The sequence below is a fragment of the Panthera onca genome, chromosome B2 (assembly GCF_046562875.1).
Source record: "Panthera onca isolate mPanOnc1 chromosome B2, mPanOnc1 haplotype 2, whole genome shotgun sequence".
Classification (NCBI taxonomy): Eukaryota; Metazoa; Chordata; class Mammalia; order Carnivora; family Felidae; genus Panthera; species Panthera onca.
The window spans coordinates 8,045,370-9,129,191 of record NC_138343.1 but is presented as its reverse complement, the minus strand read 5'-3'; the positions used below and the strand labels follow the sequence as shown (position 1 = coordinate 9,129,191).

At 42.0% G+C, this 1,083,822-nt stretch overlaps 2 protein-coding genes, 2 long non-coding RNA genes, 1 other non-coding gene and 2 pseudogenes across 12 annotated transcripts; 3 read left to right on the top strand and 4 right to left on the bottom strand.

The window, feature by feature from the left end:
* Positions 1–162,842: 162,842 nt before the first annotated feature.
* On the bottom strand, positions 162,843–177,020 carry LOC132666679 (uncharacterized). The gene is made up of 3 exons (XR_009604782.3): positions 176,668–177,020; positions 174,987–175,110; positions 162,843–164,830 (listed from the first exon to the last, which is right to left on the bottom strand). It is a non-coding gene; the product is annotated as an uncharacterized LOC132666679 (long non-coding RNA).
* Positions 177,021–177,486: 466 nt separating this feature from the next.
* Positions 177,487–254,420, top strand: E2F3 (E2F transcription factor 3). 2 transcript variants are annotated; one of them, XM_060614691.3, is made up of 7 exons: positions 177,487–177,987; positions 241,341–241,452; positions 243,014–243,215; positions 244,763–244,921; positions 247,917–248,031; positions 249,958–250,093; positions 251,373–254,420. In XM_060614691.3, the coding sequence occupies exons 1-7, from the start codon at positions 177,601–177,603 to the stop codon at positions 251,633–251,635; spliced, it is 1,374 nt and encodes a 457-aa protein (XP_060470674.1). In that variant the 5' UTR covers positions 177,487–177,600; the 3' UTR covers positions 251,636–254,420. The 2 variants fall into 2 exon arrangements, with proteins under 2 accessions (XP_060470674.1, XP_060470673.1); XM_060614690.3 differs by having other exon boundaries at positions 242,996–243,215.
* A 40,355-nt stretch (positions 254,421–294,775) lies between these two features.
* CDKAL1 (CDKAL1 threonylcarbamoyladenosine tRNA methylthiotransferase) lies at positions 294,776–1,000,592 on the top strand. 6 transcript variants are annotated; one of them, XM_078446595.2, is made up of 16 exons: positions 294,776–294,875; positions 295,684–295,727; positions 313,998–314,172; positions 315,551–315,663; positions 405,052–405,136; positions 468,940–469,036; positions 485,127–485,175; positions 518,689–518,809; positions 596,961–597,064; positions 692,235–692,401; positions 725,729–725,874; positions 786,518–786,698; positions 828,339–828,401; positions 914,172–914,255; positions 917,171–917,335; positions 1,000,216–1,000,592. In XM_078446595.2, exons 3-16 carry the CDS (start codon positions 314,003–314,005, stop codon positions 1,000,291–1,000,293), a joined length of 1,623 nt encoding a protein of 540 aa, XP_078302721.2. In that variant the 5' UTR covers positions 294,776–294,875; positions 295,684–295,727; positions 313,998–314,002; the 3' UTR covers positions 1,000,294–1,000,592. The 6 variants fall into 6 exon arrangements, with proteins under 6 accessions (XP_078302721.2, XP_078302722.2, XP_078302716.2 ...); XM_078446596.2 differs by having other exon boundaries at positions 1,000,212–1,000,592; XM_078446590.2 differs by lacking the exon at positions 1,000,216–1,000,592 and adding an exon at positions 949,270–949,830.
* LOC132666675 (uncharacterized) lies at positions 405,592–412,112 on the bottom strand. 2 transcript variants are annotated; one of them, XR_013555486.2, is made up of 3 exons: positions 411,982–412,112; positions 407,691–409,461; positions 405,592–406,435 (listed from the first exon to the last, which is right to left on the bottom strand). It is a non-coding gene; the product is annotated as an uncharacterized LOC132666675 (long non-coding RNA). The 2 variants fall into 2 exon arrangements; XR_009604780.3 differs by having other exon boundaries at positions 408,948–409,461; positions 411,982–412,073.
* On the bottom strand, positions 489,351–490,524 carry LOC132666272 (small ribosomal subunit protein eS1 pseudogene; annotated as a pseudogene).
* On the bottom strand, positions 567,819–567,925 carry LOC132668065 (U6 spliceosomal RNA). Its single transcript, XR_009605437.1, has one exon. It is a non-coding gene; the product is annotated as a U6 spliceosomal RNA (small nuclear RNA).
* A 79,454-nt stretch (positions 1,000,593–1,080,046) lies between the features above and the next one.
* On the top strand, positions 1,080,047–1,080,592 carry LOC144616346 (large ribosomal subunit protein eL21 pseudogene; annotated as a pseudogene).
* Positions 1,080,593–1,083,822: the final 3,230 nt, after the last annotated feature.

The window sequence follows — 1,083,822 nt, the reverse complement described above, 5'->3', positions numbered from 1 at the left end:
TTCTGTCTGCAGAAGAATGAGTCTTGATGTCGAGATCACTTGTTTAATCTCCCATACAGAGCCATGCTCAAATTGTGAAGGCCAGACAAAAAGACCTGGAAATTTTTCTGGCATGTTTCAGGAAGGCAGCATGATACTATGGACTGATAGAAACTCAAGACCAGTCACATGAGCGGCCAGAACCAACCAATGCTTCTCAAACAACAAAACTGAATTCAAACAGTCCTCATGGGGCACCTGGGTGGCTCAGTCGGTTAAGCATCCACTCTTGATTTCAGCTAGGGTCATGATCTCATGGTTCATGAGTTCAAGCTCCACATCAGGCTCTGCACTGACAGCACAGAGCCTGCTTGGGATTCTCTCTCTCCCTCTCTCTCTCTCTGCCCCTCCCCCTGCTCTCTCTCTCTCTCTCTCCCTCAAAATAAATAAATAAAACTTAAAAAAAAAGAAATTAGTCACTGATAACTGAATGCAGAAATAAAGCCTGCTGACAAAACTCCATCAGCTAAAAATACTCAGAACGATATTTATAAACATGATTTTGTACAACTTCTAAATGTCAGGACTGGAGCCTAAAACCTAGAGGAGGCACAGATTAATTAACAAACTAATTAACTCTTCTTAGCTGAAGCTTCTCTTTTACGAGCTGACATTTTATTTTTAACTTTAGTCTTTTGGGAATGAGAGCTTCCTCAAATGCATCCCTGCATACTTAAGTGGACTTAGTGATCACAACTGAATTTTTATTGGTGAGTCAGGCATTACGGTGAATAAGAACCCATTCCACAATGCAGCAATGTCTCTGAGTCCACTGATACATCAAGAGTTTGTCCTTGTCCTACATTATACCCAAAGAAGTAAACTTTCTCAATTATTGTGTCTACTTTCTAGTTTTTCAGTCTTCTCTTCTGCTCTCACATTCCGGTTGTCGCTGCCTCACCTGCCATTTTGATTCTCCTGTGATCTTGTGAACTCCATAGATTGCCTTCACGAGGCTTTGGCTGAGTGCCAAAGGAGTTCTTGAAGAAGTGAAGTATTTCAATTTTAAGTAAACCCATACTGTCTATTTTGGATATTCAAAGTCTTTCCCCCCACCCCTTATTTCCTGCTTCTTTGGCTATATTCCAAATACTCCTGCCAAAGAAGTGTTCTAAGAATAATAAAGTGTGATTGAAGACAATACTTGAGGCTATCTGGTTATGGTAATGCTGTCAGGATTCTCTGGTCGGCTGCAGTAATAAATAAATACATACATACATACATACATAAATACATAAATGAATAAATAAATAAATAAATAAATGCCAGGTAGGACCTAGCCCAATGGCTGGAGCCCTTGGGTGTGCTGAGATGCTTGGCTCCCACTCTCTCCATCCCCCACCTCAGCCTCACTGTGGGTGTCACTGCTAAGGCTACTGCCATCTCAGGCCTCAGCGAACTCCACAGCATTAACCCATGTGTTAACCATGAACCCTTGTGTTCATCTTGGAGACCATTTGGAATCTCTCTCAACTCTTGAATTTTTCACCTTCCTCTTCCCCTTTCTGTTCTGTGCCTGACCCAATGATAGTGCCAAGCGTAACCATATTTTGGAATGAGTGGATAGATGGTTCCCTGGCAGTCAATGCAGCCAGCGGGACTCATGACTATCTCTTTTCTTCCAGTTGAAGTCCTCATGACCCAGCTTGTTGTTTGGAGCCTCTGAAGCCTTCGGTCAGCACATTAGGCTGGCCAGCCCTAAATGCTGACAGTACAGTGAAGTCTGTTATTTATAGAACCGAGTAGGTATTTGCCCCTGTCCCCCTAGTTCTATTCCTGTACTCCTAATGTGCCATTTCTGCAACTTTAATTTATTTCTAAACATTTTCCCATCATTATTGGTCACTTCTCACAGAATAGCCTGTAAAACAAGCTTAGATTTTCGCAAAAATATACTAGTAGGCCATCAAGTCAATTGTCAGTCTCCAAGAAAGGGACACCAAGCTTAGTTGACCACAGGATATCTTTTGTGTACAAGATGCAACCTTCCATATTAGCACTCCCCAGATTCACGTGGGAAACAGTGCTTTCTCTTGTGAAGACTGATTCAACATTCAGCAACTATTTATTAAGGAGCCATTATTTATAAAGCACTATTCTAGGTGCTTGGAATACACATCAACTACACACAGACAAAAATCACTCTCCCCAATAGAGCTTACATTCTAGCAGGGGAAGACATAAAATGTATTTAAAAAATAATATGAATATGCCAGAAGATGATGAGTACACAGAATAAGAGTACAGCAGGGTAAACAGAGTCTATACATTGACGTATTTAATGGGGTGGTCAAGGTAGGCCACGTTGAGAAAGTCACATTTGAACAAAGATTTGAAGGAATCTAAGGATTTCTGGGCACAGAACATTCCAGAAAGAGGAACTGTCTAGAGCAAAGACACTAAGATATGAATAGGCCTTGCAGGGTGGAGAAACATCAGGCTGGCCAGGAACTCTGGAGCAGAGTGAGTGAAAGGAGAGAGAGAAAGGAGATGGGCCAGCACAGTGTGGGGAACAGGCTATGGGGACCTTGGAGGCCATTATCACAACTTCTGCTGTTTCTTTGTTGCAATGGGGAGCCATTGCAGGGATTTGAGCAGAGGAGTATCTATACTCGTTAAATAACCATTCCTGGGGTGCCTGGGTGGCTCAGTCAATTGAGCATCCAACTTTGTCTCAGGTCATGATCTCACGATTCGTGAGTTGGAGCCCCGCGTCGGGCCCTGTGCTGACAGCTCAGAGCCTGGAGCCTGTTTTGGATTCTGTGTCTCCCTCCCTCTCTCTCTCTGCTGCTCCCCGGTTCGCTCTCTGTCTCTCAAAAAATGAGTGAACCCTACTCATTTAAAAAAAAAAATTTAAATAACCATTCCCTTTTCCCCCTCCCTCTAGCCCTTGGTAACCACCCTACTTTCTATTTCTGTGAATTTGACTGCTTTAGGTATCTCATACGAGTGCAATCACACCATGTTTGTCTTTTGGTTACTGGCTTATTTCACACTCATGCATGTAATAGCATGTGACAAGATTTCCTTCCTTCTTAAGGCTGAACAATATTCTATTGTATGTAAAGACCACATTTTTCTTTTCATCCATCAGTGGACATTTGTTTCCTTTGCTATCGTGAATAGCGCTGCCGTGGAAGTGGGCATGCAAATACTCTTTGAGATCCTACTTTCAATTCTTTAGTGTATATACCCAGAAGTAGAGTTTCTGGATCATGTAATAATTCTATGCTTAATTTTTTGAGGAACCATCATACTGTATTCCATAGTAGTTGGGCCATCTTACATTCCCACCAACAATGCACAAGGCTTCCAGTTTCTACACGTCCTCGCCAACACTTGTTACTTTCTGTAGGGTTTTTTTTTAATGTTTTTATTTAGTTTTGAGAGAATGCAAGTTCGGGAAGGGCACGGGGGGGGGGGGGGGATGTGGACAGAGGATCTGAACCAGGCTCTGTGCCAACAACGGTGAGCCTGATGTGGGGCTTGAATTCATGAACCACGAGATCATAACCTAAGGCCGAAGTCAGATGCTTAACCGACTGAGCCACCCAGGTGCCCCTGTAGTTGTTTTTTTTTTTTTTTTAACGTTTATTTATTTTTGAGACAGAGAGAGACAGAGCATGAATGGGGGAGGGTCAGAGAGAGGGAGACACAGAATCCGAAGCAGGCTCCAGGCTCCGAGCCGTCAGCACAGAGCCTGATGCGGGGCCCGAACCCACGGACCGCGAGATCATGACCTGAGCCGAGGTCGGCCGCCCAACCGACTGAGCCACCCAGGCACCCCTGTAGTTGTTTTTTTTTTAATAGTAGTCATCCTAATGGGTATAAGATGATAGCTCGTTGTGGCCTTGATTTGCATTTCTCTGATGATGAGTGATGTTGAGCATCTTTTCATGTGGTTGTTGGCCATCTGTGTATCATCTTTACAGAAATGGCTGTTCAAGTCCTCTGCCCATTTTTAAGTCAGGTTATTTGCTTTTCTCATTGTTGAATTATAGGTGTTCTTTATCAACTCTGGATATTAACCCCTTCCTTTTCAGATATATGATTTGCAGTTATTTTCTCCCATTCCATAGGTTGCTTTTTCACTCTGTCGATTGTGTCCTTTGATGCACATAAGTGTTTAAGTTTGATGTGGTTCCACTCATCTCTTTTCACTTTGTTGCATGTGCTTTGGGTGTTATATCCAAGAAATCATTGCCAAGTTCAATGTCATAAGTTTTTACCTTATGTCTCCTTCTAGGAGTTTTTCCGTTTTATGTTTCGGTCTGTAATTCATTTTGAATTAATTTTTGGTTATGGTGTCGGATAAGGGTCCAGTTTCATTCTTTTGCATGTGACTATCTAGTTTTCCCAACACCATTTGTTGAAGAGACTGCCATTTCCCCACTGAGTGGTCTTGACACCCATGTGGAAGATCATTTGATCATATATGCAAGGGTTTATCCAAATCCCTTTATTTTGAATGTAAAATACTGAATTTTCTCTTTGCTTACCAAGTTCTTTAAAATCTAGACCATAAAGGGGCTTAATTATTTTCCTACATAAAGATAGTTCTCTCTCTGAGATGAATTCTCCTGCCAGCTATGAAAATTTTATGTTCTTTCCCACTGTCACACTGTGTGAACCACACTACCATCATCTTGGACAAATCTACCATGATGGCCTTTCTGTGACCTGAGAACTTCTTGAGCACAGCCCCCCTCACCCCACATTCTTCCCTTTTGTTTAACCACATCCTTAAGCGCTCCCTAGGGGCAAAATGTTCTTCATCCACCTAGGAGATACACTATGGCATGCACCTGTTCTCAAACATTCTCCTCCTGGATGCTCCCCGCATGTATTTCCAGCCTCTAGGGCTATAAAAGTAGGTCTAGCAGGGGGTGGTCTTGCGAAGATCTACTCCTGTTGCACAGCCCAAGACATACTTCTGTCCATAAGTCCCCTTAAAAAACCATTTCTCATAAAGCTGGACTTATTGGCTTTGTCCTTCAGTCTTCTAGCTCCTTTGGAGGTCGTTTTGCACATATCTCCTTTTCAGGGAACACACGCCTATTGATGGCAGGCAGGCCAGGTCTGAGGACCCGGGGGCAGGGGGGGGGGGGGTCCCATAGGACCAACCAAGAGGGTCCTTGGCTTCGCACAGGATGGAAATCAAGCATGAGCCAGAAGGAGGCAAAAGAGTTTGTTGAAGGAATAGAGAGAATACAGGTACAAACAGAGTGGGAGACTCATAAAAGAAAGAAGGGAGTCTCATCTTTGGGGTCTAGGTGTTTTTCCTGAGGACAGTGATCTGGTGTCTGTATCACCTCAGGCATCCAGGAACCAGAGGCCCAGGGGGCCTTTGTCCTTGGAGCCAGGGTACCTTGGAGTGAAGATGTCCAGTGTCAGTGGTCTAGAATATGCATATGATGGCTTCATCCAGTCATTCTCACCTGATCCTTCTTTAGATGTTATCTGTTTTGAAGAAATCATTAACTCCTTGCCCCTTATAAGGAGGACATACGCTATTTGCATTATGAGGCATATTTAAAGTGGGGTAGGGGTGCAGGTCCTAGCAAAAATGGAAGCAGAAAAAGGAGCCAAAAGCAGATTTTTATGGAGTCCTTCAGCTTCCTTGTGTCACTACGAACCCAATCTTCCTGGGCTGCAGTTTCCCTGTGTTTGCGGGGGCGGGGGGAGGAGGGGGGAGGAGAGAAATAAAACTGCCTGCAAACATGGTAGATTTCCAAAACTACATTTATAGAAACATATATCAAATGTGTAAATGTAATTTTATATATATATATATATATATAATTTAAATGTAATTTTATATATATATATATATATATATATATATATAATTTAAATAAAAATAGTCAAGTAAAGCAGGTATGCACGTTCCCTCAACCCATTTTAAGAAACAGAACATCAGGAATACCAACAACACTGCTCTTCAAATGGAGACACAACCCCCCCCTTTGCCTTACCCCTCCACCCCCACTCAGGTACATAAGGAGTTTCTGGGAGTACTTAAGCACCTACCAGTTTCAGGAAGTCTATTTCTCGATACCCAAATCCCGTATATACTCCTCCTAAAGCCAATTTGCCTGAGAACTCTTGAGTTCATAACAATCCTTCCACGTGACCAGAGCAGCCGTGGCAAATCTCACAGTGGACCACCGTCCAGGGGTGTGAACCCTCTCATTCCAGATAGCCAGGTCTCCTGAAGGATTAAGCAAGGTACTGTAAACCCACAGAGCTTGTGTTGTTTCCCATTTTGTACGTATTTCTGTTAAGAGTAAAGCATACATTTTAGAAATGAGTATTTTAGCTCCTGTGGAGATGTGCTGAAACCAGATCTATGACGGTAATAAGGAAGGGGAAGAAGCAATGGTGATTTTTACCTCTTTCTTCCCTGACCCATTTTCAAAGAATGGGGAAAGGTCCTAGGAGGCCAAAACAAAGAGAACGTGGACGAGAAACATTCAACACTAAAACCTTGGGCTTTTTTTTTCATATTTAAAAAATAAGCATTTATTTTCAGCTATTCTCAATATTCTCTCCTAGGCTGTGTCATTTGTTGGAAATAAAAACATGTTGATCAGCTGAAGAAGTAGAATGATTCTGATTCTTTTCAATGTAACTGGAATGTTTTCTAGGACTGCCAAAATTTTCAGGATAACTCTGGGAAAGATCCAAAGATAAAACTTTTATATAATGTTGTTCCATTTTGGTATGTGTTACTGAATGTAGTAATTAAAATCTATTTTCATGATTATATTATGAATTTCTTCCTCTTATTTCATCCCATAAAATGCCTATAATTGTTTATCTCCTGTTTTTTTTTTGTAGCAACCTTTACAGCCAACATAGGGCTCAAATCACATAATCCACTGACTGAGCCCGGCAGGTGTTCCTCTATCTTCTATTCATAAAAAATTTTTAAATTTTTTTAAATATTTATTTATTTTTGAGAGAGAGACAGAGTGTGACCAGGGGAGGAGCAGAGAGAGAGGGAGACCCAGAATCCGAAGCAGGCTCCAGGCTCTGAGCTGTCAGCACAGAGCCTGACGCGGGATTCGAACTCACGAACCGTGAGATCATGACCTGAGCTGAAGTCGGACGCTCAACCGACTGAGCCACCCAGGCGCCCCAATTAATAAAAATTTTTAAATAAATGAACTGGTAGTCCTACCAGCTCTTACCAGTATAAACCCTTGTCTTCACTAAAAGCATAGAAATAAGATCATGATTCTTATAGACAGATGTATTTCTAGTAAATTTTGCTTTTTATATTAAATGATTATCAATATTTATAACACACTTGAGTTTGATCAAGTGTATAGTAACAATTGTAAAACATAACTCCATCTAGAAGAATTTTTTATCTTAGAGCCTTATAATGTCAGGAAATTAGATGAATGTCAAGAATTACCTTTATATGCGTTTTGTTTGGGAAAATCTGAAAGGTAATCGATCAGTAGAGGACTTTCAAGCATACAAATGTATCAGGACAAATGTTTGTGAAAGAAATAGAGGAGAAATAGGATTCAAAGAGACAAAAAGGAAGATTTACACCTTTTTTTTAATGTTAAGAGCTTGTTCACTTGTGTTTGAAACCGTTGGTTGGTGACAAAATCCAATTATTACCATTTTATGTTCCACTGAGTACTTTTAAAAGCAAGATATAGCAGTTTTATTTTAAAATGTCAATGTTTACCACATGCTCTTTGCAACTCTCTCAACTTATAATGGAAAACTTTTGATGTTCACTTTAAAATGTAGGAGTAAATGCATGGTTTTTCAAAATTCTTTTAGGAAAAAAGTGAACAAAATATTTGAAAGCCAATGCCTTAAGAAGCCCCATGTGCCCCCTTCTCAGTGCATCACCACCTCACAAAGGTAACAATTATTTGAATTTTATTTTAGTTTTATAGCTTTATCTTTTTAAAAAAAAATTTTTTAAGTTTATTTTTGAGAGAGAGAGAGACAGAGCACAAGCAGGGAAGGGGCAGAGAGAGAGGGGGACACAGAATCCGAAGCAGGTTCCAGGCTCTGAGCTGTCAGCCCAGAGCCTGATGCAGGGCCTGAACTCACAGACTGCGAGATCATGACCTGAGCAGAAGTTGGACGCTCAACCGACTGAGCCATCCAGGCGCCCCTATAGCTTTATGATTATTATTTTTTAATTTGAGTATAGTTGACACACACTTAGTTCCAGGGGTAAAACAGGTGATTCCACAACTCTATATGTTTTCTGCTGCACTTGTAAATCTTCCTTCCTTCCTTCCTTCTCTCTTTTAAGTAGGCTCCTCACTCAGCACAGAGCCCAATGCAGGGCTTGCACTCACGACCCTGGGATCAAGACCTGAGCTGAGATCAAGAGTCGGATGCTTAACCCACTGAGCCACCCAGGTGCCCTGCAAATTTTCCTTTTTTACATTACCTGCCCTGTTTGCTGCAATTTACTCTTGGAATTGATTCATCATCTGACAAATGGCAACCTTTTAAATTTTTATTATTAATTTGATTTATTTGTATGAAGATTCTTTTGAGTTTTCTATATAGATAATCACATCATCTTCCTAAAAAAGTTACAGTGTATTTCCTCCTTTCTTAGTGTGCTATTTCTATTTTTTATTATCCTATTGAGCAGGCTAGAACATCCCGGTACCTGCATATGGGGTTTGATAAGACAAAGTCCTCCATGAAGTGCCTTTGGGGGGTAGTTAACACATCAAGATGACACAGTAGGACAGGACATATGACATATGATGGGATAGTTCGTATAAAGTATACGGAAACTACACGAGGCCACATTTAATTCCTTCTTAGTAGACAGAGTCTAGGTCCTGCTAAGCGCATACCATTGCAGAAGAAAAGTGTAAATTATATTCTGCTGACTTAAGTCAATTATATAAATTCACAAAGTCTTAAGGCAGGTAGAACATTGTTTTTGATGTGAGAGCTTTGAAAAACCAACAACCATTTTACTCATACATTTATTCAATGTATATCATAACACTCTTACCCAACATTGTCTCAGATCATGCAGATATAATGAAGCACAGATCAACACAGTCTACTCTCAGTCATCAACTGGAGGAGGGAGAGGAACTGTGCTTAAACAGTGAAAACATGGGGCACGCCTGGGTGGCTCAGTCGGTTGAGCATCCCATTCTTGGTTTCGGCTCAGGTCATGATCGCAAGGTTCCAAGGATCAAGCCCTGTGTTGGGCTCTGTGCTGACAGCAAGGAACCTGCTTGGGCTTCTCTTTCTCCCTCTCTCTATCTCTGCCCCACCCCCACTCACATGTGCACGTGCTCTCTCTCTCAAAATAAATAAATGAACTTAAGAAAAAAAAACCAGCAAAACCACTGTGTCAACTGATTCTTCTAAGAAAATAACCAACATATGGGGTTCACATGTAGCCCACAATAGACAAAGTGGAAAAAACACATTGTCTAAAAATGTTGCTCATGTTGAGTTAAAACCTGCCTTTCTGAAACTCTTAACCACTCTTCCTAGCTCTGCCAAAGGAAAGAAAATGATAAAATATATTTTCTTCCAACTGACCTCAGTTAAGGTCTGTGTAAAGTTCCCCTCTGCCCCCTCCCCCTCTCCTCTAAGCCTTTACTTCCTTGACTAAACTTCCATTCCTTCAATAATGTTGTGATTTTAAGATCTCAACCTATCCTAGCCCCCTTCCTCCTGAGAGACCGTGTTCTTTGTCCCTATGTTATTTAAAACCCATTTCACAAAACTGAAAATAATCTTCCAAGTGAGACATGGCCAGTGCAGTGTAGATGGGACCTATCATCAGCTTTTTCTAGGGGTTAATAATATCCCTGCCGTATAGAAGTAAATTTACATGATTTCATTTGGTTCCTCAGTATAGAACTAAGACTTAATATTATGTATTTCGGGAAACCAGATCTCAACTAAATATGAGTAAGAATGTCCACTAAGATCCTTTTCCATGCAAATAGCTGTAGGCCCTGTGTCCCAATCTTATACCGATCAACTGGCTTTTTTAAATCATATTGTCATTTGTTTCTTTTAGTTGCAAGGGCCAGAAATCTCATTTCAAGTATCCTTTCTCAATGAAAACACACAAACAAAAAACAGGTCAGAGATTTATTGTCTCACATAACTAATTAGTCAGATAACTGAGAAAAATCTAACAGTAGTCGCCCCGCAGACACATCTAGATCTAGGGTCTCCGTGTTTTCAGGACTGGTCTTCTGCATTGTCTAAGCTTTGCTTTTCTCTAGGACGGCTCCAATTCTTGGGCAAAGTTCCCTTAAGATGGCAAGATGGACATCCTCTCGGTAACCCGAGTGATTCTGTCCTCTTAACAGTAATCCCAGGACTGAGTCTCACCGGCTCCGGAAGAGTCACTTGGTCTCCCCTGCGCCCAGCAAGGAATGCACCACTCTGATTGGCCAGGCCTGTACCACGTGCACATCCGTGGAGTTGAGACCGCATTCACTCCACTCAACACAGACTGAAAGTGGAGGTTAGGGGGTGGGGTGGGGTGGAGAAAAAAAAAGTGGGGAGAGTAATTTTCCGAGAAAAAAAATTAGGGTTCTCTTACCAAAAGAAGGGACAATGGATATCAGACTCTTAATAAAAACAAATGCCCACTTTAGCTCTAAATTTCAGATGTATTTATCCCTGTTAAGTTGAAGTCATTTTTTTCATTCTCATATTCATGTCTCTTCACCAACTAGCTGCCCAGGTTTGGTTTAATTACTCAACCCCTTTGAGTTAATTTGTTAATTGTAAAATGAGGGAGAGGAGGAAGTGACAAAAATCACTAAAGCTAATTCCCTCATTTCCTGAGACCTATGTTAAGGGACTGGAGGAAAATAACACTTTAAAATGTATTGTGGGGAGAGGGGGCACTTGCGTGACTTAGCCGGTTGAGCGTCCAACTTTGACTCGGGTCGTGATCTTGCAGTTCATGAGTTTGAGCCCCACATCGGGCTCTGTGCTGACAGCTCGGAGCCTGGAGCCTGCTTCGGATTCTGTGTCTCCCTCTCTCTCTACCCCTCCCCGCTCGTGCTCTGTCTCTCTCTGTCTCTGTCTTTCTCTCTCTCAAAAATAAATAAACATTAAAGACATTTTAAAAAATAAATAAATAAAATAAAATGTACTGTCAGGGTGTCTGGGTGGCTCAGTGGATTAAGTGTCCAGGATCAGCTCAGGTCATGATCTCGTGGTTTGTGAGTTCGAGCCCGGCGTCGGGCTCTGTGCTGACAGCTCAGAGCCTGGAGCCTGCTTTGGATTCTGTGTCTCCCTCTCTCTCTGCCCCTTCCCCCCCAAAAGTAAATAAACATTAGAAAAAAAATTTTTAATAAATAAAATATATTGTCAAATGAAAGCAACGATAAAATTAAAATTCCTGTGGCTATACGGTTTGTCAAATATGCTGGCTCCCTAGGAATCTCTAAATTAAATTCCAAAAATCTTCATCAAATGTCTACTATCAATTAATCAGCAAGTACTCCTCTGAATGCAAAAAGGCTCTTGGGATACATTCAAGAGAGGAATTCTGATTTCATAATTGCAAATGATTGCCAAAATAGGTAGAGATGGGAGGTGGCGGGTGCGGTGGGGGGGGGGGGGGGGGTTGGTCTAAAGAAATGGTTTCAATTGCAGGCTCTATTTAACTCGAATTTTTAAAACGATATTCAGGAAAGGTGAATGAAGGAAGCAACCAAACACAAACAATATCTGACATTGACCTATAAGAGGTAACAGGAAGTCCAAAATCCAGAATCATTTGAGGCCTGCCCTGTGAGACATGGCGTGGGGCAGAGAAGGAAAACATGGGCCCTTGGATTCAGACAGAACTGGAGGCAAAGACCAGCTTTGTACTTACTATTTGCTGGTTTCAGGCATTTGAGCAACTTGCTGACCTATCTATTTCCTTATCTGTAAAATGGATATAATGATCTTTTTCTCAAGAGAATGGGATTATATCAAATAAAGCTGCTGGCACCAAGAATCCCTCAGTAGATTTCCCTTCTTTGTCCAACAGGCCTGACCTTAAGAACAGTTTTACCAATCGCTTGTCTGAATTCACGGAGACGTTCACTTGATATCACAAAGGACGTGAAATGAAAAGAATAGGAACTGGATGAAAGTCGGAGGCCAGAAAGGTTTCTCACTACCTTGCTATGTGATCTTTGGCATTTGTTAAGCATTTGAATCTGTTTCCCCACTTGTAAAACGTTGTATAAACCAGTGGTCACTCAAGGGTGCCATGATTAGGTGTGCAAGTGGTGAACTCCACCTACGGCTGCATTGAAGGGGGCGCCCTTCACTTGGGAGACATCCCGGATCCTTCAGACATGGTGAACAATTTTGTGAACCGTGGCAACAAAGTGCCTAGTGCTACCAAACTGGCACATTGTCGTGACGATTTTCCAACCGAGGAAAGTCAAGTACAAACCTTGAAAAGAGGTAGTCTTTTTTCCCATTTGCACAAAAGCACTTTATAGGCTAGCAGGGTTCGTGTGGCTATTTACTCCAATTAACTCCAAAGACAGACTAAAACTAGTACATAGAAACCGGGGAAGACAACTGTAACGACAATCATTTGGAAAACGACATGAGTGGAGTGAGCTCTCTGTCACTCAGGGTATTCAGGAAAAGGCTGACTCACCATGAATGATCTACCAGAAATCCTTAGATCAAGTACAAGCTAGGAACGAGCATTTCTATAGGAAAGAGAATTAACGTTCACTAAGCATCAGCTCTGTGTGGCTACTGTGCCCCAAGTACACATACTGTTGTCTCGCTAAATCCTGATGAGAGTCCTTCAAAGTTTGTGTCATTATGCCTGTTTTGAAGATGAGGAGGTCATGTAGCTTGCCGAAATTCCCATAAAACTCCTAAGTGGCGATAAAGAAACTGTCAGATTCTATTAGTTTTCTATCGCGGCTGTAACAAATTACCCTAAGCTTTGTGGCTTTGAGCAACAGATATTTTTATCTTACAATTCTGGAGTTCAGAAGTCCAAAGTGAGTTTCACCCAGCTAAAATGAGAATGTCAGCAGGGCGGCCCTCCTTTCTGGAGACCCTAGAACATCTACCTGCTTGCCTTTTCCATCTTCTAGAAGCTTCTCACATTGGCCATGATCCGTGGGTCCCCTCTGTCTTCAAAGTAAGCAATGGCCGGTCAGGTCTTTTTGACATCTGGTCGCTCTGACACTGACGCTTTTGCCTCTGTGTGTCGAGGGATCCTTGTGAGTATATCAAGCCCACCCGGATAACATACCTACGTTTCAGCACACCCGATTGATAACCTTAATTCCAGCTGCAATCTTAATTCACAGGTTCTGGGAGTTAGGATGTGCACCTCTTTGGGGAGGCCATTATTCTATCTGTACAGACTCCCAAGCCCATGCTCTTCTCTTTACATTATACCTCTTCTTGCTGTATCTGTAACATCCTTCTCCATTCTCTCTTTTTTAAATAAACTCTACCCCCAACGTGGGGCTCAAACTCACCATCCCGAGATCAAGAGTCGTGTGCTCCACCGACTCAGCCAGCCAGGCGCCCCCATCCTTCTCAAATCTTAACGAAGCTTATGGAAAATAGGGTGAAAAAAAAAATAGAAGATGCAGTCCCTGCTCTTCAGGAGCTTCCAGTGAAGTTGGGACAAGACCAACTTGCATAAAGTGCAACAGTCAGTTTGGGCCTGTGAGTGACAAAGCCCACAGCTGTAACTCAGTTTCCCAAATCTCCGGCCGTGGAAGTCCCTGTGCTGCTGTTTAGTCCTGTCACGGCTGTGCTCATAAAAACAACTCTCTAAACGTCTCGAAGGCAAATGGCGAGGGCATGGAACTGATCCTGGGGCTGGGCAGCACAGAGAAAGGGATGCCCCATCACTGCTGAGGAAGTGGCAGGGGGGAGCCACAGAGGCAGGTGGAGGGGGCGGCAGAAGAGGAGGAGCAGAAGAGGCAGAACAACACATGTGTCGGGGGAAGAACCATCTCTTAGTGGGGACGCCTCCTGGGCCGGCCAGAACCTGGAGCCCCTCTCGTGACCTTTCAGACGAGAAGCCGGCTTCCGTCTCATTCGTTCTGAGGGTGGCAAGTCCAGAAGAGGGGGCACATCCATGGGCACCGAAGCGGTCCATCACACTCTCAGTGAAGTCGGGAGAAGTGAGAAAGGAGGATTGTTAGGGCAGCTGAGAGAACAGAGAAGTTTCCATAGGACAAGCAGCTGGAGAGAGAATGGGCAGCCAGGAGAGACTCTCACCACTGTCTTCCGTAAAGGAGGACATGTGGTGACATATGGTAGAGGTCTCAAAGCCACAGGACGTGCAGGACACGTGATCAGACCGGGGCTACTTCAGTGGAAGATTCGGGAGAAAGGTGCTGTGAACTGAACCAATACGAATATGTTGTGGCTTAAGATGATGTAAACTGCAGAAGCACTTTTAAATAAAACTTCAAAGAAGTTTTGTTTTCCAGGTAAACATTTGGGCCTACACTACCAGCTACCTGATAAATTATTATGTTTCTTTAAAAAAAAAAAAAAAAGAGCAACAACGCGGACTTGAGGTCTTTGTGTCAGAAAGGCTGGAATTGGGGACCAGGCATCTTGGTCTTGAACAAGGTTCTCTGCGGGCGTGAAAGTGAGGCCTGTGCTGGCAGGTGGCCTCGTTTCCTTCGCCGTGAGAGAGATTCACCAGCAGGGGAAGGTAATGAACTGGGGCAAGAGGAAGGAACCATGAAGAAAAAGACTTCTGTTTCCCCTCCTGGGGCCACTGCAGAAAGCAGCCTTGAGAAATGGATGTGTTGTCACAAACATCAACTTTCCCCAACTGTTTTCAGACCCAAACTCTGGTGGTGCCAGCTACACGGTAAGCTGTTGGAGGTAGACAAAGGACTGTAATGTGCTCTGAAATGGTATTATTTTAATATTTCTGTCATTTCTATCGGTACGAATATGTATTCATTGTAGGGGTGCTCTCATTAAAGACAGCAGCTATCCCCTCAAGCATATATTCACTAGTCACCAGTGGCTGCTCTAAATTATAATAGGGAGATTGTAAGAAATGTAATAACGGTGATGCTCACTGGACACAGCTAAAACGTTTTTCGGTTAAAATAACAAAAACATGGTGGCTCAGTCGGTTAAGCCTCCCACTCTTGATTTCAGCTCAGGTCATGATCTCACGGATCGTGAGTTTGGGCCCCACGTCGGGCTCTATGCTGACAGCACAGAGCCTGCTTGGGATTTTCTCTCTCCTTCTCTCTCTCCCTCTGCCCCTCCCCTGTTCCCTCTCTCTCTTTCTCTCTCTCTCAAAATAAGTAAAACTTAAAAAAAAATGAAGAAAAGAAAACAACAACAAATCTTTTACCACATCTGCCATTATTGATTTTATTTCAGATAAGCTTCTGAATGCAGCTCAGGATTCAAACTGTCTCATTGAGTTGACCCACCTTTTAAGATCCTTTATACTTTCAGGGCGCCTGGGTGGCTCAGTTGGTTAAGTGGCCAACTTTGGCTCAGGTCATGATCTCACGGTTTGTGGGTTCAGGCCCCACATCGGGCTCTGTGCTGACAGCTCAGAGCCTGAAGCCTGCTCAGATTCTCTGTCTCCCTCTCTCTGCCCTTCCCCCACTCATGCTCTGTCTCTCAAAAACTGAATAAACGTTAAAATAAATAAATAAAAACCTTTAAACCTTCAACACGTCTTCTCATCACCACCCGCATGGAAGGAATACTTTCACATTCTTACACTGCACCACGCCTGTCTCGAGTATTTGCCTCAAGCAGGTATAGCCACAGCAGCACTGAAGTCTTGTGTGTGTGTGTGTGTGTGTGTGTGTGTGTGTGTGTGTTGAAACCAAGTGAGAATGCTGTGGCCGGAGAGCAATTCTTTCCATTCTTTGGAGCTTCATCAAGATTAGTTGAGATACTTTTTCAAACCGAGGCTTCCACCTCCTTGGATGAGTGTTTATTCATATAATTTATTTATTTATTTTGAGACAGAGAGAGAGAAAGAGAGCCTGAGTGGAGGAGGGGCAGAGGGGGAGAGAGAGAGAGAGAGAGAGAGAGAGAGAGAGAGAGAATCTTGAGCAGGCTCCACGTTCAAGGCAGAGGCTGACGCTAGTCTGACACGGGGCTCCATCCCACGACCACGAGATCATGACCTGAGCCAAAAATCAGAGTCAGATGCTTAACCGACTGAGCCACCCAGGCGCCCCAAGGATGGGCATTTAATAGAGACTACTGTACCAGGCCACTAAGTGATTCCTATTTCTCATTTCACTGCTGTACATTTCATTTCATGATCCATTTCCTTCGAAGATCCCACCTATTCTTCAAACTTTTAAGCCAATGCTTGCTTGAGTTACACACTGTCCAAGAATAATTTTTGTTTAGATGTGTCTAGCTTTAAACCAAAGTTCACAATCTTGGCTATGCTTCAGAATCACCTGGCCAGTGCCGGGGGGGGGGGGGGGGTGGCGTGGGTGTTGCTTTTATAAATTACTGAGGCCAGGGCTCTATTAAAGACGAAGTGAATCAAAATTTCCTAAGGTGATCTCTAGGAAGACATAAACAAGCTTATTCTAAAATTTATATGGAGGGGTGCCTGGGTGGCTCAGCAGCTTTATCATCCAACTCGTGATGTCAGCTCATGGTTGGTTTGTGAGTTCGAGCTCCACATCCGGCTCTGCCCTGACAGTGCAGAGCCTGCTTGGGACTCTGTCTCCCTCTCTCTCTCTCTCTCTCTCTGTACCTCCCCTGCTCACTCTCTATCTCTCTCTCAAAAAATAAATAAAAATGAACCTTAAAAATAAAATTTACACGGGAAAGGCAAAGGCCCTAGAATAAGACAATTTTGTAAAAGAAGAATAAAATGGTAGGACTCACTCTACCTGATATTAACGCTTCCATAGCTACAGTAATCGATCAGTGTGGTCCTGATGCAGGGATGGGGAACAGAAAAGAAAACCTAGAAAATAGGCCCCCATAAACATGCCCAACTGGTTTTTGACAAAGATGTTAGAACCATTCAGTTGAGAAAGGACAGCCTTTTCAAGAAACGGTGTTGTAGCAGCTGGACGTGCATAGGCAGAAAACAAATCTCAGGCTACATCTCATACCTAATACACAAACTAACTTGAGATTCATCACAGATGTATATATAAAATACAAAACTATAAAACTTTTAGCAAAAAAAAAAAAAGAAAAAAAAAGACCAGAATCTCTTTAGGACCTAGGTCTCAGTGAAGAATTCTTAGAGTTGATGCCAAAAGCATGAACCATAAAGGAAAAATTGGGTCTCATTGAAATCTAAAACTTTTACTCTGTGAAAGACACACATAGGAGAATAAAAAGACAAGCTACAGAGTGAGGGAAAATACTTGCAAACCATAGATCTGACAAAGGAGTTGTTTCTAGAAGGTACAAAGAACTCTCAAAAATTCATGATAAAATTTAAATTTGAATTTAACAATCCACATTAAAAAGTGGGCAAAAGCCATGAAGGGACATTTCACCCAGGAAGATATAAAGGTAGTGAATAAGCACATGAAAGGATGTTCAGTATCATTAGCGATTAGGGAACTGCAACTTAAAACCATAAAATTGTGCTACACACCTATCAGAATGGCTAAAAAAAAAAAAAAAAAATAGCAACACCACCAAATGCTGGCAAGGATGGGGAGAATCTGGATTACTCACACATTGCTGGTGGAAATGTACAGCCACTCTGGAAGAGCGTTGGCAGCTTCTTATAAAACTAAACACACACTTGTCAAATGACCCAGCAATGCCACATTTGGTCATTTGTGCCAGAGAAATGAAAATCAAGCTCCACACAAAAACCTGTTACATGAATGTTTACAGCAGCTTTATTCGTAACAGGCCCAAACTGGAAACTACCCCAATACACCCTCCATGGGTGAGCGGTTAAATAAACTGGGGTACATCCATTCCATGGACCGCTAGGGAACAAATGTTGATACGTGCAACAGTTTATATGATTCTCAAGGGAATTATGCTAATCTCAAGATGTTACGTACTGTATGATCCCATTTACATAACATTCTTGAAATACCAAATTATAGGAATAGAGAACAGATCAGTGGTTGCCAGATGTTGTGGGGGGGGGGGGCGGGGAGTGAGGCTTGCACACTAATAAAATACTGATGCCTGGGCCCTGTCCCAGACCAATTAGATAAAAAATCTCCTGGGGTGGGACAGTACATCAAAATTTTTAAACCCACTCCAGATGATTCTAATGGGTGTTCAGGGCTGAACCATCACTTAAAGCAAGCACAGATTTCAAAAAATATGTAAATTAGAAGGTGATAACTTGCTTTATTAAGAATATTTGCTCTAAAATACAAAACTGGGGACACCTGGGTGGCTCAGTCAGTTGAGCGTCCAACTCATGATTTCAGCTCAGGTCATGGGATCGAGCCCCATGTCTCAGCTCTGTGCTGAGTGTGGAGGCTGCTTAAGACTCCGTCTCCCTCTCCTTCTCTTTATGACCCTCCCTTTCTCGTGCTCTCTCTCTCCCATCTCTCTCTCTAAAATAAAAATTTTTTAATCAATTAAAAAAATAAAAGATACAGATAAAGTAAAAAACAAAACTGACTAACCGTGAGTCCTGTAAATCACTCAGGAAGTCCAATTTGCACATTACCTTTTAGGAACACATCTATCTATTGTTCATGCTGAACGTGTGACCGGCGATAAGGAAATACTGCCATAAAGACAAATGAGTAGTTTTAAATAGATATGTCTCTGCAAGTGAGTGTTGTCCTTAGTGGTCATCTTTGGAAGCATCACCATTATGATGGCAGTACTCCAAACAGGATTAGAATCCGTTTGCTCTAAAACCCCAGACCATGCCTACCATTTGCAGAGCCTGGGGCAAGAGTTTAAGTTGAGACGCACATATCGTATGGCTAAATAATTAAAACTTATAAATCAAACTTACGGTTGAATAAAGTATGTCCCATCCTTCTCACTTGACAAATATACCTTCATAATAAAAGGCGGGGGGGGGGGGGAACACTATGTGAAAGTTTTGGATTTTGTATGGCTGGAAGTCAGCAAAATATCAAAGGCAACTGAGTTTAATTATTATTTCATAAGCTTGGATATTTTGCTGATGGGTTGGCAAACTTGGATGGGTAAAAACATTAAAACATATAATTTATAAATTATTTATTTCAGAACATTTCTTTGTCTTCCTATCAGTAAAAATCACTGGTTATGTTGTACTAATCAAGATTTGCACATCATTCGTGTTGTATTGATGGTAACAACTTAAAAGATTAAAAAACGAAGTGAATTTGTAATCGAGGTATATGTAATTTAAATGCATTTTCATAAAAATGTAAAGTAACAAATTTAAAAACTAAAGTTATTTATATATATACTTTCCAAAGAAGTCATTTTTTCCCCAAACTTTTAAAATCATCTTTTGATATAAACGGCAGATTATAAATTATAATTAGCGAATACTAAAATTTAAAGCAAATATTTGAAGTTGCAATTTTTTTTGAGATTTTCATTAAACGTTATTAAATATTTCTAAAAATACAGCTACTCACAGTGTGAGTCTTCAATGTCCATTTGTAGCTACTATAAAACATTAGAATCATACTTCACACACGTTACATCGAGACCTACACATATATTTAAAAGTAACACGGGGCACCTGGGTAGCACAGTCGGTCAAGCATCCGACTCTCGATTTTGGCTCAAGTCATAATCTCAGGGTTGCGGGATCAAGCCCCACACTGGGCTCTGCACCAGGTGTGGAGCCTGCTTAAGATTCTCTCTCTCCCTCTACCCCTGCCCTGCTTGCGTGCATGCGCTCTCTCTATAAAAACAAAGAAAGAAAAATAAAAAAATAAAAGTAACATGAATCTCTTAATACTTAATATTGCAAAATCATTCTCAGGCACCATGAACTGCCTCCTCGATCACAAGTAGTAACATGAAGACATGGGTGAAATAGACAGACGCTAACTGGGAGATGATACTTCCTGGAGTAAGAAACCATTGCATTCAGCTCTCCAAGACAAAGCATTGGACTCGCTTATTGATCTGTTTTCTTGTATTGAGCACATCCACTGCTCCAAACCCGCTGTCTCCAGAGCAGTGCAGGCAGCAGTATAAACCCACAGCATTGGCGTTTGCCTTTGGTTTCAAAGACATCAAGGGTATTGCACAGAAATTGTCCAGAAGTACTTCCCTGGGGCCAGAACAGAATAACTCGTGAGGGCAGATGCTTTAAGGATGTGAGTTGTACTGCACTGTGCTTGCTCTAGACCCCGAGTGATCGACGGTCCACCTGCTCTTTTCTTTTTTAATGCGTGTGTCATCTATGCAGGGCCCTCTAAGTCATGGGCCCATATCGGGACACTCCCTTACCCGGGACTAAGGGCAGTATGGCACCCATCGCATAATATAAATCTCACTTTATTGTTTTTAACCCAATTGTGCGCGTGACCCATATGATTACCAACCTTAGTTACCGTTCTGGGCTCAAAGTAATTTTTACTCTAAAAATTACGCCTGCCCACAAACAGTGGTCTTTTACCATGGAAAGATTTCCAAAGAATATGCCGGAGACTCAAAAGGAGAATCCCAAACAGTTTGAACAAGGGGAAGCGTCCCTGGAATATCGGTGTAAATCCTCAAGGTAAAGTGTCACAAAATTAAAATAGGGATGCATTTATTATTACACACCGCACACGCGTAGTCTGAAAACCCTATCTTGAAAGCTCACAAGTGCCCAGCCACCGCCTTGCAAAAACCGGATGAGGCTCAGAAAGCTTTGGAGGAGACAGGGAGGTCTGAAGGTTATTACAAACTGGGGCCTGAGAATAAAGAGAAGGAAACAGAGCTCTGAGAGATCTAACCACAGACACGAAGCCCATCAGAGAGGCATTCAGAAGCCGGGGAGGGGATTTGTATGGTGGTGGCTTGGGGTGACGAAGTACCCTCACTGAGAGACGGACAAGCAGGTCAGACGAATGGACCACAGCCTGAGGTGTCCACGCGTGCTAGAAAACAGCCCTCTCAGGAGAAGGCAAACACGAGGACAAGACAGATTAAATCCAAATTGGCAGAGACTAGGGCTGAGCTCACCGAGAGGCTGACAATCACGCTGGAAAAGACAACTGATTCAGAAGCCGAGCTGAAATGCACCACAGAGTGGTGTCTAAATGCAGAATGCCGGGCCAGACTTAACCCGACCTCCTTCCAGCACTCAGCTGCCCTCTGCAGACTTCCCCTGAGCCTACACGCCCAACACTGCTCTTTCAAGCGAGGGCTGACCTTTACCTGGAAGGCTGCTTTCTTCTCCTCTGCCTCTGGTCCCAAATTGTCTGTGCCGCCCTCCTCAGAGATCCCAGCTGGGGTCTGGGCCGAACACGCCTGGGAATAACATGTAAGGGAATGTGAGCAGCAGAGAAGTGTCTTTAAAAACACATGATGTGCACATTTTGCAGTTACCTTTATTGACGTTCTGTGTAAAACGTTCCAGATCATTCTACAGCTCTTAAGCTGTATCTAAGCACTTCTTCAATTTAAGAAGGTAACTTTCCAGCCCTAATGCATGCTGGCACCTCTCTCCTTATCAGAGCCGAACATAGAAATTCCATTGTTTCATACCAAGCACCACCCAAACCAGGAAGATGATTCCAGAAGGAGTTTGCACACCTCAAAAAGAAAATCCCCAGGCTTACAGCATCTGAGGGCACGTTTTTAAATTGTTGGTTATCCTCCAGAATCACTGTCACCTCCAAGTGACTCAGCCAAAAGCAACCCACATAGTCTCAACTTCCTGGAGCCTTATTTGTTTAGTTTGAATTGTATTCATTCTTCGGTTCACATCACATCAAAGGCCAGACAATCTGCCTGCATTATTTAGAAGGGGGCAAGCCCAGTTTCTGCCAGTGCACCAGCCAAGAACCCCTGGCCCAGAGCTTTACTGCATGAGAATAAGAGTCACCAAACTTGGCTGCAATAACAGTATCGTTCTTCAGCAGGTGATCTGAATAGATAAAACAAAATAGAACATAATTTTAAATGGTAATGTAGGTTCAGGAGACACTGGGTTAAATCAAGTTAAAAAAAAATTTTTTTTCAGGGAGCCTGGATGGCTCAGTCAGTTAGACCTCTGAATTTGGCTGAGGTCATGATCTCATAGCTCTGGGTTCAAGCCCTGCATCAGGCCCTGTGCTGATGGCTCAGAGCCTGGAGCCTGCTTTGGATTCTGTGACTCCCTCTCTCTCTGCCCCTCCCCAACTTGCACTCTGTCTCTCTCTCTCTCAAAATAAATAAAAATTAAAAAAAAAAATTTTTTTTCTTACCACATATTGCAATGCTTTTATTTTTTTAATTTTTTAAAGTTTATTTATTTTGAGAGAGGGAGTGAGCACATGCAAGCAGGGGAGGGGCAGAGAGAGAACCCCAAGGAGGCTCCACGCTGTCAGCACAGAGCCTGACATGGGGCTCGAACTCATGGACCATGAGATGATGACCCAGGCAGAAATCAAGAATCAGATGCTTAACCAACTGAGCCACCTGGGTGCCCCTGCAATGCTTTCAATATGCTAAGTTACATTGTGAATCTCCAATAAAGAGATAAAATACTCATCACCTCCAAAACTTACTGGACCACAAAGGCTTTTTTTTTCTTTTACAAACACCTGATTCATATTCTCTGGAACTCATTTTTGGAAGTACTTCTCAATAGTCATACGATGGAGACAACACACGTGCATTTTGTTTCACGTAACTGCTTTTTCATTTTTCTCTGCCTCAGCAAACTGCAATGACCGTTCGCTGTGAAATTTGTGATCTACCTCTTTGCAATATGCTTTTCAGCCCTGTTCCAGTTTTAACACTAGCTCCTATGGCTCTACTCCACTTTGCATCAGTAGTATGTCTTCATTTTATTTCATTTTATTTTTTTAAGTTTATTCATTTATTTGGGGGGGGAGAGGTGGGGGAGAGGGAGAGAATCTTAAGCATATTCTCTTCTCTAGCAACATGGAGCCCCAGGCCAGGTTCGATCCCACAACCCTGAGATCATGACCTGAGCCAAAAATCAGAGTCAGACGCTTAACTGACTGAGCCACCCAGGTGCCCCAATGCCTTCATTTTACACTTAAAAGTTCTCCATACTTAAAGATCTGCTTCTTAAGATTCTCAATGTTTAATAGAGGGTATAAGATTTATACACAAGTAACTATAACATAGACTGCGAGAAAAAATGATTTAAAGATATTGTAATTAAAATAATAATATTTGAAGGTACTGACCAATTATGATTCACTTAAGCATCACTGTAACTTGGGCTTTCTGCATAAAATATTCAAATAAACACATTGCAGTGTTACACTGTACAGGTAAAAAGGAATTCAGCTTGGGGCGCCTGGGTGGCGCAGTCGGTTAAGCGTCCGACTTCAGCCAGGTCACGATCTCGCGGTCCGTGGGTTCGAGCCCCGCATCAGGCTCTGGGCTGATGGCTCAGAGCCTGGAGCCTGTTTCCGATTCTGTTTCTCCCTCTCTCTCTGCCCCTCCCCCGTTCATGCTCTATCTCTCTCTGTCCCAAAAATAAAAAAAATAAAAAAACGTTGAAAAAAAAAAAAAAAAAAAAGGAATTCAGCTTGAATCCATCCACTGACCAATTAGATAGGTGATGTATTTATGTTAATATTAGATGATACATACTCACACAATGCATGCACAACAACACAACGGTAACCTACGTAATGCAATGTTTAAAGTGAAATATAGATCTGCCAAAAATGCTAGGCTTGCATTTAATAGGAAAATAGTTTATACTGCTTCAGTTTTTTTACGTTAAAACGAAACTTAATTAAAATTCATTCTGGCTTAGGTCGCCTGAGTGGCTTAGTCAGTTAAGCATCCGACTTTGGCTCAGGTCATGATCTCACCGTTTGTGGGTTTGAGTCCCACATTGGGCTTTGTGCTGACAGCTCAGAGCCTGGAGCCTGCTTCGGATTCTCTCTCTCTCTCTCTCTCTCTCTCTCTCTCTCTCTCATTCTCTCTCTCTTTCTCAAAAATAAATAAGATTTAAAAATTTAAAAAAATTCATTCTGGCTGGCTCAGAAGAACATGAGATTCTTGATCTCAGGGTCATGAGTTCGAGCCCCATGTCAGACTCTGTGCTGACAGCTCAGAGCCTAGAGCCTGCTTCAGATTTTGTGTCTCCCTCTCTCCCTGTCCCTCCCCTGCTTGTACTCTATTCTCTCTCTCTCTCTCTCTCTCTCTCTCTCTCAAAAATAAATAAACATTAAAAAAAATTTTAAGAAAGTACATAAAGTAAGATTAAAGTCTCCAAGGATGAGCATGAAAAAAGGGGAGGCAGTCTGGGCTATTTTAAGAGATCATAACCTGTGACAGCAGACAGATCGGGGTTCAAATCCTGTCTCTATTGTGGACCAAGTGACTGTTGTCAGGTTACTTGAATTTCCTCGCCTGTTTCCTCATAATCAAAACACGGAAGAAACTTGGTATCCTAAAGAATTGTGTGAGTTAAATAAAATAATGCACACAAGGAAGGAAATGCTTAGCATAGTAACTATCTCATTAGAAGCACCCAGTGTTCGGATATCAAGAACACTCCTCACCTAGATTACAAATTTCCCTGAAACTATACCTGACAGCTATGAGGACACCCAAGCCTGGCCCACAATAAATCGTATTCAGCAGAATCAACTCACAGAATACTAGTGTTGGGCTGAGAACACCCTGGAAGATTTGGACACTTTCTGAAGTGCTTTCCCTCCACCACCATGTTTTTAGGTAAGGCCGTCTTCAGCTCAGTCTCCTGCCCTCACACCTAAACCACACTATGAGACAGAAGAAGGCAGTTATAAGCGAAAGAGGGTCAGGGATCCTAGTTTAGGATCCTACAGGGCATCCTTCCCTGTATCTCTGAAAATCTAAACTCGACGTGAAATTTCACACAGTAATTGCGAGGTCTGGCGGGTGGGACACCTTTCCGAGACCCTTGGAAAGGCATTCTTTGGTTCCCTCAGAAGGGGCCCAGCAACTCCCAGCAGTGAGGAAACCCACTCTGAGGGCCGGGGAGCACCCCCATCTTTCTCTGCCCCGCCCCCGCCACGTGCCTGCCCACAGCACTGCCACCAGCAGCAGAGGCCTTCCTGCCTCTCCAAATTTGCCACTCGCCCTGGCCGCTTTCCCTACCTCCACTAAGTGGTGGGAAGTTCTAGTCACTCTCCAGTGTCACTTCTGTGGTGTGGTATCCCCAGCGGTGAATCAAAACGCCCCTATCAGAGTGGGTGTGCGGAACGATCTGATGACTTATAAAAATGATCACGTCTTCCTAAAGCCCGTGGGCAGGGGTTTTATCCGGAGACGTTCCCAACAGACAATAAAAGAGGGAGAGCAAAATACCGGGCTCTTAGTCACCACGATCCTGATTGTTCTCACCTCCCCCACGTTTACTTCGGATGTTTTGGAAGCAATATAATATCGCAGATGCAGTTGAAGTCCTCTGTATCCCTTTTCTTGAAGCTGTGGTTATTATGATTATTCTTTTAACTTAGACACTAGGCTGTGAGCACAGTGGTAATACATCTGAAGACGGCATTCAAAAGTAACAATTTTCTTCTCATGTTGCTACCGGCTTTAACCTAGTTGGTCTTAGAGCCTATTTCCCTTCTCACTCGTGGTGCATTTCTTTTTCATTTTTCCAAGAAACTCAAAACCAGAATTAGAATTCTCCAGGGTATTAGGTTGTGAACAACAACAACAAAAAAAGATCTAAAATTGCTTTGAAATTCTGACCTGCCTTCAGTCTAAGTAATTTACGTTTAAAACGCACAAAGACGTCATGAAGATCTTGTATAATTTCACCAGATATTTGATTCTATATTTTATGTTCCCATAGGACAGCCATTTAGAGCTGTAAATATCCCGGCAAAAACAGTGTGGCCCTGGGGCACCTGGGTGGCCCAGTCAGTTAGTTGAGCGTGCGACTTCGGCTCAGGTCACAATCTCATGGTTGGTGAGTTCGAGCCCTGCATCGGGCTCTGTGCTGACAGTTCAGAGCCTGGACCCTGCTTCAGATTTTGTGTCTCCCTCTCTCACTCTGCCCCTCCCCTGCTCGCGCGCTCTCTCTCTCTCTCAAAAATAAATAAACATTAAAAATTTTTTTTTAAAAAACAGGGTGGCCCTTGCTCAATTGAATGTCTTCCTATTCAACTAACTTTTTATTCATTTCCATAAAAATTTGAATGTTTACTTATGTACCAATTCATTCAGATTTACATAACTCAGGGTGCAAGCTCAGCAAATGTAATAACTATATATTTTTAGTTATTAATTGCATTTTAGTTAGCTTATAAAAATTTGTACAGGTGAGAAGCCTGGACCAGAAATTCAAAAGTTTTTTTGTTATTTTCCAAGGGCCCATTTGGAAAATCCAATTTTCCTCATCTTTCCTGCTCATTAATTCAAATTAGTCTTTGATAAAGCATTACCCCCATTCTCAAAGAAGAAAACCTCCAGGAGCATGTGCTCTTTCCCCCCACCTACAGGCCAAAAAGTGAAACAACTCATGATCTTTGCAAGATATTTTTTCTCCCCAGAACTCTTAGACCTACCTCTCGAACTGTACTAAATTCTCTTATTTTCTTCCAATACAGGAATGCCTGTAACACTTTGTACTCCTGGTCATTTCTTATTACATTCTACCTTCTACTACAGTTACTTGTGAGGAAGTCCTATACTCCCTTTTAGGCTCTGGCTATCTTACGGGGCAGGTCTGATTGTCACCCATTTATCTTTCATAGCACTCACTTCATGTTTTTACACAGAGAAGAATGAATGAAGAAACAAATGACCACGGAGGCAAACATATCACCTTGGGGCCAGATTGTCATTCATCCCCCTCGGGTCTTGGTTATACAAGCAAAGACGGCAACCGTAAGAAAATGCTCCCTGGCAGCACGGGGTACAGAGGGGTGGTGGAAAGTATGGCGGGAGTATGGGACAAATGTGACCTTCGGGATCAGAGTCTGGCTTTTCCAAACCCTAGTCAGGAAATCATTGGCTAAGTGGCATTTTCTCTTAGCCTTGTTCTCTCTTTCTCTAAAGATAACAATACCTACCTCACAAAGATGTGTGAGTATCAAGCGGCATAGCAGAAGGGAAAGTGCCTTGCTCTCGTAATCAATCAGTAATAACCACCATGATTGTTCCTGGGGAGGGCGCTTGCCCGTGGAAAGACGGGAGATTGAGACTCCAGGTCTGATTCCTTCACGGGCTGAGTACGTCATTCACCCTCTCTGAGATTCCCTTTTCTCATTAGTCAAATCGAAAAGTTGTATGTATAATCTATGAGGTCTCTCCCGGCTCTGAGACTTAGAAAATACATATTTGACATATGAACTCATTATCATGCTATATCTGAGTTAAGGAACTCCATAATTCCCTTTTTTAAGAAAAATAGCAGCATCGTTGACAAGTTTATAGTAACTACAACTTCTAAGTTTTGTTTCCCCATGAGAAAAATAAGGATCTGACTTAAAAACAAACTTACGCATTCAGAAAACAGTACTTAATTGTCTTTATATACGACACCACCATCCATTAAGCATATTTTTGCTTCAAAATGAATGGATGAGTAATGCCTTAGTGGGTGTTTGCCAAAAGTTCCATGAATAATAATACATATTCACTACTAGGTTTGATGCGCTATAGACAGCCAGCTTAGCCTTTTTTTTTCTCCCCAAATTGGATTTGAGTCACTTACATGATTTATACCTTGAAAAAACAGGTTGAACCTGAAATTGCCCCAGCAGGAAATGATCTAAGTAAGGAGCACAGTACAAATGGAAGGGAGATGTCCCCCTCCAGAAAAAAAAGAAAAGAAGATAGTTCTTCTTATCACTTGCTAGTTCCCAAGATGAAATGAGAAAATGCCAGCAAGTAGCTTTATTCTCATCTCTCTGATTACATTAGTAGAAACAGTAAAATCGGATGCGAAGTCCAGAGTAACTAAATCCCCAGGATCCACGGGGCACATTTTTTTAGGCATGGCTGGCCTCCCCACTCCACCCTCAGATGAGTCATTCAACAGGAGATAAGCCCAAGGGGATGAGTTGACATTCTGTGGGCAAAAAGGCACATACCAGGATTCGGGGAGATCCAGACCACGTCTTGACCCACAAAGAAACACTGATGTCAGACAGGGTGATACCAAGGGCAACAGCTAAGAGAACCATTGGATGAAGGTCAAGGTGATACGGGGCGAGCAGGCCTGCTGGCATCCTTCACAAGGAGGAGCACAATGTATGGGCGATATCGAGGAGGGAGGCCTGACATAAGGAGTCGATGGGTTTGCTTGTTGCAGAAAGTTTGCCAAGTTGAAGAAATATCCTGAAAGGTAAGAGGATAGTTTCAGTTCCCTGCTTCCAATATCCTCTCTGCAGCCCAAACTTCCAGTAACATCTGGCAGCTACTTTGGCTATTTTCCTGTGGATGATGGCATAGCCCCTGTTTGTCCAGAAGCCTATAAATACAATTATTCTAGGGAGGTAGACAAGACACTCTGGGAGAGAACACTGTTAAATAGGAGTGGGGTGGTCTCAGCCTTCGTCAAGTGCAAAGAAGTAGCCTAGTACTCACCCTATGATGTGGGCCAGATAGGCTCCTATCCTGGATCCCATACTTTAGAGCATCCACTCTTGCTCTTCTCTAGACATGCCCTCCCTTCACAGCCAAAGGGATATACCAAACGGGCACCCATGACCTCTCATCTAGATAACACTCCAGGTACCCAAGATCCTGGAATTCCCTTAGGACCTTGAGCCCCCTTCCAGGGCCTGTACTGGCCTCTTCTCTGGGTCTGGCCCAAGGGTGGATAGCAGAGCTGGAAACCCCACTCCTAGCCCTGCAGGTGGCCATGGCAGCTACTGGGGAGGTGGCGGAGGGTGGACAGAGCTTGTAAGTGCAAGGCGAGGGTGTCCACATGTACCATGTTCCACAAAGCCCTGCTGTCCGGGATGGAGCTGCTGGTGGGAAGAGAAGAGGGGTGGCCTGGGAGATGGCCTGGCCCAGGAGTTGTGGGCATACAATACTAAGTGGTCCAAGAATTCTACATTTGACCTTGCCTTCTGATCATGAAAGTACACTTGTCGATATAGAAGGATAGAACATACTTTGTTTAGCAAGTTGTTAGCCTGGCTTATCACTTCCAGCCCTATGGCATGTGGGCCTCTATTTGTATTCTTTTCTGGGCCCTGCAAATGTTGGAAGTGGGGTGAGTACAACATGTATTTCAATCCAAGGTAGATTACTTATTGCCTTTATGATAACAAGAGCAGTATGACTTTGGTCACTGGTGGAGGGTTGTTTTTTTGGTGTGTGTGTGGTTTTTTTTTGATACATATCAATTTTTCAGTCTGTCAAAGAGATTGCTGTGTTCTATATCCTAGAGTAATTTTTAGCCTCATGTCAATAAATCTTGACAACACCAGAATTTGGGGCTATAGTTTTTAGTGCAAAGGAACATTCAGGTGTCAGGTTGGATTATGGTTTCAAGAAGTTACTCCAGTGACGGCTGCTCATTTTATTTAAATCTCTAAACATTTTTTTCCTAAGAGTCTTTATAAAAGGAACTCATGAAATCTGAGTGTCTAGCAAATTAATTAAGTTTCTGTATTTTGATTTATTTTAGAGAGAGCCCTATCAAAATATTTAAACATCTTTAATTTAAAAAAATGTTTAGTAGATCTACGTTGGGCTGTCAGGCTCACTTGCCTTGCTGCCTTGAGAATCATAAAAATACCAAATAGACGCTGAAGTCTTGTCAAATGCATCCTGACACAGTACAGAATTCTGGTTTATAGTCTGTTTCTAACACTGTTTAAGGTGCTTAGTTGCCAGGAAACCTTGTTATCACAGGATCCTGCCTGTGCTCCCATCCTAACAGCAATCTTGGGCAAAGGCATCCTTGTCAAACGCCAGCAACCATGAATACAGATGTTTCAAAAGTCTTTGTAAAAAGGGGGTAGAATATATTTGACTTTTCTTAGCTGCATCATCATATTATTTGGGCTTTGTGCATTCCATTAATGATTTGAAACACATATTAAATTCCATCATCTTATTGGTTTGATCATACCAAGTATGATGGTAAAAGAACATCCTAAAAAGAACACAAGTTCACTCACTACCCAGAGGAGATCCTTGAAGGACAATTCCTTTCCAGTAACAAACATCCACAGCCCAATCCAAAGTCTTCAGACGGAGGGGACAGATCCCCGCTCGCTTGTCCCCTTCCAGAGGAGTGCATGTACCCTCGGTAAATCGTTCCATTCAGGCTGTTCTTCCTTGACCTCAGGTGCCACGTTGCTTTTATTCTCTCTGCAGTCTCCCTTGGCTGCTAATTGCCTTGCCTCACCAGTGTCATGGCGAGCTGGCGCTTACTTCCTGACTGATGGAACACAGTCACAACTGTCACAGCTGGCACAATAGACGCTCCCCTGACAACGACATTTCTCACACTGACCCTGCCGGCCATCACTGATTCCACCACCACTGCCTCTGTTTGTTCTCTCACCATATTAGTTATGTGGAGAAGCTGGGAAAAGCAGGAATATCTGGGCTGTAGATTCCCTGTTGCCCAGTGCAGATCCTTGACATGACTCTTCCTCTGGAGCAGAAGGAGTCAAGGCAGCTATCTATCTACCCTTCTACACAGATGGGCTGGACGCGTCCATTCACTTTCTCTGATCGGCAAGCTACATATTATCCTCTCCTTCAATATGGGTTGGTATTTTTTTTAGCATCTTCAAGTCCCTTACCATGAGACTTGTCTGTATCTCCTTATTTCTTGTCCACAAGGGCAAGGGACTTGCCCACCCATGAGGGTGGGGATCATCTCTTTCTTGCCAACTATTATGTTTCTAGCACCTGTTCCTGCCACATCATAAATACCCTATAAATGTTCCTTAAACCAAACTGAACCTGAAAGGCTTAAAGCAAAAACTGTGCAGGTACCTTTCAACACTATGGTGTCTGCCTACTGACCGTCTTCCCCAGGCTTCCGCCATCTTCCCAGCCCAACCGCCCCAAGTTATGATCAAAGAAAACCTCTTATCACCCGGGTCTTCAGGCTCAGCCTGCCAGGGCATATGCAGCTTGTTCTGGGAGGCTGGGTTGTATTTTAGTCTTCGTGCCTGAGATTTTAAAACAGCTACTCTCAGGGTGTGACTAGGAGAGGAAAGGAAAGCATGTTCTGTTTGGATTCCCAAGGGACAGGCACACCCTCCCTGCTGGGGAAGCCAGCCTTCCCATTGTAAGGGTTTCAGCCTTTAAACTACGGCCCCACTGCATCTACTCATCTGATTTGGTTGGCCGGTAAAAACAGAACCAGGAGAGACAGGGTTACTACAGAAATGGTATAGAAGAACAAGACACAGGAGAAGTATGCTTCCATGCTCGTTCTTAACTCTTATTCCAATGAAGACATAATTAACTATGCTATAACTTTATTATCCTCTAACAGAGGATAATTCTAACTTTCCTTCTGACATTTGGCGCTAATAGGTAATACTACTCAGAAAAATTCTTATCTGGGCATAAGATACGACTCTACCCACCAAGGCAAGCCCAGCCATCCCGCCACTCTAAGGAGATATAGACAGGTCCTTGTTTGGGGCCACAACTGCCATTGGCCAAATCATCATGACTGTTTATAAATTAGCCTCTTTGACAAAGAGCCTTTGTGGGTCAGGCTGCCCCCTCCTAACAACCTCAGGCTCAGCCTTGCCTACGGGGCTTAGAAGCCAACAAGTTGCACCATTTAAAAGATTTCGTAAGAGGGTACTTCAAGTTTTTCTTTTGCGATTCAACTTGATGTACTATAGTTCACAAGAAGGAAACTAATGATATTTCCTCACTGACAATTCATTTCGATATAATTCAGCATTGTGATGAAGCCAGAGAAAATGGATGAGATTCTACTGAGATAGATGGAAAGACAGGGACCCTCAGGTTGTAGTTCAACCAATACTTCCAGAGTATATGGCTGGCCTGATGCTAGGTGGTAAGAATATAAAATCACACAGATCGTAAGAAGACATGCACCCTGGTCTCCAGTGGCTAATAGTTCAATGTGGGGGAAAGGCTCAAGGAAGCCGGCAAGTACAGCAAGTTTATCGGGCAAATGTTCTGACAGAGCTACATTTGGGTAGAGAGGAATAGTCGCAGCACAAAAAAAGACATCCAATCAGATGGGGAGGTGGTGTCAGGAAATACTTCCAACATAAAAAACAAATTTTTTTAAAGGGGGGGCACCTGGGTGGCTCAGTCGGTTAAGCATCCGACTTCAGCTCGGGTCATGATCTCGCGGTCCGTGGGTTCGAGCCCCGCATCGGGCTCTGTGCTGACAGCTCAGAGCCTGGAGCCTGCTTCGGATTCTGTGTCTCCCTCTCTCCCTCTGCCCCTCCCCTGTTCGTGCTCGCTCAGTCTCTCTCTCTCTCTCTCTCTCTCTCAAAAATGAATAAACATTAAAACAATATTAAAAAAGGGAATACTTCCAAGATTCATGCTTAAACTGAATCTTGAAGGCCAAGTATGATATGGAGAAAGTGAGGGAGGAAGGAGAGAGCAAGGGCATTCTGGGGAGAGGCCCCTGTACATGCAAAGGCACGGAGGTACAGATGCTTGGATGTGTCTTCAGAACTGCAAATATGTCTAGAGAAATGGGCAGGTTGGGGGATGGTGGAAGGTGGGGCTAAGGACATGTCTGAAACTGGACCATGAAGGACAAGTAGATTAAGCTCAGTTTAGAGGATCACAGATTGGATTAAGCTGCCCATTGTACTATAGACACCAAAGAGGACAGAGAACATATCCTCCTTGTATACTTCTGTTTCCTCAGTGCCTGGTACATGGTAGACTCAACACATGTGTGTTGAATAATTAGATTAATTAATTAAATAAATCCTATCACTGGGAAGGGAATATATTTTTATCAATGACAAGAATAACTTGTTTATAGTAGCATATAGTTACTGATGAATGAAGACAAATGATTTAAAATAGAAAAGAGGGGAGCCTGGGTGGCTCAGTCAGTTAAGTGTTCGACTTCGGCTCAGGTCATGATCTCACGGTTCATGGGTTCGAGCCCCACGTCGGGCTCTGTGCTGACAGCTCGGAACCTGGAGCCTGCTTCAGATTCTGTGTCTCCCTCTCTTTCTGCTCCTCCCCTGCTCACGCTCTGTCTCTGTCTCTCAATAATAAATAAGCATTAAAAAAATATTTTTAAGTAAATAAAATACACAAGAGACATTAAAGATAAACAATTTTTTTCTTTTTTAAAAGATGAACAAAATTGACCAACCTTTAGCCAGACACACCAAGAAAAAAAAGAGAGAGAATGAAAATAAATAAAATGAGAAATGAACGAGGGGACATTACAACTGATACCACAGAAACACAAAGGATAAGAGACTACCATAAAACAATTATATGCCAAAAAATTGCATGACCTAAAAGAAATGGATAAATTCTTAGAAATATACAATCTTTCAAGACTGAATGATGAAAAAATAGAAAATCTGAAGAGGCAATAACTAGTAAGGACATTGAATCAGTAATCCAAAAGACGCCCAGCAAACAAAAGTCTAGGACCACTGGTAAATTCTACCAAACATTTAAGGAGGATGAAAACCAACTCTTCTCAAACTCTTTCCAAAAACTGAGGAAGACAGAACACTTCAGAATTCATTTTACAAGGCCAGCATTATGACCTCAGCCGGCCGGTCAGGAAATGTTTCTTGCCACCAGCTCCAATGAGTCTGTCACCTGGGTCCTCTCCATCCCCCAAAGAAAGATGAGGTCATCTGTATGATAAGACACCTTGCTTCTGGCCTAGCAAACAGCCTTCTCTGGAACAATCCTTTTCTTGTACTGATAACCTTCTTGCGCCTGTGGCCTGTCTGTAAGAACCTTCCATTGTGTACAACTCCTTGGGGTCCCTCTCTACTTGCTAGATGGGGTGCTGCCCGATTCAGGAATCATTTAATAAAGCCCGTTAGATCATCAAACTTACTTGTTTGAATTTTGTTATTTAACTGATTTAGTGGCAGTGACGGCATTGGAGGCAAACTTCCAAGCAGCACTGGGGACAATGAGAAACACGAAAATGGTACCTGCACACTCTCTGAGTGCCCTGTCTTTCTCACACTTTCTGGGGACTAGGCTTAAGCTCCTCTCGGTCTGAATTCTCCTTTTTGGCATTTGAGCTCCCAATCTCATTGGCTTTCCTTTACAGAGTGGGTCAGCTTAAGCCTCAGTAAAGTCCCATGGGAATTGGTGGTGGTGCATGTAGGGCCTACTTGGGTCAGGATGCAGTGCTGCTAATATATTAAGGTGCATAACTGTTTGTCTTGTTTTTGTTTCTTTGTTTTTTAAAATTTTTGTAGCATTTATTTTCGAGAGAGAGAGAGACCGAGCATGAGCGGGGGAGAGACAGAGAGAGAGAGGGAGACACAGAATCCGAAGCAGGCTCCAGGCTCTGTGCTGTCAGCACAGGACTGGATTGGGGCTCAAACCCATGAGCCATGAAATCATGACCTGAGCTGAAGTCGGACGCTTAACCGACAGAGCCACCCAGGCGCCCCATCGTTTCTTTGTGTTTTTAAGGTAGGCTTCACGCCCAGTGCAGAGCCCAATGCGGGGCTTGAACTCACGACCCTGAGATCAAGACCTGAGCTGAGATCAAGAGTTGGACATCCAACCGACTGAGCCACCCAGGCGACCCTGTGTGTCTTGTTGTGTGTAAATAACAGGCTATTGCTAGCAGGATCTCGGAAGCCAAAAAGCACAAAATCCGTAGGCACAGATCAAGCATTTAAAGGCTGTTATGGTGCTCCCCACCTCAAGAAGATTCCTGTGATAGGGTAAATTGGTCACATACCAGGTTAGATTGATACTCCTTCACCTGCCAAACTCAAGAAAACGTCTTTACAGGGTACACTGTAATATGTGCACATCCCCAAGCACGAGGCATAGCCCTTTTAGGTTATTCGTTGAGCTTGGAGAAACCCAAAGCCTTAGCTAATGGGATCTTTAAGTTCTAAACAGTCAGCACACGGCTTTCCAGCACACCTACTTATTTTATGTCTAAGAACCAAAATCCTTGAAGTTAAATATCTTTAGCGATAGAAAAGAAATTATTAAAAACAACCTAGAATTACAGTGGCCATTATAGGGAATGTTCCAATTAGACAAGATTGTTCATTTAAGAAGTGCATTTGAAAGCGAAGGCTCTTAAATAAACAGAATGAGATGCCTACTTTCATTGGTATGCAGAAACTCCCCAAAAGCTTCCAGATTCCAAAATAGTCTCATCGAAAGATTCATAACAAAAGGCTAATGAAAGAATTAAAACATAAGAGGTACCTAGGACAAAAGGCTCTAAGACTGCTGGGTCCCAACTCCCCTCCATCCTTCTTGCCTGAGTACTCGGCGTACTTTCTGTCTGAAATGCCTTTCCACTTGGAAGAGACAACTGACCTTTTAAAATAAAATCACCTGAGGTTACAGGTGACCCTCCTCAGATAGCTTTCCCTCCCTAGTCAAAAACTAACTAAGGGCCATAGTTAATTCCTTTAACCTAAGGAGAATCCTCAAAAGTTTCTTTAAAGATAGATTATTGCCTGAGCCCAAATGAGAAAGATAAATAAAAATTCACGTTATTGCTGGGGCATCTGGGTGGCTCAGTTGGTTAAGCGTCTGGCTCTTGATTCAGCTCAAGTCATGATCTCAGAGTTCATGGGATCAAGCCCAGTATAAGGCTCTGCACTGTCAGCCTGGAGCCTGCTTGGGATTCTCTCTCTCCCTTGCTCTCTGCCCCTCCCCCACTCACTCACTCTCTCAGAATAAACTTTAAAAAAATTCACATTATTCCTTCCTTTCCAAATCAAGACCCATTGGTTATTGATCTTTTTCTCTTGGGAATAGCTGTTTCTTCATTGCTCATCTTGTTTTACATTCTGAGAACATGGCTTGGCTTTGTGCCTGCCTCGGTTCTTTCTTTGGCTCTCTTTGGGAGTGGTTCTAGATCTTATAAAAATAGTATATTTTACACCCTCTTTGAGGATGCCTCTTGGGTCCATGAGGTTGTTATATACTGCCAGAAATCTTTACTGTTTGTCCCAGCTAAAACCTAACAAGATATTTTTAAAAGATTTCAAAACTCCGTAATCAAAAATCTGGCCAAATTAAAAGCTGACATTCAGAGCCTGATAAAAAAAATTTTAGGCCTCTTCCCCCAAACTAAGTGTACCCAGAAAAAAAGAAGACTTTCTCATTGGAAGATGGATATATGAGTCATTTGATATGTTTCAGGCAACGGCCCAATTTTTTGAGAAACTAAAAACAGCCATCCATGTTTTACAAATCTAGTCTTTACAGGACCAGAGGTGTAGTTACAAACATAAGTCAAAGACCAATCCTCTTTACCAATTCCAAAACCTCCCTTACTTATCTCAAAAAGCTTATAAACATTGTAAAAATTCTGTCCTTAAGAGAACAAAAGTCCTTCTAGAAAGTGCTTGCTTGGGGTGCCTGGGTGGCTCAGTCGGTTGAGTGTCTGACTTCGGCTCGGGTCATGATCTCACGGTCCGTGAGTTCGAGCCCCGCGTCGGGCTCCGTGCTGACAGCTCAGAGCCTGGAGCCTGTTTCAGATTCTGTGTCTCCCTCTCTCTGACCCTCCCCTGTTCATGCTCTGTCTCTCTCTGTCTCAAAAATAAATAAACGTTAAAAAAAAATTTTTTTTAGAAAGTGCTTGCTTTTCCTCCCCCCTCCCCCCCCATGCCTTTATAATGTAAATATACATACAGTGTTTTGCCAGCGTTTGGTCATCTACAGGAATTCTTTATCTAGCCCATCTTTTTAAAATTCAAATTCCCGGGAGATAAATCTTATCAAGTAAAAAAAGGGGGGAAAGGCTTTTTAAAACTTGACCTGCCAAGAAAAAATACAAATCTTAAGTGTTTTCTGCACATTTTTTTAAAAGCATTAGCCATCTAGATCAATAACCTTAACTTATTCCATCTACCAGAAAAACAAACTCAGATTTGGCATTCATAACTAGTAAATTCTGTACCTATTTCATGGCAGTAATTTTAAAATAGAAGCACAGAAGTAAAATAGAAGTATTTTTAAAATAAGGGACACCTGGCTGGCGCAGTTGGTAAAGCACGCAACTCTTGATCTCGTTGTTGTAAGTTCAAGTCCCGCGTTGGGCACAGAGACTACTTTAAAAATAAAATCTTTTAGTAGACAAACATAAAATAGAAGCTATAAATTCTGCACCTATCTGTATGTGTGTCTATGTGTGTAAATGTGTTTTCACCTCTGGATGGTATTGCTAAAATTAATTTATAAAAGCATTCTATTTAGTTGGTTTCATGGCAAATGCTTGTAAGGATTGGGCATTCTAAAACTCAAAAAGATACAAACTAACCCAAATGCTTGTCAAATTCATGTGATCTGGAAAAATATTTGATACAAAAGCTAGCTTGAGATTGACGGTTTAATCAAAATGTTGGTGGGGGGAGAATCTCATCTGTTCTTCAAGACTCTTCTAGCTGAACTTAAAATCACATTGACATGAGACAGATCTACAGGAGAAAATAAAAATTAATAGTGTATGTCCAGGAAATCCACACAGACATGGATATTCTGAAAACAGGCAACAAGGCTTATATGAGATAAAGAGAGGATTAGGGGGTCCGAGGATACAAAGGGGAGAAAGACCACTAGCAAGAAGGTGAAAGGAGGTGTTTGGAAAACAAAGGTGCCATATTATACAGATAAGTTTCTTAGGTAAAGAAGAATCTTTGTTAATAGCTCTCTACCTAGGAAAGCAGGTAGTTGAAGAAGAGGTAAGAACTCCTTCTGAACTTACAGGTTTTGACTGCTTCTAACTCAAAGTGTTCTTTATGCCAAAGTGGTCCATCTTGGGGCTGCCTGCCCTTGGCCCCTACACAAATAAATATGCCTTTAGAGTTATTGACACTAAATATAAAGCTTTCATTCTATGTGAGTTTACTAGCCAAATAAGTTTCTGTTATCTCTTACAAGATTTATCAACAAAAAATAATAGCTTAGAATGATGACTCTGTTTCATGTTTAATAAAGTTTTCCTAAGTAACCTACCAATAGTTGTCAAAAACAAGTACATTAAAAAACAAAGTTTTAGGTAAATTTTCCAAATTGTGTAGAGGCCAAGGGTAGACCACTTCAAGATGGGCCACTTTGGCATGAACAATACTTTGAGTTAAAAGCAGTCAAAACCCAGCAGATTCAGGAAGAGTTCTTTATCTCCACCATCAACTGCCTGCCTGTACCAGAAAAAGAGCTATTAACAGAGACTCTTCTTTAAGAAACTTACCTGCATAGCAGCGCAACGTTTGTTTTCCAAATTCTTTTCACCTTCCTCCTCATGGTCCTTCCCTGTATATCCTCAGACCCCTACTCCTCTCTCTGGCCCAAGATGTCCTATTAGCCTCATGTTGCCTGACTTTAATGTTTCATATCTATGTAGAGTCTCCACATGCAGGAAACTAAATTTGATTGTCTCCTGTAAATCTGTCTCGTGTCAATTTGATTCTGAGTACAGCTAGAAGGACCTTAAACGGAAGGTACAATTTCTTCCTCCCCAACACTAGTTTTCCCAAATCTTTTTGGTAACTTAAAATCTTATTAGTTTTGCTAAGTTAAATAATGAGTTGAGTTAAATTCATTAAATATCGAAATCATTTCCAAATAAGACAGAATACTAGAAGACTAATTACTAAATATAGGTTGATCTACTTTTGGCTTCTTATTACAGAGAAACTAAAACTATTGGGATATGCTAATGTTACATTAAAATAAATTAAAAAGACATATGCTTCTAAATATTTTTAAATGCATTCTTAAATTTGCAATTTTAAAACATGTTGATATAACAGACTGTTCCTAATTGCTTAGTTTTCCCTAGAAATCAAGATTACTAAGGGTTAAAAATTCCAATTAATATGTAATCAAAACTACTAAAAGTAGTAAGAGAAATATCTCCATATGCCAGGAAAATGAGAAATGATAGATGTAGAATAATAGTAATAACAATTTTGCCTTCAAATAAAGCTGGCTTAAAGTGAAAACAGGGCACCTGGGTGGTTCAGCCAGTTGAGCATCCAACTCTTGATTTCAGTGTGGGTTATGAGCCCAAGGTCATGAGCCCGAGGTCACCTGGTTTCTCACCATTAAGTATGATGCTAGCTAGGGGAACCTGGATGGCTCAGTCAGTTAAGCGTCCGACTTTGGCTCAGGTCATGATCTCACAGTTCATGGGATGAAGCCCCGCATCGGGCTTTGTGCTGACAGCATGGAGTCTGCTTGAGAATCTATCTCTCTCTCTCTCTCTCTCTCTCTCTCTATCTCTATCTCTCCCTCTGCCCTTCTCACTTGTTCATGCCCTCTCTTAAAAAAAAAAAAAAAAAGTGAAAACAGAGGACAAAATCAGAATATAGAAAAAAAATTTGAGATTTATAAAAAATGTTTTAAATTTTAATGTTTGGTCGAGCTGGCTAAAATTACAGTAAGTTTTAATATCCAAATGAAGCTGGTGCAAATGTTAGCTAGGGTGTACTCAAATCAGAGGGCTGAAAATTATGAGCAGAAGGGAGGAGGAGGAAGAGACAGAGGCAGGGAAAGAATGTGCTTTCTTTGGCAAAACCAGCATTTCCCATCAAGGAGATGCCCAGTGAGGCTGGTTCATCGGATAGTGCCTCGCTAGGTGTGTCTTGCCTGGCAGCCCCTTAGGTGAGCCCGTGTGACTCAGTTTGGAGCTGAGGACCCGTGCAGAAACCCCCCTGAGTCGTCCTGAAGTTACTTTAGCTCGGTATAATACTAAGTTCTGCTCCTTTGGGCTGGGCTTTCTGCGTTTGAACAGGTGATGTACGCACTGGCATGTTGACACATAGGCACGTCCAATTGAGCTGAAGTGCCCAAGTAATAGAATACGTGTCACTTCCTAAATATAGATGCGAGCCCCCACCCCTGATACACCGAATAAAAGCTGCGAGGGCTAACTTTGTGGGACGACAGTGCTTTGAGAGCCATCTCCCGTCTTCTTACTTGTAATAAGTAACAAAAAGTTCTTTGCTTCCAACAGTTCCTTGGGTTGTGTTCAATTTAAAGCACCCTAAGCAGCCAATTCCTTGAGTTCAGTCGACAAAATTCAAATTTGGTCTTCTCTTTGTTAAAAGGACAAAGTTTTCTTGGACGTTTGGTCTGCTTTTAATAAGGTTATATAAGTTTCTTTACCTTTTAAATATTAATTTTTATAATGATCTATGATCCTATTTAGATAAGTGACTTAAAACCTTTTCTGATATTTTCGACAAACTTCCCAAAATCAAATCCTAACAACAACAACAACAACAACAACAAAATGTCTTTTGAATCTGGAATATTCCAAAAGATTTGTTAAACTAGTTAGGCTTATTTGATGTGTAAATTACATGGAAAATATTATCAAAGAAATAATATTAAGCCTTTTAAATGTTTTTTTTTAATTTTTAAAAATGTTTATTTATTTTGAGAAAGAGAGAGAGAGAGCATACACATGAGCAGGGGAGGAGCAGAGAGAGAGGGAGAGAGAGAATCCCAAGCAGACTCTAGACTATCAGTGGGGGAGCCTGCTGTGAGATCGTGACCTGAGCCGAAATCAAGAGTCAGACACTTAACCGACTGAGCCACCTAGGGCGCTCTTCTATTAAACCTTTTTCAGATTATATTTGTAAAATCGTGGTACATATACATAAAGTCTATTCCACTTCTACAAAAAACTGGCTTCTCATTAGCAGACTTTTGTTATCCTAAAACCACTGTGACATGGCAACAGTCCGTTTCGGGGAAAAAAATAATATAGACAAATATTGGTTGTAAATTCAATAAACAGAGCCGTGAGAAGCCTGAGATCATCACTTGGTTCTTCTTGGCTCCCTGACAAACCTCATTTATTGGTTTTTGCATTCCTTCCCTCACCAGAGTACACTTAAGACGACTCCAATTACGAATAGACATTGGTGTAGAGACGTCTATGAAATTTTAACACCTGCATCTGAACTTAATTAAACTGCCATTTAGTATGAGTTGTTAATATGTTCCTGTTATTGTACATGCATTTTCTGGATGGGTTAAAGCCTTTCCTTGTCATTAGGTAGGTTGATGTCCTCATAGAAAAAAAAAAAGAAAAAGAAAGAAAGACAGAAAGAAAGAGAGAAAGAAAAGAAAAAAGAAAAGAAAAGAAAGTTAGAAAATATTGTTTCCCAGTTGGGGTGTACTTTCTACCATCTCCAGTGATCAAGGCAGCACACCCACTCCACTGGATAAATCATGTGAGTCTTAACAAAAACCTTGCAAAACTCTTGTAATTCTACCGGTATACAACCTTCTGCTGATCCGTTATTGTCCCCTGCTAGCATGATGAGCTACTATAGGTCTCTAAGGTTTTATGCTCAAGGTTGTCACCAACAGGTTAAGAAGCCTTCCCGGATCCTAATTCAAAGGAATCTGTTGGTCACAGTCTAGAGCCTGGTGACTGGTATTCTAAAATATCATCAGAGATGGCATTAAAAGGGAGCTTACCATGTGCTCCTGACCACTGACACTGGCTGCAGAACTAAAAGATGCTGGAAGCTTCCAAATTCAACTGACAAGGGAGAGAAGTGACTGACATGGAGGTAGCCTGCTTCTGTCAAGATGCCAGATCAAGACTTTATCCTTTAACTCACCATAAAATCCTTTCTCCTTCTTTTCCTTTTCTTTACTCTGACATTTGCCTAGAAGGATGGCTTCCTCATCTCCTAGGCCACTGCTAAGCAGAGGTAACCTCTTTTATTTCAGGCTAGGAAAAATCCTAATTGTGTCTCTTAACTTTTCACAAGCAAAATAATACATCTCATTGGTCCCTCCCCTAAATTCCCATTGTGGAGTTAAAAGGGACACTTCTTTGGGCTGGTCCCTGTTTCCCTGGCTAGGGATAAATATAAATGAAGCTCTGATCAGTTAATTCTTAAAATCATTACAAACTAAAGCAATGGCAGCCCAATGAAAGTCCTTAGACTCTCTGGCCAAAGTTGTTCTTGGTAATAGAATATCTCTTGATTATCTGGGTTTTTTTTAATTTTTTAATGCTTATTTATTTTTGAGAGAGAGACAGAGTGCAAGTAGGAGAGGGGCAGGGAGAGAGGGAGAGACAGAATCCAAAGCAGGGTCCAGGCTCTGAGCCATCAGCACAGAGCCCAATGCAAGGCTCACACCCACAAACCACGAGATCATGACCTGAGCCGAAGTCAGACACTTAACCAACTGAGCCACCCGCGTGCCCCATGATTATCTTTTAACTGAGCAAGGAGGTGTCTGTTCTGTGCCTGACACCACGTGCTATGCCTAGATTAATGCTTCTGGGGAAGTTAAAATTCAATTACATAAGAACAAGCCACTTGGTTTTAAAAAGTGACTCCTTCCAGGGGGCATTTCTTTGACTTATTTGATTTTGAAAGGTTTAAGTCTTGGGGACCATGGCTCGAAAGTGCACTCCAAAATAAATAAATAAATAAATAAAAAATAAAGTACATTCCAAATATTTGAAGTTATCCTGCTTAAAGTAATCATAATAATCTCCCTGGTGCATTGTATTCTCTCAAAAGCTTTAAATGCAGTTTTGCAGTCACTAACCCCCAAGCAAGTGATCTCTCTAAGACTGGAACATCAAAAGAATGAAAAAATAATAATGATAATAATAATAATAACCAACTTAAGGAATGTGAGCCAGGGGCGCCTGGGTGGCTCAGTCGGTTAAGCGTCCGACTTCAGCCCAGGTCACGATCTTGTGGTCTGTGAGTTCGAGCCCCGCGTCGGGCTCTGGGCTGATGGCTCAGAGCCTGGAGCTTGCTTCCGATTCTGTGTCTCTCTCTCTCTCTGCCCCTCCCCTGTTCATGCTGTGTCTCTCTCTGTCTCAAAAATAAATACACGTTAAAAAAAAAAAAAATTAAAAAAAAAAAAAAAGAATGTGAGCCAGAAGCCATGACTTATGAATATCACAGAAGCTAAGTAAAAACCTATAGATACCACAGAAAGGAGCAACAAACCTGAACTAGAGTGGTATCTGAGAGTGGTCTTAATGCTTTAAAATTTGATCACATCTCTCAGTTAAGCTGAGAGTCTGATCAAAAGGAGGGAATCGTTAAGAAAGAAAGAAAGAAAGAAAGAAAGAAAGAAAGCAAGCAAGCTGTGGGCCAAATTGGTGTCACTTAGACTGAGTCCCAAACGTGGACTTAACACCCAATATAACTACAGTATCAACCGCCCCCACCCCCCCAAGAAATGTGTCCTTAACTGGTCAGGCAGGAAACTTGTCTTTCCATCAGCACCGATGAGTCTGTTACCTGGGTCCTCTCCATCCCCCAAAGAAAGATGAAGTCATCTGCATGATAAGACACCTTGCTTTTCCCCTAGCAAATAGCTTTCTCTGGAACAATCCTTTTCTTGTCCCCACCCCCTGTCTATAAGAACCTTCCATTGCGTACAACACCTTGGGGTCCTTCTCTACTTGCTAGATGGGGTGCCACTTGATTCATGAATCGTTTAATAAAGCCAATTAGATCTTCAAATTTACTTGTTTGAATTTTGTTCTTTAGCAGCAGTTAGTCAAGAAAAGAAATAAAAGGCGTCAGAATTGGAAAGAAGGAAGTAAAACTGTCTCTATTTGTAGATGACAAAATATTTTATATAGAAAACCCTGAAGACTCTGTCAAAAAACTATTAGGACTAATAAATGAATTCAGTAAAGTCGCAGGAAACAAAATCAACATACAAAAATCAGTTGCATTTCTATACGCTAACAATGAACTATGAGAAAGAGAAGTTAAGAAAAAAAACCCATTTACAATTGCATCAAAAAGAATAAAATACTTAGGAATATATTTAGTCAAAGACGTGAAAGATCTGTACACTGAAAACTCTAAGACATTGATGAAAGAAATTAAAGAAGAGGCAAATAAACGGAAAGATATTCCATGCTAATGGACTAGAAGGACGAATAGTGTTAAAATGTGCATACTACTCAAAGCGATGGACAGACTTGATGCAATCCCTATCAAAATTCCAATGGCATTTTTCACAGAAATAGAGCAAACACTGTTAAAGTTTGCATGGAGCCACAAAAGGCCCTGAATAGCCAAAGCAACCTTGAGGAAGACAAGCAAAGCTGGAGACATCATCCTTCCTGACTTCAAACTATATTACAAAACTATAATAATCACAGTAGTATGGCATTATATGACTTCACTCATATGTAGAATCTAAAAAATGAATGAACAAACAAAAAGCAGAATCAGACCTGTGAATATAAAGAAAATTGATGGTAGCCAGAAGGAAAGGGAGCAGGGGTATGGGCAAAATGGGTGAAGGGGAGGGGGAGATACAGGCTTCCGGAAATGGAATGAATAATCACTAGAATGAAAAGGCACAGCAGAGGGAATCTAGTCAGTGATGTTGTAATAGCCGTATGTCGATACATGGTAGCTACACGTGTGGGGAGCACAGCATGATGTATCAACTTGCTGCATGTTTATATGCTGTACATGGGAAACTGATAACATTGTGAGCCAAAAAAAATTAGAAAATAAAACAGAAATAAAAGGATTAACAGAGACACCTGGGTGGCTCAGCTGATTGAGCATCTGACTTCGGCTCATGGTTGGTGGGTTCGAGCCCCACGTTGGGATGACAGTGCAGAGCCTGCTTAGGGTTCTCTGTCTCCCTTTCTCTCTCCCCCCTCCCCTGCTCACGCTTGCCTTCCCCCCTCAAAAATAAATATACATTTTTAAAAATTTTTTAGAGAAAAAAGGAGTAACAATACATTTCTATGAGATTTCAAAAAAAAAAAACCAGTATGGTATTGGCATAAAATAGACACATAAATCAATAGAATAGAATCAGGAGCCCAGGAAAAAAAATCTACATACATATGGTCAATTAATCTATGACAAAGGAGACAGGAATATTCAATGGTGAAAGGACAGTCTCTCCCACAAATGGTGTTGGGAAAACTGGGCAGCTACATGCGAAACAATGAAGCTGGACCACTTAAACCATACACAAAAATTAACTCAGAATAAAGATTTAACCACAAGAGGTGAAATCAAAACTCTTAGAAAAAAGCATAGGCAATAAGCTCCCTGACATAGGTTTTGGTGATGATTGTTTTGGATTTGAGACCAAAAGCAAAGTCGACAAAAGCAAAAACAAAACAAACAAACAAACAAAAAAAAACAAGTGGGACTACAGCAAACTAAAAAAAGTCTTCCTTCATAGCACCACATAACAATAGGCCCTCTTTAGGGATTACTCTGTTCTTGACTGATTTAACTGCCTTCAGCAACTAATTACAGACCCTAAATGCTGAGAGGTTTATCTGATTCATATATCTCTCATTTAAAAGTATATGAAGAATTACTTCAAAACTCGTGACTATAAATGCAACAAAAAGATTAGTTGAGAATAATGAAGCCATACCATGGAATTTGTTAACTATAGACATATAGATAGATAGATAAATAGATAGATAGATAGATAGATAGATAGATAGATAGAGTCAAATACATATAATCCCTTCCCAATTGTAATTTGCTCCCACACAAAGTTTTAATGCATGGAGATTTATTTATTTATGAACACATTTCCAACAACTAAGATAATTTTATTTCCAGTGTTAAAATGTGTATTAAAAGTTGTGATTCCTAGGGCGCCCAGCTGGCTCAATCAGTGGAGCATGTGACTCTTGATCTCGGGGTTGTGAGTTTGAGCACCACACTAGGTGTAGAGATTACTTAAAAAAAAAATCTTAAAAAAAAATGATTCCCTCTATCAAGGAAGCTTACAAAGAGAGAATTAAAGGCAGAGAAAAGAAAAAGGAAATAAAATGAGTGACACCGAGCATAATACCTGGTATAGAGAAGAACAACAAACAGTGTTTGCTGAGTTGGACCAAGATTTGTTGGACATAAAGATTTGTGTGATGAAATGAAGAAAAACATTTATTAAGAAAGAAGAAAGAGAGAAAAAGAAAGAGAAAGAAAGAAAAGAAAGAAAGAAAGAAAGAAAGAAAGAAAGAAAGAAAGAAAAGGTTAAGGAAAAGTGAACACACTATTAGGCTTTAGAAATGTATTGTTAGGAATGAGAACTCTGTGATGGGTAAAAGAGTGATGACAAATTGATTAACATGAAGCCAAGCCACCAAGGGCAAGAAGAGCCATTGTTTCAACATGGAGGGAGGCTGTTCAGAATTATGGACCCAACCAGGTCAAGTAAGCTAAGCAAAGGTCATACAGCTTTGCCCACTGTGGGCTTTCAAGTGAGGCTTTATCTCTGATAAAGGACTCTAAAGTAAGTTTATTTATTTGAGATAAGAGGTATTGGATCATAAAAGAAGGAAGTGAGGAAAACACTCAGATTTGGAAGCCTGGAAAGACCCAGGGAAGCCTCAGAGCCCCACTGAGCATCTTCTAGTGAGCAAGATAATGAACAGAAAACGACTTCACAGACCTTGTGGTCTATAAAGGGCATGGAAGATATTATGAAAGGTGCCCTTGTTTAGTGAGTTGTCTTTACGGTTTTATTATGTTAGTAATAGTGACAACTAAGCATTCACATTCCAGGCTTATGTTAAGGGTTTTACATATCAGTCATGTAATCCTGTCAACAAACCTATGGAGTTGGTCCTATTATTTTTTTCATGTTATAAACAAGGAACCTCATGCATAGAAAGATGGCTTGGCCAGTAAATGGTGGAGTAGCCATTTGAACCTAGTCGTCTGACTACACATGCACACTCGCACACTCCAGGGTGGGGTTCTCATGGTAAATGACCATCCCTCCTGAAAGGTTGTGTGACTGTCAGAGACTCGACGTAAGGGCTGTCTAATGGAAACAGATCAGTGGTCACGTCTGTGCTAAGCCACTATCTGGTACAGAAACTATTCACTCTCACCCAAACAAGAGAACATGATCCAAGCTGGGTCAACAGAGAGCCCACCTCCCAACTACAGTGACAGTCTAGGAGGTGGGAGTCAGAATCCAATCTGGACAGTCTGAGCTCTTTCCTAGGATCTTTCCAACTGAAATCCAGTGATGAAAGACATCTCTGGTTACCAATCTTTCAGGATGTGACTCTGGCACCTGCTGAAGGCCACTGTTCCTACTAAATAGAGAATGTCCATTGTCATCAGCAGAGAAGGAAGCTTAAGTGGAGAAGATCAGAGAGAGACAGAGAAAGAGAGAGGAAGAATGCACTGGGTTATTCAGATAGGTCACTCTGTTCAACCTTATTTGGGTTTGTTTTCTGTCACTTGTTGCTGAAGGTGTCCTACCTGAACACTCATTCCTCATTATCCAACTCCATCCACCTCCGTCTGGGTTCTTGGTCAACCGCTGAGGTGCTTCTGAACCCCACACAGACCACAGGCTATGCCAATCCACATCCTGTGCTGATTCTCATCTGTCTACACCACACTATCTGCATTCTGATCCCTGTATCGGAGAGGAGATTCCACTCACTTGTACTTGCTGTTCTCAAAGTTTGGCCTTTCCAGCACACATGTTTTGTATTCATACGGCCCTATCTCTAGATATCCCCATTTGAATTGCCACCGCACAAGGCCAAGGAAATGGGGAAGGGCAGGACATGCTCCAAAACTTGGGTGCTTTTTCTTTCCAATGATGAAAAGCTTTAGTCCTTGTCTTTAAGCAGGAAATGAGTACCTTACAAGTAAAAGGTAGCACGGAAAATGTTTCCCTGGCAGTGTGTCCCTCTCTGATTGATAGTCTCTGATTGTCATAGCTGGGGTTAAAAACTGGCTACCTTCTTCAGAGTTTTGTTTTTTAACTCTTCTGTCTCCACCACTTAGGAGCCACAGTGTGAATAAATATTTCACCTACAACACACAGTTGATTAGCATATAAGCAGGTCTTCTTACCCTCAGTTTATGTGCTAGTAGACAACACTATCTCTCAATATATACCCAAAAATCAAGGTCTCGAAAGTATAAGTTAGTGAGTCACAGACAACAACCAAGAAAAGTTGAGGCTTAACTTACCAGTATTATTTCTCACTGTAGTTTTGAACTAAGAGCTAAATCTTAGATGTCAGCCAAGTTCCATCTCATTCGGTTTTGACTCTTTCTTGTATGGCTTTGAACACAGTGGCCTTCTCATAATGGAGACCATGTCTTTAGCTCAAGGTCCAGGGTTCTCCACAGGAACACAGCAAGCTCCCAGTCCTTCCCTCTCCTGGGGGCTCTGAGGACAAGCCTGCCCATCAGTCTGGAAAGTGATTCCATTTTCTGGGTGATCCAGGAGAAAACCTCTTCTAATAACTTAGTTAAGCTCTAAGTCAAGAAGTCTTTAGTGAGAGCCACCTTCAGGACCTTCAGGAAGGAAACTAATGCCAATGGCAACAGAGGAGGCCAATGTCATGAGGGTTAGCTGCATGAAAACCTTTAAGTAAAATTGCACAATGGGAGAGATTTATCTACCCTCTTCTTTTCCTTATGGTCTCTTCTCCACTCCACCTATTTTATTCTAATATCACCAGTTATGGCACCCCAAGACCTGCCATTCATTCATTCCTACATGTTCATATTTATTCACTCAATAAGCACATATCTTGGGTACCCACTACGTACTAGGTGCTGTTCTAGGCAGTGACGATATAGCAGTGAATAAACAAAGTTCCTGACCCTTACGGAGCTTAGATCCTGGCCTTCAGGGAGCTTATATCCTAGTGGTGGTAGATGGGAAGACAAATACATAACAGATCAAATGTTGACTAGTGCCGTGGAGAAATATAACTAGGTTAAGAGCGACAGCGGGTAAGTCTGTGTGTGCTATTTTTAACTTTATTTTGACTTATTTATTATTTATATTCTTAAATTTCATTTTTGGTTAAAGGAGGTCCTGCTGAAAATGGGATATTTGGGCAGAGATACAACAGAAGTGAGAGGGCAAGTCATGTGGATACGGGCAGGAGAGTGCTTGGAATATTGTGGAAACAGCAGGGAATCAGTGTGGCTGCGGTCCCACGGGTCGGGGGGAGAGATGGGAGAGGAGGAGCAGGTCAGATCCTGATGGCAGGGTGGGAGAGTTTCAGCTCTCTTTGTTTGAGATGGTAGTTGCCCGAGGATTCTGAGCAGAAGAGTGACAGGAGGTGACATCCACTTTAGCAGAATCACCTGGTCTGTGGTGTTGAGGAGAGACAGAAGCGCCCAAAGACAGGAGCCAGGAGATCAGGGGGAGGTCACTACCTAATCCAGGCACAAGATGGAGATCATGTTGAAGATCTTGAGAAGTAGTCAGATTTTGGTTACATTTTGAAGGTAGAGCCCATGGGATGGGCTAATGGAGGAGAGAACCATGCATGCATTATTCTGGTGAGATAATAATTACTATGGAGGAGGTTTACAGCACACAGAAGAACCATGAGAGAATTTGTGCCTAGATCTTGCTAACGTATTAAGTTCTACACTGGAATAGAAACTCTACTTAACACTGTGACCTAAACTTCTAGGGAATGGCCTGGTATGTAAAAGGTGCTCAATAAATGTATATTGAATTGAATTCAGTTGAGGAAGTCAGGAAAGCTTCGGAAGAGAACGTTTTTGAACCGAGACTCAAAGAATAAAGGAGGTTTGTAGGTGACGCATGTGCCATGGGCTAAATTTATTAACAATCCTGACACCTCTCCCCTCTCCCAAATTAAAATCATCTCTCTCTACGTAGTATAAATTTGGGGAAGGGGCAGAGGATTTAAATCACAGATCTCAAAAAAATTAAGCCCTTTTACATCAGTATGTATCCAAGAAAGCGTTAAGAGAAAATGGCAGAATGTATTTTTTACCTCGGGTTTAGGAAGAAGTCCATAGAAAAAACCCAAAGTCATAACCATAAAGAAGAAAGTAATCTCTTGGGTATATGGAACAAAATGGCCAAAGGGAAAAGATATTTAGACTCTAACTGAAAAGGGATATACAGAGATGTCTAATAAATCAATGAGAAAAAAATAACTACATATAAAACGAGCAAAGGATATACCGTGTCACTACCCAAGAAGGAATTCCAAATGGTAAATAAATAGGGACAGATGCTCAGTTATTGGTCCTCAGGCAGATGCAAATTTATACAGCGCCATTTCCCACCCATCAGATAGGCAAACATTAGTTTGGTCGTACCAAGTTTTGGCAACAACACCCAACAGCAGAGACTCATTATTCGTTACTGATAGTATGCCACGGGAATTCTGGAACCCAGTTTGGCAAAATCTCTCATAAAGCTGAATAAGGCACCCCTGTGCTCCAGCACTCATATAACCTTAGAGAAATTCTACAAAGATTTGCACAAGGAGACATGACCCATAATGCTGGTAACAGTATTAAGAAAAAAATGAATCTGAAATGCCCGGAATATCCAATAGTTAAATGTGTAAATAAACTGTAGAGTTTCTATTTACAGGAGGGTAGCCATCTAGATATTCTAAAAAGTCATCGCACTGAAAAACACTCAGTTACTGGGTCGATTACCAAAAATACTTTTTAAATGCACTGCTAAGTAGTGAAACCTAAAAGTAATCTCCAGCCCCGCCCCCATCCCAGAAAATAAAATGCACAAGTTTCTGAAACTGGAGAAGTATGAGAATACAAAAGTTGGGACTTCCTTGGGGACAAACGCTAATTCCAGAAATGTAAAGGTTTGAGGATCAACAGCCAGCAGCCTCGGGCCCAGGATGCTAGGCCACGGTCTCTCAAAGGTAGCTTGAAGGGTTCTGAACCTGGGACCCTCCACACAAATAAATCTGGGACCTTGAGCAGTCCCTGCACTCTGTGAAAATGCAGACCAGAAGAAACACTACTTATAGCAAGGAGAGTCGACAAGAAAATCTATCTCCTAAGGAAAAGGGGGAAAAAAAACAAAAACAAACAAACAAAAAACCCTCCCATAAGTTTATCTACATGCAGATCTGGGCTTTTAATTTAAATATTTGTACAGATGCTAAATCACAAGTTGAAGAATGAAAGGAAATGGTCCCAGGTTATACTAGCACCCAAAATCAAACTAAACAAATGCAGATCCTCTTGGAAGGAAAACATCCTCCTACCAAGCCTCCCCAAATTCCCACAGATTAATTTCTGTCAAATATGAGTTCACAGTCAAAATGCATGAGGGAGGGAACCCCACAAACAAGAGTCAGTGGAAACAACAAACGAGGGGCGCCTGGGTGGCTCAGTCAGTTAAGCGTCCGAGTTCGGCTCAGGTCACGATCTTGTGGTTCTTGAGTTGGAACCCCGCATCTGGCTCTGTGCTGACAGCTCGGAGCCTGGAGCCTGCTTCGGATTCTGTGTCTCCCTCTCTCTCTGCCCCTTCCCCGCTCATGCTCTGTCTCTCAAAAATGAATAAACATTAAAAAAAAATTTTAATAAAAAAAACAACAAACAAAAAGCGTAGAGTTCCCAACAGCTTCAGAGGTTAGAATTATGAGATATTGAATTTTCTGAGTAGAAAGTAACTAACTATACACAATGTTTAAAGATGTAAAAGTTGAATTTTAAAATGTGGAAAGGGGGGTGCCCGGGTGGGTCAGTCAGTTGAGCGTCCAACTCTTTATCTCAGTGCAGGTGTTGATCTCAGTGTTGTGGGTTCAAGCCCTGTATTGAGCTCTGTGCTGGCCACAGAGCCTACGTAAAAAAAAAAAAAAAAAAATGTGGAAGGAGCAAATAGAATTAAACATGCCCAGGAAGATTTTAAAAAGAACCTAACAGAGATTCTAGAAAAGATTAATCACTGAAAAGGGAAACTCAGTGGATACTTAAATAGCAGATAAAGTATAGTCAAAAGAGACGATTAACTGGTAAATAGAGCCGAAGCAACTGCCCATGATTTAGTACAGAGTAAAAAGAGTAAAAAGCAGTTGAGAAATGGGAAAGAAAGGTTAAGAGACATGTCTTTTAGAGTAAGAGAGCCTACGATATGTGCAACAAGAGTTCTGCAGAAAAGAGTAGAAATGATAGTCTTGTCTTGAAGACATAATTGCTAAGAATTTCCTTTAATGATAACAGGTATACATTCTTAAATTTGGGGGTGGGGGGGAATGACCCTTGGACACAGTGTAATAAGACTTTAGAAAATCAAAGATAGGAAACATCAAAAAAGCACTCATTGCCGGAGGGAATGCAAACTGGTACAACCACTTTAGCAAACAGTTTGGCATCCTCTTACAGAGTTAAACACACACTCGCCATAAGACCAGCGACCCCATTCCCAGCTATTTATTCAAGAAATTAAGATACATATCTATAAAGGCCCTATATATAAATATGTAGAGCCGCTTTGTAAAAACCACCCAATCTGGAAATGGTCCAAAATGTCTTTCAACAAGTGAAGAGATAAACAATTTGTGGTACATCCACCAGAAATAGTACTTAACAATAAAAAGGAACAATTTAAAAATACAACAACAGCAAGGCGCCTGGGTGGCTCAGTCGGTTAAACGTCCAACTTCGGCTCAGGTCATGATCTCACGGTTCATGGGTTCAAGCCCCAAGTAGGGCTTTGTGCTGACGGCTCAGAGCCTGGAACCTGCTTCGGATTCTGTGTCTCCCTCTCTCTCTGCCCCTCCCCTGCTCACATTCTGTCTCTCTCTCAAAAGTAAATAAACATTAAAAAAAATATAAACAACAACATGGATATATCGTAAAACAATGTGCTAAATGAAATAAACCAGACTGAAGGACTACATACAGTTTGATTCCGTTTATATAATATCCGGGAAAGAGCGAAAGCAGAAGGACACATCAGTGTTTGCAGGGAATGTGAATGAAGGGAAGAAATTTAATTACAAACAGGACTAAGGAATTCTTGGGGATGATGAAAACATTCTATATACCTAGATTGTGGATGGCTGATGAATTATGCATATTTGCCAAAACCCATAGAACTTCGTTTTTTAAAATTCTTTTTAATGTTTATTTATTTTTGAGAAACAGAGAGAGACAGAGTGCGAGCGGGGGAGGAGCAGAGAGAGAGGGAGACACAGAATCCGAAGCAGGTTCCAGGCTCTGAGCTGTCAGCACAGAGCCCGACACGGGGCTCGAACCCATGGACTGTGAGATCATGATCTGAGCTGAAATCAAGAGTCAGACACTTAACTGAGCCACCCAGGCACCCCACCTAAATTCATAGAACTTTAAATATAAAAAGGGTTTTATTGCATTTATATATTATATTATATTATATTATATTATATTATATTATATTATATCTGACTTTATTGTTTTTAATGTTTATAGAAGGTGGAGAAAACATCCAGAGATAAAAGACAGATCATTGTAAAGGAATTAAAATTATACTGATGGCAGACTTCTTAACAACAGGAAAATCCAGAAGACCGTGGGGAAAAAAATGCTGAGAGAAAATAACTGTCAGCTAGAATTATGTATTACCCCCTAAAAAAATGTTTCACAACTGAAGGTAAAATAATTTTCAGATTTAAAAAGTACCACATGATGTGTTTTATATGTATATATATACAATAGGATATTACTCAGTGATCAAAAAGAATGAAATGTTGCCATTTGCAACAATGTGGATGGAACTAGAGAGCATTATACTAAACGAAAGAAGTCAGAGAAAGATAAATATCATATGATTTCATTCATATGTGGAATTTAAGAAGCAAAACAGATGAACATGAAGGAGGGAAGGAAAAATAAGATAAAAATGACATATTCCCTGCACAAAAGACAGAGGGAGATTCTTAAATATAGAGAACAAAGCGAGGGTTGCTGGAGGAGAGGTGGGTGGGGGATGGGGTAGATGCGTGATGGGCATTTAGGAGGGCACTTGTGGGGATGCGCACTGGGTGTTATATGTAAGTTTTGAATTACTAAATTCTACTCCTGAAGTCATTATTACGTTCTGTGTTAACTAATTTGGGTTTAAATAAAGTTTAAAAATTAAAAATAATATAATAAAATGTTAAAATAAAATAAAAATAAATAAATAAAAATAAAAAGTACTAGAAGGAATTGAGAGATACATGTGAGCAACTCCGCAGACTGACTCCCCCCCCCCACAGCCAGCAAAATTCGTTGTTTTTTTTTTAAACTAACCATTTAAAATCTCTAGAAATGGACCCAAAGAGGTACAGCAACAAACAAACAAACAAATAAAAACAAAAAAAAACCCCATATACTCAAGAAAAGCTACTAGAATTCAGAAAGAACCATGAGATTCTATGGTATTTGAACACAGCCTCCTTAACCTATCCCAGCTGAGCAAGATGGGAACTCCCCTCCAGACCTGTGCCACCAAGCACATGGAGCTCACTCTTGCCCCAGCCCCCAGCCAGAGGGCTCCCCTTCCAGGGGAACAGGATGTCAGCGTGTCACATGCTGTCCCCAGCTATGTGTAACTGAAGCAAAGTTCCAGACAAAAATGACTGAGAAGTGAGGCTCTCTTCTTCTACCCAAACCCTGTTTGCGGGGTGGAGGTCCCACGCTGGGCGTAGCGCTGCTGAGAATACTGGGACCCCGGTTGCCTCTGACTCAGCTCTTACGGCAGCAATTCCATGCCGGGACAAGCTAACGACACTTGGGGCTACCGTCCCCCCAAGAAGTCAGTTCTCAAAATGGGAGTGTCACTCCGAGAGAGGCAAGCCATTGCCGCCAACCCTTTTATCCAGAGCCAGCCTCAGAGATTTGCAGAGAAGCAGGCCATAAAACAGATAGCTCTTAATCTCTTCCTAAAGGTACTGCGGGGGGTGACAGTGGGGGTGGTCTGGAGCCAACAACCAAGAAAGAATTCTTGAAGACACCTTTTTGCAAAAAGATGGTTTTATTAAAGCACAGGGACAGGACCCGTGGGCAGAAAGGGCTGCACTAGGGTTGTGCAGAGTGACTGTTTATATACTATGGAGGTGGGGGAGGTAAAGTCAAATGGGAGGCCTCCAGAAGGACTTTGATCTGCTAAAGAGGACTCCAAAGATACCTGAGGCCTTGCTGTTGTCACCCTAAGGTTGTCTCTCCCTCTAGCAAGGCATTAACATTAAGACAGTAGGGACTTCCTAGAGAAACATTTTGCTCTGCCTGCCTCAGGTACCCGTCCAGGGGCTGCAGGTTATAAGGAAATTTAATTTTACCCGCCATTTCCTTTTTGCTTTTGTTCCCCATATCACTCTGGAGGGGTGATGTTGGGGTTCCAGGAAACTGAGTCTACAGGTTTCTGGAGATTAGGCTATCGATAAGATTACCTTTTTCTTGTAATTTACTAAGATATTTGCAAACTGATAGAGACTCCTGTCCTGTATGACTGTGATCTCTCTCAGTTAACCATTTGTTTCCTTTCCTTTCCTTTGTTTCTGGGCAGCCAGCAGTGCCTGAGGAATATCACACATGTCCCATGGGGTAGGGGCTGTGCTAGCTTGTACTTTGTCCTCAGCCTGCCTTATGCTCCTTCACCAAAACTATTAGAACTAATAAATGAATTAAGTAAAGTTACAGGACACAAAATTAATATACAGAAATTGACTGTGTTTCTATACACCAATAATGAGCTATCAGAAAGACATTAAGTGGGGCACCAGGTGGCTCAGTCGGTTGAGCGTCTGACTCTTGATTTCGGCTTGGGTCATGATCTCTCAGTTTGTGGGTTCAAGCCCCACACTGGGCTTCATGCTGACAGTGTGGAGCCTGCTTAGGCTTCTCTCTCTCTTCTCTCTCTCTGCCCCTCTTCTGCTTACTCTTACTCTTTCTCAAAATAAATAAATAAACTTAAAAAAAATGATCAATAGGTAAAAAGATACACACACACACACACACACACACATACATACATACATACTGTGGAATACTACTCAGCCTTAAAATAGAATGAAATCTTGCCATTTGCAATAACATGGATAGGCCTAGAAGGTATTATGCTAAGTGAAATAAGTCAGGCAGAGAAAGACAGATAGTATATATGGAATCTAAACAACAAAATCAAAAAACTAAACAAAACAGAAATAGACTCATAGATACAGGAAACAAACCTTTGGTTACCAGACTGGGAAGGTGTTGAGGGATGGGCAAAATAGGTTAACGGGGTTAAGAGGTATACACTTTCAGTTATAAAATAAGTAAGTCATAGGGATGAAAAGTATAACATAGCAAATATAGTCAATAATATCATAATAACTTTGTATGGTCAAGGATGGTAACAAGACTTATTGTGGGGATCATTTCATAACGTATAAAATATTGAATCAAAACACTACCAACATACACAAAAAAACCCATGTCCAACTGGTTTCACCAATGAAATCTATCAAATATTTAAATAATTAATATCAATTCTTCACTGTTTTCCAAAAAAAAAAAAAAAATAGAAAAGAAGGGAAGATTTCCCAACTCATTGTATGAATCCATTATTAACCTGATAACAAAACGAGGCAAAATATCAAAAGGAAAGAAAACTAAAGACCACTGTGATGCCATGATTTTGAATGTAAAAATCCTCAACAAAATACTAGCAAACCAGATCCAACAATGTACAGAATGAGTGATTCACCATGGTCAAGTAGGATTTATCCTAAGAATGTAAAGTTGGTTTAACATCTAAAAATCAGTTGATGTGATACATCATATCAATTGAAAAAAAAAAAAAGAAACACAAAATCATCTTAATAGATGCAAAAAAAGCATATGACAAAATTCAACACAATATCAGAATTAGGGGAAAAAACTCAATAAATTAGGAAAATAAGAGAACTTCCTATACCTAATAAAGGGCATCTATGAAAAACTCAGCTAAAATTACACTTAATAATGAAAAACTAGGCTTTCCTTCTAAGATCAAGAACAGGACCAGGATGTCTGTCCTCACCACTCTACTCAATATAGTACTGGGAGTTCTGTATTATTATCTATTTTGAAGCAGGGGAGAGGGGCAGAGAGGGAAGGAGAGAGAGAATCCCAAGCAGGCTCCACACAGTCAGCACGAGAGCCCAAAGCAGGGCTTGATCTCACAAATCATGAGATCATAACCTGAGCCGAAATCAAGAGTCAGACGCTTAACCAACTGAGCCACCCAAGCGCTCCAAATTCATCATTTAAAAAAATTCTTTTATTTACTTTTTTATTTTTTGAAAGAGAGAGAGAGTTGGGGACAGGCAAAGAGAGAGGGAGGGAGAGAATCCCATGACCCTGAAATCCCATGACACAGGGCTCAATCCCATGACCCTGAAATCATGACTTGAGCCAAAATCAAGAGTCAGACACTTAGCCAAATGAGCCACCCAGGTATCCTGTACTGGAAATTTTAGCTAGAAGGTCTACCTAGTTCCAGGTAAGAAAAAGAAAAGGCATCCAGATTTGAAAAGAAGACGTAAAATGATCTCTTTTGGAAGATGATATGATATTGTATATAAAATTCTAATGACTGCACTGAAACCATATTGGAACTAATAAATGAGTTCAGCAACGTGCATAATACATGATTAATATAAAAAGTCAACTGTATTTGTATGTCATTGCAATAAATAATTGGAAAACTTAATTAAGGAAACAATTCCACTTACAATGGCATCAAAAAGAATAAAATACTTAGGAATAAATTTAATAGAAGAAGTGTAATACTATATTCTGAAAAGTACAAAACATTGTTGAAAAAAATTTTTAAGGATCTAAATAAACGGAAGAACACCTGATGTTCATGGATCCGAAGACATAATATTGCTAAGACAGCAACCCTCCCCAAGTTGATCTATAGAGTCAATGCAATTTCTAATAGAATTCCACCAAATTTGAATTCATAAGTTGATTCTAAAATTTGTATGGGACTATACATCACCCAGAATGGCCAAAACAATCTTGAAAACGAACCATAAAGTTCAAAGCCTCACACTTACTGATTTCATAACTTAATCAAAGCAATGATAATTGATACCATTTTTACAGCATAAGAATAGACATAGAAATTGATAGAATAGAACTGAGAATTCAGAAATGAAACCATGCAACTATTGCCAAATGATTTTCAACAAGGGCACCAAGACCATTCAATGGGGAAAGAATATTCTTGTTAGCAAATGATGCTGGGACTACTGGATAGCCACATGCAAAGGAATGAAGTTGGACCTTTATCTCACAATATACATAAAGATTAACTCAGAATGAATCAAAGACCTAAATGTAAGAGCTATGACTGTAAAATTCTTAGAAGAAAATATAGGAGTAAGTCTTCATAACCTTGGATTTGGCAAAGGATTCTTATATAGGACACAAAAAACGTGAGCAACAAAGAAAATAATAGGGTAAATTGGAGTTCAAAAAAAGTAAAAAACATTTGTGTTTTGAAGGACACTATCAAGGAACTGACAAAACAATCCACAGATGAGAAAAAATATTTGAAAATCATATATCTGACAAGGATTGTTTACCTATAATATATCAAGAATAGTTAACAAGCCAATTTAAAAATTGGGTGAAGGACCTAAATAGACATTTCTCCAACAAAGATATACACGTGGCCAGTAAGTTCATGATGAGACACTCAACATCATTACTCATCAAGGAAATGCAAATCAAAATGACAATGAGATACCACTCACAACCACTAGGAGGACTAGAATCAAAAAGTCAGTAACACATGTTGGTGAGGTTGTAAAGAAATTAGAACCCTCTTTCACTACTAGTAGTGTGTAGTTATTTTGGGAAACAGTCTGCCAATTTCTCAAGTATTTAAATGTAGAGGTATCATGTGACCCAGCGATTCCACTCCAAAGTATATACCCAAGAGAAATGAGAACATGCCACATGAAAACTTGTACACAAATGTTCATAGCAGCATTATTCATAATAGCCCAAAATTAGAGAGAACCCAAATGTCAATCAACTGATGAGTGGATAAGCAGAATACAGTATACCTTTAGAATGGAATATCGTTTGGTCATAAAGTGGAATGATGTGCCGATATATGCTATAATATGGATGACCCTTGAAAACGTTAAGTTAAAGAAGCCAAATACAAGATGCCACATATTGTGTGATTCTATTTAGATGAAGTGTCCAGAATAGGCAAATCCACAGAGATGGAAAATAGATTAGTGGTTGCCAAGGGCTGAGAGAAAAGAAAAATGGGAATTGTATCCATTTCATAACAAATTACCACCAACTGGCTGGCTGAAAAGCCACATAAATGTATTCTCTCACAGTTCTAGAGGCTAGAAGTCAGAAATCTAAGGAGCCATACTCCCTCTAAAGACTCTAGGGAAGGATCCCTCCTTGCCTGTTTCTAGCTTCTGGTGGCTGCAGGCAATCAGGGGCATTCCTTGGCTTGTAGCTGCATCCTGTAAGGTGCCACCACCTCCACATGGCTTTCTTCTCTGTGTTCATCCCTATGTGCCTTCTCCTCTTCTTAGAAGGTCACTAGTATTGGATCTAGGATCCATGCTAACTCAGTATGACCTCATCTGAACGAATTATATGTGCAAAGATTTTATCTCCAAATACGGTTGCATGCTCAGGTTCCAGGTAGACATGAATTTTAAGGAACACCATTCAACCCATGATAGGGAGTGACTGCTAACAGGTACAAGTTTGCTTTTTGAAAATGCCCTAAAATTGACCGTAGTGTTGGCTGCACATATTTGTAAGTATATCAAAAACTACTTAATTACATACTTTAAATGGGAGAACTATATGGCCCATGAATTATATCTCAAAAAAATGTATATCTAAAAAGCAAAAAGAATTGATTCACCAAACTTTCAGTAAAGGAACTTCTTTTTTTTTAATGTTAATGTTTATTTATTTTTGAGAGAAAGAGACAGAGCGTGAGAGGGAGAGGGGCAGAGAGAGAGGGAGACACAGAATCTGAAGTAGGCTCCAGGCTCTGAGCTGTCAGCACAGAGCCCAACGTAGGACTTGAACCCACGAGCTGTGAGATCATGACCTGAGCCAAAGTTGGATGCCCAACCAACTGATCTACCCAGGCACCCCTCAGTAAAGAAACTTCTAAAAGATGTGCAGAAAGAAGGAAAGTGATCCCAGAAGGAAGATCTGAGATGTAAGAAGGGACAGTTAACTTGAGCTGGAAGTTAAGTCCCTGAAGATCAAGGACTTTATTTTCTTCACTGCCTTAGTCCCTAGACTTATGGTAGACCCTATATTCCCTAGAGCTAAAAATATGTGTTAGATAAATGGTTGTCGAACAAATTAGTAAATAGGGGCATAAATTAAAATAAACATTTTCATTAAATAATAACATCAAATTTTTATAATTAAAACAAATAACCAGTTCTGGGAAGATGGCAGAGTAGGAGGATCCTGAGCTCATCTCCTCTCGTGGACACAATGAGATAACAGCCACATCAGGGCAACTAACTTTGGAAATACCTAAAGACTGGTGGAAGAGACTTTCTACAGTTAATCGGAGAGGCCACATTGAAAAGGGGGCAGAGATGTGGTTAGGAACCAAATCCCTGGCAAGACTAACCACAAATGGGAGGAACACCACAAGCACAGAGAAGTAAGAGTATCACACCCCATATCAGGAACCCCAGGAACAGAGGACCTGTAGTGGGAAGATGAGTCCCCACGTTTCAGCTTTGAAAACCTTCAGGGCTTCACTCCTTAACTTCACAAATTTTTATAATCAGTGGGGCTTAACTCCAGCTACTTTAAAAATCAGTGGGCTTACATTCAGGAGAGCTGAAGGCAGTAGGAAACTAAATCCCTGCCCTTAAAAATACAGCATAGAGGGGCATCTGGGTGGCTCAGTCAGTTAAGCATCTAACTTCAGCTCAGGTCATGATCTCATGGATCATGAACTCGAGCCCCATGTCGGGCTCTATGCTAACAGCTCAGAGCCTGGAGCCTGCTTCAGATTCTGTGTCTCCCTTTCCCTCCGCCCCTCCCCCGCTCACATTCTGTCTCTCTCTCTCTCAAAAATAAATAAACATTAAAAAAAATTTTAATACAGCATAGAAGCAGCAGTTTGCAGAACACCTGGGGTATACAAGATGGGGATTTATTTACTAATCTCAGAACATGTGCTGGAGGAACAGGGATCTTTAGGAGACTTCTCCCATAACAAAAGAGCTCATAGGTACCATTTCTCCCCCAACCCCACCCCCAGCCTCGATAGCCAGACACTTGCAGGAACCAGAACAAACACTCTCCACCTATCTTGCTAACATCACATGCCCCACTGCTGTGTTCGCCCGTGGATCCACCCCATCCAAGCCACCCCGCTCTGCAGGTATCCCTCCAAAGCGACTCCTGCGCAGCATACGCTTTAAGCAATGTCACTAGGGACCAGTGCCACCGCAATGTGACTCCTGCCCCGGCAAGAGGGGAAGATAGCCACACATCCCACTGTGCCCACAGTCCCAGCAGCTAACCTTATAGATGCCAGTACAGAGAAGGTGCCTTACCGATCAGTGTGACTGCAGCCCTAGTAGACAGACTGGGGGCAGGCATCTGATCTGATTGCCAGGCATGCTCACCAGTGAAAGCCTCTGGGTGGACAAGGCAGGCCCGTGTGACTGCAGTCCTGGCAGATGGGCTGAGAGCAGGCATCTGGTCTGGCTGTTAACACCACCTAACTACAAGCCCATGGCCCCAGATAGGTCCCTAAACAGCACAGGGACCAAACCCTACCCAGTGCTCCTACAACAGGCAAAGTGAGCCATTACAGCTGAGTGAACTAAAGGCAAACACAGTCTCAACAGTAGGGCGCATACAACACACATAGGAGATACCCCTGAAGCACCGGGTTCTGGTGAACAGGGAACATTGTGCTATAAGGCAACACAAGACCTCTTCTTCATAAGGCCACTACTTGAGATGTAGCTGACTTTCCTAATAAATAGGAGATGTAGCTCACTTTCCTAGTACACAGAAACAAACACAGAGAATTTGACAAAATGAGGATACAGAGGACTATGTCCCAAAAGAAAGGACAGGGCAAAACCACAGCAAAAGAGCTAACTGAAATGGAGATAAGCAATATGCTTGGTAAAGAATTCAAAGTAATTATCATAAAGATGCTCACTGGACTTGAAAAGAGAAGAGGTCCTCAGTGAGATGTTCAACAAAGATATAAAATATAAAAAAAGGACCAGTCAGAGATGAAGAACTCAAAAACTGAAATAAACAACACAATAGAGGGAGTCACAGCAAATTAGAGGATACAAAAGAACAGGTCTGCAATCTGGAAGATGGGACAATGGAAAGCAATCAAGCTGAAGAACAAAAAGAAAAAAAGACCAACAAAAATGAAGAACAGGTTAAGAGAACTCAGGGACACAATCAAGCATAATAACATTTGCATTATAAGGATCCCAAAAGGAGAAGAGAGAGGAAGAGAGCAGAAAATGTATCTGAAGAAATAATAGCTGAAAAGTTCCCTAATCTGGGGAAGGAAACAGACATCCTGATCTAGCAGGCACATAGATTCCCCCAACAAAATTAACCCAAGGAGACCCACACGAAGACATATAATTACTAAAATGGCAAAAAGTTATGAGAATTTTTTAAGTAGCAAGAGAAAAGAAAACAGTTATATGCAAGGGAAATCCCATAAGGCTGCTGCTTTTTCAGCAGTCATTTTGCAGGCCAGAAGGAAGTGATATGATATATTCAAAGTGCTGAAAGGGAAAAACCTGCAACCAAGGTTATCATTCAGACTAGGAGAGATAAAGAGTTTCTCAAACAAAAATCAAAGGAGTTTATCACCACTAATTCAGCCTTTCAAGAAATGTTAAAGGGAATTCTTAGAGTGGAAAGAAAAGGCCATAATCAGGAATAAGAAAATTATGAAGGAAAAAAATTCATAGGCAAATGCAAACATATAATAAAAGTAGTTGATTAAGCACCTATAAAACCAGTATGGAGGTTTTAAACAAGCAAGAAAATCAATTACATTCACACACACACACACACACACACACACACAAATCTCCCTTAGTCAAGAGATTTCCAAGATAAAAGGATATAAAGTACAACATCCTGTACATAAAATGTGAGGAAGGAAGTAAAAATTCAGTGCTTTTACAATGGGTTCAAACTTAACCATCAACTTCATATAGACTGCTATGCACATAAGACATTATATATGAACCTAATGGTAACCACAAATCAAAAACCTATAATGGATTAAAAAAATAAAGAGAAAGAGAGAAAGGAATCTAGTCACAACACTAAAGAAAGCCATCAAACCACAAGGGAAATGAGCAAGAGGAGAAAGAAATAGAGAAAAATTACAAAAACAATAGTTTTTACTATTGTAACAAAATGGCAATAAGTATATACCTATCAATAATTGCTTTAGATGCAAATGAACTAAATGCTCCAATCAAAAGACACAGGGTGGCCAAATGGATAAAAAAAAAAGCAAGACCCATCTATATACTTCCTACAAGAGACTCAATCCAGACCTAAAGTCACATGCAGATTGAAAGTGAAGGAATGGAAAAGCATTTACCATGCAAATGGAAGCAAAAATAAAGCTGGGGTAGCAATACTTATATTGGAGAAAATAGACTTTAAAACAAAGACTATAACAAGAAACAAAGTAGAACACTACATAATGATAAAGGGAACAATCCAACAAGAGAATATAACAAATGTTAAGTATTTATGCACCCAGCATGGAAGCACCTAAATATATAAAGCAACTATTAACAGATGAAAAGAAAGAAATTGATTGTAATACAATAATAGTAGGGGACTTGGCATCCCACTTACATCAATGGATGGATCATCCAGACAGAAAATTGAAAGGGAACAGGTTTGAATGACACATTAGACCAGATGGACCTAACAGATATATACAGAACACTGCATCCAAAAACAGCAGAATACACATTCTTTTCAAGTGCACATGGAACACTCTGCAGAATAGATCACATGTTAGGCTAAAAAACAAGCCTCTGTGAATTCAAAAAGACTGAAATCAGGTCACGCATCTTTTCTGACCACAATGGTATGAAACTAGACATCAATCACAGGAAAAATTCTGGAAAGATCACAAATACATGGAGGCCAAATAACATTCTGATAAATAATGAATGAGTCAACCAAGAAATCAAAGAGGAAATAAAAAAAGATACATGGAGACAAATGAAAATGAAAACACAATGGACCTGGGGCACCTGGGTGGCTCAGTCGGCTAGGCATCCAACTCTTGAGTTAGGCTCAGGTCATGATCTCATGGTTGTGAGATTGAGCCCCGGGTTGGGCACGATGCTGGGTGTGGAACCTGCTTGAGATTCTCTCTCTCCCTCTCCCTTTGTCCCACCCAACTTGTACACACATGCACTCTCTCTCTCTCTCTCTCAAAAAAAAAAAAAAAGGTAAATAAATAAAGAAAAGAAAACACAATGGTTCAAAATCTTCAGGATGCAGCAAAAGCAGTTCTAAGAGGGAAGTTTATAGCAATATAGGCCTACCTCAAAAAGCAAGAAAATCTCAAATAAACAACCTAACCATACACCTAACGGAGTCAGAAAAAGCAGAAAAAACAAAACCCAAAGATAGTAGAAGGAAGAAAATGATAAACATTAGAGCAGAAATACATGAAATAGAAACTGAAAAAACAGTAAGACAGATCAATGAAACCGGGAGCTTGTTCTTTGAAAAGATCAACAAAATTGATAAACCTTTAGCCAGACTCACTAAGAAAAAAAAAGAGAGAGGACTCAAATAAAATCAGAAATGAAAAAGGAGAAATAACTACCAACATCACAGAAATACAAAAAATTTTAAGAGAATATATTTTTAAATGTTTATTCATTTATTTAGAGAGACAGCATGAGCAGAAGAGGGGCAAAGAGATAGAGACAGAGACAATCCCAAGTAGAATCCACACTGTCAGTGCAGAGCCTGATGTGGAGCTCAATCCCACGAACCAGGACATCATGACCTGAGCCAAAAACAAGAGTCAGACACTTAACCGACTGAGACACCCAGGTGCCCCTTAAGAGAATATTATGAAAAATTACAAGCCAAAAAATTGGACAGCCTAGAAAAAAATGAATAAATTCCTAGAAATATATAATCTTCTAAAAATGAACCAAGAAAAATCGAAATTTTGAACAAACCGATTACCAGCAATGAAATTGAATCAGTAACAAAAAAAAAAAAAACCTCCCAACCAACAAAAGCCTAGGACCAGATGGCTTCACAAGTGAATTCTACCAAATGAATCCTACCAAACATTTAAAGAAGAGTTAATACCTATTCTTCTCAAACTATTCCAAAAAATAGAAGAGGAAGGAAAGCTTCCAAATTCATTGAAGCCAGCATTACTGTCACACTAACACCAGATAAAGACACTACAGAGCAATATCTCTGATGAATACAGATGCAAAAATCCTCAACAAAATATGAGCAAACTGAATTCAACAATACATTAAAAAAATCATCCACCACAATCAAGTGGGATTTATTTCCAGGATGCAAGCATGGCTTAATAGTCTCAAATCAATCAACATGATACATCACATTAACAAGAGAAAGGATAAAAACCATACTGTCATATCAATAGATACAGAAAAAGTACTTGACAAAGTACAACATCCATTCATGATAAAGACTCTCAACAAACTAGGTGTAGAGGGAATGAACCTCAACGATAGAGGCCACACGTGAAAAAAACCACAGCTAATATCATGCTCAACGGTGAAAAACAGAGCTTTTCCTTGAAGATCATCAGCAAGGACGTCCACTCTCACCACCTGTATTTAACAGGGTACTGAAAGTCCTATCACAGCAATCAGACAACAAAAAAGCAATAAAAGGCATCCAAATCCATGAGGAAGAAGTAAAACTTGCAGATGACATGATGTTTTATATAGAAAACCCTAAAGATTCCACCAAAAAAAATGCTAGAACTGATAAACGAATTCAGTAAAGTTGCAGGATACAAAGTCAATGTACAGAAATCTGCTGCATTTCTATACATCAATAATGAAGGAGCAGAAAGAGAAATCAAGAAAACAATCTCATTTATAATTGCACCAAAAAGAAAAGAAAATACCTAGGAAGAAACTTAACCAAGGAGGTGAAAGATCTGTTCTCCAAACACTATTAAATATTGATGAAAGAAATTGAAAATGACACAAACAAATGGAAATATAGTCCATGCACATGGATTGAAAGAACAAATATAGTTAAAATGTCCATACTACCCAAAGCAATCTATAGATTTAATGCAACCCCTATCAAAATACCACCAACATTTTACACAGAGCTAGAACAAACAGTCCTGAAGATTTGCGTGGAACCACAAAAGACCCTGAATAGCCAAGGCAATCTTGAGAAAAAACAAAGCTGGAGGTATCATAACCGCAGATTTCAAGATACACTACAAACTGTAGTAATCAAAACAGTATGGTACCAGCACAAATACAGACACACAGGTCAACAGAACAGAATAGAGAGCCCCAAAATAAACCCATGCATATATGGTCAATTAACCTATAGCAAAGGAGCCAAAAACATACAAGGGAAAGACAGTTTCTTCAATAAATGACTCTGGGAAAACAGGGCAGCAACATGCGAAAGAATGAAACTGGACAACTTTCTTACACCACGCATAAAAATAAACTCAAAATGAATTAAAGACCTACATGTGAGGCCTGAAACCGTAAAACTCCTAGAAGGAAGCACAGGTAGTAATGTCTTTTACATCAGCTATAGAAACATTTTTCTAGATCTGTCTTCTCAGGTAAGGGAAACAAAAGCAAAATTAAACTATTGGGAATACACAAAAATGAAAAGCTTCTGTGCAGTGAAGGAAATCACCAACAGAACAAAAAGGCAACCTACTGAATGAGAAAAGATATTTGCAAATGACATCTCTGATAAAGGGTTAATATTCAAAAAATATAAGGAACAGATACAACTCGACACCCAAAAACCAAACAATCCAATTTAAAAATGGGGCAGAAGACATGAAGAGACATTTCTCCAAAGAAGACATACACATGGCCAACAGACACATGGAAAGATGCTCAACATCACTCATCATCCGGGAGATGCAAGTCAAAACCACAACAACATATCACCTCATACCCGTCAGAATGGCTAAAATCAAAAACGCAAGACACAACAAGTGTTGGCAAGGATACAGAGAAAAAGGAACCTCATGTACTATCGGTGGGAACACAAACTGGTACAGCTGCTGAGGAGAACAGGAGATGCCTTAAAAAATTTAAAATAGAATTGTCATATGATTCAGTAATTCCACTATCAGGTGTTTACTCAAAGAATACAAAAACCCTAATGCAAAAAGATCTATGCACTCCTACATTTATTGCAGCATTACTTAAAATAGCCAAGTTATGTAACAAATTAAGTGACCCGCGTGTCCATCGATAGACGGCTGGATAAAGAAAATGTGGGGTATAAATACAATGGAATATCATTACTCGGCCAAAAAAAAAAAAAAAAAAAGAATGGGCTCTTGCCATTTGCAACAACATGGATGGAGCTGGAAGGTATAATGCTAAGTGAAATAAGGCAGAGAAAGACAAATACCATACGATTTCACTCACACGTGGAACTTAAGAAACAAAACAAATGGAAGAACAAAGAAGAAAAGAGACAAACAAAACATCAGACTCTTAACGATTGGAATAGACTGTTAGTCGCCAGAGGGCATGGGGCAGTGGGTGAAATCGGGAAGGGGATTAAGAGTACACTTATTGTGGTGAGCCCAGAGTAAGGCACAGAATTGCTGACTCATTATATCGTACCCTTGAAACTAACATAACACATACGTTAACTACACTTCTATAAAAAACAAATAAACAAGATAAAACATAGAGTAAAAAAAGCATGTAAGCTGACAGTGTGTTCAGAGAGCAATGAAACGTTCTGGAATTTTTCAGGCATAGGCTGAAGACATTAATTTTGGACTTTGTAAATTAAATATGCATGAAACTATTTCATTTTTTTTTTATTTTTTAATATATGAAATTTACTGTCAAATTGGTTTCCATACAACACCCAGTGCTCATCCCAAAAGGTGCCCTCCTCAATACCCATCACCCACCCTGCCCTCCCTCCCACCCTGCCCTCCCTCCCACCCCCCATCAACCCTCAGTGCATGAAACTATTTCAAAAGGAACAATTAAGAGATAAAGAGGGTATAACTCCTAGCTAATTGAGCAAAAACTTGGGAAAAAAGAGAAAGGGATGGTCAATTAATCCAGTAGAATTCTGGAAAGGAGGCGAGTACATAGAATGCGTGACAATTAGAAAGCAAAATAAATGAGCCGACAGGAAAAAAAAAAAATCCAAATACATCAGAAATAGATGTAAATAGATTAAATCTTCCATTTAGCTATTTTTTAATGTTTATTTACTTTTGAGACAAAGAGAGACAGAGCATGAGCAGGGGAGGGGCAGAGAGAGAGGGAGACACAGAATCGGAAGGAGGCTCCAGGCTCTGAGCTGTCAGCACAGAGCCTGACGCGGGGCACGAACTCAAGAGCCACGAGATCATGACCTGAGCTGAAGTCGGACACAACCGACTGAGCCACCCAGGCACCCTGACAAAATCTTCCATTTAAAAGACATTATTACAGTAGCTTGGAAACAAACCCAGCTAAACTCTACTTAAAGATACACATCTTAAAGATGTATATATAGAAAAAGAAAATGTATATAAATGCACACACCTTTAACCCAAACCCTAAAAATCCTAAAACCAAATGTGTTTCCAAATTCAGGTTAGTTTTAATTTCAGAAATCCATATAGGTCATAGCTTATATTTTACATTACACTCTCATTGGGGTTTGAGGTATCGCCTCTTAATCACACACAGTAGTATTCCGAAGGAAATATAAATGCTCACACTAAGAGAATAAGACGATAAATAGCTTCACATCAGCATAGAACAGATTTTGCTGTCAAAGGAATCACAAGAAAAACTTGTTTTCGGAGCTCTTTGGTTTTCAGAACGGCAGATACGTAATTACAGATTTAAACCAAGCAAATTTTAGCCCGAAGAACTATCATACCTGTGGCAATGTTGAACAAAACAGGTTCCAGGGGCAAACAACATTATTAGGGTAACCAAACAAGCATCTTTTTTAAAGCTTCAGTGTACCAGGAAGATATAACAATCCTATATATATATACACTTGTTGAGACAGCCTCCAAACATAAAGACAAATGGGCGGTACAATAAGGGCGATTTGTTGTACGCCTCAAATAATTCTCAACTTATTATACCCTGTCTATCCAGTATTTTAGTGTGTATCTTGTCCCAACAGGATTACAATAAATCAGGACTGAGTGGGTGTTTTCATGGAGGAATGACTTCTGAGTTGAAAGGCGCTAAGTGAGGCCCTGTATGCTCATGACCTCCTTTGACCCTACAACATGGGGCTTGATGTCTCCCTGTGGCAACAAGGGAGATGGAAGAAGTTGCCCAAAGCCATATTGCTAAGTACCAGAGTTTGGAGTCAAACTTAGTTCTGCTGGACTCCAAAGACCCAGGACCTTTTCAGTGTATCATGAAATAAGCACGAGGCATTGTCCCTTCATTTATTGGCGTTAAAACGGCAGCCATGACATAGGAGAATTAAAATCGGGACAAGGGACTCTACATACTATCTGTTACCATTCTCCAGGAGGCATATTCTCAAGCATCCATGCGTGAGAGACACAAGGATTTGCACAATCTTCATCCTCCTGCTTCTCCCCAAATCTTGCCCTTTTCTCCCTGACCTTAGGACATCTTTGAAACCAGAACTCGCAATCCCAAGACATCCTGAAATTTCTCAGCATGACACTCATATCATGCTTTTAACACAAAAATGCGAATTGTTTGGGTAAAGGACGAACTAATAATTTAAAATGTAGAGACTTTTTAAACCGATTTCACATGTTTTTCTACTCTCATTCACCAATTCCCCTCCATAAAATGGAGAAACTAATTATAACTAAAGTCGGTCACAGTAGCAGCAGTTGGCATACAAATACACAGTGAAAAATAAAGGCTAGAAATAAAAACGGCGTGTTTGCCCTTATGTTTAAAGAACACCAGAGACCAACCGACAATTACCAGGGATGGAGATCACAGAATGATCACGACAAAACTCTGTTCATGGCTCACATGAACGGACGGAGACGTGCAAACTCACCGTCCACCGCAAGAGGGCGCGCGTCCAAAGGGAGTGAAAGGTCATCCTGCCCTAAATCCGCACCGGAAGACTAAATCCCTGTCCAAAGGGGTTAGGAATATTTTTATAACCGGGGCCTGCTGCCAGAGTTGATAAAGCAAGGATCCAAATTAGGAGTTTCCTCCAATACTACCATTGTGTTGTCAATTGCATTTCCATAATGAATTCTATATAAAGAATGGTAAATGCGCCTGTCTGTATGGTAAAACAGAAACCAAATGAATTGTTCCCATAGAACAGTTCCAGTAAGTGTCAGCATTAAGTGAATCTCATTTTTGGCGGACTTGGCCAAAAACTGGCGGGTAAAGAGGATTCAGCCTGCACTTCCCCTTTATAAAGGAAGGAAGGAAGGAAGGAAGGAAGGAAGGAAGGAGGGAATGTATAGGATTTAAACCTTGTATCGCTTATAAACCACGGAAGAGTGAAAACCTTGAGTTCAAATTCCAGCTTTATTATCTTTCGAAAGTATGCACGGCAGCTGTCTCAGCCTGTCTCTCCGTATCACTGGTAAAGGGTGTCGCTCAGATATCTCATTCCTTCAAACGGCTTCAACTGTCAACTCCGCCCCGCAGATCTGATCTGTCTACCAAGAACCTGCAACACGGCCAGGTACTCACCAGTGAGGAGGCGGTGTGAGTGTTCATGGGCCAGATGCAGGCTTTGGGGGCAGGCAGTTGGGTGTTTGGACACTGGCTCCACCTCTTACTGGCTGTATGGAACCTTGGGCTAGTCTTGGAATCTGCCTGAGCCTCTGTTTCCTTATCTGTAAAACGGGAATGATAATAGGACCTACCCCAGAGGGTTAAGTCTTCAGTGAAATAAATAACGTAAACCAGGTGGTAAAGCGCTTAGTCCCAGCATGTGCTCTGTACATGTTCATTATTATACTTTATTTATTCACAGATATTTACTGAACACCTACGGTGTACCAGGTACCATTCTAGATGCTCGGGATGCATCCGTGAGCAAAACGGGGAATAATCCCTTCCGCTGTGGGCTTGCATTCTAGCAAGGAAAGGCAGACAGCAAACAACAGACATCCCAAGTAAACAACGGATGCTAGAAGGCAAGAGCTAATACGTGCTAAGAAAAAGAAAAGAAGTAAGCAGAAAACCAGTTACCGTTTTAAACAGGGTGGTCACGGTAGGCCTCATTTAGAGGTGCGGCTTAAGTAAAGAATTGGAGGGGGTGTGGCAGATACCCTGGAACTATGGGGGCGGGATGGGGAGGGGCGGCAGGGCGGAGGAGTTCAGGCAAATGAAACAGCCAGTTCAAAGGTTCTGCCGCAGAAATACGCCTGGCGTATTCCAGGACAGCAAAGGAGCCCGGGGCTAGCTGGAGCAGGAGGAACATCCGCACCCCAAATGGCCTTTTCTCGCATCAAACTACACGAGGTCCAAAGCAAAACTCAGACTCTTCCATTCGTCCAAGATCATAACTTGGAAGTCATTTTTTTATTCCTTCTCCCCTACATTCCTTACGTGCTATTATTTTTTTTTAAATTTATTTCTTTTGGTGTCTTTAGATTTACCCTTTTCTTTCCATCTCTTGCTGTCCTAACACAGAGAAAGGTTACAGCTTGGCCCTAAGACTAAAAAATGTATGGTGCCCTTCTTTGTAAGTTGCAAAGGTCTGTGAAATGTTACGAAGCTGGGGGGTGGGGTTCTCGATTTTAGGGGTCCCTGCTCTGTCCCTCAGCACGTGTTTAAGCTGCCTGGCCATATCCACAACTGCCTTGCACCTGTCTGAATGCTTACCACCCACCTTACTTCTAGGTTAGTTCAGCTTCTTAACTAGTCTCCCCCTTCAGTATCTGCCAGCTATAATCTATACAGCAAAACTTTCTGATTGACCTAAGATGTTACATTCATTAGTCATCTCTATACTTAAGGACTCATAATGACCATTTATTACTTACCAGATAAAGTCTAAATTGCAATGCCTGTCCTCCTAATTATAAACAACTTGACATCAGAAACTTAGTTTTAAACTTCTATTGTAGTCCAAGAAATGCTTAGCATGGCGAGTGACACATTACTGAATTTATTGGAAAAGAAAGGGAAAATTGAAAGAAAAGATAAAAAAGCGAAGTTTAGGGGCGCCTGGGTGGCTCAGTCGGTTGAGCGTCCGACTTCGGCTCAGGTCACGATCTTGTGGTCCGTGAGTTCGAGCCCCGCGTCCGGCTCTGGGCTGATGGCTCAGAGCCTGGAGCCTGCTTCCGACTCTGTGCCTCCATCTCTCTCTGCCCCTCCCCCGTTCATGCTCTGTCTCTCTCTGTCTCAAAAATAAATAAAATGTTAAAAAAAATTTTTTTTAATTAAAAAAAAAAGCGAAGTTTACATAGTGCCAAATTCTTTCAGTTCTGAGGGCCATATCGTGTGTGTGCGAGTATGTGTGTGTGTGTGTGTGTGTGTCTGTGTGTGTCTGTGTGTGTGTGTGTGTGTTTTAATCAGGTTCCTTGAGGTATAATCTACATACAGAAAGACTTACTCCTTAACGCGTATAATTCTCTGAGTTTTGACAGATGCATGTGGTTGTGTAACTACCATTGCAGTCAAGATCTAGAATGGTTAGAGAGCACTCTAAAACATTCCCTTGCACCTTTGTGTTCAACCCTTCCCTCTGCCCCCGGAAATTATTGATCTGTTTCTCTCTTGTTCCTATACTTCTCTCCTTTTCTGTATGTCACATAAATGGATTCATCCAGCTTCTTTCACTTAGAATAATGTAATTTGAAATTCACCATGTAATTTGAAATTCACCATGTTGTTATGTCATATGTTGTTATGTCGTTGCATGTATCAATAATTTGTTCCTTTTTCCATGGTATGGATGGACCACAGGTTGTTTATCCATTTACCAGCTGAAGAACATTTAGATCGTTTCCAGCTTGGGGCAATTATGAATAAAGTTGATGTAATTGTACAGGTTTTTGTGTGAACATTTGTGTTCATTTTTTTCTTGGATAAATACACAGAAGCGAAACCGTCGGCGTGGGGTACACTTACTTTTTAAAGAAACACCAAACCGTTTTCCAAAGTGGCTGTAACCATTTTTCATTCCCACTAGCACTCCAGGATGGTTCTAGGTGTTCCAGACTCTCATCAGCACTTGGTATTGTCAGTTTTATTATTTATCATTATTTTATCAAGTCTAACAGGTATATTTCACAGTGGTTTTAATTTGCATTTCCCCAATGACAATGTGCTTGCTTGCCATCTGTATATTTGGTGAAATGTCTATTCAAATCTTTTGTTCTGTTTTTAATTGCTTTGTTTTCTTGTTACTGACTTTCGAGAAATCATTGTCATTCTGGATACAAGTCTTCTAACAAATATATGTTTTGCAAATATTTTCTCCTAGTCTGTAGTTTGTCTTTTTTTTTTTTTTTAATGTTTTAATGTTATTTATTTTTGAGAGGGAGAGAAAGAGAGAGAGGGTCAGGGGCAGAGAGAAGGAGACAGAATCTGAAGAAGGCATCGAGCTATCAGCACAGAGCCGGATGCAGGGCTCCAACTCACAAGCCGTGAGATCAGGACCTGAGGTGAAGTCAGATGCTTAACTGACTGAACCGCCCAGGCGCCCGTGTGGTTTGTCTTTTTAAAAACTGCGTACAATGGAACTCACATTGGTGTACAATTCTGAGTTTTAACACATGCACAGATTCTTGTAACCACCTCCACAAACAGGATACAGAACATTCCAATACCTAAAAAAATCCCTCATGTTCTCCCTTTGGGCAGACCCTCTCCCCAACCCAATCTCTGGCAACCTGTTTCTGTTCTATAGCTTTGTTTTTTTCAGTATCTCGAATAAATGAAATCTTATAGCATATAATCTTCTGGGACTGGTTCTTTCACATAGTATAATGCCGAACAGTAGTCTGTTACACGGATGTACCATAGTTTATCTACCCATATGCCCACTCAAGGACATTTAAGTTGTTTCCAGTTTTTGGTAATAAGGATTTTTGGAAAATAAATTCAATGCTTATGATGAATAAACACAAAATATCAGACACTGTTGAAGACAACAGATTTAAGCAACATTGTTAAGTTTGAGAAAAGCAGCCGAAGAAGGGTTATCAGCAAAGTGGACACAGAGACCATCATGGGACCAACTCAGATAATGTACCCTCGGGGAACAAGGGGAACCCAAAGTCTGCCCGAGGACCACAGTGAACCAGAAGAACAGTCCAGGTTGGGGCGCCTGGGTGGCTCAGTTGGTTAAGCGTCCAACTTGGGCTCAGGTCATGATCTCAAAGTTCGTAGGTTCGAACCCCGCGTCGGGCTCTGTGCTGACAGCTCAGAACCTGGAGCCTGCTTCAGATTCTGTGTCTCCCTCTCTCTCTCTCTCCCCCTCTCTCACTCATGCTCTGTCTCTGTCTCAAGAATAAATAAATGTGGGGGGGTGGGTGATGGGTATTGAGGAGGGTACCTTTTGGGATGAGCACTGGGTGTTGTATGGAAACCAACTTGACAATAAATTTCATTAAAAAAAAAGTTTTTACTATAGACAGAAAATAAATAAATAAATAAATGTAAAAAAAAATTTTTTTTTATTTTTTTTTTCAACGTTTTTTATTTATTTTTGGGACAGAGAGAGACAGAGCATGAACGGGGGAGGGGCAGAGAGAGAGGGAGACACAGAATCGGAAACAGGCTCCAGGCTCCGAGCCATCAGCCCAGAGCCTGACGCGGGGCTCGAACTCACAGACCGCGAGATCGTGACCTGGCTGAAGTCGGACGCTTAACCGACTGCGCCACCCAGGCGCCCCAAAAAAAAAATTTTTTTTAAATCCAGAAAAATAGTCCAGGTCAACACGGGACCCTGGCTTGCAGTTAAATGATGCAAGAGAACTATTGGTAACATTATGAAGCTACAATTATATTAAACATTTTCTTAGAGTTTTATAATTTCTCTTCCCTACTTCTCAGAAAGCATTATAACAATAATGAGAGGTCTGTGCCAGAACAGCTAAAACCTAAATAGGAAAGAAAGTTCAGGGGGCGCCCAGGTGGCCTAGTCTATTAAGCTCAGGCTCAGTTCATCTCACGGCTGTGAGTTCGAGCCCGGCGTCAGGCTCTGTGCTGACAGCTCAGAGCCTGGAGCTGGCTTCAGATTCGGTCTCCAGTCTCTCTGTGCCCCTACCCCACCCACAGTCTGTCTCTCTCCGTCTCAAAAGTAAATAAACATTTTTTTAAAACGATGTTTAAAAAAAAGAAAGTTCAGAAGCCTGTTGAGGAAGAGAACAAGGAAAAAGTCCAGCTGAGAACCTAAAAAAAGATGCTTTTTTTGTTCTCTGAGCTTCCCCTATATATTCCAGGGGTGGGGAGAGAGGAAATAATTTTTATTCTTTTGGTTGTTAGTTGGAGGAAATTCAGTTTTTTTTTTGAGAGGAAAACTTTTTCCTGCCACTCAGGAAATTCTCAGATAAATTGGTCACATAATTTTTTTTATTTTTATTTTTTTTACATTTATTTGTTTTTGAGAAACAGTGAGACAAAGTGTGAGCAGGGGAGGGGCATAGAGAGAAGGAGACACAGAATCTGAAACAGGCCCCAGGCTCTGAGCTGTCAGCACAGAGCCTGAGGTGGGGCTCAAACCCACGAACTGTGAGATCATGACCTGAGCTGAAGTTGGAGGCCCAACCAACTGAGCCACCCAGGTGCCCCTTGCATAATTTCTGATATACAAGACCCATAAGAAACACTGAATAACATCATCAAAACAACAGTTTTGCGAGAGATGTGAAATTTTCTTCAGAGGAAATTGCCTCCCATCTACCTTCAGCATAATCTGTCGGACCACAGCAGGTAGGAAATTTTGATGCACTCACACCTGGTTTCTCAAACGTGGTCGGTGCTTTCACCTGGATCAAAATCTGTTAGGGCTAGGGCGCCTGGGTGGCTCAGTTGGTTAAGCGTCCAACTTCCGCTCAGGTCATGATCTTGTGGTTCGCGAGTTCAAGCCCCGTGTCGGGCTCTATGCTGACAGCTCAGAACCTGGAGCCTGGAGCCTGCTTCGGGTCCTGTGTCTCCCTCTCTTTGCCCCTCCCCGACTCATACTCTGTCTCTCTCTGTCTCTCTCTCTCAAAAATAAATAAGCATTAAAAAAACAAAATCGCCTGGTGCTATTTGACACGTGCAGATCCCTAAGCCCTATCTCAGACCAACTAAATCAAAACTGGGAGGACAGGGCCCAGGAACCTGGGACGTGAAAGTCTGAGAAACATTTGTAGAGAAAAGTATGGCTGCTTTTAGGCCAGGCAAGACTGCAGAAACAGCAACGGAGAGATTTAAGAAAATGAATAATTAACATGTCCTTCAAACTGCTTCTCCGGATATTAATTGCTTCCGCTGTGCTTTTTGGCAACCAATTAAGAGCGGAGATCTTTGGTAAGTGCCCGGGGTGCACACCTTCTCTTTATTGACTAGACCTTTCTAATTGAAATACTTTGAAGTGTGTTTGCCTGCAAAAGAAGCTGCACGGCGACTCCTCTCTGTAAAAACTCTTGATAAGCATATTAATAAAGAAAAGATGTTGATCACATTGTCGTTTCCATTGGTCCAATCTGCTTGAAGCGTGTTAGCGCTCTGTTAGTGTCTGCACCGTCCATCACAAATGAGACATAAACACAGACCAGGAGGTCCTTGGCTTGGAAACACCTTGCCTGCCGCTCTAGTTTACATGTGCCTGAAAGTCATAAACTGCCGTTCCTAAAAATACTCTCAGGTCTAGATTGTGCTCCCACAGTCAGGGGAGGTGACCGACGTGTTAGACTATGTTTCATGAATCTCCTTATTGTTATTTCAGGAAACCACTAGAGGATTTGACCATTTTCTCTTTAAAAGCAGCCTAAATAGAAGAGGCTAACCGGCAAGACGTAAGTGGAAGTTTCAAGTCAAAAAAACATATTGCATTTATTTTATAATCCCACTTATGCTTAAATCTAACATGTCCCCAGAGATCCGGATATACATATACTTCCTAGGAGAAGATGCCAGCCCGTGTAACAATACCCACAGTCGCTATCTGTGCCTGGCAGCAAATAGCATGTGTTAGGGCCTCGTGGGCATGTGTGAAACCCTGGATGTGTTTACAAAGCCTCTACAAGAGTTTACATTTTAGGGGGAAAAAAAATAACACCAGATTAACATTGAAAGATATGTTCAAATAACTTGGATTTCTAAAACCCAACAGAACAGTAGGATGAATACTTCCATCGAAAACACGAAATGGAACCTCCAATCCATAAAATTTAAAAACACCGTTTTGCCTATCGGAATGCACAAAGAAAATCAATAACCACCACCGTTGTTTGCTTTGGAAAGATGGGAGAAACAGAACAGATGAACGTTATAGTTGATTTACTGATTAGATTTAACTTTCACTTCTGTTTAACCCAATCCTTTTTGTTTCGTGGGCTGAAAATTTCTGATTGTAAGTTTCTCATTCAAGACCACCCGTCCCTCCTGTCGCCCATCCCCACCTTCAACTCTCAAGGAATGTATTTCCTAGAGGAACTTTATGATCTACGCTCTCATTTCTGCACTGTACATGGTATTATGTATACATTCAAATACATACTTTGTAATGATTGCCCTTAAAGAGCTTTGGTTTGGCCGGTTACCCTAACACTTTGCATGATTCCTTTTCAATCGTGCAGTTGATAATAGTTTGCAAGTCCCCTCAGCGTTCCCCAATTTTTAAACATTAAATCTTTTAGACTCATTCTGGGCCATTTCCTTTTCTAGTCCTTGACTCTTTCTCGAAATGACCCCTTTTAGTTCAGCCAAATGTAAACAAAACGGAATTTTAGCTCTGCTCTTACAAGAGCTGTGTTTAGACTATGATTTGCTTCAGGCCAATGCTTTTCAAAGGGAAGATTTTGATCTCCGGGAATCCTTGAAGGTGAAAGATGCCAGGGATCGGGAAGGCGGATTTTAAAATGTATATATTTATCATTCATAACTTATGTTAGGGAAGAGAAAAGGATTTAGATGCAAGTAAAAAGCATCTAAGCATGGTGGGCCAGTTGCATAATTCAAAAATGCAAAATTGCCTTATAACTCATTAAAGTGTTTATTTATATGCCCATCTTTTTTCAAAATGGATGTGATTAAATGATTCCATTTATATGAAAGGTCTAAAATAAGCAAATCCATTGAGACAGAATGTAGATTGGTGGTTGGCTGGGGCCAGGAGGTGGGGGTGGGGAGAAGTAGGGAATGGCTGCTAATGCTACCGGGTTTCTTTTTGGGGCAATGAAAATGTTCTAAAATTAGATGATGGTGATGGTTACACAATTCTGGGCATATACTAAAAAGCCACTGAATTGTATACTTCAGAAGGCTTAGTTTTATGGTTATGTGCATAATATCCCAAGAAAGCTGTTATTTTTAAAAACAGATTTACATAGTTCCCTTCCATCAGTTAGAAGATGATAAACAATCCAGTAGAAAATGGGCAAAGGATGTCCTGGAAGGTCACCTAAGAGGAAACACAATTAGACAAGCAAGTATGAAAACAGAGTATCACCAGTGCTTGGGGAAAATGCAAAACAAAACAACAATGGGATATTTCAGCCCATTATGTTCACAGAAATGGAAACCATTCCCGATGAGAGCAGGAGGTAAGAGTGAGAATCTCATACAGAGCTGGCAGGGACATAAATTGTTACAAAACTTTGGAAGGCAATTTGACAACCTCTCAAAGCTAAGAATAAGCATAGCCCCCCATGGTTCCATTTCTCAGTGCCCTCTCATGCACCAGGGCAAAGATATATATGCACAGGGACATCCATGTGTAATGGATGTAATAGGGAAGGATGGAAACAATTCAAATTCCTATCAATAAAGGGGTTGAGAATTAACCTATAGTGCATATATATGGGATACTGTATAGCACCAAATAAGTAGATTGGATTCACCGGCGGGGTGGGGGAATGCATTTACAAAACACATGCCACAGGATTTGTCTGAAGGGAGGAGGAATAGGAAAAATAAGACTAAGCTAAGGGTTTTATGCACAGAATGAGGTTTGGCTCACCTGCGAGCACTGGGTCACATTTGACTCGTTTAGACACCAATGCAAAAAGGGAAATCTGATCAATTACAGAATTAGACTGTGATGGAAAAATATACATATAACTATTCCTGACGCTAAAATCAGAGAGAAATTTCCTCCAGCGTTTTCAGGAAAAGGCCACCACATAAAGTGGGTAATAAGCAATGTCCTCACTGTCATTGTCTTGTCAATGGAACTGTCATTTCTGCAAAGACAAATCCCAGTGCTGCAATCTCCCAGTGTCTGGCTTTATCGGAAGACTCATCTTTGAGAGCGGGGAATCGAAACTGGGGTGCCGAAGTATTCTGCTCAGCCAGCACGGTGGTCAAAATTTTAAACCTGAATGACTTTGGTGGGACATACACTCCTTAGAACAGCACCATTGAATAGAACTTTCTACAATGATGAAAATGTTCTCTATCTGCCTTGTGCAGTGTGGTAGCCAATAGTCACATGTGGCTACCTACTGCGTTCATGAAATGTGGCTAGTTTGATGAAGGATCTGACTTTAAATTTTATTTCATTTAACAAGTTTTGATTTAAATAGTCATGCAGTGATCCTACTGCCCAGAACTGTACAAGAGGAGCTCTGGAAAGCCACGCCCCCCACTCTGTCTATTAAGCCCCCACACTCAGCATCACGAAGTTGTGTTATGTGGCCCCTGGGGGTGTTTTCGTTTGTAACTCATGTTTTAAAGCACTGTGTCTCGAGGAAAGGACAGATTATAATTTTATTGTATGTCCACCTTTGTTCGTTTATTCAATAAGTACTCTTTCCCCTGGGAGGTAGGTAGTAGGTCTGTGTCAGACACAGCATCTACCGTGTCAAGGGCATCGCGGAGTGAGGTAGGACAGCGCTTAAGGATGGCCACGCGTACGGTAGGCAAGACAAGGTCCTGGGGGAGCACACAGGATGGAGGCATTAGAAACCTAACCTGAACTTGGTGGGCTGAGAAGTGTAAGTCCTCAGGGGGAACTAACAATAAGTACAAGTCAGCTGGGGTCAGGGGTCAATTCTCGGAAGAGGAAACCACGTGGCCTGTTGCGGGGATTCAAAGAAGTTCGCTAGAAGTCAGAAGGTGGATGTGGGGACTTTGAGAGTTGGGCGAGGACTACACCGTGTGGGATGTTTGAGCCACGTTCACCTGACTTCGGACTTGGTCCTGGTGGCGGCAGAAAACCGCTGAGAAACGTTAAGGAGAGGTGGAGGTTCCCGTCCTCCGCCATTGAAAGAGACCCACAGAAATTACCCCATGGTCCTGCAACTCCACCTCTGGGCGTCGACCCAAAAGAATCAAAAGCAGCGGCTTGGAGAGATCTTCATCCACCCACGTTCACAGCAGCACCATTCACACGTGTCCACCAACGGACGAATGGATGAACAAACGGTATACACGTGCAGTGGAATAGTATTCAGCCTTAAAAAGCAGGGCAGGTGTGACACGTGCCACTGCATGGAGGAGACTTGAAGACATTACTGCTAAGCGACCGCATCAGAGACAAGAAGACAGATGTTACCCAATTCTCCTTATATTAGGGACCCAGCATGGTCAGATTCACAAAGACAGAAAGTTGAATGCTGGGGAGGAGGGAATGGAGGGTCAGTGTTCAACGGGGACTCATGAGTATTTAATGAGTTTCAGCTTGAGAAGATGCAAATGTGCCAGAGACGGATGGCGGTGATGGTGGCACAGCAGTGTGACAGTGTATAAGGCCACTGACCTGGACACTTAGAAGTGGTTAAAATAGTAAATTTTAGATTATGTGTATTCTACCACAATAAGAAAAATGAAACAACTCCTCCAAAGCTATGCAAAAGCTTACTAACTGATCTCGCTGTGACCATTCTTGATCCTTTACAGTTAATTTTCTACACAGCAAAGGGAATTTTGAAACCTCAGTGTGGGCACCGTGTTCCCTCCCTTCCCCCCCGTCCCCCTCCCCCCCCCCAGAAATTTTTCAGTGGCCGGTCAGGTCTCTAGTAATTTGGTCCCTTGTCACCTCTGCGGCCTCATGTCCACTCTGCCCCTGTTTCTCTCCACTGACACTCCACTGGCTTCCTTACTGCTCTTTGAATTCACCAAGCAAGCCCCTCCCCCCTCCTCCCAGGGCTTTCTCACTCTGGAACATTCTTTCCCCTGACAATCACCTAGTTTGCTTTTTCACTTCATTCCCACCCATTATCACCCTGCAAGTATCTTCCTTGACCACCCTATCTAAAAACATTCCTATCATGATTTTCTTTACAGCACTCACCCCATCCATCACTTTAGTAATATATCCATTTGTTCATTTACTTACAGACTGCCTCTTCTGTAATGTAAGTTCCACAAAGGTGAAGACTTTATTTTGTACACTACCGAATCCCCAGGGACTGGAACAGGGACAGTCCTATAGGACACATTCAATAAATATTTGCCGAGTGAAAGAATAATTACATTCGCGTTGTAGGAAGATCACGTGAATGGCTCGCAAGGCTAGGACAAACCAGCTGGGTGACTGCTGTGGCAATCACGTGAGAGGTCAAGTTGGCCAGGATGGTGGCAGTGGGGGCAGAGAGAGGTTTAGGGACACAGATACGCAGAAGAAAGAATCAAGAGGCTGAATGGAGAGTTCGTTCACTGAGCTAGAAAACTCAGGAGGAGCAGGTCTGCAAGAGAAGTAGGTACCATTCTCAACCACGGTGGCAGTGCCTGGGTGGCTCAGCCAGCTAAGCATCCTATTCTTGGATTCTGTTCAGGTCATGATCTCACAGTTTTGTGAGTTCAAGCCCTCTGTCAGGTTCAGAACTGAGAGTGTGGAGCCTGCCTGGAATTCTCTCTCTCTCTCTCTCTCTCTCTCTCTCTGTTCTTCCCCAATTCATGCGGTCTCTGTCTCTCTCTAAATAAATAAACAAAATTTTTAAATAAAAGCAAATAAAATAAAGAAATTCCTGCAGCGGGTTATCCCCTAAGAGATGCTCGGGGGTCAGCTACGTACGTTCAGCAGAGAGATCTAAGCTAGAAATGTCATTTCAGCACTTCTTAAGTAAAATTTTGTGCAAACTGGCTCAATTTTAATTGATGATATCCAAACCATAAACCGTATATTCTGTACTCCATCTGATTAGTCAATTAACGTTCAGCCTTCAGGGGAACATCATTTTCCTTCATATTTAAAACAAAGATCGCCGAATCCAGCGTCATCGTTTCCCGTATGTGGAAATAAAACCCCACAGACACTACTGACTTGCCTAAGGTCACACAGTTGGACAGTGGCAGAGTCAGAAGCAGACTGGATCTCCGCCGCTCCTGTGTCAGTAGTTCGTAATTATGCACAACTGTTTTGATTTCTGTTTTGGTCTATCCTTGGAAAGACTCCTTCAGAATCTCTCATCACGGGAAGACAAATGCCATAGGATTTCACGCATATGTGGAATGTAAGAAACAAAACAAACGAAGAAAGAGAAAAAGAGACAAAAAACCAAACCCTTCACAGCAGAGAACGTACGGGGAGGTGGGGGGGGGGGGGGGGGATGGTGACACAGGTGAAGGGGATTAAGAGAACACTTATCAGGATGAGCACTGGGTAATGTCTAGAAGTGTTCAATCGCTGTATTGGACACCTGAAGCTAATACAACATTGTATGTCAATTACACTGGCACAAAAATATAAACAAATAAAATGCGCAAAAAAACCCTGCTCATCACGTCTGCACTGAAAAGGACAAAGCTATCTGGATATCCCCCAGGCACACTCTACTCCACCCAGCGAAGCTACTGACAGACACTGAGTTTTCTCTTTTTCACAGTTCAGCACAGTTTACCTCCCGGTTAAACATGTGGTAGAACTGCTTGAGAATAAAGATTTGATCTCAAGGATTCACGTCCCGAAAAAGTATAGGCATTTGTGCCTCTAGATATAAGGTCCAGGCTTTGATGCCACCCACAGACTCCCCTTGAATGAGTTTCTTATTTCATGGAAAAGCATTATTAGATGGTGTCCCCAAGGACCAAAATTTAGCAGCCAATCTGTACAATGCAAATCTTACATTAGAGGCAGAAGAAGGTATCACATCAATGGTGACAGTCAACCAGCCAAAGCTCGTTGTTTTTCTCGTCATTCTAGCAACTGACTGTGGCAGATTCGTGGAATGGGTAGCCCAACCCTTCCCAACGTCTTCTCCTTGTCCCCTCTGGCTATACATCCTTCCTTGCACCTGGAGGCATCTGACTGACCCAGTTCAGACCCAAGAGGCAGAAGCAGAAGCCTTCCCAGGCAGCTGCCGGAAAGCTGGCATGCCCCAGTTCCCCGTCTCCTTTCCCGCCGAGGGGCAAGATGGCACACTATAGCCATTGCCTTGCATTTATGAAGGAAGAGGCCAAGGGCACCACCCTGGGTAGATAGACCCTGTCGTGTCTAACTGCTGAACCAGACCCACCAGCTCCACATTACTTATTGGGTGTGAAAATCATTCTTTTTCTGTTTAAGCCACTGTAGATGTATTTTCTGTTTCCCACATCTAAGTGCAATCGTAGCCAAAATACCAATGAAATAACTCAAGTTAAAAGGATTGGGGGACGGGATGGGACAGATCAGAATATTTGTGGGTGGGGCCCAGTTATATTATAATTTATATGTTGTGTAAAGATATAATATTTGTGAAGGCTCCAGTTTTATATGTTTTTATATACATATTTTATATATATAACATTTATGGCTGGGGCTGTGTTTTTTTATATATATAAAATAGTCCTCAGCACCTCCTCTCCCAACTGGGAACTACTTGTATAAGTTTTTTCTTAATCAGTTCAGTTTTATAGCCACAATCTATGAGAAAAAAAAAAAAGACTAATACACTCATGATAAATACCTTCAACAAAGTACGTTTAGAGGAAACATACCTCAACACAATAAAGCCCACAATGAAAAGCCCACAGCTGACATCATACTCAATGGGGAAAAACTGAGAGTTTCACCCCTAAGGTCAGGAGTAAGACAAGGATGTCCACTTTCACCACTTTTGTTCAACATAGTTTTGGAAGTCCTAGCCACAGAAATCAGACAAGAAAGAGAAACAAAAAGCATCCAAATTGGTAAGGAAGAAGTAACATTTTCAGTATTTGCAGATGACACGATACTATACATAGAAAACCCTAATTCCTCCACCAAAAAACTACTAGAACTGATAAATGAATTTAGTAAAGTCACAGGATACAAAATTAATGTACAGAAATCTGTTGCATTTCTACACTCTAATAATGAATTAGCAGGAAGGGAAATTAAGAAAACAATCTCACTTAAAATTGAACCAAAAACAATAAAATACTTAGAAAGAAACTTAACCAAGGAAGTGAAAGACCTGTACTCTGAAAGCTGTAAAACACTGATTAAAGAAATTGAAGATGAGGGGCACCTGGGTGGCTCAGTCGGTTAAGTGTCCGACTTCAGCTCAGGTGATAATCCCACGGTTCGTGAGTTCGAGCCCCGTGTCGGGCTCTGTGCTGACAGCTCGGAGCCTGGAGCCTGTTTCGGATTCTGTGTCTGCCTCTCTCTCTGCCCCTCCCTTGCTCGCACTCTGTGTGTGTGTGTGTTTCTCTCTCTCAAAAACAAATAAACATTAAAAAAAATTTTAAAAAGAAATGAAGATGACACAAACAAATGGAAAGATATTCGATGCTCATAGATTGGAAGAGTAAATATTGTTAAAATGTCCATACCACCCAAAGCCATCTATACATTTTATGCAATCTCTATCAAAATACCAATAGAATTCTTCACAGAGCTAGAAAAAATAACCTTAAAATTTGTATGGAACCACTAAAGACCCCAAATAGCCAAAGCGATCTTGAAAAAGGAGAGCAAAGCTGGAGGTATCACAATCCCAGATATCAAGATATAGCTGTAGTAATCAAAACGCCATGGTACTGGTACAAAAATAGACACAAAGATCAATGGAATAGAATAGAGAGCCAGAAATAAACCCACAATTATATGGTCAATTAATCTTTGACAAAGCAAGAAAGAATATGCAATGAGAAAAATCTCTTCAACAAATCGGGTTGGGAAAACTGGACAGCTCCATGTAAAAGAATGAAACTGGACCACTTTCTTACAATATATACAAAAATAAACTCAAAATTGATTAAAGACCTAAATGTGAGACCTGAAACCATAAAAATCCTAGAAGAGGGCATAGGCAGTAAGTTTTTTGACACTGGCTATAGCATCTTCTTTCTAGATGTCTCCTGAGGCAAGGGAAACGAAAGCAAAAAGAAACTTTTGGAACTACATCAAAATAAAAACTTGTGCACAGGGAAGAAAATAGTCAACAAAACTGAAAGGCAACCTAGAGAATGGGAGAAGATATTTACAAATGGCATATCCAATAAAGGGTTAGTATCCAAAACATATCTAAAGAACTGAAAAACTCAACACTCAGAAATGAAATAATCCAATTTAAAAATGGGCGGAAGACATGAATAGACACTTTTCCAAAGAAGACATCCAGATGGCCAACAGACACATGAAAAGATGCTCAACATCACTCGTCATCAGGGAGATACAAATCAAAACTACAGTGAGATCTCTCCCTACGCCAGTTGGAACGGCTAAAATCAAAAACACAAGAAACAACAGGTGGTGGTGAGAACTCGGAGAAAAAGGAACCCTCGTGCACTGTTGGTAGGAATGCAAACTGACGCAGCCACTGTGGAAAACAGTAGGGGAGTTCCTCAAAAAGTTCAAAATAGAACTACCCTATGAGCCACTAATCGCCCTACTAGATATTTATCCAAAAAATATGAAAATATTAATCCAAAGGGATACATGTACCCCCCTATTATCACAGCACTATGTATAACAGCCAAATTATGGAAGCATCCCAAGTGTCCATCAACAGATGAATGGATAAAGAAGATGGCGGGGGGGGGGGGGGGGGCGGTGGAATATTACTCAGCCGTAAAAAAGAAAGGGATCTTGCCATTTGCAACAGCATAGATCAATCTAAAGGGCATAGTGCTAAATGAAATAAGCCAGTCAGAGAAAGATAAATACCACACGATTTCACTCACATATGGAATTTAAGAAACAAAACAAAAGAACAAAGAGACAAACAAAAAAGCCGACTCATAACCATGGAAAACAAACCAATGGTTCCCAGAAGGGAGGCGGGTAGGGGGATGGGTGAAATAGAAGAAGGGGTTTGAATCACTATATTGTACCCCTGAAACTAATGTAACACTGCATGTTAACGATACTGGAATTAAAAAAAAAAAAAAAAAAAGAATGACATCAAAAATAAAAGGAAAAAAAATCCTAGAACGTTGGTATACAAAGACAACTTCCATACACATGAAAACTTTTCTAATTTGGTGAGCTCCGAATATCACCAAAAGATGGCAGAAAACATCCTAGGAGCATGAAATCATACAAAGCATTAGAGACTCTCGTAGAGAATTTTGTGAAGCTCCATAGGGCTGCACCCCCCGTGACTAAGTGCCGAGGAGATTAGAGGAAATCTGCTTAGTCCAACCAGGACTCAGGCTCCACTCCTGTCCTCACACGACCCTGTAACAGCCCATTTCCTCGTCTGTGCGGTATGTGAAGGCCTCAGCTGACTAAGCAATTGCAAGCACCGGGCTCTGTTGCTATTAGTGCCTTGGCCACATCCCTGTAAACCATCTGCTGGCTTCCCCTGCATCCATCACTCCGCACAGATCACGGTTCAGTCTGTGCTGCCACGCCGAGGCCAAAGCTCCCTGATGGACAACGTTAGTCAATTCAGAAGTCGAGATCTTGCCAACAACGGGTTGCCTCTCAGATCATCTGTGGTTTTCCTCCCAGTCTTACAAGTAACGTTGATAGAAGGCCTTTGAAATCCGGGGGCATTTCCTCAGTTCTCCAACTTTGCAGGAAACCGGGGCAGATGTCTGAACAATATTTTGTCATCCTTCTCAAATTTACCACGAGCCCAGGAAACACTGTGACATGGGTGAGGCTGGCTTTCTTTCTCTGACTCTCTGTCCCTGTGAGAACATCCCTTACCACCCCCAGAGCTTCCTCTTCTCCCAGCTGCCACCCGGTGACGCTCCGCCTTGCCCAGAACCACCCTCTGGAAGGTCTATAGGCATGCGTTCCCCAGTCATCTCCCACATTGGGGAACAGGACACCTCAGGAATAAGCTAGGCTAGACTTAAGGTTTTAGAAAGTCCACGCACTGGTCCCTTAATAACCAAGCCGAACCCAAAGGAACAAACCCGGTGATATTATTTGGGGCACCAGTGATGGGCTGCTGGAAGAGGCAGTATGTGGCAACCCCAGCCCCAAGCAAGCTTAGACCCAGCTCGCCTCCGTTAGGGAACCCCTGCGTTCTCGCTCTTCTGAGACGTTTTGATTATTCCAACACTTGAAAATAACAAGAATATAATCTGTACATGTTTTGTTTGTCCTCTTTCTACTATCCGCTATTTCTTAAATCAAATCATCTCTGTTTGTTGATCACACAAGTCAGAAAGTGGTGTCTGGGGCGCCTGGGTGGCTCAGTCGGTTAAGCGTCCGACTTCGGCTCAGGTCATGATCTCATGATTTGTGAGTTCGAGCCCCGCGTCGGGCTCTGGGCTGACAGCTCGGAGCCTGGAGTCTGCTTCGGATTCTGTCTCCCTCTGTCTGCCCCTCCCCTGCTTGCACTCTGTCTCTTGCATTGTCTCAAAAATATATAAACATTTAAGAAAGAAAGGAAGGGAGGGAGGGAGAGAGAGAGAAAGAAAGAAAGAAAGAGAGAAAGAAAGAAAGGAAGAAAGGAAGGAAGGAAAAGAAAACGGTGTCCATGTGCTCTTGGTAGAAATCAGAGAAGCTAGTTAAACCGGTTGACCTGTGCCATACCACCATAACCACACGTGGGAATACTTTTTGTCAAAACAAGCCAGAAAAGCAGCCTGTTGGGTCACTTTCCTTCAGATCAATGGTTCTCTCCAGTGGTCGTTCAAGGTCATCCAGCTGGTCCCTCAGAGCATGGATTTTCTCTACTCTGACCTAGTCTGTATTTTTGTTTCATGAATGAATTTCTTTGTCTCTTTGGCCTAATACAAATGAAGTAAGGAACACCTGGTTCTTTTCTCACTGCACGCCTCACTAGACTCCCCCACCAATTCTGCAAATTACTTTTTTTTTTCAGTGGTTCTTGGAGGCTGGCAGAGTAAGCAATCTGTTGTGCCTCTGCCCTGTTGCAGTGGCTTCTGAAGGAAAAAAAAAAAAAAAGCATGACAATGACAACAGCAATGTTCTGAGTACTTCAGACCGGGGTCATAACTAATTTCAAAAAGCCCTTATAATCACAATCACCTCCCATACCTTCTGCTAGATCTTTTGGGTCCTTTAAAGGAGCCTCTAAAATCATGGGAAGTGTATTCCAAGTAATTTAAGAAAATAAACTTTACACCTTTGCAAAAATAGCCCGTTGGGAATTAGTGGTGTCAATTTCCAACCCCCCACAGACTGCCTGGTGTGAATTTCACCTGTGGCTTGTTAGTGCCCTGGGGCTTGATTAAGGGCAGCCTGGGAAGTAAACAGAAGGCTTGCAGAAATATAATTAGAAGGGAACCCCTTGTCCCAGGAGTGTTTTTCTATTCCTTCCTTGCTCTCTGTACAACGGACTCCAAGCCTAAAACTGCTGCTTCTTAGAAGAAACCCAACAAAGAATTGGCAAATGCACTCTTGTCTGTGATGCAAATCGGGTCCATGCTGTTTGATCCTATGGGATAAAAACAAACCAGTGGGGGAACAAAATGCATTACCCGGCCTGCTATGTCATGGATGGAAGGCTGCATTTTAGAGGCCCTTCTATCAGGTGGTGGCCCTTCAGTCTTGCTGTGTCCCCTTCTCTCCCCCTGTGTTTTCCTGGTGAGACTTCAGAGGAGGTCTCTGCTCTTCCAGGTGTGGAACAAGCAGAGTGATAACCTCACACATCAGGGGTGCCGGGGAGGACTGGCCCCACAGCCATGTCACTATGTCTGTGTCACATCCCTTGCTTGTGCCTGTAAGACTCACTTGGAAATCTGCAAGGGGGATCTCTGTTTCTTTCTCTGTCTTTATCACAGCCTCTTTTCCTATTCTGTTGCTGATGCTGTCTCTCTAGTTCTACTAACTTCCATCAGGCTGCCAATTCCTTCCCACAAAGCCATATGGAATTACAACCCAATGCCGCACAGTTAGGATGTGGGGACCTACTTGTCTCATGCATCCTGTCTGTACTTTGATAAAATGCGAATCTTTGAACATCATAAAATGATGATTACCTTTTAGTGTTACATGTTCGAAGGTCAAAAGAAATACGGAGGGAGAATCTGATCCAGTTTCTTTTTTTAAACTGTAGGCTTCCAATCAAACTAATGGGATCGCATAGTGACTTCGTATAAGGAGTAATTTTGCATTTATTGCCTGCTAATCCAGAGGGAAAAAAATTGGGGGAAGGCAGTGCTAGAACACAGCAAATTCTCTCAAGCTTACCACGTTCCTGCAGTGACTACTTTGTTAGGTAAATGATGTCCCCAAATGCTTTAGGGATCAGAAAGGACAAAAATGGATCAGTCAAAAAATATCACTCCCCTGCCAACAGTTTTCCTTTCACTTCTGGAGGGAACTGGACCCGGTATTGATTTCGTGACACATTTTTTTAAAGCTAGGATCAAATCATTGCTGCTCACAGAATGTTAGAGAAGTAATACAAAATATCTAACAATATAACATTTAGAGGCAGTGTTGTCTGGTAGAAAGAGCAGACCAGTGGGGCTGTCGACTGATGTGGGTTCAAATCCTGCCTTGGTTGTCCACCAGCTCTGCGAATGTTTTCTCATGTGGAAAAAGAAGAACAAGAGAATGTTTGTGAAATGAAAATGGCTCTGTGTACGTAAAAGAGGCTAGCCTAAATAGTAGGGTCCCTGACTTGGGACCAGAGCCTGGCACTGTTATTTACCAGCTACGTGACTTTGAGCAGATTGCATAACCTCTCTTAGCTTAAGTGATGCTATGCTACATACCTTATATGGCTGCTGTAGGATTAAATTAGACTCTGTACAGGGGTCAGCAAACCTTTTTTAAAAAAGCAAGATAGTAAATATTTTCGACTCTGAGGACCGTATGGTCTTTGTCACAAATATTTAACTCTGCCTTTGTGGCACAAAATGTTTAAATGAATGGGTATAGCCCTGGTCCCCTAAAATTTAGCTCACAAACACAAATAATGAGCAAGATTTGTCCATAAGCCCTAATTTGTCAGTTCCTGATGATAAATGATAACATTCTAATAAGGAACACAAACTTTGTAAAAGAAAAAAAAAATCTTTTTTTGAGTAACCTCAGAGCACCCCGGTGGCTCAGTCGGTTGAGTGTTCGACTTGGGCTCAGGTCACGATCCTATGGTTCATGGGTTCGAGCCCCACATCGGGCTCTGCGCTGACAGTGCAGAGCTTTCTTGAGATTCACTCTCGCTCCCTCTCTCTCTATGCCCCTCCCCTGTTCACGCTCCCTCTCTCTCCTTCAAAATAAATAAACACACTTTAAAAATTTTTTTCAAAAATAAAAGTAATCTCTACACCCAACGTGGGACGCTTGAACTCACAACTTTGAGATCAAGAGTCGCATGCTTTACTGAGTGAGCTAGCCAGGTGCCTCAGAAACATAATCTTTTTAAATGAAGGTAATTGATACTAGATGAGAGCTGAAGGAAAATATTGAAGATTCCAATCTTTCCCACAACAACAGTGTATTTTTATACAATTACTCCACATTAGATATCCCTATAAATTCAATAAGCAATAGTCCAGGTCATTTCTTCTGACAAAATCCTTAAAACACATACACACAGGGTTGCCTGGGTGGCTCAGTCGGTTCAGCAGTTGACTTCAGGTCAGGTCATGATCTCGCAGTCTGTGAGTTCGAGCCCCATGTCCGGCTCTGTGCTGGCAGCTCAGAGCCTGGAGCCTGCTGCCTGCTGCCTGCTTCGGATTCTGTGTCTCCCCTCTGTCTATTCCCCTCCCCACTCATGCTCTGTCTCTGTTTCTCAAAAATGAATAAAACGTTAAAAAATTAAAAACACACATGCACAGTTACAATTTCTGGGGTAAAAAGAAAAATATGGCAATAACAAAAACAAAAAAGACAAACTTCCAAAACCACAAGCAAATCTAAATTTAAAAAAAAAATTTTTTAATGTTTATTTATTTTTGAGAGAGACAGAGACAGAATGTGAGTGGGTTAGGGACAGAGAGAGAGGGGAACACAGAATCCGAAGCAGTTCACCTGTTCTGAAGGATTTTCCAGGCTTTTCTGCTATGCATTCCATTATAAAAGGGATGATAAGCAATCCTTTTACACATAACTCAGTGACTAACCCAAGGCTACTTGTGGGTATCTTCTTTTCTTATGTCCCACAAAGCACTTGGTTGATGCTTTTCAAGGCCACTGTGTATGGTTGTGTGGTCTTTGCTTTGCACAAAAATACCTGACCAAGTGGGGTAAAGGAAGGCCGAATCTAGCCCAAGCTCTAATATTCTGGCACGTGGCTCCCACTAAAACAAGAGAGAAAAACCTATTGCCTGGAGAGGGGCCTTTTTCTGATTGGCACAAAAGTTCAGTGTGTATTCACTGCAGCCCTTGAACTGGGGATATGGTAGAAAAAAGGAGAGACATGGTTCCTGACTTCCCAGCTGAAGTCTTGTGAGGAAGAAGGACAGCAAACAATGATGTGTGAAGATGGGGTGAAGGAGAATATCCAGGCTCTGGGAGCACAGGACAGGGCCTAGAATGGGTTCAGATTTAAACAACCACCAACTTAACACAGACTGCCATATACAGAAGAGGTTATACACACAGCTGATAATAACCACAAACCAAAAACCACTAATAAACATGCAAAGAACAAAGAGAAAGAATCCAAATATACCACTAAAGAAAATCAACAAAGCATGAAAGAAAGACAAGAAAGGATTGGAGAATATCTCTAGAAACAACCAAAATACAAGTAATAAAATGGTAATAAATACGTATCTATCAATAATTACTGTGAATGTAAATGGAGTAAACACTCCAATCAAAAGACATAGGGTGTCAGAATGGGTAGAAAACCAAGGTCCTTCTATATGTTGCCTATAAGAGACTCAGTTTACCCCTAAAGACACCTGCAGATTCAAAGTAAGGAGATGGAGAAGCATTTATCCTGCAAATGGATGTCAAAAGAAAGTCAGAGTAGCTGTACTTTAAAACAAAGACCATAAAAAGAAAAAAAGAAGGGAACTATATAATAAAATATATATTATATAAAAAAATAAAATACAACACAACAAGAAGATATGACAGTTGTAAATATTATGCCACCAACATGGGAGCATCCAAATCTATAAAACAATTAAGAACAAACATAAAGAAACTAATAGATAATTATACAACAATAATAGGGCACTTTACTACCCTACTTACATCAATGGACAGATGTTATAAATAGAAAATCAGAAAGGAAATCTTGGCCTTGAATGGTACACTGGATCAGATGTACTTAACAGATATATTCAGAAAATTTTATCCTAAAAGAGCAGAATACACATTCTTTTCAAGTGCACGTGGAACATTCTCCAGAATGTTCTCCATTCTCCAGAAGAGATCACGTAATAGGCCACAAAACAGGCCTCAACAAATACAAGAAGATTGAAGTTATACCATGCACCTTTTCTGACCACAATACTATGAAACTAGGAATCAACCACAAGAAAAAGTCTGGAAAGACTACAAATACATGGAGGTTACATAACACAATGAATGGGTCAACCAGGAAATAAAAAAAGAAATTAAAAAGGTGCACCTGGCTGGCTCAGTCATTAGAGCATGTTGCTTTTGATCTTGGAGTTGAGAGTTCAGACCCCACATTGGGCCTGGAGCCTACTTCAAAAAGGGAGGGGGGATAAAAATACACGGAAACAAATGAAAAAGAAAACACAACAGTCTAAAACCTTTAGGATATAGCAAAAGCAGTCCTAAGAGGGGGGTACATAGATACAGGCTCACCTCAAGAAGCAAGAGAAATCTCAAATAGACAACCTAATGTACACCTAAAGGAGTCAGAAAAAGAACACCAAACAAGGCCTAAAGCCAGCAGAGGAAGGAAATAATAAAGATTAGAGCAGAAATAAATGATATAGATGTTAAAACAAAACAAAACAAAACAAAACAAAAAACACAACCAATAGAACAGATCAATGAAACCAGGAGCTGGTCCTTTGAAAAAATTAATAATATTGATAAACCTCTAACCAGACTTATCAAAAAGAAAAGAGAAAGGACCCAAATAAATAAAATCACAACTGAGAGAGAAGAAATAACAAACACCACAGGAATACCAGCAATTATAAGAGAATATTATGGAAAACTATATGCCAACAAGTTGTACAATCTAGAAGAAGTAGGTAAATTCCTAGAAACACGTAAACTTCCAAAACTGAAACAGGAAGAAATACAAAACTTGAACCAGCAATGAAATTGAATCAGTAATCAAAAAACTCTAAAAAGGCGGGGCGGGGAGGGGGCAACCTGGGTGGCTCAGCCAGTTAAGTGTCTGACTTCCACTCAGGTCATGATCTCGTGGTTCATGAGCTCAAGCTCTGTACTGACAGCATGAAGCCTGGAGCCTGCTTCAGTTTCTGTGTCTCCCTTTCTCTCTGCCCCTCTTCTCTCTCTCTCTCTCTCTCTCTCTCTCTCTCTCAAAAATAGACATTAAAAAAAAAAGAAAAAAGAAAAAAGTCCAGGACCAGATGGCTTCATAGGTGAATTCTACCAAACATTTAAAGGAGTTAATAACTCTTCTTCTCAAACTATTCCAAAATAATAGAAGGAGAAGGAAAACTTCCAAATTCATTCTATGAGGCCAGCATCACCCTGATACCAAAACCAGATAAAGACACCATAAAAAAAAGGGAACTACAGACCAATATCCCTGATGAACATAGAAGCAAAAATCCTCAACAAAATACTAGCAAACTGAATCCAACAATACCTTGAAAAAAAAAAATCATTCACCCCAATCAACTGGGATTTATTCCTGGTTTGCAAGGGTGGTTCAATATTTACAAATCAATCAACATGGTGTGTTGCATTAATAAAAGAAAGGATAAGAACCATAGATCATTTCAATAGATACAGAAAAAGCATTTGACAGAGTGCAACATGCATTCATGATAAAAACCCTCAGTAATGTAGATTTAGAAGGAACATACCTTAACATAACAAAGCCCATATATGGAAAAGCCACAGCTAGTATCATCCTCAATGGGGAAAAACTGAGCTTTTCCTCTACAATCAGGAACAAGTTAGGGTTGTCCACTTTCACCACTGTTATTTAACATGGTACTAAAAGTCCTAGCCACAGCAATCAGACAAGAAAAGAAATAAAAGAAAAGAAATAAAAGGCATCCATATTAGAAAGGAAGAAGTCAAACTTCCGCTATTTGCTGATGACATGATACTCTCTGTAGAAACCTGAAACACTACCAAAAAGTGCAAGAACTGATACACAAGTTCAGTACGGTTGCAGGATACAAAAGCAATGTACGGAAATCTGTTGCATTTCTATACCAATAATGAAGCAGCAATAATGTAAATGAAACCATTTGCAATTGCACCAAAAATAATAAGATAACTAGGAATAAGCCTAACCAAAGAGGTAAAGACCTCTGTACTCTGAAAACTAGAAAACACGGATGAAAGAAATTGAAAATTACACAAACGGAAATACATTCCATGCTCATGGATTGTAAGAAAAATATAGACATTATAGACATTATTAAAATGTCTATAGTACCCAAAGCAATCTACACATTTAATGCAATCCCTATCAACATACCGATAGCATTTTTCACAGAGCTAGAACAATCCTAAAATTTGTATGAAACCACAAAAGACCCCGAATAGCCAAAGCAATCTTGAAAAAGCAAAGCAAAGCTGGAGGCATCGCAATTCCAGCCTCCAAGTTGTATTACAAAGGTGTAGTAACCAACACAGTATGGTACTGACACAGAAATAGACTCACAGATCAATGGAACAGAATAGAAAACCCAGAAATGAACCCACATTTATATGGTCAATTAATCTTTGACAAAGCAGGGAAGAATGTCCAATGGGAAAAAGACAGTCTCTTCAACAAACGGTGTCGGGAAAACTGGACAGCAACATGCAAAAGAATGAAACTTACAACATACACAAAAATAATCTCAAAATGGATTAAAGACCTAAATGTGGGACATGAAACCATAAAAATCTTAGAAGAGAACACAGGCAGTAACTCCTTTGATGTCAACTGTAGCAATGTCTTACTAGATGTGTCTCCTGAAACATGGGAAACAAAAACAAAAATAAACTATTGGACTACATCCAAATAAAAAGCTTGTACACAGCAGAGGAAACAGTCAACGAAACTGAAAGGCAACCTAGAAAATAGGAGAAGATATTTGCAAATGGCATATCCAATAAAGGACTAGTAGCCTAAATATATAAAGAACTGATACAACTCAACACCCCAAAAATGAATAATCCGATTTAAACATGGGCAGAAGACATGAATAGACATTGTCCCAAAGAAGACATCCAGATGGCCAACAGACACATAAAAGATGCTCAACGTCACTCATCAAGAGAGAAATACAAATCAAACCACAATGAGGTATCACCTCATACCTGTCAAAATGGCTAAAATGAAAAACACAAGAAACAGCAGGTGGTGGCGAGGATGCAGGAAAAAGAAACCCTCTTGCACTGTTGGTGGCAATGCAAGCTGGTGCAGCCACTCTGGAAAACAGTATGGACTTTCCTTAAAAAGTCAAAAATAGAACTACCCTACGATTCAGCAATTGCACTAGTAGGTATTTCCCACAGAATACAGAAATCCTGATTCAAAGGGAGACGTGCATCCTGATGTTTAAAAAAATTTTTTTAATGTTTATTATTTATTCTTGAGAGAGTTAGAGAGACAGAGCACGAGCAGAGGAGGGGCAGAGAGAGAGGGAGACACAGAGTCTGAAGCAGGCTCCAGGCTCTGAGCTGTCAGCACAGAGCTCAATGCGAGGCTTGAACTCGTGAACCACAAGACATGACCTGAGCCAAAAATTGGACACTCAACTGACTGAGCTACCCAGGCGCCCCACACCCTGATGTTTATAGAAGCATTATTTACAATAGCCAAACCATGGATGTGGCCCAAGTGTCCACTGATAGATGAATGGATTTAAGTAGGAGAATGGCACAAACAGATTTGTGTTTCAGAAGGCACTGTGGCTACACTGTGGGTAATGGATAGTCCATGTTAGTTAGGAACCTGTCGCACAGCCCAAGTATGACATGACAGTGGTGTGGACAGGATTAGTAGGAGAGGGGGTGGAGAAAAGTGAATACACCTGAGAAATACTTAGAAGGTACAGATGGCAAAGTAATGTTAGGTTGGCTTCTGGAGACAAAGAGGCAGAGTACCAGCTGACAAGAGAAGTGGGTAGATGGTCACATCATCTACCAAAGTAGGGAAGAGGAGTAGGCATGATTCAGGGACACAATATTTCCATTTCGTACATGTTGAGTTTGAGGGACCCACGATGCCCAAGGAGACCCATGAGAGCTTCCCACTTCTCAGCTGCCCACCTCCCACCATACTCCGCTCACCCATTCGTCTCCCTTCCTTGTTGCCTTTACTCCTGAGCTTGACGCCTGCCTGCTTGGTCTCCAATTCCCATCAGAGGAAGCATATAAAGTTTTTTAAAAAGAAGCATAAGAAACAAGAAGGATTAATATTGTAATCCTCCCTAGCAAAGACATTTAGCAATTTAACATCAGAGTCTTAAGTCATCCGCTTAAGTTGGATTATGTCCCCTGGACCAGAGGTTCTCCAAAATGATGGTTGGTATTCCTCTTGTAGCAGCTGATCAAAGTCCATCTCCAGGGGGATCTTTCTCAGAAGATGGCAAGAGAGAGAAGCACTGAAAGATGAATTCTAACTTCTTTCCTTAGAGCCACCAGGGGTCCCACTTACCCGGGTAGATGTACCACCACATAACGGAATTAGATCCATGATTGTTACATGGTGTTTAGTTGTGGAACCCTTGTCTAAGGAATCCTTTGGTCTAGAAATGGAACCTGAGATGGAGATTCTTGTGCGAATGGTTTGTGGAGGAAGTGGTCCTGGGGCAGAGGAGTGGGGGAAGCAAGATAAGGCAGGGTGCAAACACTGAATAAGACATGGTCGCAGCTGGACTCTGGCTTCAGCCTCATCCCCAGGGAGCCCAGGAGCCAATCTACACTTCAGAGTCCAGCACCGGCTAGGCAAGGGGCCAGCCTTTTGTATCCTATCAGTTGGCCATTGGCTGAGGGCTGCTGAGTGGCTCCAGGCAGCCCCATGCTGAGGGCAATTCTGCGGACAAGAGGGCAGCTGTGGGTCAGAAGCAGCCTAGGTTCACAGGCGCTGGGGGATGGGTGCACCAGGCCTGGAAAAGAGAATGTAGACAGAGAACCGATGGCTTTCTTCAAATAAAATCTTACCCAGAAGCCTGATAGATGTAAGGGAAAACACACACACACACACACACACACACACACACAGCTGAAAGATGGCACCTTCACAGAAAACTTTCTGACTTCTTATCACCCCCAGGAAAGAAAGCTCACCCGTTTGTGCGAGAAACTTACAGAAGTAAACACCATGTTAAATAATTAATGTCTAAAAATGTTAGAAAAGTAACCAAATTAGATAAGATCATCATCACCTCAAGAAGATACAGAGTTCAAAGCACACTTTTTAAAACCCTACGAATGGGGGCGCCTGGGTGGCTCAGTTGGTTAGGCGTCTGATTTCGGCTCAGGTCATGATCTCGCGGTCCGTGAGTTCAAGCCCCGCGTCGGGCTCTGTGCTGACAGCTCGGAGCTTGGAGCCTGCTTCAGATTCTGTGCCTCCCTCTCTCTGACCCTCCCCTGTTCATGCTCTGTCTCTCTCTGTCTCAAAAATAAACATTAAAAAAATAAAACCCTATGAATGAAAGCAAAAAAGAATAGCAAAAACAAAAATACATTTTACAAGGAGATACCAAAAAAAAAGGAGTAAAACTACCTGAGTTATTCGACTCAATGAATATGGAGTTAAAGATTTGTTGAATTGAACACACAGAACTGAATATCCTCCCCAAAACATCATAAACTGAATGTTTAACTTGTTAAATTCATATGTTGTAGTGTCAACACCCAGGACCTCAGAATGGCACCTTATTCGGAGACAGGATCTTTACAGAGGCAACAAGTTAAAATGAAGGTTAGGATGAGTCCTAATCCAATCTGATTGGTGTCCTTATAAAGAGGAGAAAGTTGAACCCAGATGCACACACAGAAGGAAGACAATCTGAAGAGACACGGGGAGAAGACAGACATCTACAAGCCAGGGAGAGAGGCATGGAACAGATTCTCCCTACAGTCCTCAGAAGAAATCAACCCCGCCGACACTCTGATCCTGGACTTAAGCTTCCAAAACTGTGAGATAATACATTTCTCTTGTTCAAGGCGAGCAGCCTTTGGGACTTTGTAATGGCGGCCCCAGGAAACCAATACTTATGCCAAGGAACATGCTTGGGGCAGTACCACAGAAGGGGTTGACATGGTTTGCCTGTTTGATTGTAAGTAAGAGTGGCTATCTCACTGTCCGATTTCAAGATGAAACGAATAAAGTCATTATATAATAATAAAAGGTGTCATTAGCAACAAAAGCCTTAGAGCACCAGAACACCACGCAAGGAAAAAACAGGCAGAAATTAGAATTGTACTTTGAAATGTCAATGTTCCGCATGACAAATTAGTAGGAACTGGATTTAATGAAGAAAGTACGGAGTTGATGAGTATAATAAATTAGGTGGAATTAACACACATGTGGAACCATAGAAGTTAATACATTTTTTTCCAGTGTAAGGGGTCATCAGAATATCAAAAAATTTCATTACATGAAGAAAAAAAGAGGGGTGCCTGGCTGGCCCAGTTGGAAGAATGTGCAGCTCTTGATTTCAGGATCATGAGTTCAAGACGAAGCTGGGTGTAGAGATTACTTTAAAAAAAGGAAGATATTTTTACATAATACATTCCCAAAATAAAAAGGAGTGCAATTTGAAATAAAGGCAACAGAAGAATTGATTCATATTTTATTTTTTTTATTTAAAAAATTTTTAATGTTCATTTACTTTTAAGAGAGAGACAGAGAAGGACAGAGTACAAGCAGGGGAAGTGCAGATAGAGAGGGAGACACAGAATCCGAAACAGGCTCCAGGCTCTGAGCTGTCAGCACAGAGCCCGACGCGGGGCTCGAACTCACTGACCGCGAGATCATGACCTGGGCCAAAGTCGGATACTCAACTGACTGAGCCACCCAGGCATCCCGAATTGATTCAAGTTTTAAACTAATCTCTTAAATAATAACCTACGTCAGATGAAATCTACTACATAATTCCAATATACATATTTTATTTTTTAATGTTTACTTGTTTATTCTTGAGGGAGAGCATGGGCATGAGCAGGAAAGGGACAGAGAGACAGACAGAGAATCCCAAGCAGGCTCCACACTGTCAGCACAGAGCCTGATGCAGGGCTGAACCCAAGAACCGCAAGATCATGACCTGAGCCGAAATCAAGAGTCGGATGCTTAACCAACTGAGCCACCCAGGTGTCCCTCCAATATATTTTAAACAATATATTCTCACTGTATAATACACACACATGATCAACAATATATAAAGTTGTACATACAGCTGACAATTATGTAAAAAAATACACAAGTAACTGCATCAAAATAATCATAGTTGTCTTTGGTTTCTGGGACTGAGCCGTAATTTTTCTTATTTTATTAATTTTCTAAATTATCTGCTTTTTAAAAAGAAAATATCATGAAGAGAAACTAAAGAAATGGAGAACTAATAAACCAAGCATAAATAAGGCAGAAAAGGAGATGTAAAATCAATAATAGGAGGTTTGCTGACAATTTTTGAGAAGTATTAATCATCGAAATAAGAGGAAAACCCACACTAGCAATATTCAGCGTGAGAAAAAAGCAATTACGATATGAGCCAAAGTTTTTTTTATTTCACTGAAATGGAAGAATATTATTTTCAGCTATATGTTAAAATACTTGATAGCCAAAATGAAATGGACGAGTTTTCTAAAAATATAAACTACATAAGCAAAGAGAACTAGCAAGAATGTAGGCTTTCAATCCCATTGGCACAGGCTCCTGGAGAACATCTCAAAAGGTTTCCCCAGAACCTCTTTAAGAAGAGGTCTATGGGGGACACCTGGGTGTCTCAGTCGGTTGAGCGTCCGACTTCGGCTCAGGTCACGAACCAGTTTGTGAGTTCGAGCCCCACCTCGGGCCCTGTGCTGACAGCTCAGAGCCTGGAGCCTGCTTCAGATTCTGTGTGTGTGTGTGTGTGTGTGTGTGTGTGTGTGTGTGACCCTCCCCCACTCTCACACTCTGTCTCTCTCTCCTTCAAAAATAAATAAACATTAAAAAAATTTTTTTTTAATAAAAAATTTTTTTTAAAAAAGAAGAGGTCTACAGGCACCAATTTTCTGTTAGTCCACCTTTGGGTGAAAAATTAGTGAGAGGAGATGATGTATTATACTAGACTTATTATGGTTGAGGGGAAAAAGGCCACCAGAACTATCTAGAAAAAAAATAGGAAAAGCTGTTACAACATAATGAAAACAAAGGAGGAGAAAAGTCACCTGGCTTTGCCAGTCTTTCAACCAATAATTAATTCTATCACGTGTTGTTTCAAAAAACCAGAAAAGACAATACATCTCTGAACTGATTTCATAAGTTCAACATGGATTTGTTTCCCTAGCCGAAGGCCAATATCAAAGAAGAAAATTATAATTATCAGCATAGGTGCAAAGGAAGAAAGGGAGAAAAGAGGAAAGAAAGGGAGGGGAAGAGTGGAAGGGAGGCGACAAGGGAGGAAGTGAAGGTAGGAAGGAAGAAAGAAATGAGGTCATTCCAAGCATCTAAAGACACATTGTCACCAATGAATAAGGTTTATTGACACGGAGTGCAAGGTTAACATGACCCATAGAACACTATCGAGGTGATTCATTGTATTAACAGCAAAAAATAAGGATCACATAACAGTATAAATAGATACAAATCTGATTAAATATAAAATATTTTCTTGGGGCGCCTGGGTGGCTCAGTCGGTTAAGCGTCTGACTCCCAGTTTCAGCTCAGGTCATGATCTAGTGGTTTCATGAGTTGGAGCCCTGAGGCGGGCTCTGTGCTGACAGTGCGGAGCCTGCTTGGGATTCCCTCTCTCCCTCTTCCTCTACCCTCCCCCGGCTCATGCTGCCTCTGTCTCTCTCAAAATAAATACATACAACTTAAAAGATACCATAAAATAAAATAAAATATTTTCTCAGTTAAAGGGAATTTTTCTTAATTTGATAGATTGCATATTTAAAGTTGATGGTAACTATCACACCTAATGCAGAACATTAGAAACGTTCAGCTTAAAAATAGGAATATGTCAAATTTCCCTTTGTCATGAATCTTACTTTATACTGTACTAGACAAGCTGTCCATCACTGTTTTATTTTGTTTTATTTTAAGTTTATTTACTTACTTTGAGAGAGAGAGGGAGCACAGGAGGGGCAGAGAGAGAGGGAGAGAGAGAGTCCTAAGCAGGCTCTGCACTGCCAGGACAGAGCCCGATGCAGGGCTCAAACTCACTGACGGTGAGACCATGACCTGAGCTGAAATCAAGGGTCGGACGCTTAACCGACTGAGCCACCCAGGCGCCCCAATTGTTATTTTAAATAAAATCAAAGAGATGCAAACATAGAAAAAGGAAAAAATAATATATTACTTTTTACGAAATAAGTATGAGCCTCATGAAGAAGCAGGTTATGGTGAAGATCCGTACATATTAATCAAATTGTCATGAATTAGTGACATACCTTAAACAAACAAGGAATGGAGTAGATGTAGCAGAAGTTTGCTCTAAAAACCAGAAAATAATGATGACCGAAAAGAACACAAAACAGGAAAGGAGTCATTATTTAATGAATATTATTGGCACAACTAGATATCAATACAAAAATTATGTGAATGACGACCTCTGGTGTACAATGTAATAAAGCCTATTTTAAAAAATTAACCTGGGGTGCCTGGGCAGCTCAGTTGGTTGAACATCCAACTCTTGATTTGAGCTCAGGTCATGGTCCCAGAGTTGTGGATTGAGCCCCACATTGGGCTCCATTCGAAGCATGGAACCTGCTTAAGATTCTCTCTTTCTCTCTGCCCCTCCCCACCACGTGCACTCTCATGCTATCTCTTTCTCTCGCTCTCGCTCGCTCTCAAAAACAAAAACACACAAAAAAAACAAAAAACTTAACCCATGAGAGTTTATAGCTATGGAGGGTTGGTACTCACTATTTGCAATCAAAGATAAGGTATCCAAAGAGATGAACAAGTGGCCTGAAAAAATCTAGCAAAACAATACATACAAAATTCACAGGCTTACCATTCATTATGGAAATCAAAATTCAAATAACTCTAGGATCCACCTTTTAAATTAGCTAAAATTGATCTTTAAATAAAAATCCGATACATCAGAACGATATGCAGAAAGGTATACTAACAACGGCTGGTAAGCTATACAGTGGCATATCTTTCCAGAAAGCAATCTGACAACATTTAAAAGCATTATGAAATTGTTTTGCATGTTGACAAAAAAGTCATGACTTGGAAATATGGCCTCATTTCCCTCAACCCCCCAAATTTTAAAAATAATAATTTATTTACGAATGTTCGTGACAGCACTTTAAATTTTTTTCATGTTTATTTATTTTTGAGAGACAGAGAGAGACAGAGCGCGAGCAGGGGAGGGGCAGAGAGAGAGGGAGACACAGAATCCCAGGCAGGCTCCATGCTGTCAGCACAGAGCCCGAAACAGGGCTCGAACTCACAAACCGTGAGATCATGGAAGCCAGACACTTAACCGACTGAGCCACCCAGGCGCCCCCGTAGCAGCACTGTAATAACGAGATATTCCCAACAGCCTGAATGCTCCACAGTAGGGAGATGGTCAAGCAGAGGCTGGTCAATGCTATGGGGGTCACCTCCTTTCTCTTGCAAGCCCCTCTCTCCAGGAATGACCACACCACCCCACAGTAACCGAACGGAGAAAACTAAGACTTCTTTCTTTACTTTATTCCAGCTCTTCCCCCACGTAGAAGCCTCCTAACTGGTCTCTGCCTCCAATGCCCTCCTCCTCCAACTCATTTTCCTCAGTGGTGCCAGGGTACTGACTCTGAAACTTGAATCTACTCCTCCCTCTCCACAATTGCCCATAAAAATAAAATCCATGGGCACCTGGGTGGCTCAGTCGGTTAAGCATCTGACTTCAGCTCAGGTCATGATCTCACAGTTCGTGGGTTCGAGCCCCGTGTCGGGCTCTGTGCTGACAGCTCAGACAGAGCCCAGAGCCTGCTTCGGATTCTGTGTCCCCCTCTCTCTCTGTTCCTCCCCCGCTCATGCTCTGTCTCTCTCTCTCCTTCAAAAATAAATAAAAACATTAAAAAATTTTTTTGAAATAAAAATAAAAAAAATAAAATCCAAACAGCATAGCATCCAAAGACCAAGATCTCACCCTACCTACCAGTGTCTTTCTTCCCTTGCACACCCTGCATTCTCTAACCATCGGGATGAGTTTCGGTTCGAGCCCATCACGCTGTGGACAACCCTACGCCCCTTTGCCTAGAACGCCCTCCCCGACCCTCCTGGGAGACACTTCTCATCCGTTAACTTTAATTTAAATTTCCCTACAAGACTTTCCTGATATAGCAGGAAACGCATGCGCTTCAGCTCAGATATGTAAAAATCCTATGTTTACCTTCTCTGTATTCCATTATCTCTGCTAATGACAGGAGCAGTAGAGTGGAAGCACCCAACTTGCCAATGAAAGGTAATGCAGTCTCTTTAGGTTTCAAACCAATGCCTTCATGGGGCGCCTGGGTGGCTCAGTCGGTTAAGCATCCTGCTTCAGCTCAGGTCATGATCGCAAGTTTAAGTTCGAGCCCGGCATCGAGCCTGCATCGGATTCTGTGTCTCCCTCTCTCTCTGCCCCGCCCCCCCCCCCCCCATGCTGCACTCTTTCTCTCTCTCAAATATAAATAAACATTAAAAAAAAAATAAAAAATAAAGTCAATGCTTTCAGGAAGATATGGAAGTTTCCAACTCCTCATCAGATGATTTCTTTCCTTTCAGAGGAGTTCATACAACCCCCAGCACTTGCCAAGATGGCACCTGCATGCAAGGAAATATGGGAGGTGACATACCTCCGTCTCCTCCCTACATGTGCTGAGACGCCACTCGCCTCAGTAGGCTTCTGAATGTACTGAACTGGTAGCTGCTGAGGTATGGCTTGTCCCATTTGGTTTTTTGGATGCTACGATGATACCAGCTGCAGAAATCCTTGACCTCTGGCATTGTCCCCATGTTCTGAAGCCGCCTCATTCTCAGCCCGGGGGACCTTATCAGTTCCTTGGATTTGGGGCCCTTTTAACAGCCTTTCTCTGAGGCATGTGAAGCGTCTGGGTGTCCTCGGTGCCATGTGCAGTTTGCGGGTCCCTGGTCACTGTCTCACCCTCATAAATTTAGACCCATCCTCTGCCAATGCTCTTCTATTGTTCTTGCGCCATATTGGACGTGACGGTGTGACGAACTGCCCCCGAAGAAACAAGGAATCTGCCCCAATATTCGCGGTTGCCACAATACTGCCTGGCTATTCCGACACCCTTTGCCAGCTCTGAAGACAGACTCCAACACTCACCGCTAAACTTTTGTCCTCCTCCTCTCCTCAGTCCCTTCTCTTAGTGCCGGAATGCGTTTCTAATTCCCCTTCCTGACTTACAGGAGTTGTCTACACCAGTGCTTCTCAAAAGTTGGTGTGACTATAAATCACCTGGGGATGTTATTAAAATGCAGATTCCAATTCAATGGTTCTGGAACAGGGCCCGAGAGTCAGCATTTCTAACAAACTCCCGAGTAACGCCAGCCAGGCTAGCCGATGGACAACCAGGCTTGGAGAAGAAAGTCTGATCAATCATCAATCACTGGATTGGATGTGCTTCCCCCACGCACATTGTCCCCTGGGACAACAATAGCAGACAAGGTACAGGCAGAGAAAATAGGTGAGCAACGGGGAAAGAAGTCGGGGGGTATCTCACAGGTTCTCTCTCAGTCACGCTGACGGCCACGGCTGTTTCCTCTCCCACCTGAACCCACTGCTTCTCCGAGACTCATATGCTATCCACACTTCAGCCATGACTTCTGTATTTGATTATATGTGTTTCTCCCTAACTGCACTATAATTTTCTTGAAAGTGTACAGCAGAATTCCCAAACTGGTGGTGACAGGCTGCATATGGCCCCACAGATGTTTTGTTTTACCATTACAGTGTTTTTAAAATATAGGAGTCGGTTGCCAAATGCAAGGCGCCGATTCTCAACCCCAACTGCACGTCACAGTCTCCTGGGAACACTTTCCAAAAAACGTCACTGCCTGAGTCCTACCCTCTTAGGGATTCTGCTTTAATTGGCCTGGGAAAGGTCTGAGACATCAGAATCTATGTTTAAAATGCCTTTAATTCTAGAACCGTTTGAGAGTCACAGAATTATTGCAGATAGTGCTAAGTATCCTCTTACACCACACGGCCCGTTTTCCCTCTTATCGTCTTACATTACTGGGGTACGATTGTTACAATTAATGAACCGTATTAATCCAGTATTACTGTCGAATGCCATGCGTTATTCAGACTTCCCTCGTTTTTTTTTTTCTAGTGATTGTTTTCTGTCCCAGGACCTCATCCAGGTTACCATGTCACATTTAGTTGTCATGTCTCCTTAAGCTCCCCTTGGTCATCGTGGTTGCTCAGACTTACCTTGGTCTTGGTAATCTTGCCAGTCCTGAGGAGTACTGGTCAGGTATTTGTAGAATGCTCCTCACTTGGGATTTGTTTGATGTTTTTCTAATGATTAGGCTAGAGTGCTTTATGTTAAGATTTCTGGGTTATTCTAATGTCTAGTTAGTGTTTAAAAAAATCATTGATTTTGGGGCTCCTGGGTGGCTGAGTCGGTTGAGGCCGGCTCAGGTCATGATCTCACAGCTCATGAGTTCGAGCCCCACGTCGGGCTCTGTGCTGACAGCTTGGAGCCTGGAGCCTGCTTCAGATTCTTTCTCCCTCCCTCCCCCTTTGCCCCTCCCCCACTTATACTCTGTCTCTCTCTCTCTCCCCCCCCCTCAAATATAAGCAAACATTAACAAAAATTTTTTTAAATAATAGATTTTAAGAATGTGAAGAGTCCTGGGGCCCCTGAGTGTCTCAGTCAGTCAAGCGGTGGACTCCTGATTTCAGCTTAGATCATGATCTTGTGGGTCGTGAGATCAAGCCCCACATCGGGCTGCATGCTGACAGTGCATGAAGCCTGCTTGGGATTCTCTCTTTCCCTCTCTCTCTTCCCCTCCCCCCACTCGCACTTGCTGTCTCTCCAAATAAACAAACTTTAAAAAATTAAAAAAAAAAAAAAATAAGAACGTGAAGAATTCACATGAAAGCTTAAATTCTGGCTTTTGACATGTGGGAAGGTGTGAAAACTGCAGTCCTTCCCAGAAACAAACAACTGGCAATGAGAAGGCATTGCCAGCACCCACCAGCTCGCCACAACCCGCTTCCCTATTGGCCCTCTTGTCACCCCCAGCGTAAAGCTTAACTTCGTGTTTTCTGCAGGGCACCTAGTGCAAGGCTGACACAAAGCATGCCCTGAATAATGCTGATCAAGTAAATAAAGGAGCAAGTTCCTAAAGGAGAAGACACACACACAGTCACTGAACATGGCAAATTTGTGTATTATACGACCAGCTTAAACTATCAGGGCAAATATTGCCCACTGATTTACTCAACATTTGTTCCACCTCCTTATAGGAAGGATTTTTATAGGAAGTGAGACTCCCTCACGGGACAGTAATCCGGGCATTCTCACTTTGCCAAACTCGCAAGGAGGAAAGAGGTCACAGAAGGAGCCTACCCAGGGAGAGGGTTTTTTTTTTTTTCTGGCAAGCACAGCGGTGGAGACATTTGGTTATGTTGAGACCCGGAGCATCCTGATTGGTGCAGAGACAGAGCGGTTTGGGGGTCTTGAAGCAGCAGCCAGCTAAGCAGGCCAGTCCTGCAGTGTGGCTCTGGGACTTGTTCCCTAAGCACGGCCTCCTCAAGCCCGATTTTTCATCCTCCCAAGAATGTCTCCACAAATCTACAGGATGAAGTCCGTGATCTTCTTTTACTTGGTTTGATACAATAATTGGTCAGAGACTGCTAATTGCCTAGCCAGTATTCATTGTCTTCGTCACCAACTCCTATATTTGGGAAGTGTAAATACGTCATGCTTTAAAAACATATGTTCTGGGGTGCCTGGGTGGCTCAGTCGGTTAAGCGGCCGACTTCGGCTCAGGTCATGATCTCGCGGTCTGTGAGTTCGAGCCCCGCGTCGGGCTCTGTGCTGACAGCTCAGAGCCTGGAGCCTGTTTCAGATTCTGTGCCTCCCTCTCTCTGACCCTCCCCTGTTCATGCTCTGTCTCTCCCTGTCTCAAAAATCAATAAAACGTTAAAAAAAAAATATGTTCTATTATCTCCACGTTCCCTTGCAGAATGAATGGCCAAGGACATGAAATGGAAAGCTTGGCCCAGGGTTTTTGGGAAAGCTCTTTCAAGGCGTCTCCTCAGCTGGCAAGCACTCCTTCGTCCTCTGTCCATCCTCCGACTTACATGTGATCTTTTTAGCACCCGCAGGCTCTTGTGAAGGTGGAAGCCTCATGCTAAGAACGGCAGAGAAGAAAGCGAGAAGGATGCCAGATATTGATGCTGCTGTGGAGCTATCTCAGCCCTTGACCACCCGCCTCCAGCCTTCTTATTCTGTGAAAGACAAACAAAATTGTCTCACTTAAAATATTGTTTGGGGGGGGGGGGTCCCAGCTCTTACGAGTTTAAAGCAGTTCCTTAATAATATAAATATAATGGAATGGAATATCCAGCCAGAAATTAAATGTTTTGAGGGCTGTAGCTCTAGGGAAAAGGGTACTGAAAAGTCAACTTGGCCTTTTCATGTGCCCAGTCTAATCCCTTTTGAGCCACCAAAGTATCTCTCTCCACCTTCAGAGCCAGTTTAAGATCTCCAGATGCATAGGTGGGTTGCCAAGCTAAGAAAGTGAAGGATAGCCCTAGAATCTGGCAAAGGGATTCCAATCAGCCCTTACACATTTTCCCAAATCCAGACAGAGCCCCGGGGGAGACCCTGAGAAAGGGAAGCCAGTGAGGGTTCCGGATTCATTTGCTTACACAGTGCTTCCTAAAGATTCATGGTGCATCTACCTTACGCCATGGAACCGTCTAGGCATTGAGAGCAAACAATGAATGAAAGATCATGTCTCTGTCCTCAAGGAGTATGCACTCTAGTCGGGCCCCTGTGAAGAAGCTGAGCTGTGCCACAGAATCAGCTGAGAGCAGGTGCAGGTGAAAGCAGAGAAGCAGAGAAGAAATCTGCTACCTGACTTCAGCCAGGGAAAGTGGGAAAGTGGGTCTCTCCCAAGCCAGCCATCATGCTATAGTCTACCCTCCCTGCTGGGATCCCAGCTGGACACATGGCCCATCAGTTTCCCTGTTACCATAGAGGTCATGGAGAAGAATTTACTCTGGGGAAAATAGCCCTCGTACTTGGGGAATGGAAAAGGGTAAGTTGGGGCACACTGAACTTGAAGGAAAAGTAGAGGTCTGGTTAGAAATTTACAAAATCTGGGTTTTTAGGGGCGCCTTGGTGGCTCAGTTGGTTGAGCATCTGACTCTTGGTTTTGGCACAGGTCATGACCTCACAGTTTGTGGGATCGAGCCCTGCGTTGGGCTCTGCGCAATCAGCCCAGAGCTTGCTTGGGATCCTCTCTCTCTCTCCCTCTCTCTCTGCACCCCCCCCCAACTCACGCTGTCTTTCTCAAAATAAATACATAAACTTTTCTTAACAAAATTTAAAAAGTTAAATTAAAAAAAAAAACTTTAAAAATCTTGGCTTTTAGAGACAGGATTTAAACCTGTCTCAACAATGATTCTAACCATTTATTTCGTCATGAATGTGGAATGGGGCAAGCAGTGTGCAAGGTCCCATCCACTCTTTACAGGAACCACACAGAGTGAGCTACTATTGTCTTCAAGACTGTGATGAACGTTCACAGAAGTTAATGATCTTGATTGGGTGCCGTAAGAAATCAAAATAGATCCATCTGACTCCAAGGTCACATTCTCTCCACTTCACCGTTCTGCCTCCTCCACGCCAGCCTCGCAAAGACAGACGTTGTGTCCTAGAAAACACTGCCAGTCCTTATCAAGCAAATCTTGCAAATCCAAAACACAGCTACAGAAGTCATTCCGCAGGAACTGTTGCTGAAGGCTGCAGTAGGCTATCCAGCTTGCAGGAGGGCACAACGGCTGGATGGATCCAGGAATTCACTGGTTTTCAGTAGTATGTCCAAGATTATATCCAGCCATAAGAAATGTTTGACAGCTCAGTAAGTCATGCTTTATTGTTAGCGGTTGTCATTCACATGACCTATTCTTGCCATGGAGGGGGGTGGTTAATGCCAATTACCGCTTCCCTAAAGAAAGAAAAATATTTTCTCTTGTCATTTTCAACAGCCCAGCCTTTGACTTGACCATAGGGTCTTCGGCAATCTCCACCATTTCCCTTAAGGGAAATGCACAGACTAGGGGAAAGTGGAGAAAAAAGGAGTTGCCAGAAATTCTTTCCAGACCACTGGACCCTCCTAGAACTAATTAGCTTGAGGCATGTAGGAAGAGAGAATGAATGTCTTATGGTCAGTAGGAGTGTAGGCTAGTCACCAACTGTTCCCCTCCCCAGGGCGCGGGAACATCCTCCCCAGGCAGAATCAGCTGCTCCCTCTGCTGTACCCCCCACGCTGGGAATGTGTCTCTAAATTTGCACTAACCATAGGTGTGCAGCCTCAGTATCAGGCGTGATGTCTTTTCATTTATGGCCCCGTGTCAAAATTCTTTCAGTGTTGGTGGCAAAGGACATAAAAACTAATCCAAACTGGCTTAAGCCAAGGAGGAGTTAAAGAAAAAGGAAACCATTGCCTCATAAAATGGGAAACTTCAGGGTTAGTGCCAAACTGATTTGGCCCGGATCCAGAGGCTCTAATGATATCTTCAGAATTCCATTTTTCTCCATCTTAGCGCTGCCTCCCACGATGTAGGTTGGGTGCTATGCGGTGGGTCCTGGCAATTCCAGCTGACTTCATTCTTACTGCTAGAAATCCCAGGAGAAAAATGTCTTCCCAGCGCTTCCCTCTTAGGTTCTGGGTTTTTTTCTGATTGGAGGAACCTGAGTGACTCAGCCATCTCTGAACCAATCACTAGCCATGGGGACTCAGTGTGGTGATTGGCCAGCCCTGAGGCACCTGCTCTGTGCCCAGAGCTGGGGATAGAGACTCTCTAAACCATGTGGCCTGAGCAGGGAATGGCTCCCTGAAAGAAATTCATAAGGTTATTACCAGAAGAAAAAGTGGATTGGATAGTAAGTGGCCAGAATAACACAGGATCCTCACTGCCTAACACGGCACTTGGCACATAGAGGAGCTCAGAAGTCTTTACTCAATTTATTGTTGAAGGAGCGGGTGCTGCCTGGGGCAGACTTGGGCTTGGAGCAGTGCCCCGCCTCCGGCACCCGGTGGTATTGGTGAGTGATGCCCGTCTTGGATTTCTTTTCCCTTGGCTCCTCCCCTCTGAGGTCTGACTCAAGCCCAGTAAGATGCACATGATCCCTGATAATTTCCCCTATCTCCACAACACACCTTCTATTTTCCAATCCTGACCAGTCTACCCTCTTTCCACCGAGGCAGAGCTCTTTACAAGGCAAAGCCCATTGCCTCCATGCTTGGTCCACACAACTCAACTGGACCTGAGCTGTCCTGAGTGAGTCACTAATGGGGATGGGTGCACTGCCCAGGATGGAGGACAGGAAGTAAAAAAAAAAAAAAAAAAAAAATGCCAGACCTGGAATTTTATCTTCTAGATGCCCCACTCCATCCTTTATCCAAGCAGTTCATGGCCTCTTTTCCATAGTTTCTCTGGCTGATATCCCGAGAGTAGGACAAGTGATTTTTCAAGATGGCAGCAGTTTGTGTTTCAATAGTTACAGCCACACTGAGAAAGTTTCATCTTAGAGTACTTTACTAATTGACCAGAAAATATCATCCCCTGGAAACAGGAAGTCAGTAGCTGAGCCCTGTAGAGTGTCTGTGAGAAGACACTTATTTCTAGGCTGCTGTGGTTTTGCAGGCAGGGTTCCACTACTCCCCCCAAAACTTGCAGCTGAATGAATCTCCTTATATTATAAAACTCATATGCCAAGTTAGCGTAACAGGATGCTAGATATCCTCTGTGTTTTCCTACAATAATTAATGTTTCCTACCTTCCTAATCAATGCACTCATTGAAATTTTTACATCATGGGGCACCTGGGTGGCTCAGTCTCAAGAGCGTCCAACTGTTGATTTCAGTTCAGGTCATGATCTCACAGTTCGTAAGATCAAGCCCCCATTGGGCTCTGTATTCACAGCACAGAGCCCACTTGGGATTCTCTCCCTCTCTCTCTCTCTGCCCCTCCCCACTCACTATCTCCCTCTCTCTCTCTCAAAATAAACAAGTAAACCTTAAAAAACCCTTTATATTGTATATGGGGTGCCTGGGTGGCTCAGTCGGTTAAGCGTCCGACTTCGGCTCAGGTCATGATCCCGCGGTCCGTGAGTTCGAGCCCCACGTCGGGCTCTGTGCTGACAGCTCGGAGCCTGGAGCCTGCTTCGGATTCTGTGTCTCCCTCTCTCTCTCTGACCCTCCCCCGTTCATGCTCTGTCTCTCTCTGTCTCAAAAATAAATAAACATTAAAAAAATAAATAAAAAATAAAAAACCCTTTACATTGTATATAACGATGATTGATCTTCATCATAAAAAGTGTGCTCTGCAAGATAAAATATCCAATTTCCTATTTTCACCACCCGTACCCTTTTAAATAAACTTGAAATTGAAGACACTAAAGGTAGACATGTATTCCAGTTCAGGCAACATGCACGAACCTTGGAATAACTAATAAACTTTTGATTTCGTATGCATTACAAATAAGAACCTGAAGAAGACAGTGGGGGAAGTAATTACCTAAGATAGGGAAATTTGAAGAGTGCCTGATGATCTGTCTTAGAATGTGACTTCGGCACACTTTAGTCAGAGGCCACTGGAGGTGAAATATGGCGTAGCTTCTAATAACAGATGTATTTCATGTCTGTACAGTGAGTTTCATCAGAGCATTTTGTAACCCTTATCTCTGTCATCTTTATAACCACAAGGGGAGTTGAGTAGGCGGTCAATGACTCCATTTTACAGATAAAGAAATTGAGGTACAGAATAATCGGGTTTCTCAAAGTCACATACATCAGAGAAAATGCTGGAAACGAAGTCCACTTTTAATTCTCAGTCAGTCCAGAATTTCGCCTACTCATACTTTCAGAAGCTAAGACTCACCCAGCTTGGTTATTAACCTTTATTCTACACACTGTCATTCTTTGTGTCTTCCTTGAACTCCTGTTGTTTCCTTCCCGGATGTCAATTCTCTTCCTGACACCAGAATTCTGTTTTCCTGATCCTTCGTTGTCTCTCAGTATAAATCGGTTTCCTGTGTTTCTGAAGCTCATGAGTGCATTTATATTACTAGCTAAAAGACATGAGCCAAAATTCTTGTGACATACATTGAAATGCAGTTAAGTGGGTAAGTGTAGCACAAAATGTTGCGAAATCAAAACACAAAGGTTTATGGGTGCCCGGAGCACAGGTTTGATGCGATTCAGCAGTGTACCTACCCTACCTCGATGTAAGCCTAACTTTGAGAAATTTTGTTTTCAGCCAGTGTTAAATAGCTATTAATTTCCCAGGAGTGTAACTTCCCTTAGGGGTTATAGTGAAACGTCTTTACAGTACTCTGTCACGGTGAGGCAAGACAAGAGTTGAATCTTGGGGTTTTAGATATGCTTTTGACAGGCAATGAGTAAAACGTTCACAATGATGCCTACGGCTTGCACTAAATGCCACAAATTCTTTCTTGATCATACCATTTGTTCTTAAACATATCACAACTTCCAAGAGGGGAAGCATTTCTCTCTTTTTTTTTTTTAAATTTATGTATTTATTTTTGAGGGACAGAGCGAGCGAGCAGAGGGGATGGGCTGAGGGAGAGGGAGAGAGAGAATCCCAAGGATCCTGCACTGTCAGTGCAGGGGCACAAACTCACGAACAGTGAGATCATGACCCAAGCCAAAATCAAGAGTTGGAAGCTTCACCAACGGAGCCGTCCAGGTGCCCCTGGCAGATTTCTCTAGCATTAATCACCTTCTAGGATGTAGAGTCTTGGTGCTGTCTCCCTAGTCAAAAATGTATCATGAAAATCAAGTTCTGAGAATAAAGAATCAATATTTGATTAAACCTTTGATAAGAAAGTACAGCATGTTGCTTAGGAGAAAGAGAGGGTGCTTCTTAAACACGTGGATTCAGAGCTTAGCTCTGCTCCCTTAAGAAAGTCACTTGGTTTCCTGCGCCCGTCTCCTCACCTAGGAAGCGGTGCTGATGATAACCACTTCCTGGCATCCAAGCTGAAACAAGATGAGGTATGGCAAGTGCTTATATTCAACGAATAGCAACTATTTGAAGGTATGTTTAAAAACAAATAAGGCTGGGGCGCCTGGCTGGCTCAGTCAGCAGACCATGCAACTCTTGATCTGTGGGCTGTGAGTTCAAACCCCACGTTGGCTGTAAAGAATACTTAAAAATAAAAAAAAAGGGGCACCTGGTGGCTCAGTTGGTTGAGTGTCTCTTGATTTTGTTTCAGCCTGCATCGGGCTCTGTGCTGACAAATGAGGACCCTGCTTGGGAACCTCTCTCTCTCTCTCTCTCCCCTTCCTTCCCACTTTCTCTGCTCCTCCCTACCTCAAAATAAATAAATAAACTTTATAAATAAATAAATACATAAATACATAAATACATAAATACATAAGGTTATTAATGGCCCGTGTGTGAGTATTCAAGGCGATTTGTCGCTGATGATTGGTGACAATGGGACCTCTGCAAAGTGGTCTGTTCATGTACATTGGTATATATCAGGCACTAAGTAGCAAGTGTCCGTTTCTAATTTGAATGAGTACAGACAGTCTGGTTCTCTAGTCTGCATGTGGTAGATCTTTATGCTTCTGTAAGAAATGAGAGAATTGATTTCCTATCTTCGCAAAGAGGAGGGAGACAGAGTGCCTTCTACACCCTCCGGGGTCACAGAAAGGTGGTGGTGTATTTTTGAAGATTAGAGAACTGCACTGGTCACCTTTTTTTAAATGGAAACTCTTTGTAGGTGGGATGGAATTCAACTTAACTATTTTTGCAAGTGATCTAATCTGAAGCTCCAGGGTTAAACTGCACACGTGCACACAAACACACACACACACACACACACACACACACACACACACACCCCTCTAAAAACTGAACTAGCATTGAAGCTTATTTTTTTTAAGTTCATTTATTTATTTTGAGAGAGAACGAGCAGAGGAGGAGCAGAGAGAGAGAGAGAGAGAGAGAGAGAGAATCCCAAGCAGGCTCCTCACTGTCCGTGTGGAGGCAGATGTGGGGCTCAAACTCACAAACCCATGAAATCATGACCTGAGCTGAAATTGAGTTGGGCACTTAACCGACTGAGCCACCCAGGTGCCCTAGCGCTGACGCTTGTTATGTATCATTTGATAGCACTGTGGCCTCAGACAGCTGAGCCACAGGGGTATGGACACAAATGTATCCAAAATGTATTTGGGTGTACATGAGGGCAAAACAAGTCAACTAGTATATACTAAACAACAACTTTGATCACGGTATTGAGTTGGATGTGGTTGGAAATGCATTAGAAGGATCTAAATTACACCCATCTTTTAAGGCCTGACTCAATTACCGTGGCCTCTAAAAGCCAACCAACAGAAGATCTTTCCCTCCTCTGACTGTCCATTCTATGTATTGTTTACCAAAAGATTTCGTGCTTTTCGTGGCCATAACTCTACCAAGGACAAAAACCCAGCAGAAGCCAAGGTGGAAACCAGATCTAAGCGGAGGGACTCTGGTAAAGTGCTTGTCTGTCTCACGTACTTGGTAGTTCACTGACATACATTCATTGTCTTTTTTTTTTTTTTTTCCTGACTCTTGAACATTAGTTACTAGATTACAAATTCCTACAGGGCAGAGATTCAGATGAAAGACAAGAGAAACAATGAGGGCTGGGAGTCAGGAGATGGAGGTTCTGGAGCCAGCACGGCCACCAGCCAGAACTTGCATACGAGCCCGCTCAGCGCGCTGAGCCTGCAAAGGCCAAGCTAGGCCATATCTGAGAAGTGTGACGTAATTCCCAGGTTCTCCCGAGCCTCCTGCTTTACACCGGCTGTAGACCAGTTAAATTATTTTTAGGACCCTCACACTCTCAAAGTCTCCCAATTTGGATGATCAGTCATATGACCTCTTTACATATAAGGCACTTTCCTTCCTTCCGTCCTTCCTTCCTTCCTTGCTTCCTTGCTTCCTTTCTTTTTTCTGTTTTGTTTTTACAGAAGCACTTTATGTTCCTTACCCAGCAACGCTTTGCTGAGGCCTAATGTTCTCACATGACAGTAGAAAACCAAAATTTGTTGTCACCTCTTAAAGAATTGAGAACTATGTACAAAAAAAACCCACAAAAACCCATGCATCGATTAAAAGGATGAATAAACTTGCCGTTGTGAATGCAAACCGTGTTCCAACTCAAGGCAACTAACAACCCACGGTGTTCTAGAAGGAAAACATTGAGTAAGAAAGGAAAGTGGGTCCTAAGGCTCGGAACTTCCCAGCCCCGTCAGACCAGCAAGACAACTGGTTTAGGACTCTTGGCCAGTCTCTAGAGAAATCCTGAAATAGCTCTTATACATTAATACCCCGCATGGATCAGAACCTGATGGTCTTGCAGATTCTCAAACCAGTGGATTTCTCTTCTATACACATGTTCTCAGCCTCACCCATGAAGCGACTGAGACACATGTACCAAGGGTTTAAATCCCAGATATGCACAAGGTACCGAACATACATCAGGGAAGCAGTGAACTTGGATACAAGGTCAAGATCAGCAACAAGCTCTACCATCCCGAGCCGATATCAGACACAAACTTCAAGGACAAGTGTCTTTTCAAAGGCTTATTCCAGGTATAAGGCCACTTGTTGATTCATGATTCTGTTCTGTGCTTACCCCGCCCACTCATCCCCACCCTAGGACCCAGCACAGGGCTAAGGACACAATAAGAACTCAATAGACATTAAAGTAGGTCGGCATAAAACACACTTATTAACCTAAAGGAACTCCAAACCTAATTCAGGAGATGATGTACACATATGAAGCCTCTGGAAGTCTCTAGAAGCCAGTGTGTGGAGCTGTGCCCCGTGCTGCAGGCAGTCGGTCCCTTCATAGCAACTGGATTTTAAATATCAGAGCCGGGGAGAGAGGCCAGGTGAGGAACGGCCAGGACCAGACAGCAGACAGACTGGTGAGTGGAACACACGATCGGGGCAACAGGGGTGACAAGGCAGGGAGTGTCAGGGAGGCAGGGGCTGGGCCTGGCTGGGTGTCTGGCCAGCTGGCGGTGCTCCGAGGGGGTGGGGGGCATTCGGCAGCAATCCAAGCAGGCAGTTGGTGTCAGCGAGGTCCATATGTGGACGGACTGACAGCAGTGAGGGCAGCGTGGTAGGGAAAGCCAGGCATTGGGTCCTGGCAAGCCCATGCAGTCTGTAGCTCTAGAGAAAGGGGGTCTTGGGGCAAGAACAGGGCACAGCAGTGTAGGCAGGGACTCTCTGAACGTCGGGGGAAAGTGGGCGCTATAATCTGGGCTGATTTGGCTACTGGGCATGCTAGAATCTCAATGGTGGGTGAGCACTGGAAGAATGAGCTGAAAACTGGCAATAACCAAGCAAGAGGGATTCATGTGGTTTTGGGCATGGCCCCAAGGAGAAGAACCGGCTGTCCGAACCACAAACTAGGGTCTGACATGGGTTGGTTACAGTGTTCAAATCTGCCAGCAGGAGGCTGATCCCCACCTCCTCTGATAGGCAGAAGCCAGGGAAAAACACGGGGGCAAATCCCACAAATTATGGTAGATCACCGGGGCATGGACGTCGTCCCCAGCCGTGGTTACGGTAGGTGAAGTTGAAGGCAGAGACTGGGAATCGTGTGACATCTTAGAGAGTGAATCCAAAACAGGGTCACAAAACAGGAGTTTGACCGAGAATAGGTTTCGAGTTAAAGAGCCCGATGGGAGTGATTTCACTCATATGTGGAATTGAAGCCACAAAACACATGAACAGAAGGAAAGGGAAGCAAAAATAATATAAAACAGGGAGGCGGACAAAACCTAAGAGACTCTTAAGTATAGAGAATGAACTGAGGGTTGCTAGGGGGGTTGTGGGTGGAGGGATGGGCTAAATGGGCAAGGGGCATTACGGAGGACACTTGATGGGATGAGCCCTGGGTGTTATATGCAGGGGATGAATCCCTGGGTTCTACTCCTGAAATCATTACTGCACTCTATGCTAACTAACTTGGGTGTAAATTTAAAAAATAAATACGTTAAATAAATAAATAAATAAATAAATAAATAAATAAATAAATAGCTAGCAAGCCCCATGGGAGATCACGAAATTATGGGGAAAAGACGTGAAAAGTGGAAAGTTGGGCACACAGCACCTCTCTCGTAGCAATTTCATGCCACCGTGCAAGTCCCTATGGTAGCATTACATGGAGCAGTCCCAAGTGCGCTGACATACATGTGCTGAAGCCATTTAAAAAGGAGCTGATGGTTCAGGCAGCAACCATCTCCAGGTAGAGATCACGAATGCCGTCAAGCCGGAGGCTTCATGGGTCACAAGACTGCGTCTAGCAGCTGGAAGGAACAGGTGCAGCCTTGGGGGACAGGAGGTAGGCAAGCTCTCGGGGCAGGATGTAAGGGTCTCAGTGAAGTAGACTGGGGTCACGGTGAACTTCAGTCCCAGGGGTAAAAGTCAGGGTCGAGGCCAGAAGCAGACAAGGCACACGCACGCGAGGCAAGAAGGGAAGCTTGAGCGTGTTGGACCTACCCAAGCCCTACCAAATATCGGCCAGCACGGCAAGAATGCGTGGTGGTGGCATCTGATGTATACTCTGGACTCAGACGCATGGGGGTTTTAATCTTGATCCCACCACTTGCTGGCCATGAGATCGTCAGCTAGTTAATTAAGATCTCTGAGTTGTGGTTGCCTCATCGTTAAGATGGGGATGACAACATGCACTTAGCACAGTCGTGAAGATTAATGACGTAATGTGTATGAAGCACCACGCTCTCCCGGTGCCTACCACCATTACAGATGCTCCATAAACAGAACTGTTACTACCATTAAGACTCAGTCCAAACCACACCTATAGGGAACAAGGCAAATAGAAATTTAATACGCTGCCAGGCTGGCCCGGATTACCAAAGGGAATGGGTGGTGCTCAGCCTGCAGGTTTAAGAGCTGGATGGTGTTGAGAAAGGCAGGAAAGAGGAATGGGCTTGGTCCTGTGGAAAAAGTGAGGACTCCATTTCTAAAAACAGGAGTTCAGGGGCACCTGGATGTCTGACAGTTGGGGGAGGGTCCGACTCGATTTCAGCTCAGGTCATGATCTCACAGTTCTTGACTTGGAGCCCTGCATCAGGCTCTGCAAAGACTGTGCAGAGCCTGGTTGGCATGTTCTCTCTCCCTCTCTTTCTGTCCCTCCCCTGCTCGTTCTTGTGCTCTCTCTCTCTCAAAATAATAAATAAACTTTAAAAAAAAAGAGTTCAGGTTCAGAGAAGGACCAACTATGAGGTGTTGACTTACTGGCCTCAATTTCCAGCTCAAGAAACACTGAGCCTACAAGCAGGGTCCAAACAATCCTTGCAGAAAGAAGGAAGGGACGTGGGATTAGGCAACCAAGCAGCTCACTACGCTGAGAACCCCTGGATGCTGTCATCCAAAAAATATCCCCTCTCCTGAATGCAGGATCAATGGTAACTAAAATTCCACCATTACATGTTTATTTCTTTGAATTGAATATCCTTCTCCCCAGGCATAACTGTTGAAAATGTAAGCATTTCAGGGGGCGCCTGTGTGGCTCAGTCAGTTGGGCGTCCGACTTTGGCTCAGGTCATGATCCTGCAGTTTGTGAGTTTGAGCTCCACATCGGGCTCTGTGCTGACAGCTCAGAGCCTGGAGCCTGCTTTGGATTCTGTCTCTCTCTCTCTCTCTCTCTCTCTCTCTCTCTCTCTGTATCTCTCTCTCAAAAATAAAAAAGAAATAAAAATAAACTGTAAGCATTGCAGGACATGGAGCCCATTGGGTCACTCATAATTCATATATGCAGGCCTCCACCTGCTGAGAGCCTGCAACTCCCCCAGGGACTCACGTGGGCACGGGCCTTCCCCAGACATGGGGCATCTGTGGCAGCCGGCATGAGGGAAGGAGAGGGAGCATTTTTAGGACTATGAAGCCTTGGGAATGAACCAGGAAAAGGTGGGAGCTTACACAGTGTTTGTTTTCTTTTTTCTGCTGACATCGGGGTTTCACGGGAGCTAGTTTATACGTCCAGTTCTTTCCGTGGAACCGAGGATTCTAAGCAGGAAGCATGGGGACTACAGGCATCTAGGGAAGATAGTCTAGAAGGGTAGAAGAAGGACACTGCATGCACAATTTCCTCTTCCTGGGGCCCAAAGCCCTGGGACCTTCTTCCTTCGGTCTCCAGACGTCCCCAGAAGAAGCTAGTAACTGCACGCGTTGGACATAAGGCTGGCTAATGCAGCTTTGAACTTTGAACTTAGGCACCAATAGTACATTGGAAAGGTATGTGTGTGACTGGCTTGCAAAGTGTTTGACCAGCGCTGTGGGATGTATGGCGGCCCCTAGCTGACTGGGGCTCCCGAGCCCTTAAAATGTGGCTGGTCTGAACTGAGACGTGCCATTGGTTTGATTTGAAGGGCTCATGACAAAAGGGAAAAAGAACGTAAAATGTCTCTTTGATATTTTGAGCATTGGTTACATGCCAGAATGATAAGACTTGGGATATGTTGGGTTAAATAAAACATTATTAAAAGTAATTCCCACTGGGGCACCTGGGTGGCTTAGTCGGTTAAGCATCTGACTCTTGATTTCAGCTCAGATCATGGCCTCACGGGTCGTGAGTTCGAGCCCCGCCTCGGGCTCTGTGCTGGTAGTGCAGAGCCTGCTTGGGATTCTCTCTCTCCCTTTCTCTCTGTTCCTCCCAGCTTGTGCTCTCTTTCTCTCTCTCTCTCTTTCTCAAAATGAATAAATAAAAACATTAAATAAATTTTTAAAAGTGTCCTTCAAAGAGAATGCTTCTTCTCCCTTGCCGGACTTTAAAACATAATAATAAATTAAAAAAAATAAAAATAAAAATAAAATTCATTCCATTTAATCTTTTTCACTTCGTAATATGACTACTAAGCATTTTTGATTCCATATGTGGCTCACAGTATATTCCTATTGGACGGCGCTGTTTTAAGCAAATTGATGGGTCCATTTGTTCAAAGAGTCCCAGCTCGTGAAGGTCCGGCCACCCCCACTGTGGTTTGTCAACTGGCTGGGGACCTGACCTCTGGCTGATCACAGAGGAGTCAGCTTCTGTGCTGAGAGGGAAGGTGATGGCTTTAGGCGAAGATAATTGAACATTCCCTTCATCCCTCGTGGGATCTGTTAGGGAACTCTCGTCTCTCTTCTTCCCAGACACGTATCCTCACTTCGGCAGTAGAGAAGCTCTCCTCGTCCTTCCCCACCCCCATCGCCACCTTATGGTTCCTCCCTGTGTCGAGAGCCAGAAACTCTTAACTCCCTGTGTTCTTCCCCAGCCGGCACCATGGAGGGATGGGGTCTCCGTGAAAGCTTCTTGAGCTTTTCTGTCTTAGTGAGCTCTGAACTCCGTGTTGAGATCCTCTCCTCTAGATCAAAACACCTGTTAGGGCTCTACCTCTGACGGTAGAAAGTTCGTCCCTTATTAGCTTAGTAAGGACACAGCTGAACCTCTCTCTGTAGTCACTCAGTGCATATTTGTATGACATCTACACGCCCAGCACTGAAGAGAAGAGCTAACAGAACCGACATCTGGCTCTGTCTGCTGCATTCGATGAGCCCCTGGCTCCTTCCTTCTGGGAAAAACTTGCTTCACGTGGCCCCTACACATGACTTTATCTTATTTCTTCCCCTTTTTACTGTCCAGTCCTTCATCCTCTTAACTAGCTCCTAGCGGCCCTGATCTCTGAATATTGGCATCCCCTCAGTCTGCAGGCCTTGTCTTTTTAATTGTCGCAAAGTCCCCACGTTCTCGCTCTGTTCCAATGGCTATAAATATAATCTGTGCACTGACAACAGCCCCTCTTCGTGACTTGGCCTGGTCCTAACCTCTCACTTGGACCCCAGACTGCCATATCTGTCTCTCTCTTCAACATTTCCACTTGGATGTCTCATGGGCATCCCCAGTATCACAGACCCAAAGCTAAATTCTGGTTTCTCCTCCAAAATCTGCTCCAACTCGGAATAGGGAGAGAATGCATCCTTCCAGTTGTTCAGGTTACAAGAACATTGGAATCGTCCTCGACTCCACTTCCTCTCACATCCCACTCCTAGTGTGGCATCGACTCCTATCAGCTGTACCTCAAAATATGCCCACGTTCTGACCATCCTCCTCATCTCAGCCCTACCCCTTGGGCCGAGCCACTGTCTTCATATATGCGGGATTCTTGCACCAGTTTCCTCATGGGCCCCCCCCCCCCCCTTCTGTTCTCCTTGCCTTTCCAGGCTGTCTATTCTCAAGTCAGAAGCCAGGGCAACCCTTGAAACATGTAAGCTGTAGCAGATGATTCCGGTGCTCAGAGCCCTTCAACAACTTCCATCTCTCTCCAAGAATTTATTGCATCTGCCAGGCCAACCACGTCCTGCCCTGCTGTCTCTGGTGCGGCCATGGCTTTCCTTAAGCACCTGGGCCAAACGGCTCCCATTTCTGAGGCTTTGAATTTGCTCTTGTCAGAAAACTCTTCTCCCAGACATCTGCCTGGCTCACTCCCTTACTCTCCTCAGGTCTCCGCTCAGATGTCACCTTCTCCAGGAAGCCTTCCCTGACCACCTCGTTAAAAGCAACACTCTATTGGGATGAGCACTGGATAAATTAGGGGCGCCTGGGCGGCTCAGTCGGTTCAGCATCCGACTTTGGCTCAGGTCAAGACCTTGCGGTTTATGAGTTCGAGCCCTGCGACAGCTCGGAGCCTGGAGCCTGCTTCAGATTCTGTGTCTCCCTCTGTCTCTCTGCCCCTCCCCTGCTCATGGCTCTGTCTCTCTTTGTCTCAAAAATAAATAAAACATTTAAAATAAATAAATAAATAAATAAATAAATAAATAAATAAATAAAAGAAAAAGCAGTGCTCTGCACCAGACTGTTATATACCCTCACCCTGCTCACTTTTTTCTCTGTAGTGCTCATCACCTCCTGGTATGTTGTATATTCACTTGCCCATTTATTACATGCCTCCCCCAGGAACGGGAGCTCTCTGACGATAGCGATGGCACCTTTTCATTCATCGCTGTCTCCCAGCACCCGGTACGGCCCCCGACACATTGCGAGTGCTCAACAAATACTTGTTGAGTATGTGAAATCAGAGAAACGGTTTTCCTTCAAGAAGATTAGAAGATTACGAGACAGCCACTAAGTAAGTGCGAGAGTAAATACGTGTCATTGCAAACAGTAACGAGTGCTTCGAGGAAGCTAGCTGGTCCAATGATGGAGGACCTACTTTAAATAGGGTGGCCAGAGAGGATCTTCTGGCAAACAATGACGTTGAGGGCAGGATTAGAAGGATGAGGTAGGATCAGCCCTGCCCATGTTGGGAAGACCATTTGGAAAAACAAACAACAAACAACAAAAAACAAAACAAAAAACAAAAAACAAAAACACCCCAGCACATGCAAAGATCCTGAAGCAGCACTGAGCTTGACATCTTCAAGGAAAGGGGGCCGGTGGGTGGGTAGTGAGAAAAATGATAAGAAGTGATCTTGAAGAGGCATCCAGAGGCCAAATCCTACACGACCTGGTGGGCTGTGGTGGGGATTAGATCTTACTCACGGTTTTTTCTGAGGCCCAACGTGTTAGTAACACGTGGAGAGCAATGTCTGAGGTGGCATTTAGGCACCTAGACCATTAAGTGAAGCTTCTGCGTGAGGCTTCTCAGTTAGGAATGGAGTGGCCTTTACGAGAGAGCAGACCAGTCCTCCGACAGGAGGCTTCTCCCCCTATCAGAAGCAGCCCCCAGCTGCTCCAGCTCTTGTTATCTCATCCCTCTTTGATTACGTAGCCAGTCTGAGTGCCCACTATGACAAAATATGGGGGACATTTCCAGTCCAATTGGCCTTGTCTCCATTCTCTTCCCTACATCCTCACACCTGCCCCCGGGCCTTTGCTCATGCTGTTTCCCTGGAAAGAAATACCCCGTGCCTCATCCACGTAGCCAAAACCCAGCTCTACTCCTAAGACAACCACGAGGTCAGATTTATAATCCAGAGTCATGATTTTAAAATTACTTTGTTGATTACTGCAGTAGGCTGAATAAAGCCTGCACCCCCCCCACCCCACCCCCCAAAAAGATACCCGCACCCTAATCTCCAGAACCTGTGGCTGTTACTGTAGGTGGCAAAAAAGAAGATCTCTGCACGCGTATGAAATTAAGGATCTTGACATGGGGACATTATCCTGGACAATTGGGATGGGTCCTAAATGCAACCACACGTATCCTTATGAGACAGAAGCAGAGGGTGAAAACACACACAGAAAAGGGGAAGGCGGTGTGACCGTGGAGCCGGAGACGGGAGCGATACAGCAGCAGCCTCCAGAAGCCAGAAGAGGCAAGATTCACCCCTCCAGCCTCTGGAGAGACAGGGGCCCAGCTGACACCTGACCCGGTGATGCTGATTTCCGACTTCCAGGTCTCCGGAACTGTGACAAAATAAACTTTAGTTGCTTTATTTATTTTTTTTTTTTCAACATTTTTTATTTATTTTTGGGACAGAGAGAGACAGAGCATGAACGGGGGAGGGGCAGAGAGAGAGGGAGACACAGAATCGGAAACAGGCTCCAGGCTCCGAGCCATCAGCCCAGAGCCTGACACGGGGCTCGAACTCACGGACCACGAGATCGTGACCTGGCTGAAGTCGGACGCTTAACCGACTGCGCCACCCAGGCGCCCCAAACTTTAGTTGCTTTAAACTCTCACGTGTATGGCAATTTGCTACAACAGCCACGGGAAATTAGTACGTTTGCCTTGCTCTCTTTACCTGGGCCTCTTGTCCCTCAGGCCATCACTGCTTCCGGGTTGGTTATTTCTGGTGAATTGCTACGGACCCCTGTCCGCCTACGCCCCTTGCTGTTATACCCACGCATATTGATGGCAGACGATTTCACAGGTCTGTGGAGCTGTTTTCTTCTTCCTGCCCCCTTCATCCTAAAGCCACATGATCAAGCCAGCCAGTCGCCAGGAACATCTCCAGGGCGACCGTCTCGGCAGGCCCGGGCTAGCTGGGAGGCTAGCTCAGTAACCCGCAAGTGAGGTGATGGGGTGTGGACGAGTGGGTGGCTGGGGCCAGTGAGCTTGTTTTGTTTTTTGTTTAACTTTGACAATGCCAGGTGCCGGTGAAGAGGTAACAGCCAAAGTCTCTGGGCATGATTGTCTTGTCCCCAAGGCTCTGGGGACCTCAAATGAGAGGTGGGAGCCAACAAGACCCAATGGCAAGTGGCTCCAGGGGGTTGAAGAAAACGGAAACACCAGGTTTTACACTTGAATCGCTGGGGAACTGAATAGTAGTGCTATACAGCAGGATGGGGGAAATTAGGAAGCAACGTACGTTTTGGAGAGAAAATTATTAATTATTTATTCAAAACGTTGGGCCTTCGGCAGGTGCAAATGACCATAGGAAGGTCGTCTCCTGTGGAAAGTCCCTTCCCCAACTCCGGTGTTACTTTTCCACCCCCCTCACAGTCTGTGAGCTCCTGAAGGGAGGAGATCATGCCTTCCTGTATCTCCAGCACCAAACACACACCAGTAGATGCTAAATAAATCCATTTTAAAGGAATTAATGAATGGAATTGGACTCAGAGAAGAGGTGCAGGCTGGGGAGGACAAGCTTGGAGGATGCAGGCCACTTTCCGAGGTGACAGTTGGAGCTTTGAGAAATAGTACAACTGAAGCGGGTGGCCGTCCGATCTGCCATCGGTTGGATGCCACAATAATAGGAGGCAGTGCTAGAGAAGGACAGTGAAGACAATGTTTTTAAGATTTTATCTTGAAGTGATCTCTGCACCCAGCGTGGGGCTCAAACTCACAACCCCAAGATCAAGAGTCACGTGCTCTACGGACCGAGCCAGCCAGGCGCCCCTGGTAAAGCACAACTTTAATCTTTGGCCTAACATTCAGGTGTCAGAGATCATGATGATCAAATAAGGAAGAAGACAGGAGTCTGAGACATTGCCATCCATCCAGGGCTTTCACAAAATGAAAAGTAATTTTTCATTTGCCACTCAGTTCAAGGTTCACTCACCCTTATCACGGTTGTCACGCAGCATTATAATAGGCATCAGTCAGGGACATAAAGGTATTCTGCGTGTGACGTGTCTGACTTCTGGGTACTGGTAATTATATTTTATGCCATATCAAAGATCTGGTCTACCAGGAATATACTTGTTTGTTGGATATCGCTACTCTTAAAAAGCTGCTAAAAGCATGGAGCATGCTTCAGAATGCATTTCGGGGCACCTGGGTGGCTCAGTCCGTTCAATGTCCACCTCTTGATTTCGGCTCAGGTCATGATCTCATGGTTCATGAGTTCAAGCCCTGCATCGGGCTCTGAGCTGACAGCACTGAGCATGCTTGGGATCCTCTCTCCTCCTCTCTCTATGCCCCTCCCCTGCTCTCTTTCTCTCTCTCTCAAAAATAAATAAACTTTTTAAAAAAATGCATCTCAAGTATGATTGTAGAAGGCTGCCCCTTAAATTGCCAGCAAGATCTTTGTTTCACTTCCTGCCAGCATCAGGATACGGGGGTCAAGTTCTTCTGAATGCCAAGAGATAGATAATGATCCTGGCTGTTTTTTAGACACTGCTCTTACCTTCATAGCCTGGACCTGTAATTGAATTACCCTGGGAATTTTATGACATATTGATTGAACCTAATTAAGTCAAGGACCTGCTCTCTATTATCTGCCTTTGCAGCCTCTACACAGAACTATTCGATTCAAACAACATTTACTAAGCTACTAAGTACAAAGCCATGTGCTGAGTCTCTGCTAGACACAGAGATAAATAAGACAGAATCCCTGTCGTCCACAGTCCTGGAGCAGTTAGCGTTTATATACAGATACTCTTGCACAGGAAAACTAAGATAAATACTGTAGAAGAAATGTGGAGAGCCATCACGACATTTACCATTAATTATTGGGTTGAGATGGTAAAGATCCAAACTATTTGTTTGAAATAGTATTGACTCTATCTACAGATTGGCAAACACTTGTTCTTAAAACAGGCCATAAGGAATACTGACTCACCTGGTCTTCTGTACTTTAGTTACTTCCTTCATAATTAACCCTGACACGTCCTTCTGGAAAGCGTCATTCCTCCGCTTCTGGATCCCTCGTCTGAACGTACACATTCATCACCCCAGCGGGGGTTATCTCCTAGGGAAATGCAGGAACGTCTTTAGGAGGACCCTGGGTAGCCTTCCTTCCTTTACTTACAGAATCCCTGTTGCACATCCTGATTCCTTGATGTCCGGTCTGACTGCTATGGTTCAGCATTCCCGTGTGTGGCTCTCCCAGCACCTTAGCAAAGACTGTGTGGTGCTGAGCTAACACCTTTTACAGATCTGCCCAGCTCCTTCTTCAGGAGACAGAATACTGTTCTTACATACATGCACCACAGCCGCGGCTATAAGCCAGGCATTCAAGAACTGGATGAAATCACCTTTTCAAACAGACATCAATCTACCCTCACTTTAGAGAGAAAATTATGTTTAAGGAAAATCATAGCCATGTTTCTAGAATACCGTTTTACATAATCCTGTCAAATAGCTTCCAGGTAAATGGCACCTGGTTTGATATATATTTCTACGTGTGTATCTGTGTGTGCATATCTTAATGCCTATATATATATAATATTATATATATTCGATGGGTGTATGTAAACTTGTAATTTTAAACTTCATGGTTATTTTCAGAAGCTGCACCAGCAATTAGAGCCAAATCCAATCCAAGTAGGCAGTAAGTGCTTTGATTGCATCACACAGACTTCCAGACTTCAACTGTATGTGTGGTTAATTTAAAACGAAATTACCATGCTTTCCTCCACATATTAGCCTGAACAAGTCACTTACCCTAAATCTGAGATACTTTTGCAAAATGGCAAATCTGCCCTTCTGAATCTTCAAAGTGGTTATGAGTAACAAATAGAATGATGTTGGGAAAACCACTTTACACGAAACAAGGCAGTCAGGATGATTATTAGTCAAAAGTATCTTCTGGACCTCTGGGTCCTTCCTTTGCTGTCTGGAAGCCACCAGGCAATTTAGCTATTGTTGATACTGAGGGTGGACTTCTTTGTGTCTTTCCGTTAAAACAACTCATGGTCTTGGACCCCAAACATCTCAGTCCGTAAGTTATTCTACTCAGGAAATTCTAGAACCTAACCTGTCATTTCTTCAAGAAGGGTTTTATTAAATGTTCCCCTGTGCCCGGCATAGCAATAGACCTTGGAGATGCTAAGACAGATAATTCACAGTCCCTGCATATAAAGGGCTTGGAACATAGCCGAAAGAAACAAATGAATGAATGCAGTAAAAATTTTATAGGTGCCACATAGAAGCCTGTACAGAGAACAAAGAGCAGAGAGGAGGGAGTAGTTGAATCTGGCGTGGGCGGGAGTGTGACAGACCTTGCCGATTGCCTACCTAACAGTCGTGCCTTCCCCTCCCCACACCAGCTTCCACTAAATAGACTTGAAAGTCAAATGCTCTCTTTCTCACCCTCCCTACCAACTAAGCGCACATGTGACCTAGATGGGTTCAAAGAGATAAAACTGCACCTTTGCCGGGTGGTTTCTGCGAAAGTGTTGCTTTCTTAATAAAAGGGTTCGTGGTAGATTGTATTTTTCAAAGACGGCCACAATATCTCCCACCCAGTGTGCTCTTCTTAATAACACGACTGTAAAACGCCTCCCATTAAGAGATAGAATCAATGTCCTCCACCCTTGACCCTGGAATGAGTTTATTTTTAGTCTTAGCCAACCGGGTGCAGTGGAAATGGCACTGTGACATATGAGGGTAGATCATGAAAATGCTATGCGTTTCCACCTGTTCTTTTGGTATACGTGCTTCTGGAAGCCAGCAGCCATGCCGTGTGGAAGCCCAAGCTAGCCTCTGCCAAGAGACCTCATGGAGAGACTGTGTCTACATGTTCTGGATGACAGCACCATGGAGGTCCCAGCCAACAGCACCAACCACGAGACACAGGAGGCAGGACATCTCTCAGTGACAGTCCATGAATGAATCGAGACTTCAAGTGTTCCCAGCTGAGACTTCAGACATTGTGGAGTAGGACAATCTTTCCCCATCTAGCATTCCTCTTTCTCCCTTGTTCCAGCCTTGATTCTAGGAGCTGAGCAGGGTGGGAGTAGGGGAAATCTTACAACCATGTGATAAAAGCATGATGTTGGGCGTGACGTTGTTGATCTGTTAAACCAACACCTGCAACTGTCTATCTCCAGACCTCCTAGAACGTGAGAAAAGTTAACACACTCTTGTGGGTCTAGGACACTGAATGCCAGATTCTCTGTTACTTGTAGTTAGAAGCACCCCTAACTTATACATGTGGTCCCTGCTGGTAAGATCTGGTGGGTTCGTGGGGGATTAAAATTTGATTTTAAAAATGTGGATGTCTGTCTAATCAGAATAAAAGTAGACATAGCAATTGTAGCCTGGTCTTCTGAGAAGTTTGGCTGTTAAGGAAACGAGGGAAATGAATTGGTGGCTAGGGGGAGCCTATGGGCAAATTTTATAGCCCGTAAGGAAATACCTAGTAAAGCCATAGAGATTAAAAGCAGGAAACAGGGTCACCTGGGTGGCTCAGTCAGGTAAGTGTCTGACTTCGGCTCAGGTCATGATCTCACGGCCTGTGAGTTTGAGCCCCACGTCAGGTTCTGTGCTGACAGCTCAGAGCCTGGAGCCTGCATCGGATTCTGTGTCTCCCTCTCTCTCTGCCCCTCCCCCGCTCATGCGCTCGCTCGCTCTCTCTCAAAAATAAACATTAAAAAATTGTTTTAAAAAGAAGTTAAGAGAATAATGTCAGCAATGATTGTTACAGTTCAACCCTGCTCTCGTCCTCTCTGTCTTCAGCTAATCTCAAAGACTCTCTTGGGAATTTTTAAAACAGAGCTGGCTTCACGGGTGTGCAACCTAGATACATTCACAAGGGCCTCATGCTTAGAAGGACTCCATGTTTGACTTAATGCTCTACAGTTTCTGTGTTGAAAGTCTTAATACATTTTGAACAAGGGGACTTGTTTTCATTTTGCACTGATTCCTGCAAATACATAGACGATCCTGCCTAAGAAAGTTTTCTGTTCCCGGGGCGCCTGGGTGGCTCAGTCGGTTGAGCGTCCGACTTCGGCTCAGGTCACGGTCTCGCGGTTTGTGGGTTCGAGCTCCGCTTCGGGCTCCGTGCTGACAGCTCGGACCCTGGAGCTTACTCCCGATTCTGTGTCTCCCCCTCTCTCTGCCCCTCTCATGCTCATGCTCTATCTCTCACTGTCTCTCAATAATAAATAAACGTCTAAAAAATATTTTCTTGTAAATAAAAAAAAAGTTTTCTGTTCCCATTACCCACTCATATGCAGTGCTAAGAAACAACTCGGACTTTTACTACCCATGGATCTTTAAGGGGCAGTATATTCTGTTTTTATGCAACATGGACACATCCTCAGAGGGCTATCAAGTCAGTGGTCTTTTCCAGGTGGGGAATTTTCCAGCCCCGTGGAATCCTCAGAGACACCTACAGATCCTTATTAAAACCCTGCCGTTCAGGTCCAGGGGCCCTCCGCCCAGCACCTGCACCAACACGGTTACATGTGCTAGCAGACCTGGGAAGCAATTCCTCAAGAACTATACCACCTGTCACCCAGATGACCGGGCGGTTTAGTGGCCCACAGCGGACTAATACCCGCCAGATGACCCGCTGAAGTATTCCTTCCGCAGCAATTACGAATCCTCTCGTTCATTCTCCCATCTACCCCGGAACTACAACTGTACCTGTGGAATAAGCTCCGGGTCAATCCTGGGGACACACTTCATGGAGCAAAGGCTTGGTATGAAGTCTCTAAACACTGCAGCCAGTTAAAGGGGATCCTCTATAGATGGCATGACCTTCGTTGCCACACTCTCTCTTCAACCTGAGTGTAGTTGACATGTAATGTTATATTAATTGCAGGTGTATAATACAGTGATTCAACAATTCTAGACATCATGCCATGCCTGCCACGAGGGTAGCTCCCATCGGGCACCTTACAGTGCTGTTACAACGTCATTGACTATACTCCCTACGCTGTATCTTTTATTCCCATCACTTATTCATTCCACAGCTGGAAGCCTGTATCTCCCACTCCCCTTCACCCATTTTGCCCATCCCCCCACCTACCCCCAGTAGGTAGGCAACCTCCAGTAGGTAGCCCCCAGATGGCTCTGGCAACCATCAGTTTGTTCTCTGTATTTAATGGCCTGATTCTGTCGTCTGTTTATTCGTTTGTTTTGTTTTTTAGATTACACATGTAAGTGCACCTGTAAGGTACTTGTCTTTCTCTGCCTGACTTCTATTTCACTTAGTGTAGTACCCTCTAGGTCCATCCATGTTGTCATAAATGGCCAGGTCTCATTCATTTTTATGGCTGAGTGATATTCTATCGACGGACACTTGGGCCGCTTTCATACCCTAGCTAATGCAAATAACGCTGCTGCAAACACAGGAGTGCAGGTATTCTTTTGAATTAGTGCTTCTATTTTCTTTGGGTAAATACCCAGTAGTGCCTATGATGTTCCTATTTTGAATTTTTTGAGGAACTTCCATACTGTTTCCCACAGTGGCTGTAGCAATTTGCATTCCCACCAATAGCGCACAGGGGTTCCCACCATACTCTTTATATTTTCTCTCTCTAGCCGCCCAGAGCACTTCAGGATGTCTCCCTGGGGTCATGGATAGCTAAAAAGAGTCAAGCAAGTGATTCGATCAACTCTCACTGTTGTGGATTACCAAAACCCCATTCTCTCTTTCCTGTCTACACCGAGTCTGTCAGAACCTGGGACTTCAGCCACTGCTCCTCACAAATATTCCATGAAGTGGGGCCAAAGGGACAACAGAATGTTCTGTGAAGCTGTCATTTTCAAGCCATCAGGTATGTGCCACATCTATAGGTCAAGAATTCCGGAGGCAGAGTTCACTCCCTTTATAGATACAGTCATGGCGACCGGGTTTCCAATCAGCTGAGTGGCAGGCCTATCACAAAACCCAGGCAATTTCTTAAAAACCAGGAATGGGAGCAGGGGTTCTGTTGGTTACAGTCAGGGTTCGGGGACATAGCGAGAGGGCCTGCAATGGGTGCCCGTGAAGGTGTCCATGGCCCCGTCACCCCAGAAATAAAGCAGCAGACTACTCCCAAGTGCCCTCATCCTCCACCACTGGGTGGTTGGGGAGCTGGGGACACACACCGCCTGGCCAGACCCTAACTGGCTCAGGGACTGGTTGGGGGAGGCACACAGTCCCTTCTGGCAGGCAGAGGTGGGTGCTGCTGACAGACGGGGCCGGTGAAGGCGGAAGCTTACCTCCTCTCCCCTTACCTCTCCTGTGCTGACAGAAAAGGCCAGGACGAATTTATGTTTCCACTTTTGTTAGCAGGGCTCAGTAACCATTAAAAAAAAAAAAAAAAAAAAACAAATCTAAGCATTTGTTTTTAATTACAAATGGGGAAGTACTTAGCAGGAAAGCAAAAAACAGAAAATGGAATTTTACCCACCCAGAGGAAAAGCTGGTAAAACACACACACACACACACACCTGGATATCTGATACATATCTGTGTATCTTCAGGACCTATTTCTGTGTCCACGACTGAGAGGCCCCATGGTTCAGTGCCTGCATATCACAGCAGCCTGACATAATTTCAGCCCAAATACCTTGAAGAGGCATATGGCCCCAGGCAGACTTTTCCAAATCCCATTGTCCTTTCCACCCACCATCCCACAGGCAACGGCTCACCTCTCCTTTCTCAAAACCCTGCACAAAATATCCTCCCAGCCCCAACCACCATGCCTCCCGACTTTCTCCCCCTTTTCTTTCCCTCTCAGCTCTCATCGCAGAAGCCCAAGAAACTTTGTCTGGCAAGGCAGGTCTTTCCACAGAGAATGAGGGAGAAGGGAAAGAGACCTAGAGGACACAGTTCGAATTCTTTGCAGGTGACGAGAGGGAAAGGCTGAGATTGTAGACACCGGTAATTATTTTCTTGTCTAACATGTGCAGTCCCAAAAAATGCATGTTTTTCTACATCAGCAATATTCTGAAATGTAATAATTTTGAACAGCTTCCTGGTATTCCACGGTATAAATAAGCTATAATTTCTTTAACTGAGCCACGAGTAGTTTATATGCAACTTTCACATAAGGTCTGTGATAAATTTCACTGTTGCTTAAATCTTTACATATATCCTCAATTACTGACTGAGGATAAGTCTCTAAAAGTAGGGATTCTGATGCATTAGTTAGGATATTTCGGGCCACATGTGTCACATGCTGTGACTTAATTAACATACATGTATTTTTATCTGGGATAAAGTCAGAGCTGGTATGGTGATTTTGCTCTATGATGTCAAGGACCCAAGTTCTTTCTATCTTGTGGCTTTGTCTTCCCTAGATAGTGCTCTTGTCCATATGATCTGTATTCCGGACATAAGGACAAAGAAAGGGGGTGGACGGGGAAGGAAGAGACCTTACATCTGTCCTTTTGAAGCTCAATCTGGAGGTCACCACATCACCTCTGCTCTCAACCCACTAGCCAGAACTTAATCACATGCTCATTCTTAGCTGTGGGGGAAGCTGGGAATATAATCTTTATTCTGAGTAGCCCAGCTAAAAATTTTATTACCATGGAAGAAGGCATTAATGAGCATACATATTTTTAAGGGTTTTGATATATGCTACCTTATCGGTCTGCAGAAAGACCATAGCAATTTATATCACCCTTGCCAACACAGGGCATTTTAAAATACCTCACCAAATTAATAACTGAAGAAAATGATCGTTGTGCTGTTTTATTTTGCATTTTCTTAATTCCTGGTGATGTCTGTGCCATTTTTTCCTGTTGAAATACATCTCAAAAGTGGCTTCAGCAACTTATCCTAAATGCAGAGCGAAGAGGGAAGCCCAGATTTCAAGATTATAGACTCTCAGTAGGGCACGCCAGCCTGCCCCCATCTTCCAGGTCTGTTTTGTTGCAGACAATTCCAATCCTGGTTCTCAGGGGTGGTCCTTTTTTTTCTTTTTTTTTCCACCAGGTATGGACCTACTGTTGCCAAGTAGGTCTGCCCTTGGGTTTTATTATTTCAAAGACTTTCATGGCGCAGGGAGGCGGCCCCTTTGAAGCTAAGGGGGAATTGGGGGGGAATTACTCAACTTGAAAGGATTGTTCCTTCTGGGAATTCTAGTTAAACTGAGTTCACTGTTACCTTTGTTCATTTGGTGTTACAGCTCACCCAGGAACCCCAGTCCTAACTCAGTCTAGATAACCACAGAGTTTCGGGGCCACAGAAACTCTTGCTGGGTCTGGGAGAGGTTCGCTGTATCTGTCAGATTATGCTAAGGTAATAAACAGTCCCAAATTTCACTGGCTTAAAACAATAAAGTTTTTTTCATGTTTACATTACTGTCTATCTTGGGTCAGTGTGGGGAACTGTGTTCCAAATCACCCTTATCATGGGACCCAGGCTACCAGAATGTAGCCTGTGTACAATGTATACAATCTGGAACACGGCCGGTCACTAACGTAGAAATTCATGCACTTGTTCATAAAGACTTTCTCAGGAGTGACATACGTTACTTCTGCTCATATCTTATGGGCCAAAGGAAGTCACATGGCTGCTTTTGACTGCAAGGGGGAGGGAAGTACAATCCTACCATGTGCTCTGAAGGCAGAGAACCAGAAATATTGGGGAGTGGCACTAATGACCGCTGGGGTCCTGCTCCCATGGAAGTGGGGGGTGGGAGTGTACTTCCAGAGTTACCTTGGGTGGCTCCCTAAAGAGGTCTGTTTCCCATGGTCCTTCTGAACCTGTAGTCTTCTTAAAGACAAATCTTGTCCTACTTGCTTTGGATCCCCAGCAACTGGCACATCTCTTGACACGTGGCAACTTCTCAACAAATATTTATTGAACGGGGAATGAGAGGGAACACTATGCCTGGAATAGCTTTTATATTAAAAGTACTGGAGAGCGTCAGACCAAAATGCTAGGGAGGGAGGCCCATTGCTTGGGGACATGAAAGGAGCCAGAAATAACATGTTCATGTATAACTAGGAGGTGTGGATGCAATGGTGGGCGGCTAGCCAGAATGCAAGGATATTGACCCGCCTCTCTCACCATCACACACCCAAGCCTGTATCACCTTGACTCACCCACTCCCAGTGTGTCTGAGTCCGTGTGTATATCAGCTTAAGTTCCAATTATCACACAACACCAAGTGTGTCCACACAAACATGCACACACCTCCACCCAGCACTAGCTGATTATACATGTCCTGTTCATTCTTAAAAGAAGCTTGGTAATAATCACAACCAGCTTGAAAGAAGCAAGAATAAAAAGCCAAAAAAGTTTCCATGACTTAACTCTTCGTGGGCAAGAGGACAAAAACAAATTTGTTATGTTTTCTCTCATTAATCTTGTAAACTAAACAAGTAATACGTGTTGCGTTAGTAAAAAATAATTTTGTTGCAAACCCCCGAATCAATTCAGGCTAACTTAAACCAAAGACAAAATGAACAGAAGAAACTGCATACCCGTAAAAGCAAAGTAACTCCTAAAGCCTCAAGAAAGACAGAAGCTGAGAAGCCTGGGTGGCTTGGTCAGTTGAGCGTCCGACTTTGGCTCAGATCGTGATCTTACGGTTCATGAGTTGGAGCCCCCGCCCGGCTCGCTGCTGGCAGTATGGAGCCCACTTCAGATCCTCTGTGCCTTCCCCCACTCACACTCTGTCTCTCAAAAATAAACAAACATCAAAAGGGAAAAAAAAAAAAAGAAAGAAATGCAGAAACCAAAGTTCCAAAGACTCTTTTCTTAAACCTTGCCAACAGATGATACAACTCCACAAACCATCCCGTGTACCTGTATGGAGATTCAGATGCCAGGAGAGTATCTGACTGGCCAAGTTCAGATGATATATATCCACTTTTACCCTGGGTGGGCTGGGGAAGGGCCAGTAGGAAGGGAGCAGGTCTTAGTTCCCAGGACATCCAAAATCACATGGACCGAAGGCAGGGAAGTTACCCAAAGGGATGGACACTGATTAGTACAAAAATAATACATGTTTATGGCATGTACTTATATTTTTTATGTAGAAAAATTTTTAAGTAGAAATGTATTCCCATTACAATTCATATTCTGGTATATAGCCTTCCAGACATTTAGCTAATCATATAGAACTTTTTCCTTGCAAAAACTAAGCCATACTGTGTACCCTACCCTGCAATTTGCCTTTTTATCCTACTTAAAATACCTTGTGGGAGCACCTGCGTGGCTCAGTCAATTGAGCGTCTGACTTTAGCTCAGGTCATGATCTCACAGTTCATTAGTTCGAGCTCTGTGTTGGGCTTTGCGCTGACAGTGTGGAGCCTGGAGCCTGCTTCAGATTCTCTCTCTCCCTCTCTCTCCGTGCTCCTCCCCTGCTCATGCTCTCTCTCTCTCTTTCACTCTCAAAAGTAAATAAACATTAAAAAAAAAATACCTGGTGAAAACTCTATATAAATAGTGACAAGATTGAAATATAACTTTTAATTCAGAGAAAGGAGATTCAAATGAATTGTAACCAAAGATAGTGACCAGTAAACTAGTTAATCAATGTTAGAGTAGGAATTTTGAAGTCATGATTCCTAGACTTCGTGTCCTACCCATGAACAACTACTACCAGGATATCTGATTTTTTATCTCACCATCGGTATATCTGTCTATCTACATACATACCTATCCATTAGCTAGTTACCTACCTATTTAACTTACAGATTAAGTTATGCTCCAGTAACAAACAACGCTGAAATCTCAGTGGCTTCTTAAGTGCATTTCTCTATCCTGCTACATGTCCGGTGCAGGTTGGGGACACTCTGCTTATCCACGCACTTGGGACCCAGGGTGACAAAAGCCCCATTTCAACCCAGCAGTGGAACAGAATACCACAAAGCACACCCCATTTCCCAACGCTTCGCCCAGAAGCGATACATCTTCTCACTTCTGCTCACAACTCATTGGCCAATGCAAGTCTCACGGCCAAGCTATCACCAAAGCAGCGATCCTACTATGCGCCCTTACCATGTCTCCAGAAGAGCTAGAATATTTGTGAGTGGCAAGTAGCAAAAATGACCTTTGGCCTCTTTGAGTTTATAAACAATCTAGTAGTCAAAATTGGGCTGGAATGGAGAATAAAATCTTTCCCGATTTGCAAATCCTTTAAGAGGATCAAATGCTTTAACCATATTAGTCTGAGTTTGCATCATAAACCATTTCCCTTTCTATCCTAAACTATATTTCGTCTCTCCCTCTAATCCTCTGTTCATAGAACATCAAACAAAACAGAAAGTAAAGACGTCGACAGCTGGTGCTGGTAACTCCCACGGAAGACGATTTTGTGCTATGTTAAAAAGCCCAATGGTATTAATTCTAGGTAATCTAAAACAAAATAGGAGTAGTTTTGATTGCTTAAACTGTTTTTAAAACTATCCTAAGGAATTTAATATTAATATGAGAGCACTATTATCAGTGAGTCAGACCAGGAGACTATTTACGAAAATAATACTGGTAATAATATATAGCTTTGAGCCAGTTTATTTCAAGTGTTGCCTAGTGAATGTAGTAACTGATTAAATGTTTGAGATCTTTTTATTTTTTTTAAATGTTTATTTGTTTATTCTTGAAAAAGAGAAAGAACCAGCACGGGGGAAGGGCAGAGAGAGAGAATCCTGAGTCAGGGCCCCATCTCACGAACGGGGAGATCATGACCTGAGTGGAAATCAAGAGTCAGACACTCAACCCACTAAGCCACCCAGGTGCCCCATGAGATCTTTTTAAACAAGTAATAGATTATATAGATTATGGGAAACTGTAGGGGCACCTGGGTGGCTCAGTTGGTTGGGCATCTGACGTCGGCTCAGGTCATGACCTCATGGTTCATGGGTTTGAGCCCCGCATCGGGCTCTGTGCTGACAGCTCAGAGCCTGGAGCCTGCTTTGGATTCTGTGTCCCTCTCTCTCGGACCCTCCCCGACTTGTGCGCACACTTGCCCGCTCTCTCTCTCTCTTTCTCTAAAAAACAAATAAATATTAAAAAAAATTTTTTTAGGTTTATAGGAAACTGTATCTGGAGACACATTGCGTGGTGGGACTCAGGTATATCATTCGGTTACTTTTATTGATGGGTCCCAAGGGGCTGTAGCCTGGGGGGAAGAAAGATGGCATAGGGTATCATCGGAGGCTCACTTGAGCCAAGGACAAGTTGGGGGCAGCTGGAACCAAGTGTACAGTCATCTGACTCAGGTGGAGGCCGAGATGGGAGCAAAGATAGCCAACTCGGTGCTACTGGGAGCTACAGATTTCAGGCAGACAGCCTCCAGGAAGGCCCTCTGATAAGGCCAGAGACAAACGCTCACTTATAACCAATCTCATCATCTCACTGGTAAAGGTACAGCAGATGTGGAGGGAGTGACAAGGGAGAGATGACAGGACTCCAGGGGCAACAGTCGGCAGCCCTTGGAAAGGTGAGCTGAGCCAGTGGTCGGCAGAGCAGAGGACTCCCTGAAGCCCAGGGAAAAGTGTATGAGGATCAGGGCATGGAAGGATCTCTGCCCATGGAGTAGCGGAGGAGGATGTGTTCTAGGAAAAAAGCTAGAAAGGCCTACCGAAGAACCGAAGTTCATTGCAGAGGAAACTCTTAGCTGGGGTTTGGGGGCTGGGGTTTAGCTTCCTGGTGCTGTCTTCTGCTCACTGAACAGACAGGGAAGGTGCAAATGTCCTGTGTCACACACACTCTCTTCCACAGACAAGTTCTCTCAGTCCTAAAAATGGAGGGAACAGGGTGAGGGAAGAGGCATGGACGGGGCTAAACTGGATTCAGAAAAACGCTGCCAGTCCCGCTACTGTTTAGTCCATCCCCCTGTTGGAGCCCAGAGGGTGTACGTTTGGTCATATAAATGCAAGTTTTCATCAAGTCAGCAAGTATTTTCTCAGTTTAATATAACAAGCAAATTGGTTAAGAGTCACAATTTTTTTTATTGCATCCAATAAATCAGATTTTTTTTTGTAATTACAAAAGCAATACATGCAAATTGCAGAAATTTTTGGAAAAGCAGAAAATGACAAAGAAAAAATTTTAAGTGCTCATAATCTCACTGCTGGGAGATAGTTACCGTTAATATTTAATATGTTTCCCTCTTGTCTTTGTCTATGCAATTTTTAGCAACTTAGACTTTTTTAAACATTTTCGATTAAATGTTATATACAAAATGAATCCTACGTTTATCACTTTAAATTTAAATATGGACACTTACCCTGTACTAAAAAAACTGGCACTATCACATGATCTTTGTGGTTCACCAACATTTGTTTATTCTTATTCCTATTGTGAGTCATTAAGTTTATTTCTAGGGGCGCCTGGGTGGCTCAGTCAGTTAAGCATCCAACTTCGACTCAGGTCATGATCTCATGGCTCGTGGGTTTCAAGCCCTGCGTCGGGCTCTGTGCTGACAGCTCAGCTCGGAGCCTGGAGCCTGCTTTGGATCGTCTCTCCCTCTCTCTCTGCCCCTCCCCTGCTCGCACTCTGTCTCTGTCTCTCTCAAAAATAAACATTTAGGGGCGCCTGGGTGGCTCAGTTGGTTAAGCATCTGACTTTAGCTCAGGTCATGATCTCAAGGTTCACGGGTTTGAGCCCCACGTTGGGCTCTGTGCTGACAGCTCAGAGCCTGGAGCCTGCTTCGGATTCTGTGTCTCCCTCTCTCTCTCTCCCCCTCTCTCACTCATGCTCTGTTTCTCTCTTTCAAAAATGAATAAACATTTAAAAATTTTTTTAAAATAATAAACATTTCTTAAAAAGTTTATTTCTAATATTTCATTATTGTAAATTATACTGAAATATATATGTATATGTATATATATATGTATGTATATGTATATATATGTATATGTATATATATGTATGTATATGTATATATATATGTATGTATATGTGTGTATATATGTATATATATATATATATATATATATATATTTGCACACAAAACTTTGTTCACATTTCAAGTGATTTCATTAAGATAAATTCCTCAGAGGTAAAATCAGGGTCATAGACATAAACACTGAGGCAGTTCTGACTCATGATCCCCAGACTCTCTGGCACTCTTCCCATGGAGCGCTGGGGTCTATTTCCCTTCTCCTTGGATCTGAACAGACTTGTGACAACATGAACCAACAGACTGAGCAGAACTGATGCTGCGTGACCTCTGAACTTCGATGGCCAGAGCACTCGCATTTGGAGCCCTGAGCCACCACAGAGACAACCAGACGACCACAAGGCCGCCAAGCTGAGAGGAGGCCAACCCACATGGAGGCCCAGAAAGGCACCCCCGGAGACAGTCCTAAGACCAGCCCAGGCACCAGACTTGGGACTGAACACACCTTCAGAAGATTCCAGCTGCCCAGCTTTCAAGCATTACCTGCTGAGGCCGCACAAGTCACAAAACAGACTACCCATCACTACCGTTTGATTCCTTTTTTTTTTTTTTTTTTTTTTTTTTTTTTTTTTTTTTTTTTTTTTCCTAGGATGCAGCTAAAATTGTGCTGTATGGCAATTCATGTCTTTATTTTTTTTTTTTTTTTTTTTATTTTTTAATATATGAAATTTACTGTCAAATTGGTTTCCATACAACACCCAGTGCTCATCCCAAAAGGTGCTCTCCTCAATACCCATCACCCACCCTGCCCTCCCTCCCACCCTGCCCTCCCTCCCACCCCCCATCAACCCTCAGTTTGTTCTCAGTTTTTAACAGTCTCTAATGCTTTGGCTCTCTCCCACTCTAACCTCTTTTTTTTTTTTTTTTTTTTTTTTTTCTTTTCCTTCCCCTCCCCCATGGGTTTCTGTTATGTTTCTCAGGATCCACATAAGAGTGAAACCATATGGTATCTGTCTTTCTCTGTATGGCTTATTTCACTTAGCATCACACTCTCCAGTTCCATCCATGTTGCTACAAAAGGCCATATTTCATTTTTTCTCATTGCCACGTAGTATTCCATTGTGTATATAAACCACAATTTCTTTATCCATTCATCAGTTGATGGACATTTAGGCTCTTTCCATAATTTGGCTATTGTTGAGAGTGCCGCTATAAACATTGGGGTACAGGTGCCCCTATGCATCAGTACTCCTGTATCCCTTGGATAAATTCCTAGCAGTGCTATTGCTGGGTCATAGGGTAGGTCTATTTTTAATTTTCTGAGGAACCTCCACACTGCTTTCCAGAGCGGCTGCACCAATTTGCATTCCCACCAACAGTGCAAGAGGGTTCCTGTTTCTCCACATCCTCTCCAGCATCTAGAGTCTCCTGATTTCTTCATTTTGGCCACTCTGACTGGCGTGAGGTGGTATCTGAGTGTGGTTTTGATTTGTATTTCCCTGATAAGGAGCGACGTTGAACATCTTTTCATGTGCCTGTTGGCCATCCGGATGTCTTCTTTAGAGAAGTGTCTATTCATGTTTTCTGCCCATTTCTTCACTGGGTTATTTGTTTTTCGGGTGTGGAGTTTGATGAGCTCTTTATAGATTTTGGATACTAGCCCTTTGTCCGATGTGTCATTTGCAAATATCTTTTCCCATTCCGTTGGTTGCCTTTTAGTTTTGTTGGTTGTTTCCTTTGCTGTGCAGAAGCTTTTTATCTTCATAAGGTCCCAGTAATTCACTTTTGCTTTTAATTCCCTTGCCTTTGGGGATGTGCCGAGTAAGAGATTGCTACGGCTGAGGTCAGAGAGGTCTTTTCCTGCTTTCTCCTCTAGAGTTTTGATGGTTTCCTGTCTCACATTCAGGTCCTTTATCCATTTTGAGTTTATTTTTGTGAATGGTGTGAGAAAGTGGTCTAGTTTCAACCTTCTGCATGTTGCTGTCCAGTTCTCCCAGCACCATTTGTTAAATAGACTGTCTTTTTTCCATTGGATGTTCTTTCCTGCTTTGTCAAAGATGAGTTGGCCATACGTTTGTGGGTCTAGTTCTGGGGTTTCTATTCTATTCCATTGGTCTATGTGTCTGTTTTTATGCCAATACCATGCTGTCTTGATGATGACAGCTTTGTAGTAGAGGCTAAAGTCTGGGATTGTGATGCCTCCTGCTTTGGTCTTCTTCTTCAAAATTACTTTGGCTATTCGGGGCCTTTTGTGGTTCCATATGAATTTTAGGATTGCTTGTTCTAGTTTCGAGAAGAATGCTGGTGCAATTTTGATTGGGATTGCATTGAATGTGTAGATAGCTTTGGGTAGTATTGACATTTTGACAATATTTATTCTTCCAATCCATGAGCAGGGAATGTCTTTCCATTTCTTTATATCTTCTTCAATTACCTGCATAAGCTTTCTATAGTTTTCAGCATACAGATCTTTTACATCTTTGGTTAGATTTATTCCTAGGTATTTTATGCTTCTTGGTGCAATTGTGAATGGGATCAGTTTCTTCATTTGTCTTTCTGTTGCTTCATTGTTAGTGTATAAGAATGCAACTGATTTCTGCACATTGATTTTGTATCCTGCAACTTTGCTGAATTCATGTATCAGTTCTAGCAGACTTTTGGTGGAGTCTATCGGATTTTCCATGTATAATATCATGTCATCTGCAAAAAGCGAAAGCTTGACTTCATCTTTGCCAATTTTGATGCCTTTGATTTCCTTTTGTTGTCTGATTGCTGATGCTAGAACTTCCAGCACTATATTAAACAGCAGCGGTGACAGTGGGCATCCCTGTCGTGTTCCTGATCTCAGGGAAAAAGCTCTCAGTTTTTCCCCGTTGAGGATGATGTTAGCTGTGGGCTTTTCATAAATGGCCTTTATGATCTTTAAGTATGTTCCTTCTATCCCGACTTTCTCAAGGGTTTTTATTAAGAAAGGGTGCTGGATTTTGTCAAAGGCCTTTTCTGCATCGATTGACAGGATCATATGGTTCTTCTCTTTTTTTTTGTTAATGTGATGTATCACGTTGATCGATTTGCGAATGTTGAACCAGCCCTGCATCCCAGGAATGAATCCCACTTGATCATGGTGAATAATTCTTTTTATATGCTGTTGAATTCGATTTGCTAGTATCTTATTAAGAATTTTTGCATCCATATTCATCAGGGATATTGGCCTGTAGTTCTCTTTTTTTGCTGGGTCTCTGTCTGGTTTAGGAATCAAAGTAATACTGGCTTCATAGAATGAGTCTGGAAGTTTTCCTTCCCTTTCTATTTCTTGGAATAGCTTGAGAAGGATAGGTATTATCTCTGCTTTAAATGTCTGGTAGAACTCCCCTGGGAAGCCATCTGGTCCTGGACTCTTATTTGTTGGGAGATTTTTGATAACCGATTCAATTTCTTCGCTGGTTATGGGTCTGTTCAAGCTTTCTATTTCCTCCTGATTGAGTTTTGGAAGAGTGTGGGTGTTTAGAAATTTGTCCATTTCTTCCAGGTTGTCCAATTTGCTGGCATATAATTTTTCATAGTATTCCCTGATAATTGTTTGTATCTCTGAGGGATTGGTTGTAATCATTCCATTTTCATTCATGATTTTATCTATTTGGGTCATCTCCCTTTTCTTTTTGAGAAGCCTGGCTAGAGGTTTGTCAATTTTGTTTATTTTTTCAAAAAACCAACTCTTGGTTTCGTTGATCTGCTCTACAGTTTTTTTAGATTCTATATTGTTTATTTCTGCTCTGATCTTTATTATTTCTCTTCTTCTGCTGGGTTTAGGCTGCCTTTGCTGTTCTGCTTCTATTTCCTTTAGGTGTGCTGTTAGATTTTGTATTTGGGATTTTTCTTGTTTCTTGAGATAGGCCTGGATTGCAATGTATTTTCCTCTCAGGACTGCCTTCGCTGCATCCCAGAGCGTTTGGATTGTTGTATTTTCATTTTCATTTGTTTCCATATATGTTTTAATTTCTTCTCTAATTGCCTGGTTGACCCACTCATTCGTTAGTAGGGTGTTCTTTAACCTCCATGCTTTTGGAGGTTTTCCAGACTTTTTCCTGTGGTTGATTTCAAGCTTCATAGCATTGTGGTCTGAAAGTATGCATGGTATAATTTCAATTCTTGTAAACTTATGAAGGGCTGTTTTGTGACCCAGTATATGATCTATCTTGGAGAATGTTCCATGTGCACTCGAGAAGAAAGTATATTCTGTTGCTTTGGGATGCAGAGTTCTAAATATATCTGTCAAGTCCATCTGATTCAATGTATCATTCAGGGCCCTTGTTTCTTTATTGACTGTGTGTCTAGATGATCTATCCATTTCTGTAAGTGGGGTGTTAAAGTCCCCTGCAATGACCACATTCTTATCAATAAGGTTGCTTATGTTTATGAGTAATTGTTTTATATATCTGGGGGCTCGGGTATTTGGCGCATAGACATTTATAATAGTTAGCTCTTCCTGGTGGATAGACCCTGTGATTATTATATAATGCCCTTCTTCATCTCTTGTTACAGCCTTTAATTTAAAGTCTAGTTTGTCTGATATAAGTATGGCTACTCCAGCTTTCTTTTGGCTTCCAGGAGCATGATAAATAGTTCTCCATCCCCTCACTCTCAATCTAAAGGTGTCCTCAGATCTAAAATGAGTCTCTTGTAGACAGCAAATAGATGGGTCTTGTTTTTTTATCCATTCTGATACCCTATGTCTTTTAGTTGGCGCATTTAATCCATTTACATTCAGTGTTATTATAGAAAGATATGGGTTTAGAGTCATTGTGATGTCTGTATGTTTTATGCTTGTAGTGATGTCTCTGGTACTTTGTCTCACAGGATCCCCCTTAGGATCTCTTGTAGGGCTGGTTTCGTGGTGGCAAATTCCTTCAGTTTTTGTTTGTTTGGGAAGACCTTTATCTCTCCTTCTATTCTAAATGACAGACTTGCCGGATAAAGGATTCTCGGCTGCATATTTTTTCTGTTTAGCACACTGTAGATATCGTGCCAAGCCTTTCTGGCCTGCCAAGTTTCAAAGGAGAGATCAGTCACGAGTCTTATAGGTCTCCCTTTATATGTGAGGGCACGTTTATCCCTTGCTGCTTTCAGAATTTTCTCTTTATCCTTGTATTTTGCCAGTTTCACTATGATATGTCGTGCAGAAGATCGATTCAAGTTACGTCTGAAGGGAGTTCTCTGTGCCTCTTGGATTTCAATGCCTTTTTCCTTCCCCAGTTCAGGGAAGTTCTCAGCTATAATTTGTTCAAGTACCCCTTCAGCACCCTTCCCTCTCTCTTCCTCCTCTGGGATACCAATTATGCGTATATTATTTTTTTTTAGTGTATCACTTAGTTCTCTAATTTTCCCCTCATACTCCTGGATTTTTTTATCTCTCTTTCTTTCAGCTTCCTCTTTCTCCATAACTTTATCTTCTAGTTCACCTATTCTCTCCTCTGCCTCTTCAAGCCGAGCTATCGCGGTTTCCATTTTATTTTGCATTTCGTTTAAAGCGTTTTTCAGCTCCTCGTGACTGGTCCTTAGTCCCTCGATCTTTGTGGCAAGAGATTCTCTGCTGTCCTGTATACTGTTTTCAAGCCCAGCGATTAATTTTATGACTATTATTCTAAATTCACTTTCTGTTATATTATTTAAATCCTTTTTGATCAGTTCATTAGCTGTTGTTATTTCCTGGAGATTCTTCTGAGGGGAATTCTTCCGTTTGGTCATTTTGGAGAGTCCCTGGCGTGGTGAGGACCTGCAGTGCACTTCCCCTGTGCTGTGGTGTATAACTGGAGTTAGTGGGCGGGGCCGCAGTCCGACCCGATGTCTGCCCCCAGCCCACTGCTGGGGCCACAGTCAGACTGGTGTGTGCCTTCTCTTCCCCTCTCCTAGGGGCGGGATTCACTGTGGGGTGGCGTGTCCCGTCTGGGCTACTTGCACACTGCCAGGCTTGTGTTGCTGGGGATCTGGCGTATTAGCTGGGGTGGGTAGGCAAGGTGCACAGGGGCTGGAGGGGCAGGCTTAGCTCGCTTCTCCTTAGGTGATCCACTTCAGGAGGAGCCCTGTGGCAGCGGGAGGGAGTCAGATCCGCTGCCGGAGGTTTGGCTCCGCAGAAGCACAGAGTTGGGTGTTTGCGCGGAGCGAGCAAGTTCCCTGGCAGGAACTGGTTCCCTTTGGGATTTTGGCTGGGGGATGGGCGGGGTAGATGGCGCTGGCGTGCGCCTTTGTTCCCCGCCAAGCTGAGCTCTGCCGTCCGGGGGCTCAGCAGCTCTCCCTCCCTTTGTCCTCCAGCCTTCCCGCTTTCCGAGCAGAGCTGTTAACTTATGACCTCCCAGACGCTAAGTCGCGCTTGCTGTCGGAACACAGTCTGTCCGGCCCCTCCGCTTTTGCCAGCCAGACTCGGGGGCTCTGCTTGGCCGGCGAGCCGCCCCTCCGCCCCGGCTCCCTCCCGCCAGTCCGTGGAGCGCGCACCGCCTCGCCGCCCTTCCTACCCTCTTCCGTGGGCCTCTAGTCTGCGCTTGACTCCGGAGACTCCGTTCTGCTAATCCTCTGGCGGTTTTCTGGGTTCTTTAGGCAGGTGTAGGTGGAATCTAAGTGATATGCAGGACGCGCTGTGAGCCCCGCGTCCTCCTACGCCGCCATCTTCTGGCCCCCCACTACCGTTTGATTCCTGATGCACAGAATCTGTGAGCTTAATAAAACGGTGTGGGCTTTTTTTTTTTTTTTAAATGTTTATTTTTGAGAGAGAGAGACAGACAGAGAGACAGAGTGTGAGCCAGGGAGGGCAGAGAGAGGGAGTCACAGAATCTGAAGAGGCTCCAGGCTCTGAGTTGTCAGCACAGAGCCCGACGCGGGGCTTGAACTCACGAACGACGAGATCATGACCTGAGCCGAAGTCGGCTGCTTCACCGACTGAGCCACCCAGGAGACCCGTTTTGTTTTAATAATAAAATGGTGTTTTAAGCCAAGTTTCTGGGTAAGTTTTCATGCAGCAATAGTAACTAGAACAAACATTTTCAGGGTTCTTGATCTATCCTGTCAGACTGTTTTCCGGGCCTCTTGGCACACCGTGGCCTCCCACCCAGATCTTACGAGAGCTCCCAGCTCACCGCACATTATCCACACTGACCGTTCACCTCTTGTTTTGTCTTTTAATTTTTGAAATGCTTATTCATTTTTGAGAGAGAGAGACACAGAGTGTGAGTGGGCGAGAGGCAGAGAGAGAGGGAGACACAGAATCTGAAGCAGACTCCGGGCCCCGAGCTGTCAGCACAGAGCCCGACGCGGGGCTTGAACCCACAAACCGTGAGATCATGACCTGAGCCAAAGTTTTTGCTATGGAAAATGAATATGCACAATAGTGAGAAAACGGTATACAAACCAAACGCCCATGTGCCCATCACACAGCTTCAGTGCTTCCCACTTTTATTTCAACTCTTACCCTTCCCACTCCTATCTCTACCAGCAGAGAAGTTATATTTCTACTTACTCTTCCTCAATTAAAGTATATTTGCTCCCTTGGTCACTGAAGACCATTGCTGGAAATAGCTCGGTGAGACAATCAACGACAGAGTAGAAAAGATCAGAGCTACTGCATATACCGAAGAGTTACCATGAGCAAGGCACCATTTCGTTGAATTCCCTTTTTTTTAAAGTTTATTTATTTCTTTAAATAATCTCCATGCCGAACACGGGGCTCAAACTCAACGACCCTGACATCAAGAGCCACATGCTCTACCCACTGAGCCAGCCAGGCGCCAGAGTTGGGCACTGTTTTAAAACCCACCACCTATAATCACTCATTTAAGCTTCACAGAAACTCTAACAGGTAAGAGGAATTATCATCATCCTATCTTACAGATGAGGAAACAGAGGCACAGGAAATTCAATGACTTGCTCCAGTCTGCACAGCTAGCTACAAAGGGGGAGAGACAGAAGTGGAACCCGGGCAGCGCTTCTCCAAAGCAGGCTCTCATCACTCTACGGCGTCACTGCTCTTGAGAGAGACTAACTTCTGTGACTGATTAGAGGCAGTCAGGTCATATGGCATAAAAATGATTCTCTGCTCCACCATTACTCTGGTTACCGGGGAGAGATTTGAAAGCTGGAGATAATACGTGCTGCCATTTGACCAGATGGCTCAGACCAGACGGGTTGCTGGTTTACCTGTAGAGCCCCAGAAAGAAAAAGCCAGGCCAAAGAAGAGACAAATGTGGCATAGCCTAACAAGTCAAGGTTCCTACTGCATATGGAGCAGGTCTTGTTCATATTAAAAGGGAGAAATACAACTTCTGGATTACCCTGAGCGTGAAGCTGCCTCAGAGATCATTCCTCAGGAAATCATCGAAAAAAAATAACAGAAATTCACGAGCAGCAGTCAAGTGAGGAAAGAAGCACGTTCCAATACTATAAGCCTCAAAAAGGTGGTCCAGGAAGGACACAAGACATGGGAGCCAAGCAGGCCGGCATCTTGGGAGGCTTGCTGACCGCACCCCCCCAGCTCCTTCTCGCAGGGGTCACGAAATGCTAAGCACTGGCATCAACACTGAAATCTGCAAAGAGCCGGTCTGTGTGGTTATCTTTATCTTTTCTGATTGCAGGGAAAGAAACTCGCTGCTGGGGAGAAATTGGGTGAGACATTCCACTGGAAAGCCACGGATGGGAAAGCTTCAAGGGCCGCCTTCTGAATTGCAGAAGGGATCCCAGGCCTGTGGAAATGGAGTCCAGCAGGTGGAATGAACTCTGAAATAGCAACACGCACAGAGCTCGGGGTTTCTGATGAAGAGGGCCCAAAGCCGCAGCTGAGCCCCCCTACCATGCCCACAGGGCGCAGAAAAACAGGAAACACCCAGCCTGCCAATTATAGCACTTTGGGGAAAACAAACTGGTCTCAGATAAGGTGGGAAGGCAGTCACGAAGTCACCCACACTCCGTCAGAGCAAATAGGGGGTTTGACGGAGCTGCCCGAACTTGAGCAAGATGAAAAGAATCAGCCCTGGCAAGGAGGCACCAGTGCCTGCGGGGCTGGGGGTGGAAAACAACAGAATCTGATAAAAGACACACACCACAGCCTGCATGAACACTTAACTCCAGGAAAAGAAAGAATCTCCCTTACCAAAGTCTCAAGGACAAGACAGAACTGCCCAGCGATCCACAAGAGAAGACCACAGACAACAGGGATAGAAAGAAAAGAGCAAGTGATAGGATACCCATGTGAGACATCCTCTTAAGGCTCAGCTCAGGAAGGCTGAGACCACATTCCTTTGTGTGGTTCGAGCTCCAGCCTTAGGAACCTGGCTGAACCCTTCCAAGAGAAGGCAGCTATTTGAGTGCCACTGTAAATAGGTACCAGGTTCTTTTAATGTATTAAATCATTTAATCCTTAGAGCAACCCTATGAGATAGACACTATTATCACCCCATTTTACAGATAGGGAAACTTCGCCCAAAGGCACACAGCTAGCAAGATGGTCGGGATCCAGATTCTGTCCTCTTATCTATCGTACTACTCACCATCGTTTACTCAAAGAAAGAAAAAAAAAGTTTTACTCTTCCTCTAGAGCTGGAGAAGCCCATTTTGTTTACCAGGTAGACCGGAGAACTAACCACAGGCTGCCCTGCCTGGAAGAAGAATTCTTTGATTTTCCTCTCCATTCCCAGAGTAGCTGGGAAGGAACAAGGGGCCTGCCGTGTGGTTACATTTTTTTTTTTTTTTTTTTGGGCTAACCTTACTTGACATGTAAATAACCAGTTGAAATTAACCTGATTTCTATTAAATGTTCAGATCCGTGTCTTAGGTAAGTGAAAATCCCTTCACCAACAGGTTTGGCTTCCTAGGCTGTAGACTACACCCATACATAAAACACCCACACGGGCACACACAGCTTGCAGCAGTGTTTTAACACAGATACAATTATGACTCACAAATAAGCATGGCTGGAGCATAAAGCACTCAACCAGAAGTTACATAAGCATGGATGTCATTAGATGTCATTCTATTAGAGCACAGTAACATGATGCATCATGGACTGGAGATTCAATTAACAGAAGGCAGAATAGGCCATTTATTGTAATGAATTCCTGAAGGGGGGATCCGTCTTGTAATCACTAGTTTACTGTGGGGAGTGTAATATTCCACCAATTAACAATAAGCTCAAAAATAAGCCCAAATATTGCTTCCAGAGAGCCACCTGGTCTACAAACCAGTGATTTAGAAGCTTTCTATCTGGACTCAGTGTCTTGTGTTCTAGAGCTGGCTACCCTTAAATAATTCACACATGTGAAGGATGATGGATTTTTTTTTTTTTTTTTTGATAGTTCCAAGAAAGTGCCTAAGTTGTATCCAACTCCGGAAAGAAAGGCAAAGACAGGACGTTCAGCTCAGGAACTGGAAGGAAACATGAACCATCTACAGCATGCAGGGCAGCAAAAGCATTTGGCCCAAATGTGACATTCTTCTTCCTATTTAGGCCCTCTATCTTATTTGCTTCTTGATCCTTTTCTAAATTTTTAATGGAAGCATGTACAGAAAACTTGTAAGAAGAGGAAGGGTAGAAGTTGATTATGGTCCTACCACCAATGACTTACGACGTATAAATATGTATTGATTATTATTATGTATTATTAACATTATTGCCTTATCCATGGCACACCCACCTGCTGGTTCATGTAAAGGTGTTAAGTATGAAGATAAAAAGGTGGGGAGTCCAAGTGCCCTCATAGGGAAGGTAGTGGCTGCAAGCTATATGGGTACAGGTAGAACTCCCTCCCCAAAGCATGTAGGCTTGGTGCAAGAAACGATCTCCCGTCCTGGGAGCCTCTGGGGCCATCCCTGAGGCAGTCTTGAGTGTTTAGATTTAATTTAGAGCAAGTCAGTAAGAACTACTACTATTTAGAAACATGATGGGTCTATAAACACGTTAGGTGTGCACGTGTTTAGGGGACAGAAGATGGAGGTACACCCGATTGCCAAACTCACCATTTCACTATCTTGTTTAAAACTGTACAACTGCTGCCCATCATCCAGGGACACTATGGGACCCTAAGTGCCCAGCGATGGAGAAATGGGTAAAGAAGATGTGATACGTACACACGATGGAGTATTACTTAGCCATGAAAGAGAAGGAAATCTTGCCATTTGTGACAACATGGATGGATCTAGAGGGCGTTATGTTAAGTGCAGTGTCAGAGACAGATAAAGACCATTGATCTCACTTACATGTGGAATCCAAAAAAACAAGAACAAAACCAAAACACAAGCACGGTGATACAGAGAACAGAAAGCAGGGGCGGGGGTGGGGGGTGGAGACAAAATGGTGAAACAGGTGAAAAGGTAGAAACTTCCAATTATAACGTAAATAAGTCATGAGGATGTAGTACAGTGTGGTGACCATAGTTACCGCATTGCACTTTTGAAAGGTGCTGAGAGTGTAGATCATAAAAGTTACATCACAAGAAAAAAAGTGTAACTATGTACGGTGACCGATGTTAACGAGGCTTACGTGGCAATCACTTCTGTTTTACACCTGAAACTAATATGTTATAGGTCAATTACATCTCGGTGAAAAAAATGGCCTATTTGCTGCCCATCATCCATTAGATACAATTTATATGGGCCCTCCATCATCCAACCTCTGCCTTCCTCTTCAATACGGCCTTAGCGCCGACTTCCCCAAACTCAACAATGAACTTCATGAGGTTCCGATCACACTATTTTATTTCTCTGTATCTCTGCTCTTGCCCCGTCCCTAAGCCCAGCCTCGCCCAACTATCTCAAACCCAAACTTTAGGACTCATCTCCACCTTGCTTTCCCCCCCAAAAACTTATCTGATCCTTCCAGACTAGTTTTCCCCCACCCCAGTACCTTGTACACTGTAGGGATTTTTAAAGCACGCAGGTAAAATGCTCAGAATAGGGCCTGGCATATAGTAATCACACCAGTGTATGCTATGCAGCTACCCCATCACATCCCATACTGTATCAGAAGCACCTGTTTTTATTTCTGTTAGCTACTGATCTCCTTGAAGACTCACAGGATACCTTTTATTTGCCCATCTGGGTCCACTCTACCTTTCTCCTTCCCGCTCGGCTCAAGGAGGCTGGCATATACACTTCACCAAGTGGCTTCCTCCCCGACTGGCTTCCGAGTGATTGGAAAAGGGTGCCGTAGGGTAAGGAGAGTGAGGTCAAGGTATTGATTCCCCAGCTCCCTCCTTGCTAGATTGCCATCAGCTGACTAATGGCTTCAGGACTGACTTCAGCCCTTGACTGAAGACCACAACGTCAGGAAGCATCTCTACATAGCTTGCTAGTCCTTCTTGTTCTCCCATGTTCCAGCAGCCATACCTCCCAGCCTCACCCATGTCAGGGCTAAGGATAGTCATTCCCACTATCACCAGCCTCAGGGGTCTACGCTATCCCATGTGGTTTCCCTAAACTCTGACTACGTTCTCCTCAAATGACTCAATTTGAAGCTCCGTCTATCTTCTGCTGGGGTCCTAACTGCTACGAGGACAGATTCTTACGTGTCTCTGGAGCCTCACATCCAGCACAATGCTTGGCATACAGAAGGTGCCCAATAATGGTTAAATGCATGAATGTGTCATCTTGGCAGTGTGCCAGGTCAGGCCCAGCTACGTCTGAGATAACAGAATGTGGTGGTAATTAGCTGAACCTAGGCTCACGGGGAGAGAGAAGGAGGTGCTTCCAAAAGCACAGGTAGGGAAGAGTCTCATCAGACTGACTCATACATAATTGATTAGGACTAGAGAAAAGAGAATAGGGTCTGAATCTTCCTGGTGAATCTAGAACGGAAGTTTGCCTTTGGAATGTGAAGAAGAAACAATTGATGTGAAAGATAAGATATGGAAGATACAAAAAGAATTGTCAGGGGGGCGCCTGGGTGGCTCCGTCAGTTAACCATCAGACTCTTGATCTCTGCTCAGGTCATGATCTCAAGAGGCCGTGAGATTGAGCCCTGCAGGCTCTGTGCAGACAGCACGGAGCCTGCTTGGGATTCTCTCTCTCTCCCCCCCTCTCTCTCTGCCCCTTCCCTGTTCATGCTCTCGCTCTCTGTCTCTCAAAATAAATAAATAAACTTTTAAAAAGAAAAAACTGTCAATTAACAAGGAAACCGGAGTTGATGTTAGGGTTTTTTTTGTTTGTTTTTTGGGTGTCAGTTTTTTTTTTTTTTTTTGCATCTTCACATATTTATGTCAGGGCAATAATTCTCTGACTTGGATGCACGAATGGAATTCAAATAAGCATTGTACTGAGACTTCCCACCTGTCAGGCATTGTGGTAGGATCTGGAGTCCTAGGAATGATTGAGACACGATGTCTATCCTTGCAGAGAGAGGAAGATGAACACACAACCAGGTCTTTAAGGCCACCTGGGAAGCATTATAGTCTGTGGAGAGTGCAGACAGACACAGGAAGGGTTACCCAACCCAGTCTGGAGGAGACAATGTGAAAGAAATCCAGAAAGACTTCCTGAGGAGGTGAGCTCTGAGAGGCGTCCTGAAAGACAGCCAGGTGAAGAAGGGCAGCCTAGATTAGGGTGTAATTACAGTCAGCAGATGACAATGTCAAAGGGGTGAGAAGCTCAGGACACACACACCGACACCAAGCCTGAGATTCAAACACTACGGCCTCTTTGGAAACTGTTGTGTTTCACCATAGTTTTCATTACAAAAGATAGCATTAAAACACTTTATAAATAATCCGAAGAAACCAAAAGAAGCTTCCAGAGTGAAAATAGTCTGCTTTTGTCTTGCTATCAACCCCCCTGTTCTTCAGAGGTAAATCCCACTAGCGTGTAGAATAACATTTTGGTATATTAATCAGTGTGGTTCTGTCCTCAGTACTCGTTGTTGATATTTCTGATGTTTTTTTTTTTCAATTTTGTTTTCACTCTTTTAGTCATACTCCCGACATACACACACCATTAAAGCAAGACCATGAGGCAGGGGCATTACAGGAATCAAGATGGCACATGGCCCAAGCTGTGAATCCAAAGACCTGTACTAAAAGTATGCTTGGGAATCCCAATTCTTGATGCTATGTATCAAAATCGAAGCCCTGGCATATTTGCAGCATAAACAGCAGCCTGGAAATCGAACGCATGAGGAAGCCAACTTCTTCACCACCAGAGATAGCTAGGAAGTGGAGTAACGGAAGGGACGTGACATGACAGAGGGTCTGTGTGAGTCAACATGAGGGCAGAACAAGAAGCAACGCCTCATACAAGAGGAGAGTCCACCCTCCTCCCTAGTGAGCAGCAGAGCCACCGGGGACCAAGGCAAAGTCTGCAGAGGGCCATTTGAGTAAGCAGAGCCAAGGAACACTTTAGTTGCTCTTCGGGTTGTCCTCCGGCAGGGACTGTCTATAAACAGCAGCCAGTTGGACAGCCATCAACTGTCCAGCGGATATGGGGGCTGTTCACGCCTTAGAGCCTTGCTCTTTCCAAAGGTTCAGGTCATTTATAGACCCCCAAGATGGAGCCAGGATACGTAAGAAGTGTTGATGTGGTAAAGCAATCCTCTGCATCCACACTGGGTGGCCTGAAGACAGCCAGCTCGAGACCTCTTTACCGCCTGGCAGAGGTGACCACAGCCCAGTAGACATTTGTACACAGGTGCAGATTATTGTTCAACACCCATTGGTCATACTATGTAGACTATTCCATGACTTAACAGTTTTAACTTTCAGCACCTGGACCAGTTTGGGCAAAGTAAGTCCCCAATAAATATTTGTTGAATAAATGGGCAATCTAGGAGTGATCTTTCCATGTAGAAGGTACAGACTTCCATTACGCTTTTTAAATGGCTGCACAGTACTCTACGATATGAGGCAATCTATTTAACTATTTCCCCACTGAAAAACATTCTGGAAAGTATTTCTGTAGGTTAGACACAAAGTACAACTGCTGAGCCAAGTACATAGATTTTTTGATAGATATTGCCAAACTGTCCTCCAGTAAGGATATACCAATTTATACTCAGCAAAGTTAAAAGATATGATAGCAAATGTTGACTGAGAGTTTACATTACCCAAGGCAATTTCCCAAATATTCTGCATGGGTTGCTTAGGTTATTCTTTAAAACAGCCCTTTAAGATAGGTATTTTTTGTCATCATTTCACATTTTAGTTAGAAATGGAAGCATAGAGAAGCCAAGCAACTTGACCGAAGCCATGGATTAGTGGACTGGACTCCAGAGCATATGTCCTTAACCATGTGCCTCTCTCGGGAAGGGTATCTGTTTTCCCACATCCTCAGTGATAATAGGGGATTATGCACTCTGTCCATCTCTTATGAGATAATGTGGGTGAACATACGGGATGAGCTCAAACGTGGATGTAAAGGATAAAAGATTAGAGAGTTGATTCCATGTAGTAGTAGACCCAATTTTTACTATTTTTGTGGCTAAACAAAAAGTTCTAATGTCCTTGCTGACAGCGTGAGAGTATCAGAGAGGGATCTGAGCAGCAGACAGCAGAATCCACGCTAGCTTATTTCTACAGAAATGGGTTTATCATTTGCTATCTGGGCTTACAGAATTTCCAAGAAGGCCAGAACCAAGTTTGGTGGCCACACGGCCAGGAACAACGCCACTGCGAGAGATACCCAACCACACTAGGCGCCTGTCTGATGCCAGGAAACCTCTTTTCTGCTGCCTGGAGCAAGGGGCAGGACGCAGGTGTGTTGGCAAGTCCTGAAAAATCAATCTCCACCGTGGGACCCTAGCTCCCCGTGGGCTGCCGGCTCATCTTGTTCACCCCACCTTCCGAGTCTCTCGTGGAAGCTACTTGCAGAGGAGCCTGGGAATGGATTGTTAGCTTGCTAGCTTCTGAGGTATAATCCAGAAGGGTTTGGAGTCCTACACAAATGGCAGATCCTGCTATGAGCACACGTACTTTTTCTCCCTGAGCATTCAATGAAGTTTTGCCCTCTGTGGATAAGGGCTGGGGGAGGTGATCTATAAATATCTTTATTTTTCCTGTATTTTCCCTCTTGCAATTTGTCCTGAACATGAGGGCAAGGCCATGAGTGAGAACTAGTGGCTCCAGATGGGAAGAGAACAAAGAGCGGAAATGGACCAGTGAAGACTTAACATCCTCAAAGGAAGATCATCGATCACCTATTAATATAGATGTAACAATGGTGGCTGTTAGTGGCATTCATCCCCCCCTCCCCCAGAACTGACTTCTGTGCACTCTCCACCATCCCTCCTGTCTGCACGGCTACCACAGGACCTTTCTGATTCATGCATTCTCCGTAGGAGTCTTTCACAACTACATTTCCCCCACCAAATGGGACTGATCTAGGGATGGGCACCTGACCCAAACTAAGACAATGAGTGCCTTGACTGGTAGCTTTGAATTTGTGACTCAGTTTGTGGAACCCAGAAGATATGTAACTGAAGTGCCGTTGGCAGACCTGTCTCTTGCATGTAGAGGAGGAAGCCAGTCTGCACTGAAAGAAATGAAGCCAACCCAAATGAGGAAAGATGGTCAGACAGAGAGTTCCAGGAGGGTTTGAGCTTCTGGTTCAAGTGCTTCCTGAGACTCAACTGCATTACGGCCTTCTGGTGACTTCCCATATCTGACCAAGTTTAAGACACCATCGGTTAAGAGATGCACCACCTTGTTCGCATGTATTTTATGTAAATACACTTGCAATCAAACCATAATGTGCTATCAAGTGTTAGACTCATCTTATTTCAGAGATATTTTTAAAAGTTGTAATGCAAATTTTAGAATCAATGAAATAGTTATTCAACTCTTCCTTGGAGTCTAAGCAAATTCAAGTTGGCTTGCTTGAGTTACAATCACAACTAATATATTATGGACTTACATTAAGTGAGTGTAAGGCAAAGATAAGTTCTGACCCGGGAACATGAAAAGGATATGGAAGTAAGTATTTCTTAAGGGAAAACTTATTTCATGCAAGAGTTATAAAGAGCATAAATTACCCTGGAAGTAATTGCGATCGCCAGTGTCTTCGATGTCCTCATTTGCTCCTCCCGTGTTACTTAGAAGCACCGTAGTGACCCATCTTGAGGTGAAGAATGACTGACAGTAACAACACTTTCAAGCAAGTCAATGAAGGTGTTTTCCTATAATTATTATTCATAGATACAATTTTGAATATTGGTTAGTATACGTGAGCATCTTCTCAAGGTAAAACTTAGAAAGTCCTCAGAACCCATCCTTCTAATAGAATCAAATTGTTTCGTAACAACTAGTGATGAATGAGTGATTCAAACTGAAGAAAGCTTTGAAACTCCACAAATAAGCAAACTCTTCTTTGGTAACAAAACAGTTTGGAAACTCAGATTTACCTTCGTCAGTGCAGGTAAAAAAGGTCCTCTCTGAAGGCTACGGAAATTTACAAACTATTAAAGACGGTTGCCCCGCCAAAAGGAATTTCTGGAGCTAAAAGAGAATTCATTCTTACAGATCCAACTGTCCCGTAGCCCACTTTTACTTTAAATTTGGCTTGTGGTGTTGCTGCAGCCGTAGTGTGAGCTGTGAACTTGCACAGTGTGCCAGATGGCAGTGGGGAGCCCATTAGGTATGCATCACACATCCCGATCAAAACTGAAAGAAATTATGCTCAGATTGAGGAGAGACACTCGAGAGTAAGGCAATGATTAGAATTTTCTGTATTTTTACAGAAGATTTCACATAATCATTGTCCATAAATAAACTCATTCTTATGATCCTGCAGACCCAAATCTGGGATAACTTCCAGAGGAGCTCCTCTCGTGGTTTGGGTCAGAACGTGCACGTCCTCATGATAGTCATTAGAGAACGCCATAGAACTGATGCCCTTTCAAGGTTATCTCGAAAAGTCTGAGACTCAGAGTGAAGGCTAATGCATTAAATGTTGTGCCTTTCAGAGGAGGGCTGTTCTTTGATAGGTACTGGAGAGGAAATAGAGGAATTCAGTTACAAAGGAAGCTTATTAGAATCTTTGAGAGAACAGGCTTGATGAAAATAAATGGGAAATGCAGTGCACAAATACTGCTGATAGGAAAAGTCTAAGTAGTATTTTGAAAGGGGCTGAGGGACCCAAAGTGTATAAAATAACATTATCTGATTGTAAAGTTTATCATCTCTGAAATAAGATCTAAGATTGTGTTTGTCGCTGAACAAAATCATGAGATTGTACCATAATCATACATTCCCAGTTATCTGCGGAGTAGAAGACATTTATATTGGGGCTTGTTCTGATGTACTCTCAGGAGAAAAGATCTTCCTTTTTGTTGCTTAAGGAGAGACCATCACTGTCAATATGTCCATGGAAGCCAGTCCCAGCTCTGCCTTGAGTTGCCTTTTTGGCAAGGAGTAAACAAATACGTTTTTCTAGTTCTCGGTTTCCCCATCTACAAAATAAGGCGGGGGGGGGTGGGGTGGGAAATGCTCGTCTGTCCCCACCCACTGGGATGCTGTGAAAACAAATGTCAGAAAGAGACATTTCAAAGGGGGAAATCTCTGTCTCAGATGAAGGGAAGAAAAGCAATTCTTTTCTGCCCTATCCCCAAATTTTCTGAGAATGCTAGACTAAATAGTGTGAGTCTAACGGTCTTTGCAATCCAAAATCATCTCTGAGGGGAACCTGGAGGGCTGCAGACAAGCGGCTGCAATAGCAGAAGCACGGAAAATAGTGTTGGTGCCTAAGGTGAAGGTGGCCCTCCAGTTGTGAGGGATAGGGGGTGTGTAGACTCCCTGTTCTTGTGAAGCATGCAGTCTAGTGCCCAAGGGAGCCCTGGAACTGCGCTTTCCAAACCTGCCTCTGCATCAGGATCACCTAGGGAGCTTCCCCCAAAACACCCAGATCTGCCTCTCCCCAGTCTAGTGAATTAAAGCCTCTGGAGATGGCAGACTGGTAGAGGTGATTGGAAGACATCGCTGGGCTTCCCATTTGAACTTGATTCAAGGGTGGCTCTTCCATTATTTATGTTCAGCAAGATGTTGCTTGAACGGAGAATTCAACTTCTAAAGCAAAGCAAAGCAAAACAAAACAAAAAAACCCTTTGATTTAAAAAACCATAGGTCTGATGTGTTTCCTCAGAAGCAGGAAATTATTTCCAGAGTTTCTTTCGTCCATTCAACAAATATTTATTGCACGCCCGTTGTGGCCCTAGGGTCTCATAACAGTCTACACCCATTTCCAACGTGCGGGGAAAGGAGTTCAGCCCCCACCCCGTCCCTACTTCAGATGCCCATCGCGAGCCCAGCTTGTTACCTGTGCTTCTGACCAACCGGCTTATATATACATTGGAAGTTCCAATGACACCCTCCTCGGGTCTCATTAATTTGTTAGAGTACCTGACAAACTCAAGGAAACATTTTACTTCTAGAATACTGGTTTAGTATAAAAGGGTGTAACTCAGAAACAGCCAAACAGAAGAGATACTTAGGGGAAGGTGTGGGGAAAGGGCACAGAGCGTCCATGCCATCTCCAGACCCAGCATTTCCCCACATCACATCTCCATGGGCTCACCAACCCAGAAGCTCTTTGGTTTTCTATGAATGCTTCACTACTTAGTCATAACTGATGAAATCATTGGCCATCGGTGACTGATTCAACCTCCAACCCTTCTCCCCACCCCAAGGTCAGGGGGTGAGACTGAATAGGAGCTCTGCACCAGAAATGGGGACGAAGACCAAATAGATATTTCTCATTATAAAGAAAAGGGCAAAGTCCCAGTTCTTCTGAAGCTATCATCAACATAAACTGAATATCCAGGCCCGCAGGTTGTTTTTCTAGGTTTTATTCTTTAGCTGAACCAGATGTTCTTCTCATAATTCTACACATTCTTTCTTACTCCACCCCCTTTCCACCACCCTTTCTTCCCTCCAGAAAGTCATTTCTATTTATTTGCAAACACAGATTTTAACGTCTGCTCATCTGAAGTATATTAGTCCCTGCATATCTCTGCCATTGGTTCTGAACCAGGCAGTGCATAAAGCAAGTACGTCTGCATAACATGTGCTTGTTCCCTGGCTTTATTTCCTTCTGTTTTATATTCAATATGACAGGTCAGAAATATGTCTCAGAGCAGGATGTTTATATGTACATACCTTAAGTAGATATGATTTGATGGGCGATGTGGACGTAATCAATCAATCGACAAATATTTACGGAGACATTCCTGAATGTATAAAACAATGTCCTCATTCCCAAGAAGCCTATCGAGCTTCCTGTGAGGGGCAACTCTGAAATTATAACAGAGACCTACCCTCTCCCTGCAGTCATCTGAAAAAAGAAGGAAGGATTTTAAAGGTGAAGGGCAAATTATCTCCTCTTGTAGCCCAAAGCCAAAATGATGACTGCAGCATAGTGAATAGTTCGACATTAGTGTGTGTGTGTGTGTGTGTGTGTGTGTGTGTGTGTGTGTTGCAAGAACAGAACTAGTGGGTTCCTAGAGGGATAAACTTTTCACTGTTCCTGGTGGATATCTCACCAGCTTTGGGCAGGATGAAAGTGGTTAGCTCTAGATAAAATCAATGAAAGAGAAGGCGGTCCTCTGTCCTTTTCACCTTTGTTTTTCCTGCTCCCTCTCAGCTGGGCTTTCTCATTAGCACTGACTCCCATCTTCCTGCTCCCAGAACACTGTTACTCAAGGCCCCACTGTGCATCCTCCCTCCTTACCAGGATATGAAGGTAGTATTTGTATCCACCACCCCCCCTCCACTCATCTATAGGGTGGTTCTACTTACTCCTTGGTGGATGGACCTTTATTCCTACTTGTTCCAGAGCATCACTCCTAAAGCTGGCTAGCCCAAGGGAGAAGATGACCTTCCTATAGAGAGGAGGACCACTGTCCAAGTAAGAATGTGGTCCAGGTAAGAATGCTGTCCATCTAAGGACATTATCCACAGAAGGACATTGTCCACATAACAAGTCTACTGGTTTCCCCAACAACATTCCAAGCTCTTATTATTGTACTTTCTTTACCACCAAATTTAGCCTCTCCAGTCCAGATTCTTTGACATTGCTGGTAAATTTTAGCAGATCAAGTAAATTATTCCATGCAAACCAGCCAATGGGACAAGAGTCACACCGAATTTAAACACTCATCTTTTGTCTTTCTCAGGTGTCTGAAGTATTACAGTCTCTAAAGACAATCTCCCCTCCTTTGTTCTGTAGCCCTAAGAAATGACTCTAAGGGGAGGAGTTTTAGGTTAGGGTAGTAAGGATAGGAGATATATTAAAATTAGAAGGATCTTCACCTCATACTATTACATATAGGTCATCCCCAGCACAAAACTAGCTCAATGAAAAAAATTCAGCCACCTTCTTGCAGGTTTCTTCTGCAAGGAGAGAAAAAAAATGCTTCGAGCAGCATTCATGTTTTATAAATTTTCTACCAGAGTTTCAGTTGGAAAGGTTCTCATACAACAATAATGTGTAACTATTTCTCTGTATGTTTCCAACAAAATAACTTCAGAGTTAAAAAAAATTTATAATAAAATCTTGAGGGATATAACTTCAGGGATTAAATATTGACTATTTGCTCTTAAACCAAGGACATATTGTTTTTCTTTGACCTCTTAAATCCTCATTGAGTAACCAAAAGATAAAAATCGTAGTATTTCTGGCATTTCAGAAAAGCTTCTGTTTTGTTTTGAGCAACTTAAGATATAAACAGAAAATGTCATCCTGACCAAAAGCCTATGATCATTTTTTTATGAAGCAGTTGTTAGCAAAGGCATATACCTCTGGTATGTAGAATTTACCTGGTATATTGGTGTCCTGGGACTGCTGTATCTTCGTGGCTTAAAAACAACAGAAATTTATTGTCTCACAGATGCTAAAGGTCTGGGATCAAGGTATTGTTGGGACCGTGATCTTTCTTAAAACAGTAGGGAAATCCTTCCTTATCTCTTCTAGCTTCTGGTAGTTTCTTGGCAATCTTTGGCATTTCTTCGCTTGTAGCTACATAGTCCAATCTCTGCGTTCATCGTCAGATGACATTTTCCCTGTGTCTCTGTGTTTTCATATGACCATCTACTTACATGACCACCAGTCATATTGAATCAAGGACCCACTCTACTCCTGTATGACCTCATTTAACTTAATTAATTGTATCTGCAATGACCCTATTTTCAAATGGAGTCACATTCTGATGTGGTAGGGGTTAGAATTTTGATGTTTCTTTTTTAGGGGGACACAATTTAACCCACAACACTTGGAATCTGTAATTTTGTTTGAGAATGACTTGGAAACCTGGTCATTCTGGGGGTTTCATTGTTTTCTGGGGAAACTGGCTACTTTGAAAGTGGCCCACTTTCAGAGCTGTGTGGATAGGCCACTGGGCTCCCCTTTAGAGTGGCATGGGTTGCAGAAGGATCCTTGAATCAAGAGTGTGAATATCTGAGTCAGAAACTCAGCTTTGCCATCTAGCATGTATGAGACTATGCTTGAAATTATGTCTCTGTAATCCTCTGTGTTAGAGAGGGTAAAAATACCTAGGTTTTTCAGAAGATTAAAGACGCCAATGTATTACAGAGGGCAAAAGCACCTAGTCTAGCTGTGTACTGTAAATACATATATTTTAAAATTTCTTAAACAAAGTATGTACCCATATATTACTTGTAAAGTTAAAATAATGTAAAAGCATAAGGCTTCATAATCTATGAAGTACTCACAAATTCAGATGTTTTTACATTTGATAAATTATATCCAATGTCTTAAAATCTTTAATATTCCATCCAAAGTGCCTACCACTCATCTTAGATTCCGTTTGTGCAAATTAGTGGCATTTCAGGCAACTGTCCATCACACTGCTGTGGTTCCACATTCTACCTCTTTCTTTTCTTCCTCTTGCCTTCCACCTTTTACATTTGCTGTTCTTTTACTTCTCCTGTTTGTTTCTCTGAGGGCTTCTTCTCCACCCAAGGGCATTCCCAAAAGCACCAGGATGCTCTAATCCACCTGCCCACATACAAGAACATGTACCGTACAAGAACAGGACTAGTGAGCACCTAGGGGGATAAACTTTCACTTTCCATCATGGATATCCCTCCAGTTTGGGGCAGGATGAAAGCAAGGTCAACTTTAGGCAATACTAAATGAAGGGAAAGATGACCCTATGAGTTTCCAAGTATTAAAAGCAAAGACTTAATTAAAAAAGGCTTGCTGGACAGGCCTGAGTCACAGTGCCACCCCTCGAGTGGGGGTAAAGGGGCTCAGCTGCAACTAAATCACAAGGTTCCTGGCAGCAGGCAAACAGCAGATGCTTTCTGTATATCTATACGTGAGTGTCACACACATATAAACCCACATACATCATTTATCCAGCAGACATTTACTGAGCAAGTACAGCGTGCTAAGTACCGAGAGACAAGGTTAACTAAAGAAAAAATATCTGCTCTGAAGACGTCCACAGTTTCATGGAAGAGAAAAAAAAAAAACAATAAGAAAGCAATAGATTACCATCATAATTCACATACTGTGGAAAAGAGGAGACATCTACATCTGCCTGGGTAGCCTGGTCTAATTCACTATGATATCTTACTCAGATCAGAGGTTGGCCAACTTATCCTGTGAAGGGCCAGATACACATGTTCAGCTTCATGGGTTCAACTGTGTTGCAATGACTCAACTCTGCCCTTGTAGCCCGAAAGCAGCCATAGACGATATGTAAACCAATGGGCTTGACTATGCTCTAATAAAACTTTATTAACAAAAACCAAGCTTTGAATTTGATTTACTTTTTCATGTGTCGTGGGATACACTCTTCTTTGGATGTTTCTTCAACCATTCAAAAGTGTAACAAGGATAAAGATCATTCTTAGATCACAGGGTGTATAAAAACAGACCATGCGCCAGATTTGACCTGGAACATGGTGCGCTGACCTAGATTATTGCCATAGTCCCGGCCCCTCCAACACATTCCTCATTCTGTGGCCAGAGGAGTCCTTCTTAGACCAGATCTTATCACGTCATACATTGCCTCAATGACTTCTCGTTGCCTTTAGGATAAATTCCAAATGTCTCCATACTGGTTTATAAGATACTCCACAATCCCCTGCTGAACCACTTTGATTTTTTTCAAGAGGCCATGCATTCATGTTCCCTGCTCCCATGCTATATTACCTGAGCAATTCCTATTCATTCCTCTATTTCCTCCTCCAGGAAGCCTTCCCTAAATTCTCGCTAAGCCCAGGTGAGGTGTCCTTCTGCAGTGCTTTAAGAGCCTCAGATATTGCCTCACGTCACGGCACTTATTATGTATGATTATTAAATATAGCTATCACTATGTCATTATTATTATTCCCTACTTGTGAGTCTCTGTCTTAAGCTTGATGAAGACAACCTCTAAGTTTATCTGCTTCTCACTTACAGCCACAGTTTCTAAATTGGAGTCTGACACAAAGTACATGCTCAGTAAACACTCTCCGGATGAATGAAAAATATTGCAGGGGGCGGGGGATGTGATCTGAGGAATCTACACGGAGGAGGTGTTCCCTGAGCTGAGCCTTAAAAGATGAGTAACAGTGTAGCATTTTGACAGACAGTGATGGGCATTTTCAAGCAGAGTAACAGCTGTAGCAGTAACGGAAGTGGGAGAGACCATCTGAGGAACTTCAGGCAGTTTGGTATGGCTGGAGCCTTGTCGCCTGTTGGAAAATGATGGGAAGTGAGACGGGACAGAGAACCTGAGAAACTGTAGGCTAAGATCAGGAATTCAGTCTTAATTCCTCAGGTCATGAGGGGTCTCAAAAAGACAAAGTTTGTCAGATTGACATTTTAGCAACTTCACTTAGATCTCATTGCCCAGTAGATAGTCTAGATCCAATTAAAGTGTCTGAGAGAAAGTAGACAAGATCATTTTGGCAGCAGACCTGGCTGGAGTTTGATGCCAATTTCACATTACGAAATAAATTCAGATTCTGCAGCAACAGTTCACAAAAGAAATAAAGACACGCAAATCAAGGATATGTTCATGAAAACACAGGGGAAGTTTCATACTTGAAACTCAGGAAAAATGGCCCAAGTCGGAAATACAGAATTAGAAAAAGTCACAGCCTCTAAGTATATGTCATCTGGTTCACTAGCCCACATGTGCCTTTTTTTTTTTTTTAATTTTTTAACATTTATTTATTTTTAAGAAACAGAGAGAGACAGAGTGCAAGCAGGGGCGGGCAGAGAGACAGGGAGACCCAGAATCTGAAGCAGGCTCCAGGCTCTGAGCAAGCTGTCAGCCCAGAGCCTGACACGGGGCTTGAACTCACGAACCATGAGATCATGACTAGAGCCCAAGTCGGACACTTAACTGACTGAGCCACCCTGGCATCCCCACATGTGCCTATTTAAATTTGAATTTAAATTTACTAAATGGATGAAGGGGGTCAGAAGGTAAACATTTCCAGGTATAAAATAAATAAGCCATGGGGATGTAATCTACGGCATGGTGGCTATGGTTAATAGCATTGTGTTGCAAAAAATAGATCAATCTTAAAAATTCAACTTAATTAATATATTTTCTAAATTTACATGCTAGTTACCATATAGTGCAACAATGATTTCAGGAGTAGATTCCTTAATGCCCCTTTCCTGTTTAGCCCATCCCCCCCCCCCACTCCCTCCAGTAACCCTCTGTTTGTTCTCCATACTTAAGAGTCTCTTATGTTTTGTCCTCCTCCGTTTTTATATTATTTTTGCTTCCCTTCCCTTATGTTCATCTGTTCTGTGTCTTAAAGTCCTCATATGAGTGAAGTCATATGATGTTTGTCTTTCTCTGGCTAATTTCACTTAGCATAATACCCTCCAGTTCCATCCATGTAGTTGCAAATGGCAAGATTTCATTCTTTTTGATTGCCGAGTGATACTCCATTGTATATATACACCACATCTTCTTTATCCATTCATCCATCAATGGACATTTGGGCTCTTTCCATACTTTGGCTATTGTTGATAGTGCTGCTACAAACATGGGGATGCATGTGTCCCTTCGAAACAACACACCTATATCCCTTGGATAAATTCCTAGTAGTGCAATTTTGGGGTCGTAGGGTAGTTCTATTTTTAATTTTTTGAGGAACCTCCATACTATTTTCCAGAGTGGCTGCACCAGTTTGCATTCCCACCAACAATGCAAAAGAGATCCTCTTTCTCTGAATCCTCAACATCTGCTGTTGCCTGAGTTGTTAATGTTAGTCATTCTGACAGGTGTCAGGTGGTATCTCATTGTGGTTTTGATTTGGATTTATGTGATGCTGAGTAATGCTGAGCATTTTTTCATGTGCCGGTTGGCTATCTGGATGTCTTCCTTGGAGAAGTGTCTATTCATGTCTTTTGCCCATTTCTTCACTGGATTATTTGTTTTTTGGGTGTTGAGTTTGATAAGCTCTTTGTAGATTTTGGATACTAACCCTTTATCTGATATGTCATTTGCAAATATCTTCTCCCATTACATTGGTTGCCTTTTAGTTTTGCTGACCGTTTCCTTCACTGTGCAGAAGCTTTTTATTTTGATGAGGTCCCAGTAGTTCATTTTTGCTTTTGTTTCCCTTGCCTCTGGAGACGTGTTGAGTAAGAAGTTGCTGCAGCCAAGGTCAAAGAGATTTTTGCCTGCTTTCTCCTCCAGTATTTTGATGGCTTCCTGTCTTACATTTAGGTCTTTCATCCATTTTGAGTTTATTTTTGTGTCTGGTGTAAGAAAGTGGTCCAGGTTCATTCTTCTGCATATTGCTGTCCAGTTTTCCCAGCACCACTTGCTGAAGAGACTGTCTTTATTCCATTGGATATTCTTTCCTGCTTTGTCAAAGATTAGTTGGTCAAATGTTTGTGGGTCCATTTCTGGGATCTCTATTCTGTTCCATTGATCTGAGTGTCTGTTTTTATGCCAGTACCATACTGTCTTGATGATTACAGCTTTGTAATACAGCTTGAAGTCTAGGATTGTGATGCCTCCTGCTTTGGTTTTCTTTTTCAAGATTGCTTGGCTATTCGGCGTCTTTTATGGTTCCATACAAATTTTAGGATTGTTTGCTCTAGCTCTGTGAGGAATGCTGGTGTTATTTTGATAGGGATTGCATTGAATATGTATATTGCTTTGGGTAGTATTCACATTTTAACAATATTTGTTCTTCCTATCCAGGAGCATGGAATATTTTTCCTTTTTTTGTGTGTCTTCTTCAATTCCTTTCATAAGCTTTCTATAGTTTTCAGTATACAGACTTTTCACCTCTTTGGTTAAAAATTCAATTTATTAATCATACTAAGCTACATTTCCTACAATCATTAGCCACATGTAGCTAATGGCTACTGTATCTGACAGTACAGAATTATAGAACATTCCCTTTATTGCAGAAGGTTCTATTGAACAACACCATCTAGACTGTGTTGAAATTACAGTTAAAGTCAAGACTGTCCAGGAAGTTCCACAAAAAGTTAACCATAGAACAACCCTAGTACCTAGAAATTCCACTACTGGTTATGTACCCCAAAGAACTGAAAGCATGGACTTGAACAGATATGTGTAGGCTAACATCAAAGCAACATTATTTACCATATCTAAGAGGTAGAAGTGACCCCGGAGTCCATCAATAGATGAATGGATGAACAAAATGTGGTATATACATTCAATGGAATATCATTCATCCATGAAAAGGAACAAAACTTTGATATCTCTTACAACACAGATGGACTTCGAAACATGTGAAGGGAAATAAACAAGACACAGGACAAACATTGTATATATTACTTGTACGTGGTACCTAGATTAGTCAAATTCGCAAAGACCGAAAGTAGCATGGTGATTACCAGGGACTGAGGGAAGGGTGGGGGATGGGGATGATTATTTAATGGGTACAGAGTTTCTGTTGGGGATAATTAAAAACTTTCGGGTATATATAGTCACAATGGTGACACAACATCGTATGTATTTGATGCCACTGAATTGTCCACTTACAAGTGGTTAAAATAATAAATACTGTGTTATATCTATTTTACTATAATAATTATTTTAAAAGTATCATCCAGGGAGAATGTATAGAACAGGAGGAGGAGAAAGCTGAAAAGAGATTTTTAAGAGAATAAATAAGAAAATGAAACCATCAAAGAGTCCCACAAAGTCAGGAGGGTTGAATGGGAAACCAGAGGGAATGCTGTCCAGGAAACCAAGGCGGAAAAGAAAAAGCAATTTTCTACCCACGTACCCATTTGTGATGTGCTACAAACAACATTCCCTATCTAAACCCCCACAAGAAAGAGGTACAACCAGACTACCACGTATGGAGAGGCAGCTTGTGTTCCTCTGCTTCCTCCTGTTCTAGATCTCACAGGAGTCAATGCCTAAGTAAAATTAAGTATCTTGACTCCACTTCTCCCTCTCAGCTCACGTTTTCAAGTTCTAGCTGATAACCTGGAAAGAAAACAGCTCATAACTTTCCTTACCCTTAACGCTTACGGAAATGTGTGCTTGCATGGCATTGTTTTCGTGACAATCCAATGTGGTGGACTGAAAATAAATTTGATTAAAAGGAAAGGTAAGAGGGGGGCACAGGGCACCTGGGTGGCTCAGTCGGTTGAACATCCAACTCTTGTTTTTGGCTCAGGTCATGATCCCAGGGTCGTGGGATCAATCCCTGTGTCGGGCTCTACGCTGAGCATGGAGCGTAAGATTCTCTCTCTCCCTCTGCCCCCTCCCCTGCTTGCTCTCTCTCTCTGTTTTTCCTCAAGTAACAATAATAAAAAAAAGGGGGGGGGAGTAAGGGTGTTTACCCAAAGAATACAAAAAAAAAAAACAAACCTAATTCAAAGGGACACATACAGGGGCAACTGGGTGGCTCAGTCGGTTAAGCGTCCGACTTCGGCTCAGGTCATGATCTCACAGTTCGTGAGTTCGAACCCCACGTCGGGCTCTGTGCTGACAGCTCAGAGCCTGGAGCCTGCTTCCAATTCTGTGTCTCCCTCTCTCTCTGCCCCTTCCCTGCTCATGCTGTGTCTCTCTCTGTCTCAAAAATAAATAAACATTAAAAAAAATTAAAAAAAAAAAGGGACACATACACTTTTATGTTTATCGCAGTATTATTTACAACAGCCAAACTATAGAAGCAGTCCAAGTGTCCATCAGTAAATGAACGGATAAAGAAGGGGTGTTATTACACACAATGGAATATTAGTCAGCCATAAAAAATGAAATCTTGCCTTTTGCAACAACACGGATGGAACTAGACAGTATTATGCTAAGCAAAATAAATCAGTGAAAGAAAGACAAATACCACGTGATTTCACTCATACGTGGACTTGAAGAAACAAAGGAGCCAAAGTGCAAAAAAGTGAAAGCGAGAGACAAACAAGAAACAGACTGTTAACGATACAGAACAAACTGACTGCTTACCAGAAGGGAGGGGATGGGGGGGGGGGGGATGGGCGAGGTAGGTGATGGGGATGGTTGCGTTACCGTATTGTACGCCTGAAACTCCTATGACGCTACGTGTTAACCCAGCAAAATTAAAATTAAACCCTAGAAAAAAAGGAAAGGTAAACCTGAAGTTGGTGATGCAGCAGCATTACTCTTCAATCTCTCTTTACCCTCGCATGAAAACAGAAAGGACACCTAGATGGGAAAACTAGAAACCCACGAGCGATGCCGATGACAAAATTTGGTGACGGAGCAACCCCATGAGTCTCAAAATACAAACGAGTGGGAACAAACCCCCAACAGCCGTTAGGAGCTGCGTGGTACCAGCACCTGCGTCTGAGAGAGAAGGAGAGAACAGAGTAGTGCCTGAGGCCCCAAACCAGGAGAAGCCCCCAAAGAGCCACGAGACCTTCACGGGGCTGCGGGCGGGGTGACATGGGAATGGCAGCTACCCCCCCCCCCCCACCCCAGGAGCAGCTGAGAGCAAGAACGCTGGTAGGAAGGTCCGGAGGGACCGGAGCCGGCTGGCCTCCCCGTCTCAGGGCTGACCCTCAGGGCTCCCCTCTGAAGATAGGAGACCCCGAGCCGGGGGTGCTGGGATCAGATCAAAACCGACCAGGACAGGGACAAGGCAGAAGAAGGAAAGGGAAGCTCTAGGCTAGGGATGGAGGAAATCTCGGGAAGTGAGCTGCCATCCTCACGACAACCATCGAAGACGAGCACTGTGAAGAGGGACAAGCGTATCTGAGCCCTTCTCATTCTTCAAGACAGAGAAAGTGATTTTCACATACAGAAAAGCATTGAAGACAAATATCGCGGGAGTGAAAGAAAATAAGGAGCACGGATGATCGCCAAGATCACAGAGCAAGGGACAAAATGACATCGTGTGCCTCGGGTTTGCCCGAGGAATCAAACCTGAGTCTGGCCCGTACTGCGGATCCAGCCGCAAATCTGCAGGAAATGCAGGAAACAGAGGAACACGGTTAACGGCACCAGGAGTGTGCATTCTGCCAAATTCAGGTCCTGACGTCTAACGGCCCAAACTCTTTGAAAGAGTTCCTGAAGCTGCTGTACAACAAATGACCACACGCTAGGTGGCTTAAAACAACAGGAATCTATTCTCTGCTAGTTCTGGAGCCCAGAAAGCTAAAATCAAGATGCCAGCAGGGCTGTTTCCTTCTAAAAGTTCCTGAGGCAGAATCTGCTTCATGTCCCTCTCCTAGCTTCTGGTGACTGCAGGCAACCCTTGGTGTGCCTTGTTTGTGGGCCCGTCACTTCATTCTCTGCCTCCTGCTTCCATTTCTCCTCTCCTCTTGTAAAATAACGGACATTGGATTTAGGGCTCATCCTAACCCAAGGTCATCTCATCTTGAGATCTTTACCTTAATTATTCTGTGAAGGCCGTTTTTCTAAACAAGGTCAGAGGTCTAACTCGAAGGTTCCAGTGGACATAGGGAGGGGCCCCCATTCAACTCACTACATGCTTCAAGATAAACTGTAAGGAAAATAAAAGGATAGAAGACGAACCATAGATTAAAAGAAACTTAGGGTGCCTGGATGGCTCAGTTAGCTAAGCGTCTGACTCTTGGTTTCAGCTCAGGTCATGATCTCACAGTTTCGTGAGTGCAAGCCCCGTGTCAGGCTCTGTGCTGACAGTGTGGGGCCTGCTTGGGCTTCTCTCTCTCTCTCTCTCTCTCTCTCTCTCTGCCTCTCCCCCACTCGCACTGTCTCTCTCAAAAATAAATAAATAACCTTTAAACAATAATAACAAGAGAGACTTTAAATACATATCAACATTTTTTTAAATGGACAAGATGAAACTACAGTTCCTAAAGATGCATATTTGGGTGACAAAACTTTGAAAAAAAAAAACCAGGGAAGTGAAGACTAAAAACATCAAGCTAATGGTTACTTTTGGTGGGAGGCAAGGGGCTGTGATATGAATGGGACTTCAGATCAAGTTCCAGTTCGTGACCTGGGTGGTGGTTACAAGGGTGTTCACCTGATAGTAATTCATTAATCCACACATTTGTGTTGTCTGGTTTCTGTGTCTGTACTTTTTATTTCAATAAAAATCTGTATTGAAAAGGCAAGGAAACACACACCTTTGAGATCATACCTTTCTTTTCCGCTCATCTAATTTGTCTCCATAGCATTACTTGTTAAGTGACCAGGAAGAGCTTTTGTAAGAGGCAACTTGCAATCACAGTACAGTCTAAATAAATGCTTATGCTAACAATGGTAACATTAGCTACTCAAAAGATACTACCTACAAGGGAATTTTCTATGCCACAGTTGCCTAGAAGCCAGTTTATAGGGCAGAGATTGCTAGGTCATGGATGGATGCCCGTGTGGCTTTCTCCAAGTGTGTTCAGTGGACCACCTGCATCACAATGGTCCTGTTTATAAGGCACATCCCTGGACTCCAATCAGAGATACAGATTCAGTAGATGGGATTGACAACCATGGTCTGTGCCTGAAGTTCATCCTAGATTTATTTAAAAATGCAAAAATTCTATCCAAACAGTACCTTCCTGCACAAAGAGCTGAAGACAAGAAACTACACAGGTATCTAAGCCACAATCTATAATAACTATAATGGTCAATTTTCTAGGATAAGCACCTAGAAATTTTGTTATTAGTGTTTGATGTGGTAATGGCTTAAGGACATGTTCCTCTTCCTAACCAGGAAGATAAAAACAGAGAAGCTTATTTCTCTATGGGCAACTACCTGAATTGCACTACGAGAACCTTAAATTCTTAAACTAATCTTCTCCAGACCCTAAAATTTAAAGCCATACACTCTAAATCCAATGTGGTAACCAGACTTGTTTGAACTGGAATTAGAGGCACAATTTCATTTATTTTTTTCTTTTTAATTTTTTTTAATGTTTATTTCTGAGAGAGTGTGTGAGGGGGAGAGGAGCAGAGAGAGAGAGGGAGACAGAATCCAAAACAGGCTGCAGGCTCTGAGCCATCAGCATAGAGCCCAACGTGGGGCTCAAACCCACCAGCCACAAGATCATGACCTGAGCTGAAGTTGGACGCTTAACCAAATGAGCCACCCAGGCACCCCAAGGAGGCACAATTTTAAATGTTAGATGTTCCAAAGATTTTCTGGGCTTACGATCAGTTTCTTTAATTTCCTGAACCTACAATTTTTTATCTGAAGACTTAATAGTGAATTGCCACAAAACTGTTTAATAGTACTGTTTCCTGGATATTATATATATCGATCTTATGGATGTTGGCAAAATTGTATTTTGAAATTGAAAATGAAGACTTTTGGGACGCCCGGGTGGCTCAGTCAGTTAAGCGTCTAACCGGCTCAGGTCATGATCTCACGGTTCATGGGTTCGAGCCCTGCGGCAGGCTCTGTGCTGATGGCTTGGAGCCTGGAGCCTGCTTCAGATTCTCTGTCTCCCCCTCTCTCTGCCCCTCCCCCACTTGTGCTTTCTCTCTCTCTCAAAAATAAACATTAAAATTTTTAAAAAATTTTTTTCAATGTTTATTTACTTTTGAGACAGAGACAGAGCATGAACAGGGGAAGGTCAGAGAGAGGGAGACACAGAATCTGAAACAGGCTCCAGGCTCAGAGCTGTCAGCACAGAGCCCAACATGGGCATCGAACTCATGGACTGTGAGATCATGACCTGAGCTGAAGTCAGATGCTTAACCGACTGAGCCACCCAGGCACCCCCAAAAATTTTTAAATAAAAAAGAAAACGAAGACTTTTAGAAAAGATTGTAACATCAAACTTTATATATAAAGTACGAGCATGTGTGTGTGTGTGTGTGTGTGTGTGTGTGCGCGCGCGCGCACACGTACGCGTGAATGAATAGGAATTCAGCGCTCGTTATGTTAACTGGCAGGATGAGAAGGGCCACCAAAATACCAAACACCCAACAAGGCGTTTAGACACAAGAATGGCAACTCCAGCTGTAGCTAGAAAAGGAAATAATGGAAAGAAGTCCAAAGTCATACAGCTGACTCTGGTTCTCCATGTCTAGGGCTTGAAGAAATTACCTGGAGGGTCTTGTTAAATAAGATTCTTGGGCTCTGCCTCAAAGGACTCTGACTCCTTAGGTCTGGGTAGAGCTCAGGAATCTGCATTTTTATAAACTCCTTAGGTTAAGTCTGGAACAAGTCATACTTTGAAAGATCTTCAACGGGGGTTACAGCCCAGGCTGACACTTAGTGTCACTGGTGTCCAGCAAGGAACGGTATCTTAGTGGCGCCACGAAACAAGGTGAGTAGCAGCTAAGAGGTTTGAGACTCAGGTAGGCAGGCTAACAGCCTGCATTAGTTCCCCAGGGCTGCCATAATAAATTCCCAAGCTGGGTAGCTCAAAACAATAGAAACGTATTCTATCCCAGGTCTAGAGGCCAGCAGTCCACAATCTACATGTTGGGCGTGGGGGGCTGCTCCCTCCAGGGGCTCTGTGGGAGATGCTACCCCTTGCCTCTTCCAGCTGCTGGTGGCGGGTGGCATTTCTTGACTTTCATTCCAACCCCTGCTTCCATCTTCACAAAGCCTCTCCTCCTCTCTGCACCTTTCCTCTGGGCGTCTCTTGTAAGGATACAGGTCATTGGATTTAGGGCTCACCCACATCACTCGGAATGCTCTTACCTTGAGATTCTTGACTCAATTACATCTGTAAAGATCCCTTTTTCCAAATAAGCTCACAATACAGGTTCCAGAGATTAGGATAAAGACGTGTTTTTGGTTTTGGTTTTGTTTTGAGGGGTCACCATTCAACCAGCTACCCAGGCCAACTCTGCAACAACCAGCTGTTTGGGGCGACCGTCAGAGCAAGAGGAAGGCAAGAGCTGTCTGGCTCTCGTGCTGGATGAGCCTAACCTTCAAGGGAAGGTCAGGAAGGCTCAGACTTCAGAACCAGCCAGAAGTTAGCCACTAACAGATGAAGTGGGTAGTGGGATGAGCGGCGGAGCTCACTTTATTTTATTACCCGGAACTTCTGAGTCAGGATGCTGTAATCCCTACTAATCAGGACACGACTGTGCTGCCACTCTGGGACAAAGCCACGCTGCCGCAGCATGTGGACGTCCAGGGACAACAGGAAGATTGGAGGCCGGGAGTCAGACTGGACGACACAGAACTGCAAACCGCACCATTAAGTAGAAGCATAAATAGCTACCACTTACTGAGCACCTAGTATATGCCTGGCACTTCACATTTATTATCGCCTCTTTTCATCGCGACTTGTAATATGGGCCCTGCAATAGGGGTCCCCACTCACCATAGGAGAAAACAGGCTTTTAAAGATTAAAGTTATAGAACCAGTAAGTGGCAGAGCTATAATTTAACCCCACATCACTCTGGCTCCAAAGCCCATTATCTTTCTATGAAAACATGCTGCCTCTCCACCAATCAATAGACCTACCTCAAATTTTCGCATCTCGTTTTCCAACACCTTCTCTTCTCTCTTCGGACCCTTCTCTCTACCACTTCATCCTGGGGTTCACCACATGTTACCATGTCAAAATGTTTGTTTTCTACCAAATGCCCTGCATTAAAAAATATAACTTGGCTAAAGTAGAATAAGTATTTCAAAGCTTTCTAAATGAGAATCGCAGGTGTGGCTCTGGATTGGGAACGCTTGCTCCTTTGTGATCGTGCCGTATTCCTCTTGACGTGACCACCCGTGGGGAGCTCTGGCAGGGATTTTGGCACTCAGTTCCAAACCCGGGGCTTGTCTCTAATCTTAGAACTGCGGGCCCCCTCTTTCCCACCACTGAATGCGTGCCACCAGTGACGTTTTACAGGTGGTATTATCTGAGTAGTTACAGCACTGGGTTCCTCAGCAGGGACCCACAGTGAAAAGCTACAATGATGGAACAAGGTCGAGGAAGCTGCTGATAACACTACGCCTCTCGTCCAACCAGGAACTGATGCCCTTCGAGTACCACCTAATCTGCCCTAAAGGTTTTATGAAGTTTTATTGAAAGAGCATCCATGAATGTTTGAGTACTAGGCCGTGTCCTCCACTAGCTTGCCTCCTTGCGCACCTGAGCCGGGGGGCAAGCTTTAACAGTACTTTTAGCTCATTCTGTTTCAACCTAGGTAACAGGACTGAAAGTTTTGAGAAAGTCCTAGCCTGGACTGACAGATCTAGTCAGGCCTTTCCTAAGACTGAGTATGTGAGTTTCTGTAAATTCTTATTATTAATAACAATAATAAAGTTTTGCATATGGGCTTTAAGAATCTCGGCCCTCATCACCCCCTGAACGCCAGCTTAGCAGCTATTTTGTACAATTCTCAGCGACTGGAATCGTAAACGATGACTAACTGACGGGTACACCTTTCCCCACAACCCTGCAGGCGTTCCTTTTCCTGTCCTGTCTCACAGAAGCAGTCTTCAATTTTAAGACCCACGAATAGTTGGCATCAGTACAAAAGTCCGTTTGACAGTAACTTAATAGACTTCTGGTGACAAATTCTAGTTTACTAAAAAAAAAGAAAAAAAGAAAAGAAAAAGAAAAAAAAGAAAGAGAAAGAGAAGAAAAAGAAAAATCGTTTAAAATGTTTCCGAATAGGTCTGTGTCGTTGCGTTTGCTTTTAGTCAGAGAACTTGGTAGGAAACCGAGATTGTAAAGCGCTTGGTGGTGCCTGGGCGTGCAGCGTTTGCTGGGAGCAAGATGTCATCGTGGGAAGCGTGTACTTCTTCGGATTACTGCTTGGCGGATTAGAAACCCGCAGATCAGTCCCAGGTTAGCCTTGATTAACTGCCCTGGGTGCTTCTGGGCCAGTGGGGGGCGGGGAAGGGAAGGGGGGTGTCTGCCGGACTCAAAACCCATACTCATGGTAAGCTTTCGCTTAAAACATTTCAGAGTTTAATTTTTACTTAAACCCAGTCCCGGCTAATAATGAGGCTACCAGGAATCATCTGGAATGCTAACTAAACTGGTGCCCGCAGTCACGTCAGTCGAACCTTCTGCCCCCACGATCCCTGTCTGCCCACATGCTTCTGTCTATCAGCCTGGGCCTCGGGATCAGCTCTCGCCGCGGCATTGGTTGGATTTCAGGAAAAGAGAAACCCACGATTTAAAGGGCTCAGTTCCCACCTGCCAGGCATCGTCCGCATGGTCCAACTTGCCTTTGGAACATTATTTGGGAGAATCTCCAGCTTTTGTTCATCTATTACACTGACTGGCCAAAGGAAAGAGAATTCCCGCAAGTGTCCCCTTGGTCACCTTGACAATTTCTAAAAGCGAAACTTGCGCTCCAGGCCGGATTGACACTGAGTCTGCGGGGCGCTGAGCGCCTGCCCAGGTCAGCAGCCCCCGCCCGGCGTGCGGGCGGGGACCGGGCGGAGCTTGGACAAGGCGTGGCTTTCCGTGGGAGAGAAGGAAGGGCTTTTGCCCCACCTCCTAAAGACCCTGCTCTCCCTTAGCCAATCAAGGAGGTCTATGCAAATGAAGCCCCTGTCGCCCCGGTAACCGTGATGCAAGACAGCCAATGGAAACCAGCCAGCCGCGGCCCTGCGCCACGATTGGGACTTAAGTAAGGAGCTAGAGGCCCAATGGGCTGTGGGAACGGTCCTCGGCGGGTTGAAGGGCGGGGATATGCAAATATGGTTTGAAAAGCCGGCGGGAAATCTGAGTTTCGCGGGAGGACCTTGGCGCGTAAACCGTATCCCTTCATTCATTGTCAGCAGCAGCTTCCTGGAGCCATTTTTCAGCTGCCGGCCGCAGCACCCGGGCTGCCGCCGCCGCCTCGCAATCCGTTGCATCGGCCGCCCCCGACGCCTCCATCCCCCCTCGGGGCCCGATATCCGTGCGGCCGGGACCCTCCTCTCTCCAGAGCCCCGATTATTTTTGGCCCCCGGTGCCCGTGCGGTGCGGAAAAATAAAAAGAAACGAGACAGAAGGGGCTCGGAAGCGCCGGGCGGGGAGGAGAGAAGGAGGAGAGACTTGGAAACTCCGACTGCAAATAATAAAAGAAATTGAAAACAATACATTAATATACCATAGCAATAAAAAGAGCAGGAGCGAGAGATGAGAAAGGGGATCCAGCCCGCCCTGGAGCAGTACCTGGTGACCGCCGGGGGTGGGGAGGGGGCGGCTGTCGTCGCCGCCGCCGCAGCAGCCTCCATGGACAAAAGGGCACTGCTAGCCAGCCCCGGCTTCCCCGCCGCCGCCGCCGCTGCCGCCCCGGGCGCGTACATCCAGATCCTCACCACGAACACTTCCACCACCTCCTGTTCCTCTTCCCTCCAAAGCGGCGCCGTCGCCGCCGGCCCCCTCCTCCCCAGTGCCCCCGGCGCGGAGCAGACGGCCGGCAGCCTCCTCTACACCACGCCGCACGGACCCTCCAGCAGAGCCGGGCTGCTGCAGCAGCCACCAGCGCTGGGACGCGGCGGCGGCGGCGGCGGCGGCCCTCCGGTAATGCCCTCCGGTTCCCACCGTCCCCAGCCCGGGCGGGAGGTGGGCTCGCACCGCGCGGGGTGGTGGGCGCGCTGCGGGCCGCCCCGGGACGGCGCAAGGCCGAGCGTCGCGGGCCTCGGCGGCCGCCCCTCCAACGGGGCTTTATTGTTAGCCTCGTGCACTGCCCCCCTGCGCCCGGAGGTCGGGGGGCTCCGCCAGGCGCGCGGGGCAGCGGGGATCGCCTTGGCGCGGACCACGTCAAACACTCCGAAACTTTTCGCGGTCCCCCCTTCTTTTCCTGCACTTTTCCCTACCCCCACCCTCCCCTCCCCTCCAACTCGAAGCTTCCTCTTTCTCGGGCGTAGGAAGGGGTCACGCCCCGGATGGAGAAGGGGGTGGGGGGGGGAGGGAGTAGTGAACTGGGGAGTGGGGGACTCTGGGGGCTGGAAACCGGGGGGACAGTTGGGGTGATCGCCCCACCCCCTCCGCCGGCCTCAGAGGCCCGCTGGCGGCCGGGGGTCCCTGAGGCGTGCTCCGGGCGCAGGGGCTCTGCCAGGCTGCGCTTGACACATTTTGGGATCTGGAACTCCCGGCAACAAAGGGGTGGGGGAGGCGGAGAGGGGCGGCGGGGGAGGTGGGGCTGGAAGCCGGGTGCGAGCTGGGGCGTGGGCTGTCTGGGGGCGAGGGACCCGCGGGCAGGCGACCCGGCCTGGGCGCATCCTGGCGGTGGCAGCGGCGGCGCCCGCGTGGCCCGAGCGCCCGGGCCTTCCTCGCCGGGCCCCGGGCCTGCCCTTGACCCGCCTCTCCCCTTGCCCCTTCCTTCCCCGCCCTGTCCCCCTCCCCGCCCCCCGGCGACGGAGGGCGGGGGCAGCCGTGTTCCCGTCCCGCCGGCTGGGTCTGTCCCTCTCCCCGGGACCCGCCGGTGACGTTTCGCACACGTGCGCGGAGGACGCGCCTGTGACTGGGGAGGAGGCGGCGGCGGGAGGGGGCGCTGGAGGGGGAGAGGGGGGCACCCACTTCCTCCTGCTCGCCGGCTCCCTGGCCTGGGACGGTCCCGGCGCCCTCGCACCCGCCCCCGGCGCGGCCACCCTCCCTCTGCTCTCCCTAACCCCCCCCCCCCCCCCACCACGGGCGCCCGCCCTCGCCCGGCGCCGCCGGTCTGCTCGGCCCTCCGGGCCCCCTCTCCAGCCGGCCCCCCCACCTCCCCCGGAGCCAGGCTGGTTTCGGAAATGCCCTTACAGCAGCAGGTTAGTGACCGGGACGGCTCGGGGGCTGCCGCCGCCAAGGGGGGCACCGGATTCTGTTAGGGGCTGGAGCCGTGGGGGTAGGCGGTTGAGCGGGGTTTTGGAGTGGGAACGGGGGGTTGGGTGCTTGAGGGAAATGAGTAAGCAAGAAAAATCTAAGTAAGTAAATGCCCCGGCCTCCGGTTCTAGGAACCTCGGGCCGGGAGTGTCCGCCCCGGGGGGTGGTGGGTATGGTGTTTACATGTATCTTTTTCTAGGGGGCCGATGGATGGGCGATTGAAAACCGGAGGGGGGGGGGGGGGCTTCTCGCCAATGGCCGAGTTGAGCTCTGTTTTCTGTCTTCTTCCCTTGTGCTGGAGGGGGAGGGGGGCGGGTCAGAGGGTAGGGTGTCTGTAGGATTCCCAGGCCACCCGCCACCCCCTCCCTTTGTCCCTGTAATTTATAAAGCGCCTTTGAGAGATGATTTAGGTCAGTATGCGGCTTCTCTTTTTGTTGATACTCGAAAGAAGTGTGGCCCGGAGGTCTCTCCCCTTTCTCCTTTTTCTCCTTCATTCCCTTCCTCCATGGCTCCTGTCTTCACCCTCGTGGTGAGGCTTGGCCCCCACGAGGCTGGCAACCAACGAGAGTCAGATAAATGGTTGATGAATACCAGTCGTTGACCTCACCTTGTGTCAGTTGCAAATAGGTTTGTTTTTTGGAGAATCAAGATTTTGCAGGGGTCTTTAAGAAAGTCAGCACATAGGCAGCACTTGGGGAAATGAGACGGGTCTTGGAATAACGAAAATTTCTTATTCCCATACTCTTTCCAGTTTCTCCCATGGCTGGGTCTTAACTGCTTTCCAGCCCCAGAGATACTTGCTGAGGATGTGTGATAGTCTCAAAGAAGCTCCTGGTTTTTAGTGACAAGGGTCTGCCAGCAGGGGGGAGATAGAGTACAGTACCTACTTAGACACACTGTCTCCAGTATGCTGGATCTCAGTCACAAGAATATTCCATGCTTTTGGCGTTAAATACTGTTACTTGACCTGACCTAAACATGTTTGGATATATTTTAAGCATTTTGGCCCCTTACACAGTTGTGTTACTATATCATAAACTTAACCCGAAGCAGCCAGCTATTGACGTAATTCTTGCATTGGATTCAGACTTATGGGAGAGTACTTTTGACGATGGGAAGTTATGAGACCACCACCAGATTGCTGGTGTTTTTTGTTTGTTTGTTTTTTTTGACTGTTAGCCTGCTCGTGGAGCCTCCAAAACTTGTCTAGCCAAACTTCCCTGGACTTCATTGTATTTAAAGTGTAAAAATTATCCTCACTGGCTTCCAAGTTCTTTCAAAACTTTATCTTTTTTGCCATGAGATTATTATTCCAAAGTCATGAGCATTGAATGTGAAGTGTGATTTTCTTCTTATCAAAATTGTATTAGACTTTGATTCAAGTCTTGAAATTTTGTTGATCTTCTTTCCCTAACTGGGAATGACAGCATGGGGATGGCTAAGTGATTGGCTGAGCAAAGAGATCATTTAAACACTTTGTGTCCAAGAAGAGGTTGAGAATTCTGTTCGGGAGGCCAGAGTTGCAGACCCAGCTGGTTCCAGGTCTCAAGAACATCTAAGAACTTAACGGGAGCAGATCCTCACCTTTTGGGGAAGAAAATAGGAGTACTACCTTACTGGCCAAGTCGCCTCTTATCATTTACAGGTTTCGTGCTTAGGCAAATAACTTAATTTCTCGAAACAGTTTTCCTCTTTTGTAAAATAGGAACAACAGCAATATTGCCGTTAAGGTTTTTTTGAAGGGTTAAATATGAGAATCCGTGTGAAACACTTAGCACAGTGCCTGGCGAATAGTATAGATGCCCAATAAAACTAGGATCCAGAAATGTTACTTCTTTTATAACTTAGAGCAATTGTATGGGACCTCGTGGACAGCCCTCCTTTGTTTACATGTAGGAGTAAAATGTTACGAGTTTTCTAAAGGGATATGTCATTCCTTATACCCAATTAGTCTGGGTTTTTAAATCCACAAAACATGGCTGTCCCAGCAATGGGTAAAACGGGGGCATGTCAGTAGGACAGGAATATATAGAGATGGTGTTGAACTGCCTGAGCATGATCTTGTGCCTTGGGTTGTGATAAATTTAGATCAACTCATCCCCACTTTTTTTTGCCTGGGCTCCGCGCCTCCCATGACGCCACGGACCTGCTAACTTTTGGGTGCAGTCTGTGTTTGGTGGTGTTTGTAGAACTGAGCTGTCCGTTGTCACCAGGTCAGAGGCACGCTCTAGGTAAATTCATGTTCAGATGGTGAACTGTTGGAAATGGAAGAACTGTAGAGAACCATAGAGGAGCTATTTTCTGGAGCAGAAAAGACTTCATCATTTTCTCCCTCGTGGATGAAATGATTTCATCCAAGAACTAGAAAATTTGGGATATATTAATGCAAGAGACAGTGGCCTTTCACATCTGATTTAATTTAATCCAGTCACAGCAGCCTGCTGATTACACTTTGGGAAAGAACCCACATGCTTGAAATTTCTGTGTAAGAATGGAGGCACCATAGACCATGTATATAGCTGGGACTGGTTTTTTTCCTGTGCAAGTATAAAAGAAAAATGCTGGGTTCCTGTGGTTCTATACTCAATAATCTTGCTTCTGCTGAGATACATGATTGATGCCAAGTTTAAACTAGGAGAGAATTTTTAGTCGCTACATACCCCAAAATGGAAGTTTTAATATAATGCGGTGCCCAGACGCGGGCAGTGCAAATAGCTCCACTATAATCAGTACCAAGGGCACCACTCTAATCATCCTCTGAGACAAAGCACCCTCAACTGTGGCCCTGTGAGCTAAGGAACCCAAGCTTGCAAACAGGGAAGGATTTTTTGTCGTTGTTGTTGTTTTTCTATAAGTCGTCACCTTGGAAGAGTAGATTCGGAGATTAATGCTGCTCTGTGTAAAGCTGCCTTGAAAACAGAAAATAATACTCAAAGCTTAGACCTGAATAAAAAGCAGCACCTGCAGATTTAGAGGCTGTGAGGGGAAAGTTGCTTTTATTCTTGTTTTTCAGAGGTCTAATGCAGTAGTTTCCTTTTAACTCTTCTGTCTTTATTGCCTCCCTAGAGATCTACCACCCACCCCTTTAACCCCTTTCCGCAGGACTGGGATCCATTTGGCAAAGCTTCAGATAGTCTGCGTTCATTTTCTGGCTGGTTTTCTGATTTCATGGGATTTCCTTGTCTTCCACTTGGCCGGGCCAACCAGCTCCCATTCCTTTTTGAACCACCTATTTTCCCACCAACGTTTTGAAACCAGGATGAGTGAAAACCAACACTGGCTCGTGCTCATGATATCCAGTCCCATGTCGGTGCCCACGAAATCACCCCCAAAGTGTGTGCACAGCACAGAAGTAGATTTCGGTTCTTAATCAGATTCTCTGTTTCCATTCAGTTTTTAAAAAGGAACTTTTCCTGAATTCTTTGAGGTAGGAAGTATGCGGTTTAATGCATATTTTCATGCTTGTTCTCAGCTTAAAAATTGTGTTGTAGGGACCATAGTTACAACTGCTAAGAAGCCTTTTTTTCTACTAATCATTTTTCATGGGACCAGGAAGGGACAATAACTGGGAAAGCAGTAAATATAGGAAACCACTAACGGTATCTCCTTCCTCCTACTCTGATCCTCTCGTGGGCTTCAAAGAGTGACTTGGAAAATGTATCTTAACACCAAGAAAAGTTATACAACAGAAGGGCTTGGAAAAGCAACAGCAGAGATGGGGACGGGAAGCTCGTGTGTGTGGGGGGGGGGGGGGAATATAGAGGGATACTGCACAAAGCTTTGCTCCAATAAGAAGGAAATTGGTTTATTTTCTGTTGTCACTTTTGCTTCAAACACTTCCCTTCCTCCCCCCTCCCCCCACAAAGCAGTGTGTTTTTAGAACTAGAAGAATGTACAGGTTACAAGATTGCATTCTCAGTCTTCCCTGAGCCCTAACGGGGGGCAGTCTTGGGGCCATGGCGGCCACAGTCATCTACAAGACCGCTTTGAACAACAAGAGATAACGCCCATTGGTTGCCAGATTTTATCATGAGGCCCGTGCGCTGTTCTTGGCTGGGGAACCTGAGCAAAGCAAGAAGCTACTACTTAGATTTGTAAACTAAGGCAGGGGTTTATGTCAGCTGGAGGGTGATGGGAGAATTGACAGCTGATGGAACAAGGAGAGGATAAAAAGAAAAGAAAAGTTGACCCTTGAACAGCTTACACACACACACACACAGAGTAAAAAATCTGAGTAGAGCTCTTGACTCCCCAAAAACTTAACTACCAGTGGCCTACTGTTGACCAGAAATAACACAGTTAACACATCTTTTGCATACATATTGTTCACAGTGTTACAATAAAGTAAGCCAGAGAACAGAAAATGTTATTAAGAAAATCACAAGGAAGAGAAAATACACTTAAGAGTACTGTAAAAAAAAAAAAAAAAAAAAAAAAAAAGAAAAGAAAAGAAAAACAAAAAAAAAATCCCTCATACAAGTGGACCCGTGTAGTTCAAACCTGCGTTCAAGGGTCAACTATACTCTACTTCAGTCTGCTTTCTGTTGCTGTGGCCCAGCTGTCTGGGGCTATCTGTAGGGTCTAGGCAATATTCTTATAACTTGACAGTCTCTAAGAATAATGCTTTAGGTTAGCATAGGCAACAACTGACAACTCCTGAGGTCTTGGTGTGAGTCATAACACTGAGAGCTGTCTGACCCAATCTGCTTCATTTTGCAGGTGAAGAAATTAAGCCCCAGCGGAGTTCAGTTACTGTCCCAAGGTCACAAGCTAGCTAATGGCAAAGCCAGGACTGAAACTGGAGACTTTGAATTCTTAGAGGAAGCCTCATTCACCAAGAGAAAGTTAACCGCGTCTCATGTGCTCTAGATGGGGAAATTGGGATGTGTAGAAAACTCCCTTTTAGGAGTGGTGACATTTTTTTTTTAATGGGCACCCATGGAAGTGTCTTGAACAGTGGGTCTTGGAGTAACAACCCATTCTCAAAGATTCAGGATAAGCAAAGCTATTTTAGATGTTAAAGGGAGTTTTTTATTTTTTATTATTTTTTTTTTTAATGGAAGGGATGACTGGCTCACATAAAACATAATATTTTTAACGTTTTGTTATTTACAAGTTTGTTCTCTGTGTACGTGACATTTTCTGGCACTTAAAAGGTGAAAGATGGACTTTACAGAGAATAGAACCTAAAAGGATTTCTGAAACTTTGTTCAGGACAGGGGCACACCGTGGAGCTCTGGTACTGGAAGTTTTATCCTGGGCCATCCACACCCTCAGTGGCTTGGAGTGGCTTTCACAGGTCCCCAGGTACTTGGCCGGTGACGCTGGATTAGATGCTCTTCCTGCAGCAAGACTTCTGGTTTAACAAAGTGACTGGCCCGTTAATTCTTGGCAGAGGAAGCCACCGTCCCCTAAAACCCAGAACTAATTTCATTAAAATGTCTTCTTTTACGCGTGGAACCGAGAAAGCTTAAAAATAGAATCTCTTCAAGCCCTGAAGCCTAAAAGTGAAACATAATCTGAGGTGGCTGTGGTTCCTCCACTCATTAGGGGCTCGGATCTGTGGCCCGTCTGTAATCCCCAAAACAGAGAGGGGCCGTGGATAGAGATGGTCTCCCAGCCAGCGAGCAGGAGGCAGCACGATGCTGGCAGTTGTCATCAGTGAGACTCCTTTTCCCAGAAGAATGTTTTGGTAAATGGAGCCCGTCTTTCAGGGAGCAAGAAGCTGAATGCCCTTGGTCCTCCGGGCCAGCTCCTCCTGCCTGGCTCCCCTGGAGATCCTTTTGGCTCCTCCGGCATGCTCCTGCCCGAACTTGCTGAGAAGGGCTTCTCCACGCTCTGGTTTTCATGACCCCAAATGCTGTGGCTCCCGACACCGGAGGGAACTCCTAGCCTTTTGGGCTCACCCCTCCTTTGCCCTCTGCCATTTCTACTCCAAGGCTCTAGAGATAGAAAACCAGAGCTGTAGCTCCATGGCCCCAAACACCGTCCCTTTTGAGCCCTTCTGGGTCTGGCAGGCCTTGGGAGAGAGGGGGGCCCATGCGTACAAGACCTCACCCTCACCTAAAAGATGAAAAGTGAAGGGTCGGACGATGGAGTCTGGAGCCAGAGTGCCTGGGTTCTAACTGTGGTTCCGCCTGCCGGCTGTGTGGCCTGGAGCTTAACCACCTGCTCTGTGTCTTAATGTCCTCACCTGTAAAATGGGAAGATCGTAGCATCTACCTCCTGGGGTTGGAAGGTGGAGCACCAGCCTGTGTTCGTTTAAACCCAATTCCACCTCCACAGTTGGCGGCGATGGGCAGGAGGGGTGAGGCACGGGGCTGCTTTCTCCTGACGTAGCTGTTCGGATCTGTGGCTCTTTATAAGCTGTGCACTGACTTGGGAGAAGGAACAGAAAAATAAGCTCCTTATTACAATAGAACTAGCAGTAGTAACAGCATCGTGACTAAAATCTTTATTTCTGTGATTAAATGTGTTAATAAAGTTGTACTGTGAACATGATTTCACTTTTGCACAGTAAACCACGGCTTAAGATTGAACCGCAGAAATTGGGGTGCCTGGGCGGCACGAGGCCCCAGTGTAGGGGGTAGGAGGGGAGGGCTGTGTTGCTCTCCAGAGTCAGGGAACGGGCCTCTGGGCCTCCGTTTCCCCTTCTCAGTTTCCTCTCGACCCTCGATTTTTGTGTTAGGTCTCTTCTTCCCCCTCGTCCCTCACCTCTCCCTCTGCCTGGCTTCTAGAAGGATGCCAGAATTGCAGCCTTCGCTGGCTGATCCCGTGACGTACTAAATTAATTACCACCTCGTTCGAGGTACGGTGAAACCTCGCCTTTCCCGTTCTGCCTTCCCTTCCTCCCAGCTCGGGTCTGACCTGGCACGTGAGAAGCTGCAGGTGTCCCTCTGGTGCATTCACTTGCTCGTGGGCTCTTTCTCCTCCCACTCCGCCTGGCCTCTCTTGCCGCCCTCCTCACCGGCCCATCAAGTGCACCTCCCTGTAGCCCCATCATCGGTGCCCTTGACTCCCTCCTCCAAACCTGCGAGCTCCAAGAAGTCGGTCTCGGTCGGTCAGTGGTGTTTTCATCATGTACGTCCCCGCAGTGCCTTCGACCCCGGAGACTCAGATACTTGCGAGGCGCGCGTTCGTTAGACACCCGCAGTGTGCCGGCCACCCGGGTCGGTTGGGGATGCAAAGGAAGTGTGAGGTGTGACCCGCCCACTCGCGAGTTTACAACCTGTGTGGGGAGACAGGCTTTAAACACAAGGTGATTCGCAAGCAAGACTAAACAGGAGTCAGGAGTGAAACAAGACTCTTCTAGTCCTCGGTTGTGCGGTGTGGGAGAGGATGAGCCCACCGGCCGTGAGAGCGGGGAGGCCTGGCTCCCGTGGTCAGCAGGCTCGGGGCACACGAGGGTGCACACCTGAATCATCTGGGCATTTCCCCAGAAAAACCCAAACTCGGGCTCCGCCCAGATTAGTTAGAACCTGTGGGGGTGGGATCCCCACATGGGTATGTGTCCCAGATCGTTCTCCTGTGCATTCTCAGGCAGAGCCCCGGTGCTAGGTGCAGACAGAAGATTGAGGAGATTGTTCAGGGCTAGGGAAGCATCCCAAGGAGTAGAAGACAGGTCACAGACAGACCATTTGGACTGACGGAGAATAGAACCTAACATTGGATATGTTGGTAGAATTGGTCGAGAATAGAGATTGGCCTTGGTACGAGGGTCAGGCAGGGAGTTCCCTGCGGGGTAGTGGGGTGGGGATCGTGATGTGCGGGCTTTGCTTGGACAAAGAAGAAATGCCCTATCAAGAGGGGGCCGTGGGACCCAGCCCTAGGCGAGGTCTGCCAGAGGGTAAGGCAGGCCCTGCCTGCTGCCCGTCCTTCAACCTTAAAATGCCAGAAATCTACCAGTTTTAAAATGTTGGCTCGATTAAAAAGGAAAATGTGCAAGCCAAACAAAATAGGTCTCTAGGACAGATTTGGCTTAAGGGCTACCACTCAGCAGTCTCTGGTCTATGGGATAATAATAGCTAATGTTTATCGAGTGCCCGCGTGTATGGAGGGCACCAAATTGAGTGCTTCACGCACATTAGCCCACTATCCGCATAACAACCTATGAAGTGGGCATTATCATCATGCTTGTTGCCGTGGGAAGGACTCGACAGCCAGGGGTTAGGGGGCTGGCTCAGGGCCCCCCTGATGAGTGGGGCCACCTAAACCTGGCTACAAAGTCTCCGCTCATTCCTGGATGTTCTCCTCCGTGGTCTCTGACGCTGTATCCATTCTACAGTAGGGACTCAAGACACCCGGCAGAAAGAAAGAAAACCCAGTGTTTCCCCGAGCTTCCCTGATAATAAGAATGGCCCGTGGCACTTATCCCACGCGCTACCTCTACCCTCTTCAGTGAGAGAAATAACCGAGATCTGATCTCCCGGGACGTTGGGCAAACACCGCTGTAGGTCGGGAAGCACGGTCCTCCGAGCTGGAGCCGGCCGCAGAATCCGCGCGCTGGCGTGAGGCTGGCCTCCACTCGTGCCTCGGTCGGAGGGACTAGCCCGGCGGCCCCGGGGAAGTGGGGCAGGTGCACTGGTACCCGACGCCCGCCCCCTTCCGGCGTCCCTATGTCCCTGAAGATGGGCCACCCACGGCGGCGCAAAGCGGGCGAAGCGTGAGGGGGCTCCGGAGGCCGGAGGACCTCGATCGGGAGCGCCGAGTGGGGGCGAATGCCAAACGCCAGGCCCCCGCACAGGCTGGGAAGGGCGCGATTTGATACGCGGGGCGCCCCGCCCTCCAGGGAGTTTCTCTGCCCGGCGAGGAAGGCTTTTCGCTCTGTGGGGCCGAGGCCTGCCGGGAGCAGGTTACCGAGAGGACAGAAAGCCAAGGAATCTCCCCGGGAAGGGAACCGGCTCACACCCTCTAGGCTCTGGGCGCCGTAGGTTGAACGAGCCGGGAAGCGGGACAGCAGCGGTGAGCGTGTGGAAAGGCAGCACGGAAGTGAGGGACGGGCTGCGAAAAGAAGGAAGACTTCAGACTGTCCGGGGGTTTCAGTCCTGGGGCTGCCGGGAGGGCTGCGGCGGAGCGCGGCCTCGGTGAGACGGTTATTTGGTAGGAGTTGGTTGTCAGTGACGCCGGAGGCCGTGCAGCCTTCCAAGAGGCTAGGGCCGCGCACTGGAAACGTGGCTTTGGCAGAGAGGTCGTAGTGCAAGGCTTGGTGAACGATGGCGAACCAAGAACTGGTCTCCCTAACTTCAAAAAAAAAAAATTAATGTGGTGCCACAAAAACCTTTGTGTTGTTTTCACTTCTCACTGTGCAATATGAAAACGAGACAGATCCATCAGGTTGATTTGGGGGATCGATACTGCCAGGGCTCGCAGAGACGAGCCATCAGATGTTATTTATTACATGCTTTACCAGGTCCGGGCCTGGCTTCTGGCTGCTTCGAGAAAGCCAACGGTTTGCAACCTGTCAGAGCCCAGAGCCAGCTAGAGAGTGAGAGTACTGTGCATAAAGAAAGGTCACATAATTCCGTCTTGAACTAAGATGGCTCTTTGGACCGTGATTTCCTAGGCTCTCTGATTTTGCTGGTTACAAAAACCAAAGCAACAACAACAAAACTTGAATTCTCTTAGGCTCTCGCACATTAGCCTTTAAAAATCAGTCTTTGAGTACTCCTCTGGAGGAAAGACTCCCTCTCTTATTCTGTTCCTCCCTGGCTCATACTCTGTCTCTCTCTCAAAAATAAATAGAGATTAAGAAAAAAAAAAAAGACTATCAAGGTTGCCTCTGGACATTGCCACATGTCTCCTGGGGGCAGAATTGACCCCCACCCCCGTTGTGGACTAGTGTACCAGACCTTGAAGAAAGAGCAGAAACGGGGAATCACGGAGATGTGTCTTCTATATAAAGTGTACATTAACATTTTGAAATAGCAGTAGAGACTTTCAAAGCACATGGTTTCTCGTAGCTGGACTTTAATTTTGGCATGCCTAACCCCCGGTGGAACCCCGGAGCTGTGCTCACCCTCTTGGTCGATGATACAGAGAAAACGTGCTGTGCACAGCCTGGTGAAGCTCTGTCTGGTTTATGGTCGGGCATGCTGTGAATCGGCCACTCGAAGCTTCCCTGTCACTTGGAGAAGAAAGGATCAAAGTCTGCAGTTCAGGGAAGGCCTAGGAAGTGTTGGCATTTATCATTTACTTACCTGGGTGATTAAGACAGACCTGCTCAGGACCTACTTCTCGGCATGGTTGTTGATCCCAGCGGGACCACGTCGTACTTTGATGATTTGGGCACACCACTGCCCTCCCCCCCCGACCCCCGTTTCCCTCACCGGAATTGGGGTTCCTACCTCAGTCCCTGGGAAGGTTGGTTGAATGCCATAATGTGTGTGAAGTGCTAAACGCGCTAAACCCTGAAGTGTTTGCTGTCGTTGCCTATCTGACTGTCGCGAGTGGTACCTTCATTGTTAAGTAGAGCTTGCCTTCCAGCGCACATCAGCTCTTAGCAAATAAGGTGAAGTGGGTTCAGAGGTACAAGTTTGCAGTTATAAGACAAGTCAGTCACCGGGAATGTAGTCAATAATACTGTAGTCACTTCATATGGTGACAGATGGTCACCCCACTTACTGTGGTGAGCATTTCATAAGGTGTATAATTGTTGAATCACTATGTTGTACACCTGAAACTAACATCGTACGTGTCAACGACACTTCCGTTAAAAAGAAAAATAACAACAAATGTGCAGGAGAAAATAATTGTAAATGTATATATCAAAAAAACAAATTAAAAAGGTGAAAATTTTTAGAAAAATAATGGCAATCGTCTGTGGAGATTGAAGAAACATCTGTTAGTGTATTATTAAGAAACTAGCAGAAATGAATCAAATTCAACTGAGAAGCATTACTTGGTACGAAATACTCGGTAAGAGAAGAAATGCATAATAAACATTATTCATCATATGTAGTAATTGTGCATTCCAAACATTTTGAAATATACCAGTCAACCGGGAAATTTATATATTGTTGAAGACTAGATTGAATTTATAAATTAGGGGAAAAAAATTTTTTTGCACTATGTTTATTATCGTTTGCAAGTGACGATATTAACTGTGGTACACACAGAAGCAGATAACAGAAATAAATCAGTTCTGCCTCCTTTTGAAGTGCCACAATTTGTTCCTTTCTACTAACCTAAAGAAAACGGATGCAGAATTAATACTGTAGTTCAGACTTCCATTCACACCCGCGTACTAAAACATGGAAAATCTGAGTTTTGAATGTTCAGAATTAGATGCTTCGGAAGGAATATGTGTGTCATTTACCTTGGATTCTAAAGAAGTGTTGACAGGGTGCCTGGGTGACTCAGACGGTTAAGTATCCGACCAGCTCAGGTCGTGATCTCACGGTCTGTGAGTTCGAGCCCCGCGTCGGGCACTGTACTGACAGCTCAGAGCCTGGAGCCTGCTTCAGATTCTGTGTCTCCCTCTCTCTCTGGCCCTCTCTTGCTCACGCTGTCTCTCAAAAATAAACATTTAAAAAAAGTCATTTTTAAAATAAAGAAGTGTTAGGCTGCAGGACCAGAAAGACCTGAATATGCCATGAGGAGGGCAGCTGGGCAGCCCTGGTGTGGACTCCCAACACTTAGCTGCACCCGGGGGTGTGTGGAGACCTTCCACCTGCTCATAAGAACCACCTGTGCTCCTCTCTCCCTAAGTCTGCAATCAGTGACGCCAGGATGATAGCTTGTAATCGACCTTGGTGGAAGAATTTACACCAAGGAAAATGGCACATGCAACAAATTAAGGCTTTTTTCCCCCCCTCCCAAAGATCTGGTTGTGAAATACTTAAAAATGTATTCTGTTGTGACCATGAAAAAGAAAAAAAAAACTGTTAGCAGCCTGGTGCGAATGCAACCACTCTCTCTTGCCCACTCCCACCCACGTGGGCCAGTTTCCACCACGGAGCCTACGGATTCAGTTGACGTACCTAGTAGATACGTACAGCACACCCAGGTACGTGCCAGCCCCCGTTCCAGACGCCGGGCACCCAGCAACAGACAAAATTCCCTGCCTTTGTGTGGCTCAGGTCGCAATTGATAAAGATTTTGCCACATAAAAAAAATGCAGCCTTGTCTTATCTTTGATGGGTTCTGGTCTGGTCTCTTAGAATAGTGGTTCTTCAGTATGTGGTCCCAGACCAGCAGCAGCACTCGGGAGCATGTTAGAAATGCAGAATTTCCAGTCACACCCAAGACCTCAAGAGTCAGAAACTCGGGGGGGGGGGGGGGGGTGGGGAGGGGAGGGGAGCAGCAGTAGTAGGTTAAACAGCCCCTACCCCCAGGTCATTCTGGTGCACCAAGTTTGAGAGGCACTGTTTGAGAAAAGATCCCTCTCAGCGTAAAAGGGCTGGGGGAAAGCTAAGGCCTTAGCTGTGCTGCAATGTTGCTTCTAGAAGTGCAATTCTAGTAACAGAGCTTATAAGCGATAGTCTTGGGTGTATCAAGACAGTTCACAGCTGGCAGAACCCCTTGATCCCTTCCTGGGCCTGGCATCCCTCCCTGAAACCAGAGGACTCCGGGAGGATCCTGCACGCCAAAGCCCAGAACTCGGTAACAGAAATTCTTAGCCTTCTTTGGGCTTTTCATCATCCAGCAAACAGGGAAACTGCTTCCCTCCCTTTTCTCCAGAGACTGTTGACATGTTTGCCTGACAAATATTTTCCTCCTTTTAATTCCTTCTCTCTTATGGTCCTCTTATCTAGCACCATTAAAAATCTTTATAACCAAATTGCCAGCCAGATGTACAAGACTTATCTGGAAGTGAAATGGTCACTCTCCTCACATGTCTGGTAATTTGGGTATTTAAAGATATTGTGAGTAGCAGATGAAATGAGAGACCACGGGAAAGCGTCCAGCCTGGAGCTGGGCACAGAGTGGCCAGCCACTCGGTCACTGTCCATGCGGTTCCTGTCCCCTAGCCCCAATAAAGGCATTAAACAGATACCACACTTCTTTGTGCGAAAAGCTCGTGACTACCCACAGTTTGAATGAGTATGAAGAACCATCGTGTAAATTATAATCAAAATCACGGAATCAGAAATTCTGATTAGTTATGACTTTTATTTACAAGTGTAATTAAACTTAGAAACTAGGAGGGAAAAAAGGTGTTAACCTGATTCTTTTTTTCCGTGAAGAGGAATGAAAAAAAAAAAAAAAAAAGACCCTAATCAGAATGGCAGAAATTTTTCACTTCTGCACCAGCCCAAACCCTGGTCTGCTCCTAAGCAACCTAATTAACTACTACCATGTTAAAAGGAGTGTTTGGGACGGAACGATAGTTTCTTGTGATAGAAGGGCTGTGTCCTGAAACGCATGTGGAAGATTCTGTGGCTTTATTATGGCCCAGGTTCGTCTTGGTGGTTCTTCTAAAAGCGTCTCTCTAGCTATCTGGTGGGCAACTCCACCCCGTTTCCGTCCACCTTCAGCCAAAACAACTTCTGGTGACCGGGACAGTTAAGTTTGCCATTTGCGGTTGATGATATTACAGAGGTCGAGAAAATGAAGCAGGCGGTACTCATTTCTTGCTTCCTGCTTTGCTGAAGAGTGTGAGGATCAGCCTTTCTAAGCCCATGACTTCCGTCTGACGTTTGCTGCTCTGTGTCACAAGTGTGGCCAAGGTGTGGCCCTTAGAACATCCGCCACCTCTGAAGGTCTAGCATGACTCAGCTACTGCCATCCTTCCCCAAACTAGCTCTGGGTGTGGTCCTCCCGTCTTGCCTTATGGAGTAAAAGAAGTTAGAAAAGAGCCATGCCGTCTGTATACCGTAGTTGAATTTTATAAATATTTTTTTAAATGGATCTAGACACACATTGTCACATTTGACCATAACAAGTGGCCACGTGAAGAGCTCTTTTGGGTCTTGCTTCACCTTTTGCTGTTAATACAGGACTAATGGTGTTGAAATGGTCAGCCCGTTGGCTGCCCTTTTTAGGTAAGGTAGGTCTCCTATTTGTGCACCTAAGAGAAGAGATCTCCGTAGGAATACATGTTGGCCCCAACTTGGTGTGATTAGGAACCCGGATCTATTGCTCTGGGGGACTTTTTTGTGTTGTGTAAGGGTTCTGAAGACTGCCAAACCAGCATGCGAACTTCTTAATACACTCCAAGAAGTGTAACTGACGGTTACAGATGCTGCTGTTGCCTTCCATTCCCAATCAGATCGGCGGGTTATGAGTGGAGCCAGGTTCAAGTTGAACGATTCTGTTAGTATCCAGCTGTAATAGCTCCTCTCTGGAGCATACCTGCAGAGGTGGGGCTTCTGCTGGCTGTTGAAGGGGCACCGTGGACGCTGTCATCTACTCAGGTGCCCACTGAGGACTGTTAAGAAACAGTGACTTCGTTGCCTTTTTTTTTATTATTATCCAAAAAAAATTTTCTTTTTGATGTTTGTTTATTTTTGAGAAAGAGTGTGAGCAGGGGAGAGGCCGAGAGAGAGGGAGACACAGAATCCGAAGCAAACACCAGACTCCGAGCTGTCAGCACAGAGCCTGACTCGGGGCTTGAACCCATGAACCGTGAGATCATGAGCTGAGCCAAAATCAAGAATCAGATGCTTAACCACCTGAGCCACCTAGGCGCCCCTACCGTTTTTGTTGTTGTTAAGAAAATACTTGTTTTTAGTACATGCATGCTTATTTAAAGAAATCAAAGACCGTCAGTGGAGTAAAGTTTAAAATACCCGGTCCTCCCACCTAGTCCTGCTTCCCTTCCTAGACGTAACCACAATAACAGCTTGGCCTTTCCCTTTTTTGTTAATTTGCAAATACATGTTTTATATGAAGGTGCAAATTGCGGCTTGCAGTTTGTGCTTAGCAAGGCATTAGACGCATTTCCACCCTGGTCTTCATTCTGTCATGGCTGCACTCTGCCCATTATATGGATTTGTCAGAATATAGTTAGCTCTCCTATAGTTAGCTCTCCCCATGCCGTTGTGGTTTCGGTTATTTCTAATTTTAACTGTCCTTATACATGTTTTTGTACACCTGCGTCTTTCCATAGGTGACATTTCTATACATTGAATGCCTGTCACAGGGCACAGGGAGGAAAATGCAGGTAGATGAGGCCAGATCGCCCTCCAGACAGGCCGAGCCAGTCCTGTCCCCATGTCCCCACTGCCAGGGCGGAGCAGATGCCTGGTTTCCTGTACTCTTTCCAGTATTGGATAACATACGTCCTTTTATGGCTTTGCTAGTGATGCTAGATGATGATCTCTGATTTTTAGTTTGTGTTTTTCTTGATCCTTGTTCCTGCCATCACTGCTGCTACTGTTACCGCTACTGACTAATATTTATTCAGTGTATTTATGTGCCAGGATTGTTTCAAGCACTTCGCATGGAATTTACTGATTTTAAACTTCAACATCCCTCTGAATTTGGTATGATTACTGTCCTCATTTTACACACATAAATGTAAACATCTCTGACCCAATTTGTCTCTCTGTGAATTGCCTCTTTGAATCCTCTACCGTTTTTGTTTACAAGGCTATTTATAACTTTCCTATTGAATTATTGGTACTTTTAATGAGTTTCAGATAGTGGACTTTCTCTGGTGTGTGCATGCATGTGTGTGCATAGTAAATACTTTTTCCCCCTCTGTCATTTTTCTATTAACTTTATCTATGAAATATTTCTCTCTACCAAAGTTTTGCTCTTTTTTTTTTAAGTTTGTTTTGAGAGAGACTGAGACACTGTGAGTGGGGGAGGGGCAAAGAGGGAGAGAGGATCCCAAGCAGGCTCCACCCAGTCAGCAAAGAGCCCCACTTGGGGCTCTGTCTCAGGACCAGGAGATCATGATCTGAGCCAAAACCAAGATGCAGACACTTAACCGACTGAGCCACCCAGGCGCCCCCATTTTTTAATATATAAAACTACAATCTTAATAGTTTATGAAGTTGGTGGCTTGTTTGGGGAGGGTCTTTCCTAATCCCTAAATTATAACAATACTCTGTATTTTGGGGAGCCTAAGCATCTGACTTCAGCTCGGGTCATGATCTCACGGCTCGAGAGTTCAAGCCCCACGTTGGGCTCTGTGCTGACAGCTTGGGGCCTGGAGCCTGCTTCGGATCCTGTGTCTCCCTCTCTGTCTGCGCCTCCCCTGCTCGTGGTCTGTCTCTCTCTCTTAACAATAAATAAACATTAAAAAAAATAACAATATTCTGTATTTTCTTCTCCTGATTTAATAATTTTATTATTTTGATCTTTTTTAGTCTCCTTGGAAAGTGTGTGTGTGTGTGTGTGTGTGTGTGTGTGTGTGTGTGTGTGTTACAGATCTAACTTTATATTTTCCCTAGATGCATAGCCAGTTATACTAGGGCACTTTGTTGAATGGCTCAGCCATTCTCAAGACTCTCATGATTTTGAAATGCCACTCTTGGGGCACCTGGCTGGCTCAGTCGGTATAGCATGAGACTCTTGATCTAGTCGTGAGCTCAAGCCCTACACTGGTAGTAGAGATTACTTATTAAAAAAAAAGAGAGAAAAAGAGAAATGCCACTTTTGTCACATGGCAGTGTGTGTGTGTATGTGTGTGTGTACATGCACGTGGATCTGTGTTGGTTTCATTTTGGACCTTCTACTCCGCTCCACTGATACCTTTGTTTCCTCCTAAGAAAATAGCACACTGCTTTAAATACGGTAGCTTTATAGTACGTTTTGCTGTATGTAGGGAAGATCCTGCCCCCTCTCCTCTTATACTTGTGGTGTGTTTTTTTTTCTTCCGTTAAAATTAATTTTCAACATTGTACTTTCATGCAGTTTTGCAGCCTGGGGCTCTGTCTCCCCATCCACTGTGAATTTAGGGCAATAAACGTACCGTCCGCCTTATTGGATGGTTTTGCACACCAGAAGTGGCAGCGAGCATCTCACATATATTGTGTCATTGGACACAGCAGCCCTCCGTCTGTAGATGAGAAAAGTGAGGTTCAGTGTTCACGCAGTTTGTCCCAGGCTACACTCCCAGACGGTCAGTGAGAGATGCAGGAGTCCAGACCAAGTGATTCCCAGCCTCCTTTTTAACCACGATGGTAGCCAGGCAGGGTGTCCGCTCCCCCCACCCCCCGCCGCAAGGTGTTTCCAGGGCCTTTGTCTGGGATGGGTTATCAGGTGTCTCCATGTCCGACGGGTGGTCAGCGGCATTTATAGAGCGGGCACTGTGTGAAACGGAAGGACTGACGAGCTCTCCTGAGGACTCACATCTTGGGGCAGCAAGGGGTGAACATTTCAGCCTTGCTAAGGGTATCTGTTCCCATTTAGGACGTGGGTCAAGGTGGGACCACAGAGTAGAATACAAAGGAGAAGGGAAAGAAATGGTTCAGCAGATGCTTCTTAGGCCAGAAGTTTAGCCGTCCCTCAGCTCTGGGGGCAGCAGCAGGACCAGTGTGGAGTGCAGCCCTGGACCTTCTGGGGCGTTCTGGCGGGAAAGGCCATAGTTACAACACTGGGAGCTTCTAGCTGTGTAGAACACGTGCGAACACAGCACACGTGTTAGCTCTCTGGCGGAGGAACAAAGGTCCTGGTGGGTCTGGAAGCCCGTGGTTGGAGAGGAGCATTTAAAACCGTGTCTGAATCCGTCTACCTGCCAGGCTAAGCCTTCCCTTTGCAGGGAAGTTGCCCCTTGATTCGATTTCTCTCGGATGCCTCCTGTTCTTGAGGGCGAACATCAGGAAGGTAATTTTCTTTGGAGAACTTCGAAACGGCCTCCCAAACACCCGTCCAGCTGAGCGCCCACCGGGAGCCTCAGAAAAGTAATCCTATTTATTAGTAGGAGTCTATTGATTCCGTGTGTAAAATGGACCCAGAGGCCTGTGACAATGAGTCCATTTGAAATTATAATTTAAGACATCTAACAGACTAGCTGCACTGAAATACTACTCCAGAATATAAATGATGAGATGCTTAGTGAATTTCTCATGTACACGTAATTAAATTGGCAATTGGTAGGTCAAGTTTGTTTTCATATCCCAAATCACTTCATTTACCTTTCCTTCAGCAATCACGGGTGGTAAGGGTGGAAAAATCGCCACTAAATCTTACGGGCCTTTCTAAAAATGTGTCATTGTGCCTCATCGTTCATTTATTTGTTTAATCAGCCCGCAGTGCCTGACCTCATGTTAAAAAACAGAAGGCACCTCATCAGAGAAGTCTCCTCTTGCACTGCATAAACTACAGTCTTAATTTTGTGAAAGCTGGCAAGGTTTCCTTCCAGATTGAGAGGTAAATGTATAATCACTTTATTATTTATATAGCACAGGCCGCCCGGCCTTGTTTCTTATATCTGCAGTTATGGCTGGTGCTCCTTCCCAGACCTCCCTGTGCCAGTGTCTCTCTCTGATCACCACCCAGTGTCACCCTGGGACTGTGGCCACAGGTGGGCCTGCCCGGGCGGTGCTGGTGGTGACCGCCATGCTGGGAACTGTGGTGTCCTGTCCGTGGCTTCACCTCGGCTGACCTGGTTTCTCTGTCCCTCCCAGGGCCAAAGCTTCAACTCTGCCCACTCAGGTAACAGTTTCTGTCCACATTTCCTTTAAAACGTATTTTTACTTCTTCCTTCCCACCCACCCCCCTCAATACAACGTGACCCCGGCATCCTGGGTTTTTCCATTCTTGACAAATGATATGTCCACTGTAACTGTACCTCCGCTGTGCTGATATCTGTTGAAATTAGACCCAGAATCTAAATGTGTCTTCATGAAACGGTGGGTGGGACATTTTTCTCTTGGAATAGTCTGTGGTCTTCTGGCCCCCAGACCACCCGACTGTGCCTTCTCTGCTGTGATGTTGGGGGAGAATGGGGTAACAGATGTCTGGAAGTGATTTAGAATTAAAAGTTCTATATAAGGTGCGGCATTGGCTGTTTCTGCATCAGTGATAAATTAGAGAGATGTTCACCCTCCCCAGGCCGTAGTGACCCACTGCAAACTAATTTCATTTCTTACAGAAAAGGAATCCAGAACCTCCCTAGGTTTGCTCCGACAGCTACTTCTTACCCTGATGAGACTTTGTTACCCAAAGATTAAACGTTTCATTTCGGCTTCATGGACTGAGTTACCGAAACACTTTGTGTTTGCTCCTTTTTCTCTTAGAAGTTTCCAAAGCATAATTTGGTCCAGAAAGTACGGCAAAACAGGCAGGTGACAAACGTGACTCTGTGCTGGAGGTGAGGGCCAGAGTGCGCGGTGAATACTTAACCCGGAACAGGGCGGGGCTGTGCAGGAGGGAGGGTTTAGCCAGGGCCTGGGCCGCGGTAGGTTTGCTGTGTGGTCAGACTCAGGGCGCCTGACATCTGGCAGAGGTCACAGCCTGGCTAGACAAGGTCAGTTCTTTGACCTCTAGGCTCCAGATCCCTATCTGTCAAAATGCAAGTGATCCTCATAGCCTCCTTGTACTCAGACCTTCGGCGATTTTGTCCACTAAGCCACAGGCACCCAGCACCGTGGCCCCTACGTCTTTGGGGGCCTCGGGGAGGCTTCGCTGCTCCAGGTGGGGACGCATCTGCCACCGTGCATTTGGAGCACCCCTGGAGGTGACTCAGAGCTTGTGCAAGGAGGGAGCCCCAGAGTGCCAGTCACCTCCCTCCCACCACTCGCCACACCCCTCCCCTGCCAGACTTGATGTCTCTGACTTCTCCACTTTTCAAAGTCCTAAGGGTTAATTATGATGTTTACTATTTACACTGACGTTCTTGATAGTGCTGTTTCAAAGTGAGTGGCACCAGTTCATTTTCAAGTGTGAGTAGATCTCAGACTCAGGGTGTGGTTCTCCTGGCCTTTGAGTGGGGCCCCCGCTCCAACGCAGTGAGCCTTAGGTGAATGTTACACTCACCCAGAAGTCGCTGAATATCATGGCTCACCGGTGGCCAGGACTTTGGTCCTTTCCCTCCCACAGCCCAGTAAACCGCCTTCAAGTTCTTGCAACAGTTCTGAGAAATACTAAGAAATGTCATTTCCAGGTGAGGAAACAGAATGAAGGTCAGAGGCATTTAGTGACTTTCTTTTTCCCTCCAAGCTGAGAGAGGTGGTTAAGGGGTTGGACTTTGGAGTTACTTAGGTTGAAAATCTCATGAGCTTTGGGAACGTGGGCAAGTTATTTCACTTTTCAGGACCTCTCCGTTCTCTCATCCCCAACGTGGGGCAATGAACGACCTACCTCCCGGGCTTGAGATGGAGGGACTGAATGGGAATGCATGTGTGGATCACAGAAAGTGATCAGAAGGGTTAGCTCTTACTCTGTATGGGGAGCAAGTTGGGGAGACAGGTTAAAGACCGGTCTCGGGTCTAAATCTCCTTCGTATTAGCCTACAACAACTATCTGTATACAGAGATGATAGATAGACCTATTTATTTTTAATTATACTTTACATATATTCAGGACCATTTTGATCAGCATGGCTTCAGTGCAGATTTTGTTGGGAGTTCTCTCTCTCTCTCTCTTCCTGTCTCGCCCTCCCTCTCTCTTTCATTATTCTAAGCCCAGCACTGGTATTTTAAAAAATTGCTGGAACTCAGGACTGTACAGTTGCCAAGGAAAAGAAAAAGCCGAGACACTAAAGGTTCTCTTTGGCCAGGGGATCTCAATGGGGGACAATTCTGCTCCCATTTTTGGTTGTTATAACTGAAGAGAGGGAAGGAGGGAAATGCTCCTGGCCTCTAGCAGGTAGAGGCCAGGGAACGCAGTTAAACAAACAGGAAAGCGCCCCCTTTCCCCCCCCCCCCCAACCAAGAGTTACTGGGCCCAAAATGTCCATCGTGCTGAAGTTCAGAAGCCATGCTCTCAGGTGATCCTGTCCTCCCATTATTGCAAAGTCCTAAAAATTCCAGGACCATTTTCTCAAACCGTAAGGGGAGGAGGAAACTGGAGAGGAAATTGTTTAGTTCTTCCATAAAGCTTGAGGTATAGGAAGCTTCCAGATCCAGTCGGAAACCTTCTCAACGGCTTTTTGCGCGTGTGACCCCCCTCCCCATCCCCAGTGCCGTTGATACATTTAATTTTTGTGAGCACTAAGTAAACAGTGGCAGGCTATACAAATAAAAATGTTCTTACTTTTTTTAATTGCTCTTTTTCATACAAATAATACATGAGTTTTTGTTCTTAAGCCCCTGATTTCTAGGGGAACTTGAATCATTTGTTTTTGAACTTTTATTTCTTCCATATTGAGCTACCCTAGTTGTTAGCATGAGCCATCACTTCTAAAAGAATCCTGTCTGTTAGAATAGCGGCTTGTTCTGACTAGTCATGCTTTGAATGGTCTGCCGTAGTTTATCAGAGTTAAAACAGGAAGTTCATATTTTAAATAGAAATTCTACTTTTAAATTCTAATTTTGCTAATTTTCCATTCTGGAACATTAAGAGGGGCAGGACTGCCACACAAAACATAGGATGCCGAGTTCAATTTCAAATTCAGATAAACGACAGAGGCTTTTAGCGTAAGTATGTCCCGTGCATCATTTGAGATATACTTATGATGAAAATTATTTGTTGTTTGTCTGAAACTACAGTTCAGCTGAGTGTTCTGCATTTTTATTTGCTAAATCTGGCAACCCTAAAGATAGGGCTCAGAGGACTGGAAAATACCAGGAAATACCACTCATGTCTGGCATCTCCCTGCATAACTTTATCTTGGATGTTGGATTTTACAAAAGTGTTCAATAATAAATCTCGGGCGACTGTTTGCCAAAAGGAAAGAGAGAAATTTCTGAGGGTAATTTAGAAACTTTGTTCTGCAGTCACATTCCTTGGTCTCTGAAGGTGGCCCGAATACGAGTTAGAAATCTCTTACCTGATGTACAGAAGTGCCCTGTATTTGACCTAAAAACTCGATTCCGGAGGCGAAAACTGGACGGGAGGGAGAATCCTTTTTATGGTTTGGCTTCCAGGCCTTACCTGAAACTTAAGTGAGAGTGCAGAGTATCTAAACTCACTCTGTTTGCATCGTTGGTAGGTTCATCTTAGAGCCCAGAGGCCAGTTACAATAATGGGAACAGGCTGATTGTAAAAGAATTAGATTAGCTTTGGAAAATAGCAAAACAAACGAACAAAAAAAGCCCAACCCAAGTTCTCATTAAAAATACAGAATTTGGGGCGCCTGGGTGGCTCAGTCGGTTAAGCATCCAACTCTTGGTATCGACTCAGGTCATGATCTTGGGGTTTGTGGGATCGAGCCCCGCATCAGGCTTTGCACTGACACTGTGGAGCCTCCTTGGGATTCTCTCTCTCCCTTTCTCTCTGCTCCTTCCTGTCTCTCTCTCTCTCTCTCTCTCTCTCAAAATAAATAAACTTTTTAAAAATTTTTGCAAGAGTCTGCTGACAGTGAGCATGCCCAAGTGAGTGTCCCTCACCATTCTCTGGTGACGTCCATGTTTACCTTCTGGGAGGAAAGTGGCTGTCACGGATGCCCGTCTTCACACATGTGGCCTCAGAGTGGCTCCATCACAGACTTGCTGCCTCCAGCTGCCTTATCCATGTTCTTGCCTTCTGGAGGAAGAACCAGCCCGTGTCAGCTGAGGTCAAGTAGCTGTACATCCCCTCTGGTCCCACATGACATCGCTGTGGCCTGCCTCTCTTCGCAGTCCCTGTGATGGCATTGGCCAGTGTCAGATTCTCCTCCCCACTCTGATATCTTGCTTCAGGTGAGTGTAGTATCACTTTTTGCTTCCTCCCAAGGAGCCTCTCTCATACCACCGTGCACACACGCTAGCCTACAAGTCGAGGGAGTTACCATCCCTGGAGGCGACCCTGTGCCCTTTGGGAATGGAAGGAAGCCAGTGGATAAATGTCCCTGCCTTCTAGAACAATTCCGGGGGGGGGGGGGGGGGGGCATTCTGCAGGCCACAGCAGAATCGAGCCCCTGTGATCCATAGCCATGACCTGGTTCACACACCCTTAAATCATGCACCTGCCTCCTGCTCTCTGCTCCCTAACTCCTGCTTCCCGGGATCACTTCCAAATAAACTACCTGCACCCAAGTCCGTGTCTGGGTCTCTGCTTTTGGGAAGTATCTAACTTGAGACACCTGTCCTATTAGTTTGCTGGGGCAGCCATAACAGAATGCCGCTGAATGGGTGGCTTAAACAGCACATTTATTTTTCATAGTTTTGGAGGCCAGGAAGTCCACGATCAAGGTTGGGTTTAACCAAGGCCAACAAGGGTTGGTTTCTTCCAAGGCCGCTGTCCTTGGCTTGCAGATGGCCGCCCTCTTGCTGCCTCTTCACACGGTCCCCTGTGCGTGTGCGCCCCTGGTGTCTCCCTGTGTGTCCAGATCTCCTCTTGCAAGGACACCAGTTTCTATGGACTAGAGCCCACACGAACAGCCTCATTTCAACACGGTCTCCTCTCCGAAGAGCCTGTCTCTGAAGAGTCACATTGCGAGGTATTGGGCTTAAGGGCTTCCCCATCCGCATTTTGAGGTGGGAACAAATTCAGCCCCTAACACCCGTGGAAGAAGAAAAACTCAATCTAGGATACAGGCTACCCCGTCATAGGTCTCCAGTTTGTAGCTGTTTTCACAAAACCTGTGTGTCTTGTCTCCCGGAGGGCTTTGGAGAGGTGGATCTGTGAACTTGGAGAGGGATAATGACGTTAGTCGGCTGTCTTTAAATTTACCTAGCAGCCTGTGTCTCCACTTCCGCTCCACACGTTTCTGGAGAAGGCGACGGCGAGGCAAGGGTGTCGCTAGCCTAAAGGAGCTTGCAGGCTGAGTAGGAAGACAAGACTGTTAGACATACATCAGCAGAGGCCAAAAGTCTGTTTTAAGACCAGCTGTAGGATGCAGACCGTGAACTTGGAAGTTCAAAGGGAGTTCAGTGTCCTGTCACTAAAATGGTCAGATTATTAGAGGTATGGTTGAATTCGGTGATTTATGGAACATCCACCCTGAAACCCTGTGATGGAGAGAACGCTCTGGCCTGGGGTACGAGAAAATGCGAGAGATGGAAGGAAGAAGGGAAGGGTCCGTAAGAAAGGAACACAGCCTCTTCCAGGGTCTTGAAAGAGGCCAGAGGGTTTGTATGTGGGAGGCGGAGGGAGTAGTGAACCGGGTGTGGTATGGTCAGGTGTGATGAGAAATAGGGAACTTTTTGTATGTTTGAGCCAGGGGCCCATTGCACAGAAGTGCTTAAGGAGGATGGACTGGGCGGCACTGTGTAGGAGGGGACCCGGGGACCCGGGAGGAGAGGAGCACTTCGGAGTAAAATGAAGTCAGGAGGTAGGAAAGGCCTGTGCCGAGAAGGTTCTTCCTCCTGGAATGGCCCCGTGTCTTCCCCTGCGACCCTGGCTCCTTCCTTGTCCTCACAGACCCCGCTGACACTTCCGAAGGGCCCTTGCCACCATCCAGTCCCCTTCATCCTGTTTTCATGTTTTGTTTTCCTAACACTTATCACCATCTGAAGTTAGCATCTTGTGTCCGCCCAGTGCCTAGAATGGTGCTGCCTGTGCAGAGCTCCAATGGTGCAGAGCTCACTAGGCACTCTGTGAATATTTGCTAAAGGAATGAAGAGGTTGAAGTAGGCCGGCCATCGGTGGACCGGCTGAGATTTGGAGTTTGGAAGGTCACCCAGTAGATAAGTCAGACTTCTCTGTTGAACCGGCTCAAACATTTACTGAGTGCCTGTTTTGTGCTGTGCCTCGAGCTCATCAGATCTCGGGGGTCATGGATGAGTAGGACCTTACGGGGATCTTTGTCCAGTGCATGGTTCTTTTTTCAGTCAATTTTTTTTTAATGTTTATTTATTTTTGAGAGAGAGATGGTACAAGAGGGGGAGACACAGAATCCAAAGCAGGCTTCAGGCTCTGAGCTGTCAGCACAGGGCCCGGCGCGGGGTTCAAACTCACGAGATCATGACCTGAGCCGAAGTCGGACACTTAACTGACTGAGCTACCCAGGCGCCCCTGTCCAGTGTGTGGTTCTTAACCTGGGTCCTGATTGGATTCTAGATCATACTTATTTATTATTACTCCCTTCTAACTGGAAGTTAGCATTTCCTTCCACTATGAATCCACATTCCCTGGAGCCTGCTTCGGATTCTGTGTCTTCCTCTCTCTCTGCCCTCCCCCACTCACTCTCTGTCCCTCTGTCTCTCTCTCTCTCTCTCTCTCTCAAAATTAAATAAACATTAAAAACAATTTTTTTTAATTACAGTGGTTTTTTATACCTGCCACTGAATCTTTTTATTTAATGCATTAAAAAAAAAGTACAAAGATGACTGTATTATAAATTTCTGTTTAATGTTTTGAATAGCCATGTTTCAGTACAAAGTGTTTCCTTTGTAATCCTATGTGTTTTGTTTTAGGTGCATAAAAACATGAGTCTGAGAAGGTATCTATCTGTAGTTTCACCAGAAGGCCTAGTCTGTGGCACAGACACAAAAAAATGTTAAGAGCCCTGGTGGAATTGTGTAAAAATGGAGGTCCTATCACCTTGGCTTATATTATATTAGTGAAGATTCCTATCAACGATGATCCCATCCCTTCTCTGGGCCTATTGATTGCTTTTGAATCTCTTTCTTCTTCTTTTCTCCACCCGCTCCCCCCCACCACCCCCTGTCTTTTGTAAATTTTGGGATGGACTTTCTGTGAAAGATTCTTTCTGGTTGCTAGAGGCACTCGCCTGGTCAGGACTGTAAGAGGCTGTTACAAGCCTTGAAGATTGAGCACAAGATCTCAGGACAGCTGGTCAAAACAAGCCCGCCCTGCCTTGTGGGAGGGACAGAGGTTTCCAAATGATCTTTTGGTTAGGATCTTAATTAAAAACAGCCTAAATTCACTGCAAGAATTTATGAAAGGAAAATACCCGGGAGCACGTCCCTGTTGTGGTATAAAGAAAGGAGTGCTCTTGGGACACCTGGGTGGCTCAGTCAGTTCAGCGTCCGGACTTCGGCCCAGGTCATGATCTCACAGTTTGTGAGTTCGAGCCCTGCATCAGGCTCTGTGCTGACAGCTTGGAGCCTGGAGCCTGCAGCCTGCTTCGGATTCTGTGTCTCCCTCTCTCTGCCCCTCCCGTGTTCATGCTCTGTCTCTCTCTCTCTCTCTCTCTCTCTCTCTCAAAAGTGAATAAACATTAAAAAAAAATTTTTTAAAAGAAAGGAGCACTCTCGTGGGGGCGATCAGGAGGCTTGACTTCTGGTGAGCTTGGCACAAAGGAGCCAGGAAACCTCCGACTGGTTCCCTCTGTTTGTGATTCATCTAACTAGGGCATGGAATGGTCACTAGGATCTAAGAATCTCTGAACTTGAGGACACTGTGATTTGTGGCATAATCAGATGCAGTTTGTACTGTGACATCAAGGTGTCGGAAGAAAATTTACAAGTAATGCATCTGTCTCACTTCTCCTGTGCCACTTACATCGTTAACCCCCTGAAAGCATCTAAATGCCTCAGTGGATTTGTCAGCATCACCCCAAGCACATTGCTTGCTCTTTCTCTACAAAGTCTGTAGAGAAACACTGGTTTCTCCCAGAATGCCTTTATTAAGTTTAGCTCTTGTACCTTGGAGCTTCCCTTCTTTGTTTCGTTTAAGACCAGAAGGGGGTCTGGGAGCTGAATATCCCTTTCCTGCCCACCTGCCCCATTTACTGCCGCAAGCTCTCCAACGCTTGATGTGAACACTGGTGATTACACCACGGGCAGCACTGAGCAGAGCCAGTGGCTTCTTTCTGCCCTTCCAGATCAGCAAAGGTACAGGCACAGAATCAGAGCCGGGCAGATGAAGAGGGGGAGTCTAGACAGTGACCAGTTCCAGGCACAGGCAGTGGAGGGGTGGGTACAAGAAATGGTGCCCAAGAATAAGGCGCCCGAGCCACAACAGTTGGCCACCTGCCGTGGATGCTCTGCACAGCACGGGTGTGCAGAGGGGTGTGGCCTTGGATGAGCGAGGTGGTGATGGACCATTTCAGAGTATTTCATGGTCGTTTTTATTTGTTCTTCCCACTTTGAAGTCGGTCAGTGGTGTATCCATTTTACAGAGGAAGAACTTGAGAGCTGGGTTGGTTATAAGTTGTGTGTAAAATTAACAGTGAGCCCCAACTATGTAGTAAGTTGAGTGTTGCTTGGCCTTTGATTTGATAGTGAGACCAGCCCACTGGAGTGTCATAAAAGTAGAAGTTTACCAAGCCAGTTTGTTTAAAAAAAAAAAAAAAAGGGAGAGAGGGAGCAATGAACATTACTAAAATTCGTTGAGTTGCTGAAGACCAGAATTATAAAGGGATATAAGAAGTAAGAAAAATGGGCTCCTTTTGGTTTTTGAGAGCAATAATAATAATAATAATAATAATAATAATGGCTATTACTATTAGAGGTCTTTCCTTAGTCTCCTTTTCCTCTCCGCCTCCCCAAAGATAACTTTGTCAAACTCAGATTGTATATCAGAGGATTGTCTTCATAAATAAGGAGTGTTTGGGTTTTTCCTATTATGGTAAAATGAAGATTGTAGATCTTCCTCTTTCTCTGTACATGAGATGCTTTCCCGCGGTGGTAGCCCCTTTTCCCCGTCTCTCTTAAACGAGAAAGTACCAGAAGTAAGAAAGCAGGAAAGTGAAGGAAACACGTGGCCCATAATTTAAGCCCTTGAATTCAAGTAAAGTTCAAACACAGATATGTATGAAAGTGTGACAGTTAAGTCCATTTAGGGAGTGGGAAAGCCTTTCATACCATTTAAAACATCAGAGGTCAGTATTCCCGCGTGGGGTGTACTACTGAGAAATAGAAGTCTCTTGGTTGGACCTAGCTTGTGTGGAAAGTAAAACGTGTCGTTGCCAATTACAGGTGATTGGTGATTTTGAATAGGATTTATCAGCATTTGAAATGGCATCCATTTCAAAGGAGTAGTGTTTGTCCCTAGGGAAGATCATTCTTATTCCAGCTTCCACTACCCTTGATCTGTGTGAGGAGTCTAAAAATTGATGCGAATCAAGTTTGGAAACGCAACTGACACAGTCACCTTCAGACAACATTGAATAATTCCAAAACTGTTGTCTATTGCTTACCTCTTCTATTGGGCAAAAGTTGGTAAAGTGCATTTTAGCCTACCCTGTTCCTGTAGTTAGGGAGGGTGGAGAGCCATTGACTTGGAAAAGTTTCTAATATCCAGGAGGAGGAAAGAGAGTTAACACCAAACTCTGAGTAGGTGTGAACAGAAAAAACTGAGGCCACTCAGTTTTCTAATCAGGCTGATGTTGAAGGGATTTAGGGGTTCTCTGCTCAGTCTTTACCGATTAGGAAACTGAGTCTAGAAGCAATCCCTCTCGCCCAGGGTCAGATGGAACTCGTGGAAAGCAGCCTTTGTCACGCTACTTTCCTGCACAATCCATATCCTCAAGCTGTGCCTGGGTATAAGATTTATTTAATGGCATGTGTTGACTCTAAGTCTGTCCGTGATGTTGAATACCACAGATTTGACTGGGTAATCTGATCTTTTTTATTTGCGTTAAGTTAACTTGAGCCTTTAGCACGGCGTGATGCAAAGGGCACTCAACTTGGACCCAGAAGGCTTGGGTTTAAGTTTCAATTTTGACATTAGCTCTGCTTCAGCAAATCCGAGGGCCCTGTTTTCTTAATCCATACAATGGGAATGACACCATTCACCCGACTAACCTTACACAGTTGTGAGGAGTAGTGGCGGAGGGCCTGGTAAAAAAGCACCAAGTGCTACGTAAGCGTGAGAGTGTTAGTCTCACACTTTGGTGATAAGCTAAAAGGCACACTTTCAAATTTTGGCTAACTCGAATCTGCATAATCTTGCAGATTCTTTCCCTATTTTTACTCTGAGTGCTTTTTTCCCTTTAGAATTTCTTCACACGAAGCGTTACAGCGTCTCTCCGCATGCGAGCCTTGTCTCAAGGTGTATGAATTTAAGGCATTACCCCCAGTATCCTTTGTCAGTTTGGGCCTATTGGAAATTTTCGATACTTTTGATAACTGCGTCCTACAAGAACATAAGACACTTCGGGATGTGTTCACATTTAACATTGTGAAAACCCAAGCGTGCTCTTCACTGGGGGAAAATGGAGGGTTGGGTACAGTTCGTGATTCTCCTCACCTGGGCACAGCCTTAGCAGCACAGATTGGAAGGAGATTTGGTAATTACGCTCTTTAGTTCTTCTGCGAATATAGCCAGTCTGGGCAATTTGGGCCCCAGAGTGAATTTTTAGGCATGGATTATCTGGTTAAGTTAGCCAGATAATTGCCAGCTGTCTCCTCTGCCCTCTGCTCTGTAGACCCCGGCCTGAATAATTGTCTTCTACTTAGTCATGCGAGCAAGTTGCTGGTTTCCATTTTCAAACAAAAACGAACGACATATTAGGATGGTATTTTAATTGAGCTATTTTTGCTGCTGATTCAAAAATACTCCACCCCATCTGGAGCTGCCCAGATCAGGACCCGTTAATTTAGTTGATTTGGAGGCGGGGGTGGGGAGCTCCCTTGTTGACTTGGGGAAAGACTTAGCTATAACAAAAGAGATTTGGAAGTTGGTGGTATGGGGTTCTGTGAAACATTCAAAACTTATCTCAAATTCTGACCAAACATTTTTCTTCTACTAATTTTCCTAACTAAATGGAAACTCCAGCTGTATAAATAATGATTTTTGTTTGGAAATATTTCTTCCCTCGTTTTTAGAACCATCGGGGGAATTAAATTATAAATAAGTAGCAGCAAAGAACTGCTCTGTCAGTGTGGAACAGAATGCAAAATTGCTCAGATTTTGATCTGAGTTCTAGAATGTAGAGACCACCCTTTAGCATGGGTTGACAAAGCAAGCTGTCCTTTGGGGAGGAGGAACAAGCTTATTACTCACATGTTCCTTTTTGTTTGTGTCTTTATTTCACGTCTTAGTGTATTTGCTCATTTCTCTGTTGGATCTGATTTTAATAACTGCAGTTCCTTCCATATACTCATAACTGATTACAAATGCAGTGACGTGTCCTTCTACAACCTTTTAAGAAAGGAAAAGGAGGAAAAAGAAACAAGAGAATCCACATTTTGTTGACCTCGCAAACCGTTGTCTTACTTAAGCATACATAATGGGAATGCTTAAGCTTATGACCAGCACTGATGCTTTTCTTTCTGGATGTGTGGGCTTGGATTCTACATTCCAGTGGAAAAGGCACTGGCCCCTCAGCCTAGCCGAGGTGCTGTGCATACCCCATTATCTCCGCATCTCCCGGTCCCTTCCCCGAACTTCCTTGAACCCCCATTACTACATACCACGGATTTACCCCATGTTAATACCCTGTGGACTTCATCGTAGTTTGAACTCCTCTTTTGTTTGAGGGAATTGTTTTTACTGTAGTCTTGATTCCGTGAGTACTTAACCCAATGCATATGTTGTGACAGGCATATTACTGCCAAGGAAATCATAATTATTTAAATCGGTTTTCTAGAAAAGTCACAATAACTTAGGTTAATAGTGTCAACATTATCTGACATTGAACTTTTTTCCAGAATTACTCAATGGAAACAAATGGCCACTGTAAATTTTTACCTTGGCCCCTGCCTACTTCTGATCAAGGCATTTATAACTAGCAAAGCATATCCATCAGTCCAAAGAGGAGAGGAGAAAATGTGGCACCCGAGTTGGGGAGAGTGAATGATTCACTCACAGGCGCTTGGGAGTCTTGGCCCCTTTTCAGTCTCCCTGGCTCATTGGTAGGGAGTCAATGAGACCAGTAGAAAAAGCCCACTTTTCCTACTTAGGATTTGCTCTGCTTTCTGGAACCTACTAGAGAAACTGGAGTTTTCTTTCCACAGTGATCTTGGGGTGCCTGGTGGCTCAGTCAGTTGAGCATCCAACTCTTGATTTAGGCTCAGGTATTGATCCCAGGGTCATGGGATCGAGCCCCACATCAGGTTCTGCACTGAGTGTGGAGCCAACTTAAGATTGTTTCTCTCTCTCTCTCTCTCTCTCTCTCTCTCTCCTCTCTGTCTCTCAGCTCCTCTCCCCCCTTGCATGTTCTCTCTCTGTAAAATTAAAATTAAAAAAAAAATTCAAAATGGTCTTAAGTGTTGGTAGTTATATAGTCTATGTGAAAACTCATAAGCATGATTTCTTTTCCTTTGGAAGGGGAGGTCACATCTGGAGCTACCAGTGGAATGAATACAGGACCAAGGATCATAAACCTCCTGCTTTAAGTCTGGTTTCCAGATTTATTGGAGCCTCCTTCTGCCAGGAGTAATTTCCGTGGCCAAGGAGAAGGAAGGGTGATCAGAGAGGCAGGCGTGGGAAGACCCTGCAATCCAATGTAGACAGGCAAGGAAGGGGACCTGCAGGGGTGAGGGCACCCTTTGAGAATCCTTGCTTTGTTTTATTGTGGTAAAATACATATAAAACTAATCACTTTTAGATGTACACTTTGGTGACATTAAGTACATTTATAATGTGGTGCAACCATTGCCAGTATCCATTTCTAGATTTTATTCCCCGTCCCTAACAGACACTCTACACTCATTAAACAATAACTCTGCACTCCCCTCTCTTCCCAGCCCCTGGCAAGCCCTGTTCTACTCACTGTCTCTATGAATGTGATTACTCTATGTGCTTCCCGTAAAGGGAGTCAGAGTATCTGTCCTTTTCGTGTCTGTCTTATTTCACTTAGAGTATCTTCAAGGTTAATCCCTGTTATAGCAGGTGTCAGAATTTCATTCCTTTGTTTGCTTGTTTAAGTTTATTTACTGAGAGAGAAAGAGAGAGAGAGAGAGAGAGCACTTATGTGTGCAGGGGAGGGGCAGAGAGAGAGAGAATCCCAAGCAGGCTCCACACTGCCAGTGCAGAGCCCAAAACAAGGCTCAAACCCACAAACCGTGAGATCATGACCCAAGCCAAAACCAAGAGTTGGGCGCTTAACCTACTGAGCCACCCACGCACCCCAGAATTTCATTCGCTTTTATCAGCTGAATAATATTCCATCTATCTCTCCATGGGTTGTTTCCACCATTGGGTTACAGTGAAGAAAGCGGCTCTGCACATTGGCATAGAAGTATCTGTTTGAGTCCCTGCTTTCAATTCCTTTGAGCATAGACACAGGAGTGAGATTGTTGGATCGTGTGGTATGTCTGTGTCTCACTTTTTGAGGGACCACCCAACTTTTCCACAGTGGCTGTGCCATTTTACGTTTGCACCGGCAGTATGCAAGAGGGAGATTGAGACCCTCTGAAGGTCCCCCAACCCTGATTCGCTCACCAGGCCTCATTCTCTCCCATGAATGACTGTTTTTGCTCTCTGGCGGGTTGGCTTTGGTCGGGGAGAGGGGCATTTTTGCTTTGCCCTTTACTGGTTGAATATGTCAGCCTGTTTATGAGGTGCAGGAAGGCTTCCTGTGGCTGTGGGGTCCGAGTGGTGCTGTTTGTTCATGCCTGTAAAGGGAGCCAGCATTCTGAAGTGCGTTCACCCCGCCTCCTCCAGAAACAGTCTGCCTGGGAGTCTTTTCATTATTCTGGTAACCGGCTTCTTAATAGCTGCCGGTTCATCTAAATGAAAAATTTATCTTGTGCTGCTTACCAGAGGAAAGGCTCCTCACATGTCAGATATTATTTTACCAATTATCTTGGAAACTTCTGTCCTGTTTTATTTCTTAAAGTTTTGAGTTATTTGAGTTTCTGTAACATTCAGCTTTTTATGCCTTCTTATCATCACGTAGTAACAATCAATGAAGCGGAGTTTAGAATTATTTGAAATGCTGCAGCACCTTCAATTGTGTATGTGTTTGTGTACATGTGTATTTATACCCAGACACGATTCCTTTCATTGACCGCTGTAGATAAAGCTTTTAGTTAACATCTAGGTTTCTCGATTCATCATTTTTATAGAAATTGCAAATCTACTCTTTTACTTAACCTCCGAAACATTTGTGTGAAGCAGGTGGCTCATGAACACCGTTACCTTCTTTTGACAGATAAGGGAACCCGTGTGTCAACAAGGCGAGTCGGACTTGCCCGAGAAGCCCCACTGGGGTGCAGTGTGGGAGGGGCAGTGTAGATGGGACAGCATTGGAGCTGCCCGAAGTGGGAGCTCCCCACGTGCAGAGAAGTCTGCTCTCCTCTCCGGGATGTCTCTCCACAGACACGCTCTTCTCTGGACCTCGTTCTTTTTCTCTTCATAGACTTACCGTGTTGCATATGTACACAGATGCCCGGCACCCTAGCTCAAAGCTTCCCCAGACCATCAGCAATTCCCAGAGTGTCCACTTTGTCCATGTGAAATCCCCAGCTTGGCTGTTGACCCCATTCCCTGACAACTGTAGTGCTTCAGGTACTGCGTCTGCCTGTGGGCATTCCGGTAGCTTTACTGCCAACGGGAATTAGGTGACAGTTAAGTGCATACACCGATATTCCGTGTCTCCCATCAAGTTGAGGGTTAATTCTTTTATTTATTTTACTTCAATTTCCTATCACTATTTTATCATTGCTTAGCTTTCAGAATGATAGAACACTCTTCCCGGCTAGATTTGGTAAGCTTTTTTAGAGGTAGAAATTGCGTATTAGGGTCTCGGTGGCGTCTCCTGCACTCTTAGGTCCACCCCACACGCTTATGATTTGATATGGTGCATTTAAGCAAGGAGATTTTTTTATTAATGTTTATATATTTATTTTGAGAGAGAGAGAGAGAGCACAAGTAGGGGAGGGGTGGGGAGAGGGAGGGAGAGAGAATCCCAAGCAGGCTCCACACTGTCGGCACAGAGCCTGATGGCGGGGCTCAGTCCCACGAACCGTGAGATCATGACCTGAGCCGAGATCAAGAGTCCGATGCTCAACCAACGGAGCCACCCAGGTGCACCTAGGTGCATTCATGATTTGCAACAAGCTCAGTCTTTGTGAAGTACATTCATTCGAACCCTTGAGACACCCCATTTTTTCAGTAGAGCTTCACAGCTGACACCCCGAACAGACGAAAGCCTTGTCCGTTTCTTAGTTCCTTCACGGAAGGAGAGCACGTAGCATCTTGCGGGATCCCCAGTGGGCCGTCCACCTCCACCTGAAGTCACATTGTGGACCTGTTCCTCTGGCTTCTGTTGTATGTCAGTTCCCTGCCACAGGGGTGTCCAGACCCCAGAGCAGGAGGGCAGCGTGCGGGCAGCTGGCCCCACATCCCCACCTGGAAGCAAGGTCCTGGGAGAAGAAAGGTTACGTCAAACAAACAAGAACAACAACAACAAAACAACAGAAAACACAGTTCCTTAGCCATTCAAGACTTTACTATAATTTTTTTTTTTTTTAATTTTTTTTTTTTTCAACGTTTTTTATTTATTTTTGGGACAGAGAGAGACATAGCATGAACGGGGGAGGGGCAGAGAGAGGGAGACACAGAATCGGAAACAGGCTCCAGGCTCCGAGCCATCAGCCCAGAGCCTGATGCGGGGCTCGAACTCACGGACCGCGAGATCGTGACCTGGCTGAAGTCGGACGCTTAACCGACTGCGCCACCCAGGCGCCCCTTTACTATAATTTTTTAATGTGTATTTATTTTGAGAGAGAGCGCAAGCCTGAGTGGTGGCGGGGCGGTGGGGAGGGGCAGAGAGAGAGAGGGAGACACGGAATCTGAAGCAGGCTCCAGGCTCCACACCATCAGCACAGAGCCCGACGCGGGGCTTGAACTCACGAAATGCGAAATCATGACCTGAGCCGAAGTCGGTCACTTAACCAACTGAGCAGCCCAGGCGCCCCAAGACTTTATTGTTAAGTCTTGGGAAATGTTGCAGAGTCCGTCCAAAGTTTGCAGGAAGTCCCCCCCTCCATCCCGGGGGTGGATGGAGGGCATGTGGGACTGGGCTGTGGACCTTTGGCATTAGGACCGCTGGGCTTTTGTTCTGAGGCCAGGTCCCCAAGGGCAGGAGTCACACTGAGCCCCAGTCGGGGTGGGGAGGGGGCCGCAGGTCACAGGGAGGTGTTCCTTTTGTGTAGGAATGAGAGCGTTTCCTCCATTTGCTGAGACCTACATTTCTTTTATGCCCACACGCATCTTACCATTGGTATCTCTGCATTGGTTTATAAAACCGTGGTACAACTTGCAGTCGGTAACTTCTGCAAGAGCCAAGGACGTTATTTTCACATCCCTCTCAGAGACAAATCGGGTATTAGAAAGACAGGCTCGGGTCTCCACTCTGCCGCTCTCTAGCAGACGTTCAGTTTTCTCATCTGTGACTTCGAAGTTTGGGGGGGATGAAATAACACTGCCCGGCAGGGCAAATCTGACTCTGAACAGAGACCCAGCACATACAAACGGCAATCGTTTTGCCAAAAGGGTAAGGGCTTACAGCTGAGGGCTCGAGCAGCACCTGCTTGACAGGCATAGATGGCTCTTGTGTCACAGCCCAGGCAGCACCGAAGGTCGGAAGCATTCTGACAGGGTCTTTGCTGACCCCTGTTTCTGGACCAGGAAATGAAAAATGGGATGGGTCACCCACCCTCTGTATTATTTTTGCCTGGATAGACAACACAGGCAGTTAGAGGGAAACTGAGAAGTTAGAAGTTTTCAAACAGATAAATCTGATTAATAACAAAAAAGCCGTTTCCTATAATGTCACTGTTCTGCTGCACCTTTATAAAGAAATGCGGCCACCTCGGACCCAGAAGATGACAGTCTTTTAAATTGTCTTTCTTGGGCAATATCAGGAGGCAGTGTAATAAGTTAGATTAATGGATTAGCTTGCGTCTTCTTGTCGGGCAAAATAGGTTGGTCCACAGAGCATAGAGGAGAGAGGAACCTCCCCGTGATCCTGTTTAATGTCACTTTGAAGGGGAATACGACCAGGCAGTGCCTGGTGTCCTGCAGCTTTTGACAGACGTGGGGGAAGGGCACCGCCTCTCTTGTTTCTTGCCCAACGGACAAATGAGCTAAGCAGTACTGCATTATTGTGTGTGTATGTCACACACACACACACACACACACACACAGGCAGAGCCAATAAGTCTTGCCATTTTGCTTTGTATCTGACAACCCACCGCCAGCCCTCAGCACAGAAATGTAATCATAACCCCAAGCTACCGCTCTGTGTGTTTGGGCCTCTGAACTCAAACAGGGCCCGGAGGCAGTTCACCAATGCACCGGATTGAGACCCACAGCCATCTTCTGGGATTTTTTTTTTTCCTTCCCCAGAGCGTGAGTGATTTGCACTGATCCGGTCTCCAAGGATAGGGGGGACAGGAGGAAATAGAGAATTTATTTTTTATATTATGTCATCTTGTGCCGAGACTGCTGTATAATCAGGAGCCAGAAATCTGAAGGATTAGGCTGCGAAGTCACTTTGTGCACGCGTTGGGTTACAGCACATCCATTCGTTGTGAGCAGTCACCCACAGAAGAACCCACAGTCATCGACATAATTTATGCTTGCCACTACACTGGGTTTTCAAGTGACAGAGGCTGCTGTCCGAAGCAAGGCCCCTCGAGCTCCGGTCTCTGTTTGCACCGCCGGAAGAGACCTTTGCGAGACCTCGGGCACCACCGCCGCCTCTCGGGGCTGAGCAGATGGAGGCCCGGAGAGGGGACGTGACTTGCCCAGAGTCACACAGTGAGTTAGGTCGAGGACTGGAGGACTGGTGCTTCTGGATGCTCTGTCTCTGGGTCTTTTCCACTCGACTTCCCGGTGATACGCTAGCTAGGATTTTACTCCAGGGTCATTCCTGAGGGTTGATGGGAAAAGTTTTTCACTCGTCCCTCCTCGTTACCTTTTTCCAGGTGGATCCCAGGTGGCAACTCTAGCTAAACGGAGCAGAGGATGGGCAAAGCTAGTTTGCGTGGTGGGCTTTTTTTGGTTGGGTTGTGTCATGAGTGCTGTCCGTGCACGAGAAACACACCATGGCTTGGAAACACGTCCAGAGGAATGATAATCGGCTCTCCAGGGAGCTAGTGCAGACTGGCATGTTCCCGGCCCGCTGACAGATGTCCTTCTGGAAATCCTGGGCATCGAGAGGCATCGGTACAGGGGAGGTCAGCGCACCGGTTTTCTTCTGTTGATCTGTGGCAGACAATCATAGAACTGATAACTCTGGAGCCTTGGCATGTGCCCAGAGTAAGTTAAGTGTGTGTGTCTTTATTTAAAAGCACTTTTTGTGGGGCCTGGGTGGCTCCGTCAGTTGAGCATCGGACATCGGCTCAGGTCATGATCTCGCGGTCCGTGGCTTCAAGCCCCGAGTCAAGCTCTGTGCTGACAGCTCAGAGCCTGGAGCCTGCTCTGGATTCTGCGTCCCGCCTCTCTGTCCCCTCCTCTGCTCACGCTCTGTCTCTCTCTCTCAGAAATAAACATTAAAAAAATAATTAAAAAATTAAAAATAAGTGTAAAAAAACTGTCACATTTACATAAGGTTTATGTTACATTTTTGCAAATTTTCTATAACAGTCTAAACATAGGGAATGACTTTAAAAGTATGATGTTTTAGGAAATATGTAAAAGCTGACATCTCTTCTGGAACACATAGAGGTACCGAAAACCCTCAGTTATTACTATGACTAATTTGTGTGCCCCATGTGGTGTACTTTGTACAGTATCTAAAGGTGTTGCCTCATCTTTGGGTTAGATAAGACACAGGCTTGAGACATGGGGGAAGGGTGGATTGTATTTCTTGTCTGATCTGGGGAATTGTATATTCCTGAAGTCCACAATCAGACGCTGATGTTGATTGCTTATTTATTAAAACAAAGGTGGGGGGAGGAAAGTGCCACAAAGTGAAAAGCATTCTGGGGCTAACATCTGAGCTTCACTTAAAAGCATGGGCTCCAAAGAAATGTAAATTCATTGGCTTAATTGGAAGAGGGTATTTATAGAAATTGAATGATCCAGTAAGACTAAAAGCCTGGCTTCTTTGATCTCCAGAGGCCTGCTGTAGTAAATGCTGTTCTGAAAAGCCCTTGCATGTAGAGTGGACTTTGCCATCCAGTGTCTGGCCTCCTGGAGGTCAATAAGTTTGGCCAAGCCCTATCACTTGACTGGTATTTACTAACTACTGTGTGTGTACGTGTGTGTGTGTGTGTGTGTGTGTGTGCGCGCGGTGGCTTTGAATTGTGCTGCAAACATGCAGAGAAAAAAAAAAGTTCACGTACACCAAAGTTTCTCATTTATGATATAGTTGACAAGTTGATTTCAATACCTATTATAAAGGAACTTTTATAAGAAGGTACGCTTGAAAATCTTGCTCTCAAGCCTGTTCCCACCCCCCACCCCCCAGCACTGTCCTCCGGTACCTTTATAGGTCATCATTTCCCATAGCTTGTTGTGAATTCTTCCACTGTTCATGCAAATTCAAAAAATTATGTATTTTTTATTTTTTGTCTTTTCTTAGAAAAGATAGCTGTAGATTATTCTCCACCTCGTTTTTACATTTAATGATAGACTTTAATGAGTTTCCAGAACATACGGAACTGCCTGTTATTTTTTATATTCTGTTGTATGGATGTGCCATGGTTATTAAATCAATCTCCCATGAACAGACTCTTGGATTCTTTCAGCCTTCACCTGTTACCAACAAAGTGGCACGCGTATCAGTTCGTACAGGGGCAGGTGTTCTGTAGTTAACTGCAGGATGGAGTGGAATTTTGGCCAGAGGATGTGTGCGTGTGAATTTGTAGTGGTGTTGATTGCCTTCCTTAGGGCTGTGTCCTTTTGCACTCCTACCACCGCCGACGAGAGCCTCACCAACGGAGGAGGTCATCACCCATTTGGTTTTCTGCCAATCTGATATGCAAAATAAAATATCGATATGGTTTGAATGTGCCTCCTTTTTTTTTTTTTTTAAAGTGTGAGGTTGGGCATCTCCTATTTAAAGCGCATTTGTTTTGGTTTTTTTTTGCAAACTGTATGTTCTTGTACTTATTCTTCTATTGGTTTGTTGACCTTTTTCTTATTGGTTTGTAGGGCTCTTTATATAATAGGGAGGTTAATTAGTTCTGAGTCCGTGATATGATCTCCAAAGGCTGTTCTCAGTTTGTCATTTTCTTAGTCTTTGAGGTTTTGTGTACCCCATACAGACATTAATTTTCATGTAGCAAGGTTTTTTCCACTTTTTTCTTTTATGGCTTTCAGACTTTGAGTCTCTTAGAAAGCACTCCCCATTCGTGGATTCAAGCCCCACATCGGGCTCTGCGTCAGGCTCCGTGCTGACGGTGCAGAGCCTGTTTGGGATCCTCCCTCTCTGCCCCACCTCACGCCCTCTCTCTCAAAATAAATAAATAAACCTCAAAAAAATAAAAGGAAAGAAGAAAGTATTCTCCACTATTCCCCTCCTGCACACACATAGAGAAGTTGTCCAACTTGCGTGTATGTTTTTTGCAGAACTTCTATGGGTATTTTTTTTTACATTTAAAGATTTGCTCCATTTGAGATTGAGCCTGTGTTTTGTAAAGTAGGCTTCGACATTATTCTTTTTCCAGATATAACTCAGTGGCCCCAACCACTTAGTTATAAAGCCCACCTTTGCCTCCCCTTAAATGCCACATTATAAACATTTTCTAAGTGAAAAACAGCCGGTATTCCCTTGCGAAACAAACCATGGGTGAATTATTTTCTGGAAAGAATGTTTGGGTCCTTCTCTTTTAAGGCAGCCCTTCCACTTTCTCCTCCGAGGGTGACGTTTACTCATGAGTGAATGAATAAAGTTAACCGAACTCCTCCTAGGAGGAACTTGCTCTTTAGGAGAATGATAACATTTTGCCTCCTGGCATCTCGAGATCCTGAGACAGGGCCTCATTTTCTCAAGGTAATTTGTCTCTTGGTCACAAAGCCTGAAGCAGGGCGGAAACATTTCTTAATGCCACTCGAGAATCACGCCATTTGCGAGCCCTTGAAAACGGGGGTTCTCCGTGTGGTTCCCAGGCCAGCAGCCTCTGCGTCGCCTGGGAGCTCATCAGAGAGGCGAATCCCCATCCCCCACCCTCAGATCAGAGACCCTGTGTGGTGGCGTGTAAGGAGCCCTCCAGGGGACTCTGAGCTTGCCCAAATTTGAAAGCCATGGCCTTACAAGTTATATTTAGTCTCTCAATGGAAAATTACAACCCTGTAGTTCTGCCTTCTAGGTGGATAGGGTTTGGGCCTTATCTTCTTGATACAGAAACACGTAAAGACTCGCGCCAAACCACGTCTGTCCTTTGACTGTGGTGTTCTTTGAGTAGAAAGCTCCCCTGGGTTTTTCCAGAAGTCCCAAAGATATCTCAGGAATACTTTGGGCTCGAACATCTGACATCCAAAATTCTGCGATTAGGTCAGTGATTCCCTTTGTCCTATAATAAAAAACCAGCAAAACTGGTTTCTATAATATGCTAAGAAGTCTCGGAGCATTGAAGACTTGTCTTACCTCTACAAAAGCCTCATTGTTCCCTCTTGTCCTTTGCCCCTCTGCCTTTAAAAATAATTTGATATCAGAACAGAATACATATTTACCCCTGATGACTGTCGGCCACACCATAATTGTGCTTATTCATATTTGGCAGGTTAAGGCGGACTTCCCATAAACAGCAGCGTCTTTTGGGCCGAAGGGTTCAGCTTACAGCTGTGATTCTGACACCCGCTGGACTTTAGAATCAGCTGGGTAGCGTTTAAGAACCCTGCCACACAGACCATACCCATCCACCTAAATCAGTATCTCAAGGGTGGGGACCCAGGCATCAGACTGCTGAAAATTTCCCAGTCCGTTCCCAGTTTGAAAAGCAGGACTTGTGACAAGGACTGTAACCAGGAGCAGATACCGCAGGCGAGAAGGTGGTCCCAAAAATGACAAAGGCAATCAGAACGAGAAATCTGTAGTTGAAATTGCAGCTTGCTTGCAACTTAAATCACCTCCTCTTTGGGTGACTTTCTCATCTTCCAAAGAACCCATTTCTCTCTGCATCCTCTGTATTTCATTGTAATACACTTGCTGATTTTGTTAGCAGTTGGCAGTGACAGGGGGTCCGGGTCAGCATCGGGCTTTCCCAGTGGCTCTGCTTTGATGCATTTAGCAGGTTGATTCAAACCCCCTTTGGAAACTTTTGACCCCCAGAAGCATCTGCTATCTAAGCCACCGTCCTTTTTAGGCCTTTTCCCACCTTTCTGCCATCAGATAGTGTTTTGTCCACAGCAGTGGTTAACTCTGCCTCCTAGAAGCCCCATGATTTTATTAACTGACCCCCTGCTGCACAAGTTTCCTTGAAGGGAGTCATAGTCGGCTAAAAAGGGAGATAAGGATGGAGTACAAAACTTTCTAAACATCCTGCTTTCCCTGAAGACAGGGCACAGCTCGTAATAAAGTAAGTGTTCTTTCATGGTGGCCCTGGGGCAAGGGTGTCCCAAACGCTTTTGACCAGGGTGCCATTTGGTCATAAACCATGTGGTAATAGGGTGGGGACAGAAAGAAATTCTCTCATCCCTTTTACAACTCCAGTCAGCTCTAGAACCAAACCCTTAGGAGCCCAAGGGAAGAGCTCACGAAGGATCCGAAGGATCTGGTGGGGAAGCATGTGCCTTAGCCGCACCTCAAGTTGAACAGTTGAAGGAGCTGGGGAGGGAGCTTTGTGTTTGGCTACAAAGTCACAAATCAAGAGACTCTGGATATTAAATTTTTGCTTAGGATCCTACGATGTTTTTTTTTTTTTAATTTTTTTTTTGAATGTTTATTTTTGAGAGAGAGAGAGAGAGAGCACGTGAGTGGGGAAGGGACAGAGAAAGAGAGACAGAGGATCTGAAGTGGGCTCTGTGCTAACGGCAGACAGCCCAGCGCGGGACTTGAACTCACAAACTGCGAGATCATGACCTGAGCCAAGTCAGATGCTTAACTGACTGAGCCACCCAGGCGCCCCCACCATGGTGTTTGGAAGTATATTTCCCTTACCTTGTCTTGGTAACTGTAAATCAAGTCAAATATGTCTGGTGAACTTAACACTTTCCAGGTGCTGGTCACTACACACTGGGGCATCTTGCTCAAAGCTATACACACAAATGAACAAAAGAGGTGAACTTAGTGGTGGGTGAGGCTTCAGAGACTCTCAGGGATTCTTCTGGTCTTCTGTTCACTTTGTACGTGTGAGGAAACAGACCCAGGGAGGCTCTGTGTCTTGACCAAAGTTTCTTGCCATTACTCTACAGCCTGCCAGTTTAAAAAAGTGTTTTTAAGTTCTAGTTTGCAAACTGACTAAAAGAACTATATACTAACAGGGTGGAAATAACACTCATTTTAATGTATCTGTTCCTAGAGTTTATTTTGTTCACTTTTGTAAACCGCTCTGAGAGTATCATCATAAAAAACATTCTCCTAAGTTGGAACTTGATTCTAAGAGTCCTGCCTCTTATGCTCCCTGATTTTTATGAAGTGACTGTCTACACATGCATGCATTTTAGTAAGCCATACAATCAGTGTATGAGTACAAATAGAAATCAGTTTTGTAAAAGTCTGTCAGTCCATTAGTTGAGAAAAGTGCCAACGTAATTACAAGATTCATTAATCATGTTTAATAAAACTATCGGGGCTTTTTCTTTGGATTGCTTAGTTTTAGTTTACAAAGCTAATGTTCTCAGATATGTAAGCTTCAGATGATCTGTAGAGATCTTGAAGTTTTATTTATCCCACAGATAAGTTATTTGTGGGTTTTTTTGTTTTTGTTTTTTTTACTAAGTAGGTACTTGTTTTGCATTGGTGATGATCAACTGCAAAATAGTTAACACTGGCCATGGGAATCTCTAGATGGATTCTCAGGTGAGCCCTCACGTGGCGTCCTTTGAGTTTGCTCAGGGTTATTCATCAAGAAAGCAATGCATTTCAGGTTTATGAATTCACTTTGCCCACAGGTGAGCTTTCCAGGTTGAGAACCAGTGGGAGAATCCTATGTATATAGTGGCTTCAGAGATGAAGACAGTCTCTCCTTCGTAAACCTCCATCCCTTGCCTACATCTGGAAATAAGTACAGATTAGGGAGGAATTGTTCTCCCAATCGTCAGGTTCAAGTGGAGTACTTTTTGAGATCCTTATGTCTCTGTTTAGTCGCCCTATTAACAAGTATCTGTTGAGATAACATCTGATGCCTAGAACCATTCTAAGGTAGATAGGCTAGAGTTGGAAAAGGTAAATGGCTAGGAAAAAACGCGCTTGTGAAAAAAGGACGCAGGCTTTGGAGTGGCCACCTGTCTGTATGCACCACTCATTCGTGTCCCCCGAGAGAGCTCGTGAGCTCCATGTGAGCTTAAGACCTTATTCAGACAAATTGTTGCTTTTCCTGTAATCGTGGAGCTGCTGGATGAAGTCCAGTCCTTGATAAACTTTATAGTTTGTTCTTGGTTTTATTATTAAAGGTTAGCATTATCAACATCCCTTTCCTATATCGCACTAGACCAGCATTTTTTTTCAAAACTCGTTTAAAGAACACTTTCCTTTGTCTACTTGTTCATTGAATTCAATATCCCGAAGTTTGTATATCTTCAGAGCTATTGTATCACCACTACTCCGTCCTACATTTTTCATAGCGTTTACTCCTAGTGTATTCTTAGGATCTTCATACATGCATTTGGAAAATGAACATGGTTTCATACACATTCAGTAACAATCTCTGCTGTAGGCCTTTCTAATCTGATTTTTCTTCTTTGCCTCAAAGGTAGTGGCTCATTATAAAGTAGAAAATAGCCGGGGTGCCTGGGTGGTTCAGTAGGTTGAGCGTCCGACTTCGGCTCAGGTCCTGATCTCACAGTTTGTGGGTTCGAGCCCCATGTTGGGCTCTGTACTGACAGCTCAGAGCCTGGAGCCTGCTTCGGATTCCGTGTCTCCCTCTCTCTCTGCGCCTCCTCCACTCATGCTCTGTCTTTCAAAAATAAACATGAAAAAAAAGAGAAAAGCCAAGACCTTGTCCTGAACCTTCCGTGGGTAAGTCGGAGGCTCCTGACTCATGATCTCTATCAGAATGCTTGCCCAGGTTAGCCCAACAGGGAGTTAACACCCGATTTCTGTATCAGAACCTGGGGGCTCATAAACTCACAGGATGTAAGTGGAGGAATTTGACTCCTTTCAAAGAGTGGTAGCTTCTGTTTTGATGGCGGTCTTGTTTTGCCCTTACGTCAAGAGGATGTCGCAGCACCTGGGTGTCTCAGTCCGTTAAGTAGCCGACTCTTGATTTCGGCTCAGGTTATGATCTCGTTTGTGAGCTCGAGCCCCACATGGGGCTCTGCGCTCAGCACGGAGTCCGCTTCAGATCCTCTGTCTCCCTCTCTCTGCCCTTCCCCCACTCATGTGCACTATCTCTCTCAAAAAGAAATAAATGTTAAAAAAATAAAATTTAAAAAAAATTAAAGAAAGATCAAGAGGGTCCATCTGTGTGTTCTCCACGTTGAGGGGTCTTTAAATCCCAGAACAAGCAGAAACGGTCCCTACTAGAGCGGGACTCACTGAAGCCAACACAGCCCATGAGCCGCCCTGCCTACCTACCTGGCCTGGTCTGGCTCCTCTCCGAACCCTCCTCCTGGACCCATTCTGTTTCCTCCACTTGAGAAAGCTCATGGGTGGTCCCTTTTGGAGGTAAATTTCTACTCCTCAGTTTTACGACAGTTGAAGTCTCATCTTAGGGCCAACACGTATCTTATCAGTGCAACCGTATTCACCTGCCTGGGACTCCATTCTATCCTTCAAACTCTGGGAGATTTCTCAACCTCAGGGTCATAGGCCTGTTGGTAAAACCCTCCATGACAAAGGGGCAAAATTTGCTTCTATGTGTAGCTACTGCTTTTTTAGTATTCTGTTTCCTGGAAACAGGGCTCTAGGATGCTTCTCTGGAAGTTATTGGGAGAAAAACAATGGAGATAATGGAGGGTCCATCATCTGCCCCAGTCTGGGTGTTTGGGGGTGATTCTCCCACCTCCAGAGCTGCTTAATCCTTTATTTACCTTGTTGAGGGTCACATGAATTGGGGTTCTAAGTCAGATTTTCCACAGTTGTTTTGCTCTTCAGTGATCCCACAAGGAAGAGCCCCAGTGAGAGCAGTGAACTCGCCGGGATGATTGGTGGGGACTCGCTGACCCCAGCGACACCAGCTATGAAAACCAAGTATCACTCACACCAGTAGATGAAGAGACTGTTCTCAGTCCTCCACTTACCAAGACGCTATGTGAAATATGCTTCTGAATAGTCTGTATCTGAGGAGTGATGTCACTATGTTTACATTAATTTTTTTTTCATTAAAACTTTTCATCCTCAGGACTTAAATTTATTTTGTAACTGGAAGTTTGTACCTTTTAATATCCTTCACCTATACATTGATTTTTTTTTTTTTTAGTACAAAGACATTATCATCTTAACAAGTTAAAGGTTTGTTAGAGGACCCACTTTTCTGTAATTAAAATAATCTACAGTTGACCCTGTGCAGGTCAACTCTTATATGGGTTTTTTTCAATATAGTATGGCACTGTTAAATGTACTTTCTCTTCTTTATGATTTTCTTAGTAACATTTTCTGTTCTATAGCTTACTTTATTGTCACAGTATAGTACATAATACACATGATATACAAAATACGTGCTGATCAACTGTTTACGCCATCATTAAGGCTTCTGGTCAACAGTAGGCTATTGGTAGGTAAAGTTTTGGGGGAGTCAGAAGTTAATATGCAATTTTTGACTGTATAACAGGTCAGTGCCCCAACCATTTTGTTCAGAGGTCAACTGTATATGAAAGTACACAGTAAGCACTGGATAAATTTTAGTTTTCCTTTCTAAAAATTTGGGAGTTACCAAACTACAGGGAATGTGTAGAGGATTGATACTATAGAAACAGCCAATAATTCTAAAATCTGAAGGCTCCCTTCCTTCCTTCCTTCCTTCCTTCCTTCCTTCCTTCCTTCCTGGCATCCATTCATTCTTTCATTGACCTTTGTCCTTTGCCATTCTCCATGGAGGCCCCCTGCACCCTAGCCCCCAGGAGCCCACCATCTAAGAACTTCTGGCCTAGCTGGCCCCACTCTTCCTACCTTTAACTTCCGGTTCCTCTGATTTCTCATAATTTCTTTGGTGCCTAGGCTCTTATTGTGTTCTTAACATGTGTTTGTTTTGTTTGTATTCTGTTTTCACGAATTTAAAATGAATTACAGAGACACTGTATTCTGACATACCTTCCATCAGTAGAGGGCCCTGCCTTCCTCCACCCTTTATCTTCCTCTTCACCGACAGACTTCCCTCGAGGACTTCTCTATGTATCTGTCAACAGTGGCTGTTTTTGGAGACCATACTGCAAATACAGTTCTGACTTGCTTTTTTTTTTTTTCTTACTAGATAAAGCCAAAGGTGGACCTCACTGTAGAATACTGTGGCCTCATAATGTTCTGCACTGTGGGTGTATATAATATAGAATGGTTTACCTAACCATCCCCCTGTTAATGGACAATAGACATTTAGGGTTGTTGCTGTTGTTGTTGTTTTTTTAAGTCCTCCCCCCCCCCCCCCGTTAAATATAATGCTATAACAAACGTCCTCATGTGTGTCTCTCTCTGCATGTTTTTAGTATTTCTCTAGGATGAATTGATTTCCTGAAGTACGGTTGTGGGTCAAAAGGTGTTTACGTGTTTAAAATGTTAATAGTATTGCCAGATTACCCTCCAGGTGCTTGGTCACATACCCATAATTCTGTCTTGCCAGCTGACTCCTACTTGTTTTTTAAAATCAACTATGTGAAACATTTCAGATACAAAGGATAGAAAGAATAGCATCGTGTGGTAACATCAGTAAATGCAGTTGAAGATTTTTGTTTCCTCCCCAATTGCTTTTTCTCTTTTTTCTCTGTATTTCCTGTTTCTCACATACTTTTCTGTATATGGCTTGTGTGTGTATACTCATATATGTAGTACCCTAATGCTATTTAATAAGGTCTTAACTGTTTTAAAACTTTATGTAAGGACACCATGTTCATTCTGTGGTGTTTTTTTTTTTGTTTTTGTTTGTTTTGTTTTGTTTTGCTCAGAATTTGTGTGATTCATCAATGCCAATAACTATAGCCTGGTACAATTCTTGTTTATGCTTCCTTGTGCATATGTGCAGGAGTTTGTGGTGCATGCTGAGGGGTTGATGGTTTTCACTAAGTACGGATAAAACTTTTTTCCAGGGGGTTTACAGCCCCAGCCCCACTGTGCACTAGCAAGATACAACAGTTTTGCATATTTGCAACACCTGGTATTTTCAGACTTTGCAATTTTTTGCCAATCTGATGAGTGTGAAAAGATTATTTATTTTAAATTTACATTTCCCCGATTATATCTTTTACTATTCTGACCATTTAGTGCCCTCTTTTGGGAATTGCCTCTTCTTATCTTCTATTTTGCTCGGGTTATATTCCTTTTTCCTACCAGTTTCTAATCCTGTATCTTTTTTGGATAATAATTCTTAGGAGGCTGTGTGCATCACACATATCTTCTCATAACCCGTGGCTTGACTTTATTGTGGTCTTCTGATGACCAGAGTCAATTTTAATGCAGTTTTTCACATGTATTATTTGTGTGTCTCTTTCTTGTTTAAGAAAAAATCAAAGCCAAATATTTCCTTTGTTTCTTCTCATCACTGTAAAGTTTGGTCCCTTCATTTAGATCTGAAGTTGAATTTTGTGTGTGGTTTGAGGTAGGGATCCACTTTTATTTATTTTTCTTCTCAGATAAACAATTGTCCTGGCACCATTTGTGAAATAGTCATTCTTTGGTATCTACACTTGTGGTGAGCATAGCAGAATGAATGGGGTTGCTGAATCACTGTGTTGTACACCGGAAACTAATGTTGTGGTGTGTGCCAACTGGACTTCAATAAAAAAACAAAAACATAAAACAAACAAAAAAGTCATCCTTTCCAGCAACCTGCAGTGCTCCATTTGTAATACATGACATTTCCAGGTACATGTGGAATTGTTTCTGGGTTTCCTGTTCTGTTCTCTTGGTCTATTTGCCTATCCCTTTGCCAGTACACATTTCACTCATTACTGTAGTTTTAGCATACAAGTCTGGATATCTGGTAGGGCAAGTCTGTCGACCTTGTTCTTCTCTTCAAAGTTGTTTTGGCTGTTCTTGGCTCTCTGCACTTACCCCTACTCATTCTTTAGGTATGCTTAAGATTATACCACTTACCTTATGATAATACAGTTCCATTTCTTCCCTTCTCGCTAGTATGCTAGTATGCTAGAATATGCTAGTATTCTGCATTTTACTTATACCTATGTTATAAATTCCACAATATAGTTTACTATTTTTGTTTAGTCATTTGTCTTTTACAGAGATTTAAATATAAGGGGGGAAGAAGTCACATATTTGCCATGTAGTTACCATTTTTGATACACTTAATTCATTTGTGTAGATCCATATTTCCAGCTGGCATCATTTCCTTCTGTTTGAAGGTCTTCCTTTAATATTTCTTCTATTGTGAGTCCACGGTTAAAAAAAATTCCTTTAGCTTTTATATTGTGGGAAAAGTCTATTTGCCTTTGGATTTTGAAAGCTATTTTTGCTGGGTATGAAATTCTAGCTTGATAATTTACTTTCTTTCAGTTTTAAAAAGATGCTGCTGTACTGTCTTCTGGTTGTATTATTAAAAATGAGGGATCTCAGTTTTATTTCTCTGCCACATATTCCTCCACCCACCCCCACTAGCTTTGGAGATTTTTCTATCAGTGATTTTGAGCAATTAGATTGTGATGTGCCTTATTACAGTTTTCTCCAGGTTTTCTTGTGTTTGGGATTCATTGAACTTGTTGAATCTATCAGTTTAAATCACTGCTCCCTCCACTTAGCTTTTTTAACATGTGGAATGCAGTCACATTAACTTTTTTTATGTCTTATCAGCTGGTTCTACCATTTGTGTTGGTTTTAGGTCAGTTTTGATTGATTGATTTTTCTCCTAATGTCATTATGGTCATATGTTCATGCTTTCTTGGAAGCCAGGTAATCTTCGGTTGGATGGTAGTCATTATTGGGTGCTGGACACTTTTGTATTTCTGTAAATATTCTTCAGTTTTGTTCTGAGAGGCAGTTAAGTTTCTTAGGAAGAGTTTGATCTTTCAGCTCTTGCTTTGTAGGATGGGACCAGAGCAGCATTTATTCTAGGGCTACTTTTGCCTCACCAATACAGCAACAGCCTTCTGAATACTCTACCTGTGCCTCTGAATTATGAAGGCTGCTTTTTGTTTTGGTTTTTATTTATTTATTTTTTTCTAGTTTGTCTGCTAGAAACAATTGAAAGAACAGTGTGCTTACAATTTTATAGTTCTAGGCCCTATGGGAGCGCTAGGCACTCTTTATTTTTTATTTCTTTCAGGCATTTGTTTTTCCTGGCCTTGGGTAGTTTCCTCACATCCATACACTGTATTCTGCCAAATTCTCAAGAGGGACCTTCTGAAGACTTCCAAGATTCTGTCTCTGACCAGTTCTCTCCTTTCAGTGCTCTGTCCAAGTTTAAGCTACTTCGACCTCCGTGGACTCTCCGCTTCATCTCCTCAACTCAAGGAATTTTTGGCCTCCACCCAGGTTCCTCCTTACTTTGTTACGACCCAAAAACTCCCAACTCTCCTATACAGGAATTTAACTTGCCCACTAAATGAAAGTTGAATGAATGGGAAAGTAGCACCCTTTGATCTTCGAGTCAGTTGTACAAGTATTGGATATTCCTGACATGACACAAGGCTACCAGATGTCTGCTTTCTGTTCTTTGCAATACTTAAAGTAACACTTTACTACGTTAAGAGGAAGTTCTTCATTTAGTTCTTAGGTTCATAAATCTTTCAAAAGTGCTCTTACTTCTTGGGAGTCCATTTATCATGCTCCTGTATGGGGACAGTTTGTGAAACTATGTCCACCCAGGACCAAGTGTCCTGTCCTTTAGAGCCATGGTAGTCATTAAACACATGCTGTTTTCCTGAGATTTAAGATGCTTGCACTGTGCTGCAAGCCATTTTACCAACTACATTCTGAAGTCATTCTCTGTGAACTCACCGGTTGAGATTCAAAATAGTTACTCTGATGTTTCTACAAGAACTCAACGGGAGAAAGTTTGCCGAGAGATTTTTTTGGTACAAGTCGTGAAGAAATTAAATTAATATTATCTAAAACTGTTGTGTCAAACCCATAGTAAGAATTTGTTTACAGCTCTTCATTAAACCTATAAGTTATCTCTTTAGCTATAAATCGTTGAGGACGTAAAAAGGAGTATCTTTGTGTGTTTAATTGTCATTGTTTTCTATGGATGGGATGAGGTTCAGCTATTCAAATGGACAGCTCAAATCTGCTTGTATTTTTAGTACCTCTTTTTAGTCCTTATGTATAACACCAAGCAGGACAGAGACATAATTCCATCATCCAAAAACATGATTGCCTTATTTCATAAAATCTCAGTATTTGGTGTGAGCAATGTAAGTATCCTTTAATAAAAACATAAATTGTAGGAGGATAATGGTTTATTGCATGAGTCCACACACTGTGACCCATGGGCCAGATCTGGCCCCCGGCTTATTCTGTAAATAAGGTTTATTGGAATACAGCAAAACCCATTTATTTACGCATGATGGCTGCTTTCCTGCCACAGAAGTGTTAAAGAACTCAAACAGGGCCGTGTCCGACGAGGTCTAAAATATTTACTACCTGGCCTTTTGCAGAAAACGTCAACTCCTGGTGTATTCCTTTGGTACTGAAGTGAGGTAAAATCCTAAGACCAAAAACGAGGAGTTGAAAGGGAACATTAAGATAAACTGAATAGTACTCCATGTAGAGTGTAGACCTGAAAGGGAATAATTAAGCTTGAGCATTGTGTGGGGGATTCAAAACCTTTTGCCCTCTCCATTTGAGAGACCACAATGGTTATTTTAGAAAAGGGCATCCCAACATTTTTTATCATTAAAAATCTTGCTTATTTCCTCTTATTTCATTTGCATGACATTACATCTGTGTCATTTATTAACCAGGCCCTTCTCTTGGGCTTCTTATTCATTTACTCTTAATTTGGTATAGATACAGAATTAATCTGTAAAAGGTTTTCAGGGTTTTTTGCTTTTTAAGATCAGTATTCAATTATTGGGGTAGAGACTTGGGTACGAAGGGTATTAGGGCTCCTGCTCCTCTATGCAAAAGAAACCAGTGCCTTTGTGATGAAAGTGCCTGGCACCATGCCTTACATATAGTGAGTAGTCGGTATCATGTGCTGATGAATGAGAATTAACCACACAGACACATCTGGTTCAGAAAGGCAGATTGTCGGGGCGCCTGAGTGACTCAGTTGGTTAAGGACCGACTGTGGCTCGGGTCATGATCTCACGGTTCGTGGGCTTGAGTCCCACATCGGGCACTGTGCTGATAGCTGGGAGCCTGGAGCCTGCTTCGGATTCTGTGTCTCCCTCGCTCTCTGCCCCTCCCCTGCTCAAACTCCGTCTCTGTCTCTCAAAAATAAATAAACATTAAAAAAAAAAGTGTGTGTGTATATATATACATAGATATACACACACACTTTTTTATACACACACTTTTATATATATATATATATAGATATAGATATATATATATAGATATAGATATATATATATAAAGAAAGAAAGGCAGGTCGTCAAACATAGTTTTCTCCTTTCCCTTGAAACCCTACGAAAATAATAGTAAACAGTTTGTCATTGTTGTTTTTAATTATTCACAATGAGAGTGGGGCTTTTAGCAGACCAGATCATTGGGCAGATTCCTGGAAAGCAGGGAAAGGATTGAGGAGTAGCGGTCAGTAAAGTAGGACAGGAAGCTATGGCGGAGAGAGCGTGGGTCTGCCTTGGAGAGCCTCAGGAGTCACAAAAGCAGAGGCAAAAAGGATGTTCCCATGAAGGACTTCCTTTAAGTAGGAAAAGAGGACAATGGAGAAAATAAACAGGAAACAAAAGAAAACTTCAAAAGAAGTAATTAGTGGTGAAGGAGAGGCGCTCCTGGTCATAAAGAACAAGATGCTATAAAAAGGGATTGATCAGAGAGCAAAAGCAAAACAAATACTCTTGGAAATGAAAAATCTAGTTGCCCAAACTAAAACAAAACAAAACAAAAAAAACAAAAAACAAAACGTAGTGAATGGAAGTTAGATTTGATGTAAGGATGACAGAAAATAGGAGCTTTAGAGGATCCCTCTAAGAGGAATAGGAATTCCCAGAAAATGAGAGAAAACGAGAGGGGATGATTTACAACATAAATATTTCGTCTAGCTCAAGGCCAAGCCGGTAGCTTCTAGGAGCCCAGGAGTCCCTCACACCGTGAGTGAGAAAAGTTGCGCACCTGAACGCATGTTACGAAATTTTACAATAAATGGAAGACAGGCCAGGCATCTCTCAGAGAGGTTAGAAACCCAGTAGTTCCAAGGGAATGAGGATCAATGGCCACAGGTCTCTCACCATCAACACTGGATATAAAAAGAAAGCACTGGAACAGTGGCTTCTGAGTGCTGAGGGCAACCCATGTTCAGCCTGAAATTCTTTGCTTACCCAGACTATCGAGTGTGAGGATGGAATACACATTTCAGATATACAGGGACTCAAACGTTCCCTTCCATACTTCTCTTCGGATGTGTCCCAGGAAAGCAGTCAACTAGCATTGGGCTCGGGAAACTGACTCTGTCGCAGGCAACAGAAGGCAACCCCAGCTGACTTAAGCAGCGAAGGAATTTATGGAAGGATATTGAGGATTAGAGAACCAGGTTCGGAGGACAGGCAGGAACCAGCAAGGACCAGCAGACAGAGCCACAGCCAAAATGTCAATCCACAGAACGAATCCAGTGGAATCACAAATCTAGTGATTTCTCCCGGGCTCCAGCAGCCATCGCCAGCCGGCCCGCTGCTTTGCCAGAGCCCCTCCGGGTTCTGGGTCTGGAGTGGCTGCGTGTGCCTGTCCTCCCGCTGAGGTAGCAGGACTGGTCCAAGCTCTGGGGAAGCTGGGAAAGAGCACAGGGAGTCCTCTACTTCCGTGATAGAAGGGCAGCTATGCCTCCCACATAGACTGATCAAGTGGGGAGTTTCCTAAGCCTGGGTGGGAAGGTTCAGAGGCTGGGCAGTCAAACAAAGGGACAGATGTCCCCTTCAGGCTTCCACACTCTACAGTGAGTGGAAAATCACAGAATGACAGCTTTGCAACAGGCGCACAGAACTGTCCGTCTAGGGTCTAGACAGCAGGAGGTCCAAGAGTTTCAGGCAGGAGAAATAGTGGGGACTTGATAGAATGCATAATACAATGGAGAAAAAGATGTGACGGATATGAAAAGGTGAGGTAATCTTCGGTTGGATGATAGTCATCACTGGGGGGGCTGGACATTTTCATCCAGAAATAGCTGTGCAAGCTTATTCCTTAGAGATGCAGAGGTGACCACCAGGAGAAAGAATAAAATTGATTCCCCTGGGGAGGTAGCCATTATAAGCTGCCTGAACTAGTGGGTTTTTAAAAATCATGTCCATTAATTTCTTTTTAAATTGCCTTAAAGTATTCTGTTTTGTTTTGTTTTGTTTTGTTTTGTTTTCTAAGTAGGCTCCATGCCCAACTTGGGGCTTGCACTCATGACCCTGAGATCAAAAGTCACGTGCTCTGCCAACTGAGCCAGCCAGGTGCCCTGTCTCAAATTCTTCTTTTTTTTTTTTTCTTTTAATGTTTATTTATTTTGAGAGAGTGACAGTGTGACTGGGAGAAGGGCAGAGAGAGGGAGAGAGAGAATCCCTAGCAGGCCCCACACTGTCAGCACAGACCCTGGTGTGGGGCTCGAACTCATGAAACCATGAGATCATGACCTGATTGGAGATCAAGAGTCAGACGCTTAACTGACTGAACCATCCAGGCGTCCCTCAAATTATTCTTAAAAACAAAACAAATGTCTGTAGAAAGGGAAGCAATCACCAGTTCATCAGTAAATGGCTTCGATTCCAGAAGTTCTACCCTTTAGAAACATTCGTATGTATGTGCTTAGATTCCCAGACCAGTCTGCAAACACAAATTATAGTGAAGATACCCTAGATCTGTAGTTTAAAAATAAAAAATAAAAAAAATGGCCAAGTTTGGGGGCGTTCTAAGTACCCAATGATGGGGAAATTTAGCCGGGGCAGGGAGGCATGGGAAGGAGCATGTCTGAGAGAACAGAGACTACTCTCCACTGGTGGTGGCTGAGATGCGGGATTTAAGGGGAAATCTTCACCAAGATAAAATGCACTCTTCTTGTTTCCACACGCCTCCGTCTGCATTTCTGTTCAGTTCCCCAGTTCCTGGGAGACAATTCGCTTTCTGATTAGGCTTTCTCACCTAATAGCTCATAGAGACGCTGCTCCTGTCAATTCTGAACTTGACCTGGCTGAGGAAAGCCGGGGAGGACCTTAGAGCTCTTCATCCTGGGTAACTTCATCTCAAGGAAAAGGGGACGCTGAGTGTGGTTTATAACCACATGACACAGAAGGGACTGTGATGTGGCCCCTTCTTCACCCTCTGCACCCAAGCCCCTCCCTACTCACCAGCACCTCTGAACCAGAGTTCTGGTTCAGCCCCTCCCAAGTCCCTGTGCTTATGCTTATGCCTGGACAGCCTTCTGGAGATCCTGACACCCAGACCTTTCTCTGCAGGACAGAGCCCCTTGCCTTCCAGGATGTGGCTCAAACACCGCCAGCTCTTTCCACCCTCTCCAGACCTCCACCATCTTCTCCATCCAGCCCCCCTTCCTTCCTTCCTGCCCCCAGCCATGGGCTCATTGTGGCATTCTTCATGCATTTCCCATTATTTGCCTGGAGCCTCTCTTATAGCAGGGACCACCATGTTGCCTTTATAATCACCTGCCTGTGCAGGGCTGGGTACACAGCAGGCACTTAATAAATATTTAATGGATTTTAAAATGGTTAGCCAGATTGTGTTAGTATGTAGTCACAGCTGGAAACTGGGAATTCCTTTCTTGAAATCCTCCTGCCCTAACCTACTGACCTAAGGATGGCCAGAACTCAAGTGAGATTCATCTGTGGTCTGGTCTCAAACTAGAGATTCTCTCCATTGGATCATTCCGCTAAGGAGCTTAACCTGGCCCTCGTATCTTTTTAGCCTCCATATTTACTTCTCTTCGTCCTCTGCCCGAAACGTCCTGCCTCGTCTTTGGCCATGAAACAAAACGTATCATGGATCTGGTTCTTTCCTTTGCCCAGGTCTCTTATTAACGGGGGTAAAGGGAGTTTATTTTAGGGTTCAGTTTGTGAACGACAGCAGGCCGTGCCTTTTTCTTGATTTAATTCTTTTCCTGTGGCTCAGCCAAATGGTAGATAAGAACACCACTTCCCTCCCCGCCGTGAGGGGGGGATGCCCTTCTGGTAGTATAGCCCATTTCTGCTTTGAACTCATACCCATACCTACTGAATGGTACAGAAGATTTTCAACAGTCTAAAAACCAAGCCAGCAGCCTTCTTTTGTTTAACCTCCAATGGAAATTTTTGTCTTGTTATGCAAGGAACCCATGATCACTTTTAAATGATTTAGAAAGAAGAAAATAAAATCACTGTAATCCTACCACCCAAAGATTAATACTCTTAAACGATTTAGTGTATAGCCTTAGATATCGTTTCTTCCTATGCGTATAATTTCCCTACAAAAATAACATTTTACATTCACACCTACTTTTCTTTTAAACTTACATATATAGATGCATATCATTAATTGCACAACCTTCCATTATATAAATGTACAATAACCTACTGAACTTTTCTTCTGATTGGGCATTTATGTTGGACATAGGTAGAAAAATATAAATATTCAAGAAAACAGCTGTGCTGTTTTCAATAGACAAATCCTAGAAACCACATCAATGTTCTCAGAATATACTCCAAAGAGTAGAATTGCTAGGTATAACTTTAGTATGTATAAAGACACATTGCCTTCGGGGCGCCTGGGTGGCTCGGTTGAGCGTCCAACTTCAGCTCAAGTCATGGTCTCAAGGTTTGTGAGTTCGAGCCCCACATCGGGCTCTGTGCTGACAGTTCGGAGCCTGGAGCCTGCTTTGCATTCTGTGTCTCCCTCTCAGTCTGCCCCTCCCCTGCTCACACACACTCTCTCTCTCTCTCTCTCAAACATTAAAAAATTTAAAAAAAAAAAGACACATTGCTTTGTCAAATAAATCTTACAAACTATAAACATGAAGTCATTACCCCATATTTAATTTTACTTCTCAGAGATAACCTCCATTAACATTTGATGTGGGTCTTCCTCTATGGATACATGGAAAATTTTCGAGTGAAGTCTATATTTTATTGTTTTTTTACCCTTATAAAATCTTCAGATGTGTCCTTCTGCAACTTTAATTTTTCCCCCATATGTTTCTTGAAAATCTTCCCAAATATGTAGCGATTAGTCTCCAGCGTAAGTATGCGTATGCATGCACACATATGTGTGTGTATATATATATGTACATTCCACATACATACATACAAACCTTACAGGTTTGTGATGTCAGAGCTTTGTGCCTTACCTGCCAAGAGACTTTGGGAATTTATTCCTTGGTTCATTCAAAATAAATAAGTGAATTTGTCTGAGTGCATGCCGTGTGCAAGGCTACTTGAGAGCTGAGCTCATGGTCCAGGGAGGAAGCCTGGAGCATGCACGTGCGTTGTGATGGCAGTCTGGCCGCGGTAGCCCAGAAGTTGCTATGGCAACAGGAGGGCCATTTCCATCAGTCCAGGGAAGTCGTGGGCTCAAATCCTGGTATCTATGACTCACTAAGGTAAACCCTTACCTTCTCTGCCTCAGTGCAAGGTGGGCATAGTGATACCTACCCCACAGTGCCATCATGAATGCTTACAGTAGAAGAGTGCTGACTATCCATTAGCAGGTATTTGGTTAAGTAAACAAGTTGTGGCATATTAATGAATCCGGCATTATGTAGCTATGAAAAATAAGGTCATCCTGTGTTAATAAATGCATCATTGGTGTACAGTTTTTGTAAAGTGCAATGGTCTCTGTATACATATATTCACATAGATTGTCTAAAAGGAGATCAAAGGAACTTAGTAGTCTTGCCTTTGAGGAAGGGGATGGGATCAGGAGTGGGAGAAAGAGTTGCTTTCCTCATAGACACATTTGTGCTGTTTGAATTTCCATATTCCTTTTATTGTGTAAAGGAAAGTTTTTTTAAAGTCATGAATAAAATAACTTGGGGTGCCTGGTGGCACAATCAATTGTCCAACTCTTGGTTTTTTTTTTTTTAATTTTTTTTAACTATTTATTTTTGAGAGACAAAGTGCGAGCAGGGGAGGGGCAGAGAGAGAGAGGGAGACACAGAACCCGAAGCAGACTCCAGGCTCTGAGCTGTCAGCACAGAGCCTGACGCAGGGCTCGAACCCACAAACAGTGAGATCATGACCTGAGCTGAAGTCGGTCACCTAACCAACTGAGCCACTCAGGCACCCCAACTGTCCAACTCTTGACTTGGGGTTCTCTCTCTCTCTCTTGATTGATAGATAGAAGATAGATAGATAGATCTGTCCAGACCCCACTCATGATGTTGCGTGCTGTCTCTCTCTCTCTCAAATAAATAAATAAATAAAGCTCTAAATTTATCATAAAGTAAAATGGCATCAGTTTAATATAACTTTTCAAATATTTTCATGTGGCAGTTTTTCACAATCCTTAAAGTGGTTATAAGCATGGGTTTGGAGTAGGCATATTTACTGACTGCGGGATCTTGGAAAAGTTATTTGAGCATTCTAAACCTCCGTTTTCTCCCGTAGAGTGAGAAATAATAATAACAACTACCTTGTAGGGACGTTGTGAAAAGGAGATAACATAATCAAGTGAAAAGTAATTACCATGGTGCATGATACATTATGAGCACTCAAATATCCCTTGAGTTCTAGCTAATGCTAGCATGCTCGATCTATCGGGACTCCAGGCTGCAAATAATGGTCACCGAAGTCAGTTTTCTTCTACGAAAAAAGGGAATCGGTTAGTTCATACAAAATGGAAGTCTTGGGTAGACCTGCCTTTGATCATGGCTATTTCTAGCACCTCACTTGAAGGCATTGGGACTCAGTCTCTCCAGCTCTTTACTTCCATGTTGGCTCAGTTCCCAGGTAGCCCCAGGCTGACTTCCTACTAATAACTCCCAGTGAAAAGAACCCAGTACTTTCCCCGTCGTTTCTAACAAAAGTCCCACACTGGCCGATTCTCCTGCTTTGATCATAGGCCCATTAGCCAAGGGATACTGGAATACGCTGATTGGTGGGCCCAGGTTACAACACTCACCTTTGAACCCTCCATGGGAAGGGCCAGCCTAAGATGTTGAGCAGTGTCAGGGTTTTTGCTGATCAGGCTTAGAGACAAAGAAACCACCTGAACTAAGAATTATGGAGAAGTTTCTTCCCCGAAGGCAAAAATAGGGTCCACAGATGCCAGATGGGCAGAAACTATGGATGTTCCCCCCCGCCCCAGCCCACTGCTTGGCTGCCTGACAGTTATTACTAATATATATATAATTTTTTTTTAATTTTTTTTTCAGAAATTTAACATTACAACATCTTAGTTTGGGTTGACGTTCTAAAATCAGCACCTATTTCATTTATAATAAAAGCCACACTTGGTAATACCTCAGAAAGATGCCACGTGGGCGATCTACGTAACCTCTCGCCCATCCAGCCTTTATTCCTACTTGGGACCAGATGGCTGGGCCTTCCGCTGAGCACCAGATAGATGAGTTGCTTTACTGATAGGGGCCATGTGATATGAAGATCTCTTTATAAACAGAAGAACTCAACAGTTCAGGGAGATGGGCACACTCATAAGAAACAAAAATTGAGCTGATGGGAGAGAGAGTTCCATCTGGCCTGGTGTGAGCAGAGACCGCCCGTACTGTTTAAAACCTCCCATGTAGTTGTTTGTTTGTGTGTGTGTTTGTTTTTACCAAGCACGTGCACCTAAATTTGTTAAGGTAATGCTGCTCCATGATGTATCAAATGTTCAGCCAGCTCTTTCCCCAGAGAGATTCCAGTTAGTGTGCCCGTCCTCAGGTCTGCGACCTATAAGTCCTAAGGACTACTGTGTGTTCATCTCAGATCCAGTTCAGCCCCTTCCACTACAGTGCGGAGGAATGCTAACAGGATAGCCTGGCAGAAACGTCCATCTGGAAAAGGAAAATGACGCAGTGATCACCTCTCAAAGCCTGTCACGCCTACTCCGCAGGAATAGCTCGTGTAGCCGATATGACCGCCCCCAATTTCTACCCTCCAGGAGGATTTGCTGGGGCTGCCCTTCTTCCGCAGCTCATTTCTTTTTGGCGTAGATGTATAGGCTTGGTGATCTATCCCCTTAGAAGCTGAGATCTCATAGATCGTGAGGATTCTAGGACTTAAGGATTCTCTGGCAGTAGAAGTGCCCTTAAGATTTAGTAGATTTCCCATCAAGTATTTAGATTGGTTCAACTCTCCAAAGTCACACAACCAGCCTAGTCCTGGTCCTTGAAGTTAGATCTCCGTTTCTTAGCAACAGATCTCTGGGAATTTCCCCAGCCTACAAGCTTACTGCTTTCCATGGGTCTTTGCCTCAAAGCAATTTGGAACAGTAGCCTGGATGGGGGAGGGAAAACTAATATGCCCCCAGGCCCCTGGCCAGTGAGCAATTCTTTATTGCGAGTGTTCAGGAAGAGTTTACAGACTTAGGAGCCCAAGAGTTCTGGGTCTCCCATTTGACTCCCTGCTGGGGACCTTAACATGGAAAGAATACAGCGGTGTACCTCTTGGATGGCTTTCTGTGGAGAGAAAAAGCCTCCATAGCAAAGCTGTTCCCCTCTCTACTTCTAGGTGAGCCTCAAATGAAGCTTGCCTCTATCAGTGGTAACGTCCTGCAGGCCGCAAGAAGTGACCCACTCACCCTGCCGCTCTTCACTGAGGCTTTGATTGGCTAATGCCACTGAGAAGTCTGGGGAAAGACCAGCTGTTGTCCCCAGCATATGACTTGATTCAGAGTTTTGAGTGATGGCCTTAGACCCCATTCTCTCCGTGTCTTCACTCCACCTTCCCCTCTAGAGCCTCTGTTGTCGGGTAGTTTCTGGCCACTGTCAACCTTACTGGGAAGGCACAACCCCTTCTTGCCAGTGGTTCCAGAAAAATTCCTGGGTTGGCCTTTGTTCACCCAGGTTTGGTCATGTGCCATCCGGCCCAGTCACTGTGGGGGAGGGGAGGATGGAACACAAAGATCAGGCAGGCCCAGGTCACCTGTGTGCACAGATGTGCCTGTGCTGGCACAGGGAGGGGGGTGCTCCCCAAAGACAATCAGAGGCTTTTACCTAATGAAGAGAGTGTTTGCTAGGCCAACCAAAACAACAGGCTCACACGAAGATTTGACAGAATATTTGGGAGGGGAAGATGAAGTTAAGAAATTTGCTGAACGTCGTTCCTAGGCCTTGAGAGTGAACTTCAGCCCAGCATTGCCCAACAGAAAGATAACACATGGGGCGCCCAGGTGGCTCAGTCGGTTAAGCGTCCGACTTCCGCTCAGGTCATGATCCCAAGGCTCGTGGGTTCGAGCCCCGCGTCAGGCTCTGAGCTGACAGCTTGGAGCCTAGAAACTGCTTTGGATTCTGTGTCTCCCTCTCTCCCTGCCCCTCCCCTACTTGCGCTCTGTCTCTCTCTCAAAAATAAATAAACATTAAATTTTAAAAAATAGCATTTTAAAATTATTTTTATTTTATTACTTAATTAGTTAAAAACAAACGTTTAATTTAAAAAAGGAAAGCTAATATGTGCCACAAATGCAAGCCACATAGTAAAAATACATATGAAACGAAACAGGTGAAATAATCATTTTAATACTGTCTGATTTAATAATATTTTAGAAAGCCAAAATATCATTTTAGCGTGTAATCTATATAAAAACAGTTGGTGATGGGTTTTGCCCTTTGGGGGGGTGGCACGTTTTCAGAATCCGGTGTGCATTTGACACCTAGAGCACATGTTGATTCAGATGAGCCACACGCGGCTGTGGCCACTGTAGTGACCAGAACGAGATGAACTGATCACTTCCTACAGAGAAGCCGGCGAAGCTCTTACTTCTGTTTCTATGTCCTGAGGAGTTCTATGAACTTGTGTATCTCCTCATTAGGAGGATCTGCCCCAGAAATGAGCCTAGAGACACATGGCCCTGTGGGGTGTCCAACCGGTACCCTTCCTGTCTGAACACCTGTCACACCCAGACGTTGGCACACAGTAATTACTTACTTCAGTGATCTGTCTCCTCTCAGACTCTACGCGCTAGGGAGGCAGGGACTCTTAACCTATCTTGCTTTCACCTGTGTGCCCTAAGCCCAGTGCCCAGTCCGTAGACACTAGGTGGATATTTTTGTAGTGAAATTAGATCAAATTAAAAACTTGAAGACCTCCACGCGTCAGGTGTGATGACAGAATTGGAGACAGTAATACCAGGGACATTTGCAGTATTTGTTATTCTGGTGAATGACCATTTGTAGTCTGTGACTAGTTGTGTTACTGTTCAATCACTCTCGCATTGAATATAAATAGAGAGAGAGAGAGACAGAGTGATTGAACACCTACAGAAACCCAGGCTCTGTGCCAAGCACTAGGTATACAAAGATAAGTGGTCCCTGCCTTAAAGGAAATGAGACACAGAGAAGTAAAATAACCCTTATATGTAATAAGTGGAGGATACAAATAAGCAGAGTGTTTGCGGGAGCACAAGGAAGGGGGTCCTGCCCAGATTAGAGATGAGGTCGGCGGCAAAGTTTTGCAGGGGAAAAGTGAGTTTATGTTCCGCGATGCCTGCTGTCTTAGTGTCTTGCCCCACGCGTGGCAAGTATGTTGGATGAATGAATGGATGAATGAGCGAACGAACGAACGAACGAACAAGGTGGCTCCTGATCCTAATCCTACAGGACCACTGGCTATGTCCTGCATCTGATGGGTAATCCGTTGCAGGTGAAGAGAGTTGACGTGACAGCCCGGCCCCCGGAGCCAGAACCTGGCTGTGGGGCGGGCCAGGGCCCCGAGTGCGGCAGAACAGAAGCCTGAGAGCTGGCAGGTGCCCGCAGCCCTTGGCAGGGACAGGTCACAGACAGCCCCGCTCCTTGTGATTGCCCACGTGCCCAGTGACCAACGCTTGTGCTTTCACATTGCAGGCCAAGCGAAGGCTGGAGCTGGGAGAAAGCGGTCATCAGTACCTCTCCGATGGCTTAAAAACCCCTAAGGGCAAAGGAAGAGCTGCACTTCGAAGTCCAGATAGTCCAAAAAGTAAGGATGCTCTCATCTCATATTCTCCTTGGTGTGGGCTTCCCACCTTTCAAAGCTTGTGGCTGAGAGGATGCCAAGGTGTGAATAATGCTGGCATGTTGTGTCCTTTTTTGTCTCCCTGTTCCTATCCAGAAAATTAAATACAGTGTCTGCAGATGCCCCGCAAAGGGTTTCGAGTCACTTCGGGACCTGAATACTGATTCGGGGGGGGAGGGGGGCCTCTTTGAATGTGTGTGGTTTCACTTTTCCACTCGGAATACAAGTTCTTTGTATTCTATACAAATTTAAATTCTACACCATTCTATAATCAAATTTAGTTTTAACTTTCCTTAACAGACATGACTTTGGAGAGCAGGCTTAACTGGGGGTAGACAAACCGCGCCAGGGTCGGGGATGTCTGCGCCAGCCTGAATCTCTCTAACTCGGCGGAAGGCAGTGTAAGAATTGACCGACACTAATACACTGCAGCTAGTTTTCCTTTCCATCGATTGCTTTTTCTGGGAGAGAGAAAAAAGTAGGTTGAAAACAGCTAAACAGTCCTTTATGTCTTTGGCATTTAACATAGATGCTAAATTAGACTTTGTTCGCTCCTCTGATGGAGTTTATGAATGAGGCAGTCCACAAACGGTGTGTAATGCTCAACGAAAGCCTTGACCTGTGCACCTGTGAGAGAGTAAACACAATATTGAATAAGGACATTGCATTCAAGAGGGATGGGGCGATTCCACTGAAAGGCAGTTTCAGTATTCTTCATCCACTTGAAGCATTATTTGAAAAAGTGGTGAATAAGTCACGCACACACACACACACACACACACACACACACACACACACACACAGAGGAGTCTGCAAAGCCAGTTAAATTGAGTCTGTCTGAGCCCGTCATGAAACGCTAGGGAGACTTTGCAGCCTGGCCCCATCAGGTTAGGCTCCCCATGTGCTGCTCCCCTGAGGCTATCGCGCTTTTTCATTAATTCAACAGATATTGTTGAACACCTACTATGTGTGGGATTCTTCACTAGACCCAGAGAGGAGGGGAAGCCAAAGTAGAAACTCCTGAGAAATTCACACTAAAACGCTTTATAATCAAACAGGAGCTTGTCCTGTCCCTTCCTTTTCTTTTTCTTTTTTTTTTTTTTTATGTTTATTTATTTTTGAGAGAGAGAGAGAGTCAGAGTGTAAAACAGAGAAGGGCAGAGAGAGAGGGAGACACAGAATCCGAAGCAGGCTCCAGGCTCTGAGCTGTCAGCCTGGAGCCCGATGCGGGGCTCAAACTTGTGAACCACGAGATCATGACCTGAGCCCCAGTCGGATGATCAACCGACTGAGCCACCCGGGCGCCCCCTTCCTTTTCTAATAAAGCAATTTCATAGCTTTCTGTAACTTACCAAAACACAACAGCAACAGCTTTGCTTCAACACTAATACTTGGGCTGCAGCGGGAAAGAGGGCCTGCCTACCTGCAAAGAAACCCTTCATTTCTTTACCTCTCCCCCTTCCCTGTCCCCCCACCCCCACCCGCTCGGCTTTTGTTTTTCTTTAAGCTCCAAAATCTCCCTCAGAAAAAACACGGTATGACACCTCCCTTGGTCTGCTCACCAAGAAGTTCATCCAGCTACTGAGCCAGTCCCCTGACGGGGTCTTGGATTTGAACAAGGCAGCGGAGGTACTGAAGGTGCAGAAGAGAAGGATCTATGACATCACCAACGTGCTGGAAGGCATCCACCTCATTAAGAAGAAGTCGAAAAACAACGTGCAGTGGATGTGAGTACGAGCCACGGGCCCCGGTCCCAGGTCTCACGTCCACGCCCACACTCCGTCTCCGCGGTCCCCTTCTCCCTGCCCCTCAAGCAGGTCCTTTGTCAGAAGTTCAGAGCCTCTTTGCACAGAGCCCTTCTCTTTAGATACTTTCAGAGACGAAAAGCCTGGTTAGCCTCAAGCCAGGGGATCCTGGGATTCAGTGGGGGGGGTGGGGGGTGGGGGGGGCCTGCAGATGTCAAGGAAGATGCCGTTCATCTGCTGTGGCGATGCCCACGTGTGTGCTCCCGTGGCAAATCTAAAGGCTGCTCACGCGTGTCATTGGCTCGTCTCTAACAGGCGTTTGGAAGTGAACGACCGCTGTGTGTTAACACATCCGTGTGTATACACCATTGCCACATTATCCTTAGCCGTGGCTCGACCAGCAGGCCACCTCATTTTCTGAGTAAACTGAGGCAAGACTTAGTTGCCTCGGTTCCTTCTGGAAAGCAGGGATGTTAACACTTACCACCCACACGTGTGATTACACGTATGATCATGCCGCTCGTGAATTATTAGACGGGGCGCCTGAAGAGCCTCTATTTTAGAAGAAACTTTGAAAGCGTTGTGGGAAGGAACCAACCTCTTAGAGGGTAGCTTTGGAAAAATACTACCTCAGACACGCTAAGATGAGCGGGTAACTTTTTGTACTTTTTTGGGATTTTGTGACGACTCGGTGACCCATTTTGGCCTGTTGGGTAGTGGCCTTTGTTCTCCCATACAGCACACAGATCCGTTCCCTTAACCTCCTTTTCCTTGTCGGTGGTTGGTATAAGGCCCTCAGAAACTACCTAGGTCTTTTGTACTTTTCGGATGATATTTTGTTGAATTTTGAACCACTGCTCATCTTTTCTTTCAAATTTTTCTCGCTATGTCTCTCCATCCTTCTTCCCCCTCTCTTTCTCTTTCCCCCCAGGAGGCATGTGGCAGGGAGGAGGCCCTCCTTTCGCCCTTTGAATTGGAGGCTTCTGAAGAAACAGGCCTCCTCTGGAGAAAAGAAACCTGAAAATAGCAGTGTTGGATTTTGGGTTGTTGTGTTTTGTTGTTTTTTTTTTTTTTTTCCCCACTTAGTTTCTATGGTGTGAGAGGTGAAGGACGGTGTGGAGAAAAAAAAAATAGGTGTATAAATGCTCTGATTTTAACAATTGGCTAACAAGCAGCGTGACCTGTGTCGAGAGGAGACATTTAGGGCCGCCTCGGTGGCTCAGTCAGTTAAGCGTCCAACTTCAGCTCAGGTCATGATCTCACGGATCATGAGTTTGAACCCTGCGTTGGGCTCTGCACTGACAGCTCAGAGCTGGAGACTGGTTCGGATTCTGTGTCTCCCTGCCTCTGCTCCTCTCTCTCTCTCTCTCTCTCACTCTCTCTTTCTCTCCAAACTAAATAAACATTTTAAAAAATTAAAAAAAAAGAGGAGACATTTACTCAAAAGACCACTTCTCCCTTCCCTCCCTTCCACCCCCACCTCTGGTCCCCCCCCAGCAGCCATGATGAGTCTGTGTTTCGGTTTCCAGGGGCTGCAGTCTGTCTGAGGACGGGGGCATGCTGGCCCAGTGTCAAGGCCTGTCGAAGGAAGTGACCGAGCTCAGCCAGGAGGAGAAGAAATTAGATGAGCTGATCCAAACCTGCACCCTGGACCTCAAACTGCTAACCGAGGATTCAGAGAATCAAAGATATCCTTTGTGTCACCTGTTCCTTGGGGGTTAGCGCCTTCTAGATTACATCGAGAGTTGACAGGCTGACTGTTAGGCACAGGTAGAATTTTACTCTGGTTTCACCCAAGTCCGTGTGTGTGTGTGTGTGTGTGTGTGTGTGTGTGTGTGTAAATCCACTATCTTGGTTTTAGAACTCAGTATTTATGGAAAGATAGTCACTGGACAGTATCTTCTCCTATCTATTTTGATAGCTGGGTGGTGACTGGTTTGGGGGTTTTTTTTTTGTTTTTTTAAGCATGTTATTTATGTGTGGTTGGGACATATGGACACACTCATAGCGTAAGGCAGCACTATTATAAGACACATAAGGTGTCGGTGTTAATATTAATGACAACACCCAGCAGATTCATCTTTGGCTCCCCAGATTTCTGGTGGGCGTTAGCTGTCACTGTTGGGGTTCTCACATTCTATTTTCTTTTCATCAGATATTGGAGTTATCGGAATTTGTTGAATCTGGGCTACAGCTGAAGGAATAAAGAGAGTAGAGAAAAAGCACACTATAACTTCTCCCATGCGTTAATGCTGATTCATAGCACCAAGATTTCAGAAGCACCCCCCCTCCCCCCGCCCCACACCGCCCCCACCCCCACCCCCGGCCCCAAGGCCTGCGACATCTCAATTTATCCATTCATCTACAGACATTAGTCTCTGGAAGTAAAATTTTTTAAAGCCAGTTCTTGTCAACTGGCTGACAATCTGTTGGCCATCATGGGAAAACTTACTGTTCATCATCCCCCCTTCCAGCAAGAAGGGAGCAAGATTACTTCATTATGTTGACAAGAAGATCTTGCAATATTCTCAGTTTCTAGAAGAAGACAAAGCCAATGTTTTAAGACACCCCATCCCTAATCTGCGTTCCCCACTTGTGATCATTCCACATTACCCTTTATGGCTGATAAGCTTCCCCTTGGAGGGTGTGGGGACATACATTTTCCAATTCGGGCAGTATTTTGCTACTGTGATCGTTCGCTTTCTGTTGACCAAAAGATTCCTCTTGTCAGCTGATGATTAGTGACATGGAGAAGAGGTGTGATGATTTGAACCCCCGGTGGTGGCCAGAGTGGGTTTATCAGGAAAGAACGCAGAATAACTCTAGTGGGGCTGCTTCCTTCATTGTTTAGTCGGGACCCCCGTGGAGGAAGAGACGGGGTGGTTGTCCGTGATTGACAGCCCTCTGCAATGTGTAGCTTACGGCATGGTCCCCTACATTAGCTTTCTCTGGGGCCATTGTTCCGGAAACTGAAAGCTTCCTTGCGGGGAGCTGCTAACCCAAAAAAGCAAATTCAGGAGGGAGCCACAGCGGAAGTACTTTTAAATTTGTAAGATTAGAAAATGTGTTTGCACAATTTATTTCAATTCGCCACTCAGTTCCGAATGTGGTACAGCTTGTTCACAAACGTGTTGAAACTTTCCTTCCTGCAGCATGTTGAGTAATTGTAGATGAGTTTTTAATAAGTTCTTGTCGCACAGCTTTTTTTGACAGTGGGCTGTGGAATAGGTACCTGGCTGTCAGTTCCCCCAGCGTTCTCGGTAAAAATTCACAACAGTCAGTTTGCTTCCTTGATGAAATAAATGGGGACCTAAGACCTGGACTCCCACGTGAGCTTGTCCCATCAAGCTCAGCACCGAATTAGCCGTTGTCTGAACCGTTCAGACTTAAAGAAGATAGTCTATGAAGATGCCCCTGAAAGTATATACAGATATGAAGTGAATGTGCTTTACTCTGCACAGCACGTTCCTTAGCTTCCTTCAATTTCTAATAAAAGTCCACTGTTCTAAGAGACATTTCCTCCTGGCTCTCTCAACCCTATTTCTGTATTAAACATGTCAGATCATTGACTCTATGTGCTGTATTACATTACCTGCAGAAAGGCCTTCATTGAGTTGTGATTTGCTGTTTTATCCTAGGCATTTTTTGTGGGCTAACATAAAAAATGCAACAGGCTAGAAGACATTGTACATTAATTATGTCACTCCGTGTGCCTCGTAGAAGAGAGCTACGTGAGTTCTTTTACTGCCGAGTAAGAACGTGTCTCTCTAGGCAAGCTTGCGTGAATACTTTTATCATGTAGTAAGTACCATATTCTTTCATGATATCTTCTCAGGTTTGCCTGCCAGGGCACTCAAAAGAATTGTTCAGTGAGTAGAAGTCATTAGCAAAGGTACTGAAATACTGTTTGCTCTGTCTTCTAACGGCAGTGTTTCTCAAGTTTGTTCAGTGGCAGAGCCTTGGGAAGCTGCTTTTCTCCTCCTTGTGAACACTGAAATATTGACAGTTAATAATATCCTACAAAGGATGATTTTTGTAACAGAGAAATAATGACAGTCTTATCAGTGGGCAGTGTATAATCACCCACAGCCCGGGTGCCCTTAAGAATACAGGCTGTCTGCCTGAGCAGTCTTCTGAATTCTTCCACCAAAAGATCTGTTTGCTACTCACTCATTCATTTGGGTGGCTGCTGACATTTGCTAATAGTCAAGCAGCAGATAGAAGTTACTGGAGTTTCAGAAAATATATGGGTATTAGAACTTACTTTTTTTTTCCCCCCTGTAAATTGGGAACTGCCATCACTCAGTTTGAGTGACAGAACACTTTTCACTGAAGTGTATAGAATGTCTGTGCTCCAGAGGAACCTGGCTAGGAAATCCCTGAACAAATTGGGTTTTGGTTTTCTTTGGATAGTTTAACTATTCCGTTTCTGTGTTTGATATTTTAAGTAGCCATGGGCTTTTTAGAAATGGGCAGGAAAAAGCTGTGTATTTGTCTTGTGTAGAATATCAACCAGAAGATTCACAGGAGATCCCATATATTTAAAGATCTAGACGGAGATGCTGATATATTCTTCCAAGTCATAAAAATACTTTATAAAATTTTTCCTTGCATCTGTTCTTTTGTCTTCTAAATGGTTACATCTGAGGCAATTCACTGGAAGATTTCCTTAACACTCCCTACGTTAGCTTACGTTACATATCAAGATATTCGAAAAATTAGTGGCCTTAAAGACCAAACTGTTATAGTTGTCAAAGCCCCTCCAGAAACAAGACTTGAAGTGCCTGACCCAATAGAGGTAAGGAGATAACATCTTTGTTCATCTGCAGAGATCTTTCTGGAATGCTTGAAGTTAAGGAATCGTGGAGTCATGGACAAAGGGTGTATCCTCTGAAAAACTGGATACTTCTTTCCCATCTATTTTACTTAGCCCGAACTTTAAAAAACATTTCAGGGGCACTTGGGTGGCTAGTCGGTTAAGTGTCTGACTTCGGCTCAGGCCACGATCTCACAGCTCGTGGGTTCAAGCCCCGCGTCGGGCTCTGTGCTGACAGCTCAGAGCCCGGAGACTGCTTTGGATTCTGTGTCTTGTCTGTCTGCCCCTCCTCCACTCATGCTCTGTCTCATTCTGTCTCTCAAAAATAAATAAATGTAAATAAAAAAAAAATAAAAAACATTTCAACAGTTCATTATGCATGGAGTCCCCCAGAAATCAAATTTAACATAGCAGCACTGAACTTGGTGTATGGCTCCCTGTCCCTCTTGTACTTTTTGTTTCTCTATCATCTGGTGGTTCTGACTGATTTGAACCATTGGGGAATTTTATGTTGATTGCCCTGGACCCCCAGGAGTAGAGGCATAAATGCTTTAATGTATCTCCCCAATTAAAAAAAAAAAAAGTAACCCCCCAACATATCTTAGCACATTTTCAGAATTTATCTTTTATAACATGTTTACTTTTAAGAAATCACATAAGGCTGTGGCTGAATTGATAGACTAGAATATTAGAAGAAAGTAGGGAGCATGTTTTTCTGATTGGTTTCAGATAATCTTCACTAACATAGGCCTGGACTGTAACTATAAGATAAAGAAATGTAGCAAAAAGGAAATGCATAGAAAATAAGAGAATGAAATTTGCAAGCTCCCATCTAGGGTACAGTTCTCACCTTAAATGATATTAATAGCTCTGTGACCCAGATGAAGAAGAATTTTAGATATTAGTGTGCCGTATTCTCTTATTAAACTCTGCTCCTATCACGTAAGAATGCTATTCATCCAGTGGTTATTAAAGTTCACATGAAAAAGCCCTGCCAGGGGCGCCTGGGTGGCTCAGTCGGTTAAGAGTCCGACTTCAGCTCAGGTCATGATCTCGCGGTCTGTGAGTTCGAGCCCCGCGTCGGGCTCTGTGCTGACCACTCAGAGCCTGGAGCCTGTTTCAGATTCTGTGTCTCCCTCTCTCTGACCCTGCCCCGTTCATGCTCTGTCTCTCTCTGTCTCAAAAATAAATAAACGTTAAAAAAAAGAAAAAGCCCTGCCATATAGGAAAAACAACATGGAAATACTGTCTATGGAATATTTAAAAGACCTTTTAATAGTTTGCATAGAAGCAATATATTTAAAGAACACAGTTCACCTCCTCTAGGGCAGGGGTCGGCAAACTTTTTCTTTATAAAGGATCAGGCAGTAGGGCGTCCGACTTCAGCTCAGGTCATGATCTCACAGTTCGTGAGTTCGAGCCCCACGTTGGGCTTTGTGCTGACAGCTCAGAGCCTGGAGCCTGTGTACCCCCGCCCCTTCCGCACTCATGCTCTGTCTCTGTTTCTCAAAAGTGAGTAAACGTTAAAAAAAAAAAAAAAAGGTTAAAGGACCAGGCAGTAAATATTTTTGGACTTGTGAGCCATAAGTCTCTGTTGGGACAACTCAACTGCACAACTCTGCCATTATGATAGTATGAGGGAAAAAAAAAAAAAAAGCCAGAGGCAATCCATAAACCGTGGGAATGGGCATGATTCTATGCCAATAAAACTTTATTTACAAAGCCAGTTGATGGGCTGGATTTGGCCTTCGGGCTGCAGTTTGCTGGCCCCTGCTTTTGATCGGAGTGGGCTACCAGTGAAGAAGCAAAATAAAGAATGAAAATTACCCTTACTTTCCATTTTTAGATGATAATTACTGTAGCTTTCATTTTTCATTTTTGGACTTTTCTCACTTCTTCTGTTTATAGAGCCTACAAATACATTTGGCAAGTACCCAAGGGCCCATTGAGGTATATTTGTGTCCAGAAGAGACAGAAACACACAGTCCAATGAAAACAAACAACCAAGACCACAATGGGAATATCCCGAAACCCCCTTCCAAAGGTAAAAATCCAGCTTTTTCATTTGGAAACTATGTTAAAAATGAAGGTCATTGGAAGGATCCTGTGTCAGAACCACACGTCTAGGCAAGAAATGAAAACTTTTGTTATTAAACGTTATTAAGGTAATTTTTTTTTAAGGCATTGGGACTGGTTACAGAATAAAATAATGATCTTGAGCAAATGACTCCTCCACCCTCGGATGGAGTCCCTCAGGCTTTTGCAATCAGCGGAAACCATTTGCTTAGTGTTTTAGAAAACCAACTCAAGTGCGGAGTGAAGCTGTGAGCTGTTGGGGTGAATCATCAGCGACACTGAAAGGCAACAAGTTTGGAGAGAAAAGCCTTTTGTCGACAGAAGTTGTAACTGAATTTCCACCCTCCCTCCCCGACCCCAGTGTGATGGGGACAAGACATGGGAGGAATAACCCCGGGGGGAGTCTAAGTGCTCCCCTCTTTTCAGTTTCAGACTGGGGGACGTGTATTTAATTTTTCTTCCTACCGTTTCCCAGTATAGCAGCAAGAATAGGAGTGATTTACGTGAATAGGTTCTGATCTAATACTGAGCAAAAAACAAAAAACACAGCACCTCAGATGGTAAAACGAAAGACCCCCCCCCCCCCCTTTCAAAGAGGATATGTCTTATTACATGTGTTTTTAGAGGTATCTTTAAAAGGTAGTTGAAAAAAGGCTAAGTTAAAATCAGTGAGCCCTACTAGGAAGCCAGTGTTTCACTATTGATATTTTGTTTTGTTTTTCCTTTAAATAGTGACTAACTGGGGGCACCTGGGTGGCTGAATCCGTTGAGCATCCGATGACTCTTGATTTTGGTTCAGGTCATGGTCCCAGGGTCGTGGGATCAAGCCCTGCATCGGGCTTCAAGCTATGATGCGTGTGGAGTCTGCTTAAGATTCTGTCTCTTTCTGTCTCTCTCCCTCTGCCCCTCTCACCCACTCAAGATCTCTCCCTCTCAATAAATAAATAGTGACTGATAGCAGAACAGAGTGTTGGAACTTGTTAGCCTGTAATCTTTGAAATGGTTTGTAGTCTTGTTTGCTAACAGTGGACGTTTCAAAAGATGAATGAGTTAGACCAGAACAGAGAAAGGCAGCCCGTCGCTGTGAACAGTTAGCACGAGATGGTCTGGACCGCAGTGTCGTTCTGATCAACCTTAGCAGAGGGCGCATGCTCTTATAACAGTGACGTGCATATTCTTCTAAAAAGTCGATTGATTTGCTCCTAATTTATTTTTCTGTTTCCCCCATTTCTTTTTCCCCCTTTCAGACTTGGCTTCAACCAACTCAGGACATAGCGATTGTTCAATTTCTATGGCGAACCTTTCTCCTTTGGCCTCCCCAGCCAACCTCTTACAGCAGACTGAGGACCAAATTCCTTCCAACCTGGAAGGACCATTTGTGAACTTACTGCCCCCCCTGCTCCAAGAAGACTATCTCCTAAGCCTTGGGGAGGAAGAAGGCATCAGCGATCTCTTCGATGCTTACGATTTGGAAAAGCTCCCACTGGTGGAAGATTTTATGTGTAGTTGATTATGCATTGTGTGAACTCCCCTTATAAACCAATATTTTTTTATTATGGAACCAGAACATCTGTCATGCAGTGTTGTCCCTTCCTGCCTTCTTCCTCCGAGATAGTATCATGAAGTAAACTACAAACTTCAGAACAAAGCTGACATTTTAATGAATTTAAAAAAAAAAAATTTTTTTTTTCGTTTATTTGTCTAAACGCACAGTCGCAGGCGCCCTTGGGAAAGCCCTGCTTTGCCCCAGGCTCCAAAATCTCCTGGATGAGTCAGCAAGTGAGAAAATGTGCAATCAGGTGTCTCTCACCCGTATTTTTCTTCCCCCACCCCCTTCCCGGATTGGCTTGCTGTCCCTGATGGATGGGCTGTCGAATGGGGTCTGGCCACCTGGCCCACTCGAAAACAGCTATCTTCCTTAATAGCATTTCAAGCCGTGCCTTCTCCGCAGAATGCATGTCTTTGGGGTCTGCTAATATGGAACGGAACGGCAGGAACTGTAAACTTGAAGTCATGCAAAAAGTATGAAATGGATTTCTTCAGCTCTTCTTAGGAATATTTAAATTACTGTCATAATTCAGTGTAAGCTATGGACCACGTGTCCCGCCAGGAGGTCGAGAGAACCCGCACAGCCTTTCGGATGAAGAACTCTGTTTTCTACTATCTGTTGCAGATACAGAAGAACCATAGCGTTCTGCCACTCGAAGCTGTTGTGGATTTTCCTGACTCCGTTAACCACTCCCAGTCCCCCGCCCCCAACGTATTTGTCAGTTTAGAGTTGATTTGTAGCAAATGCTCACTTAGAAGTCCTTTGTGGATTGTTTTAGGCTTTTAAAAAAAAGTTTTTTTTTAGCCGCCATTGAAGCATTCCTGTGGCACCCATCACCATTTCAATTTAATTGTTTACTTTGAAACGGTTTTTTGCTCATTGGAATGATTTAAGCAGAGGTAGAGAACCTCTACTGATCAGAGCATCTAGACGCGTGGGACTGCAGGTGTAACAGCTTTGGCAAGAAGCACCAACCCCTTCTTGCTTCCCTTCCTGGGAGCGAGGGGGTCCTGGGGCTCGCGGACACCGGTGGCCCATGCGAGAGGAGAACCAGGTCAGATGACAGAGCAAGTCCCAGGGAGCCGCAGGTGTGGATCCCTCCGTCCTCGGGCTTCCCTCCTTCCCCCCACCTCCCCGGGCCCCGAGAGTGGGGCAAGGGCTCTCTTACACTGCACTCAGGGAGACCACTTCTCAGGATGGGGTCAGATGGAGAGGCCTCCGGGGACAAAGACATCCCCGCCGTGTGAGTGGCATTCTGTGGGCATTCACTTAACGCTGGCGAGACCGGGGCACCCCCCCCCCCCACTGCCCAGGGGGGCTGCAGTCGTCCTGGCCAGAGCCCGGTCCCCTTCCTCCACGAAGGAGTAAAGTTGAACCAAGGGAAGCCGGGAGGTGGGAAAAGAAGCGATAGAATGCCGGGGCGCCTCCCACTTTACTCTTCGGGGATGGTGTCCCCCAGTTGCTGGAGGCTTCGTGTCAGCCGCACATCCTCCCAGGTACGTCCAAGAATGGCTTTCCCGTGGGCCCCGGGAGCGAGCCTTCTCCCCCCCCCCTCCCCCCCCCCCCCACCCCGGGGCAGGTGGCCTGGTACCTCAGATCCATTCCTTGGATACTGAAGACTGCAGGAATGAGGGAGTCACATAAGAAACAAACAGAAAACAAAAACCTCAAGATGAAACAAACGGTTAAATTGAAATGCTCTGTGCCTGACGCAGCAGCACTCGATTCCTGTGTTGAACCGAATCGAGAACATCCCTTGGGAAAAACACAAAACAAGACAAAACAAAACAAAACAAAAAACCACGAAAGCCCCCAGCCAGTTTACTCTAGGTAGATTTCCACAATATGCAAAGTGGTGGTGGGGTCAAAACAAATGACACCAGCACTTTAAACTCTTTGTGTGGGTATGCGTGGGTGTATGTTTGGGAAGGCAAACAAAGGTGCAGATTATCCTCGTTTTTTCTTCCTCGGCCTCCGTCCCCAGCCTCCTCCCTCACACACACTGGATTTGGTACAAATAGCGGTGTGGTCCGTGATGAAGCCTTGGGGTGGGGGAGGGAGGGGGAGCTTTGTGTCAAGTGCCTACTGGAAATGCACTGTGGGGTGTTTTCCTGTATGGGAAACCGTTTATGCCAAGCTTTCCCCCATTTCCCATATTTATCTCATCTGGTTAGCTGCCTCTGCTCCCAGCTTTGTCTCATTCTCTTTGCCAGCTGCACAAAGCTGATTTTTTTCCAAAGTCTAAAGACTGAGCTCACCTGGCTAGGTTGCTGTGTGTTCTGTTGACTTTCTCGCGAAGCCTTTGCGTGATGTAATAATGCCGTATTTATTGTTTTTAAAAGAGAAAGGAATACTAATAAGTCTTAAAGAGTTCCTTCACGCGTAAGATTTTTTTTTTTCCCCCAGTTAGTGGGCTTAACTGGTGTACCTTAATTAGATGTCCGTGCTGTGTTCCATTTGCATTAGTCCTTTTCTTTCTGACGTAGTATCTGGCGTACCCAGCGGGTTAGTACTACGGTATTTGTGTTACTTTAAGTACTAAGTCTGCAGGTTTTCTGGTACCATTGAGTTGCTGCTATTAACGCTCACACATGAAATGGCTGAAAGTTACAAGTGTGCAAATTATGACTGCGTGAGCCTTACAAAATAAAGTGTATAAAGGGCAACACATGAGCTGTCAAACAGTGTTAGGTGTGTGTTCATATGTACAGATCTGTGCATAGCGGTCGTTTTATTTAAGTTGATATGTAGTCTACTCACATTTTCATTATCTAGCAATTTTGTACAAAAAAAAATAGCAATTAATTTGTAAACACTGCCAGAGTATTTTCTAGCTGGTTTGTAATTTTTTAAGAGTGTCATATTGCGTTTTCGTTTTTCGTCGTGGTTTCTGTTTCCGTTTTCGTTGTTTTCAGTGTAGATCTGTAAATAAAACTGCAGTATTTAAAGCTTTATCTTTCAGGAAAAAGAGAGTAAGAACTCGAGGAGTGCATGACAGTCTGTGTGTGAGAGGAAGGGTCTGAAGGAAGATGGCTTTGCAGTGGTATGGCAAGTCCGATTGTGGGAATTTCTTTTCCTACGGGGTACGTGATTTTGTCGAAAGGAAGTATCTCTCCCACAATTGGGAGTAGGCAAACTACTAATCGGTTTAGCTTCGTGTTGTATGCTAGTTTAAAAAAGAAAATATGTAATATAATGTAAAAAAAAAAAAAAGCTTTTATGACGGATTTTGTAAATAGATTTGTTACAGGGTAAACCTGTTCTCTAGCTGTGATCTTACCACTTCAAATGGGTGTAATTTGAATAAATTTTGTATGGTAAAGGATCAATAAAATGATTTTTTTTTTAAGAGTTCAGACTTGTAAATGGCTTTTCTTCATACCATCTCATGTTCCTATATTAACTTCATTTTTGGGGATGCACTTTAACAAGGGGAAAGGTTGCCCAGAAGCTGAAGAACGTCACATGCCTTACCCTTTATTTGGGACTTGGGGAACACGGGACATCCTTTTCGAGCACCTGTGGTGTGCTTAGCACTTAGAACATGCTGTCCCTCTGGCCACCTGCAAAAACCACTTCCAGATATTGAAGGATTTTTACACTATGGGACAAGTCCAGTTTTATTCGTCATAACAAGTATGAAGCCAAAAGATTTTAATTCTCGAGATGGATAATTACCTCCCTTGTCCAAGATTCTGTATCTCTTGTAATACTGCCTAGGAGCAGGGTAGGAATTTTGGATGGCCATCTTATTATTATTTTTTTTTAATACTTATTTTTGAGAGAGAGAGGGAGACCCAGAATCCGAAGCAGGCTCCGGGCTCTGAGCTGTCAGCACAGAGCCCGACGTGGGGCTTGGACCCACAAACGGCGAGATCAAGACCCGAGCCGATGTCGGACGCTTAACTGACTGAAACACCCAGACGCCCCATCTCATACTCTTCATGCTCAGCTTATCATCTAAACTCCCAAACTGTTGTGTATGGTACATATACACACGCAATCAGTCCATCAATACACAAGGGTATAAAGCTCAAAAACAAAACCATTCCTGCCCCTTCCCCCAACCTATTCACCCTAGAGGAAACCACAATTCTCAATTTTCTGATGCATATCCCTCCGGTTGCTTCCCAGGCAGATATACATGGGTGTGCACGTGCATGTGTATGTTAACATAAATCCTACCACGTACCCTCATCTGCAGCTCCTGCCGTGTCCTTGCTGTAAATTCAGCCACCTTTCCAAGTTTGTACTTACAGACCACGTTCGCTCTCTTCAAAGCCTGCATAGCATTCCAGTGGTTAAGAGTGTATTTAATAATTTTGTTTACCTAGGTAATTTTTTAAATTTTCATTTGTTTGTTTGTTTGTTTGTGTATTTATTTTTAAATCGACATCCAAGTTAAGTCTGCAGGTTTTCTGGTACCACGGAGTTGCTGCTGTTAATGCTCACACATGAAAAAGCTAAAAGTCACCAGTGTGCATATGATGACTGCAATAATGATTTCAGGGGTAGATTCCGGTGATTCATCCCCTACATAGAACACCCAGGGCTCATCCCAACAAGCGTCCTTAATGCGCCTTACCCATTTAGCCCATCCCCCCACCCCTCTAGCAACCCTCAGCGCATTCTCTGTGTTTAAGAGGCTCTTATGTTTTGTCCCCCTCCCTGGTTTTGTATTATTTTTGCTTTCTTTCCCCGATGTTCACCTGTTTTGTATCTTAAATTCCACATATGAGTGAAGTCATATGATTTGTCTTTCTCTGACTAATTTCACTTAGCATAATCACCTAGGTAATTTTCTATTTGGGAGATTTGTGTTCATTTTGCTATAAAGAATAACATGTAAGTTTTATTGAGTACTTACATTATGCCAGGTACAACTTTTTTTTATGTGGTAAAATACACATAACACAAAATTTAACATTGGTGACATTTGTACATTTACAGTCTTGTGCAGTGAGTTCCAGAACATTTTCAACATCCCAAAAGGAAACCCCATACCCGTTACCAAACCCCATAGCCCTACTCCCAACCCCCGGCAACCTCTCATCTGCTTTCTGTCTGCACGCATTGGCCTGTTCTGGATATTTCCTATAAATGGAATCCTACAATAAATGACCTTTCGGGTCTGCCTTTTTTCACTTAGCACAATGTCCTCAAGGTTCCTCCGTGTTCAAGCCCTTGTCATTACTTTCCTTTTATGCTTGAGTAATGTTCCGTCGTGTGGATATGCCACATTTTGTTTATCCATTCATCAGTTAATGGACATTTGGGTTGTTTCTACCTTTTGGCTATTGGAATGCCAGATACTATTTTAAGTGCTTTCTATGAGTGCTCTATGTTTTCTCAAAGCATACATCACTAGCTAAAGTATGTATCTGTTATTTCTCCACTTCTAGAATGTAAGCTCAGTGAGGAGAGGAACTTCATGTTGTTCTCTGCTGTGCCCCCAGTTCCTAGAAGAGCGACTGACATATAGTAAGCACCTAAACCATATATGAGTGAGTTATTCCTATTTTGCAGATGAGTCTGGGGTTTAAAAATGTCACAGGGGCGCCTGGGGGCTCAAGTCAGTCGAGCATCCAACTTCAGCTCAGGTCATGATCTCACGGTTTGTGAGTTCGAGCCCCCGCATCAGGCTCGCTGCTCTTGGTTCAGACCCCACCCAGGGTCCTCTGACCCACCCCTCACCCCCACCGCACCCCCACCCCTGCTCTCTGCCCTTTCCCTGCTCTCGTGCTCTTTCTCTCTCTCCCTCAAAAATAAATAAACATTTAAAATATCTAAAGAAATAGGGGCGCCTGGGTGGCTCAGTCAGTTGGGCGGCCGACTTCGGCTCAGGTCATGATCTCGAGGTCTGTGAGTTCGAGCCCTGCGTCCGGCTCTGTGCTGACGGCTCAGAGCCTGGAGCCTGCTTCGGATTCTGTGTCTTCCTCTCTCTCTCTGCCCCTCCTCCGCTCATGCTCTCTCTCTCTCTCTCTCTCTCTCTGTCAAAAATAAATAAAACATTAAATTTTTTTTAATCTAAAGAAATAAAAATGATACAAACAAAACAAACACGAAGAGCCCAAAGACAAGGCAGTGTTGTGGTGAGCTTTTCATCTGTGCTGTCTGTCCTCTTTTTCCTCATTTTGTACCTTGTACTGGACTCCTTTTCTCCCCCCACATTTTTGCATTTCATCTTCTTTAGTTCTTGAGTCCCATTTTCCCAGTTTGGTTGTCTGACCTGTCATCCACCATAGCTGCTACCCTACCCAAGCGCCTCCACATTTGCTCAGCAGCTACTCTGTACTCGAGCCAGTGGTAGAAGCTGAACAAAATGATACAGAGATATAGTCCTTCCTCCGGGTGAACTGTTGAAGGCAGGGGTAGAGGATCTAGGGAATAAAAGAAGAATTGCCTGTACATAAAAGCAGTTGAAAAAATGTAGACAAGATACAACTAAATCAATTGCGTAGGGCTACATCCTTTTTTTTTTTAAATTATTTTACTTTAATGTTTATTTATTTTTGACAGAGAGAGAGAGAGAGACAGAGCATGAACAGGGGAAGGGCAGAGAGACAGGGAGACCCAGAATCCAAAACAGGCTCCAGGCTCAGAGCTGTCAGCATAGAACCCGATGCGGGGCTCGAACTCCCAGACCACGAGATCATGACCTGAGCTGAAGTTGGACACTCAACCAACTGAGCCACCCAGGCGCCCAGGGCTATGTCATTTTAAAAGGTGAATATAGGGGCACCTGGGTGGCTCAGTTAGTTGGTTGAGCGTCCAACCCTTGATTTCAGCTCAGGTCATGATCGTGGGGTGGGGCGATCCAGCCCCATGTCAGGCTCTGTGCTGAATGTGGAGCCTGCTTAAGATTCTCTCTCTCCCGGGGCGCCTGGGTGGCTCAGTCGGTTAAGCAGCCGACTTCGGCTCAGGTCATGATCTCGCGGTCCGTGAGTTCGAGCCCCACGTCGGGCTCTGTGCTGACGGCTCAGAGCCTGGAGCCTGTTTCGGATTCTGTGTCTCCCTCTCTCTGACCCTCCCCCGTTCATGTTCTGTCTCTCTGTCTCAAAAACAAATAAACGTTAAAAAAAAAAATTAAAAAAAAAAAAAGATTCTCTCTCTCCCTCTTTCTGCCCCTCTCCCCCACTTGTGCTCTCACTCTCTCTCTCTCTCTCTCTCTCTCTCTCTGAAATAAAATAATAAAAGAATAGAATAGAATAAAATAAAATGGTGAGTATAGGGCTGGGATGTGTAAATATAATTCACAACCTTGTCTGAATATTGTTTTAGAAATGGAGTGTCCTCAAGAGAATTTAGAAGCCAGTCTCAGCAATATTAAGAGATAAAAAAATAACAGAAAAGCTCATTGCATTCCCTCATACAGTGTGTCCATGAAATCATTCATTGATTCATTTAGTCACAAAGGATGCCAGGTGCTGTTGTAGTTTCTGGAGTCCAAATAGAAAAAGGCATAGTTCCTATCCGCAAGAGGAAGCTTAGAGTCTGGTTGGGGAAGAAACATGTTTTAGCCGGAAGTAAACAGTGGGGGCCAGATATTAAATAAGCAATTTTTCTTTCTTCTTTTTCAAAACTTTTTTAATGTTTATTTATTTTTGAGAGAGAGATGGAGCGTGAATGGGGGAGGGGCAGAGAGAGAGGGAGACACAGAATCCGAAGCAGGTTCCAGGCCCCGAGCTGTCAGCACAGAGCCCCATGTGGGGCTCGAACTCACAGACCGTGAGATCATGACCTGAGCCAAAGTCAGACGCTCAACTGACTGAGCCACCCAGGCGCCCCAAGCAACGTTTCTTTCTGAAGCCATATTTGAAAGACTGGGAACAGCAGGTGATGAGAGGCAGAAACAGAAATGGAGGGAGGCCGCAGCCTTCCTACCCACTAGCTTTATCAAACAAGATTCTGACCTGGGTAGTGTGCAGCCAATCCCCAGTCCCGGGCCCGGGCCCGTGCATGTAGGTGCAAGAGGGGTTGTAGAAGATTGCCCAGGTAAGCATGACTCAAACATGAATAAACCAATGGATTCATTTTCTAGGATCTCGGGAACTGGGGAGCCTCCACATAGACCTGGACTGCAACCCCGATATCATGAAGGAAAACGCCAAGTTTAAACGGTAGGTCGGGTACTGAGACCTTTAGTGAGAACTCGTGCACTGGCTATTGAGAATGCGTCCGCCAGGAGTCCGTGAGGAGTTAAAAGAAGTAGCATGTGTAGCTGCCAGTTGGGATGATCTAGAGAATGCACAAAGAAGGCTTTTCATTGTGCCTTTAAGTCCACGATGGGATGGCTGAAAGAGCGATTTATGAAACTATTCTGAAATGTCTGCAACACTAAAAATTACAATTATGCTTTTCGTGTCTGTGAAGAGTACTGTCGAAAAGTTCTGGAGTGCCTTATGTGGCAGTGTCTGCGAAGGGCTGTGGAAAACAGGGGGATCAAAGTCCCGCGTTACCAGGAGTGTGGCTCAGGAACAAACACTAGAAACGCCAACAGTGCTTCCTTTGGGAGGTTTTAGGACTTGGGTATATACCGCGTAACTGGACGGTTGGAACTAGTTCTCGGGGACACCGTGGCGGTGTCTTCTCTTTCCTACACCCCCTTCAGGGATTGCCTGCATACAAGCCGGCAACGCAGAAACATGGGTATTAGAACCCAGGGAGTTAAGAGACACAAAGCAAACCACTAATCGAGCCCGTGTTTTTCAAGTCAGACAAAGCCGTGTCAACTGGTGATGATAAGATCACAGAATTTGAGCTGGAAGGCCACCCCATAGCAAGGAGCTGCTTTCATCATGTGACGGTTTAGCGATCAATTCTTTTTTCATCATCAAAAAAAAAAAAAAAAAAAAAAAAAAGTCTCCAGAATCCTAATCCAACACTCTCTCTGCTATATCCATAAGGTTTCTCAGTTCTCAGACACGCACAACGGAAATCTGCCTCTTCCTAGTTTTAGCCCTGGAACTGGAGCCCACCTGTCATGGTTAATTCATCATTTTGAATTAACATAGCTTCTAGAAGTTCCCCATCCAGACTGTCCACTAGCAGCGTAATCTCTTCTACTCTTCCACACCGCATTTCAGAGGCGGCCGCTTCTACATAGGAGGTTCCATTTCCCCCTGGAAAGACTCAGTCATCTCTTCCTGTGCAGACCGCTTTTCAGCTTCAGAAGGCTTTCAGATGGCTTTTTCCCCATAAGCAAAGTCAGGGACATTTGCCTCAGCTGAAGCCTAAATTATGCTACGTATTCCATCCCTGCATAGTCCTCAGCACTGTACAGGGCTTTGTAGTTTACAAAGCATTTTCATATGCCTTGTCTGTTCGTCTAAAGCCATTTGTAACTGATGCCAACAACTCCAGAAGTCACTTATCAAGCTAAAAATGTCGGAACAGTGTACGGGCAGTGATGGAAAGCGAGGAAGAAAAGCGTTTAGCTGTAAGCCACACTCTGGAGCCCCAAAGAGCAAGAAAGAATACTGTTGTTCCACAGGAGTGACCTGAAATAATGACATTAGTAAATAGAAATTAAACCATGCCAGCAAAGAGATCATGTTTAAGGGGATTAGGACTGAGAATGGAGGTTGTGTGTATTCAGAAATGGAAGGAAGCAGGACACCCAAGATGCTTGGAAAGAGCCAGAGCTGAATTCTGTCCTTGGCAAGAAACCAAAGAATGGGTGTTCCTTTGGTCAAAGAGAAGACCATCTTTGTTGACTTTGCAATTGGGTATCTGTTAAGGGGATAAAATGAGTGCTGAAGACAAGGGCAGGCACAGGGCTGTACCAAAGGAAAGGAGAAAGTAGACAGTGAGGAGATAATTCTATTACCTGGTCCTGGGGAGGAAATAAACCAGCAAGTGGGGGCAAAAATCAGTCATAAGGGCAGAACAAAAAACTGGATAGGACTTTTGCCCTGGCAATATGGCAGACTAGATAGCCAGGAAAGCCTCCTGTTAGAAAACATCAAGATTGCATAGAAAAAAAAAAATTATGTTGTTGTTTTGCTGAGATTACGGGAAATTCCCAATGGCCAGAAGAATAAAAAAGAAAACTGAGCAGAAAAGAAAGATTGAAGAACACGCACAGGGGACGACAGGTGTGCCTGAAGACAGACAGCGCTTTAATTGCCAATATTGGTGCTGCAAATGAGGGCAAGAAGTCTTGGGCCAACAGAGAAAGAATGAAGTATTGAACCTCAGACTGCCAGATTAAGCCAGAGAAATTGGAGGAAGGCTCTAATGCTTCAGGTGATAGTCATCTCCCTGGCTTTCAGCAGAGCAAAATCTCTCTGGACGGGTCTTTCACGGAGGACCACAGACTTGATGCTCCCACCAGGAGCTCACAGTCAAAGATCATTGAATACATAAGGAGACTAACCAGCATCAGTAGCAGAAGCAGCAATGATCAGATTTAGACCTCAAAGGTACCGAATATAAAATGAATATACATGAAATGCTTAAAGAAATAAAAGATATCAAAAACATGAGTAAACAATAAGAGATGATCAAGCTAAGGAGGTCATTACAAACTGGAAAGTAAATCTGACACAATTACCAAGAATGTAGCACAGAGACAAAATGAGCTTTAATATATATATATTAATCTATATATATAGATCTATATTATATATAGATACATATATATGTATCTATATATATCTATATATATATGTGTGTGTGTATATATATTAAAAGATAGGAGGGATTGGATTATTTTTTTCTGTAAAGAGCCAGGTAATACATGTTTTTTGGCCTTGTGGATCTTAAGGTCTCTGTCAAAACTACTCAACTTGTCTGTGCAGCATGAAAACACCCCTAAACAGCATGTAAATAAATGAGCATGTGTATATTCCAACAAAACATAGTGATTGATTCTAAAGCTTGATATTCGTGTAATTTTTACTAGTCACAAATACTATTCTCTTTTGATTTTTTTCAGCCATTTCTTTTTTTCTTTTTCAGCCATTTAAAAAATGCAAAAATTGTGTGTTGAGCCCGACCGCAGATCTAAGAGAATGCTGGCTATTAAGAAATGCAAGCATTTTGGACTAGGAGGCAATAAGAGAAAGGGCCAGGTGATGCGGCTCTAGGCTTCCTATTTTGTTTTACTTTGAAGACACTAAACTCTTGAGGTTATGTTCACTTCAAAAAATAATAATAATATTTAAAATACATAAATAAAGCAAACATTGTTTTTAGCTCACAGTTGTACAAAAAAAAAGTGGTGGATGGTTTCTGGTCCAACATGGATAGCGTTCAAGTTGTCTCTCCTGTCCTCGCAGCAAGAAAAAAGCTGAACAATGTGAAAATCAACAACTCTCCTTGGATTCGTCAGAGAATTGAGATCCAGACAAACCCCTCCCCTGAAAACTGTATATATGGAAAATGAGAGCATGTCTGGAGGAGAACTGGCCCCTGGAACCAGCAAGTAGTATGAAAGTCTAAATTTTTAAAAAATGTTTATTTATTTTTGAGAGACAGAGACAGAGCATGAGCAGGGGAGGGGCATAGAGAGAGGGAGACACAGAATCCGAAGCAGGCTCCAGGCTCTGAGCTGTCAGCACAGAGCCCGATGCGGGGCTCAGACCCACAAACCGTGAGATCATGACTTGAGCAGACATCGGTCGCTTAACCGACTGAGCCACCTAGGTGCCCCATGTTGTGTGAAAGGCAACATGTCTAGAAAGCAATTGACTAACTGTTGGGGTCTGAACGTTGAAGATAAAATCCCCCGAGGACCCTGTCTCAGGAGGAGCCCTCACATGTACACCAGTTTTTCCTTCAGGACCTCCATCAGGTCCTCAGAGGGAAGATCTAAGAGTATTTCCTTCATGCTTCTAGCAGGGGGAGGGGGAAACTAGCTATTTTGAAATATGCCCACAGTGTTTTGTTCTCCTAAACAAAGGCCTGCCCTCGAGGAAAACGATTTTGCCAGATATTAACCCACATGGATTTGGTCAGAGCCTAAATGATGTGGGGAAAAGGACACACCCAATTCCAACGACTTCTAGTCTTCCTGCCCCAACAGTCGCAAGATCATGACATGAGCAGAAACTAAGAGTCTGATGCTTAACTGACTGAGTCACCCAGGCACCCCTAAGATTTTTTTATAGGGAAGTACAATTGATATTCTAATAGAGGAGAAAGACATAGAATCATGCAAAATGTTCAATTAAAATGAGAGAAGAGAAAAAAGTGAAGGACAAAAGAAAAAAATAATAAGGGCAGCAAATAGACAACAGTAAAAAATATGGTAGATATATTTTTTTCACATATAGTAGATATTGTTTCAACTACTATCCATAATCACTTTTAGTGTCAATGGTTTAAATACACCAGTTAAGGGGAGTCTGGTTGGCTCAGTCAGTTAAGCATCCGACTTTGGCTCAGGTCATGATCTCACAGCTTGTGACATCTTGGGTTCGAGTCCCAAGTTGGGCTCTGTGCTGACAGCTCAGAGCCTGGAGCCTGTTTCTGATTCTGTGTCTCCCTCTCCCTCTGCCCCTCTCCCGCTTGTGTGCTCTCGCTCTCTCTCTCTCTCTCTCTCTCTCAAAAATAAACATTAAAAAAAAATTAAATACACCAATTAAAAGAGACTCTCAGAGCAGATTAAAAAAACAAGACCATGTGTTATCTATAAGAGATCCTCTTTAAATATAAAGACAGATAGATTAAAAGTAAAGAGGCAGAGAAAGATATACCAGGCTAACACTGATCAAAACAAAGCAAGAGTAGCTGTATTAATTTCAGACAGAATGGAAAGTTATCAGCAAGGAAAGTTATCAGGGATAAAGAAGGGCGTTACATAATGATAAAGAGGTTAGTACTCCAAGAAGTGTAACAACCCTCACTGTGTATGTGCCTACCAGCAGAGTGTCAAAATATGTGATGTAAAAACTGATAGAAATGCAAGGAGAAGGGGCGCCTGGGAGGCTCAGTCAGTCGAGCATCCATCTTCGGCTCAGGTCATGATCTTATGGCTCGTGAGTTCAAGCCCTGCGTCGGGGTCTGTGCTGACATCTCAGAGCCTGGAGCCTGCTTCAGATTCTGTGTCTGCCCTCCCCTGCTCATGCTCTGTCTCTCTCTCCTTCAAAAATAAATAAACTTTAAAAAAAAAAAAAACTGCAAGGAGAAATAGACAAACCCACTATTGTAGTTGGAGAATCCCCAACTACTAATAATCCCCGTATCACTAACTGACCAGGCAGAAAATCATTCAGACACAGCTGAACTCAAATGAACCATTAGTAAGCTAGATCTAGTGAAAACCTCCAAAAAATCTCATCCAACAGCAAGCTTACATGGAACATTCACCAAGGTAGACTACTTTCTGGACCACAAAACATATCTTAAGAAATTTAAAAGAACAGAAATCAAACAAAGTATGTTCTCAGACAACAGTGAAATTAAAGTAGAAATCAAGAACAGAAAGAGAGGTAGCAAACCCTCAAATACATAGAGATTAAACAACAGACTTCTCAATAACACATGGATCAAAGAAATTTCAAGAGAAATTTTTAAATGCTTTGTGATAATCTCAAGTAAAAATGTAATTTACCAAAAATTGGGGGTTACAGCAAAAGCAGTGCTTAGAGGGTAATTTATAGCATTGTATGCATATATTAGAAAAGAAGAAAGATCTAGAGTAAATAATCTAAACTTCTACCTTCGTAAACTAGAAAAAGAAGAGCAAATTAAATACAAAGTAAGCAGAAGAAAAGAAATCATAAAAATTAGATCTGAAATCAATGAAACCGAAACCAAAAAACTTTATAGAGAAAAGAGAAGAAAAGAGCATAGGCCTGAATGGAAAATACAAATCCATACACAACATGAAGATGACCTAGAAGACAATCTAGGTCATCCTGTGTTTGGTAATGACTTTTGACATGCGACACCGAAAGCACAATCCACGAAAACAATTCTGATAAGCTGAACACAGTTTGATGCAACCGTATTGGTGCCTCATACTTAGGTGGTGAGTTGACGGGTCTTGTTTTACTGTTACTCATCAAAACTTTCATGCTACTATCTATTACCACACAATTTAAACTTTTTCTTTCCTTTTTTAAAATTTTTAAATGTTTACTTATTCATTCATTCATTCATTTGTTTAGAGAGCACGACCCAGGACAGGGAGTGAGGGGGAGAGAGAGAATCCCAAGCAGGCTCTACACTGTCAGCACAGAGCCCAACGTGGGGCTCAAGAACCCTGAGATCATGACCTGTGCCAAAATCAAGAGCCGGATGCTCAAGCGACTGAGCCACCCAGGTAACCCCTAAAATTTTTTTCTTAAGGTTGGGCCCCAAAATGCCCAAGAAGGAGACAGGTAAGGGTTTAACAGGCTCTTTGATGGCAAACTGGTCTTCAGAGTACCAAATGTGATCTTTTCGTCGCCTATCATATTGCTAATTAATTATAGAGGAATAACGCACCGCAGGTTGAGGTCATCTTTTTTTTTTTTTTTTTTTCTTGCTGTGCACTGCAGGAAAGGCCTCGGACTGAGAGGTAAAACTCGAGAATTGGGTAGCATAAAGACAAAGGCAAAGCTTTACAATTCATTAATTTTTTAAGCCAAGAAACAAATCAGAAAACAAAAAATTCCAAAGAGAAGCAAGGAGAGAGAAAAAGGTCATTTTGCCGCACCAAGACCACAGAGTGCTTTGCTTAGCTCTTCTTTGAAGTGCTGATGTGTGCAGACAGAGTGCCAGGAACCGCCCTTGATAAAAACTGCTTTTCCTCCAGGCCCCTCGTCCAGCTGTGTCCAGTCACATCTCAAAGGCCCCGGGCACGACTTGCTCCTAGGTAGGTGCCAACGGGAGACACGCTGATGAGAGCAGGGGTCTCCGCTGCTCCTGCGCTGTGTGCCCTGCAGCTTCCGTAGTTCATTTCATGAAAATACCGGCGGGGAGGGGAGACCTGGAGCGAGGAAGACGGTTCCGAGCCGTGTTGCTGCTTTGCTCCTTCTTGCCTCTGTCTCGCCTCCAAATTCCGTGGCTCATTTCCTATCATCTTTGCTTTTCTCTTAGTCCTTCGCTCTCTGAGGCCCACTGTGTCTCAGGCTATCATAGCCTGTGCGATCTCGGCTTGGATGCACCTGCCCTTCACTGCGCGTCCGCTAAGCCCAAATCCCCTCCGACCACCCAGCGCTAGTATTTGGCATCGCGGACCTTACTCTTCCCGATCTGGCGATCGCAGCACACACCTCATGGAAGAACAGAGACGAAGCAATACTCTATTAAATATTTGTGGGGGCGCCTGGGTGGCTCGGTCAGTTAAGCGTCCGACTCTCGGTTTTAGCTCGGGTCGTGATCTCGCGTGGTTTCGAGCCCCACATGGGGCTCTGCGCTGATAGCTCAGCGCCTGCTAGAGATTCTCTCTTGCCCTCTCTCTCTCTGCCCCTCCCCCTTGCATGTACGTGTACGCTTTCTCTCTCTCTCTCAAAATCAACAAATAAATTTAAAAATATATATATTTGTGGAAACAGGCACCCAACTCAGTTTAAAACCTTCCTTAGGACTCTGCTCCTTTTTACCCTATTTATTGTACTTTGGGGGAAGATGCATATAACCCATATATACTTTTTTTTAATGCCACTTATTGTACTTTGGGGGAAAACACATATACCTCATAGATACTTTTTCATCTTTTGATTACTGAGCCTCTTAAAATTACAAAGATACTCTTCATGGGAAAATTACCAATTTTTTTCTCTCCTATTTCTTTTGGCAATTATTTGGCATCACTGAAATAGTACCAACCTTTTAATGGAATTCTACATCATTTATGAAAGCTTCTCTTAGTTTAGGATGACTATGTTCCTTACCAGGGCAAGGGAGTGACATAAAAGCAAAGGAAATGGAGACCATCCTCTGGCCTCTTCCTGTCACTTAAAGCTGCCACACCCAGGGCCGCTTACTTGCAGGAGGCCCAATGAGCATAATGTGGAAAGCCTCCACTCTCAGGGATAAGTTGTTTTGTTTTGTTGTTGTTGTTTTCGGTTTTTTTTGAGACCGAGATAGAGAACAAGCAGGGGAGGGGCAGAGACAGAGGGAGACAGAATCCTAAGCAGGCTCCACACTGTCAGTGCAGAGCCCCACATGGGGCTCGAACCCACGAACCGGGAGATCATGACCTGAGCCCAAACCAAGAGTCGGACGCCTAACCTATTGAGCCACCCAGGTGCCCCCACAAATATTCGGTCACGAGATCATGACCTGAGCCAAAATTAAGAGTCAGATGCTTAACTGACTGAGCCACCCAGGCACCTCCAGAGTTAAGCATTATAATAAAGTTTCTGTTGCTTCAGCGATCAAAAATAGAGTAGTTTCAGTGTAACCTCCCAAACATAATTATACAGTGGCATAATTAAGGAGACTTTCCAGACTATTTGGGAAAATTCTAATGCTGCCATGTTCATTGCAAAGATTCAGATATCATTACCAAGACCCTTCTCCTGGCTCTGTTTTGGCTCTGAGTGACTCTTTCTTACTTCGGCTCACTTTCCATCTCTACCACCACTAGACAAAGGGCCTCTTCTAGAAGTCAATGTTTTTAAAGATCTGAGGAAAACAGTATACATTTTAAGATGGTAGAAAAAGAGCAGTTTAAGCTGGTTTAAAAACAAATGCCTAGAAGTATTTTAACAATATATTGCAGCATCGAGCACTTGACTCACATTATGCTTTGAATGGTAAGAGATTGATATGTGCTGAGTTTCTCCTAAAACAATAAACAGGAATGCCAGAATGGAAGGGACGTGGGGATCAGATCATATGATGATTCTTAAAAATATATCAACTGCTCCTTTCACAATCCTTCAAACTGAAAGATGTTGATCTTTATTCTGTGAAAAGCAGGTCAAGAATATTTCAAGTGTTTGCTTCCTTTCCTTACTAATTCATAGTCTTTCCATACAGTGCTGTTAAATAAAATACGCTGGAAAACAAATTAGTGAGGGGAACCCTTAGGCACTGCTGGCGGGAATGTAAATTGGTGCAGCTGCTATAGGAAACAGTATGGGGGTTCCTCAAACAATTAAAAATAGAACTACCGGGGCGCCTGGGTGGCGCAGTCGGTTAAGCGTCCGACTTCAGCCAGGTCACGATCTCGCGGTCCGTGAGTTCGAGCCCCGCGTCAGGCTCTGGGCTGATGGCTCGGAGCCTGGAGCCTGTTTCCGATTCTGTGTCTCCCTCTCTCTCTGCCCCTCCCCCGTTCATGCTCTGTCTCTCTCTGTCCCAAAAATAAATAAAAAACGTTGAAAAAAAAAATTTAAAAAAAATAAAAATAAAAATAAAAATAAAAATAAAAATAGAACTACCTTATGATCCAGCAATTCTGCTTCTGGGTATTTATCTGAAGGAAATGAAATAACTATCTGAAAAATATATATGCCTCCCATGCTCACTGTAGCATTATTCATAATAGTCAAGACATGGAAATACCGGAGTCCACTGAGGGATGCATGGATAAAGAAAATGTGATCTGTATTCAGCCGTAAGAAAGAAGGAAATTCTGCCATTTGCAACAACAAGGATGGCTTGAGGGCATTATGCTAAATGAAATAAGTCAAATAGAGAAGGACACACAGAGAGCAGAGTGGTGGTTGCCAGAGTGGTGGTTGCCAGGGGGAGGCAGGCGAAATGGGGGAAGGTGGTCAAAAGGTACAAATTCCAGTTATAAAGTAAATAAGTTCTAGGGATGTAATGTACAGCATGTGGGCTGGAGTTAAGTTACAAAACAAATGAAAAACAATTAATGAGGCAATTAAGAAATGAAAAAAGAGGCACTTGTCTGGCCCAGTGGGTAGAGCATGTGGCTCTCTCTTGATCTCGGGGTCATGAGCTCGAGCCACAGTTGGGCATAGAGATTATTTTAAAAAAAAAGAAAGAAAAAAGAAAGAAAGGAATGAAAGTTGTCTTAAAGATAACATGTAGATAGCAATGAGATTACTGTGCATGATGCACCCAGGGCACTATTTGGTAAAAATGAAACACTAATTCAATTCCAACATTTTTAGATCCAACACGAAGAGAGAGTTATGATCAGTTACATGATTCAGGATTTATTGGATAAAACAAACCAGGACTCATGAGAAGCCCTAGCTATTCCTTGGTTCTAAGATCCTGAATCACCATTTCTCTGAGAATCTTCCTAGAAAGAACTCTGTTTAAATATAGTAAACATCAAAATTTATTCAATTGGCACATTCTTTTTTTTTTTTTTCAAAAAATGATTCAATTTCAAAAACTGATTCAATCAGCAAATTATTATTTGCTTATTAGTTAATAAGCAAATTTTTATTGAGCATCTATAACGTGCCATTAATTTTCTGTGTTAGCTTGGCTGGGCCATGGTGCCCAGATAAGTGGTCGGATCATATTCTGGATGTTTCTGCGAGGATGTTTGTGGATGAGATTAACATCTAAATGTGTGGACGTTGACTAAAAGCAGATTGCCTTCTGCCATGTAGGTGGGCTTCGTCCAATCAGTTCAAGGTTTGAAGAGAGCAAAAGACTGGTCTGTGTATACATGGGTACACACATTCTTTTGGTTCTGTGTTCTGGAGAACTCTGACTAATGCAGCATTGGGTAGTAGAAACTTTTCAGTGTCTGTCCATCCTCCAACTATCAAAGCTCCCTAACAAACTATAGGGTCACAAGTGGGCCCTCTTTTATTACACGATCCTCACTTCCTAGACTGAGCTGATTGAACACAGTCTCTTCCCCAGGAATTGGAATGGAGGTTAAGAGAAATTAGTGTCTGTCTCCTGAATGGAGGAGATGTAACCGTTCTGGAGGGCATCCTCCCCGTGCACCGAGTAGCAGAGAAAGTCACAGCAATTAGGGAAGAGGAAATTCCAGGTTGAGGGAAGCAGGGATAAGAGAGAGATCCATGAGTTCCACATGCTTCCAGAAGCCAGCTGCCCGGGAATTCTCTTTATAATAAATTCTCCATTGCTTAATTGGACTTGAGTTTGCTTGTTCCTACTACTTGCCACCTTAAGAGCCTAACGAATATAACCTAGTGTGTCACACAATGTGTCAGCCACTAAGGATACGGAGACAAAAAAAGGCTTTGAATGCCACATCCCCACCCCACTGACTCCCCACCAAAAAACGACATGGTCCCTTTCTGTAAGAAACCTCTAATACCAAAGAAGAGGTACACATGAAAGCAGATAAATCCCATACAGTGTAACAAGTGAGGAAATATTTAATGTTGTCCGACTTGGAGAAGAAAATCAAAAACAGGATGCCTAGGGGCACCTGGGTGGCTCAGTTGGTTAAGCAGTTGGTCTGACTCTTGATTTAGGCTCAGATCATGATCCCATAGTTTGTGACCTCTGTCAGCATGGAGCCTGCTTGGGATTCTCTCTCTCCCTTCTCTCTCTGCCTCTCCCCCACTCTCTTTCTCCCTCGCTCTCAAAATAAATAAATAAACATTTAAAAAACAAGAAACAACAACAACGAGGAAACAAACCAGGATGACTGGTTTAAATTTGAATTTCCGAGAAACAATGAACCATGTTTTAGGAGAAGTGTTCCTCAAGTATTTTATCTGGCAACCTCAGAGTTAGAGCGCATACAGATGTCAGAGAAAGGGGAAGCTTAACCCAAAGTGAGGTGTCTCAGAAGTACTGTTGCTTTTAGTCAGTTAGTTGGCTTGTTGGAGAAAAGAGTGCTTTGGGTTGAGTTTTGAACGATAAGTAACAATTCAGATAAAGAAAGGCGGTAAGAGTTTTTGAGTGAGAAAGAGAAAACCACAAGGCCAAAGGTGTGGAAGCAAGACGCAGCGTGTAGGAAAGTCCACCATCTTGGTATTGCTAAAGCTGACAAGCTCCAGGCAATGAGACGAAAAAATGTCAGTAAACATATTGGGATTAAGATGCCATGCTAAACACAAACAACGATTTTCCTTCCTGCGCATAGGCCTGTTGGAATGTCAGGAAAGATATGTTAAAAGCAGTAAGTCATGACACTAAAAATCTAGAAGCGCTGTGGGCAGCAGATAAAAGAGTTGAAGAATTCCTGGAAAATAAAACACCAATAGCATCAGATTAGCAAAGAAATCACATGGAGAAACTGTAGCCAACACACATAGACAGGAGAAAGTTATGTCAGTAATATCTCAAGGGTAAGAACAGATTTTCCTAAGGAAACCCCAACTTCATGGTCAATAAATAGGAGAAAAGGGAAGAGCCTGGATGCATCATTATGACAGTGATTGAGAGACCTGACCTGGAATGGGAGGAATGGTTGGATTTCCCTCACTGCCCCCAAGTACTAGCCAATTGTTTGCTTCCAGAATAAAGTCCTGAGGATGTTTTTTGCTAACAATGGCCAGGAAGGGTCAGAATTAGAATTGCCATATGTATTTGGATCAGAAAGCAAAGAAGGAGCCATTGGTGACTCCAGACATTGGCCAAGACTATGGTGGGGCTGGAGGTGGGGGTGGGGATTCCAAATCAAAGTCATGAGCACTACTCTATATAAAGAGAATTGTGTTTCAGGAGATAGTTAGAGGGTCCCAGGTAAGGGGAAGCTGCCTCTATAACCACAAAGCAAGTGCACACTCTCTCTCTCTTTCTGTCTCTGTACTTCTATATGTACACGTGTGTGTGTGTGTGTGTGTGTATAGACGTGTACATATATATATATACACACACATATACACATGTATATATATACACACATATATACGGATATATATACGGACATATATATATATATACACACACACACACACACATATATGTGTGTGTATATATATATATACGTGTATATATATATACGTGTATATATGTGTGTGTGTGTGTGTATAAAATCTTTCTAGCTTGACAAATACTCCTGCATAACAAAATATTTTAAAGTATCCAGGGGCGACTGGGTGGCTCAGTCGGTTGAGCGTCAGACTTTGGCTCAGGTCATGATCTCGCGGTTCATGGGTTTGAGCCCTGTGTTGGGCTCTGTGCTGACATCTCAGAGCCTGAAACCTGCTTCGGCTTCTGTATCTCCCTCTCTCTATGCCCCTCCCCTGCTCGCTCGTTCACTCTCTCTCTCAAAAATAAACTTAAAAAAAATTTTTTTTGAAGTGTCCAGAGCCATAGTTTTGCAAAATATCAACAATGTCTGACTTTAATTAGTATTTCCCTTGTCTGGATATTCTGTTGATGTGTGAGGAAAAAAATTCCGGAATTCGTACATTAATATATATTTATTCCGTAATATTTCTTTTCCTTGACCATTTTAATGAAATCACTAGCCACATCGTTACAATCAAGATTTTTACGTAATTTGTCTTTTATTGAAAGTAATTACCTGAAGAATTAAAAATAAAATGTAATATTTAAAACGTACAAAATTTAGGGGTGGCTGGTGGCTCAGTTGGTTGAGCGTTCAACTCTTGATTTTGGCCCAGGTCATGATCTCACGGTTCCTGAGTTCGAGCCCCTAGTTGGGCTCTACACTGACAGCGTGCACTCTCTCTCTCTCTCTCTCAAAATAAATAAGTAAACTTTTTTTTTAATTAAAAAAATTACACAATTTATATTGCTTTTATCAAAATGTGTAAATTTTAAGTAAATGTGAGAATTATTTTTCATACATGTTTTCAAAATGCTATTTTTGGCATGCCTGGGTGGCTCATACAGTTAAGTTTCTGACTCTTGATTTCAGCTCAGGTCATGACTTCACAGTTAATGAGTTCAAGTCCTGAGTCGAGCTCCACACTGTCAGTGTGGAGCCTGTTTGGGATTCTCTCTCTCTCTCCCTCTCTCTCTGTCCCTGTCTTGCTCTCTCTCTCTGTCTCTCTCAAAATAAGTGTTTAAAATTTTATTTCAATATTGTTAATTTTTAAATGAAAACACTAACAGCTAGTTTTTACTGTCCATCTATTTGCCAAAAGTAAGAATCAGCATTGTGCTACATGTCTATTATCGTCTGTTAGTGTACAAATTTAAAAGTAATATGAATTATTCAATATCGCAAAATTTTATTCAGCTGTCATGTACAATTGTTTCAAATATCGAGCTAAGTCAGGAGAACCTCCAGATCCACAAAGGCAAGCAAGAAAATGGATGCTCAGCCTTCTTGGAGAATAATTCTTCATTATGTAAGAAACTATTGCATTCATCTTGAGAGGAAGGATTTGTCATGATAATTAATTTGTATTTTCTCTTCCTTCAGTGATTCTGCCTCTCAAATCCTCCCTGCTGAAACAATACCTACTTCTCAAATCGGTAGGGCACAACTCACAAACCTTTGTGGCATTTGGACAGGATTGTCTCCTTTTCTTTCAAGGTCACAGATGTGAGCCGAGGAAAGCGTTTCTCAGTTTTGAGTAGTGTTAGCATGAGAGTGTATGTTTAGGGATGCACATCTCACTGTTCCAGAACTGAGTGCCTAGCATGAGTGGAAAAGGCACATATGTGTTCTTTAACCATCTATTTTTGTGCAGAGCCTTTTATGTCCAGCTCTCAGAGTGTGAATGCCCCCACACTTCACCTTGTCACGTTATTCAACCCTCACCTACAATCGCCAGAATCAGTTTTCTATGATCAAAACTTGAATGCACTGATAGGTGTGACCAGAGAGCCTCATTTGGGCATGGAGATAAGCAGTTTCATGTAACAGCAAATATTAACAAGAAAGAAAAAATAAAACAAAACAAGAACCACCAAACGCCTAAGAAAAATCAACACTGCGAAAGAGACACCAAGTGGAACGCATAGAAGGACTGACTCCAGGGGCGCCTGGGTGGCTCAGTTGGTTAAGTGTCGGACTTCCGCTCAGGTCATGATCTTAGGGTTAGTGAGTTCGAGCCCGATGTCTGTGTTGGGCTCTGTGTTGACAACTCAGAGCCTGGAGCCTGCTTTGGATTCTGTGTCTCCTCTCTCTGCCCCTCCCCTACTTGAGCTCTGTCCTTCTCTCTCTATTAAAATGTAAAAATAATAGTCATAACAATAACAGCAAATAATGATGGATGACACTGAATTTCTACTTTATGCTACTTATGATTCCATTTCATTCTTTATTAAAAAAATATTTTTAGCATTCTTTTATTTTTGAAAGAGAGAGAGAGAGGCAGAAAGAGGGAGACAGAGGATCTGAAGCAGGCTCCATGCTGTCAACACAGAGCCCTATGCGGGGCTTGAATGTATGAACCGTGAGATCATGACCTCAGCTGAAATCAAGAGTCGGATGCTTAACCAGCTGAGTCACCCAAGCGCCCCAACCATTTCATTCTTTAAACTAACTACACCTATTGTTCCCATTAATGCTCTGAGCATTTTGAAAAATGCATACTATTAGTCTCTTTTGACAGGAAAAAAAAAAATCTGAGGTGTAGCCAGGTTAACTAAAACTCACAGGCAGTACCCTTGATAAACAGTGTTATTGTCAGCATAGCAAATAACTTACCAGGATTGTTTCTCATAGTGCCTGCTTTGATTTACTGCTGCCTAACAAAATACCAAAATGTATTGGTTGAAAGCAACAATGAACTTTTATCACACCATTTCTGTGGATCAAGAATCTGGGAGTAGCTCAGTTAGGTGGTTCTGGCTTGGGATGTCTCATGTGGTTGTAATCAAGATGTCAGCCAGGGCCTCCCACCATTCGTCCCCACAGGGAAGAGAGAGAGAGAGAGAGAGAGAGAGAGAGAGAGAGAGAAAGACGTCAGCCAGGGCAGAAGTCATCTGAAGGCTTGACCGGGACTAGAGGATCAACGCCAAGATGTTGCACTCTCATGGCTTGGAACACTGGTGCCATGATTGGCAGGAGACCTCAGTTCCTTCCCAGGTGGACCCCTTCGTAGGGCTGCTTGAGTGCCCTAATGACGCGGCTGCTGCCTTCCCCAGAGCGAATGATCCGAGAGAGAAAGAGATGAAAGTTACCACATCTTTGATGTCTTAGCCTCAGGAATCACACACTGTCATTTCCTCCATGTGTGTTGGTTATACCCATCGACCAGATTCCGTGTAGGAGAAGAATGTAGAAAGGTGAGCATCACTGGGTTCATCTTGGATACCAGCTGCCGCGTGTCTCTCAACTTGACCTTGTGGCATTCAATCCCAGCACCTTTCAGCAGTGCAGACTGACTCAGCAACTCCGATTTAAGCCACGGATAGATTTTTAGAGACAAGCATGCGCGCCATACCCTTAAGGCAACCCTTTATTAATATTGTACCTGTCAACCAAGCTTTAGTCAATGTTGAGCATCAGGAAATGTGACACTGTCATCCGCAACAACTTCCCTGAGGATAATAAACCTCCCTTGATGGTTCACGGTATAGAAGGCCCAGCATAGCTGATCTCGGTCTACTTGGAAACCTCTGCCCAGGCCACTGTCTGTCCATCCATTCATCCCAGTCTTGCTTACACATATTCCCACCTCAGAGCGTTTGAAGTTACAGGCGTCTCTGCCTGGAATGCTTTCCCTTGTTTCCTCCCACTCTTTCTCTCCCTTGGCTTCCCATTCTGGACTGCAGCTTGCTTGTCATTACCTCAGAGAGAACGCCCCTGCTTACACGGGACTCCATGGGAGCAATGGCCTCTCATCCTTGGGGTCCCTGAGCTATGTTCTGCCATGAAGCAGGAGAAAAGAAATCTGTTCTACCTGAGGAAGACGGTTACATTAGCACTCTCTTGGGGGAAGACAGGCACCATTTGTTATGGTTGTCACGAATAATCAAGACAATTATTGCCACCATTTGTCAGTTCTTAGATAGCAGTTGTGCCCTAGTCCTTTTGTCCTTCAAGAATCCACTTGCATAAAAACAATAGTGAATAAAGGGGACTTTACTAAAGATGTCAAGGGAAGAACAAGAAGTAGACAGTCTGAAAAACAATCTCCCTTAGATATCCCTGTTCCAAAGGAACGTTCTTTGCTGCTCTGACAGAGATCTTTCCTCCACCGTTGTGCCGTAAGTGCTTACTAACTAGGTCTTTGGAAGGTGGGAAGGGCTCATTTGTAGAGTTGCCAAGTTCTGTGGTATAAATATTCTCACCATGGTTAATTTCACAGCCCAAACACAGAGCTGGAAGAGATACCAACAATCAGCCCTAGGAAGCCAATAGGCACAGCTCAGCACATCCTACCTAACACCCCTTCAGCACAGACCTCTTTAATTCTTTGATTCTTCCTCAGATTTACCCCATCTTTCAGCTCCTAACCGTCAAAAAAAGTAAAAGGCCTTCCATTAGCAGGATTCGCTCTTCCTAGAAGGCAGTATATTTTGATAGTAGAGCGTGACTCTTGGGGTCTTGGGACAAAGAAACCTATCAAAGTATTTCTTCTAAACTCATGTGCTAGAGGGGCACCTAGGTGGCTCAGTCAGTTGAGTGTCCAACTCTTGATTTCAGCTCAGGTCATGATCCTAGGGTCGTGGGATCGAGCCCTGTGTTGGGCTTAAGCCTCTCTCTCTCTCTCTCTCTCTCTCTCTCTCTCTCTCTCTCTCTCCCTCCCTCCCTCCCTCTGCCCCTCTCCCCTGTTTGAATGCTCTCTCTCTCTAAAAAATAATAAAAATAAGCAAAGAACCCTCATATACTAGATCCCAGAGTAATTTAAGAGAATGTTATTTCCTGTTTCTCCTTAGACATACATCATCTCCTTTATCATCTTTGTAACTGTCATCGGGGATATTATTACCTAATTTTCCAATGAGGAACTTGAAGTGGAGGGATTTTAAGTGACTTGTCCAAATTCATTGAACTAGGAAGCAGTATACTAGGATTTGAAGCTAGCGTTGTCTGAGTCCATGTCTGTGCCCTGAATCCTTACCTTATGTTATATGCACCTGTGAACCCAGGCTGTGTCCTAGAGATCTGACTGGGGAGCACTGGATACAGTTGTTTCTCTGTTAACCACACAGCCTTCCCAGGATGTTGCTGGAGAGTTACAGAATTAATGCTATAACTTCAATAAACAACGTGAGGGTTTGTTTTTTTTTTTTAAGATTTTATTTTTTAAGCAATCTCTGTACCCCACGTGGGGCTCAAACTCACAAACCAGAGATCAAGAATTACATGCTCCACCCCTGAGCCGGCCAGGTGCTTCCAAAGTGAGTTTTAAATAAGGAAATTCATAAAACATGTTTTTAGCATGTGTCAACAATGCACAAAACACAGAGCCAGGGAGAGTCGTAGATATACACCTAGGACCTGGGGCTTCTTCAACATTTATAGAAAAGAATTGAGTAATCTGCTTTAGGCCAAGTCTTACGGGGTGCTTCATGTGGGGGACAACCCAGGAGATCAATGTTGAATATACCAAGCTTTACTATGCCAGGTTGGATCCTTTGAAAATAAGTTCACACTACCTAAACTCAGTTTTTGGTGGCTAGAATCCATTTACCCTTATTTTAATAACAATTCTTTTTTTTTTTTTTTCCAGTAGGCTTTTTTTCCAGTAGGCTTTATGGAGCCCAATGTGGGCCTTGAACTCACAACCCTGATATGAAGACCTGAGCTTGGTGCCCCCAGTGTCTATTTTGTTTGGGGATATCTTTCCTCCCCAATTTTCAGTCCAGATGCTCTAGGTGGTATTTATTCTGTGTCTTACTTCCAAAGGGTTCATTTGGGGTGAATTTTATGGTATATGAATTATATTTCAATAAAGCTGTTATTTAAAAAAATAGAATTCTTGAGGCTCAGTCTGGCTAATTAGAATATTACATTCTCCTGGCCAGAGTGAATGTGTTCAGGGACAGTTATGTAACCCAATCAAGATAATAAAAAAGAAATGAGACTTTTGCTGAGATTGTTGAAAGCACACCTTAACAAATTTTTTGACTGAATTGAACTGGGAAGATGATTCTACAGTCATCTTGTTACCTCCTGGAATCAGAGAACAAGCCCAGCTTTCTCAAGACAAGACATTTAGAATGGTATTTCCTGATGGCATTTTTGTTTAACTTTCCTCCCAACCCAGCCTTTTGAAGCGAGATCTTAATTAAGACCTTTCAGTACCATAAGCCAATACCTTATCTTTGTTTAAGCCAATTGGGGTTGTGGTTTTTGTTATTCGCAACTACAAAGAAGTCGTAAATGATGACACAATTCATACCAAAATGGGAGTGTAAAAGACACTCAACTATAGAATTATCTAAGTTAAGATAGTTCCAGTAAGAGTGAAAACCCGCCTTTTCTAGACTGGAAAGGTGGTGACTCTTCTAACCCTTAATATAAAGTAGGGAACAGCTGGTCAGATGACTAGGCTGTTGTTTGTTTGTTTGTTTGTTTAGACAGAGAGAACACACAAGCAGGAAGAGGGGCAGAGAGAGAGAGAATCTTTTTTTTTTTTTTTAATGTTTATTTATTTATTTTAAGAGAGAGAGTGCGTGGGGGAGGGGCAGGCAGAGAGGGAGAGAGAGAATCCCAAGCAGGGATTCTAGGTTCCCTGAGACAGAGGGAATCTTATGCATTGTCCACGTGGGATTTGATCCAACGACCCTAGAATCATGACCTAAGCCAAAATCAAGAGTTGGATGCTCAGGGCACCTGGGTGGCTCAGTCGGTTAAGTGTCCGACCTTGGCTCAGGTGATGATCTCGTGGTTTGTGAGTTCGAGCCCTGTGTTGGGCTCTGTGCTGACAGCTCAGAGCCTGCAGCCTGCTTTGGATTCTGTCTAGCTCTTTCTCTGTCTCTCCCCCTCTTGTGCTCTCAATCTCTCTCAAAAATAAGTAAACATTTGGGGCACCTGGGTGGCTCAGTCGGTTAAGCGGCCGACTTCGGCTCAGGTCATGATCTCGCGGTCAGTGAGTTCAAGCCCCGCATCAGGCTCTGTGCTGACAGCTCAGAGCCTGGAGCCTGTTTCAGATTCTGTGTCTCCCTTTCTCTGACCCTCCCCTGTTCATGCTCTGTCTCTCTCTGTCTCAAAAATAAATAAAAGTTAAAAAATTAAAAAAAAAATAAGTAAACATTTAAGAAAATTAAAAAAACAAAAAGAGTTGGACACTCAATCTACTGAGCCACCCAGGCGCCCCTCATGTATTTTATCTTGGGACTAGGACTATTTATTGCCACAGGATGGAATGTTAAAAGATACAGTGCAACAGTGTAAGAATTTTAGAGTGTGTTGGCTGTTTCTCATGGCCGATCTTCTGGTGCTCCATAAAGGAGGGCTTAGGTTGAAAGCGGCTCATCTGATATCTAAGAGTGAGAATCAGTATTTTTAAAACACCCCTGATCCCACAGGTCTCATCCAACCAGCTGTCTTAATGTACTTCTGCCTGACGATGTGGGCGATTACCAATTACAAAAATGTGGCAGGAACACAGGCCTGGAGCAGATTAGCCTCACCTACCTGCCCAAGAACATTTTGAATTTCTCAGGACAGATGTAGAGATGAAGCCATTAAGCTAAGGGTTGTAGAAGAACAGAGCACTGGAGCCCCTGCTGCTGGGAAACAGAAGCCCAGAGGTCCAGTTCTAGACTGAGCTCGTTGTCTGGCTTTGGTTATTAGCTCCGAGAAGTGCCCGGAAGCAAGCGCTAACTAAACTCCAAGTCTGGCAAAAAGAATAGTGATTATTTCACCTCTAAGTCTCTGGTCACACCATTAGTAACTGAAGAGGTGCAACCTCAGGAAGGGAACCCCTCCCCAGTGTCCACCTCAAATGTGGCCTTGGAGGAGACGGGGCTGTTTTGGCCAATTCCTTCACTTCCAAGATTGGGAACCTTTGCCATTCCTGTCTAGCGGTGTATGATGCACGCTATGGATTGTGAGACAACTATATACTTACGTTGCCACTCTTCTTTCTTCCAGAGAAGGGTTGATGGGGGCTGGGTAACAAAAAAAAAAGAAGATGGACAGAGCACTACTCTGCTTTTATTCTTGATTCTGTTCCCCTGATTCTTTGATACTGGGTACAGGGTTATGTCGACTCTAGTCTATTGGAAAGCAGATGCTGATGAAGGTAGAAATGAAAAAAGTTTGGGGCGCCTGGGCAGCTCGGTCGCTTAAGCATCCGAATTCGGCTCAGATCATGATCTCACGGCTTGTGAGTTCTAGCCCCGCATTGGGCTCTGTGCTGACAGCTCAGATCCTGGAGCCTGCTTTGGATTCTGTGTCTCTTTTTCTCTCTGCTCCTCCCCCACTTATGCTGTCTGTCTCTCTCTCTCTCTCTGTCTCTCAAAAATAAACATTAAAAAAATTTTTTTAAAGAAATGCAAAAATTTATTAGGGGGTGGGGAGAGAATCCACAGGATTGTCAGCATCATGCTACTCTAAAAAAGAGATTTCTCAGGAGTAATGTCCGTGAAGGATAAAGGGGGAGAAAGTTGGAGTGAGTAGCCAAAGCCTTCAGTCGGCAATGCAGATCATACAATCTCAGTGCAAAGGATGGCTGGAGAGCACACTTACGGTGGTCTGCATTGTATGGAAATGGCTAGGTATGAATAAACCCCTCATGCTTAATCGTCGCCCGGGAGGGTTGCCCAGGAAGAACACGGCCTCAGCCGAGAAACAAGGTGGTTCCTAAGGTGCAGCTCATGAGGCTGTTGGCCAGCTGCACTCTTCACAGCTGAGCGGCACGTTCTTTGGTGAGAGCAGACCTTATGGTTGTGCTTCCGTGGCCAACAGAGTCTCGGGTTCTCTCATTACCACTATTGGGTATGTTTCTGCGTGCTTGTGTTATTTTTATCGTTTAAGTCGGTCTTGGCTGGATTTTACGAAGTCACCCAGAGAACTTGGGCAAGTTTTTCCACGGAGCAACCAGACAGAGTTTGAGTTGTCTTATTTTAAGGATGGAGTGCTAGTGTTTTGGTTGCATATGGTATTCCAGTATGGAAGTGTGGGCATGCTTTAAAGCACATGTATGGGAAGAAGGTGTGTGGGAATGTTGAGCTGCTAAAAGAAATGAATTAAATAGTGAAAATCCGTTTTGCTACTCAGAACCCATTCAACATTCTTCTAGAAAAGTATCCCAGTTTTCCTCAATGAAACCATTCTGTGCTACACCAGGAGCCCAGATGCTAGAGAGCAGTTATCCACTCTTGCCTCCAGCGGTGGACATGGCCAGCCTTAGCCAATCAATGCATTGCATTCTTCTGGGCCATAGAGATAATAGAAGGAGCCAATGATAGGCAGTGAGACCTTTTTTTTTTTTTTTTTGGGTGGGGAGAGGGGGTTGTTGGGTGAAAAGTAAATTTATTTATTTTCTTTTGGACTTGAATCTGGAAATCGTCCTTGAAGCTAATGACAGCCATCTTGACACTAGAGTCTGAGAATGAAAAAGAAGTCAAGAAGAATGATAGAGTCAAGAGGTTGAGAGAGATGGGTGCTGGCTGGAATTATTTAAGGTTCTGAATCCATTTTTACCTGAGGCATGATCCCTGCTAAGATTTGAACATGTTTTACTTAAGAAAAGTTGGTATATATACATGCATTGTATATACACATTTGTATTTACTTTTATATACACTATCATATATTAAAAACATGTTTATATACTGAAATCTCCAATTCAAGTCCCATACCACAGGGTTCATTCTTATTTTCCTGTTTAAGTCATCTCTAAACCCAGCGTGGGGCTCAAACTCAAGACCCTGAGATCAAGAGTCACATTCTCTACCAACTGAGCCAGCCAGGCATCCCTTATTTTCCTCTTTGTAATTCTCTTATTTGATAGTAAAACAAAAAAAAAAACCCAAAACAAACAAAAAAAACTTGGCTCCTGTTATGATCCGTATATTAACTTATAGGCTTAATCCTCCTGTTTGTAGCCAATCTTTCATTGCGACCCCCATGTCTCCTCCCCTGTCATACATGCCCTACTCACCCCAGTTGAAATATGACATCATCCCCACCTTAGCAGATGCTATTCTTACCATGCCTGGGCTCTGATGCTTTGAACCAGGCTGGTACTGGTGCTAGAGTCTGTGGATATCCTTTTCACCCAAGTCCGACTCTGACCTCCTACACTGGGTCACCACTGCTGACTAGTATCCATGGTATGGATGTGCCATAGTTTAACCATTCCCTTATGGAAGGTAACGTTGGTTATTTCCAGTGTGGGGTATTACAAATAAAGCTATTGTGAATGGTTGAGTATGTTGTTTTTGTACGAACACAGGTTTCATTTCTCTGGGATGAAGGTCCAGGAATGGGATCGATGGGTCATACGGTAAGGGCATGTTTAATATTTTAAGAAATGGCCAAACTCTTTTCTAGAGTGGCCCTACCACCTTATGCTCTTGGTCTAATGACTTTTTCACCAAGTTGTTCAGGAAGGGCAGGGCAATGAAGGGAAGAGAAAGGAAGAGAAGGGACGGAAAGAGGAAAAGGAAGAGTTAGTAATAAACTATTACCTATATTTATGTCCATGTCTAATTTCTTTATTTTTTTCTTTTTGTTTGTTTGCGTTTTTGTTTTGTTTTTATTTATTTTTGAGAGAGCACAAGCGGGGGAGGGATAGTGAGAGGGGGACAGAGGATCCCAGGCAGGCTCTGTGCTGACAGCAGAGAGCCCGATGCGGGGCTCAAACTCACAAACCCTGAGGTCATGACCCGAGCTGAAGTTGGCCCCTCGACTGACTAAGCCGCACAGGTGCCCCTCTAATGTTTTCTTTTGATCTGGATTTCTGCTTTTACCCCCTTGACACATCATTTACATTTTTATTGCTAGGTGTTATTATCTTAAAAAAGCACTTTTTAACCTGTTTTTTTTTTTAGCATATTCTTTACTATTTTCTCCATTAAAAAATGTAAGAGCCAGGTTATTGACGTAAAATATGCATACAGTAAAATTCACCATTTTTTCACGTACAGTTCTAAGAGATTTGACAAAAGCATGGAACCATGGAACCGCCACCACTATCAAGATACAGAACATTTTCAACACTTTAAAACATTTACCTTTGCCTTTCTTTCTTTTTTTTTAAGATTTTATTTTTCAGTAATCTCTATACCCAATGTGGGGCTGAAACCCACAGCCCCAAGATCAAGAGTCACAGGCTCCACCGACCAAATCAGCCAGGTGCCCCTTCTTGTACATTTATAATCAACCCTTTCCTTCCCCCAGTTCCTGTCAGTCGATGATCTGTTTTCTGTCCCTGTAGTTTTGCCTTTTCCAGAATGTGATACAGATGGAATTATATGGTATGTAGCTGTGGAGGTCTGACTTTTTTCACATAGCATAATGTATTTCAGATTCACCCATATTGTTGTTTGTTTTAGGGATTCATTCATTTTGCTTGCTGAATAATATTCCATTGTATGTATGCATCATGCACTAACTATTTACTGGTTAAGGAACACTGGATTGTTTTTCAGTTTTTTCTGTTTTTTTTAAAACCGAATTTGATGAACATTTTCTGATTTCTATATAAATTCTGTTGCAGTATTAATTATTTTCCCTTATAATTTTATCTTCCTTTTGATTTGTTTGCCATATATGCCTTCTTGTTTCTAGTTATTGTGTTTTTTCTCTTTACTGTGTTTTATCTGTCATCTGTTCATTACAGTAATTTCTTTTAAAAATCAGCTTTTGGTTGTATTTGTCAAGTGCATTTTCAGATTCTAATTTACTTACATGTGTTTTAGTTTTATTTCACTCAGGGTTTACACATTTTCTAAGATCTTAAATTGAATGTTTATTGAGTTGCCTATTAGTAATAAAATACTTTAAAAGCATGAATTTTTCTTCTGAGAAGAGTTTCCCTGCATTTCTAAGCTTTTGAGAAGTACTTTATTATTGTTATGTTCAATGAATTACATAATAACATTGCGAGTAGGTATTGAAGTCCTTTTAATATTATTTTAAAATAGACTTTTCGTGTGTTCTTAATTTTCTCCTTAATAACTCTATTATTTAGGAAAACTTAAATTTTTTCATGTAATTAAATTTTTTGTTTTATATTTGCATTATTAATTTCTGTTTTTATCACAAGTGATGGCCTAGAGAGCATTTTGTATGTACTATAAATAAATAAAGGTCTACTTCATTTAATTGATTCCAAATATCAATTAATTCTATATTTGAAGATGTCAGGGCCTTTGCACAATGCTTCATCCACTCCGTCTCTCATTATTGACACAGGAGAATTAAAATCTCCAATATAATTTTCATCCTGTCAATTGCCTGTATTTCTAACAAACACATATACACCAGGGCTTTGCCACTTGGTTCACGTTCCCCTCTATCTAACTACTGCCAGTCTCCTAGGCAAATTGTACATTCCATTTCTTACTGCCAGAGTTCCTGAACCTCTACTCCAACTCTTCCTTCCTTTCAACAGCCTCATCCTGGACCTTGTTACAATTTGGGACCCTTCTACCTTTGGTAGCTCAGTTTCAGACCACATCGTTTCTCTCAATTCCTGACTCCCACAAAGCAGCAAACTCATTTAACCCTGCCCTCCAGCTCCCCAGTCTCTCCCCTTCTTCTAGTTGGGTCTGGCCACTTTGGATTCTCTTTCTTCTCAGATCCCACTTGACCCTTCTTTTCAGTCACTTCAACTTTACTTTCATTGGTACCTTTAGTTTCCTTTCCCTCTACTCTATCTGTCCCACAAATTCCCAGCCCTGGGTCGACATATTCATCTACCTTCTCTGCTACTTACCTTCAGAGACTTAATACCTTCAGAGACTTACTTCAGAGAATTAATAAAGATTCTTGATTGACAAGGAGAAACCAACTGGGACTAGCTTCAAAGAAAGAAACTAGCATGAAGATTCAAATTTGTACCTTCAGAGAATCAAAGGTCAAGAATATAGCCTGGCTTTGAGAGGACTGAAATCAGGACTTCTATTTTCATATTTCATCTCTGCTTCTCTCTTCCTGATTGCTTCTTTCTTCTAGAAGGTTTTCTGTTCTCCCATAGTCACATGGGAGCCCCCTAATATACAGTTCTTCTGTTGAAGAGATATCAAAACTGATACGGGGCTTTCTTAGTCTCAATTTCAAAATCATGGGGAAAGAGCTCTGATTGGCTCAGTTTGGGACAGAAGTCTAGATCCATCAACGAGGGCCAGAAGTGCATGGTCATATTTTGTAAAAATGGCAGTTGGTGACTCCTAGTGGGTGACCATGTGCTCATCCATGAGCCTATGGCCAGGAAGGATAGGATATGCTGCTGAGCCTGGCCAGAGTTTTATGTATGCATGAAATCCAGTACTATGGTCAGAGGAATATAAGGTTCTGATTGAACTGGTCTTACTTGCCCACTAGTAGAGGCTGAAGTAGTCATGGAATTAGAACCACAGGGAATTAGAGTAGGTTCTTCCGGCTAAGGAAAAACAATGACTATCTGCCATAGTTGCCAAATGATAGATAAGGAAGCTGAGAAACTTCTTGGTGGTTAATTACCATCTACTTATTACAAGTGTAATTTGTGCAGGGCCAGCCTATGAGCTAAATAAGGTTTTACTCAGTATGTTTTCACTGCTTTATTTGAAGTTAAAAAAAAATTAGAATGTTCAAATTTTCCGCGTTCATGGCTAAATATGAATTTTATTGAAATTTTTGAAAAAGAAAGTCAAATATAAAAGACTTGATTATTTTGGATTAACTACTGCATTGTTTCCCCCCATTAGTTAAGGTAATCAACAATCAAATCAACTTATAAAACATCTTTTAAATAAACTTAAAAAAAAAGTAAACATATGTTTCTTTTGTATAATAATACATCATAGTTATATAAAAACAAAACTTCAAGGAGTATAGTTTTGCTTTGAGCAAATTCATTTAGGATATGAATTCTGCCTGTATTTATGCATAAAGTAATTAAATCTGCTTTGAAAATAAATATTGTAATTATTCGCTGAGTGCCTTTTTACTAAACATTTTTTCTGCCTCCTTACAAATCATTTATTGAGAAATCATAGCGGGTAAATATAAGAACACAACAAAAAGTAAGACAGAAAAATATTGTTTCCTTTATTTTGTCCAGGGTTAGGTTTTCTTTTTCTCTCTCACTTATTCTCCTTGAATGAACAACAACCCCAAAGGGGGTCTTTGAGAAATGTAGAATTACCAAATAATCTAAAAACTGAGTAAAACAAAATCGAATACCCCTCTTCTTCCTCCCCTCTTGGGTATTTCAACTTAAACTTGGTTTCTCTTGCAGCCTCAGAGAGTAAAATTCTCATAAAATCAGGCTCTGTTCTGCTCTCTGGCAGAGTTTCTGAATAGCAAAGCACTCTGTGGCCTTTGTTATTTCTACCATTCACTCTCAGAGAGATTTGTTCTCGGGGGAATTGCAAATCTCTGAATTTTCCCGATAGATTTATCATTAGTAAGAAAATATTTGGAAAGAAGCCAGTGAGAGATGTGGCTAAAAGAGAGCATTAATGAATGCATTTTTTTTTTTAACAAAAGTCACAAATGCCCTATGGTTAAAGAAGAAAAAAAGGATTTTCTCTTTCCACATCTTCCTGGAAGTGACCACGTTCTGATACTTGCCAGTGAAATAGATTTTTAGCATAATATTTTAATTGACTTTTTAAAAAGTTTTATTTATTTATTTATTTATTTATTTATTTATTTATTTAATCTCTACACCCAGTGTGGGGCTCAAAGTCACAACCCTGAGACCAAGAGATCATGTTTTTCTGACTGAGCCAGCCAGGCTCCCCTATTTTAGTTGATTCTTTTTTTTTTTTAAGTTTATTTATTTATGTATTTTTAAATAATCTCTACCCCCCAATGTGGGGCTCAAACTCAGGCCTCTGAGATCAAGAGTTGCATGTCTTCCAACTGAGTGTACCCCTTGTTGACTTTTGATGGTCACTGCTAATGAACATCTCATTAGAAAGCTCTAGGTTTTTTTCTTTTAAGTCACATTTTGTTAAGTTTGAGTTTTAAAATAACATTAGCCAGATGCATTTGAAATGTATTTAAAATGTTGGGGGGAGGTGCAGAGGGGTAGAGGGAGAGAGAGAATCCCAAGCAGGTTCCACACCTACCACAGAGCCCGATAGGGGGTTTGATCTCATGACTGTGAGATCATGACCTGAGCTGAAATCACTAGTTGGATGCTTAACTGACTGAGTCACCCAGGTGCCCCTGTATCTGATTTTTTAAACTAGGTGAACAACCTTTATTTATTTTCCAAATATTTATATTTCAGGTCCTATGATATGATGCTTAGAAAATAGTCGCTGTCTTTCCCCAGGAATATCATTTCAATAATTTCTACCTCTTTGTACTATAGCATCAATTTCTCCATCTCCATGGGATTGTTCTTAATTAGCATAGAACAATCTCTTATTTCTCCTATCTTCCAATAACAGTCCCTCTTTATTTTTTAAAAATGTTATCTTTATTCCAGTATACTTAACACACAGTGTTATATAAAGTCATTCTTTATCAACCCACTTTCTCCGCTGCTACAGTCCAATATTTCTGCTGCCCTTTGCAGCAAATCTGCTGAGTTGTCCATACATGCTGTCTACAGTTCTGTTCCCTCCTTCACCCTTAAATCCACGTCATTTACCTTCTACCCACACCATTCCACCAGAATTGTCCTTCCAAGTTGCTCAATCCAATGATTAATTTTCACTCATCTTATTTGACCTATCGGCATCATCTGACACTGTTGATCACTCCCTGTGATGCACCTTCATCATTTGGCTTCTGGGATACCATTTTCTTCCTACTTTGCTGGTTGCTCTTCCTCAGTTCTCTTTGCCGGTTATTCTTCTCCCTTACCTTTTATTTATTTTTATTTTTTAAAATTTTAAATGTTTTATTTTTTTTACATCATCTCTACATCCAACGTGGGGCTCAAACTCACGACCCCAAGATCAAGAGTTGCATGCTCTACCTACTGACTGAACCAGCCAGGCACCCCTTCCCTCATCTTGACATTGGAGTGCACCAGCCCTCAGTCTTTGGTTCTCTTCATTATTTACATTCCTTCTATAGCTAATCTCATCTAGTCTTTTGGCTTTATATGCCAGCTATCTGCCAATGACTCTCAAGTTAACATCTTCAGCCCAAACTTCTCCCTTAAACTTCAGAATCATCCATGAACTGCCGAATTAACAGTCCAGTTGGATGTCTAATAGGCATCTGGAGTTTAAGAAGGTTAAAACTGAGCTCCTAAGGCAATGACACTCATTAGTAATGAGCGTACCTAGTATTCATATTGGGTTGTGAATATTACTTCTTACTAAAAGGAACCATGACTCCTTGAAGAATTGGCTGATTTCAAGGGGCAGAGAAAGAGCAGGATGAGCCTGGAAAATCTTGTGGTTCCAAAAAATAAGAAGGTGCTAACAAACAAACAAACAACCAAACAAAGCAAACTTGTCAAAAGAACACAAGCCATCCCAAAGACCAATGGCCACATCTGGGATACTTGAAGCAACAAAATAATGGTAGTAATGGATTATAAACCATAGAATAAAATAGATATCTATGAGTTCATAGTAATATGAATAAATAATTGGACAGATAAATAAATGATGGGAAGGAACAGCTCATCTAATAATAAAAGTAGAAGGAATGATGGCAATGGAAAATTATCATTTGGCAAACACCATAGTATTAATTTTTGCTTACAGGAATCATTAAGGCATACTAAAATTAGTGGATGAATACATGCTGAGAAACAAGATACTTATACAATCTCAAAGTGTCTTCACACAGGCACTTACTAATAACAAAGGGAAAGATAGTAACTTTCCACTGGAGAGATCAAGTGTTCAAAGTACATCATGGGTAATGAGACATTTCAACATCAGTTGCCTCTTTGATGTGATGGGCGGAGAGGGCCACGACATCACTTCTGTGGTAGTGGTTCCAATACTTCATACCTGAATTTAATCATGAGGGAACAGCAGACGAACACAAATTGGTGGGCATTTTACAAAATAACTGATCAGTATTCTTCAAGAGTGTCAAGGGCACAAAAGACAAAGAAAGAATGAGAAACTGTCCCAGATTGGGACAGTTCATACTACCCAGTGTCAACGTGAATTTCTTGGTGTTGATGATTGTACTTTGGCTATATAAATGTTAACATCTGGGGCAGCTGGGTGAAGGTTATGCATAAATATATTGTACTATTTTTTGCAACTTTAAAAAGTGTTGAAGTTATTTCACGTGATTTCATTCACTCTCCGACCTCCTTTCTTATTATTCATGCATTTACACACTCACTCCATTCAAACCACTCTGATCTGCCTGCCATCTCTTGAACATGTCAGGTGAGGTCCCTTTCCACTGGCAGGACCCCTTTTCCCTGAATGCTCCCCCCACCCATCCACCCCCGCCCCCCCCCCCCCCCCCCACACACACACATTCCTTGGCTAACCTCCTCGTCTTTTTCAAGCCCTTGCTTAAACATCTTTTTCTCAATGGGCCTACTCTGACCACCATCTTTAAAAAAATGCCAGACTTCCCTCTCAGTTATCCTTAATTTGCTACAAATTTGGGGCCATTTTTAATCAACTTTGAACACACATAAAATTTTTACTTATGTCATTTTTATTGTGTATCATCTATCGCTACCAGCTAGCATATAAACTCTTAAGAGGGCAGGTTGCGGTCTTTTTTTTTTTTTTTTCTCTGAGCATTCAGAACAGTCATTGTTAGGGTCGCCTGGGTGGCTCAGTTGGTTAAGCTCAGAGCCTGCAGCCTGCTTCAGATTCTGTGTCTCCCTCTCTCTCTGTCCCTCCCCCACTCATGCTCTGTCTCTCTCTTTCTCTCAAAAATAAATAAACCTTAAAAATAATAACAAAAGAACAATCATTGTTACTCTGTATACAGTATATATATGTATTACTGAAAAACAGAAAAAACATATGCTTCTTTCCGGCAGCTATTTATAAGTAATCAGGGAGTTAGACAAAAGATATAAATTACTATTTTTTAAATCGAGACACTACGGGAGCACCTGGGTGGCTGAGTCAGTTAAGCATCTGACTCTTGGTTTCAGCTCGGGTCATGAACTCATGGTTTGTGAGTTCCATCCTGCATTGGGCTCTGTGTTGACAGTGCAGAGTCTGCTTGGAATTCTCTCCCTCCCTCTCTCTCTACCCCTCCCCTACTCGCTCTCTCTGTCTCTCTCAAAATAAATAAATAAACTTAAAAAACAAAATCAAGACACTAGGTACAGCTAAGAAGTTTAGGAGTACTCTTTCAGTTGCAAGTCAAAGAAACCCACTCAAGTTAGCTTAAGAAATAAAAAGGGGGCATTTACTCATTCACAAAATTCAACAGCCCAGAAGTAAACATAGGTAAGCTGGATTTAGGGAGGCTCATGGCCATCCTCAGAATTCCCTGATTTCTCCCTTCAACCTTCAAATCTACTTTCGCCTGAAACAGCTTGAGCCCCAGGCAGGTGATCCCCACCTGGTAGTTTCCAAAGCTCCAACTGCGGGTTCTGGGGGCTGACCGAGAGCAAGAAATTCGCCCCTGCCTAGCGTGGGTCACCCGCCCTGTGGCTCCACTGCTCTGGCCTGGCCCATAGGCACAGCCCCCACACCACCCATACGAAGGGTGGAAGAATCAAAAGATAAAATTAATTATAGAGTTGAGCCAAACCTATTTGTGTAACCCGACAGAATACACATAGCCACTGTTGGAAGCATAGCACTCTGACCTCTGGTGGTTAGAAGCCATGGAGAAAATTCAGCATTAGTTCAAAGACCACAGCAGTTTAAAAACATTTTTTTTAAACGTTTTTATTTATTTTTGAAGGAGAGAGAGACTGAGGATGAGCTGGGGAGGAGCAGAGAGAGAGGGAGACATAGAATTTGAAGCAGGCTCCGCCAGGCTCTAAGCTGTCAGCACAGAGCCCGATGCAGGGCTCGAACTCTCAAACTGTGAGATCATGACCTGAGCCAAAGTCAGACGCTCAACTGACTGAGCCACCCGGGCGCCCCTCTAAGATTTTATTTTTAAGCAAGCTCTACACCCAAAGTGGGGTTGGAACCCATAGCCCCAAGATCAAGAGTCACAGGCTCTGCCTTTTGTTTTTCCTCTAGACTGTTTTCGTCTATGTGAATTTTTGCATTTTTAATGACAGCATATCGTTTCTTTCTTCTAAAGTGTTCATATAAAGTTGTTAAAAAAAGACCAAAATAGGACTACTTAAGCTTCAGTTTTCTTCTCTGTAAACAGAGCATAATAAAAGAATAGTAATGGTACTATTAATTTATAGGATTACCTATAGAGTTATTGTGATGAATCTGATAATTCAGTGAGGGCTTAATGTGGCTACTGACACACACTTCTAAGTTCTCAAAAATGGTGAGCCTTTACTATTATTTTATAGATTCACTTGCATTTTTAGTGTCTTTGTGCACACAAATTGGCTTCTCTACCACCAAACTTTTTTTTTTTTTTTTTTTTTTTTTAACTAGGCTTCATACCCAGCATGGAGCCCAACGTGGGGTTTGAACTCACAAACCTGAGGTCAAGACCTGAGCTGAGATCAAGAGTCTGATACTTAGCCAACCAAGCCACCCAGGTGCCCCACCACCAAACATTTACAAAACATTTAATATTACATTATGGGCTGAAAAGCCAGTAACAAGTGTCTATTCTTATGAAGTTGATAGTCTAATTTGAGACTCAAAGCAGAGAGATTTAAACTTTATAAACTTTATAAACACATATATATACATATGATGGAATATTATTCAGGCTTAAAAAGGAAGTCAATTCTGACACATGCTACTATACTGACATGTTTGAAGACATTATGCTAAATGAAATAAGCTAGATACAAAAGGACAAATGTATGATTCCACTTATATGAGGTACCTAGAGTAGTCAGATTTATACACTCAGAAAATAGGACTATGGTTGCCAGCGGCCAGCTGGGAGAGGGAAAGGGAAGTTGTTTAATGAGTACAGATTAGTTTGGGAGGATGAAAATGTTCTGGCGATGGATGGGGTATGGTTGCCCAAAACTGTGAATGGACTCGATGCTACCGAACTGCACATTTAAAAATGGATAACATGGTAAATTTTATGTTATGTACATCTCACCAAAATTTTTTTTTAATTTAAGTATTAATATAAAGGAAAATCAAAGTTTAATACTACAAAATAACAGACCAGTAACTTATAAATTATCAAGTGCCATTTTAATTTTATTCATCAAATGTGTCTTTATTTTTTGAATAAGTAGTACATGTCCATGGTACAAAAATAAAAGTTACAAAAGGGAATACAGGAAAAGTAAATCTTCCTATAGTCAACATATAAATTTATATACGTATATATTGCAATAACTATACTCAGACACTGTAAAACACTATATTGAAACTTTCTTTTTCCGCTTAACAATGTCTTGGGTAGTACATTAAAAGCAACCTTGTTCTTTTTTTAAAATTTTTAAAAAAGTTTTATTTATTTATTTTGTGTGTGTGTGAGAGAGAGAGCGAGAGAGCATAAGGCAAACTTGTTCTTTTTAAAGAGCTGTATAGATACCATAAATGTATTTAACAAATCCCCACTGAGAAGCCAGAGAGGGTTTCTGTATTTTGTTATTACAAGCAACATTTCAAAGAATCATCTGGCACATACGTCATTTTGTGTAACTGTGAGCATTTCTGTCAGATAAATTCCTAGAGGTTTGGTCACTGGCTCTTCAAGTGATTGATGTTAAAAGCACCCCCCATTCCCATTTCCCCATTCCTCGCAGCCAACGAGTCCATTCAGGTTTTCAATATTTATTCATGTCTGAAGTGTTGTCCTCAAACCCATCCTCCAGAAAGAATAATCTGCTCAGACACTTTCGTGCTACCTAATACATCCAGGATAAGGTCTAATATCTTTATTTTGGCAAACAAGGCTCAACTTCTGGTCCCTGCATTTTCTCTATCAACCCTTCTGTACCTTCCTCACTCACTTTAACTCTTTTTGCTTATATAAGAGTTTACAGTTTCAGGCCTCCATGCATGTGCTCTTACTATCTCCTTGGCCTGGCCTACCCTCCTCCATTTCTGTCACTTCTGTTGTGGGGAGTCTAGACCCCCTCATGTAAAAAGAAGAACCTCCCCCTTGGGCTCCACTGGTCTGCGTGCATTCATCTTCCTCAGCCATTGCTCTTCTCCACCGAAACTGTACCTGTGGAGGAGCCTGAAATAGTGGTAGGGGCTTGTCTCTTTATTCCTTTCTAGTTCTGCAACCAGCACAGTGCTAGAGATCATGTGGTGTGCACTCAATAAAATCTCTTTACCTGAACTCAACTAGATCTTGGCGGAAAAAGGGTGGAGTCATTCATCCACTCATTCATTCAAGGTATGCTGACGGAGAGGCCATTAAGTGCAAGATTATGTGCTAGGCAGTGGGATTACAGTAAAAGAGATGGGACAACATAAACATGCAATTCTAATTCAGCTGGGTAGGGACTGCAGAGGACTCTAGGTCACAGTTTAGATTTTTTTCATGGAAATGGTGAGCAGAGGGTGGTATTGTAATTAGAAGGAATCACACTAGAAACAAAGCTCATGATTTCTGACTTCTTGCTCATGGTGAATTGTCTTCATTTTTGAAAGAGGAGAAGCTCTTCTGGTAAACAAGGTCAAGCACAGTGTCCTGGGTAAAACATAATAACGTGAGCTAACACTTACAAGGGAACTAGGTCAGAATCAGTATACTCCACGAAAGTTCTCTTTCTCTGCTAAACTGCCTTAATATTTGGCACTACACTGTCTTCTAACGGATAAATAAACCCTTCTTTCTTGGTGTTAAATGATCTATATTGTTTAATCAAATTGTTCTTTGTCCTATTCTACTCTCCTCTCCAGTATGACCTCATTTCACAAAAGGTTGAGGAAGCAAGTAAAATGAAATGAAAATAGCAGGTCCTTTCAGAATTGAATTCAGCACAGAGGACTGCCACTACTAGCAGAGTAACTTTAGGCAAGTACTTACACTCCCTGTTTCCCCTTTTGTAAAATAATAATAATAATTAATGATAGTAATAAATGTTAAGAGCTTAATATGGTGCCTGACACATAGTAAGAGCTCAGTCGAAGATAGCTGTTAAGCGATTCTAAGAACCTGAGATTCTGGCGTCTAATTTCGCTCTTGCAACCAAAAAAATTCTAACTGTAATCTTTACCCAAGCAAGTTAGACCTGAACTCGCGCTTTCAGCGATGAGGCGGTTTGCCCTCTCCCGGCCACCGTCTTGGAGCATGCGCAAATAAACGTGGCGGGACGTAAGTGTCATGGCGAGCTCCATCTAAAGTGTTTCCCGTATCCGCAGAACGGCGTGTGGATCCTCTCACTTTGGACCGGTGTGTTATTCCCTGACCTCTGGGTAAGGGTGGCGGGGGGAATCAGTGTGGGGCGGAGTGTGGCTAGAGCTCCTTTAATGGCGGAGCCTGGTTTCCCCCGTTTCGGCCTTTCTCGGGCCGTTTGCTGGCTTGTTTCGTAGTTGAAACGGGACTTGCCAGCTGGGGTCAGGGAATTGGGAGGCGGGGAGCGCTGCCAGAAGTGAGGACAGAGTGGTTGGCGTTGCGTGCTGCAGGGCTGCGAGGAATATTTAAAGGAACTCGTCCCTTATTGTCAAATCTAATTTCATTCGTTTTCCCACTTGCGCTGAATTTGTGTGATGGATGGGGACGAGGCGTTCGCAGTTCGGTAGCTTGCACAGAGCTGTACCTCAAGAATTGAAACAGAAGTTGGCCGGAAGAGCCGGTGGCTTGATTTTTCACTCTTGTTCCCTTTTATACTCCTAAAACCTCTCTCTGAATCTCGGGACGCCACGTGTTTTTCTGGTGGAAGGTGATCTGGATACGTCCCTCACTGCCTAATTCCTATTTTGTGGTTGGTATTAATTGAATCACGCAGACGTGTTGTAGTGCTGGGCAGTGTTTATTACCGTGGCCAGACGCTGGATCACCATCGTGGCAAATTCGGTGGATGTAAACACACCTGACCCAGTCAGTAAGGAGTTGGAAGTAGTGTGGCACATCATTCACTTTGCTGTAGAAAGCTCTCTTTTATGCAGTCTAATCCCTTTTAAGTAGTTTTAAAGAGCCCTTATGTGGTTTTGTGAACTTGTTGGGAGCTCGCTTTTTCTAATGAGTTTTTATTTTCCAGACTTCTCTTTCCAGAGGATTTGAGACTGATTGCAGATAATCAAGGTACTTATTTATTTCAAACCTTTTATGCTTGAATAAAGTGTTCCACATTGCAATGTTCACAAAGGCAGTGTAGCGTCTCAGTAATGCTGTCACCGTCATTATCTGGAAATGCCATCGTCTCCGTATCATGCCGGATCAGTAAATCTAAGAGACATTTTCATTAATTTCAGCCTTTTTTGTACATTCAGCAGCACTGACCTTGTTGGTCTCTTTGACATGCTGTCTTCCTTTGCCTTCTATCCCCTACTGATTTTCTCCTTTTCTGGTTGCTGCTTCTTAGTCTCTATGATAGGCTGGTCGTCTTCTTTTTGGCAGTTAAATTTGGAGTTCCTCAAGGCTTGGTCCTGTATTCTTTTCTCTTTCTGGATGATCTAATATATATTCATCTTTGTCAGTGCTGTGGTTGTTATTATTTATTTTAGCCATCCTGGTGTGTGTGAAGTGGTATCGCATTGTGGTTTTGATTTGCATTTCCCTTATAGGTAATGATATTGACATCTTCTCATGTGCTTATTGGCCATTTGTATACCTTTGGAGACCTGTGTATTCGTCTCTTTTGTCATATTTTACATTGGGTTGTTTGTCTTTTTATTGTTGACTTGTGTACTCACTGTATTCTGGTACTAGATGTTTATCAGACATGTAATTTCTAAATACTTTCTCCCGTTGTATGAGTTTTCTTTTCACTTTCTTGATGGTGTTCTTTGAAGCATATAAATTTTTAATTTTGCTGAAGTCCAGTTTTTTTTGTTGCTTGTGCTTTTGGTGTCATAACTAAGGAAGGAATAATGCTTAATCTAACATCACCCAGATTTACATCTATATTTTCTTCTAAGAGTTTTATTGTGTTAGCTTTTAAATTTAGGCCTGTGGTCCGTTTTCAGTTAAGTTTTGTATGTAATGTGAGGAAGGGCTTCAGCTTTCATTGCATGTGGATTGTTCTTTCCCCCCATTAAATTTTTTTTTTGGCACCCTGGTTGAAATCAGCTGATGAGGGAGTATATTTTTGATGAACATTCTCGATGATTTTTATGAAAGAGTAATTCTAGGATAAAGATTTTCAAACCTTAGTACACATCAAGATCACCTGGAGGCTTGTTATAGATTGCTGGGCTTTACTCAGAGTATCTGATTCAGTAGGTCTGGCGTGGGGCCCGGGAATTTTCATCTCTCCCGAGTTTCCCAGTGGTGCTAATCATGCTGATATGGGAACCACGAACTATGAAAACTACTGGTTTAGGACTTTGGTTCACAATGTGGTTACACATGTAAGAATTACTAGAAGGTTTAAAAAATAGTATCAATCTCCAGGCTCTGTTCCCCCATTTTTTTTTTTTTTTTTTTAAAGTAATCTCTACTTCTAGCTTGGGGCTTGAATTCAAGACTGAGAGACCAAGAGCTGCATGCTTTACCTACTCAGCTTGCTAGGTGCTCCTGTTCCCCCTTGATTGATTGAGTTGCCCTGGGGCTCAGTTGCCGATAGGTTTCAAAAGCTCCTCAGGTGAATGCAATGAGCACTCAAGCTTCAGAATCTGTGTCTTCCCCTGTCTCTGCTCTTCCCTGTTTGAGCTCTCTTTCTGTGTCTCAATAAATAAACACTAAAAAAAAAAAAAAAAAAAAGGTTGAGAATCTCTGTCTGGGAGAATGATGGTTCTCAATCAGGGATGTGTAGTGGAATCATCTGGGCAAGCTTTAAGTTTATGTCCTTATATTCCACTCCTTGGAGATTATAATTCAGAATGGGACCTGGGTATTTGATACTATAAAAACTCTCCTAATAAATCTCAAATGCAAATAACACTACTATACGATATTGCTTTATATATTTTTCCTAACATTTTCAGTATCTCCCTTTTCACTGACGGTTTATATTCCCTTCATCAAACTTGAATTCCTCAGCCTTTTGAGAAAACAACTGTATGATCTGTTTCCTTTCAATGTTGTCTTGTTTCTTTTTAGTCTCAGACTTTCATTTCCTTCTTACTCATTTACAAATTTCTGAGAGCTAACGGTTCTACCAGTTTGTTGGAAGGAAAAGCTTTACAAATAGTGATGAGATGGTTCCAGTCCTTACGCAGCCAGATTTACGATCCTCTGCTTTATATTTGTTCTCCTTTGTTTCTCTAAATTGAATTTCTAGAAACGGAATTGGTGGATCACAGGATATACTGTATATGTCTTGGGGAGCCTGGGTGGCTCACTCTTGATTTTGGCTCAGGTCATGATCTCATGGTTTGGGAGCTCGAGCCCCATGTTGGGCTCTGCGCTGACAGCATGGAGCCTGCTTGGGATTCTCTTCTTTTTCTCTCCACTCCCTTATTCACGCGCAAGTACGTGTGCGCTCTCTCTCAAACTAAACATTTTGGAAAAGGATATATATGGTTTAAAGTTTGATATGTATTGCTAGGAAGACTTCCGGAAAGAATAAACCAGCTTTACCATGCTTTCGGCCAACAATAGGGTTTTGTCCGCCTTTTTTTTTTTTATCGGTGGGGTAGACAAAAAAATAATTTATTGTTTAAACACTCACTATTAGTGTGCTTGAGCATTATTTCCAGTGCTTATTGGCTATTTGCATTTCTTGAAGGCCTGTTTTTCCTTTGCCCCCCCCCCCCCCCCCCCCCCGCCTTTTTTTCCCCGGAATATGTTTATTTCTTCACATCACATTAGACTCTTGCGTTGTTTGGGCTTTGCCAATGAGGCAGAACTATAGTTGGGGCGGCTTGGCGTTGAGGCCTGGGTTCTAAATGTAACTCTGTTGGTGTGCACATCTTTTTGCTTCTTTGGATTTCAGTTCTAGAAGATGAGAGGCTTAGCAATGTTTCCTACTCCCCGTACTGCATGATGTTGTATGTCTCCTCTCCTCTTTCTTTCTCCATTCCTTTCCCTTCCTTGAATCAATACACAGGGCTATATGGGGTGTAAAAAGTGTAATTAAAAAGTATGGCTTTTAATGTGTCCTTTAATTCACAGTCCTTCACTAGTTCTTTAGTAACATTTGAAGGCAGTACCTGTCTTAGCCTTTCTCATTTAGCCTCTTTATTTCATAGACTAACAGTGGTAGAAGAAACCCTGAGGGTTATTAGGTGTTTGCTTTAGATTCCAATCCAGTATAAGAAAGATGAGCTAAATTTACCTTACGCATCTTACTCATTCATTCATTTGGTCAACAGATACTGTTTGCCTGCTCTGTGCTGGGCATTGTTGTAGGCGTCACAGAGACAGTGGTGAAAACGAGGTAATGCCTTTTTTCCTGATGGAGGTGACACTGCGGTGAGAGATATGGAGTTCTGTTCTGCAGTTACGGTGTCAGGTTAGAGGTCAGTGTGAGTGTGTGTGGATGCTTGGTCTCTGTGTGGTTGTCTTCGATGTGGTGGTTAGGAAAGGCCTCTCCCAGGAGGTGTCATTTGAATAGAGAAGTGGACAGCAAGCCATACAGCTATTTGGGGGATGATATTCCAGGCAGAAAAAAAAGCGAGTGTGGAGCCCTCGGAGTCAGAAACTAGTTTGGCATACTCAGAGAATATGGAAAAGGTTTAGTATAGTCGGGACAGAGTGGGTAGCCACGGGCCGTCTCTTGTTAGACTGGGTCATCTATAGTAAAAAAAAAAAAAAAAAAAAAAAAAAATTATTGAGAACCTGCAATGTGCTAGATGTAGTTTGAGGCACCAGAGGGGATAACACAGTGGACAGAGCACGCAGAAACTTTTACCTTTGTGGAGTACATCTTCTAGTAGAAAGAGGTAGATGTTAACCAAGTAATGAAAACATCGAAGCAGGTCTGAGATGCTGTGGTCGAGGAACAGGGCAGGGAAGGGGAGTAGCAGGTGTGTGTATATGTGGTGAGGTGGGAGTTGCCCGGGAAGATTTCACTGGTGGTCTCTGAGCAAAGCCCTGAGGCATCCAGGCAACACTGAGACCCTGGGATGAGTGTACCTGGTGGCTGTGAGCTAGCAAGGAGCCCATGTGTCATGCACGGAGAAGAGGGGATGGTAGGAGATAGAGTCAGAGAGGTGACAGGAGGCCAATTATGTAGGTCCTTGCAGGTCTTTGCACTGATTTTGTTTTTTTTTACTCTCAGAGGGAAAACCATTGGCAGGTTTTGATCTGAAGCTTGAGATGAAGTTAGGTTTTAAAGGATCCCTGGCTCCTGGACTGAAAATGTCCTTTGCGAATTAAGGATAGTAGCAGGGAGACTAACTATGGCGATAATCCACGCAAGAGTGGATGTTGGTTTGGACCAAGAATGTGGCGATGGGTACAGTTAGAAATAGATTCTGAAAATATATTTTATTAGTTAAAAAAAAATTTTTTTTTTGATGTTTATTAATTTTTGAGAGACAGAGACAGAACATGAGCGGGAAGGGTTAGAGAGAGGGAGACACAGAATCTGAAGCAGGCTCCAGGCTCTGAGCTGTCAGCACAGAGCCCGACGCGGGGCTCAAACTCACGAACTGCGAGTTCATGACCTGAGCCGAAGTAGGATGCCTAACCGACTGAGCCACCCAGGCGCCCCAGAAAATATATTTTAAAATAGAGCCAGCAGGATTTTGTTGGTGCATTGGATGTAGGGTGAAGGAAGGAGTCAGGGATGACACCACGATTTTTGCCTTGAGCAGGTACAAGGTTGGGATTGCCTTTAAACGAGATGGGGAGAGTTGTGAGAGGGTCTGGTGTGATGGGTGGTGGTGATGACGGTGATGTGTGTGAGATGATGGTGGTGGTGGTGTGCGAGGTGGCGGGGTGTGATGTGGTGGTTGGGTGGGGAGAGTCAAGAGTTCTGGTTTTGACTTAGGTTTGAAACAACTATTCGACATTCAGGCAGGGGTGTGGAATTGAGCAGGCAGCTGGACATTTGAGTCTGAAGTTCAGGGGAGATCTGGGGGTGGTTATAGAAGCATCTGCGGTTGGTATTTCAAGGTCATGGAACTAGATGAAATCGGATGGGGTGGTCCCCAGATTCATGGGGGCATTTCGACGTTGGAACGTGGGAGAGAGGAGGAGGAGCCAGCAAAGGAGACTTGGGGTGTGGCTGACGTGGTAGGAGAAGATCCCACAGATCGTGGGGTCCCGGAAGTCAGTGAAGAAAGTACCGTAAGGAGAGAATGGTCAGTATGCCAAGTGCTGCAGAGAGGGTCCTATAAGATGATTGAATATCTATGATTGTATGTATCGTTGGAAGTCACTGACATCACGAAAGGCAATTTTGGTGGAAAGGTGGGGGTGAAAGCCTGGTTCATGAGATAATGGAGCGGGGGGGGGGGTGGGGTGGGGTCAGAGATCAGAAACTATACGTGTTGACAGCTCTTGCAAGGTATTTTTATTTTATTTTATAATTTTTGAGTATAGTTGACCCACAATGTTACATTAGTTTCAGGTATACAACTTAGTGATTTGACAGGTTTATACATTATGCTATGTTCACCACAAGTGTAGCTACCGTCTTTCCCGTTACTTGGCTATTACGGTGTCATTGACTGTATTCCTTACGCTTTTCTCCCATGACTTATTCCATAACCGGAGGCCTGATCTCCCAATTTGCCCTTCTCCCATCTTGCCCAGTCCCCTACCACCTTCCCCGCTGGCAACCATCAGCTTGTTCTCTGTGTTTATAGTTCTGATTCTGCTTTTTGTTTGTTTGTTTATTTATTTTTTAGATGGAATTTATGAGTAGAATCATATGGCGTTTGTCTTTCTCAGGCTGACTTATTTCACTTAGTGTGATACCTGCTAGGTCCATCCATGTTGTCTCAAACGGCACAGTGTCATCCTTTTTATAGCTGTGTAATATTCCATCGTGTGTGTATACCGCATTTTCCTTGCCCGTTAGCCTATTGATGCACGCATAGATGGCTTCCATGTCTTGGCCGTTGTTCATAATGCTGCAGTGAACATGGGGCTGCACATATCTTTTCGAGTTAGTGTTTTCATTTTCCCTGGCTAAATACCCGATAGTGGAATTATTAGATCATATGCTATTTCTATTTTTAATTTTTTGGGGAACCTCCATACTGTTTTCCATGGTGTCTGCACCAATTTACATTCCCACCAACAGCACATGAGGGTTCCTTTTTCTTCACATCCTTGCCCACACTTGTTGATGCTTGTCTTTTTGAGTTTAGCCATTCTAACAGGTGTGAGGTGATATCTCTTTGTGAGTTTGGTTTGCATTTCCCTGATGATTAGTGATATTGAGCATTGTTTCATGTGTCTGTTGGCCGTCTGTATGTCTTTAGAAAAATGCCTGTTCAGGTTTTCTGTCCATTTTTAATTGGATTATTTTTTTTCTTTTTGGTGTTGAATTGTAGTTTTTTATATATTTGTGTTAACCCCATATCGGATATATCATTTGCAGACATCTTTCCCCTTCAGTAGGTTGTCTTTTTGTTTTGTTGACAGTTTCCTTTGTTGTGCAAAAACATTTCATTTGACATAGTTCCAGTAGTTTGGTTTTGCTTTTGTTTCCCTTGCCTTTGGAGATATGTCTAGAAAAATGTTGCTTTGGCTGATGTTAGAGAAATAGCTGCCTGTGTTGGCTTCTAGGATTTTTATGGTTACAGGTCTCACATTGAGTTCTTTAATCCATATTGAATTTATTTTTATGTATGGTGTAAAAAAGTGGTCTAGTTTCATTCTTTTATGTGTAGCTGTCCAGTTTCCCAGCACCATTTATTGAAAAGACTGTCTTTTCCCCATTGTATATTCCTGCCTCCTTTGTCATAGATTAGTTGACCATATAAATGTGGGTTTATTTCTGGCATCTCTATCCTGTTGTGTTGATCTATGTGTCTGTTTTTGGGCCAGTACCATACTGTTTAATTATTACAGCTTTGTAGTACCTCTTAAAATCTGGAATTGTGATAACTCCAGTTTTGTTCTTCTTTCTCAGGATTGCTTTGGCTATTTGGAGTCTTCTTTGGTTCCATACAGATTTCATTGTTATTTGTTATAGTTTTGCAGAAAATGCTTTTGGCATTTTAATAGAGATTGCATTGAATCTTTATTAAATTGCTTTGGGTAATATGGATATTTTGACAATATTAATTCTTCCAGTCCATGAGTATGGAATATCTCTCCATTTGTTTTTGTCATTTTCAGTTTCTCTCATTAGTGTCTCACAGTTTTCAGTGTGAGAACCCTTTGTATACAGGTCTTTCTCTTTTTTCTCTTCTATGATTTTAGTGTAAAGAAATACTACTCATTTCTGGTATTCATTTTGTGTCTTGCCACTATACTGAATTCGTTTAGTACTTCTAGTAGTTTTTTGGTGGAATCTTTAGGATTTTCTGTGTATAGTATCATGTCATCTGTGAGTAGTGACAAGCTTAACTTCTTTACCAATATGGATGCCCCTTGTGTCATTTTCTAGTGTGATTCCTGTGGCTGGGACTTCCAGGACTATGTTGAGAGAAGTGGTGAGAGTGGATGTCCTTGTCTAGTTTCTGACCTTAGAGGGAAAGCTCACAGTTTTTCACCATTGAGGATGATGTTAGCTGTGGGTTTTTCATATATGGTCTTTCTTATGTTTAGGTATGTTCCCTCCAATTCCATTTTGTTGAGAGTTTTTATCATGAATGTATGTTGAATCTCATCAGATACTTTTTCTGTATCTATTGTGGTGATCATATGATTTTTATTCTTTGTTTTGTTGATATGGTTCATGATGTGAATTGGTTTGTGAATATTGAATCATCCTGGCATCCTAGGAATAAGTCCCATCTGATCGAGGTGAATGATCTTTTTAATGTATTGTTGTATGAGGCTTGCTAATATTTTGTTGAGGATTTTTGCATCTCTGTTCATCAGGAATATTGGCCTGTAGTTTTCTCTTTCTGTGGTGTGTTTGGTTTTGGTATCAGGGTAATGCTGGCCTCATAGAATGTATTTGGAAGCTTTCCTTCCTCTTCTATATTTTGGAATAATTGGAGGAGCATCGGTATTAATTGTTCTTTAAATGTCTGATAGAATTCACTGGTCTTGTATTTTTATTTTTTGGTAGTTTTTTGGTTACCAATTCAATTTCATTACTTGTAATCGGTCTATTCCTTTCTTTTTAAAAATTTTTTTTTTTTTATTTGAGAGAGAGAGAGAGAGAGAGAGAGAGAGAGAGAGAGAGAGAGGATGTTAGTGAGGGAGAGGTAGAAGGAGAGAGAGACAGAGAATCTCAGGCAGGCTTCATGCTCTGCGTGGAGCCCAACACAGGGCTTGATCCCATGACTCTGGGATCATGACCTGAACCAAAATCAAGAGTTGGACACGCAACTGACTGAGCCACCCAGGCTCCCTAGTTTATTCAGATTTTCTATTTTTTCTTGGTACAGTTTTGGAAGATGTATGTTTCTAGGAGTTTATTTCTTCTAGGTTGTTCAATTTGGTGCCATATAATTTTCATAGTATTCTCTTATAACCCTTTGTATTGTGATATGAGTTGTCACTTCTCTCGTTTCTCATTTGAATCCTTTCACCTTTTTTTCTTGATAAGTCTGGTTAAAAGTTTTTCAATTTTATCTTTTCAAGAACCAGCTCTTGGTTTCATTGATTTTTTTTCCTATTGTTATTTTAGTCTCTACATCATTTATTTCTGCTCTGATCTTTATTATATCCTTTCTTCTACTCATTTTGGGCTTTGTTCTTTTTTTAGTTCCTTTAGGCATAAAGTTAGATTGAGTTTTTTGTTTCTTGAGGTAGACCTATATGGCTATATATTTCTCTTTAAGGACTACTTTCTGTGTGTCCCATAGATTTTGGACTGTTGTGTTTTCATTTTCATTTGTCTCCATGTATTTTTAAAATTTTTTCTTTGATTTCGTGACCCATTGGTTGTTTAGTGGCATGTTTAGTCTTCATGTGTTTGTGTTTTTTCCAGTTTTTTTCTTGTAATTTGTTTCTAGTTTTATACCATTGTAGTTGGAAAAGATGCATGGTATGATTTCAGTCTTTTTAAATTTACTGAGGCTTGTGTTTATGACCTACTATCCTGGAGAATATTCCATGTGCACTTGAAAAGAATGTGTATTCTGTTATTTTGGATGAAATATTCTGTGTATGTTATATCCATCTGCTCCAGCGTATCATTCAAATACATTCTTTCCTTATTGATTTTCTGTCTGGATGATCTATCCATTGATGTAAGTGAGGTGTTAAAGTCCTCTATTGTTGTATTACTGTTAATTTCTCTCCTGATGTCTGTTAATATTTGTTTTATCTATGTGCTCCAGTGTTGGGTGCATAGATACTTACAATTGTTATATTCTCTTGCTGGATTGATCCTTTTATCTTATGTATGTAATGCCAGTGCCCTTTTTTGTCTCTTTAACAGTGTTTGCTTTAAAGAAGTCTATTTTGTCTGGTAGGAGTATTAGTACCCTGGCTTTTTTTTTTTTTTTTCTTCTTCTTTTGCTTCCATGTGCAAGGTGAATGTTTTAGCACTCCTTTGCTTGTAGTCTGTGTGTGTCTTTAGATCTAAGGTGAGTCTCTTGTAGATGATGTACAGTGGGTCTTGTTTTTTTTGTTTTTGTTTTTATTTTTTATTTTTTATTTTTTAACGTTTATTTATTTTTGAGACAGAGAGAGACAAAGCATGAACGGGGGAGGGTCAGAGAGGGAGACACAGAATCTGAAACAGGCTCCAGGCTCTGAGCTGTCAGCACAGAGCCTGACGCGGGGCTCGAACTCACAGACCGCAAGATCATGACCTGAGCCGAAGTCGGCCGCTTCACTGACTGAGCCACTCAGGCGCCCCTGTTTTTTTTTTTTAAACATTCTCTGTGACTTGATTGGAGCATTTAGGCCATTTACATTTAAAGTAATTATTGATAGGTATGTATTTATTGCTATTTAAAAATTTTGTTTTCTGGCTGTTTTGTAGTTCTTTTGTTCCTTTCTTTTGCTCTGTTTCCTCGAGATTTTGTTTGGCCTTCTGTCTCTTTATTCTTGTGTATCTATCATAGGTTGAGTTTGTGGTTACCATGAAGTTCATTCATATATAGCATGCTGAGTAAAGAGCAGTTCATATTAATTTGATGGTCATTTAAGTTCAAACACATTCTAGAAAAAAACAGAAACGGAAAATCTTTTTCCTTTTTCTTTTACGCCTTCTCTTTTTACTCCCTTCTGCACATTTTCTGTATATGTTGTCATATTTTGCATCTTTTTTTTATGTCTAATTGGCCATCTTTTCCACTTAAAGAAGTCCCTTTTATGTTCTTTGTGAGGCTGGTTTAGTGGTGATAAACTCCTTTAACTTTTGTTTGTCAGGAAAACTCTGTTTCTTTCCTTTAAATCTGAATGATAATCTTGTTAGGTAGAGTATTCTTGGTTGTGGGTTTTTTCCTTTCAGTGCTTTGAATATATCACACCTTGCTCTTCTGGCCTGCAGAATTTCTGCTGAACAATCAGCTGAGATAGCCTTATGGGGTTTCCCTTTTAGGGAACTTTTTGTTTCTCTCTTGCTGCTTTTAGGATTCTCTCTTTTTTAACCTTTGACATTTTAATTATTATGTGCTATGTTGTGGACCTCCTCAGGTTCTTCTTGTTTGGAACTCTGCTTTTTGGACCCGGATGTCTATTTCCCTCTTTAGATTAGGGAAGTTTTCAGTTTTTACTTCTTCAAACAAGTTTTCAGAACCTTTCTCTTTCTTCTGAGACCCCTGTAATGTGAATGTCTGTTTGCTTGATGTTATCCAAAGATCTCTTAAACTTTTCATTTTATAAAAATTGTATTCTCATTGCTGTTCAGCTTGTGTGTCCTCCATTACCCTTTGAGATTGCTGATATGTTCTTCTGCATCCTCTAACGTACTGTTGATTCCCTCTAGTGTGGTTTTTATTAGGGTTGTTGTATTCTTTATGTCGGATTGGTTCTTTTTAATATTTTCTATCTCTTTCTTGAAGGTCTCACTGAGCTCTTCCAGTCTTTTCTCCAGCCCACTGAGGACCTTTACAATTATTGCTTTAAATTCGTTTTCAGGCATACTGCTTAAATCTGTTGCATTTAATTCTTTTACTGAGGCTTTTTCTTTTCTTTTATTCTTTTAGAACATATTCTTCTGTTTCTCCATTTTGCTTAACTTTCTGTGTTTGTTTCTATGGGTTAGGCAAAATGGTTATTTCTCCGAAAGTTGAAAGAGTGGTCTTGTGTATGGAGACCCTATGCAGACTGGGTATGCTTGCTGACTTGTGCTGGCTGGAGCTGTGTCCATATGTGCTTAGTTACTCTTTTAACTGTACTCTTTTAACTTTAGCTGTACTCTTTTACTCCTTTAAACTGTGGCTTTTTAGGGACACCTGGGTGGTGCAGTCAGTTGAGCGTCTGACTCTTGTTCTTGGCTCAGGTCATGGTCTCACGGTTTGTGAGTTCGAGCCCTGCATTGGGCTCTGTGCTAACAGTGTGGAGCCTGCTTGGAATTCTCTCTCCCCCTCTTGCTGTCCTTCCCCGACTCATATGCATGCTTGCTCTCTCTGTCTCTCTCTCTCCCCCAAATAAATTAATAAACTTAAAAATTTTAAACCATGGCTTTTTAAAAAATTTTTTAAATGTTTGTTTATTTTTAAGAGAGAGAGAGAGAGAGAGAGAGAGAGAGGACACAGGCAGAGGAAGGGCAGAGAGAGAGGGGGAGACCCAGAATCCGAAGCAGGCTCCAGGCTCTGAGTTGTCAGCACAGAGCCCGACGTGGGGCTTGAACCCACGAACTGCAGGATCGAGACCTGAGCCGAAGTCAGATGCTTAACCGACTGAGCCACCCAGGTGCCCCAAAACCATGGCTTTTTAAAGAAAGATTAAAGAGAAAAGAATTTAAAGAAGAAAAGATAATAAAAGGAGAAAAGAAAAAAGAGAACAAGGACAAAACCAAAAAGAAAAACATATAAAGAAAACAAGACAAATTTTAAAAAGTTAAAAAAAAAACCCAGTAAAAGTTAAAACACACATAAAACACAGAACTGTAGCTTGTTTTCTTTGCCTCAGTAACCTAGGACGGCTGGTGTGGGCTTGTGGGTCCTGGGCTTGCTGAGGTCACAAAGTCCCTGTGATGACTGCTCCCACCGGTTACGCCATCCAGACCCTTCAGTTTCCGTGTTGGAATCTGCCTCTGAGGGCATCCAGACCCTTCTACGGTCTGGTGTTTTGACGTGGAGAGGGAGAGAGCATTCCCACACTTGGTCCACCCTTTCAAACCGCGGCTTTTCTTCTAGGGCTGGTGTGGGCTCGCAGACCCTGGGCTGGCAGAAGGCACAGGCTGTTGGGAGAATTGGACCTGCCTGTCGTGGTGCCTGAACCTGTTCCAGTCTAGGCTTTTTAGGTGGGGTGGGAGCATTAATGTGTCGTTCTCCGTTCTCCAGTCCCTCTGTCCTGGCGCTTTCCTGAAGCTCTTCTGCTGCTTGGCGGAGGTCTGGCGTTGCCTCTCTTATATGCTAGTTGCTCTGTTAAACTGTGGGGTTTTTTTCCTGGGCCCAAGGACAGAAGGATCTCCTGGTTTCTCAGTACTGTCCTTCCCCACTGCAGTGCACGGTGTCGGGGGTGGGCATTCCCTTTGTCACCGTATCTCCGTCTCTAGCTGTTCTGTCTTTGGTTGTTGTGTAGCTGCTCAGTCAGCCCTCAGTTCTTCAGGAGGAATTGTTCTATTAATAGGCGTAATTTCGTGTGTTCTGTGGAGGAGGTGAGTTTCAGAGTCTTCCTACGTCATCCTCTTGAATTGGAACTTGCAGGACTTTTTCTTTCTTTTTTTTGTTGAGTTTTTAAATTTTTTTAACGTTTTATATTTGAGAGAGAGAGCGAGCGAGCGAGCATGAGCAGGGGAGGGGCAGAGAGACTGAGACGGAATCTGAAGCGCCCTCCAGGCCCCGAGCTGTCAGCACAGAGCCCAACGAGGGGCTCGAACTCCCGAGCAGTAAGGTCATGACCTGAGCCTAAGTCAGACGCTTAACTGACTGAGCCACCTAGGTGCCCCTCTTTTTTTGGTTAAGTTTTTGTTTTAATTCCAGGATAGTTAACATACAGTGTAAGATTAGTTTCAGGTGTACAGTGAGTGAGTCAACACTTGCATACGATACCCTGTGCTCAGCACATGTGCTCTCCTTATTCCCCATCTCCTGTTTACCCGTCCCCCACCCGCCTGCCCTCCGGGAACCATCAGTGTGTTCCCTAGCATTAAGAACCCGTTTCTTGGTTTGCCTCTTCATCTCTTTTCTTTCCTTTTGCTTTGTTTCTTAAATTCCACGGATGAGTGAAATCACACGGTATTTGTCTTTTCTCGGGCTGACTTGCTTCGCTTAGTATAATACTTTCTGGCTCCGTCCACATCATTGCCAAGGGACGAGGAGTGTTTCTTTAAGGGAGAGAAATGTGAGTGAGGTAGTACATGGAGGAGGTGGGTTCAAGATAAGGTTTTTGTTTTTTCGGTGGGAGAAATAGCAGCATGTTTGTATCTAGGCAGTAATGGCTGAGTAGAGAGACGGTGACGATGCCGGAAGAGCGGCCGCTGCTGGGCTTCTGTGCTTGAGGAAGTCAGAGTGGAAGGGCTGTTCATTCATAGTAACAGATTGCTGGGCAGAGTCCATGGACCATCTCCCTGTAAAAGAAGGAAGTTTTCCATGTGTGCAGAGTGGGGGAGAGGATCTGAGGGCCTGCTTCACTCAGGCCTTCTGGTTTTGGTGCCGTCTTCAGCCTCATGAAGAGGAGATCTATGAAAATTAATTTTCAGAAAATTCCTAAGATAAATGAGTTTTAGTTTCTTCACTGCAGTTTTTCAGTCTTTGCCCTAATGCGTACTGGCAATCTGTAAGGAAGCAGAATTTCCTGAATTTTTTTGAGCACAGAACGATTTTTTCATTGGTAGATGATCTTTCAAATAAATAGAACCCATTTCAGAAAGACTAACCTGGTTCATTTTTCCTTATTTAGTTTGCTGAGTCGGGCAGGGCTCTTGTTTGCAAGAGCGGAAAACCCAGTTTAAACTCATTTAAGCCACAAAGGGAAAGTGACCGGCTCACATGACGGGGCAGAGCAGAGCAGGGCTTTGGACCAGGCGCGCAGATGATGTCAGTGTGGCTCTTTCTGTCTCCAGCTCATGTTAGGCTTCATTCCCTAGGTCGTTTCTGCCCTGTGGCAGGCAGCATGGCCCCTGGCATCCGCAGGCTGACGTCCTCCCGGCTTGGCCACTTCAGTGGGAAGGGAAGCCACCTCTTCTGTTGGCTCTGGCACACAAGTCCTCCTGATGATCCTCATGGTCTGGGCTTGTCATGTCCAAACCTGAACCAGTTATGGTGGCCAGGAAGATGGGTTACTCTGCAGGCTTGGGTCACGGGCCCCATTCCTGTGTCTAGGGAAGGAGGAGGCCTGTGATTGACAGCCTCACCTTGACCATGTCCTATCCTTGTTAACTGTAACTCAGCTGGTCTGTATGAGGTTAGATTATTTCTGATCTTTTGTTAAGACTAACGATGTAAAATTGGCTGAGCTTTGAACAGGGGTTGGACTTACTGGGCATAATCCATCCCAGTTGTAAAGACTGCACTTCAGTAAAGGGCACAAAAAGATCCTGCCTGGAAAGCTGGTCTGTTAATTGAAAGCTGTGCATGGAGAGATGGGGATCTGGCAGGTGGGAGAAGGGAGATTCTTTGGAGGGGCCTGAGAGCAGCGGAGAGTATCGGGATCCTGACACTGGTTTGGGCGACCCGGGTGAGGCACCGTGGTTATCGCTACGTGAAGTCCGCAGCAGAGGGCTGCTCAGGCCACGGGCTGGGGCTCGTTGGCCTGGGATTGTTGTTGATCTTGGGGTGAGCGAGCTTCCGTGTGCTTCCTGGCTGTCTAAGGGGAGGGCGGTAACACCACCAGAAGCACGAGTTGTGAGTGGTCAGTGAGGTGACCCGTGAAGCACTTGTTTCATGCCTGGACGTGGTAGAAGTAGCAGCCGCACTGTCAGTAAATGTACTCGAGTGTACATTCCTTTTTCTTTCCAGGTGATTTTCTGCCCCCTTAATCATTGTATTTTAACATAGTTACAGATTTCCTTACAGCAATAAAAGTTGTGTGGCTATGCTGTATGGCTGGTCCAGGTTTCCCCAGTGGTGACGTCTTGCAAAACTGTAAGTGTCACACCTGGGATACGGACATTGATATGGTCAGGACGGAGGACGTTTCCATCTCCCCAAGGACCTCTCCTGTTGACCGTGGCTAGTGGCCTTCCCTTCTCTCCTGCCCCATCCTCTCCGCAATCCCTGGTGACCTCTGTTGTGTTCCCCATTTCTGTAATTTTGTTATTTCAGGCTCAAGGATGTTATAAACATGTAACCATAGAGCCCGTAAGCTTTCGGGAGCGGCTGTATTCACGGCAGCATGATTCCCTGGAGATTCGTCCTGCCTGTTGTATGTATCAGTGGTACTTTTCCTTTTTTTTTTTTTTTTTTTTAATCGCTGAGTAGTATTCCCTGGTGCAGCCGTACTGCGGTTTAGGGCATGTGGGTGTCTTCAGGTTTTGACAAAGCAGTTGCCGTAAGCATTTGGGTTTAGGTTTTTGTGGAAATGTAAGTCTTTATTTCTCTTGGATAAACCCTCAGAAGTAACATGGGAGTTCCATGGTTAGTTTTTTAAGAAGATGCTGAGCTGTTTTCCAGAGTGACTGTGCTATTTTATATTCCCCCTAGGATTGTAGGAGTGGTCCAGTTTCTCTGCATCCTTGTCAGGGTTTAGTGCTGTCACCGTTTTTTTTTTTTTATTTTAACCATTCTGATAGGTGTGTAGTGATACCTTATTGTGGTTGGAGTTTGTTTCTCTGACAGCTAGTAATGCTGTGTGCCACTTGCCTTCTTTATATCCTCTCTGGTGAAATGTCTTTGTCTTTCATCCATTTTCCAATTGGATTTTTTAAAACTGTGTTTTGAATTCTAGATTCCAGTCCTTTGTCAGATAAGTGGTGGTTTGCAAAAATTTTCTCCCACTCTGTAGCTTGACTTTTTCTTTAACATTTTTTTTTTGACGTTTATTTATTTTGACAGAGAGAGAGGGAGAGGGAAGGAGAGAGAGAGAGAGAATGAATGGGTGGGGGAGGGGTTTATAAGCCTGATGTGGGACTCAAACTCATGAACCATAAGATCAGGACCTGAGCCAAAGTCAGACGCTTAACTGACTGAGCCACCCAGGCGCCCTTGTAACTTGACTTTTTATCCTCTCTTAAACGGGTCTTTTGCAGAGCAAAGGTTTGAAATTTTGATGGTGTCTGGATTGATTAAGTTTTCTTTTTATGGATCATGCTTTTGGTATCTGGCCCAAGAATTCCTCACCTAGCTCTAGGTCTAGAAGATTTTCTCTTACAGTTTTTCCTAAAAGTTTATAGTTTTACGTTTTACGTTTAAGTTCATGATACATTTTGCATTAATTTTTGTATACGGTGTGAAACTTAGATTGGGGTTCAGTTTTTGTCTGTAAATGTCCCATTGCTCCAGCACTAATGGAGAGGTTATCTTTCTTTTACTGAATTGCTTTTGTACTTTTGTCAAAAGTCGCTTGAGCATATTTGTGTGGGTCTCTTTCCGGTTCTCTGTTCTGTTCTGTTGATTCATACTTCTGCTCACCCACCAACACTGTACAGTCTTGATTATTCTAGCTGTATAATAAGTCTTCAAATCGGGTGGCTCAATTCCTCCCACTCTTCTTTTTTCACAATTGTTTCAGATATGTTACCTTTTTTTTTTTTTTTAACGATTCCACATAAATTTTACAGCAATCTTATCTATGTCTACAAAACATCTTGCTTGGATTGTGATAGGAATATAACTATAAACTTGTACATCAGTTTGGTCTTGACTGACGTGGTGGGGTGGGGGTTCCTTACTGTTTGGTCAGCTGGTTGGCAAGTCCAGGGTTCCTACATGGCCTCCTCTGGTTCTGCCCGGGTGGGGTGGGGTGGGGTGCCTCGTTACAGCCTCATAAAAGTAGAAGTTAGGAGGTGGGACTGTAGTTTTGTGTTTTGTGGGGTTTTGTTTTGTTTTATGGGGTAGAATGGTTGTCTAAAAGTTTTGTCTTGCTAGACTGTCCCTTTTCTGGTTCTTTGAAAAGAGAACAGGTTTTTTTTGGGGGTGCTTTTGTTGTCTGTATCTGTTGGCAATTCTGGGTTGCTGGCTTCTTCAGCTCCAAGTCTGGGATAGAGGAGGCAAAAGAAACCCCAAGTAACTCACCATTGTGTTGTTCCTTGGGTTCCAGGGTCCCTGGTCAGTCTGCCTTCTCTCTACCTCTCAGAGTCTTCTGATGTTTATTTTATATATAATGCCCATAGTTTTCATTGTACTTAGTAGGATGGATAAGGAAGAGGACATCTGTTCTATCTTTCTGAAAGCTGTGTCCACATTTTCTTGTCTTAATGATAAAAATTTTGAACATTCAGGAAAGTAGAATAGGATAATGAACACCAATATATGTGTCTTAGATTTAAGACATGTAAGGTTTTCCTGTATGTCTTAACCTATTTTTATTGTTTTAAAGTAAATTATAGGTATATTTAACGTCCACATATTCAATATTAATCTCTAAAAAGATTTTTAAAAAACTTTGTTTTGAGAGAGAAAGAGTGAGCATGCACGAGTCGGGAGGGGTGGAGAGAGAGGGGGGGAGAAAATTCCAAGCAGGCTCCACGCTGTCAGCAGGGAATCTGACATGGGGCTCAATCCCATGAATTGAACTGTGAGATCATGACCTGAGCTGAGATCCCAGACGCTTGACTGACTGAGCCATGCAGGTGCTCCATAAAAAGATTTTTTAAAAATAATAAATAAAAAGTAAAATCACGTTTACGATGTCAGAAATAAGATTTTTAAACATGAGGACAATACTTTATATCAGTACTTTGTAGCTAATGATTTACAGTAATATCCTAATATTATCTAACACCCACTTCATGTTCTGATGTCCGTATTTGTCCCCAAAGTATCTTACAGCTGGTTGGACAAAGTGACATAGAGTCAAGAGCATGAATTGCATGTAGATGTTATGCTTCTAATGCATTCACTGTGAATAGTCTCTCTTCTGTTTTTTTCTCTGTGAGACTGATTTGTTGAAGAAATAGTTCCAGTTGAACCTTGGGATGTCCCATTATCAGTAGGATTTGTCTCATTGTTTCCTTGTATATTTTTATCTTTTGCATTTTCTGTAAACTTGAAGTTAAATCTGAACTCTCTATTAGATTCAAGATCAGCAAGAATATTTTGTAGATGATACATGTGAAATAGATTTGTGAGGGACTCATATGCCTCTGTCGTTTATAACTTTTGTATGTAATAGAAAAGATGCCTTCTGCCTCCTGTGATTCTCTCCTGGACGACATAGAAGATATTGTGTCACAGGAAGATTTAAAGCCACAAGATAGGCATTTTTCACGGAAGCATGTTGTTCCAAAGGTGCGAAAGCGAAACACCCAAAAATATTTGCAAGATGAAAACAGCCCACCAAGCAATAGGTAAGCTCTTGTTTTGAGATTATATCCAGTATCCTACCAAGGAAGAAACTGGTGCTACTGATACATACTGGTATATATCAGTGTGTGTGTGTGTATATATGTATATGTATATATATATATATGTATATATATATATACGTATATATATACGTATATATACATATACGTATATATATACGTATATATATACGTATATACATATATATATATAGCTGCTGTTTCTAAAAATCTTTTGGAGAGGAGATATTTTATTTGGTTTTAAATTTAGCAAAGTAATTGGTTAAAAAAAAAAAAGATGTCAGATGGCATGTTTCTTGAAGACTGGGTCAAGGACAGTATTTGGCATAAATATAGGAAATGCTGCCCCTGCCCCATATCTGTGTCCGCCACCCCAGGATCTCTTTGATATCTCTGTAGTTGGTATGTAATTTTGTGTTACTTCCAAGTGAGGCATTTTACTGCATTTTGAAATTCTTATGAGACAGTGGTGGTTTGGGTATTTGAATTTTCTTAGCAAATTTACAAATACTTCTGGATCAGCGAAAGGCATTGACACAAAAAAATTATTGTGTCATTTATCGTATTAGGTCTGTTGTAGTTCTGTGAAATTGTAATACAGCCTAGCCAGAAAGGATTATGCAGTTGTATAATTTTAACATGCTTATATTTGTTTAGATAGTAAATTGTTGAAAGTTTTAATGCATTTGATGGTTTTATTTGTAATACTTTTTAAAGTCTGTGAATTTAAACTTCTCATATTTTAATGACTAAAGTTTATTGAATTTGCTCTGAATATGTCTTTAAGGTAACTTCTATTTAAATTTAAATTATTAGTGCAGTCTGAGTTGAACTATTTTTCCCTTTCTAAAAATATTACATTTTTATAACTATTTTTACATATGGAGTACTTTTAATTATGCTGTATGGTGATGGTTTTTCTGTTTTGATTCAGTTATTTGTATCTGTAAGTTATAAAGATTGTAATTGTTATATAGGAGTCGGTGAATGAGTGATGTCCTTAGTTTTTCTTTATTTGCTTCTCTTGCTAGAACCATTTTGTTTGCTATTGTTATTTGTATGTACCTTTTTAGGAGTTTAACTTAGTGATAGTACCTTAGTACTGAATTTAAAATGCAGAGAAAAGGGAAATATTTATATGGAGAGAGTCATAACTTAGGTTTCTGTGGTTATTTTACCTTGATTTTAGACTTTTGGTATAACAGTTGATTATGGATTAAGTTGGTGCGTTTCATGAATAGATTGCAAATGGGTTGCCGTGAGTGTATTTTTGCATAATATGCCCAGAAATCGAGTGATTTTGTTCTAAAAAAATTCCTAAATGAGACTTACTTTTTTTTTTTTATTGATTGTTTAATAGCACTATTCCAGGCATACAGAAAATTTGGATGCGAACATGGGGTTGTTCTCATAATAATTCGGATGGAGAATATATGGCTGGACAACTAGCTGCTTATGGATATGAAATTACAGGTAATGGGATCTGTAGTGTATTTTATTGGTTAGGTTTTTCAGGGCTGAATTCTTTAGAGATACATATTTTAGCTTCAGCAGTTAAAGTATATTTTAGCATGACTTAATGATTTTAAGGCAAAACAAAATGATAACTCTTATATGTTGTCTAGATAACTATAGATACATTATTATACAAATACTTTAAAAAAACTACTTTGAAATAAATTTAGACTTACAGAGAAGTAGTAATATGACAGTTTGCATATGTCCTTGACCCAGTTTCCTCTAGTACTGACATCTTACATAATTAAGCTAGAATTAATAAACTACGAGGTTAACATTAGTGCAGTACTGTTACCTAAACTGCACATCTTGTTTGATTCCTGCCAGTTTCCCCACTGACGTTCTTCTGTTCCAGGATCCGGTCTAGCATCTCACTTTACATTTATTTGTGATGGCTCCTTAGTCTCCGTCAGTTGATAGTTCCTCTCTTGTTCCTTGTCTTTTATGTCTATGGACTGCTGAGGAAAGCTGATTAACAGTTCTTGGTGGTTTTGTAGAATGTCCCTCAACTTGGGTTTGTTGGGTGTCTTCTCCTGATCAGACTCCGGTTATGTATGCATTCTTGGCAAGAAGAGCACATTGAGTTCTCAGTGCATCATATCCGGGAGTCGATAATGAGTTGATATGTCTTATAACCAGAGGGCCACTTCTGCTAGACTTCTCCACAGTCAAGTTACCGTTTTTTTCATTGTAATTAATAGATCTCCTGTTTCCCCTCAACATTTCTCTGCTAGTTTCAGTGTCTGAAAATTTGTGTCCATGGATCGTGTCTGCAGCAGTCATTACTGTTTGTTAAACGGTGATTCACTGTTTCTTCCTTTCTTACGCTTATTAGTTGGAATTCTCCTGTAAGGACGACCCTTTCTCCCTGGTTTTATTTACATATGTTGGCATGGATTTACATGCTTGTTTGTCGTCCCTGTGGGTTGTAGTCCAATACTGTTGTTATTTTGCCGCTCGTCTCTTCCAGTTTGGCCGTAGGACCTTGTCAAGATGGCTCCTGTGTTTTCTCAACAAGCCCCCGTTCTTTCTATTGTCTGCCGCCACAAGATGTGCTCGTCTCATATTTTCCCTCCCCCAGCCTTGGAAGCAACCATTTTTCCAGGGAGTCCTGATCCCTTTCGGTACAAGAATGGTGTTTTGAGCCAGACGAGCTTTGTGGGCAGTAGGTGAGCTCATTGCCACTGTGAAGTGTCCATGTGTCTAGGAGCTGTCCGTGGACGGAGCTAGGAAGTATGTATATGTGGAAACCGGCCCATGTCATGTCTACATTACTGTGTCTGTCAGCATGTATATCGAATGGGGCCATGATTTGATATTTGTGACAGGCACTGGCCTGGTGCCTTATGTATGTCACCTTGCTGAGCCTTTGGGAGATGTGGAAATATTGGCATCCTGACTTGACTATACAGACGAGAATGGAGAGGTTGTATCCTACCTTAAATCACACGGACAGTGAAGTCTCTTGTCACCCCAGAACACTGCTCTTGACCACTGTTGCCTATGCCTGTGTGATTGGCAAAGTCTTAGCCTCAAGATGGCCTGTGAGGATATGAGAAGATTGGAAACTTCTTTCCTAGTGGTGTTTCCTTCAGCAACTCAATGATCCTAATGTCTTAACTCTGAGTTTTTGATAACTTGTCCTTTAGACCGCAGAATCAGCCTTAATGATTTTGTTCTTTAGATAAAAGTACTCAAAATGTGTTTTTAGAATGATTTCTCAAAAAAATAAAAGGATTATCCTTCTGGATTCGTTAGTAATTTTTAGTAGAAGTTAGCATGGGTTTGCCTTGATACATTCTGATGGTGCAGAATATTAAGACAATAGTCTGTAAGATAATTTCCTAAAACATTAAAAAAAATGAGCTTGACTTCTTCTAGGTAGTGTTAAATATCTAACACATTGTAATTTTAATTTTAGTCCATTAGAATTTTGTATTTGATCTTATTACAGTACTGTTCTAAGTGATAAAAAGTAAAATAGTCCTAATGCATTTACACAAGAATACCAAGTTTTGTTATGTATATCCAGCTTTAGCCTTTTTTTAGTTTTTAATTTTTTGCTTTAAAGAGAGAGTGCATGTGAGAGGGAAAAGGGGTAGAGGGAGAGAGAAAATCTTTTTTTTTCTTTTTTTCTTTTGAGGGAGAGAGAAAATCTTAAGCAGGCTCTATGCTTAGCATGGGGCCTGACATGGGGCTCGATCCCAGGACCTGGGATCATACTTGAGCTGAAATCGAGAGTTGGATGCTCAACCCACTGAGCCACCGAGGTGCCCCCAGTTTTAACTTCTTATTTGCGAAATAGTAAAAAGGGAGAATAAATTGAAATTTGTTTCTCTTATTAATGTGGTGTACTACTTTTATATAGTTTCATTACTTGTATGTATTTGTGCTAACTTTATGTACTGTTGATTGTCCCCACTTTAGAAATTTATAGTCTGTGTTTAATTCTAGTCTGGCTTGCCTGTAGTGGACCATAGAATCCCTTTTCTCACTGGTCAGGTGCTGTAGGCCCAGAAAGTATGAACGATAGTAGCTGCTGTAAAACATTTAGAAAGGAAATCTCTGGGGCGCCTGGGTGGCTCAGTCAGTTAAGTGTCTGACTTCGGCTCAGGTCATGATCTCGCATTTGGTGAGTTCGAGCCCCGTGTCGGGCTCTGTGCTGACAGCTCAGAGCCTGGAGCCTGCTTCAGATTCTGTGTCTCCCTCTCTCCGCCCCTCCCTCTCTCATGCTCTGTCTCTCTCAAAAATGAATGAACATTAAAAAAAAATTTTTTTTTAAAAAGAAATCTCTACAGATTTGATACTTATATTAAATATATGAGATGAATGATGGGTGGATTGTTTGTGCTAGCCGTCGTCTTTCATTATTGTGGAATAGTGGGAGTTTATATAAATTATTATTGCTAAATAATTTAAAATGTTTTATTAATCAAATATAGACCTAAAATGTTTTTTAAACTGTATAATTGATGCAAAATAGGCATAAGATATAGATTATGTAAAATGAACACCGAGATTACTGAAAACAGTATACAATAAATTCGAAATTAGCTCTCAGTTACCGGTAGTAGATATTTTTACTATTTGGAGACAAAAGAGATTATGTGGGTATATACTTGAAATTGCTTTTAACTGTGTGAATCCAGGAATATAATTATTCTATAGTAAAATCTCAAAGAGGCTGACTCAGAGCAGTTAACTCTTGTTCATTGCTTCTTTCAGACCCTTTTTATTATGAGAGAAAAGGTGGTTCATAACTTACAAAATAGTGCCTGCTAGTTTTTCATTTCAAAGAATGAAACCTACTGAGGAGAACTGATGTCATTCCCTAAAATTCCGAACAGTCGGTTGCATCATGGGTACATGGGTGCATGTATACAGTTAGTGTCATGGAAAACGGTGAAACTGTCCCTATAGACACCATGGCTTTTAAAAGAAATAGGATTTGAATGCATACATTCCACGAGTGTTGTTTCTTTAAGTAAGCAGTTTCTGTAGACTGAACTTTTTTCCCCCAGTAAGGCTGCCTTTGGTTAATGTTCTTGGATTATTTCTTTGGAGATGTTGGGAAAGTATTTTCAGTGTCCTCATTCGTGGCAGATCTTCATTATCTTCAGAGTGCATTTAAGGTTAGAATGGTCACAGGTCATTTGAAGCCACTAAGTAATAAATAAAGTATGTGATATGATGTTGAACCATGCTGTTTTAGTTAAAAGTAAGGCATTTTTATCTTAATTGATTCTGAAAACTGTTACAGAAGAGTTTTCAAAAATGTTTATAGCAGCGGTATGTACGTTTTTTGGATCGCTTCAGACTCTCACAACTATAATTTCATCAAAGAATTCATAACCAGTTGCTTATGAATTCCAGTAGTGGAATAAAGGCATGGTCTCCCAAGGTGATGACTTTAGGGACGGCTCTCATTTAGGTAGAGCTGTATTAGAGATATTTTAGATAGAGCTACATTGGAGGGAGAGAGAGATGCTGGAGAGAGACGTTTACTTTGTAGCTGTGCTTGCTTGTGTTTTTGGTGCACAAGCACCAAAAGCATGTGCTTTTTGGTTTAGTGGAAAAAAAGTCCATTGCAAGGCCCTCGACTGAAGTTTTAGTTCATAGACAGATGAGAATAATGTGAGTTATATGTACGGAATATCTGTGATAAGCCTACATAGTTCAGAATAGAGCGTTTAGCTTGGGTGCCCCCAGTTTCAGAGAAATCATTTTTATTTCATCTCCCTTTTTTGAGAACAGTGCGTGTGCGTCGTGTGTGTATGAATGTGGGAGTGGGAGAGAGACTCTTAAGTAGGCTCTATGCCCAGTGTGGAGCCAGACACAGGGCTCAGTCTCGTGACAGTGAGATCACGACCTGAGCCAAAGTCAAGCGTTGGACACTTAACCAACTGAGCCACCCCGGTACTCCAGAGAAATGATTTTTAAATTAGGTTTTACAGTTCTTGATAGTTCCTTTGTATATTTGTATACCATTTATTCATTCAGCAAGTGTTGTCTGAACATGATGTGTGTTAGAGGCTGTGGTGCTAGGACATATGAAGACATGAAAAAATGAAGTATACATGGATTCCAGCAGGTGAGAAATTTATTGTTTTTTGGCAAAGGAAAAGCCTTCATATCGTGTGTTACATCTTAGAAGCTGTTTTAGTAAATGGTCAAGCTGTTAATGTATTTTTTCATAACACAGGGATATAGGACCTGCTTTATTACAAGAGCTTTTACAATTTATATTTTAGAAATGCTTCGTGATAATGTCAGGTCGGAATAACATTTATTTGTTTTTTATCAGGCTAAGTGTACTCTTTCATCCTCATCACCTATTTCACCTATCCTGCCACCCACTTCCCTTCTGGTGACCATCAGTTTGTTCTTTATAGTTGCGTCTGTTTCGTGGTTTGTCTCTTTCTTCCTTTTTTTCTTCGCTCTTCTGTTTTGTTTCTTGAATTCCACATATGAGTGAGATCATATGGTGTCTTTTTCTGATTTATTTCGCTTAGCATTATGCTCTCTGGCTCTGTCCGTGTTGCTGTAAATGGCAAGATTTCGCTCTTTTGTATGGCTGAATAATACTCCACTGTAGGTATGCACCACCTCTTCTTTATCCATTCATCACTTGATGGACACTTGGGCTGCTTCCGTAGTTTGGCTTGTGTCAATAATGCTACAATAAATGTAGGGGTACATGTGTCCCTTTGAATTAGTGTTTGCATATTTTCTGGGTACATACCCAGGAGCGTGATTATTGGATCATAGGGTAGTTCTGTTTTTAAGTTTTTGAGGAACCTCCACATTCTTTTCCAGAGTGGCTGCACCAGTTTGCATGCCAACCAACGGTGCAGGAAGGTTCCTTTTTCTTTCCATCCTCGCCAACACTGGTTGTTTCTTGTGTTTTTGATTTTAGCCATTGTGATGGGTGTGAGGTGATAGCTTATGTCATTTTGAGGTGCATTTCCCTGATGATAAGTGATGTTGAGCATCTTTTCATGTATCTCTTGACAGTCTGTATGTTATCTTTGGAGTAATGTCTAGTCATATCTTATGCCCATTTTTTAATTGGATTATTTGTTTTTTGGGTATTGAGTTCTATCAGTTCTTTATGTATTTTGGATACTAACCTTTTATTGGAAATATCATTTGCAAATATCTTATTCCATTCTGTAGGCTGCCTTTCAGTTTGCTGATTGTTTCATTTGCTATGGAAAAGGTTTTTTATTTTGATGTAGTCCCTTGTTTATTTTTGCTTTTATTTCCCTTGCTTCAGGACATCTATCTAGAAAGATGTTGCTATGGCTGATGTCAGAGAAATTACTGCCTGTACTCTCTTCAAGGATTTTTATGGTTTCAGGTCTCACATCTAGGTCTTTCATCTGCTTTGAGTTTACTTTTGTGGATGGTGAAAGAAAGTGGTCCAGCTTCATTCTTCAGTGTGTTGCTGTCCAGTTTTCCCAGCACCATTTGTTAATGAGACTGTGTTTTTCCCACTGGATATTCTTCTTTTGTTGAAGATTAGTTGACCATATAATTGTGGGTTTAATTTCTGGGTTTTCTGTTCTGTTCCATTGGTTTATTTGTGTATAGTTATGCCAGTATTCTACTGTTTTAATTACTACTGCTTTGTCATATAACTTGAAACCTGGAATTGTAATACCTCCAGTTTCATATTTATTTTCCAAGGTCTCTTTGGCTTCTGGGGGTCTTTTGTGGTTCCACACAAATTATAGGATTGATTCTAGTTCTGTGAAAAATGCTACTGGTATTTTGATAGGGATTGCATTAAATCTGTAGATTGCTTTGGCTGTAGCCAAATCTGTAGATTGGTTTGGACATTTTAACATTTGTTTCTCCAACCCATGAGCATGGAATGTCTTTCCATTTCTTTATGTTGTCTTGAATTTTTTTCATCCGTGTTTTATAGTTTTCAGAGTACAGGTTTTTTTTTTTTTTTGCCTCTTTGTTTAAGTTTACTTGTACATACATTATTGTTTTTGATGCAGTTGAAGTGGGATTTTTTAAACTTTGACTGTCTGCTGCTTCATTATTAGTGTGTAGAAATGCAACAGAGTTCTCTACGTTGGCTTTGTATCCTGTGACTTCATTGAATTCATTCATCAGTTCTGGTAGTTTTTTGGTGGAATCTTCTGGGTTTTCTCTATAGAGTATCATGTCCTCTGCAAATAGAGTTTTACTTCTTCCTTACCAATTTGCATGCTTTTTATTTCTTTGTGTTGTCAGAGTGCTGTGGCTAGGACTTCCAGTACTATGTTGAGTAAGAGTGCTCAGCGAGCACATTCTTGTTTTGTTCCTGATCTCAGGGGAAAAGCTCTCAGTTTTTCAGCATTGAGTATGATGTTGGCTGTGGGTTTGTCATATATGGACTTTATTATATTGACGTATGTTCTTTCTAGACCTCCCTGAGAGAGGGTTTTTTATCATGAATGGATGTTGCACTTTGTCGAATGCTTTTTCTGCATCTATTGAAATGATCACATGATTTTTATACTTCCTTTTATTGATGTGACATATCATGTTGATTGTCGATTGTTTCCTGAATATTGAACTACCTTTGTAACCCAGGAACAAATTCTACTTGATTGTGGTGTATGATTTTTTAAAAATATATTAGTGGATTCATTTTGCTAATATTTTGTTGAGGATTTTTGCATCCATCAGAATATAACATTTTAGGTTTGAATTAAGAAAATGAATCTCCTTGTGGAAATAAGTGGTAGTTTATATGGCATAGGAGATAATATTAGAATTGAATGTCTAAAGTATAAGCATATTTCCTGGACCTGGCTGTTTGACTTGAAATAGCTTTTTAGGAGTGTCTGGGTGGCTCAGTCGGTTGAGCATCCAACTTCGGCTCAGGTCATGATCTCGTGGTTTGTGGGTTCAAGCTCCACATTGGGCTTGCTGCTATCAGCACAGAGCCTGCTTTGGATCCTCAGTCCCCCTCTCTCTACCCCTTCCCGGCTTATGCTCTCTCAAAAAACAAAAACAAAACAAAACAAAAGAAATAGCTTTAAATTTTCAGAGTGAGATTAATGGGATATGTTAGATTCATCTATGCAGATGTTTGTGTCAAGAATACATTCAAGGACCACACTTGAGGGTCAGTAGAATTTTAAGGACATTAAAGCTAGATTTTTGTGTTTGTACTTGGAGTTTTTGGAAATCACATTTGTACATAATTAAAGTATGAATGCACATAAAGTTTCTTTGCCTGTTTTTTATCTGTTTTAAGAATTGGGGTGCCTGGGTGGCTCAGTTGGTTGAGCGTCTGACTGGCTCAGGTCATGATCTCGCAGTTTGTGGGTTCGAGCCCTGCGTCGGGCTCTGTGCTGACAGCTTGGAGTCTGGAGCCTGCTTCGGATTCTGTGTCTCCGTCTGTTTCTGCCCCTCCCCCACTTGTGCTCTGTCTCTGTCTATCAAAAATAAATAAAATGTAAAAAAAAAAAAAAAAAAGAACTGGTTACCATGACATTTCACATTAATATCTTGAGCTTTTATATATATATATATATATATATATATATATATATATATATATATGATAAAAGATATTAAGATAAGTAGACTAATTGTGTGGGATTCTGAAAAAACAGTAGACCTCCACCTTCGTCAAGATGAAACTAAATGAAAAGTTTATATTTTACTTCTCTTAGAATTAGTCAGGGGTACCTGGGTGGCTCAGTGGGTTAAGCATCTGAGTTCGGCTCAGGTCATTATCTCACGGTTTGTGAGTTCGAGCTCCGTGTCGGGTTTTTTGTGCTGACAGCTCAGAGCCTGGAGCCTGCTTTGGATTCTGTGTCTCTCTTTCTCTATCTCTCTGCCTCTCCCTCGCTTGTGCTCTGTCTCTCTCTCTCTCTCAAAAAAAAAAAAAAAAAAAAAAATTAGCACAAAATATTATGTCACCTATGTGAAATCAGGGTTTTTGTACACGTTTCTTGAATTGGTTGAAAGTGTACTGTGTGTTAGGCATTTCACAGAAGTTATTGCAAGCATCAGATGAAATAACTTTGGTGGGAGGTGACTGCATATTTTAAGACCAGGAGATTGAGGCTGGGAGAAGGGAGACGTGTGATCTATACACCTTCACCCAACTGATGTATGCTAGAGTGGACCTTGAGACATGGCTGCTGTCAGCACAGCCTCTGCTCCTGTTATACTGTGTAGTCTCTCAAACTTGATACTTTAAAGGCAGGTCAGTGTGGAAACCTAATATTAGATAGGTTTTACTGGGTGTTTTTTATTTTTTGTTTTTTGCTGCCCAGCATTTTAATATTTCTCCTGCACGACTTTTAGGACTCTTTTAAGTGCAATACTGTTAGAAGGCTGGTTGTCTGTCTGTCTGTCTGTCTTTCTTCCTCTTTTTCTCTTTCTAGAGGCGAGAGAAAGGGGGGATACGTACCACTGGAATCCATACCGCAGGAGTATGCTCAGTTTCTTAATTTCAGTGCAGTGGAAGTAAGCTGTTACTTGAGTTTAAGATGGCACTGGGAGCTGAGAGCCACGTGGTCCGGGTCCACCTCCTTTATCATCAGTGTGAAGTCACCCCCCAGGGGGAACATCAATACGACATCATCATCTTTTTGCTTTTCTGTTTTGATCGACAGCAGTAATTACCTATGTGCATTCGGGCTTTACCATGTGCTGGGCCCAGGCCAAGGGCCTTCTCTCTGTTCCCTCATTTAATCGTCACAGTAATAGGGCAAATACTGGTGCTCCGTTTCCAGGAAGATTTTTTAAAATTTTTGTTGGCACGCATGTTACGTTAATGTCAGGTGTACAGCTTAGTGATTCGATGGCTCCCCGTGTCCCGCTGTTCTCAACGCCAGCGTGGCTCCCACCTGTCACCATACAGCGCTGTTACAAGACCATTGGCTGCGTTCCCTATGCTGTGTCTTTCCTTTCTGTGACCCACTCAGTCCTTAATGAAGCCTGTATCTCCTCTCCCCTTCACCCATTTGCCTCTCTCCACAACCACTAAATAAAACACTCGATGTTTCTGTTCTAGAATCTCTAGTGGAACTCAGTGAAAAATCATCAGCTTTCTTAGTGTACAACTCTTGCCTCTTTATTTTTTTATTAAAAAATTTTTAAAAAATATTTATTTTTTGAGAGAGAGAGAAAGAGAGAGCCAGCGTGAGCAGAGGAAGGGCAGAGAGAGAGGGAGACACAGAATCTGAGGCATCTCCAGGCTCTGAGCTGTCAGCGTAGAGCCTGACATGGGGCTTGAACCCACAAGCTGTGAGATCATGACCTGAGCCGAAGTCAGACGCTTAACAGACTGAGCCCCCCAGGCGCCCCCACATATACCTCTTTAAGGTAGCCTTCTTATTCCTTAACCATCACCACTGCTGTTTATATGTGTACAGTGTGTTATAGCTCATAAAACATGTTCATGTCTGTTGCTAATTTTATATAGATAGTACCTGAAGATAAAAAGAGAACAAAGACTTTGTTTACCAGGCTTTTAAAGAATTACTTAAAAATATCCTGACATTTAGGTTTCTGACTTAAATTACACATACTGGTAACGAGTATTTACAACGAGGTATTAAGTTATGTGCTGAATAGGACATTTTTCTAAGTGTTACCTGGAGTTTCCTTGGAGGAATTCTTTATCCTGTAGCCAAAGGTGATGCCTTTTATCCGAAGATTCTGAAGTCTGTCTGGAAATTATAGTGAAAATAAATTCTGTTCTGATGATTTACAGACTGTAAGTACATACAAGGGTGACCATCAGCTTATGGACATAGTTGAATCTTAGCATTATTCTAAAGCTGAATGTTAAACATAGGGTTTTTTTTTTTTTTTTTTAAGAGGAAAAGGGGTCTTTTGCACATTAAAATCAGAACTATATCTGTTAATCTGTTAACTTTCCTTCTCATGTGGGCATTTCAGGCTAATTTTATAAGCTTTAACTTTTTATATGTGTCCCGTGTGCTGGAAAACTATAGGCTTAAGGTAATTATTTAAAAGTACTTCCTCACCTTGCCAGTAATTCGCAGTTTTACTTTCCCTGCCTGGTTACTATGGACATATTCATATATTAGGTTATTTGCATGAACCACTAGGGATATTCTTCATAAGTCTTAATATTTTTTGGTTATTTTTGCCAATATTCACATAGAAAGTTGAGAATTCTAATGGCTGACTTGGTATGAGGGATCTGACAGCACAGGGTCTAAGTCAGGATGTGACTTCAAAAAAAAATAAAGGAGACGTCCCCGATCCTGGAATGGATGACTGTTGTTACTGGAACGCAGAGCTGTATTCTTTCTACCGAATCTCCAAAAAGTTCAGCTCTCCAGGGTAGGAGACAACAAAACCGAGCAACTTGCAGTGTTAGGATTTGACATGAGAAAGGAATTTGGAGAGAGCGGAGTGTGAAATGAGACCTCCAGGCACAGCCTATTATGTATCATGAACAGTGGGCTGTTGATTAGAACCGTAAATGTATGAACTAGACAGCCTCTTTTTGCCCTGACCTCGTGTTCTAGGAGGGTGAAATTTTGGAATCCCGTGCTTGGTGTTCTGGAATGGCTGGCTTGAGCTAGGAAAAATTGTCTTCTGATCTCAGAAGGAACAGAGTAAAGATCTGCCCTTCCCACATTTCCCTTTTGTTAGACAGTGGATTGGGAATGCCAACAAAGTAAAAGACGCACTGATCCAAGTTGGGGAAGAGGAAGAGCAAGCTAAAGGAGTTAAAACAGGATTTTGAAAGTGGGAGTAGCTGAGAACTGATTTGAAGAGAATTAAGAGTGTAAGAGAATTAGCCCGTGCGGGGTGCGTGTTGTATGTACATATTGACGAAGAGACTCCATTTGGAAGGATGTGGACAGATGGAACGGAAAAACCATTCATATGAAATTTAGTCTTAAAAATGCTTCACTGTGAGGGCCATTGATACATATAGTTGATTGCTGAATGTTATGTATAACTTGTCCCCTCTAGAAGGTTATGTCCCCTGAAAATGGAGCCCAGTGTGTGTACCTCTTAACGAAAGCATTGTGGTGAAGATACTGTGTAGCTTACGTGGCATATTGTGATCAATGTGTGTCCTATAACTTTTTTTAAAAATTTAAACAAATTTAATGTAGTATAACTTAGATTTTATTTACCCGTACTATTTACTCATTTTACCCAGAGGGTCTTGTAAAGAGGTGGTCTTCATTTTAAAATGAGTCCGGGACGACTAATGACATTAAATTTCATTACGTAGGGAATTATATTATGCTTTATATTCTAAGAACTGAATAGCATTCTCTGCTCAAGTCCCTGAAACTTAAAATTTTTTTTTTAAGATTTTATTTATTTTTGAGACAGAGAGAGACAGAGCATGAGCAGGGAAGGGGCAGAGAGAGAGGGAGACACAGAATCTGAAGCAGGCTCCAGGCTCCGAGCTGTCAGCACAGAGCCTGACGCGGGGCTCGAACTCACGGACTTCGAGATCATGACCTGAGCCGAAGTCGGATGCTCAAGCAACTGAGCCACCCAGGCGCCCCTAGTCCCTGAAACTTTAAATTTGATATGCTCACAGTTTTGTTTAAATTTTCTGATGCTTCCGTGAAACGTAACATTTCAAAACGATGTTTTTAATACATCTTAACAGGATGTTGGGGCTCCTCATCACTGTGATACAAAATAGAATGCATGCTAATTTTTATGATCTCTATGTTCTAGTGTTTTTTTCCCTTCTTTAAATGGGGCATGGAGATCTTCAGTTTCTGTTAATTTTCATCTTGTTGGCCCAAGAATCTCTTTCATTACGTGAAGCACAAAAACTCCATGTGTTTGAACCAACAGTTTACTAAGTAGCACAGTCACTTGTTTTGATCTTGTACTAAATTGTGGATTATCTATACAGATTAAGTAGTGACAATTTTTCTTTAATCCCAGATATTATTTCCCTTATTGAGAGTGAACGTGCATGGTTGATTAGAATCTTCGCCTTTTAAACAGATGAAGAGAAAGTCTAGCTCATTCTTGTGAATTCTACAATGTATTGGTGCTAGGTCATAATTTTTCTTAGCCTGATATCACATCTGAAGTGAAATACCAGTAATAGTTAAAAACTCATGTGGTAATTTATTTTGAAAAAAATTTAAACTCTTTCTCTCAGTTTTCTTTGTAGTAGATGTGGGAAAGGTTTATCTTTTTAATTGTCTTTGGGAACTTGAATATCCTGTTTCCTTCTGTTCCACTTTTGAATTTTTTTTTTTTAATGTTTGTTTATTTTTGACAGAGAGAGAGAGAGAGAGAGAGAGAGAGAGACAGAGACACGGAACACGAGCGGGGGAGGGGCAGAGAGAAAGGGAGACACAGAATCTGAAACAGGCTCCGGGCTCCGAGCTATCAGTACAGAGCCCGACTCGGGGCTCGAACTCACGGACCGCGAAATCATGACCTGAGCCAAAGTCGGACGCTCAACTGACTGAGCCACCCAGGCGCCCCAACATTCGTTCCACTTTTGGCCTGACCTTTCCAAGTTACTTAGACTTCTTGTCTATATAGACTCTTGTCTATATGTTACTTCTTGTAACATGTAGGTGTTGCTAATACTTCATGTGTAGTTTTTTTTTTTTTTGTGAACAAACTACTATGGAGTGCTGAATTGTTTTAAGAAGACTAGTCTTTAGAATTGCTGTTGTTCTGGTATTAAAAAAATTTTTTTCCTACTTTTAATATTTTAGACTTTTTTAGGAGAGAAAAATCAACATAGGCTAGAGATTTTCAGTAATTTCATACTTGCTTAATTGTTCAATGATTCAGATTACCTTTTGAGATTTTGTAAAACTGTTTTTGGATAGTGTATTCAGAAATAGTCTGTTTAAGTTTTAGTTTTCTCTTTCTCTTTCTCTCTCTCTTTCTCTGTCCCTGTCCCTCCCTCCCTCCTTCTGTCCTTGCCTTTCTTTCCATCTTTCTTTCTCAAGGGTAAATGATAAATTACCAGGGAAGCTACACTTAAAAATCTGTTTTTTGTGTTACTGTTCTTGACTTTTGGGAAGAACCTTTTTTTGAGATGTTGACATTTGAGTGTGTAAAATAGTGTGGGCTCCTTTGGGCCTTTAAAAATTTAGTGAGTTTGGATTAAAGATGTGATGTATTTTTAGCTCTTGGACAATAGATGGCAGTATTAGATTACATGATCACTGCCCCTAGAATACATATGAAAAGTGATTTTCATGTTACAAATAGTCCTCTTATAAAATTATTAGAAGTTATTAAATTTGTTAACACCTTATTTTTTCTCATTTACTACTTTTAAAATTGTGTAGTAGTGTTTATATAAGAATTGGACAAGTTGACCTTCTCAGAGGCAGCACGGATCCTGTGCAATCTGCTTGCAACATGTATGCTGGAGACCAGATGTGAAATGACTCATTCACCGACTCATTGCTTGACATCTTCATAGCTCTCTTGTCCTGACTGTGCTTGTCCTAGAATGTGGTGGTTGCCCTCTCACCCACGGGAGCCTGCTAAGGTGGGAGTTTTTGCCTCTGAGGACAAACATTTGTTACCTCCGCCATTACGTCGCTTGCGTACTTTCTCAAAACGAATCTTTGCGTAAGATGCATCTTGAGTAGCCCATTAATCTTCAAATTAATCCTCAAATCTGTTAACATATTTAAGGTTAATGAGGCTTAATGTTAAATGAGAAGGCAGTAAACTACAGCCCTTTAAAATTTCCCACCGTTCCCACTTGACCCACATGTGTTTGATGGTTAATTTCAGCGGAAGTGATTCGAATGTCTGGGCAATCTGCAGACTTCCTTCTGGTCCTTCCTCTGTTGTAGCCTGGTGGTTGTCAAATTTAAGCGTTGGTAAGAATTTTTGTACATAGATTCATGCAGGTGATATATATGGGTGACTTAAGGGCCTGTTTGTGTGTTTTTGTGTGTGTGTGTATAACAGTTGTGACTCTGCATATTAGATCAACTAACTTGATCATTTCGATCCTGACACTTTGTATTTACCCTAAGTCTGCTTGCACTGCCGCTGGTATGTTCCCCTGGCTTAGAGGCAGAGAGAAGTCCCTCTGTTAGTTCCTTCTTAGGGTAATTTGTCTGTTTCCCGTGTCTCTCCCATAGTGAGTGAGTTCCTCCTATCTTAGCCATCTTTACCTTTGACATCTCAGAGACAACTGTCACTTAATTTTTAGGAGCAGACAGTAGCCCCTATTATCATTGGCTAGACTGTAAGACCCGGCTATGGCCATGGATTAGCTGTATGACTTTGGACAAAAGACAGTGTCTCTGTACTTCAGTATCTGTCGGTACTTAATGAAGACAACAGTAGTTTTTCCCCCAAAGATTAAATGTTAGCATGTGCTAAGTGTTCAGTGGATTATCATTATTACCATTAAGCACAGGACCTGGCACAAAATAGGAATTCAGGTGTTCTTTTAAGTGAATTAGTGAACAAATAAAAATGATATTTTGACTATCTCGAAGTAAGTTTATTATTCTTATCTTTATAGCAGAATAAAGCTTTAAAGTATATTCTAAAGGTTAAATAAATTGTGTGTGTGTGTGTGAGTGAGTGAGTGAGAGAGAGAGAGAGAGAGAGAGAGAGAATCTCTTGAGTTTTCAGTACAGTCCTCTTTCGGTGTCTGTCAACTGCAGTCTGCATAGTCTTGGCAGGTCTTGGATAAGATCCTCATACTATCACTTTTCCTGACATGGACACTACAAATTATATCAAATCAGAAATCTAATTTAATACATCCTTATGAAACTGCAAGCAGTAATTGCCTTCAATGTAATGGGATTGGATTCAGTATTAGAAATGCTGATGTTCCCGGGGCGCCTGGGTGGCTCAGTCGGTTGAGCGTCTTCGCAGGTCATGATCTTGCAGTTTGTGAATTCAGGCCCCGCCTCGGGCCCTGGGCTGACAGCTCGGAGCCTGGTGCTGCCTTGCATCTGTCTCCCTCTCTCTCTATCTCTGCCCCTCCCTTGCTCACACTCTGTCTCCCTCTCAAAAATAAACATTAAAACAAAAAATGTTGATGTTCCCTCAAATCTAAAATTTGGTTCTATTTATTTCCAAATATTTGTGTGTATACCCGGAGACTTGTAGAGAGACACCAGTGACCCCGGAGAGCTACTTGTATTCAAGTGTTGAGTTCCTTGTGACAGGTGGTAAGGGTGCAGAGTATAAGCATGGCAGTGAGAAGGGTACTTTCTCCTTCTTTTCCCCCCTTTTACCCGGAACTAAAGCAGAGAGAAATAAAACTAAGGGCCTTCAAAATGGGCTTTTTTCATCCATCCGGAAATAGAGGAAAGACATTAAGAGTCTCTAGAGAAGATGCAGAATGTTGTTTACCCCTGAGGGTGAGCATTTAGCCCTTGTAATATGGCAGGAGGCGCTGTGGGGTGAAGGGAAATCCTTCCAGAAAGCTTACTCTTAGCGTGTTTTGATTTAATCCTTCCCTGTGAGTCATTTTTAGGAGTAGCTCAGTTTACCAACTTGCACGTCTTACACTTGAATACGTGGTGAATAAGGGGTGAGGTCGATCCACGGGCTGCGTTTGTGCGCTACGGTCTGACTTGCTCTGGGTCATGGAGTCATGTTTCATCCTCTGCTGTGACGCTTTCAGGTGTTTCTGGCAACCATTTTAGCCACCATCTTCGTAGCCGTTGCCTTGTCGCTGTCTTTTTAATTGAGTCGCTGTAATTTAAGACGGAATCCTATTAACTGTGATTTTGAAATCTCTGTGAAGCGCTCCTTGAGTGAATTTTGAGGAAAATTCATGGTAACGCATGAATCAGAGACAAAAAATCATTGGGAATATCTTCTGCTTTTCATGTGAGAGCCGAGTTAGCTACCTTAGAAAAATAAAGGAAGGGACTAGTGGTGGTGTTCTAGATAGAATACATACGTTATAGTCGAACAACACCATACGGGAACCCATTGAAGGATGTGAAAACAGAAGACATTGAAAATGGTATACAAACCTCTAAATAGCAGGTCAAATTAAGGCAAAGACTCTTTAGGGAGAGTATTTGAAGCTTTTCATTTCCATCTCTTTTGTAGTAGCTTTTAATCTTGTGATTTAGGTGAGTTGCAAATCAAGCACAAGCCATAAACAAAGGCTTTCTTTCCTGGGGCAGGGAGGGGGGAAAAGGGGCTTTGCAGTTTTGAGTGAAGGTTTATCTAGTAGCATAGAGACAGGAGGGATACTGTGTTAGGTGAAGAATTGTTGGTTGTCGTGTTTGTGATGTGTGAGCTGCAGCGGGAGTGTAGTCAATGTTTGTGTGTTCTTCACGTAGGAATTTAAACCTAGATTTCCAAATGTATACAAAAAACATTGTAAAAACAAGAACTGTTTTGCAAAATTTTACACAGCGTAGAGATGTGTGCATTAATTGTGACACAGGATAATTCTAGGATTTGACTTATTATATGTTTTCGGAATTCATGTGGGAATAGAAAAACCAGCAATTTCGAGCCAGTGATGGCTCAACCATTCTTAACTGAGGGATGTTTGGATCAGTCATTAAAACTTTCTGAGCCTCATCAGGTCTTTTTTCTTTTTTCTTTTTTGTTTTCTTTTTAATGGGGTGATGTACCACAAACCTCATGAAATTGAAATGAAAACATGTAAACATGAGGTAATGTTTTAGTTCTTGAAAATATTTATGATTTAAAAGACAAATAATATGTTTATTTATTAGGCTTTAATGTTATTAAACTGTAAACTGATGGGCTTTGAATTCCTTGCTATACTCTTTCATCTGTGTTGCATTAAAGATGTTTTTGTACGATTTAGAAGCTCGATTCCTAGATATACCAAAAGGTGGCACTGTTTACCTATGTCTTAATATTTTTAATTTGCTTTTTGATGAGAACATGTGTTGGATGTTTTATCTGGAAATGTATTAAATTGAGGTTATATTTTTTACATTTAATTTTCTGTTTTGTAAATGGATCTTTAATTCACGTAAGGTTTACTAGGACCAGGTTTCATTTTTATTTTGAAATGGCTTGGAAATTCAGATATTTAGCAGTCAGTTTGTAGATATAAACTCCTGTATAATCCAGTATAATTAATAAAACCTTGTATTAATGTGACAGCTAATGTTTCATGGAAAACACAGTTGCTTTTGTATAGCAGGAACCATTAATTTTTTTAAGCCTCTAAAAACAATCCAGTGATTAAAACATAACAGCCATAAATAAATGATTTGTGTGGCTTTCAGGTCACACCACGTAGGTTTATCCATTCTGGAATGTTATTTTATGTTAAAAGTACCTTTGAAAATTTAGCAAAATCTGTCATTGCTTGAATTTCCTGCTGGCAGTAATGTGATGAAAGGGGAATCTAGTAGGTTCTGTGAATAGCTTCTCAGGTGAGAAATGCAAAAATTAGATAATAGGAATGTGATTTGAAGTGAGGATTTATATGCAGCAGGATGTGGTTCATACACTTCCCATGCAGTTAGGTGAAAACCTCCTGATTGTTCATTCATGGAGCATAATGCATCCAACACAGTGTACGACCCGAGCAAGAGAATACGAGGAGGTTATTTTCATGTCCAGTCAGAGCTATCTGTCCTTGGTTTGTAGCATAAACAGAATTTGTCAATAATTTTTACTGGAAGTGGAAACGCACAACACACTTCTGTCACCAATATTAGAAAAGGTTTGACTCTTGTTTGGGGACAGGGTTAAATCAAAGGCAATTGGGGGTGTGCTTCCATGGTTTCCTTTATTTAAAACTAGAACATGTTTCAAGTTAACATGGCTTGTACATTTCAATTTTTGTTAATTTTCCTTAAATACCACTTTTTAAGGTACAGGCCTTAGACATACAGAGTTTGCCTCTTTTTCCATTAAAAAAAATCTTATAACTCTGATGTGACTGTTTCAGTTACTCAATGTGTGTCGTTTAGGGGAGGTGAGGACACACATGGCAGAGGTTTGTTTTATGTTCATGAGAGTGTATGTGCTTGTATTTAAATGTTCACTCTTGTTGCTGCCTTTGTTGATGTTAGTAATATGATACATATGTGATTTGTCTGATTTGTTTAAAATGCATAATTAAAGGAGGATTTGATTATTCAACAACTGTTCCAGTAGCTAAAGACTATTATTTAGATATTTTCTTCCAGTATTTGACAACTGTTGTGTGAGCTATGAATAGTATGAAAAATAGAATGAATGTACTATGACACTTTAATACTTCAGACCCCATACTCTTAGGATACTATTATTGTAGAGATTAGAACACCGTGTTTTCATTATTTAAAATAGCGAGAAACTGATCTACTCTTTCCCCTTTTCTGCGTGTGTGTGTGTGTGTGTGTGTGTGTGTAGATGTAAAATTCTGTGGATTTGGTAAATGACAAAGGTTTATTTTTGTAAATGACTTTGTGTTTTCAGATTTTTATAAGGAAGTTAGAAAAATGTACTCAGAATGACTTCTAAAAAAACCCCTCAAATAAAACAATTTGTGAACAACAACAACAACAAATAAACCCTCTATTTCTGCACAAATGCAAAATGGAGGAAGACAGCTAAGTGTCCCCCAAATGCTTTACACAGAATTCCCCTTCTCCACCCTGCCCCCTTCCCCGACCCCACCGCACCCAGGCTCTCACCATAATTTCAGATTTGCTTCTCAGGGAAGCTGACATAGTAAAATGTGATGTTTTACAACCAGTACTTTTCCTGCAAATAATAGTTGTGATTAAAATAAATCAAATCAAATAGCATTATATATTTGTTATGAAAAAAGATGTATCCTGCACAGTTTATCTGGTTCCTGTAGATACCTTATAATAATGTGCTAATTTATGCTGATGATCTTACCTTATGACACTTCTGTGTGGCCTAGATATGTTAATATGTTCCAGCTTTTTAATTTTAGTAATCTGTGTTGGTTGAATATGCTTGTTAGTCCATGGTACCCCTCACCAATCTGTGTCAAGGACTGGAAAAGAACAAGAAAATGCATCTCAGAATAATTTTCTTGAAGCATGCCTTAGTAATGGAGGAAATTATAAAATAGACATAATTTTAAAAAGACTGTCACATCTGAATATTCACTGAGAGTAGTAAGTACTCCAAATACTGTCAGCTTTTAATTAGGAGAGTTGGGTCATTGGTATTATTAAGCAAGGCCTTATTAGTAACCTTTTGATTTAAAACAAAATTAAAAAAAATGTCAATGAGAAAATATTACAAGAGAAATAGATGTCATAAGCAGTTTTAAAGAAGTAAACCATTTTATTACAGCTTCTTTTCTGTTCTGTTCTGTACACTTTGAGGGTTATGTGTCTAAAAATCCCCGTGGTAGGAAACTACTATTATGTGGTTGAGAATTTCAAGACCTTATGGTAGAAAAAGGGGTAAGGATGATCAAGACCTAAAACATATGGGAGAATTAAAATACTTTCAAAAAATTTCTTAAAATAAAAATTTCAAAGAAGGAAAATAAAAATATTTATGACTTAAATTTAATTAATTTATTTATTATCCTTTTTCCCAGACACTCTTGATAAATTATTTTTATCCTTTCTAGAGAAAGTACTTATCCTAAGAGGGTTTTTTTTTTTTTTTTTTTTTTTTTTTTACTTATATTTAGTCCTTGATCTGCAAGTGTAATGGTCCTTTATCTTTGCCTTGAAATTGGGTCTCACTACTTTTGGGTCTCACTTTGATCTGAAAAACACTGATCAATTCAAATGTCTGAAAAACCTGGGGTAATTTTTAAATTATCATGCGTGGCATAACTGAATACATAGTTCTCAAACCTCTCTGAGCCTGTGATTCCTAATCTGTAAAATGGGTTCAAGGGCTGTTGAGAAAATTAATAAATGGTTGATAAGGATTGGTATTACTAAGTATTAAAGAACATTCATTTTTATATAGAAATGTTTTGAATTTGGATCTCTGAAACAAACTGGAACTTCAGTTTAAATATGCGTTTAATTCATTTTAACCCACTTGGTTTTGTGTGTGTCTCTTGTACACCTTTCTGATGCTAAAGTGTTAATTAGGAAATGAGGCAAAATAGGATATTGAGGTAACATATGATAGTTGGCTGCTTTGGGGAACCAGCAAGACAGAGTGGAGTGATTTCATAGAAGGAAAAGGGATTAGCAGTTGGAAGATTTGAAGTCTTGCTTCAAAGGTGACATTATTAGGGAACTTACCTTTTTTTTTTCAGTGAATTTATTTTTTATTTTATTTTTTTACTTCTCATTTTGACATTTTGACTGTTTCCAGAAGTATGAGGGATGGGTCGTGTTTTTTCACATACTTTGGAATTGGTAAAGTACTATATTAAGAAATGTCAGGTGTGAATCTTTAAAAAAAAATTTTTTTTTAATGTTTATTTATTTTTGAGAGAGAGAGAGAGAGAGAGAGAGAGAGAGACCAAGTGTGAGTGGGGGAGGAGCAGAGAGAGAGGGGGACACAGAATCTGAAGCAAGTGCCAGGCTCTGAGCTGTCAGCACAGAGCCCGATACGGGGCTCCAACTCACAAACTGCAAGATCATGACCTGAGCTGAAGTCGGACACCTAACTGACCTAGCCACCCAGGCTCCCCGTGAATCTTTTTTGAACACTTCTAACTCTGCCCCTCCATCCCCTCCCCTGTCCCAGTCAAGCTCTTCCTTAACGCAGTCTTATGACCGAGATGGTCTTTATCTCTGCTTATAGCACTTACTAGATTCTGTTGGAATTACTTGTTCACACCTCTCTCTCACTCTGTCCTATTAGACTGGACTTGAGTACAACTTTTCTATTCATATGACCTCCTATCATATTTGGCCTATAATAAGCACTCCATGTTTGCTGAATGAATTCATATCTATATTTGTCTCATTCATGAGAAACAAGTAAAATGTACTGAATGATTATGTACAGAGTGGTTTCTCATTTGTGTTGCCCTTCTTTTTACTATTAGGTGTAAATCACTGATCATTTCTTACCACCTGAAAGAATTAAATGTCACATTTTTCTAGTTCAAGTAGTTCTTTTGTAAGTTTTGGGGACTTTTTAATGAGCCTGACTGCAGTTAATGGCCTTATTTGTGCTTTACAAATGTTGTGATTCATGGGGACTGTAAGTATACATTTCTTGCTTAAAGTGCCTAACTAAAATGGGCACATTGTTCTTTGTTAGTTTCTTCAATTGGTTCTTTTCATTTTCCTGTTCTTACTGGTGATACCTTAAGGCATCTGGCCAGTGTTGAGTATTTCTTCCTGACTCATCATTCCTTCCGCCACCTGCCAAAGAAATGCTTTTTCACTTTGGTCAAGAACATTTGGAGTTAGATTTCATTGTGGGTATAGGTCATGGGCCATCTGATAAGTCTCAGCATGTCATACTAATTAGCATTGACTGCCAGCCACTCGAATGCTTAATTCTGGTGCTATGCTGTTTTAAACCTAAGGTATTATAGAGGATGGAGAAATTCTTTATCTGAATATGAAACTAGCTACCAAATTTGAAGGTTCTTCCTCCACTCCCATTACAATTTCCCTTTGTGTGAAGTTCCAGTAGATTGCATTAAGTTGATATTTATTTAATCTTTCAGGGCCATTAGATTTTTTTCCCTTAGGTATATTTAAATCACCCCCTTTTGAGATAATTTAGAAAAGAGGAAGTTGAGGGTTGGGAATTCAAAAGGAAGAAAAATGGCTGATAGGTCCTATGGTAGAGGTTTTAACCTTTCAGCAGGGAAGACATTTCTGGGCCCTGGTATTTGCCATCTTGTATCTGAGAGCCAGGAGGAAGTTGAGATCTGTGTTGGAGTGTTCCTGGGACTTTGTGGGGCCCCAGAAACATAGAAATCTATTCCAGTAAGAACAGAATCGGTTGGACTGTAGATACAATGAAAGCATCTTAGAATGTATTTTATCTGTTATAAGTCAAAAGGAAATTTTCTCACATTTGAATGAAACTGTAGAAGGGAGATCCTGAATTCTCTCAAAAGCGGAGGATGGTTAGCAGCCTTAAAAATGCAGTATTCATTATGAACTGAGAGTAAAATGTCACTTAACAGTCCTTTCTTTTGGTGTGATATCTTTACTGCAGTAAATTAAAAACTTTTTTGATTGGGGCTTCCATGGATTCTTTTTCTCCTTTTGGTCTCCCTATTCTGTCCTTCCCCGAGATCTTAAAATTCCCTCCAAATAGATTCTTCCGCTATGGGAATTTTAAAAAATTAGCCCCCTGATTGGGAAGGGATTGCGTCCTGTCTCTATTTCCATAAGGGGGAACCTACGTAAATCTCTAGAAAGTGGGTTGTGTTGATCTCAAAGAATAAGTACTATAGGTGGGAGAATGAATAAGAAAGAAGTTGGTGTTAGAGTGCTATCTGTTGAGTTAGCCACTGGGAGGTTGACCACCTTGCCTAGTGATCTTAGCCAAGCCATGTAATATTTCTGAGCCTCAGTTTACTTCTGTTTTATAAAGTGAGCGAGCTCAACTCTAGTCTTTGCTGGTTCTTCATAGATTCATTTTTTTCAGTAGATCTTCACCAGGTGCCTGTGGTGCTGTGTATTCAGCAGTGAAAAAGACAGATATGGTCTCCTCCCCGTGAAAATACTCCTACTTCGCCTGTCTTTGTTGACCTGGCCTTCTCCCTGTTCTGCCCTTATCTGGTAATTGGGTGGATAATGAGGAAATGAAGCAATGTGAAATGATTAATTACAAATTTGGGGGCCCCGTCTGCTTTTATGTACAAAGTGAATCAGCGTTTTTTGGAGGAAAAACACACTTGCACAAAGCATAGCTTATGTACGTTAAAAATGTTATTAAAATGAAGAATTATCTGCTAGTGGAAATAATTGGGTGACTTGGGAGGGAGAGAAATGAAGGTCTGAGCTGGAGAACGATCCCACTACACTGTACCAGGTACAAACACAAGATTTATCCCTGATGCTGAAAAACAATTAAAAAGTATTTGAGCTTTCGGTGGTGGGAGGTGGTGGTGGGGGGGTTAGTTACTCATGCTGTTGTATATGTTGAAGGTCAGATATAATTTTTTTTTTTTTTTTTTAATCTGGGGCAAAAACCTGTTTGCTATGTCAGCCTTTAGTCTGGAGAATTGAAATTTATTGTCTCACCAAAGTGGAAAATAATTTGAATGGAGTTAATAAAAATGGAAGGAGTAACATTTTTCTTCATTGAGAAATACGGCGAGGCATCCAAAATGAAGACAAGTCCGTCTTGGGCTTCAGGGCTTAAAACGATCCTCCAGTGTGTGTAGGTTGGTTCAAGAGCATTCGACTCTGTTGGAGGCAGCCAGGTTAGCGGTGTATAATTTAAAACTCTGACTTCTCCCAAGATACTGATGAAAGCAAGTAAATTTATTGGTTATTAGGTAGCAAGAGTAAGTTCAATTTTCTCCAGACTTGGCGACAATTAGAGGTTGGTTCTGGCATATCTAATGCTTAAGTTTCAAGGCTCCCTCTATTTGAGAGCTGTTTTGGGGAGATAACCTTGTAACACATACATTTTAATGAGTTCATTACTTTGACCACTTGCTGAAGTAGAGTTGGAGTGAGTGCTGACCTGGAGTGAAGGCCCGCGTTCAATATTAATACGGCACGTCCGCATCCAGACAGCAATCTTTCATTCTGACATGCACATAGTCAAAGTAAATTAATGTTCAAAACCCGAACACTTTAAGTTCAGCCAGTGTGTGCATTCCATAATAATCCTTCAGAAGCAGTTTACACAGAAATGCTGAGTGCTTTCTTATACTTTATTTATCATATGTATGGGTCCACATTGCAGTATTTGTAACAAGATTTACCCGGTGCTATTTTCATGACTCCTTCGTCTTGGGGTGGCTAAAGAAATTAATTATTTTAGGATTCAGTCTGTGCATGTTTTAAATAAAATGGCACTCTTTTTATATATTCATGCCTGGTAAGACAGTAGCCTAATTTCAGTTATATTATTTTTAGATAATTTTTATTAAGCTAATTCCTTATTTTATCTCTGCTCAAGAAATCACAAGTTTTTGAAAGTGTAGTACTAATTTTTAATAAGCTAGGCCTGGAAATAGTGTGCATCTGTGGCTATCTCTGTAACAAGGGTGCTGCTGGAGGATTTTTCTTTCCTTACGTACCATTTTCTAACTTGCTCTTATTGGTGGAAAAAACATTCATGGCAGATGTAGTAATGGGGAAATTATATTAACATTTAAGTATTAAATTAGCTTTTAGCCAGAGTCTCCTACTAATATGATGACATTTAGTAAGTTCAGGATTTTAAGGACCATGTGGCACAACACTCATTGTTACACATTTCCTGTTTGCCTCTTAAAACACGTTAGATCTACTTTTTCAGACTGCAGATTTCCATTGTGGATTTCAGCGCTGTTACTATTTTCCTTTGCCTGTCAATGTTGGTTATTCACGTATCGGGAGTGTGTGTATGGCGACCATAATGAGAATGCCATGTGGTCGTCGCCATGTATATAGCAAGCTGGTTTTCATAACACTTTTTACAGTTTAATTCCAAAGAAAGATCTACCTATTAGCGAGCATATTTCAACTGGGGAGTTTTCCATTCTCCAAAAAGATGGCAGATGAAAGTGAACCTAATACGTGTTTAAAGAAAATACGCTGCACTTAAATTATATCATCAGCATGACGCTTTACAGTTTGTCTTAGAGTTATCTTCAGTGCCATACTTCTGCTGTAGAAAATCAAAATTAGATTCCTTCTATGATAGAATTTATTTTCTGTCTGGAAATAAATAGAGCATTTGGTGTAGCATATAGACCATCAGATAACAGCTGTAAGACTATGTTTAATATGTTTACGGTTTCCTGAATCTTGGCCGTCCCTAACAGAAAAATCGGTGCTTTACCCCTGGTACAGTGGATTGAGATCGGATTTGGAAACGTTGTGCAGAGAACACCCATTGTTTCCACTGAATGATGTGTGCCCTGCGGAGGTGAACTTTTTGACCCACTGCTCTGCCAGGAGTAATAGATTTACACTGATTTGAGCGTAGTCTCTCACTTGGTCCCGTTTTCAGTTCTCATGTGTGATGACCGGCTGGCAAAATTAAACATCTGCTTTGTGGCTGTGGAAGGCAGCATAACTCGCTGGCTCATGCTTTAAAATTGACAATGCAGGCTTGATTAGTGCTATGTTATCACCACCTGTATTAACTGGCCGTGGATAAATTGTCTGTGTCATATGAACATACACATTTTTGTTCTGCATGGGGACTTTTTGTCCTCATGGAAGATTTCATAGAAGCTTATGTGAGCGTGGATTAATTAGAAAATCAGCATTTTAACACCACCTCCCCACCCCCAGTCAGAGACTTTGTGAGTGGTTTCTACAACAAGAGAATATATAAGAGATTGCATGATTGGGTCTTTTATTTGTGATCTGATTTTAATTTGCTTACTTTTATAATTCTTCCGCAAAACCCAGCCATATTGCACCTCTAGAAAGATCAAGGAGTTTAGCTGGAATGTGTACACATGTAGGTTTTTATGGAGACGTCTGTACATCTGTACAAACACACTGTAAAATACGTGCATTTTGCTGAAGTAGTAAGACCTCTTGGGAAGCGAGAGTTGCTATGGAGTCCTCAGAGGTGTTGGGCTATTTCGACGGAAGCAATGCCTGTACCTCCACTGATAGAAATATGACGAGGCAGACATTTTCTTTGGTGAAAAGTAGTGCACAGCAGACTGTGAAGCTCTGCTTCTTGCAGCTTTATGGACTTAGTTCAGAGGGCTGGTTACTGAGAGCAAAATATGTGCATGATTACATATAATCAAGGTTAATTTTTATCAAGGGTCACCATGTTTTCGCTATGGTCTGACAATCATGACCTACATTAAAAGAGCCCTGTGGGTCTGTCTGGTATATTTTTGCTTGATGTCTGGGTAGTTTATTTCAGATGCTTGTCAGTTTCATTATATATTATCGTTTGGGGCTCTTGCTGGATCTTCAGGTATACCATAAAAACAGTGCTCTTTGCAATTAGGTTGTCGTGAGGGAGCTTCTGTTTTATGGTGTGTAAACATTCTTTAATCTTGAAGGATGAGTAATTTGGGGGACATTTTCCATTTGGTTTTGTGTTGTATTCAATTGATGGAAGATTTTTAAAATGGAATACTTCTTAGCCCTACAACTGAGGTTCTGGATTTGGGTCAGTTAATCCAGTCTTTAGTTCGTTTTTCTTGGGGAAAATATTTTAGAGTTTTTAATTCAAATGCATTTTCCTTGCTTAAGAAAAATCCAGATGAGCAGTTTATTTCACAACGTAGCAACTAAGTAGGATTTATAAAGACAGAAATTTACAAATATTTCCTCCCTTTGCTGGTACACAGGGAATGGTGGGCAGTGTTTAAAAACCATGTGAGTTAGGACATTTTGGTAACTCAAAGACAAAACTTAATGGCTGTTAAAACTGGCTATTTGATTTTATAGTTTTGAAATCATATTTAATTTTAGCCACATCTGTCTTGGTAGTTTAAAGGATAAACAGTTCAAACAGTAAGAAAAAAGCAGTTTATGTTTTGTCAGTTTTCAACTTTAGATATCAGTAAATCATTGCTGTAGCCTTCTTTATCTTTTGTTTGCACAAAAAACCTGTTAGAATTATGTCTGGGGGGACCATCTGCTGTGGTTCCCAGTCTTGTCAGTGTGATAAGGGATAAGCTGTATAAACAGGGGCACCAGAAAAAAAAAAAAAAAAAAAAACAGAGAGAGAGAGAGAGATTGAGAGAAAAGCAGGCTGCTTTTAGGAAGGAAAAAGTCTGATGTGGATTTAATTTTACAGTGTAACCTCAGAAAGTCATAGGATTTTGCTCATAGTCTATCAGGATTGACACTTTCATATATTTATTTAGAAACCACAGGTCCAATGGTTTATCTTCACATTAATATTATACCCCCCCCCCCTTTTTTTTTTTTTTTGATTATAGGGTTCCTGGTTTGGAGGTCGAGCCTTTAGAAGTTATTTGAAAATATATCAGTATAGCACTTGACATTGCAGTATTTTCCAGATTGTCTCTTTAGTTTTTGAATTCTTTTTTCTAGCTATTAATTTTTTTCTCAGTTGAATCCTCAGAAGTCATCCTTTTCCTTTTTCATTTGCAATGAGGTCACGGTGCTTCATAAGGAACAAGCCAGTCATTTCCATGGCAACGCACTCTATCAAAACATCACAAATCTGTCTTGTCCCTTACCTTTCAACTCTCAAGTGCAAGAAGTGTGTAAGCAGCACTGTTGTTCGTATAGCATATTCGATTATAGCAGGATTGCAGAAAGGAGAAGAAAATCAATTAAAATAAGTTAATTTCAAAAGTACCTTAAAATCACTTAGCTATATATATACATATGTGTGTGTGTGTGTATAATTTGTTTTATATTAAAATATATTTTATATTAAACAGTTTTTTTTAAGGTGGAAAATAGAGATCTCAAAAAATTGATCTGAAGAGTGGTCATTTAGCATTAGTGAAAGAATAAGTAACTGAGCTGTGTGGTACATATGAACATATTACACAATTACTTCCATCATGAGAAGTCCACCTTTGCTTGAAGGCTTTAACACATTCCCATCAGTCATTTTGGCTTATGGCAGTGTTATTTTGGCACAGTAGTGGCACCTTGAACTTTAAATGAGTTCCAGAATTTTTTTTTTTTTTCCTATTAGGAGATGCTAGTGAAATGATGGGATTGCAGTCAGTCTTTGAACATCGCGGATTTGAACTGGGCGGGTCCACATATACCTAGATTTTTGTTTTTGTTTATGTTTGTTTATTTTTGAGAGAGACAGAGCGTGAGTGGGGGATGGGCAGAGAGAGGGGGAGACAGAATCTGAAGCAGGCTCCGGGCCTGAGCTGTCAGCACAGAGCCCAATGTGGGGCTCGAACTCACGAACCATGAGATCATGACCTGAGTGGAAGCTGGATGCTTGACCAACTGAGCCACCCAGGTGCCTCTGGTTCTCCCAATTTCTTTCTTTCTTTTCTTTTTTAAAAAATTTTTTAATGTCTTACTCATTTTGAGAGAGAGAGAAGGAAGGAGGGAGAGAGAAAGAGAAAATGAGTGGGGGAGGGGCAGAGGGAGAGGGAGACACAGAATCTGAGGCAGGCTTCAGGCTCTGAGCTGTCAGCACAGAGCCTGACGTGGGGCTCGAACCCACGAACCGTGAGATCATGACCTGAGCCTAAGTCAGACGCTTAACCAACTGAGACACCCAGGTGCCCCTACTCAGATGTTTTCTGATAAATATAGTACAGCACAGTAAGTGTATTTTCTCTTCTTTATGATTTTCTTAATAATCCTTTGTTTATTCTAGCTTACTTTATAGTAAGAATACAGTATATCAGCAAATATGTGTTAATTAACTGTGTGTTCTTGGTGAGGCTCCTGAAGTAGGCTGTTAGTAGTTACGCTTTTGAGAAGCCAGAAGTTAGATGTGGATTTTCAACTGTGCAGGGGTGATCCCCCTTAAGGGGGGATCTGTGCCCTCAGTCTCTGCACTGTTCAAGTGTCAGACTGAACTTGTTTTTTTATAGGAGAACAATTGATAGATCATAATTCCTGAAAATTTCATCCTCTTTAAGATCAAGTATTATGGAGTATCATAAAATTAGTTTTTAATAATTAAAGAATTTTCCAGAAGACGTTTTCTTGCCCCGTGTGCATGTGGCAAACTTTCCCTGGGTTGTTGGCACGTGAAGATGGTAGGCACGCTTTGCAAGGCTTGGTGCTTGCTGTTTGCCTGTGCTCCCTGCAGTGCTCCCTGCTGTGCTCCCTGCTGTGCACCTGCTTGGTCCTTGAAGAGCCCCTCAGTTCTGCAGAGAGGAGTGGGCTCATCTGACTTGCTCCTCCCCTTTGGCTGTTGGAAGTTCGGAGGCAGGCACTTGCTTGTCCCTGTCCGTATGTGGCATGGAGCACATGTTCAGTAAGTGTTTGTTGACAGAATAGTGATCAGAATGCATGCAGTTAGTTATTGGTGATAAACTGTATTTTTCTGTGGCAGAGCCGTATTCTCATTTTTTTTTCCTGTCTGTGTTAACAATGAAGTTGGAATATGTTCTACATAATCATTTTGTATCTCTTTTTATTTCACAGTGTGGTTTGGTACCTTGGGCCCATCCCCTTGTGCCTGCCCAGGCCTCATCCTTAGCCATCACAACAGAACTCCTAAGCCCATCTCTTCCCATCTGTCTTCACTTCTGACGAGCTAACGTGTGGCAGTTCTGAGCTCTCTGTTGTGGGAGAAGTAGCTGGTGGTGCGGAAGGTTCTCAGAGGCTGTAGACACGGTGTGATGGACTGCATTCAAGTGTTTTAGTATGAATTATTTGCTAGAGAAAGGGATTAAGAGAATATGGTAAGGAACAGCTCTACACTCCCTACCCAGATTCAGAAATAAAGCAGTATGGATACAGCTGAAGCTACCTTCTGTATTGGGTGGAGGGTAGGTGGGAGATACTTTTCATTCTCCGTTTCTGCCTCCTCACTCCAGGAAAGCTTTGGCTGGCGGAGGAAATCTTGCTCTCTTCTGCTTTCACAGTACCACCCCAGGCCCGTGTGTATTCTTGAACCTGCCAGTGTGTGACAGCCATCTGTTGAGATGTCTGCCACCTCGACCAGGCTGGGCTTCAACTCTGTGTTCCCAGCACTGTGCACATGGCTGGGATGGAGTAGGTGCTCATTAAGTGCTTGTGGCATGAATGAATGAATGAATGAATGAATGAGTGAGTGAGAATGAGTGAATGAGTGAGTGAGAGTGAGTGAGCGAGTGAGTGAATGAATGAATGAGTGAATGAGTGAGTGAGTGAATAAGTGAGTGAATGAGTGAGCAAGTGAAGGAGTGAGTGAATGAATGAATGAATAGGTACAATTCTTTTCTAGCGATCACCATTTCAGCGTAGGATTCTGTTGAGCAAAACGATTTCCTTGTCTGGCCCATAGTTATAGGGCCTTGCTGCGCTCATTTGAACAAATTGAATTAAACATAAAATCCTGTAGAACAGACGCATTTACAAGTCCCTGCTCACACAGCTGCTGGTCTCTTTAATAAAAACATTGCTGTTTTGATTGAGCATTCATAGTCTTTCTTTTTGTTAACTTTGTTAGTGTCGTGGTGTAAGCAGGGTCTACAGACTGACTCCGAGATGAGTGGAGGACAGGCCAGTGATGAGAATTGAGACCGTGGGAGATGGTGAGATGGATGTTAAAGGGGCAGAGAGGGAACAGGTTTTATTCTTAGGTGTAGTTTTAATAAAAAGAATAAATATGTATACTTGTCCTCCCTGGGCCATAACTTGTAAGTCTTTGACTCCATATTTCTCAGGCAATTACTCTAATCTTCCCTGTCCTGAATCACCCGTGTACAACGTTCCTACTTGAAATTACCAAGAGTATATATAGATGTATTCGTTTTTTAAAATTTTTAAAAAATTCGGGCGTGATTTACATCCAATAAAATATATGGGTCCTAAGTGTTCAGTTCAATGAATTTTTTCCCCCATTATATGCATCCATGAACGCCTCACCCCCAAAGAAGATAGAGAATATTTCCATCAGCCCCAGAAAATTTCGTTGTGCTGCTTTCCAATCAATCCTCCCTTCCGTTTTCCCTCTGCCAGCAGCTACTTTCCAATTCTGCCCCCTCTTATTTGTGGAAGTCCTGTAATCGGCATCAGATGGTGTGTATGTCCCCTTTTGTTTCTAGCTGCTTTCATTCGAGATGGTTTTGAGATTCATCCGTGCTGTTGCACGTATAAGTTTCATTTTCTTCTAACAACACAAGTGTATATACATCAGCAACCAAATACAAATTTACTTTTACCTTAAAGGTGAGAAATGGAGGAGTGCTTTTTCAGTTTTATTAGTTGAGTTCATGACAACAGCTCATATTTATGGAACAGCAGCCCCTATGCCAAGTGTTTGACCTGCATTATCTTAGTTTTGTTCTGCAGTGATCTGTTTACTAAGTTCTTTGTGGCAGACGTATTTGGTGAAAGACTTGAGATCTGATGAAGGACTTGATGTTTGCCAAGTGAAGCTGTCCAGTGCTGTGAAATTCTGATTGTTTTCCTCAGGACTAACCACTGTTTATGGCAGGGATTGATGAGCTGAAAGTGGAAGGGCATTGGAGAAGAGACATTGGGTAGGAAAAGCACTGTGGTAGTTCACTTCAAATTCCCCTTCCATTGGCTGCAAAGAGACAGCCTTTGTACGTAGGGTTAGTTATGTTGACATTTTCAGAGATGCTTATAACAATGCAGTGCCCTTGTTTGTGTTCAGAATTCTGTCCAGCCTTGAATTTTTGTGTGTAGATTTGTTTTACTTGCTTACATAATACCTACTGTGTTCCAGAGACTCTCCTAATAACTGCTTCACATATGCTAATTCTCATAATTCTGCAAAGTACAGATTTTTTTCTTTACAATCCCCGTTCTGCACAGGAGGCCACTGAAGCACTTAGAGATTACAGCGCCGGGCCACAGTCACGTAGGCGGGAAGAGTGGAGCTGAGATGGTCATCCAGGCAGGCCGATTTGAGGGCTTTCCCCACCACCTTGGGTGCCACACCCCCCACCCTGTACCTGCCCACATTCCTTACTTCTTCTTGATCCTGGTGATGATGCTGCAGGGGGACCGGGAGGGTGGTGGGGGGAGGAAGGGTCGTGGGAGGAGCGTGTGTCAGCAGGGCTGGTTGGGATTGATAATGTCCAAACAGATGCAGTGTAGTGACTGAAGCTTACTTTTATGACTTGTAGGATTCAAGAAATAGGTCTTGAAATTGCATAGTTTTTTTTTTTGTTGTTGTTTTGTGCTGGGGAGGGTATTTAGGAAGGAACTATTCATATTTGGAATCTGTGCAGTAATAGAGTGAGCACTTTAAGCCTCAAAAAACTTACCTTGGAGCCAACATTGTGCTTATTTGAGGCCAGTGCATATAGCGGATCGATGCCTCTCTGTGAGTTGTCTGTAGACCCTGGGGGTGGGGAACTCACCAGATTTATTGCAAGGAACGTAGTATGTGTTGTGTTCGTCATTGGCAGTCGAAAGTATTGTATCAACATGTGAGGGGTCCTTGTGCTCAGATGGGACACACCTGTACTAGGTCCTTGACATTTGTGAAGTTAGCATTTGGGGTTTCAGTTATTTTTGAGCACCCAGAAAGTCCGTGACATTTAGTAGTTTGTTAGGAGAATATCAGTTTAATACGGCGGTGGGGCTACGAGAATGAATAAAAATAATGTATGCAGAAATCAGCTGTCAGAAGACTGGAGCATAAATACTAGTCATTTGGCTAGTGAGTGAGTCTAGCAGAGGTTCCTGCATGTCGGTTTCACCTGGGATGCTCAGGAATTTGGGAAGGTCTCAACATGTCCATTACCGTGTCAGGAGGGCACTGGTGTTGCTGTCCGTGTCCGTGCAGGCCTGCGAGGCCTCCTCCCTGGACTTGGGCCTTCCCTGTTCTTTGTTCTTTTGTCCTTTATGGAGAGGTTACCCTTGACTTCTGTTTGGTCTTTAAAGCTGAAGTTCCTTTATAGTATCGACTCCCCTCCCCAGGCTGTAACAAAGGCTGTTAGTGGCAGTCACCTTTCTTAGCTATGGGTTAAACATTCTGGGTAGTATTCTTTTATTGCTGTGTCATAACCCTTGTGTGTCTCCCCTCAACTCAACGGTGAGGTTGGTTTCACTGACACTTTTTCTACCTTTTACTTTATTTCATTTCTTTACATTTTATTATAAAATTGTTTTAATGTTTGTTTTTGAGAGAGGGGGAGAAAGAGAGAAAGCGCACGCAAACAGGGGAGGGGCAGAGAGAGAGGGAGACACAGAATCTGAAGCAGGTTCCAGGCTCTGAGCTGTCAGCACAGAGCCCGACGCAGGGCTCAAACTCTCGGACCATGAGATCATGACCTGAGCTGAAGTTGGATACTTAACCGACTGAGCCACCCCTACTTTTTTTTTTTTTTTTTTTTTAATCTTAAAATACATTATTAAAATTTCTGGGAGAGGCTGAGATGTTTTTACAGCTCAGCCTCCAGAGCCTCACTCAACCCTCAATGCATTAGATCACTTTGCCTCCCACTAACTTGGGGCAGTGGCTGTCGTGAAAAAAATCTTGAATGGGGTTATTGTCACACACTTATTGTTTTTTAAGTTTACTTATTTTTGAGAGAGAGGGAGAGAGTAGGAGCGCATGTGTGAGCAGGGGAGGGGCAGACAGAGAGGGAGAGAGATTCCCGAGCAGGCTCTGTGCTGTCAGCCCCGGCAGGGGCGGGGGTTGGAGGGGAGTGGTTAGGTCTGCTGTGAGGTCATGGCCTGAGCTGAAATCAAGAGTCTGATGCTTAACCACTGAGGTGCCCCCAACACTTGTTTTTTTTTTTTTTTTTTTTTTTAAATTTTTTTTTTTAATGTTTTTATTTATTTTTGAGACAGAGAGAGACAGAGCATGAGCAGGGGAGGGGCAGAGAGAGAGGGAGACACAGAATCTGAAGCAGGCTCCAGGCTCTGCGCTGTCAGCACAGAGCCTGACGTGGGGCTCGAACTCATGGACTGTGAGATCATGACCTGAGCCAAAGCTGGACGCTTAACCGACTGAGCCACCCAGGTGCCCCCAACACTTGTTTTTTAAGTTAGACTTCCATTTTTACTGTGCTTTACTGTAATTTGAAAAAATGGGTTATCGTATATTTGTATTTTAGCAAAGATACCGTATTATCCTCTCATTGGTAAAGGTTGCTTTATTTTATTTTATTTTTTTTCAATATATGAAATTTATTGTCAAACTGGTTTCCGTACAACACCCAGTGCTCATCCCAACAGGTGCCCTCCTCAATACCCATCACCCACCCTCCACTCCCTCCCACCCCCCATCAACCCTCAGTTTGTTCTCAGTTTTTAAGAGTCTCTTATGCTTGGTAAAGGTTGCTTTAAATACATAGTTCTTTGGTAAAGGAGTGTTATTCCCATATACTAGTTCCTAAGATATGTTGTCTGTGTTTGGTTTAGTAAGAAGCCTTACAATTCTTTGAATTTCATAAGGAGCCGTTTTCATGGGGCCTGTTGAGTGTATACTTACCATGTAAAAGACGCTGAGTTAGATGCTGTGGGGGACACAGAGATGCAGCTCTGTTCTTTTTTTTTTTTTTTTTTTTTTTTTTTTAGAGTTTACTTATTTTGAGGGAGAGCGCATGCATACACATTGGGAAGGGACACACTGGGGAGAGAGAGAGGGAGAGAGAGAGAGAGAAAATCCCAAGCAGGCTCTGCACTGTCAGTGCAGAGCTGGGCATGGGGCTCGATCTCACGAACTGTAAGAATATGACCTGAGCTGAAATGAAGTGTTGGACGCTTAACTGACAGAGCCACCCAGGTGCCCCTGTTCTTCATTCTTATAAAGCAGTCATCCTTTTAAGACACTTGAAGGGTGTTAAGCTAACGGTTTGTGCAAACCAAATACAATTGCTGTTGTTAGAGGTTAGGTAAATATTTGAAAAAAAAATGTTCTGTACTGTGTGAAAATCTTAATTTATCGCAGCTCTCATTAACCTTTATTTTTTTAAAATGCTGTTCCTTGTGAAATGTAGGTATTAAAGAGATCAAAGTAATATGACAGCATCATTAATGATGGATGCTTTAGCAGGCTTCAGAATTGAACAGTAGGAGATTTACAGCCAATACAGAGTGCCTGTGGTAATCGTTAAAGTATGATCTCCAGTTTCGGTATTATTTTACATATCTATGATTTATAATAAATACTGTGAAATTGCAGGTTTTGCCTTTTGCAGTAACATACAAGTCTGTAAATAATGTTACAGCCTTTAACACGCTAGTTTTTGGCTTAGCAGTTCCTGGTAATATTTGGGCATTTTTCTGAGTGCTTACATATATTAACTTCATGCTAAGGATTAAGCATGGTTTTCAAAAATGAATACTAAATCCTTTTGGAAAAACACAGCAGGCTGTCTTCCAGACCCTCGGTTCGGAAAGCCCAGTCCCCACCTCCACCTGTCGTTAAAAACAGAGAAGTATATTTTCAAAAATAAACAGCAAATTCATAATTACTTTTTGCAGAGGAAGTATTTTCTTCACGTATCTGACCCACAAAATACTGTTTCATTCACAAGATGTTTTACAGAGACCTTTTCACGTATGTGAAGTAAATTTTAACATGTTGTTTAACTATTGAACATAGCGGGGATACGGTGCTATGGGCTGAAGGAAATAATTTTAAAAATGAAAAGATTTGGTACTTATTTTTATTTTTTCAATCACCACATGGGGCAAAACATGGATGATCCCACTAGACAATGACCCTGTTTTCCTAGTGAGAAGAGAAACATGTTTGATTAACTGCAATGTATAAACTTCAGAATGAAGATGAAATTGTCAAATGAAATTGTCAAATATGCTTATATTTTGTGAATTTATGTACGCATAGTTAAAATTGCATCCTATGAAATCATTTTAAAGTTGTTGCTTTTCCAGGTTTTCCTCTCTAGAATCACTTTTTGACTTGTCTGACACAGTTTTCTAGACTTCACTTCCATTTGATGTGTTTGGAATTCAGCATATTTTGAATCCATCTGTGATGTGGTCTCTGGAAATTTTCTCCCAGGCGCCTGTTCTCATAATTAAAGAACAGTTGGTTTTGTCTTTACTCCTGTAGAAGCGTATATGTTGATCTCTACAGTGTACCCGTTTATTATAATGCTTTTAAAAAAATTAATCTTTGAAAGGCTTGTTACAGTGAAATGCAATACTTGCCAGTGTGAAGTTACATCCCTAGGAGTTAAATCGGGGTTAAATCTCACTGCAGCTGTTTTTACTGGTTCCAGTGACTTCTCTAGGCTTCAGAGACCCTGTTGCTCAGGGTTAGTATCTTCTCCAAGTGATGGTCTGTTATTCAAAATAAGGGAATGGAGAGAGTAAGGCTCCTGGTAATAAGGAAGATTTTGCATAGACTTGATTGGAAATATGAAACAGTTCCATATTTTCTGGGGGATAATTTTTTGGGGGGAAAAATAAACTGTGCCTTACATTTGAGCATTTGCTTAGTAGCCAGCAAATCTGTCTCAGGGACAATAGGTAGGTGGTAGTTTAGCCCATTTTTTTCCCTTGGGATCTTGTGACCATTGCATACTGCTTTTCCTTGCTGTGAATTTAGCTCTTTTTACCTGTTTCTTCATTTTTACATTTCTCTGTTTCATATTTTCTTGTTAGAATTTTCCCCCCACTTTAGTCAAATGAAGAATATTTATCACTATTGATGTCTTCAGTGTCATAAATATCTGTAACTCTTATTTAGAGGTGAGAGTGATGTCCCGATGGCTAAGAGTCTACCACAGTACAGATTGATGTGTTTCTGGAATGAATGTTTCAGTGATTCTTGCTTGCAGATTAAACTTTAATATTTGATATCAGACCTGTGTACTGTTGAAAGATAAAATACCCTCTTAAAAATATTTGCATGGTAATCTAAAGAACAAAAACATTTAGTAGGAGTGGTGGTAGAAATGTTTCCAGGATCAACACTTGAATGCTATGGAAGAGCATTTTTTTTTTTTTTTTTTTTTTTAATGGCTGGCAGGTGGCAGAGTTGAAAAACAGGTTTTTATAATGGAAATGCTAAGAGTGTTAGCTGTAGTGGTGTGAATGGTATTGTCACAATAGATATAATAGATGTGTTGCATTATCTTATCTAATCAGACACTTTTGTTAGAAAAAGCTCTCTTCCCCATTAGTTTCCCCGTGTCTATTGGGAGAATGGTTCTTTTTGAAATAATTTTAGCTACTCAAAAAATTGTTGAGAGGCTAAGGATTTTTTTTTTTTTTTAATCTTGGTCAAATTTTACAGATTTAATAAGCCTAAGTGTATTTTATTAAAAATACTACTTTAAGCTAGGAAAGTAAGTGTAAGAAACAGCCCAGATGTATTCCGGATTAGAGGATATGACTTTGCCCCTTTAATGAGTATCAGTAATGTTGGCAGTGTTCTGTTATTTTTTTTTTTAATGTTAGTACTCATATTTCACATTTGATTTGTTTTCAGTATCCTTACTCTTAGCAAGGGGCTCAGGAAATTGAATTACATTTTGTATATTTAGTTTCTAATCTCATTCTTATTTTAAAAATCCTTACAATTTCTAAAGGCTTTTGTAAATAGGGACCTGTAGTATCTGTAAGTCTGGGAGGCTAGGAGGGAAATACTATACAGGAATTGGGTTTGATCCGCGTGGGGAAGGTGCTCCATCGACTGCTTAAAGGAAAAGGAAGTCAATTATATGCTAAGAGTATAACCAGTTGGTCTGTTCTGGGTAAATAGTGTCTGAGGGGGTCAGTCAAAATCAAGGTGGATGGTTGCCATTTGGGGACTTTAGTCCAATGGGCAGGAAGCACTTTCTGCGCATGTGGGCCGGACACGGAAACAGGCTTCCCACCCTGTCCAAGAGAAGCTGGGTGAAGAGTGGGGACGGGGGGGGGGGGGGGGGGGGGGCTGTGGTTGGTGGGAACCGCGGTGCCTTTTCTTCTGTGAAGTGTGCAGAATGGACCTAGTAAGCCCTGCACGTGTCAGGGCAGAAGCTCCGGCCCCTGGGTAGTTAGGCAGTTTGAATGTATTGGCTCAGTGGAACTCTTGAATGATTTAATGTGTGCCAGCTTGCTAGTGCTAGAAGTCCACAGATGACCAAAATGCAGCCCGTTCTTCTGAAAAGCCATCAGTCCAGTGAAGCTCACAGCTACTTAGAACCACTGGACGAGAATACCTTCGTGCGCCCGGTACCCAGTCTACCTGCCTGCGTGGATTTGCTTCATGAGCCACACTGTGGTCCCGCCACGGCACCCGATGAGTGGTCCATGCTCCTGAGGCCAGCTCTGTCACTTGTCCACTGATCCCCCCTCACTGCTCCAGGATATTGTTCCTGAAGTTTTCTCCTTTCTCTGTGGATTATCTCCCCTCTTTACTGCGGGATTCCTATCATCAATCATGCTGTGATATATCCTATCTTTTCTTTTTTTTCAGTTTATTTCTTAGAGCACGGGAGCAGGGGAGGTGCAGAGAGAGAGGGAGAGACAATCCCGAGGAGGCTCCACACTGTCAGCGCAGAGCCCGATGCAGGGCTCAAACTCATGAACTGTGAGATCATGACCTGAGCTGAAATTAAGAGTTGTATGCTTAGTTGACCGAGCCACCCAGGCGCCCCATCCTATCTTAAAATGATCTTCTTTGACACCATATTCCACTCCAACTTTTACATTTTTTTTCTTCCTTTTTTGTAGCAGAACTCCTTGTAAGCAGTTGTTTATACCTGCCGCTTCCCCTTCTGTCTCTAATTTACTCCAATCAGGCACCTTTACTAAAATTGCTCTTGCCAAGTTCATCAGTGACTTCTGTATGGCCAAGTGCAATGGTCCTAGAGCAACTGCCAGCCTGCAGTACGCACTCGGTCAATGTTTAGTAATGGATAGTGGTTAGAGTCAAGGTGAAACACTTTGGTGTGTGGATGAAGACTTCTTGTAGTTACAGAGGAAACAGTAATCCCATCAAATCCTGAAGCTGATGGGCAAACTACAGAGAGGCGATGAAGTTCGAATTAGGCCTTGACTAGGCCTTGAATAGAAATGCGTCTCACGTTAGTAGAGAGATTACAGTTACTTGACTTACCTTGTTTTTAGTTGTACCCCGTTTTAAATGATGCTGACGTTTAGAATATGAATTCTGCCGTGTGGTCGGCACTATGTGGGCCCTGTTGATACGAAGAATAATAAGTGAACGAGTTGCCCTCGCTTCCTTCAGGGAACTCTGAGTACCGGATACGATAATGTATAGTGTCTGCTGATGGGAAATAAAGTGGTAAAAAGTTCACGTGCAGCTCTACTTCCTTTAGCGTTGTAAATGGTATGTTTAACTATTCAGTAATGAGGAGATTGCTGGGTAAAAAATGTATCCGTGGAAATGGGTGTTTGCTTCCATCAGCCCTGCAATGACCGTTCCTCCTAGTACTTGATTTGCTCCAGGTTTTTGTTGAGAGGGATCAAATTTTTTCCCTCCCACCTCCCTCCTTTTTTTCATTATTTCATTTCTGCAGAAAGCTGAGACCATAAAATGTCATTAATTGTCTGCAAATTTTCAAAAATTACAAATCTGAATTGTTGAGATTTTCATTTGGAAAGAGAAGTGCTAACCAGGTATGTATGATAATTTTGGACTGCTCCCGAAGAGACACTGTATGAGTACTTGATGAGCTTATGCTGTTAAATTCTAGTAGAAATGAACTTGACACTGTGCCTTAGTTCCCTTTTCGTTATGGGTTGTTGTTCATTTAGGTGTTGTGGGTGATACATGAGCTTTACAAAATTACTTTCTTTTCTTCAACCCACGGAGTATGTTCTTCAAAGCCACCTTCCACATCCCTCCCTCACCCGAGAAAATTCGTCTTTCCTCCTTGCCACCTGTGTTACTCTTCCTTCTTTGAGCCCACCTTTGAATTTAGGACTTGTAAAATTATAAACATTTATAAATGTTTGATCTCTATGTCCATGGAACAGCTTTAAAAATCTTCTTTAATCTCCAAGATGAGGCAGTCAAGAATAAGGCATCTTCGATTACAGAATCTCTTTGAAGTTTTCTTTCTATTTCAGTTTTTCCCTCTAGCGTTTCTACTTTCAGTGGCTCAGAGGTGGTTTTTTTTTTTTTTTTTTTTTTATTTTAAATATTTTCCCCCTTTTGCTTAGGTCTTTTTGGCAGTCATTCAAAAATTCAGAGGCAAAATTAGTAAAATTAGACTTAGAGTTTTGTTTATTGTTTTCAAGCAATGCTTTTCTACTTAAGATAGTTGTTTGGGATGGAAAGAGATCTCCTTTTAAAATATTTTCATCCATTTTACATTTTATTGCTGCTTCTTGTAGGTATAATAGTTCTAAGAATGACCTGTTACATTCCTTGACTAGAGTAGAAAGCTAAAATTAAGATGTCCTGAGCATAGTTGAGCTACTACCCATTTTTGTTTTAAAGGATTATATATTTAAGTTTTGAAATGAAAAATTGCAAGTCTTAGAATGTGGACTTTTATTTTGTGGTTTTACATGAATCAGAGTCTTGGTTCAGGCAATGATATTAAAAATATCACTACAGAAAGAGGGTTATCTTGTTACTTATTTCATTCAGGTTGTCCTTTGTGACATTATTGGTGGTCTTTTTGTCTTCCTGAATATCCATTCTGCTATGTTGAGAAATTTGCTTTGCCTTTTGTTATCAGATTCGCATATTACGAATGTTCAGGCTAGATAGCATTAGTCAGAGCCGTTAAATTACATGTATCACAGCATCTTGTGTATTTACGTTGGGCTTTTACTTCAGTGGTGGGTTTGCTGTTTTCTCCTTTATACTTAATATTACACACACACACACACATACTCACACATTCATGCTAAATAGAAATAGTTTCAGATTGCCTCCCATTTGATTTTAGATGTAATCGAAACTCTTAGTGAAAGCCAATGAGATTGAAAGGCTTAACTTTGTGAGTAGAGTTTTTGTTTCTTTAATTCTGTAATTAATAATTATTGTTTCTCAAGTTTCCTTTGGTGGGTATTCTCGTGGAACATTCTGGGATCCTGTAATACTCGTTGTTTGATTAGAAAATTATTCATTACCTGCCTCCCAGCTTTTCAGGAGAGCAGGGCCCCCTAATTGACATTGGTGGGATTGAATTTCAGGACAATAATATAACATGAAAAATACTTTTTAAATTATTATATTGGGTAGTTTTTCTCTTATTTCAATGAAACATTAAGAATAAAGTCCACATTTATATTTTTAAGTTTCACAGAGTTATTTGTTGACCGTAGAATTGCATTGCTTTATATTAAGCATTAGAGACGTGTTATGGGAAAGCAGGTAAGAGTGTGTGTGGTGGTACCAGACTGCATAAAGTGCAAGAACCAAGAACCATTTCATTACTTGCCGTGTGACCTTGAGTAGGTTGTTTAACCTCTCTGTACCCAGTTTTCTCGTCTGTAAAGTAGATAATGATACCTATTCTGTATGGCTGTTATGAGTAAGAATAAGAATATTCTTATGAATAAGAAATGAACTTAAATTAAAATATTTAAGATAGAAGTGTTTAGAAGGATATTGGGAAAAAACGATATAATGGTACCAGACTGCTGCCGCCATGATTTCGTTAGTGTTGTTTTGTTCGTATTGGCAGATAAGTCTGTGTTTGAATACTTGCTTTGCCATTTAATAGTTATGTGACTCTCCCGGATTGCTTTACTTGGAGTGCGATTTTTCATCCTGAAAATGCAGATTGTGTAATGTACCTAATAAGGTCATCATGAGGATTAGAGATGGGGTATGTAAATGACCTGCTATGGGCAGAGTAGGGGTGCCATAACCTTACTCATAATACTTGTAGTTTTTATATTTTTCCCCCTTGAAACCCCTGCCTGAGAACTGTTTTCCTCTTTCCTTGTAATATTTAACTGTGCCTTCCTAAGTGGGTATCTAGAGAGTTTCTAGGAGGAGGAACTCTTTTGGGATTCTAGGGCTTTAGACCTGAGAGAAATAGATGTCTCTTAATTGCAGGCCATGAGAGAAACATGGTGGGGACCATTAAGGTTCCACCACCGAGTGTTAAAAAAGGACGTGAGTGCTGAGCCAACGTTTTCTTCCTCCTCCGTCTCCTGTCTCCTTCTGTCTGCCCGTTAGTATCTGTTGCGAGTGGTTATGGTGGTGGGGTCACGGTCCACACGCTGTAGTGCCCGTGTAGGAATTGCAGGCCTCTGCTGGAGAGTGTCGGCGCGGGGCTCCCGAGAGCTGTGCCGGCATGGATGGATTCACAGAGCTTCAGAGGCATCGTCGGGAAGATGAAGTTGAATTTCCTTCAATTCTTATGTTTGTAATGGTCATAGTTACCAAAAGCATCGGCATAATTTGGAATCCGGGGAAGGCTGTGCTGTGGGCCAGTTTGCTGTTGCTAAGGTCACATACTGATTGTCTTTTTGCCAAAAGGCAAAATTGTTCCTAAACGGAAACCTCAGCCTAACTGAGCCTAATAATGATTTTGAAGGCTGTATAGTGATGACAGAAAAATAGGTTAAAGCCATTTTTGAAGAGAAAATACATTTGAACTTTTACATTAAGTGTGGCATGTGCTACATGTCTGACCCAACTTGCTAAGGCAAGTCATTAATGATGTGACCTCCTGTCATGAGCATAGACACATGTTTTAAATTCATAAAGGACAGCCTACTGAGAAATGTCTATTGTGTTCATTAAAATATACATATGAAACTAGAGTCAGATTAAACATTTCAAATAGCCAATTTTATCAACTCTTAATAATTAATTGGCTTTTAGCATTGAGGATAAAGGTAATTAAAATAGACTTACTATATGCTATACAATTTCAGCCTCAGGAAGATGAACAGCGACATTTATTTTTCATATACTTAAACAGTGGCCTTTCTACTCCTGTTCTCTCAGCGTTTGTATATAACAAAAGAACTTACTGAGGTTTTTTGTTGTTGTTGTTGTTATTGTAAAACTATAATTACAAAATATATCCAGTGCTTTTTAGTTTGCCTCAATTTAATTGCAGCCTGTTGGAAAGTTAAAATTCTGTCTTCAGCTTCTGCAGTTCAGTAAAAAAGTATTTTCTGCTGTGGTGGCTTATTGTCACATTATTTTATTTACATTTTTATTAATTTGATCTTGAGAGTGGTTTATAGCCTCACATGGTTTAAAGTACCTAAAATATAAAAAGATTTACAGGCAAAAGTTTTGTTTCTGTCTGGGTACCTTCTTTGCTCAATTCTTAGATCCTCTCCAGGTAAAAACACTAGTTTCTTGTGTATCGGGCCATAGTTTCTAAAAATGCAAACAAATGCAAATCTGTATCTTTATTTTCTCTCCTTTGTTACATTTTAAAAAGTAGAAGTCCAGGAATAATAAATAAGGTCACAGGTAGTAAATGTTAGACCTTAGATAAGAACTTGGAAAGAACAAAGTCACGGTATTTTTGTACCTGGAAATCAGTTCCTTCAGTTATGTATCCCTCCCCTTCCCTGTTACTTCAGGTGGAGTGTACCTGTTTGCTTCGTCTCCAGAAGAGAAAGTTCCTGGAGAAGACCTACCCTTTCTGGAACTGTTTCTGTTTGACCCATCCTATGCAAACTTACTCACTCATGCAAACACTGGGTGCTTTATACAAATATTACCACCTGTACTTTTTATTTGTGTTTCTCAAAGGAGTTTTTGGTAGAATTTGCATAATGACTTGGGTCATTTAGCTTTGTGTATTGTTAAGAGTTCAAATGCCGTGGATAGGAAAGATGATAGCGTGTTGCAGGTACAAAGCTTCTGCGACAGGCAGCATTCTCAGGATAACTCTGTTTTAGGTATTTAAATCTAATTTGCATATTGGATCGACACCTATGATTATTAAACCTAACTCCATTTACAGTTGATGAAAATTTGCATAAAATTGGTCTTGATACTTTAAGGTAAAGTGAGCAAATGTTAACTCCCTGTGTGCAAGCCTCCAGTGTCATGGTGAAAAATTAATCTAAGCGCATTTGGTATACTGATAAATCTTCTCTAGAAATTAACTGTGCTATCATGTCAGAACGTCAGAAACATGCCTGACAGTTTGCCTTTCCGTACTGGAGATGATGGGTAGCATATTTCGCATCCTCGCAGCTGTGCGGGATCACATTCTCTCTGTATGAATCTCATTCTTGGTAGGCACGGCATTCAGGAGGATCTTGTGTGTGGCTTGTGACTTGTTTTATGATTTTGAAAAAAATTACAGTAGTTTTACTCATTTTGTGTTGGTTCTTGCTTTATTGTAGGCTTTCTTTTCTGGCTTTAACTCGTAACTTTCCAGTTATTTGGTCTTTCCTTTTCTTCTTTTTCTTTTTAACTTGTTTGCAGAAGGTGATTCTTCTTATTAAATACTGTGTGGGTGAATGCATGTATAATGGTTTACTGGGGGCAGTGAGTGGGTACAAACCTCCTTTTCAGGTGAAGTTCCTGGCCATTTACAAAAAGGCTGATTACTTCTTAGAACACTGATTGCCTCAGATTTGCAAAAGCAGAGGAAAATCACACCTCTTATTTCACCTTTCTCCATCTATGGTTAAACTTCCTGTAATTATATCGGTAAGGGTGTTAGGCCATTGATTAGGCCTCTGTATCTGAACAGTTTGATTCTGTCAATTTCATTGAAGTCATTCTTCTTTGTTAGGACCTCAGGCTGATACCACTTTCAAGCTGGTGACTGAACAAACATCAGTCCTTAAATAGTATTAATTTCTAGGGGCATCTGGGTGGCTCATTCAGTTAAGTGCCTGGCTTGCTTTCAGCTCAGGTCATGATCTCACAGTTCGTGAGTTTGAGCCCCGCATCAGGCTCCATGCTGATAGTGCAGAGCCTGCTTGGGATCCTCTCTCTCCCTCTCTCTCCGCCCCTCCCCTGTTCACACTGTCTCTCTCTCTCTTAAAATAAATAAATAAATAAACTTAAAAAAATGAAAAAAATACTAATTTCTATTAAATTTTTTCTTTTGGGGCACCTGGGTGGCTCAGTCAGTTGAGTGTCTGACTTCAGCTCAGGTCATGATCTCACGGTCTGTGAGTTCGAGCCCCGTGTCGGGCTCTGTGCTGACAGCTCAGAGTCTGGAGCCTGCTTTGGATTCTGTGTCTCCCTCTCTCTCAAAACTAAATAAACATTAAAAAACAATTAAAAAATAAAAATTTTCTTTTATAGGAGTAGTCTATGCCTTTTAAAACAAGATTTTAGTAAGATAGTAATTAATACTCAAGATATTTAATTTTACTAATAAAGTTTTGATTGCCTTAAGCAAATCTAATGTTGTACAAAAAAACCTGGATTGAGAGTATATATTTTTAAACGGTACTTATAAATTGTGTCTGGCTAGCGAGCACCCTTAGTGCATTTAAAGTATTAGATTTGTAAAATTCACTTTAGGTACAGTGTTAGATTAGGATGTGTGTTATATAAAGTAAGGCATTCCTCTGTGAAATCTGGCATGTTTTTTCGTTCCCAGATTCTGTGGTGTGCTGAAAAATAAATAGTCACGTCCTTAGTCTGATTGATCCCGGATCCCTTGAGGGAACTGGCAATTTCCCTTGGATGGCATTGCTAAATTTTCAGGTTTCTCTCTGCATTGTTCTCCCTGTGGCCAACACTTTGGTTAGATTACTGAAAAAAATCAGTGTTACTGATAAATGCTTTGTACATAATTCCAAAAGTCTCAGTACCTCTGAGAAAGAGCAGGAACACGTAATTAAATGCAAGTGGTGGCAGCTTGTTTAAATTTGAGTTAATGTAGATTAACCCTCTTGGAGCAGCACTGTCAGGGGAGTCCATAAAGACCATAATGATGCTTATTTTTGCTTTTAGGTAAAATAATGTTTGATGATAATAAGGTTTTTTGTTTCTTGATGATTAGGTTTTTTTGGTTTATTTTGGGAGAGAGAGCGTGTGTGTGGGGCAGGGGCAGAGAGAGAGGAAGAGAGAGCATCCCACGCAGGCTCTGGGCTGTGCGTGCAGAGCCTGACGCGGGGCTTGGTTCCACGAACCGTGAGATTGGGACCTGAGCTGGACGCTTAACTGACTGAGTCACTGAGGTGCCCTGAGGATAATAAGTTTTCATGAAGTTTTAACAAGAGATTTTTTTGGAGGGAGAATGGTAGGTGGTGACTAAAGTTTTGCGTTGAATGAGCGGAAGGAAAAAAAATTAAACTGAGAGTTGATTTCTGTGTGTCCTTGGAGAATAAGGGGGGGGTCTGTGTTCTCAGAGCTGCTTCTCTGGTGGTGAGCTGGTCGTGGATCGGGGTGAAGATGATGATACAAGCAAAAATCTGGGAGGGCCAAGTACTGGTATACTAATAATGCAAACCGTAAAAATTTTCCATGCATCGCCCTGTTGAATTGTATTGGAGGGGAAACACTCTTGATGGCACTTCCCTCGACTGCATCTTGTAGCTACGAAAACTGAGGGCCACGTAGAATGGGGCACCTTCACCTGTGCCAAGTTACTGAACTCATTAGTGGTGGCCTGGAATCCAGATCTTACTTGCTCGGCCTGGCACCTTGTTCTTCACTCTTCTCCTTCCCGGTTTATAGCTCATACAGAATTTTTGCTGGGTTACCAGATGGTTAGGTATGATTGAGACAGGAGGTGGGAAGACCTGATGCAAAAATTTCTTTCACAGTTGCTGCAGACCGAGGCTGCTGACCTCCAGTTAACAGTAGTGGCTAATGTGACACTCAGGGCTTGCTGTAGAAGACGCCCTGTGCCAAGAGGTTTACGTGCACCTGACGTGTGATTCTCAGAAGCGATCTATGCGGTGGGGAGCATTGTTTACTATTTCGGGGATGCACAAGCGAAGTTAGGTGAGGTAATGTGCTAAAAATACATACCTACTGAGTGTGGGAGCACAGATTTGAAGTCTCGTATCCCATTCTGCTTCCTCCTGTGTGTCATTTAGCATATAAGGCAGGGCCTTCGAACACATCCAAAGCCCTTTTTAACTCTAACACCCTGGGACCCCTGGATTGTAATTCTTTTTAAAAAAGATTTTCTTTTGAGTTACGATGTGGCGAGTTAGCTAATTGGATTTCACTCTAGAGAGGCAGACTTCTTCACGTGGTAGAGTTCATTCTGGAAGGTCTACCAGCTCTTAGAAAGAATTAAAGTTAGCTTTGCCATTGTTTGGTCCTCAGGATTTCAGGCTTCTCCCCACTGGCTAGTGATTTCTTTCTGTAGAGGTTTTGAGCCATCTTTAACATATAATTGTAGTCCTTTGAGGATGGGTGGCCAAAGGATAAGTTACCCAGTTTACCTTAGCTTGGAAAACTGGAATGCATGCCTCTCTCTTGTGTTTCCATAGTTTCCATAGTTTCCATAGTCTTTCTCTGGGATCCCTCAGAGATTACTGATAGGTCCAGCAGCTGTCCCTGCTTCTTCTGTCATTACCCTGGGATATCAGTTACCTGGGCTGGATTTAGAACAGTGAGGCACTTAATTCTTCTTACTCATCTTGGCCTCTAATCCCCTTTAACCATATTTATTGTGTTCTTTTCTAACCTGAAGGAAATGGTCACATCCAGTTCCTCAAGGCAAGGAAGAAAAAGTCACTGGTAATCTTTTCTCCGGGGCTCCTTTATTATTTGGGACTATAGCCCTATCATAGTGATTAAATCTCAGAGGGGTGTAGATTTAGGGAGTGGCATCCATCTGTTCCCCACTGTGTTTGGGAACACGGAGGATATTGTGAGCAAAGGTGGTATTCTATGATTCCCCGCCCCCCCTCACCTTTTTGGTCTTCTCCCTATTATTTGTCCCTGGCATGTACGATAAGAGAGTCACAGTGCAGTTCTCAAGGAATTTGGGGCAAATCTATGTCCTCTTCTGCAGATAATGATTTTTCTTTTGAGAAACAGCTCGTGGCTTGTGTTGGGCCTCGTTTGAGACTGAATACCCAGTTGTGAGCTATCAGGTGACCATGTGGCCTGAACTTCCCCTCATGAATTGGGTGTTGTCTGACCCATTTTGCCATAGAGTGGGAATGAACAGCCTCACTCTGGTACCACGTGGAGACAGTACGTAGGAGGCCAAACTTGGCTGGCCCTGGAACATATAGTTAGGTTATATGAGCAGGTGGTTCAGAAACCTTTGAGGCCAACTTCTGCTTCATTGTTTCCTTCAGACCGTGCCTGTGGCCTCCTGGGAGTTGCTTATGACCAGTTGGGCAAAGAAGAAGAAAACTTGAGGCTGGTTTACAAATGAGTCTGTATGACCTGCTGGTATCGGTCAAAAGCAGATATTGCAGCGCTAAAGCCCCACTCAGGACTGGCCACGAGTGACGGTGATGAAGCGAAATCCAGCTTGTGGGCAGAACTTTGAGCAGTGTGCTTTTTTGCCTCCTATATTTTGAGTAGGAGATGACTAGAGATAAAGATCCATGTTGATTAATGGGCAGTGGCTCATGTTTTGTCTGGATGGTCAGGGACTTGGAAGGAAAAGGATCTGAAGATTGGTGACAAGGAAGTCTGGGGAAGAGGTGTGTGGATGGACCACTGTGAATGTCCATAGACTGTGAAGATTGTGTCCCTTGTGAATGCTCATCAAAGGGTATCTACTGCGGTGGAGACTCTTGCTAATGATGTGGGTGTCAGTCTCTTTCTGTAGTCACATGAGGGCTTACTCAATGGGTTCATGAAAAAGTGGCTGCATTGGCAGGGCTGGAGAGTTCATGGTTCACTAATACGGACTTCCCCTTAACAAGGTTGACCTGGCTAATGCTATTGCCGAGCGCCTAATCTGCCAGTGGAGAGTCTAACATGGAGTCCCTGATACAGCCCCGTTTTCAAGGGAACCGGCCAGCCATCTGCTGGTTGTTGACTGCATTGGACCTCTTCCATCAGAGAGAGGGCGAGGATGTAGCCTCACCGGGATAGGCACATATTCTGCATATGAATTTGGCTTTCTTTACTTGTACCTATAATGCTTCTGCTAGTACTGCCTTCTGTGCCTTCACAGAGTACTTTATCCACTGTCCTGGCATCCTGTATTGCATTGCTTCTACTCAGGGACTGACTTCCACAATAAGGAAAGTGTAGAATGGGCTTATATCCTTGGAATTTACCGGTCTTGCCATGTACCCCATTATGTGAAAGTGGCTGGCCTGATTGAAAGGTGGAACAGCTTACTCAGTACTTTGTTACAGCACCAGTTGAGAGACAGAATCACGAAAGAATGGGGTCTTGTTTTACAGGGCGCAGGATATGCTTTGAATTATATGGTGCTGTCTCTCTCATAGTCAGAATTCATGGTTCTGGGAATCAAGGGTTAGAAGTGAGTGTTTTTTCTCACAATTCTACTTAATAACCCACTTGCAAAACTTTTGCTGTCTTGTCCTGAGAACACTGGGTTCTGCTGGTTTGGAGATCTTCGTCCTCAAGGGGAGAGTGTTTCCACTAGGGGGGACACAACAGTGGCTGCATTGAATTAGGAGATGAGACTGCCCCTTGGCTCTTTTGGGGTCCTTATGTCACTGAACAAACAGACAAAAAAAAAAGGCTGATTACTCGGTGGAGTGATTGATCCTGATCACCAAGGGGAAATTGGGTTATTGCACAGTGGAGTCAAGGAGACAAAATCTGGAATTCAGGAGGTTTTCTGGAGTACTTTTGAGTACTTCCGTTCCCAGTAGTAAAGGTTAATGGAAAACTACAGCAGCTCAGAAAGAGCGGAATGATTAATGACCCAGATCTTTCAAGAGTAAAGGTTAGGGTCATTTTGCCAGGTGAAGAACCCACTGCAGCTGATTCAGTTTAAACTCTAGTGTATCAGTTTGGGTCTTTTTTTTTTTTTTTTTTTTTTTTTAAATCTTGCAGGTCTGTGCTTAATTTTCTGACCATATGTAATTTAGTTATAATAATTTGTTAATGTATTTATCTTCTAATTCAAGCTTCTCTGTTAATTCTGGGTCCATTTTGATTTACTGATTTTTCTCTGCGTTGTGGGATTTTATTTTCCTTGTTTTTTTACGTGCCTGATAATTTCTGAGCGGGTGTTTGACATTGTAAATATTACCTTGTTGGGTGCTGAATAGGTTTCTATTCCTGTGAATATTCTTGATCTTTGTTCTGGGACCCAGTTAAATTCCTTAGAAGCAGCATTTCAAGAGCACCTGCTGGGGGGGGGGTCTCTGGAATTGATCATTCTGAGCATGAGCAGAGCCAAGGGTTCTGTCAGGCCAGGGCTGCTACTGAGGCATTACCCTTTGGTACCCTACCCAGCATTCCGTGAATTGTGTTTTCCTGTCTGACTGGAGAGAACAGACATTACATATTTCCAGCCCTCAATGAGCGCTGGGCACTGTCCTCTCCATTCTTTTGATGTTATTCTTCACCTAACTTTGGGTAGCTTAATCACAAGTATGCACTGATCAAGACTCAGGTGAGTATTTAAAAAAAAATTTTTTTTTTAAAGCTTATTTATTTATTTTGAGAGATACAGAGACAGTGAGAGAGGAGGAGCAGACAGAGAGAATCCGTAGCAGGCTCTGTGCTGGCTGATGTGGGGCTTGAAGTCATGAAACTACGAGATCATGACCTGAACCAAAATCAGAGTTGGGGTCTTAACCGACTGAGCCACCCAGGCGCCCCAAGACTCAGCTGAGTATTTCAAGAGTACCTGCCGGAGGTCTTTAGAATTGCCTTGCTATGTAGCTCACTTGTCTCCAGTACTCTGTTCTGCAAACTGTGAACTCTTAACTCTTCTCATTGTGGAGTTCTCTGGACTGTCTCGGTCAGCTGCAACGGAGACTGGAAACTCTTTCAAGGCAGTAAGCTGGGGCAGTTGTAGGGCCCACCTGAGTTGCATCCCCCTTTCAGGAGTTATTGTCCTTCACTGTGTGATGTTCTCTGTCTTAAAAACTGTTGTTTTATATATTGGCACATTTTTTTGGTGGTTTCAGATGGGAGCTTTTAGGATCACGTTTTAGACAACCTACTCGTGTAACGGTGAGCTAAGATTAAACAAAACCATGTTGATTATTTAGGAAGTTGAAAGGGAAGCTTTCATTTCAGCATAATGGGAGCCTGTTTTTAGTAATTTATAACCACTTTATGACACAATATTTCGTTTTTTATTGAAGATTTGTGTCTCTTCAGACTTCTTCCTTGTAAGTTGTAGAGCAGAGAAGAGACAAAGCAGATAAGATTGACCTGATTGCCTCTGCGGGTTTGTGTACACGGAGAAGCTGAATGTGTAGAATTTCAAGAAGGTAGTAGAGAAGTCTGGGAGTAGTTTATCTGAGCACCAAAGAATCGTTTGTAAATAAATGCAGGTTGAGAAAAGCAAAGAAGGAAAAGAGAAGCTTTTGAAGCACAATATGCCGAAGTCTTGTCATAAGGATATATTTCTGTGTTTGTCATTTATTGATTTGAGGTCTGCTTACTGTATGTTGGAAAAGCTATCAGGGTGAAGGAGTTGATCCAAAAATGCTACAGCAAAGTTGGATATGCAATGGGAAAGAAAGTAAACTTTCATGAAATCTTTCACAGAATCTGTTTGAATTCTGAGCAAAGCTGAAACTGTGTGTCTCACACAGAGGTTTTGAAAGGTGTTTGAGTTTTATGAAGTGAGGTTTCGTTTATTTGGCTTGTTTGCCTTATGCTGTGCCTGTGCTTCACGTGTATTATCCTCTCTTGTCCTCCTGACCAGTTCTGTGAGGTGTGTGGTGTTAATCTAGTTTAAAGATGAAAGCTTGGAGGTTTATAGGCTTTGGATAGTTTGCTTAGGGTCAGTGCTAAGGAAGTAGATAGGGACCACGCCTGGGATACTGGCTGCTAAGCATCTACTCGATCACTCATCAGTGCCTGGGTTGTGTCTTTGTAGTTGCTTTTTCTGAACTTTTCTTAGGTTATTTCTTTCCTTGAGTTAAAGAGCAGAGACTGAACTGAAAGTAGTTCTTAGGTTATCAGTTTCTGTTTCGAAGGAACAGGGAAATAGACCGTTACAGGGAAGTAACAGGGAAGTAGAGACTGACTGGCCTGTCTCACCTTGGTTTTGCATTTTCCCGATTGCTCTAACATCATGTTTGTTGAAGTGCCCGTACATATTGTTGAAATGGCCGTGTTTCTAAATAAAATTGTTCCGTATTTTTAGTTATCTTTTTAAAAAACAATTTAATGTTTATTTTTGAGAGAGACAGAGAGAGAGAGAGACAGAGTGCGAGAGGGGGAGGGGCAGAGAGAGAGACACACACAGAATCGGAAGCAGGCTCCAGGCTCTAGGCTCTGAGCTGTCAGCGCAGAGCCCGATGTGGATTTCAAACTCACGAACCGTGAGATTGTGACCTGAGCCAAAGTCGGATGTTTAAACTGATTGAGCCATCCAGGCGCCCGTAGTATTGTTACATAATTTTAAATGCATATTTTAATCAGTTAATTATGCCTTCTTGTTAAATGATCCATAGGCTGTTGTAGGTTTTTATCATTGGATGGCACTTGGAACCATAATGTTAGTATTCAAGAAGAAAGATTCAGAGTACCTCTTCCTCTGGTAAAATCATCTGATCTCCAAGCACGGTTTAAATAACACTATAAAAGTAGGGCTCTTAGGAGAGGGGTGGTGGCTACAGGTGTTTGGCCCTTTTTTCTTGGAGTGAGAGTGGTTAGAGGACCCAGAGAACACATTCAGTATCTGGGTGTGTGTGCTGGTGTCTTGCTGTTTGTTTCAGTCCATTGCATTAAGAAGAGTGTTAAGTAACGGTGTGAGGAGACAGCTCTTCCTGGATGGCTCCTGGTGCTTCAGATCTAGGCGTGTTCTGTTGTTCCTGTTGTAAACCAGCATACGCATAGTAGATTCTAAGGTACCGTTTGGACAGATAGAAGTGTCCTGAGGGAAAGGAAGAGAGAAGTTCAAAGCCTGCCATGTAAGTGATCATGACTTCTAGCAGTGTCAAAAGCCTGTGGCCAAAGTTGAGAAAGTTCTTAGACTAATAAAAATAACGTTCATTAATGGTGAGATTGAAATCGGCATATTGTGTACGTTTGCTTTCTCTGGTGTACCCCCGTATGTTTTAGGGGGTTGAAAAACCATTTAAGAATTTGAAGGTCTGTTCCTGCTTTTTTAGCACTTTTCAGGTTTGTTCCTGGTTCCAAGTTAGTATCAGTGTGTACAACTTCATCGTACTATGTTTTCATCTCCCCCAAATAAACAAGTCAACAAAATCCAGTGTGTTCCATCCTTGACAAGAACACTGTTTTGTTGCTGACATATGGTTAGTCATTAGTTGTATTCAGCACTATACTTTCCTCATTTAATGGCACCATCTGTTAAAACTATGACTGATACCAGTAGAGAGAGGAAGCCAATTATTTTTTAGTTTGCGAGCATGGAGTAAATGAGAATGTGCCTGAAGTTGCCTGCAGTCAAGTACTTTACAACTGGTTTAGTCAAACAATTGGAACTAGCGCTACCTTGGGAAACCAGATCTGGGAAGAACATGATAATGCTTGTTTAGCGCCTTTCTCTACTCTTACCAAGGGTAATGTTTTATAAAGAATAAATAACACATAATTAAGTTATTCAAAAAGATTTGCACAATGTGCTTTGTCTTTAATGCTATCAACCTACTGGTGTTTGTGGTTTGTTACTGCAGCTAGCATAATGAGACTTGGAAAAGGTGTTTTTGCAGTGAGGCACACAGCTTTACAAGAATGATTTTTCACAGGCTTTTGGATTTGGGACGATTTTGTACTAATAACATAAACCAAAATTATTAGACATTTATAATTGGTTCTTTTTCATGTCCGTGGCCTTGTGTGTGTTGTGCAATGATGTTTTGCATTGCATGTATAGGAGTGCAGCATAATTACTGGCCTTGCTGGGGTGTGGGTAGTTCTTCACAGCCTCTGTATGTGTGTGTATCTGTGTGTGTGTGTATTAGTAGGTGTGTCTGCTGTCATTTTTTGCTATCTCTGCCTGAGCTCTTCAAACACTTATTTTGGAAAAATAGTTTTGACTTGGAAGTTATGTGTGGTTGTCCTCTTTACCCACCCTTCCTGCCCAGAACTCATTACAGGACCAATAACTGATACTCAGAGTTTTCCTTCCCTCTCTCTCTCCTTCTTTTTCTATTTCTCTGTTCTGTGAGTAAATCTTATCCACACGATGAAAACAAAAATTAACAAGATACCAAAGGGAAATATGTCAACAAAATTCAACTTTGACTTAGAATCTGTCTTGAATAATTGTGTCAGAAAAGGTCTCTGGTAGTAAATTCTCTGCTCATGCATGACTGAAAATGTTTCCTCTTTGTTGGAATGGGTATAACTTCCTAGGTTGAAATAATTATTGTCCCTCAGATCTTTGAGGCTTTTCTTTTAGAATTCAGTCTAATAGGTATGGAGTCTGATGGCAGTCTGTTCTTGTCTTTCTCTGTAGTATCTTTTTTTTTTTTTCCCTTTTTAGAAAAACGGGTAGGATCTTAACTTTAGCCTCAGTTTGAAGTAGCAGAAGGATATTTCCAGGTGTAGATGATTTTTCAGTTACCATGTTTAGCAATCTGGATTTTCATTGAGAAGGTTCATGCCTGACTTCTAGGAATTTTTTTTATTTTGTTCTATATTTCCATACTTTTTATGTTCTCCCTCTCCCTCTCTCCCTCTCTCCCTCTCTCCCTCTCTCCCTCTCTCCCTCTCTCCCTCTCTCCCTCTCTCCCTCTCTCCCTCTCTCCCTCTCTCCCTCTCTCCCTCTCTCCCTCTCTCCCTCTCTCCCTCTCCCCCTCTCTCCCCCTCTCCCCCTCTCTCCCCCTCTCCCCCTCTCTCTCCCTCCCCCTCTCTCTCCCTCCCCCTCTCTCTCCCTCCCCCTCTCTCTCCCTCCCCCTCTCTCTCCCTCTCCCTCTCCCTCTCCCCCTCCCCCTCCCCCTCCCCCTCCCCCTCCCCCTCCCCCTCCCCCTCCCCCTCTCCCTCTCCCTCTCCCTCTCCCTCTCCCTCTCCCTCTCCCTCTCCCTCTCCCTCTCCCTCTCCCTCTCTGGTATCCTGTTATATATGGTAGCCTATATGGTACCATATAGTAGTATGGTACCATAATAATGGTAATATGGTACCATATGGTAGTCCTCTATGTCTTTTAACTTTTCTCTCATATTTTCTGTTTGTCTTTTTGCCTAACTTCCTGGAATGTCCTTGATAATGGTGCATTAAAATATACATAGTAGTGGTTCATTTTAGTGCATATTTAAAGATCAATATGTACATTAACTGTACTTAAAGAAATATGTATTCAGCACTTCATGCTTTCATGCAGATTATTAATCTTGCTTTTTTATATATACATTTACATAATATTAATTGTGTATACTAGGGTGACCATCTTTTTATTTTATCATCAGTAACTTTCTGGGCTCATCTTTTATGCCTCTCTGGAATTTCCCCACATTTCTCTGCTATAGATTGCCATCTTTTGACTACTTAACTGCCTTTTACTTTTGTTGTCTCCTTTCTGGCAGAGAAAGTGCATTAGTTCACATCAACCCACCCCAGAATAATTTTCTTTCAGTCGTGATGATTTCATCTTCTTACTTCAGTGCAGAGAAAAATTGCTGGCAAACTATTGTGTCTTGGTAATCTGGACTATTAAATATGACGGATAGAGTTGCTAGCTCTTAAGATGTAGAAGGGATTCTAATGTCCTCAAGGAGTACAAATTAGAGATGAAAGATTCTTTTAAAGTGATAATATTTGCAGGAGGCTAATTCTTTCGTTAGTATAGTTTCGATAGGGAGGGCTTTTTCTATGACTCAGGACCCAGCACATCTGTTATGTATTTCAGTTTAAAATTGATGGTGTATGTAACCAAGACTTATGTTTACAGTTACTGTTGTTCTTTTGGATCAGACTAAGAATATTGAAAATTTTTTGAACGGATAATTTATTCACGTGGTACACACTTCTAAAGGAACCAAAGGGTAAACGGTAATAAGACTCCATCCATCTGACTCAGCTACCAGATCTTTCTGGAGAAACCCAGTATTACAATTTGTCTTTCTATGAAGAAGGATATGGATTTATAAGAATAAAGGTATATATACGATCGCACACATGCGCACATACGTGTGATTTAGTGATCATTTAATACCATTTCATTAGAAATTTCCTTATTCTTTTTTTTAAAAGTAGTAGGGTATGGATGTAAGATGATTTATTTAGCCAGACCTTTCATTCTGGACGTGGATGTTGTTTCTATTCTTGTCTTTGGCTGCTGCCCACGTCTGTGCTGCAGGGGTACCCACGTCTCTGTGTGTGTGCACCACTTTACACATGTATAGGTATAACAAGAATAAATACCGGAAGTGTGATCACTGGTTTAAAAGGTGTATAAATTAGTAATTTTGACAGATGTTGCCAAATCTTTTCTGTAGAGATTGTACTAACTTATACTTCCATTACCAATGTCTGAGCTTGCTAGTTTCCCTAGAGCCTTGCCAACATCAAGTATTATCAGACTTTTTTTTTTTTTTAAATCTTTGCTAGTCTGATGAATGAAAAGTGGTATCTCAGTGTCTTTTAATTTGCATTTCTCATAAGAGCTATCTTTATTTCTTTTTCTGTGACCCATCCATATCCATTTGTTATTTTTCTGTTGCATGATGCTTACTAATTTGAGGCACTGTCTCTTTGGGAAAGTAGCCCTTTGTGATAGGATTTCCTGATTTGTCTCTCTTGGTTGTATTTGTCATTTATGGTTGCTTTGGCCATGAGGAAAGCAATTATTTTTTATACAGTTGACTTTATGAATGTTTGGTTTTTACTTCAAGGTGATGATCATAATTCTCTGATTATTTCTGCTGTTACTTTACGGGTTTCATTTTTTTATATTTAAATTGTTGAGCTATCGTCAATTTATTTCGCTTTATGTGTGATTTGTGGACCCAACTCTTCCCCTCCCTTCTCAATGACTAACCAGTTCTTCTGATACCATTTATTGAGTCATTTACCTTTTTCCTTTGATTTGAAATGCCACCTTTACCACAGAATAAGTTCCTATATTCTCTTTTCATATTTAAAAGTTATGTTTATTATAAAAAGCTCAAAGAGGCACACAGGAATAGGGAATAGGTGAGTGAGCTCCATGTAACTATCAACAGATTGAATAATTAAGATTTATTTCCTTCTCTTACTCTGTTTTTGCTGAGGAATTTTTTTTTTAATGTTTTTATTCATTTTTGAGAGAGAGACACACACACAGCATGAGCCAGGGAGGGCCAGAGAGAGAGGGAGACACAGAATCTGAAGCAGGCTCCAGGTTCCGAGCTGTCGGCACAGAGCCCGATGCAGGACTTGAACTCACGACCCATGAGATCATGACCTGAGCTGAAGTTGGATGCTTAACAAACTGAGCCACCGAGGCGCCCCTGCTGAGGAGTTTTAAAACAATCCCAGATACCATGTCATTTGACCCTTATATCACTTTTGTATTCAGCTCTAACATTAAGGACATTTTAAAAGATAAATTAAATATTGGACTTTTTATTCCAAATTCAAGAGAAAAAGCTTTTTGGGGCTCACATTCGGTGTTGCTACATTCTTATTAGTAATCAGTTGCTTCAGAAGGGTGATGCCATAATATTCTTTTAGCTGTTTTAGTGTTGTGTCCTCATAAAGCTTTCCTCCTGGACTTGTCTCTGTGTAACCTGGGTATTGCAAGGTTTTATTCGTGTAGAGGTGTCCAGTTGACTTCACTAGTGGGTCACATAACCAGGAGTCTTGATGGAGGCTTCAGGAATCATAAAATTGCAAACAGTGGTTACACAGAGCCAAATGTATAGATGGAGGCAGAAGAATGATAGGCAGTCCAGGTATCGCCTAATCTATTTTTTTACTGTGTAATAGGTTTCATGCTAGAAATTAGTGTCCTGATTAAATTCATGACTGTATTCTTGAGAATCAGGACGTAGGGCATATGTCCTGTCTGTAGAATTGTACCATTACAATTAGTGCTCAATTTCCCATTGTCAGTTTCATGTGAGAAAATACACTTCCGCGGTGCCAAGTGGGCACAAACATTTTACACAACTATACATTTCTGTGTAGTTTATATTTATTAATTAGATTGCATGTATAGTATATTTCCTTTCAGCTTGATCATCTTAAAGCTGAGCTAGCCTCATAGGGCTTGTTCTTGATAATTCTATTATATCCTCAGATTTGTTCTCCAAAGATAGCTTAAAATATGGTTCAGATTTTTGTACATCTATTAAACTCTTTTGAAAATGAGAAATTATTTTAATTAAATAACCTTGGTATTCACCGGGATACACCTTGCAGTGATAGAAAACTAATACAGATTTTAGTTACCATTTGCAGAATTTATAAAACACATTTGACTGGAAATTTCTCATTTTTTGAACAATTCCACAGGTCCCTGATTTTCTCCTGTTTTAGTGTGTTCATATGCCTGTTAAATTCTGTTACTGTCTAGTGAGTCCTGTTGATATTTGACTGTTTAGGTCTTCCTGAGTCCTGCTGTTCCAAAAAATGAGCCGGGGAGGTGGTTTTTTATTTCCTTGATTTTTACTATCTACTCATTTGATTGAATTGCAATAAAGTTTCCATATCCTGCTTTAGCTTTTAAATATCCCCCTAACTTGCCATAGCAACTTCTTTCTAGATGTGTCTCCTGAGACAAGGGAAACTAAAGCAAAAATAAACTATTGGGACCTCATCAAGATAAAAAGCTATGCACAGAGAAGGAAACAATCAAGAAAACTAAAAGGCAACCTACTGAATTGGAGAAGCTTTTTGCAAATGACATCTGATGAAGGGCTAGTATGTAAAATGTATAAAGAACTTATAAAAGTCAATAACAAACAACAAATAGTCCAATTAAAAATGGGCAGAATACATGAATGGACATTATTCCACAGAAGACATCCAGAAGGCCATCAGACACATGAAAAGATGCTCAACGTTCACTCATCATCAGGGAAATACAAATCACCACCACAATGATACACCACCTCACACCTGTCAGAATGGCTAAAATCAATAGCACAAGAAACAACAGGTGTTGGCAAGGATGCGGAGAAAGGGGAACCGTCGTCTTACACTGGTGGTGAGAATGCAGACTGGTGCAGTCACTCTGGAAAACAGTATGGAGGATCCTCAAAAAGCTAAAAGTAGAACTGTACTGTGATTCAGCAATTGCACTGGGAGATATTTACCCAAAGGATACAAAGATACTGATTTAAAGGGATACCTGTCCCCCGATGTTTATAGCAGCATTATGTATAGTGCCAAATTATGGAAACAGCCCAAGTGTCCATTGATTGATACAATGGATAAAGATCAGGTGTGTTTGTGTGTGTGTGTGTGTGTGTGTGCACACACACATATTTAGTGGAATATTTCATACACATACTTTTACAATGGAGTATTACTTGGCAATCAAAAAGAATGAAATCTTGCCATTGGCAATAACATGGATGGAGCTAGAGAGTATTATGCTAAGTGAAGTAAGTCAGAGAAAGACAAATACCATGTGATTTCATTCATATGTGGAATTTAAGAAACAAGATAAGAGAGCAAAGGGGAAAAAGAGAGGCAAACCATGAAACAGACTCTTAAGTATAGAGAACAAACTGATGGTTACCAGGAGGAAGGTGGGTGGGGGATGGGTGAAGTAGGTAACGGGGAGTAAGGAGTACATGTGATGAGCACCGGGTGATGTGTGGACATGTTGAATCACTATATTGTACACCTGAAACTAATACAACACTGTATGTTTACTGGAATTGAATTAAAAACTTAAAAAAAAATACCATAAACTGGCTTAAAAAATAAGTATCTCCTTAAATTCTGTGTGTGTTCAACTGACTTGAAAAGGTTGTAGCGCAATCTTTTAATGGGTGATTTACTAGAAAGCCAGTCATATTTCTCTTCTTTGACTTGAATAAACTGTTAAAGAATCATCTTTTCTCCTTGTGTTCAAAATAAGCAAATTATCCGTGGCAAGTTTACTCAGTTTTCTCATGTTAGCATTTCTCATTATTATTCTGGTAGGTTTTCAACCTTATTGTTAGTTCATATGTGCTGGCTAAATAGGTAAAACCAAGTTGGGCTGAAAATCTTATTTCCCATATGTAAAAAACCATAGTTTATATTTGAGAAACAAAAAACCCCCTCAATCCACTGGAGGGAGATGATAAAATCTGGAACAGTATTAACCAGGCAGTATGTATTTAACTAGATACCTAAAAGACCTTGTGTTTTTATAAATTTAATTCTTTTATAAATTTAGAACTGTTGAAAATAATTATTTTTCCAGATTGTTTTTTTGTTTTAATTTTATTTTTATTTATCTATTTTTTTAAAGTAGGCTTCATGCCCACTCTCCAACCCAATGCTGGGCTTGAACTCACAACCCTGGGATCAAGACCTAAGCTGAGATCAAGAGTTGGATGCTTAATCGACTGAGCCACCCAGGTGCCCCTGTTTGTCCACATTCTTAAAGAAAATTATTTACTTCTAAAATATTTTATTTTTAAGTAATCTCTGCATCCAGCATGGGGCTTGAATCTATAACCTGGAGATCAAGAGTCGCAGGCCATACCAACTGAGCGAGCCAGTCTCCCCGCTTAAAGAATTTTTTTTTTTTTTTTTTTTTTTAAGTTTATTTTGGGGGAGAGAGAATCCCAAGCAGGCCATGCACCATGAGTGCAGAGCCAGATGTAGGGCTCGAACTCACGGAGCTGTGAGATCATGACCTGAGTCAAAACCAAGAGTTGGACGTGTAACTGACCGAACCACCCAGGCACCCCCCTCCCTTGAAGAATTTTTAAAGAATTTAAGTGTTTGTACCAATTGTTAAGCTTCTACAGTGTGCTAGTTCTGACCTATAGCAACTTTATGTAGATTATGTTTAGTCTTGGTGACAAATCCACAGATACTATCCCCACATCATAGATGAGGAACGTGAAGTTCCAGAGGTTAAGTGCCTGATTACTGTCCCATTGCTAGTATGTGATGGAGTGAAGATTTGAGGCTACATTTCTGAATACGAAGTCTTCCCCCGCACCCCCCTCCCCAACCCTGCCACCAAATGTTCATGGATACTGTATTTCCTAAGGTCTTACTCATATGTTTGAAATTGTATTTTTCTAAAATAAAAATCGGGTTCTATCAATGAGATGTTTGCAGATTTTCTTATTTTCCTTTTCCTCCTCATAGTATTGCTTTTGGATTTTGGATGGCTATTCTGGGCAAAGGGAGTGAAGAACAGGATTGGGTTGACTATCAAAATATTTTGTTTTCCTTTGCATTTGTTTACCGTGCTTCCAGGTGACTTTTTTCAAAAGTTTATAGATTAAGTCTGGCCTCTTCCCACATTAGAACACTTGTGTTTTTCTTTGCTAATTTTATTTCTTTTGTTTTAGTTCATTGCGGTTTGAAAAACAGGTTTGTGCTTCTGTATTATTCTTTCACCTTGGTCAACACGTTTTGCCCCCAGAGTTCATGTCTACTCTCCCTTACTGCCTCCTCAAGTTTACTATTTACATTTAAGCACAATTGTAATACAGAATCGTTGTCTTAGCTTTTATCTAGTACAACTTTCATTTTATAAAGAAACTTTTAGTTACCGTTTGCATTAGAAACTGATATACTGATACGTATGTGTAGTTTTTTTTACTATTAGGAAACCAGGAAACACTTGGACTTGCTAGGCTTTTTTCAATAAAAATGTTTTTGTGCTTAAGGATATTTGAGGGGACCAGTTATATTGGTTTTGTATGGAATTTTGGGGGAAGAAAAGTATATTAAAAGGTTTTTTTTTGGAGGGGGTAGGTAGTGAGGCAATGAAATATAAACCTGTATATTTCCATGGTATATAAACTGTTGTAGTCAAGTTTTCCTTGCAGAAAGCCCATCCACTTTTTAGTAACAGAGTTTAAAGTTATAGTGAAATCTATACCCTTATTTAATAATTTCTGAAAAATCTTAAGATAATACATAAGCCGACTACATAAACTAGTAAGTTTATGCTGTGATCCATTTGGAATATGGGGAATGGGATATCATATAACATAGCTTGCCAGCTTAGACTTACTTTATGCCCTTAACATTATTCAGTGTATTAATAGTTTTAAAATGGGATCCTTTACAATACACTTTACCAAACGCAGGGGGAAAGGGAAATTGCTATGTTGTGTTCAAATCTTGTTGAAAGAAAATCTGTTGCTGTAGTTCATAGAAGAAGTAGTGTACCACATCAAAAATTGTTCATTCTGTGCGAGATGCTTGCTATTTATGTTTCACAAAGTAAAATCAAGGGGGAGGTTAGTTTTTTAATGGATGGCTTTTGTTGGTTGCTTAGCCATGGTGACTAGCATAAAGAAAAATAGTGCTATGTAACAGACCCTTATTTTATTACTGAAATGTTTTGATGTGCTTTTAAATATATTTGACAGCAGTGGTGATGAAGGTGGCAGAGTTTGTTTGCAAATATCTTCTGCTATTATGAAAGTTGCCTTTTAGTTTTGTTGATGGTTTCCTTCACTGTGCAGAATCTTTTTATCTTGACGAGGTCCCAATAGTTTATTTTTGCTTTTGTTCCCCTCGTCTCAGGAGGCATATCTATCTAGTAAGAGGTTGCTATGGCTGATGTCAAAGAGGTTACTGTCCGTGTTCGCTGTATCTGATAAGGGGTTAATATCCAACATATATAAGGAACTTAAAAAAAAACTGAACATGCAAAAAACAAATAATCCAGTTAAAAAATGGGTAGAAGACATGAACAGACATTTCTCCAAAGAAGACATCCAGATGGCCAACAGACACGTGAAAAGATGTTCAACATCACTCATTATCAGGGAAATACAAATCAAAGCACAATGAGATATCACCTCACACCAGTCAGCATGGTGAAACTTAACAACACAGGAGACAACAAGCATTGGTGAGGATGCGGAGAAAAGGGCAACCCTTTTACACTGGTGGGAATGCAAACTGGTGCACTCTGGAAAACAGTGTGGTAGTTTCTCAAAAACTTAAAAATAGAACTCCCCTATAATCCAGCAATTGTTCTAAGCATTTACCCAGAGGATACAAAAATACTGATTTGAAGGGATACATGTACCCTGTTGTTTATAGGAGCATTATCAATAATAGCTGAATTATGCAAAGAGCCCAAATGTCCACTGACTGATGAATGGATAAAGAAGATGTGTACACCCCCCCCCCCACAAAGGAATATTACTCAGCCATAAAAAAAAAAAGAATGAGATCTTGTCATTGGCAGTGATGTGGAAGGAACTAGAGAGTATTGTACGCGAAATGAGTCAGAGAAAGACAGGTACCGTATGATCTCACTTGTCTGTGGAATTTAAGAAGACAGATGAGCGTAGGGGGTTAAAAAAAAAAAAGAGGCAAACCAGGAAATAGACTTTTAACTATAGCAAACTGAGGGTTCCTGGAAGGGAGGTAGGCGGAGGGATGGCCTAAATAGGTGGTGGGTATTCAGGAGGTACTTGGAAGGAGCACTGGGTGTTCTGTGTGGGTGATGAATCACTAAGGTCTACACCTGAACTAATATTATGCTGTATGTTGACGACCTGGAATTTAAATAAAAACTTGAAAGAAGAAGGTTGCAGCGTCTGGAGCTAGATTGCTAAAGCCAAATTCCTGTTTTACCATTTGGTAATGTGTGACCTTGGTCAAGTTATGTAAACTCCGGTTCCTTATCTGTAAGGTGGGGATAACCTGTCTCATGGAATTGTAAGGATTGAATGAATTTATGCATAAAAAGTTCTTGCAGGCTGGCACAAAGGAACATGCTTAATACGTGGTAGTTACGATTGTGTATGTATATTTAAGGAATATTGGCTTATTGTGCTTTTTTTGGGCAACTGGAGAACCTTTTACACGCTGCTTATTGTGGAATTCTTTTCTTGAGACGAGATCTCTGTAGTTTGGGAGACTTCACTACCTCATCCAAGGGGTCTGTTTCCAGTTTACAAGTAGGTATCTGGTACCACTTCAGGGGTGACCGCTGAGATGAGGAGCTGGTGGTCCGCTCTCGGCAGAGACCATGCTGCAGGCGTGTGTAGAGCTGAGGTCCACGGAGGCACTCCTGCCACCCCACACAGCCCTTTACTCCCCATCAGAGAACTCATTAGAAAAACTCCACAGGTTTTCTCTGGTCCCTTTTTGCCCAGACCCTCCTTCCTGAAGATGCAGCTCGTTATCTTCTGACCCAGAGGCTGGCTGGGCACATACGAGGGTGTCCAGTTACTTGCCTCTCCATCCTGTGTATACAGTTCAGAAGACCTGCCTTTGATGGGGTTGGATCCCTGCTTCCCTTCACCACCTTGCTGCCACCCTGAGACTCCCACAGACTCCTGAAACTGGGCTGCGATCTCACGGATTAGATCCGAGGGCTAGAATTAATTTAAAAACATCCATTTCCACCAGTGAAGGAAGTACTGGGGAGGAGAGTGAGACACACAAATTTGAGAAGTATTTCAAATTGTAAGATTACGTAGTACTAAAATTTTTTACATAAGCTTTTGTATTTCATTCTCTATAGCACCACGTTTCTTCAGAGTATATGGAAGCCAATTTTTGGTTTGTTTAATTGAATTTATTATATTCACATCAACAAATGGTATTAGGGTAGGGTAGGTAGAGAATAAAAACTCTCATTCTTTATAATTATGATTTTGTTAAAGCCGAATTTTGTCTTTACGCTTCTATGCTTTTTGGCCTAGGTCTGTAATTATGGTTTATAAGATATTCTCACTTCCTCTCTTCCTCTGTTTTCTGAGTAGTGACATGACTTCTCAGAATACTTAACATACTTAATACAAAAAGACAGTATTTGTTTTTGCTCTGGTTGCAAAAAGATACAACTGAAGGATTCTGGATAAAGATAGTACAGATCGTTAAATCCTAGGAAAAATGATTCTGTTTCACTTGAAGAAGGTATAAACTTTTTGTAAGAGTAAACCATAGATGAGACTAGGATCTTTTTTGTGTAATTGTAATCTAGAGATAGTTACATATTCTGTGCTATTTCAGCAAACTTGAATATATTGTGGAACTCTTAAATTACTTACCTGGGTTCTCTTATCTATCAAATATAAAAATGGCTGTGAGAGGAAAATTTACTGGTAAATGAAGTTAAAGTGTTCAGTGTGGATGCATCTGTCTTACCTTTTCTGCGTTGGTTACTTGGACAAGAATTCCAGGGGTATGTGCATTAGGCTAGTACGTTTCCTTTCCACAGTCCTCACCAGGGAAATATGTGAAATTCACTAAATCAATTGAAAAGTTTTGAATGTCTTTGTGGCTTATGACAAATTCCTAAAAACTAGGGCTTTCTGAGTTCCAGTTGTATAGGTAGTGTATAAAAAATCAATATATTGCTATAAGGTACAGTTTAATAAGCTTTTAGACATATTTGGTTCACACGTGTTCTGTGTATTTTAACCCTCTTAAGTGATTTGTAATATTTAGATCTATTTTCCCTATGGGGTTAGGTAGAAGTAAGGTCTTTAGAGTCAATGAATTGCTTCTGGGTAAAGGTCAGCAAAAACAGATTTTGCTGTAATGAAGATTTTGAAATACCTTCTTAGAAGGAGATGTGGACTGTTAACGTTAAAATTAAGTCGGATTCTATAGAGTTGTAATTGGGAGACTCTATACGCCTTTGACTGATTTAAGCTTATCAGCCTTTCTTCTTGGTTTATCCTTAAAACGGTAGCCCTGTCTCTGAGGCCTGCCTTAATTGTGTTCCCCTACCCCCAACCATTAAAGTCAGATTTAGGCTTGATGTTTTCTTTGCTGTCCTTCTTTTGGTTGGGGGGCTTGAGGATGTGGTTTGAGTATGCTTTATTTCCCGTACTTCTTTTATTTTGTAATTATTTAACTTTTAAATCCACTGTTATTACTCCATACCCCCCACCCTTCTTCAACTCACTGAGTTAGCATGGGCTCGTTCAGAAGCCTCTTTCCTGCATTACTTCTCCCCCTCCCCTCCAACCCCCCACCATTATATACCAAATTGAACCTCATTGCCTCTTACCTGTTGTTAGGAGACAGCACTTCCCGTCAGTTGCATTTGGCAAATAAGTTTCTTGCTAGAAAGTCAGCTGGATGGCATGATGCATAGTAGACACTTTAAAATACATGTCGAATGAGACAAAGGAACTGAGGTCTTGAGAGGTTAAGTGAAATAATACACGGGAGCATTATAACGGATACTATCAAATTGATACTCAATATGAAAGTACTCTGAGAGGCTCCAGAAATATTAGGTACAACAGTATTAGAAATATTAATATTCATGTAATAGTAAATCACTTTTTCTATTTTAAAAATGTATTATGAAATAACATACCCTATATTAGTTAGGGATAGTATTTATTATAAAGAATATTTTTTTTTGAGAGAGAGAGAGAGAGAGAGAGATGGAGCACGAATGGGGCAGGGGCAGAGAGAGAGAGAGAGAGACAGACAGACAGACACAGAATCTGAAGCAGGCTCCAGGCTCTGAGCTGTCAGCACAGAGCCTGATGCGGGGCTCAAACTCACGAGCTGTGAGATCATGACCTGAGCTGAAGTCGGATGCTTAACCAACTGGGCCATCCAGGCGTCCCTGGGATGCTTTTTATTGTTGAAGTGTAATTGGCACACGTTGTTACATTAGTTTCAGGTGTTCAGCATAGTGACTTGACTTCTCTCTCCCTTATGCTGTGCTCACCACAAGTGTAGCTACCATCTGTCACCATGTAACACCACTACAAGATCATTGACCTGTGGTATGTATCTTTGCTGTACCTTTTATTCCTGTGACTTATTCATTCCATGATTGGAAGCCTGAACCTTCTGTTTTCCTTCACCCATTTTCCCTACCCTCTCACTCTCTTTCCCTCCAGCAACCATCAGTTTGTTCTGAATATTTATAGGTCTGTTTCTGCTTTTTGTTTGTTTTGTTTTTCAGATTCCACCTATGAATGAAATCATGCAGTGTGTTTGTCTTTCTGTTTCTGACTTATTTCACTTAGCATAATACCCTCTAGGTGTGTGTATATAAATGTATGTACACACACACACACACACACACACACACACACACAGATATGTACACACATACATAGTTAACTCTTTGGTTTTTTGAATTCCACATATAAGTGAAATCATGTAATATTTGTCTTTCTCTTTCTGACTTATTTCACTTAGCCTAACACCCTGTAAGTCCACCCCCCCATTTTTATCCGTTCGTCTATTGGTGACATTTGGGCGGCTTCTATTGTTGGGCTATTTGTACATAATGCTGCAGTAAACATAGGGGTGCATGTATCCTTTTGAATTAGTATTTTCTAGGGATGCATTTTATTGTATGTAACAGAGGCTTAAACTCATGAGGGTTTATTTTTCTCACGAAAAAAGAAATTTGGAGGTCGGTGTCTGTTGACATTGGTTTAGCAGCTCAGCAGTGTCAGGGCTGTTGTTTGGTCATTTTCTTGGCTTTCCCTTCGTGGCTACGAGGTGCTGGGGTTATTACCTTTGTGTTTGAGGCACCGTGAAGGGGCATCTCTCTTCATTTTACATTTAAGGAGACCAGAAGCCTTAGAACATCACTTCATTTTTCCGGGAAGCCGAAAGCCTTTCTTGAAGCCTTGCAGGCCAGCCAACGTCCCCTTAGGTGTTAAGGACCAGCTGTTTCACATAGCCACCCCTCACTAGAAGAAAGGCTGTGAAAAGGAGATTTAGCTTTTCCAGCCTCTTAGTAGAGATGGGGGAAGGGAGAAGGAGTTTGCAGATAGGGGTTGGGTTCGCTAATGAACAATACCTACAAAAGCGACCACTCTGGCCAGTCAGAATCCAAACAGATCCTTTTTCTTGTGAAAACATTTTAGGGAGTTACAGTCACCAGCTTTCCAAGGCAGTCGGTACCTGTTCTTATTCACGCCTGCATCTCCCTCTGAGTCCACGGTGTCTGCTTGATGTACAGCTTTCTCTGTTAGGTTTGGTCACAGCTCGTTCTCTGGTGACCCTGAAGCTAATCGAGAAAATCTGTGCTCCCGGTAAATCCAGTAAAGTACTGCGGATAAAGGAACAGGATAACTGTGAAGAATCCTCCCACTTAGAAAACGGGAGAATTAGAAACAACTGGCATCTGGTATACAAGCACACGATACGGTGGAGGATGTGAATGTTGAAGGTTTCCTGTTAATGGCAGTAGATTAAATTCCTAGTTGGCCAGTCTGTTGTTTACATTCCCTGGAAGGATCTCCCCCTAGTCACGATTTGTTGACTACCATAGGTCTATAAGAAGTCTTGAAATTGGGTAGACCAGTTCCTTCCACTTGATTTTTCCTTTTAGCTATTTTAGGGAGTTTTCCATTCCATATAGATTTCGGAATAAGTTTGCCTGTGTGTGCCAGAAACCTTCCTGGAATTTTGGTAGGAATTGTGTTAAAACTTACAGAGCAGTTTGGGGAGAATTCACATCTATACTCTGTTGAGTCTTCAATCCAAGAACATGGTGAGTTTCTCCAGTGAAGGTCTTCTGTCCGTTCTGTCAACAAAATTTTGTAATTTTCAGCCTACAGATCCAGCACATATTTTCTTAGATTAATACCAAAGTGTCTCATTTTCTTTGGAGCCATTGTAAGTGGTATTGCTTTTTTGATTTTGATTTCACTGGTTGGTTGTGAGTATATACAGATGTGGCTGATTTTTGTTTGTTGATCTAGTCTGCAACTGTGCAGAATTCACTTATTCTGGGTTTTTTTTTGCAAATACCTTGGGATTTTCTACATAGATAATCATATTATCTGCAGGAAAGAGACAGTTTTCTTTCTTTCTTTCTTTCTTTCTTTCTTTCTTTCTTTCTTTCTTTTCTTTCTTTCTTATTGGTATGCATTTTGTTTCCTTTTCTTGCTTTACCATGCTGTCTATACCTTCTTGTATTACGTTGAATATGAGGTGAGATTAGACATCTTTGCATGGTCCCTGATCTTAGGGGCCAAGAATTAAGTCTTTCACTGTTAGGTATGATGTTGGCTATAGGATTTTTGGTAGATGTCCTTTTTTGTGTTTGAGGAAAATACCATTTTCCCCTACTTGATGAGTGTTTTTAGCATTGAATAGGTGTTGAATGTGTTATGGATATTTAAAAATATTATGAAGGAAACTGGGTTTTTCTTTTTTAATTGGAAATAGGGTAGCATGTGAATAGTAAAATGTTAAAGCCTGAATGTTATCTAATATATATAGTACTAAAGGCATCAAATATTACTGGCTGTGAATCAACTTCAATTATTTCTCACTTATAGGGAAAGATTTATAAAAATCATTATATGTGAATATTCTTTGTTTCTCTTTGACTTTTAAAATAAATATTCCCTTCAGCACTAAAAAACCACACGTTGTCAATGTCTTTATTGGTCCTGCCACTGACATTGTTTCCTGTCAAGGGAAAAATACCTCCATTGGATAGAGAGTCCTATTCCTTATTTTATAGTGCTTTCCATTCTTTTGCAATTTTTTTGTGTGTGTGGCAGCTATATATTCTTATATTGCCAAGCAGCCTGCCTATCCGATCACCTTGTTTCAAAAGTAAAACAAAACAAACAAAAAAACAAAAAAGAAAAAACAATGTTTACAGTAAAGTTGCAGAAAGAGCATTACTGAAAATCTCTTTTTCAAAACCATTTGCGAAGAAGCTGTTTAGTCACTGCCTCATCACCCCCAGATTCTTTTTTTTAAAAATTTTTTTTTTAATGTTTACTTATTTATTTTGAGAGAGAGAGTGCACAAGCTGGGGAGGGACAGAGGGAAGGAGACAGATCCCAACCAGGCTTCACACCATCAGCACAGAGCCCGACGTGGGGCTTGAACCTACAAACCATGAGATCATGACCTGAGCTGAGATCAAGAGTCAGAGATACCCAGCTGACTGAGCTACCCAGGCGCCCCACCCCCAAATTCTTTAGTGTCTGTTTTCTGCAGAGTTATTCTTTTACAAAACCACAACATGACCATCAAGAAGGGGAACCAACACTTGGGCGTCGCTGCCACCTAATTGTCAGACCTCGTTCACGTCGTTCACTTGAGTGCCCCTTACAGCAAGGGGACCCACTGTGTGATTATGTTTTGCATTGAGTTGTCATGTCTCTGTAAGACTCCTTTAATTTGGACCAGTTTTTGTCTCTTTCCTTGCCTTTTCATCTTTGACGTTTTTGAGGAGTACTGCCAGTGATTTGAGTGATTGTCCCTTGATTTGTGTTTGTCTGGTGTTTCTCACGAGCAGGTTCAAGTTTTGCATCTTTGTCAGGAATATCTTCTGGAAGCGATGCTGTCTTCCTCTCTGTGCATTCTGCCCTGTGGCACTTGACTTTGATTTGTCCCATTATCGTTGATGTTAATTAACTTTGATCAATATGTTAAGGTGATGCCTGCTGAGTTTCTATGCTGTGAAGTTACTTTTCACCCTTACTGTGTATTTTGTGAGATGGTGTTTTAGGAGTATGTAAATTCCCTGTTCGTCATGAGACCTTTGACCTCCCTGGGACTCTTATACTCTTGCACCTCGCTGCGTTTTTACAGGGATGCCTGCTTTTCCCTCCTGGATTCCGGCACATTCTGGGCACGCTCCTCTACAGCTGCAAGGGGCCATCCTCCTGCACGTGTACCCACAGCCCTCACCCTGTCTATGCTCTGACAACAGGCGCTGCCCCATGTGCATGCCCTCGTCACTTCCTTTGGGTTTGACACCCCATGCCAGGCTGCCCTTTGGTGCACATGCCCATCTCATTGTAGGGTAGCCCCGACAGCCCAGGCAGGGCCATCCCCTGTGGACCTGCCTGTCTCGCTGTTCTCAGGCTCTGAGGCCTTGGGCTGGGCTGCCTGCCTCGCTGAAGCTCGCCCTCTGCTCGGACTGTGACACCTCATGTCAGACCACTCTCCTTTCTCACCATCCCCACCCTCTTCATTTCTTGGGCACTGATGCCCCACGCCTTCCTCATCCTGCTTGTGCCCTGACGCCCTCTTCCCTGTGGAGGGGCTCTGGTATTCCTCCTTAGACCACCCCTCGCCTTCCCCTAGTACCACTGCCTGCCTGGTTCAGCCCCGCCTAATGGCTTTGTGGTGAATTGGTTGTAGAGAAGGGTAGGGAGGGTAAGGGGAGCTGTTCTCTTGGTAGTTCTATTCTTTTAGTTGTTTAAAAAATTTTTTTTTCTTTTAAATTTTTTTTTTTTTTAACGTTTATTTTTGAGACAGAGACAGAGTATGAATGGGGGAGGGTCAGAGAGAGAGGGAGACACAGAATCTGAAACAGGCTCCAGGCTCTGAGCTGTCAGCACAGAGCCTGACACGGGGCTCGAACTCACGGACCGCGACATCATGACCTGCGTAGAGTTCGGACGCTTAACTGACTGAGCCACCCAGGCGCCCCTTAAATTTTTTTAATATTTATTTTTGAGAGAGAGAGAGAGAGCCTGTGTGTGTGAGCAAGCAGGGGAAGGGCAGAGAGACAGGGAGACACAGAATCCGAAACAGGCTCCAGGCTCTGAGCTGTCAGCACAGAGCCCTGTGTGGGGCTCGAACCCACGAACTGTGAGACCTGAGCGGAAGTCGGATGCTTTAACCGACTGAGCCACCCAGGTGTCCCTCTTCGTAGTTATATTCTTAATCAGCCCTGTTTGCTTTCTCACCCCTCCTTTCTACTTTGTAGCTCTTTTCACAAGGAGTGGCGATCATTTGTAACATTCTAAGTGTAAAATTCATTTTTCTTAGGGAAAACTTGGTGAGTATAATGCATGAATAGAAATGCGTGTGCAGAGTTTAGTTGTTTTAGGCATCGTGAAGGAAATCATCCTTGTGCACGGGAGTGGAGACAGCCCACATCAGAGCACCTGTCCTCAGACCCGAAGTCGGTAGTGCACGTTCAGTGTTTCAACCCAGCCTTTAGAGCCAAAGATCCACCCTGGCCCTACCTCCTGGTTTCCCGCTTATGACGCCTTTCTGCAAGTCACGACATTTTTCTATGTCTGTTTCCTCATCCCTAAGATGGAGATCATAAATAACTTACCTCATGCGACTGTTGGGGAGCTCAGATGAGATAATGTGTTTAAAAATGCTTTGCAAGTGGTAAAATGCTATGCAAATGTGGTTATTTAGTTCTAATTTATTGCCTAGTCAAATTGAAATCTGTAGGAAATTAAGTCAAGCATTTTAATCGCACTTGTAACTTCTAGGCAAATTCCCTCTGATTCATAAGGCGGAGCGGAGGTCAGCATAGTGTTTGTTCTGTGCTGCTGCTTTCGGTCCATTGTTCTGTCGCCATTACTCAATCAGGCAAACACACCTCTTTTGAAGTCCTGCCCACTCACTGTGCCCGTGTGACATATTTCCGTCTTCTTGATGGTTTTCACCCCTGCTGTGCACCCGTCTTCCTCACCCCATTGCCTGCTGTCTGTCATCCTTGGTGACATCATCATCGTTGACCTCCCAGGAGTTCGTTCGTGCACTTACCGTCACTCGTGCCACAGCTGTGCATGGCGTGTATCTCCAGATAGGCGTCTTCAAGTGAACATGTCTCGTGCCCAAGCTACACCCTCCTTCTCTGACCTGCATCTGTGCTACGGGGGTCACTATTTCTGTCCCCTGTCTAGGTCAGAAATCTTGAACTCTTCCCCCTGTCATTTCCCATGTCTAGGCAGCTACTAGCTGTTTTATTTTTACAAAAATCTCTTTCCTAATCGAGCCTTTGTTTTCCCATAATTAATTACCAGTCTACCTTTGGCCCTTATTACCTAATCCCTGATCCTTTGAAACAACCTCCTTCAAGGCCAGCATTAGAACCTTAGCTTGTCAGGTCCAAGCCTGGGCCACTGCCGAGTAATTGGATGAAGACTTTCGGGGTCTGAGCCAATTCTCCGAGGAGCCAGTCCTCAGATGAGGTAGTCAGATGATAGAGAACATGGCTCTAGAGCCCCATAAGAACCTTCAGATGGTAGAGATCAGGCTTGAGGAAGAAGATCTGCCTTCTGAGGCCCAGGGTTGTGTGAAAGCCTCTGGAATCCAGGAAGACCTGATCTCTGGGACAGACTTCCATTATCTAAATAGCTGCTGTTAACATTTTGGTACATTTCCTTCTAATCTATTTTTATTTATTTATTAAAAAAAAATTTTTTTTTAACGTTTTATTTGTTTTTGAGACAGAGACAGAGCATGAACGGGGGAGGGGCAGAGAGAGAGGGAGACACAGAATCGGAAGCAGGCTCCAGGCTCTGAGCCATCAGCCCAGAACCTGACGCGGGGCTCGAACTCAAGGACTGTGAGATCGTGACCTGAGCTGAAGTCGGACGCTTAACCGACTGAGCCACCCAGGCGCCCCCCTTCTAATCTATTTTTAATGCATAGGGTTTTTTTTTCTTTTACTCTTCCCATAGTTATTACTATATGCATAAATAGCATAGTACCTATTAAGTGAAAGTAAACATTTTCCATGCTATTTTTGTAAGTGTAATTTTTTAATGGGTATATAGCATCCCGTAAGATTGTGTGGTCTTTGTTCCTTTTAGAACAATAAGCTCCCCAGGGAGAATACTGGATTCTCTATCAGAGCTTGACAGCAATGTCTCCTGAAAGTATTTTTCTAGTGTTAACTTTGGATTGTTGACATGAACTAGTCTGTTTGCCTCTCATTTGGTATTGATGCTTGCTCATTAACAGGGCTTTCTGTGTCCTTGATTTTTGCTTTTCCTTCCTCCCTCCCTCCCTCCTTCCCTCCCTCCCTCCCTCCCTCCTTCCCTCCCTCCCTTCCTCCCTCCTTCCCTCCCTCCCTTCCTCCCTCCCTCCCTCCCTTCCTTCCTCCTTCCCTCCCTTCCTCCCTTCCTCCCATCCATCCATCCATCCATCCATCCATCTGCCCATCTACCCATTTACCCACCTACCCACCCACAGAGCATATTCTCTTCTAAGTCCTAAGTCGTAAGTTTGGCTCTGGGGATTTAGAATGGATAGTCCATTGAGGGTCTTATCCTGGGGGAGACATATGTATGAATGTTAGCTAGGATGTGCCATAGCTAGTCTGGGCACAGAGGAAGCAATGCCTTACTCTTTCTGAAGAGGGTAAGGAGGGCCTTTTAGGGGAGGTGATATGTGACGGAGTTGTGAAAGTTGAGTACGAGCTTGCTGGGGGTAGACTGTGGAAGAGACATTGAGGCAGAGGGCTCAGAAATGAGAACTGTGATGGTGTGGCTCAAGCTCGTCTCTAGTGGTTTTTTTTGGGTACTTTTATTTTTAATTTAATTTATTTTTTTAAATAACTTTGTCAGAATTTACCATTTTTTTTTATTAAAAATTTTTTTTTAACGTTTATTTATTTTTTTGAGACAGAGAGAGACAGAACATGAACAGGGGAGGGTCAGAGAGAGGGAGACACAGAATCGGAAACAGGCTCCAGGCTCTGAGCTGTCAGCACAGAGCCCGACGCGGGGCTCGAACTCACGGACCGCAAGATCACGACCTGAGCTGAAGTCGGCCGCTTAACTGACTGAGCCACCCAGGCGCCCCTGAATTTACCATTTTTTAAAAAAGCTTATTTAGGGGCGCCTGGGTGGCTCAAGTCGGTTAAGAGACCGACTCCGGCTCAGGTCGTGATCTCGGGGTCCGTGAGTTCGAGCCCCGCGTCGGGCTCTGTGCTGACCGCTCAGAGCCTGGAGCCTGTTTCAGATTCCGTGTCTCCCTCTCTCTCTGACCCTCCCCTGTTCATGCTCTCTCTGTGTCTCAAAAATAAATAAATGTTAAAAAAAAATTAAAAAAATAGCTTATTTATTTATTTTGAGAGAGAGCCTGCCCAGTCGGGGGAGGGGCAGAGAGAGAGGGAGAGAGAATCCCAAGCAGGCTCTGCGCTGTAAGTGGAGCCTGATGTGGGGCTTGAACTCACAAACTGTGCCATGATGACCTGAGGTGAAATCTAGAGTTGGGTGCCCCGGTATTATTTTTTAAATATTTTTATTATAGCTATCCTAGTAGATGTGAAGTGATACCTCACTGTAATTCTGATTTGCATTTCCTTCATGGCTAATGATGTTGACCTTCTTTTCATGGTTACTTGTTTATCTTTGGAGAAATGTACATTTACATCTTGGGCCCATTTTTAATTTGATTATTTGTCCTTTTATCATTGAATTGTGATAGTTCTTTATATTGTCTCTAGTTTTTTGAAGCAAAATTGAGACTGGAATACATTATTTTTGATTTTGTCACTAGAAAATGAATCAACCAAAATAAATTTGAAGTTACCTACACTAAATGAAATTTAAATCGGAAAAGTAGATTTGGAGTTAGAGGATATTAATTTTAACAGGTGGTAACATTAATACATACCACAAATCAAATTCAAGTTAAATTATTTTAGTCGTTTAAGCTAATTTTCTTACCTGTGTACATTAGCGTCAGATAACTAAATATTTCACTCCTTATCACAAGCTGCTGTGACAGATGAGCAAGGTTTTTAATAGTTTCTTCTTTCCCAAATAGTTCTCTAAGGCAGTATTGTTTCTTCCCTTTGTTACTACTTATTTTTTGCCTGAAATTGGTAAAACTTAGCTGTAATTTTAGAAATCTTGAAATGGCTATTTTGGGAATATCATTTATGAATATCTGTCCATCAGTTGGACAATTATTGGATGCCTGCTAGGTGGACATACAGCTGGCTTGTTTTGTTTCTCTCCAGGGGTCGCATTCAAAATATCTAATGTTTTTGTGGCATGGACATTGACAGATCAGAATGGACACTGGCCTTAAAGTACTTGACTCAGCACATTGTTTCATTATTTCATTCAGCGATCTCTGATGTTCTTCTTTGCACTTTGGAGTCTAGCAAACCTAGGTCTCGTCCGTAGCTTTATGTTTGGCATGGATCTTTCCTGCGTTGGCAGTTTTCTCTGGGTATTTTTCTTTGGATTACCAAATTGGTCATCGTTTTGATCCAGTAAGTTTGCAAAGTTAAAACCCAGAGGTAGTTCTTGTATTAGAGATGATACTCAGGGTACAATCGAAACTTCACTTCAAGGAGATACTTCTTTACTCTAGAATTTGTCCTGGAAATTGGTCATTTGTAGCAGATGACTCCACTGATCTGTGCTAAACAATTGAGAGTTTGTATATCATTCTGAATGAAAACCAGATGCTTTGCAATTTTGCTAGTGAGTGGTTTTTTCAGTTTTGGTTTGCTCCTTGGCTAGATAGAACTCTTTTCAGCATATTGCTTTAGAAATACTTGAATGAGGAAGGAAAGTTCCCCTAGAATACGTGAACGTAAGGTTACGATGGACCATCTGCCCTGGAAAGCCATCCTGGCACCGTTCCTGGCCCTGGCTCCCTGCTGGCGGCCTCTGCCCCTCCAGCGCGGACTCAGGCAGCCCTGTGTCACCACAGTCCCCAAACTCTGGCTTTCTTTTTCATCCGCTGCATTGGGTCACCGGCGTGCCCCACCACATCAGACGGGGTCGTGAACACGGTGCTGAGAGCACCACCCAGGACTTACAGGACGAGAAGGAAGAGGGTGGAGAGTGGAAGGTGCGTAGCTGCTAGTGGGAATGTTGATGAGGAGGATGGAGAGCAGGAGGCCGCCGGAGAGGTGGGCCAAGAAGGGGAGGGGCGTGAGGGCAGCAGGAGGATGGAGGTGGTTCCGGAAGACGATGAGGAGGACGATGTCAACACCAAGAAGCAAAGACTGATGAGGAGGACTAGACAGCGGGACAAAAAAGACCGCTGTGACCTCCACTTCTTGTCCCAGAGTCTGAACGTGGTCACGCTTGAGTAGAGAGCCTGCCAGGGACAGTGCCTGTCGAACGTGACACCGGCCTCCCGCCCGCAGCCAGGTCTACGGCCTGGCTTTGCCGCAGGGGAGGGAAAAAGAACCCATGCTCCACGGCCCTGCTCTTTTCCTTAAAAGTACTTTAAAAAGGGAAATTTGTGTTTTTGATTTTGTTTTTGATTTACATTTTATATTTTCGTTCCTCTTGTGAGGGGCTAGCCATTTTTAGCGACCTCAGAAGATCGAACCAGCTTGGAGCCTTCTCTGGCCCACTTCTGACTTGACTTGTGCTGTGACCGTGTTCATTACGCTGTCAAAGGAGAGAAGAAACCTGGTAAAAAACAACAGATCGTATTCTCAGCATTCCTGTAGCTTTTTGTGTATGTATTTAGCTGTACTGTAAGTAGTTGGTTTTATGAGGTGGTTAAAAAGGCCAAAGATAAAAAGTTCCTTCCTTCGTTCCTTCGTTCCTTCCTTCCTTCCCTCCTTCCCACCTTCCCACCTTCCCACCTTCCCACCTTCCCACCTAACTACCTTCCCTCCCTCCCAGCTGCTGTTTATTTTTTGGGTCTGTTTAAGTGTGAAACATTATTCCACAATAAAGTGGAATTGTATATTGCTGAGTTCTTAAAAAAAAGATACAATTGCATTTTTTAATAACTCTGTTTTTTTATGTGTAGTAAATGATCAATAGTGACTTATTTTCTCCCTTACCAAAATGTGGTTTCAACTAGCTGCCGGTACTATGTATCTAATTAACCCAGTTTTCAGTGATCCAGGTGTACAGATTACCCATGACTGTTAAAGCAAAAGCTCTTGCTTTCCTTTGGTTCCTTGAGAGTTTTCTAAGGTGCCTAATTGCAGCCATAGGGAGGCAGGAGACTGTTTCGGGGGTCTGGGGAGCATCCTGATGCATACAGGGGTGATGAACAGAAATAGACATTCACATTAGTTTGGAGGTGAAATCCTTCGGGAGGGGTTGGATGTGCTGCAGGGGATGGTGATGGAAAAGGAATGGTTAAAGGTGACTGTCCGGTTCCTGGTTTTAGCATTTGGGTAGATGGGCCCTTAATAGAGATGGGAAGGACTGGAAGAGGTAACATTTAGTCGCTTGCCTGTTGGCTCTCAGCTACGATCTGCTGACTGTCCTCTGTCCCGCTCTGTATTGTGTGGGACTGCATTTCGCAGTCTTCTTTACCTTTCGGCTTTTGTGGGTAGGACTGGCCAATGAGAGGCACTGAGGGAAGGCTGGAGGATTGGAATGGGGAGAAGGTAGGATATTTTCCTCCCTCTCTTTTTGCTCCAGGTTGTGTCCCAGGGGACCAGGCAGTTTCATTCCTGTGGCTCAGCTCCTACCAGGCAGCAACTCCCTCGGGCAGCCCCAGCTCCTGTCGGACAGCTCCAGCCTGAGGTGTAGCCCCTGCCGAATGATGGCAGCTTCTGGGCTCTTACAACCCCACCTCTTCTGGTGGGTCCCTCCAGCCTTTAGGCTGCTGAGGCTTTCTTGCTGTTACTCACGTCCTGGTTGCTCCCCCGTTTCCTGTTTGGTGTCTTGGCTTTTCCATCGCCCATGGAACCACATTTCTATATTTTTCTAAAATGTCTGGAGTGGTTTCCTCGCTAGAATGAACCTGATGAATACAAGGGTGAAAATGTGAGAGTCCAGTTTCAGAAATGGTTTTTGTCAAGTTTAATATTTCTGTGATGCATTCCACTGGAGATGTTATGGGTGAACTGGATAGTGGGCTCAGACGGATGTCTGATCTGAAAGTATAAATTCGGGTGTTGTTGCTCAGCATAGTGGTAGTATTTTAGACCATGGGAGGACGGGTCGGGCTCATGGAGTGAACCCATGAGAAGAGAACCAAACTCTAGGACGTCAGGAGGTTTACTCATGGAGGGCAGAGGGGGAGGGATAGAGGGGTCGGGGGGGTAAGAGGAACGGGAGTGTCGTGCTGTTGACGCCGACAGGAAAGGGGTGTCGGGCGACTGCGTCATGCTGCTGCAGCGTGTGGCATTTGGTTGGTGCAAAAAGAGTTCTTGTGAGATGTTTGGGAAGGGACTGAAGAAATGGGAAGATAGGAAGATTCAGACAAGCTATGGTTTTTATAATTGCTTTTTTTTTTTTTTTTTTTTTTTTTTTAGTTTGAAATGCTTGGTTTTTGAATATGCAAGAAAGTCTTCCTTTTCCCTTGTCTCCTGTAAACCCCATTTCTGCTCCCTCCATCCAGTTCCAGCCGTTGCCATTTATTTCTGGCACCCGTCCCGACGCTTTGAGGCAGATGCAGGCACTTGCGATCACGGAGTCTAGATTTTACCCCATGGCCCCAGTGGTAGCATACCGTATGCATATTTTAACATCTTCTTCTTGGGGGAATGTGTCCTGGTGGTCTTCCCGTTGTAGGCTTTAGAGGCCAGTCATTCTACTTCTTTCGTGAGCAGCCTTATAGTGGTCTCCTTTCCGAATGTACTTGGAACGCCTTTAACCGGCCACCTTGTACTGTTGCAAATAACGCTGCAGTGAATGACCTTGCACGTGTATGAATATGCTTGTAAGTAGGCTAACTCCGTAGACGCAGGACTTCTGGGTCAGAGGATACGCCTCTGCCCCTCGAGTGGACGTGGCCCGAATCGTGTCCGTACATGCTGTGGTGGTTTACGCTCCCACTGGCACTGCCCGACAGTGCCGGCTTCTCCATGGTAGCGGCAGCACGGTGTGTTATCAGGCTTTTGACACTCCAGTAAGTGAAGCACGGTGCGCTTGGCTGTTCTTCATGCGGTTTTAATTTTCATTTATTTCAAGATGGGATTGGGGCGCCTGGGTGGCCAGTCAGTTAAGCGGCCGACTTCGGCTCAGGTCATGATCTCGCGGTCTGTGAGTTCAAGCCCCGCGTCAGGCTCTGTGCTGATAGCTCAGATACTGGAGCCTGTTTCGGATTCTGTGTCTCCCTCTCTCTGACCCTCCCCCGTTCAAGGTCTGTCTCTCTCTGTCTCAAAAATAAATAAACGTTAAAAAAAAATAAAAAAAAGAAATCAAGATGGGATTGAACATCTTTTTGTACGGTGAAGACCCATAGGTGTTTCTTTTTTGTGTGAACTCTTAAGTTTGTATTCTTTGCCCCCTCCCTTTTTTTTTTCTATTGGAGTTTATTCTTCTGAATTTTTGAATTTTACTCATGAGGCCTGTGGGCTCAAAAGCTCAGAGTGGCAGGAGCAAGAGCCTGCAGGGTACGCCGACGCGCTGTGGTTCCGGATGGAGGGGTGGCGGCCGGATCGTGAAGTGTCCGCACGGGTCCGTTTGGTTCGTACATCGGCCCTTACTTTATGAACCTACTGAGCATACAGAAATCAATGCCCTGTTAGAGATTCCTTAGATGCAGTGACTTCTGAGCCAATTGTTTGTCAGGATCAACAGGGCAATTTAATTTGGAAAGATGATGGGGAATATTCGCAATGTTCTCTCCTACACAGTAAGGCAAAAGGGTCCGTCCTGCACTCTGATTTTGATTATGACCAGCCCTCCTTAGCTGTGTAATTAATTTTCAGTAGTTATTGGTAGAATTTTGCCAGCTTTTATTTCTCATTGAAAAAAAAACCTTCTTTTCCTTTCATACACTAAACAGAGTTCAAGCTGACCCTTGGCTTCATCTTATTTCTGTGAAGCACTCAGCGGGACTCGTTTTAAAAGAACAAACTTATTATACGAGCAATCTCTAAGAATAAGTGCTTCCCCGTAGGAGCTCCTATGTTCTGCTTCGCTCAGAAACACACTGAAGAGTCCCCGATACTCTACAGGGGAGGGTCACTTCTTGCTCTGAGTGTTTCAGACTGGGAACTGACTGGAGACGCTCCGTCTCTTTCTTTCATTTCTGCTCTCCCTCTCTCTCTTCTTCTCCCCCCCCCCCCCCCCCCCCGCCCTGCTTATTCTTCCCATCCCCCCCTACTCCTCCCACCCTAGCTGGCTGAGGGCAGAATACTTTCTCACAGATCATTTCCATTGCTTTTGTAAAACCGATTTTGAAAACATGGTTACTCCATTCTGTTTACACAGCCCCTACGGAGAACAGTGAATGGAACAGAGAAGAAAAAAATGAATCCGCTGACCAGAACTCTCATTTTGCCTTTTATTGGTTTTTAAGAAATTACTTTATAAACATGCACCTCAACGGTGCTTTTAAATTCTCCTCCTAAAGCATATTCTCTGTGTGGTAGGCACCCAGTGATTCGTATCGCATAAATAAACTCCCTGGGTATGGTTAAGCGTAATGGACATTTAAACTGTTTGGACTTGCCTTCCAGAGTTCCACAGTAAAGAAACTCCCCCAGAAGGCTTTGGGGTTTAAGGCGGTCAACTTTTTTCCCCCTCTTCGTTTTGTTCTTAGTGAGTTTTTATTTGTATCCGTTTTCTTAACTGCCCTACTTAAATCTATGAATAGAGCCCTCTCCCTGTCCTATGCAGCTGCTCTGGTGGACTTTCAAATGGAACAGTCGCGGAAGATAAATGTTTTCTTCTGAGTGGTGCTGACTTGACCCGTGCCCATCTCTTCTGTGATGCCGCCATTGTGCGGAAGCCTGCAGGGTGAGAGGAGCCGGGTGGCTGTGAGAGTCAGCCTGTGCCTTGGACTCAGGATCCTGCACTCATTATTAATTCTCTCTTTATTTGCATGTCTCCTACGGATTACAGAAGGCCAAGAGCTGACACGTTCAGGATCTTGGAAATTTTGGAAATAGCCGAGCGGTTCCTTTTGAAGCCTGATTATTAGTCTTCTTAGAAATACCGTGAGGCAGTCTTACAGCCATGCAATACTTCTTTGTTTTGTTTTTAGGTATTGTCTGTATTATTTTTGATCAAGAGGCAAAAAGCCACTAATGAGGCATTCTAATTTCCTTAAGTTTATAGTCTCTGGAGTCAGTTTGTCTGGATTTCTAATCCTGCCCCCCACCCCCCCCTTGGTGTGTGATTTTAGGCAAGTTACGTTTCCTTTCTAAGTCTTAGATTCTCTCTCTAAAATTAGAGTAAAAGTGAACCCACCTCAAACTGGGAGGATTAAGTCGGGGAGAAAAATGAGTAGGATATGCTTGGCTCATACCACTCGATGCATAATATATACTCAGTAATGCTAGTTATTAGCAGTACCGCTACTCAGATTTTTATTACTTTAGGCTTGAAAGTAATTTATCTAGCATATATAAAGAAATAGTTTGGAGAGTAATGCTTTTTGATTAAAACAAATAGTAGTTTGTTTCTCTCTCCTCACACTCAGAGTAGGCGGTGTGTCAATGACCGTCATTTCCTTGGTTCAGTGAGTGCAAAAGCTTTTAGCCGTGAGGAGAGAAGTCCCTCAGAAAATGTATATCGGGTCACTGTTTTCATGATGGGTCTCAGCAGGAAAATAGTTTTTATATTCTCACCTTAAAATGAAAGAACGCTACTGATTCTAAGCTCTCTGGAAAAGGAAACTTAAAAAAATTTTTTTCCAAAAAGGTTTGATTCATTTTCTTAAATGAAAAAAGCAATAGATACTTAAAAACACTGAAGTAATACAGATGGATATAAATTAAATATTAATGTTTCCTGTCTCAGGATTAAACTCTATACAGTTATACAAATAAGGACCATAAAAACAGAAAAGAGAAAGACTATAAAAGGAGCGTGTGAACACCTCACTCCCAAGGACAAACACCTCAGTTTCATGTATGTGTTTTCAGAAATGCTCTTTACTTAGAATGGAATTTGCCTTAAAATTGTTTTTTTCACATTTGTTCATTTTTCAGAGAGAGAGAGAGAGAGAGAGAGAGAGACAGACAGACAGACAGAGTGTGAGCGGGGGAGGAGTAGAGAGAGAGGGAGACACTGAATCCAAAGCAGGCTCCAGGCTCTGAGCTGTCAGCACAGAGCCCAATGTGGGGCTCGAACCCATGAACCGTGAGATCATGACCTGAGCCGAAGTCAGATACTCAGTTGTCTGAGCCATCCAGGTGTCCCTGGAATTTCCTTGAAAAAAATTTTTTCTTTTAATGTTTATTTTTGAGAGAGAGCGAGCGAGCGAGCAGAGGAGGTGCAGAGAGAGAGAGGGAGACACAGAATCCAAAGCAGGCTCCAGGCTCTGACCTGTCAGCACAGAGCCCAACGCGGGGCTCAAACCCATGAACTGTGAGATCATGATCTGAGCCGGAGTCAGATGCTTAACTGACTGAGCCACCCAGGTGCCCCTGGAATTTCCCTTTTTAAAAAACAAATACAAGACCTGCCCTCTGCACCTTCCTTTTCTTTCACCTGATGATTTAACAAAGATAATTATAAAATAGCATTTATAGCTTTATCTTGCTTTTTGAGCTGAGTGGTATTTTAGCAGTAGTCTCATTTATTTTCACAGTTTCCTTATAATGGATATGTAGGCTTTCTAGGTTTTTTGCTTTGTCAGTAATGCTTACTGAGATTTGTAAAATTGATTACTTGTCTCTCTGTGTGTATGTGTGTATAGGTGTACGTGTGCATATATGTGTGTGTATAAACACACGTGTGTGCTGCAAGTAGCCCAGAAGCGTGTGTCAGAGGAACTCTGATGCACATTTAAATTTTTGAGAGCAGTTCCACATTGCATTCCAAAGAGTTTCATCCGTGTAGACTGCCATCGGCAAAGTGAGGCGTCGGTGTCCCATTTGCTTTGCTAGCAGTAGGTAGTGTCGTAGGTTTTAATAGTTTCCGATTTGAAATGAGAATATAAGATCTTACTTCATTTTGCATTAAAAAAATTCAGTGAGATCAGTGCATATCAAGATAAATTCCTAACAGATCAAAGATCTACGTGTAAAACCATATGTGTATTAGGAGAGGACATTGGCAAACTCCTTAGTAATCTGGGAATAGAGGAATCTTGTTAATTATGACTCAGAATCTAGAAGTAATAAGAGGAGAGGTTGATGAATTTGTTATCTTAGAAATAAAACTACATGAAGAAAGTCTGTAAGAAAGTAAAGCGACAAAGTGAGAAAGAATACTGGAATATATCATCGACAGAGAATTAATATTCCTTGTGTGTATTTGTGCATATTAGTAATTAAAACAAGATAAAAATGTTTAGCCTGGGGGGGGGGGAATGGGCAAAAAGACATGAACAAATGGAAAACATTAAAAAAAATTGCAAACAGCCCTTAAATATATGAAAAGATGCTGAGCTCCTTCATAACAAGAGAAATACATACTGAAACCTCCCTGGGACCCAGCTTCCCACCAGATTGGCATAAGTGCAGAGGTTTGATAGCACGCTGTGTGGGGGTTGATGTGGGTCAACAGGCAGTCTCATGCATTGCTCATGGAAATGCAAGGTGGTGCACCCTTTATGGATAGGAATTTCAAAGTATGTAATGGAACGACATAAAAGTTTATCCCTTGACAGCAGTGCCACTTTTCGGGGCTTGATTCCGAGGGTAATCTGGGAAGCATACAAAATGATACAGGCACAGTGCTTTCATTGGAGCCCTGTTTTCAGAATGAGGGACTGAAAATAATCAGATCTTGACAGCTAGATCCCATCTGGCTAGTCTGAAGCTAGTTCCCTTCTGGACCAGTCGTGGTGTCCCGGCTCTGGCGTTGGCAATATTTGACTTCTGTGTAGATGATTTTCAGCTGCACGTCAGGCGTCGACTGCACCGGAGGCCACATCTCAAGTAGCAGTCTTTCTTGGATCCTCTCCAAGCCTGTGCCTCCAAGCTGGCTGCCTTCTTACTGCCTTTCCCTTCCTGGGTTCATTCTAGCCCATCTACCTAGTCCTTCTTTCCCCGAGTGGTCTTCTCTAGCTGCTGCTCCTCCGACACTGGAGGCGTTGGTGACCAAAATGCTCCGATGGAGGCAAGACCGTAAGGCGTTAACTGTCTCTTTGCAGACATTTAATCTAATAACCAAGTCATCCACTAGTGGTGCCATGTTTGAACGTTGACTTTATTTTGGGAGATGGGTTCCTGGAAAGGCAGTTCTTCTGGCATTTCTTGATTCTTCTAGAAGGTGGACGGCGCTAATCTGGTTGATTTCTGTTTCTGATGCCATTCACTCCTACCCTGCTAGTGTTAATGTTTGAAGTTGGCATGTATCTTCAAATTGATAAGAACATGACTACAGTTTTCTGCCCCTCTTGAAGAGCTGTTACACAGTTGATGGTGTTTCTCACAGTTGCTGGCATCTTAGAACCCAGAAAATGTGTTTTTAAGGGGGCAAATCATGTGGAATCTGCATTCTTTATGGGCAAATCACTCCCCTTTTGTAGTGAGTTTTTCTGTGTTAGTTGAAAAAAGGGGGGGGGGATCTTTGAGTGATTGTGGGTTGGCACAGAGATAGAGATTCAGAAACTTTTCTTTAACTCTTAGCATTTAACATGATTGATTACCCCTTTTTCAGATAGTTTTTTTCTTTGGATTTCTGTCACACCATGTTTTCTGTGTTTTATCCTCTTATCTTGCATGCTGTGCCTTTTCAATGTCCTTGTCCCTCTCACCTTCTTCTCCAGACCTTGAATGACCTGGTGTTCTGCCCTCTACTTCTTTCTCTCTCCTTTCTCTTTTTCTCCTGTAATCTTGCCCATTCCTGTAAATTCTGACATGTTCTGTAGGGTTTTGATTCTGCTATTTGTCCAGGCTGAAAGACTCCCCGCGAGTTTCGGTTTCTTTTATACCAATAGCTGCTCAGTATTTCTAGTTGGAGATTTAATAAGGATTTCAAACAAAGCACGGCCCCCTAAAACCTCTATTGATTCTTTTAGTCCCCAAATCTCTTTTTTCCAGCCTTTCCCCAGCTCAGTAAGTGGCACCACAAACAATTGACGATCAGGTCCAAGTTCCTTCCATGTGCTGAGGAATCCTACTTGACTCCTTCTTGCACTATTCCTGTCTCGTCTACCCATGAATTCTTTTGATTCTACCTCCGAAATAGCCGTCCTCCATTTACTTCTTGCTTTTGCCGTCGCTGTAATCCCAGTCCAGCTTATGCCATCCTTTTCACTTAGTCTTAGACCAGTGTGTCAGCTTCCAGCTGGGTTCTGGACTTGACTTTTTTCCCTGTTTGTAGTCTTCACAGCACTTCTGGAATGGGCTTTCTGAAGTAGAGATGAACCGTTTGAAACCCAGTGGTGACTTCCCGTTACGTTTACAATGCTGTGTCAAGTAACGATTGTTTCCTGCCTGCCTCTCTGACCTTTCTGTCCCGACTTTCACTGTGTCCAGTCACACTGTTCTCTCTGGTACTGGAACGTGACAAGTTCAATCTTGTCTCGTGGCCTTTATTTTACACTTGCGGTGTTTTCTTCTTGAAATGCTCTTTCTTCTGGTCTTTGCATGCTGGGTTTCTTTTGTCACTTAAGTCTCAACTCAGATTTGAGTTGAGGTCTCTAAGACCTATTTTGGCCAGCAGCCCCCTAATTATTCTTTGTCTATTACTCTTATTCTCTTAATATCACTGGCCAGTACCTGAAATTACCTTGTTTTCTGTCTTTTTTTTTTTTTTCTTTTTAAATCAGACTTCCTTCTCAAGACTTAATCTCCTTGAGGGTAGAAACTCTTTTCACAGCCATATCTTCTGTTCCTAGAATGGAGCCTGGCACATAGTAAATCCTCATTGTGTTACTATTGTGTACTGACTGATTTGTGCTTGTAAATAGTGTGTTTTGACAATATTAAGTAAGATGTACTAACACAAAACTGAGTTCAGAAATAATTGGATAAGAGACTCTTGTGTTCATTGGAGAAGGGACATTGTCTTTTGAGGGGTGGTTAAAAAGTTGCGCAGTTTTGTAGGCATTTTGGTATATTCATCGGGTTCCTGTTCATTGCATTTAGATCACTGAGCGTAACAGTCGCCTTATTCTGAGAGTCCGTACATTCTGCCACATTTCAGACGGAGTGGAATAATTTGCCTTATTTATTGCTGGAGTTCTTCTTGAGATGGCTTTTGTTGCAGTATGTAGGGTGAGAGATGGCTTTAAGGTGACTGAGTAGAAGAATGTGCCATGATACAAAAGCTGGCATCTGGTGCAGATAGTTCTGTCTTTAGGTTTTTGCTTATTTTAGATAAATGCCTAGCCTTTATTTATTTATTTATTTTGTCATTAGCTAACAGACACCCATGACCTTTACTTATCTGTGTAATACATTGCTCGGAGTTTAGGATTATCTTTAAAATTCACCATTCCCCCAGTACATACTTAATGGGTATCTCCCATGGACCAGGTGTTGTAATAAGCGTTGGGGGTATAACTGTGAATAAGATCAGGTCTCAGCCCTAAGTGTTTGTTAAATAAATTGCTGAAGCTTATTCATGAACATGAGTCTCGCCTTCAGAGCTTTAGCAGAAAGGTGGAAGCGCCATATGCGTGTGGTTCCGCGCTAGCGTCTTCCTTCTCTCTTCTTGAGCCTCCTGGCACATTGTTCAGTGTTGCACGGGTATTTGAATGTTCATTCTGTGCCCGTCGCTGTATTAGGCCCCGGACATTCAGAGGGCAGCAGATAAAAATGCTGTTTTCAGTATGTCTTACGTAGCAATGAAGACAGGCTGGGGAGATGCATTCTTTTCATACGGAATGTGAAGTGCGGGAATAGTCTTGGCGCAGTCTACCACGGGGTGCAGAGAAGACGCCTCTGCGGACCTCAGGCTGCACCTGAAAGATGAGTAGGAGGTAGCCAGGTAGGCAGACGAGTGAAGCAAACAAAGATATTGTAGCCCGCTAGAGTAGTGCAGGCTTTAGCAATTACAACCAGTTTGCTGTGGCTGGAGGGACAGATGAATGTAGGGAGAAATTCATACTGAAGTTGGGGAGGTAGCTAGATCTGGAAAGGCCTTGATCACCACTGGAAGTCATCAGACGATTGGTATTAGAGGGAGGTCTTTCAGGCGGCATCGTGGAGAATAATTAGGAGGGGACAAGGGCAGGTAGGTAAATACTCATCATTTCTGACTTTGAACAGGGAAGTGACATAACCAGATTTTTTAAGTAAAAGGTCACTCTGGCTGTTGGGAGGGAAAATAGACCATGAGGTGTGGGAGGGGGATACGGATGGAAGGAGTGAGACGGGGAAGGAGGGATCGTAGCCTTCAGCTGATAAACAGGTAGAGGCACCTTGTCTTTAATCGATTCAAGAATTTTTTGGTCTGGTGTCTATAAAAATATTTCATCTTTTTTATAATAAAAGTTTGGGGAAAAAAAAGTCTTTGCCATTTTGCCAGAAGCTTTGATGTGCTCGCCATCCCTTTGACAGAATGCTGTCACTTGAGGTTCCCTTCCTGGGTGGAGAATGTGCACACTGACGTCGGCTTGTCCTCGTGGTTCTTCATGTCATTACACCTTGGCTTCTGGTATTCCAGTCGTATACGTTGTGGGTGCTACAGTCTTTGATTTCGGATTTCTTTTCGTTGTGGGAGTCCTGTTTCGGTGTGTACGTCCTGTTAGACAACAGGGTAGCTGCAATAGCATCAGACACCGTAGGCATTTACAAATGCGCTTCGTAAGTTGACGGGTTTGGATTCTCGGTTGCGTTGCCAGTGAGTTTGTCATCGTACAGTAGTCCCCCCTCCACAACCCCAGCGCTCATCGGCTGTTTCGGTGACCCGTGGTCAGTCACAGTCCAGCAGCAGGTGGTGCTCCTTGTGGCGTATTGCTAGAAGGTCAAGTAGTAGCCTGACGCTACGTCCCAGTGCCTGTGTGTTCACCTCCTTCATCTCCTCACGTGGACGTTTTGCCGTCTCCCTTCGTCACTAGGGGAAGGGTGAGTGCAATACAGTGAGATACTTTTACAGAGAGAGACCCATTCACATAACTTTTGTTGCACCATACGAGTATAATTGTTCGATTTTATTATCAGTTAGTGATTCTCTTACTGTGCCTGATGTATAAATGAAACCTTATCACAGATATGTGTGCACAGGAGAAACCATAGCATCTATAGGGTTCAGTACTGTCTGGTTTCAGGCATCCCCTGGGGGTGTTGGGACGTGACCCTACCCAGGATGGGGGGGACCACATACATAACAATATTGGATCAAACTGGTGAGAGGCATGAAAGGCTCACTTTGACATAAATGATTAACTTTTTCAGGGAAGACAAATTATAGTTTTAACAGCATCTCAAGCTGCAGAATATTCAGTGTATGATAATATCTCCGCCTGGAAAATATTGACACGGTCCAAAAAGGGGCAGTTAACTGCATATTCCACTCAAGTGTTTGGAAGTTTTTAAGTAAGGGAAGAAAATGCTTATTTATATTTTCACTGAAAAGATACAGCACAGGTTCTAAATTGTTGTATTTCTCACGAATATTTCCATAGTCTGTAGAGCAGTTAGGGAGCGTGATGCCGTTGACAACGTACCTGACTGTCCACTGCGTCTGTCACCGTGCCGTCAGGGTAAGCGCTTGAGTGATTGTGAATGGTTAAATGTGATACTGAAATTTCTTTTTTATATCTGTTTTTTAATAGAAAATGCATCAGACGCAGATCTATGGCTCCTGAATAGTTGTACTGTAAAAAACCCAGCTGAAGACCACTTTAGAAACTCCATAAAGTAAGTGGAAGTTGTTTTTTCCCTGTTTTTAAATAAATGAAGAAAGAACTTCAGGAAATCAACTTCTAAAAAATTCCCTAATAATAGGGGTGCCTGGGTACCTCAGTCGGTTAAATGTCTGACTCTTGATTTTGGCTCAGGTCCTGATCTCTCCTGGTTCATGGGTTCGAGCCCCGCATCAGGATCTGTACTGACAACGTGGAGCCTGCTGGGGATTTTCTTTCTTCCTATCTCTGTGCCCCTCCCCTGCTTGTGCGCACTCGCTCACTCTCTCTCTCAAAATAAATAAATAAATAAACTTAAAAAAATAAAAAAATTCCCTAATATTATATATATATAGTATATTTATAATATATATTCATATATACATATATATACATGTATGTAAATGTATACATATATATGAAGTTTAGTATGTATCAAAAAAAGCATGAATTGGAGTTTTAAGATTATACTGTTTTGACTTTACGTGATAAAGAATGTAACTTTAATGTAGACTTTTCCCATGGGTGATTTGAATATTTGTTGAGTAGTAATGACGTCTTCTTCTCAAGGAACCCAGTCTACACTTGTTGGATCAACTCAAAACAGTCTTTCCCTCTTTATTCTTTCCTGCCCATTAATTAACATTGTTCTCGATACTAACGATGCCTGGCCTTGAGGGGAGTGAAGTTCAGTGGAGGGAAGGGCATCTAAGTCCTTCTTTCTTTTGTTCCTTCACGTTCAAGTGAAAGAAGTATCCTTTTGCATATGTGCTCTAGATCTCCTCCTGTTGACCTTCTTGGAAACCTTGGTTTATAAATTATGCCCTCCTTTTCCTATGTTTTCAATGTCTCTTCATCTCACTGGTGCCTTTCCATGGGTACTGAAACCTCAGGTCTGATTAGTCCCAGGGTCCCCTTGTAGCTATCCCTGCCCAGGACTCATCGGTCCCGGGGCCCCCTTGTAGCTGTTCCTGCCCGGGTCTCATCGGTCCCGGGGTCCCCTTGTAGCTATCCCTGCCCAGGACTCATCAGTCCCGGGGCCCCCTTGTAGCTGTCCCTGCCCGGGTCTCATCGGTCCTGGGGGCCCCTTATAGCTGTCCCTGCCCGGGTCTCATCGGTCCCGGGGCCCCCTTGTAGCTGTCCCTCCCTGGGTCTCATCGGTCCCGGGGGCCCCTTATAGCTGTCGCTGCTCGGGTCTCATCGGTCCCGGGGCCCCTTGTAGTGTGCTGCTGCTTTCCTTCTTGTCTTTCCAGCCAGACTTCTTAGATGCTCCACCTCTCCACATCCCGTTCATACTCAGCCCCCATGGGTTTTTCTGTCAAATACATCAAATGAAATATATCAGACATTTATGAAACATGTACAGTTTACATAATAATAAACATAGCACCTATATAGCAACCACTCAGTGTAAGAATTACAACATTGCCAAGACTTTAGAAACCACCACGTGTCCCTTGTTTGTATCCTATCCCTAAGAAGTAATCTTTACCTTGACTTTTGTGAGTTGTTCCCTCACTTTTGTTAGTAAATCTACATTTAGGAAGAGTATCGCCCCAAACAACGTGTGGTTTAGCTTTGTCCTGTTTTGAACTCCATTTGTTGGACTTACTGATGTTAGAGATTTGCTTCTTTTCCTCAGCAATAGGGTTTTAGATTTATCCATTTGATGGATATAAAATAACTGGTCTTTCTTACATTTCACTGGATGGATTTGTCACCGTTTGTTCATCTTATTATTGATCGAGTACTGAGTTTTCCCAGCGTTTTGCTTTTATGAACACTGTTGCTCTGAACATTGTGAACATGTTTTCTGGGGCACATGGGCAAGCGTTATTTTAGGATACGGACATAGGAGTTGACTCACTGGGTCACAGGTGAATGTGTATTCAGATGTAATGTCAGACTCTTCTTCCTGAATGGATGTACCAGCGTTCACTGCCTGCAGTAACGGGTGTGTGCTACGTTCTTGCCAGTTCTCCATATAGTCGGACTTCTAGGTGTTTGCCAGTCTCGTGGGAGAGGTGATGGCTCACTGTGGTTTTAATTTGCATTTCCTTGATTACTAATGATGTTGAGCATCTTTTTATATGTTTATTGGCCGTTTGGGTCTATCTTTTTTTGTGAAATGGCTTTTTAAATATTTTTTCCTGTTCTTTTTTTTACTGTTTGTGGGAATATATTATATGTATTCTCTATACTAATCTTTACATGTTGTATAGGCAGCAGACATCAATTGTAGCTTTTTTCCCCCCACTTCCTTTAATGGTATCTTATGATGAAGAAAAATTTTGGATTAAAATTTATTTTTTTCCTTTGGGTCTGTGCTCTTACTATTTACGAAGCTTTTCTTTACCTCAGAGTTAAGGTATTCTGTAATATTGTCTTCTAAATGTCTCCTCTTAATACTTTAAGTTTATAATCCATCTGGTGTTAATTTTTGTTGTATGGTACCAGGAAGGGGGTCCAGTGTCCTTTTTTCCCCCTGTGTAGAAAGTGAATTTTTTTCAATGTCATTTACTGTTTTTTAAAAAAATCCATTCTTTTCCTTTTGTGTATGTATTACTCACTCTGATGTTGCGTGTCCATAGATGTTTGGGTCTGTCCCTGGGATCTCTGTGTGGTTCCATTGATCTCTTTCTTTCTTTTGGTGCTGTTCCACACAGTGATTGATACAGCCTTATATGAAGTCTAGATATTTGATATCTACCAAGAATATCTTGGCTTTTCTTTGCCCTTTGTCCTTCCACATAAGTTTAGTATCAGATTCTAGGTTCAACAAGGAAGAAATACTGTTGAGGTTCTGATTGTGATAAGATTGAATCTCATGGTGACTTTGAGAGGAGAATTGGCATCTCTACATTTTGAGTTTTCCAGTGACGAATAAGGTATCTGGGCCTTCTTTGACTCTCCAGGAATGTATAATTTCTTCATATAGTACCTGTACTTGTTTTAGATCTTTCCCCTTAACAGTGTAGGGACAACCACATTATTCCAATATCATTTATTATTATATAAAAAAACATGTTATTTCTCCTTGTACCTGTACAGTATTTATTTTTATACCACTGTACAAGGTATTTTAAAAGAACTATCTTTCTAGCCATGTTTGCTCCCTTGGTCTCTCAGGATTAATTCTTGCAGCAGTGGGAAGGATGGTTGGGCGTAAGGACAAGTACAGCTCAGGAGTCCATGGAGGGCAAGAGTTGCAATAGTTTAGGAGCCTCATCTCACATGGAGGCGCTCGGGTAGGGAAGGAAGGAGTTGACTTAAGAAAGAAGAATTCTTTATCCTTTCAACATTGATGAGTATGACTCTAAGACCACTGGCTAGAGTATAATGGGGAATGCCAGACGGGGAGTTCAGTTGGAGGGAAGACATGTTTTGGTTTGGAACAGGCTGTATTTGAAGTCACAGCTATAAATACTCTAATAAAGTGATGATCCTGTTTGATCTTTATTGAGTGCCTTCTGTGTGCTGGCCACTGTTTGGAATGCTTTGCCTCAGTGGGATATCACCTAGCTTAATTTTTGCAGTCTGTCACTGAGTTGTGGCTTACAGCTTTATTCCGCTTTTCCAGATGAGGCAGCATCTGTTTTCCAGAGGAAGTTCTGTAAGGCCGTTCAGTTCCCAAATGGTGCAGTTGGGATTGTAACCTAGGCAGTCTGACTGGAGTCGCTGTGTTCATTTTCTTACTGTGCCCCCCAGATAGAGCTGGCAGGGAAGCGTTTGTAGGACTCAGGCAGTCATCAGAGGGACCAACACTAAGAGACAGAGTTTATACTTTTTGCATAGAAGTGATAGCTGAATGTGATGGTATACTCAACTCAGAAACTCCAGGAGGAGCGGGGGGTGGGGGGCCACTTGCACTGCGGTGGGGAACAGAGGAGGGTGGTGGAGACGCAGGGTGGCGCAAGGGAGTGGAGTCACGGTGGGGAGCAAGCGAAGATGATGATTGCCAGATGCTGCTCGTTTTCAAAGTATGCTTTTCATTTTATGAGAAGTCGGTCGTGTCCCCAGGTTATCTACTCTTTCCTTCTAGGAAAGGTAAATAAGATGTAAGGGTATTTTCATGCTGTGGGTACCCCCTCCGTACAGAACCCAGAGGATTTGGTTTCTGTGATTCTGTTTTGTAATGTAGCTAATGGCTGTGCTCCTACACTGTTTGTAGACTCAGATATAACGTGTCAGTGGGTCTTGTCGTATACACGGCTGTGTTGTGAATGTGGTTCCCAGGAACGATGCCGTGTTGGGATGATTAAATGAAGTCATCCCAGGAGAAAACCGTCTTTAAACACTGGTGGCAGCAAGCCCACTCCTTCAGTGCACTCTTCTGCTCAACTGAAAGAAAAACGTAAAAACAGTATTGGAGGTGATTAAGTAGTGTTGTTTTTTTTTCTTTTAATGGCTTTAAAGGCTTTTGGTAATCACAACCAGTTCTTGTTAACATAAAGCCTATGCCAGTATTTGATTTGTTTCCAGAATAAATATAATCCGGTAAAAGACACAATAACAATGCTGAGGAAATGTCAAATTCAAGTGACATTTTTATACATGGAGAGACTCTCAGTGATGTCCTGCTTGTGTCAAGCCTCGTGCTTTACTTTGCTGCTTCCTCCCTTGTCGTCACTATCTCTTAACAGAGGATGGGAGATGAATACTTTACGCACTCTGGTACACCTTGAGTCGTCGACACTCTCCTTTATGCACTCTGTTACATCTTGAGTCGTCTACACTCTCCTTTACGCACTCTGGTACACCTTGAGTCATCTACACTCTGCGCACTGTTACACCTTGAGTCGTCTACACTCTCCTTTATGCACTCGGGTACGCCTTGGTTGTCTACACTCTCCTTTATGCACGCTGTTACATCTTGAGTCGTCTACACTCTCCTTTACGCACTCTGGTACACCTTGAGTCATCTACACTCTGTGCATCATTACACCTTGAGTCGTCTACACTCTCCTTTACGCACTGTGTTGCACCTTGAGTCGTCTACACTCTCCTTTATGCACTCTGGTACACCTTGAGTCGTCTACACTCTGTGCATCGTTACACCTTGAGTCGTCTACACTCTCCTTTATGCACTCTGTTACACCTTGAGTCGTCTACACTCTCCTTTACGCACTGTGTTGCACCTTGAGTCATCTAGGCTCTCCTTTATGCACTGTGTTGCACCTTGAGTCGTCTACACTCTCCTTTATGCACTCTGTTACACCTTGAGTCGTCTACACTCTCCTTTACGCACTGTGTTGCACCTTGAGTCGTCTACACTCTCCTTTATGCACTCTGTTGCGCCCTCAGTCGTCTACACTCTCCTCCAGTCTCCTGGCTTCGTCCTTTCCCTTTCAGTGTCCTCTCTTGAATTCATTTTCTTTTTTTCTTCTTCCTTTCTTTTCTTTTTTTTTTTGATGATAGTGAGACGACATTTAAATTCAGGAGAGTCCAGTAGGTTTTTCCTTCTTCCTGTTCTGCTTCACTTAATCCCTTCTGCTCAAATTCAAAGATTTACAAAGATGAGCTGAGACCTATGTTTTTTAAAATCTAGATCTTGTACGAATAACGATTGCTTCACTTTGCCGCTCATTCCTGAACGTGATCATTTCTGATCTTCTGCTTTTGTTTCTCTCCCTTTGTATTTTTGGTATTTAATAATTGTCTTTAATTACTCATCACCTCATATTTATGTCTCTTGAGTCACCGAGGCAGGAGTAAAGAGAAATAACTCTAAGGGATTTATCTACTGTCTTTTATGTCATTAATACCATTAATATTAAGATTCATGAATCATTGATCTCATTGATTAAAATCCATGAATTGTGAAATCCTAATGAGACAATGGTAGACTGATTTTTTTTCCTCCTGGTGGTGATGGTCAAACTTCACAGTATACACAGTATTGTAGGCAGTGTTATTTAATGTTGGTCAGAGAGAATGTGGCTTAAAATTATTTGAAAGTCTTCATTTTATAAGCTAGTGCTGATAATATAGCATTTGATCTTTAAATAATTCATTAATCTAGTTAATGTACCCGATACAAAAGTGCACGTCTATATTAATCTGTAGGCTGTGCTGCTCAGTACTTTGTACTGGCTCTCTTCTAGTTGATCTAATTATTAAGGTTTTACAGTGTTTGTGTTACTGGTATTCAGATTGATAAGCGAGTGGGAGTTTTAAGTAGCAAAAATGAAGTCGAGTGATTTTGGTGGGGGGAGGCTGCTTTCTGAACTTTGAAATCTTAAATGCTGTTGCCTTTGCTGGTTTTGAAAAAAAATCACTAATGAGCCCCATGTTTTGTGATAGCAGCGTATTGGATGTGTGCACTTTCCTCTTGAGCATTTGCTAGTTGCCCTGTCCTTGTTTTATTCATTACACCAGTTTGATTTAGACAATATGGCCTTTAACTTGAGGGGCTCTTGAAAAAGATCAAAAGTTTCAAAAAAATAAAATTTGCTCTTAATGAGAGTATCAAATAAGAAAACTCCTTTGGTTAATGCTTTATAGAAATGTGGGATCTTTTCTATGCCACCTAAAGGAGGTCATTCAGAGGCTGGTGAAAATAAACACATCTTGTGTGTTCTATATAAATGACAGAAAGAATAGCCAGCTTGCTTTGATCATATGGGCTGTCAACCTCTTTTTGACCTGGTGCATGATTAACCCAAACGGGCAGTGTGGTTTTAGCCCTGCTGATAGTGGATAGACCAGAGTCACTGGTTCTTTGAACCATCTTTGCTATAGAAATAAATGGTAATGTGGAAGGGAAGGTTTAGATATCTGAGTGAAATTACTTAAGAGAACAATTGGAAATTTAAGAAGGAATGAACAGAGAAGAAAACGGTTGAGACAGAGGCTACTTACTTTGTATAACATCTTTTTGTCTACAGGACAGCTCCTTATATAGCATTCTGTTGAGAGAACACAGAAGTTATTGGATGGTCATTCCTATTATGAAGTCATTTTTTTGCTCTATGTAGATTTAACTTGGAGTTCTTCTTCATAAAGTTGGGGACACAGCATAGTATTGTTTGAACATGAATTTGTACAATGTTTTAAAAAAGCTAACCTATTAAGAACAGAGAAATGCTTGGCCTTTCAGTTAGTAATTATCCAGTTTATAAGAGAATAAAAAGCTTGACTGATTGTGTTGTTAACCTAGATTCACTAGTAATCAGGTTATCTTTTGGAAGAGAAAATTAACAGTAGGTTTTAGTTTGGCCTTACAGAAGTTGTTCTGTTAAACTTAATTTTTGGAGCGCCGGGGTGGCTCAGTCGTTAAGCATCTGACTCTTGGTTTCAGCTTAGGTCATGATCTCACAGTTTGTGAGTTCAAGGCCCGCATCAGGCTCTGTGCTGGCAGCATGGAGCCTGCTTGGGATTTCTCTCTCCCCCTCTTCCTCCCCGGCTTGTGTGCTCTTTCTCTCAAAAAATAATAATAAATAAGTATAAACTTAATTTTTAATACTGTACATTGTCTATTTTTTTTTAACTTTGGTGTTTCAGTTTTGGCTTTTCTAGTCGTATGCGGTGGCTTCAGTTCATTGTCAGTTTTATGTCCTTAAACTGTCAGTGGCAGCTGCCTGAGTATAATTTTACCAGGCACGGTCTCATTGCTTCAGTTTTCCTTGCTCACCAGCACGTTTCCCTCCATATGGAATGTTAGTTCAAAAATAGTGGACTGTTTGACTTCGTATGTCCTGGATCAGCTATGGCCTCGTGAGGCTTTTGTCCCTGAACAGTGCCGTGCTTAGTATGAGCTGACATTTCCTCCTCCCATTTTCTCATTTGCTTCACTTGTGCTGATACCGTCCGTGTGCCGATGACTCTCACATTTCTGTTTCTGACTCTCCTCTCCCCTTCCAGGATCCAGACGTGCTTATCTGACTGCTTCCTGGACTTCTCTGTTGACATGACTCATTGACCCCTCCAGTCATCATGTGGAAACCCATGTTATGTACCTCGCCTCCCCCCACCCCGCTGGTGTTTGCACTCATGCTGTCTGTCTTGTTTGCTTGCATGATCATCTTCCAGATAGTCTGTGAGTTTTCTTTGATTCTTTTCCTTCTAGAATATCTTTTCCTTTCTCCTTTTAACCCTTCTTCCTCCTCCTTTCTTTTTTCCTTTTTAAAAAAATTTTTTTAATATTTATTTATTTTTGAGAGAGAGATAGAGACAGAGACAGACAGTGACAGTGTGAGTGGGGGAGGGGCAGAGAGAGAGGGAGACCCAGAATCCAAAGCAGGCTCCAGGCTCTGAGCTGTCAGCACAGAGCCCGATGCGGGGCTCGAACTCGCAAAACTGAGCCGAAGTGGGACGCTTAACCAACTGAGTCACCCAGGTGCCCCATCTTCTTTCTCATTACTTTCGCTCGCTGTTATTAGTATTTTTATTCCTTATGTGGTAATAAGTGTTCCTCTTGGAACCGGCAGTGAACCACTGTGTTCTCTTCAGGAGTCGTCAGATTGCCGCGAACTAGACACATATCTTTTGAATGTAACCCTCTCCCTCCATTCCTGTTGTTAATGCTGTAGTTACCGTCATCAGTATCTCTTGCTCATAATTTCACAGGAAAATTTTAACTTGTTTTCAGCTACTTTTCTGGGCCAGTCCGTGTTCTCCTTTCCTTCACACCCCGTAGTGGTTCCATCCCAGCTATAGGATGAAGGTAAAATTTCTTAGTGTAATAAGGTCTTTAAAAAAAATCTTTCTTGCCTCCCTCTCTAGCTTGTTTTCTTGTGGCTCCTTAGAATTCTACTTTTCCCGTACATTATATGATTTTTTAAACACATCATTGTTTGCACGTTTTCTTCCCTTTCCCTTGAAAATGCTCCCCTTTCTCCCAAGTGCATGCATGTGTGCATGTGCGTGCACTTGTGCACACACACTCACACACCCACACACTCATGTAATCCTGCCTGGCAACCTGTTCTTCGTTTGGAACTCCTATCAAAGGCAGTATCATCTGTGAGGTCATCTCCCTTCTAAGTGCCCCCCTTACCTCCAAGGTCCACCGCGTTAATCACCCTCTATTCTCTGCTACTTCTTTATCCCGTACAAACATCTATTGTTGAATATTACATTTTATTGTTTGTTTACATGTTTGACATTCTACTAGATTGTGAGTCTTGAGGTCAGGTTATTGACCTCAGGAAAATTCTTTTTTTATGGAGTTTCTGACCTGCTGACTCTACTGTGTAATGATCTTCCTTTTCTTGGGACATAGAAACCATTAATAGACTGCTTGTCAACTCTTCTAAGAATGGTCCCCCAAGGCCCTTGTGAATCTCTTGTTGGAGACAAGTCTGTATTTTTGCAAAAAGGGGAAAGAAAATTCTAATTTTCGAATATCCTGTTAATGGACCTTCTTTTTAAGAAATCATGCTGTTTTCTTTTTATGTTTTCCTTTTAAACTAGGAAGAAACCTGCCCGATGTCATAAGTGAGGTAGGAAACTTGTATTGGTCACTGTTGCTGCACGGTGTCTTTCCAGAGAGAGTAGGAAAGGGGGTAAGAATTCTTCTGTTTTAAATTTCAAGGTTTTGTTTAAATTACAGTTAACATACAGTGTAATATTGGTTTCACGAGTAGAATTTAGTGATTTACCACTTAACATACAACACCCAGTGCTCATCACAAGTGTCTTCCTTAATGCCCATCACCCATTTAAGCCATCCTCCCACCCAGTACCCCTCCAGCAGCCCTCAGTTTGTTCTCTGTAGTTGAGAGTATGTTTAATGGTTTGCCTCTCTCCCTCTCCCTTTTTCACCCCGATGTTCACTTAACTTTGTTTCTTAAGTTCCATATATGAGTGAAATCATATGGTATTTGTCTTTCTCTGACTTACTTCTCTTAGCATAATACTCTCTAGCTCCATCCATGTTATTGCCAATGGCAAGATTTCATTCTTTTTATGGCCATTCATCAGTCAGTGGACATTTGGGCTCTTTCCATAATTTGGCTATTGTTTATAATATTGCTATAAACATCCGGGTGCATGTGTCCCTTCAAATCGATATTTTTGTAGCCTTTGAGTAAATACCTAGTAGAGCAATTGCTGGATCATAGGATAGGAATTCTTGGAGTAGTCACTTGGTCAAGCTGGCAGAAGTCCACCTATGAATGACAGGACTTTGTTCTTCTTGCCAAACTAAGCTGGGCCAACTTCAGGACCTTGACCATTGGCTCAATTGAAGCATCTCATCTTGAGTCAGAGGGTAGAAAGAAAGGTGTAGATAAAAACCTGGTAATGTTTGGTCTAGAGTTTGACACACAATTGTAATTACTCGATACATATTTGTACAGTTAGGTCGAACTGATTCTGTCTTTTTGGGGAAGAGAGGTTAGCATCATGCTGTCTGTGCATCAGCAAGTCATTGTTAATGTATTTACTCTGGTTAAATATATAAATTATATAGCTATATTAATACCATGGCATATATTTTGCTTTTGAGTATCAAATTGTTCAGTTTCACCAAATGAGCAGGAAACAGATATACCACCGAATTAAAAAAACAAAACACAAATCCACACGGCTGTTGCAGGGGAGGAAGCTGAAACATTGGTAAGGTTGGCTTGAGAAAGGACGTTATGAGAGAGGTCAGATAGTAAGATGTATGTGCACGGGGATACTGGTACAGACCACATTTTTGTGGATACGTTGTTGTTTAGGGGTTAGGCCTTATCATCGTACCACGTGTGGATTTGTGTTATTCAAGTCCTAAGTCATGGTTCTGTTTAGTCTATTTTCTGTTGTTGCAAGGACTTTATATTTGGTTTTCCCCATCAGCGAGTCTGGGGTTAATAATGGTGTTGGAGGAACATGCTTTCTGGAAACATAAATGGAGAACTCTCTGTTGATTCCTAAAGTTTTTGACCAGTTCCTCGTTACAAGGTTTATGTTACTTGTCCCCTAACCAAGGAAAAACATGGAGATGAATGGGAGTTCAGGGATATTATTACGTGGTATATCCCAGTGAGAAACTTGATTGGAAATAAAGGAGAAAGTGTATTTTAGGGTTGAACTTCTTCTGGTAGACTTGAATAAGGCAAAATGAGGGAATAAACTCACAGTTGAAAGATTAGTCACTTATTTTGCAAATCAGGAACAGAAAAAGCAGTTTAGATGTAGTAGGTCATTTTAAAATGCAAAACTGAGTTTTTGTAGTTATCTACAATCTTTTTGGAGAATAGTATTTTGCATATTTCATGATTACTGTTACATCAACAGTTGCTTTGTTTTTGCCATTTTAAGCAAGAGAGTAAGTGAAAGAGGTCAGTGTATTATGTACTGGCAACAGCTGGCTGATAGCGTTGAATACTTACGTAATTAAATATATGCGTTGGCTGTTGTCCTAACAGCTCTGTAGGTGGAGGCCCCAGAAAGCATGCAGAAACTTGCTTTAGCAGGATTAAAGAAGAAATCAACATGATCTGGGCCTGTGCTTTCAGCCAAGAGTGATTTCCTATTGTTTTGGTTTCAAAGACATTCTACTTCTTCTTGGTGTGTGTGTGTTTATACAACAGAGAAAAAGACTCTTGTGTATTTTTTTTTCTCTCCTTATTCTATGCTCTAAACGTAAGAAACATAATCTTTCTTAAATTTTAGGCACTCAGTGGTATTGTTTAATAACTAAGAATAAATGAACTAAAAAACATAGGACCTTTAAACCTGTAAACAGGGTATTAAAACATCGCGTGTTAACTGTTGCTGTCCCTTGCTTATGGCTGCACTTAGGTTTAGGTGTGCTCTGAGCCACTTTGAAGGGTTACCTCGATTTTAGACTATATTAAGGCATGGTTGTCTGCAGTCATGGAAAATTGGAGAGAGTGGTTGTGAAGGGGAAACAGGATCCATAGGTAAAACGAAACTGTGCTTTTAGCTCCTAGCCTTATCTGTGGAGGCAAATCCTATTCAAAGTGCCCTATGTTTATTTCTGTTACTGTTTTTATAGCTCAAGGGCTGAGGCCAGTCCTTAAGGCACTTTTGACTACAGGCTTTGATGGCTGGATAGCAGCTCTGTGGGTTATTAGACACAGTGCTTGTAGACATAGTCCGGCATGGCTGTGTGTGGCCGTCCCATGTGAATAATCCTGTATTTAACCACCTCTTGATGTGCCTGTACTCCATTTCAAAGTTCCTTGGGGGTAGCCACTATGTGTTTTATCTGCATCCTGACACCTGCTAACTGTGGTTGACCATGATGGTTGAACAAATGAATGAACCAAACCATACATTTTGCTTTCTCTCTAGGTTTATCCTCCTGACCCCCACCACCCCCTGCCTCTGTCAGAACGAGAGTGTTCCCCTGTAGCTTTTCATAGAACTTTTTCTGTATCCCTGTTTTCTGTTAGGTTGCCTTACTTAGAAATTAAGTTTGGCTGTATGTCCTAGAAAACTAAAAAAAATAGAGGCTTACATAAGATGGGGGATTTAGTTTTCTTCTATAATAAAAGTCCACAGTTAGGAAGTTGCTGGCTTTGGTTTAGCCATTCGAGCATGGAAGTGCCAGGTCCCGGCAGTCTTAGAGATCTTTCCGTTATGGCGGAACGTCAGTGCCCCTCTGCAGCCATTATATGTGTTTTCTAAAAAGGAGGAAGTACCGAATGGGGGGACAGTGCCACTTGACTTTGTCCCTCCTTTAAAGGGGCTTTGTAGGAAGTCCCACTCAAAACTGTGTGCTTTATCCCAATGGCTGGAACCGTATCAGATGACTTCTCTATTCATAAGGGAAGCAGGAAATATATTTTTATTTATTTCAGACTGGTCATTGTTGTTCCCAACAGAATTGGGGTTCTGTTGGTAGGGGAGAAAGGGAGTACTTTATCTGGGGGCTAACTTGATGTCACTGGTGTAGATGTAATCTTTGGGGCAAAATACATATTTTGTTTCTTATTTGTCTGGATCCCTGTATTAGATTATGTTCTCAATATGGACAAATGACCCTTCTTTCTCCTTTTTTCTTTATTAAGAACATTTAAGAAGCAGCATAGTTGACATTTGAGAATTTTTTCTCTTTTTGCTTACCCGGATCTGTTTCTGATGATGTAACAACAAAATATACAGGAAAGAGCTCATGGCTTAGATGTTTGCACACACTAAGGATAATGATAATGATGATAATAATGATAATGAGTAATTGGGATTTTCAAATACCTTCTGCTCCTAAGATGTACAGTATCTCATTGTTCCAGAGATTCAGTTTTATGATATAATAATTCTAAACCTGTTTTAGAAACTAGAGATTTTAAAAGAATTTAGTAGAAAACAAAATTAGTGGAAGACAAAAGTAGGGTCGAAAATGGAATATCACGGAAGGTTTTAACCAACTGGAAGCCAGGTTGAGACTGAAATTCATTCTATAATTAAATATTAGAAAATGTTATTTTATATAATTCTAAAAAGTTTGTTTCAGCTGAGAACAATGCTGCTTTTCAGTAAAATGGAAATTCAGTGTTTTACACCTAACATGAAAAAAATGGAGAATTAGAAGTAACCACTGAACATCTAACCAGTGGGATGAGTCCAATAAAACTTGCTATAGATTTTCTGTAGTTTGGTGCCATTGGATATTAGAGGAAAGTTAAGGGTATCAAATTCTTCTCATGGAATGCACCCGAACATTGTGCAACAGTGCCTTTTTGTGTCCCTGCAGATACACTGCTGAACCATTGTTATGAACTGCCCAGACACAGTTACGTCTTAATGGCCTATTCTTCAGTGTTTTCTTTGCTGAATGTGTGTGTGCGTGTGTGTGTGTGTGCGTGCACACGCGCGTGCTTGTCTCCTCAGTAGATACATCGAGAAAGAAACTGACAGAATCACATGATAGAAACTGCTCTGGGAAAACTACAAATTAATGTGTATGTCAAAGATCTCTTTCACAGAATGTTTTAGAATCAACAGCTCGTCCTTTGTGCCAGGCTGTGACGTGTTTTCTAGCTTGTAAATTTCCTTTCTCTTATATGAGGGGTCAGATAAGAAAGTTTACGGCAAAAGTAAAAAGTTTAATTTGATGCTTTCCTTAAACACATGTCAATATTGTATGATAGTTACCAGAGAGTTTTGACGTTTTTACCACTTTACTAAATAACAAAGGTTTTGGTATACTTGATCAGGTGATTTTTAAAATGGTAATTAAAAAATATGAAAATAGAACTGATGGGTATTCCATTGAGCATATCCTGGGCACATGGCACTCTGAGTATATATTTCTTTTCCTCTCATTGTCCCGTTGCCTAAGTAGCTTCAGTTAAGCATTTGAGCCTGAGAACTGGATGTCTGAGGAGAACACTGACGTGGCTGAGACACCAAGTTTTAGGAACAAGGTTCACTGCATAATGGACATTAGAGGAGGAGCCTTATCTGTATTGCTAGGGGTGAAGGAGAGGAGGGTCAGAGGCCTGGAATTAGGGGAGTCTTTCCTCTTCTGTAATCCTAGAGCAGTATTTCTGAACCTTTTCAGGCTCTGAGATCCTTTCGTATAACAAGTACGTTGCACTGTACCCTTTATTATTCTGAAGTGATATTCACAAATAATATAATTTACGTACACACACAATAACAAATGACAGTGTTCTGAATACAATGTAAGGGGAGAAACCAAAAATTGGTAAGGTAATAGATATGTTTCAAAATGGAAATGTTCAGGCATAGAGGCACCAGGAAATGTAAGAGATGAATGTATATAGAATTACACTGAATGTGAGGGTAGTGAATGTGGCGTGACATCTGTGTGGCCTTAATGGCTTAAATGCCAAGAATGTTCTAATCCTAGTGATGGGCCTTTCTAGACCAGATGACGACTCTTGGTAGAGTTCTCAGTGCAGCAAAATGTGATTTTTTTCCTTCCTTCCATTTTCATAAAAGTTGGATTCCCGAATCTGCTTAAAAAAATGCGTTGTGTTTATATGTGAAATAGAGTTAGAATGTAGATATTGTGAATATGTTTTTTACCTACATGAATGTTCAGTAGGACATTTAAAGCTCATGCAGGACGTGTGGACTTTTTCGTGCCGGACAGACCTGTTCTTAATGAGAAGGAACCAGGCACCTGTGACTTCTGCCCACTGAGTGGCCCTTGCAGTCTCCAGTGTCATAATCACAAAGATTTGATTGGCTTCATGGCCTAATGATTTAAATTTCTGTGTAGCCTGGGAAACACCCAAATCAATATCTAGAAAAAGAAAACCCACAGAGGTTAAAAAAATATAATTTTATATATGTATACATGATTTGTATTTATATAAATATATAAAAAAGCATGTATAAAATCATATATGTATATACACACACACATGTGATGTGACATCAGTAACGTCACAGGTCTCCTTGAATGAAACCACTTAATTGAATAGTTTCCAAAAAGTATGAGCAAGCAGTTTATGGAAAGGACATGCAGGTAAACATCAAAGAGTTCCATCCTTACTGGTGGTCAGAGAACTGCAAGTTAAAATGAGATACTATAGGGGCACCTGGGTGGCTCAGTTGGTTAAGCGTCCCAATTCGGCTCAGGTCATGATCTCATGGTTGTGGGTTCAGGCCCAATGTTGGGCTCTGTGCTGACAGCTCGGAGCCTGGAGCCTGCTTCCTATTCTGTGTCTCCCTCATTGTCTGCCCCTCCCTCTCTCGTGCTCTGACACACACTCTCTCTCTCTCTCTCTCTCTCTCTCTCAAAAATAAACATTAAAAAAACATGAAAAAAAATGAGATACTATATTTTGCTGAGTACATTGGATCCCCTCCCCACCCTGCCCCACCCTAGGAGATCCTGTGCTCCTAAGATTGTGTGGAGATGTTTACTCTGATACATTGCTGGTACATTCAAATACATTTGAATTACTGCAGTCTTCTTGACTTAGCAGTTCTGTGTTTTGTGGCCCTCCCCTACAGATGTGAAAACACTTGTCTGCAGGGACGGGGATTTAACCATTCATTGCATCGTTGGTTATGGCAGCAAAAGTGTTACAACAGCCCTTAGACCTCCACTTTCCCCTGCCTTTCCACTCTCCGTCCTCTCTCTGTACTTTCCTCCCTTCCTTCAAAGGTATATCCTGGAATAATTCCTTGCAGGTAGATAGAAAGCTTCCTTATCCTTTCATTTATGGATTTATAGAATACTTTGTGCTCGTACTTATTCATGGATTCTATTGGTTCTATTTTATGTACAAGGGAATTTTATTTAACCACTTATTGATGGGCATTTAGTTTTTTTTCTAATAATTGGCTGTTAAAAGTATTGTCCCTGAACATGTTTTGGCTGGGACTTCATAGAGTATCAAAATTTTTGTAACTTGCATCTCAAAATGATATCATACTTACTGAAAAGTTGCAAAAATAGCGCAAAGCTTTCCCGTAGATCTTTCCCTCCACTTCTATAATGTTCAGATGTCTTACATTACCAGGATGCAGTTATCAAACCAGGAAAAAAATTCTGATCCGATATGATTGACCCTTGTACAGATCTTGCTCACATGTTGTCTTTTTTCCTCCTAGTTTAGGGTCCCACTTTGGGTCTCACACTGCTTTTAGTAGGCACGTCGGCTCTCTTTCTGTTAGGGGGGCAACTTCTCAGTCTGTCGTTGTCCTCATGACAGTGGCACTTCTGGAGACTCCTGGTCATTTATGTTGTAGAATGTTGCCTAATTTGAGCTTTCCTGGTGTCTCCTGATGATGAGCCTCAGCCGCGCATCTTATCAAGCCTACAGGAGTGATAGATCCGCATCCTCGAGGGTCACACCAGCGGGATTCCGCACATTGCCTGCATCTCTGTTGAGTTAACTCTAACATCCAGTAACTAGGGGCTAAACTTACTTCATTCAGGCGGTGACTTTTGCCTTTCTCCACTGTGAAGTTATTATTAAGTATTTGGTGACGTTGTTGCTTGGTGATACTCTATCATGCTTTCACCATTAATTTTAGCCACTGATTATTCTTGCCTGCAATAGTTCATACTATAGTATTTATCAGGTGGTGATTTTTCTCTTCCCATCACGCCGTCTACATTAGTTAACTGGAATCTTGCTGTGAGGAAGAGAGCGGACTCCTATTTACTTACTTATTTCATTTCATTTTAGGGTCAAGGTTATTTATTCTGTGGGGCATAATCTCTCATTGTCATTATATTTTATTACTCAAGAGTTTTAGGGATTTGGCCAGTGGAAGCTCCTTTCTGTACCTGAGCTAGTCCAGGCTTATCTTGTCCTCTCCTTGCTTCAGTCCTGGATTGAGCCATTTCTCCAAGGAGTCCAGGTTCCTTTCATTGGTGAATGGTATAAAGACACCTAATTTGAGCACTGGGTATGCTCTTTGCTACTGAGATGCCATCACTTCTAGGCGGTGTTAGTGGACAGAGTTAGGAGATGTATATAGGTGTACAGACATCTGTTTCTGTTTATTTGTGTTTATCTGTATCTGTTAAAGAGCATGAGGTCATACCAATTTCTCTGATTCTACTTCACCTGCAGGGGATTTATTTCTAGCCTTCCCGCTTCTTATATGCAACTCCATTCTGTAGCAAGGAGAAACACACCTCTCATTTTCCATGGTGTACATGTTACTTGTTCAGTCCTATGAAACGGGTAGCACAGTTTTGGAATTCCTAACCCATCCTCCTGTGAAAAAGACATTTTGCTTACTAGCATATAATGTTTGAGCCCTTTTTTGTCTTTAATATTACAGTATGTAGTCAAAATGATGCTTTCCAAAGTTAGATTCAGTGTGGTTATGTTACTAATTTGTGATTCAATTAAGTTAATTTGAAGCCACTCATATTCCATTGTGGATTCTGCCCACTTCCTGTCTGGTTTTAATTTTAATTTTTTTTTTTGTATTTTTGTTTTTTTGGGTATGTGAAACATTAGCATGATTTTCAAAGGCAGAACTATATACTAAGTCATTTGCTGAGAGAAGGATCAGTGCCCTGTCGCCCTTTTCACCATCCACATGACTCTGTTCTTTTCACCCCCACCCCCCGTCTCCCAGTAACATCTGGCTTACTCTTCCTTTTTTCCACATACAAGCACCAGTCACGTTGTGAGTTTTCTATCATGCCTTTTGTATTTATTAATTGGAATTTTACTCGGGAGAACTGTTTTTTTTTTTTTTTCTCCCTACTTATTTGTTGAATTATTTATTTCAGTATGGATTCATGGTCACTTATTCTGTGGGCCATAATCCCACAAAATAAATTACACCGAATTCTGTATGCAGAGTCCATGTACTTTTTAAAAATTTCTTTTTGTTTTTTCCTTAACTGATAGCATACTCTAGATACTCTCTTATTCCGTAATAGAGCCTAGGAACTGTACATCAGGTGATGGAGATATTCCTTGCTCTTTGGTATGACTGCACTAAGTACCTCACTTAGTGACCCCGTCATGGTTTATTCAAGTGTGTCCTGTGTGTGGACGTTGAGGACGTTTCCAGTATTTTGCACTTCCAAGTAGTGCTGTGCTTAGTTGGGTTTTGCACGTGGATTTTTATGTTGTCATTAGTGTATCATCAGGATCCATTTCTAGGGTGGAAATGGCTGGCTTAAAGGTGAGTGCATATAGATGTGTCACCAAAAGGGTGGTGCTGATTTGCATTCTGAATCGAGTCTAGGTGAAACTTGGGCATTTCCACGGCCCCTCCAACAGAGCATTGTTGTTGTCATGCTTTGTTAATTCTACCATTCAGCAGGGAGGATGGGGTCTCAGATTGTCATTTTCATCTCTCTCCTTCTCTAATTCTTCTTATATGTTTGGCCATTTTTATATCTTTGTTAGTTGTTCACATCTTTTTCTTATCAGTTGTCTCAGCGTTTAGGAGGTTTTCTTTTTATGTATCATGGATATTTGTCTATGATACATAGCATAGTGAAGTCATAGACTTTCTGTACACTGAGAGTAGAGAGAGGCTCGCTTATGGTTTCTTCTAGTCCCTGTATGGTTTCATTCTTTTACATTTGCATCCCTGATCCATTTGGGGCGCATGCTTATGTGTGGTGTTGGGGTGCTGGTCTACTTTCATCCTGTCCAGATGGCTACTTAATTGTCCCAGCACTCTTTATTAAGCATTGTATCTTTATCAAAGTGTTTTTTTTAATGTTTATTTATTTTATTTATTAATTTTTTTAATTTTATTTTTTATTTTTTAAAATTTGCATCCAAATTAGTTAGCATATAGTGCAACGATTTCAGGAGTAGATTCCTTAGTGTCCCTTACCCATTTAGCCCATCCCCCCTCCCACAACCCCTCCGGTAACCCTCAGTTTGTTCTCCACATTTAAGAGTCTCTTCTGTTTTGTCCCCCTCCCTGTTTTTATACTTTTTTCGTTTCCCTTCCCTTATATTCATCTGTTTTGTGTCTTAAAGTCCTCATATGAGTGAAGTCATATGATTTGTGTCTTTCTCTGACTAATTTCACTTAGCATAATAGCCTCCAGTTCCATCCACATAGTTGCAAATGGCAAGATTTCATTCTTTTTGATTGCCGAGTAATACTCCATTGTGTGTGTGTGTGTGTGTGTGTGTGTGTGTGTGTGTGTATCCACATATATATCCACATATATATATACACACACATATGTATATTTATACACATATACATATGTGTGTGTGTGTGTGTGTGTGTGTATAAAAAAAATACACACACACACACACACACACACACACACACCACATTTTCTTTATCCATTCATCCATTGATGGACATTTGGGCTCTTTCCATACTTTGGCTATTGTTGATAGTGCTGCTATAAACATTGGGGTGCATGTGTCCCCTCGAAACAGCACACCTGTATCCTGTGGATAAATGCCTAGTAGTGTAATTGCTGGGTCGTAGGGTAGTTCTATTTTTAGTTTTTTGAGGAACCTCCATACTGTTTTCCAGAGTGGCTGCACCAGCTTGCATTCCACCAACAATGCAAAAGAGATCCTCTTTCTCCCCATCCTCAACAACATCTGTTGTTGCCTGAGTTGTTAATGTTGGCCATTCTGACAGGTGTAACGTGATATCTCATTGTGGTTTTGATTTTTATTTCCCTGATGATGAGTGATGCTGAGCATTTTTTCATGTGCTGGTTGGCCATCTGGATGTCTTCCTTGGAGAAGTGTCTATTCATGTCTTTTGCCCATTTCTTCACTGGATTATTTGTTTTTTGGGTGTTGAGTTTGATAAGCTCTTTATAGATTTTGGATCCTAACCCTTTATCTGATATGTCATTTTCGAATATCTCCTCCCATTCTGTTGATTGCCTTTTAGTTTTGCTGATTGTTTCCTTCGCTGTGCAGAAGATTTTTATTGTGATGAAGTCCCAGTAGTTCATTTTTGCTTTTGTTTCCCTTGCCTCCGGAGACATGTTGAGTAACAAGTTACTGTGGCCAAGATCAAAGAGGTTTTTGCCTGCCTTCTCCTTGAGGATTTTGATGGCTTCCTGTCTTACATTGAGGTCTTTCATCCATTTTGAGGTTATTTTTGTGAATGGTGTAAGAAAGTGGTCCAGGTTCATTCTTCTGCATGTCGCTGTCCAGTTTTCCCAGCACCACTTGCTGAAGAGACTGTCTTTATTCCATTGGATATTGTTTCCTGCTTTGTCAAAGATTAGTTGGCTATACGTTTGTGGGTCCATTTCTTGGTTCTCTATTCTGTTCCATTGATCTGAGTGTCTGTTCTTGTGCCAATGTTTATTTATTTTTGAGAGAGAGAGAGAGAGAGGGACAGAGTGTGAGTAGGAGAGGGGCAGGGAAAGAGAGGGAGATGCAGAATCTGAAGCAGGCTTCAGACTCTGAGCTGTCAGCACAGAGCCCAACATGGGGCTTGAACCCACGAACTGCGAGATCATAATCCTGAGCCAAAGTCGGAAGCTCAACCGACTGAGCCACCCAGGTGCCCCCATACTGAGATGTTTTGAGATGCCCCATTTATTATATATTACATTTCCAGATTTATGTAGGTCTAACTTGGGCTTCCTGCTTTATTCTGCCGGTCTGTTTGTTTACTTGTGTTCTGTCTGCTCTTTTTTCTATGGAAGTTTTATTTATGAGTTGATATCTGGTAGAATTAATCTCTCCTTGTGTTTTTTTATTTTTCATGTTTTTTGTTTTTTTGTTTTTTTGTTTTTTTTTTTTTTTTTTTTTTTTTTACCTTGGTGTTCTTGTATGTTAGGTTTTCAAATGAACCTTACTATCACCTTTCTAATTCCATGACACAAGTAGTTGGTACTTTTACTAGTAAATAAAAGTTAATCATAAATTACCTTGGGGTGAACTGACATTAAAAAAAATTTTTTTTAATGTGTATTTTATTTTTGATAGAGACTGAGAGACAGCAAGCGCGGGAGGTACAGAGGGAGGGAGACGCAGAATCCAAAGCAGGCTCCAGGCTCTGAGCCTGATGCGGGGCTCGAACTCACAAACTGTGAGATCATGACCTGATCTGAAGTCGGACGCTTAACTGACTGAGCCCCCCAGGTGCCCGGAGAACTGACATTTTGTGATGTTGATTCATCCTATCCAAGAATAAGATATGGTACATTGATTCAGTTCTACATCTGTTTCTTTTAGGAGTGTTTTAGCCTTTTCCCCAATATAGGTTTTGGATATGTCTTGTTAATAAGTTTATTCCTGAGAATTTTATGGTTTTTATTGCTCTCTTAGATGCTTTCTCTGCGTCTGATGAAGATTCTATTGTTTTTCCCCACATTGGTTATTGTTTGTGACTGTCTGCAAAGGCTATTGTTACTTTATATTTTTTATATTTATTTTTATATTTTAACCGAATTTTTTTATTGTTAATTTTTCTCATCAATTTTTGAAAGGATTTTCTAGGTGCACTGTCATTTCATCTGCAAATAGTTTTCTTCCTTCTTTTTTTTTTAAACCAATTTTTATCTTTTATTTCTCTTGCTTAATTACATTGGCAGATGCCTGTAGTACAGTGTTGAGCAGTTTTGGATGTTGTGGATAATCTTACCTTGTTCTCTGTCTTACTGAAATGACTCTACTGTGTCTCCATTTAACTAAAATACTGGCTTTTGGATTTTATGTATTTGGTCATGTTAAGAAACTATTCACAAATTTGCATTTTCTTAGAGTTTTATTGAGAATGGATAGTGAGTTTCATTGAAAGTTGTTTCAAAATAGATTTTATTCCTCTTAGATGTATTAATGTCTTGTACATATTATTACTGGGTCTCCTAATACTGAAATAACCTTGCATTTCCAGAGTGAATTCCACATGGTGTGTTTATTTTTGTATTGTTGCATTGAATTTACTGTGCAAAAATACTAAAAATACTAAAAATATAAGCAGTGATATCCATGACTGGTAGTGGTCTGTATTTTATATTTTTGAACTGTCTTTATCTAGTTTGGTTATCTGTTACTTTGGTTTTCATTAAAAGAATTAGAACATTTTTCTTCATTTTCAGTGCTTTGGAACACTTTATAGATTACCCGAAGTATCTGTCTTTAAAGACTTGGTAAGAAGTGAGAAAAAGCCCTGTGAATTCATCTGGACCTTTTGATTTTTGTGGGATGGCTTCTAAATAAATTTCTGTATAATTTCTATGGAAATTGGTCTATTATTATTTTTTAAATTTTTTTTTTTTTTTTTTTTTTTTAATTTTTGGGAGAGAGCACAAGCAGGGGTGGGGCAGAGAGAGAGGGGGACAGAGGATCCAAGCCTGATGTGGGGCTTGAACTCACAAACTGGGAGATCACGACCTGAGCCGAAGTTGGATGCTCAACTGACTGAGCCACCCTGGCATCCCTGGGAATTGGTCTGTTTAAAAAGCTTTCTTCTCTAATAGGTGCTTTTTTTTTTTTTTTTTGGTAATATGTGGTCCTGTAAAAATGTATCCATATCATCTTGCCTTTCAAGTTTATTTGCATAGAAATCTGCAAAAGTGATCTCTGTAATTTTAAAACAGTTTTTTGGTTTTTATGATATTTTTCCTTTTCATTTTTTATTTGGTATATTTGCATTTTTTCTTTTTTGTTTACTTTGTTCTCTTGTTTTTGAGCTAGGTATTTAACTCTTTTTTGTTTCATTTTTACTGATAAGTGTTCAGTACAGATTTTCTTCTCACTGCTTAAATGTATTCCAGAGATTCTGATGCATCATATACTCAAGATCACTAATTCTCTAATTTCAATCTGTATTTCCCTTTTCACCCAAGAGTTGTTCAGAGGAAGATTTAAAAAGCAATTTTGAGATTTATTGCATTATACTCAGACAGTATTGTTTGAATTTTTCTACTTTAAAGAGCTTACTGCTACGATACTTTCTTTGTGATTTATTATGTCATTGGTTTATGTGAATGTTCAATGAATGCTCGAGAAGGTGTGATTCTCTATAAATAGGCATAGCATTCAATGTAGATCTATAGGGTGTACGTTACTAATTGTATATAAGCCTTCAGCTACATTTGTTCGTGCGTGTGTATGTGCTTGATTTTTCTTATGTGGAGAGTGTATTAAAGTCTCATCTTCTCTGTACATTTCTTCTAACGTCAGCCTAAATTAAGAGGCAAAGTGAGGCAAGCTCAAATTACCAGAAATTAAAGTTGTGTGGGAATAGCAGAGGAATTACAGGTTGGCAAATGTATGCTGCAGCGAGCTGTAGGCAGGTTCTCTCAGTGTTTGGGGTGGGCTGTATTTATAGGCAAGGAGTGCAGAGAGGAGGAAGTCAAGCCACGGTCCAAGCAGTATGTTCATTGGTTTGAGGATCGGGAGAGATTCTTGGAGGCTATTCATTGGACAGGAGATAAATCTGTGTTTTCTGTAAATCAGGCGTTTACTGGAAATGTCTCTCAGCTCCCTTTTTCTGAGGGTTCTTTAGTGACATTCTCCATTTCACATCATCTGGTGCCATTTTTATTTTATTTTTTTGTTTATTTATTTATTTTGAGAGATAAGGAGGGAGAGTGTGCATGCAAGTGAGATCAGGGGAGCGTCAGAGAGAGGGAGAGAGGATCCCAAGCAGGCTCAGTTCTGTTAGCGTGGAGCCCGATGTGGGGCTCGATCTCATGAACTGTGAGATCATGACCTGAGCCAAAACCGAAGAGTCGGACACTTAACCGACTCAGGTGCCCCTCATCTGGCTCCATTTTAGATTGAAATCCTTTCACCCTTGCAACTTGTGTTTAGTTTCATGAGCGTAGTTACAACATTGTTTGGCGCATGGATATTTGTAAGTGTTAAAATTTCGTTGTCAGTTGTGGTTTTAGAATTAAAGTGTTTTTTTCATATTTAATCCTTTTGGCTTGAGTTCTACTTTGCTGTCTTTTTCCTGTTACACCATTTATATCCCTTTAATTTTAGCCATTCTGAACTATGCTTAAGATATGTCTCTTGTATGTAGCATTGAAATCTTGTTGCTTTGTTGATACTATTGGTAAATTTGGTCTCAAGTCTGTGGTGATAATTTTTAAGTATATGTTACTTGATATTTGCTGTGTTTCCCTATGAGATGTATACATATATTTTAATTAATAAGCTGTTATTTAGGAACACTTGTATTATTCGGTGGTTACCTTTGTCTTTATACCTTTTAAATGGCTGTATTGCTCTGTTATGTATTTAATCATTTACCCTTTGTCATGTTAGTTTAATGGTACCCTTTAACTTCTGACTTTTGGCAACCAATGAACTTATTTTACTTTCTCACCTCCTTTCCCATTTCTTCACTTTTTTTTTTTTTGCTTTGTTTGTTTTATCACTGCCTCTAACATTTGCACATTAATCTTCCAACTTTCAGAGCTTAACATCTCCACCTTTATTTTAATCTTCAATCTACTGTTATGTGTACAGATGGCCTTGTCACTCTTTTTGCTGAAATTTCCCTAGTCATTTGTTGGGTGGATTAAGCCCAACCTCTGGTAGATTACTCAAGAAGGGATAGTGATTCTTATATGTTTAAAACTGTTTTTAAAAGGCACTCATACTTGAAGGACAGCTTGGTTGGGTATAAAATCCATTATTCATACTTTCTTTCACTGAATTTCTAAAAACAGTGCTGTTCTGTTGTTGCCTTGCATTGTATTTTGCTTTAGACAACTCTGATGCCAGTTAAATTTGTTTGCCTCTGTTCATTATTTTATCTTTTTTGTTTGTTTGTTTGTTTTTTGAGATTTTCCTTATCTTTGAAGCCTAAGAGTTTTCTGTGTTTGGGAGTGATTGTTCCAGGTGCATTGACACTTTCAGTCTGTAGATTCAGATTTTTCTTGGATAATAGTTTATTTATTGGTTCTATTCCCCCCTCTTTTTTTTTTTTTTTTTTTTTCCTCTTTTGCTCAGACTCCAGTTTTAGGAATGTTATTATTCCTTCTTTCCTGCTTTCTAGTTCTACCACTTCTCTCTGACATTTTTTTCCTTCTTTCTTTATCTGATTTTCATTTTCTTGACTGTTTTGCTGCATTTCTTCAATATTCCCTGTTAAATTTTCATTAGAGTTTTAGAATGGATCTTTATATTTAGATGGGATCATTTTGGGGTAGGCTGGTTGGGAGGGCTCTTTGAAGGCATAAGTCTAACTCAGATGAGTTCTGCAGTATTTATTCATAGTCATTAAGAGAAGAATATTCCATACATAGCAGAAAAACACTAAAAATTCTATTCTTACTAGTAACCACCATTCCGTTTCCAGCTCTCTTTCAGGCAAGACCTAGCTTTATTACTAGGAATGGAAATTATATGTGGGTAGTGTTTTGTTCTGTTTGGAACTAGTTGACCAAAGGTTCATTGTGATCCAAGGTGGTGGATAGAGTAAATGGATTATTTTCCAGTTAGTAACTTGTGGATATGAAGTCAAGTGAGACTGAGTGGCATCCTTGTCTGTGGTCTACGCCACCTTGTAGAATAGACTACTGTGTGGGGAGACCCTTTTAGCCAGTTTTTGAGCAAATGTTGCCACTCATTTCTTATGCATTGGACACTATGAGAGGCACTGGGGCCATAAACCTCGTCCTCAGCTGAAAATAAGCCTCTTGAGAGGAGATCTTTAAATAGAGTGCTATTCTGTGTTAAATGGCTTATAGGGAGACTGAGGTGTAATTAAATTGCATCGTTGCTGAAAGATGAATGAGTATTGCTGTTGAAATTTATTGGAGGAACATCTTTTAGAATATAATAATATTATCAATTCTGTTGAATTTTAAAACCTTTTTATTTTGGAAAAGTTCTAGTCTCCCAAGCATTGGTGTTTTTTTAAAAAAATATGACATTAGGGGTGCCTGGCTGCCTGAGTCAGTAAAGCATGGGACTCTTGATCTCGGGCTCATGAATTTGAGCCCCACGTTGGGCATAGAGATTGCTGAAAACAATATGATGTTATAGTTGAAGTTAGTTTTCTTACAAATACTTGCCAAATGAAGAAAAAGTGAGGGTGAATTTCATGCCAGTAAACCACTATTTGCAGTGTTTGATTCTTTACACTCCTTGCTTAAACCGCAACTGTTCTAGAAGACTAGTCTTTTTTTAAAGATGGTTAAAACTAGGACAGGTTGTCACTTGTCTGGAATTGTTCTTTTAATAAGCAAGACTTTATGAAGACTGAATGTTGTCTGTCACTGTCTACATCGGTAATTCTCTTTATTCTGATTGAAAGAAAATCTTTACTTCCTGCATGTAGCTTTATATAGAAATCTGGCACAACAGAACACTTTTGGATCAAATCTCATGCCTTCAGAAACATTGAAAAATGTAATTTAACAATGATTCTGTTCAGCAAGGTGAGGCTGTTCATAACAGGGCAGCATTTAAACCTGTGTTTCTTGTTGGCCCATCTGCAAGAGATAGCTTGTTTTGTCATCAGACAACATCGGGATGTGATTTTAAAGAAAAGAACAGTTTTTGATACTGATGGTACTGCTTAATACCTTAAATGAACAATCAGCATTTTGTGAGAAACGGAAAAACAGGTGAGGAAGGTGCATGGTTTCAGTTTGTTGCATCACATTGGTTGGGGGTATTTAGTTCAAGCCTCTTTCCTGGTGGCCCACCTCAGCTCAGTTCTTTAAGTGTTGTCCTAATTGCATGTACAGTTCTTTGGAAAGATGGCCTCTCTGGGTAGACGAATCCCTGTAAGGAACGTTACAGAAAGTTGTTAAAATAACTCCTCTAAGTGTGATCTGGAGTCTGAACTGTTTCTAGGTAGCAGCTGACCTTTAGGAAATCCAGGGTGCTTATTTGTGTGTCTTCCTCGCTTCCCCCCCCCCCCCCCAACTCTGTCACTGGGCAGGCTCGAATCAGTATCTGCCTGCATCTAAATTTTGTGCTCTTTCCATTTTATTATGCTTTGCAAATTTGTTGAATTCCTCCTCTATGGCCGACATTGTGTTAGAGGCCAGGCATTAAAAAAATACTGTCATTTACTTGATGGGAAAGACGGTATGCCGGTTACAGTTAAATGTTTCTCTGCCCCAGATTCGACCTTGATGGGACCAGAACCTGACCCTGTGAGAGTTCTCCCTTGTTAGCCGCTGCAGTATTAGCTTTGTCAATAGAGGGCGCTAGAGAGAAGTTGAAAGGTGGGAGCTGTGGGAGAACTCCTCTCTGGGTTCCTTTGCTCCTTCCTTTTTCCTTCCCTGAAGGAGCCTGCGGTGGGTGCCTGGAAGGTCTGGGGTGGCTCAGGGGACAGCATCGACCCCGCCTCCTTTCTGTGATACTGCAGGCCACATCCCTCAGGAAACTCTGGTTCTAGCTGCACAGTTCCATTTGTACCTGCCTGATGTTCCATTCCTTCTCTGACTGGATAACATTGATTTTTTTTTTTTTTTTTATCATCTAGATCTAATAGCACTTCTCTCTTAGAGTCTTCCTTAAACTTCCAGCCCCAGTTTCATTTCCTAACTTGTACTTCTTTAAAGAAGCCTATATGTAAATGGCGCCTGGGTGGCTCAGTGGGTTAAGTGTCCTACTCTTGGTTTTGTCTCGGGTCATGATCTCACGGTTCATGAGTTCGAGCCCCACGTCGGGCTCTGTGCTGACAGCTCACAGCCCGGAGCCTGCTTCGGATTCCGTGTCTCCCCCTCCCTCTGTCCCTCCCCTGCGCACTCTCTCTGTCTCAAAATAAATAACCTTAAATAAAGCAGCCTATATTTACCATAGCTGTATTATCCTTTTAGAGTGTATTCTAATTTTTAGTTGGCTTGTATTTTTCTCTTCCTGAAAACTGCCAGCTCTTGCTTATGTCTGTATACCTGGTGTGTGGCATAGCCTCTTGAATGCTCCCTGAATGGATTTAAATCCTCTGTTACACTCTTTACTGCTTGCTTCTGCCTAGTGAATGTTGTTTCTGAAGGAAAATAATAGCTCTCCTTTACTGAGTAATGGGCAAGGCATGTCTGCATACTCTGTCTTATTTAACCTTATTTTATTTTAAACTTGAGAAACAGGTGTGTTTAGAGGGGTTAAGTATCTTGCCCCCAGGTTTACATGGCTAGGAAGTGATTGAGTTGGGTTTTTTTTTTTTTTTTTTTTTTTTTTTTAAACATGGGTCTGTCCCACTTTAAAGACCCTTAAATGTAAAGAAGATGTTAAAATTTAAACAAGTTTTTATATGTTTCTCTCTCTCACTTTAAAAAAATTTGGTATGTTCCTAATGTTTCTTTTCATTCTAGTTGGCCTAGCTCCATTAGAGTGTCACACAGTCCAGCATTTAACAAATTCCTGGTTTTATCTGTACTTAGAGATGCATCTGTTAGCAGAAAGTTTCTTATGGGTAGTGTCTTGTCCTCTTCAAAGTTGGAATTAATAAAATGGTTCTTTCAGCTCTCACAGTTATTTTTAGGGAAAGACTATCGCAGAGGAAAAAAACCATAATGTCCATTTTATGACTGTTGTATAATTCCACCTGGGGATGAATGGTGTTTTCCGAGTCATTGATTGTTGTCTGTTAAAGGTTTGTGTTGTGACATTGATTTTCCAAGTCATAGATACTTTATCCAGGAATCATTCAAAATTGAATGATAAGAAATACTGTTTTTATTGTATAAGGCTTATGTTTTATAAAGCTAGTCTTAGTGTTAAATAGTAGCTGATTTTTTTAAATATCGTTGGTTGATCCATAGACTTTAAAAAATATATTTATTTTTTTATTTTTGAGACAGAGAGCAAGTAGGGGGAGGGGCAGAGAGATGGAGACAGAGAATCCCAAGCAGGCTCCAAACTGTCAGCGCAGAGCCCCACATGGGGCTCGATCTCATGACCATGAGATCATGACCTGAGCTGAAATCAAGAGTTGGTCCCTTAACCTACTGAACCACACAGGTGCTCCAATCCATAGACTTTTTAAACCGTTTTTCTTCCCAGTTATAAAATAGTAGCTTGCAGGTTGTAGAACATTTGCAAAATACAGTTTAAAAGTCACCTAAACTCCTTATGTGGAAGTTACTATGGTTAACGTGTTGGCATATGACTTCCCAATCTTTTTTTTTTTTTTTTTTGTACTGGTTTCTCTTCTACACAGATGAAACTGTTTTTAGTATTTTTGTATCCTACTTGAAAAAAAAAAACAGTTGAGTGTGTTACATGGTACAATACTAATTTTAAATGGCTACATAATGTTTCATCTTACAGATCTGTAATGTATGTACATTTTTTTTTGGCCAGGGACTTAGATTTTATCTAGTTTGTCACTTACAACAATAAATATGTTATAACCATCAAATAAACAACATGTTTGGTTATATGTCTGTGTGTTCATCTCTGGTTATTATATATTTTGAAAGTAGATCAGATTCCCAAAGGTGGAACTTAGGGTCGGTGCGTGAGCTTTTTAAGAATTCAGGATACATTTTGTCTCATTGTTCTCTAGACAAAATGTATCAATCAGCCTCCTACCAGTTGTGTATCAGAGTGAGGGGGAGATGCTTTTCCCTTCTGTGTTTTTGGAATTACAGATTTTGTCTTTGCTAATTTAATGGGAATTGGGATGATAGCTCCTTGTTGTAATATGTATTTCTTTGATTATCAGTGTAATTAACATGTTTATATTTACTTGGGTCTGTTACCATTTACCTCGTGTTTATTATAGACGATGTTTTTCAAGTGTACTCCTGTGAGCTTCTTGTATGTTGATAATCAAGTGTAAGAGGACTTTTAAAGTCAGGACTTCTTTACCGTGCTCATGAAAACAGTAATCAAGAATAAGTTTTACCTTCAGATCTTGAGAAAAGGTTATGCAGATCTGATGTGAATTCATTTAATGATATTACAATGTGCCCACCATTGTCTCCTTTAGGACTTTTATCAGCTTATTAAAAAAAGAAGTCAAGATCAAATATGTTTTTGAAATAAAATGAACTATTTACTTCTCCAAGGGAATAGACAGTAATGACTCTGGAATTCTTTAGGAACTACGGGTGAGTAAGATGCTTGATAACCACCCCAAGAGGTTTTGTGGTTCCCATTTGTAAGCTAGTGTTTGTTGTGCTGTCTCTTGTCTCGGGCTCTCTGCACCTCTTCCCGAATCCTTGGACAAGTTCCTGCAGAAAATAGGAGTTCCTAGTGGTGCCCTCTGGGCCGGCAGATCGTGAGCAGGCCGCGCTGCGGAGCGCAGATGCGCGTGCAGATGGCGTGGGGGGGCCAGCCTGCCTTCTGCCGGGCGCTGCTGGAGAAGGTGATTGATTGATGATCCAGCTGACTCCGCATAATGGTCCGAGGCAAGGGGAGCGGGAGTCCCAGGCTAAGTGAAAGTCAGAGCTGGCGGAACAGACTTGCACACTTGATGTGGTCTGCAGTCTTAGCGAACTTCCTCACCAGCACTCTTAGCCCCTGGCCTCAGCGCTCGCCGTTTTGTCTCCTGGCCTCCTCTCTGGCCTGCATCTGCATTCAGAGGGAGGTGACAATCCTAGCTCTAGAAGGGGCTGGACGCAGCCATCCTGAGTTAGAGAGGGTATTTGGATGCTGACACGGTGGAGCGTGGGCTCCGAGTCAGTGTCCAGGTGGCTGATTATGTGCCTCAGTCTTCCGTTTCTTCTCTTCCCTCGTAGCGGTCTCCAAGATGGGGTGTCATACCCAGGAGTTCATGGATAAGAACACTGGTTTTGCTTGCTGTCAGTACTAGGACCCTGGGACAGGTACAGAGGATTACGGTCTCCCTATTAGGAGTTTTTGTTGTTTTCTTTTTTTTTTTTTTTTCTCTAAGTCAGACTTAATAGAGTACATACAGCGGCATGAATTTGAGGACGGTTCACGCTCTTTCTTGGCCAGGGTTTTACTCTGAATTTAAAAATGTCAAAATGACTGAGGACTTCAGGAGTGGCTAGCCACATAGCATCAGTCTGTTATTTAAGCTCAGAGTTCTCCTGGAGTTCTATTATCTGTTTTAGGCAGTTTTCTGTTTGGAGTCCCAAACATCAGGAGATCTTGTGAATTCTGTCTACAACCAATAAATAAGTATAATTTGTGTCTGGTTTTCTTCATCTTCTTTATTTGCAAATTTTATTTTACGTGAGCAGGGTAAAGGAGTAGAGAGAGAGAGAGAGAGAAAGAGAGAGAGAGAGAGAGAGAGGGAGGGAGGGAGGGAGGGAGGGGGAGAGAGAATCTTAAGCAGGCTCCATGCCAGTTCAGAGCCCGATGCAGGGCTTAGTCTCATGACTCTGGGATCATGACCTGAGCTGAAATCAAGAGTCGACCACCCAACTGACTGAGCCACTCAGGACCCCTTTCTTTACTTCTTTTAATTGCTTATCTGTAATGTCCAAAACTGTTCTGGGCTTTTGATTTGGCATTCTGCAGAATTCCCGTCTGAGTCACAGAGGGGTGAGTTATTTTTTGGAACTCTGAGACTTCACTATTCTCATGGTTTGAAAATCCTGAAGCCTATGGTGAAAACCACTGTGGAAAGCTCACTGACTGGGAGTATCAGCTCTGAGACTTGATAGTAATGATCGTTGTTGCATTCCCCCCCCCACTTAGGACAAATTATTTTTTGAAAATTCAAAAAGTGGTGGTGTTTTTAGCAGGCCAGAACATGAGTCGTTCTTTAGTGAAATCTGAATAAATCTGGAAAACCAGTATTTTGAAGGGTCACAATGAAGAGAAATGGGAGCTGCCAGCAGTGTTAAGAAGTTACAATAAAGCCAGAACTTTCCGCAGAGCAAGGGATCAGATCTCCGTGACCATCGGAGGCCGTGGCCCTTCACATTCCCAGACAGCCTCTCACTTGGCATCCTCTGTTCTCATTTCCTTGACAAATATTTTAAGTGTGCAACTACTTATGCCTTTTCTGGTTAGTCTGAAATGCTGACCATCCCGATAATTTATCCACTTGAGATAAGGTAATTCTTGTTACTCAGATCAGGTCACTGAAATCCCTGAGACTGAATGTGTAGAACTCTCTTCTAGCTCTTTGCCACATCTACTGTGAGAATGAACACCAGTCTCAGCAAGGAGACTGTCAGCATCACTCTGAAGGGCTGCACTGTTGTTGTGACAGTCCCCAGGGGAACCCTGCGGGGGGACTTCAGTCACATCAGTGTAGAGCTCAGTCTCCCTGGAAAGAAAAAGGAGGGGCTCTGAGTTGACCAGTGGTGGGAAATAGTGTGAACAGTAGCCTATTCGTTCCTACCTGTAGTCATGTACAGAACGTGGTCAAGGGCCTTACTCTGGGCTTCTGTTACAGGATGAGGTCTGTGGATGCTCACTTCCCCGTCAACGTGGTTCTTCAGGAGAATGGTTTCTCCTGTCGAAATCTGGAATTTCTCAGGTGAAAAAAATGCATCTCTGGGGTTCAGATGAGGCCAAGGTGTTGCTTGTTCAGTATCTCAGGCCCAGAAAGATGAGTTAATTATTGAAGAAAATGACATTGAGGTGGTCTCAAACTCAGCTGCTTTGTTTCAGCAAGCCACAACAGTTCAACACAAGGATACCAGAAAATTTGTGGATGGCATCTGTTTCTGAAAAAGGAGCAGTTCAGCAGGCTGATGAGTAAGATCTAAGCCGTCCGGCTACAAAAATAGCAAGATGCTGGATCAATTTCAGACTTTGTGATACTTTAGACATGCAGTGAAAGCTGTATTGATTGGGGCTTTTTAAAAAAAATTAATTTTTTTTAATGTTTGTTTTTGAGACAGAGACAGAGTACAAACAGGGGAGGGGCAGAGAGAGAGAGTGAGAGAGGGAGACAGAATCTGAAGCAGGCTCCAAGCTCTGAGCTGTCAGCACAGAGCCCAATGCGGGGCTTGAACCCATGAACTGTGTGTGTGATCATGACCTGGGCTGAAGTCCGAGGCTCAACCGACTGAGACACCCAGGTGCCCCAGGGCTTTTTTTTTTTTAAAAAAACAGAAACAAGTAACAGAACTCTCAGCTATTTAATCTTTGTGTGTGTTTTATCAAGAGAAAGAAGAACCACCGATTTCCTCTCTCCCAGAAACACAGAGTGAAGAATTGGACAAATGACCAAGTCATCTTTCCATATAGATGTGTTTCTTCCAGGGGCAAATGTTCTGTACTTACTGCTTCTTCGTCAATGCATCTCTTGTCGATGTGCTCCTAGCACGACATGCACCTCTTTCCCATGACTTCCTGAAAGGTCAAGGCCACAGAAGTAGTATCGCCTCCTCTTGTCACGTCTCATCCATTTGATGAGGATGCTTGAAGTCCAACACTAAAAGCTTTGCATAAGACTTAGTTAAACTTGAATTTGGAGGTGCTTACATCAGAAAAGTGCCTTGTTTAATTGACTTGGAAATAGTCCTGCTGGGCGCGAGTCTTGTTTCAGAACCCACAGCTACTTTCCTAGGAGCCCCGGTTTTGAGAGCTCTGGATGCAGGGAGAGCCCCTTCAGGTGCATAGAGGAGAGGAGTGGGCATCTCCACCTGTGCATCAGGATGCCATTCTCTGAGTTGTGCAGAGAAGCTTCACTCCCACATCTTGTGCATATTCTCCATGTTTATATTAATTTGTTGCTGAGCATCAGCTGGGCAGAGGTAACAGGGGCCGTACTCATGTTGACGCCGTGGCTGGAGCTGTCCCTTCGCCCTTGCTCCAAACAGCTCTTGGAGGTAATGAAATGTGTCCTGAATCCTTGTGCTGAAATCCAGAAAAACCAGAATGAAGGCCTTTTTCAGTGCTTGTCACCTCTGGTGAAAAAAGTAGGAAACGTTTTTAAGTCCCAGCTTAATGGAGAGCTGCTTCTTTCCTGACCAGTAATTTTGAAAGATGGAGATACATGGTGTGTGTTTTTAAGGACAGTGTCTGGGCAAACATCAAGTTGTACTCGGCCTTCAGAACTGGATGTTCTTATGCTTCTAGACACAATTTGATACTGATAGGAATACCTAGACTTGTTTCTCAGAAGGTATCTACGACATCTAGCCGCCCGTCCAGTGGCCCTTTAACACCTGGGCGAAGGGCTCCCTCTCTAAACCATCCTCCGGGACTCCTGCAACGATCAGTCCGTCCACGTGTTCGTGACTACATATGGTTTTCTTTTGGAGCTGAGCTCAGCTGTCAGGTGACAGTCGAAGAACATGGTGTTTCTACACCAGAGGGGGCTTCTGTGTCTTCGCATCTGCTAATTCACGTGCTCTGTCTGGTTTCCTGACCGTCGATCCTGCTGCTGCTTCCACCATTTGTTTGTTCACCTGTTTGTTCTCTGGCCGTGCACATATGTACCCTGGATTGCCACGCGCTCTGCAAGATGCCGTGCGCAAGCCTTCCTGGTTTCCAGCGATACTTTATTGCGGTGAAATACGCATAACGTACGATCGACCGATGTAACCATTTTTAAATGTACATTCAGTACATTCACATTGCATCACCACTACCCACGTCTGGAACCTTCTCATCATCCCGAACTGGAACTCTACCCATTGGACAATGACTCCTGATTCCCCCCCTCCTCCCAGTAATCCCAGTAATCCCTGTAATCCCTGTAATCCCTATTTTCTATTTTCTGTTGTATGAATTTGACAGTTCCACATACCTCAGATAAGTGGGTTCATTGATATTTTAAAAATAGATCTGAAACAATCATGCCACGTTTCTCAAATTCATGGCCTAACTTGCCAGTTGAGTTTGTATTTCTTCTTGCAGCTGTGGCCCTGAAGGCACTCCTCATTGACCGGCCAGCCAGGCGCCAGACAGAAAGACCTGGGGAGACCCCACAAATGATGGGCCTTCCTCCTTTTAATGAAGACTGATGCCGAGGAGTCCTCTGAAAGTGACATAGCATTCTTCCCCATAGTTGTTTATCTCTTGTGACAACAGTATTGTGCTTACAGAAACGGGGAGGGTTTCAGGTTACTTGGCTGTTACCTATGCCCCAAGGCAAGGCTCTGAGAGTTCTTAAGGGTAGACTGGGAATTCTTTTTTAAAAACATTTTTTTTTTTTTTTTAAACGTTTATTTGTTTTTGAGACAGAGAGAGACAGAGCATGAACCGGGGAGGGGCAGAGATAGAGGGAGACACAGAATCGGAAGCAGGCTCCAGGCTCTGAGCCATCAGCCCAGAGCCCGACGCGGGGCTCGAACTCACATACTGTGAGATCGTGACCTGAGCTGAAGTCGGAGGCTTAACCGACTGAGCCACCCAGGTGCCCCTGTCTCTCTCTCTCTCTCTCTCTCTCTCTCTTAAAAATAAAAATGAGGGGCGCCTGGGTGGCGCAGTCGGTTAAGCGTCCGACTTCAGCCAGGTCACGATCTCGCGGTCCGTGAGTTCGAGCCCCGCGTCAGGCTCTGGGCTGATGGCTCGGAGCCTGGAGCCTGTTTCTGATTCTGTGTCTCCCTCTCTCTCTGCCCCTCCCCCGTTCATGCTCTGTCTCTCTCTGTCCCAAAAATAAAAATAAAAAACGTTGAAAAAAAAAAAAATTAAAAAAAAAAAAAAAAAAAAATAAAAATGAAAAAAAAAAATCAGACAGCTAACAGCATCTGAAATTACTGAAGGAAACAAAATCTATTCTTGAGAAAACAAAAAATTAGGAGTTAGTTGAACACCAAGGACCTCTTCCTTTGGTTGTCTCTAAAGCTCTAGTACACAGACATTTTTACTTTGAACTCTCTTTTTATCTCTGTCCTTCATTTCATGCTTGGATTAAGGGGAAAATACAGAGTTTTTATTTTTTTTTAAGTGTTTTAAATATTTTAGCATTATTTAAATTTTGACTAGATAGCTCTAAAATGATTTCTAATGTAAGATCTATTAAGTTGAAAGATATTATCATGGAATAAGAACTTATATGGCATTTGAATCAGTAGTGTAAACCTCTTATTAACTTCTTACAAGTAATCCATGATCCTGTCTGCCGCTCGTTTTCTTTCCAGCTTTTCCCAGTTAGGCCCGGACTCAAACAGTATGTGTTGAGGAATGTTGCGTATGATGTGAGCACCCATTCATAGTGTTCATTTGTAATAAATGACAACATGTTCCATGTTTGCTCGTGAGGATTAAAAAGAATTGCTGTGTATTGCTGTATCAGAAGTTGGACTACTGAGGTGATAAATCTAAGCTTTGGCAGCATTTCCGGTGACTGTCTAGAACGTTATTTCCTTGTACCAGTTCACTCAGGATGAAGAAATATGCACCAAAGAGGCACAAAAGGAGGAAGACTGGTCCCTCTCTTCCAGGGCTGGATGAACTGGAAGCTAGGTGATAGAGTACAAACACTCGTGTGAAGGTCCTGGAACACATGGCTGAAATGACTGACTTTGTTTGAAAAAACAAAACAAAACAAAACAAAGCAAAACCAAACCCCACTGAGATGGACACGTCATTCAATCTTTAGGTGGAACGGTTTGTCATCAAAGAAATGCACTGTGCATCGTTGTTTGAAAATAATGGCTTCCCGAAGACAGTTTTGGTGTCTGTTTTGGGCGAGATGTTTGAAATGTGAAGCGGATGGTGTTTCCTAATATTTACCTTTCAAAACCAGATAAAATTGCACGTGGTATTTAAGATGAAACTAGAAGGCTGCTTTTTCGGGGAAAATACAAATTGTGTAACTTAAAGGAAAACTGATTTTAGTCGGAAAAAAGCAGTAGTTGGTTGGCTGTTGTTTTCTCAGGGCTATGGTTTTAATGAGTTTTGAGTCACAGATTATCTTAATAATCTTACAAAACCCAAGGACATTCTCCTCCTACTGGAAAGAGGCACATACACAAACATGTGAAGTTTTCATACAGTTTCAGTTACATTTTTGGAAGGCCGTACATGGATATCAAGTTTGGAACTCTGTTCTTCTTCCTTCTTCTAATGTTTATTTATTTATTTTGAGAGAGAGGGGGTGGGGGGGGAGAGAGAGAGAGAGAGAGAGAGAGAGAGAGAGAGAAAGAATATGAATCCCAAGCAGGCTCTGTGCTGTCAGTGCAGAGCCCGAGATGGGCTCCCACAACTGCGAGATTATAACCTGAGCTGAAATCAAGAGTCGAGGCTTAACCGACTGAGCCACCCGGGCGCCCGTTGAAACTCTTTCTAGAAGGACTGTGGTGAATTGACATAAGTCAGCTTTGTCATTCACAACACGTAGTTTTTGCCAAACAAGTTCAAGGTGGGGGAGGTACCTCTCTGCAAAACTCACCATATTCTTTTCACACAAAGATATCTATTAATCATTTGTCAGTGAATCTAGCTCAGACAAATTAATACAGCTTGCTACATAAGCTTGATGAACATTCACATCTCTGTGCTTTTAGGTGCCTTCACTACCACTCTGTATGAAAGGTTTGTCTAGGCAGACACAGTGACGTTTTGCAAGTAGGATTCTGTTACCTTTATATTCAACATTAGGCAACAGAGAATCCCCCTAAACTCATGACTGGGCAACAGGACTTTTAAAAGATTAAGTTTTGGGAGCCGTCTCTAAGGGTGAAGGCTTCTTAGGCTGTGTTCATTCAGAAGTGTGTAGTGTCGGGGTGACTCAGTCGGTTAAGCAACTGACTTCGGCTCAGGTCAGGATCTCATGGTTCGAGGGTTTGAGCCCTGCATCGGGCTCTCTGCTGACAACACAGAGCCCACTTCGAATCCTGTTTCTCTCTCTCTCTCTGCCCCTTCTCTGCTCACTTTCCTTCTCCAAAATAAAATAAACAAACAAAAAAAGTATGTAATGTCTCTGAATATTCTAGTCAGTCTTCATTTCTTGAATACTGTTGCTTTCAGTAACCGAAAATCGTTTTAGCAAGAATCCTGCCAGACAACAAGCTACAGTTTTTACCAATAAAAACTCATTTAAGTGTCCGACTTCAGCTCAGGTCGTGATCTCACGGTTAGTTGGGCTCGAGCCCCGCGTCGGGCTCTGTGCTGACCGCTCACAGCCTGGAGCCTGCTTCAGATTCTGTGTCTGCCCCCTCTCTCTGCCCCTCCCCTGCTCATGCTCTGTCTCTCTCTGTCTCAAAAATAAATAAAAAAAAATTAAAAGAAACCCTCATTTCTGATATTTAGTATACTAATTAGCAAAATTAAGCTGTTACTTGAGACATTGATAACAGAAGTATTCATAGCAGCTATTTCTGGAATTGGGATTCTGGTTAGATTGCCCTGGTCTTTGTATTCTTGAGTAGGGCAACTGAATGCCCTTAGACTTGAAGTTTGAACTATACGATCATCCCCTATTTTATGCTCAAGTGTTTTATTTCATTTATTTTTTGAAGCAGTGCATTTTATTCTTTTTTTTAGATTTCATTTATTTTTGAGAGAGCGAGCACAAGCAAGGGGAGGGCAGAGAGAGAAGGGAGTGATAGAGAATCCCCAACAGGCTGTGCGCTGACAGCAGCAGACGGGCTCGAACTCACAAACCGCGAGATCGTGACCTGAGCCGATAGCAAGAGTCGACGCTTAACTGACTGAGCCACCCCGGCGTCCCGATGCTCACGTATTTTAAAGGAACAGGCATTGTAACAGATAATGATTTATATTCTCTGTAGCAGTGAGGCACCGTGTTTCACACCCACCTGTTTTGAATCATTTTCCTGTTAGTCATGGAGTTGAGTCTCACTTTCGTGGTGGGGTCCCCAGGCATCGCATTGTGTGTGGTTGCATATAGCGACTGATCGGTGAATTTTGGTGGAACGAGTGAACGTTCGGAATCCCCACTGAATACATTGTAGACAGTCTTTATATTTTTGAATAATTTGAGCTTTACAGAGAGGTGGCAGACACCGAGTTCATGCATACGCTTCACCCAGTTTCCCCTGGTGGCACCTATTGTGTCAGTGAAGCACCTTTGTGACAAGTGAGAAGTTCACATTGGTTCATTACTGTTAACCAAATACCATACTTGATTCAGATTTCGTTAGTTTCCCCTGGTGTCCCTGTTCTGCAGGATTTCGTCTCGGGTCCCACACTGCACGTAATTCTCTCGCGTTCCCCGTGTCCACTGGTCTTCTGTGGTTTCTCACACCACCCTCGTTTTTGACAGTTTGGAGGAGGACAGTTTTGTTGGAAGGTCAGCTCTTCTGTCGAATGCCCTTCAGTTTGGGTTTGTCGGATGTTTTCCTCATATTTAGAGTAGAGTCATAGGTTTCTGGGACGAGGTAAATTACCATTCTCATTATACTGTATCAGAGGTACATAGTAAACAATTTTATTTCTCACGTTTCCATCTCAGCATGGAGAGATGGGGAGAGCAAGAAGGTGGGATTTAAATCGGTCAGTTTTTGTGGTAAAGACAAATGAGGGAACTAAATCGAAAAGAAAAATTTAAATTTACCTGGGGAAATTCAGCCCTTGGTATTCTTGTCATGTGTCACTTTGGATGTTTGTGAGCTGGTAATATTTACTTTATATAAATGCTTGACTGATGTAAATCAGACAAATGAAAAGGCCAGTGGTTTATAGATACACATTAAGGCAGAAAAGCAATAATGTTTAGAAGTCTCTCGACCAGTTTTTGAAGTGAGAAAAATCCTTAATTGGATTTTTTTTTCTTTTCCTCTGCTACTATGTTTTTCCCTTCCCTGTGTTCTTTTGCTTTTGGGTTTATGTTTTTCAAGCCGACTTAATGTTATTGAGAAACATTTCAAAGCATTTGTCACTGGAGTAGTTTATCCCTTAATTAATGGTGAGGCTGTTTTGCAGACAGGTGATACACTTTAATGTATTACAGAGAGTTGTTGGTTATTGATTACTGATGAATAAATTACTGCCATTTTTAATCATCAGAAAACTTCTTTTGAGGATAATTAATCAGATTCATGCATTTCTTAACCAGTGTAGGATTATCATCTTTTTTTAGTTACAAGAATGAACCTGCCTGCCTCTGCCCTGGGTAAATTCAGGAGAGAGGAGACAGGTTTCTAGGTTTGTATTTTGATCTTTACTTTTATTAGGCAGATGAAAAGTGTACTTGCTTAAAAATTACTTCAAACTGCCTTTCTTGTTGAGTAGGTTTTGAACTACCTGCTTGACAGATGGTGTTGGAAGTAATTACTGAAATCATGTGTTTACCTGCACGTGGACATGTGTTCACCAGATGCACCCTGTTTACCCAGTGCTGCTGATTTCTTAAAGAAATATGCACCTTCTGGATAGAGTTGCATAACTTAGGAGAAAAGCTCTCTGCCAGCCAGAGCCCTCCGTCTCTCTCGGTTGCAGAATTTTGCAGAATTTTGAAGAATCCGTTGTGGTCAGAACCATTTACCTCTGGTAGAGTGGTCGGTGAGGATAGGCCAAAGAAACACTTTTGCAACATTGTTTCCCTTTCCTTCTTTTGATTTCCTTCCTCTACAGAATCATTTAAGAAATAGTCCTACCCCCCCCCCCCCATATTGTATATTCAACAGTAGTCCTAGTGATCAATCTTTTATTATGATGGTTATGGTTCAGTGTATTGTTGTATTATTTGTACTCAGTATTTTTAGAAATGCGTTTTCCAGATCACATGTTAAAGATATACTCATCCTTCCCATTTCTAAATTCTGATTTTGGAGGTCTGGCTTTTTGGATTAAGTGTTGGTTGTGTGTGTGTGTGTGTGTGTGTGTGTGTGTGTGTGTTTTAACAACTCATGGGTAATTCCTATATTCGTGAAGATTGAGAATAACTGCTTTATTTTATTTATTAACCATCAAAACTGATTTATGTTTTCCACCTCATTTCTCTTTTACTTCTGTTAAAAAAAAAAAAAGCTATGAAAAAAAGATAGTGCCCCCTTTTGAGCATGTATGCCTTGAGTGTTCAGTTTTGAAACAGTACATTTAACTGTCTGTAAACCCTGAGAGACAAGGAAAGTCATTGTTTGAAGATTTTGACAGGTGCAGAACTGTAATTACAGGCCTGGGCAGCACAGCAGCTGGCAGGCCTGACCTGTGACAGGTCTGACCTGAGTTAAGGCGCCTAAATTTCATGGCAAGCTCAGATTTGTTTTATAGTATGAAATCCACCTTCTGCCACAAAACGTTTCTACTGATTCAGACTAGATACCAGCTGCAAAGGGAGGCATAGATGCAGAATATTGAGAAAGAAAACTTGCCATTGAGCTACCTTTTGTATGACTTCAGGACCAGATGGAACTTGTATAGATGAATTCTAAAATTGATTTACACATCGACTGAAATAAATCACTCAACACCCAATGGTACCTGGCACTTACATGTGAGAGGGTGGTCTGCTGGCCTTTTTTTTTTTTTTTTTTTTTACTTTTTATGTTACCTGTTTCTAAAACATTAAATTTTGTTTTAAATATTTATTTATTTGGGGGATAACTCAATTGGGGGAGAGGCAGAGAGAGGGGAACAGGATCTGAAGCGGGCTCTGTCAGCCTGTCAGCACAGAGCCTGATGTGGGGCTCGAACCCACGAACCACAAGATCATGACCTGAGCTGAAGTTGGACTCTCAACCGACTGAGCCACCCAGGCGCCCCTAAAACTTTTTTTTTTAGTCATGTGAGTATATCTGACTTTTGTAAAGAGTTATGTCTGAGTTGTATTTTTTTAGGTCTTCATAGAGAGTAAAGCAAATCTGTAATGAGATTTATCACCATCGGGTTCCGTTAGGCAGCCAGGCACCTTAAAAACACCAGCTTTGTTGCTGACCCGTAAAGCGTCCTGCTCATGGCCAGCAGTCTTCGCCTCCACACCCCTTGTTTTCACCCTGGAAAGCGGCAGTTTGGAAAGCACAGGCTTTTGCTAGAGCAGAAATAAAAAGACGGTGATTTGTGGGCTCAGTGTGACCCATAGATGAGTTTTCTTGCTTGTACAGTGTTTTAAAATTTTGACCGTTTCTCATTTAGGAATCTGTCTTTCTGGCTTTCCTGGAAGCACTGACGATGCACAGTCCCGGGCCTGCATTCCTGTGGGTGGGGGAGGCGAGTACCAGGTGCCCCTTTCCCGTCCTTTGGATTGCCCTGGTCCTTTCCTTCCTGCTGTTTGCTCGGACTGCCCTGGTCCTTTCCTTCCTGCTGTTTGCTCGTTTCTGTTACCTGCCTGCACACGGTGAGCTGATGGCCCTTGTACTAGAAGAGGTGTGGGCTTAAAAGTGGACACACCTGAAGAGGAAGGACAACATGAGCGATTTCTGGAATGTTGATCCAACTAACGGGCTGGTTTGTCTCCTGCTCTGTTCGCCCCGTGCTCATTCCGTTACTCCCCGTCATGCTTGCATTGTTTTCCTCTTCACTGTTATAAGAATTGAACTACTAGGAACTTTAAAAAAAAGAAAAAAATGCTTATTTACTTCGAGCAAGCGTGAGAGAGAATCCCAAGCTGGCTCCGTGCTGCCAGCACAGAGCCCGATGTGGGGCTGGATCCCATGACACTGAGATCACAACCTGAGCCGCAGTCAAGAGTCAAACATTTAACCGGCTGAGCCACCCAGGTGCCCAGGAACATAGACGGTTTTAAAGTTCTGGGCATCTCGAGAGTTAGGGCAGATCCTAGTAGAACGCCATGGTGGGCGACTTAAGTGAGAGCAGCACACTGGTGCCCTTTACAAAGTGGACAAGAAGGAGTGTAAGGATCCCAGAGATTAAAACTGTTCTAGAAAGGAGAGAAAGAGTGGGTGTCTTTTTCCTTTTCTTCATACTCCTGTACTGTTTGGTGTTTTAGCTCTGTGGTTTTTCTTTGTCTGATTAGGAGGAGAGAGGAAACCTGGGGAAGAGTTGAGTTTCATTTATCTACGAATCTCACTTCTACAACATATGGGGGGAAAACCACCTCCACTGCAGGTCGACTTGGTGCATAGTGGGCTCATACACCGTGTCGGTCGGCGTTTTGTTGATTGGCGTTAGTACAGAAGGAGTGCCGTAGACTAGGAGTTGAGAAACGGTGGACTGGAGACAGATCTAGCTTGCTGCCTGTTCTTGTAAATAAAGTTTTATGGGACAGACACAGTTGCAACCATTAGTTTCTATACCGTCTGTGGCTGTTTTCGTGTTAAAAGGATTGAGAAGTTGTGACTGATACTGTATGGCTTGCAAAATCTAAAATATTTATTATCTTGCACTTCGCAGGAGAAAAAAATGTGATGATTTTTATGTAGAAGGTTCTGTTCAAAAAAGAAGAAAAACAGCCCTTTTATATGGTGTAAGTTATTTTTGTTGAAAACAAAGGGAATTAGATGTGTGATTGATTTTCAAAATTAATATGGCTTGTTGGTGATTTTGCAAATGTTTTGTATAGAGTTATTGTTCTGTTTGAATGAAATGAAAATTTTATGCCAAGGACCTCAGTGGGGCTATGATTTTATGATGTCATTTACAGCAGCTGTTTCTGGGGAAGATTTTAATAGCTGATGGGAAGACATGAAGTAAGACAATTAGTCAAAACGCGATATAATATTAGCAAAAATTAGTAAAATAAAAATTTGGTTAAGTTTGGGCCACAGCTTTTTTTGGAGGGAAGAGTAGAATGGCAGTAAGTACGAAAGCATGATGTTACTTAATTAGCTTTAACGTAATATTTTCAGGAGTATATTTAATGCACAGATGTGGACATATGGTCCGTTACGGGGTTAATTGAAACTTTGAAAGTTTTAGTTATTAGGGGAATTGTGAACGTTCATCTAATATTCACATTAGACATTAATAAACTTAACGTCTTTAGTGTTATTTTCAATTTTGAGAACATTTAAAAATAGCAGGCCTGTATTGTGGGATTTGTTCACCATGATTATTGAGTGTGTCAAGAATAAACACTGTTGTAGGCACTAGGATTTCAGCACTGAGTAAAATAAAACACTAGATAACCACTTCCCATTGCTGTTGTGCAGGAAAAAAACCCTAAAGATACTTCTGAGCTTCCATAGGCGGGGTGGAGGGGGGGAACAGATAAACATTCATCAACTCAAGTATTTCTTGAGCTGTACCAAGTGCTAAACTTTTAAGACCTGAGGATATAAGCGTTAGGAAAGCAAATTTTTGTCTTTTATGTAGCTTCTGTTGTAGTTGAATAAAAGGGCTACCGTAGAAGTTGGGTAACAAATGCCATGAAGGAAATGAAAGAAAGGTCTTGGGGATGTTATTTTGGTTGGGGTGGTCAAGAAAGAGTTCTTTCACAAGGTGACGTTTCAGCAGGCACCTGAATGAAATAAGTTAATGAGCAACAGGCACGTTTGAGAGAAGAACATTCCAGGCAGAGGCAATAGCAATGAACAAGCACTGGGATAGGTGTATGCTTGGTTGTTTAAGGAACAATAAAGAGAAGTCATTGTGGTTGGTGTTGAAGGAGCCAGAGGGAAGATGCTAGATGTTTTGTTTTCTACTCAGTGCATAGCTCTGAATATATATGAGAGGTGAAGTTCCACGGGACCACGCTAAATCCTTTATAAATCTATATGACAACAGTTTAAAAGGAGAAAATAAGGGTCTGTGGAAGATGTCCCTAGACCAGAAGTCAGGAAATAATAGAGTTAATTTGCTCATTGTTCCTCAAATTAAATCTCACTTCTGTGAATCTCTTTGTGATTTACTCTTTCAAAATGGAATTCTACACGGTCCAGTCTAGTACCCTGAGGCCTGTGTAAATTGTTGAATTTATGGAGTGCCAATACCCATTACAGGGTGGCCATCCAGTGAATTTGTAACAAAGAGTGTGAGGCTTGAATAAATGGGTCAGAAAGCCTGACTCAAACGAGAATAACAATTCACATTCAATTAAAATGTGCACAGCCTGCAATAATTTTTCATTGCACCAGGGTTAAGGAGAAAGTAGAAGTAGGAAGATAATTAATAGTTGTAAATTTAAAAGTCAGCTCTATTCCGAGTGTTAATTTTTTCCTGGAAGTGTTTTACAAAATGGTCAAGTTCCTGAAATTGTAGAAACACTGATCATGGTATTTATAATTGTGAGGCGTGCTAGGTAGCTGACCTCAAGTGTGAACTAATTAACTTAGGGCTTGTGTAATATGCTTTAGCAAAAGTAGATATTTAAAAATAATTGACTTGTTTTTTTTTTTCATTTTACAAATGACAATATTTAAGGTGCTTTAATTTATTTTAATATCACCGAGCACATTTTTATGGTGATTCTTTCAACTTTAATGCAGGTAGGTATCAATAGATGAAACTTTTTTCTGGCATAATACGATCATTAGGCTTATTCACAAAATATATGTCTTATAAAGAACATCATCATTCACAAGTATTTTAAAGCTACTGTATTTGAAAGAGTGCAGGTTTTTGAAACTCAGCAGTTGTAATGATTATTGAAATGCCATACAAAGACAAGACAAATGTGTAGTGTTGGGAGAGGTATTTCCTGGGAAGGCAGGCACCCACATGTAAACAGGTTGGGTTAAAAAAGTTCTTTTGCAAAGACTTGCTGGAATTAGGACTCATTTTTCCTGAAGAGTAATAATGTATATGGTAGTTTGATTTTCAGGCAAACCCAGAATGTATTAGGAATATCTATCTGTTTCATGCATTTTCACAGGACTCTGGTACTAGTTTTGAGCAGACCTAATTTCCAGTAAAAAGCTACAGATTTTCTTTCTCTTGGTGTACGTGATTCGGCAGCATACTCCCTCTTGAGTCTGTTTAGGATTAAACAGACTTTTCTGTTTGCTGTTTACCCATGTGGTAGGTAAGGTGGTCTGTGTTCATAGAGGAGTTGCTTTATGAGTTGGGTTTACGGGTGAGGCGGTGAGGCCCTTACTGACATCCTCAAACATGTAATCAGCTCTTTCCAGGGCAGCGAGTCTTACCCATGGGTCTCCACGCCCATGATTACCAGCCACAAGAAGAATGAGATAATGGGGAGGGCCGTGTCCCCGACCACCCATTTGTTCCCCATTTTCTCAGATGGTGGGTGATGGTGAAGGCTGGACACAGTGGGCTGGGATGGGTGGGCCCTCTCTGCTTCCAGCCCTATGGCATGTCCTGTGAAGATCCCTTTGCCTAATTCGGATGCTTTATCAAGGGATGCCCACCCCCTCACTAGCTGTGCCTGGTGTGGGGAGGCGAAGCTGTTGGGGCAGAACCTTGGCTGGAATGCTGTGTGGTGGAGGGGAAGGGAAGGGAAGGAAAAATAAATCACTCAGTCTAACTTCTTTTGCTTTATTACGTTATGCTTCCCCCAGCCCCTTTCTGGTGAATTTGAGGTAGTTTTCAGATGCCCGTAGGTTGACCCAACCAGCTTCAGCCTACTTCTCACTCTTCAAATTCTATGAAAAGTGTCCTACAAGACAAATTTTAGTGAAACTAGGCACACTTTTCTCCTTACTCCTGGCTTTATTTCAGATTTGTAACATTTTACCTTTATTTACTCAGACCAAAGTATTCATTTAATTCAGCCCCCTCATTTTACAACAGAGGGAATGGAATACCCTCAAATAACTAAGTATAAATATATATGTGTCTGTCTGTGTTTGTGTATATTATTGATCTGTGTTATACAAGTAATAAATAATCCAGGAGTACAGCGTCTGTCTTACCTGCTGTTCTCTCTATGATGTGAAGCGATGAGTCACATGAGTAATTGTATTACTTGTGTAAAGTACTTGGAAGACAGTTTCACTTGCATTAAGTCCTGTGCTGCATGTCATAAAGATGAAAAGTTTGAGCCATCTGTTACTTAAAAAAACACACACACGACAATTTACCCTGGTATATACCACCTGGTGTTTAACTAGGCCTGGGGATCTGTTCCAGTTCTAGCACTGCTTCATTGTACAAATATTGGGGTGAGGATGGGGAGGGTATGGTGATAGCTTCTGTGACTTGGGAAGGGCCTCTTTCACTGAGTCTCGAACAATGTTATTTGGATCATTGTTATTTCCTAGTGTGGCTCGCCTGTCATTAAAAACAATTTTGTCTTAATTTTGAAAATTGGATGTGAGGAGTAACATTACACAAAAACAACATTATACAATGATGGAGATAATGTTCTGTGCAGCATGATTTAATTTGGAGCCGTGGATGGCCACCTGCTGGGCCTTTGTTCTTGGGGCAGTCTGGCCGGTGGCCCCAGTGTTTTGGGTCTTCGGTTGGTCACGTGGCTGTTGAGATCTGCCTGGGTTAGTTGCAAGCCATTAATCTGGTAGCACAGGACGATGGGATATTTGACTGCTGGGTTTTTGAATTAAGAAAACAAATCCCTTTTAAAGCTATTATTCAGCAATCACAGAATGCTTTTAACATGTTGATATAACATCAGAGTCTTTACATTTTATCTAGGGGTAGCCTATTCTTATCTACAACATAAAAAAAAAAAAAATCCAGTACTATTTGGCATTATGGTAACTAGCTACCATATAGCACCTGTCTGCTTACCCACTGTGGTGGAGTTACCCTGTAATTCAGTGACTAACCTTGGGACACTTTTGAGAGTGACAGCCACTAATATTTATGCTGGGATAAAAGGTGAAGACAAGGACATATGGTCACTCTGTTTATAAGGCTTGGTCATTTTTTACTGTCCTCTGTGATCATGAATAACCAAATATTCCACATGTATTTAAGGATAATTCTTATATTTAAATTGCATTAATTGTGGCTGATACGGTCCTTGAGACAGAGAAGGTACTCAAATCAATATTTTCAAATTGAATAAATGTTTACATTTTAAAAATTTAAAACTTCTGCCAAGTATCTTTAAAAATGTACATTTTAAAACAGTTTGCATAAGACTCTTCTCTGGTTTCCTGATATTCAGGTTCAGTCTCAGGCTTCCCTATAGTGTGATATTGTCTGTTGACCTATGATGTGAACTCTTAAATCACTGTAATACATAGCATCTTAAAAGGATGGGCAAGCACTTAAAAATTGTAGTTGCCTGTTCTATCTAAAATAATTTAAACTGCATACTAGTAGAGGGAGCCATTTGGTCAAGTGCTTATTACGACTTGTCCCAGTAACTTATTTACTTTTTCTTATTACTTGAAGTTGTGAAATGATTCATTGGCTACCTAGCAATTCCTTAAATTTCTTCTGAGAAAATAGGGCAGTCAATCCATTTAGATGTCTGATAGTATGTAGAGATTTTCATAGTACGGAAAGATGGAGATTTCGGATGCTTTTCATGCTCAGCTTTACTCTTGTGTTTATCACTTTGGACACTTTCAGCAATGTTCTCTCTCTTCACGAGCCCTAATGCATTACATATAAGACATAGGAATTTCTCTCCTTTTTTAGATGAGGTAATAAAAAAGGTGTTTGTTGCCCATCTGCCCATCTCGTGAGATGGATTGGATTTAACTGAACCCTGAAATGTGGGTTGCAGTGTTGGGGGGTTTTGGAAGTCAGTTGTGGTTTAGAGGGACTCTGTGATGCAGGGCTGGGAACTTTGGTGTTTTCTTCTGGTCCACGGTAGGTGTTTTTAAGAGAGCTGTCAGAAGATCTTGGGTTCTCGACCATGTGAATTGATTGGTTTAAACATCCCATTTGTCCTGGTCTCCCTGTTTCTAATATGAAAGAGTTGAAACACGCTATTTAGACCTCCATTTCTTTATCCTTTGTGTGTGCACGTGTGTCCTGAGGGTTTCATAGGCTTGTTCCTTTTGTATCTTTCCCTATTGCTGTCTACCACTCTGGTCTGATTTCTTTCTCTTGATCTTTCTGTTTTTTTTCTTCTTGTTCTCAAGCCTTGCCTTTTTCACCTGAGTAAAAGAGTTCACAAAGTCTTCTTTATCTCTACCCTAATTGTTCCTAGTATTCAGATACTGGTCATGACAGAACTTGCGTGGGTGCCTCATGATTTTTATACAGTAGAACTGAATTCACGAGGAAGATGGTTATTTACTTGTTAATTATCTTTTCATTCTCTGTGGCAGGAGAAGCTTCAAGGGCAGGCGTGCTGTTTTGTTTACAGCTATATCCCCAGAGCCTGGAGGGATGCTGGGTGCCCAATAACTGTTTTAATAAAAAGAATAGATTAAAAAAATAAAAACAAAACAGTGAAAGAAAGGGACACCTGGCTGGCTCAGTCAGTAGAGCATGTGACTCGTGATCCTGGGGCCAAGCCCCATGTTGTTGGGGAGGGGGAGGGGCGACTGTTCTTAAAATAAAAAAAATTAAGAATAGAAATGCCATAGTTTTCCGATAGTTTACCAAATCAAATATTATTTAGGAAGAGTCATGGAGTTCCTTTGCTTTATAGAAACTGTCTTGAACTTTGGCTGGCACTTGAACCATTTAATGAGGGAGAAGTTACTTTGGAGTGATTCTTCCTGTAATAATGCAGGTGCATAGTCTCTTTCCTTTCTAGCACTTGTAGTCCCTAGACTTGATTTGACTACTTTTATCAGTTAAGATCCTTTTTGTTGGAAGTAATAGAAATCTCAGCTGAAACTCACATAAGCAATAAAGAAGTGGCTTATTCTCACAAGTCCAAGAAGGCTTCAGAGTGGGTTGCTTTAACTTGGTGTTGTCATAAGAGACCCAGTTTCCTTGGTTCTTTGTACTCTCCCTTTTGCTACCTTTGCTTCATCCTTAAAGCTTGTGCTTTCTGTGATTATGAGGACAGGAATGGCAGGGGAGGCCTTATTTTCCTTGTTCGTATCTAGTTGGAAGAAGACTGGCTTTTCTTCATTGAAGACCTGAGCAAGACTTCTTCGTGCATCATTGGTCCGAACTGACTTTGGACTGCTCTCCCTGAACACGGGCAGGGAGACGGAAGTGCATTTGGCTTGGACTAATAATCATCTCAAGTGAAATAGATGTTGGTTCCAACTGTGCTGCTCACGAAAATCCCACGTGAATTAACCTTTATAAATACGTTTTTAAAGACCGTTGATTTCCTGAACTCCAAGATAAGACTTCCCAGAGTAATTAGGTTCATAACCAAGAGGATGCTGGGTAAAGTCAACATTATCATCATAATCACTTCATTAGGGAAATTACAGCATTTAAATTTAAAAACGTGACAGTTTTTGTTCTGTCTTCCCAAGTTTATTAAATGTGCCACATTGTTTTTGTAAAGTAGAAAGTAGGTTTTTGTAAAGCAGAAAGTAGAAATTGGAACTATGACTCCCCCTTAAGTGTGTTGGCACTGATAACAATTGATATGTTTAAATTATTTAAGTAAAATGAAATCTTGTTGACCAGAAATACCTGGAAAAAGATAAGTAGGACATAGTGAAGCTTACTGAAAAAAGAAAAAAAAAAAAAAGTCAATATATAAGGTAACATGCATCTGTTACCTTAACTTACTAAAAGGTTTCTGATTTACTTGGAGTTATGGTAATGGATTATTTTCATTTGGCGAAGAATTCTTAGTAAATGTTTGTACTAAGCAGCATGGAAGCGTTATGATATTGTGGAGGAAGCCCTGAATTAGGAGCTGAAACCCAAATTTCTCTCATTTTCCCACTGACACAGTAGAGAGGATGGTCTCAGGTGAGCTCACTCACCTGTCCTGTTGTGTCTCGTCACTTCCAGGACTTGAGAGCAGTTGTGTACTCATCCGTGACCGAGTGAGGTATCCCGGCTTGTGAAAATCTAATGGCCTACCACTCTCATGAAGACCTGAGTGGAGATACTTTTTTGCTTCAGGTTTTAAAGTGAAGTAGTCGGGGTGCCTGGGTGGCTCAGTCGGTTGAGCGTCTGACTTCGGCTCAGGTCATGATCTCACGGTTCGTGGGTTCGAGCCCCGCGTCTGGCTCTGTGCTGACAGCTCGGAGCCTGGAGCCTGCTTCGGATTCTGTGTCTCACTCTCTCTCTGCCCTTCCCCTGCTCATGCTCTCTCTCTCTCTCTCTCTCTCTCTCTCTCTCAAAAATAAATCAAACATTTAAAAAATTTAAAAAAAAGTGAAGTAGTCATCTTTCTCCTTCAGAAGGTAGAACTCTCCCACAGGCGTTCTGATTTCTGTGAGCGCACCAAGTGTTTCTTTTTGCTTTAAACAGTGGAGACCAATGTGAATTCGTCTCTTATTCTTTTCCTTTAAGTTTATTTACTTTGAGAGAGAGAGAGACAGAGAGAGAGAGAGAGCACGCTCATGTGGGAGGAGCTGAGAGAGACAGTAGAGGATCCCAAGCAGGCTCCACACTGTCAGTGTGGAGTTGGATGCAGGGCCCAAACTCATGAACCGTGAGATCATGACCTGAGCTGAAATCAAGAGTCGGACGCTTAACTGACTGAGCCACCCAGGCGCCCCAATTCGTCTCTTATTCTTGTATTCCATTTTCCAGCTCACTTCTCTGAACCTCATTTTCCTAGTTTGTAATGTGAAGCTCTCTCCCTTAACACTTAGATTCTTCTTGAGGGTTGCATGAGGCAGCACATGATGCCTGTGGAAGTTGCTCTGGAAAAATCTAAAGCAGAATAATTTCTAGAAACATGGACAGTGAGCTGCACAGGACCACCCCTTAGGCTCCCATCTTTTGTCTTATTGAGACTTTTGTCTCTCCCCCGCCGCCATTAGAGACTTAGTATAGTGACTTGGGTATTCAGGACCTTGATGTGTGGGGGTTGAAATTTGAACCCTATAAACTGGAGGTGAAAGAATGTATTGCTTGTTTTTTAATAGTTTATTATTCTAACATGCAAAACCCACAAACTTTCCCTTTTATCACCATTTTACAAGTGGATGTATGAAACAACTAGAATTTAAAATCGGAAAATGATTTTTTCCCTTACATTTGTATTTGCTAATTTTCAAATCTACTGAAGTTTCTTCTATCAGCTGGGTGTAAAAAAAATTGCACATAGATTGCAGCTTTTTGGGGGGGAGTTTTCAAAGAAATTTTACTTTTTTCTAATAAAAATGTAAATATTTGGAAAAGAAAACTTTTCTACTGATGTATTTGGTATTACCCTTGTGGAATTTGGGTGGGAAGTACTACTTTTGGGGACAGATAGTTCCTGCCATAGTCACAGACTCTTAGTGCTAGAATCGGCCTCAGGGTTCGTGTTGTTTGACCATTTTCCTGTCTGTGTGAGAAAATTAAGGCTCAGAGAGGAAGATTTGTCTTCCTGTCAGTTATGGCACAAGCCGGGCCCCGAGTCGAGGTCTCTGGACCGTCAGTTTGGGGTTTTGCTCCTTGAACCGGCCTGCCTCTCAAGGCCCCGCTTGTGTTCTCAGGAAGAAGGGGTGCAAGCGTGCGTGTGCAGGGCGGCCCGGCAGACAGACCTGGGTCCTGGGCGCCCTCCGCGCTTTCGACGCTTCGGCCCGTGCGGTGGCCGGCCGCCGCCACATACAGCAGATGCACAAGTCCTCTTGGGGGCCTGTCTTTGAACCCTCACGGGCAATTCTGAATGACTGGGTCTTTTCCCTGTCGTTCTAGTGACCTGTGACAGGGATGGCCGGAGGATGTGTCTGCAGACTAACTGTAGTCTTCAGCTAACCGTGACATCCTGTTTATACACCATGGGTTAAAACCACTTTCATGTGGCTTCTGAGATATATAGGAAGGTTCACAAGACTTTAGAGACAGCTACCACAGTTTTACTTTTCTTCCCCTTTTTGTGGACTGGGAAATTTCTGGTTATTTAGCGCTACAGTATTTTTTTTTTTTTTTGTATTAGATATTTGTCTTCTGTTTAACTCCTTCATTATAAAATACGGTAAGAAGTTTAGAAACCACAGAAAAGTGTGCAGGTTAGTGAATTATTTTAAGTCAGACATCCCTGTAGCTATCACCCAGTTGCTTAGCCACACTGGAAACCCTTCGATGCTTCCCGCCACGGCTGCAGCTTTCTCCCTGCGTCCACAAGTGACCAAGCGCTGCCTTGACTTTTGTAATAATCACTTCTTAGATGGCTTTATCACCCAAGTTTTCTGTTTAGATGATAAAGTTCAATCTTGCCCATTTAAAAAAACCTTATATGTATTTTTGGAGCATATATATATATATATATATATATATATATATGTATATATATATATATATTCACTTCTGTGCATTGGTAAACTGTGGAGTTACTTAAAGGAGAAATTGACTGATTTCAGTAGAATTCAGAGAAAAATTTCTGGAGGGAAATGGAACTTCAAAATTAGCCACAAACATTGCCTCTAACCTTTGTAATTAAAAAAAGCCTCCTAAGAACGACCTGTTTTGTTTGTAAGGTAAAGCGAAATGGATAATTGATGGGATTATGTAGTTAAAGCAAACCAAATCTTCTCTCTTCTTCCTTAGCATGTATAATTTTGCGTCTGGAATCTTTCGTACTTGCTACGTTGTGATCGTTCAGTAACTATTCGTTGATTATATAAAAGCGTCTTAATTGTGGCAGTCCTGTGTAGCGTCTTCCTGTGCGCACACAGCTTTTCGGGCCTCCTGGTGGCACTGAGCACAGCCTCCGAGGCACCGTGAGCGCATTCTCTTCTCTTACGTGCCTCTCGGAGGGAGTACGTGGTCCCTTTTTGTATGACTGCCGAACTTTCGTGTCTTCACAGTAGGTGGAGGTAGGAATGAAGAAAACCTATTTTCTTGTGTATTACAGTATGGTTTCATGTGTTCACGTCAAGTTGCTAAATGGCGAGTGCCGTCTGCTGGGTTATTTCACTCGACCGTTTCAGTTGATGTTGGTGTGAGAGATATTAGCGTGATGGCAGCGTGAGTGTGGTCACATTTGTCCTTTGGCTGGCACTGCAGAAGTGGAAGCGTGGTGGCACCTTCTCCCACCCCCCACCGCCCACGCCCGCCCACCAGTTGTTGGTATTCGGGTGTTTCACATAGAATGGGGGGGCCGTGTCTGTTTCGCTGAGGTTTTGCTTGCTGGAACTAGAAGTGAGCCCTGTCACTCCAGGATTCGTCCGGGCCCAACTTTGTTAGGTGCTCTTGTCAAAGAATTTTTTTCCCCTCGTGAAGTTATAAAGCAGTTGCATTTGTTATAAATGCCTTTCTTATCTGAGGTCAGATTAATCATAAGCAATAGCTGTATTACTTTTGTGAAGATGTAAATAGAATTGTATTTTTTACGAAGGAGTGAGGGAAGGGACAAAGTAGAGAGTTGAGGGGAAAGTTGTGCTGCTTATAATCAGTAGGAAAATAATTCTTAAGAGTATGATAGTAAGTCTTATGAATTGTTTATTTGATCTGTGAGAGTGAAAATCGTGATAGGATTTACTATAAAATTCACATGGAAATAAGTGGTGTTGGCACTGATCACATGTAGTTCATCTGATTGGATCATCTGTTTCTGACGATGAAAAAGATTCCTGTTTAATGGTAGTTTTATTAAATTTTAAGAGACATAAACATGGCTGTTAATCACAACTTTAGTTAAAGACTCATCCTAGTATTATTTCCTGGTCTTAGGTGTTCTTTCAGAATTTACTGAATTGCAAGAAGGGGTTTTGTTTTTAAGTTTATGTATTTAGTTTTGAGGGTGGGAGAGAGGGGGCAGAGGGGAGGGGCAGAGAGAGAATCCCAAGCAGGCTCTGAGCTGCCCAGAGCGACTGAGCCAGCCAGGCGCCTCCCCCCCAAGAAGTTTTTTGAAAATGTATTCAAAGGTGTGTAAAGTGAATCACATCTAGGCATTGCCCTTGAGGAGCTCATAGTTTCGTAGGGGGAGACATGTCTGTTGCAGGAATTACAGTTCTATAAGTCAGTGCTGAATGTTACAAATCATTTGTTGTAGGAACAAGTACATAATTTAGGACAGTGATTTTTCTGAATTAGCTAGTTCACTTATAATATGTTAAAAATGAGTTGTTTATGGTGCCCTGATAATATTCTCTACCTCTTGTCCCTCCGGTGAAACCTCTTGATTATGCAGGAGTTAAAGCTTGCTGAAGCCCAGTTAAGGCAGGTTTGAAGAAAGTTTCTCTTCTCTTGCCTCTGTTCTGTAGATGGGGATTCCATATTCCATTACTGTATGGATTAGTCAAGGAGACAACTCTTACTTTTACCTGGGCATGAGTGTCTCTTGGTTAGCCTCTTTTTATTGTATTATTTTAAATTAAGAAAAAAAATTTTTTAACGTTTATTTATTTTTGAGAGAGACAGAGACAGAATACTAGTGGGTTAGGGACAGAGAGAGAGGGAGACACAGAATCTGAAGCAGGCTCCAGGCTCTGACTTGTCAGCACAGGGCCCCATGCGGGGTTCAAACTCATGAGCTGTGAGATCATGACCTGACCCTGGGTGGTACACTTAACCGAGTGAGCCACCCAGGCGCCCCTTATTTTTATTTTAAATAACAAAGTGCTTTTCTGTTACCCCTTCCAGAGGATCAGCTTTTACATTAACTAATGCCTCTTTGGATAAGTGACTTTGAAAAAGGCACGAAAGGCTTGGAAGTCTTGTTTAGGAACTTTTTATAAGCTTCTGATATTTTTTCATTCAGACTGTGTGGCCAATTCCAAAATCCAGTGGATCTCCCCCAGAAACCAGGTTGGGATCTAATGGTACCCCAGCTCAAATTGTATTCAGGATGGACTAGAAATAAGCCCATGTGTGCATTTTCCTTCTGAACTTTGATTCCTTTAGTTCAATTTTTAGTTGGAATCAGAAGTGTATACTTTCCTATTCGTTCCTCAAAATATAACCTAGATTTCTGTTGTAATTTAATTTTTGTTTTTCTTGGTAAATGTGATAATTAAAGTACAATGAGATGTGCAAATTGGACAGTGAATTGAATAAATGTAACAGCTGATCTCTTTTCACTGTCACTTTTTTAAGGTCTTCTGATATACTGATAGACTCTTGAGATTGCTTTCTTTCTTTTTCCATTTTCTTCTTTCTTTTGTTTCTTTCCTCTGTCCAAGGGTATTACCATCTAAAGTGTTTGCTATGAAGAGTGTCAGGATATTGATCTTAGGGGAGGTGAACTAACTACAGATTTGCTTTTCATTTTATGAAATGAATTCTCCATAATAGGACTACATCTGTTGTAACTTTAGGTTACTTTCTGTGTTGGTCCTTTTGAGGAAGGAGTGTCTTACTTTAATTAGCTTAACAAGAAGGAAATGATTGATTTGAATGGTAACTGCTGCGTAAGTCTTAAATGCAGTTTTAAAGGTGGTGAAGTATCATGTATATAGTGGTCAGATTTTCTGAGCTTCACTCCTCTTTTTCTTGGATCTCGAAGTTACAAGGTCCAAATATCATTGAACCTTAAACTTCGTAATGTAGGGGAGGAAAAAAGAAACAACCTTTGTGTGTACTTTCTTAGGTTCATCCACTGGGGCTTGGGAATCAATCTGATAAAAGATGGATTAACAGGGGGAAAAAACCAAATTTAGGTATGCAGGGGTAGTTCATGAGGACACGTGACCTAAGGAGGAGGTTGCAATTTGGAGATTGTATGCCATTTTAACAAAGGGGTAAGAGTAGAGAGGAGCTGAGATGAAGGAGAAAGGGTTTGGGGTTCCTTGGGGAGAGGGAATTTATGGTAAGGTGATTAGAAATACGTGGGAAATGAGGGTTGTTTAGTAGGGTTGGTTATGCAGATATGAGATGGTTTGAGTTGTCTCTGGAGTAGTTCTCTTCCTGATACTGGAGAGGGTGATGCCTTCACACATGGAGATTTATGTTCTTCGTTTAACCTAATTGTTGGGGGGTTGGGCTCTTTTCCTGAGCCTGCTATTTCTTTTTCCTTTTTTCTTTTTTAAGTTTATATATTTTTAGAGAGAGAGAGAGAGACAGAGTGAGAGTGTGCATCAGTGGGGGAGAGGCAGAGAGGAGGAGAGACAGAATCCCAAGGAGGCTCTGCACCGTCAGCACAGAGCCCGATGTGGGGCTTGAACCCTGAGATCATGACCTGAGCCCAAATCAAGAGACATATGCTTAACTGACTGCACCATCCCGGTGCCCCCTGAGCCTGCTGTTTCTTAATTGCTTTTTGCTCAAAATAATCTTCTTGTCAAAGTGCTGCATTTTGCGGTGGCATATTCTGGCCCTCTTCAATGACTAAAGAAAGTTCTGGGTGACTTGTAGCATTGTACCAGATTCTAGGAGGCCTACTTAACCTTTATTTGAGCCTGCATTAACTTCTTCCTGTTTGAACTCAGAACACTAATATTCTTTTGAAGTAATTCATCAAAAATCCTAGTATTAAGGTATGTTTTTATAACATATACAACATGTTAGTATAGTACTACATGTGTATGATTTATATACGACTGTATATATTTATGTATCTGGGTTATCACCCTCTTTTTTATGCTGGTGAGTTCTTCGATTAAAAGTTTTGGTGCCCACTTGATATCCGACGAGCCTCTAAGCATATACTGCACACACATTTCATTAACGAATTTGTGAACATCATATATAGATCAAGTGAGGCTGTTGATGGTCATCATTTATTCCAGAGGTTTCATAGATCCATTGTGTAACAGAAGTGGCGGTGGGTAAATTGAGTAGACAAGCTAGAAATGACATGTTGAGAGGTAAGAGCCAACACCAAAGGAAGAGAAGAATCCATCTGTGTGGCTTCCCGAGATTATTTATCACTTGGCCGCACGGCCTTAAGATCTTGGTAACCCTTGGCTACCGACATCATTATGTTGAAGCAAAGGGCAGTGATGGATGACTGTCAGTTCTGTCTTTACCTTGGGCAAGCTATTTCATGTTTTTGAGCCTCTGTTTTCTCTTTTATAAAATGAAATCACAGGGCTAGAAAGTTTGGGGTGTCTCTTACAGATGTGAAATTCTCTGTCTGCAGTGCTGAAGGCAGTCAACTGCGGGTACAGTTGGAGTGACCATATTTTGCACAATAGGAAATGCAGGCGTGCCATACAAATATTTTAGAAACATTTCCTTTGGAGTGGTTACCTATTTTTTTGACCATACATGGTTTGGGATGTAGGCCAGTGTAGGGGATAAGGCTTCAGGAGGTGAAAGAAGGCAAATTTGGGTGAATAAGTGGGAGCTAATTAACGGTCAAAGACAAGTGTTCGGTGATTAAAAAGGCAGACTTGATGGGGTTTATCAATCTTGAAAATAACCATCCAAATGTGTATTCAAATATGTAACTGGGGATAGATACCTGCAGACATTCAAGTCCAGAGTAACTGGGGTTTCGTCTCATGATCGCGAGACTCAATGTTATTTTAACTAAACCTAGTTACGTCACCTGGAAAGCCAGCTTGACATGACATACATTTCCATTGCTCGAAAACTGAAGCCCCAATTCTGTAAGACAATTAAGCATCCCTACTATCTGGTTTCTAAAGCTAGTGGCTTAAAAGTTGTATCCAAAGCACTAAAAGCTACAGGTTTTTTTCTCTCATTCAGAACTTCAGCATCAGGACTCTTGGGCAGGATAACAGTAAGTCAGTCAACAGCAAGTCCATTCTCCCAGTTGTTTTTCCAAAAATTGTAGAATTATTTCTAATACATCTTGTTCTCTTGCATTCAGTCCGTCAGCAAAATCCGCTACCTGTACCCGGAAGAGTGCCCAGGTTCCACCCACTTTTCACAACCTCTGCTGCTACCTCCAAGAACATGTCTGCCCGGTCTCCTTCCACCTCTGTCCCCTCATGGTTTACTCTCAGCAGAGCACTCAGAGTGATCTTTGTAAAGTGTGTGCCAGAACAAAGCACCCCTCTCCTCCTTCCTCGACTGCTTGTTCCAAAATTTACAAGAGGCATCATGGTTGTTGAAGTATATCATGCACACAGATCCTTATTTGCTGAGATATTTTTATGTTTCACATGGCTACATGTCTAAATATAAATACTTGAAATAGGTGTTCCCTTAAGTATTTGCAGAGAATACTCAACATGCAGAGACTGAAGACTGTGCTTGCTTTGTACAGAAACAGATTGATTTGACTCTCTTTGTAGTGCTGTTGTGTGGAAGTTTTTATGAGTATATCCATGTGCATTTAGAAAGGTGAAAGATCATGGGGCACCTGGGTAGCTCAGTCGGTTAAGCATCCGATTTGGCTCAGGTCATGATCTCACGGGTTCGAGCCCCATGTCGGGCTCTGTGCTGCAGATTCTGTGTTTCCATCCCTCCCTCTCTCTTCTGTCAAAAATAAATAAACATTTAAAAAAAGTGGAAAAAAAAAAGAAATGTAAAAGATCAGATATATATCTAAGAAATACTTTTTCATGAAAGAGAACTTTGGTTGAAGACCGAGTCATTATTAGGAGTATTATATCGATTAAGCATCACATCGAAGGGGAGATGGGCGTAATAGGAAAAAAAAACACGGAGAGAGAAGCAGCATTTCCTCCCTGCCTGCTTCTTGTGCAGAACTGTGTTTTTCTTGATTTTATTTCTTGAGTGTATTACTCTGCCATGAGATCGTTCACAAAAAACAGAAAAACAGGAACTGTCGAATACTGTTTCTACTTTGAGGACATTCGGTACATTATAATCCCCATAAATTTCTGTGTGGTTTTAATCAAGAGATGTTTGCTCTAATTTTTATTACACGATCGAAACCCAAGTTGGATTTCTATTCTGAGATCTGGTGTGCAAGGAACAGGGGATCTTGGGTGCCCATCTGAGCTCCAGCACCAACTCAACGTGTGAACATTGGGCTTCAGTTACTGCATCTTCTTGACTCTCAGTTTTCTCATTTGCGAAATAAAGCAAATGATATTATGTGATCTTTATTTTTTACGATTTCTGTGAATTTTAAGGTTCTGAACAAATTATCTCTTGTGTATTTAGTAGTTGACAGAAAAGAGGGAAAGGTTTCTTTATGTTTTCTGCATCACTCTAGTGCTGTAGTCAAGGATATGTCTCTAATTTTAGAAGTGTGTTTCAGGAAAATAAGGATGATTATAGTGAATTAGTTTTACATGTAATTTTTATTTTAATTAACATTTCAAGGCTATCTAAAATGAAAACATGGAAATTCATGCTACCTTAAACTTTCTTAAGGTATTATTGTTACCAACGTTCATATTTTGAAGGATAAAAGGTTTTAGAAATGTGTCTGTGCTGAGTACTTTCTAAAGAAATTGTTTTATGGGCTTTTATTAACCGGAACAAAGCTCACTAAACAAAAAGAACAGGATGTAAGAAGGGAATGTTTAGAACAAGAGGACTCAGAGAAATTGTGTTCAAGCCTTTGCTGCTTTATTTGGTCACATATAAAATGAGGCATTAACATTCCATAACGGGGCTGTGATTTTTGCTTTGATTCTAATTCTGGTCTACCCTAGCATTTTAAGTCCAAATTCAATAAAAGCATGAAATAATATTCTAAATAAATCACTTGTTCAAGCATCTCTGTTTTGAACTTTTCCTCTTAATTTTCTGGTGTTGTGCTTACTCCCTGAAAATCAGCCTTGGACTGTTTTATGACCTGGTTTAGTGTTTATAATGTCACTGGAACATTTTCCCTGGATTGTTGTACATATTGGCTGTACGGTTTTCAAATGTTACGGAGCTAACTGCATAATGGTTAACCTGATGAAGTGCCGTGGGAATGCCGTGTAAGTGCTGATCCTGATGATTATTGTTAAAGTATAGGTGTTGGTGGTGATGTTACCTCCTTTTTGTTTTCCACACTAGTATTTTTATCCTGTGGAAATGTTTCTATAGCTCTAAAGAGCCTTAAAGTTTTGTACTCAACCAGATTGTCTCCACACGTTTCGGGACTATTCTATCCAGGGTTACCAACCGTCACATTAGCTTCATTCCCAGCTGGCTGACTTGAACGTCTGGAAACCTGATAGGCATTCGTGGAACCTCAGATTAAGTGTGTCCTGTGTGAATTTGTTGCTTTCTGTTCCAGTACTCAGCCAGCTGCTTCTTTGGGCCAAATCTGACCTGCTTCCTATTTTTGTAAATGAAGCTTTATTGGAACAGACACACACACACACACACACATGTAATGCTATATATGATTGCTTTTACATTAAGGTGGCAGAGTTGAGACTCTTCCAACAGAGACCTGTGAGTAGCAAAGGCTAAGGTATTTACTCTCTAGCTCTTTATATAAGATGTTTGCTGATCCCTCTTAGACTCAAAACCTTGGCATCACTTTGGATTCCTCCTTGGGTTTTCCCCAAATATATTTAAGAGGAAAACCCATCTCCTTTCCTTTAATCTTTCTTTTTTCAGATCTTTCACCTGCATTCAGGTCCTCACATCCTTTAGCCTAGAGTATTAAATAAATTTCCCCACCTCTTGGCTCCTTCTCCCCTTATGTTTCATTTTATGTCTTGCCATCAGCGTGATGTTCCTAAGATTTGGTGCCACTCTTTGTCCGCTCTGCCACCAGAACACTTCCCCATTCCCACTAGCTTCAATAGAAACTCCCCAGCCTCTCTCTTAAGGTTCCTTCCGTAATATAAGCTTTGCCAGTCTCCCTCATACAGGAATTCTGTAGTGTAACACTTTCCTCTGACGGTCTTGTCTTCGTCCATGCGGGAACAACCGCCTTGGGCTCTGTCTCCATTTTCCACCTTCTCCTACCGTCTGCCCTAAAAACCCCCTCAAGTTTGTTTGGAAGTGTACTGTCTGTTTCTGTCTGCATATTCCTTTTCCCTCCCTGGTACATATATGTATAGCCTGTGCCTCTTTCTTCACTAGTGGCATTTTATTTGATGCTGTGTTGTTGATGTCCTTTTACGTCTCATCCGTTATAAACCAGAAGCTTGTTGAGTGCAAAGTGCATGTGTTCCCTTAAACTCTCAACGTCATGTCTTAGGCGTGCTTAATAATTAAGTAATTGAGTCACATTATAGGAGGCAGGCCTTCTAATTTGAATGTAATTATTGGTGACCTCACAGACTCCCTTGGATGTTTGCAGTGATTCTGGGTGTTAGAGGGAATTCTTGAGGAAACCAGATGTCACTTCCTCATGTAGATTGTTAATGTAAATGGAAAGATTTTTTTCGTCTGATAAGGTATTTCACATTTACCGCAAGAAAACTGTTTGTGTGCGGTGATGTGTATGGTGCTGATAAACACAAGTAGAAGCAGCAGGCAGAGCCAGGCAGGAATTCTCATGGATGTGGTAAGCAATCTACCAAACTCAGATTTTTTTGATTCCGTTAACACGTTCCCCCCAGCCCCACCCCCAGGATTCCAAGAGGAAAAATTATACCAAAGCACTCTAATAAGTTATTGAAGTGAAACCCTTACAGATGATGTTAGAATAGTCTTTTACACTCTGCTTATCCGTTCATTCAGTCATTCCCTGCATTCCTCCCGGAAGGTTTTGATGTGGCTGTCAATTCCAGATAGCTGGTTCTGTTAATCCCAGGGTTTTTTGGGGGGCCTCCTGTTCTGAGTTTGTTCTCTGGAAAAAGTTGAGAAAAACAAAACAATGTGCCAGGTGTAGAGACTTTTCACTTCACAGTGGTATGTTCCCGAAACTGGGCTGCTGATACCCTTAACTTCCTCAAATGGTTTTTAGAAACAGAGATTGCCAGGGGGCGGCCAGGAAGACAGTTTGGTGTATAAAGCGTAGTACCCAAGCATGTGGCAAAAAGGAAAAAAAAAAAAGGAACAAAGCATCACTATATTCCAAAACCCACACACTTGAAAAAGAATTAAAGACTTGAAAATGTAATTTTAATTGGGCAAAGGACATGCATAGTTTCTAGGAAAAGATACCCGTTGCTGGGTTCACCACTGTTTTCCACTGTTTTCTAGCACATAGTCAGTGTTTGCTGTATACACGCATGTGAGATAAATGAGTAACACAGATGCATAAAATATATCCCAACCTTCTTCTAAGTAAAGAAATGCTTCATAACTGGAAATGTATGCCTTTGAATCGGCATTTCTACTCTCTGGAATTTATTCTAGGGAAATAATTAGCATAGATTTCACATTTATGTTTCCATAATCGTGGAACACTTTCTCAAATATTCAAAGATGTCTATCTGTCCATCCACATGTATATGTACATATGTTGTTAGCATAAGTTAGCATAAGCACTTAAGCTTATGCATAAGTCTCCAGGTAACAAAACTGGGAGATATATGAATTCCCAGGATAGAAAGGGTATTATACCTTCTATTTCTTTAACTTTTGTTTGATTTTTTTAAAAGTATATTTTATTTTTATACTGATCAAAAGACTGAGAAGTTATAGAATGAGTTTTAGGTACATTTTCATTAGTAATTAAAATAACTTATTTGAATGGCTAACTTGTCTATCTAGAAAGTGTGTTTTTTTAAGTTTGTTAATTTTTAGAGAGAGGGAGGGAGGGAGAACAAACGGGGGAGGGGCAGAGAGAAGAGAGAATCCTAAGCAGCCCAGAGCCCAATGTGAGGTTCAGACTCACGGACCGTGAGATCATGACCTGAACCGAGATTAAGAGTCAGAAGCTCAAATGACCACGCCGCCCAGGGGCCCCTAGAAAGTGTGGTTTGTAAGAGTGCTTTATATCCTTGAGAATTCTGTGGAAGTACATTTTTTGGTTTTGTATTGGGACGGTAATGAAAGACATTATCAGGTTGGAGTGCTGTTGTGTCCTTTAATGGTGTGATCAATGGATGCACAGTTCAGAAGTCTTACAGTGTTTTCTTGCAGTGGTTGTAAGAAAATCCAGCTTCTTGGTAGAATGGCTTCTTATGATTTGGAGAACTTATATGCACTTACATCAGTTTCCAAGGGTATACTTGTGAGCAAAAGAACGACACTGTTTTTCTCTTCATCTTTCTAGAAAAGCTCAAGAGGAGAACAAGAAAATTGTGCTAGCTGGATGTGTTCCTCAAGCCCAGCCTCGGCAGGACTACCTTAAAGGACTGAGTATCATCGGGGTAAGCTTGTACCTGATGGGGAGGACAGAAAATCCTAGGTTGTTGAAACACGTGATAGGCCCACATTTGATTTGCTCTTTCTGTGTTATTGACAAGCTCTGTTATGCATCCGACTATCTGTCAACACACTTCCCCTGTTGCCGCTGAAATTTTGTCATGTCTGTGTAACTTTTTCACCTTAGCACAAAAGAATGTTCCAGATTTTCTTGTTGAAAACACCAAACATTACGAAGCCATAGGATGGGATTTAGGTCCATTACTAACCCCTGGCCTTTGTCTGCCTGTCCCGTGCTGCGTTTTGCCATGGTGTACGTATCACTGTAGTTTTCCCATCCCACGGACCCATGTGTCATCCCTCCAGCACACGGATGCCTTTTTCTGGAACGCCCTACTTCTGGTCCCTCTCACATCATGACTGCAACATGATTCGTTCCGTTCAGCCTCCTCTGACCCCTGCGCGGCCTTCCGCAATCCTGTGCCTCAGTTCCTGGGTCGCAGCTCACTGTGCGGTTACCTGTCATCTGCTCTCTCATCGCAGCATTCCACAGAGTTGTGATTTTACCTTGACTCTGAGAATTTTTTGATTAAGGCCACCTTTCTACTTAAATCATTAACATTACAGGACAGCTTTTCAGTCTTTTTTAAAACTCTAACCATGTTACTCCAGCCTTTCCCATGATGCCTGACATACAGTAGGCAGTCAATAAGTGCTTGGTGACCAGCTGAAGGAAAGAATCTTCCTATGTATTTTGGTCATTGGCATGCCTTCTTCCCTGTGGGGCACTTAGCATTGTGAAGTCAGGACACTTCCTGTCTGTTCCCTCTCTCATTCTTTGTGGCCATCACTGTTCACAAAAGGCCCAAAGGTAGCTGGCCTTCAGTCGGTATTTGTGACCGCATGGTGGTACTTCGTCCTCCTCATCACCCTCCAAGGGCTGTACTCAACCTGCTCAGCAATCTTCTTTTAAAGTAGGCTTTGTTGATTTTTTAAAGAAATATAAAAATTCAGTATGCGCATAAAAAAATCACATGAATAACTGGCACCTGGAATGAGGTTTATTGGATTTTTATTTATTTCATATACTGCTGACAAGTTTTGTTTTCTTTTAAGATTTTATTTTTTTAAGTAATCTCCATACCAATGTGGGGCTCGAGCTTATAACCCCGAGATTAAGAACCGCACGCTCCGCCAGCTGAGCCAGCCAGGCGCCCCGTTATCGACAACTTGTTATAGTGTGTTCTCAGTGTAATGAACTTGTTTTCTGCTGTCGAGTCCTTGCCCCGCTAGCACACTTAATAATCTGTGAGCAAACATTCTCGTGTTAAACAGAACCTGAATGTTTGAGAAGTTTAGTTTGTTTTCACCATTTGTCTGTTTACTTTATGATTTCTCCTGGTGTAAGGGATGAAGTGAATATGGACTCCCAAGTTATGTTTTCAGGTCAGACTAACTTTCTCCATAAACATAGTCCTGCTGTGTTAGGGAAAAAGGAAACTCGTTAGAATTCGGATTCGGAGATGGGACGTGGCAAAAACATAGGATTCCTCTTAGATTTCACCTCAAGGAATTCAGTTATCGGAATAGCGTAATTTCTTTAGTATGACAAAGCCTCTTCTCTGTGTACAGTCTGGTACCATTTTCCTGAACTCCGCTGTGTGCAGTGATGGGCTCAGAATATGGTAGGAGGTAGGGGGGATTCTAAGGGAGGATGCCCGGTGCCAGCAACGGGGAAGATTATCTCAGGGGTGATATCGTCTCAGGGCTTTGGCGACTGACGTCTCCCTCCTCCCCATTTAGTCCAGTATCTTTTGTGTTCTGTTTCCTAATGGCGTTTAATTACCACAGAAGTGCTTAAGACTTATTTAGTTTGCTCCTTTATGAGAATGGAGAAATAAGGTCACACGTTTTAAAAAGGGAATACAAGGAATATTCCTAATTCCATCCCTGAAACACAGTAAGTATAACTTTGCTTATCCCTTCCACTCTCTTCCCCTCATCGTGTCCCTCGTCTGTTTCTTTTTAATGTAAGCTCTGTGCCCAACGTGGGACTTGAACTCATGACTCCGAGATCAAACATTGCATGCTCTACCCACTGAGCCAGCCAGGCACCCCACCTTTAGACTCGTGCACATTTGACTTACTGTAATCTCCAAACCATTTCTATCCTTTTGTCTCCGTGAGCTTCTAAACCATTTTAAATCTTGTGCTCTCTTCGGTATTACATGTACTAAACCACTTTAAATCTTGCATTAGCACTCTGTTGAAGGATATGCCATCATTTACTTAACGATTCTTGTTGGATATAAGGGTTTTCTAATTTTTAGGAAGCATACATCATATATCGATGTCCACAGAGGGCTATTTATTTTAATTGCAAGTCAGTATATTGTGAGAAGTTTCCGAAAGTGGGTTCACACTATTAGTGACACTGAGTTGTAAGTTAATTGTGTCTTCAGTAGTTAGTGTTCCAATGAAACTATGAGATTCGATTACTCTTTGTAAACATCATTTTTAGAGCAGTTGTTAAATGGCAGCATGTATATAACATGTATCATAACTGACTGTATATAAAAACCTTGTCCATAAACTGAGGGTTGATGGTGGGAGGGAGGGAGAGGAGGGTGGGTGATGGGTATTGAGGAGGGCACCTTTTGGGATGAGCACTGGGTGTTGTATGGAAACCAGTTTGACACTAAATTTCATATATTGAAAACAAAATTAAAATAAAATTAAAAAAAAAAAAAACCTTGTCCATAGAACCTAAACTTTAAAAAATCTGGAGTAGGAAACCAAAATCATCTATAACTGGTGTTTGAAAAGACCTGTTTCTGAAGATAATTGTTAGAATTGCTACAAAAATGGAAACCTGAGATAGAGTGAGTTTCCCTGAAATAAAGAAATGAATTAATTGATTTATACTAAGAAAAAAATTCTGAAGTATAAAAAAATATGAAGATGTTGAAGTTCATTGACTCAATAGGAAACTAGTTTTTGAGGGTGTTTGGGATTGTATTGCTCAGTTGATTTACAGACCGAACGAAAACTGGTATTCCTTAACAAAATTCCCCTCACAGAATATCTGTGATGGAAGGGCTTTAATAGAAGGGGAAGAAAGAAGCCTTGTAACTGCAGTAGGTGTTTTTGCCGTCTGCTAGGATGTGTCTGTGTCACCACGCAATACAGGGAAGACGTGTTGATTCTTTCGACCAAGTGATTGAAATAAAAAGCTGCCTTTAGGTGGGGATCAGTGGGTGAGCAAGCTACTTACTGTACACCTGAATTAAAAGGGCACGTTATCCTCGTGTTTGCAAGTACTCGTGGAGTAAGCAGTTAGGAAGATATGTAATATTTAAGAAGGATATTACTACTGTTGTAACGTGTGAATTTCCATCCATATCACCCTTTAGAGATGGCGCATTTAATTTGTTTTCGTTCTCAGAGATAGCAATGTAGTGAGGGCACTTAGTTATCAGTTGTTTGACCCCTGAGTGTTTTATTGTCATCTCTCCTACTGTCTCCTGAAGCGATCTAGTTGTAGTTAATATTATTTGTGTGGTGGTGAATGAAGAGAAGATAACAGAAGATATCAAAACCTACCAACCTCTGGGTCCATAAGAATGGATTTCAGTGGAAGTAACCTCTAAACTGATCTCATTCTGGAGCACAAAAATGTCTAATTTTTTTACATTGGGAGAGGAGAGAGAACAGATTTGAAAACATACATGTCTTAGATAAAAAAGTCTTTTTTTTTTTGTAACCAAAACTTGTTTCATAGCATGATTAAATGAAATGTATATTTTATATCTAGAATATATGTATTTACAGGTAACCAGTATGGAATCAGGATCTTTTTAATAACATTTTACCTGACAGTGAAAAATTTTCTGTCCCCTGGGGGGGAATAGTTATGGTTAGCCCATCCACCTTGGAATGAGTTTTCATGCAGTGCCCCTCTTGTGATACCTACTGAATGCTCCTTTCCTTGTCTTCAGCTCATGTATTGTCAGGAAAGTTTCTTTTAGATTAGTCAAGAGAAAGTAGACTGTGCTCTGTTAAAATCTGGTAAAAAAAAAAAAAAAAAAAAAAAAAGCAGACTTCAGGATTCCAGGATTTTCAAATCACAGGGGCCGCCCCATCATTTTTCTCCAGCAGGTACTTACTGAGAGCCTATTATGTGGCAGCACCTAGAACAGGTATGCCGCCGCATGTACGAGTATCAAAGATCACTTCCCTCTTGGAGCCTACGTTTCAGTTCTTGGATAACTGGTGTGAGCCTAGAATGTCTCTTCCCCAAGAGAATGTGGTGGGATGGGTTCCTAAGACCATAGGGAGATTGATTAGTCGGGAACCTCTTGGTAAGGCTCAGGCGTACTTTGAGAAATATACTTTGTGTCCGTTAGTTAGAAGTTGTGTTAAGAATAGGTACATGAAACAATATTTGCTTGAGTTCTTCTTCAGGCAGTGTTATCTCTCCATTATTGCAGTTATTATTTATAGGCGTGACGTTTATTAGGAGGGTTGGTTTTGAAATTTTTAGGAGGGAGCATGTTTACAGAACTGTACATTTTGTGTTGATTTTCCGTGCTAATTAATAAACAAGGACTGCATTTGAACGTGGTGTTGATTCATTAGGCTTATCTTTGTAGTTGTATACTATCTCTAGAAATCCTAAATAAAATGTGCATTTTAGGTTATCACATTTGGAAACATGCAGTTCATAGCAGGATATATAACTTGATGTTGAAAATTTGTAAATGACAAAACTTCCTGATTTGCCAGCTGTGAGCCCCGCAGGCAGGTGCACACTTTTCTTTGGATAGCTGAACAAAAATGTTGTTCAGCACAGGTGTCCACTTATCTCAGGGACTATTAACCAGGTTGATTTGCAGTGGTTTAAACATCTTTTCAGTCAGCCTGCCCTAATACTGAAAAGTCAAACAGCACGATGAATATTTCCAATGTGGACACTTTAATTTTGAAAATTGCCTGTATAAATACAGCAGCATTTGAAAGAGACTCTATCTGCGAATATTTCTGTCCTATATCTTATTGCAAAAGGTAAATGAATTCATGGAGTGGAGCAAAGTGTCACGGTAATAGCGGCATTGATATCCAGGGTAAAGCGTGAGAAATTGTGTCCTTCTGGTTTGTCTCTGCTTCAAAGATGTATTTCATCTTGTTATATTGCTTTTTTTTAAACTTTAATTATTGAAAAGGCAGTATCATACCAGAATGACGTGTCAATTTAAAAGGCCATTCGTGTTTGTGCCTTTGTTTTCATTTCTTTTGTGGCCTCTTGTAGTTTTTCCTGTGTGTGTGTATATTCTTGCGTCGTTCACATATTTTAAGAAAGTAGCACATATTAGTAGTTAAGAGCGTGGATTCAGGAGCTAGATTGCACAGATTCATATCCCTGATGCACCACTCACTTATTAGCTATGTGGCTTTGTACAAGTGATTTCACCTCTCTGTGCCTCAGTTTCCTCCCCTGTAGACGGGAGGTAATAATAGAACCTAACTGTGAGTTTTGTCAGGGTTAAACCTGTTAATACGTGTAATGTGGTGAGCACGGTGCCTGGCACTTGGTAAATGCTCTGTCTGTATTAGCTTTATTATTATTTTTTCTTTAATTTTTTTTTTTTTTTTAATTCACTTAACTAATAGAGTCAACATCGAGCAACATACGCTGTGCCTGGAACAAGAACTCTTTGCTAGAGATACAGAGCTGAATGAAATGTCTTTCCCCTGAAACCCGTGAAATCTGAAGAGAGGCGCAAATAATCATGATGAATACGCAGAGGCGATAAAGTCCCCTGTGGGGACACACGTTGGATGGAGTCGTCCTACACTTGGGCCTCAAAGCCAAGAGTAGTGATTGGATGGAGAGAGGAGAAAAGGCTTTTAGCAGAAGCCACAACACATCTAAAGAAGAGCATGTGGGCTTACGGGTGCCTGGAAGGCAGGGGACTAGCAGGAAGTGTAATTCAGAGAGGGTAGTTTGGAGGAATGCAGATGAGGAATAAAGAGGGCCCTGTGAAGGTGGACAGAATGGCTTTGCATTGCACGAAGTGCTCAAGTGAGACCCAGTAGGACTGGGGGGAAAGACTGAGCAGTAGCACAGCCTGGAAGTGACACTTACTATAACGAAGCGGTATACTCGAGTGGTTGTTTCTCTATGCCCTGTACTGGCTATTTGTTCATTATCTTCTTGTATGTTATTTATACTGGTCCTTTTTCTTGCTTTAAGACAGATTCATTGAGGCATAATTAACATATAGTGAAATTTATCTTTGATGAAGTGTGGCAAACGTACTCTGTTGTGTAAGCACGATCACAGTTAAGAAACAACATTTCCATTGCACCAGAAAGTTCCCCGTGTCCTCTTGTAGTCAACCCTCGACCCCGCAACCTAACACACATACCCACGGTCCTTGGCAACCGTGGTTCTGATTTGTCTTACAGTTTTGCCATTTTCAGAACGTCCTAGAAATGGAATTACATGTTACTTTGTTTCTTGCTTTTTTCACTTAGTGTAATGCCTTCGGTATTCATCCCTGTTGCTGTGATTATTACTAGTCCGTTAGTGTTTGTTACGTAGGATTTTTTCACTTTATGGATGCACAGTTCATCTGCTCACAGTGGAGGCAATTTGTGTTGTTTACAGTTCTGGGCTATTAAATAAAGCTTCTGTGAGCATTCATGCACGGATCTGCGTGTGGCACTGTTTGCACCCTCTCGGGTAAATACCCAGAATGGTATTGCCTTGTCATATGGTAAACATCTGCTCAGCCTTTCCAGAAACTACCAGAGTATTTTCCAAAACTGCTGTACCCTTTCGTTCTGTAGCAGCAGTTGACTTGCTTCGCATCCTGACCAAAAGTTGGCATTGCCTGCTTACAGTCTTAGCAGTTGTACTGGGTGAGCTGTGGTAGCTAATTGTGGTTTTAATTTGCTTCTCTCTGTTGAGTGATGATGTTCAGCATATTTTCATGTGATTATTTGCCATCGCTGTATCTTTGGTAAAGTGTTGAAACCTTTTACCACCTGCCCCTCTTTTTTGGTGACCTTGAGTTAGGAAACTATTTCTTAGGATGCCTGGGTAGGCACACGCATACTCACATGTGCACACACATGGACACACACAGGCACACACGGGCACACACAGACATGGACACAACTGTTTCTTAGGACTGAAAGAAAAGAAATTGATAAATTGGACTTTATCAAAAGTAAGTACTCTTGCTTCTCAGAAGATGTTGTTAAGGAAATGAAAAGGCAGGCCACAGACTGGAAGAAAATATCTGCAAATACATGCTCTCCTAAACAGTTTGTATCTAGAATATGTAAAGGACTTCTACAACTGAACAGTAGGAAATCTCTTAACATGGGGGAAAGATTTGTTAAGTCTCTCTTAACATGGGGGAAAGATTTGTCTTTTTATCACTTTTCATTGCCTTTAAAAGTTTTGATATAGTAGAAACTTGAAAAGTTGGATGGGAGTAGTGATGAGTGGATAATGAGGTTTGAAACTTAAAATGTATATTCCCAGGATCTCAGAATAGGTCTGATAAAGTATGTATTTCTGTCTCTTTTAAACCCCTTCTTTTAAAGTAAGAAAAGGATTTATTCAGCTTTTTAGTTTATTTGCAGTTTACTCTGATGGACCCTCCTTAGGGCCAGGGACTTTGTTTATTATTATTTTAGATTTTTGGGTATTTTACATTACTTTCAGTGCTTATTAGTATAGCATCTAGTGAACGTTAAATACAAGGTATGCATTTAACTCGATTTTTTTCTGTATTGTTCTCTTTTTCCTGCAGCATTTATCTTTAAATGTTTCTCGTCCCGTTTTATGCTCTCTTATTGGCCTCTTAATTAGTGCATTAGTTTTGTATGCCACATGACAAATGACCACAAAAATGCTTAACACGACGTGTACTTACTATTTTATAGTCCTGGAGATTGGAAGTTGGACATGGATTTTACTGGACTAAAATCAGGGTGTTGATACGGCTGCATTGTTTTCTGGAGGCCCTGCAGGAAACTCATTTTCCTTGCCTTTTGCAAGGACTTGTGACTGGTGGCCCATTCTTCCGTGGTTCAAGCCAGTAGTGACTTCTCTCCCTTACCTTTTTATCATTGCCTTTCTCTCTATCCCAGAAGGGGAAGACTCTCACCTTTGAAGGACTCCTGTGAAGACATTGGGCCCATATTAGGTAATCCAGGTTAGTCTCACCATGTCAAGATCCTTAATCTCATCACATCTGCAAAGTCTCTTTTCCAGGGAAGGTAACATTCATAGGTTCTGGGGCTTAGGAGGTAGACATCTTTGAGAGGCCAGGATCCTGCCGATGACACATATACCATTATTTATTACCTGATGTTTTACATCTCTGATGTGTATTTGTGTTTTGGTCCTGTTACTGCCCTCTTTTTAACTTTAGTGTCACTTTAAAAGTAATTTTTTACTTCGTAGTATTGTCCAAAATAACGTGTCTCTATACAGTTGTGTTTTTAGCATGTTGGGTTTTGTCATAATTGCAGAAAGAGTTGTTTTTTTCCACCAAAGAAAGTTTTAGGGGTATTTTCATTGGATTTAAGAGGAAGAAGTTTCTGGTACTGATACTAATTTTGCTTGGCATCCATCTAGCCTGGCCTTATCTGTCCGTTAGTAGTTTTTATGTCTTACTGAGTGTTAGTCACTCACTGGTACCATTCAGGTGGCAAATACGCTTTTAGTGATGTGTGGAATGTGCTGCCATATCAACTTCTGATGAAAGGACTATTTCTGCCATCGGGGAGAAATTTTTCTCAATGAAGAGATGAAAGAAGATGAAACTATGCCGGAAAATGAGAAGGTTTTGTTGAAAAAGTTAAACCACACGTAGTATCCAGCATTCTTTGGTGTATCTCATTAGCAAATTTGTTCATAGGCTTGTGAATTCAGTGATCTTTCTAGTAGGGTTAGTTTAGTGACTACTATGGACTTCCCCACATTTCAGAGGTTTGGACATTGAGCTGTCTTGCAAAACCATGGATAGAGGTAGGGACTTTCCCTTCACAACTTGGAGAAAACTTTTGGGAGAAAAATGCCTTTTGTTTTTGTTTTTGTTTTTTTTTTCAAGAGAGAAGTCTATATTGACCTTTAACCTATCAGATGCTGATTATTGAATCAGACTCCCCTTATGGTAAAAGTGAGAAGTTTTTTATAGTATAGTTCTTAACAGAGAAAGAAAGGCTTTTTTTCTTTTTCTTTTTTTCTTTTTCTTTTTCTTTTTCTTTTTCTTTTTCTTTTTCTTTTTCTTTTTCTTTTTCTTTTTTTTCTTTTTCTTTTTCTTTTTCTTTTCCTTTTCCTTTTCCTTTTCCTTTTCCTTTTCCTTTTTCTTTTTTTTAAAGGTTGATAGGGTGTATAGGTGATTTTGAAGTTTTGGTCTGGTATTGGTATTTTTAATTAGAATGGTAATGACAGGACAGGTTGTCCTAGTTTATTTACATACAATCAATTAAAGGAGACAATGAGAGAATTCCTTTGGATCTGTGTGAATATGTACCTATAATGTATTCACCTTTTTTCTGAAAGGATTTGAGGTGCCTCGGGATGAAGTCTAGAAATAGTAAAGCCCCAGCCAGATCCGTGCAAGTATAAAAGCACTCACACCAAGTAATAGAGAAATATGGGTACATTTTCAATAGAATTAGCCTCAGTGCTGCTGTTGAAGGGGTTCTCTTGACCCCACAGTGCCGTCCTTGTGCAAGCAGAGTGGGATCTGAACAGCATAGCATTTGGTACAGCGTTTCACCGGGCCTCCCCCACCCAACTATCTGACCGCCTCCCCTGTCGCTCTGCCCCTCACTCACCGCCATTTCTGTCTCTGCCCTGGAGGTTCACGTTGATGCTCCTGTCATATGGTTCAGGTCCCAGGATTAGTGCTGCCTGTTGAGATGTTTACTGGACCACCGTGGCAGAATTGCCCTTTCTACCTCCTGCCACTTCCATATTTTATTTTCTTCGTGGCATCTATCATGACAAGAAATGAACATTTTCAGTTGTTGAACGTGTTTTGCCCCCCTCCCCCTCCCCATTAGAATGTAAGGCCCATGAAGCAGGGACTTTGTATTTTCCACCATCGTGTCCCCAGTTGCTAGACAGTGCTTTGTGTTTAGCTGGTGCTTAATAGATACTTGTGAAGTGAGTGCATGCATGCCAGTGGTGATTTGTGGGCAGAGGTTGGGGGAATAGTTGTTACCGGGGTCTCTTGAAAGTCCAAGTTCAGTCGGGTGGCATTCTGTGATCCTTTAGTGATGGCCTCCACGTGTATAGGAAAAGGAATAGTCATAAAACGTACCACCCACGTCCCGTGTGCCACTCCCGGATGAGATCTGCCAAAAACACCTGGCCAGACTTTCGCCGGGTACCCTTGTGTCTTGGCTCCTTTAGCCTCCGAAATAACAGTAGTACCTCCTGCCTAGGAATGTCTGAGGATTAAATGTGCTAGAGCATGTGACGTGTTAGCGCAGAGCCTGGGACGTGGTAATTGCTCAAGAAATGTTAGCTGTCACTGTGCCGTTACTAGTCATTAACGTACCTTGTGGCTCGTTGTTCGGGCAAAAGCTGCTAGGGCAAGAGCCGCTGACCTCCAGACGGTATCAGCCTGCTCCCTGACGGGACTTTTTTAAAGCCTGGTTGGCAGAACTGGGTCTGAGGTGTGTCGCGAATTGCCACAGGTTGGGTGGCTGGCCGAGCCACACTCTAAACCTGCGCTTTCTGGTGTGACCTGCCAATAGTTGCATCTGACCGTTGGAGTCAGTTCACGTTGAAAGCTGGTCGGTCACAGTAGCCACACTTCAAGTACGCAGTGACTACAGGGGGCCGTTGGCTGCCACGTTGGGTGGCACAACATAGAAACGCTTCCGTCGGTGTAGAGAGGTCTGTCGGACGGCACCGCTCTAAACGAAGAGCACTTTGATTGCTTTAGGTGACTTTGTGTAAGTTTGTTTCTTCCGTGTGTGTTTAGTTATAAATTTGGAGTAGTTCGTAATAGCTGAATAAAATATTTTGATGGATTTCTTTTAAAAGTTCTGCAGCAGAGTGACTCGTTAATGTTATTTATGAATTGTTTGTTCACTAACTCCTTTCTTCATTGTCGACAACATATGGAGTCAGTAATAGAACATACTGCATGCCTTTTTTTTCCCTGTATATTTATAACTAAGTGCCTGAAGGACACGAGATACTGTTTTATTTATTTTATTTGAATTATATGCCAGAAACTAAGCTCTTGTGTATTCAGGGCTACAATTTATAGTATTAATTAAGAACAGCTTTCCTTTTCTCTCCAGAATGAATTCAATATATTCTTCATTACCCTACATGGATCTTGAGTTTGTTCTCTCGTAATTGTTTTTTCTTCTCTCCCTGCCTCCCACGTGTTGGTGGTTTTTGTTTTGTTTTGTTTTTTTTTTTTGGCCTTCTAACTCCCCTCTCCCATTTAACTGCTTCCCCCCAACCCCCGTCTCTTCTCTCCCTTCCTTCTCTGCTTCCCCTTCTTTCTTTTTGTCCCACCACTTCCTCCAGTATCCACCTCACTAGAAATGGAAGCAACACAATATTTTCTTTAAATCGCTCACTGAACTTTCTCCCTGCGTGTTTGTAATCAAGTGCTGTTTTTATTTTCTTAATGTTTGGTAGACGCTTTTTCAAGTTCTAGAGGCCCTCCACGCACCTAGTGATTAAATTATGTGTAGGGAACATTGATTTTTCTGCCATAAAGCAAATGGAATTAAGTCCTTCTTTGAAAAGATGAGACAATAGAGGTGCCTGGGTGGTTCAGTCGGTTAAGCATCCGACTTCGGCTCAGCTCACGATCTTGCTCCTTGTGAGTCCGAGCCCTGCGTCCTGCTCTGTGCTGACAGCTCAGAGCCTGGAGCCTGCTTCACATTCCGTCTCCATCTCTCTGCCCCACCCCGGCGCGCTTTCATTCTCTCTCTCTCTCTCTCTCTCTCTCAGTATAAAATAAAACATAAAAATCAGATAATATATTTTCAGCTGTGTACATACATTCGCATAAATTCTGTGCGACTATCAGCATAAACAAAAATCCTCTTTATTCAACATATACATACGCACACACATATATTTTAAACTTTTATTTTGACATAGTTTCACACTGACAGGAAAATTGCAAACAAAAGGAATTACCATATACCCTTTACCCAGATTCTGCAAATGTTAATATTTTAATAAATTTGCTTATAATTATCTTTTTTTAAAAAAAGTATATATACATTTCTTTCTAATTCTTTGAGATTAAGATGTAGACGTGATGCCTCTTTACTTCTGAATACCCATATATTTAAAAAATGAGAATATTTTCGTACACTCTTAGAGTATAATTATAAAAATCAGGAAATTAACATTGGTACACTGTAGGCTTATGTGAAGACCGTATTCAGCTCTTGCTGGTTGTCCCAGTAATGTTCTCGATAGGAAAAGAAAAAGCCCCATATTTGAAGTTGCATTCAATTCTCAGGTTTCTTTAAGCCTCCTTTAATTGGGAATATATATGCTCAGTTTTTCCTTGAGGTTCATGACCTTGGTATTAGAACGTTTGACTGCTGTCAGCCTGTATTATTATTATTATTATTATTATTATTATTGTAATAACAGCCTTTTTGAGATATAATGGACACAGCATACAGTGCTGTCATGAAGCATGTATAATTTAATGATTTTTAATATATTCAGAAGTATGCCACAATCCACCAGAGTCAATTTTAGAATATTTTCAGCACTCCAAAAAGAAACCCAGCCCTCCCTGGCAGCTTCTCTCATTTCTTTTACTGCCGTTCACAGGCATTCAGTGATCTACTTTGTCTCTGAAGATTGTCCTATTCTGGCCAGTTCATATACATGGAGTTGTACAGTATTTGACTAATTTGGTCTGGCTTTGGATTGGCATAATGTTGTAGCATATAGTATTCCTCTCTTTATCCATGGAGGGGGGGGGATGTATTCCAAGACCCCCAGTGCATACAGAAACTGTGGATTGCCCTGAGCCCTATATATACAGTGTTTTTTTTTCCCCCTATACATACATACTTATGCTAAAGCATAGTTTATAAATTAGGGACAGTAAGAGATGAGCAACAATTACTATTGCTAAAACAGAACAGTTATAGTCATATGCTATAATAAAAGCATAATGTGATGTAATGTATTGCGTAATCTCATGCGTGAATGTGATCTCTTTCTCACACTATCTTAATGTACTGTACTCATCCTTCTCATTGTGATGATGTGAGATGATAACATGCCTACGTGACGGGAATGACATGTGCACCGTGATGTAGGATTAGGCTGCTGCTGACTTTCTGATGATATGTCAGAGGGAAGGTCATCTGCTTCTGGATTGCAGGTAAATGAAACCGTGGAAGGTGAAACTCCTGGTAAAGTGGGGACTACTGTCTATTATGTTCCCCTTTACGGTTTAATGATATTTCATTGTATGGATGTTTACCCTTTTGTTGATGTCTTCATCAGCTGAAGAAACTTGAGTTGGTTCCACCTTTTGCTTATTAGGAATAATGCTGCTTTAAACATTTGTGTACTAGTTTTTGTGTAGGCATGTATCTTCGTTTCTCTTGGGTGTATACTAAGGACTGGAATCCTGTTGCAACTCTGTTTAACTATTTGATGCTCTGCCTATTTTCCAAAACGGCTGCACCCTTTTACCACATTCCCACTAGCAATGTAGAAATGTAGAAATGTTCCAATTTCTCAGTATCTTCGCCTACACTTGTTATTGTCTGCCCTTTTGATTATGGCCGTCCTAGTGGGTATGGAGTAGTATCTCATTATTATAAAGTATATATAACATTAAATTTACTCTTTTAAGTATTTGTTTTTTTCGTTATTGAGTTGCAGGAGCTCCTTATATATTTTAGATACAAATCTAAATCCTATCGTGTTTATGATTTGCAAAAATGTTCTCCCATTTTCTGTGTTGTCTTGTTACATTCTTGATGGTGTCCTTTAATGTACCAAGAGGTTATAACTTTGTTTTATCTTTTTTCTTTTGTCATTCATGGTTTCGGTATAACGTCTAAGACACCAGCGTCCAACCTAAGGTTCACCTACGTTTACGGCTATGTTTTCTTTTAAGAATATTACAGTTTTATCTTACCCTCAACTTTTTAATGTTTTAACTGCTTCTTCTACAGATTATTCTGACTCTCTTTCTCAGTCCATGTGCTTCCGAGCTGGGTGCAGTGGTCCCTTTGAGCGATTAGGTCTCCACCTGCGTAGGAAAGCTTCTGTGTTTTAATTCCACCATTGGATCATCTCATCTTGCATTACTTTTATTCTCTCTCTTGTATCCTCATCTGATACCTTGTTCATTCACCCACATTCACTGGGAAATTTGACCAGCTCGTGTCTCCTCTTCTTTCTATCCATCTGTCTGTAGAGTAGTCTCTATTTGCTGTCACTGTTTTTTTAGTTATGATTCATTACTGCTGAGCTCACTGCTTCCCCTAAGTTCATCAATTCCCTCATTGTTAAATCAGGCATACGCATTCCAGTCTTTATGTTAACTCACTATCTTCGTACCATTCGACCCTACTGGCTGCTTTCCTCTTCTTTGAACTCTGATATTTTGACTTTGATCACATTCTGTAAGGAAGCCACATGAATTCTCTTCATAAAACCAGACAGAACCTGGTGGTTCCAGCAAGGCAGGTTTGTTTGGGACTAAAGATCCAACAGAGATTTACTTTGCCTTTGGCAATTTCTCAATAATTATTGCTACTCCTACCACTGTGCTGGGCTGAGTGGTCAGAAGCAGAATCAAGTTCAGGTGTGTTCTCGCAAGTCTTTCCTTATTTCCTGTAAGACACTGAGGCCAATGGAATATTCAAAAGAGGGTTGCCATTGCACTTTTATTAAAGTCTTTTTAGAAGGTTCTTATCTCATTTGAGTTCATTGCAGCATCTTTGTATAATAGTGAAAGAAATAACGTAAGGGTCCATCAGTTGAGGAATGAATGAATGCATTATGATAGATCTCTAACAGGAGATACTAGGCAGCTAGTGACGTAAATGAATTGGACCTTATGTATTGATGATGTATAGAGGCAGGATTGTTATTTTCACTCTCATCTATCTGTGTACCTATTTATCTCAAAATTTATAAGGAAAAAAGTGCAAAACAAAGCTATATGTAAATATTCTGTACTGACAAATGTCTTGGTATCTACTTATTGAACTATTATGAATGATATTGTCTTAGGAGTAGAAATGGAGGGTGTAGGATGTTACAGGTTACTTTATTTCCTTTTTACATTTCTGATTTGTTTGAATTTTTTTGATGAGCATGTATTCTGTTATAAAGTTGTAGCTTGAGGATTGTGCAAGGTGTAAGTGATATCAACTTATGATTTTTTCCTTTTTGACTTTCTCCCTTCCCTTAGCTTCTTGCAGTAAGTACAGTCTTTGCTTTTTTCCATTTTCCTTCTACACCCTAGCCACTCTTAGAGTCCCCTTTGGTTCTCTGAGATGCACTCTTTGACTTTGTATTCCTTTGACCCGAGCACAGCGCCTAGCACATGGTAGACATTCATTAAAAGGTGTTTCAGTGTTAGAGTAATAAAGCATAGAACAGGGGGTAGATCTCACTACCAGCATGTCCTTTTGCTTAGGTTGTCATTTTGTGCCATTTTTTTTGAAGAATGAAAAGAAGAGAATGTGTGTGTGAAGAGACATGTTTTAATTAAACTTCAGTTTATGTCCCTGGATCTGTTGAGTTGATGTTGATAGGCTATGCTAACAGCACGCCAGGAGGTTCATGTAAATGTATTATTATTTCTTCAATTATCATGGGAGGACAGGAGAGTGGTAATTTCATACTTCACTGTAACATAAAACATTAATACACAATTTTTTTTATAATATCTCCAAATGCATGAATTAAAGGAAACCTGAGTTCGTGGGCTTAGAAAAATGTGTTTCATTGACTCAAGCAGAAGGGTCAACACTAATTAATGTGTCTTGTCTCATGTAAATAGCTTATCTAACCATTTGTTTTCTTTTCAGGTTCAACAGATAGATCGAGTGGTAGAGGTTGTGGAGGAAACCATTAAAGGTAATTGTTGCGAGTGGGATAAGCAGATGTATACAGTAGTCCCCCTTTGTCTGCAGTTTTGCTTTCTGGATATGGTTAGCCACAGTCAGCTCATGTCCGGAAGCAGATGGTCCTCCTCCTGACTACCATCAGAAGGTCACTAGCAGCCTGACCCCTCATCACATGCCTGCCTCGTTCACCTCGCGGCTCATCTTACCATCATAAGAAGAAGGGCGAATACGGGATAGGAAGACATTTTTTTTTTTTTTTTAATTTTCAAATGTTTTGTTTGTTTGTTTGTTTGTTTTTGAGAGACAGAGAGAGAGAGAGCATGAGTAGGGCAGGGACAGAGAGAGAAAGGGAGACACAGAATCTGAAGCAGGCTCCAGGCTTCGAGCTGTCAGCACAGAGCCCGATGCGGGGCTCAAACCTGTGAACTGTGAGATCATGACCTGAGCTGAAGTCAGATGCTCAACCAGCTGAGCCACCCAGGTGCCCTGAAAGTAAGATACTTTGAGAGAGAGAGACCACATCCACATAACTTTTATTACAGTCTGTGGTTGTAATTTTTCTATTTTATTATTAGTTATTGTTGTTAATCCCTTACTGGGGCTAATTTATAAATTCAACTTCATCAGAGCTCTGCATGTGCAGGAAAAAACAGTACATCTAGGGTTTGGTACCATACACACACACACACACACACACACACACACACACACACACATGGATATATGGAGATATATATCTCTATATAGATATATATAGATATATAGTGTCAGGCATCCACTGGGGGTCTTGGACCATATCCTCTGGCTGGTAAGAAAGGGAAGCAACTGTATTGTTTGAACTATATTATAAAAATATCACTTAGTTAACAATTATTTAGATATAAAGTTGTAACATTTTGTCCTTGACTACTTCGTCCATTGACCAATCTAATGCAGGAGGCATATATCTGATTGGCTTATAAATGAGTCAGGTCATAATCGTTTTTTAATCTCATTTTTATTTTTCTGCAAAATGGATTTTGAGTTTCAGATCAGGAAGAGATAATTTAACCAATTTTAAGATAAGGAAATGATTTATGTGTATTTTTTTGCCGTTTTATTTAGATATAGTTGATGTTATTTGCAGGTTTTTATATCACCTAATTGGTTGTAGTTAATGATTTTTAAAAGTACTTTTGGGGTACCTGGATAGCTCAGTCGGTTGAACGTCTGACTTTGGCTCAGGTCATGATCTCACAGTTGGTGGGTTCGAGCCCCAGGTCGGGCTCTGTGCTGACAGCTCAGAGCCTGGAGCTGGCTTTAGATTCTCTGTCTCCCTGTCTCTGCACCTCCCCAAGTCATGCTCTGTCTCTCCCTCTCTCAAAAATAAACAAACATTAAAAAAAGAAAAAAAAAAGGACTTTTAAGGGCCCTGGGTGGCCTGGTTGGTTCAGCGTCCAGCTCTTGGTTTCTGTTGAGGTCATGATTTTACAGCTTCGTGGGTTCGAGCTCCACATCAGGCTCTGTGCTGGTGGTTTGGAGCCTGCTCCTTCTCCCTCTCTCTCTGTCCCTCCCTCACTCGTGTGGTCTCTGTCTCTCTCAAAATAAATTTAAAAAACTTAAAAAAAGAAAGTACTTTTAAAAGTATTCAATTTTGATACTCTCTTGTGTATAATTTTTGTAGTTACACTAGAAAATAGAATCATGCTTTATTTTGTTAGTCACTGTACTTTGAACCAGATTCCTTTTGAAGTCACTGAGAAATAAATTATCCCCACTTATATGGTTTAATTTTTAAATACTCATAGTCTATTTTCCCCTTTTAGATTAGTACAAATAAAAGCCAATAATATAATATTGAAATATTAAATGAATTGAGCTTTTCACTTAAAATTTTAATTGTTTTATTACAAGTGGGGATTGTGTGTTTAAAAAAAGAAAACACTGCTTTCACCAAGTTGAGATTTTTAACCCCATAGTTTTCCAGCTGGCTTGTGTCTTCTACCTTCCACATGCTGTTCCTCATTTATTTTGACTCATCGATTTATTAGGTAACCAGAGAATAGGAGAATCAGAGTCTCCCTGAATCTTCTCTGAAATTTCAAAATAAAATGAAACATCATGATTAAAAAGCAAACTGCGTGCCCACGTCCCGTTTTGAAGAATGCAGAAACAGAAGTGCTGGTGTGTATTGTGCAGGCTCAGGGGGACAGGCTGGGAGGGACAGGCTCCGTGGGACAGGCGCTAAGCGCGTCATATGACTACTCCTTTCATCTTCACAACAGCCCTGTGAGGTGAAGTGGCTCTAAATATTCTCCCCATTTCTTGGTTGAGGAAGTTAAGATCCAGAGGCACACGGCTGGTGAGCGCAGAGTTGGGGTTTGTATCCAGGCTGGCCTCCTCCCTTGCCTGTGCTCCTAAGTGTGATCCTGCATCCACGTGACTGTACCCTGACTTCCCTGACCTCTCCCGCTGGAGACTCACTGTGTTAGCGGTTCTTTGATTGAGCTTCTGAAAGCAGTGCTTCAGGATGCTTGAGGGTTTAATCGCCTTACTCCTCCTCTGTCTTAAGTACCAGCTGCATACTGGCTACTCCATATACGTACACGTACATATGTATACGTATATATATGTATATATGTATATATGTACACACACACACACACATATGTATTTTAATTAATGGCGATAAAGATAGCACAGAAGAAAATGTACGTGACCTGGGGTGTGGATGGCTTTTGTAGATGCAACACCAAAGGCTTGATCTGTGAAAGAAAGAACTGACAAACTGGACTCCATTAAAATTAAGAATTTCTCCTCTGCAAGAGAAGACTGTCAAGAGAGTAAGAAGACAAGTCAGATACTGGGAGAAAATGTTTGCGAAAGATAAATCTGATGAAGGAATATTATCTAAAATACATAAAGAACTTTTAAAGCTCAAGAGTAAGAAAATAAAGTCCCCAGTTAAAAAAACGGACTAAATACCTCATCAGACACTTCACCAGAGAAGATACATGGATGGAAAATAAGCACATGAAAGATGATCCACCTCATGTGTCATTAAGGAAATGCGAGTGAAAGAAGGAGATACCACAGCACATTTACTTGTATGGCTAAAATCTGGACCACTGACAACCCCAAATGCTGGTGAGAGTGCGGAATAACAGGAACTTTCCTTCATTGCCGGTAGGAGTGTGCAATGGTGCAGCCATTTGGGAAACCAGTTTGGCAGTTTCTTACAAGACTAACGTACTTTTAGCATATGAGGCAGCAACCATGCTCTTTGGCATATACCCAGAGGACTTGAAAGTTTGTGTCTGCACAAAAACCTGCACACAGATGTTTATAGCTGCTTTATTAACCATAATTGCCGAAAGTGCAAGCAAGCAAGATGTCCTTCCGTGCAAGGATGAACTGTGGTACATAGAGGCAATGGGATGGTAACCAGTGCTGAAAAGAAATGAGCAATCAAGTTATGAAATGGTATAGAGGAAACTTCAATCTCAATCTCATTACTGAGTGAAAGAAGCCAATCAGAAATGGCTACACATTGGATGATTCCAACTCTGTGGCTTCTGCAAAAGGAAAAAACAAAGAGATAGTAAAAAGATCAGTGTTGCCAGTGTTGGGGAAGAGGGGAGAGAAATGAATAGGCAGGCTACAAAGGAATGTTTTAGGGCAGTGATACTATTCTGTATGATACTATAGTGGTGGATACATGGTGTTACACATTTTTCCAAACCCATAGAATGTTTAGTACCATGAGTGAACTGTAATATGGTCTTTGAGTTATAATGATGTGTCATCATAGGTTCATTGATGTAACAAATGTACCATTCTGATGGAGGATGTTGATAATTGGGGACAGCTTGGTGGTGGGGTGGTCTATAGGAACTCTGTTCTGCTCGATTTTGCTGGGAACCTAAAACTGATCTGAAAAATAAAGTCTAATAAAAAAAACCCAGTAATATTGTGCTCTGAATGTGGTCAAATGGCTTGCAGGGGTATAATTTCTTATAGGAAATCATAGAAGGTAAAGATAAAGTACGTTTTTCTATAATGACAATACTTGGGACACTGAATATGTAGGTTTTCTATACAAAACAATTTTTGTTATTTAAATATCACAAATCATTTTTTTTTTTTTTTAATTTATTTGTCACCATTAAATGTTAGAGTTTTAAACAAGATTCTTGGACCAGGGGCTCACATTCCATCAGCTTGTTCAACTTTAGCACTGGTGTCATCCCCAGGAGCTTTTCCAGAACCTTCACCATGAAGCTTAATCAGTTTTACCAGTTCGTACTTCCCAATGCTTTTTCAGCAGTTTTACTTTTCTGACAGAGACATCATGGAGTGGGTAAATAGACTGACAAGCCTTTTCCGATGCCATTTGGAGTCTATTTCTCGACCACTCTTTTCAAGTCATTTGTCTGTACCTCTTGGGTCATGACTTCCATCATCTTTTTTTGGAATTTGGCAGACCTATCGGTGCTTAGCATAAGAGGTCTTCTGAATATGATTGTTGCATTTTTAAGTAAAATCAACACAAAATAGATGAAGCAAATGACCATTCCTAGTCACGGCATCAATGTGAGCTTCAGTCATGGTCTGCCATTTTTGACCATGGAGCACCATTTGTCAGTGGTAAGATCCATGCCATGGAACTTAGACAGGAAGTTTTTGCGCTGAACATCCTCAATAATTAGCTTGAATTTTCTAAATGTAACTTCATTGTTCTGCAGATCAGCAAGGCTCACTTCTCAAACACTGTCTTGGAGGCCATCAGATGCAATTTCGATTCCTTGAGTTCTTGTGATTAGTGTTTTTTCCAATATTTAAAAAAAAAAAATTTTTTTTTAATGTTCGTTCATTTTTGAGAGAGAGAGAGAGACAGAGTGCAAGCAGGGGAGGGGCAGAGAGAGAGGGAGAGAGAGAATCCTAAGCAGGCTCCAGGCTCCAAGCTGTCAGCACAGAGCCTGAAGCAGAGCTCAGATCCATGAACTGTGAGATCATGACCTGAGCCAAAGTGGATGCTTAACTGACTGAGCCACCCAGGTGCCCCCTCCAATATTTCTTCTATTGAACATAGTTGGTGCTTTTACATCCTACCAATCTTTCTTAGAAAATGTATTAGCCACTTTCTTCTTGCCTTCCTTTTTGCCCCCTTTCATAATGTACTTGTTTTTCCCAACCACCATGGTGTTGCTCAGGGAATCAAAAGGGCTGTACTGAGCAATTTTGACATGAACCGTCTGGAGTTAGTGTAGACCTCATAGGTTAAGGGCTCAGTTTCATTAGACTACCCACCACTCTAGATATCCATTGTAAGAATTGTCACCTATACTTCTGACCAACTGTAAATTTGGTTCCCATGACCCCCTACTTAGGTTTGATGACTTGCTAGAGTGGCTTATAGAATTCAGGAAAACCTTTTACTTATTATTACTGGTTTATTGTAAAGGATACAACTCAGGAACATCCACATGGAAGAAATGCACAGGGCAAGCTATGTGCTAATGGAAGTGGAGCTTCCATGCCCTCTCTGGGTATGCCACCCTCCCAGCACCTCAGTACATTCACCAACGTGGAGGGTTTCTGTGGATTACCTAGGCATGATTGATGAAATCATTGGCCAGTGCTGCTTGAACTCCCAAAGTTTGGGGTTGGGGATGAAAGTTCCAACCTTTTAATTACATTGTTGGTTCCTTTGACAACCAGCCCCCATCCTCTTAAGAGTTACCTCATTAGCATGAATCCAGATATGGTTGAAAAGGGCTTATTAAGAATAACCATAAATGCTCCTCTCACCCTTATCACTCAGGGAATTATAAGAGTTGTAGGGGCTCTGTACTAGGAAATGAGGATGAAAGCAAATATATACTTTCTGTTATATCACAGTATCACAGAAGGCCTATCACCTGTAGGTTGAGTTGACTGGAGATGGCCTCTCACTGAAGAGTTTTTGCTTGAGTGCATTTGTTGGGGAGACTGAAATCAGATTTAATTTGAGAGTTCACAGCCAGGGATGAGTTGAAGATGAAGTTGATGGGGATGTTCATTGGCAGATTGACCTGAGGGTGGCAAGGCTGATGAATTAAGTATTAGTATTGCAACAGGAAAACTTTAGAGATGGAAGAAATAATTTTGGTAGGTGCTCTTAGTTGCAGATAAGGAAGGTGAGCTAGGGAAGGGGTCAGGTGACTCATCTGAGATCTCCTGGTTGATGGAGCTCTGGACCTGTCAATGAACTTCTGTTTTTCACTTTCTGTTGCCAATATTTCATTTAGAAAGCACAAGTTGGTGGGCATTTGTAATAGCTAATTAGTTCCGGGTTGACTTTCAGCAGGTTACTTTCTTTTTTCAAAAATATTTATTTTTGGGAGAACGCAGGTGGGAGATTGGCAGACAGAGGGAGACAGAGGATCTGAAGCGGGCTCTGTGCTGACAGGCTGACAGCAGAGAGCCCGATGTGGGGCTGGGACTCATGAACCGCGAGATCATGACCTGAGCCGAAGTCAGAGGGTCAACTGACTGAGCCACCCAGGTGCCTCTCATCAGGTTAGTTTTCTGAGGCCCAGGTTTCTTAGTTCAAAATAGAGAGGTTTAAATGGGTATGATTTTTCAGATACCCAGGACATACTACGGGATCAAGTTTTGTTACTGTTTCTTACTACTTCCTTAATACCGAGGCTGCTGGAATCATCTAACTGCTAGAAGTGACTCTTCTTCCAATCTGACTGTATACACTGCTGCCATTATCCTGGGATTATTTTACCTTCCTGCATGTGTACCTTCAAACTGTGACTTCTTAGTGCGATCTTAATTATCTTTTATTCTACCCTGTCATTTTCACTTTTTCTTCCATTGGTTCCATATATACACCTTCTGCTCCAGCCAAAATGTGCTATTTGATGTTCCTGGTATATTATTTGTAGCTTGCTCTATGTTTGTCTTGGGGTCCTGCATGAGTGGATAACTTCCGTTTACCCTTACAGACCCATTCTGTACCTTGACGTGTGCCCAGAGAGGCTGACCTGTGTATGTATTGCATCAGTAGGTCCCTTACTATTTGGTATCTAATTGGATTTTTCCAGCTGGAGGTTGGAGGCTTGACTAGAGTGTGAGATGGGAGTATTTGTTAACGCTTCCTCACTCTCTTCTCTGCTTATGCTGGTTTTGTGCTTCCCTCAACTGCGGCCACAGATCCTGCCAGGTGGCCCACTCTCTTCATCTGTTTCTCCAGGTTCTTCTAGTTGTTCCCTTCCTTTGCTTTTTCAGGCCCAGGGGTGGAAACAGCACCCCATTGTTGCAAGCCTGAGAGTATTGCATTGTCTCTTGTTGGTTTTTCTAACCTTGCCAAACCTTAGTAAATAGTCCCTTTATTAAAACCTCTTCAATTATGCAGTGTACCATCTGCTTTGCTGGGACCCTGATTGATAAATGCTCCATGGAGAAGCAAGTCTTTGCCCAGAAAGGCCAGATGGAATACTGCCTGACAAGAGGATTGTGCCATAACTGTCTTGTTTCCACATTTGATTCCTGTTGGGCTCTCTTCATATGTCTTCCTTGAAGGGAGTTTGGACATACAGCCTCTGCCACAGCCTGTTGGCATTCTTCTTACTGCTTATGTTATACCAAGTAATGTTTTAAAAAATGAATTAATAAGCTACATTGATGCCCAAAAGCATTTAACTATTGTAATTAACATAAAACCATATAAAGCATATTCCATTTATATCTGTCTTGGTTGGAACGAAATGGAAAATTTCAAGTTATTCTGAACGAATCTTCACTATTTTAATAGTGGCCTGAAAATTCCATCCGTTTATAGCGTTTACTTTAGGAGAAACCAGACTATAATGAATTTAGGATTTTTTCCATATCATCTTGGTAATTCAACAAGGCATATAACTGATTCTGAGAGAAGAAGTACAGTGTTTAAAGTATTTATATTTATTTATTTTAAAATATTCATGTACCTTAGTCTTGGTTTACATGGTCGTTAAAAATTTTTTTTTTTTGTATGAAATCTGTGAAGGGAATATAGATCTGTATTTCTTCTGATACGTGTTCATTAAGTCCTCCAAACAAATAAAGAATCCTTTAAATTCTTCTCTTTGTAAAGGTAGTTTACTGGATAACGTAAGACAAATGATTGCAAATAAACATTGCCTATTGAAGTTGGAAAAATGTTTTTACTATTAAGTCATGTTTCTTCCCCTCTAATATGAGAGGCCTCCGTTGTTAATAATACGTTTGCTGGTATTTCATTCAGTCTAATTCCAAATGCCTCCAGTGTTGGTAATTCAAGACTTTCCCAATATGGCACAATCTGCAAGTTTAATTGATTTTCCGTTTCCCTTAACTTCTCAGTAATTGATGCAACCTTGGATTAGACTGACCTAAATTCCCAGGGTACTTCGCCAAATAGCTCCTCCCTATTTAACACATTGCTCTTCAGTGTGTCAGATTTTGTACTTTGCATTTGATACTAATTCAAAGTATAAACTTGTCATGAATTGAGACTGGAAGGCAAAACTATTATATCAAGGATGGTTTTTATCAGTGTTAATAACTGAGTAACCTCCCAAAAGTCCCGTGGAGATTTACTTGAGGATGTTTTCCAAACTTAATGAGTAAGTGAATTGAGCTTGGATACGTAACATGGTCCATCTGGCATGGTGTTGGTTGGACCATAAAAGCACATCTACTTTTTTCAGGGTTTTCCAGTAAAATCATTTTACTCATTTTCAAAGTATGCTTTCAAAAGGGACACTTCTGTGCATCCTCTCAGTGTGTGTAATCGCTGACACAGTTATATAGTTGGAATGTGGTGGAAAATGTTGCACATTGGTTTTATATATTGGAAATACTTCTCAGTCTCACTGGTATAATTAAGTGATAACTTCTATCTCGTAATAACTAAAGAAGTCAGGAATTTATTGCTGTTGTTTATTTAGTTTTTTTTTTTTTTTTCCAATGAGCCTGTTTAAGTTTATGTACCTTGTTAATAAGTGGTTATAGTTTCACAATCATTGTATTTTGCTGCCTTCTTAAAGGAGTCAGTTTATGTTTTTTCCTCTCTCCCCCTCTTTTGGTCCCCGAGATTAGCAATAGGATTTTAACGTATTTGTTCTCTATCCTTCCATATCCATTATTTCTAGAATGGATATTTTTTATCCATTGAATCTTTCTTAGATAGCCTCTTCCAAATCATAATGGTTTTCAAAGGATGAATCGGGAACATTTCCTTATGGTCTCCAACAACAAAGTTCTACCACGGGACTTTAAGTTGGTTTCTCATGTCACTTTATTTTGTAATGACTGGTTTGGAATAATGACTGGAAAGGACCATCTATTAGAGAAACCACCATGTTGTATCTTGTCTGTATTTTTCTAACTTCATTAGCTAAATTATCAGTTCTATTTCCAGCCACACATATACAGTTGAGCAGCCCTAGCTGCAAAGTATCCAATAGATGCTGATAAGGATCTTCTTTAAACATTATAAATGGTCATGTTGACCGTTTTGAAAAAATGAAAATCTAGTTAAATAACTTTCATTTTGTCTAATATTTTTCTGCCGTTAAAGCTTTTAAAACTAAAATAAATGCTTTCCTGTGCCCCCCCTGCCCCAGGTGGATTCTGCTACTTTATGATACCTTCAGAATTGTTTTATATGTTTTTGGTTTGTCTTCAATTACACTGCTTTAGTGTGTTCATCACGTATATTTCCTTTTTTGTTCAAAGACTCATTTTCTTATGGTTTGAACCCACCTTTCTTTATTAGCAGAATTAATTTTTATGAAGTCTTGGGTATTTCATTAACTTTTGTTTCTTCATTCTGGTGGTAGGGCTACATGGGAGGTACATGGGGTTGAATAGTTTGTTAGTTTGACAGTCTTACCAGAGTTTTCACATAATACACTGTTAAAATGGTTCAGTGGATTTAATTGTTCAAAACAAGAAAGGAAATTACTTTGAGCTTGAACCTCTCAGGCTTCCCATGACCCAACCCTCCTATTAGTGGTCCCACTGATCTGTCTGCGAAAGTAGCCCCATCCTTCCTTGTTTAAATATTAACAAGGAGTTGCCTACTGTGGAAATTGGACTTACACATTAACTCTTGCAATTTTGTGTTTTTTTTTTTTAAACACAGGTGGGACCATGTCCCTCCTTTACTTCCGTGGTGTCCCCCCCCGCCCCCCACCCTACCTTACCTCACTCAGAGTAAAAGCCAAACCTGTACAGTGGCCTCTAGGGGTCAGTATGAGCTGGTTCACCTGCAGTTTCACTCCTCTTCCCTCCTTCAACTCTGCCCCCTTTTCATTCTGTTTTCGAGGCATTAATCTCTCTGATGTTTCCCTCCCCCCACCACCCTTCCAGTTTTATGGAGAGATAATTGATGTACATCACTGTATAAATTTAAGATGTACAGCATGATGGTTTGATTCCTATATATTATGAAATGAATACCACACTGAGTTCAGCTAACCTGCACCTTCTCATCTAGATACCATCAAAAGGAAAGAAGGAAGAAAAGAACAAAGGGGAAGATTTTTTGCTTTGTGATGAAACTCTTAGGATTAACTCTCCTAACAGCTTTCCTGTATGCCATACAGCAGTGTTAGCCACAGTCACCGTGCTGCACTTTACATCCCTAGTACCTATTTATCTTCTAACTGCAAGTTTGTACCTTTGACCGCTTCCCTGCAATTCCCCCTCTTCTCTCCTTCACCAGCCCCCTTACCCGTGGTAACCACAAATCTGATCTCTTCTACTATTAGTTTGGATTTCATTTCCTCTTCCTTCCCTTCTCCATGCCCCCCACGTAAGTGAGATCACACAGTATTTGTCTTTATTAGTTCAGCAGAATGCTTGCAAGGTCCACACGTGTTACTGCACATGGTAGGATTTCTTTACTCTTTTTTGTGGCTGAATAATATTCCATTGTGACTATAAAGCACAACTTCTGTATACATTCATCCATTGATGGATACTTAGGTTGTTTCTATATTGTAGCTGTCATAAGTAATATTGCTTTAAATATGGGGTGCAAGATATCTTTATGAGTTAGTGTTTTAATTACCTTTGGATATATTCTTAAAAATGGAATTGCTATATCATATGGTAGTTCTATTTTTAATTTTTTGAGGATTCTCCATAAATGTTTCCCATAGTGGCTGTATCAGTTTACAATCCTACCCGCAATACACAAAGGTTCTCTTATCTCTACAGGCATGCTATCGTTTATCTGTTGTGTGTGTGTGTGTGTGTGTGTGTGTGTGTGTGTGAATGCTTATTCATTTTTTGAGAGAGAGAGACAGAGCGTGAGTGGGAAGGGGTAGAGAGAGAGGGAGACACAGAATCTGAGGTAGGTCCCAGGCTCTGAGCTGGTCAGCACAGAGCCTGACATGGGGCTTGAACTCATGAACTGTGAGACCATGACCTGAGCCAAAGTCAGACGCTTAGTCAACTGTATCACTCAGGTGCTCCTATCTCTTGTGGTTTTTGATGATGGTCATTCTAACAGGTGTGGGATGGTATATCATTGTGGCTTTAATTTGCTTTTCCCTAGTGACTAGTGATGTTGAGCATCTTTTCATGTACCTGTTGGCCTTTTGTATATCTCCTTTGGAGAAATGTCTATTTATGCCCTCTGACCAGTTTTTCATTGGGTTATTTGTTGTTTTTTTGTTTGTTTTGTGTGTGTGTGTGTGTGTGTGTGTGTGTGTGTTTACTATTGAGTTATATGAGTTCTTTATGTGTTTTGGATATTAACCCCTCAACAGATAAGATGGCTTGCAAATATTTTTTCCCATTCTGTAGGTTTCCTTCCTTCCTTCGTCCATCCGTCCTTCCTTCCTTTCTTCCTTCCATCTAGCCTCCTTTCTTCCCTTTCTTTCTTACTCTTTTTTTCTTTCTTTCTTTCTTTCTTTCTTTCTTTCTTTCTTTTCTTTCGATGGTTTCTTTTGCTCTGTGGGATTTTTAGTTTAATGTAGTCCCACTTGCTGATTTTTGATTTTGTTGCTTGTGCTTTAAGTGTCATATCCAAAAATCATTACTAAGACCCATGTCAAGGAGATTTGTTCCTATTTTTTCTTCTAGGAGTTTTTTAGTTTCAGGTCTTTAATCCGTTTTGAGTTAATTTTTGTGTGATGTAAGATGTGGGTCCGGTTTCATCGTTTTATACATAAATATCTAGTGATCCCAGCACCATTTATTGAATAGATTGCCTTTTTTTCCATTGAGTATTGTTTCCTCCCTTGTCAAATATTACTTGGCTCTATAGGCATGGGTTTATTTCTGGACTTTCAGTACCATACTGTTTTGATGACTATAACTGTGTAAGTGTAGTTTGAGATCACGAAGTAGGATACTTCCTGCTTTGTTCCTCTTTCTCAGGATTTCTTTGGCTATTTGGGATCTTTTCTAGTTCCATATAGATTTTAGAAGTGTGTTTCTTTCTTCTATAAGCAAAAATGCCTCTGTAATCTTACGGGGAGTGCACTGAATTGATGGATGGGTTTTGTTAGTATTGACATTTTAACAACATTGATTCTTCTAATCCATGAACATGGGATACCTTTCCATTTATATATGTCTTCTTCACCTTATTTCATCAGAGTTTACAATTTCATTGTAGAGGTTTTTTTTTTAAGTTTATTTATTTTTGAGAGAGAAAGAGAAAGCGTGAGAGAATCCCAAGCAGGCTCCACACTGTCAGCGTGGAGCCCGATGCCGGGTTCAAATGCACAAACCATGGGCTCATGACCCCAGCTGAAGTTGGATGCTTAACTGACTGAGTGTGCCTCCATTCTAGAGATCTTTTCCTCCGACATTTTTTTGGGTTGAGTCTATAGGATTTCTATATATAAAAGCATGTCATCTGAAAATAGACATAATTTTACTTCTTTTTCAACTCATATATGTTTTATTTGTTTTTCTACTTTGATTGCACTATGTAGGTCTTCTAGTAGTATATTGAGTAGTAGTGGTAAGAGTGGGCACTTTTGTCATGTTCTTGTTCTTACAGGAAAAGCTTTCCTCCTTTCACCATTGAGTATGATATTGATTGTGGGCTTGTCATGTATGGCCTTAATTGTATTGAGATATTTTCCTCTGTGCCTAATTAAGAGTTTTTAATTATGAAATGATGTTGAATTTTGCCTAATGCTTTTTCTACATCTATTCATAGGATTGTGTGATTCTTTTATTGTATTTTATTAATGTGATTTATCACAGTGGTTAATTTGCTGATGTTGAGCCATCCTTGCACACTAGAGATAAATCTCATTTGATCATGGTGAATAATCCTTTCAATGTGCTGCTGAATTGGTTGTCTAGAGTTTCATTGAAATTTCTTGCATGCGTTTATCAGGGATATTGGCCTATAGATTTTTTTTTTTTCCCTAGTGGTATCTTTTTCTGGTTTGGTATCAGGATAATGTTGGTTTTATAAAATGAGTTTGGAAGTATTTCCTCCTTTTCAGTTTTTGGAAGAGTATAAGAAGGATTGATTTTAATATTCTTTAAATGTTTGGTAAAAGTCACCAGTAAAGGCATCTGCTTCTGGAATTTTGTCTGATGGGAGATTTTTGATTAGTGATTCAATCTCCTTACTAGTAATTAGGCTATTTAGAATTTTTCTTTCTTCCTGATTCAGTCTTGGTAAGTTACATGTTTCTGAGAATGTTTCCATTTCTTATAGGTTGTCAGGTTTGTTGGCATTTAATTGTTAATAGTAACCTCTTGGGATCCTTTGAATTTCTGAGATATCAGTTGTAATTTTTTTTAAGTGTTTATTTTTGAGAGAGACAGAACTCAAGTGGGGGAGGGGCGGGGGGGGGCACAGAATCTGAAGCAGGTTCCAGACTCTGAGCTGTCAGCAGAGAGCCCGATGTGGGACTTGACCCCGCAAACTGTGGGATCACGACCCGAGCCGAAGTCATGCACTTAACCAACTGAGCCACCCAGGTGCCTTCTGAAATATCAGTTGTAATGTCTCCTTTTTCATTTATAATTTTGTTGATGTGGGTCCTTTTTTTCTTTTTTTTTCCTTCTTCTGGTTAGTCTAGCTATGTATTTGTCAAGTTTGTTTATCTTTTCAGAAAACCAACTTTTAGTATGGTTAATCTTTTGTTTTTCTCTTCTCATTTTTAATTATTTCTGATCTAATCGTTATTATTTCTCTTCTAATGTTAAGTTTGGGCTTTTTCTAGTTGTTTAAGGTTTAGAGTTAGGTTGTTTATTTGGGATATTTTTTGTTTCTTAATGTAGGTTTTTATTGCTATAAACTTTGATTTTAGAATAGAATTGCTTTTGCTGTGTCCCACAAGTTCCAATATGTTTTATTTCCACTTTAGTTTATCTCATGAAGCTTTTTTATTTCTTTCAATTTTTATCATGATTCATTGGTTCAGGTGAGTGTTGCTTAATTTCCATGTGTTCGTGACTTTCCAATTGTCCCCTTGTTAATTTCTAGTTTCATACCATTGTGGTCAGATAAGATACTTGGTGTGATTTCAGTCTTCTTGAATTTGCTGAGACTCGTTTTGTGACCTAACATGGTTTCTTCTCTTAAGTGTCCCACGTGCACTTGAGAAGAATGTGTACTCTGCTGTTGTTGCGTAGAACGTTATGCATATATGTTAGGTCTGTTTGCTTATAGTGTTGTTCAAACTTGCTGTTTCCTTATTGATACTCTGTCTGGCTTGTCTATCTTTTGTTGAGAGCAGGTTATTAAAAGCCCCCAACTATTACTGTATTATTTTTATTTCTCACATTAGCTCTCTGATATATAAAATATATAAAACTTTTTGCTTTATATATTTGGGTACTCTGTTAGGCATATAAATCTTTATAATTCTACATTTTTGATGTATGACCCCTTTGTCATTTAATAATGGTATGTTTGGTCTCTACCATTGTTAATTTAAGTCCATTTTGTCTGATACAAGAACGGATACTTTTATTTTTTTTAAGGCTAAAGTGAAGTCTCTTATAGGCAGCATATTGTTGCATCTGTTTGTTTTTGTCCAGTCAGACATTCTGTGTCTTTTGAATGGAGAATTTAATCCTTTTACATTTAAAATAATTATTTTGGGGGACACCTGGGGGGGCTTAGTTGGTTGAGTATCTGACTCTTGATTTTGACTCAAGTCATGATTTCATGGTCATGGGATCGAGCCCCATGTCAAGCTTCACACTGGGCATGGAGCCTGCTTAAGATTCTGTCTCTCCCGCTTCCTTTGCCCACTCAAGTTCATACACGTGCTCTCTCAAACTATTAAAAAAAAGAAAGGAAATAAAATAATTACTGATAGGCAAGGATATACTGTTTCCATTTTGTTAATTGTTTCCTGTTGCTTTGGAGGCCTACTGTTCTTTTGTTTCTTATTCTGTTTTTGTGTGTTTTGACATCTTTTTGTATCAGGATGCTTTGGCTTCTATATCTTGGTTTCTTGTGTTATTACTACACAGTTTTCCTTGTGGTTACCATGAGGCTTACATAAAATATTGAAAACTTTTAACACTCCATTTTAACTGATAATGACTTATCTTCAATAAAATTTGTATACTTGACACTTTTATTTCTTTTCCCTATCACATTTAGGTTATTGCTGTTAGAATTTACATGTTGTATTGTGTGCCTAAGAAGAAGTTGTTGTACTCATAGTTAACATAAATTTATGGTTACATTCCTCTTGTTTTTTTAACATTTAGAGTTTTAAGTGAAGTATTGCATCACTATTACCATATTGCAGAGTCTAACTATGACCTACATTTACTGTCTGTTATTAGTGTGATTTATCTATCTTTTTTTGTTTTTATGTTAATTAATGTTCTCTTACTCCCACTCAAAGAATTCCCTATAGCATTTTGTCTAATGCAGGTCTGATGGTAATGAACTGTCTCATTTTTTTGTTTGTGTAGGAAAGTCTTTATTCCTTGTTCTTTTCTGATGGATGGCTTTGCCAGGTACAGAATTCTTAGCTGAAAGCAGTTTTCTTTCAACATTTTCTGTATGGCCTCTCAATCTCTCCTGGCCTAAAAAGTTTCCTTTGAGAATATTATGGGAGTTCCCTTATATGTAACTTCTCTCTTTTCTCTTAGCTGCTCTTAAATTCTTTTTTTGTCTTTGATTTTTTAAGTATGTATGTATGTATGTATGTATGTATGTATGTATGTATTTTGAGATAGCAAGTGGGCATGTGCTCCCATGAGTGGGGGAGGGGCAGAGAGCATTCCTAGCAGGCTCTGCACGGTCAGCTCAGATTGGGACATGAGGCTCTATCTCATAAATCTTGAGATTGTGACCTGAGCCAAAATCAAGAGTTGGACACTTAACCAACTGAGCAACCCAGGCACCCCTGATTTTTAAAAATAATTTAATAATAATGTGTAACCCTCTTCTGGTTCAACTTACTTGGCGTCTTTTGGACCTCATTGATCTGGATGTCCATTTCTCTCCCTAGGTTTGGGAAGTTTTCAGCAATTTTTGCTTTAAATTTGTGTTTTGTCCCTTTCTGTTTTCCTTTTCCTTCTGGAATTTCCATAATGGAAATATTGTTTCTTTTCACTGTGTCCCGTAATGTGTATAGGCTTTCTTCACTGCTTTTTATCCTTGTTTCCTTTTTGCTGCTTGGATAATTTCCAATATCCTCGGTCTCTGATTTTTTCTTCTGCATGGTCAAGGCTACTTTTGAAACTCTCTCTCTTGAATTCTTCAGTTATTGTATTTTTCAACTCTGGGATTTATGTTTGTTTTATTTCCACCCTCCCCCTTTTTTTAGTGACTAAGGAAATTAGTGCACATATATAAACACTGTTTCATTTTATAAAATGTTTATTTATTTATTGAGAGGGAGAGGGAGAGAGACAGAATGTGTGTGAGGGGTGAGAGGCGGACAGGGAAAGAGAATTCCAAGCAGGCTCTGTGTTGATAACGCAGGGGCTTGATTCCATAAACTATGAACTGAAATCAGGAGTCAGACTGTCAGCTGACTGAGCCAGCCAAGTGCCCTGTGTTTGCTTTTTCTTAACGGGTGCTATTTCCTTGTAGAAATTCTCATTTTGTTCGTGCATTATTTTCCTAATTTCATTTGTCTGTTTTCTTATAGTTAACTTCCTTATGAGGCTTATTCGCAAATTTTTGTCTGACAGTTCATAAATGTCCATTTCTTTAGGGTCAGTTATTAGATCTTTATTAGTTTTCTTTGGGGGTGTCATAATAACCTGATATTTTGATCCTTGGTTTCTTACATTGCTGTCTGTACATTTGAGCAGCAGGCCTTTGCTTCCATAGTTGACACGTTTCCTTTGGCAGAGAGAGTTCTTCCCCAGTCAGCTGAGTTTGGGTGTGTGGGTGTGTTTGCTGATAATGTCTTTGGGCAGTTGTGAGGCCCGCTATTCTGATCGATTTTTGGGTGAGAAAACTCTGAGGATGGAGATGGGGGGCCGAGAACACGCGGATAGGATTTGGCTTGATTATCTACCCAAATGAGGCATCTGTAGGAGGGGCTCTGTTGTTGCCTCAAGTCTCTGGTAAGGCTTACTAGGTTATAGATGTGGCTATGAATTAGCTTCACTGCTCCGGCAGAGGGCAGAGAAGGGCCTAGGACATATATAGCTCATTGCTTGGGGGCCCGAATCAGGCCCGAGTGGACAGTGAATTTGCTGGGCAGGTAAGCCCACCGATTTTGCTCTGCAGGTGGGCAGAGCCCTCTGTGCTGTATTCTGTGTGCGACTGTCATTTTTCACAGGACTTTTGAAGGGGCCATGCAGCTTCTGTGTGGCCTGGGTAGTTTCCTTGGTTGGACAGGCTGAAGCTATATTCAGCAATGAGAAAGGCTGTGAATTAGGTTCCCTGCCCAGGCACAGTGGGAGAAGCAGCTCTAAAACCGGGAAAGCTCTTTGTTTTTTGCCTTAATTCAAGCTGACTCGCAAGTTCCTGGCTGCGCAGGGACTGGCTCTGCCCCACAACCTTTGGGCTCTTCCTGCCCTTCTCTTGGCTCAGGGCTACTGGCCTCATGGCTTCCAGGTCTTGTCACCAGCCCGTCTGTTCAGGTGGGACTGGGAGGCACTCTCCATTCCGAGTCAGTACCTTGCCTGGTCACAGGCAAACTGGATCTAGGTTCTCAGAATCCCTCATTTGAGGTCGGGAATTAGGTAGACGCGCATGCACGTGGTCCCCTTGCGCAGTGTGCTGCCGAGTTGGTTCAGTAGGTGAGCATGGCTGCTTTGTGGAATTGCTGCGTGGGCATTGAGGGTATGGATTCGGGCTGCCAAAATTCCTGGCCGTTGTAAACCCCTGGCTCCCCTTCTCTGTCACAGTCAAGATTCCCTGGGACTGGGCCCCACAGATTGTTCAGCAATCCCTGTGGTGTGAGACCAGAGTAGGGGCTCCCACAAATGACCCACGATACGGGGGAGGTTGGCTGACCCCTCGGGGTTCTCTTTAACCACTGGGGATACGAGAGGCTTGGGGAACCTCTCCTCTTGGTGCTGTGCTGAGTGAGGGAGGGACAGTGCAGTCAATGTAAGTCAGTCTCTTACCTCCTAATGCAGTCTGGCTTGGTCTTTGATGTGCATTGGGGTACTTCAGCCTCACCCCATGTTCTAGAATCATCTCAATGATTTCTTGCTCTCGAATGATTGTTAGTTGTTCTCGTGAGGGGCAGTCAAGTCAGGTGCAGCTGATGTCGCTATCTTGGTGACATCACTTTCCTACTCTTGCAAATCTTTGTAGTGTCTTAGCAGATTGCAGGAAGGTCACATCACAAATATTGTTGAAGTCTCTAAAAGTGTATATAGTGTTGTAGTCTAGATTTGGTGACACCGTTCACGCACAACAGGTTTTAAGTTTGAACATCCTGATTTTTCTGTTTGAATATTAATCATTTTTGTTTCAAGTATTTGATGTTCTCAGGTATACCAATTTCTGAATCCCAAGGTTCTGATTTCTATTTACTGTAATAGGATTATTTAGCAAAATATGCCAAGGAGATGAATTACTCTTCTTTTGAAGCTCTCATAGAAACATGGCAAATTAATATAGTTTTTAAAAAACTTGAGGTAAAAAATTTTCTTCATGTGATGTTCTTTCTTTAATATGATTAACTTTTAAGAGAATCAGCATGGAGCACACCACTTTTATACCCTGCATGCATAGCATGTGCGCTTTATATTCATCCGGAAACATTTTAGTCTTCATTTAAAGAATATGCAGTTTTTGGTAAAATGTAGGGAGAATCGTTGAGACTATAAACTTAAATAATACTAGCAGCTCCATTACATTTTTCAAATAAAGAGGGTGAAGTTGTAGGTAGGTTAATTGTGGTATTTTTCTGTTTTCTTAACACAATAGTAAGCTGTATTGGTAATTCTCCATTAGTACTTTATGGCTGGCTTCCATAAAAACGGAGATGTAAAGTGGAAACCAGTAGAAATGTAAAGCAGAAGCCAGGTCATGTTAGAGGTGTATTAGAACTTCAATATCCAAATAAAATATATGTAAAAATCATGATCACCCTTGAGAGATGTATTAAAAAACAAATATATATATAGTATATATATATTATATATATGCATACATATGTATATATATGTATTATACATACATATGTATAATATATACGTATATATGTATGTATAATATATGTATATATAGTCAAATGAAAGCACTGGCAAGTTTATAAGTCAGATGTGAGCACACAAAAAATTTAAATCTGATTTTCTCTTTCTCTTAAAAATTTTGTTTGACAGGAACATTGATTTAATCAGACAGTTGTAAGATGTCGTTTGTTAGGTAATGCCGTCGACCTTTCCCTGGAAAACCCAATATCGGTGATCACTGGCACAGAGAAAGCTGCTTCTCGACTTTAACATTTCGTATATAACGTTTGGAGATCCACAGTTTTGAAAGTTCATTCTGTAACACTCTGTAAGGCATGTACCATATACATAGCAATTCTGAGACTGAGAGAATAAATATCAGTTTCCTGTAATTATCAGTTGGGTGGGGGGAAAACTCATGTGCAGATTCTCCAGTTGGAATGTGAACTATGCATGGATTTTTAAGAAGAAGTTTATCAGTACTACTGGCTTATAACAAACCCTACCTTGTATTGAACAATAAGGTTGTAGTAATTGAAATGTTCTTATGAAAGGGGGCTTCTGACACATGAGATCTGTAACTCCCAATGTTCAAGTGCACCATTCCTTGACGTCCTGCTGCAGTTGGCCGTCGTAAGGGGTAAGAATCCTGGATTGAGCATGTGATGAGCTGTGCTGAAATATCTCGTTCTCCCGTTAACCGTGTCCTGTTTAGCAGTGCACACAACCTCATTGGTTCTGTTGCTTGAGTTGTTAATGGTAAGACGTGGAAAGTCCCTTCCACTCTGAAACTCTGGAGGTGTTTGCGTCTGTAATATAACACCGACTCTCAGAGTCTGTCGTTAGGATGAGATACTGCCATTTTGGACAGTGATCTCTAGCCAAAGTTTTTAGAATGTGAAAAGCTTTTTCTCGCATCCACGTATCCTTCTGCCAGATTCTACTTTTTCTTCCCCTGTGCCTTCCTACTTAAAAAAGTGAGGTTGAAATGTTTGCAGTGGACCTACCATGCATTTTGCTTTTGTCAGTCTCTGTATTCTGGAGTGAAGAGGGTCTGGAATTCATAAAGCACAATTCTCTGACTCATTTGCCTTTACCTCATTCAGTTGTAATGGCATCCTGGGTGGTGATGGACAAGTGTACTTCTTGGTGTTGCTTAGGAGTTTTATGCTTCTTTGAAGCAACTTTCATTTCTACCCTGGGGCATGTTTATTTTCGGGACTTTGAGACGGGCTGCTTTAGTCTTGACGACTAGGATTGCTGGAGAAAAAAGTAACTTGAGAGAATTTCATGTAAGGTGAAAACGTGACCTGGAGCAGGGATTCTCGAGGGTGTTTGCCGAGAGGGGAATTGTTTGCTGAGAGGGGAATGGTAGCTGAGAGAGGAACAGTTTGCTGAGAGAGGGAGCTGGCAGACTGGTTTCTCAGAACTTGGGGAGGCTGAGGGTTGGAGGTTCTGCCATATGGCCCTTCACCTAGATTCATTGCCCTGTTGCAGCCTGGCAAGGATCCTGTCACTCAGGTGTCCTGGGTTGGGAAAACAACACCGTTCTCTAGGCATATATGCTGATATTTACCCAGGATCCTGTGCAGTTCCTGGCACGACTGCTTACACTTTCTTCCTCTCCCCTCACGTTCAAGAAATGGTATCAGGATGTGAGTGAGCGATTTTAGAGGAATGACCTTGAATCTACTTTAATTTATATATTTAAAAAAATCACTCGCAAATTTGATTATCATTATCCGTGCAATTATTTGTGACCTATTTCCTAGCCCTCCAGAGCTTAAAAAATAAATGGGATCTGACTTTAAGTGGGTGAAAGTTTTGAAAATCTCCTTTGCTTTTTGCTTTTGGAAAACGTCATTAGGGCCATAGATCTTGATAGGATTACAATTGCATTAATTACAGTAGCAACCGTAATGAACTTCTCCCTCGCTCTTTGTAGTTTACCCTTTCCGTGTGCGTGAATTCATCTGTACTCTGGATCACACAGCCAGGCAGCAGTGTTTTATAATGCGAACCCTCATCCTCCAGTCTCCTGTTCTTTACTTCCTGTTAAGCTGCTTACCTTGAATAGAGGGGAGTGAGAAAGTGAGGCGCGTGTATTACTTCCTTTCCTAGCGCCTATTGTCGAATGTCACTGCTCACCCATTTCTGCTTCCCTTTCTTAATGTTGCCTTAACACATTTTGTTCCTTCACGTTTCTTGGCTCCTCTGTGATCAGTTTTCCTCCTCTCCTCCCTCACTTTTACAAGCTACCCATTTTGTGCCAAAGGGTTTTTTTTGTAAGGAGGGCTTTTTTTGTTTTGTTTAAAAGGAAAAAAAAAAAGCCTCTGAATAGAATATTTGAGTCTTACCTTGCTTTAAAGGTGCTTAATTTAGGAAATGAGAGAATGAAAGTATACCTTAACTGTAAGAAGCCAATAAAAAGTTGATCTACCCAATAAAGAGCTAATGAAAAGTTTTTACAGGGAAAATTCTCTTGGGTGTGTTTATTAGGGGTAATTTTCGAAGATTTTTTTTTTTTGAGATACACTTTATATAGTTTTCATTCTAAAATGGTTAGGTCAGGAAAATCCTTCCATGTTTTTTAAGGATATGGACTGTGTTTTCTATCTCAATTTTGTATTTAGCCTAGATAAATAATGAAGCAGAAGGATTTCGATGTAGTTAACTTTCAGTCTTTAGTACTTCATAATGAACATTAATTGTAATTTCCTAAAATTAAGTTTTAAAACTAACGTTTGATCACTCTGAATTGGAACTAAAAATGTGTCTCAAGCCCGTATAACTTCTACTTCATAAACCACACTTAGAAATATTTTCATTTTTGAAGGTGTGGTTTTTCACAGTGGGGCTCCTTCATGCCAAGTCTTAATAAATCTTTTCAGTGAAATCTGGTTTTAGCGATAGGCTCTTAACTAGATTGGTTTTAAGAAGTGGAAAATGAGCACCAAGCAGGAATTCTAGCAAAAAAAGTCGTCTTGCTGTGTTGGTAGTGTTATGTCCAAGTGTACCGTGAAATACGCATAACTGTGTATTTGAGTTGTATGACGCTTGCCCAGCACCCCCACACCTGGCCATCTCTCTTCGAAGCCTTTCCTCATCTTTCTTGGGAAAGTGGACCCTCTTTCGTGGTGTCCCACTGTTCCTAGAAACACCTGTCAGACCTTTTCTGACACTTCATTCCAGGTACTTGTTTGCCAGTCTGTTTTCCTCGGGACCTTACATTGCTTTAGGACAGAAGTCAGTGTGGTGACTCAGGACAGAATAGGGTTTTTGTTTTTGCGTGTGGGAAAGGTAGATTTTGGAAATCTTTATGCATATTTTGGAAGCATGTAGTATTGATAAAATAATATTTCATACATCTTAAATTTTTTTTATGTTTATTTAGTTTTGAGAGACAGAAACAGAGCCTGAACAGGGGAGGGGCAGAGAGAAGGAGACACAGAATCCAAAGCAGGCTCCAGGCTCTGAACTGTCAGTACAGAGCCTCACATGGGGCTCGAACTCATGGACTGTGAGATCATGACCTGAGCTGAAGTTAGATGCTCAACTGACTGAGCCATCCAGGCACCCTTTTTTAAGTTAGTTTTTGAGAGAGAAAGAGAGAGAGCACATACGAGCAGAGGAGGGGCAGAGAGGGAGAGGGAGAGAGAGAGGGAGAGAGAGGGAGAGACGGGATCTGCAGTGGGCTCTGTGCTGACAGCAGAGAGCCCAATGCCAGGCTTAAACTCAAAAACCATGAGATCATGACCTGAGCTGAAGTCAGACGCTTAACCAACTGAGCCACCCAGGCGCCCCTCATACCCTCATACGTTATTTTAAAGCTCACCTGTAACATGGAGCTTTTGTTTCTGTTGTGAAGACACATTAAGGTATTATGATACAAAATGCACATCTTCTTTGTTTTTCTTATACTTTTGTGCTTAATACATTGTCGTCATTTTATAGAAAAGCAATGCTAATGCCTGTCACAAGGGGCTGAGGACTAAGAGTGTGTCAATGTAAAGCCAGTAAGTAAGCCCCTGGTGCCCTGTTTCCTACCTTCTCCCATTTAAGTTGCCTTCAGACAGCCACAGTGCAAGTAGGTATGTTCAACTCATGATGAGAGGTGAAATGCAGACAAAATGTGCTTCAAGATCCATAGATGGGACAACTGTCCAACTTACTCTGCTTCCGGTCTCTCTTCTGTCACACTCTGTGGGGGCTTGAGTTGAATAATAACAGGCGAAAACTTGAAACTTTCATTGGTGATTCAAAGTGGGACTTTGCACTTCAGTGTTCAAAAGTTCATAAGGGGCTTGTGGCTTGCAAGTTCCTTATGTCTGTATTTTACCATTCTCATTTCCTAGCAGCCTGAATGCTGTGTATTGTAAGGTCTGCGATTTCTGCTTTTGTCGCCTGGTGCAGTGATTTTCCAAATGTAGGTTTGAGCGTGAGCAGTGATTAAGTTCTGTATTGCTACCATGGATGTTTACATACTGAAACTGAAGCATTCGTAGCTTTATTGCCGTAAATACTAAAGCCTTGGAGCTATTTAGCAAATTATAGTTCAGAAGAGCCTAGTATAGCAAGACAGTCAGTGACCTAAGGAGTTCATTTAAGGGTTCTACTAATGTGGAGTCACTGACATGGGACTGCCTTCTACTCTTGAGTGTTTTGATGTACACTTGATTTACATTTGGAAAAATGAATCGGCACTACGCTAATCTCCCACTGTCATAAAAAGTACATCCGCTTGTAAAGGATTTAATTAAAACATAAAATTAAGTGCTTATGGGAATTTGCCCCCAGAAGGTGTTTCCATTAGGGTAAGAAGACATTTTGCTTATGTGGATTATTTGTTTTGTGTGTCTTTTGTTTAATGTGATGACCTTAAACTAATTGTCATCATCAGTTGTGCCAGTAATGCTGGGAAAATGGAAGAAAAAACTGTCTTAAAAAATGTTCCATTGCAGCGAATGCTTTCATCTTTCTGTCTTACATAGTTCTAGATCATACATAAAGTTTACATTGTTGTAATTACAGTGTAGGAAGGAACTCTTTTTGTGCACCAAGGTGTTAAATAATCCTCAGACTTCTAGGGATTTGCACTTCGTATTATGACCTTATCTTAGCTTCCTCTCCGACTCACCTGCATGTTGGGTAAGATGCAGGCTTCATTACGCCTTGTCCAGCTCTGGAATACACGCTGGTAACTGTGCACCTCCGTAGGCCCTCTCCGCCTCTGTTCTGATTCACGCTTCGAATTCTGCCTCTTAGGACAGTTGAGTCTTACTGTTCTTTCCTTATTTTGATATCTTTTTCTAGGTGTCATTGTTCCAGTTAACGTTTAAAGTTTTCATACCTACTCAAAATCTGAAAAGCTAAAATTTATGCTTGAATTGGAATGATTTTGGGTGTTTGAGCCCGTTCTGGCCCTTTGTGTAAAGTTTTCCAGCTTAGGTGTGGTACAAAGCTGCTCCTTCCACTTAATCAAACTTCCTAGTTTTACTTCGCTTTCTTCTTTTAAAATGAAATCATTTCAAGGGAAGGTCACACTTGAGTGTGACTGTCCAACGGTTCTTTTCTTGTTGGAGTGGTGCCTGCCTATGAGGAATGACGTTGAATTGAGCAGAGTCACATTTCTGGCCACATTTTTGTTTTTCTTCATGATTAAGCAGTTAAAAGTGCCTGTGCAGGGAATGTCAAGTAAGAACTCCAAACGTTTTGTAGAAGAACAGATTAAATTGAGCGTTCCTTTGTAATAGTCTTAAATAATATCCAAATGGATGTGACTACATTTCCGTAAGTGAGAATTGGTGTCTGCACTACATTTATTCTCTTTTCTTTTTGCTGGAATTTTCTGCCAGTCTTCTCCTAGCCTCTGCCCCTTGCATCTTGGTGGGTTGCCTCACCAGGACATCTTCCAACAGTCTGACCCAGAGCTTGGGGTTCAGACAGGTCTGTCGAGTGGGTAGTTAATAGGACCGAATTTGTGTGAAGTGAGAGCAGTTTGGCACGAGACCTCTCTGGTGGTGGTGGAAGGTGGGCGGTCACACATGAAGGAAACGAGGGCCTTTGCAATTAGATGGGGTGAATAAAGTATGGAAGGAAACTCTGGCTGGTTACGGAGTCTTTAGAAGACCAAGAGAAGTTAAAGAGGGGGAAATACACAATCGGAGTCCACATTGCCAGATCACGGGTGCTTCTGTGATGTGTCATGATATTCCAAAGCTAATTTGTGACACCCACTTGAGCTGTGAGAACCAAAGGAGAGAAGATTGGTTTGTGAGTAGAAATGTAATTTAATTAGTAAATATGCATTTGGTAGGCAGTCCTGTTGTCTGTCACTCAGTTAAAAGATGTGCTTATGATCCAGAGGCTCATCCTTTTCTATTTGCAAATGACCATTATAATTGCCATTCTGACATGTTGACAGGCTGTCTTTCTAGTATCCACGGGTAGAATGTTTCCCCTTGATTTTAATAATGTTTTCAACATTTGGCACTGTGGGATTTGGAAGAGACGTTTTGCTCTTGAAGATCCGTAAACGGCACTGAATATTGATTGAGCTAATAGAGCAATTACTGTACATGACTGTTTTTCTCCCACATAGATTTTCTCAGTATTATGAATTTACAAATATGCATGTAGTAGTGGATTAAATTTAAAAATTAGCTTTTGGTTCAAAATTTGGTAATGTGTAATTTTAGCCAATAAAGTGGTTTAGTGGATTCGATCGAATGTAAAAACCAGCACAGAATCAAGGTTTTATAGCTGATTTAAAAATAACTGCTGAAAGCCTCAGGCTTGAAATTAAATTTGGTTTTAACAGGGCTGAATTTTATGTGACATTTGTAACAACTTAGGGAGATGTTTATTAAAGATGGTTAATAAACTCACTGAGACACATTTGACCATTATTTATAGGAGATGAAATGTAAATTTGCATATAAAATGGAAAAGATAAAAGATCTCAGAGATTGTGACTTTGAGTGTGTCCCATTCTACATGTTAAGGCAGTTTGGTTTTTGTTCTTATCCTCGGGTTAAAATTGCTTATCTCTGTTTTAATCACTTCACATCATTATCACTGACTCCTCAGTGGTCTCCTGTTGTCATCTGTAGATCTGGTCACACTGAGGATTATTCTACTGATACGTTCCTGTTAGTTCCTCTTATAATTTCGGAATAGACGTGTGATTGAAATAATGTCAAAACTGGTTATTTTCACACTCCCATTTTTCTTTCAGACTCTGTTGTCCTGATTTCCTCCTACCCCTTTCTCTCCTGTCTAGCCACAGAGGGTGCTGAAATTCACAGTAGTCACAAAATAAACCAGTATTCCTTGAATGGCTCTTCTTTTCCCATCGTGGTGCGAGGCATCAGTGGCCAGAAGGGATCACACAAAGGAGCAGTGTGTGTTGAGTGTGTAGTTGGGCTCTTTGCTCCATGGTCCCTTCATAAGTGTGGTGTGTTCATTTCCAACACAAATTTTCCAAAATTTTCCTTTTTTACCTTTCCTATCTTTATTCCCTGAGCCTGTTTCCCTGTTCCAGACCCCTTGTCTCTTCTCTTCTTCTTTTCTTCCCAAAGACATCCCCTCCAGTTTATTCTTTAGCCAGTCAAATTTCAGTTTATTTTAGATGGTTATAATATTGATAACCACACATAGAACAGGTAATGATTTGCAGTGTATGTTTTTATTCTGTGGTCTGTGGATTCAAGGAAATAATCTGAAACAGCAGCTCTGTTTGCAAAAGGATTCTTAAAAGAGCTGGTTTATAACAAGTAAAAGTTTTATTCCTCCAGTCCATTAAAAAAAAATTGTTCTGTGGTTAAATTTTCTTTTTTTCATCTTTGGCTGGGTATAATGAGGGACTTTTATATTATTTCCTACTTTGTCTTCAGTGTACTATATTTTTCAATTAAAAAAAAAAAACCAGGCTATTGTTAGTTCTCTTGCTCTTTAATGAATCATTGGATTGGAAAATAACTCATTATATCATCAGGCAGAGATATGTTCCTTTATTTGCATGTAGATAGTGAAGATGAATAATTTATCAAATGTTATTAGCGCAGGCTGCGTATTACTGAAATCTCAGCAGGATGTAATGGAATTTGTCTCGTGCTAGTATGAAGATAGCATGCCCTTGCCTAGTCATTATTGAACTTGTGGCATCTCTCAGCGAACTATTATGTTAGCACTCCACTCTTGCACACCTCTTCATTAACTGGACTTTTGATTGAAGAGTTGAACTTATCTTGAAAATCTGAAATCTGGCATGCCAAATGCTTGCTTGACTCTAGCTATGTTTTTACAGCACAGCAAGAATTTTCAGAATGAATGAAGGACTTAATGTTTCTTATTAAAGTGATTAGTGCAAAAAGGCTGTGACTGATGGTTTTATTACTTCTGGTCATGAAAAGCTGTCCATACAAAGAGACGTTGAAGCAATGTATTTTTCTGAAACGAAGGGTGATGGAACATGTATATAATTGCCTTAGAATCTTATGCCTGTACTAATTATGTATTTGAAGTTATTTTAAATGATTGCTTTGAAAAAGTTGGCTTTGATTTGCTTATGGCATGATTGCACGGGGAGGTCAACAGATCTCACAAGCAACAGTGAAGCTGGACAGTCAAAAAAACAATCCCAGCACTCTGGAAATTGACTAAAAGTTTTCAGCAAACTGAGAAGTGTTTCTTCACGAAAACAACTGAACTTTGGGTAAGAACAGTGTGAGTCCATGGCATTTGTGCCTGGGGCTACTCCCATTTTCCTTCCTCAGCTCTTCTAGCAAGGTTGTTCAAGGCAGAACGGGCTCTGAAAACCAGGGGCTTTGCTGCTGCTTCCAGGACAGCTCAGTGGATTTGAAGAACTGTCAGTTAAAGTGGAGATTTTGATGGCAAGCGACAAGGGAGCGTGTGTGACTATACCTGCCCGAAACTGTGGGACTGTTCTATGTGGACAGGGGGACTAGCCCAGGGATTTAATGGGGACTTGTGGAAGTGATTGGAGGCTTGCTAAGTCTCCGTAGGCGGTTAGTTGACCTGAGGTTGTGCACATGCACAGCAGAGACAGGAGTGGGCCCCACCACCCACACGCATCTGCCTGCTGGAGCCTGCATGTGTGTCCTGAGAAGGTGGCAGAGAACCTCAGAAAGCACAGGAGGAAGAAAAGGCCGGGGGAAGTGCACTTGAAAATGTCCCTGACTCTGAATAACCTCACTGGCTCATACGCAGTTCCATCAGCAGATAGAAATCTTAATGGTTTATAGGGTTTGAACGAATGTGTAACCAGTCTTTCCTTAATAAAAAGGTATGCAGATACAGGGTTGACCCGGAGGAAGTCAGGCTTGGTGGCGGGGGGGTGATGGAGAGCTAAGAAGTGACGTCAGTAGCCCTTCCTTGTAGAAGAGATAGACTTAATAGATTTAGTCCAAGTAAGCTAAAACAACAAAAACAAACAAACAAACAAAAAAACCAATCCCTGGTGGGGGGAACCTGAATGGAGAATGTCAGTATATAATCGAAAATGTTCTGTATTCAACAAAGTATTATGATGCATGCAAAGAAACTAAGTATAACCATATTCAGGGGGAAAAAAAGTACACATTGTCTTTGACCAAAAATGTTGGATTTGACAAAGACTCCCAACTACTAAGCAAAACCATGTTAAAAGCCTTTAAGGAGGAGTGTCTGGGTGACTCAGTTGCTGGGCATCCGACTTCGGCTCAGGTCACGATCTCACAGTTTATGGGTTTGAGCCCCATGTTGGGCTCTGTGCTGACAGCTCGGAGCCTAGATCCTATTTTGGATTCTGTGTCTCCCCCTTTCTCTTTCTGCCCCACCCCCATTCACACTGTCTCTGTCGCTCTCAACAATAAATAAAAATGTAAAAAAAAAAAAAAAAAAACCTTTAAGGAAAGGATGATGACATTGACTTGAATGTAGAATCACAAACAGAAATGATAAAAAAGAACCAATGGGAAATCTGTAGTTAAAAAGTACAATAACTGAAATGAAATGTTCATTCAAGAGGCTCATTTGCAGGTTAGAGATGGCAAAAGAAGAACAATTAGTAAATTTGAGGATAGATCAATAGAAATGATCCACTCTGAATAACGAGAAAAATCACCAGGAACTCGAAGACCTATGAGACGACATCTGGCACACCAACAAGTATGTCATGGAGCCACAGAAGAAGATGCAGAAAAAATGCTCCTAATTTTTTTTTTAAAGTATTACATGAAAACTTCCCAAACTTGATAAAAAAATTACTTTATAAAGCCAAAAAGATACATGAACCGCATGTAGGAAAATCACAGTGATCCACACTTACATACATCATAGTCAAACTGTTGCAAAAGAGAGAAAAATCTTGAAAGTGTAAGGCAGAAGTGACACATTATATACAGAAGAACAACATTAAGATTGACAACTGACTTCTCAGAAGCAACAGAGGTCAAAGGTGTGGAGTGCTATGCAGTTGACCCCCGAATGACATGGTTTTGAACTGTGTGGTCCACTTTGACATGGAGTTTTTACAATACAGTACTGTAAATGTATCTTCCTCATGCTTTTCTTAACATTTTCTGAAGCTTGCTTTGTTGTAAGAAGTACGTAATACATATAGCATGTAAAACACTTGTTGATCAACTGTGTATGTTATCAGCAAAGATTCCAGTGAACAGTGTAAGCTATTAATAGTTAAGTTTTGGGGGGGGGAGCCAAAAGTTATACATGGATTTTCAACTGTGTGGGGCTTGATTCTGCTCAAGTCTGCATTGTTCAAGGATTAGCTGTATTCACTGCTCAACGAAAAAGCTGTCAACTGATAATTCTGTATCCAGCAAAGGTATCTTTCACAAATTAAGCAAAATAAAGACTTGCCCAAGTAAGCAAAGAATCTGTTGCTAGTGGGTTTCCTTTACAAGAAATAATAAAGAAAGTTCTTCAGGCAGAAAGGAAGTGGTATCAAATGCTACGTTGAATTCTTAGGAGGAAATGAGTACTAGAAATGGTTAAATATGGTGGGTAAACATAAAGTCCTTTGTTAGTCTATATTTTTCCTCTTTTTAAAACTGTATAGTTGTATGAAACTAATTACAGCACTGTTTTGGGATTTATGCAGCTGTGTGTTAATATGTGTGACAGCAATAGGACAGAGAAGGAAAATGGAAAAGAAATGGCACTTGGACAATTGAATCCATATGAAAAAATGAACGGAGACCCTTACTACACACAAAAAGTAAAAAAGTGGATCCTAGACTTAAAGATAAGAGCTAGAATAGTACGACTTTGAGAGGAAAATATAAGAGAACTCTATGTGCTAGGGCTAGGCAAAGAGTTCTTCCATAGAATGGTAAGAGTATGAGCTATAAAAGAAAAAAATTGATGAAGTGCACTTCGTTAAATTGAAGAACATTTACTTTTTTTTTTTTTTAATGTTTATTTATTTTTGAGAGAGACAGAGACAATATGAGCAGGGGAGGGGAAGAAAGAAGGAGACACAGAATCTGTAGCAGGCTCCAGGCTCTGAGCTGTCAGCACAGAGCCTGATGTGGGGCTCAAACCCATGAACCGTGAGATCATGACCTGAGCCGAAGTTGGATGCTTAACCGACTGAGCCACTCAAGCGTCTTGAAAAACATTTACTTTTTAAAACATAATATCACAAAAGTGAAGCTATAAGCTACAGACTGAGTAAAATATTTAAAAATCACATCTGAAGAGGGTTTGTAAGCAGAATAAAGAAATCTTATAACACAATAATAAGGTAGTTACTCCAATTAAAATACCAGCAGACTTCTAGAGTAGACATTTATATCAGCAAACGTTCTCCAAAGAAACAGCCAGTGGTAGTAGTAGTAGTAGTAGTAGTAGTAGTAGTGTGTGTGTGTGTGTATGTGTATGTGCACGTGTGCACGTGAGTATGTGTTCAAAAGAAATGTATTAAAAAGAATTGGCTCATACCATTATGGAGACATGATGGAGATTGAGAATTCCAAAGATATGTAGTTGGCAAGGTAAAGACCCAAGAGCATTTGTGTGGTTCCAGTCCAAGTCCAGAGGTCTGAGACTCAGAGCTGGTGGTGTTAGTGTCAGTCTGCACTTGGGCAGAAACAAGACCCAAGAAGAGCCTGTGTTTTAGCCAGAATCCCAAGGCTGGGAAAGAACAAGGACCCAGCTCAACAGTCAGTCAGAAACTGTTCCCTCTTAGCTTTCTTGTTCTATTCAGGCCTTTGATTGGTTGGATAAGGCCTACCAGTGTTAATCTGCTTTACTCAGTCTACTGATTCAAGTGTCAATCTTTCCCAGAAAGACCATTGTGGAAACCCAAAATAATGTTTGGCTAAATGGCATTCTGTGGCCCAGTCAAGTTGACACATAAAAATTATTACATTTACCAAACAAGACATACATTTGGCTAATAAACACATGAAAAGGTGCTCAACGTCATTAGTCATTATGGAAATACATAATTCATTTGAACCACAATAATAAATTACTTCCCCCTAGGATGGCTATTGTCAAAAAAGTTACAATGTGAGGTCTTGGTGACAATGTGGGGAAACTCAAACTCTTATACGTTGCTGGTAGGATATAAAATGGTACCCCACTTTGGAAAACCGTTGTTTCATACAAAGGTAAGTATAAATTGACCACATGACCCAGCAATTCCATTCCTAGGAATCTGTCCAAGAGCAGTAAAAACATGTCCACATAAAGACTTGGACGTGAATGTTCCTAGAAGCATTATTCTAATAGGTATTAATTGGAAACAGTTCAAACATCTACCAGCTGGTCAACAGATTAACAAAATGTGATATATTTTGGAATGGGAGCAAGGGTGGAGTACAACTAAGCTTGGGACAATTTGGGGGGTGATGGAAATGTTCTAAAACAGGGTTTTGTGAAGACTGTGCAGTTGTGTGTGTTTCTTTAAAAGTCATTGAGTTGTAGACTCGTCATGGGTGAATCTTATAGGATGTTAAAGTTATAAAAAGTTACAGAAAATACTCTGTGTAATAGGCAAAGGACAAGTAAACATGGAGAACAGTAATTGGAGAATCTGAAGGGGATGGGAATTCTTTGTACTGTTCCATATTTTCTCAACTGCAATTCAGACTTTCCAAGTTACAAAAATTTTTATGACTCTTAGAAATAGTCTGATTGTCTTTTGTTATATTAAAAAAATCAGTTTAAAAACTTATGTTTGTTTTTAAAAAAACCAACCCTAGGGGCGCCTGGGTGGCTCAGTCGGTTAAGCGGCCGACTTCGGCTCAGGTCATGATCTCACGGTCCGTGAGTTTGAGACCCGCGTCGGGCTCTGTGCTGACAGCTCAGAGCCTGGAGCCTGTTTCAGATTCTGTGTCTCCCTCTCTCTGACCCTCCCCCGTTCATGCTCTGTCTCTCTCTGTCTCAAAAATAAATAAACGTTAAAAAAAAAAAAAAAAACAACCAACCCTAAAGTGTCATTTTATCTCAGCTTTTTAATTCTTTATTTCTTGGATTTGCTGTTTGCTCTCAGCAGATAATCTGCTTTTGCATTTTTTTTAATCCCCCAGCGGTACAGTTGGCTGGCAGGCACAGTGCTCCGTGAGCCCTCCCTGCTTCATCCACGCGTGTGGTTGATGCTTGGGGGCTTGCCTACCTTGCGGAATGCCATCCTGAGGGTATTTTTGGTTCCGTCATCTGTGCAGTAGAAAAAGGTGCAGATATTGTAGGCAAAGCACTTTTGATGGCAGGGTATGCACACAGCTGTTTTTCTCTTTGGCATTATTTCTTAGGACAATGATCATATCTTCTGTTGTTTTTTTTTGGTGTTTGTTTCATAGAGGAAGAAGGTAAATTAATACATTTATTGAGAGCAGTAAATGAAAGTGAAGTTCTGTGACCCGTGCTAATATGTGTTTATATGCTTTGTTTGAAGGTCATTCTGTGAGACTCCTGGGTCAGAAAAAGAATAACGGAAAGCGGTTGGGTGGAGCGCCATTGGATTTGCCAAAGATCAGGAAGAATCCACTGATAGAAATCATTTCCATCAATACTGGGTAAGTGTCTCTCCAACTTGCTCATAAAATATTCAGTATACTCCATCCACAAATTCAGGTTTTTTTCCTACTGGACATGTGACAGAGTAAAGCAATTGAACGTTTTCATGGGAAAGAAAAATCAAAAATCTCTAAAAATCTCTAAACCACATGAATATAGTTCCCGCTAAAAGATGTTCCCAGGGTATAAATTACACTTATATTTCAGGAAGAGTTTAGGTTTTTGATTAATATTATTCTGACATTTTTTTTTTTGGTAATAGACATGGATTGCGTTTTCTAGCCATGCACCCGGGTTAAAATATTTTTTAAAAGAGTGTTTTGGGGGTGCCATGTGGCTCAGTTAAGCGTCCAACTTGGCTCAGGTCGTGATCACGCGGTTCACGGGTTCCGGCCCCGCCTCAGGCTCTGTGCTGTCAGCACAGCTCATCGAGTTATATACTTGCGATGGGTGAATCTTACAGGATGTTAAAGTTATAAAAAGTCATAAAAAACACTATGTATATAATCGGCAAAGGACAAAGTAAACCTGGAAAAACAGTAATTGGAGAATCTGAAGGGGAGAATCTGTGCTGACAACTCAGAGCCAGGAGGCTGCTTTGGATTCTGTGTCTCCTTCTCTTTCTGCTCCTTCCCGCTCGTGCGCTCTCTCTCTCTCTCTCTCTCTCTCTCTCTCAAAAATTATATAAACATTAAAAAAATTGTTTTTTAAGAGAGTGTTTTGTTGTTGGAATGGTTAACATACCCAATCATCTTTGTTTTTTTTTCAATAGGGTTATAAGTAACTAATACCCAAGATACTAATCATGGTTTGATTATTAATTCTCTGAAATGCATGTTTGAAAATGTTGCCCTTTTGAGCTTTAAACTGAAAATGAGCATGGTAACTGAATATTAAGCACTCTTAATTTCCACATCTTTGTCTGAAGTTCTTCTCCCTTACTGTAACTCTTGGTGTGCCCCTTCGTACTTGGTTTTATTTGCATTTACTGAATTTGCAGTCAGTGTTAGTGTAGTCTGAAAGTCTGATGAGGCCAATTCCCTCCTCCATTCATAAAACTTCCTCCCACAAAGGCAAGCTGTCCTGCTCCTCTTTGATTTCAGCTTTCTTCCTTCCTTTCTAGAATGGTTTTCCTTGTCCTTTGCTTCCTTCATGCTGTTTCCTGTGGAGAGCAGGCGAACTTGTCTCTTGCTTCTCCATCATTTTCTACGTCTCTCTTAGCGGTTGCCTTCTCTTCCTCCCGCACAGTTACAGCTAATGTTGTTGGTCATCTTTTCTCTAGTTTTACCACCTTCTGGTTAACCCTTCCCGCCGCTGCCAAAGATCAGGGAAGGTTGAAGAAGTCATTTGGTTTCTTTTGAAAGGCCCCATGGGGTCAGTTTCATTTGACTTGGTGAGTTTGTCCTGGACCAGCATCTGGCCTTTGGGGTGGAAGATTCAGAAACCTGCACTCATCGAGCTCATAGAGTGATTAAATCAGAGTGGAACAGTGAGAAACGTAGTTATCGCATTGACTAGAGTATCTAATCTATTCTCTCTTTTGAGCCTGAGCCAAATTATAAACATAAGGCTGTTTGCTACTCCCTCTGTCTCAGTTATTCTCCTTCCTTCAGATATTGCAGGTTTTTCTTTTTATTCCCGATTTCCTGCATAAAACTCCCATATCCCTACATTCCCTGTCCTCCATATTTGCCTTATTTTCTTCTATAACACTTCTCACTATTGAAACATATAGGAGTTCGTTGACGTTTTAATTGTCTCCCCTCATCGGTGTGTAATGAGCTCCAAGATAGTGGGGAATTTCGACTCTTCTCTCCCACTGTAGCCTTAGTACACAGAAAACTGTACACAGCAGGGATTTAATAAATATTTACTTGCTGAATGAATGAATCATTGATTTTTATAATTTGAAAGTTTAATGGGTTTATGCTAAATTCTCTTCACAGTACAGATGGCCTTGCCAGTTGGACAGTAATACTTGGAGTTTGCTAAGCATGCTTTCTCCCGAACAATGCCTTTTAGAAGGGCAAAGTCAAGTGTTCCTGAGAATCTCTCTCTTTTTTCGGTAGAGAATTGATCAACACCTCTTTGCCAAGACAAATTTCTTTAAGTGTGTTGATGGTTTAGGGTCTTTGAAATGCTCTCATATTTAGATCCATTTTGTCTCTTCGGGGTGGCTTTGCAGCTCTAGACGACCTACTGAGTGTTGCTTCTAGCTGTTTGTTTTCGAAGATGCTTTGTTTTTCTAGTTTCTCTGTACTTTTTCATTTTGTCACTCCCTGCTTCACCCTCCCGTGTTCAGTGACACTGGACTACTCGACACGCAGACTCAGGGTTCTCCTCTGTCTCGGCTGCAGGCCCCTGTGCATGCCATCAGGTGTGCCTGGCACGTCTTATCTTTCCCCCGTTCATCTGGTTGGCAATCCTTCCCTGTGCAGTTACGTGCTTTTTTGGGGGGCAGGGGTGGCTTCTTCCTCTTTCCATGACTGAGCTGAATACATCCCTCTTTCCATGGTGCGTTTACCACGTTCCCTTGTCTCATGGTTATGGCACCTTCACATCGGGTAGTTTATATTTCCCAGTAAATTGTAAGCTTCCTGGGCTCTGAAAGTATTTCAGTTATCGTTATATTACTATCTCTGAGTTTGGTGTCTAGTACAAAGTGAGTACTCAATAAATATTTGTGAATACATGTTTTAAGGCCATCACTAGTTTTCACTGCTGTAAGAAATTTTAAGAAGTTTGCCTTATTTTATTTTATTATTATTTTTAATGTTTTTATTGATTTTTGAGAGAGAGCGAGAGTGTGAGAGAGGGAGGCACAGAATCTGAAACAGGCTCCAGGCTCTGAATTGTCAGCATAGAGCCCGACATGGGACTTGGAGCCATGAACTGTGAGATCATGACCTGAGCCGAAGTCGGATGCTTAACTGACCAAGCCCCCCGGGTGCCCCTAGGTAGCCATTTTAAGTGGCATTATGTTAAAATTTTTCAGGTATTTGGAGTTTCCCTTTTCTTGGGTTTATTATTTCTTAAAATGAGGCTACCTTGTAAACTTTTTAATTCAGCTCCCTGGATATTGGCTGTCACTGTGTTACTTCCTATCCCCGATTACAGTATAGAACTCACCCTTAGTAAGTAAGTTAGCACATATGCCCCGCACGTTAGGAGAAGTCAGTCCATCTGTCTCCGTTGAGAGAAGGATTTCTAACCTTCCTTGACTACTAGTCACTTTCCCGAATCAGGTGTGGCCTTATTGTCTCTCCGGTGAGAGCATCCCATGAGCATTTGGCACAGTATCACTCTTAACATCTTAGCTTGGATTTTATTTCTGACCTCTGGTGGAGCTCATTGCTTTTTGTTTTCTTTTGTTTTGATTTTTTTTTTTTTAGCTTACATTTAAATGTTTTAAAAGCATTCTTCCCATAATTATTTCTTACAAGAGAAAATGATCCTTCTCATCAAAATCTTGACAGAGTTTTTTATTGCTTTCAAATTAAATAAGGACATATTAAATTTTATATCAGTTTTTCATTTGGGAAAAGGCTCACATTTGCAACACATTTTATTGTATGTTAGTAAATTGTTGAGGTTACTAATTAGAGTCTACAGAATTGTTCTGATTTCTTACATTTCTATAGAAGTATAAGGAGTACATTAATTGCTTAACCAATGAAGAAGTTAACATTTTCAGGTCTTGCCAGATTCTGGGTGATCTGAGAGAAGATTATTTATTTGAGAATGCCTTTTATTTATTTCTTTTTTTTTTTAATTTTTTAAAGTTTATTTATTTTGAGAGAGAGAGTGAGACAGTGTGAATGGGGCCGGGGGGCAGAGAGAGAGAGAATCCCAAGTAGGCTCCATGCCATCAGCACAGAGTCCGATGCGAGGCTCGAACTCACCAACTGCGAGATCATGACCTGAGCTGAAATCAAGAGTCGGATGCTCAACTGACTAAGCCATTCAGGCGCCCCGAGAATGCCTTTTATTTCTTCAATAGTGTTTTATCTTCTCTCCTAAACCCTCTCTCCAGTGTTTGCTTACTCCTTTTTCGTTATATTTGCTATGTTGAGTATATAAATGTTGGTCCACATGATTCATTGTGCGGTTTCCAGTGCTCTTCTAGTTTTCTGAGCTGAGCTGTTTCAGCTTCGCTGCCACCTGTCTTAAAAGCTCTTATTTCCAGACGGTCTCTTGGGTGGTAGAGACTTCCCGCAGGGGAAATGTGAATGGCACATGTCTGTCAAATATGGTGATGAGATAGCTTTGTGGATGTGATTCCGAAAAACAGGTGAGAATGAAGTTAACGATGATTGCTAATGCGTATTGAGTGCTTCATGTATGCCAAGCACAGTGCTGTGAAATGTATATTCTTTCCTATATTTAATCCTCAAAACAGCCTTATGAGATTTTTTTTTTTTAATAGATGAACAAACTAAAGTGCAGAGAAGTTAAGGAACTTCAATTGTCATGTAGCTGGTGGTTAAGACCAAGACTTACCTATTAAATCCATCAGATACTTTTGTGGGTTAAGAGAAACAAGGAATCCTATCCAGTGTAGTTGGCAGAGAGGGATCTTTTGGGAGGAGAACAATCTTTGCATTATAGAGACTTTTGAAATGGACCCTGAAAGACAGACAGGTAGAGTGTGAAATTACATATGGAGGTGTATTCAGTTTCAAATTACCATGAACTGGCTGGCTTAAAACTACACACATGTATTATTTTATAGTTCTGGAAGTCAGAAGTCTAACACAGATCTTTTTTATGCTAAAATCAAGGTGTTGGTTGGACTGTGTTCTGTAGGCTACTGGAGAGAATCCATTTACTTCCTTTTTTCGGCATCTAAAAACCACCCACTTTATTGCCTATGGTCCCCTTCTTCCCTCTTCAGAGCCTGCAACATTGCATTTCTTTCTGTCTTTTTTCCCTCGAATCATTTCCTCCCACCCTGACTCTCGGTCCCACTTTTAAATGATTACACAGTAACCATCTGGATAATTCAGGCTACACTCTCTAATTTAATGTCGCCTGATTAACAACCTTAACATCAGCTGCAACCTTAGTTCCCATTTGGCATGCAAAGTTCCAGGGACTAGGATAGATATGATGAGAAAATTGTAGGGAGAGAAAAGAATGAACAAAGCCATCTGAGTGGACCATGTAAGTTGTTGGTGAAGAATATAGTTTTCTCCAGGCAGTCTGGTGTTTCCAGCGTATGTAAGGAAATGTGGGATAAATCATCATCTGTGTGAAAAATCGAGTTGCCCCAGGGTGAGAAATTACACTTAATTCAGTTGGTAAAGGAGAGTCACTGAAGTCTAGAGCAGCGGTGAGAAGTAATCATAGCTGGGCGTCAGGAAGATGATTCTGGTACCAGCTGATAATATGGGTTGGTGTTGGAAGACAGGTCCAGGGAGACTTCTTCTGAGGCCGTTAACAGCAGCCTGGCCAGCAAGGAGTGAGGGCCTGAGTGGTAGTTTGAGGAAAAGCATGGATAGCAGAAACGTGTCATGGTTAAAAAGATGGGCTTTGGTTGGGGCTCCTGGCTGGCCTAGTCGGTTGAGTGTCTGACTCTTGATTTCGGCTCAGGTCACGATCTCAGAGTTCGTGAGTTCAAGCCCCACATTGGGTTCCGCTCTGACAGTGCAGAACCTGCTTGGGTTTCTCTCTCCCTCTCTCTCTGCCCCTCCCTTGCTCTCTCTCTTTCTCTCTCTCTCTCAAATAAACAAAAAAAAAAAAAAAGAAGAAGAAGAAGAAGATGGGCTTTGGCATACTCCACTGGAGTTGTTTGTAAATGTCGATTTGGGCTTTGCCAACCATGGTTGGAGATGGCAATGCAAAGCCCCAAAAGACGCCTTAGTTGGAGAGGCGTGAGTGAGGGAGGTCACTGAAGGTGAGTGGTCGCTGCGTGTGTACAGGATTTGGGAGGAGTCCTCTATGAACTAGAAGTAGGCAGAGACGAAGGTTTATGAACATGGTGTGTCGTACTATCAATTGCTTCAGGCCCCTTCCAGAGAAAAAATGTTGGGACAGGGAGCTGTTTCAGGGGAGTGGGAAAATTAGAAACCAGATTCAGAATTAGTTTTGATCCAGGAAGATTACTCTTTTGAGGAGTTTAACTATGAAGGAAGAGAGGTGGTCTGTAGAGAATAGAAAGATTCTTCTGTCTGAGCCTGTTTAGAGGCAGAGGGGTGAGGAGGAGAAATAAATTGGCAGGAGAAGCTGGTTCAGCAGGATCGTGTGTACGGATGGGAAGGTAAGCCTCGGCAAGGGGGTAGGACACTTCCCTGCCTCCCTGGATACAGCAGTGAAGGATGTGAGTAAGTCAGAGTGTAGAACTTAGTTCTTTTTCTTAAAGGTCTTGACTGGTTTATGTATTTGTTTATTCATTTTTGAGGGAGAGACAGAGAACGAGTGGGGGAAGAGTACAGAGAGCAAGGAAGACAGAGAATCCCAGGCAGGCTCCACACTGTCAGCTCAGTGCCTGATGTGGGTGGGCCTTGAACTCAGAAACCATGGCAATCATGACCTGAGAAGAAATCCAGAGTCTGACGCTTAACCCACCGAACCACCCAGATGTCCCGGATCTTGGCCAGTTTCACATACGGACAGCGTTTCATTCAGTTCTTTCATGCTAGCAAGTGAACTAGACAGCAGTGTGTCAGTGTTCTGTCCCAGTATGTTTTAGTTACTGCACCACAATCCTGTGATGGCCCTGACTTGGGATGCAGCCAGGTCTCGATTGCAGTTCCAGCCCCGTCCCCAGGACTTGTCAGTGCCCTTCGTCCCTCCCTTCCTCTCCTTGGTGTTGGTGTCAGTTGTTTGCCTACACTGTGTATTTTCTACAAACCACAAGTTACATCTCATGATAGATTCTAATGAAATCTCCAGCCAGAAATAAGCCAGTATTTTAGGTAAAGATAAAAATTTGAAGATTCATGCCAGAGTGTTTGATTTTTCTCATTAAATGCTGGAATGGAGTCATAGTTCTGAAATAACAATATATGGAGATTCATGTAGTTCTATGTGGGTTTATGAGGATATGTATGTAGATTTAACAAAAGGATCACTCCCGCGCTGTAGTCCCTATCATACGGAGTCTACGTGTGTGTAAACAAAGAAGTGAGCTGAGGTTGGAAGGCTCCGTTTTTGTTAGAGGACCTCATTTGTGTGATTGCCTTATTTTTTTCCTAGTACTGAGCATGGAGATGGAACCTAGGTAGTGTAAAGACGAAAGGTAAAAATTAGGAATTGGGCCATAAAGAAAATCTGTGCCTCATTTTTGCCTTCCCTGTCACCTACTTTAAAGTCATCAGTTTTGACAATTTCTTGGCAACCGTGTTCTTCCAAAGCCAAGAGTTGGACTCTGGGTAGCAGTTGTGATAGAAGTTGTATCATCGTTTAGGTACTACTATCAGATTATCCCTAGTTTGAAGGGATAATCCTCCCCTGGGCTAAACACATCTGAGAAAATACTGTCTGACCCTGTAATATTTTACTGATACTTTCTCTTTTAAGATTTATCTCATTTTTCTTATTACTTGCCATCTGTCAGACATAAAATGATGGTATATGCGAACCTTTAAGGGGGAATCTAATTTTCTTTGAGATTATGTACTTGAATTTATTATCATTTTTTAAAGTATCTGTTACTTTTTCCCACCTATAACATCATATCTTTGTGAAAAAAGCTAACTTGTATGTTTTCACTTTCTTTCTCTAATGTCCAGATTTTATCATGTCTATTCCAGTGCTGGATTCATAGGTGTGCTCAATGTTTGAATGAATGAATGAATGAATGAATGAATGAATGAAACAATGATAATTTATTGTATATAAGTGAAATTATTTTTAGAGAAATATAATCACAGTAACAGTTCTCTTTCTGGTTCTAATGATTAAAACATGAAATAGTATTAACTAGACATAATCAGAGTACGTCTGAAAATAGAACTATGCTGAGCTTACCACATTACCAGGTATTGTGTTAGGTGCTATGATACATACAAAGGTAAACATTTCCCAAGTCAACAGGTAACTAACATTGAATGGACTAATCCAAAACATGCAGCTCTAAACACGGTATTAATCGCAGCTCCTCTCTGGGGAAGATTTGGATCTCTTTCTATTCTATATTCTGGGGAATGCTTTTAGATCTCAGCATGACTGTCTTTCTAGGGGCTAAGGGAACACAGCAGGGACTCCTTAGACCTCTGAATTTGAGCTGTGGGTTACTCAGACATTTTCTTACTGCCTTTCTGTGAGATGCTGTGGCAGCAACACAGTTAAAAAGTTTTCATGGCCTTGGACATCAAATAAGACTACTGCCATCATGAGTACTTGGTGGAAAACAGAAGCAGCAAGTATTATCTTTTTATGTTACCCTTAAGTTACAGCTTTCAGAAAATTACATTGCGTAAAAAAAAAAAAAACATTTTTAGAGGTATTTAATTAGAGTGCTCTAGAAAGCTTTTTTTTTTTTTTTTTTTAAATTTTTTTAACGTTTATTTATTTTTGAGACAGAGGCAGAGCATGAACAGGGGAGGGGCAGAGAGAGAGGGAGACACAGAATCTGAAATGGGCTCCAGGCTCTGAGCTGTCAGGACAGAGCCCGACACGGGTCTCAAACTCATGGACCGTGAGATCATGACCTGAGCCGAAGTCAGCCGCTTAACCGACTGAGCCACCCAGGCACCCCTGCTCTAAAAAGCTTTTAATTAAGGTTCCGAGGAGATCCTGTTAGCAGTTTGAATATCTGGGGTATCACACTCATACTAGGGTGAATCTTTTTAATATCGTGGGAGAATAAAATTTGGGAAATCTTAACATCTCTTTGAAATGACTGCATATTTTAATGATTTGTTGAGTTCTTATATCTCAGCATCATGTGAAGAATAAGCTGTTATTTTTGTAGTTCATGCTAGACTGTTGTTCAAATGTCCTGATTGTATAAATCATGGCCGCCTTCTGATGGTGCTGTCTTGAGAAAGCTCCTTCAGCTTCGGTGCCCTCCTCAGAGACAGCTGTTAGAAGGTCCTAACACCTCTCTCTTCCAAGAGGCAGAATCCCAAGGTAAAACACTTCCCAGAAAGGATTTGGCAGACTATATATAGTCATTCTCTAACATAAAAATTGTGGGTCAGTATTGGCTTTTTATATATCCGCACTGATGCTGCGAATCAGCCTAAGCCAATTTTGTTCTGTACAACTAACTCTTAGGGGTTTTTTGATAGACAGCAGTCGCTACCAATAGGGATTAGTTGTTCCTTATAACCCAGCTGTCAGATTATAATGAAAGCAAGTCCCAGTCCAAAACCTGCAATAAGAACTTATTAAGCAAGCTGGCACAGTCCAGCTGTTCTTGTAAGCTTTGTGAAGTCCTATCTCTCGCTCCTTTTGGGTGATTAAATCACACCTTGCGTGAAAGGTTCGCTGGAGCCCAGTGAGACAGCATGGCCAGCTTCCATCCACCAGAATCCGCTACCAGTGTCCGAGCGCCGGCTGAGTAGGGACGTAGCCAGAACAGTCTCCTTAACGTTCGAAGCCAGGGCTACAAAGTGTGATTCATGGACCAGTGCTGGGTCACCAACTACTGATGGCTGGTCTGCGACAAGTGTAGAAATTGAGAGCAATCGTTTTAGAAACTTTTAAAGCCGTTTAACATTGCTGCAATGTCTTGGAATTCATTTTCATTGTATTTTATAAAACTAGCGGTTTATAAGAGGTTGGCAATCAAAATCCTCGTCTGTCACTGTAGTTTGAGAAACACTGGTCTCAGCCATTCTGTTGCAGGATCCTTCACCCTGTTGTGGAGAATATTTAGCCAGTCCACTTATCTTGAGTGCCACTGATGTCGCTAATTAGATTCTGTTTCTGCTGTCTTTTATGCTAGTAGCTAACCACTTGTGCTTACTATAGTAGTTAAGCACTACTTTTACAAATGCAGATTTATTTCTGTCATTTATTATGCTAAGTTGCAAAGCCTCTTCTGTCCTCGGAAGATAAAAAGCTAAAACATTCCCGTAATCTCTGCAAGGTAGTCTTTCTGATTAAATCACTAGAAAAGAGAGACTTTTCTTAGAGTTGTAGCTTAAAATGACTCACACATTTTATGTAATGCTCTCTATGTTAAATTCTTTCAAAAGTAAACTATTGTAGTCCTAACGTATGGTTTCCGCGAAACTTGAAGCTAGAGATTGTAACCGTTCTTTTAGCATGTCCCCACGATGAGCAGAGAGCTGTTATTTTTCTCTTCTTCCGTGAACTTAGGGAGGCCAGGAACCCATGTCTTGATCAGGAACGTGGAATGTGACTCCGACTTACTCTGGAGAAGGCACTGGGGTCTGTGGCACGTTGGACAGAGCGCTGCACTTGAGTCTGGAGGCATAGACATTTATTTTCTGGCTTTGTGACTCAGGTACATTAGAGACCTCTTAGAATTGATTTCTTTTCTCTTGGGGACACGTGCTGCCTACTACATGTGTCACCTGACTTAGTATGGGTACTTTAATAAGTGTTTTCCCTAGAATTTTGATGTTGGTTTATCTTCCACTCTACCAACATTCTCCATGACTCCTTCTCCTCTTCTTTTCTCTTCTTCCTTTGTACTATTTATGCAAGATAGTTTCTGGTACTAGGATTTAAAGTTCGGAGTTGTTCAATTCATCATCAGCTCATCAATCTCCTACTTCACTCTCGTTCAGTGTTAAGTGAATGACAAACTTAAAAAAAAAAAGTTAGGGCGCCTGGGTGGCTCAGTCCAGTAAACATCTGACTCTTGGTCTCAGCTCAGGTCTTGATCTCAGGGTCGTGAGTTCAAACCCCATGTTAAAAAAAAAAAATTAATCTTCTTTTCCCCTGTTGCTTGCGTCTTGCATAAATTCACTTCATAAATATTTTAGTAATTTAGTGACAGCAGTGTTACTTAAATGCAGAAAATTTTTTTCTGGCTGGAGTATAATTCTAATTACTTCTCTCTTGCAATAGATGATTGTTTTGTAGAAAAAGAGAAAATGATAATTTGGACTATGAATGAAGTAAAACTTACTCAAACAATTAAATGTGTGAAATTGAAGTATTTATGGCAGTTTTGAACTTGTTACATTTTTACTTTTGTCCAAAAACTAGCTGTCCTGAAATTTGCAGCTTTTTTGATATTTTCAATGAAATCACCAAATACTTTATTTCCACTTAAATACATAGAAATGAAATTTTAAAGTGATCTTATTTGGGAAATCATTATAAAACTGTATTTGGGAAAGATCATTCATAAGAACAGTGGATGGCACTGTTGGTTCATACCCACGAAGTAATTATCACTAAGGAGAACTTTTAAATGCTGCTTAATAAATGCCTTTAAACAAGTGGCCCAGTTAAAAATTTTAGGCAGTATTAGAATGGGGATTTCACCTCCAATTTTGTAAATTCTTATTTATGTAATCATTATTTTATATAAACTCTGAAATGAATATATAACTTTTTTAGCAATGATATATAAAGAAATGGTTGGTTTTAAAAAATCCTTTCAAATTCTAGCATGTACCATTCCCCTAACTAAAAACTATATTTTGCTTACCGCTTTTTTGATTCAACAAAGCTATTTAACTTGAGGAAGGGAGAATAAAAAACTGAAAATTTAAAGAAACTCAAATTTAGGCCCAGCATTAAGGGAATCTTAGATTGCAGTTGATTGAGTAGAGTGGTCCACACTTTGTTCAGGTTAGTTCGTAGAGTCTGTGGTGAGAGGATGTACATTAATTTTAAATAGTTATAGATGCTTTCACAGTTTTAGAAAGTTTCTTTTTTTTTTTTTTAATTTCATGTGTGGAAGTATCTTATGCTTGTTCATTAAGAAAACCAAAGAGCCCCCTAACTGGACATTTATTTACTCAAGATAGGTGGTTGAACACCTGTTAAGTGCTGAGGATAGATAGATGTGTTCATTTGGTATTGGCGTCTGCCCTTGAGAATCCCACAGGAGAGTGAAACAAGCACAGAACAATAATAACATTGTGAGTAGGACAGAAGGAGTGTAGACAAAGTTAATTGAGGACCACCAATGGATTGTTTGGATGGATTAGGTAGGGCTTCCAAAGAAAGTGGGTATTTAGTCTGAATGTCGAAATTTAACTCCTAGGTGGGTTCATAAGGCCATCTAAGCAGGCGGGGAATCACCCAGACAGTGGTTTTGAGTTGTCTCACATAGGGAATGCACACAGGCTGTGCCCTGCACAGGGAATGATGAATTGGTAAGTGGTGGTGTTTCAGATGAGGGTCTAGGAGAAGAGGGGTGAAAGAGGTGGCTTGAGATTGCTTAGGTTCAGACCTTGGCCTCATCATTTCATCATCTGCTGTGTGGCTGTGGGCCCTAGAGTTTTCAAGAGAACAGGCTGCCAGCTGGAGGTTTGGAAGAGTCTAGTCGTGCACTTGTCAGGTGCCTCTTAAGGTGCATTAAGTTCATCCATTGGAATGAGATTTGAATTCCTTGTTTTGATGGTTACCATTTGGGACTGTTAAATCATACAGATTTAGAGTTAGAGGACTACTGGATTGCCTGTCTTTTCTTCTCCCCTTCCTTCCCCTTCCCCTTCCCCTTCCCCTTCCCCTTCCCCTTCCCCTTCCCCTTCCCCTTCCCCTTCCCCTTCCCCTTCCCCTTCCCCTTCCCCCTCCCCCTCCCCCTCCCCCTCCCCCTCCCCTTCCCCTTCCCCTCCCCCTCCCCCTCCCCTTCCCCCTCCCCTCTTCCCCCTCCCCTCTTCCCCCTCCCCTCTTCCCCCTCCCCTCTTCCCCCTCCCCTTCCCCTCCCCTTCCCTTCCCCTCCCCTTCCCCTCCCCTCCCCTCCCCTCCCCTTCCCTTCCCTTTCCTTTACCAGTAGTTGAGTTAGGGTGCGTGAAAATGAGTGGCCCTGGGAAGGGCACTTTGGGAGTGGATGATTGGCTGTGTCCAAAGAGCTACCATCTGTCAGTTTTCCTGTTGCTTCAGGAAAACTCATTTTCCAACCATTATCAGGAAGGGGAAAAGCCTCCGAAACTTGTCAAGTGCAACTTTAATTAAGGATAATTGGATACACACGTGATGGGGATAAAGTCTTCTCAGTTTTTTTCAACACAAAAATAGTACATATCATATTTATTTCAGAAACGACTTGAACAAATTCTTTTTGCTACATCTCAGCATGGTAGCCCTGGGTGTCTTATTTTTTCTAACCCTGACAAAGCAGAATGTTTTGTTTAGCTTTTTAAAAAGGCAATAGTGCATGTAGTTACGACCTCATTTACTTTATCTGATGAAGCAGTCTCTGAGGAATGTCTCTTTTTCTGTAAATTGACGAAGGAACCTGGATTTAAGGCAAGGTCATTTTTTAAAATCCTGCTTTCTGTTTCCAAACAACGTATGTGGCTTTGTGAATTGTAATGTATGTTTTATGGTTCTTTTTAGGTTCTCCTTGAAATGGCTATTAATAGTGAGAGGTAATGTGGGTTTAGGAAGATCTTTTTACCTTGTAAAGGGCATTTTATGTATTGTTCCATTACTGTTCTTGAGGAAAACGTAAACTGCCTGAAATGGGATTTTTAGTCTGTTCTCTTCCTCCCCCAACTCCTTTCCCCATTTCTGATGTTCTCTGCCTGCCCACGTGCCTGTACAAATTTATGGCAGCGGTACGTAACGATGGACTTTTTTATTTAGGACCTGTAGCACCTTGTGACTGGAAGATAAAAAGATTGGTGGTCTGCTTTATTTATAGGTTTGTTCATATCTTCATTGTACTCATTCACTCATTTATCCAACAAATATTTTCAGGATATCCGTATGTATCAGATACTCAGTGCAGTGACAGAAACGAGGCTCGCTTATTTCATCCCTGCCCCTGAGAGTCCCAGTCAGGTTTAGTTAACTGGTAAATAATTCTGTTTTGGTTTTCATGGAGTATAATAACGGTCAGTTCTTTTTTATTACGTGTGTGGCTTAGGGTTGTGTACCTAGAAATGACCACAAACACAGAGATTGTATAAAATAGGACTTGTATAATATATGGTGACTGAAAATGGTCTTGTCCAATTTCATGTTCAGCATGTGGGATGTGAGAGCTGGTGGGACCCTCTTTGGTAATTGATTACCTTTGAGAATTCAATCACCGTGGTCACCTGCTGTCCTCACTCTGGAGTTTGGGCAACGCATGACCCTTCGAATATTGATGTTCTGATTACTCTGTTAAACTCAACGCTCTGATTTTACTTCCAAAGAGTGAAACTGTTAAGACCCCTTTCTGTTATACCTTAATCTCTTTCTCATTCTTGTTTCTACCCTTAGGTTTATTTGTTTATTTTCCTAACTTAATCTCCAATTATATGCAACGTAAGAAGCAAAGCAATGAAAATAAAGACGCTGTGTCAATAACAGCACCGATGTTGACGTGTTGAACTGATACATGGAAACAAGACGTCTGTCTGTTTCAGATTCCTTGGGACGGAGGGCTCTCGGTGCTGCTGCTGCGAGGTTCAGTCGTGTGCAGTGATGCCTAGTAGAGGGTCCTCGGTGGCAGGATATGAGTCCCTTACCTTTAAATTCTAGTGGTAGGTTATCCTAGGTGAATGGTGGAAGAGGGCATAACGTAGGTGTTTCCAGGTTTACTTTGTGTTTGATTTTTAAGTTGCCTTCTTCTTTCATGCCGTAATTTAAAATTGCGCAGTGATCACGACAGGAGGTTTCCCAGATGATACTCCACAGTGCTTCGTAGAAGCAGCATCACTATGGCTTGCTTCATTTCTTAGTTCCCGTCCTTAACCAAGTGTTGTTTCACTCATCTCTCCGTGGTTTCTGGACAACTTCAGTTGAGTGATGCTGCCATATCTGTGTTTCCTGACTTAACTTGCAGTCTCTTTATCCTCTTTAAATCGTTACTTAGTCCACTATTCTTCCATCTTTGTGTATCCTGTCTATCCACAAGGGGCCATACCACCACTGTGCTGTTTTCTTGTTTACATCTGCTATAGAATGATTAGTCGTGTGTGTGTGTGTGTGTGTGTGTGTGTGTGTGTGTATTTTTTAAATTTCTTTTCTTTTAATATTGTTGAGAGAGAGAGAGAGAGAGAGAGAGAGGCAGTCACAGAGAGAGAGAGAGGGAGACACAGAATCCGAAGCAGGCTCCAGGCTCCAGGCTCCAGGCTCTGAGCTGTCGGCACAGAGCCCGATGTGGGGCTCTAACCCATGAACCGTGAGATCATGACCTGAGCTGGAGTCTGACGCTTAACCGACTGAACCACCCAGGCGCCCCAGTGTGTGTTTTTAGAGTGATCATTGGAAGAGCCTTTTTTCCTGAGTTTAGATATACTGATAACAGCCAAAAAGTAACTTTAGTAAAGCTAGACGAGAGTATCTGTTCCTTTCAGAATACAGTACTTCATAAATTTACCCTCGTCTTTTTATTTTCTTTTCTGATGGTTTTAACTGCGATTACCGTTAGCATATGTAACATATTCTACAGCAGACCCTTGAACAAGGCAGGTTTGAACTGCACACGTCCACTTGTATGTGGATTTTTTAAATTAAATACACATACAGCTCTGTAATTGTGTTTTTTCTTCTTTACGATTTTCTTAATATTTTTTTTTCTCTACCTTAATGTATTGGAAGAACACAATATATAATACACATAAGCTACAAAGTATGTGTTAAGCAACAGCTTATTTTACTGGTAAGGCTCCTGGTCAACAGTAGTTAAGATAAGGCTCCCAGTCAACAGTAGTTCAGTTTTGGGGGAGTCAGAAGTTTTATGTGGATTTTTAACTATGCAAGAGGTTGGTACCCCTACCCCTATGTGTTGTTCAAGGGTCAACTCTATACTAAAAAGCATAGATTTTCAAATATATTTCATTTGGATGAGTTAACAGAAGTGGAATTATGTCGGAGTTAAGAACCGTTTTGGGGCGCCTGGGTGGCGCAGTCGGTTAAGCGTCCGACTTCAGCCAGGTCACGATCTCGCGGTCCGTGAGTTCGAGCCCCGCGTCAGGCTCTGGGCTGATGGCTCGGAGCCTGGAGCCTGTTTCCGATTCTGTGTCTCCCTCTCTCTCTGCCCCTCCCCCGTTCATGCTCTGTCTCTCCCTGTCCCAAAAATAAATAAAAAACGTTGGGAAAAAATTAAAAAAAAAAAAAAAAAAAAAGAACCGTTTTATGGGTCTTGGAATATAAACTCAGATTCCTTTCTACAGGCATTTTTTTTTTTTTTTTTTTAAAGTAGGCTCCACCTTGGGGCTTGAACTCATGACCCAGAGATCAAGAGTCTGCTGACCGAGCCAGCCAGGCGCCCCTCAAATTGCTTCCTATAACATTGCCATTTACAGTGCTGACAATGAAGAAGATGTCTACTTTATTCCACTATCTTAGCATAAAAGTAGCTAAAAATTGCAGCCTCATGTACTCAGTGTGAGAGGCCATTTGGCCTCGTGTGAGGAGTGTGATTCTGGTGCGAAACTGCTTGGGTCTAAACCCTGGCTCCACTGCTTATAGTGTAACCATGCATACGTTTTTTTATGCATCAGTTTTCATCTCTCTGGGAATATTAATAATAATAAAAATATCTGTTTCATAGGCTTGTCGTGAGGATTGAGTATATCTGTGCATCGCTTAGGATAGCATCTGGCAAATCAGTAATTATAAGTGATTGCTCTTATTATCATCCTCATTAATTAGACTACGTTCTCTTTATTTATTTATTTTTTTTAAACCCATGTATGTTTATTCCTTCTTTCTAAAACAACGTAGGCATTTTGGGTAATCAGGTTAGTGGACCACTCAAACATTTGAGTGAGTGAGTGAGTGAACGAATGGATGAAATAATGCCTGGAACCCACATCTTTGACTTTTATGTAATTGTGACATTTTATTAAAAACCTCCTCATTTTGGTGTAGTAGGTGAGAAAGAATTCTTTGAATTTATTTATTTATCTTAAAGTTTAAAAAATTTATTTGGAGAGAGGGGGAAGGGCAGAGAGAGAGAGAAAGAGAGAGAGAGAAAGAGAGAGAGAGAGAGAGAGAGATCGAAGCCCAAGCAGGCTCCACGCTGTCAGTGCAGAGCCTGACCGGGGATTCGTTCTCACAGACTGGGAGATCATGACCTGAACCGAGATCAAGAGTTGGCCGGGCTCAACTGACTGAGCCACCCAGGTGCCCCACAACTGGTCGATTTAAATAAATCTACTGCAAATAGGTGGATTTGTCCTTTGTAACATTTCTTTGAAGAATGTCTAGATTACTAGAGTAACATGACACTTTGCATAGTGGGAGGCAGGTTGGTTTAAGCTCTTCATGAATGGGTTGTGCTGCCTGAGATCTCTCGCCAACTAATGAGAATGGTCTGAGGCCTTTCTTACAAAAGATGGGGGGGAGAAACCCTTTTAATTAGAGATAGACTTTGCAAAACTATTTAATAAGTTCCTTTATTATTTGTAGCCCTGTGGCCAAATACCAACTGCCCACACACCTTCTTAATACAAATCTATTCTTGGATTAATTAAAAACCCTTTTGGCAGATTTATATATTCAGAGACTCTTGGAGCTGGAAAGGATTTTAGAGATTAAAATTTTTCTTTTCATAGATGATGAAACTGAGGCCCACTGGGCCTAACAGCCCAGAGTTCGATGGCCCTGCATATTGCATTCGCTTGTAGGAGAACTGGTTTGTGACAGACAGAAAGAGGCTACTCTGACAGGTGATACATCTTCCCCTTCAGGATTTTAGAGCTTGGTGGAAGGATTAGAAACTTTTGTGGTCTGGACACATCATAACAGGGATACCGTATGTTAGCTTGTGTTGAAGTATATATGGGTCAAAACAGCAGAAAATGGTATCACTTGGGCCATTCATGCTTTTGGTGAAGGAACAGTGGAACACAGCGAACTTACGTTTGTATTTAGTGCCTTGAATTAAATGGGATAAAGAGTCTCTTGTGACTTAAGGCTTTTCTTTTGATGTGTGAGAACCTTCACAAAACTCTAGACTTTGAATCTCCTTGTGTTCCTCTCCTGTTCACACATAATTTGCCTTTCCTGCCTATATTTCTGGTTCTCCTCTTTACTTTCCTTTTTTCCCTAAAGGCTTGTGTGTTTGTGTCCCTAGCACCTAACAGTGACTGGTATATGGAAGCTTTCAACAAAAAAGTTTTTCAGACTCAGTTTCCAAATGCTAGGTATGTTTTCATTCAGAATTTTCTCTTGCTGTTTGTTTCCTGAGTATGTATTTCAGTCTTTCTCAGGCTGTGTTCTTTGAGAGAATGAAGTCTGAACTTAACACCTGAATGTTCTGTGGCATTTACTGTATACAATGAATTCACTTCTTTCCTAGGCTTCTAGATTGGTAAATATCTGTTTATCATCCTTGGGAGATTAGAAAATAATCACCTAGATTATTTTTTGTGGTATTTAATTATCTTGGAACACTGATTGAGAAAGCCTGATTTATTCGCTTTATCAGACTTCTTAATACCCTTCTTCAAGCTTACTTTCCTAGGCAGCGTTGTCACTGATTGACCTCATTTTGATGTCCGTTGTGTATTTTCCCCACATTTCCTTACGTCGCATAGACTTACTTTTTACTATAGGTTGTTGCTAAGTTTGCATTATGTTGCATAAGTTATAGTCGACTTGGCTTATTCTTTAAAGAGAAATGCAAGGAATGAGTGTATAAGAGAATTCTGACATTGCTCTATTGTTCTCATGTCAGGCATACACTACTTGAACACCAAACTTGCCATCGCTTGTTGGGTTTGTATGTGAGACATGCTAGCACCATGGCCACACAAGTTCCAAGGGCAAAGGAAGGAGACTGGGACGAGTAGATCAGAGTATGGTTAACACTGACTTGGCCACCACCACTGACCCTTGAGAGTCAGCCCTGTTTTAGGCATGGCATCTAAGGCTGGCAACCATCTGAGTTCTTACTTCCAGAGGAGTCCATGTTAGATGTGGTAGGGCACAGTTCTATGAAAATAAAAGAAGAAATAAAACCAAACCCGTTCACAGATGACATGATTTTCTACATAGAAAATCCCATGGAATGTACAATGAAACTGGAACTTATGAGGGAGTTTGGCAAGAATGCAACCTCAAGCCCACAAAAAGCAATTGTATTTCTATGAACTAGCAATGTACTATTGGAAACTGAAATTAAAAAAAAAAAAATTACATCCGAGCTCCAAGAAAAATCACTACAAATTGTATTAGGATTTGTATGATGAAAAATACACAGTGGGAGAAATCAAAGAATATCTAAAAAAATATAAACATGATGTTTATGAATTGGAAGACTCAACGTAGTGAAGGTTATCCATTCTTCCCATATTCATCTCTAGATTTAATTTCAATATAAATTATGGTTGGATTTTTTTTTTAGTTATGGCCAAGCTGATCCTAAATTTCATATGGAAAGACTAGTGAACTAGAGCTATCTAAAATAGTTTAGAGAGAGAATAAAATTGGAGAAATCACACCACCCTGGTTTGTAACCCATTCTGAAGCAACAACAGTCAAGAGAATGTGAAGGGATAGGCCCAGAAGTCATTGGAAACAGAACAGCAAGTGCAGAAATCGACCTCCACAAAATGGCCAGTTGACTTTGGACAAAGGCACCAAGTCTGTCCAAGGGGAAAACAGGGAAAACATCAGATTTTGCTGGAGTGGTAGTTATCCATATGGAAAAAGAAGAACTTTGACCTAAACCTCACATATATGATAATTCACCTTGGAATCAATGATCCAAAAGCAAAATTTTAAATTCCAAAAGTCGTGGGAGAAAACATAGGAGAGGATCTTTGTGATCTGGTGTTAGGCAAAGAGCTCTTTGACATGGTATCTAAAGCATGATCTATAAAAGGAAAAAGGATGGACTTCACTAAAATGAACATATTTTGCTCTGTGAATGATGCTATCAGGAGAATAAAGAGCAAGCTGAACACTGGGAGCAACTATTTACATACCCAACCATGGGATAATATCCAGAATCACTCTCAAAACTCAGTATTCATATTCAGTATGAAAACCAAAAACCCAGTTAAAAAAACGGACAAGAGGCTTGAACAGACACTGAGCTAAAGATGATATTCCAGTGGCAAAGAAGCACATATAAAGTTTTTCAGCATCGTTACTCTGCCACTAGTCACATATTAGACTAGGTAAGATGATGAAATACTGACAGTCCCAGGTGTTGGCAGGGTTTTGGAGCATCTGGAACTCTTACGTGGTGGGGTAAAATGGTACAGCCACTTTGTAAAGAGTGTAACGTCAGCTTACCATCTGACCATTAATCCCACTTGTGGGTCTGAGAGAGGAGAAGACTTCATTTCATAGGAAAACGTGTACACGAGTGTTTCTAGCAGCTCCTCTCCGAATCATCCCAAACCAAAAACAGTTCATACGTCCTTCAGGGGGTGACTGGATAAATAAGCTGTTATATCCATTCAGTGGGTAGTGAGCAATAAGAACACGAATGAATGATTGCTACCCTAGCATCCTGGATGAATCTCCAAAGCGTGATGCCAAGTGAAGAAACTTAGTCAAAAAGGTTATGTACTGTATAATTTATTTATATGACATTCGAGAAAAGAGAAAATGATAATGATGGAGAAGAGACCAATGATTCCAGTGCTTAGAGGTGGAGGGAGAATGAGAGAGGGGATGTAAAGGGAGAGCGGGAAGAAATGTGTTGGGGTGATGAGGTTCTTGTATCCTTATTACCATGGTGCTTGCATATATCTATTCTATATGTGTGCTATGATTCACAGAACTAAACCGTATACCCTGCAAGGAATTCATTATAGAAATTACCATGTGACAGTTATTTTAAAAATTAATTGATCCTACGAAGAAAAAAAAATGTTAAATGTTTAGGTGGAGAACCAAGGAAGGGAGATTGAAGTTTTTGGGAAAAAAAAAAAAAAAAGGTGTAAACTTGCATCGAAGTAGGAAGCAAAGTCGTCTGGACAAAGAGGGAGGTGGGTCTGGGACTGTATATTTGAGAAGGACATAGTTTTGGAGCAGCTTCTGAGTTTAAATGAAGTCTTAGTGAATTTGTCCTCGGCAGTGAATGGAATATTGTCACCTCAAGGTAATAGGAGATGAATAATAGGACAGTGAAATGGCAGCTTTTTGTCATGATTTGATTTATTAAATAAAACTTTTTAATTGCCTGCTGTCATTTCCCATTAAAGAAGACTCTCTTTCATTTTGGCGGCTCCTGCCAGTCACCATTTGTGGGTCAGAAGACAACTTGCAGAAGTACTGTCTCGTTTGCTGCTGGAGGTGAGAATGGAATGGATGGAATTTGGTCAGGACAGAGATGTCAGTCACAGAGGAGACGGTTTGGCTTACGACCAAGCCGATGTCTATGTGTCTCCGTTGCCTCTGTGCACACGTGCACGCCAACCTTGCCACTTCTGCATAACGGAAGAAATTATTACTGCTCTGGAACTGGTGCCTCTAAAATTGCAAAAGTTGGGGCGCCAGGCTGGCTCGGTGGGAAGAGCATGGGACTCTGGATCTCAGGGTGGCGAGTTCGAGCCCCATGGTGGGGGTAGCGATTACATACATACATATATAAATACATACATACATAAATACCACTTTGTTTTATTTTTATTTTTTTTTTAAATGTTTGTTTATTTTTGAGAGCGACGGAGAAAGGATGTAAGTGGGTTAGGGGCAGAGCGAGAGGGAGACACAGAATCCAAAGCCGGCTCCAGGCTCTGACCTGTCAGCACAGAGCCCAACGCGGGGCTCGAACTCATGAACGAAGAGATCATGACCTGAGCTGAAGTCAGATGCTAAACTGACTGAGCCACCCAGGCGCCCCCATAAACACTATTTTAGAAAAAGCAGTTCATAATAACTTGTTTAAATTTGAATTTTTTTGTTTGAACAGATACTGTAAAATCAGGTTCTCATATTCACCATGTGATCATCTTAAACATATTTTGGAAGAATTGCAAATCTCCTTTTTGCAGAGGCTATGAAAACACAACATGGTGGAAACCCAGTCGCATGGATCCCTTACAGCCTCTAGGAGCATTCAGCCGTGCTGACACTGTGGGACTAGCATGTACATACCAGACTGTCGCAGCTGCAGTTTGTTTTTTTTAAATCAAATGATCACAGAAGCTTTATTTGTAATAACCAGAAACCAGCGTCATCTCACTGTCCACCACCAGGCGAAAGGACAAATTGTGACACAGGCATACAAAAGAGTACTACCCAGCAAAATAAAGGAATTAGCTTTTGACACCTCAAAAGCCTGGATGAAACTCAGGATAACTGTGCAAAAGAACTCAGACAAAACCATTACACATGGCAATATACCATCTACATAAAATTAGAGAAAATGTAGACAAGTCTATATTTAAAGAAAGCAGGTCAGTGGTTACCTAAGGCAGGAGGGTCCTGGAGGGGGAAAGGGAGGGATCACACAGGTACACAAAGAAACTTTGTCTTTATTGCAGTGTTATTTTCTTAAATATGTGAAACACTTCTCAAACTACTATGACTGGTTTCTTTAATCCTTTTGATAACTGATAGAAATTTAAACATGTTTTAATGATACCACTCTTTTCTCCCTTTTTCCCCTAAAAAATTTTCTGTGTTTCCCTGCCACCTTAGTATCTTCCTGAAAATATAAAGGAAAGAAAAATCAGAAGGGAGGAAAAAAAGGGAAGAAAGTGAGGAGAGAGTATAAGCTAGATCCCATTTTGCTAGGAAGAGGCTACCAGAGAATACCTTCATTTGCCTTCCTTGTTTTAGCCGTGTGTGTGTGTGTGTGTGTGTGTGTGTGTGTGTGTGTGTGTGTACGTGCGTGTGTGTTCATACATGTTCTATGGAAGTTTGTGTAGCCAAGCCTCTTGGCAGTTATTGGCACATGATAGGCACTTAGGGCTGATATCTGTGGTTTTCTTTTGTGAACCATCTAACTTCACACATTAACTGACTCCACAGATAACTTTCATAAACCAGTTTGTGCTCTGTGATGTTTGTCACATGGTATATAAGTAAGGGAATGGAAGGTACAATGTGGAAAATTACTGTTTCAGGCGTTTCAGCCTGACTGGTTTATCAACAGGGAGTTACTGGTGTCATCCTTATAAATAGCTTATTACGTAATAAACCTACATCTTTGAACACATTTTGGTCGGTGATTTTCTTTTCATCAGAGAAAAGAGAAGGACACAGGCACATACCTGTTTAAAGGCTTTTGTATAGTTTGGAGCGTGTGGGTGGCTCAGTTGGTTAAATATCTGACTCTTGTTTTTGGCTCAGGTCATGATGTCATGTTCGTGAGATCAAGCCCCACATTGGGCTCTACACTGGCCATGGAACCTGCTGAAGATTCTGTCTCTCCTCCTCCTGCATGTGCGTGTGCTCTCTTTCATAGATAGATAGATAGACAGACAGATAGAACATAAGATAATACATACATACATACATACATACATACATGGATGGATGAATAGTTTCATGGGGTTCACAGAATCCTTGAAATCTCTGACTCTATATCCTTAGAGATTCAGGGACACATATTAAAAACTGACCTAGAAGGTGATATTTATGATGTCCTTCCTCTTCCACCTAGTCCCTGTTTCCTCTGGCCAAGAGTTTTAAGCCCACAGATGATCCATACTTTTCACTTCTGAAGGTTTGGTTCATTGGGTAGGCTTGCCTGTGAAAGATCCTCGCGGTTTCCTGTCAATTTTCACCACCAGACACAGGAATACAAAAGGTGCAGTAGAGAGTCCCTTCCCCCCCAGGCCTCCACTTGTCCTGTCCCTGTGACAGGAAGGCTCAGTCTCCCTCGGCTAATACCACCCCCTTCTCCGTGCATTCCCCGGAAGCATCAGGGGCTTGGCTGGGCTTCAGTTTAGTGGACACACTACCGTCACCCCTGGTGGAGTGGCCCTCTGTAGGTATTAACTCTTCCAAGTTAATTCAGACTCACAGGGAGTTTTTTAAAAAAACGGTTAAAGTGGGTCATCATGAGGGGCACTGCCCCGCTGTTCTCTTTGGGTGTCCAGATCTGTGTTTGAGGCAGCGAGGGGAGTATGCGCCACGTCCTGCAAGATGGGCCTTGAGGCTTCCTTACGAGGGTCTGCAGATGCCGCCTCAGCAGCCTGGTTTACATTGTCCCAAAATTTTATTATGAAAACGTCAAATAATTTGTTGCATGAATTTCATACTGAACATCATGAAGAGTCTGTCATTAACATTTTTTTTTTTTGTTTTTAAATTTTATTTATTTTGAGAGAGTTTGTGAGCCATGAGTGGGAGGGGCTGAGGGAGAGGAGAGAGAGAGAGAATCCCAAGCAGGTTCCATTCTCTGAGCGTGGAGCCCAACACGGGGCTCAAACTCATGAACCACAAGATTATGACCTGAGCCGAAATCAAGAGCCAGACTCTTAACTGCCTGAGCCACCCAGGTGCCGCATCATTAACATTTTGTGATCCTTGATATTTACTCTTCTCTCCCTTTCTGACCATCCATCACTTCATCCTGTCTTTTTCAACACATTTCAAATTAAATTGCAGACATTAGAACACTTCTAAGTGCTTCCTCAGACATGTCATTAACTGGAGGTCAGTATTTGTTTATAGTTTTTACATAAAATTTAGAAACAATGGGATACGCACATCTTACAAGTGCATTTCCTAAGTTTTAACATACATACACCTGTGTAACCCCTATCTATTAAAAACTGTGCTTAGATATTATTCACATAATATTCAGAATACAAATATAGTAACCCCCTTGCCTTATAGGAAAGTGTTGCTAAATATTCTGTATTCACTGTGTCAAGAAAAAAGCTATAGGGGCACCTGGGTGGCTCAGTTGGTTAAGCATTTGGCTTCGGCTCAGGTCATGATCTCAAGGTTCATGAGTTCAAGCCCCGTGTCAGACTCTCTGCTGTCAGCACAGAACTTGTGATCCTCTGACTCCCTCTCTGTGCCCCTCCCCTGCTTGCGTGTGTGTGCTCTCTCTCTCAAAAATAAACACTTTTTTAACTTTTATTTATTTTTGAGAGAGAAAGACAGAGCATGAGCAGGGAAGGGGCAGAGAGAGAGGGAGTTACAGAATCTGAAGCAGGCTCCAGGCTTTGAGCTATCAGCACAGAGCCCGACGTGGGGCTCGAACTCAGGAACTGTGAGATCATGACCTGAGCCGAAGTCAGTCGCTTAACCGACTGAGCCACCCAGGCGGCTGTAAACATTTTTTTAAAAAGCTGTAAATTTTTCTCTCTCACTCTCTCTCTCCATGGACTGAAGGAAATGATAGATTATTTTAGCTAGTTTTGTGGCGTCATTCTTAACTGTGGTATGGACTTTTAAGTGTGCTATTATACAACATACTTTTAGTAAGGTATTTTCTTTAAAGGTATTTTCTTACTGCTGTAGTATTTGCTGTCAGTCCTTAAATAGTATGAATGAGTTATCTTTAGCAAATAATTTTCTTCATTTTATTTTAAAATACTGAAAACATATTCGTGTTTTGTACACAACATCCTATACATCCTATATCATAAACAGCAACCAAATGAATAAATAGAAAGAAGAAAAAATTTCTTCCTGAAAAACTGTCATGAGGAAGATAGGAGAAGGTTTATATTCAGGATAAATAACTGTTGGAGAAAGAGAAACCGAATGAGAAGCAAGGCTCTTCAGTGTAGAGTAAGTTCCTGGTGCATATGGGATCAAGAACATAGGTGGAAGCACTTAGAAGGATAAATTATCCTCGGAGGCAGGAGGGTATTGGGAAAAGATGAATTAATTTCAATTTTTCAGACCTGTTTTGGGGGGGAGGGTGCATAAAATGTGATACTTAGATCCTTTATGAAATGATTTCCTAAGATCATATTTTTATTCTGTTCTGTTTATGTTTATTGTATTCTGTTACATCTTTGAATAGAACCATTTTATAATGACCACATACTTGGAAAATACCTTTAAAATTTTCTTTAAGTTTATTTTTGAGAGAGAGAGAGAGAGAGTGAGTGAGTGAGCGAGCGTGGGAGGGTCAGAAAGAGAGAGAGAGAGGGAGACACAGAATCTGAAGCAGGTTCCAGGCTCTGGGCTGTCAGCACACAGCCCAACTCGGGGCTCGAACCCTCGAACTTCCAGATCATGACCTGAGCCGAAGTCGGAAGCTTAACTGACTGCGAGCCACCCAGGCGCCCCTGGAAAATACCTTTAAAAGTTTAGGAACCGCAACAACCCCATTACGACCATCCTGAATGCTTACTATGTATCAGCTACAGTGCTAGGCGGAAGAATGCACTGCTGGGTGAAGAAATGTGAGTTGTCACAATTCAGGAAAGAAATACATAGTATGAACTCAGAGGCAAGAGGAAATGGGACTAAGAATTTAGGTGATTGGTCAGTTCAGGCATTAGACAGCTGCAGCTTGCAGGCCAAATCAGCCACTGGCTTTTTTGGTACAGCCTGTGATCTAAGACTGGCTTTCACAATTTTAAAAAATTTGGGGGAGGGGGGAAATCATAATATTTCATGACACATGAAAGTTACATGAAATTCAAATTTCAACCAACATAAATAATGTTTTGTTGGTGTGTGTGTTGCCAAAGTGTGCACTAAATAAAGTTTTATTTGGAAACAGCCATAATCACACAATTTGTGTTGTTGTTGTTGTTGGCTGTGACTACGTTTTGCACCGTGGTGGCCGAGGTGAGCAGTTATGCCAGAGAATACACGTGGTGCCGTGCAGAAAAGAGTTAATGCAGAAAGTCTTGGGTTGTAGAAGGGCCTAGCTGGGGCTCGGGGCATGGAGACTGGGACTGACCCTTTTGTGGCATCTGTAAACGTGGCTGTCGACTTCTGTGTAAGTTGATTAAACCGGAAGTGTGTGGTTGTGACCTAGTCACTGTGCCTCCGTGACCAGCCCAGAGTGCAAATTCTGCGGGCTGCGTCTGGAGCAGGCTGCCTGAGGCTGCTGTACTGCCCATGCGAGTTCCTAGATTCCTCTGCCAGAGAGAGGAGGGCGCTCCGTGCGGCCCCTCCCGGGAGGACGGCGGTGAGAAGCCACACACGGTTCCTCCAGGCTTCACCTGCTGCGTCCTTCTCTCCTGCTCACTGGCGTGCGAAACCGTAGCCCTGAGTGCAAGTCTCCGGAATCCTGTGAGTCCTTCTGCCCGGTCAGCCGCCCAGTGGGTGGGTGGTCTCGGGTCCCCCGAAAGCAAGGGGCCGTCAGGAAGAGAACGGAAGGTACAATGCTCAGCACGTGACAGACCGCAGTTATAACTAATTCAGCAGTGTTTTGAGTAGACCTAGAGTGCTTTTTACAGTTTTTACTTTATTTTTTATTACCATCATTCCCAAACAAAAGAAGACAAAAGCGTGCTTTGAATGTCTCACTTTTAAGGCACAGCGGAGTGTGAATGACATTGTTGTCCAATTAGATGGCAAAGCACTGGTTTTATTTTCCGCAGTGACGCTCTGTGCTAAAAGAATACAGTCTGCCTTGCCATTATCAGACTCAGCGCTCATCATAGTATTCCCAGTTCCCAGAAAAGCAGCAGGTAGAAGTACTAGACAATTCCAAATGGAAGATCTGTGTATAGCAGAATTGCTTTACAAAAGTCACAGATGAGGAAGAGGCTACAAACTAAATTGTCTCTGATCGGCAGGCACTTCTGTGAGCCAAGCAAGAACTCCTTGTCAATACTGACGTAATTTAACGTGTTTGTAGCAGCTGGAGAAGCGTGTCCGGTGAGAATAAACTTGTTTAGTATACACTAGGTGAGGGCGGTTGCCCAATGAGCAGAGAACTCGAGGAGCTGTATCAATAGTTAGTTCAAAAACTGGAGAAATGATTTCAAGTGGTTTTCTTTGGCTCTGGATTAGTCAGTAAATGTGTCCAGTATCATTCAGTTGTCGATTAGAAGAGCCAGTGAGGGATCGGAGGTGGTGGAAGGATTAGCTTCTCGGCATAGCCTGTGTGGAACGATTACAGGTGGGAATGTTTACAAGGAAATGAGAAAAAAAAAACCACGGATTCAGTACAAGCTGAAGTGGAACCCGCCAAGATGCGTTGCAGCTGATGATGGTGAAAATATGTGCGCAGGAGAAACCTTAGATTCACAGACTGGGAAAATACAGGGTGTTCAAAATGTATATAGCTACTTTTTAACAGCAGACCCTTTCAGGAAAATACCTGAATGTGTTGCGTGTCGAACCAGTTCAGTGGTGAATTTCTTTCTTCCTTTTTTTTCTTACAAATTGAGCTTTTCTTCTGTGAATTTTTGTCAGAGATTAAAGCTAGAAATCTGGACTTGCCCTACTGCATAGCAGTTGGTGACTTAGCAGTGGCAAAGTTGTACTGTGATTTTTTTTGAAGTTGGGGCTGGAATTGAAATTAAAAATTTTTTTTAAAATGTTTGTATTTATTTTTGAGAGAGAGAGAGAGAGAGACAGACAGAGTGTGAGCTGGGGAGGGGCAGAGAGAGAGGGAGACACAGAATCCGAAGCAGGCTCCAGGCTCTGAGCTGTCAGCACAGAGCCAGACGCGGAGCTCGAACTCACTAATTGTGAGATCATGACCAGAGCCAGAGTCGGACGGACTCAACCAACAGAGCCACCCAGGCGCCCCTGGAATTGAAATTTTACTGAATGAGAAGAGCCACTCTCACCTGCTCTTACTGAACACTAAGAGGCTTTGAATTAGTTTCTGCTAAAGATTTGATGATATTTTTTAATGAAATTAAAATGAAAAGTTGTGGGCGTCTGGTTGGCTCAGTCAGTAGAGCATGTGACTCTTGATCTCAGGGTCGTGAGTTCAGACCCCATGGTGGGTGTGGAGCCTCCTTAAAAAAGAAAAGTGGTAATGGGACTTCTGTGTGAAACTCCTACTGTAGGAGAGTCATTTTGATAGCAACTAATGTTTGCATCACAAGTAACGTTGGGCTACTCTCCACGCTTCACGTGCTGTCCAAACTGACACCAAGAATGTGCTCTCCGTTCCTCCCCAGATTGGTAGCAGATCCATTTTCTGAGCTCAAACTGCAGTTAATTCTAGCAGTGTGTTTTGGACCTCAATGCCAGAGTTGAGGAAACTTCCATACTTGAACATCTATTTAAGTGTGCAGAATGGGACTCCCCCCCCAGCCTTCATTGGAAGTGATGAATCTGCATTGTATTGATGTGATCAAAGACAAACATCAAGAGTAGAACTGTGTGGATGCCTTCCAAGTGATGAATTTGCTCAATTAAATTCGCATGCTATCAGTATTTGCCTTTACCCATCTGTGTGAAAAGACGTTTTCAAAGATGAAATAAGTAACACCTCTTCATCTCTTCATGTATCAATATTAACATACGAATATTTGTAACCAACTCTGATAATGGGGGCCATTAACTTTGAACCCAAATTAAGCAAAATATTTTCTGTCACAAGGAAAGAATTACATTCTGCTTCTTAGGAGGTCCGAACTACAAGAAAATTGTATCTGTTATTAATACCTTTTGAATTTTGTCAAAAGCTTGAGGAGATTCGTTGTCTTTCATTGTAAAAGTACATACATAACAACTTTGATATTGCCTTTTGGCTTGGAAGGGCTGGCCTGGAAAAATGTTTACTTTCTGTGCCTTTACAAAAAAAGTTTGCTACACCTTTGTTAGTTGATTGAATGTGGAAAGGGGTGGTGGCGGTGATGGAAACGGCGAGAGATGATGCCCACGGTTTCTGGCTGGGACATTGTGGTACTGTCCCTGCAGACAGGTAGTTCCAAGGAGAACTGTGAGATGCCTGTGGGATATTTTCAGCAGCCAGTTGAAAAGCGGGGTCTGAGTTTCAGGAGAGAAACTGGGGCGAGATGTGCTGTCATCAGGAGAAGATGGTAATAGAAACCTTGGGTGTGGTTTCTAATGTAGTCTGTGTTCCTTCAGAAAATGAATCCGTTTTCCTCCTGTGTTTTCTGTTAGGAAGCAGGACTCATTTTTCGTCGAGTTCGTAAATACAGACTGGTCACTAAGTAACTTTGATTTTATACTAAGGGGAACGTTTCACATTCTCTTCTCGACTACATGGTAACGTTCTCTTTCACTGTGTGTAACTTTAATTCTGAGCTACGGCACTTGAGGTAGAATCCACAAGGTCCTTTTGGAAAGCAAAAGCATACATGCATTTTGGCTCCATCCGTGTTGCTTGCAGAAACCGCAGTGTTTTTATCAGGGGGAAAGCAAAAACTTGTTTACAGTGGAAAGCATAACAAAACCTGTGATCTTTAGCCCGAGGGCTCTTTCCAAAACAACTTACTGTACCAGACATCTAAGGTCAGTATTTCCTAATTAAGACGATTCAGCTGCAGCTGGGGCTCCCAGTCCTAACCATCACTCACAGGGCTGTCCTTACACACACGCGCGCACACACGCGCACACACACACACAGACACACACGTACACCCTCCTTAATACGTTGTGCCTTTCAAGTTACTAGTTAGGATCAGGAGGCTAGGCCTTTTTAGCTTAAACTAATATGAGAGAGCAAGATGTTTCATTTCTTATCACTAATAATTTTTACCTGTTTTTTTTTGCCTTTTTCTGAAACCAGATTTGGATATCCAACATGACAAATAGGTATATCTCTTTGTTAGCCAGCTCTGAGCCGGGGACTTAACGTGTCGGTATTTTAGTGTATTAGTAATGACTTTGTGTCTGCCGTATGTGGGGGGTGGGAACATTGGCCTGAGGAGGCAACATTCTTCTTTCCGTTCTTGCTTGTTTTCATCAGAGTGCCTCATTCTGGTGAATGCTCGGTAAATATTTGTTCGTTTGAACTCAATTAAATGAGCAAATTGGAGGGTTAACAGTTGAGGAATAAATACATTTAGAAAGGAAGCAACACTTGAAGACGAATTGCTCTAGTTCTTGAAGAGTGTATTGAGTGACAGAAATTGGGGATTGATTGGGCTCATCCTTTTTATTGTATTCTTAGCTGATTTTTTTTTCTCTTTTAAGATATGTAACTCCCTGGAGAAAGGTATTTTTAATTTTGTGGTCTTATGAATAGAAATTACTCAGGAATGTACACCGTGTTTCATATTCCAGTTTTATAACATGAATAAAACTTAATATAGGAAAGGAAGCATCCAGTCAGTTTAAAGATGTATGTAAACTTATGAGTGGACACATTCTTTATTTTGTATCCTGTTTTTCTACCTTTTAGCGTTTCACATTTCCTTTATTTTTTTAATTATGGAGAACTTCAAACAGAAGAGAGAGGCTAGCATAAGGAACCCTCGAATGTTCGCCAGGCTGCAATAATTATCAACTTTGGAAATACATATTATTTTATCTGTCATGCACCTTCCCCTACCCCTTTCCTGACTCAGCACAACTGGATTATTTTGAGCCAAATTCCAGAGATTGTATTATTTAATTGGTAAATACCTTAGTCATCTATTTCTAGAGAAAAAAATCTTATTCTTTTTTCTTCTCTCTATGGAGGGGGAGGAAAAGGGAAAACGAGAAACCAACCCAAATACCACTGTCATACCTAAACTAAAATTAATAGATTTTCTCGTTATCAGCAAATGCTGTCAGTCTGAAACCTGACAAAACAGAGCTGATGCTCTTTTTCATCCTGCCCGCCCCCACCCCCCCACCCCCCCCCCCGCCCCCCCACCACCTTTACAGTCAGCTCTTTTGAATCAGGACCCGGAGGGGAGCCACGTGTTACTTTCGGTTGGTCTACACTACCGCATTGTTGGTTATGTGTCCCAGGTTGGCCATCAGACTCCAGAGACTAAAATGACGTTAAATACCTCTTTCATTTTAATGCACCGAAGGACCCAGGGCAGAAGACGTAGTGGTTCCAGCATCTCTGTCTCATCAGGAAGCCTAGCCTGCCTGCCCTAACATACAGGTGCCGTTAGCTCTTCTCTGGAATGAGCCTTCTGTCTAACTGCCACGGGCCAGAGTCACGATGTGCGAAGACACCACCTTGACACAGTGAAGAGCCAGCCTTGATTTGTCACTAAATTTTTATTTTTTTTAATGTTTATTTTTGAGAGAAAGACAGAGACAGCGCGCGAGCAGGGGAGGGGCAGAGAGAGAGAGGGAGGCACAGCATCCGAAGCAGGCTCCAGGCCCCGAGCTGTCAGCACAGAGCCCGACGCGGGGCTGGAACTTGGAAACTGCCAGATCGTGACCTGAGCGGAAGTCGGACGCTCAACCGACTGAGCCGCCCAGGCGCCCCTTCCCTGAAGTTTTAGACCATTCTATTAAGTGGGACCAAGGCCTACGTACCCCTTCACAACTTCCTCAATCCAATGACAGTTCTCTGCAGCAGGTGAATCAGACACGTGCTGGGTTTATCTTACCTCTGATGTTTCGAAGGATACAAGTGTGAGAAGAGGGACACTGAGGTCATAGCCCAGGCCAGTGCTAACTTTATATTCACATGGTCCCTTAAGTAGTTTTTCATCTGTTGTTTGGTTTTTCTATTTCTCTCTCTCCCTTTGTCTCTTTCTTTCTCTGTCTCTCTCTCTGTCTTTCTCCTTCCTTCCTTCGTTCCTTCCTTCCTTCCTTCCTTCCTTCTCCTCCTCCTCCTCCTCCTCCTCCTCCTCCTCCTCCTCCTCCTTATTGATTTTAGGAGATCATTTCACTTGTCCTAGAGCTTCTCATATTCCAGAGTCTTCTGATTGCATCCTCACAGTGTTATTTAATATATTTCTTTATCCTGAGTTTCTGCTGCAAAGTGGAAATTGGATCTAGGACTTGATCAGAGTTTAGAATTTTGGCAAGAATGCTTCATAGCAGGTAGTGTGTCCTGCTTGTTGCTTCATAACAGAAAGCTCACGTCTAGTCATCTTACTTCTGGTAATCTGTGCTATTTTAGTCCATTTGGGCTGCTGTAACAAAATAGCACAGGCTGGCCAGTTTATACACAACAGAAATTTATTGCCCGCAGCTCACAAGACTGGAAAGTCCAAGGTCAGGGCACCAGCCAGCATGGTCACGTACTGGTGAGGGCTTTCCTCCTGATTTGTGGCCATTGGCTTCTCTCTCTATCCTCACATGTTTGAGGGGCCAAAGTTTTTCTCCGGGGCCTCAAAATTTTGAGACTGATCTCATTCATGAGGGCTCCAGTTGCTTTCATTTCTCCTTGGGTAAATGCCTAGGAGTGGAGTGGGTTGCATGGATGGTACCATTTTATATTTCCACTAGCTTTTGCTGCAGGCCCAGTTGTTCTGTATTGTTGCCAACACGTGATGTAATCAGTCCCTTTCAGCCATGGTACTGGGGATATAATTGTATCTCAGTGTGCTTTTCCTTGTTTTTTCTCTCACGACTGATGATGCCGAATATGCATGTATCTTTAGGTCAGGTGCCTACTGAAATATTTTGTGCTTTCCTATTAGCTTGTTTGGCTTACTCTTGAGCTCCTTATATATATATGTGTGTGTGTGTGTATATATATATATATACACATATATAAATAAAGTTAGGGGCTATTTCTTTATCGGACATATATTTTGCAAATATTTTTCATCCATTATATGTCTTGTCTTTTTATTTTCTTAACCTTGTGTTTTGAAAAGCAACAGTTTTAAATTATGATGAAACCTACTTTATCATATTTCAAAATATAATTTATACCTTTTTGTGTTCTAGTTAAGAAATCTTTATCCAATTCGAGGCTGCTAACATTTTCTCTTTTCCCCTAGAAATCCTGTAATTTAATTAATTCATTCGTTCTTACATTTAGGTCTACTCTGCGTGCATTTTTGATTCATTTTTGAATGTGTGTGGTAAGGGTTGAGGTTCATTCTTTTGGATGTACAATTGTTCTGGCACCATTTGTTGCAAAGAGTCCTTTCCCTTTGTCTTGGAATCTTTGTCAGTAATCAGTTGACAGTGTATGTGTGTGTCTCTTGCTGGATTACCTATTTTGTGTCACCGATATATGTGTCTACCTTAGTGTCAGTTTCACACTGTGTTGATTGGCGTTGCTTGAAATCGCATAGCTTGTCTTCCAGCTTCTTTCTTCTTTTGCAAACTTTGTTATGCTGTCATAGTTCATTTGTATTTTGATAAGTTTTAAAATAATCTTTTCAGCTTTTAATTAAAAAAAAAAAGCCCGAATCAAATTGTAGTAAGTGTATAGATGATTTTGGGAGCACTGACATCTTTAAATATTGAGTTTTCTAATCTATGAGCATGGTATATTTTTCTGTTTAACTAGATCTTTAATGCTGATAGTGTTTTGTAGTTTGATTAACAGATGTTGTATGTCTTTTGTTAAATTTTCCTTTAAGTATTTTAGTGGGGGGATAGTATTATAAATGATATTTGAAAAAATTTCAACTCCCAAATGCTCGTTACTGTTATAAAAAACTTTGATTTTTGTATGCATCCTGTCATCTTGTTAAACTTAGTAGGTCTAGTAGTTTTTTGTGGATATCTTAGAATTTTTTATGTAGATAATTCTTTTGTTGGCAAACAAGATGGTTTTACTTGTTTTTGGTCTCTGTGCCTTTAGATTTTTTTTTCTTGGTTTATTGCATTGGCCAGGACTTCCAGCCTAATCTGGAATAGAAGGATAAGGATGCTAGCATTATTCCTGATCTCAGGTGGAAAGTATTTCCACCATTTAGGATAGTGTTAATTGTGTGTTTTATGTGGTTGAGGAAGTTTGATTCCATTTCTGACTTGCTGAGTATATTAATCACACATGGGTGTTTAGTTTTGTCAAATGCCTTTTCTGCATTTATGCATATTTCTTCTTTTTTAGTCTTCTGAACTTAACATGTTGAATTATATCAATAGATTTTTAAATGCTAAACCACCTTTGCTTTACTGGTATAAATCCCACGTGGTTATGGTGTATTATAATGAATTTTTGGATTCAGTGTGCTAAAATTTTGCAGAGAATTTTTAAACCTGTGTTCGTGAGTAATTTTAGTCTGTAGTTTTCTTGAAATTTAGCTTTTATATCAGGGAAATGTTGACTTCATCTTTTTTATTGGTAGTGTTTAAGTGGTTTAAATGTAATGTGGTTATTGGTGTGTTGGATTTATTGTCCCATTTTGCTGTTTTCTATTCATGCCACGTGTTTTGGTTTCTTTTTTCCTGGTCTCCTGCCTTCTTTTGTGTGAAATGCGAATTTTCATTATTCTCTTTATTTTGGTCCCATTTTCTTGCTAGTTACACTATAGTTTACAATATTTATATTTGAGTTACTACAGTTTACTTCCAAGTTCTATCACTTCAGATTTAAGAACCTCATAAGCGGGATACTGTTACATTCCCCCTTCTTGATTCAGTTGTCGTCCTGCATTTTATTTTTTTCTGTAGCCTGCATTATACATACAATTTCCTGTCACTCCATCTTGTCCAGAAACAAAAAGTCTTTTTGCTAGTGTTTTATTTAGCATTTTTTTTGCATTGATATTCCTGAATATGGTTATAGCTTTCTTTTTTGGATTCTTTGTGAGCTTTTGGAATTATTGTCATGTTTGTTTAGTAAGAAAAATATCAGATAATTATCTTGTTTCTCTGTTTTTAGGAATAGTTTATATAGAACTTGTAGCATTTGATTCCTGAAGGTTCAGTAGAGGAGAGGGTGCTTTAGATTCTCTGTCTGTTCTAGCAATGGATTTTTTTGTGTTCCTGTCTTTTCTGGGGTCAGTTTTGCTAACTTGTATTTTTCTAGAAAATTACCCATTTCATCTAGATTTTCAAAATCATTGACATAATTTTGTGCAAAGTAGTCTCTTATTTTTAAAATTGTTCTCTGTTTTGGGGCGCCTGGGTGGCGCAGTCGGTTAAGCGTCCGACTTGAGCCAGGTCACGATCTCGCGGTCCGTGAGTTCGAGCCCCGCGTCAGGCTCTGGGCTGATGGCTCGGAGCCTGGAGCCTGCTTCCGATTCTGTGTCTCCCTCTCTCTCTGCCCCTCCCCCGTTCATGCTCTGTCTCTCTCTGTCCCAAAAATAAAAAAATTAAAAAAAAATAAAATAAAATTGTTCTCTGTTTTGATGGTTACTTCTTCTGTGTCCTTTCTAATTTTGTTTTTCTCTTTATGCCTTGGTACATGATTAGTGTAGTTTTTTATAGGCCTCTTTATTGGCTTTTATTCTTATTTTAAAAGTAAAAATGTTTATAGAAAAAAGGCTTAGAAAGTTTGGATGAAGCACAAATAATAGGATGAAAATCAGTGACTCCACCACGCAGAGATAGGCATTGTTAACAATTTGCTGACATTTCATATGTTGCTATGCGTATTATGGCTTGTTAATTTAACACAGTCGAGATCAGTTTTCTACACACGTACTTGCATTAGTTTCTCAGGGCTCCTATAACAAGTGGCCACACACTGGGTGGCTAAAAATAACAGAAATTTATTTTCTCATAGTTCCAGAGGCCAGGAATCCAAAATCAAGGCTGTGGACAGGGCCATACTCCTTCTGAATGTAACTCTAACCTCTGCATTCATCCTAACGTGGCCTTCTTTCCTCTGTGTCTATGTCCAGATTTCCCTGTTCTTAAAAAGGCCACTAGTCCCTAGATGAGGGCCCATCCCCCTCTGTCTGACCTCATCTTAACTTGATTATACCTGCAAATATCCTGTTTTGCAGTAAGAACCTTCACAGAATTTGACTAGACATGGATTTTGGGGGTACACAGTACAGTATTGTTATGTTCCCTTCTGATTAGTTCAAGGCCTTCTTTGTACTTTCATTTCTCTCCAGGAATTTTAGGGTCTGCTGCTGAGCAAGAGAAGAGCATGCTAGAGTGTGTCAGCACTCCGAAGTGCTAGTGGCCAGCGAGCCTTGTGGTTTAGCCATAAACACAGATTAGCATCATTACCTAACAAAGCGTCATCATTGAAAAGAGAAGCAGAGCTTATTACATTTCTTTAGAGCTCACTTCTCAGTTAATTTTAGATGAGGATGCTCTTTCTCAGACCGTTCTTCAGAATTATTTAATTGCATCCTAAATAAGTGAATAGAATGACAGTGATATTTTTACAACCCAAATTAAGAATCATAAAAAAGCAGGTGGCGTTAATAAAACTGTATCATCAGAACACTAAAAAACAATTTTTGAAAAATGGTGGCGTGAACGTTTTATTGGTGGTGGCGGTCAGTTTGATCAGCAAACCATTCAGGAACCTTTTCATGACATCCCCCCCGGTTCTCACATTGCTTGTGACACTCTCTAGTCCTGTTCCATGCTTCTTTAGCAAGTGTCTTTCTGCCATCCCTGCCACTGTCCCTGTGTATCTAGTCGGTGGCTGTTCCTTGTGATGCTGAATTAAGAAGTACTTATGGCCATGGCTTTTTAACACTTTGCATTTTAATTGGTCTAAATATGGGATAGTGGGGAGCAGGGGGTGGGCAAGGACCCAACAGTCTTTGAAGATACTATGTGTGACGCACTGTGTGGTGCCTTGTATGTTATTTTTGTTCAGTCCGCCAAACTGTCTGAAACGTAAGTATTATACCGGCTTTAAATACCAGAAACATTGATAGGCTTGGAACTAGAATTTAGGCCTTAGTGTCCACAATTTTGCATACAGCTCTCTTTTTATTAACATATGTACTTACAGACTCCATTGTAAAGACATGTATAAACGTCCTCTGTGGAGCCTTGTATAAGGCAACCTGTTTTTAAGAGTCAAAGTGGAATTTTTCTTAATTAGTTTTTTCCTTTTAATAATTTAAATTCTCAAGTCCTACATGATCTATTTGTAGTAATTATAGGTCTAGAAAGGTTCTCTATTTGTCAGAGAGTCAGGGAAGGTAGATGTCATGCTCCTTCTTAAACTAGTTTTATTTAATGCTACTTAATTTGTCTTATGTTATCGGATCAAATAATAGGGGTCTACCTAAGAAGAATTGACTCGTCATTGTTGTTTGAAGGGTAATACTGAAATAAAGTTCCCCTTCATCTCCAGCAAGGACACAGACCCACCCTTTTTCTTTTTTTAATTTTTTGAGTTTATTTATTTATTTTGAGAGGGGGGTGAGGGCGAGAGGGAGAGAGAGAGAATCCCAAGCAGGCTTTGCACTGCCAGTGCAGAGTCTAATGTGGGGCTCAAACCCATGAGCCATGAAATCATGACCTGAGCTGAAATCAAGTGTTGGACTCTTAACTGATGGTGGCACCCAGGCGCCCCCAACACACCCTTTTTCTAATCAGCTTGTGACCCAAGAAAGCACAGATTTATTATTTATTATTATTATTAAGACTGTTAAGGGTTTTTATGCTTTACAACATCAAGGGTCTTAACCATAGAGCTTTTGTGAAAAAATTGCTTTGTGTTATGGAATGCTTTATGAAAATAATGGAAGATTAGATGAACATGATTATAACCTGAAGTGCCTGCCTCTCAAAGACGCTTCCTGTTCCTGAAGAAAGGTCTTTTACTCTTTTCTGAGCCTTGCTGCCCTACTCTCCATCCCCATAAATCCTCTTTACCGAGGGCCATTTACGTTATTGTTGCTGTTGTGGTGTCAGTTTTTCCCAAACATGCTCTCAAACAAGTGACTCATTTCTACGATGATGGCTTATTTCAGAATCTTTCACAATCTCTTGTTTGGTCCTGTGGGACCACATGTCGTGCTGTCACAATCAAGGGTCAGATGATAGTTTCTGATAACATGTATCAACTAGAGTTAACAGTTGTTAACTGCAGCTGACAATTTCTTCACCTGAGGAGTGTTTCTGAATTGAATCCTGTAAACTGTTCTAATGATAGTAATGTCGTGTGTCTTACATTTGTGCCTCCGTCATTACTCACATACGATGGAGCGATAAACTCAAAAAAATTTTTTTACGTTATCAGATGGTCAGTATTGCAAATAGCAATCCAGTATCAACCAATTATCTTTTTTTGTCTGAGTGTTTTATATTTAAGAAGAGTGGTAAGGTTCTCTTCATTAAAATTGAGCTAATGCTACTTTTCTGTCTCCTATAGGCAAAATCAATTACTTAAAGACAATTATAGATCTGTCTTATGCGCACTGAAAGTAAGAGCGAGTACCTAATTCCCCATTCAGGGCATCAGCTTTATAAGGTTTCATTCAGAATGAAAGGGTAGGCTTTATTGGAACAGCTGTGGGACACTTACGTAAACATTGAAGAATTCATAGTAAAATTTTTAAAAATATGTTATGCTGTACCAGTGTGTGTGTGTGTTTGTGTATAGAATATATATTATATATAAATATTACATATAACATATGTTACATATGTATAATATATATGTAACATATATGTTCAACATAATACATGTATAATATATAATACATATATGTTATATATAATATATATTTATATATAATCCATACCTATAACAAATATAATATATATAATATGTAATATATATTATATAATATATAATTATAATGTTATATAATATATAATATAATCAATATATAATTTATGTAATTAATATATAATATAATATAGAATATAGAATATATTATGTATATATATTATGTATGTATATTATGTATTGTGTATATATGTAAATATTGTATTATTATATATATTACATACATATGTAAATATTATATATAATATTATATATATACAATATTTATATATAAATATTATATATATAAATATTAATATATATAATATTATATATAAATATATATAAATATTATATATATAAATATTATATATAAATATTATATATATAAATATTATATATAAATATATATATAAATATTATATATAAATATTATATATATGTAAAAATATCATATATATAATATTTATATATATAAATGTGCAAGTGTGCTGTTGCTGTGAAATCACAGCGAAATGATGCAGTACGATAGGGAGTAGTGAGAGAGCTCTTTTGTTCACCCTCTTGTGACATATTTTGATTATTGCATATGTTTAAGATTTTGGTTTTATAGAATGTTTAAAAAAATCTCTTCATTATCTGTTAGTAACTGACATAGGTGTATTTGTTTTTTTCAGTTCGTGAATCATGCACAGGCTTGGTTGATTTATGCTTTATATGAAAAGAGCCATTTGGTTGAATGAGTTACTTAATCTTGTTATTCGGAATGGTTTCTGATGGTGCTGTTTTCAAATGGTGTTTTCCATTTTCCCCCTTCTGTGTAGCTGGCGTACATCGTGGCAACCTTTGATTTATAGGTGTGCTGTCTGGTTTTGCCATGTTTTGTGTGCCTAAGATGTTTGGGGTATGTATCTCTTACCTATGTGAATGGGTAGTTTGGAGGAGGTGGCAGATGGCCTATTGGGCCGTACTGTGAAGGTTGCGGAAAGCTACGGGCAGGCATCTCTTTTAATTGGGTAGACAGTAGAATTCGAGTGCATTTCTCGAGTGTCTGGTAGGTGTGCCTTGTAGGTTTCTTCAGACTCTGAGTCTCTGTGAATATAATGATGTTTACATTTTTTGCAGAAGTGGCAGTGCATCAATTGACATTAGCAAATTTATTTTTGGTTTTATTAATTTAGGACTCACTCTGTCTCCTGTATTCCTAGTGGTCAAACTGATACCTAAACTTTGCTTCATGCCTTTAGTTGACAGAAAACACCCACCTAGCTAGATGCTATGCTAAGGTGACCAGGTAGGCAGGCACGAAGTGGTGTAAAAACCATGACATAACATTCATCTTAGGCCATAGTGAACGTTTTGATCACTAAACAAATGAGACTCTTCTATATTTGAAAATACAAAGTGTGAAGATGTTTTAAATGCATGTGAGCATTTTCCTTCATGTTCTGCTTTACAAATGGATTTCTATTATGGAAACAGGAAGGTAGTAGCTACGATGTCGAAAAATTTTAGTTCTCCTTCTTTGTTCAGTATTTAAGAAGGTGTCTTATGGGCCCCTTCCTCGGGTAGAGGCGTCGCCTGCACCTTTCGGTGATGCCTGGCACAGGATGGAAGCGGCCAAGTACCCCTAATCACCCCATCTAGAAGAGGCCTTCTCTACCTGGGGGACACCACTGCACAGGGCCCAGTCTAGCTTGTAGCCTTTGGTGGGGGCCAGTGGATTCCTTTTGTTTGTGCTTGCTTTCTCTCGGTGCTCCCCAGGAGCGTGTCACAGGCCTAAAGCCATGTGGACAACACTGTCCTCTCTCATGGCTCCTCACAAGCCGGGGTTGCAGTGGTGCTGGCAGAAGAGGGTGTAGGCTTCTGAGTCTGATCACACCTCCTTTCGCTGGCAGCGGTTACTTCAGTACATTCAGTCTGGTTGAAGTTAGGTTTTCGGGCCTGGAAACCGTGCTGCTCTTAGTGGTGATGGTGATGGTGGCAGAGGTGGTGGTGATGGTGATAGAGGATGAGGGACCTTTGCCCACTGTTGGTGGGACCGTAACTAGGTGCAGCCACTAAGGGAAATAGAATGGAGGTTCCTGAGTAGGTTAAAAATGGCACTATGATGCAGCACTTTAACTCTGGGTGTTTATCTGAAGAAGGCAAGATATGGAAATAACCTGAGTGTTTGTGATGGATGGATAAAGAAATTGTGGTAGAGATCCATCATGAAATATTACTCGGGCATTCAAAAGGATAAAGTCTTGTCATTTGTGAAGACGTGGATGGACCTCGAGGGCATCATGCTAAGTGAACTAAGTCAGAGAGAGAGACCATAGTGTATGATCTCTCTTATATGTAGAATCTTGAACAACAACAACAACAACAACAACAAAAGCTCATAAATGCAGAGAACAGATTGGTCACTGCCAGAGGGAGAGGAGTGGGAGAAATGGGTGCATGGGGTATAAATTTATTCTACAATAAAATAAATAATAATGTGTACCTATGCAGTTCCAAGGCTTTTCTAAGTAAGTTACAGGTATTAACTTGTTTATTCTTGCTAGCAGCATTGTGACATTGGGACTCCAGTTATCCTGAATTTAAAGAAGAGGCAAAGAGGGGCGCCTGGGTGGCTCAGTTGGTTAAGCGTCCGACTTTGGCTCAGGTCATGGTCTCGCGGTCCGTGAGTTCGAGCCCCACGTCGGGCTCTGTGCTGACAGCTCAGAGCCTGGAGCCTGTTTCAGATTCTGTGTCTCCCTCTCTCTCTGACCTTTCCCCGTTCATGCTCTGTCTCTCTCTGTCTCAAAAATAAACGTTAAAAAAAAAAAATTAAAAAAAAAAAGAAGAGGCAAAGAACGAATAAGGGATTTATTTGCTTAAAGTCACGACGATAGTAAAATACCAGACTGATGTCCCCAACCACAAGGACAGCCAGCTGCTGAGGTGACTTGGCCCCGTCTATAATGCGTACATTTATTATTGACTTCTGTCTTTCCAGTCCCACGAGGACACACCTTAGGAGGCTACTGATGAGGAGTGTGGGCCCCAGTCTCCAACCGTCTTAAACTCAAGTTCTGGCTTGGTGGCATGGTCGCCCTTTCACTGTGAGCTTGGGAAAGCTCGACACAGCAGCCCTGCATTCGTGCCTCCATTCCAGAATGTGCACTGACAGCCTACTGTGTGCCAGACACTGAGGTGTGAGGGATGTCACACTGGGGACAAAATCCTTGTCTTCATGGAGTTTCGTTTCTAGTGAAAGAAACAGACAAACGGGTAAACAGAAGATACCATGACAATCGTAGGAGAGTGGTGAGTGTAATGGGGAAACTAAAGCAGGCTGTGGAGATGTAGAGGTTACAGAGGGGGCTGTTTTGGACAGAGGCGTTTTGGGGGCAGCCTGTGAGGCGGTGCTCTTTGATCTGAACTATGAAGACAGAGAGTGAGCCACGCGGGTGTCTGGGGAAGAGCGTGTCAGGTAGAGGCGGAGGCCCTAGGTGGAAGGTGCATGGCATGAGCCTCGAGGAGGCCTGTGTGTGGGTCTATTGCTTTTGCTAACGCGTAAGTTATATAGTTTGTAGTGTGGGTGCAGGTGTGTGAAGCCTCTTGGTTCTCTGTCAGAAAGACCATGTTCTTCTGACCCTCATTGATCATGTAAATAGATGGCTTGGCACTTCTAAAGGCCCTGCATTAGTTATTGCTGTATAACGTATCCCTGCAAACATAGCCACTAAAAACAGCATTTGGTTATTACCTCACCGCGTCAGAAAGGCAGGAGTCAGGGCCTCGTTTAGAGTCATCTGAAAGGCTGTGATCATAGTAGTGTCTATGAGGGCTGAGTTCTCTCAGAAGGCTTGACCGGGGAAGGGCCCCCTCCTGAATTCTCATAGTTGTTGAGAGCATTTGGTTCCTTACAGGCTGTTGGATTGAGGGCCTCAATTTCTTGCTGGCTGGCAGTTGGAGGCCACCCTCAGTTCCTCGCCATGTGGCCCCCTCCAAATACTGATTTACAACATGGCAGCTTCCTTCTTCAGAGTTATCAAAGGAGAGAGTTTCCTTGTAAGACAGGTGTTATTAACACAAGTGACATCCTAACATCTTTGCCATATTATTGGTTAGAAGCAAGTTAGAGATCCGGCTTACCCTTAAGGGGAAAGGATTACAAGGGCATGAATACTGGGAGGCAGGGATTTTGGGGGCCACTGTACAGTCCGTTAGCAAGAGGCCCATACAAATAACTGGAGCCACCCATTCGGAATGCTTGATATAGTGTGCTTATCTCTATTTAACAAAACTCTTTGCTGTTCGGCGCCTGGCTGGCTCAGTAGAGCATGCGAGTCTTGATCCCAGGGCTGTAACTTTGAGCCCCATGTTCAGGGTAGAGATTACTTAAAAATAAGATCTTTTTTAAAAAGCTAAAAACACCCACAAAAAACTATTGAGTGTTAAAATGCTATGGGTGTTTGATAATTAGTAAAAAGAAGCAAGGTTTTTAGCTCCTCTAGGAGATAAGTTGTAACTAATTAGGAATTCCCGCTGAACTTATTTTTCTATTTCTGTCTCCTACCAGCTGTTCTTCTGAGTAGGGCGGAGACAGCACAGGTCAAATCTTGACCTCTTGATCGAATCTGAAATTGTTGATTCCTTCTTCCACCTTTAATCCTCTTTTCCTTACCTTCCCGGCAGCCCCTCCTGTGGTTTGTCTTCTTCCTTCGCCTTTGTTCCTTGACATTCTCCTCTTCTGGAACATTTTCTGTTTCGCTGTTGCAGCTTAACCTCTTTGTCTTCTCCACGTCCCTTTTACATGCTCAGTAAGTGTGTGCTGACCATGTCCCCTAAAAGGCAGGGTGCCAGGTTTGAATTTGACTTAGTAGGGAGAGGTTTTCAAGCTGGGTTCTGATGAGATTGCGGGGTTCTCAGGGGCTGTAGGTGACAAGGTAGGTAGGCAGATGTAGAACTGTCACTCGCTGCTGCTTGGCGAAGGACCTGTTACTAGTCTGAGGCCAGATGCATACAGAAATAGAGAGTCCGTGCTGAGACACCTTTGATGGGGTTTTACGTTTGTTTTTCTGGTTTTGATACTTCAGTTGGAAGTAATACTACTTTGTGCCATACCCTATGCCTTTATGACAGCTCTCATGGACTTTTAAAGTATGGCTTGATTCTTGCTGGCAGTACCTGTGACATGAACGCATATCCCTTAGTGACAGGCTGTATTTACAGGCTGTATTTGCTGTAAATACTTGAAAAACTGTTGCTGACAATTCAAGGCTAATTAATGAATTTTTGGATGGTCCCAGTTTATTGATAACCCAAGTTGATTATTAGTTGTGACTTAATGAAACTATTGCCAAATGGCACATATGGGCAGGCAGGCTACAGACAGCCCTCCTGTTCCTCTGCAGTCTCTGAGATTTCTTTGTTGGCTTTGTATCTCCTCTCCGCTCTATTTTGTTTAGATCATTTTTGGAAGATTAGTACATCACATCACATTACGTTTTGGGGAGATGACTTTGTTTTCTACCCAGAGATCAACCTGAATTTGGTCCTGGAAGAGGTGTTCTCGATACGTGTAATTAGATAATGTCCTCTTCCAACAGAATCCATATACAAATAGATGTAGCAACCTTCGGTCTTACCTGCAGTCTTTCTCCTTCGATGTAGAAACCAGAGTTTTGAGCAAGAATTTTTCCAAATGGAAGTTGATCCCCTAGACCAGTGGACTCAACCTAGTCAGCTTGAGGAGAGAGACGCTGGCCTCCTTGAGTTCGTGTAAATAAAAATACAGGGAGGAGGGGAACCTGCTGAATGAATCCGGTCAATGTGACAAAGAGCTATTCCTGTAAGATATTTTGTCCTCTGACTTATAAAACTTCCTTTTTGTTTTTCTCTCTTGCTTCTTTTGTGAAACTTGCTATTTTCAGGTGTTTTGATGTTTGGGGAAAGTTATAAATGGAATTGTGTATTTCAGAGAAGGTCAGGCTTAGGAGTCATCACTCATCACATGCCTATCTCTCTTTTTTATTTTTAAACGGCACACGAGTGTCTGACTTGCACATGGTATTTCTTGCTTGGCAGGCTGGTGCCAGACTCCGTGTCTTTTGTTTTTAAGAGATAAATGTCTGGTGGTTTTTGTTTTGCCGTGAGACACATGTGAGTCATACGTATCATGAACCAAGTCCTTCCTCCAAACCTCTAATTGTTTTGGACAACTTACCTACACTTCATCATCTAGAAGCTAATTTATTAAAAATTCCAACTGCGTGTCCATTTATAAAAGTTCGGTTAGTCATCGACACTTTATCATCGATATAATTATTTCTTGATCGAGGGAACTACCAACCCTGTTGGCACTAACTTTGTTTTTGTGCTTGCAATGTTGATTGTAAACTTAGAAAAAGATTAAAAATGAAGATGTAGGCCTCAGTCTCTGTGACTTCCTTCCTTCTTGGTCATGGATAGCACCAAAAATCTAGATTTTACTAGTGTGTTTAATCCTGTGAATGGCACTCTCTAATGCAGTCGTTAGTGTTTTGTTAAGAAAGCAAACAATACTATGATCAAAAAGAGACTGAAATATTTTATATTACTTTATTGAATAATTTGCTCAGTGTTATCGAAATGATCTTTATTTTCTCAGCGTATTATGACAGGTACTATGTGTGACAGTTAGAATGGATGGCAGAGCCGGACTGTCCGGGATTCGTGTATTATCTCTACCATTTAACTGGTTCCGTGATGTTTGAGATATTTGTCAAACAACTGGGTCTCTCCATGCCTTTGTTATGTCTTTGTAAAATAGGGAATAGTAGCACCTACTTCACAAGGTTGTTTTCAGGATTAATTTAATGAATACATATAAAGTGTATATGTGAACAGTGCCTGGCATTGCCTACAGGTACATAGAAGTCTTAGCTATCATTGGTCACCTTTTTGATTGTCTGGTTTTACAAAGGTTTGTTAATAACAGCAGAAATGTATTTACCATATATTAAAAGCATGTACTAAGATTTAAGTGTTTTTAAAACTAAAAATTTCCAGCAGAAAGCTACTTTTTATCTATAACTCTTAAGAAAGAACAGTTGGATTGAAACACTCCATTATAGGGTTTGTTGCAAAGCAATGTTTTAGACCAAAAACAAACTTAAAAAAAGTCTGTCCATGGAGTTGAATGGGAGACTCAGTGATGTGGTTCTGCCTTTTTTTTTTCAGCATTGTGTCCTTTTAACATTTCCTAAGTTCCTGATTGAAAAAATAAAGACAGGTGATTTTCAACAAAGTAGCTATGTCGTCTTCATATGCCTTATATCTAGAACTTTTTTTTTTTTTTTTTTTTTTTTGACTGTGGACATACTTCCATATTATTGTTTTAAATAGTCTTTTTTTTTTTTTTTTAATTGGGAACATTTCCTTGAACATTCACATAGAGTATCAAAAGAAGTTTTTGTTTGTGGTTGGAAAAAAATGTCTTTAACCTGCCAACAGAACTTAAAATTGCATAAGAAAATGGGTGTTGATGCAGAGGAATGGTGTGTAGGCAGCAGATCTCTTGTTCTGTCTGAAAACAGTGATGAAATACAAACAACCAGTGTGGAACTGCTGTTGCTCTGTTTCAGTGTGGGAAAGACAACTTCAGAGGAGGAGAAAAACTGCTGTTTTAATGCTTTTATTATATTTTAGGCATGGGACTTTGTTGGCAAGCATTACAGGGATCACAGAAAGCTGAGATCTATAAAAAGTACTATGGTGCCTGTTTCATTCTATTTATGTTGAACTTTAGCAGGAGTTTGGGATTCATTTTTGATCTTTAAGTGCTCCCGTGAACTCTTGAAATTATTTATAGAACTTTGCTTTTTTTTTTTTTTGAAGCTTTTATGATGCCTTGTTGTCATTAACCAGTGTTTTACTCTTTTGTTTTCGTTTTGGTTTTTATTGTAGTAAAATATACATAACATAAAATATACCGTTTTAACTATTTTTAAGTGTCACATTCAGTGGCATTAAGTACATTCCTATTTTTGTGCAGCGGTCACCACCATCCACCTCTAGAACTTTTTTATGGTGCCATTCTGAAACAGTGTATCCATTAAACAATAGCCCCCAGACCCCCCCTGCTGTGGCAACCACTATTCACCTGTCTGTCTTTATGAACTTGACTATTCTAAGCACCTTATGTAAGTGGAATCATATAACATGTGTCCTTCTGGTTTATCCATGTTTTATCAGAATTTCACTTTTTTTAAATGTTTATTTCTGAGAGAGAGAGAGAGAGAGAGAGAGAGAGAGAATATACAAGCGAGGGAAGGGCAGAGAGAGAGGGAGACACAGAACCTGAAGCAGGCTCCACATTCTGAGCTGTCAGCACAGAGCCCGACGTGGGGCTTGAACTCACGGACCTCGAGATCATGACTTGAGCCGAAGTCGGACGCTCAACCGACTGAGTCACCCAGGCACCCCCAGGATTTCGTTTTTTAAGGCTGAGTAACAGTCCTTTGTATCTGTATACCACATTCTATTTAGGTGTTCTCCCGTTGATGGGCAATTGGGTTGTTCTACCTTTGGCTATTGTGAATAACACTGCTATAAACATTAGTGTGCAAATATCTGTTTATGTCCCTGCTTTCATTTCTTTTATGTGTATATTGGAATTGGAATTGTTGGATTACATAGTAATCCTGTGTTTAATATTTTGAGGAACTGGCATACCGTTGTCTACGGTAGCCACACCAGTTTATACTCCCACTGTCTGTAGAATCTTGTGGGTGTGTGTGTGTGTGTGTGTGTGTGCACGTGTGCGCGCATGTGTGTGTATACAAGAGTCAGTCATAAGATTTCATCAAAAACTCAAGACTGTAATCTTTGTATTTAGTCTTTAACAGATTCACTTCAATTCCTGCATACTTAATACAATGAGTAGTGTAGTAGAGATATTAATTATATTAGGTCTATCCACTTGTTTTCTCATTCCACTGAAACTTCTGTGGGTTGATGAAACGCAAGGAGTTATCCTTCAAGTTTAGTTACATGTGTTAACACCAAATAGGTAACCATCATTAGGTAGAGTCTTGTGTTCAAGTGTCTTGATAAACAGTATTCGTTCTCAGGCTCAGAAGATCGACATGTCAAAACACAAAAAGTAGCCTTCAATTCTGTACTGAGTATGGTAGCAGATTGGCATTAATAATTTTGATTTCTTATCTGTACAGAAGAGATTTGGCTTGTAGGCCAACAGACTCTACTGTGTGCCTTTCAGTACTTGGAGAGACTATTTTCAGTGTGAATATGATAATGGATTTCTTTATGTAAATAGATTTTTAAAATAGGTTTCTGGTCTATTTTAAAATGGATTATTATCAATCAACGACATTATCATAACTTGAATTTTTTTCATCTAACTTTAGAATGATGACTAGCAAAAATATAGTAGAAATATGACTCGTTTTCACTTCCTTCAAATAAATAAAATAAACCCAGTGACAGAAGTCCAATATTATGTTTTGTCCTAGATCCCCATAACACTTTAAAATTATATGAAGTTGAGCACGATAATATGAGCTACTATTCAAGATTCTCTTCATTCTATTTTATTTCTTAAGGCAGAGGATTTGTGTCATAAAGGAGTTTCCTTCCTTCCTTCCTTCCTTCCTTCCTTCCTTCCTTCCCTCCCTCCCTCCCTCCCTCCCTCCCTCCCTCCCTCCCTCCCTCCCTCCTTCCCTCCTTTTTAAAATATGGAACACTTCACGAATTTGTGTGTCATCTGTGGGCAGGGGACATGTTAATCTTCTCTGTATCGTTCCAATTTTAGTATATGTGCTACTGAAGTGAGTGCAAGGATTTTTTTTAAAAAATGAATTTTAGAGTCCTGTATTTTGGGACCAAATTTAAAAATCCAAAACTGGGGCAGCTGGATGGCTCAGTCAGTTAAGTATCTGACTCTTGACTTTGGCTCAGGTCATGGTCTCATAGTTTGTGAGTTTGGGCCCCCACATCGGGCTCTGCTCTGACAATGCAGAGCCTGCTTGGGATTCTGTCTCTTTCAGTCAATCAATCATTCTCTCTCTCTCTCTGCCCCTCCCCCCTTTCAAAATAAATAAATAAACATTAAAAAATCCAAAACAAACCAAAGAAAATTGCATATAACTCTAACATAGTAAGACTGCAATAGAAGAAGTTGCCCCTCCCAAATGGAGTGATGCTCTGACACCCCACCTCTTCTCTCATCTCCTTTCATTCAGGATCACTTTGTGGGTATGACTGGGGCAAATCTCAGCACTGTCTTTGGGCAGGAGAAGAGGTTGAGAACAACCAGTACTGAAGTATTAGATTACATTTTAGAAAACCTGGTTTTTGCTTCTTCAAGTCAATTAGCTGAATCATTCGGTCTCCATTTTTTACTCATTTTTTTTTTTTTTTAATTAAAAACATTTTTAAAGTTTGTTTTAAAAGAGAGAGCGAGCAGGGGAGGGGCCAGAGAGAGGGGGAGGGAGAAAGAATCCAAAACAGGCTCTGCACTGTCATCACAGAGTCCGATGCGGGGTTTGATCCCACAAACTGGGAGATCATGACCTGAGCTGAGATCAAGAGTTGGATGCTTAGCTGACTGAGCCACCCAGGTGCCCCTCCATTTCTTGTTTGTAAAATGTTAGGCTTGAACTAGAAGGATGTACTTTTTGAGGGGGTGTGGGGTGTGTGTATGATTCTGGAGTCTTACTTAGCAACACTCAAACTTCAGAAACCCAGGAAATTCCCCCAACAGTCTCATAGAGTTTCTATAATGTCCTAACCCTAGAATTCTCTTCTAGTTCGAAGGAAAGGACCGTCCATCTTGTGAACCTCAAAATCTCCCAGCACAAGGCATTTCTCACAGTTAGCACCTAGAGAGAATGCAAATGCATAGAAAATTATTCAGATTAAGGAAGATACAAATTGTCATGGCAACAAACACTATTTAATTGGTTCTTTGAAGCTCTTAATGGGTTTGGTGGCCCTATTTGTTATGTGGATCCATACATTTCGACTGTAGATCATAGAAATCCTAATGATAATGAGATACAGTGACTTGTAGAACTCAGAGTAGGAGATACACCTTAATCCAGTGGTGTTGTCTGCATTTTTCTGTGAGGACCTCAGGTTGCCTCAGATCTGTGGTTCTCAGTGTGGTCGGGACCAGCCACATAGCAAATAACGGGCTGTCACCCCAGACCTAATGACTCAGAACAGGGGCTCCAGTGGTATGTCCTTCAACACTACCTCCCAAAGCATCAAGTGTGCTTTCTAGTTTAAGAGCCATTGACTTAGACGTTTAGCGTTTTTTTTGTGGTTCTTTGGCAAATCAACTCCCTTAAAACTAAGTGGGCTACTAGCTGGTTTATGGTCAGTTCCATTTGCAGTAATCGTAGTAGCAGAGACCCTGCCTGGCCATTGTCTCTGAGCCTGTCAGAGCCTGCTCCTGCCCTGTCTTGGCCTCTGCTTGTTCCCTGTCTTTGTGCTGCACCTTAATTGCACTTTCACAAGGAAGTGTGTTGTCATCTCTGTTAGGCATGGGTATGCCTGTTAGAGGGAGGTGCTTGGGAAAGGACCCTTGTGGGGGTAGGTCAGGTGTCTTCCAGGCTCCATTCTGCTCTCCTGGGAAATTTCTCACTTCACAGCCTCTGTTTTCGCAAGCTTTAGCTCTGTTTCCACTAGCATGGCTTTTTGGTTGGTTGGTTGGTTGGTTGGTTGGTTGGTTGGTTGATTGGTTGGTTTGTGTCTGAACCGTACTGGAGTCCACATTACTGAACTTTGAGCTTTTTTGGGTTATAGAGGTGGAGAGGGCCTCTCATATCAAAGATCTGTTTCTCCCCTCCTTGCTTTCAGCCTAAGCTTATCTTTATCTAGGCTACAGGAAGCAGGCAACACATTTCTTCCGTCTTAATTTTTGTACCATTTACGTTTCTTTTTCTTGAAGCAGCCATAATAAATACTTGGAGCAGACCATGAGATTTAAGGTATTGGCTCTTCGGTTAAGAGTGCTGATGTTAAACTCTATCAGAGTTAGAAACTGGTGCCACCAACAGATGGGAAGCAGATAAGGAAAAGCCAGTCCTTTCTCTCCTGTCTAGCCTTTCCATCTCCCACTTTTGACCCATGGCCTCATGGGGACAAGCTGGCAAAACATGGAATCCATGGAATAGAACTCAGCAATAAAGAACAATGCACTGTTGATACACTCTACAGTATGGATGAAAGCGGTCAGACATAAAGGAGTGTACACCTTATGAGTCTATTTATATAAAACGCTACAAAACTAGTTTATCATGAATACTAACGGTGAGAGAAAGTTGGGGTTCCGGCTCCTGGGCTGGAGAGGTGACAGACCGGATGGAAAAAAAACAAACGGACACAAGAAACCTTCGGGGTTGATAATTTCACAGATGCATTCATTTATCAACTGTCATCAAGGTGCACATTTTATTTTTCAGGGAGAGAGAGCACGTGCACGTGCAGGGGAGGGGCAGAGAGAGAGAGAGAGAGAGACAGAGGATCCAAAGCGGGCTCTGTGCTGACAGCAATGAACCCGATGCAGGGCTCAAACTCAGGAACCATGAGATCATGACCTGAGCCCAAGTCGGAAGCTCAACCGACTGAGCCACCCGGGTGCTGCAAAGTACATCTTGTAAATACGTGCAGTGTACTGTATGTCAGTTTTTTCTCAGTAAAGCTAGTCAGATTACTAATACATTTCTCCATTAAAATAATGCAGATGAAGCAAACAGCCTCCCCCTCCAAAATAAAACAAACCAAAACAACCCCTCGAATCTTCGTTACTGTAAGTAAAAAAGAGGTGGGTGCCTACACTCTTCCTGGCCCTTAATTAGTCTGTGTCCTGTAAATTCTTCCAACTTCCGTCTTCTTCTCTGAAAACCAGAGCCCCTACCACCTGTCTCAGGGATACCTCCCAAGGAGTCTGTGCACATCGAAAATGAGGTGAGAGTGTGTTATGTGAGTTAACACCATTCTTCCTCACAAGATCCCTCCTCCTGAGCATTGAAAAGATCCTTCAGGAGCTTCGATTTGGCCTCCTTTTCCTTCATAGATGCAAGGAGAAAGTGAGAGTATATGTCCCACAGATACGCTATACCTGCATTTTTTGGTAGTGAGTTAGTTGGGTAACTGTGTCATTAATTTGAAGCTGTCTTCAAGAAATGGCAGTGGGAAAAGATATGTCTTGAAGCAAATCAGGCTGATGATGTGTGACAAAGGCTGTTTGATTTTCTGAGTTTCAGTTATTCTGTAACCACAAATGGAGTAGATTGGTATATTATAAAAATATTTTCTCAAAAAAACCCCACAAAAAAACAAAAAAAAAAAAACAAAGGCCGGGGCGCCTGGGTTGCTCAGTCAGTTAAGCGTCTGGATTTCAGCTCAGGTCATGATATCATGGTTCATGGCACTGAGCCCTGAGTTGGATTCTACACTGACAATGGGACGCCTGCTTGGGATTCTCTCTCCCTCTCTCTGCCTCTCCCCTGCTTGCACACACATGCTCTCTCTCAAAATAAATAAATAAACTTGGAAAAAAATAAAAGCATCAAGAGGTAATCCTATCTAGAAACTCACCTTTACACTACAGCTATCCTGTGGCAAGTTGAATGAGACAAGAAAGAGATAATCTTATTCCTGGCGTAAATACTCCGCTGGAGTGTGCATCTGGTGACTAGTGACTGCGCAGGGTTTATGGCTGTTTCATGTTAACATTTTTGTAGCTGACAAGTGACTTTTTTTTTTTTTTTTTACAAATAAGAGAAAAAGAAAGTGGTTGAGTTTTTCCAGCAATTAAAGGATCCAAAAATGTCAATAGAATTTGAGAATTTACCATGTGTTATATATGTTTTACTTGCTTTTACTGATATCTTTCTTTTGTAATGATGAAATTTAGATGACTTAGGATTCACCTTTGGTCATGGATGTCAGGAGATACCAGTGGAAGCACTGTGCGTTAGTCTGGCAGTTGGAGTCTGTCTTGAAGCAGCATGGTCTGGGGCGTCTTAGTTTCAAATCCTAGTCTCACCACTCAGTAGCCTTTAATAAATTACTTAGTCACATTCTGTCTCAATTTCTTTATCTGTAAAAGAAGGGCAGTAACAACGCAGACCTCATGAGGTTGATTAAAAGGGCTCTAATATATGTAAAGTGCTTAAAATAGTGCCTTCCACGCAGTAAGCATTGTGTAACTATTGGCTTACTATTTATTACTATGCCCGCAAGAGTGTTTTATTTTTAGAACTCCATACTTGGAAAGATTTTTTTTTTTTTTATACGGTGTATACAAATTGAGCATTTAAACATGAATGTTTGTCAGATTGGAAATAGAGTTTTTGGGGAAAATACAGTAAGGCTTTTAACACTTGTTAGCAGGTTTGTCTTCACAAGAGTTAAAGCAATTTTCACTCCTATCAGCAATCAGTAAGCCTCCCTAGAAGTGGTATTATTAAGCCAAATTAGAATGTCTTTCTCTAAAAAAGAATCTTAAAATGAACCCGTTTTCCCGATTTAACCTAGGGGGAAAAAGTAAAATAAGATAGGAGGTATTTGGGAATATAAGGAAGAATTATCCTATACAATCTACTGAAAAACAGGAAAAAAAAAAACAAAAAACATTTAAGGGTAGGCAAGGAATCTTCTCTGGGAAAACCAATAAACAGCTTTCCTGTTAACTTGTTTCATACTGTTTGGGAGCTATGGGCATTCACGCACCTGGCTTGATCTATAATATTTGGATAAACCGTTGTACGTATTGCATCAGTTGATTCTTTTTTAAAAAAGAAAACATTCCATACCTTGGTGTTTGCCTGTATATCGAGGTTTACTGGGGACACAGAGTTGTCCTATGGCTTACTTTGGCCTCCTTCGGAGGGCAGCTTCCTTAGGGTTATGACCCGCCTCTTGGGAAGAAAGTTCTCAACTGGTATATTATTCATCTTGAAACTATTATTCTTTACTGTTCCTGTTCCAGTTCTTACATTTATGTTATTCCCTCCATCTGAGGTGTAACATCCCTTTTGTGTCCTAATGTTTCTGAGAAACAGCATAATAGTTCTTTAAAAAGGATTAAATTCTATACTTAATAGGGGTAGCTTTTATCTCTCCCTCTTCTTGCCCCAATAAAGAAAAAAAGGAGCTGTCACTGAATTGAGAGGGAATCCTCCAGTCTTTCAAGGAAATACGGTGTAATATGTATGAAGGAGAATTGCACCAAAATATTGTGCAAGAGGCCTGAGTGGGAGACGCTTTCCTCCCACGGAGGTTTGGGTGGGACAGTTAGCTGTCCTTTTAGGACCTGCTAGTTCCCTCATTTTATCTCCAATAACTGATTTTTGTTGTGATCCTGCCTTAGTTTATACTCTCTAAAAGCTAGAGATGGACAATTGAATTTTACTTAATTTAGTGCTAACTAGAATCGAAATATTCAAATTTGGAGAATTTGTTGAAATTGGTGGGTAATTGCATAAATGCTTAGGCATTACTTTTCCATTTTGGCTTAAAACACCTCCTCTCTCTTCATTATATAATTACACCATTATTTGACCCAAACAATTTTAAGTTATTTTCCCACACAGATTAGACAATTATCTGAATTTAGCTTTCTAGTTTCAACACAGTGGAAATAAAAGATTTTTTTTTTCTTTTCCCAGGATGTTTTGACCCATGTTAGAACAATACCTCTTATCCTAGGCGCCAAAATGTGGTACCTGTTATAAGTTATAGAATTAACTTCAGCTAGTGTTTCCTGTGAGATTTCACCCTGGCAGACGTCAGCCTCCAGAGCCACTGAGGAAGCAAAAACAATAAACTCTGCTTGCTGATATTCCTTTACTTTTTAATATATTCTGAGGTCTGTTATTCAGGGCTTGTTGTGGTTGTTGTTGATACATTCATTGCGAAGCCTTCAGGAGGTTAATCCCGAGGTAAGTCTTGGCTACAGATCACTTCCCACATATTGTCCTTCAGAATATTTGGAGGTGAACGGTGTGCCTGGGTGGCTCAGTTGGTTAACCATCTGATTCTCGACTTTGGCTCAGGTCATGATTTCACAGTTCGTGGACCTGAGTCCCAGGTTGGGCTCCACGCCGACAGCATGGAGCCTGCTTGGGATCCTCTGTCTCAACCCCTCCCCTGCTCGTGCTCTAAATAAACTTAAAAATAATAAACTTAAAAAAAAATTATTTGGAAGTGAAGCTTTAGCGTTCCTTAGTTTAATAGCAGTTAAATGTTAAATGTTAACTATTAAGCCACAGGAAGTAAATAAAATGTTGTTTCTGATATCATTATGTAAATTTGCCTTCAGCTTTGTTATATGATAATCATACTACACGTACAGATTCCTTGGTTCCGTGCTTGCATGTTCTGATTCAGTATGTTTGGTAAGGAGGCCGGGTATTTGTACCGAAAAGTCAAAAACCCAAACTAAAAACCAAAAACAACCAAGGAAAAAAAACACCCTCCAAGATGTTGAGAACATTTAATGGTGGAAATGGGGAAACTGTGTGTGTGTGTGCATGCGTCTGTGCACTCACTCACGCATGCTTGCTTGTATGTTTGTGTTTTTTATACATCCACTTGGCTATATATATATTTAAGTTTACTTCGTTATTTTGGGAGAGAGAGTGTGCATGCGAGAGAGGAGGGGGGGGGGGAGGGAGAATCCCAAGCAGGCTCCATGCTGTCAACTTCAGAGCCCGATGCAGGGCTTGAACTTACGACCAAGAGATCAAGACCTGAGCCCAAATCTAGATTAGAATGCTTAGCCGACTGAGCCACTCAGGTGCCCTGAAAGAATAAGTCATATATATTTGTTATTTACAAATACACATGCCTTGATGTGATCACATATGGCTATTCAGGATTAATACACACAGTGGGTAAAAAAAGTCTACTGTGGTAGGAGATACATAATTGCCTTCAGGGGCCCTATTTTGTTTTTAGTTTGGCTATTCATAAGTTAATTCATGTCTGTAGTAGAGTCACGTTGTACCTGTCTTCCACCTTTAATGGTCAGCCAGCTATTTTTGCTTTGCTAACAAGTATAATTTGGTGACTGTAAGTATCTTTGGTGCTGTCTTTGAATGGTGCAGATACTAGCTCAGCATTGATCTTTTGTACTGGTTTCATTGTTGTATAAAACTAAAAATAGCATTGTAGGTGGGATAGAGGAAACATTTTGGGAAAGTGTGTGCTTTATGGTTGACAGAATGTCATCATCTTCCACCATGCTATTTTGGTAAACTCATTAAGAAAACAGTTGTTGCTAGTAGGGGTGTGGGACTTTGTCTCCCAGGGAGTAAACCACTAGCTACAAATAGAACACGCTGAAAATCCAACTGGAATTATTACTGTTACTATATTTCTATATGTATCAGTTGGTGTGTCATCTGACTCAGGATAATATTCAGTGAAGCCTTTTTTTTTCCTTGCTATTTTTTATCTGTACGTCTTCAGTTGTAAAGATTATTATAGAAATGTAAGGAAACTTAGACAGATGACATAGAATGATCTGCAGCAGTGTTTTTTGTAGACCAGCTTGGATTTTTGCTGGTTGCTGGTGAAATGAGAGATAGGAGGAAAATCTAGTGAACTTTTCCTGAAGGTAAATGTGTGATCCTTCATCATGACACTCCTACTATTTTAGTGTTAAGATAGACTACTTTTAATTAAAATAATGACAGTACAGAGTGGTTTAATTTTTTTTTTTTTAATGTCTTGTCTCCATACTGTTTTCCAGAGTGGCTGCACCAGCTTTCATTCCCACCAACAATGCAAAAGAGATCCTCTTTCTCCCCATCCTCACCAACATCTGTTGTTGCCTGAGTTGTTAATGTTAGCCATTCTGACAGGTGTGAGGTGGTATCTCATTGTGGTTTTGATTTGTATTTCCCTGATGATGAGTGATGTTGAGCATTTTTTCACATGTCGTTTGACCACCTGGATGTCTTCTTTGGAGAGGTGTCTATTCATGTCTTCTGCCCATTTCTTTACTGGTTTATTTGTTTTTGGGTGTTGAGTTTGATAAGTTCTTTACAGATTTTGGATACTAACCCTTTATCTGATATGTCACTTACAAATATCTTCTCCCATTCTGTTGGTTGCCTTTTAGTTTTGCTGACTGTTTCCTTCGCTGTGCAGAAGCTTTTTATTGTGATGAGGTCCCAGTAGTTCATTTTCGCTTTTGTTTCCCTTGCCTCCAGAGACGTGTTGAGTAAGCAGTTGCTGCGGCCAAGATCAAAGAGGTTTTTGCCTGCTTTCTCCTTGAGGATTTTGATGGCTTCCTGTCTTATGTTTAGGTCTTTCATCCATTTTGAGTTTATTTTTGTGTATGGTGAAGGCAAGTGGTCCAGGTTCATTCTTGAATTAGATTAGTTGGCCATACATTTGTGGGTCCATCTTTGGGTTCTCTATTCTTTTCCATTGATCTGAGTGTCTGTTTTTGTGCCAGGACCATACTGTCTTGATTACAGCTTTGTAGTATAGCTTGAAGTTTGGGATTGTGATGCCTCCTGCTTTGGTTTTCTTTTTCAAGATCGCTTTGGCTATTTGGGGTTTTTTCTGGTTCCATACAAATTTTAGGATTGTTTGTTTTAGCTCTGTGAAGAATGCTGCTATTATTTTGATAGGGATTGCACTGAATATGTAGATTGCTTTGGGTAGTATTGACATCTTAACAATATTTGTTCTTCCTATCCAGGAGCATGGAATCTTTTTCCATTTTTTTGTGTCTTCTTCAGTTTCTTTCATCAGCTTTCTTTAGTTTTCAGTGTATAGATTTTTCACCTCTTTGGTGAGATTTATTCCTAGGTATTTTATGTTTTTTTGTGCAACTGTAAATGGGATCGATTCCTTGATTTCTCTGTCACTTCATTGTTGGTGCATAGGAATGCAACCGATTTCTGTGTGTTGATTTTATATCCTGAAATTTTGCTGAATTCATGAATCAATGCTAGCAGTTTTTTGGTGGAATCTTTTGGGTTTTCCATATAGAGTATCGTGTCATCTGCGAAGAGTGAAAGTTTGACCTCTTCCTGGCCGATTTGGATGCCTTTTATTTCTTTGTGTTGTATGACTGCAGAGGCTAAGACTTCAATATTGTGTTGAATAACAGTGGCAGGAGTGGACATCCCTGTCTTGTTCCTGACCTTAGGGGGAAAGCTCTCAGTTTTTCCCCATTGAGGATGATATTAGCATAGGGTCATTCATATATGGCTTTTATGATCTCCAGGTATGCTCCTTCTGTCCCTACTTTCTTGAGGGTTTTTATCAAGAAAGGATGCTGTATTTTGTCAGATGCTTTCTCTGCATCTTTTGAGAGGATCATATGGTTCTTTCTTTTATTGATGTGATGAATCACGTTAATTGTTTTGCAGATATTGAACCAGCCCTGAATCCCAGGTATAAATCCCACTTGGTCGTGGTGAATAATCTTTTTAATGTATTGTTGGGTCCAGTTGGCTAATATCTTGTTGAGGATTTTTGCATCCATGTTCATCAGGGAAATTGGTCTATTTTTCTCCTTTTTGGTGGGGTCTCTGTCTGGTTTTGGAATCAAGGTAATGCTGGCTTCATAGAAAGAGTTTAGAGGTTTTCCTTCCATTTCTATTCTCTAGAACACCTTCAAGAAAATAGGTGTTAACTCTTCCTTAAATGTTTGGTAGAATTCCCCTGGAAAGCCATCTTGGCTCTGGACCCTTGTTTTTTGGGAGATTTTTGATTACTAATTCGATTTCTTTATTGTTTCTGGGTCTGTTCAGATTTTCTGTTTCTTCCTATTTGTTTTGGTAGTGTGTATGTTTCTAAGAATTTTTCCATTTCTTCCAGATTGCCCATTTTATTGGTGTATAATTGCTCCTAATATTCTATTGTTGTTTTTATTTCTGCTGTGTTGGTTGTGATCTCTCCTCTTTGATTCTTGATTTTATTTATCTGGGTCCTTTGCTTTTTCTTTTTGATCAAACTGGCTGGTGGGTTATCAATTTTGTTAATTCTTTCAAAGAACCAGCTTCTGGTTTCATTGATCTGTTCTATTGTTTTTTTTTTGTTTTTTGGTTTTTTTTTTTTTTTTGGTTTCGATAGCATTGATTTTTTCTGTAATCTTTTATTTCCTGTCTTCTGCTGGTTTTGGGTTTCATTTGCCATTATTTTTCCAGTTCCTTAAGGTGTAAGGTTAGGTTGTGTATCTGAGATCGTTCTTCCTTCTTTAGGAAGGCCTGGATTGCTATATACTTTACTCTTATGACTGCCTTTGCTGTGTCCCAGAGGTTTTGGATTGTGGTGCTATCATTTTCATTGACTTCCATACACTTTTTAATTTCTTCTTTAACTGCTTGGTTAGCCCATTCATTCTTTATAGTAGGATGTTCTTCAGTCTCCAAGTACTTGTTACCTATCCAAACTTTTTCTTGTGGTTGATTTCGAGTTTCATAGTGTTGTGGTCTGAAAATATGCATGGTATGATCTCAGTCTTTTTGTGCTTACTTAGGGCTGATTTGTCCCAGTATGTGATCTATTCTGAAGAATGTTCCATGTGCACTGACGAAGAATGTATATTCTGGATGAAATGTTCTGAATATATCTGTTAAGTCCATCTGGTCCAGTGTGTCATTCAAAGCCATTGTTTCCTTGTTGATTTTTTGATTAGATGATCTGTCCATTGCTGTGAGTGGGGTGTTGAAGTATCCTGCTATTATGGTATTACTATCGATGAGTTTCTTTATGTTTGTGATTAATTGATTTATATATTTGGGTGCTGCCACATCTGGTGCATAAATGTTTACAATTGTTAGGTCTTCTTGATGGATAGACCCCTTAATTATGATAGAATGCCCTTCTGAATCTCTTGATACAGTCTTTATTTTAAAGTCTAGATTGTCTGATATAAGTATGGCTACTCCGGCTTTGTTTTGTTGACCATTAGCATGATAGATGGTTCTCCATCCCCTTATTTTCAATCTGAAGGTGTCTTTAGGTCTAAAGTGGGTCTCTTATAAACAGCATATAGATGGATCTTGTTTTCATATCCATTCTGTTACCCTATGTCTTTTGATTGGAGCATTGAGTCCATTGACATTTAGCATGAGTACTGAACGATATGAGTTTATTGCCATTATGATGCTTGTAGAGTTGGAGTTTCTGGGGTGTTCTCTGGTGCTTTCTAATCTTTGTTGCTTTTGGTATTTATATATATATATATTTTCATCTTTTCTCCCTTCAGAGAGTCCCCCTTAAAATTTCTTGCAGGGCTGGTTTAGTGGTCACACACTCCTTTAATTTTTGTTTGGGAAACTTTTTATCTCTTTTTCTATTTTGAATGACAGCCTTGCTGGATAAAGAATTCTTGGCTGCATATTTTTCTGATTCAGCACGTTGAATATATCCTGCCACTCCTTTCTGGCCTGCCAAGTTTCTGTGGGTAGGTCTGCTACAAACCTGATCTGTCTTCCCTTGTATTTTAGGGACCTTTTTTCCCTTGCTGCTTTCATGATTCTCTCCTTGCCTGAGTATTTTGTGAATTTGACTACATATAATTTTGTGAATTTGACAAGGCATATCAGCCTTGTTGATGGTTGGTTTTTGTTCAATCTAATGGGGTCCTCTGGCCCAGTTGGGCAGGGCTCAGTGTAACAGCTCTGTTCTCCACTAGATGGCGCTGCTAGCCTACCGGGATGGATTGTTGTGGCGCTTGTAGGTGCGTATGCACATGCGCGGGAGCGGTGAAAATGGCGCCACCCAGCTACCCAGTCTCTAGTATTGGAACTCTGTTCTCCCCATCAACAGTTGTGCACCCGTCCTTTGTCTTCAGCTTTCCTCCACTCCCCGCTTTTTCACTGTCCGTGACCAGGCCCCAGGCAGTACCTCTCTCCCAAGTTTTGTCTCAGATGCGGCTTTTTTCCCTGGCCCCTTACTTCTGGGGGACTGTGGCTTTGACCCGTTCCGCCCCTCTGCAGGAGGGTCTCACTGAGCAATGGTTGAATGTCGACTGCACCCAGGAACGCTTGCTGGACCCTGCTGCTGCCGGTGCCCCGAGACTGCGGCCAGGTGCCAGCCCACCCTAGAAAAAGTTCGTGAGACAGTGTAGCAGCAGCTTTTCAGGGATTATGGAAAATCACAACACACATCTGGCACCAGGCTTCACCCTTCACAACCTTGTTCCAATACCAGTGGATGTGGCCATTTTTCTGGGGTCTGCTGGGGCCAGGTGGCCTCAACAGTCTCTACCAAATGTCCTTCCAGCAGTGGAACTGCTTTTCCCCGTGTGGCCCGAGAACGTCCAGATCCCTCTCTGTTCCTGGGGATTTGCCCTTCCCACCAGAGCACCACCAGGTATCAAGCTGTGGAGTTGCAGACTCTACGCTCCCCTTGTTTACAGTCTTAATGGAATTTAAACCCTCTCCTTTCTCCTTTCTTCTTTCTCCCTTTTTAGTTTAGTCCCTGTGGCTGTTTCCAATTTTCCACTTTCTCTCCAGCTGCTTTTGGGGAGGGGTGCTTTTCCCATATCTCCCCCCTCCCCCGTCTCTGTCCTCTCTCTGCCCACAAAAGCACCTCTCTGCCCTCCGTGGCTTCTCTGTCCCCAAGTTCACCTCTTTGCACCATGTACATGCTGAATTCTGTGGTTCAGGTTGTGCAGATTGTTGTGTTAATCCTCTAATCATTTTTTTAGGTGTGCAGGATGGTTTAGTGTTGGTCTGGCTGTATTTCATGGACGTGAGACACACAAAAAACTTCCATGGTGTTCCCAAGTGTGTGCATTTTAAATTTGACACCTCAGGGTCTGGGAACTGCAGATGGAAAATGTATAGACAGGTGCATTGAAAATGGATGGTTTGATGAATATTCTGGCTCTTTGATTTCTTTTACTGGCTAGTAATATTTGGCATGGTGTACACATTGTATTGTGTTTATATCCTGTGTGTGGTTCCTGGGCCTAGAGTGCTTAGGCTCGGAGGTTCTGTTTCCTGTTCCCAGCTGCCTGACCTTGAAGACGAATGAGCTGGTTGATCCTTTGGCTTGGCGAGATCCATATTATCTCCTTGGGACTTCTCCATTCCTGACTTCCCTTTCCCTGCCTCATTGTATATTGTGCGGGATTTCTTTCCCGGAAGATCCAGTTGTAAATGCCAGCTCACCTTTTTGCTTAGCCCTGCTTTTGGCTCTGTAACCAGGTATTGGCTTGACAGCTGGTCTGGTTTATTACGAAATCACAATAGCTTTGAATGTCGATACTCTAATTGTATACAACGCACTGTGTGAGATGTTACGACATTCAGTAAAATGAGTAAAGTATATACCTGTTCCTTAAGTAAATTCTAAACCACATAATCATGTATATGTTTTTCTTCCTTTTTTATGTTGTGGTAAATACACATAATGTAAATTTCACCATCTTAACTAGCTTTTAAGTGTACAGGTGACTGGAATTAAACACATTGACATTTTTGTGCAACCATCCCAACATCCACCCCCATACCTCTTTCCATCTTGTAAAACTGAAACTCTGTACCCCTTAAACACTAACTCCACATTCTTCCCTTCCCACAACCTCTGGCAGCCATATTAGTGGACTCCCTACAACATTTGTCTTTTTGTGACTGGCTTATTTCATTTAGTATATAATGTCGTCAAAATTCATCAGTAGTGTAGCATATTGCAAAAATTGTCTTTCTTTCTACGGGTGAATAATATGCCAGTGTGTTTTCCTTATCTGTCCATTTTTCCACGGACACTTGGGTTGATCCCAAATTTTAGCTATTGTAGGTAATGTTGCTGCTATGAATATGGGTGTATAAATATCTCTGAGACCTGCTTTCAGTTCTTTGGGGTACATACCTAAAAGTAGAATTGCTGGGGAATTCTTTTTTAATTTTTTGAGGAACTGCCATATTATTTTCCACGGTGGCTGCGCCATTTTCCATTCCCACCAACCGTACGCAGGGCCCCAGTTTCTCTGTATGTTTGCCAACATTTACTATTAGTAGTGGCCGTCCTAATGGATTGTTGCCGTTGTAATGGGTGTGACATGCTATTTTATTGTAGGTTTGATTTTCATTTCTCTCATGATTAGTCATGTTGGGTATCTTTTCATGTGCTTATTGGACATTTGTCTATCTTTGGAGAAGTGTTGCAGTTCTCTGCCCATTTTTGAATTGGGTTGTTGGTTTTGTTGAGTTTTAGAATTTCTCTGTATATTCTACCCATCTCTTATCAAATATATGATTCGCAGTTACTTTTTTCTGATTCTGTGGGTTGTGTTTTTACTCTGTTGATAGTAAGTGTCTTTTGGAGAAAAAAATAATTTTTTAACTTTTCTTAAAGTCCCAATTTATCTGTTTTCTTTTGTTGCCTGTGCCTTTGGTGTCATATCCAGGAAATCATTGCCAAATCCAAGGTCATGAAGCTTTTGTTGTACGTTTTCCTCTAAAAGTTTTATTGTTTTTGGTCTCACATTTAGCACCTTTTGATCCAATATTGAGTTAAATTTTTTATATGGTGTTAGGAAAGGGCCCAAGTTCATTATTTCGCATGTGTATATGCAGTTTTCCTAGCACGATTTGTTGAAACAATAGTCTGTATCTCATTGGATGGCCTAGGCACCCTTGAGAAAAATCATTTGACTGTTTATATGTGGGTTTATTTCTGGGTTCTCTATTTTATTCCATTGGTCTGTATGTCTGTGTTACACCAACATCATACTGTTTTGATAACTATAGCTCTGAATTCAGTTGTGAAATCAGTAGTGTGAACTCTTTAGTTTTATTCTTTTTCAGTTTGTTTTGGCTGTTTGGGGTCCCTTGAGATTCTGTTTGAAATTTAGGATTTTTTTTTTTTATTTGTGCAAAAAACCTCATTGGGATTTTGATAAGGATTGCATTGACTTTATATATCACTTTGGGTAGTATTGACGTTTTAACAACAATCATCCAATCTGTGACCATGTATTGTATTTCTATTATGTCCTTTTCCATTTCTTTCAGCAGTGTTTTGTATTTTTTTTTAAGTCTTTCACCTTGGTTAATTGCTAAATATTTTACTTTTTCTTTTTTTTTTAAATTTTTTTAATGTTTATTTTTGACACAGAGAGAGAGAGAGAGAGAGAGAGAGCGAGCGAGCATGAGTTGGGGAGGGGCAGAGAGAGAGGGAGACACAGAATCTGAAAGAGGCTCCAGGCTCTGAGCTGTCAGCACAGAGCCCAACGTGGGGCTTGAACTCACGGACAGTGAGATCATGACCTGAGCTGAAGTTGGACGCTCAACCGACTGAGCCACCCAGGTGCCCCAATATTTTGCTTTTTCTGATATGGTTGTAAATGGAATTATTTTTGTAATTTACTTTTCAGATTTTTCATTGTTCATGAAATATAACTTTTTTGTATATTGATTCTGTATCCTGACACTTTGCTGAATTAATTTGTTCTAAGTTTTGTGTGTGTGTTGGGGGCGGGGGTGGATTTCAGGATTTTCTACTTAGAAAATCATATCATCTGTAAACAGATAATTTTACTTCTTCCTTTCCAATTTGGGTGCCTTTTGTTTCTTTCACTTGCTCAGGCTAGAACTTCCAGAGCAATGTAGAATAGAAGTGGTAAAAGTGGATGTCCTTGGCTTGTTCCTAATTGCAAAGGACAAGATTTCAGTTTACCTGGAGTGTGATGTTCACTGTGAGTTTTTCCACTTACGGCTCTTATCATGGAAGGAAGTTTTCTTCTATTCCTAGTTTGTTGATTGTTTTTAGCACAAAACGGTGTTAAATTTTGTCAAGTGCTTTTTCTGCATCATTTGAGACAATCATGTGTTGTTTTTTGTCCTTAATTCTGTTGATGTGGCATATTATATGGGTTGATTTTTGTATATTGAACTATCCTTATTACATTCCAGTAATAAATCCCACTTGGTTTTAATGTATAATTCTTTTAATGTGCTAATGAATTCTGTAGCTAGTATTTTGTTGAGGACTTTTTGCATCAATGTTCATAAGAGATACTGGTCTGTAATTTTCTTTTCTTGTGGTGTCATTGTCTAAATCATAATGCTGCCATTATAGAATAAGTTAGGGTGCATTCCCTTCTCTTCAGTTTTTTGGAAAAGCTTGAGAAGGATTTGGTATTCTTTCTTTCTCTTTTTTTAAGTTTATTTAATTATTCATTTATTTTGAGAGAGAGAGTGAGCACATGCATGCACGTGTGAGAAGGGAGGGGCAGAGAGAGAGAGAGAGAGAGAGGGAGAGAGGGAGAGAGGGAGAGAGGGAGAGAGGGAGAGAGGGAGAGAGAGGGAGAGAATATCCCAAGAAGGCTCTGTGCTGTCAGTACAGAGCCCAAACTGAAGCTCTATCTCACGATCACGAGATCGTGACCTGAGCCCATATCAAGAGTCCTGTGCTTAACTAAGCCACCCAGGCATCACAAGGATTGGTATTCTTTAAGTGTTAGGTAGAATTCATCAGTGAAGCCATTAGGTTTCAGGCTTGTTTTGTTAGGAGATTTTTGATTACTGATTCAAGTTTTTGGTACTCACATACCTATTTAGACTCCCTATCACTTCATGACTTGTTCTTGGTAGGTTTTGTGTTTTCAGGAATTTGTCCATTTCAACCGGCTATCCAGTTGGTTGATACACACTTGTTCATAATATTCTCTTATAATCCTATATATTTCTTTTGAATTGGTAGTAATTGGGGTTCCTGGATGGCTCAGTCCATTAAGTGTCCAACTTCGGCTCAGGTCATGATCTCACAGTCTGTGGGTTCGAGCCCTGCGTCAGGCGCTCTGCTGACAGGTTAGAGCCTGGAGCCTGCTTCGGATTCTGTGCCTCCCTCTCTCTGCCCTTCCACTGCTCACTCTATCTCTCTCAAAGGTAAATAAACTCTTAAAATAATAATAATTTAAAAAAAGCTAAAAAAAACCTAGAATTGGTAGTAATGTCCCACTTTCATTTCTGATTTTAGTAATTGAAGTCTTTTTTCTTAGTCCATCTAGCTAAAGGTTTGTCAGTTTTGTGGATCTTTTCATAGAACCAGGTTTTTTGTTGATTTTCTCTGGTGTTTTTCCATTCTCTATTTCGTTTATGTCATCACTCATCTTTATGATTTCCTTCTGCTAGCCTTGGTTTTAGTTTCTTCTTTTTTTTTTTTCCTAAGTTCTAAAGTTAGGTGTTGATATGAGATCTTTATTTTTTTTGTACGTGTTTATAGCTCTGAATTCTCTCCTTAGCGTTGCTTTCTGTGCCTCCTGTAAGTTTTAGTATTTTGTTTTCCTTCATCACTATGTTCTCCTTTTCCATTGGTTGTTTAAAAGTGTATCGTTTAACTTCCACAGTTCTGTGAATTTTCCGGTTTTGTTTTTGATTTCTGATTTCATTCTTCGTGTTCAAAGAAAATACTTTAAAATCTATGGAGACTTAATTTGTGGCCTCACATATGGTCTGTCCTGGAGCATGTACCACGTGTGTTCTGTGGCTGCTGATAGAGTGTGCTGTTTGATGGCTTTTATGGAGAGTGCAGTATTAAAGTCTCCACCTACTTTTGTACAACTGTGACTTGTTTCAATTCTGTCTATTTTTGCTTCATATTTTGATGGTGTGTCACTGGGGTATAAATGTTTATACTTGTTTTATCTTCTTGATGTATTGAATCTTTTATCAGCTTATCATGTGCTTCTTTGTCTTTTATAACTTTTTTTATTTAATGCCCCTTGTATCTGATATTAGTATAGCAACCCCTGCTCTCTGTAATTGCCTGGAATATTTTGTTCCATCCTTTTACTTTCAAACTATTTGTTTCTTTGGATCTGAAGTAAGTCTCTGGTAGCCAGCATATAGTTGGTTCATGTGTTTTTATTAATTCGGCCAACCTCCATCTTTTGATTGGAGAATTTAATCCATTTGCATTTAAGTTAATTACCGATAAGGAGGGACTGACTTCTGTCTTTGTGCTGTTTTCTACATGCCTTATACAGCTTTTGCCCCTAATTTCTTGCATTACTGTTTTCCTTTGTCTTTAGTTGATTTTTTATAGTGAAAATTTTAAGTAACTTCCTCATTTCCTTTTATTTATATTTTCTATCTGTTTTCATTATGGTTACCATGGAGATTGCATTCAACATCCTAAGATTATAACACTAATTTGAATAGATACCAGCTTAACATCAGTAACATACAAAATCTGTGCTCCTTCACAACTCCAGCCCCATGTCATTTGGTTGTTGATGCTGAATCCCTCTAGTGAATTTCTCATTTTTCTTAACTGTACTTTTAAGCTTCACAATTTTTTTTTTTAACTTTGTGTTCTTTTATTGACATTACTATTTTTTTATCCATTTTTTTTTAATTAAAAAAAGTTTTTTTTAATGTTTATTTTTGAGAGAGACAGAGAGAGAGAGTGCACATGGGGGAGGGACAGAGAGAGGGAGACACAGAATCCAAAACAGGCTCCAGGCTCTGAACTGTCAACACTGAGCCAGATGTGGGGCTTGAACCCATGGACCATGAGATCGTGACCTGAGCCGATGTCGGACGCCCAACCGACTGAGCCACCCAGGTGGCCCCCATCCATTGTTTTCTTGATTTTTACATATTTTTATTATTTTTTGTAACATCTTTAAAACAGCTTTTTAAAAAAAAATGTTCATTTATTTATTTTGAGAGAAAGTGCACATGTGTGAGCGGGGAAGGGCAGGGAGAAGGAGAGAATCCCAAGCAATCCCCATGCTCAGCATGGAGCCCGATGCGGGGCTCTATCTCACAACGGTGAGATGACCTGAGCCAAAATCTAGAGTCAGATGCTTACCCAACTGAGCTGCCCAGGCACCTTTAAGACAGTTACTTTGTTTATTATTTTTAAAAAATTTTTTCCTTTTTTTTTCCCTTCGATATTTGTTTATTCTTGAGAGAGAGAGACAGAGTGTAAGCAGGAGAGGGACAGAGAGAGAGGGAGACACAGAATCCGAACTCAGTCTCCAGCTGTCAGTAGACAGCCTGATGCGGGGCTCGAGCTCATGAACTGCAAGACCGTGACTTGAGCCAAAGTCGGACACTTAACCGACTGAGCCACCCAGGCGCCCCGAGACAGTTGTTTTCAAGTCTTTGTGTAGCATATCCGCCATAGATCTCTTTTAGGGACAGTTTCTGTTGATTTATATATATTTTTCCTGTTTCTTCGTATGCCTTGTGAATTTTGTCAGCACCTAATGTTTGAATCTAATAATTCAAATGGAAATCAGATTCTCCCCCTTCACAGGTTTGTTGTTCATTTGTTACTGTTTATTTTTTAATTGTTGTAGGCTCTGTTTGTGCTGAGAATCAGCCTGAGGTGGGAACCTAAGATCTTCTCAGTTCTTTTCTGATCCTTCTTCTGGTCGTATGTGGTCACTTTCTAATTTGCACATACGCGGAGTTGTTTCTGAGTGTCCTAATCTTTCATATCTGCTTCCCCATAGGGGAAAAAGTGAAAAATGAAGGGAGAAGTAGGGACGCGGAGTCTTTACATCTTCCAGCAGTCACTGCAGTTCAGCTGGAGAGGCGGGGACTTTGAAAGGTGTGGGGAGGTGCCGCAGCGTCTTGTGCCTCCGTGATAGGAAGCAAGCAGCGATGGGAGCAAGATTCCCGATAGCTTGAGGGCAGGGTCCTCCCCCGCACCCGCAGGCTGTGTGCGACCTGGCTCTGGGTAAGGCGTGGGTAGGGTGGGGGCTGCTACTGTGCTACCGGCTGACCTTCTCCGCAAGTTGCCGCCCAAAGTTGTAGGCCTTTCGCAGATACCAGAGTCCTGAAATTGTTACATGACGCAGACTGTGCCAGTGCAGGTTCTTATCAAGGTGAGGAGCCGGGTTCCTGGAGCTTCCCAATCCAGCATCTTCCTAGAATCCTCTCCATCCATCATCATGTTTTCTTACGCAGAGTAAGTTGCATCTCAAGAGAAGTAAGGTACCATCGGTGACAAAGGAGTTTCAGATAAGGTAGGTTCATCTTTCATCGAGTCTGGGTAACTTCCCATAAGGTTCTTGATCTTTTTCAGCCTCAGTTTCCTCTCTGAAAGTTAGGGATAGTAATACTAATCGCAAGACTTCTGGGAGGATAAACGAAACAGTGTAAAATGCATGCTTGAGTGTCCAGCATTCAGAAACCATCTTTTACTGTTATTAGCACCAACCTCCCCCAAGTGATTTTAAAGGCTGTGACGATTTTTACACAGATCAATGGCTGATGGTGATAAGGGTAATTCTTTCAGGTAAAGTGATGGAGAAATAAGAGTATAGTTTAAATATGTTGGAACAACTTTTTGAAGCAAAGGATGTGGCATAGTGGTTAATGGAGGTGGAATAAGAGAAAACGTAGCTGAAAGTGTTTTTTGAATTCGGTATCAGTAGGAGAAAGTTGGACTGCTGCCACCTGCCCCCCCCCCGCCCCCCCAGCCCGCTTTTTCAGAACTAAAAGCAGCTTCAGAAAGGGAACAGTTGAAAGAGACCGTAATTATTAGAGTAAGCTTTTGGAGCTGGCGGGGGAAGGTAGAATCGGTAACCCTGGTGGAGAGATTCATTTTAGGTTGGAGAGTTCGTGGCCATAGGAAGCTTAAAGAATTTAAGATTTTGTAACTATATTTTGTTAGTTTCTAAGTATGTTATTTTTCCTTTGTTCGGGATTTTGATCTTTGCAAACAGGGATCATATTATCATTTGAAGATCTAATCAGATCCTGCTGATAGAGGAGTATCTCTTACATTTGTTTTAAAGGATCAAAAAGTTTGTCATACTTCTGGAAATATTTTTAAAACCAAGATGAGGGCTCCCAATATTTAACATTTCCTGAGTTTTTGGTTTTTTTCTTTGCTTTATGGTACTTGAGTATGGAAGGATGTGGCTGGCCCCCAGTATGCTTTTTGTAAGGTGTAGCTCTGTAAAGGGCTTATTATTTTGTACAATCGAAGCTTTGAAGAATATTGTACTTTGTCAATTGATTAAAAGTAAATAAGGTTCTGTGAGTGAAACAGAATATGCTGGTTTGAAGTGGTAATGTCTGAGTCTACAATAATTTTAGCATACTTAAATTTATTTTTGACCCAAAAGAGCAGAGAGAAACAGAATTCTGAGTCACATGGGCTTTTATTCTTCCCCCACAAAAACAGATATCAGTATGGGTTTTTAAAAGTGTAACTCTGATTTTTAAATTATTTCAGAACTTGTGATATTTAAAGATGCTCTTTAAAAGAAAAAAGTGAATACGTTAAAATTTTTAGTTTTCACTTGCTTTGTGTGGTTTAGGTATCACATTTGACATTTTGTTATACATTTGAGCCCTTTGAAATATTTTAATTTGTGAAAATTGTTATTTCATCTCTTCGGTTTCCATACTTTAAAAATTGCCACAGATGCTTTTGAGGAGTTAAGAGTTCTGCTAAAGTGAATGCCCAATCTGTCTGTGCTTTTGAGGTGTTTTCATTCCTTCCTGGCCTGTGGCCAGATGACCACCTGTGCACAGATCAGTAGGTGTGGTGACCCAGCTGTGTTATTCTGTCATGACAGTTGTGGTCTCTCCAGGATTTTCCATCTTCCTTGGACGGCCACGGCCATTTCTTTCTGGTTTTGGCTTGCACCAGTTGGCCTTCAAAGATCTTTTGTTTTCTGACAGTTGAAGAAATTGGTTGGCGTTCTTACCTTTAGACAATTATTTAATTGTTTACAGATAACTGAAAGTATCTACCAAAGGTTTCTAATGATGAATCCCTTTATTTTGTTGGAGCTTTGTCATGTCGAAATGACTGGTCATTATAATTCCTGGTGATAGAATTGTTTTTAACCCAAAGAGCGTCAAAAGCTCATTCTTTCTTTTCGGATTTTTTTTTTTTTTGTGCGTATTTTTCCTGTGTGTTAGGACAAATCTCCCTTTTTAACTGTAAGGCATAGTAGATTTAATGCTTGAGATCGTGCTATTATAACGTGCTTGGAGAAATATGCTTTATTGAAATTTTCACTTTATCAAAATAATACAGAGCATTGTTTTGATAACTGCAGATAAAGACGAACCTATCTTATACAATATTGAGTTTAGAACTTCAAACACATATCACATCAACAATCCTAATTAACCCCAGGGGAGCAGTTTAGTGAAGAATATTTTGAATTCTTAATGTAACATTTATACTTACTGGCTTATTTTGATTATTATAAATGTTTCCGAATATCACCTGGTTTTATTAAAATGTTTTAGTGAATTTTCATGAGTGAGTTTTCCATGGGGGTTACATTTCCACCTTTCTGAAGTGAGCCAGTAGGAAAATATGACTTGGTTTCCGCAGTTGATTTAAGCCAACCTCTCAGTAGCACATCTGGTCCATAAAGTTAGGTACACCTGGAACATGATAATGCATCATTATTTCCTCACAGAATTGTTTAGAGCAGTCACATTAGACAACCAGTGGCCGGCACTTAGTGACCACTTACTAGGTACAGACACTAAGTCCTTTACATGTGTTAATTCATTTATGTTATAAATGTTTCAAATGCGCGTTTCCCTTTCCTTCTTTTCTGTCTTCCTTCTCCTTCAGGTGGGTGTCCCTCGAGAGAGTTACTTTTAAGATACAGCCCAAGTCAGAAATAGTAGTAGCTTTTATTAAGATTAGTCTCTTTATTAAGTTTCACCATTAGCCTCTTTATTAAGATTACGCCTTTGACTTCAGCTCAGGTCATGATCTCATGGTACATGGGTTTGAGCCCCGAGTCAGGCTCTGTGCTGACAGCTCGGGGCCTGGAGCCTGTTTCGGATTCTGCATCTCCCTCTCTCTCTGCCCTTCCCCCTGCTCTCTGTCTCTCTCTCAAAAACAAACGTTAAAAAAAAAAAAAAAGTTTGTCAGCTTCATTTATGGAGCTCTCCATTGGTGATAGAAATAAGGGAAAGGGGTCAGGTCAGGAGACTCGAAGTAGTATCAGGAGGTCCAGAGAGCAGACCCCTGGCAAGAGCGCTGACTGACCCAGAGGAACGTGTGTCGTCGGGGGTGTAACCGGGGATGGAACGGTAGGGCCTGAGCATGTCTTGGTGCCACTTGAAGAGAAAGGCAGAGAGGACCTGAGCAGTAGAATATAAAAAGATGTGGCAAATCACACGAGTTGACACATTTTGCCCCTGAGCCAGTAGGAGGATGAAAAACAAAGTTTGTAGACAGACAGGAGATAACTGGTGTGGGCTCGTGGATGAAAAAGCAGCTTAGCCTTAGGTTTCCAAAGGATAAAAGAGAGACACACATGTTTTAGAGAAATAACTTCGTGTACAGGACCATAAGGACTGGCCACATTACTTGTATGCCATGTCGGCTGGTTGATGGTTTTATTACTTGCATCCATACGTAGCTAGGATGTTTGACACACATTTATTCTGGGGAGTCAGATTGGTATGGAAACAGCATGAAGTTCGAAATTCAGCAGGCCTTGAGGCGCCTGGGTGGCTTGGTCAGTTAAGCGTCCGACTTTGGCTTGGGTCATGATCTCCAGGTTCACGGGTTCAAGCCCCCACATCAGGTTCTCTGCTGACAGCTCAGAGCCTGGAGCCTGCTTTGGATTCTGGGTCTCCCTCTCTCTCAGCCCCTCCCCCGCTCATGCTCTGTCTCTGTCTGTCTCTCAAAAATAAACAAACATTAACAAAGTTTAAAAACAAAGAAAAAAGACATTCGGCAGGCCTAGATTTGAATCTCAGCTATAACATGTCTTGAGCAAGCTACTTAAGCAGACTTCCCCCCTACCCGCACTCAGTTTTACTGAGACATAGTTGACATATAAGTTCAAATTATGCAATGTAATGATTTGATATATGTACATATATGAAATGCTTACTACAGTCCCTTTAGTTAACCTATTTCACTTCACATAACTCTTTTTTCTTGTGATAAGAGCTTTTAAGATCTAGCTCTCAGAAATTTTCAAATATATGATAACAATAGTGGCAATTATAATCACCATTACACCTGTGGAACTTAAGTATCTTAGAACTAGAAGCTTATACCTTCACATTACCTTCACCCGTTTCCCACCCACACTCCCCATTTCTGGCAACCACCAGTCTCTTCTGTGTTGCTAGGAGTTTGTTTTTGGGTTCCACCTATAAGTGAGGTCATACACTATTTGTGTTTCTGTCTGACTTACTTCATGTAGCATAATGCTGTCAGTGTTCATCCATGTTGTTGCAAATGGCAAGATTTCCTTCTTTTTTATGGCCGAATAATGTTCCATTGTGCATGTGTGTGTGTGTGTGTGTGTGTGTGTGTGTGTGTATATATACACATATTTTTTATTCGTTGGGTTATCTGTCGGAGAAACTTAAGTTGTTTCCATGTCTTGGCTCTAGTAAATAATACAGTGAAAATGAGCATGCAGATACCTCTTTGAGATAGTGACTCCCTTTCTTTTGGATATATACTCAGAAGTGCAATTGTTGGATCACGTGGTTGTTGTATTTTTAACTTTTTGAGGAACCTCCGTACTGTTTTTTTTATAGTGGCTGGACCAGCACTGGCCACCAACAGTGGCCAAATATTTCCTTTCTTTTGTCTACATCCTTGCCAACACTTGTTATTTCTTGTCTTTTTGATAATAGCCTTTCCAAAAGGTGTGAGGTGATACCTCATTGTGGCTTTGATTTACGTTTTCTTAACAATCAGTGCTGTTGAGCACCTTTTGAGGTACCTATTGGCCATTTGAATATCTTCTTTGGCCATTTTGAATTGGATTATTTGTTTTCACTGTTGAGTTCCTTATATATTTTGGGTATAAAGCCCCCATCAGACATTATGGATCTCTTATTGTGGAATGATAATCAAATATTTAAATGACTTATTAGGAATTAGATATGTGGTTTGAAAATACTTTCTCCCATCTTGTAGGTTGCCTTTTCATTTTGTTGATTATTTCTTTTGCTGTGCAGAAGCTTTTTAGTTTGATGTAGTCCCACTTGTTTGTTTTTGATTTTGTTGCTGTGCGTAAGTATCACATCTGAAAAGTAATTGCCAAGACCCATGTCAAGGAAGTTTCTTCCTGTGTTTTCTTCTAGAACTTTTATGGTTTTCTACAGTCTTACACTTAAGTCTTCAGTCCATTTCAAATTAATCCTTGTGAGTGGTATAAGACCGTGGTCTTGTTTCATTCTTCTGCGTGGGAGCATCCAGTTTTCCTGGCAACATTTATTGAATAGACTAACGTTTTCTCCACTGAGTATTCAATGAGTCAAGTACTAGTTGAGTGTATACGCATAGGCTTACTTCTGGGCTCTTCATTCATTTCCATTAGTCTATTTGCCTGTTTTTATGCCAATACCAGGCTCTTTTGATCACTGTGCCATTGTAATCTTGTGTGAAATCAGTAAATGTGATGCTTCCAACAATGTTCTTCTTTCTCGGGATTGTGTTGGCTATTAAGAGTCTTCTGTAGTTCCACACAAATTATAGGATTGTCTTCTTTTTCCTTAAAAAATGCCATTGGATCTTGATAGGGATTACATGGCGTCTGTAGATGCTTTTGCGTAATATGGACATTTTAACAATATTAAATCTTCCCATCCATCGGCATAGGATATGTTTCTAATTATTTGTATCTTCTTCAGTTTTTTCCATCGGTATCTTATTGTTTTCAGTGTATAGGGTTGTTTTTACCTCTTTGGTTAAATTTATTTCTAAGTATTTTGTTGTTTTTGGTGTTGTCATAAATGATATTTTCTTTCTTTCTTTTTCAGATAAATTTTTGCTAGTGTATAGAAATGCTAGCCTTTTTTGTATGTTGATTTGGTATTCTCTAACTTTACTGAATTCATTGATTAGATCTAACACTTTTCTTGGTGGAGTTTTTGGGATTTTTTTATGTGTATAAGATCATGTCATCTACAAATGTAATTGTACTCTTCCTCTCCAATTAAGATGCCTTTTATTTCTTTTTCTTGCCTAATTACTCTGGTAGGACTTAAATCACTGTGTTGATGGGAGTACCATTCCTATTTAGAGTGGATAGCTTTGTCTTGTTTTTGACCTTAGAGAAAAAACTTTGAACTTTCACCATTGAGTATGATGTTAGCTGTGGACTTCTCACATATGGTCTTTATTGTGTTGTGGTACAGTATTCTACACCCAATTTGTTGAGAGTTCTTATTATGAATGGATGTTGACTTTTGTCAGATAGTTTTTCTGCATCTATTGAGATAGACATATAATTTTTATCCTTAATTGTATTAATGTGTTGTATCACATTTATTCATCTGTGTCTGTTGAATCATCATTGTTTCCACGGGATGAATTGTACTTGATGATGGTGTATGATCCTTGTAGTATATTGAATTTAGTTTGCTAGTATTCTGTTGAGATTTTTTGCATCCTGTATTCATGAGGGATATTGACCTATAGTTTTCTTTTCTTAAAGTGTCCTTATCTGGCTTTGATATCAGGATAATACCAACCTTGTAAAATGAGTTTGAGAGTGTTCGCTCCTCTTCTGCTTTTTGGAAGAGTTTGAAAAGAATTGGTATTCATTTTTTTTAGGTATTTGATAAAATGCAACAGTGAAACCATGTGCTCCCGTGCCTTTTGATGGTAGGATATGATATGATCTCTTTACTTATTATTGATCTATTCAGATTTTCTGTTTCCTCATGATTTAACTTTTGTGGGTTGTATATTTCTGGGAATTTGTGTGTTTCTTCTAAGATTGGCCAATTTTTGGCCTGTAGTTGTTCATAGTATCTTAAGACTTGTATTTCTGTGGTATCAACTGTATTATCAGACAGTTTTGAAGTAGATCCTTCATCTGTAAGATGGAGATAGTAACATTTAACTCTAGAATGATGAATGAGATAATGTGTATAAAACATCTAGAAAAGTATCTGATGGTTAATCAAGGCTAAACAAAAGTGAGTTAGTCTTGGGGCGCCTGGGTGGCTCAGTCAGTTAAGTGTCCGATTTCAGCCCAAGTCATGATCTGGCGGTTCACAATTTCGTGCCTGGCATTAGACTCTGTCCTGACAGTTCAGAGCTTGGGAGCCTGCTTCAGATTCTGTGTCTCCCTCTCTCTCTGTCCCTCCCTGGCTCACACTCTGTCTCTGTCTCTGTCTCTCTCTCTCAAAAGTAAATAAACATTAAAACAAAAATTTTTTTTTTTAAAGTGAGTTACTTTCCTAGGGAGAGGCCAACAATAATTTTCTCTTTTCCCTTCTCATGGAACAGATGGGAATTGAAAAGAGAAGACCGATAGCAATTGGGAGACTAGAATTTGTGCTAATAAGAAAGAGGCCATGATCTGTGTTTTATCTAAAAACAAAACAAAACAAAACAATGTCTTAAGAAGAAAAGAGGGTTAGTTTTTTAAGATTATATAGTTGGATAAACAGTAAAAATCATTTCAAGTGTATGTGTTACTTAAGAGTGCCATGCAGGGGCACGTGGGTGGCTCAGTCGGTTGGGCATCTGACTTTGGTTCAGGTCATAATCTCATGGTTCTTGAGTTTGAGCCCCGTATTAGGCTCTGTGCTGTCAGCTCACAGCCTGCTTCAGATCCCTTGTCTCCCCCTCTCTCTCTCTCTGCTCTCCCCACTCCCCACATACTCTCTCTCAAAAATAAGAAAACAATAAAAAAAAAAAAGTGCCATGCAAAAATTACCAAAAATTAAGCATTACATATTTGGCCGCTGAGTACAGTGATTCCATATATATTTATAGTCAAATATTAACAAAATTACACATTGGTCAGGTTCAATTATTAAAAGTTCAGTTTTCCTCATTTTGAAATTTTAAAGCATTTATGTGATGATGGTGTTTTAAACCATGCTACTCATTGTAACAGTTGAATCAATGAAGATTTTTTTTTTTTTGTTTGGTTTTGTTTGGTGGTGTTAAGCCTTTTTGGTGTAGGACTGTTTTATTATGTTGTAGCTGTTTCTTTTATTTTTTTTTAATTTTTTAAATGTTTTTATTTATTTTTGAGACAGAGACAGAGCATGAGCAGGGAAGGGGCAGAGAGAGAGGGAGACACAGAATCCAAAGCAGCCTCCAGGCTCCATCGATGCGGGTCTTGAACTCACAGACTGTGAGATCATGACCCGAGCTGAAGTCAGACGCTTAACTGACTGAGCCACCCAGGTGTCCCGCTGTTTCTTTTATAATAACAAAATTTATTTAAATTACATTAAAAAATTATGAGAGTAGAGCCAACATTTTAGTTTTTCAAAGATAATTCTCTATCATGTCTACAGAATATTGGGCTATTTTTTTTTCAAAACTAATAGTGTTATTCTCCTTGTTTACTTTCTCTAATATAATCTTAGGGAGTATTCATTGGACTTGTTTTAATATTCATTTTTTTTCTGACTTCAGGAGTGAAAAATACTGTCTTAAAATTTCTAAGGCTATGGTGTATTTTTTTGTGAGAATGCTATGTTACCTCTTTATTCTTATATCATTAGTTACATGAATATGCATTATCATTTATAAATGATACAGTATACATAAGCAATACTACATTTTTATTTTTATGATGGCCAAGCAATGTCAGTGGTTTAAAAAAATCTTGAATTTCTTTTCATTAATCATTGTAAGTATTTATAAACTTTGTTCCTCATGGATATGTTCATTTGAAGATAATACTATGTGATTTGTACAACCATTTTTGAGTAGTTGAAACTTAAAAGAATTGCAAATTGAAATTTCTTTGCCTGGTGGAAATAAAATAAGTATGAAGTATGGTGGATATTGGCTTTTTAAATATTTCTCATATAAAGTGGCACATGTCACTAAGCTACCATTTTGGTGTATGTTTGGGGTGTTTTTTTCCCATGCTAAGTATGTACTGACTTTAAAAATTGGAGCTTCATTTATTGCTATCATTTGAACAGGTGTCTCAATGCTTGTACCTACTGCAAAACTAAACATGCCAGAGGGAATTTGGCGAGTTATCCAATTGATGAACTAGTCGATAGAGCCAAACAGTCTTTTCAAGGTAAGAGTTTCTAGAATTATGTGCTCTTTGACCACTCTTCTGTCTCCATATGATGTATCTTGAACTTTATCACCCATTTTCACTTAATAGAAAAGACAAAAAAAAAAAATGATTGACCATCTGAAGTGTGTTAAGACTTTTGTGGACTGAGGTGAAATACTTTTCAAGATTTCTACCTCTTTCTTTGGTAATTTTTGGACCATTTAGAAAATAGAGTGAGTAAGTGTTTCCAGGAGTGTTGGAAAAGGTAGATTCTACTGTCAACTAATAAAGTTAGCCCTCTTTATCTGCAGGACTGTTGGACCAGTGCAGAGTGGCACTGGTAGAGAGTCCTAATGAGAATAATTCTTTGTGTGGGTGGCCAGCTACTTCTGAATCATCAGTTGCTGGAAAATGTGATTGTTTAGGTATCTCTCAGCATATAATAAGACTTATCTTTAACGTGAGTCACGGCTGTGTTGATACATAACTGCTTATTAAACCATAAACTCCCTCTTTTGTCTTTGTTTATAGTAGGTGTGTATAACATTGGTGTTTCTTTACGCCCGGCGTGATATAATCTATTGTCTCATAATCTTGTGGGTTAATAGTTATTGGCGATGTACTTTCCCTTTTAACACGTAAGTCAAATGCTGCTTTTAGTACACCCTCAAAGTCATAGTATGAGTTCTTTATTTAAATAGTACTTTAAATAAAGCGAGCGTTTTTTTATTTAATCTATGTAAAGCTTTTGTCAACATGAATTTGGAATGCTCTTTGTAATAGAAAAGTACCCTTGACCGATTAACATCTAACCATTTTTTTTCCCTTCATTCACATTCAACTTGTATTGAACAAGAAATAAAAGGCAACACATCGACTCTTACCAATATTCTGTTTCAGAGCCAGGTAATTATCTTATCTGAAGAACAGTCTGAGTGATTGTCTTCTGTACAACACGACTATGTTAAGGCTTTTTCAGAAAGGGCATAAATTTGCACAGGAACTTAATCTACTTGAAAAATGATGCCTTTGCTGGTATTCTGAGTTGGTGTTTATTTTTCCCCATATCTGTCAGATAATGGGGATATTAAAACTCTATGGTCTGTCCACCAAACACTGCAAATTGGTAGGAGTATGATTTAGTTCTTCCAAAGGACTTTTCCAACATTATGCATTTCTAACTGCAACTAAACATAACTGGAAAAAATCTTCTCATTTTACTCTGACAATTTATTTTACAAACGTGAAACTGTTCAGTCACCATCTAGAAAGTGAATGTATTCCCTTGGCTCCCTTGCATCCATCCCCCACCTATAACCTATACTGACATTTTGACGTGATTGCTTCGTGACTTAGCATGGACACATTTATGTATTACATTTGACTTGAGGTAAAAACCAGAAAGGAATAATCCTAGTTTTTATAAACTATAGAATTTTGCTAAAGATAGCCAGCTCAGCTCTCTGACACATCTTTAGAAATGCCCCCTGAGCAATACAAGTACGGTGTGTGACTGCTGCAGACTTGAGTCGTCACTGACCATCGTCACATCCAAGTGGGTTGGCCAGTTATGGTGAATGTTTCAAAGTATATATCAGAGGTCAGCAGTGACTTAGTGTTTATTTATAGACCAAGTATTAGAAGAGATTTAGTTAGTATTGCTTTCATCCACACGAGTATGTGTGTGTGTCTGCGTATGTGCCTTTTGGTTCCTGACCGTGGAATGTTGGCAATGTAACCTTTTTCTATTGTCTTCTACCTGTATAGTAGAGTCGAAACGGAATGCTACTTTTTGGACTGGTGAACTCATTTGGTTGATGTATGGTACTCTTACTAGAATATTGAGATCATAACTTCCTAGGCAAGCCAGTGTGGTTAGGAAAACTTTGAGTCATTAGCTATTTGATGTGCTTTGCCATAGGAGAGTTGGAACTGGAAACAGTGTTCTGCTGCTTACCAGCTGCTATGGTCTGAGGAAGGTACTTGGCCCCTCCAAGCCACGGTTTTCTCATTACTGTGACACTTAGCGCTGCTGGTAGTTAGAATTCCATATAGCTTCTACAAAGTAATTGCCTGTGTTCTTTTTTTGAAGCAGACATGTTACTTAAACTGAAGGAATTTAAAGTGAATCCAAGAAGTCTAATTTTGAGTGAGAATATTGGAACATCTATAACAGACATTAATGACTAGAGTCAAATGACAGGTTTTCTTTTGCTGTTAAAATATGTTTTATGAAAAACGTCTCTATAAATAGAAACTACTTAGTGTGACAGTTACCTCTCGTTCTCTTAATTTGAGAAAAGCAGATTCATGCTGAGGATGGCCTTACATTCTTTTTCCACTCCAGGAACTATCCGTTGCTAACTTACATTTTAAACACACTGAGTTAGTTCATTATCTTTCTTTCTGCAGAAGACATTGGGATTTTACTGATCTGACAGACTTTCTGTGTTTGAGCTTTAGAATTGTAAAGCATAATTATGAAGGTAAATATAATAGAAGAAAAACCTCTTATATCTAGGACTCTTGCATATTTAGTTCTTTAGTAATCCAGGTGTTAGGAATATTTTTTGAGCTAGAACCCCTGAAATTCTTCACTACACCATTATTCAGTGGTCCTATAATTAATAATAAACAGTACAGTTCTTTGAAAAGCTACTTTAAGATGAAAACTCGTAAGTATGCTCTTAATAAATTTTTGTAAGAGGAAAGTCAGTGGAAGTTAAAGGAAAAGTACATGTCCTTTCTTTTTCTTAAATTTTTTGACGACTGACTGTGTATGCGAAATACAGAGTGATTTATAAAAACTCTGAACAAATTGTAGAATGGGGATAGAACCCAGGTTGCCTGTCAGATGATAGAATCAGCACAGCACAATTTCTTGCTGAATAGCATATTTATGAAATATTTTATATTCATAAAAATTTATTTCTTAAAAGTTCATTTCTTAGTAGTCTAATGAATGAAGAGACTAAGGGTTGACCCAACGGCAAGGGAGCATTCAGAAGAGGTTCTGAAATAATCATGAAATCATTCTGAATGTACAGTGGTTTCCCAAAGAGCTAAAATTATACTGACTATACATTTCGGCTGCCAAAAAATGAGAAAGAGAGCTCGTTAAATTTTGAATGGATAGCATTACAATCAGAATTACTTATATTTTAAAATAGAAACTTTACCTTTTACCAAAAAAAATACATATATATTATTTAGTTTATATTTAGTTGGTTTCCTAGCTTTTTGTGGTTTTTTTTGTTTGTTTGCTTTTGTTTTGTTTTGTTTTTCTTTTTCTCTCATCCTGGTCCCCTTGATATTTTCACCTTCTCAACATGTTTCTCATTTTTGTGGCCAGTTCTGAAAAGAAGATTTATCAGGTAACGGCAGCTTCTTATCTCATTGTTCTAACAGACTTGGGACACCTTCCCCCTCACCTCCTCATCTGTGCTGAGATTTAGGTTTTAAAAATTCCTAGGCATCACAGTTTGGGGGGACTGGGGTTTGACGTGGTTGCATTTTAGATACCTAGAAAAACATGTCAAGCTATGACCAGGACTTTGTTGGGGCCAGAATGAATTTACAAGCTCGTGTTTTCTAGGATATTCGTATTGATTTTTCTCTAGCAGGTAATCAATCAGTTTCAGTTGTATAAGTGATGGAGCAAACCTTTTTAAGTGTGCCGGGTGAGTGGTGTGGAAACAACACCTTTCACTGCCGTCTCTGGAATCAAAACGTGGAGATGATGGATGAGCTATTTTTATAGCTATTGCGTGCTTTTCTAGATCTCATTTGTGTGTCGGTCCTGTTTTTTTCTTCCTCATAAATTTAAAAAACCCTCGCAAGAAAGTGGCCTAAACCAGTTATGGAAAGGTAAATAAATTGAGATGAAATATTCAAAGCAGGGAGAAAATTTCTTGGTGCTCAGTGATTTTAATATTCCTGTTGAAATTTTTAAAAAATGAATTCTGTTTTATTTGAGACTTGCAGAGATACTGTCTGCTGCCTGTAGGATTAATTATGAAATGCAACTGGAAAACGTTCCTTCCTGACCTTTTGTATAGGAAAGGATATGAGCAATATTTGATTTTCGGAAGGATCAACTTAGATTGTTGAGTTACAGTGTGTATCAAGCCACATTTATCTCATCACCTTTAGCAATGACTACTACATATTGATTTTGATCAGAGATCAAAAGAGAGATCAGTAATTGCATCCTGTTAATTTATGTGGCAGTTATGAGTGTCTCTTTTATTCCTTTATCTTTTCATTTGTGCCATGTTCAAAGAGAGAAATTTCTTTCTTCCATAGGATTAATAATATTAATTTGAATGTTATCCATTTGGAGGATTTTAGGCAGCTTACATTAAATGATGGAGCATGTAACGGACCCTGAAAATAAAAGCTGTATAAAATGTGTTGTGTTTACAAAAAGGGAAAGTAATTCTACTAACTGGTGAATCCTGGCTCTCCAGAAGAATAAGGAAATATGATTTATGTACTTTGACATGAGTGTGAAAAAGGAAGTATATAGTTTATAATGAAACATATACATGTCTGAGGCTGTAGACACTAAGAATTATGTTCCTTTCCTAAAAGACATTGAATGATGTAATAAAAATCCTTTAGCTGGTAATATATAGAAATGCCAGGTATAGCCTCTACATGGTGTTTTCTCCTGTTGCTTCTTTAAGAAACCCAAAGTATAATATTAAATGGTAACTTTTCAAAGAAATTTTAACGAGACACCTACATGCCACGTACATAATACATGTAACTTGGTAAGGGGACCCGATGCCTAAACAGGTATTTGTCCGATATCTGATCTAAATAAGTGAGGTTAATCACTTTGATTTTGAAGAAAGCTAGTTAAGGCTGTCCATGGCAAAGCAGAGTGTAATTTACCTGGCCTCTGCCTCTTCAGATCTCTGAGTTTCTAAGTCAGCGGGGTTCAAACCTTTTTTTAGCAATAAAGGGAATCTTTTCTTCAAATGAAATTTGAAAAGAGCCAAGGTATCATGGTTGAAGCAGAGGTGAGACCCTGTTTAATGAGCCCTAACCTCAGAGTCTTTCCCCAGAACATTTAGAATCCAGCTGAATAGTCTGGTGTACAGGTTTTCCCCGCCTTCCGAAAGTAGAGCATCCCTGTGAAATATTTTTGAAAGCCCAAGGGGCGTAGAGCAAAGGAGCAGTTACCATTCATTTGTATGGAAAAAACTTTGAGTATTTCCCAGACCCAAAGATAACCTCTCTTAGGTTTTTCTGATACCTTAGGACGCATCTTGCCAGTAGGTCCACAAAATAAATGGAGCTAAAGCACAGAGGCTCCCAGACACGGTTCAGAGCTGTGGCCGCGTGGTGCTGAGATGCTGAGCGTGGTCCCCAGGGGAGGAGCTCCGAGGGGCCACCCTCGCTGCCCAGGCTGCGCTCTGCCTCCTCCTTCAGCGGCGTGCCGCGAAACATGCTGATGCTGTTTTCACTTTTCGCCTTTTTTCATAAAAACAAAAACCCTCTTTGGATTCCTTTGAGTTAGCGGAAAACAGGTAGCAACATGAGTCTTTCATAAAAGCAAAGTGGCCTAAATGTAAACTTGAGAACAATGGGAGATGCCTGTGTTCCTCAATGTGCCAATCCAGGTGTGGCAGATGTTTTCCTAAAAGCGCCGGGTGGTAAGTTCTTTAGGCTTTGTGGACCCTAAGGTCTCTGTTGCAAGTTCATTTCCGCCCTTGTAGCATGAAAGCAACCACAGACAAAACATAAATGAATGGGTGTGGCTGTGTTCCATTAAAGCTGTATTGGTGATTGGAATTATGGATGAGAGGATTCATTGGTCAGCTTTGGGGAAAGCTAACTCAAACAAATGAGAGAACAACTCTCTATGGCAGAACTTCCTGTTGTTTCCAATATGCTAATATTTGCCATAAATCCCTGTGAGAGGAGGATGTGGTCTTTAGGGCCAGAGGTTGCTCTCAGGTCAGTGTTCTCCGTCTGGCTGCTCGTTTTAGTCACTCGGCAGTTATAAAACCAAAACCAAACTTCTGTCTGTGTCCCCTTGCTGGCAACTGCACCACACTTCCTGTGGACGGGTGGCCCTGCATTTTCTAAGGTACAGGTCCCTCTAATGTATACCCGGAGCTGAGAACTAGGATTGGGAACCATGAGTTTAGGCAATGTTTGGTGGAAACTGTAAAATGAACTGACCCTTTCCACCTCTGTTGAGAGGGATCTTGAAGAGGAAACCCTGGCCAGTTAGTAAGGAATGAGCTGAGTTTGGGAGGTTGGAAGGACGGCCCAAGCGTTGTGCATGTGCTGACATTCTGGAGTGGTGTCAGAATCCTAAGGTGCCTATTTAAGTTTAAAGGGTACATTGGGTTTTGTTATCCCCAGAGTATCACAGAAGGGTCAGCTGGCATTTACTGAGTATATACTGTGCGGTATTAGAGACTAAAAAGATGGAAAGAAAAAAAAAAGGCAAGGTTCTTGTCTTGTAGGGGCTCCTCCTAGTTTATATTTAAAAAAATTTTTTTTTAATGTTTATTTATTTTTGAGAGACAGAGACAGAGTGTGAGCAGGGGAGGGACAGAGAGAGAGAGGGAAAGACACAGAATCTGAAGAGGCTCCAGGCTCTGAGCTGTCAGCACAGAGCCTGACGCGGGGCTCCAACTCACAAGCTGTGAGATCATGACCTGAGCCGAAGTCGGGCGCTTAACCGACTGAACCACCCAGGCGCCCCATCGCGCTCCTCCTAGTTTAGAAGGACAGGGTGGCAGGTTGGGCTGATGAAAATTAAAGTACGCAGACCAGGGAGCAGGTCTTCAGATAACAAAAATCACCGAGCCTTTTAACATAAATAAGCACCTTTGGATTTTGAAAACTCCCATCGTCTGTCTGGGGCTGTGTCCACAGATCGACCACACTTGCATTACCTGCCCGCCTTCCCTGACCCTGGGCCCCTTTCCCTGACCAACCGGCGTTCCTCCTCAGAATCCTTCTCAGCACAGGGCTCTTGTCAGCCACCGCCGTTGGAATACACTTAGTATCCAAAATCGAATCTACTTGCCATTCTGAATCTTGAGGTTCATGTGATGCTAGAGGTCCGTGAAGGGGAGAAAACGAGCAGTGACACTTGGACCAAAGTCATTGTTAGAACTATATAGTTGTTGTTTTTCCATTCATCCAACAAGTATTTACCAGCATTTGTCAGAGACAGTTCATGTTTTAGCTGGTGGGCACATGGTTTAGAAAAATGGGCGTAACGATACATTATTATCATCAGCCTTTGATGACTTCTGCCAGGAGGCCCCTGGATAAGGTTTGCTGATAACTGAGCAAACAGCTTATTTTGCTGGGAAACAAGGATGCGCTTTGAGGCTGCTCAACAGAACGGCATTTGCTCATAACTCGCTGAATTTTCATACTTGAGGGTGCATCGTACAAAGTACATACAAAGTACGATCCTGTGCAAAGTACAGGAAACTGGGAGCTTCCAGGATTGCCTTTTTATATCCCTCCTCAGGAAATCTAGAGTGTAATCGGTCCCCCACTGTTATTGGTGAGTTTTACTTTATTGCTCCGTTGTGTTCTGCGAAACAACTTGCGAATACACAAGTGTAGAAATGTATGTAAAATAACGAGACCCTGGGAAAACCTGAGAAAAAAGTCCAGTGTCGATGTGGAGTTGTAACATTGAAGGTAGGCCGTGGTCACATAAGTAGTTGAGACTCTGAACTTCTTGAGATCTTATTGTCCATAAGGAAAAGAACGACAGCTTGGCCTTGGATTTGGAGATTTCCCCCTGGGAGTCTGTGTGGAGCCGACTGAGAGACGTAGTACATCCCCACAGTGTCCCCTTAACACTCAGATGCGCATACTGGTTTCTTAAAGTTGCATATTTTGACATTCCTTGTTAAAACGTAGAGCCGAGCCCTGGAAAGCCTAACACTCTGAAAGGCTTTCTGGGGAGGCCAAGACAATACATCCCCAGTAGCTGTGACTCTGTAGTGACTTGGTCCCACTTGTGAGTCCCGAAGCTCGGGACTCCGTGCACCACAAAGGAATCCCACAGGAGAGGCTAACCGCTTAGGGGTTTGTGTACCCTCGGTTGTCCTGCAAGATGGTGCATCGCAGTGCCGGAAGAAGATACGAAAATTTGTGTTGACTTGTATGTTCTCACCCTTTGGATTTGTCTTTTGCCTGCATTTCATATCGTACAGAATAGACCAGCAGTGCAAAAATGCATGAGTGTGGCTGATGATCTGCACCTGTGGTGGTGCATTCCTAAATTTTCCGATTGGAGAAAGTGACTTTTCAAAATGTGGAGACCACGGATTTAGAGGAACACACGGCCCATCTCGCAGGTTAAACGTAGCTGTTCCAGCCAGACATTTGGTCTGAGTGGGGCAGCGAGTTCTTTGCTCTCAGTCATGGTCCGTAGGGGCCCGTACCCCATTTGGCTTGAGTGCACATCCTTCTGTTGTTGAGGTCAAATAGGCAGCTGATGAAGTCGATGTCGTTTGGAGGAAAACTAAAGCACCTGATGAGGACTCTTGCCCTGCGCCTCTGCTCAGAGACAGACTCCTTCTCGTCCTTAACGCCTTTCCCCTCTCCTTCCATCTGAGGTCGAGGCCGGAAGACTGAGCCCACAGAGCGCGGGGTCGGCACGTGTGGCAGCGCGTAGTGGTTTAGCAGGTGCTCAGTAAATGCAGAATGAATGTCTGATCCTTGAATTGACGCCTGATGAAATTCCGTATGTGACTTGGAACCGACAATGAAAACGTAGCCTGGAAAAACTAAATTTTACAGTGAGCAGGAGATCCTGCTTAGTTTCAGCAGCTCTGCAGGCACAGTTGAGTACTGTGTCCTTAAACACAGGCTTAGTTTTGTACCACCAGCTATTCAGTGGGGGTGAATTTCCAGTATTTGCAACAGAGAAATAATTTACTTTTGGAAATTATTTCCTGATAGTTAACGGGTACCTACCATTTCACTGAGTATTTCCACTTAGGCGCACATTTTCGTTATAAATAACTATATATTTGCATTGAGGGTTTATTATTGTTGTTATTATTATTATTATTATTATTATTATTATTATTATTATTCTTGTACTAAACAGAATTCTGCAAAAGATGTTTGGTGACGGGGGACAAAAGTTAACCAAAGGTTTGCTTTCCCCGTTTGAACTGAGGCTGATCTGTCTCTGGGATCGTTTTGGCGAACTTGAAAGGCTGCAAGTTAGTTTTGGAAGGTTGTTTAATGGAATTTTAATAGCCTTGGAAAGATGTGAAAAGTGATACTGCTACCTGGTGGTTTGTAAACCTGACCTTTGTGAGATGTTTTCTGGGCAAAAGTACCACTTTGTGATGCCAGGAGCTTTTATTGATTCTCCGGAGTCTGCAGTTTTCTGACACTGGCTGTCAATTCATTCCAGCTGAAAAATTATTAAATTTCTTCTCCTGCTTGTGTGGATATTAAATTGCAGTAAACATACTTGCACAACGTCAGGTATGGCAAGCATAATTTTCTGCATGAAAAAAAAAATATTTGTTAGTGGGACCTTGGCTGTTCTGCAGAGGTTATAAATTTCTGAACTTCTTTTTATTTGTTGCTCTCAGTAATATTTATTTCTCTTGGGGAGTTCCAGCACATCTCTTGGTATTTGTAATGTAAGAAAGAAAAGTTTGATTTAGATCGCCGTCTTTAAAAAATAAGCCCCTTAGTTCATCTTTTCTGGTTCTGTCAACAAAAGAAGGATGAGAACCTGGGGGTAGTGGGGTTTAACCCGTGAAAATATAATTGGGGAAGAATGGGCACGATCTGGTGGAAGAATGAATTGAGTGAATAAGGGAAAGGTGAATGAATAAGATGACCATACACTCTACATAGAGCTTTCTGATTTGTTCAGTTTTAGTTAGGAGGGTGAATGCTGGTATGATGATAGTGATCATGCATAGAAGCGGATCTCCAGCTTTACTGTCTCTGTGGATAACCCTGGACCTCGGGGGTATACATTTAAATTCAGACAAGTGGCCAGATTCCCAATTCAGTAGGTCTGCCCTTGGCCTAGGGATTTGCATTTTCAAATGAATCGCTCAAGATGCCTCAGACGCATGTGGTAAGGACCACTTCGAGAAACTTCTATCTAGAAAACTTTCTTGATTAAATAACTCTACCGAGTCATTGAATCAAAATACTCAATGGAAGTGGAGAAGAAACTTACCATTTATGTGAGGAGATAAATAAAAATCTGCGCTGTTTTTCCCACGTAATAGATGCCGGGTGTGGAGCCGTTCCATTCTTCCCACGCCTGGCCTTTCATCAGATTATTGTGTGGAGCTTAAAAATGCAGATTCCTAGGTGCCACTTCAAAAGATTCAGATTCTGTGAGCTAGGCTAAAGCTGGGGAATCTTTATTTTAAAAGCTTCATGGGTTTGGGATTCACCACCTAGATTTTGTCTGTGGTCTAGTTCTTTTTGATGTGTAAGTTTGTGTTGATTTTTCACTCTTCAAATATTGCTTTTTGGGTGTAGTTCGAGTTGAGCCTTTCAAAGCAGAGTATCACACTGTCATAATTAGAAGAACAAAAGGGCATTTCACTCTCATTTTAGAAAACAAATATATGTGTATCTACTGTGTATCGACATGACTGAAGTAATTAGCTAATTTGTTTTTACAGGTACACAAAGAGTATGTGCATTTGTGTAGTTTGTAAATTATCTTTATTTCCTTGAGATAAGATGTGCCTTTCTTTATCTGAGAAGAATAAATTTAGGAAATGCTAAATCTATATGGTAGTTGCAATTTCTCAAGTTTGGAAAGCGCTTCATTTTTATATACTTGCATGATGGAGTATTACAGAGATGTGAGTGTTAGTGTTTACAAAGTTGACAGTAACCTGGAAAGTGTTGTTTCATAATCATGTTAAAAAAACATGCTGTAGATGTCCTTTACAATCACAACTATTTTTAACAAGCAAGCAAAAATAATTGAGTACAGAAAAAGGAGAAATTAAACCAATATGTTACTTTCATTGGAGAGACAAAGAATGTATTAAAATTTTTTCTGCTCTTAATATGTTCTGTAAGTACATACCCCTTTAGACTACAAAAACAAAACCTAGACCTCAACTTCATTTTTAAGGAATTGCATATTTTAAATTATCAGAGTTTTTCAGTGTAGAAAATTAAATCACACATATTTGAAATAGAGTCACTTTTTATTTCCTGTCTAAGATACGGGAAACAGAAATGGGACTCTTTGGAACAGTTGTTAAACTGAAACTTTTTTGTACCTAACTTTGGAATTGGAGGGTTCTCTTTGACCATAGAACAGCCTGATATCCTGAAGATTTACTTTCCACAAATAATAAACTATGTGTAATGAAGACTTCTTCAGGAGAAATCTGAAAGCTGTGTGGCTTAACCTATTCTGTTTCCTGCCCAGCTCTGTGGTTGAAACTGCAATTCTCTGAACAAATCAAAGAAGAACAGGCTAGGGAGGAAACCTCTGCAGTGATCTTTCACCCTTCACTTTCAGATGAGCACAAGGAGGACAGGGGACCTCCTAAAGCTCCCGCTCACTCCTGCAGTTCTCTTAACCACTGTACTCGGCTTCTTCTGTTCCGTGGAACAGCATTAAGAACATCTTCTTTGAAAGACAATTCAGAGAATATGGGGGGGAGAAAAGACACGTGAGTAGGAGAAGTTTAGGGAAAGGAAGGTTGCCGGCCAGGAGACTAAGTGGTAGCTTCTTCAAAGAGGAGAGACTTGGGTCCACGGAGGGTAGTTTGCATTTGGGAGGAAATCCGATTGAATTTGGGATCAAAGCCCAGAAGGCCCCATGTGATCTGGCTGCATTCTCCACTCCACACTCCTCTTATCCTGCTGTCTCTCTAATGTGCTGTCACCCAACTCTTCTTCCTTAGTTCCTTAACACAGCGCTCACTCTTCCTCTTTGAAAGGGTTTACCTGTGATCTTGCCCGGCTGTCTCTTTCATGTTAAAGTATCAGCTTCAGTGTGACCTCTTCATGGGGTCCTTCTTTGACAGCCCTGTTTAAGGGAATCTCTTACTTCTTCATCTCCGTCATATTGCACGTTTCCTCCAAAGCACTTAACTTTTGCACTTCATACCCAATTGTTTACACATTTCTTTACTTATAGTTTGTTCTGAGAAAGTAGTGAGGTTGCCTGTTCTATTCATCCCTGGACTCAGAGTTTGGCATAACGTATGACCTATCGTAGGCACATAGTAAATACTTGTTGAATGGATGCATGAATAAAAATTATACATTAATAGGATTCTATTTAGAACTATTTAAAAACATTTTTCTTAGTGAGGCATGCTATTTCTTCCTTTAAAATTTTTTTTATTTATTTTTGAGAGAGAGAGAGAGAGTGTGAGCATGTGAGTGGAGGAGGACCAGAGAGAGAGAGAGAGAGAGAGAGAGAGAGAGAGGAAGAGAGGGGGAGAGAGAATCCCAAGCAGACTCTGCACTGTCAGCTTGTAGCCCGATGCCTAGCTCAAACTCACGAACCATGAGATCATGTCCTGAGCTGCAATCAAGAGTCGGATGCTTAACCGACTGAGCCACCCAGGCACCCCTGCTATTTTCTTTTTAGAGCAAAGTATAAACGGCATAAACTGTATATATGGGTGTGTTGTCATCTTATTAGGAAAAACACATTTGCTTTTTCTAAAGACCCTCCCAGGCGGGTGTGAAGTGACAGGATTCAACGGTAGGAGTAGAGACAGTAGCAGTATTTCATGAATCGTGTCTGATAAAGGATTTGTGTGTGTGGGCACATGTGTACCAGATATGCAGAACTATCACAGCCCAGAAATGTGGAACACAATGTTCAAACTCAGAAGGGTTGCCCGTAAAGTCATCAAAACAAAAAGATGGGAGTTGGAGATCAAAGCCAGAGTATGAAACCAGAAAAGCGGAGAGAAAAACAAACCCAAGCACATGGAGTGTAAATGGGAGAAAGTCCAAAGTAGTTAATTAGAAAGGGTCTTATGACTTGCCACTTGCAGTGTGTTGGACCTGACTCGGGGTTTAAAGACTGCATGTACAGTGGACAAAGCCCACTTTTGTCATAAAACCTATTTGAAGTGTTTAACAGTTTGTATTTTCTTCTCCCTAATACCGTGTGGATAAACTATTGAAACGTTCTAGTAGACTGTTACTTGGGGGGCCCCCACTGAATCACACCTTTAATATTCATACTTCGTGTAGATAGACCCCTTCCCACGTTGGCTGTCAGCCTGGCCACCGTTGACTGGCTTTGGCCAATGGAACCAGGAAAGCATAATGCAAGTAGACTTTGTCCTGTACGCTGGGGCTTGTTTTTGTGGAAAGTTGCTTGGAGCCCTGAGCCACCTTGTTAGGAGGTCCGACTACTCAACTGGCAGTATCCTATGGACAGAGAGATGGATAGCCATCTTCTAGCTTCCTAGCTGAGACTCAGACATGCGAATGAAGAAGCCATGTTGAAGGTTTCAGCTACTACATTGATCAAAAGCTAAGCCTAGCCCAGATTGCAGAATTGTGAGTAATAATAAATTATTATTTTAAGCCACAAACTTAAATTTTTTTTTTTTTTTTTTTTTTTTACTGTTTATTTTTGAGAGAGATAGAGACAGAGGTGAGAAGGGGAGGGGCAGAGAGAGAGAGAGACAGAATCCAAAGTAGGCTCCAGGCTCTGAGCTCAGCACAGAGCCTGACGCAGGGCTTAAACTCACGAGCCATGAGATCATGACCTGAGCTGAAGTTGGACGCTTAACCGACTGAGCCACCCAGGTGCCCCTTAAGCCACTAACTTTTATAATGCAGTGTGTTGTACAGGCATAAGTACGTTGTGGTAGATATTTTTAAGAATGTATTTTAATATAAAAATTTCATAATACCTTTATTATATTTACAACACCTTTTAAGATTAGCCAGCTATATCCAGGATTGCTTTTCATTAAGCTAAATATGGTGGTAATAATAGGATTATGGTTTAAACAATTACTGGTTTATGCTGGGAACTGTTAAGCATAGAGAGAACTAAAAATCAGCCTCATCGTTTATAATGTACCGTCTAATATGTTAGCCGTTACATCACTGGACGATAAGACCAATGATTCAGATAATCTCAAGATTCTGTGGCATTTTGGTTAAGAACAGAATAGGTTAACTGCTGTTTGTGTAGTTTGTTAGTTCTGTGGCCTTGAGGAAGCTGTTTGGTTTATTCTCTCTCAGACTCAGTTTTCTGATCTGATAAGTAGGGGAGAAGCATACTTCTTAGATAATCAGCATGAATATTAACCAAGAGACTGTAATGGTAAGTCTGATACTTTGAGAATACTTAATAAATGGTCACTAATACCATATTGTTCTTTTTTTTTTTTTTTTTTTTTTTTAATTTTTTTTTTTTTCAACGTTTTATTTATTTTTGGGACAGAGAGAGACAGAGCATGAACGGGGGAGGGACAGAGAGAGAGGGAGACACAGAATCGGAAACAGGCTCCAGGCTCCGAGCCATCAGCCCAGAGCCTGACGCGGGGCTCGAACTCACGGACCGTGAGATCGTGACCTGGCTGAAGTCGGACGCTTAACCGACTGCGCCACCCAGGCGCCCCTACCATATTGTTCTTGATGATATAATAAGCGGGCAAGAAGGAGGAAGAGGAGGAGAAAACAAATCGATACCTAAGAAAGCTATCTTGCCATTTTAGTTGTTTCTTTCTGATTGTATTCTATGTGTGTGTGTTCATACACCCGCCTGCATTCACATGCCTGTGCTTGGGCTGCTTTTCAGAAGCGACACCGGACCCTACATGTGCTTCTCCCATCTTGAAGTGCGTGCGAGTCACTTGTGCATTTCGTTAACCTGCAGGTTTTGTGTCTGAAGGTCTTGGGTGGGGCCTGAGACCGTATTTTAAGCTCCCAGGTGATGCTGGTGTTGCAGGTGCTTGGAACACAGCAAGTAAAAAGGGCCTGTAGGATGACATGGTATTCCTGACCCTCACAATCCTCTTCAGTCTCCTCTCCAGCCACCGGCTCTCAGCATTATGTACCATATAATTTGTTCTTCAATCACAGAAGCTTTTCTTCAGACATCCACGATAGTGTGTACCAGGTTTACTTAAAGTGGTTTGTTTCCATCTCTTACCCTCCACCTCACCTCCTCTGAAATAGCGACTGCATGAATCTCGCTTATCTTTACATCACAATTAATGTTTAATTAATGTGGTTTGCATGCATGCACGCATGCCCTATGGTTCTTGTAAGTGCAGACTGGAAACTTCGTGTTTTGCGTTACCAAGCGCAAGCAGTGAACGCTCACAGAACCTTCCAAGTGTCCAGCTATGGATCCTGGAGTTTGAAGAAACAGTCAGCCAGTGCCCGTGATTGGTAACGAGGGAGAAAGATGGATTGTTCACGGATGTGAGGTAATTTACAGAGGATAATGCGCATTGGGCAGTTAAAACGACTTTTTTTTTTTTTTTTTTTTGGTGAGTATTAATGTATACCCACACTATATTATATTAGCAAATAATGGCAAACTAGAGAACATTTTAGATAAAATGAACGCCTTACATAGGAAATGTGGAAGAAAACTGGAACGAAAAGGTATTATCTTTGAAAGGTTTTCTTTGAAAAACTTGGGTCGCTGCATATTGTATACGAGCAAATTCATGTCTTTTTACGTCTGTGCTTACTCTGGTTACATCTAGGCTTTACTTTTCAGACTTGAAATAATTTCCATGTAACAGACTGACCTTCATTTACAGTTGTACTGACTTGAAGATATAATGTACTGTGTAATTAGTTTTAGTAAAAAGAAAGGAGGGGGGATGGTGGGGTGGGAGAAACTTGGCACTGTTAGGTAGAGAATAAATTGAATCGATTTTAAAAATAATGTCTGTAAGTATATTAGCCTACCATTCAAATGTTTCCAAGCAATATGATTTCTGTAGCTAAGTTCTCAAGTAATAGGTGCTCTTTGTAAATTCATAAATATTGCAATTAAATGAAAATTATACCACCCATGAATTTGGAAATTTTGTAATGTTTTTGCTCAGATTGATTAATGTTTTGCATTTTACTGTATATGTCTTGGCTTACAATAATGACATTTAAAGTAGCTTACTTTGAGTAAATACAAGAGATTGGTTGAGATTTTTCCCCAGCACATTAGCCAAGGTTAGTGTGCAATTTAATCTTAATTGTTTTTGTTATTATTTATTTAACAGACGTTTGTCAAGTACCTATTAAGTGGAGGATTTGTGATGATGAAATGCTGTATACATTTCACATATTCTATAGTGGATGTTAGAAGGTAATTTGTAAGTATGGCTTGATAACAAGTTAAAAAACAAACATGTGTTTTTCTTCACTAAAACACAACTTGCTGAATTGTAAGGTGCTACTTAAAGATGAATGGCTTGGGGGCGCCTGGGTGGCGCAGTCGGTTGAGCGTCCGACTTCAGCCAGGTCACGATCTCGCGGTCCGTGAGTTCGAGCCCCGCGTCAGGATCTGGGCTGATGGCTCGGAGCCTGGAGCCTGTTTCCGATTCTGTGTCTCCCTCTCTCTCTGCCCCTCCCCCGTTCATGCTCTGTCTCTCTCTGTCCCAAAAATAAATAAAAAACGTTGGGGAAAAAAAAAAAATTAAAAAAAAAAAAAAATGAATGGCTTGTTCAGAATAATTTAAGTAAAAGGAAAACTAAGTAGAAACTTGGACCAATGTATTTTAGGTAAGACAAGGTGAGTTTTCAAGTTGGGTGTCAGCTAATTGTTGACATCTAATCACGTATTCAGCCGCCATATTGCTTTTCATTCTTAAACATGGACTCCAGGAAGCAAAATGGCTATCGTCATGTAAATAGAAATTCATTTTGTGTGCTGCAAAATATTTATTCTATTCTACCACCAGAACATAAAATGGACTCTTTGCACATCAGTGGTTTTATTCCCAGTTTTATTTTCATTCTTGTGACAGTGATTTTTTTTTTCAGTGAATGCAAGTGTGATTCTAAATATAATTCAGATGTTATGCCGTTTTGTGGGCCCCTGTATTCATAAAATTGTCTACGAAATGGGCATCAAATAATTTTCTTTGTGCTTTTACATCTGGCCTTTCCTCGTTACTTTCACCTGGTGAATTCTAGGTGCTGGTGCTCTCGTCCCTGTTTTACTGAAGCACAGAGAGGTTACAGTGCACATCTGAGCAAGAGTACTAAAATGGCAACTTTCTGATTGATGGGCCAGTGCACTTCACATGATAGCATGCTGCCCCTCAGGGAGAATGTTGTACTCAGATACTTGATATTGCAAATGCATTGCTTGCTATAGTGCAGTTTAGTTTATTATGATAACTGGGGTCATTTCATCAGTTGTGATCATTTTGAAGGAAGCCCTTAGTGGTATTGCAGTCATCACGTTCTTGGATGGTGGTACCGACACAGTTCGCAGGTCTTCAGTTTCATTGGCCGTTACTGTTTCAAATAATTTTGGGCTCTGGGAACCTTAAGATACTAAGAGAAAGGGTTTTAATGTTTGTTAGTAAATAAGACTGTATTTAAGTACTTTCATTAAGTAGTTCAGTAAGGTACATTTAAAACTAACTCTGCTTAATTTGTAAAAATACTTCTTCTTTTCAAGTTTGGAGATTAAAAATGTTTAAAAGAACATTATGGGACGCCTGGCTGGCTCAGTTGGTGGAGTGCGTGATTCTTGATCTCGGAGTCATGAGTTAGAGCCCCGTGTTGGGGGTAGAGTTTACCTGATTAAAAACATAATAATTAAAAAAATAAAAGAAAATGCTGCATTTCATATTTCAGAAATATACATGAGTCTAGTAATGATGTTAATGGTACAGAAAGATCAGTTCTGCTCCGTGTACCTTTGAACCTGAGGTTTGGGATCCGTGAAGACACTTGAAGCTCCAGTGTACCCATCAGAGTAGCTTGATTGCCTAAAATCTGTGTTCCCTTCATGCCACAGACCGTCATTGGGTGTGCTGTGAATGCGAATTTGAAATGTTCGCATTTGAAATTTGAAATTGCAAGCCAATTCCTATTTTTTTTTTTTTAAATGTGGATTTAAAAAAATGGATTTATAGCCAGACCGGGTACCTCAGAAATGCTGAGTAAATCCAGTTCTTCCGTTGCCAGTTGTGCCTGGTTTTAATTTTAAGCAAATTGCATTTGTGACTGACTCTTGTTTTGCTTTACTTTCTGAGAACCCCTGCTCAAAGAAAGAAAAAATAAACCCACTTTTGTTCCTAGTTTATTTGCAAACCAGGTCAGACGCCCTTGATTAGCTCTCAGTTGGAGGATAATTTGAACCTTGACAGATTGAACCCAAACAGCAGGGTTTCTCTAGTCTGGCCAACAGATAGAAAAAATAAAATAAAAGCTAATTCCAGTTCACAAGCATACAACAGGACTGAATAAATGTGCAACTGTTAATGAATAGCTATTTCAAATATTTACAAAAGGCTCAAGGAAAAAGAAAAGATTAGCATCTTAGGCAGCTGTTCTAAGGGAAACCTATTAAAAATAAACATGATAAATGATGCTTGAGAGCTAATATATCTGTCAAATATCAAATACACTCAAAGAAAAAAAAAACACCGTTTCAGGAAAAAAAAAAAAAAAAAAAACAACAACAACAAAAACCAAAGACTCTGTTGGGCAAGCTCTCTTGCTTTGTGGTTGACACCAGAATTTTTTTCTTACTCTTTTAAATTTGTCTCTTCTAATCATGGAATATTCATACAGATAGTATTTTATAGATTGTAGGTCATGGGTAAGTGAATGGAATCATTAGAGTTGTGTCTGTTGTGATTAAATTGGTTAGAAACTTGAAAATTCATCTATATATCATTTGAATGAAGACATACTGTTAATTGTTATTTTATGGGATTGCAGATGATATAATGGTTTGAATATGATAGTAATAACATTTTAGCATCATGGCAAGTGTGCTAGGAAATGCTACATAAAAATGGAAATTATTACCGAGGCAGTGAGGTGTTGGCTCCCAAAGCTGATTACAGGCACAGTCACTATTGCCTGCAGGGTTGGTATCAGGCCATCCTAGCTTCTTCATGGAAACAGTCTTTTTTTTTTTTTTTTTCTCACTTTAACTAAAATTAAAGCAAACTGTATTTGCCACGTATTGGTGACTTGTATAGTGGACCTTTAGCATTCAAGACTTACCATTTGTGTTAACTGTTTCTTGATAACTTGAAAATCTGTGGAAAGAAGCAATTTGAAATTTCTGAGGTTTGAATTTGTATTTGAATATCTGTATTCTGTGACTGGAGTGGAGATCAAGTCATTTGTCTGCTCAGTGAGTGTAGCCAGCACTTAGAATTCATATCTCAGGGTAGTGTAGAGTGAGCCTCTTGTGGGTTTTTTAGTTGTAAATTACGAAATCTTTGTTTTGTGTCCGAGCGTCACCTGAAGGAAAGCCAGTTAATAATGTACAACCTTTGTGAATTTGGAGATTTGTGGATGGTAAGGATCTACTACTGTATTAATCATTGAATGTTTGAAACGTTTAAAAATCCTTAGTTATTTTGATTAGAGGATGTTTCTAATCCCGTCGTTTGCAACAGTGGAATTCTTTAGCAGGAGTGTGGGTCATTTCATGAAAGTTCAGAAAGCATGTTCATCAGTTTAAGTGTGTCCTGTGTAGAGAGGGACGTCAGTGGTGCAAATATTAAGCAATTCGGTCAGGACGTCAACTAGAAGTCAGGCCGATTGGGTGGACTGATGTGTTATTACACCCACTGTTTCAGGCTAGTTTCAGCAGGTGTGTGGCCGTCTGGAGCCCTTTCTAGGGAGGATGCGTATTGTCAGGGAGACCGAGGTGAAGGTCAGCAGAGTCTTGGGACCCCTAGCCCGTTGCTGCCACCTCACATCCCATTCCTATCCAGGGGCACACTTAGCCTCAGCAGCGTCTCCGTTGATCCATTTCCTCTGTCCCCACGCAAATGGGCAAGATTGAGCACTCCGTAATTACCTATCACATGGAATACGCTTTAATCACCATTAATTCATTTCTGCCCACTAATGGAGAGGTTAGAAAGTGGAAGGGAAATGACTAAAAAAACAAAACTGATATATAGAAGGGGCATGAATGAGTAAGGAGTACGTAAGGGATAAGGAAGAAAGCTAGCCAATTTAGTCTTGTATGCCACTTGTGGCTTCTGTGTAGCAAACAATGTTGTTCTTACATTTCTGTTTAATTCTTTGAAACACACACACACACACACACACACACACACACGAGGGGAATTACATTATGATTTATACTTACCAGAAGGGCCGCATCAACACTGTTGATATTTTTAATGATGACTTTCTATTTCTGCTGTGTTGAAAGGGCACTGAATATCACCCCCCGTTCCAAAAGTGGCTTTAGCGAGCCCTGGAAGGGTCTGTTTCTTATTTGGAAAATGGTTTGGTTCGGGCTCCATTGATAACGCTAAGTTTTCTTGCTGTTGTACAGTTACATTAGACCCTTAAACTTAGACTCCCTTTGTAGTTCATCATTGTAATTTACACACTGGGTTGGTACATTCTCTTCAAGACAGTTTGTCTTGTGCTTCCAGCTGCTCCCCAATAGCCATTGTGCTGAATAAGCACTTACTTCAGTCTGTCCTTGATACAATTAATGCAGGCATCTGCAGAAGCGGCGGCCGCAGCGGCAGCTGCAGAGCCTTATGGAAGCCAACTTGTGCTTAGCATTGTGATAAAAGAAATAGTTTTGAGCTGGAAGCTAATGTTGGCTTATTTTTAGCATAAAAAGAGTTGCACCTGCCAGGGCTAGCAGAGGACTGAGGTTTGTTGATTACACGTTCTTGTTAGTGCCATTGTTATTGGTAAAATGGGGATGATGTCATCCTTATCAAACTGAATTGGCACCCTGCAGAGTGACAAATAATTTACCCTCTGTGGTTTTATCAGCATGGGCTGTGTGTTAGAAGCTCCTAGAGTGCTGAGTTTTCACAGTTGAATGCTATGGAACTGCAGAGGTGTGTGAAAATGAAAGGGATTGATACTTGTAATCAGCGCACATAGTAATGGCCAAGGTGTAATGAAACATAAGTGCACATTTAGGGTAATTACGCTGCCACCAGGTGGGGCCCTGGGGCTTTGCATGTATAGAAGCTGCTTGAGGTGGCGGGTGTGCAGCGAGGACTCCTGCGGCACCATCTGGTAGATTCTCATTTTCTCATTAATTCTTCTGTCCCCTAAGTCTGGGCTACATTGACTTTGAACGGCACTTCATCTGTTCAGTATCTCATCTCATTTTGGTGGGGAGTTGCTTTCAACGGTGGTATTGATATGATGTAACTCACAATCTCAGCTGTGTGAAATATATTAAACCATTCAGTTGATTTTTTTTTTTTTTCCTTAGTAAAACTGACTGGCTTAGTAATGTCCACATGACCATCTCATTCTAACTGTTTCACCACTTATGTTGTTATTTTAAGTAAAATAGTTTGAAAAGCCAAACGCACCCTGTCCTCCAAGACAATTTGTAAATAACAGTGTGATACATACCCAAAAGAGTAAACAGTGACAAAAGTGCATTTTCTTTGGTTGTTTAAAAAAAAAAAAGTATGTTTTATGTCTCTAGGCCGATTTCGTTTTTGCCTCGAATATAACAAAAACTTATTTTTCAGTCAAGCTCAAGAACAAGAAATCATGAATATACGTAACGTCCCTGAGCCGTGCACCTAAGACTGTTACGGTAGTTTCTAGAGAAAAGAATAAGAAAATGATATTCAAGGTTGTATATTTTGGAGGAAAGTAAAATGCTTTAAGCCTGCTAAATTGATTTTTATGAATATTTTCACATAATGTTAAGAATAATGTAGTTAAGGTACCTATCAGGATGTTTATAGTTCACAAATGTCTGCTTTCTTTATTAATACGAATATTAAGATGATGGAAATTTTTAATGGAATCTATAGTATATTATTTGTATAATGCAAATAGTAACAGTAAGGTGACATCTGATGGCCACCTTTTTTATGCTCCGTATTTTATAGCGGAATACAGCGTGTCAGAATAATTTGGGCCATCTTCTGGAGCCTGTGGTTGCATTTAGTTGCCATCAGATTAGTGATTTCACAATCTCTTTCATAAACACAAAATAGTATTTGTGCAGTCTGAGTGCTTCTTTAAGAGCTTTGTATAAACAGTAAAAATACCCCTACTAAAAATTTCCACCGAGAGAATCCCCGTGCATCTTATTTTATTTCCACGAATTTTCCTAAAATGGAAATTGAGAGGGGAAAAAAACACATTAGCTTCTTCCACGACCGACGCGAACGCCCCCAGGGATGTCCCGGGAGCGTCAGAGTCGTGGCCCAGAGGCCCGAAGGGCTTTTCTGTCCGCGGCTGTGCTGCCGTTTGGCAGCCTGGCGTCCACACACGTCCACCTCCGGGATGGGAAGGAGTCAGAAGCAGTTTAGCGCGTCAGGAAGCCCGGGTAGTTTCTCCTCACGTTTCCCTCGAGTAAGGTTCCTAAAAGATCCCTAAGGTGGTTCTCGCTGTCCCCTCCTTTCTGTCAATGTCAGTTCACTTAGGGCAGCCAGTGAGTGGCAGAAGGTTGTGAAAACTCCGGACTTCTTTCTCGAGAGGGTCACTTGATTATGATCTGTTACATAGTGTGCTGGTGGACAGGAAGTATGCCAGCAGCGCTTGATTCCTCTCCCGGAGGTGACTCGTTCGTGCTCGGAGCATTAAAATATCAGGGCCTCTTTTCTTTTCCTCATGCATTCAACAGACATTAGTGAGATTACCTATTTCCCAGGCTGTGAGCTCAGTAAAGGCCTAGGCGGTGAGGTCACACTGTTCGAGTCCCGGCTTGGCCACGAGCCAGGTGTGTGACTTTGAGCAAGCAATTTAACCTCTCCGAGTCTCAGCCTTCTCCTCTGTAACCTGAAAATGCTAATGCTCTGCCTTGCATAGATTGTGAGAATTCATGATAATGTCTTCCTATCACAGGGTCTGCGTGTGGGCACTCAGCAGATGGTTGCTGCTGTTAGGGTTATTTTTATCGACAACCATGATTAAGAATCTATGCTTTAATATTTAGTAGACAGAAACCATTACACAGGAAAACACAGGAGGAGGTCATTACCCTGTATTCTCCAGTACTGCCTGTTCCTCGAAGGCAAGGACGGGCATACACCTACACAGTGCCAACATAGTTACTAGACATGAGATGCCAAGCGAAGGGCACTGATGAATTAGGAGAAATACCTATGTAGTGCTTCTCATGATGACGTTTTTAAATGCATAAAAAGATACACAGGATTATAAGAAAACAGACTACACTGAAATAGCATTATCAGTATACAGAAAGCACAGTTTTGTGATACGATAATATATGGGTTGATCAATACATTAAATAAGATGCAGCTGTGTGTTCTAATAATTGTCAACATTTCATGGTGATATTTCAAACAGTTTCAAAATATCTGGACTAACTAATGTGATGTGAAACTAGAATTTCTTGTGGACAAAATCACAGGTGCTGAAGATTCCTATAACTTCTTGCATACATTCATAATTGTAGAAATGCCAAATTTTGGCAAGAGATTAGTGAAAACTGATGTGTGTGTGTGTGTTTCCCATCCAGATTCCGACATTCTTCCCCCTACCCTCATGTCTGTCCAAGAATACGTTCAGGTTTCTGGAGCCAAGATAAGAAACTCCTGGTGGAGTAGAGATAACTTTCAACTCGCCTTCTTAATGAAGGCAAAGATATACACAACAAGGACAAAAGCTAATAAATGCACAAACCAGCAGGTTTGTGTTGTATTGGCCGTTGGCCAAGACCCCTGGTTGGTGGGCCCTCCAATTCTACCTCTGTTGATCCCCTCCTGTAAGATTAGCTATGTCTTAAAGTTTTATACAAAGTAGTTCCTTGTTACTTGGTTATGATTGAAAATATACCTACTGTTTTACTTCAGTTAGAATATCAATTTTGTATGAAATATCATTTCCTCTTAAGTCTCTCTGTTGTGTCAGTAGTAAGTCTATCTGTTGTGTCACGGGTCCGTAACATTCTGTTAGTTTACAGTGGATCTGTCCCTTGACCTGTGAGTGAAGAATGCTTAAGAACATGGTAGGTTTGGAATTATTTTTTTAAATGTTTCTTAAATAGTTTTATTTTTGAGAGAGAGAGAGAGAGAATGTGAGCGTGGGAGGCCAGAGAGAGAGGGAGACACAGAATCCCAAGCAGGCTCCAGGCTCTGAGCTGTCAGCACAGAGCCCGACATGGGGCTTGAACCCACAAACCATGAGATCATGACCTGAGCCAAAGTCGGACACTTAACTGACTGAGCCACCCAGGTGCCCTGGTTTGGAATTCGTGAATGAAGTGACCTGAGATGCAGTATATGTCTAAATTAAAATGTTGAAATTATTTTGCCAAACCATGGGGCAACAGGAAAGACCCAAGTATATTCCTTACAGATTATGGTTGCATAGTTTTATATGTCATTAATTAAAGAAGGGAATAATCACAAAAATATATCATATTTTCAAAAACATATTTAGCATCTTGTATTAAAAATATTTTAAAATGATATTTTAGAACATTTTTTAGCACTCTAAGAAGCTTACTTTTCCTAAAATGCACTTTCCTGATTATCTCTTCAAAAGGCTAATTCATTACTACAGCTTTGTTTATCAAAATTGTCCTCAGAACTACATAAAAATAACAGTAAGAATCATCAGAGTGCAGAGAATGGTGCTGGTTTATAGAGGAGAAGTACCTTTAAGCTGAGTTTCAAAGGACGTGTAGGATTCGGGGTACCTGAGTGGCTCAGTCATTTGAGCATCTGACTCTCGGTTCTGGCTCAGGTCATGATCCCAGGGTTGTAGGATCAAGTCCTGTGTCTTGCTCTGTGCAGAGCATGGAGCCTGCTTAAGATTCATACTCATTCTCTCCCTCTCCCTCTCTCTCTCTCCCTCTCCCCTTCCCTCCTTCCCTCCCTCCCTCCCTCTCTCTCTCTCTCTCTCTCTCTCTCAACGCCCCCCCCCACTCCTGCACCTCTGCCTCTCTGCTTGCACGCGTACATGTGCACTCTCTCAAAAATCCAAAAACAAACAAAAGCCCCCAAAAGAAAGGATGTGGTAGGATTTGGTAGATGGCAGTGTGGCAGGGGCACCCCCATTGTGGCTGGAGAAATAACACGAGCAAATACTGAAAGAGGTGGGTGTGCATGTGTTAGCCAGGAGCACCAAGCCGTGGGGATCACTGGGTGCATGGCAGAATGTGCTGAATTCTATAAAGGCCGAATTGTGGAAGCCTTATGTCCACTGCTAAGGAGCTTTACCCTCGTTTTGTAATTACTGGAAAGAAATCAAGGATATTTTAGAGTATGTATTTTGAAAAATTCGAGGATGAGAAAGCACACACACAGTCACCAGTGACTGAGACTTGTAACCTGAATGCCTGGAAAAGGTCGTCTCAGTGATGGAAACTGAGATCCAAACAGGGGCAGCTTGCTTTAGAAGAAAGGAAACTGTTAGGCTTGGGCTTAGTGTAGCGTCGGAAGTCTTTGTAGAAATTCATGGCTGTCCATTCCTAATTCTCATCTGAGTCTGTCTTAAAAAGTTTAAGTTTCGGGTACCTGCTGGCTCAGTAGAGCATGCAACTCCTAATCTCGGGGTGTAAGTTCAAGCTCCACGTTGGGTGTAGAGATCACTTAGAAATAAAAATTAAAAGTTCAAGTTTACATGAAAATTTGGGAGTCAGACATTGGAGCAGACAGCTGAAAAGGTGCCAGCTGTTCCGTCGGGGCTGAGTAGGATTAAGAAAGTATCATCGATGTGACAATTAGGAACTCATGGGTCATCTTGAACAATTTCATCTGAGTCATCGTTTCCAGACTTCAGTGTACATATCAATGACTTGGGAAGCCTATCAAAAATGTAGATGTGGGAACTCTTTATCACAGGTATCTAGGACAAGGGCAGGGCCTAGAAGTCTGCTTCTGTAAGCACCAAGGTGATGATGGTGGCAGTGGTAATGATAATAGTGACTGAGATGTGTATCAGAGGGAGAGAGAACGAGAACTGAAATATATATGCCAGTTACAGTTGTATGTCCATTATGGTTATAACCGCATAAGAACCCTATGAAGTACATACTGTAATTTTTCTATTTCAGAAATGAGAAAACGGAATCAAAGAGATGATAAATAACTTGCCCATGTTTATGTAGCCCGGAAATTGTTACTGTGCAGCCCATGATCTTGACCTCTGTGTTACTCCCAGTGGGTGCCAAGAATTAGCACCTTAGAGCAGGGCTGGTCGGAGGTAGGCACAGGAGGGCTGTTGGTCCAGCCCCCCTCCCCCACTCCATATACCAAGGCCCTTAGTCATTGTATTTATTTCCGTACATGTTTTAAAAGGCATTGCTTTGTTTCATGTTACAATTCTTGTAACACCGTTTTGACCTTGTGTAATTTTTAATATTGTTTGAGCCTTAAAAAATGTAAGTGACCAGGAGTCTCTTAACTTCCAAGAGGCCGTTGGTGAGTGATTGCAGAGGAAGCTGGATTGTGGTGACAGGAGTAGCTAGAGGGAGGTGACTGGGGTTTGGAGGTTAGGGAGGAGTGGCTGGTCCAGAAATCTATGTAGAAAGCCCTTAAGGGTGGCCGTCCCAGGTGGGGGAGCTGTGGTTTTAAAACAAACACTGATTTCCCTGGGAGTTATGTTTATTTGTACTGCCTTGAAGGGCATTGGGCCTAAGATGCAGAAGGAAATAATTGGGGTTTGGAGTGGTGTCAGGGGGAGATTGCCAAAGCCCTGGAGAAGCTACCCTTTGGTGCCCCCAACCACGGAGAGAAGAACAGAACAGATATGGTGTGGTAAATGAAGAAATCCTGTGATGGGAATAATACTTCCACTTTAGGGGCTACGTATGCGTGTTTCTAGATGACCAGGAAGTAGATTTTAATTTCCCCGGAGAGATGGTTCTCGTATGATGGGAGAGTGGTTTCAGAGGAGGTGGGAAGGGATGGACTGTAAGGTTAGATGAGCCCAGGGGCAGGGACGCTTCCTACTCTCACACAAAAAAGGGGAAAGGAGAGTTCAAGTAAAAAAAAAAACAAACAAAAAAAACCAAACAAAACCCCAGAAATTTGGAAGTGATGGGAGGAAGTTTAAAGACGTTCAGAATGAATGGTTCTCTAGCTCCCTTAATGAGTAGCTAGCAAGGTCATCGCCCAGGAAGCCATGGGGATTTGAGGAGAATGGTTGTACATCACTCGATAATTATATGCCTTTGTAGACCTTTGAAATTGATAAGAGAAAAAAATAATAGAAGCTCTTAGAATAGGTTTCAGTATTTACATTTAAAACATTTCATCTTCACTATTGTTTGTGATTTGGGGGGGGAGGGGGGCTGGAAGACTGTTTCCAGGAGGGGGCAGCAGTGCTATAAGCATTTTACTTGGGTTATTTCCTTTCTCTGTTGACTTGGCTTTTAAAAATCAAGTCATAATGTGTTTTCTGTCTCTGTTACCCTAACTAATGAAAAAATACAACGGGCTTTATAAATCTATTCAATAATCTTACAATTTATTAATTTATTAGTTTCACATTACTAAACATAGCAATTGTGGAAAATGCAAAGGTACTGAAAATTATCCTTATATATAATAGTTATATTTGAAAATTTTTGATTTGATTTGGCCTAATTTTGTCCTTCTCTGTGTGTGGCTTGTATAGTAAGAAATAAAAAAAAAAAAAAAAGGCTTACCAGCTTAAATAGCTTTTAAAATATAAACTGTGGGAATATAGGACTAATTGGGCTCGTTGAAAGAATGTTTAACATATAAACATTAATTTTTATTGAGCACAGACTGAATTGAAAAGGCTAAACTTACATGTTAAAATAATTTGGCAATCTAACTGCAGATTCAAAATTTCTGAAAATGTAAATAAATTAAAATGCAGGCAGTGTTTTGCCATCTGTAATGAATTAGCATTCCATTTTTACCAGCTGCTGCTGGGGTTTTTGAAGCTGACTCAGGATCTAAACACACTGGCGGGTAGCTGCTGATAAATGTACGAGCCTGCGGTTTCCACTGACAAGGCTGCACTGGTGGTTAGAACAGGCTTTGCAGGTTTAAGTAGTACGGATTCTTCCACTGAGGGCAGGAAATAAGGATGTATTTTGCGTACAGATGTTGACGGCACAAATGAGGAGGGTTTGCTGCTAAGATGTCGGAACATGCAGGATGCCGCTGCTGTTGGGCGTGGGGTCATCCTCGAAGGAAAAAACTGGCAATGGTCTCTTAGCTAGCAGACATATTTTTTTGGCTCTGTAGTAATATTTGTACATTGCTGGGAAATTTTATACTCTAGATGAAGTTCCTTACTATGTGTTCTTCCTGTGTTTCATTTCTAAGGCTTTTTCATTTTTAAGCATAGAGGAGATAATGACTCCCTGGAAGGAATTTGAACTTTGAAGTCAGACATACCTAGACAGGAATTCAGGCTCTCTCACTTGTTAGGTGTGTGATCTTCTCCAACCGATTGCTTAGTTTTCCTCATCTGTGTGAGTTTGCCTCATCTGTGACGGAGGGATAATACCTACTGCTAGAATGGTTAAGACAATTCATACTCCATGGAGAACCACCTCAGTCTGATACTGTTCTTACAGCCCTGAAAATACATACATGAAGGGAGGGGCAAAAACAAAACAAAGCAAAACACCAGTGGCCCATTTTTGGTCACTATACATTGCTGAGGGAGTAAGGCTTAAGCAGGTGATCTATTGATTTCCCATACGATGATAAGATCTGTGATACCTTGAGTAGTAACTGAGAAATAGATGTGAAGGCTTACACACTGTGTCCAAACGGTAGTATGTTCATTTCACAGATAGGAAAATACTTTTCTTTTTAATATGCTTTTATTCCCATTTTTTTCCCTTGGTGTAGACTTATCAAAAGGACAAAGTTTTAGGGAAAGAGTTTTGTTTCAGAACTGAAACATTTTGGTATCCTTCCATTGTCAGTGTCATGTAAACTCAATATATTCTGATTCTACAGGTAGTAAGAAAGAGATCTGGAAGGTGTGTGTGTGTGTGTGTGTGTGTGTGTGTGTCCCTCATACCTCTTTATTGTCAATCTTCTTCTTACAAATTAGACTTCCGGATGTTAAAAATTTACATTCTAGCCAAAGCCAGCTAAAAGTCAATACGTGTATTCAATCAACACATTGATTTCGTGTATAGCGTGTCATAGGTGTTGGATGACATAGTGGTGAGAGCATGACTCTGGCCTCATGGAGCTGCCATAACGATGGGGTTGGAAGGGAGTTGATGCGGACTGTTGTCAATTCAGAACAAGCAAGCCTCACATTGTGATGTGGTCCATGCTGTGACAGGGAAAACTTGTGTGGCCAGGGAAGCTTCCCTGCAGGCAGTGGCACAAAATACGGAACGCTTTACCAAAACTGTGTTTGTGGCAACAGTTATGACTCAGGGATAGGAAAATGCCTCAGGTGTTAAATGGGCATAGCGGCTTTTGATTCTGACAGCCCGTGTGTGTCACATACAAACCTTTGCGATCTTAAGACCTGACCAAACTTAAGGAATTTTTAGTTAATTATGGTGAAAGTATCCTGGGAGTTTTCAGACCTCTCACGGTCTAAAATCGCTGTCCTGCTTCCCCCATCACAGAATTGTCAGGTGTCGTCACAGGCTGACCCGGGACCAAGATGTACCCATCTGGCCATTACCCGGGCCAGCCTGAGCTCACTCCACTAGGGCCAAGACCTGTGTCACTGATTTGCTAGTGACTCACCATGTATCACTCCAGCTGGCCCTGACTCTGCTTCCTTACCTGTAGATCAGTGTGAACTCAGAGAACCTGTTTGTGACCCTAAATTGGTTCTGTGTGCATTTCTTAGTGTTACTCATCCACCCATGACTCATGGCTCAGTTCTCATTTTCAGTGTGTGCTTTAGGGTCACTCTTAATTGAGGCATCCTTCTCTTAGAAGCTGACTCTTACGTTGTTTTGACTCAGCCTGGACTATTTGAAGTTGTGTGTTTGCTTCTGTATGGTTATAATCCTAGCTTCTCAGCCTGGAGATTTAGGCCATTTGTGGTCCCAATTTCCAGCCTTCGTCCTAACCACGTCCCTTCCTACTGCTCCTGTCCCACTCACCTACGTGTACTTTTCCCATGTGTGTGTCAGGCTTTTCTACCAAGATGATGGATCTTTGTTGCCCTGGTTTCCTTCATTTTTTTCAGGCCAAGCTCAAAATTGCCACATTGGGTTTGGATCTCTTGCGGTGATTTCTCCTGCTAGAAATGTCTCCCTATGTGACCCAGTTCCACTTTGCCTTACAGTTAGTAGTGTTATGTCTTGTCACCGCTACTAGACCATTAGATGATGTTGCTGGTATCCCATATCGTATCTCATTCATTTAGATTCTGAGTTAAGTTTCGCTAGTGGAATGCAGTGGGGTCTCAGACTTGAGAGACAGCAGACAGCAGCCCTCTCTGTGCTGACCCACCCTGCCTCTGTTCCTGTGTGCAACAGCTTTTACACTGTGGTCTTTGGACTCCTTCCCCGTTAAATCAATAAGTCTTTAAAGCCAACTGTAACAACCCTATGTATTGATTTATTTTTAAACAAATCTCTCCCATCAGTGATGGTTTCACCACTGAGGGGATAGGGAAGTACCTGCATGGTTTTAAGATTCATGTTCAAGTGGACTCTCTTCCCATTTCTGAGGAGCCAGAGAGCCGCTAGCACCGCTGATGAAGCCAGGCTCCCTAAAAGCAGCAAACGATTGGTAGTAGGAGGAAGGTGGAGTACAAGTCTCCGACTGAGTGTTTTAGAGTATTGGCGCTCCATGGTCAGGAGGAGCAGAATAATACACCTCTTGGGTTTAAAACTGCTCATATATGATTTTAAAACCTCAGTAATATTTCCTGTCTGTTACATATAAAGCACGTTAGCAGTTTTTAGGACCTTTAACCTTCAGAACAACTTGTTTGGGTAAACATTTATTCCTATTCTGATAGATGCAGAACCTGAGATTCAGAGAGTCACGTGGGAAGCAGAAATGTGTGTCATGGGGGCAGATTTACTGTGGTCTCTACTGAGCGTTTGGAAGTTTAAACTTCATTCTCCATCAGCACTTCCTTCCTGTCCTCCTGGATTTCTGAGACTTTCCACCTCTGACTTTACTTCCCTCTCTGGTTGTAAAAGTCATCCCGGATTCCCTGAACTTCTGGTTCTTATTCTGTTCGGTGATCCCTGCTCTTTGCTGCCCACACCCCGGAGTAGTGTTTGGTAAGATCATCCAGCCTACCAAAACCAAGAGGATGACCAAGAGTTTATGGAGAGCCTTTTCCGCACAGTCGAGGTGGTTTACCTCTAAAAGGTTTACCCTGACCGTTTTTTAATTCATTATGAAAATTTGATACTGATCATCTTTTTTCTGTTTCCGACCTTTCTTAATATTTTGTTTCACCGCAAGGGTGCCTGGGTGGCTCCGTCGATTAAGCATCCAACTTTTGATTTCCGCTCGGGTCGTGATCTCACGGTTCCTGAGTTCCAGCCCTGCGTGAGGCACTCACAGTGCGGAGCCGGCTTGGGATTCTCTCTCTCTCCCTCTCTCTCTCTGCTTCTCCCCTGCTCGTGTGTGCACTCTCTCCTCTCTTTCTCAAAATAAATAAACTTAAAAAAAGAAAAAACGTGCAAAAAATATTTTGTTTCACCGAATCTTAAGTCTGCCTGCCTCTTCCTCAGCTTCGGGCCTCTCAGGGTGTTTATGAGTGGGATTGTCCGCCATGTTCTCACCATTATCCTCCTGTCAGAAGACGTTGTTTTGTGTGCCCGGATAGTAGTTTACGTTTTTTCAGAGGTTGTGACTTTAGTAGTTGGGTTATTTTATATGTAAAATATATACGTATGTATATATATACACACACACATACATACGTATGTATGTATATGTATTTAGAAATAAGTTTTGTGTTTTACACATCACCCAAAGAGGCAGTCAGGCATATTTTATTATATTGGCATTTCTATAAGTAATTCACTTCTACATCAACGTGAAGAAGCTTGCCAAGGGCTCTAGAATACTTAGAGTAGGAATGTGAGGTAATACTAAGCAGTTCTACATATGTTTTTTTAACCCTATCAGAGAAACTAAATTCTTCTAGTTTTTACAATATTTCACTATAAAACCAAGATGGCATAATATATCATAATAATATTGATCTTTCTGTTGTATATACATTTCTCTGTGGCCTATAACTAATGCAGTGTATACATTAAGCTCCTGAATTCATATGTAATGTGGGTCTGAAAACATATTTGAAAGTTGATTATTCATTAAATAGACCAGTGCTCCCCCATCCAGGTGTGATCCTAATCCAACAACATCAGCATCTTGGTTCTCAAACTTTAAGGGACATCATGATCACCAGAAGGTTAAAAACACAGATCGCTGGGGCCGCCCCATCCCCAGAGCTGTGGCCTAAAGCTTGAGTATTTGCATTTCTTTCAAGTTCCAAGTTGATAACGATGCTGCTGACCCGGGACTACAAGAAACCTGAAAAAAGACCTTTTCTCCATTGGCATGTGATTTCCTTCTTCACTTATAAGCGTATATTCTGTCTATATGGCATGTAAATTTATAAACCTTCATTTTTGATTCTGTATCCTGTAAATTCCTTACGAAGACTTTACTGTTAGCATACTCTTCTTGTGAATGGACTCTCCTTTTCTGTTCTATTTTCTAATTTTATCACATGTAGATGGGCAGGCTATTGATTTTGCTGTATTTATGTAGACACTTGATTGAACTTTCTTATTAATTATTAATCCTATAGCTTTTTAGCTGATTCGTTTGGGCGTTCTAGGTAAACAACCATATCATTTCTGTTCTTCATTTTGATATCCACTTGTAAAATGGCTCTCCATGAAATGTTTTTCCTATCTGCTAGCGTGTTGCTGTTACTTTTTTGTTTTTGTTGTTACGGTTTTATTTCTTAAGTCTGTCCTCAATTCATTTTTATGTAATCTCAAATCTCCTGTTTCTGCCTCTAAAATGAACTGTTTTAAAAAAATGTATGCACTGTAGAAGTCATTCCTTTTGGAAATTGTAACTTCCACTTCAGCCAAGGTCCCAAACTGTTATACCTTCTGCAGAAATGTTCTCCTTGACTGACTTTGTCGTCAGACCCTCTTCTCACTGCAGGCCCTGGGAACCACAAGTTTGCTTTCTGTTCTTTTCCTTTACTTTTGCCTTTTCCAGAATGTCCTGTGAGTGGAATCATGCAGTATGTAGCCCTGACTGAAGAGTCTGACTTCTTTCTCTTGTCATAATGTATTTGAGATTCATCCATTACTGTTGCCTTCTCATTCCTTTTTATTGCCAAAGAGTATTCCACGGTATGAATGTACCACAGTTTGTTTATCTGATCGCCAGGTGGATGAAGGGCCTTGGATTGTCTCCAGATTTTGGTAATTATGAATAAAGTCATTATAGACATTTGCATGCAGATCTTTGTGAGAATACTTCCAAAGTAGTTTCTGCTTTTCTTTACCGGTTTTCAATTTTCACGTAGTCTCTATTTATTGTGCTGTATTTTCTTTTCAATTTTTTTTTTAACGTTCATTTATTTTTGAGACAGAGAGAGACAGAGCATGAACGGGGGAGGGGCAGAGAGAGAGGGAGACACAGAATCTGAAACAGGCTCCAGGCTCTGAGCTGTCAGCACAGAGCCCGACGCGGGGCTCGAACTCACGGACTGTGAGATCATGACCTGAGCCGAAGTCAGATGCTTAACCGACTGAGCCACCCAGGCGCCCCTGTATTTTCTTTTCATGATGGCTTCCTCTGATTTCTAGAGTTAGTGCCCGTTTCTGTGTTGTTATTAGGAAGAAGTTTCAGAATTGAAAGAAAAATTTCTGAATTTAGATTCCATATTGTGAGAATTAGTCTCTTGTGTTACACTCTGATTTTTCTCTTTTGCTGATGAAAGTTTTATATGCTGTGTGTTCTTTTGGCTCATTCTTTGGAGGAGAAAAATCTACAATCATTTGTGAGGTATAGACAAAATGAGATAGTTCAAATATTACATGAGTTCTGGCACAGATTGGCATAGGGCTTCACCTATGACTCCTCCAAAAGAACCTTCCCAAATCCATGTTCTAGGAAACGACAAAACCCAACGGTCAGTAGGTGGCTGGACGGGAAATGGAGCAGTGAGGAAATGAATTGGAGCTACAGGCATGTGCCTCTTCTCACATTTCTATGAACGTATTTTTCCATTTGTTGGATTGTAGTCAAGACAAGTCACCAATTCCAGGCATCTGTCCCTTTCTCACATGTGGCAGGCAGAGTTGAAATGTGGTCCCCAAGATTGTCACCCTCTGTTCTACATGCTTTATGTAATTCCCTCCCCTTGAATGTAGGCAGAATCTGTGAATATGATGACATATTCCTCCAGTGTTTGTGTAGCCACTAGCCACATGTGGCTGTTGAACATTGAAGCGTGGCTAATGCAGCTGAAGAACTGAATGCTTTTATTTAATTAATTAATCAGCTTATTTACTTAACTATAACTAATTTAAAAATAAATAGCCACATGTAGCTAGCTAGAGCCAGCTGAAGTTGATAACAAACTTACTGAAATAGTTGGAGTGAAGTGTACTGATGTCTGCATCTTACTTTGAAATGCATGAAAAATGAGATGGACAGTTATGTGGCAAATAAGTGTAGTGAAATGTTTATTGCAGAATCTAGGTGGTGGTTATATGCGGTTCATTGTAAAATTATTTCAACTTTTACTGTATATTTGAAAATTTGTATAATAACACGATGGGAAGAAATCCTTAGAAGGGTTTTACTGAAAAATCAATTACACCCTGTGAAGAAAAGTCCAAGACCAATGGCTTCACTGGTGAATTATACCAGAATTTTTAAAAAATTTATTTATTTTAAGAGGGAGAGAACATGACTGAGGGAAGTGGGGAGAGAATCCCAAGCAGATTCCATGCCGTCCGTGCAGAGCCCGACATGGGGCTCAGTCTTACCTGAGCTGAAATCAGGAGTTGGACACTTAACCGACTGAGCCACACAGGCACCCCATGAATTCTGCCAAACATTTACAGAAAAATTAACATCAATCCTTCTTAAACTTTCTTTAAAAAGAGTAGAGGAAATAACTTTTCCTAACTCATTCTCTGAGGCTAGCATTACCCTGATATCAAAGCCAGATAAAGACATTAGAAGAAAAGAAATTACACACCAATTTTAGGAATATAGAGGCAAAAATCCTCAGCAAAAATACTAGGAGATCAAATTCCATAGTATATTGAAAGGATTATAGACCATCACCAAGTGGGACTTATGCCAGGAATACAGGGATGGTTAAACCCCCGTTTAACCAAAGTTAAACAGAAAATCGATCAGTGTAATACACCTAGGTATAGGAATAAACATAACCAAGGAGGTGAAAGACCTATACTCTGAAAACTATAAAACATCAATGAAAGAAACTGAGCATGACCCAAGCAAAAGGAAAGATATCCCATGCTCATGGATTGGAAGGACCAGTATTGTTAAAATGTTCCTACCACCCAAGGCAATCTACGAATTTAGTGCAATCCCTATCAAACTACCATCAACATTTTTCACAGAACTAGAGCAAATCATACCAAAATTTGTATGGATCCTCAAAAGACCCCAAATAGCCGAAGCGATCTTGAGAAGAAAAACAAGGCTGGAGGTGTCACAATTCCAGATTTCAAGATGTACTATAAAGCTGTAGTAATGAAAGCATTATGGTACTGGCACAAAAATTGGCAGAGATCAATGGAACAGAGTAGAGAGCCCAGCAATAAACCCACGCATACATGGTCAGTTAATTTATTACAAAGGCAACAAGAGTATACAGTAGGAAAAAGATAGTCTCCTCAACAAATGGTGCTGGGAAATCTGGAGAGCAGCTCAATGCAAAACAGTGAACCTGGACCACTAAAAACCAGTTGTAGGTGACAAGGGCAACACCCAAAAACCAGTTGTTTTCTATGAGCTAGCAGTGAATAATCCAAAAAAGAAATTGAGAAAGGAATTTCATTTACAATAGCATCTAAAAGAACAAACTTTTGGGAAAAAATTTAATCAGGGAAGTGAAGGAATTGTACACTGAAAACTTAATACTGAAACTGAAGAAGACCTAAATGATGGGGGATATTTGTGTTCATGTATAGTAAGACTTAATATTAAGATGTCAGTATTACATCTTATTCCTTATTACAAATCGCCACAAAAGACTTAAGATTGTTTATAGCCAGTTTATCCATAAATTTTATCATAGCGGTCTACAGATTCAGAACAATCCCTATTGGTATTCTAACAGTTACTTTTCCATAAATGGAAAAGCTGATTCTCAAGTTCATGTGGAATGGCAAAAACAAACAAAACCCCCTAAACTCAAACAGCTGAAGCAGTCTTTAAAAAGAATAGAGTTGGGAGACTAACACTTTCCAATTTTGAAAGCTGCTATAGAATCACGGTGATCAAAACAGTGTGTATCTCCATAGGTATGGATATATAGATCAATGGAATATAATTGGCATTCCAGAAATAAACTCATACTTTTATGGCCAACTAATTTAAAAAAAAATTGTAATGTTTATTTATTTTTGATAGAGAAAGAGAGAGAGAGAGAGAGAGCATGAGCAGAGGAGGGGCAGAGAGAGGGAGACGCAGAATCTGAAGCAGGCTCCAGGCTCTGAGCTGTCAGCACAGAGCCTGGTGCAGGGCTCGGTCTCACAACCGTGAGATCATGACCTGAGCCGAAGTTGGATGCTTAACTGACTGAGCCATCCAGGCACCCCTGTGGCCAACTAATTTTTAACAAGGGTACCAAGTCCATTCAATGAGGAAAGAATAGTCTCTTCACCAAATGGTACTGGGACAACTGATTTTCACATGGAAAGAATGAAGTTAGACCCTTGCCTCATGGTATATATAATATGAGTTAAAACAATAACGCACTTAGCAGAAAACATAAAGATAAATCTCCTTGACCTTGGATTTATCAGTGGAGACTTAGATATGTCACCAAAATACAAGCAGCAAAAGAAAATATGGATAATTTGGAAGTTGGACTTCATCAAAATTTAAAACTTTCATGCATCAAAGTACGTTATCAAGAAACTGAAAAGGACAATCCTCAGAATGGGAGAAAATATTTTCAAATCATAAATTTGATGAGTTTAATATCCAGAATATATGAAGAGCTCCTACAGTTCAGCAACACAAAGTTGACCCAGTTAGAAAATGGGCAAAAGACTTGGATAGGCATTTTTTTTTTTTTTGAAGGAGGTAAACCCATGAAAAGCTGCTTAAAACATTGGTCATTAGAAAAATGCAAATTAAAACCACATTGAGATATCATCTCACATCTGCTGAGATCAGTAGTTTTATTTTTATTTCTATTTTTTTTAACGTTTATTTATTTTTGAGACAGAGAGAGACAGAGCATGAATGGGCGAGGGTCAGAGAGAGAGGGAGACACAGAATCCGAAGCAGGCTCCAGGCTCTGAGCGGTCAGCACAGAGCCCGACGCGGGGCTCGAACTCACGGACCGCGAGATCATGACCTGAGCCGAAGTCGGACGCTTAACCGACTGAGCCACCCAGGCACCCCAAGATCGGTAGTTTTAAAAAAATGGAAAATAACCAGTGTTGGTGAGGACATGGAGAACTTCTAACACTGAGACATTGCTAGTGGGAATGTAAAATGTGGGTCTTCCTTAGTAGGTTAAATGTAGAATTGCCACATGATGTAGCAGTTTTAATTCTGGGTCTATACCTAAAGGAATTGGAAACAGGTACTCAGGTACTTGTTTCCATGTTCACCGTAGCGTTATTCACAATAGCCAAAAGGTGGAAACACCCTAAATGTCCATCAGCATATGCATGGGCAAAGAAAGTGTAGTGTATACCTACAACTTAATATTATTCAGCCATAAAAAGGAATGAAGTTCTGATAGAGAGTACAGCATGAACCCTGCAAACATTATGCTGTGTGAAATGAGCTAAATTCAAAAGGACAAATACTGTATGATCCCACTTATATTCAGTGTCTACGGTAGACGTACTCATTAAGGCAGTAAGTAGGTTAGAAGTTACCGGGGCTGAGGGCGAGGAGAAATAAGGAGTTTTTGCTTTGGATACACAGTGGCAATAATTGCACAATGGTGTAAATGTAATAAATGTAATAAATGTCACTGAAGTGTAAAATAAGAATTAAAAACACTTAAAATGAATAGTCAAGCCATAGATTAGGAGAACATATTTACAGTACATTTATTTGACAAAGGATTGGCATCCAATGGTATCAAGACAAGTAAATTTGGAAATAGGCCAGGGGCGCCTAGGTAGCTCAGTCCAACTTCGGCTCAGGTCATGGTCTCGCGGTTTGTGGCTTCGAGCTGCAGTTCGTGGCTTCGAGCCCCACATCGGGCTCTGTGCTGGCAGCTCAAAGCCTGGAGCCTTCTTCGGATTCTGTGTCTCCCTCTCTGTCCGCCCCTCCCCTGCTTGTGCTCTCTCTTTCAAAAATCCATAAACATTAAAAACAAAATTTAATTAAAAAATAATAAAATAAAATAGGCCAAAGATTTAAACAGGTATTTCACAAAAGAAGACCTACAAATGACCAGTAAGTCCTTTAAAGAGTGTTCAGTATCATGAGTCGTCAAATTCTAATGACAAGAAGATACTGCCGTACGTTCAGTATAATTGCCAGGATTTAAAGGATTGACAACACTAAACGTTGGAAAGGATGTGGAGAAACTGGAATTTTCATAGTGGGAATTGGGGTTCCCAACCAGTTAGGAAGAAGTCTGACAGTTTCTTATAAAAGTAGAATGTCTGCTTGTCCTGATGATCCAGCGTTTCTTCCCATTTGACTGAAGAGAAATGAAAACAAATGGCCACAAAAGACTTAAGAATGTTTACAGCCGTTTGATCCATAGTAGCCAGAGAAATAGGAAGTGCGTGTGTCCCTCCACAGAAGAACGGATAGACAAAGTGTAATTTACTCACACAAGGGAATATTATTTAGCAATTAAAAGGAATGAATAAGAATAACCAGGATTTATCTCAGAAAACATGCTAAGTGAAAGAAGCATCACACACAAAATACACTGGGTGTGATTCCATCTCTGTGAAACTCTAGAACAGGCAAGACTAATCTATGATGGAGAAGTATTCAGTATGTTTGTTGCCTCAGGGATGCGGAGGGAGAGGGAGTAGTGGAGATCGATAGGTAATAGGTTTACTTTTCAGAGGAGTGCTAATGGTCTGTATCCTGAGTGTTTGGGTTCTATTTGCCGAAACTCCATTAAAATCTGTGCCTTCATTTTATGTAAAATTTGCATCAAATAAAGAAACTCTGGTTAATGATACAAAGAAAAAATTTATAAGCTTCGACGATAGTCACGCAGTGGCATACAACAATGACATGTGTCACGGCACCGTCACCACTGGCCTTGGGCAGTTACAGCCTGATGTTGTACGATGTACTCACTGTGTATGTGAATAAGTAGCACTTGAAGCTACATCTTGCTGGATGTTTCTTATTGCTTAATTATCAATTTGTAGAGTCTAAGCAAGATGCAGAAATGGTGTTTATGGAAGCTTTCCTTTCTCCAGAACTTCCTCTCTAATGACAAAATTGTTGGTGCCCAGATTTGAACATTGTGAGCCGCTGTTTATTTATTCTTAGATGTTTATTTATTTTTGACACAGAGAGAGATCACAGGAGGGGCAGGGAGAGAGGGACACAGAGGATTCGAAACGGGCTCTGCGCTGAGAGCAGAGAGCCTGACTTAGGGCTCGAATTCATGAACCGTGAGATCATGACTTGATCAGATGCTTAACAGACTGAGCCACCCAGGCGCCCTGGAAGCAATTGTTTAAAAAAAATAATAATGCTCAGCAATAGATATGGACGAAATAGTGTGCAGTAGATAATCTGATATATTTTCAGGAATTAGAAAAATCACAGTTTTCTATTAATGTCCGTTGCAACTTCGAAAGCAGTCTGACAGAAAATATAGTTGTATTCATAACCTTCTGGTGACATCCAAGTTTTTCTTCCCTGAGCTCTCCAGTGTTTCTTTTACATTGTTCAAAATAAGAATTACCTGCAGTGTTGGTTCAAAGTTTATTTCCTACATGCTCCTCCTGGAGATTTCTGCCTCAGTGGGGAGGGTTGGAGATCATGTAATTTTTCCTTTTGACAAGCGCTTCAAGTAAATCATATCAAATTGGGAAACGTTGCTTTCAGTTGTTGGTAAAGGTGTTAGACAAGAAGTACTCTTGTAAGCCTTAGTGGTGACCAGCAGTCGCTTAATTCAGTATGACAATAATAAAAGTGTACGAGGAGGGCCTCGGTGGCTCAGTCAAATTGCTGACTTTGGCTCGGTTCATGATCCCACAGTTAGTGGGCTCCAGCCCCATGTCGGGCTCTGTGCCGACAGCTCAGAGTCTGAAGCCTGCTTGGGATTCTGTGTCTCCTTCTATCTCTGCCCCCCGCCCCCCAATAAATAAACATTTCAAAAATTAATAAAAAACTAAAAACAGTATGCGATGTTATTGAATATCAGTGACTGTTCGGTCACTCTTGTCAATTCTGTTTGTATTAATTCCCCTGTTCATTGCTCACAAAAGTGGGAGGTGCTGTTATCTCATGTTACAGGTAAGGAAACCGTTTCAGAGAAGAAGAATGATTTGCCCTCAGTCACAAAGAAAGACAGTGACAGGGTCAGGCTTGAAACCCAGAGATTCTGGGGCGCCTGGGTGGCACAGTCGGTTAAGCGTCCGACTTCAGCCAGGTCACGATCTCGCGGTCTGTGAGTTCGAGCTCCGCGTCGGGCTCTGGGCTGATGGCTCGGAGCCTGGAGCCTGTTTCCGATTCTGTGTCTCCCTCTCTCTCTGCCCCTCCCCTGTTCATGCTCTGTCTCTCTCTGTCCCAAAAATAAATAAAAAACGTTGAAAAAAAAATTAAAAAAAAAAAAAAAAAAAGAAACCCAGAGATTCTGGCTACAGAGCCCCTGTCTTTCCTGGTAATTTGCTTGGCTCCAATATGGGTTAAGGGCGGGAAGGAGTTTGCTATAGTAATGAGGTGCGGTGGTGGTCCCGTGCCTCAGTCTTTCCTCGACTTACCTGCTTACCCGCTGTCTAGCACTTGTGATCTTGAGCTGCAGAGGGGTTGGAAGGCTTCGGCTTGAGCTCTGATGGGATCACTTGTTAGCAGGACCACAGGCCTGGTGCGGCCTATTCTCGGCACGTCAGTAACGCTTCCGTGCTGTGCGGAACAGGGAGGGCGATGCCGCGTGGGGTCAGGCATCCTATCCTCCACTGCTTCGCGGCCCATCCTGCTTATTTCCCGCGTGGTTAGGGGCTCACCTCCTTGGAGGTGGTTGTCTGTTTTCCTTTTTAAAATGTATTCTTACCCCCCAGAGAGGTTTTTCCTACTTTCCCTTTTTTACTTTCACTTACTATATCCTTAGAATTTCTGTTGCTTTGTGTCTTTCCTCTTCGTTAGCATTTTTGTGACCTATGTTTCTTGTGTACCTCTGTTAAAAAAAATTGTCCCCACATCACCACCTATGAGGAAACCTTACCCAAAAGTTGAACTCACGTTTGACGAAGTAATGCAGAAGACACGGGGACATGCTAAACTCCCCTTCAGGGATGCCCTGAGTCAAGTCCAGATGTGTGAAACTTGACAAAATCAAAGACAGTTTCTTCATAAAGAAGTGGTGGGTGGGTCCGGAGGAAGGGGGTGGGGGGAGAGATGGTAGGAAGAGAAAGAGATGGATGGGTAACCTCACAGATGACAAGAGTTAAAAGAAAATTGCGGGGGCCCCTGGTGGCTCAGTCGGTTAAGCGTCTGAATCTTGCCTTCAGCTCACATCGTGATCTCACGGTTCATGGGTTCAGTCCCCACATCGGGTTCTTTGCTGACGGTTCAGAGCCTGCTTGGCATTCCCTCTCCCTCTGTCTCTCTCAAAAATAAATAAGTAAACATAAAAACAAATCCGTGGCAGGGTTAGATGTGGGGTGTGGGGGAGGGGCTGTGGACAGGTGGCCCCGCATCATAGTTTGTTGAAGCTGGTTGATGAGTACATGACAATTCATTATACTATACTGTCTACTTGTGTATATATTTGAAAGTTTTAAGATAAAAAGTTACCATATGTGCTTATAAACCCTTCTTCATCTGCACAAACCTCCAGAATCAATCAGTAAAGCAGTTCTTACTTGAAAATTGGTCTAAGATGTTATTTCCCACGTACGAACTAGCCATGTCTCCCTTGGCCTAAGATTTGTCCCCATATTTTCTGACAGGGTCTCTCTAGACAAACCAGACTTTCAGGAAGCAGTTGCCTTAAGCATCTGTGTTAATAGAGTCTCATCATTTCGGGCACTTTGAGTGAAATTCAGCTGAGGCAAAGTCAAGTGGATGAGACTCTCCTGGTGTTCCGCTAAACATCTGCTCCTGGCGACAGGCTCACAGAGGTCAGCCGTACTGATTCACCGGAGCTGAATGTGAGGGAGCAGGTGTGCTGTCCTTTGCTTCTTTTGTCCTGCACCTGCCTCACCTCAGGTGAGGAGAAGCAGCTGTTGAAAGCAGAATAGCATTACCCTGTGGGTGGGTCTGGAATGATCCCAAATATGCAGCTCTTTGTGCGGCCTCGGTTTTAATAGCTGATATTTGGGACTTGGCATCACAAAAGGAGCACGTTAGGACATCTTAATCAGGTACTAAATTCTTTGGTATTCTGACCGGAGTCTGTGAGATAATCACGAAGCATTCAGGTTGCTGCCAGTGAGGCGTTTGCCGGCCTTTGGCTTGCCTCAGAGCAAAAGAACTATCGGGTTCAATGCACCTGCCTCGACACTGGTGACTCAGTGGCTCTTGGCATATTCGATTTCGACCTCATGCTTGTAGCAATTGTTTTTCAATAATTACGATCGAGAGTAAAGGATATAGGTAATGTTGAGGCTGGATTATTAGAGTGGGGAGGGCCCGACCCTGGGGGAAAACTAATGTCCCCTTTAAAGCGGACTTGCCAGATCGCCTAATTTTGTGCCATGTACGTAGCTGCGTTCATCTTTATTGTTTCCAGGGTTTTCTCTTCGGTAGTAGGTAGATGCTGTAATGGTTCCAAGTACTTGACTTCTGCAGTCAGGTGAATCGCTGTTGTCCTATTTGCTGAATCTGTATGACTTTGGATGAGTTATTTAACGTCTCTCTTCTCAGTTGCTTGTCTGCAAAGTGAGGATAATGACTGAACTAACTTCACGGAGCTGTTGTGGGAATCAAACTGAAAAATGTATGGAGAGGGCTTAGCGACAGGCCAAATGCTACAGAACTGATGACATTGACCGTGAGGAAGAGGAGGAGGAGGGGGAATGGTATAGTAGCATGTGAGCAAAAAGATTGGGTATAGAACTTTGAACATTTCTTACTAGAGCAGAGATGAACATAATTTCTTGCTAACAAATACAGTCCTTGTCAAAGCATTCAAGTGATGTGATCAGAAATGAAATGTAAATATGAAAGGAACATGTTTCAAACTCCTTGACATGTGATTGTGTACTGAGTACATTTTAATCAAGGGGAGAATTCAACTGTTGTCAAGGATATTGGTAGTTCATTTGCTTATTGGCTGTCTACTAAGTATTGAAAATGCTATTTTGGAGTCAATTTGATGAGAAATTTGCAGATCAGGGTATTATTGACCTCAACTATTTGATTCTTTAACAAAAATCAGCCTAACTTTTTCAGTAAAGTATTATTTTGTAAATCAGTATGGATTTTCAACAAAATTTCTTTTGTTCTTACCATACCATTCAGGTGGTCTTCCTAAATCAACAGTTAAAATTGCTAGCATTAGAAATTTAGAGGGGCACCTGGATGGCTCAGTTGGTTACATGTCTGACATTGGCTCAGGTCATGATCTCCCAGTTTGTGAGTTCGACCCCCATGTAGGGCTCTGTGCTGACAGCTTGGAGCCTGGAACCTGCTTTGGATTCTGTGTCTCTCTCTTTCTCTACACCTCCCCTGATCATTCTCTTTCTCTCTCTCTCTCTCTGAAAAAATGAATAAACATTAAAAAATAAAAAAAAAAAGAAATTGGGAGAATTAGGGGCACCTGGGTGGCTCAGATGGTTAAGCATCTGATAACTCTTGATACTGACTCAGGTCGTGATCTCACAGTCTTGAGATCAGTCCCTGTGTTGGGCTCTGTGCTGAGCGTGGAGCTTGCTTGGGATTCTCTTCCTCCCTCTCCCTCTGCCCTTCCCCTGTTCTCTCTCTCTCTCTCTCTCTCTCTCTCTCTCTCTCTCTCTCTCTCTCTCACACACACACACACACACACACACACACTAAATAAAAAACAAACAACAAAAAAGAAATTGGGAGAATTAATCTCTGATTTTGCATTTTATACGTTTTTTGCCTTTCTTTTTCTTTCTTAATTTCTTTCTTTCTTTCTTTCTTTCTTTCTTTCTTTCTTTCTTTCTTTCTTTCTTTCTTTCTTCTATGCTTTCAAACATGCCATACAGAATTCTTCAAGTAGTTACATGGGAAAAAACACTAATGCCCTAAGTTTTTAAAAAGTCTTAAATTTAAACTGTTTGTTTTTTAAAGAATTGTGCATGATGACCTTCTTTGTAAAGGTTACTCTCTCTTTTGAGTCAGAGATTTTTCATTTAGGAAAGTTTGAAGAAGGTATTTTATTTCATATTTGAGTGTAACACATGTAGTAACTGACCCCACATTTATAGAGGTAAACCATTGATTTACAGAGATGACCATTCTTTTTATTTTTACACCAAGTTGTGTACTTCCTAATTTTAGTTTTGACAAAAATAACACATAAAATACATAATGCAATAGAGCAGTACTGGTGAATCTTCCACAGAGAATGATCAAATGTTAGTATCGTCACGTTCTCTAGATGAAAGTCCCTGTCATCTCCTGTCAGGGTTTATTCTCCTGTTTCTCTGCCAGAAGTAACTGCTGTCAAGAATTGGGTGTTTATCTTTCGTGTCTGTATGTGTGTGTTTTGTAAGTTTATAACATTAGAAAATAGTTTCATACTCAAATATTTTCCTAACTTTTTTCCTCCCAGTCAACGTTTTGTGTTCTAGAACTATCCATGTTGGTCCATGTATCATTGTAATAGCTGTAGTATTCCATTAAATACATGGACACTTTGTTCATTCATCCGGTGATGGGCGTGTGGGTTATTTCCCGTGACTCACAGTGGAATTGCAGTGAACGTGGTAGTTACACTTACTGCCTTGCACACACATGTGCAAGTTACTTCAGGGTATATTATCTCTAAGTGAAATTTTGGGTTAATGAATATGTTTATTTTCAACTTTGCTGGATATTACCTAAATCATCTTATACAGTCCTTGCAGCCATGCATAAGTATTTCCGTTTTCCCACATCCTTACTCAGCTATTCGCTTTTAGAATTTGGAATTACAAAATGTCTATCAGAAGGATGTGTGTTTATGCGTGTAAGATGATACATACATACATATGCTGACATCTCAGAGCTTGGAGCCTTCTCCGGATTCTGTGTCTCCCTCTGTCTCTCCCCCTCCCCCTGCTCACGGTCTGTCTGTCTGCCTGTCTCTCTGAAATAAATAAACATTAAAAAAAATTTTTTTTTAAGTGGGGGGGTGGGGCACCTGGGTGGCTCAGTTGGTTAAGCGCCTGACTTCAGCTCAGGTCATGATCTCACGGTTCATGGGTTCAGGCCCCACATTGGGCTCTGTGCTGACAGCTCAGAGCCTGGAGCCTGCTTCAGAATCTGTGTCTCCCTCTCTCTACCCCTACCCCCCTCATGTTCTGTCTCTCTCTCTCTCTGAAATAAACATTAAAAAAATTAAAAATAAAGGTGATACATACATAGGTGACTAGACAGACAGTGATGCATTTGTTCAGTATGTATTTAGCATCACTATGTTGATCATTTCCTGTAGGATACTTCAGAATTTTCTAGTAATGTCTGACGTGGGCAGTTGTGGGGGGGGTCTGTCACTTTAGCTTTAATTGCCACTGTTTGTAATCATTCCTGGAAAGAAAGGGAGTGGCTTTCCATAATAACCTACCCTCACGCAAGCACTACAGCGCCCACATGCACATTCGGGTGCATGATTGCCTTGTGAAAATATGTGTGTCGTGTTCCTCTACTTTCTTGACCCAGTGGCTCCTTTGAGGAAGTTCAAAGTCTTATTTCCCTCTTTCAATCCAGCTTCTGAGAGGCTGCCGCTTAAAGTGTGGACTCCAGTATCGTGGGAAAATCAGCATTCTGGGCAGTGAGTGAAGGGGAGCACTGAAAGATGAAAATTAAGAGATTGGGATTTAGAAGCAACTTTTTTTTTTGTAGTCATTTTATGAAATTTAAGAATGGGATGTGGGAGAATAGATAACACGGTCTCGGCAAAAACAGTTAGTAAGTAAAATATTTACATTATGTCCATTTGGTATAAAATGCATATTTTTACAATTGCTTAGGTGAGTGTTTTAAAACCACTGCTAAATAAAATAAAGAGTCAAGAATACCGTAAGTCAGTAACGAAAGCCATGGATTGGGTTTTGTGGCTGACAAGTAGTTGGTTTGATTTGTGAACTTATCAAATTAACATGGTTCTTTTATTTTTCAGTTAACAGCTCAATTTAAGTTAGGCTCCTGTACCCCTGTTGGAGATTGAGACTACTAGATGTTACCAAGTTGGGTACAGAGTGTGGGGGAGGGAGGAATCACCAGGATGATGATTCTCTAACTTTCTCAGAATAAACCTGTCTTCTCAGAGAGCTGTGGTCTTGGGAGTCTATATTATGTGCAACTCAGTCAGGTTCAAATATTCCTGAACTCAGAGGCTGGTCTCAGAAATTATTTTTTACTCAGACCTGCTACCTCCAAAGGAAAATAAAAAGGACTTTAGACTTGGAACTTCTGTTGGTAGAAGTGAATTAAAAAAAAAAAAAAATTCTGTTTGAAACTGACGTTTAAAGGATGGATGAGTATGTGATGTGACCTGCCAGGTAGAGTGCTGAGAAGTGGGGCTGTCTTGGCTAAATGTATCTAATAATTCAGAAACTAATTTTTAAGTTCTATTGTTTTCAGGATTCCTACCCTAATTACATTGATCTGAAATGGTCCCGGACGATTAATTTAAAGTGTCAGACACCCAGCTTTGCATGGGAGACATGATTCTCTTTATGGAAAAGATGACCTTCTTAGACCAAAACTAACCGAGATATAAAGGGTGAGCAAGGATAAAGGCGGGTACAGTATTTTCAGTCTCCCAGAGTCTGGAGAAAAGAGGGGGAAACAATGTAGGTTACTTTATATTGTTGGCTTGAGCCTTGGTTTCCAAGAAGACCCCAGTGTATATAGTCTATATACCCTTTAATTAAAGACGAGTCAACTGTGGGGGACCTGGGTGACTTAGTCGGTTAAGCATCCAACTCTTGATATGGGCTCAGGTCATGATCTTGCGGTTCATGAGTCTGAGCCCCTCTTCGGGCATGAAACCTGCTTGAGATTCTCTCTCCCTGCCCCTCCCCTGCTTGCACTCTAAATCAATCTCTCTCTCTCTCTCTCTCTCTCTCGCTCTCTCTCTCTCAAAATGAATAAACATTAAAAAAAAAAAAAAAAGATGATTCAACTGTGGAGATTTGTTCACAAATGAGGTGAGTCAGAAAGGGCCCTACAAGAAGGGCACTGTGTTTCCTGACCTCCAGTTGAAATGAAGAGTCCTCATAGGGTGGGAAGATGCAGGCTTAGGGAGAATTGATCCAAGGAGCGGCTGTCCACCTTGCCCCAAACCAGACTGAGAACGAGGCCACATGTCATCGCCTCTTTGACCTTGGGAATCTGGTGCCAGATACAGGCAGGTACCTCAAACAGCAGATACCACATTATAAGAAAACAAATACCTGTTAGGAAAGTGTTCCAAAAAATAACTCTTAATTTTATATCTCCTCCGTACCAAATCTTTTGTAATCAGATGATAAGTCAACTTTTATAGTGAGGGACAATCTTATCCCAATTGTTTAGAGAAAGAAATGGTGTCTCTATGCATTAAAAAAAAAAAAAAAAAAAAAAGACTGGATTGAAATATCTAAGTGGTTATCTCACAATAGTGGGATTTAGTTATTTTCATTTTATAGTGTATGGAATTTTTAAATGGTGAGTGTCCATAGTTTTTTCCCCTATGATTAACATGAGTCAACCACCCCCACCCATTATAAAATAATTAAAAATACTTAGTTAAAGCACTTGGTGGTTTTGAGGCTACACAGTGGGAGGCTATGTTGGTGGCTGTTACTGTTTTGTGGTTTATTTATTCATTTTTCAGTTAAATGGTTTCATAACTAATACATCAATCTGTTGAAGATTGGATTATATGACTCAGTCAAGGTCTGCTGAATTGATGAAATTAAGTTTCCGAATCTATAGAGAATTCCACAAAAATGCAGCCGCTCTTTAGGGTACAGCCTTGTTAATCAACACATTTTTCCTCATTTACTTCCAGATGGGAAAGAATAGCCCAGCTCCTCTTGGATATGTTTTAGCATGTGACACCTGTGTTCTGCAGCGGGGGACTTGGTGGGCTCCTTTTACTGTTTCACATAGTCTGAGCTTTGTTTCGTTCGCTTCTGCGTGTCTCTGTCATTTTCTCTTGTTGATTCGTATATGTCTTCCTGTCCTGCTTGTCTTTCTCTGTATTGGTCTTTCCAGGTGCATTCTCTCTGCCCATATCTCTGTCTCTGTCTCTCTTTTTTCCTGCCTCTCCTGTTGTTCCTTTCTAGTCGGCATATTCCGAATGCAGATTTTAGGCAGACTGGACAAAAATGACTACAGCAGATTGACTTAGGTATGACTGTCATTCTGAGAGCGGTCTCGTAGTTAGGGTTTCCGAGGTTCTGCTTAGGAGCGAACTCATTTTTATACAAATGCTGTGAGTGTTCAAAAGTGGCCTACTCTTGATCAGTGGCTGTTTTCCTTGGCATTTGCAATCTAAGGCATGGAAACCCAATGTCTCTTTCTTAGTACTGTGGATTCAGTAGGATTAGGAATACTTACTGAGAGCAGTGATAAACTAAACAGTATTTGAATGATATCATCATGAAAATGGTTGAATAAAATAATGTTTTGTAAAATCAATCGTACATACATATTTTCTTATTCTCATAAACATAAGACTCTGTATTTAGAATAATCCTATGATGAAACTCTTTATTAAACAATTTCCTCCTAATAGATGTTGGCTTAGAGTGATTTATGCTGAGTGAGATTAGATGTGGCTCCCAGAATTCCCCTTATACAAAATACTAGTGCCAAGGAGTGCTTTGGAGACGATCTTACTCAACTCCACATTTTATTTGTATGGAAATTGAGAGCAAGAGAGGCACGTTCTGTAACCGGCGCATTTGATGCAAGCGAGACACGGTCTCCTGGATCCCTTCCTCTTCCACTTCTCTGGCCGCCACATCACGCTTCACCCTCTTCACGGCATGGTCTTTTCAGGGCAGGGGGCGTCCAGCTCCTGTTACAGTGAATCTTGTCAACAGATGATGCTGCTTTTCAAAACCATTTACGAGGGATACAGTGACTGCGGGTACCTGTTGTTCCATGAGTCTTTTACATTGCATTAATTTCAGTTGTATTCTCACAATAACCCTTCGAGGTTGTTAACAATGTCAACATTTCATTGATGAGGAAACTGAAGCAAAGGCTTGGGAGATGTGGCCAATGTGACATGTTTACCTCTTATGACCATGCTGTGTTAGCTTTAAGCACTGATTTTTTAATGTTTATTTCTTTTTGAAAGAGAGAGAGTGAGAGCGAGCATGAGTGGGGGAGGGGCAGGGAGAGAGGGAGACACAGAATCCAAAGCAGGCTCCAGGCTCTGAGCTGTCAGCACAGAGCCCGACTCGGGGCTCGAACCCACAAACCGTGAGATCATGACCTGAGCCGAAGTCGGACGCTTAACCGACTGAGCCACCCAGGTGCCCCGGGAACAGTGTAAGTTAGACTTGACCTTCTCAGTATTCTGGTCCTTAAATGTTACCTGCAGTAACTTTCATTCACAGAAGCTTAAGCGTAAGCGGCCCCCTCCCCCTTCAGTTTATACCCACATCGAATTTGGCATGCTGCTCAGACAGCGAGCGTTTGGCCCAGTACTCATGGAAGGTGGGAAGTAAACACGTACCTAGAATCACACCGAAGCAGTTTTCCAAGACAAGTAGGTAAAATGGTGCCATGACAACAGTTTTTTTATACCTTGTATTTAAGAGAGTCTCCCGAGTGCTGAAGTAACACACTCCCGTGCTGATCTCGCTTCTTTAGTAAATTGTGAGGAGCTCAAGGCTTCTCCCCTAATCAGCCCTGTGACATGGCCTCCCATGTTTTCACTTTAAATATCACACGCTCTGATGCCGTATGCAAATTAAAGCACCAGCACGGTGAGCAGATCTTGCTGGTGGCACATCGTATATAGGGTGCTTGAGTGAAAAAGGCTGCTGTTAAATTTAATGATGAGGCTGAGTGTCATTAACTGTATGCTTATTCAAAGAGCTTTCCCTCTAAACATCTGCTCCCTTGTCAGAACTGTCACTTTTCAATAACACCTGTAGGGTAGAGTCATTTCCAACTTCCTCCTCATGGAATCCCCTTGTTTTCGCTAATGGATTTCTTGGTAAAAGAGGAAAACAGAAACTCTCTTTTTCATAATCTCGCTGTTGTGTCTCTGCCTGAGTCACATGCTGTAAAATGGAAGAAAACGGACAACATTCCTTAAGGAAATCACGCACATGGGATAGAATATTTTATCATTGGTTGTAGTGGGTTTTTTTCCAGGAAGTTAAATATTAAAATTAAATGAAAAGTCATTATCCTGAAGGGTTTGTGTAATTTACAATAGTGTCGGTTGCAGGCGTCTCCTGAAAATCGGTGGGGTGTGTGTGTCCCCCTTCATATTCCTGGCGAGGGAATGTCCATTTGGGCTCATGGATTGAAATATGAACATTGAGTTTGCCTTTGAAATGCAGAGGTGACAGGCTCACTAGTGCCTGCTCGGCGTGGGTGGGTCTGAGGGAAGGAGGGCGGAATAGTGTGTGAACAGACTGCTTTCTCAGAGATATGCATGTTAAGAAGCACTCGTAGTGTTGTACAGATAGGAAGGTGGGGTTTTTATTGGTGACTGTTAACCTTTATTTGCAGTCTTGCCCTCCCTGGGATTTTTGTTCTGATACTTCTACTCGTGGAACATGTGTGCCACAAAAATGCACCAATCCTGAGGGTCTAGTTTCCTGATTTTCACAGTCTGAAAGCAAGACACGTGAAACACAGAACGAGCACCGAGATTAAGAAACTGAGCATTTCTGGTAGCTCAGAAACCAGTTTCTTCTACCTGAGTCACCCACCCAGAGTGACCACTGGCCTTACCTGTAACACTCTGGATTAGTTTTACCTTTATAAATGATTACAGATTAAGGATTTTGACCTTTATCCTAAGAACAATGGGAATTTTTATCAAAAGGCTTGAGGCAGTGAAATGACATCATCTGATTTGCATTTCTAAAAGATGAGGACTGGCAGTGTGGAGAACATTTTGCTGGGGTCCAGAGTTTGAGTGGAGGGACCAGGTTAGAGGCTTATTGACGAAATCATGTGGTTGTTAGACCTAGTGCCTTAGCAATGAAGATGGAGAAAAATGGACAGATTCGAGACACACACCCATTAATGCTGAATATCTTAATTTTTATTTCAAAGGTTTTCTAAGGATATTAGTCTTTGAAACACCATCTCCTTTAATCTTGCCAGGCATCATTATTTGGAGATGTGTTCTCGAATAAAGTGCTGCTGGAATTGGTAAATGCACACTCATTACTTTACTCAGCCCAAGTTCCTTTGAGATTTTATAATTGAGCATTAGTACTATGCGTCGTCGTAGAAGTCTTCAGAGATTGGGCTTGATGTTCCCTCTTTTAGCTGTGCTGCTTTTATAGTGCCCTCATAGATTTATTGGAAGAGATGAGATGATTTCCTGCTCCTATATGTTTTAGTGTGATCGCTCAATCATGATTGTATTTTCCATATACTTGCACCAGCAGCTGAGAAGAGAAAATTCTGGTAACAAAGGTGCTGCTTCCGAACAGAAAATGGTTTGTTTGAAAGTGCTTATAACCACCACCCCCCGCAAGGAAGACATGAAACTTTAAAGCCCCTGTGTATTCATATCACAGTGCTGAGTTTGGCTTGCTTTATTCTGTCATGAAAACATAAATCCTTTTAGGCTTAGGAAATGTATTCTTAGAAGTGACTATGAAGACAAAAATAGTAATGGGGGGCGGAAATCCTAGGCTAATCCTCTCACAATAGTGGTCTCGTAGGTATGTGTATCAGTCAAGGGGTCAGTCAGAGAACCGTGACCACTGTGTGTTATGGGATAAGGGATTCATTACAGGAATCGGGGCTTCCACCGGGTGGGGTGGCGGGAGCTGGGGGGGGGTGTTGGTGGTGGGGGTCCAGGCGGGGGTCCGAGGCGCAGTGAGTCAGATGCCAAGCATGGTGGACGGTGAAGGGGAAGGTCTTAGAGGCTCTGGAGAGCTGGGCCTCTGTGGGTTTGCGAGCACACATTCGGTGGTGGGCCTCGGGCTACTGTTGGTCAACAGGGTCCGCTCGTCCAGAGTCGCTGGAAGCAGCCTGGGGGAGACTGAGGGTGAGCCGGAACCGGCCGGCGTCTCTGCCTCTTCTGTCCCCACTTCCGATCGGGACGACCTTCGTTTAGGGTGTAGTGTAGCGCTTCTCTCCTGCTTCCAGATCTCCTGTGCTCTCCTTCCTGGACTTTAACTCAGACCCACCCTGAGGAGAGCCATCTGAGGATTCTAGCGGGGCCGTTGGACACAGAGCAAACCATCACGTACAGAATCTGAACAGCAGGGGCTCCTAAAAGTTAGCACTTCATGTACTGGAATTGTTGAATGAATGGAGCCAAGAGAAAGGTTAACGTATTTTTCACTAGAAGGCAAACGACAGACTGGGTTATGTAAGATCAACTAAATAAGAATTGAATCCTGTCTGTATTTATTAGATTTGGGTGAGTCTAAGTATAATTGCTTGAAAATATTTAGTATCGATTAAAAATGTCATAAGATACATAGGAATTATAAATACAAATTTAACTGAATGATTACGATGGATCCCTTCTTGAATCTTCATTGGTAAGCAAATGAAAGGCACGCTCGACTAGACATCAGTGTATGTAGATTTCCATACTGGCTGTGTCATGAACCAGCTATGTGACTTGATATAAATATTTAATTTTCCCATCCTTACATTCTTTATTTACGAAGATGAAAAGAAATAATGTATGTGAACACTAAGCAGCATTGTACCGTCTTCAGATATTACCATGTCCTTCAGGAAAAAAAGGTTTCCTCCAATTAGCAAGAAGTTAACTTATATAATAAACACTTTTATTCTGAGCAACAATCTTCTAATGAGTTAGAGTCCCTGCTTTACACATTAAGTCTGATTCCACCGAAGTCTGTCTCAATGCAATTGTAATGTGACAGAATATTTTTATTAAAATTTAAATACTCTTCGGTCTCGGGTATTTTTCTACGAGGAGTCTTATATTTTCAGTGATAGTGCTGCAGTCCTAAGAATATTATTCACTTTTCTCACAGAAATTATACCCTTGGATGTCTCGCTACAGTATATCTGAATGGGTATTAGATGCTGGATCTGTGTTAATAAATTTTCAAACTTTCTGGTCGTTTCCCCCCTTGTTGCTGCATCCTTTTCCCATAAAAGTACATGAAATAATAAGTCAGACACTGTAAGTGAAAGTCCAAAAGCTACAGTTAGCCGTAGTGTGATGAAAATGTGCGTGTCTGTATCTCGTGTGTGATTTGTGTATATGATGTGATATATACACAATGCTCTTGTTGAATTTAAGCATCCGTGGGACAGAGTTCAAATTACGCAGAGCTCAGAAATCATCCCCAAATATCTAATACGGGAACAGATTGGGATTAGGTAATCAGAAGTGATGAAGGGACCGAAAACGGGTCAGATTGACCAAAGGATATATCACAGTTCAGCAGCTTTTAGAATGAAAGAAATCTTACTCACTACAATTAAGTTTTGTAAACGAATGACACTTTTCTTAAAAAGGCCTGTAGTCTTATCTAAGCTATTATTTCCTGTGCTGTCAGTGAGATATATTTAAATGCTTTAGGTGCTTCATTAAATCAACTTAAAACACAGATTTTATTTTAATGTGGCATTTGCCCTGGTTTATGCTTGTTATATTTTTCCTCCGTGTTTGAAACATGGTTCAGTACTTTGAGCTGCACCCAGACCACCCACAAACTAGGTAGAGTTCTGCCCGCAGATTCCCCACTTTAGGGAGAAAGATGATCTCCCTGTGCCCGGGAGGCAGTGGGAACACAGTCCTGGGCAGGTCTCAGGCAGAGCCAAAGGCAAGGTCCCAGGCAGGCAGACCAGCAGCTCCTCGTTTCCTCCAAGTGGAGGACTTGGTCCCTGGCGCTCTGGGTTTAGCAGGCTTATACCTGGCAGGAAACGCCCAGAAGAAAACAGTCTGACTAATACCATTATCATACCCACTCCCAGCTCCCCGGGAGGTAAGCATTAATTACTTGCGGTTACCTACTCCTATTAACTACATCCTCATGTTCTAAATGAGAAAAATGTTTATTATTCTCAGCTCTTTATTTCTAGATTTTGTTTCTGTTTTATCATTCTTCCTTGTAGCTCTTCTAACAGCTCATCCACAGTCCTTTGTCCTCCTCACATCCAGTGTTTCCCAAATGTCTTTGGTAAGACTCAGCTTGGCTGCGGGTTAAACCTGTAGCCTCCCAGACTCTCTTCACGGAGGGTCTGATTCTGTGGGTCTGGGATGGAGCCTGGGACTCTGTGTGTATAACAGGTACCACGGGTCCTTCTCGTCAGGAAAGGTTAGGCAGTGCTGCCTGACCTTGAGAGCCCAGCTCAGTGCGGCCGTGCACCAGCAACCCAACTGTGGGTAGGGAGCCAGCTTTAGTAAGTGAAAACACCAGAGGATCATGGGACATATTTATGCTGAAGTCATTCATTGTTGCCTGAAACTCACACTTAACTGGATGTTCTCTCTGGCAGTCCTCCCTGTGGGGAAAATAGATTTGTGTTGCAGAAACTACCATTTGAACTGGCACAGGTGTCTATAAATTAGAATTCTCTTAGACTAAAATGTAGGTGCCGCCTCAAACTCCTTATGTGTCTCCTGATTTCCAAGCTCTTTTGATGAAGCATGGTGTAACGGGTTAGGTTGTGTCCCCCGGAGGTTCATATGTTGAAGTCCTGCGCCCCAGTCCCTCAGAGTCTGACAGATTTGGTGATGCTGTCTTCATAGAAGTAATGGGCCTTAATACAGTAGGACTGCTGTCCTTATAAAAAGGGGAATTTTTGTTGACAGACACGTGGCAAGAATGCCACGTAAAGATGGAGGCAGCTATTGGGGTGATGCTTCTGCAAGCCACGGAACCCCAAAGATCGCCAGCAACCCACCAGGGCTGAGGAGAAGGGGTCTCATGTTCTTGCTCAGAGATCTTGGAAGGAACCAACCGTCCCAACATCTTGGTCTTAGAGAACAGGACTTTCTTTTGTTCATGCCAGGTGCTACTTTGTTACGTTAACTCTGGAAAACTAATAAACATAGCCATACAGAAACTGGGCTGGTGAACTCTGTGCTTCCTGTGGACGATCTGTAGAATGTAGGCTAGACAAATTGCATAATCTCTGTTTTACAGATATAAAAGCAGAAGCTCAGGGTGATTAAATGACTTACCCCAGCCGACACAGCATGTCCTTGATTAAGAAGTGAACATTTACCAACACGTATGAACATAGGAATATAGAATATGCGGAACATATAAATATGGACTGTATATGTGTATAAATATTCTTAATGATAATCTTTGCAGGGTGACTATCATCTGCCAGATGCTCCGTGTGTATTATCTAATTTGATCATCAAGACAACCAGTGAGTTAGGTCCTATTGATCACCTCCATTTGACGAATGAAAACTGAAGCTTTGTAAGAGAAATTGTCTTGGCACAATCAAATAGTATCTACCAAGGGGTGGAAGTGAAAATCGAGCCCCAGTCATCTGGTTCCAAGCACTGTTCTTTACTATCAGACGAGATGGTAGCTGGTGATAAAACTCGACAAAAAACTAGATGAGAGAAAGGAGGCGATTGTGTTGGACTTTGTTTTTGCCCTAAAATTATATATTCTGGTTTACATGCTAATTTCACTTGTGTGCATGTGAATCAGTCATCTTTTATGTACACAGGGTCACCCAGAATGTCTTTAGTTTATAAGCTTTATCAAGAATTGAAAGAATTTGATACAAGTAAGGTTTTCATATTATTACAGACATTTTTGTTTATGCTCTCTGTGTTTTACCCTTGAACCAAAATAGACGTAGGCAAATGTAATCTCTGGGTTTTATATTTTTATTAGTGCTTGCCCGTTTCCCTGAAGGATTGCTGGCAAGACAGTCTTTCTGATGTGTGGAGTAATAGGTTCTGCCTCCCTCTTCCTCCACTTCCTATATCTTTTCCGACCCCTGACATTTGTGGTGCAGACTTGTATTCCTTTGGGTTTTCACTGTAGTGTTTCTAATCCCGCATTTTAACAGTTAATGTTTGCTTACTACATTGGAAAAGAAGATTTCTCACCAGAGGTGATTTCTGGCCTGCAGAGTGTGTGGCTTCTGAGATTTATTATTTTTACAGGGTGGAGAAGTTTCTCCAGGCTATTTCTGTGAATGAGAGATCAAAGTCTGATGGATCTGACAACTTTCCTTTGAGGAGGACCACCCAATAGTCTGATAGTTCTGGTGTTTTTCTACCACATGGTGATTGATGTCCCCATGATCCACTGCCATCTTGTTCTGGAAGCGCATGAAGAAGCTCCTGTTTCTGCTGTTGGTTTTTACCAGGAGGCAGTTAGGCAATTTGATTATTATTTTCTTCAAATTCATAAAATTTCCAGTGTTCTTCTCCCCCTAGCCCCCCACCTTCTATTCACTAGTGCTTATTTCTTTTTCCTTCATGTACAGTGGAGTTCATTTAAACCTATTTGACTTTTCCTGGCCTGGGTGGGGAAGCAGCAGGCTTTTTTGGAGTGAGTCCTTATGTAAAGGGTCAAGCTTCTTTTGGGGTGAAGTTGGTCCCCTAGTTCCAACAGATGAGTAGTTTTACTGGGGAAGTGGTCTGTTGGTCAGGCCTTCAGTTCCTAAACGAGGTCAGACATGCAGGAGTCTAGATACATGAGCAGTGGGGATCCTGTTCTCTTTCAGAGACAGCTGAATGAGGCAGGTGTTCAAGAATTAAGCCAGAGGCACCTTATGAAACCTGGATAGCCCAGTAAGCAGGAAATAAGTTGGAGACTCAAGTGGTTGAATAGGGGAACAGAGGATCAACCTTACTAGTAGGTTTCTGAAGACTCTCTGTCCATCTTCTCTTGTGGGGGGTGACTCCTGGGTTTCGCCTAAACGTCACCTTCTAGGAGCATCTTCCGTGACCATCCTCTCCAAAGTAACACCTACCACCACCCATGCTTCCATCTTTTCATTTCTTATCTTGTTACTTTTCTTCATAAGAATTTATCACAATATCTTTATTATATGTTTGTTCATTTTCTCCCATTGCCCCAGCCCAGCCTAGTATAGATTCCATGAGCATTTGGGGTGAATATTTTCTTTATTGGTATATTCTTAGTGCCTAGAACTTAACAGACACTGTTAATGACTGTCTTCTTGTCAGAGATATTAAATTTTTTTAATGTTTATTTATTTTTGACAGAGAGAGACAGAGAGAGAGAGACAGAGACAGAGCATGAGCAGGGGAGGGGCAGAGAGAGAGGGAGACACAGAATCTGAAGCAGGCTCCAGGCTCCGAGCTGTCAGCACAGAGCCCGACGCGGGGCTCGAACCCACGAACTGCGAGATCATGACCCAAGCGAAAGTCGGACGCTCAACCCACTGAGCCCCTCAGGCGCCCCTAGATATTAACATTACCTATCTAGTCCGGCATCATTTTCTAAAACACTACTGTTTAAAGCAGGTTCGAAAAATACTCTGCTTCTACTGCGTAGAACGTATAAGCTTTTCTGTAGTTTCATGGAGCCCCCTAAAAAGTCTTTAGTAGTGTTTCCTTACCTCCTTAATGGGTAGATTTTCTCAAAGCCCATGTACTACTCTGACGAAATTTGCCTATCGTTTGTATATCTAAGGTATTGCTCACCTCCAAACTCACATAATATGCCTGAACATGTTTTTTACTTAGTTTACCACAGTGAGTAAAATTGGAGATAGGATAGTCTGTTTTATCCCTTCTTACAGGTTGCTGAAATAGTAATGGACTTTACAGTAAGTTGTTCTCACATCATATTTACCAAATCTCCATTAAATTCTTAATCCTAGGCTAGCCAATATGCAGATACCTGATAAATATACTCATTTATTACAAGTTGATTTCTATTTTGAAAATCACAGATTATTAACTATGGGGAAAAGATTAAAAGGAAGTGATGAGGACAGACAGCCTTTCCTACTTCCCAGTCTTAGGGAACTGTATCAGAGTTGTCCCAGGAAGTGAAACTAGTTACACGCGCACACACACATCTATATACACATGCATACACACATATGCAGATTGATTGATTGGTTGGTTGATTGATTCTAAGGAATTGCCTCACATGATTGTGGACGCTGGCAAGTCAGAAATCTGCAGGGCAATCTGGAAATTCCAGCAGGAGTCAGTGTTGCAGTCTTGAGTCTGAAGGCAGTCTGGATGCAGAATTTCTTCCTCTCCTGGGAGCCTTAGGCTTTTGTCTCAGGGCTTTCAACTGATTAGAAGAGACTCACCCACGTTATGAAGGATAACCTGCTTTACTCAAAGTCTACTGATTTAAATGTTAACCACATCTAAAAAATACCTTCACAGCAACGTCTAGACTCGTGTTTGACCAAACAACTGTGTACTGTAGCCTAGCGAAGTTGACACCTAAACACCACAAGTAATGTATGACCCTGTAGTCTCACTCCTGGGTATTTAGCTTAGAGAAATGAAAATTTAAGTTTACACAAAAACCTGTAAAGTAAGGTTCATAGCAACTTTCTTTGTAATAACTCCAAACTGGAAATGACCAAAATGTCTTTCCGTAAGTGAATGGATACGCAAAGTGAGGTGTATGCATACAATGGATTACTGCTCAGAAATAAAAAGGAGCAAAGTATTGACATATGAAATGGTCTCAAGAGCATTATTGAGCATTGAGTTAAAAAACAAATCAAATGATTACATACTATGAGAGTCTATGACAGAATTACGGAAATGGAGAACAGGGTGGCCAAGAGTTAAGCGTGGGATGAGTCATGATTATAAAGGGAGAGCATGAGGGAGTTTTTGATGAAGCAGTTCTGTGTGCTATTTTGGTGGCTACATGAATCTGTACATGCAGTAAAACTTATAGAACCCTCCCCCACCAAAAAAACAAGCAAACAAGCAAACAAACCCACAGTAAGTTCATTGAAAACTGGTGAAATCCAAATAAGGCCGTATCGTTGAGTTAGTAGGATTGTAATAACATCAGTTTTCCTAGTTTTGATCGTTGATATGGTGGTTGTATAAGATGGTATCATTCAGGGAATTCGGGTGAAGGGCTCAAGGGGACTCTTCTAGTTTTGTAACTTCTGTGTGAATCATAAACCGTTTGAAAATTTGCAAGTTGTTTAAAAGGAAGAAAGAAGGACTGAAAGATCTTTAGATGTTAGTCACTGAAAATGGCAGATAGGTGGGCAGAGAGGCAGAGGGAATATGGAGTAAAACCCTGAAGTGGTGGTGAACACGGTGGGTGGTGAAAGGCAGTGAGGACAAAGGCTAGTGAAAGGGTTTTTTTGTAGGGAACCATCAGATGCAGAGAGTAGGGACTGTTTTAGAAAATCATGTGCTTCAGGCATTTGACACCTTATCTCCAAAGGACGAAATAGGGCGCTTCCCTGGGATTTTTCACAAGGTCCAAATCAAGCGGAATTTAGAAGGACATTTGTCTTTTAGGTCTGATTAATGGAAAACATGAAGCTGTGATGCTGTGCTTCTATAGAAGGGTATCACTGAAGTCTTCTAAGAGCATTAGTCCGTTTGTGTCTTTTTAAAAATATACTTTCTATATACTTTCGTCCTAAGGTAGGTTTACACAGGGTAACATAATTTTCTTAAGGGAGGGCTTCTGGTAATAATTCATACAATGGGACAAACAATACAGTCAAATGTCTTAGAAGCAGCAGGGTTCGGTTTACGTTCATTGAACTGATCAGAAAGTAAACGTTTATAGTACCGTGTATATTTGCTGTATAATTGCTCAGAGTTACATTTTTACCACATGTTTTAGAATTTTAACTTAATATTTTTGTGACTTCAACAGCACATACTTATTCCTCACGGTTCTGAAGCTACAGGTTCAAGATCGTTCCTCCTTGGCTTGCAGATGGCATTTTCTTCTGTGTGTGTTCGCCCTTGGCCCCTGTTCGTCTAGATTTCCTGTTGTAAGGACACCAGTCAGGTTGGATTCGGTCGAACCCTCAAGACCTCACAGTGACTCAGTCAGTCGCCTTTTCAAATGCCCTGTGTCCAGATAGTCACATTCCGAGGTGCTGGGGTCAGGACTTCAACATGTGTATGGAGAAGTGGGGGAGGTGGGCACAGCTCAGCCCCTAACAACCATCGTACTGTCTGCACGTACATGCTTTTTCTTCCCTCTCTCATTTTGTTTCTTTTTCCTGCCTTACAGTACCAGGTAGGGCTACCAGTAGAATGTTAAATAGAAGTGGATCAAATATCCTTGACTTATTCATAGTCTCTTAGGTGGAAAATTATTCAGCTTCTCTCATTAAATATCACGTACCCTGCAGTTGTTTTGTAAGTCATTCCGAAAGTAAGCCCTGCAAGTCAGGTTAAGAAAGTTTACTTCCACTCCTAGTTTGCTGAGTTTTGATCACGGATGGGGGATGGGCTTTTTCTGTATCACAATCTCTAGTAATATACTTTTTCTGAAATCTACTTTTTCTCATATTTTTATACCCACTCCAGCTTTCATTTGATTAGTGTTTATGTATCTTTTTCCATCTTTTTAAAAGTCTTCATTTCTTCTTAGGAGACGTTTCAGGTTTACAAGAAAATTGAGAGGACGTTAGAACTGTCCCCACACATGCACAACCTCCCCCAGTATCAACGTCCCCACCAGAGTGGTACATTTGTTACAACTGATGAGCCTGCATTGACACGTCATTATCACCCATATGGATAGTTTACATTGTTGTTCACTGATGGTGTACATTCGTGGATTTGAGCAAATGTATCATGATATGTATCCATCATTTTGGTATCATAGGAGTATTTTCACTGTTCTAGAAATCCTCTTTGCTCTTCCGATCATCCCTTCCCCCATTTCCCCCTACCCTTGGCAACCACTTATCCTTTTGGCCTCTGCAGAGTTTTGCCTTTTGCAGAATGTCACCTGGTTGGAATCACGTAGTATGCAGCCTTTTAGGGTTGGCTTCTTTCACTTAGTAATATGCATTTAAGTTTCCCACATGTCTTTTCGTGACTTGATAGCTTATTTCTGTTTTGGGCTAAATAACATTCCATGGTTTTGTGTACCACAGTTTATTTATCCATTCACCTGCTGAAGGCCCTCTTGGTTGCTTTCTGGTTCGGGCATTTATTAATAAAACTTACGGAAACGTGTGCAGGTTTGTGTGTGGACACGAATTTTCAACTCCTTTGGTATATGCCAAGGAGCACAACTGCTGGTAATTGTATATTTAGTCACATAAGAAACTGCCAAACATACTTCCAAAGTGGCTGTACTATTTCAGTCCTACCAGCAGTGTATGAGAGTTGCTGTTGCCCCACACTGTCACCAGCATTTGGTGTTGTCCGTGTTCCAGATTTTTGCCACACTAATAGGCGTGCAGTGGTATCTCATTTATTTTAATTTGCATTTCCCTGATGATATAGGATGTGACACATATTTTCCTGTGCTTGTTTCCCATCTGTCTGCTCTGGTGAAGTATTTGATAAGGTATTTGGCCCATTTTCCACTTGGGTTATTTTCTTATTGTCAAATGTTGAGTTCTTCGTATGTTGTGGATCATAGTCCTTTTTCAGATATGCCTTTTGCAAATATTTTCTCCCAGTCTATGCCTTCTTATTCTCTTGACAGTGTCTTTCACAGAGCACAAGTTTTTAGTTTTAATGACATCCAACTATCAGTGATTTCTTGAATGTTGTATCTAAAAAGTCATTGCCAGGGGCGCCTGGGTGGCTCAGTTGAACATCCGACTTTTGATTTCAGCTCAGGTCTTGATCTCGCAGTTGGTGAGATCAAGACCCACATGGGTCTCTGTGATGACAGTGCAGAGCCTACTTGGGATTGTCTCTGCCCCTCTCTCTGTGCCCCTCCCTTGCTCGCTCTCTCTCTGTCTCAAAATAAACGTCAAAAAATAAAAAGACATTCACATATGCTAGGTCATCTAGGTTTTCTCCTTTTTATCTCTTTGGAGTTGTATAGTTTTGCATTTTACATTTAGGTCTGTGATCTGTTTTAAGTTTTGGAGAGAATGTAATGACTGTGTCTAGATTCATTTTTTTGCAGGTGGACGTCCAGTGGACATCACCCCATTTGTTGAAAAGACCATCTTTTCTCCATTGTATTGCCTTTGTTCCTTTGTCAAACATTAGTTGGCTAATTAATGTAGGCCTAGGGCTCTGTATTTTTTTTTTTTATTATTGCTCTTTTTATCTGTTCTGTTACCAATACTGCACTAACTTGACTCCTGCAGCTTTAGGAGGTCTTGAAACCCTCCCGTGCTGTTGTTCTTCTTCAGTATTATGCTGCTCTTCTTTATCTTTTGCCTCAAAATCTCAGTACCATGTTGGCTATTCCTTATGTTGTGTTTCTGCATATAAACTTTGGAAACAGTTTGTGGGTGATTTGCTGGTTAGTAATACAAATTTTTATTTTCAAAGTTTGCTTGTTCATTGATGGCTGTGTTTTGTTTTGTTTTGTTTTTTAAATTTGACCTTGTGTCCTGTAGCATAGCTATGATCATATATTAGTTTCAGGAAGGTTTTTCTTTTGTCGTTGATACTGTTGAATTTTCTACATAGACGATCATGTCTATGATGAACAAATGTGAACAAAGGTAGTTTTATTTTTTCTTTACTAATCTATATGCCTTTTAATTCCTTTTCTTATTGCATTAACCGGTAGTTTTAATATGGTATTGAAAATGAACGGTGAGAGAGTTTGCTTTCTCCCTGCTCACACGTATTTTAAAAGGGGTTGATTATGCCTTTCAAATATCAGAAGCTTTTACCTGATTGAAAACTTTCTCTGGGACCTCAGCCGTAGCAATCTCTTACTCTGCACATCCCCAAAGGCAAGGGAATTAAAAGCAAAAGTGAATTACTGGGACCTTATGAAGATAAAAAGCTTCTGCACAGCAAAGGAAACAACCAACAAAACGAAAAGGCAACCAACGGAATGGGAAAAGATATTTGCAAATGACACATCGGACAAAGGGCTAGTATCCAAAATCTATAAAGAGCTCATCAAACTCCACACCCGAAAAACAAATAACCCAGTGAAGAAATGGGCAGAAAACATGAATAGACACTTCTCTAAAGAAGACATCCGGATGGCCAACAGGCACATGAAAAGATGTTCAACGTCGCTCCTTATCAGGGAAATACAAATCAAAACCACACTCAGATACCACCTCACGCCAGTCAGAGTGGCCAAAATGAAGAAATCAGGAGACTATAGATGCTGGAGAGGATGTGGAGAAACAGGAACCCTCTTGCACTGTTGGTGGGAATGCAAATTGGTGCAGCCGCTCTGGAAAGCAGTGTGGAGGTTCCTCAGAAAATTAAAAATAGACCTACCCTATGACCCAGCAATAGCACTGCTAGGAATTTATCCAAGGGATACAGGAGTACTGATGCATAGGGGCACCTGTACCCCAATGTTTATAGCGGCACTCTCAACAATAGCCAAATTATGGAAAGAGCCTAAATGTCCATCAACTGATGAATGGATAAAGAAATTGTGGTTTATATACACAATGGAATACTACGTGGCAATGAGAAAAAATGAAATATGGCCTTTTGTAGCAACATGGATGGAACTGGAGAGTGTGATGCTAAGTGAAATAAGCCATACAGAGAAAGACAGATACCATATGGTTTCACTCTTATGTGGATCCTGAGAAACATAACAGAAACCCATGGGGGAGGGGAAGGAAAAAAAAAAAAAAAAAAAAAAAAAAAGAGGTTAGAGTGGGAGAGAGCCAAAGCATAAGAGACTGTTAAAAACTGAGAACAAACTGAGGGTTGATGGGGGGTGGGAGGGAGGGCGGGGTGGGTGATGGGTATTGAGGAGGGCACCTTTTGGGATGAGCACTGGGCGTTGTATGGAAACCAATTTGACAGTAAATTTCATATATTAAAAAATAAAAAAAAAAAAAAAAGAAAAAAAAAAAGAAAACTTTCTCTGGGATACATGCTTGCAAAAGTGTTATTTTTAAAAGGAAATGAGAGTCCTAATCTTGACTGAATTAATTTGAGGAGGGGAAGATATAATTACAAGTTACATTTGGGGGACTGTACTCCAGAAACACACCTACCCGTTTTCTTCCCTAACAGGCTCATTCTTGCGCGCACGGACACACACACAAAAGCACAAAGGAGAATAAAATGTGCTTAACTTATAATTTTACCTAGATATAAGGCACTGTGAAATGTTTCGTGTGTCCTAATCATTTTTAAGGCATAGGAATGCATATGGTTTGTTTTTGGACTTAAGATTGGAAGTGATAATTCTCTTCCTCCCACTTCTTGGTCTTGTTACTTACTCATATTCCTGTGCCTGCCGGCGGTTTACGTAAGGAAGGCCACATAGAGTCACGCTGTGTTATGGAGCATTAAGAAGCAGTGATCAGCTCATCCTCATTGTGTTTGTCCATATGTGATGGCTGAGGTAAGCAGGAAGGCCGGTGCTTAGTTTTCATGAACATTCTTACACTCTCGTATCGGCCAGTAGCAATATTGTGTATATCAGATCCTGGAATTCTGCACTTTCTGAGTCAGAGCAAAGTGTTCATATTACAGAAGTGCTTTTACTTACACAAATGCTTAACGATGGCAGTGGTTTTCTGTGGGAAGTGGGTAAAAACAAAATTGTCAGTAATCCTTGAGTTGCTAAAGGGGAAAGGAAAGGGAGGAATGAGGGTGACAGAATTAGCCAAGATGTGACCGAAGTCATCGCAGGGTCTAAAGCTTCTTTTTTGCCTGTACGACTGGCGTAGGTTAAGGATAACAGGAAATGTCAGCACTGGGCAGTTAGGAACCCTGTAAAGTTTTTGTCTTCGTTACTCATGATGGACTTGAATCATGATTAGAGACATTGCTGTAGCCAAACCATATTTGTCTGCAATGTTTACGGTTTTGTTATTTGCTTTAAAACAAATGTCTCTTTTCCCGGATGAAGGGATAAAGACTATTCGTTTTCTTTATGTGGGTGTTTAGGTGGTTTTAGCAATTAATGACCCTGTACGGTTGGCATTCGTTGTATTTTCTGGCTGCCCAGCACCTGTTGAACAGTCTTGCCATAATCTAGCATGTTCCCAACCTTGGGAAAACCACCTCCTCGAGACAGAGCTCGGAAAACTACCCTCCTTTGCCGGAGAGCCAGAAATGTGACCTGGATTCCAGTACTGCCGAGCTCCAGAGTGAGCCACTTGAGGATGGCGTGTCCCAACCGTGGCCCCTTTCGTGTCAGCGGGAGTAGCAGCATGGCGGCCTTCCCTCACAGGTGCCAGGGCTCCCAGGCTGTCGTTCTTGGGGCAGCAGAAACAGGGACTGCTTTCGCAGGAGGCCTCTTCGCTTTGTGTCATGCATTGTTCCTAGAAGCTTAATGTTGAGCCTCGTTCTTTTTTAAATTTTTTTTCATGATTATTCATTTTTGAGAGACAGAGAGAGACGCAGTGTGAGTGGGGGAGGGGCAGAGAGAGGGAGACACAGAATCCGAAGCAGGCTCCAGGCTCTGAGCTGTCAGCACAGAGCCCGACGCGGGGCTTCATCTCACGGACCGCGAGATCATGATCTGAGCCCAAGTCAGATGCTTAACTGACTTAGCCACCCAGGCGCCCTGAGCCTCATTCTTAATATCCTTTTAATAAACTCGCGTTCTGTGTGATTACTCAGAATCAGCTGCTGTTGCTTACAACTAAGAAGTTGAAGGCTCTCCGTTCTCACCTGGCACCATGGAGCATCTCGTTGGGGCTCCCAGACGAAATTTGGTCTGGCTGTGTTTCAGTGACCGGTCAGGGCAGAGGACAAGACCTACGCTCCAAAACTTGAGTGAATGATAGCGGTTTTTCGACTAGCCCTAGAAATGTAGGCCCGTAACTGCGGAGGGGAGATTTAGTTCGAGATAAAGGCTGACCCTACAATGGGCTGAGGGTAAGGGATCAAAGTCATTGAAGTGATTAGAATTACTTAGACTCATGCCAGATTGACAAGTTAAGGTGTATGTAATTATTAGATGGTTTTAGAAAATTTTAGGTTTCAGTATCATTTTTTGATTCTGAGTTCCCTTTGTCCTATTTCTAAGATTGTAAGTCTTAAAAAGTTTCAGAGAATCAGGTTGTCAACTATATACAGGAGTGACTATAAATCAAAATTATTGTTATTAGGATTATGTACTCCCATCCACAATTCCATTTGGTTAGTATTAAAACAATGATACTAATTTTCTAATAGTTGGTGAGCAGCGTCCCCCAAGAAAGCACTTACGATGAAAATGTTCTTCCAGAAACTACGTACCTATGAAATTGTTATTCAGATACTCTTATTTTAGCAGATTTATTCTCATATTGAGAATTTTACTTACCCTTTATGTAGAGAATTACTGACTCAGTGATTTAGGAGTGTGGCAATCAGGAGGCAGTGTTACTTTAATAATAGAGTCCAAACTGCTACATGCCCATTTTTCTTGAGATTCAGATGGCTGTCTTAGTTAACGCCCCTCTCATGTAGAACTGCAAGTTTCTTTCTCACAGTTTCTTTTTCAAATATAAAAAGATAATCTTAATAATAGCTTCCACTTATTTAGTGCTGACTCCAGTCATTGTGTTGGATGCTTTACATAAGTGATTTTTAAGCCATTCAACACCCAGCAAATAGTTTACCCGTATCTCGTGAAGAAAAGAGAGCTTGGGGAGGTTACGTGACTGTGCTCTCCAGGTCTATTTTAAGGTGATGTTTCAGAGTAATTTTAAATGAAACCAAAGGAGCCTGAGGTGTGCTTCTTAGGAATCATTAATTGTTACTTATCCTGAACCTGATGGAGTCTAAGCAGAATGGCCCCATGGCCCATCCTCAGAGAATTGTTCTTAACCCCCGGACCACTCTGTGGCTTGATTTCACAGGCTGTTTAACTTGTAGCAGCTGGCAATGACTACTGAGAATCACTTCATTTCACTCCCTCTTGGTGAAGTAATTTTTCATAGATTTGAGTTTTACTTTCTCTGGTTTCCATTCTTCACACTTGGCCAAAACAGCAAATGAGTAAGAGAATGCTCTGTGGAGAATGTAAACCCCCTTTGACCAGTTTCTCCATAATTGCAGAAAGCTCTACGATTGTCCTGTTTCAGGCAGCAGAAATAAGTCAAAAGTTTTCAACTTTTCCCTTCATATTGAGAGATGCTGGGCCCGATTTGCAACCAGAGGCCCTAATAATATATTTGTGTGCTGTAGCTGTGAATGAATTGCCTCAGATAGATTTTTCCAGAGCTGTGTACATAAAAGCACAGAATATTTTTGAATAAAGCATAACAGGATATTTGAACAAAATTCAAACTGGTTTTGTAGTGACAAAGGCAGACATTCTGAGGCGGTGCCAGAGAGAAGAATCCTATCCAACTTAGGCAAATCCTCTGGTGCTATTTGAGGAAAGGACTTTGTGTTTGAGCAAATCACTGCCCCAAGAACATTCAAAGGGTCTGCCGTAGTTGCCATAATTAATCACATATTCAAAATGCAGACACAAAAGGAAGCACCGTAAAAACTTTTTTTATATTTTAGGCTACAAAGAAATCCCAGTTTTGAAGTTTATCTTTCTTCACCCTCTTTCAGGATCCCCGAGGGCTGGGAAGTTGGTGTGGGAGCGAGGGAGGAACTTAAAACAGTGATCTCGCCTGAGAAATACAGGAGCCATCAAGAGGGGACAGCATCTGAAGGTTTTGAGTCTTTATATATCCAGGAGCGTGTGTGCACGTGTGCACACTAGTCTGTGGCTAACGGCAGAGGCGAGCTGCTGCAGAGACAGAACGGCTTGGGTAAACTGAGGACGGCTCAGTTTCCATGTGGATTTCCGTGTTTGAGTCAGACAGTTGCATGCTTTGTCCCCCAGAACAGCAGTCTGCGGATCAGATTTGACTTAACACTGGACTGAGAAGAGAGAAGTACGGGTTGGATCTCGGAGCTTCACTTTATTGAAGCGATAACTCTCCTGTAGGCAGCCTTTTTTCGTTACAAAAATGGGTTGTTTCAGTTAGTGGAAATAATGCAAGGAAATTTCCAGCATTTACCAGATGGTTTGTAGTTTAAACTGCATCTGTATATCATTTTTTAAATGTTTATTTTTGAGAGAGAGTGCATGCACAAGTGGGGGAGGGGCAGAGAGAGAGAGAGAGAGAGAGAGAGAGAGAGAGGGAAAGAGAAAGAATGCCGAAATCAGGAGTTGGCTGCTTAACCAACTGAGCCACCCAGGCGCCCCCGCATCTGTATATTATTTTGAGTTTATCTAGTAAAATGAATGAATACCCTAACTTATGTTTAAGGCGTATGTCTTAAGTTGAGCACTAGGCATGAAGAGTATTGGGTAGAGTAGTATTTAACTTAAAAATGTTTTGTTAAGGCAGATTAGAAGTTATAAAAAAAAAAGAAAAAGTGATTTTGAAAGGTATTTGGTGGGGAAAGCATGTTCCTAGAAACTCTTAAGTATTTAAGACGTTCAAAATTCTAATAAAATTGATCAACATACTTACTTGTTATGTTGAATAGTTAACACTCTAGGTTACATTATCAGTACTATATTAGTGATATCCAGAAATGTACTTACTATCAGATATAATGTCACGACAGCAAAAAATTATAACATCTTGTTTAATAAATTTTAGGGTGCATTGATTTTTATACTTATATACTTTTATACTTATATACTTTTATATATATATAGTATATATATGTACTTATATATATATACTTTTATACTTATATACTTTTATACTTATATACTTATATATACTTATACTTAAATGAGGATAATTTTACATCCAAATGAGGATGTACGTCATAACCATGGGGATTTCATAATTATTTGGAAATATTTTGTGTTTTTCCCCCTTAAAAGTACATTTTATAATGTACTTACGTTTTTCCAGATTTATTGTTATATAATTGATATGTAACAAAAAGACATTTTATAATGTTGATGTCTAAGGTTTCATTCTATACAGTAATCATCTTTTAAGTAAACATATCTATAAATCTTATAATGTAAGAATTGGGAAAATACTAGAACCCGCCCCAACCACTTGTCAAAACACCAAGCCATTGCTGTTGGTTAGTAAGTACAATGATCCTTTGAAGAATACCGCCAATCAGTTTTGTTTCTCTCTTTTATGTTCGAGTGATGGCCTCTATAAAAATGGGAGAGAAATTAACATTAGCTACCTAGAGATAAATGAAAGTCTAAACAGTTTCCAGTATGTTTTTACTGTAAGAATTTTAGGAAATTGAGTTCACACATGTTGAAAGATACCCTACAGAGCTCCTTTAATAGCCCGAGGATTGTTTTCTATAGGTAATATCATTAGCTTGGAACAATAATGCATTTTTATTTAATAAATGTAATGGAAAGTATACAAAGGATACTGATGCATGACATCAATATGGGATAAACATCAAGAGCATAAAAGATTCTAAATTAACTGTGGGTGGTTTTGTCAGAAATATCAATAGATACATAGTATGCTGAACCATATAGAGTTGTTTACGTAGAGGATTGAAGCTTGGCACTAACCCTTCAGGGGAAAACATCTGGGCAGCACCTCTCAGAAAAATTAAAAGAAATTGAAATTGTTTGACTGAAACAGAAGAATCTAGAGATGAGGAGAGGTACCAACTGTTCCACATCTCTGTAAGAACAAGTGGATATTAACGAGAGCAGAAAATATGCAGGTTGGTTGTTGTGAAAGTAGCAAAAAGAAAAGGAGCGTCTTTTCTTAGGAATTTTGAATGCAGTATATAATTGCATCTGATAATAATGGTATAGTAGTTTCCATGGGGGGTACATTCCAAGGTCTTCAGTGGCTGCCTGAAACCGTGGAAAGTACCAGACCCTAGGTATACCATGTTTTTCCTATGATAAAGTTTACTTTATGTATTAGGCATAACAAGAGATCAACAACAGTACTAAAATAGGACAATTTTAACAGTATGCTGTAATAAAAGTTACGCGAATGAGGTATCTCTCTCTCAAAATGCCTGATTGTACTCTCATTCACTCTTTTGCTTGTGATGATGCGAGAAGATCACATGCCTGTGCGACGGGACAGAGGGAGGTGGACGGCGTAGGCACTGTGATGTAGCCTTAGGGTACTAGCGACTCTGACAGCGTGTCAGAAAAAGAGCCATCTGCTTCCAGACCGCGGTTGACAGCGGGCACCTGCAACTACAGAAAGCGAAACCGTAGATGAGAGGGAGCTTCGGTGTGAACTCAGCCAACAAATCCGTACTGCGTGTCTCCTGTAACCTAGGCTAGTGTTAGGTGCTGATTCCTGTTTGAGTACAAGACCGGACTAAACCAGGGACTAGATACAAGGTTTTCCTCCAGCTTCTGGGACGTTCATGAAAGTAGTTGGCAGGCTAAGTGAAACTTCTGAGAAATGGAAAACCCAAATGGCACTCTTTGAGGAGGTAATGTACCAAGATGTTATATAGAGAGTCAAAAATAGAATGACTCTATAGACTTAGTCACCCTTTGATGTCAATTAAGCTGACCTTCACATCTAAGTATCTTGAATATTCCTTAAGAAATGTCAGGAGAAGCAAGAGAGGGTTAGCAATGCTGCTCTTATTTTCCTTGTCATTATTTACCGTTTATTATGTACACAATGTAATCCGTCAGCCAACTTTAATTTCATAAGCTATTCATTGTGTTTAAACAGTGCCTCTCTTGTGTTAAATATTTATGGCAGTCTTTGCGAAGAATACATTAAAATGGCAGATGGGGGTCATTTTAAACATTTCCTTGATTGAAGGAAAGGGACCCCCTTGTGAATTTAGAGTCTGCTTTCAAAGAAAGTTCACAATGTCTGATAATAACCCAAGGAGGCAAGAATTCCACCAATTCCCAGCACTGAGATTTCAAAAAGCAGTGGCCGCAACCCGTCTTCATGCTTCAGCACCTCCCATTTTAAAACTGTTTGCAAGGGCACTGGAGAATGGTGAGCAAAAACGTTCACAGTTGTATTGCCTATTAATAATTCAATAGGAGTACACCACTTTTGCATTAATATTACCTTCTCATCGATTTGTAGCCACAGTAGCAAAAAAAAAAAGGGAAAAATCAAAGTTTTGACCTGCGTTGGGCAGGAAGATAGGTCCTAGACTCTAGTATTCTGGAACTTGACAATTACATTGGGAGTCGTATCGTAGGTGTCCTGAAGGAGGGATGTGCTTTTTTGCTTTCCTGTTTGTTGTTCGCCTTGGTAAGTAATAAGCCTGAATCCGGGAACAGTAGTGATTTTTTTTTCCCCCTCAGAGTAGTGTCTTCTCATTAAACTTTAGAAGAACTGTACATCTTTAGTTACATGACCTTCTTTGGTAGTCATCGGAAAAGCTACTCTCTTTAATAGCTACTCTCTTTTCCTGAATATAAAAATTGAATCTGCAAATGCTTATTAAAATCTTGGAAGATTATTTATTAATCTTCATTTGTATCATTTGACTGTTGGTAGTTAAGATGCTTCCTTCCTAACCAGTCATATTCTGTTTTTCTCATTGAACACTTGATGTAAAAGGGAAATGATTATCTCTGAAAGTTCTATTTCAGAGATGGTTACTTTTTTTTCCTGCTTTTCCAGCATATTTTTTAAGTTTTTAATTTTAATTCCAGTAATGTTAACATACAGTATTATATTAGTTTCGGGTGTACAGTAAAATGATTCAGCACTTTCATGCAGTTGGCCCTGTGCTCATCAAGACATGGGCACCCCTAATCCTCGTCACCTGTTCCCCCCCCCCACCACACACACACACACACACACACACACACACACACACACACACACCTCGGCAGTCATCAGTTCCTTCTCTGCAGTTAAGAGTCTGTTTCTTGATTTGTCAGAGACAGTTGCTTTAAGCATCCATTTCATTCATGTTTGGGAAGAGCTTTGAAAGCCTCAAGCCAGAGAAATTATGGCTGTTAGATATCTTAAGTTACTTACTAATCAATAGTGACCATCCTTGGCTGATAGAGTGATTATTTTACAATTTTATGAAATGTATGGGTCTGTGCGGCTGCCTTGAGCAGCCTGATAATTTCAGAGTCCCTTTAAACTTCTCTATTTTTCAGGTAATTGTTCAACAGTTAAGTGGGGAAGTGAAGAAACTGATTTTCCAGTAGTAAAAATTATGCATCTTTAGTTTCAAAAATGGTTCGTTATATGCACTGACTATAGCATCACATTTGAAAATGTAGTTCAGGAATTTTTCCACAGATGTGCTTCTAAGATTCTGTGAAATCCCTGAAATATCAAGAAATATGTTGTATGTGGCTTGCATTTAGAAGGGGATCCTTAACTTTTATCAGTGTCACAGGGAATCTCTAATGCAGAAAAGTTGAGCTAAGTAGCCTGATCTAATCTCCTTATTTTCCAGATGAAGAACCCGAGAGCCAGCAAAATCACATGACATTTAAAGTGAGGCAATATTGGAGGGACTGCCGTTACAATCCTTCCTCCTACTGTAGACTGTCTCCGAGGTTTCCAATATTCTTTTAGAATTTAGATGTTTTGAACCTAGAATTGAAAGAAGAATTATGAACCGTTTCCTTACGAAAATTTAGTCAACCCAAAATACATATGAACTAGTGTCCAGGATTCCCAGTAACTAGGGCATATTGTCTCGAGTTCCATCTTAGCTCAGGAATAGTATTTGTAGAAGCCAGCAAGTATTCACTCCGTCTTAGAAGTGAAAGTGATGCCTCCCACTGCCTCGTTTTAACCCGATGCGGTCGAAATGTAGCGTCTCCTCCTTGGGCATTTGTTCGAATAAATCCTGGTAGTCCCAGACAACTTGGAGGGTTCCCAGTAGACTTTGAGAGAATGTTCACTTAAGGTCCAAACTTAATGGGATAACTTTCGTGAGCAGAAAGTAACAGCAGATGGCCCGAATGTGTGCAACCACTTGTCTGCTGGGTTTTCTTTGGGGACGGGGTACATAAAAGCACCCCGTTCTTCTGGCAATAAAGGCTGGCCTTCAGGGAAGAATAATAGTCTCCAGTGCAGTACGATGTGGGGGAAATGGAAGGAAGAACCCAGAGGAGCAGAGATGGTCCCCAGCAAGAGCAGAAGTAGGAAAAGTAAGATCTAGTCAAGAAGGCAGTAATTTTCTAACAAGGGTGGTTATTCATGAGGAGGGAATGATGGCATATTGGATGTTTCCTTTTACTCTTAATCTGGTTTAATCTATTTTTTAAGTTTATTTATTTATTTTGAGAAAGAGAGCCCACAAATGTGCAGCTGGGGGAGGCGCAGAGAGAGAGGGAGAGAGAGAGTCCTACGTGGGCTCCAGGCTGTCAGCACAGAGCCCCACACAGGGCTCGATCTCGTGAACCGTGAGATCATGACCTGAGCGGAGATCAAGAGGCAGCTGCTTAACTGGCTGAGCCACCCAGATGCTACTTAATTTTTTAATAATCTTTTTGTATTTTGTATTAGTGGCAGTGGTTTTTGTTTTTTGGTTTTTTTTTGGCCCTTTATTTGGCTTATTCTTTTATTTCTGTAATCATCAAAATAGGGGTTTTGTGGGGGTATTTTTTGTGTTTGTTTTTGTTTGCTTATTTTTATAGCAGGCATGGCATGGGCTGATTTATTGTTTTCATTTTTACTTTTTGCCTGTGGACACCAGCCCTGAAGACGTGCCCCTGTCCACCTCAGAGGTCAGTGGCAGGTGTATTCAGGCTGTTGAAGGCTCCTTGTGTCACATCATCTAGGGACCAACTCGTGTCCACGTCTGCTCCTCAGAACTCCAAAATACAAGGAGACAAGGCTCAGATTTGACACATTTTTTTTTTAGGGTGTCAGCTCCTGGTGTATGAGTTTAGTACTTGTCTAACTACTCTGAAACTGTGTTTCTATTTCCTTTTAATTTTGACTCATTTTCATAAAGTTGGTTTAGAAGAAAATTTCTGCATCAAGTCGATTTGGACCTTCTGAGTCAAAAGTGTAAGTGATTTCTGGACTTTTCTTTTGACAAAAAGTGCCGAGAAAAGCCGCATTAAAACAACAAATCTAATTTTAAAAACACTTAATGAGTTAAAAAGTAGACTCAAACCAAACTAATGAAAGCTATTTAGGAGGAGTCAGTTGAAGTGGTTTTAAGCATTTATTTCATTGCTTTTTTAACTCCTTGACTGTTAACACTATAAATGTGAATTTGAGAAAAATTAACTTGTTTTTGAACTCTATAAAAAGTATTTTTTTTCTTTTAATTAACTTTATTGTTTTTAAAGCCCCGTATCAAGCTCTATTTCTGTGCTTGGGTAGTTCCCATTTGCAAATGGGGCAATTTCTGCATATAGGTCTGAACAGGCTATGCCACAATTATCCTTTTTATTGTAACTTTACTGACAGGGAAGTAGTTTTCTTCTCCAAATGGAAATTCCAGAGTAACTCAAATGCCTTAGTAAACATATTGTCATTTCCAATTTCCAAAGGCAATGGCCCCTCGTCCAGCAGACAAAACCCATGTCAAGACCTGGAATGGGTCCACATCCCCTCATTGTTACTTTAGTATCTCGCATAATAATAACAGTTGCCAGCATTGTTGTTTACTCTGCGCCTGGTGAATGGGAATTGTTTTGTGTGGGTTATCTCATGTAACCTTGACCTCAACCCTGTGAGGTGTGAGTATAATTTTCTTCCATCTCAGAGCTGAGGAAATCTAAGCTCAGAGACATGTAGTTAACTTACCCAAGGTTACCTAGCGAGTAAACGGTAGAGCCAGAGTTCTTCTACAGCTTGCCTCCAGAGCTTACTCTAACATGATCCTCTGTGCTATCCTGATAAGCAGGGATATACATTCATTAAGATCAATGTAATGTTTTCTAGTTACAACTCAGTTTGGAGTCACTTCAGCCTAGAGGAGAAACTGTATATGATCATTGGCCTCGCCCCAGGTCTCAGGTCCTGTGCAACCTGGAAAGTTTTCCTGGAAAATCTGCTGTTGTTGAATTGTAACAATCCCAAGTCCCTACGCCCATTTTACGGACAAGACATGGGAGATACTAACGTGCTCGTGGCCACCGACTGGTGGTCCTGGTTCAGGCTGTCTCCAAACAAAGCTGTTCTACCATTGGTGGGTGAGAACTCCTTGGGCCAGCTGCCTAAAGAGGGTTAAGTGCGATTAAGTTCTTTTTTTTTTTTTTTAAAGGTGGGGGTTGTATTTTTCTCAGTGGCATCCGATCTCCTTTAGAACACTTGCTAGGAAACGATTTCCTACCCACAGGAATAGGGGAACATTTTTGTTTTGAAATTTGCTCTTGCCTAGAAAGTTCATGTTTGAAGTATTTCCCTCCTTTCTCACCCATCATCGCTTGCCTTCCCTTAGCAAATACTACTAGTTCAGTGCTTACCACCTGCGATAGCCACTGCGAGAAGAGCTGAGAGGCACCTACGTGAACACAACACGTGCCATCACCCGAAAGGACCTCCAAATGTTTTTTGCACAACTGCCATGTTCAGCTTGCTTTGAAGTTCACAGATAAAGGAGCACAAATTCACAAAATCTTCAGGGGGTGGATTTTGTGGTGTAGATTATCTGCATGCATTCACTATGCACCTCACATGTTGAGTTCTTTGTGCCGCAGTAACCCACACATAGCCGTAAGATCTCTGCCATCGTGTCCCATACCTCCCTCTCCCAGCTCCGCGTTTCTTTCTGTACAGCACGGTGACATACAGACCATTTGGCTCTGGAGCCTATATTCCTCTTGGGGATTAATAATCAAGAAATAGGAGATAGTAGTGTGAGTGTTAATTCAAGGAGGGAGCTTTAAAAGTCTTGTAAAGGTGTGAAATCTTTTTCAAAATCTCTTTTAGGATTTTGTAACTAAATGTATGTAAGTTGTTCTGTATACTCTCAGAGCCCTACCCTAGCATTTCTCTAAGTGTGGTTATCAGGACCACCGAGGTACATGGTCTCAGACATCTCAGACCTACTTCATTGGAATCTTGCCCACCCTTCTCCCTTGATTTTTTAACATGCTTTGGGTGATTCTTGACACATTAGCACTTGAGACCTAATTTCTTGTTGATTTTATTTGTACTTAAGCAGAAGAAATTCTAACTGGAGGTCAAAAAAAAAAAAAGGAAATTACAGAGGGATTCCTGGTACCTTGTAGTCCCTAAAGAAAGCTTCCATAGATCTCTGTGAATTGAGTCGACAATATGCCGTCTGGCCCAAAGACCTTCTACTCTTAAGAAAAGGGAGTTTCTTCAATGGCTGTAAGTAGGCTGAGGCTCGATCCCCCTCACTCCAAGTGCCAGTCTTGACAACTCTCACTCCTTAGAGAATCTAATTTCCCAACCGACACTAAAAATGTTCCCCTAGAGGGGCGCCTGGGTGGCTCAGTCGGTTAAGCGTCCGACTTCAGCTCAGGTCACGATCTCACGGTCCGCGAGTTCGAGCCCCGCGTCGGGCTCTGGGCTGATGGCTCAGAGCCTGGAGCCTGCTTCCGATTCTGTGTCTCCCTCTCTCTGTGTCCCTCCCCCGTTCATGCTCTGTCTCTCTCTGTCCCAAACATAAATAAACGTTAAAAAAAAAAAAATATTCCCCTAAAAATGATGGGAGAGTGTTTCTACCTAGTTCCAAAGAGACGCCTTCTTCTGACGAATTCTTGTACTCTTCACAAGCTCCTCTTGGGGGAACCGAGCCAACAGTGTTAACTTGCATTATTCACTTCCTATGAGCCAGACCCTCTACGAGATATTTTTTTGTGTGACTGAATTTAAATTATTATTGAATTTAATAGTTATGGGAAATTATGTGAACTGATTATTATTTATCCCCAGGTCAACTTGAGTCAGAGGAACTAGGAATCAAACCTTGGTTGGCCGAATTCAAAACTACATACGTCTTCCTAAGGAGAGACAAATAGAAGACCACACTTCCCACTTTAGGTCACAAAAAATCCATCCCATGAAACCACCATCTTTCCAACATAAAATCAGCAGAGTAGCATTGAATGAAAGGACTTTCTTCATCTATCCTGAAGGAGGGTCATCTCCTTTCTGAATTTAAGTGTCTACCCAAGAGAATATAGTGCCATTTGCCTTGGGGCAGTAAGATAATTGTTTGGTCTTTCCTTCTGAATCTTACAGGATTAGAATAAACAGAGGTGATGTTTATGTCAACAATGTTATTTAGCCAAAAGGTGACACTGTCAGTGTGAACCAATGCTTGATGCTTGTCGACTCTCAGAAAGTGATGAGATATTTATGAGCTAAAACTGGTTCAAAATTAAGAATGCCTCTGTAACTGTAACTTTAGCACATTCGCCTGAATGTTATAATGTATTCACTGTAAAGTCTAGAAGCCTTATAAATATATGACTGGCAGTTGCCTCAGGCAGAAATCTTTTACTGATGCAATGAGATAAAAGTAATTAAGCTACATGTAGACTGATGGGTAATTAAATCCATGTGAAGCATTTTGTAACTAATTGCTATGTTCTAATCACAGATTGCTTTCTATTTGTCAAGGTAAGTGTATATAATTACACAGTCCTTATTTTCTTTAATCTGAAATCATCCCAGTTGGGTGAATATTTTTAAGCACTCTGAGTCTTAGAATATTTGGTACATCTCTTGCATAAAGGTAATTTGCATATTTTATAATTTGAGGGCCTTTTATAGTAGAATAGCTTTTAGTGTCATAGCAATTCTGTGGTCAATAACAATTTCTACAATCTAGGTTCATTGTTCCATTTTTATTATTTTTCTTTAATAGTAAGGCTGGTGTGTTATTTACTGAATGCCAGTAATGTTCAGAGCATTATATGGACTATGGTACTAATCACAGTAGTTTGAAAAGACCAAGGATCACAAGTAGATTTAAAATAGAATATTTCAAGTAACTCTGGTAAAATAAATAAATAAATAAATAAATAAATAAATAAATAGCCAGCCAGCTAGCTTTCGGGGTGGGAGAGTGTGTATATCGGAGAGCAGTGTGGCCAAGATATGGCTATAACTGCTTGGCATATCAGAGCAGGTATGACAGGACATTTCTGGAATTGGGCCTGGAGGGCATTTCATCTCTTGGTGGGAGCAGAATTACAGATGTAGACACCCAGTCAAAGCTTGTTTTGCTTTGTTTTTAATGTTTGTTTATTTCTGAGAGACAGACAGAGACAGAGACAGAGCATGAGTGGGGGAGGAGCAGAGAGAGAGAGGGAGACACAGAATCAGAAGCAGACTCCAGGTTCTGAGCTGTCAGCACAGAGCCCAACGTGGCTCAAACCCACAGACCGCGAGATCATGACCTGAGCCGAAGTCTGATGCTTAACCAACTGATCCACCCAGGCTCCCAAGCTTGTTTTTTTTTTTTTTTTCCGTTTTTGTTTGTTTTTTTTTAATGTAAGTTGCCTCTGTTGTTACATGACACTAGACAGTATGCTTTTTGGATACAAGGCTAATTAATCAAGTAACATTGATCTTTTTGAAGGGTATGTACTGGCCATTTATCTTCTAGAACCTCTCTCAGTTTGGGTTTATGTGTCGTATTCATCTTTGTGTTCAAGGCAGAGTGCCCGGCACATGTTACTCAGTTAATATTTGTGGAATTACTGTGCGCAACATGTTGACCAAGAGGGAATCAAAGATCATTTTCTGCAGATTATTTTCATTTGTGAACTTCCCTTTCACATTCTCTACTTGGATAGACCTTTAAGGCATATTATAAAGTTATTGCAATTAAAAAAAACCATTTAATTCACTTTTTATGCATACTTAAAAAAATGTTTATTTTGAGAGAGAGACAGAGAGAGAGAGTGCACACAGGGGAGAGCAGAGAGAGAGGGAGACAGAATCCCCAGCAGGGCTCTGTCCCACAAACCGTGGGATCATGACCTGAGCTGTAATCAGTCATCGGGCGCTTAACCAACTGAGCCACCCAGGCGCCCCTGTATATACTTGTTGTTAGATTAACTGTGTAACGTCTTTTTTTATTATTGCTAATGACTTTTAATAGCCCTGTAATTTGTAAGGAATATTCTTTAATTTTGGTCTTCTCTCCATGATAACTATTCTGAGAAATACAGTTTTCTAAGGCTAAATTGTAATATATTTGATAGGGACCCAGACACTTTTCCCCCTCTTTCTTGGCATATTTTCCCTCCAGCCGCTAAGGCTGTCCTTCATGGTGTGCGGAACTGGACTCTTCAAACCGCACACGAGACCTGCTTCCTGACCCCTTACGTGGAAGGGCGTGTTGGCAGCCTGCCAGCAATTTGATTCTTTTTCAGATATAAATGTGTGTTGATTCCTTCAGACGCTGTATCTCATCCCATCGTTTCTTTTTTGTATTAGTGCATATGTATAACAATAAATATAAATGTAACATATTTTATCTTTGTTACATCTAAGTTTAATACCTCAAAAAAGTATAGAATATTCTTTGCCACTGTGTGCTGACATTACCATTTTCAGATCTTCCCGACCACTTCCTTATGGTTATACTTGCCTATTTTGTAAATATTTAACTTACAATTTTTCTTTACATTTATTTCCTCTAATTGCCTTCCATAGCTGTGGCATCGGTTTTGTCTATGTGTGGGGAGTGCTTAGTAAGTACTGGCATGTAAGTACTTAGTAAGTACTGGCACGGCAGCCCCACAGCCTTCTCAGAAGGTGGTTTTTTCTAATTGCAAATACAGTATATACCTTTTTTTAATGAAGTGTGTGAAACTTTTTATTTGAAGAAGAAAGTGTTTATTTGATGGATTTTTAAATAAAGTGATCGTTTTAAAAAAGCATTCTGAGGGGCGCCTGGGTGGCTCAGTCGGTTGAGTGTCTGACTTCGGCTCAGGTCGTGATCTCGTGGTCCGTGAGTCTGAGCCCCACATCCGGCTCTGTGCTGACAGCTCGGAGCCTGGATCCTGTTTCAGATTCTTTGTCTCCCTCTCTCTCTGCCCCTCCCCCACTCGTGCTCTGTTTCTCTCTGCCTTTCAAAAATGAATAAATGTTAAAAAAATATTTTTTAATAAAAAAACAAAAAAGCATTCTGACATTAGCTACTTTAAATGAAGAAGCTTTACTCAATGTTGAGGGAAATAGACTCTTGATTTGGATTTGACGAAGACTGGCTTGGGCTTGACCTACTTAAACTTTACCTGAGGAGTCTGCAGTAAAGTTGGTAAGCTAAGGTTTCACATACGCAATCTCTTCCCCTGGTAACCAATATCCTGCTTCGATGTTCCTCCTTATTAACTCTTACTTGGAAATACAGACTCACAGTAATGTTGCGAAAGTAGTACAGAGTACCCTTCATCCTCCTTGCCCAAATGTTAATATCTTACATGAACCTCCTACAATGATCAATACCAGAAAACTAACACTGATATAGTACTACTGTGTAATCTGCAGACACTATTCAAATGTTACCCATTGTCCCACTAAAATCCCTTTTCTGGTCTAGCATCCAGCCAACTGACATATGGTTATCATGTCTCCCCAGTCTCTTACACTCCAATCTGGAACATCTTGTCCTTCTTCATCTTTTAGAACATTTTTGAAGGTTATGTGCTGGCCATTTATCTTACAGAACCTCTCTCATTTTCGTTTGTGTGATGCTTTTGCGTGATTAAATTCAGATTATGTATTTTTGGCAAGAATACCTCTGAAGTGATGTTGGGCAGTTTTCAGGTCCTTGAGGTACATGATGTTGAGATGTCTCATTACAGATGGTTTTACTTTTTATCACTCAGTTAAGATGGTGTCTGCCAAGTTTCTCCCCTGTGAAGTTATTATTTTTCTCAGTAAGCATCTAACGGGGATAAACTTCCAGACTACGCAATTACCTTGTTTCTCTTCCATTCTTACCTACCATCTTGAACATGCATTGATGATTCTTACCTCCAACAGTTATTACTGTGGTGTTCGCCAAAAGGTGATTTTTCTATCTTTCCTCCTACGTTTAGTAATTGCAATTATATTATCAGGAAGATGTCTGCTGTTTCATCTATTTATTTATGTAAGTATGGGCTCATGGATATTTATTTTATTCTTTGCTTCAAATTCCTTTACTATCATTATATCATTGCTCAAATTGTACCACATTGGCCATTGGGCAGTGTCTCAGACACCATTCTGCTGCAGGAGGTACGTCAGTGAACAAAACAGATGAAAATCTCAGTTTTATTTAGCTTTCATCCCAGTTGGAGGGGAGGTGGAGAGACAGTATAGAATAAGCATTAATTAGAAATAACTTATGTAGTAAGTTAGAAAGAGATACTCGTCTCCGTTTTTGATTTTGCCTGTTCCAACCTCCTGCTGCATTCCCTGAGCAATTTTCTCTGGTGGATGCTGGTAGACCTCCTTGAAACAAACTATGAGGAGACCCTCTCTGGGACCTCCCTTTCTTCCATAACCAGCTGAAGTCACGTGAAATAACACGAAAGAATGAGGGAATTTCCGATTATAGGATAAATAATTTTTTCATGAAGGTTTCATAGAATATTTATTTCAGTGAACTCAGGTTGGAAGTATCCAAATGGTGTTTCCTGGAAGAGATTGCCAGACTTAGTATGGGTAAATTAAAGCATTTAAAGAACATAACCAGTATACTTAAAAGAATAATAATAATCTTGCTGTAATGGGCTGAGTTTGGGCCAGTGTAATTACCACAAGTACTCTTTTCCTTTTAAATCATTTCTCCATGTGGTTGCAGGAATGGAGGGAAAGGTGGATAGTTTCCTTGTAATGGTTTCATGGAGAACTACCAGGGGATCGTAATGTTAGTTTTTATTAAATTAATGTGAGTCCTTTGGTGATGATATTTCATTTTTTCTCAGAGAAGAAAAGTTATGTAAATCAGACTTGGAAATTAGGAGCTTTTTAAAAGTTTCCTATTCAACTCATGTGCTGGTTAACAATAGACGAATCACATATCTTACCCATTTTCTTTGTTTCCTCATTTTAAAGTTAGGAGATAAATATTGGTTTACAATTGGAGGCAATTTGTAGATCTTTGAATGTATAACGCTTGGGAATATTATTTTCAGTAAAAACCACATTATACTAACATATATATTACTACATACCTACTACATATATTTTAGTGGTGAAAGTTAAGTGTTCAAGGAGCTTTGAAGTATAGTTTTAAATAGACTAATGATCTTGGTAAATTTTGAATATTGTGAACTGTATAAAACATGCAAGTCAATGATGACTTCAACCTAATACACAAAATTATTATATAATTGAGATTTCTTTATGGTATTTTTTATTTATGAGCTTTACTATTTTTCAGTTTTCATTAAACACAGCAACACAATCAAGTAAGTAAAAACAAGCATAAGTAATGAAGTATAAAATATATAAGGTATAGCATTCTTTCTATTAGGTTATTTAACTGAAGAATTTTTAGTTTTTCTTGGTCATTTAGGAGAAAGTATAATGTTTTTGAGAAAGTAAAATTTAATAAATTCATATTCTTTTAGTTCTTCATTGTAGACTGTTCTAATAGTCTATATAACAGTGCTGTCCAATCAGAATATAATGTGTGCCGTCTATATAATTTACAACTTTCTAGTAGCCATGTTGAGAAAAGTAAAGAGATACAGGTTAAATTTATTTCAGAAGACATTTTAATTAACCCAGTGTATCCAATGCAATCATTTCAACTTATAATCAATATAAAAATTATTCGTATTTACTGCCTTTTTTCATGCTGAGTTTTCAGAATTTGTACACTTACAGCGCATGTCAGTCTGGACTAATTATATCTGAAGCGTTCAAGAGCCATGTATGGCTGTCGGCTATCATATTGGATAGTGCAGGCTTAGACTCTTAGTGCATCTCATATGTTATTTATGCATTGTTTTGGTTTTCTTCAGTCATTTCTTATTTTTAATGCTACTAAAGCCTTCTTTCTTTGAGATTTTAGTTGGTACTTGTCATGTTGCCATAATTATAGTCAAAGTTGTATAGGTGTTGTCTTTGAGTCACTGAATTGGCATAAAAAGTATTATGTTCGAGTTCCTTCCTTGGAAGTTAAGAGATTAATTCTTATCCGTGCTCTCCTACTGGTTATTGTATAACTTTGGGCAAGTCCTCTTAATCTTTCTGATCTTCAGAGTCTTTGTTTGTAAAACGAAGTGGATAAAGTCTTGCATTTTCTAACTAGACAATTGTGATTTTTACAGTTATCTTTTGTGTTTGTTATTCAAATACATTGATTAATTACGCTAATATGCATTGTGTTAGGCATAGTACCCCAAACAAAAAAAGATGTGATAGAATCTGTTTTCAGTGAGTGGCCAGTTGATAGACCATGACAAAGGAGAAAAGTGACCTTAATCTACTCTCCAGTATAGCATAATTAAAGTCTTACATCATTTCTGGGTACAAATTGGAGAGCCCTGAGTTGGAATAATTGGGGCAGGAAAAGGATGAGGTCAAGGGAGCTAGCCGTTGGTTTGCTGTTTTCACCAGTGTCACCAAACAACTGTATTTTATCTTTCTTTGAAAAGTGGAATTACTGATGGCAAGAAATTATCATTTTTTTACCCCCTGTGAGGTAGTATTTTTAAATGGCAGTCACATTTTCCCCTTAGGCTAGAGGAGAGTTTTTTAAATACTGAACATTAGCTGTCTAGATTAGCCTCACATAGCAGAATTTAATAAAGGTCATTGCACTTGATTATGCTTATAGAACCACTTAAATTAAGACACACTGACTTCATTGGTTGATTTAGCTTCTTTCAAGTGTTTTACAAAACAGAAAAAGATGGACTTTACTAATATTTATTTAATCTCAGGGACTATTATTTGTCATTCACATTTTAAATTATAAAACATTTCCAGAATGTATAAAACTTATCACAGTTAGAAACTAACACAGTTAAAAAAAAAATTACTAGATGTATCAAATTTTAACATTTTATGTTCAATTCAGATCTTTTTTTAAATAAATAATTGAAGAGAATATTGAAGCCTCCCTCCTTTGTGTATCTTCCCGATAATCCCATCAATAGTTCATTATCATCCCCATCTCTTTCTCTTCCTTCTTTTCCTGTCTTCTTCTGGATCGAGTATTATGATTCTGTTTTCTCTCCACGAATGCCTTGTAAGCTATACCTCTGATTGATTGCTTGTAAGTTGCTCAAGCGTTCAAATATACACGTTTAACGTACCACAACCAACCTTCAAATTTGGAAATAATTCAGTCATTATTTCAGGGAATTTAATTATGCGTGTGTTACTTGGCTTGGTAGTATTCTGCTCTGTCCATTCTCATCCTCAGCTCTTTCTCTCTTTGCTTCATTTTGAATATTTCATGTCACTAGGTCTTCAACTTCATCTTTAGAAGTTTCAGTAGGGTGTTTTTCTAATATCTTCAGTTTATTTTCTCATATTCACAATTTATGAGCACATGGACCACATTTACAATAGCTGTTTTAATGTCCTTGTCTGCAGATTTCATCATCTCTGTCTTTTATGACTCTGTTCCTATTGATTGTTGTTTCTCCTGGTTATAAACATAGTATTTTCCTTCCTGTCTGCATGCCTGATGGTTTTTGTTTGGATGGTAGGCATTTTGAATTTCATGTTGTTGAACACTGGATTTTATTATTTGCCTTTAAAGAGTTTGGACTTGTTCTTTCATAGAGTTAGGTTATTTGAAATTACTTTGATCTTTTGAGGCTTTCTTTTAAGGTCTGCTGGTTTAGGTCTAGAGCAGCTTCTGGTTTAATGCAAATTTTTCTCAACCATGAAAGCAAATAGCCTCCTAAGGACTCTGTCCAATCACTCATGTGTTCTAAAATCCTCCTTGGCTTCTAGGAACACAAATCATTCTTGGTCCTACATGATTTCTAGGACTTGTTTGGCCTACAGCTTTCCTGGGGTTTAGTTTCCTCTCCTGCATACCCAGGTAGTACTCAGCCAGAAGCTTGAGGGGAGCTCTCTGCTGATCTTTGGAGCTCCATCCATGTCTGTGCAACTCTCTCCTCCATAATATTTAACCTGTACTGTAGTTTTCTGAGCTTCAAGCTCTCTCTTCTCCACTCAGCAAGATCACTGGGCTCTTTTCACTTTCCCCCTTTCTGCGCTGTGGCCTAGAAAATGCCTCCAGGAAGTAAGATGGGTAATCACAGGACTCACCTTGTTTGCTTCTCTCAAAAATCGCAGTCATGAACTGCCTGTAATTACTTGTCTGATGATTGTTGTTCCATACATTTGGTCAGGTTTTCTGGTTCTTTAGAGCACTGAAGCAGTTCCTTTAACAGTTAACCCTTCATGTGTAGACATGGAAGGCTTCACTGTATTTTCTTTTTAAAAAGTAAAAAAATATATATATTTATTTACTTTTGAGAGAAAGAGCATGAGTGGGGGAAGGGCAGAGAGAGAGAAGGAGACACAGAATCAGAAGCAGACTCCTGGTTCGGAGCTGTCAGCACAGAGCCCAACGCGGGGCTCTAACTCACTAACCATGAGATCATGACCTGAGCCGAAGTTGGTCGCTTAACCAAGAGAGCCACCCAGGCGCCCCTGTATTTCCTTTTCATTAAAATTTTGTGTTGTTGTCAGTACGACCAGGTCCACAGTTTATACTGGATATTATACATTCCTCCAGTGAAACACCTATTGGTAGATATAATTTTGATTACCATAGCTTGGTCAACTTATAGAGGTGGTTATTGGTGTACATGTTATTTTATTGTAATAAATATTAAAATCATGCTTTATTAATAGCACCACAAGTGTTTATAGTGCTTTCTTTTTCGAAATTTTAAATCGAAGAGGTAGCTGATCATTACATCTTTGCTATATGGGGTATGTATCAGCTCTTCCTACTCTGATTATTCTTTTCTCCTTAAGGCACAACTACCAGCTTCTCCACAAAACTTTCAAACTTTTAAATACTTTTCTGTCATAGAATTGCCCCTTACTCTTTCATTACGTAGAAACGGTGCTCACCACCCCCACCTCCCCACCCACCCTTTTTTACTTTCTCTTCACCAGAAAAAAAAAAAAAAATACCCGATCTCCATGACATCAGACCTGGAAAGGGCACACTTAAAACACTTACAAGAATATTTTAACTAACCCAGTTGCCAATTATAGTAGCTGAAAAGAGCCAAACTGATCTGAATTACGCTATTTATCATTATAGTTACTTGGTGTGTGGTTAGTAGATTCTTGAGGGTGAGCCTATTTTTTTCTTTAATTAAGGAGAAATGAATTCTTCCTTTCCTTTTCCTGCCTTGTAAGAGAGGATTTTATCTTACTTATTCTTGTTTTTCCTTCCTTCTGAAATTGTAGCAATGATTCAAACTCTGAAGACTGTCTGAGTTTGTGGCACATGTTGGTTTGTTGGACATTAGTGTAAGTGATGCAGAATGAGGGCTCCTTCGTGATACTTCAACTCTGTTGAAGGGAGAAGAAACAGGAGAAGAGATAGGATACTGACACCACTTCCTTTCCATCCAGGTGCTACCAACTAAAAAGCAAAAGTGTGTTATGGTCTCAGATTCCTTTTACTTGTTTCTATTTAAATTTGTGAGTCTGATTTCATGCATTTTGGTCAATTGTAATTCTCCCTCCAAAAAAAAAAAAAAAGTGAAAGAAAGGAATTTCTTTTAGACAGACTGGACATTGACATTATCTGTTATTCCTTTTCTTATTTCTTCTTATATACCAAATATAGTGATTTGAGAATTCTGAAATGGCACTGAATATTCATACGCTTAAACATGAGAATATCTTAAAACACAGAGTTATTGAGAGCTCTCACTAGCAAGTATAATATACATATTGCATATTCATTGCGTATGACAGTGAATAGGTTATCAACATGTAATTTTTGCCTCCTTAGCTCTGCTCTGTGAGCTTGAACCTCTTGCAAGAATTTATGTCACCACTGGCTCCCATCTTACAATTCTTTTTCACCACGAACACCTCACTATGCCACCACGTCACCCCAACCACACTGACCTCCTTGTGGTTCATTGGGAACTATAAACATGCCGAGGCTGGATCTTATATTCTCTCTGCTTCAAATGTTCTTCCTCCAGAAAGCTGATGCACGTGGCGTACTTAACTACCTTCGTTCATTCAGGTTGCATGTCCTCTCGAGTCTTCCTCAGCTGTTCCTTGTCAAAAATAGTAATGTCCTGTCCCAACCAGTCTATCATTCATTCTTTATCCTGCTTTCCAACACGTTATAGCACTTACTTGTACTTGACAATGTATTATTTATCTTTTAGTTTGTGGTATCTCACTTGAATATATGTTGTGAGGTCAGAGACCCTGTCTTAAGATCTAGAAGAGTGTCTGGCACGTAATACTACTCAACAAATACTTGCTACAAGAATGAATGAATGAATGAGTGAATGGTGTTTTATTTGTATAAGACCTAGATATACACCTGATGCACCTTCAAACTGAATATAAGAATGTGCTGGAACATAGAAACCTACATATGCTGTTTAAGTACTTGAAATTATTAATTCATGAGTTGTGTCTTCAAAGTCAAATTTCCTTTATTGTCACTACAGAAATGCAGGTCCTATTTGTAGATTTGGTCCTTCTGAGAAGGACCTTTAGGACCCTAAAACATTAGTCATAAAAATTCTGCCCTTTTACAATTTAAGTTCTGTTTGCCTTTCATTCTGTAATTGAGTTCACTGACCCAAAAAACGCAAAATGCTTTGCTTCTAGTTTCCTTTATGGTCTAAACTATTCTGTAATTCGTTAACTTAGTCTTGGAGTCTAGGTAAATTTCTATCCACCACCCCGATCACCTGATATTAATGTTTTCTGAGAACAAGATATTGTGTTGTAGGCATCCAGTTATTCTCTTTTTCTCTTCTTCCCACTTCCTTCCATGTCTGTAATGTTTGTACTGTTGGGAGTTGAGCCTGTTGTGATTTTTTTTTTTTTTTTAGAGGCAATATAATATCTCCCCGCATATCCTGCTAGAATATCAGAGGGCCCATCCATAGACACCGTGGTCTGTATTCCCTCCAGGGGTATTAGAAAAGCCCATATATGGAACAAAACACACTGTGGTATTAACAGGATAAACTTAATCTGCCTCTATGAGGCTTATTGCCAGTTTTGGAGCCTGGGGAGTCAGATGCCTTGTTTTCAGAAAGCGTGTCATCCTTTTGTGGTGTTCAGTTTGTTTTCAGCTTTCCATTATTTCCAGATTCTTACAGAAGTATGAAAATAAACAGGGTTCTCTCTGATTGTGACCTTTCAAAAGAAAGAAAACAGGTGTTTTTGTGTAGTGACAACATTATCAATTTGTGTTGACAACTTCTTTTCTGTGTAGCACTGTAATCACAGAGGTCATGATGCTCTGGAAATACTCTGTTAGCTCTTGTTATTAAAGCAATAAAAAAGATAATTTTAAAGTTTAATTGTTTTATGGATAACTGATCTATCTGAACTTACCTATGTGGGAAGTCTCACTTCTAAGTAAAAAAATAGTTTATATTTACGTGCAGTGCTGTCCAGCTATCATGATAGGATTATAGGGAACTTTTTAAAAAAAAATGTTTATTTATTTTGAGAGAGAGAAAGAGAGCTCTTGTGCATGTGTGCGTGAGTGGGGGAGGGCGGAAAGAGAGGGTTAGCGAGATTCCCAAGCAGGCTCTGCATGGTCAGTGCAGAGCCAGACACGGGGCTCCATCCCATGAACTGCAAGATCACGACCTGAGCCTAAATCAAGAGTCGGAAGCTTAACCCAGTGAGCCATCCAGGCACCCTGATAATAGGGCTCTTTAATCAAGACTACTAATCTTATGTGAAGTTAAGAGACCGTGCAACGAACTTCACCACATTCAAGCTGCATTTCTGAAATGCATAGACTTTGTGTGTCTATGTGTGTATATACATGAATATTCATATATATATATATATATATATGTTTATGTATGTATATGGAACCAAAATTTATTGAGTGCTTCCTATGTGCCATACACTCTAGTAGGTTCTAGGCATCTAGGCACCTCTTCCTGGAGATGCCTACATCCTCTCAAGGAAACAAACAAATCAGTCCTTATAATGCATTGTGATACAAAATTTTGCACCAGATGCTTGGGAGCACAGGAGAGGAGCTTCTAAATTAGCCTGGGTGATCAAGAAAATTTCCCGTAAGACTGTATTCATTATGCAAAGAAGACTGGAAGACATTTTAGACAGAGGGAACAGCACGTGCTGAAGCACAGAGGCCTGAGCTGCAGGGCTCGCACAAAGAAATACAGGTGACTCAGTTCTGTTACAGTGGGAGCTGTCCAGCGTTCGGTTGGCCAAGAGCAGTGTGATTGTGTCGTGATTATGGAGGAGAATGTTCTTGGTCTTAGAAGATACATGGTGACATATTTAGATGTAAAGTGTCACAGTGTCTGCACCTAGTTCTCAGGGAGAAAACAAAAACCATGGGGTTTGTCCATGAGGAGAGCGGGAAGGGTGGGGAGCTCACAAATGTGGCAAAGTGTTCCTGAGTCTGAGTGAAGGAGGTGCAGGTAGTAGATATATTAATTCGATGTACTACTGCTCTTAAAACTTTTCCGTAAATGTAACGTTGTTCAAAATAAAAAAGTAGCAGAAAACACCTTCGTGTCACTGGTAACTTTTTAAGTTTGCAAAAGTAGTATACACAGTGATATAGTTGAAGAATTAGGTAATTAATACTTGTTTTTTATGGTGGCCTATTCAGTGGATCTTTAATGGTGATACATCATTGTTATATAAAAGATAGACATGTTATGGTGTTGTCTTTAATAATCTTGTTTTTCATTTTTATTTATGTATTTTTTTACTGAAGAGGAAACCCAAAGCCCTTGAGCATCGAAGGGACCAAACAAATTATAGTGTCTAATTGGCTATGAAATGAATAGGTTAACTAGGTATGAGGCTGCCTACGTATATTTTTATTTCGAAACATCACCTTTGAGGACATTTCCATGACCCTTCAAATGCTTAAACAGAGGGTCCTATTTATTTCTGAATTTTCTTAGATTTGCTTTAAGAAGAAAGAACCCATAACAATCTAATTAATATGCCCTGTCACCCTTAAAAGAGAGCATCAGCAGTTAAGAGCAGAGAATTGAGTACATATGAAATAAATACAACATAATGTATGTTTAATTCATTGTCCACGTTAGCCTTTGAAGATGGAGATGAAGTAGGGGAGGAATTGAAAGGAGGGAAAAGGCCAAGCTCGTAATGTAGGGAACAGGACAGAAGGGGAGAGAGCACGCGTTTCTCAGGAAGAAACACGGAGCAGACTTTGAGGTGACTTGTTTTTGTTTTTTTATTTAACTTTTGACCCTGTTAATCACTGTTTACAGTTTTCCTGTTTCTGTAGTCCTTACTTTTGGAGACTCTCCTCCCAGTGGAATAAATGAGATTTACTTGTATGGTAGAGATTTTCGCCGACCATAAAACAGGAGCCACTGGAGAACAAAAATCACTTCTCCGATCAGATGAAGTCAGTCTTCACCTGTATTTTCATTTCTTACAATGGAGCTCATACACTGGACCAGTTATAATGAGTCATAATGTTGAAATTGAGTTTTGGCAAAGTTTGATTTTTCAAAAAGGGTTTTCTTTGTTGTGAGACTCTTTTATTGAGCATCTTATCTTTCTCTTATTGTTAACCTTTTATGTCTTCTCCATTTTCGGTCCTCTGCCATCTCAGATTACTGTGGAGCAGAGATCAAAATCCAGCTGTGGTGGTGGCTCTCCATTCGAGGGGGGAGAAACAACAACAACCCTATATGTTTCAACTATAGACTCATCAGGAATTACTTTGGTAGAACGATAATGGATTCTAATAACTGAACTTTTTAAAGGATTTTCCCTGGTGAGACGCATTTCATTTCTTCCTAGTATTTGCTCTTTTTTCCCCAGAAGTAACAACCACAGAAGGATGGTGGATGGTCTGAAGAACCTGATGTTCATTAGAAAAGGCAGAGGAATAATTTAAGGAAAACAAACAAAAATCAAGATAGATGAACAGTTTTAGGAAAAAGTAAAATTTCTCCTCGATGCTTATAAAAAGCTAATTTCTGTCTCCCACTTTTCCACCTACCACTTTCTTTTTTTGTGTGTATTTATTTTTACAGGCCTGGGAGTTTTTACTGGGCCTTTACTTTTCTTATCTCCGTTCTTCCTGCTTGCGTCTCTTTTTTATTTTCACATGTTTGTTTTTCTGACATGTATTCATCAAAGTCCCTGCTGCAGTGCAGACTGGGCCTATCTCATTGGGGCTGACATCATCCTCACATCAGCCAGCCCAGTATGCCTCTCATTCTGGTTTCTGAGGCTGTGTTCTTTGGCGCCCCGCCCCCTCTGCCTCCACCCCCACCGATAGGCACGTATGTGAAGTTCCCAGGGTGTCTGTTCATGTCCCCTTGCCAGCTCCTGGATAATAGCCAGCGTTAGATCACAGAAGTTTGATGATGAACCCTTATCTGCCCTGAGCCTGAATGGATGCTGGGCACATAGTGGGTAAGGGCCTAATAAATGTTTGATAGACCAATAAAGAAATGAATGTGGAAAGGAGTATAGCTCGTAACTGAAGTCCTTACGGAATGAAGCTGTTTAGGCGAGCCCTGCTGTCCATAAGTGTAGCCAATTAAGTGTGCAGACAGAAGCGTGCATGTGTCCCCGTATCCATTAGTGATCGCAGACTGCAGCCTTCATTCTCCCTCGTGAATTCCTGTGCAAGCTGGCCTGGCAGGAACCGCTTGCACAGGGAGCAGTCCACGTGACTGCCCAGAGACAAGGATGTCAGGCCGGGGATCCTGCTTCACCTTTAGTGGGAAATGACGTTCTGAATCCTCACGTCTTGAAGGATCAGAACTCGTTAGAATTCTTGAAATGTAACCTTGTGAAATCGGACTTTCCCACTTCGATTAAGAGCAGAATCATCTTTGACAAAGGTCTGGATCGAACTGGCAAGGCCCAGCCCTCCCAAAGTCCAGGCATCTCCCGTTTTGCACACGTTCTCTCATTGTGTGTGGAACCAGGTTGCTATTACAGAGAGCATTTTAGCAGCCTTGATCTTGGAGACATCAAGACCATTATTCCTGTTGTTGCTGATTTAGTGTTACAGCTGCTTCCTCTTTATGTGATTTAATTTGAAGTTTCAGCCCACCAGGGGGCTATTGGTCCCCACCTATGCGGCTTTAAGAGCTGGCTGCTGTTTTCTGCATGGATGTTATTTCCATTCCTATTCATAGTGATTTTCCCCCTTCTATATTCATCTAGCAACAGCAAGGCACTGTTCCAGGAACTCGCTCTCTCTACATAAGGCGTAACACGGAGCCATTTGGATGGAAAAATTATAAATTAAAATTATTCTGTTCATTTTAAAATATTCATATTGTGTTGCTCAAGTGCCAGTAACTGGAAAATCATGGATAATGTCCTGTTTTTATAACCTCTTTCAGAGTGTTTTAAAATCCGTTTATGTTGTTACTTAGCCATGTCTTTCCCTGGAGTGGATTTTGTGATAAGATTAAAAACAAACAAGCAAAAAAAAAAAAAGGTTGTAGGAGTCCAGTGGCTGATGGCATATGTGATATTAAAATAAAGATGACTCCACTAATTGCAACCCCTTATTCTTTTAAAAATAAAAGGGAAAATTGACTCCCATGTGCAGAGAATATTTATACAACTGTCAGACTACACAAAGGTAGCCTGTGAACACGGCAGACTGTTTCTTTTGAAGAGAAAACCTTTTATTAAATGATTAAAACTAAGCAAATGTTTATTGATTTCTGGAACTGCACATTTACATTTAAGTAAAGAAAACCCATATATTCCTAGCACTACTGATTTGCAAATACTGAAAACATCTCCAACTTTTAAAATAGAGTTGGGCTTTTTGGTTTTTGGTGGGTTTTTTTTGGTTTGTTTTTTGTTTTTGATACCTCCTGTTCTCTATGCTAAGTTATTGATTCTTTAATTTCAGGAAAGTAAAATTTTATTTCTTTTCTTGTATTTTCTGTGTTGTGTGGGTGTGAATGAGGATGTGCCTGTCTCAGAAAGATAGACAAATAGAGAAAAGTGAACATGTTTTTATATGGTTTGGCTAGCGTTTTGTTTTGTTTTGTTTTTTTTACAAAGTAAATGTATCTCTTACTTTAAGGAAAGAATAGTTATTGGAGATCTCAACTTCATGTCTATCTGTCCATTTCTGTGGAATGCATTAAAGAGAGGGAAGATCTTTACTCTTTCCTGTAAGTGTGTAAGTTCACATTTACCTAAAAGCCGTGTGTCTTATTTGTTGTTGCTCTTGGCTCGGAGTATTTAAATGTATTTTTGAAATTCTTCTCTTCTATCAGCTAGAGATGATTTAAGTGATAATTTGAAGGCTCTTTCTAGACATTTATATTTTCGGGTCAGGCTGTAGTATTTCTGGGCCTTGTGTATGTGCTGAGGTATGTTCTGAAGCAACAAATCACTTTAGCATGAGCAAATTTCACAGGGCTATTTGACTGTTGGTCTTAGCTTTGTGAGAAGCGCTTGGCCTTTTAAAATAGGCTAATCCTTTAATCGAATATGCTTTCAGAAAGGTTCTGAAAACCTGGGTGGCTCCTGCTAACTTTGTTTTATTCATTTTAAATAATACTAGGTTATCCAGATGTATTTCTTTTTGATTTTTGGGAGGATGTTATTGCAGGCCATAATGTTTGAAGTCGGGATTCTTTATAGTAACAATGACAACAAAGCATATATACATTGTCCACATTCTCCTCAAGTCTGATTGATGGAAAATAGGATGCCAGCTGTCAGTAAACAGGTTTTTCGACCCAAATACTTAGTTTATACAGCAACCAACTTCTTTGAACGCAGCAATGCAGTGCACTCTATTCTTAATTGAATAAAGAAAACGAATTAGAATAGTTACTGCAGGAGAAATGGGTTATCTCATAATTAATAATTTGTGAGTTAAACCTGAACCACACTTGACGTTTTTCTTTGGGCTGGTCACAGACTGATTAGTGAGTTCAGTCCTGCTAGTGCCCGTTCTGTGGAGTGACTGTTTCAGTTCCAAGGCTTACGGTGCTCCATAAAATAAGTGTCCATTGTGATGGGATTGTAGCTCTCGTCCTGATCAAAGTGCTTTGGAGGAAGCGCGGTTGAACTGATTGGCTGTGAATGTTAATCACTCCATAGGACGCACTGATAATTTACAGCCTTGTTGTAACTCTCTGGTGTTCAGAAAATGAACTTAATAACCCAGTGCCACCACGGGGTAAGCTGCTTTTTCTCTGCAGTTGAATACCCAGACTGCCTGCATAATGGTGTTGAGTAATACTGCATTAAAAAGAGTGAGCAGCTGTATGATGAAGGAAACAGATTTGTTAATTATCTCCTTTGATTCACAGAGGGCGTCTGTGAGATATGGTTGACCAGTGAAGACACGGGGGCTTATGGCAGAGACATTGGCACCAATCTCCCCGCACTGCTGTGGAAACTGGTCGAAGTGATCCCTCGGGGAGCAATGCTGAGGCTTGGCATGACGAATCCCCCCTATATTTTAGAGCATCTGGAGGTAAGGAGAAGCACCCCGTTTCCATGCTGACACAGACACGAACCAGTCCAGACAATGTGGCGGCATCAGCATCATCACATGGGTTACATTGAAAACCTCTTGCACGTTTTTTGTTTGTTTGTTTGTTTGTTTTTTTGTAGTCCCACATTACTAAGAATGAGTTGAGAATTTCAAGTCCTCTTCTTTGTCAGTCTGCACACCCCGTTTTTGCTTGGCTTCTCCAGCACTTGCCATCTTGTCAAAGTTCTTTGTTTCTTCTTTGCAGCTCTTCAGTCTTCCATCGCATAAATTTGCCTCGGTTCCCCCACTCAGTACCCCGGCCTGGTTCTGGGGTGCTAATACGTTGCATTAATTCCGCAACCTGTCGCAGACATGTTATCCGAGCTGCTGTTAGGCACATCAGGAAGGCGACTGGGCTGGAAGTCTGAGGATGTTTTAAATCTCCTCCCTTTGTCTGGAGATAGTGAAGGGATGGACTAGAAACAAAGAGCGACAGAGTTTGGTGTTCTTTCCCTTGATTCTTTTGTGGTCACTGTGGAAAAATAAGGGGTTGGGGTCATGGGGGACACCTGGGTTCACTTGTATCCCTTCCCTGGGTCAGGTGCTCACCCTCAAGGAGCTTACCGTTAAGCTGGAAAAATGGGCATATGTACTGCTAGGTGGTATCTCAGTGACAAACGCCACGGTAAATAGGAGCGAGAAACACGGACAGGGAAACAATCATTTAAATGAAAAAGTACATGCTAGGATCCATGACGGCTGTTTGAGAAATAAAATAATTATATCGGACCCAGAGTTATGGATAAGAAATCTAATAACTGCTGTAGGAAAATCATGTGCAAAGTATAGAAACAAGTCACTTATATTTTTATCGGTTGTGTTCTTTGCAGTTAGTTTGTACAGAAAAATAACATTCCAAAAATCTAAAAGCAAGTATGGCTGCTGAAATTTGATGCATAAATCCCAATGAATATTCAGTGATTTAAAAGATTGTTTTCTGTTGATTTGATTCGAAGCCTATACTTGTTGAAGTTGTGCTTAAAGAGCCTCCCTAATACCGAGAATGTGTTTTAGAAATTCTGAAAACAGATTTGGTAGCAGTCTGATTGTTAATTATAAATATTTAATGAAGAAATTTAGCAATTTCAATTTTCTTATTCACATATTTCTAGCCATATCTTTCTAGTAAAGGTATATGATTTATAGGTTAACTTTGGTACTTTGGACAGTGTGGGACAGTTAAGATTTGCTACTTAAAGATAAATTGCAGGCATGTCAATTTATATGTAACCCTTTGACTCAACACTTGAAAAAAAGCAAGTGACTCTCTATAAAAATCAAACATGGTAACAGCTGTAGCAATAAATGTGAGGTTTGCAGTAAATGTGAGGTATACACCAAGTGATATGCTAGATGTGTGCATTAAGGAGAGTCTCATCAAGAATTAAGGGAACCATAGTAGCTACAATCAGGGAAGTTCATGCATGAGGGGGGATATCATGTATTGGCTCCGAGATGACTAAATAAAGTACCTCTTGGAATAAATTCAGTACTTTAATTAATTTCAAGGTTGCAGAAAGGAACGGTGCATTTATAGCAAGTCCTAGTGCTCGATATCTAAAGTAGTGCTCTAGTTGATCTCCAGGTAGATGCTCCAGGGCAGTGTCTAAAAATCAACAGGAGGTGCCATGAACATAGCTTTACACTTTACTGGGGAAAACACCAGATGTTTAGTTCATAGATTATAGTTAGAGTGATAACAGGTTCTGATTGTCATGGTGTTTCCTTTTTAAAATTCTTGTCATGGGTGCCTGGGTGGCACAGTTGGTTAAGCATCTGACTTTGGCTCAGGTCATGATCTCATAGTTGGTGAGTTCAAGCCCCGTGTCAGGCTCAGTGCTGGCAGCTCAGAGCCTGGAGCCTGCTTCGGATTCTGTGTCTCCCTCTCTCTCTGCTGCTTCCCGCCCCCTCAAAAAAACAAAAGCAGAAACAAAAATGGGGCACCTGGGTGGCTCAGTTGGTTAAGCGTACAACTTCGGCTCAGGTCATGATCTCATAGCTAATGAGTGGGAGCCTCACGTCAAGCTCTGTGCTGACAGCTCGGAGCCTGGAACCTGCTTCGGATTTTGTCTCTGTCTCTCTCTGCCCCTCCCCCACTCATACTCTGTCTCCCTCTCTCTCTCTCAAAAATAAACAAACATTCAAACATTTTTTTAAAGCATTAAAAATAAAATAAAATAAAATAAAATAAAATAAAATAAAATAAAATAAAATAAAATAATAAAATTCTTGCCTTAAGCCATCTGTAGTGTTGGCCTTCCCTCCTATATTGTTATCTTCACAAGGCAAGGACTTTGTCATATCCATGCCTGGATGTACCCTGTCCAGTGGTGGTTCAATAAGCAAGCAAATAAAGAATGAATAAAGGAATGTCCTTCTTCATAAAATAAATTATAGAGCCCACTCTGTAGCCTTGAACTTTCAAGTCTTAACATTCTGGTCAGAAGAGGCCACAGAAGATGGCAAAGTAAATGAGCTTCAAGGGTGAAAGTTTATCCCAATGACAGGTACTCCCTCCCGTGCACGTGATAAGCTGGGAGTAACCCAGTCGTATTGGAGCACACCAAGGGAGAGAGCAATCCAAAGGAAAATAGAGCAAATGAAACAGAGGTGTGCAAGAATCAGAGACCCATGCCATCTGAAAATAAGAGCTTTCAAAGTCTTCCTTTGACACTTTGACAGGGTCTTTTCACCTTGGCTTTGGTGGTTCTTCTCATCTCCTTGAGTGGGAGAGCCCAGAGCTTGCAGTATTCTCCAAACACATCGTCCGTTATGTAACAGGCAAGATAACTGAGCTGCGGAGGCTTCTTAGGCTTCCCAGGGTGAACTAGGACCTCTAGAAGAGGAGGCCATACCTGGTGAGCCTCAGCCCCTGTGGGCCGATACATTGTATGTCCCCATTTTCCTCTCAGTAAGCCTGGGGCGCTCTGCTGAAATCACAGAACTTACCTAAAGAGAGTTCTCCAAATAAGAAAAAAAAAAAGAAAACAAGACAAAGGATGGAAACTAACACCAGTGAATGACAGACAGTGATGTCATTTAAAACTGTGTGGATAAAAGAAACCCACTCTTCAAATAACTACTCAGATGCCTTACTGCCCCGACAGTAACGTTTCCTTGAGAATTGTATTTGTAGGACCACGCCTTCTTATGTTTCTGAAAGATGCTTCCTGCTTCAGACTTCAACTGTAGAGCGCTTCGCTGGGCTGTTTTCTTTCCCCATTGTTCCGTTTACTTCATATTCTCCTGACTCTTGGGCAGTCTTTCTTAAAACCCTTTTTACCAGCTTGCTTGCTTGCTTGTTGCTTGTTGGTTTAAACAATTTATTTATTTAGACTATTTATTTATTTAAAGAGGAAATCATTTAAGGGAAAATATCAAAGTTTCCATCATTATTTAACAGTATGGTGTGGGGCCGCCTGTGTGGTTAAGTCAGTTGAACGTCCAACTTCGGCTCAGGTCATGACCTCATGGTTCATGGGTTCGAGCCCCGCATAGGACTCTGCTGTCAGCGTAGATCGCACTTGGGATCTTCTGTCCCCCTCTCTCTTTGTCCCTCCCTGCTTGCGCGCTCTCTCTCTCTTAAAAATAAATAAACATTAGCGGTACCCGGGTGGCTCAGTTGGTTAAGCATCCTGCTTCAGCTTAGGTCATGATCTCACCATTCATGAGTTCAAACCCCACGTCACGCTCTTTGCTGACAGCTCAGAGCCTAGACCCCGCTTTGGATTCTCTGTCTCCCTCTCTCTCTGTCCCTCCCCTGCTTGCTTTCTTTCTCTCTCACTCTCTCCCTCAAAAATAAACATTAAAAAAATTGTTTTAAATAAATTAAATAAATAAATGAACATTTAAAAAATAATCTTTTGAAAGTGTGGTGTGGAAAAATAGATCTATTGATATTACTTCTTAGTCTCCATAGGAACAGAAGATGCATATTAGAGTTAGCATAGGGTCCACTTCTAAGGTTTGATCAAGAGTCTAGGGATGCCCCTGGCTCAGTCAGTAGAGTATTCGACTCTTGGTCTTGGGGTCATGAGTTCAAGCCCCACTTTGGATGTGGAGCCTACTTTAAAAGAAGTTTAGTATCGTGTAACCCTTTATATAATAGCTGTTGAATAAATGTGGGTGAATGAAAGGAAGGGAAGGAGAATTCTTAATCCTTAACAGGCAGGCAAGTAGTGATGTGTTGTTTGGAACATCTATAAGCCCTAATTTTAACTTATTGCTGCCATAAAAAAATAATATGAGGTTAATTTTAAACAATGATATAGCAAAGAGGTACCTCAAACATATGTACATACACATGTGTATTTTGGAAAAATACCCTGGAATTGAAGAAACATAATTATAAGCTTATGTATTACTTACTAGATATAGATATGAGGTCAAAACAATAGATTAAAAAATGGATTGAAATCTATCTCACCTGGTCTTAAAGTCTGCAGTGCCTGTCCATTACCCACAGGATAAAGATACACTGTGCAGTTGACATACAGCATCCTTAAGATGCCTTCTTCCAGGGCTTCCCCATTGTCTTGACCCCTTAGTACCCTGTGATGCCTCCTGTATACTGTGGGTTTTTCATACTCCTGAAATTTTTACTTTTTCTCATTCCATTCTTACCATGTGATGACAGTTGGTAATAATGAGTTAATCCGGGTCTCCTGGGTGTCTCGGTTGAGTGTCCGACTCTTGATTTCAGCTCAGGTCATGAATCCAGCGCCTTGTCGGGCTCCTTGTTGAGCATGGAGCCCACTTAGGATCATCTCTCTTCTCTCTCTCTCTCTCTCTCTCTCTCTCTCTCAATCTGTCCCCCCTCCCTCTCTCCCTCTCTCCCTCTCCCCCCTCCCCCCTCCCTCTCCCCCTCCCTGTCTCCCTCTCTCCCTCCCCCTCTGCCCCTCTCTCCTTCTTGCTCATGCTCTCTCTTTCTCTAGAGTAAAATTAAAAAAAAATGAGGTAATCAGATGTGCTACTATTTGCTACTGCATGTGCTGGCTAGTATATTGCCCCTATCATGGCAAATAAGAGATATTTTCCTTATGTGTTTTCTTGCTGATTGATATTGCTAAGGTCATAACCCGGGCATATTCTTCTTGAATGAACTGTGACCTTCCAGAAAGCAGTGTGGCTTGTGAATTTGACCCCTCTTGAAACAGCCTATCTTAGTGTTGCCTTCCTGGTTGTCGGGAACCCACAGCTAAGGTATTATAATTCAGACAAGATAATACACGGGAACCCAACAGGGCACAATGAGCTCAATGGCGGTGATACAATGGCTACCACTAATCAGACACCAGAAATAGCTGGTACTTTTTTTCAAGACTGCATAATAATAACATCAGTGCAATTCATCAAGTGCTCGTTATTTTCAAGAAACCACGCTGATTGCCTTATACACATTATCTCTTTACCTTCTTAAAATAAGCTACCTATATAGCTTATTATTGGCCTCAGTTTATCGATTTAAAAGCCAAGTCTTAAAAAGTTTAATTATTGGTCAAATTATATAAGTAGTTAGCAGCTGAACTGGTTTCTTGTCTGATTCTAAAATGCTTTCTACCACACTGCATCTTTCACAGAGTCTTTCCAAATGCTTCCCAGATTCCTTCCCTGCTTTGTCGGACTCCGTCCAACGCATCTCTGAGGGCACACAGCATGGTGCTCTCCGATGATGATGACTTATTTACGTGCAAATCCAACAAAACGGTTGTCCTTTCTGGGGAGAGCCTGCCTTGTTCACGTGTTTGCTCTTCAGTGCCGGTGATAACACGCACCCAATGACCGTGTGCTGAATGGTGTGGTACCTCCACGTTCCCTGACTGCACGTCTCACGTCTGTTGAAGTATCTTCATATCCGTGCGGAGCATCTAGTTTTAGAAGACTTTGTGGATGGTTGTTACCTGTGTGCCTCACTTAACGTGTCGCTTTTCTGTGAGGGGGTACTAGATGGTGAGGGAGAATCCAGCTCGGGTGCATTTTATTTATTTGCCCTGCTAAAAGATCAGAATGTTAGGTGAGCTCTTTAGAACTACCTGGAGCAGGTGAGCTCACTGTATGATTACTGAGTCTGTAGACTATCTAGGCTCTTGGCTTCTTTCTTTTCCTTCCTGCGTCTTCGTTTTCACTGATTTTTTCTAATCTCCATCAGAGGAGTCCGCAGTGGATGGTCAAGGAAGAGACATTAAAATCAGGCAGTTTGTCTTGTTTTTCATTTTATGGGTTGGCTGCTAAGGAAAAGATATGAAAGCTGTTGACTGGTAAGAAATCTATGGATTTTATTTATCTAAGCTATTCTGGTTCTCCCTGGGTTAGGAATAATTTAAAATAACCTTAAGATTCCTGTATGTCTTAAAATTGTATCAGAATTTTAGTACATCACTTACAGCCTGGTCCAGAGAGGGTAAGTTGATGACTCTGGAGTGCAGATGCTTGTTATTAAGGACTTTCCTACGTTCAAAGTATGAACACATCAAGCTACTTATTCTTCCATTTATATTATTCTGTAAAATATCGCTAAAAATACAGTTATATTCACAGGATATTATCCTACCTTTTATTTACCTTCAGTTAAAATGTGTAGATTTTTAAAAGATTTACATTTGGTGTATTTATGTTATTTAATTATAATGTTATATTATGTAAGATATATCATAAATAAGTGATATTTAAAATGTTGCATCTGTGTTTGGTTGAGGAGTCTTGTAATCACTAACAAATCTGTTTTCTGCTACCCTTGATTTTTGTATATTTACTTCTACTTCAATGATCTTATTAGTCTAACCTAATTGTATATTTATCAGAATTAATTTATCTGGTAAAAGACAATAAATATGCCACATAGTAATTTATGAACACTAATTAACATGTTTGGCCTGGCAGACTTTTTAAAAATGCCTCCTAGTTTCAAAATAATGTAGCAAACTCCGTACTTGCTGTACTTCTGTTTCATCAAAGCAGAGCAGAATTTCCAAACTGAAGTCAGTAATTCACATGGGGACCATTAAAGTTATTTTTCCTTAAGGCTTATGCTTTTCAACATAATAGAAAAATATGCAAATAGACTTTGTGCAGTTGTATAAAGATATTTCCCCCCTTTGACAAATGGAAGGACAGGCTAGATGATTTGTTTTGAGCAAGGAAATGGAAAGGAGAAATCTATTTCTGCCATCCACAGTTACCTTTGGGACGTCAGTGTGCAGTTTGATCTGACTGTTGACACCCGTTTTCTGGCCAGTTATAATCATCAGCACTTTACTTCATTCCTAACCTGGCTTTTGCGAATTTCAAGAGGTCAGTGACACCTCTGAAACTGGAAACCAAAGTTTGTTTCTGTCTGAAAATCTGGGGGTGGGGGGTGGGGAACCTGCATTAAAAATACTAAAAGGATTCATATCCAGAATAAAAAGTTGATCTGGCTTCCCCTGGAGCCTAATTCAGAGAGCCCCTCTGCAGGGGAAGATAGGATGGAGGGCAGGCCCCAGCCCCCTTTGCCAAGGGACTTGACCACTTGTGATAGAAGATGAAATTAACTTGCTGCTCTGCATAACCATGATGCCGGGCCCCTCCCTACTTCCAGTTCTGTAGCCTCCTGGACATGCTGGGTCTGCACATCAGCAGAGTTTCAGTTGGGCCTCAGACACTTCCATCTCTGCCCACACCTGTGTCCCAGCCTGTTCGTTCCTGCGATCCTCATTTGTTCCCGTGCCAGGTTTCAGCCTCGTAGCTCCAGGCCTGGGTAAGAAGCCTAAGCTTTTCTTGAACCCAGCAGCCCCTCAGAAAAATTTCCATAGTTTGTTGCTTCTTACTACAGTCTCAGTCTGTAATATTCCGTCTGGGTGATTAAGCCTCATGATTACATGCAGACCCAAGGACCCAGAAAAGAAATGAACTCGTAAATAGATAGACGTGATCTCAACAGACGACTCTTTGTTGCTGCCCTCATAGCGAACAGACTCCAAAGGTTTCATCAGGAATTTTATTTCTGCTTATTGTCCCAGGTTTTCAGGGGAAAATGAACTATTTTGTGGATGAATGAATGTTCCTCGTGTTGAAAGTATTGGCTACCTCTGTCTTCCTGGGAAGCACAATGGAAAATGCATTGTTTAAAAATTCTATTTATGTGGCCATCAATAATGTATAAGAGGCCTACACTGTGGACTTCACTGTGGTTCTCATTTCTACCTTCTAAATTACTAGATAGCAGAGGTGAGAGTCTGGACCCGCTGTGGAAATGTATATCATCAGATCATTTTTGGTTACCATAAGATGCTTTAATCGACTGTGTAGTAAAAGCTATCCATATTTCTCATTCTCTTACTTCATTTTTCCCCTTGCCATTGGCCTAAAATTGTGAAGATTGCTCATGAAATCCAATGACATGTGCATATTTATTCCCAAAAGAGATGATCATTTTCCTGAGAGAAGTACGCAAACGTAAAACACGTGTCATGACAATAAGTGAACGGGTGTCTGGGTGGCTCGGTTGGTTAAGCATCCAACTCTTGGTTTCTGCTCAGGTCATGATCTCATTTTGTGAGTTCAAGCCCCACATTGGGCTGACAGTGTGGAGCCTGCTTGGGATTCTGCCTCCCTCTCTCTCTGCCTCTCCCCTGCTTGCTCTCTCTCTCTCTCTTTCAAAAATAAACAGACATATAAGAAAAAAAAGATGATAAGTGAAAAGTCCCCAGCAAATGCTTTATAATGAAACTGATGCCATTGTCAAATATATGGAACCATGTCTCTATGTATATATATCTTTTAATAAAGCAGAATAGTTTAAAACATACATATAGTATATACGTAAACGTACATTTATGAATGTACATATTAGAAATTATATAATTAGATAATACCTGATATGTTAGATATATATAATATGTAATATGTTATATATTGCATACATTGAAAATTATATACAGTGGAAATTATATATACTAAATACTTTCCAGACTACTTCTAGAATATTCTAGAATACCTAAGAAGCCTGGAGATTTACATATTTCAGTTGTGGGATACAAATATTCCCATTCGCTCTTTTTAGTATTCCTGTGTACATTTCAGTTTATAAAGGAGGGCATTAGATATGTATGTGGTTTAATTTGCATCTTAAAAGGCATTTCACATTGCCATTCCCCTAGGAGTAGCTGAGAAGGCTTCCATGTCACCTGTCAAAATTAGTATAGTTCAAACTGCACAATACACCATCTGTGGGCTTTATCTTCCTCATTAATTGAGGAAGTCACTTATGCTGAAACCGTTGAGGAAAGCTGCCTTTGACTTTCCTTTACAAGCACCGAGAACAGCTAACACATAAGGCAATCAGTGGACATTCCTTTACACTTTCGTTTTGATTCCAGGATATTTCTCTATTGATTTCTTTGCTCTGATAGCCTATGAAAGGCTACCTTAGGCACTTGCTAATTCAGCACTTAGTAAAATGAAATCCTCATATTTTATATCAGGTGGGTAATGGAATTTTCAGATGATTCATGGTGTAGAACAGAAAGGTTGGTAATGAAGTTAATGGTTCATAGAATAGTAGAGTGACATTCTGCATATTTTTCAGAAAGCAAAGTGCAGTTTCTTAGTTTGCTGCTATTTATTTCTAGTTTACTAAATTGCGTGCTGCTTCCCGGTCCAGAATGCATCTGTTCTTTTTCCCCACGTCTTCCTTTGCGTACCACAATAATAATTGGCGTGAAAATGTTAAGCTTTCCAGCTGAAGTCTCCAATTCTGTAATGTCACTTAACAGTAAATAATGATTGTGCCCTAATTTGGAAATGCAAGGGTTTTAAAGTTACTGTTATTATGAAGCACTACCTTATCTGTGTGTTACATAGCAGAACTCTCAGGTGGATTTAAATGGGCATCAATAGTCCACGTGTGATGAACCATTTTCAGGATTAGAGGTATTGCACGTGGGACGGAGAAAATCAAACTGTAATGTTGAAAGTAGTTTTGAATTAATTGTTCATCTATTTAAAGGGAAAAATCTATTCTGTCTCTTTTTATGGTATGTATTTTTGTGTGTTTTTAAAAATCCCTGGAAAGTTTGCCACGTGTAAAGCAATGTTTGATTACAGAAAATACTGTTGAATAAGTCTGTCTCTAATAGATGGCAACAAAGAAATAACTCTCCTAACTACATGGTAAAGTATATCTCGGGGCACCTGGGTGGCTTAGTCAGTTAAGCGACCATCTGACTCTTGATTTCAGCTTGGGTCATGATCCCAGGGTCCTGGGATTGAGCCCCACATCAGCTTGGAGCCTGCTTGGGCTTCTGTCTCCATCCTCCCTCCCTTCCTCCCTCTCTCTCTCTCTCTCTCTCTCCCCCCCGCCCAAATAAAAAAAAAATCTATTAAAAAATATAAATAAATAAAATAAATGTAAAAAGCAAACTTTATATCAACTCTTAATATACACTGCCCATGTGCAGTATCAGCCTACATTCTGATCAACTGAAACTTAAAACGTTAATCTTTTAATTAATTTATTACTATATTTTCAGCCTTCCTTTTTTTTTTCTCCCTCAACAAATTCTTGCTTTCTGTTCCTCTGTTCTTCTATTACTGCCCATGTGTTAGTTTCTTAAGGTCGATGGAACAAATTACCACAAACGAGGCTGCTTGAAATAACACGTTTTTTTCCCTCACGGTTTTGGAGGCCAAAGGTCGACAGTCAAAGTGGTGGCAGGCTTAGCTCCCTTCTGGAGGCTCTGAATTGGAAATCTGTTTTCTTTCTTTCTCCTGTGGTGGTTGCTGGCAGAGTTGGGCATTCCTTGGCTGGTAGACGCATCACTGCAGTTTCTGTGTCATTCTTTGCATGGTCTTCTCCTTGTGTCCGAATTTCCTCTTAGAGGGACACCAGTCATCGAATTAGGGCCTACCTTAATTGTGACCTCATTTAAACTTGATTACATCCACAAAAACCCTGTTTCCAACTAAGATCATATTCACAGGTACTAGGGGTAATGACTCCAATATATCTTTTTTGAGACACGGTGCGATCCACAACAGCCTTCTTTTGTGGTGAACAGACATTCTGTAGTGTGCCGTTTTAATGCCCTTGTTTGATTTATATAAATCTGTGTGTGTGTGTGTGTGTGTGTGTGTGTGTGTGTGATTTTCTTAGTGGATGCCTTCAGATTACAGTTAGTATCTTAATTTATAACAATCTATTTGACTTAATCCCAACTTTATACTAGTATATAAAAAACTTCACTTTTATGTATACCTGTTTCTTCTCCCCTTCTGTGCTATTGTTATCATACAGATTATATCTTTGTACAAGGTATGTTCATCAGCACACTTCTAATTAGTGCTTTGTGCAAGATAAAAGCAAGAGTTGCAAATGAAAACCACGTTATACTGTCTTTTATATTTACCTTTATAGTTTTTGTTCCCGGTGCTCTGTATTTTTTCACATGGAATGTGGTTTCTGTCTAGTGTCTTTTCGTTCCAGCCTGAACTTTGTTTAGTATTTTTCATATGGGTCTGCTAGCGACGTATTGTCTCAGTTTTTGTTTATCTGGGAATGTCTTAATTTTTTCTTCTTTTTTTGGAGGATGACTTCTATGGCTCTAGAATTCCTGACTAATGGTCTTTTCCTTTCAGCCACACTTTTATATCCTCCCACTGCCTTCTGGCCTCTGTCATTTCTGATTAGAAATCAGCCGTTAATCTTATTTAAAGCATTGCTGATACATGGTGAGTTGCTTCTCTCTTGGCGCTCTCAGGATTCTCTCCTTGTCTTTCAACAGGTTGATTGTGCAGTGCCTACGGATAGATTTCTTTGAGTTTGTCCTACTTAAACCTTCTAGAATGTGTAGTTTTTCTTCAAAGTTGTGAGACTTTTTGCTATTATTTCTTCAGATATTCTTTCTGCCTATTTCCCCCTGTCTCCTTCTGGAATTCGCATTATGTGTATGTTGGTATGCTTAATGGTATCCACAGACTCCCGAGGCACTGTTGATTTTTATTTTTATATTTATTTTTATTTTTCTCTTCTTGAGACCAGGTAATCTCAACTGACCTGTCTTCAGGTTTGCTGATTTCTTCTTCTGCCTGCTCAGATCTCCTGCTGAGCCCCTCCAGTGAATTTATTTCCATTCTTGTACTTTTCTTACCAGAATTTCTATCTGCCTCTTTTTTAATTTCTATCTCAATGGTGATATTTTTTATTTGGTGAGACATTATTCTCAAGCTTTCTTTCAGTTCTTTCTTTGTTTTGTTTTTTACTTCTTTGAATATATTTAAAATTAGGATTTAATGTCATCCAGTAAGGGGGCACCGGGTGACTCAGTCATTTAAGTGTCAGACTTCAGCTCAGGTCGTGATCTCGTGGTTTGTGAGTTTGAGCCCTGCATCGGGTTCTGTGCTGACAACTCAGATCCTGGAGCCTGCTTTGAATTCTGTGTCTCCCTCTTTCTCTCTGCCACTCCCCCGCTCATGCTCTGCCTCTCTCTGTCCCTCAGAAATAAACAAACATTAAAAAGTTAAAAAATAAATGAAGTCGGCCAGTAAGTACAACTGGGCTTTTGCCAGGACAGTTTCTATTGGCTGCTTTCTCCCCTGTGTTGTTTTGCATATTTTATAATTTTCTGTTGAAAGCTAGACATTTAAACAAACATTTAAATATAGTGTGGAAGCCCTGGAAATCACATACTCCTCTTTCCCCACGGTTTGTTGTTGTTAGTTGAGTGACTTTTCTTAATTCAGTAAAGTCTATACTTTTTGTCATGTGTGAACGGTGGAAGTCTCTACCCGATTAGGTTATCCATCAGCTGATGGTTAGAGATTTTGTTAAGTGCCTAGAACCCATCAGTCTCTGTCTTCAGCATGGGAGAATGTTGTCGCGTGTCCTGTCAGCTCAGTCGGGGTGCTTACATCTCTCTCTTAACCTTTATTTGCTGTTTGTGCAAAACTTCAGGTTTAGCTAGAGGTGAGAGCTGAAGGCCTTCTTAGGTCTTCACTGAGCACATGCACAACCTGGACATACACATAGTCCTATGCATGCATATGGCCTTCTAGAATCCCCACAATATGTTAGGATTTTCCAACGCCCCCTCTGGACATCACATTCCCTGGCTTTTCCTGTTAAGCTTTTTGGTTTATTTATTGTTTGCCCTAACTTATTCACAGCCCCAGGCAGCCCTGATGTTAAACAATTGCAGCTGATTATTTTTGACAAATGCCCCTGGGAAAAAGGCTATTTTCACTGGGTGAGTGCCAGGTCAGGTTAAATAAGCAAGCTGAGTGAGTAGAGTCTCCCATAGAACCACTAGACAGATCAGATAATGACAGTTTTCTTGAAACAAGGCTTTGAAGGAGCTCTGACTGCCTTTTGTCCCTTCCAGTGGCCTCCTGGCTGCTGCTTTTCACCATGATTAAAGGCTGTTGGTTTTCAAGGCTACTTCAGAGCTGCGGAGTGGGATATAAGAAAAGGGCAGGTTTAAAATGCCTCATAGTTCTCTATTCTTACCAAGAGTCCTCCATTTTCCTTGAATAAAGGCTACCCAGATTGCTACAAGCCTTTAGTTAATTTCTAGAATTCTGAAAAAAGTGATTTTTGACCATTTTGTCCCTATCTTCATTGCTTTCATGGAGGAGAGGATTTTCAGAGGTCTTTACTCTGCCATTCCTTCTGATGTCCATAAATGTTATTTATGCCTTGAAATGGACTGCCTGTATATCTGGCAGGCCATTAGTGCGTTGGGTTAGTCCATTTTCTTGCTTAATTTTTGTGTTCCGTGTCAAAGGTGCCGTCAATCACTTACGGTGCCATCTGCCCTCCTAACGCTTTTGAGGAGGAGCTCATGTCATTAGTAAGTTATTGACAGCCAAAGATCACTATTAATTGAGTCTCTCAGTGGCCTGTAACAAACATCACCCTCACGGAAAGCACAGAGATAAAATGTATACCTCATTAGACACTCGTAGCTCTGGGCACCACATAGAAGGTAATGTGGCATACATAGGCTGAACTTGACTGTGATGGTTGGTTGCTTCTCTCTCTCTCCCTTCTTAATTGATTCTTTTATTAAAAATCATATCAAATAGTATTTTGTTATTTCTATTCTAATAGATAATTCAACTTCCACAATCACGATCTTTTATGTTGTTGAAGTTGCACTTGGTCTTGATTCATAAAAATGCTTTGTTTTCTTGATAATGATGCCCCTTCACAACACTGTCACGTTCCATCATCGGTGTAGTCGTCCAGAAAGCTTTGCATATCAATTGATTAGGCGTTTGTTAATCAAAAAGAAGATGTTTGCTGTTGATGCAGATTTACTAAACTAAAAAGATACACAACTGGCAACTCATAGCTATAAACTCTGGAATTTGCAGTAAGCAACCGGAAAATACAGGTAATCCAGAGATCGTTAACTCCAGGAATTAATGGGTCATTTAAAAATGTGCAGCGCATTGTTTTACGGTCACAGTACACACAGATTTTAAAATGGCTCGGTTGTATTCCCGACATTTTTGTTCAAATATCTTTGTGATGTTTTTATTTATTCTTCCAACTTGAACGGGTTGTGATTGTATCGAGCTGCTCACACGAGTAGAAAACCTGCATCTGGATCCGTGTTGTCATTAAGGTGGCCCTTTTGTTGAGTCTCGAGTCTTTCTGAAAAGGGAACACCACTTTGAGGGGATTGCACTAAACGAGACAGATTTAAAATTTCCATTTGGTTTCTAATTCTGATACTTCTAAGATCTTTTCAGCGTCATTTTACTTGATGTAAGCTAAAACTTCGAAGAACAAAAATGGCGTTTAAAAAGTGCCATTTCATTATCTGGTGTGGACTGCTCATCTCAACACATGGTTCGAAGTGTGCGTCATATGTGTGGAAGCCTTTGTCCATGAGGCCTGGAACACAAAGACTTCCTGCTTCTGTAACAAATGTGGGGACTCGGTTACCTTGAGTTGCACCCTCCACCCAAAACCTGAGGGAAAGAAACATTCTTTTGGATCGCATGGCCCTCCGCACTCGTAAGTGCTTTTCGTATCGCAAATAACAGTGTGAAAGTGAAGTTGACAGAAAGCCGTATCCCGAACATCTCTCTGTTGCTCAAGAGATGATCACTCTGCAGATGGACTCCACTTGTCCCCGCACCTGTGGCCCTGGAGAAGCATCAGGGACCGTTTTGGTGGCCGGCACCGTGGGGCTTCAGACACATTCCCTTTAGCACTCACTGCCAACCACACCAGGCTTGGGGCGCACTCTGTGCCCTTAGTGAGCCTCTGTCTCTCGAGGCACCGGCCCCTCTTTGGTTTACTGTCAGGTGTACCGTGGAAGCCCCGAAGTTTCTTTAATATTTCTCTTCTTCTCAAAGTCCTTGCTATTTCAGCAAAGCAGTTGTCAGAAGAAAACACGCTAAGCATAAACCTAGTTCTGTTCCCCTTTCTCTTACCACCGGCCTAGCCCACCTTCACTTCTGTTCGTTTCCTCAGTTTCAGGTTCATTTCCTGCTTCTAGCATGTGTTGCCCGTGAATTAATACGGGGACCTCAGTGTGGCGTATCTTATGGGCCACTGTTCTCTTGGCTCAAGCAGGCATTCCTGATTTTAGAACTCAGAGGCAGTCCTGAGTGTTGCTGATTGGCAGGTGTCGGGGCCATTCTTGGACATGGTCCCAGATGAAGTTCTGATTTGAAACTTTTACATTTCTCCAGGTTTTGATGCTTTCACTTATCAACAGGGGCATAATAGCAGTCACCCTGTACAAAGACTATTAGACAATGTACCAACAGTGCTTTGTGGGGTACTATATAAATGTAATATTTTGTTTTAGCCTGGGATACAGGAACCTCGCTGGAGCAGTGGAGTCTTAATGAACGTAGAATGCTTAGGACAGTGCCCAACACAGGAAGTGCTCAGCAGTTAGGAGGTGGTATTATTGTTGTTAGCTTCTAGGAATTTTGGCATTTTACCTTTAAAACAACGCATCAGATCTGAAAGTACAGAGCTTATTTTTCATTTTCCTGAATGAAAGTGGCTTTTGGATCAGGTGTTCCCACCTTGTAAGTATTTTCTCCTCAGAAACCTTGGGATTGACGGAGCGAATTGAATTCTGGAGCCCTCCTGGGGAAGGAGAAAGCTGTCTGTGGAGGGAGCGGAGTGGGACTTGTGAGGGCAGTGTGAGGCTCTCCAGGGGCCACGGCGGGAGGACTGGTCCCCAGGTGACGAGTCACTGTAAGTGGAGACCGAGGTACGCCAGTATTCACTGGGCCTCCTCTGTGCTGCCGCCATCTTGTCCTTTGCCCAACAGCATGTCTGGGAGAGGCATTCGCGTTGCCATGTGTATGGGGAGTTTGTTTTTCTCCGTTGTCATGTCAGTACACCACATTTTTTCCCCCGCCATTCTCCTGTTGAATATCAGGATGATTTCTGGATTTCAGCTATTATGGGCAAAGCTTACACGAATGTTACCATTTGTGCCTTTTGGTGGACATATATGCTCATTTCTCTTGGGTTTACACTTGAGGAGTGGAATTGCTGGCTAACATGTGTTTGGCTTTAAAAAAATTGCCAGCCATGTATGAGTCTTGCCACTTTTCTCTTACACAGGTTTTGAATGGGACATAATAAAGGACCCTTCAACAAATGACCCAGTATTTAATCCACCCCTACGTGCGGAATTGTTTGGGATTGGTTGTGAGTTGCTGGCTTTTTCCAGTGTGTGGTTGATGCAATGCCTATTCAAGAGAATGAAAAAAATTGGAATACAGAGTTTTTATTTATATTAAATATATTTATACGATGGCAGATTCAATAAGCCACACTGTGAGAATGCATTTTGGTGTAATTTGGTTAAGTCTGTAAAAAAAAAAAAAAAATTATTAGTAAACCTATCATAAATTTTAACTCATAAGAGTTGTATTTAAGAAGGCACTCACTGTTCTGAAAACCTGAAGGTGTTGGTTCTAACCCTTATTCTAGCCCTGATGAACGGTGTGACCTTCCACAAATCCTACATCTGTTAAATCTTTATTTTTGCCTGGAAATGGTAGTGTAGGAGAGCAAGCAGTTTGATCTCTTAGTTTTCTCATTCTATGACTTTTTAATAAGTCCCTTAAAGTTATTTATTACTTTTTTACATATCTAATTAATAGATTAATAATCTAATAAATTAATCTATACTAACTCAAGGAAGAGAAAATAGTTACAAACTCAAAGACACGGAAGGGAGTAAAATTTTAGACTACAGAGACAGTATAGGGTTTACTAAACCCAAAGTGTATGTTCTCGAAATACTAAAAGCTTTACTGGCAGCTGCTTTGGTTTTGTAATGTATCACAGATGTGGCTACTCAGCTACTACGTAATCAGAATCCTAAAGGACATTCCACATATAATGTTGCAAAGGTTCAACTTTGGACTGGGTTTTGTAAAGTCAGCTTGAAACGGATTCAGCCAGTCTGTGGCTCTTCAGATCCTACGCTGATTCAGAGTCTCACATGTGGCTGGTGTTTTTCTTAACAGTTATTAGTAGGTGGCACAGTGTAGGAAAAAGGACAATCAGCTGTTTCTGTTATGATTAAAGGTTGAGTTTTCCCTTCACAGTCCTGCCATTTCAAAATCCGATTCCTTTATTATATCCAGATGGGACTGAAGGAGGCCTCGTATTGTACTTTTTCATTCTGTAGAATATATAATTATATCTAGTAATACAAAATACTTTGTGAAAATAGAAGCAGGAAATAAATGTTACATTAGGCACACAGATGACTCTCAAGTTGAGCTGCATTTGAAGCCACCCGGTTTTCATATTCTCTTTGGGCTACAAGTTAACTGTTTCATTACTGACTGATGCAATATGGTGCATTTCTTTCGGAGTGGACTGTGGGAGTTTATCGTGTTGCACATGTTAAAGTTCAGTTAAAAGAAATGAATTTAACCATTTTATTATTGGTTGTTGATTTAGAGACATGAATAGTAAAATGTGCAAAATAGTGAATGTGGATTTTTTTTTTCTGGAATGTGGAGTTTTCATTTGTTTAAAAAAATCTTACTTTGGACAGCAAAAGTGAGGTATGATTGAACACTACCATAGCACTCAAGCAGTGTCCTCTGCCCTTCAACGAATTTGACCTGTCATGTGAATGCCTTGTATCTTGATTATCTTAAGAAACAGCTTTAGGCACCTAGAATTTAGAAGTAGTTATAGTTAGTCCTTTATATTTGAAACGATGACAAATTACTTTTTGGTTAACTGTTCGTTAAAATCTCTCCTGTATAAAAAGTAAGATATCCTTGGAGGGATGAATGGATAAAGAAAATGTAGTGTATGTAGATACAGTAGAATATTATTCAGCTATAAGAAGAAAATCCTGCCATTAGCAATACTCTGGGTAGATGTTGAGCACATTACACTAAGTGAAATAAGTCCAACAGAGAAAGACAAATACTGTATGATCTCACATACACGTGATATTAAAAAATAAAACAAAACAAAACAAAAAAAACGAGCTCATGGATAGAACAGATCGGTGATTGCCAGAGTGGAGTGGGAATGAGGGTTGAAGGAGTTGGTGAAAGGGTGAAGGTGGCCAAAAATATAACCTTTCAGGGGCGCCTGGATGGCTCAGTCGGTTAAGCCTCAGACTCTTGATCTCGGCTCAGGCTCAGGTCATGATCTCATGGTTCATCAGTTCAAGCCCTGAGTCAGGCTCTGTGCTGACACCGTGGAACCTGCTTGGAATTCTCTCTTCTCTCTGCCCCTCCCCTACTCCTTCTCGGTCTCACTCTCTGTCCCCCTCTCTCTTTCAATATAAATAAATAAACTTAAAAAAAAGCACAGACTTTCAGTTATGACTAAACAAGACATGAAAATGTAATGTACAGCATGGAATGTATTTATGAGAACTGCATTGTATGAGAAAGTTGCTGAGAGAGTAGATCCTGAAAGTTCTCACCATAAGAAAAAAAACTTGGTAATTATGTCTGATGAGGCATGTTAACTAGATTTATTGTGGCGATTATTTCACAATATACATAAATATCAAATCATGATGTTGTACACCTGAAACTAATATAATGTTGTATGTCAATTATGTCTCAATTTTTAAAATGAGCTCAGTATTTCCTTGCCAAAGAATTACAACCTTTTCCTGCTTGGTTACGGAGTTTCAAAATCGGTGAGTTTCCCACCTTCGTCCACTATATCCGAGTAGTTGCTGTGTGTTTCTTACATTAGTCAACCCTTAGAAGTCTCGGACGCTTTCTACCTCCTACACGTAACTGCACTGTTGAGGTCACACTTTTTTCTTACAAACCACAGTGTTAAGTGTGCATCTTCCAATGGCTGGACAGTATTTCTGGATAAAAACCAACTAGCAGGCAAGGGTCACTTAAAAACGAATCCATTTCCAGGTCTTCATTTTTCATTTGTACCCTTTCCTAAAACTGACTTGTCTGTAGTGAAGGTTTCACGCTGGGTCTCCTGTCACACCTCCCTCTCACCTTTATCCAACACCCTCAGGCCACCAAACAAAGGACTTCTGAAACTGCCTTTTTCAAAGCAACGCATAAAGAGTTCCCATGCCTGCTTCCCTCACCATCCATTTCATCAAAGATTGACATCATAATAAATTTTTACATTTATGCTAAATAAATATTTATACTGTTTTGATGAATTGTGTACTAGGAGTAATTTAACAACAATTCGATTTAAAAATGTTCTTTAAAAATGCTTAGAGCCTTGTGGTCACAATGTTTTTATTTTAACATATACACAAATTTTGATACAGAGAAGGATGGTTAGAATCTATCAATAGAAGACTTTAAAGCTTAAAAATTATTAGATAAAATGCTGTGGCAGAATTAGAAAGGAAATTCAAAGTGGAGGGAAAAAAGGATGCCAATTTTCCTATTTTTTATATCTCATTGAATACGTTTCAGAGTGTGATGTAACAGTTGTATTTCACAGTCCCATATTTGAAATATGCCAGCGAGTACATCTTCTGCAACTATTTAAACTCCTTGGGAAAGATTTCACTGTCAATAAAAAATGTATCAGGTGGCTCGTGGTTTTCAGAGAATCATTTTGGGGTAATAAATACCAAGCAAAAGTTTCAATACCACTCACTTCTCTACAAAACAAAATCCCACACCCTGGTCTGGCACTCTAGCCCTCCAGGACTCAGGCTCCTTCCCGGTCTCCTTTTCCAGTGGTGACTTTCCTCTCTCCCTCTAACATGTATCAGTTTTCAAGTAACACACTTCCACTTTGAGCAGACCTACTGCTTTGCCTAGAATGTGCTCTAGACTTTTCACCCTTGTTCAGATGTCACCCGCAGTCTGAAATGCAGCCCCCCCCCACCTCCAAGCTACCCTGTTTACTAAAAATCCATCCATACTTTATCAACCCCTCCCCCGCCTGTCTTTCTCAGTGTACACAGAGGGTTAATAATTTATGTTGAGTCCTTAGAACCCTGTACCTTTACTAGGCAATTACCACAGACTCCATTCTCATTAGCCCCATGCCCCTACCGCATTCACCCACCACATCATATATAAAAAATAGTTGGCATCTTTTATTTAGCTTTTACTAGCAGCTAATTTTACCAGGGGGCAATGTATTTGAGTACAACAAACTCTATTTTGGTTCTTATTTTGGCTTTTTCAATGACCTGGTATACGCCTCTAAGCCAACATCAACTTTAGATACTTTATACCTAAATTTCTGCATTTTGAGCTTGAATGTTATACTCTTATGTTTTAAAGTATGCAGTTTAAAAAAAAAAATTAAGTATGCAGTTTGACGATAATTTTTAGTAAATTTGTGTAGTTGTCCAACCACCACAATCCAATTACCACAATCATTTTTAAAATTGAGATATAATTGACATGTAACATACTAGTTTCATGCATTCAACATAATGATTCGATATTTGTATATATTGTGAAATAACCCCAATAAATCTAGTTAACAATCCTCACCACACATGCCTAAATTTTTTTTTCCTTGTGATGAGAACTTTTAAGATCTGGCTTATTTCACTTAGCATAATGCCTTCAAGGTCCATTCAGACTGTTGGAAGTGGCAGGATTTTTTTTTTTTAATTTAATGGCTGGATATGTTACTCTGTGTGTGTGTGTGTGTGTGTGTGTGTGTGTGTGTGTGTGTGTATGCATGCAACAGTATATACCACATTTCCTTTATCCATTCATCTATATAAAGTTCGTTTTCAAACTGCATTTAGGGGAGCCTGGGTGGCTCAGTTGGTTAAGCGGTTAAGCGTCTGACTTCAGCTCCGGTCATGATCTCACGGTTTGGTTCGTGAGTTCGAGCCCCGCGTCGGGCTCTGTGCCAACAGTGCGGAGCCTGGAGCCTGCTTCGGATTCTGTCTCCCTCTCTCTCTGCCCCTCCCCTGTTTGTGCTCTGTCTCTCTCTCTCTTTCAGTAAATAAACGTTAAAAAAATAATAAAAAAAATTAATAAACTTCATTTATATAGCCAGCAATTGTGGAAAGTCACTCAAAAGTCTATTAAGGAAAAAATAAAATTAAACACCCGGATGGGAGACTCCCATTTGTTTTTAGCTTTTAATGAATAGTTTTAATGTGTAATCCTTAAACCTCTAAAGTGTTGAATTTTCCTTCCTTCATTTCACTCAGAAGACATTCCAGAGTGTTAATTTGACTCATGGGATGCTCGGGATACATGTCTTCATCTGGAATGTGTACTCCTCTTCTTGATACCTTTCAGAGTAATTCCCGGTTCTTCCTAGATGTCCTCTGAACTGTGCCCTTTGGGTAGTTCTATGGAGAGATTAGAGTCCTGTGAGGATGGGAACAGAGAAATGATTTAACATTAGATGGACCTTTCCCCTCCATCCGGGTCACTCCAGCATATTCCGCATGTTGTTAGACTTACCTTTGACGTAGTTCTTTCTTTATATATCGAGAATATATATATATATATATATATATATATATATATATATGCACATATATATATATTTTATCGAGAATATAGTCTTCTATATTCTCGATCTCTAGCTAATTTTGAAATATTAAGGAAAAGGCAGAGTACTTGATTTGGAAATCATTTTTCTCACCTAAGACAGAAGAAAATTCTTAGCATGTAATCTGGTGCCTTAGTATCTCCTGAACCATTGTTACCTAGATCCATGTTAATGCAGTTCTGAAGGTGGGTAAACATAATGGGTTGATAATATACATTCAAGACCTGTTTGATCATTGGAAAGATGAAGTACAAAGGCTGATTGTCATTTTGTTAAAGTAATTTCGTCCAATAAAAATGGCAGAATTTAAGATCTGAAAACACTTCTGTATCAAATTCTATTCTCGTGAGGCAGAAACTTACAATAAAGGTGCAGCCTATTTTTTTCATATTTGTAGAGGCACAGGCTTTGACAGAAGATTTTGATAAAAATCTTCATTTTCGTCTCTAATTTGAAGAAATCTTATTTCAATCTCACTGAATTTTAACTTCCATTTGATTAAAAAACAACAAAACTTTGGGATGTCTGAGTGGCTCGGTTAGTTAAGCCTCCCATCTTCGGCTGAGGCCCTGATCTCACGGTTCGTGAGTTCGAGCCCCACGTCGGGCTCTCTGCTGTCAGCACAGAGTGGCTTTGGATCCTCTGTCTCCCTCTCTCTCTCTGCGCCTCCACCCCACCCCCACTCAAAAGTAAATAAACATTTAAAAAATTAAAAACAAAACAAACCAGTAAAAAATTAGCTCAAGTCTTAAAAGGTGAATTGGCTTCATGAAAGAGAAGTTTTTCCTGATCTTTATGTTCTAGACAGTCTGTCTGGTGCTGTAACGTTGGAGCCACGATGCTTAGAAAAGCAGCAGGTTAGAATATCAGAATATTCTGACAGGGTGTTCTTCGACAAGCCAGCCTACCCCGCCGTCACTGCAAATGCTTTCAGTTCAGCTCCAGTTAAAGAACTGATGTGTGAAGCCAATTTTACCAAGTGAAAACAATTAAAGTGGAACCAGGAGGAACCAGGAGGAGCCCTGCCTTGTTGCCCTATACAAATTATATACCCATTTATCAGTTTGAGTTTAGATTTCATACTGCTCAGTAGCAAAAGACTGCAAAGATCCCATTTATTATCATCTAATTTCAAGTAATGTAATAGGAGCTGTTTAATTTATGCATTTTGACACCTTTGAAAAATCCATACATTTCTAATAAATCTGATATAAGGAAAAATAGGCAACTTAAAATTTAAATCCACTTTAATATATATATATATATATAGAGAGAGAGAGAGAGAGAGAGAGAGAGAGAGAGAGAGGGATTTAAGTCTTGTTTTAGAGAGATCCCTCTTCAAGGCTTCTGTCCAGCCCCACCCCCAGAAATTATTGCTAACACCCTCACGTGAGTTAGTTTGTGCTGTTCCTCAAGAATATTAGGTTTAGGGAGAAGCACACATTGGTCTGCAGGAACGATGCTTTGTGAGGCACATTTGATGGAGCAGTGCGTAGGGGAGGGGAAAAATCTTTTCCTCTACCCATCCTCGTCTCTCTGGGACGGGTTCTGCAAGTTAGAGTGGCCAAAGACAGATTAGTGAGAGTAAAACAGAAGTTGATCAACAAATGCATCATCACGTGTGCTCGAGGAAGCACCTGACAATCACCAACCCTGTGTTTGGAACTTGAGTCTGTATACCATCCTGTGCTGGAACAAAAGGGATTTGGGGCTTTTGTGTGAGGGAGACCAGTTAAAAGAAGGTGGCCAGGAAAAGTAAACAAGGATTCCTTAGGAAGGTTTGCAATGCAGACCCAAGTTTTACTTTTTGTCTCCCATGAGAGTCGTTCAATGTTCTCCTCTTCCTGGTCCGGAGTGTCCATATTTGTATCTTTTTCTTTTTTCCAAATTTCCGTCTTTAAAAATGAAAATTTCCTTTATAAATAGAAATTGCCTTTACAAAAGGAAAACAAAGGCCCTGTGTTTTACCGCTTTTCCTGGGTCTGCTGCTTCTCCATTGCCTTTAACTCGAAATGTCTCCTATACCAAAGAGGTGTAATTCTGGTGGCATAGTCTGGTTCCAGGGGCAGGGTGCCAGTGTTTCCAATCCCGTTCAGCCAGTGTCCCTTGGGCAAGGTCGTTAGCTTCTCTCAGTCTTAGATGCAGTAAAACTAATTCCTAATTTGTTCAGAAGTTTACATTTGAGGCATGTGACTTAGCACAGCCTCTAGTACATGAGGATGCTAACTGCTATATTTTTTACATCACCATCACAATTATTATTATTACTATTATTATTATTACTATTATTATTGTTGTTGTTACTATTAACTGCTGCTGCACCACTCATGGCATTGTGATTTGCAGAGGGCTGAGGACGTTTTTTGGTGCCCCTGCTAATCATTCTAAATAAATGACTGCCGATGGTGCACGCTTTTAAGATCAAAGGTCTTGAAGATCTTTGAAGAGCTCCCTCGCGTTACGGTCCCTTTGGGAGTGGGGAAAGGACTGCCCGTCTGTCCCTCTCCTCATCTTTTACTTTCATTCCCATTTTTATGTTCTTCTCGAACAAAGAAATTTCTTTCTTGTCTTATTTATTTTGTTCACTCGCTCATTGTAGCTCCCTGGACAACATTGTTCTAAGGGTAGTAACTTCTTCCAGAACGATGCTAAGGTGTTTTGCTGATTGTTATCTCTGATTCTCCTTTGTTTGTCGTTCCCATATTCAGATTTCTCTCCTGTTATGCTAATGTGGCAGCTTTAAGAGCCCCTGGAGTGTTAAGTGCCTGGGTGATTTGGACCCTGCCTAGAAGAAAGGTTTTCTTTCATTTTGGAAAAAACTGAGCTCACAGGAATGATGTTTTGTTAAGGAATATTATTAGCTTAATATTTTGGTCTTTGAAAATCATCTCACTTCTTCTAAAGCCCTCTGGGTAATATCGGATATAATTTTATAATTTGATTGTTTTAAGATGATAATAAGAGTAATGTTTCTCTTTTTTAACAGTGATTGTTGTAACTATTAGTTTTTCCCATTCTATTTTTCTGTTTCCCAAAAATCTCAAAAATGAATACATATTACTTTGATAATACAGGAAAATATTTTTTAGTGTTTATTTTTTAAAAGAAGTGGGCTTTTAAAATTATTTTATGTATGCGAATTACTTTTTGCATCTTTTTTCCAAAGGTGTGTAACGAGTACAGCTTCATAACATCTATAAACCAAATCTCTCAAGTGAACAATTCCCTCTTTAACATGATTTCAAGAAAGAATGTTACAATTGGTATACTTGATAAAAGGGTAAATAGGTATGGAAACCTTAAGTGGTCCCCAAGTGCATTTCTTATTTTTCTCAAGTGTACTTTAAAAGATATAATCGATATTATTAGGCAAAAAAAAAAAAAAAAAAGCACAATTTATATAATAGGTTGGTAGATTATTGTACAAAATATGCAGCTTTGTGTCTCAAGACCGTGGGATAGGTTATGTGTTACCAGTTGCGGTTTGCCTGGAAAATTTTTATCCTTGAAGATTGAACTCCATTTGGAATGAAATCTTCTGTTGCCCATGTAACGAGTTAATTTCTTCCTCCCCTCTTCTCTCTTTGTAACTGATTTATAGTTCCATCCCAGGATTTATTGAAAATTGCTTAAGGAAAAGGACTTTGCAGGGGTACCTGGGTGGCTCAGTCTGTAAAGCGTTGAACTCTTGATTTCAGCTCAGGTCATGATCTCACGGTTTATGGGATTGAGCCCTGCCGTCCAGTGCCGCACTAATAGCGTGGAACCTGCTCAGGATTCTCTCTGTCCCTCTTCTGCCTGTGTGCGCCTTCTCTCCCTCCCTCTCTCTCTCTCTCTCCCTCTCTTCCTCCCTTCTTCAAAATAAATAAATAAACTTTATTTTTTATTTAAAAGAAGTTTTTTTTTAACGTGTATTTATTTCTGAGAGAGAGACAGAGCATGAGCAGGGGAGGGGCAGAGAGAGAGGGAGACACAGAATCCGTAGCAGGCTCCAGGCTCCCAGCTGTCAGCACAGAGCCTGACCCGGGGCTCGAACCCACGAACTGTGAGATCACGACCTGAGCCGAAGTCAGACACTTAACCGACTGAGCCACCCAGGTACCCCTGAACATATTATTTTAAATGTCTCCAAATGTTCTTTCCTTCATCCATAAAATGACAGTGTGGCAGTGGGATGCATGAGGTAATGCTGTATGACAAATGATCTCAAAAAATGACACTGTCTTATAATGACAAAAACGTATTTCCTTGCTCATGCTAAATGCTTGTCAGGGACTGACTGAAGCTCTGTTTGAGCGGTCTCTACGTCCGAACTTCGATCGTAGGAGAAGGGGAAAATTAGAGATGGAGAAACCCTTCTGTCCAGAAGTCATACCTGTCATTTCTGCCCACATCTCATTGGCCGTTCAAGTCATGTGGCTACTCCTGAGTTTAGGCAGAGATGGTAACATCCCCATAGGGAGGGAAGCCACTTCAGGAGATGAGGGGTCAGAGGAGATGCACATAGGGCCCCCACCCCCACCCCTGCACTGTGCTCATCTGCAGAGGACGTGGTTTTGTTTGTGCACGTTTATAAGATGCCCAGGAGTTTGCTGTCCTTCTCTGTCTGCATCCCCAGTCCCAGAAAGTTAGTTTCATGTTGACTAAATACTTGCTGTGAGCAAGTCCACACCAAGCAATTGTGACTGGAGCGATTAAACCACAAGAACATTCTTCTTAGTATACCACCTAACACTTGAAACAGAAGTTACCTGAAGTTAGCCTTTGAATGATGAGACCATAAAGAAATGAGAAATATATCTTCAACCTCTGCCTCTCAGTCGCATTCCTTAATTATTTGTGTCAGGTTTGAGAGAAGCCGATAGGACAGCCTTTGCTGAGTGCTCGGTGTAATCAGACTGCACTTTCCCCATTAAACTGATCAAGTATTGATTTGTTCTTTTAGTGTTTAGAAGACTCAGTGTTGTTTTGTTTTAATAGAAAACAAGGCAACTATATTGCTCGTTTGTTTTTTTTAGGCTATTACCTGTTCATGTTATATGGTGTTTAAAACACAACAAATTTTACTGTGAGTTTTCCTCTTTGCCGTTTTATCTTAAATTTTGCACAGTAAAATTGACTTAGTCATGTATGTTCAAGTTTTCATGAATTTTCACATACATACAGATTCATGAAACTATCACCACCACAGGATATAAAAACTCCCTTGATGTCTTGGTGAGGCAGAGCGGAATAATAATTATGAAATAGAACAATGGTAACATCAGCTGAAGACAAATGTGTGTGTGATTACAACTCTTAGCATTCTGACATTAGTATTCATATACATTTTTATCTTTGTAATGCAAAGTCTGATTATTGACGATGACCCTTGTAATGGTAAAGGAGCATTGAAGTCCTTTTAACATTTCTGTGAAGGCTAATTAGAACAGAGGGCTCAACTTATATTAATGCAAATATTGAAAATGTTAACTCTTTGCAGTTTGGAAGTGAATTTCCTCTTATAATTAAGTTATAGATCAAATGTGAATTAGAATCTGTTCACAGTATCTAATCCTCCTCACTTGGGACATGCGGATTGGAAGTGTTCTCTTCTTATGCTCCCTCAATTGTCTTACTGCTGCTATTAAATGATAATTTATTTTTAGATTGCTGAGAGTAAATGTAGGTGCTGGTAATTCACTTAGTGGCTGTTACGGTGTCATTAATGAAGTAATGGATGACACATGACTCCGGTCTTATTTTATCTTGACTTACATGACTTTGGGAGTATTGAAGGTGACTCCGGAAATAGGATCTCCTAGAACACAGGCATTGCTGTTTTGACCTTTACCTAGAAGTCTTTGTAGGACTTCCTCTAAAATAATTCATGTTGACTAATTAATTGGCTCATCGAATCATTCATTCATTCAACTATAACTTAAGTATTTAAGGGCCAGGCATTAGCGAGGATATGGGGAGATGCAGGGAATAAGTAAGATACATCCTTGGGGTGTGAGCATGTATGGCAGAATTACAGGACAGGGAAGTAAGTGCTGATAGGAGCCTGTACAGTGTGCTCTGGCATTGACAGTGGAGCACCCAGCTCCTTGGAAGAGATACTTAGAATAGCAAAGTATTGCTACAGCAGGGTGAACGTAGAAGATGTTACGCCAAGTGAAATAAGCCAGACAAAAAGGACAGATACTGTAATGATTTCACTTATATCAGGTGCCTAGCAGAATAGTCAGGTTCATAGACAGAAACTAAATGGCGATTACCAAGGGCAGGGGGAGGGAGGCATGGGGAGTGATGTTTATGGGTACAGAGTTTTCAGTTTGGGATGATAAAAAAGTTCTAGAGATGGATAGTGGTGATGGCTGAATATAACATCAATGAAAGCATGTTAATGTCATGGAATCATACATTCAAAAGTAGTCAAAATGGGAAATTTTATGTTACATATATTTTGCCACAATAAAACAACAAAAAAATAGGAACCAAAATATGATCAGTTATACTCCCCACCCCCAGTTCTTCTCTTTTTAAGAGAAGTTTTTTTAAAGAATTTTTTTAACATTCCCTCTCCATCTTTTGTATCTGTTACAGTTTTTCCTAAAAAGATTTTATATGTAACAGCTAATCTCTGTCAGATTTATGCCATTAGATTGTGTTGCAGAAGTCCATAAGTATGGATGAAACTTGCTTTACTACCTTTCAAGCTAATAAATATTGAGAACATTTGAGGTACTTTTGTACGAAATGGCATATTTAATAAATTCTACATCGCTATATTTTATTTAATTGAAAAGAAAAGCCTACATACTTCAACATGAATGACCCTTGAGAACGTTATAAGTGAGAGAAGCCATTTCCAAAAGACTGATGGTTCTATTTATATGAATTGTCCAGAATAGGCAATTTGTAAAGCCAGAGAGTAGACTGCTCATTGTTTCGGACTGGGGGGAGGGGGTTGTGGAAAGGGGAAAATGGGAAGATTTGGGATTCGTTTTAGGGGGAATGAATCAATTCTAAAATTAGATTTTAGATGGCTGCACCATCCTGTGAATATACTAAAAAGCATTTAATTGCACACCTTTTTTTATAGGTCAATTGTATGGCATGTGAATGATATCTCCTATAAGCTTTGTTTGCAATGCTTAAAGGAATGGTTTAATTTATCTTTTTTTGAAGTATCTTTTTGCTTTTTGCTTCCTCATATGTCTTAGGTTAGTTGAAAACAATGTAGCACTGTCAAGATTAGCTTTTTAAATATGCATATACTTTCTAACAAAGCTACAATCTGAGCAGACTTTATGACTGGTAACCATCAAAATGAATGCACAGACATCTGAATACAAGTATTAGTACATTTCGTGCACTCACACGCTGAGTGACCTTGTTAAACTGGTAGCGTACATATTTAAAACCAGACAGAATATGATGATTCATTTGATGACTGCAGAGCAACAGAAATGACACATTTCTTTTAACGATGTACCCGTTATAGGATTGCTTTTAAAAATGGTCTGTTTTCATCAACTCGTTACGTTTTCTTTGCTTTTTAATTTCATAAAAAAACTAACAAACATTGAGACGATTACCAGCTCATGAAAGGAGAGCTCCAAAGAAAAGCACTGGGTGGAAATACTGTTTCATTGATTTGGTTAACCATTCTGTAATCCCTGCTTCTAAAGTAGTCACCGTCTAGATGTTAAGCAGCCTTGATACATTAGCCCTTAAAGTGTAAGTGACCTTACATTAAAAGAGATACTGTTTCCATACTAGTTGCTACCACAGCTCCTCATACACACACCCCTCGTGTGCCCACATACCAACTCGCATACTTGCCCACCTACTCGGACTCACAGCCAGCTCAGAACTCAGGGTTTGCTCATGGCTGCCATTTTTTTGTTAGCCACATTTTGAACTAAGTGCCCCCCCCCCCACTTATTCCTTTGGTTAACCTGGGCCCCACATTTATAATTAATTTATAAATTAATTGCATTTATAAACTACTTGCCTAAGAAAACACATTGTGATTCCAACCTAAAGCTGCAACTGATTTTTAGATATATAACCCAATGGGGAGGGGGTTCTACCTATGAAATGTCTCATTTTTACTTTATATTTACTTATATATTAACATAGAATTTTTCACTTCCAAAAACTAAGGCTGGCCAATCATATGTTTGTTTACCTGCTTGAGTCCAACCAACTATTACTATTTGAACATCTGTCTTCCTATCAAACAGCACACACATTTTAACTCTCTTTCTATGGGGGCGCCTGGGTGGCTTAGTCGGGTAAGTGTCCAACTTCGGCTCAGGTCACGATCTCACGGTTGATGAGTTCGAGCCACGCGTCGGGCTCTGTGGTGACAGCTCACAGCCTGGAGCCTGCTTTGGATTCTGTGTCTCCCTCTCTCTCTGCCCCTCCCCGACGTGTGCTCTGCCTCTCTCTCCCTCAAATGAATAAACATTTAAAAAAAATTTAAATCTCTCTCCATGTATGTTCATGTGGTTTTAACCCATATCAATATTTACATGTTTGGTTGTATACCTAGCAGTAGCCATTGTGGGGACCCAACGAGAAGGGCAAGATAGTTATTTCCTCCTCTCAGAGAGCCTCCCTCTTGGAGATCGATGACCGTGGTGCAAGGTGGGACCAAGAAAGCACTTGGGTAACAGCAGGAGCAGTTGCTGAGGCGTCACAGAGGAGGAAGTAATCTCTGGCACCAGAGAACCTGTAACAATAAGCTGAACCTTAGAAATAAGGGAAGAATTTTGAAAGGTGAAGAAACCAAAAGGTCCTTCACCAACATGCAGAGTTCTTGAGAAAAGGAATAGACCTAAAACCAGAACAGAAAATATCTACTCTGTCTCTTCGGGGTACATGAATCTGTGAAGTCCTAATTCTTTTAGTGGGAGAAATACAGACTTTAATTAAGGGGTAAGTTTATTTTTATTTTGTGTTCTGGCGCCTACCATTCTAAAACATTGCCGGGCCTGTAGCATGAAGCTGAGGGTAATTGCTAGTGGGGAATCTTATTTTGAGAGCCCACGGGAAAAGCCCACCGCGTTCATCCTCCCTGTTTGCTATTAACGTTTCAATTTGTAAGTTGTCATACTGCGACAGGCCAGTAGTTCACCCGGAGCAGGGTCCTGCTTATAGCAGGCCACCCTGAGAGTTTCCAAGAGAAACTGCACTCCCCTTTCTGGCCCAAGGTCATGCTTGCTGGGAACCGCTTTCTAATTTATTGTATGCACATCAGCACAAGTTAAACCTCCTTCACTTACTAGTTACAGGAACCAGCTCATTGAAAAGCTGTTCCCAGGTTCCCATTACTCTGTATGAAAATGTGTTACCGTGAACTTTAGAAACTATTCAAGAAGAAAGAAGAGTATTAGATAAATTGGTCTGTTGAGGGCTTACATGTAAACACATACTGAATTATTTTATTTTCCCAGTATCCCTAGAAGGTGGGTCGGCCACTCTCTCTGTCTTACAGGTAAGAAAACCGAGGCACAGAGAAGGAGAGTGAAATTTCATTCCCTGAATTATGTTCCTTGTTAAAGTGTCACTTTTTATCACAGTAGGTATGTTGAAGGTTGGCCAACGCAGGGTCCTGCCCCTTTAGTAAACACACACTTTTGTTACACTGTGGATCTTGATGTTCAGCCGCAAAAGACCTGGCCAGCAGAGAAGCATAGCAGAAGGCCAGCATGTATGCGTCAGGGTGTGTGATGATTAGCGTCGCCTGACGTGGCCTCCTGTGCCTCTCGTGCTGAAGAGCCTACTGGCTGAATACCCAGCCAAGAAACATGACAGTTTTGTGAACAGATAATATGTTAGGTCTTCGTTTTTCTGTTGAATAAGAAACTCTTCAACTCCAGCTCTAATGTATATGTCTCTATGGACACGTATCTATCTGTCTTTCCAGATAGATACAAGACAAGGTGTGTATACCTATTAATTTCTCGTAGAGAAAGTATGGATAAAACATTCCAAGGAGTCCTGTTATTTGGCTATTTGAATTTCTTGGTCCAAAATGATTTTTTTAAACGACTAGGCTGCTATTAAGAAGGTGACTGATCCGAGTTCATTGCTCTTTTCGTGCACATTCCTAAAAGCCCTGATGTTCACAGTTGGTGGACAGAAAGTGGAGACACACAGGGCATGGTTAATACATATGCATGACTGACCCCTAAAGAGCTAGGAGGTGACTCTACAGAATTAGCTGGCTCTCAGACTCCATAGATCCTCAAAATACTGTTGTAAGGACGAAATGAAATAACACGTAGGAAAATGCAGTATTTCAAAAGCTAAAAATCACTGGTCGCATGCAGGTTATCAAGGAGCAGCTCCTTTCTCAACATTCTTACTTCTTGGTCTCTTTGTACACGCCCTCTCCCCCTGCGCCCTTTTCTCTTTTCCTCTTCTCCTCTTCTCCCCCTTCCGCCAGGCTCCAGTTGATGAGCCAGTGGCAGGGGGCAGTTGGAGAAGGACTGAATCCGTCTCGTGTTCTTACTGCTTTCATAAATGGTCACATTCACGCAGCTTTCCTTGTATCACTCTTTTCCCTGCCCACCTTTGTATCCTCTGAGGAATTTTAAGACACTCTCTGGGCTTCCTAATTTGCTTCGCTCCATTTTGCTCTACCTTTGCAGAATTGGATCATCTTCCTGTTCCTCCCTTCTTACACACTCTACATCTAGCTATCAGCCGGCCAACTGGTTAGCTTCATTGTGTGATGCTGTGTCTTTTGCATAGTAGATACTCAGAAAATACGTGTTCATTAACTAGCTGAAAAAGAAACAGGTGAGTTACATATTCCTTCTTCTCTTTAGGTATTAAAAAAAAAAAAAAAAGTGTTGACTGGTCTTAAATTTGGAGATTTTATCCAAGCTCACAGGATTGTAGAGCCTCAACTGTTTAACTCTTGGTGTCTTTCCTGCTAATGTAGCAAGGCAAAATAATAAAACTTCTTTGAGGCAAGGGAGTGTTTATTTTGAAAGACTCAAAAACCTTCCTCTTTAGGCATCCATGAGTTTACCTTTGTTTTGTCACCTAACAGAGACGATAAACATGAGGAAGCCACTCTTGCGTGGAATCCTCTGAAAGTAACATTAAATTTCCAAATGTCATCAGAGAGTATTGCCAGTCGACACTCGCTTGAAGAGCCTGGGTGATTGGTCTGTTTTCAGCGTGTTGATTTGATTGCCCTTGTGAGTGTTGATCTGAAGGGAACCATTACCTGATTCCTTAAAATGATTAATGTTTTCTCCTTCCATTTTTTTTTTTTTTTAAAGGAAATGGCAAAAATCCTTAATCATCCCAGAGTCTATGCTTTTCTGCACATACCGGTCCAGTCTGCCTCTGACTCTGTACTCACGGAAATGAGAAGAGAATACTGCGTGGCCGACTTCAAAAGAGTGGTGGATTTTCTGAAAGAGAAGTAAGTCTGTTAGTACTTAAGAAAATAACCATTTCTTTTTTTCTTTCGAAAGCATGTGGCAAAAATGCACTTATTGTAGCCACAATTAAAGGTACCAGAGCGAAGGCGAGAGTTTTGAAGCTTTCCGAGCCTTTAAGTTTCCTTAGGGACCCTTGATGTGGTTTCTTCTTATATCCACCTCCCATCTGTTCACAAAATACCATTAATTTGTGTGAGATTGCCACAGTCTGTCCAAGGTAACATGCATTGCAATCATTTTTCTACCTGACCTCGTAGATGAAAACTGTGTTGGCTTTGCTTAAATCTCCTTTAATGTGGCTTTTTGAGGTTGTGAGCTGGGCCCGATGTGGAGATTGGCCAAATCATGTCACCGCGGAGTAGATAATTTTCTCCCAAGTAACATTTTTTGAAGAGTATCTGGAACGTTCTTGCTTTTACCCGCTTATCCCTGAAGATCACTTGGAGAATTGTGATGTATAAGGTGGTTTTGGGATTCTGTGTTTTTAAAGTTGAAATTGCTGTTGACCAAAATTAAGGCATATTTACACAATCTTAGACATGAATGATCATTTTGTTTCCACAGAAAACACTTGCAGCCCATAATTATATTCTTCAAAACCCTACTTCTCATCATCACCAAACGTTGACTGCCTTCTGTGATTATACAAGGCAGGAAATAGCAGGGCTGGCCAAGGTCATACGAAACCTTCTCAAGTCTGGGGCACTGCTCTCCCCCGTGGCGATATGTCATTTATCCGGGCGTATCTGTGGCATGCGTCTTCCTACTTTCCATAATTTTTTTCCATAATTTTTTCCTCTGTTGTTTCTCTTAATTAAGATACAACTTTGTGTTTCCATCTTCTTGTTTATAATTATATACCTTTGTACCATGTCGAAGTGCTACATGGGTATGATTGCTTTATACAAACTGTGAGCAGTTATTTTTTCCACCTTCAATTAGTGACTTATCCTGACTACATAGAAATCTTTTTAAATCTTTTTCTTCTTCTATTTACTTGCTCCTTCCTTCCTCATCTTTCCTTTATGTCTTTCTAAATTTTTTTTCCACCTCTAGGCATTTCTTGATTATCCTAACCACTAGAAATAAAGACACTTGTGTGCCTTCAAACAAACACAGCTAATTGTTCGAATATTCAAAAAAGCGAATAGAAGGCGTATTTATTCTCGGATTTCGCAATTGTAATCGTTAAATATATACAGCCTTCAAAGTAGAAAGAATAATGACAGATCTTACCATCCATAGTACTCTCTGCTCTTGAACAGAATGGAGGTCAAGGCTGAAGTGTGAGAACTTTTATGTTAGATGCCTGTTAAGTTTCCCTGTATCTCTCCTTCGCGTTCATTCTAGCTTATTGTAGGTAAACTTGCCTCCTGTGAGAGAGTCCTTTTGGGCACGTTGGCCCTGGTGAATGGAATGTTTTCAAAACTGCAGATAAATTGTTGCACCTGTGAAATTTCTTGCCTCTTGCTTATTACTAGGGCAGTGGCAAATAATGTGTACAATTCATACCTGTTGCACAAGATTTTGCCAAGTGGAGACATGCATCCTGTTGTGCAGAATAGACTAGAACACTTTCCAAATAGTTTGTTGCATTAATGTGATTCAGTGAGGTTAAGGAATCAACACCTCTCTTTCTCCTCCACTTGGGTGAGTGCTGACTCAGTTGTTTGGGGAATTACTGTGGCTACCTAACTAGGCAACAATTTCACAATAAGTACTAGCCTTTTATGTTGTTCCAAAGGTGGCCTTCTTAAATCTGTTGCATCTTGAACAGTCTCAACAGCATCCGTGAGGTATAGAGAGGTGAAAAGATGATCACATCAAAGTGTTAGAGAGTAGGCTCTTGCCTTTATTCATGGGTTAAACTCATGGTCCTTTTTTTGGATTCTGAATTACCCTGAGGCATCATTGTAGCTTTTCTAGAGCTACCCTGCTATCGGAAAGATCCCAGAACGAAGTACTCTGCCTGAGGATCTGTAGTGTTTCCACTGCTGGAAATATCAGAGATCCCTGGAGAGGATATTGGAGATGCCTGGAGAAGACGCCCCCATCCCACACCCATCCATCCACAATGTCAATTTCAAGTAGTGTGAATCACTGAAATGGTAGAGTATGGGTCTAGATAGCATCTCTGAAACGTTGTTTTTTATTAAAACTCTGTGTTGTATATGTACAGCGAGGGCAGAAGCAACCTCGGTGTACAATTTCATACTTAGATTTTAACTTACGAGATGTATTGGAAAAATGTAGAAGGCAGACAGTATGGTGCACTGATACAGAGAGCAGATGACTGAGAAAAGTTACAGGTTCTCTTCAGAAAAAAAGAAGAAATCAAATCCTCACGACTAATCATGTGATCCTTGCATGGTTTTACACAGTTCATCAGAACCATAAAATTGTGTATTTTGTCCATTCTGCCCTGTTGCTTGTGAAGAAGCATAGAGCACTCTCTCCTGCACGGACAGTGGAGTCCACCTGTGCTCCTTAGTGAAAACGTGTTTCCTGTCCTTTCGGGAAGGTCCACCCATCCAGGGAGTACTTTTCAACTGTAACAAATATTTAGAAATAAATGAAGTAAGGGAATTCTTCTGTGATGTTTTGCTTATTTTTCCCTATAAAAACTAGATGGCTTTATGCCAAGTAGAGGAGTGCTTGTTGGAAACACCAAAGTCTCAGGGATTTCTGTGGCACTGCTGGTCTCGATAACTGATCCGGCACAAATTGCTTTGTCCAGTGTTTAATCAGAATTCAATAAAATATTGTCTTTTTTAGAAGGAGGACCTCACACTGTCATTTTGCCATTTTGTGCATTCATAAAATGACTGTGATTTAAAATGACTTGTTTGGTGCTTTCCTCTTGCAGCTGCTTTTTAAGCTCCTGTATTAATGTCTTCTTTCCTCTGAAGCCTTTGAAGCCCTTTTTTTCCTAGTGAGCCTTTAATAGATGAGAATCTTGATTTTTTTTCTCCATGAATATGAATCTTCTTATAAATTCATGTTACGAATAAGGAACAGAGCACATCCTAATCTGTCTCATCAAAAAAATCCAATTTTTTTTATTTTTTATTTTATTATTTTTATTTTTTTTTAACGTTTATTTATTTTTGAGACAGGGAGAGACAGAGCACGAACAGGGGAGGGTCAGAGAGAGGGAGACACAGAATCCAAAGCAGGCTCCAGGCTCTGAGCTGTCAGCACTGAGCCCGATGCGGGGCTAGAACTCATGGACTGCGAGATCATGACCTGAGCCGAAGTCGGCCACTTAACTGACTGAGCCACCCAGGCGCCCCAAAAAATCCAATTTTTAAAACAACCTATAGCATTTAAGACAGAAGTCCAAACTGTTTAAGTCTACCTGAAGCTACGGGGGCTTTTAAACTACTAATTCAGTGATATTTATGACTCCCTGTTTCTGAAACACAGGGAGGTGAAATCTCTTTAATTAATTTTCTTTACCATTGAAACCGGCCCATGTGATAGCTGGGAGCAGTAGAAGTTTACTTGTGAGCCAGCTTGAAGTTGATTCATTATTCTCTGCAGTTGTTTGAAAGTTGGCAACTGTTCTCCTAACAGCAGCTGGATTGGAGATAACCTGGTGGTGCTGGCACGTGCTGAGGCATATGGGAATTTATGAAATCACGCAACCTTTGCAAAGAAAAGTGTCTAAATTACTTAATATACTAATTTAAAACAGCTGGTCGTGAGCAGACGATCATATGACTTAAATTATTCTATTCAGATTTATTAATCCAGTTGGAAAATTAAGTTGATGTTTTTATATGAATGGGTAAGATGATTCCTTGAAATGTGTAATGGGATTTGGAGGGATACGGAAGCAGACTATACCACCAAGGTGCCATTCTGGTTTCAGAAAGATTGGTGTCTTTATGATTTTCAATAAATACCTCATGAGTTTTATTCCTTTTATTAATTGGCACTGAACTGGTTTTTCTGTTACTTTTTTAAGATATTGCTGGAATTTTTTCAAAAAGTATAAAATTGTATTTTTTCATGTTATTTTGAAAGAGTTAACTTCCTAATGAGAGGGTTTTTCACTTTGGTATGTTGAAGGTGATATACGTAGGGTTCCTAGGGCGTTGGGACCTTGGACACGGACTTTAATTGGGCCCCCCTCCTTTGAGCAGTAAACTCAATCACTTCCCCAACATAAAACCGTATATTCACATATATTCACAAAATGACAACACATAGAATTCTTCTCTCAGGCATATGTTCTCGTGCTGAGGAAAAGAATCTCTGAGTCCTCAAATTCACACATTAAAGTGTGAAAGAAGATGAAGGAATGTCCTGTTGATAGATACATTTTAAGACATGAAAGAGTTTATATATGAAAAGATCTCTTTGTTTCCACAGATTATTTTGTCGGAGGTCCAGGGGCCTTTGGGTTTATGTTAACCAGACCTTAAACCTGGGAGACCGGGTCCATCTCCCTTGCCCCGTAGATGCATTTTGAGTGAATTAACGACCAGTTACGTTTTCACCTGCTAGTTGCATAGATCTTAAGTTGTACCTTCCTGTAGCGTCTTTGTGTTGACTAAAAATGACATGATATTATCCATTCTCAGAATTTGCTGTAATCATTTGTCAATGTGCTGTGTAATTCTGGGCCAATTTGTCATGTTGCTTGTAGAATATTAACCCTTTAGCATCGTGATATCCATTCGCACCCCTGAGTTGACTCTACCCAGAGATTGCCCAGTGAAATGCCATAGCCAGTAACCAGTGAGCACTCGGGGTAAAAGGGAACCTTTCAGCAGGGAGGACTCAGCAGAGGGGAGGTACAGCGTTGCAGAGAAGGCTCTGTCCTCCCATCTCTCTGCTGTGTACTCAGGCAGTAAAGGGGCAACGAGGGCACAAAGCCGGGATCACTTTGGCAGGTTGATTTCTGTAAGTGAGTCACAGAGTTATCTCACACTGCCCAGCCTATCCTGTGACCTACTTTTCCAGTCTGTCTGAAGGGAAAAAAAAAACAAAAACAAAATGATGCTAACTCATTAACGTCTTGAGTCCCATTTCTTTCTTTCATTACTCCCAATCATCCATGTGTCCATACTGGAACACAGTCTGATGAAAGGGCGTTGTGCTAAATTTGTATTTTATTCCGGTTTTTATATCTAGCTTTATTCCTAGTGGCTGGACACCTGAGCAGCAATATCTGTCAGAATAGAGGAAAAGAAATTGCGGGAAAAAAAAAAAAAGAGAGGTTCGGCAAGGACTAGGTAATTAAGTTTTCTTCCACATGCATTCCCAGATTCCCAGATGTGTTTCTAGTCACTGAATAACCGCCTCCCAAATAATTTAGGCAAAATACTTCCCTCAAAGTTGTTTTCTGACTTTATTCCATCATTTCTAATATCTTTAACTAGGTTGTTATCTTGGGTGTCCGTGAGACCTTGTTCGCTATTTTATCTCTTGTCGGACCTCTTTTTGAAATAGCGACATTCTGTTGTCTTCCTCTCCCTCCCTTGCTACTTTTACATTTTTTCAAAAGAATGAATAAGTATTATTGGAACAGTTATGTAGCAAGAAAACACTTTTTCTTTTTTTGACAGGGTATTATATTTACATTTGGAAGATACTGACATCATGTGCTAAATACCGCATTATTGTAGGATTATTCTACACGTGATTCATTGGTTTGAAAGTAATTACATCTTCTATTGATGCTTTACATTTTCTGTCTAGCCTGGTCAGGAGAGAAATCTCATCATTCCTAACCTCTTTCTACCTTCTGTCGTTCCGTTACAATGCAATCGTGTTATTCCTTTCAGAAATAACACAGAGAAGAGAGCTTCTTTCCCTTAATCCTTTGTACATTCTCTCTACCTCAGTGTTTTGTTGTAAACGTAAGGGTCAAGTCGCATAGTATGATAACATGTACTGATAGGTAGCATTTTTCCTTTCATTGATAGAGTGCTTTTCATATTCCACAGGGCTCACATGCTACGTCATGATGTAGTCACAGAAGTATGTAAGATAGGTATTTTTAGTCTCCACTTTATTTTTTTTTAATGTTTGTTTAATTATCTTGAGAGAGAGAGCATACAAGCAGGGGAGGGGCAGAGAGAGAGAGAATCCCAAGCAGGCCCCGTGCTGTCAGCACAGCGTCCGACAAGGGCCTTGATCTCACAGACCTTGAGATCATGACCTGAGCTGAAATCAAGAGTCAGACACTTAACCGACTGAGCCACCCAGGCGCCCCTAATCTGCACTTTTTAAAGTGAGCCTCAGAGTTCAGACTGGCTAAAAAGACTTGGTGAGAGCCCACAGTGATTTAATGCATAATAGAGTAGGTCTTCAGTTTCTGCTGCACAGCAATCTTCCTAACAATAATATTGAATCAATCACTCATTTTTTTTTATTTATCAGTTTTGTGCTCAGCTCTGTAATAAATGCAACAATATCAATACCAATAGTAATACTTAATATGGTGATAATAATAAAGCCAGTGGCTAATATTTTTAAGTTGTACTTTTGTGCCAAGCACTGCTCTAGGGCAGTGACATATGTTAGCTTATTTAATCCTTAAGTCCCAAGGATGTTAAGTAATTTTCCCATGGTCAGGCAATCACTAATCAGTGATAGAAACTCAGTGAAAACTCAGATCCTGTGATGCCTGAGCAGCTCAGTCATTGTGCCGTACTGTTGTGCTAATCTAAGGCACAGCACTCTAGCGATGGGAGACAGTAAGGTAGACTCAACAAATAATAATGAAGTAAAATTTACAGTGCTTCTAAGGGAAGGTGAGAAAGGTATGCATGAGTGTCAAGGATGGTGTTTTATCCCAAAACCTAATAGAAGAGGGAAAACGAGAGGAAGGAAGAATTTGGATAGAAAAAATGAGTTTGGTTTGGGACATATTGAATTTGCAATACCTGTATAGAAAATCCAGGGGAGATGAGAACTGGGTGGCTCAGTCATTTAAGCGTCCAACTCTTGATTTTGGCTCAGGTCATGATCTCATGGTTCATGGGATTGAGCCCCACGTCAGGCTCTTCGCTGACAGCATGGAGCCTGCCTGGGATTCTCTCTCTCTTTCTCCCTTTCTCTGCCCCTCCCCTGCTCACACGTGCACTCTCTCCTTCTCTCACTCAAAATAAATGTTTAAGACAAAAAAAAGAAAGAAAACCCAAGGGAAAGCCCCTGTAGACTATACAAAAGGTAGGCTAAGAGCCCAGGAAGGAGATGAGGATGTAGAGATACATGTTTGTGAGTAATTAGCTTTTGAGTGGCAGATGAAGCTGTGGGTGATGAGATCAGCAGAAAGAAAATGGAAGGCTAAGAACAGGGGACTCGGGAAGACCGGCATTTGGGTGATAGATCCTGTGATAAGGGTGAAAAGGCAGGGTCAGGCCCATGTAGGGGAAGACAAAGGAGGAAATGGCACCATGGAAGCCAAGGGACATAGCAGTTTTAGGAAAGTGAAAATGGTAAGGGTCAAATGCCAGCTAGAGTTGCCTCTTGGGAGTGGGTGCTGAGCTAGGTGCTCTGGAGGAAAAAATAAATACTTCTTAGATTATTTTCTTTCCCCAATACCATAAGTGCTCAAGAGCTGTTGAGATGTAGTAGTGTCTCTGTGGTCCTCTGTTGACTGCATGCCCAGTTCTGAGCACGGTGCTCAGTTTGTCTTCCTTGACCCCTTGACCCCCATTTTGCTACGCTGTGTGCACAGCATCCAGGGCCACAGGAGCAAGAGGCGGGGATAATACGTATTGGCTGAATGCATGGTATTTACTCTGGAACCAGAGAGGTTAAGGCTCAGAGTACTACCTCTCATTCTATTTTAATTAAAGTTCTCTTTTCATAAACAAGAAAATCTGTTCTTTGCAGAGAAACTGATCCATTCCCTTTGGTAGAACAGAAAACTCTTTATTCTTAAAGATTCTCTGTTCTGTGAACTCCTGCTGGCTTATAGCTAACAATAATTATAAGGCGATATGTATTCAGTGTATAATATGTAGGAAGCAATGTGCTAAGTACCTAAGTACTTTATGTGGATTAACTCATGTAATTTTCACAATGGCTCATACCAGGTAGGAAAATATTATTACCCCCATTTGACAGGTGAGGAAATTGAGGCACACAGCGACTTGACCAAAGTTACTGTGCTGATACCTGCCAGAGTTCAGGTTCACGCTCCAGCCTGCAAACCTCCACATGCTTTTCATTGCCGCTGTGACATCTTGCCTTTCCAGGTGGGGTCATTCTTAAAAACATTAGGGATGATCATAATTTTCTAATTAAGGATTGCACTGTATTGTTAGACAGAAAATTTCAGATTACACATACCTTCTTCCAAAACTTTACTACACCTTTTTCTAGTCAGTATACCCTCCCTTTTGCTCTCACTCCCCAAGCAGGTGGAGAGCCTCTGCATAAACAGATGATAAGCTGTGTTTGATTATGAGCATAGGGAAGAAAAAGTACAAGGAGATAATGACTGGTTTATCTGTCACAGCATCTCTAACTATGAACTGCAGAGTGTGTTCATCAAGTGTGTGTACAAGTCAAATAAAATGCTGTACTAATGGCTAGGTGTCACAGAGCTATCGTCCTACGTAATCTGCTGTGTGGCAGAAACTTTGTGAGGCCTAATTTCTGTGTCCTATTTACCCTTCCTTCCTAGAACCAAGTGTATTCAGTGTCCAGCTCGAACCCCTGCCCGTGAGCAGTCTCTGTTCCTAACACTGATCATTTCATCACTTGCTGCTGGCACAGGGGGATCCGTTGCTCTGGTTACTCTGACTTCCCATCCTCATCCTTATCATCATTCTCTGATGGACATTTCCTGAACCCTCATTATTATCTAAGACCTTATGTTCTTATCAAAACCCAGGAAGAAATCAGAGGAGCATAGCATATGCAGTGCGTGAAATTTGGGATGTTGTACTAGACTTGGCAGGATTATCTGAAAGGTACCATCACTGAGTCAGCAGCAAACAATGGGAAAAAGAGAAAGTGATGTAACCCATCATTGTTTTTAAAGATTGAATTTCAGACTGTTAAGATCTGACCAATTTAAATTCTGGAAACAGGACCAAAAAGTCAATTGTGAATTGATATTCATTTCAAAGGAGCCAAAGACTTGCATTTATTCAACTAATACTTATTGGATACAGACTGTGTGTCAGACACTTGTTGGATGTAGAATATTAAGAGCTTGGTAAAACCTGATGACTGTCTTCTAGAAACTGACATTCTTTTTTTTTAATGTTTGTTTACTTTTGAGAGAGATTTACAGACAGAGCACCAGCAGGGGAGGGGCAGAAAGAGAAGGAGACCCAAAATCCGAAGCAGGCTCCAGGCTCTGAGCTGTCAGCACAGAGCCCAGCATGGGGCTCGAACCCACGAACCATGAAATCATGACCTGAGCCGAAGCCAGATGCTTAACCAATTGAGCCACCCAGGCACCCCTAGGGACTGACATTCTTAAATCATGGTTAATATTATACACATACTTAGAGCCACTGTGTTTGGTAAGTATAGTAAAACCCCAGTATTAACTCTAGTATAGGGGGGCAGAGCTTAAGTGTTGATTATAGGCTTTCCATGGACAAGAAGGAAACACTGAATTACAGGTCTTACAGAAAACCAATCTCCTTTCTTTAGACAAGGATACTTTACTGGTTTGATTTTGTTGATGATATAAAATCTATAGAGAAAGGGTTTACCTAGATTACACACGTGCACATGTGTATATTTGTATGTATAAAAGTGATAGTTCAGTTGTCTGAAAGTGACAGAAGAAAGTGATGGCATAAAGAAAGTGGAAGTTTTTCAGTCATGTAAATGAGGTCCAGAGCTAGGCAGTAGAGCTGCATAAAGTTCCAGCATGTCAGGGATACAGGATATAGCTTTCATCTCATGGTCCAAGATGGCTACTTAAGCGCCAGCGATCAGATTTACATTCCAGTCTGTAGGCAGGTGAGGGGCAAAAGAGGAAATGTGTTCTTCCCTTTTAAACACTTTCCCATAGTTACACATGTCACTGTGATTTTATCTAAATAGTCAGAACCTAGTCACATGTCTGCACTTAGCAGAAAGAAAGGCTAAGCAATGTAGTCTTTAATTTGAGTGGCCTTGCACCCATCTGAAAACGTGGGGGTCTGTTGAAAATAAGGGCAGATGAGATAGTGGAGAACAATTAGTATTCTCCCACAGTCTCACTCTTTTGGCCACTCATTGCTATGTACAGAGTTTACCCACCCTAGCCCCATCCAGTTACCCTGTCCTTTTGTATATCCATGGTTTATGGTCGATGCTGTCCTCTTCAGAAGGTCCAAATGCAGCTGCAAAGTCCCCCAAAGTCCCCATTTAAAATGGAGTAGATATAAGATCATAAATTTTTGAAAGTCCCATTTAATATTGGGGGAATGGGAAGCACCTATCAGCTATTATTCAGTGGAAATTACTGAATCCTGCTTTGTAGAATCACGACAACATTCTGCCCTAGCACTGAAGGACATTCTTTGTTACCTCATCTGAAGAACCGCGACATCCCTCTGGGAAGGGATGGACCTTCTAGCTGATTGTCCTGTATTGCTCTGGTCTGCAAGGCCATATCTGGGTTGGGCATTAGAGAGAATGCTGTTCTGGCTGGATTCTAATACTTCATGCCTGCTTCCTTCTGTTGCTGATTTCAGACCTGGAAGTTGCACACATATGCACTCTGCAGACCGTCATGGTACAGCTTTTGCAACCCTTTTCCCTTAAAAATTTAGTATGCTTCTGATCTGTTTATTTCTTGTCAGTTCAATAAACAAGTGGAGTCAAAAGCATGTCTGGGCATAGCATTGAACCTGAAGACTCCATATTTTATTTATTGGCCTCTACCCTATGCCCTCCTCCCCCAACTCTGAACTTAGTGATGACTCCCTGGAGGCCATCTGAAACACTCATAATCCCACTGCTTCCAGGAAACTGGGCAAGTACATGGCGCGGCACATAATCTATCTTAGGTACGGATGGCATTGTAGCCAGTTCCTATAATTGGTTTGCTCGGCCTTTGCAAACTTGCAGACCTCAAAATCACAGGATTCTCAGTCAACGTAGATTATAATTCAAGGGAGATTTTTCTTCAATCTCAGTTTACAGTTGGCCACTCCTAGTCTGAGTTCTTTGTTGCCAAGAGCAAAAAGAAGGAGCAGGCTGATACTTCACATTCTGAAATTTGTTAGCACTTCTGCTGCTGTAGGCTGAGCAACTATTGGTCTGTCTACTGAGGTTCAGCAGTTGACTCTTTGACCAAGTGTTTTGCCAACATATAACATTAATTAGCTTTCCAGTCTGCAGTAAGAGTACTTCCTACCTGCTGCACAGCTAAGCTAATGCCATCCTTCTAGGTACTGTTACTTGTAGAATTCAACTTTAGGTAGATTTTGTCTGGGCTGTGAATGACCAAAAACAAAAAATAATATCTCAAATAAGGGAGGTGTATATTACTCCATCACATAGGAAAAAATATAGTTAGTAGGTGGTCAGTCATCTGGTACTGGTGAGATGTAGCAAGGACCCGGGATTCTGTCTTGGTGCTCAGCTATCCACGAGTTCTGTGTCGTGGTCCATGGTGGCTGCTTAAAATCCATCCACTAAGTCTGCCTAGTAGCTAGTAAAAAGGAGAAAGAAAGGTGTATCTCTCTTTCCTTCTTTATCTTTAAAGCTCATCTCCTTCTCCTTCCCTATCTTTAAAGCTCATCTTGGAGCTGTATGTGACACTACCACTTATGTCTCTTAGAGTAGAAGGTGGCCATCTCGAGGTGCAAGGGAAACTGGGAAGTAATAGTGTTTCTTCCAGACGTCCGTGTATCTAGCTAAAAACCTGCTTCTGTGGGAGATGAAGGGAATGGAAATGGAGGGGACACCGACAATCTCTGCCACTGCATGTACGTTTAAAAAAATTTTCATTTATTTATTTGAGAGAGAGAGCGTGAGTGGGGGAGGGGCAGAGAGCAAGGGAGAGGCTCCACGCTCTCAGCTCACAGGGCTCGAACTCATGAATCGTGGGATCATGACCTGAGCCGAAACCAAGAGTCGGAGGCCTAATCGACTGAGCCACCCAGGCGCCCCTACATGTACTTTTAAAAACATTCTCGTGTTCCAGTTTGAGAACTTCCCCTAAAGAAGAATTCAATTTGTAGTTCTAATTCTAAGCATCGAATTTTTTTCTCTTGGGTATCATACCTGGTTTTGCACATGAGCCGGTTGATGGTCTTTAGTTTTTATTGGTGGTGGTGGTGATAGCGACTTCAGTTCTGACTTCAGTTTTTTAGATTTGTATCTACTGACACAGCCTTACAAGCTAAACCATATTCGGACATATTATCAGTTGTTTTCAGTGATTATCAGAAAATACCATTTTATGAAAGACTCAAAGAAACGCCTGGGGCGCCTGGGTGGCTCAGTCGCTTAAGCGGCCTACTTCGGCTCAGGTCATGATCTCGCGGTCCGTGAGTTCGAGCCCCACGTCGGGCTCTGTGCTGACAGCTCAGAGCCTGGAGCCTGTTTCAGATTCTGTGTCTCCCTCTCGCTGACCCTCCCCTGTTCATGCTGTCTCTCTCTGTCTCAAAAATAAATAAAATGTTAAAAAAAAATTTTTTTTTTAAAGAAATGTTACTTCTAGGGTTTTGGTTTTGTTTTATTTTGTTTTCTTTCTAATACCAAACAGGAGTCCATTTCACCACAGGTTTTTTCTTGTCCTCAATGTCCTTTTTGTATGCACGTGGCAATGGCCTCAGCCTCGTGGAGAGCATTTCTTGTGTTTCTGTACCATGTGGGGCATCTCCCACCACTTAACTGCCTCCCTCACACTAGATCACAAACTACATGCAAAGTCTTACGTGTATTTCTCCTGTGACCCTCTCCGGGTCTAGATGCCCAGAATGGTGGACGCGGCATTGCCAGAATTACTGAGCACTTTCATGTTACAAGAAATAGAAGAAAATGAACATTTTGCTTGTATTTGTCTGTGCAAACTTATTTCCCACCCGGTATTTGCTCTGATTTGTGTGGGGTCCATGGCATGACGTGTCTTTGCTTTTATTTATTTTAAGTGTCTCAGATTCTTACAGGAATTATCTCCTGATAAATTAATCTATTCTGATCAATGAAATCAATGGTTTCTCATTAATAGGCTTTAAAATGAACAGATTTTTCTTCCTGTATTATTTAGAGAAAATTGGTTTTAGTCTAGCCATGTTGATAAGACCAAACATTAAGCTTTTTTTTTTTTTTTTAGAAAATACTGTTTTAATTGAACTGTGCAGTAATGACTCTTTTTCATATGCTTTCTCCTAATTTATTACGATTCAGTCTTTTTAATTGTATGATTGGAAAACACATTATTCTTCTGAGTTTTTTTTTTTCTGGAAAAAAAATGTCATTGTCCAGTTTGTTCTAACTCTGATCAACTGTTCTAATGGGTTGTATTCTTTTTTCTTCATTTTAAATAAGTTGTGCTTTCAAGAATCATGATATAATTAAATTTTAAAGAGTTTTTCTACTTAGAAAATAGATTACATCTTAAAAACTTTTATAGTATAATTCCCTGAATTTTACTTAAAATGATTAAAAAAAAAAACTAAGTTTAATAGAAACCTCTTGAGAACTTTAAGTCTCCTGGTACACGGAGAGCTGAAAAAAAAACAAAGCAAACCCAAAACAACTATTGATTAAATTTCATTGAGCTTTAAAACAATAAAAGACATAGTATTTTCCATTTTTGTTGGCTAAAATAAATCCCCATTTTTTCCAAATAAAGAAAAAACAACAAAAATATGCAAATTAGCAGCTCTAGTGTAAAAATATTTACCCTGAGAGTCATGATTGTGTGTGTGGGTGTGTGTGTGTGTATGTGTATTAGTGCTAACTTTTTTCAAATAATATTTATATTAATTACTAATACTTGTTCAGCATTTAGAATGTTCCAGTCACAGGGCGCCTGGGTGCCTCCGTCGTTAAGCGTCCGACTTTGTCTCGGGTCATGACCTCACAGTTCGTGAGTTCGAGTCCCATGTTGGGCTCTGTGCTGACAGCTCAGAGCCTGGAGCTTGCTTCGGATTCTGTGTCTCCCTCTCTCTCTGCCGCTCCCCCACTTGCGCTCGGTCTCTCTCTCCCTCTTTCAGAAATGAATAAATATTAAAAATGTATACATTAAAATGTTCTGAGAAAACTTCCAAATTCTTTCTATGAAGCCAGCATTACCTTGATTCCAAAACCAGACAGAGACCCCACTAAAAAGGAGAACTATTGACCAATTTCTGTGATGAACATGGGTGCAAAAATCCTCAACAAGATGTTAGCCAACCAGATCCAACAATACATTAAAAAAATTACACACCATGACCAAGTGGGATTTATACCTGGGATGCAGGGCTAGTTCAATACCCACAAAGCAATGTGATTCATCACATAAATAAAAGAAAGGGCAAGAACCACGTGATCCTCTCAATAGATCCAGAGAAAGCATTTGACAAAATACAGCATCCTTTCTTGATAAAAACCCTCAAGAAAGTAGGGAGAGAAGTATCATACGTCAAGATCATAAAAGCCACAAATGAACAACCCAATGCTAATATCATCCTCAATGGGGAAAAACTGAGAGCTTCCCCCCTAAGGTCAGGAACAAGACAGGCATGTCCACTCTCACCACTGTTATTCAACATAGTATTGGGAGTCTTCGCCTCTGTACTCAGACAACACAAAGAAATAAAACGCATCCAAATCGGCCAGGAGGAGGTCAGACTTTCACTCTTCGCAGATGACATGATACTCTGTATGGAAAACCCACAAGATCCCACCACAAAACTGCTAGCATTGATTCATGAATTCAGCAATGTTGCAGGATATAAAATCAACACACAGAAATCGGTTGCATTCCTACACACCAACAATGAAGCGACAGAAAGAGAAATCAAGGAATCGATCCCATTTACAGTTGCACCAAAACCCATAAAATACCTAGGAATAAATCTAACCAAAGAGGTGAAAAATCTATACACTGAAAACTATAGAAAGCTTATGAAAGACCCAAATGATGGGAAAAGATTCCATGCTCCTGGATAGGAAGAACAAATATTGTTAAAATGTCGATACTATCCAAAGCAATCTACATATTCAATGCAATCCCTATCAAAATAACACCAGCATTCTTCACAGAGCTAGAACAAACAATCCTAAAATTGGTATGGAACCAGAAAAGACCCTGAATAGCCAAAACAATCTTGAAAAAGAAAACCAAAGCAGGAGGCATCACAATCCCAGACTTCAAGCTACACTACACAGCTGTAATCATGAAGACAGTATGGTACTGGCACAAGAACACACACTCAGATCAATGGAACAGAATAGAGAACCCAAAGATGGACCCACAAACGTATGGCTAACTAATCTTTGACAAAGCAGGAAAGAATATCCAATAGAATAAAGACAATCTCTTCAGCAAGTGGTGCTGGGAAAACTGGACAGCGACATGCAGAAGAATGAATCTGGACCACTTTCTTTCACCGTACACAAAAATAAACTCACAATGGATGAAAGACCTAAACATAAGACAGGAAGCCATCAAAATCCCCGAGGAGAAAGGAGGCAAAAACCTCTTTGATCTTGGCCGCAGCAACTGCTTACTCAACACGTCTCTGGAGGCAAGGGAAACAAAAGCAAAAATGAACTACTGGGACCTCATCACAATAAAAAGCTTCTGCACAGTGAAGGAAACAGTCAGCAAAACTAAAAGGCAACCGACAGAATGGAAGAAGATATTTGCAAATGACATATCAGATAAAGGGTTAGTATCCAAAATCTATAAAGAGCTTATCAAACTCAACACCCAGAAAACAATCCAGTGAAGAAATGGCTAAAGACAGGAATAGGCACTTCTCCAAGGAAGACATCCAGATGGCCAACCGACACATGAAAAAATGCTCAATATCACTCATCATCAGGGAAATACAAATCAAAACCACAATGAGATACCACCTGACACCTGTCAGAATGGCCAACATTAATAACAACTCAGGCAACAACAGATGTTGTTGAGGATGTGGAGAAAGAGGATCTCTTTTGCATTGTTGGTGGGAATGCAAGCTGGTGCAGCCATTCTGGAAAACAGTATGGAGGTTCCTCAAAAAAATAAAAATAGAACTACCCTATGGCCCAGCAATTGCACTACTAGGCATTTATCCATGGGATACAGGTGTGCTGTTTTGAAGGGGCACATGCACCCCCATGTTTATAGCACTACCAACAATAGCCAAAGTATGGAAAGAGCCGAAATGTCCATCGATGGATGAATGGATAAAGAAGATATGGTGTGTGTGTGTGTATATATGTATGTACACACACACACACACACACACACACACACACACACACACACACAATGGAGTCTTACTCAGCAATCAAAAAGAATGAAATCTTGCCATTTGCAACTAGGTGGATGGAACTGGAGGGTATTATGCTAAGTGATATTAGAGAAAGACAGAAATCACATGACTTCACTCATATGAGGACTTTACAAAACAAAACAGATGAACATAAGGGAAGGGAAACAAAAATAATATAAAAGCGAGGGGGACAAAACATAAGAGACGCATAAATATGGAGAACAAACAGAGAGTTACAGGAGGGGTTGTGGGGGGGGGGATGGGCTAAATGGGTAAGGGGCACTAAGGAATCTACTCCTGAAATCATTGTTGCACTATATGCTAACTAATTTAGATGTAAAAGTAAAAAACATAATAATAAATAAAATTAAAGAAAAAAAAAATGTTCCGGTCACTGTTCAGATTGGTTGGTTTGTAGAAACTCCTCTAATTCCTACAGTAGCCCAGAGAGGCATGCTACTGACATCCACATTTTACAGATGAGGACGCTGACACACAGTCTGGGGTGAGTGTGGGTAGGGAGCAGGTGGTAGAGAATTTGGGTCCAGGTCACCTAGTCCTCCAGGTGGTGCCGTTTAGCCAGAATGCTGTCCTGTGGCACACACTGTGCTGTAAGTACTGCTCCAGCGATGGCTTGCAGACCAGTGCCCCTCTGCAAACTTTTGGTCCCCGACGTACAAGGTTATTACTGAAATCAAAAGTGAGCACTTAGGAACTTTTAAAGTAATTCAGCATTCGTGAGACATCAAATTTACGATATGTTTTCAAGTAATTCATTTCAGTAGTTGTGTTTTTAAAATGTATCTGTCCATAATGAATTGGAGGGAATTATTTCTTAATCAGAATTCATTGAAGAAGCACCGCTCTAAGTAGAGTGCCGTTTATGGTGCTTTAGGTTCTTTTCAATTCATAATTTTATTTAGCTCTCACAATAACCCTGCAAAGTGCAAGGTGCTATTTTCCTGTCTAAGGTTGAGAAACTAAAAATCAGAGAAGGTATACGTGTGGTAGGTCTGGAATTCAAAGCTTGATCTTGATTCTAGAAAATATAGAAATTAGGAACTTTTTTTTAATGTTTATTTATTTTTGAGAGAGAGACAGAGCATGAGCAGGAGAGGGACAGAGAGAGAAGGAGACACAGAATCTGAAGCAGGCTGCAGGTTCTGAGCTGTCTGCACAGAGCCCGACGTGGGGCTTGAACTCACAAACTGGGAGATCATGACCTGGGCCAAAGTTGGATGCTTAAACCGACTGAGCCACCCAGGCGCCCCTGGAACATTTTTTTAAAGATTTTTTTTATTTTTTATTTTTGAGTAGTTTCCACACTCAACGTGGGGCTTGAACTCACAACCCGGAGATCATGACTCGCATGTTCTACCTACTGAACCAGCCAGGCACCCCCATATTGGAACATTTAATTGCCTATGTAAATCTGTTAAATTTTTTCAAGACCTTTTCCTATTTGCCAGTTATCTTTATAAAGGAGAACTTAGATTGAATAAGTATTTTAAAAAAATTTTGAATACTCCTTAACCCTAAAGAGAATAATACAGCATGGTCATTTATTAGCCCTTTGTTCAGATATTATTTTTATTGCCACTCATGAGAGACAATTTTTTAAATGTGTATCAGCAACCCTAATTAGCAAAGATTTCTTTTTACTGCTGCTTCTGATTGTCATGGCAGAATATGAGTTAGCATTTCCTCAGTTTCCTCATCTGTAAAATAAAAAGGATTAGCTAAACGATTTTAAATTCCATCCTAACTCAAAAGTTCTGTGATTTTGTTCCTCTTTTTTTTTTCTTAACTTTCTCTGGATGAGTTTTATTCTTTCCTACTTTTCAGTAATTGATGTTCTCTAGAGTCCTACCCACACCGCCCCCCCAGCCTGCATTTACCTCTGCTACCTGTGTACTTTATTGTCGCCATGGCCCACTTTCTCTGTAGAACCATCTCCCCTGCTGTCTGCCTCCACCTTCCCCACCCTCCTTCTGCTCCTTGATCGGCTGACCTGCTTGCTACTCACTCTTGTCAAATTCCTAAGTGTAGGAATTCCAGCAGGCGGCCTTCCTTCTTTAGTTTTCTTCTCTCTTATGTTGGCCAATCCCCCCTTCCTCCTTGACTGGCTTTCAGTTTCAGTCAGTCCTCCCCCCACTTCCCTCCAGCTCTCAGGCCCCCTTTCCCCCCCTTCATATCCATCTGTCTGTCTTACCTAACTGGCTTCTGAATGAGAACTTTCCACTTGGGTGTCCTCAAGCATTCAGGCTCCACCTTTCATACTTCCTCTTTCTGTCCGGTTCTTTATGGTAGGAAAAGGCCCTACTATCCATCCAACCAAATCAGAAGCTTTGTTTTGGGGAGGTTTTTTTTTGTTTTCTGGGCTTCCTCTCACTTTCTTCCACCCAATCTAGTCTGCCACCAGGTCCCATGAATTCAATCTGCATGAGGACTTGTGTCTGCCTCCTCACCCACTCTGTCACTGCCACGTTGAGGAAGGTCTTTTGTTTTTGTTGATGTTTTTTAGTTTATTATTTATTTTGAGAGTGAGATAGAGAGCAAGCAGAGGAGGGGGCAGAGAGAGAGGGAGACAGAATCCCAAGCAGGCTCCACACTGTCAGCACAGAGTCCGCCACGGGGCTCAGTCCCACGAACCATGAGATCATGACCTGGGTGGAATTCAGGAGTGGGATGCTTAATTGACTGGGCCACCCGGGACCCCTGAGGAAGTTCTCAGGGAGATCGTGCTGCCTCTGGAATCCCTTCCCTAACTCCAGGCTCACACCCTACAGTCCACACTTCACTTCATTGCCAGAAGTGTTCTTTCTAAAATACAAACCATACACACACACACACACACACACACACATATTTTACAAAAATTCTCCCATAGTTCCCCCATTACTTCTAGTATAAGAAAGAATAACAGTCGCACCTGGGTGGCTCAGTCAGTCAAGTGTCCGACCCTTGGTTTTGGGTCAGGTCATGATCTCATGGTTTATGAGTCTGAGCCCCACATAGGGCTCTGTGTGGACAGTGAGAAGCCTGCCTGGGATTCTCTCTCTCTCTCTCTCTCTCTCTCTCTCTCTGTCTCTCTCTTTCTCTCTCTCTCTGCCCCTCCCCTGCTCATGCCCTCTCTCTCTCTCTCAATAAATAATCTTTAAAAAAATAAAAAAGAAAGAATAACAAATACCACCGACCACTGATTTATACTGTCAGGAATTTTGCAATCTATACTACATGTATAATCTCCTTGTAGTTAATCTCCATGATGGTGCTTAGCACGTTCTCTGTGCATGGGTCTCCCCACTAGAGACTCCCCCTCCCCCACATAACTTCATGAGGCTTTTCATGTGTATGTACCCTCAGCACCTAATACGGTGCCTAGTACATAAACCCCTTACATCTTTGTTGGATGATTTCTGTTGTGGTCATCACAGGACTAGCTCATAGGGTGTGGAGAGTCTCCTAGAATCTTACAGCAGAAAAGACCACAGGAAGAACAAAAGAGGTTTTGCTGGTTTGGGAAGAATATAGTCCTAGGTTAGGTCAAGGGAGCCACAGGTCCCATTACCCAGCACAGCCACATCTCTCCGCTCCCTAGAAGGCATCAGCACCTAGATAGAGCAGGACTCGGGAATGGGCGGAAATGTTGCCTTCCTGGTTTGGCTGTTTTGCAGGTAGCCAGCCCACTATTACAGCCTATAACTAGCAGCCCCACACCTGCACGCGCCATATTTGAAGACAAAATCATTGTACGCCACAGAAGATAGTCTTAGAAAGTCGGTTGCCTCCCTAGCCCCGGTTTGTCTAATTCTTCACTGCTTACCCTTCAATGAAAGACAGTGCTTATTCCGTTATTATTGTAAGACCAAGTTCTCCCATGCTATCCATATTTCTTAAATTATCAGCTTTCACACAGCATGGTATATCCTGTGTTTAGGAGCAGAAACTGTTCTTTTTAATTCCTTTTCTTGGGTGTTTAATTTAAAATATATAACATTTAATGTAATCTCTCCGCTTCTGAGATGTTTTAAAGGGTGTAAACTGAGGTTACGAACACTTTGGGTCAGGTTACCATAGGAATTTGACATTTATATGAATAAGAATAATACCAAGAGTTACAAAAGCTAATATAGAATTGCAAGGGCTATCAAGCTGTATGCTTAAGGTCATAAATTGATTGCCAGCAGGGGTCAAACAGGAGTCTCTGCTTTCTCTGCACAATCTCCCTTGGGTAAGCCACTGCCAGGATTTGGTGCACCAGCAGAAAGGGCAGAGTGAATTTACACCTTCTTCCAATAAATTGACGGAATATTCACTGCTTACGAGATCTGTGGATTAATAGAACTTCTATTTAGACAGCTAAACACAGAACCCAAGATTATTTTTCCAGAAGTAATATCAGCCAAGAGAAATAAATCAAGTAATTAGTCAAGCATATGCGGACAGCCTCTGTTTGGTCCACACTACGTGTTTTAAGATAGGGTTTCAGATTAGTGTTTTTTGCTAAAGGGCTGCCGAGAAAAATAAAGAAAAGATGATTCCAAATGAACTCATTTGGTGCTAATTCTCCAAAACAAAGTGCTAAAACCAGAGTTGGTCATTACAGTATAAATATGTATATGTTGCAATGGTGCTCATGTCTGTTCGTTTTTATGTTGTCTTAATAGAGTGTATTCTTATAAAAATGGAATTCTGCATGTGTATTAAGTATGGAATAAGCTTCTAAGTAATGGAAGTGATATTTAAATACAAATAGAAGGATTGGCTACCTTTTTGCAAATATTATGACATTGGATGCTTTGGGTGGGTAAAGATTACCTCTTAGGTCAAGCAAACATTTAAGGGCCTACATTTTGTTTTCAGGCATTACTTTTTATTACTCATCATTATTTTTCTTTGTGAAGGTAGGAAGTGAACTCTGTTCTGTAGTCCATTGTAGGTTATTTACATGAAATCATATCCACAGATAAACTAGCTGCGTCTACTTCTGGTGAAAGGGAGGTTGTATCTGGCTCTGTTTTATCATCTGTCATAACGCCTTTTTTGTTAGTCATTTTTTTTTTTTTTAACTAATTGGTTCCTATTGTCACTATCATTGAGTTATTCCTTTTCTCTTCTCTCTCCGTTTTATGAGAAACTATTTCTTTTTTTCTTTTTTAAAAAAAAAATTTTGTTTCAACATTTATTCATTTCTGAGACAGAGAGACAGAGCATGAACAGGGGAGGGGCAGAGAGAGAGGGAGACACAGAATCTGAAACAGGCTCCAGGCTCTGAGTGGTCAGCACAGAGCCCGACACGGGGCTCCAACTCACGGAGCGTGAGATCATGACCTGAGCCAAAGTCGGACGCTTAACCGACCAAGCCTCCCAGGCGCCCCTATGAGAAACTATTTCTACAGGTGCCTGTTTGTTATAGCACCATGAAAATATTACATTTTCCCCCATGTTTAGATCCCACTTGGCATTCTTTCTGCTGTCCCGTCCGGTGCTGTGTATACGAATAGGGTTCCTAAAGGAGTTTTGTTCTGCATTAGAAAACATACTGGAGGCCAGGCAGCATAAATATCAGTGATTGAGACTGTGATTAGATACAGGAAATTTAAATAATACCTCAGCTAGGAGCATTAGAAGTCACTCAGTGGGACACGGCCTGTGGCTCTGCTGTTGGGAATGAATGACTGCTGTCTTGTGCAGTGCACATTATGGGGTTCTTTAAAACATTTTTTTCTCACTCAATTAATTGAATATAGCAGTCGTTACCCATACAACAGGAAGCAGAATATAAACTGTGAATGCCTGTTTTATAAATGGTTCATATGCCAGCAGGCCACTAGGAGATGCTAAATAACAATATGGCTGTTTAATTTACTCGTTTCAACCTGCATGGAGGAAAGAATCGTAAAAAGTTGCTTCTAGCTTAATTTTTACCTTTTTTTCAAAACATTGTATTTATACAGTAGCCATTATCTCATTTTTTTTTCCTTCTTTAGCCAATAGTTTATCTCCAAAGTAAGTAAGTATCTCCTTTCTTCTTTCAGTCTTTCCTGGGAGGGAGGGAGGGAGGGAGGGAGGGAGGAAGGAAGGAAGGAAGGAAGGAAGGAAGGAAGGGGGAAAGCTAGGAAGGAGGGAAACAAGGAAGAAAAGGAAAAGAAATTAAGGGATGAGATGTGAGAAAAAAGTTAAAGGATGAGAGTTTAAAACAATAATGCACATGTGGCACTAGAAGACAGCTTAAAAAATCATAGTCCTGCCTGCCCTCATTTTCAGCCAAAGCCCAGAAAAGTGAATTTTTCCCCCGCATGTATTTAATGACAATGTTGGTCTCTGATTTTCCTTGGCACCATCCGGCTGCCATGAAAGACTCATTTTCTCAAAATGTCAGACATAAATATATGAGTTGCTCCTTTCAAAATGTCAGACAGAATTATGTAAGTTGGTTGGATTGAAGATAACCCCACATCCTCAACTAATTTCTGCAATTTTTGACAGAAAGAAAGTCTAGCAAATTCATAGGTACTGTGGTGTTTAAAAGGAGGGGGAGGGGGAGGAGGAGGAAGAGGAAGAGGAGGGGGAGGTAGGGGAAGGGGAGGAGAATGCTCCAGCTTAAGGATTTTGTGAACTCAGCCACTTTGGTGGAGATACTAAGTGAGGTACTGTCATAATTTTCCTCCAAGCAAGAACTTTTGTGTGGGAGCAAAGTCAGAGCACAGATAATCTATCGAGACTTTAATTTAACCCAGTAATTGAGAGCACAGGTGTAAAGTCAGATAAACTGGGATGAAATTCTCTCTAGCTTTGTGATGTTGACTGGGTTACTTAACCTCTCTGACCTTGGTTTTCTTATCTGTAGAATGAGGATAATAATGCCTCTCTCTTCAAGGCTGGTGGGAGATTTAAATGAGATAATATGAATTAAGGTAGACAGGACGGTGCTTGGTACTCGTTACATTAAATGATTGCTGCTATTTTTTCTTCCAATAATAACAATGACAGCAAAAACATACCTACAACACAGAACACAGTCATTAAGCAATACTTAAAAAAGTAATTTAATACATGTTAGCTAGAAGCCAATGCACATGGCTTATATTTAATCTTAGATACCTAGAAAATCAGTTTGGTGGAAGAAAAACACACTGAAAATAGTTTTCTGTTTTATTTCCTTTCTGCAGATTTTTATAAAATGTCTCCTTAGGTTAAAAGTATAGTTCAGTTGGCAGAACTCATCCAAAAGATTGGGAGAACAGTTACATATTAATCAGGGTCCATCTAAGAGTGATGCTATCAGTCGGGGTCATCAGGGTTGAAATTAGACATTTTTTTTTTCAGGATCAGAGTTATCATCACCATTTCTAGACTTTTCTTCCTTTATTCACTCCACAGCCGAATTCAGCCCCCAACACTGCCAATCTATTTGCTTCCAAATGTTTTATTTTAGTCTTTCCTCTTCCTTATAAACCTTTGCTTTCCTGCAGTTCTCACAGTTCTTGTCACTGGTGCTCAATCCTACATGAAGTCCTTCTCTTGAAGTGTCTTTGGGTGATAATACCCTTAAACTTCTTTCCTAAATAAAAGGAGCATTTGGTTGGGGTCTTTGATACCTTAAAGGAAAAGAAAGAATGACAGAGAACAGGTTAGGGACTCTGAAGGGCCACTGTGCAATATATTTTGTTCAGAAAGAGATTTCGGGACCTGTCGCCCCTGAACAGAAGTTGTATGTTTTTGTAATGGACCTACCGACACATCTTGGGAAAGCTACCAGTACATACAATGGTTCTGATTCCCAGCACCGCCTCCCCTATTCTTGGTCCCCAGGTATGAAATTTTGTCGCCCTGAAAATCAGAATTAATTTCCTAATCTTCGGAGAGTATGAAACGTTATCTCCTTACTTAGTAGGTTTAAGAATAAAAACATAAAAATGTTGTCTGGCGTCGTTCCGCAGGTACATGCCTAGTGCCAGAGGTAGTTGTGAGTGTTATTATGTTTAAGGCTCTTCTGGCCTGGCTGCGGCCCAGAGTCCTGGGAGATGTAATCAGTTTCAGTTCATTCTAAACAATAGATGTTGGCGGGAACTCGGGCAAGTGGCACCCAAACTGTTGACTTAAGTTGTCAGGAGAGCTTGACTCATGGTTAGGGTTGACACTAGTTTGGGTCAGCTGGCTCAACGGTAAACCACTACCAGTAAACCAGGCTTCTTTGGTGCGTGAAGAGGGAGGGAGGGACCCCTCTGGCCACCTTCCCCCTCCTGCTCACAACAGCCTCCACAGCCTGGCTCTGAGGCTCTTTCTGACGTGTGCTGTGCTCAGACATTAGCTTCTTCCTACCACTGCTGCACAAGCCTCGAGCGGCCAGCTACGTGCCTCAGCGATCACCAGCGTCCCGCGTCCCTTCCATTCATTTCTGACTTTTCTTGGCGGTATTTAGCGCTGTAGCATTTCGTGGTTTTCACGGGAACTCACAGCCGCCCAATATATTTGAGGCTAGAGCAGGGCAGGAGTTATACCGCATTCTCACCTTTTGATTAGATCATCCAGGTGAGATCGTGGTTGAAAGTGATCTAAGGTTGAAAGCCTGAGGAGAAATGCGGGCCAAGTGTTAGCAGTTTGTTTAATGTGAGTTGTTTGTTTTTAAGTTTGAAGGTAAAAGTTTCTCAATACATAATTCAATTTTTTCTGCCCTTAACCTTTGAAAATATGTAGGAACAATTTAAAATTTAGACACACACAAAAATCAAAATGTGTTACCCCTCGGGTACCAGTTAAAATGTGTTTACTCTGAGTTTGTTTCAGTAGGTCCAACCAAAGAATACCTTAATTTAATGGCAAAGTGCTATGAGGAAGGGAATCTCAGAGGGTAATCCTGCAGGGGGCGGGGGATGGCTATAACCTGACACCCTCCTGTTACTGCCCGGCTCTGAGTCTCAGGAGACCTTGAGGGGCTGAGTTCAGACATGGATGCCCTTTTTGTTCTTGATGTAAATTAGTTCTGGGCATGGAAAGCCAGAAAGCTCAAGCCTTTTAAATATATAAGTCAAGTTGATTTTTTTCTTTCATACCCTTATCAAGCTTCATACCCTTGTCGCTTCCCTGTTATAACTTGGGAAAGTCTTCAAATCATTTAAATGATTTGCCTCTCAGTTACAGATGCTTCCGTTTTCTGAGGCCTAGAACCTTGCCATCGAGAGAATGTCTGCTAAACGTTTCCCTGGTTCCCATTTTACCTTCCAGTTTAGTTTTCATTCATCTTAGAACAGAGTGAAGATTTTTCGCGAGAATAGAAACAATCAGCGGAATGGTACAATATATTTTTATTTACCATCGATCATATCCATTTAGCTCTTCCGTGGCGAAGTGAGAACACATCCATCATGGCTCTTCCATCGTTTCCTCCCGTGGGATTCCCTGTAACAGCGGTACGTTAGTTCCTCACACGGTGTGACGTGGGAAAGGAAACTTAAAAATTGGTTTTCTGTGGTTGGCATGGTGTCCTTTCATGAGGGAAACTGTCCTCACTTGAAGAAGGTCTCATGAATTTTAGTCTGCGGTGTTTCCTTTTATATTAATATGTATGTAAACAATAACTTGGCAGTTATATTTTTACCAAGAAAATAGTAAGACATTTTTTCTTACGTTGATACTTGCTGGGTTTTACTTGACTAGTATGAGATGAGGATTCATTTGAGAGGATGAGTCATTGAAAAGTTTAAACATCAGAAGTAGTTTTCTTTTCCTGGGACAATGTATGGAACAGTTTGATACATGACAGGAGTCTGTGTGATTTTAACATGCTAACACAATTCATTTATTTATACCTGCACATGGGAGTTGAGTAGTTTATAGGGAAATGTGTGAAACGCAGGATTTTTTAAAACGCATTTGAGGAAATCAAGAGAAAGGAGAAAATGAATGTAGAGATGACGAGAAAATAAGATGATGCCAATGGTGAAGTTATTATCAATAATATATCTCATCTAGTCACATAAGCTTATGTGACTTGCACTGAGTGTTTGTCAGCAGGCTTTTTAGAAGCCAGTGCAAAGACAGAAATATTATCAAACAATTTACACAAAGCGTCTAAGGTTGAAAAGTCTGTGCTCAGGAACATAGCTGATTCCTAATGTTGAGAGTACAGCAAAAATTCTGCCTGAGACCCTTCTCATCATGTGTCCTGTCCTCGTCAGTGGCCCGGGGAAGCTCTTTTCACTGGGGTAAAAGGATGCCGGTCACAGTTCAGAAAAAGCCCAAGTACAAAGTCCTCCCACCATGTGGCTTCATGCAAGAATAAATTTAGACCTCGCAGATGGATAGAAGGACCCCACTCCCTGTGCCAGTCTCTGCCGTTACTCCCAGCTGTGTTTTCGATAAATAACGGATTGCAGAAAAGTTAGCGTTGTATTATCTGGACAATACATGGAATAAAGATGTATTTTGTTGCCTCTTAAAGACAGATCAACAGGCTTTCACAGTCCCCTTGTCTGATAGAACTTCAACCCTTACAAAGTTGACGTGAAAGAAATCCTTTTAAAATTGGTTCTGGTTAATTGTCAGTTGTACAATTAGTCACCCCACTCTTTCCCCTCCCCAAAATTCTTCTTTGCCTTTTGGATTATAAAGCTGGGCTGAGATAGTATCTTTTATCACTGTAATTAATAGACCCACTTTTTCTGAATCGGCATATTCTTCTCTATATGCTTTTCTATGTATTTTCAGTTCAGTTTTTCTTAAAGTCATACTTGGCTGCTTGCGTTATTTTGTTTTGATTTGGCTTTACTTGTTTTATTATAAATTTAAGTAAGTTTTAGAGAAATGTAAAGGTGGATGAAAATTCTTCCTCTAAAACTTTCAGGGAATCTTCCCACCAACGCCCAACTTCTTTTCCCATTTGGAGACATAGGGACACGGGTTTGTTTGGTTATTTGGAGGATGGGAAGGTAATGAGCAATGTAATGAAGATGAACAAAAGGAATTGAACCTATTATTTTCTCTAGGGTCTGGAAACTAAAGTTTTTAGGGCATTCTTTGAATATTGAAGTGCTCTAATCATCCTCTTTGAAGTAAATAGTGAAATGATTTTATAAACCCCTGCCTCTCTTTCTAGCTGCAAAGAAATTCATCAAGAAGAAAGCAAGCTTCATTCCAGACTTCCTTAGCAGCTTGCTCATTTGTCTGCTTGCTTCTTGTTGGTTTATATTATGGACATAGAACAACTTTATAGAAAAAATACATATATACAATGAAGGTTAATTTTCAACTATATTTTTCTCTGAATTTGCCGCCAGGCACCTACCTATTAATTTCTATTCATTTTCCTTTCATCATTATTTTGAATACACATTTCTGTGATTCTGTGTTGTCCTTGTATTTATCATTTTTTCAGAGCTTGTGTAAAACATTTCATTAAGTTTACATTCCCTTCTTTGCTTAGTTATTCCTCGTTGTTAAACATTTGGGTTGTTTTCAATTTCTATCATGTAAAAATTTGGCTAAGAATTCCTTTTCCTTTTTTTGCAGCAGAGAGCACAGAAGCAAGTTAAAATTCTCTATATCTATTTGTAGCTAATATTTTAATGTGAGATAATTGCAAAACCGTGATCCAGTACGGTGGTATTTTTCTGTTCTGTAGATTCACCGTAAGTGAATTGTATGTCCTTTTATGTATGTACAGGACATTCAGAATGTCCTGTACAGTGTATCACTTTGGGAGATTCTTTTGAAATAGGCTGTACAAGCATTTCTGTATTGAGAATCGAGAAATAAGTTTGTTGTGCGAGTTTTAATTGGAATCTCATCTTTTGAATGAAAGGAGTAGACAGCACAAACTCTAGCAGTCACTTTTGCTCTAAAATCCTTCATTGTAATTACTTGGAACATGTTTACTGTTTTAAGTGGTTATACATGTTTATTATTGTGTCTCTGCTGTTATGATTTATTCCTGGTCTTACCTCTAATTAATGCCGAGTCACAACCGGGAGGGCAACAACCCATGTTTTTATTGTTCTTATGAAGAAAAAAAAAAAAAAAAGGCAGACTTTTATGATGCATTCTCCAGGAATTTATTTTGGAGAAAAGTGCAGACTGCCCATGTGTGAAAGCAGACATATATGCAGTCATAATTAAGATGCTATCAGAGAAAATGGTTTCATTTCTGGACACTTCTTTCTGTGTTGTTGGGCACGACCTTATGCATTATTTTGTCCCCTTCCAGTGATGGCTGGCAGTCGGCAGGTGTACTGTAACTCACCAGTGGGTTTCAGCCCTCTCCTGTTCTCTCTTTCTTGTTCTTCATCCATGTCATGAATGCCCATCGCTTATTTCTCCCAATTCTCAAGTCTTCTGGGATTTGATGTCTTGTGAAAATAGCTTTGCATTCCTTTGCTTCTAGTCCTGTCCGCCCCCCCGCCCAGTGCTGGCCCCACTGCTAGCCCCGTCTCTCCCCAGCTCTGTTGCTAACTCTGCCTCTAGAAGCCTGGCCTAAACTTCCTAAAGGATCCTATCATTTATTCCCTGCTGAGCCCTCCTTGCCGTCCACGTGTCTGTTTTCTTTTTCAAACTGTTCCTCCATATTCACATCAGCCATCGCCCATCTTTTCCCTCCATTTCAAGTATAACACCCCGGCTTTCGCTGGCTCCGCAGCAGCACGGGGCCTCCCAGCCGCCACCTCCAACCCCGCTCCCTGCCCTGCTCAGCATGCAGTGACGTGCTGGCCATTTTCCACATCCTTCCTGCCCAAGGATGTGCCGCTTGTGTCTTCCGCCGGACTGAAGGGAACCCTAACAGAGTGGCGAGAGGAAGTTGCGTGTCGCCCGTGTTCTGGAAGACCGAATCGGTGGGGGAGGAGCCTGGGCAGAGTCAGCCGAAGGCTTTGGCCCACCAGTCTGAGGTGGAGATCGCTAGGCCCAGGGTGCTGAGTTAGGCCAGAGAGGTAGAAATACAAGTGGGTTGCGCACAGGAACTGAGGGTGAGGTGGGGAATCCAGGAAAGCAGCGGGTGGACCCAGAGAGAAGCAGGGTGGGAGGGCAGAGCAGAGTCACTGTGGTGGAGGTAGAAACCCACGGGCGTGTCCGCAAAATATCTGGTCTGCACTACTGAGTGAACTTCCTCGTAGGTGTCTTTTCTGATTCTGACTCACCTCCCCCATGTCCACTGAGAGTTGGCTCAGTGCTGGGCAGCGTCGCGGGACTGGGGAGACGTTAATCTCATTTCACTGTCCCCACATACGGCTAGTCAGCTGTTCCTCTCAATTTGTAGCCTAAAACATAGAGGCTTGAAGAGGATTCAGACCACACAGCTTGGTACCAAGTACCTGCTAGACTTTGTATCTTTTTTTAAAATTTTTAAAAAATGTTAATTTATTTTTGGGAGAGAGAGAAAGCGCGCGAGTGGGGAAGGGGCAGAGAGAATCCCAAGCAGGCTTTGCCCCGCCACCACACACCCCGATGCAGGGCTCAGTCTCACGAACCATGAGATCAGGACCTGAGCCAGAATCAGGAGTCAAACGCCCCACCGACTGAGCCCCCGAGGCACCCCTAGACTTTTAACCTGGATGTCCCACTGACGCTTCAAGCTCAGCTTACCACAGAAACCGTATTCCCTTCACCACACCAGCCTCATTGCTTTTAGGTTCTGTTCTTTCAGAGTTCCTACGACTTAGGATGTGTTGACACTGAACACAATCTCTTCTTGCTCCCTACGTCCAGTGTCTAGCTCCTTGTCACAAACTCCTTTCTCTTTTTCTTTTTTTTGTAATGTTGATCACTCTCTGAATGAACAAGAGGGAAGGAGATAAGAGGAAAGTAACAGGACAGTGCGGGAGTCAGAGTGATGGATTGTTCTGGAGAAGCCCTGTCTCCTTGGAGATTCTCTTTGTAATCGGGCCTCCTATAGCCTAAGTGCGTTGATCTGTGGGTTGATTGCTGGAACTCCATGGTTGTAGGCAGGTTGAAATATCAGTTTGCCTTTGGATTCCTTCTTTTGATTCTTTTCCCTGAATCATCTGCTGATACGTTGCGATGATGTTTATTTTCATTTATTTTACAATAGGGAACATGAAAAAAAATTTAAGTACAAAGGGGATACACTGAGAAGTGAGTCTTACTCTGGCCACTCAGTTCTTCCTTCTCTAGGGTGTTCCTAACTGGGGGGAAAGTTGATTTAATTTTTCTTCTGGCACATTCTCTTTGCTTTGAAGCTGACAGAGGGGTCTGGTAGATGTCTAGTGCGTCCCTCATTCCATTCTGTATGTATTCATTTTCTGTTACCATGTGACAAATTACCATAGACATAAAGACTTAAAACAACCCAAACTTATTTTCTCACAGTTCTGTAGACCTCAAGTCTGGTACAGTAGGACTGGGTCCTCTGCTCAGGCTCACACCAGGCTGAAGTCCAGATGTTGGCTGTGTTCTTGTTTGCGGCTCAGGGTCCTGTTCCAACCTTAATGGTTATTGATGGATTTTATTTCCTTGCAATTGTATGACTGAGCTCCCTATATTCCTGCTAGTTGTCTAGGTCCTATTCTCGGCTCTTAGAGGCCACTCACAGTTCCCCCCGGGTGGTTCGTAGCGTGGATGCTTGCTATCTTCCAGGCCAGCCAGAGCCCTTTTCTCTGACTTCTTTCATCAGCAATGGCAAAAGATCTCTCTGCTCCTGTTAAAAGGTGTCTGATTAGGTCAGGTCCATCAGGATAATCTCCTTATTTGAAGGTCAACTGATTGAGACCTTAATCGTATCTGCAAGATCTTTTCGCAGCCAAACCTAGTTTAGTGTTTGGTGGAACGACCAGGAGAAGCTACCCACACACTAGGGCTGGGGAATTTGGGGACCATCTGAGAATTCTGCCTACCATGCTCTAGTTCAGGCTTTGTCTTGGGCTTTGAGGGCTGGGCTTGGCTAGAAGATAAGGTGGAAAACAGCATGAGAATAGAAGTCAGGATGGGAGGCGGGTGAAACCCAGTGAAATGGATTACTTCCATAACTGAGTCCACTCTGTGCTGTAGAGATCAAACAGAACCTTTATCTCCTGTGCTTTTATACCAAGGTCTAATGTCTTTCAGTGCACTATTTGCGTGGCTTTTGAATAGTATTTGGAAAATAGTGCAATGACCAAGGTTTCCTGAAGGTGTGGGGTCCACTAGCCGTTTTTCCTCCAGTACCTGTGGTCACCTTTTTCTTTGTTTGCCCACGATCATCCTGGTTTAGGCCTGCCATCCTAGTGTATTTATTAATAGCACCCCACTTTCACTCAACAGTGTCTGTGTTTGGAGGAGGAGTGTAGACACACTATCCATACCATTTAGGTTTCCGCAAGTCCCATCTTTCTTAGCTGCTTCTTTCTATCATCCTAATGCTGTTTACACACTGACAACCCATAGACCTTAAGCTCACCCCATCACATCAGTTGTCAAATGAACGATGAAAGAAAGGATGATTAATAGTGTCAAATACAGTAAGTAGGTCAAGTGGAATTAGGACAGAAAATAACATTCATGGATTTGCCAGTGATGAGATCATTTCATTCACTGGGTTGGGGGAGAAGCCAGCTTATAGAGGATTTACCAGGAAGTTAATAGGGAAGAAGCAGCAGCAGCAGCAGCAGTGATAGACTGTTCTTCCAGAAGCCTGGAGGGGAAGGAAGAAGGGAAAATATTTGGAACCAGTTAGGGAAAGGGGAGGGAGGAGTTAGGCAAGACAAGCTGAGTTGAATCGTTCCTTAGTAGAGGTGAGCCCCGGTATCAGGAAAAGTATGGCCATGCTAGAGAAAGAGGCAAGTATAAAGGACAAGAAAGCCCATCAGAAATTCTAGAAGAATGAAATCCGGAGCACAATTATAAAGGAAACGGCAAGTGTGTTCCTCAGCATCTGGGAGGAAAATACGGAAAATTAAACCAAACTACAGGGAAAAATGTGAGTGAAGACAAAATTCTGATGCTGCCAGATGGTCTCCATCTTCTGCGTTAAGGAGCCAGTGTTATCTTCTGTAACTCCTTGTTGGCTTTGTAACTCTTACTCATAATTATAAGTTCCCCAGCTTTACCTTTGAGCCATCATTGTTTTATCTCTAGAGATTTTTACATCCCTTAAGTCTTTTCAATAAAAAAATATATATATGTATAAAATAAACATAAATGTCTGGAATCACACCTGCTTGATTTCAAATAAGTGGTCAATTAAAGCAGTTCATAGATGAGCTAGTCTGATGAGCTTTGTTTTACGGAGATGAATACAGTTTGGTAAAGAACACATGTAGCTTGATCCCAAGGCTGTTCGGTACCTAATAAAGCTAGCGAAATCACTGAGGAAAACATCTGTTTTGTTATCAGGCCATGACAGACTGCCTACAAGTTCACATGAAAGCCTTGTCCTTGTGAACATAGGATCAGTTTCGTACAACTGTTCGTTCATCCAAGCAAACGTGGCCAATCTAATCTTAGGAAATTACTTCTGTTGTTATTTTTAGAATAAGCAATTTTGGTTCAACTTGATAAACCTGAAGAAATCAAATATGAGCAATTCATGAATGACATTTTCCCTATCTACACAAAAGGCCCAAGGGCACAAAATTTCATTTTAAGAATTTTATTTGTGAACTGTACACTCAATTGCTTTCTAAATCTTTTCATCTATAATTTTTGCAATATGGTGGATCATCTATGCATCACATGTAAATACATAATGTGTTTTACTGGCACTCATCTTAATGAAATAGAACAAAATCGAAATAGCATATTAACTTTTTGTATTGAAATCTTCTGTTATTGTTTGTGCATTTGATGTTTGTACTTGAGATTCAATATGGATTTTGTTTCAGCATCTTTCTCTCCATCAACATCAATTTTAGGCAATCACAGGAACATATAATCACAGGGACATATCCTATTTAGTTAACATTAAATATTGCCTCAAGAGTTCTCAATAGGCAGAATTCTGAGGCCCATGATTGGAGATTGGGCTTGTTTAAAATCCACTGAGATTTTCTTTATGGAATTTTTCGGGGTAAAGCACGGGCAATCCGTGAGACAAGGCATATCTTGCCTAGCGTCCTGCTGGAAGCACCTGTGCTCGGATGCATTTCTTGACTATTAAAAAAAAAAATGCAGCAGCTATAGGTTTCGTTTTGAGCATAACTCACATTTGACAGGAAAACTTTACTTTTATCTGTATTTTAAACTATCAGAGTCATTAAAGAAGCATCTAATCTAGGGGTCAGCAAGCTTTATTGGTAAAGGGCCACATAATATTTAGAGTTTGTAGACCAAAATGAAGGATAAAATGTCTACCCTCTGTCTATAAGGAAAATAAATTTTTGCAAAATTTTTATTGATAAAAATATAATGTAGTGCAATATTTAAAATACAGAACTGGGGCACCTGGGTGTCTCAGTTGATCGAGCGACTCTTGATTTTGGCTCAGGTCATGATCTCAGGGTGATGGGATCAAGCCACCATGTTGGGCTCCGTGCTGAGTGTGGAGCCTGCTTAAGATTCTCTCTCCCTCTCCCTCTGCCCCTCTCCCCCTCTCCCCCTCTCACATTCCTTGTAAGTAAGTAGAGATAGATAGATAGATAGATAGATAGATAGATAGATAGAGAAGTACATAAGTACATAAGCACATAAGTACATAAATACATAAAGAACATATAGAACGACTGGTAAAAAGACCTACTTTATTTGGATAACCTTTCCCTAATTGGGGTTCGTGATTTAATTTCCCTGTCATCGAAACCAGTTGCTAATGTTCATTTGTCAGTGCTGATGTATAATGAGATTTACGTATTTTTTTGAAAATGTCCTTTCGTCACCCAGATACGCAATGCCAAATATTGATAACAATTCACCATGTCAGTTTATCATGGCTTGAGCTGAACGTTTTTGTCACTCGCAAAGGATTTATAGAATTGTATTAGATCCTTTACTTGATATTTGCTTTTTATCAGATCAGTCACTTCCAACTGAAGGTTTGGTTGAAACTCCTCAATTACAGAGCTAAATGAGCTTTTAAATATAGACATTTCCTTCGCAGTCATACTGAGACCTGAAAAATGCTGTAGTTTGAGCTCAGAAAATAAATCTGCGTATTTGTGTGGGAATGGAGACCACACTTAACGCTTTTAAGTTTTGACATCATGGTAAGTGTGTAACAGGCCTTCCCATTGCTTGTGATTTAAACAACCTAATTGTGAAAAATGACCTGACTGAAGTATAGGTTTTGCGTGAAAACATTATTTGCCATGTAATATTAGGTTGGATTCATTAAGAAATCTACCAAATCTATTTCAAAAGCTAATTTTCAAGACCATTCAGTGTTTGATAATAGTAGTTGAAGGTGGTTCTTCTCATACAGAAAAATTTTAATTATCAACCCTGATCTCAAAAAATTCACATTATAACTTGGCCACTGTGAAGCCTTAGAAGTAAGTAGAGCAAGTCAAAATACTCTGCTTCTGTTTCTGACAAAAACGTGTGGAACTCATCAAAGTTAAGTGCCCAGGAGTGAATGAAGTTCACCGTGGACACTACCAGCTCCGTCTCATGGAAGATTGAAATATTTCTGCAAAGCACCTGCATGAATAACGTCACAGGCTTTCATTTTTGGAAGCTTCTTGATTTGTGTGTGTGTGTGTGTGTGTGTGTGTGTGTGTGTGTGTGTGTGTTTCGTACATAGTTTCAGCCGGCATCAGTTGCAACGCGTCGTGGCAGATACCACTTCAAGTTGTAATGAGTTAGTGTTGTCTCGCAGTCTTTGAAAGTGTCCCTGCCCATGGTTGCTCCATGCAGACTATTCTGTAGAGGCTAATTTTGGGTCACTTCAGTTGTGGCATTGGCTCCACAAATGAAAATAGCAGTATTGGTAATATCTCTTGATTCATCAAAACCACGGATCAGCGCCCAAAAGCATTTGCTTTGTTTTCTAATTGACCATCGGGTTTGGTCCCGATACCCTCAAAGCAGTGTGGTTAGAACATTGTAGTGACAGGTGAGACCAGAGGAGTTGGATCATGACGGGCTTTACTTGGCTGCCGATCATAAAGGCTGGAGATGAGTCTTGCAGGACATCAGTTACTTGTTTTTGTTGTTGTTGTTGGACTTCTATTTAGTTCGTTTGCTTGACCTTGTAGTCCTTTATTGAAAAAAAAATCATAATGTCAAATGGAAACCCAGTCTTTAACAGTTAAATGTGAAGTGGCTTCGGTTGAAGACTCAGGAGGCCTGACACCCCATAGGTCTGAGTTGCTGCTCAGGCCCTGTCCCCTTAGCCTTTTTTGCAAAACAGTCCGAAAGCCGGTGTTTGTAGCACAACTGAGAAACGGGTGGTACAGTGGCGTACTTTGAACAAAGGTAGGAGCCTGTCTGATCACCTGTTATGTATTTGACCTTTTTTTCAGGTTTATTTATTTTGAGAGAGAGAGAGAGAGAGAGAGAGAGCGTGCGTGCAAGTGCGTATGAGCATGGGAGGAGCAGAGAGAGAGAGGAAGAAAGAGAATCCCAAGCAGTCTCCGTACGGCCAGCACAGAGCCCAATGTAGGGTTTGAGCTCACAAACTCTGAGATCATGACCTGAGCCGAAAACAAGAGTCAGATGCTTAACTGACTGAGCCACCCAGGTGCCCCTGAGCTAAGTCTTTTTAAATGTCTCATTTGATCCTCTTCGCAACATAATCAGTAGGTATCATTCCCTTTTTATAAAATGAAGAAAAGATCCAATTACATAGTTATTATTATTATTTTTTAGTACTGTTAATTACAAGATCTCAACTTTCTAGAATGGCTCAGTAAAACTTTCTGCAGTGATGGAGATGTTCTGTATCCGTGCTGCTGAAGGTGGTAGAAAGTTGCTGCATGTGGTTATTGAACACCTGAAAGGTGGCTAGCGTAGATGAGGAACTGAATTTTAAATCTGATCTTACGTTTAGTTCATTTTCATTTTAATAGCCACAGCAGATAGCATTTATTGTATTGGAAAGTTCACAGTCTAGTGTAACAGTCTCCAAGGGATTCTGGGGTTTGTTTGTTCTCCAGTGATTCTGTCTCACTTCACCACTTGCTTTGGGAGATTATTATGTAGTTTGTCTTTCAATATTTTGTTAAATGTGTCACATATTTGATTCCACCTACTTCAGCCAAGAAGCTGACAATCAGGTCTCGATAAAACTTACGTATGGGATTTAACTTTTCCTTCCTTAAAAGGGGAACTAATGAGTCGTTCACTGACTCATTAATATTTATTAAGCACCTACTTTATGTCAAGCACTGAGCTGGACCCTGGGCATGTAGCATGCCAGCTGGACACAGTCACTGTCCTCAAGGAACTTCGTAGTCCCAGTGGAGAAAACAGAAACAAGCAGCAACTACAATAGAATATCGGGCAACAGCAGTGTTGGGGAGCTCGGGAAAGGCACTGAAATAACAGCACAAGTCCAGGACGTGTTTCCTGGAGGAAGTGCTCTTTAAGTAGAGGCCTAAATTGCGAGCAGGGGTTAGCCGTGCCGGACGGACTTGGAGGACGAGTGGGGAGAGTGTCGTGTGTGTCGTGAGTACAGGCTAGATAGAGAGTTGGGGCTTCAAGGAAGGGCCTGGAGTTCGGTGGGGCCAGACTGTGTGAGACTTGGAGCCTGCAGGATGCACTCTGTAGGGGTCAGCCTCTGGGGGGCACAGCGGGGCAGAGAGGGCAGGGCGCTGCTGGGGGCTGGGAGCGGGTGAGGAACGACAGAATAATTAGCACAAAGTATAAACCTAGAAGATATTTAGGAGTTTAATAAAAAGAAAACATTTTTTCACGGTGATATCACTGTACTTCTTACTGGCCGCGCTTACTTTCATTCCTATCCCTTGGTGAATTAATTCAGGCTGCCGAGAATTTTCTGAGTCTATCAGTGAGAAGAACTGTTAGTGTCCATCTTTAAGAGACGAGATGTACTCTGAAAAAGCTGATTTCCTTTTGCATTTCAGAGGTGCTTTTTGTACAGGTCTGCAGTTCCTTTCTGAAACAGTCGTTCCTTTTTTTCTTCGGCTGCCCTCATATATTATAGTACCTTAAAAGGGTTGTTTCAAAGATGGCCAGTGTATAAAGTGTTTTTCTTCTGCTGGTTTTATATGTAATTTTTACTTTCCTAATCAGTGGGTAAAGAAACTATTAATTCTCTAGTGTATTTATTTAGCACTGGTTTAGGTAATAGTACTGCCTAAGAATGAGTATTCACAAATGTGTGTTGCAGACTTATTCTCACATTCAGCTTCCTCGGTGAGAGCCGAGTCTGTAGAAGCAGCTGTGTAAAATAATATCCATCAATTTGATGGTTGTTGGTGATATCACTTCACTAGGAATTTCCCTCAGCAATTAGTTTTCTTCTCTTTCTGCTGTTCACCTTGTGGAGAATGGGCATTACTCTTTGTATCGATAGTTTCTGAAAAGCCAAGATTCTGAAATTGGCCACGGCTGTCCAGGTGATTATGAAAGTTTATCTGTCAAGGTAGAAGAATAGAACATATTTGTGTGTTAACCTGACTTACAACGTCAACATATTTGTACCTGGTGCAATACAGAGACTGAGATCTGTACCTTCATTACTTGTGTTTCTCTGTGTTTCATTTCTTGCTAAGCATTGATGGACGTCATAATTCGAAAAGGATTCAATTAATTGTAATTTTTGAAAGCATATCTGTAAGAAATGGGATCAGAGCAGTGTTATGCCTGCAGAAATCACCCAGATGTTTTTTCTTAGAGAAATGCAAAGTGTGGTTGAAACATGGGGGACTGAACCATACGAACCAATGTCAGTCAATAGACGTTCCATAGAACTTTCTCCGTTGTGATGTCTGCTTTTGCATTTTTTTCTGTCCATGCATGACAGTTTTAATGTTTTACATGGAGGAGTTGTAAAAAATTAGTTTCAGTGGCTGATTTTGTGCAGCAAACATTAAGTCAGTTCCCATGAACAGCCCCCTGGTTCAAAACCCTTAATAAATGCAAACTTTATTTTTAGTAATGACCTTTCGTAATGTGAGCCTTGATCCATTGAGATGCTGTTCACTTTTGATGCATCTCCAAATCCCTTTTTTTATGCATTTTAAATCAACACACGCTTGCTCTGAATTTATGCATGTGGATAGACGGAGATGTAATTTAAACACATCTGTTCAAATATGCATTTCAGATCAACTTGGTGCCGGTTCTCATAATACGATGGAGTTTTTGACGGGTATTATATCCCTAAAGTACACAACAGATGGTATTTATTAGAGAATGAATAGAAATGAAGTTTAAGGATGTTGAGCTTTTTGTCTTAAGTCACTCATTTTTTAGTCATAAAACAATAATGGTCTGACGTCCTGTGCCCCTATGTGATCATTCTTTGTGTGAGACTGTTTTCTTTCAGATGAGTGTCTCTCCGTCAAATTGAGATTAAAAATATCTTTTTGTTGCATAGCCACCATCGTTGAGAAGACTCAATGAGAAAGAGAGAGAGTAAATAATAGGCATTAACAATTAGATACTAACTACAATTAATACTTTATAAGTCATATAGATAATGGATTTTTAAAGATTGAATAGCCTCACTAAAAATCTTCATTCGCTCTAGGAATATGTCAGTGCATAGTTTAGATTTATTAGAAGTTATTTTTATATACTGGGGTCATTATTTCAATGCCTAAAATAAAATTTCTTTACTCATCTTCAAAGCTTACCTCCCCCCCCCCCCAAATCCTTGTACTAAGAATGACATGATATATCTATGGTAAGTTGACCTAAAAGTAATATTCACTGCCTTTCAGATTTACTATTTTCAGTTATGAGCTGTACTTAAATGGTTGTCCTTTCAACAAATATAGAAAAATATGACAAAAACACGTACCGCTCTGTCCCTAATTCCTCGCCCCCCTTCCACTCTTCCACGCACTGCACCCCCATGCACCTTTACGCCCACACCTGCAGATAGGAAGCTGACAAGACTGCAGTTGCCCTTGTACCGACGAACCCTTGATGGGAGACCAGTGACTGTTGCGCGGTTTTGAGAGTGGTAATAACAGGCTTTTAGCACTTATTTCTTTCTCCTGAATTTATAACACGAGGAACCATTTCCAAAGAGCTGGATCAAGGGTAAGAAACAAAATCTATATATGCCTGCTTTTTTCTTGCATTTGATAGAAGCTATATTCTCACATCCGCAGTCAGAGGCAAAGAAGCCAGACTGACATGACTTGTGAGCTATTACCGACTTCTGCAGACACCACCACAAATAAGTCTTTTTCTCAGAGATTTAGACAGAGCGAGTGCAAAAGGAGAGCGATGATTTGTGAAGGGACCTGCAGGTATGTTAGTCAGTAATAGAAAACATTTTAAAATATTTGAAATAATATAATTGCTTTGCACCGGGAACACGTACATGAATAAAAGATGTGAGCAGGTGTCCTCCTAGTATGGAACCTCATGCTGTTGTATTTATTGGAAATATGCACGCCATCAGCAGATTTAAATTTGTAAAAAGTAATCGAAACAGAAGGCTTGAATAAAAACTCAGGCTTAAAAATCATGTAACTCCCTTAAACTGCATTTCCAATTTAATAAAATACAGTTCGTGCATCAAATTACCTTTCTATCTTAGATTTTTCACTGTAACCCTGAAAATCATACTTTTCTTGGTATTTCAGGTTTTTTGCACTAGCACAACATATAATACTTGCCTGTAATGTTTGGCTTCCTGTTGCATAATCTGTTAAGGATTTTGGTAGCATTTAAAATTTTTGATTAGTAGAGTCCTGCTGTTTACTGTATCTCTGGGTTATAATTTTTATGGTTAGTAGCATACAGATGTGTAATATTTATTATTATAGTCAATGTACAAAGACACATTTCCTTATTTCATGTTCATCAGTGAAATCGGTTTTAATACAATTACATGGATAACAGCGTTAACTTTATTATTTTTTTTTAATGTTTATTTATTTTTGAGACAGAGAGAGACAGAGTATGAACGGTGGAGGGTCAGAGAGAGGGAGACACAGAATCCGAAACAGGCTCCGGGCTCTGAGCCATCAGCCCAGAGCCCGACGCGGGGCTCGAACTCACGGACCGCGAGATCGTGACCTGAGCCGAAGTCGGCCGCCCAACCGACTGAGCCACCCAGGCGCCCCTAACAGCGTTAACTTTAAATAAGGGAATGGTCACCTAGAATTTCGTTTGCCTTTTGGTGAAAGTGGTTTTCTTCCTTTTGTTTTGTTGTATTTATTTATTTGTTTGTTTGCTTGTTTGTTTGTTTCACACTATTTTTATCCCTTTTATGTTTTTAACTACCAGGGAAAATTTAGTCAAAGTGCTCTAGTTTTAATCCATCTTAAGTCTACTGTGGTTTCCTCCCCAACATTTCTTATAATTTGGTCATCTTACTTATTTTTTAACCTTAAGCTTACTTCCTACCCACCCTACTCTACCCCCATTCCCACCATTCACCCCATCCCCGCTCCTCTACTAATGAACACATTTTGAGAACCTCACTATGCGTCAAACCCTGGGGAGATAAAAACTTGCTACAACCTGGCCCCCACCCTCACTGTACTTAGGGTCGATCAGTTACACAACGAATGCTTTTCTGGTGACGCTGGATACTCCATCAGTAGGTGTCTGAATTAATGGCCTGTTCTCCATCCTTTCTCTTCCAGGCTTCACATCTAGAATCCTACTGACTTCTTTTATTACCAGCTCTACCGCTTTTCACCAACACAGGCCTCCACCCAAGTCAGCCGCCTAATCAGTCACAGTTTTGATGATTATACAGTTTGCCACGCTCCTTGCCCTCACCATCCCCAGTCTCGCTGTCCTAGCGAAAGCCATCATTATCTTGTGCCCTGTCATCTCTGTGTCTTCCGAGTCATCCTTAGGGTGCTGCTAGAATCATCTCACGGAGGCACAGCTTTCAAGCATTCTCCTCCCAGAAGCCTCTGATAGTTCCTTTTTGCCAGGCTTGTGTGTGTTGTTCCTATCCTCCTCTTCAGCTGAAGTTCCGGTACTCCTCGTCATGCGTGCCCTGTCCTGTGGTGTTCCTTCTTTTTTTTTGCCGGAATGCCTTTGCTCTTGCTTCTTCTTCTGTTGAGAGTATTCAGGCACCTTTTCTCTATCTGTGCTGTTCAGTGTAGGAGCCGTACGTGTTTGTCTGCTGAGCACGCGGAATGTAGAAAGTGCAAACCACCATGTGCTGTAAGTGTGATATACATAGCGGCTTTCAACGACTTCATATGAAAAAAAAGAGTGTAACATATCTCGTTAATGTTTCTATTGATTGCACGTTGAAATGGCAATAGTTCATGCGTTTTTGGGTCACGTATTTTTAATTTCACCTCTTTCCTTTTGTCATACGACTGCTAGGAAGTTTGCAGCTACATATGTCACTTGCATTCTAGTCCTGCTGGACACTGGTGCCCTCTACCACCCGCCTGTGTCCTCTGAGCCCCTTTCGCGAAGGCTTCCGGCATCTCTGTCCTCTCCGCATCGTGTTACTGTAGCTCTTCTTTGCTCCGCTCTCGTAGCGCGTGATCACCACGCCTCCGCTTGTAGTTATTTATGAGGAGGTGGTGTGGCCCTGAGGTCAGAGCTCCGAAGTGGCCACCACGATGCCTGCGATCCACGTCACGGTCCTGCCTCTTACTGACTTTTTAGGTCCTGGGGCCGGTCACTCAGCCCTACTGAGCTTCAGTTTCCTTTCTGTAAAGCAGCCATGATGTGAGTACCTACCTTACAGGAGCACTAAGGGATTAGCTGAGTCAGCGCATGAGGAGCTCTTAGAGCAGTGCCTGGCGCAAAATGCAACGGGAATGTTTTCCGTAGCTACTGATATTACCGCTGCTACGACTGCTGCTTCCTGGTGGACCCCTGACGTGTCTCTGACTGAGATCTTCACAGGCAGGGATGGCACCTTGCCGTCCTGTGGCACGGGGCCAGGACACGGGAGGTCCTCCTCCTGTGATACTGATGCTATTGAATGTTGATTGGATGCACTGTCGATTTAATTGATGCTGTTGATCGTGTTGAATTTTCCTTGAGGAGCCATCAAAACCCAAAGTGACTCCTCTGCCAATGTTAAAAAAAAACAAAAAACATTTAAGGTTCTTTCACTTCCCCAAATATGTGTAATAGTGGCTCTTTATTCTATTTTCCCATCCTCAGAGGTATATCCTAGGCAGTACTCGTAGAAATACCTCCAAGACTGCCCTTCCTTCCTTTCATAAAGCATATTGGCCTCAGCGAAGAGCATGTCCTGTCTGAACGTTCTCAGCATTTGTCGCCCTCTGGAAACGGTTCTGCTCACCGTCCCTACCTTGGTGCCAGGACGTGCCTTCACGTTTCGCTCTCTGTGTCATTTCTTTGTGATGTTCTGTTGCAGTCGGCGTGTTTGTGTTCACATTTCGTGCAAGTGTCATCACGCGACCGAAGACAGTTCTTGTTCAAGGCTGCCTGGAGCACGTGACTTTGCCTTGAGGGCGACACGGCTTTGTGCGGGAGGCCTGTTGTTCCTGACTGGGCGACCCTGTCTTAGACACTTAGCTGTGACGAGAGAGCCATCGGTTGTCTCTTGCCACCTGGGGTCTCTTCATTTACTCTTCTGATCAGGATTGGTTCTGTGAGAGCTGTTTGCCGAGGGAAACCGTGTGCTGTAATTGGAGCTGCCTACATTGACTGAGGTGGAATATGAATTCCGATGACGTCACACTCTGTTCCAGTGAACGCCAGCGGACTCTGCGTTAGGAGGTGGCCGTCTGGGGCCCTGTGTACCCGGTCATGTCCTCAAATCTCTACACTTTTTCCTTGTTGCTCCTGCCCCGCACCCCACCTGAGCCCTAATTTCATCTCCTTTGTGGCTCATAATGCCATTTATTCCACCACCCCTGCTTACCCCACCCTTCTCCCTTCCGTGGTATTGAACCTGACACTGTGATCACATCACCGTCTACCTCAGCCGGTGGCTGGGAATGACGCACAAGCCCCAACGCACAACCTGTGCTTCTGTTTTCCTGCCCCTTAGTTGGAGGTACTCGATGCGTGTTCGCTGCATTGAATCAGATCGTCTTTAAACCGCCCAGGAGACCTTGCCTAGGCCGTGTCACGCTTGCTGCCAGCATTGGTGGTCCCAGACGGAACTTTTCTCCTTTACTGCTCTCTCTGACATCACAGCACCCAAATCTTTGGCGTGGGCTGTCCTTCCCGAGAATTATTCAGGTTAGCAGGTTGGAGAGGCAGCTGTTAGGGTTGGAAGCCCGATTCCCCGCTTGCCGAGACTTCCCCTCTCTAAACCTCTGCATGGGAAACCTATCACTCCTTCCTTCTCACAGGGTTGTTTGGATGTCCGTGCAGTAGTCTAGAAAAGGAGTATCAGCATGTGACCCTTCGTGGGTCTTTGCAGCCATTACCTGCATCTGAATTACAGGAAAGACAGAGATGCTTTGGCTTCTGTGTCAGGCTCCGAACCGTTCAGGACCTGGTATCGAGCATAAGCTGAATATTCCTCTGATGCTTTTGCCAAAAATGATGTAATCAGGACCGCTTTCTAGACCTTGCGTGGCTTGGGACATGATGCGAAGTGTTAAAAATTAACAGGATTTCTTGTTTTCTCGCTGCCTGTCTGAGCCAAAGGCTAGTTATGTCTATTAATGTTTCTAGTCTCCTGGGGTCCTATCTCTTCCTCTCATTTTGGCACCACTGAAAATGTGTGTGATAAAATCTGAGCTGTCGTGAATCTTTTTGTTGGCTACTGGCACAGATAGGATATTTGGTAAGGATATTTTTTTCTACATTTCTTTTCACTGGCTGAAAGGATAAGTGCATGAGTATTGTTTTAACATGAGAGTAAGAATTGGATAACTGAGGACCGAACGGGAAGATGATGCTAAGTGGGTGTTTTTGCTGCTTAGCAGTGGTGAGGTCATCTGATGGCACTCATGCTTCTAGATGAGAGCCTCAGAGAAGTTGCTGTGTGAGGACACCTGATAGTTGCCGTTTCTGAGAAGGGAGGCCTTTTGGAATAAGTGTATCTGGCACTGTTCACGTTCTCTGCCCAACATGAGTGGAGGCAGTTTGTCGTTTAAGATCACAGGCTCTGAAAGCAGACAGGATTCAGATCCAGACTCTACTACTGACTGCTGTGTGACCTTGGGCAGTTTACTTAATCTCTCTGTGCTCCGTTGCCACGTCTATAAAATGGGAATGTATTACGTACCTTGTGAACTGCTTTGAGGATGAAATGAGTCAGTATCACGCCAAGCACTGGCACAAAGTGCTCAGTAAGTGTCAGAGAGGCGGGTGTCACAGATGCCACAGTACGTGTCAACCTGACGTGGAGTTCACGTACGAGTAGTTCATGAATGTTTTTTCCCCTAAACGACGATTTTGGGGGTTGCTGTAGTGTCCTGGTGTCCCCTAATGTAGCGGCTTTGTTCTTGGGGTTTGAAGTGTTTCTTGGTTGAGGATCAGCTACCACCTGTGTCACAGCGATGCCCAGTATCCCACCACTGGTGACCCAGGTGTCGTAAGAGGCAGGCTGCCCCCCAGAGGGCTGTTGGGGCCCGTGCTGAGCCGGGTTACACACGATTGGGAAGAGCCTCAGACCGTTCTCAGGATTGCTGGAACGTGTCTTAGGTGATACCGTGTGGCTGTGCCGACGACCAGCCAGGCCCTTTTGGAGGGTGGAGATTTGGGCCAAATGGGGACCCGATAGGCAGTGTCGTGGAAGGTGACGGGCCCTCCAGGTAGAAGCGGCAGCACCCACTGACCAGGCACATTTCATGTGTGTTTCATACGGAAGGGACCCATGGCCACCTTTTGCCCCAGCAGCCCTCACAGATCTAGACTGTCCAGAACTTTGCCAAGAGCATATCATTTCATCAGTAAACGATGTTTGAATGATGGGATTTATCACCTTCAAAAATAGAAGAGAACAACTGTGAGGCAGAATTAGAATGAAGCCTCCTTTTCCGTTTCGCATCCACCTTCAGCTTCCGGGATTCCAGCGTGAACCCCTTTCCCTGCAACTTTAAACGGAGGGTTGCAAATAAACTTAGGTCATTTATTGATTTGTTTTTCCAGGTCATTTAAAATAAACATCGATCCCCTGTCAGTATTTTAGTTATTTCTGTAAATAGAAACATTGAAGGGGAAACAACTATTAGTTAGCTAATACTTTTTTTTTTTTTTTTTTTTTCCTTAGTACTCATTTGAGAAACATGTCCTTCCTTGTAAGCAGGACAGGTCAGTACCAATGGCCAGGATCCTGGTACCAGTGGCCTGGACCCCAGTGAGAGGCTGCCACTTCCAAAGCCCCCTGCATTGCCTCTTCTCTCCCCCTGCCAGATGGGTCAAGGCTAGAAGTTCACCTTTAGGACTTTAAAGTAAAATACTATGATGGATATGAGATAAAACGGGAATTAATCACTAATAGGTATGAGGAAAGCCTGTTGCCTTACTGACTTCATTCATTCATCCCCCTGCCTTTTTTGCCCCATTCTCCCTTCCCCGTCACCTTTTAAGCCGCTGAGCAGCTCTGTGTGCTGAACTGTGTGTGCTGTCCCATTACTGCTGAGTGTAGGGATTTGAATATGACCCCACCCTTGACCTGCAGATGCTAATGGTTTACTTGGAGGCGGAAGACAGGGATACGTGTGAAAGGTACTGGGCAGATCATAACAGGGCCACCAGAGGTCTGAGGTGTGACCTTAATTGTGTGACTGAACTGAGACGCAGAGAGAAAATCAGGAAAGACTTCATCCGAGAGGTAGGCTTCAGGGGACGATTGCGCAGAGAGAGAGTACTCCGATTTGAATCGTGTCAGTGCATATTTAGCGACCGCGGAAAAGGTTGATTGGGGCTGTATTTTGGAGAGTGTCATATGCCCACTGTCCTCTCATACTCACCCTGGAGTGTCCCTGGGAGTACTTAGAGCAAAAATCAGAGTGGTGGGCTTGGTTGGCTAGAGTCTCTGCAGATAATAACTATTTTTGGCTTTGTGAGTCACACCATCTCGGTTGCAACTGTCACAGTTACTCGGTTCTGCTTTTGTAGCCAAAGCAGCCTTAGACCACGTGGAAATGAGTGGGTGTGGCTGTGTTCCAATAAAACTTTATTTACCAAACAGGTGATGGCTGGATTTGGCCCTGGAGCCATAGTTTGCCATTCCCTTGATATGTGATATTTAGGGTAACCTGAATTGAAAACCAAACAAAATGAGAGTTCAAGTCATACGGAATAAAGGATATCATTGTGAATAATATTCTACTGTGTTCTGATTTGATGGCTTCTGTTGCATGCTTGCCCTGTCTGTGTGTATGTATTTTTCTCAGTAGTATTTATTATGCTGCTACACGAATTGCATTTTAGGATGGCCTAAGTCTCGAAATGTGGTATCTCTGAGTGCCATTTCTTGATGATGACAACACTTGCATTAAAAGCAAAAATTTGCCTGATTTCTTACTTATGATGGGCTGAATATTAGAGCCAACTGCATTAGGACCATATAATTTTATAAATTATTCTCCCTGAGACCTGATGGCTAGCTGCCTTCCAGTTGTGCTTTCCTATTAAAGAATGCTGTGATCTGGGTTTGACTCTCTAAAATTTCAATAAGTGGGTTTTTTTTTTCAAACTGTAATTTTAAAAGATTTAAGAAACTTGTTTAACTTTATAGTTTTTGCCCTGTCCTGATATTCATTTAATTGGTTCTGCTAATGTGAATGCCCTTTCAAATATGAAAAAAATAAAGCAGGAAGGAAAAGTTGATTATTTCTGTAATTGGATTTTCTCTTGAATAAAATGATTTCACCCACGTTATCTTTCTGACTTAAGGGATGGGGGTGGGGGAACCAGTTTTCTTTCACATTGTAGTCAGAAGCAGACAGAAGAAGGTATAGTCTGTTCCAAGGTATCAGAAGACCATATTGGTTTTGGTTGTAATTAATTACTGATGCTGAATATACTCTGGCCCCTGCTTTCATTCCCAAATCTAAATTTCCACTGTGTGCAAAATAATTCCATCCAGGAAGAATTCTAATTACTTTAGTAATTATCATCTTATCTCTAAATGGAATTCAGACATTTGCTGCAGTTTATGAATGTTGGAAATGTTTCATTTCCTTTTCACCTTGAATAACAGAAAAAATACACATTACTGAATCTGGCTTCATTGAACCTTATAATTCATGTTACCATAGAAACAGAAAAACTCATATAAGAATTGTGTTAACAGTACTGTAGATAGTAAATACCTTCACTTCAACCAGCAATATCATAAAATGATTTTAATAACAGATGTGTAAAAACTCTTTGAGATTTAATATGGTTCCTTTTAAATATTATAACAATATTACTCAGTATGCTTACTTACACTTTTTAAAGCAATATCTTTGGTCTTATGTAAGGCTTTGTGCTTATTCCAAAATATTTGCTGTGGAATGCAGGCATAACATTATGGGATAAAAAACATACTTAACACAGTATTTACTTAATTTTTAGTTAACAGTAGTGATTCATTTGGTTTTTTGCTTGAAGCCAAACTGTATATTCATGATTTATCCTGGGTTTAGGAACATAGTGGATGACACTAAATTCTTTGATGTCCTCTGAGTCTGCTTGGCGCCCCTCCCTTTTTTGCACCTTTTTTTTGTTAACTACCTTTTTTATTCCAAAAACTAAAATTGTACCAAATTTAAACTAAATAAGCCATCTGGATTTTTATTTAGCATATTAAACGTAGTTTTATTGGGATGCCTGGGTGGCTCAGTCGGTTGAGCATCTGACTTCGGCTCAGGTCGTGATCTTACGGTTCATGAGTTCGAGCCCCGTTTTGGGCTTTATGCTGACAGCTGGGGGCCTGGAGCCTGCTTCAGATTCTGTGTGTGTGTGTGTGTGTGTGTGTGTGTGTGTGTGTGTGTGTGCGCGTCTCTCTCTGCCCCTCCCCCCCCCAAAAATAAACATTAAAAAAATTTTAAGTAGTTTTATTGATTTTGAAGAGAGGTAATAATTAAAAAAAAAAACCTAATTGCTACTACATTTTTTTCTCAGAAAGAGGCTTTAAAAGGCTACCTTGGATTTTAAATATCACTTATAATTAGTATGTGAATTACCAGCAGATTTTGGCTAATATTTGAAAACTGTCTCTTCAACCAAATTAGATGTAAACTTCTCTCTAACATTCACAAATTTTATGTGTTCTGCTTTGAAGAACATACATACTCATTTATAGGAATACATCTATATTCTTTGTATTCAGTGTGCAAACAGAGTTGAGGCTTTACTAGCCCTATCTTTTACCACTTATTCCATCTATTACTGTACCCAGACACAATGTGGTTTGTGTAAATGTAACTTCATTAAGGTCATAGAATAGGACACTGGTGAGTTTGATTGTTTCAATCTCGGCCCAGTTAGAAAGAAAAACTATGCAAGGTGTACCTATCAGAAGATATTTAGTATAAGGAATTTATGACATAGAAGTTAGAAGGCTGGAAAAGTAAAGGTGGGGAGATGAGATAACCAGAGGGTAATAATTACCGAAAGCAGTTGCTGCCAGGAGGGCTGGGGGAGCAGAAGGTCAGAGTTTGTGTTACTGGGTCCTGGGAGCACCGACCCCAGGGGTTGCCACCTCACCAGCAGGAAGTGACCACTTTGAGAGGCACCGAAGTTTCTCCCTGCTTCTGATCTCCTGTCACACCTTCTTTCTCAAGACCTAACAGGAAGCCAACTGCCAAAGGAATCAAATGTACTTTTTTGGACTTCTGGCCCCAGTAATACGATTAAAAATAGATGAGTGTGAGGCTGAGATGTTAATAAGAGTAACACCAGTTTTCATCATCTCCAAAATAATATGATAACTGACTGGGTGGGGCCCATTTTATATCGCTGACTTTATATTAGGTTAAACTTTATGAAATTGGCAGTAACTGACTATTTTTAATTTTCAAACAAAACAAATGAAACAGCAATATGTAACTCAGCATCCAGATTATACTAAATCTACTGCAGAGATGATGATTTCACTCATTTTAGTCAGATGAGCCTTTTCTCTTAGGAAAAAAAAGAAATGTCTCTTACATACACTGTGTCATTAGGTCAAAAGTTGCTTTTGTTTTTTTTTCCCCCTCATAATTTTTTGGCTGATCCGAAAGTATTCATAGAAGTATCTCCTAACCTTATTTGGGTCACAGAAGACTTTTAGAATCAGAAGAAAACTGTAGTCACTTCTCCCTGAAATATACACATAAAAATTTGCATGCAATTTTCAGGAATCCACAGACTCTGAGAGAAGAAATTTTAGAATGGCATAAAGAAAGGGCTATATTGGCATTGGCACTTCTTTGACTTTTTGTTTCTTTCCCTCTTACTCATGATCAGCATGCCTATCTGAAATGCATACGCAGACACCCACCAACCTCTCTTGAGTTTAACATCAGAAGAGTGATTCTAGGTACTTAATCAGTGAACACAAAAGAGAGAAATGGATGGATGGATGGATGGATGGATGGACAGGTGGACAGACAAATGGAGGCACAGGTAGACAGATATTTATTCATTTGAAGAGACTTCACCAAAGAGAAAATTATCTACAGAAGTGCTCATGAAGACACTTACTTTCTAAGTAATTTCTGAGCTGTTTTTATTTATTTATATTTAGTAGGTTTAAATTCTCAACTAGTATTAACTAGTTTTTCATTTGTGCACTTTCAACGTAATTAAAATTCCAGAAACAAGCTATGCAGTAGTATAATTCCTTCATTAGATATTTTAGGAATTTTGTCAAGCTGCACCACAGCCAGAATATTATTCACATCTAGAGCATTTGGGTTTTTTTTTTATACTTTACACATAAATCAATTCACCAAATGTTAAGGTCTTCTAATTTTTTTTTTTTCTGTGATAAAGAATATCAACCTGATCGTGTCATGCAAACTCTATTTGTCTCTTACACTCCTCAGTCACTCCTTAGATCATTTTCTGCTAGTACCGATCTACGGCACAAAGTACAAAAGAAATGCGAGCAGCAATTATGGGCCATTGGTGTACTGAAAGTGGAGGAGTCCAGGTTCAAGGTATTTGGTAGAGTGTTGTTGTTCCTCACTTCCGTTCATTCCTTAAGGGACACAGAAGCAAGTTGACATCTATTAAGCATCTGTGTGCCAGCTGCTATTATAAATGCTTTATATTCATCACATCACTTGATCTCTCAACAGCCCAGGAAGGGATGTGCTCTTATCCCCGTTTTGTAGAAGAGAAGGACCTGAGGCTCAGAACGGTAACAACACTTGTGAAAACGTGACTAGAAACCAAGGACCCAAATCTAGATTTAAAATCTCATTTCTTTCTACCGATACTGTTGCTGCTTCCTCTCTCTCAGCCATCTGGAGATAGGAATAATTATATCTACCTGCTTCTTGATGAGTGATGATAATGATAAAAACAAGAAAATACCTTATGAAGAATAAATTTAGCATATAGCCGTTTAGGTTTTAAATGCCTCCGTCTTCATTGAGGTGCATTTGTGGAAAGAGCACCAACCAGGTGGAAAGGTTTGGGTTTGAATTATGATTCTTCCAGCAATAGCTTGGTGACCTTCGGTAAATCATTTAACCTTTGGAGACCACAATTACCCTCTTTAAAACCCAATTCTGCAGATAGAGGCAAGTTTTACTTGCTGTAGTAAATTGCTTTGCAAATATTATTACTGAATATTTTTAACGTAAACTCATGATCAGCCACTGCTTCTGGTACATCAGTTCAGCGAGCACCTCAGTAACGTGGGTGGAGAGAAGACTGCCGTATCATGTAGTGATTCTGCAACTCAGGGCAATTTACCACTCAGTCTTATTTCCCTAAGGGTAGTTTCCCTGTGTCTCATAGAGATTAAACTAGAAGTTACCTAAGTTGCTAACACATTGCCTGGCACTTAGTATCATCTAATAGATGGTAGTTGTTGTCATTTCTTTGACAGGGTTACAATAACGATAGCTAAAACATAACAGGCAGTCTGTGGCTGACACTGTCCATAGCAATTAGTACATGTACTAACTCCTTAATCTTATCTAGGAGTACTCTTACTCTCCCAGTTTTAGAGAAAAGGAAACCAAAGCCTACTAAGGCTAAGTAATTTGCTGTAGAGCATGCAACTCGTTAGTAAAAGAGCCTCTCAGTTATATACGCAAGGGGAGATTTTTCTCCCAGATACCCATATGAAGATGAGGGTCATCCAGAGGCATCCAGAGGGTCATCCAAAGTCTGTCTTTGTCTTAGTGACTTACGGCTTTTTAACCCTTATCCTAATGTATAGGCGCTTTTTCTTTCTCGGCTCATGTCCTTTAAGATTTGTTGTTCAGGAGGGCCTGGGTGGCTCGGTCAAATCTGTTAAGTGTCCCACTCTTGATTTTGGCTCACGTCATGATCTCACGGTTGGTTTGTGGGTTCAAGCCCCGTGTCAGGCTCCGCACTGGCGGTGCTGAGCCTGCTTGGGATTCTCTGTCTCCCTCTCTCTCTGCCCCTCCCCTGCCCCCCCCCACCTCAAAATAAATAAACTTAAAAAATTGTTTTTCATAGAAGTGTGAAAGTAATTTTAAAGCTGCTGACAGTTTTCTCAAATTTACTTGAAAATGTCATGCTGTTTCTCCTTAAATTTCCTTTTTTAGGATGAACAGAATGATACCTTGTTGTTGTCTGTTGGTAGCTGGGACATAGTCCTTCTTGCTGTCCTGCTCAGAACATAATTTCCTTTCGACCTTGACCTTACCTTTTATTATCTCTGCCCTTCCCTCCTATTTGGCCATGTTTAATTCTTTGGCTACATCCTGTCGAAAGTTCAGTTGTTCGGACTCTTTGGAAGAGAGTACCTAATGGAGGTTTCCTGCTACCTTTCTGTCTTCAGAAAGGCTTCCTCCCCTCCCCCCACCCCACTTTTAACAGGTTTATTGTGGGTATAATTTAGATACCATGCAGTTTGCACCTAATGTAAGTTATAGTTTGAAATTCTTAGTAAATTAAGAATTTGTGCAGCCATCATCACAGTGCAGTTTTAAAATGCTTTACTTACAAGAAAAAGTTTCTCAATGCCTACTTGGAGTCAATCCCTGCTCCCCCCACCCACCCCGAGACCCAAGCAATGACTGATCTGTTTTCTGTCTGTCTAATTTTGCATCTTATAGAAATTTCATATAAATGGAATTAAACAATAAGTAATCTTTTGTGTCTTCCTTCTTTTACTTCAGAATGTTTTTCAAGGTCCATCTGTGTGGTGCACGTATCAGTAATTGGTTCTCTTTTCTTTGTAGGTAAATTTTCATTGTTCATTTTGTTTATCCATTTACCAGTTGACAGACATTTGGACTATTTCCAGTTTGGGGCTATAATGAGGAATGTCACTGTAAAAATCCACATAAAAGTCTTTGTGTGGACACACGTTTTAATGTCTCTTGGGTAGATTGCTAGGATAGAAACTTTCTTAGTCGCAGTAAGTGTTTCACTTTTTAGGAAACTGCCACACTGTTTTCCAAAGTGACTGCAAAGTTTTGAATTCCCACCTACAACGGATAAGTGTTTCTGTTTCTCTAGATGTACATCAATGTCTGTTATTTTTTTAGTGTTTTTTTGTTTAATACAGCCTTATCCTAGTGAGTGTGTGTGCGATCTTAACACGGTTTTAACTTGCGTTACTCTGCAGACTAATGATGTTGAGGCAGCTTTTTATGCACTTATTAGCTATTCATCTGTTTTCTTCAGTGAAGTGTTGGTTAAAATCCTTTGCCCATTGTACAGTTATGTTGTTTGTCTTTTTATTAGTGACTCATATGAGTTCTTCATATATTTTGAATACAAATATTTTCATCACATACATGATTTGCAAATAATTTCTTCCTGTCTATGGCTTGTCTTTTTGTTTTCTTTATGGCGTTTTTCCAGTAAGTCCAGTTTACCCATTTTTTTTTTTCTTTTATTGTGCTTTTGGTGTTAGCATTCTAGCTAAGAAGTCTTCGCTGAACTATATCGAGGACACAAAGATTTCTTCCCATATTTTCTTCGGGAAATTTAGTAATTCCAGTTCTTACATTTAGATTTAGTATTAAAGGCCTTTCTGTGCATACCATAAGGTAAGGGTCCAATAAGTTCTTTTTGTTTGTTTGTTTACTTTGCGTATGGTATCCATTTGCTCTAGCATCGTTTATTGAAAACATTGTCTCTTGACCTCATTGAATTGCTTTGGCGGTTTTGTTGAAAATTAATTAACCATAAAAGTATATTTGTTGAAAAGTAATTAACCATAAATGTATAAATGTATGGGTGTATTTTGGGGCTGTCCGTGTTCCATTGCTGTGTCTTTATACTAATACCACACTGCTGTGATTACTGTAGGTTCATAGTAAGTCTTTAAGTCAGGGTCATCCATTCCACCAACTTTGTCCTTTTTTTCTCTGGCTACTCTAAGTCCTTTGCATTTCCATATAAATTTTAGAATCAGCTTTTCAATTTCTTCAGAAAAATGTGCTGACATTTTGGTAGCAGTTGCATTGAATATGTGTATCAGTTTGAAGAGACATGCAATCTTAACCGTAAAATATTCCAATCCATGAAAATTATATATTTTCTATTTATTTAGATATTCTTTAATTTCAGTAAATTTTAAGAAAATCTCTTTAAGTTCTGTTTCTAGAGTGTAGGTCTTAGACTTCCCAAATTTATTCTTAAGTATTATTTATGCTATTGTGAATGGAATTGTGTCCTTGGTTTCTTTTTTTTTCTTTTTATGTTTATTTATTTATTTATTTTTGAGAGAGAGAGAGAGAGAGAGAGAGAGAGAGCGCGCGCAAGTGAGAGAGAGGCACAGAGGGAGAGAGAGAAAATCCCGAGCAGGCCCCACACTGTCAGTGTAGAGCTGGACGTGGGGCTCGATCTCACGAACTATGATCTCGTTACCTAAGCCCAAATCAAGAGTCAGACACTTAATCGACTGAGCCACCCAGGTGCCCCGACCTTGATTTCATTTTCTGACTGTTCATTACTGATGTAAAGTGTACAGGTGATTTTTATATATTCATCTTTAGCTCTGCTAAACTGGCTTATTCTAGTAGGTTCATTAGATTCCTTCGAGTTGCCACATACAAGGTCATGTCATCTGCAAAAAAAAGTTTACTTTTTCTTTTTCAACCTATATGCTTTTCTTTTTCTTACCTTTCTTGCACTGACTACAACCTCCATAATATATTGAATTATAGAAGTGAGAACAGAAATCCTTGCCTTTTTACTAATCTGAGCGGAAATGCATTCAGTCTTTTACCACTAAAAATGAGGGGCACCTGAGTAGCTCAGTCGGTTAAGCAGCTGACTTCTACTCAGGTCATGATCTTGTGGTTTATGGGTTCAAGCCCCGCATCGGGCTCTGTGCTGACAGCTCAGAGCCTGGAGCCGCTTGGGATTCTGTGTCTCCCTCTCTCTCTGCCCCTCCCCCTCTCATGCTCTGTCTCTTTCAAAAATAGAATAAACATTAAAATTTTTTAAAAAATTAAAATTGGTAATATCTGTAGAGGCCCCTGGGTCGCTCAGTTGGTTGAGCGGCCGATTTTGGCTCAGGTCATGATCTCATGGTTCATGTGTTCGAGTCCTGCATCAGACTCTGTGCTGACAGCTCAGACCCTGGAGCCTGCTTCGGATTCTGTGTCTCCCTCTCTCTCTATCAAAATAAATAAACATCAAAAAAAATTTTTTTAATGATAATTTTTTATCAGGTTGAGATAGTTTTTCTCATGTTTTTCTCAGGTTGAGAGAGTTTTTATCATGAATGGGTGTTGGATCTGTCAACTTAGTTTTCTGCATTTACTGAGATCACCATGTGGGTTTTACCCTTTATTCTTTTAATAGGCTTACTGCATTAATCAAAATTTGTATGTCAAATTTGCATTCTTGGAATTAAAACTTGATCATGATTGGGGCGACTGGGGGGCTCGGTTGAGCACCCAACTCTTGGTTGTGGTTGAGGCTGTGATCTCACAGTTCTTGGGTTCAAGCCCCACTTTGAATCCCTGGTTGGGATTCTCTTTCTCTCTCTCTACTCCTCTCTCACTGACTCCTCTCTCAAAATAAATAAACTTAAAAAAAAATAAAAACAACTTGATCATGACAAACAATCCTTTTTATATGTTTCTGTGCCCCTTTTGCTAATATTTTGTTAAGTGTCTCTGTTTTCATAAAATATATTGGTCTAGAATTTATTTCTAATCTCTTTCTCTGGTTTTTATATCGGCTGCTGCTGGACTTATAAAATGAGTTCCTTTTTCATCTATCTTTAAAGTAGTGTCTATAGAATTGGTTTTATTCTTTCTTAAATGTTTGATATGATTCACCTGTGAAGCCTTCTGGGCCTGGGTTGTTTCATATTGTTTTCTCTTGGTGGCAAGATTTTTAATTTCAAATACAATTTTTCTAATACATAAAAGGCTATTTTGGTTTTCTGTTTCTTCTTGAGTCAGTTTTAATGATTTATGTCTTTTTTTTAAGAATTTGCTCATTTCAGCTTAAGTTTTTAATGTCTCTGCACAAAATTGTTCATAATATACCTTTAGTGTCTTTTTCTTTTTAATGTTGGTAGCATCTGTGGTGCTTTCTCCTCCTTCATACCTGAAGCTGTCATTTGTTTTCTTTTTTCCTGTCAGTCTTGCTAATAGTTCAGTAATTTTACTGTTTTGTTTCAAATATATACCTTAACTTTTATTGATTTTTTTCTCTATTTTCTATTTCATTGTTTTTTTAAAACCGTTATTTAATAATTTACTTTTTAATCCTACTTTGGGTTTGATTTGCTCCTCTTTTTTAGCTTCTTGAGGTGGAAGCTTAGACTATTGTGTTTACCTCTTTGTAACACAGACATTTCAAGTCATGAATTTCTAAGTACTTCTTGAAGCTGCATCCCATATATTTAGATGTGTTTTTACTTTTATTCAGAACTAAAAACTGTTTCTTGGGGTGCCTGGGTGGCTCAGTCGGTTAAGTGTCTGACTCTTGATTTGGGCTCAGGTCATGATCTAATGATTCGTGAGGTCAAGCCCCACTTCAGGCTCTGTGCTGATAGCGTGGGGCTTGCCTCCCCCACTCACACTCACTCTGTCAAAATAAATAAATCAGTTTAAAAAATATTTCTTTTAGTTACATGTTTGTTTATGCATAATAATTTTAATAGATCTGGTTCTTTTTTTGGTTATTTTTATTTCTTTCTTTTGAAATAAATAGAATGTGTGCATTAGTCTTAATTTTTCCACATATGAAATTTGAAGCTCATCCTTTTTCCATTTTTTGCCAGTAGAACACCAAATTGCAAGTGAAAGTCTTGAGATGATTAAAGTACAACATTTTAAGTGGTATTTCAAATACAGTATGGGGTGTCTAAGTCTGTGTTTATTTTTACTCAGGATAAATAATTAAGTCTTAAAATATTTGGGACTCTCTTAAATCCTAGCCTCTGGCCAGCAAAGAGGTCATGCTCCCCTGATACCCTCCTGATTGATAGATTTGTGGAACTGATCATAGAACCACTTCTGCCACTGCCGATGTGTAATTAGAATCTTTCTCATTAATTCTATTCCCAAGCTATTTAATGAACCCATTTTGCCGGTAAAAAGCTTGTATACATCAGAAAAAAATATCGAGTCAAAATGTACCTGTTAATTAAGCTGAGAGAACATTTTCATCTTTCTTTCAGAATTATTTTCTCATACTGCTATGAAAACATAAATATAGAAGGTCTTTTAAATTTTAAAAACATAGAATACCTAGTAATTATATTCATTAGGCTTACAGCTTTCAATACATATGTGGAAATGATCATTTTTAAAAATTTTAGTATTTTGAAAATTCATTGCTTTTCAAAAACAGCATTCGCTGGTAATTAGCATATTAAATATTTGGATTAATGTTCTATTTTACTCTCCTTAAATTGCCTCATAGCCACTTAATTAATTTAGAAATTAGTTCACTTCAGACTTCCTTGATTTTCTTATGAACTGAAGAGAATTATTTACTAGGCAAATTAACAGTATAAATATGAGGGTTTTTTTTTTTTAAGTTGGTTCACCTAAAGAGCCAAATTATTTTTAAGAAGCATTATTTGCATGTATAAAATTAACTTATAGATGAGCCTCATCTAACATTAAAGTGTAGTCTTTACTTTGGAAACATTTTATAGGCAATCAGTTTATATTCTTACATCCTTAGAAACCAAATAAACTGTTTTTACTTTTATATACTGACTAACATAGGTCTTTTACAAATTCATAGTTGGCCTGTCCTCTCCTTTGTTATCAGTCAGCTTTCTGTGTAGATTTTCAAATATATTCACACATTGGACATCCCCTTTTTTAACATTTAAGAGGACTCCTGGAAAGGTTCTCTTTTCTCCTTCACTGTGGGCCTTAATGCCAAAGTAAGCAGGTGTTGCATAATACTGAGCTCAGCTATCCTGGGTCAAGGAGGATTGGGGGAGGGGGAATCAGTAAGGTACTTTCCTTTGGGAATACCCCATAATCGAGTGCCAAATTCATTCCAATTCACAGCCTACGACAATAGCCAATTGTCTTGGTTTCTACAGTATTTCACAGGCAGTTTCTAAGATTTTTTTTTAAATTTATTTCCTAAGGGAGATAGACTCTTCTCTGTCATTTCTGCTGTGATCTATTACTTACAGTTTTAGTTGTGGATTTCTTTTGTTCAGTAGTTATAAGTCAAGTGTAAACATTTGCTAATTAAACTTGTTGACATACTTTTTCTATTCAACATGCTTTTAGTAAGTCTAGAAAATGGTCTTTTTATCTACAGCTTACTGTCAAAACATGTTTTTTATGATTTTCAAATGTAATTTTGATAATCACCTCTGAAGAAGAATGTTTTTATATCACAATAAAAATCAAAAAAATTGTTTTTCAAATATGCTCTGTTTCATTTTTCTCTGTGCATATTATCTCTTTTTCTGTTTACCAACACAGAGAAAAGTTCTAGCCTTTGGAACTTACCTCACTAGTTCAGGGTCAGCCAGATTAATAGCTGGATGAGACCAAGTAGAACTCAAGAAAGAAATATTTTTAAAAATCAATGCTATTCTTCTTCCGCGTTAAAGTATTATCCAAACAAGATATATACTTGTATATATACACTATATATATATATATATATATATATATATATACACAAGTATATATATATATATATATATATACAAGATATATATTATCCAAACAAGAATATAAAGTATTCTACTTCCGAATTAAAGTATTATCCAAACAAGATATGGAAAGCCAATGTTTTTATGACGCCATTTGTATTTCCCTTTCCTCATGGTTATATCCATTGTTCTCTCTTATGCCCCCAAATATCTAATATATTTAAATGGGATAAACTGTTTTATTCATTCATATAGAACTACATGTAGGGAATAGAGAAATTGATATAGTTAGGTGTCTTTTGGTTTGTAATGTTTGAGGCTGTTTTTCCCGTTTTGTATGGATTGAGAGTAATATTGGAGCTTTGAATACTGTCCATGATATTTTGGTATTGTTATACTGTTAACACACAGTAGAATATTGTAGCACACTCTGGGATAGACTCCACCACAGAGAAAGGACATTCAAGATGTTAACATTTGGGCTCATGAAAAACAGAGGCAGTTTGTTATCCAGTCAATCTCTGATGAGAAGCTTTTGATAATTTATTCTTAATATGAAAGGGCAGAGTCACTCTTTCTTGATGGCGAGTCTCAGCCATGAAGGAGAGGGAGCAATATACAAGAACTTGGAGGAAATGGAGAGCATTGCAGTGATCAGAGGAAAACTTACGAAAACCTTTAACTGATACCTTTAGGAAGAAGAGAAAAGATGTTGCATCTCTAAAACAAATGATTAAGTGATAATATAAGAAAATTTGCTAGACCTAAAGACCATGAGTGTCCCGATTGTGCCCTTTACAAAGTTTTCATGCCTAATCTAAGGTCTATTATCATGAAATTTAAAAACATTGAGAAAAATTAATATCCTAAAAGTTTTCAAAAAGAGAGTAGGGCATATATAAAGAAGTTAAAGAGGTTTACATCAGAGTGAATCAGGACATCTCATCAGCAACCTTTCCAGGTTAAAAAAAGAAACAGTAGAAAATTCTGGTGGCTAATATTTTTCATTTTGGAGGGCTGTGAACAGCCACACTATCAGTCAATTGTGTAGATTAAGATGTGTTCAGATTATGCTAAGACAATAACAGAATTTCTCTGGCATTCTTTTTGATGAAGCTTCTGAAAGAATGCTCCAGCAGAATTAATCAAGAATTATGAATATAGGATCAGGTAAAAGGAGGCGGGGGGTGGGGGGTGGGGAAGAAAACCAAAGAGTAACTTTCAAGGACGACAACTGTTTCATTATGAAAACAACACATACCAGAGAAAGTAGGAGTGGCATTTCCAGGGGGGAAAAATTGAATAAGTGAATTCTATACAGTACCTTGAGTGTTTAGAAAATAATACTGGTTTTTGATCGATCTGAACTTGTGGAAAACATGAACACAGGTACCTAGAATAGGAAGCAAAAAAAAAAAATTTTTTTTTAAAGTTTTTAACTCTGGGAAAAATTCAAGGTGGCAAAAGAAAACATGATGGTAGTGTATACCAGTTGTCTGTGAGCAGTACCTTTGCAGTTAGGCTCCTGGAAATACGACTAATTTAACTAAAAACTGTGCAGTGATATTACTGAGAGGGATGGGATAGAGTAGATTAAAGGGCTGCCTCAGTGGAGAAGCTAATAAGTATTGCCTGAAAATCAAAAATCTAGAAATAGCAGAATCAGCATCTATTTTAAAATACAGAAAAAAGAACAAAGAAACATGCAGAAGAATTAAAAACGAATGGCTCTTGAGGAGGACAGGGGCCCCTGTTGTCCATAAATTTTTAATATTTAGGACTCTCTAAAACTATTTGCTTAAATGTCCCTTTCCTAAAAATAAAATTTAGTTTCAAAACATAGGCATTTAAAAGATCGGAGAGGGTTGCCTGGGTGGCACAGTCAGATAAGTGTCGAACCCTTGATCTTAGCTCAGGTCTTGATCTCAGGGTTGTTAGTTCGGGCCCCGTGTTAGTTCGGGCCCTACTTAAAAAATAAAAATTTAGAAAAGAAACTGTCAGAGAAATAGAATAATAATGGATGGCATTGAGTTTTTTTTCCATTTTTGTCTTGTTATTTTCTAGAGTTCCTGGAATAACTCTTGCCACAGATATTATCTGTGGTTTTCCTGGAGAAACAGACCAAGATTTTCAAGAAACAGTGAAACTCGTTGAAGAGTACAAATTCCCAAGCCTCTTTATTAACCAGTTCTACCCAAGACCAGGGACTCCTGCTGCAAAAATGGCACAAATTCCAGCACAAGTGGTAAGAGACTTCTCTGGCAAGGAAGGTGCTAGATTTAGCCAGGGGCTGTAAAAATGCAGCCCCGTTGTCTATCTTAACACAAGTGGCTCATGGTATAACCTTGAAGTTAAAAAATACAGGGAGGTGGGGAAGGGAGGGGCGGTGTCTGGGTGGCTCTGTTGGTTAAGCATCTGACTTCGGCTCAGGTCATGATCTTGCAGTTTGTGGGTTCGAGCCCCCTGTAGGGTTCTGTGCTGACAGCTCAGAGCCTGGAGCCTGCTTCAGATTCTGTTGTCTCCCTCTCTATTTGCCTCTCCCCTGCTCGCTCACTCTCTCTGTCTCTCTGTCTCTCTCTCTCTCAAAAATAAGAAAACATTAAAAAAAAATTTTTTTTTTTAAAGTTTGAGACCCAGTAATGGCAAACTGTTTTCCAGAATGCCTCAGAAATTAATGTTCTCAAAGTAAGTTAGTTTCTAGATTTATTGGCTGAAATGGGAAAATGTTAATAAGCTTTAAGAGGAAGTCATATGTTTTTAACTGAAAATTTTCTGTTTTGTTTGAAATAACTAATACAAAATTGTGCCCTCCCATTAATTTTCCTCAAAACTTAACATGAAATACTAAAAGGAATAACCCAGAACTTGTTATTTTTTCCGTTATGCCATATGTGAATATCAGACATAAAACATACAGAGTTCTTATTTGAACATTTGGTTGAAAAAACATATTTTTATTTGTATATACAGACATATATTTTTAATATATTTTAAAGTCTATTTTCCCCAGTAAAACTGAAGTGACTATCATTCCTTGTTTTCTCAAAATTTTCTACCTTTTTGTTTCACAAATTTCTGTGTATACAAAGGTAGGAAAACATTTTCCAGATAGACCATATAATTTTATTTCTAACTTAATCAAAGAGGAAAGCAGATTTCTCACCACCATCGACTTTTCACAACTGTAAAAGTAAGTTGAATTAATCCATTATTTTTATATCTAAGTTATAATAGACTTTCTTGCATAAGACAAAATTCACCTTTTTTGGTCTACAGTTCTTTGAATTCTGACACATGCATACATTCATTTAACTACTACCGCAGTCCAGGTGTAGGACACTTCTGTCAGCACCCTAAATATTCCCTTTTATTTTTTTGTAGTTCTCTACTCCCTCCATCCCCTCATCTCTTGTCCTTATAGTTTAATCCATTCTTTTTTCAAACTTTACCTCTTTAATTAATAAGAAAGAAGTTTTCTGAGCCGTAACATGCCTGAAGATGTGTGTACAGCTGTACATTTCTCTGAAGTGGATACTTCCGTGCACCCTGGGCAGATCCAGAAGCAGAAAATTGCCAGCACCTCAGAGGTTCCGGTCACGCCCTCCCCGCCACCCTCTCCCTTTCCCCGCCAGAAACCACTATCTCTCGTTTCAACACCATACATTAGGTTTGACCTGTTCTGTACTTGATGTAAAGGGAAGAATTCATCAGTATTTGAATGTTTGGCTTTTTTTTTTTTTTGCTTTTTTTTTTTTTAATGCGGGGAATTCTTTTGATTGTTTCTGTTTTTCAGTAAAATCAATACTTGCCACACAGTCTTGCCTGAAGTTTTAAGTTAACTGTTCAGCATTAACAAGAAGTGGATTCTTCAGGGTGCCCAGCTAGCTCAGTCGGTAGAGCTTGTGACTCTTGATCTCATGGCAGTGAGTTCAAGCCCCACTTTGGGTGTCAAGATTACATAAAAACCTAGGCGGCTGGGTGGCTCAGTTGGTTAAGCGTCCGACTTCAGCTTAGGTCATGATCTCACAATTGGAGGGTTCGAGCCCCACATCAGGCTCTGTGCTCACAGCTCATATTCTGTGTCTCTCCCTCTCTCTCTTTCTCTACCCCTCCCCTGTTCGTGCTCTGTCTCTCTCAAAAATAAACATTAAAAAAAAATTTACAAAGAGAAGATTATATAAAAAAAATCATTTTAAAAATGGATTTTCTAGTAAATTATAACACATTTAGCTTCGTTAAATAATTTTTCATCTTTTTCTTCATTGTTTATTATTATACAGTTTGGGAGGCTAATACAGCTGTCTCAAATTTCACATCTGAAAAATCTCTACATCTGTCAGGAGTTGAACCTGTTGCTTATTGAGATTGTTGGTATTTATTTCAGGAATTGTTACAGTCTCTCTGATCTGTCCTAAAACAGTGAGGCATGAACTGTCCCCGGGTGCCCACTCTGCCATGCGCACCTCCCTCAAGCCCCCAATTTTCATTTTTTTTTAAACAAGATTATGTTGCTGAGACTAGTCTGTTTTTGCAGGTAGCTCTTGCTCGTCTATTTTCATTTCTGTATAGTGTTCCACTGCGTGCTCGCGTAGCCACCCTAACGTGAAAAGAGAATTGGGTATTTTCAACATTCCACTGTTAGTATCGCAACTGAGAACAGGTGTGAGCATTCTTGTCTGTGACTTTTGTTTGACTCATCTACATAAACTTCAAAAAAAAATTTTTTTTTAATGTTTGTTTATTTTTGAGAGAGAGAGACAGCGCACGAGGGGTGGGGAGGGGCAGAGAGAGACCGAGAAACAGACTCTGAAGCAGGCTCCAGGCTCTGAGCTGTCAGCACCCAGCCCTATGCAGGGCCTGAACCCATGAACCAGGTGATCATGACCTCAGCTGAAGTTGGACACTTAACCGACTGAGGCCTCCCCTTGATACTATTAAAGTGACTGTTTTTCATTTTTTTAATTGTTACTGCTATCGAAAAATATAGTTGATTTTAACATACTTATCTTGGGGCACCTGGGTGGCTCAGTCGGTTAAGTGGCCGACTTCGGCTCAGGTCATGATCTCGCGGTCCGTGGGTTCAAGCCCCGCGTCGGGCTCTGTGCTGACAGCTCAGAGCCTGGAGCCTGTTTCGGATTCTGTGTCTCCCTCTCTCTGACCCTCCCCCGTTCATGCTCTGTCTCTCTCTGTCTCAAAAATAAATAAATGTTAAAAAAAAATCAAAAATAAAATATATATATATAACATACTTATCTTTCACCGGTCAACTTTGCTAACTTGACTTAGTAATCCTAATAATTTTTCTGTAGTTTTTTCTTCAGAGTTTTCTATGTATATAATTCTGCCATCGGCTGATAATTGCAGTTTTGTTTCTTCCTTTCCAATCCTCATAACTTTTACTTCTCGTCTTATTGCACAAGTCTTCCGAATTTCTCCATTAGGTATAAAAGTTGACTATAATTTGGGGATTACAGAAGTTCCTTTCTACTCCCAATGTACCCAGAGTCTGTGTGTGTGCACACTCGCACTTGTTTGAATCATGAATGAAATTGAACTTAATCACTGTATCTTCATCTATGGAAATAATTACATAGTTTGTTTTAAGTCTGCTAATATTGCGAACTATACTGAATGCTTTCAAATGTGTAAAGCAACCTTGCATTCCTGGGAGAAACTTCATTTGGTCATAATGTATTACTTTTGATACATAATTGTAGTTAATTTGCTAAAATTTTGTGAAGAATTTTTGCATATTTGTTCATGGAGGATTTTGACCTGTAGTTTTCAGTGGTATCTTCTTCACTTTGGTATGAGAGTGATGTTGGCCTCATATAATGAGTCGGAAAGTATTTCTTTATCTACATTTTTCTGGAAGAGTTTGTATAGAACTTATACTATTTCTTCCTTAGATGTTTGATAGAATTGCCTAATGTGGTAAGTAGAATTCCAAGATGGCCCCACAACCTCCTTCACTCCCCTCCCCTGCCAGGGTGCACACTCTAAATCTCACTGTGATCTCACTCACTCTGATCTCTTTGATCGGGTTTGGAAAATGTCATCCATTCTCTCTTCAGGTATTTCTTGGACTCCATTCTTTCATCCTGTCTTTGGAGATTTCATTTACATACGTTAGCCATTTTCATCACTTTCCCCATTGTCTAAGCTATCCTTTTTAATATTTTTCTTTCTTCGTTCTCTTTGTATTTCTAGATTTTTTTCTCCTCACCTGTTTTTTTTTTTAGTTTCTTGATATTTGCAGCAGTCGCTGGGCCATTGTCACGGTGTGGTGCCTGGAGAAAGGCAGAGTCCCAGACGCCACCCCAGACCTCGGCAATCCTAGTCCGCACCTCCAAATGATTCGTGTGTGCGTTAGCGTGCGTGAAGTGCTGTTCTAGTTCACTAAGCCTCTCTTCATCTGTTTTTAGTCAGCTCTCAAACCCATCTATGGAATTTCTAATTTTAGTTAATTTGTTTTTTCTTCTAAAGAATAATTTGAGGGACGCCTGAGTGACTTAGTCCATTAAGTGTCTGACTCTTGATTTCGGCTCAGGTCATGATCTCACAGTTCGTGGGTTTGAGCCCCACATCAGGCTCTGTACTGGCAGTGCAGAGCCTGCTTGGGATTCTCTCTCTCTGCCCCTCCCCAGCTTGTACACATGCACACGCGTGCACGCATGCTCTCTCTCAAAACAAAAAGAACAATTTGATTTTTTTCTTCATGGATTTTAGTGAAATTCGTCTTATTTTCCTTTGTATTTTTTTAACATTTTTTAACTCCGTTATGTTAAAGCTCATTCTGAATTCTCCAATATCTGGTTCTAATGTTGGTTCTTTCTGTTGTCTTTTTTTTCTTCTTGATTTTGATCATTTGTCTTTTGTTTTTTCCACGTGCCTGATCATTTTTATTAAATGGTGACCATCATTTGTGTAAAAAAAAACCCAAACAAAATGAACCTAGAGATGCTAGTCAGTGAAGTATCGTCTTCTGGGTAGAATTAACTTGCATCTGCCAGGCTCTGTGGTAAAGCTTGGTTATTTTGATTGATCTGAGAAATTTAATTGATCTGCGGAAAGTGGCTCCAAGTATGGAGCTTATGGGCTTCTCTCCTCTTGGGGATCTTGGTCCCTCAGGTTCTCACTACCTTGATAGTTTTTGATGTTGAAACAGGACATATTATACATTTTACTCACTTTTTCTAATTGTTCTTGGCAAGATTGCTGGTCTGATAGAAGCTAGTTTGCCTCAGCCAGAAGCAAAACTCATTACATAAAATCAGCTTTCAGGTGCTTTTTCTTTTCCGCTGTCTTTTACCTTTTAAACATAGCCCCTTAACATCTTCCTTACGTTTTTAGATTTTAATAACCTGGTCCTGGTTTAGCAGAACCTTTTTTTTTCTTTACATGGTAGAGCAGTTTCAGGTTCACAGCACAGTTGCGAGGGAAGGACATAGAGTTCCCATATACTCCCTGCCCACACGTGCACAGCCTCCCCCAGTCTCAGCATCCCAACATCAGAGTGGTACCTTTCTACATGGATACATCATATCACCTACTTTTATGTGAATACTCCTTTAAATGAATACTGGTATTAATATAAATATATGCCAGTTTTTAATGTTTTATAGTAGAGCTCTTAATAATGAACTAAATTATATGTATTTCTTTTTTTTTTTTTTTTTATTTATTTTTGGGACAGAGAGAGACAGAGCATGAACGGGGGAGGGGCAGAGAGAGAGGGAGACACAGAATCGGAAACAGGCTCCAGGCTCCGAGCCATCAGCCCAGAGCCTGACGCGGGGCTCGAACTCACGGACCGCGAGATCGTGACCTGGCTGAAGTCGGACGCTTAACCGACTGCGCCACCCAGGCGCCCCTGTATTTCTTAATCATTTAAATCACCAAGTGGATAAAGCCCGATTGAGTTTTGTATTTGCATAGGTTGGTGGGGGGGCAGTTCTCCAGTCTTTTATTGCCTGCTGAAAAAAGAGTATAACTCACTTAAATTTATAATGGAAATAAATTAGGCAGTGTATTTTCATGAACAAGATAAAGTAAAATTTATTTTTCTCTTAGCTTTTGCAAGATGATTAATGTATAAGAGATTTAATAGTAAGATCACCTAAGCTAAATGAGAGCGACCTTAGACTTTTAGACGAAAGGTCAAATTTGCATGTTTTTATTTTCTTTTCGATTGAGTCTTCCTTCATTAGTCTTCATTAATCTTAAGTAACTCTAATAGTGTTTTCAAATTGTCACTGAGATTCTTAGTCTGCCTAGAAAAGGTCACTTAAGTTTTAAAAGTCTTTGGATCCTTATCTGTCAATTCCAGACTTTTTTCTTTTTAAGAAAATTTTGATAAAAAATAATGACGTTGGGATGAAATCTTTAAGAGGCCTATGACTTGAAGAACAATCTTGAGGTGACAAGAGTGGCTGTTGGAATGTTCATATTGGTTTGAAGTATTAAATTGTGACATTAAATCCACCTGCTTGCCTGTCTCACTTCTTGGAACCAGAGAGTAAAATCATGTCTTTAGATACATGTCAGCATAAAAGAATCATAACTCCCTTAGCTGCAGTTTCTAGAATATTTACCCTGAGGATAACGAGGCCATGGTACTCTTCTTGACTCAGCCCTGAGGAGTGTGGGTACGTGTGCCTGAGAGACGTAGAAGGCCACCTTGGGACAGACAGAGACAGCTTTGCTGAAACTGTTCATAATAGGTTTCCCTGTCAGGGACTGAATTTTTGCTGGAGGTATTCAAACCAAGGCAGGGTGGCCACTTGGAACAAATGTTGGATGAGGAATTGTTCTTCAATCACATACAGAGCTTATTCAGTGACATGTAATGGCTCTCCCAAATTCTAGCTGCATAAGAGTCCAGAACATACTTTTATTATTTTTTTAAATTTTTAAATGTTTATTTTTGAGAAAGAGTAACACAGAGTGCAAGTGGGGGAGAGTCAGAGAAAGAGGGAGACACAGAATCTCAAGTGGGCTCCAGGCTCTGAGCTGTCAGCACAGAACCCGACGTGGGGCTGGAACGCATGAACCGTGAGATCATGACCTGAGCCGAAGGTGGCTGCTTAACCGACTGAGCCACCCAGGTTCCCCCAGAACATACTTTATTTTAAAAAGCAAAACAGAAATGTAGAATATAGCTTTGTCACTTTTTCTAAATATTTCTACAATTTTTTGTTGGAGTGCATCAAGTTGTCTTCATGGAAAGACACTTTTACTTCCTGGCACTTAGACCTTACTTCATAACATGATTACATTACTTACAGAGTCTCGTATTTTCTTTCTTTTTTTTTTAATGTTAATTTATTTTTGAGAAAGAGGGAAAGTGAGAGGGAGAGAGTGCACGAGCGGAGAAGGGACAAAGAGAGGGAGACACAGAATCTGAAGCAGGCTTCAGTCTCTGAGCTGTCAGCACAGAGCCCGACGCGGGACTCTAACAAACTACGAGATCATGACCTGAGCCAAAGTTGGACGCTTAGCCGACTGAGCCACCCAGGTGCCCCCACAGTCTCCTATTTTCAAATTAAGCTTTTTTCTTTGGGGGAAAGGTAAAAATATTTTTAGGAGTCTTTGTACTCTAGATTGTCTAGTACTCTTTATTCTAAACTGATTCCTAAACACACATGGGGAGACTCTCCTTTTCTCAAGGCCCTTTTCCTTTTTACTTCTTTCATTATTTTTTTTGCTTTTACAAGGACTCTTCAGATTCTTCTGCAATTAATTGTATTTGATCCCACCACATACAGTTAATCTTGTAAATTCTACTTTTCTGGATATCATTTCTCTTTCGACTTCCATTTTGGATAGAGTTTTTAGCCTAATCCTAGTTTTGTTCTATGGATTTCAGATCACTTAACGGTGCATCATGAAGACTGTAGCAACAGCAGGTTACTATATAGGTGATCTATACCCAGAGAGGAAGCTGGGAAACCTTCTACCTTGTGTGAGCTTTTATACAGATGGCATTCATTTCACAAATAGAAAATTGAACTAAATGATCTCTAAGACCCCTTGAAGTTCTTCGTAATCTTTGATTCTCTCTCATACGGTTATAAAACCATAAACTATATTTTAAACTATATTTTAAAACTATATTTTAAAAATCTAGGTGCTTTCTTTTTGTAGATCATTGGTATGTAATCTGCATTTCCCAATCCTTCCATCTTTTACTTTGTTACGAATCTGAAAACTTTCTGTCTGTATGCTCAGTTAATTGACTGACGAGGACTACTAAAACACAATAATTAAATCAGTTATTTATGGGGGCTCCAAATGGCAGCAGTGGGACCAGCTATGCTAGAGAGAATAATAGGCCCCCGAAGACACCCACATCCTGATCCCCAAACCCGTGGATGTGTTACTGTATGTAGTAGAAAGGCCCTCGCGCATGTGATTAAGTTAATGCCCTTGAACTGGCACATTGTTGCAGGTGGTGTGGGTGGGCTCTGTCTTCACAAGGGTTCTTGTGAGAGGGAGGCGTGAGGGTTAAAGTTAGAGGGAGGAGAGTGGAGGACACGCACAGAGGATCAGAGCAATGTGCTTTGAAGATCAAGAAGGGGACCATGAGTTAGGAACGCAGGCGGTCTCTAGAAGCTGAAGAAGACAAGGAACAGATCCTCCCTTAGATCTTCCAGAAGGAACACAGCTCTGCTAACATCTTGGTTTTAGCCCATAAGACCCCTGAGACGTGTCACTTCCAGAACTGTAAGATCATAAATTTGTGTTGCGTTAAGCCACTAAGTTTGATAACTTGTTACTGTCACAGTGGGGAATGAATATGCCAACAATGGGGTTGTTTGAACTGAGGGCATCGTCTAGCTCTTTGAGACAGGGAAATTGATTGCTTTCAGCCTTTAAGCTACCCAGAGTGTGCTGTGTGGCTAGATGACAGCTGTTTGCTCCTAGGTCTGTGAAAACTTACCCTGATGCTACCCACCCGGCACAGTAATCTATAGGCCTAATCATAATAATGTCCTAACAAAATAACAGTAAGAATTAACATCCATTTAGCCATCAGTGTATGTCTGACATTGTTCTGAGCCCTTCGCGTGTATTATCTAATTTCATTCTCACAAGTTATTACGGTCATTTTACACATGAGGAAACTGAAGCTCAGAGTGATGAGTTAACTTGCCCAAGCTCACACGGAGAGAGAAGGTCCTGCCTTTCTCTCTCTACCCTGAGGTCATGCACTTCCTTCCAGTATTCTTCATGCGCCCACAACACCCGGCTGCTGGAGATCCCAGCATGCACCATGTTCATTTCCTCTGCGTCAGGCTCCCTGGAGGGATCAGCACGTGGAGAGACCTGGGAATACAGAAAACATGGGACATTTAATGAGCCTAATGTGCTCAAAATGCATGATATTTAGGACAGTAAGGCACGTTGCAGTCTTTGGTTGGGTTTGGTGGGGTCTGCAAGTGTATGAGCTCCATGAATGAGCCAGGAGCCACAGGCAAGCCCTGGACAAACAAGGCCTTGTCAGCCGTGTTGGGTGGCCTCGGACTGTCCTGTGGGCACTAGGGAGCCCCTGAATAGCAGTTATCACGTGTTTGTTTTTGAAAGCTCATTCTGTGTGCCGTTCCAGGAAGCCCAGTTAGGAAACTGTACAAGGCAGGTTTAGAGACTAATAGGTGAGTTTAAGAAATCTCAGGGACTTATTCCTGAGACCTTCAATCAGTATTTTTCTTTCGGACCTAATAACTGCAGGCATTAGACTTAGCTACATGTCAGCATAGTTATTCTGTGTCCAGTGGAGGATATTCATTTGCTGTACAGAAGGTCACTTAGTTGGCCTTTGTTTGATTCCAGGCTCACGGACAAATATTGGTAGGCCAGAACATTTTCCAAGGACCCTTGAACATGCCTCGAATTTAGGGCATTACATCTCGTTTCTGCCTTTGTTCCTGTTGGTGCTGTTGGTGTTCTGTTTCTTAATGGTCATGAGATTGCTCCCTAGACCAGGCCTAGGCCTCTTGTACTCAGAAGGAGAAATGCCAGACCCCGCCAGACCCCTACCCTTGTCTGTTTCCCATCCCTCCCCCCAACATGATTTTATCTCCTCCCAAACTGTGTCTACGTGGCAGTTACAGGACTGGCTTTTCCCGTGTAGCCCCTTTATCATCTTCTGTGTTTTTGTTCTAAGTGCCATAAGATAAGCTTATCGCCCGTGTGTGTGTGTGTGTGTGTGTGTGTGTGTGTGTGTGCGCGTTGTGAGCTGTGGAAAACTCTGGATTTGGGAGCATTTGAAGAAACTGGAGCTCTGATTGGATCATTCTTTTTTAAATCCTTTTAAAACTGAGTACTTTTCCTCTTATCCCACTTTCACACTAAAAGAGTAAAGGAAACCGGTGATAATGTTTGGAGCTTTGAAGAATGTGAAAATGACAAGAATTGTTTAGCCTCAGTTGTGTGGAGGGAAATCTGCCACCGCCACTAATACCGTGGCCTTGCCAACACTAGGAAGCCCTTTGGTTGTTTACCATCTTGAAATTGAAGTGTTAGAGAATTTACCAAATGTGATTAATTTGGAGTGAATAAAAGCAAAATGTTGTGTCAAGATCTCATGAAAGAAAGTAAGTGCTGTTTCTCAGAAGAAACTCTTCTTGGGGGTATAAAAAAGATACATGGATATGGAATGATACAGCAGACTTACGCAGGAACTCGCCATCCAGGAAGCTGTCCAAGGGACCCAGTGAAACAAACACCTCGGGAGAGAGGTATCACTGGTGAGATCTTTATCAGTGTTCTCTGCCATAAGTGACTTTTGAAGAATAATCATGCTCCCGATTCCTCTCAGCCTGACTCATTCATTCTTTCGGAAAACCGCAACCTTCTCTCTGTGTACCCTTGCTGCTCCCCTTAACTTTCTGCCCTCTGAATCTGACCTCTTGCCTGCCACAGAGCACTGCCTGACTTTTCCTTTAGTCCTGATTGACGTTGATGAGCTGAATTTCATCATCATGCATATCAGTTTTGTGTGGTGAGACCCACAGGACGAGACATGTACTAGACACGTGTAGACCGTAACTCCAGGATGGAGCCATGTTTCTGTGGAATTGTGTTTTGGTCAAGATGGTGAAGATAAGACAAGAAAGACACACGTTTCTGTTGATATCTAAAGTCCTTTCATATGTCCCTTCTGTTAATGACGAGCCGTTGTAAGAAAAAAATCAGTGATGAGTATGTTTTGGAACCATGGTTTGTCTTGGTATTTCAGGTTTTGTAAAGTAAGTCAACTTTAGGACAACGAAGAGTCAGATATGATTTGAGAGCCTTGAGTTCGATGGTAACAGTTTTTTGTGCTTTTGTAGTCAGCTTATAGAAAATCATTAAACAAACAAACAAACAAAAAAACAACTCCTGGGACGCCTGGGTGGTTTAGTTCAGTTGAGCATCCGACTCTTGATTTTGGCTCAGGTTATGATCCCAGGGTTGTGGGATCGAGCCCTGCGTTGGGCTCTGTACTGAGTGTGGAGCCTGCTTGGGATTCTCTCTCTCTCCCCACCTCTTCCCTGCGCATGTACTCTCTCTCTCTCTGTCTCAAACAAAAAAAAAAAAAAGAATTTTTTTGTTTTTTGAGAAAAAATACCCTCATCTTGTTTCTTATGATTGTTTAATGTTTTGTTTTCCTTTTGGCATTTATTTTTATCTTGTTTCTCTTCTGAATTTATAATTATGACAAAACAGTAGGAAGATATGTCATTGTAAATTTTTCTCTCAGATGCCGAATGGTGGTAGGTATTACGGTTGAGATGGACAGAGTGAATTTTTATTAAATAAAGAGAATATAAACTCTATCCTTTGGAAAGTCATCTTTATTATATTTCAGTCTAACGTTTTTTCGATGGTGATCACATACCTTGTTTTATGTAAGTTTCAGAAAAAATTGCACGGATCTACATAATTCTTTTATGCCTTTTATATGAACTTGATTTATTAAAATTGTAATATTCAATTTGAATTCACTTTTTATTAACAACTTTAGAAGTGAGTAGACTCTTTGGAGTAACTTCTACAGATAAAGAATCTTATAGTGACCTATCTTATTTTTTTATCTTATTATTTTTCAGTGATAATACGGTTCATTAACAACTTCATATTTATAACCTTCAAAGGGACCTATAAGTGTAGTTCTAAGTCCTGGAGCTAATATTAAATGCATATGTAGGTCAACACTATATATTTGGTAATTTACCATAACATGCTTTTCTAACTCCTGCCTCTTGGAACCATGTTTATATCACAATTAAGGAATAAAGTATCAAATATGAGCAGATAAGCATTCAAATGGATAAAATATACTGTACTAACTATGTCCTGATATCTTATAATCTAAGATGAATGTCCTGATTCTTTCTGTTTGCTACACCCAATAACGTACCTGTATAGAAATGGTCTATAAAATGAGAAGTTATACAGGCAGGGAAAAGAAACATAGTCTATGCTTTTCATGCACTTTGTCTCAGGTGATTCTTCCAACAATACTTTTAGGTATTACTTTTTTACTTTGCAGATGAGCCTGCCGAGGCTCAAAGGAAAGCAGATTTGCACAAGATTTCATAACATTTAAGTGACAGTGCCCAAGATGTGGGTTCTTCTTTCTGACTCTGCTCCATGCTCTTATGAACCATAAAATAAATATTTATCCCAGAAATTCAAAATAATTTTAGAACATTTTGACCAAAAAAGTACTGGTTTCCACAGTTTTATTTTTCTATTATAGCAGTGAGTATTTATAGGTCCTAGAAAAATTGTAAACTTCTTAAAATGATTTTTAAACTTACAGAGAAGTTGTAAGACTAGTGCATCTCCAGCATAGCGGAGCCTTCGCCAAGCTTCAACACTTTGCTAAATTTGCTTTCTCTGAAGAGTTGGCTAGACAGACGTACAGACAGACTGGCTGATATTTATCCCCTGAACAATTTCAGAGTAGATTACTGCTTAATAGTTAGTGAGGGTTTCCTAAGAAGGAGGATCTTACATAATCATTAGTGGTGTTAACCTTAATCAGGGAGTTCAACATGGATACAATACTTTAACCTACAGTGTTGATTATAGTTTGTCAAGAGTCCCAGCAGCGTTCTTTGGAGTCACTGTTTTCCGATCTAGGACACAGTTCGGGATCAGGTCTTGACTTCGTTGCCACATCTCTTTAGTCTCCTTTAACCTAGACACTAACTCAGCTTTTCTTTACCTTTCATGATATGTTGACATTTTTAAAGAATACTGGCTTGGTGCTTTATAGACTGCCTCTCAATGTGGGTTTCATTTTCCTCATGAGTAGGTTCCTGTTCTGTGTTTTGCCCTCTTCACCTAAATACATGATGTTCTGTTCTCAGTATATCACATCTGGAGGCACATGGTGTTCTTTTGTCCTTATTGGTGGTACTAATTTTGATCACTGGATTCAGATGATGTCTGGTTTCTCCACCATATAGTTATCGATTTTTTGCATAAGAATTTTAACCCCCAGTATTTAACAGCATCATAAAAGAAAGAAAAAAGAGGCCTTGAAAACTCAGAAATCTTAGGTGGCGTGGTTCACACTTTCCATTTTTTAGTGGGTGGACCTCCACCGTTACCTAGTCTAAAAGACTTCCCATTCCTAAGTGTGTGTGTGTGTGTGTGTGTGTTTTAAATTTTTTTTAATGTTTATTTGTTTTTGAGAGAGACACAGAGCACGAGCAGGGGAAGGGCAGAGAGAGGGGGCCACAGAATCCGAAGCAGGCTCCAGGCTCCAAGCTCTGAGCCATCAGCTCAGAGCCTGACGTGGGGCTCAAACCCATGAACTGTGAAATCGTGACCTGAGCCAAAGTCAGATGCTTAACTGACTGAGCCACCCAGGCGCCCCTTTATCTTAGTTTTAATTCATTTTAAATCTTTGAATTATTTCTAACAGTTTTTAATTCTTAGACTATTCTCTGTTTACACCAGGTACTTCAGAAGGAGTGTGCAGTGACAGGAGAACGTAGGCTAGGAAAGGCAGAAATTTATTTCGTTGCAGTGCCTTGTGTGTTTACACAGCAGGTGGCACATGTACGGTTTTCATCCTCAGAAATGGAAAACTTGTGTGGGTCAAGAGGAGCTAGAAAAAATTGTGAGTGAAATATCTTTAATTTTTACGGGGAATTCCTGGCCCTGAGTGAAACGCTACTCCTGAAATGCTATGATACTAACTCATCAGCTCTGTCTGGATGTTACTGAGTGTCAGAGACATTCTGTTGGGATCAGAGGCACTGCAATGGCTCAATCACTTGAGTGTCTGACTCTTGATTTTGGCTCAGGTCATGATCCCAGGGTCGTGGGATTGAGCCCTGTGTTGGGCTCTGTGCTGAACATGGGACCTGCCTAAGATTCTCTCTCTCCCTTGCCCCTTTCCCCTGTTTTCACTCTCTCTAAGAAAAATCTAAAAAATAAATTCTGTTGGAATCAGAAACACTTTCCTTGCATGCTACATCCCTTTATAGCCTTTCCTCTCAACCTCAGTTGTCAGTGACATCACAGAGAATCTCTGCAACCACTTTCTGGGTGTTTTGAACTTGTTTTGTTATGACAGTCAAATATACAAATGTGAAGGAAGAATTCTACAGGTAAATTCCAGTTGGTTCTGTAATCAAGGACAAAAGCATGTGATTGATATTACCAGGGCCATAGGAAGTTAATGTCAAGTAGTAATGGATGGATCTCTTCCCAACTAACTTGATAGTAAGTCTTCACAGGGGGCCCCAGGAGCCCCAAAGCCCCCAGAGAACAGCCCTCTTCATTCTTCTTACCAACTTAACCCAGAATCAGTCAGATGCCATTAAAATGACAATCAGTGTGTTCTCTAAAGTTTTTAAAAGGTTATCCAAATGAATAATTTGTCAGGTACCTGAAATCCTATCCCAGTGAAGAACATAAAAAGCACCGTGAAAACATTTAATTTGCTTTTACCTTCTGATAGCAGGGGCAGATGGGAGGTGACACGGTGGCTCTCTGCTGATACTTCTCACCGCCGTGCAGTGACCACAAAGCCATATGGATGGTAACGCCCCAAAATGTGGCTTTGGGGAGTAGTTGAAGTTTCTTGATCACTTTGGCCATCAGAACTACTGGTATCTTATTAAAAATTACCGTTAAAACAGCAGTTAGGATAGCATTAAGTAATATACCTAATATCAAATATACCTACTATCAAATGATGACATAATATCAGATAGACTTCTTTTTTTTTTTTTTTTTTTTTTTTTTTTAAATTTTTTTTTTTTTTTTTTTTTTCAACGTTTATTTATTTTTGGGACAGAGAGAGACAGAGCATGAACGGGGGAGGGACAGAGAGAGAGGGAGACACAGAATCGGAAACAGGCTCCAGGCTCTGAGCCATCAGCCCAGAGCCTGACGCGGGGCTCGAACTCACGGACCGTGAGATCGTGACCTGGCTGAAGTCGGACGCTTAACCGACTGCGCCACCCAGGCGCCCCCAGATAGACTTCTGTATGCAAGGGACTGGACTGGGCACGGCACCACATATCAGGGTGACTTCTGAGCGTTCCTCACTCTCAAGCAGCGTATGATCCAGAAAGGAGGCAAAGGATGACCTAAAGGGAGACTATACAAGGCAACGTGTCTCCACTGCTGTAAAAATGATACAAAGGGCTGTTAAAATGCAGGGCCTGATGAGTGGGATGATTGAAGTCACTGTCAAGAAAAAAGGGGGATATTTAAGCTGAGCTTCTCATTGTACAAAACACATTAGGAGTGCAGTACAAGATGTTTCTAGAAAATGATGAGAAGTTTCGTCCTTCTAAAATGCAAGGTTTGCAGTGAATAATGGGAAGCATCCTTTTGGGAAGTGGTTTGGGGCCAGTCAAGGGAATTTTGACTCTGTAATCACACACACAACCTGGTTAGCCCTTGAGACCGCTCCTAGAGAAAGATCTCAAGCTGAGCTGTCAGAAGTACATCACCCGTACTCCGTAGGCAACACCCACCACGTTTGAGTAGAAGAATGAAAGGCACAGTTGCAGCACGATTTCAGTAGTGCTGGAGGAAACGGATTAGAAGCCATATGTAGGATGCATCAAAATGGCGGAAGGCCTCAGGCAGGAATGGAGATGGTGAGGAAATAGTGTTGCCATGAGATCAAATAGGTTGGCGGTGGATACAAGAATAGGCAGACGGAATGAACAAGAGAGACTTTGAAAGGAGAAGCTGGCGTGTACCTCGTGTGATGCTCACTGTGTACCTGACATGCCTGGTGCTTTACATACATTGATGTGTCTGATCTTCACAATAACCCTAGGTGATGACTGCGGTTATCCCTTTTTACATTTGAGGAAACTGAGGCACAGAGAGCATAAGTATCTTGTTCAAAGTCACACAGCTAGTCGTGGAGTTGGGATTCTTAATTTTTTTTTTAACGTTTCTTTATTTTTAAGAGAGAGAGAGAGAGAGTGAGAACATGAGTTGGGGAGGGGCAGAGAGAGAGAGAAAGAGAGAGAGAGAGAGAGAGAGAGAGAGAGGAAGACACAGAATCCCAAGCAAGCTCCAGGCTCTGAGCTGTCAGGACAGAGCTTGGCACAGAGGTCAAATCTCCCGACTGTGAGATTATGACCTGAGCCGAAGTTGGGACACCTAACCGACTGACCTACCCTGACTCCGCTGGAGTTGGGATTTTTAAACCAAACGTTCTGGCTCTATACTCTGCTTCCCAACAATTTTCTCGATAATAAATTACAGTGGCCAGGAAGAAAGAAAACACAGTGCCAAAAATAAAGCTTTGAGAGACTTAATTAAAATACAGAATCCTTGATTTCTATTTTAAAGACAGAATTTTAGAGCCAAAATCTTCCTCATTTAAAGGCAAAGTGCCTTAACCAGGATGGCAACTTGAAAGGTGTAGGACTCTGTGTTCTCTGAGTCTTGGTGAGGGAATATTCTCGACCCAATGCCTCGTCCATGGTAAGGCCACAGTGAGTGAATGACAGGGGCCACAGGCAGACAGCAGTATTGCTCTGGCTGTACGAGGTGTATCTGTAAGCATTGAGGGTCAGGTTGTGGCATTGAGTTTCATCCCTCACCTGCCCCCTTTGCCGCCCCACTAATTGCCATGTTTTCTTTCACCCCAAGACCACCTTCAAGTAAGATCCAGGGCTTACGTTCTCCCTTGCTGGGCCCACATTCCTTTTATACTTCAACTTTTTTGGTAATCTCTGTTGGAAACAAGTGAAAACCAGAATGAAAACGTTGAGGAAATTTACAAAAGTTAAAAGCCACCATAGTCCCTCATCTTCAACCCTTTATTTCATTAGGTCTAGGTGTCATTTTAAAATATACATATTTTTCAGGAAACAAAACATTTATGTACCAAGCATTGATTAGGATGGTTTCCTAAACCTCTGTGGCCTACCGCGTCTCTTGCTTATTAATTAATTAGTATGGCGTTCTCTAATTTGACCACGTCTGTCTGCTTCTCCTTCCATAGGTCTTGTGGACTCTTCCTTTTCAGCATAAAGGCCTAACAAAACAAAATAGTATAAACTGCATGAAATTATGGGCCAACTATGCGCCTGGTACTCTATCGAACCCTGAGCAAGTGATGTCAGACGTCACTGGAAATAGAATGAGTGGGGGAAACAGTTTTCTACTGAAACTCTCCTAGGGGAGTAGACTCTCTGTGGGTTGTAACTAGAACTTTGAGAAGCCACCTGAAATGAAGCTTCAGACTCCCAAAGATGTGCTTGTATGGCTGCCTTCTAAAGAGAGAGCCTAGGATGGGTATCACTGCCTGTGTCACTGTTTTTTGCTCCTTCCCATGTAGGTCTCAGCCGGTCCTCTGAAAACGTCAAGTGTTTAAAGATCATTGACTTCCATGGTCACCAAAATAAGTAATTTGTAAGAAACCTTCGCCTGTCCCTAATTCTAGATCAATGGTTCTTCATAGGTTTTGAGAATTTGATTACATGTAATATTTACTATACACACATACATATGCACTCTTCCCAGGAAAACAACAGCAACAACAGCACAGATTTACCCGAAAATGTTAATATATTTTTGAAATACCCAGATATAACCATCCATGGCCTGTAGGAACCATGCGCATGGTGATTTGTATCACCTGATGAGCTTATTCCTGCCTCAGTTTATGTCCTGTCCGCCGTGGGACAGCCACCATAGGACATTTCTCATAGATGGCCGACACCTACAGTGAATGTTTGTTGAATGAAAGGTTAAGTGCAGGCTGACCACATCATTGCTGATAAGGCCGGATAAAGACACTAACTCCCAGAAATAGGTTCATTTGTGAGAACAACACAGAGTGAATATGCTTCATAGAAACGTAACAGAGAAAAACAGATCAGAGACAAAGACAGTACTTTCAGAATCTGAGCTCATGGAAATCTGGGACAGAATGAAACACAGAGCACTGTGAGATTCGTTCATCTGGCCTGAAGGTGCAAGAGAATTCAAGGGAGCAGTTTGTAAGTGGCACTGAAATATAGTGATCTGCAGGTGAAATCATTGTTTGGATGTTTTGTTGTTGCTATTACTGTTTAGGGTTTGGGGGGTTGTGGAAGTTCTCCCAGAATATAACCATCATTTATAATGGAAAAAATGCAGCCCAGCCCCAAACAGCCAAGTGAAAAAGCTATAGGCCACCACTTGTTTAAAAGTTCGGAACTGTGGGGGCGCCTGGGTGGCTCAGTCGGTTAAGCGTCCGACTTCGGCTCAGGTCACGATCTCGCGGTATGTGAGTTCGAGCCCCGCATCGGGCTCTGTGGTGACTGCTCAGAGCCTGGAGCCCGTTTCAGATTCTGTGTCTCCCTCTCTCTCTGACCCCCCCCCCCCCCGTTCATGCTCTGTCTCTCTCTGACTCAGAAATAAATAAATGTTAAAAAAAAATTTTTTTTTAAAAGTTCGGAACTGTGTTTATATTTCACTAATTTATTTTATTAATACTTGGCTGTACAACATGGTATTTGTCTTCAAAGTGAAACCATGTTACTAAGAGTCTTGAAAATCAATATGATATAAAGGAGTGTTAAGTGATCCCTTCTACACGGTCATCTGTGGATACTAAATCAGCACCATGAAGCTTTGTAGTATTTTGTGTTTCGGAGAGTTAAAAGTGTAGCATTTACTTTTCTTGATTTTTAATACATAAAACAAAAAAGATACACTGGCATTCTTGATGACACCAGTAGGTAGTAAGTTGAATGTTCTAAAATTCCTACGCCTTAAGGAGATTCTAAAGGGAATTAAAAACCGAGCGGGAGTTTCTTGATCTGAGTTACTACATCCACAGGCTTCAGAGGATCTGGAAACCAACTAAATTGTGTAGAACAATGTAAGAGTCTGTACATAGTCCCCCCACCCCAGGGGAGGGACTCAGTTGGTTTTCATCAGATTCTTGAAAGAGATCCTTATTCCACAAAAGGTTAAGAACCAATTATATGGATTTAATGTCTTCAGTTTAAGAAAACAAATAAAAGGGCACCTGGCTGGATCAGTAGGTAGAGCATACAGCTCTTGAGCCTCGGGGTCATGAGTTTGAGCCCCACATTGGGCGTAGAGATTACTTAAGAGAGAGAAGAGAGACATAACAGCAGCAACAACTAATTAGGGAAAAAAAAAAAGGAGAAAAGGAATTAGAAAAAAAAGAAAGAAAACAAGAATAGGCTGTTTGTGTGTGTATATCTGTACACACATACAAAAAACCCTGTGTTTAAAAAACAAATTTCACCTGGGTAGAATTTACAGCTCTTAATCAACAGCTTTTAGTCAACACCTCGTGAATGTGGCAGCATCCCATCCAGCAGATAGAAGGCAGCTCTGAGGAGCCGTCCAGAATGAAAGGCAGAAGGAAGCGGGAACAAGGGAGTTATACTGGACAAGAATGCAGGTTGGTTACAGGTTTACTTTCCCTCAGGAGATGGCTGGAGTCTAATGAGGCAGATGAACGAGACCCCGGGCCGCTCTGGCAATTCCCGATTGACTGGTTTAAGAGTACGTTTCTGGGACAGCCGGAACTCTAATTAACATCTTCGTTTGGTGATGTGGGGCTTAGCATAAGTCACTCTGCTTGGGGCCTATTGCCTTTTTTTTTTTTTTTTTTTTTTTTTTTTAACCACCTGTTTAATTGTTCAAATCATCAGTGTTTAGTTGTATTTTAATCTTGGCCTGGATAATTAACAGCTTAAAAAATTAACCAAAAATAAAATTTTTAAATGAACTTTTACTTTCTGGTTACTAGAAGGGATAAAATTTCATTACCGTAAAACACTGTGTTTTCAGGCCCAGTATTCCTTGGTAGGGCCCATGTCAGAGACCCTCCAAGCCTGATATAAGGGACCAAAGAAACTGTACCTCAGGACTTTGAAACTTAATTGTCTCCCATATTAAAAAAATTTTTAATGTTTATTTTTGAGAGAGACGGACAGAGAAGAAGCAGGGGAGAGGCAGAGGGAGAGAGCGAGACAGAGAATCCGAAGCAGGCTCCAGGCTCTGAGCTGTCAGCACAGAGCCTGACGCGGGGCTCAAACTCACAAACCGTGAGATCATGACCTGAGCTGAAGTCGGAGGCTTAACTGACTGAAGCCCTCAGGCGCCCTCCCGTATTTTTTAAGTGTGGGATTAAAGTTGGGGTTTTTTGCCAACCTTATGTCATCATGAGGACTGTCTTTGTGATCTTTCTTTTTTCTTCCTATTCATTCAGCAGATACCTAGTGAGTGCTCCTAGGTGCCTGACACTGTGGTGATGGGCAGCTTGGGTAAGGGCTCTCTTCTCATGGAGCTTACATTCTAGCTAGCGAGGGAAACAGCAAACAAACAAACATCAGCAAAATACCGGAGACTATGTTGCACGTTAATAGATTAATATACTAAATAATGACTGGGTGGATCCTTTGTGTTGATCAGCAAAGACCTCTCTGCAGAGGCGATGTCTGAATTTTGATAAGGATGAGGAGCCAACCTTGGCTTTCACACAAAGACCTTCAGAACGGATGAGCATGGAGAAACAAAAGGGAAGGCAGTATGGCTGAAATCTCTTAGGAAATGCAGTAAGGCAAGACGAACAAGGGTCAGGGCAGGTCAGACTTTATAAGCCAGAGTAAAATCTGGGGAGCAGCATAGGCCGAAAATGTAATGCTAATTCTGTAAGGTTTGGAGATACTGGAGGGTTTTGATTTTTGGTTTTTTGGTTTTTGTTTCTGTTTTTGTTTTTTTTTGCTTTTGAATTTTTGAAAATGTATAGATACAAGCAATTGAAATGGAAATTTCCATATGAACCGAAGCAGTGGTTAGAAATCATCAGCTCATTGATGTTTTCAGATGCTGCTCTACAGCATGAACGCCATCATCATTCTTTGACTTTACGGAGACACACATCTGGTCACTTACGGAGAAAGTTTACAAGGGTTCCATCTTTGTAACTATAGCCGAATAGACACCTGTTAAGTGTTAGCTTGTGATAAGATAATGAATACAGTGATACTGTTGAACTGTTCCAGAGTTATGTTCGTGAGAACATACAAAGCACACACGTTGATAAGAGGAGCTAACGTTTATTGAGTGACTACTGTGTGCCGACACTGCCAGACATTTTGCTGACCTTTGGTCTGATCTCTGTCCTACGAAGGGTGGCATGTACATCAAGGCTGTAGATTAAGCCAGACTCTAAGTGCCAGCTTGGCCAAAGGGGTAAGCCCAACTTTGACACCTTCGATTGCTTTTCGTAGCTAGAACACTTGGTCCCTTCTGTCCTTGAGCACAGTCTTCAGAAAACACAGAATCTGTTGTGTTTGGGGAAAAGAAACGAAAAAGAGTTGTAAATGCTACTTTCACAGTGCCTTTTGCTGATAGAGACTGATCTTATGGGTTACTCTTAAACAGCCTCCAGAACAAAGGGATGCTGTGTGTGTGTGTGTGTGTGCGTGTGTATCTCTTAAACATGCACAAACAGAATACGTAAAAATAACTTCTAGTTTTATCCCAGAATTCTTCACTCTTATGCTGGGGGTTCTAACATTAGATTATCACTTAACTTTATTCTTTAAAGTGATTGTTTTGAAAGATAAACTTCTAAAATTCCAGATGTGTAACATGTGAGCTAAGTGAATTAAGAGATTTTTTTTTTTTTTAAGAGTACTAACAGTTGGTCAGAGAATAAGTTCGGCCTCAGGTTTGAACAGAAAGATCTAGATAGATCAAATTTCGTTCTCTTCCAAATCCTACTATATAAAACTACAGTGCAGAGGTTTTTATTACAGGATTATTAACCCGCAAGGCTAAAGAAAACAGGAGAGGAAATAGCAGCAACAAAGCTGTGGTGGCAAGAAAATAGATGGATGGTTGACAGCGAGCTCACCTCCCTAGAGTATCCTAAACACCAACGTGGCAGTGCAGAAGAGCCAAAACCCAAACCGAGAAGCAGCCTTGAATGGCCCAAGAATCAGCTGGCGCCTCTGGAAGGAGAACGAGGCAACAAGGGAGAGGACTAAAATAAGGAAAAGGGTAAGAAGAGGTTAGATGTCTCCATTTCCTCCCCAACTCGGGCTTCCAGGCGATAGCCCCTCACTCCCTGACAGAAGACTGGAAGCTTGTTCTGAAGGGCAAACGTACAAGAGATCTTGAGAGAAAGAGGGCCAGTAGGATGTGCACGTGTACATACCCTCATGCGTATAGAGAGAGAGAAAGAGGGAGGGAGGGAGGGAGGGGCGCTGAGAAGTCCCAAGATTTGTCAGCAAGCTGGAGACTGGGAGAGCCATCATATGGTTCTGGTCCACATCCAAAGGCCTGACAACCAGCACAGCCAGTGATGTAAGTTATGGTCCTAAAGCTGATGGCTCTAGACCCAAAAAGAGCCAGTGGTACAGTTCAAGTCCAAAGGTCAGAAGAGACCTGTGCCCCAGCTCAGTCAGTCTGTCAGGAGGACTTGCCCCAGACTCAGTCTTTGGCTGATGAGATGAAGCTCTCTCACACTGGGGGGTACAGTCTGCCCTATTCAGTCTACCAGCTCCAATGTTAATCTCATCCAGAAACACCCAGGATATTTGGCCAAGTGTCTGGGTACTCCATGGCCTAGTCAAACTGACACATAAAATCAACTATCACAGGACTATATAAGAAGGTCCCTGGACCGGAAGCCGCTGGGCATGGTTGAGGGCGAGGGGGATTTGGTCCACATAGATACGGATACCTCGTGCTCTCTTTGTTTCTTCATGCAGCTAGGGCCCTGGCATTCATGCCTGCCTTTACCTTCCCAGCAAGAGTTTAGAAGAGTTTTTTGGGAAACCCAGCCAGTCCAACACTGAAAAGATGCTGGCATCAGAGTTTCCAGAATCAGTCCAGCCAGGTCACTCTCTAGTAAGGCCCGTATTGGCAAGCACAGCCATAGGTAGGCTCAGAACTTTCCATCAGTTTTAGTCTCTACATTGGTCTCCTGGGGCAGCCGTAACAAAATACCACAGACTTGTGGTGGCTTAAACAACGGAAATTTTTATCTTACGCTTCTGGAGTCTGAAAATCCAAGATCACGATGCTGACAGGGTTGGTTTCTGGTGAGACCTCCCTTCCTGGCTTGTAGATGACCTCCTTTCCACTGTGTCCTATCATGGCCTTTCCTCTCCTGAGTGCACAGTGAGAGAGAAGGGTCTCTGATCTCTCTTCCTTTTCCAGTCCCACCCTTACAAATTCATTACCCATAATTACTTTTTGTTGTTGTTGTTGTTGTTGTTGTTGTTGTTGTTGTTAGAGTAGGCTTCATGGCCAATGTGGGCCTTGAACTCACAATGCTGAGATCAAGAGTCATATGCTCTACTGACTGAGCCAACCAGCCCCTCCCCTTAATTACCTCCTTAAAGGCCTTATTTGTCACATTGGGAGTTAAGGCTTCTACATATGAATTTTGGGGGAGACAGAGTTCAGTCCTTAACAATCCCTTACTTAAACTTGAATAGGCAATCAAGGAGTTCCAGAATCCTTTCCTTTCTGAGGAAAACCACCAAATAACAAGAAGGACTGGGCCAAAACCAACAAAAGAGGGGGGATCGGGGTGGTGGAGAAACAGGACTATTCAGGGAGAAGAAAACTTAAAAAAATATATATCTTTGATATTCTCAGAGAAGTGAGAAAAGGTATATTCATAACACAATATCAGGATACCATAAAAAATGATTTAGAGAACAAAAGCAATACTTAGAAATTAAAAACTTAGTAGCAAAATTTAAAAATTCAGTGAAGTTGGAAGATAGAGGAAATCTCCAGGAAACAAAAAAAGAAGAAATTACATAGAAAATAGACAAAAAAGGGAGATTAAAGGACCAATTCCAAGAGAGCCCAACATTCAAATAGCAGGAATTCCAGAAAGACTGAACAGAGAAGGGAGAGACTGTCAGGGAAATGATTCAAGGGCATTTCCTGTGTTTGAAGGACATGCCATGCCAGACTGCAAGCAGTTACACTGGACCCAGCATTATGGATGAGAAATAAACTGTACGTCAAGACAAGAGAGCATGTCTGGCCACATTGGAAGGATCAACAGTCAGAATGGCTTCAAGTGACAAGTGGGTGATGCCCTCTCAATTCTGAAAAAACTAAAATGCTTTCCGTCTTAGAATTTAATATCCTACCAAAGCATCATTCAGCATGTTCCTGCTCAGGAAGCTTTCTTTTTAAGTTTATTTATTTTGAGAGAGACCTCTCAAAGGCCAAGATCAAGAGTCGGACGCTCAACCGACTGAGCCGCCCACATGTCCCTCAGGAGACTTATTGCCTGTCTGGGCATCATCAAAACAAGAGAATACACTAAGAGAGAAGATCTAAGATAAAGGAAACGAAACAACACAGAGGGGTGAACAGAGTCTGCAGAATGGCAGTGGAAGGGAGAGCCATTCGTCAGTACTTTAGAGCAACCAGACTCCCTCAGAGCAGGCTTGAAAGCTCTGGGAGAACCTTCTTCAAGAAAATGAAAAGGATACGTATTTAGTGGGAATTAGCTTCTTGAAACTGATTTGGGTCAGTGGAGGAGAATTTGAGATTGAATTGGTGATAAACACACAGACAATTAAGCAAATATGTAAATGAGGTGTTTTGTTTTTTTTAATTCCAAGGAAAATAAAATATACAGGAAAGGACATATAATCATAGTTACGACACAGCCGAATTCCGACCGGGATGTGTGTGGTGTTGCTGTATTGGGCAGAGGAGGTGAGCAGGCAGGGCAGGGACTAGAAACTCACTCGTCATAGTGGGAAACCAGTCGATGGTATCTAGTGCTAAAAAGTTTAGGGGCACCTGGGTAGTTCAGTCAGTTAAGCATCTGACTTTGGCTCAGGTCATGATCTCACAGTTCATGAGTTTGAGTCCCACATCGGGCTCTGTGCTGATGGCTCAGAGCCTGAAGCCTGCTTCAGGTTCTGTGTGTGTGTCTCTTTCTCTGCCCCTCCCCCACGTGTGCTCTGTCTCTCTGTCTCTGTCTCTCTCAAAAATAATTAAAAACATTAAAAAAAAAATTAGAGTCACCACGAAGACATGTTATTTAGCAATGTGGTGACAAAAGAATATACCAAAAGAATAAACTCAGAGAGTTAAAGGGGAGTTACTTCTAAGGAAGCAGAAAGTGGAAAAGGAAGCTGGGAGACTGTGGTGCGGGTTGACCCTTTTAGATTCAATATGCGTTGCAAAACCAATTATATGAAAAAAAAAAACTGACCAATTGCCTCTTCAGGGGGTTAGGATTAGCAGAGTTACTAAACACAGCAACAAAAACATGGAGAATTCCCAAGACAAACACCAAAGCATACTCTCCAACCTGGAAATGTGTTGGAGGTACACGGGAGTATAAAGAGCTAAGAAGATGCTGTAATTAAAGGAGAAAGAAGTAAAAAGAGCACAGAGCGTTTCCCTACGATTAATAGGTTGATAAAGACCTTCCAGCGTTGCTGTGAAGTAAAAAAAGAAGTTTATGCTTCTTGGCTCTTGGGGAACCGAGAAAGCCAGTAGATGGAGTCACTGCATGAAGGAAGGGGGCTGATTGCTGATAAAAACGCACAGAGCAGATATTCAGTAAATATTTGAGTGAACGAGTGCTTATCATTAAAACGTAGTTGCGAGCACTTTGAAAATAGAAACCACTATATAAATGTCAAAAAAAAAATGTTTAGACTCTGAGATTGATTAAAGTTCATTTAAGCATAACTCTTTTAAAATCATCACAGTCAAGGCAGTTGATTGAGCTTTTTCCAAGGTACTCTTGCCATTTCGCATCGTAAACTTGCAGGGATGTTAGATCTGGAGGCCTTTTGTCCTTTTGTCCTTTTGTCCTCTCCCAGTGGAAAAGCAGAAGGAACAGGATATGCGCAGTAAGTGGATGGTGGGGTCCTTTCCTCTCTGAAGAGGGAAGGGAAAGAAAGAGGCAGAGAGGAGAGCCGGGCGCTTACGGGGAGGCAGCATCCTGAGGCCGAGCGGACAGGCCCGCGCTTCCCCTGCAGGCGATCTCTGTGGCGGACCCGGCCCCCTAAGGGTGGAGAGGGAGTTTGGCAGATGGGACAGCGATGCTTCAGCTGCCGTGCAGTCTGTGGTGGTCAGCGTGGTCAGAGTACCCCGTTTGGGCTGTTTCCTCAGGCCTTAAATGGTCAGGACGGTTATTTGGAACCAACCGTCTGGGCATTTTTTCCTATTTGTGTGAATATGGGTTCATTTCTACGAAAACTTACATAACACGGATTATAAATAACTGGGGTTCTTTGAGGTGTTGGACTGGGCTCAAGGGAAGCCTCGTTTTTCATGTTCCTCCTGCCTTGCCCTTGCTCTAGTTTCATGGGCCCTCAGCCGTCACCCCTGCCCCCTGCTCCCACCCACTCACATACGTACCTGTGCCTTCTTTCTGGTGAGGACAGAGCCAGCCTCAGAGATTGTCCCCGACTAGCTGCCTGTGCAGGAACCTTGCTGTACAGTATGAAAAGGAATCCACTGAAGTCTGAAGTGTCATGAGGACGAGAGAAGGGAGGAGATTGAACTGTATATTAAATTGCCTTGTGGTTATCAAATAAAGACTCTCTGATCATAAAGGCCAAAGATAAAAAAGAAAATGTGTGTGTTCAATATACGGAACAAAAATCCGTCTATTTTTGACATCGTATTTGAGGAGAAGATAGGTCAAAAAGCCCAGCCACCCCTGAAATGAATTTTAGACTCTCCTTATTGGTGTGATGGGGCAGGGAGAGATCTCAGTGATAGTGCATGGCTGATAGAAATGACTTTTTACAGTAGGTGCTAAATTAGATGTACAAAGTAGGAGAGTTATCAACCCTACATTGTCACGTCTGACCTTCTAGGTCCCAGTCGTGGAATCATAATAAAAACGAGTCGTGGGTTTCTCTGGAGATGCAGCAATAACTGACATAGAACAGTTTTCAAGCTTCTCTTCAAATGGGGTGACACCAGGGGTTATGCAGGGTCATGAAGGAGGTGCATTGGTTTTGATCAGTTTTTGGAACTATACAGCAGCTTATCTGTAGGTCAGAGAAATTTAGTTTTCTCCATTCTTTTTTCATCAATTTCCCCCCTGGGTGCTATGTGGATTAGCCTCTGGAAGCTGGGGTGAGGCTCTGAGTGTTAATAGAGTTCGCGCAGATCCAGACTGCCCAACTCTGTATTTCACGACGTTGGGCTTCCAAGAGCATTCTCGTGGAATGTACGAGTCAGTAAAGGCACATTACCACCTCTCCACAAATAAGAGGAAGACAGATATGTGGTGACAACAGAGAAATACAGACGGCTCCACCTTGCCTGTGTTATATCCACCTGCAGAATAGTGCTCTCGCACCATTCCGTCTCTGATACGACTTCCTGTTTTTGCTTTTTGCTTAATTGTATACTTTGTCCCTACTGAAATAATTTATAGGTACCAGACATTATTATTAAGCAGGTAGAAAACAGTTAAACCATTTGTCCCCAGCCTCTCCCTAATTTCAAGTAATTTATAACACAGTAAAACTGGAGACAAAAACATTGTAGGACATAGAAGCAGACCCGTGGCCCACACTCTTTGCCGGATCATGAGAGTGGGAGGGGCTCCCAGAGTTTTAACACTGTAACTGCTGATTCTTCTAAAATATCACTGTGAGGGAAGTTATCTTGTCATATGTCAAAGGAATGTTTTAAATTCTAAAAAGCACAGTGAGGAGCACCTGGCTGGCCTGTGTGTGGAGCAGAGCATGAGACCCTTGATCTCAGGGCGGTGAGTTTGAGCCCCAGGTTGGAGTGTGGAACCTACTTAAAAAAAAATAAAAATAACGGTGAAGCCTCTTCATGCAGGAGTAATCACTAGACCTGTGAGTCGGTCTGTATACCAGTAAACCCAGGAATTAGTCTAAATGCCAAAGTTGTGTGAAAGAAGATTTTACAGGAATTAGATTAAAAGCTATTGTCTTTGCTTTGTCAAACTACTTAGATTCAAAGTAACCAGAGGGAGGAGGAATTTGGTGGGGGGATGATATTTATTCTTGTGTTACAAGGTGTTTGGGTGTGTTACAAACCTAGTGTCTAATATACGTCACTTATCTGACTACTGATCAGTATATTCTGAAATGTTATCCATTGTTATATTTACTGATTTATTTTTAAAGTAAGGGTATTCCACGACATATAACTGTTGATGTTGTCCTTTCCTAATATTTTTCTACCCAGCAAAAGGTACTGGATGCTGTCATTCCCCAATCCTGTGTATAACTTGTCAGAGAAAGGGTTAAGAAAGCAGAGTCCCTGGGGAAACAAGTTTCAAATTCGGGAGTTTTTACAATTATCATCTTGAACTGCATTTATAGTTATAAAAATAATTCCAACATAAAATAAACTCGCCTTTAATAATCTATGGAAGAATCATAGACAGGTCGTTTATTGGCGTAGCCACTTGGTGTGAGCAGTGTTAGTACCAAATATGAACACCCTGTATTTCTTTTTCATTTGCTCAGCAAACATATGTATTTACTGTGTGCTTGGTTCCCAGTTAAGCACACTCACTGTTTCTCCCCTCTAGTTTCTCAAATCCAGGGGCCTCCTCTGGCTTGCTTTCTGTCTCACCAGGGCTTAGTATGGTCCCTGCAACGTGAGGGACACACAGTAAATCTGTCAAACGAGTGAATGTGTCATTCAATTAGTAACTAAGTTTTAGAGGTGGGAGAATGTATTTTATTTATTTTTTTAAATTTTTAACGTTTATTTACTTTTGAGAGAGAGACAGACAGAGTGTGAGCTGGTGAGGAGCACGGACAGAGAAGGAGACACAGAATCCGAAGCAGGCTCTAGGCTCTGAGCTGTCAGCACAGAGCCCGACGCGGGGCTCGAACTCACAGACTGCGAGATCGTGACCTGAGCCGAAGTCGGATGCGTAACCAACTGAGCCCCCCAGGTGCCCCTGGGAGAATGTATTTTAGATGTAGAGGGTGAGAATAGAGACAGGAAGAGTTTGTGGGTGGCTCTTACGAGGAACAGGAAGAGCCGCAGACTGGCTCCTCGCAGAGCAACGAGCAGGGAGTACTGGGAGGCCTCCATCCACACACGGTCTCCGAATCACTCAGGACACAAGCGAGCGACCGCATCAGTGGAGGTCGGGGAAAGCGGAGGGCAAAGGGTGGGCAGACAGAGGTGACAGTAGTTGAAGTGCTGTGTCATGAATTGAGATCCTGCAGGGAATCGGTGACCTGAGTGTTGGGTTTGAGGGACTAGACGGCTCAATGAAGCTCAGACCCAAACACGAGGGACTAAGGGGATGGCAGTGTTTGCCGAGTGGCTCCCATGTGCAAGCAATTTAATAAAGTCTTGTGGCTGGAAAAGGGCCTCCCCGATGACCAACACGCAGTGTCTGCTCTCCAGGAGATGCTGACGCACAGTAAGTGCCAAAGGTCTGTGGGAGCACATAGTTCAAAAGATTCTTTCTGGGGGCGCCTGGTTGGCTCAGTCGGTTAAGTGTCTGACTTCGGCTCAGGTCACGACCTCATGGTTCATGGTTTCGAGCCCCGCTTCAGGCTCTGTGCTGACAGCTCAGAGCCTAGAGCCAGCTTTGGAGTCTGTGTCTCCCTCTCTCTCTGTTCCTCATCTGCTCATGTGCCCTCTCTCTCTCTCTCTCTCTCTCTCTCTCAAAAATAAATAAAGATTTAAAAAATTGAAAGAAAAAAACCAAGATTCTGTCCGGTGAGTGGAGGTGGGGATCCAGCACAGAAGTAATCTTTGAACGGGGCTCTTCAGGATGAATGTAGTGCACGGAGATAGTAGGGTAGGCGTTCCAGGGCAAAGAGAACAGCGTGGGCAAGATGTGGGCTTGATAAAATGCAGGTCCGTCAGGAACGAGACGTTGTCTTTGGTGTTAGCCGGGAACCTGAGGCAGAGCCCTGATGCGGTACTTGGTACTTGATTCTCTGAGCAGCTGGGCGTCCTTGAAAGTTGTTAAAGGGGAGAGTGACCTCAGATGACCGTGCATTCGGAAGTGAACTCTGGCCTCTATTCAGAGGTGGGTTAAGCAGTGGCTCCAGACCGTGGCTTCACATTAGCATCACCTGCAAATGTTTGCTGAAATTCCAAATCCTGGGCTGTACCCCAGGTCGTTACATCGGAATCCGTGGCGACGGGGTCCAGGCGTGGTCGGTGCAGCCGGGGCTGCGCATGAACGGTTTGGAGCAGGGATTGGCAAACTCTTTCTGTAAAGGACCAGATAATAGATGTTTTTGGCTTACAGGTCACACGGTTTCTGTTGTAACGCTTCTCCCCCACCACCGAGCGCAAAATCGACCACAAACAATGCGAGAACCAATGAGCGTGGCTGTGTTCCAGTAAAACTTGATGGGAATTTGAGCTATGTATAATTTTCACATGTCACCAATATTCTTGTTCTTTGGTTTTTGTTTTTGTTTTTGTTTTTTTTTTTACTTCAGCCACTTAAAATTGTAAAAACAAATCACAGACTATACAAAAATTGGTGGCCAGACCAAATTTGGCCAGGCCAGATTTGGCCTGCAGACCATTTTCTGCCAGTTCTTGATCTGGAGGACGAAAACTGGACCCGGAGAGTCCAGGAAAGAAAACATTACTACAGTAATCCAGATAAGAAGTAAAGTTAACTCTCTTTTGTGGTCGTTAGAAGGTCAGACTGAAGATAAGTGATATTGAATTGATATTTATAGCAACTCATACTCTCGTGTGCTACTTTTGAGCGCCAGAAGTTCCCATACAAAGGAACTTTGAATGAACCATTGTGCGGTATGTAGTATTTAGGACCCTTTGACTTTGTCTTTTTAATTTTATAGGCGTTTTATTTATGTCGCAAGGCTGTTTCTCTTCTAACTGCTTGAAATGGCTACACATTTTGGCAACACCTACTCCTACCATTACAGAACAGTTCAGTCTCCTTCCCTTTCTCCTGTGCCAGGCACGCCTTTGTCGCCAAAGAATGACCTTTCCTTGCGAACAAATGTTCTCTTTAGAAAATAAGGTGAGCTTGATATAAGAAGATATGGCCACTGATATTTTATCAGCTGAATTAATGCAGAATTCCCTTTTTAGACTTTGCTGCAGCATTTGTTGCCTACTTAAGGAGCTCCTTTACCACGCCCACTGTGAAAATGAGCGACTGGTTATCGCAGCCACAATTCCACTGAGGTTATTTGAGAAACCACAAAGCCAAAAAGAAAAAAAAAAAAAAAACGTTCCCTCTGATACCTGCTGTGCTTCAAAATCAGTGGTACGTCTCCACATTTGGCTGGTTGGCTTTTTTTGAATACCATTAACAATGGGTGAACTCACTGGCTTCCCTGTTTCCTAACTCCCACTCTTTGAAGTCTGCTGTTTCCTCTAAGTGTCTTCTGAGACATGCCTACGCCGTGCCCTCCACTGTGGGGACTCCAGACTCTAAAGAACCTGAAACTCTCCTTGAATTTGCTGTAACCAGAAGCAGAGAAGGAAATTCAAGAGCATAGACGAAGTTGGGTCATCTCTGTTACCTTCCAGATCGTACTAGAAAGTAAGAGGTGAAAAATGTATGTAGGCTTAGAGCAGCCTATTTTTCTTTACTTTCCCCACCCTCCTTACTGTAGCCATGTATCACAGAACACAAAACTATTACATACGTGCCTTAGGAAGGAAAAGCAGATGAGATTCTGAAGAGTTTGTTTTCCTGAGTGTTTTGGGTGTCTTTGATCACCAGACCTATTTCACATCACTAATGTTTTTTTTTTTTTTAAACTAATTTTGAATTCGTTATTTTAGGTTCCAGGGACCTGTTCTTTCTTCTTAGTGATCTTGAGTGATTATTATCCTAGGGACTCCATCCAAATATGTCCAATATAAAGAGTGAGATTATGATTGAGTGCTGATAACGTCAAGTGCTTTTAATTAAGCTTCTGATGTTTTATACATTGATAACAAAATAAAGTTTCAGGTTTATTAAATTAGCCTCCCATTAATTTTTCAGAAGCACTCACCAAGGGAACTAGATATATAGCAGTAACCTATTCCCTGCAGCCAAAGCCTCGATGTGCCCCTGAGGAATTCCTGCAGAGAGTTCATTCTTGAGTCAAGGAAGAGGTTGGGAAGTAAAGCAAAGCTGCTGACGGAATATCGACATTAAGAATGAAAATGCTGTTTGAATTCAGAACCCAGAATGGCAAAAGCTGAAGGCCAGCGGGGAACCCACGTAGAAGACAGAGGCTGACAGCTAGGAGAGACCTCAGGGAGCATATCGGCTGCTGGTCCTCGACTTTGACCGCACGTTGGAAAACCCGAGAGCTTTCAAATAGATCCCATCATGCCAGTTAGCTCAGTGCCACTGGGGATCTAGACCAGAGCCCTGGTATATTTTAAAGGTTCCTCACTGGTTCCAACCTGCAGCCAGGGTTGAGAACCACTGAGAACCACTGGCCCCTCATGTCACGACGTCCAGAGCGGATTCCTCGCCCAAGGTCAGAGAGCTGATTTGCTGAGATGTTAACTTCCGTCTTCTCCTCTCAACTTCTTGCCTCCTTTATTCTGTATGCTCCCCGTGTGATCACATCCCCTCTTCTGCTTTATTAACTTACACCTGTAGGCTCATGATTCCCAGATCCATGGCCCCCATCTCTCTGCTGGCACCAAACCTTTATGTCTCACTCCCCCATTATCTCCCAAATGTATCACGTCCAGCCGTTCAAACACATTCTGTTCAATCTGAGTTCCCCACCCCACCTGCCACCCTCCACCCCTTACCCCCCAAAAACTTACTTTTTGCCTGGATTCCTCATGTCAGTACAGGGAGCGCTTCCCTTCCCGTGGTTATCTGAACCTGAAATCTTAGAGCCATCCACGTCCTTCCCTCTCTTGCGCTCCTTCCCTAACCGGTCACTAAGAGCTGTAGGGCCTGCGCCCTCCCTCTTCCTCCACCCATCCCACCTCGTCGCCCCGCCTAGCTGAACCTGGGATGGGGTGCTGTCCTTTCCTCTGAACCATTGCCACGTCCTGCCGTGCCACCTTCAGCCTCTAGCCTGGCACCCGTGCTCCACCTCTCACACCATTAGGAAGCCCCTTCTGAGACCTAGATGTGACTGTCCCCTTTGCAACATTGTGTGCTCTAGTCCTCTAGCCATCTCTCTGGTTCCACAGCACCACCTCCTTTCCTTTCTTTTCCCCGTGTGCTTACATCCAGCCTACTTTCTTACAAATCATAAATGGCATAATCTATCTATAGACTCCGTTCCTTTAGTTGTTTATCAAAACCTGAACTCTCCAGTAAGCTATAATCTTTTCCCTCTTCCACCAAATGCTGGCACGTCGCAGACTGAGTTTAATAAGCCTGGCACTGCCCGCGTCCTGACGACTGGAGCCTGGAGCCTGCCCCCGGCAGGAAGTGTAGTAGAAGGTCCCAAGGCAGACAGGAGACCTACCTTACCGTCAGACCACAGTTGTGGTTGTTAGCACCTTCACTTACCTCTTAGCATTTCCGAGCTGCTTCCATTCTTATCCCTGACTTTCATGTCCTGGGTATCCTTGCTAAGCCCTGTCCTCACTTAATTCTCCTAGTTCTTGCAAGTTTTACCAAGAACCCCTTTGACCCTCAGTCATTTGTTTTTAATCTTGCACATCTTGGCTGGTTTTTTTGGCCCTTTTACCTCAGGATGTGGTTCTCTGACTTCCCTACCGAATGCGTGTCCCCGGCAGGCACTAACTGACCAGTCCTTGTCCCCTGGCTTTTATTACATAGAATTTTGACTCCAGTCTCTTTGGGAATTTGTTTAGAACCTAACACTCCCAGACCCTGCCATTGTCATTGCCTTGTGTGCCTGTAGGACACAAAGGTCAGGCAGGGCCTGATGAGTTGTCTTGGCTACTTCTCTTCTGTTTCTCCTTGCCAGGGCTTAACTACTTCTCAGGCTCTCTGCCAACAAGGGGACAAGAAAAAATAAGTGGCTTTAAACTCTCCTTTCTTACTATATCAGTTATACTTTGTTTTGAACCTGTGTTAGTGGTTTGCCATAGAGTTGGCAATACATAGTTCCAAACAATCCAAGCAAAAAAAAAAAAAAAAAAAAATCCAATTCCATGTCATATGATACTACTGTAGGGGAGTGTGAGTACCTTATAATAATAACACAGTCATCTTTATTTCTTCCTGTCATGCCTTGTGTCATTGTCATTCAGTTCACATACACAGATCCATGCAAAACCAAGTACATTGTTGCTGTTACTGTTTCGAATAAACTGTTATCTGTTAGATCAGTTAAGAATAAGGAGAATAAAATTTCTTTTACCTGCACTTTCCCCCCCCCCACGTATTCAGTGCCCTTCCTTCAGATCCAGATTTCTGCTCTCTATCATTTTCCTTCTCTCTAAAGAACTGCTTTTAACGTTTCTTGCAAATGAGATCTACTGGCAACAAATTCCCTCAGTTGTTGTTTGTCTGAGGAGGTTTTTATTTATTCATCTTTGAGGGATAATTTCGCAGGGTACAGAATTCTAAGTTGATGGGTTTTTCTTCTCAGCACTTTGAATATTTCTTTCTCTTCTTGCCTGCATGGTTTCTAAGATGTCAGATACAGTTCTTATCTTTGTTCCTCTATAGATAAGAAATTCCTCCCCCCACCCTTGGCCTCTTTCAGGAATTTGTTTTTGATTTACTATAATTTGAAAATTATAATAGGGGCGCCTGGGTGGCTCAGTTGGTTAAGCATCCAACTTCGGCTCAGGTCATGATCTCACGGTCCATGAGATCAAGCCCCGCATCAGGCTCTGTGCTGACAGCTCAGAGCCTGGAGCCTGCTTCGGATTCTGTGTCTCCCTCTCTCTCTGCCCCTCCCCTGCTTGTGCTCTGTCCCTGTCTCTCAAGAATACATTAGAATAAGAATATGTAAAAGAATAGGTTTTCTTGTCATTGTCCTTCTTGTGTTGTCTGAACTTCCTAGATCTGTGGTTTGGTGTCTGACATTAATTTGGGGAAATTCTCAGGCATTATTGTTGCAAATATATGTGTTCCTTTCTCTCTTTCTTCCCCTTCTGATGACCCCATATGTTACACTTTTTGTAGCTGCCCCCACAGTCCTTATATTCAATTTTTTTTGAAGTTTATTTATTTTGAGAGAGAAAGAGAGAAAACATGAGCCAGAGGGGGGGGGGGGGGGAGAGAGAGAGAGAGAGAGAGAGAGAGAGAGAGAGAGAGAGAAAGAAAGACAATCCCAAGCAGGCTCCTTGCTGTATGAACCAAGAGATCATGAGCTGAGACTAAGAGTTGGATGCTTAACCGACTCAGCCACTCAGGCGCCCATGGATATTCTCTCTCTTTTTTTTTTTTTTCCCCACTTCAGTCTTTGTTCTTTTTTCCTTTTGGTTTTTGAGAATTCTGTTGATCTGCCTTGAGCTCAGAGATTGCTTCTTCATCCATGGCCAGTCTACTGATGAGCCTGTCAGAGGCATTCTCCATTTCTGTTAGTGTTTATATTTAGCATTTGGGGGGGGGGGGATGAGTTTGGGGGAGGCTCATTCTTAGATTTCCATCTCTCTGTTTGCATTTTTCATCTGTTCTTGCATACTGTCTACTTTAGCCATTAGAGCCCTCCACATATTTTAAATTCCCAGTCTGATAAATCCAGCATGCTGCCATGTCTGGTCCTCAAGCTTGGTCCATCTTCAGATTGAGTTTTTTTGTCACTTGGTATGTCTTGTAATTTTTCTCGATAGCCAGATGTGATGTGCTGAGCAAAAGGAACTGCTGAAAATAGGCCTTGAGTTACCTGGTGTTGAGGTGTGAGGACAGGGAAAGCATTCCAGAGTCCTGTGATTAGAGCTGTCTTTTAGTGACTCTGTGCCCCTGGACTGCAAACATTTTCTTAGTGTTTCCCTCCTTCCGTGGGTGGAACAGGATGGCTAAGTGGACTGAGGTGTTGGGTATTTCCCTTCTCAGGTTAGCTAGACTCTGGTAATACCCAAGCAGGTTAGAGTCTCGTTAACTGGTTTCCCCTGAGGGCAGGCCTTATTCAGAACGGAGTGTTCTGGCTGGTTTCACAATGCTGCTTTGTCCCCTCCCCATGCCAGAAACCACAGGAGATTTTTCTCCCATATTTACCGTGGGAACCTGGTTGAGCTCCTGGAGGTAAATCTCTCCGTGTCGTGGACCACCTGCTCCCGTCCCATGACTGGATCGCCCCCAAGCTCCTAATAGTCATCTGCCCTGAGCCTCCCTCAATCCGTCAGTTACCCTTCCGGTTTTCCTACAGTGCTGGCTCCTATGGCAGCCTCACACTGCAGGAAGCCACATCCCCCGTGTCGGCTTCCTGGTCCCTCCCAGTTCTGGGGGCAACACTTTCTTCTGTTATTCCCTCCCTTATGCATCCAAAAAGAGTTGTTGGTTTTTCAGTCTGTTCAAGCTTGTTACTTGCCGTGAGGCCAGAGTGGTGACTTTCCAAGCTCCTTACGTGCAGAAGAGGGAAACAGGAAGTTACTACATTGAAGCTCAAACCTGCTCTTTCGGCTTCTTACCACTAGGTTTACTGAGACATTTATATCATAGTATCTACAAGTAGACACTGAGCACAGAAAACACGGACTTCGTGCGGGGAGCCCAGGAGAAGTTAAACTGGAGGATATTGGTACAGTTTGATTGGTTCCATAACCTCACCTTCCAAGTCCAGATTCTCATCATATGTCGTGCTTCTTTCAGATCTAACTCCTGTGTCCCCTTGATGAACATGGAAATGATTACACTGTCTGGAAGCCTGAACTGTTAGAAAAAAATGCTCCATTGGGGCTTTTAGCTTGGTGGTTGTGTCCGAAAAGGAGTTTAAACTTGGACATGAAAGGAGTCATCGGTGTTCTCTGTTCTTAGAGAGTGAAATACAAAGCAGTTTAGGAAATACCTACAGGTTGGGGTTCTCAGAAATCTACAAGTTTTACCACAGTTTCAGACTGCCTTAAACCCAGCTACCTACGCAACCTGCAAGGCTCAGCACAGTCGCTTGTCATCTCCCTCTCGTCTCTGCAGCCTGGACCGCAGGATTCGGGATGCAGGTGACGGGAAGGTGCCTCGTACAGTTGACAGAGTTGTTGGGCACCCTCGTTCTAAGCACATCACATACCTTGTTTGACATGTTTACTTTTTACACACCCGGAGAATTAGCAGGTGCTTGCATGACTGCGTTGTTTGTTTTAACAGGCTAAGAAGTGGGAGGTAGGTTAGACCCACACGATGATGCAATAGGAAAGTATCTAATTATTCCATTTTTGGCTCAGCGCTCAGTTTCAGTTAAAAGTGCTGATAGCAAGGCTCAACAAGTCCTGTAGCCTAGTACCCTTAGCATTGTCTGCCTGTGAGAAACCGGCTTGCTACCAAGCATGGCCGCGCGTTAGCCCCTTGCGTGTAAGATCTTCCATGTGGCTAGAATTTAGCAAAAGATCTCAGAGTTCCTGTAATGAGGCATTACAGTGTGGATGCAGAAGGCTCTAAAAGTCCCATATCTATTTCCGCACGCTCAACGAGCCAACTTGGAATATTGTGTCTGCACATAGACTGTTCACAAGTTAACTCCTGAGAGCCAGACAGGTCATGGTTGTTTGGACTGGTATATTCATCCTGACGTGTCAGGGTGTAGGTTACGATTGGTCCTTGAACTGTCTTCATCGAGTGGAAGGAGCAAGGTTCAGGGTCCGGGAACTATCGCTACAAGTAGACGTGGTCCCAGGCAGAGATTCGAGATCTGGGGTGACTAACTGTTTCTGTAAAGGGCCAGATAGTAAATACTTGAGGATTTATGGGCCATGTGATCTCTGCCGTAACCACTCAACTCTGCTCTCGCAGCGTGAAAACGGTCATAGATGATACGTAAACAGAAGCGTCTGGCTGCGTCTTGGTAAAATTTTGCTTACAAAAGCAGGTGGTGGACTGGGTTGGCCCATGGGCCATCATTTATATCAGCCCCTGTCCTGGATCCCAGAACGTACACCACTGGGCTATATGATCCTGACCTCATAGGAAAAGTAGTGGTAGTTTTCAGTTAACTGAACCAATACATATAACTTTCAGTACTCATAGCCAAGACTTCACTGTATTTGTATATAATGAATTTGTTGTCAGAAAGAAAAGCATTTTTCCTCACTGGCTGCTTTGGGTGCTAATCCGAATTGTTATTTACTTGTCATTTATACCCCACTTCCTTCCCAGAATAATTTGAGGTAAAGGCATGTATAGATTTTAGCTGTCAAAATAGAGATATAAAACCAAAACCACATGAAAAGGTCACACAAAACAACCTCTGAATATTCCATTTCCACCGGCCAACCCAAGCTAGTCGTAGCTCAGCCATTTGAGGACTGAACAGTCTTTTGGACACCTCCTAAATTGAACACTGATACGCTCCATATTTTATCTTTCCTAGCATCGTTTCCTTTCTGAAAAAAAATGTCCCTCCACGTTTTATAGTGAATCTTGTACCAAAGGAAATGTTATTATCCGTCGTTTTTCTTCTGATTGAAGCACAAGCCAAGAACTGTTACACAACTGAGTGGGTACATGGAAAGGACAGAGAAAATGAGAAGCTAAGGAAAACCTTGGTGGGCAAGCTACCTGTACAATACAGATTTTAGGGCTCTTCTAGAGCCAAGGGACTATTTCCAATCAGTTAGAGGCTCATCCTTGCTCTCCATGGAAAAGGAGTGTTGAATTACTTTAGAGTTTAGTGGTCGGAGGCCCTCTTACGAGGTGAACGGAGGAGTGAGGGTTTGGGCTGGCGGCAGGGAGGGATGACCTTTAGCAGGTGTCAGAACGTAGAAACAAAGCCGAGTGACTTGAAGGACTGGCAAGTGGAATTGTGTCCCCAAAGACAGTGCGGAAATAGGAAAGCTGGTCTATAGGAGTGCAATGAGTGTGTACAAATGACTCTAATGCAAGATCCTGGTTAATAGCAGATTCAACTCCTTAGCCAAGTGGCTGCAGAAGGTCATGTACAACCCAGGCCAGAAGGTCTGTTTACATCACTGGCATAGGAAGGTGTGACAGACGTGCTCATGCAGACCCTGGAGTTGGAGGAAATCGGGAAGTACTTCCCAAGAAAACATGGATACCAGGCGAGGATTCATTCACAAGTGAAGACCGAAGCAGCCAGGAACCTGGTAGTCCGATTAACAACAGCAGAGGGGAGTCCGAAGCAGGGTGTGGGCTGTATCAAGGACAGACCGGCCATGGTTGTGCCAGAAATGTAAGATGCGGCAGGGGGCTAGCTATGGCGAACACTAAATAAACGTAAGAAAAAAATTGTAGATTTTTTATTTTAATGTTTACTTATTTTTGAGAGAGAGAGAGACAGAGCGTGAGCAGGGGTGGCGCAGAGAGCGAGAGGGAGACACAGAATCCGAAGCAGGATCCAGGTTCCGAGCTGTCAGCACAGAGTCCAATGTGGGGCTCTATCCCATGAGCCATGAGATCATGACCAGAGCTGAAGTGGGACGCTTAATGGACTGAGCCACCTTGGCGCCCCAAAGAAATAAATTCTATAATTGGCATCTGAGGACATGGTCGGTATCTGTCTTAAAGATGTTTTATCTGCTCTGTAAATTGAGAAGTAATTTTTGAGGTACCGAGCTGGTTCAGTCAGTTAAAAGTGCCTGACTCTTGATTTTGACCCATGATCCCAGGGTCTTGGGATCCAGCCTGAAGTCGGGCTCTGTGCTGACAGCATGTGGAGCCTGCTTGGGATTCTCTCTCCCTCTCTCTGCTCCTCCCTGGCTCCTATTCTCTCTCTCTCTCTCTCTCTCTCTCTCTCTCCCTTTCCCGCCCCCCCTCCCCCCCAAAAAATAAATAAATAAACTTAAAAAAAAGAATTTCCAACTTTCACTTCAATCCCTTCTCGTTCACTCTTGGTGAGATGGCAAGTTGGGGCAGCGTTTGGCCTCATCCATCAGGGTAACCAGCGTGGCATGCTATTTGACTCTGTATCTGTTCTTCTGTACTTTATCTTTTTTAAAAAAATGCACACTGTCAAGCTGGCAAAGATGTTTGTGCAAAGGTGATTGTTTTATTAAAGAACTAAAATGAGTTACAGAAAAGAGTTCAGCTTTCAGAAGTTTTTGGATTTCAGTACCCCGTTTAAGGGGTTCAGATCTGGTTATACAACTCTTTTAAGTTTGGCAGGGATAAACTGTGAAGTGGAAAAAGTAGATTTTAGGGTAGTGTGTACAGAATGATCTCCTTTTTTTTTTTTTTTTAGTTTTTTTAATGTTTATTTTTGAGAGAGAGAGACTGACAGCATGAGAGGAGGGAGGAGCAGAGAGAGAAGGAGACCAAGAATCCGAAGCAGACTCCAGGCTCCGAGCTGTCAGCACAGAGCCCGACACGGGGCTCGAACTCACGGACCGCGAGATCATGACCTGAGCCGAAGTCAGACGCTTAACCGACTGAGCCACCCGGCAGTCCCAGATCCCCTTTCTTTGAAAGTAATAGTTGTCGATAAAAATATATGCACAGAAGATCTAGAACCATACACAAAATTATCTGTGGTCGTTATGGTGGGTGGACAGGTCGCAGTGTGTGAGAAAACAATCTGCCTCTTACAGTCAACGATAATAGAGAACCCCACCCTCTCTCCAGGGTCACAGACACTGGGGGAGCAGGAGGTAGAGACGGTTCTCAAGTAGTGGGTTCAGCTTGAGAAAAACATATCATTAGAAGGTAAAAGAGGTTGTCTTTTCATAACGATATAGGAGGCTCGTGTCATCATTATAGATGCTTACAGTTAAATGCCCGTCTAACTCAGGTGTATTCATTTATTCATTAGTGTCGCAAATACGCGTTGAGGGCTTACTGTGCGTGAGACACCGGGCAAGGCACTTGGGCCGTACAGCAGTGACAGGACAAAGGTGGCCTCCAGCATACAGCTAGAGGCTCAAGCAGACAGACCCAATTGTGACTAGGAAGCCAGATGAAGGTATTTTGTTTAAAAGGATGCCTAGCAGTGCCTAGTTCAGAGTGACAGCGCTTGGTATTACAGTGAAATTGCACACCCTCAAATGTGTTTGGGTTTTCTTTCTCTTCAGTTTTTTACTTCATTTTACTCTCTGAGTTGTATGTTTAAAAATAGAGGTTTTTTTTTGAGGATGATTCGTGTTTCAACCAGGAAACCTCTAGGAAAGGTTGCCTGCCTGGTCTGTGACAACCACCTACATAACCATCAAGTGGCTTTCGTTTCTAATTGCATCCCTGTGTCCCAGGTTGGCACTGTGTCCCCTTGGTTTGCACAAGGAAGAATCTCTAAACAATATGTTAATGCAGGTAGATGGGTAGAAAGACGGAGATAGGTAAGTCTGCATATAGATCCATATGCCTGTATATATTTTTGCCACCTGTCCACTCAGATGTTTGTGTTTTCTTCCACAGAAAAAGCAAAGAACAAAAGATCTCTCTCGGGTGTTCCATTCTTACAGTCCGTATGATCACAAGGTAAGAGAAGCATGTTATTCGTGTATTGGCTAGATGTCTTTCTGAACATAGAGCAGAAGTCTCACTAGTACATAGCGATTCTGAAGTACATTTTCCGGTTATGTTTACATTTCCATTTTAATTTGTCAACTCTTTATCTCTTCTAAAGAAATCAGAAAATCTTTATTTCCGAACTAATGTCATTCTATTTTATTCACATTAAAATGCAGTTGCATATTGTCACTGAAATCTCAAAGTCGATGGAAAGACAGATCTGGGGGCATTATTTATTTGGTTGGGGTTTTTTTTCCCCCTTCCAAACACTAAAGTGATGCACTTGACTTTTGAATTGGTAAAGATCGTTGAAATAGGAACTGCCGACTGTTGGTTTTCCATTGCTCCTGGTAGAAAGTTATTTCTTTCTAAATAAAATCCCCAACAATGAGCAGTATATCGAATAATATCTGAAATACCCACTGCCAAAAGTTTTGCCTTCTAGAAGACCAAATAGCGTCACGACTCTTCCGTGTTTGTGCCCCAGCTTTATAGACTCATGGCCAGTCTTGCTTCATTTATATCCCATGTTCTGCGCTCCCCATATTTGAAGAATTCCCGAATATCTTTTTACTTACAAGCATTTCACCATATAATGGTAAAAGATAAGGGCTCTTTAAAACACACACACACACACACATTTAACTGTTTCTGAAGAAAATGCTCCACACCACATCATCACAGGGAAATATATTACAAGATTTCCGAGACTTGTGCACAACTTCTATTTCATGTAAGGTTCCAGTAAATCTGTTAATTTGAGGTGATTTCAGAAGCGAACAAAAAATTTGCACAGTTGAAATGCTAATATAAACTTAAATCCTTATCTATGAATTTACAAGGAGACATGTGGTGGGGATTTTTTAACTAGCCAAAATAAGTAGTGTGAAAACTATTTTCCTCAGTTGAGAATACGGGAGATGCCTGGATTCAGGAGGAAAAAATTGTGCCAGTTGTTCATAGAAGTTGAAAGATTTTCAGTAGCTTCTGGTGTTTCTATAGTGACCAGTTGACTTTAAGCACCAACAGTTTGCGAACGAGGTGTTTCTGCTTCATGTGACCATGGCAATATACGGTACTAAAAATTATATCATTTCAAATTACATTTTTCAAGTTAAACCAGTCGCTTTGCAGAATGTGGCAATTTGTTTGAAAGACATGGAGAGAGCTGGGAGTGCCTGACAAAGGGGAGAGAAGGTGCAGGCTGATAAGTAATACACCAGCAAAGGGAACGAGATTCCTGATGGGAAAGCTGCATTTTTTTTTTTTAAGATGAAGCCATTTAACATCAATGCAGCAGTGGGTAAAGTTAACATTTAAGAACAATAAAAGGCTGTGACAAATCCAAGGTTTTGCCTGACTTGTCTGAATTTTGCCCACTTCTAACATTTTTTAATTCACAGTGAAGGGAAATTCCATTATTCTTTTATTAGAGCTCTTAATGGAACTTCGCCATTTGCAGCCTCTACCGGCTTCCTCTTCATATCCTTTGTGGCATTGTATCAAAGTCACCTCAGATTATTTTGGCTTCCCTTGTGAAGACTTCATTCCTCTACAAATTAGTCACTGGGCAATGAGGAATTGAATATATAAATGCGAGATGGAGTGTTCCTTTTGATCTTTGCTTTCAGATCGGTAATAAATTATTGTAAGGAGCTAGGCTGCTTGATGAGTGATTTTTGAAGTTCCAAAGGTTTGGCCTGTTGGCATCCTGCTGTATTCTGCATGTGTAGTGATGGAAAAGGGGAAAGTTTCCAGGCGGCTCCTGCCCCTTACTTGCCGCCTCCCTTTTCTCTGGGCTCCATCCAGGGCAAGTCTACCCCGGTCACTTTTAACCTGGTCTCCTATTGATGGGTGTTTACAAAGACTAGCATCACAGGGACTGAGTAACAGACACTGCTTTCTCAGTCTTAGAATGTACCTTTTTTCCCCACAAATAAAATACAAGGGGGTTGCCTTTCCAGTTACTTTGTCATTTTAATTACCCAGTTATATTCAAACAAATTAGCTTTCTAAGCAGATAGGTTTTAGCTAGAACAGTTTGTAAGATGTGGTTAAAGTTGGCTTAAACACCTCCTGTTTGGTGAGATTTCTGTAGCGATCTTTGGGTTAAATACATACATGCATTGTAAATGAAAGCTCGTATAAAATAAAATATAGGCTGTTTGCGATTCACTTTAAAAAAAAAAGGCAAGGCAGGGGGTGGGTAGGGAGGGTACAATAAGATTGGCCACGTGTTGATGGTTATTGAAACTGAATGATGAGTTTATGGGGGCTCATCATGCTATTCTGTATATATTTTCTTTCTACATGTTTGAAATTTTCCTGGGAGTGAATTTTGTGGTATTCCTTTCCTCACTAGCTAGATTCCTTTTATTGTTAATTTTTCCCTTGATGTACATTTATACCAAAGTAGGAACACTAGGCGTTTCATTGGGTTCATCATGCTGAGTAAACTCAGCAATGCAGCTCATGTTCTAAAGTTGGCATGACTTCCTGGGGCTACATCCCAAATTATAGCGGGTCACCAAAATGATAGCCTTGCCCGCTAGAAACTGTTAAAACAGTTGTAATTACAAAGGGTAGTTAGTACAACTGTTCTGTTCTCAGTGAGTCAGTTACATTTGCTCTTCTCTCCTCCCCGCCCCCCGCCCTCCTCGACCCAACCCAGATTGCTCCTGCCTGACCCCAGACACCGGAAAGTCACCGGGTTAAACAAATGTGTTGTTTGAGTGAGGCCAGGTGCATTTCTTAATCATACTCTGAAGCCATTGTTCAGGTTGTAAATGGTCAGTTGGTTTTCTCTTAAATGCTGTTGCAGAAACTAACAAAATTTAGAGCAAAATGTACACTCAGAATGAGTCTTAAGGAAAATACCTCATTTATTTTTTATACTCTTAAGACAAATTTTTCTGGAGACTGGAAGAATTTCATTTTGGACTATTATCTCTGGTTCCATATCCATTTTTAGAAATTGTTTTTAGTTCTTCTAATGCAGACATATAAAAAGGCTTAACCAAAGCTAAATCCCACTCATCTGTCCTAATAAAAGGGGACATTGGTAAAGACAGTCCAAAGTGGCAGGTAACCTGATTGCATTTGTGCATCGGATGCTGTCCACTGTTATTTTAATAAGCCACGTAATAAACATAGCTTGTAATTTCTGAAAACACCTCATACTACTTACCAGGAAAGGTTACAGGTCCGGAGGCCTTCCAGGTCACTGAAGTTGAATTTTTTCTTTGGATAAGTTATGGATAAGTAGAGTAGGCTATAATCAGAACACTTTTCATTAAAACTGCATAGTACCATGTGCTTTCTGTCTTTGGCCTGAAAAAAGTATTGCCATGCATATAAAAGATCTCTCTCTCTCTCTCTCTCTCTCTCTCTGTATTTCCTTCCTTTTTTCTTGTTAGATTTTATCAGAGTTATGTGTTCAGGGGGAATGTCTAAGTTTATTACCTAAACACAGATGTTTATAAAGTGCTAATGTAAAAAGCTATCAAAAAATACGAAAATGCGTGGAAAGAAAAAGTACAAAATTCTGTTTAAGTCTGTAGTGGTTTTTAACATCTGCATAGTTGAGTAAGTTTCTAAACATAGTTAATCTGCATAAATTAATATGCATTCTACCATTAAAAGTGAGTCTTTAACAGATTACCACTATTACAGTTTGTGTATTTTGCGAAGTGGGCATCTCATGTGCTTTTAGTGACTATAATTATTTTAATAATTACCTACACTTATAAACATGAATGAATAGGCACACATGAGAAGAAACATTATTATAAAGCCATGTTGGTGGAATAAGCTTTTGTTTTTTCTTTCTTTCTTTCTTTTTTGGTGACTAGTGTTATTTCTACAGACACAGATGTGTATCAGTTAAACTATAAACAAATTCATATGTGCCCCCAAAACGGCTTTGTATGAATACGCTTGCTGAGTTAGCGTATGAGTAGATAGAAAACAAACATTAGTGCTTGCTTCAGCCAGAGGCCTTTTGTGCAGGCTTCTCTGCTCTGTAAAACCCAGCTCAGAATCTGCAAAGTCCGCCAGTCAGGACTGTCAAAATCCATGTTTAGTTCTCTCTCCTCACCTCATTACTTCTTCAAGTCCCCCTGCCCCCCATCCACACACAGTCCACTTTTAAAAAGACTATTTCCAACAAATATAGATGTCTGGTTTCCCAAATCACCGTCAGCCCTAGCAGCAGTTACAAAGGGGGTGGTTATTGCTTCAAGAAGTCAGAGCTCCACTGAAACGTGGCGGCATAGTAAAAATGAAGGCCAGGACAAGGCCATAAAGATGCTAGGTCATTAACAAAGGAACTCTGAGAAGTGCAGCTGCCCAAGACCACTTAACTTGGACCCAGACACCCAAAGATCCCTGCACATTTTAGTAGTCCCAGAGTAAAACAATCAGGCTTAAAGTACATCAAGAAGCAGATGTTTTAAAATAGTAGAGATATGTGTAGTCTATTTTTAGAAACAGTGGTATTTTAGGGGTAAATATTATTTATCTTGAAAACTCTTTGGAAAGCTGGTTTCTAAAGGTTGGGCAAATGAAGTATTACTATAGAAGGTGGCTTAACAACAGAGAAGTAGGAAAAGAGTGGTTAAACGTGTGTTGGTAGTTGGGTTGAAGGACCAAACAAATGTGTTGTGAGCGGGAAAAATGAGGGTAGAATCCATATTCCACCCCCCCCAATCACTTATTTATATAATTAGCTCCTGTAAAAATATTAAAGGGTAAGGTATTTTTATCTTAACGATTATGCGAGGCGTGACTTGAATGGAATAATTGTCAGTAATATATCAGTACAATGCCTCTTTAAGGACAATATCAAATATACAAAAAAGTACTGTCACCTATTTGCACAACCCCCACGTCCTGAGACTGCCTTAAGAACTGCTATTAATGCAAAGACATCTGGGAACTCACGTCGACTCCTGTACAGTGAAATAGTGTTTAATAAAAAGTGTGAAATGTTGTCCGTGGCTTCATGTGGATAGAAGCGTACAGCAAACATTTATCTTCAAAGTCTTGGGTGGGGGGCGGGGGGGAGTCTTGGGTTCAACCGCGATCCTTTCCTTCTTCCCTAAGAGACTGTTAGTCTCTGTGACGTCAAGTTTTTGTAAATGCACATAACCTACCTGAAGCAAAAGGGACAGTTTCACTTTAGAAATGCTGTGTCGATTTACATTTCTCCATCCATCAGATTTGTCTAGTGACTGAAGGTCACAAAAGTCACTTTCCCCAGCTCTTTATGTCTGAAGAATGGTGGCCATTTGACTCGGTCCCGAGGCAGCTACAGTATTGGCACGGCTTCATCATCCCCTGTGCTTTCAGTACCATAATGTAGCAACAGAGTGCTTTGAGTGGTTCTTCTAGAGAGGGAGATGTGAATTTGGATCATTGCCTGCTGGCCCTGTTGAGCTTTGAGCTATCTGCTGTCTGGAAATAGCATATTCAGTTTTTAATGGATACGGCACTCTATGATAGCCAGATTTTCATGGCACATGCGGATAAAGAAACAAGTTATTGATTTGGCATGTTTATGCCATGCTTAAAACAGTTCTCCGCAGCAGATTGTCCAAAGCCATTTGTGCACTTAACTCTCTTCCCCATCTTTGGCAAAGGCTAAAAAATGTTTTAAAAGTAATTTTAGGGATGTTGCTAAATATCAGGAACAATGGGATACACGTCTAATTGATTGCGTTGCCTTATTGTGGTTACACGTGCCGCACTTAAAACCGTGCTCAGGTTCTGGCCTTGAAGCCCAGGGAAGCGAGCACATCGGTAAATAGGAAAACCATTTTCCTCGGCTCCAGAAACTCCAGTCCGAAGCCAAATGACGAACTCAGCCTCAAAATAATGGACGTAACTAAAGAGCTCTCTTGGTATAAAATCTGTGCTTCCGTTTGTTAAAATGTCTCTCCTCTCAAGGTGATCGTGTAATTGTTACCAGAGACGCACGCAGAGTTCAGCTGGTTCTTTTACTTCAACAGTCAACATCCCTGGCTACCCCGTTGCTTCCTGATCTGTGCCAACCTGACCCAGAAGCATTTTCCTGGTTTTTAACCCTCCTCAGCGTGTGATTCAAGCCAAGTAACTCATCATGTTTCCTCGAGCCTACCTTTACCACTGAACCTTTGTGTTTCTCTCTTTTCCTCTTAAAGTGACATTAGATCTAAAAGTTAAATGGTTTTTTTTAACACGTTAGTTTACGTTGTTACTCGGCAGGGATGGGTAGTATGGAAGTGTGTGTAAATGGCAGAGATTTTAATGTTGCTAAAATGATATAGCCATCACCCGATGGATGTCAGAATTCTGATTTGCCAGTCACCTCACCCCGAAGTTTGGCAAAGAGAATGGAATCTCAGTGGACCTATTTGGTTGGTGGTGTGGTTACGACTATGATTATGATTACTACTCAACTATTTAGAGCACACCCTGTAACTGGCACTCTCCTCATAGCTTTACACACACATAACTCACTTACTCCTCATACCTTCTGATTATCCTGTTTTACAGTTGGCGAAACTGAGACGTGGAGAGATTAAGTGATTGCTCAAGGTCACGTAGCTAGTAAGTTACAGAATAGTCTAGCTCCAGGGTCCAGGACCATCACCTCTGCACCACAAGTAGCTGAAAAGCCACAGTGTAAGATGCTCTGATAAAAGGCAGATTGACGGCTCAAGCTCAAGGTCAAACTGGGCCTTCTTACCTGCCTCTCTCCTCTGTTCCCAGTCTAAATTTAAAGGTCAACTCTGGGACTGCCTGGGTGGCTCAGTCAGTTAAGTGTCCATCTCTCAATTTCGGCTCAGGTCATGATTTCGCCGTTCATGAGATCGAGCCCTACATTGGGCTTTGCGCTGACAGTGCAGAGCATGCTTGGGATTCTCTCTCTCCCTCTCTCTCTGCCCCTCCCCTGCTTGCACTCTCTCTTTCTCAAAATAAATAGGTAAACTCTGTGTAGAAATAGATGTGTAAGAAGGAATAAGAGAGACAGAAGACAGAAGTAGGGGGAGACCAATGACCTCCTTGTAAAGCAGCCAAGCCTGTCCTAAAAACCACCACCTTCACCTTCACTCTCTCCCCACTCCCCCAACCTCCCATGCACCTGATTCAGGTACCATCAGCCTGGGGCAAAGTCATCCTGAATAAAGCTGGACATCAGAGACTTAGCGGATCGGGCACTGCCTGCACTCCGTTTCTCATAGAGCCCTGTCCAACTTGCTTTCTTGCCTGACTCCTCCCTATGGGCGTGGGGGCTGGGCAGATAGGCCTCACAGGGGTTCTGGCCAAAGGCTTTGGAACTCTTTAGGACCAGTACGGCAAGTGTCCATGCCAGAGAAACAGGGCAAGTCAGATTCTAAATCACCTGAGAAAGGTGGAGGAGAAAATCAACTGAAATCCTGACGCGTAGAAATAGGAAGACGGCAGCAAGGCAGCTTAGAAGCAGGTAAACGCTGTCCTGTCCCATTTATCAAGACATCGGCTGGCATTTGTGACTTCCTTCCACGGGCAGGTGGAGTCATGGGCAGAAAATGGAAACCCCTCCACCTCTCCACCCAAACACGCTCAGAAATGTTAGTAACTGGGGAAGAGCAAAGTTCATAATGAAATCCTTTGCCAACATTCAGTATAAAAGTATTGATAAAAAATAACCAAAAGAAGATCTACATAGTGGATCTGTGTAGATGGTGGTTACTGTGTTTTCAACTTATCAAACCTAAAAATACCTCCTAAAAACCTAAAAGTTTGTACTGCCATTGGTTGTATCCTGCCTCCACGATACTTACTAGCATCAGGAAGAGACGAGGACAAGGCAGGGCCAGGAATCATGTTGTCCTAAGGGCTGGGGCACGGTACTGCCCTTGCCTCCCCCAGCCCCACTGGTCACCGCCTCTTGTCCCCTGTCATCAGTGTCTGTACCCTGCCCCAACCATGTTCTGTGTCTCGTCGCTGCTGTGCACTGTCATCTACCAACCTTTCCCACCCCCACCAGGACGGCACACTATTCACTTGATACATTGGGGCTACCAGAATCAGCAAATGAAAATACAGGACCCCCCAATTAAATTTGAGTTTCAGATAAACCGTGAGTACTTTTTTCTAATACAGATGTGTCTCAGGCAATATGTGGGATGTATTTTTATTAAAAATGTATTCATTTATCTGAAATTTATATGCAGCTAGGTATCCTCTTTTTATCTGGCAACCCAGGTTGCAGGTATATGACACATTTCGCCTTGGCAAATTGAGATAGAAAGGTGGAAAGAAAAGAAAACCCAAAATGGAACGGAATTTAAAAGAATTATTTTAAAACCTCCGCTGCGTGTGTGTGACGGGCGTGGGGAAATGTTTGCTCCTGTTCCTCATCCCATCCTTGTTGTGTCACATGCCTGGTCTACTCTCAGAGGCTGACACCTATGTGAGATAGACTTTTGCCAACATTTACCATTTTAATTAAGAAGATACAGCTCACCAGGGGCACCTGGGTGGTGCATTCGGTTAACTACCTGACATCTGATCTCGGCTCAAGTCATGATCTCACGGTTTGTGAATTCGAGCCCCACGTCAGGCTCTGGGCTGATGGTGCAGAGCCTGCTTGGGATTTTGTTTCTCCTTCTCTCTGCTCCTCCCCCACTTGTGCTCTCTAGCTCTCTCTCAAAATAAATAAAAAATTAAAAAAAAAAACAGAAGATAAAACATGCCAGAGGAGAGGTGGGCGGAGGGGGGGCGGGGATGGGGGAAATAGGTGATGGGGATTAAGAAGGGCACTTGTTGTGACGAGCACCGGGTGATGTATGGAAGTTTTGAATCACTCTCTTGTACTCCTGAAACTAATATCACACTGTACATTAGCTCACTGGAATTTAAATAAAAAAAGAAGGTAAAACAACTTACTCATTTGACCTTAGTTCTCTAAAATCTTGTAACAACGTTTTAACCTGGGAAATCTGGAAAATAGTGTGGAAGACACAAACAGAAGTTAAATTAAAAAGTGCCCATACCTTTTGCCCCCCACCCTGAAAAGCACACTTTGTTTCTCAGCGATACATTTAAAAAAATTATTTAATGTTCTTTTGTTTTTGAGAGAGGGACAGAACATGAGCAGGGTGGGGCGGGGTGGGGGGAGCAGAGAGAGGAGACAGAGAATCGGAAGCAGGCTCTAGGCTCTGAGCTGTCAGCACAGAGCCTGACATGGGGCTCAAACCCATGAACCGTGACATCGTGACCTGAGCTGAAGTCAGATGCTTAGCTGATTGAGCCACCCAGGCACCCCTCTCAGCAATACATTTCATCATAAAATCTAATTAATGACTTCTTTGTAGCTGAAGTTATTTTTATTGAAATGTACCGAGCAACATTAATGCTAGTGATGTTCACAGCAACCAGTGTAGGCATTCACTAGAGAAATGAGGAAGCTGTTACTGCCTTTTTTTTTTTCTTTAGCTCTACTGCTCAAGTTTTAAGACTGTCGGGAGTCCCGTGATTGGTGGGCTGTGGGTTGATACCGTTTTTGGAATGAGCTCCCCAGGCCTGGCCTGTGTCTTCCTCAGCACATTATTTCAGTGGCTGAAAGGCCCCAGTGTGTGTCCCTCTCCTATGATTACCAACCTGCAGTACAGATTCTGACTTGCACAATTTCCAGAATTTTGTTGCCAAAGAATAGTGAAATGCAAGTGTTTCCACAGGCCAATAATTCATCCTCTCAGGGGTTTTTGTGCAAGATTAAGGAGACAGGATTACAGTTAGGATTTGCAGTGCTTTTTCAGTGTATACATTAACACTCTTATCTTGAAGTTGGAAGACTAGAATGTTAGCATCTGGGAAAAAAAATAAGATAACCAGCTTCTCCTAATGACTGTTAATATTTTCCACTATTCAACACTACCTCTGGGTGCCTTTCAGAATTCCGGAGGTATTTTAAATGCACACGTGTCAAATAAAAATAAAGGAATTTTAAAAACCCAAATTCTTTTCAATTTACCTCCATTGATATGTGGAACATACATGGGTAAGAAAGGAGAATATTCCACGTTTAATTACTGTAAGGCATAATAATCTAGCTACTGTGCATAGAACAGATCTCTCCAATTCACTTTAGGATGTTTTTCTTTTAAAGAGGGATGCTTTTTTAATTTTTAATGTTTATTTTTTTGTAGAGAGACAGTGTGTGTGTGTGTGTGTGTGTGTGTGTGTGTGTGTGTGCGCGCGCGCGCGCGTGCACACACACACACGCAGAGGAGGGCCAGAGAGAGAGGGAGAGAGAGAGAATCCCAGGCAGGCTCTGTGCCATCAACACAGGGCTGTACGCGGGGCTCAAACCCATGACTTGTGGGATCATGACCTGAGTCAAAATCAAGAGTCTGGACGCTTAACCCACTGAGCCACCCAGGCACCTGTAAAGGGGGATGATTTTAAAGCTGCTTGTTTGACTTTACTCTTGACTTTTTATTTCTTATCAACACTTTCTTCTTCAGATTTAGTTTAAAAGTTTCAGTTGGTGTATTTAAGGTTTTAAAGTGCCTTTCCCCTCAGCACTATGCCTGCCTGGGGCATTCTGATGTTCTCCTGGTTTGTGCAGTGTCTCTCGTGCAAGCTGATTATCTTCCTCTGTCCAATTCTTTGTGCTTCTATTTTCTTACCACTCTACTTTTTCGCTTCTCCACACAATGTGCTAGATATTCTTGCCTTTTGCCCTCTATTATGTTTCTGCTTGGGGGTATAATTCTTGGGATCTTCAACATGGTGCGTTCTGGTCCTTTCCTGCCATTGACGATAGTAATGTGACAACTCAGCACGGGGGTCTGGCATCTCTTCATGTCTCCCTAAACCATGGGGCTGGGCAAGCCTTTATGGCTCTTGTAATCCTGCCACGCCCCATCCCACCTCTACCTCTATAGGTAAGGAAAAGGCTCCTTTGTCCTGTAGGATTCATCCTTCCAAACCCAGTTTAATTTCACCTCCTTTGCATCTTTTCCGACACACATGGGAAATCGTCCTCATGCTTCCACTCTGACGCACGTATGCTTTGATTATTTGATTTGCTGTGCTCTTAGAATCCAGTTCCATTCAGTAAATGGGAGTTTTTCCCTAGGGGACAGGCACAGTAATGGGGGTAAGATGCTTCTTATCCAACAGGGCAGTAGAGAGAGATGGTCACAAATACTGCACTTAATTACTTTGCCCTGTTACGTATTTACCATTGACACAACCCTTCCACTCTACTATGCTGTGACTATCATAGGACAGGGATCATGCCTTGTTGGTTTTTTTTCGCCTCTCCAGGAAAAGGCCCTGAAATATGGGCTAGAACTTAATGTGTTGCATACATGAAGTATGTATATTTTACTTTTCTTTTGATCTGCATACCATAACTATGCAAAGCACTTACTTATCGACCCACAGAAAATGCAGGGTTAAAACCCAGTCTCTAAACTCCCAGTTTGACACTTTGTCCCTGTCACTACATAATTGGAACGTTCCGAGTAGTAATGGCCACAGTTGTGGGAGAATGTACTAAGTTTTTTCTTGGTTTTTAATTATAAAACTGATAATAAAATGCTTAATACTGTATTCAAAGAAAGCCTTCCTCCTAACCCTTACAGACCCCTGTTCCCCCCTCCAGAAGCAACCACTGTTTCTGGTTTTATGTGTATATTTCTAGAGTTACTTTTGTGCATATAAGCACATGCCTACCTGTGTGTTTTTGTGTAGATACATGCTTTTTTAAATTCAAATGTTAACGTACTACAAATTCTTATGTTTCTTTTTGCACATGATAACCTATCTTGGAGATAATTTCAATCAGTACATAAAAAGCTGCCTTGTTCCTTTTTTAAAAAAAATAAATGTATCTATTCTATACCAGATGTTGGCCACATTTAACTAGACTCTTACTGATGGATCTTTGGGTGGCTTCTGATCTTTTGATCATACAGGCAGTGCCGCAGTGTATAATCTCACAAACATGTCACTTCATGTATGTATAAATATTAACTGGCTGATAAATTGCTAGAAATAGAATGGCTGTATCATACCTAGGTGTGTACATTTTAAATCATGGTAGGAATTGCAAGATACCCACTAAACAAGATGTTCCAGACTACATTTCCATCAACAACGTAAAACAGTGTTTCCTCACACCCTCCCCTGTATACTATGTCAGCTGACATTTAAAATCTGTTCCTCTTAGGGAAAAAGTGGTATCTTACTATAGTTTTCATTTGTATTTCTCTTTTGAGTGTAGCTACTTAGTTGTCAGAAATAGTCACAAAAAAAAGAATAATTTGGTTTTTGATTTTGCATATTTCTACACTCAAAACTTTATTTATTTTTAATTAATTTATTTTTGGGAGAGTGCAAAAGGGGGAGAGGCAGACAGTGGGGGACAGAAGATCTGAAGCTCTGTGCTGACAGCCTGTGGGGCTCGAACTCACAAGCCACGAGCTCATGACCTGAGCCAAAATTGGTCACCCAACCAACTGAGCCACCCAGGTGCCCCTACATTCAAAACTTTTAAATTCTAACTCCGATACCTACCAGCAGTAGGACCTTGCCAAGATACTTAAGGTTTTTTTTTTACCTCTGTTTCCTGTGTAAAATGAGCATAAAACTGTAAAACTATTAATTTTAAGACTTGCCATTAATTTATAGAACACTCAGAAAGGAAAGAGGCGTCGCCCATTATAATGTTGAGACACCATTGATTAGAAGACACTTCTCAAACTGAGAGATGCTAAAATGTAAAGAAATGTGCAGTTTGAAATTAGTGAAATTTGCCTGTACCTGCTTTATAGGACTGTCGTAAGGGTGAAATGGAAGGCTTCTAGAAGAGTACCCAGTACCCAGTAAGTGCCTAATAAGTGGGCATTCTCAATAACTGGTCCTCTTGTCATTATTGTTGTTGATGCAAATTTAAAGTCACTAGAACGTAAGAGGGATTTTGTCCGTTTTATCTAAATCTTTTTCTTCAATACTTACAACAATGCTTGGTACAGGGGAGGCACTCTGTAAATATTTGTTGATCGAAGAAATTAACCTGTTTCCTCCTCCAAAACTCCTGCAGAAGTATACGTAGAAATCTTAATTTTTCCTGAGTAGCAGGTGCTGTGGCTGTTGATCTCAGGGTTCTGTGGTCTTTTACTTCTTCTACCTACCCCCATACTCGCTCACACCTCCAGACCTTATCACAGACATATGATTTCATCAAAAAACAAAACAAAACCCTGAGCCGCATGGAGCTTGGTGTAAAGCACCAACCTTTATTTATAAAACCAAAAACCTTGAATAGAAAGGAATCTAAATTGAGGATATTGTTGGTATAGTTTTGTTTTTTTTTTTTCTAAACACTAGTCAAAGTGTACTTCACGTAATCTGTATAGGTTCCTAATAAAAATCTGAGATTTGTGTGAGTCCTACATTTTAGAGTTTGCATTTTAGAAATACAATATACTGGGGCACCTGGGTGGTTCAGCTGGTTAAACATCCAGCTCTAGATTTCTGCTTAGGTCATGATCTCTTGGTTCCTGAGATCAGGCCCCACGGTACCGGCCCTGTCCTGACAACATAGAACTTGCTTGGGATTCTCTCTTTCTCCCTCTCTCTGCCCCTCCCACACTCGTGTGTGCATGCGTGCACTCTCTTTCTCTTTCTCAAAAAATAAATAAGCTTAAAAAGAATACAATATAATGTTTTTACAACCAATTTACAGTATATCCACTACAGAAAGAGTAAAGAAGTTAGACCTGTTATTTTAAAAGTACCATATTTTTGTTTGTTTATTTAATGAGCGAGAGAGAGAGGTACAGGCAGAGAAAGAGGGAAAGACAGAATCCCAAGCAGGCCCTGCGCTGCCAGTGCAGAGCCCAATGTGGGGCTCAAACTCACAAACCCTGAGATCATGACCTGAGCCAAAATCAAGAGTCAGATGCTTAACTTACTGAGCCACCCAGGAGCCCCCAAAATACTGTATTTTCTTCAATTGAGCATGAGTCCTGTGCAAAGCCTTTTCTTCCTCCAGGCTATAAAGATGTGAACCTCAGGATCCTGAAGTCTTCATTATGACATAAAGTAGATATCCTTTACACTGTGCTTTTTTGAAAAAAAATTTAACATTTATTTATTTTTTGAGAGGGAAAGTTAGAATGGCAGCTGGGTCAGGGCAGAGAGAGAAGGAGACACAGAATCTGAAGCAGGCTCCAGGCTCTGAGCTATCAGCACAGAGCCCAATGCGGGGCACAAACCCATAAACCATGAAATCGTGACGTGAGCCAGTCAGATATCTGTTTAATCAACTGAGCCACCCAGGTGCCCCTGCTTTTTTGAATTTTAATATTTTCTCATTCCAGACAGATTAATCTGATAGACTTAGCTTTATTTAACTTGGTTACCGGAATTAGAATATTTTCATGCAGCATAGGTCTGTTTTAACCCTTCCAGAATTTAAAATGTAATATTGATTTAGTCGCTTTTAAAAGGGAGATGTGGGGGTGCCTGGGTGGTTCAGTTGGTTGAGTGTCCAACTCTTGATCTCAGCTCGGGTCTTGATCTCAGGGTCATGGGTTCGGGCCCCACATTGGGGCCTTAATAAAATAATAATAATTGAAACTTTTAAAAAGGGAAATGTGAAATACAGACCTTGAAAATGTGTTTTTATCAATATTTGTATGTACATGTATGTATATTAGATATATAAACATATGCAGATAGATGTGTGCACGCCACGGCTAAAATAAAACCTCTGGCTAATATCAAGATTAGCTGGGATAACCTAATTCTCCACAAATAGCCCATGTTTTCCGGGTGATAGTATTTTCCCACCTTATTACTGGCCTTAAAATTTTTTAAATGGTTTCAAGTGTAGTCAGAAATTAAATGTGGACGTTTTTACCGTAAATTGAGTCGATAGCGTCCGAGGCAAGAGTCTTGTGGAAAATTCAGTGTATGCGCTAACTTGGTGCAGCGCGTCCCTGCTCCGGGGCCCCCTGTGGAAGGAACAGAAGCACTCTCGCTCTTGTCCTAGAAAGCCCACATATATCCCAGACCCGTCCGTCTGCTGATGAGCGCGTCCGACTTCCCAGTCCCTCCTCCCTCACCTACTTGAAGAAGATAAGGCCAGAACCTGAAAGTTTGCTCACCGAAACTGAGGCAAACTTAATATCTCTACCAAATACTGTCACAATCTTCAGGGAGGCTTAGAGCAGCAGGATATCATTCACTCTGTGCCCCGGCAGGTCTGCAGCTGCTAACATCCCAGGTCTGTCTTATCAGCGACACCTCTGGAGGCCTGATCAGTGATTCAGCATTCCCTTTCGGTACTCGATGGGCTTCAACGAACATTGACCGGTTTTCCCTTTAGTCCCGACATGCACATGTACTCATTTGTAAATAAAGACGAATGGTTTCAACTCATGGATGGAAAGTCTTATTCAAATTAAGTATTCATAGTAACAAATTTTGAATATGTAACAGACGTGCGTTTCAAACTTCCCTTGAGGATTGCAAAAACGCTTACCTGAGTTTATAATTTCATAGTATCCGGGTAAGAAGTTCCTAACGCTATACGTGCATGTGAGTGTATGATCTCTACCAGGGTTCCTCACCCCTTCCCAGCCTGCCCCTCCCAGCTTCTCTAGATTGCTGCTCACACCAGGGTTCTGTTCCTTGAGTACCTGCGGCCCCGCCCCAGCATCCCAGATGTCCAGGCAGCGGACTCCGGGGCATTGCCTTTTGGGTGGTGCCTCCACAGCGTGGGACTGTGCGGGACTGGTCCTCTTCTCTTTACGACCTTGATGCATATGAACACATCCTTCCAGCTTCTCCCTCTCCCTTCACCCGCTACTTTTGGTTGGTCGTATTTTTCCAGATCTATGTGTGTGATTCATCTAGATGGGACCTCATCGTCTTCGCTGCAGCTGCCCCGGGGCAGCTCTGGCCTTTTGCTGCTGGATCTCTTCCTCTGTCTGGGCGGACTTCTCTGTTTCCATCCTCACTGTCCTCCCAAACCCCAGTCCATTCTCCCACCGCTTTGCTGGGAGTATTTGCAAGATGCAGTGCACGTTGTGTTAATCCCCCATGCAAAGTACTTTCACAGCCCTCGGTCACTTACAGAACGAAAGCCCCCAGTGTAAGGCCCTGTATGGCCGGTAGCTCCTTCCCTTTTCCCTTGAGCTCCAGCCCTACCAAATTATAAGCTACTGGTACTTCCTTCCCCATCTCATCTCTCCCCTTCAGAACGCCCTCTGGGAGGAAGACTCCTGTCTTCCTCTGCTGCCCACCTGCTCCAGGGTGAGGTGTCCCTTTAATGTGCTCCCCCAACCTCACTGTCCTTCTGCCTCCCCTGGGTGACTGTGGGCGTTTTGAGGACCGGTACTGTGTCAGTCGGGGATGTCACCCTGAGGGATTAGCACAGTGGCCAACACACAGTAGATGTTCAGTAAACATTCGTTTAGAGAACGAAGGTGATATTTTTCCGAGGTCTGATTGCACCTTACACAGGTACCCCTGAATGTGTGCTTCTCAAGCATCTTCAGGCTGCCGTGCACACGTGGTAAATCAAAAAGCTTGTGTGAACAAGCAGTGGTTTCCGCTGGATTTCCATCTGTCATAATTAAAACACGTCTTTTCTTTTCTACCAGTAATGTTCCATTTATATAAAATTCAGGGGGATGGTTGGCAAGCAGGGTGTGCTTTCTTCCGCAGCCGTCCGAAGAGCGTGCAAGCGTCTCATGATGGAGTATGCCCTTGTGTCCCAGAGGTCCACAAGCCTCGTGGCACAGTAGGATCAGCTGGGGTGCTTTATAATCTACCAATGCCTGGATCACACAAGCCTGCACAACTTGTGTGTGTGTGTGTGTGTGTGTGTGTGTGTGTGTGTGTGTGAGACATTGCTTCCAGATGCTCCGAGTGAGATGATGCTCGTTGGCATCATGATAAAGTTATGCATTGCCACCTCAGCTGAGGCCTCAACGGTGGTCCTTTTCTGCATCTGCACACAGCCCCTCTTCCCATTTCTCCTGGCGCTTACCCTAAGCATTTATTACTTTTGTACCTCGCCCCAACCTGTACTGTGTATGTGTGTGCGCACACACACGAATACACACACACTGTCTGCCCCCCTGTGAATTGGTCTTCTGTTTATACAGCTCAAACAGAACCTACCATTTTGAATTTCTAGTTTTACCCATATTGTACTTAATCTGATAATGTGACCTACCGTTAAGGATCCTAACGAACTTACTGGATATTTTATTTAGGATTGTGGTATGAATGACCCAACTCATGCTGGCCTCAACGAAGAGATAATTCATAGTTTAGTGGATTCCTTAATTGAAATCAAGATAGGGTGGGGAATGGGCTAGATGGGTTTCAGGAGGGCACTTGAGCCTGGGTGTTGTAGGTAAGTGATGAATCCCTGAATTCTACTCCTGAAACCAATATTGCACTGTATGTTAACTAACTAGAATTTAAATTAAAAACTTTTTAAATAGGGGTGGCTGGGTGGCTCCGTCGGTTAAGCATCCTACCTCGGCTTGGGTCATGATCTCACAGTTCGTGAGTTCGAGCCCGCGTCAGGCTCTGGGCTGACAGCTCAGAGCCTGGAGCCTGTTTCAGATTCTGTGTCTCCCTCTCTCTCTGCCCCTCCCCTGCTCATGCTCTGTCTCTGTCTCAAAAATAAATAAACATTAAAAATTTTTTTTTAATTAAAAAAAAAAACTTTTTAAATATATCAAGATAGATTTTGCATTAAACAAGGCTTGATTCAGAGCTCAAAGGCAGTCCCCACTAGCAATCTTTGTTCTATTACTTGGCAGTCTTTGATATATCAGCTATTCTCAGGCTCGCTTCCTTGGAGTTAGAGTGACTACTATAGCCCCACTCATGGTTCCTCATGCTACCAAGTGTAGACAGGAGAACAGACCCTGTCCTGGAAGATGCAGCGAAGTCCCATCAACCCCGACTGTTTTGGGTTGTGTGCACTTTACTGAAATCGGAGTTAGATTGACTTAAGCCAGCCAGGATTCTCACCCCAGGAGCAGGGGGTGCAATTGACCCACGTAAGCCACATCTGCTACCCGGTGAGGGAGGAAGCGGGGGCAGGGGTGTGTGGAGGGTGAATTTCCCAAGGAATAAAGAATGACTACAGAAAAAGCAACCGGGGTGCCTGGTTGGCTCAGTAGGTTAAGCGTCCTACCTCGGCTTGGGTCATGATCTCTTAGTTCATGGGTTCGAGCCCTGCGTCGGGCTCTGTGCTGACAGTTCAGAGCCTGGAGCTTGCTTCAGATTCTGTGTCTCCCTCTCTCTCTCTCTCTGCCCCTCCCCGCTCACACTCTGTCTCTCTCTCTCTCAAAAATAAACATTAAAAAAAAAAAAGGCAACAAGTCTTTACAATAATACAAATTATCATAATATTGTCTATAAGGATTTCAGCAACGTTTGAGCAATGTGCTTTGAATTTGAAGTGTCACACACACATGTATAGTGAAATTGCTGGGTCATATTGGACCATTTTGAATCTCTAGTGAAGTGAATGCAAAAAAATAGTTCTGTGTTCTGCTTTTTAAGCAGTATATTTTTATAAGTAATGTAAGAAATCACTCCGTCATAGGATTTGTGAATTTAATATATACATATATACATATATATATTTACAAATAGTAAGACTCATTGCACTGAATACCAGAAGTATGGTAAATAGAGTCTGAAGAACTGACTTCAAGTTGACATTTTGTCACTTGACTTTGGAGAAGCTATTTTCTCTGACACTAGTTTTGTTACCTGCTAGGTGCAGATAGAAGTCATACCTGTCTTCTCTGACAGTTACTGTATCACATGAGATAATGTATGTTAAAGCAGACAATAAAAAGGCCCAGTTAATTGTTATAGACTATTTCACTGCCCCATCAGGTCGAGTTTACCTGGGCAAAGAAAATGTCATTATAATGAAAATGTAATTCTGTATTGCCAACGCATTGTCTCTGTTACTTAAAACCTGTTTTGTTTTTATTTTTGTTCTTGTCTGAGGCCTCAGACAGAAGTCCCTAATGTATGTAAAAAGTCCCTAGTAATATGTCCTCGTACAAAATAAGAAGAACCGTGTTGTTCACCCACAAAATCGGAGTCATTGCTACAGTGGAGGATAAAAGCCAAGTCTTCTGGGGAGCAAAGGCGAATAGGTAAACAGCCAAGTGCACAGCTTTTGTTTTGTAATAACGGAATGTATTATCATTCAAGAGGAGTGACAACCTTTTCTTAAGGCAGATTTCTAAATAGAATGTATCCCATCCATCTTGCTGTTAAGGGGCATTGAACAGCATAACGGGCCATTGTACCATACAACTTACAGAACTCAGTAAGCTTTGAAACTATTTTGGACAGTTTTCAATAGAGAAGCATTCTATCCAGGGTTTTAATCTGCCATTTTGTAGCTGTGCAACGTGGGCAATTTGCTTCACTTCTCTGAGCTAATCTCTAAAATGGAGATTGAGGAAAAATAGCGCCTACCCCCATAGAGTTATTAGAAGGAATTTAAAAAAGGAATATATGTTAAAGAGATGGGAACAGTGCTCTGCATGTAGTAAGTGCTTAATAAATGTTAGCTGTTACAGTTGTCTTTACAAACTCCATCAGTAAACACTTACTGTTATAATTAGATATGTATAAAAGAGTATTAGCAGTGAAGTAACTTTATTGTGGTTAAAGCACATATGTGATTAGATACTAGAAAGTATCACCAGGGTCCTTCAACTGGATAAGAATCTAACCAGCTGGAAATCTAAAGGAGAAAAATGAAAATATTGTTCTGGTTCTCTCTGTGAGCCGATTAAATTTGTGTGTGTTTTTAAGTTGACTTACTTATTTTGAGAGAGACAGAGACAGCACAAGTCTGTAGAGGAGGGGTGGAGAGAGGAGAGAGGAGAGGGAGAGAAAGAAAGAAAATACAAATGAGAGAGAATCCCAGGCAAGCTCCATGCTCCAGAGCCCAACTCAGGGCTTGAGCTCACAAAACTGTGAGCTCATGACCTGAGACCAAGAGTCGGATGCTTAACCAGCTGAGCCAGTCAGGTGCCTGTGTGTGTGTGTATGTGTGTTTTAACTTTAAAATTTTAGAATAGCACTGAGGCAGTTCAAGATATCCTAACAGTTAGTGAAAAGCCTGTGGAGGAAAGGGTCAAAAAGCTAACTCACACGTGTGAACCCAGAGTGGACCTCCTGATTCACACTTGCCCTGACAGTAACCTGCACCTTCCAATCTGCTTAGATGTGCGTCAACTCATCGGTACCACAGCCTGATTGACACGACCCAGCCTTCCCTTACATCAACAGGCTTGTCCTGCAGCAACCCCCCCCCCCCAAAAAAAAGACAGGGAGAAAAGATAGAATAATATCTGATAACTGATAACTCTAGATATGACCCCAAATCACATTACCTTATGTATGCCAATATATTGGTAATAGATGGATTTTTATGTTTGTCCCTTAAATAGTCAAAGTAATAGAGTCTGTATGTAGGATCATTGAGGGGCACCTGAGTGGCTTAGTCGGTTAAGCGTCTGACTTCGGCCCAGATCATGATCTCACGGTCCGTGAGTTGAGTCCCGCATCAGGCTGTCTGCTGTCAGCACAGAGCCCTCTTAGGATGGCCTTTCCCCCGACCACCCCTGCTCCTCCCCCACTCACTCTCTCATGCTTGCTCTCACACTCTCTCAAAAATAAACATTTATTTTTTTTTAATATTTATTTATTTGGGGGAGAGTGTGAGTGGGGAAGGGACAGAGAGAGAGGGGAACTGAGGACCCAAAGCGGGCTCTGCACTGACAGTTTGACAGAAGAGAGCCCAACGCAGGGCTCGAACTCACAAACTGCTAGATCATGACCTGGGCTCAAGTTGGACATTCACCCGACTTAGCCACCCAGGTGCCCCTGAAAATAAAAAACGTTAAAAAAAAATAAGACTCAATGAATGTTAGCACTGGAAGGGATTGTAAGGTCAGCTTAATACAGCCCCTTCCTTTTTCGCTCTTTTCCATTTCAATATGGAAACCGAGGCCCACGGGAGCTAAGTTGCACAGGCAGGTGGCTAATGAGAAAACTGTACCTTAAAATCAGATTTGCTCCCTCCCCATCTCCCAGGCCTTCCACTTCACCACAAGATGTTTTTTTGGTTTTCTGATCATTGTTGTTTGTGTGTGTTTGTGGCTATTGTGGATTTTCAGTATTTGCATCCTACAGAGTAAAAACACCTTTTATTTCCGGTTACTCTGCGACTCAAAACTCCGGTGCATCCCATCTGTTGGCAAACTGGACTTAGCATTTTAAGCCCCCGAGGTTGATTTAAACTCGACTGGCTCAGCAACATGTGACTTTCCAGGTTACTTGGTTTTTATCAGAGGCCAGGTATTCAGACCACAGAGGTTTGAGGGGTTCAGTAGAAGACAACGACCACTCTTGGGTTATGTGGACCCGCTGTGGATTTGTATCAAAGAAAGCAACCGCAGCTTGCCTGTTTCGCTCTTCTGCTGGCAGAAGGCCACAGGATGGGCCAGGCTAGTGGTCATTCCTTTACTCCCTGGCAGATATCCCACACCCAGCGCCCGAGGAATTACACCGGCTAGGGTTGGAAAACCAGGGTGGCGAGAGGAAGGTAGGGCAGAAGTCACCAATGCCAGGATGAGAAGACCTGCCAGGGAGAACCGTATCTGATTGTTCTGTCACGGTCCTGTGAGTCTCTTAGCCGCGATTTTTCCCTCTGCACGAGCTGCTACACTGGAACGTAAGAAAGTGTTCCCAAAGACTATTTAACAATACAGGGTAGCCAGGGCTTACGGTACGCCAGAGTTCAATACGCAGTTACAAAAAAGCATTCAGTATAATGCCAATATTGTGTGTCTGTGCTTCTGAATTGTTGACTTTTTATATTACAATTTTCTATAATGTGGAACGAAGTAAATATTACTTTCCTTTAAACAGGCTGCGACTAGGCCAGAGGAAATTTGGATGACTCTGGATTTTTTTCAAAATCTGGTTGGCTCTGATAATTGTTTTTTAAGTGTATTATCTGTTTTGAATATAAACATCACTGGGGCGCCTGGCTGGCTCAATTGGTAGAACATGAAACTTGGATCTCGGGTTGTGAGTTCAAGTGAGTCGCAGAGATTATTTAAAAATAAAATCGTGCCATTTGCAACAGTGTGGATGGAACTAGAGTGTATTATGTTAGACAGAGTAAGTCAGTCAGAGAAAGACAAATATCATATGATTTCACTCATATGTGGAATTTAAGAAACAAATGACCATAGGGGAAGGGAAGGAAAAATAAGATAAAAACAGAGAGGGAGGCAAACCATAAGAGACTCTTAAATACAGAAAACAAACTGAGGGCTGCTGGAAGGGTGTTGGGGGGTGGGGATGGGCTAGATGGGTGATAGGTATTAAGGAGGGCACTTGTTGAGATGAGCACTGGGTGTTATATGTAAGTGATGAATCACTAAATTCTCCTAAAACCATTATTACACTATATATTCGCTAACATGGATTTAAGTAAATAAAAATATAAAATAAAATATAATCTTTAAAAATCAATCACTGAATTTTGGAAATACTATTCTTCACGACAGATGATGTCTTTTGGGTGTTCGCTCAATAACGTCTAGTTCTAGAAAGATGCATGGTTTCTGTATCAGTTTAATTTTGACTTTCTTGTTGAGCCATTTAATGGTGTGTTTGTGTATGTTTTGATCACAATTACTCTTCGCTCATACCATGCCTCTTCATGACTTTGGTGAGGTCCATGTTATTATATGTATTTCAGAAAGTCAACATGAGCGAGGCCAAAGGAACTTGATGCTGGCCTCCTCAGTGTTCAGGTTTTGGTAGAAGTAAACCAGATACACATTTCATGGGAGGGAGGTCCTGCAAGGAGCTGTCTTTTTAGGGTTTGCAACACTGGAAACAAAGACCATAAAATCTCAAAGGTTACTCTAAAATGCTATTGCTCAGTTCAAAGCATTGCGTTATTTATGTTAAATTTTCACTGATTTGAACTAGAGTCAGGGGAGACCAGAAACTCCTTTAATCACATCCTGAACCAAGAAGGCACAAACATGTCTGTTTCATACGTACCCCTAAATGAATGTAACGTCAGTTATTCATTCAGCTTGCAAATCAGAGTCATAATGTATGCAAGGTCTGAATTAAGGAAAAATATTTTTAAATATTTTAAAGGAGCACACTTCATTACTTTCAAGTAATTAAACAAAGTCAGTATTCGAAGGAGGACTACTTTGTGATTCTTTTTTATGAGTAGATAAAAATGATACTTTTCTAAGACATCATTAAGATTTTAAGAAGGCAAGTAGTTGTTAACTACAGAAAACGTCTTAACCTAGCTGGTTATTAAAATATTGCAAATTTAATTTACAGTGAAACATCGTTTATATCTATAAAATTACTAAGGACTTTTTTTAATGTTTTTATTTATTTTTGAGAGAGAGACAGAGAGACAGCGCGCGAGTGGGGAGGGGCGAAGAGAGAGGGAGACACAGAATCCGAAGCAGGTTCCAGGCTCCACGCTGTCAGCACACAGCCCGACGCGGGGCTCAAACTTGTGAACCGCGAGATCATGACCTGAGCCGTAGTCGGACACTCAACTCATTGAGCCACCCAGGCACCCCAAAATTACCAAAGATTTTTAAATTTAGGCTACTCAGTACTGGATGAGAACATAAATTTAAGAAAAAGCCTTTACGTTTTCACTTAGCTCAGCAAGTCAGCTTCTGAGAATCTGTTCTAAGGAAATAATCTTAAGACACAAATGCCACCTTTCACAATAATGTCCACTGTATTATTATTAATAACAGGGGAGAGAGAGCAGAAACTTAAATTAATGTCTACCATTAAGGAAGTCGATTATATGAGTCAGTCATAGTGTATATGTGCAGTGTAATGACACCCAGCCAATAAATATTATCTATACAGAATACAGAATTTATAACAATGTGGAAAATGCTCATATTTTTAGAGAAAGGATGGTAACAAAATTTTACGTAAGTTAGCATGCCGGTCCTATTTTAAGACATGATAATGGAAAGGGGGAAAAAATGCCAAAAGTTTTAAAATCTCAAACTCAACCATTTCACTTAAGGTCTTATTTATGTTAATATGCATAGTCACTCCTGTTTTCATTATTGCTACAAGAGTAAAAAGTAGGCTGTTCTCTTTCCAAATTATGTCACATGTCAAGTTATACAGGCTGTAATATAATTTTTATAGTAAAGCAGAAATATCTTTAGATTTTTCCAAATACTTTCACTTCCATTAGCCTTTTATATTTGTGGGTTTAATGTATTACTTATCTCATTTTGGCTATGTAACTCTTCTGGAAGAAGTTTGTGTTTCCTGGAATTTTCTCCTTTCCTGCATATCTGTTTATCTCCCAAAACTCCACAAAATCAGAATCCCAAATGGTATTTCAGTGACTAGTAGCAATTAGAACCTATATATTTGTTTTAATTTTTTTTCCTTAGGTCCCACGGCGCATGGGGATTATTTAACATTTTCTAAGTACACATGATCCATTTACAAAGACAAAGCACTTTGTGTTTCTCTAGTTATTTTTATGTAAAGCTATTAAAGGAACAGGAAACATCTTGGACCACCCTTCTCCCTACAACTTCCCCAAAAATAGTCATTAGTATTAAACATAACAGATTAAAATTGTTTCCCCTAGATTCCGTGGAGAAAGGCTGCAAAGTAACACTAAAGCATTTGGGGTTATTTGTAATAAAGCCTGTGCAGGAGAAACAGGACGGCAGCTCACGTTGTCAGGCAGACCGTGGCAGCTGCTTTGTGACTACGTGGCATTGTCCCATGCTAAATCATATGGGAAATGGGTACTGTTTGACAGATACTGTCATCAGTTCAAACATTATTAAAATAATTTAGAAGCTTCTAATTTTTTTTTTTTTTTTTTTTAATTTTAAGGACAGGCTGTCTGGTTTGCTCAGGCTTTCCCGGCTCCGCTGCTCAGGGCTCCAGCAATGAATGTTCCTGTGCCAGATTTTTTATCTAGCCAAGCCTGAGCTACGACTTTTTATCCCAGTGGGACAGTGTAGCTATGTTCTTGGCGTTTTCTGCCTATTACCAGTTAGGGTCTGTGAACAGAATCTCCATTTGTGAGAACCTCATTGTGGATAGCACGCAGTGGTCTTTTCATTTTGATTGATGGTTCTGGTTCTGCACCATCTGGCTTCTGATAGGCTGCATTAATCATATCCTGAACTAAGAAAGTGTAGACATGTCTGTTTAATATGTACCCATACATAATGTAACGTTAGTTATTCATTCAGCTTGCAAAACAGAGTCATAATGTATGCAAGGTCTTTATATAGTAAAACATAAATATTAATATGCGACCCATTAATGCTGTTTTTACTTGTACTAACCTCCCACTAGTACATTTGTTTATGAAGATTGAGGAATTAAGAGACGGAGGACCATGTGCACATTTACATGAACGTATATAATTTCGCTGATGTCTTGTATGAATTTAAGAGTGACGTATGTCTGTAATACTTATCTTACACATATTTACTTTGTATATACCTAATTGCCTCTTAAAATACAGGTTCAATGCAAGGAGCACAGACTTACTTTTTCTCATGTGAACTGCTTGCATCAAATGTAGGTCATCTGTTTGCTGAGGTCGCTGGGGGTGTATGTGACCCTGCTCTTTTGTGCTGCCTCCGGCTGGGTCCACTTTGACACAGTGTGTCCCCTGCTGTGTAATAACATCCAGAAAGGAGAGGAGAGGAGGGAGAGGAGAGGAGAGGAGAGGAGAGGAGAGGAGAGGAGAGGAGAGGAGAGGAGAGGAGAGGAGACAGACCGACCAGGACAGACAGGATAGGAATTCACAAGTCAAACAAAGTTTACTCCAGATTTAGGACCATCATACTTACAAGTAGCTTCAATTTGGTTTTAGAAATTTGCTAGGACCTTCTCCAGTTAAGAGAGATTTAGTGTGCATTAATCATAATCCTTTCAGTACCTAGAAGAGGGAGGGTAAGGGGATTTAAATTCTCATGGGAAGTTACCTTGTGCAAAATTGCTAGAGCATATTTCTTAAGGTAGCAAATTAAAACCATAACTTCGTAAAACACATTCTATGTTTTATTAATTATGTTTTGTCATAACAGCACTCTATTCCTCTGTGGTTACATCTTCTTGTACGTGCCCCAGATTCAAAATATGTATTTCAATGAATTATACTATTGAAGAATGAGCGACGATTAATGCCTACGTGTTGCCAAATGCAAAATACAGTCTACACTGTAACTGTAATCAATCATGGAATAATGCATGGGACACAAGGCAGATGATCGTAGTTTTTGCTGAGAAATAAGTAAATTACAGCTTCTGTTTGAAACATCATTTCAGTGAGGTTTAATTAGTCACGTAAGCACCATGAACGGTACCAATAGTCACTCCATAAAATCTAACACATGGGTCCAGGATGACACCTTAACAGTTTAAGATATTAAGAGAACATATATAAAGCTGGGAAAAAAATCATTTTAGGAGTAAAATCAGTAAAATTAAATATTCCATCCATTCATTTCTTATTTTTAAGGTATGTTTAGGTGTTTCACCCAATAATTTAGATCCCATTATTGCTTAATTCACCCTGTTCATTGGCTTTAAAAAAAAATACATTCACTGCCGAGAATTGACAAACTAGAGAACAGAAAGTCTGTAATAAACAGGGCTTCTGACCATGAGAACACTGATTTAGTTCTGGCATCTGTAAAAAGTAGCGATTTTGCTATGAGAAGGCAGGGGTTCAGGCCTTCCCTCCACCACGTGACTAGTTGGGTGATGTTGAAAATGGGTCCAAACTGCCTGGCCTGTCTCCAGATTAACCCTCCTTCTAAGATATAATAGCCTTGGTGAGCTTTTTATCTAAAAAAAAGTCTTATCTTTAATAACTTCAGACCTGATTCCTTATCTTAAACATGGAGATCATCCCTGCTCCATCATTAAGGGTCAAAAAAGATGGCCACATGCGTTATACACTTTTAAATGCTATAAAAATCTAGGTACTGTCATTGATTGAACTTTCCTGAATTTCTTCTGTTCTGTTCATGAGACTTTGCACTGGGATCTATTCTCTTTCTGTCACAGTAAATTGGAGAAGCAGTAAAATGATGAATACATGTGTTTCCTGCTGCTTAAGATCCTCTTCTTGTATAAATTCCCCCCAGAGTTTACGGCAGGGGCCGAACACTATTTTTTCCCCTGTACAGGACCATATGCTAGAGAAATACAGCATAATTTAATTTCCTTCTTTGGGCAACATGTGAACTATTGGACTGTGCTTCCTTAAAATTAAGGACATTCATTCTGAAGCTGGGACAGGACTGAAATGGGGCTGGGAGGGGGGACTTTTAAACCAGAACATTTTATTAGTTCGGGGACGCAGTGCCAGAACGACAGCTTTCAAAGGCCACGGCTCTACTTCCTCGTCGGAGAACGGGGGCCACGCAGGAGGGAGGGCACGAACAGATGGACAAGTTAGCAAACTAGACAACCTCTCCCTTCTTCTGCAGGTTGTCATTAGACTTGGATTCAAAGTGCACTGAACCCCCAGAACGATAAATACACCTCTTTCAAATGCATAAATACGAAAACATGTCATTTTAAAATCTGTAGCATTTTAATGAATCTATACTCTTGTGTCACGAATATATGAACACTTACATTATTATTGAATTTTAAGCACTTTTTAATGTTTCCAGCTTGTCCGAAGGATAACCAGACACATGTATGGTTCTCCAAATCCAGCAAAAATAACTTCCGTTCTAGACTGTATTTTGTGTTCCCTTTGACTTGAGGTGAAATCAGGTATCCCCTAAACAGTGCACCTAGCATCAGAGAGCAGATTTTTGTGTCTGCAAACGGTGTAAGTCTTGTCCTGTTCCCAGCATTGTCAATGGGACTCAGTAGTCATTGTATGAAATTTGACAGAACTTCTGTTCGTGTGGTCATTCAGTTACTGTATGCAGGGCACCTGGAAACCCAGAGCACAAGGTATTGTGTGCTCCCATGTGTCAACCTACTATGTGTTGGGGAGAAGAGAAGCAAAGAGCTGGTTTTACTTCTAACAGTCCTACATAATGCCACTGATGTCACTATTATTAATTACGCATAGAGATCTTTTAGGGGAACCGCGTTATAAAAGTTTAACTGAAGATCATTTGAAACTTTGAAAGCAGGAGAAGTCGGTGCTATCATCACACCTGAAAATGGTTGTGGGAACCAAGACTCATTAATTATTTGATTCAGATAAACTTATTCCTCATTCCCCTAAGAACTAGAGATGCCCATGTTTCCCCCACTAAAACATACATATGGAGGTTTGTGTACCAATTCACCAAGGACATATGGCCCCAACTTACCTTCTTGGGTTTCATGTCTGACTTAAACTATAATCCAGAAACTGAGCACATACCTGTTCAAATAGTCGTCCAGTGCTTTGTCCTTAACAACACTGCACTGTTTTGACTCTATTTCAAATCATAAAGATAATCCTGAGGTGTTACTTCCTAACTATCTCTACTGCAATAAATGATTGTTAATAAGCAGATAAATGATGTGCCTGCTACTTTTCCCAAAGGCCTCCAAGGTTATTGATAGTCCAGACTGACGTCTACCATAGCTATGGCCTCACCACCCCACCCTTTCACGCTAATGCGTCCTGTCCCATATCTACAACCGTTGAATACACTGATTGGAATACAAGCAGGAGACCACTGGAAGGGGCTGGAGGGTGGAACAGTCATGCACTACGCAGAGTTTGTCAGCATTAATGTGAACAAAAGGTCACCAAGACTCCTCCAACTTATTACGGGGAGAGAACATTTGCTTTTCAGAATCCCCGGTCTCATAGTTCACCTGGGAGGCCGCAACGGCACGGTTGCGAGCTGAAGACAGTGTTCCTGCGAAAACTCTTTTTAGTAGCTAGTTGATAGTTGATAGTTTAGTTCAGTTGATAGTTGATCAACCTGTGTACTACTAGCTGTGAGTTATTTCCGTTATTTAGTCTGCACTCAACCTTCACTGCCAAAGGTGGGTCTGTCCTGTAAAGAAAGGAACTACCCCTTCTCTCCTTTTCCACAGCCCGTTACTATTTTCAAAAGGTAGTTACAGCATGAAAACGCCTTGGAATGATAAATATATGAGATATTCTTCTAAGTATATGAGGTACTTATCTTTTGAAAGAGTCTTTATTTTTATGATTTGGGATTTTTAAAAATAAAACATACAAAATGTGAATTGGTTTTCTTTTCTAAAGCAATAATTCTTCATTAAGAGAACCTATTCATGGGGTAAAATGACAGCATGATTGCTGTTTGAGCTCATTATTTTCAGATGGCAGAAACATGGTGTAATGAAAGGAGCGTCTCTCAAATGGTTAATGTAACTAAATGTTGGATGGGGTGGGAAGCTGCCTGTCAGGATCCAATGACTTACAGGCCGCGATGTCCATATTTTTCCCAGGAGCGGGAAGCCTTAACATCATGGCTGCTCAGTTTTCCATTCCCCGCTTATTGTTCATAGGCATTTCTAGAAAAGTTCTCTAGGTAACAGATAACGTGTGCCTGGTACCCAACATTTTGTCCTTCCTTCTTCCTGTTTCTGATTCCAGTTGTATTCTTGCTGTTTTATTCATTTTCCCCTTCCTCCCTTGAACATTAGCAGAGCAGTTTACCAGGGTCATGTTTTTGTTTCAAATGATGCTTGTAGCCCTCCACCCCGAAAGATCTGAGTAGTTTATGCTTACCTGCATTTTGTTAGGCAAAAGAAAACAGTTCCTCCAAATACATTCAGTCGCTTAGCCATAGTAACCGGCACTACCGGGGGGGGGAGGGGGGGGGGCGGGTTGCGCACGCAAACGTTCATGTGAGTTTGTGGGAGACCATTCATTTTGTCATTTCGACCACAGGCAGCCACAACCCGGAGCTTTTGCAATGCCCATTCTGTAATGAACGTCATTTTATTTTCTAACACTTCGTAATCCAAATTTGCTAAAACATCTAGGTAGCATGGTGTGTATCAGAAAGAGCAGTTCACGTGAACCTGGCGTGGAATGTGCATTGCCTCGTTTACCAGCTGCAAAACTTTGGGCACATTTCCTAATCTGTCTGACCCTCACATTTGTCATCTGGAAAAAAAAAGGGGAAATAGTATCTCCTTTTTGTGAGAAATAAACCTCTGCGAACAACTGATTCATTGTAAGTAAATACTCATAAAGTCTCTTACCCATTTCCTTTCCCTTCCTTCTGAACAATTACTATTTAATATGCTCGGTAGTCTAGACACTTAGAAATACTGAATTATTAAATATTTTCATGTTTTATTTCTCACGTCATTCCATGGCAGTTGAGAAAAATACATTCTAATGAAAACATACACACATCATGCATTAGCTCAGGCAAGCCCATTTTTATACATAAATTCAAAGTCAGATCCAACCCTGGAGAAAATTATGAAGTAAAGTTTGCCTCTTCCAGCGGTTGGTGTCTCCTTTACCCTTTGCATGACCTTTTCATTGCTGTGGCCTCGACAACCTCTTGCTGTCTCCAGCCATCCACGGTCAAGACCGCTTTCAGGAAAGAATGTGATAAACACTTCCATTACGAGATATAAATTATTGAGAAGGGTCAGTATGAGAATCTCCCCAGCTCTTTTCATTTTAAGACAAGAAAGAAGAATTTAAGCCCAAGTATTAACTACTAATTGTTGATTCTCACATATTAATGAACTTTCCTATGTTCTAACCTGCTTTTGGGAACTTGTCAATTCTAGCGTCCCCCAAAATTGTAACTTTGAATTGGCTTTTTCCCCCTTAAGACATTACTTTCGATGACCTGTGATCCCCATAAGGATCCACAAATCACTGGAAACTGTTCCCTTTGGGCAGAAGCCCATTACATTTTGTGACCAGGTAGTCCAGTAAAATGCATAGTGTTGTCAAGGAAGGGCATTGGGAACGGAGCAGAGGACGGCAGTTAGAGCACAGCTACTAGATGTAGGTATTTCTGACTGTCAGTATCTCCTACGAAAGACGTAACAGAGCTGGAAAAAGTAGAGAAGAATAATTGCTGCCTTCAGTGCAAAATCAGTGTTATTGTGCCTTTCCTTAAAATCTCCACTTACGGAAAGCATATGAAACACAATGAAAATCTTATTAATTATTAGAATATATATTATATAGGCAAGAATATTTTTGTTTTTCCCAAGTAAGTTAGAATAGTACTTTCTCCAGAATCCCTAATGAGGGGAACACTGGGAAGACTCACAGGCAGTCGTCAGGGATCTCAGCTCCCTGCTGACTTTCTCTGTCTTTCCGTGTTGTACTCTGCCGATAGAGGATGTGGGTCAAGATGCAGGAAAGATCAAGATGCCAGAATAGAGAGGAATCCACTCAGTTGCTTGGTATTCCCATGAAACCTATGGATAATCCACCGTCAAACACTGGATTATATACCGCCTCACGTGTTTGCCTAATTATGTCTTAGCAACCAGGCTAACTTTCTCATGGGTACAGACTCAATCTTACATTTTCAAATTCCCTGAAAGGAAACTAGGCTAGTAGTTGACATTTCGTGGGTTTTAAATAAACACTTGCTGAGTGGAATTGAATTGATAGTAAAGTTACTTACAGACGTCTGATGTGATTTTCTTTGGAAATACCTTGGACATGGCTGATGTGGTTTTCCTTGGAATACCTTTAGGAGAACACTTGATTTCAGGCAAATTGGTACCTCTGCCTCTTCCTAAGAGACTTGTCTGCTTTTGATGAAATCATCCATCTACCCAAGGTTCTCAACCGGGGTTGACGTCACCATCACAGTATACTGGAATTTCGTGGGCAGGGACCAGGGATGTTAAATCTCTCGAATGTGACACCGTCCTTCACAAGCAAAAAATTGTTGTGCTCACAATACCACTAATACACCTCACCAAGAACCATTGGATTCGTGGGGCGCCTGGGTGGCTCAGTCGGTTAAGCGTACAACTCTTGGTTTTGGCTCAGGTCACAGTCTCACAGTTTGTGAGTTCGATCCCTGCATCAGGCTCTGTGCTGACAGTGTGAAACCTGCTTTAGATTCTCTCTTTCTCTCCCTCTCTCTCTGCCCCGCCCCTGCTCATGTGCTCTCTTGTCTCTCTCAAAATAAATAAACTTTAAAACAAATTTTTAAAAAAGGAACCACCAGATTGCTTCTGCCCCTCCTAATATTCAGACCTCCTATTCACCACTACCCCTTGTACTGTATATTTAAGCTTCACTGAGCTACTTCTGGACCGTACCCAGCTCTATTTCTTTATCTTTGTAGATTTTGTTTCTTCTGCTTTTGTCCCACTTTCTCTTCTAGTGAACATCTTCTAATCTCTCAGGACTCCGCTTAGGCACCACCTCCTCCAAGAAGCTTTTGCTGGTTTCAAACCCAGACTGGGATAAGAGGCACTTTTAGGTGTCTTCAAAGCAATTGCACTTCCCTCTGCCGTGACATTTATCCCAATGAATTGTGGTTGTCTGTTTACTTTCCATCTTTCCCACCAGACTAAAAACTATTTAAGAACAAGTTGGATGTCCTAGGAGCTCATCCAGTCCCTGACACATACTGAGCACTTAATCAAAATTTTTTTGAATGAACGAATTAGTGACGTTTTCAGACAAGAATGAGTTCATTTGGCAAATATCAGTCGTGCGCTTTTCATAGCTAGGCAGAGCCTCGGCACGAGGCATGCTGGGATATTGGCAACACTGATACCGTGGATGGAGGGAAGTTGTGCAGGGGTAGGCGAGAGTAAGGGGAAAGGATGGGAGATTATCCCTACGGTGGGGCTGGCTCGGGCTCAATCCCCTCGGTAGCTCTAAGACCACGGGTGGGACAGGACAGTGGGTGGCCCTGGCCAGTGCGGTTCTGAGCACGGTCCCCAGACCCTGCCAGTCCCAAGGGAGACAACTGCAGAAGTGGGAGTAAGACCTTGGAATCTGACAGAATAATTTCGTGTCTCTTCAGTCTTTAATAAAAAGTCTTTTTAATGTTACTTTTCTAGTCACTAATTTTTATTGTATTTTAGAAGTGAGCTGGTTGCTGATGCACCTGAAATATTTGTCAGAAAAGAAAAGAACAAAAGGCGGGAACATTCTTTTTGAAAGCTGGTCTTCACCCCAGCTTTTTGAGTGTCAGTGGTCGAGGATAGCAATGACCTTGTTTCCCACCAGATTCCAGACTGGGTGCTGAGGGAAGCAGGAACTTAACTGCTGATCCTTTCCTTTCTTTCCTCTGCTCCTGGCACGGGAAGGGCTAACTTGAGAGAGAGAGAGAGAGAGAGAGAGAGAGAGAGAGAGAGAGAGACACACAAGTGGTGAGGATGAGGGTCCCCGCTGACTGTCTCGAGTTCTGGGTAAGACTGTAGCCCCAGACCAGAGCTGCATGACCAAGCAGAAAACCCAAAGAAGCCAACTTGCGTGGGTCGAGCCTGCCTGTGAGAAATGTCAGGAGAGCTCCACAGAGTTGGGGTGCCCAGTTTCCACTTCATCCAGCAGGGTTTGTGGTAGCACAGCTAATTCGAGCACCTGCCTCCTAGTGAGCCAGCGGCCATCAGTGTACTGCCACTCCAGCAGTGATGGGCTCCAGAACCAGGCGAGGCCAGCTGGGTTCCTAGACTGTGCGCCTTCGTGGCATTGGCCGCAGCTGAGCAGATTCTGGGCGGCAGTGGCCGACATGCCGAGGATGTGAGGAGCTCCGTGAGCGTGTTACAAAGACTCAGTGGCGAGCAGCTGTGTTGAGAATTGGAGCCAGAAGCTTAGGCAAGAACACAAATAATACAAATAGAACGTGTTAGGAGAAAAGGGAAGCACAAACTGTAGTAACCGCGGTCTTGAAGAATAAATATGAACTAGTTTGTGTGCAAACCCAAGCCAGAAACGTTATTTTCACAAAATTATTACGAGAAGTTCGACACGATAATGGCGGTGGTGCACTTATTGACTATTAAATAAGACACAGAATGGCCCTCATCAAGATTGTTTATGCGCAGCAGGGCTGAAGTGCCAATGAGCCAACTCATAAGCTTTACTTACTAGAGTTCTAACTAGGGTAGAAAAAATCCCTGCCAGACAGCACGTCCGCTTTGTTTGGAATAGAAGCATAAATACCTAATTTGCCTTGTTATGGAGAAGAATGCATGATCTCTGCCACATATAGCTAGATAATCATTCCATCAGGCTCAAAATGTAAAGGACCTCATCAGTTTGCTGATTCGGCCTAATCCTTCTTCTCGGATGGTGAACCCAGGCTGTAAGTTCATATGTCATTTCATTATATTTCATCTCTTGAAGGCAAAAACATAGTTTTGCCACAAGATCAAAAGTAAAAGCGACCAGAAGTACACATAGGTCAGCGTACCATGATTTCGAAAGTTAAAAACGCACACAGTGATAAATTTCTAAAAGTTTGTGTCCCTATTTTGCGGGCTTATTATTTTTTTTCTGGTTAAGTGTTATATCACGGGGGCGCCTGGCTGGCTCAGAGGAGCCCGCAACCCTTGATGTTGGCGTTGTAAGTTCTAGCCCCACATTGGAGGTGGAGATTACTTAAAAATAAAATCTTAAGAAAAAAGCCAGTGTTGTCTCATCCAAGCAAGTGTGTCTGTCATGATAAATGTGTCTCATGAAGGCAGGGTAGAACCACATAAGCCTTAAATATTTTTCATTAGAAAAGCTCTTCTGATAATTTTTTTGTCGAGGAAAAAACATGAGGAGGACAACTTCACACGTGAGTTTTTTGTTTTGTTCTCAGCGAAGTTGGCTTGATGTTGTTTAAATTAGAAATCGACATTTTATTTTCTTTTTTTGATTTATTGGGCTTTTACTTTTTAGCTGCTGTCTTGCCGGCCAACTGCCATTCTTTGCGAGTTGTCTCAGTTTCTTGATGTATTTGTAATAAACAAAAGCAAATACATTTTTATTAAACCATAAAAATGATCCACTGTGCACCCTGACGTAGAATGCTCATGTGCAGTATAATTGTTTAATACTGTTTTCTTTCCCCATTAAGTCAACCCGAAAGACTATTGATTGTGTCAGACACTGGTTCTTAATGCCATAATTCTCCAGACCTGTGTCTCCAGGGACTCTAGTCAGGAGGGTGATTGTGTAGCTGGCTGCTCTCGGTTGAACGCCCGGTGGCAGCCTGCCTGGAACAAGGCAGGTTGTAGAACAGTGCATCTCACCGTGCCGAATCGCCTCGTATTCTGGGAGAGAGGAGGAGCACTTCCTTATTTACAGCCAACCGAGGAGGGAGTTCGAAAGTGTAAAACACCAGAATTTTAGCAGGCACATTATGTTCAAAAAAAAATATATGTGTGTGTGTATGTGTGTGTGTGTGTATATATATATATATATATATATATATATATATATATAATTCTGTACGAAGTTTTTAATTTCACCCTAATTTCTGGAGCTGGGCCAGAATCCTATTAATTACTTTGATTTATAGTACTTTACACAAAGCATTGTACATAAAAATGTTCTCACTACCGTGCCATATTCTCTTGAACCAGTTGGTCCCTTTCTGTGATCCTCAGTTCTCTGATGTGCGAAAATGGTTGTCCTATTAACCCCACAGTCATGGTCAGATGACGTAGAGCTTCCTCAAGCATTAGGTGCTTTTCCTCCACTAGAGTGAGGCCCCGTGTGTTCAGTAACAACTGTTTCTGAGACAACTTCCATGTGGCAAGGACTGTGCTATGAGCGGGGGCTCAGAGTCACCCTCTGGCAACGGATTCTGAGGGCAGTTCGGACTGATTCACCTGTTCTGAAAGGTGAAGGAGGGGCGCCTTGGTGGCTCTGGCCATTAAGCGTCCGACTTCAGCTCATGTCATGATCTCACAGTTTATGGGTTCAATCCCTGCATCAGGCTCTGTGCTGTCAGCACGGAGCCTGCTTGGGATCCTCTGCCCCCCGCCCCCCGATCCTCCCCTTTTTGCTTGCTCTCTCTCAAAAATAAACATTTAAAAGTGAAGGAAATGAGGGGCGCCTGAGTGGCCCAGTTGGTTGCGTCCGACTCTTGGTTTCGGCTCAGGTCGTGAGTTTGAGCCCCACATCAGGCTCTGCGCTGACGGTGTGGAACCTGCTTGGGATTCTCTCTCCTTCTCTCTTTCTGCCCCTCCTGCATCTCTCTCTCTCTCTGACAAAATAAATAAGTAAACTTAAAAAAATAAAACCAAACTAAAAAATGAAAGTGAAAGAAATGAGACGACGCAGGCTGGGGCTGAGGTGGAGGGGGAGAGCAGTGGAATGCCATCACTTCCCATATTTTCTAAGACGTCCTGTTTTAAGTGTTCTTATTTGCTTTAAAACAGAGATTTGCACCATGTGGCTTCTGCTTCATCAGGTGTCCAAAATATTCGTTGTGTTGCTAGGCTGGAGCACTAGGTGGTCATGTCCCCTTAGGTTACCCGGAGCCTGGAACCAAAAGGGTTTACTGTCCTCCGCGTGTTTCTATGAGGTCTGCAGGCCCGAGGCGGGGAGCTTATCTGCATGCACAGAGGACACGCAGCCTCTCATTCCAAGCAGTCACCTTTTCCTTCGCAGAACAATGTCCTGGCTGTTAAAAGTGTGCAGACTTTCATGTTTGTTCTTAATGAAGAGCAGAAAGTCTATAAAATTTTTAAAGTAATACTGTAAATGTCTTCATTTACCGAACTGATGTTTTCACATTCAGAATAAATATCTCCTCTGTAGTACCTCTTAAAAAGAAAGGAGAAAAAAAAAATCCCCAGAGCTTTGTAACATTATGATTAGAAAGGATGTATATATATATTTTTTCTCCCGTGAAACTGTGTTAGCGACATCCCAGAAAACTGGAATTCTCTATTAACCCTTAGGTCAAGCATCCAACTTGACCCTCATCTCTTTTATTCCACCTCATTTATAAAGGAGCAGTTTATTCTTAACTTAATTCCTAGCTTCTTTTTAGGGAGCATTCAAAGTTAATCTCAACAAAGAATAGCAAATCAGACTTTGCAATCTGTGGTATTAGGGAATAGAATGAAATGAAGTAATTTTAGCGTTAGAAGGAATCCTGGCGCTCGTCTTATCTAACCATTTCGCTTTCCTATGAGGCAACCACAGCTGAGAGAAACTGTCTCTCTAAAATCACGCGGCTGATTTGTGGCTGACCCTGTGGTTCTGTACCAATGACACTAGGCCACCCAGCGGTATCTTCTAAGAGTTATGGAGGCCTCAAATGTAACACGTTTTATTAGAATAAATGCATGTGAAAACTGGCTTCGAGATTCTGCACTTCTCAACTGCTCGGGTCCAGACTTGCATCTTTCTGCTTAGTGGGTCTGCACCGTGTGTCATAGGCGGTTGCCTCGTAAGAGAAAATTTATCACCAAATATTGCTTTGGGAGTCAGGGACCAGGCATTTGCCAGAGCTCCAACATGCACCTTCTGGGTCTTGGGTTTTTACCTACTCTGAAATTAGAATAATAACAGGGCTGACATGACCGACCAACAGCTGCGTGGAGTACCATCCTTCCATAAAAATTACCCACAATACTGTTTATGTTCCTTAGCCCAGGAGGGAAAAAAAACCAAACAAAACAGAACCATTTTGATCTCTGACCCCTAACCTTTCTAACCTGTCCTACCAATTCCAAGGAAGGCCCAGCTCCAAATCAATATGGCAAGACCCACCTGGAGCTCGTTGCCTTCGCTCTTCACCTTCCGAGTTTTGGAGTGAGGAGGAGAATATGTAGAAGCACTTGTAGAGCCTCTCGTGTCTTCCTGGGAGGATCGTCTCGCTCTAGGATAGTGCCAAACCTACCTTCCTGTCCAGGGTTCCCTCAAGTCTCTGCCATTGTCCTCGCCGGCCTTTTCCCATCTGATGACCCAGGTCCACGTCTACATTTGTGGGAGCCCAGAGCTGCCCACGGCCCGTAAGCAATGATCACTGTGGATGCCGCGACCAAAGGCGCCTTGAGCAGGCACAGGCAGAGAGTCGGTTGGGGGAAGTGTCAGTGCCCCACAGCCTGCCATCCAACGAATGGATTTTTGCTTATGAGTGTATCACATGATCCAGGTGTGGACCAACATGGGTTATTTTGCATGCATGAAGTCATTTTGTTGAGATGCTTCTTTTTGCCACCTTAACAGCTATTTCACATTTATTCTCATACTCTAATTAGCCGCACGACAGCTGACTATAAATATGTTGCTACGGATCAAAGTGCAGAGTAAAGATCTATAGACAGCCCCCTACTTACAATGATTGTGTTTGACTTCTAACTTTCCTTTTTTTCTTTTTTCAAGTTGTTATTTAAATTCCAGTTAGCTAACAAACAGTGTGATATCAGTTTCAGGTGCAGAACCTAGTGGTTCATCACTTACATACGACACCCAGCGCTCATCTCAACAAGTGCCTTCCTTAATGCCCATCCCCCGTCTAGCCCATCCCCCACCCACCCCCTTCCATCAACCCTCAGTTTGTTCTCTCTAGTTAAGAGTCTCTTATGGGGCGTCTGTTAAGTGTCTGAGTTCACGTCAGGTTATGATCTCGTGGTCTATGAGTTTGAGCCCCACATCGGGCCCTGTGCTACAGTGTGGAGCCCGCTTCAGATCCTCTCTCCCCCTCTCTGTCTGCCCCTCCCCTGCTTGAGCTACTTCTCTCTCAAAAATAAATAAACATTAAAAAAAAAAGTCTCTTATGGTTTGTTTACCTCTCTTCTCCCCCACATTCCCATACATTCATCTGTTTTGCTTCTTAAATTCCACATGTGAGTGAAACCATGGTATTTGTCTTTCTCTGACTTATTTTGCTTAGCATTATACGCTCTAGCTCCATCCATGTTGTTGCAAGAGATTTCATTGTTCTTTTATGGCTGAGTGATATTCCATTGTGTGTATGTGTGTGTGTCCTCTTGCTTATCCACTCCTCATTTGATGAACAAAGTCTGGAAAGCTTGGGTCCTCAACTTTATAGTGTATTGTTTTTCACTTTTATTCTATTTTTTTTATTTTGAGGGAGAGAGAGAGAGAGAGAACATGTGCGAGTGAGGGAAGGACAGAGAGAGAGAATCCCAAGCAGGCTCCGTGCCGTTAGCGCAGAACCTGACACGGGGCTCGAACCCACAAACCGTGAGACCTTGACGTGAGCCGAAACCAAGAGTCAGATGCTCAACCGACTGAGCCACCCAGGTGCCCCTGCTTTTCACCTTTTAGAAAGGCTTTTACCCTTTCATCATGTGAAAAGTAGCACTACCACATGTATAACTTAACTCCTACCAGATTGGCCAATAGAGCGTGATGGGGAGCTCTGGGGGCAGGAGGCCACTCGGGAGGCCCTGACAGATCAGGCCACAGCACAGAGGCTTAGAGATCAGGACAATAAGAATAATAAAGCCTAGCTGGCATCTCTTTCCACTGTCAGTTCACAGGAGCCTTGAAAGTTATGTAAACCAAGCTTTTCAGTTTTTCAGTTAGTGCCACAATGACCACCCTCTCTTCCTGTGGTCACGTGGGATTGTCTTCACTTTAACTTGAGGAAAAGCTAATTATGGGTTGATTTTTGGGAAGAATGATTAATAATCACTTCCATTTGGTGGGACGTAATCTGTGGAGGCAACATTAATGTTTTCAGTACCTTATGAACAACATAAGGAAGAAAGAAAAAAGAAAACGCTGTGTACTCTTTTGCCACAAGCTATGATATTATTTAATCTTAAATAATTAAAGAAAAACATTTTTATTCACATAATGTTACAATCATACCGCTAATACCAGCTTAATACTTTTAAACTAATTCATTTTCTCATTTGTGGCAATCGAGAAAGGTTTATTAAATCTAATGACTGTTTTAGGATTAAGTAGGGGAAAAGCATGTTCTAATTACAGGGATGGATAAAAGCAAATTAATTAACCAAAAACATGTATTTCCTCCCTCATAGATGTCTGGTCAGCCATATCCGAGATGAACTTGGGGTACCTAGCTCCTGAGTTTTTTAATCATGTTTTTAGATTGCATTTTTTACACCATCTGTACCATTAACATGACTGTAATTTCTGTCACAGTTGGAAGCTTCGGTTAATAAATGTTTTGTTTTGGAGGGGGAGGGAAAGGCAGACAAGAAGGAAGTGTTTGTGAATGAACCTGAGGAAGAGACTGCCTTCACCCAGGGGCCATGAAGGGAAATGCTAATAAAACTAATTGAAACTTTAGAGTGGACCTTCAGGCCTTTCTGAAGGTGACTGTATACGTGACAGTAAGGAAGTAAACCCTGGGAAGCTGGCTACATTCAGTCTTTAAGTGGGTCCATTGCACCTACCAATCCTGAAGTCATTTGGAAATTCCGAATTGGGCGTTACTAAGGGGCGCCTCAGGGGCTCAGTCAGTTGAGCGTCCGACTTCGGCTCAGGTCATGATCTTGGGGCTGGCGGGTTCGAGCCCCGCGTCCGGCTCTGTGCTGACAGCTCGGAGCCTGGAGCCCGTTCGGATTCTGTGTCTCCCTCTCTCTCTCTCTGCCCCCCTCCCCCCCACCCACGCTGTGTCTCTTTCTCTCAAAAATAAACACTAAACAAGCAATTAAAAAATCAAATGGTGCATCACTGAAATAGCGCATAGATACGTGTCTGAACCCCCCCGCTCAAATGAGTAGCAAGGATGTAAAGACTTGCGGCATAACCGCCCATTTACCGAACGGCACACCCTTCCAGCAGCAAGAAAGAAATGGGTGTTTGGTATTTGTACGCAGGGTCCACGGTGTCCTTACTTGTCGCGCTAAAGACCAGAACTCCTGATGATGATGCCCCGAGAGCACCTGTGCAAGCTTGCGCTCTCGGCCTTTGGTTCAGGACCGCGTTTTCCAGCAGTGCCTTCTTCTCTACAAAACTCCACCACCAAAGAGAATAGTTGGGCTAGGCAGTGCACCGTAACGAAAGCCAAAGTCTTCACCGCGAAAACAAAACCCGGTCAGGGCGATGAGGGCAGGTCTAGCGCACGCCTCCGCCAAGTTTGCTTGAAACCTGGCTCTCTGGCATCAGTCAGCCGAGCGCTCTTATCTGTAGGACCAGTGACCTTGGAATTGATCAGATTAGGCATTCAAGTCAACTTAATATTTAAAATGCTTTCAGATAATTGCCACAAAGTCTTGTTAGGTCCAGCAGCCCAATCTCAAGGTCGTCCTATCAACTTCGTCCCGACAGCCCCTCCGTATTCCGCTGCTGGCTTTCTTTCGAACTCACTCTTCACCAGACTGAACCCCGAGTAATGAAAACAGTCAAACTGCTCATAAAATGTCACATTACTATGAGAGCACACATTATTTCTACAGATATTTTCTGTCAGTCACTAGATCACTCCTCACAGCAGTGCCTGCCTGGAACATGCCTTAAAAAATGACAATCCCGTACTGTAAAGACTACTTGAGCAGTGAAATTTACTGATTTGTCCCTTTGATCTCAGCCCACAAAAGATACCAAATGTTACTCAGGAATAAATAAAACATTTATAGAAAAGGGGAGAAAAGGTTATATGCCTCATTTTGCTTATCAGTGTCATTTCCAAGCCAACAATTTTATTAGGGGTAGGGGTATGGTGACGCTATTTTTAGTTTGTGGGGGAGAAATGTGACATTTAGAACAAATGTCATAGCATTTCTTCAATAAAAATCCATGCTGTCAGCCGCCTAGCTCTGGAGAATTAGAGAAAAGCTGTGCTAAATCAGAAGAGAAGCGACAATAACTTGACTCGTGGTTTAACCCCCTCAGACCCAGCCCCTGTGCGGATGGACAGTTGCTGTTTGTGCACAGAGCTCCGGGAAGCAGGCCTGTGTTTGCACGGTCGTTCTTAAAATCATCCGTGCTGCCCACCTAAGAAATGACCCTGTGCTCAGCCAAAGCTCTGTGACCTGTTTTGTGCAGTGACCCTTGAAGAGACACAGTTTTTTTCACAAACAGAAGAACCCCCAATACCTACTAAAGTAACTATTCCAACGTGAAGGCCAGAAAATGACTTTATTGACTCTAAGCCGCAAAATAAACACTAAAAAAAACAGTAGAGGGGAGGATTAATAGCATTTAACGTGGAAAGAAATAACACGCCATGAATATAGTTCTCATTGCAGAACGTTTTGCCCTTATCTTTTTCACCTCCTTTGGCATCTCTTCACGTCCAACCATGAAATTTCTCGGGGTTGTTATTTAACTTTTGAGGGACAAGCGCCATATCTTTGGTTTCTCTGAACTCCCCACGGTGCCTAGCACAGTCCTTGATAAAACTATTGAACAGTTACAGCATTGCTGTGACAAATATGGTTCGTATCTTTTTTTTTTTTTTTAAGCTTTCTAGCTCTCCCTAGCATGCCCCCCCACCCCCACCCCAAACCCACACGATGATGATTCTCAGCCTTTGCCATTGGCAAGGCTCGGATCTTACGCACTCCAGTGGAGTAACGGTAATGGTCTGCCGGCAGTTACCTATGCCCTTCCTGAGGGTATTGTCCCCTTCGTTACCCTCCCCCTTGCATGCATTTGTAGTGCTTCATTCATGATCTTCTCTACCTCAGAAGAGGTTTCCTCTCTTCCTTGACAAAGCTTTTGTCTCCTTTTTGGGGGGTGGGGTGGGAGGGACTCCTAACTTTCTGCCTGCAGGTGAGCATAGTAATAGTCTCCGGTTGAACCTGCTGCCTTCTCGAATTCCCATTAAATTGCTGAACATGAATGGAGCGCTCAGTAGGTAGCAGGTATTGAGCAAGGTGATGGGGGGGGGGGGGTGTCGAGTAAGACAGAGTCCCTCCTCTTCGACAGCTGACAACTGCTTACTCAACGCGTAACCTGTGCTACGTATCACCTCCGCAAACACGCATCCAGCAAACGTTGCCCGAGTGAGTTCAAGTGACGCGGTGACTCCTAATGGCAGGGCTTGATCTCGAGAAGCACGTAGTGATGTTGTGGCGAGAGCCCCTGCCAGCAACCCCTCTCATTTTGAACTTGTACTTATTTCCTGCTCAAAATTATGAAGTATGTTTTATACATATCCGTAATGCTTAATGCAATTTTTCTTCAATTACTGTGCCACCGTTTTGAAGGCAAAGACTGTTTCTGAAAGACTGAATTACTCTTCATTTTTCACGGTCGTTGCCCAACAGAGTGCCCGACACACAGGGCCACCTCGTGTGGTGTGCAGTCCCTTGGGCTGTACATCACTCAGTTCCCGGGGGCATCAGACACAAGTCAACCTCGGTGGCCTTGCGTCAGTGCTCAAGAAATATTTTTGTTGAGTCTTAATGATATGAGCAATTCGTGAAGCTTCGTTTCATTTTCCGAAATTTATTTTTAAATCCTTTCTCCTACTCTTTTTAATCCCCTGTAGTATATAAAGCCACGTGAATAATTCAGAAGTCGGTTCAGAAGTAGGTGATGTTTTGAAAATTCATTTTCATATGAATTAAATCCATGTGATTTAGTAATTTGTATATGCCCCCAATTATATTCCTAGCCCGTTTTTGCTACCAGTGTTTTGACATGACTTTTTAACACTTGGTAAGTATATTGACAACCTCATTGACAGGATGGAGGTATGTGATTTCTTTTTATCGTTCAGCATTGTCATTTCTAACGATGGATTCTCAAATACAAAGAAAAATAATTGCTCCCGTATGGATTTAGTTAAGACTTTAATGAATTAACCTGATGTCATTTGAACTCGGATTGCTTCTGTCTCTATTGTGATAAGTCAGTGAACATATGCCAGATTTGTTCTGTTATGGCAGCTACGTAATCATCAATAGCAATATTTTATAATAATCGTAATATAGGATGTCTCACTTCCATATTTGTGTGCACATAGTGAGGGGGAAGGGTATCATTCTCTCAGCCAGCAACAGAATTCCTCTTAGGCAAGGAAATAGCATTGTTTAGGAAACTGTCCTGATAAACAGTTTCATGGACAAAGTAAGAACCTGAGGCTGTGAGTTAGAAGGAAACAAGACCCTAGAAGGTAGAACTAAGTGCTCTGCAGTAGAAAAATAGAATTTTTCTCTCGGTATAAATAAGAGAAGGTGGTAAAAGGGAGAGAAGTAGTGGGAGAATAACTAATATCCAATTTTAGGCGGTTTGCATTTTTTCCCTGTGTGCACTTACCCACGAAACTAAGTCAAGAGACCAGAAGTTGGGAGCTAGACGTGCCCTTGAGAACACGAGTCCCTTACCCCTTGATGTTTGAAGTCATTTGGAGAAGGGCACTGAACTTTTGTCCATAAGACAAAATGTGGGAGGTTGGAGCCTAGAACTAAGGGGGCAGTGGGACCCCAGATGCCATCTGGATTTCACGTCTGCCTTTAATCCCCAGCTCTGCCTTTTACTAGCCAAATACCCTTGGAAAAGGTATGTAATTTTTCTGTGCCTACGTTTCCTCATCCATAAAATGGAAATAATACAAGTACATTTTCCCACTGGGTCATCTTAATGATGAAATAAACTAGTGTAAAGAGTCAGAAAAATGCTTTCCGTAATCACTGGATAAATGTTGCATATATCACCCATGCTCTTGCAGAACACATATGACGGAAGGCTTGGGTTTGCTCTTTATGTGTATGCTTAAAACTTAATTACAAAGAAGGTAACACATGTAAAACCGCTCTAAGGAATCAAAATCGATTCAGTATCCCTTCCCTCTGACCCCTCCATTTCTCCCTTAAATGCAAAGTGTCTTATACCTCAAACAAATAAATCAAGTGGTGTGTGATTTATTACCTTGTACCAATATTATGTATCTTAAAAGACCAAAATGTTATCCAAGTCTAGATGTGTTTTCCAGTCTTTATACATTTGTTCTTTGAGAGAAGTAGTGCTCTGTTTCTAAAGCAGACTCATTAGACATAATTTTTCTAATTGTTTGACTCTTATCTACATGAAATGGAAAAGTAGCATACTTTGTAGAAGCTGTTAGTTTCAGTGGTTGCTAAATGTAAAATATTAAAATGCAGGGATCGTGAAGTTATTTTGAGAATATAATTACTGTGTGTTCTGATTGCTTTCTTTTAAAACCTTTATGCCTTTTACTGCTGACCAATTTCGGTATCCATTTACATTCATGAGGAGTGTTTGCTGTATTGATGATGATACATCTAGAAACTTAGTTCTGAAAAAACCCGTAATTCACATCTGCATAATGTTCTAGAAAAATACTTTTTGCCAAGTAATTGCTTTATTTTACCTACTTTTTTCTCCAGAATTATTCTGCTTTTAACCTGTGTGTATATATGTGGGGTTGGGGAGTTAAGAAGCTATTGTATTTAATTTTTTTTTTAATGTTAATTTATTTTTGAGACAATGCAAGAGACAAGAGTGTAAACTGCGGAGGGGCAGACAGAGGAAGGCACAGATTCTGAAGTGGGCTCCAGGCTCTGAGCTGTCAGCACAGAGCCCGATGCAGGGCTGAAACTCACGAACAGTGAGATCATGACCTGAGTCGAAGTCGGGCGCTCAAATGACTGAGCCACTCAGGCGTCCCAAGAAGCTGTTGCATTTAATGTAGCATTTTCTTTTATAGTTGAGAGGGGACTTTTGAAATAAAATATTTTGTTTCACCTCATTTCAAGCTAGAAATAAAAAAATAGAAAGCGTAGGGAGGAGAGGGGAAAAGTTGTGGCAGCAGGAAGGGTGAGGAACGTGGTTTGAGGAGCTGCTGAGAAGCCTGACCCTGCCCAGGACATCCCGTCAGTCCCAAGACGCCATTCCACCGCCACCTGCCTTGCCCATCTAGCCATTCTCCGTTCTCATGACCTCCCGTTTCTGCACTTTTTATGGTTTACTGTTATTCCTTCCTTCATTTTATGTCTTGATATAATGAAAGCTGTATAAGACCAAGGATTGGGTCCACTTGCTGTGTCCCTAGTCTTTAGAATATTTAGAAGGTTTGGGGGCGCCTGGGTGGCTCAGTCGTTCAGCATCTGACTCTCGATTTTGGCTCAGGTCATCATCTCCGAGCATGTGAGTTCGAGCCCTGCATTAGGCTCTGCACTGGTAGAGTGCGCTCTCTCTCTCTCTCTCTCTCTCTCTCTCTCTCTCTCAAAAATAAATAAACATTTTTTAAAAAGGACATTTAGAAGGTTAATGCATTTTGTTGAATGGCTTAGTTAATTTTCTTCTAAGTCACTTTGCAAGTAGCAACTCGTTACATTCAAGATACCTGTTTTCCATGTGTTAGTACTTAGTACATACAATCTGTGAGAAGGGCAAACTGACCATATCAAAGCCTTCCAAATGGACAGAGGCATATGTTATAAAGAAAAAAAACCACTGATCTGAGTAAATACAAATATGTGAGGATGTTCATTACAGCACTGTTTATGATAAAATTTTATAACAACCTAAATATCCAATGATAGGTGACGAGTCACATATCCTGCGTTCATATAATGTAATGCAGTCCCTGAAAATTGTGTTGAAGAAGAATATTGAATGTTGGAGGAAATGTTTATTGATAATGTCAAACATTGAAAAAGTATTACAAGATAACATATATACATGGTATCAATTTTATAAAAATAGTAATGATTATACATTTACTTAGAAAAAAGTGAGATTGGTAAAATATACACAATGATGTTAACAGTAGTTATCTGTAAGTGGCATAATTCCTGATTTTATTTCTGTGTGCACCCTTCTGTGTTTTCTTAAACGTCTAAAACACTGAGTGCTTTTGTAAAGAAGAGAGGGAGAAAGGGAGGTTTTCCCGCACCATTTGTGGAATGGCGGGACAAGCCCAAGAGGAAGGAATGTAGGGAAAGGAAGATAGAGACAGGTCGGCTAGAGTGGCAGCCACTGAAGAATTTGTGCAGTGGGAGTGGTCGAATGTAACCAGCTGGAAAGGTACAGAGGGATCACCTGACCCTGAGGGGTGAGATTGGTATGCCTGCCACTGTATCCGGCCATCTGAGGTAGACAGGAAAAAGAGCCCTGAATGGCTCGTAAGCTTTGCCAAGTGGAAGCCTCTACCGTCTGCCAGGGTAGGTTTCTAGCATAGGATTGAAGCACGTTTTAGCCATGCATTCCTTGGGCTCTTAGTATGTGTTTATTGATTTCTTTTTCTGCACTCTGTTCTTTGTTTCTGTGATGATATTTTTAGAGACAGTAGGTGGAGTGGGAAGAAGGATGGGCTTTTGAGGTTGGCAGAATTCAGCACACAGGAGTTTGAGCCCTACTCTGTAACTTAAAAGCTCTAAGACACTGGACACATTTGCTTTGATGCTCTGAGACAGAAGTGTTAAAATGAGGTGAATACCAGTCCCCTTGCAGGGTTTTAAACAAGATAAATGTATGTGAAGTCACCAACTCAGTACCTTTCACAATAAGACAACAGACAGCCAGTAAGTGTTACCTATTGTTCTTAAGATTGTCTTTTCTCATCGTCCTTGATTACACAAGTGTGGTGTATAATTGCAAAACCATATGCTTGTGTTGATGTTTCGTTTTTGCTTTTATAATTTTTTTTTTACTTTAGTAATGTAGAGGTAAAACCAAGTCAAAATATTCACCAGTAAAAGCACGCTGTTTTGTTGGTTCTCAGTCATCCTGACCAAAATCAGTAGTTTGGCGGTAGTCCTATTTCATTATGACATCTACCAGTCACCTAAACTGGCCTTATTGAAACAAAACAGTCTTTGAAAATGCAAGCACATCACTCAGCCTTGTTATGGAAAACTGGGAGACACCTGGATGTGCCCAGGGGGACTGTGATTTCACTTCTCACTCCATAAGCAACATCCTTCTGTTGTGAATTAAATCTTCACAGTCGAAAATCTGTGTCTGCATGTGCTTGTTTATTTGGAAAAGAAATGTTATTCGGAGGCATTTTATTTGTAATCGTTGTGAAGCGATATGATGTTAAGTGAGCCTGATGCCGGTATGCTGCTATTTCCACATTAAGAGTCCTCGTGAGCATTTGAGTTTCTTTCTGGCTCTACTGTCATTTATTAGGCCAATGGTCAAGCGCTGTTGTGTACGTATGTGTAAGTCTGGTGTTCTGCACAGGTTTGTAACATGTATGACTATTGCATATATTCTATACGTGGGTTGATGTAGCTACCTGAGGATATGCATGTTAATGAGCCAGTTTCTATGTATACAAGGAGGTTTCATTTTTTGGGTTTCACCCAGCCCTCCTTTATTCAGGAGGCAAATGCTCTTCTTGGATCTCACGTCCCAAGCAGGGTTCAGCATCTGGAGAAGCTTAAGGACCCAGTGCATCAAATTATCCTGCTCAAACTGTTGTTTAGTGTAGTCCATTTCATCCTGTCCCATTCCAGGGACAGAAAGTCCAAGCTTTTCTTTGTTGCCTTCAGCTTTCTGCATCTGCAGGGATCCGACGTGCTGTGCTTGCTTTGCTGGAGGTGGGGGCGGGGGGCGGGGGGGGGGGGGTGGCTCATGATCATCATGAGATTGCAAGCCCAATAACTACAGGCACTGGTTAACCTGTTTGCTAAAGCTCGGGATGAGTCTATGCTCCTCTGTTTCCCTTTCTGGAGCACCCAGCATGTGCTCCATTTTATGGATATGTGTCAGTTCCTCATGTATTTCCATTTTCCTTCTGCTGAGGCTTGAGCAGTCACAAGCAAATCGTGTATGGCGGTATTCATAGAAGTATTGACAGTTTAAGTCTGGAAACGTAGTGTGAATTTCATCGCTAACTACAAATAATGCCATCTAGAATCTAAGCGGTTTAATTTAGGTAAATAGAAATATTGTATCCTTTAAAACAGTCCAGAATAACTAAACGTGCCACAGGGATTTCCCATTTAACTTTTTAGATCGTCAGCCTCTACCCTTGATTTTTTTTCAATTAGAAACATTGGTGTACCTAATTAAGTATTTTTAGCTTTATATAATTGTAGTCCTATGTGTAGCTGCGTGTGATCTGTCTTTCCAGGATAAGGTTTCATTGTGCCAAAAGATTCTTTCATTTCGAAGATACAGCACCACATCTCTCATCCAGAGAAAGGAAAATCTGCCAGTGAGTCGCACCACACTGATTACAGGCCAGGAAGCATTTGCCTGTTTCTACTTAAAACCGTCTCTGGCCTGGGCAACCCCCTTCTCTTGTGTGGACTAAGGAGTCATTTTCTAACTGGTCCCTCTGAGTTCATTCTAGTTCCCTCTCAGGTCTATTCACCTAAGGGAAACCAGCATGGTCTTTTAGGCCAATGAACCTGATTATATCACCTTTCTCCTTAAAACTCCTCAACGGCTCTCCATTCCCTTTAGGAAAAAGGCCAAACCCTCTGTGTATGTGTGAGGCTGAATCTCTCCCCTGGCTCCCCCTGGCTGTCTCTGCCCCGGGCACACCTTGCCTTCTTCTGCTTCCCTCAAGCAGTGCTGTTCCTTCCCACCACGGGGCCTTTCCATGCGGTTTCCCTGCCCAAAATGCTCTTCTCATCTTTCACCCCATTAGTACCTGGTCACCTTGCCAGTTCTCACCCCCAGGGCTTCCTCAGACAACCTCTCCCAGGCTTGTCTGGCTAACCCAGATCACTGCCGTATACATTCTCATAGCAGCAGGTGATGCTGCTCTTAACAGCCATCAGTTACCTACCTGTATGATGATTTGATCATAGCCATGACCCTTACAAGATCATAGTAAGCTCCCAAAGGACAAGGACCGAATCTGGTTTTGCTCACTGAGATCTCCCCCCCCCAGTGCCTGACATGTGGTACGTACTCGGTGAAGTCTTTTAGACCAAGGCAGATAACCGTATCTGTAATATATTCTGTTTTATGAGAACATGTCCTCAGTTGGCCTGGTTTACACGTTTCTCACAGATAGCCACTCTACACAATGACACCTAATCCACTTAATGACCACTCTGCTGAGATCCTGCCTCCTGGTGTATTTGTTTTGTGTCTTCAGTGTAGATCCCCTGCTCCAGGCAGAGTTTGAGATTCAAAAATTTCCCTCTAGTTCCACGGACCATGGATTGGGTCTGAGGATATGTTTACATATACACAAGACACGGAGATTACTGACTTCCCAGCTACTCTTAAGAAAAAGATCTTTGCAGTGAGTCCTGACTATTTTCATATTAGTGTATTTCCAGAACAAGAGATGTTAAAACAAACAAACAAACAAACAAACCAACGCACTGTGACCCCGCAGGTATAGGATTTGTTCTTGTGATTTGGGATTACTGTTTGCTTTTGTCCAATTGTGACAGTTTTCTGAGGAAGCACTCTGCTTATTTGGGCAGGACGTAGCATGTTCATGGCCTGCACATGTTTTGCAGACCCACGTTCAACTAAATATACATAGGTGCAAAAGCTTCAGTAACGACTGCTAGGAACCTTTTGGCTTTCAGATGGTGGGTGAGCTCTCCTACCTTTTTGTCTTCATTCCATCTTTTGCTTTTGGAGGGAAAGAACAATTTTATATTCACCACCATTTTTTGGACACATATATATTTTTACTTACACAGAGGCTAATTCAAGGAAATAGCTACTGGAAATTTAGAAAATGCAAATTAAGGAAAAATGAGAATCGGTTTTAGTGCAGTAAGCCCATTTTGTCGTCTTGTGGGGGCGGGGTGGGAGCGGTCAAGGTAGGGTCAAGGTATATAGGGAGGATGACCTAGAGACATCCAGCCTTGTACACGTGTCAGCAGGGAGTAATTACCCTGTCCTTCTGAGTTAAAGACATTGTGGAAACCTTATATTATATGGGTCATCTTCCTTAGGTACTTGACAAGGCTACATTTTCCCCCCTCCAGAGATACTGGATAAGATTGACATTATCAGAATAAAAATAATCTTGCTTGCAATATTTTCCTAAACAGCGGCAGATAAGCAAAGACCATTTTCCAAGTAGCAGTGACTTCCTGCTTCATTAAAAGATTATTTATGTTCTGTAGAAAGACAGTATTGAAATGGTAGTTCCAACAAGCAAATTGTGGCTCTCTCTCCTATCAGCGTAAGAGATAAACTGTTAGCAATAATAAAGAGATGCCCACTGAACTGAGAATATACTGTTTTGAGATAAAGAACTTTTTGGTGGCTTTAATCACTTTTTGCCTTCCAAGAGAACTTATCCACTTAATATATTTATAGGAGTGATCTGTGTTTTAGATTTGTAAATGTTTCCGAATATATGTTTTTAAATGTATACATAGAAATTAAATTTAGAGGAAGGAGTCTCAAAAACCACTCTTCTGTAAAGCTAACATATAAACTCTGCTTCTACATTGCTTTCTTTATGGGCTTGGAGTAATTAAGCAGACATAATATAACACATAAAGGAATTTATTAGGCTTTTATTAAGGCTTGATCATTTGAGTTTCAGATTTTAAATCTCAAAGGGCTCATAATTGTCATTTTCTGCTAAAAGCTACATTTCGAAAGAAGTTAAGCTATGGTGCTAAGGAAAGACGTGTTCAAATGGAAAGTACAAAGTGCTGTTTTCATTAATTCAGCATTTCGGTTCAAATGTCTATTGTGCCTATTGTGAGGCTTTTAATAAGTAATACAGACACAGCTTCCACGAGTCAATTTCTGCTGATATTTTCTTAAAACAATGTTAATTACAGGAAGCAGAGGTTTGAGATTGAGATAATGCCTTGATAGGAAAGGGCACATTGGTTCCAAACACCAAAAATGTGAGTGACTAATTTGCCAGACCAATTTAAATCTTAGAAAGGTTTTCAATTTGATTACTGACTCAAGAAACACACTCAGACAGTTCCAGGACTCAGCAGGGTGAATCCAGGAATGGTTTGTGATACTGACTAGCTGTCTTCAGGTTAAACACAGTGTCCTTTCAGTTTTAACCTTTGTTTTTCAAATCCTGTCTACAATGTATTAGTAAGTACAGTATCTTTGATTCTTGAGAATTTTTTTTTCCTGAATATTAAGTTGTTTGGTACTGAAATTCTTATGTCTGAGATATTGAACTATAGTGACCCCACAGAATTTTCTAAAATTTTTACCTTAAAAATAATCCCTGATTATGAACCTTAATTTACGGTTCTAGAGTCTAGAGAACATCCAGAAACACTTCCCAGTGGTCAGGATGACAGATTGGACACACCTCCCATCTTTTCTCCATATTGGCTCCTCTAATTCCCTGTAAGAGTTCATCTCGTTGGGATCATGAAAGTGAGCGTTTCTTCAACAGAAGCAACATTTTAAAATTTAACAGACCCTAGAACTGAAAGCTGTGCCTTTGACTCAAAAGGGGGCTCCGAGATGCAAGACCCGTTCCACAGCTTTGCCCGGCGCCGGCCTTGGCCCCAGGGCTGAAGTTAGATGAAATCTGCGCACTAGAGAATTTGCCCAAATATTGAAAATAAAAACCAACCCGACATGGCTCAGTCAGGTTTAGCATCCTGTCTGTAGCTTCCCTGCCTCTCGTTGACTCTCAAGGACCTGGAATAAGACTGTCTTGATGTCTCATGTACTGGTGTCGCCCTGAGCCCGTCTGTTGTAAGCCGTCAGGGCACGTCTACCTTGCACACAGAATGGTACTACACAAGACAAGACAACACACACACACACACACACACACACACGCGCGCAGAATTTGGCCTTAAATCCATGCCTGCTGTCTGAAGCTGCAAATGGTCCTTTTGGCCTCCTTCCCTCTCCTTACTCGGTCCTGCCTTGTGAACAGGTCACTTGTCTTGAGACAACTGAAGATGAAATGGTGCATTCTAGGCTCTGGTCTCATTGGCCATCTTCCCGGGGTCTGTTTAATCGCCTTCGCAGACAGCACTTCCTGCGCTGAGCTGGGTCCTAGCCTCTCGTGTTCCCAGTAACACAGCACAAACGCCAGCGTGGGGCACAGAGAGAACCGTTCGTGGTCTGGGGGTAGAGTGAGTACCTCTGGTGTCTGGATTTCAAGTCACTGCCGTTCCCTCTTTCCTCGTGCTTCTGTTCCACCCTATTCCCCTCTCTTCCTCTCACCAGTGAGCCCACATTCTCCTAAACCACAGACGTTTGCTGGGTGAAAGTCAGAAGAAGGTAGATGCAGTTGAGCCCCAGAGCAAGTCTTATCTTCAGCTTTGTGGTCATAAAATGAAGCTGTCTTTGTCATTATTACCTGGGCTCCCTGCCCCCAACGTCATGCCTCTACCTCTGTCTGAATTACAGACCCAGAATGATCTGTCCCAGCGTTCCTAACTGTTGCACTATAAAACGCTGGTCCGGGATGATGTTTTTACTAATCGGACGTGAGAAAAATAAAGATGAATCTTCACTATGCAAAACACAGTAGATGGAATAGGGCTTAGCTTTGAATAGATTCACCAAAGATAGCATAGTGGAAAATTTGTATCAATAAATAGGGAAAATTTCAAACCTACTGTGAATTATTTGGAATATGGATTTTTTAAATAGAGGAATAATAACTCAGAAGAAGCAGAAGCCACTGAATACATGGTACTCCACTCTATATACCTCACCTGTTGCTCCTAAACATCTTTTTTTTTTAAGTTTATTTATTTACTTTTAGAGAGAGAGAGCATGTGCATGCATCCAAGCCAGGGAAAGGGGCAGAGAGACAGGGAGAGAGAGAGAATCCCAAGCAGACTCCACACTGTCAACAAGGAACCTGACGCGGGGCTCAATCCCACGAACCATGAGATCATGACCTGAGCTGAAATCAAGAGTCAGACACTCAACTGACTGAGCCAGCCAGGTGCCCCTAAACATCTCCTTTTTTCTGCATCAGTGCTGGTGTGTTGTAAGGGACGATGCTCAACAGCTAGGGGACTCTGAGTGTGTCCCTCACCCTCCAGGGGCCTCAGCTTTCTTCTCCGTGTCTTGGAGGTAATAATACCTCGTTGTTGTGGGGAAGAGATGTGATCATGAAGGTGAGGGCGATGTGAAATCAGAAAAGCGAGTAGCGGCCCTGGTTTTTCCAGCTGTGTGTCTACTACGGGCTGTTTTAAGCTTTTGTTTATCCTCTCATTTTTATGACTTTGTGTTTAGTCTTAGTGGAATATTTGAGCCAGGTGAGAAGGAGCTTGAGTCATAATGCTGTGGAATGTCAGTTTTCGAGTTGCTTTTCCAAAATATTTCTGCCAAGTGTACTGTCAAAAGTGCCAGCTGATTGACTTAATTACTTCTCGTGAAAGTGCCACTGAAAGTAACTGTCACCTATTCATGTGAACTGTGGAAGGACTATTTCATAAATATCGAAAAATACTAAATTATCGTAGAAACAATGACAGTAACTAATTTATAGGAGCCATGAGGACCAGGAAAGGACCAGGAAAGGTACCATTACACAAAAAAATTTTCCTCGTGTACAGCTATGTCAGTTAAGTATTAAAGGTTCTTCCCAACAGTGACTCAAAAGTAATCTCTCTGTAGCTTCCGTATGTTCCTTGTGGAGCATCTGCTCACATGAGTTGGCTTTCCAGGCTGGTTGACATCTTAGGACCCCGATAACGATCCCATCTTGCTTGGATCGCCAGTGCCCTTGGAGCTCCATGCCCTGGAGCCATGAGGATCAGCCATGAGTCCAGGCGAGTGCAAGAGCCTCCATATTCTCTTCCCTGACCTTCCTTTGACACCGTGAGGATACCCACTCTTGGGTGACCACTGCAAAGCTTGCAAACTGTCGAAGTGACCGAAATTCCAAGTATGTCATAAACGGGTGACCAGTCGACAGCGTCTTGTCTAACATACTCTTCATAGCCAGTGTTGTACATCAGGATCGTCCTCGATCCCACTGTATTTAATTTAATAAAATTCATTTAACATGGGGCTTCAGAAGCCTTACTCAGGGAGACTTGCGGACCTGCAAGCTGATGTCAGAATATCTGTCCGAGCATCCAAGGCCTTCTTTCATGTCATTCTACAGATGGCTTTGGAAGCCCTCGAAACCGCTGTGTGCTGATAATGGGCTCTAGACACACATACCCAAGAAGGTAACTAGATTACGAGCAGCTCTGCACAATTGGCAGAGCTTTATTGTTGGACAGGAGGAAGACTGAGAAGGGGTAGGTGAGATTGCAGGCTGCATTTGGGATGCCCTCTGTGTAGCCCGAGAATGCAGTTGACCGCAAGGGAGCAAAATGACTAGTGATGTGAATGCAAAAGCAGAAAATGAAATCAAGTCGATTAGTATGTTCTTTGGGAAGGTGCCACACAACTTGTGACACCCGTGAACTCAGCCTTCCACTCCTGGTGAGAACCGGGTCCACGCAGGTTACATCCAGGTGCTTGAGCTGTTTCATCACTGTTGTCGGGAAGGGCACTGGCGATCCAAGCAAGATGGGATCGTTATCGGGGTCCTAAGATGTCAACCAGCCTGGAAAGCCAACTCATGTGAGCAGATGCTCCACAAGGAACATACGGAAGCTACAGAGAGATTACTTTTGAGTCACTGTTGGGAAGAACCTTTAATACTTAACTGACATAGCTGTACACGAGGAAAATTTTTTTGTGTAATTGTACCTTTCCTGGGGCTCGGAGCTGTTGTCTCACAAATCAGAAGATAATACACTAGAACTAGGAAAAGGTGATCGGGGTAATTTCAAAATAAAATGCATACCATCTGTTCCTGCAGGCTAAAGGGATATTGTAAAATTCGCGGTAGTTTAAACAAACTATAAAAACAATTTCTTTTTTTTTTAATTTTTATGGATTTATTTTTAGAGACAGAAAGAGCATGAGGGTGGGCTGGGGCAGAGAGAGACACACACACATGCAGAATCTGAAGCAGGCTCCAAGCTCCCAGCTGTCAGCACAAAGCCCAACCGCGGGGCACCCCCGCAGATGCAAGATCATGACCTGAGCTGAAGTCAGACACTCAGCCAGCTGAGCCACGTAGGTGTCCCAAAAAACTATAAAAACAATTTCTGAAGTATGCAGAGCCCAGGTAAAAAGCAGGTTTTTAGCAGTTTCCTGGTAACACATTTACCTCCGAACCAATGGTGCTTCAGTAGTTTTCTTTATCTCCCTCTTGCTTCTTATACCCATCTCTCTGTTTATCCCTCTCTTTTTCTCCTTTCTTCCTCTTTATAAATATTCTCCTTCAGCAAAACATAAATATGTAAAGTGTATTATTTTCTGCCCAAGACAGCCAATTCAATGTAGATAGACCTCTTAAGTTGTGAGACAGGTCACTCCAGCTCATTGAAGACTTGTGAGAAATTCTTAATTTTCACCAGATGAAAGGAATGCTGGAAGAAGCGAAATAAGATGGTCTGTAAGTTGGGGGCTCCTGGGTGGCTCAGTCGGTTAAGCACCCACCTTCGGCTCCAGTCACAATCTCGCAGTTCGTGAGTTCGAGCCCCACTTCGGGCTCTGTGCTGACAGGTTAGAGGCTGGAGCTTTCTTCGGATTCTGTGTCTCCCTCTCTCTCTGCCCCTCCCCTGCTCGCACTGTCTTTCTCTCTCTCTCAAAAATAAATAACGTTAAAAACAATGTTTTAAAAGATGGTCTACAAGTTGGACATTAAAAATACATATGCAATTAGAATATTTTACAAAGTCCACCCCATGACAAGAACAGGGATGAGCAGATATTATAAATGCTATGCACCTGTGTCCCCGCTGAAAACCTGTATAATTTAAAAAGTGCCGGGGCGCCTGGGTGGCGCAGTCGGTTAAGCGTCCGACTTCAGCCAGGTCACGATCTCGCGGTCCGTGAGTTCGAGCCCCGCGTCAGGCTCTGGGCTGATGGCTCGGAGCCTGGAGCCTGTTTCCGATTCTGTGTCTCCCTCTCTCTCTGCCCCTCCCCCGTTCATGCTCTGTCTCTCTCTGTCCCAAAAATAAATTAAAAAAAAAAAAAAAAAAAAGTTGAAAAAAAATAAAAAGTGATATTTACCGACTAGCGGAACCCTCGGTGGATTTGTCAGTTTTCTGACAGGATGAAGAAGAAAATGATAGAAGAGCCATCAAATGTTTGATGAATGTAGATGAATTCATACCTACCAGGGAGAGAAGCATAGTAATAGCAAGGACAACTAATGATCTCTGGGGCATACAGGTGAAGTTCCGTGCATGCTGTATCTGCAGCTCTGATAACATGCCTCAAGCATGCCATCAAGGTGATCACCGGGACCATATTTTATGTTAGAAAAGATGGTCTGATTAACTAGAAGAACGTCGAATATTATGTAATACTGGAGTTAGGAGGGAAGGTGACAAGGGTAGTTTTATTTGTCATCTTATTTCCTATTACCTACTCAGTGACTTTGTTTCCAGGTTTCCTTTCTTCTTTATAAAGTAAAGAGCAAAAATCATGACACGGTTTCTAAAACATTACTGATGCCATGAACATCTTTCGGTGGTATTTTCATATGTAAGTAGGGAAAACCTCACACCGTTTACAGAAGCTGAGAAAGATAGAACCCTGACTTACCAGAGCAGATCACATTGCTTTTAGCCGACACTCTTCGGCTATGTAAGAGACTCATCACGTCGTTAATTATCAATATTCTTAAATTATCTTAATAAATGGAAAGCTGAAATAATATTATAAGCAAAAATTATGACATGGGGAACAGTAGTTCTGATGACCCATTTGATTATACACTTTTATTAGTAAGATACTTTAAAATAGGTTGTTTTCAATTTTATTTATTTTTTTTATTTATTTATTTTTTTTTTTTCAACGTTTTTTATTTATTTTTGGGACAGAGAGAGACAGAGCATGAACGGGGGAGGGGCAGAGAGAGAGGGAGACACAGAATCGGAAACAGGCTCCAGGCTCCGAGCCATCAGCCCAGAGCCTGACGCGGGGCTCGAACTCACGGACCGCGAGATCGTGACCTGGCTGAAGTCGGACGCTTAACCGACTGCGCCACCCAGGCGCCCCTCAATTTTATTTTTTTTAAGTAATCTCTACATCCAATGAGGGCTTGAACTCATGACCCTGAGATCAAGAGTCTTATGCTTCACCAACTGATCCAGCCAGGCACCTACTAAAATAACTCTCATATAATTGTTTTTATTTTTATTTTTGGAGAGAGTGCACAAGCAGGGAGGGGCAGAGAGAGAGAGAAAGTATCCCAAGCAGGCTCCGTGCTTAGCATGGAGCCCGACACGGCGCTTGATCCCACCACCCTGGGATCATGACCTGAGCTAAAATCGAGAGTCAGATGTTCAACCAACTGAGCCACTCAGGTGCCCCTGCATCATTGTTTTTAAAATGTTTATTATAAGGGCGCCTGGCTGGTTCAGGTGGTGAAGCATACAACTCTTGATCTCAGGGTTGTGAGTTCAAGCCCCACATTGGGTGTAGAGATTACTTAAGTAAATAAATAAATTTAAAAAATAACATGCTTATTATAGAATATCTGGAATTTTTTTTAAGAAAGAAAGAAAAAAATATTAATCACCCATAATCTCATTACCCAGAGTTAACCATTCTGACATTTTTGGTATATTTCCTTTCTTTAGACTCTATTCATTTATTTTATTTTATTTTATAATGCTGGCAGCGTAACTTATTTTTAAAAACCGTATTTTGAGCGTTGTTTTGTGTTAAGTTCTCAAAAACCTTTTGTAAATGGCTACAGACTACACCATTGAATGGATGCATCTGTTTGTTAACTATTCCTCTATTGTTGGACAGATTGTTTCTAATGTTTTATTATTATAAATTACCCCATAAGACACATCTGTATAGACACATTTTTTTGTCTCAATGGCCATTTTGTTTATTTTTATTTTTAAATATAATTTATTGTCAACTTAGCTAACATACAGTGTATACAGTGTGTTCTTGGCTTCGGGAGTAGATTCTCATGATTCGTCACTAACATACAACACCCAGTGCTCCCTCCTCAATGCCCATCACCCATTTTCCCCTCTTCCTCGCCCCTGCCCCCATCAACCCTCAGTTTGTTCTTTATATTTAATAGTCTCTTATGGTTTGCCTCTCTCCCTCTCTGTTTAAAACTATTTCCCCCTTCCTTTCCCCCATGGTTTTCTGTTAAGTTTCTCGAATTCCATATATGAGTGAAAACATATAATTATTTGTCTTTCTCTGACTGACTTATTTCACTTAGCTTAATACCTTCCACTTCCATCCATGTTGTTAGAAATGGCAGGATTTCATCCTTTCTCACTGAATGGCCAGTTTATTTAGATATATTCCTGGAAGCACAATCATTAGGTTGAAGAGTACAGATATTATCACATTAAAGGATTTGTGATAGATGCTACCAAATTGCTTTCTAGAAAAACTGCCCTATGTACACCCTCATCCCAGAGTAGCCTTCAGTTTCAAAGATTTTTTTTTCTTGGTATTGGTGAATGATTCTTTTAATGTGCTGTTGTATTTAGTTTGCTTATGTTGTATCCAGATTTTTTGTTCTGCATCTATACTCAGAAGTACGATTTGTGTAAGTGAGCCTTAATTTCCGGCGGAGGGGATGATTCATTTAAGAATCGCATCAAAACCGTGAACCTCCCTCTCAGAAAAATGAATCTACTGACGAAGTGCAACTTTTTTTTACATATTTTAAGGGACCCTGGACCATCTCCCCTTAAAATATTGTTATATGAGACTAAGTACTTTAGATGGATTATTTCATTTAACCATCTACCTGGGGCATCACTGTGGAAAGTAACTCACTCAAAATGGTAAACCTGGAATTCAAAATCCAGGACTTGTCCTTTTTAGCCATGATATACACTATCTTAGGTCTTAACCCTTGTCTTTATTATTCTTTCTTCATGTTACTTTTTTCAGTTGTTTCCAGTCATGGTGATGCTGGCTTCCTAAAATCTAATGGAGTAGGTCGGCCATATTTTTTCTTTTTTTTTAATTTTTTTTTTTTTTTAAATTTACATCCAAATTAGCATAGAGTGCAACAATGATTTCAAGAGGAGATTCCTTAGTGCCCCTTACCCATTTAGCCCATCTCCCCTCCCACAACCCCTCTGGTAACCCTCAGTTTGTTCTCCATATTTATGAGTCTCTTCTGTTTTGTCCCCCTCCCTGTTTTTATATTATTTTTGTTTCCCTTCCCTTATGTTCATCTGTTTTGTCTCTTAAAGTCCTCATATGAGTGAAGTCATATGATTTTTGTCTTTCTCTGGCTGACTAATTTCACTTAGCATAATACCCTCCAGTTCCATCCACGTAGTTGCAAATGGCAAGATTTCATTCTTTTTGATTGCCGAGCGATACTCCATTGTATATATACACCACATCTTCTTCATCCATTCATCCATCGATGGACATTTGGGCTCTTTCCATACTTTGGCTATTGTTGATAGTGCTGCTACAAACATGGGAGTGCATGTGTCCCTTCGAAACAGCACACCTGTTTCCCGTGGATAAATGCCTAGTAGTGCAATTGCTGGGTCGTAGGGTAGTTCTGTTTTTAGTTTTTTGAGGAACCAACATACTGTTTTCCAGAGTGGCTGCACCAGCTTGCATGCCCACGGCCATATTTTTTCTATGCTTTGGATTTGTTTCCTATAGCATTAGGTTATCAGTTTCTTAAAAGTGTAAAGGAGTTCTTGCCTGGAGTCTTTGAAAAAAAAAATTTAATCTCTATACCTACTGTGGGGCTCAAACTCATAACCCTGAGATCAAGAGTTATGTGGTCCACCTACTGAGCCAGCCAGGAACCCGTTTGCCTGGAGTCTTTGAAGAAGAAATTGCTTTATAACCTTTAGATTGCTTGTATGTATATTGGTTTTCTTTTGTGCTTTTTTCTTTTTGCATCAATTTTTGTAATACATCTCTATAATAACTACACATTACATCAGTTTTCTTTTTCACATTTTTTAGCATAGAGTTGTATGTAATATTCTCTTGATTATTAGCATGCCCTTTTTGTTCCCCATTTTGTCTTTCATCTTTTCTCCCCCATGATTGGTTTTGCTAAAGTTTTGTCTGCTTTATTTGACTTGTTGTTGTATAGTGTTTTGTTTTGTTTTTCTGAGATCCTCCATTCATACACACACTTATACATACACAAATATGCCGGCATGGTTAATTGTCCGTATTTTTGTGTTTTTTATTCCTCTTTTTAATTGAATTCCTTTCTTCTGTGTTTCGTGGGGTATGACTATTCTTGGGATGATCATTGTTCTTATTTTTCTCATTGCTAAAGTGGAATATTTGTTACTTGTTTTAATCTTCTGAGTCTTAAAAAAATATCTTCTGAGTCTTAGTCTTCTATCTAATAGGTAGTATTTTGATCATTTTTATTCTCAAGTTGACTTATTTGGAGTTTTTCTTTCCTCCTATATTCAGTGATTATTTAGAAAAGTGTATTTCATTTTAATTTGTGTTATTTTCATGGGGTAATTAATTATTAAGCTTTTGGGGTACCTGGCTCAGTTGGTTGGGTGTCTGACTTTGACTCAGGTCATGATCTCACAGCTCCTGAGTTCTAGCCCCGTGTTGGGCTCTGTGCTGACAGCTCAGAGCCTGGAGCCTGCTTCTGATTCTGTGTCTCCCTCTCTCTCTGCCCCTCCCCCACTCATGCTCTGTCTCTCCCTCTCTGTCAAAAATAAATAAAAACATTAAAAATAATTTTAAAAATATTATTAATTCTTTGGACAGTAGAATCCTAAGTTAATTCCTTCAAGACGTTTGACTGTTATAGGGAGAAATGAACATGTGTTGACACCTGTATATGAGAAGAGAAACCTGAATTTACATGTTAAATTCTATTCATTTTAGCAAATATTTATCGATCTCCCACAGTGTGCCAAGAGCTGTGCTAAGTAGTGGGAACACAGTAGCGTGAAAGGGCAGAAAAACTTCAGTCTATAGAAAATACATACAAGTATACAATTAATTACAGGAAATACAGTGGAATTAACTGAAAAACCAATAAGATAATTGAGGATAAGCCAAGTATGAGATCCCATCAAAACTAAAAGTAACCGAAAAGAACAATTGAAAAGGACATACAGGTCAATGGAACAGACTAGGGAACTCGGAAGTAAACCCACACATATATGGTCACATAACTTATGACAAATGAAGCAAGATTATGCAAGGGGGAAAGACAATCTGTTCAATAAATGGTGCTGGGAAAACTAAACAGCCACATGCAAAAGAAGGAAACTGGATCAGTATCTTTACACAAAAATTAAAGGGGATTAAAAACTTGAGTATAAGACCTGAAACCATAAAACTCCTAGAAGGAAATATAGGTGGGAAGCTCCTTGACTTAGATCTTGGTGACAATTTTTTAAATCTGACACCAAAAACAAAAGCAACTGAAGCAAAAATAAATAAGCATGAATATCTCCAACTTTAAAAGCTTCTGCACAACAAAGGAAGCCATCAACAAAGTGAAAAACAACCTCTTGAATGGAAGAAAATGCTTGCAAATCATATATGTGATAATGGGCTAATATCCAAAATATATAATGAACTCCTACAACTCAACTGCAAAAAGACCATTCAATTCAAAAGTGGGAAGAATATCTGAATAGACATTTTTCCAAAGAAGACCTACAAATGGCCAACAGATACATGAAAAGATAACTAACATTACTAATCATCAAGGAAATGCACTCAAAACCATATGAGGTATTACCTCTTACCTGTTCAAATGGTTATTATCAAAAGGACAAGAAGTAACAAGTGATGGCAAGGACGTAGAGAAAAGGGAGCCCCTTTGTACTTTAGTGAGAATGTAAACTAGTTCAGCTACTATGGAAAATAGCATGGAGGTTCCTCAGGAATTGAAAATAGAACTACCCTATGGTCCAGCGATTCCATTTCTAGGTGTTGATCTGAAGAAAATGAGAATACTAACTCAGAAAGTAGTCTGCACCCCCATATTCATTGCAGCAGTATTTACAGTAGCCAAGATATGGAAACAACCTAGATGTCTATCAATGAACGAACAGATAAAGAAGAGGTTTGAGTGTGTATGTGTGTGTGTGTGTGTGTGCGTGCGCGCGTGTGTGTGTACACATATATACAGACAGACACAATGGGATTTTATGCAGCCATAAAAAAGAATGAAATCTTGACATTTGCAGCAACATGGATGGAGCTCAAGAGCATTATGCAAAGCAGAATAAGTCCGAGAAAGACAGTTACCATATGCTCTCTCTCTTATATGTGGAATCTTAAAAAACAAAAAAACAAAAACTACGCAGGCTCCTAGATACAGAAGACAAGTCAGTTTGCAAGGGAGGGGGGTGAAGGACATCAAACAGTAGAAAGAAATCTGGGGAGGTAACGGGTAATACATGAAACAAGACTTGTCATGAGTTCATGGTTGAAGCTGAGCGACACTAAATTGGGTTCATTATACATTCTGAAACCAAAAACAACAACTACAGTAGTTCCCCCCTCATATCGGCAGGGGGTACATTCCAGGACCCCCAGTGGATGCCTGAAACCACAGATAGTACTATATACCAAGTTTTTTCCTATATACCCACACCTGTGATAAAGTTTAATTTACAAATCAGGCACTGGAAGAGATTAAGGGCAATAACTCAATAAAATTGAACGGTTGTAACCCTATAACAAAAGTAATGGAAATGCGATCTCTCTCAAAATATCTTATTCTACTGTATTCACTCTTCTTGTGATAATGAAAGACCAGCATGATGGGACGCAGTGAGTTGAAGGGTGTAGGCGCTGTGATGTCTCACTAGGCTCCTGCTGACCTTCTGACTTCCTGTTAGAAGGAGGATTATCTGCTTCCGAGCCAGGGTTGACCACGGGTAACTGAAGCCCTGGCTCGGGGAGGGGGGCCACTGTGCAGGGTTTACAGTGCAGCATCTAAAATTGGGTTGAATCAGGAGTGCTTCAGCTATTCATGGGGAGCTTCATGGGAAGCTTGGGTTTGGGGCTCCCTGATAAGGCCGAATGAAGAATTTGACAGAAAAAGTACTAACCTGGTGGTTAAGGAAACCTGTGGAACCACTTCTTTTTAAAGATTCTACAAAATACACGGGTGACTTATGTAAGAGGCGAGATCCTGAAACACCCTCGGGTGATTTTCTGAGAGATCGTTTTCTCTAAAAAGTAGACGCTGTCATTTACTGGAATTTGTAAAATCAAAACTATAAATTAGTTTCTCAAGGCGCCAGGGTGGCTTCGTTGGTTGAGCGTCCAACTCTTGATTTCGGCTCAGGTCATGATCCCAGGGTTGTGGGATCAAGCCCCACATTGGGCTCTGTGCTGAGTGTGGAGCCTGCTTGGGATTCTCTCTCTCTCTCTCTCTCTCTCTCTCTCTCTCTCTCCCCCTCTCCCCCTCTCCCCCTCTCCCTCTCTCCCTCTCTCTCTCTCTCTCTCTCTCTCTCTCCCTCCCTTTCTCCCTCCCTTTCTCCCTCTCTCCCTCTCTATCTCTCCCTCTCTCTCTCTCTCTCCCTCTTTGCCTCCCACCCTCCCTTCCTCTCTCCCCCCCGCCACCCCCATGTGCTCTCTCTCTCTAAAATGAAAAGTTGAATTTAAAAATAAATTAGTTTCTCATAACTCTGGTTTCCCTTCTTTCCTCATTAGTATAATGCTTTACTAATCAAAAATTCAAAAACATTTCTACCTTGGCTGTCTTCTACCATCACTCCCTGATTATTATTTTTTTGATGTTTATTTATTCATTTTGAGAGTGAGAGCATGAGCAGAGGAGGGAGGGAGGGAAGGAGAGAGAGAGAGGGGGGGGGGAGAGAGAGAGAGAGAGAGAGAGAGAGAGAGAGAGAGAGAGAGAGAGAGAATCCCAAGCAGGCCCCACACCATCAGCACAAAGCCTAACTTGGCGTTCTTTAATACATGATATATTTGTTTGCCTGCCTGAGAGACACTTAAGTACACGTTTTAATAAAAATATAGATAAATACATAGGTAGAAAAACATAATAGAAAAAGACTCATTCACAAAAGAAATTAAGCAAATACATATACCTATAGGTAAACCCAACAAAAAACCTACAAGATCTTCATGATCAAAACTGATTGTTTCAAAGAATATAAAACATATTTTTTTCAAATTTCATAGAATTGTTTCAAAAGTATAAAATACATTTAAATTATGAAACATAACACATTCCTGGATGGGGCAATTTAAAATAATGGTAATATAGGGGCACCTGGGTGGCTCAGTCGATTGAGCGTCTGACTTAGGCTCAGATCATGATCTCATAGTTTGTGGGTTCGAGCCCCGCGTCGGGCTCTGTGCTGACAGCTCGGAGCCTGGAGCCCGCTTCGGATTCTGTGTCTCCCTTTCTCTCTGCCCCTCCCCCACTCGTGCTCACTCTCTCTCTCTCTTTCTATCAAAAATAAATAAACATTAAAAAATAAAATACAAATAAAATAATGGTAATGTCAACTCTCTCCATGTTATTCTACAGAGTCTGTATAATCTTCATCAAAGACCCAGCAGGGTTTCTGGATAAATTTTACCTACAAAAGCAGCAAATGCTTCTGTATAATGAATGACATGGTAAAAGATCAGTGGTAGAGACAGATGGTAACTACACTTACTGTGGTGAGCATGTCATCATGTGTGTAATTGTCAAATCACTGTTGTACACCAGAAACCAATGTACAGTGTGTCACCTATACCGAACTTCAAGAAAAAAATGTAAGAGTTAAAAGATAAGCAACAAACTAGGAAAAAAAATAATTGCAATAATTGTAATTCAGTAATTACAGCTCAACAGAAAAATGGACAAAGAGTTCAATAATACATATGAAAGGTGTTCATTTTATCTCACTGGCAATTAGGAAAGTGAAAATTGTAATAAAAATATTCACCTTTTATGCTAGCAGAGTCGTCTTTTTTCTTTTAATTGGTAATAGACAGTGTTACTGGGGGTGGGAAAGAAAGCCTATGTGAAAATCATAAGTTTAAATATTCTTCCTTCAACCTAGTAATCCCACTTCTAGAGAAACACAAACGCCTCCAAAGAAGCAAGCGTTGTTGTTGTAATAGCCAAAAATGAGAAACAAGCTAAATGTCTATTAATAGGAAAGTAGTTAAATGAATTATGACATCTTCATTATATGGCCTCCTGTGCACTAATTGAAAAACAACAGCAACCATAAGTAGGGCTTTATGTGGTAACTTTCCCCTGAGAAAAGTGGGGAGCCATCGTAGGGTTTTCAGTGGAGGTGTGACGTGACCAGGCATCTCTCTCTAGGTGGATTATGGGGAATGGCTCAGAGCGCTGCAAGATAGAGGCCAGGTTCCCATGACGAGGCTGGGAATCCAGACGCACAGTGATGGTGGCCCCGTGATATGGCAGAGCTGAATGAAACTGTTGTCATATAGCCAAGGACATTCTTATGTGGCAGTCCACTCTTGTCTTCCATTTTAATGTGCATTTGTTGAGCGCAAATTACTTTCCTAGGCAAGGATGATAAGACAGATTTCCTGACCATCTACTAGTAGATTAAAAGTATGAATCTAGGAGCGCCTGTGTGGCTCAGTTGGTTAAGTAGCCGACTCTTGATCTCAGCTCAGGTCTTGATTCCTGCATTGGGCTTGGTGCTGGGCATGAAGCCTACTTTAAAAAAAAAAAACAACGGAAGTATAAACCTATTGGTTTTATGAAGTTTGCTTTCCAAATGAGACCACCATCTCCCTGTTTGCAAACAGTGGAGCTCCCCTAGGGACCCATGCCAGTCTTTTGGTTTTGATGGTCAGGAAGCTCAGGGACAAATTCAGTGCTCACCTGCAGTGACTCTTAGGCTTGGTGTGTCCTTAGCTTCCACTTTCACCTACAGAGATTTAGTCTGTCATTTCATTTCCAAAAGCTGCGTGGTTTATGTGTGTCTTTTATTGTGCACTGATTATCCATTAAAAAAAAACCAACAGATCTGTTTAAAATTACTAATAAATAAAGGAGCATGCAAGCCACCCTCTTAGCTGCATAGTCCCTTTGATCCCTTGGTGACTTTAACGTTGTGATTTGACTTTCATCTCCGAAAGTCGTGAATATTCTATACTGGTTCAGCAAATAAGAAAGATCATTTTAACTCCAGAGCAGGCTACATGGTAGTTATCGGCTCCCCGAGATTAATTAGGCATCGGTGAAATCATTCTAACACTGTAACCTGACTTTAAAATTGAAGAGGTAGCATTATATGGTAGTTACGAACTCAGACTCTGAAGCCAGACCTCCAGGTCTGAACATGGGCTGTGCCTATCACTTATCAGCTGGGAGACTGCCAGCAAGGGACTTGGTGCCTCTGGGTCTCAGACTCGTCAAGAGGAAGTTCCTGCCCCAATGAGGTTGTCTGGAGCATTGAACTGGCTAATATCTGTAAAGTGCTTGTATTTGTTAAGGAAAAAAAATGAAGATTCTTTCCTAGCATACATCTTGGGATCGAATAGACCTTTTTTTTTTTTTTTTTTAATGTTTATTTATTTCTGAGAGAGCAAGCAGGGGAGGGGCAGAGGGGGAGAGAGAGAAAGAGACAGAGAGAGAGAATCCCAAGCAGGCTCTGCGCTGTCGGCACAGAGCCTGATTTGGGGTTCCATCTCACAAATCGTGAGATCATGACCTGAGCCGAAATCAAGAGTCAGGCACTTAACCGACTGAGCCACCCAGGCACCCCAGAATAGACATCTGTTTTATTTAAGACTACGATAAGGGAAGCATTAAAGCTTTAAAAGATTTGGTTTTGGTTTTTCGTGTGAGTATACGTCTGAAAGAAAATAACCGTTTTCTATACATCAGCCAGTTGCAAACCACAGATTGTTTATGAGTGTTCATGCTGATTAGTGTGGCTGTTGAAAGGCCGCACAGCAACACACGAGGAAGTGAAAAGGCTGTCGTCTAGAAGATGGCGCAAGTCAGGCAGGGGGGTGTGCTGAATGGGTACGAAGCTCATCTCCGCAGTGGTGAAGTGTTTGAGCTGCCTGGGAGTTTTTTGTGAATTATAGTCTACATATAGGAGTCAAAGCACCACTTGGATTTCTTGTGTGTAGCTAGCCACCCGTACATGAACAAATGATGACACACATGTGCTAGAATGTGACATCTCTTTCAAATCTTTTTAACATTTATCCATTTTTGAGAGACAGAGACAGAGCATGAGTGGGAGCAGGGGCAGAGGGAGAGGGAGACACAGAACGTGAAGCAGGCTCCAGGCTCCCAGCTGTCAGCACAGAGCCCGACGCGGGGCTCGAACCCATGAACCGCGAGACCATGACCTAAGCACTTAAATGACTGAACCACCCAGGCGCCCCCTAGAATGTGACACCCTAAGACGCACAGGACGGCTGAAGCGAAGGATCTCTCTGCCCTGTAGTCTGCACATGTCTCCACAGGATGAAGTTCGTTTGAGAAAAGCAATCCTCATCATCCCTTGACTATTAGAGAAGAATTATGATTTTAAAATCCCCAGCTCTGCTGTTCATTTGAATTATTTACATAAGCAAGACTTCTCCTTCTTAAATTAAAATCGTACTGAAATACGCTTTTTTAGACTTTTGGGTATTCTCGGTTAATTTAGGCAGGCTTGAACAGAATGAAAATCTATAAAATACTGCATTATTTTTAAAGTTAGGCCTCTAACCTTTTACTTCAGAAGGTTTTTCCCCCCCTCCACATTAATACACTGGCTTATTTCCATTTTTATGATATTTAGTTTTTATATATCATGATAATTATTATTTTGATACATTGAACATTACCCCCAGCCCCCACGCACTTCATTTTCTAGAGAGCCTGTTATAAAATACAAGGAAGATCTACTCCTAGTCTGTAATGATTACAAATTTTTCATAGGTTTGATTGAACCACCTAATTCTGTTTGGAAACTTGATGTGATTTTTTTTTTCTACCCTCTTTTCATTAACTGCCAGAAAGGATACATGAGGAAAGTAAGTGTTTTGAATAAAACCAGAGCACTTGATTTACAAAACTAAAGGCTTGATTTAAAGAGTGTGATATGATCTTTAGCCTGGCTGGGTATTATTAAAGGTTTTCATCTGATCTTTTTTTTTTTTTTAAGTAGCAAAGAGATACATTATCTCAAACATGACTGCCGAATCTACTCAAACATTTGTTCTGTAAGGAAATTGAAGCATCATCACTTACTGATCCTTTTTGATGATTTCCCAAAAAGATAATGAAAGCAAACACATAGAGTAATAGTTTACTTTCGATAAGAAGTGTTCTCAAAGCCTAGCAACCTACCCAGAAATGTTGAATAAACCTGTAGAAGTGAAATTTTAAAATGTATTCTGTTGTATTTTCACTGATATTTTCATGTGCTTTCTAACTCAAAGATAGTTAGATATGAGCTTCCCGCATTTTATAGATGGCGAAAGGGAATAACTTGTCCAAACAAACGTCAGAACTCACTTGAACCCAACCTGTTTTCTCGCCCCTTGATACTCGGGGTCAGTCAGCTACCTCAGAAAATACAGCTTAAGAGAGAAAGTAGCGACCCGTGTTGGGCAGCGGAGAAGATGAGCAGTGAGGATTGGAGGGACAGTCCTGTAGTATCCAAGGCAGGGGCAGTATGCTGGGGAAAGGGGGAGATAGATGAGAGGGAAAAGGAAACAGCTGTGAAATTAAATTTCTTACCATCGCTCTGAACTACACCACAGTGGCTGTATGTTTCAGGATCTTCGTAACAGCATCATTTCCCAAAGCCCACGCGCGCATCTGGTCTCCGTACGTGTATTTCCACTGATACGTCCGTGGACAAAACACGGACGTGCTGTTAATGTGATGTGTGCCCTGTGTAATTCTGAGCTCAGCACACGAAGAGGAAGCCATGTTTTTAGCTTTTAAAACAATTTTATTTATTCTTAGAGAGTGAGAGTGCGCTCGCGTGCAAGAGCGAGGGAGGGGCAGAGAGAGAGAGAGAGAGACAGAGAATATCTCAAGCAGGCTCCACACTGTCAGTGCAGAACCAGACACGAAGTGTGAGATCATGAGACCTGACGCTAAATCAAGACTCAGCCGCTCAGCCGAGCACCCCCAGGCGCCCCTGCCACAGTCAGTTTTACAAGTTCAAACACTCTTATTTGCCAGGATCCCTGTTCTCTTTTAAACTAGGACATAGCAAATGATAGGCTCATTGGAAGGGAAGTGATTCCTCTGCTGTTAGCAGGGCACTGTGTCTTCCCTCACCTCTTTTCGGGGTGAGGAAAGGGAAGATACCTGCTCAAAGAAAGTGTGGAATTTTCCAAGAGAGGAGAGGGTTCAGAGTGCCTGCATTGGTTGGTGGGGAGGTGGGGGGGAGCAGGATGAGGGAGAATGGGAACAGAACAGAAACATTACCCGAAATAGGCTTATAAAACTAATTGCCCTGAATCAACAATTCATTATCATGGGTTTGCTTCTTAATAATGAGATGTTTCCTTCATTTATCAGGCTGGGCCTTATTTAACCTCAGGACTAACGCTCCACAAAGTCAGGTACTGAAGGTGAGGTTGCCTTGTTAGAGGCAAGCAAGTACTTCCTCAGGGGGCAGTCCTGGTGCTTTCTAGGAAATGCTGGTTGGGGGGAGGGCAATGAATAATTAGCATTAAATCCTTTTTTTTTTTTTTTTTTTTTTTTTTTTTTTTTTGCCTGCTAGCTTTCTGGCAAGCTGAAGAATTTGAAACTAATCATTTATTTATAATACCTCTTCATATTTTTTTTAATTAGGAATAAAATTTTATGACTGAATATTTTAAGCTATTAACTTTCACCTTCATACAACATTTTATTTGCTGTATAATTCTGTTTATGTGTACTCCAAGTAATAGATTGCTATCACTTAGAATTTTAGAACATTCCAAAAAAAAAAAAAATTATTCAGCGTCACCATTATAAACTCTGACTTCAACTAAGAACACATCAGTCGGCCTTAGTTTTGTGATCTGTAGAGTGGGGGTGTTTGGTGAAGAAATAAAGGAAACCATTTCCTTCCCATACTAGTTATACGCCACTGGGCTTGGTAAAATCCACAATTTACAGCTCCAAGGGTTTTCAGAATCCCTCAGCCTATATGCAATAACTGTTAAGAAAACTGGATTAACATTTTGAATTTTAAAACTTCTACCCAAGTGTTTTTTTGCCTAGGCATGAATGATCCATGGGGCTACTGATTTGTGTTAACTAATTTTTCCTCATCTCGTACGTCCCCTAAAAAAACAAACAAACAAAGGCAGCAAGTACATCTTCTGAGCAACTTTTGTGGTTTTTTCTTCTGTTTATGACCTGCTCTACAAGGAGCTCCCACACCGGCCTCTCTTGTTCCTCACGCCTCTCATCTCTGGTGAAAGTCCGCCTTCATCCTTTACTTTTTTAAAAAGATTTTCTCGTTAGGCAATCTGCACCCGGCGTGAGGCTCAGAACCCTGGAACGCACAACCCGGAGATCAAGAGTCTCACGTTCTACCGACTGAGCCAGCCGGGCTCCAGCGTCCCTTCATCTGGCTGACGTCAATCTTAGAGGCAGTTTTCTTAGCCTGCACTTTGACACTAGAAGCTCTGTATTTGACCTTGTAGCCTAAAACAGAGCAGGCAACTCTCGGGGACTGTTTTGAGAAAATATTTTCATTGTGTTCCGTCTTTATTGATGAGCGAAGGATGGCAAAAATTACTTTTCCATCTCCCATCTTTTTCTGCTTTACTGTGTTGTGTGCTCACTTTTTTTTTTTTTTTCAAGTTTATTTATTTTGAGAGAAAGCGAGTAAGCAGGGGAGGGGCAGAGAGGGAGAGAGAATCCCAAGCAGGCTCCGCACTGTCAGCGCAGAGCCCGACGTGGGGCTCAATCCCACAAACTGTGAGATCGTGACCTGAGCCAAAATCAAGAGTCAGAAGCATAACCCACTGAGCCATCCAGGCACCCCTGTGTTGCCTGCTCACTACAGTACCTCTGTTTTTCTTTTTAAGATTTTTTTCTTTTTTTGGTGTTTGGTTGCAGACACCGAAAAAGTAGTAAAGAGAGGGTACAACGTTGTGCAACTCAGAAAACACTGGGCCTGAGAGCTGGGAGCTCTGTCCTGCAGAGTAGCCTTGAGCAAGTTACTTAACTTCTCTGTGTTTCTGCACTTACGAGTTGGAAACAACAAGAGGATACCTGAGAAATGAAAAATAAGGGAATCTTGTCAACATGCCTCACAGGAGTGGTGCACCTGTCACGGTCAGTGAAGTGACACGTGGGTTGGGGAGGCTGTGTGTGCTTAGGGGCAGGGAGATGTGTGGGAAACCTCTGTGCCTTCCCCTCTGTTTTGCTCTGTAAAACTACTCTAAAAAAATTCAGTCTTTTTAATAAAAATAAGTGAGGAACTATGAAATAAGATTCTCACAGCTGCTGTTTGTTACGGAGGTGGTAACTGAAAACTGCGTTTCTTCTCCAGCCCTTCAAATAAATTTCTGAATTAAATCCTTTGAGGGTAACCTCACAGATGATTTGATTTCAGTGTAGCAATGTTATTAAAAGTATTAACACATGACAGTATAACTACAAAAATATAACTATATACTCCTTAAAAACGCTGGCTCTTTCATTCATTCATTCAACAAATATTTATTGAGAACCTGCGAGGAACCAGGCATGGAGCTGGGCACCAGGGGTATAGCCACAAATAAAGGAAACAAAATCTCCAGTCTCATAAAATACAGAATCTTGTGAGCTTTCATCAAGGTCATTTACTTCCCTTAACATTTTTTAAGGTGTCAGCTTGCTCAAGGTGAGTAGGCTGTTTTGCCCTGCTGTAATGCCATATGTATGTACTGTTCTTAAACTTCACACTGTTCAGGGTGCTGTTTTGTAGCAGAGAATTGTTTATTATTATGATTCTGATATGTTAATGAAGAGGTACTCATTTGCAAATAACTGTTTAATCTGTAATTAAAATCTGGCAGCTCTCTTAAAAATAAAGACAGTTAAAATGCGTAGTCACTGGCCTGCTATATTGAATATGCAATTGCAAAACATTAAGAAAGGCATACCGTATTTATCACTTTTAATGAATCTTTCACCCTGGTCCCAAAGTAAGCCCTTGATGGTATTCCTGTCATCCCGTCCATATGCTTCTGAGAGCATTAACTATTCTCGGGTCTGTGCATGCCTAAGTATAAAATCAAAATCTCTAGGGTTTTTTGGATCATATATAAGCAAGCTCTCTCTATATATATACGATGTATATATATATATATATATATATACATTTCCAACACATTATCATTACCATATCCTCATTAAGATGATGGGCCCCTGACCATATCCTAATGTTTGCTCAGCAATCTGAAATTCATGTATGCAAAAGGAATTTTTCTTATCCTTTTGAAAGAAGAATGATAAATATTTATACAGCCTTAACTCTTTCAGGCAGGCATAGGATCATGTTTTAGAAATGACAAGAAGCTGCTGAGGATCTTTTTCAGCATAATTCATCTTTCCAATAGTTCCTGAACAAATGAGTTGTAGATTTATCAATATTGGACAGTTTTCCTCCTCTCTCCCCATTAAATATGCTTTGTCTTCCTTCTCTGAAATCCTTTGAGTCATGGCTTTGAAAGGGAGCATAAGAGTTCTTTATCTCTGCTTCCCAGGCAGGACTGTTCCAGAGGGCTGGGGTCGGCCCAGCAGGACTGCTGACCTGGGCTCCTGGGGGCTGGGATTCTAACTCCTCCCGCAGACTTGGCTTCGTTAGCCAGTTTAGCATCAGTCTAGACTAAATAGTCATGTATCTGAAGTGTTGCTTTCTCAAAGTTATTTTGCTCTGAAGCCGTAATCGGATAGTGTCACAAGACGGTTCTGTACGTAAAATTGGAAGTCTCCCAGCTGCTTGAATCAGCACCTCCAGTAGGGGCTCTAGATGTGTCTCAGCTCACAGGGCCATCTTCTTGTAGTAGACTGAAGCAGGAAATTCCAGAATTTGCTCCTAGCGGTAACAGGGCCACTGTCAGCTGTATTACTAATAGTAATCAAACCTCTCCACATACATACTGACTCCCCCAAACTAGGTTACTAACCAGAAAATTCCAGGCTCCAGCCAAGTTGTTTTCATTGTTTCTTTCACGTGGGTCAACCCGATCCCCGAATTGTTACTCCCAGTCATTCTGCATTGGTCCTTGCGCCTTGGCAAACACGAAGCCAGGACCGTGCGTCAGCTCTGGAAGAGAGAGGAAGGAGCCGGGGGTGTTGAGACCAGTCCCTGCTGTCAGGCTGGGGCGGGCCACCTGTCCCAGACCCCGGTCCCAGCAGAACCCTGCTGCCTGAGTCACTGCGGGACACCTGGCTGGCGGTCCAGCCTTCTCCATGGAACTCCTAATTTAGAAACACAAGGAATGGCCTTACCCGTTACTGATTTCAAATCCCCCTGTTTTGTTTTTAGAGGAGGAAACTGAGGCCCCAGAGGGAAATGACTCGCTCAGAGTCAAACAGCTAGTTAGGAGCAGAGGTAGAACTGAAGGCCTCTTGACTCTCTGATTAGTTCTTCTTGAGCTCTCATCCTTTTGGCTGGGGTCTGTCTTGGAAGGGAGGGAGACTGGAGGGGCGCCTGGGTGGCTCAGTCGCTTAAGCGTCCAACTCTTGGTTTCTGCTTAGGTCATGATCTCACTGTTCATGAGTTTGGGCCCCGCATTGGGCTCTGCGCTGGCAGCACAGAACCTGCCAGGGATTCCCTCTGCCCCTCCCCCACTCACCCCCCCTTCAAAATAATTAATTTAAAAATTTTTAATTAAAGAAAAGGGAAGAAGATTGTACGAGTATACCCAGAAACCTTTGGTAAGACATAAGGCGGTAGATCAAGACTGTGGCTGTTAGGAGAAATCTAGTCACTGGGGATTAAAATTCAAACCTATTGTCCTTTAAAATACGAAGCCGCATAGAATTTGCGATAATGCATCATCATATTTGCATGCCCTTTTAGGCAACATTTTAAGGTGGAAATAGGCAAAGAAGTAAAAACAAAAAATACAAGGTGATCTATGAAACAGGAGAAATTCAGTGGGAGAGAGGATTTTTAAAAATCCACCCTACCTATAGGAAGGATGATGGAAACCGGCTTTTGATTGCCGAGTGGTTCACCATACAGAGGACGGCCTTCTCGTATTTAAGTGATATCCCAAGGTTTATTTTAACTGCTCACCGCCACGTGCAGGGTAGCATTAAAGTGCCTTCCCCCAGGTCAGCAGTCTGTACTGTTTTTAATGGCTCCACTATTCAGGGTCTCTCAATTCCTGCAATACGGTAACTTGGTGGCAGTCTGAAACATCCAGACCTACTAAATAGGTTCAGTAGGATTCTCTCAGCTACTCGGTGAGTTGGCTTTGGTTTCTGCTGTTTAGTCTTTGGTAACCATTGCGAGGTTCCTGTCTGCATACGTGATAAACGGTTTTTCCTAGAGCCACTCACAGACATGGCAACACTGGGGTTTAAGTAGACTATATAATATTGTGTTTGGCAGGAGAGGCCATTAAAAAAGAAATCAAAGCAACCCTCGTAACTAGATTCCTTTTTGAAAGGTGTTACTGACCAAGAAATAAAGCTCAGAATTGGCAGTTGTTTGGATTAAATGACTGTGCCCTTTTCTCTTTCCTCCCCACTCAGCCCTTCCTCCAAAGCAGATTGATAGAAAGAGTACATGGGATTACTTGAAGCTTTCATCTTCCTTAGTGATCACTGTGGAAGAGGATTTTCTTTTTATTCTTGATTTAAGTAGAATCTTTATTCCTGCTTTAAATTTCATATAAAAACCACCCCCCACCTGCTATACAAAAACTACCGTGTCCACCTGCAACCACAGTTTTTTAGGGTTGAATTTTATATGTACTTTCTTCGTCCTGTATCACCGAGAGGAAATAGGGACAGAGGGTCGTTTTGAATCAGACTGCTCCCATTTAAGTTCCACGACGTGCACGTGCAGGCGTGTGCGCATGCCCACAGCTAATGACTGGTTGCAATAAAATTTGGTAAAATTTCCGTTTACCTTCATCACCTCTGAGACAGTGAAGTAACATTAAAGGGGAAAAACAGAATAGACAAAGAGAGACAAATAGATCAATTTTCTTTAAATAAAGACATTTTAGGGGAGAACTAGCATTCATTTTTTTGCTGTTGTTGTTTTGTTATCATTGCCATTCCTCAGTATTCTATACCTATAAACTGCCTAGCAGGACTTGTATGTGCTTGAAGAAGCTGCACTTTCACGGCAGGAGAGGAAATCAGAATAAATCACAGAGATGCAGGTGCACAGTAATACAAGTAGGCTCTTTCCCCTGCAGCCTGAATGCCTGGCCCATAAAGCAGAGGCTCTGGAACTGAGCTCTCAGGGTCTCCCGGAGCTAAGCCAAGAGGTATGGGGGGAGCGGGAGAGAATAATTGTTATTCAGTCTTCTTTAATGAGATGTATTGCCCACTGCTGAAAGATTGTGGCAGTGTCTTTTGTTATGCTAATTAGACACCATTAGCGCTTGGCTGCCTTTGATTTCTGCTTAATCCTTTCTGCTTCCTCAGCCTCAATCCTGGCTGGCAAATGGGGGAAAGATGGTGGGATATAGTGCATGTGTTATTTATTACTCACGTCTATGCAGAGTTCTTCCGTAACAGGGTCGGTAAGGAAAGGTTTATCTTACCAAAGGTGGCATGTATTTCGGACATTCATTATTTGGCATTTTTAGATATGAATTTGAGAATGCTCGATCTCTGCCTTTTTAGTCGAAACACCATTGTTTTGTTTTGTTTTTATAGGGCTGCTTTCGCAGCCACACGAAATGGGAAATTTAGATGGCCTCCCCTTGGTTGCCTGGATCTCCCAAAAAACAAAACAAAACAAAACAAAACAAAACAAAACAAACAAACAAGCAAGTTGGTCATGCCTTAGCTATGGGGGAGCCTGTGATGGACCAGAAAAACGGAAGCAAGAATAAAGATCAAAAAGAGGAATTTCCCAGTTCACAATTCCCACCTTTATAACTTATAGATATGTGTGCATTCTTTCCTAAAATTAAATTGTTGCATCTATATGATTACCAAAATTAAGAATGTTTGTGGTGAGTTAAAAAAATTTTTTTAAATCACCAGTGAAATGGATTTCTGTTAAATCCTTAAAAATTACATAATAATGGTCTAGAGCAGCCATGTCCAATAAAAATGTCCTGTGAACCGCAGATCGTGTTCTAAATTTTCTGGTAGCTACACTAAAAAAAGAAAGAAAACAGGTAAATTTTAAGAATATATTCGATTTGACTCAATCTGTCAAAAATATATGCATGTAATCAATACCAAATTCATGAAATAGTTTACATTCTTTTATTCATGTTAAATGTTTGAAATCTGCTGTGTGTTTTTTACTAGTGTGTATTTTACAACACCTCTCAGTTGGGATTTGCCACATTTTAAGGGCTCGTGGCCACTGTGCTGGGTGGTGCGGGTTTAGAGTTATTCAGTAACTCACTTGCCTAAAAACAATTGTCAGTATAAAATCCATTTTTCATGTGATGGATGAATATTACGGGCTGTATGACTCTGGCCATGTCACTTAATCTCTAATGAGCCCTAGTTTTCTCATCTATAAAATGATGTATTTGAACTAAATGATCTATTCATTCTTCCACCCATGCCAGCTCTAAAATTGATGATTCCAAAAATTCACATTTAGAGTCTGGGTGTACTAGAACTTATCCATCCTTGCCTATAATGTAGTGTTTGAAAAGAAGCCTTTCACCCCGGAGAAAACTGCAAGGTGTCCTGCAGACCAGGCCCGTACCATTTTTCCTCCAAATGTCCGGAGCTTTCTTTGAATTCTTCTGAGTCTTACACTGCAGTCGTGTTTAGGAGAATGAAGTTACCTGGCTCTCAGCAGTCTTCACGCAGTACTTCCGGAATGAGGTTCTTGAGGAAAGAGGTGAGGGCGAGTGGCAGGTAATCCCTGCACATCACTAGAATTACATAAACGCTAGATCTCTAAAACTCAGTGGCCTCTCTTTCTTTATCTGTGTCATCTGGCTAATTTATTGTGTTATCAGTGAAACAAAAATCCTAAAGATGCTTTCCTCCAGGAAAGGTGGTCTGTTAATTAGTTCTGAGCTGGTAAGTGTGACCATTTCTGTGCCTTTAAGAGAAACTCATCAAAGAAGATTGACCCGGATGTGCTGAGGAATGACTGGGAGAGACCAGTGTGAAAAGATCAGGAAGGTGGAAGTGAATGGGATGGAGATAATTGTCCAGCCTTAGAATTGGACTATTAAATAAAAAAAGGTTCCACAGAATATCTCATAGTGGTCTCATTTAGTCATCCCATTAATAAGATCTCATGGATAGATATTACTGGCGACATCTGGCCTTGGGACTTGAGATAAGTTTTAAATGTTGAGCACTTTCCTATATTGCCTGGGCATTGTCGAGCTTACCTGATGCAGGAAAAATAGATCTAACATACTTTGTTCCGGGTCTGCAACAAGAAAGGGAAACTCGTGCGGGTTTGTTAAGAGAGTGGATCTCATGTTCTATGTTTTTAACACAGTTTTTTTTGTTTTTGTTTTTGTTTTTAATTCCACAAACGCATTATAGGTAACACCTTAGAATGTTCTAGAATACCAAAAATGTACAGGCAGGTAGTTAAAACTTGGTTGTTTTTTGAATTGGAAGTTCAGTTAGCACACAGGTCTGCATTTCTAATGCTGGAAAGGGATCTGATTGGCATTTATCATGGAACTATTTGCTGTAGAGAATTATTTTAACCAGATCAATAAAGCACAGTTACTGTACTATGACTGTTGGCTCTCAGCCAGCAGGTGACAATAGCTCTGTTACTAAGAATGGGATTTTATCTCTCACTGGGAAGAGACTCCCTTAGATTGTCTTTTCTCATGGTAGAGTGGGCACATGGCTGGAAAAAAACCCAGCCAGGGACTGAAGAAGACAGGGCACAGGGCTGTTGTTAGAAGGAATGTCACAGTCCGATTTGATTCAAGAGAACCACCTTGGGTCTGATCTCTTTATATTGCATCACTGCTTTTGCGAAGAGCCAAAAATTGTTTTTTGCCGTTTTCTTCCTGTTTCTTCTGAAACGTGAAGAAGGAACAATAACATCACAAGGATACTCAGGGTAATTAATGGATGTGCATAGATGAAATACTTAAAGGTGTGGATATTCTACCCCAGGGGAACATTTTTTTTCCCTACTGAATGTATTTTTTCCTACTAATAAGTAGAGCTAAACAATATATGGTTTTTCACCTAGCAGATACTGCTTTGAAAAACTCTAATAGCATGTATTTTCTGTCAGTGTCTAAGAGCCCGATATAAGTCAGCCCCTTTGAGAATAAACCGTCCAGCGTCTCTCAGGAATCTGTAAGTAGACCAATAAACTGACGGCAAGGATTTTGAGTATGATGGACTTGGAGTCTCATTACTTGTTTTCTGGGCTATCATCATTTTTGACACACATTCCTGTGTCGTGGCCCTTTCATTAGAGAATGGAACTGTTGAGTAAGGATGATATTAAATTTTAATGTTATTGCTATTATTACTGTCGACTGTTTTTACCATTAGTGTGCCTGGTTCTTTCATTCCAGCTTCTGCACGGCCAGAAAACGGGAGTGTGCATAAACAGTCAGGAAAATTACCGTATACCCTGGAGACCCGGCATCACATGCTCTGCCTGTTGTGAATGATGAATCAAACTGGAAAGGTTATCATTTTCATTAGCTAGGAGAGAACAAGACCACACTTTTCTCCAAGTGTAATTACAGTGGTTCGCTGGCAACATTACACTGCAGTAATTAGTCTAAAGGTGTATGTGAGGGCAGGCTTTTGCACAGACACTAGAAATATTATTTCAGAGTTTAGGGTCACAGCCTTGTGTTTAACATGTTCCAGGCAGCTTGGGGTGGGGGGTGGTGGGGGGAACTAATTTGACTGCAGCTAAAGAAAGACATTTGACATTTTCCAGAGTCATGCATTCAGAAACCAGTCAGGTGGAAAAACTGTATTTTGTTATCTACAAAAAACAAGAAAACAAAGAAAAATAACAAAAAACCCTCAACAGCTTACCTGCAGAAATGGAATGTTGGACTATTTCATAGGAAAAACAGAGATAATATTCAGGTTTATTAGGAATGGTATATAAATAATTACGAGAGCTTTTGATAGATGTGTTCTAATCTCCTTTTTCCCCCTAAGGCAACTGGACAGAAAAATTAATTTCTGGAAACTTTTCGGAGGAAACAAAATAATTTCTTTACCTTCCTATTAACTGTTTCAGGAAATAAGTACTTCTTTTACAGTGGTCCTCAAATACATATTTGTTCTTTGTGAATGCTTTTTGGACCCTGAGCAGTTACACTGAAATATTGAGGTCTCTCTAACCTGACCCTCCAGTTAGGTTAGAGACTGGAATTGGAATTTCTTTTCCAAACCTTCTCTCAGGTTCTCTGTATAAAGTGAAATAGAAATGGGGGGGGGGGGGGACTAATAAAAAGAAATAAACTTTACATATAGTTTACACTTAAAGTCATATACAGGAGTTTCAAAGAAACCTTTTACTTCTTCAAGTGCAGGGAATCCTTCATTAGTAACACTTGTCCTGAGTTGCAGGGAAAAGTCCACATAGTCTAATGTCTTTGTTTAATGTTGTGTTGCTTGCCTGCCTTCAAGTGATTCTGTTCAGTCTCTCTCTCTAAATCCTGGAGGATTTAAAGCCCCGTAGGAACTTTCCAAGGACGAATGGAGAAATAGAGCAGACTTGAATGAGCATTCACTCAGCAACCAAATTCTGTTGGAAACCACTGCTCTTCAATGCAAGCACGTGTTTCACGTGTGTCATCTGGGCATATGGTTAGAACTGATGTTTCTCACAACTTCAGGCACTTAGGAAAGTTTAAACATAGATGTGACACAAATAACACAGCTAGCTGATGATGTAACATACTAAAAATTCTACCCAAAAATTGAATTTTAAAACCCTGCTTTTTGTTTGTCACAGATGTTTCTCTACCCAGGGGCAAGTCACGCAGAGCGGAATGAGATCTTTGACGCCGTCCCCTTTGTCCAGCTAGCACTTAAGTAGGAGGCACCAGGTAGCATGGCCTTCCGGTTCCAAGACTTCCTTTTCTGCTCTCTGTCCGTGCCACTGACCAAATCACCACATCTTGCCGGCTCTTTCTGTGGAATCTGAGATTGTCAGACCTGCGCCCGGTTCTTACCTTCCTGGTCTATTTAGGGAACCTCTGCCTCTGTGGGTAAATAAATAAACAAATAACTCGGAGAACCTTTCTACCGGCCTTTCAACAAGGCCTGGAGAATTGTGCCTCTCACGCGTTCCTTCACATCGGCTCTGGGAGATGGCCAGGAATGCAGGGTCTTGTGAGTCCTTGTTCTATACCCATCCCTCGCTTTGGTGACACGGTCTGTGAAATGGAAGAAGAATGGTTTTATGAGACTGTTCTTATAATTCATTTTTCATAAAACATCGTTCTAAAGTTAGGTTACAATGGACCAAGTTCTGCACACCCTAGGAAAACAGCTTTCTATGCGGACATTTGATGAATACAAGACAAAGTGGGCCCACTTGGGAGAGCAGGTGCCAGGACTGATGACAGCCCCTTGTACCAATGTCATCAAGGGCAGACTTGGTAAAAGGAATCTGAGTTTCCCATAGAAATCCTTAACTTCCCAGCCCAAGTTTCTAGATTCTCAAATGTTGAAGAAATTAGGGGCACCTGGGTGGCTAAGTCAGTTGAGTGTCCAACTCTTGATCTCGGCTCAGGTCATGATCTCACGGTTCATAAGATCGGGCCCCACCCATGTCAGCCTCTGCACTGAGAATGTGAGCCTGCTTGGGAGTCTCTGTCTCTTTCCTCTCTCTGTCCCTCCCCTGCCCATGTGCTCACTCTCTCTCTGTGTCTCTCTCTCTCTGAAAAGAAATAAGCTTTAAAAAATAATTAAAAAAAAATGTTGAAGAAATTAAATGCACATTTTAGTTAATCAACTGTATAGATTATATACCTATAAAGACAATCCGAGGCAAAAGCGTTTTCTTTGTTAGGATTATAAAACAAGGGCTTTGCTGGGAAGATTTTGACCGGCTTCTTTAGACTCATGTCACTAGACAGCTTTTTGAGAGACTTTGTAACTATTTCTTTGGTGTGCATTAGAGATCACATTACTTTAAGTGCAGCAAGAAAGTAGCTGTAAATTTGCAGAGGGCCATAAGCGTATATTTACTTTAAGGAAAGCAAGCCTGGGTGTAGAGTTCGTGTTTCCTCCATCGGAAAGCTCTCGGGCTCACCAGGCCCTAGCCTGCCCATCTACCATGAAGAGTGACCTAGAACTTTGGAACTGAAAGGTCCTTTACGTGTTATGACCCACTTCCTCATCAGCCTGACTCTCCTCTACCCACCTGCAGCCAGTTTCACCCACCCCTCCCTTTTGTGACAAGGAATGTGAAAACCCAAAACGTAGTCACATCTCTTTTATCTTAAAAAAATAATCTGCTCAGACCCCGTGTCTCCCCCCACCCCCCGCCCCAGCATCTACATGTGATCCTGTCAAACATGTGGCAGCTAGTGTTTTGAATAACCCTCCCTGAGATGCTCTCTCCTAAGTTCTGCTAGAACTCTGCACCCCTGCTTCTCCCCACACTTCCAAGTGCCCCCTTCCCTCCTGTCCTTGAATGTTCCCCCCCATCTGGAAGCTGCCTCGGAACCATGCTTGGGGCTCACAATTCCACTGGCATCTTAATTTGCGCTCCTGGTCACGATCTTTGTGCAAACATTTACTTTAACCTCTTACATATTCTGGGGAGTTTGATCGTTTCTTGAATAGCACAAACCATCTTTGTGTTAAGTTCTTCTGCAGAAGACTTGTCTTAAGCCAGTGCTGTAATCTTGCATTCCTGTCAATGATGGTGAGGTAGCCAGAGGAGAATATCAGAATGTCGGGTGAACGTAGACGTCGCAGAATTTCGGATGAGACACAGTGTATTCTCCATCATTCTCCGTCGGTAAAACACACGAATCCCTTCCAGTGGATTCTCTCTGCCTTTAGCACAATACATAGCTGGGCCGTGGCTGTCCTCATGGCCTGAGGATATCTGTAGCTTTGCCCTTTTTCTCCAGATTCCCTGCTTCCCTGCCCTCCCCCCCACCGACCCCCCAACTTCTGCCCCAGACCGGGACAACCTTGCTGGTTGGCAGAGACATTCTTAAGGCAAATCAGGACAATTACCCTAAATCTTGTTTGTTATATATGGGTCCTTAACCATGCTGGGTTATCTTATGAGGTTAGGGAGAAAACAGTTGGAAAGCAGAGGGCGAGGTAGCTCATTTAGAGAAAGATTTGAGCCTTATAAGCAAACCCTTGGTCCATAAGTTCCCTTATTGTCACCAAGGCAAAATTGCCTCTTCGAGGGGGTCCCGCCTGAACTTCCCTCCTTCCTTGGCGTCATTGGTGTTTTTAAGGTTCCTTCAAATAGTCACTTCTCTTAAAGGTTATATTTGATATTCACTTCATTGCACCTTCATTCTGTGTATCTGTATTCTGTATATCTTCTTTATGTATGAGAGCATTTATTCTTGTTTTTGTTGGTTTTTTCAGGGGGTTGGGATAAATTGCAGCAGCTTTTGATAAAAGTCCTAGTTTCTTAGGCTCATTTTTTGCTAAGTATCTTCTGAGGAACTTTAGGAGCCTCACCAGTGAGACAAAATCTGTGGCCGGGGGGACACAAGGCAGAGATGTTTGCCGCCGTAAATCACTGCACGTAGCTGTTTTCCTGCATCCCTTTGGCGAATGATAGTTAAATACTCACCTACAAAGAGTTCTCTGATGGATGATCGAAAGCCTTTCCCTCTACTGTACAAACATAGCAAGCCTTTCAAGCTCTGTGTATGTATTGCTATCATTGTTAGTACCTCCAGGTAAAATAGAACAGCCCAGAGATGATGACTACAGCCGTCCACATTCATACAAACAAGAGGAAAGAAGCAGCCTACGTTTTCAGTGACTCTGCAGTCTCATATTGTTGTTAATTTCCCAAAAACTTAATGTGAGATCAAGTGTAATTGCAGATTTCCTTAAGAACCATTGACAGATACTTAGCTTAAGTTATAAGCAACTCACACTGTGAACTGTGTATAAACATTCTAAGTTTTCTTCCAGAAGAATATACTTCAGTGAAACCCAATATCCATCCGTCTTTTTAAATAAACAGAGCCATTCCCATTCAAAGTCGCAGTTGGGGAGACTTTCTTTTGTTGTGACTTGATTTTTAAAAGAGATTAGGGGCGCCTGGGTGGCGCAGTCGGTTAAGCGTCCGACTTCAGCCAGGTCACGATCTCGCGGTCCGTGAGTTCGAGCCCCGCGTCAGGCTCTGGGCTGATGGCTCGGAGCCTGGAGCCTGTTTCCGATTCTGTGTCTCCCTCTCTCTCTGCCCCTCCCCCGTTCATGCTCTGTCTCTCTCTGTCCCAAAAATAAATAAAAAACGTTGAAAAAAAAAAAAAATTAAAAAAAAAAAAGAGATTAATGTTGCAGCAACTTCCCATTTGTTTTCAGGGAGTGAAATAAGTGTTTGATAAGGATCATCCTCAAGACCTTACGACCTTTGGCTAAGGGGGCTACATTTTGAATGAGGTGGTAAAAAAGATAGTAAATTGCAGCGTGTTTAGGCATTGGCATTGTGTGTCGGAGAGGGGTGTTTGGTGTTTTGTTTTGTTTCTAATTATTAGGTGGTCTGTTGAGTGCAGCTGTGTTTACGTTTCCTAAATGCTAACTGCCTGAACTTGGTGACAAGTCCCTATATCTGAGAATAGGGACTGCTTTTTAAAAATCTTCTTGTCCATGTGCTTTAATAATGGAGGGTTGTCTTTATCAAGTAGCAAAGGCAAAAATAATTTGGGGCACAGTCATTCAATCCAGCTAGTTTACTACATCAGACGTTTTGACAACCTTATGAAAAAAAAAAAAGAATTGATACTTTAAATGTTGCATTTAGCAGTGGAATAAACTTGGAATTGGTAGAAGTTTGTAGACTAGTCACATTTCTTTAACTGATGTTTTGGTTGATTTAACTTCTTGGTTATTAAAGATACACACTTAGATCATAAATGTAGATTGATCCTGTAGAGAATTAACAGTCCCATATTTTTTCTGTCTTTCTTAAAAAACAAACAAACCAGTGAGCATAAGGTCATGGCTTCAACAAAGAAGAAACAGTTTCTTAGGAGAGAGAAAAATGTATATAATAAGTAAATAGCTATACGAATTTAATCGGTAATTTCAGAATCATATGCATTGCGTGACATGTTTAGATGCAAGGACTTAATGACTAGTTTTTGAGGCATTTTCTTCAGTGTGACATCCGTCATAACTCAAATTAATGTTTATTACTACTCTTTACCATTGCGAAAATATTTTCATGAATTTGGATTAGAAGCAGCTTGTCCTGGCTTGTTTTGCAACTTTGCTTCAAGAGACAAAGTGATACTTATGAGACTTTTGTGTGTCTTAGACGCCTTAATTAACTTCCTCTTACGTGGAAAGAGGAAGCTGAGTTTTGTTTCTTAGTTAGGTAAGGAAATAAGATTTCATGCTATGCTCATTTTGCATTAGCGCATACTTAATAATGTCTTTCAGGAAAGGTGAATCAATGCTTCCTGTATTAGCTGTTCAGTGAGTAGCAATCCGGAGTCTGCTTTCAGTCCAAGAGGACACTGCCTACTGATCCAGAACTCTTTGGGCGGGCAGTTTTCTTTGGGATTCTCAGGTTTCTGTCTTTACCATGCCTTTTTTTCTCCCCTTGTCTCCACAGATTGGTGAAAGACAACAAGTGTTAGTGACAGAAGAATCTTTTGATTCCAAGTTCTATGTCGCACACAATCGATTCTATGAGCAGGTGAGAGACACTTCTGCGTTAAGTTCTCAACGCTTTCTCCAGAGTGAGAAGGTTGTGAAGTAAACCACTTCAAGCAAAAGGAACTTCAAAGGGATGGAAGGTGGTAGAATCTTGTCACCGCAAGGCTGTTTTACAGCCTCCAGCTAGCTAGACTAACGGGGGCTATCTCGGTGGCTCGGTCTCCAAAACAACCTCCACAAAGGAGTAGCTGTGTTTTAGTCCTCATTACTCTTAGACGGGACCAGCTGTAGGCTGTGGGAGCTCAGGAGGCAGCTCCCCCTGCCAGAATTCCGCAGCCTGGCAGGGCACAGGGGAAAGTCCTGCCCAGAGAACAGGAAGGATGTCTGCACGGGTGACATCAGCCTGGAAGGGCCGGGATTTCCTCTCACTGTCCCAGCGCTCACTCAGGGGGTCGGTCGCCTGGTTGTTTTTTGAGTTGTGTTTAGTTTTAGTATTTTTTTTTTTTTTTTAATTTCCACCTTGATAAGAATGCTGGGCAAAGGGAAAAGAGTCTGTTCCGTGGTTTCAACTCAAACAGTGTGACTGACTCTGGAGACCAGTATGGGGATCAAAACAGCTTCACTTTGAGAGTCGTCTTCGAGGGCCAGCTCGAAGGGCCCCCCACTCACGGGCTGCCCACCCCCCCCCCCCCCCCACAATGAGCTGGCCTACCTTGCCGCCCCCGGAGCCAGCCAGGCTCCTGTTTCAGCACTTGGGTCTCTGCTTCCCCCGGTGGTCCTGGGAAGGGCCCAAAAAGACATGGTGTCTCCCCTCCTACATGGGACACTGTCCCACGGGCCTAGGGATTTCGAGGGTCCCTCCTGGATTGTGTTCACTTGTCTTAATATCAGATGGGTTTTCCTACTTTTTTTGTTCCTTTCTCATCAGATGAAGAGTGAATTTTCTTTTCTGTGGCTCATGGCTGAAATCAGAGCTCGGGAAGCCCCTCAAGGCCGCTGTGGGCAAGTCCGGGAGAGGGAGGCCGGGGAGGCTGGCTGCCCGTGGTGGACAGCAGAGCGGCAGTAGCTGGAGCGCCCCCCTCCCCGACCTTCCCCTACTCCCCTCCCCCACCGCACCCGTGCTCCACATGGAATAACCCCACCCGGGGCCCCGCAGCCCCCGGAGACTTGGGAGGCTCCTGTCAAGGCCCACGGGAAACCCGTCCTGTTCTGTCCCAGGCCCGGCAGAAACGACAGCAAGGAGGTGTCCCCCGCACTCCTTCCCCGTTTTCCATCTCATTAGTTGCCTCCAGAGAGCCATTTTCCTATTCAGGCCAACCTGCTCAGCCCCGGGGAGGAACTCGATTGTATTTTTGGTCGCCTCTTCCCTCTCTTTTCTCTGCCATCTGGGTTTTTGCCTCAGCGGGGAACTTTTTTCCCCTTCATTTTAAAGGCAATGGCATGCCTCATTAGCTGTTTCCTCCAATTTAAAGCAGTCGGGCTTTTTCCAATTATTAAAACTGGAGGGGAAAAAAAAAAAAAAAAAAACACTGAGCCCTTCATTCAGATCAAGGCAGCAGATCAAGGAGAGTTATTTTTCCCCCGGAATAGCACCACATCTCTCAGAGACGGTTTACTCCAGAGATTTCCTTGTTTTATGAAAACCGATGTAAAAGGGCTTTCATATTCTGATACTGAAGCCTTGTAGTTCCTGGGCTTGCCGTGAGTCATTCACCGCCCAGGTGACCTTTCTCCTACCGTCGGATGAAGCCGCATGCTCAGTGGTCATGAAAGAATCAAACCCGGAAAGACCGAGATCCCAGAGAAATTGGTTGGGGACCGCCAGCGCCTCTGTGACTTGCTGGTGTCCACAAGGAAGCGTATCAAAGATTTCACAGGCATTCTTTTTCCAAGTGAGATGCGTTCCAGCAGGGGAGATCGTATCTAGATATCAAAGGATTGCTGGATTAGAATTTAGTCTATTTATTTTGGATCCCACCTTAAAAAGACTGGCACGCAGCTGTGGCTCTGAAATAGAAGCGTGAGGGAAACACATTGCGTGCAAACCGGCGACAGGTCCCCAAAGGAGCGAGGCATCTGTCGAGGTAAACAAGTACTCTCCATCAGACACCTTCGACCGGCCGGCTGACAGTTTCCCGTCAACTCGAGCAGGGGATCCTGGATGCAGGTGGAACCTGGATGCATTTGATAACAGAGGGAAGGCAGGGAACAGGAACCCTTAGTTCCAGGAGTCATCCAGCCGCAAACACCAGCGTTTGGGATATTAAGAAGGCCGCTTGTACGCGTTCTTGCCCTGCCTCCCCCGCCCCCAACCAAAGCACACGCCCACGCGCTCGCACACGCTCACATCCACATAAACGTGCAGGCCTTTGATTTGAAGCGTCTACTCAAGCCATTCTTCTGACAGCTGCCTTGGCAGGTATTAAAAGTATAAGGCTTTCATCAGTGTTGTCTCCGTTTTCTTCATTGCCTGGGACAGCCAAGAGCAGAATATCAAAGGCCTGTCCAAAAGTGACTGGCTGATTGCTGGGGGATTTCCCGGGCCTGCCTACCACATGCCTCAGGACAGCAGGCGTCCCGCAATGAGAGAGCATTGTCTGCCGCCCGGCAGGAAGCTCCTTCCAGAAATGCCTTCCTCACCGGAGATCTGCAGGTCCTTGAGCAGCTGCAAGATGGAGCCTACTTGGGACAGGATCTCAGAGCGGGAAATAAAGGATCTTAGGGGACAAAATCTGAATAATACAGTGTGGGCTTCAGTTAACAGTGGCACATCAGTATTGGCTTGCTAATTATATTATCTTACTAATGATAGGACACTCACGCTAGGAAAACTGGTGGCGAGGTGTACAGACAGCCTCTGCCTTCTGGGCAGGGATTCTATAGATCCGAAGCGGTTCTAAGATTCGATGTTCACTTAAAAAAAAAAAAATTAAGCCTTCTGAACTTTTTTTCAAGGTTTTAGTGCCAAAGGACCCCACATTCATGGGGAAGATGATCGAAGTGGACATTTATGAATCAGGAAAACATTTTATGAAAGGGCAGCCGGTATCAGACGCCAGAGTATACACGCCATCCATCAGCAAACCATTAGCGAAGGGAGAAGTCTCGGGTTTGCCAGAGGTGAGTAAAAAGACGCTTTCCTCTCTACCCTGCTGGCAAAACAGCAGCTGTAGAAGCACCGTGTCTCCAGCCCACGTTTCCCTTATCATTTGGAGTTCCCTTTTTATGCACGCACGAGGCTTTAATCCTTTCTGACAGATTGAAATCTGAATTAGGAAGATGCATTTTTGCCGATGCCTGGAGACGAATAGCTGTTTCTGCTTCCGGGCCAGAGGCGGAGGGCAGGAGGCAGTATTTTCAGGTGGAAGATGGAACACTGAGGACCATCTGACTGGTATATTTCGGTGTCAGCAGATCCCGAGTGGAAGGGGGTGAGGAAAGGGACATTTTCATGCTTTACAAAGCTGTTTATCGCAGTCAAAAGCCGCAGTTGAACAGGCACCAAACTGTGTCCATCCGGTGTGTGCGGTTAGGGACCTTTCTGTAGGGCATCCGTTGAATATCTGCTTTGGTCACGTGGAGTGAAAATTAGACAATTTTTTTTCTTTCTATAAAAAAGTAACCTGACCCCTGTTTTATACCTTGGTGTAAATATGGCTGTTTGCCAACCTCTCTCTTACATTTCATTGAGCTACAGTTGTAAAAGCTGATGGAGTGTGAAATGAAAATGTGTGTCACATTTCCAAGCATCATTTGATGTCCTTTCTCCAACACAATTGTTAAGCACTCCAGAAAAAATACGCAGCCATGACTTCACATGCGGAAAAAGGGAGAAGTGATATTTATCTGACCGTACAATTCCACAATTGTTTAAGTACGCGTATTATCTTTCCCCTGAAAATAAGTCACAATGGCATGTTAATTAGACTTTGAGAGTAGTGACAAAGAGGGCCCTCTTATCTCCGTTCTCACTTAACGTGGTGATGGACTCTGGTGTCCAAACATGAGTGACACCTCTCACGAGCCTGACAAATGTCTGTGCACAGCCATCTGACTGATAATGGAATGACGCACACCAGCCTCTGTCACGGCCCCGCCAACTGTGTGTCGTCCTCAACAAGGAGTGAACTCTAATACTGGATAAGCACAACCATGAATGTTTGCTGTTGTTAAAAAAAAGAAAAAAAAAATCCTTGGGGTTTGGGATGGATGACCCGGAAGGAACAGTAGAATCCAGAATTTAAATTTTACTGCTAGAGAGTCGGCTGTTGATGTGTTAGCTAATACTTTAGAAATTAAAAAAAAAAATTTTTGATGTTTGTTTATTGTTGACAGAGAGACAGAGAGTGAGTGGGGGAGGGGCAGGGAGAGAGAGGAAGACACAGAATCCAAAGCAGGCTCCAGGCTCTGGGCTCTAGGCTCTGAGCTGTCAGCACAGAGCCCCACGCGGGGCTCGAACTCACCAACCATGCACGACCTGAGCCGAAGTCGGATGCTTAACTGACTGAGCCACCCAGGTGCCCCAATACTTCAGAAATTTTTAAAGGAAGTTGGTCTGTGGTAGTTGTTGTTTGCTTTTCTACAGAGCGCGTATTACAAGGTTGACTTTAAAATTGCCACAGTGAGGGGCGCCTGGGTGGCTCAGTCGGTTGAGCATCCCACTCCTGATTTTGGCTCAGGTCACGATCCCAGAGTCACAGGATGGAGCCCCACGTCAGGCTGTGCACCGAGCACAGAGTCTGCTTGGGATTCTCTCCCTGTCTCTGTCTGTCTCTCCCCCCTCCCCCATTCACGTTCTCTCTCTCTGAATGATAAAATAAAAATAAATCAAAATTAAAAGAAAATAAATTGCCACAATGCAAAGGACTTCACAGCACATGGCAGTAGGGGGCAAACTATTATCTCAAAGACCCTGCCGGACGTAATCCCGTCAACGTGTGTCCGTGGAAAAGGACAGTGTTCGGAAACATTATCGTAAACCAAGAAAAGCAGTGCCCTTCTGTTAGTTCCTTAACTATACTGTTTCTTGCTAAAAGGGCAGCCCCATTTAAATTCCGGGGAGTGGGGGAGCAGCCTTTTCCCCTCTGCCTTCCTCCCTGCCTCCAGCCTAGAACATGTGTTGACATCTGTTCCCACCACCAGCCTCCCTCCACCCTGGGCTGTCCGAGATCCTTGCTAGGATGTGCTGGCCCTCCTGGCTTTCGAGGAGGAGTCTTAGAGTATGCATGAAACCAAAGGGTTTGGGATTATCAGTTCGGATGCTTGCATCGAGAAGAAATCAGGCAAGTCTCTCGTTACCGTGTGCGACTTCCTGGACATTAACTAGCATAGCTTTACACTTCATTATTTGTCAGCTTTTAAAGATACGCCAGGCTCGGGGTCCAGAAAGCCTTCTTTAATGAATTTGTCCTGATGTTAGAAATGTTGTTGCTGATGGTAGAAACCAAAATACATTAGGCAGGAAGAGAACAACCTACATTTTCGTAGAATTTAGAAGTAGTTGATAGAGGTGAAAACCATGCTTCCGGCACTTGGAGCTCTGTGAGCGCTCGTAAAGGTGCTGGAACTCTCGAATGAAAACATCAGCTCACCTGCGTGGATGAAGCATGGCCTTGGGGTCAGACGGACCTGACTTTGCATCTGGACTTGCCAGTTTACCCGAGCCATGCAACTCCCAAGCTTAATTTGGAATCATAATGTGTGGGAATCATAATGTCTATCTCATAGGGCCGTTGGAAGGAATAGGTTCTGGAGTGCCTGTAAACCACCTGATCCTGTTCCTGGAACATAGCACACAGCTACCAAACGGTTGTTTCCCATTTCCCTGAAATCTAGTTGCGTCTAGAAAGAGCAAAACTCTGAAGATGGCCTGGTACTAATAGTCGTGGGTTTGTTCATTGTTCCAGCCGTTCTCATGCAGGACACATTTACGGAGGTCAGCGTGGGGGGTGCGTCTCTATATATTAGGATCATCTGTTCAGATCCAGAGGACCAATCCCATCCGAATGGGTTTCTGCATTGTGTAGGCTTTCCTGAGTCTTTCTGGAAGGATGCCCCCTGCCATACACTTTGTAAAGAAATCCGGAAAGGTCAGAGCATTTAAAGCAAAACACTGTGTTAAAAAATTATTGTCCATAGTAAATGCATTACCCTAATTGAGAATTTGATAATCCTGTAAGTACTTAGCCCTATGCTACTTTAGAGTTGTTTTGTCTCATTTTAGGCCCTGTTGACGTCTTTTGATAAAACTGGTGACAGGTACACAGACTGGGGGAAGAAACACAGACTGGGTGGGCATCGTGAGATCCAGATTATAGCCTCCTGGTGTTGGCGGTAACAGGCTTTTGTAACCTTCTGTATTATCACTCAATGTTCGCCGAACCTCGGTTGTCTCTGAGATTCTGTGATTGAAATATTCTATTTGACAAAAATGGATTGAATGAATGCCTACCCTGTGGCAGGGCTTTGAATTCTATAAATATTAATAGAAATCAGGCCTTGTTACTTTCAGATAGTAATAGGTAAATGCTCACAGCATGATGGAAAAGGAAAGCGATAATAAAGGCAAAAGGTTGCTGTCCTCTAAGAAATTTTATGCTAGTGGAAACAGCGTATGGTAACATCTTTTTATGATTATTCCTGTCTTCTTTTCAGTTTGGTTGGAGGAAGAGAAGATTAGAAAAAGGGGATAGGAAGGAGCCAAAATTAGTCTGATTGTTATTTGGGGAACATGGGGGCAAACTGCCACCTGTAGCCTAATAGAGAACATTTCTGAGTAAGTATCATTTGAAGGATAATTTCAGATAAAAAGGCTATATAATAATTAAAACAGTGGAAGGCGTCATGGAGTTCAAAGGGATAAATATAAATCAAAGAAATGGGAGATCATGAACTTTTTTATGGAAAGTATTAGGGGGCTTTGTTCTTAGGAGGAAGCAGGGGACACATATGCTTTCAGAGATGTTCTCGGATAATAATTCTCAAGTGTGGTCCCCAAATTTGCAGCATCCGCAAATCTGGGAACTTGTTAAGAAGGCAAACTCTCAAGCTTCAACCCAGACCTGAATTGGAAACTCTGAGAGCAAGACCCAGTAACCTGTTTTCTTAATAAGCTCTGCGTGATACTGATGCCTGCTGAAGTTTGAAAACCACTCTCCTAAGAAAAGAACTCTCAAGTGGGAAGGAGTATTTGCTATTTATAACAGCAGTTTTAATATTTTAATGTAATCGTACCAAATTTTCACACTTCCAACTTCAGACAGTAGAGTGGAACAGCATCACCATGGATGGAGAAGACTATCTCATCTACGTATTGATAATTCCTCAGGAGTGGGTTGTAAACATGATGGCGGGAGTATGCACATGTCGCATGCGTGTCGGGAGGAGGTGTTTAGTGAAAGGGGCCGGAGGCATAGGAACCTTGAGCAAAAGCACCGTTTTAAGATGTGAAGAGCATGGTTATTTTTGCCACACTCCCTCATGGAAGCTAAATTTGTAGTAGCATGTCCTGTTCAGTGTGATGATCTTTTTATACCGTTGAAGTTTCCGTAGAAAGTTGCTTTGCTGTTCAGTCATTTCACCTGAAGAAAACCCGAGGGTAAACATGGCCCACTGTCACTTGTACCACATTCGTGACCATGTGATAATACGAAAAATTATTTGAGAGCCATCGCTGAAGATTAGGATCAATGAGTTGTTTTGTTTTAACTCTCTTAAGGAAAATTTTTATTAGAGAAAATTTCAAGCGTACACAAAAGTAGAGAGAACAGTATAATAATCTCACATACCCATCACCCACCTTAAACATCTGTAACTTCTTTCTTCCACACTGAAAATACCAGGTCCCAATAACCCAATGTAAGTACTCATTGCTTTATCCTGTGATACTCATATAACTGTCTAATAATAATTGTACCAATGCTATCACCAACACCATGATTACCGAATACGGAGTTTAGTTGTGGTGGCGGTGGTGGTGGTCCTAGTTTTGCAGCTGTTTTGTTCATGGGTATATCCCTTGGGGGATGTACATGCCAATAGTCGTTTTAAAACTTGTTTTTGTTTATTTATTTTTGAGAGAGAGAGAGAGAGAGAGAGAGAGAGAGAGAGAGAGAGACAGAGCATAAGTGGGGAGGGGCAGAGAAAAAGGGAGACAGAATCCAAAGCAGGCTCCAGGCTCTGAGCTGTCAGCACAGAGCCCAACGTAGGGCTCAAACTCACGAGCTGTGAGATCATGACCTGAGCCGAAGTCAGATGTGTAACTGACTGAGCCACCCAGGCACCCTGGCCAATAGAGGTTTTAAAGCCAGCCGAAATCGTTCCTCTCTGTACAGCTTTCCCAACAAATGGATACTCCTTTGGGGAGCATTTGTTCCACTTTGCTTTCATTTTTTTTTTGGAATTTTAAAATCTTAATTTTGTTTTAAAATTATGTAAGTTACTTTACAAAATCAAATCTACAGAAGTATGTTCTGAGAAGTTCACCTTCTGTCTTCTCCATCCTGTTTCTTCTCTTACCTATTTAAGGAATTTTGTTTGTTTCAGTTTTCAGTTTGTTCTTCCCATGGTTTTTTGTTTTAACGATATAAACAAATACATGCACATATTTTTTGTCACCTCCTTCTTAAATTGTAGACACTTTCTCTGTTTTTCACTTGACAGTGTATCTTGACAGTTACTGCCTTAGCAGTGTATAAAAATTCAATGAATGTTTTTAATGATTTTTGTTAGGCTTCTAAACAGAATACATGAGAGTTTATATTGCTCTAGTACCTAAGTTAAACAATAGCTAAATGAAACCCAACATCTTTTTGGTCGAAGAAAAGATAGGCGGAATTACCCCAAAGCATCAAGGTAGCCAGAGAAACAGTAGGCCAGTCAGAGGTGAGGAATGGTCAGCCATGCGAGCACAACAAAGTCCAGAAGCCCAACACTGGCCGTGAGAGTGCATCCAGAAGAGAGGGTGCTTTGGCCGATGGAGTTCAAAAACCCTGAAGACCATCCCTATTTGGAAATGAACACATCTAATTCCCTTAGCCTGGTACCATTATAAATTTGATTCATTTACTTCCCTTTGTGGAGTCCACATTTCACCAGGCAATTTTTGATAATGTGCCTTCCTATACAAATCTGCCTACAGGAAGAAAATAGGATTATTCAGTCTTCTTAAGTGTGCTGTTAATAAATTGGCATTCTAGTTTTATATACTGGTCTCCTTTGTCCTGTCCATGTGGTCTTTTCTGTAGGTGCAGGACAGTTTCTGAGCTTTCAAAGTTGTGAGCCCAGCCCTGGGCCCCATTAGTTCCCACAAGGCAACAAATGCCACCTCATGTGACATCTTAAGAGGCAACAAGGGATTTTTCCTCTCCTAATACTCATTCTGCCATTGGCTAAATACTCCGTGCCTACTGCCATGACTCAAAACCAGCATTCGTGGAGTGCTTATTATGGACCAAGTCCTAGGCCAAATAGCTTACCTGCACTCACTCATAACCCTGTGAGGAAGGTACTGTGATGATTCCTATTCCACAGACAAGGAATCTGAGCATCAGTAACTCCATAAATAACTGAAGTCACAAATTCAGAAGGTGGGAGAGGCAAGCCAGGACTTATGTGCAGTTCTTACCAACGTTCAAGCCTGTGTTCTTGTTTTTGAATTGTTGTAAGACACACATGTGATCAGTCTTGCCATGTTAACCACCTTCAAGGGTACAGTTCAGAAGGCTTAAGTACTGTATATTCACATCGATGTGCCACGAATCTCCATAACTGTTTTTCCAGTAAAACTGAAACTCCACTCCCATTAAGCAACTCCTCATTCACCACTAGCCCCAGCTCTTAGCCACCACCGTTCTATTTCCTGTCTCGATAAATGTGACTACTCTGGGTGCCATACCTTATACAGGAGGAATCGTACTATACTTGTCATTTTCTGACTGGCTTGTTTTACTTAGCGTAGTGTTTTCAAGGTTCATCCACTATGAACCATGTCTCAGAATTTCCTTCCCTTCGAAGGCTGAACAATAGTCCATTATATGTCTGCACCACATGTCGTTTATCTACCTATCTGTTAGCGAACACTGGGGTTGCCTCCACATTTTGGCTGTTGTGAATAATGACGCGGGTGTGAATATGGTTATCCGAATACTTCTTTGAGACCTTCTGAGTATATACCCAGAAGCGGAACTACTGTATCATATGGTCGTCCTGTTTTTAGTATTTTCCACAACAGCTGCACCATTTTGCATTCCTACGAACAGTGCACAAGGGTTTCTGCTTCTCCACGTCCTCACCAACACTGGTTATTTTCTGGGTTTTTTGGGTCGTGGCCATTCTGATGGGCGTGAGGTCAGGCCTGGGTCTTTAAGCCCAGGCTCGTACCACCTTCCCTTTGGAGTTGTGAGTCTTACTGATCACTTCTGGGCGGTAGTTTTCATATTCCAGTGCAGGCTCACACTGGATCCAGAGAGGGAGAAAATGGTCAGCGTTAACCATCTTCTCTGTGTTCTGTGAAAAATGGTATTCAAGTTATAAGTCTATGTTAGGAAGACAGGAGAATACCAACACTACCACCGCTTGACCAAGGGTAACTAGTTTCACTTCTGGTGTTCTTTCTAGCAAATCACTTGAGTCCTACCTTTTTTTAAAATTTTTTTTAATGTTTATTTATTTTTGAGAGAGACGGAGCATGAGCAGGGGAGGGCGTGGGATAGAAAGAGAGGGAGACACAGAATCTGAAGTAGTCTCCAGGCTCTGAGTTTTCAGCACAGAGCCCATAGCGGGGCTCGAACTCAAAAACTGTGAGATCATGACCTGAGTTGAAGTCGGAAGTTTAACCGACTGAGCCACCCAGGCGCCCTGAATCCTGCCATTACTAAGATTGACACTTATGAAGTCGGAGCCATTTTGTGCCTGGGAGAAAAGAGAAAAGAAGAAAATTCTCTGCCAATTCTAAACTTCTAAGCAGTGAGTTTTATTTCAAAGTTTTTCTCTTTCCGAGTTTATTCCTAGTAGCAAAGGATTGCCTTAAAGAAAGAAGAGGTAGGGTGGCTTTGTGAAAAGAGCTTGAGATTTGGAGTCTGTCATGTTTGGGCTCAGTCTGGGTTTACATGTGCCTCTGCTCTGGTAGAGCTTCCTTGAATCACATTTTCTTCGTCCGTAAACATAATTGGTTCACAGAGGATTAAATTAGATACTGTGGACAGAGTGCCTGGTGCATAGTAGGTATATTAATATTTGATTAAGGGATTAAGTGTAGTTTTAAAAATCAGTGATTTCCTGCCTCTTAATTTTTTTTTAAATGTACTTTACTTCCATTCTACATTATTGTACAGCAGTTAAGGACATTGATTATGGGGGTGCCTGGGTGGCTCAGTCCATTAAGCGTCTGACTTCCGGTCAGGTCATGATCTCGCAGTTCGTGGGTTTGGGTCCCGCGTCCAGCTCTGTGCTGACAGTTCGGAGCCTGGATCCTGCTTTGGATTCTGTGTCTTCCTCTCTCTCTGCCCCTCCCCTGCTCGCGCTCTGTGTCTCTCTTTAAATAAATGTTAAAAAATTTTTATAAAAAAAAAACAAGAATATTGATTCTGGATTCTGATTACCTGGGGTTGAATCCTTGTTTTACCATGTACAAGAAATACGGCCTTGGGCATATTATTCTGCCTCTCCCCACCTCCGCCGTCTCCTCTGTAAGCGGGGATGATGATAGTACCTGTCATAGGATTTACATAGAAATGGTTTAACGGTCAGTAAAGGTTGGCTACTCTTCGTATTATCATTATTAATTTGTGACACATGCCGAGCAATAAAGCAATCAATGAAGGTAAACATTGCACGACCTTCTGTCACCGCAGAAGTTGTAATCCTGAGCTGTGGATTTCCTACAAAATGACGGATAGAAATGGACAAATTCAGAGGCTTCTGCACGTAATAAGAATAACAACTCAACAGGAGATTCAACAGCAAATCGTGTAGCATTGGCTGTTCCTCCCGACAGACATTTCTTTCTCTTTGTGCCTCTTCAAGTTGCAGAGAGGGAAGGAGGCAAACCATAAGAGACTCTTAAATACTGAGAACAAACTGAGGGTTGATGGGGGGTGAGAAAGAGGGGAAAGTGGGCATTGAGGAGGGCACCTGTTGGGATGAGCACTGGGTGTTGTATGGAAACCAATTTGACAATAGATTTTACGAAAAATAAATAAAAAAATAAAGGAGAATATTCTAGAACAGAGAGCACAACCTACCCTTCTGTTTCTCACAAGTGATGGGAAGGCTGCCCCCGGGGTGCCTGGCTGCCACCTGTTTCTCATCTGTTGGGACTTTGATCCCAATGATGGATTCACTTGAGCAGTTAGATAGCTCAGCACCAACACAGCCGACTGCCCACGGAACGGAAGCAGAAGGGTGGCGTGGTTGGCCTTCGGTGCCCTACAAAGGGCCAGCAGGATATTCAGGTGTCCTGAGTTTTATGTACAAACTACGCTATATTTTCAGAGCTCTGACCCTTACAAAAGCACTCTTACAGTGCTTTCCTCTCCATCTAACATTCATTTCCAAAACCACTGAAGTGAAAGGGTCTATTAGTTCAGGGCCAGATCTGAAAGCACATGCAAACTGCATTCATGAGGTTAAGAAATGGCTTAATAATTAAGTTAAAACAGTTGAAAGTGGGTCTAATTTCAAACAGATCAGCTAACCGTGTTAGAAGCAAATGAGGATGTGTCCCTTCCTATTTTCCCTTCCACCCCTCAGATGTTGGCCCCAACCCCAAGCAGTTTTTCTGGTTTCTTTTTTTTTTTTTTTTTTCTTTTTTCCTTCTTTTTAAACTTTATATAAGATTGAATTCTTCAACTGCCCGTATGTTAAATTGGCATCACACGCAATGAAAACCCTAGTACGTTGGACATTCAGTCCGTTTCTTTCACAGTGCGTCGAACTAGTTTCTTTTGCAGACCCGTCTGGACGTATTTGGGTCTCACGGTCTAGAGACGCAGATTTTATCCCATGCTGCTGAGCTGTGTGAAGTACATTCCAGCTGAGCCGGTGTGGTTACGTCCGTTCAGGGCGTGTTCGGTAGGTCTGCAGTCCCTTCCGTGGGCCTGTTTGAGTGCCACCCTCAGACAGGAGGCTCAGCAGTTGGCTTGCATTCCACTTGCCTCGCGCGGTTGCTGCTGTGGAGTGGCTCCTCCTGAGGCTCGAACACGGGCTCGGTGAGGGCAACTGCATGCGTCAGGGAGCCCGCTGTGCCTTCATAACAATAGTTCCTCCCGTTGGGTGATCCTCTACCATGTGCGTGGTGGCAAGGCTTTTTCCCCGTATTACCTCAGTAGTATTTCTAGCCCGGGCCAGGGCACAGGGGCCAGCACACGTGGACGCTGCCGTGCACACTGACCAAGAGCCACCACAGGGGCAGGCACTGGCCCGCCCTCCCGACCCGCTGTCCACACCGTGGAAGGGAGGGGAAGGCACGGCGAGCTTGAGGTCGGAGGCATCCGGGCAGACGCTCAGAGCAAGGAAGGGCTGAGGACAAGAGGAAAGGTTAGTACCCCCGAGAGGAGACTGGTCACACCTAACAACACGCCGGTGATGCCTGGCTTCTCACGGTGTGTTTCAACATCAACTGACCGTAATATCATCTAGGATCCGGACTAGATACCGGACAGGGAAATAACAAATGGGGCCCTGGCGAGGAGGGTTCCAGTCGGGGGGTCCTGGTAATGCTGCTCTTCTGGTGTGACCCCTTGTAGGCCAGGGTTGGGGTGAGGGAGAGGGTCCCGTGTAGGTGTACTGGCTGCCTGTGCAATGTCATTGCTCTCGGGGTTAAAGTTTTATGGATGATTTTTACCAGGTCCCCAATGAATTCATCTAGAACAAAAGGTATTCTTCGTCATAAAAGCATCAAATGGAAAAAGCTTTCTTATGAAAACCAAAGGGGGTATTTCAGCCACACCCAAACATGAAAGGTCACGTAAGCCCCACCTCCTGTCCCTGCTGACAGGGAGGGAGGGAGACTCCAGGAGGGTTTTAGCTCCTGTGATGATTGGAACTCAGGCGTCCCGAACTGCTCTCTCATGCTCTCACTTTGACTACGTTACACTCCCTTCAGATGTCTTTCCCGTTTTCCTTGGTCGGCCCTTATCAGTGCCAGGCATGACCATGTGTCTCAGTTTGTCTGGGACCATCTTGGTTTATGCCTGTTGTCCTGATGTGATTAATAACAGTCCCCTTTTTCCACTCCCCAAAATGTCCTGGTTTGGATAATGAATTATGTGATCATCCTGTCAATTTCTAAAGTAGACCCAGTACTGTGTAAGTAAGCCCTGCTTGGGGTGCAGAAGTCTGAGATGTGGTCTCTTGCCCTCAAGGAGGAGAAAGTCTAGCTGCGAAGAGAGGATATGTGCATATTCAACAAAGCGTGTAATCTATCAAGTGCTAAATGAGAAAAATTGGAAGATAGGAAGCCTCTGAAGATTGGAGGTATCAGGGGAGGTGGGGTCACGTTCTTTGTAGACAACAGAAGAGTGTTCATCTAGTTTAAACAGGAAGGGTTCTGCAGAGGGGTACAGTTCCCAGGACTCTTGGAAGGGCTGGCGAGTAGGTTCTGCTGGAAAGACAGAAACGACACCGAGAGCCACATGGAAGCCGGTGAGAAGCGTTCCCTCTGCCCCACCCTGCACCCGAAGGCGGGCGGACCCAGGCCCCGTCGGCTTCCCCGTGAAGCTTACCTCACACTCAGCGTCTCGCCACGTGGCACCTGAGCGTGGAGCCCACCAAGCTTGCAGCCTAGGGATGGAGGAGGATGGGAGAGGTTCCTTGGAATCTGCATGACTACGGCAGAACGCTCCGTGTGGAGGCCTGGCTGTGCGAGGAGGCCGTTCAAACAATTTGCACTGCAGAGGGTTTCGCGGACGTGGTGGGATTGGAACTGGACTTGGGGGGCGGAGAGGACCTCATCAGGCAAGTGAAGACGGACGTTTGTCTCCATGTGACAGGAACACCGGTCAGGTGACAAGGCGCAGGAACAAATCTGGCCTCGTTTGGGCATCCGTGAGCCGCTGTGGGCAGTTGGGAGGCAGCAGAAAGTGACATTCGCTGTGAAGCGTAAGACCTCTGGGTTTGAAGTCGAATAGAACTCATCCCTAATACGTGAGACATACAGCCCACGGAACCAGCCCATGAGAGGTTAGGCTTTGCTTCCGTAACACATGAACTCGGAGATCTCAGGCTTAACCTAGCAAAGTTCTCCTTCCTGAATACCCTGCAACACATCTAGTACCTTTTAGGGGGCAGTTCGCAATCAGGGATCGTCTGTAGCACATAGTCCTGGGACGCAGGTTGCCTGCAAGCAGAGGATGGCTGGAGAGCCCAGCTTTTTCCTGCCTCAGCACAGGAATCCCATATGGCGTTTCTGTTCACATCTGCTGACCAGAATACTCACATGGCCCCATCTACTTCAAGAGTTTGGGAGGGACACCTGGGTGGCCCAGTCAGTTGAGCGTCCAATTCTTGATTTTACCTTGTCATGATCCCAGCGTTCTGGGACGGAGCCCCCATGCAGAACATGCTTAGGATTCTCTCTCTCTCCCTCCGCCCCTCCCCTGCTCACACTCGCTCGTGCATGCTTTCTCTCTTAAAAAAAATAAATGTTTGAGAAATACACACTTATGAATAAATAAGGAGAAGATATGGGTGAATACTAGAAGTTTCTACCATGACCTGTTGGAAAGTTTTTTAAGCGTGAGCATAACAGTAAAAGTCACCCATGTGAGGAAAAACGCCACCCTGTGTGTCCTGTGTACCCACCAGCCCCAGGCCCTAGCACAGCGCCTGGCACGTAGCTGGGCTCAGTACGTATTTGTTGAATGAACTTGGCTTTCAGTGACATGCAAGCTGGAATGGATAGTTTCTCGACCAAAGACAGGGAAGTTGGGAATCAGTTACTTCGACTTAGGATACCTCAGCTAAGCCAGTTTAGTTCAATGGCTAAAAAAATTCTACTCACGCCCCACAGCCTGTTCTTTGAAGTCATCTGACATCTCGATAAACAGATTGCAAAAGCCCCGTTTTAAACTGATAACCATCTTGCAAATTTAAGTTCTTTCCATGGAAGGTGTAGGGATGAGTACTTTAGAGCTGGGCATGCTCCTAACCACAGATTTCAGTTTTCTTCCCATTTACTTTCTAATGATGAAACTGACAGCCTGTTTCTCTCGTCATACTCAGAATATTGACTGTGAGATGTGCCTCAAATGATAGAGCCATGGAGATCTCTGTTTTCTAATGTAGTTTGAGGTGTTGTAAATTTAAAGGGTTTTGTAGAAACAGATTTTCTGCCCCTGTGTCTCCTCAATGCAATTCTATAAAATCACTGGTAAATATAAACATTCGAGCCATATGTCAGGTCAACGCTTATCTGGTAGGAAGTCCACCAATAAAAATAGGATGCGGTGCCCTTGAGATTTGCCACCACTCAACAGAGAAATCTAAAGGACCACAAGAGCAAAGAACCATTGCAAATGTAATTTATCATGATCAGCACTTTCCTTCCAGAAGCTCCTGGCTCCCAGGGCTTCTTTCTTGCAGACATCCATTTTGAAAGATCGAGTATCTCTTATGCACATGAGCTTTGGAGTCATACAGTGTGGATTTGGACTCTTGGCTCTGTTCCTTATTAACTGCATGATCCTTGGCTGGTCACTTACTCCTGCCTAGGTGTGTTTCCTCTTTTATAAATTGGGGGTAACAGAGTCTACTTGGTAGGGTGATTTTGACAGATGAGATAATGCATGGAAAGCACTGAGCACCACCTAGCACATAGAAAGTGATCGATGGATATGCAGTGTGAAATTGGGGGCCTGGTGATAGTCCATGAAGATTTATCTGGGCCTAGTTAATCAAGATGCTCCATGGGCATGGGTTATGTTTTGCCCAAATCACGTATGTACCATGAGAAGAAGACTTGGTCATTGGTCTTTTCAGACACATATATCACCAGCGACAGCATTTGTGAAGTCCGGTTGCCTAAAATACTTCATGATCATGATTTAAGTTCCCCTTTTTCATTGACATTGAATGGCTATTTCTTTTCTCTTATCCCTTCAGATGAGGTCAGTTCCTCTGAGCAATTACAGAACATCTACAGTCCAGGATAGTGTTATTTGCTATAGATCGTTTTCTTTTAGATATTCTTGTAGGAGGGAATTTCCTCTTCTGTGTTGTACTATTTTATCTGAAAATAAACACAATCTGCCTAATTGGTCTCCCTGTTTCTACCCTCTATATAAATTAGATTGTGTCTCCTTATGCTTAAAACCATCAAGGATTCCATATGACCTAGCATATGTACCCCAAAATGGAAAGCAGACATTCAAGCCAATACTTGTACACCAATATTCATAGCAGCATTATCCACAATAATCAAAAGGTGGAAGGAGCCCCAGTGTCCATCAGCAAATGAATGGATAAACAAAATGCGATACATACATATAATGGAAATTTGATCATCCATAAAAAGAAATGAATTTTCAATACCACCGTGTGAATGAACAAACCTTGAAAACTATGCTAAGTGAAAAAGCCAGGCACAATAGGAGAAATGCTATATGATTCCACTTATATGAAAGATCTAGAATAGGCAAATTTATGGAGGCGGAAAGTAGATTAGAGGTTATCAGGGGTGAGAGGTAGAAATGGGGGTTATTTCTTGTCTTTTTTTTTTAAATATAACTTATTGTCAAATTGGTTTCCATACAACACCCAGTGCTCATCCCAACAAGTGCCCTCCTCAATGCCCGTCACCCACTTTCCCCTCTCCCCACCCCCCATCAACCTTCAGTTCGTTCTCTGTATTTAAGAGTTTCTTACGGTTTGCCTCCCTCCCTCTCCCTTTGTAACTATTTTTTCCCCTTCCCCTCCCCCATGGTCTTCTGTTAAGTTTCTCAAGATCCACATATGAGTGAAAACATACAGTGTCTGTCTTTCTCTGACTGACTTATTTGGGGAGTTATTTCTTACTGATTACAGAGTCTCTGGAGGGATGAGAAAGTTTTGGAGATAGTGGTGATGGATGTACAATGTGACCAGTATAATTAATGCCACTGACTTGTGCACTTGAAAATGATTACAATAATGAATTTTACATTATATATATTTCTTACCAGAATAAAAAAAAATTTAATGTTGAGTTTCCTCATGCTCACAGTGTAAACAAAAGTGTCAAGTCCTAGTGTCTCGGCCCCACCATTGGCTCTCTGACGCCATCATTGACCTTTCTCACCCTTGAATGTTCTGGGCCAGCCACACTGGGTCTCCGTGCTGAACACATCAGCTCTTGAATGTGGACACATCAGCTCTACTACCTTAGGAGGACCTTTCCACTTGCTGGGCCCTCTGCCTGGAAAACACTTCTCTTAGATGCCTATGTGACCCATCCGTCCTCTCCTTCGTCAAGCGTCTGCTGAAATACTGCCCTATAAGTGAGTCCTTCCTGAGTAGCTCTCTATAAAATAGCTACCCCCACCATTCTTACTCCATTTTTCCCCATGGAAAATCTCACCAGCAGACACACCAAATATTTGTGTTTCTTTGTCTCCAGGTACTAAAATGGAAACTCCATCCCTAAGTGCTGAGATATTTTGCTTCATTCATGTCTTTGTATTTAATGTCTAGAACAGTGCGTGGCATGCCATAGCAAATGCTTAGGAGACGTCTATTGAGTGAATGAATGAATGTGTTTGTGTTGGAGATAGACATGGACATGGACATGGGCATAGACATAGACATCCTTACTAAAAAGGATTGCAGGACCAAATACCTGGTCATCTTATACATCAGTGAACTATTGCCACTATAAATGCCCCATGACACAACCTTAGAGCCACTAGGCTCACGTCATCTGGGCTTCCTCAGACATCTGCAGTGAGCTGTAAGGTGCCTAAGCAGCTCGGGGCTTCTGGCCGTGTGTGGTAGTTCAGCGCCAGGGTCAAGATGGCTTCATCTGGGACCCCTTGAGTGAATCAGCTCTATTCTGCATGGCTCCTCCTTTATCGGGCTAGCCTGGCGTCTTCTCATGGTAAAGGCAGAGGAAGAAGAACAGAAAGCAGAAATACAAAAGTACTTCTCAAGCCGGGGCATATGCATCATGTTTGATAACATCCCACTGGCCAAAGTAAGTCACGTGGACAAGACCAGGGAGAGCGCTGTGAAGTGACGTGGCAGAAGGCACAGACACGGGGAGTGTGGAGAGTCGGGGCCACTCGTGTATTCAGTCTGCCGCGCCCTGTGAGGTCCTGGCCTGGGTGCTGCTTACCTTCTCATCCTCTTTCTGTAGCCCCACCAGAAATCACATCCTGCTTTGACTCGAGATCTAATTCTTCTAGTTCTCCAACTCAGTGTCTTGTTTTTTCGGTTGTGGTTTCGGAAGGATGGGGACTAGTAACGACACAGAGCAAAACAACCCTCATTTTCCACACAGAGCCTCCAGGATAGAAGTTAGTAGAAGTTAAAGGTCTTCCCGTGGTCTTCTATTAAGGAAACCTAAAGGACTTGAGAGTTTGGATGGCATCTCTGAAGTGTACATAACCAACAACTCAGCATCGTCAACCTTGGAGCATGTGGTAGGCAGAATGAATAACTGTCTCCCAGAGCCGTCCAAGTCCTGACCTCTGGAACCTGTGAATGTGTTAGGTCGAGTGCCGAGGAGGAGTAAGGTTGCAGATGGAATTAAATTTGCTAATCAGCCGGCCTTCAGATAAAGAGATTATCCTGCATTAGCCAGGTGGGCCCAGTATAATCCTGGGAGTCCCTACAAGTACAAGGGCCGCAGGAGAATCAGAGGTCAGATCATCAAGAAAGCTGCCTTTGAAGGTGTTGGGGGGATAGGGGCAGGCAGAAGGCATGAGCCAAGGAATGCAGGCTGGAAAAGGCAAGGAAGTGGACTCTCCCCTAGTGCCTCTGGAAGTTGGACAGCATATGAGACCCACGTTGGATTCCTGAGCTCCAGAACTGTAAGACGATAAATTTGTGTCGTTTTAGCCATTCGTTTTCAGTCATGTGTTACGGCAGTGACAGGAAACGAATACAGGGACTGACTTTATCCTGTGGAATCCAAGCAAAAAGTGAGAGGATGTGTACTGGCGACCGAGAGGCTGTTTACGTCTCCTCTGTTTTCCACGTGGGCCAGGAATTTTTTAAGAGGTGCGGGAAACACCTTCGCAGTGGAGAGGTGGAACAGGAGAGACGCTCAGGGGGAGAGGCAGGTTGTTGCTGGGGCCCATCAGAGAAAAGGAGGAGGTTGTGAGGGAGACACTTAGAGAGCTCACGTTCTCAGGAAGTCCTGGCCCCACAGCTCTGAGCCCCACCTCCTGGGGCTGCTTTTTCTACTTAGACCAACGTTTTCTCCTCCCCCGTCTGTAGCCCAAACCCTGCTAGAGCTCCTAACGTAACATGTAAGCCAGGAAGGAGACTGGAGTTTGGCAGGTACGTGCAGTGGTTGCCCTGGTCTGAGCGACGCACCTCGGAGCTGCGTCGGTGGATTGTCTGCTGTGTGTTGCTTCCTCTTTTCCTGTTAACACGCTGCTGTGTCCCGAAGTAGCCTTGTTAATGTACGTCATCACCAGCGGCATGTCGCGGGGGTCTGGGGTCTCCACATCCTCACCCACATTTGATACAGGCTTTTTACCTTTGACAGTCTAGTGTGTGTGAATCAGTGTCTCATTGTTTTTAACTTGTATTTTTCTAATTACAAACGAGGCTGGCATATTTGTATACATTTGTTGGATTCCTTTATTTAGATTTCCTCTTCGATAAAGAGTCTGTGTAAGTCTGTTGTCCATTTTCTTCTGTTGACTTAATACCTTACTGATTTTTAGGATTTCTTTATAGTATAAAAGTCTAAAAGTGAGCTGTGAAGCACGTGTCTTTTCTTAGTTTGTGGCTTGTCTTTTAACCTCTCCGTGGTGCCTTTAGAATTTCATGTATTTTTGTGATCTAAGAACTATTTCCCTGCCTTGGGGGTTAGAAAGGTTTTCTGCCCATATTACCTACATGTTTCTAGTTTTGCCTTTCCCAGGTAAATAATCTACCTGGAATTGATTTTTAAGGATGGTAGGTAGGGGTCAAATTTCATTGTTTTCTGTGTGTATAATCAGTTGTTCCAGAAAATTGTATTGAAAGTCCATCTGTCCTAGTGGTCTGAAATGCCTCTGTTATAAAAATCACGTCTCAACACACATGTGAATCAGTTTCTAGCCCTCTACCGGGCATCTTGTTATGTTCGTGGTCTATTGCCGTGTGACAAATTACCTCAAAAATTAGCACATAAAACAAACATTTATCGTCTCAGAGCTTCTGTGGGTTAGAAATCTGGGCACAGCTCGACTAGGCGCCTCTGACTCAGTGCCTATCATGAGGCTGCTGTTGGGGTGTTGACCAGGAGGGTAGCCTTAACTGGAAGGTCAGCTGAGGGAATACCTGCCTCTAAGTTCGTTCGTGTGGTGGTGGCGAATCCGTTTCCCATGGGTTGTGAGACTGAGATCTTGGTCCTTGGTGGCTGTTGGTCAGAGGTCTCCTTCAGGGTCTTCTCACGCAGGCTTCAGCATAGGGCAACTCACAACATGGCGGCCGGCTTTCCTCAGAGCAAGCCAGCAGAGAGTGAAAAACGTGGAGGTCACAGGTTTTTGTAATCTAACTTCAGAAGTGGAAGCCCATCATTTATGTCAAGTGCCATTAATTAGAAGCAAGTCAGATTCAGCTCAGAGTCGAGGGGAAAGGGAAGAGTTACACAAGGATGTGAACGCCCCGAGGCGAAGATCACTGGGAGCCATCTTGGAGGTTGCCCGCCACACTTGTATAGCTATATAAATAATGAAGTCTCTTCCTATTAATCTTCGCTGTTATCTTAAGTGACATTTGGTAGGGCTGTTGTTTTTAACTTTTTGATAACTTTCCATATTCAAAATAGAAAGGGGAAATGAGAATGCCTTGGGATGGATTTTGGAACTTTGGAAGTGAGAGGAAAATGGAGACGTGAACTTTGTTCAGATGGCTGAGTTTAAATACATACCATGTAATTTTTCTTAACTAGTTTATCTGCATCTTCCAAGCTGAATCACCATCATGGTGATCTCTAGGAAACGTTTTACGTGTTAGCTCATCGTTTACGAGATTCTTTGAGACAGAGCAAAGCGCCTGCCATCGACTTTATTCCTTTCATGCAGCTCATGGAACTCACTGATGCTCAAACCATATTCCCAGTATCACCGAAAGTGCTTCTTAGAACAGGGGAGGGTTGCATGGTGACAGCAGTTAGCATCACACACGACTTCTTTCTCATTTTAAACACAAATATCTGTCAACACACTCTCACGGTTACCTAGTGGGAAGAAATCCTTAGGAGTAATTATTTTGAGTTGAATTGCTTGCTTAAAGATTAACTTTCATACACCTGATTGTTCCGTTTGTCAACACCCTCGTTCACGGCTTCCTGAGTACACTCCGTGGAACGAGGGTTGGTTTGTGTTGTAGCTTAAGAGATGATTGGGGGCACCTGGGTGGCTCAGTCAGTTGAGCGTCCGACTTCGGCTCAGGTCATGATCTCGTGGTTTGTGAGGTCGAGCCCTGCATTGGGCTCTGTGCTATCAGCTTAGAGCCTGGAGCCCACTTCGAATTCGGTGTCTCCCTCTCTCTCTGCTTCCCCCCCACCCATCCCATGCTGCCTCGCTGCCTCTCTCTCTCTCTCTCTCTCTCTCTCTCTCTCTCTCTCTCTCCTTCAAAAAATAAATAAAAACATAAACAAAAAAGATCAGAAAGACTTCCTATCAGTAAAGCATCTGGGTCCAATTCACCTGTCCTGTCTTCAGCTTTGATACACCTGTGGGGCAGCCTGAGTTTGCGTGGATTCTGATTTCCAGCCAGTATTTCAGAATAGAGGGGTTCAGACTTCCACCATCGTCATGAACATTGTGATTACTGACTTCATGATTCTAAGGGCGCCTCTTGGTTCCCTCTTTATTTCCACCCCCGTGTGTGTGTGTGTGTGTGTGTGTGTGTGTGTGTGTGTGTACTTCTATATACATCTGTGGCTGATACTTAGTTAACAAAAGAGAGACCTACATATACGTTCTAGAGTAATTGCCAAATCGTGACATGGTAAATAAATAGCTTGGTTTTTTAAGTGTGGTGAGTAAGAAAATCTTCTCACGATGAATAAGAAGTAAAACTGTAAGTGTCTCTCCCGCTAAGATGCCAGACCTCAGATAACATGCCTTTTGGCAAAGCTTGCGACCTCTTGGTTTTTGTAGAACTAAAGAGGTTATATGTAAACACATGACAAACACCACTGTTGGCAAAGGCTTTTATACTGTGTTATTCTAGATCTGATCCTTCTGCCCTCACTTCACCCACTGATTTTGGTAAATGTAACAAGCCAGAATTAGGCAAGTGTAAGGCATTAGAATGGAAACTGGGTGCTAAGTGAAAGATTGGGAACTTTAAAGAAGATGACAGAATTCAGCTAGAACCCCACAACTGTAGGGCTGAGAAGGAATTACAAAGTCTGGGCAGCCACCTGTATGCATTCCTTATTATCAGGGACCGGGACAACAGTTTACATTGGAGATACTGACATGAAGAGGTGCTTCCTGGGGCGCCTGGGTGGCTCAGCCGGTTAAGCATCCGACTTCAGCTCAGGTCACGGTCTTGCTGTTCATGGGTTCACACCCGGTGTCGGGCTCTGTGCTGACCGCTCAGAGCCTGGAGCCTGCTTCGGATTCTGTGTCTCCCTCTCCCCACCCCCGCCCCCCGCCCCTCGCCCCTCTTCCCCTTGCCCGCTCACACTCTGTCTCTCTCTCGAAAATAAACATTGAAAAAAATTTTTAAGAGGTGCTTCCTTAAGTTTGTATTTTGGGAATTAAAAGACAATCATGATAGAGATAACTTTCAGATATGAAGATGATTTTGTATTTAAAGTAATCTTTACAGAATCAGATTTTGAGGTTCTTTTCTGACAGTATATTGCACCGCATCATGTATATTTTAACGTGATTTGCTTGCATCGATCCCATCTTTGGTTTCGATAGATTTTCTGCATAGGCCGTATGTTCAGGCTCAGTTGGAAAAAAACAAGAAGGTGATTCTAAGCTCTAATTTATCTTGAGTTATGAGCTATCAAACATGTTTTCCTTCATCCCTGTAAACTTCCACTTGAAGCACTCACAGTGCCTTTGAGCCATAAGAAAAATTTACACATAATATTTTGAATCCATTAAAAGAAGTTCAGAGCTTAAGAGTTGTTTTCGTATCTCTCGAGTCGGATGAATTACGATCTCACAGAAAATAATAATTAGGTGATGGGTGGCTGCTGTGCTTTGATTTTGGTATGATCATCCCTTTCTTTCATTTGCCTCGGTTCAAGCCAGGGGTTTGGACACCCTGAAAGAGAGGAGTCACCCAGACCAAGCAGAGGCTCATCAGAGCTCTCCCTTTGCTGACCGTCAAGGCAACATTATTCAGAATGTAGTCTGAAATGCATTTGATCATACAGTACATAGTTTAATAATGTATCTTTGGCCCTATTCGCAAAATCTCATATTTACTCTGCTGTCACCAAAACAAGATAGAAAACAAGATTGTAGTGATTTTGCGTGTGTGTGGGCATGTTCTGGTTTACGATTTTCCCTTTGCGATTTTAATGACCTGATAGCAATGACACATTTGAGGTGAGGGGGTGTGGGGAAAGTCATGTAAGAATAATATCTGATTCAGAATTGCCCATGCCCAAAACTGCTACAGGAAGGCTGACAGTACTGTGCTCTCATCATGTAACTCTGTGACAGAAGTTTTAAAAATGTAAATAGTCTCCCCCCAAATAAATGAACAGGTGTAATTGATCCCAGGTTTAATTTGTGGATCCAGCTACAGGCCAGTGTACTGATGGAGTATGCATATAATATTCTTTACAGACTTCAGGAACTAGAGAATACACAGACCTTTGGTTCGGAGATAATCAGGGACTCAGAACGAAAGGGTATCAAGATGCTCCCAGTTTGAGGCATTGTCTAGGGGAGCAGTGGAGAGAGGTAGCCTGGCACCCGTCATCCGCTGTCTGTCCTCGTATCTGGTGGTGACACGGGGCTCAGAGGGGAGGGTGTCTGTCAGTCGGAGGAAGGGAGCTGGCACGTGGAGGGCACCCTGGCAATACCTGCAGGTGTCAGGGACAGAAGAACTCCCTTCGACGCTGCGCTGCAAGATGGGAAGACAGGTGGCAAGTCTCTTACAGGAGTGTCTTTTATTTGAGCAGAACCAGACCAACTGTTCCTCATTAAAACACATTTTGCAGCACGTCCTAATGTGAGCAGATCACGTGTGTGTGTGCGCGCGCGCGTGTTCAGAGAAAATTCAGCATCTACAGGTCACACTTGAATCTCAGCATGTGGTTCAGAACCGTAAGACAGGTAGCATGAAACGCCTCTCCGAGACGGGGGGCTGGCTTTCCTGGAATGGCCATCTGTAGAGACACAAAATGTCACCAGTATCTCCATGAGATGCAGTAGTAAGCAAAATGGATAAAGTCTGCCGGGTTGGAGTCTTGACCCAGACCGTCATTTTCTGTGGAGCGGTTGGTTTTTCTTCCCATCGTATTATAAGGGCACCTGCGCTACATTACGACCAATGCTAAATTCACCATGACCGAAGCCAGGCCTCTCCTCTGCTTCGCTGGTATACCTGCTCTGTGTACATTGGGCAAGCTGGAATGAAGTCCTGTGAACAGCTTCCCTGGGAATTGGGGAGGAAGAAAAGAATGCATACAGAATACTCGCAGTCCTGCCGGCCACATGGTGACCAATGCATAAACGTTTCTCATTCTACTTAGTAGAGAATGTAGAGGCTTTTACGTAGAGGCTGTCGTCCCCCTGTCCTCCTGGATCCTCATGCTTCTGGTTCTGTGGTCATATGTATTAATAATTTATAAATATTTTTGATAAAGAGGAGGAAATGCAGGTGAGGCCTCAGAACAGCACGACTTTCCATTGGAAGGCCAAGCCCATTCAGCTCCCAAGAACAGGACAGGATATTTGCATCTGTATAAAAATATAAATATAGAATGCAAAGGAACACAAGTATCTTTTCAGAGAACATTAATCAACTACGTCCTTCAGGTCCTTCTCTCTTTCGGCTGAAAGAGCCATGAGTAGGACCAACGTGGTGGCTTCACAGGTCTGTGTTGGCAGGAGGAAAAGACCTCAGCAGAGGCTGAGTCCTGGAGCCCCCCTCTTCCTCCTCCAGGAAGCTTCACGGCCAGCCGGCCGTGAAGGGAGGTGCCCTGCACCCCTCTTCCCTGTAAACGGGGACTATTCGGCACTGCCTGCATTGAGCTCACCTGGTGGGATAATGAGACCATGGGGATTCACATGTGCCAGGAGTGGTGAGCACAATGTGCACACACACGCGCGCACACACAATAACCCACATCCTGATCCCAGCAACCTGTGAATGTTGCCTGATGTGGCAAAAGGGACTTCAGGTATGGGATTCAATTAAAGGTGGTGATGGAGAAATTATCCTGGATTATCCCCATGGCCCAATGTAGATCACAAGGATCCTTATCGAAAAGCCGATACTACTGGCTTTGGAAATGGAGGGAAGAGGCCACAAGTCAACGGATACAGGCCGCCTCTAGAAGCTAGGTAGAGAGCAAGGAAACCAGCGCCCCTCCCCGTCAACCCCCCAGAATCGCCAGAACAACGCAGCTCTGCTGACATCTTGATTTTAGAATCGCTGACCTCCAGAATTTCAAGAGAATGAATGTTACTAAAACCTGTGGTGCCTGGGGGGCCCAGTCGGTTAAGCATCCGATTTCAGCTCAGGTCATGATCTCGCTCGCTGTTCGTGAGTTTGAGCCCTGCACCAGGCTGTGTGCTGACAGCTCAGAGCCTGGAGCCTGCTTCAGATTCCGTGGCTCCCACTCTCTCTGCCCCTCCCCTGCTCACGCTGTCCTTCTCTCTCAAAAATAAATAAAAATATAAAAAAAAAAAACACCTGAGGTTTGGGGGCGCCTGGGTGGCTCAGTTGGTTGAGTGTCCAACTCTTGATTTCGGCTCAGGCCATGATCTCAAGGTTTGTGGGTTTGAGCCCCATGTCAGGTTCTGAGCTAAGCATGGAGCCTGCTTAAGATTCTCTCTCTCCCTCTGTCTCTACCCCTCCCCAGCTTGCTGTCTCTGTCTCTCTCTCAAATAAACTTAAAAAACTTTTTTAAACCTGAGGTTTGCGGTAATTTATTCAAGTAGCAATAGAAAGCTAATATACCACACTCCTTCTCCACTGGTAAGTTTTTCCCCATTGCTACTATTTTATATTTATGCTGTGTGTATAGATAATGTTTGACCTCCTGTTCCATTTACCCAAGAATCTTATAAATACAAGAATAGGCACATGGCACTTTGTATGGAAGACTGTCCACTCCTGTATAAAATGTGAATCCCCAGCACTGAGGAACAGGTAGAAATGCAAATACTCCTTCAGCTAGCACTGCCCCCCCCCCCCCCCCTCCATGCTGGGCCAGGGCGCAATTGGAGAGGCCCCTTTCATGGAGTATACACAGGATCATGCAGGAGTAGAGAGGTGCCACTGACGGGTGCCATGGTGAGGGCCAGTCAGCAGGATACCCAGCCCCACGGAGGGAAGGACCTGAGTCCTCTGTCCTCTGGGGCGGGGCGATGGTTGAGAGAGCTTTTCCTACAGGAGGTCCTGTCTGACGGGGCCCTGGGAGAACAATAAGGAGGCTGGGGGAAGACCGTGGGTGGGGGGGAGCTGGCTGGTTCAGGCTGGGCACAGAGCAAGGACAAGAAGGTTGTATGTACCTTTGTGGGATCGACAGTGACTTTTTTTCCCTCGTTTTTAGGTTCTTTGAAAAAAAAGTTTATGACAAAATTAAATATCAAAGGAGAAAGCAGATGTAAAAATGGGCCCCTGGCACGTCTGATGGCTGAATCCCGTGTCATAAATTGTGGAATTCGAGTTTCTTTTCATGTATGAGATGGTTTTAGTTGAGAGCCGTTCCAGAAGGCTCATTCCACAGAGTAAGAGCCCAGAGGGGAAAAGATGTCGGAGCAAGGGAGGCACAGTCCCTCTCTTCTGGGCGAGTGCTTGAGGGTGGTACCCAGGGCCGCACGTGTCCGTCTCACTTGGTACTTTTGCTCAGCGCTGGGGGAGGCCCTGGCCTTCCCCACGTCCCAAGTCCCACTGCTGGGCTGGGGTAAAATAGCCCTTTATCCAGACCTTCTGTATCCCAGGCATCCACCAGGGCGCTGGGTGTGGTATTTTCCCCCCTTTCCACATCACCTAAAGGTAGATACTGAGATAGCTTTGCCTCATAGGAGAGGTAGCAAGGCTTAGGGAGTTTCCACTGCTTGCCCAAGGTCTCACAGCTGCTGAGTGTCTGAATTTGGATTCGGTTTCTGCCCTGTCGGAATTCGAAACCCATGCTCATTCGTTACACACTGTGTGTCCCCTGATGATGCGTAAGGGACAAAAGTAGCATAAATCAATTAATCGTACTTGAGAAATAGATAACATAGTGACCTTATCATTTTACAAAGAGAACATCTTGAGGCAGTTTGGTATTTAGAACTGCAAACTACCACGGAATATTGTTAATCTTGAGTTTTATGTGCTCAAAAACTGAATATACAAATCTCATTCGATCCCCGTAACAACCCCATGATGTGAAAATACTAATAGTACCTCTGTTTTTTTAGGTGATTTTATGTGGAAACAGAGAGGATGAATCATTTGTCCCAAAATCCTCCAGTAGAGATGGGATTAGAGTCTGGGACCGGCATACTTCCTGTCCCCAGAACTGGTGTCATTTGACATTGGTGCGTGCAGTGTGACCGTGTGTGGGGCTCTCTCCCTTCCCTAGCAATGCCTGGGTAACCGCCCAAGGAAGGGATAATTCAGGATGGACTGTTGTCACCATCTGACTAGACTGAGTTTTGTCTCTAAAGCCTTCGTTTATCTCCACCCGGTTGATCTGATCTGTAAAGCTCCTGAACATCAACATTCTTTTTGTTTGGCTTCGTTTTCAGAATATGTACTTGGTTCTACATTCACAGATTTCTTACATTAATAGGATTTAACAAACTAGACTTTTGAAAACTAGTAGGATACGTTAAGAATTAGCAAGTATAGGAGTGCCTGGGTGGCTCAGTTGGCTAAGCATCTGATTCTTGATTTCGGCTCAGGTCATGATCTTGCAGTTTGTGGGTTCGGGCCCCACATCAGGCTCTGTGCTGACAGCTCAGAGCCTGCTTGGGATTCTCTCTCTTTCTGCTCCCCCCCTTCCCCCCCAATAAATAAATCAAAACTAAAAAAAAAAAAAGAATTAGCAACATGTTTAGAAATTAATCAAGGAAGCAGTGAGATTTACAAGGGAGGGGAAGAGCCCATGTTAATCCAAGTTAACACTTTCTCAGAGTTGTCCTTAGTTTGTTATAACTGGATAAATATAAGGATCTTTATTGAACAAAGGTCACATCCTACCTCCTTTCAAATTTCTGTCTGTTTCAAAAAAGGCATTTGTAAGTGGAGTTTGATTTCTTAAAAAGTGTAAGTTTGAGAGTTGGTGTTGGTTTAGTTTTAATAAGCAGTAAAATTTCTCATATTGGGTGTGTTATAGTTAGAAGTGCGTCTTGAATTTCAAGAATTAATAAATTTTGGTAATGTTGTTTTAAAGATTTAGTTCTTTTTTATTTTTTTTGGAGAGTGAGCAAGGTGGGGAGAGGGGCAGAGGAAGGGAGGGAGAGAGAGAGGGAGGGGGGAAGAGGAGGGGGGGGAGAGAGAGAGAATCTTAAGTAGGCTCCATACTCAGCGCAGAGCCCGACGTGGGGCTCAAGTTCACAACCCTGAGATCATGACCTGAGCCAAAATGAAGAGTCAGACACTCAACCAACTGAGCCACCCAGGAGCCCCACTGACTTTTGGCAGTAATGTTAAAGAAGTTTAGGGAGGAATGGGGCGCCTGGGTGGCTCAGTCGGTTCAGCGTCTGACTTCATCTCAGGTCATGATCTCATGGTTTGTGAGTTCGAGCCCCACATCAGGCTCTGTACTGACAGCTTGGAGCCTGAAGCCTGCTTGGGATTCTGTGTCTTCCCTCCCTTTCGTGCTTCCCTTCCCTTCTCCTGCTTGTGCTCTGTCTCTCAAAAAAATAAATAAATAAATAAACATTAAAAAAAGTGTTTTTTTAAAAAAGTTTAGGGAGGGTTTGAGCCTTCTGTCTACTTTCCAGAATTATCGACCATACTAACTTTTTCTCTAAGTCACTTACACACATTGTTCTCTGTGTGCAGTCGTGCACACGCGCACACGTAAACTTTTACCTCACGATTGGGTACTGATCGTCACCTCACCTATAAGCACTTTTTATTTTAACTGCGTTATAGGAATGCCATGTTATTTCCTACTCGTGAATGCTCCTTCTCACTGTGTAGAGGTCTGCTGTGTTTGAGCATCTTGGACTTGATGAGAAAGTCCTTCTGTTTCCTGTATTTTCAAGTTTCTTTTCTTTCAGTGCCACAGCAACAGTGACAGCTGAAGTACGCAGAGCTCGCTGCCTGCTGATTACTGTCTTCTGAGAAACCTTTTTTTTTCAACCTTATATTTAAAAATACATCATCAGACTCCTTTAATCAAGGTCTTGAATCGGTGAAAGGTGAAGACAGTAAAAGACGCACAGTGCGGTAGACAGACTAAATCTTCCTTCTCCTGCTGGGTTTTGATCTGAGGGAGACTGGCAGGTGAGGTGGGCTTCCTGGAGCTCGTGTGCGATTCTGTGGTACAGACGTGGCCACTAGGAACGGGAGAGCGGCTTGTCACCAGAGCACTTTATATTCTGGTGTGTTTGGTATGTGATAGGGGTGTTGGGGCGGGGAGGGGAGGGTTGAGTAATGCCCAGGGGAAAAAATGGCTATGTTGACTACAATTACAGCTGACCCACTATGGTCGTTTAATAAGTAACTTTCATATTTTGAGCAATTTTATGGCAAATGAGTTAGAAGAAGAAGAAATGTGAAACCGTCAGAAGCCGAGGGTTTTTTTTTTCAGGCTGAGAGCACAGGCACGTTACCTGCACTGCAGCTTTGTGAAGCAGAATGTTTTATAAGCTCAACCAAATGCGTAAGGCTTTAAGACGCACCTCGCCCTGCCCAGGTCAGCCTGACCCCTGCCCCAGCTGGCAGCAGCAATCACCAAGTGACAGCGCCTTGAATGGCAGGTGCAGCACCAAGGTCCAGCATTCAGAGCCTGGGGTGGAACAGAGGTGGATATTTCTAGAAGCTGGGAGAGGTTTCATTTCAGGGCCTCTCTTTGAGGGCCCCCTTCCAGGGCCCTGTACTTAATTTTGCATTCATATTTTTTTCTTAAAAAGAAAGCTTCCGTCTCTGTGTTATCCAGATCTATTCCTGGGTGAGGGTGTCTGTGATCCTCCTGAGGTCATACAGCATGAAGCGTGACGGGGGGCTGCGCGCAGATGTGCGTGGGGACCTCCACATTTCTCTGGGGAACGGTCTGTAGTCTTAGTTATGGTCTTCTAAACCCAAACTGAAGAAGCGTTGATTTAATTTCTAGAGGCGAGGTTTTAGGATTCGTGTAGATTAGTTCCGTGAACACATCATAGGCCACATCGGTTACCAGGGACACGGAAAGGCATCTTTCTGACCGGTTGGATCTCATCTGGATTACACACCCCCCACTCATTCATTCATTCATTCATTCACTGATTCACTGCTAAACATTTACTGAGTCCCTGCTCTATACCTGTAGTTGTGCAGTTTCAAGAGGCCAGAGGTGAGTTAGACAGCCTCCCTGCGTTGGAAGAAGCCCCATCGTTGATGTCATTGTAGTGCATCCATATGAGTGCTGTCCTTGAGATAGTGAGATGACTTTTATTTTTTTTTATTTAATTTCAGTTTTGTTACTTTTAATTTTTTTTAATGTTTAGTTTTTGAGACAGAGTGTGAGTGGTGGAGGGGCAGACAGAGGGGGAGACACAGAATCCAGAGCAGGCTCCAGGCTCCGAGCTGTCAGCGCAGAGCCCGATGCGGGGCTCGAACCCACGAATTGTGAGATCATGACCCAGTTGAAGTCAGACACTCAACTGACTGAGCCACCCAGGTGCCCCAAGACTACTTTTAGTCAAAATAAAAGTTTGTCCACATGTTCTTAACTCTAGCACATCACACAGAAAGCCGGATGCACAAGAGGATGGTCTTCTGGGGTGCAGGCAGGTTTGGGTGCACCTCTGTGCTCTGGCCGCTGCCCCCGCTGCCTCGGGGGGAGGAGAGCTCCATCTTTTGGGGTGCACGTCCCTTGTTGAGGGACGGACCCCGCAGGGCATCAGCCCAGGTACCTATGGGGCGCCGAAGTAAATGGCGATTCGACTGCCATTGGGTCGAGAGATTTATCCTTGTGGTTAACAGTTTCGGTGACTTTGCAATTAGTCTCCTACGGTCAAAGCAAGAATTGTTGCACATCCGTCACATGGAGGTATTAGGCAGTGGAGGCTGGATTGTAAAGGTGATTTTTTATTTCCCCATTCCTAGTCTTGGCACCTCTCGTTAACTCCTCTGAACACAGGTCCTGTTGGTTCTCCGCCCAAAGTCCACCGTCCGTCCTATCCGTGCCTCCTGCCAGCATCCCAACGAAGGTGTCCGTCACCTCCCACCTCAGCTTGTCACTGGACCCTCTCCTCTCGTTCTCTCCCCTCCCTTCCACAGACCCTGCCCATTCCTGCCTCCGTTCCTTTCCGGAACGTGCGGTTCCAGTGCCTCTGCTGGCCCAGCTGCAGCCCGCACTTCTCACGCAAAGGACGAAGGTGTCAGCAGGGGGTTCTTGGGGAGCTTGGGAGGAAAGAATAAGCAAAATAACGTGTGCTTCTGTGTATTTCTCCACGCGTTCTTCCACGGACATGCCTTATGCTGTCCTGCCTCTGGGTCGCCCCCTCCTCCCCCTACTTTGTTCCTCCCACCCGTGCTCTTCTTCCCCACATTGTCCCATCCTCCCCTGCCCCCTCCCCCTCCCTCAAAATGTTGTTTCACGTTTCAGAAGAGGAGGCACCGATTCTAAAGCCTGTACACAAGGCGGAAATCTTATATAATAGAATTTAAATTACACTTTACAAAACCAGAGCCATCTTGAGAGCAGCCAGGCGCCTCCCCCCCTACTCCTCTGCACCCCCAGGAAGAAGCATCAGGGAACAGAGACCACCTAAAAAGCAGTGTGGCGGTGACTCCTCACTCTTCGTGCTCCTTCCAAGCAGGACTTTCCGACCTTGTCCATGCCTGGCGCACAGAGAAAGTGGTAGTGGCTACACTGCCCAGCGGAGTAAACGGAGGGAGCCGCATGTGGAGGGCCCGTCCCTCTGGCCGCCGAGACCCCTTCAGACCCCTCTGCGAGTTTGGGGCAGCCCTCCTGCAGCAGGGCCCCGGCTGGAAATCTCCACCCTGAGGGATACGTTTGTGGAATCAAACGGCTTCCACAGTTTTTCCTCTGTCCTTCTTTTGCCGAGTGGATGTGGTTGCATCCCTAAAAGTTAACGTTTTTCCTATGATTCCACTCTACATAAACGTTAGGCTTCATGAATTCTGCCTTGATTCTCCATAAACGCACACTCTGTCTCGTATATGTTGTGTATAATCTGGAAAATCATCAATTTGGTCTGACACTTCCAAGAAAGGAAATGTGATTTCCCCATACCTAACTTGAGGCCATGTGGCCCATGGTGCATGTCTGAATGTGTCTCTGTTGAAGGAGTAACTAAGTGATAGCTGCTTCTTACATCAAGCTAAAAAGCTTCTGCACAACAAAGCAAACCATCAACAAAACAAAAAGGCAACCTACTGAATGGAGAAAATATTTACAAATCATCTATCTGATATGTGATAAGGGAATAATAACCAAGATATATAAAGAACTCCTACAAGTCACTAGCAAAAAAAAAAAAACAATCTGATTACAAAATGGGCAGAGGATCTGAGTAGATATTTTTCCACAGAAGACATACAGATGGCCGACAGGTACATGAGAGGCACTTAAACATCACTAATCATCAGGGAAACGCAAATGAAAACCACAGTGACACCTCATACCTGTTAGAATGGCTGTTATATCAAAAAGACAAATAACAAGCATTGGCGAGGATGTGAAGAAAAGGGCACTGTTGGTAGGAATGCAAACTGGTGCAGCCACTGTGGAAAACAGTCTGGAGGGTCCTCAAAAAATTAAAAACAGAACTGCCATATGATCCAGCAGCAGTTCCTCTTCTGTGTGTTTATCTGAAGAAAATGAAAACACTAACCCCCCTGTGTTCACTGTAGCCTTATTTATAGTAACCAAGGTATGGAAACAGCCTATGTGTCCATCGGTGGATAAATGGATGAAGAAGATGTGGGATGATATATATATGTATGTAACAGAATATTATTCAGCCATAAAAAGAGGGAAATGTTACCATTTGCAACAGCATGGATGAGCCTTTAGGGCAATATGGTAAGTGAAATAAGTCAGACAAGGACAAATACTGTACGGGCTCAGTTACATGTGGAATCTTTAAAAAGACAAAACAAGCTCGTAGTTACAGAGAACAGATGGATTGGGGTGGGGACGGGCAAATGCCCGAAGGTGGTTAAAAGGCACAAACCTCCAGTTATAGTGTGAATGAGCCCTGGGCACATACTGTGCAGCGTGGTGACTGTAGTTAACAATACTGAGTTGTATATTTGAAAGTTGCTAAGAGAGTAAATCCTAAAAGTTGTCACAAGAATAAAATTGTAACTATGCGTGGTAGTCGATGTTAACTAGACCTCTTGTGGTAGCCATTTTGGAACATACAAAACACGATGAGGTTGTACACCTGAACGATAACAATGTCCTGTGTCGGTTGCATCTCAATAAAGACAAAAAAAGCTCCTTGTATAGGGACTCGTTATTTGATTGACATCACAGTAGGGCTTGTTTGCATCTTTTAAATCTTTTTTTTCCCCCCTCTATGTTTCCGTCTTCCTAGGAATTCAGAAATAGGCTTGGGAATCACCCGAGTTCAGTATCCCACACTTCTGCCGTCGGGCGAGACTTCGTGAGCTCCAGGATGGCCCTCCGCTTGCAAAATCTTCGTCAAGACCGTGCACTGAGGGTGTCCGTGGGCCTGGCTCTGTTGGCTCTTCTTCTCGCCTTTTTTTGTCAAAATCTCTCGTGAAAACACAACTAAATGAAACATTGGAGAAGAAGAAGAAGTTTCTAATTAAAATCTTCAGTGAACAGAAAAACAATCACATCAGTACTCCAAGAGCAGTCATTTATCCTGGTCTCCCTGCCTCTGCTCCAGCCACACTTTTTAATGAGGCTGATTGTGTCTCTCGTGGAGTTGGGCCATTGGTTATTTGACCTAAAACCTACTAACTGTTGCCATGGCATATCTTTTAAATTAAGCTCCTTTTGGTTTATTTGCGGCAAGAAATGCAAGGGGTTGCATTTTCTTTCAACCTCTTGTCTTCAAGTCAGAACCTAATTACACAGTCATCTTTTCCTTGTGTGGGAAGAATTTTGAATTTCATTAAACCTTTAAAAATGTATCTTTCTCTCTCTGCTTTGTTTGGAGTCCCGGTGCTACGAATATCTTATTTTTCACAGCAGATGTGTTCCTGAAAAGTTTATAGAGAAACCTGCATTTGGAAGCAAGAATTCTTTTGGAAGGCACCGGGAGAGTCGCCAGTTCCAGGGCTCTCGGCAACGTTTTTGACAAGTGCAAGGAATCCCCCCACGTCTTCAGCACCCGCAAACTTTCAGAAACTGGATTTGTCTAAAACCAGCTGTGCCCCTTTTCTGACGTTTCTGATCGGTGACATCAAATATTTATTTCTACCTGACATCACTGGCCTTTACTAAATACAGTGACTTATTTCACTTACGTGAAAGGAGCTGACTTATGAAGCAATCTTACGAACATCAGAATTTAAATGTTATTTGGACGGTAGGGAGTCACAGGGAAATCGGGTGCCCTCTGGTTACCATAGGATGCTTCATCTTTAAACTCATACCCTGTTCAACTCTTCTTTTTATGTCAAAATGTTTCAGCCTTTTATGTCTTTCGAGGCATCCAAATAAAATTTAATTATGTCATCAGTTGGTGGGTTTGGAAAACAAAACCAGTGTTAGTGCATTTCTCCAAACCCAGCATGTGCTTCTAAGAGGAAGTCAGGTTTCAAATGCGGAGGACCTGCCCGTGTCCCTCCCAGGGTCCCCAGCGGAGCATGCATTTGGGCTCACCCTGCGAGACAGCCTGGAGTCACGCGGTACGGGGCTTAAGAAGAACTTTGCGCCCGTCACTGACTGGAGACCAGAACGGTGCTCCTGTCCCCCATCACCCTTTCCCCACTCTCGCCCTCCTACTCCCCCCTCCTGCTGTGTGCTTTTTCTTGCCTCCACTCTCCTTCCTTCAGTTGTCCTTTCCATGAAAGCATGACGGCCGTCCTGTAACAGCCCCAGCGCCCCTCACCAGCCGCGGTGGGGATTCTCAAGAATTGTTTCAGCCACACAGGGTGCTCCCCTCCCCACTTCCGCTGTTTCCTTCCCCCCAGTCGGGGTGCAACCTCATTCAGCTCTTCGGTTCAGAAAGCATGAAAAGCCCTGCAGCGGGGACCAGACCACACATGATCTCGTTTACCGTCCTGGTGACCAGTTGGCCAGTGGGGTGGCTGTGGTCTGAAAATCCAGCTTGCGGTTTTTCCATGACATCCTGCTGGAGGGAGGGAGGAGGGAGCGGGTGTGGTGGTCGCTGACAAGACCGTTCTCCTGTGGACAGGACAAGCCCCGGATGGGGGGGGGGGGTGCTGCAGGAGCAGGTTTGGACGGCAGGAAAGCTCTTGCCTTTCCACGTCCTCTCCTCCCGGCCCGTACGGCTGCCGTGCGTCTCCCATCGGCCTGGAGTTCAGCCTGGCCTTGTGACCGGCGTTGGCCGTGGCCAAGGCAGTGGGAGCGGAAGGGTCGTGTCTTTGAGGCGGACGTGTTGAGTGGCCATGCACTCTTCCCGCCACAGGGGGGTGATTACAGGCACACGTGTCAGGATGAGGTCCCCGAGGGAGTGCAAGGAGCAGGTGTAGACATGTGCTAGACAGGTGTAGAACAAGAAAGGAACTTTTGTTGGCTTAAGCCACTGAGACTGGGAGTTGTCAGCATAGCATAACATAGACTGTCCCGATTCAAACAAAAAGCCACGGGGCCTCTGGGTGGCCAACTAAGGCTCACGCTTCTTGAGTTCGAGCCTCCGTCAGACTCTGCGCGGACGGTGTGCGGCCTGCTTGGGAGTCTCTCTACCTCTCTCTGTGCCCCTTCCCTGTTCGTTCTCTCTCTCTCCAAAGAAATAAATAAACTTCAAAAAAAAGCCACGATAGGACAGTCGACTTGCAGTTTGTAAGCATAGCTCCTGTTGTGCTTATTTTCTTCTTGTGTTTGCTTTCAGGACCAAAGTCTTTTTTGGGTTTTTTAATGTCATCCCTCCTGCCGAAAAGGAAACTCTGAAGGGATCCGTCTCGGTTCATTCAGGCTGCCGTTAACACCACCGTAGACTGCGTGGCTTTTCACCAGCAGAAATCTATTTCTCCTGATTGTGTAGACTAGGAAGTCCAAGATCAGGGCCCTGGGGAGATTTAGTATTTCGTGAGGGCTCACTTCCTGCTTCATCGTCTGCTTGTGCACCTCCCACGGTAGAAGGGGTGAGAGAGCTCTCCAAGCCTCCCATTCGTGAGGACTCCACCCTCGGGACCCATTCAGCTCCCAGAGACCCCACCTCCCACCGTCACGCGTCTACATAAAGAAGATTTATTGATCAAGTTTCTTTTCCCTTCCTTCCCCTCCCTCTCCCTCTTTCCTTCCATCTTCCTTGGTTCATCAAGTGTAAGGTAGATTAGGATCATGTAAAATATTCTTTGGTGAAAACTTTGCTCTGTTTCTGGGAAAATGTGTCTAAACATCAGATTCCCATATGTCTTTCCGTCAAAACATGCTTTTCTGCCGACTTCAAGCCAGGTTGAAATTTTTAGTCATAAAGAGAGGGTTGGAGTTACAAATGAGGCTTTAAGAGGTTTTATCATTATAAAACAAACATAGAAGAAAGCAAAGGGAGGGAGGGAGGGGAGGGGAGGAAAAGAGAGAGAGAGGAAAAAAGAGAGGGAAAAAGATATTCTTAAGATTTGCCTGGCCCCTGAGGCACCCCAGGATATTTTAAATTTTTGAGGGAAACACCGATATCTGTCAGATACTGTGCAAACTACTCGCTCAAAATGGTTCAGTTTCAACATTGGAGTGCACACTTTTTGAAGGTGCCATGTTTAAGGCCGGATTTTAGGCAGTTGCTGTGACAAAAAGCAAGTATCAAGTGAAAATGTGGAACCAGAACTGCAGATGATTTTGTTTCAAGGTTTGAGAAGTTGTGCAGTGCCCCATAGATGCACAGCTTCCGTTAATAAGTAATTATGGTAAGTTTGGAATAAAAGAACTATGTATTTCAATATACTTGTATTTTTTTCGCACAGATTTTGTAAGATAGTAAGACACAAGTATGTACTAAGTTGTTAGTACCTACCTACTTAGTAAAGAGAACGGTTAGCTGTTTCTTTTGGTCTAGGGGTGCCATGAGTCAAGAAAGCTTGAGAACCGGGGCGCCTTGGTGCCTCATTCTGTTGCGTCCAACTTCGGCTCAGGTCATGATCTCACGGATCGTGGGTTCGAACCCTGTGTCCGCTCTGTACTGACAGCTCAGAGCCTGGAGTCTGCTTCAGATTCTGTGTCTCCTCCCTCTCTGCCCCTCCACTGCTCATGCTCTGTCTCTCTGTCTCTCTGTCTCAAAAATAAATGTTAAGAAAAGAAAAAAAGAAAAGAAAAGAAAGCTTGAAAACCTCAGCTCTATGGGGCAACCTTTTTGGAATCCATGCCAAATTTATATTTAATCTGGGGTCCTAACTATTTGTCAAAATATTTTTTTTTTAGTTTTTTAATTTATTAATAGCACGTGTGTGATGAATTTGCACTTGCCTTTCCATCGAGCTAGCATTTATGGTGTTGAAACGATAAAATTTGAGTTAAGAAACCATAAAGGAGTCAAGGATCTGAACCAACTAGGTTCAGACCTCAGTACAAATTGGAGGCAGATAGTTTAGGGAAAGAGCGTGAGGTTTTTGACATCAGCAAAAGTTCGGGTTAAGTTGCAGCCAGGTCACTTTCTGAAGCTCATGTAAAATAGGGACACGATCCCACCGCAGGGTCATTGAAAGCTGAAATGGGATCACGTATATCAAGTAGTATGTCCTTGGCACACACAGTTTTTTTTCCCTTTTCATGATTACTTTAGCCATTTAAACATGCAAACCAATTTTATAAATAGGGTTAGGTGGTTTTCAATTCTGATATTAACTCACGACCACCCAAAAGAATTATATATGGAATAAAAAGATTCTTGCCTCAAGGGACTTAAGCTCTAATTCTAACAAATGCAGCAAAGGAAGAAAAATTCAAAGAAAATGGATCACAGCTGTATTTGAGGAGATCAAATTAATGAACGGTGTGGGGCCCAGATTTGGGTGGCCGATCTGAGATCAAGAAGGAGATTTTCTGTGGCCAAAGATGAAAAGAGCAAGCAGACTAATAGGAGACCTAGAAGTCATACCCTCCCCCACCCTGCCTTGGGGGTAAAAGGAAATGCAGACACTATTATTCTTCATTAGTTTTCTGTCAATTATTTCCTACCAGTACTGTTTCCTGGGGTTCCATAGCCAAAACATCCCAACTGTGTAGAGTTTGAAGCAAAGAGTTTCATTTGGCCTCTTGCAGTCTTCCTGGTTTATGGACATCTGAATACACTTATGAATACTGATGGGCAAGTGCCCAGAAAAAAAATATTTATGTAAATATACATACATATATATATATATATATATATATGCATATATATATTTAAAATATACATTTAAAAAATACATTTTACATTGTATTTTTAAAATACAATATACATTGTAAAAAATACAACCTTGGATCAAGGTCAGAGAAAACTTGGAATCCAGAAAAGCCTAAAGAACTACAAATTTTAACACCTAGGTTTATGTAATCTGCTTTTAATATGCCTACTTAATAACAGTAACTATAGGTGTTATTCCAGACTGATTCCAGCATCCAAGCTTTTAACTTGTTTTTACCCCCAATTTCCATAAAAGGGAATAAGACACATGTGGTTTTTAAACAGAGCAAGAGAATTTCAAATAAATATAAAGCATGTTGTTTAGTTAAGACTTGTTATGCTTAGGTCCAACCTTTGTGAACTAAAACATACCATCCACATACTGTATGCATAAGTATCGAGGCTAGTTACAAACCACAGCTTACTTTTTAAGTTGTGTTATCTCCCTCAGAGTCACTTTAGAATGACTCTGACGGCACTCACTCCTGAATGTAGTTCCTGGTGCTATCTTGTGAGTCTCTGCCCTTCCAGGATGAATTTGTGTGATGCCTTTACTCTTGCAGGTGTGATCTGTTTTGAAATAGCCAGAAGTAATTTAAACATCTGGTGAGTGAAGATTAGATCGAACTAAGTGTATTGGTAGGTGTCCCTGGGAAAATTCTTTTGTGGAACTCGGCCCTCTTAAGAAAATGCCTCGCAGCAGGACTTTCTTCCCTTAAACGCTAGACTTTCCCCTGAACAGCATGAACAAAAAAAAAAGTCCAGGAGCAAATGGATTCACAAGTGAATTCTACCAAACGTAAAAAGAATAATTAACACCAGTACTTATCCACTTTAACAAAATGAAAAAGGAAGGAATACTTTCTAACTCATTCTTTGGGGCCAGCATTACCCTGACGGTAGAGCCAAATAAAGAAAAGAAAATTGAAAGCCAATGGCCCTCATGAATATAAATGCAAAAATACTTCACAAAAGTACTGAGCAGATCTGCAAGTTGATTTCAATAGCATATTAAAAGGATTATCTACCATGACCTAGTGGGATTCATCCCAGGAATGCAAGGGTGGTTCAACATAAAACCAATCAACATTACATATCACACTAATAGAATGAAGGGGGGGGAAACACTTGATCATCTCAACTGACACAGCAGAAGCATTTGACAAAATCCAGCACCCTTACATGACAAACACCTCTTAGAAAACTAGGAGTAGAGGGGAAACTCCTCAACATAAAGGATATTTATGAAAACACACAGCTCACACCATACTCAGTGGTGAAAGACTAAAAGTTTTTTCCCTAAGATCAGGAACAAGACAAGGGTGCCTTTTTTCACTGCTGCTATAAAACATTGTGTGAGAGGTTCTAATGAGAGCTATCAGCCAAGAAAAATAAATAAAAGGCATCCAAATTGGAAAGGAAGAGGTAAAACTGTATTTGCAGATGACATGATCCTATGTGTACCGAATCCGGAAGAATTCACAAGAAAGCTGTTAGACCTAATAAATTTAGCATAGTTGTAGATTGTAAGATCAACACACACAAATCAGTTGTGTTTCTATACACAGCAGTGAGCCATTTAAAAAGACATCAAAGCAATTCCATTTACGATAACATCTAAAGAATTAAATACTGAAGAATAAACCTAACAAGGGAGTTAAAAGACTTGCATGCTGAAAACTATAAACCATTGCTGAAAGGAATTTTTATAATATCTAAATAAATGTAAAGATATCCTACATTCACATCTAGAAGACTTAAAGTATCAACACTACCTAATGCAAGCTACAGATTCAATGTAATTGCTATCAAAACAACCCCCCCCCTTTTTGGCAGAAATGGAAAAACCAGCCCTCAAATTCATATGGAATGCAATTGCCAAAACAATCTTGAAAAAGAAAAATAAAATTCAAAGACTAACAAATAATAACTTCAAAACTTACAATATGGCTACAATAATTAAAACAGTATGGTCCTGGCACAAGAACAGACATGCAGATCAATAGAATAGAACAGAAATCCCAGAAAAAAAATTTCACTTATATGGTCAATTGATTTTTGACAAGACCGGTAAAAAAGGACGGTCTTTTCAACAAATGGTATTGGGAAAACTGTATATCCACATACAAAACAATAAAGTTGGACTTTTACCTTACTCTATATATGAAAATTAACTCAAAGGGGCTAAACGACTAACATAAACTTAAGAGCTAAATTTATAAAACCTCTAAAAGACAAAACATTGGGGAAATTCTTCATGACTTTAGATTTGGTAATAATTTCATACATGTGATACCAAAATACAGGAAACAAAAGAATAATTTTGGGCTTCATCAAAATTAAGAACTTTGTACATCAAAGGACACAAGAAAGCACACAGCTATCAAGCTATCAAGAAAGCACAAAGACAGCCTACAGAACGGGAGAGAAAATATTTGCAAATCCTATCTCTGACAAGAGATTAATAGCCAGAATATACATTACTCAACAACCCAAAATTGAACAACCCAATTAAAAGTTGTGTAAAGGACTTGAGTAGACATTTCTCCAAAGAAGATACACACGTGGCCAAGAAGCACAGGAAAAGATGCTCAATGTGCTAAGACATTAGGAAAATGCAAACCCAAATCACAGTGAGTCATTACTTCGTACCTGTTGAGACGGCTGCCGTCAAAAGAGACGTTGACGGTGTAGAGAAGCTGGAACCCTTACATGTTATTGGCGACAATGTAAAATGGGTCCGCCACTGTGGAAAATACCTTGGCAGTTCTTCAAGATTGAAACCTGGAACTGCCATATGACTGGCAGTTACATATATAATCCAAAAGAACTTAGGGACTCTAACGGATACCTATATACCAGTGTTCTTAGCAGCATTATTCACAGTAGTCAAAAGGTAGAAACAACTCAAATCGTCATTGGTAGATGAATGCATAAACAAAATGTAGTACACAATGTTACCTTGAAAAGAAGTGAAATCCCGACAACATGCTATAACGTGGATGAACCTTGAAAACATTATGCTTAGTGAAATAAGCCAGACACAGAAGGACAAATATTGTGTGATACCACTTCCAGGAGTTACCTAGACTAGACAAATACGTAGATACAGAAAGGAGAATAGAAGTTGCCAGGAGCTGAGGGGAGGAGGAAAGAGGGAGTTACTGTTTAATGGGTACAGAGTTTATATTGGGTGTGATGAAACAATTTTGTAAAAAGATAATGGTCATGCTTACATACACAAGCACTGTGGCTTTATTTAATGCCACTCAATTATGCACTTAGAAATGGTTTCAGTGATAAATGTTTTGTTATGCTTATTTTGCCAAATTACAGTAGAAAAGTGCACTGTGAATTTGAGAAAGAGTATAGCTAGATATTAAGAAATAAGCTCAGGTTGGGGTGCTTGGGTGGCTCAGTCAGTTAAGCGTCTGACTTAGGCTCGGATCACGATCTCATAGTTTGTGCGTTCGAGCCCCACATCGGGCTCTGTGCTGACAGCTGGGAGCCTGGACCCTGCTTCGGATTCTGTGTCTCCCTCTCTCTCTGCCCTTCCCCCACTCGTGCTCTTTCTCTCTCTCTCAAAAATAAAGATTAAAAAAAATTTTTTTTAAAGTCTCAGGTCACATTTGTGAAGTTTTTTGATGCCAGTTTTGATGCAGTTCTAAGGAATCTAGACTTTAGCTGATAGTCAAGGAAGAGCCACTCCAGGCTTCTAAACAGACTTGTAAGCATTGCAGGCTCTGAAGAGATGCCTGTTTGGAAAGATACGCGTTGACAGCGTGGAGGACAGTTGGCTCTCCTGTTGATGCTCCAACCAGTGGGTTCTTCTGGTACCATATACCGACATTTTTGGAAGTGCACAATGGAATAACCACTTTTTCAGGACCACGAAGCAAGGCTTCACCTTGAGTTTTTCATCTGCTGCTAAGCCACTACACTTGTCCATTTCCAGGAGAACTGAGAGCCGACCTCAGCTTAGCCAGCGGGTGGTGGTTCTCGTCACCGCTGTCACTGACACGGGTATTGCTGATACCAGGGGTTGGTTGGTCTTACGCCCGTTGCTCTAACACATACCGCATAACCAGATGTGTGGAGCCCATCGTTATTTTAACGAAGAAAATGCCTCAGTAAGAGGCAGCCCCCTCTCTTTGTAGTTCAGCATCTTTGAACCTTAATCTTTGCTTTGGCATTTTCACGCCAAATAGCTTCCGGGGTCCCAGCAACCATATATCCTCCAGTACCTGCTACCTTCCCTGTATATCTGCTGTGATTCAAGTGAGTGACTCCAGCTTTCTGGTTTTGATCTTCTGCATCTCAGATCCTGTTGATACTCCTGTTTAGTTAAGGATTCATATGCTCTCTTCTCGATAAATTTATGTGAAGACTTAACCCAAAAGCCACCTGCGATAGCCATCTCAGGCTGTGATGCTTAGAGAACAAATATTCCTGGCTTTTTGTCTTGTCTTGTTTTGTTTGTTTGTTTGTTTGTGTTTTTGTTTTTAGCCAGTATGACTTCTGCAGCCCTACTTGGTGTCATTTGAGATATAAGAGAAGGGCTTCTGCTGCCCATAGACACCCAAGTCCTGGCCCACTACCCTCAGTTCCAACCTTCACAGGAAAAGGCTAAGTTCCTGATTATTGGCCCATTGCCATATTAAAACGTGTTACATCTATGAGACCAGAAAAACTAGACTATAATTTGGTCTCCGCTCCCTGTTTTGGGTGTAAGTAAACCTGCCCACAGCCCAGTCTCTCTCCCAGGAAACAGTGGTGAATAGTCAATATCGTGTCTCATTTGGTTACAAGAGTGAAATCAGAAGTCAAATGGAAAATGAACCAAGGGACGGAGCTTATAAAGTCTGAGTCCCATCCAGTGGGAGTAAAGGATCTTTTGAAATTTACTTTTAAATTTTTACCTGGAGAGACATTCAGGATAGATTGGATTTGTCTCATTTAAGAGCATGATCTTCAAACCTTCGAAGGAACGTCTGTTGTGTCTGTCGTCCTTGACCACTTCCCACCTTTCCTGTTTTTATATCTTTTTTTGTCTCTGACTCTCCAATAGTTTTTCTTCTCATACATTCCTTCTGTGTGTAAGATCTCTAACCTCATCTGCTCAGAACAAGATTCTAAAGTCTCCAATTAAGTTCCCTCTTCTCTCTTTCCCTCTTAACACAACACCCTCCAAGATGTTTGAAGTTAGAAAGGTCAAAAGTTCCAAAGCAGTCTTACAAAAGGCAGAAATTGGTCAGATGGCAGTCTAAAAAAATGTAATCTCATCAAACCAGATTGCCTCGGGCAATCAGAATTATACAAGCTACAAGAAAATTCAGTAGCTAAAAATGCTGCATTTCAGGTTGAAGAATATTTTTAATGCCTTTAGACACGTAAATCAAAAGGCAAGTTGGGGGGTGGGGGGGAAGCAATTTAACACCAGCTTTTCCTCATGCTGTGTGGCCGTCAGCCTGTCTATCCGGGGAGCTGTGGTAACTTCAATTAATATTAAAAGCAAAACCTGTGGCAACCCGACACTAAAGTCACAAATGTCAACTCCTAGAAACTCACCGCTGGCTGCCTTCTGGTAATCAATCTTAAACAGCCTCTGTTTCTCCCCAGTGTGGCAGACAATTTAAACTTTCGTACAGAAATACTTGAAATTTGAGTTGAGATTTAAGTAGGTTACATGGAAAGACTGCTCTTTCTCAGTGCTTGACAGAAGGGGATCAGTGTGTTTCTCTCTGCTTCACTGAGGACCTGGTTTTGCTTGAAATTGCCAGCGTGGAGAACCCTACAGATCAGCCTAGAATAAGGGCAAGAGGGGCTCATGGAAAGCATAGAGTTTGAAAAGACCCACTTATTTTATAGATGGAGACACTGAGGTTAGGAGGAGTTAAGTGACTTTGAGGCCCTCTCTCTAGTTTGGAACTTTTCTAAACTGGCATCCCAAGTGATGTGTTTGGTGAAGAGATGCTTTGGGGTGGAACTCTGGACTTACCTGTGTCCAGAAATGTGTCATCACTGAGTGCATGTCTTAAGGCTCCTGTCACAGCTAAGAATATTTCTGCAGCCCAGTGCCAGCTTGGGTCAGAAGTGTCCCCTGCACCTGTCTCCATCCCCTGAGCTCTTAGTCCCAGTCCCAGAGAGAAGGCAGCAGGAAGAGGTTGGGGGTGGGAGTCTGGGGGCACTGTGTGCGCACTTACCTAGACTGACTTTTGTTTCTCCACTGGAATGGGGTTATGAAAAGTTGAGTTATAGAAAGAAGCTTGAGCGGAATTTATAAGAAGGAATACATACTCATTATACTGAGTTTATAGACTTCTTGTTACAACTGTGTTGTATTCTGTAATATACGGATCATTATCCTTGATTTCCGGAACCAGATCTGAAATCTCTGCCTTCTCTTCTCTGGAGCAGTGCAGACCTTCACCTTTTCCTCCTGAGACTGACCCAGGGGCGCTGTTTACTCTCTGCCAGGTTTGGTATCTTTGATTGGGCCGGATTTTCTGCCTCAGCCTGTGACTGTTCAGTGCACACAGGTTATTGGCCATCCACTAGAGTCACTTACAGCTCAAGGTCCCGGAATGACCCAGTGTTCCAGCGGCTGGCTATGTCACTCCACGACTCTGTTAACCATAAGCGCCTCCTTTCGTTGTGCGTGACTTTAAGAGAGAAAACATGCTAACTCATCCTCTACCAGTAGGGAAATTTCTCGACTCTTAGTAGTTGGGTTTAAGATTTATGGCCTTTGTGACTGGAGCTAGGCAGCACTCTCTGAGGCAATGAGACAATGAGTCTAAGCCATAGGAGCTGGATTTTCTGTTCTACTATTGGAACAGGAACAGGAAGCCAATGCAAAAATCCAGGAATGGACACGGTAGGAGGACCTGGAATGGAACAGAAATAAGGAGATGGGTCCCAGGTGACCACTTGGGAAGAAGTTGAAGTCACTGTAGTTTGTCATTATTGGTTTTAGAAATCTCGTTCAAGGGTTGGTTGGCACAAGAGTCAAGGCAAACAGAAGTAGTAGCCAAAAACACTTTTGATGTCTGTAGCTATAATATTACGAGTAACAGCCTCCTCTTCTTCACCTCTTCATCATCATAGCTGCCATTTATATAGACCCAGGTCCCTTCCCAAGCACTGTAAATATGTTAGCATATGTAACACCTTATGGCCACTCTGAAGAAGGAATGATTATTCTACATGGGGAAACTGAGGCACAGAGAGGTGACCCGCCAAGGTCACTAGCTGGCAGGTGGCAGAGCCAGGGTTATAAACCAGGCAGTCTGGTTCTAGAGTCCTGTTCTTAACCAGTGCACTTTACCGCTCTCAGGCTAGAGTCTGTGGGCCTGCAGTGTACCTTAGCTGGTGTCACAGAAAGGGGTGGGCAGGGCACCGGCAGACGTGCTGAGACCATGAACACAGGTAGCTAAGCTTTAGGAGATACTTAAGGCAATGTGAGGACACTGGGAGAAAAAGAATCCCTTCCAGAAGTGGGATGGAGACTTCTCAAGGGGAAGACAACTTGGCATGTGGTTGGCGAGTACTTAACTGTGTGCCAAGCAACTGTGCTTAGCACTGGGATGAAAGAAGCGAACAGGACAGACACCGTCCCTACCTTTGGGAAGCTCGGAGGCAGTTGTAATCCAGCTACTCGAGGTAGAAAATACAGGGAATTGTCTGAGCCCACGAGGGACATCTAACCCAGACTGGGGAGGTCCACAAAGGCTTTCTCTAGGAAGGGTGAGCCCCGTAAAGATAGAGGCAAAGGATGCTAAGTACATTGAAAGGGCATGGGCAGGTGCCAGGTGGGACAAGCAAGGAGTAGAAAGCAGATTGCGGCCAAGGAGTTGATTTAGCCAGGCAGAGAGGTGGGTGGAGATGTGACTGGGGCGGGGTCGTCTTTAAGAGAAGGACCTTCCAAGGGCAGGTTTTCTCTGATCGGAAAAGTGAAATCTAATACTTGATATCTGCCCTAAAAATCGTCAAATGAAGACAAGTGAAGCCTTCCTGTGAATTTTCTGTCATGACTTAAACAGAAAAGCGGGGCGCCTGGGTGGTTCAGTTTGTAAGCGTCCAGCTCTTGATTTCGGCTCAGGCCGTGATCTCACGGTTCATGAGCTCGAGCCCCTTGTCCAGCTCTGTGCTGACAGCTCAGAGCCTGCTTTGGGATCCTCTCTCTCCCTCTCTCTTCCACTCCCCTGCTCGCACATGCACAAACATGCACACACACCCTTTCAAAATAAATAAATAAATTTTTAAAAAACAAAAGAAAAAAAGCAATGCCACAAACTGTGTCTCTTTCCCTGTAAACGGTTATGTTCAGCCCCTTCTTTTTCCTCTCTGACCATCAGTAGCAAAAAAATTAATTTCAGAACCACTTAGGATACTTCAGAACCTCCCCCGTCTTCAGAGGTGGCAGAGAACAAGTCCTTCCCTTTGCAGATAATTTTCTCTGCCTCTCAATGTCTTGTAATCAGATGCGGTGGCTCCAAATTTTCTTTATGCCAAACATAGCCAGGAAGCAATTTCTCAGACAGTTTAACTTTGATAGCAGGTAATTTTAATCCATTGTGAACATCAACCTGACACGGACTTGCTATCTTCATTACTTTAATTACTCTTTTGGGCCACTCCCCGCCCCATCCATTCTTCCCAGGAAGGAGTGAATAGAAATTGGCAGCTTTCCTCTTACCGTGCCGTTTGGACCAGGTTATTTTTTGCTTCACGATGACATCATTTGGCTGCATACCTTAAGTAATGAAATTTGTTTGTGAAACTCTTTATCGTAACCAAAAGAAGAGAAAAAGTTACCTTTTTTGATGGGAGGTCACCCACCCCTGTCACACTGCTGTCTGTGCTGTTCTGAACAGCTGACAGTTGCTGTTAATTTACTTTCGCTCCCCAGTCCGACTTCCCATATGGAAAGCTGGAGTGATTTTTGAATAACAGCAAGTAATATCTGATGTGGCAGCGACTGGCAACTCTGACATTGAGCTCGGCTGTGGCCATTACCCAGGATTCCTCGCTTCTCCTGGAGAAGCAATTACAATTTCACAGGCTGGAATTAAAACTCCCCGTGGTATATGCAGTAGGGCACCCACACTGTCAAAGTGATTTCAGGCTGCTAATCTCCTGCCGGGGTGTGAGTGGAAATAGAGTTCCTCCTCATGGAAACGGAAGTCCGACAACTTTAAAACTTGGAATCTTTGATATGTTTGAATCTGCACTGAGGTCGGTGGGCACAGCCCCCTCCCAGCAGAACTGGTTATAGATTGCCGAAGATGGGTGTTTTCATCAGGATGGAGCTGAAGCTCAGGGTTCCGGGGAAGAAGAAGCAGTGCTCAGCCTAGAAATGAAAGCAATGGAAATGGGCCCCAGCCCCTGTACGGCTCAGATGAGAAGGGAAGGAAGGAGGGGACAAGTTCTGATCTCTAACCCGGGGAAGGACACCGGGCAGGTGCACGTTATGGCCGCTCCCTGGAAGGTCTTCTCAGAGGTCAGAGGGAACAGCCCCCGCTGTGCAAGGAGGAACCAGGGAGTAGTGTTTTTTAAGTAAGCCCAACATGGGGTTTGAACTCACAACCCCAAGATCAAGAGTCACATGCTCTACCAACCCAGCCAGCTGGGCGCCCTGAGAGTTAGAACTTTTTCGGTAGAGCTTTGGCCATTGGACCTGGATTCAGATCCTGGCTTCTCTTACCATGTGATCTGACACAAGGGTGTTTAACCTCATGGACACAACTCCCTTCTGTTCAGTGGCAGTCATGATACCCACCTCGCAGGGTTGTGAGGGGCCAGATGTGAAAAAGCTTTTTACAGTGGCCTATCCTTAGTGGACACTGAATAAAGCATTAGCTGTCATCAGCCAACAAAAAGCTGTGTCCAATCTAGAACCCTCAGGAGCTTGTCCCAGCCTAGTACCCCTGGCAGAATTGTTTATTCAGTACTTTGCCTCCAGTCAATTACTTTGCAAACTTAAGTTTATCTGTTTTATTTTATTTATTTATTTATTTATTTATTTATTTAACGTTTATTTATTTTTGAGACAGAGAGAGACAGAGCATGAACGGGGGAGGGGCAGAGAGAGAGGGAGACACAGAATCCAAAGCAGGCTCCGGGCTCTGAGCTGTCAGCACAGAGCCTGACGCAAGGCTCGAACCCATGAACCGTGAGATCATGACCTGAGCCGAAGTCGGACGCTTAACCGACCAAGCCACCCAGGTGCCCCGTGTATCTATTTTAAAGGAAAATTTTTAGGGGCGTCTGGCTGGCACAGTCCTACCAGAGCAGGCAACTATTGATCTCATGGGTCGTGAGTTCGAGTCCAGTGTCAGGCTCTGCAATGACAGTGTTGAGCCTGCTTGGGATTCTCTGGCTCCCTCTCTCTGTGCCCCTCCCCCACTCTCTAATTAAATAAATAAATTCATTTTAGAAAAGTGGAAAACCTATTTCACTAGCCATACAAACGTGGTTACCACTTAAAACAATGAAAAATAAAAAGTGTCCGAATCTACTTAGCATTGCTTGACGAAGCCTCTGGAGTGAGGTTCCAGTGGTCAGTTAAAAACAACAAAACAAAAAAGAGGAGACAAACGATGGAGAAGTGTTAAGGCCACAGCCGTCCAGGTTGAGCCTTCCTCACCAGCTGCCCCACCCCACCCAACCCCCACCATACTTAGGGACCTGGCCCGTGTCTATTAGGCCACTTGTCCTGTTTCCTGTAGCCTCACTCTCACATTTGAAAATGGGGAAAGAAGAACCCAACAGAGAAGTGCATCAACCCCTCTGAGTTTTTCTTCATTTCATTCTCTGCACCCTGACATGAGTTTACAAGTGAAAACACAAGGGTGAAGCTCATTTTCTTTGTTTCTGGTGAAGAAATGTGTGACCCCCAGGAATGAGAGTTGGTAGTCATCCATTCACACCCATCTCACCCCTGAATTTCTCGGTGGTTGGGGACCTTGTGGGGCACAGCCGGTGGAGGTTCCACCCCGGGCCCGGTGTCCTTCCCTCCTTCGCGAGTGCCCAGCTCTGCGATACAGGAACATGGAAGCTTCTCGTTCATTTTCGTCTTGTTACTTTTGATCTGGCCGGTTTGGGAGAGGAAAATCACGAAGCGGGGCTTTTGTCTACATCCACTAAATGACACAGTGTGAGTTTATCAGCTTCTAGTCTCCTCTTACGGAAGAGTTCTGCTAAGTGTTCCCTACTCAGCACACGTCCAGCCCGGGAATGAGGAGACCTGTTTCAGACTACATTTTTAACACTCTAATGAAATGATCGTCAACAGGCAGAAATCCGAGGCTAGCCTGAGGCACGCCACATCAGTATTCCTGGGACAGGAGCGGGTTCAGATGCTGAGGAATTTGAATATCTCCTGCAGCCTCTCTCTCTTGCCCACGCTGTCACCTCTCGGAATGTTCTGGCAGCTCACGCACCCCAGGTTCCCACCGAGGCCGACCCCTCGGAAAGTACCATCTGCTCATTCTCCGTTGTACCATCCACGGTCTGACCCCAAAGTGAATCCAGGAGGAGAGCATCATGGAAAGGGATGAAAGTACTTATGACATTGAATAAAAATTAGTTTTAGGAAGGAAAAAAAAGGTTAATAAAGTTGTCCGCAGGAAGGCGTAGAGACAAAGAAGTTGCTGAGATGAAGGAGGAAATGGAATGTAGTCCTTGGATTCATCTTTTACGTGTGGAATGATCACTTTACCATCCGGTGGTGTCTTGGGCCAGTGGTTTCAGTAAGTGGAGAGGTACGACACCTTTTACGTTTCAACTTTTTTTTTTTCTTTTTTACTAACCTAGTGTCAAATTACTCTCCAGACTTCGGAGAAGGCTTATTTATGTCAAGGAAGGCATTTATGCTGACAGTTGTCGCCACCCTACTCCACGATCTGACAGATCTAATTGTCAACCAGAATAATGATGTCAGTGATAATCTATAATGTATTAAAATTCAGTCTGATTCTGGGGATTTAATTCAATTAGGCCCCAACAGGAGTTTTTCCTAAGTAAGGACTCTAGACCTGAGTTAATATAATCGCATGAAAAATTCCCCTGTAAGGAATCAAAGAAGCTAATTTCAGTAAAATGTTGTGTAGGCTTATAAAATATAGTGTCCTCTAAATGCTAAGGGTCATTTATTACATTTTCCCTTGATCACACATCATTTCTGTTGGTCACGGAGAAAATGGCTAAATGTAGAGCTCCAGTTCGCTCGCTGATGTCTCCAGGAGGTCGTGCAAGGGACCCTGACTTTGCCCTTCAAAAGCCTTCCTCCTGATGGTTAGAATTCCACTTTGTGTTTTTAAATTGAGGTGAAAGTCACATAACACAACATTAACCATTTTAACGTGAACGTTTCAGTGGCGTTTACTGCATCCACAATGCTATACAACCACCGCTTCTATTTCCAAAACTTTTCCATCACGGAAACTGTACCCCTTAAGCATGAGCTCTTCCTTCTCCCTTCCTGCAGCCCTGGGAACCTCTGTCCTACCTTCGGTCTCTATGACTTTGCCCACTCTGCACACCTCATGGAGGTGGAACCATGCGACATTTCTCCTTTTTTTGTCTGGCTTATTTCACCTGGAATAATGATTGTACCATGTATCAGAACTTCATAACTTGTATGGCTGAATAATATTCGTGTCTCGTGTGTGTGTGTGTGTGTGTGTGTGTGTGTGTACCACATTTTATTTATCCCCGTATTGCACTCAGCTGATGGATATTTGGGCTGTGTCTCTCTTTTGGCCACTGTGGCTAGTGCTGCTAAGAACGTGCCTGTACATGTATTTGCTTGAGTCTCTGTTTTCAGTGCTTCGGGGTATGTACATAGAGCGGAATCACTGGGTCATATGGTAATTCTACGTTTAACTTTTTGAGGAGCCACCAAAGTGTTTTCCTAGAAGTCCATCTTTGGCAACTCACTCCGTTGGATTATGCATTCCTGTTTCCTTAGATCTTTTTAACAATTTACTATAAAAATCTCCAAACATATCTGCAAGTTTGGAGTACAACAAATCTCATGTACCTATTACCCATCTTCAGTAACCATCGGCCATGCGGCCATACCTGTTTGGTCTATTTTCCCTACCTGCTGCCTCACTTTTAAATTTTTGTCAGAGAATTTTAAAACAAATACTAGACATCATGTAATGTGTCCCCCAAAACTTAAGTATACTCCTAAAACTAGGGAGGGATATCTTCTTACATAACCGCAATAAAACTTACACTAATTCTTTAATATCAACCAATACATAGTCTATATGTCCCCCATAGTCTTAAAATACTGCCTTACTTCTGATTTATTTGAATCAGGAGCCAAACAAGATTCACTGTATTTGATTCATTTATGTCTGAAATGTCCTTTAAGTTGATGTTGATCTCTTTCCTTTTTATCTATGTCACTGACTTGTGAAAGAAACCAGGCTCGGTATCTTATGGAATGTCCCCATTTAAAATGGACTAATTTCTGGGGCACCTGGGTGGCTCAGTCAGTTAGGCGTCCGACTTCGACTCAGGTCATGATCTCAGTGCTCGCGGGTTCAAGCCCCGTGTCGGGCTCTGTGCTGACGGCTTGGAGCCTGGAGCCCGCTTCAGATTCTGTGTCTCCCCGTCTTTCTGCCCTCCCCTACTCATGCTCTGTTTCTTTCTGTCTCTCAGTAATAAGTGTTTAAAAAAATTTTTTTAAATGTTTATGAAATGGACTAATTTCTTCCTTGTGGTGGTGTTTACATCCTCTCGCAAAGTAAACATTCTATTTCTGCAGTAATGGCATAGTGGGTTCATGAATAATTCATGAGTTCTGGAAACTGAGTCAATATGAGCGTGACCCCCACCACCGGCCCTCCTCTCACACCTCACACCTCCAACAGCACCAAGGGAAGTGGGTTCTCGTCGCTAAGGAAAACTTATTATTAAATATGTCTGTTATCAAATATGGCACACATTTAATATAAAAATGCCTGAAGACATTTATATCAGAATAACCAAAGGAAGACAATAGCCCTGTATCACAGATCTGTAGACTCAGAGAAGACCCCCAGTGGTCCCTGTAGCCTGTTTAGCAATTCTATTAGAAGTCTCTTATGCTAGCACGAAACAACAAATCCCAAAGGAAAGATATTGGAAAATGTGGAACTGCTCTGCAGAACAGCCAGTGTTCTCTCAGCCCGCCACAATTTTCTCCAGAATGTGCACCCTTTGAGCAGTTACAGGACAAATCATTCTGTCACCTGCACACTGTGTGAAAAAATGTAAAAATCAAAAGAGAAGGAAATGTGTAGAACACGACACCCACAAACGATAAACGCTGTCAAGGAAAAAATACATATCCAAACTGGGAAGTCCAGTAGAAGTTCTTGTAGCAAGCCGTGACTTAGTAGACACCCCTGACCGGCTCTCCTGCCCCTGTATGCCATGAAACAGCTCTGGGAGCTTCTGCATAGCATGCCGGGACCTCTGCCCCCAAGAGGCACATGGCTTGTTCCCAAAATGACATTTTACTTATTATAGCTCTGTAATTTATTAATGCATATATGCATTAATTAATATATTAATTATATGCATAATATATGCATATTATGAAAGTGAAATGTGAGTTGGAAAAGAAGGAGACGTGTAGTCATGATTTTGTTGGAGACTAAGTTGAAAGTTTTGGAAAGCCGTGATACAGGTGAGTGACGGAATGTCTCGGTGATTAACAGGAATGGTGAGCAAGATACCTGTAATAGTGTAAAAAAACGTGCAAGGGCAGGAGGACCTTCCACCCAGATTTCTTTACCACCAGGGACCAAAATTCTCACTCCTCTTTAAAGAAACAAAAACGGGGGCGCCTGGGGCGCTCAGTCGGTTGAGCATCCATGTGTTGATTTCAGCTCAGTCATGGCCTCACAGTTGGTGGGATGGAACCCATCATTGGACAGTGGGGAACGTGCTGACAATGTGGAGCCTGCTTGGGATTGTCTCTCTCCCTCCCTCTCCCTCTCCCTCTCTCTCTCTCTGCCCCTCCCGTGTGCTCTCTCTCAAAATAAATAAAAGACACAGAAGCTGGAAATTGAAGGTGGTGCTTATATATGTGGTTTATACAAGAAAGTCTCATGACCGAGGAAAATGCTCTGGCTATTTTAAAGTCATTTTTTTTTTTTTACCTCAACTTTAACAATTAGCAAATAACTGATGGAGTGCGAGTGGAGTGTGCTTCTATAATGCTTCCCTAGATGAACCAGAAGTAGGCACCCAGCTTTCCTTGCTCTGGGGCAACGTTAAGGTACCCACGAGTTCATTATCCAATAAAATGGTTAAACTCAGGTCCCCCGCGGGCCTGCCAAAGCATTGATTTCCTCGCCCTGCAGGGTGTAGGGTAGGCCTGGGATAGAAGCGTGGGCTTACCTGGCGGCTTCATGCCGCCCACGTGCTGTGCCAATATTATAATTTTGTCTGTTTCTGTCATCTTTGCACGTGTTGGTGTCAGATCAATCAGAAGGCCCTGGAGAGGGTGCTAAATCGACATGTGACGGACCAAAGTTGCTAACTAATTTTCACTCTCGTTCCCCATGAAAATTAATAGCAATCAAGAGGCGGGTTATGTTAATCAGTGTGGACAACGGATGCTTTATGTTGGACGTTGGTATATATTCAGTGTTCTTGTCTGAGTGTTCGTAACTAGCAAGGGTAAGCAGTCAGTGGTCTGGGGGAGTTTTACATCTTTATGTCCATGTCCTAATAGTGGAAAAGTTAGCATTGTAACATATTCTGTTGACCTTTGAACAACGAGGGAGTCAGGGGGACCGACCTCCCACATAGTTGAAAATTGGGTATAACTTTTAAGTTCCCAAAGACTTAACCACTAATAGACTCCTGTTGACCAGAAGCCTTACTGATAACATAGGTAGTAGATTAATACATATTTCGTATGTTATTTATCTTAGATATTGTATTCTTATAGTAAAGTAAGTTAGAGAAAAGAAAATGTTACTACGAAAATCATAGGGAAGAGAAAATACATTTATAGTGTTGTACTGTATCTATTGAAAAAAAAAAATCTGTGTATGAGTGGATCCGCGCGGTTCAAACCTGTGTTGCTCAAGGGTCATATTTTATTATTTGGAGTATCTTAACAAAACCATATTCGTTATTACAAAGCTATAGTGTTAATTGCCTAGCAACTATTGTTCCTTCCTTAATTTATTAACTCATTGCCTCATCCCAAATTACCCACTCAAATAATTTTACTTAACAAACACTAATCTTATTTTTCTTCTACCGTGAATGCATGCAGTATTTGAGCTCATGACAGCTTTAAAATATCTTTGGGGATAACTTTCAAATTACCAGTGGAGATTTGCTTTGAATTGCGATTCACTTGTCTAGGCAGAAAATTTATTTTGATAAGCTCTTAAGATTAATCAGATTCTCTAAAGTAAGTTTCCTTGGACATCAGAATTTATATTTTAGAGTCATATAGAAAAAGACGTAGGTTGGCATTTGCTATTACTGTCTAACCATGAATTTTTGAGAAGTACTTCTACCTACTTCCTAAAAGGATCTGGGGTTCTGGGGTCTTCATAATCCTCCAGGTGTTTTCAAAATCATGGACTTACTTCTTCTGTTCGTCACTAACTTCTTCCTAAGACTCTTCAATATCAGCACATTTCTGATGTCACGAGCCACAAAACACTAATTAAGGGAAAACGAGGCTGTCAGTTCACTGCCGATTCACATGAGGAAAACACTGGAGAGCGAGACCCAGGCTCACTGTCATCCAAAAAGACACGCCAGGACGGTCCCCTCACCACTGTGAGCCTCTCCCTTCTCCCCACATTGTCACTGACTGCAGCTGGTCATCTTGTTGTCAGAAAGGATTAGAGAAAAGGAAAGGATTGGAGATAAAGAGGGGAAAAGGAAAATATTGGAATTTGGGGGGGGGGGGTGGATTCCAGTTCACTGTTTAATTTCAATAATTGCTTTTGGAATTTGGAGTAACACACGGCAAGAGTAGAAGAGAGTATCTTAATGTGTCTCAGTCCTCACGATTAACTAATCAAAAGGAAGAAAGAGACCTACATAAGCTTTTTCATTTTCCCGCGCACAAGAGTAGGCACTTTGCAGGAGTCTTTTCACTGAACATAATTGATCATCTTTAGGGTTATCAAAATTTGGAAATCGTTCACTACACAGAGTTGAGACCAGAACTACTAATATTGAAACCACGAAAAATGAAAGATGGCCACATTTTCTTTACGGAGACCGGTGAGCCGGGAGTGGCGACAGCCGTCACGCTGCGGGAGCACCTCGAGAGTCCAGGCCGGGTTAGGTGCCGGGGAGACAGTGGCACTCGCTGCTCACGGGTGATGCTCCGTGGCCGAGAGCCCTTTGACCCTGAATCCAGCTCTGCTGTTTGCTGCCAGCCCAACCTAGGGTGTGGGCCTCTCCTTCTCAGACCCTGTTTCCTCTGCAAATGGGGATGGTTGTAATGTAACCTTCTTAGGACACCTGTGAGAGGCAGAAGGCGCTAGTGTGTCCCACGCACTTGGCACAGAGCTCGGCGTATAATAAGTGCTCAGTAAAGCTGCCTGTGTGGTCTCTTCAGGGGAGGGTAAAGCTTCTGCATGGAGACGGGGGCGGAACCCAGTCCCCACTGATGCAGGGTTCTTCTCACCTCCCGGGACAGCAGCCCGGGGCCCGGAGTCCCGTGTGCTCCTCTCTGGTTGCTGTGCAGGTTGGCTAGCTGACAGGAGGCTTGATAAAGCTCAGAGAAGAAACCTACAGTGGAGAGGAATTCCCATTACTCCATAATGTAACACTACTGTTTCCAAAGGGCCCACGTTTAAATGCCCCGTAGGTAATGAATCATTTCCTACACAGGCCGGATAACAAGACTGTCTTAAGCCAACTTCACCACCTAGTGGCCGGCACAAGAAGTTGTTTAAAAACTGTTCTGCCTTGAAATGTCCCCCCAAGGAAGGGTTCCTGTCCCCCTTCCTGACATACCTATAATTTCTCCTTCCTTTCTTCCATTTGATGGCATCTGTTATGTGCTAAGCTCTGCTAAGTCATGAGGATATGACGCAAAAGAGGCCTAGTTTCATCCTCGAGGAGCTAACAGCCTTCAGCGGAAAAGAAACCCACGTAAACGTACCATTGCGGGGGTGGGGACGGGGTAGAGAAATGTTTTGTGTTCAAAATGCGTTCAAAGTGCGTATGTGTTCAAAGTTCAACAATAGTTTCACTTTGTTTTGAATATAATGTACACGTATTTTGGAAAAGTATATATATATGTGATATATATTATAATCATCTATAAATATATATGATATAAATACGCATTTCGTGTATATAATATACATATAAAATGCATATTTCGTATATTATATATTATGTATATATTATATATAAAGATCTTTCCAGAATCCTCTATGACTTCCACTTAAATCTCATTAGTCACAGATACATCACACATCTGCTCATAGTTTCGAGAAGCTGAGGAATGCAGGGTTTTAAGTTGGGCATACTGTCACCAGAGCAGCACGGGTGTTCTGTTAGTAAAGAAAGGGCGTTGAGGCTCCTGGGTGGCTCAGTCGGTTAAGCGTCCGACTTCAGCTCAGGTCACGATCTCACGGTTCGTGAGTTCCAGCCCCGCGTGGGGCACTGTGCTGACACAGCTAAAGCCTGGAGCCTGCTTCAGATTCAATCTCCATCTCTCTCTGCCCCTTCCCCACTCATGCTCTGTCTCTCTCTCAAATATAAATAAAACATTAAAAAATACTGTTTTTTAAATAAAGAAAGGGAGGGAATGTGGCGGTCGTACAGGCAGCCGGCCGTGGATGCCAGCAATGTGCTCGCCGTGAGTCCCGTAGATCACCCAGGAGAATTCTTCCCATTTTGCAGTATTCCTTCATGTGTCTCTGTCTCGATCTGCATCATCTCCTTCGTCCTTGTTTGATCCCATTCCTCAGGGCTGCCCCTGGGGAAGAGCTGTGTCCCTGAGCATCTCCTGGGGCACTGTGGCCACTGCCAGGTCCCATGCCAGACCCCTCACATCAGAACCCCTAGCCCTCGACCTTGGCTGCACTCCGGAGCACTGAGAAGATTTAAGAAGTATCGATACCTGATGCCACCTCCTGAGAAAATAGGTTATTGGTCTGGCGTGCCGCCCGGGGAACTGGGAGTTTGCAAAGCTCCCCAGGTGCTCCCAGTGTGCAGCCAGCACTGGGAACCACTACATGAGGGCAGCTTCCTTTTTAGGGGAACAGGGGGGTTGGGATGGAGCCACTGTGGGCTGCCTTGCCTGTTCTTAACAGCTAGAACCGTAGAGTCCGTATCTCTTGGGCCTGTAGACAGACCACGGAGAGGAGAGGAAGCTGTTCGGAGACAGTGATTAAGAAAAAGGAATAATTCCATCTTCACAGGCCGGCACAACACGAGTAACTGATGTAAGGGATTTTCATCATCCTTGGACATTTTTACATCTCCCGTCTCTTCTCACCCAACAGCTGGGTGAGATGTCACCTCTCGGTTGTGAGGAGTAGGGGAGGAGGGTGCTTGGGTGGGAGGAGGGAGCAGCCCTTCTGGGTTTAATCAGTTTCCTTCCTGGGGCCGGCCTGTGAGTCGTTCACACTCTTACTGGGGATTTTGTCTTCAGCGCATCCTTGCCTGTGTTCATACTATCCCGCTTTTTCTGGAAGGGCAAAGAGAATGTGTTGTGCTCATGATCTGCCTGCTTTGAGTTTAAGAAGAGGTCAGAACAAATACGAGATTATTTTTTCCACTCATCTATAATTAATAGCAATTAATAATTTAATATTATGGCTTCATTTCTGTTTGAGCCGGATGGTTTCACCTATGGCAGCACGTATCATTTCAGAGGACTTGTTAGTGATTTTGAAAATGCTTTTAAAAGCTTTTCCAGAGCTCAACCCTTGACCCAGAAGCTTGCTCATGGGTAGGCTAAGCTAAGGCCACTTTGGGAAACGGTCAGTTTTGCGGCAAAGACGAAAGAGAGAAGACTGGAGACCCTGGTAATTACTGTGAAAGGAAGTTTTGAAGTTGACAACCTAGATCTGGCTGTCAGAGTCCAGTGAAACCAAATGTAAGAAGGAATTTTCTGGCTAATCCCCCACTTGTCACCCGGACGCATTCTGAACCCTCTGGTCCTTCTTAGAATTCATCCAGAGGCTTTAGAGATTGGAATATCAGAGTGAGTTTGTGATCAAAGTAGGTACCATGTATTAAGCACCTGTTTGTTTTGTAACAGGTGCTGTTCTTGGCCCTCTATGCACATTGTCTTAGGTAATCCTTACATCAGCCCATTTTACAGAAAAAGAATTGAGGCTCGGAGGAGTAAACTGACTTTGACTGAAGTCGTATAGCCAGTAAGTGACAGAGCCGGGATTTGAAACCAGGTCTCATGCTAAGGGATTCATTTAATTGCCTTCTTTCTTCGAAGAATGAGGAGGAGGGGTGAAAAGAGAAGGAGGAGGGAGAAGAAATCTGAGAAGGGGTTACAGAAACGTTCACCCGCCCAGTGTTTCAAAATATTTTCATCTGCTAACTCCTCCTCCACTTCCACACCTAGATAGGGAGAGTCATTTCATCAGCCACGGTGACACGGGAGCATCGTAACAGGCCTTCTCTAGGTAGGAAGTGAATGCTTGAGTGTGGCTTCTGCCCCGTCCCCTCAGCTACGTGCGGAGAGCCCGTGGGGCCAGGATAGACGTGCTGAACCCTGCGTAGACCTGTGGCCACCTAGCACGTGTGCGGTTTTCAGAGTGATGACTGAGGCGTGGGCAGCACCTGTAAGCACAGAGTCGTTGGGGAAAGGAAATAACTTCTGTTTGTGTCATCAGGGAGCCTCCTATTTTCGGTGGAATGATCAATGGCACCTGAGGTTTGGAAAAGTCATGAATGTGGTCTCATCACCTCTTTTCGTGGTTCCTCCCTCCTGACTCTCTTTGAATTCATATTCATTAGGAACTTATTTAGCGCCTTCTGTGTGTCCAACGTTCTCCTGGGCATTGCGCATATCCTGACGGTAATTTTCAAACCAGAAATTTATCCTCGGTGTATTTCTGTTAAAAAAAATCTTAACGCTAAAGGTGATTCTATGAATCGCTATTTGTTGCCGGTTGCTGAACCCGTGATGTCTAAAACACCTTAGCTCGGCATACGAAGTTCTCACTACAAGCTGCCAATCTACCTTGCCAAACTAACAATCCTTTGCCAGTCATTTTGATGTAAACTCATTCCGGTGCTTCTGACATTTTCATTATTTTCTGGGTTGTATTTGGTCCGCTAATGGTTCTGTGCCTTTCCATATACAATGTCTTATGTTCAGAATATATTTTCCTTTCATCTATGTGAGGCACTCCTGTTCATCCTTCAAAACCCTACTCACACATACCCCCCCATCCCCGAAAGGCCTTCCTGATTCTTTTTCAGACAAAGTGAGTTCCTCTAGCTTCTGTTTTAGCACCTCTGTTCACACTTCTACGACAATATTTCCTACTGGAATTTCTCTGCCAGTGGAATTCTCAGGAAATGCATGGTTCCAAAGGCTGGGACTGTGTTTCATTTATCTGTGTCTCCTTCAGGCCTGCCTGTCGTAGGAGTTTAGTAGTAGTTTTGCTCCATAAGTTAATAAAATTATGCAAAACTAAAACTGTCAGATAACTCAGGTAGAGTGTTTATAAAGGGCGGGAGAGATGTTGGAAAAAAGTTTCATTTCTAAACATGCAACGTTGAATTATAGGTCTGGAGAGAGATGGTGACTATGAGGGAGATAGCTAGGGTATTTTACCATGTTTAAAATGAATATACTACACGGCATTTACAAATACAGAGAAATTCTAAGTAGAGCTGTGGCATGTAGTAACTCGAAATTATTTCTGGAGGCTCCATGGAGAAGGTCAATGTTAAGCCTATGCTTGAGAGATGGGCAGGGCTCTTCAGTTGATGGGAAATGGGCCCGGAAAGCCATCTGCGCCGAGGAAAAAGCCAAACGCGATGAATCCAAACGTGTGGCTAAGCTGACTGGCCGTGGGCAGGTCCTCAGTAAACGCATGATGTGGCTGGAAATTTGGAGTATGCACCACACATCCCTTGTCCACTTCAGCGTTCAACTAATTAAGAACAAACACTACGGGTCAAATGAGGAGCAGAGATCACAGCTTCATCACCCAAAGCAGGCCTTTCCTGAAAACCGTGGCCATTGTGCCCGCCTCCACTTCCTTAACCAAAGCCTAACACCGCAACCCCAAACGGACTTCCCGCTCCCTAAGACTCAAGGCTGGAGGCCGGTCCCCCTCTCTTGGAGAGCCGGGTCCGCAGCAGAGATGCTCAGCCAGCACAGAAAGTCACAATCGTGTATGGAGCCCGGTCCATGAGCACAACACAGTGAGCTGGAGAGTGGAGGAGAGAACTTTGGGCTCCCAAGGCTGCTCCCGGACCCCAGACCCAGGGCCCTGCGCGAGAGGGAGAACCACGCAACCTGGAAGAAAGGCAGGCTCTCTGCCATCCTCACCAGTCTGTGGGAGGACTTGAGGGAAAAGGGGGGACAGAGAGGTAGCTTCCTTCCTACTCTGGAACCAAAATGACCTCACCCACTGGTGCCACAGTAGCCCGATCAGATATGCACACTTCTTTTTTGGAGAGGTGAGCCAGGGTGTGGAAAGAGGGGCCCACCGGCGTTCACCCCACGCTGTAGTCTCCCTGGTGGTAGGGTGGATTCCCTTCCCGCCTGCAGAAGTGGAGGTGAGAGGTGGACTGGGTGTATCATTTCTGCAAAAGATGTGCTGAGCAGGTGTGCTTGGGGTGGAGGGCGGCTGTCCCGGGAGTGGCAGAGGCTGGTGCAGGAAGATGAAGACGCTGGGGCTGTGTGTGGCCTTGGGAACTGGAGGGGGGAGGCTGACTTTCAGACCCTTAGCTCTGGAGCAGCAGCCACGAGAAAGGGTTGATGTGTGTCTTGATGGCAGGACAGTCCTGCTTAGAGGCAGACAGAAGAGATGTTTCCGAAGGGTGCAGCAGGACCCATCAGAGGGTTGAACGGGTCGGTCCTGTGTCAAGTCTGAAAATAGCCACAAGTGTCTGGGCCGGCTCCCCCTTCATCCAAATTTGTGAAGGATTTCCCAAATGTAACCTGGCCACAGGCCCTCCAATGTTAGCAGAATTATAGAAAGGACTGGAAGCTTCTGGAAGGGACTCAGAAACCAATAATCCCAAGCCTCTTATTGTCCAGATGAGAAGACAGAGGCTGAGAGGGATTCCATATCAGCCTTAGTTTGAATACACTCCCCCAAAACACCACACATCTCCACCTTTGTTCTGTGACGATTCTCAAGAAGACGATCTTTGTCATTTTCTAAAGATGTCAGGTTTCGGTCGTGGAACAAAAACCTTGGATTTACAAGCACACCTCTTCACGTTACAACCCCTTTGGGGTTCATCACTGGCTGTTGAAAATTTAAGGTCACCTTGGTGTGAAAGAAGTGTTAATGGGAGTGGGTTGTGCTAAGTTGAAGATCTGCAACCAGCTTCAGGAGCTGGTCAGCATCTTACTTTCACGACCTTGAAAGGCTGTTTACATAAAAGATAAGGGAAGGTCCAGCTCATCCGGCCCAGGGTACTCATGAGCATTAGTGGGAGGGGCTAGCAGGAAGGAATAGCAGGAAGGGGGACAGACTACTGAGACAAGGGGCCTCCAGACAGAAAAATTAGCACTTTATTTCTCCTGGAACTAACTCGTGTCGCTAGTGTGGGACCAGGTTTCAGACGGAGGACACAGTGACTTTCAACTATTATTTCCCATTTGGTACGTTGCCTTTTCACTTTGTCGAAGGTTTTTTGTTTCGTTTTGTCTGTTTGTTTTCTTTTTGCGGCACAGAAGCTTTTCATTTTTATTTATTTTTAATTTTTAATTTATTTTCTGAGAGAGAGCGCTCACGTAAGTGGGGGGAGGGCGAGAGTGAGAGGGAGGCAGAGAATCTTAAGCAGGCTTCATGCTCAGCAGAGTCCAACGTGGGGCTCAATCTGACGAACCGTGAGATCATGACCTGAGCCAAAATCGAGAGTCGGACGGACGCTCAACCATCTGAACCACCCAGATGTCCCCAGTGGTTTTCAGTTTGATATAGTCCCACTTGTTTAGTTTTGCTATTGTTGCCTTTGCTTTTGGTGTCAGATTCAGAAGAATCATCACAAATACCAGGGACAAAGAGCTTACCACTTATGTTTTCCTCTAGGAGTTTTATTTTTTCAGGTCTTATGTGCAGATCTTTAATCCACTTTAATTCATTTTCATGTATGGTGTAAGATAGTTTTCATTCTTTTGCATGCGGCTGTTCAAGTTTCCCGACATTTATTGAAGAGACTGTCCCTTCCTCGATGTTCATTCCTTTCTCCTTTGTTGTAAATTAGTTGACCATATGTACATCGGTTTGTGTTCTCCATTCTGCTCCATTGATCTACGTGTCTGTTTTTAGGTCAGTACCATACTCTTTGATTAATACAGCTTTGTAATATAGTTTGAAATAAGGGGGTGTGATGCCTCCAGTTTTATTCTTTCTAAGGATTTCTTTGGCTATTTGGGGTCTTTTGTTCCATACAAATTTAGGATTGTTCTGTTTCTGTAAAGAACTGAAGAACACCATTGGAATTTTGATAGGCGTTGCGTTGAATCTATAGATGGTTTTTGGTAGTATGGAAATTTTGACAATATCAACTCTTCTGATTCATGAACAATGGGATATGTTTCCATTTATTTGTGTCTTCTCTAATTAATTTTATCAATATCTTATAGTTTTTAGGGGCACCTGGGTGGCTCAGTCGGTTAAGCATCTGACTCTTGATTTCAGCTCAGGTCATAATCTCATGGTTCGTGAGTTCGGGTCCCACATTGAGCTCTGTGCTGATAGCACAAAGCCTGCTTGGGATTCTTTCTCTCTCCCCTCTCTCTGTGCCCTTGCGCTGCACTCTCTCTCAAAATAAATAAATAAACATTAAAAAATAGAAAGTTACAGTTTTCAGTGTACAGATCTCTCATTTCCTCAGTTAAATTTATCCCTAAGTATTTTATTGTTTTTGATGCTACTGTAAAGGGAATTACTTATTTCTTTATCAGATAGTTTGCTGTTGGTGCACAGAAATGCAACTGATATTTGTATATTCATTTTGTATCCTGCAACTTTACTGAATTTATTAGTTGTAACAGTTTTTGTTTGTTTTTTTTGTTTTTTTTTTTTTTTTTCAGGAGCATTTAGGATTTTCATATTCAAGATCATGTCATCAGCACACAAAGGCAATTTTACTTCTTCCTCTCCAATTTGGATACCTTCTGTTTCTCTTTCTTGCCCAGTTGCCCTGGCTAGGACTTCCAGACTATGTTGAATAGGAGTGGTGAGAGTGGCAACCTTGTCTTGTTCTTGATATTAGGTAGAAAACTTTCAGCCTTTCACCATTGAGCATGATGTTACCTGTGGGCTTGTCACACAAGGCCTTTATGATGTTGCAGTACGTTTCTTCTATATGCGATTTGCTGAGTTTTTATCAAGAATGGATGTTGAATTTTGTCACATGCTTTTTTCTGCATCTCTTGAGACGATCGTATGATTTTTATCGTTCATTCTATTATGTGGTGTAGCCCATTGATTGCTTTTCACATGTTGAACCATCCTTGCATAGAAGGGATAAATCACACTTGATCATGGTATATGATCCTGTAAATATGCTGTTGAATTTGGTGTGCTGGTAATTTGTTGAGGATTATTACATCCATATTTATCAAGGACGTTGGCTGTAGTTTTCCTTTCTTGCAGTTTTCTTCTCTGACGTTAGTATCAGAGTAATGCTGACCTTGTAGTGCTGAGTTTGATAGTGTTCCCTCCTCTTCAATGTCTTTGAAAGAGTTTGAGAAGAATCGGTGTTATTTCTTCTTTAAATGTTTGGTTGGATTCACTGATGAAGCCATTTGTTTGGGGCTTCTTTTTTGGGGGGGAAGCTTTTGATTGCTGATTCAATCTCCTAACTTGTTATTGATCTATTCAGATTTTCTAGTTTCTCAGGATTCAGACTTGGTAGTTTGCATATTTCCAAAGATGTACCCATTTCTTCTAAGTTGCCCAATTTGTCTGTGTATAATTTTTCATATCAGTCTCTTATGATCCTTTGTATTTCTATGCTATCAGTTGTAATGTATCCTCTTGCATTTATAATTTCATTTATTAGGGTCTTCTCTCTTTTTTCTTGGTAAGCATAGTCAAATGTTTGTCAATTTTATTGATCTTTTCTTTTTTTTTTTCAATATATGAAATTTATTGTCAAATTGGTTTCCATACAACACCCAGTGCTCATCCCAAAAGGTGCCCTCCTCAATACCCATCACCCACCCTCCCCTCCCTCCCACCCCCCATCAGCCCTCAGTTTGTTCTCAGTTTTTTATTAACCTTTTCAAAAAGGAACTCTTAGTTTTGTGGATCTTTTTGATTATTTTCTATTCTGTTTCTTTTATTTCTGCTCTGGTCTTTGTTATCTCCCTCCTTCTGTTAACTTTAGGCTTAGTTTTATTCTTGTTTTCCTAGTCCCTTGAGCTATAAAGTCAGGCTGTTTATGTGAGATCTTTCTCCTTTCTTAATGTAGGCACACAATTATCACTGGAAATTTCCCCTTTAGCACTGCTTTTGCTGCATCCTGTCAGTTGGGGTATGTTGTGTTGTCATTTCATTTGTTTCAAGATACTTTTTTATTTCCCTTTTGATTTTATCTTTGACCTACTTGTTGTTCCAGTGTGTGTTGCTTAATTTTCACATACTTGCGAGTTTTCCAGTTCTCCTCTTGTTAGTGATTTCTAGTTTCATATCATTGTGCTTAGAAAAGATACTTGGTATGATTTCAGTCTTTTGAAATTTGCTGAGACTTGTTTCATGACCTTACATATGATCTGTTCTGGAGAATGTTTTGTGTGCACATGAAAATAAGTACATTCTGCTTGCTGTTGGGTGGAATATTCCATATACATCTAAGAGGTCCTTTTTGTTTAAAGTACAGTTCAAGTCCAATATTTTCTTATTGATTTTCTGTCTGGATAAGCTATTCATTGTTGAAAGTGGCGTAGTGATATTTCCTATTATTACTGTATTGTTGTCCTCTACTCCATTCAGACCTATTAGTTTTTGATTAATATGTTTAGGTGCTTCAGTGTTGGGTGCATATATATTTAGTTGTTACATTTTCTTGATGAATTGAGTCCATTGTCAATATATAATGACCTTCATTGTCTTGTGTTATAGTCTTTGACTTAAGTCTATTTGTCTGGTATAAGTATGGCTGTTCTTGCTTTCTTTAGTTTCTATTTTTGTAGGATATCTTTTTCCATCCCTTAATTTTTAGCCTGTGTGTGTCATCAAAGCTGAAGTGTATCTCTTGTAGGCAGCATATAGTTGGGTTTTGTTTTTTATACATTCAGCCACTCTGTGCCTTTTGATTGGAGACATTAATCCATTTACATTTAAAATAATTATTGCTAGGTACGGACTGACTGTTGCCTTCTTTTTTAAAAAAAATTATTTTTTTAATTCCAAGGTCATTAACCTACAGTATTGTATTAGTTTCAGGTGTACAAAATAGTGATTCACCAATTCTGTACAGTACTCACTGTGCATCATGATAAGTGTACTCTTAAACCCCTTCACCTATTTCACCCAACCCCCCATCTACCACCCAACTGTTGCCTTCTCATTAATTGTTTTCTGGCTGTTTTGTAGTTTCTTCATTTCTTTCTTCTTCACTTTCCATCTTCCTTTCTGAGCTGATAGTGGTATATTTTGATTCCCTCCTCCTCCTCCTCCTCCTCCTCCTCCTCCTCCTCCTTCTCCTTCTTCTTCTTCTTCTTCCTTTTTTTTTTTTTTTGAGAGCGAGAGAGAGAAAAAAAGTGCAAGCGGGGGAAGGGCAAATAGAGAGGGAGAGAGCATCTTAAGCAGGATCTATGCTCAGCACGGAGCCCAGCTCAGGGCTCAATCTCATGACTGTGAAATCATGACCTGAGTCGAAATCAAGAGTCTGCCCCTGAACCGACTGAGCCACCCAGGTGTCCCTGCCTTCTTTTTATTTTGTGTTCTCTAGGTTGTGGTTACCCCATAGCTTACTTGAAACATCTTATAGAGAACAGTCTATTTCAAACTGATAACAACTTGGGGTGCCTGGGTGGCTCGGGCAGTTAAGTGTCTGACTCTTGGTTTTGGCCCAGGTCGTGATCTCATGGTTTTGTAGGTTCAAGCCCCACGTAGGGCTCTGTGCTGATGGTGCAGAGACTGCTTGAGATTCTCTGTCTCCCTCTCTCTCTGCCCCTTCCCCACTGATGCTGTCTCTGTCTCATCCAAAATAAATTTTAAAAGCTTCAAAAAATAAATCTGAAATAAATTAAAAACAAGATTGCCTTAAAAAAATAATAAACTGATAACAACTTAACTGTGATCACATACTAAAATAGTACGTTTTTACTTCCCCTCCCCCCACATTTATGTTTTTTGATGTCATGAGTTGTATCTTTTTATATTGTGTATCCATTGTGAGATTGGTGTAGCCATCGCTGTTTTTAATAGTTTTGTTCCTTACTCTTTTTACTAGAGTTAAATGGTTAGCACACCCCCATATTATAGTATTAGAGTGTTCTGAATCCGGCTGTAAACTGTACCAGTGTATCGTCTATTGGTATTGTATTTTTTATATGTTTTCAAGTTACTAGCTAGTGCCCTTTTGTTTCAGCTTGAGAATTCCTTTCAGCACTTCTTATAAGGCAGGTCTGGCTGCAGTGAACTCCCTCAGCTTTTATTAGGGAAAGTCCTTGTCTCTCCTTCATTTCTGGAGGACATCTTTTCTGAGTAAAGCATTCTTGCTTGGCAGGTTTTTCTCCTTCAACACTTGAAATATGTCATCCCATTCTCTCCTGGCTCGCAAAGATTTCTGCTGAGAAATCTGCTGATGGTGTTATGGGTTTCCCTTGTATCAGAGAAATATTTTTCTCTTGATGCTTTAATTTTTTTTCTTTGTCTTTGATTTTAGACCGTTTTATTATAACATGTCTTACTGAAAATCATTTTAGATTGCAATTTTGAGGTCCCCTTTGAACTTCTCAAACTTGGATGTCTGAATCTGCCAGGTTTGGGAAGTTCTCAGCCATTGTTTATTTAAATAAGCCTTCTACCCCTTTCTCTTACTTTGAAACTCCAGTGACGTATAGATTGTTTCTCTTGATAGTATCCAGTAATTCCCATAGGTTTTCTTCATTCCTGTTCATTTGTTTTTGTTTTTGTTTTTGTTTTTGTTTTTCTTTGGCTCCTCTGACTAGCTAATTTCAAGTGATCTGTCTCTGAGCTCACTGGTTCTTTCTTCTGCTTGGACCAGTCCGTTGTTCAAGGTCTCTACTGAGTTCAGTCATTGAATTCTTCAGCTCCAAAATTTCTGTTTGACTTTTTTATGTTTTCTGTGTTAACTTCTCATTTTTTTTCTTGTGTTGTTTCTTGATCTCATTAAATTGTTTATCTGTATGCTTTTATATCTCTCTGAGCATCTTAAGAACAATTATTTTGAGTTCTGTTGGGCAATCCCTGTATCCTTTTCTTCGGGATCAGTTATTGGCAGTTCACTGTTTCCTTTGACGAAGTCCTATTTCTCTGCTGTTTCGTGATTCTGGGGCCTTGAGTAGGTGTCTGCACATTTGAAGAAACAGCCACCTCTAGCAGACTTTACGGACTGACTTCGGTAAAGAAAGATGTTTTCCTGTGGGTGACATTGTGGTGGCATGTGCCATGACACAGATTCTGGTGGGTCAAGGCACCAAGTGCGGGGATGTGTGTGGCAGCTCTGGGTCTAGGGGGTGTGGTACCTCATCAGGTCGGGCCGCCGGGGTCCACAGCAGTCACAACTGCTTTGTCCTTGATGAGTGCTGGGAAGGGTCCAAAGAGGCTACAAGGACTTTTTAGGTCCCCAGCAGCATGTCCAGGTCTATCAGCCAGGGGTCAGGGCAGGCAGCGGTTGTGGCCAGAGCTAGCAGCGTGCACACGCCTGGCTGTAGGGGGCGGCCCTGGGTTCCCGTGTGTGGCTGGTGTACAGATACAAACAGTGGTGGGGACCAGGGTGGACAGCAAGAACCAGGGCCATCTTCAGGCACAGTGTTGGCTATGGGGGTGGCCCTGACTGTCAGCATATGCTACTATAGCTGCTGATTCTTGCCATGGGAGCACAGCAGTAGAGGCCAGTGTTGGGAGTCCACCAGAAGCAGGTACAGAGCCAGAGGGACTAGTTGCAGGGAAGTACAGTACAATACAGGCCTGTGACACAAGACAGGCTGGCACTGGGCTCACAGGCGGGCAGAGGCCCTGGCTGTCAGTATTTCCTCCTGCAGCTACGTGGTCTCCCCATGGGCGCGCACATGGCAGTGGAGGCCAGGGACAGAGGTTGAGTCAAGGGTGTGCAAATGTTGGCTTGGATGGGGAGGGGATCTAGTTTCAGTCGAGGCCGGTGGTGGAGGCCAGTGACAGGAGACAGGGCCGAATCTGGGCCCGCAAGCAGCCCACAAAGGAGGGGCTTTGGCTGTTGGCGTGCACGTCCACGGGGGCACGCCTGACAGCGGAGGCTGGTGATAGGAGTGAGGCTGTTGCAAGTGCAGGGTTGGAGGGGTTGGGCCCAGCACGCACACGGTGGTGGAGGTCAGCCACGGGGATCTGGGCTGGTATCTTGCATTTCTGCAGCTGCAGAGGCTTGCGGTGGCTGCCGGTCCTCACTGGCTCTGGTGGGGATGGGTGGGGAGGATGGTAGGAAGCCAGGAGGAACTCAGGGGGCTGGGGTCAATGAAAAGCGATACCTGTGGGGTGAAAACTAGTGAAATCTTTGGGGGGGTTCTCATGGGTAATTGGGGGAGGGAGAAAGGGTGAGAAGAGAGGAAAGAATGGCTCTAATCCTGTCCAGACTAGTAATCTAATAACAATGATAGGCAAGCTAGCATGTGCTGAGAACCAAGTACGTACAAGATGCTCTTCCTTTACAAATGTCAACTCATTTAATAATTATAATACAGTGATGTAGGTACAGAGGACAGAGAAGGGACTGGGTCCTGTATTCCCATGGTGGTGTCTACATTCGCCTTGGTCTTTGCAGTGAAGTAGTTGGTCAGAGATGCTACCTGGCCTGGGACCCCCTGCCTGGCATAAAAGTGGGTTTAGCTTCTCACCCGAAATGAAGGACCGTCTTTTTTTAATGTTTATTTATTTTGAGAGAGAGAGCGTGCATGAGCGTGAGAAGGGCAGAGAGATGGGGAGAGAGACAATGCCAAGCAGGCTCCACGTTATAAGTGCAGAGCTCAGTGTGGGGCCCAGTCACAACGAACCACAAGATCGTGATCTGAGCCGAAATCAAGCCGGTTGCTTAACCAACTGAGCCACCTATGCACCCCAAGGACCATCTTTTTTAAAAATTAAGGTGACGTGGCATTATAATGCTCATAGACCTGTAGGATATGTTTGTGGGAAATGTGGACCCCAAATCTCTATTTCAAGCTAGGCTGAGGTAATAGAGATCTTCATCTGGAATTTAAGGATGAGGAATATAGCCTTCCTCTTGCAGAATTAATAATTATTAGAACCTGAGAGGCTGGAAGGTCCAGGGAACAATGTCTTAGGATACTGAAGTACTTGCCAGTGAATGTCTGCCAGTAGCAGATGGATGTCAAATTTCAGTTCAAGTATGTGAATAATAAGCCCCTTTGGCAAAGAGGCAGAGGCCACATGCATTCTTCATGACCAAACAAGAATACAACTGCTAAAAATTGTTTCATCAATGTGTAGCAGAGTCCCCTTGGGTGAAATTCTGGCTAGAAGAGCCACTTGAAGGATTGGTTCACACCTCCAGGAATCTCGTCAGAGTCATTCGTAACTACCAATTACACTGTGTCTTGTAGTTCTAAATGAGATATGAAAGGATGCGAAGAAAAGCACTAGAATTTTAGCCCCAAAAGAAGATTTATGCGTTTAATTAATTTGTGCACAGGGAGAAGGAACCCAAGTGTCCATCAGTAGATAAGTGAATAAACAAAACGTGGTCTGTCCGTACAGCAGAATACGATCAGCTTTACAAAAGGCAGGAAATTCTGGCACATGCTACAACATGGATGAACCTTGAAGACGTCGTGCTAAGTGAAGTAAGCCAGCCACAGAAAGACCAATACTGTGTGATTCCACTCCTGTGCAGTACCAACTGCAAATTCACTGAGACAGAGGGTGGAGTGGTGGTTGCCAGGGGTTTGAGGAAGACAAGAATAGGGAGCTTGATAGGGTGTTTCAGTTCTGGAGGCAGGTTACACGGCATCGTGTAGATACTAACACTACTAAACTTTACACTTAAAAATGGTTATGATGAGGGGCGCCTGGGTGGCTCAGTCGGTTAAGCGTCCGACTTCAGCTCAGGTCACGATCTCGCGGTCCGTGAGTTCGAGCCCCACGTCGGGCTCTGGGCTGATGGCTCAGAGCCTGGAGCCTGCTTCTGATTCTGTGTCTCCCTCTCTCTCTGCCCCTCCCCCGTTCATGCTCTGTCTCTCTCTGTCTCAAAAATAAATAAATGTTAAAAAAAAATTTTAAAAAATGGTTGTGATGAGGCACCTGGGTGGCTCAGCCAGTTAAGTGTCTGACTTCGGCTCAGGTCATGATCTCGCGGTTCACGAGTTCGAGCCCCACATCGTGCTCTGTGATGACAGCTCAGAGCCTGATTCTGTGTCTCCCTCTCTCTCTGCCCCTCCCCTGCTTGTTCTGTGTGTATGTGTCTCTCTCTCTCAAAAATAAAAATAAAAACATTTTTAAATTTTTTTAAAAAGGTTACAATAGTAAATTTTGTATTATGTGTATTTTACCACAATTTAAAAAATCACAAATAAATAAAACATTTAACCCATCAAAATCGAAATGTGCACTTAAAATCTTAATAACTTATTTCTGTGTGAAGGAAAATGCCTCCTAGAGCATTTCTGTAGCACCCTCGTAAGTGGTTTTAACACTTACATTTCTATAAACTCTGAAGCGCATTTGATTCCTCTCAAAGTTCTCTCCTAAGAACTTAAGAAAAAAAGTTATTCTACCTGAATGAGAAGGTCTGTGTGGAAGTTCTTTGGTCTTGGCTCAGAGAGGCAGTGAATTCAGTAATGAAAATCTTATGGGTGTTTAAAATTAGTAATCATTTCAGTTTTCTTGACCAATTGAACATTCTTTGTTGCAACATTTGTACTGCAGTCTGTCTGTCTGCCTCTCTCTCCCCCCACCCCACCCCCCTCTCTCTCTCCCTCTCCTTGGGTTGCTGGTCAACCAGTTGGCTTCAAGTTATTCCAGGGCCACACCCATCCCCTCTACTTCCTGCCGCATATCTGCCGTTCCTTTTGTAAGTCACGTCATGGGTCACCGGGCAGTTGGGTGAACGTGTGGGATGGCCACCCACTGTCAGGGCTCAGAATGCACATGTCCCATTAATGAGTCAGGGGATGAATGAGGCCTGAGGATGAGCACACCCATGTGAAGGCTGAGGAGTATTGCGGGCATGGAAGGAGGCCTCCCGCATCAGGTGCTAACTGCGTACCCCATTCTCACAATGCAGCACTCATGCTGGAAACGTCCGGCTCCGACGGCTCCTCATTGGCCGTTCCTGTGGCGTCAACCTACCTCATCTCTCAGCAGGTGCCTGTGGGAAGGGTGTCTCCTTCAGACAACATCACCAGACGACTTGAAGCACTCTGCCCCTTTGGTGTTCATCTCGGAGTTGAATTAAAGCAGTGAATTCTCTTCTTTCTGGGAGTAGCCTGGCGTTAGAGAGATCTATTCCAACCCCCTGCCCGTGTTTACATCGGGGTTTGAAGCTGGTTTAGATGAACATCTTTGAGACCCCAAGGCTTAGAGTAAGGAAGTATTTTTAGAGATGCTAGGCTATTCCATTCACAAGGGCGGTGTTAGAGCTGCTTTAACAAATTACTCCAAATCATGTGGCTTAAAACAACAGCAGCTTAGTCTCTCTCGGTTCTGGTGGCCAGAAGTCGACGTGTTGGCAGAGTCAGCGTGTAACCCCTTGAGTCTCTACAGGGGAACCGTTCCCTGCCTCTCCCAACTTCCAGCGGCTCCAGATATCCTTTGACTGGGGGATATAGATTCCAGTCTCTGCCTTGTCTTCACACGGCTTCCCCTGTGTCCGAGTCTCTCAAACCTCCCTCTGCGTTTCTCTTGTAAGGACACTTGTCATTGGATGTAGGGCCCGCCCCAAACCCAGGATGATCTCATCTTGAGATCCTTAATTACATCTACAAAAATAATCTCTCTTCCAAATAAGATCCCATTCACAGGTCCCGATGCTCAGGACTTGGACACTCTTCAACCCACTGCCGATGGACGTATTTCACCGGTGATGGGAGGTGAATGGCTAAAACCTCCCTGGAGCAGTGTTGGCCATATGCTGTTCTGCACTTCTCTGTTCTCCGGGCCCTGGGTCTCCCGACCTCAGCCCAGAAACCCAGGAACCAAGTCTCGTCCCTCCCCGCGCCCCTCTGCCCAGTCTCCCGCCTCCACGCTCTCTCTCCCTTCCAAGCTGAAAATACACTTTTCACCACATGGGCGCTGAGAAGGGAAAAGCATTTTGCCAAGGTTACACATCGAGTTGGCAGAGGCGGGGCTGGGGTTCAGAGTTCCTGCTTCCCAATCCGGCGTCCTCTCTGAAATGGTTATTTTAAAATAGTATCACTGCGGTTATAAAGCACGGGGAGCAGAGCTTTCGAATGAGAACGTTGGGCTTCCTGCACTCCTGGCAGGCTTTCTAGGCTGTTTTCAAAGAAACTTCTCGGCCTGTCAACATTCTCACCAGCCCCTCTTACCTTCCGAGCGTCACAGGCACGACAACGTGCGGGCAGACGCGCTTCTCACAAGCTCCTCAGCCAGTAGCTCTGTCGGCAATTTTTCATGTCTCGTCTCCAAGGCATATGATGGCAGAGACTCTCCGGCAGCTGAGCCGCACGCTAGCTCTGTGAACTGGGCTGTCAATTTTTATTTTAATCCTCCTTTATTCACAGTTTGATTTCATTTAGGATTGGCCTCCCTTCCTGTTCAAATGCCAGGCCTACGGCCCCACACTCCCTGGCACAGCTAGATCTAGTCATCACTACAAAGAAAGAACTCTGCCCCTAGACTCTCGGAGGGGAGTTTGGCTCCCGTGTTAACTCAGTCTTCCTGGGCAGCTCTGAGTCCCGGGGCAACAGTCGGGAGAGAGCAACGAGGGATCCCTTCTTCACTTCCTGTTTCCTGGAACCACACCAGCTTAGAAGTGGTTTCTTTTCTTTCTTCTTCTAATACCCAGTTTGCTTTCCCATGTTCTTGAGGAGTAGGAATACACAGACCACGTTGTACATCTCCGGAATGGTAGCCCTGGCGAAAAGGTTTTACAAGGGAGATGATGAATATTCTGACTCTGGCCTTTGAGTGCTTATGAAGTCAGAAGATGCGTCCTTTGGTAAAAGGAGTCATCTCAGGTGAAACACAAAGGCTCGGAGCTGATCCTTGAGCAAACGCCAAGTAGATATATAGTGTAGAAAACCAGAAAGGATGCCTTGGTGAGCATCCAGGACCGGCAGGAGCCCCATCTCAGCAAGGAAGGGCCTGAGTGCACCTTTCGGGCTGCCCCCTCCGTGAGCACCCCCGAATGTCATTCCTCTTGCAGCCTGTGTTCCCTGATTTGCTTGATGTAAACCCGCTCGACACGCCTGCCTCTTTGTAAAGCTCATTTGCAGTCAGTTTTTGCCGTCCTCGTCGTCATCGTGATTTTCTAAATCAAGAAGATTAAAGCCTAAGAAAAGTAGATGCAAACCTGAGATCAAGTATGAGCTGACTGGAAAGCCCCCCTTTCAGGAATAGTCGGGGAATAAGGTGAACTAGACACACAGTGCTCAATGCAGGCCCTAGCCAGCCGAGCAGAGGTCAAATGAGGTTCCAGTCTTCTGCTTCCCAACAGAGGGCCGGGAGCCAGAGTATGCTCCACCTCTGGGTATACTCAGATTTAGATCAGGTGGGTCTATAAAAGGGGGACATGTGGATTCCTGAAGTTTCCCCCACTTCTCAAGCTCAAATATTATCCTCTCAAAGTCTGTCCGGGTTTCCTCACCATATATTCCAAGTCATCGGTTTCTTCTCATGTACAGCCGGGAATGGGACTTGGTACCTTTTCTGAGGCCCGTGGAAATGGCAAAATTGAGGCTCAGAAATGAAGAAATTTGCTAACACTCACACAGTCAGGGTGACTCACAGCCAGGACTCAACACTAGGAATTCCAACTGTATGGCCGGTGTCTTTTCTCTATGTGGGGGAAGATAAGAAAGCATTTTAGGTACACGGAGTCTGAGCTGCCAACATGGCACCCATTTGGGGATACACAACAGGTAATAATGGGTCAAGGTGGAGAGAAAAGTCTAGGCTAGTAATGTCAGCTTGGAAGTCATTTGCTTCAAAGTTATGAGGCCGATGTGAACGAGGGAAGCAAAAACGTGATGATAAATCCCGAAAAGAATCCCCCAATTTAGGGAGTGAAGGACAAAATGTGAATAGGCAAAGGACCTAAAAGGAGCAGTCAGAGAGGTAGGGAGAAAAACCAGTAAGGGCTAGTGCTGTAGAAACTAAGTTAAGATGGAGTCATAAGAAGAAAAAGGTGGTCAGGAGGGTTTCATTGAAGATATCAGTTTGTAGGGGATAAGACCCAAGAAGTGTCCGTTGAATTAAATAGCTAGATCTCTTTTCTGAGTTCTATACTTGTATACTTGACCTGTTGACTTGACTTCCCAAAAGTACCTCAAGTTGTAGATTCATATGTCCTGAAGTTCTGTCTTCCTCTCTACACTCCAGTCCCCAAATCTGATGCCCCTCCAACATTCTTATTTCAGTGAATGTGTCTATCATCTATGGGGTTATCCCAAAGTAGCCACTGGTAACAACTTCTTCCTCTCCTACTGCATACAATCCAACATCTTCCTAGCTGAAAGGGAGGCTGAGAAATTGGCCAGAGTTGGCTTAGACCAGGGCTTGGGAAATATTTTCTGTACAGGGCCAGGTAGTAAATATTTGAGGCTTTGCAGGCCATATGCTTTCTGTTGCAGCTACTCTCATCTATCCTTGGAGTATGAAAACAGCCATAGACAATAAGTAAGTGAATGGGTATGTCTGTGTTCCATCACTCTTTTATTTACACAAGCAGGTGATGGGCTGGATTTGGCCCAGGGGTAGTTTGCCAACCTCTGGCTTAGATGAAACACAGACTCCTTCTAAGAGGTGGGCACACTGTCATTTCAAACAGTCCTGATTCTGTGAGCAAGAAGTTAGAGGAGACTGGCTCTTGGTGGGCCATTAACGGTGCCCCTCTCCTGGTCTGCGACACCCACGTCTCAGACATGACAACTGCCCCTCCCGATGGCCGGCAACTACAAACTATTGGAAGTCTTTGTTGAATTATGGAAGATGTTTGTTTGGCGTTTAATAAAGAGTGCAGTGGAATGTTTTTTCCCCCTGACTATTGCCAGTAGTAGACAGACACTGATCAGAGACTTTTGGCAAAGGGGCTCGCTAATTCTACAAAACACCAAATTATGAAATTTCTAAACTGATGCTCTGGCTCTTGACACTTGATGGAAGGAAGAGTAGGGTTGAAGGAGCTGGAGGCTGGGGGTGGGAGGGGGGTTGTAAGGCCAGAGCACCTGTGCTGGGGTATATGTTAATTTGTTTGGAAATATTTATCTATGCATACATAGATGGTGCACTTGATGAGTAACTATATTTGTGCTGCACTTACATGCTTTTTCTCTGCCTTTAATGCAATCAGTGCACATTATGGAGGCATGAATATGCAAATGTTGAATAAAGCTTGAATTTTTTAATTAAAAAAGCTAAATCAGGGGAATTATAAGCACCCAATTTAACATTTTTAAATATGAAATGAAATGTTCTCCTTCATTCCCATTCATTGCCATGGATTTTGTTGATATTCAGCATGGAACTTGATTATTTTATGCCTATCTGTTTTTAAAGGAGTTGGCATGGATTTTGGTGAGATCAAGGAGAGTTGGGGGGGGGGGGCTGTCTAAGGAGGGGAAGGGTAAGAGTGAGAGGGAGACGACTGTGTGAAGAATGACTCCTTTCCTGTCCTGCTTGATGTTGCTGGCACATGAAGCAGCTTATGGCTTGTATATTTTCAAAGAGTATCAGCATATAAATACTCCGTTGGGAATTAAATTTCCAAAAGGAAGCCTTTTCCCCACTCAATCTTCTCTTAATTTAGAAAAAATTACTTTTAAATTGATGTAACACAGCAGCTTATAACAGTTACATTATTCTCCCCCAGGAATAAATGTAGGCTTCTTTCTGTTTCCTTTTCAAAGTGGCAAACAAATGCTCTCTCTTCGGGCTTCACCCTTTCTGAGAAGGAAAGGGAACTTCTCTACTGGCTCGGGGTTAGAGTCCACGTTGCAATCGGTTGATTATTTATTAAACACTTACTCATGTGGGATTCAGAATAGTCCATAATTATATTACAGAGACTCATGCCAGGCTCCTTGGCATTTAGAATCTTCCATGGTCTAAGTAGCCGGGTGATCTTGGCCAAGTGGCTGGTCATGATACCAATAGTCATTATCCTTTCTAATTATGCTGCACTTTATTCACAGTACTTCTGCCTGTGTGTCCTCGTTTAATTTGGAAACTGTCTCTGGGCCTCAGGAGGAGAATGGGTCAGGCCCTTTTTAGGTCCCCTTTGGAGCTACCATTTTTGAGTTCCATAAGGTGTTTAAGTGGGGATTAAAAAAAGAAAGGGTAGACTAATGATGCCTGCCCACATGTCACCCTAATTGAGATGCTAGTGTGAACAAGTAGTGGGAAAGCTAGTGTGCACTGGTGGAACAGTGTTCAGTCCATGCTCGCCAGTAAACGAACTCTCAGAATTTATAAAGCTTTCCACTTAGGTTTCCTGGTTTGGTCACTTTACAAGAGAAATCCCTCCTGTAGCTTATCTTATTCCTCACATTTTATACCAGTTCCATCGTCATAGTTCAAGACATGCAGTCTGAAATTCTCTAAAGAATGTGAAATTGTTTGAGGCACCTGGGTGGCTCAGTTGGTTAAGCGTCCGACTCTTGGTTCTGGCTTGGGTCCTGATCTCACAGTTGGTGAGATCGAGCCCTGCATCACACTCTGCACTGGCAGTGGGGAGCCTGCTTAGGATTCTCTCTCTTTCTCTCTCTCTCTCTCTCTCTCTCTCTCTCTCTCTCTCTCTGCCCCTTCCCCACTGTGTGCATGTGCTCTCTCTCTCTCTCTCTCTCTGTCTCAAAAAACATTAAAAAGAAAAAAAGAGGGGCACCTGGGTGGCTCAGTCGGTTAAGTGTCTGACTTCAGCTCAGGTCATGATCTCGCGGTCTGTGAGTTCGAGCCCCGCGTCGGGCTCTGTGCTGACCGCTCGGAGCCTGGAGCCTGTTTTAGATTCTGTGTCTCCTTCTCTCTCTGACCCTCCCCTGTTCATGCTCTGTCTCTCTCTGTCTCAAAAATAAATAAACGTTAAAAAAAGAAAAAAGAAAAAAAGAATGTGATATTCTTCAAAGGCTGAGGTCCTTTCTACCACACTGGAGGAAATGAAGTGCTCAGTGAGTAACTGAATGATCTAATGAGTACTGACGTCAAATTTGTAGCTATGACAAGATTTCAATGCGTATCTCTTTACTATCTTGTCTTTTTTTTTTTTTTAGTTTATTTATTTTGAGAGAGAAGAGAGAACCTGCATGCATGAGTGGGGGAGGGACAGAGAGGGAGAGAGAAAGAATCCCAAGCAGGCTCCCCACTGTCAGCATAGAGCCTGAACTCACAAACCGTGAGATCATGACCTGAGCTGAAATCAAGGGTTGGACTCTTAACTGACTGAGCCACCCAGCTGCCCCTATCACACATCATCTTTTCTGATGGAGGTGTAGCAAGATATTACTTTGGTAATACCCAGTTTAAACTAACCGTTGATGTTATTTATACCCAAGTGAGGAAAAAAAAAAAAAAATATATATATATATATATTTTTTTTTAAATGTTTTTAAATAAATGGTTTCTTTTGGAATAATTTCTAGATTTACAGAAAATTTGTAAAGGTAACACAGAGAGTTCCCGTACCCCTCACCCAGTTCTTCCTAATGTTAACATCTTACGTTAACCATCGTACATTTGTCAAACCTAAAAAACCACTCTTGATACATTACTTCTAACTAAACTCTAGACTTTATTTGGATTTCACCAGTTTTAGGAAAACATTTCTAAGTCTCAGATGTCTGAGTTTGTATATGAGGTCAGCTCAGCTGTTTCAAATTCTGTGAACCTGAGTTTATGGGATCAATGTTATTGGATCACAGAATGCCACATTAGTAAAGAATTTTAGAATCTACATAGTGCTTACACATTTTTTTAAACATTTTTGTTTATTATTGAGAGACAGAGCATGAGCATGAGCATGGGAGGGGCAGAGAGGGGTGAGACACAGAATCCGAAGCAAGCTCCAGGCTCCGAGCTGTCAGCACAGAGCCCGATGTGGGGCTCGAACTCACGAACCGTGAGATCATGACCTGAGCCAAAGCCAGACGCTTAACCGGCTGAGCCACCCAGACGCCCCAGTGCCTACACATTTTTATGAAGAAGGCAAATAAGCTCTTTGGGGAAACTAAAATTACACAGGCCGACATAACTAGTTTTACATAGCATGCTCTACCCAGTGACTCCAAATGATGGTCACTTCACCATAGTGAGAAAGAATCCTCGTATACAGATAATACACTCGTGCCACATCGAAATGAAAAGTTCCTTACGTTGTAACGTGTAGAAAGGTCCCAATTCTCACGGTCCTTTTAATCTACTCAAGGAGGAATTTTGTGGCATGAGCCATCGAAGAACAGACGGGTGGACTTTAAGAAAGGGATACGATTGAGGTGTATTTCCACTTGCAGTGCGTCTGCGGAGAAGTGAGTCATCCCCAAACCATCCGGGTTTCCCGGGGGTAGGCATTTCATTTGGGCTGGCTGTGTGGATATGAGTTAATCCCAGGTACATGTAAGATGGTGTGATCTTACACGTCAACACAGCAAGGAGTGCAGGAAACACTCTGTCAACACGCATAACCGTGAGTCGGTCTACAGCTGATGCCTCTAAGCCATCTTATTGAGGAGCAGGGCGACCAGAATACATTTCGCCCTCGCAGTACAGATGGATACCAGGAAACCGAGCAGATGCATTGTGGCTAATCAGGCAGAGGCACAGCAGGGTAACTAAAAGCTAGGATTCACATGCCTCCGTGAACCTTAATTAAAGAGCTTGGTGCCTCCTTTTGTTTTATCTGTTGCCAGTGTCTGGTCTCCTCTTGTGATAGTTTTTTGGTTTTTATTTCTGTAAGTAACTATCCATTTGCTGTGAGAATCTAACGGAGAGACAGCAGAGCGCTATGTCTCTGAACGAGCAGCGTGACGGTCGTGGCTGCCCAAGAGTTAAGGAGATTCTGTTCCTGCAGCTGCAAACCGATGCTCGCAAGAGCCAAGCACAGAGGAGGCAGGAGAGGGTGGGAGGAGGAATCCAGGCTACCTCCGAATTCATCCCGCGCTGTCTTACGCAACAGCCAACAGAAACCAAATGTACTTAAGGGAGAGAGAGCTAAATTATTGAGTAGACTCCTAACAGCAGGCGAGTGGAAAAGACATCTGCAGATTTGTGTTTCACGCCCCAGTAATAAATACAGTGTTGAGAGAAGAAATCTGTCCTGGCAAACGTGTGGGGGTGGGGACAGACTCTGCTAACAGGCTGGCTTTTCCACCTTGATGAGATTTGAGGCAAAGGTTGTTGGCTGGGTCCAGCGTTCTTCCATGTGAGCTGGAGAAGGGAAAGAGGTGGGAAAGAGATACTGGGACTTGTAAATAACTAGGTTTCCTGTGGTTGGGAGATTAACCCCATGGCCGTTCCAGAGAAGCCCTGAAGAAGTTGCATCCTGTGGAGAATGTATCTCCATGCAGGAGCTGGATTAAGGGGTCAGCCCTCAAGCTTCTTGAGGCCAAGAACAATCTCCATAAATGTTTCTTGGGCCTCGTTTTGTAGATGCCTCTCACTGGCACAGACTCACATATGTTGCTGGAAGGCCATGGAAAGAGATATTTCCTACTGGCACTTTGCATGGAAAGATCGATGGGTACCCTTGGAAAGAGCATTGAGTTAGGAGTCCGGAGTCCTGAGCTCTGTTTGCAGTCCACCTTTTAAAGAAGACACTTGTCAAAGGAACTTAACCTCTGTCTGTGTCGATTTCTCAGGACAATCCTATTTCGTGATGACAGAGGCTAAGGATGGGCTAGTCAAACTGCTGTGGGCTGTGTTGCCCCTTTACACTGTCATCATACCTAAACCGAGATAAATCCATATTTTTAGAAAACTATCTCATGCCACTACCCCCTTCCGTTATCCCCAGTGCAATGAACTCCAATTACGGGGATTAGACCAGAGGCATCTAGACATGAAAGTATTCAGATGGTTTGGGCAGTGGGCCTGGGTGTGAAATCACCCCTATTTAAAAAACCCCTAATGCGATGCCCCTTCAGAGCATTGTGCTCACTCACTTATCACTAAGAGCATACAATTCCAGTGACCAGGGCTCAGTGACCTCGTTCCCGCATCCTGTGGTGCCTGCGTGACCCCAGATCCCCACTCCTATCCCCAGGCCCTCAGACCATCTGGCTTCATATTCTGGATCGTGATATCGACCTCAGGTCTGCCATGTTCCGGTGACCCATTGGTCTCTTCCCAGTATGCTTCTCTGTAGAATACAATAGCTCCAAAATGGTGATAGAAATGAGTCTTGACATGTGTGGGTTGAAGCCTGGTGTTCAGTCAATTATAATTAGTAAGTTATTAAGTCGGGCCAGAAACAGAAGCATGAGTTGGTCTCATTGTAATCTTGAATCTCACAAGAGGCCAGCAGACACACTGCATGGGAGATTTATGCAGCCCACATTTGGAGAAACCCACCATGCATTTTCTCCTAGTAGAAAAAGACTGGGGGAGAAACCATCGTGGCCCCCTTCTCCTAGTGTGGTAACGGATTTTTCTTTAAAGCATTTATCTTTTGAGAGTACAAACTGCTGTATTATCCTTAGCTGAGTTACTCGTAAACCACAGAGTCTGAGGTTCATAAAAGAAACATTGACGTTGTCATGAGTGAAGATTGATCAGTTGTAAATTGGACTGGTAGAAGGCACCTTCATTTTCCTTGAAATTGAATCTTGAAACATATAATTCCCCGTTCTTGATTTTTTTTGACCTATACTGCAGGCCCGCGTGCAATACAGGGTGGAAAGTATGGATGTAGAGTGCTCATTTTGACTGGAGACACTAGTTGACTGGCCTAGAGGCTCTTAGGCTTCTGGAAGCCTTCATTCTGCAGCTTATGTGTTTATTTAGGTTTATTGGGCAAGTTTGGGGTCTGGTTCGTTATATCCCTGCACCCACTATCATTCACGTGTCTCCAGAGGGCCAGTGCTGACAGGTTCTCAATAGAACATCTTGGAGAAGTGCACCCTGTGCATTCTCATCAGCTCTGGAAGGGTGTTTCTTGCACTGGTTGGGATTTGAGTTCGCCTGGGTGACTCAGCATCGGAGGCTGAATGAGCACGCTGAACTTGCTCCAGGGCATTTTGAGAAGCATTGGGGTTAGAGAGCTGTTACAGCCCTTGCACTTTTTGCCTCTTGTCCTTATGATTCAGCCAGAGACAAAAATCTAACTCCCGTTGGTGGGTGCTATCATCTGGGAAGCTGAGGACAGCCCCATGGAGCGGTCATGGTCCACTGCTGGAGAAGAGTGTAAAATGGCAAAGAGAGAAGCTAAAACATGACAGCACATGAGTGCACCCTCAACCAGCTCTCTTATCGTTGCACTAACTGGAAATAACCTTTTCAGCAGATGGCTTCAGGGGCATTTCACCTTCACCTCGGTACAGCGTTCCATTTGCAGCCATGTCTGTCCGGGTGTCTCTGCTTTCTAATTCATTAGGTGATTTTTTTTTTTTTTTAAGTTGGTCAGTTAGATTTTGGCTACAAACACTCTGAATCCATGAATAATGTGACCGTCCCCCAGTTTAGGCCTCAGGATGCCATCCCTTGAGACAACATGGAGGTGATGGACCAAGGATCAGACTCATGATGCGTTACCCTTCACTTCTCCCTCCCTCACCCATCCCACCCAGCTCCCACACGGATGCCTTGGTTTATCTTATTTTATTTTATTTTATTTTATTTTATTTTATTTTATTTTATTTATTTATTTTTTAAAGTTTTTATCTACTTAGAGCTTGGGCTCACAAGTGAGCAGGGAAGGGGCAGAGAGAGAGAGAGAAAGAGAGAGAGAATCCCACGCAGGCTCCACACGGTCAGCAAAGAACTCACAGACCATGAGATCATGACCTGAGCCGCAATCAAGAGTCGGATGCCCAACTGACTGAGCCACCCAGGCACCCCATGTATTCCCTATTTTAAATGCGGCATATTGGCGTTCTGCCAGAAAGGATGAATGTGACCGCTGAAATGTGGTAGAAAGGAGCCGACCAGGCCCCAGGCCTCTGACCCCTCTTGCCCTTCCTACTGCCTGTCTTCGGTCCATATCTATGCCTGTCTAACCCCTTCTGACCAGGTGCAATGCAGTCTCTTAGGAAACCAAGACCTCCAAGGCTTATGATGTGACTGTATCCTCAGGTTCTTTGGCTTTTTTCTTTCCTGATTCATTGGAAGGCCTTTCCAGCTTATCACCACAGCTGTCTTGAGGCCCCCGCCCCTTTCACAGATAGCTCTGGGATTCAGATTCAGAACTCAGGCAACCATCCTTGCCACCCTGCCTTTGACCCTCTATAGGGACAGCACAGTCCGGAGTTGTTTTAAACATTCCCTAAAAGCTTTAAGGACAAGCAGACAAAACTGTATGCATCTCTAAAATGGTTTGGAAAGCCCAGGATGGGGCTGATTAAGAGGAACTTGGCCATGGGGAGGTCAAGGTTCTTGGCTTTCCCTTAACTCAGCTGGTCTCTAATATCTATGATGCTTGAGGTTACCCTAAATGGTGTGTTAAAACTTCCCCTTACAGTAACTACACTATTGCAACTCCCAGATCTTGTCACACGAGCAGAGTGCCCATTTCTAAACCTTTCCCTTATAAATCTCTCAAATTCAAGGGTCTCTGAAGAGTTTCTGGGTATTAAACAGAATCTCCTGAATCCAAACAGTAGCAGGTAGGTTAACCAGGAGAGCTCCTTAACTAGTTAGGGCTCTCAGATGGCTGTGAGTTAGCTCTTCATGGCAGAAGCAGTTAAAGCAAAAGCCACTGAGGAGTCTGTGGGGACGATAAAAGGGTTTAACAGGCGTAGATGTCAGGCAGCCTCTTAGGTGGCCCCCAGGGACCCCACCTCCTGGTGTTCAGGCCCTTGTGGAATCCCCCCTTTTAAGTGTGGGTTGAACCTTATGACTTGCCTCTAATAAATAGAGGGCGTAATGGGATATCATGTCTGATATTGTTATGGAACCAGGCTGGATTGCTAGAGGGGAACCGCCAAACGACACTCAGAGATCTTGGCGGATCGGGGTTTTATTTCACACCAGCGGGCTCAGAGGAGATCCTTCTGCAGAGGTCTGAGTCCCAAGCACAAGCATGGGGAACAATTTATCATCTGTTACTTCTGCATTCCGCATTAGTAATAATTTGGTATATGCAGCAAGTGGGGCAGAAAGAAGAACCCGGAAGAGGAATCTCTAAGCTAGGGACTAGAGCTTATGTTAGTCTCGTCGGCCATCTTGTGGTGCATAACTTTACTTATTTTCCCAAAAATGCTAGTTTGCAAAAGATGGTGACTTCTGTGTTGTTTGTATTCCTTCTCTTGTGCTCTTCTTTGTTGGATGAAGTCAGCCGCCATATTGTGAGCTGCTGTGTGGAGAGACTCACATTGGAAGGAACAGAGGGAGGCCCCCGGCCGACAGTTCATGAGGACTGACTCCTGCCAACAATCGCTAGAGTGGACTTGGAGGCAGATTTTTCCCCAGTCCAGCCTTCAGATGACCACAACCTCTGTCCGCCCCCACCCCGGGATTGCAGCTTTTCGGCAACCCTGAGGCAGAAGACCCAGGTAAACTGCACCCAGATTCCTGACGGTTAGAAACTGTGAGATTATAAACGATGCCGTTTCAAGCCAAGTTTTGGTGGCATTTGTTAGGTGGCGGTAGATAACTAATCCAGCATGTTGAATTGTTGACCTCTGGTATCCCTCCCAGACCTGGGATTTTACGAGTTCTCAGGGGTTAAAAAAAGGAATGAGGCTCAAAGGTATCAACTATATTGATGCCCACGTTGTTCTTTTCTTTCTCCTCTCTTCTTAATAAGCCCAATAAATAGTTGTGCTTATCTGTTGGGATTCATTTTTCCTTGCACTTCAGACTTGTCAGCTAGCTGAGATCTTATTAGGCTGGCCAGAGAGAGTGAACTAATTCAGGCAGGAATCTTCCGGGAATTCTAGGAAGTCCACCAGGAAAAGGAAGATACCATCTGGTTGCTAATGCAGCGTGCTTTGCATGTAAAATAGGACAGATCCCAGCTCAAATAAGCACTTCTGAGGTGTCATTGATTGCTTTCGGTCTCAGCAGCTCTTTCCAATCCAACCTGTTATTTTCACCTTTAGCGCCAGGGCCCTTCAGCGCTGGTACCGAATCGTTCCTTCAGTCTTCTGTTTGAGGAGCTGCCATTATTTTCTGCATAGATATATTTGGGACTTAAATGCTATTGTTCAATAAAAGAACCACGGCGCTTTATTGTGAGTTGAGGAAGCCCAGGCAGGGTTTTGCCCCTGTAGTTCCAAAGATCTATTACTCTGCTGGACCAGCCCACTGAGTTAATGTTTCGTATTAAGATTTCTAGTCTTCATTCCTAGAAACAGAGAGGCAAGTGGCATGCTAACGCTTGATGTTGCTGAAAGAAATAAAAGATGTAGTTTGAAATTTAAAAGGCAAATCTTAGCACAGTGAACCAAATTTCCCTTCTTTTCCCCACCGGGCACATGGGCACACTTGACAATGATTGAGCAATGGTGTTTTTTAAACCAACAAAATGATCTAGAAGACAGGCCCTAAGGAGTTCAATCGTGTGAAAAAATTGTCTTGTGCTCTGAGCATATCAGGTACCTAGAATATATTAGGAACAACCACAACCACCTCTAAATAGTGTTCTGATTGTGAATCGTGACCAGCCATTTATCATAGGAGGCGTTGTTCTCCCGGGATGGGGGTTGAGAGAGAATAAGGAAGTTGTACGGTTTGCAACGTGTGGGGGGTGCCTTTACCCTTTTGTCCCGGTGACCTGGTGTCTTGGGCGGTGTCAGCCACTGAGTGTGTGCTCAGCATGGTGATTCTTGAGTTGCGCTTACTTACGGGTTTCTATCTGCAACGATTTTCACAAAGCAGTGTATTCTATGTTTTCTATAACGTACCAAAGAAAATACATCTGAGAATATCAATGAGGAAATGGAAACCCAGAGGTTAAATCCTTTTTAAATATCGTGATAAAATATGTGGAACATAAAATTGACTATTGTGGCTGTCTTCAAGGATGCGATCTAGTGGCCATTACATTCGTGATGTTGTGTAACCATTAACACCGTCTAGTTTCAGAACTTCTCATCACCCCAAAAGGAAACCCCTTACCTATTAAATAAGCACTCCTTGCCTTCTCTCCACCTCGCTGCTGGTAACCACTAATCTGCTGTCTCTACAGATACTTGCCTATTTTGTGTATTTCACATAAATGGGATCATATAATATGTGACTTTTGTGTCTGCTTCTCTCAGTATTTCTATCCCTTTTATGTCTTTTATCCATTGGTGGATATACTACATTTGGGCTATCCATCCATCAGTTGATGGACACAGGTTAAATGGTTTTCACATTAATTAACAACATGAACTAAAATTTTAAGTATCTACAACCAATTAATAGATTAATACTACTGTATTAGTAGTAATCGCTTAGACTAAGCTTCAGAAAGGGGCTATGTTTTTTAGCCAACAGATCACAGGAATGGACTCTTTTCTGAAAGCAAGATTCATGGTTCATCTTTGTCCTTTAAAATGCTGACAGGCAGGAAAGTATTTGAAAGATGTGATTATCCTGAGAAAACTGATCCACTGAAAGCTGGAGGATATTTTTATGGGTTCTGGCATTGGCAGATTAGAGTTACGATGGGGAAGAGTTGGGCCCACTGGTTGTGGAGAGCTTTCTGGGAGGTTCTGGGAAGGAGGTCCAGGAGCTGTCTCCTGGGTTATGTGTGTATGTGGACGCACTTTCCCTCGGCCTTTCTGGCTAGAGTGTTGTCAATACTCATGAATTATTTCCACCTCAGGCATGCAAACAGTCATCCCCTATCAAAGACACTCCACGGGTTGGGGTTTCTGTCACTCCAGCGTTTCACTGTGACTCCCAGTCTTGCTGCTGCACCTGGCACCATTGAGCTCAGAGGCTGGGATGGAATGTAGAACAGGAGTCCCCACAGCCACGGAGCCTGGCAGTAGGTCTGAGATGAAGAGTTTGGCTTTGCATGGGCAGAGGCATCTCTAACCCATGCTCACATGACAACGATGCTATTCCGGTGTGTAATTAGAAACCTTGGTTTGGAAGGGAATAGGTTTAGAAATTTCTGAGGCTTGGTAGGTGTCACAGACCAGAGGAATGGGGGCACACTTAGTTCCGCAGTTTGCACAGGTCTGCACTCGTTTGAATCAGCTCAGCCTTGTGTATTTGGAGACTTACATCAGAGCCCCTTTCAAGATAGCTCTCAAACTCATGTAGTTACATCGGGGGAGAAGAAAACGGCCATCTTCTTCTTAAACTGGGGACATGGGAACATAGGTGTTAGTCATTGCATGATGATCTTTATACCTTCTATAAATGTTATTAAAAGTCATATTATCTCCTGATTTTATTACAAATTCTTAAAATGCTCTACAGAAGCTAAGTGGTTGCAATGAAAATGGATAATAATTGCTTATACTTAAAAAAAGAGCCCATACCCTTAATGAGATCACTGTGTGTACCACCCAGCATCTGTTTGGTCTAAATGAGTCTAAATGAGTGATGCTGAATAATAATGTCCTGCATCCTCCACTGCTGCAGAGCCCAGATGTGGTCTGCCATTTCTGGTATTGGAACTTCTCCCTGGCCCACCTCTGCAGTTACTAGGACAAGATCCTACACTGGTTTATGCCTGCAAGTGAACATTGGATGGGTCAAAGTTGAAGTGATTCATGAACCTTGAGCGTGAGTTATCTACCTGTGCAGGATGGTTCTTGAGAACAGTTGCCTCGTCTTTCTAGAAGGGTGTTATCATGCTACCTTAGTCATGCTAATACGTGGCACATCTTGGAGTAAATGCACGTGATTAAATATGACTCTAAGTGTAAAAGGAAACTAACTTAGAATTTGGAACATGGTTAGTGCTCAACACATGATACTTATTTGAAAGCATCGGCAGAAGTCTATGTCAAGAGGCCTAGAATATTTTCTAGATGGAAAAGATGGAAACAACCAAGCAATATTCCAGGCTTTTTGGCACAACCTGCAAAGCATTTTCTTTTTTTTTTTTTTTTTTTAAGTTTATTTATTTATTTAAGAGAGAGAGCAGGGGAGGGACAGAGAGAGAGGGAGAGAGAGAGAATCCCAAGCTGACTCCGCATGATGGAGCCCAACACAGGGCTCAAACTCATGAATTGTGAGATCATGATCTGAGCTTAAATCAAGAGTCAGACACGTAACTGACTGAACCACCCAGGCGCCCAATAAGAAACATTTTTATTTTTGACTGGGCCATGACCAAAAAAGATTTAGCGTGGTTCCATGTGGATTTTGCATACCTCTCATGGGGGACCTTCTGGATGGAGGCGAGACAGTTCAAGATAATTCTAGAGTCCATATCCTCATATAGAAAACTAAATCCTTTTCAACATCTCTGCTGAACGGGCGTCCGTCTACGTTTGAACATCTCCACCGGCAGGACCTCACTACTCTTCTTTGTAAAAATGAAACACCTGCCTCATCTGTACTTCACGCCCAGGAAGCCCACCCACTGCCATTAGTCCTCCTCATCCTCAACCAGACCAAGTGCATGCTGGAGCGACTGCATTCCTAACAGATTGTTGGAGGAAAGTTGCCATAGCCTGTCACCCGGTGTATTGGGCCGCCATAGCAAAGTATCGCAAACCGGGCAGGTTGAAACAACAGACGTGTTTTCTTACGGTTCTAGAGGTTAGGCATCTGAATCAGGGAGTTGACAAGGCCATGCTCTGTCTGCAAGTTCTAGAGGAGGATTCTTCCTCGGCTTCTGGTAGACCCTAGCGTTCCTTGGCCTATAGATGCATCATTTCAACCTCTGCCTTTAATATCACGTGGCTTTCTCGCTCTGTGTGTCTGCGTCTCTTCCTCTCTTCTTACGAGGACACTAGTCACACAGGACTAAGGGCCCATGCGACCCCAGTAGGACTTTATCCTGACCTAACTAATTACATTTACGACAACTCTATTTTCAAAGATGTTATATTCTGAGATACTAGAGGGTTAGGACTTCGACATATTTTGGGTAGGACACAATTCAACCCATAACGCCACTCAGTCTATTTTTCTGTCTTCCAGAAAGGAACTCAGCCCTGCTGAGTGTCTAGGGAGAGGAGGTGTCAAGAATTGTTAAGCACTAGGAGAGCTGTGAGGGTGTCACCTGGAGTCCTTACCTCATACCCAGCGGTATCACAGAAGGTTTTGCAAAAAGATACAACATTAATGATTAAATGGTTGCTCATTGAGTCTTCTGATTTTATTCCCCAGGAGTTCTTATTAGTTTTCTTTGGTTCAATTTGAGCTGCAATGCTTCTGTGTTTCTCATTCTTTTCAAACTCATGTAATACCTCCTTATTTTATCCTCTGTGGATCCCCACCAGCGCTAAACCAGTGTCATTGAACTTGGCTTTTGGAGTTTTTGTCAATAAACATTAGATCACTGAAGTGTGCTTTGCCAACTTCCACACATCTGGTCTCTATTCTGATGCCTTCTCCTGAGAGGGGACGTACTCTTTCCGCCAACCCCACCTGAGGATCACTGAAGTAGTATGTGCTGCTGTGAGGTAAGGAGCGGCTAGTGCAGAGATGGTTGAAGGACTTGCCCACATCCCCTTCTCTGAAGCTCAACCCAGTATTACCTCCCCTGTGTGAGGCCGGATGGACCTGTACAAGTTGAGTTAAGGTTGCTGCTTCATAAGAGACCGTTGGTGGTGGGAGAGAAAGAGAGGGAGTTAGGCAGGAAATGGAGCGGCAAGAAGGGAAGACCACCTTAATCTTCAGAATTGTCTGGCTGACTCCTGGAGGCCCTTGAAATGAGAGGCCTCCACCTTGATCACCTACATCTTGATCACCAGAATTATCTGCCAGGCAGTTCTATGGTAGGATTCTAGGTGGAGCAGAAAGAGTCCCAAATGGGGGTGGGATACTGGTGACTGAGGAGGTCTAGAGACAAAGACCTCATTCGCTGGGTGGCTCAGAAATTTTAGAGTATCCCTGATTATGGTATATCTCCCTCCCTTGTTTGTAGAGGGAAGAAGCATCACTTCCAGTTAATTACAGGCTTATCAATGATTGTCAACACCATTCACTTTCCTTTCTTAATGGAAATGGTTCCTTTTAAAAAAAAAATTGTGAATTAATGAGTCAAATCTGTGCTTATTGGAATAGTTTCAGCAAATGCTGGTGAGGGAAAAATTACAACAGATTAATCATTACCACTATGATTCCACAGTTTTACCAACTCCTGAGAACATCTGCTTCCTTTAAGAGGGCTCTGCCCACACAGTTCTCAGCCCTGCACTGAGAGGTGGTTCACCCACTGCTTCAAGAGTCAAGTGTCCCCCTCTTTGAGTGAAGTGAGTTTTTTGCTGTAAGGAGAAGGAACTGAAGAGAAGGAATGAGGGAGGCAAGAAGGCTAAGAGAGCTGAGTATCCTATCCACTTCTCCTTTGGGAACTCCGTTTAAATCTTGGGCAGAAAGCATTGTCCAAACCCTCTGTCCCTAGAAGAACAGAGTAAGTTTGCCCCAGAAGAATTTGCTATGTTCTGAACACACTTTCCAGTCTCGGAAGCCGTGTGCCGGAGGGTGGACATGGGGGGCAACCTAGTACATCAGGAGCTGCAAAGCCCCGGAACGGATCTCTACACTGTCCGCTGATTGCTTGTGGCCACAGCTTCCTTTGCTTTTTGTGATTAGCAAGACTTGGAACCCCCTGGCATTTCTCATCTGCTAGAAGAGAATCAGCTAGACAGAACTGCATTTGAGTTTATCTGCTGCATTAAAATATAAGAACCAACTTGTCAAATTCTCTGAGAACTAATGAAAGGCAAATTATCATAATGGGGTCTCCAAGTAAAAAATATATGCATATATATACAGTACAAAAGCAAGCATGTGTATTACAGAATATTTGGAACATGTGGAAAAGCCCTAATGAGAAAATAAAACTACTTCTACTCCTAGTGATCTCTATTAGCATCTTGGCATGGATCATTCACAAATATATACACACTCCCAACTCGAATTGTACTGCTCACACTGTTTTGTAACACGTCCCCCTGAACTATATTGTTCATGATTTCTTAAGGTGTTAACTACTCCTGTAGAACTGATTTTAAAATGATCACATTAGATTTCATCGGGTGGCAGTGACGTAATTTATCTAACTAATGTTCTAATTATCGGTCATTTAGCTTGTCTCCAGTTTTTCACTATGACACGTGATACCACAGGAAGCATCCTTGTGTGAAACCGTTAGTGCACATCCTTATCAGATAATTGCTTTATTGTGTCCTTTTCCGTAGTTTTGCTATTTTCTGGATACATGTGTCGTCACTTAGCAATAGCAATTTCAAGTTGAACTCGTGTGTTATATTCAGGAAGCCCTTGTTGTATTTGCTCCCACCCATGAAACAGTATTTGCCATTTTAAAAGCACTACTTAAATTTAATAATTAGAATGAACTTTAAACATTGTCATATTCATCTACAAAACACGCTGGAATATTTGACTGCGTATTACTCTGCTCCGGGAGCCATAACACAATATCATAGACTGTGTGGCTTGAACAAGAGGTATTTATTTTCTTATAGTTCTGGAGGCTAGAAGTTTATGATCAAGGTTCTGACCATTTCAGATTCTGGAGAGAGCTCTCTTCTTGGCTTGCAGACAGGCTCTTTCTCACTGTGTCCACGCATGGCCTTTTCTTGGTTTGCACACACTCAGAGAGAGAGGGAAGGAGCAGTCTGGTGTTTCTTCTTATTAGGACACTAGTCCTATTGGATCAGGGCCCCACCCTGATGACCACACTTGAACTTGTTTACTTCTGTAGAGTCCCCGTCTCCAAATACAGCCCCACTGCAGGTTAGGGTTTCGGTATATGAATGTTTTAGAGGAACACAAATATTCAGTTAATGACAAACCGAGATCTTGAAACTTAATTATAAGTCCTTATCTTTGTACAGTACTTTTTAATTTTTTAAGCACTTTTACATACACTGTCCCGTTTCATTTGAAAATGAGTCCTATAATCTTCAAATTTCCCTCACGTTAGCTTCTGTGAAAATCAGGGTCTTGTTTCTCCCCCAAGTAATGCATGGATATGGCTTTCAAGGTCAAATAATAAAAACCTTACATGTTTGTAATCCAAAGCACTTGTATATCAAAGTGAATTTCCCCATAAGGAATAAATACTAAGATGATTCATTCCACAACCCCAAAATATTCATATAAAAAACGATACCCGTACTGTAATATAACACAAAATCATAAATAAAATACAAAATATAAAGAAAAATAAATTAACCTGTATTTACCTTTGAAAACCTTCGTGGCTAGTGTCAGGAAGATAAGAGGGAGGAGGGTTATTGTGTAGGATGACTTTCACTGTCACTAATGGATGTTGACTCCCGTACAGTATTAATAAACTCTTGTCCTATGCTGTATTTAGTGTAACTGGCAATAAGGCAGCAGAGGAAAGGGTCTTTGTAGGCAGCCTGACCTAGAATGAAGCAAAGTATTCCTAAGCTCACTCTTTCTGTAAAAGCAAAGGACTGTCCACAGGTGCTTGGAAGTAACAAAAAATACACTAGTGCCTATTGTGAGCGTCTTCCAACATTCTGAAAAATCACTGATTTCTGCCAAACACCGCAGCCTGAGACCCAGCATCCGAGCATGGGATTCGATCACCCACAATGTCGCAGCGAGTGAGAGAGAACGATTGCCTCAGTTGTGATCATGTGACATTCAGCGTCATTTACTACTTGTATTGCAAGATACCGCCCATTTATCAAGTTAAAATTTATTAGAAATGTTTGCTCGTCTTGTAGAACACTCACAGAACAAGTTACTTGCAATCCAATGTTTTACTGTATTTGATCAATCAATTTTAGATATTATTGAGTTCCTTTCAGGATCCATAGTATTTTAGCCCTTATGCTTCCTTTCCTCTCCATTCTCTTTCCCACTTTTAAAAAATTCAACCCATGTGTGAAACTTTAATATATCATGTAAATTGTTGGTGGACATTTGTCATATTTTGTACCTGCAGAGTCTCCTTTGAACACTGTTGCTGTTTTTGAGGAATTACCTGCCTAGTGATTCCCCTCCCTGTCCCATCGCTGGCAATTGTCCACTATCTTCTAGCTTCTAATATTGATGTTTAGATGCCTGCTGTGTACTGAATTCATATGTGGAAGCCCTAACCCCTAACGTGGCTATATTTGGAGATACGGCTTTTAGGAGGTAATTAAGATTAAAGAAGGTCACAAGGGTGGGCTCCTAATAAAAAGAGGAAGAGCGAGACCTCCTTCTCTCTCTACATGCACAGAAGAACGTGAGGGCAACAACAAGAAGGTGGCCATTGACAAACCAGGAAGAGAGCTGTCACTGGAACCTGACCATGCTACCACCGCCATATTGGATTTTCAGCCTCCAGAACTATGACAGGATAAATCTCTTTTGTTTAAACTACCCAGTCAGTGCTATTTTGTTATGGCAGCCTGAGCAGACTAACACAATGCCCAGTGCTCCTCTGACTCCTGCTCTTTTGGGTATAATGTAGATTCCCTTTTTAGAAATATTTAGGACCTGTTCTTTGTTTCTAGAGTTCTGAAATATGATAATGCATCTTGATGTAGGTCATTTAAAAAATATTCACTCATGCACATTTTCAGCTTGAATGGGACTTTTATCATTTGGATGTTGGACATTCTCATCTAACCCTTGATTTTCTTGCCTTTTATGTCCTCTTGTCCATCTTTATCATTTTGTGAAAGTCTGTATTGAATTTGCAAGTTTGGCTTTCATGTTTTTAACTTCTGGGAGCTCTTAAATGCTGATTATTATGATTATGATTAAATGGTATCTTATTATTTCATGCGTGTAGTATCATGAAGTTTTCTTCTTTCTGCATTACTTTAATTTCCCCTGAGTTTTTTGGAGGGAGGGGTATTTATTTACAGTTTTCTCTATTTTGGAAGTTTCCCTCAATAAATGTTGAGAAGGAGACCAGGGGCAACTTGTTTTCCATGCAAAACTCCAAACAGTTTCCCTGTGTTTATCTCCTATTGCATATGTACCTCCTTCATGCTGAAAAGTGATTATCTCTAGTACCTTTGCCAGATTTCTGAGATAATGAATGGCTTATTTCTCACCATGGCCATCCCTGCCAACATTTAAGTTTGAATTTTCCCTCCTCTGTGATATTTACCATTCCTCTGTTTTCTTTCTGTCTTTATCTGTTATTGTGTGAGTTATAGATATCTTCTGGTTTCAGAACCAGAATTCCCTCATCTTTGCTGTTTTGGGGTGGTTGTAGGGATTCCTTTCATGAGAAGGGGGCCACAAATCACCCAGGATCATGTTAGAATGTTCTTCCTACTTCCTTGGTGGGAGGGGCAGGCATTTTTGAGTCTCTTGTCCAGATAATGGAACTTGAAGCTGGGAGAGGGATGTTGCCCGTCACACAGCAGATCGATGGATATAGAAGAAAACTGGAAAAACTCAACTCCCATCAAGGATTCTTCTGAAATGCAGAAGACGGATAACTGGTCTGTTTGGATTATGGAATTGCCCGTCTGATAATGCCCATTGCCTGTAACTAGTTGGTCAAAATTAGATTTCACGAAAACAGACCGTTTTGATTACGATGTTAGAATTCTACAGCAAGGCATACCATGTGATTTGAAGTCCTCAAACTCCCTGTCAGAATGAATTTTTGTAAGCCATACTTGTTCAGCCTTTAGAAAAACAGAGAACTTGGCGATGTGCTTCTGGCCAGGACAGAGCAGACTGGAAATGACCACATCAGATTTAAAAATGGTAGAATGCTGCCCCTTTTCCAAGGCAATCAAGGTGAAGGCTTGCGTTCCCCAGTGGCCGCGGGGAAAGATCTGGAAGCTGGCTTTGGGCTTCTCCCGCGTTCAAAATGGTGTTCTGGTTCCTCTCTCAAAGTTAGCGAAGGAATAATATCTTTAAAAAGGCTGAGTCATTTTGTGTTTGCTATTTACCGAACTCAAGACAGTATGGTTTGCATTAGCAGGACTTCTGCAAATAAAATTGTGTGGAAGGGATTTAAAACAATTCTCTGGCTTGTATGAAAAATGAGCCCACAATCCCTGGCCCCTCAGAGTTCCTTGTGGGAGTCCTAGTGTCAAGTGATCTTCTACATGCCTGGCGGATCTGTGAGCCAAGCAACATCTGTATTTTTTTAAAAAATAAACATTTGTATGTAGAACTGAGAATTTCTTCAGCCTTTTTTTTTTAGTGCTAAATAGATTGATTCATCATATATGCACACAAGTACTTAGAGAGAAATTGTCAACAGATTTAAAATACATATTTGAGGGGCACCTGAACAGCTCAGTTGGTTAAGCATCTGACTTTGGCTCAGGTCATGATCTCACGGTTCATGGGTTCGAGCCCCGTGTTGGTCTCTGTGCTGACAGCTCGGAGCCTGGAGCCTGCTTCGGATTCTGTGTCTCCCTCTCTCTATGCCTGTCCCCTGCTCACACTATCTCTCCCTCTCTCAAAAATAAAGATTTAAAAAAAAATTTTTTAAATACGTATTTGAGGAGATTTTGTGGTGATTTCTGTGTAACTATTTTGGAGCCAGGATTCTTCACTTTCCTTCCGAACATTTTGTGTTAAAGGAAAATTCCCAGTACCCCAAGCTTACAGGTGCATATGGGCAAGACAGCTTTTTCCTACAGGCAGGACCCTCTGGCATGATTTGTAGGCACTCAGAAAATGTCCCTAGCTCTCCACGTAGTTTATTCACAATATTACTCCCTGAGAAAGCCTTTTATTCTACATCTGGATATAAATTCTATACGTTAGCAAGCTTTGGGAGAAGTAGCACACTGATAGAAACTTCCAAAGGCACAAATGTCCCAGACCCAGTTGCGAATCTGTATCTTAGGATATGGCAGTGACAGAGAGGAGGCACTGAAGATGTCAATGAAACGGGAAGAAGGGGCTTGGTTAAAAGGAGGATTTTATGGCGAGACAGGCAATATGATTTGAAAACCACAAAGTGCTTAACTGTCAGATTCAATTTTTAGAAGCCCAAAGCCAGAAAGTTTGCAGAGACTAATGAAGGCAAACTTTGCCTACTTTTCAGTGCTGCTGAGGGCGATCCCTGCAGATGGACTGGGAACGGGAAACTCTCCTGTCGCGCATGGTGGAAGGGCAGAATGGCAGAGTAGCAAACCGGACCCTGAAGTATGGTTTCCCAGAACACTAGGTGAAGGCTGGGGTGGACGGGGTAACTCCTTTCTCCTCTGCCTGCACAGAACAAGTTCCTTGGCACTCTCAGACCTATGAATGGGTTTCCTCATCTTGACAACATGGCTCTAATTGGAAAGAATGGGAGTTACATTCCTGGAAGTGTTTGCTCACAAGGGGTTTCTAACAGTAACATAATCTGTTTCTTTGAGAGGGTATAAGAGACAGGAAAAAAAAAACAAAAACCCTAAACGTTCTTTGAAAGTAACGATGGTTGTTAAAAGTAATACTTTATAAACGGAATTTCAACTTCTTTACAACCCAGGAGGAAAGATTCTGGGCCATGACATTCTCCAGCTAAACTCCCTTTTATCTACAACGTTGGTTCTTAACCTACATGATAATTTTTTTTTTTAAATAAAAGCTCTTTTCCAGGAAAATGTGTGAGTGCGTGCATGCACACACATACACTCCTTACTTATAATTTTCAGGAGCCTTTAACATTTTCATATGAAGACACTTGAGTTCTAGAAAAATCCAATTCCATAAGTTTGCATTCTAGGTCTTCCATTATTGGCCCCAAAGTACTTCTCCATTAAGGAATTATTTCTTTGAGACAAGATTGTGCCTGGACAGTATGCTGAGATCTAAGCCAAAAGGCTGTGTGATAGTCTCAAACACTGTGTAACACAAGATATCGTGGGGTAATGGGCAAAGCTCTGAAGTGGTCATTAAGTTTCGTAACTTAACTAGTTTTGTAACTCCTCAGGTTATAACCTTGGAGAAAAAATATCATCTAGTCTTTTGGGGACTCCTTGGCCTCTGCATAATTCAGGATGGCTCACTGATCTCTCTTATTTCTCTTAGCTCTGAGTTCTTAGCCTTTATCATTCCAGGGTATGACCACCTCGCGTGGGGCCAGTCCCACTCCCAGGGATCACTTATTAGGCTACTTATGATGGGAGGACATTGCAGAAGATCAAAGCTATGGAGCATAGGACCCTGACCACCCTGTAGGGAGGCAGATCCAGGATGCATCCACTTCAGGCCTTTTCTAGTTCTCTCTCTGCTTCTCTGAACTCTTGGCCAAAGAGTACCCAGTGACTTATCACCCGGTATATCCAGCATTTGCCTACTCCCTCTTGCATTTGATGCCTTTGAGAAGTGGTGTTCCTGCGTCTGACTCACTTATCTACCTGGCCCTCCAGTCACAAGCACTCTTGCCAGAAATGTCTTACCTGCCTGACTCATGTTGCCCTGTTCCTCTTGGCTGCTGGCTCCTATGGCCACCCATATCTCAGCATGACAGAGATGTGGTCTAAGGACAACCGTCTCTTCTCAAGGACATCTCCCTTTCTCAGTCTGTGTGGGTTGCCACAACAAAATACATAGATGGGGTGGTTTAAACAACAGATATTTATTTCTCATAGTTCTAGAGTCTGCAAGAGTGAGATCAGGGTGCCAGCATGTTGGGTTGTGCTGAGAATTCTCTTCCTGGCTTACAAATGGTCACCTTCTCACTGTGTTCTCACATGATGGAGAAAGAAGGGGCTGTGGCCTCTTCCTTGTCTTCTAAGAATACTCTTCCCATCATGAGGGCACCGCCCTTATAATCCCACCAAACTGAATCACCTCTCAAAGGCTCCATCTCCAAATGCCATCACATTTTGGGGGTTAGGACTTCAACATATGAATCTGGGTAGACACAAACATCTAGTCATAACACTCTTCTCTCTGGCCGAAAGAAGACTGAAAGGGGATACGAAGAGACTTCTGAAGAAAAGAGAATTTGGGACACGGGTGGAAGATGAAAAGTAAGGAGCCTGAGTGTCTTTGGATTTGCATTCACCGAATATCTAAACTGTTTCTAATTTTAAGCTTCAGAGAACCTTTCGTGACCCTCATCCAAGCACCCCGATGAACATACAACTTTCACTGCGCAGCATCTAAGTTGAGAGGGGTGGTTTCTGGGGAAATGCTGGGCTTCATTTTGAAGCAAATGGAGTGGAGATGGCGGCGATAATGGAAATAGAAATTCTTACGTTATCCTCCAGGTTCTCAAAGAACCACATACAAATTTCATGCATCCTCTGGCAGTGTTCTGGCTGGAGACAAGAGTCTGGTCATAAACGACCAGAATGTAATCTCCAAATAATTTTATCCTTAGCCTCCACAGAGCGCAGTGTTTCCATGTGGTCGCCTTTTTGACAAAGGTCAAGATGAGCAGAGACCACCAAGCACATTTCAAGAAGGATATTAGATTTCACTGGGGCCAGAGCTGAAAAGTGAGTTATTAGGGTTTTGTTTACGATACCCTCTGGCTCTATCCTTAATTAGGTGGAACTGATAAGCTTGATAAATTTTGAACTATTGCTTTCTGTTTGCCAATCACAAAATATTACTGTGTAGGATGTTAGTTATTTTCCGCATCAAACCCTTTCTGTTTTCCTGAAGATGTCATTAGTTTCCATTTCAATGGGCCTTTTGTTTAGAGGGAGAGGAATGTCCTTTTTACCTTTTTTAATTAAAGCACGTTGGTGACTAACATACAATTTCTTTAGACTTTCCTCTGAACCTCATTCTCTATTCTTCCTTTTCTTCAGGGCTCCAAGGTTTTGCTCTCCTAGGCAATAATTAGATCAAGCAAAGGACTCAGACACCGATAACATCTTTCCAATTCTCACCAGCATTTCTTAGCTTATATTTTCTTTCTGTCTCTCTTTTTTTTCCCCTTTTTTCATTTGTTTTCCTTTCAACTGTACTAAGCAGACCCCACTGTCAGTGACCTCCTACCTACAAACATTCTATTCCTACTTGGAAATGGTGAGAAGCTGTATCGGCAGTATTTTAAGGAACCCAAACCACCAGCATGACAGAGAGAGCAACAAAAAATAAATAAAAAGCAAACATGTATTTATGTTTATGAAGCAATTGCATACATAGGTTTATACATACAATGAAATGGATATGGCATGTTGGAATATTTCCTTAGCGATGTTCTGAAACCATAATTATATCTTAATGAAATATATGGTCAAGTTTTAACAGGTCCAAAAATAATTATTTTACTCTTGTTTGGTGAATGCAAACTTAGACATCTAAGAGTTCTAATTATCCTACAGTTGAAACAGTTTGCACGTAGAAGGATTTTTCCCCCTAGCGCGGTGTTCAATATAAATTTAAGTCTGGGTTTAGTTGCTGCAGGTCGGAAAGATATCCTCCTGCTAACCTCCTCACTCAAAAATACCGAGGAAGATCATTCCAAAGAATCACACCAAGGAAATGAACCAGCTCATTGAGACGTAAAGGGAAACACCTGGATTTTAGAACTGTACAACACATGAGACTGCAAGAAACATCTGTGGGAAAGAAGAAGTCAGCAATGACTCAAGGATGAGGTTCATGACTTGTAGTAAGTTACCTTCCAAACAGAAAAACGTGAGGCCATAGGCTGAAATCCTCTTTTGTTTCACACTGGAAGATTGCTTCTAAGGCTGCATGAGACGATGGTACTTAAATCCTTTTTGGAAAAGTGTCTTCCCTTTGTGATTTATCTCAGAAATCTGACTTCTGGACAGTCTTTAGTTTCGGGATGTTTTCTGTGGTTATCACCTATGGTAACCTACGATATTTCCTATGGCTGGGCCACTTCGTGGGAAGTAGAAGAGAAGGTTGAGGTAGAGAACATATGGGAAGAAAATAAAGCTGAGGGTTAGAAATAGCAAATATATGGGTAAAAATAAAAGACTGATAATTTTCCTCTTAAGTTCCTTAAAAGACATTTAAAATTGCATAGTGTGTCTTGTAGCACTGTATTGCTGGGTTTATGATATATATATGTGAAATATGTGTAGCAATAATAACAAAGGAGGAAGGTGGAAATGGAACTATAGTGAAGTCAAATTTCTGTATTTTACTAGAATTTGGTCAGAATCAACTTGGAGTAGACTGTTCTAATTTGAGATGCATACTGTGATCCCCAGAGTAGCCACTAAGAAAATAGCTCAATAAGAGAGTTAAAATTAAAAAAAAAAAAAAAAAAAAGGAATCAAAATGGCACACTAGAAAATAGATATTTAAGGGGTACCTGGGTGGTTCAGTCAGTTAAGCATCCAACTTAAGTTCAAGTCATGATCTCAGGTTCGTGAGTTCAAGCCCCGCGTTGGGCTTTGTGCTGACAGCTCAGAACCCTGAGCCTGTTTTGGATACTGTGTCTCCCTCTCTCTCTTTGCCCTTCCCCCACTCATGTTCTGTGTCTCTCTCAAAAATAAATAGAAATTTTTAAAAATTTTTAAAATTAACTAACACAAAATAAAAAAGTAAAAAGAAAAACAAAATAAAAAAAGGACCTGAGACCTGGAAAACAAATGGCAAAATGGCAAATGTAAATCCAGTCAAATCAATGACTTTATTAAAGGTACGTGGACTAAACACCCAAGTCAAAAGGCGGAGATTCCCAGATTGGATGAACAAGCAAGGTCCGACAATATGTTGTTTGCAACAAATGAAAGGTACAAATAGATTGGATTAAAAATGTAGGAAAAGATATACCATGCAAATAGTAACCATTAAGAGAGCTGGAGTAAATATATTAGTATCAGACAAAATAGACTTCAGTAGAAAATTACTAGTATGTAGAAAAGAATGATAAGATAATTGTAAATGATAAAATATAATGATAAAATGATAAAAACATCAACACATGAAGATGATACTCCAGTTGATAAATGTATATATATCTAACAACAGTGGCCCCACATCCATGAACCAAAAACTGAGGGAAGGAAAGAAGAAATGTCAAATTCAACAATTAGAGATTTTCATACTCCCACTTCAATAATTGATAGAAGAGCTAAACGGAGAATCAGCAAAGACATTGAAGACTTGAACAACACTATCAAATTTGACCTTAATTGGGGTAAAATGGCATTTATAGAACTCTACCCAACAACAGCATAATACATATTCTTTTCAAATGCAAAAGGAATATTTTCCAGGATAGACTATATGCTGTATCAGAAGGCAAGTTTAATAATTTTAAAAACCATAACCATTTAACCATAACAGACTTAAAGTAGAAATCTATAGCAGAAAGAATTTGAGGAACACTGCAACTTATTGGGAATTAACACAATTATAAATAATACATGGATCTAAGAAGATATCAAAAGGGCAACTAGGAAATATTTGACCTGAGTGAAAATGAGAACACAGCATACCAAAAATTATGGATGCAGCTGGAGTAGTACTTAAAAGAAATTTGTAGGTTTAAATAACTGTGTTAGAGAAAGGTTCTCAAATCAATAAACTAAGCTTCCAGTGTAAACCAGCAAAAGAAGACCAAATTAAAACCAAAGAAAAGAAAATGAAGGAAATAGAGTAGAAATCAATGAAATAGAAAGCAAAAACACGGTAAAGAAATATCAATAAAGTCAAAGTTGGTTCTTTGAAGAGATGAAGAAAATTGATAAACCTTTAGCCAGACTGACCAAGAGAAAAAGAGGGAAGGCTCACATCATCAAAATCAGAAATGAAAGAAGGGACATTACTGACCCTACAGAAATAAAAATTACAAATGGAATATAATAATTTCATGCCACTAAATTAGACAACTTAGATAATATGGACAAATTTTCAGACAGGCATTAATTATCAAAATTAACTTAAGAAAAAAGTAGAAAATCTGAATAGATATATAACAAGTAAAGAGACTGAAATAGTAACAAAAATCTTCCCACAAATAAAATCCCAGTGTCAAATGGCTTACTGGTGAATTCCATTAACTATTTAAAGATGAAATGATACCAATTCTAGACGAATTCTTTCACAATATAGAACAGAAAGGAACACTTCCAAACTCATTCTTTGAAGCCAGTGTTACTCTGATATCAAAGCCAAACAAAGACATCACAAGAAAAGAAAACCACACGTCAGTATTCATCACTAACATAGATACAAAAATCTTTTTAAAAAATTAGCAAAGTGAGTGTAGTAATGTCAACAAACAAACAACAACAACAAAGATGATATAGTATGACCAAGTGAGATTCATCCCCAAAATGCAAGGTTGGTTAAACATCCAAAATCAAGCAATGTAGCATACCATATTAATATAATAAAGCACAAAAAAACCTCATATGGTTAGTTAATGATAATCTCATTAAATGCAGAAAAAGCATTTATCAAAATTCATCACCAACTTATTATAAAAACTCAAGGAATAAAAGGGAACTTCATCAACTTGGCAAAGGACATATATGAAAAATCTACAGTTGACAAAATACTTCATAATAAACTGAATTCTTTCATCACTCCTTTTAACATCATATAGAGGTTCTAGCTAATGAAATAAAGCAAGAAAAAGAAATTAAAGGTATGTAGAATGAAAAGGAAGAAATAAGGCTTTGTTTATAGAGAGTATGATTCTCTATAGAAAATACTAAGGAAATTACAAAAACGCTACCAAAATTAGTAAGTGTGTTTAACAAATTTCCAGGATAAAAGATCATTCTACACAAATCAGTTGGGTTTTTTTATGTATTAGCAACAAACAATCCAAAAATGAAATTGGGAAACTATTTCATTTATAGTAGCTTACAAAAGAAGAAAATATTTAGGAAAAATATAAAAGAGCAAATCTTTTATGCTGAAAACTTGAAAAAAAATTGCTGAGAGAAGTGTAGGAAGACCTAAGTAAAGGGAGAGACATTCCATGAACGTGGATTGGAACAATCAATATTGTTAAGATGAGAGTCTGCTCCCCCCGCCCACCCTAATCTGTAGATTCAACAATCTCCATATCAAAATCTCAACAGGTTTGTTTTTGTTTTCATGTTTGAGTTTTTTGGTAGGAATTGGCTAAATGTAGGTGAATATGCAAAGGGTCTAGAATAGCCAAAACAATTTTGAAAAGGAACAAAATTAGATGATACACACTACTCAATTTTGAAACTCACTATAGAGGTATAGCAACTAAGACTGTACTCTGGCATGGGAAGAGCATATAGATCAATGGAACAAAATTTAGTATCCAGAAATAATCTCTTTTTTTTTTTAATGTTTGTTTATTTCTGAGAAAGAGAGAGACAGAGTGCGAGTGGGAGAGGGGCAGACAGGGAGACACAGAATCTGAAGCAGGCTCCAGGCTCTGAGCTATCAGCACAGAGCCTGACACGGGGCTCGAACCCACAAACCATGAGATCATGACCTGAGCTGAAGTTGGATGCTTAACCGACTGAGCCACCCAGGAGCCCTTCCAGAAATAATCTCTTAAGTTTATCTATTGATTTTGATAAGAGTACAAAGGCAGGTCAGTGGGAGAAAGGACAGACTTTTCAACAAATGTTGCAGGAGGAATTGGCAATTTTTGTCTTTTTTTTAAGTTTGTATTTATTTATTTTGAGAGAGAGCACACACATACGTGAATGGGGGAGGGACAGAGAGAGGGAGAGAGAGAGAACCCCAAGCGGGCTCCATGCTGTCAACGTGGAGACCGACATAGGGCTTGATCCCGTGAACTATGAGATCATGACCTGAGCTGAAATCAAGTTAGATGCTCAACTGACAGCCGCCCAAGTGCCCCAACAATTTTTTTTTCTGTAGGAAAGAAGAAACCTCCACCTAAATTTTATACCACACACAAGTATGAACTTAAAATAGATCATAGACTTAAATATAAGATTTAAAGCTTTAAAACTTCCAGAAAAAATAGGAAAAAATACAGAAAAAAATAGGAAAAAGTATTTTTGACTTTGGTTTAGCCAGTGGTTTCTTAGATAAATACCAAAGTTACCTTCCATAAAAAAGTCACCTTCCATTTTTTTTTCCAAAAAAAATGGATAAATTGGACTTCACCAAAATTAAAAATCTTTACCCTTTAAAAGATACCATTAAGAGAATAAAAAGACAATGAGGTGCCTGGGTGGCTCTGTTGGTCTGACTCTTCATTTCGGCTGAGGTCATGATCCCAGTAGGATCGAGCCCCACACTAGGCTCCATGCTAAGTGTGGAGCCTGCTTAAGATTTTCTCTCTCTCTCTCTCTCTCTCTCTCTCTTTCTCTCTCTTTCTCTCTTTCTCTCTCTCTCCCTCCCTCCCTCCCTCCCTCTCTCTCTCTCTCCCTCCCTCCCTCCCTCTTCCTCCCTCTTCCTCCCTCTTCCTCTGTCTCCCTCTCCCCTGATCGTATGCTCTAAGATTTAAAAAAGAAAATAAGAAGACAAGCCACAGACTGAGAAAATATTTGCAAATCTGATAGATGACTTGTATCCACAACACACACACACACACACACACACACACACACACACACACGTTATATACATCATATGTAATCTTACTGCAAATCATATATTTGCAAATCTGACAGATTTTATATGGAATATGTATTTTAAAACTCTCTCATAGCTAAATAACAAACCCAATTAAAAAATAGGCAGATTTAAGTAGTCATTTTACCAAAGAAGATACACCCTTGGGCACTTTTGGTGGGAATGTAAACTAGTTCAGCTACGATGGCAAACAGTCTGAAGGTTTCTCAAAAAGTTAAGACTAGAACTGCCATATGATCCAACAGTTCCACTTCTGAGTATATATCCAAAGGAAATGAAAACAGGATCTCAAAGATATATCTGTACTTCTGTGTTCAATGCAGCATTATTCACAAAGGCCAGGATATGGGGTAAAATGTGAGTATATTTCAACAGAGGAATGGATAAAGATCATGTGATACATGCACACACACACACGCACACACGAAAATTATTCAATCATGAGAAAGAAGGAAGTCCTGCCATTTGCAACAACATGGATGGACCTTGAGAACATTATGCTAAGTGAAATAAGTCAGCCAAGAAAGGCAAATATTGTGTGATCTCACTTATATATGGACTCTAGAAAAAGCTGAACTCCTAGAAACAGAATAGAATGGTGGTTACCAGGATTTTTGCCTCGGTTTTGGTTTTGGTTTTAGTTGGTGGTTGGGGTTGAGGAGATGTTGGTCAAAAGCTACAAACTTCCAGTTATAAGATGAATAAATTGTGAAGATCTAATATGCAGCATAGTGATTATAGTTAATAATACTGAGTTGCATACCTGAAAGTTGCTAAGAGAGTAGATCTTAAATGTCTCGGCACAAAAGAGAATTGGTAATTACGTGACGTGATGGAGGTGTTAGCTCATGCCCTAGTGGTAATCGTTTTGTAATATACATCAAATCAACACGTTGTACACCTTAAACTAACACAGTGTTGTCTGTCAGTTATATCTCAGTCAAGTTGGAAAAGAGAAATCTCTAATTCCCTTTGTCTCTTGGTTGACTTTTTAAATGCTGAACGTATCTGAGGTTGGTTCTGGCACCAACCCTTATACTGCAGTAAGCAGAATAGCCGGCCAACAGTGTTTCAAGATGTATTTGTGTAATTGGGTAATTGGTACTTATGCTGATGAAATACATTTAATTCCAACGGTAGATTTTCTTACAGAATATTCATCACCTACCCCCAATAGTTCATGAATTTCACTGCAGATTTTTAAAAATGACCTTTTGCATCTTGGTGGGAGAATATATTTAGTGGAGAAGAGGAGAGTTAGTGGTACAGACTGTAACTGTTATCTTGTCCTCTGAATTGGTTCGAGCCAGTGTGGGCTAGCCAGGAAAAGATGTGTTGTCAGAAGCAAGAGTAATTGGCCTTTCTCTATGACTATTTAATGGGCTCTTGCATAAATGTGTATTAGTGTATCCAAATTAGTGTCATTTTTTTAGGCAGCAGAAATTTAGAAACTGAACCAAAGAAAGTCTATTACTTCCTTTGTTTTATAAAACTGAAACTGAACAGAATGGTTGATTATAATATAGCTGGCTTGCATGCACCAGAAATACATTTTGTTTGGCCCATTTCAAGAATAATGAGATTCTAGGAGTATCCCATTAGAATCTTGACAATGGCTTTCATGTACGAAATACATATACATATATTCCCTGCCTTGTCTCTTGTCACTCCAGTGCACACAAATATATGATGTAAAATCATAAGTCTGATTTTTAAAACACACACATGCTAGAAACTACATCCCCGTGACCTCTGTCACCTCAGCACTTTCTGAGCCTGTAAGCTTATTAAAACAATGTTGCTCAAACATTTCTGTTGCTCAAACCTATTCTGACTTTTTAAAATAAACAGTGCCAAGACTTGTCTCAGGATTTTTTTCAACAAGTCTTTGCCCTAAGAGGGATGATTTGACGTTTGGAAACAAATGGGGGTCTTTCGGGGCCAAATTTGATGATCAAGATGGTCTATGAGGTTGGGAAATATAATTTTTAATTGAAAACAGAATACCCTAATTGAGTACTGAGGTTTTTACTTATGTGATTGACCAATTTTTAACAAATTGCAGTATCTGTAGATATCAGAGCACTGCTTTCTTTTTATGGAGATGGGTTTTCTAGTGACACTGAATAGGAGAAATCTTTTTGTCTCGCAATTATTCACCGTGTAATTATTGGGAATTATAAAAGTCACATTGTCAAACTGAGTTGAAATTTAGACACCCTGATGAGTTTTTCAGGATTCTTGGAGAGTTGGAGAGGGTCAGAGCCCTCCATCTGTGGGGAGCTGAAGCACTGACTTTCTCTTCCCTGCACTCTATCCTGTTTGGCATCGAGTGATCTTTTAAAATGGCAAGTTGGTGTATTCCCACTTTGACATTTTCATTGGTTCCCTGAAGTCCAAAAGCTCATACCTGTTGGTCTTCAGTGGGGTCCCCAGAGTTCCATTTCTCCCAGTCACCGGCAGGAGGAAGACGCTTCACGTGGACCCAGTGCCACCACTCTGACTTCCTCCCTTCCAGCTGTGATTCTCTGCTGGTCAATCCTGTCTCTGTTGACATCTCCAGGTCTCTGAGAAGGGCTGTCATGGCTCACCTTGACTCTCCATTGCTGAGGGACTTTACCCCACGAATACCCTTTGTTTCCCATCTCTGGCTCTCACTCTTTCTCCCGCTGGAAGCGCCCATCTCTTTGAGAGGAAAGGACCGCTGCAGAGGAACCAGTCCTGAGTGAGAAAAATTTGCCGCTTTCCTTTAAAGCCCTCTTCCCCTCCATGGCACACAGATATTCTGGGACAGGTAGGGATGCTGCAAATGTGAACCTTACCCTGTATCCTGACCGCCACCTTTTGTCACGCACTATCAGTCACCTTCTTTAGCCCATTCCTCCAGGTTCATTCTTGGCTTGGTGATTTTCTGTCGGTGGCTGTCTGTTCCTGTGTCATCTGCCAGCTCCAGCCCTGACCCATTCCCAGGATCCGTCAACCATGTTAGTGGCTGTTGATCCCCAGTTGTGGACAAGATTTGGGTCCCTCTTCGTGGGGCTCCTGAGCCCTTTTATAAAACAGTCTGTGACTATATAATTATTCCATAGCAATTAAGGAGACATTGACCAGAACGTACAGAAGGTGTTGGGTGTGAGTAGGGGGGTATCAGTTCTGTTCAGCCATGATATTGTTGGACTCCTGCTCATCTAAGATGTTTTGTATCCTGGCTCCTGTCTACCTCTCCAGGCCCTTCCCTTTCCCCTGTCCTTGAACTACCTGCATTTCTCTAACAGGTCATGCACTCTGCTCTCGTTCATTCATCAAAACAATATTTGAGCGTCTTCTGTGTTCTGAGCTCAAGAGACAGGATGTGACAGATAAAAGTTCCGGAGGGAGAGGGACGAGCTTACATTCCAGTAGGAGGCGCAGAAATAAACTACTGCATAAACAAGAAACGACCAGATAGTGATGGATGCTATGAAGAAAAGAAAGCACATATACCAGGGACCAGGGAAGGCCTCTCTGAGGAAATGACATTTAAAATAAATTTTTTAATGTTTATTTATTTTTCACACACACACACACACACACACACACACACAGTGTGAGGGGGGAGGGTCAGAGAGAAAAGGAGCCACAGAATCTGAAACGGACACCAGGCTCTGCAGAGCCTGACGCGGGGCTTGAACTCACAAACCGCGATATCGTGACCTGAGCCAAAGTCGGATGCTTAACAACTGAGCCACCCAGGCGCCCCAGGAAATGACATTTAATCTGAAATTGGAAGGACATCAGCTTACCCAGAGCGCCTCTTGAACCAGGACAGGGAGTTTGTGTTTTATTCTAAAGGTAGGGGAAGCCGCTGGAGATTTTTAAACCAGGTGGCGGTGTGGGATGGTCTAGCTGCCCGACAGTGGATCTTAGAAGGCCTGAGTGGAGGCAGGAAGACAGGTGTGCTGGTCTGCTCAGGCGGTTTATAACAAAATAAGCGGACTGAGTGGCTTAAACAACAGAAAGTTACTTCTCATAGTCCTGGAGGCTGGAAGTCAAGACTGAGCTGTCAGCGGGCTGGTTTCTCCTGAGGCTTCTCCTTGGCTTGCGGATGGCCACCTTCTCCTTGAGTCTTCACGTGGTCTTTCCTCTACGTTTGTACCCCTGGTATCTCTTCGTGTGTCTTAATCTCTTCTTGTGAAGACACCAGTCACATTGGATTAGAGCCCCCGAATGGCCTCATTTAACTTACGTAATTAAGGCTTCATCTCTAAATGTAGTTACATTCTGATACACTGAGGGTTCGGGTTTCCGTATACGAATTAGGGGGTGGAGTGGGGGCCGAGGACACAATTCAGCTCATAACAAGTTAGGAAGCCATTGCAGAGTCCAGAGGGGAAAGGACAGGGCTTCTGCTAGGAAGCAGCCTGGAGAAAGAACTAGATGGATTTGGGACATATTTTGGAGTAAAGTCAACAGGGCTCCGTGGTTAGATACGGGCGGTGAGGGAAAGAAAGGGATCAAGGTGACTCCACGGGTTTTAGCTTGAGCCACTGGGTGACAGCGGTGCCATTTACGGAGAAGTGGTCTTCGTGCATCGTCTCCCTGTGGCGGGAATTGCCGCTGGGGCACCCCCACAGCCTAGCTGCCCCAACACCCGCTCAGACATCCCCTCCTCCTCGTCCTGGCCAACTCCCGTTCCTTCTTAGAAACTTCAGTTCAAGGGTTACCTCCTCGGGGAACTCGATCCCCCCTTCCTCCCACCCAGTGGTGGGACATAGTGGGTGAGGGTCGCTCTTCCACACCCCTTAGCACTGCGTGTTGATGCCTGTACCACCCGTTGGTGGTCGGTTTGCTTGTCGGTCTCCTCCATTAGACAGCGAGCACCGTGGCTTACTCCCCGCCATGTTTCAGGTCCTAGAACAGTGTCTGCACGTGGTCCACAGAGAAGGTTTATTGAAATGAAATGAAGCTACTTCTGAGGTTTTAGTGGTCACCGTCACAGCCCCCATCTGCCTGTTGGCCACGGCGAATTGTGGCACTTAGAGGCTTTTCCCACTTGCGTCTTTCAGCTTGGACCATGACTGTGCTTTTGAAGGTGCTGGTGGTGTCCATTTAAAGCGTGCATATTTAAGACTGCAACATCTAGGGGGTTGGGCCGAGTAGAATACACCGTGATTATCGTCTCGTTTCAGACGCTTCAAAGGTTTCTCAGGTCCTCGTGTTGGCTGGGTCGATTCAGCGGGATTTTCTTTTCTTTTCTTTTTTTTAAATTTTTTAAAAAGTTTATTTATTTTGAGAGCGAGAAAAGGGGGGGAGGGGCAGAGAAAGAGTGAGAGAGAGAGAATCCCAAGCGGGCCCTGCACTCTTGGCACAGAGCCCGATGTGGGGCTCGAACCCACGAACAGTGTGAGGTATGACCCAAGCCAAACCCAAGAGTTGGACCCTTAACCGACTGAGCCACCGAGGCGCCCCCATATTCAGTGGGATTTTCCATCACCATTTTCTCAACCTTATTGGGATCTTGCAAGCCCACTCATTTGTCTTCACAGGGAGCTCCAATACAACGTAAGAAATGCTCACGTGATTCCTTTTCAAACAGCGCTGTCTTAACTTCCCCTGAAATATTATTTATCAGGAGGATGCCAAGCGCCCACGGGGTGAGGCGGACGGCACAGACCCACAGAAGAGCGAGCCTTGCTCTGGCCCCCACGGCTTCCACACGTGGGGCGTATTGATCTGCGCACCCCCATAGAAACCTACCAGGCCTGGGGCCCCCCTGGCCAGACCCGGAGAGAGAGACTTGAAACCAGGCAATCCGCTTCCGGTTACCAGAAAGCGGATCACCAACTGTCCGCAGCGCCCCCGCGGTCCTAGGACGCAACAAAAGCCCCTGCATGCGGGCCTCTCTCTGTTGTGCCCCCGCTTCTCCTCCCTCTCCCTTCCATGCCCTTCTCTGGCCCTATCACCTCCTCGCCTTTCCTCACCTCACTACCCCTCATCTGTCCCTGGCAGGGGAAAGAACCATGGAGGCAATGACCACCTTACACATCACGTATTGTCCCTCACGTGCATATATGCCATTTGGACATATGTTCGAAGTCTAGGATTCCATGACTGTGTGGCATACAGCTTCAGGTTTCCAGCTTTTCACTTCAGAATGGAACTATCTTCTCCTTGTCTCTCAAAAGCCCTTTTTATTCCCCGTCACGCTTTGGTTTTAGTTTATATGTGAGTCTTTCTTATTTATTTATCTTCTTTCTAAGACTCCATCCCGTCCACCCCACCCCACCCCGCATTCCTGCTTCAGGCTGAGCGAGAAGAGGGGACAGGAAGAATTGAGATGTATTGGGCTGGGCGGCCGGGCAGGAAAGCCCGGTCACCAAGTGGGGCTTCCTCCGCACCTTTGCACTTCTCCCAGCTCGAGCTTTGGACCAAAAGCTTTGTTTAAAACGGGAGCTGCATTTTCCCTCAGCAAACACAGAGAGCCCTCTTTCCCATTAGGTGCCTCGCTGTCACCCAGAGTCTCATTTTTCAGGGGCCGCTTGAGTTGCCAGCTCAGGGCACAGTGCCGGGGGAACCTTCCCGGAGCTGCACTTTCTCTTGTCACTGCAAATGAACCAGAAAATTCTCTGAAGCGACAGGCCCCAGCAGATAGGGGCTTGATTTCTTTTGTGTGTACATGTGTATTATGCAGAGGAAATCATTATCTTGCCTTAGATGGGGGTCATTTTCTTCCCTCTTTTCCTACAGACCTATAAATTTAATTATTTGGTCACTGCTGCTTTAATTAAAAAGTCTTACTTATCTTTAGAGGTTTCCCTTTTAAATTCCTAGAGATTAGGATTATCCACAGCATGTCAGCTCTTTTTACGTCCATATACTATATGGTTTCTATAATGATATAAAAATGAATTACCGAGATACTAGAAGCTAATCATATTCTGCATTTCTCCCCTAATAATCCCAGATTACATTAATCATAAATGTCAGCAGCGTCTCTAGATGACTTCTTGACTTTTGACAAAAAGCCTTCATCTTGGCCCTTTAAATTCCAAGGTCAAGGGGAATGTAACATTCAGAATAATTATCAGCATTATTTTACCTTGACATTTCATCCCTGCTTCCAGTTTAACATTCCACCCAGGCAATGAAGACGAATGTCATCTTTCGATTCACTGGAGGGAATTGCCCCAATTAAACCTGACTTAAAGGCTATTGGAAATGCTGTATTAATTTGCTATTCTTCTTTAAAATAGAAAATATTTCATGAAGGAGAAGAATTTTCATTAAAAGCATTAAGGATTTACCATGACATGAACAAGCAATTTGTGAATTGACTTTTTTTTTTTTCTCCCCGGGCTGGAATCATGGTCACTGTGCACCTCGGCCAGACCAGGGCCTCCCTGTCAGTGGGCATCCCGTCGGGATGGGCCTCCTTCTCTTCCTCTTAGCTCAAAGGTCATCGTTAGAGTCCTGTCACATCAAAAACGATTAGAAGTATCTTTTAGAAATCCCCGCCTTTCCACGTAGCAGGACCTCGTGCCTGTACACCCTCTCGATTACACTTCCTCCCTCAAACTCCCCTCCTCTCCCGCTTGACGAAAAAATGTCAGGCCAAGGTTACTGGGGCGTGTTCTCCAAAAGCCTCTCATCCTGCATATGCTACTTAAGATGGGGGTGGTCAGCTCCTTTCGAGAACACGAGTGCCGTGAACACAGAGACCTCATCGGACTTAAACTCAGTGCTGTACGTCCAGCACGAGCCACAGAGTCAGGCAGGTATTTCTGATGGGAATGAAACACAGGAATGAGATTGCGGGTTCTGGATCCGACCACCCCGGGATTGGATTCCTGTTTTGCCACCTACTGGCCTTGCATCCCTGACGAGCTGTGTCCCTTTTTCCGGCCTCAGCGTCTTCGTCTGTAACAAGGAAATAATAGTACCGCCTTCATGGGGTAAGATTAAATGAGATGGTGCTTGTAAAGCACCCAGCTGCAAGCCTGGAGAACATTAGCTCTTCCGTGTTAGGCAGAGAGGGGTCAAGGCTAATACCCCGCCCTCCCCGGACCCTGGTTGCTTGGGGGCCTGTGCTAAACTGTGGTCGTTCGCTTTCCAAGCTTCAGTTGGGAAATTGTGGAATTCTCGCTCTAGAATTCTGTGGTAAACTTTCTAGTCCAGCCCTGCTTCACAGGTTACACTTCCTGTTCCTGCACCAGTATGAGTTACCACCCGCAGCAAGTTTGAATCTTGGACGCTCCTCTGTCTGGGTAGCGTCTCCGGACCTGGCTCCCCTGGGGCTCCCCTGTGTGCACCTGCCTGATCCTCCGTGTCCTGGGACTCGCGGCCTGACGGGGGGCCCGTCCCACCTCCTGCAGTCTGGCCCGGATCTTCGTTCCAAGCCCTTCCATTTGTCCCTTCAAGTTGTCTTCGCCTACACTGGGTCGATATTGCCTTGCATGTGAGTCTGTCTTAACATCGTGTTCATCACAGCAAGGGATGCTTCTTCCCTGATGCTACTTTCTCAAACAAATACTTGGAAATATTTCAGATGTGAAAAAAAAAATCCAGAGAATAAAATAATACCCCCCCATTGACATTAGCAAATGTTAACACTGAACTGTCTTTGGTTCATATTATAAAAGAATTGAATGGTGCAGAATACAGTCAAATCCCCTTTCCAGATCCCTCTAGGTACCCATTCACTCCTTTTTCTCCCTCCCTGGAGGGACGCACCATGCTGAAGGTGGTTTTTTTTCTCCCACACATGTTTTTATACTTCCACTAAGCATTTATATGCCCATAAATTATACACTGCATTGTTTTGTATTTTAAAATTTTCATGTAATTTAAAATTTTACATAGTATACTGAATGTGTCTGTTGTGGGTTGAGTTCTGTCCCCCTAAATTCATACGTTGAAGTTCTAACCCTCGGTTCCTCATGAGGCAACCTTCTTTGAGAAAAGGGCCAGTTCAGGTGTAATTAGCTGTCACGATCCTGGGGGAGGGGGAGTCCCCATGACTGGTGCCCTCATAAAAAGAATGCCGTGGGAAGAGACAGAAACACCTAAAGAGGGAAGACGATGTGAAGACAGAGGGTGAATACCTCCAGGAAGCCAAGAAATGCCCGAGGCACCAGGGACTGGGGGAGGAGTCTGAGACACCTCCCCAGAAGGAAACAGCTCTACGGGACACCTTGATCTTGGACTTCCAGCCTCTAGGGCTGTGAGAGAACACATTTCTGTCATTTAAGCCCCCCAACCATGGTACTTTGTTTAGACAGCCCAAGAGGGTGAATTCAGGATCCTTCTGCCAAGTCGGCTTTCTTCGCCCCACTGATACGCTGTCTGTCTAGACGTGGCCATGTTGGGGGTAGCAGCCTACCATCCCCATTTTAAATACCAAATGTTGGATTCAAGGGGTTTTTGTTGTTGTCTTTGTTGTTCTTGTTTTTGTTTTTCTTTTTTTTTTTTTTTTTTTTTTTTTTTATTTATTTATTTTTGGGACAGAGAGAGACAGAGCATGAACGGGGGAGGGGCAGAGAGAGAGGGAGACACAGAATCGGAAACAGGCTCCAGGCTCCGAGCCATCAGCCCAGAGCCTGACGCGGGGCTCGAACTCACGGACCGCGAGATCGTGACCTGGCTGAAGTCGGACGCTTAACCGACTGCGCCACCCAGGCGCCCCTTGTTTTTGTTTTTAAAGAAAACAGGCACCAGGGTGGCTCAGTCTGTTAAGCATCTGACTCTTGGTTTCGACTCAGGTCATGATCTCACCGTTCGTGGGTTCAAGCCCCGCATCGGGCGCTGGGCTGACAGCATGGAGCCTGGTTGGGATTCTCTCTGCCTCCCTCTCTCTTTCTGCCCCTCCCCCGTGCTCTCGCTCTCAAAATAAATAAACATTTAAAACAAAAACAAAACACATAGCCCAGTGGCATGTGCAGCTCTCATTTTTTCTTTCATTCGATAAAAAAATGTGCTGAGTACCAGCTCTGTGCCAAGCCCCGAGGAGAGCACAGGGGAGTCTAGTGAGCTGGGGCAAATCCCTCCCGGAAGGCAGGCAAGTGACCCGGGCTTTAAACGTATGCTGACGGGGGAAGGCGGGGCGGGGTGGGGGAGTGACGGCGTGTTTGGCGGTCTAGGCTGGCAGCTCCTGGGGACCAGGCGGGGCTGCTGTCTGGGAGTGCCACCTTCCGCAGCCACCGGGGTGCCCATCCTCCTGCGTCGGTGCTCGCCGCCCTTCATCAGCCAGCAGCATCCCCTGGAGGGCTTGTGAAAATACAGATCCCTGGGCCCCACTCACAAGGTTTTGAATTCAGCAGGTCTGGATGGGACCCAAGGAATTTGTCCATCTACCACGTTCCGAGGTGATGGAGTGCTGCTGGTCCAGGGAACACACCTTGAGAATGATTGGTCTATTGTATTTGATGCCATTTGGTGTCTCATACTTTCTTTGTGTGGTGTGTATGTATATATATATATAAAGATCAGGAGTCATATGCTTTGCCAACTGAGCCAGCCAGCCACCCTAGGTATATATTTTTAATGAATTCACTTTTCAGCAGGATAAAAAAAAAATGTGTGTTATATCCTGACTTGTAAAATTTTAGTTCCCATTAGTTGTTCTGGGATGGGTTTGTTTTTGTTTGTTTGTTTGTTTTTAAGTTTCGGGTGGGGTTCCAGAAACTTCAGTGCCCCTAGACCAGCACGTTACAGTAGTTTCTTAGTTTACGTGTAGGGATGATGGGTTCAAAGCCCACACCAGTACCTGCTGCAAGGTTGGGCTTTTATTTCTTACTGGTGATCTGTGCCCCTTCCCACCAAGGGCCCTGATAAAATGGCAAGTCTTCTCAAGCTTTCTTATTGCCTCCCTGACACGTAGAGCTTTTTCGTCACGGACTCTGTTGTGTCGCTCAGAATTCATACATTGAGCCCCCGGATAGGACTGTGTTTGGAGGGAAGGCTTTAAAGAGGCAGTTAAGGTTCAGTGCCATCGTAGTGCAACGCGAGTGGTGTCCTTTGTAAGAAGAGACACCCGGGATGCACACACCCAGAGGACAGTCCCCGGGAGGACCCAAGAGAGAGGCCTCGGGAGACTCCCAATCTGCCAGCACCTTGATCTCAGCCTTTCAGCCTCCAGAACTATGACAAAATCAATTTCCCATATGCCACCCGCTCTGTGGTGTTTGGTGATGGCAGCTTGGGCAAATGCATACAGCCCTTTGAAAGGCGGCGGTGGCTCTTCACCCAGGACGTTATCCCCCCATCACCTTCTGCGGGCAAAGCCTCCACCTCTTACCTCATGGCCACTGGAGACCCATCCCGTGGAGACTCCGGGCGCTGCTTCTCCTCAGCTCGTGTGTACTCCCCCGAGGGCTTAGGTTTCTTTCGTCTCTGGCACCCAGCAGTTTCCCTTATTTTCCTCTACATCTTTCAATGTTCTGTTTCACCCAACGTTTGGGTCTCTCCATAACCGTCGTCCCAGGCGACATCAGGTTCATCTGCTATGCCGCTGAAGCTCCATACTGTGTTCTTAAATCCTTTTAACACCTTCTTGCATCCGATTTGATCCACATCCCTCCCGACGATTTCCATAAGACAGTATCGTCACCCTCCGCTTACAGATGGAAAACTGAAGGCTGGAGAGTTGGAGCGATTTTTCCCCAATGTCGCGTAGCTAATAAATAATGGAACTTGTCCTGGGACCTCCCAAAGGTGCCTCCGCTGCAGCCTGGCACCTCATGCAGCCAAAGTGTAACGTTTTTTACAAGGTAGACGAGTAATTTTCCAGCACTACAGAATATAGCTTTATATACATAGAGATAAAAAAGCTACAGAATATAAATTTGAAAATTCTCCAAATTTCAGAAAACATTGCTAACATTTCTCCCAAGTAAAGCTGTGAGATGCTGTCAGGAACATCCACATGTGACTGTTTCTCTTCCGTGGATCTAAAAGCATCTTCTGAGAATCTGAGAAAACCTTCTCTTCCACACCATCGATGCCATCACTCCTAAGAGACAGATTCTCATCTCTGTTTATGCCTGAAATTTAGCAAAAATTCTCTCTATTTTCTTCTAGTAGATTCTAGGGCCAGCACCCAAAGGATTTTCCTCTTTCGGATATAGTCTTGGAAGCCTCTACAGTGCGATGTGTAGTATGGAATGGGGAATACAGAAGTGTAAGTTATCCACCGGGAAATGATTCCGGGCGCTCAGCTTAGAAACAGATCTGACGGTGAGTTTTCCTCTTACAACCACTGGCTTGGGTATAAAGCAGGTCCTTTCTGGAGAGGCATCTGCCCACATTAACACAGCATTCTCCCCTGACCTTGCTCTGAGTTAGCTCACCGTCCGCTGCTCTGGAGTCCATGATTAGGATCTTTTGTCCCGTCTTCATCCCTCACCCCCAACCTGGCTCAAGCTCCTTGCATGCCGCCTTTCCGCTCGTGAAGTCTAGAAGGATCCTTGAGTTTCATTTAGCTGCCCTCAACTCCCGTCCTGGGTTCATGCACGTCCATTCGCCTCCTGCCTGTTTTGTCTGGACCTCATGTACATTCCTGGCCCGTAACCCTCAGCCACTGCCTTTCCTGAAACTCATTTCCTGGCTGCTCTCAAGAGAGTAGCAGTGGATTTGCCCTCGGTCGCCATGACCACTCGTCTTTCTCTCTTCACGTCTGCTGCCGGAGGGCCTCCAGGGAGGTCTGTCACCCAGCTCTCGCAAGGTACCGGGCGTCACCACAGGTACCGCACGCACTAAAGTTACAGACCTCGCTCGCCTGTTGCCTAGCCTCGCGCAGGTCTGTTCCGATTTCCTCACCAGCCTTTTTTATTCCGTCAGAAGGAATTGTCAGGTTGGTAAGTGAAGTGATTCCAAGTCAAAAGCTGTGTTCGATCAGGGTATGTATTTGAGGCTGGAGCATTCTTTTCTGCCTACGTGCATTGTGGTTCCTCTTCTTGGCCGTCCGTTCTGTGCCTCAAAGTCACCAGGTCCAGTAGATGTCGATGCTCAGGGGCCCGATGACCCCTTTGTTCTCCTTGGTACCAGGGTGATCCCGTGACGGTAGCCTCCCCCCTCCCCCACGGGCTGTGTTCTCAGGCACCCGCTCTGCTCTAAATAATCGTGAAAAAGAAAGTTTATGTCTTAGAAGTATGTTCTCTACCTCCGTTTTCTTCTAACTTCTTAAATGTGAGAAAGCAAGGGTGGGGTCCGAGCCCACGTGGTCTTGCCGTCACAAAAGGCCTCGAGTCTCAACAAAACTGTGCTGGACACATCATGCTGACAAGAGTCGTGGGGATGTTACCAGAGCTCCCTGGAGATGCGGTCTCTTCTTGGGGAAGAGACCTCGCTTACACCTGCACGTGTCCTCCTCTTATTACCTCTGGCTCCACTCTGCTGCTTACGTGCTACCCACACACACAGATGGCCTTGGCGAAGCCGGGGATCCATTTAATTGCCTATCATGATGTAAAGCTGCTCAGGAGATTCAGGTGATTATTTCAAATGGCAGCAATTTCTTTTAAACCGGTTGGAGGGTTTCAAAAATCAGAAACCTAACAGTTGGGTCATTTTCTAAATGCAGCTATTTTTTGTGTTCTGCGTGAGAACAAAATACTTTTGGCAAAGCCCCCACCCCCCACCCCGAAATGCTAAACATCTGAAGTCAAAGAGTCCAAAAGAAGGCAGGGGGCCACGTGCTCTAGGAAGAAAAGCGGGAAACAGGAATCCGAACTTGAATCTCTGTCTATGACTGCCAGGTGAGTGAAGACTTGGACAAGATAAAACTGTCTTCATATGGGGAAAAAAACCCAAGCCCAGATATGTACTGGTCCCCACGCACCTCACGGTGATGCTTCGCTCCAGCTGCAGCTTTGAGAAACGCGTCAGAAGTCCCTGAGGTTTCTGCATCTGAAAATTCAGTGCTCCGGGAGTTTTTTCTGTACGCAGAGAAAACACCATGTGAAGAATTGCTACGAAGGAATTCGGCCTCTCAGGTGGACTTGAAAGGCTGTCAGCTGACCACGGTCGCGTCTCTTCACCCCCACTGTGTGTGTTGGACGGGTGGTGAGCCGAGGAGGCCGTCGTGCATTTTGACATTTACGTGTTCCCTCTTCTTTGCGTCTTTGAGGAGTCCTTGTTTCTCTTCTGCTCATTTTCTCAGCTCACTTTGAAAAGTTCTAGTACCTAGACATCTTCAAGTAGCCGGCCCCACTTGAACCCCGAAACTAGTTTGTTAAACCTTCAGGTTCAGGGGACATGGGAGGGAAGTGTTTTTGTGTTTTAATCAGTCTTCATCCATTCTGTGCCCTAAAGTATTAAAAAATAGGTAATGGAAAATACGTGGCGCCAGACAGAATTTCCAGCATTTTAACTCCATTTACTCCTTTAGTCCTTCCATAGGGAGCACAGGGAGGCTGGGGACGCCCCAGTGTGGACCCCGCAGCCATTGGAAGAGCCGGGAGGGGACCCAGGCCTCCCCTCGCCCGACACCTGCCACCTGCGAATGTTTTCACAACCAGTTCTCCAACATCCCCAAAAAGAGCCCTCGTTCGCAGCAGATAGTCATTGTGGATTTCTGTGGTTCAGTGCTCCCTCTCTGGCAGAGCTGAGACTTCCAGCGGGAACCCAGCTGGCTCCCAGACCTGCCGAGAAGCTGCATCGTGGGCTTTCGTGAGCCGACGATGCTCCAGACAGAATCTCTCTATTTTCTCCCGCAGCAACTGAAGGGGGTTCTGTGTGCTGGTTCAGCCGCCTCCCCAAATATCCTCTGGGACTGGGCTGTCTGCTTCTGTGCCTGCCTCCCCCGCCCCTCCCTGACTTCTGGCACTTTCCCTCTGTGGCCAGGAGGGAGGTTTCGTACCTCTGCAGCGCAGTGCCCAGGGAGTCAGGAACAGGCGAGGCTCCTTGTCAGGTCAGGTGTAGAAGGGCAAATAAACACACTCGGGATAAGGAAGAGAAGGGCTAAGCCGCAAAGGAGAAGAGACGATAGCCATTCGGAGCTCATGGGCACCTGACACCAGCTCGGCTCTGCCCCTCCTTGTCCAGCTGAGGACCTGCCTCTCTAGGAATAACTACCTGGGTCAAGGGAGCTGTAGTTAGTTTATGCAGATCAGTAAGGACATGTGGGCATACCCCCCCTCCTGGCTGATTTCCATCGACACCTGACTGTGGTTCACAGAAGAGGCCAGGGTATCTTGTCATTGGACCATCAGAAACATGCACAGCAGGACGGTTGGGGGCGGAGTCTCGCTGACCTAGAGGCCATGAAGGAAGATAGGGTTTGATCGGTTCCCATACTTACGTTACGGCTTTTACTTGGATTCTTTGGGGATTGACCTGCGTCCTTTGCACTGTCTCCGCCCAGGTTTCCTTGAGCCTCTGGACAGGGTCTGGGCTTTGCTTCATGCCCACGAGGTCCTTAGAGGTAGCTGAAATCAACCAGCCCAAGGTTGGGGACAGGGAATGGGGAGGTTTGCTCACAGCAGCTTCCGTTGAGGTCACTGCTCCCCAGAAAGGGAATTTTGGGTGAAACGCTTGAAAGTACTAGAGTAGGCTTTTTTTTCTGATTTATTTATCTGTTTGGTTTTGGGGTGTTTTTCCCTCTAAAGAGAAAGATTCCTTGTGTATAATTGTCAATTGCTTCTTGGTTTTCATGTTGTAGTGCTCACTATCCATTTCAGTTCTGCTGTCTGGATCCCAGTCTTGATTTCCACCGGGAGGAAAACCTCATTCGCTTTCGTGTGACATGAGGGGATAGATCTGCTTTGAGGGTGTGAGTGGGGCGCATGGGGACCTCACCTGCAGCGCGTGCCAGTGAGGCAGGAAATGACCTTCTTCATCATCACGTTCATGCCTGTGCCCAGTTCCGTCGCAGTGGCTGGGCACCTCCATCACTGCTGCTGAGGCTGGATGGGCCTGTTACCCTGTTCCTGTTTCCAGAGGGTTCTCTCTGAACTCCAGACAGGATGATTAATGGCCCTTTGAGCCGACCCTAAAAGACTGAGGAGACAAATATACCTCATTCATGGGGAAGCAAGCCCCAGGACATATATTATCTAGGAAAAATGAGATGGCCAATGAGCTATTTCATTGGGTATTTATCAGCTTTAGTTTTTTATTATAACACTTTATTTGGCTTTTATATACATATATATTTATATATGTGTGTTTGAAGAGAGGTCTCTATGAATATACAGATATATTTAGAATATATATACACTTTGTTATATATGATATATATTATTTTGTGTGTATATACTTATATATACTTTATTACATATAATAATGCATATTATGCATATGTCTGTATACATACAGCACCTTATTAAAAAAACCAAGAAGAAAGCACTACATACTAGAATAACATTAAGGGTTAGCTTTTCTCACATGCTTTTTCTTCTTGCAGGAGGTGGAGAAGACTTAGGTAAAAGTAGGTGTAGGCAAAACAAAAATAAAAATAATATGTTGTTTTTTAATCACACAAATAAACTACTGCCAACAGTATGTATCTTTCCAGTTATTTATGCATACAGAAGCATTTCTTTAAACAATTAGGATTTTATTATGCATGCAGTGTTGCAGTAGCTTTTTAAAATGTACTATAGTAGGATTAAACAGGATAAATTATATAAAAAAAACTTTTAACCTACTACCTAAGAGTTTACACTAAATAAAAGTTATTATTGCCTTCTCTATCAAATATCATTACCTATTTTATTTCCAGTTATAAACAGTCCTGTAATGAATATTTTCATGACTTTAGCCTTATATATAGCCATTATTATTTCTTTAATATAGTTCCTATGAGAAGAAATGCTAGGTAGAAGGATTATTCACCAATTCATTAAGCGACTCTTTATTTTGTGCTTACTATTTGCCAGCAACTCTCTTAGGAGCCGGAAAGAAATATCAGAACAACAAGACATACTTGGGACCCGCTGTAGTGGAGCTTACACCCCAGGGAGAGAGGGAAACCGGTTAAACAATTAGAGGGAGCTCAGAGAAAGCAACTTCAAATGGTTAATAGACATGTGAAAAGACGTTCAGTCTTCCCTGGTAGGGAACAAAATGCAAATTGAAATCACAAGGAGGTGCCACTTTCCGTCCATCAGGTTGGCCCGAACTAACCAACAAACACCAAAGCCAGCCAGGATGTGGAAGACTGGGGTGCTTACAGATTCACATTTGCTGGGTGAAAGGTGAATTATTACAGCCCTCCAGGGCAGTAATCTGACCACATCTATAAACATAAAATGCACATATACTCTTAACTCAACACTGCGGTCGGTGGTCGGCGGTGGAGGGGGGGCGGATTTATCCCATAGAAATTGTATTTAAGAACATACGTCTCAACAAGATCAGAGTATGCCATCCCCAAAATATGCCACTGTGACAGAAGCATTATTTTGAGTTTGAGGAGTCACGGAAGCAACCCTGCCCTCCCTTTCTCTCCTAAAACAGGGTACGTATTCCCTTTGTAGAGGTCTCCCCATACTCCCTCCTTGTCACTGGGGACAGCGTTTCCTTGATGCTCCATAAACAAGCCTAACCGCCGTCTTCCACTAGTCTCCACATATGTGTAGCCACCTACAGCTTACCGTTTGGGAAACCCAAACCCCTTCACCTTTGGTCATTTTTCCACACTTCATCGCCCTTTGTTAAAACAGTATATACACTCTGGGGCCTTAACCATTGCTGTGCCTCTCCCTCTTTTCCTGTAAAACTCCTGTGTGCACGTGAAGTGAACTCTTTTCCTGTGAATCTGTCTTTCATCACTTTTGTGAGCAGGCCACAGTCACCTAAGTGGGAAGAGGAAAAAAATGGGCTTTTATCCCTTCCCTGCACATTCGACAGTGTTCATGGCACCTTTGCTCACAGTGGCAAAAGCCAGAAACAGATAAAAGGAAGTTACGGTATAGCCACTACATGGGAATTTTAGTGCTATCATGATTTCTTGTATGATATCCCATTAGGTGGTATTGTGTGTGTGTGAGTGTGTGTGTGTGTGTGTGTGTGTGTGTGTGTGTGTGTGTGTGTATGCGTAAAGAAATTAGGGAAGAATTAGATTTAGGAATATCCATGATATATTATTAACCAAAAAACAAAACAAAACAAAAAGCCATGAAGAAGAAGAAAGACACAAAGAGTTTTACAGTAATGAAAAATGCATGAGTCTCTTTCAGGGAAAAGCCAGCAAACTCAAATATAAGTATAAGCTCTTATGTATTTATCTGATTAAGGGGAAATGTGTGTACAGATATCTAGCACAGTTTTAATCTGGTTACTGCGGGAAGATGGGATTGGGTAGATGATTAGCTTTTTTCTCGTACACCTCATATTGTATTACTTCGGGAAAATACTAAACATAGAGAATTTTAACATCAGCAGTTTTATTCCTAATAAAATGCTGCAGAGAAGATTGAGGGGGTTCCAGGAGCTCAGAGCAGAGGCACCCAGCACTGTTCCTCTAACTTCGAGAAGCATTATCCATCCAGTGGGCTGGGTAGGGAATAAAGTTCCCTTGTCCAGGAATAAAGAGGCCATGCATGGGCATGCGTAACAAGTTGTGGTCTTTGTTTTTAAGTCTAACGTGAGTGCACCTCTATGCAAGTAAGATGCCATTCACTTGAGCAGGTGCCATTTCTTAGGCTCACTGTAATTAGGGAGCGAATTGTAACGGAGGCACAGAATTTAAAGCAGAGGATATATAGTGCAGAAAAGGGTCAACTTTCAGCCCTGGGGCATCCCATTCTCCGATGCTCAAGTTTTTTCCTCTGCATGGGGGGTACCTTCCTTTTGCCCACCTTGCAGGACTGCAAGCAGGATCACATGAGCTAGACTACGCGAAAATGCCCGGCACAGAGCCTGGCACGAGGTGAACCCTCCGAAGGTGCCCCTTGATCTGAACCTGCCCATTCCATCCTACAGAACCGTCACCAAGAACAAAGGAGGAACAGATGCAAGGGCCCTCTGGAGAGTGTGAGGCATGACATAAAAAAGGGAGGTATTAAGAAAGGCAGCGTGAGAGCCAGTGTTAGAACCGGGGACCTTGGCATCCACTTCGGATCTTGGATATGCTCTGTGCGCACTGTCACTGCAAAAAGTTTAACTAAGTTCGAGAAGTTGGTTGCTTGTCTAACAGCCGGGAGAATGAGGAACTGGCTGAGGTGAAGTGCTCCAAAGGAATGTCTGGCACAGAGCCCTTATTTCCAGAACTTTCCAGCACTGGCAGGTGTGAGATTGTGCAGTCACCGAGAGCCTTGCCAGGGAGATTCGGTGCTAACTGCTGAACGCGAAAGGGAAAGTCCCTTGGTGGGCCATGTGAGCTGTGAAAGGAAAGTCGCAGAAGAGGGTACAATAAATATCAGTTCCAAAAACACTTTGCAGGCATTGAGACTCGGCCAGTTACAGAGCTAGAGTGTTTTGGCCAGCTCTGAAGTGTGGGGAGAAAAACTGATGAGACAAAGCTTGTCTCCTAGCGTTCTTTTTATAATGCTCTGTGTGTACCAAGTGTCTCATAGCACAAGGTGAAAATATTTGAAAGGAAAAGGAAAAAAAAAAAGTACTGGTTTATATTCATGAAATGGAAGCCTTAGAGTATCACGTCTATCCCCTTGTATCCACCTAAAGCACGGTGAGCCTTCCAGCCTTCTTTCAGACCCAGCTCGAACTGTGCCACGCGGCTTTTTGTTGCATGCTTCGACCTTGAGGTAGAAATCTGTGTGCAAACGCTCTCTCCCTGGTCCATCTTAGAGAAGAAATGGAGGCACACAGAGGGATGGGCGCACCCACAAGTACCCCAGCTGTGCAAGGGGAACGAGACAAGGGCATCCTTGGGTCGGCACGTAGATCGGGGTCAAAGGACGAAGGTCAAAAGGGTGGGACTGTGACCAAACACATATACTTGGATTCTCAGTTCTTTTTCGTTTGGTTTTGTTTTATTTTTGAGAGAGAGACACAGAGTGCGCGTGGAGAAGGGGCAGAGAGAGAGGGACACACGGAATCCGAAGCAGGTTCCAGGCTCTGAGCGGTCAGCACAGAGCCTGACGTGGGGCTCAATCCCACAAATCGTGAGATCATGATCTGAGCCCAAGTCGGACGCTTAACCGACTGAGCCACCCGGGTACCCCCGATTCTCCATTCTGAGGTAAAAGCCCATTCCTGGTCTGCCCCTCTCTTCCTTCTCTCTAATGTGCCCCTTTCTGGCTTGATGGCCAAATTGTCTCAGGTTAGCTCATGGTGGAAATCCTGTGAAATCACTGACCTTAGACAAATCCCTCTCCTGTTCTTGCCTCCTGTGGTCAGCAGAGGTAGGTGTAGACGGTCACTGATTAACCTTTTAGCGCTTGCTGTTTCTGTTGGCCACAAACACACAAAGCCTTCGGTATAAAAACAGCAAAACCACTAATCACAGCTCAGTAGTTTCCTGGGTTTAGGTGAGCAGACAGTCAGAAAAATTGAGGGTGCTGTGTATTCAATGCCTTTTTTTAAAAAAGAACAGTCATAAGATTGCTGGAGGTGGACAGTCGGCTCCTTTGGGCACTCCTGGGCCTGCGGCTGTTTAGGGGACAAGCAGCCTTAGCTCTCGGGCCTCCTCTTTCTCATATGTAAGATGAAGACTGAGTTGGAGGACTGCTGTGGTTCCTGCGGCAACAGTTTAGGATGGCCAGAGTTAGCGATATTTGGGGCATACTTACTCTAAAAACGTATTCGTTGTTTATCTGAAACTCGAATTTCACTGGGTGTTCTCTGTTGTCTCTGGGAACGCTACCCCAGTTCATATCTTGTTGGGAAGGCCCGCTAACCCGGGTTCCACTGCCTTGCTAGCGACAAGGGGACCACGGCTCCCTCCCACCCTCATGGCACGGGCCCACCCTGGCTGCAAAGCAGGAAAAGGCCCACTGTCCCAGTCAACTTGTCTCTGATCGGGGACCCTGCAAACTAAATTCTCTCCAGTTCTTCTGAGGCAGAAACCTCAAACTTACACTGGGTTTGGCCTCATTTCCCATCAGCGTTGTTTTGCGAAAACAAAAAACAGAAAACCCCCTCTCGCAGGAAGGAGACCATTTTTTTTTCTTTCTCCATGGAATTAAATTCCAACACGTGACCAAGGAGGTAGGTGGCTTCTCAGTGGAAAATCTTGGGTGTTGTATGCATTGCACTAAAATTCACTCTAGGAGGTGGCATGCCCGGCATCTCAGTGAAAATAAGAGTACTCAGAATGGAGAAGCAGGATTTGCCTTTTTTTTGTTTGTTTAATTTTTTTAATGTGTATTTATTTTTGAGAGAGAGAGAGGGAGACAGAGGGTGAGCAGGGGAGGGGCAGAGAGAGAGGGAGACCCAGAATCCGAAGCAGGTTCCAGGCTCCGAGCTGTCAGCACAGAGCCCGGCGCGGGGCTCGAACCCACGAACCGTGAGTTCGTGACCCGGGCCGAAATCAAGTCCGACGCTTGAGCGGCTGAGCCACCAGGTGCCCCAGGATTTGGCTTTAAAAAGGGATGGGAAAGGGGTGCCTGGGTGACTCAGTCAGTTAAGCATCCGACTTGATTTTGGCTCGGGTCATGATCCCACAGTTCATGGGATCGAGCCCCACATCAGGGTCTGCGCTGACAGTGTGGAGCCTGCTTGGGGTTCTGTCTCTGCCTCTCTCCCCGCTGAAATAAACAAACATGAAAACAACCAACCAGTTTGATAAGCATTATTTCAGCGGATGAGGAGACTGTGGCTCCAGATGTTGAAATTAGAACCCAGACATTCAGGCAAGCCCTTGCTCTCTTTCTCTCCCTCCAGCGATTAGGCTGTGCTCAGCCCAGGTGGCTTGGGAAACATAAAAGCTTGAATTCAGGGTAGGTAATAAAGAGGATATAGCTTAAGGAAAACAACACACACTTCTGGGGCACCTGGGTGGCTCAGTCCCAGGTTAAGCGTCTGACTCTTGGTTTGGGCTCAGGTCATGATCCCAGGGATGGTAGGATTGAGCCCCTCCTAAGCATGGAGGCTGCTTAAAATTCTCCCCCCTCCCACCCCCTCCCCTGCTCTATCGTGCACTCTCTCTCTCTCTCTCTCAAATAAAAAAGAAAAGAAAAGAAAACCAACACATACTTCTTTCTCTCTTCCCTTGCTGATATGGGAACATACCCTGTGTGTGTTTCATCAGTGACTAACAATAATTCAATTGCCATTAATCAAATTCACTTCTGTGGTTTCTGGGTGGGTAGACTAGGCTGGGTTCTACGGTAGTTTGTGCCAGGAAACTAGAAAAATGACCAGGATGCTTATTGGACAAGCTTCACTATCCTGCTCTGAAAAAAGATCAGCTAGTTTTAGGGTTTTAAATACTGAATAGCATCGTTTGCTTTTATACAGAGAGCCCACAATGCTTCCCTGTTGCATTCAAAAGTATGTGCTCCTGGGCTATCGCATTAAATTTAATTGCTAAAATTTATTTATTTAGAAAACAAATCACTTATCCCCTATATTCTGTGTATATAACATTTGTTGTACTCATTCATTCATCCATCCATTCATTTATGTTTGTTATATATTTACATTGTTTTCGGTCACTTAGGCGGAAGAAGAAATCAAAACTACTGAAACCACATTGGACGAATGACTTTAAGGAAATGCGTGCTAGCTGAGATTATGAGTGATCTTTTAGTTTCTTCTTTTACTCTCATAAATATAAAATCCTTTTTTAAAAAGTTGAGAAAAATCCTAGCAGAAAGGAAACCTTCTTGCCCAAACCTACATCTACAAACCGATCTCTCCCAACAGCCTAAAGGTCTCCTCCGCTTTCTAGCTGTTGACAAACAACACATATCAACATAATTGAGATAATTAAGGGCAGTGCCAGGTACTGTTATCATACGGGCCTCTACAGTTCAGGGACTGCCAATATCCGCTGCCTTGTAACCGCCTGAAGGCGTGGAGATTAACACCTACAAAGTGTGATGGCTTGAATATAGATGAGGGGAGGGACACAGGCTGCTTCCTTTGATTAAAACATTACCGGAATAATTATTACAATAGCGAAATGGCTTCAGCCTTCTGTTAAGATTTTTTTTTTCCTTCTCCAGTTTACCATGTATCTCCGAAACCTTTTTTTTCTCATTCCTCCATATGGCAAATGACTGTCATTGAAAATCTTATGGTACTTCAAGTCGAGAACATTTTGTATGGATTGAGTTAGTGGTCCCCAAGATGGGGTAATTTTCATTGTTGCTGAGGAGAGGAGAATATTACTTGGGGAGACTCAGCCGGCATTTTATTAAACAATTGTACCAGCTGGAAACAAATTATTGCCTTTATTTGAAACTACCATTAAGGAGTCGTACGCTCTCATTTCTGTGGGAAGTAAGTGTCGGGACCAGGCAGGGTTCTCATGTTGGTGGATTTCTTTGCAGGCCGACCTGAACCCAAATCGTGACCAACACTGAGGCTGTTGGCCGCTGTTTTTACATCAGCACTATAGTTGCTTTTAACTTAGAAACCGATGCCACTGTCACTCTTTTCTCTAAGGCTCTGGAATATTTATGATTTATGGAATATCATCTGCCACAAATAGAGGGACACACACATATTGGGTAGAATCCAAATCGGTATTAATGTACCCCTCCTTCAGCTGTGATTTCTTTGAAACAATTATGTATGGATTATTGCTGCAGCCTCTGGGTCCCATCTGTGGTATGCTATAAGAGTCAGGCACCACAGTTTTGCAAAAAAAAAAAAAAAAAAAAAAAAATACTGGCCATAATGTCTAAAGGCCTTGTGATCCAGAACTTGGTTGTGCTCTTGGAAATAAAAAAAAAAAAAAAAAAAAAAAAAAACACAACCCACATTCTGCCAAAAGTAGCACAGGCCATGTTATCAGCTAATATCTCCACTCTGTATAGTTAGTGGGAAAATAAAGTATATCAGGACAGTGTAATTTAGAAGGGTGGAGAGAGCCACATAATTTCCAGGGCAGGGAAAAGAGTGCTCGTTGGTGCATTTTTGGTGGAACTGATCTGTTTTGGCAGTAACTTCCAGTTTCCTTTTTTTTTCTTTTTTGTCTATGCCTAGTCTTTATTTATTTTATTTTATTTTTTATTTTTTTGGTAATGGAAAAATACAGCACCAGACCCTAAAAGTCAAAAAGTGACTGCTGAGAACACTGCCCATTGCTTTCTTCCTAGAATTTGCTTACAGCTGCCTTCTTGCTGGATACCTGTTTATTAGAAAAAAATCAAGTGCCTTCCTGTCACAAACTTAATTGAAATGGGCTTATTCAAACCCCGGGGGGAGGTGCCTTTTGGTCATTTCATTTCTTTCAAATCTGCTATGCCTTTTGGCCTCATTGATTAAAACACAAAAAGCCTTCCATGTAATTGTGCAAGTCGGGCACCCAGATAATTTTCTCAACTGAACCGTCTGCCTTGGTTCACCCAGGCTCTACCCTCACCCTGTGGTTTCTCAAGGGGGACAAAAATCCACTGTGGGTGAAACAGCAACTTCTTCCAAGGTGGTGAAATGAGACACAATTGTCACAGCGCCCTAGATTGACTGGGACGAGGGAATGAGGAGGTTTGCACTCGATAAGTCAGCTCGGTGGAACCCGATCTCAGGACTCAGAAAGGAGCTGTCAACGAGGTGTCCCCAGCTGTTCTGAGCAGAGAGGGAAGGCGAATCTGAGTGTGGTGGGGTCACCTTAACTCTTTCTCTGAAACACAAGTCGAGTCCCTGGTGAACGTTCGCGACCACCTCCGGCTCCTTCGGGTGGCCCTCTGAGAAGGATCCCGTCCTTTCCACCTGTGGATCTTTCTCCCACCTAACAGTGCTGCACTTTGCAGCCAAGGAGGATGCTTCTTGCCTGTTCCAGAGCCAAGAGAGGGGCTGAGACTGGGTCTGTGTGACGGGCCACCTGTGAGGTCTTGATCCTGGGAGGTATAGAGTTGCAGAAGCCCTATATGAGTGAATCTCTCTCACACACACAGTCGCGCGCACACACATTTGAAATATGACACAAAATGCGTTTAAAAAATGAGTACTTTTATTCCTTTCCTGTTCCTGCTATAACAAATCACCACACTCTGGAGACTTAAAACCACAGAAATTCATTCTTTCATGGTTCTGGAGGCTACCGGTCCAAATGCAAGGTGTCCGTGAGGCTGTGTTCCCCTGAGGCTCTGGGGGAGAATCTGTCCTTCGCCTCTTCTGGTTCCCGGGACGGCTGGCTTGCCTTGGTTGCACTCAGATCCCTCTCATCTCTGCCCCTGTCTTCATATCACCTTTTCATCTGTGTGTCTTCCCTGAGGACAACTGTCATTGGATTCAGGGCCCACTTGGATAACCCATAACCATCTCTGCATCTCAACATCCACTACTTACTTCCGTCTGCAAAGACCCTCTTTTCAGATAAGATCGCCGGGACCTGGGGAAGATGGCGGTGTAGGAGGATGCTGGGCTCCCCGCGTCCTGCTGATCGCTTAGATTCCACCTACACCTGTCTAAATAACCCAGATAAGATCGCCGTCCCGGGTTCTGGGGATTAGGACCTGGACATCTCTTCTGCGGGGGAGGGGACACACCACCTTGCCACTGTAGTAGCCAAAACTGGTTGATTGCCCACAGCAAAATGTTTAGAAGTAGGTGCCTTATTGTAATATTATACGTTATACTGAATGGCATAGATGTATTTGTTTCTTTGGTACACTTCACTTTGCTCCAGAGAGGTTTTGAGATGGATGCGCGAGGTCACACGTTGCTCATGAAGAGAAGTCATGTGTGTTCTGTATGTTTCTTGCGACGAGACCCTGCGGTCCCTGGGGATTGCATGCCCTTATCGGGCACCCCCAAGCATGAGGAGCACCCGTTCACAAAAGGAGGGGGCGGGTATTTTTGCCGTCTTGCCCACGTTCCGTCGAGGACCTCCTCATCCCAGTGGGGCCTCCCCTCCCAGCACGCTTCTCCCACGTGCTCTTTGAGAGGCAGTGACTCTCTGCCTTCGTGCAGTCACAGACCCTCATCGACTGCTTGTTGAATAGTGCTCCTGAGGACTGAAGGGGAGAGATGTCCTCAGCATTCCAGAATACTCCCTGGTGAGGTGACCGGAGATGAAGAGACAGAGGGCGTCTGGCGACAAGTATTAACTTCTCTGCCTTGCAGTAGGCAGTGCGGCCAACAAGCTCCAGTGAGACTTGAAAGCCACATTCCCCTCTTCTGTGTCTCCTTGTCCCTGGTCTGAAGTTTGCAAGCCATCCCTCTCTTGCCCATCTTCTTTTACTACATGCAGCATCACTGGTAAACTGAGCCAGGATCCCTGTGAGGGCAGGCCCTGCCATGTTTTAAACTCTACCTCCTCACAAACACATCTGAGTGGATCTGATGGAAAAGGGTGAGCAGAGCCCTCACTTAGACCGCGAGCCTCGGCTGTGGGCCCCAGTCCTAGTTTCACCAGAGGAAGTCAGCACTGGGGATTTGGGAGCATTGGTGCCATTATTAAGAACATAAATACGGGGGCTCCTGGGTGACTCAGTCTGTTGAGCGTCTGACTTCAGCTCAAGGCATGATTTCACAGTTTGTGAGTTTGAGCCCTGTATCCAGCTCTATGCTGACAGCTCAGAGCCTGGAGCCTGCCTCAGATTCCATGTCTCCCTCTCTCTCTGACCCTGACCCACTTGTGTGCGTTCTCTCTCTCTCTCTCTCTCTCTCTCTCTCTCAAAAATAAATAAATATTTTTAAAAGAGTTGGAGGGGCACCTGGGTGGCTCAGTCAGTTGGGTATGGGACTTCGGCTCAGGTCATCATCTCGCGGTTCATGAGTTTGAGCCCTGTGCTGACCGCTCAGAGTCTGGAGCCTGCTTTGGATTCTGTGTCTCCCTCTCTCTCTCTGCCCCTCCCCTGCTCATGCTCACTCTCGCTCTCTCTCTCACTCTCTCAAAAATAAACATTAAAAAATTTTAATAGCAATAAAAAATAACATTAATATGGATTCTTACCCTTCATTGTTCCTTTAGTATCACTCCTTCCAGAATCCTGGAGGGCAATGGGGTGTTTGCAGACGGGGTTCAGACGTTCCTGGGTTTCTAGTCAAAATGCCTTTAAAACACCATCAAAACCTTTCTCAGGGAACACTCACTTCTATGATTGGCTCAATGAAATATTGTATTCAGTGGAACTGGCATCTGGCATCATAAAAAGGAGCATTTCTATAGAAACTATGGCCTGTACCCACATCCCATGCTGCATCTTGACTGGGTCCCGTGCCCTCTACTCACGAGATGGCAAGGGAAAAGAGGCCCAGTTATCAACTTGGATGGTGACTAATCAGATTAGTAACCCCTCCCAGCGAGGAGAAAAAGCAGAGGCACATCTGGTGTGGGAAAAGCCAACTACATTTCCCTCCTCACTTTTCTGGTTACCTGGGTTACACCGAGCTTGAGTCCGGGGTGCAGGGGGTTCTATTTCGTTCAGTTATCTCTGTGCTGCCCCCATGTTTGATCACAATCTAGGTCTGCCCGAAGTGGGCTGCCATGGAGCCTCACCCTGTCCCACTTCCCCATCTGACATTTCTTCTCTCTAACGTCTACTTCTCTGTAGCTTGCATTTATGCTTCGTAAAGGATTTCCTAGACGCTGATCCAAGAAGCATGGAGTCCTAAGAGCTGCTTTGACAGGAAAATAAAAGGGGTCTGGCGTCTACTATGTTTGGAAAACTCAGCATGTTGTAATCCCCGCTTGGAAATTGATAATAAACACTAAAAGCCTCCTTAACCTCCGTTAAAGTGGAGTTTCCCAAACTTATTTGACTCCGGAATTCCTCTTTCACATAACCTGTATTAGTAGGGAGAGACGCATTCTGGAACATACTGGTGTGCTGGAAGACGTGTTGGGACTCTGAAACGATAGGCCCGGGGCTGAATCTTCTACTCTGTGACTTACTAACTGTTGACATCAGATAAGTTATTAGGGAGCCTCAACTGCCTTATAGAAAAAATGAATGTATACGACACTGGCCTACCTGCCTGCCGGTGTAGGGAGAAATAAAGGTATCCATAAGAGCTCACCTAACATTATAGTAGGCCGTTCAAAAAGAGTTATGTGTATGTACATCTGTGACAGGAGAACGGCCCGTGGACTAACTCTGTCCCACTGCCCTTTATAAATAAAGTTTTATTGGCACACAGCCATACTTAACGTGTTTATCATCGTCCGCGTCTGCTGTCGCACTCCAATGGGGAACTGAGTAGTTGAAACAGAGACCATGGGGCTCGCAAAGCCTGAAATGTTTATTATTTGACCCTTTCCCGGAAGAAGTGTGCCGACCCCTTTTTTATTTAATGAGAAATAATTTCTGTTCAAGGACACGTTGTGTCTGCGGAAGGAGAGATGGCCAGATGTGTTTCTCCTTCATTTGGGAACCTGGGCAGGGGCCCTGGCATGGATCCTTGTCTCAGGGTGCGGGTGGCCTGGCCTGCCTCACCAGGTACATCAAATGGGAAGGTCTCCAGACCTAGCAGGCAGGTAGCAAAATACCCACACACAGACTTTCTCCAGATAATAACTTGGGTGATGAACCTGTCTGGACACTTGCAGCAAATCCTGGAAGACTGCCCAGTTCCACCCGGGGAGAAGGAAGGGCAGAAGAGGACGCAGCTCTGGGCCTATGGAACAGGCAGAGAGAGGCATCGTGTTTTCTAAAATCCTTAGGAACCAGAGACAGGTATTCACTTGCAAGAGTAATTCCCAGAAGGTTAACAGAGCACTGAAACCCAGTTTCAGTAAGAGTAATTCCCAGAAGGTTAACAGAGCACCCAGAGTGTCTGGGTGACACTCGCAAACATTTCATCCTTTGGCCCCCGTGGTGGGCGAGCTGGGGTTTGGGACCACTGGGTCTCCACTCTTCGACGGTCCGGAGCACTCAGGGAGGCCAGCGTTCCAAAAATCCATCTCAACGACTCTCTGGAGCTCGGCCCCCTCCACTCAGCTGCCCGGTGTTCACAGACCAGGCACGCCAACAGCCGAGCTAAAAGCCGGGAGCCGTTCCTGGGAGGAAGAATGTTCTCCACTCAGTAGGTGGGTGAGTAAGTGTGATAAGAGCCTTACCACCAGGAGCTAGATTGTGGCCGTATCGCTACAGCCCGTTTCTGGTCTTCACAGTCTCGAGCTGCTAACAGCATCTGGCATCCATGGCTCTTGGCTGAGGAACGCTTGCGGGGCTATTTGTGGAGCCTGTCTCGGAGAGCACACTTAAGACACCTCGTGCATTCCTAGCCTTGCTCCCCACCACGTGCTGCCCTTCTGTTTATGGCAGGGAGGGACGAAATGTTTGGGAGAGTCGCCGTGACATTTCAGTGCTCTGTTAATCTTTCGAGAATTGCTCTTACGAGTGACTACTTACAGCTGGTCCCTAAGGATTTTGGAAACTCATAGAAACAGAGGGTAAAAAAAAAAAATCATCATAACTCAGGGGCACCCTAGCTGATTATCATTCTGCCCATTTTACCCTGCAGACCAGTCAACTTCCCTTAGTGATTTGAAGGCAAGTGGACCTCCCCCCGCTCAGGCTCCAAGACCCTCTACAATCTTGGGAGCATGTTGTTGTTCATGACTCTCTGGTCTTTTGCTGGGGGCAGGTGGCTGAATCCCTGTCCCGCAGTATTCCACCTCCCCCTCCTCTCCCCGTCCTCATATTGCCACCCTCCTGTTCGCCAAGCCCGTCTGCATGGAGCCTGTTCTCAGAACTCTGAGAACCTGAGCTCTACACTGTATTTCACATTGAATTAGATGCTATTAGTTAGGGCCCACGGAAAACATATAAATATATACACTCTCTTCCCTCTAAGAGGAACATTAGCTTCTCGAAGGCAGGGACTGTCTTACGTCACTTGAACCTGCCCCACTGATCCCAAGTCGTAGCTGGAATACGGTAGTTCATCGGTAAACGCGGTTGGAAATGAGAAATTATGAAGATAGGTTTTGAGGGGGTCTTTCTGTCTACAACATTTAGGCGGGGGGCGGGGGGCGAGGGGGAAGACATGTTTCAGAGGAAAAAAAGCAGAAGTTCTAGCTGGAGAGTGTTAGCCGTGTTCATTCTAGGACTCAGATGCATCTGGAAGGCCAGGGGTGGGCCCGCCAAGGTCCATTTGCATTTGACCCAAGGAGCCGCCGTCTTGGGAAGGAGCTCATCCTCAGGGAACAGAGGGTAAAGGGTCATGATACTCAGACAAGGCCTCTAGGCCCGTGAAAGATGGAGGGGTTTGTCTCCTTTGCTGCCTAAAGCAAAGCTTCACAGAGTGGGATGTGTGAAACGACAGAAGTTGGTTTCCTTACAGCCAGAAGTCCGAAGTCAAGATGTCGGCAGGTCTGTGCTCCCTCTGAATCCTTCAGGATCCTTCCCTGCCTCTTGTAGCTTCTGGTAGCACCAAGCATTCTTGGCCTGTGGCTCCATTACTCCCAGCTCTGTCCCTGTCTTCACATACCCGTCTCTCTCTCAGAAACATACCAGTCATATTGGATTAAGGGCCCAGCCTAGGGGCGCCTGGATGGCTCAGTCAGTTAAGCGTCCGACTTCAGCTCAGGTCATGATCTCGTGGTCCGTGAGTTCGAGCCCCGCGTCAGGCTCTGTGCTGACAGCTCGGAGCCTGGAGCCTGCTTCGGATTCTGTGTCTCCCTCTTTCTCTGCCCCTTCCCTGCTCATGCTCTGTCTCTCTGTCTCTCAAAAATAAACATTAAAAAAAAAAAAAAAGGGGGCCCAGCCCAATGACCTCATCTTAATCACATCCACAAAGACCCTACTTCCAAATAAGGTCACATTCACAAGTACAGGCATTAGAACATCAGCACATCTTTTTTAGGAACACAGCTCAACCCATAACAAAGGCATCTTTAATAGAGACGTATGTGTCAGTCTTCAATATCATTCTTTTCTTTAGGCACTGAGCTAAATAAAGCCCTTGAAAAGAAAAGTCAATAGAAGTAGATTTTTTTAAAATAAAACTGGTTTATATGCTTTGATTGTATATACATTTGTTACCTATATGTGCTTATCTGGATACGTTTATTATCTCTATGTGCTTATAATACTGTTTTGGGACTGTAAGTGAAGTACAAGAAGCTGATGGAGATTTTCTCTCTGGAGCCCAGAGCCTGATCGAACCCAACCTACAGCCCATTCTGAGTAGAGGTAGGCCCATCTACACCTGGGGCGAGACGACAGCAGGAGCAGGGGCTTGAACAGGGAAGAGAGGCCAAGGTGACCGTTCCTAAGTACCCAGAGGGAAGTCAGACCTCAGTGGGGACTGTAAGGGGCTCCTCCCTCCCTTCCTACCCGCTTTGAAGGCTCTCCTCCCACCCCCAAACCCCCAACACTTTGTTCTGCAGAACAGCTTCCTTGTTGCTTCAGTAGCCCACCTTCCCCCCTCTTCCTTGTTCCAGGAGCTGGCCAGCTCATTTTATTTAAGAGGGAAAAGAGGATTTTCTGTGTCTGTGCAGGGATGCATGGCTCTGCTCCCCTCCATACTCAGGGCATTCGTGAATCTGCCCCACCAGGGCATCCTGTTGTGGCTGTGGGTGGAAGAGGAATCCCTCCTGCCCTCGGCCTCTCCCCCTCCTGCTAAGGAGTGGAGGGTAGAGAGTCTGCGATGCTTCCAGGTGGCACTGATGCCCTCTGGCTGCAACAGCTCTGCACCACTGTCCAGAACTGTGTCCATCAGAGCTATAGGCACCTGCCTCTGCCTGAGCGAATGTTTCCATAGCCCCACTGAGGGGCGCCTAGGCGGCTCAGCCGCTTAAGCATCTGACTCTTGATTTCAGCTCAGGCCACGGAGTTTGAGCCTCACGTCGGGCTCTGCACTGATGTCACAGAGCCTGCTTGGGACTCTCTCTCTCTCTCTTCTCTCTCTGCCCCTCCCCCACTCTTGGCCTGCATGAGCTCGTTCTCTCTCCCTCTCAAAATAAATAAACATTAAAAAAAATTCTTTTAAATACATACCCCACTGAGCAATCACCTCCCTTTTTTATTTGGTACGAGCATCATATTTTCCGCCATGAAAAAGGAATTAGACTAATATCTGCCTCTTGGTCTTTACACCCTAATATGGGGCCTTGGGGAAAAATGGGGGGGGGCGTAGAATGCTGTCTCTGGTGACGGGGACCCGCCAACCCTGGGGCACCTGCCCAGGGGGGCGGTCCTGAGGGAAGCCTGGATACAAGGCAAGGACACAGGTGCAGCAGGCACAGCCCCAGAAGATGGTGCACAGGGGGCCTCGGGGCGGGGGCGGGGGGGGGGGGCTTCGGGCCTGGCATGAGGCCTTCGCTGGCCTTGCAGGCTTGTGAGGAGAGGGCAGAGGGAGCAGGGAAGGCGTGAGCTCCCCCTGCCCCTCCCTGGCCGGCCGCCTCGGCGCTGTGCCCTGGCTCACCCCTTGTCAGCCAGGGCCTCAGCAGGCGGCGCTGACAGGGCGGAAGGATGCTGCGGTCATGGGCCTGCCCGCCAGACCCCACTTGACACTTTTTGCGGAGTGTGTAATCGGCATCAGAGGGAACTTGAACGGAAAGCACAAAGTCCTGAGTTTTGGGCCAGTTTTTCGGAACTGGAAAATCTTTGTTAACACGAGAGTGTCTACGGATGATGTGTTCCTGCATATGTTAGTGCTTACACATCTACTTACAGGGGCTTGATCATTAAATCATGTTATCCCCTAAAGATGTTCTCAGCAGCAACAAATCTCCTGGCATGACATATCACAGCAATAAAAAACTACTCGTGACAGGCAGGATGCTTCTGGAGCGCAAAAGAAATTTTTTAAAAACTAGGTTAAAACAGTAGGAGGCATGATAGTCAAGCAGAAATAGAAATGACAGGCTGAGATTGCCAAATCCCGATCTTCTGTTCCTGAATAATCGATGAACTATTTTTAGCTCTTATTTTGTTAGTGTGTAAAAGTGCTTAACGGGGCGTTTTCTCCCATTTCCTGCGCAGACCCTCTCCATGGTTCTCAAGTCAGGAATCAATATAATCTCAAAACAACAACAACAAATAAAGAAAAAAAAAAGAAGAAACAAAATAAGGGGGTTCATTAATTGGTAGATTGATAAACTGATTCAAGAAACTGGGTTCAGAATAAATGAAGGGAAGGAGGGAGGAGGAAGGTGGCAACGAGGGATATAAGACATGATTTCATGTCCTTAAAGAGTTTCTTGGGGCGTCTGGGTGGCTCAGTCGGTTGAGCATCTCTTGACCTCGGCTCAGGTCATGATCTCACGGTTCGTGGGATCGAGCCCTGCATCAGTCTCTGCGCTGACGGCCTGGAGGCTGCCTGGGATTTTCTCTCTCCCTCTCTCCCTCTCAAAATAAACTAAAAAAGACAGAGTTTCTTGTCACATGACATCAGCGATGATTTTTTTCGCCTGAGGTCAGTTAGTCAAGATTAATAACGATGATTTTTTTCGCCTGAGGTCACTTCGTCAAGCTTAATAACAATATTCAAAATTTGAGTGGCTGCAGTGTCTGTGGCAGCATTATATGGGCTCTCTTTCATCAGCTACTCGATCACACCATCTCCCTGTTTTACAGACAAGGAAATAGGGGCCCCCAAAGACTAGGTGGCTTGCCCGAGGTCACGTGACCGGTGCCTGTGGATATTGGCCGAGATCCCATGAAATGAGCCCACGGAAGCATCATGTATCTCAATGCCGATGTCCTGCCTTGAGTGTTCTGTGGGCTGCTTGGCTATCTTCTGTCTTTACCACCTCCCTCCCCCAAGTAACCCCCAAAGCCTGGCTGCTTACCCAAGCCCATGGGACTGAACAAATAGACTTGTCCTGCAGGCAAATCTAGAGACCAGGACATTAGGTCAGCATGGCCAATGGAGCCACCAGTGGTCCAGTTGCCCAAAGGCCTTCATCCTGGCTGCTCTTCCTTCACAGAGGCAGATCAGAAGTGGGACGGAAGGATCGCTGTGGGGCCGGGCTGGCACCAGCTTTCCTTAGCCCCAGGGGCGTATTCATTCCACAAGCACAGCATGAGATCTACAGACGTGGGTGTTCAATCTCTACTATGGAGTGGGTAGTATGTACTTTGGGCAAGAACACCCGCCCAGAGGTGGTTCCTGGCCGTCTGTTGTCCTCTGTCCCCGTACAGACGGGCATTAAGGATGCGGCAAGCCCGGTCACTTGTACTCTTGGAATGTCATCTAGTTTGGCCCTGATTCTGTTACCTGGTACCCACTGGCAAGGAAACGTGGGCTCAGAGGAGGTCAGCGTGCACACCTTGCTTCTCCTCTGCCTTCGTGACATCACACGGCAGCTTGAAGTCCACCACGAAAATGAATAGTGCCACCAATCAGGGCTTTTTCTTTCCTGTGGGAAAGCTGGTTGGCACACATTTACCTGCACACCGCTGCCTCCAGCCTCTGGAGATGTGTAGGGAATGGCCAAATTGATCTAAGAGAGTCTGCTGTATCCTTAAAGTAAGTCAACCTTATCACCCCTATTTTTAGTCCCTATCGATGCGCAAGAAAGCTTTTAATTCGTCTTAAAAGAACCCTAGGATTTTTTTTCTTTTTCTTTTGTTTAATGTCTGTTTGTTTTTGAGAGGGGGGAGGGGCAGAGAGAGAGGGAGACACACAATCCAAAGCAGGCTCCGGGCTCTGAGCTGTCAGCATAGAGCCTGACACGGGGCTCAAACCCACAAGCCATGAGATCATGACCTGAGCCGAAGTTGGATGCTTAACTGGCTAAGCCACCCAGGCGCCCCTAGAATTTGTCAATATATGTGTATTTATTTACAAACAAGGTCTAAAAATGATAAAAGCAACACATATTTATTATGGGATATTAAGATACTACAGCGAAGCAAAAAAAAAGAAGCTGGGGCTTCTAGGTGGCTCCGTCGGTTAAGCATCTGACTTTGGCTCAGGTCATGATCTCATGGTTCATAAGTTCAAGCCTCGCATCGGGCTCTGTGCTGACAGCTCAGAGCCTGGATCCTGCTTCGGATTCTGTGTCTCCCTCTCTCTCTCTGCTCCTTCTCCACTCACACTCTGTCCTTCTCTGTCTCAAAAATAAATAAATGCTAACAATTTTTTTTAAAAAAGATGAAAATGTTATCTCCTTTTATTCTATCCTCCAAAGATGATCATTTTTACTTTCTTAATAATTTTTTAAATATTTATTTATTTCTGAAAGAGAGAGAGAGGAAAGAGAGCATGAGTGGGGGAGGGGCAGAGAGTCAGAGGGACAGAGGATCCGAAGCAGACTGTGTGCTGACAGCAGAGAACCCGATGCGGGGCTCAGACTCACAAACTGTGAGATCGTGACCTGAGCCGAAGTCAGACACTTAACCCACTGAGGCGCCCTAAAGATGATAATTTTTACAATTTTACAAAGTTGCTTGACCAGACTTTATTTTTTTATTAATTGCTTTTTTTTTAATTTTAATTCAAGTTAGTTAACATACAGTGTCGTCTTGGCCTCAGGACTAGAACCCAGTGATTCATCTCTTACACAGGACAACCAGTGCTCATTCCGAAAAGTCTCCTCCTTGATGTCCGTCCCCCAGCTAGCCCATCCCCCCCACCCAGCTCCCCTCCAGCAACCCTCAGCTTGTTGTCTGTATTTAAGAGTGATCAAGCTTTATCTTTAAGAGAGCAAGCAACAAAAGCGAAGCGCTCCTCCTGATTATGTTAAAATGACCCTCATTCACTGTGGAAAAGGCCCCTTGGAAAGGTTAATTTCCATTCTTTCGTGGTCCCTTAAATGAGCCCTGATTCCGGAAAAAAGAAAAGCTGCTTTTCCACAAACTTAAAACAAGTAGCAGTGGCTCTCCTGTTGTTCTGGATTCCAGTGTCCAAAAAATTACGATTACTTTTCGGCTTAGTGTGTTAGCAGGAAGTTTAGGGGTTGCAAATACGCTGAACCGTCCTCAGAATCCTCAGTCGTTATCCATGAGCTCCCTGAGAAAGCGTCCCCTCAAACGAGTTCAGTCTTCGGAATCATTTGACAACCAAGGCCTCTCCCAGTCGCACAGTGGGAGAGTCGGCAATAGCTGTGGTGTGTTCGAGACTCCTCAGAGAGTGACTGTCGGAGCCTGGTCGGGTTCAGAGGCACGCATCAGGGCACGTTAACTGAGATGCGTTGGCTTTGGAACGAAGACTGTTTTAGAAATAAGCTGAGGATCCAGATGTAATCGAAGAAGCAAGGACCAGGCTCTCTCTTCTTTCTCAACAACACTTAAAACTTGTTACCCACATCCTAATGCTGCCACACTGCGGGTGGGAATTGAACAGCCCGCACCGGGCCCTGCCCGAGTATCAGTGGATTCTTCTGGCTCACCGTATAACCGTGTAGGGCGCCACAGACGCCCTTGTCCTGACAGCTCACGCGAATGGTGTCATGGAAACAGCCCCTGAGGGCTTGTCTAATAAAGTCATTCCTGTGACAGTTCTAGAACTTTAAGATGGGTTCATTTTTCTGTTCCAGAACTTTAAGGTCAGTTCATAGCAATAGCTATGCAGGACGTTGAAGGCAGTTGGAATTAGACCGAAGTTAGGGTTAAGGTCACTGCCCTTAGGTTGTCTGGCCTCTGATGGGGGATACAAGATTAGTTCATAAGACCTAGCAGTTCATAAGTTCATTAGTTCATAAAACCTAGCGGAGCCCAAATCACGGAGCAGGTATCATAAACCCTCTGCCAAAAGTGCTTCCGTTCACCAAGAGCAAGCCTCATGTCAACTATGGACTCTGGATAGCAATTCTGTATCCGTGTGGATCCATCACTTGTAAGAAATGCACCCCCCTGGTGTGGGATGTTGATAGTGGTAGAGACTGTGCCTACGTGGGGCAGGGGATATGTAAGAACTCTCTGTGCTTTTTGCTTAATGTTGCTGTGAACTGCTGTGAGAAACAGTCTGTTGGGGGAAGAAACAAACAAACAAACTTACAAGTTCTCAGGAAACCATTCCCATTGTGGGGAGAGTCAACTTCCAAAGCCAAAGCTACAGCGTTCCTGATGGGTACCATGAACTAACGAACTTACGAAGTATGCATTTGGGGATGCTCTGGACCTTGGGCTATTAGAAATGACTTTTTAGAAAGGTAAGAAAGAAAGAAAGAAAGAAAGGAAAGGAAGAAAAAAAATCATTTGAAAGGCTTTGTTTCCAACAAACACATCAAATGTTGATTTGTAAAAGTTTTCTGTTGAAAGCAATGAGAGGGAGATACCACACTTTCATTATGGTTCCTTCGAGAGCACTGTTTTTAGAAGATTTATTCTTCTCTTTTTTTTTTTTTTAATTTAAGTTTTAGTTAACATACAATGAGATTCTGGTTTCAGGAGAAGGATTCAATGATTCATCACTTACATACAATGCCCGGTGCTCATCCCAACAGGTGCCCTCCTTAATACCCATCTCCCATTTAGCCCGTTTCCCAACCACATCCTCCATCAATCCTCAGTTCTCTATCTTTAAGAGTCTCTTATGGTTTATTTCCCTCTCTTTTCTAACCCTTGCTTCCCCTATGTTCATCTGGTTTGTTTCTTAAATTCCACATATAAGTGAAATCATATGGTATTTGTCTTTCTCTGACTGACTTATTTTGCTAGCCTAATACATTCTAGCTCCATCCACATCACTGCAAATGACAAGATCTCATTCTTTTTGATGGCTAGGTAATATTCCATTGTGTATATATATATATATATATATATATATATATATATATACCACATCTTCTTTATCTGTTCATTGGTCAATGGACGTTTGGGGTCTCTCCATAGTTTGGCTATTGTTGCTAATGCTGCTATAAACATTGGGGTGCAGGTATCCCTTCAAATCTGTATCTTTGTATCCTTTGGGTAAACACCTAATAATGAAATTGCTGGATCTTAGGGCAGTTCTGTTTTTAGTTTCTTGAGGAACCTCCATACTATTCTCAAGAGTGGCTGAGCCAATTTGCATTCCCACCAACAGGGCAAGAGGGTTACCCTTTCTCTGCATCCTCACTAACACCTGTTGTTCCTTTTGTTAATTTTAGTCACTCTGACTGGTATTGTGGTTTTGATTTGTATTTCTCTGATGATGAGTGATGTTGAGCATCTTTTCATGTGTCTGTTAGACATCTGGATGTCTTCCTTGGAGAAGTGTCTATTCCTGTCTCCTGCCCATTTCTTAACTGGGTTATTTGGGTTTTTTTGGGTGTTGAGTCTGTAAGTTCCTTATAGATTTTGGATATTAACCCTTTATCAGATCTTTTCAGTGTGGTGCAATAGAGAAGAGAAATAAAGGCAGAGCAAATGAGAGAGTCAAAGGCCAGATGGTCTGCAGGGTGACTTCTTCCTGCAAATCCACAAATCTCCAGTAAGATCTGTAGAGAAAAAAAACATCATAAAGTGCCCCCTTTAAGTGGATTTATTAAAGTAATGGGAGAGCAGGCTAAGTTTCGTGTTCTGGGAGTCTTAGGGTGTAACAGGGACAACTCTTGAAGGTTTAAGAGAATGAAAGCAAGAGAGAAGCATGAAAGAGAATATGATTGTCAAGGGAAAAATAATTCTATTAGTGCTGGTTTTCTTAACTGCAATGGTCAATTTGGGGAATATCGATACAGCCAGAAGGAGCCCTCTGGCGGATATATTCTACCCCTAACCTAGGAAGTGCTGACATCAACACTAAAAACAGATGGTGGTTTCTATACTGGTTTAATAATAGAATCCAGAATTATCACACAAAGGAACTTCAACTGCTAAACCGTTTTAATCTAAAATGATGCCCAGAAGGTAAGACGGTAAAAGTCAGGATGGTTCCAGTTATGTGGGAAAAGTATCCACAATCTGTTAATCCTGGAAGATTATTGTAGAAACAGAGAAATCACCTGGGGATTGACTGTGTTTATTGTTAGAGGGTAGACTGAGTCACCCGAGGAGGAAGTCCTTCCGTCTTTGAACTTGACCAGGAAATTATATATCTCTTCTCAATGACTGCCTTCTGCAAGATGGCTTTGATAGGACTTAGTGCTTCTCAAGGTATTCATAATCAGACAAGAAAGAAGGTGGCAAGATTTTAATACAACAATCAAAGATATTTTTGGAAGAAATATACATGTGGTAACTCTCCTTCCTGCTAGGTATGGAGCAGGTCTGAAATATCCTTGTGTTGGATGCATGGAGACTGGGAAGGATGATGGGGGAATGCAGGTCCTTCTGGAGGTAGATAATTGAGCTCAGGCACATTCAGAGCCTCTGAGGTGGCAGGACCTTGGGAGTGTGGGGGTTTAACTGGAGACTAGAGTGCCATGATCCCTACTGACAAACCTGGCACTGAGGGAGTGGAGCCAACAGCCAAGCCACTTGACGTTGAAGGAATTGTGTGTGTAGACCTGGGGAGCAATAGCCAAGTGATTGCCACGTGACGACCACAGACTGGGGATCCGGCTTTCTTTTCTTTTCCTTGGCCCCAACATGTTTTATAACCAGGTTAGTTACAGTTGCTTGATCATCTATATCAAGTTTTACTTTCATCTACTTTCTCCCACTCTGTTTCCAGCCAGGTAGGATCTATTCTTGTAGGATTAAGCTCTCATCGTCCATGACATGAGACCACTATGTGCCCCAGCTTGCCTTTTTAAGAAATCTTTAGCGTAAGGCTTTTCAATGCTACCTATTTTAAAGTATTTTTTTTTTATTCTGCCTATTTTAAACATAAAAATACCCATGCTCCAAATTTGAACTCAGTTGGTATGGGGAATGGTTGGGTATTTAATCTGGAGTAAAACATAGCCCTGTTGATTCTAATGTTTAGCCAGAGCTGAGAATCAATGCTCACCTGAATCTACATCTGGGTTCTCTGTAGGGTTAACCTTATACTTTTGTTGTATTGACTTCTATTGAGTTGGCCTTGTGCTGACTCTCCAGTCTGCCAGGGTCTTAACCTTTGGTAACTATCTTCTTTCCCAACTTACTGCCTACTTGGCCTCTGAAACTTGCATTTTCCTATGCAAGCCTTCTTGGATATGGCTTTTCCTAGAGAAAAACCCAATCGTGTCGAAAGCATGTTAGTGGAACTTTTGATTCTAGTGACCAGGATGTGGTTTTCTGGTTCCTCCTTTAGTTTCTGGCTGTGATACATTAAACAAAGAGGACATGTGGTCATGGGGAGCATCTGGGATCACAACCCCAAGGCTGTAAAAACATGTATTCAGGGTTCTTGCTGTCCTCATGACTTCTTGAGCTTAAGACCTGGGAGGAAGCTGGAAGGTGGTGTTTGTAAGGGGTCTCCAACTCTGAGACAGTAACCAGACATAGAACTCCTTGCCCCTTTGAACAGGTGGATAGATGGTGTGACCACAGTTCACACTCTGCCTTACTAAATTGTACTGCCTTATGGGGCAAATTTTCCGCATGAGGCAAAAACAAAAACAAAAACAAAAAAACAAAACACCTAGCCTCTACCGTGGGATTCCTGTGTGTTGTCTGAAATTCCTCATTTGACTATTGAGAAAACAGAAAGGACAACGTATGGCTTCTAGAATTTAGAAGTAAGGTAGAACACTTGTACACTTTTATTAGGACTTAGCCACTTTGCATCTATCCTGTATTATCCTGAGGCATGGGGTCTCCAGTGTGGCTGTTAAAGAAAAAAAAAAAAAAAAAAAAGTGAGAACTTCCCAGATCTCAGCAGCTTTGGTTAAAACCTCCAGGAGTCCTGGTCTCTTGCAAGTGAGAGGTTAAAAAAAAAATTGTTTGCAAGTTGTGAGCTCTTCCTTTGAAATTTTCATTTTCCTTTGAACCTACTCTTTTGCCTTAAAGAAGAGAGTCACCTGTATCACCCGAAGCCAGAGCTAATTGGAAGAGATTTTCAGTTCTGCAAAGCTGACTTGGTGTTTCATAGGATTATTTCTTTGGTCTTAAGTATATTTTTGATTTCATGATTTCAAGTGATGGTTTTCCTGAGCTCAGATTCTGTGATCTGACTCACCACCCCTAGATTATCAATCTGCAATATAGCTTTAAAAACCTGCAGAAGGATGGTGGTATTTAAAACAAAAACAAAACCCAACTCTCAAGTAGACTTATAAGTTAAGTTGTCCTCAAAAGGTATTGAATCATATATTTGCTAAGTTAGGCAGAGATACTGTTTAAAGCATCTTTATTCATTGAATTACTCTTTGTTCATTATGTGAAGGACCCATAAAATTTAACAGCAGTTTTCTAAGGCTAGCCTTGCTTTGAGTTACATGTTAGTAGTGATGTTAATTTTTCAAGAAACTGGAATGGGGATTTAAAATAAAATATGGGTGTAGGCTGCCTAGTGAAATTTAGTGAAAGCAACAGCAAGCGCCTATATTTGCATACTTAGCATTGGAACTAAGGACAAGTCAACACACACACATTTCCCTGTAATGACAGTCCAAGATGTGCTTCTTAATGGGAGATACTCAACTGCACTGCAAATTTAATGAACTCTTATTTTGAAATGCAAACCAAATCCAATATCCCACAGAAAATTAACCTAGTCAATCATCTAATTTGAAGTGTTAAGCTGTGAGAACATTCCAGTGCACTGACCACATCTGCCTTTTCAGATGCTTTTGCCTTAAAGAGGAGAGTCACCTATATCACCCAAAGCCAGAGCTCATTGGAACCACAGAGCTGGTTCACCACCAGTCCCTGCATATCATACTATTGGCGAAATGCTACCACTCTTATTCTTAAGGAGGGTGCTATGGAACTTCTAGTTACCACCCGTGAAATGTTAGCCTGCATAAGACTGTGGAAAGAACAAAACAAACCCCAAACTCGCCTGACCTCATTCATATAAACGAAGGAAAGAGAAGCTCCTTTCCAGCCAGGCGCAGCCCCAGTCCCATGTGGCATCCTCTCCTCTGCCCCTCTTTGTCCCTCACTCCTCCATCAAGCTTTGGGGAGCTTCTCTCACTTTCCTTGAACCACAGAGACTCTCCCGTGGCCCCTCTGTCTGAGAAAATGGGGCTGTTTGCCCCACATCTACTCTTCAAAGTAGAGCTCCCATCCGTGAGTCCATGGTCTTTTATCCTTCAAAGGCCCCTGGAAAAAGGCCACCTGCAGAGCAGTCTTCTTTCCAGTGTAAAACCACTTCCTGTGATTACAGGGTGCTTCGTCTCCTGTCATGCCTTTTTAGGAATGGCCTGCAGTCCGTGGGTCCAAGATGTTTTTCTGGGTCTTTTGATGAAGCACCCTTGTGCCAGGTGGGGCGGGCAGTTGAATATGTAGGTCTGGAACTTAAGAGAGAGACCACAGCTGGAGACAGGGGTTTCGGTCATCCCCACAGAGCTATTAGTTGGCAGCACGGCAGAGGGTAAGATTGTCAGCCACGGGCCTGGAAAATGGAAACAGAATCCCACGGCACCCTGAATCCTCTAGAGGTGTAGAAAAGCTCCATGGGGCCTGGTCTCCTGCACCTGAGAGAAAGAAAAAACAGAGAAGAAAGTATAGCAATTGGGAAGCTATACCATGTAGAGAATGACTATGGCACAGAAAACGGATGCTGTGCCATTTTGTGCCGCTTTTCCTAAGTTAATGAGGAATGTAAGTTATTAAGCCTTTGGAGGCTTACAAACAAAGGCAAACAAAGCCTTCTGTAGAAGTTAATTTATAACGATTTATAGACTTGGTGCTGAAGAACCGTACTTAGAGGAAATGCATCAGGGAGATGAAGAGTTGGCGGTAAGGGCCTGGGGACAGTAAGGGGCCGCCATAGTGCAGTTGGTGTGGTTTGTGGTTCACAAGCCACATGTGGTGTGCACGGTAGCATGAAGACTGGCGGTCAAGGGGAACTATTTCCGAAGCTGCATCATGTTAAAGGTTACCCTCCTCCTGCCCCCTGGTTCCTTAGAGGAAACAGGATCGGAGGCATGTGTGAACCCCACTGTGTACACTTTGTAGTTGATTTTGTACAAGTAATCACAGGGATGCATTGTAAACTGAATCTGGGTTGCCAGATTTCGCAAATAAAAATACAGGATGCCTAGCTAAATGTGAATTTCAGATCCGCAGTGAATAACTGTTTCGTGTGCATCTGTCCTGTGCAATATCTACCCTGTATCTTGCAGGACAAGTGCAAACTGAGTCTAATTCTCATTTAGAGAGTCATCCTATTCAACATTCTCAACCAAATCTGCTGTTTTCCTCATAAGGACTTGAGTTCAAGGCCGTCCAGGTGTTTCTGTGGTCCTCTGAACTGACTTAATGTCCTCAATAGCTTCGCCACATGTTTCTCCAATTTCTCTGTAAAATCTCATTCCCTTGAATCCCAGTGGCTGCAAGAAACACTCCCAGATTCCCGCCTTCCAAACCCGCTGGGTCCTTCGGGTGGTTTTCTATTCTTAACCTTTTCTTCTAGTTTTTTCCTCTTCTACCCACTCTTCCACCATTTGGCTTTTCAGATGGTTTCTTGCTTCCCAAGGCGACCCCTTCCTGTCATCTGTAGATTCCCTCTGCTTCCCAACCCACAGCTGGGAGCCAGCCTTGCCTCCTTGCAAGTAACAGCTGACTTGGGATTGAGGCCCGGATGGTTCTCTGCACCCTTCTCTGCTAATACCCCTAATAGCAAGACAGATCTGCTAGATCCTGCCTAAAGTATTCACGTCAAGAATGTAGTGCCCACAGCAGCCCAGCCGAGGAGAGAAGTCCCTCTTACAGTGAGCCTCTCTAAGGCAGAGTTCTACAAGGTGCTCAGTGATGGATGCTCGGACAGGCCCTGTGGGGAGTGAGGAGTGAGCTCTTAAGCGTCATGTGGTTAAGGCAGAGGCACATCTGAGAGCATGTTTACACTGTTTTATGTTATAATACAGTACTAGGATTGGGGCGGGGGGGTGGGTAGGGGTGTCGCATAATTTCCTCAGGAGCTCTAGACTCAAGCTCAAAGCCTAATTCCAAAGAGCACTTTCATATTTATTCACCCTGAAATAAAAAAGATTTTCATTCGAGCTGACAATCTCGACATTTCATTAGCACCCAAATCATGTAAAATCAATTCACGTCACCCGGATTGTTTATTACAGAGAATGGATAAAAATACATATATAACTGAACCGTGGCAGATTTCACCCAATGATTACGGGAGGGAGAAGATGCCTTTCTTGGCCGCAGAGGTACCGGGTTCCACCGGGTCCTCTGAAACTGGGCTCCCCGGTTACATCTCTGTGGTGACATCCGAGCATCTCTCGTGACCGAGAGCCGTCCTAAGAGTTCTCTTCCTGGTCCCCGAGTCATCTTCACCCCTGCCCAGGCTGGCGGTGGTGTCTCTTTCTACCAGAATTTCTGCCGGGCGATCTCTACCAGCTCGGTTCCTGAGGATAGTTTCTGCGATGACCCAGGGTGCGTTAGATCTGGGCAGAATTGGGGCAAGCTCCAGGAGCCACTCCCAGCTAGTTAAAACATTATTTCCATGTGAGCTAATGCCATTCCTACAGCTTTTTATGGCAACAGCTCAGCATTATCGTAGCAACATCTGGAATGACTCTCCCTCTTTTCCCCTCAAAGCGTGAACAACTCTCGGAGACTTTCACTTCGTGTGACCATTTGCCCTGTAAATGTGATTCTCGTTGTGACTGCATTCATCCACGTGGACAAATGAGTTGGTACACCGTAAGAATCTTTGAGGCCGAAGCCGAGAAAGGTCCCTTTCAGAAACACAGACCTTTGCTGCCCTTCATTCCTCCTAGCTCACAGCTATTTTTACAGCAGCACTAGAGTCTGGAGTTTTGGGAACAAGCCAGATGTGTTGGGCGTGTCTGTGCAGACCAAGATTTTTGGGGGGGGGGGGGGGAAATAGCCGCGAAAGAAAACAGTTTTCCTCCTTTCCTTGGTTTCTAAGCATTTCTGTTCATCTGCATCATGTGTGTGCATGGTATGCTAAACTGTTTTCCATTTGGGGGAGTAAGACTGTACTTTAATGCTCTCTGTGATCTTGCTTTTTGGTCCCTCCCGAACTCTTTATTCTACTGCCAAATCACTGACCTGTCTAACCCTCTGTTGCAGGGATCCACCCTGACCTTCATGGAAATTCCAACCAACTCAGGAAAGGAAAACTTTAGCTCCAGCCAGGCCTAGAATCTTGCAATGAAGGGAAACCAAAATGAGATTTTTATTTGGAATATGCATGGTTGTTACTCCAAATGATAGTTTTAAAGAATTTCTTTTGTTAAAAAATTGGCCCCAGCATTATTATTTTGAAATACGTAGCTTTAGATGGTGCCTGGAGTTGGGCTGTAAAAAAATTAAAAAATAAACTCAGTGTTTTTTTTTTTATAGTGTATAGTGTCCCAAATTCAAATCCTAACACTTTATAACAATTGCTACAGCTCTTAATATCAATAATATGAAAAACTACTTCTTGAATTATTTAGTCCTTTTCCCTGTCTTCCCATGTCCTTTCCCGATTCTGAAGCGTGTTTTCAGTCGCCAGATACATTGTGATACTGCTTTTCTAAGCCTTTAATTCCATAGGCCATGGAGGGTTAATTGAAATGAGGGCGATTGCAAGTGCCATTAAGCAAGTATTCCCTTTTCTGAAGAGGGTGTGGTGGACACTATCAAGTCATACTCTTACACTTACTTGGCAAAGTGTTGTTTGATTTCTAGAAAGAATTTACAGTCAGTCTGAGGTCCAAGTGTCTTTAGCCAATAGGAAAGATGAAATAGACGTCTGTGGTACTGGGGCACCTGGGTGCTCAGTCGGTTGAGCATCCAACTTCAACTCAGGTCGTGATCTCGCGGTTTGTGAGGTCGAGCCCGACGTCGGGCTTGCTGCTGTCAGCACAAAGCCCACTTCAGATCCTCTGTCCCCCCCTCTGTGCCCTCCCCCCGCTGGCACTCTCCCCAAAAGAAATAAATATTAAAAAAAGAAGTCTGTTCAGGGTAAAGTCTGCTACTGGTACAGTGACGGTAGAACCAGCCCCGGAAGAGCACAATGGGGCCATCCTTCCATCCCAAGTCCGAGGGGCTCTGGGACATGGAGCAGAAATCACCATTCTCTGGCCGATAAAATAAGGGGCAATAGGTTAAATGCTGTTAGCGTGAGGCCCCCCGCCCAGCCATTCTCTTACTAACATTTCATGACCCCTCTTTTCTCCATCAAAAGCAGGGGAAGCAATGATGCACACATCCATTTGGGGCACCTCTTATACGCTGTGAGCTATTTCCAAGGGGAAAGAGTGGCTTCCTACCTTGCCACCCAGCCCCGCTAGAAAACGAAGGCACTTTCTCATGAACTCAGCCTGGCAAGAGCACGTCTACCTTCCACTGGAGAGGTTTGTGATAGTTATGCTCTGGAATAGGACATCACGACGGTGACCGTCTCCTGGGAAGCTTATTAAAAAGTCCCTTGCACTTCACCCCCCCGAGATTCTGATGTAGTTAGTGAGATTCAGGGCCCAGGAATAGGCATTCTCATGAGCACCCATGGTTTCTGGATGCAACCAATCAAAGCTGTCATTTATACCAGGCTTCATCTGTTTAAAACCTGTGAGGCAGGAAAGACGGGCCCCAGCTAGGAAGATTCTCTCACACTCTATGCACTGAAAGATAGCCTCAGAGATATATATACACACACACACGCATATACACACATACATATATACACATACATATACACACTCTCATACATGTACACATACACACATACATGCATATATACACACGTACATATACACACCTATACATATACACACGTATACATAGATATTGTACACTCTCATACATGTACGCATACATACATATACACATATATACGCAGACACACACATATACACACATACATACACACATGCACACATACGTATACACACGTACAATATATGCACATACATATACACACATATGTGCACACATACATATACATATACATATATACATACATATATATTACTCTCATACATATACACATATATAGACACATATACACGTATATATGTAGACATATACACACATACATGCACACATATATACACACATACACATACATATACACATATACACACATATCCACATATACACACGCACACATGTATACACATACATATGTATACACGCATACACACATGTACACACCCATACACACACTGACATATATACACATACATACATGTACACATATACACACATGCATATGCACACTCACATATATACACATGCATACACGGACACACATACATATGCACATATACGTATACATGCACACATATATACGCACATACATATATACATGCATGTGCATATTTTATGTACCTCCTATTTACACTTTAAATATACATATACACATGTCTGTATGAATAAAATTAAGGTACATACAGACACAATTTTCACTTAAGGCTGGAAAATATTAATGCTCCTTAGTAAAGAGTATTTTTGTATCACATGAGAATTATTTTTGGAAAAAAAATGCAGCATGGGGCTGTTCCACAAACTCTTTTAGCTGGATTCTAAAAATCACTCAAATCTGTTGTGAAGGCTTCTTGTGGCTGAACGTCCCTGTGTTATATAAGGAAATTGTGTGCAGATAGGGGATATATATTGGTTGTATGCATATAAGGGAGAGGAGAGGGAGCAGAGCTCTGAATAGCTTTAATTGGCCATTTGCTCCTCCAACGGTGCATGAAATATAATTGTTATAACTGAATGTGGGGAGAAGTTAAAACCCCTGAAAGAGGGGTGTCACATTCGTGACGCCAACAGCTCATTTCAAAAGCTCAGCGACAGAACTATTTTCAGAATTTCTAAACTGGCACAGATTTGAGGTGCCAGCTACTGAGAGCAGAATATATGAATAAACTCAGGTGCTGTGACCCAAAGGCAGTGAGACTTCAACATTATTAATAAGACCCCTGGTTTTCAAAATATGCCCCCCACACATCTCCAGCCTCCCACACTCTCCATACTAATTGGCCATGAATCCCCAACCCCCCATAGCGCCTTCCACTAAAAAATCCCTGACATATGTTAGCACGTGAACAAAAGTGCATGCTAAGTGCAAGAAACAGCCCTCCGAGCACAGTCCCTGATATCCTTATTCCGTGGGTCTGGGTGAGGCCGGGAGTTTGCAACTTGATAAGTACCCAAGGGCTCCCTGATGGGGGTGCCACGTGGACTCCGGCATGGGCCATTCTGCATCCAGCTGTGTGTGGCCCGAGTCCGATCCTTTCTCCAGAAGAAGAGGGATGCTGGGCAGGTACACGGCAGTAGGGCAGGGGCCATGCTTGCACGGTCCATGACAATACCTCCTTCGCGCTGTCCTTAGGGTTAGCCCTTGAGCGTCATAGATACTAGGCAGACATGTAAAATAGACAGTAAGACCTTGGATTGTGAGTAACTGGTCCTGTGAGTGTTCTGCACGATGAGCAAACATTTCTAACAAATTTTGACTTGATAAACGAGCAGTGTCTTGCACGACAAGTCGGATGTGAAGCCGAATGTCACCCGATCACAACTGAGCTGATGGTTCTTGGAATGCACTTTGATATACAAGTGCTTTGGATTACGAACATGCTTCCGGAATGAATTATGCTCTCAAACCAAGGTTTTACTGTAGAAACAAATGCCAGGGAGTAGAATAATCTTTTTGCCTTTTTTATTATTTTTTTAATGTTTATTTCTTTTGAGAGAGGCGGGGGGAGACAGAGAATTTCAAGCAGGCTCTGCACTGCCAGTACAGAGCCTGATGCAGGGCTTGAACTCACAAACTGTGAGATCATGACCTGAGCTGAAACCGAGAGAGTTGGATGCTTAACTGACTGAGCCCCCCAGGAGCCCCTCTTCACCTTCTTAAGTACAGTGTATATAGGCTCCTAGTCTGGGACGGCTGTTTACTGGGATAGAGGGTTCAAAGCCTTTCCATTTGCAAGTCAGTGAGCAGATGTCTGCAGCATTGGATCTGGAGAGCATTCACCTGAATAACCTTCAGAATGGCCGGGGGCCACGCGCCCTCGCATCCGTCCTTCAGCAGGGTCATGTACCCCGGGAGGTCTGGGGCACAGACGCTCCGCGGTGAGGAACAGTAGGACTGAAAATGTGACCAAGGGTTTGGGAAGTCTGCCCAGGAGACCCATTGGGAACCAGATTTATTCGCAATCAGGCAATCAGGCTGAACCCTGTGTGCCTTGCTACCCTGACGTATCCCTCTCCTCACCCCAATATCCTCACCCCAATATCCTCACCCCTGCCACACAGGCCTTCCCAGGTCCCCCAGTGCGCCGGGCGCATTCCCTCCCCGGGGATTTTGCACACGCTGTTCCCTGTGAACAGCCCCACTCATCCTTCTTAGGCTGCTTGGCTAAGTGGTCTCCCTCTGCCTTCCTCAGCCCGAGTCACAGCCTCTGGCCGTTTCCTTTATGGCACTTGTCACTCTGTGACACGATGCGTGTGGTTGTGCGTCTGCTTGCTGTCCCCACTAGGCTGTGAGTGTGGGGAGCATGAAGACCACAGTGGCTGTCCTGTCCACCCCCACAAAGTGCCCTCCACACGTACAAGGAGCTCAGTATATGCTTGCTGAATGAATGAATGAATGAATGATCCATCTCTTGGCTCTTTGCAACAGTGCCCGGCAGCCTGGGCTCGAGAAAAAGAAAGCAGAGGATGGTGAGAATTCCCTAGGGCTGGGAATGGCACTTGGGACCATGCATGAGAAGCTGCGGCCGGCAGAGGGGGACCCAGCAGCTTCAAGAGAAATGCATGTATGAATCCGCTAGGACATTGAATAGACCTCCTGAGACAGAAGTACGCAAACAGGGGACAGATGCAGATACTCGTGCTTGTGTCACATTTGGGCTCCGCGCGGCAGACTGAGAGGGGTCAGGCCAAAGAGCCCACTACGCTCCCGCCTGGATTTCCCGCCGCTGTGCCCGACAGGGACTGGAACAGCAGCCTGAAAGCTACTGCTGAGTACTTGCTCCCCATCGACGCTTGCATTTTACACATTAGCTCCTTTAATCCTCCACAACAACCCTGTGCGGTTAAGTCATTTCCTGAGGATCGGCAGGGGGCAGGGGGCAAGACGGCAGAGCCCCGGCTACACCCAGGCCTCTCTGCTTGCAGCTGCTGAGCTCTTCTGTCTCCAGCACTGTTACCCAGTGCACGTGGCTTCCCGTTCCTGGTCGCTGCTCTTAAGCAGAGGGCTCCAAAGCAGTCACGGGGAAGCGAAATGAAGGCAAGACCCTCAGAAGGTTTACAGAAGGCGTATTTTCTGCGTGCCCATGTGAGGCAAATACTCGATCCCTTGCGCAGCATCTAATTGCCAAATTACTTCCATCTTTTCTTTTGCAAACGACTGCTTAAAACGACCTTGCCCAGAAATCTCTCCTTTCGCAATGACTCGATTGGAAAACCCTCATGGAAGAACCACATATCGGATCCCATTTGGGGTCATTCTTTCTCTCCATTTTAGCACCGAATGCTCTCTTTGGCAACTTTGCAGATTGGACATAAGGTGCTGCCTTCAGGGGCATAGAGTGAAAACCATAATTTTCTGCCTGCTTCATGTTATACCCGACTTCTGTCTTTCTGTTTATAAAAATCATTAGGACCGGTTGTGCAGGGAGCAGCTTCTGTGGGGGGTGGGGGTGCGAATTTGTTGAAATTCCAGCTTGGGAGCTTGGAAGGAAAAAGTAAGATCAAAGTGAGGTAATGTGAGGAAATGTAAACATAAGGAAACAGCCTGGAGAGGATGATGAAACTCTAGTCCATCTCACTGTGTATTTCCAAGAAGAAACGTATTTGCGTGATCGGTTCACTTGTAAGTAGCCACCCGGATGGATTATTTTGGCAAAAGTGAGTTCAGAAAATCTGCCTGATGCGAGGGAAACAAAAGCAAAAATGAACTACTGGGACCTCATCAAAATAAAAAGCTTCTACACAGCGAAGGAAACAATCAGCAAAACTAAAAGGCAACCGACAGAATGGGAGAAGATATTTGCAAACGATGTATCAGATAAAGGGTTAGAATCCAAAATCTATAAAGAACTTATCAAACTCAACACCGAAAAAACAAATAATCCAGTGAAGAAATGGGCAAAAGACATGAATAGACACTTCTCCAAAGAAGACATCCAGATGGGCAACCAACACATGAAAAAATGCTCAGCATCACTCATCATCAGGGAAATACAAATCAAAAACCACAATGAGATACCACCTGACACCTGTCAGAATGGCCAACATTAACAACTCAGGCAACAACAGATGTTGGCGAGGATGCGGAGAAAGAGGATCTCTTTTGCGTTGTTGGTGGGAATGCAAGCTGGTGCAGCCACTCTGGGAAACAGTATGGAGGTTCCTCAAAAAACTAAAAATAGAACTACCCTACGACCCAGCAATTGCACTGCTAGGCATTTATCCACGGGATACAGGTGTGCTGTTTCGAAGGGACACATGCACCCCCATGTTTATAGCCGCACTATCGACAATAGCCAAAGTATGGAAAGAGCCCAAATGTCCATCGATGGATGAATGGATAAAGAAGATGTGGTATAAATATACAACGGAGTATTACTGGGAAATGAAAAAGAATGAAATCTTGCCATTTGCAACTACGTGGATGGAACTGGAGGGTATTATGCTAAGTGAAATTAGTCAGAGAAAGACAAAAATCATATGACTTCACCCATATGAGGACTTTAAGAGACAAAACAGATGAACAGATAAGGGAAGGGAAACAAAAATAATATAAAAACAGGGAGGGGGACAAAACAGAAGAGACTCTTAAATATGGAGAACAAACTGAGGGTTGCTGGAGGGGTTGTGGGAGGGGGAGTGGGCTAAATGGGTAAGGGGCATTAAGGAATCTACTCCTAAAATCATTGTTTCACTGTATGCTAATTTGGATGTAAATTTAAAAAAATAAAATTAAAAAAATAATAAATAAAACATTTGGAGAAAAAAAATCTGCTTGATAATAGCCATCCAACCTGCGTTGCTTTCCCGTTGATGCCAGTGTTTCCCAGCATAGGCAGGTGCCCCCAAGCCACAAGGAGGTGCGATCCCAGGCTGGAAGCCTTCCCACATCGGTCTGCTTTGGGTAACGTAGGGACGGTCCCATTTGGGATCTGCTGGCAATTACATTCATGAAACCGAACGAAATCAATCGGTGCTTCGGAAGATTCCTGCCTCCTTTCCTGACTCCTGCTGCGCCCTTGGTAGCTGGTCTGGTCGGTAATAGACTTCCATATAGTTAAGGGTTTAACGCAGAATCGCTGTCGCGTGGCAGAGGAAATGTGGATGTCAAGGCCCCGTCAGCCGTCTTTCCTTGGTCTTGGAGTGGGGACGGCACGTGTTGGGCAAGTTAAAGTAGCAGGAAGAATACAGTGAGGTGTTTTCATAGGAGGCGCTGGAGACGGTGATTAGGATCCCTCTCGTCTTCATCAGACCTCAGCTGTACAGGAACTAAATTCGCCTGTTAATGACCTGACCCAGGGGCGAATGACTGAGAAATGACACTCTTAATCATGGTGAAGATTCCCGTTGAGACCAGGAGAACCTCACACGTCACTCTGCAAACACAAGGCGGACTAGGGGACCTTCAGGAAGCTGTCTGAAGTGACGTGGGTGCCCACACTCTTCATGATCAGAGGGCCCTGTGTATAAATCCTGTGATTTCTTTTTTTTTCCATACAAAGACATGCTGAGTTCTCTAGGGCTGTGGTCCAAAGGGCCACAGACCAGGTGTCTCACACAGCAGAAATTTCCTGCCTTCCAGTTCTAGAGGCTGGAAGTGCAAGATCGAGGCGTGGGGAGGGCCGGCTCCTTCTGAGGCCGGGAGTGAGAACCTGTCCCCGGCCTCTCCTTTAGCTTCTGGTGGTTGCTGGCGATCTTTGGCGTTGCTTGGCTTTGAGAAGCAGCACCCTGGCCTCGGCCTTCACTTTCACACGGCGTTCTCCTGTGTGCCTGTGTCTGTGTCCGTGTCCAAATTCCTGCTTTTATAAGGACACCAGTCATACTGCAGTAGGGCCTACCCTCCTCCAGTACAATATCTTAACCAATTATCTTTACAATGATCCCCTTTCCAAATAAGGTCCCATACGGAGGAGCTGTGCGTTAGAACATCAACATAGGAACCAGGGGGGACACAATTCAAGCCATAACAAAAGAGTTGGTCTCTTAACTTAGGAGTTTATTAAATGGTTTATAGATAATACAGGCTGTTGACCCTCTTTTCTATTTTGCTGCCAAACTGCTTATAATAAGTTAACAGGGGCACCTGAGTGGCTTAGGCCATTGAGTGTCCGACTTCGGCTCAGGTCACGATCTTGCGGTTCGTGAGTTCAGGCCCTGTGTCGGGCTCTGTCCTGACGGCTCAGAGCCTGGATCCTGCTTCGGATTCTGTGTCTCCCTCTCTCTCTCTGACCCTCCCCCCACTTGCTCTCTCTCTCATTCTCTTTCTCTCTCAAAATAAATAAATACAAACTTAATACTTTTTAAAAAGTTAATAGGGGTGCCTGGGTGGCTTAGTTAGTTGAGCATCTGACTCTTGATTTCTGCTCAAGTCATGATCCCAGGGTCATAGGATCAAGCCCTGCATCAGGCTCCATGCTATGAGCATGGAGCCTGCTCAAGACTCTTTCTCTCTCTCTCTCTCTCTCTCTCTCTCTCTCCCCCTCTCTCCCCCTCTCTCCCTCTCTCCCTCTCTCCCTCTCTCCCTCTCTCCCCCTTTCCCCCATTTATGCCCTCTCTCTCTCTCTCTCTCAAATAAAAAAAAGTTAATAAATAAAGGGGAAAACAATAAAGTTCAAGCCCCTATATCTCACTTTGTTGCACTAAAGCTCTGGTAACAGGTTGGGGGTCAAATGAGGCTTTTAGTTCACAGTGGGTATAGGTGGCTCCCCATCACAATGATGAAGAATGAGGTGGTGACTGAGTACGAAAGAGTCGTAACTAATTGTCAGTACCAACGCGGAAGGAAGCACCGTCATCCAGTTTGAAGTCAGGAGGCGTGCCTTACGTGTCGTGTTCTAACGGTGCTCGCTGCCGTGGGATCTGTTTGTTTGACACCTTCACGTGTGTAGGGGGCTGCCTCTGCTCCAGGTTGACCTGAGGACGCCCTCACTCCAGGGAGCAGCCCTGTGTGGAGGCCCAGGGCCCAGGATGGGTGGTGCATTGAGCAGACGAGGGCATGAGAAGGTGGGCTTTCCTACCCACGAACAGCCCTGTTTGCAGGCCAGAAGGCAATACAGCCCTTATTTTTACAAACCTCTGGGGACGCCTGGGTGGCTCAGTCGGTTAAGGCTCCCGCTTCAGCTCAGGTCAAGATCTCACGGTTCACGAGTTCCAGCCCCGCGTCGTGCTCTGTGCTGACAGCTCAGAGCCCGGAGCCTGCTTCAGATTATGTGTCTCCCTCTGTCTCTGCCCTTCCTCTGCTCATGCTCTCTCTCTGAAAAATAAATAAACATAAAATTTTTTTTAAATAAAATAAAAATAAAAAACCTCTTCCTCCCCACACACCACTGCCTCCTTTGCCCCCAACCCCTTCTCAACATGTCATGTTCGACACGCTGTTTTGCCCCCATCTTTCCATCCTATTAACTTATTTTAGGGGGAAATAGTTTTAGCAGCCTCCTCCTAAGGAAATTATTCTGGAATTTCGACCACCAGAGTTTTTCCAGGGCATTTCAAAACTCAGCAGTAACTTTTTAAGGCACCGAGGAGAAGATGTTTAGAAAACGAAATTTCATTTTACTAATTGCCACGCTGCACAGCTTGCAGAGGGCTGTGGTTAGGATTACGGGAGCGAGGCACCAGAGAGGATTACAACACAGCGCTGACCTTTTACCACCCCGCCGAAGCTCCAAAAACAAAACCAAATCCCGTCTTACTAAACCGTACCTGCGTCTTTTCTGGGAAATGCCCGAGAATACAAGTTTGTTTGTTTTTTAAGATGGTTTTCCTTGCCTGGGAGAACAATCCAGAAACTGAAGTCAAGAAGGTTCTCCTAGTATGGAAGCATTTTGCCTCATCGGGTTGAGCCTGGGGCTCTTTCTTCCCCCCTTCCCTTTCTAAGGGATATCAAATGCCTTAGATCACAGTTTGTCCCGGGCAGGTTATGCAATTTTAATCTTATAAATATGAAAATTAAAAGGCATAATTAGAGCTAAAACAGGACACTTTATTTTTAAACCAAAGGAAGCAAAAACAGCAACAGAGAAGAAAAGAGTGTAATTAGGGCTGTCTCTGGGACATACTGCATATCAGCCCCGCTTCCTTCTGCTTTCCCTCTGGATGTCCTTCGTCTCCCTCCCAACACTCCCGGCCTCCTCTCCTCTCTCTTGCTGTAGCTCTCGGGTTCTCATTCCATCCCAGCTTCTTCCACTAAATACACGAACGTTTAAAAACAAATTTAAACTGGGGCGGCTGGGTGGCTCAGTGGGTTAAGCATCCAACCCTTGATCTCGGCTCAGGTCATGATCTCAGGGCTCGTGGGTTCGAGCCCACAACAGGCTCTGTGCTGACAGCTCGGAGCCCGCTTGGAGTCTGTCTGTCTGTCTCTCTCTCTCAAAATAAATAAACATTAAAAATAAAGTTAAAAACTAATTTAATCTGTCTTCGTAACAATGCGCTTTTCCCCTCTCCAGAATTAAGGGAGTTTGGGGGATGAGGAGATGCTCGCCCCAGGGAATGCATCCCTCGTGTCAAGACAGGTGGCCCCGGGTGGCACAGGTGTTCTGCCTACTTGTATAAGCCCTACTTGTATAAGACCAGTCATGGCTCATGGTCATGAAACACGTACTACACGCTTACACATTAAGTTGTTTGTATGTAATCATGACCCGCGATGAAATGCGCCATGATTTCATTTTACAAGGGAGGAATTGGAGGGTGAAAGAAATCACACGTTACCCAGTTCTCCTGGCAAAACTGAGATAGGAACCGGGGCCTTTCTGACCAAAACTGGAACCGTTACTATGTAATAACCAGGGGGGAAGAACCGGGAGAACAGGGAGGCGGAGATCACGGAGTGTTCTTGAAAGCAGGGTTATTCAAGATTCAGGAGCTGGGAGTGCCAGGGAAAGTCACTGAGTTCCAGTCCTTACCACGTTTCGTCAGCCTCGGGGAAGGATAGGTGTGTTCCTAGCTGCAGATGGGGCCTGGGGAGAAGTTAAAACTGTGGCTAAAAGGTCACACGTGTGCACCCAACGGAATACCATCCAGCCTCAAGGAAGGAAGGAAGCCCTGCCGAATGTGACACTATGGATGAACTTGTGCTAAGTGAAATGAGCTGGTCACAGACGAGCATCCACTGCACGAACCCACTTACACGAGGAATCTAAACCAGTCAACCTCCTAGAAACAGGACGACGGTGGTGGCCGGGGTGGGGGAGGCATTGCTGTTCAGAAGACATAAAATTTCAGTCGTACAAGATGAGTACCTTCCGGAGATCTGTGCATCACTGTGTCTACAGTTCACAGTGCTGTGTCGGATGTTTAAAAATCTGTTCAGGGGCGCCTGGGTGGCTCAGTCGGTTGAGCGCCGACTTCGGCTCAGGTCACGATCTCGCGGTCCGTGAGTTCGAGCCCCGCATCGGGCCCCTGTGCTGACAGCTCAGAGCCCGGAGCCTGTTTCAGATTCTGTGTCTCCCTCTCTCTGACCCTCCCCCATTCATGCTCTCTCTCTGTCTCAAAAATAAATAAACGTTAAAAAAAAAAAATTAAAAATCTGTTCAAAGGGGTAGAGCCTGAGTGGTGGGTTTCAGGGGCAGAGGGTCGGGGCCGGGGGTCACAGCGAATGGAGTGCTTCAGCAAGAGCATATGCTGGAAGGATCGAGGATCCCACACAGGGAGATGGGGGAGTCAGGCCAGCGCTCGCCTTGGCCCGATTCTCTCGGCCTTTCCCTCTTGCTGGCTGCAGCATCACTTCCACACCTCCGGCTGACGTAGCTGCGTGCAGGTAGAAGGATTTCAGAAGATTACCAGACGTGTCTGTCCCCTCCTGTCAGGAAAACCCTCTCAAAGACACCACCTCCCCCCCAGTCGGGGGCTTGTGTCTCCATAACTCGAAGTCACGCCGGGCTAAAAAGGAGACTGGGCAAACAAGCGAGTCAGCTGGCTGATGGCTCCAAGGAAGACGAGCACGGCGAGTGAGTGACTGGCTGCTGCTGTTCACACCTTAGTAAAAATAACTGGTCAGTTTGCTTTTTGCCTGAAATCAGTTATGCTGTGAGAAAGGAATCTGGAGAGGTCCACAGACTGGAAATAGACCCAGGGTGAGGAAAAGGAAGGATGGTTTCAATGGACAGTGTGCTTTAAGAACACGGGTTTGGGGGCGCCTGGGTGGCTCAGTCGGTTAAGCGTCAGACTTCAACTCAGGTCACGATCTCACGGTCCATGAGTTCGAGCCCCGCGTCGGGCTCTGGGCTGATGGCTCAGAGCCTGGAGCCTGCTTCCGATTCTGTGTCTCCCTCTCTGCCCCTCCCCCATTCATGCTCTGTCTCTCTCTGTCTCAAAACTAAATAAACGTTAAAAAAAAAAAAATTAAAAAAAAAAAAAAAAGAACATGGGTTTGGGGCACCTGGGTGGCTCAGGCGATTAAGTGCCAGGCTCTTGGTTTCTGCTCAGGTCATGATCTCATGGCTTGTAAGATTAAGCCCCACATTGGGCTCTATGCTGACAGCATGGAGCCTGCTTGGGATTCTCTCTCTCTCTGTGCCAAAATAAATATATAAGCTTAATTTAAAAAAATAATTAAAAAACACACAAGAAAATGGTTTTCTGAGGAGTTCAAAGTGCAGATTGCTGTGTAGACAGAAAACAGCCAGACAGTTGGAGGCCCCAAGGTAGAAATAGGCCCCCAGCATCCAACAGGGGTAATAAAAGCAGAAAGGAATGGCAACAATGATGAACCCAATTTATTTTGTAATTGTCCCAGAATTGACAATCTTTCTGGTACACTAGTTTATAAAAATATTCTCCAGTGCCTTTCTTTCCTTTCTTTTCTTTTCTTTTCTTTTTTTTTTTTAAGTTTACTTATCCATTTTGAGAGACACAGAGACAGCACAAGTGGAGGAAGGGCAGAGAGAGAGAGGGAGAGAGGGAATCCCAAGCAGGCTCCACGCCGTCAGCACAGAGCCCGATGTGGGGCTCGAACCCACGGGACCCTGAGATCATGACCTGAGCCATCAGTTTTATCTCAGAAGTTCCTGCGGCTGCAGAGGCATGGGTTCCCTCTGCCCCCACCCCTTGAGGTCAAGGCCCTGGGCTTGGGGAGGACTTTTACCTTCTTGGGCTCCCAGTGGATACAGCTGCTGGCAACTCTCAAAAGGCAGACAGGGACATGGACCCCGCAGCGGGTGACTCTCCAGAGGAAAGCTGCCATCCTCGGGACATCCGGCTGACCCCACAGCCCGCAGGAAGCCCAGGGAAGGGTTTCCACTTTGGTGTGAAGTCTCTCCACCTTAAGCCTCTGGCATCAAATTGCTGGAAGATGGTTTAAAGAGATTGCAATGACTGGTCATTCCCTGGCTGCCGGGTCACTTTCCCAATGTACGAGTGAGGGTGATCTCTGTAAGAGGTTTTCATCTCCTGAAATTGTGACTCTTGCTCATTCTCAGGGTTCCCGGGGGGCTCAGCCGGTTGAGCATCCCACTTCAGCTCAGGTCACGATCTCATGGTTCGCGAGTTCGAGCCCCGTGTCGGGCTCTGTGCTGACAGCCCGGAGCCTGGAGCCTGCTTCGGATTCTGTGTCTCCCTCTCTCCCTGCCCCTCCCCTGCTCTCTCTCTCTCTCTCTGTCAGAAGTAAATAAACATTAAAAATATTTTGAACATTTGTGTTTATTTTCCTCCTGTGTCCTCAGGAGTGAGCTCTGATTGTGTCGATCACCACTGGCCTCTGTAAAGTCAAGGTCTCCCCAACCCCAAAGCCAGGTTTCCATACCTGATAACTCGATATTACACTCTTGATATTACTACATGTAAAACAACATTTTTTTAAAAAAATCGAATAAAATATTCATTATTTGGGGAAAGTTGAATAATGAAGACTGTTCTATTTATTTTAGAATTTTGATAGTCTGGTGAAATTAATAGGCTAAAACAGGTTAATTACTCTTCTCAATTACCAACTGGATTTATCAAGTGCCAGTGCTACAGGGGCTCTGTTAGGCATCGTATAAAGAAAAAAAAATACGTAATCTGCTGGGAAGTCATTTTCAATCTAGGGAATGAATTGATATTTTCTATTCAAGTCTACAAGTTAATTGCAAAGTGATTTGAAAATTAATTGTTGTACAATTGACGGTTTTTAGGTTCAACTTTCTTTCCTCTGTGGTCTCACAGGTCTTTGGAGATCTCTCCACTGTTTCGTGTTTCATACTGAATTTCAGCTGTACCTTTATTTGCCAGTAAGCTACTAAATAATTTGGACTGAATAAATACATGGTGATAGGAAGGACAGTAAAATTGAACAATCAATACTGACTTAAAGAAGTTTGGGGCACCTGGGTGGCTCAGTTGGTTAAACATCAGACTTCGGCTCAGGTCATGATTTCACAGTCCGTGGGTTCGAGCCACACGTCAGGCTCTGTGCTGACAGCTCGGAGCCTAGAACCTGCTTGGGATTCTGTGTCACCCTCTCTCTGCCCCTCCCCCAGTCGTGAAATAAACATTTTTTAAAAATGTTGTATAGCCTTCCTTTCGGCCGGAACCTCCATCTTCCAGTAATTCGCCAAAATGACCAATACAAAGGGAAAGAGGAGAGGTACTCGCTATATGTTCTCTAGGCCTTTTAGAAAACATGGAGTTGTTCCTTTGGCAACATACATGCGAATCTACAAGAAAGGTGATATTGTGGACATCAAGGGAATGGGCACTGTTCAAAAAGGAATGCCCCACAAATGTTACCACGGCAAAACTGGAAGAGTCTACAATGTTACCCAGCATGCTGTTGGCATTGTTGTAAACAAACAAGTTAAGGGCAAGATTCTTGCTAAGAGAATTAATGTACGTATCGAGCACATTAAGCACTCAAAGAGCCGAGACAGCTTCCTGAAGCGCGTGAAGGAAAATGATCAGAAAAAGAAGGAAGCCAAGGAGAAAGGTACTTGGGTCCAACTGAAGCACCAGCCTGCCCCACCCAGAGAAGCACGCTTTGTGAGAACCAATGGAAAGGAGCCTGAGCTGTTGGAACCCATTCCCTATGAATTCATGGCGTGATAAATGTAAAAAAAATAAAAGACATCAAGACTGTACAAATGTTTCTTTTAATTGAGTAGCAGCGTGGTATTGTCTTCCCCAAAGAAGTATTTAAAGCAAACTTTATATCCGAATTCACTGGGGGATGGCTTTATTCAAATTTTGTGGGTTTTGAGGCACCTGGATGACTCAGTTAAGCATCCTACTTTGGGTCAGGTCATGATCTTGCAGTCCATGAGTTTGAGCCCCGCGTCAGGCTCTGTGCTGACAGCTTAGAGCCTGGATCCTGCTTTGGATTCTGTGTCTCCCTCTCTCTCTGCCCTCCCCTGTTTGTGCTCTCTCTAGAGTCTCAAAAATAAACGTTAAAATATGATGGGGTTTTTGTTTTTGCTGAAAGATGTGGTTTATTTTACAATATACTCAATTGATTAGGAACTGCCAGATAGTACCATATTTTATATATTTTATAACATATTTTATAGTATATTTTATATATTTTATATAACATATTTTATAGTATATTTTATACTATAAACATATTTTATAGTAGTTTGAAAATAGTTCCTCTAAATCACTAAGAAAAAAGATTTTTTTAAAAACAAATGAAAGGTTATCTGTTGAGATTGCATTTAAGCACAGGAAGTTGAGTACTTGTAATTGTATTAAGTCATAAGTAGCTATGTTTTAAGGATAAAGAACTTCCATTTGAAGCCCATTACTTAAAAAGATTATTTAAAGCATTCTGGTTCCCACTAAATTGTTTTCCTTGTCATTTCCTGTTAAGTGTTTTTCTATATGGTGTTAGGAAAAATTTGTTTATTGGAAACGCTCTTTGTTGCCCCAGGTCCTTTGCACTTGCCTTTGCCCAAGACTGCCTGTGCTTTCTAAAGTTGGTGAATTTCTGATTGTCCTTTGTTCACCTTGCATGTCATAAGTGAACCTTCCCTAATGTATTTTAAGGAGAAAGGAGAGGAATGAAACTGGAATCAAAGGAGAAAATCTGCTTTGGGATGATAGAATTAAATCCCTTATTATCTATTACCACGAAAAAAAAAATGTTGTATAAAGGGTGGCCATTGCTGGAACAGAAATGCAGGGTGGAAGGCACAGACTTACTAAGATAGCAGAACAAAACCACACAGAAATGTTTGCATCTATTCCCCCAAATGTAGCCAGGATCCTTCTGGCACCGGAGACTAGCAAGAGCGAGCATGGAAGTTTCTTTTCAGACCATCAGTCTTTGCTTTTCTATCCTCCTCCGAGAGCCCTTACCCTCATTCACACTCTCTACCTCCAGCGGGTCCTACTCAAACAGGCTTCAAGTTTCACATCCCTGACCCCTGTCCAAAGCGCAGGTCTGAATAGCATCCCTCCCCTAAAAGCCACGTGGTGCCTCATCGTCATCTTAACAGAAAAGAAACTCTGGCCTTTCATCAGGATCTACCTGCTGGGCTCCCTCACAGCACCCACTCTCCGCCCGTCACCAAGTTGACCATATACATCAGTCATGGTAAATTTCTTGCAGCTCTTGAACTTCCTATGTTGTTTCCCACCCCTGTGCTTCCCTCTGCATGGACTGTCCCTCCTCCTGTGGTCTTCCTTCATTTCCAAACTCAGTGCTCCAAACTCAGCCCAAGGGCTGTGGCCACTGAGGACCCTTCCTTCCACCTGTCTCTTCCTCTGTGACTGACTTTCTCTGCTTTGATGATTACACCTCTCATTCCACTGGTGTTATTTTGTTTACGTGCTGGTCTCCTGTGCACTTGCAGAAACTGGGCAGAGCCCATCCATGTGTCCTGGGCTCCCACATAGTATCTGTTACGTTGTGGGTGCCCAAGTCCTACCCGTGGGGACGACTGAGTGAAGGAATGCAGGTAGACTTCATTAAAGGGGTAGACTTTCAAGTGCTGGCTATGACAGGTGTACAAATGGCCTTGACTTCCATAGGGTACGTGGATAAGAGCAAATACCGTATACAGGTTTCTCCCATGATCCGAAAGTAGATTGTTCCTGTGAAACTTTCTGTCGGTGGTGTAAAACAAAGAAGCAATTACCATTAATTTATCAAGAAAGTTTTTCTGAGCATTCTCAGACCTCCACCTGTTAGGCTTTTCTGACACCTTGGGACACACCTTGCTAGCAGGTGCACAGAATAAACCGAGACGAGACACAGATGCTCAGAGACGCGGTTCAGAGCCCTGGGGACTTGATGCTGAGCACATTTTTCGGGAAAGGGGCTCCGTGAGGTCTCTCTCACTTCTCGGGGCACTCTGCCTCTTCTAGAAGGGGCTCCCTGCAAAACACACGCTGAATGCTATTTACGCTTTTTGCGTAAAAGTGAAAATCCTCTTAGGATTTCTTTCAGTGAGTGAAAATAGGTCTTTCGTAAAAGCGAAGTGACATAATGCAAACTTTTGGGAAAAGTGGATACCTGTATTATTTTTAGGGAAGCCTCCTTTTTTGTTCCAGAGCCATGGTTTTCAGAGTAGGGTCCCCAGACCAGCAGCATCACGGTGACCAGAAGCAATGTCAGAAATGCAAATTCTTGGGGGCGCCTGGGTGACTCAGTCAGTTGAGCGTCCAACTATTGATTTCGGCTCAGGTCATGATCTCACAGTCCTGTGAGTTCGAGTCCCACACTGGACTCTTGTGCTGACAGTGTGGAGGCTGCTTGAGATTCTCTCTCTTTCTCTCTCTCTCAAAATAAATAAAACTAAACTTAAAAAAAAGAAGAAGAATTGTAAATTCTTGGGCCTCACCCGAGACCTACTAAGGCAGAAACTCTGGGGCTGTGGCCGGGACCCAGCAATTTGTTTTACAAGCCCTCCAGGTGATTCTGAAGCACACTTAAATTTGAGAACTACTGCCCTAGGGAGTGAGAAAGTCAGCATTCCACAATATGCTGGTGTCCCAGCTTGAATTCAGGACAGATTAATGAGTTTACACAGGCCCACTGGTGGGAGGGAAATCGCTGGTGACTGTCTTCAGTTGGCCTGAGTACCTAAGAGGCCCTCATCCCCCACCCCCATTCAGATCTCCTTACCTCTCTTACAGCAGCTTTCCCACACCCCTCGGTTTCTAATGCCAAAGCAGAGAGTTCTAGGTGATAAGATCTAGAACTTTGGATTAACATGAAAAGATATATCTGGAATGAAAAGGGCCTGCTTATGTTAGGCTCCGGATGTGTCGTGCCTTGTTGGGGAGAGAAGGAGAGAGTGGCAGGTAATGGAACTGATCTTGGACTCGAAGTTGGGAATGCCTGGGGGAGAATCCTACCTGCACTGCTTGGA

Excerpts from the sequence above, each read along its gene's own strand:
- CDKAL1 (XM_078446590.2), top strand. The coding sequence starts at position 314,003 with ATGCCTTCTGCCTCCTGTGATTCTCTCCTGGACGACATAGAAGATATT. Across the intron at positions 786,699-828,338 it reads CACAAATTCCAGCACAAGTG|AAAAAGCAAAGAACAAAAGA; the intron begins GTAAGAGACTTC and ends TTTCTTCCACAG. Across the intron at positions 914,256-917,170 it reads ACAATCGATTCTATGAGCAG|GTTTTAGTGCCAAAGGACCC; the intron begins GTGAGAGACACT and ends CTTTTTTTCAAG.
- E2F3 (XM_060614690.3), top strand. The coding sequence starts at position 177,601 with ATGAGAAAGGGGATCCAGCCCGCCCTGGAGCAGTACCTGGTGACCGCC. Across the intron at positions 177,988-241,340 it reads GCGGCGGCGGCGGCCCTCCG|GCCAAGCGAAGGCTGGAGCT; the intron begins GTAATGCCCTCC and ends TTCACATTGCAG. Across the intron at positions 244,922-247,916 it reads GAGGATTCAGAGAATCAAAG|GTTAGCTTACGTTACATATC; the intron begins ATATCCTTTGTG and ends AACACTCCCTAC.